The sequence below is a fragment of the Anser anser genome (genome assembly GCF_964211835.1).
Source record: "Anser anser genome assembly, chromosome: 3".
In the NCBI taxonomy this organism is placed as follows: domain Eukaryota; kingdom Metazoa; phylum Chordata; class Aves; order Anseriformes; family Anatidae; genus Anser; species Anser anser.
The window spans coordinates 114,064,839-115,212,771 of record NC_139722.1 but is presented as its reverse complement, the minus strand read 5'-3'; the positions used below and the strand labels follow the sequence as shown (position 1 = coordinate 115,212,771).

At 40.4% G+C, this 1,147,933-nt stretch overlaps 25 protein-coding genes and 6 long non-coding RNA genes across 117 annotated transcripts in view; 16 read left to right on the top strand and 15 right to left on the bottom strand.

The window, feature by feature from the left end:
- The window catches only part of LOC310898032, a 60,840-nt gene extending 53,659 nt beyond the window's left edge, over nucleotides 1–7,181 (bottom strand). For 2 of the 3 annotated variants that reach the window (XR_014582899.1, XR_014582900.1), the window contains exon 1: nucleotides 5,919–7,181. This is a non-coding gene — a long non-coding RNA (uncharacterized lncRNA). The remainder of the gene's footprint in view (nucleotides 1–5,918) is intronic. The other variant, XR_014582901.1, reaches the window with a different exon arrangement.
- A 398-nt stretch (nucleotides 7,182–7,579) lies between these two features.
- On the bottom strand, nucleotides 7,580–224,992 carry CCDC85A (coiled-coil domain containing 85A). Of its 15 annotated transcripts, none has more exons than XM_083832380.1 (12): nucleotides 218,194–224,992; nucleotides 213,160–213,258; nucleotides 208,941–209,045; nucleotides 191,331–191,396; nucleotides 178,496–178,597; nucleotides 147,282–147,369; nucleotides 131,534–131,672; nucleotides 86,015–86,222; nucleotides 81,722–82,637; nucleotides 24,870–24,946; nucleotides 16,052–16,171; nucleotides 7,580–9,611 (listed from the first exon to the last, which is right to left on the bottom strand). In XM_083832380.1, exons 6-12 carry the CDS (start codon nucleotides 147,355–147,357, stop codon nucleotides 9,522–9,524), a joined length of 1,626 nt encoding a protein of 541 aa, XP_083688506.1. In that variant the 5' UTR covers nucleotides 147,358–147,369; nucleotides 178,496–178,597; nucleotides 191,331–191,396; nucleotides 208,941–209,045; nucleotides 213,160–213,258; nucleotides 218,194–224,992; the 3' UTR covers nucleotides 7,580–9,521. The 15 variants fall into 15 exon arrangements, with proteins under 15 accessions (XP_083688506.1, XP_083688504.1, XP_083688507.1 ...); XM_083832378.1 differs by lacking the exon at nucleotides 218,194–224,992 and adding an exon at nucleotides 213,425–213,442; XM_083832381.1 differs by lacking the exon at nucleotides 208,941–209,045 and having other exon boundaries at nucleotides 213,160–224,992.
- Nucleotides 124,075–128,110, top strand: LOC310898034. The gene is made up of 2 exons (XR_014582903.1): nucleotides 124,075–125,550; nucleotides 125,665–128,110. It is a non-coding gene; the product is annotated as an uncharacterized lncRNA (long non-coding RNA).
- On the top strand, nucleotides 189,033–237,929 carry EFEMP1 (EGF containing fibulin extracellular matrix protein 1). Of its 2 annotated transcripts, none has more exons than XM_083832387.1 (11): nucleotides 189,033–189,184; nucleotides 189,618–189,705; nucleotides 192,531–192,579; nucleotides 192,753–193,013; nucleotides 225,031–225,153; nucleotides 228,438–228,557; nucleotides 231,286–231,405; nucleotides 232,811–232,930; nucleotides 234,394–234,517; nucleotides 234,628–234,823; nucleotides 236,739–237,929. In XM_083832387.1, exons 2-11 carry the CDS (start codon nucleotides 189,622–189,624, stop codon nucleotides 236,895–236,897), a joined length of 1,356 nt encoding a protein of 451 aa, XP_083688513.1. In that variant the 5' UTR covers nucleotides 189,033–189,184; nucleotides 189,618–189,621; the 3' UTR covers nucleotides 236,898–237,929. The 2 variants fall into 2 exon arrangements, with proteins under 2 accessions (XP_083688513.1, XP_083688514.1); XM_083832388.1 differs by having other exon boundaries at nucleotides 189,181–189,536.
- Nucleotides 234,816–255,705, bottom strand: LOC310898033. Its single transcript, XR_014582902.1, has 4 exons — nucleotides 255,214–255,705; nucleotides 254,079–254,143; nucleotides 244,587–244,658; nucleotides 234,816–234,916 (listed from the first exon to the last, which is right to left on the bottom strand). It is a non-coding gene; the product is annotated as an uncharacterized lncRNA (long non-coding RNA).
- Nucleotides 255,706–255,722: 17 nt separating this feature from the next.
- PNPT1 (polyribonucleotide nucleotidyltransferase 1) lies at nucleotides 255,723–272,452 on the top strand. The gene is made up of 29 exons (XM_083832362.1): nucleotides 255,723–256,028; nucleotides 256,469–256,529; nucleotides 256,847–256,921; nucleotides 257,504–257,609; nucleotides 258,602–258,651; nucleotides 259,117–259,180; nucleotides 259,261–259,308; nucleotides 259,902–260,015; nucleotides 260,285–260,471; nucleotides 260,913–260,964; nucleotides 261,258–261,315; nucleotides 261,467–261,563; nucleotides 261,661–261,763; nucleotides 262,217–262,287; nucleotides 262,781–262,817; nucleotides 263,582–263,648; nucleotides 263,739–263,828; nucleotides 264,621–264,674; nucleotides 264,787–264,893; nucleotides 265,571–265,642; nucleotides 265,754–265,817; nucleotides 267,111–267,194; nucleotides 267,631–267,714; nucleotides 269,590–269,696; nucleotides 269,783–269,838; nucleotides 270,384–270,462; nucleotides 270,905–270,952; nucleotides 271,340–271,498; nucleotides 272,269–272,452. Exons 1-28 carry the CDS (start codon nucleotides 255,805–255,807, stop codon nucleotides 271,493–271,495), a joined length of 2,415 nt encoding a protein of 804 aa, XP_083688488.1. The 5' UTR covers nucleotides 255,723–255,804; the 3' UTR covers nucleotides 271,496–271,498; nucleotides 272,269–272,452.
- A 5,900-nt stretch (nucleotides 272,453–278,352) lies between these two features.
- Nucleotides 278,353–301,719, top strand: PPP4R3B (protein phosphatase 4 regulatory subunit 3B). 3 transcript variants are annotated; one of them, XM_083832361.1, is made up of 16 exons: nucleotides 278,353–278,744; nucleotides 279,643–279,698; nucleotides 285,292–285,390; nucleotides 286,879–287,499; nucleotides 290,482–290,559; nucleotides 291,390–291,506; nucleotides 292,523–292,639; nucleotides 293,036–293,185; nucleotides 293,896–293,998; nucleotides 295,019–295,060; nucleotides 295,695–295,853; nucleotides 296,525–296,694; nucleotides 297,841–297,980; nucleotides 298,447–298,610; nucleotides 299,053–299,255; nucleotides 299,991–301,719. In XM_083832361.1, exons 1-16 carry the CDS (start codon nucleotides 278,603–278,605, stop codon nucleotides 300,084–300,086), a joined length of 2,457 nt encoding a protein of 818 aa, XP_083688487.1. In that variant the 5' UTR covers nucleotides 278,353–278,602; the 3' UTR covers nucleotides 300,087–301,719. The 3 variants fall into 3 exon arrangements, with proteins under 3 accessions (XP_083688487.1, XP_083688485.1, XP_083688486.1); XM_083832359.1 differs by having other exon boundaries at nucleotides 278,354–278,744; nucleotides 298,426–298,610; XM_083832360.1 differs by having other exon boundaries at nucleotides 278,355–278,744; nucleotides 293,036–293,167; nucleotides 298,426–298,610.
- A 1,348-nt stretch (nucleotides 301,720–303,067) lies between these two features.
- On the bottom strand, nucleotides 303,068–320,943 carry CFAP36 (cilia and flagella associated protein 36). Of its 2 annotated transcripts, none has more exons than XM_083832389.1 (10): nucleotides 320,454–320,943; nucleotides 316,471–316,535; nucleotides 315,418–315,519; nucleotides 314,357–314,471; nucleotides 313,272–313,359; nucleotides 312,232–312,283; nucleotides 309,858–309,978; nucleotides 305,847–306,010; nucleotides 305,316–305,465; nucleotides 303,068–303,631 (listed from the first exon to the last, which is right to left on the bottom strand). In XM_083832389.1, the coding sequence occupies exons 1-10, from the start codon at nucleotides 320,623–320,625 to the stop codon at nucleotides 303,545–303,547; spliced, it is 1,116 nt and encodes a 371-aa protein (XP_083688515.1). In that variant the 5' UTR covers nucleotides 320,626–320,943; the 3' UTR covers nucleotides 303,068–303,544. The 2 variants fall into 2 exon arrangements, with proteins under 2 accessions (XP_083688515.1, XP_083688516.1); XM_083832390.1 differs by having other exon boundaries at nucleotides 320,508–320,939.
- A 9,040-nt stretch (nucleotides 320,944–329,983) lies between these two features.
- Nucleotides 329,984–430,614, top strand: CCDC88A (coiled-coil domain containing 88A). 17 transcript variants are annotated; one of them, XM_083832317.1, is made up of 35 exons: nucleotides 346,163–346,283; nucleotides 346,600–346,978; nucleotides 347,077–347,177; nucleotides 366,381–366,489; nucleotides 372,923–372,992; nucleotides 376,330–376,388; nucleotides 377,999–378,082; nucleotides 378,582–378,722; nucleotides 379,920–380,089; nucleotides 383,474–383,555; nucleotides 385,931–386,089; nucleotides 390,945–391,091; nucleotides 392,173–392,317; nucleotides 393,091–393,275; nucleotides 396,187–396,324; nucleotides 398,738–399,808; nucleotides 400,323–400,450; nucleotides 404,099–404,240; nucleotides 404,947–405,123; nucleotides 405,703–405,864; nucleotides 408,145–408,422; nucleotides 408,633–408,776; nucleotides 409,787–409,973; nucleotides 410,346–410,491; nucleotides 411,117–411,209; nucleotides 411,405–411,619; nucleotides 415,553–415,636; nucleotides 416,655–416,858; nucleotides 417,178–417,249; nucleotides 417,792–417,878; nucleotides 418,230–418,310; nucleotides 419,762–420,024; nucleotides 421,694–422,183; nucleotides 426,397–426,496; nucleotides 427,052–430,614. In XM_083832317.1, the coding sequence occupies exons 2-34, from the start codon at nucleotides 346,916–346,918 to the stop codon at nucleotides 426,459–426,461; spliced, it is 5,742 nt and encodes a 1,913-aa protein (XP_083688443.1). In that variant the 5' UTR covers nucleotides 346,163–346,283; nucleotides 346,600–346,915; the 3' UTR covers nucleotides 426,462–426,496; nucleotides 427,052–430,614. The 17 variants fall into 17 exon arrangements, with proteins under 17 accessions (XP_083688451.1, XP_083688450.1, XP_083688443.1 ...); XM_083832316.1 differs by having other exon boundaries at nucleotides 419,759–420,024; nucleotides 429,588–430,614; XM_083832315.1 differs by having other exon boundaries at nucleotides 419,759–420,024.
- Nucleotides 330,146–346,078, bottom strand: LOC310898031. The gene is made up of 4 exons (XR_014582898.1): nucleotides 345,949–346,078; nucleotides 343,543–343,620; nucleotides 342,023–342,171; nucleotides 330,146–334,690 (listed from the first exon to the last, which is right to left on the bottom strand). It is a non-coding gene; the product is annotated as an uncharacterized lncRNA (long non-coding RNA).
- A 2,798-nt stretch (nucleotides 430,615–433,412) lies between the features above and the next one.
- LOC310898028 (prolyl-tRNA synthetase associated domain-containing protein 1-like) lies at nucleotides 433,413–434,515 on the bottom strand. Of its 2 annotated transcripts, none has more exons than XM_083832404.1 (2): nucleotides 434,360–434,515; nucleotides 433,413–434,114 (listed from the first exon to the last, which is right to left on the bottom strand). In XM_083832404.1, exons 1-2 carry the CDS (start codon nucleotides 434,441–434,443, stop codon nucleotides 433,677–433,679), a joined length of 522 nt encoding a protein of 173 aa, XP_083688530.1. In that variant the 5' UTR covers nucleotides 434,444–434,515; the 3' UTR covers nucleotides 433,413–433,676. The 2 variants fall into 2 exon arrangements, with proteins under 2 accessions (XP_083688530.1, XP_083688531.1); XM_083832405.1 differs by having other exon boundaries at nucleotides 434,281–434,456.
- MTIF2 (mitochondrial translational initiation factor 2) lies at nucleotides 434,447–446,534 on the top strand. 4 transcript variants are annotated; one of them, XM_083832366.1, is made up of 15 exons: nucleotides 434,447–434,584; nucleotides 434,822–435,033; nucleotides 435,743–435,884; nucleotides 436,332–436,437; nucleotides 437,394–437,565; nucleotides 438,005–438,165; nucleotides 438,893–439,069; nucleotides 439,574–439,713; nucleotides 440,643–440,767; nucleotides 441,530–441,734; nucleotides 442,616–442,868; nucleotides 443,539–443,679; nucleotides 444,575–444,739; nucleotides 444,970–445,110; nucleotides 445,512–446,534. In XM_083832366.1, exons 4-15 carry the CDS (start codon nucleotides 436,395–436,397, stop codon nucleotides 445,679–445,681), a joined length of 1,893 nt encoding a protein of 630 aa, XP_083688492.1. In that variant the 5' UTR covers nucleotides 434,447–434,584; nucleotides 434,822–435,033; nucleotides 435,743–435,884; nucleotides 436,332–436,394; the 3' UTR covers nucleotides 445,682–446,534. The 4 variants fall into 4 exon arrangements, with proteins under 4 accessions (XP_083688492.1, XP_083688489.1, XP_083688491.1 ...); XM_083832363.1 differs by having other exon boundaries at nucleotides 435,653–435,884; XM_083832365.1 differs by lacking the exon at nucleotides 444,575–444,739 and having other exon boundaries at nucleotides 435,653–435,884; nucleotides 445,512–445,772.
- Nucleotides 446,521–448,567, bottom strand: RPS27A (ribosomal protein S27a). Its single transcript, XM_083832406.1, has 5 exons — nucleotides 448,409–448,567; nucleotides 448,012–448,066; nucleotides 447,835–447,920; nucleotides 447,008–447,139; nucleotides 446,521–446,703 (listed from the first exon to the last, which is right to left on the bottom strand). Exons 1-5 carry the CDS (start codon nucleotides 448,454–448,456, stop codon nucleotides 446,554–446,556), a joined length of 471 nt encoding a protein of 156 aa, XP_083688532.1. The 5' UTR covers nucleotides 448,457–448,567; the 3' UTR covers nucleotides 446,521–446,553.
- A 145-nt stretch (nucleotides 448,568–448,712) lies between these two features.
- On the top strand, nucleotides 448,713–504,762 carry CLHC1 (clathrin heavy chain linker domain containing 1). The gene is made up of 23 exons (XM_083827644.1): nucleotides 448,713–449,039; nucleotides 449,125–449,371; nucleotides 450,173–450,360; nucleotides 450,970–451,169; nucleotides 452,453–452,654; nucleotides 452,758–452,948; nucleotides 453,360–453,411; nucleotides 454,352–454,458; nucleotides 455,809–455,983; nucleotides 456,762–456,964; nucleotides 457,728–457,901; nucleotides 458,883–459,044; nucleotides 460,501–460,585; nucleotides 461,014–461,139; nucleotides 461,711–461,771; nucleotides 462,683–462,730; nucleotides 476,083–476,175; nucleotides 476,849–477,003; nucleotides 478,933–481,296; nucleotides 490,244–490,309; nucleotides 496,912–496,964; nucleotides 501,363–501,422; nucleotides 504,730–504,762. The coding sequence occupies exons 2-13, from the start codon at nucleotides 449,210–449,212 to the stop codon at nucleotides 460,554–460,556; spliced, it is 1,872 nt and encodes a 623-aa protein (XP_083683770.1). The 5' UTR covers nucleotides 448,713–449,039; nucleotides 449,125–449,209; the 3' UTR covers nucleotides 460,557–460,585; nucleotides 461,014–461,139; nucleotides 461,711–461,771; nucleotides 462,683–462,730; nucleotides 476,083–476,175; nucleotides 476,849–477,003; nucleotides 478,933–481,296; nucleotides 490,244–490,309; nucleotides 496,912–496,964; nucleotides 501,363–501,422; nucleotides 504,730–504,762.
- Nucleotides 504,763–506,978: 2,216 nt separating this feature from the next.
- RTN4 (reticulon 4) lies at nucleotides 506,979–551,597 on the top strand. 10 transcript variants are annotated; one of them, XM_083832349.1, is made up of 10 exons: nucleotides 506,979–507,409; nucleotides 513,842–513,877; nucleotides 521,616–521,672; nucleotides 522,500–524,947; nucleotides 539,326–539,533; nucleotides 542,162–542,300; nucleotides 548,174–548,243; nucleotides 548,879–548,925; nucleotides 550,069–550,127; nucleotides 550,535–551,597. In XM_083832349.1, exons 1-10 carry the CDS (start codon nucleotides 506,983–506,985, stop codon nucleotides 550,575–550,577), a joined length of 3,534 nt encoding a protein of 1,177 aa, XP_083688475.1. In that variant the 5' UTR covers nucleotides 506,979–506,982; the 3' UTR covers nucleotides 550,578–551,597. The 10 variants fall into 10 exon arrangements, with proteins under 10 accessions (XP_083688475.1, XP_083688477.1, XP_083688478.1 ...); XM_083832351.1 differs by lacking the exon at nucleotides 513,842–513,877; XM_083832352.1 differs by lacking the exon at nucleotides 522,500–524,947.
- Nucleotides 535,714–538,701, top strand: LOC310898036. Its single transcript, XR_014582905.1, has 2 exons — nucleotides 535,714–536,413; nucleotides 537,423–538,701. It is a non-coding gene; the product is annotated as an uncharacterized lncRNA (long non-coding RNA).
- An 894-nt stretch (nucleotides 551,598–552,491) lies between the features above and the next one.
- EML6 (EMAP like 6) lies at nucleotides 552,492–687,582 on the bottom strand. Of its 12 annotated transcripts, none has more exons than XR_014582893.1 (43): nucleotides 687,367–687,582; nucleotides 640,713–640,872; nucleotides 635,337–635,435; nucleotides 632,981–633,049; nucleotides 630,161–630,346; nucleotides 629,119–629,254; nucleotides 624,155–624,356; nucleotides 621,378–621,488; nucleotides 618,379–618,516; nucleotides 614,557–614,813; nucleotides 612,135–612,347; nucleotides 611,133–611,300; nucleotides 610,162–610,268; nucleotides 606,498–606,616; nucleotides 605,636–605,822; nucleotides 603,527–603,632; nucleotides 599,120–599,213; nucleotides 594,256–594,356; nucleotides 592,294–592,496; nucleotides 591,196–591,307; nucleotides 590,372–590,499; nucleotides 588,554–588,695; nucleotides 587,214–587,366; nucleotides 586,811–586,942; nucleotides 581,735–581,823; nucleotides 580,894–581,070; nucleotides 580,582–580,783; nucleotides 580,237–580,363; nucleotides 568,320–568,398; nucleotides 567,094–567,223; nucleotides 565,781–565,879; nucleotides 564,553–564,573; nucleotides 564,035–564,208; nucleotides 562,712–562,920; nucleotides 561,703–561,860; nucleotides 560,879–560,993; nucleotides 560,118–560,306; nucleotides 558,880–559,052; nucleotides 558,138–558,300; nucleotides 557,366–557,469; nucleotides 556,040–556,193; nucleotides 555,158–555,656; nucleotides 552,492–554,496 (listed from the first exon to the last, which is right to left on the bottom strand). XR_014582893.1 is itself a non-coding variant. In XM_083832334.1 (43 exons), the coding sequence occupies exons 1-43, from the start codon at nucleotides 687,561–687,563 to the stop codon at nucleotides 554,472–554,474; spliced, it is 6,009 nt and encodes a 2,002-aa protein (XP_083688460.1). In that variant the 5' UTR covers nucleotides 687,564–687,582; the 3' UTR covers nucleotides 552,492–554,471. The 12 variants fall into 12 exon arrangements, 11 of the variants coding, with proteins under 11 accessions (XP_083688460.1, XP_083688469.1, XP_083688468.1 ...); XM_083832334.1 differs by having other exon boundaries at nucleotides 555,556–555,656; XM_083832343.1 differs by lacking the exon at nucleotides 687,367–687,582 and adding an exon at nucleotides 653,176–653,800 and having other exon boundaries at nucleotides 555,556–555,656.
- Nucleotides 652,991–654,327, top strand: LOC310898035. The gene is made up of 3 exons (XR_014582904.1): nucleotides 652,991–653,123; nucleotides 653,368–653,478; nucleotides 653,794–654,327. It is a non-coding gene; the product is annotated as an uncharacterized lncRNA (long non-coding RNA).
- A 1,832-nt stretch (nucleotides 687,583–689,414) lies between the features above and the next one.
- Nucleotides 689,415–706,465, top strand: LOC310898027 (uncharacterized protein; the record flags this gene model as incomplete). 3 transcript variants are annotated; one of them, XM_083832403.1, is made up of 4 exons in its annotated part: nucleotides 689,415–689,722; nucleotides 694,794–694,945; nucleotides 699,356–699,505; nucleotides 704,057–706,465. In XM_083832403.1, the coding sequence occupies 3 exons, from the start codon at nucleotides 689,415–689,417 to the stop codon at nucleotides 699,442–699,444; spliced, it is 549 nt and encodes a 182-aa protein (XP_083688529.1). In that variant the 3' UTR covers nucleotides 699,445–699,505; nucleotides 704,057–706,465. The 3 variants fall into 3 exon arrangements, 1 of the variants encoding a protein (XP_083688529.1); XR_014582894.1 differs by lacking the exon at nucleotides 689,415–689,722 and adding an exon at nucleotides 689,798–689,917; XR_014582895.1 differs by lacking the exon at nucleotides 689,415–689,722 and adding an exon at nucleotides 690,216–690,308.
- Nucleotides 705,785–841,647, bottom strand: SPTBN1 (spectrin beta, non-erythrocytic 1). 4 transcript variants are annotated; one of them, XM_083832310.1, is made up of 36 exons: nucleotides 841,446–841,647; nucleotides 801,178–801,374; nucleotides 762,423–762,574; nucleotides 757,607–757,780; nucleotides 756,212–756,303; nucleotides 754,125–754,205; nucleotides 753,233–753,348; nucleotides 752,111–752,223; nucleotides 751,299–751,486; nucleotides 750,135–750,252; nucleotides 748,421–748,579; nucleotides 746,669–746,971; nucleotides 745,701–745,854; nucleotides 744,142–745,012; nucleotides 743,877–744,014; nucleotides 742,441–743,197; nucleotides 741,992–742,194; nucleotides 735,223–735,313; nucleotides 730,652–730,798; nucleotides 728,833–729,096; nucleotides 727,902–728,126; nucleotides 727,606–727,695; nucleotides 727,033–727,311; nucleotides 725,700–725,830; nucleotides 724,101–724,305; nucleotides 723,576–723,950; nucleotides 721,212–721,456; nucleotides 720,662–720,800; nucleotides 719,456–719,540; nucleotides 718,145–718,341; nucleotides 716,883–716,995; nucleotides 716,132–716,195; nucleotides 710,732–710,970; nucleotides 709,249–709,422; nucleotides 707,442–707,484; nucleotides 705,785–707,103 (listed from the first exon to the last, which is right to left on the bottom strand). In XM_083832310.1, the coding sequence occupies exons 2-36, from the start codon at nucleotides 801,323–801,325 to the stop codon at nucleotides 706,888–706,890; spliced, it is 7,089 nt and encodes a 2,362-aa protein (XP_083688436.1). In that variant the 5' UTR covers nucleotides 801,326–801,374; nucleotides 841,446–841,647; the 3' UTR covers nucleotides 705,785–706,887. The 4 variants fall into 4 exon arrangements, with proteins under 4 accessions (XP_083688436.1, XP_083688437.1, XP_083688438.1 ...); XM_083832311.1 differs by lacking the exon at nucleotides 841,446–841,647 and adding an exon at nucleotides 841,151–841,305; XM_083832312.1 differs by lacking the exons at nucleotides 801,178–801,374; nucleotides 841,446–841,647 and adding an exon at nucleotides 784,670–786,031.
- Nucleotides 841,648–904,901: 63,254 nt separating this feature from the next.
- Nucleotides 904,902–944,133, bottom strand: ACYP2 (acylphosphatase 2). 6 transcript variants are annotated; one of them, XR_014582896.1, is made up of 6 exons: nucleotides 942,715–942,830; nucleotides 942,209–942,225; nucleotides 940,244–940,353; nucleotides 936,888–936,995; nucleotides 908,468–911,554; nucleotides 904,902–905,488 (listed from the first exon to the last, which is right to left on the bottom strand). XR_014582896.1 is itself a non-coding variant. In XM_083832410.1 (5 exons), the coding sequence occupies exons 3-5, from the start codon at nucleotides 940,702–940,704 to the stop codon at nucleotides 905,374–905,376; spliced, it is 234 nt and encodes a 77-aa protein (XP_083688536.1). In that variant the 5' UTR covers nucleotides 940,705–940,805; nucleotides 942,209–942,225; nucleotides 943,879–944,133; the 3' UTR covers nucleotides 904,902–905,373. The 6 variants fall into 6 exon arrangements, 4 of the variants coding, with proteins under 4 accessions (XP_083688536.1, XP_083688534.1, XP_083688535.1 ...); XR_014582897.1 differs by lacking the exon at nucleotides 936,888–936,995; XM_083832410.1 differs by lacking the exons at nucleotides 908,468–911,554; nucleotides 936,888–936,995; nucleotides 942,715–942,830 and adding exons at nucleotides 940,696–940,805; nucleotides 943,879–944,133.
- On the top strand, nucleotides 942,911–1,020,272 carry PSME4 (proteasome activator subunit 4). 4 transcript variants are annotated; one of them, XM_083832347.1, is made up of 48 exons: nucleotides 942,917–943,051; nucleotides 949,491–949,599; nucleotides 965,963–966,103; nucleotides 966,652–966,768; nucleotides 971,055–971,099; nucleotides 971,801–971,950; nucleotides 973,431–973,494; nucleotides 975,820–975,894; nucleotides 976,762–976,884; nucleotides 977,355–977,447; nucleotides 978,341–978,606; nucleotides 980,203–980,389; nucleotides 980,910–980,999; nucleotides 982,511–982,575; nucleotides 982,672–982,822; nucleotides 983,741–983,839; nucleotides 984,155–984,224; nucleotides 984,693–984,760; nucleotides 985,311–985,526; nucleotides 986,446–986,603; nucleotides 987,979–988,074; nucleotides 996,702–996,757; nucleotides 997,881–997,937; nucleotides 998,205–998,260; nucleotides 998,343–998,441; nucleotides 998,963–999,025; nucleotides 999,185–999,280; nucleotides 1,000,149–1,000,280; nucleotides 1,001,286–1,001,495; nucleotides 1,002,175–1,002,311; nucleotides 1,002,656–1,002,709; nucleotides 1,003,305–1,003,434; nucleotides 1,004,047–1,004,128; nucleotides 1,004,704–1,004,857; nucleotides 1,005,357–1,005,426; nucleotides 1,006,123–1,006,248; nucleotides 1,006,583–1,006,735; nucleotides 1,007,473–1,007,577; nucleotides 1,008,415–1,008,506; nucleotides 1,008,892–1,009,023; nucleotides 1,009,593–1,009,801; nucleotides 1,010,106–1,010,191; nucleotides 1,011,137–1,011,265; nucleotides 1,011,559–1,011,714; nucleotides 1,015,541–1,015,703; nucleotides 1,016,774–1,016,907; nucleotides 1,017,879–1,018,017; nucleotides 1,018,667–1,020,272. In XM_083832347.1, exons 3-47 carry the CDS (start codon nucleotides 966,063–966,065, stop codon nucleotides 1,018,011–1,018,013), a joined length of 5,190 nt encoding a protein of 1,729 aa, XP_083688473.1. In that variant the 5' UTR covers nucleotides 942,917–943,051; nucleotides 949,491–949,599; nucleotides 965,963–966,062; the 3' UTR covers nucleotides 1,018,014–1,018,017; nucleotides 1,018,667–1,020,272. The 4 variants fall into 4 exon arrangements, with proteins under 4 accessions (XP_083688474.1, XP_083688473.1, XP_083688471.1 ...); XM_083832346.1 differs by lacking the exons at nucleotides 942,917–943,051; nucleotides 949,491–949,599 and adding exons at nucleotides 958,383–958,485; nucleotides 958,527–958,707; XM_083832348.1 differs by lacking the exon at nucleotides 949,491–949,599 and having other exon boundaries at nucleotides 942,911–943,051.
- Nucleotides 1,020,273–1,026,794: 6,522 nt separating this feature from the next.
- On the top strand, nucleotides 1,026,795–1,028,710 carry GPR75 (G protein-coupled receptor 75). Its single transcript, XM_083832303.1, has one exon. The coding sequence runs from the start codon at nucleotides 1,026,923–1,026,925 to the stop codon at nucleotides 1,028,546–1,028,548; it is 1,626 nt and encodes a 541-aa protein (XP_083688429.1). The 5' UTR covers nucleotides 1,026,795–1,026,922; the 3' UTR covers nucleotides 1,028,549–1,028,710.
- A 3,931-nt stretch (nucleotides 1,028,711–1,032,641) lies between these two features.
- LOC310898008 (toll-like receptor 2) lies at nucleotides 1,032,642–1,036,499 on the bottom strand. Its single transcript, XM_083832302.1, has 2 exons — nucleotides 1,036,291–1,036,499; nucleotides 1,032,642–1,035,303 (listed from the first exon to the last, which is right to left on the bottom strand). Exon 2 carries the CDS (start codon nucleotides 1,035,300–1,035,302, stop codon nucleotides 1,032,705–1,032,707), a length of 2,598 nt encoding a protein of 865 aa, XP_083688428.1. The 5' UTR covers nucleotide 1,035,303; nucleotides 1,036,291–1,036,499; the 3' UTR covers nucleotides 1,032,642–1,032,704.
- A 6,439-nt stretch (nucleotides 1,036,500–1,042,938) lies between these two features.
- On the bottom strand, nucleotides 1,042,939–1,056,286 carry ERLEC1 (endoplasmic reticulum lectin 1; the record flags this gene model as incomplete). Its single annotated transcript, XM_083832308.1, has 14 exons — nucleotides 1,042,939–1,043,238; nucleotides 1,043,947–1,044,022; nucleotides 1,044,228–1,044,305; nucleotides 1,044,673–1,044,797; nucleotides 1,045,102–1,045,161; nucleotides 1,046,251–1,046,412; nucleotides 1,046,843–1,046,972; nucleotides 1,049,388–1,049,611; nucleotides 1,052,043–1,052,083; nucleotides 1,054,008–1,054,071; nucleotides 1,054,216–1,054,293; nucleotides 1,055,148–1,055,228; nucleotides 1,055,781–1,055,885; nucleotides 1,056,146–1,056,286. 14 exons carry the CDS (start codon nucleotides 1,056,284–1,056,286, stop codon nucleotides 1,043,167–1,043,169), a joined length of 1,437 nt encoding a protein of 478 aa, XP_083688434.1. The 3' UTR covers nucleotides 1,042,939–1,043,166.
- On the top strand, nucleotides 1,056,274–1,088,311 carry ASB3 (ankyrin repeat and SOCS box containing 3). Of its 4 annotated transcripts, none has more exons than XM_083832305.1 (11): nucleotides 1,056,274–1,056,402; nucleotides 1,072,212–1,072,397; nucleotides 1,074,893–1,075,106; nucleotides 1,075,473–1,075,631; nucleotides 1,077,443–1,077,555; nucleotides 1,078,112–1,078,247; nucleotides 1,078,686–1,078,863; nucleotides 1,080,319–1,080,516; nucleotides 1,082,891–1,083,142; nucleotides 1,085,278–1,085,411; nucleotides 1,086,906–1,088,311. In XM_083832305.1, exons 3-11 carry the CDS (start codon nucleotides 1,074,911–1,074,913, stop codon nucleotides 1,087,157–1,087,159), a joined length of 1,620 nt encoding a protein of 539 aa, XP_083688431.1. In that variant the 5' UTR covers nucleotides 1,056,274–1,056,402; nucleotides 1,072,212–1,072,397; nucleotides 1,074,893–1,074,910; the 3' UTR covers nucleotides 1,087,160–1,088,311. The 4 variants fall into 4 exon arrangements, with proteins under 4 accessions (XP_083688431.1, XP_083688430.1, XP_083688433.1 ...); XM_083832304.1 differs by lacking the exon at nucleotides 1,056,274–1,056,402 and adding an exon at nucleotides 1,064,944–1,065,082; XM_083832307.1 differs by lacking the exons at nucleotides 1,056,274–1,056,402; nucleotides 1,072,212–1,072,397 and adding an exon at nucleotides 1,074,011–1,074,306.
- Nucleotides 1,059,584–1,073,857, bottom strand: CHAC2 (ChaC glutathione specific gamma-glutamylcyclotransferase 2). The gene is made up of 3 exons (XM_083832309.1): nucleotides 1,073,625–1,073,857; nucleotides 1,065,857–1,065,892; nucleotides 1,059,584–1,062,525 (listed from the first exon to the last, which is right to left on the bottom strand). Exons 1-3 carry the CDS (start codon nucleotides 1,073,757–1,073,759, stop codon nucleotides 1,062,142–1,062,144), a joined length of 555 nt encoding a protein of 184 aa, XP_083688435.1. The 5' UTR covers nucleotides 1,073,760–1,073,857; the 3' UTR covers nucleotides 1,059,584–1,062,141.
- Nucleotides 1,088,312–1,089,817: 1,506 nt separating the features above from the next.
- Nucleotides 1,089,818–1,094,318, bottom strand: LOC310896850 (MAL-like protein). The gene is made up of 4 exons (XM_083829694.1): nucleotides 1,092,332–1,094,318; nucleotides 1,091,062–1,091,229; nucleotides 1,090,416–1,090,547; nucleotides 1,089,818–1,090,035 (listed from the first exon to the last, which is right to left on the bottom strand). Exons 1-4 carry the CDS (start codon nucleotides 1,092,431–1,092,433, stop codon nucleotides 1,089,973–1,089,975), a joined length of 465 nt encoding a protein of 154 aa, XP_083685820.1. The 5' UTR covers nucleotides 1,092,434–1,094,318; the 3' UTR covers nucleotides 1,089,818–1,089,972.
- A 23-nt stretch (nucleotides 1,094,319–1,094,341) lies between these two features.
- On the bottom strand, nucleotides 1,094,342–1,112,648 carry NPHP1 (nephrocystin 1). 6 transcript variants are annotated; one of them, XM_083829692.1, is made up of 20 exons: nucleotides 1,112,509–1,112,643; nucleotides 1,111,686–1,111,750; nucleotides 1,110,742–1,110,802; nucleotides 1,110,214–1,110,350; nucleotides 1,109,562–1,109,766; nucleotides 1,109,142–1,109,243; nucleotides 1,108,308–1,108,399; nucleotides 1,107,793–1,107,835; nucleotides 1,107,184–1,107,268; nucleotides 1,106,419–1,106,513; nucleotides 1,105,507–1,105,635; nucleotides 1,104,267–1,104,341; nucleotides 1,103,637–1,103,747; nucleotides 1,102,193–1,102,275; nucleotides 1,101,269–1,101,345; nucleotides 1,100,408–1,100,507; nucleotides 1,099,888–1,100,000; nucleotides 1,097,873–1,097,946; nucleotides 1,097,055–1,097,099; nucleotides 1,094,342–1,094,627 (listed from the first exon to the last, which is right to left on the bottom strand). In XM_083829692.1, the coding sequence occupies exons 3-20, from the start codon at nucleotides 1,110,796–1,110,798 to the stop codon at nucleotides 1,094,349–1,094,351; spliced, it is 1,902 nt and encodes a 633-aa protein (XP_083685818.1). In that variant the 5' UTR covers nucleotides 1,110,799–1,110,802; nucleotides 1,111,686–1,111,750; nucleotides 1,112,509–1,112,643; the 3' UTR covers nucleotides 1,094,342–1,094,348. The 6 variants fall into 6 exon arrangements, with proteins under 6 accessions (XP_083685818.1, XP_083685814.1, XP_083685815.1 ...); XM_083829688.1 differs by lacking the exon at nucleotides 1,112,509–1,112,643 and adding an exon at nucleotides 1,111,827–1,112,336; XM_083829689.1 differs by lacking the exon at nucleotides 1,112,509–1,112,643 and adding an exon at nucleotides 1,111,827–1,112,219 and having other exon boundaries at nucleotides 1,100,408–1,100,504.
- LOC310896848 (two pore channel protein 2-like) lies at nucleotides 1,112,510–1,127,125 on the top strand. 5 transcript variants are annotated; one of them, XR_014581869.1, is made up of 19 exons: nucleotides 1,112,511–1,113,261; nucleotides 1,113,371–1,113,453; nucleotides 1,115,558–1,115,686; nucleotides 1,115,933–1,116,049; nucleotides 1,117,131–1,117,249; nucleotides 1,117,427–1,117,528; nucleotides 1,118,776–1,118,902; nucleotides 1,119,915–1,120,116; nucleotides 1,120,651–1,120,795; nucleotides 1,122,418–1,122,603; nucleotides 1,123,053–1,123,117; nucleotides 1,123,371–1,123,458; nucleotides 1,123,721–1,123,790; nucleotides 1,124,352–1,124,571; nucleotides 1,124,829–1,124,919; nucleotides 1,125,234–1,125,347; nucleotides 1,125,724–1,125,842; nucleotides 1,126,268–1,126,400; nucleotides 1,126,614–1,126,750. XR_014581869.1 is itself a non-coding variant. In XM_083829686.1 (19 exons), the coding sequence occupies exons 1-19, from the start codon at nucleotides 1,113,241–1,113,243 to the stop codon at nucleotides 1,126,757–1,126,759; spliced, it is 2,259 nt and encodes a 752-aa protein (XP_083685812.1). In that variant the 5' UTR covers nucleotides 1,113,126–1,113,240; the 3' UTR covers nucleotides 1,126,760–1,127,125. The 5 variants fall into 5 exon arrangements, 3 of the variants coding, with proteins under 3 accessions (XP_083685813.1, XP_083685811.1, XP_083685812.1); XM_083829686.1 differs by lacking the exon at nucleotides 1,126,268–1,126,400 and adding an exon at nucleotides 1,114,797–1,114,911 and having other exon boundaries at nucleotides 1,113,126–1,113,261; nucleotides 1,126,614–1,127,125; XM_083829685.1 differs by lacking the exon at nucleotides 1,126,268–1,126,400 and having other exon boundaries at nucleotides 1,126,614–1,127,125.
- A 148-nt stretch (nucleotides 1,127,126–1,127,273) lies between these two features.
- BUB1 (BUB1 mitotic checkpoint serine/threonine kinase) lies at nucleotides 1,127,274–1,145,871 on the top strand. Of its 2 annotated transcripts, XM_083829680.1 has the most exons (25): nucleotides 1,127,274–1,127,367; nucleotides 1,127,489–1,127,548; nucleotides 1,127,626–1,127,770; nucleotides 1,128,273–1,128,469; nucleotides 1,129,064–1,129,104; nucleotides 1,129,837–1,129,943; nucleotides 1,131,369–1,131,418; nucleotides 1,131,536–1,131,726; nucleotides 1,132,626–1,132,786; nucleotides 1,133,136–1,133,470; nucleotides 1,134,365–1,134,417; nucleotides 1,136,053–1,136,190; nucleotides 1,137,218–1,137,310; nucleotides 1,138,255–1,138,345; nucleotides 1,138,722–1,138,794; nucleotides 1,139,417–1,139,597; nucleotides 1,140,182–1,140,260; nucleotides 1,141,298–1,141,497; nucleotides 1,141,736–1,141,876; nucleotides 1,142,540–1,142,655; nucleotides 1,143,990–1,144,151; nucleotides 1,144,348–1,144,505; nucleotides 1,144,599–1,144,776; nucleotides 1,145,046–1,145,152; nucleotides 1,145,573–1,145,871. In XM_083829680.1, the coding sequence occupies exons 1-25, from the start codon at nucleotides 1,127,351–1,127,353 to the stop codon at nucleotides 1,145,766–1,145,768; spliced, it is 3,270 nt and encodes a 1,089-aa protein (XP_083685806.1). In that variant the 5' UTR covers nucleotides 1,127,274–1,127,350; the 3' UTR covers nucleotides 1,145,769–1,145,871. The 2 variants fall into 2 exon arrangements, with proteins under 2 accessions (XP_083685806.1, XP_083685807.1); XM_083829681.1 differs by lacking the exons at nucleotides 1,127,274–1,127,367; nucleotides 1,127,489–1,127,548; nucleotides 1,127,626–1,127,770; nucleotides 1,128,273–1,128,469 and adding an exon at nucleotides 1,128,845–1,128,935.
- Nucleotides 1,145,872–1,147,933: the final 2,062 nt, after the last annotated feature.

The window sequence follows — 1,147,933 nt, the reverse complement described above, 5'->3', positions numbered from 1 at the left end:
AGAAACAAACCTCAGTCCCTTACTTAAAAGCACTGGAACAAAATAGGCAATGAAATTTTCAACTGGCACATAAGCATCACTAAAGGATGCTGAGCATCAATTATCTCATCAAGATCAAAGATAAAACCTTATCTGCACTAGTCTCAGCATCACTCAGTAGCAGACCAGATCTCTGTGAATGTTATCAAAAGTCATCTGCTCTCCATTGTTCCTTTTTCCTGTTAAGGAAGGAATATTAGCAGGGGAAAAAAAAAAAAAAAAAAAAGGTCTATGTGACCATACACTCTATCTGAGAAAAGGAAGAGCTTCAAAGGGCCAAGGGAAGCTAGTCGGATAATCTGAAGTAGTTCAGACCTACGCCATCTTTGTTTTAACCTGAACATTTCTCCAAAATGGCTTCAGAGCAGAATGTTTATTGCACACTGCTGGCACTTACCTACTTTTACAACAATCTCAATTTTCCATTAGCACTTGCAGAAACATTTTGCTGGACACAGCAAAGTTATTACTTAACTTAAGCACATACGGATTATGGAAGTTATATATGAATATTCCTGCAGTTTCCATTCTATCAAGGTACCGACACAGTTTTTGTCACCACGGTACTTAAACACTTCTAGTACTCTTATAAAGTAGGGTTGAGAGAGGTGATCCTTCCCCTCAGCACCAGTGAGCTGTTGGGAGCACAGGTCCCAGTTTTGGCCTCCCTAGCAGAAGATGAACTTGGACATACTGGAGCAAGTCCATTGGAGGCCACCAGGATGAACAGGGGCTGGAGTACATGGTGCGTGCCTCTCCACAGTGCTGCGCAGTAAAATGGTAAGAGGCAGACTTAAGGGAAACTTTTTCATGGTGAGGAAGATCAAACTGGATCGAACACACTGTGTCCCTGCTGTCAGTAATGAGTGAGCAACGTGTGGGGATGAACCCTAAACAACTGGTAGGGCCTACTCTAAGAGTCTGGTCCCCAGTGCTCCCCGCTGGCACTCAGCTGCTAGCACGTGCCACAGCCAAAAGCAACAGCTTCCCCTGCAGATTATTACAAGCCACTCCTATCCTGTTTACTTGTTATGAATCGTTTCAGCATGTTTTCCACAGCCTGATTAAACTGTGGTAACAGCTCATCTGTTCACAAGCGACCTGTCTAGGTCCTCAGGTGCCTGACCCCCTTCCTCCGCCGTCACGCTCAGCCAGGCTCTGATGTGTAATCACTGGGCAGACCTGCTCCACAGACAGCTTAATTACAGCCACATGCTATTGGGGTCAACACAGAATTTAGAGATTGAACTGCAGGTAACATATGGCATAATTTATGATTACAGAAATATAATGGTGCCTTTCTGTCTTTGTCCCTGTCTGCCCAGTAATTTGCATGACTGGAAACCACGTGTAGTGCATCAAGAACAGCGCTTTCCAAGTGGGTGAAGGATGGCAGCAGCTCTGCTTAGCCACATCAAGCTGTTGGCCTGGGGATAAGCTGGCAATGCTCTCCCCATGGGATGCAGCAAGGGTATGCCCCAGCTATGGTGTGGACTGGCCCTCCTAGACGGTCTATAGCACTCTGAAATACCAAGTGGATATTATCCTGTATGTAAACTAATAGTAATGTGCTAATTATGCAGCTTTGCTCTTCTAATGAAGCTGTCTCTGACTATACAGACTTAAACACCTATTTCATTTTTTCTCCCAATGTTATTGATGGGATCTGTGGAGACAAAGACTAATTATTCATCATTTTATGCTTTTCTCCCTCTTGTACAATTATTAGCATGACAAGGTGAACATTTAAAAAATTTCTAGCTATAAGTCATCTCTGGGAAATAAAATCTCTTCTTCTTTTAACATGTTAACATAATTTATTTACTGTGATCAAATGAAAAAGCTTTAGAGTCCTTTTAGCTACAGGTTACTCATCTGGACATGAGGTGCTCTACGTGTCTGTGGGGAGGAGACCATTTAAAAGTAGCATGCTTTACTTTGAAATCACTCATTCAGATGCTACCAAATGCCAAGATGCAAATAAGTAATCTGACCACAGACTATTTGATTTTGATTACTTTTGATTATGCTTTGGGTTCTCTTTTTACAGTTCTGGTATTAAAATCCTGATCAGGAAAGCCAAGAAACTGCGCTGAGAGAGCCTTACCAAGAGAAATGCAATGCCTTTGGGGCTCTATAGCAGAGAACAGACTTTGCTCAGAAGAGAGCAAGGTCCCATCTGCAACACCACCTAACTGCACTACACACCAGACCACAAGCTCACCTAAGTCCCATTTGTTTCACTGACCTTCAATAAAGCCTGGCACATGCACACCTGCATGCAGACACAGCAAAAGAAATGGCTACATACGTACACTACAAACTGATTCTGAAAAGTAGGAAACTAATAATTTGTACAGTTCTTTTACTATACTGTTCAAAACTTCAGTAGCAGAATTTAATTCATGCATCATAATTTAGAAGTTCATCATCACACCCCCTTTTCTATGGTGGCACCCAACCTGAGCATCAGCAACTCCAGAACTGCTGCCCAAGTGTGGAAATCGGTAAACCAAATCTGAGAACAACTCACTTCTTTTAGTCAGTATCTCAACTTCTTCCCTGCCACCAGTTTTATTAGGCCATGGCTACGTACGCTAATCCTCTGCTAAGCTGTTCTGAGAACACATTACTTGCATGCTGCAGGAGAAAAGCACAAGAGGAAAATAAAACCTCAAGTCAACTTTGGTAGGCTACCAGCAGCACAAAGTACAAGTGTCCAAGTGACATATCTAACTAAGCCCTGAAATAGCCAGTGCAAAACTCCAGAATCTTTAGTGAGAATCCAAAAGGATGATGCAAAATGGCTATAGCAGGCTTAAAAATTAGAAAACAGAAAAACCAACATGAGGGAGTATAAAAGTAACATCAGAAAGAAAAGAATACATTGCTTTAACATCAGTGTAAGGTGAGAACATACAAGAATAAAATTTGGCTTTAAAATGAGTTTCATAATCTGCTGTGATTGAAGTAAAGACCTTATTCAAGACAGCATTCATCTTGCACATCTTGGGGGGTTCCAGCCTGAAGCAAGGGGTTAATTCTCCAATTATTTCACAGGATTAGAACTACTATTTTTTTTCCCCAGGAAAAGTAGTGTTATTGTGAAGCCCATCCAGACATGCTATTTCATAATTAATCTTAAATAAAAAGTGAATTCTCTCCTTTGTCTAAATAGTTTGCTTTGGCTCAGCTAGGAGCAGCAATTAGCAAGACAGCCTCTCTGAACGTATTTGATCTGCTACAGAGCTTCCTGCTGCGTACCAGAAGAACAAAACTGATTTCACACAATCCATGGGGTTTATGTTGGCTGCATGTGCTATAATTAAAATGATCTTTTTTTTTTTTTCCTTTTCCTGAGGGCTTTGTTTATATGCTTGTGGTTTTTTGTGGGGAGGCATGCACGTACCCAATTTAGCAGTTTTGTTGATTTACACTTCTGCTCTTTACTGGTTCCCTTTGTAGTGCTCACTGTTTGTAGTTTGGTGCAGAAATTGGGACCCGTTATCATTTGTGTTATAGGTCCATTTTATTAGCAGGAATAGAGGAACAGTTCCCATGGAAACGTTTCCATGCTTCATGGTGTGCTTTTCCTGGGATTTTCAAGGTTGTGGAGGGTGGGCTCTGGGGGTGCTCTGGTGCCTTTTAAATGGGCACATGCAGGAGTCTGTGAACATTTCCCCTTCAGTAGGGGGAGAAAAATAGCATATTTTTAGATTATTTCCTGTCTTATGAAGTCTAATGCCTGTGAAAACAGAGCAGCTTGACAGCCCCGTGACACAGAGAGATGTTCAAGCCAATTGCCACCACCCTGCCAACAAACCCGATGCCTATTCTGAAAGGCCACCTCAAAACCCCAGAGAGTGTTTTCCTCCCACTCTCTGACTTGTACACTGAAGCCATGGGCGATGTTAGGGTTTGATAGCACTCAGCGTACTCACCCAAGCCAAGACGTACTTGCGTCATGAAGGATTTTCAAAGCTTCTTGAGAAAAAGGATGCCATCACCCCCCTCTAGCTGAGGCATTTGAACACAGAGAACCCAACACTACTGCTCATGGCAAACTCTACCCTGAGCATTTATCAAGAGCAATGCTAAAAAAACAAACAAACAAACAAAAAATACCACCACACAAGTGAAAACACCTTCTTTCTCACACAGCCTCTCTCTTGGGCCTCTACTGTCGGCATACGCATGGGGTGAGTTGCCCAGCAGATGGGTTACACCGCTGGGGGAATAAGCACAGCAAGAGATGCACCTACAGCCCACATCCTGGCAGGGCAGCTCCCTGTACACCTTCTCTTTTTCCTCTTTCTTTCCAGAGTCTGGGGATGGGTTCCCAATATTATTTTTTCCTTTATTTTTTCATCTGAAGACTTATAAGCAAATTATTAAAAAAATAAAAAATTACTTCACACTATTCATAGTAGTTGGGAAAAACACCAAGCAAACTTCAGAAAACAAACCTCACAGTCAAGGCCACTGCATTGAAGAGAGAATTATGACAAATTCTTTTTCAAGTGAAGAGTAATTATCACGTCCTAACAAACATATTCAATAATTCATTATTATTATTTTGACACTTCTCTGTGAACCTGCTGTTTAGGAAGCAGTTTGAGATGATAGCAAGCCTTGGGGCCCTTCCCCATCAGCTGGTGGAACAAGAATTACTAATGTTTGCACAAGGCGAGAGCTACGCGGAGCCTGGCCCTGGTTTGTCCAGAGAAGACCTCACCAAACCTCAGGGTATGTTCACACCCCCACCTCATAACCTCCTGTTTTCAAACAGAAAAAAAACAACAAACCAACCAACCAAAAACACCAAAAAAATCCACATCCACAGAATAAAACACGAAAGTATTGCAGAAAGTGTGCACAGTGTGGAAAGGAAGAGCAAAGGTCATGTTAAATAGGGTCTATAATTCTTTGGTCAACACATTTATATGAGAGGTGGGAAATACAACCTCAGCTCCTGTGCCTGGGGAGAAATGCCTGAAGTAATGTTGTAAGTATGATCACGGTAAGTGGTGAAATATCTGAAAAGTACAAGCTTCTCATCATGTCCTGGAAATACAAGAAGGGAAACAGAAAAGGCAGAAAGGCAGACCCTCCAGTCTGATTTCAGAGGAGACAGCCACAGGAACTAATTAAGTATCTGAAGACACTACAATTTTATTTTTCATCATCCCCCATGAATATTTCCCAGTTTTCTAATGACTCCCATGGAAGTGTTTGAGCTTTCTCAACTAAAAGATTCAAGTAAGGTTTGTGTGCCTGGTCCATGTTCTTGAGAGAACATTTTTAGAACATGATAAAAATATTTTTTTGTTTCTGTAAGACTATTTAAAACTTGATTTTCATTCACATTGCCACTTGTGCATTGTCTGACCCTACACCAAAGCTAACAGGAGTGCTCAGGATTGTTCCACGTAGTCTCATGCTCCTTCATCAATTACTAAGCCTTCTCTCTGATCATTTTGTGAAGTGGCCCCACTATTTGCCTTTTCACAACAACTGAAGTTTCTCTTCCACGTTTTGAAAATCGCAGCCACACCATGCTATTCCTGGGTTAAAAAAAAATCACGATGAGTCTGGAATCACCAAGGAAGAGGGGACAAAGGAATTAAAATAAAAGTCGTTAATAGCAAAAAGATCATTTGTTCTTTCCTCCTTTTACAGCCTATTGTATTGTTCAGATAGCATTTCCCAGAGCTGGCAACCCACACCTTGCAATTCACTTCTGGGCCATACTGCATGTGCTAGGAAGTACCATAATCATGAGGCAGCCCAGTAAACACCTGTTTGCTGGTTGATTAAACAATGAAGTGCCTCTATTTATTAAATCCGGGCAGGGCTGCTATCAAGTCAGCTGTTCTTACCTTCAGGTGTCTGGATGACCAGAAGTCACAGCCTGGGGATGTTCATGGCTAGGATCCCAGGGCACATGGTTCACCTGAGCCTGGAAAACATGAATTTGGAAACAGTAAGAGGTCTTGGCATTATATATCTGGCAGCTCTGTTTGCTAGTCTGTTCTGCAGGATTTCAAAATAAAGGACAGTCTTGAAAAGATGTTTTTCCCCATTATCTCTATCTTTTTCTACATCAAACTGGTGAGATTAGTATAAAGAATTCACAGTCTCCTGGGACTTATTTCAGAGATGGATAAAGAATTAAATGAACTAGTGCCCTGGCAAGAGCACTGTTTGGTGAGGAGGTACCCAATAGCGACACACGAAGTAGGACGTTACAGGATACACGAAAAGCCCAGGGGCATTTGGTGTTTGAGATGTTCGCAGCGTGCGGCCGGGTGCCGTCTCCATGCTGCAAAGCCTGTTTGGGCTGGCTCCCAGCCTATGCTCAAAATATTAAAAAGGGCACGTTGGCTTGGAGCTGTGTTCATAAACACGTCCATCAGCTGCAACCTTTGGGGAACAGGCTCTACTGAAACCATTCACTTGCTGAAAAACAAACTGCCATTCTTTACTTTCTAAGCCTTATGCAAAACAGCTTTCCTCCACCACAGCAAGTAAAATCCACTCACTATATCTGCTGTGCGAGTGCTATTTAAAAGCCACTCACATAGTGAATTTTATAGCTCATTCATGCTCAGCTCAAGAACTGAGAACAGCCCTGTAACAACATGTGCAAATTTTCTACTGATACAGAGTTATGCTAAAAACAACTGAACTAGGAATCCATGAGGTTGGGCGTGCTTACATTTTACTTTAAAACACCTAACTGTGTGGGCAGCAAGCAAGACAAACAAGACAAAGGTCTGTAACTACTACAGCAATCTTTACTCTTTAGTGCAGAAAAATATCAGCAGGCTACAGGACCCCCAACAGCACTGACCCTCTTCTCTATGCACTGCCCACAATTTCCTCTTAGTAAGCTGTATTTTTAGCAGACCTCACAGGATTTAGTAGCTGCAAGATATTGATTGCACTAGATGCTTTTTTCCAGGAGAGCTGGTGTGAGTTCTCTGCTCTCTGCACACACAGTAACAGGAAGGCCACCTGCTGCACTCTCCCCGACACCTGCAGCCCATGGGGGACAAGGGGGCCTGGTCCCCAGGTCAGAGTTGCAGCGGGCACACAGTGGGACACAACCAGCCTCCCACAGCACCACCAACATGCCTACACCACTTACCTGAGGAAAATGGCTCCAGGAGCTCCACGTTCCCCTGTCCTTGCCCGAAGCAGCACTGCACAAGAAGGGGGTTGGAATGGCCCCACACAGGTGCCCTGGGGCTGCCCTTGCAGCACAGCTGGGGACTCAACAAGTCCCACCTGGGAGCTGCCCCGGCAGCCCCACTGTCTGTACATCAACGCATTCAGCAGCTACTTCATTTAGCATAAAAGATACGAGCGTGTCCACTTATCTCAGATTTTTGAAGAGACCTGGAGAGAAGGTGAACAAAAATCCACCACATGCAGGTAGTTTCTCAACTTAGCAAGAAATATTTCAAACAGCTCTTTCAAAGCTACACACGAGACAAGCACCTCCCGGCTTCGGTCATTAAAAGAGAGCAAACGATGGTGAGATTCTATAATTTATTACCATTGCTAAGATGAACACAGATACTTGATACCCAGTCGTATGCGGAACTGTAAAAAAATAGTTTTAATACAGTATCAAAATTTACACAAGAGTAGTGTCAAAAGACCAGTGTCCCTCAAATTAGCCCCTGCACATACGTACTGCAGGCACAAGTACATGTTTTATATTTTTTCATACATATATATATAGATATATAGGAATACAACAATTTAAGTTTAACTATGCAAACAATATGTATGGGAGAAAACAACGTATAAAGGTAACAGACAACTGCTTGGGCTGGGTTATACATATAAGAAATTATGCAAGAGTGCAATGTCTCAAAAACGGAAGGCTGGATTCTGCATTTCCAACTCAAGGAGACGAAGCAACCAGGAGTTTTGCCCGAGAAAGCAATGCTGGATCAGAGGCCTCACATCAAATGGTACCAAGTAAAAATAACAATAGAAACCAATATAACTACTGCTGCAAATTAACACACTTCTTCTGAAGACAGCAGATTTTACATCATACTCCTACACAACAAAAGATTGTACAGCAACCAAGCTACATTCCACTGCAAATAGCTCACGAACACAGCATGTTGCAAGCTCAGAGAAAAAGGATTCTGACTTGGGCTCAAATCTTAGTAACCAAGAACAAACAAGAAAACCAGGAATTGTTGCATTCCTATTTTTCTTTTAAACTTTTATTAATTATTTTGATGCTCAGCTATGGTAAAAAGTTAAGCAACAGCAGTCACAAGCCTGTTGCACATTCATACATCAAACTATCGTTGCTTTTAGATATACACAAAATACCTATCATTGCAGTTCAATACACACAACTAATATCATACACAGAGGTAAAAAATAAACTAAGAACACCTAGGGCGCCTTCTGGTCAAATCTCAGGCAATCCGAACAAGAGCTTTCTGCCTCATAATAATGAAAGACATGCTCCGAGTATAATAAAACCTTTTGCTTTCAAAGAATGCTACAGTAGCAAGAAAAGCTTTATTATAATGCAGTGCAATCTTTTAGATTTTTATAGAGTCTTGTTAAATAAACCAGCGTGTTTGTAAATTAAACAGTAGAAATTAGCATCCTAGCAATTGGAGAACACTTTCTGAAAAAAACTCCGATGGAAATTCTGATCTGAGACCTATAATAGTGATACCTAAGTATTCTGTTTGTTAAAGGGCTGTGAACATCAGACATCACATTTTGTATCAAAGTAAATTGAAAAGAAAGCTATCTTCACTTTCATTTAGAAAGAAATTGTGTTTCACTACAAGTACTGTAGTTATGCTACACTACTGGCTGGTTAGGAGACAGTATGGTCTTTTAGCACCTCCAAAGGCAGGTAGTCTACCAAAGGAAAAAAAAAAAAAGAAAAAAGAACCAGCTGTAAATCGTCTAAGCCTAAGCACCATTAGCTGATACTTTAGATACTTTACAGACTGAAGTGTGAGTTGCTGAGAAGTGACTTTGTCAAAACTGCGGGGACCAAAGGCACAGTTTATCAATGTCTCTCCAGTCTGGTGGAAAACTTCTGTTAAATCTAGTGGAAAATTTGTTCAGACTTACCAGAGTTTCACTGTAACTAACCAAAATAATAACTTATTTAACTCCTGCAGAATCCCAATTATCGTTTAGTTAGGAATGGAAATACCTCAGTGCTTCTAAATGTGGCGCGTTGCAATGACGAGGCAGCAGTTCACTAGCCAGTACACTGAAACAGCAGTACCGGGGGACACTGCAAACCTAGCTCCTCCAAAGACCTCTGTGCAGCATCTCCACTAGCTCCCAGCGAAGTCTCGTGCAGTGCATGGAGCCACCCCGTCGCCAGCTGGGACAGCGCTGGGGACACAGTCAGGTCTTTGTCTCTTGCCAGCAGATCAAACTCTTTCTCTTCAGAGTGAGGATGTGCTTGGGGCCTGTTACATAGGTCCTTTATACTGATTTCCTGACAAATGTTGTCTAATTCCAGGGCACGACCCTGCAGCATCTCCAAGTTTCCTCCACACAACCTAAAGGAAGGGACAGAAAGAGAGCCCGTTACCACCAGGTAAGGCACACAGCGTTGATCCAGACATGCATGCGGAGGTGCCCCACGCTCGTTGCACACACCATGCAGCACAGGTAGGGACAGAGGGGAGGGACACAGACCAGGAAAAGTGTTTCTCGAGAGATACGACATTCTTTCTGAACACGGAAAGCACATGCCTCTAAAAATGGTTAGAAATGGAGACGAATGAAGTAGCACGTGCATCACCAATGTATTTTATGCTTCAGACACAAGACTGAGGGCATTTACAGGCCTCAACTGAAACTTGGTTCCACATTTCCCAAGCCACAACTCTTGCAGAACACAATTCAGAAGCACAAAACTCAGTCCAGAGGAGTCTAAACATTTCTAGTTCAATAAGCACAGAGAAGTTCTGCTCATTACAAAGGATTTACTTGTTCTCTTAAAATCAAGCAAGGCTTTAAAAGTGTCTGTTTTCACTTGTTCTTCCTTGAGCTCAGAGGAATTGTGCATGTGGTCACTGTCCCCTACATGCTTGTGTGTTTTGTTGAATGAGAATGAGATCTCCCACTTGGTAAAAGTTATCCACCTTTTTCTTAGCGGGGACTATCTGTTAGAAAGATTTCCTTCCTCTTACATCTGCTCCCATTCATGACTGCGTAACACCCACTTTACAATTATGGAATTAAAAACGCAGAGAAATCGTATCAAAAAGCAATTCTGGAACGTGTTTTATAATGACTTAAAAAGAGATGTACCAGTTAGAAGCAGGAGGATGAGCAGCTCGTGTTGTATCAGCAGGCACCTCCTCCAGGGCCACCAGGAGCAGAGAGGTGACCACCACCATACTGCGCAGTGCGATTTAACGTTCTCTCTGTTTAATAATCATCATCAACTAGCAACCAGCTAAAGTAGAACTACTACTAAACCACTCAGTCTCTGGAGCAACACTACAACATCTTGAGAAAAGCAAAAACTGATTTCCATTGTCATTATTAATTACGTGTATTTTAACAGTGCCTAAAGCCAAGGAGTGAAACACAATCTGTGTTCCCTGGCACTGAACAAACACAAAGCAGCTGGATCCTGGGAAGCTGACACCCTGAAAAGACACAAGCCCCAGTTCCTAGAGCTGACAAGCGAAGGCAGAACCACCCCAAGGTCCTACTGTTATTCTGTGCAAGAGATGGGAAAGTAACCCCTTTGTGGCTGGATTTGATGAGACAGAAGTTTCTTTCTGACATTTGGTCACCGACATTCCTGGCTTCTAACCAAAAGGTAAGGCCACTTGAATGCCTTTGTGAGAAGGCACGTTGTGCAGATACGCCTTTCAACAATTTTCCTGGTCAGTAAACATTAGCCAATATTTACCAAGCAGCTCATGCTGACACAAAAATAAACTAAAAGGTGACACTTCTCAAAGTTCTTTATTTCCAGCTGAACAAGTGACCCCTGACTGCTAGGAAGGGACAAAGGCATACAAGACAGCCCTGAAAAACTGGTATCTTAAGCAGAACTGACAAGGTGGGGTCAAAGGAAACATTCATGCCATTTTTATGAGTAGGAAACAGAAATCGTTATCAACAACCACTTGTGCTCTGTGCAAGAGACCTGGGTCTCGAAGGCATCACAGTAATTTTATTTGCCTCCTTTTCAGAAACACAGGGTGATATAAGCTAAATTTCTGCAGATTTATCATCAAACTCTCCTTCTGTGCTAGCAAATGTACAGTTCTTTGCATAGGCATGATAGCTGGACATATTGCTGCCACCTGCACACACGTTTGTTTGGCCTCTGCGTTGCACATGCATTTTGGATTTGCACATAAGCTTGCTTTCTTCTCAGCTCACTAGTTCAACACTGACTTGTCACATGCAGCACTAATGAAATTACTTTGTGCTTGCAAGCACTCAAGAGAAAATGTAATGCCTGAGCATTCCTGAATGTGTTTTAAATACTTATGACAGAATATAAAGTTCAGTACCAAAGACTTCACTCAATATTTTAGCAGAAGCCTTTCCTGAATAAAGGACAGCTATGACATTCTCCATAGCGTCATGGTGATTCATTTCTGGCTTCCTTCCAACACACCAAAGTGAAAGGATGGAGAAATCTCCCTGGAAGGCAGGTGGAAACCTGCACCCTAACTGCAGACAGGAGCAGCTACGTTACCTGCGGGCAGTGGCAGCATTTGAGGGCCGCAGTACTTCATGTGCCGCATTAAATACTTGTGCAGATCTCTGGGCTCCCTGACTCCTCTGCCCAGCTACTGCACCAGCCCCACACAGCATATCCCATCTTCCCTTCGGCTCCCAGTCCCAGTGAGCCTTCTGCAGCCCTATGAACAAAACTTACCAGTCGCCTGAGGAAAATCACGAAGAACTCCTCTCCATACTTAATCCTGGCGTTCCTGTGCTGTGAAAGTACCTCCACACTCACTAACACATGATAAACTACCTCTAAGCCTGCTGCTATATACTGCTACGTTCTCCTAAGACACTACAAGTGTATAAATACAAAGCAAAAACATTCTCAAATAAGCCGTGATGAGGTGGTGGAAGTACCATATGCACACCCTGAGGAGAAAATTCCCACAGCCATTATCTTGATAAAACGTTCATAAAGAACCATACAACATGAGTTATGCATCCAAATTGCATTTGGTACCCATCAAGACTATGCACCAAAATTATGGAGCCCCAAATCAAACTTGTCATCATTCCACTGTTTTCACAGGCAAAGCGATGCTGTGGCAAATGTTTCATGCAAACAAAAACCCGCAGCACATGAAGCTGGAGGAAAACAGTGAGCTACAAACTGGAAGAAACTGTAATGAGAATGCAAAAGAGAAAAACATTATAATTAGTTCATCACAAATCCACTGTTCTTTTAACAGAGACTAGATGAATATAAGAAAAAGTAAAACCAGGGAGGAAATAACCAACTATTTTAAAAGTCTAATAATATACCCATAGTCAAATCGGACATAGATTGACAAGTTGGAAGAAAAGGCAGTGTTTCAATGCCAGCGGCAGAGCCTTGGATGGCTGGGGAACAAAGGGACAAGGCAGAAGGACAAGTATATATTTGGGATTTACAAAAATGAATTGATAATGTCAAGTTTAGCTTACTAGCATTTTAGAAGTGGCTTTACTTATATCCTGAGAACTTTTATAGACTATTAAATATGTATTAGTTAGAAAATGCTTTTTACCCATAAATTGCAAAGAAATAGCATAGGCAACAGATATGTGCCTTTAAACGCATGGGGAAACTGAGGCTGCCAGACTTCATATTTGTCAAATTTCATTCTTCTGAAGGATAAATTCACGTCAGCTGACTCATACAGTAATTTATCCCTAATACATTACCACACATAGAATTTTCTAATCAATACAGACCAACGTGTTAAAATCATTGTGTTCCTATTAAAACAGTAATTGCGTTACTAGAACAGTAATTGACTTGATTTCCATATGAAAACTTCAAGGGCTTGCTGTCAGCATTTGAATTAAATTACTTTGTATCTTCAGGTATTTCCGGGCTCAATATAGAATACAAAATTAGACACCTTAAACTTACAACGCACACTTCTCCAGCCACATTTTTCTGTCTCATGGAGGTAGTGAGAAGTGTCTTTACCAGCCTGCTGATTTATGTTTTCCTGAGCTTCCGAGACAAGGGTATGTTTTAAAAAAGAAAAAAGACATTGTACCAATTTGTTTCTCAGCCACAAATAAGAGCAGTAGTATATTTAAGCTTTCACAGGTCCTTCCTGAGTACGGACATGCACATTTAACTGTCCAATTGCATTTAAAGATAATTAGACTGATTACAGTACTCTGCATTTCAGGGCAGGAGAGATCATTAGATCTTCTTGCCTGACCTCCTGGGCATCACAGAACACTCACTTTTCTGCAGCAACTCCTACACTTAGCCTCAGACCTTGCCTCTGATTAAACCACACCTCCCTTTAATTTGTAGATGGCACAGTGGAGCTTGCAGTAGGCTACGCTGAACGCAGGACAGGAAAACCTGATGCGAGGTTTGCAGCTAAGCCTTTGCCCTTGGTTATTCCGGCGGTCAGATAGGACGTCTGGCATCACTCCATAAACACAGACCCTGGTCCGCAAAGAACACAGAATACAATACGCACATCCCCACACACAAGCGTGCACTTTGGTCGTGCACAACTCGTAAAGAGAGAGAAACATACCCTGCCATACCAAACAGCTGCTTATCCATCCCTGGCGGTATCACTGGCACACAGGGAACAATCCCACAGCCACCGGCAGGGTGGGAAGGTCGCCAAGTCGCAGACCTGGTGCAAGACTCAGGGCAATTTCTTCTTTCAAGCACTCTGTGACGGATCAGGTCACAGAAGAGCCTCTACCAGCCTGGCTGTTCAGTTCTTTGCGCTCTTTCACCCTTGCTTCCAGCAATGAGAGATTTACATGCAAGTTTTTTTTCTTTTAAGATTTTACCTTTCTTGCTGCGCGTAAGGAGACTGCACTAACACTGAAGTTTTGTAACAAAGACCATCTTCCTCCTCCCGCCCCCCCCTTTTTTTTTTTCCCAAGAATCTAACCGGCGACATTTGTAAAGAAAACTCAGCTCCTGATTTGGGCTTGTTCTTCCCCATGCATCTCATTCAGTTACTTGAAGCAAGTGGCAGCTCTGCATTCCCCAGAAAGGCAGGATCCAGCCCCCGTGCCTCACTGGGAAACAGCCGGATCTCCTTGCTGGCTGAGGACAGGCAGGTCGGGCAGTCTGTTTAGCTGACAGCTCACTTTCCATTTCAAATATAACAGTAGTATCATTTATATCTATTTCTGCCTGCTGCAATACCTCCTAGCAAACTAAAAGCTGAGATTTCACATCATATTGAACTAAATTCCATGTACTTCTTATCAATCCATTTCAGCAAGCAAGGTATCAGCCATTGTTCAAATATTTCACTTCCACTAACCAGCTATTACAGGCTGTCAAGAGCATGTTGTTAAATGTTCCCTTCAGCAAAGTGCCTTTGCCAATGGGCATTTTAAGAGAACTACAAAAGGCTTTTCCCAACAGATATATGTGCTCTCTTGGCAAAATTACTTGGCATGGCTTTTTTTTTCTAGGCAACAGCAGGTGAAATACATGGGAGGTGCAGGCAGGACGCTGAGCACTGCTCAGCAGCAGGGAGCTGGGTCGCACCTCTCCTGGCTGGGGCAAGGCCAGCGCTGCTCCCCCTGCTCAGATGCCGGATTAACAGAGGTGAGGAGGCAGCAGTGAAGCCCTGCACCCTGGTTTTATGTTAGAGGAAAGGATCTGATTGCTCTAATTTGTGCACAGGGCACCTACATAAACCTATTTCCACAGGCTTCATGGAAAAGGCAATATCACCCACCTACCCGAAGATAATCACCATCCACACCAGTGGATGTCCAGGTGAGTCAGCAGTACTACTGAGCTCTTCTGTGCATCTCCAAGAAGCTCCAAAAAAAGAGCGAATTTCTACAGATGCCCCTTCCAGTTCTTCCCTGATGGAGTGCAAACCTCTGTTCTCCTAGTAAGCAGCATGTCCCTACGATGTCTGTGCAAGTGGGAAATAACACCCACTTAACCAAATGAATATTAAAGTTTAGCAAATGATGATTACACAGGTGAGAAGACTTGCGAGAAGCACCAGAAAACAATGATGTCAGAGCCCTGCTCAGGCTGCCAGGGGTTTGGATCCCTCCCCAGAGGAGCCTGGGCACAGCTGATGCACATGCACTGGGCTGTGAACTCAGCCTGGTAGTGATTGCCATCACCTGCTAAACCACTGCATCTCAGAACAGCTTTTTTAGTGTCATTAATTGCAGCAGTTTCACGTTTCACATAGGTAAGAACTTGTGAATTTGCCCCTCTGAGTGTCTGCATTAATTGCTGTTTAACAAAACAACATAGGTCTGGGCAATCCAGCCCTGACTTCAGAGTAATCCCAGCTGCTCTCACAGAAATTTCAACAGAGACCTCAGGATCACAATGCATGGTCTTCAGCCCAAAGCTCTGCTATTGTTATGAATATACCATGCATGCTGGCTTCATCTCTGCATTAAAGGTTTTCTCTGTATGGGTTACAGCAATCCATAGTACTTCACTGGAGAACAAATACGCATCCTAGACGAAGTAAAAGACTTGCTTATTCAGAAAAACACCACTTTCATCTTCAAACAAAGTCAGTGCACGTAATTCGGAGAGAAGCTACTGCTGGCATCGCCCCCGTGGTGACGGCCTGCCCCCTGCCCCGAGGAACACACAGCCCACAGATGCAATGAGTGACAAACAGAAAAAACAATCCCGCTTATGACAGCAACATCCCAGTGGTGTCCACAGGAATGTTGCCAGGACAGTACGACACAAGTTGAGTAACAGACACGACGTTTTGCATGGACTGTACCGGAGAGGCGTTACCTTCAGAGCATTTACCACTGATTCAGACTGCTGAGAGGCTGAGCCATGTCCACTGATGCTAGCTGGCTCGTTTGCTGAGCAGTAACTCCCCTCCGCCCCTCCTGGCATCTTAATGGGATCCTTCGCAAAAGATTAAAGACTATTTAATAAAGAAAAGGGTTGGTAACTAATTAAAACATGTCTTTTTTTTTTTTTTTATAATGCTGAGAAGCACTGAAGGCATGTTTTACTCCCAAGTCACCCTCTTTCTGTGCCACAGTAACCAACATCCACGAGAGGCAGCTCAAGCACTACTGTTGAGCATCTCTCAAACACTCTGGCCCTCAAGGGCATCTATCTGGAAAATTAGGGCATAGCAATAAAATTTTGGTATGCTTCCTCACAGAAGTACTGTGAGGTTCAGAGAGATGATTTTGACTCCAGAGAAAGGTTTTTGAGAATGTTTAACTTCATCCCAATAATTTTGGAGGTCGTTATTTCAACGAAAGTCACAGAACCTTTTTAAACAGTGCTGCAGAGTTTGCAATACGAGCACAGCTGCAGCTGAGCAGGGAAGGAGCCGGGAGCAGGCAACACTCCTTCCCCAGCTCTGGCTGCCCTGGGCAGTGTTCCCCCCTCACCTGGGCTGGAGTTTTGTACCAAGCTCCGACAACCCGAAAGGCTTTTTCTTCCCAGTGACCACTTGGGAGGGTTCTGCAGGACACTGCCACATAAACACAAGGTGCCTAAACCCTTGCAGCTCAGTCACCTCATGCTTCACAGGATGTAAGGCATTTCCTGGAGTGACTGCAGTGCCAGGGTAACCCGAGCGAGCTGCCTGCTCCGGTGGATGCTAAAAACAGCCTGACTGAGCTCCGACAGCACTGTGAGACCTGAACCCACACAGATGCTTCCAAGGTGCTTGCAGCCTGACCTGCTCTTCTGAGGGCATCCTTCACTGTCACTCTCCATGCAGAATTGTGTTTATAAAATGAGAAAGGTAAAGGATAAGAAAACAAACATTTCAAAGCGAGAGAGGAAACTTTCCTTTCTTATGGAATCAAACACCGCAGGAAACATTAAAAAATAATGTAGCAGTAATTCCTGCAGGAACATGTGAGAAATGCATTTCTGAAAGAAACTAATGACAGTGGAAAGAGCCTCTAATCAGAATCAGTGACCCCATGCGCACTCACTTGCCCTGCTGAGCAGCGCACAGCACGTCACACTCTTTTTGGGGGTGTCTAGAATCTAAACAATAGGAAGGATGAAGGCGGATGGGGGAGAAAAAGGGAACAGAGATGGCATGAGGCTGAATTTCACAGATCCCGTCTCCCCTGTCCAAAACAACTATGTGAGCCGTGCAGGACTTCATCAGGACCCATACTTTGTAAGCAGCTCTGTGCTGCTGGCAGCATGACACCGGGCACATCGCAGCTGCTGAGTGCGGTAGGCTCGACCCCAGCATTGGTCTGCACCCAGACTGCAGGGCTGAACCTCACCTGTTCAAAAATCCTAAAAGCAATCCAAAACATAGAATGCTACATATGCTAAGCCCAAGGAAAAGATATCTTGAGTACGAAACCCCCCTTGGTACACGAACTTGTCTTGCGGTGCCTCCCTCCTGGCAAGCAGTGGCTGCAGCATGACCCTGCGGTCTCAGCCCGGGCTGAGCAGCCCGGCACACTGGGCAGCGTGCAGTGCATCGTCCCGCAGTTCTCCACGTCAGCGGCTGTTACCAATTTGCTGTGATCTCCGGAGGGAGAATTAGGACTCTTCTTTGGGAAGGATTTATAGATCTGTTGGTGACTTGGCAGGCTTAATGCTATACTTTGGGAAAGGAAATGAAAGAGGAAAGAAAAGGGGTAATAAAGCAGATTGGAGCAATTCTGGTTTAGGAGAATTTCCCTCAGTCAGCTTTGGGGTTTTCTTAATGAGTCAAAGCATTCTGATTTTTTTTTTTTTTTTACTGACTCCAGGGCCAGCAAAGATTTCGTGCAATTTTGAATTGTAAAATACAAATATTGCTATCAAGACGCTGGGAAAATTAGTGCAGATTGTGTATCTAAAGCAACTTGAACTTGAGAAAATCTAAAAATCCTGTGACTTGTGCTGCTGTCAAGAGCTCAGGACCTCCTCCAGGCACGTCTCCTCCACAGCCACTTCTGTGCCACAGGCAGCAAACTTCTGTCTCCCTTCATGAGGATGGGGAACTTGTTGTGCACACACTGCTTTAAGCAGACAGCTTTCTCAACACATTGGTAGGAGACTGAAAGTTAGCACTTGCCCTCTGGATTACATGCTTCTGTCCTTGATAAGAGACGTAAGCTTTTCTTAAGAAGTAAGGCCAGTTTTGCAGCACTGAAGCCCCGTCCTGCAGCTCAGGGACTTCTCATCCCAGGTGAGGCCACCCCACAAGGGCAGCAGAGCTTCTGCCTTCTTTGGAGGAAGCTTGTTCCATCGGGATGTGGCACCAGTGTGAGCATGGGTCTGCTGTTCCTCCCGAGGTCCCTTGAGTCCACAGACATTTCAGCACTGCTGGCTGCATTATGAGTTTCTGAGGCAGTGAAGCAAAACAAGAGGAAGAGGCACTTTGCCAATGTGGTGATGTCTGAAAACAAGATGCCTTAGGAGACTAAAGAGTGTGCTTTTCAGACCTATCCATCACAGGTGCTGCTTGCCAGCGGGGAGTATGGCAGCGCTTATCCTTCCAGCAAAACTTGACCTGAGTTTCCCTTCTCCACCACTGCCTGACCCAGATCACATCTGGACCCTGAGCAGGACCTTGAGGACAGGAGCATAAACCTGTTCCCTTCCTCCTTTTCTCTGACTCCACACAGCACTTGCACTCAGCCACTCAAAGTAGGCATCCCATGTGCCCACACGTTTTGGACAGATCTCTTCATTCATTATCAAGAAGTGAAGCTGTGGAAGTGGGACCGAATCAGCCAGAAAGGATCAAGTCATGGCTCCATTGACTTTAAACAACTTGAATCATTCTGAATAAACAAGGCTACACAAGGTCAACATCAACGAATTGACTTTTTTGCTCACCCTACACTGCCAGCCTTCCCTACTCCCCCTGCCTGGTCCTTCTGCCCAGGCTACAGGAGGGTTTGTACACTCCTTCCTCTAAGTCTAACGTGTCCTGTGTGCAGATTATAGGGCTGCAGAAAGCATTGCCCAAAGCAGGTAAAAACCACATAATATCCTCTGTACATTTTGCCACAGAGAAGTGCAATCACTGAACATGCACATCCATTTTCTGTTGTAAGTAGATCTACGAAACATCAAATGCCACTATGCAACTCTTTAGTGAATAGAAAGCACAGGAAATCTGACTCAACCCCATAACACCACATTACAAAAAAATCAGATGAATGGAAATTTAGCATCTCCTCGCACTGACTGCTAAGGACGCTCAGGCCATGCTCCCATAGCGCCAGAGGCAAACCCTGCACTGTGCCCTGGTCATGGGCAGAATAAAGACCCCTGTGTAGAACAGGATACTCTTTGATGGAGGGAACTAACCATGAGCCTTTCTTCTCGAGCCAGTTGAGAACACCATATTTTCAGTCCATGCTGTTGATACAGACAGTCACGAACCAACACTGCTGTAAGCACGAAGAGTGGCTCGAGGGAGGGGCAGCTCATCTGCCAGCCCTGACAGAGGGGAAGAAGGAAGCGCGCCGCTTGCTGCCTGACTTGCCACCTCTCCACGGCACGCAGGGATAGACAAAGAGAGAAAAAACAGTCCACATCTGCCCCAAGGACACATGCAGTCACCTCATGAAGCCTGGAGAAGACACAGCTCCCCTATCCACTGAGCACTGCTCCATTCCTGCACCAAAGGAGACCTCAGCAAACACACGCCACCTCGTCCTCCACCAGCCTTTTATCCCAGACGCAAGTGGTTTCCTGGGGAAGTATATCCTTCCTGCTGCGTAACTGCCAGGCCGCTTCAATCACTACCTGATTTTCGAAGCTTTTTTCCAATTTCCCCAGCCCTCAATTTCCCTATTAGCTTGCAAAAAAAAGAAAAAAGAAAAAGGAAAAACAAAACCCACAAGCTGCATTTGTTAGCTTGTTTCAAACAGGTAGGAGAAAGGGAAAACAAAAGTGATAAACTGCAGCATGGTGCTTTGCTGAAGGACTAACACACCAAACAAATCAGCAACGGTTTTTCTAGGGAACAATCCTGTCAATTACAATACCCAGCTTTAAAATGCTGTCGCTATTCGTGGTAAGTCCTGTTCTCAGACCACTGCAGGAACCTCTACTTGTGCATATTGCCACCAAAATCCACGTGTCCTCATGGCATACTCCAAGCATGCTCCGACTGCCAAGGGGCCGAAGGCAGGCCGAAAGGGACCTATTAATTTAAACTGAGGATGACATCATATGAAAGCACAGGGTGGAGGGATGCCGTTGATTTACTTTCAGCAAATATTTGATGACATGATTAGTTCAGTGGGTTTTAATTACACTTTGTTTAGAGGATTCTCTACTCTACACGCTATGAAAGGGAGGAGATAACCAGCATCGGACTCTGCATGACACAGATCTGACACATGCACAAAAATACTAACCAAGCGGTTCCCAACTTCTAATTAGATTTGTAGCTAAAACCAGGCCATGCAGAGGGAAAATCAAAAATACAGATCTCAGCAAAAAGGTTTTTGAAAGATTTGGAAATGTAGGTTGAAATAAAACGTAATACTATAACAGAAGGGGGAAGAAAAAGGGAAATGGAAAGCACTGGAAGTGCTTAAAAATAAACTAGTGTGTGCCTAAGGGTCATGCCTGCTATTTCACACTTAAATACACAAGGACTGGAAAAGGCTAGCAAGGACGGAGGAAGGAAAACAAGAAAAAAGAAAAAGTGCCTGAAGCAACACTGGAAAAGGAGATGCAACAGAAGGAGATGGAAAAGAACCAAGACTCATATCAGGAAGAAAGAGGAAGCAGAGGCAGAAATGTGCCGGTGAAAGGGAGCAGAGCAGCTCAGCTCCAGCCTGCACCACACCTGCCCCGTGGCTGCAGATGTTCCCCTGTGCGCTCAGCATCCTGTGGGCAGCCTCCAGCCCCACTGACCCACACGGTTTCTTTGCTCAAGAGGCCATGTCCTGGCAGTACTTCCTCTCCCCTTCATTAAAAGGTACTGCTTAATTTCAAGGACGAGGAATTCACAGAGGGAAAACATCTCAACTTTCCATCTCTACCTCTTGCTCCCTCCTCCCATGAAACAAATAAAAACTGAAGCAATTTAAGCTGGGTGGCTTGCCAAGAATACCTTCTGCAAATGCATTCACTGTCATTATATGATAGATGTCCACATTTCCATAACGTTTCAGCTGAGCTTATCAGCCCTGAAATACTACCCCTCAGAAAACTCAGGACTATCTTCAGTTAATTGACATGTGGATGCCAGATCCTGATCTCACTTCCACCAGCGTAAGGCACGGATAGCAGCTACGCACCACGAGCAGTCTGGAAGGACTCTCCTGCTTTCAGTTATCTGGAATTATTTGCCCACGTAACTGAGCTCTAGCACAGCCCAGGGAGCTGTAACTGGGATCTGAATCCATTGTTTGGTCCTTACATATTTTCTTAATTATCGCTGGGTATCTTCATTACAATGTGCACCGCATTCTACTCTGGCTGCAGCACTGGCCATACTATCGTGCAGCTTTTTGGATGTCAGCAGCAAAACAGCAACGCTGTGGCTTCGTGTCCATTTCGAGGCAGCCGCAGAGCCCTGGGCTGCAAGAAGCCGTTCCTGCCCTACTGCCAGGGGGCACTACTCTGGCCTGAAATTCGTCTAGCAGAACTGAAACGTCACTCAAATCCTTCTGCCTCTACGCGCTGCTACCCACACCAGTGCTTGAGAAGCACCAACGCGAGCTGCGTGCCATGCCCCTTGTCTCCCGGCTTGGCATTCTCACCAGAAGACCCAGCTGCATACCATAAATCTTGGAAAGGATCTGTTTTCCTGCACAAAAACCCTATTTGTGGCCAGAAACTGAAAGGGTCTGGATCACATCTTGTTATATGCTATCTGGGAGGGAGGAAAAGAAAGGAAGAGAAGAAAAGAACAGCTAATCGCTGCCCTCACCAACAGAGCATACCTACATCCACCTGTTGCTTCTCACAACTGCTAACCCATGTTTCTATGCTATAAACCATCACCAGAACAACTCTGTAGCATGGGAAGACAAATTGACAGGCTTAAGTGGGTATGTGCATTTTATACCCTTCCTATTACCTGACCAAACTAAAATATTGGCTGAGTGGTGGTGCTGCACTTCCCCTGACAAGGAAGTCCTTCAGTAGGCCAGAGCCAGCTGAGTTCCCATTTGAACAGTGATGGCACCACTTAAAACCATTTCCTCTGGAAATGTTCTTGCCACTAAATATTAATAAAACCTTTACACTAGAGCTCTGTGGGGTTTTGAAAAGAGAAGTGATGTGTATGGGTCGAGAGAAGCAAAGCAAAATAAAGTAAAAAAGAACCACGGCGACGTGCAGATGAAAGGAGAGGTTTACCTGAAGTAAGTGTGCCGGTGCATTTTCATGGGTGACATGAGCAGAAAGGGGGGAAAAGAAAGGACACAAAGCAGAGAGGAGAGAAGAAAAGCATAGCACAGGCTAGGAGCTGCCCCCCAGCAGCCCTGCACCTCCCGCGGCCCCTCGATGCCACCACTGGTGCTGCGCCAACAGCCGATGGCACTCTTACCCGGTGACATTTAGAGGCACCATGCTGTAACTGAGTAAGAGCTGTGCCAAAAACCTTCACCAGTTGTGCAACTCGTCACCTATTTTCAGCTGATTTGTCAAAGCACTTGGTTTGGCTTGAAGCCTAATGAGCTCCCATTCGTCCCATTCAGGGGAGCAGAACCAGCGCCAGGAGCTTTTGCATTTCCACCCCGTGTCCCTGCCTCCGTGGCAGGGCCCAACAAGCTGATAGCTGGTCAGGGTGGTGGTCACAGGGATGACAAAGCCCCAGAAGGAACTCATGCAAAGGTAATGCTGGCATAATGGAGTGCCAAGTCAGAATAAGCCTGATGTCTGCGTTCCTTCCTCTCCCCAAAGCAATGACTTTCTTCAGGAGGAACAGGGAGTAAGGTGTGCTAGGCAATGTGAGCCGATGTCACTTGTTATTCCTCAAAACAAGTGTCTGGAGACGTCAGGAAACTTCAGCACTCTACCTCAGATCCTGGTGCCAACAAAACCAAACAAGACAAACTCCAACCTGTGTATCTAAACCAAAAAGCAGTCTGCAAGCCTTGGCCACCCAGTTCTTCCCCTGCAAAGCCCCACAACAATCATTTTGTGTTTCAGTTTTCACGGGCTATTTCACTATTTTCACAAGCACTGCTTTCTGGTTTTGGCACCCCATCTAAGGTTTCCAATGAACTCAACATCCACAGCGTGGGTGTCCCAGTCTCTGGCAAGATCAGGTAACACATTTCATGGGGCTCCACCTGAGCACCTCAAGCCCTAGGCAAATAAAACATGAGGTCACTTGTACAAAATTTTGCCCACAGAGAAACGTTCTGCACAATTTATCCCCCATTGCTGTCCCAGACCTAAACGAAGGCTCAGTGGTATTTTTCACGCAAGTTTGTTGACATTTGCCCTGAACACCTTTCTTGACAAGAAAATAATATTCTTTATCACTGAGGATTAGCCTTTGTCTTTCAACTGAAGACCGTATAGGTGTTAATAGCAGACACTTAGCTATTCTTTCTGTCCTTCTTTTCCAGATCAACAAATGAGGGCACAGAGAAGTTACATAAATGGCTTGTGGTTGCACAGCAAGTCAAGAGCAAAACAGGAGTAACAGAGGCCCTTCCAATTGTCATACTACAGGCAAGAAGAAAACTTGACTTAAAATCTGCCCAAGGGGAGGAACTGGTTAACCCGGCTGAAATCTACCTAATGGATTGGCATTTGGGCTGATACACATCAATAAATCTGAATCAGTGGATTTTACTTCTTGCTGCATTTCACTTTTGTCTTGAGTTTTACATTCATATGACAGTACTTTAAGTTCAATAAAAAGCACTTGTGTTCTTCAGACCAGTATCTTCATTTAAATTAGTGTTTGATTTAAACAACATGCAACTTTTTTCTTCCAGTGGGCAACTTCATTTGGAGACTTTATGGATTTTCCTAGGGATTACTTAATGAAATATGATAGAAATACGCACTGTTATATATGCATAAAGATATATATAAAATTCTAAGTGTCTTTGATTCACTCTTACAGAACTTCTACATTTTTATTTTTAAAAACATACCTGGAAAACCTTTAACTTCAGATTTGCTTATTTATCTGATTTAATTTCAGACTTGTTTTTATGTATCTAATATATTCTTCAAAATATTGCTAATATAACTCAATTATTATTAAAACGTTTGTTTTTTACAGCAAAATATTTTGGTTAACTATAAAAAACACTGGATATTTCAAATAACAAGAAGATCTTGCAATAAAACCAGAATGTAAGGGCCCTGATCACTGTAATTTTCAACGCTTAAATTAATTTTCAACTATAAGTAGTGGCTTCTAGTGAACTTTTCTTAGCAAGGTATCAACACCTGCAAAGGAGAAAAATGAGTGAAAGTATTGTCACAGTCTTCAATAAATACACCCCTCAGTCACAAGCAAGATGAACAAAAGATGTGAGTGCCTTTGATTCCCCACACACTCAGCCTGAGTGTTCAAATGCAGTAACGTTAAATGACCCGTAATACTGATTTCATCTCAAGCACGCAGACTCAGGCATTGCTGTCTAGCTGCCAGCTACTGTTCCCACCAGCAGAAGTCACCCACCTGGGGCAGCATGCGATTTTCCTCCTCCAGCTGTCTTACTCTTGCCTCCAGCTGCCTAACATAGGACAAGGTTGATTCTAAAATCAAAAAGAAAAAAACTCGTATTATCCACATAGATCTGCTTGTGTATCCTGGTGTCAGAGCCTGCACCGCATTGCCTCGTACGTACAGCAGATTCCCTCTCAGATACCTGATAATTTTCACCTCTGCTCCTCTTGAGAGCAGTGTAAATAATCCTGCCCTCTGTTCACTGTAAACCTCACTGACCTGCATCAGGAAATTTGGTCATCACAGAGAGTGACTTCCCTTGGATACAAGTATTGAAAGATCATCTCAGTGTTTCCTTCAGTGGCCTTATTTCCCTCTTGAAAATGAGTCACACTTAGTCTGCTTCTTCCCAAGAGTAGGTCCATGATCCATCCCTAGAAGCAGCTGAGAGCTTTCTTATCATGCATTTCTTGCATTACGCAGAGTTTCTACTATTAAAATGCTGTACCTAAAAGAAATACATGCCTGAGAAAGTAACACATGCTGCCTGTAAGAGAGAAGATCTCTCCTCTGTCCAGAAGCACTGCTGTGACTCTCCTACCTCCTTGCACATGGCTGGCAGCCCACCATGCACTCACGCCTGATCCGAGGAGCCCCTCAGCCTCTCCGAGATGTCTGTTCTGTTGATGTATTTGTGCTCATACCACTGTGTAAACAGTAAAATTGTACTGTTGATGACCAATGCTGTGGAATCCACAGCTATCGGGGCACTACTGTCCCTTGCTACAAAGCTGCACAGAGCAGAGCTGTCATCTGGTTCAAACAGGCAGAGGAATTTGGGCACCGCTTTCCTCCGATGCCTAAATCACCATGCCAGCCTGCCCATAAAGTTAAAGCAGCAGGAAATGAGGTGTCGTTTACTGCTCTTATGAGACTGCAGTAAGCTAAAATATGCACGTCCAGATAGTGCATGGGAATTTACGCAACAGGAAAACAACACAGGAATTTGTCAAAAATGATTAATACACGGCAAGGCACTGGATTAAAAAAAAGCACTGTATAACAAAAGGCAGGGGTAATCTGAGGCTCTGTGTGCTCTGCTGCAGAAGGATTTCCATAGCTGGTGATGGGTGCATCTCCGGAGAGCCACTAAGCCCCGTTTGGATGAGCACTTAGAAGATGAACAGCTTATTCAATTAACTCCATACGACAGGGTCCCTCCCATCAAATCCGCCTCCTTCCCAGCAGCAGCACTTCTGGGAGGAGCTGCAGAAGTTCCCTCGCTATTAGGGCCATTAGCAAAGGCAACAGCTCCCAGCACATCTCATCTCTTCTCGCTGCTCTTTTCCACAGAAGATGGCTCCTGTGGAGCCACCTTTTTGGAGGGGCTGAAGTACGCGCTCTCTGTGGCACAAGCCATCTCTAAACCCACCGGTTACATGGCTGCTGCCAAGGTAGCTCGGGCCTGGGCTTCATGCTCAAGTCCAGCTTCCCAGCTGTGCCCACCAGCCCTCTTCACACAAGTCCCCATCTGCACCTCTTAGTTGTTTTTGTCATTTTCTGTTACCATTTATTAGCCCTCATACAGCACATAGCTCTCAGCAAAGTCTGCCTCAGTTTTGTTTCTTCACTTGTGTGGTGACAGTCTAGAGCTGAGGTCTCTCTCTGCTCCTCAAGTGACACTGCTGTCAGGTCACAACGTCCCAGTGCCAGTTCTTACCAGCTGGGGATGGGGTACAAAATCTCCTCGCTTGTTAACCCTTCTAAAACATGAAATATTTATTGAAATCTTTTGTAATCTGATTAAAACTGAAAATTAGGTCAGCTACTAGAGGCTTGATCTAGCAAATCCTTATTTATGTGAGTATTCTTGACACAAACTAAATGCATATATATTTCAGTATCTGTTAATATATTTATGCTGTGATGCTATGAGCTTAGAGGAAGAACTGAACAGAAAAGGCAGCCAAGGACATAAGAGATGGAGGAATTGAAAATACAGTGAAACACTGTCACCAGTGAAGGCAAGAACAAAGTTTCAAAAAAAAAATGTTGCATCTTAGCAGTATTTATAAGAAGGACTATATGATCCAAATTCTTAATCAGCCTGGACACCAATAAGGAGCAATAAAGAGCAGATCTTAAAGTTGCCATTCAGGAAACGGTTACCTGGTGCCACTCCCATTGTCATTCCAGGCAAATTTCCATGGGACAATTAAGCCAATCAAAACTGAAGCAGAATAAACTGATGATAGCAACACTTCAGCTCCAGCAGGAATACGTATCTGAGCTGAAAACAAAGGTCTCCCAAGGGGAAAAGAGTACAGAAACTTAGCATCACATCCATAACAGTAATGTTATTTTACAATAAAGCATTTAATAAAGTGCTACGAAGTGCCAGGCATTCGCTGCTCTGAAACATAACCTGCACAAACAAGATGATTTTTAGCTGATGTCATTAGTCATAAAGCTTTTGTTGTATCATTCCCCAAACAGATTTATCCAACATCGCTTGTTTTCACAGAATTGCAAGTACACAAAAGCCCTGCCTTATTTGCAGATCGCACACCAAGCCATAGGTATGCTTGCAGATACTTACAGATACACCTCCACACATACACCTCCACACACAAGTGTGCTGAGCTTCTTCTGCCCACAACACAAGCAGCGAGGAACGTCATATGTATTAACAGCACCAAAGCTCAACTATTATGTTTTTGAGTGATGGCACAGAAGCTGTCAACTACGTGGAGATCGAACACATCTTCATCAAAACAGACAAACAACTAACTTGGGCCAACATCTAGACCAGACCTGACCACAGAAACATGATGCTGCAGTAGCCAAAGGACCAGTTTCACCACCTGTGGGCTTCCTGGCTATTATTTCTGCTCTTTCCCATCTCCCTTTGCTAGGCACTTCTGCTGAAGCAGCAATTTTGAACAATTCCCACACTTATGAATGGATCCCTACCAAGCAAACTTCCCTACTTTAGCTTCCCATGCTCTGAGTATAACTGAAAATGTGATCGTTGGCCAGTGCTTCATTCCAGGGCTGAAACTAAAATTCCTTCCAAAGTATTGCACAGACAGTAATATCTTGCTTTTAGGAAAATTCAGCGACAATCTGCCCTTTCTCCATATCCATCATTCTAACAGCTTATTAGAGAACATCAATATTTACGTAGCTGATTTCTTTTTCTGTTGACAGCCACACTCTGGAAGCCAGTAGATATTTTTAGGTTATGTCAAATCTTATCAAACCCTTATGACGCTGCCAAGGGCATGTTTGTGCCTTGGCTTTGCCCATTTTTGTGCGACTGCGCCTGCTCTCAATCTATCAAGTAATTCGTAACATTCTTTAAGCTAGATTATCCTCTGCTATTTTAGAATGGTCGAGGATGTCACACGAAACTCTAGGTTTCTAAGGATGCTTTTTTTCCCCCTGGGTTTAGGTATTCTGTTGGCTTTTGTTTTTTCCCCTATTAAGGCAGTGTTTAGAAAGTGCTGATCCCTTGAGCAGTGCTCATGCGTTCAGATGGTGGAGTATGCCGAGTTACAGAAGCAGAACGCTATCAGCTAAAACAGACTGCCTTACCAGGGCGTCTACTACTAACCACCAGTGCTGCCAAATAAGCCGTCAGTTCTGGGACAGCAGGCTTACACAATGTTATAAAAAATGAGCTTCCTTTAGGATGGCACACGTATTACTTGAAGAAGCAAGGTCCTGTTTTCCTCTAGATACGTGGTGCTCCCTAACGAGCCCAGAGTTTTCACTGGGAAAGTAGAAACCACCACTGTCATCACTGGGGCAGGCACCATCATAGAATCTGTGCAGAGGAGAAGAAGGATGCTGTGAGCACGTTTTTATCACGTAGGCCTGATAGCCCAGTTGGGGAAAGTGATGCTGGGCTGCGAGGCAGCATGCTCGGTAGCTGACAGGATAACCAAGCCGTTCATTTTTCTGCTGTTTATGTGGAACTGCGTACAACAGATAACAAAAGAGCATAATGGTTATTATGCCACCTTCTGCTTCTGTCTATTACAAACCAAACAGTACATGACAAAACCAAATTATTAGCAACACTAAAACATACTGATGTAACTGGTAAGCCAGCAGGCTTCGGCTCTCCCATATTCCCCGTGCCAATGACTGACCCAGAAGAGCAGCAGCACATTCCCTCCACAGCTGGGACCGCAGCAGGGCCCAAGCCCCCAGCTTCTGCTGGCTCCGTCCTTGTCACCCCGTGGCTCCTGCGCCGGGTACTTGCATGCCCTGGGGCCAAGCTGCGAGCTCTGCGCTCGGGGCAGGTCTAAGGGAGAGGGCAAGGAGCTGCTGGGCCCACAATCAATCAATCTCACTTTTCCAGCTTAGGGCATCTTCATGTTAGCACAGTTTTGGTGTTGTTTTTTTTTTTTTTTTTTCCAAAAACATTGCTGCCTCTAGCCTCTGTTTTCAGATCCACAACAACTGACCATGGGGTATCCGCAGACCTTTTGATCAACTCTAAAGGATAAACCTGTCAGTTTGCATGAAGCGACTTGCTCCATGGATGTTAAAAATGGGTAGAACCTTTTAACTTTGGAGACAAGTGGTAATACAGTGGATAAGCAAACCACACAACCCATAGGAAACAGAGAAAATCCTCCAAATACCTGGAGGCTGGAGGTACTGGGAGAGAAGAGCACTGCTGTTTGTCTATGGCCAGTGCAGATGGAAGATGCTTGGCTGGACAGACGGCGGCTCTGGAGAAGCAGCAGCCGGTCCTTACATCCTCATGGCCAGAAAATGAAAAAATATGATTTCACGAGAACGCAAACACCGTCTCGCTTCTGCTAACGTCAACATCTTCTGCTTCAACTGGCTCAGCTAATTTGGTATTCATGTTCCTAAAGGAGGTCACCAGAATCTGGAGAGCTGTCACATCCCGATACGCATATTTTAAACACACACGGTATAAACGAGTGAAACTGCCAACAATTTGCCTCAGCAAAGAATTTAGCATGTTATGTATAGGGATACTTTGATGTATGACAATGAAGGTTCGGTTCAGGTAGACTCAGCTTCGACACAGTAAGTCATTTGCTGTTGCTGCCCCTGCACTGTGTTGGCAGTTGCATATCAAATCAGGTTTTGGTCGTTCAGATCCACACCCAGCATCCTGCGATGAAAACAAAACAATCTTTCAACAAATGGAAGATGAAAAACAAGGCTGTGCAAGGACTGTTCTAAACCCTCCTGTGATTAACTGACAGCTCCGTACATTTATGAAAGGGTTTCCATGCTAACTGGGGAGTAGATTCAATGACACGTGAAGTATCTCCCTGTCCTATAATTCCTAGTCATCTGATTTAATTACTTCAATATTAATATTCATGACTGAAACTTGTTATTACTGCAATCCATCCCCTTTCAGCTACTTTGAATGTGAGAAAAACCCCACTAATGGCTTTACCCTAACTCACCTTTCCTCCACCTGCGTTTCTCAATGGGTGAAGCTGCTCCACATCCACACTAACAGCGTCCAGCCTCCAGCACTGGCACACGGCAACTTCTGAAGGTCATTTTTAGCCCTGTCTGCTCTGATTTTCTGTTGTGGTTGCACACTCAATAGGGATGTTACGTAAGATAAGTGCTGGAGAACTTCTTATTAAAGAGCAGCAGAATTCCCCTGCAGCCCAGCAGTATTGGGACTAGTGCTGTCACATTGACAGAAAGAAGGCAGCCTGGGCAAACTTTTCTGAAGCTCCAGGAAAGTTTCATGCCAGCGAACATAGCAGTGTGAGCACTAGGACAAGGTTTGCATTTCTCACAACTGCTGCTGTCTGAAATTCTCCCACGCCAAGCTGAGACTTCCTGCGATTATGGATCCAGCCCTTCCCCACTTCTCCCTGTAATTCAAACTACAGCTCACTGAGCTTAGCTCATTCACTGAGTATTTCAGAACTGAATCCTTGCAAACAGAAAAACGCATACATGCTAATTCAACATCCAGAGCGCAGTACTACCCCACCACCTCATTTTGTTTCTCAGACAATGTGTGCCATGTTTCCCCGTTTCAGGGCACACTATACATAGGTGTGCTAATTATGATATCTCTGTACCAGCTATTTTTACCCAGATTTCACATGGAAGTAGTGTTTCCTGATTTGCAGCAGCTTTTAATCACAGATGACCTATTTACTGCAAAAAACAAATACTCCCTGTTGCCTTGAGGCAGCCCTAGCCATGCCTTTAACGATTCCTTGACGCTGCCTGACTCAGACCATCGGGGTGTTCGCGTTCGGCTGGATTTAGGTGCTGCTTTGGCACAGCAGAGCCTGTGGCTGTAGCCAGCAGGTCGGGGCCGAGCAGGCTGTGGTGCAGGCATATCTCACATCAGGCACAGGCATTGCTCTGCTGCAGTAGCACCGGGGGCTTTGCTCCTGCCAAAGTCACCTGAGGAACACCCCTAAGGTCACCCAAATGCTGTCTGTGACAGAGCTACTGAAAATAAGGGATTGGCTTCCACTTAAGAACTTTGTTGATTTATTTTTGCATTTGTTGGAGGTTTTGTTGCATGTTTAGTGTAACAAAGCTTGCAGCTGAATCTATTTCCAAGAAAGCTCCAGTTTGAAAAACTCTCCCAGAGGATTCAGCTGCAGGAACAACTAAAAATGACATCAAACATCAGACATCAAACGTCTCTAAAGCTACCCATAGCACTCTAGCTAACAGCTGGATAATGCCGTCACGCTAATGGTCTGCTGTAACACTAGCCTTGGTTTGTTGGTTTTTTTTGGAAACTAGAGGTGACAACGACAAAGCTTTTCTCCCTAGCCAGCCTGATATCCTGTTAGCCTCACTTCAGCCTGTGCTAAATGCATTTGCCATGTTATTGATGAAAACTGAGAAAAATCAAATCCATTATGCTATTACTGAAACTTTTCCCACCGGCTGGTAGCTTGCTCTCGCATCGATCTCGTGTGTTTGCGGCCGGTAAAACCCTCGTGGGCTCCTCTGAACTGCTTGGGTTTGTACCTATGCCCCCGTGCTCCCCGTGGCTCTGCAAGCGCAGCACCAGGAGAGGAGCAGGGTTTGGTGGGCACACAGACAATGAGAGAAAATCCAAAGCTTCCCAGCAACAGCCATGTCTGGGCAAAAGACAGAGGACCAGGCGCTGAATACGTGTGCTGAAGGACCCTCAGCATCCCTGCAGCTCTCCACAGACGTTCACGGGCACCCTCCTGAGGGCAGAGAACTCGATTTTTCAGGCCCCAAGTCACCAGATGTCAAAGAAATATAGAATGTAGAAAAGTTAGCTTGGCGAAGAATTTTAGCATTGACACAGTAAGCTCTAGTTAATAAATTATATTGGCTTCCGCTTACAGATCTGTGATGTAGGCCAAAACTGAAAACTATGTCGGCAGAAATTCCAAATCAGGTCAAACCTAGGAATCCTTTTTATGCTCATCTACTTAAGTCAGGAGGTAGTTGTCCAACCTCTACACTCCCTCTTCACAGGTTACTATCTGCGTGACTCAAAACCAAATTCAAATGATGTCCATGAGAGAGTAAAACCAGGAACATTCACCGAACCTAAGCCATTGCACAAACAGCACACACACTTTTCTCTAACTCTTACTGTGCGCTGAGGCACCTCTGTGTGCGAGTGAAACCAATGGTATGGGTTTAAATGGGGCAAGTTGGGACGGGGAGGCAAGGCTGGCAAGGGTAAGGCTGCCTTGTGTAAGCCCAGCACAGCAACGGCATCTCCCCCGTGCAGGGCGCTGCCAGCAGGCCTGGCCTTCAGGGGAGAGGTACCACGGACTGGAGATCCAAGCAGGCAGGACCCAATACAGCCCCTACCTGGGAGGCTGCTGACTCGGGTACAGGACAAGCTGCCGAAAGGGTCAGGAGCCTTTTATGCTCACTCACAAACTCAGACCTGCAAATTGACACCTGATCAGGAAACATGCAAGCACTTACAATACTGTTTGGGAAGCTCCTTCTTAACAGCTCTATACAGCCCTAATATAACCATTTACCAAACTTTTTGTGGCTTCTCCTACTTTTAAGCATTCTAAACCACTCCTGTGCTACTATAATCTGGACGGCACAAAGGCTTTGATAATGCAGCATGCTGGACAGAGTAGCATTTACATTTAGCAAGCGCAGGAGGGATAATAACTGTCCCAACCAAATGAAGAAATCAATTCTGTAACCAATGTCAGAGAGGAGAAGGAAGAGGAAGGAAGCAGCACGCACAATGCCAAGACACTAAATTTAGACCAGCTCTTACTGCTGCTCTGCCAGTACCCAAGGACAAAGAGCCTTCATATCCCACATCGCAGCTCACCCAACCTAAACTGCAGAATCAAAGTACATGACCCAAATGACAAGTAAACTTACACTAGCAAAGTTCTGCAGAAACACCCCAAAAATACGTCAAGCTGCATGAATTAACCAGGTAAACTAAGGGACTAATATCCCCAATATTCTCACTATTTACTTTGTCTCCAAACTACATGAAAAAGTAAAAATATAAAAACTAAAATGCTTCTGCCATTTGATCTCAATCAGTGCTGAAGCAGCAGAACAGAAGCTCTCTCTCCCATATGCAGCCATCTCACCCACAGCTTGCAGATACCCACAACAAGCATTACGGTCCTTCATTGAGAAAACCAAGTCCGTATGTGGTCTGTATGCCATAAAGGAGAGAAGGAATTCAACATGCTTACAGAAAGCCTTTACTTTATTTGTAACAGGAGACCTCAGATTTTTGTCACCATATTGTGGTTGTGAAATAAACATATCCCAGTACTTCACAAATGAGGAGGGACATCATCATGATTATGATAAGGTGCACCACTATTCAAATACACATACAAGATAAACGTATTTGGTAAATAGTGATTAACTGCAGAGATGTTCCTCTGTGATGCTGGAAGCCCTGACTTCGATTCTCAATTGCAGAATGGAAAAGGAAAAAAGAAAACATACTATTTGTGCTTATTGCCAGAGCTGTAAACATTTCCAAGAATGCCTTACTAGCTGTGTTAAAAGCTCTGCCAATATACAATTTCAGATCGGAATAGTGAGTCAGACTTTCTAATGAGCGCTACAGCCAGCCCTGAATCTCAGAGCCATGCAGCAGCCTCCCTGCAGCCTCAGCCTCAGCCTCCCACCCGCGGCCAGGTAGCGCCCGAGGGACGGCACCACGGAGCCTGAGGGTACACACAGCACCCACTGCTGGCAGGGTCAGACCTCTTGCATAAAGGGCACCTGGGAACAACCAAAGTGACCAGAGGCTCCAGCTGTGCAAAAGCCAAGCCTGCAAGGGTGCACAGGCATGCTTTGCTAGAGAGACTGGTGTTCTAAAAAAAAAAAAAAGGGGGTGAGGGGGGTGGGAAGAGAGCAGGGTGCTCCATTTGACTGAAAGATAGACCAGGGAAGAAAGAGAAGGCTCTGCAGAACAGCCAGCAGAGGCAGGGAGGAAGCCCAAGAAGGTACCCTGAAGCCGGAGCACAAGGACCGGCCAGGGCCTTGTTGACAGAGCTCCTGCAGCCCAACATCCACCCGTGCGAGTGCAGTCACCTTGAACCACAGCAGGACCAGGATCTGATCCTCAGCAATCTGATGTTGTTCATCAGCCAATTCCGGCAGCGCTACCACTTTATTAAGCAACCTGAAATGTCAGCGTGAGCTTCCCTTCAGCAGCCCTAATTCTGTAAACCTTGAACGTGGGACACCAGAACACCACGTTTTCTCTGGAGTACTACAGCTTAACCAGGAATATCATGAAGAGGCTAATGGAGTGTTTTCACTTTACTACATTTCCAAAACATTTAGAGAACTCAAAGACACCTCCAAGCAGCCCCAGACAGAAGTAAGCCGTGCACAGAACAGCCTCTGCCCTTGCTGCCAGCGCCCGGCAAGGCCGTTAGGAAGCGCACTGCTCCCTCCGAGCCGCACCTGTGAAACATATGAGGGGATGCTACGTCGCGCCTCGCCCGCTCCTTTTGTTAGCTTTCAAGTGCCATTTAATTCGGTTTGGATGAAATCAGCCAAATAGAGGAGGTACTCTAGAACATGAAAATGGTAAATAAATAACTGCGGTAATTCTGCAGGCTCTCAAATCACCTGCACCTCTCATCGGGGACAGAGCACTCTGTTCAGTCGTACAGCGGCTCCGACATCCACGCGGAGCTTTGAATGGTTTACATAGCAGTCAAACCTGAGAGCTCTCACAGCTGCTTATCTACATCATCTGAACAAAACACAAATATTTCAGACAAGGTCTCCTCTGGTTTACTTCCCAATTATTTCACTAACGGGAAAGCAGTTTACGTACTTCCTCTCCTCAAACACAAATAATTGAGCACAGCTTTTGGTTACGCAGGCTGTTGGAAACTGCCAGGTGAGAAGGAAACCCCGCTGAGATGTAGGCAGAGCAGCTCATTACCAGCCCTGGGACCCCAAACACGCTGCTGTGCCCTGCTCAGCACCGCGTCCCCCTTCTGTTGCCCACTATAGCAGAACGATGAGACAGACCCCAAAGGTCAGCGCTGCATGTTTGCGTGCGCACCTGTGCGTGATGGCATGTCTTTATGTTTCCTTTCTGCCTGAGAGTTATCGGGATTTCATCCAGGCCACATTCCAAAGGCTGGGATGTTAGGGTTTTTGTCTTTTTTGTTGCTCTGTGGTCGTTTTTTTAATAGGATTACAAAAGCTAAAAGTGTGCTCCTTCAACAGGCCAAAGAAAGAGAAGAAAATACTGACATCTCTCCCAGCAGCTGCAAAATAGGAGTGTATCTCCTGAGACTTTCCAGAATTAAGACAAAAAGATACAATTATTTTCAGAGTCCTGTGCAATAAAAGACCTATGTGTCTGTAAGTATAGACTGAAAGAAAGCTACAGGTAAAACAGCTGGGGGGATTACAAATCAGATTATATTACATATCTGTGGCCACTGCAATTCTTATTAAAAAGACAACTAAACCAGACTACCTACTATTACATTACCCTGGGTGAGCTCAGATACCGTGGTGCTGAGGGCAAGGAAGGTAGAGTAAGTCCCTAAATGAGCTGTCAGGGTAGCTGCTGTAACAAGATGCAGACAGCATCCTGAAATTTCTGAAGAGAACTGAGAAATACAGACAGACTTCTAAGGTTAGAAAAATGCCATTGAAACAATGCAGTCCGGCTTCCTGCCTTGCGGAGGCAGAGGAATTTCGATAATAATCCCAGGAACGCCCAGTTTCCTTTTCTCTGCTGGAAGTGGATATGGTCAAAAGAAGGTTTTGAGCCTTTTCTCCTACCTAAAATTTTGGCAAAAATGGAAAAACAATCTGACCAGAATTAAGAACAACATTCTTCATGGGACTGGGATGTAAATGTAAGACCAGACCAGAGTTGATAAATTATTGCAGAAGGTTTATATTCTCCATTTCCGTGGCATTATGAAGCATGACAAGCAGTTGCAATCCATCTGCATTACTTCCTGCCATTCATCGGGACAGCCCTGCTTTCACGTCCACGGAAACAGCAGAAGACAACGTATTTTGCCCAACCTCTATCGCTTCGTTTACATCACGCCGTGCGCAAGAACTCAACAGTAACTTCCAGTCTTAACGAAGACTTAAAAAAATCTCAAAGCATGGGGCAGGAGAGCAAAAGGAATCTCCTTCCCTCCTATTCTCTTAATAGCAGCGACAACGACATACTGGCTCCAGGAACAGCTGACACACAAAACAATTTCTTCCTGGAAATGTGCCAGAAGCTCAGGAAAATTATAAATGTGCCTTTCCTGCAGCATAAACACATTTCAATGAGGCTCCGCAGTAAGGGCAGCGGCAGCAGAGTCATCGGGCAGAGCAGACATTAAAGGTTCCCTGCCCCTCTGCTGCACGCTGCCTGTACAGCCCAGCTGGCCCGTGCTCCCCAAGACAGCAAAGTGCCTTTCCTTGGGTAGCTGCAAGCCCCTTCCCTTGCACCCTCAGGGCCCAGCACCGGCAGAAAGTCCCAGTGCTCCTCATCAGACACAGACAGAGTTTGGTATCCTACAGCACTCGGGCAGCAAGTAGAGCAAGAAGAGTAGGAAGGGGAACTGCATCTGCTTTCTTCACTATCTTTCTATGTGTTTTGTTTTGTTGTCATTCTGGTTTTTTTTGGTTGGTTGGTTGGTTAAGTCCCATTGTTACTAACAGGCAGAAGTCCAAAGGCAGCTGACACGTCCCTAAGCCACCATGGGCTGGAAAGTCACAGTAAGTCAACATTTTTCCCACCTCGATATCCCCTGCTTGCACACCTGCTTGCTACAGACACATCTGGGGACAGAGTCCTTCCAGCTCAATGACTCGCAACACTCCCGGCTTTCTCCTCCACTCCTTGTCAAGGGAATGCTTGCAGCGGCAGCGACGCGGCTGGCTGAGTTTTGCTGAGCGCATTCGCTGCATGGTGACCAGCAGCCCGGCTCCACAGGCAGCACGGGAAGGATTTACGTTGTTTGGGACAGCAAGAAAAGTGCTAGGGCAGCAGACCACACGTGGCGACCCAAGGGAGGTCATTAAAAGGCCACAGACTCTGGACTTCTCCCTAATACCCATTCCAAGGGCAGCTTCCCATGATCAGAGGAAGAGGAAATGCCCATGCTCCTACACCAGCATTACACCAGATTTAGCCAGGTGTAGGACTTTGGCAGCCATGGTAGAGCCTGTACATAACCAGAATTAGGGCTTCTGGGCAACACGAAACATTTACCCCCGTCACCTAAACATCAAAACTTTGTCCAGACACCATCTAACCATGATGGAGTCATGGTTGAGGACACTACTTTCAGCTGAATGGAGAAGAAACACAACATACAGCAACAGCTCATGCGTCCCTGAGCTTCACACAAAAACTTCACAAGTGGACACCAAACAGGGCAATGGTCCTGTTCCCAGGGCACTGCTGCAGGGCAAGAAAGGATCAAAGACCACCTGTTTATTCAAGACTGGTCACTGAACAGACACCAGCTTCTTTACAAACAAGGCTAGTAATGAACAGAGCCTTTTGTCAGCTTCCAGATCTGCCTGTTGATGGTATTCCATTTGTTGCCACAGACACAGATATTTTGATCAAAATGCTTATACTTGTGTTAAACATGAACATGAAGTCATTGCTTTGTCTTAGAAGAATATGAGATTAAAGGGTCAGGTCTCAAAGAGATTGAATCCTTTGGTTAAAAAAAAGATTAAGGGAAAAAGCTCGCGCTTGGTTTTGAAGGTTTAAGAAGGGAAAAGAGAAAAGGAAGGAGGCAGAGAGACGGGAAGGAAACGTGACCTTGATTTGAACTAACGAGTGAGACAGATCTCTTATTGTGGAAGTCAGAGGAATGCAGACCTGCTGGGAAAAAAGTATAATCAGAGGAAATAAGTAATAATCAGTAAACTTATTTTCAGAAAATCCCCTTATCTTTATGCCTTATTCTTAACACGAACACAATGTTTCTTATGATACAGTAAAGAATTCCCAGTAAATGTAAAGAGAAGTGATTTTTTTTTTCTAGATGGTATTCTTCAAGTCATCCATTACCTTCAAAGAAAGTCTACAATCCCTTCAGCATCCAAGCATCTGCTACTAAACATGTTAAATGTTGGCAATAGCCAATTTTGTTTCAGAAATGCTGACTATGCAATGCCACATCCTGCTTTTCGTTACCTCACATCAAAGCCCAAATAAGACCCACTGCTGGTGCCACATAACCAGCTTCTTTCTTCAGCTGCCAACTAGGTACATTTCAGAACTGTAAAATAAATACATTAAAAAAAATTGAAAGTGTTTTTCATTGAAAGCTCTTATGACCTCACATTCATTAAGAACCATAATTACTGCAACAATAGTCACAGTACTGCCAAAAGTGACATTTCACGATGTTTTCTTAAAAATACTACTATTAGCATACAGGGTATTTAACAGACCTAGTCAACAGTGTCAGAGACGTAAGTTGGTGATTCCTCTATTACAACTGAGTTCTCACAGTAACACAGAAAGACGAAAAAGAAAACTATATATATATCTACACACACAGTCAGCAACCGCACAATGTGTTGATGACAAGCATTAGCCAGACCTAACCTCTGGTATTTTGATGAGTACAGCTGAAAGATTCACATCACGTTTCCAAAATCTTTAGTCAACGACACATCACTGTTTGATAGAGTTTAACACACTGACCTATGACTAATGCAGGACAGTTTCAATTTGTCTTTCAATATTAAAAATATTCATGAAGGGGCAAGATGTTTTTCCAAAGAGTAAAGACTGAAGTTCACCTCCTGCTGATTTTACATTTATTTATTTCTATTACCAATTTACAAAATCTTTCATCTTCATGTCATAAGAACATTTGCTGATTCAGATCAATGTCTTTACAGGAAAAAGGGTATCTGTTTTTTTGATTCAGGTTTGATAAATATAAAGGAAAAATCACATTTTCACAAATTATACAGGAAGTATTGATATACTGGGGAAATGTCTTTGCAACTCCTTATGGAGATCTTGGGGATCACGTATGAAGAGATTTCACATGTCATAGAAAAGCTTCCCTATACTCTGGAAAAAAGAAATCCATACTGCATATTCCAACACTTCTCAAATTAAGTTATTTTCCCTGTTGAAATAATGCATTATGCCCACAGAACCTACAGTTCAGCCAAAGTCATTCTGTTCCTAAATCAAAAAGACTTGAATCAGCAGTGTCACACACTAGATTGAATCTGCCGCTAATCCAATCAGATACACCACTTACTTTGCCCTACATGTTAAGTATGCACACACCCAAGCAATTAAAGACCACATATTTCATTAAATAATGCTGCTTCATAATTCACAGTTAATGTCTCAGCACAAATTAAAAGGGAGTTTAAATTCTACTTCCCCTCGCTGATGCGTATCTCTGACCGGCTGCTTTGCCACCCTGGCAGGGTGTATTGCCACTAATCGCTTCCGTTTTTACAGTGCACTAAAATGGGTCGTATAACTTTCGAGATGACTGATATCAGAGCAGACCCAAGCTCCAACACAGCGTAACAAGGCACAAAACACGAGTCTCACCCAGCCTGCTGCTGCTCAGCTGGGCGCAGAGGAAGGGAAGGAGCTACCTGGTGCCACAACACACAGCCAGGGAACGCAGCCCAGCCAGCAAAGGGGAGGTGATCTGCACTCCTGGCAGAAATGCATGGGTAAACAGTGTATTTGTGGACTACCTATGTTTTTATTAAGGGTGTATATTCATATATATATTTCAGGAAGGCTGTTGCAACCACCCTCTGCAACTTGGCACGAGTTCAAATGCAACCCATAGCTCAATAGGACGTGTAAGCCCCAGCAGAAGCAGGACTCCTCTCTTGCAGAATTTACGTATTAACCTATTTACATACCTAAAGTGAAGCCCAACACGAAGGACAGTTATTTGGACTCCCTGGCACCTCCTTCCCAGCTGTAAAAAGAAACAACTTAGCAGTTGTGAGCTGCAGCCTCAGGGCAGAGCTGGGAGCAGCTCTCCCAGGACCATCTCCTTCCCTCTGCCAGCAAGCTACAATCTATACTATTGGATCGGTAGGTATTTTCATCGTGCTCAGTCATTTCCCAAATGCTAGCCTTTACCTACTAATTGTAACTTTACATTTTTACCAGCAATTGGTTTCACCTACGGCTCTCGATGCTACAGACTTTAAGAGACTTTAAACACTTTTTACCTAGAGCATAGTTTAACAGAGCATGGTGAACTGTTTCATACTATAATCAAGTCTTCTTGGCCCTGTGAACTACAATAGAAAAGTCAATCAAGCGTAAAAGAAATTAGGAATGTTGCTACTCAAAACAACCAAATTTTACAAGTCATATTTCTTAACTGCAAGATTATTTCACAATTGTCATTCATTTGTGCTAGCTTCTCTGTGAGATTGCAGAAAAATTATGTTTATTTGAAATGTCACCTTTAGCAATCTTCATACCAAGTTCAATAAGCTCATACCACATTAAATTGAAAATCTGTTGAATGAAAGATGAGTTTGACTGAACTGAGGTTTTCATAATGTAATAGCACATAATCAAAGGCAAGATTGCTATCCCCAGCAGAAGAGTCTCTAGTAAAAAAATCTGTTTCATGCTAACAAGATAGGTTAATTATTGTTTCCCCCTATAACTAAATAATAATAAAATATGTAAGATTTATACAGTTTTTACTCATTACACTGAAACAAATGATATATGCATTTTTAAAATGATTTCTCTCTTCATAAAGGCAATGGTAAATAGCAAATCTTTCTTTCTCAGTTTTTTCTGTTTACTTGAAGAAACTCTCGCTAAGGACCACAATGAAGTCTTCTGACTTTACCCTGTTTTCTCTAATGCAGGTGTCTCACAGTATCTAGACTGAGAATTTAATATTTTCCTTACACCGTGATTTCCTTACATCTTCAGATCATCCATCAACACAAATGTTTGCTTGAACACTTAGAGATATGCCAACAAAAACAACTGAAAGCCCAGGAAAAACAGTAAAAGTGGACATATGCCTCCATGTCCTCAAAATTTTACTTCCTACCATCTTGTCAAACATTTCTCTTGTTTGACATGTTTATCAGCTGGATAAATATGCATGTTGTCAAATTTCACACACAGAAGCATCATTTTGACCCTGCAGCAGACATTCACATTGTGTATTTTTGCAGCTGGGGAACCCGTAAAAGACAAATATGTTTTGAAAAGAGGCAGGAAGATTGAGGCTGCATGAATGATGAGTTTGGTCTGAAGATTTATTTAAGTAAAGCACGCTTTTAAAAAATAATAATAAACCAAACATTACATTCAAATGAAGTTAGATCCTGTCGCAAAGAAGAGTCAAAGGAGAAGTTTCAAAAGAGTTTAAAAAAAAAAAAGTCCCGTTTCCGTATGTGCCATTCATGGCCCTTTTCAAAGTTCTAACATACACACACAGAAACTTCTGAATGTTCATATAGCTATATTTAACCTCGTAAAAATATGTACCATTCAATATTAGTATGCTGCAGATCTTGTATTTGCTGTGAGAATAGCTCTACTGCCAATTCCCATGAATGAATTCAGCATTTTACAGAAGTATTGGATAATCAAATATTTGACACTGAATACAAACGGATTTTTCATAAGAGTATTTTGAAGATCTGCACAAGATGTTCTTTTAATTATGCCAGCCTCAGTCACACGATATGCCACTTACCAAGAGGAGTGGCGCGTAAGAGAGCGCTTATGGATAATGCTGCTCTCTCTGCACGCCAGCATTTTCATCCCAGCATTTCCACGGTGCTTTCATTTCCATCCAACGGTTCTCTCTCACATGTAAAACCTGCCACATGGCTGTAAATTTAGGACATTCAAGGGTGGATCAATGATTTTAGCAAAGCTAACACAATCGGAGCCAAGATTATTTTCCAGATCTAGTTAGAATGCTTTTTCACTCTGAAGGCTTAATTTTGCTGCTATTTTTCAGGTTAATACTAGTGTAAGAAGGGGCTGTACTGCGCCATAACGTGGTCTGTTAATTCTTTTATCTGGCCTCTCATTGCCACTTTTGCTGTTTTGATCGTTTCTCTGTGTTCCTTGCAGCCAGCCACTGACCCAAGAGCCATTTCTCAGGGAGCAAAATTCTGCCCAACATGGAAGTTTTAGCTTGAAAATTGTGCCACTGAGCATTGGACATGCGCACAGATCGAACACCAGCAGCTGATGAGCTGTGAAGGGGTATGTTGGGCGAATACCCTCTTACCTATCTGCTCCAACCACGTCTGTCTGCTCTGCTAAGGAGCAAGAAGTAACACTTCCAGACGGGAGTTACAAGAAGCCGTCATGCTTCTTGGCGTTACACTGTGCAGAAGGAATAAAAGGAGAAGGAAGCCATGAAGGACCTCCTTCAGTGCAGCTCAGGGAAAAACAATGACTGCCCAGCCCCGCCGCATGTCCCTCTGTCCCACGCATGTCAGGCAGGCTGAGCCGAGAGCACTGGGACTGAGAATGGATCCCCACCATTCAATGCTTCTTTTCAACGCAGAATTGCCCACATCCCTCCCTGGGGCCTCTCCCCACCTCCAGAGAGAGCACTTCTAACTCCTCAGCTCATTTCACTCACTGATTTACCACCCTAGGAAGAAAGCATTTATTGAATTTTCCTTTAAAGGCTTCTACTTCTTACAAAACACAGAAAAAAAAAATAGCAGTTCCTTCAAATGACAGCAGAAGTGAAGTCAGAGACTTAAATGATGGGAGGCTGTCCACTCAGCTGCCCCAGAGGATGTGCTGCCAGGTCAGGATCTGGCTGCAGCTGCACCAAAGCTGCCTTGCCCACGGCCACTGCACCTTGGACAACAGGAACCCAGCGGAGACGCAGCTCTTCCCGAGGGAGGAACCTGACATGCTCAGCCTTGAAGCACCAAGTGATGCTTTTTAAGAGAGACATAGACGTACGTGCACCTGCCACAGTGTGCCTCTCCTGCCTACATGTGCCTATGGTTTCAAGTTAGATTCAGAACAGATTTAGACATCTAGAGCGGGACTGAGGTGGAACTCAAGATGACTACATCCCAGGCTGTAACCTTTCCTTTAACTGCACTGACTTGGGCTCCCAGAGCAGATAGAAGAACATTAAGAAGCGAATTCCACCAACACAGAACAAAACTATTTTACCCGGCAGTACGATTCGCGTGGTCCTGCCACATCACGTACGCTGCACTTCTTCAGGCACCTTTCCACCGCCGGACCACCTGCACTTGGCGCAGTGAGAGCTCAGCAACTTGGTTTTCACTTCCAGTTATGCAAATATCGTATACAATATACACAGAGTTGCATTTTCCTATACAGCTACTACATTAGTGATTGCTGCAGGCACTGTAAGAGGAACTCCAGCCTGTAACGAGAAGCACAGCCCCACCAAAGTGACAGGGCCAAGGACAGGGATCACAAACTGCCGCCAGCATCAGGAAGCGTGGGTGCTAACCCCCAGCTGATGCATCTTTCTGTGCAAGTTGCAGGACCTCTTCATTTCCCTGTCAGAGGCAACCGCTGCCCCGTGCTCCCTGTCATGCAGAGCCTGGTCCAGCTGAGCTGCAACGCTGGCTGGGGCAACATGCAGGCAGCGAGCAGCCATGACCAGCTCCCTAAGGAAGGGCCTGCTGCAGCCAGCCAAAATTCAACAGCCATGCCTCAGCCAGCAGCCAAAGCCCAGCTGAGGCTAACAGTAACTCTTCCACTTCTGCAACGATTCATCTAATGGGCACTTTTAGATCATAAATGCTGTACGTACCCACTGTAAATGCTGCCATCCATTGCAAATCCAGTGCAAATGCTGACAGGAATTTGTTGTTTAATAAGTTATGGGTCAGATTTTCAAAGGCAGCCAAGTGACAGCTCTGTTCCCATTAAGACCAGCAGGGAAGACCCCTCCTGAACTGAGTGGAGTCAGATGAAAACTTGGAATTTTTTACATCTTTAGTTACATGGAGATGTAAAGGCTCACTGAAACAAAATGAGCATATAAGAATGTGAAGTGCTTAAACAATTCTGTAAATTTAAACCTGCGCAAACTTTGCAGTTTCCAGGTATTTCACAAAGTCATGAAAGATGTGAAAGCCAAGAGGATGAACAGAGAGAACTGAAATTTGTGACTGTTTCTTAAATCCAGATATAATGCATAATGACTGAGTCTTAACCTTGCCCTGAAGTATAATACATGACAGTACAAGGTTTCTTATGGAAAAGGTAGCTATATCTTGTGGCAGTAACATGTAAAATTTAAATTACATGAATAATTAAGAGGAGATTAATAGACACTGTAAATAAATAATAAGTTGCATGAAAACAGCATCACATACTTTTTTAAAAACCCTTAACAGTGCAGTAAGCACTAAAGCTCTTACAGGAGACAACTTTCACCTTCACAACACAGTCTACCAGTTTCTAGTAGTGCCTTTAATGCACTAGCTACCACACATTGGAACTGCAACACTGGGTTTTCTTAAAGATGACTTAAAGTAGCAGTTCTGCTAAACATAAGCAAGGATCAGATCTGCTACCTTTACCTCTGCTGAGCTCATTTTACTCAGGACCTGATCCTGCACATGCACTCACAGGTGCGATTCAGAGCACGAAGGTTTAGCTGTTTATCACAGCTCCCTGAACAAAGCCCTTTTCCTCAAGAAATCCCAATTTCTTTCAAAAGCATCTTCTAGCCATGGGAGGATGCAATCAGAATGCAATCCTGAGTACCCAGACATTCAAGTACATCCAAGATGCCACTCCTCACAACATTTGGGTCAAGGAGTAAGGGATTTCCAGAAGTGTCTGGGAAGCTCAGCCTCTGCCAGGCTCCTGAACCCTTTCAGCCCTTTGATGGAAGAAAGCCGAAATCGCTATCTACCACTCTCACAGAACTAACTGGACTCCCATGTGGCAAAGGTAACAGTTGTAAGAATCGTATAATAATTATTAAGTAATAATTATTAACTTCTTGCATGAGGATTTACACTGCTGTTAGGTAAATGAGGGGCACTTAGAAAGCAGTGAGACCTGCAGACTCATAGCTGTTTGCATGCAGTAGCTCTCAGCAAACACTGTCTGCTGTACATTGTGATGGCAGAATACATTACAAAGCATCTCGTGGAACAGACAACATCTGGAACCAGCCATAGCTCCAAAGAGCCCTAGGTGGACAGAAATCTCTCTGTTTCAGTGACTACCTTGTGAAAGTCTTTTTCAGACCATCAGGGCATCTCCCACCCGTAGCTGCGTTCCCAGCTGTAACCTTAATGATGAAGGCTTCAGAAGCAGCACACCAGTATTTCCAGTAAGCAAGCCATCGCCCTCCCCTGCTGCTGTCCTACACAAAACTGAAGCAGGAAAAGCCCCTTCTGAGGTGCTCACACAACCCGACAAGCAGTTAATGGAACAGATAACCTTGCTGCCAGGCCCTGCCAGGTACCTCATGCAGCAGATCTCACCTGAGAGTAAACGTTTCCGTGTTTGAGTTAGAAACCTCCAGAAATAGGACTTCAAGATTATAATTGTCTCATTCCCTTGGCTAAGGTGTTAGTCTAAAAAGTAACTGCAAAAGAGAGCTCTATTGCCTGAGGTGAAATTAAAAATAAGGATTCAAGGCAGGTAAGGTAAATGCAAGAATGTGTATGTATAATTATTTAAGAGACCCATTTATTCCATGCAGTTGTATTTTTCCCATAACATTCCATTTCTCATCATGCATTATTTTTAGAATTTTTAGAATTAATAGGATTTGATCATATTTACAGTGAGATAATCCAAACTGTAGAGCAGTGTCCATATCTTTAAGATACTCACTAACCCAATATTCCCAAAGATTTCTCAGGTATCTGAACGGTATATGGATTTCCATACAGGCCACAGGCCAGTATGTGAATACATATAGGCCTACAGGCCAGTCACTCTCACCTCTGTCCCTGGAAAGGTCTTGGAACAGCTTCTTCTGGCTGCCATCTACAAGCAATTGGAAGAGAAGAAGGTTATGAGGAGTAGTCAGCATGGATTCACCAAGGGGAAATCATGCTCGACCAACCTCGTAGCCTTCTACAATGGCATCACCACCTGGGTAGATGGGGGCAGAGCAGTGGGTGTCATCTACCTTGACATTAGCAAGGCTTTTGATACTGTCTCCCACGACATACTGCTAGAAAAACTAAGGAAGTGTGAGATGGACGACTGGACAGTAACGAGGGTTGAGAACTGGCTGACAGGCCAAGCTCTGAGGGTGATGTTTCCACAGTCTTCTGTAAGTTGGATTACCCTTAAAAATTGAAAATAGGAAGATGCAGCCTTTCTAGGTCTGGTTTGCATCAATAAGAACCCCTGGTTTTGAAGATGACATCTAACGGCGAGTTGCATAGTGGGGCCTTGGTCCTTCCAAAGTCCACAGACTTAAAAGTTTGCGGAGCGGAAGCTTTGCAGAACTGTACGAACACTGAAGATCCAGTTCTGCAAGAAGCTGATGCAAAAGCTACCTGTCACTGGGGCGTTTTGGTGAGGAAGAGATTTGTATTCTCACGGTGGATGGTTTTAACCGAGTTTAGTCCTGTGGGCTGTGTCAACAGAACTGGCTTTGGTTTGTACCCTTTCAGGACACTGAGGACCCAATTTCATGTCTGTGGGCAGCACGGCAAAGCGGGCAGTGTACTCAGTGTCACCAGGGACAGAGGAGGGATTTATGGATGGGCAATGTCAGTGTGCCCTGCACAATGCCGCTGCCACCTTGCTGGAGCAGTTTGCGTGCTCCTCCGGTCAAAATGTGCCTCTCGGAGGGCCGGGGGGCAAGGCCAGGCAGAGCTGCAGGTGGTGTCAGGGAGGCCTCATCGCTCCTGCGAGGCACTGCGCCAGGCCTCAGCCCTGGGAGGCCGGCACCGCCCTGCGGCCTCCTGGCGCCCATTGGGTGCCACAGCTCCATGCTGCCTAGCAACAAGCGCCAGCGGCCTCGCTATTGGCTGTGCCCAGAGGCGCCAAGGCAGGCGGCCAATGGGGCGGCGCCTGGCTGTGAGGGAGCACACGTGTCACAGGCCAGGGTGGGTGACATGCTGCTGGGTGTGCTGGGGCTGCGGCACTCCAACGACGGCGGCGCGCAGGCGAGGCGCGGCCGGTGGGCTGCTTGTGGCCCCTGAGGAGCGCTTCTGTGTGCAGCTTTTGCTGTGTTTTCTTCATTGCGGCCCATGAGGAGTTCTTCATCGTGCAGCTTTTCTGGATCTCTTCACCACATTTCCCCTGAGGAGAGCATCATCATCCAGCTTTTGGTGTTTCTCCACTGCAGCCTCTGAGGAGTGCCTTCTGGAGCAGCTTTTGGTGTTTTCTTCACTGCGACTTGAGGAGTGCTTCTGCGTCCAGCTTTTTGTGTTTCCTTCACTGAGTTTCCCCGAGGACGTCTTCATCGTGCAGTTTTTGGGGTTCTGCACGCCACATTTCCCCTGAGGAGTGCTTCAACGTTCAGCTTTTTGCATTTTCTTCACTGTGGCACTTGAGGAGTAATTCTCCGTGGAGCTTTTTGTGTTTTCTTCATCTTGTGGACCCTGAGGAGTTCTGCACTGTGCAGCTTTTGGGGTTCTCCTCACCATGATTTCCCTGAGGAGAGCTTCATCATGCAGTTTTTGGTGTTGTTTTCACCGTGTTGCCCCTGAGAAGTGCTTCATCTGTTAACATTTGGTGGTTTTTTTTTTCTCATTCCAGGCCCTGAGGAGTGCTACTGCGTGCAGCTTCTGGTGTTTTGTTCATTGCGGCCTATGAGGAGTTGTTCATCATGCAGCTTTTTGGGATCTCTTCACCACGTTTCCCCTGAGGTGGGCTTCACCATTCAGCTCTGCGCGTTTTCTTCCCTGTGGCGCTTCAGGAGTAATTCTTCGTGGAGCTTTTCGTGTTTTCTTCTCCCTGTGGCCCCTGAGGAGCGCTTCTGTGTGCAGCTTTTGCTGTGCTCTTTCTTCACTGCGACTTGAGGAGTGCTTCTGCGTCCAGCTTTTTGTGTTTCCTTCACTGCGTTTCCCCTGAGGAGGTCTTCGTCATTCAGTTTTTGGGGTTCTCCACACCACGTTTCTCCTGAGGAGTGCTTCATCGTCCAGCTTTTGGTGTTTCTCCACTGCAGCCTCTGAGGAGTGCCTTCTTAACAGCTTTTGGAGTTTTCTTCACTACGTCCCTGAGGAGCTCTTCATCAGGCAGCTTTTGGGGGTTTTCCCCACACCACGTTTCCCCTGAGGAGGGCTTCACCATTCAGCTCTGCGTGTTTTCTTCTCCCTGTGGCCCCTGAGGAGCGCTTCTGTGTGCAGCTTTTGCTGTGTTCTTTCTTCACTGCGACTTGAGGAGTGCTTCTGCGTCCAGCTTTTTGTGTTTCCTTCACTGCGTTTCCCCTGAGGAGGTCTTCGTCATGCAGTTTTTGGGGTTCTCCACACCACATTTCCCCTGAGGAGTGCTTCATCATTCAGCTTTTTGCATTTTCTTCACTGTGGCACTTGAGGAGTAATTCTCCGTGGAGCTTTTTGTGGTTTCTTCACCTTGTGGTCCCTGAGGAGTTCTTCATTGTGCAGCTTTTGGGGTTCTCTTCGCTTTGGGACTTTGGAGGAATGCATCATCATGCAGCTGTTGGTTTTTTCTTCTCTACAGCCCTGAGGAGTTCAACATCGTCTTGCTTTTGGGGTTCTCCACGCCACGTTTTCCCTGAGGAGAGCTTCATCATGGAGCTTTTGGTATTGTTTTCACCTTGTTGCCCCTGAGAAGTGCTTCATCTGCTAACATTTGGTGGTTTTTTTTCTCATTCCAGGCCCTGAGGAGTGCTACTGCGTGCAGCTTCTGGTGTTTTGTTCATTGCGGCCTATGAGGAGTTCTTCATCAGGCAGCTCTTGGGGGTTTTCCCCACACCACGTTTCCCCTGAGGTGGGCTTCACCATTCAGCTCCATTCCCTGTGGCGCTTGAGGAGTAATTTTTCGTGGAGCTTTTTGTGTTTTCTTCTCCCTGTGGCCCCTGAGGAGTGCTTCTGTGTGCAGCTTTTGGTGTGTTCTTCACTACGGTCCTGAGGTGTTCTTCATTATGCAGCTCTTCTGGTTCTCTTCACTTCGGCCCCTGAGGATTGGTTTGTCGAGCAGCTTTTGGATTTTTCTTCACTGCAGCCTTTGAGGAGTCCTGCACCGTCCAGCTTCTGGGGTTCTCTTCACCATGTTTACCCAGAGGAGTTCTTCAGCGTGCAGCTTGTGGTGTTTACTTCACTGCAGCCCTGAGGAGTTCTGCACTGTCCAGCTTTTGGGGTTCTCCTCACCATGTTTTCCCTGAGGAGAGCTTCATCATGGAGCTTTTGGTTGTTTTCACCTTGTTGCCCCTGAGAAGTGCTTCAGCTTCTAACATTTGGTGTTTTTCTCTCATTCCAGGCCCGGAGGAGTGCTTCATCGTGCAGCTGTTTGTTTTCTTCACTGCGGCCCTTGAGGACTTCTTCAACGTGCATCTTTGGGTGCTTTCTTCACTGCGGCACTTTTTGGCATCTACCATGTCTGCAGCCAGACCGACAGCTCAGCTGCGTGAAGTGTGAAGAAGCACATTCTTCTGTTTGTTTTCAATCTGCCAACCGATCATTTCATGGAGAGCTCTGTCTTTTTTGTACTAGGAGGTGCCATGTATAATTCTTTCTTCTCCTCCTTTTCAGTCATGCTGCAATAAATCTCTTTCAAACCATTTATAAGTTCTCTTGCCTTATGTAGTGGGTTTACGTGACAAGGATTTGGTAGCGGGGGGGCCATCAGGGTGGGTTCTACGAGAAGAATCCGGAAACTGCGCCACGTTAGAGAAGGGTCTGCCGCTGGCCAGAGCCAGGCCAATAAGCGATGTTGCTTGTGCCTCTGTGAGAGCGCAAAACAGAGCACAGGAAGTTCCGCACCAACCTGCGAAATAACTCCTTCACGGTGAGGGTGACAGAGCACTGGAACAGGCTGCCCAGGGAGGTTGTGGAGTCTCTGGAGATATTCAGGACCCGTCTGGACGTTTACCTGTGCAATGTGCTCTAGGGATCCTGCTTTGGCAGGGGAGTTGGACCCAATAATCTCCAGAGGTCCGTTCATACCCCTGCAATTCTGTGATTTTTTTTTTTCTCCATTTTGCAATTTTTCAGATATTCTGATTTGAAAACAAATGCTTAAGCAAAATTAAGCTTTTAGAAAAAAACTGCTAATAACAAATGTTTGCTTAATGGTAGCTGTACTGACCCTGCAAGAAGAGACTGCTTACATCTGCAAACAGAAACCATTTATAAAAATTAGTCTTAAAAACCACCACACATAAATCTATGGGAAATCAATGCCCATAGTTTCTATTATAAAGTAGTAATAAGTTATTACTTGTCTGGGAGATAAAACAAGCTTTTTTCTTCCCATAACATTTTGAATGCCAGAGACAAACCCCTGAGTAGCCAGTGAAGGCTCCTCACTAACTTCTGTTGGCATTGGATGACACCCTGAGTATGTCCTTAATCTTGTCAACAATTCTATCATGTCCTTCAGAGAACATCCCATAGTTGCTCTAAGTATGCCTAATCCATAAGGACAAAACTTTAATGGGTTTCTAAATTTATAACCTAAGAAGTAAAATATAATAAGGAATAAAACTGTGACCCAGAATCTAATGCAAAGCGCTGCTCATCTTTCCTCTGGCTCTAGGTGAAGGTGAAGCCTCCAGCTCAGACTTCTCCCCCAGATGTGAGCTAACAGGCAGAACACAGAAGTTACCCCTTTTGCCACGCAGAAATAGGGTTTAGCACCGTGTCCCTCAGACAACAAGGAACTGGCCATGCTCTGCATGCCACTGAGCACCTTAGAAGAGGCCACCACCACACCTGGCTGCAGAAGTGCACTGGTGAAATGCTGCATGCTTTAACCGTGATTAGGGGATTTGACACCCAACTTGCTAAGGGTGTGGGTGTAAACGTGCTAACAGACACACAAAATATAAGTGTACTTAAAGAAGAGGGAATGTAAAATTGGTATATAAAAAGTCTTCACCACAATCACTTTCCAGCACAGGGGAAAGGAAGATTTCGCCTTTCAACAAACAAGCACCTTCTGAACCATTTCGGCAAGCTCACGAAGAGCTCACCATTCCCTGCAGCTCTGTAAGGAGAGCAGCAAAGCCCTGGTATGGATCGCCCAGGCAAACTGCAACCCTCACCGCCAGAGGCCTGCAGGAAGAGTCCAAGAAGTGTGTGCCTGGGGGGCTGAACAGGAGCCGGCTCTGCCTTGTGCAGGCAGACAAGCTACCGACTCCTTACAGGGCTTTCTGCATGGAGTTTGTGTGCACACGTGTCAGACAGCACGACATCACATCCAGAGGAGAGAGTTTAGTTTTCATAAAAATGAGAAGTTAAATAAGTGAGGGACAGAGTAGGCCTTGGGGAACAGTAACAGGCTTCTCCTTGCATCTCACTGTCCCTCCCTTAGGTGGTTTAATAAAGGGCAGGATATTGCACATCGTAAAGTGGAAGAGATAAAATTCATAAGAACTTCTTGTGTTCCACTGAGTTTGTTTATAATTTGGCAGTTCTGTAATGTAAAAGAATTGAACAGTACTTTCCATGCAGCTGTTATCAACCCAAGAACAATAATATCCTAGTCCCTTACCTCGGGTTTATTACATTTCTAGCAAAATGACAAATGAAGCAAACACTAGCCTTTCACCTCTTTCTAGTCAAGAATTTAAATTCCTTCAAATGACCTAATTCCATACCCCACAGGAAACTGCAAGCCACAAATCATTTCATAAGTCCTTTTTGATTTTTAATTTTTTTTTTCACTTTAAGAAAATGAAATACACCAAAGCTGGTAAGCAGCTAGGGGACTAGGAGATGAATGGGGGAATTCATGGGAAAAGGAATTTTAGCTAGACACGTAGAATGCAAAATATATATTTATATATAAATAAACAATAAACAATGTATTTATAACCACACTGATCATTACAGCTGCCTGGTGTAGCTCTCGCTGCACGCCTCTTATTGTTCTTGTAGTGCATACATATTCTTTGTGGAAAGGACAATATTCATTTGTGTTTTCACAGTGCTGGAGACACTGGGGATGCTGCTGCAGTCCTGCAACTGCAGGCCTACAAGGCTGATGCGAGTCAGATACAGCAGGGAAAGCCCAGAGAGAAAGCAGCAGAAGGGCAGCAGCCAACATCTGCTGCAGCAGATGAAGAACAAATCCAACCTAGTCAGTCTTCTCTGCTCACCAACAGATTTGGATATTCCAGGTCAAGCCATAAGGGATAATAAATTATGATTACATAATAGCAGAGGGCACAGGTCAAGAAGATGCAATTTGAAGTTACGACACCTTTGGACTCGTAGTTGTGATACAACAGTCACTGGTGTCTTGACCTTCTCCCACCTGGTGTCAGGCAGAGTCCTGAAAGAAACATTGCCTTTTGTGAAAAACATAGGGGGTTGCAGAGAGCTATAGGGGGGAGCTGCCATGCACACAGCACTGCAGAGCACTCCCCGTCACACTGCTGGGGAACTAGGGGAAGGGGTGGGGGGGCAGAGCCCCAAATGAAGCACTCTGGGATTTGGTCCTGAGCTCCTGCCCTGTTTGAATCTGCTGAATACATAAGTAATGCCTTTTCTCTGACTTCCTGATACTGCTGGAGGGCTTCTTCCTCATCCTTGTTTCGTGTTTATGTCTGTTCAATCTCTTTCCTAACTGTTCAGTCACATTTTCATATCAAAATGTGTGTATGTCTTCAGGATTCAATCCATATGGTGTTATTTCTCTACAGATAGCCTAAACAAAGTTTTCTACTTGCAAATTCCCTTAATTATAACCATCCACTTGCACTAAAAGAGGCTACAGTATTTAATGCTCACAGACTTCAAAAATCAAAGCATCCTCAGGATGAGCTCACTGCACGCAAGCCAAATGATGCAGACTAGCTGCACCTACACTGCACATACAGGCAGCCTCTCGACTCAAGGTTCCCCACCAAATGAGCAAGTCTCTGAAAACTGAAGTGATCAACAAAAAAAAAAAACATAACTAATGCAAGCATTTGATGGATGTATGAAATGAAGCTTCAGCGTAAAAGGGTAAATACAGCCATTAAGTGGACAAATCAATTTGCTGTTTCAGCAACCCAGGAATTACTGCACTGAGGCAGACTAGTCTCCACCATGCAATAGTTCAAGATGCTGCAGACCAGCCAGAAAACCCCTGGTTAAGATGTCCCCTGTAGTAGGGAGCACACCTGGTTGTTTAGTAGACAGGAGTAAAGAGAATCCTGAAATAGATTTATTGTGGAACAACGTGTTCCAGCTGATTATGTTGACCCCAAACATTCCCAACACTCATATTTGATTTTTTTATTATAACCACGTTTTTAAGAATCAACCACCTCTACTGGTTGTAAATTTTACTTATGTATTTAAACAACATTTACATTTCTTCCATGGACTTTGAATTACTTGCTTTTATATTTTAGAGAGTATCTCCTACACTCTCTAGGAGAGAAGTAAAGCTTCAATCTGTCTTCTGCCATTACTCATCCTTTATATATCTCCATTTTTTCCCTCCTCTCTTCAAAAATTAAGTCTTTTTATCGTCCTTCGCCAACTTACTCCTTTTTGTCCCTGAGACAGAGATGACCAGAACTTCACTTACTACTATAAAGCTTATACAAAATATACACCTATTTCCATGCTCCCTAGCATTCACAATCCCACACAACCTAGCAGCACCCAGTGCCACACGTGTCCCTACTAAAGTCATCCTAGCTGAACAGTGCAGCGTTCGCATGGGGGTGACCTGTGTGCTCTTTAGCTTCACGAATTTAAGCAACAGCACACGATTCACATCACCAAGGAAAGTTTTATGAAAGTGGGAGAGGACTGCTAGCAGTAGCACAATAGAATATCTTTTTTAATATTTCTGTTGATACAATATAATGACTTTACATCAAGTTCTACCGGAACTGGACAAATTTACTATATTTAAGTAAGCTGAATAAGTTCGTTTTGCTACAGAATTTTTCCGAGCACAACTCACATGTTAAGCAAACACTATCCATAATGTGTTTTTACTCCCAAAGACATTTGAATCTTTTTAAGAAAAAGCGTCAGAAGGACAAGTATTTGAGACTTCCTCTGGGGAAAATCTTTGTTCAATTACTACTTTATTGGGGTTTTCTACCTGTACTCACTCACATCTCAGTTGTGAATTCTGCAGATGTTCTCTTTGTTCTCTTTCAAATGCCACTGTCTTTTCATGTCCCCACCATGTATTTAAAGACAGATTTTTTTATTTGGTGAAAGGGCATTTGAAGGCATAGCAGTAGCCTAACATTTTCAGTTCAATCCTATACTGTGCCAATTTTATCTCATTGCTTGCCTGAAAGTCTTTTATTCTTGTTTAGAAACCTCCAGACATATGGCAGTAGTTTTCTAGCGGCAGAAAGGAGTGACATGTGGCATAAGCTTAGAGCAAGCTAAGAAAAAATTAACAAAACAAAAGCCACAGTTTTTCTCTAGAGGTAACAGCGTTAAATATAGTAACTGAAGTGTCCCAGATAGAACAGCGGCACTTTCAGCATTGGCGTATATGCTACAAATACCTGATTGTCAGGTGGCAGACTGGTGGAGTCCAGGCAAGGAACACTATTTCTTCTCACCTGAAACCCACTGGTGTAGTGAGAGCCGTGTGCCAGCAGAGAGACCCGCGTTGCAGGTCACAGGCCAGCCTTATGTTCATCAATAGCAAAATACAGAAAATACAGCATAATATGGGTGCTGTTTCAAGTAAGAGATGGGTCCTACTGTTCAACCCCACTGTGATGGCATCCGCGTTGTGCCCTCACCTGCTCTGAAGTGAACAGAAATTCTCATCCAGACCCCTGGGAAGCCCAAACTGCTGCTGAGAGACAGAGACTAATGCGAGCAACCCATCAGCTGTAACAAGTTGGATATTCCATTTTAGCCCAACAATAATGCTTCTTCTCTGAAGGTTTCCTTTACCATTCCAAAGAAATAATGGGAATTCTACTTTTAGGAAGCTTTGAAATTTAAACCTTTAAGGTTTAAAAAAAAAAAACCTACAAAAGTGAAATACAGCTTATTCTTCTTGCAGCTTTACATGCAGCTTGCATTTTTCCCTAAAGCCTCAGAAAAGGCCAGGAGACAGATTATTTATCAGAAAATCACCATGCTGTAATTTCAAGTCAGGCTAAAAAGGTCCCAACTCAGCTGCTCACTCACAAATAAAATAACCCATGAAGTAGGCTATGAAGCTCGATTTCCCTAGCTTTGAACCGCAAAGCAGAATATTCAAAGCCAGACAACTCTATCCACAGTACAATTCATCTTATTTTTCAAGTTCTGCTGCTGCATCAATCACCTTTGGATTTGCCACTAGCTATCTTTGTGCATCAAACTATAAAATACACGTGGCCCTGCTTAAGCTGTCAGCTCATTAAGAAAAGATCATTCAAAGCTACAGCACTATTGAGACAGCCCCAAAACTGTACCTTTTCCATAGACTTCTAGAAATGAGGTAGACAGGCAAGAGTTTGGAGCCAACTGTGCATACCAGGTGCCATGATAATGAAATGAGTGCTTAAAAAAATGCTGAAATTTAGCGAGATCTATGTTATGCACATGGGGTTCCTCAAAAAAAAAGGCAAAAAGAAAAGAGAAAAAAAAAAACACAAAACATTCAGCACTGTTCTGTGATCAGGTGAAGGTTAAGGCAGTTACGCTGACTGCAGTGACAGTGCTGCCTCTGGCCCCGGGTGCCTGCTGCCTCACCTTGCAGCCAGATCTACTGCGCAGTACACAGCTTTGCTCAAGTCTGTACCATGAATTACATAACATACACTGATTGTGCTTACTGGCTAAACTTTGCTCTTATTTTAATTAACAAGTCAGGATACAGAAAAAAAATACAAAAGAAAAACTTAAGCATCACTGGGATAGTATCTTTGCTATCTTTCAGAATCTCTACAGCTTTTACAAGAGCTGTCATTATTTGATGTAACGAATGAAATGGCTTGAAGACTTGAAAATCTAAGCCAAAAATCTTAATCAGAAGTCTGTTGCAATATGCCACCTTACGTTAGCTAAGAATTTGGCGTCCAGCCCTTAAAATTTTAAAACATTTATTCAGTTATTTGGACCACCAACACGAAGCAGTACCCAGTCTCTGTGGCTGCAGGGGCTGGATGGCCCTGCATTCACAAGATTGTCCCTGCATTCACATTCACAAGGTCCTTCTCTCACCACTGCTGAAGAAAATGAAATATTTAATTTTCACAGCTTTAGTCAGGAATCATTTTCTTCCCTCCTCACTACAGACTACAGTGTTGTTGCACTTCTTAAAACTCTTTTGGGAAGAAAATAAAAGAAAAAGTGAAAGCAGCAAGAAAAATGTGTTAATAAGTTAAAAAACACTATTTTCCAGCTGTTACTGAATTAAACTAGGTCCTATAATCAGACCCACCTCTTACTGGAGAAAGGAGAAGTTTAGAAATGTCTGTGAGATGAGAACTGGCCTCAAGAAAAACATCATCATGATTCCCTTTTCACTGCAAAACCCTATACACAATCAGTCTTTCCTGATGAAATCAAGATACTGCCTAGGCAAGTGTAAAGATTCCAAAAATAGTGTCAGCACCTAGACTACTGCAACATATTCCTGGACACTTTCCTTCTGATCTCTCTCTTCTGACACGACATCCAAACCATCACTAGAACTTAGAACCAGACAGTGGCATTCAGCATTTGATACCACAGCAATTACTGACTTAGTACAATTGCCTGTCTCTCCCCGAGTAATCCCCTCACACTTTTACTCAGCACGAGAATTTGACTTTTGAAGAGAACACTGATCTTCTGCACTCTGACACGGGATGCGTTTCCAGATCCCGCACGTTTGACATAACTCTAAACAGCCCTGGTATAAATTTCATGAGCAGATTAAAGTTCTGACATTCTGCAATCTCTATTTACCTTCAAAATACCTGCTAATTGTGTCTTATATCTAGACAAAAGTCACCATCAGCATGCACCAGTGCTTCCCAGCTTTCTACCTTTTTCTTGGCTCCAGTACAGCATCTTCAAACCTCAACAGCACATCTGTTTGTTGTTTTAACTACTCATTGCATTGTGTGTAAGGAATACTGCCTATAAACTATGCCTGGCACTTCTCCGCTGTCCTTCTGCCCTTCACAAGGCTTTACGATTCCTGCTGACACTCCCCACCTGGGAAATCTCCGATCTGGGAAAGGATTTTCTTTTGGTTTCCCTAACGAAATGTAAAGAATATAGAAGGAAAAAGAAGAAAAAACACACACACACGCCACAAAATCAATTGCTTTACTTAATTCTCAGTAGTCAAGTGTTTTGGGGTGCTTCATGCATAAGAGCTTTTTTGGCTTCCAGATTGAGAACCAAAGCTCCCACTCAACCACGTCAGCCACTTCAGGTGCAGAGACGGAGTGATTTCATGCACAACAGAGTTGTTCCAGACTTCTTTGGGATTTCCAAGACAGACATTCATCACTTCTTTACAAAATTGTTGCCATCCCTTTGTCATTCAGTTGGCAAAAGCTAAAGCGAAACATATAGAGTTAAGTGCAAACCTTGTTGTCTTATATAAAAATTAAGCCTAGTCTGCCACACCAAACACTTCTGCAAGAGAGCTAGTTTGATCATCCTCCATCCAAACTTTCCTAGAGCGGTCATAGGATCCTGTCTAAAGCAGAGTAACAACTCTTAGTGTCTCCTCTAGTACCAACAATAAGCTTCTGTTTTAAATCTATGATGAGATTCAGCATTATTCAAAAAAATCCCTACTATTCACAGTAATAAAAAGATAAACTTTTAGTTATTTATGTTGTCAAGAAAGTGAAAACTGAAGAGAAACTATGGCTGCATTTGCAAAAGCAGACAGCAAAACATGTTGCACTATTGAGAGCAAAGCCAATGCTGGGTGGTTCTGAAAGAATTGTGCTTTAAGCTCCTGAGCAGTAGGGCAGAACATCGGCAGGAAGCATGGGCAGCCCCCGTGCTGGGGAGAACGGCGAACAGGTCTCCCATTTGGCCCAGGTGGTTCCACTAGGTCCATGCAGTGCTGTGTACGTACCAGTAGAGCCAAAGGAGGAACATTTCTGAGAGCCAGTGAGGAATCCGCGTAGGTCTAGCTGCTGAGGAAGATGAAGACAGCTGTTTTGACCTGAGACATTTGTCTAGTATGAAACAATTTTTCCGTAACAGAAGTTTGATGACTTGACACTCCCAAAGTCAGTATTGAGAACATTGCTTTATGACTTACACTGAGCATAAAGCTTAGTCCTTGAAAACAAACCCATGTTTACTGCAACATCAACATTCATTCACATTTTACACTGTTTTTTTCCAAGGGTGAAGGCTGAGATGCCAACAGCCCTTTAAGGAAACTGTCTGTTCCATGACCACAGTTGTTCATCAGCCAGTCCAGCCAGATATAAGTATGCAAGTCCAAACACTGATCATCCTGATAAATCCAAGATGACAGATATCAAAACAGGGAGACTTACAAAGAATAACCACAATGGATTTTTATCAAGCAGAACATTTGCTGCTTTGCTGCTCTGCAGGGCTAGTTATCTAAAATTTATAGCAATCAGCGGTGAGCAGCTCTGAGGGCACTGCCGCTGTTCTCAGGTAATCAGAGTACGGGGAGTTGCAGTCACCTGATAGTTACTCACTTTCCCAGCCACAAGAGGCAGAGATCTGCTATAAGATGTGTTTTGAAATTGCTTAGCTCTGTATTTTCTAAAGATGTGTTGTGACATCTTCAACACAGAAGACAGCATTTCCAAGAGAAAAAGCAGCTCAGAGAAGGGACTTTTTCCCAGAAAGGAAATCATCTCAGATCTCTTCCATCCTCAGCAGGCAGGTTTGCTTGTAACTAAGCCTATTTTCTCCTCCAAAAATGTAATGCTGAAGGGTGGCAGGGTACTGGGAACAAACAGGGGCAAGAAGATGAGATAAGAGATATTTGTGATCAAGAGAATAAATAGGTGTTGTGATGACAGAAGAGCAGAGTTTCTCTTCACTTTGCGAAGAACCTTGGAAAAACTGATTTTCTTGGTCTTCAGGACTTCAAAAACAAGTAGAAAGAATCTCAGCTTAATATTTCAGCCTTGTCCCTGACAGTATTTATGACTGACTCAAAAGATGTTTTTTCCAATCACTTCCTTTATAAAAAGAAAAAACACTGTGCTCTTTCCGAAGGCTAAAAATCCAGGTAATAACCCAGACTGACCCTGCTCATCCCACAAACAATGAGAAGAGCCTTGCTTGCAAAGTCTAGCTTTTTATCTAAAAATAAAGAAAGAAATACACTGAGCCTCTGCTTTTGTTAGCTAAGACAGCGCTGAGCCCTTCTGCCACCCTGGAACTGCATGAGAGCCTGTGTGAAGCAGGATTATGTAACAACCTCTGGCCACAGCAAAGCCATTGGCTCACCAGATGTATGTAGGGTAAGGACCAAAGCCACTAAGCACCTGAAAATTGTCACTTAAGTCCAACACATAGGTGCTAGCGAGACTGTCAAAGCCTTTACTCTGTGCTGCCTAACTCCATGGATTTCCAAACCCTGTTGACACCGATGCTTCCATCAGTAGACAACTGCAAGTGCAATGCCTGATGCTGCTGAGCTGTTCAACTGCTGAGCTGTTTCTTGCCCTGCCAAGGTCAACGTGCATTGGTCACCTACAGGATCCAATGCACATCGTCAGCTCATTTTGTATATTCAGGATTACCAGAATGAGATTTCCAGTACAGACTGGCTGTATACATTTACATAGATTAAGGAACCCACTAAGGAAACAGTACAGTTATTTTCAAATCCCCACAGTGCCAGAGTCAACCCCACGTCTCTTGTACAGCAGCAGAAACCCCCAAGACCCATGCCACTGGGCATTTGCCCTCCAGAGAGCCAACATCCACCGCATGGCTGTCTGTCTGTGAGAGAGGATGGCTCTGACATACTCCTCCCCTCTGCATCCTGCACTGGATTCTCCCCAGAGCTTTCCAGTCTTTGATAATGCCAGCCCTGGTTATTCCCCTAGCAGCTGAAAGGTAAGTGCAGGTACATAACTCAGGGCTGCAAACCCCATAGCTGAGCGAGCCCAGGTGTGGGCACAGCACGATGAGTGGGCTCCCTGGCAAGGCTGAGGCTGGAAACTGCAGAGGGTAGGAGAGGACCACGTGGGAGTGACCTAGGCACAGCTCAAGTCATCCCCTGAGAGCATGAAAGGGTAAGACCAGTGACTTGGCTGAACCAACATGAAGGCAGCTATAAACATCTTTTGCAGTGTAGTGTGCCACTAGACATGGGGAAAACATCTCTGGGGGAAAAAGGGGAGCATTCTGGTTGTGAAAGGCACAACTTTAAAATCTCTATTTTTGAGGGATTTTTTAAAAAAACATTTATCGATTGTATAAGAGATTCCAAGGGGTACAAACAGGTGATAACATGAATAATCCATCAAAAACGAATTCCGCGTGTTTTTTCTGCAGTTTTAAAGGTAATAAATCATCAAATCAACAGCACAAGACCACAGCTTCTAGTCCATGCATGAAGCAGCATTTAATCATGGTAAATTTAGCTGTGCCTTTTATTGAACTGACTGCAGTCTCTGGCCAGCTAGTAGAACCTGCATAGGTTTTCACATTATATTCCTCAGAGCTCAAAATAAATCAGAAAGTCGAGAAAGTCGCAGCTTCATGGATCTACTGGATTTTTAGAAAATGACCAAACCTTTCCAACTACCGAACTTCTCAGCAAAGTTGAGGTAGGTCTGAGGACTAAAGTTCAAGGCAAATCTCCCCTGATCCCCCATGGCTTTGGCAGAGCAATCATATTAAGGAAGGAAGAGTTAATTTCATCTCCATGCAATCCAGAAGATTTTGTTTGCTTATTTCGTAGAATCATAGAATCATTAGGGTTGGAAAAGACCTTCATGATCATCTGATCCATCTATCACCCTACTACCAGCGTCACCCACTAAACCATGTCCCTAAGCACCAGGTCCAAATTTGCTGTGGGGTCTTTTTGGTTGTTTTCTGTGGTGGTCTTAAAAAAAAAAAAAAAAATCTGAGAGTCTATATCAATAGAAAAGAACTGAATCATAGGCATACAGTGCAGCTACATCCTCTTCCTCTAGAAATCAATGGCAGTATTTCTACAAGAGGATCAAACTGTGTACAATCAATTTCTCATTCAAATCCCTTTCTCCTTCCTACCAAAAATGAAATAAAAGCAATTTCAGCATTTTCTAAATCCCCCTGTCCCTCCTCCCCATGGTTTCCTGGCCATTCTTTTCTTGAGGAATCCCCTGTTTGTGTTCTAAAGGATGCATTACGTGTGCCTAACTGTGCTCAGCTTTTATTCCAGCCCCAGCTGTTTCCTTCATTACACACACATGGATTTGTCCTACTTCAATTACTGTGGGAAGCAAAGTTTTAGGCAAAAAGTTGAATATTCAAGTATGACACGTGGCTGTGGAAAACAGGCAAATCAGTTGGCTTTTTCAGTCTGATATATTAAGAAAAAACAAGCTTTAAACAGAAAAGCCTCTGATAAATTTAGAAATGCTTGATTTCATCTACATGGAGTTACAAGGCTTTTCATCTACTGCAAGATTTTGATCACTTTTCCTCTTACCCTGTGCTGCCTCGTAGAAGTTCATTTGGCTTTCTTCATGCCTATTCACAGGCCAGCTGTGCAGAAACAGGAGTCAATGGGAGTCTGCGCTGACTTTAACCTCATCTGAAGGGACAAAAATAGCTGCAGCACAGCAGAACCCCATCTGAAGGCTGCACAATCCTGTACATCCCACTCTCCACACCTTCAACAGCAACCATCACCACCACATTTCTCTACCTAGTTCTAGTTTCCTGAAAAGCAGTGAAACAATTCATACAATTCCTTGGTGTAAGAGGAAAAAGCTCCAAACCACATGGCCAAAATCCCATCCACAGTAATTGTGACTTTTAATATTTTAATATACCACTGAGTAAAATCTGCATTTCCTCGAGAAGTCATCTTATCCGTGTGCCATCATCTCCCAGGCAAGCAAACACTGCTGGCCTTTTGCTGTAACCAAAGCAATGGCAAAAGGAAATAGGCAAAACATCTTTCCAGTTTCCAGAAACATAATCAGTTCACAACATAACAGCTTGAGTGCTACACACATACAGTTATTCTTTTGAAGCATTAGACATAGCCTGGCGTACAGCAAGAATGTCTCACAGAGGTTCGTAATACTAATTTTTTGCACAGAGCAGGCCTTATTTCCGGCCCTCAGTATAGTAATAGACTGGCAACATTCTTGTATTAATCCTACTTTCTCTTCTACTTGTTGACTCTCAGCCTGTATATTTGAACAGCTACAATATAATCTATGCGTTAACACGCTTGTGCTTGACCTGTCCCTTTGAAACATAGACTTAAAATTTCCTAAAGAAGTAGCTCACATCCTACCTGGAGGTTTGTACGACAGCATATACACTGCATGGAAGGAAGAGGGTGCGAGGTGAATATTGCCCACACCTGTTTATTTTCCTGTGAAAGCAGGTCCACGTGGTGTCTTGGAGATTTGATCAGCAGCAAGCACATCAAGATCCTACCGCAGAAGTTTAAAATAGTGTGCCTATGGCATTTTTACATGTTAGTTAAATGGGGCCTCGCATCTATGCAACATCTAATTCAACAACTATCGAGCAATGCACAACAATCTCTATAACTGAAATTAATCCATTGCTTTTACTTTAATCTGATACAACTATCCATCTGTATATCTATTATCGTATTTACACAGTTGAGTGAACATTTTCAACTTGATTTAAACTGAAGCAAGTGGTCCCCTAAGTTAATAAATATTGCCATGTAAGGGTACACACAAAATGAATCGTCGGTTTCTTCCCTCAGTCAGTTAACAGGGTTTTTTGTTTGTTTCCAAGGGCTAAGGCACAGGCATACACAGGGACTTCATGCTGCCACAAATGAAGACTGTACATTAATCAGACAGCACTCTGTCATTTAAGTGGCTGCTAGACAAGGACTAAACAAGAGGAACCAGGAGGAATTCCTACATCCCCATCTTGCTACAAAAAATACTCCACCCACTATCAAAGGTGGATCAAGGGTAAGCAAGCATTTTAGAGTCTCATCCCTTTAGCCACTTGCAGATTTACAGCAATATTGCAGATTTACAGCAATATTGGTGTGGGTGAAAGGCAGCCTTCAGGAGAACAGGCGCAGTGCTGCCTGAACGACAAAGTCACACCGCGTCTGGATAGGATCCCAAGTTTCTCTGACAAACTGCATTGGAGAGACAGAAGACACACACACTAATCTTTTTCCAGCATGCAAAAGAAGTTCATCCTATTTCTTCCTAGGCTTCACCCAACATACTACAGGCACCAAAAAACGTGGCACAGAAAGCATGAAGCGGTGCCTCCACAGGCACTGCCACCCTCCCTCGCTGCGTTGTGCTGCAGGAAGAAAACACGAGGCCAGACCTTTCCTCTTTTTGAGGATTCTGGTCAACATTATCTATGGTTTGACCTACATAAGCTTTTGAAATGCCCAAAGCATAGTTTCTAAGCCCAGATTTAATTAAAGTTTACTTATCAACATGGTCTGAACTTTAGGTGTTCTTTAGCTCCCTGAAGCACATGATTTCTTGCAGTGCCAGGTCTAATGAAGAATACTTCGCCCTTTAAAAGACCAAGTCCTCAAGTCAGCAAAAGCTGCTTTTGTACTGGCAAGGAGGAAGACACAGGAAAGTTTACGCAGGTCAATAGCACCACTTCAGCACAGCAGGTTACAGCCGGACAGAAAGGACCACAATGCAGGGCCAAAGATAGAAGGCTCTGCACATGGAAGCAGCAGATGCAGTATGTTAAAAAGGCTGCAGCCAAACACATCTACTAAGCTACATTTTACTTCAGACTAACATGCATTGTTCCTGGCCTGATGGATCATTCTGATTACACTGACACGCACATCACTAAGCCTTTAAGCAGCTCTACCATGGTGAAAGAACAACACAGTGAAAGCCATCTGGATCTTCCACTGGAAATCTTGATTAGACCCTTACGTACTGCTGGACTCAATCTCTCTGCCATATTGCTGAATCTGTCCAATTTCGCGGCTGAATCTTAAGTAAAATGCAGCCAGATTAAAGCAGGCAGAGAAAATTTTGCACTTCAAAGGGAAAGAGCTGACAAACTTTTAAGAGTACATATTGTTGTAGCAACAAATTATAAGAGAACTTAAGCAGCAAACCTGAGAATCCAAATAATTGGATTACCCCCATTCTTACCTGCAGATAGTCTAAATTGTGTTTGTAGAAGGAGACAAGAGACCGTCTGCCCTGTATAAGAGATAAAATACTTTACAGTGCTAGTTTCTCTATCAATGTTAGTCAATTACTTGCTCTACTGTAATTGCTTTTTTGGCAGCAATAATCAAAGGACTCCTAGTAGTGGCTTTCAGAAATTAAGATTAATTTAGTTAAAAGTGGGTAGGAAACATATTTTGCTGTCTCCTTTTTTAAGTAAGAAAGCTCAGATCCAGTAGCAGAGTCCTTCAGCTAACACAGACTTTTCACAGATGTCATGACAGCCATTGTTTACAAAATTAATAACGACTTCTGCCTTCCAATATGCAGGGGAATTACAGAGAGCTTTGCTAGAGGAATAGATGGTGTATAAAAAGAAACTCACATTTCTACAGTACCAGCTGCTAGGACTGCTAAAATACGTGCAGTCACACTTCTTCAGTCTCAGTCATTACAGCAGACCTGTGGTAGGCACCATCAAGTTCTCAAGACACCAAAAGCCCCAGACAGCTCTGAGATGCCATCGAAGTAAAAGTCCTGAGCGCCCACTGAGAGCCAGCCAGGGTCAGTGCTACCACAATGGCAGCTACATCATGGCTGTTAGATGCTATAATACATCTATTTTTCATCTGACAGCAGAAGAAGGGAGGTGGGATATCACTTTGATATCTGCAACTGACATAAAAGACCTGCATAGTCTGTAAGAAAACCCTTTGTTTCATTTATCACCCACAAACAGTGACAGATAAGTAGCCATTACCTACAACACTTCTTACAATTTCAAGTTTGGAAATATTGGAGTGCTGGTTGCCCCTATAATCTAATCCTGCTTCCCTGAATCTCCATTTTCTGAAAGCAGGGACGCTGTTAAAAACAGCACAAATTCATCAAAATCCACAGCAGCATGAGCCAACTTTGGGTAACTGGATTATGACATTTTCCTTCCTTAAATCCTTCACTTTGCAATCTCTGCGCTCTTTAGCAGAACTCTGAATCTGCCTAGTTTCTTTTTCACAACACAAAATAAAACAGAAATACAAACTACAAATCCTCTTCTGAGCAACTACAAGACTACCTTAACACGAGTGGCATTTCCCTAGAGACGGCAATCAGCTTCTGAACCCAGTGCCTGCTTTCAGGAGCGAGGGGAAGGAGATCCCGCTCGGTTCGTCCTTCTCTTTCCTTTCCGCTTCCAGCAATTGTGCACTTGCTGCTCCATGAGTAACCCCTCTGGGGAACAGAGTTCTCTGCCCCCATGCTCCCCAGACACAGCCAAGAGAGCTGCTTGCTCTCTCCTTTCCTGGAGACTGAAGATGCTTCACCCTCCATTGTGTTTTCTGAGGTTTACAGATCAGAGTTTGGTTCAGCGTTTACAATGCAGCACAGAGGAAACCTGACGTGCTTCCCTGGCTCCTAAAACAAGCAAGGAGTCATTTATTCCAGGCGCCAACCGGAGCTTCACGTGTTGGCTTCATACAGCCTGCCCATACTGCTAGGAGGCATGCTAGGAGATTTTCTGGCAGTTTGTCTTCCAAAGTCTGCTCAGCCCCATCTCTGTGTGCTCAAGCTGTCGGCTCCTGGATAACCTCGCTGCTGGAAAGCAGCGGGGCAGCACAAGGCCCCCCACGGTCAGCCTGGCACCAGTCCAACCCTGGAGCATTCCCAGGAGTCACAGGTAACACGGGTGATGCTCACCATGTAGCCACATCCTGAACTTACTTTCCTTCACGGGGACCACACAAATCAGCATCCCTCCTCTCCCACCACTATGTAAGAAGTAGCTTTAGAACTGTGTAACTCCATGCAAGAAATATCTCCGCCCAATTTTTAGGAAGAAGTTTAACAGGCTCTAGCCTCCTACTCCTTTTCTCTCATGCTAGATAGCAGCCTAGCAATGTACAAAGTTCCCTGGTTCTTATGTTCCTCTAACTTTTTCAACTATGTCATGGTCTTAAACCTTAGAGACATTTTCAGTTTTCTTCTTGGTATATAGACTAAGGTGTTGCTAGTTTGTATTTTTTAAATGCACGCTCATGACTCAAGCTTCATCTGGCTCAGGCACAAGAAACGCCATCACTTGGCAAGCGTATTCACGGAACTGAAGGCAAAACACAAGATGCACCAGTTACCGCGTGTATAGTCTGGACACAGTGTTAGAGGATTCTGTGTTTACTGACTGTCAGTGATATCCCACGAGTTCAGACTAAAAGTAATATGACGGGGACATCCCACGAGTTCAGACTAAAAGTAATATGATGGGGACTGCACCTTGATGTGCTGACCCTTTCAAAATACCTGGGAGTTGTTTTGAGAAACTATTTTAATTTTTCATACAATTATCACTGTTTGTTTTTTTTTAGTACACCCCTTACATTTTTAACTAGTTGTGTTTTTTTATTTTTTTATTCAGGGGTTCACAGTTTAATTTCCTGACCATCATCCAGTAAAAGTTTAAAATGACAAAAATATGATAATCCCATGCCTTTTTTTTAAAAATAATTGGTTGTTTTTTTATAAATACATTAGGAATGTTTTTACAGGAGAAAATTATATGGCTCTGCAAAAAAAAATTTTTTTTTAAAGCAAAGATATTTAGACAAGTGCTACATCAGAAAAAGCACCATATGTTCCCATATTTCAGCATTAAAGACAAAACACCTGTTAAATGAAAAGCAATAAAGTTTTTCCCCACAAGCTACTGCCCCAAGAACTTAAGAACATGCACTTATTTCAAATACCATATAATCAGACCAATCTAATTAAGAAGGAGATAATTAAAAGACTAGCAGGTTGCTAAATCACGCGTAGAACACACAACCTGACGTTTGCTCTAGTTTACAAGTAAGATTAAAATAGTAACGGTGCCAGTGTTCCTTTAATCTCTGGACAAGTTTCAACCATCAAATTGCACTCAGTCCACAGTTCAGCATAAGAAGTGCCATTAAAAACTCAATACTGGGATGGCAGGAAGCTGCTGTAATTGCAGGAACTTCCCACTCTCATGGCAAGAGCTGTTACCGTAGCGCTGTTGTCGCTTATCGCAGGATGGAAACGTTCAGGCTGTCAGTTTGCAATGTCAGAGCCTGGTTCCCCACCGAGTGGGCATCACAACAAAGCTTTAAAATCCTGGACTGAATTCCAGTCGGTGCCATTTACAGTTTCCAGAAGTGACCACGCTACAGTTACTTTGTGCTGGAAGCCTCCATCTTTTGGCAGACAGTGAGAACATCACCCAGCCTGCCTCAAACCCAGCCACTCCTGCATGTGACTTCGGGAAACGTTTCAAGCTGCAGGACTTGAAGGATAGCAGCAGCAACCATCTACCTGCTAGAAGTGAGTCCACTGGAAGAAGAAGGCACTCAGCCAGAAGTCTCAAAAATGCACTAGTTCACCAAGATCCTATCTCCCACTTCTGCCAAGTCACGCAGATGTTCATACTCTGAGGCCTGTCAGGGAGATCTGTATCTCACTAGCACTTCCCCTGTTCCCTGGCACGTTTCCTGACACACTATGGATTGACACTAAGGGTAAAAAGGAACATCTTGCCACAATACTCCCCCCTCTCACCCCCCCCCCCTTTTTTTTTTTTTTAAAGTGAAAGAGCTTTCTTTTTCAATTTTATTTTGACGAAAGATGAATATTCCTTTTGATTGCACCTGACTAGTTGACTAAAATCCCCAGCTGGTAACACCTCAGATTCATATCAGCATCTTTATTTCCTAAATGAAGATGACTACAGCTACACACCCATCTTGCAACATTAAAAACGTGCCAAAAGAAAAAAGGCAGAAAAATTTCCTTAGTACAGCTATCACAGCACTCCATTTTTTCCTCAGTTTGGATTTACTGCAAGTCACTATGTTGAACGAGAGATTTCAGACACCCTGTAAATGCAAGAGATGCATTAACATCATACAGGTTGCCTGCTGCACACACACAAAAAATTAAAAATAGCTTTGATCCCCACTGGCCTGGTTAGCATAATTCATGAAATTCAGGAAGGAAGGAAACAGGTTGCCTTGAGACTTGATTTTGAAAGGAAACACATTGGAAGTGTTTGTATCAAGCTAATTGTTCGCTAAGGTGTTTTCTAGGCACATGAGTAACCTCAGCCCCAGGTCTTATGCCGCACTCAAAACAGGCTGAGAAAGAAGCTGTTAGAAAACTGGTATGATGCAATGGAATAACCAGTAGCTAAAATGCAGGAAATCTGGATTTAAGGTTTAGCTGGTGGCTGATTGATCCTGTCTTGTCATTTGTTCAGCCCATTGTTTGTTCATGCACAAGGTGAAGATCACAATATTTGCTTCCTTGGTAAATTGTTTTGAGAACTACTGGTAAGTTGTAAATAACATCCAGGCACTTCCAACAGGTGTAAGAGCTTACTCAGGTTGACAGCACATCCACAGCTCTTTGCAGGTATCGAGGTCTCAGCTCCACAAGACCATCATGCCTGTATCAGTTCTCTTTGTGAGGATCAGAAACCGCGTCTGACTGCCACCGCTGCAGGAGGGTTGTCATCAGGCAAGGCCCCTCCAGCCAGCTGAACCCACGCGACTCCATCCTCAAACGCCACCTCCAGCCCTTCCTCTCATTTCAAGCAAGACTTCAGTTCAACATCATGATTCCTCCAGTGAGAGATGTCAGCTGTCTTCTGCCACTTCCCAACATCTTGTTTCCATCACCTTACTCTAGCCCCAAATTAAACTCCTCCCTACCAAGAAGTATTTGCTTTTAAAACTCTGATCATGCCCAGCCTCTAAACTGCAGAACTGAGGTAGTAAAAAAAAAAAAAAAAAAGGAAAACCCAAAAGAATGAGCTGCTTAAATGAAGAACCACAAATAGTATGCATTCTTCTAACTTCACACACGGAAAAAAGCCAACATTTAAAAAAATAATCACTTTTGCACATGATCACATGATCTAATAATTATTCTCATGTTAAGAATAAAGATAATCAATATTAAGAGAACCATTAGAAAGTTTAAATATGAGAATTCCACAATTTCACACCAAGGCCTGCTGCTCCTTGACCGTCAGTAGCTGACTTTGATGTGTCCTGTGCCTTACAAGCAGTCTTCTGGGTCCCCCTTCCGCTGATTTCCAGGAGGAGCTGGCACGTGGCTCTCACAAAGCCTGCACTTTGCTCATTTGATCCAATTGCTCTCCACCAGGTTGTCCCAGACTGACATCTGTCTGTCCAGCAGCTGTAGATCAGAAAAACTCCTCGTGCAGAACGGAAGCCCAGTCAGCAGAGAGTCACTTGGGAGCAGGGGGAAGCGCAGGACGACACAGACCAGAATCCGTTCAGCTTTGGGCACAACCCAGAAGCAGCTGCCAGGAGCTCATCAGGGAGCAGAGGACAGGCACACAGAAGGACAAATGCTTGTCTGCTCCTGCGGGACCAGGGCAACAAACACCTCCTCTCTGCAAGCCCATTACCCCAGGCACTCCCCGCCTGGCAGCGCGATGCCGCACAGACCACTGGGCAGCACAGCCCCACGCCAGCTGAATCCTCGGGCCCCTCAGCAGACCTGCACCTGGACTGAGCCCTGAGCTACAAACACATCTGGGTTGCTAGAAGGGACAGTGCCTACATCAGGAGAGAATGGTCATGCAACCTGTAAGTCAAAGAACTACTTCTAATTTACACCATTAAAATAGAGAAACTTATGTTTGCTTATATGCAACAAGCATCTCTGGGTGTGGAAAAAATTGAGTGTTCTCAGATTTGTACTCCCCAAATTCCCAATCAGATTCCTGGAGCAGTAAAGGAAGTGTCTCTCCAGAACCCTTCCCAGTGCATTTCACTGAACAGAACAGGACACAGATTTAGTACTTAGAAACCTCTGTATCAACAGCCATGCTAGCAAGACCAGTCAAGCCACTGGCTGGTTTACACTTCATCTGGCTCACACAACCGCTCACCCCCCGAGGCACCTGGATACTGCACTGCTGGTAAGGACACAGGCACTATAAGACTCAAGTGTTTGGAATGAAGATGCTTCTGGTTCCCTGGGAAACAGCATTTCCTAACAGACTGAACACGAACATTATCCGAATTCTTCTCGCTCCAGACAGCGACAATCTACTAATCACTTTCCTCTCCCATTCCAGGCTTTTTCCTCTGAGTTTCAATAGACTACTGCTTCCTCTGCATCATGATGCAATTCTGGGCTGCGCTACAAGAACAAATTAATTAAATTTTAACAAAACTAAAAGCACTCGATTAAAAATGATAAAACTGAGAGGGAGTGTCATCTGACTGCACCTGGTCAACACCTTGTTTCTCTAGTAACAGACAAAAAATACCCCAAACCTCACGTTAGATTATTATATGTAGGATTGACACCTAACATCAGTTTACTGAAAAAAATACATCTGCTAAGTGCACCTCAGTCAAATGCAGGACAGAACCAAGATTTGCTACACTACGAGTACAGAACTTTTCACATTGATAAATTTAACAGATATTTTGCCCTCAAAGAAAAAAAAGCTGTTTCTCTTTCAAACATCCTTCATTAATCCTTCAAATATTGATTTTTCAAATGGATATCAGAATCATCTCTTGATTTTGTTAGAGGTAAAAAAAAAAGAAGTATTAAAATAAAAAGCACCACCAGGCAACAGAGCTTGAATAGAATATGTTGCCCAGGAAACTGACTCCTAGCTTCAGTGCCTACGGTACACATTCCCAGGTGGCAGTTGATAAGCATTGACTTGTCTTTTAAGTACAATGAACTGTTCAATTTGGGTGGCTGTAGAGTAATAAGGAAAGAGGGTAAGGCAAGTTCTTTTGAGCTACATCTCTGTTTAGACTTCCCTAAGTATCTTTTCGGTACTCCATGAGTCTACAACTGGATATAACTGCAGTAGTGTGATCAATACAAAGAGTTAGAAATATCCAACTCATTCTTATCAAAACCAGGATGATGGAGTTGCTTGAGAGGATAAAACTCTGAGCCATGCTTCCGAAATAGCCTGATCAGTCAGTTCCATGCTGGCAGGCAATCCAGCAATTCATTTTTATCAGCTTGAGTTCAACTTTTCAGTACACTCTAAGAGACAAGCAATCTTTCAATTTTATTATTTCTATAAAGGAGGTAAAATATGCAAATAGCAATGCCTGACTGCTGAAATTAGGATTAATATTAAATATGCTCAGGATGCTTTTTGTCCTCCCCAAAATATTCATGTGCTATGGTAGCAAGCAGTCAACATGTAGGATTTAGCATTATTGATTGGAACATAGATCATGTGCCAAGTTCCAACAACAAGGAATAAATCAAAGAGTTCTTTAGCACCTGTACCTGGAGGAGACATTGATTCTGGTATCTTCTGCTGTTTAGTTAAGACTGCAGAGCCTTTGGTCTTGGTGGTTGGAGATCTGGTTAGGAAAAAAAACCGTTGTTGGAATGCTTTGCTTTTATTTGCATTAAATCCGTTTTCTTTATGGATTTAATGATACTGCAAAAGCCTGAAATTCAAAGTTAAGTTAAAGTTACAAAAACCTTTAAAACAGCCACAAGGAAGCAAGATGAACTACAGTAAGAGGCAAGGAACTTCATTCAGGGCAGTGCAGGGACACGGGTATTTAGGCATCTTGCTTTGTTCTAGGGATCCAATCTCAGTACAAGTCATGTGCCCAACAAGGAGTGAAGTGCAAAATACTCGGATCTGAGCCAATTTTCAGGTTCTGCTTCACATCTTTCATATGCTCACGCTTGATGCATTCATCTGCCTTCAGTGAAGCATTTTTTTCTTCCTCACAATCAAACAGTACTTTTAGAGACCCACCTCAATGTCATCAGTAATGTTTTCTAACCACAAAAATCATAAGATGGATTTTTAACATCATTAGGATTCATCCACTGTAAAACAAGATTGGACTCAGCAGCCAAGAGGGGATGTGGGTCACCAATCAATGCTTTTCTCCAGGCTTATCTAACTTCATATAGAAGTACGCTACACAGTGATGAATCAGACCTGTACCCTTTGTCAAAAGCATGTGTGTTTTTTTCCCTTCAAATCCCAGTTACAAATACATGTTCCAAAAGCCTACAGGAAGCATTGATCAATGCAAATTTTTACCACTCACACGAAGATAGGAGAGATGCAGTGAAATAAATACAGTGACCTTTGAGGCCAAACATTTGAAAGAAATGTCTCACTACTGATCAAATAAGGTATTTTTGGATATCTGTTTGATGTAACAGGCATAAAAGCCCTGGAATAATTTGGCTAACCTTGAGAAGGTACCAAAAAAAAAAGGTTCAGTACTGTTGCTTACCACATGGCTCACTGTGATCTCCTGGATGTAACACATCTGTTATTCATGACAGGGCTTGAACACTGTTGTATTTGATTAGCCTAAATAACCACTTAAATAATGATACGGACTTCTTCAAAACAATACTATAAATCTTGTAACCATTTTTCCCTTATGTAACCTGACCTATCTGTACTAATTCACAGCAAAGTAAAAAATAAAAGGTCAAAGAAACATTTAACTTGCTAAAGTATACAAGTGGAAAACTGCTAGCCCCCTCCTCTCACCAAGGATGCAGAGATAATGCAAATAAGCCCAAAGTTTTACAGCAGAACTGACAAGCTGAACTAAGACTACTTGTTATTCACAGGCTTTATGTAACTGTTCATCTCTTAGGACAACCTACCTCAAGATATCAGCTTTCCCATTCACAATCAATAAATCTGCAAACATTTTCGTGCTGTGTATCACCAAATGCTTGTGGACAGATCTCAAATCACGATCCTGACTCTTCTCTGTGTAATCTGCAGAATTTGAAGCACTAAGAAAGACTTCCAAAAATATTTAATGTGCATAGACTGCTATCACTATGGTATGGGCGGGGAGGGTTGTTTGCTTGATTGCTTTTAGTATATATCCTCCCCCCACATTAAACTTGTATAATTACTTTCCTCAGAACCAACTTGCTGTTACTACTAGTGTATCTGTGTCTTTTAGTCCAAGGCCTCCTCCAGGCTATCCCTTCCCTTTTCTCATTTTCTTTGGTATCTTTCTGTTGTGATACTGTTGGAAAATCCCAGAACAAGCGATCTGATTTCGAGAGAACTTGAAAAAAAACTCAAAAGCAGGGAAAGAGAGAAGGGTGGATTTTTCTTTTTTATTTAAATACGCTTTTAGATTTCTTGATTATGAATTCCCCACATTAATGAAAATCCTTAATTCACGTACACGAAGGAATCAAAGAACGTTACTAAAACCCTTCACATTACTTGAGTTTTGCAATAAAGGTGAAGACCAAACTGTTATGTCCTTGACGAATATCACAAGTCACAGCTAGAAAATAAGAGTATGGGGAAAAAAAATGCATCCTCATATGAAAGAGCAACAACCAGAAGAACCATCTTACAAAAATTAGAAATTGCTACACTGGATCAGACCACTGATGCAATCAACATTTTAGCCTCCTTTTTTCCCCAGCAGGAATCAGGACTAGCTGTTTTAGATGAAGGCAAACCAAAAAGCTTGCCATTAACAGCAATGGAACAAAATGCCAGAGTAAAGCTCATTCTCAGTTCCTATTACTTAGAAGCTGACGTTTGCCTTAAATCGGATGAATTAGATCTCTTCTCCCAAATGCCAGCAATTTCTGTGTTTTCACATGTTATCTTTCATTTTGTGTTACCCAAAGGAATGCCTGATACTGCTCAGGACCCTGACTGCCGTTGTGCTCTGTATCATTTCATAGCAGCGATAGCCTGGCTAGTCTGCCAGTGTGGCTTAAGAGTTTAGTTACAATTGAGTATCCTCTTAAAGCACTCTTCCAAATTCCACAGCACAGTGCTCTATCAGTTTTTCTTTACTAAGACTTAATAGCGCAGTTATCTTCAGACCGACAAGAACATCAACACTTACAAAGTGTCTCTTCTACAGCTTCAAGTGTGAGGTTGTGGGAAAGCCAATCATACCACATGCATCACATAATTCAGTTGTAGACCTTTCACCAGTGTGGCTGTTAAGTATAAGGCATACTTCTTTCTGCGTTAAGAAGCAAAGCTCAGTGTTTCAGTCCTAGCTCATTCTCTGAATAGAGCCCACTCATTAACTATTCAAAAAGAACATGCCGACAAGATTTATATCAAGATCATTACTTGAAGATAATTCTCAATGTTCTCTCAGTAACTATATAGCAGTGTATATGACAGTAAGACCTAAGACAAGCTATGCTTCAGTTTATTAATTAAGACATGACTTACTAGCTCAGAAACCAATGAATTTTTCGTTGCTAGCGACATTTCTTATGTACACAAAGCTTTATTATACCTCATTAAATACCCTGTAATTGGGAATGCCTCACTGTCCTGCAACACCTGTCACTGTCTATGCACTCTGTGTGTGAATGATGGTATAAAATTTTAACCCCATGCTACACTGACTGCTGTGCTCTTCCTTAGTTATTAAACGAACCAGTTCCAGTCCCTACACAACCTGCAGCAATATTCTATTATTAACTTCCTAATAATTTTTTTTTTAAATCTCAAAAAAACATTCCATTAATAGATAAAATAGAAAAAAATAACAGGACATCTTTTAGTAAAAGCACATCGTATATTCTACTAGGCTCAAGTACTTAAATAAGCAACACTTACCAAGAATTATTATTATAATATTCTAACTCTGCATTAGAATTGTCAAATTCTCTGTCTCTGGCAATTTAATCACTGTAATATTTTAATATATACTTTACTACAATAAAATCAAATCACAGTAACTCAGGAAGCTGTGCACAAGACAAGGTCACATAAGGTCCTGTCCTCAAATTAAAGGTACTCTCTCCCAGCAAGGACTCAGACAAGGCTTTGATGTGAGGACTCTCCATTCCAGCACAAAAAATAAAAAAATTCTGCCCACCTATTGCAAGAAGACAACACTAACGGCCCTCCAAGCTCTTGATGATTCTCCTGGTGATGTGAAGGCAAACGTCTTGCATCTTGACCAAACAGGAAGAAAATAAGCTTTTCTATTTTTTCAGTACATGCTGAAACAAGCTCCTACTCACCACTCAGGAAATAAGTTAATTTTAAAAACATACGTTGAATAAACTGAAAAACCAATACATCCCAGGTGTAACACTAATGGAGTCAGGGGATGAGCCCAAGGGCTGGCCTGCAGAGTGCTTGTCAAGACACTGTCAGTAGTGGCCATGATCTACTGTTAGCCTTTCACCTCTGGAGGTCCTTGTTCAGGCCTCAGAGAGGTTCCAGCAGACTCAGAGCCAGCCAGCAGAGCCACTGACCTCCCCTTTTCACTGCCTAATGCCTGCAGCAAGGGCACAGCTCGAAGGTCGGAAGGGAGAGCTGCTGGCAGGGCTGCCCCCAGGCCTCTGTCACTACAGCATGACACAACAAGCAGGGAACAAGTACCTGGCTCCCTGGCAGCAGCTGTACACTTGTCAGTTCACGCCTACCTTATCACACACGCAGCCATCGCAGGCTAGCTCAGACCCTGTTCTAAAAGGCACTTGGTGTGCTGGTGGTGGTTTAAGGACAGCATACCCCATGTAGGAACCTCCTGCCTGCTCTAGTACTTGTAGTGAAAGGGCTACTGCCTCTAAAGACAGGCTGAATTAGCATGAAGTCCTTACTGCAAAACCAGCATCGTGTAGCACGACATGCCATCTATGAGAAAAAGGATGGAAGTATAAAACCTCTAAGTGGTGACTTTGCAGACAGTGCTACGTATCACACGTAGCTGTGGTTTACTTTTAGCCCCGTAATGGGTGGTGTTCAGCTGTTCTGCTGAATCCTCACTACGCTTCCACCATAACATGGACTGCCCAGGGAGGTGGTTGAGTCACCATCCCTGGAGGTCTTTAAAAGACATTTAGATGTTGAGCTTAGTGATATGGTTTAGTGGAGGACTTGTTAGTGTTAGGGCAGAGGTTGGACTAGATGATCTTGGAGGTCTCTTCCAACCTAGACGATTCTGTGATTCTGTGATAACGTGTGATACCACTGCATCACGGCATCAAACAGACAGCAGCAGAAGCAAACCTCTGCAGTCAGCCTAGTCTGAATGCCCCAAACCTTTCAGCAACTGGAGTGCTGGAACATCCATACAACTGTTTGAAACAAGACAAGTTTCTTTACAAAGGGGCTTCAGTCTTTTTATTAACATACCAATACTTTTGCTGGAAGGATGATTCACCACACACTAAAATATTTACACCCAAACTGGTTTTGTCAGTGAAGTTAAGGATACGTAAGTGTAAACTGTTCCCACAAGCCCTACATGAGTTTCTAGGAGGTTCATCATTTTGGTATTATAAGCCACGTTTTCAACCTGACCAATTACTCCACAAAAAAGTGAGTTTGGTAATAAACACAGCATGTTCTAATCACATACACATTCACATATCATGCCCCAGTTCTCTTACAGCATGTGATAACTAAAACTGACTTACAAGTCTGATGCAAAACCTATGGAATTCAACTGAAAGACTCCCATTGACACAAAAGTTTCAGAGCTCTACAATTAAAATAATAAATATCTGAAATAAACAGTAGATAAATTCATACTGACAAGCAAAAAATTCAATCCATCCTGTAGCCTTGGCTTACACAACCGATTGCTCTCAGGAATAAGCAACACTGTATCAGGTCTCACGTGGCAGATGTACAGTAGTGGGTGCCATTGGGAAAGCTCGAGTTACATGCAGTGTTGTGCACTGTATTCATGACAGGCAAATTACTTCCATTTCAACTGTAAGAAAAATAATGCGAGTAAAGCTACGCAGAATGACATCATTTCACTGTCTGGCCAGCAGGATGTCAGCTATTTCCACTGAAAGGGTATCAGTTAATTCACTAACATTAGTACAAGTTTTCTCTCGCTGCAGCCATACTGCAGTTCCCTCTTTGTACTCAGCGCAGCAAAATAAAAGTGTTTTCTTATCTTATTTTCCTCCTAAGAAGCACATTTATAGCAGGAATTGTTCAAGATTGAAGCCACGTTTAACTTACAAATACTCTTGCTCAAGAGGTGCTGCTGCATCTGTTCTCCCAGCCCTCACACCTCCCGTGGTACGTACGGTGTTAGTCAGCAGTTTTACTGCTCTTCATTAATAACCTCAGCAGGAAGCAAAAAGCACGTATGAAAGCCTTCTGATATTTTCCTTTCACATAAAAGTCAAAGCCCAGGGTAAAACAAAGGACTGCTTAAAATAGAAAGTTTACAATAAATTGCTTGGAATAAAAAACACCACTTAGATTGCAAATGCTGAAAGCACATTAATTTATACAGAGGCACTTACACCCCACATATTTGTGTCAAAGTTAAAGACTGTCATCTATTATTCTAGAGCATAAATGCTCTCTATAAAACATTGTTACCACTGGTATTTTCTCTTCTAATTTCAGCAGTCTTTCTATCCCAAATACCTCTGTGCTCATTAGCCAGAACACTCGAGTGATCACAGCAAAAGACAGTTATCATGTTTTATGTGGGTGGGGCCTTTAAAAAAAAAAGGAAATACATATGTTTTCTATTAGCAACCATCAAGCCAAACTTAGCTTTCAGACACCATTTTCTGTCACTCTAAAAGTTGAAGATACATGTTTCACAAGAATGTGTCAAATACTGCACTGTTACTTTTTTTTTTCCCTTTTTTAAAGCTTTATAAATCTTATCAATGAAAAGTGAACTGTCATACAAGGAAAAATGACAAGAGCAAACCTTTGAGAATAGAAAATGAAGAAAATTATGAAAGAAAATGTTATCACCTCATCCTTTATTCCTTCAGCTGTTCCTAAGGACAAAAGAGAGCTTCCAACCTGCTATAACTTCTTGTTGTACCTCATGAGGCCAAAATGACTAATGCATATACCATATCCTGTAAAGCAGACTTTAGCTACGCATCCTATTTCTGATGCCACTGTAATATTACATGAAAATGAATCTAGCTTGAGAGTTTGACCACAACCTGCAATGATTCTAACTCCATTCCGTGTGTGTTTACACATGAGGTTCTGGTACAGAAAACCGTACGTTACTGAATACATTGGTTCCCCGTGGTCACACAGGTGCTAACAAGACCAGAATTTAGGGCAAACAGGAGCTGTTAGCAATGTATGGGAGCCCTCATTCCAACAGAAGTAGCTAGGCTGTTAGCATACATGCTTTCTAACTAGGAATAGCAATTGCAGGTAGACAGCATAGTACTTTTAAGAATGAGGTTTGATGTGCAGAGGAATACCTTCCCCTCTCAAATGTGATTTGGAGTTAAGACCAACGGAGACCGACCAGCCCTCTACTGAGTTTGTTAAGTTCTGGTTACACCATTTTATATATTTATAAGTCAGAAGATTTTAGTCTTTGCTAGTCATCATTAGGATCACAAACACTTCACCCTTGTGGCTCAGACAAGTGTCAGAGCACAAGTACAATCTGCCCTGCAAGACAACCACATAGGCGTGCAAATGCCTCCTAGATAGCTACATTCCAAGTTTTACAATAAACTAGGTTTCACCAACATGACATAGTTTACTTACTACACAATTTTGGGATAAGAATCAAGAATAGCATCCTTTTACATTTCTCATCAGAATTTTCCACACTATTTCCTCACAGCAGATGCAAAAAAAAAAAAAAAAAACCAAAAAAAAAAAAAAACCTCAATGCACAGCTCCCCACCTATAATCAAGTGGCAGGTTCATGCACACAGGTACACAAGAAGTGTGTAAATAAAGATATACACATTGCTTTCCCAACAATAACAAGTGATGACAGCCAGTACTTTTACTATGTTCACATTAACTGTTCTTCTCTGCATTTACAGTGTCTGACAGCAACAAAACCCCCAAACCCACCAATCAGCCTAGCTGTGAGGACCAAGTATTTTCCTGAAGTTTAAGGCTGGTTCCTCACAGCAAAGCTGTCAGTTTCCACCACCAACCAAGGTCAGACCAATGCCAGAAGTAAACCTCACAGCTAACATCTGTCCCATGCCTGCATCAAGTTATACAAATATGAAAGAAGAGACATTTGACAACTCACTGGTGAGCCAAGTCCTCTGCAAAAATGATTATATTAAGAGAAGGACACGCAAAACTCTGATTAAAGTCAATAAACAGACTCCCAAATCAGCAGCTGCCATCTCCAGCTCCTTGTGGCTTGAGTCCAAGTTGTACATCAGTGAAATACTCTGCACAAAGGACGCCAGTCAACTCACGTTTAAAGTAACAACTGCTTTCACTGGTAATAATGTGGCTGTGTTCTCAGCAAGACTATTTGGACCAAGAAAACCAACCCATCAGAAAACCCACCATGCTGGGAACAGAAAAAACATCTTTGTCTGCGACTGAATTTTAAAAATAAATACCTAAAACCTTACATCACCTTTCTACATTATCAGCAAGTGTGATTAAGAAGCCACCTTTCTGGTTCCATACTTCACTCTACTTACAGTCAGGTCAATTTACTCATTTTAAACAGAAAGAACTGAATGAAGTACAGTATTTAAAGCAAGTTTTACAAGACCAACTTTTAAAAGGTATGTGTTATACATCTTCGCAAAGTTGTCAAGCACTCTTATTAATCATTTTAAAACGTTTTAGAAGTGCATGAGAAGTCTCTAACACTTACCACTTTGGGGTGTGTCAGCCCTGTCAAATATATCCATTTCACTACTAGGAATCTGGACTTGTCCCTACAGAGCAGGTTAACTGAAGGCATTCTGTAAGCCAGGATAATCATCATAGATAAAACGGACAGATGTGAGAGAGCAACATGATAAATGGTGAGGACAGCACCCGGCACAGGGCTCACTCCATCTCCCAGGCAGATCCAACAAGTGCTCGGTTCCACCGATGTCAACACAACTTCTTGCAGCTGCTTATAAAATGTAAACACGTGAACTCCATCCAAGACAATTTACTAAGGCAAAATCCTCACTTCAGAGCATGCCTTCAAATCTTCTGTAAAGGTCTGAGAAATAGATTTTCATGTATACAAGATGGTAATTTCCTTTATGAAAACATCTCAAAGCACAAAGAAAAAACTGGAGCAGACTATAGAACTTCTGCTAAATCTACAAAAAGTTATTCCAGCAGCACAGTAGGATGTTTGAACTTTGTAATCATTTCATTTGCTGTATTTCACTCCTTTCAATAGTGTCATAACTGTCAGGCTTTCAAAACACTGAAATATTTGAATTGTGACTATCTTTAAAAAGTAGTTAATTGCAATCACTGAGGATACACAGCTCTTAGAAGCTGGCCTGTTGGTTGGGCATTTTTCTGAAGTGCAGCAATAACACCATCACACATATAAAGCACCCTAAGATCCTCCTTCATTTTTTTGATTTATTATAATCAAACACTGCAAAGCCCCAGCTTTGCATAAGCTGCAGAAGGTATCAGATTCATTTATACCGAGCCTCACTCTTCATCTGGGTTCTTCCCAAAGTTTATGAGAAAAAGATGTAGAGAAGCCTTCCCCCAATAAATGGGAATTTTTACAATCGTGAAAGCCTCAGACAAACTAGGTTGGGGTGGAAGCGAAACAGGAGATATTCACCTCCACTCCGCTGACTCAAACATAGGCAAGACAAGAAACATAAGCATCTCCCCTCTAACCAACGTAAACATAAACCTACCTAGGGACAGGCAGTTTACACCTACCAGCCACAGAGCAGGCTCAAGGCCACGAGCTGCTTCTCTATACCTTACAGACAAACACTCAAGATCCACTTCTCCATTTTTAAAATCCACCCAACAGCTACTGGACAGGCAAACAGGTACACTCTGATTAATTCACTTGCTACAGGAATAATGCTGACACTAGACTTGTTGCCTTTCATTTCATATTAAAAAACCATATATTCCTTTTCCATTAACATCTGAAATACCACGGAAACTGCCTTAATAGTTTTCAGAGCACATTTTCCTTAAGTTTATCGACCCACCATTCATTCCGTTGTATATACTTCTGTGGTGAGGGGAGAGGTCATCCGTTACTTGTCTCCTGAGGGTACCTTCTCTGCTGCCTCCGCTGAGATGTTTGAGATGCTCCGGGCTCCCTCCATAGTGTTGTTTGAGATGCTCAGGGCTCGTACCCCTCACTTTGTGGAGATGTTCTGTACTTCCACTCAGCATGTGCTTTTGAAGATGATCTGGGCTGCTACTGCTGTGCTTTTGATGCTCAGGACTGCTACCAGGCCTCTGCTTTTGAAAGTGTTCAGGGCTACTACTCAAAACGTGCTTTGGGAGAGTTTCTGGACTGCTACTGCTGTGCTTTTGTTGTTCAGGTGCTTTGACAATGGTTTTGTGATGCTCTGGACTTGGTCCTTTCAGGTGATGATCAGGACTGCCAGAACCCCTCGGCTTCTGGAGGTGCTCGGGGCTGATACTCCTGTGCTTCTGATGCTCAGGGCTTCCTTCACCCCGAGTTTTTTGGAGATGTTCTGGACTAGTACTTGGATGATGTTTATGATGATCCGGACTGTCTGTACTTCCCGTGCTAGAAGTGCTACTCCCGTCGCCAACATCTCTTATGTAAGCACTCGTTGCAGTTAATTGGCATAGGCTGATTTGGCTGTCAATAGAGCTCCGGCTGCCCGCTCCACCGCTCTTCTCCTCATCCAGCAACACACACAGTTCTTTCAGCTCCAGGTTCTCCTTAACCACTTCTTCTTGTCTCACCTCCAATTCCTTCAGCTTCTGTAAGTATAAGGCAACCTCTTTGTGCATAACGCTCGCACTGTATCTGCCCAGTCTCTGCCACTCACGGGACACCTTCTTGCCTTTCTGCCTGTCATCATCCAGAAAGCAGCAAAGGTCTCTCAGTTCTTGGTTATCTTCCTGCAGCTTCTGATTGATATCCTTTAAAAGAAAGAGAATCATGACAGGGAAGTGTTTAAAAGAATCAACGTTATACCATCACATTATACAAGCCAGTGCCATAAACCCAACATCTAAGCACTCAAGCAAGGCATAAATAATTGTGTAGATCTGGCATACAATATCATGCTTCCAACAAAGCTGCTGCCCAGTAAAAAAAATGAATATAGCATGGAGCTAACCCTGAAGGATTCAAAGACTAACTTCTGATACAGCATAAAAATGTTGTGTGTTTAATTCGTGTTCATCCTAAATATCAGAATAATTTAGGTCCCAAATTGGGCAAAGATCATAAGCTCTCTCATGAGGATCTCATTCCCTTGAGAAATATTCACATGCAAGTTACTGCTGAATAAAAACGTAAGGTACATCAGAAACCGTAATCCCAATTATTAACATTTATAGTCCCTATTCCCTAAAGCGTATTCACATTAAAAAGTGAGCGTTTTAGAGATTTAAGATATTTGGGTTTTGTTTGATTTCACTTCAGATTTCCATAAGAGAATCTTGTCAATCACCACTTTACCAGCCTTGCTTCAACCACTCTGAAATAACTAATCCGCTTTAACAGGTTTTTCACTCCTAATAAAACAAAGAATGTGATTCCACACCCCTCTCTAAGCAAGGAACCATCTGAAGCAAAAACGTTCAAGCTATTACTATAAGCAGAATAACATGCCAAAGAAAATATTTTCACTATTTCATGTTCCTAGTTCTACTAAACTGGCTTGTGACCATATTTATCTTTCTCTCATCTAACCGTTCATCCCTCCTTATGTACAATATTACAAGTAGAGATTAGCCACAATTGTCAAAAATTTAGCCTTACGAAAAGCCCATTTTAGCACAGTTTCTTCAGAAAATGAAGCTTCTGCAACACCACCAGATGTGTGTGCATGCACACGTGCATTTGATCCTCTCAGAACAACTTGGAACTTGAGTGATTTAAACCCAGATTCAGCAAAGGAGAAATCTCAATGAGGCTACACAGTAGCCTCAAAAAATCTATGCTGGAGAGAAGTATTTAAAATGATCCCATAGTAGAACAGAAGAGTTTGTGTGGAAGCCCTCAATTCATCGGGCAGAAGCAGGAGGCACTGAGACCAGGCATCGCTGGTCACAGTTCCTCACAGCCCCATTCTTTCACTTGGGACAAAGGAGGGCTTAAAGCCTTGTTTTCCCAAATTCCTTTCAGAAGTTCCAGCTGAGGCAGCTGAACAAATGGAGGAAGTTAAACATCACTTAGGGAGTAGAGCACGGAGAGAAGAATTTGTCACTCCTTCCTACACATCTTGGTGTGTCCTGTTACTTATCCAGCAGATAAATAAATCCATACAATGGCACAACACCTTCATACAGAGCTGGGAGAAAGACACTGTTGTTGTAATTTAACTCGCTTTTAAAACATGAGATCTGTTTCTACCGACGTGCTGTCACTGACAGGTCTCACCCGCAGACACCATGTATTCTCAGTAGGCAGAGGGGACTCATACAGACACCCTCGCACTTTGCGGAACGGGAAAACCTGGGAGACAGGAACAGTCTTCCCCCACATGCTATTTATCTTACGTCATGCTACTATCGAGGACGCTTTCTCAATAATTTACTTGTCTACAGCCACTCTGCAGATCAAGACTGCTGTTCTAACATACTCTCACATAAAAATGCTAAAGCCCCCACTGCCTCTGGGTCTTCTCCCCTTCCCTCCGACTTCACCTCACCAAAAGAATTTCTGAAAACAATCTCACTTCTCAAAGCAACGAGACAGAAGGTTTTTGCAGTCACGCCTGCCTTGAGCTAACTCTCTGGGTCTGTAATGCACCTGTACATGCTACAGCAGGGTAATTTACCTGTAAGCAGTCACGCTCTCTCCCCAGCCATGGGAAGCACAGAAGGAAACATTAGGGACTATGATTCTCATTCAAGCAGAGAGTTAAATCAAGAAGGGGTAAATCGTTACAGACTTGGTCTGCCTCTCAGCATAGCCCACAGAAGATGCCACTCAGGGTGACATGATCAGATATGCGTTACCATCAGATGTCCTCCTCATCCAGCAAACTGTGGACTGCTTCTGGTCACCCCCAGCCAAGCCGCAGGGTTTCCCACCACCTGCATACCCCACATCCTGGACATGGCCGGCTCTCTGAGCAGCCTGCCAGGTACCCGACAGTTCAGGAAGCCATCCTAAAACAGCGGCAGCAAGCTGCGTAACACAAGCAAAGGGTTTTGGATGCCTGCGGCTCCGCACACTGGGATCTTTCGCACGCACCCGATGGCGCCGCTTAACCCGGCTGCGACCCAGCGGGGCCAGCTCCGCTAAGGGCGGCACGGCACGGCACGGCCCGGGCGCTACCTTGAGGCCGCGGATCTCGCCCAGGTGGAGCTGGAGGCGGCGGTTCACCTCGCGGATGAGGTTGCTGTGGTCCAGCATCGCGCTCATCTTCTCGGCCTCGGCGCGGCGCAGGCTGCGGATCAGCTCCTCCTTGCTCCACTTGAGCAGCTCCTCGTCCGACACCTTGGACAGGTCCTCGGCCGCCGCCGCCCCGCAACTTTCCGCCGCCACTTTGGCCATGGCGGCGGCCGGGGGGCACCCCGCCGCTGGGGGCGGCCGGGGCTCGCGGGGGGGGCCCGTCGGGGCTCGGGCAGCGGCCGAAAGAAGGAGGAGAAAGCGGGGGAGAAGCCGGGCAGCAAACTTCCCCGGTCGGGAAAGGAAAAGGTGAAAAAAGAGGAAAAAGAAAAAAAGAAGAAAAAAAAAAAGCAGGAACCCCGCAAGCTCGGCTCTCTCCCCAAGCGCACGGTGCTGGCACGGCTCGGTTCCGGCCGGCACGGCTCGGCACGGCACGACACGGCTCGGCACGGCACGGCTCGGGCGGGCGCGCCACGGCCGCCGGCTTTTCAGCGGGGCGCGCCGCCACGTGCGGGCCCGCGCGGGCGGAGCGGGGGCGTGGCCACGGCCGTGGGAGGGGCCGCGGGCGGGGCGCGGGCGGGGCCTGTCCCAGCGCTGTCCCGGCGGCCCGCGGGCGCCCCCTGCCGGCCCCGGGCCGCACGTGCAGGAGGTGGGGGCTGCGGGGACCTGACCGCTCCGGGGCTCTCCTGTGCCCATCCGTCTCTTCAGCCCTCTGAGATTCTCCCCAGTGTGACGAACAAAGCTTCGGATGAAAGCGTCTGAGCAGCCACAGCAACGACACAGTGAAAGGCCGCGAAGAGGGGCTGCCCTCCCTTACGGCCACGCACCCCCCGCTGCAGCGCTGCCAAGTCCGGGCTGCCCGGGGACGAGGCGGCAGCAAGCACCGGCCTTGCCTACCCCTCGCAGCCAGCAGTGTGCCAGCTGTACGCTCACACGGCGCCACGTTTCTTACCAATAGGTGGCTGAGGAATGGCCGAGCAATGGTAGTCCGAAAGCTCCAAGGGAGAACACCCACCTGCCTCGGCCCGGCGGCGCTCCCGGGGCACAGCACCTCACAGCCCTTGTCGCGGGCGCCACGGGAAGCAGCCTCGGGACCGCTGCCTTCCAGCAACAGGGAGTGCCTCCACAAGTGCCTCGTGTCCGCGGGAGGTACGGCTTTCCTGCAGACACAAACATGAAAGGAGAATTCACAGAGCCATTAGGGAGAGTTTAATAAAGCCCAACTTCAAAAGCGTGGGGCAGATGTAACCCTAACGGTGGAACTAAGCACGTATGGAGTGAAACTAGCCCGGAATATTTCGATGCAAAGAGGATCTAATTTCTCATGCACTCACGCCTGTGTAACAAGATCAAAACGAGAGCGCAAGGGGGACATAATTATTCCCATCTCTTGGCAGGTTTAAAACTTGACTTTTATACTCCACCTTGCTGCTCAGGTGCCAAGTACTTCCCTGCGCCTGCGCTATTCATCATCAGTGGTGATGCCCTGAAACAAACTCACTTTTTGCATTAACGCTGATTTTTTGTCTTAGTCCCCTGAATGTTCCCATTCACAGGCTGAAGGGCAGAGACTAAGCAGATGGGCAAGGGGACTGCGACGCTGGGATGGCAGCAGCCTCTGTCCAGTGGCAAGGGGACCTGCAGTCTCCTTCCCTTTCAGCTCTTGCGATGCGTGCCAAACGCTAGCAGCAAGGGGACCCGCGTCCAGTTCCACCTCCAGAGCTGACCGTGGTTCGCCAACCACTGACATTTTCCCTGCTGTGCCCTGCTCGGCCCTGGACGCAGCTATTGTGCTGCTAATCCTCGCCGGCAGGTCCTCGAGGGCTGGCACCAGCTTTTCACTGCTGCCTGTAGGTTATCTACCACTTCACGTCTCCAATTGCTGGGTGGAGCCTGAGCACTGCCCTAACCAATAATAAATACGTGGTGATTTTACAAACACTTCTCACTGGGTATCTCCAGTGAGGCCTTAAAGCTGTTCAACAGTTGTCTGCCAAAAATGTGTCACACAAACGAATGCTTTCGTAGCCGTCATTTTACACAAAGATGGCTAAATTGCTTTTGTTCAGACTTTCCAAAAATATTTTTGAGCAGAGTTCAGACTTGAAAAATGTCATCTCCAAATTGGAAGGAAGTGGCAAGAGCTTTAAAAATGAAAAGTTCAAGTAATTTTAATTATAGTTGCTTCTAGACGTTCCACTCATCATTCAAGCGTCTGCAGCAGCCACCCAACGTGGCTTCGCCCACACTGGGCTGCTGCCTGGCCCCAGCTGGAGTTCTCCACGGGCTCATCACCCATCCATCCCGTCCCTTGGCAGAGCTCCAGCCCTCCCCGCTGCTGCCAGCGTGTGACGGCCCCTCCTCGTCTCCTCACCCTGTCCTTCCTAACAAGCCTGCACCCAGCCACAGCAGCACCCGGTCCCCCGAGCTATCCCACCACGCCTCCATCACCTCCAGGAGATCGCAGCCCCACAAGCACACGCAGATCTACGGGCACTTCAGAGAGGCAGCCAGCTGTGCCCGTTCCCCAGATAAAGCAGGAGGGCTCCAGGAGGGCTCCTCCCTGCAGTGCTGTCCTCTTGGCACCTCCTCGCTTGCATGTGCATGCCTTAGGTGGGCACCCTTCAGCCCTGTCATTTCTGATGTCTCTCGTGCCCATCACCCCACATCCTGATTCCTAATCTGGCCTACCACTTCCTCTCTTGCCTGCTGGTCACCAGCTCTCTCCTGTCCCTCCACAGGCTGAAGTTCTCCTCACCAAGTCGGCCAGCCTGTTGGCAAAGATGCTTTCGCCTGATTTGGTCAGGTGGGTCCATCCCTTCCCAGCAGTCCTCAACACCCAAATGGTCCCACAGCCAGAAGAGCCAAATCCCTGCTGTCAGCACCAGCTGCACACCCACTCACTGACCACCAGCTCCATCCACTCCTCCTCACACCCATTTCCCTCACCGCCAGGATGGAGGGGGAATCATCGGGGTCCCCATGCCTCGGCCCTTGCCCTAAGAGCCACGTAGTCTCCCTTAGCACACTGCAGGACCCCCCGGCAGTGTCACTGGTACCCATGGGGAAAAGCAGCAGGGGACAACAGTCCAAGGGCTGCAGTAGCTGCACAGGTAGCTCTTTCCTGCAGGCACAGGAAGAGCTGCCGTCCGGGTGCCAAATGCCACAAGCACCAGCCTCTGCTGTCACGGGAGTCTCTGCTTTCTGACAAGCATGGACTCCGGCTGTCCCTCCTTGATTTCACTGTGCACGTATCATTAGGTGAACGTGTTCACATGAGAATATTTTACAATACAGAGTAGAACAACTTTTCCTACCCAAGTCTCATACAGTGCTCAGTGTTAGTACATACAAAAATTCACAGACTGACACTAAGCAGTCCATATAACATTTTCTACTTCATTGCCTGCCCACTTCCATCACACAAGTACAGATAACGCCATAGCTAGAGCTGACCTTCTCTGCAGACACCTTGGTGTTCATAACTGCTACAGGCAGAATCCTTGTCCTTTGCTCCTGACTTCACAAGAGGTAAGAGCAAACGGCCAACCTTCATCTAACTCAAACTTCTGTGTGGTCACCATCCAGTGTCTGAGCTACACTCACCTTCTCTGGCTTAAACCCACTGCTTAGGCATGGTTTATTTATACTGCAGCTTTTAATAAATCCGTAGCAGTATAGATGGCCAGTGTCCTTTCCAGCTTTAAATGAGATTAAAGACAGCATGCTACGTGAAAGGGGAAGCGGCTCAAATATTCATTGGATTTCCAAAGCTCTTGTGCCCACGTGCCCATGGCTTTTCAGAAGCCTCCCACCATTCTCGGCTCTGCCAGGCTTTCCTCTGCAAACGCGCTCCCAAACAACGCCGGCCAACAACCACAGCAGCACAGCACAGCCGACGCTCCGGTACAGCCACAGAAAGTAAAAATGAGTGGAAACAGCAGAGAGTACAAACCTCTCAGACAAGGCTGGCTATGTGAGGGCATACTGCATGATTCTTAAATGTTCCTGCCAGTGTTTCAGCTTTATTGCAACGCTTAGGTGCCAAACAACTCCACAAACATAGTTTTCAGTGCCACTATCAGCATTTTTGTAAAGTAGGCAACATGCAGCTTTCTTATCCCAAGAATATTTTTGAGAGAGAAAAACATTCATGGATTACAACTAAGAAAATGTAGAAGAAATCTAGAAAAAATAATTTCCAAACTAGCAATCTGGAGAGGGAAAAGAAAGTCTCTGCTTTAAACCCTGTAATTAGATATCTATCTAAATAGCTTCTATTTATTCTCTAAGAAAAAAAAAATTGTTTCATAAGAAATTATCTTTTTTCAAAATTTAGAAACTTTTCAAAATTTCAAGAAGAAAAAAAGTTTGCTCTGAACTTCCTCCTACTACCACCTCCACACTTCTCATGATCTAGTGATCACACAACTGTGTGGTGAGCCTCATCAGCTTCATGAGTCAAATTAAAAACGAAACCAACTGCTAAAATATAATGACTGGTTTCCCAGTGGATGGCTGCGCTGATGTGGCTCGCAGTGCCTTTATCAGATGCAAGGGAGGTGAAGGGAATGCAGAACCCTAGGAGTGGAGGTGGAACAAGACCAGCCGCATAGATAGCAGCCAGCATTCAGGGCAGATTAAACACACCGTGACAGTGAGCCTGCAGCACAGCCACTAAAATACCCTGGGATGAGAGGAGTAGACAGTAATTAGCACTTCCTGCCTGACTTCATGTGGTGACTGCGGTTCAGCCAGACCTGCAGAGTTCACTTGGAATCTATAACAGAATGAAAAATCCTGAAATATCTCACAGGGGCACTTTGCTTTTTATTTCAATTGGAAAACTGATGGGAGTCTTTTGCAGCCCTCTTCCAGGACAAATCTGAGGTCCCCAGATCAGGGATTACTCACAGGGGTGCCAGGAAAAGATTCTGCTGCTCAAATTGACTCGGAAATTGCTTTTGAAAGTATTGGCCAATACTCCTAAACATGTTTGTTTACTACAGTGAGGAGCATGTAAATGGACATGCATCACAATTTGCTCAAGGTTAAACAAATGGTTGGATGACTGATCCTTAGAAACAAAATGAAATATAGAAACAGGCACCTTTCCAACCCAGCAGAATACGTACCTGACACAATAAGACATCCAAAGATGTTAGAATGAAATAATTATAACCGTTTATGGGGTTGATTTTATCATGAAGAGCTTGGCAACTTTTCCACACAGCTAACAGTTTGTTCTGGCTGGGATCCAAAATAGATACATTACCAGAGCATCTGTGGGTTTCTTTTAATTGTACTTCTGTTCATCGTTTGGGTAACACTGGACTTCGTTTTGTGTTCATATTTGATTAGTGAGTTAATCAGGGGCCAGATGCTTCTTTCCACTAATGCTGATGTAAGTAAACTAAACAACTGTGTGGTGGGAAGCAAGAAAAGGCACATGGCCTACAGAATAATCCTCTGCTTCAGAGCCCTGTAGAAGTGGCAAATGCTGGCACAGTCCCTACAGGAATGAAGATGGTTATCTTCTGGCCTCCTCATTTAAGAGGCCAACATAACAGGACTTATGCTTAACGCCAAGCATTTACAACATACATTTTTTTTTAGCGCTTTTTAAATTAAAACAACAACAAAACTACCAACCTTCAATGTTCGGATTCCTATGAAGTGAAGCATTCAGAGCTTATCTAACAGAAAGCGATACTTCCTACTGAATACATTCCCTCTGTTACTACATCAGTTTATAAATTACTATAACTTTTTTTTTTAAATATGTGTCATGCATCTGATCAAGCCCTCAGTCTCTAGTTCACTGGCAATTCTTCACAGTGATCTGGTCCAACATCATAATATGGATGAAGGAGCCAGCATGCAGAGCTCTTTGAGCATATTCAGAAAATGAAATGGATTGGTTCTCATTCCATCCAGTGGAAGCAATAGAGGAAAGCCAACAACATTTTTCCAAAAATGTTTTTTGGAAAAAAAAAAGATTTCACAGATGATTTTTGATGAGAAAAACAAGAAAAATTATTGGAGAAGGAAGAAGTTAATGATATCTCAGGGAAGCTACCACAATGCCAGGTGAAGTTGCAAGCCTAAACCAGAACTAAAGCTGCTAACCATGCCTTCACTCCACGGTCTGTTCTGATTCTGTAAGTGGGCTCAGAGGCTGTATTGGCTTCCAACTGTATTGTCAGTTCCACATACAGTAAGTATAGAGTTTGGTATTTACCATCATCTCATGCAATAATACTTGCAAATTCTTTACTGAAGAGAAGTAGCTGCTGAAGCACACACACACAAACCTATATCTTTTTATATATTTTTATATGTCTAAAAATGCACATGGTGCCACACTTGGAAGAAAGTTATTCAGGAACTGGAAATGCTGCTCATGAGGTTATTGAACGGTGATCCCCACAGACCACCTTCCTCTGCAGCTTTCCTCTCCATGAACAAACTTCTTAGTTATTCTGCTGATTCCTCTCAGTGAGATAAATCCATTAAATATTTATTTAAGCTGCGCTCAATATATTAGCTAAGTGAACTACTCTATCTAGTGCTAGCTTAACATTACATGCCCCATCATAATGTTTTACACAACACAATGTTGCAATGATATAAGCATTATTGGAGATGTTGTTCTTTTAGCTTGTTAACGGTAAAAGCAAAAAGAAAGGACCCAAATCAGGATTTCTAATCTACTTTTAGTTATTATTTAATCAACTCAGGATAGGCAGGAATTCCGCAAACTGCTGGTGAGATAACTGGAGTGTACTGCAATGAGGTTTGCTTGTTTATTTGTTGTGGCGTGTTTTTTGGTTTTTGTTGGGTTTTTTTTGTTTGTTTGTTTTGTCCTTACCGGAGCAGAAACTCATTGGTAGAGAAAATCGTTGTGTATGGCTTGATCAGCCACAGGCACAACAACCCAGGTAGAAGTGTTAAACTGAATGGAGCAGAGGTAAAACAGGGAGAGGGACAATTTGGAAGAGATTCTGAGAAACAACATTTAGCTTAAGTAGAATGCAAGCCTTTGCTTCAGAACTGCCAGCAAAATGTTGCCAACCTCAGCCAATTGCTAGCAATTAGGGATGACATACACTGCAACGCTTGGAACATACAGGGAGCAGAATGGAAGGAGAATCCAACTGCTGTACATTTTGTCACAACTGATGTATGACAATCGCCAAGGGCAAGTGCTTCTGAAGATAAACTGATAGGCTGCAGTACAAACCATTGCTTCTGACAAGGAAATATTACAGGCCAAAGAAAAAAAAGGTTCTTGAGGGGACAAGTATTTTCTCTGTTTGTAACATTAAATAAATAATGTGCAAAAACCAAGATCACTGCATAGGGAATTCTTGCAACTGCAGCACCATGTGAAATAAAAGAGGAGCTAATCCAGAAACTTCATTTCCTAGGCTGACATAGCAAACATTCATCAAAGGTTTAAAAAAAAAAAAAAACTCCTAATATCTGAATATTGGGACAACTGGCTTTGATCCTACAAAGTTTGAAGAACTGGGATAAGATGCCATTAGAGAAGACCCCAGAACTGAGTAACAGAAAGTTGTGATTAAAATAGAAAACAGACCTCAGGTTTTTGGTATGTTTGTTTTTTTTTGTTTTCGATTTTTTTTCTTTAATTATTATTTTAAATCAGGAACTCAGTGCTATGGAAACAGACAGATGTTAGATGTCTCAGTTTGTCCTAAAACTTACTGGCTTCAGTAGGTGACTTTTCCATTACTGGCAAGGAGTACTGGATCAGCACTCAGTACTCTACTCAATTACTGAACTATCCCTCAACAACCCTCACATCACCTACTTTTTTCTTGTGTCACCTGGAATCCCCTTCCAGTTTCAGTAGTCCAAGTGGTAAGAACTTCCTTCCAATACCAAAAATGTAAAGATGTTAGAGAGTTTTTCAAGTCAGCCATGCATCAAAAAACCCCAGCTGATTTAGCTTCAATAAATGCATTTTTTAAGAGCAAACTTATTCCTTTTTTCACTGTCACTATAATGCTTTTTTTTTTTTTTTTTTGGAGGGGGAGTAAGCAGGGGGTCTTATAAGCACTGAAGCCAAAATATTCTGAAAAAATGCAGAACACAGAGCCTAGCTGCAAACAGATGGGAAGATTTGCCAGCTGCCCCATTACTGTTTTGGAAGCAAAACAAATTCTAGAACCAGACCATCTACAAATTTACACAAACCCAGAAAGTCCCCGATCTTGGTTGGGGAGCAGTGCTTGGACCAAATTGAAAGGAAAACATCCCTGAGGTTTTCTCCCAGTAGGATCTTTATGCTTCCCTCAAAAGTAGTTATTTCTAAATAAATAAATACAGCAGAATAGAATCAGTTATTTTCCCTAGATCCTTCTGAACCACAGGCAAGACCGAAGGACAAGATTGGCTGGTTTTGTCATTGTTACAAACATGGAAAGAAAAAAGATAAACTACAACCCGATACTGTTAAAGATGCTACTGGTTTAAAACCAAGTCCCCTTCTTCAAAGGGTGACAGAAATGTTCTGGTCCCCCCCAGGAAACTGAGAATCTCCTCACCTCTGTGCTACATTCTTCTTGTTTCTAGTCCTCCAGGACCATAAATCACTCCTGAGCAGTGACACATCCTTCTGCAAACACACCACCACTGGGCCAGGCTGGCTGTATCCCATTCTGGTCTTCAACAAGGATAATCTTAAGGCAGAGTGAAGCCATCAGATGCACCCATCCACACAGGACAAACACCGACATGTACCAATCCAACCAGGCTGACAAGCTACTCTTCTTATTTGTGTGTATGGGCACTGTGGCTGTTCATTTCACCACGATTCTGAGGATGGCATTTGGTCCCAAATCATATTCTCTACTTTACATCTCAATAATCCAATTAAAATGTACACGAACTAATTAAACCTAGTAGATAATGATAGTAACAATAGTGCATAGCAATTTAAAGTGTTTTCTATCTTAAAAGCACTCTACAGGCATTAACTAATTAGTGGATAACATGAATTTAAAAATCAATGCATGAGAATAGCATATGTTTTGAATTAACATTTCAATTATTCTCCTCTGACCACTGCATTTACAAAATGCTTCTTATTTATTCTTACTGATGTGTAACAATTACAAAGGATTCCATACAACTTATTACCAAGTAATTATGGCATTTCTGAACTATCCTATACACTCAGTGGGAAATCATGTCTGCTCTCTTATTCTCCTCCAAATTCTGCCGATTTCCACAGCCCCCTCCTGAATTAATCTGTTTTTCTTAAACTTGGCACAGTATAGGGGATTCTGCACTGCACCTTCAATCCTATAGCAACTACACCACAGCAGAACCAAGGTAAAGCTCCTCAGGAAAAGCCAGGGCAGCTGCTGCTACTTTGGGACTGAGGTGCTCACAAGCCGACACAACAGCCAGATTTGGGAAGTCCCACAAACCAAACCCCCATCGCTTTTTCCTGTGGGGCAACTATTCTCACCTGAGTGAGTGACTGCAGCCTTCACTGACCTACCTCAAAAGCCCCACTTCTGGTACCATTCGTGCTCAAAGCAGTGCAGAGCCTGCCACGGGCTGACTGCTCCGGAGGTGCTTCTCGGCCCTTTTTCAGCTGGAGCCTTCTGATTGCGCCACAGCAGCTCCGATGTAACACAAGCATATCTGTACAGGGGCCAAACATGGAAGTCTTCCATTAGAAGGAACCGAGGCTTTCAGAAACAGCAAAACAAAGACACATTTTGGCAACTCATCTTCCCCTGCTGCCAATTTTAATCTTACAGTTAAAATTACTTCCTTTCAACATCTGTTGTTTTTGTGGCTAATGGACTGACCTTTTTGAGAAGGGAAAAGGTCCTTCTGTTGTCTTTGTTGTTGTTGTTGCTTTTGTTGTTGTTGGATTTTCCAGTATTTATCAAGGGTTTTCAGGTGCTAAAAACAAAAACAAATCCCTGAGGCCATAAACATTCATGTAGACTAGCTGTCACACACAGCCTACAATAAAATGCAACCCCCTCTCCCCCCCCAGCTGACAGGTAAACGTATTTGCTTTTTCTTTATGAAGAGAATTTTCAGCACAGGGTTGCCCTGCTGATGCTTTCCCATCACTGCCCTCTCCATCTGCAGAGAGCTTAGGCTTGTCCTCCTGCTGTTTCACACACCTTTTTAATGAAAATTAATTCAGATTGCAGCATTTTCCCCTCTAGATGTGCAGGCGGGGACTCTTTATGCTCCGCTGTTCTCCATCTTTCTTTATGGACCCATGCAAATTGCCCAGCCAGAGCTTCCTCTAAGACCCTCTTTTTTCTCATGCCCCTGTGTAATTGTCAAGCATTACACTTGAACTTGTAAGCGTAGAGGGACAAAAGCATTTATCCAGCTGATACAGTTACCTCTTTCAAATGACTTCTCATGTCTTAACTCTTTATCTGGCTGTAAAAGCCTCTGAGCAGCTGGTCTGGTATCTATTCTAACTTGTCGCGCTTTTTTTGTTATTTTTTTGTGCTGGTTACGTGTTTCCAGTCAATGAAATCAATAGAACACTTCTCATGTTATCCCTATTACATAAATAAATATAGATTTAATGCCTCCAGCATATAGGTTGAGGTGACAAGGAAAGGGGAGCCCACGAGTGAGAACCTACAGGAATCACTCAAACCCTGCTGAATACAGCTCTAATAGTTTAATTATCAGATTTTTTTTCCATTTAAGTTACAGAAATACCCACAAACTTCTAACTGGAAGGGCCACCGAGGATTTTAATTGTGCTTATTAAACCATTTGGTTCTGAACAGTAGGGATGCAAACATTCTTTCTTGAGCCAATTATTTTTTTATCATTATTCTTTAAAATAGCTTATTTCTTTAAATTAGAAAGAAACTAGCCGGTGAGATCCACATAGCAATGTTTCAATGCTCACTGAATTTTATTTTCAGACACGAAAAGAAATGTATATAACTACAAATACAAGTTTCAATCAAAATGCAACTGAACACCTCAGGAAAGTGTTTCTGTACACACTGTAGAAAGCAGAACTGTGTTGATTCAGTGTTAATAAAGTTTTCTGGACCCTGATTGGAAATTCTCCCTGGTAAATCTCAGTAGTGGGATGGTATTAAACTTTTACCACTATCTGTAAGATGGTTCATAATAGCAGTAGTGAAGTAAAGGCATTGAAATAATAAGAAAAAAAGAAAAAAAAGTCATTACTTATAATTCATAATGGAAGGACTAGTAATATTTTTTAAAGAAATTACTGAAAAGTGTTAAAACACTCAGAACACTGAGAGTTGAAATATTTGGTTGCTACAATGTAGGAATCAGATATGATGGGATTTTCCAAGCAAACCTAAGACGGAAGGATTGCTGGTACTCTGACCTGGAGCCCACCCCAGGAGCTCAGGTGAGTCCATCCAGGTATGCAGTGACCACTGCTGCTATTATTGCTCTGTGCCCTGCAAAGAAGGTAAAGAGGGAAAACCATCCAATTTCTAAAGCATGGGAACACACACCAGAAGAACAAGCAAGTTTGTTCCATCTCAGTAGGCTTGGGAGAGATGCTGGAGAATAAATGAGCACTGGAGAGGAATAGTGTTCTGAGCCTAAGATGCAGGCACTGGCCCAGAGCACGAGGAAATTTCCATTGCTGTTAGTACTATATATCATCTGGATAAACGAAGGCTTTCCTAAACCATCATCTTCCCATTGCCTTTCAGTAGCACTACACTTAAATAAATAAATAAACGATGAAGTAAAAACCTGAGGACTGCAGGAAATGCAAAGCATTTCTCTTTTATAAAAATGTTCTGAAGGAAAGAAGTATCATATGGAGAAATATTTCATAAAAAATTACAGCTTCATAGCTATCCCATTTTGCTTTTCCATCTATAATTTCTACCCACCTGCTCTCCCACCCACATACCCCTGCCATTATTAATGCTTATGAAAGAGCATAAAGTTTTCATAATAAAGAATATTTTTGTCCATTGTCTAGAGAATAATATAGCTCATTCAATATGTTCCCTTGGAGGAAAAAAACATTTTGGTCTGCTGCAAATAAATGCTCTTTCTCAGGACAATGCCTTGCACTGAACTACCTGATTTTCTTTTGGATTTATAAGGGTACAAAACAGCTCTGACTGGAGATAGTGATTTTCCTTGTGGTAATGCTCTAAGACAAATGGTGTCAGATGTGCTGTTCTTCATGACATTACATACTATCGTCTCATACCAAGTGTTACATGTAGAACACGGAGATATATTTTTGATCCTAAAAGCTGATTCTGTTCTTTTCATCTCCTCACTGAACAAAGACACAGACATGCTCAGGCTCAGGCTTTTGTACCCAAAACTCACTTCAGGGATATGCTTTGTTACTATTTATTTTTTGCTTCTGGGAAGTTATTAGCTAGAAATCTGATGATGGCATTACATTGTAAAGCAGCCTAAATAAGATTTTGCTTATGAAGATTAAGGCCAGACTTCAAACTTGCAAGTCAGTTGTGTGGCAAGGGATTTCAGCTGTTGGTGTTCTACCCTCACAGCTACAAGCTTAATGTTATGGTAAAAACAGAAAGAGCATCTCCAGCAAGCAAAAACTTTTTGGCAGAAGAGGGGGAAAGAGACGGTCCTTGAAGCAGCTAGCCTCCAGGCCATTCAGTGCCTTAGAAACAGAAACCAACGTTTGGACATGCCCATGGCAGCAAAGTAGCAGCCAGTGCTGAACGCAGAAGCGCTAGTACAGAGTGCTGGTGTCAGGCTGTAAAAGTGGTGGCCACCTGCAGCACGACCTAGAGGTTCCCCAACTAAAGGTAGGGTAAGCAGTCCCATGTTATTCCACTTTACAGTAAGCCAGTCTGGAAGGAGACGAGCAAGGGAAACTACACAAGGGCTGCAACAAAAGGAAAGGCTTGCAAAACACTGCCCTGTCGAGGACATACACTGAGGTTAATGCTGCCATCCAGGAATTCAGGGCAGATAACATAACACAAGCTGCTCGAATAATGAAACTACTTCAACAGGAGTAGACACGATTCCCTGTAGTATGCTGAGTGCTTTTCGTTCATGTAATCAAGCTTTCCTAGCGATGCCCTCTCCCAGTAGCCTCTAAAAACAGAGGGAAGTGAAGGCACTTTGGGTTGCATGCTGCAAGGATACGGTACTGCTCTTCCCCAGACCCTCACACACACCTCATACACAGGGAAGGCAGCCTAAAGAATCACTGGAACAGAGACAGAGCTTGTGAGAGTCCCCAGGAAATATTTAGCAAGGAGGTCACAGTCCCCTTATTATCACTTCCCCAAAATAAAAGAAACAATTGCAGAGCAGCCTCATCTGTCCTTGAGAGGTACTGCATGAGGAGTGACTTCAGTCAGTTTAGTAAATTTCGAGTTGTTATTTAGTGAACATTTGTTAAAGAATAAAACTTATTTATTCCTTTAAATTTTTAGAAGTTACTCAGAGTTTGCCCTGACACTGCAGTAATCAAGAATAAAAAAGCAAATAAAATGTGATGATACTGACAACCCAAGAGCGATACTCTTGTCTCGTTTTTATCTACCTATGTCAAACACAGTCTAAATAAATGTTCTCAGCGCCTGGTTTTGATTCGAAATGCTGGCCCAGATTTATCTGCCTGTTTTTGCACCAACCTGAGCATGCGAGTACGGAGCCCATCACGCTGAGTGCTCCATGAGGAGAGAGCGGCTCTGAGAAGATTGCACGGCTCCGGGAGAGCCCATCGGTGTGCCCAGCACCCAGAGAGCCTCGGGGACGGGGCTGAGGGGACACCTAGCCCAGGCCAGCCCAACCAACAGCTCAGGGTTGCCCACGGGCTGCATCCCCTCTCCCTGCTCGGAAAAAAAGCCAGCAGCTCGCCTCTCCCTGTAGGAACCTTGAAACCTGGGCAGGGACCATGCAGCCACATCTCCCAAGCTCCCCCACACCGTGGCCCAGCCGGCGCCCCCGCCTGAGCAGCGCTGTTTGCTCCTCTCCTGCGGGATTCTCCTCACGGCCCTGCCCCACGGCCGCAGCCCCGGGCCCCGTCCCGCCCGCCGCCGGCGCTGCCCTCAGGCGGGGCGGCTCGGCCGGCAGGTGGCGCCCGCGGCCCGGCGGAGCGCGGCCCTCACCGCCCGGCCCGAGCCCGGGGCTTCCCTGAGGCCCTGCGGCTTCGCCGGCCCGCGGGGCCCGGCTGGGCAAATGGCGCCGCCGCCTCCCTGCCACAGCGCCCCTCGGCCCACGCCGAGCCCTTGGCCCGCAGCTCTGCCGGAGCTGGTGACCCTGGCACCGAAAACGGGCTGCTGCTGGCAGCGGTCACGCAAAAATAATTGCCATTTCACAGGGCCTCCTTCCCCTGTTGCCCTCTATCTGCGTGCAGCTATTGCTAGCAGCATTTTATACATCCAACAGCCTGCAATTTGAGGATCGCTGACGTGATTCTTAAACGTACGAGGCTTTCAGTAGTGTTTGACAGAGGGAGACACCTCAGGCATCACTTACAGGTGGAAAACTCAGGCAAACATTTGTAAATCTGAACAGGATGGAAGCCCTGCTCCGATTCCTTATTGTTCCCTCCCAGCATCGCTATGAGCCATTGCTACTAGGCTTATTTTTCAGATGGGAATCCCTGTAAAGATGGGCTCAGTAAGGATAACTGAAATGCCTCAGGCTGCAGTGAGTCACGACTGAGGCAGAAAAGACAGAAATACCGAATCTGCAATAGCTGCTCTAACCATCAGGGCTAGCACCCAGGAAACTTCCACTGGGCTTTCCTCTTTCTCTCACACACACGCACACAGCACACAAGCACACACAAATGCAATCAAAATGAAATAAAATTAAACTGGGCCTCACAATTACTGCTCTCACTCTGTGCTGAACAAAGAACTTGGGCATGTTTTCAGAAAAGTCCACAGTCCCTCTGGTTACAGTCCATAAGCCTGAAAGCAGCTGATAAAGTAAGCACCAAGAAAGCCAGAACTGGTGTATTACGTCCATCGCATCTTCTCCAAAAGCATTTGTGCCTGGAAACGTGACTGGGAGCCATCCTTGTACCCCAATCATCACCTTCCTTAAAGGAAGATATGAAGAAAAAATGCCCCTCTAATTATTGTACTTTACTAATATTGTACTTTACAATAGCTCAATTTCTCTAGAACTGGACAATTTTATTGTCTATAAATCCAGGGATCCCTGCCAACGACCGCTGGGAAAAGTACCATAGGCTTGTTCAGGCTTGTGGGGCTGAGTAAGTCCATTAGGCTTGCAAGGAAGAACAAGCTCAAATAAAACTGCACACATTGATGTGCCCTGCCTTAATTAAACTGTACAATTGTCACACAGCTGACACCCACAACACTGCTGACACAAAGGAACCACATATGTCCCTCAGTTAATAGTGCTTTATTTTCTGTCCAAACTTTTCAGAGAGGGTTTTGTGAGGGGAGTCTCTGTTCAATGGGCATAAGAAGCTGAACCATGTGGTACCAGGTCTCATGAGCTTCTGGATGAGTTTCACAAAGCACTTGAAAAGTCAGTATTTTTGAGATAATAATTGGAAAAGATGTATACCTTTTTGTGAATCTGTGATTTTTGATATCAAGATTTTGTGAAATAGCTAACAAGTATTGACTGTTTTTCCCCAAGCTGATTACTGCACTCATACAAAAGTATAAGATTTTGTGGAGTTTGGGGAAAAACAGAAAAGCACAGATGATGCTACTCGAGTTTTCCATTTGGACTTTCCCCTGCTTATAGAGCCTCTCCATCTACGTCAGGATACCTAAGGAACAACCATTCCCACAGGGCAGAAACCCATGCCTTAAAATCATCCCCAGCGTCAGGGTTCCCTGCCCTCTGCCCAGTGGCTGTAGCTGGCAGCGATCTCCTTACCCACCTCCTCCAGGCTGTTTCGAGACCCAGGGGACTCCGGTCAGTCTCCAAATGATGGCCATAAATCAAGGCAGTGCTGGTTTGTGGTTGGGAGCAGATGCATGTATATATACACATGTACGTATCAATGTGACCCAGACAGAAGAGCGAAGGTAGAACATACTGGACAGACCCCAGCAAGACCACAGCCACTGCCATGCTCATCCTCTACCCATTCCCTGAAAGGTCTTCTCGCAGCACTCAGCACAGGCGTTCTCCAGGGAAGTCCCCTCTCCAAGGGGTTCTGCATTGAAGCAAGGAAATTTAGAGCGCGGGCAGGCCACAAGATCAGCCCTCTGGGACAAGCACTCTGCATTGTCAGACACACCCATGGCACTCAACACTTCAGGGAGCAGGAACTGAAAAGCTAGTCCAATGTTTGCCGGGCATAAGGATTCCAGGACATATTTTTCAATTGCTGTATTACATTTGCACTTCAGAATAAAATATAAGCATCTGACTGATTACATAGGTTTCTCTCCAGAAGGGGAAAAATCTATCAGCCCTGTGCTATGCTTTTAATATTGCCAGACCTCAAGTAATGAATGTTTGCCACAGGTGTTTCAACACTGCTCTGTCCACTGTTTGTGAATGTATGATCTGCACTTTCCTCTGACAGCTAATTAATTGATTCTTGGAGAGAATCTGCTTTCTAAAGGTGAGCAAAAATGATTTATGCAAAGATGCATTTTTGTCACAGCAAACGTGGCTTTAAAGGAAATAAAAATTTTCCTTGGAATATGATAGAAAAAGCATTTCAGCAAACAAAATTGTGTTGGCTCAAGTTGTTTCTGAGAAGAAAAAAATATTTGTAATTTTTCCTTTGTTCTATTACTTGTGAGTTTAGATTTAAAGTTATTTTCTTTATGCCTGCTTTTATCAACATGGTATCTTTCCAACAATCTTGCTCATTCTGGCTGCAGAAACTGTGGCACATAATGTTACGGCATTTGCAACCCATTACAGCCTGTTGTTCCAATGATTTGCAATAGAGTGCAATATAAAGCTGTTTATAAGGCAGTTACTTGTGTATATAGCTTAGCGTAACTGAAAGATATTGAAAAGAAAGGCTTCCAGAGCCATCATCTGTTTTATTTGCTTATAAAACTATTTTGGAACTTCAATATTCAAGTGTAAATTTAAGCCAAATTAAAGTGCTGAAATGTTTACTGAGTCATATTTTAGGAACAACTAACTTCAAAAGTATTAAGAAAACAAAAAATAGGATCTGAAGACATACCTCTGCGCAGAATAGGAAAATTCAAACAGTACAGTTTAGCTAGAAAACAGTGCATTCAGTGAAAGTGAGAAAGCAATAAATAACCCTCTCATAAGGGCACCACACACTGACAAACCTCACCAAACACAAGAGGCTGAGAGCCATGCTGAAGCCCCTTTGAACATCAGGTGAAAAATGTAAATCCAGTGCATGCTGACTTTTCCTTATAAGAAGCAGGTTTTTGGCAGTTAAAAGGACTGGAACTTTGCTAATTTCAGTACAGGAGTTGAAAGGCTTTTGCAAACGATCTGGATTTAGCAGCTCTCCTGGGAAGCAAATGTGTTGTTATGCCCATTTAATAGAAACAGCGCATTAAGCAGATATTTACAACAGGTTTTGCCCTCATATTTTAAAACGTCAGCAATGAGGTAGAAGCAATTTTGAAGCACTGCTGTCCTTCATGGGGTTTCAGGAATGCTTCTGGAAGGCTGAACTGTTGGTTTGATTTGGTACCGTAATTTCTGTGTTCCCAAAACTGAGGCAAGAGAAGCTAAAGGCCACCACCAAGAGTAAGGAGGCTGGCAAAGCCAGGGAGCAAGTTCTCCTACATCACACTAGTAGCAAACAGTGTCTGCTGACCAATAAACCCCATCCAAGTCTGGGGCAGCAGCAGGGACCAGACTTTCTGGGAGGGGAGGCAATTCCCTCCTAGGTGCTCTGTGACGGCACTTGGCAATTTTTGTTGCTTCCACTGTTTTGCACTATGGAAAAAAAGCAGTGTAAAGTGGAAAAAGCACACGTTTTCAGGGAGCACAGGGCCAGTTCCTGTCAGTCTGTACAGTGTGCCATGCACAATGGCCCAACTATTTTTCTTCTCTGCAAAAAACATTCCCCTGAGCAAGCCCCGATCTGCAGTTCCAAACCGACTGGCAACCAGCAGCAGACGAGCGCTCCAGATCATGCTGCATCACAATACAGTTACAACTATTTAAAACCCAATTAATTCTCTTTCATACTTTCCCATCAAGCTGTAAAGTTCCAGTTGGCAAGGCTTTTTACTTTGATTTCGAATTCCTGCTTGGAAGATTAACTGAAAATGGATTTGGCTTGAACAGCTGCACCGAACATATTTTGTTTTATTTTGTTGCCATCTCAAATAACAATACTTAGCACTCTTCATCTTCAAAGCATTATACAAACACTGAGTCACATCCCCTCACAACACTCTCGTGACATCACCTCCTGTAAATAAAATCACGCTCCTCGCAAAGAGGTGGAGGCTGAGCAAGAGCTTGGAATTTGTGCAGGGTCAAAGGAAGAGCCCTTGGCAGAGGCAGATGTAGAGGCTGGAGGCTCACAGGCCCCCTCGGTCCTCACTTTAATCATCTCCACTCTCTCCACGTCTTCCTTCAGGTACCACCCATGGTAGCTAGTGAATGCATGTACTTGCAGGCACTTTCTGCTGCTGCATGCCCTGCCACCTGAAGTCAAGCAAGCTCGGCGGGCTTGGCGGCAGGGAGCTCCTTCTCAGTCACTGAGGAAAGAGGGATCTCAGGCATGGTTATATACAATGCCCCTGCCCTGAAGTCACTGAGGCACGTCCATCTGGCTACATCCAGCCCGGGAGGATCACCCTTTCTGTCAGACACACTTGACTCGAACAAAGCAGCGGTCTCCTGAGGAGCTCGCTGCCTGTGAGCAGAAAGCAGTTCCTGAGTGGAAGGCCAAGTGGCCTTGGCCGCTCCCGGGCTTCTCGTGGGCTGAGGAACCCAACCAGCAGGGCTCGGCACCTGGGCTGGCAGAGACAGCCAGCCTGCCACAGGCACCGGGCAGCCCGGCCTCTGAGCGGCAGCAAGGCCTCCCCGTGCCCATCCGCTGCCTTCCCACCATCAAGGGGGTGAGGAGACGAGGTGTGGCTCCACCACGCTGTCCCCCAGGAACAGGGCACGTCCAGCTGGGACACACCATGGACTAACAGCCCTCTCTAAAACAGCTACTCTGCTTTGTCCCAGTTCTCCCAGCAACTTACTCTGAGCGAGGAGGTTCCACTCCCGCAACGCTGTATGAGTTTCCTGACTTCGAGGTTGGGCATGAGACTTCCATGCCTAAATTAGGAGCCTCAGGTGACTCTGAACTCAATGAAGAAAGGTACATCCTTTCAGGGCTAATTCTGAGACATTAATGTAGGCTACAGTGACTACAGAGAGAGCCTGTGCTCCTAAATTAGACATCTAAATCAGTAGTCTGTGTGAAGCAGATTTTGTGTTAATATGTCCCTATAAATACATATTCTCTGCTGTGCCAATTCCCATAAAGTGAACCAATGTCAAACATGCGGAGCATGTAGTTCTCATGTTTTTTTTTCCGGAAGAAAACTGACAAAGCAAATATACATTTTGCATTCCTTTCAACCTCTTGTTTTTCCCCTTATTTGGCTTCTTCCTAAATATATGAAGAGATCTTTCAGACCAAAACAAATAGATCACTCACTATAAAGCTGTAATGCTACCCTGAAAACCCCTTCCCGAAGTATTCCAAGGCACAAGCAAGAGACCTGCTTCTCCTATAGAGCACGACAGGTATGTGGAAACCAAATTTAGCAGGTTTTGTTGCACTTATGCCTCTTTCTGTGGTCTAGACCCCTCTGTTTCTAGACCAGAAGGCACAATGAAGAAGCGGCATCACAAAGAGGCTGAATCAGTCAGCAATTAAGGCACTGGCCTAGGGTAATTCCCAGGCCCATTACTCCTGGTGCACAGCTTTAAACAAGTTATTGCACCTCCATTCCTGTTACGAGGTAGCCTTGATCTCAGGAGATGGTCTCAGGTGCTTCCCATAACCAGCCCTAGTGCCAGTTCTTGAGTTCATGTGAAAATTGTCAGTCGAATTCCCAACAGTGATGCCCACATGGCAGAGTAGAGGCACGCTGCTGGGGCAGCGTGAGCAGGCTTGCAATGGTACCTCTGTGCTCTCCCTTCTCCAGAAAAAAAAATCAAGCCATAAGCATAAGCAGCAACAGCTCTGTCAGCCTGACAGACACTTCTGGCCCATTTCAAAATGGAAAAAATTGCAAGAACTCTAGTTTACAGAAAATGGTTTGGGGGCATTAAAAAAAAATTAATCTTTTAATCTGTATTTTATGTTCAGGTTCTTTAAACTGTACAATTGGAACCTGTCCAATTTAGTCCTCCACCTCTGCAGAGACAGCTCTTCTGTCAGGACTGCAATAATCTGAGGCATGCAGATCCTCACTGTTCACAAAAATTCTTGTCCCTCTGACATAATCTGAATTCTTCTTGCCTTGTCTATGGGAAATTCCAGCCAGGAAGAAGGATCCTGAAACTGTGAAAGCTGTAGCCAGTGACCCTGACCACCGAAGGACTACTCAAACTGTCCAAAACCACGCCTAGAGGTCAGATTACCCTTGCTGTTCCTCTCAACACAATGTATTTCTGATCTCTAATTAAAAGGAAAAAAAAATGAAAATGCCACTGCAGCTTTTCAAGTAGCATGTCCTACTCCCAAAGGCTGACATCGTTAGGAACACTGATCCAGCCCACGACTTCAGCAGCACTTTCTTGCATCCCAAGTCTCCCCCAAAGAGTCATTTATGTCCTTTCTATCATTGGGGTAGTAAGAACACATAAAGATACCAACAGCATATGAAAAACAGCAAGACTAGGGAGAAGATGTAGTTGAAAGAGCTTTTGAGAACCTCTTTCTCTTAGTATGCTCTCCCAGTTGCTGGCTTTTGCTTTATTCTCGATCTCCCCAGTTCCTTCTGAGTTTATTCTATCAATTTTCACATCCAGAGACTGAAATAAACCCATCATCTGGACTGGACTGCATCAAGTGTGTGAAAGAATTCATAGCAGCACATTTCTGAGTTGCAGAACAGTGAAATACTGCAGGATAAACTGTGTGATAGAAGAAGCAGGAACAAAATTTTGGACTGTTCCTCTTGGACACTTCTGGGCAGTGAATTAAAGATGTGCAGAAGGATGAGTTTAAAATTGATACTGCTCATCATGTAATGACTCTACCAAAGTTAACAGAGTACAAACACTGAAAGCTGAATCAGACTCAGATTCCCGTTGGTAATTCAATGTCCGACATTTTAGATCTTCCATTAACCATTACTGAAGTTTCAGGTACTATCTCTAACCAGTACAGAATGATATCCCTGTGTTTTATATATATATAACCTTCACTTCACAGGAGCATCGCTATTTTTCAGGTATAATGAAGTGATGAGCTGTGGAATAGAAAGGAAGGAAATGGTCAAGGTAACTATCTAGACACCAAAGGACTATATGTATTCATTACTTCAAAGTGAAAACAGAGCGCAGACAGGAAGGGGAAAAGGTTCGGTAAAAGCACTTTCAGCAGAGCAATTTAAAATTATTCACATATTCCTTGGAAAGAATCCATAGCACTTTCATCTGGTAATAGTAGTACTGTGTTAGGAAACAGCACTTAGAAATGTTGGATTAAATAGCTATCTTGTAAAAATCAGGTGGAGGCCATTAGCGCTATTCATCTGTAACCAGGCTTAAAACCCTCCTAAAAAAGCAGCGATATGCAGCAAAGGGCACGTTAGGAGGAATGAAAAGCATTACTGATACAAAACAAAAGCATGGCTGTCATTATTTGTCTTCTCCAAGGGTAAACTTGGATTGCCTGATGGTAACACCTGGTATCACACAAAAGAACAGCTTCATCATGCTGACTGCTTCACATGCAGCGGGCGTTCACAGACAGCGGCTGATACAAGGAAATGGGCAAGACTGGAAGAGCCCTTTCTTAGATCCACACTTACCCTTTGTAAGTTCCCCAGTTTCGCCATGCTCCTTCACACTTTCAGAATCTCTCAAAGCAAAGTAAGGGTAATAATTAATTTACACACGGAGGTGCTGCATGCATTTTATACACAGGCAGCCTGCAGCACAAAGGCCAAGATCCTCACTTGAGGTAAAGAGTAAAGCTGGGAGACTGAGGAACAAAACCAAGTGTGGGGCAGATCCTCAGTTTGCCCATACTTCAGTGAAATTAGTAGAATTGTACAGTCTAAGACAGCTGCCTTCCTCCAGTGCTAAGTGATACTGTTAGGAAAAAAAAAAAGGCAGCATAAGCATGACTGTATCTGGGTGCAGTTTTCAACAGGAACATTTCATTTCAGAAGGCACTGTTAGGTGCCAGCTCCAACACAAGCTTTTAACGGGTAAAATAGTAATAAAATAACACAGAAAATCTAGCGAACACTTGATTGTGAATCAGCTGATCTGTCCCAGAGAGCACAAATTGCAAACAAAGCAGCATGGGAAGAACAGCAGAGAAAACAGACCCCAATGAGTCCTGGGCTGAGAGGAAGCGCTGTGGACTGGAACAGCACGGATTCCCCCGTCAGTAATGGCTGTTACTCCAAATAGCTCCTGAAAAGCACTTTCATGAAAATTCCACTGCTAAAAAAATAAACAAGCAAGTAAAACGACCGCCATAAATACACAAATAAAGAGTAAAAATATGTGTGTGTGTCTATATGTATGTGTGTGTATGTATAAAAATATACACAGAGAAGGAAATGTTCTCAGTTAAACCTGAGACACCACACAAAGAGAATTCGGTATTCCTGCCAAGCCTACAGACAGAAAAAGCCATCAAAGATATATGGAAGATTTCTTTAAAAAGCAAGAGGAGAAAACCCAGGAGTCACCCAAGCCCATTTCATTAGACAGGCCAACTTAATTAATTTGTTCAATTTGCTACTCTTCTATGCATGGGTGTAAATGCAGACTCAAAAGCAGGAGGCTAGAGGTGATGGGAATGAAGCTCATTAGGAAGCAATAAAGAAGGAAGAGACGCCAGAAAATGAATGCTAGTTCACTGGGAGAATTTTAAAAAATGCCATTTGTCTTCATGACACAGAGGGAGAAGAGCTCAGCGAGCCCTTGCATATGGTTAGCTTGCAGAGACCTTTGGCTTCTGCTGGCCTTTGACCTCGGTGTTTCAATCAAGGCAACACTAAGCTGTGAGCAGTGCCACCTCTTAGCACCTAGTAACTACACTTCTTAAAGACTGCAAGCCGAACCCGGAATAAAAAATAAAATAAAAAAAGACCCTGAATACAGGATTTCAGCAGAATGTATATAATACACAATACCAATGTGGAAAATCTGAAAACCCAAGATCATTTGCACCCTAGTCTTTGACACACCTAACCTCCTACACGCTGACATTTCACACGTCTTGGTCCCCTTTGACCCCAAAGTCCCTTTTCTGCATGTTGGATCTCACTCCAATGCACATTTCCAAAGGAACAGGCACGAAGTGACCTGGGCACAGAATAATAGTCCTGACCGTCCTTTTCCTGCAGACCATGGCCAGAGGTAGTGCTGACGTACACAGAGCCTGCTGGTTAAGGATTTGCAGAACGTATCAGACCTTGCTACAAGCATTTATCTTTCCTGCCATCTTTCAAACTGACACCTGCCCGGAACCGGAGCTACGCCACTGGCTAGGCAAACGAACTCAAATGCAGGAGAAAAATCCTAATACCAGGGAGCTCCAGCTTTCCCTGGGGACTGAAGGGTTTGGTCCTTCCTTCTCAGGACCATTTAAACATTCCCTGCGACCAGCAGGAACCTCACCTACCCAAGGCAAAAGCTCTGCTCTCTCCCTAGCCCAATGGCAGAGCTCTCGCAGCAGGGGTAGACTGTGTGTTTGAACAAAGAGTCAAGTCTTACTTCCTTGATTGCTGAACTGCTGCCTGAAAAAACAAAACCCAACAACAACAAAACACACACACACACAACCACCAAAAAAAACAGAAATAAGGGTGGGCATAGAAGGAAGTTCATTTGTCAAAAACCTTTAAAAGGAGAGCAAGGTAATTGACTGGGCTAGTGGGATTGCTGCAGTCACTGCAAAGTTATTGAACTCCCAATGCAAGCTGCAGATCATAGCACAAACAGAACCAAGAGGTTTGGGAAATTTTAGCAGACCAAATATTTGAGTTCTTTGGAGTGGATTTTTCTTTTGCTGTTGCCAAGAAAATTCACTTGGGTAAGGTCCCCCCTGCTCCTGGAGCCCCATAGCAGCCCTACCATTGAGTGAAGGAGGAAAGAAGTATCTGAAAACCATTGGAGAGCCCTAAAAATTCAGCATAGCACCATTGTTGCCAGTGGGAACGCCCTTGAGAAGCGCTGCTTCCTCTCTCACGCAGGCTTTTACATGGATTTGTGGGGGGGGGAAACGTCACAAACTGACGGGAACTTCAGGAGCACTGTGCATTTTGCCAAAGTGTGTCACCAGCATCAACTGCAGGGAAAAGAAAAACACCCCAAAGCCGCCTTCCTGCCCTGCACAAGGGTTGGAGGAGAGAGGGAGAACGAAGAAGCTGCACAACCGCTGTACTGCCACACGCTCACAGAGCTCCTTCCTACTGCATGGCCACACAATATATATAGGAATATTACCCTCCCACTCTTCAGTTTAAACACTCTTGAACTGGGACCCTTTCTCCAGCCAAAGTTTTACTTTCTTTTGCATCCAAATTCATTTAGCCTGTTCAGGAATAAAAGGCTGGCTGCCCCTTATCAAGGGCAGGCTGGGGAGCAGAGCTGGGTGCATAGCCGTACCCCGGACTCTGGCTGAAAGAGGCACCCAGAATGCACAACCTGACCTCTTTTGTACCCAGCCTCCGCAGACAGCCTGGTCCAGAGAGGCCAGGAGCCACGACGAGTCATACCATGATCTCCAAGCTGCAACCACTGCACTCAAACATAACTGCACTTACCAAATTATGTAATAAATGCAAGCTGCTCTCCTAGGCGGTTTGCCATTGCCTTTTCCTTGACTGCTCACAACCTTCCTGAAGAAGAAGGTGTTTGCCCTTTTAGGCTCTCCGAGAAGAGCAGCAACGGTCAGTTCTGCCACAGGAGAAGGCAGGTGCACACCTCGCCTGTCCGGGCTGATGGGCATCACTCGCCTCTTCTTCCTCCCCTGGGCACTGAGCCAGCAGTCTTCCAGGGAATCTCTACAAACCGAGACAGCCATACCCCATAAATAAGTCAGACTCAATTATTTTATATCAAAACAGTATCTTAGCTTTTAATGAGTGCAACTGCCAATACAAAGAGTCACGCATTATGAATCACTATTTTCTCCTTCCCAGCACTTTCTAATTTCCTGCTAAGGAGACAAGCTGAATGGGGTCATTAATCTGAATTAGAAATACTGTGACCTGCTCTGCACTTTATCCGCTAACATTTTCTGGCATAGCAATATAGGACAGGATTTTGTATTTCAGACAACAGTAGGATGTGAGAAACGTAGGCTCTCATTTTAAATAACCCCAGGAAGAAAGGCGTTGTTACTAACAAACTCCTACATTTAAATGCAGCGCAGGATTCTTTCGTCTTGAAGCACCACAGAAAACACGTTGGCCAGACAGCAGATAACATGCTCTTTAAACAAGCTACCATGGGGACTTGTCTCCTTTACCTTCCAATTAAATATTGAAGTGTTTTTGAAAATACATAGATGAGTGAGATCACAAAATAAGTATAAATAGAAATGTAAGGCTTAAAGATACAAAAGCATATAAATTATAGTGACGCTCAGAAAAGGAATGACAAACATTGTCCCTAATTTCACTTTCTATTTACAATGCGACTTTCCTCGCTTGGGAGTCCCAAGGCCCTGACAAAAGATAGGTCACGCTGGGTCTGCACTGTTCAGGCAGAATTGCGCTCTGATCTCTGCAGACAGCTGCTGAAAGACACAAACCTCACAGAGCTCAAGGGGTCCGATATCTGAAAACACTTAGGCGCTCAAGTTGTGCTTTCTTTTTTCAATATTACCTTCATTAGACTAAAATGGAAAGTGCAAGCTCTAGTTATGGAGCACAGTCCCCTTGCGCGAGGCACAGAACGAATCCAGCCCAACAAAAATAATACGCCAGGACTGAGCCGAAGTGTTGCCCAGACTTCTTGCCAGCCGTTTTACAAAGGAATGCACTTCCCTCCGAATAACTTTCCACAAATGGATAATCCCAGCAAAGTCAGTGGGAGTTTTCCACCGGACTTAAACTGCTCATGGAAACAAGAATTTCCAGCGTGCAGCCCAAGGCCCCGACAGGCCCACGTGTGAGGTTGCCCGAGTTTCCAGAGCTCCTCCAGCAGGGCTGGGCCCATCTCAGTGCAGGGCATCTGCAACCGGCCGCCCCGAGCAGCATCCTGAGCAGCAGCAGCACGAAGGGAGCTCTGGCTGCGGGTGCTGACCCAAAGGCAGCACATACATCTAGCGCAACAGAGCGCAGCCAACTCTCACTACAAATTACTCAGTAATTATTCTCCGCTCCCTATATACATTTGAGAAGCCAATAAGGTTAGGAGCCAGTAGTAAAACTCTTTTTTTTCCCCCTTATTTCTTCAGTAAAGACCTAATTTTCCCCTGCCTGCAGCGGTTTTACTATGCCAAAGTCCCTTCAGCATTTAGTTTTACTTAGAACTAAGTCATCTTTCCTCCGACCCAGACCTCTGCCTCCCAGGGTGTTACATTTATTATCGGGTTTTGATATCATGTTAGAAAGCTATTTTATAGCGCAAAAGCTTTTTCAGCTTTGCAAATCTTGTTGCTAAACGTGTATTAAGGCAGACTACAAATTAGAGCCACGTAAATTAATTAAGGCCAAAGAGGCAGTTTTTGGGTTGTTCAGATTTCTCTGTTTCAGCTACTGGCTGCCCGTGCCCCATCCTTCTCCAGGAAGTGACAAGCAGCATGTCAGCATCTTCTCAGTCTGCTGCCATGGCAGAGGAGGAGGAATGTTAATGGGCTCCTGAAGTTTACGGATATTAAGAATTAGATTTAGAATTGCAGGCTGAGATCACTCCCATCTTAGTAGAACAGATTTTTCTACAAATGAGCAGTACTATGGTGTCCTCCTTCCTCACCTTTGTAAACCACATGGTAGGGGAACATGAAATAAATGTTAGTTTTGAAACTCAGTGAGCATTGACAGGTGACATTTCCTCCTTATTTGACATGAAGATGTTTACATGATGTCAGAGTTTTCTCTTCAATGCATGTAGATGGCAAACAATGCAATGTACAGGCTGCAGAACCACTTCCCCTCCCCCCCCCCCCCCATTTCTATTAATGCATGCCAGTGACAGCAGGCAGGATGGAACTGGAGAAAATGAAAAATGTCTATGTGATTTCCCACTTCCTAAATTTACCATCCCCGTACCTCCCTTTCTTGTTACCGGGACATTCCCATGTATGACACAACTGCTACCTTTAATTCAGAAAGACATTTTGTGCTGAAAAACACATTAAAAAGAGATATAAGCTCCCATCGTGATTATTTATTTTTTTAAATTATAATTAAACATATATACACTGACCTACCTGCTAAAAAGAGCAAGGTAACCTTTAAAAGTCTGGGCCTACACAGAGGTAACCTATCTGGTGTGCAATCAGTTCTGACTTCCTTTTATTCAAAAGAAAGAATTGCAAACTGCAATGCTTACAGCAGTTTGACAACTGTTTTAATACCAGGAAACGACTTGCTCTGCACTGGGCCAGCACTGTTTTCTTGTATTTTTTCCTTTTTCAGCCACTGGCTATAAAAAAAAAAAAATAAATTTTGGCAAACAGTAAAGAGCACAGGAATTGCTGGTCAGCAGTCTTGCTATTTCAGCATCGTGGCTGTGCCAGCTGCTTTCAGGAAAGCCACCTTTTCTGATCAAGCTTTGCAGGTTGCTACTGTCACCAGGGCTCGTACAAACACTCACTTGTGGCTGTGCCCCCTTGGCCAAGCACTTCAAATAGTCCTCCCTCAGCTTTGAAGGCGATCCAACAGTCATCTCATCAACCTTCTTTACTGCACACTACTAACCTTCAAGAAATGTCATTGTTTTGCAAAGAAAACCTCATGATTTTCCACTGACACGTTTCCACTGCTGAGCAGTACCCCTGTCCTCGCAGTGGGTCACAACATGTTCAGAATAATGAGCTCTACCCCCGAGCAAATTCCTTGTCCAGTTTGAATTGTGACACCAATAGGTACATCCTAAACTCGCTATTATCTTTCCAAATCCCAGTAAAGCTGTAACACATTCTAACACTTTTTTTTTTCTTACGCTGCCATCCAGTTTTTCCAAAGGAAACACAGCAGTTCTTTTCATGAGCTTTTTGAGAATTTTGGAGGCTGACACTCTGCCATGCAGTAATTCCTAGAAAAAGTACAGCAGAACAACTGAACATTTGAACTCCCACAAATAACCTCCACAATGATTTTCCACATGACCCAGAAGAATTATTTTTAGAAGCAGAAAAGTAGTTTTATTCTCTATTTCCACTTAATCCCTGTGATGTTGGATAGGACATTCAAGAAGGATGAGTGTTATTATTTCTCCGTGATGCGTATTTGTTTGGAAAAACTATAATTCTTAGAAGTACCAGCCATGATGAAGACATGCTGTTCTAAGTACTGAGTAACTCATGGTAAGAGACAGCTTCTGCCTCCTGAGAATTTACAACCAAAACAGATGAATTAGAGAAAATAAGACGACGAGAAGCTCATTTTGCAGGCAGGGGTTCTTCAGTTTCCAGTTTCGCCACGCCGTTTTGTGGGAGTGAGGACAAGTCACCAGTTGTTCTGGACTTTAGACTCTCTGCCCTGCTCAGCCACAGGGAGCCTTGACCATCTTGCTGTGAACTGACAGGTTTTGGCACAGGCTCTCAAATGCAGCCTCACCTGGGATCCAAGCAGGCAAACTCCCCTACCTTGCTTTTCGTGCTCCTTTTTTCACTTTCCAGCACTGGGGGCTCTGGGTGCCATTGGGAGGTCAGGGAAGATGCTCAGCAGTGCCGACCACACCACAGCTTTTCCAGTTTTGACATTTCACTGGCTTTGGAGCCAAACAACATTCATGGTAATTCCACAGCATCTCTATTCTATTCACTCCTCAGATGCTCAAAACCACAGCAAGTAACAAACCCCTGACAAATAACAAATGCTCTGAGAGCCTTATGGGAGCCCAGCGTTTCTTACAGCAGCTCCTCAAGCCTACCAAACCTTCGATTATTGCAATACTAAGGGGAGATGCATAATGTGGTATCTTGTACAAGACAGTATCACTTCCAACACGATTTTAATTATTTGCTAATCTCTTGCTTATTTTTACAGCCTGAGGACAATCAACAGCTAATGACAAATGCTGCATGAACAGCTTTTTCTGTACAATACTAGACAGAACTTTGATTTGCATGCTGCAGCAAATGAAGCCATAAATTCTATTTACTGTAAAAGCCTGTTACTATATATCATATTCCAGAATAACACAAATTCTGGTGCAAGCAACATTGCAGCACGTGGTTGTGGAGGAGCCAAGGAAACGTGGACAGTGTGATCTATCAAGTCCCAAGAAAACACTGCTGCTCTCCACGGATGGGTGATTTTCTTACCAATTAGTTTTTTGGTGAGACAGAATAGGGTTTGTGCATGGAAAAATTCTGAGATCAAATATATACGTATAATATATAAAATGCTGAGATCAAATATTAAAGCTCTGGCAAATAAAAACCCCAGCACCTATTTTAATAGATATTTTAGGAGCTAATAGGAAGCATAATCCAAACCTACTTATAAGACTCTCATCTGTTTCTGAAATATTTTCTAGAATTGACACACAAGCGCTTTGTGCTCACATCCAAAATAGTGCAGAATGCTTCAGAAAACCATGAAATTTCATGTCATTTGTCCCTTGCATTTTGACACGTGAGGCACCACACTGCTTGTTTCAAGCAAAGAGCAATAATGCACACGTTACAAAAGGTTAACTTACTTTTATCCTCGTTTTACAGGTAAAAACAGTTAAATGATAGACTGTAGGAGTGTCAGGATCACAGGGGACCTACATCTCCTCGATAATGTGCTGGGCACAGCTCAAGATCCAGGCCTATACAGAAATTCATTTACTGTGAAAACATGCAGGAATATTCCCAGAACATATCTGACAGATGAAACAAAAACATCTAATCAGCCCTTCTTCATTTGCCCCTTTCCATGAGCCCTTCTCTGCCCTCTTCAGGAGAAAATTAGATTATTTTTAATACAATGTGTTGTGACGTTGCTGTTGTGTTATCTCAGCAGGGCGCAGGCTGCTGCTGAAAGCCAGCACTCGGCAGGGACCAAGCAGAGCTGCAGCTGCACTCATGCATTATCCCCCCAGGTGCTGCCCATCGCAGAGAGAAAACTCATTTGTTTTTTCCTCCGACCCCTTCTGCTGCTCACCGTTAGGAAGAAAACATGAGGCCTGGAGAGCAGCACAGAGCCCAGGGGCAGTGGGATGGCAGAAGCAATGTCCCGGCTGAATTTGTGCACCTGGCCTGGAGCAGAGGACAAGCGTGTCCTGGCAGGCGCAGGACAGAGCTCCAGGGTTCAGCCCGGCCCCAGAGAGCAGCAGCAAATGGCCGGGGATCAGCGCCTGCTTCTCCTGATCCCCGCGGACTCCCCCCTGCTGCACCTGCAGAAGTTAGCTCTCTGCGCAGGGAGCACCTTGCTGGGGGGACAGTCTGTGAATCTGTTCTTTCCAATGAGATCCCACATAAGCACAAATTTGTAACTTGTTGCTCATTTAGTTTGCAAATCTATCAAAACACCTCAATTTGCCTTTATATATATATATATAAAAGGTTATCATCATCAAAAAGTCAAAAAAAAAAAAGTTTCTTGATTTATTTATTTAAGGTTTTTGTTTGCTTGTTTGTTTCTCTGTTTTTTCCTTTTTATACCTCACTGAATGAAAACCGATTCTAGAGAGCCCAGGAGAAATCCAGCCACACTTCAGGCAGTCACAGCCGCAGCTCCATGCATGTGCAGGGCCAGCACAGAGGAACCCGTTTGCTTCCATGGCTCATCTTTATCTGATTTCTTCCTCTCCGGGTTCAATGGCTGTACTGAGAAGCACGTTCTCATTTATACAAATAACATTCTAGTTCTTTAATTAAAATGCAGCTTAATCAGAAACAATTGAACAGGCATCACCGAGGCACAATACAGAACAGCTTGTAACACAAGCCGCAGTATTAGGGCTGTTGACGATTTTCATTTGTTTCCTTATTAAGGAACATAAATGAGGCCTTAAATTATTTGGAGATGCTGAAAGAATATAGGTATGAGCACTTGGTGAGTTAATCACATCCAGACAGAAGACTATTGGTAATTTCTTTAATTACAGTACAACTAATCAAACACAGAAAACTCAAAAGAATTGGCTGGTTCCTATGGATTAGGCTGCAGGGGTCCCATCTAATTTCAGCGACTTAACCCACAATTTCAAGTAATGTATTTCAACTCGAACTCCAGAACAAAAACCAAAGCTGTATAGCAGATGGTGAGGTTACCATACCATTTTCTGTATTTTTATTTAATACAGCTACAGCTGAGGTTTGGTGGAAAGAGAGTATTAACAAAGTTATCAAATGAAGTCTTTCTATGGCGTTAATACAGCCAGTTTAACGTGGCTGCACAAAATAAATTCATAAATTCTTAAAAGCCAACTAGTTTCAACCTTTGTCCAAAAGAGTAAGTGTAGCTGTCAAGGAAAATGCAGATGTATAAACTGCTTCTTTTGTCTGTTTTACAGCATTATTGTTTAAGACTGGAATTTATTTTCTTTATATTACTACTTAGTTATGTTTATTTAGGTTTCTTCATGTTTAAAATAAATTACTGTAATTAGCTTACTATTTTTTGTGAATTGTAATCTAACTCAATTTAAAATCATTTTTAATATGAATTTTTCACATTTCTAAAAAATCTTTTTTATAAAATATTTATACTTGGCTAATTTTGACATCTAGAAAAGAATGAGAGCAGTTAATCGAGAATGGAAATCAGCTCCTGCTAGAGAAGACCTAAAGAATCTTAAATGTATTCACAGTGACACATGGAATAATAATTACTTTTACATGGCGCTATAATGGAAGAGGTAATAGGGTGTATTACAATGCATGAAAATAATACCCTGTCTTTAATCCAACATATGGTTTTCATGAAAGATGAACTTAAATTACAGAGCAACCATGAAAAAAATAAAAGCTAGCAAGTGAACAGAGGGACAGACAATTTACTACCTTAATATGAATACAGAAGGAAAAATATCTATCTGGCAAAGCCTATTCACACAAGGATGAAAAGTTAACTTTCAGGGAAGTTCCCTTGATTAAACAAAACAGTTGGAAAGAATGTGAGTGCAGCCCTTTGCTCTCTCATCTTAAAACAGAGGAATTGCCCAGACTTTTCAGAAGCCTCCAGGTTTTCACGGGTACTTTGTCATATGCATTTCTATCCCTTGGTTCTCCAGCAAACTTGGTATCCTCCTGCTAAATCTCATTTATTGTCCAGCCAGTTCTCACCTTGAATTTCCTAGGAGCTTGCTGACCTCAGGTGCACACATTTAATTCTTCTTAGCTAATTTATCTTATCCTTCTTTTCAGCTAATTCAATTACTTCGTGATTAGTGAAAGAAGACGAAGAAAATAAAACTAGCATAACATTAATGAGCAGAGTCAGGAAATTCACCTAAAGGTTTTCCTGGGAGATGTCTTCAGCGGACCCCAATGACCTGAGAAACAAAGGGGGATGTTGGTGCCGTCCTTCCGAGCTGTCCTGGCACAGCAGGACTGGTTGTGCTCCGCTGACATCCACTTGAGCTCTGGCTCAGCTTGCAGCCAGCACATGGGACATTGCCATGGCACAATGGCCATTGGTCCTCTGCCCTTTTGCTAGTTGTTGGTGCCACCTTGTCGTTCCCTCTCCCTGTTGCTGTGGAGCGCTGCCGCTGCCCAGACACCAACTAAGGTACATTGGTGTACAAACAGTACTGCCGTCTGCATCTGCTGATATCTTCCACCGCTACGTATTCATTAAATATGGATTAGAGAAGCAATCAGAGCATTTAAGAAATAATTACTGCACACTGGTTTCTGCAAAGGAATGTGGCTTTAGTTAGGAGGTCATTATAGGAGATCGCTTTTCATGACTTCTGTAGAAGGAACAATTACAGTAGTAATAATTAATGTGTAATGAGAGGTCCCAGTCCAGCCTTCTTAGTTATCTGACTCTGGCTAAGATTTTCAAGAACACAAAAAGAACTTCTTCAGATAAATACCAATTCAGAATCAAATAGTTTAGCCTCTAAGTACAAGAAATGTTATTTTCTCTTATAAAAAGAGTTTTAAAACCTTCTTGGAGCAAACTAAATGAGGAAGAAGCCTCGCCTGTGACTGACAACACAGACCTCTTCCAACATGGATGTGAACACCTCTTCTTTTTGGGGAAATTGTGTAATTTCCCTGAATACAAATTGACCAATTAAAAATATAGGAAGAATGACACTTCATCTCACACAGAAAACACATGAAAACAAAGACACAAGTGCTCAGTGAAGGCTAGCAGCCGTGTATGCCACAGAGAGCTGAAGACAGAACTGACAGTTAACTCAGGAATTTGCTTGCTCCAGACATGTTGGTTTTGGATTAACCAACTTAAGATGTAGTAGTGCATACGAATCCAGTGAGGGAGGCTGTTCTCTGAGATTGTAAAGCCCAGGAGCAAGGAGTGACTTGCTGCACATGCATTCAGGAGGAGCTTTGCTGACAAGTGAAAGGTTTAATCAAATACACAGACGGCACCCAAAATGTTTGGGCAGAGCATTCCTTCTACTATCTGTGCACTTAGCTACGTATGTTCCTTGTACTCTTAGAAGAGTCCCCTTTGTTTTAGTTCCAGCCAAAGAGGATTTTCTCTCTTCAGCAAAGAACGCAGAGGCAAATTCTGCTGATCCTGGAGCGTTAGGGAGGCATCCAACAAGTTTGTTTAATTGCACTGCTAAAAGACCTGCACTCCTGCAACTTCAGAGCTGTCTGTATGCGGGGAAGTAGTGCTCTCCTGCAACCTCCTCCAGTTCAAAGAGGATTGCACTTCTAGGAAACACCACCAAACGGTAAGCTGTACACTTCTGCAGTACCGCAAGGTGAGACACAACATTTAATCCTGAAATGAAAACTCCAAAAAAAACCATGTGCTCATGAAGATTTAAAAGTTGATATGCAGCTGTAGCAAGCTAAATGCAATTTTGCAGCACAAAGTAGACACTGTAAAAAATATTAAAAGGCACCATTTTGGACCATTTAAAGTTGCTAAGGACACATGCACAACACAGATTACCTGGGGTGGTTCACATTTCTCTAGCTGTCCTTTAATATCACATAATATTGTTATCTCCACTTCAACTAAATGATTCCACAAAATGTGATTTCAGATAAAGTGTAATGGGGAAAGCTGATGAACCCTGCAAAAATAAGCATTCTGTAAAGATGAAAATGTTTCCGCTATCGCAGACAGAATACAGTAAATCCTACTTACAGCTGGAACAGTGTATCATGAGATGTTGTTACAGAGTTTGCCACATGGTACTGCAGCAGCTTTAAATATTTCAGCAATCAGAGAAGGTGCTGCCTGGTGCCACGCTCAGATTCATGCAGGCACTCATTTAGGGATTAGCTGAAGAACCAAGTACCTAAAACAGCTTGAGAAGACTCGAGCTCCAGAGCACGTTCCGAATGAAAAGTTTTCTACCCTGCCTCAAGAAACTGGATTTTCCTCAAGCAGCAAATCAGGATACCCCACCTTCTCCAGCACTGTTGCAGCTCCGCTCTCTTTATGTTCTCTAGTGCTACCATAAGCTTGGCTTAAGCCTTGACTGAAGCGGTCTCTGTTTTTATTTAACAGCTGGGCTTTTGGAATTAAGTGATCACCAAAAGGCTCAGCAGTGAATAGGAATGACTTTGGCTTAACAGGGAAGTACAAATTGTGATTAATGAAGACACATCCACCCTGTGCCAACAGGATAAGTGGTACTTGCACAGGCATTGAATACATAAACAATTCTCAAATCCAATCTTTTAATTAAAAAATCATAAAAAAAGATACTCAGGTAGAGATGACTGCTTCATGCAATGTCACAGATCATTTTATTGCTTAAGTCATTGAAACATAATTTTAAGCAGCGCCTTCTTGTTTGGGCACCACACTAGAGGGGATCCTATAGCATTCACATGGTGTTGGGTAGTTACTACTGGGTGAAGCACCAAGTGTAACCAGCGCTGAGCTGTCACTGCCCCTCTGTTGCGCATGGCGGTACAGGGCTCTGTGCTGCTCTTCTGAGGCTAAAGCACAACCAAGCTGCTCCACGTAAGGCAAGGAAAAAGGCCTTGCCTCCCTTCATCCACAGGTATAGGAAGCTCTTCCAGGGACTATTTGCTCCCTGTGCCTGCTTGCTGCTGGCTGGCACGAGGGCTCAGAGAGGAAGCACAGGTGTTCTCCTGGCACTGAGCAGGACCTGGGACAGCCCTGTGTCCCTGCTCCTGCAGCACCACATCTGCTGGGCAGCATGTCCCACCAGCAGTAAGCGAGGTCCTGTTAGGCTGTACGGCACGAGGCAGCTATTTCGGGTGCACTGCAGTCACTCTGCACGGCGCTGCCTATCTTGTAGGCATCAGCTTCACGACCACTGTTAGGAAATTTTTTGAAGGAACAGCATTTCCTAGCAAACTCTCCCAGAAACAAGGGTTCCAGTATAACTGTGGTCAAAACCTGGTCCAAAGGAAGGTATGCTTATTTATATTCTGAAGACAGCTTTGAGCCCTTAGTATCTTGTTTTCCATATTAGCGCTAACAAAGCGTGCCTTTTCCGAGGCTTGCTAATGAACCTAGCACACTTAGGAAAAAATTTAAAATATACAAACAAACTCACTGTCAGATGGGTTTTTCCAAGGCCTGGACTGAAACTCACAGAAATAAGAAATAAATGTTATAACCCTCCAAATCTATTACAAACTCTGATGAAGAAAAAAAAGAAAAAAAAAAACTTGATTCTTGGGCCAAATCTCCCAGCTGCTTTTGCAATTCATAACGGGTCTGGCTGAAGAGTTAGTTCATTTTTATAAATCCAGTTCCTTTTTGCAAAAAATGTTACTTTAATAACATTCAAATCCTGATTATTCCAAGCTTAAAAACAAACTTTGTTGAAAGACGGTGCCTTTTCCTGCAATGCACTTTCACTTGACACACACAGAAACAACTCCCTGGTGTTTCTTTAGGAAATTGTGTGCCCCTTCCAGAAGCGGCATGGTTGCTCAGAGATTAGGATGAGCATATATGAGAAGAAAATTAATCAATCAAGATAGAAAGATAAGGAGACTAAAATTATGGTGATCAGTAAAACTGTCAAAGAACGCAAAATAGTAAAGCTCCAGAAACTACACACATCAAAATCCAACTAATGGGTGATCAATCAATGCAAGATCCAAACCGACAACATTGCTCCAAATGCCAAAACATATGAGTGTCAATTTTTGAAAGATATATTTCACTGTATTTCCTGTATTTCATCAACGCTAATCAGCACTGGATTCTCAAGGAATCTTCTGCCTTCTGGCAGGTATAACATTTTCAATGATTCAGTAGCTAACAAACATTTCTGTTCTCCTTATAAACTCATAAATAGCACAGATTTTATACCTAAGCTGTTGTAAGCAGAAATCAGAAAACATTTCTGCACTCAGTTACTCATGCAATTGTGTAACTTTTGGGTGCAAATACACGTGCGAGCTGTAATCTGACTCACCTGAACATGTTCTCCTCGATGTTCGAATTTTCCTGTCAAATTACACAAAAATAACCATATAGGAACCGAATGTGTTTCTCAGAAATGCATATGCTAGGTTTGCCACAAAGCCTTTTTCCACTTCCAAGCTCCATTACTCAAAATAGCTATAGCTCTGAAGTATTGCCAAGAGGCTGGCAAGACACAAAGCAGCTTTCACATGCGAGCTGCAGCCACTTGTTTCTCACCTCCTAAGCGACAGTGAAGGGGTCTGGAGAGGTCTTGACCAGATTAAACCTTTTCTCCACCATATACACCAGAAGTCTGTAGGCAGCTACTTCTCATAATACGCTCATCTTTTCAGCACAGATGGTGTACTTACAGAAGTAAATGTTATAGCTTCTGACATTTTATAAATTTCATCCCAAGGACAGCACAACAGATCTCGGCCGGGGTATATCTAATGCCATGACATACAGTGAAACAACACCTTTCAGTTCTCAAACAAGTATGCACAGTTTCGACTGATGAAAAGTCAGGAAATAAGCTAAAATGCATCACATTAAATCACACCAGCATTTGCTTGTTCTTGAAAGGAGAAGCCTCCTTCAAATTATGTCACCTGAAATGGGAATTATCACCAGAGAGATTTAGATGGAGGTTTAGCTTCATCAGAACAAGCTCTCCAGCTAGTCCTTGTTGGGAGGAAAGCTTCCCATGCTCCCTGAGCACATTTTTGCTTTCTAATGTATAGCACAAGCCACAACCCCCTTCCTGTTCTCTCATGCTAACATTAGATGAGAGGCCACCTCAGTAAACCAAATCTTTGCGAACTTAAGGGAGGACAAAGCCAGCACAGACTCCATCATACAGTAAACCCTCCTCGGTCTCACGAAGTCCTGTACCATGCTATGATGGGAACCGAGTGCCATTGAGCACACACAGGAACACGTCATCCTGAGAGTGAAACAGCAGCAACCTGGAGCTCAGAAGCTCACGTCTCCTCTCCTCAGAAGCCAGATCTGTGGTATTTCGTGGAACAGGGCTCCAGGCCAAGCACCAGCAGACCTATGGGACGACGAGGACTTTGAGAATTCCAGAGTTTGCTGCTCCAAAAATATACTGTTTGACCAGCCTGCTGTCAGAGCGATTCCTACTAAAACAAACATTTAACATGTGCAAATACTAAAAGATGAATTTCCTGTTTGAACAGTCAGCACAACAGAATAGTGCCAAAAGAATCATTGCAACATCTGTCAATGTAACCAACCAGCTACCAGCCAGAAAACAGGACAACCATGCTCTGTCATCAAGAGACAGAAAGAACGTCCCAGCAATGCCTTCCTGTATCCCAATTCTCCCACAGAGACGAATGAGTAGCAGGACAGGGTGCGAGTAAGACTGTCACTGCCATCTCCTGCCCTTCCCTTCATACCCAAACAAGGCAGTAAGCAGCTTAGGAGCGAAAGCACCTTTGGTACTGAGCTCAAGGACCACACAAATGCAACAGAAGAACCATTCTCTGGTCAGTGACAAGTTTGGGATTCATTCCCCTGCCATTGCTCTGCCCTCCCCAAGGGTGCGCCGGGGCGCACACACTCACAGTTTCCCTTACACATCTGAGTTAACAGAGTTTACGAGCCCAGCCAAATGTCCACAGCAGATATGGAAAGGCCTGGGGATAAATATGAGGACCACAGCCGCCAACTACAAGCCATCCTTAGTGTCACATGGCCTCTTACCACACGGTCACAATGCATGCATGGGAGAAAGATTTCCCCTGGCTTATCCCATCTTCTGCGTATTTGATGTAGCGGACCTAACACTCTTTGAGTGTCTTTTTTAAATGTAAACAGGGAAAAATAACATTGCACAATGAACTCAAAAACTGGCCTCAGAGATAACCAACCCAATCTCACGAGCCGTCAGCTCTCCCCATTACACAACGTTAACAAGAAGGCAATGCAGTAACGTACTTAACGATACTCCAGCACCAAAGAGAACAACAATTTTGGCAATGTGGTCCTTACACAATCTGTAAGACAAGGTGATTACGACGTGCAGCAGGACACCCTCATGCCCGCAAGATGTTACTGCACCAGGAGAAACGGTGCTGATGTGGCAATGGGGTTGGTGGGGCACTTTTGTTGGGTTGTTTTTTTAAACCTATTTGAGGAACCAAAAATTCCTCATCAGCCTGAGTACCTGAAAATAAGTACAGCTGTGTGCAGTGAAAAGGTAAAGGTTATCAGCTTTCCAGCCATGATTTAAAAATGATGTATAAAACCAAACAAATGCAGATCTAAACAAATTAAATCTAGTCCGCTTTGACCAGCCACTTGAAGAACCCCCTCCAGGTTCTAGAAGGACAAGGCTTCTACCATAAGTGGCCAGGGGAAAGTTCCCTTTTTGAACTTGGTGCTGGTGGAAATCAGGTGGAAGATCTCCTGAGCTGGCTCTTGCTGTTGCAGCACATGGAACATGCCAGAGTACACCATAATATCTCAGCTAGAATATGCTGGAGCAAGGCCAGCAGCAGCAAGATGACTGATTTCCAAATGCTCTGCCCCTCGATACCTGTACCAAGCCTGCAGAAAGAGAAAGAAAAAGCTCCCTGCTCTTCCAGCTTGTGTGCCTGGGATCTGTACACGTGAATGGGGCCTTAGCTTCCCAACCCCTTTTTCCTGTTTCTATTTTAAACTAAAAGGAACCCGAGAACTTGTAGCACAAGGCACGTCCATAAATCTCTCCCAGCTCAGGGCATCTAAAGTGCCAGCACAAAATGGTGTATTTGCAATTTGTTGCAGGTTTGCTGACCGCTACTTGTAACATTGTAAAATCACAGAAAGTAAAAATGGAAGGAAAAAAAAGCCATTTCCACACCGACTGACACCTGCATTAGTCTATCCAACATTTCCAGTGTTTTACACTGTCCTCAGCCTACTTGTACGAGCTGGAGGTTGCAGTTCCCCTTGTTTCCTTTGGGAAACCACCCCCAAACATAATCCACCTCATTTACAAGAAGCTCTTCTCAATATTCAAGCTCGGTATTCTTTTTCTTTTAATTCTGCCTTACCAGTCTTAATTACGCTTTTTCCCTCCTAAATTGCTCCTTTATTACTTTGATACATAATGTTCTCCCTTTCACTGATAATTAGTGGAACAGTTACATTCCGTAAACCCCAACGTCAACACAATAAATTAATGGAAAAAATCTGTAAACCGTTAGCTACATAAATAAAATAATAAGAAAAAAAAAACACCACCAACAAAAAACCCTTCATAATTACATTCCTACACAACAGCAAAACCTGTCTTGATAGTGTGGATTCAATTATCGGAGATAAAGTTCAGAGGAATAAACCCCCAGCACATCTTTAAACGCAGGGCATAGCTGCAGAGCAGTTTCCTGAAGCCACGCCACGCGATTCAAAGCAGTTAAATCCAGCTGGCTGAATGAACCATACAGCTGTGGCTTCCCTCAGCTCTTAAATAAAATATTAGGGTGTGTTTCTATTGTTTGTTAGCTGTCATCAGCCCATCTCTCAGCTGACGGAGGTTAAAGGCTATGTAGATTCCTGGGACAGCTGTTTGGTAATTGTCACAGCCAGTTACTTGGTAACCCACGAACAGGGATCTCAGGAGGTAGGTTCTTGGTTGCTAAGCGATAAATTCAGGTAAAATAACCTTTTTCTGGATTTTATTGCAACTACAGCCTCCAACTGTATAGTCCCAAGCTATTTTATTTTTTCTTCCCAGGGATGGGATTTAAAATTATTGCTGAATAACTTTTCTGGGATCTCATGCAGCATTGAGGATGGGTTAAATGAAGTGGCACTATATCCCACTCCTATTTAAATGGATAAATCCACAACAGACTTCCTACAGCATGTTGCGGTGTGTGTAGTTAATTTGCTGGATATAACAGAGTGATTTACACAACAACAGGCTGAGGAAAGCAGAAAGAGAGGCAGGCCCTCCTGCAGAAAGGACTTTGTGTTGTTATTTCCTTCTCTTTCATCTTTTATTTATTTATTTATTTATTGAGAAAATGCAACCTACAGGTTTGAGCTGAGCCAGATGCTTTTGTGACTAATGCTTGCTAAGCAAACCACCGAAGACCTCTCTGTCCTTGGCAGCATTATAGGGGTCAAACTTCCCCACGTACATGGTCCTCTAGCAATTTTCCCACATGTGTGTCGCAAGCAGGAGCTCTCAAACATCATCCCAGCTTCAGTGCCAGATCTTCGTGTAATTTCTTCACCTACAAAACAGAGATACTATCAAGCATTATTTTTCTGCATCACAACCTTATTTATGAAGGCCTTTGAGGATGAAAGTCTGCTCTTGCCCAACAGACACATAATTTGCTGATGTGTCATTAGCAGAGATACAGCTGTGCACAGTATGGCAAGGCACTGGCGACGGGTGAAAGGAGACAGGGGTCGCTTGGCCCAGGCTGTCGGCAGCTCATCCTAACTCCGGATGCGGCATCCACGTGTGACCCCGAGGGGAGCACTGTGGGCTGATGGCTTCCCAAGGTCGTGGGGAAAAGGGCAGCTGCTCTGCCGCTCTGCTCGGGGAAGGGTTAATGGCCCTGACTGCTTCAGCTCCATCTCACACAACCGCAGCTTGCAGTTCACATGACTGTCTGTTCTTCTCATTTGTATTTTCTACAAAGATATCATTATTAGTTGCTACAGGACAAATCCTTTGACCTCTTGTCATTGTTATGTATTAATTCTCATGTCCATCTGCAAGGACCAATGCTTGTCTTCCTTCAAGAGAGAGATGCAAAAAGAAGCTGGCTGAATTGGCTTCACTAAATTCACCTTGCCATTACGAAGCAGGCCAGAAAACAGCTATGGTTAGGGGTTGGTGCCCAACAAAGCTTCAGCATGGGCCTCGGGGTAGGTTCTGACCACCATCTACGTGCATCTATCGGTAAGCGTGAGTGACTGCCAGGAGCGCCAGCCTGGGGAGCAGGTGGCTCCCCTTTCCAGCAGGGTCTCAGCAGTGTGGCGAAAATCCCATCACACTTCTTGGAACTGGCCGCATCCCCAGAGAGCGGCGGGCACAGCCTCTCCTATAGGATCTGCCGGAGGACAGTGTGTTGGTCCATGCTCTCCAATGACACTGTTTTCTACTTTCTTTCTGGAAACAACTGGCAATGTCAAGATGATTTTCCACACACACTGGAAGGATGGCTGCTGGACTATCGTGTGACTTATGTTCCTTTTGAGGGGAAGAAATCTACGCTGTTCCCTTGTTCATAACTCGTAAGTGTATATAAAGCATTTCTGTGGTGTGTGCATACAGCATCTGCAGGCTTTTGACCAAAACGCCCCAGAGCTGTGACAGAAACACACCTTGGTTAAGGAGAGTATCATAGGCTATAGGAAAAATATTTTAACAAAGATAGGCCAACTACTTTATGAATGCCCCAACCTCCAGGCTGGGTGACTCCATGGAAACATAAATAAGGGGATAATGCCCTACTGAAGGTGAGTCCTAAAAGCTTGTGAAACTGGCAATTTCTGAAAGCATTTTCTGTCCTCATACTCTGTAAGAAACTGGTGAAACACACTTGGTAATATTCAGATTTAGACAAGTACTTCTTTAGTGTCTTTTCTCTATGTAATAACCACTGAACTACAGGTGTTCTGCTACCCTCGCGAGCCAAATAACCCTTCTTTTTTATTAATAAAGGTTAAAGGAGTGAACTTAAACCTTGGCTTGAATGACTAATGTACAGACACGTACCAAACCCCTTTTGTCGGAGCCACTGTCACAAAGATAACACAACAGTTCTCATTTGAATTACTACAAAAACTACCACTGAATACAGAGGTCTGGCCCACATGTATACAGAACACAGCAGAAAAGGTTACGGTTTCCAGAGGGACAAAAGGCTCATTTTGCACTGGTACTACACTTCTGGTGAAGCAAGAAGCTCATTTGCCGAAGGCAAATTTTCCTAAGCAAAAAGAATACGAATCCAAAATTCATGTTTCCCACAGTCTTGCTATTTTTCTTTTATTTCAGGTTACATCTTCTTACATATCAATTTGATTAAAACCATTGCAACATACATTTGTACCAAAACACGTTTCAGTAAGAAGGCAATTGCCCCAGCCTAGCTCGCCTGGGGGAGATGGCTCGCTCCAGCATGACCCACGGCTCAGGTCAGGCAGGCAGGAGCGCAGCCAGCTCGGGGAAAGGCTGGTCAAACAGCCCAGCCCCTGTTTCCAATTAGAGGACCAGCAGCACACCACGTTTTCAGCTCCTGCATGTCCCATACAGCAAGAGAAGGTGTCAGTCTGGGGATTCCCTACTGATAACTTCAGCTTTATCCTCAATTCCTCCAGCCCCAGAAACACAAAAGCTCTAAAGGTGTATTTTGTTTAAGGCACTTGATTTGCATGCAAACAATAGACAGAAAATATCAGCTGCTTTCAATGTGCAATTGGCAGAAATTGCGTACAGTGACTTAAATGGAGACCACACAACATTTGGTGGAACACCAGAGTCTAAAGGCAGTGTAGATGAAAACAAGAACTGACAGTGGCTTTCAAATGCAAAAAAAAAAAAAAAACCAACAACGTAAAAGCAAGATAGAGTAATTGGGGATGGTAGGAGATAGGCACGGGTCACATTTTTCATTACAGGCATTAAAGAAAATTCACAGTCGTTCGCATACATCACATTTAAAAGTGTTAAAAGTTGCAATCAGATGAAATACAATAATAATGTACTCCCATCTCTAAACCACCCATCCCAATCCATTTTGCTTCTTCAAAACAAGGGAAAATGGTGCTTTCTGAAAAAAAGAAAATACTGTCTTCTGTGCAAGCTGAAGCTGAGCCAGCACCTATAGAGTCAATGAAAGCATTCCTGTTGACTCCAATATGTTTTGGATCAGGCTCTCAGTAAGACAGACTCTTAGACCAGGGAATTGTCAGTTACTGAAGTAGAACATCTCATAATCTGCCTCATAACCCAGGCTTCCTGTTCCTCAAAAACACTTTTTTGAGGAAACGAGGTGCCATCTTTGTGAGACATTCGCAGGCAGCTTTGAATGCTGAGGAAAACTAACTCATTGCAGCAGTCATACTGATAAGGGGTTAGCAAATCGGTTTCAAAATGCTACAAAGACCTATCACAAGAATTAAGCATGCTGCTATATTTTTGTTATGCAGAAAGAAATTGAATGCCCCTTTTTCTACAGCATGTTATCATCCTATGCCTAGGACTCATTTCTTCCCTTGAAATGCCATCATTTTCATATTGTTCTTTATCTTTCTGTTCATGTTTCAGAAGACAATTAAACTTCTAATAATTAAGCAATGCCTTCCTCCGACTGGCCAGGCCCTGCTTCTGTTTACTTATTCTCCTGCTGCTTAGCCACTAAGCCTACCTAAAGCAGTAGTGATTAAACAAGCCACGACTTTTCGGGACACAGGCAAACATAGAGTAGAACAGGGAAGGCGCAGATTTTTAAGTCACAGAAACCTTAAAATAGCACCCTCCTCGCTTGTCATTTTTGTACCTTGACAAGATCTCAGGCAAAAAATTTTGCATTTTCAGTCTCACAAAAACCATGGGTTCTCCAGCAATGAGGCAACGGAAAAAATCAATACTTGCCATGTACCATGTAACCAATAGAATAAGGGCAATGATTTATGTATGGATGGATGCAGACTGAATCAGCTGGGGCCTCAAACAGAGGGAGAGAGAGAGAAGGAAAGAGAGAGAGAGAAAGAGAGGTGTGGGGGTGAGCCGGACTGCAGTGATTATTCCTGCACTATGGCCAGATTTTTTTTTTCTGCAGCAATAATCCCCCTCTCTAGCACTGCAGGACATAGAGGAAAGACTAGCAATGTGTGGAATATATGATGGACCAGCTTTTCGCTTTTGCCTCAGAATAATGATGCTATGTTGAATATTAAGGTACAGTAAAAAAGGAAGAATGATATATGCTCTGCAGTCCTTCAATCTTCCAGCTACCTCCACCCTAATAAAGACCAATCCAGTGGGTCAACAAGCAATAGTTTAAAGAGAGTCAAATTATCAACAGGATAAAATGTACCATCACTGCTTCATGACAAGAAAAAGCAGGAAGGGCTTACTGAAGAGAACTACTGTATACCCCAGGAGTTTCTGCTGAGAATATAGTTTTGTAAATTGGATTACCAGGGATACAGCACTATAAGGTATTTAATGACTATGGTAACTTTTAGGATATCTAATACTGCTGTTGATTTAAAAACAAAACTATCAAGATAAAGATTTACTTATCTGTTTGTGTGATGCAGGATACCAATAAACACTTATCGAAACTATATTCTATGCTTTGTTGCTGCATTATTACTAAATAGCTAGGAGATGACTTTAAAGTGACAGAAATTTGCTACAGAAATGTCATACTATTTTATAAAAAATATCTCCTCTGTAGTGTTTGCAAATTGCTAAAATAAACTGTAAACATTTCTGCAATGCCTTGGATATTCAGCCTGTATTTACGTTTCTGAGAATCAGATGTTCATTCAGTACTTTCAGTATTATAGTTTGCCACGAAGTAATCTTGTTATAACTAATATTTCTGCCGCAATTACCATTAATGACTGAATCAATTCTCTTTTCTCTCTATAACATGTATGTAACATTTAAACCTCGGTATTGGCAGTCTTTCTCTTAAGAAGCATAATATTCTCATATAATGCTATAGAACAATAGGAGGCCACTAGTTAAATGCACTGGTTATGCAATGTTAGATTAATTAAAGCTTTAAGAATTGTAGCTTATTTGAAAGCCCTGCATTTTATGTATGTCTGTGAATTTATCAGGTCAGAATAACGTAGAAATTATTTCACTTCTGACTTTCCACAACATATATATGATTCCATGCTAGCGAGATTAATCATTAGCTACCAAACTACATTTTTATGTTTTATGGTTAAAATAGCAATGAACAGATTTAATTTAAGTAAAAATAGGCTTTAGGTTTTAAAGAATGTGACTGCATGTGACCAGACTTTGGACTTGAATGAAAAATATTTCTGACTATTTTGCTTTGCTATTACCTACCTACCTTTTTTATGTAAGTTATACTATGCTTAGCATAACATAACATACGCCTGTATGGTCATATCAAAATAACAGTGATGCAATAAAATAATATCCTACAAATAGACTTTGTATTTAATTTCCCATTCATTTGACAATGGCAGACAATATATTTCAGAGAATGAAAGTATGAAACACATTACAAAGCAGAGTATATACAGCTCATTAGTAAGTCAGGCAGAAAATCCTTTTTGTGGCAAACAGGAACAACTAATGGTTCTAAGATCCTCGAGTCCTCTATCTTTATTAATCCCCAAATTGGAATGCAAACATTTCATGAATGCAAATATTTCTCAGGCCTTGGAATTATGTTAGGCTAAAATGGAAAAAAGCTTCAGCATATGTACCAAAATTAAAGCAGGACAGAAGACAATCCACAAGTGAAGGTGAAGACACCTTAACAACAGCTTCTAGTACACACATAGTATGATGTGCATAATTTAAAGGGATTTCTCAAACTTCTCAAAGTATTGAAAACAGAGCAGGTTATCAATATGCTTACCTTTGAGTAACACATGGTAATTCTTCTTCTGCTTTCTTTCTCTTACAATAAACACAGCAGCAGAAACTCCACAAGTACAATGCTGGACTTCCATGAATTTTGTTCTGAGCTTCAGCCAGAATACCATGGACCTGGAGCACTTGGAAATGAAGATGGATTAACATGAGAACCTGGGCACTACCCCAAGGGAGAAAGCACAACAGTCAACGAAACAGGTAATAGCTCCCCACAGCACCACAACCAGGTGAGTTATCTGAGCAAACAATGCTTTGGAGCCAGTGACGTGGAAATTATTGCTGAAAATTAATGAAAGCACATTGCCTTGATCCTGGACCTGCACTGGTTTCATAAGTTGAAATACAAGCTTGCATACTGAAAGAAATCTGACCAAAGTCATTTTAAGTGTTCACCCGGTTATAAATGAATATAGCAACACGGAGTTCATTTTAAAGCAACAGACAAGTTTCCATGCTATAAATAAAAGGCAGAGTGCATTGTCTCTACTGTACTTCTGCATCTAGACACACTGCACTCTGTGCTCAAAAATTTGCAATGGCAACAAACTTAAAAAATGAGCAATATTGTTATAACTAGGAAAAGGTTGAGATAATTATTGTATTTGCAATACAGAAAATTATTTCAATGTTGCATGTGAAAGCCTTTTTCATGCAGAAGTAAGTTTGGTTCTTTCCAGCATACTATCTGCCCTTTGCAAATTAACATTTGAAAACCTTCTTAAGTTGAAGAACTCTCGTGGTAAAAATCCACAGCTGTATTACTGGAAGCTGACACAAAAATACTGGAGAAAAAAAAATCTTATTCACCATTTTAAAAGAAGGAAAAGATTTTAATATGATGCTTACCACAACTCATTTCCTTATCATGCTTTCAGCTTTCATTATAAGAAATAAGGATGCAGTCAGGGCACAGTCCTGTGCCCATTTAAACTAACAGCAAGATTATCCGTAACACTAATTAAAGTATTTTAGTTGACATCTTCTTAGCATTTAAAATATTTGTACATGGGGAACAAGACCAAAAAAGAAAGTTGGTGTATAACTTTGTGCAACATTCTTAAAACATGTTTTGTAAGTAATGTGTTATTTTGATTTAACTTTCAATACCAGAAAGCATATGCATACAATTGTGTATTAATGTCTTAAAACAAACCTGCTAAAATTCTCTTAATTTCTCTTAAAAGCCATACAATAATTTATTTTTTTTTAGGTACACACAGATAGAAACACACATTTAAAACTTTTTATTAAAAAATAAATTAAATTGAGTATTGTAAATTGTCACATAAATAAGGAAACATCACGGAATTTACTTAAGTGCTTTATCATGCACTAAAACTGGAATATCGTAGATCATCAACATGTAGATTATGTCTTCAAAAATTTTTGTCTTTGTATGCTCAAAGGACCATCAACATTTGCTAGAAACTGCTAAGCTACTTCTGAACAAGTGCAGCACTGCCAGCTCCAGCTGAAACTAGCCACAGCTGGGGTAACGAACAGCAGAAGGTTCAGCCTAAAACACAACAAAGCAGACCAGTGAATTTATCAGAGATTTAACATTAGGTATTGTAAGGCATCAAATTTAATAAATAGCAAAAGGAGCAAAAAAAAAAATCAAAATAAAAGCATGATAGGAGATGATTTGAAAATATCAGAGACACAAAGGCAGGATACCCTCTGCAAATAACCTGATGTTCTCTCGGCAAGGCCTCAGCATTGTGAACAAAAATACAAAAAGCTAAATGGCTCTTGCTATTCGCCATATAACAAAACTAAAGTATTTGTGTATCAATACTCTCCCTGACCATTGGATAGCTAGTGGTTATCATTTGCAATTACAGTAATTGCATCTATTCTTTGCTATTACTTCCCATACTTACAGTGTGCAACACAAACCTCATTCTTTTATCTCATGCAAACCATCCCAGCTCTGCCAACAGCTCTTGAATTTTTAAAGAGGTACGCTCTCCCTCCTGCTTCTGTTCCTCCTGAAATTTCCTGACCCCAGATCTCACGATAGAGCAACTTCCATGGATTAAACAGTTCTATAGGAGTCACCTAATAAAACACTATTAATTGTAATAGATTTTTGTTTCTTCTTCCAATGATATTTCCATGGCAACATTTTCACATCCTATTGTTGAGGGTGTTCTTCATTCCCCACGCGGGTTAACCACAGGGCAGGAAGGGCAGGCTGTTGGTCAGCCTTTATTTTCTCTGGTCCTTCAGCAAAGGTTAGTTGAGGTCACCAAAAGCCAAAGGGTAATTACTTTTCCTCAACAGGGTTAAAGTCACACAGATTGCTATTGAGACAACTGTATGGACGACCTTCAGCTTTTTATGTTCAATCTTCTTTTCTTTTAGCAAAGCCAACATTAATAAGGATAGGGGATAGGGAAAAGCCCCGCGAGCCGCACGTTGCGTGCATCTCCCGCAACACGCTTTGCGGGTGTGCTCCTGCCTGCTACTGCAATTGTCATCACGAAATCAATTAGGCGAGTCCCAATCACACAAGGTTGCGCGGTGATTAAACACGAAAGCTATCAACAGCCAAAAAAGGACCTATTCTGTGATTTCTCTACTCAAATAACTTCTATAATTATTCCAACTCAAGAACTTTTTAGCAGGGCCAGCACCCCCTGTTTGTCTGCTTTACCAGACTCAAATTCATCACCACCCTCACTCGCTTCACTCACAATGAATCAGGATTGCAGTTTTAAATGGGGAATATTTCAGAGCTCTGGGTGTCAACCTGGCTCCTCCACAGAGCTTCCCGTGGAAGGACCACCACCTCGGGAGCGTGGAGGGACAGAAGAGGGAAAGGCTGCCCTGAACTGCAGGGGAAGCCAGGAAAACGATTAGGGTAACTGAGGATTCTGTGTGGATTCAGGGGAGGGAAAGCAGGCATGCTTTCCAGCTGTACTCTACACAGAGTTTAAATGTGCTCAAATTGTAAAGCAGCTTACCACAAAGATCTAGCCCATAAAAAAATCACAATGCCTAAAGCCCACTGTAGGGAAAATGCAACTAGCTTGTGATGAAGACCCCAGGAGCCGAGTTAAGTGAAACCTCAGCTGTGCCCAGCTGTTACCAGCCAGTGCAGGTAGGAGGCAAATGAAAAGATAGCGGGTGTATCCTCCTTGGGCTCTGGCCTGGGTGACACTGGCTGCCTGGCCACCTATTCTTGTCCTTCTTGTGATACACTTATTTTTAAAATAACTATTAAAAGTCAAAAACACAAAACAAGAAAAAAAAAGAAAAAGAAAAAAAAAAAGAAAACAAAAAAAAGGGGGGGAGGTCTTCTTTCTGAGCCTTAGCTTTGGCCCCGTATCTTCTGGATATCCTTTCCAAGCTCAGTGCTGATGAAATCAAATAAATAAACAACATAAGGATCAGGTTTTGATCATTACAATATCCATTACAAATCAGGGAAGAGCAACTCAGCTTCTTGACTGATGCATTACTTTGTAAACTCAGCAAAAGTTATAAATAATCGCAATGCTGATAAATGATAAATGTAAGATTTGGTAATCAATCAATTCAAATGGGGCTAAATGGAAAAATAATGCATCATTTATATTTGGCTAAATTGTACAGTATGTAAATTATTGAGTACTTGCTATACCACTTTCACATCAAAGAGGTGGTAGACAAATAGAGAATCATAAAACAGAATTATCAGACTATAGCCTTGTAGCACTGTTTAACCATCTGCGCTACACACAGCACGTTGGTGGCACGCCAAAGGTCCTCAGAAACTTTCTTCTCTCCAGTTTTAACAAGGGCAGATATTTCTTTGTTTTGAAGTTACACTTTCCCAGACACAGCAACCACTAGCTTCGAAGGACAAATAGTAATTCCTAAACAGAAATCATGTTAAGCAGGGTTACAGACAATATTCTTAAATTAAGCATAAATGCATTATAGGGACTATCCACCAAGAAAAAGCTTCAAACGCAGGAATTTAAGAGCTAAAATTTCAAAACTAACTTAGACATATATGTTACATCGAACATTCATACATATAAGAAATCCAAATACCCTATGTAACGAAAAACTGTTTGGTAAAGGCACTCAAGCTTCATTCCATTATGGAATGACTCGGTATAGCAGCCACATGGTGACGATTTGTTCTTCACTCTATTTGGAATCTTGCATTTCTCTACATTAATGAAGACGCTAAATTTTTGGAAAGGGAATTTCATTTCCCTTCTTCTGGTCATGATGCTGGGAAGCAAGTCAGCCTGGGACAGCAAACAAGCACAGGCTGAGGTGGCCAGGTTTCACTGGAGCAGACCACCACTACGAAAGGGTTTCCCCTTGCTCCGACACTTCCCAGCAGAGTCTGGGGAAGAGCAGTGGGTCTGTGCTCTGTGAGGAAATTAGGAATTTCCAGCTACTAATGATCCATACCTTCTGAATTTCCCACATTTTCACTCTCACTCAAGTAAAGACAACTGGTAAGAGCTGGTACAGAACAAGGCAGACACAAGAGTTATGGGCACTTCTCCACAAACTCCTGTAGTATTGGAAGTCCCTTCTGTCCCATCTGTTCTGAAAAATTTGGGGTTTCAGGAGAATACATAAACATCCAGGGATAGATTAAAACACCCAGGGAAGTCCCAAGCAATTTCAGACAGCTACCCTGGCTTAACCTGCTTCCTTGGGGCTCAGAATCAACGACAAGGGCTGCAAAGTGCTGACACTGGCAGGCCAGAGAGCCCAGGGACATTTATTCACTCTTTTTTCATCATTAATTTAGGATATATTGTATCCAACTTTATTCAGACAACATTCACATGGCCAAATGCAGGCTTTCATAATAGGTATTGAATCATTAAAAACCACAGCAATACGATATACCAAGCCTTTTATAGATTTAAAAGTCAGAAATCGCGAAAAACACTACTAAAATATAAATTTCATCTGCCTTTTCCTCTGGTAAACCTGTGGTAGGGTACCACAATCATAAATGATTTGTAAATGGTTCTTTGGATACATTTTGCATCCACAAGCAATGGTCAATAGCAGCATGAGCTTGGAGAAGACTGACTGCGTCGGCATTTTTTTGCTTGGGAATCTTCTCTTGGGTTTCTATTTTGTCTTAATGAGCAGAAACTGAAAAACAGCATTTCTGAAAACCACCCAGGCTTCCAAAACATGCACTCCTCTCCAAAGTACAGCCTTTGTTTATTGCTACACTTGTGCTCACTTAGCTCTGAAATTACATAGGTTTTAGGTGAAACAAAGGGTTGGAAAAAGTAAATGTTGAAGCTGTTTTCTGACATTTTACCCACTGCAACAGCTTTTCCTACAATACCTGTTCTCAGCCTCAGAGTGCAAATACTTCCCAGGATGGGACACCTTCAGCTTAAAGCTCTTCAAATCTTCAGAGAACAGAGACCTCTCAAACTAAAAGGGCTTTGCAAAAGTGTGACAAATATTTTCCACAACACTGACACAATTTCTTTTTTTTTCTGTAACATAGGGAGGAAAGAAAGATGTCCCAGTGGGACACTAAGGTGCGTGTTTGTGTGTGTGAGCTAGCTCCCACAGAGAATCCCCTTCCTATGCTGCAAGTGCAGATTGCTGAAGCCAACCCATGCTGGCCACTAGCTACACCTACAGCAGAGTGGGGATGACTGTAAATCTCCCTGTAATACTGTGAGCCACGAGTGTCACTGCCCATTAGCTTTCTGATCTTCAGGTGCTTCCCTGGCCGCTGTAATTTCCATGACTACTTTAAGCCCTCTCCTTCCCATCAGTTCTCTCAGTAGTGATTTCTGTTCTCTGAAGGATCCTTCAGTTTGAATCCCTTTTGGCAACTAACTATACAAGGTACTTCTTTTGGTCGCATCTGTACTGAAAGGTAAAGAGCAAGCTCAGTAGCAAGACTTGGTATTTCAAGCTAGGCCAGGTTGCTGATCGGATTTGAGTCTTGAAGGTCTTTTCCAACCTAAACGATTCCCTGACTGTAAGCCACATTCCTGGCCGCTCTCCCTCCACACCACAAGGTGTTAGTCCAGCATCAGCCCACTCCAGGCCATGCCTAGCATGACCAGGAAGAGCCAGCCACAGGACGCCCTTGGGCAGGCCGAGCTGCCTCTCCCCACTAATCCGACCTTGGGCAGACGCTCGGCCAGCAGGAGGAGACGTGCCGATGGAGACTCCAGCTCTCCAGCACTCCAGGACTGGAGAGCCTCCAAATGCAGGACTGAGACTTCACACTGTGGAGACGGGGTGATGCTGGTCCTAGAGTTTGCAGTGTACAGACAGAGCAGTGGTGTGGGAAGAGCTCTCTTCAGTGACTCAGAACTGCCTCTCAAGTTGACTAAGGATTTTAATTTCCCATCTTTCTCACAACCATTCTGTCTTAAAAAACAATACACCCCCCTTCTACAAGCAGCATCTCGGGGCTACCATGTGGCACGAATCTCTCCCAGTGTAAGTAAACCCAATTCGATTCCAGCACTGCTCTGTCACAAATTCTACATCAACTAATGCCATTAGGAACAGTGCCTTCATTGAATAGTGTACCCCACTTGGTTTGTTCAAGCTCCATCCCACAAACAACAGGAGACCTATGTATCACAGACCACGTAACTCTGTCTTACCGCAGGTAACAGAGAAAGACACCAATGTCAGTCTCATAAGCTACCTGTTCTGCTTAACCCTGTATGCCATAAAGACAGACCTCCAGTGGACTGTGCTACCTGTGTGTTGATTCGGACATCACTAGAAAAAGCAGATAAGGAAAACCACAGACCCTGACCTGGCATTTACCTGCTCACCCATGACAAGTGCTTTCTTCCACACTGTGCCCCTCAGCATCTTGATTTTCTGCCAGCTTTTAAATCCCAGCTAATTAGAAGATTCACTACTCCTTATGATTTCCGACTTTCACAGTTTCTAATTAGTCTCTGCAGTGGTCTATTACCTAAATGAATTGTGATATTCCACTTGGTATGTTAAATGAAAATACTCAACATCACCATTTCTCCCTCAGATTATTTACCTCCTAGTGAAGTAATTTTGTTCTGAGGATAACACGTCTTAACTTTGCCATTAAACTGGAAGTCACTGAATGAAGAAAGGTGAAAGGAAACAAAACTGGGTTGAATATTAACCCCAGTTTTCCTCAGATTAGCAGTCTTAGTTGGGAAGATCTGTTCCTAACATTGTACTTAGCGATATCGCTGAAGGTCTCTGCACCAGATAGGCATGTACCAGCTGGCCTCAGTTCTCACTGCCGCGGCAGCGTCTATGGGGACACTGCTCCTCTCCCCTCTGCTGCAGCCCATTGCTCCCTATTCTGCACTGCAGCAGCTACGGAGTGACTCAGGCAGAACACACCAAGAGGTAAGAGATGGACATGTCTCTAAATTCAGAGGAAGCTACATCCAGAGGCAAATTAAACTACGTAGTGTAAGCCACTAAGTGTAAGGGTGGGTTTCCAGTGCAGGAAGAGACAAATGAACATGTTATTTCTTCGGCGTAGCATAACTTTCTGAAAGTCATGGACCCACGAGGTCTGCAGTGGTTCAGCATCGCAATAGGTGTTCAGCATAAACCCCGGTATCTAGCAGTTATCTCTGGAGCTCGTCAGTGAGCAGTGTTGCAAAACTGACATCTTCTTATGATTAAGATCAGACGGCTTGTATGGGAGCTTGCATGGGAATGGCAACTGCTTCAAAACTTGAGCATGGTTTCACCTCCCTATTTGAGTTCAGCCTGAAGACCAACGGTTGATGCACCACAGTTCCTTCTGGAAAAAGGAGCACTAATAGTTTGTACAGGCTGATTTTCTTTAGCAACAATAACTTGAGCAACTAGTCATAAATATTATTTACCTCCACTTCCATCCAGTGCAGCAGAAATGCTGTGCTTAATTTTATGTTTCCTGTTTTAAGATCCGCAAACAAAATTTTGATCTCTTTGTACATTTTGTTACACTGTAAAATAAATTTGTAAAACTTCTGGAAATTATGAACTCGAGACACTCAGACATGAAGCTATTTGTTAGGGAGAGGAGTTAGTCTCTGGACTTTTTGTCCTGTTTTCTTTCTGGACATTCTCTAACATACTGCTGCTTTCCCACTGCATGATTTCAGATGCCTTACGACTGCTGAGCCTCTAAGCTAAGAACTGCACCCCTTGTATTTTTTCCAATATTGCCAATTGCAACAATATTACAGGTTGTCTACAAGCAAAATATTTGGGTTTTGCTGACAGTATTGTATTTGAGCTCTGAAACTGTGGGAACTTAAATTCAGTTTTGCAAGTGCGAGAATAGAGACTTACCAAGAAAAGAGACTTTCCCACATTTCTTTCTTCTAGGCTTTGGAAATTTATTCCATCTGTTGTGTTGTGTTTTGGCTGAAGACCTTGTGTCTTCTGATTCAGGGTCTTCTTTTCAACACTTCTATTTTTGGTGTTCAAACCATCATTCAACCTCATGCAAGTTGCATCATCAGATGCAACCCAGGCACAGTCCAAACACTATTATGGGTAGTCATCAGCGCTCTTGCAGCTCCTGCACCTAATTTCAGGTCACAACAGCAGGAAGTCTTCACTGGCCACTGCCCAGAGCCTGCAGCACACCAGCAGAGCTGCACCAGTGTGACTCAGCACAGCGGCCTGCCCCTGACAGTGGGACGCAGCAGCCGTCTACAGGAATGGATGATGACATGGCAAATGCATAGTGAGGTCTTCGGTATTTTGTGGTTCAAGGTCTTTCTGCGCCAGAATCTCTTTCTATAAGGCTATATAAATATATACATAAACTGTAGTCCTTATATATATATACATAAATCAGATCAAACAGTCCTTATGATCCCTTTTTGAACCCAGCACTTGGGGACCTTTCCCATGAACACTTCCCTTTTATAGCAGACATGAGATTAAGGATCCTGTTGCTGACTCTGCATTGTCTCACACCAGTGAACTGAGTAACAGCAATGAAGTCAAAGCCTGTCCTAATGCACCAGAGAAAAAAGAATGGCAGACATTTGGATGAGCAACAGTAGCACTAGACTCTTGGGCTAATTTTGTTTGTCTACCCAACATCACAGCAGCAAACTCTTAGGTATCCACTGCACAAAGCCTGTGATTAACCTGGACAGCTCAGCAAAGTGAAAATGGGTATTTATGCAGCATCTGAGTATCTGTGCTGCATACTGAGCCACTGCTGTGTCTGTCAATGCTCTCTTTTCCCAAGTCGTTTTGTCTCTGTGTTAATTATGCCTTTCAGCACTTCCTAAAGATTTAGTGTATTTTTCTTGTCTTCTTGCTCCATCTTCTCCTGCCCCCTTTATCTCCCCTCCTACCACCAGTGCGTCACTACTCGCTGCTCATCTCTCAGCCATTTCTGTAACACCTCACACCACCACACAGCTGAGCTGGGCCAGGCAGCTTGGCTCTGAGGATATACCTGTGTGGAAAACATGTCTTTCAAAATGAAAAACTTTTCGTAACTAGAAAGTCGTCAGTCCATACTGACAATCCAAAAGGCAGTAAAGTAAGTAGTATGTTACATATTCTTCTTGCTGCTAGTGTCATAAGAATATTTTGCTAAAATCAGTGAGTTTAGACAAGACTTAATGACTAGCTAAGTTCCTAACAGAGCATCTGAAGCATCTCCCTGAATTTGAGCATTTTAAGGCTGTTCACACTCCCAACATTCATAGTACTAAATCAATCTCATCTCTGTGTGCAATATTTTATGCCTGTAGGCACCTGTATTTCTGAACACAAATACATTTCTGCATGCAAACGAAGCAGGTTTATCTGAACAGCTTGCTATTCCATGCCTATCCAAAAAGTTCTTTTTAGGTGCAATTATGCATTCAGAAGCTTGCTTAAGCAGCACAAAAATTTTAACAGCCTTTTGTGAAAATCTATTGTAGTATGCGTTTGTAATGGAGCAGATTTGTCCCCACATCCACTACCCATCATTTGTCAAATACTTGTTTTAGGAAAGCCAACTAGCAAGATGCAAAATCACTACTTTTTCACAACCAAAATGAATTTCTCAAAAGGATAAAGACTTCTAAACTTTTTGTCTTTCACTATTTACTCACTAGTAACTATGCATTACCTTCCTGTGGTTGCTGTCTTTGCCCACAAAAATGGGCGATTCAAAGAATTAGTTAGAATCTTCATCCTGTAGATCCTAAACTGTTCATATCCCCCCAGAACAAGTAATGTGTAGAAACACTACTTACTTAGCTGAAAACAATCCTCCCTCTTTCAGCGTCCTCTTTAGTTGGACTTCTAACAGCATTCAGCATTTTACAGAATTTTCAAAACAGTATTTTCTAAGCAAAGGACTAAATGATTATGTGTAATGATTAACAACTACTGTAACAAAAATTTCTGTTCCATTCGTTTGGCTGTCAGCTAGTACTCTGGCAGAAGGCAAGGGGTTAATGTCAAAATACATCTTCTGATACCCAGATTGCCTTTCCTTGTCCATTGTTTCCAACTTCTTTAGAATGGTCAGAAATTTTCTGCCTGAATAAACTCTCAACAGAAAACAGAACTGGATGAAATGGAAAAATGAATAAAATAAAAATAAACTGTGCTGGCAATATAGAAAGGAGACCTGGTTAGAAAATTACAAATTTCTAGAGCTAGCATTTATTGTGGAAGTAATGTAATTAAAAAATGAAAAATCTTCCCTCTCTGGGCAAAAATTATTTAAAGATATCAGCAATGCCACACAATGCCACAAGTATGGCAAATTTAGCTTTGGATGACTCGATGCTCAGAATGGAAAAGAAATTAGCTCAACTCTTTGGAAATCTTTTATAAAAAAGCTTTTTAAAATATAAAATCACTATGTTTTCCTAACACTATTCATGTCTCAGCTTTCCCACAGACCGAAATTTGATTCTAGAAGTAGTATTTCTCACTAACACATAAGAGCTTCTAATTTTGACCTTCCGTTTTGATCACCCTTAGTATTCTCATATTACTATTGGTAGCAAAAATATATTCTCATAAAAAACAAGAGTAGTGCATTTCAGTTATGGTTTTCTATTGATTCAGTTACACTTGAATTGATCTCAAATTGTTTCAAGCAACTGTTCTGCACCCAAAACACCACATGAACCACAGAAACCAGATCAATAGATTTCAAGTGAAATAATTGTTTTCCTTTGTAAGACCCCATTACTTCTTGAATGAAGAACTGTTTGATTGACCTCCAGGAAAGCAGCAGATGTGAAAAAGCCAAACACCTCAGGCCTTATCATTTAAAGGGAGGCCTTGAAAATTACAGGAAAGTACACGAACATGTGCTCGGTTAGCTGTGGGAAATACACAGCTGGAGAAGCCACAAAACTGCTTTTTACTCTGATAACATGAGAGCAGTAGTACATGCATGGCAGACATAGACTTTTAGAGTTAGTCACTCACAAACACACAAAAATATTTTACTAGGTAAAAAAATAGTTCAAGGATTTTTGAGTGACTGGTTTTATTTTCACAGTCTGGGCAGTAGTGAGTTTATTGTCTGGTGTTGAGAAATTTCACATAGCTTGCCACTGGACTCACTTTCTTCACAGTGTGTGACTACACAATTTTAATGCTTTCTGAGTGCAGCCATTTCCAGACTGCCATATTCAGACACACATGGTAGGAGGCATAAACCAGTGCAGCAGCCAAGGACATCAGGGAGACCCCATTAATTCTGCTGGCAGGATGCAGATTTATACCATTTTTTATTTTATTTTAGCTATTTATTGGGGTGCTCAAAGTGAGATAATAAGCAGTGCTGCCAAAGAGAGTAAGACGGGCTCTTCTAGGGGCTGGGTACAGCCCGATGCAGGAGCTGTGCTGACCTGCACGCAGCACAGATAGCCCTAGGGGATGACATGCTAACAATAACCGCGGGCTGAAAATCTGCAGCACTGCATGGGGAGCCCTCCGGCTGCAGCCCTGCCACTGCTCCTTCTACCACAATGCGTTTGCTCCCTGGGACAAAGCCTCACCTACCTGCAACAGGCCCCTGTGCACAGAAGAGAGGCCAGGGAGCATCATCTCTGTCCACAGCCATGGGCAGGAGCATGGTGGCTGCACGAACCTGAGCAGCAGTGTTACTGAAAGGGGTTGGAGGATGGAGCAGCGGGACAGGCGGTAGAACACCCTGTGAGGATGTTTGCAGAAAGGTGATGCCAGAAGAAGGAACAAACCTGACAGGGTGGACCTGTCCATCTCAGCCCCAAATACTGAGCTCTCACCATTATACAAAGGCTAAAATGGCATGTGCAACAGCAAAATTACTGCTTAGGCAATGCAAATATGAGTGTTCCCCCAGTAGGCATCAATACCAAACTAAGGTAAATATGTGCACCTACTTATAAATTGCAGTTTTCCTCAAAAATTCTATTTTTAGATAATTTCTTCCCTCAGCTGATGCTTCCCCCCACAAAAAAAAAGTAGGAAAGTAGAATACAGTAGTGATATTTTGTGGCGTTTCTCTCCCAAGTACAGGTCCTCTAGGTATTGGAAATCTTTATTTCTTCTAATTGTATTGCAAATAAATGAAATGCTCACATTATACCTTAGAATGTTTTTCTAAGGAAGTCTTGGTTAGCTCCTAGCACACATTAGACTTGATCTGGGCTTTAGTCTTTTATGAGCGCAATTAACTGCAAACACCTTGTCATAAACATTTTAAAAGGTCAAAGAGATTGCAACAATTTTGCTAAAGAGATAAATGGTCAAATAAAACATTGAATTGTTAATTCCCAGGTGACAAAAAGCTGCATGAGTCAGATCAATAAGAAGACACACAGAACGAATTCTGGGATAAAGGGCGGGTCAACCTTGAAGTGTTAATAACTTGCTCCTATTATTTTGCTCTGGCACATCATGTGTTCTAGCAGGTAACAGAGCTGCTAATAGCAAATTAGTATCTAGAGAATCACAGAAGTATAACTGGGCATCAGAGATTCTTGAAACAATAACAACAAAAAAAATATTTGAAAGGATTTAGCTCTATTAATACCAAGAAAAACAGTGAGTTTATAGAAGACAGGTAAGAGCACCTTCTTACTATTTCTAATCTAATGTGTTAGTCAACTGCTGGATAGGGCATACGCTTTGTCTTTCTCTCTCTCTCCACATTTTCTCCTATCAACCTTGTTCTTAATGACTGGGCTTTTATTAAACAGTGCCTGCTGAAAGCATACTGCTTTATTTAAGTTAAGAGAATTGTAAGAAATCAGTACATTACACAAAAACTGGGTATGCTGATGCGGATGTTCAGGTGGTCTGTACTGTCACAGCTGTTGTTACAGAACTAGGACAATTTATATTAGCCAGTCTGCCCCATAGAATGCATTAGTGTTTGTGGAAGGTCAGCTACAGAAATTAGCATCCTTGCCAGATATGTGCTCATCTGAGAGGAGACAGATTCTCTTTGATCTTTCTGAAGCAGATGTGCTGTCATACTCTTATGCTTGGCGTTTCTGTCTGCTGAAAACAGCGGTTTATAACAATAGCTACTTTATAAGCTAGTCCTTCTGTTACTGGGAAAATCATCCCTTTCTGTCAAATACTGACCATTCAACTCAAAATGCAAATTTGGAATTGAAAACATACAACTGGCATTTGGACTGACATTTGGACAAATTGAAATTTGGAAACTTAGGTACCGATATCAGGTCAAAATTCTGGGTATGAAAGGGGGCTTTACAGAATCAGTTAGAAGATATGGTCTGTTTTCTCTAATTCACCCCATTCAACATGACATTAGTTGGACTACAGGGAAAGTCATACAAAACAGATTTATGAAACCTCCACTCATCTCATTTTGTGACTGCCTTTAGATGACATGACTGATATTTTTTTCAAATTGTTGAATTTTTCTTTCCATCTTATTCATAAAATTCCAACAGGGAGTGGATAAATGCCAAATATGTCACTTGGAACTGTTTGTTAAATGACTGTGGTCCAGAAACTGGCTCTTATTTACCAGTGAGGTAGAATGGGCTCCTATTTGCAGTTTATTCTTGGAAAAATATTGAGGAGAGTTTGAGGCTGTTGGAAGGAGACCACCTGAAGAACTCTCTTCTCAAAAACAATTCTATTTTTTAGACCCTCCTAGAGAGATTACAAAATTAAAAGTCACATGCAAAGAAAATTATCTCACCATTATTTAACTACGGATATTTTGGAGTAAAAGACAGACTTTTTCCAAAGAGGACTATGCAATTCATGGAACAAAAAATGAAGAATCGTAAAAGTGTATGAGGAATCAGTAGCTCCTGATGCACTGTGAAAAATATCTGCCAGCATCTGTGGGAAGGCAGAGGTATGAGGAATTCAAACTAAACCAAATCATTATTTAGTGCTATAAAATATAGACAGCGATGTCTATATTGATCCCACTGGACACTTGGGGCCAAATGAACATTTGAAAGGTCAGTAATTTTACTTGTGCCAAATTGGAATGCTAGTCATTTGCATAAGACTGCAAGCCAAATATCAGAGTAAATTCATATGTAAATTTAATTACGCCATACCTCTAACAGCAATCTTATGTCATCTGGCATGAATAATGTAGAGAAAGCACATAATCCCATAAAGCATGCTGAACTATATACATGCTGTGATACATATAACACAGAAAGACTACATGGCAAATACCTATTTTGTGAGCTTTATGAATGCCATGAAAACAGATTTTCCTCTGACAGCAAATTTTAAGGTTCTGTTGGCTACTCACTAAATGATTTCACAAATGAAGATAAACTCTTCTTTTCTAGTGCACTTCAGAAATATTTGTTACGATTTACGTAGACTGCAATCTAAAAGGGTTTATTTTTAATTGGTTTTAATATTTAAAAAAAAAAAAAGACTCCGTCTGTTTCCAAGTCAACTTTGAGGTGTGCTTTTAGCTCTAACAAGAGAAAGACATGATAGTGTACTTTCCCCAAAAATATATATTTTCACTTTGTGTCTTCTAAAAGCATGACTTGATATATATAGCTCAAAGCCTCAAGGCTCACTCAATCAATGGTAGTTATGACAGTAAAAATAATGGCTATGGGACATGACTTAGGTGAGTTTTTCTTTTCCTAGAGTATTTAAAATTTAAAGAGAAGCCTAAGAGACTTCCACAACACAAAACTAATAGTACTAAATAATAATTACTAAATGGGTCTGTCTAACATGTGGAAGGAGACAGCAGAAGAATAATTCAAACTGATGTTAAAGCAGTATCATATGAAGTCAGCTGACATCCTCAGAAGACACATGAAGAACACAAAGGGACATGAACTGACATCCTACCCTTTAGCAGCTCCTCAGGGATTATAAGCATTTCTGCAAAAATCCTTGTGCATTCCAGCCCCGTTCTTCTACAGCTCATGTACCTGGAAGCTGCCCTGGTCCACTTTTTTTCCATAGACATCACCTCCTACACCACCCTTCTTTCTGAAGGTGGAATAAAAGATTGATGCAAAACTATACACTGGCACCTTTGGGAGTCTGTGCGACAAACCGCACTGTCCTTCAAGGACACAATGCAGACAGTGACTACTGTGTGGACCTTCCTTAGCCCATGACCCCTGAGAAATGATGGGATTCTGCACTGACAGCCTAGGGGCTGGCAGGGCATGAGAGCTCCCCAGTAACGCTCCCCTCCACAGCAAGATTACAGGCATGCTTCGCTGCCTTCTGCACCCCAGGGTAGAAGAGAATGTAAAAAACAAAATTACCTTTGCTCTTTTGCTGCTGTGATTGTGAAAACACCCATGTGGTGAACCATGGGTTTCTGGCTAGCATGAAGATCATACATTGTCAGGCCTAGAAAGAAAGAAAGAGAGATTTTTTTTAGGTTACCTCAAATGGCAAGGCAATTTAAGAACCATCCACTGTCGAAGAAAGAGTCCATTAGTGTGAGGGTCTATAAGGCTATTCCTGCACCCTAGATACAATTCAGCTCTGGTTAGCTATTATTAATGGCTCAATTTCATATAACTCACTTTTAATTGTGATCATTTGATTACATTTTATGACATCAACAGCATACAGATGGGGTGCTTCAACATAATCATCCTAATATCTCTAAGTAGTACTACTTTAATGCTGCTGTTTGCTTTATTTTGCTACAATCACATAATCTTCAAATAGTCTAGATTTTCATTAGAAAGCATGTGCTCAAACCTTATGTTTGTAGGCTGACTCACTCTATTAAACCAAAATTCAAGCCAGTAAGTTTGTGAGATGTCAGAGCAGTAGCAGTATGGAAAGTTTTCTCACATAACAAAAGATAGAACAAGCTCTTCTTAAAATCACATCTTCTCATCAATTTTTAATTAGTTCAGACATAATGTCAGATGCAATATGATTTGTATCACCTGAGATACAACACAAAATAAAGATATTCTCTGTTTTGCATGACATCCTTTTTACCAACACAAGCCACAGTTTTACATAACAATTTTAAACCAAAGTTTCCTTGGGCTGCCAAGATAGGAAAACAAACAGCACATCATATATGCCTTCTAGTAATCCTGATGGAACTTGAATGTTAGTTTATAAAAGCAAATGCCACCTACTACAAATATCCACAAAATATTAGATAGCCCTGACTGACTGCTGTACTGCTTTAAATGCCTCAGAATACTAACACAAATGTTTACAAGTTGAATAATGTGATACTCACATAGCATAGTAGCTTAACTAGAAAAGCTCCTTTCTCACAAATGCAGCCTGGTACGCTGAAGTGCAACTAATTCTCATGCGGTTTTATTAATTACATCAAACGAATGTGATTTGACCCCGTAACTGTGGTCATTTTGAGATGAGAGTGCGAACTGCTGTGAAAGCGCACGTCTTATGCACTCCCAGCCTTTCTTGTTCCATTACCAAGCTCCCGGATCTCCCCCGGGACCCCGCTGGCAGCAGCTACAAACAGCATAAACCAGCAGGAGCATGCAAGGAACAGGTGCTCCAGCTTATTGCAGCTGCGGTGCGTGCGGCGGGGGGAAAAGCAATCGCTTTTGCTCCCCATCTCTGAAATAGCTACCTGCCTGGAGATGTTTCTTTCCCCTCACACAATACATCTCTAAGGGTGGATCTTGTAAGGTGTTATACTCTTACACAGTTAAACAACCTGTAAGGCTCTTTCTGGAAGAGATATGGCCTAAAGCACTCCTGTGATCAGGTATTAAATCCAGCCTATAGTACATTTAATGGAAGACGTTCAGGGCAAAACGAAATATATAAATGTAAATGTTGCTCGGCAAGAGACTGAGGAGAAAAAGTAGCCATATAATCATGCTATAATCCCAGTATTGCTGTGCTAACACAGCAGCATAACACAATGGGAAAACACATGCTTTACACTGTATCACCTGTGAAAAATCCCCATTACAGTGATATAACAACAGCACATATAGCTGAACACATCAGCTTTGGCCGGACATTTTGGTAACATGTTGTTCTCTGTCTGTACCCTGTTCTCTCTCATTCCTTTCCTCTCCTGCTTTCTGTGTGCCCTGTGAGCTTAGAGTGAAGCCCCACAGGAGAGGGCTCTCTTCTGTTCAGTGCCACCCAGTGCCAAGGACAGAGGCATTCAACCCTGGTTTGCCCTCGGTACCACCACAACCAATACACGCAATGTAGATCATAACTGTGGGAGGGAACCTGTAAAATATGTACCTGGCATACAACCGAGACAGCCTCCTAGGCAAGTCATGACATCCCCACGTGCTGGTCAAATCACAGGGAATGGCTGGCACCCAAAGACGACAGCACCCATGGGTGCTATTGCCCACGCACATGCCCTTACAGTCGCTCCTTTAGGCAAGCTCCTGACCTGCATCGCAGCGCTGTTTTGTAGGCTACCCGCTTCGGCCTGAACGCTGTCTTTTCAGGGCTTTTATCACAAGACGAGACAAACTGAACTCCTGAGTGCTGAACCCTTCTGATCCACCGGCCAGCACGCTTGCCAATGTAATAAGCAAAATTGCATGAATAGAAAACTGCAATGAGGCCACAATCAAATGCACATTAAAATCGCACTGCTGACCTTTTAAAACAACAATACAGAATTGTTGTGACTAATGAAACAGTAAGGGGACAATAAAATTCTATTAGAGCTTTTTCAGTCTGTGCTAAGGTGAGCTGCGTATCTCTTCCGCTAATAATAAACAGATAAATAACACAGATTGAAACAATGCAATGCTAGTCAGGAGAGGTAGAACAACATAATGTTGTAAGAGGAAATCTAGGCACATTGTCTAAGACATTTAAGAGTTTCTGTCCCATATAGAGCGGCCTTAGTCCCACGGCTGCTCTAAAAGTCACGGGCTAATAGGCAGCCAGCCCAAACACTGACGGCATGAAACAGCCTTGCACTCCTTTCTCCCAGGTATAAGTGGCCACTGTGGTTCTTGGGAATTGACTCTAACATAGCGATTTGTGCAGCTAAGAGGTGTAAATACCTGGCCACACCATGCAGACGTGGCAATCACACTTGCAGAAGCAGCTTCTTACCTGGCCCTCGGCACTGCCAAGCCAGGACATTTCTTTTGCTACATTCCTATTTCCACGTGTGCATATGTGACTGTAATACCCTGCAAAACCCCTGTTTCGATGAATTGTTAGCAACATGTTAAAGAAACGTTCATTTGTGTCTTCAAACTTTGACCAAATTCAGAACAGGTGCCAATTTAGGGCTGAATATAAACTAATGAGACATAAAAATGTCCCTTTGGTAATTCTTTTACAATGCAGCAGGGGGCCATTTCTTCTCAGCCAGCTCCTCTTATTAAATGTCCATCAGCGGGAAATTTGGAATATCCTTTAAGAGTGTTTCTTCAGGGAAACAGCTGAAACCCCTGAACTGTGCATCACTTCAGGACTTGTGCTAACACCACCATTCACGTAACTTCATTTTTCAGCATCATCTTTTCAGCTTTGGGTTTCAGATTCTTTCCCACTTCCTGAGGCATGTTATATACCTGTTTTTAAAATCTTAGAGAGCACAGAATAATTTGTTCTCCTGCCCAGCGTCTACAGAGTTATTTGGGAACAGCAGGATTTCTTTAATGCTCCTTATTGAATTTCTCTACTTTCTCATTTAAGTGTAGAAAAGCAACTTCTATTCCACACCCCTCTCAGCAGATTGTAGTAAAAGAGGAGAGCAGAAAAAAAACCACCAAAGCTCTGACAGATGGTACCCAGCGTTTGACTCATGCTGGGCTCAGCAGGACCTATAGTTTAGAAGGTTAGGACTGTCAAAAAGACTCTGCTTATCAAGTGAATAACAAAGTGTGGACTGCCAGGCTGTTTCCTATAGAAAACTTGTGTTTTGCATGTAATTCTCTGCTATCTTTCTGATGCTTCCGAAACTCTTGAGGAGCAGATGCATGCTTTTCTATTTAAGAAGCAACTGGGAAGCTGCCATCCTAGGAGCAGCCGGCAGCACGGCAGGCCTGACTCGTGCTAGGGTCAGTGCTGCGCTTTGGGGACCTCAGAGGGGACCAGAGAGCAAAGGGAAAACTCTCCTTCTTCTCCTCCTTCTTCTCCTTCTTCTTCTCCTTCCTTTTCATTGTCCTTCTTTTGCAGTCAGTGAAAAGTTCTTCTCTTAGATCGCTGTCCCGGTCTGAGGATCGCTCTAGCGAAGTCACTGTGGTATAATGTAAGCAAAGGCAGAAAGCTCTGAGCACAAAGCAGCATTTACCAGGCTTCTTTTTAAGTCATTTCCAAGCTCATGTCAGTCAGTATTTATCCCAGCACAGAAGTATCTGAAGTGACTACAAATGTTAGCGAGCAGACCTGAAAGCAATCCCGAAGTCTGGAGAAATACAAACACAAGGTTAACAGCTCGTACCCATGTTTGCTGGTAAGTCTGGACTTTTAATGTTGGGGCCGGGGGGGCTTGCTGGTAAATGTAGTGTTACAGTGAATACATGACAGGCACTGCTATTAATCACCGCTACAGCACTGCAATTATTCTTTTTCCTTCCCAAAATAATGCCAATTAATTTGTTAAACAAGAACATTGTTTTAGTCATAAACTGGTACCAACAGTTAGCAGCTGCTCTTCAACAGTTAGAATTAATGAGAAAGTAACTGTACAGCAAAAGGCAACCTTTTCTTTGCCAACACTCGCGCCTGTGTCATTGCCTCGTTCGTTTCTTGTTCAAGACTGTGAAAAATGAAATGAGTGCATTGAGTTTTCAGGTTTAGAGAATATAGTTAATTCAATGCAGATTCACTGCTATGTCTGGATTCTAAACTGTTTTATGAAAGACTTAGAGCTACTTTGGTACCACATGGGCAAGGAGGAGGAACTGCTCCTGGTTTACAGTGAAACAGTGGCGGGCACGCTGAGAAATGCGACTACACAGACATCAGTAATTTTGGTTACTCTGCTGACTGCAAACCTGCAGCATGAAAAAACAACTGCGTGGTCAAAAATTCTCTCACTGTAATTACTTACTAATTAATATCACATTGATCTTAAGGTTAAGCTAAAACCAGTGTTATGTTCCTGAAGCATATAGCTCCAGGCATGTTGTGGGAGGCAGTCTGTGTGTCAGAGTGTTTTTACCCGGTATCGACATTAAAAACTTGCTTTGAGTAAGGCAATGAGCAGAGAGGATACCTCTTTCATTCTCCACTCCCAGGGAAAAATTCTGGCCTGAAATGTAGTTAATTTATTCAAGTGCTAATTTATTTAAGCAACCCCCTCCTAAAAAAGGGAGAGGGGAATAGGCTGAGCCTACGACCTGTTGCTTGTTGCCCTACCAGATCTCACTTGGATCAGATTCCCTTCCCCAATTCAAACGTCTAACAGATCATGTAGAAATCACAAGCGGAAGTGTTACATATCCAAAAATTCATTTTGCCAGTTTTCATGTAATTCAGCCATGAGCCCAGATGAAATAAGTCCTTACACAATATATTTGTGAAACAGACAAAAAAAAAGAGCTGTTTTCTCACTCATCACTACAGGGCATATATGCTGTATCCTAGCAGAAGCTGTGATTCTCATTCCCTTATTCAGCGCAAACCCAAGGACCGACACAGCTGGCTCAGGGAACAGGCAATTTTCCTTCTGGCCCTGGGCTCAGCACCGCTGGGCACAGAGCCCCCAGCAGCAGCCCTCCAGGAGCTGGTGGGGGATCTCCCTCGGGCTGTGCCCAGCTGCTCTCTGATCTAGTGGCATAAGGAGCCCTGGCCCAGGAGCCCTTTTCCCTGTCCCAAGGCAGGTCCCAAGGGGGACTTTGCCATAGCACTAGGGGGCAGGGCAGGGAGACGCCTGCCAAAAGAGGGGAATTCCCCTCCTCGGTCTGCCAGGAGGTTTGTTGTTTTTTTTTTCCCATTTTGCAGGAGAATGTGGAACAAATTGTGACACTGTCCGAGATTCTGTGGTTACTCACCAGATTCACCTCTGAGTTTAGTCCCATGGACATATACACAAGCTAGTGACAAGTGATTCTCACTGTCATGAGGTGTCCACCAAAAGACTGAGCAACCTAAATGCAAGCTCCTATCTGTAGCCAAGAGGTGATGTGGAACAGGGAGAGGACAAGGAAAGACTTTTCATGGACAGACACAGGAGGGAAGCTGGATTAAGTCCACAAATAAACCAAAAGCTAGCAGCCAAGTAGCACCGACTACTTTATACATGAATGCCCATATTTTTCAGAACACATCTGTCACAAAATGAAAAATCAGCATTTTAATAAAGAGCCACAGACACCATCAGTATTCGAAAACAGAGTCCCATCCACACTTGCACTTCAGTAAAGGATGTGCTGTTTTCAGCTAGATAGCAACAATTTATTCACTTTCTTCTGATTACGTGACCAGTAGCCTCTAATTCTTAACTGCTAAGTATCAGTTGGAAAAAAAAAAAAAAAAAGAAGTGCTCAGCTGCAAGCAGCAGAAACTCTGTCCTCCCTACCTCCACATCTGTCCAGGGCACAGCTACGTATCCAGGCTCCCAGGGAGGTATGTGCTTCCCAACAAAGGCAGCAGATGGGCCAGCCCAGGAACACCTTCCACTTCGGCACCTTTGACAAAACTCTATCTGCAAACTGTGCAATTAAATAAATTCCATGAATGAAGGCCCTGAATGCTTTCCTTGTTCTCCAGATACCAAAAAATAAAGTAAAAAAATAGTTATTAACCATGATCCTGAGGGCAGGAGCCTGCCCACTGGGTTGAGAGCTAATTTCATTAAAATCGGGGCCGTCTCTGTAGGAGCTTGGGAAGCACGGTTCCGTGCCTCAGTAGAGCACCCTGTACACAACAGGCCTGCTGCTGTCACACGGTGCCTTCTTCAGAGCAGCCTTCAAGCTGCCAACACCACCGAAACAGTCCAGGGTGGCTCAGAAAGGACAGAGCGGGGTTTAACCACTGCTCCCTCAGATGACTCAGAGGTGATGACACGCCTTTTATTAGGAGCATCACAGAATGTCATTTAAATGTTATATTTATTTACACCTTAATCAAAGTAAACATGCAAATAGCTTCTATAAATTTTATGAAACAGACAGGAGAGGGAGCTCTCTCTTCATCCCACTAGATTATGAATGGATTTTGCTGAATAGATTAGAATCTAACCACATTTTTATTCTATGTCACATGTTACTTCTTGTCATTCTTTTGTCCTGTGACTGTCTCCTCTTAACAAACAACTTTGTAACACAAAACATTCCTGTGTACCACAGAACATTTTTGGGGGTGAATGCAGTAAGTATATCATAAAGGCACTTTTAATTTTGGTATAGGAAAAAATGAGTATGTAGTTCCTATTTACAAAATACCGCTTTCCTACTGACTGGTACATATACAAACACATACCGCATGTACGTGTGCATCTTAAGTGTACTTTTTCACTTTCCGAATTAAAGTACCAGGCAAGTGATTTTTTTCATCATTGTCATCATTAGCATGCTCTCAGATAATTTGTATTCATCCTGAGATCTATCAAACCAACCTGAGATTTCTGGTCCATTCAAAGTGCATTTTTAGGATAAATCACTGAAATATCAAATTCAAAAGAAATACCTACAAGCATATAAACTAGCAAAAATAAACCCAAAATGAAAGAAGTCACGGTAATCTTACTGCCCGCATGTTCTCACTGCATTTATTTGAAAACTTCTTATCATAATATGATCTTAACTCACATTTTGGGAAAAAAAAAAATGGCAGCAGAAATGCTTGTATCAGCATCTGGATATAATGCTAAAAATCAAACTGTGAGTTACATCTGTCTCGTAAAGCCTATATAATAAGATTTACTTAATCCATTTGAAAGAAAAAAAATGTTTTTGTCCCCCAATTTGTTGCGACATCTGAAAGTTCATGAGGTTATGACCCCTCTTTAAGAAAGCATCTTCTACCACCTGCAAATACCCTAGGAAAGCAGCCTGAAACAATAAAACACGTGCTAGTTAACCGTTACCAGGGCAACGGTTATGCTTCAGCAATGGGAGGTTTCAGCCCCACAGTGGCTTTGTCTGAGGAAGACACGGCCCAGCTGTTACCGAATAACCATTGTTGTAGATCATCAGGAAATAACAGTCAGTGCGCGAGCTAAGCCCTGTGGAAGTTTCTGTCCTCCTCACCACCAGAGGTACATCTGAGAAAAAGGACAGAAAAGCCGGCTTTTTACAACATAAACCAAAACCAGATAAGAGTAAAGACGCTAAAACCACCCCATCAATAGCGACTCGTCATTCGGTGCATACAGCTCTATCGCCTTGTCACTTTGAGGAGGATGATTTTTCTGATGCAATGAGCTCAATTCGGTCGATGGCAAATACTGCAATTATTAATTACATAGAACACCAGAAAGTTTCAGAGAAGTTATCTCTGTGCGTACAAGTGGCTCAGCATGCAGAGCCCGTGTTCCCTTGCATCAAAGCACTTGCTAAGGCAGCCACAGCTTGGTCTCCCTGTTCATTGCCATTTTCTTGGAGATGCGCAATAGTTAATGTCACTGTCCTGAAACACGGTATCACAGTTTTCAGTCAAAATTTTCATTTCCCTTAGAAATGGAATTCAGCTGACTATAGTGGTTAATTTTTAAGAAGAGACCAAGCAATTTAAGAGGGATGTTTTGCAGGTTTTGTCAGCTGGGTTTTGCCTTTTTGTTTGCCTTAACAGGGTGTCAAACCCTAGCACAGAGCTCTCAGTAACAGCCACACGACCAAGACTTCCTTCTGGTATTTACAAGAGTTGTTCTCTCATTGATTAATTCACTCGCTCACTCTACAGAACTGATTACCGCTGAGTTGCAGGGGGGTGATGCGGTGCAGAAGGGGACCCGAGCGCAGGCACGCAGCAGCCAGGAAAGGCAGCGCATGTCCTACCAGCGAAGCACCAACATGCAAAAGCTGCAGCAAAACCAGGATCTTCTCTACTTTAGTCCTTGTAAACAAAACACACGCTGCTTTCTCCGATACTGAAGGGTGTGGCAAGGGGAAAATGTGGCTGTGTGTGTTCATTTCCACCATCCCAGGGCTCCGCTGGTATTACAACAAATTACGAGAATGAGCTGTTCCCTAGAAAGAACCTCTTCAACCTCTCCTGATAATCTGCTTAGAAAGGACACAAGCTGGTTTTCATTTGTTTGTACTGTAAAGGCAGTACAAAAGGAAGGCTTTTATTCATGGATTTTTCAAGAATTTGGGACAAAACATCCTTTCACTTCCAAAAGACAAAAGAAATAAACAGTGGTCTTTGGTCTCCATATAAAGCACATTAAGGATTTTTCACAGCAAAAGACACCAAAGATCTTCCCTCATCCTTTCAAGTCTTTGGATCACTTAGCATTGGCAGAAACAAATCTCGTAAAATGAACGCTTTGCACCAGAACTGAGGAAATTATTCAAAGCACAATAACCTGAGGCTTTCACAGCCTCCTTTGCTGCTCACAAAGAGTCTTAAAACAGCTTACATTTTTCCATCTTTCAAATTTTTCTGCATATTTTTTCTCCCTATAATCCAGAGGTATCGTAATGCATAGATGTAAATTGTCTGTTCTTAAGTACTCCACTGTATCTAAGTCCAATCTTAAGGACTGAATTTGTAGCTTGAGCTGCCTCAAATCATTTAAATTGCACACAGAGGATGCAGATTGCTTCCTCCCCTCTGCAACTGCCCAGGTTTAACTCTCAGAACCAACTACCCGAGGAAGTGCAAATTCCGTAAAGTCACTGTAATCTCTGAAATTTCTGCCATATGTGACTGACGTGCACTTCGCCTCTTCCCCAGAGGCTGGGCAGCAATCTCCAAGTGCCAAGTGTGCTCACAAAATGCTGCACACACACAAGGAAAAGGCAGGACCCCCGCTTTCAGCCTGTGAGGTGCCACAGGGGAGCCTGGCTGGAAGGCTCCTGGCAGGTCAGGGTGTCTCCGAATGCTCTGCCATTCGCCATTACAGGCTTATCTTGTAGAAGGTAACTGCTCACCCAATATTACACCAAAACACATCTAAAATATACCCCAATATTTTTTGTCCTGCATAACTTACGTGCCTAAATATGTCGCTGCCACTCAACTAAACTTGCTTTCCTTCAAATCCAAATTCTTGTCTGTTTTTTTAACATTATTCTGTTTTTTTTGTGTGTGTGTGCTTAGTGTTTGGAATTAGCACAAACGTGAGAAGCTATAAAGTCCACAATTAATCTCCTCTCACTGATTTGTATTTTTGCATTTTTTGTTTTTTTAAGCACCCACACAATACAAGTCTATTCATAATCTGTGCCTCAGAGAATGCCCAATTAACATTTAAAAACGCACAACAAGACATAACAAGTGGGAGAATCATAAAACAGACAAGAATTACATTGACTGAAGGGGAAAGAGGGTTAGTACCAAAGAACCTCCAGGTGACTGCAGCAGTCAAGGGGGTGGTGTGGTGATGACTGGAGACTAAAACGTTTTCTGTCCTTTCTTTCCCAACACCAACAACTAGGAAAAAAAAAAAAAAAAGGTAAGAAGATAAACATTTGCAGAAAAGAAACCACTGCCATTTGGTTACAACCAGAGTGTATGTCAAGGAGGAGAGGGGAAAGTTAAAGTTTGCTGTAGAAGAGACCAAGAAGTGGCAGAGCGAGGGGCAAGGAGAAGTACTTGTTCCCAGGAATGCAGAGGAAAGGCAGTGTTCTCAGCTGCAGCCACGTTAAGTCCAAGGAGATTGTGAGGCATCCACAAGGCAGCCTGTGGAAGACAGGGATCCACACAAACTGTGAGTGTAAAGTATGTCAGAACCAAGCAATACTTTAATCATTACCAATATAGTCATCTAGTCCTCCTGAAAACTTCTTTTTCAACAACTTATTCAAAATTCATTTTAAACTCTGACATCGGCCAGTAGGAAGAAAATATTTCTCTCTCTTCTTCACCCTGGATATAAGTCGCAGACTGGGAAATCTCTGCAGGCAAATGTGATGTCTTTATAGCAATCTCACAATTACCTGTAGAGATTCTACAATCTGGCATCTTCAGACACAGTAATTATAAAGTGTTCAGTTCTTCATCTTCCACACCTCTGCTGAGTTGAGCTGAATTCAGTCCAAATCGCCTAAACAGCACGTAGCTGACTGTGAGCTTTTATCTTAATAATTTTCACGAGCCAAGGGTTGAAAACAGAAGCATAGAAACTACATATATGAACCCACTGGACATTAGAAAAGCACTGTTAACGGTTAACTGAAGCTGAAACACAATGGGGTTTTCATGGGGGGATTGGTTCACACAGCACTGGAGGAGCTCAGCCTTTTTTAAATGATGATGTTTTGAAGAGCAGTTTGTTTGATGAGCGGTCTACAGATCAAGCTTCGGACACAGTGGCAGCAAGAAGTCACTTTGAAGCATTTCTTTTTCAGACACAAGAATATCTATGAATGCAGGTCTTGATGAATGGCAAAAGGAACTTTTTTTTCCCTCTTAAAAAGTTCCTAGAATTATCTGATTCGTGAAGTTTTCATCTTATGCCATACCTACACACACTTTCATCCACATACGTACACACACTTTCATCCCATTCTCAGAAAGGTGCTGGTGGTGAACTCCACAGACAGCAACTGCGAGGGTGTGCAATTTTAGCCATCCTTGCCTTCCTCTGACCTCGGTGCTCCGCTACTAGCTCCAGGGGAAGGCAGCAGGGGAGAACACGCTGGCGTTTTCAGGTGCCAGGGTGCAGTTCCAGAAGGAGGGCAGAGAGAGCAAATACTGCTTAGGCAGAAGAGCAGGCAAAGGCATGACATCAAGGCAGGGAAAAGCAGAGGTTCCAGCTCTAATCACAAAACTCCACAAAACCTAGCAGCTGTGCTCCACCTCTTGCTGAAAAAGATCAGCTGGATGGCATTTTTGTTCAAAAATGATTCTCACGCATTTTTTTCTTCTTTCTTTTACATCTCTTCTGTTCTCCCTGCTCACAACAGGTAACTGTTGAGTCTGCACAACAGCCTTGCTGTGCGACTTCCCAGCTCCCTGCACTTCTCAGCCAGCCACTATTCCTCCACCAGAGTTACCACCTTTAGTCTAGATTGGAGTTTACCTCAAAACCGAAATAAAGGTGCGCGTTTAATCTGTTCTTCTCAACCAAGTGTTAACTGACAAATGATGAGGGCATGCATGTGCAGTTACCATAATTACAGCTGATAATTGCGCATGCAGGTACAAATGGTATGTCAGCATTTGCAAATAAAACTTGTGGTGATATCCTAGAGTAACTCAAATAATGGCAAAGCCCAATTCATTTCAATACCATGATTGTTTCAACACAAGCCTTAAATACTAGTTCTGGGACTGGAGGCAGAATTGCAATTGGAACCAACACATTTTCCCCATCAGACCCCTATAAATTATTCTTACTTTTATTAAATCCAACTAGTTCTTGTCTACTGTGTCCTGACAGAGACTGTTTTAATAAGCTATAAAATGTGCTTTGCAACAAAAACATCAGTTACCTTGTAAGATTTTTTTAAATTTATCTGGCTATTCCACTCTAATATTTTAAATCGATCTTCAATTATTCAGCCAGCACAAGCCCTGCAGAGATATGTATGGTGCCATACATTGCTCAAAATGCTGTTAATGAATAATACGCAGCCTGCCTATCCATTTAGATACATAAAGAAATGCATCAAAGAGAAGCTATGCTGGCAAATCCAACCCTGAGAAAGAAATCAAAATTTCATTCCAAGAACTGGCTCGAATCAATGCTAGAATCACTCTAGGCTGATCTAGAATTTTACTCCCTTGATTATTTTTATATGAATTTTTGTTACTCTTCTGATTAAGAGGCTCTTTTGGTTCATCTTGTATATTTTGAGTTGCTGCCATCATTCTAAATATTTCTTATCTCGTTATACTGCCAGAATTACCTATGCTTTCACACCTCTATTTTTAGAATGATGCCATTGTATTAACTAAAATATTGCACATGAAAGAGAAAAGCAATTTATTCTGCAAGTTTCAAGATCTTATCATAAAACTGGAGTTGTTATGCCAACGCCAATAGACTACGTATTTTCTGGATAAAACCTGTGCCCTAGTGAAATCAACACAAGTTCTTGCATTATCCTCTGTGGCATCAGGATTCCTCCAGAAGCTTTTCATCCTTATTCTAATCACCTATTTGCATCCACCCATCTGTTAGCAAATATTTTTAAACATGACATAAATATTTGTCATTCAGCACTATGGATATAGAACTAGTTTGAACCCATCATCACGCTGGACTAGTGGAAAATTAGATACCACACACTAAAAAAAAAGTCCCTTTGTAAAAAAACACATAAAAGTCTTGAACACGTGCCACAGTGTGAACTGGTAACACAACTCCTCCCCTGCAGCTGCCAACGTTATGATGACTGCCGGCCACTAGTACAGGTCACTTTTCCTGTAGAGCTGCCCAGGTTTCATACAGTGACATGTGACTATCAATTATTATTTATTGGCTTTTTTTTCAGAAGTGTCTGATTCCTTCCTTTTAGCACCATGCAGAATTTGAGCACCACCCTATTTATCCAACCCTAAATGTAGAGAAACCTTCGTTATGCCTGAACTTTTCATTAGGCATTTTCACTGCAAATTACAATATCAAAAATATTGAGGCTTGATTGTTTGATCTTTCACCTGGAAGCTCTAAACTCTTGTAATCAGTCTTACGCTTGTTTCATAATCTTATGACATCCACGTTAACAATAATAAAAAAATCTATGTCAGAATAATATAAAGGTTGAAGAGTCGAGCAGTGAAAAAATCAGGAAGTGCCAGAAGTAAGGTTGCCTGCGTGGGATTAATGTGCTCCCTTTTTTGCATTTGCAGTGTGAGGTATTCTTTAAATTACTGGATTACATGCTTTAGAGCAAGATTATCATTCTTTTACCATAAGCTTTTCATGCACCATTATTAAGTAAAAGGTAGCCCCAATCTCTCAGGAATTCAGAACACCTTCTCGCTCATCCACCAGCTGGAAAGGAAAAAAGGGAACGTGTGTTTACCCTTGGAAAGACATCTAACCTGCTCAGGGACCTGCTGTATGTAATGTTCATCTGTATCCATTTATACCACATAGTAACACTCGCCTGAATTCCTATCTAGAAATGGTCTCTTCCTGTTCCTACGGGGCCTTTCTTTCCACGGAAGTTCTACAAACACACATTTGGATGCCCAAACAGTCCAAACCGAAGCAATCGTTATCTAGCATCCATCCCTGCTGTGCCACCTCCAGACCATGATTTCAGTGCCTCCTCCAGGTTGCAATTCCACGTACGCTGAGTGGCAGCAAGAAAAATGTGCATGCCAAAAATGACCGAGCAAGAAGAGGGGTAAAAAGAATTTAGTCCCCGTGGTTTTAACTCTTATGTCACCAGTGGAAAAGAGTTTATGTAACGCAGAAGAAACACAAAGAAACCGAATTCTCACTTGTGTTGTGTTTAGTAGCCACCCATACAAAAATCAACAGAAGAGATATGCCCTCTGGCTCTTGTGCCTACTCCTTCAGCCACAAGTTTTCCTCCACTTCCACAGATATGCAACAGATGAGAAAGTTTGGTCATGTCTGCATTTGTCTGGAGCTTTGTTTGGGACCTTCTGTATCACCTGATGCCTTCTTTTGTCCAGCAAATACTGTTGAACTGGCAGAGCAAATATAATCAGACCACCTGCCAAGCCTGCCTCTAGTTTGTTCCAGTAGCAGGCAGTTTTTTCAGAGGATTTTCTGAACTGCTCCCCTGCCAGTATGCTGCAAGGCTGCACTATGCGCGGGATTTCTCCCAGAGCAAAACCAACATCTCTGCACCAGCAATGGTACAGGCTGTATTCTGCGGGCCTCACGGTTTTAGTGTGCAAGGTAAGGAAAGCAACACAACCCCGCAAGAACGTCTGCTCCAAAGACACATCCTCGGAGGGCTCGTGCAAGACAAGGACTTCACTGGGAACTACCAGCAGCCCCCCGCAGCCCGAGGCCCCTGCCTCTCCATCGTGCTGCAGAAGAGCGCTGCCGGAGAGCCCCAGGGAGAGGACACAAAGCACAAGTGGCTGCTGTACCCGCTCCGCAGCCACCTAATGCAGAGTGCAACGTGGGCCGGGGAGACGTGTCTGGGGTAGGGCGATGGTGGCCTTCACTAAGACACTGAGAGCAGGGCATTGCCATACAACCTGCAGGGAAAAGAAGCAGTTGGCTCTCCTTGCTTCAGTATTTTGCTGTTGCAGCAAATTGTGATGAAACAAAGTGAATGATCTTGCTTATCATCTTCTGTAGGTAATCAGCTCTAGGAAACATGCTTATATTTTACTTCACCCTTCAGAAAACCTTCTTACAGCTTTTCTCTCAACATTACTTTTCTTCTTATAACTTCACCAGATGTCTCCAGTACATCCAACTTGTTCTTCTACTCTTGCCTGTTCTTCTGTGCAGTTCCTGCATTTTATTTGTAAACATTTGTGATTCCAGTTACTAACGGTGTCCTTCAGATTTGCTGGCAGAGCTCCATACTGACCAAACACAAGAGCAGGATTTGGTTGTAGTTCTCTGCACAGTGGTGCTACCCTGGCTTGAAAGCACTGATCAGTAGAGTTACAGGAGCATGAGAGGAGGTAAGTGCAAGGAGCTGAAGAAACACACACATCATTTTTAGAAGTTTGACATAAATAGTTTTTTGCTCAGCAGTTAGAGAGTTTCCTTGATTTTGCATTTTATTGTATTCCCCGTTACACAAAAGAAGCCAAATAAGCAGTGGCTGAACCAGAACGAACAAGCTTGAATTATGCTTTATCAGTTTACATGCAAATTGGGGCATGCCAAATATCACCAAATAAACCAGGTCTTAACTCAACAAGTGCAGTTGCTTAATAGGACTTCTCTCAAAGGAGATGCAAAGAGACCCTAACTGTTTTAATGACAGATCTTCACAGCATCAGTTGCTGTCTGTGGAACTTTGCCATTTTTTCTTCTGTAAGGCATTCAGGGAAGAAACTTAGCTGACATGAATCCACTTGCAGGCCTAACCTGGATGGCTGTGAATTGGCTTAATCTCAGCTGGCAACTGTGAGCAGTTAATAATTCTCTCACAGTGGTATCTGGGATTATGCTAAACACAGCAATTTCTTTGCTCTAATGGATTAATAAACCGGCACGGCACCTAAATTACAGAGCCAAGATGTACTGCTGCAGCGCACGACACCCCAACAAACCACGCGCGCAGGACTAACCCTGTGGCTCACGCAAGTCAAGCACGCTGAACTCCAGACCTTGCCACGATACCTCCTGTCCTCCCGGCTCTGCAGCAGCAACACAATTGTGGTGCCAATGGGGTTAGCATGTTCTGCCGGCATCACATCACATTTCAACACCGCTGAAAAGTTGACTTGCAAAAATACCTTGTGAAAACACTGCTCTAGCACCAAACTGCAGGGCAGATGATAGCTTTTCTGCATTTAATCCTTCACATCTGAGGTTTTTAAGATAAACAAGGTTCTGTGCCCAGACCTTTCACTTCCTCCCTATCCTGTCACAAGTTCAGTGATTAGTGTTACACGACAACCACCATCTACCTTTAATTTTCCATTACCCAAAACAATTGCAAACATTTTTTCCTGGGTTTATGACCTTGGTAATGTGCCAACTCAAACCAGTCGGGATTCTTGTAACTTTTTAAATTTAAGTTAACGTGCTGAAGAGGAACAAATGATGAAGAGTTCCCAGGAGTTGGACTCGATGATCGTTGTGGGTCCCTTCCAACTCAGATATTGTATGATTCTCTGATTCTGTGATAACCTGCCACTTCAAGAAACACAGCTATCATATCTGTGTCCATATTCATGGCAACATGGATTAACGCAATGTTTGGAAAATGAGATGTACAATTACTTCTGTGTAACTCTTCTTTAGCTCTTTACTTTAAAACCAGAAGTTTAACTAGAGATACCATTAGAAATAAGCAAATCAAAACAGTATCTTCTGTCTCTCCTTCAACCACATCAATTTATGAAGTCACCACAGTTTCATGATAAGGTGATCACTGACTCTGGGTGGATACCAAGATCATTAGTTAGCTAGCTACCAAGTAATCAAGTGTAAATCTGGTTATGCTGAAGCACATATTTAGCATTGTGGAAAGCAAAGACCCTCCTTGCTACCAAATGCCACTCATATATTTTTCTTAAACTGTCAAACAAATATGTGACCTCCTTAGCCATAATTATAATATTGTTATTCATGTTTGCAGCGCTTGCAACTTGAGCACTTACAGCCTTATTCAAAGATGAAGAAATCAATGCAAGACTCCCATTAATGCTAGATGGCTTTAGATCAGCCTATGGATACCCAGCAGGAAGGAATTTTATACAGAGCCAGTGCACATAAAATAGTTATATTCATTTCACTACATCTTAATGGCTGAAAGCTCCAGATGGCTGACCTTTGGAGACTTTTTTCCTAGGTTTTATTTACATGTGTGATTCTAAGGAGCACCTGTAGTCTGCCAAAATCTGTTCATGTTACGCTAAGGATCAAAGGATCCTGATAAGGATGTTTCACTCTGATGTACAGAAGTTGGTGCTGAGCAAAACAGGTATGAGACAACTTCTTTTTTGCCTTGCAAAACTTTAGAAGAAAATCATTCTGAGACAAAAGTGGGCTGTCTAAAACAGCCCTGGTGAAGTGATGATTTTTCTATCTCAGTAACTGCTAACAGAAGTACCTCTGATGTAGAAGTGTAGAGTTTGTTCATTGTGTTTATGCAGAGTTAGTTATCACTCTCATTAGTCAACAGATGTCACTGACGTGGTTTGTTTTTCCCTGGAAAATGTTCTTTAAATTCCCCTATTCACTGTAAGCAATTTTCAACCACCTTTCACTGCTCTGTAGAGTGAAAATTAATTTTCTTCCACACCCCAAGTCCAATTTAACAAAAACATCCAGATCACTGTGGGACACAGATTGCAGAATATTTTCACAGACAGATCTAATAGATTTCATGACATTTGTGTCACAGAAGCAATAATTAGATTATTCCCAGATTACTAATGATTAGATTACTTTCATACAGTTTAGGCCTGTACAGAACTACAAAACACAACTGCCTCCAGAATCTTTGAGTGCACTCTTTCAAACACAGTGGATGGAAGCAGAAATCTTGATGTCTGAGGGCTGTGATGACCATATTCTGCTTATGTTGTGTGTTATTTCTTCTCAGTACAGTAAGTTCAACAGCAGATGGACAGACATATCTGGCTCATACACATCCAATGCAAATATACAGGCCAGCTATCAAGACTCAGAGCTGAAACCAAATTCTTCCTTTCGAACGTGGTGTTGGTTCAAGATCCAGAAAACGTATGAGAAGTAGGACAGTAGCACCAGTCTCTAGTTCTCGTTGCCGAAATACTGCATGCAAAAAGCCCATACACACTGGCACAAGGTTAGAGTTTCTCATGAATTTCACAACTTACTGAATTTGCAGACTCACCTTGCTGAGAGCCTACATCATTTCCTGGGTTTTGGAGAGGCAGAACACTTGCTGACTTGCTTTCTCAAGCTATTCAAGCAACGCACAATGGTTCTGAATAAAGAAAAACTTGTATATGGCTTGCTATCAGTGTTATTTAAAGTCATTCTTGGCAATATTTGTTTTCAGTAATTCTTAGGTAAACCACTATTGTGCTCATGGAAAGTTAGTTGTATCTTCCCTAGAAAACTGAGTACTGCAATTAAGCAGTTTTTTTTTTCTTCCTAGTACACTGGCCTTGTTGAGCCTCAGCATTTGAAGATTAAAATTAACAAAAAAGGCATTAAGTGGAGACACTGCAATTGAAAAATTTCGGATGTAACCAAAGCCACTGCAGAGTTTTTGATGTCGCAGATACTGCATCAGGAACTGATTGGATAATAATCAGTCACCATCAGTTCCTAATGCATTGCCTTCAGCATCTAAACAAGCATCTGTGAGTTTCTAACATGAATAGCTGTAATATTGTAATGATTAGATATTTTGCAAAATGTCCACCCACCAAAAACTTGACAGCTCTGTCACAAAATCATAGTGTTATATAAGAGGGAAAGCTAAACTGTTCAATGGGACACCTCGCTCCCTTTCAGGTCATGGCAGTGCATTAGAACTGGATTGGGAGAAAAAAAAAAAAAAAAAGAAGGAAAAGAAGATTGCTCTTGCCTGAGGTGGTTAACTCAACAATGGATTTCTCTTCATAAAGGATTTGCAAGACATACCTAAAATATAGGCATTGTTAATGACAATAGCCACTTACACTGAAAGCAATAGCCACTTATTTCAACACACTGCAAAATAGTTTACAATCTGTTACGTGTTTTGATAATATATACACATAAAATATGCATACTAATTTATACACAAGAATGGAAAAGTATAGAGAGAGGAATCTTTTCTTCACTGATGAAGCAGAGGCCACACTGAACTGGAACACAGCGAAGGACAGCACAAAATGGCAATGCCCAGCAATTCACTCAGGAACTGAATGAGGCATATCCAATTTCAGTAGCACATGATATCTGGGTAAGTAGAAGACAACTTACAGAATATATGGATTTGACAGATCTTCCAAGTTATTTGAGTTTTTACATCTCCAAAAATGATTTGAGACTTGATTTAGATCTCACCTGAAGTATACATCCATCATCAACACAATTTCTATCTGGAGCACAATTTCGTAGCTAGGTACTGGCTCAGAGGAAAGCATCTGGACCCTCCAAGTACATCTGTGGATATGCTGAACGCCTCATATCTCTGTCCTGAGCATATCTTATCCCACGTGAATTTGTGATCACCAATCTACAGCAGAAGTCTGGATAAACTGAATCAGGAAGATGTACAGTGGGATATCACAACTACCAGTGAATTTATTTGCAATGATTTCTCAGAAAAATAACCAGCAAATCATATCTGCACTCTGACAGAAAACATCACCTCCACAGTTCTCTGAGTAGAAAATGGATGCCTAAGAACTTAATTACGATACAACCGGAGTCATCTGGCATTGTTTATTCATTATTGTTATTCAGACCGGAAGTTCAAAAATGGTAACTACAATCTCCTGGCTGTTTCCTCATCAGTTTTACCCATTTCTTCCACACAGAGCTTAGCCTGGCCACAAACTTTGGAAGAGAACGGGGATCTGGAACTGATCTCTATCCCACAAATTGTAGGCTTTCTTAACCAAAGGTTTCTTTTATTGTATTACATTGGTAGGAAGCAAAATCCATACTCAAATCCTCAATCCAGAATCCATGTCTTCGGAGATCGGAAGTGCTGGCACAGGTCCACAGGTTAAATCCTCGGAGTGAACCATCCCAGTGAGAAAGCAATTTGCATAGCACAAAAGCCATCTAAAGGCACCGCTGTGCATGCAGAGGCACAGAGCGCTCTCTGAAAGGCAGGAAACATGGCTTGTGGCAAGAGTAATTTTAGGAGTAAGACACAAAGCCTGAGTAAGCAGATGTTGTCTGCAAGGTCAGAAAGGTAAGTGCCAGCTTCACAACACCGCTGTTTATGCAGTGACACTGAATTTATTCCAGCCCCTCTGGGGAATCATCAACAGCACCTGTGTTGGTTTGCATCTGTGATGAGATTAAACTGTGACCTACAATTCCCTCCCTCCAAGCAAATCCCAGGTTCCTGCATGTGGGGATCCACGCTGTCTCCAGCTGGCACTGAGATTCTGATGGAACAGTTTGAAAGAAACCAAAGAGTTTCTTAGCCTTTTCTTTCCCTTCCTGGGAAAATATTTCATGCCTGTCAAGACTTAGAAACACTGGCCTTCCACTTTTTTTTTCTCTACTTTTGCCTGGCTATCTTTTTAAAAACACTTTCATTCAAGGGGAAATTTGTTATTTTATTTATTCTGACCTTTTCTAATGCCAAAAATGTATCACATCATGCATGACTGAGTGGCATAGTCCCACAGGCCACATATACACAAAATGTGATGAATAACTGTGGAAGAAAGGAGCTAGCAATAAAAGGATTAAATAATTAATAGTAATAGCAAATAGTTATTTATGTACTAAAGTATTTTATGAGAGAAGAGAAGAGAAGAGAAGAGAAGAGAAGAGAAGAGAAGAGAAGAGAAGAGAAGAGAAGAGAAGAGAAGAGAAGAGAAGAGAAGAGAAGAGAAGAGAAGAGAAGAGTCCCACTAATCATGTTCTTTGATTCCACATTCTTATTTCTGCAGGGGCCTGGATGCAAGAGATGTTACGACCTGGCCAGCTGGCAATGTGTGGACAGATTTACTCCGTAAGTTAAATAGGGTTGAGTGCTCTGCAGTTAGCACTGGCTGGTGCCACTTGCCCTCTGGTCTCACGGCATACAGTTGCAGTCCTCCCCTCTCAAAGCACAGGACTCCCATTTAGACAGAGGCCAGGTCAATCCTAGCCAACAAAAGTACATCCTTCTCAGAAATGATTATAGCCATAAAGCACAGAGCTAGTTTTCGTCATTCTACAGGAGCCGTTTTACTTTTACTTTTCTTTGGTCTGTCTTTAACAAAAAAAAAAAAAATAATGAGCGCTGACCTTCAGTTACACTAAAGGTGAATGTATTCTGTGAACCTAACAGCTTTGTGGCTATCTAGGCACAAAGGAGGGAAGTGGGGCAAGAGAGACAGAGATCTCTTACAACGAAAGCTGCAAACCTTATTACTACTTTTAGGTTTGATTTTAATTTACTAGATTTCAAGATGATTCTGTCCCTTGACAATAGTTGAAGTTCTCTGCAGTCCAGTGCTTTTGGGCCTGTTAGATCCAGTTGCCTGTGCAGTGCAACATGCACTTAATTAAACTATGGGCTCCACAGTACAGGGAGTGGGGCTGGCAGCTCTGGGCCTTTGCTTTGGACCCAATTAACCACCAAGGAATTAGCACAACATTATAGGTGTCATCAGATCCTGCTCAGCCTAAATAGAAATGCTGTGAGAGCAAATGGGTGGGAAGACTGAAGGGAGCTGATGTCATTGAGTTCATAGTGTAATCTAATTCTAGATTGTTTCAGGCCTCCCATCTCATCCTCTTCTTTTCTTCCTGTTTCTAGGAAAGAAAATAGCCTCCACCCTGCTAATGATCCCTCAGGGGAGGCAGCGTCAAGAGGCAACACTTGTTGCAGCAGAGAAAAGCCACGGCTGCTGCTGTCGCGGCACGCAACATCAGCCTAGGGAGTATCTGCAGCCTACAGACATCAACTCATCTCAGTGGGTGATGAAAGAAGCCTCCCCCCAACGGGAGCTCAGCTGATCCAGGGAGGGAGGGGAGCAGCTTTTCAGTGAAAGCAAACCGCTGAGCTTCCCAGAACCCCAATAATGTCCATGCATTCTCCAGGGGGGATTTGCAGAAAGACAGGAACAAACATACCCAGACGGAAAGACGCATAGCTGGGAACATCCTTTTTCTCACAAAGAAAACACAGGGCAGAGGGTTTAAGAAGCCCTCGTTCAGCCTCCCTACCAGCAGGCAGTGATGGGTTCCTCTCTGCTTTTTCTTTGCCTCCCTGCTGAATGCTTAGGGCCAGCCTCTGAGCTCCCTCACTGAAGCCACTGGGAACAGGTAAGAAGGCAAAAGGGGGACACTTATTCCTATTCCATGATTGGTTTATTCTCCCCTTTCACACTTCTGATGCAGTTCAGCTACTGCGAAATCAGTCTGCAGGGACAGCCACAAAAAATGGCACTAACTGTACTTCTCCCCATGTCCCTTTTTCCCACTGCCAAGAGGGCAGCCAGCCAGTCTTGCCCTGGGAAAGCTTTGCTCTCTCATGGGAAGCAGCACTTCCATTGCTCTCACCCACTCCTCGGTTCAGCCTCTGCAGTGAGCAAAGGCAATGCTCCACCGGGTCTGTTACCCACAGAGCACCGCGTTCATTTGTGACACAAAATATGGGAGAAAAATGACGAGATAAGACGGAAGAAGTTTTTGATAAGTTATTAATTAAATACTAACATGCTGAATCTCCCACTCTGCTCTCACTGCTTCTGAGAGGCAATAAATTCCATGATGGTATTTCCAAGGAATCTCTACACACACAGAAAGGACATGGACGTGCTCGAGCGAGTCCAGAGAAGGGCGACCAAGCTGGTGAGGGGTCTGGAGAACAAGTCTTACGAGGAGCGGCTGAGGGAGCTGGGCTTGTTCAGCCTGGAGAAGAGGAGGCTCAGGGGCGACCTTATCGCTCTCTACAGTTACCTTAAAGGAGGCTGTAAAGAGGTGGGGGTTGGTCTGTTCTCCTACGTGCCTGGTGACAGGACGAGGGGGAATGGGCGAAAGTTGCGACAGGGGAGTTTTAGGTTGGATGTTAGGAAGTACTTCTTTACCGAAAGGGTTATTAAGCATTGGAATGGGCTGCCCAGGGAGGTGGTGGAGTCACCATCCCTGGAGGTCTTTAAAAGACGTTTAGATGTAGAGCTTAGTGATATGGTTTAGTGGAGTACTTAGTGTTAGGTCGGAGGTTGGACTCGATGATCTTGAGGTCTCTTCCAACCTAGAAATCTGTGATACTGTGATACTGTGAAAATCTCATCCGGGCCAGGCCTCCCGTCCAATATAAATGGCCATAATGTCATCAGACCAAAGATCCATCCAATTCCCATGGCAATAACTAAAAGAAGGTGCCAGAACAAGGTAAGCACAGGGATACTTTCCCAAAAGCTCCTCCAGGCTCCAACAGTTTGTGGCTCATGAACTCCCTGAAACATATGTTCCCATGCATTTAGCATCCCTAACAAATTTATTTGTCACAAACCTGTCCTGCACCCCCTTGAGCTCCAGCATCCCTAATAACTGAGGCAAGGAGCTCCAGCTTAACTACACACTGTCTGAAGAATGACTTCTTTTTGTACCTCTGCTCAGTAGAGCTTCTTCCTTCAAGCTTTCCTTTGTATGAAAAGCTGGCAGCTGAGTATGCATGAATAACACTGGTTGTTCCAAAAAAAAAAAAATTGTTTAAATTTTACTATACTATTCCACAATTCTTCCTAGAAGTGGGAGAAAGAACAAAGAAGAAAAAAAAAATAGGGAAAAAAAAAACCTGAGCAACAAGGAAAGAAAAGAAGGTGAATACCCGTGGTGGAACAGGTCATTGCATCAAAAAGAGAATCTGTAATTCCCGCTTTAAGGACACAAAGAAGTCTCCCAGACAAGTTTAGACATCTTTTGAGTTTCTGCCCAAGTATATAAGCAAGTAGAGAGATGTTTTAAATGACCAGTCCCCCTCTCTCCTGACTGCATACTTGGAGATGTTTAGATGCCATATTTATTCCATCAGGCTCATGCAATGAGTTACACCCAAGAAATGTGCTCCAGAGATGCCCATTTCGGACAGCGGGGTATGACTAACTAGCACGGAGGTCTATGGTCTCCCCAGTTTTGGTCAATCCACCTCCCTCTTGGACCATATCTCAGCACAGACAGGGAAGACGCACAAAGCTGTCCACCCTCCTGGACGACTCTACAGTCCTGATGGAGCAACAGCTCGGGGCACACGCTGTGGATAGCCACCCACACACATAGGTTAATGCACTTTTTGATGATTCATAAACCCAGATCCAACAGCAGAATCAAGCCTTTTGTTCATTATTTTGGAATGAAACATCAGCTAACATTTTTTACAGATGACTGTCAAGGCAAAATTCTGGACTGAAGAGTCCTGCTTATCTAAAGTGAATTTCAGCTACACCCTTTAAGGCAAAGCCATGTCTATTAAAAGAAATAAAGAAAATCCCCAAATCATAATCCTGGAACATTCCGCCAGATTCTGTACTCCGCACAGTCCATTGTCTAGATTTTGCAGGGATCCTCTTTACAGCAAATGCTATTACTGTGCCACATAATCCCTACTCACTGTGGACTAGTTAAGGATGGATTTGTATAGTCTTAACTGCAAATTCTTTTGCTTTGGGGTGTTCTTGCTGAGCCTTTAATAATACAGCTTTGAAGTTTAATTACTGTCTTAACAGTTACAGCTATTATACTTGAGATATATGTAAGATGAGGAATAAGCTTGTACAGGAAGAGTTAACTTTAATCAAAAAAGGAAAAACATCAGTAAAGTTTTATTCATCAATAGCTTTGACAAAATTGATTTTAGTGTCATACACATCAAGTCCAATTTTCAAACCACTGGAGATCTGCTCTCTCACTCCTTCCAGCAAACCCTATTCAATCACTAATTATGAAGGAGAGGAAGATTTGCCAATCAAAACTGGGGAAGCGAGGGGGGGGACACGAAGATTCACAACTGACAGTTGGCTTTACTACTAATATAATGGGAACAACACACATAGAGCAGCCACCCAGAAGATGACTGCCCACAACATTTTGAAGAAGGAGTCACATCAGAAGAGAAGATGGCCACAGAAGATTACGTTGGCACACACCCGAACTAGTCTAATGCACAGAGCTAGAATGACAGAGACTATGGACACACAAAAAAACCTGCTCTGACACAAAGATACATTACCATGCTCCCTTATTTACAGAAGAGGAAAGATTAACAACCTATGTTTCAGCTAAGAGAGAACGGAACTTTATGAAGAAGGCATTCCTCTAAGATCAATCATTTTCTTTGACCTCCCCACAATACTGCAACACCCCCACAGCCATGCTGCTCTTACTTGCAAGAAGAACAGCAAGAAGACACTGAAAACACAGATCCAATGAGCAATCTTCTTTTCTATCTTTACTGCTGTTTGCCTGATGACATAGGCAAAGTTTTAGGTAATAACGTGCATATGTTAACGTGTGGATGTGGATGTACATAGCTGCAACAGCCCCTTTGCACAGTTGGCAATGTGAAGCATAAACATACTGTGGCACACACCTTATGTAGTCAACAATAAATACAAAACAGTATGTTTAGACTCCAGTTCTGCAGCTGTGTTTTGTCAGGCACCCACCTATATTCAGAAAGCATCATTTGCCCAGTAAGCACATACTATCAAACAGGACTACAGAATTCATTTTTTCTACTACATTTACTAAAATAGAAGAAAGCAATTTTGATAACATAGGACATTACTTTTTTCTTGGGCACAGCAGGTGCTGCAAGATGGAGAGACACATCACAGCATTTTGTGTATTAAGTAATAGGAATGTTATTCCAGTGAAAAAAAAGGGATGGTTACTGGGTCAAAAGCCTTGGACTCTGGAAGGTGTTTTTCAGATATAAATAATATCCCATTTTGAAAAACTTTTCCTGCTCCTTCAATAATCTTCTCTTTTTTTCCCAACCAATTCTGACAGCCATATAATTTCTATATATAATATTTTCTACTGGTTCATATCAATTTATGCTACTTATGAACACTTATGTTTATCACTACACAAATAAAAAATAATGTTGAAAGAATTTTTAAGTTGTGAAGTCCAGCCTCCAAACATCATGAAGGTGTAGGATTCAACTTGCAAATTATTACACACTTTACAGGAAAAAAAACAAAAAAAAAACCACAGTTGTTTCTACCTCTTCATGGTTTCTACAGAATATGAAGGGAAAAGATGTCAAGAATATACGTGATCCCTTGATCCAAACGGTCACTGTAATACAATGCATGCTGGTCATAAGAAAAATTTGGAATATTTTTATTTCTTTTGCTAGATGTTCTTCAAATGTCAGATATAATAAATTTAGAGTGTTACTTCTTTCTAAATGCAGTACTAAAGCCTGTAGGGAACTTCTAAGTTCTGTGAGACAAAATTCTAGTGTTAGACTGTAAAAAAAAAATCACTGTAAAATTCAGTTTTTACCCAATTTACCCTAATTTTCTAAATCTAAACATCCCCCTCCTTACCATCTGAATACAGATTGTCTGGTCTTGCACCAAAGGAAAACTTTCTGACAAAAAGTAGAAACCTCTTCTCAGCTAAAAATTCCCATAGAAGGGTCAAAGAATTTGTATTCTCATTCAGTGAAAACTGGACTTTCCTAATTCCAATCTTCCTTCAAATCAAGACAGAGAGAGGCTTCCAAACTTGCCAGCTGAGAGGCAGAATATGTTATCTCCACGAATCACTAATTTTAGGCTCCACACAAAGTACAAGGTCATTTAATGATGTGACTGATTATATCCCATCCCTGAATTCTGAGGACCATGAGAGTAGCATCTCCTCTGCTAAACCAACTGGAGGACAGCCTCAGAAACATTCTTTCCAGAGACCACTAGGTTTAGAAGCTGTACTGAGAAACAATCAGCTCTGCAACTTCTCCAAGTCCCGTGGATGCACTGTACTGGCTGAAATTGCTACCACCAAGAACTCCAGCTTTTTGTTGCCAAAGTCTTTTACGTAGATGCACAAATGCAACTTGTGAACTACATGTAGAAACAGCTAAGGATCACGAAACACAAAAACATTTTTAGCTTGACCACTGTGGCCAGCAGGGTTGTAATTTCTTTGAATCCAGTATCTAGGGTTCTTGGAATTTACCAGCTCTGCTGGCAAAGCTGTCACATCTTGTAACTGCCATGAGGACAGGAGTAAGTTTCAAGGAACTTACAAGCTCCCCAGGGCAGCTGGAGGAACTTGCAAATTTATTTAGACAGATACCTAGTGTTCATGGAAATTTGCCAAGCCTTTTCAGAAAACATATTGCAGTTCATGATGGTTACAGTTTTTTCACTGTTGGAACTACAGGGAGGACCACTGCAGAGGTTATACTCCCTGCTGAATGCCGGAACAAAAATGTGTCTTTGCTGGGAATCTTATATTCTTGGCCGTGTACCTACTGAAGAATATAAACTTCCCTAGAGATCTCAATGGCTGCAGCTTCTACCATATGCCTGAAGGATATTGTAAATGTTCTCATGCAAACTGACCTCCACAGGTAGTCTGGTGAAAACATAATCTGTATCAAGTATCTCACACAAAAGAAAACAGGCACCAGAGGAGCAAGGAAGCACTTTGGGGCCCACCCTCAGCATAGTTCTGGAAGGCTTGATGAAAGGTGAGGACGTTCCCGAGCACAAAGCAGTTGTTTGCTCCTCTGGCACCTGTTTTCTTTTGTTTGAGATACCGCAAACTAAATCCTTACCGATCATCAATGAGGAGCACTGAACCACGGTAGCAGGGGAGAACAGTGATCCCTGGGGAGAGAAGTGGGCATAAGTGATGGGACAGATGGGAAAAGCAAGGAAAACAGGACCTACCTCTGGATATGTTGCACTGCAAATGGGAAACAAAATACCCCAAACAAAGGGCCAGAGGTAACAGAACACTATCAAATCATCATCACACTGTTTACATTGGTGTTGTTTCTAAGGAAGCATACATACTAGCATCAGCTGTCAGGTGGTTGGGCCTATCTCCTAAGCACAGGGGTCTGATAAATTTTGAAGACTCACGATGTTATTTTAAGAATATGACATGTATATGAATATTACTGCCAATGACTTAACAGATATTCTACTCCCTGACCACACCACAGAGTCTAACTGGACTTAGCTATCCCTAGGAGTTTCTATCCCATGCCTACCTTAAAGTCTCTATGAAATCACTAAGCCGCTTCAGTGGAGCATCTGCATGTCTCCACATCAAAAATCAGTGTTAGATACAGCCAGCCTCTTCGTTTAGATTCAGGACAGATCAAAGAACACTCTGACCTCTGGAGCTGACTAATTCTGAGCCAAGATGTCCACTCTTACAATAAAAACAAGGTAACATTCTTCTGGGGGGAAGAGTCACACAGATTTGCCCACATCAGTCCCCACAGGAAGAGAAGACTTTGCCTCATTTACAGCAATTTAGACAAGACCAGGATTGTCTGGAGAGAGATCTTTATGGCCCTCCAGCACCAACCGCTGACTCCCCAGTTATGCAGGTACACCACACTCACGTTACAAGGGACTCCCTCTAGCTGCTAATCCCACAGACAACCTGAATCACCATCACCTTTACTAATTCTGGATCATATCATGTCAGAAGGAGTGGCCCCACCGAGCTACCTGTTCCTTCGGTTTCTCCAAACCTGCTTTTACATAGTGTGGCACAGAGAAGCCTCTACAGAACCCATGCAGAGAAATATAGCAGATGCTACCAGAAAGGCCCTAAACAGCAGCATGTGTTCTATGTGTATATGCATGTGTGCACGTTTTTCAGCATGTACGTGTGTTCAGAGGTCTGTCCATAATTCCAGGACTTCTGCACCCAGAGAAATTGATTTTTGCCTTCTAAGAAGCATTGGATTCATTAAGAGGAAAACAAAAGAGGTTGTAAGAAACATGAATAGGAGGGAGATGTACCCGATAAGCGTGGATAAAGGAAAAACTGATTCATCAACACTCTTTAGACTCTGCTTATTACATTGGCTTCCCTGGGCATAAGTCTCCCCTCTCGTTTTAATCTTTCAAAGACTCTGCACAGGCAGTAAACATTGATTGAAACTGTTTGCGATCAATATTCTCTTTACTTCTTCTTTTATCCACACTGATATTAATACATACAAAGAAACTTCTGCACAAGAGCCTTTCCTGACCTTCTCCTCCGTGTCTTATACATACACACACACAAACAGTCATCTCAGAAAATACACTGGAGCAATGGAGCCACTGCCAAATTCTCTTGCGCCGTAGTCTCTGTGAACCTGAAACAGTCTGTTATTCAGGACCTGAACCTTAAGACAAATAATTGGATTTAGGATTCCTGATCTTGACAGGTTGAGATGTTTTTCCTGAATTCATCCTGCTCAATTTTCTGTTTAACCAAATTGCAACAGAAATCACATTTAGCAGAGAAGATGATCACACAGCAGCAGCTTCAGAAAATACAACATCAGGACAGAAAAGTTTAATCTTTGTTAACCAGTCTAGTTTCTAACATCACATGGAAAGCTATCTTTGCAGTGATTACAGAAATTCAAACACTTTCCCAAATAACTGTATCCACAGAGGGCAAGTTAATTTCTTTGACAAAGCACCAAATGAAGCCTCACAAAGGACATAACAGTTGTACATAACAGCTTGCCACAACACTTACATAACTTTCTCTAATTCTTTTCTCTTTCATGTAATTTTAAATAAGTAAATTGACTTAAATGGGGGAGTGCTAGTTATTAGCCCATTTTAAACAAGAGGAAAATGAGTTTAATTGCATATATTATGTTAGAATATGCTGGCACTCCCCAAAAAGGCATTGCCTTTGTTTGTAAGGTAAGTCTGTTCAGAGGATTCAGAATTTTGGCTCATTTTTCTTCACTTCATGAACCAGAGCAGAATTCTGTGCAAACTAGAGGTGAAGAGGATCAGCACAGCATTCAGGAAAGAGTTGTTTCATCTAGCAGAGAATAACTAGGACAAAGCCATCAATTTCAACAATTCCAAACAAGGGAAAGTTCAAGTATGAAGCTATATCCCAGTTTCAGAGAAGATCTCTCGTCCTAAAATGAGCTGAAGCAAATATACAAATCCAAACTTCTTTAACACATTGGGAATTTTTGGAACAAGCTCCGGATATAAAGTTTGTGGAGCTCTTCTGTACATCCTATAGAGTGAGAATTGTGAAAGACCTCCGCCCCAGAGAACACAATGCCTGTGCTCTATTGTCTAATGTTCCATCTTCTCCACTGCTGGTCTGACATTTGAACTGTGACTACAGAATTCCTCTAAAAATATTTGCACATTTTTGTTCACCTTCCAGTAAACATTCGGCTTCTCCACCACTGTGAAGAGACAAACACACCTCATGCTGCTATTTTACCACTAGAGGGCAGCTGTACATTTCTTGATCTTTTCATTAGCTCAAAGAATTAATTTTGTTGCATTCCTAAGCAATGGATGCACAACATATAACTTTGGCTCAAGAATCTTATAAAAATCTTCTTTGTTTTAAAGCAAAACACAGTGGTTGCCATTTGAATCGCCGGTTTATCACACAGCGCGACTTAGGAAGTACGTAGTACCCTTATACACAGATTTCTGAAGGAACTATGCTGAGTTGACTTTTTAATGGAGAGCACCATTCAGGAAACATCTCTTTACTTTGCCAGGGTTCAGTTTGTTTCCATGGTGCATTCCCTATCTCATAGGCTTATGGTATTTTTCTGCTGCTTGTAAGTCCATATGCTTTAAAAGCAACAATAACAATTTATTGAAAACCATGTTTTTAAAGGTCAGCATTCTTTTAATGTGCACGTTTACTTAAAACCACAAATCTATGTTAAGCAATTTTCACCAGCAAAGAACTGGCTGGTTCAAGTTTCCTCTTTTTTTTTTTTCTTTTTCTTTTTACTGCTATCAAGTGCCCTGTCATCTGTATAAATCTCCACCAGTGTCAGACCATGCCCTCAAACCAACATTTAGGACATTTAAGATTTGCTTGTATATTTGCCTGCTTGTATGTTCTCCTCTTTAAGGCTCATCTAGCCTGAGCCAACAAGTGACTGCTGTCAGTCAGACCACAGGAGCTCTCCCACAAGAGGAGCGCAGTCCCACTTACCTCATCCTCAGCTGCATTCCTTATACAGGCTTCAGGGGACGGCAGCAGCTCCACACGCAGCTTGAGGTGACGTCTGATTTCCACGGGGCTCTAACCACAGATCTGCATGGACATAAACCAAAAGCGTCCTTTCAATAAGCCCCACAGAGGTTTTGCCATCCCATCCTTTTCAAATGACTCAACAAACAACGTATCATGTTACCGCATCTCTTGTTCCCGTTAACTGAGAAGTTCCCCTAATTTTGGTCCTTTATTCCTCAGAAAACTCAGCCATGAGCTGCGAGGATTACTGGGGCTTCAAAGCCAGCTGTTAAGAGTTATGCCACCACACTCAAGGGAAGCATGGATTGAATTTCCAGCCTCATTCAGGGACCAAATCCTTCCTCTGATCCCTTCCACAACACACCTCACACTGCTGCGCAGCACTTGGTGCGACAGAAAAGGGGAATTTTTCTGGAAGTACCATATTAAAATATGATGAGAACACCCTGCTAACAATAATACATTGTACAAGTTCCTTTTCCTATTACAAGCCCTACAAGTCAAGCCCTACAACTGAGTACTTGAACTGGCTATCTTCCAACCATGAATGGAAAAACACACTGACATGAAAGTTCATTTTAAAAGACACCAGAGGGGCGACTTGCAGATTAGGCCACATTGAATTTTCCTCACTTTTTGTGTAACTCTTCAAGAGATTTGTTGTGGCATTCCACAGCTCTCCAGGCAAAAAAGCAAAACATACTGTATAGAGCTTGCAGATGCAAGAGCTGAACACTTCTTTTAGAAAATACCAACCTACAATAACAAATCTTTTTGCTATTCACAAGAGAATCATTGAGTATTGCAAAACTTGATAATTACTGATTCATGACAGATTTAGGAAAAACATCAGCTTAAGTAATCAGGTCAGGGCACTGCTGTTGACCACAGTGTTGGCAAAAGAAACATGTTTCTTTCCTCATATCTTTCATCAAAGTTTAACATTTCACAGTATTTAGCTTTTAGCACTTCATTGGTCCAAACCAGTAAACAACTGATAGTTTAAGAGCTACAAGTTAACTTGTGAGCAAACATCTCTATTTAGTATTGTCTTATAATTCATTTACACTGTTCAGATACTTCTAAATTCAAGTTAGTGAAATTACTGAGAATCCCTAAGAGTTGTAAAATAATTTATTACTGCTGTTAATAAACTCACAATATTATTAATCCCTTACACATTCCATTACAAAAGGTATGCTGTGTAACATATTGCCAACTGGGAATAAAGATTTCATTCAGGTCCCAAGATGGCAAAAATCAACCAACCAAACAAACAAAAGCAAGCAAGCAAACAAACAAGCAACTTTTTTTATGAAGGAAGTGTGTGTCTGATTTTCTTTTCCTCCTGGAAAATGAAGGAGCTTTTCCCTAATAGACATTACTGCAAATAAATCTATCCTACTTTCTTCCATGTCTGCCTGATATTCCTTGCCTGACACTAGGGAATCAGTCTGAAAAGGCAGCAGTGCAGCGAAGGAAGGTCTTCTGACTCCAATGAACTATTTTAATAGCTCCTTCATAAAATGCACACTACAAAGTATCTCCTAAAAACGAGAAACTGTTAATCTGCCCCAAGTAATTATTTGTTCTGGTTCTGGAAATAAAAAAATTATCCTTACCACTTTGCCTACCTATGCTCAGTCTGCCTGACACAACAAATGAAGTGTGTTTTAGCAATTAAAACCCTTCTCACAGGGGCCAACTTTCAAACATCAGAAGCCAGCTGGACTTCAGGCCTACATCACAGCTACATTTCCTGCATAATAGAAGGCTTTTAATAAATAATAACAGCCGTGTTGGAGATGCGAACTGAAGTTAATTGGATGAAGCTTGTCAAGAATCTGGAGTAATCCCACCCAAAGTAATACACATTTTTTATACACACTTGTTCTAAAATGAATGTTATGTCACTGTTAACTTTCAATCATTACTAGCTTTAAGGGAATGCTGCAAAGCCATCTACCTTCAGAGAAATATATGTGTGTATATATATCCTCTTTTAAACTTTCCTGCTAATTAAAGCAGAAGAAAGAAAAATGTTTGGTGGAAGGCAAGAAAGAAAGGACAAACTGCAGTTATAGGAAGAAGAGCTGTTAAGTAGCAGCTATATTCAACTTCAGAGTTACATGACCTATACATACACGTTCCATTTTTTAGTCTTCTCCTTACAGGTACCATTAGAAAGTTTTCTCTCATTCACAGGATTTTTTTTCTTGTTGTTACAAAACTTTTCAGTTTCATATAGTTCTACTCACGAAATTTAGATGTCCTCACAAAGCCACTATTGAAAAAGACAGAACTGTTATCTCTGCAGACCTTCTAAATGAGGAGATGATATTAAAGACAAAGAACTGCCTTCTTTATAATAAGATATGTCGCTGTAGAAGAGATTAGGACATAGCAGCAGAGTAGGCTCAAGTACTTGGACAGTGACTGTTGGTACACTGCCAGTTACTCTGAAACCCCTCAGTTTTCATTAATTTTGTGCTATAAATGCACACGCACCAGTTACATTCTAATGCCACAAAGGGTGAGATCTGATTCTGAATTAGTGCTAAGTTCAATAACTACTACAGTTTCCTGCAAACAGTCTTAAGTTTTAGTGAAGAATAGGCAGATGTCCTCCTTAATAAACTGCAGTGCCACAATCTGAAGGCTAAAGTCCCCTCCACTGGTTTTGCACCCTCCCCTTTAAAGCAGCAAGGAATTTACCAGGTAGCAGCAACTATTCAACCTGTGCCCAAAAGCCATTCTGCACACCTACCAACAGAACTGTAACAGGCTCCATAAACCCACTGCAGTCAGACCACACAAGTTTCAATGAGTCTCAAGCACAAGGAAAGAATCTGACCCTTGTTCCTCAGGCAACAAGTGCCAAAGAAGCTATTTTACAATCAAGCTATCTACTCTAACAGGCTTAATTCCCTCATCATCAGGATGACATGCTTCTTAGCATCCACAGCTTACTTAAAGACACCAGTCAGGAGTTCCAGCAACATTCAAAGATTTGTATATTAAATGCCTTCCTGAAAGATTTATAAATTCCAGGTACTTAATAACTGAGACAGATAATTAATAACTCAGCCACAATTTGCTGACAAAATGATGAACCAAAAGCTCTCCTTAGATTTGAGAAAAGCACAGGCAGGCTCAATCAATTACGCTTTTCTTGCTTCAGTGTTTTGTTTGTTTGGTTGGTTTTTTTGCAGAGAATGAATTTACGTGGTAAAAGCCTGTTCTCTCTTAAAGATACACATTTGAAAAATGATTGATGAACATGAGCATAAAGGACCAAGGCCTAAAATTCTGACACACTCTAATCACTGATTCTAGAAGTGAAAATTTCTGCAACCACAGTTCACTGTTTAAAGTGCTGTCAAACATTACAGTGAGAGGCACATTTTTTCCAAGCGTAAGGGAGCTGGAAAGCAAAACTTCTCTACGTAAAATGGGACAAAAGGTAATAAATAAGGAGTCTGGAAGTACTAGCAAGGCATTGAGTAGGACCCACGTAAGTATATTCCTCCCCCCTCTCCTTTCCACTGATGCAAGTAATTTTTTCCAAATGCCCCTTTTTCTTTGTTACTATTTTACAAATACATGGAAAGACAGGAGGACAGGTTGGCGCTCCAGCTGTAACTTGTCCTGCACAAAGCAACTAGTGCTTCCCTTAAAGCATGTACCTATACTTCATCTTAGGCACGCTGATTTCACATTCAGTGAACCACTTTAACCACCTTTAAGGAGCCTTCTGCAGGAAATGGAACTTGGGCGTACAAAACACTCGCTGGCTAACACAGGAAATGGCAGGAATGTCATTTCTGAGAAGAGCTAATCCACATGTGGGAACCTCTTTGAGTGTGCTCCATGCAGTCACCTGACAGCCCTGCAGCGGCTGGGCTGCCTCGGAGGCAGGGGGCAATACCCCAGGCGTTGTTCTGCAGCCTCCAAAGAGGGGCACTTTAATATTTTAATCTGCAGAACTGTATTTATGACCTGCAGCTGTGGTGCCAAGGAGGCCCACAGCCCCGTACACACTGAGCCTATTGTTGGCAAAACAGAGTGCTGAGGTTTCTTGAGTGACATAAGCACATTAACTGAACAACCCTAGGCTGCTCTGGATGGGGGCGGAGAAGGGTATTTGTTTTTCTTTGTATCGAGCAGTTTATTTGGGGCCTTTATCACTTTTGGTGTTAGCAGTCTTCCAAATTTTAATAGCCCCTAAAGCACAGTAAATCGTGAATGAGCAGGAACTAATTTCTCGGGGCTTTGGGCTTGCAGGGAAAGAGAACTTGAACCGATTAATAAAAAGAATCCCCAAGTTACATATAATTTAAAATGAGTATATATTGCAAGTTATGTGTTGGTTTATTACCCAGAGGAAATGCTTTGTATTGTTCTGCAGCCACTTAAAAGAGATACCTCAAGGACTCAGAGCAGCAGTGCTCCCTCCATCTCCCTCCCAGAGCTGAGCTCTTCCCTGATGTGGTGAAACTCCCATCGAGAACAGTTTGGGAGCATGCAGGGATATAGACTTTTCTGTGTCAGCTTTCGGTTGTATCATCTTCCAGCCTCTTCCAGAATTTTGATGCCTTCCAACCGCATGTATTTGCTAAAAGGGGTGAGAGGATAACCCTTTATAATCTCACAGAAAGGAAAATCTCTACTGTTATTTTTCTTCTGCTTTCCATGTGGCAGCACACAGACTAGCACTAAGTAAATTTAACATTCAAAGGAAATAAAATGCTCTGACATATATTCCTTAGCATTATCGTGCAGATATTCACCAGAAAAGTTGAGTCTCTGCAGAATGATTAACAGGTCAACTGGGTGGGTTGCCTGCCAAGTTCACCTCCCACAGAATTAATAAGAAATGTTGCTCCTGTTCTAGTATTAATAACTTTTTCTCAAAAGAGAAAAAGAAAGAAAAGCAAACTCAGAGTTCAGAAGATACTTATGAAACCAAATTACTTTTTTAAATGTCTGCTGATCCTGATACTTATGGATTCTAAAAAGCAGAACAGTCACTAGCAAGAGCTCTGCCAACAAATCTGTTCCTCTGAGGTCCCCCTCCACTGCAGCATTTCTGAGATGCCTCATTTTTGTTGGGCTGAAAACCCACGACACTGTCACACTCCATTCTTAAACCAAGAGGTTTTGCTGGAAGCACTAGGTTAAGGTTTTCAAAAAGGGCTCCCTATACGGATGTCTGCCTTGAAGGTGTAAGTGCATTCTGAAATCAGGAGTACACTCTGTCCTCTTAACTGAGGGCATAAGCCTCAGAAGCACTCAAAATACCTTCTGAAACCCTGCTGCTAAATGCTATAAAGAAATACTGACTGCAAAATTAAAACTAGGGCATAGTAACAGCTTACACATCCAGTCTGCTGAAGCTGACCTGCCTGTTAGAAAGCTGTGCTAGTCACACATGTATATTTGATTCCAGGCAATTCACACTTACCTTTCACAAATGTACACAACAGCACAGGACAAAAAGAGCCACCTACCCTCAGGGGAAGGCAAACTGCACTTCGTACACAGAGGGAACTGAGATGCCAGAGAGTTTTTACTCATCCACACTCATCTTTCTCTCTGAAACGTGCGCGTTTCGAGGCAGTGGCAAGGTGCCACAGCAGGCCTTGTCACAGCTGCCTGAGATCAGCCTCACAGACAAGCATCCAGATCCCACTGACTTTGAAAGGGATCCGGGTATCTAAATTGGTTAAATGTCTTTGGAAATCCTCGATACATAAGTGAATGTATTCCCCCCATTTCCCTGCACAAGCATCACATATTTTCTCCATTTTACAGACCAAGAGTATACCAAGAAATAGATTAAATGACTTGCACAAAGCTTCACGAGAAGCCAAAGCTAGATATGAAACCGACTCCAACATATTCTGGGTAATACTGGATCTGAATTCTGGCATTTCTGTTTTGCCTCTTAGCCAGAGCAAGGAACTGCACTGACATAGTTTAATCAGAAGAGTAGTATATATTCCAGCTAATATTTTGAATATCAAGAAGGCTGTTTGTTCCTCAGATGGATTATAGTTCTGTGAAAAGCTTCTAGGCAGCCCTCACTTTATCCAAACTGGTTGAAACCTAGTCCAGCGTCAGACTTGAACTCCTGTATGCAGCAAAGCTGGTTTTCCAGAAAAAGGAAAGGAGTGATGGCTCCAGTGTTACAAAAGCCACATACCTACATCAATACTTGCTTCCCAGTGCTGCTGCTCTTATCTGATATGAAAAAAAAGAGAAGAGAAGAGAAGAGAAGAGAAGAGAAGAGAAGAGAAGAGAAGAGAAGAGAAGAGAAGAGAAGAGAAGAGAAGAGAAGAGAAGAGAAGAGAAGAGAAGAGAAGAGAAGAGAAGAGAAGAGAAGAGAAATCTCTGTTAGGTACAGCAATGGAAAAGAGTTGCTACACAGAGGAATGCGACTGAATGAGTTAGAAATACCCATACATGCAAAAGGTGGGAAGACTGTTCAAATTCCAGATAAAATTGCTTAGCAAAATAAAATCTTCTCAGCATTAATGGTGCACTGGTGCCTGGATTTGTGACACCTGAAATTCTTACCACATTAAGTAAATCAGTCCGTAAAAATAGACACTGTACAATTCTGAGTTAACTTTTGTTAAGGTGAGCTGCAAAGTTGTGCCCTGAAAATGCTGAGATAGCACCTGTAAGCCACAGTACCTCGGTTTGCAAAGAGAAGCCTGAAATTAGCTCCACACCTAAGAAGCAACAGGATTGGCTGACAGGCATGAAAAACACTAATTTTGTAAGACACGGGAGGTGGTGAACCAGACACGGAAAGTAAAATGCACTCGTCCTTCTCCCACACTATCACACCTCATTTCACGTGTTACTTTCAGCTGTATCGCACTTCTCAAGCCCTTAATTTTCTAGTTTGGTGTGGCTGCACAGCTGGACCAATGAAAAAGATGAACAGCTTCCTGCAGGGGCTCTGTTCTCAGTCACCCGCTCTCCCACACTCACGTCTTTTACTATCAAATGACTTTGATGAGAACACAACATCACCCTCTCCCATCCACACTTCTGCTGGAGTTTGCAGAAGCATATGAAATATACGATCACATCCCTTCAAAGTGCAGAAGAAAAGCAAATTGCATGCCTTATAAACCGCATACAAACTGCACACTTGATTTTCAGTAAAAGTTAAAAAAAATATGGCAACAATATTAAATTTTAATATCCTCAGAGAATTTGTAGACCTCTATAAATGAAATCACACATTAGTCTAAACTAGCCAAAGGCCTTGACACAAGAAAGACCATGCAATATCTGCCACAGATGAGATAACCTCAGCAAAATAAAGGCCTAAATTCCAGACTACTAGATTATCTAATCCAGCTTCAGTGTATTTTTCCTCTCCAAACTGCAAGATTTATGGGGAAGGAGTTTTCTCTAATTATATGTTTTTACTATCTTTCACCTAAGTGATACTGTAATACAAATCAGTGAAGAAATAATAGCAAAAACATATTTAGTTTTAATGAGAGGCTGAGGAAGAGATTCTGTTCTCTGTCCTCTGCTACTGACATTTTGCTCCTTATTTTTGTAATTTCAACATCTATGATCAGAAAGTAATATGAGAAATGTTTTTCTGTTAGAGAAAGGTTCTGTTAGCTTTCTTTTAAAGAGTAATTTGCTAACACAGTTCTTTCAAATTAAGTTTATGTTAAAGTAACACCTTATGCCATACGCAATGTGTTCATGATAGTTCCCTTGAAGATAAATCAACTCATAAAATCTTACCTCAAATAAAAGTTCAACATTTGTCATATTTAATCAGCAATGAAGTCAGACATATGAATTCTTCACAATTTATCCTTCACCAACACTATGTCATTTCCAAGTCGAAACGTGGAAAAAATTTTGACTTTTGCAGGAAGTGTGGCAGAATGGCAGCCTGCCATGTTATCAAAATAATTTATGTTCTAAAATTCCTACGAGTCCGACATGAAAATAACATCTCCACCATTCCAGCTCTTAGTTTAGACAACTCCAGCATTACTTGATATGACATACTCAGGAAAAGAAATCATCTTAAATTGACACTGATAGTCCCCTGAGTTGACAAATACAAGTTGCTTAAATTCGCTGTGCTTGATTTTCTTTCTAGTGAGCTATGCTTGAAACAGGAAAAGGGGGTCAGATCTGGGAGTAGAAGAGATTAAACTGCAATTTTGTTTTCCTTATTTTCAGGCTAGCCTCTAGTATCAATCTAAGCCTGCTCTAAATTATGTCCAGCTGTCTATTGCCCCTAGGGACAGTTCCAGCAGCCAGAATTAGCTGGACTGCAGTGACATTTTGACCACACACAGTCTTCCTTCAGCCTACCTGTCTTTGGGTTTCTGAGGACAAAAGGGGGTGGCAACAAGTCCTGCCAGGAAGAAAAAAAATGTGAGCATTTAGTCATAAACACAAGAATGTACGAAAAGTACAGTTTTTAAAGGAAGCAAAAACTGAGATGTGTCAAAGAGTTCGCTAAAGCCGTAGGGAATAGAGTGCACCATTTACAGAAGGAGCCAAGAGGCAGCAATTAGAGGCCAGCCTCACAGGGCTGCTTCGATCAGAAGCACCACCAATGACTGCTGCAAGGTGCTGACCTCAGCAATGCCATGCTGCATGGTCTGCAAGACAAAACCGGTGGGTTGACCACTTCTTAAAAGACATCTTCGGACATGTAGATATGTAAGGAAGCTATTCTCACCCAGATACCTCACACATTCCTCAACATTTCCAAGGGTCTAAATCATGTTATCCTTCATCAGGCAAATTTCCACTTGCCTCAGTAAGAAATATCTGAACTACAAAATCACAAGCTGAGTCTACCACCTCCATTTAAAGGACAATGAACAATCCTTGGCAGAGTATGATATTTCAGCAAATGTGTAACACCGTCTGAAGCCAGGTGCGGGATCTATGCTCAGCCAGTGCTCATACATGCTCCAAAACGATGTTCCTGTTGTTCTCTGTTTCATTTGTCCTAGAGTGCAACACAGGCAATGTCTCCCTAGGTGACAGATTAAGACAAAACATTTTTAAAGGTCGACTTAATCCAGAAGCCAACAAGTTAAATTCAGGTCTCTCGGCATGGCAGATATTTTGACAGTACATTCAAAAATAGCCATTGTTGCCAGCAAAGACAAGCAATTGATATCACTATTTTGAGTATTAGGAATATCTGTACTGCTTTCTATTAACATGAAACAGCAAATTTTCACAATATAATTGGTGGCGTGTCATAAATATGAGTGTAGTTTACACTAATAGGAGTCATTAACTTGGAGCCAATCTAACACTTTGAACCTGTATTGCTAAAAAATGTTACATAGACTTAGGGCAGAATAAAGGGAGCATTTCTTTGAGCAGGAAAGTAGGTGTCAAAAGATAGCTTGTTAAATACACCAGCATACAAAAGTACATGCAAAATGTCCTAAAAACGTAGTCAACCTAAAGCCAACCAATGTCATTAATGTTTGAGGGTTATTCATCTGCACAACGTGACTACCACCAGCCCCATGGGTGTTAGCTCATCCTCTCCCCGGACAAGAAGATTCATGGAAACGTTTTGATTTTATATGCAGTTGTAACAATACAGATGTATGCTACACATACAAGTGATCATACTCAGAAATAGCTGAAGAACCAGTATGCTCTTTAGGCAGACCTTCTCAGCCTTTGACAGATTTTTGCATTTACCTTCTACCCTTTGACTTCTTTGGGTTATAAGCCCACACTGAAAACTCGTCCAAAGCTTCCTCTGTGTAAACTGGTTTCCAGAGCAACCTTCCCACCTCCATTAAAATCTCCAACTGCTCTCACTGGAGCTGCCACTCTGGCAGTCCTTCAGTAAGGGGACTCCTTGTGTATTTTATTTACCAAATTCAGAGTGAGTGCTGGCGGCTTCTGTTGCTGGAGCAGCTCTTATCAGCACCCAGTGGGGCCCGCTCCGGCCCAAGCTCCTCACAACCTCCCAGGAAAGCTCCTTCCGTGCGTGGCCTCTGCTCCATGCTGGGCTTAACTCTAAGAAAATGCACATCTTGCTCCCCATTTGCTCGGGAATTGTGAGGTACCTCCTTCACCTGCACCCTGCTTCTCCTCAGCGCGGGGCCGGCCATTTGTCGCCTCACGCCCTCCGCACACACCAGGCGTCGAAGCCCGAGGCACGCACATGGCAGCGACCTCCCACACGAGGGCTGCTACGGCGGCGTTGTAGAAAGTCAGTGGCCGGGCTGCTTGAGGGAACGGGCCGGGACCGTGCCCGGCGTGAAGGGCCTCGGTCCCCCAGAGCAGCGCCCTGCCCCGCTGCCGTCTCTCCCGCACCCAAGATGGCAGCAGGGCCCCGCACCTGCCCCGCCTCGGGACGCCCCGGCCGGCGGGCCGCGGGGAGCGGCGGAGGGCCGTGCGCCTGGTCCGCCCCGCCCCGCAGCAGGGCTCCGGCCGCCGCGGGGCCGGTAGGGGGCGCCGGGGGCTCCGGCAGGAGCCGGGCCCGTTTCTATTTAGCCGAAGGCCCACGGGGGGGAGCGGGCGCCGGCAGCGCAGCGGAGCCAGCGGACGGACGGGGCCGAGCCACCGCGGTAACGCCGCCGGGAGCAGCCGCCGGCCCCGCTGCAGGTAGGAGCGGGCTCCCGGGCCGGCTCCGCGCCCGGCCCGGGGTCTGCTGCCGGTGCTGTTCCCCGGCAGCGGGGCGGCTCGGCTCGGCAGGGCAGGGCAGCCCCGAGCCCGGCAGGTGCCCGGCGCGGAGCCCGGCGCCGCCGCTGCCTCCTCGGGGCCCCGCGGGCGTTCTCCCGGAACCTCACCGCGGCACCCCGGCGCGGGATGGCGAGGGCGTTGCGGGGCTTTAAAGCCGGCTGCTTTGCCGTGCTCGGCTCCTTTTCAGCCGGGCGAAGCGCAGCGGGCTGCCCGCGCCGCCGAGCCGCCCCCTGCCCCCTGGCAGGACCGGGTTGCTGCCTGCCGCGGCGCCCAGGTAGCGAGGGACCTGTCCCGGGTCTGCTGGCAGAGCGGCGCTGAAAGGACTCGTGGCTGACTTGTTTTTCTTTCTTTCAAGGTTCATGATGTTGACAGCTATGTTCTTGGCTGCTCTCATCCTTATTACGGTGCATTCACAGGAAACTGAGGAAACCATAACATACACGGTAAGGTTTAATGGAGTTGGGGATAATTATTGCTTTGCAGGAGTTCTTTTCTAAATGACCCTTAAAAAAAAAATCTTGTCAATGTATAGTATGCAATACAAAGTTCTTTGAGTCTGAATGTTAACTGTAAAATAAGCTGCTCCTACGCTGAAACAGTGAAAGTTGAAGTTTACAAGATTGAGCAGAATGGGCTGCGGCTCTCTGTTCTGAAAAGCTAGCTATGGACTGAGCTTGATGAACTGAATAAAATTATGAAGCTTCATTTTTTTTTAATCCCCTTTCCTAAAGAAAAGGTCCCTAGGACCTTCATTTGAAATACATGGAACTTGACAGATAATTAGGTCAAACATTCTTCAGTGTTTTCCTTTGGATATTTCAAGCTGTTTTTAACAACATGCAAGTACATCAAAATTCAGTGCTCTTAATGAAGCATCTAGGTCCTGGAGTGCTCACACAAATGTTAGTTTGAGCTGGTTTTGAGCAGTGGTTTTGCACAGCTTAATGAAATTCTACAAGAAAACTGGAAATAGGTTCTGCTTGCAACCAGGTGGTAGGGTAAGAGATTTGTAGGCCTTCTTTTAAGTTTTTGGTTTTAATCTGCTTGTTCTCGCTTCTTGGCTTGCATAATGCTTGTCATAGAAGGAGTGGCAATTACATCGGCTTGGGCTGGTGAAAAACCCACGTTTTCACATCTGATTACAGCTGTAATCCCTGCAACTTGCTTCATATGGGTGGACCTCTGAATATGTGTACAGACATCAGCGCAATGCCACACAAGCAGAAAATTCTGCACACATGCAAAAAGTTAGAGAACCACAGCCAAAGGCTGAGATTGTGTCTTATACAAGTAATCCCACTGAAGTCAGTGGGATGGCTCAGGCAAGTAAATATTGCAGAGTTGGACCTTATCATAGAAGACGGGGCTCAAAGAAGCCTCAAGTGAACATCAGGAAGTCAGTCATAAAATACTTTTAATACTAGGCTTTGGAGGCAATAGACCTTCTGAAGGTTGGGAGTACTTCTATTTAGAGGCTTCTGAAATATTTTTAAGTCCCTATACAGGAGCAGAAACCGAAGGACTAAATACATTTTGAAAATCTAGACTAAATAGGGATCCCAACCCCCTCCTTTTCAGCACTTATTACAATTTTTTTTTTAATAGGGCTTTTCTGATATGTCTGCACACTTCTTTTTATAACAATAGAAGATTTCTAGCATGCCTGTGTGATTTGGGTTCCTATAATATGTTTTCAAAGAGCATTCAGGTGCTTCAGTGATCAGTCTTCTAATCATGTAAACTTAACAATGAAACTTAGCTTTTGGACATGTTACCCGTAGGATGCTACCGTTTCTCATACGTACATTGTATTCATTTAGGGCCAAATCCTTTTCTATTGTAAAACTTCCTTCAGCTGCAGTAATAGTTGGACTTGGCTCCTTACTATTAAATAGACAGAACTTCTGTTGTGCATTAATAGGAATTGGGTGATTCAGTAGATGCATGAATTAGCTGTTTTCCTTTGGGTTTGCGTTTTCATAGCTACAGTAACTTTGGTGTTGTCAACTCAGCATGTAGTCATTCCTTTAGAGATTGAGAATTGTAATACAATTTGCTGTCCACTTACCCCTTTGTAACATTGGAGGCTTTTTCTTCCAACTCGCTGCTACATCTGGCAGATCACTGGTGTCACCTGCGAATGAAGAACATATTTTCAATCCTATTGCTGAGTCAGTGTCTGTTTGTAACAAGTTTCTCAAAATAACTTGAGCATTGTAAATGGAACAAGTGGATCTCAGCACCAGAAGGTCAAACTTGTTACTTAAACAGTACTCCACAGCAGAGGAGTTGCAACAAGATTTAGCTTGCTTAACTGTGGCTAATTACGTTAATTGACTCAATTCTTTTCTTTCTGTGGGGCCATTAAAATAATATCCTAAGCAGTGCAGGATGCATATGCACCCGCATAGTACAGCTCAGTTGATTCACTGATATTTTAAATGTCTGCTGTAGCTGGCAGCATTGTGGTACTTAACTAATCAGTTTCTCTAATTATAACCTGTGATTAAAACTGTAGACATTTTAATGCTTTTGGGCAGAGGGATAATGAAGATATTTGCCTCAATTGCCGGGCAGAATATTTAAAATTCTTCCTGAAGTTACCAGTCTACGATGATATGAATAGTTGCTGAGCATAGTCTTGTTTGAATTCTGTCCAGTTTTATTTATATAAGTAGTCCTGCTGTTATAAACTCTAACCATTTATTGTATGTCTTGCAATATAAATTGTTCTTCCTAGACTGCAGTTCCTGGAGTCACATGGTTAGAAAGCATGTGAATGAATTTCCAGCTGTCATGGGATCTTTCCCCATTGCTAGTGTGCTGATGGGAGAGAGGAAGAAGTACGGTGGGACAGAGGTCCACTAGTCCCTCTGGCAAACCCCTGGAATGAAAGAATGAAATTTCACCTCTTGGAAAGCAGTGAACAAGAACAAAGTTCAAGAAAAATACATTATAGTCAGCCAGTAACCAATGGCAGATGCTTTTTTTGCTTTGTTCCCCATCCCCACTAAAGTATACCTATTCAGCAAACAATACCTTAGGAACTTGCTGAGAATAGAAGCTCTATCTGTATATGTTTTTCATTCTTCCTACACAGCAATGCTGTACTAATAGCCATTTTTCTAGCTTCCCAAAGTATAGAAACATTGCATTTCTCCTAATGTAAAACTTTGAGATCATTGATATATGCTTATTTTTCCAAAATAAAGAATCCTGACTAGCATAGTATTTTACTGTTTTCTTTTTCTCCTGTTTTTATCTATAGCAATGCACAGATGGCTATGAATGGGATCCTGTTAGGCAACGGTGCAAAGGTACAGTAAATCATTTTCAAACAAAAACTTGCTGTTGGAATTATTTCAGTATTCTCACATCCCTGGTTTAGACAAGGGAGTGTGCTTGCATGTCTCATTGTGTTACTTGTATTAATGGCTGTTGCAGAGGATTCAACTGTTAAAAGCATGACTTGTGTTGTTGCTAACCACAGATATTGATGAATGTGAAATAGTCCCAGATGCATGTAAAGGTGGGATGAAATGTGTTAACCACTATGGAGGATACCTCTGTCTACCCAGAACAGCCCAAATTATTGTAAATGAGCGAGAAGAAGCAGCAGCTGAATCCACTAGTGGTCGAAACAATGTCATTCGACGGACTCCAGCTGATCCTCACCGTGCCCCTCCAAATCCGACTCATCAAATTCAGTGTGCAGCTGGGTATGAGCAAAGTGAGCACAATGTGTGCCAAGGTAAGCAAACTGCCCTATGTTTTCCTTTCAGTATAACCAGAGTGTATGTGATAACAAACCTAATGCCTAGAAAATAACAGCCTATAACTTGAACTTACTAGAAATGTATTGGTGCGCCATAAAATTGGACACATACACACCTCCTAAAGGTCTCTAAATAAAATACATGCATCATGTTATTGTTCAAGGTAACAGAACCTGAAGTTTGTTGCAACCTATTCCATCCATTTCAGGCTAATGAGTACAATTAATTCTGTTGTCTGTAGATGGTAAAGAAAAACAAAACCTTAACGCAAGTAAGCAACTTTGGTCAAACATTTTATATGGTATCAAACACGTCCAGGAGAGGCAGTGCTTTGAAAAAAGTAGGCAACATAGTCGGACATAGTGTAGATAACCTGTAAAGATTGGCAAAACTATGTATTTTCCACTAAGTTAATACTGAATGGAACAGGAAAAAAAAAACAAACTATCGTATGAGCTGTTGTTTACATCAGATTATAGCCCAGAACAAGACACTGTTTTATGTCAATCAGATTTGTATGAGGGATACTTCTCAAGCAGTAGGAACCAAACATCTGAACATCTTGTGCTCTTCTGATCTCTGTGGAAGCAGTCCTACACAGACCCTGCTAGCTTACTTCCAGTCATAGTCTAGCCAGGCTCTGAAACTATAGCAATGAAGACTTTTCATCTGAGTGCACATACACTGCACGCTGTGCCAAAATTCTCAGGGTATTAGCAATGTTAATTGTATGCATTCAGGAACCAGACCCACAAGCACTACTGTAAACTAAGACTGTTTCATTTATTATTTTATATAAATAGTTTACTCTGTTACTTGCTGAAGTAACAAATGTTTTGTCCACTGTTTTGTTTTCTTCCATAAAAATATATTCTACTCCTTGTTCATAATTTGGCTTTCAAGCATGGCAGCGGGATACCCATGCAAACAGAGGGCAAAATGTGACCCCATGGTTCATCTTTTTCATTTTTGTGGCCCTTAACAGTATAATCATATAAAATAGTACTTCAGTGACTATAATCAGGGCAAGCTGTATTATACAGTGGTAGTTCCTTTCTCCCTGGTATTCATGTATACAGAACATTATTTATCACTAGTAAGTAAATGCCCTGTGCTTCTGAAGCATAGTAATCATCATGGAGACTGGATATGTTATTTTCATAGGCAAAGCCTCAGAGTTGCATTTCTGGCTCATCTGATAACATTCAGTATTTCTGTTGCTCTAATTCAAGAATGTCAAGTAAAGAGCCTGCCAAAGGAAGTCAGTCCAATGATATCCCCTTAATCCCAAGTGTTCATCTGAAGTTATCTTTGGCACTAATTTTTTCCTTGATGACAAATTATTTTTTCTCAGTTTACCTTAACAAACTAGCAGCAGAACCAAAAACAGAGTACGAGACTCCTGTGTTTGATCCAGCATTCCCCCCTTCAGGTGATACTGCAGTACTGTGATGCTTATCTTCCCTGGTGAATTGTAATAAACTGCTTCCGCTAGAGCACATAATATTGCTGTTTTACAAAATTTGAAAATAATGCTAGAAAAGTTCCAAGCATGAACATAATTTTTGCTGTGGTGGCTTCAGGTGCACAAGTAAGTGATAGTATAGGAAAGTTTAATGGCAAATAGTAGCAATGCCTTACTTATTCTGAATTGGGAAACAGGGTTAACTTAGAGACTGACAAGTGGTTAGGGTTTTTGTTTTGTTGAGAAGATTGTTTATGATACATTATAATAATCTTTTTTTCCATGCTTTAGCTTCTCGAAACTTGCAACTAAATATTTATATTCAATTTACAAATCTTTGGTTAATTTATAACAACAACTGTTTTTGTTATAGTACCAGAACTTTTAACTAACAGACACACAAACTATGGTGAAATCTCAGGCTTTACTGAGTCAGAGTTTTGCTACTAATCTCCTTGTGCCAAAACTTCATTCTAAATGCAGAAAGTATGGAAATATTGGTGTTTAAAAGCTGAAATATATTGTACTGAATGAATTCCAGCTGGAAAAAGCGTAGTGGATAGTGTGCTTGAAAGAAAGGATGAAGGACTTTCAGAGCACTTAAAGCATGCATTCAACTTCGTGATCTTCACTGCTGAAAATATCTTATAAAAGATAATTTTGATCAGCAATGGTCCCACTGTGGGTTTATTTAATTATGGTAAAAAGACTTTGCTATGATAACTGCTTGAGGCTCCTAGGGAGTGTAACTTACACATATAGTCACACTTAAGCTTGTTTTATTGTTTAGTAAATCAAATATGAAGTCCAGCTCCTTCTAATTATTTGCAGATGTATGACATTTTCCTTCCAGTCCAGCAGCACTAAGTATTTTACAACCAATGTGAAAGTGTAGAGACCTCTGTTTAAAACAATAACGTGCTCTGAGGAGCTATATTACTGACATCATACTAGTGTATTAGGGGCCTTCTGTTATAATATATTGTCCACTCCCTTTTTAAACATTGAATAGTGGGAATATGATAGGCCAAATGCACAAGTTGGTTTCTGTGCTTGAAATAAACAGTCAAACATGACTAATGCCACTTATGCATAAGTAGTTTCAGTGATGTGCTGAGCTTCATCATAAGGTGAGGCAAGATACTGTATGGCCAGATTGTATTTCTATTGATAGGAATGAGAAATGTTCAGGGAGGTTTATGTTCTCTGTGCTTCTTAGTCTAACAAAACATGGCTATGTGCCTGAGAGATTTAATACCGCCTTAACCTCTGACCAGAAGAAAACAAGTGAAAGGTAAAATATTTGTCAATGCTTAGAGCTTTTTATCTCTGATGCATACCTGTATTTACTAGAGACCACGTAACAGACTAATAGCATCCATGGCAAACTGGTAACAAAGCACACTGTCTTGCAGAAGGCACCTCACAGAAATGATTGTAGCTTCCTCTGATATATGTAAAAGTCATTTTTATAACTGCTATCGATAAGAAACATGTTCTTGTTTAACTGTAGTTGTCAGAAGTGTGGGTAGCAAAGCTTCTCTGGGAAATTCTCAGCATACTGTATCTGAATAGTAGGTAGTAGGAACCTCCAAAAATGATGAGAAAGCCAGGGGGATGTTATTTTGGAGGAAGATTTTTTTACATAGAAAATGTACCAACTAACTCTGATTCAACCAAAAACATTTAAATGAAGAATTTAAGGTAATTTTGACCTTAATCAATCTCCCTTCCCACCCCAGCTCTTTATAGTTAGTTTCTTCCTCACTGTCACTTCTATATTTGCTTTTACCTTGAAGTGCTGCTGAATTGGTCAGCAGGTAGATTCCCTTGTGGCACCTGCCAGCATTTTCAGAAAACAACTCATTCTCACCTGTCAACGTCAGAGTATCACTCAATTTGGGAAAGGCCAAAAACAGTAAGAAATACATATAAATTACTGAGTTAGCTAATACCTTCAGACACTTTTTGTTTGTTATGAGGAAAAAAAATACCTGAACTCTGCCTGCATACAGGACTGAATCATTATTTGGCCCCGTGATTTGAGTCTGCTCTTACTGAAATCAAAAGAAAGTCACCCAATTAATTCAATTTTGTCAAATCTAGTCTGGAAGAAACTGCAAGCTTTTCCTAGAATGTCATGACACTTAAATGGAGGTGGGGAAAAAAAGTAACATGTAAACTAACATGTAAACTTGAGAAGGAAAAGATTATTCCCACCCCCCATCATGCTGGCAATAAAGTAATCAAGCTCTTCGGTTCCTCAGGTCAGCCTCAGCTGGTTTAGCTTCCTATATACAGTCTCCCTGTAAATCTTTGTGCTGCTGCAAGTGTAGAGTACAAGGGAGAGAGCCTGTAATAAAATGATCGATGCTTTTTATATGAAAAAGTTGACACATTCCAGATAATTCTGCCTAGACTTGGTGAATGTTTGCTTTGTAGGGGAAAGAAAGGAGTTAACTTTTTTTTTTTCCTGTGCTGTGGTTATTTTTTTCCTGCAAATTTGTTTTAGGGACCTCCTCATCAGTAGGGTTCAGGGGATTTATTATTCAGTTTTCTGGTAATTTTCAAAGTAACTTAGCATACTCAATCTAGGCTTTTACCTCAAGAAGTTATGTAAGTCTAAATTTTGCAACTCTAGATTCCTTCCTTTTAGGGAGGAGAGGGACAAGGGGAAACAGTTCACGATGTTTTGTTTTCCATACAGAAATTACTTTACATGAGACTTACATGCATCAGGGATGTGTAACTAGTGCATAAACTACAAATAGGATGAATGCAGGTTCACTGAGTCCAGCTCTTTGCAGAACCAGGCCAGGCTGGAGAGGCTGGGTGTGCCTGCAGCAGGGCACTCTGCCTTGACATTTTGGCTCATGGGCAGAGTGCACTTCTGAAACACACCTTCTAATGAGCTCCCCTTGCTGTTCCTTGAGTCGCCCCGCAGAGCAGTCTTGGAATACACACATCCAATCCTGTTCAGATGAAACTAAACCTGAAATGCACTGCAGGAGTGCTGGTAATACTTCACAGCCACTAATGAGCATGCAGACTCTAGAAGCAAACTAGAGAGAGCCTGGATTCCCTCAAAAAGGAAGACTGGGACATTGGAACCTCTGCATCAACTTCTCGTTTGTTCCTGTTTGCCAGGACTGTTTGCTAATCTAGACATAACTAAAATACATAACAAGAATACAGCTATAACCGTGCTTTAAGCTAGCCCCAGAAATGTTTTGGGGAGCGTTTTGTAAAATGATGCCCATAGTTGGAATCCTGAGTGCAGCATCCCAAGTTTTCTCACTTCTTGTATTTAAGGAATACTTTTATAATTACTTTCAGGATGACTATAGAGCTTGAGTTGAGTTTAGTTCCAGAGTTGTTACTCTAAACAGTTTTCTTAGTTGGAGGGTGGAGTGAGGAGAAAGGTTGTGGTAGAAAAAAAATAAGGTGCAGTCATCTATTTTAGGAAGACAATCCAAAGTAAGAGTACTCTTATAATTGCCATTAGTTCATCAAAGTACTTATTCAGGGAGAGTTCATCTGTACATGCTTGCTGCAGTACTTCAGCAAGTAGAGGATACCCTTTGCTAGCAGTAGCCACCCTAAGAGACTGACCTGGTTATGCATGCCATTTGAATACTAATTCCTTAGAAAAGCCATCGGAATTTTGCAGATCTAAGAGAATCCACAGAAGGATACAAGCTGACATTTTTCACAGCTCTTTGTACTGAGTGTTCATAGAAGCCAATTAATTTCTTGTACATTTGGGTACATCACGCAGAGATCATCTTTCATCAACCCATCCTGAACCAATTGTTCAAGCTGTTAATCTGTGAAATGGCTGCAAAGAGGCCTTTCTGGAGCACCTCTTTAATAGTCTTGAGGGGCCAGAGGGGAGGTCACAAAAAAACATCTTGTTTTGAAGGCCCAAGGGCCTGTTTTTGGGCATTTTCAAGATTTGGCCACTCTAAATCATCTTCCCATCTGTGCTATTTGCACAGCTGTGAGTGTCATGTCAAGACCTTGGATAGATATCCTCTGTTCTGTCTGACCGTTTTACTGTGAACATCCATCACAAGCATAAATACTAGCAGCTGCTTCACTTCCTTTAGTTACTTACTGCTTTTCCATTATTCTGACCCCTGCAGGAAAATGCTCAGTACGTTGCCACTAAAGATTCACACCATATGCTAATCACACCAAATGTCCTAGATTCAGGCAAGCTTCCGAAAGTTGTATTTACCTTAGCTTCTTGAATTGTGATTATGTAAGCAATTACTAGACTTCAGGTTCAAGTTAAGTAAACTCACTAGCACTTCTTATGACTTTTTAGTATCCATCTGTCCTTCCTCAAAATTTCAGGATCCAAGCTGGAGGTCTTTTTCATAACAATCAGGAATAACATCAGATAGCAAAGGGGAGGAACATGCTTATGTCTGATCCTAACTGGGCATCACAGTATATTTGGCACCCTGTTAAAAAGTACACAGTATTTATACCTCTCTGCAAGGAATTCACTGCATCTGTTGCAAATACTCAGTTAAAAGCATCGTAAAAGTCAGTAAACTTTACAAGGAACGATACCTGTCATCTGTTACATCTGACAGCATTGGGGAGCATAAAAATGATCAGTGAGAACATAGGCTAGCTTTGAGCTTGTCACTTTTTAGACAGATTCTTTCTCCCATACTTTCATGGAAGAATTATAGCGTTGTTTTCTATTTGTTTGCTTTGAGCAGCCCTGCAGTTATTTCATCCCAAACTACTACGTTATAGGTCTTTAGCCTGCTGAGAAAGGTTTTGTTTTCGTTCCTTATTGTTAGCTCAACGTAATTTTTTCTCAACCAACATTTTCTCCTACTTTCAAACCTGATTCTTGCTTTAGATTACTTAGAGCATTTTCCTAGTGTTATGTTGTATTTTCATTTTTGAATTTTGGGTTATACCCAGTCACCTTTTCTAACCCTAGAACATTTTTGAAAGATCATAGCATTACTGATGGATACTTTTTAAAGGTCCAAGACATTTTCTGCACATCTCCAATGATGGGATGCTAATGTAGCAAGCTGGAGAACTAGCTTCAAGAGCTGAAGTTCAGAACTGCTATTTTCCTTATTTTATTCTCTTTCCAAGGGATTTTCGTCATTTCTTTTTCATGCTGGCAAAGGAGGATAACAGCTACTATTTGTTTTTGCCTTTCTATATGTGCTAAAATATTCCTAAAGGAAGAACAAAGCTACCCACAGATACAGAAGTGGTCTGATTCTTCACTATATGATCTAGTGATGCCTATGTTGCTCTGCATATCCTTTACTAAAGAAAATATCTGCCGTAGTATAGCCAAGTGAACCAGTCTCGATCGCTACTTGAACTAATTCACTGTGTTGTTTAGGCTTGCTATTTTGCCTCCTCCTCCCACCCCCCCATCATCCAGGACAATGAGAACATGGTGTTGTAGGGCTGTACCAGTTAGCTATTTTTGGTCTTCTAGAAACCACAATGAAAGAGTAATTTGGAGTTCACCTTACTAGGTTGCTTCCTAAACATTCTGCATATTTTGTGGTATAGTTGACTATTTTTGTACAGCACTTTGTCATGGCAACTCCTCTGTCCTGCATGTGCTAACTGAGCAGGAACTTTTACATTTTATTCATGGATTTTATATAAGTTGAGTTTGGCCATCTCCTTTCATTACACTTAAAGAATATTTATCCTTTTCACTCTGTGAGGCTTTCTAAGCTATTTTTTTCTGAATTATTATCATTTACGCATCTTCTAGAATACTTTAGATAAACTTTAAGCATCCTTTTGACAGAAAGGTGCTTATATCAAAGGGAAGTTTGCTACATCCCTGTCAAAGTTCAATTGCATCTATTCACAGGACCCAAAGATCTGAACTTGACCAGCAAGATGTCTTCTCCCTGTATGTGACAAGAATATATGGAATAGGTGATCAGTTGTGTAAGGTTCATGAATAACAAGCTTGAAATTTCAGAGAGATGTTTCATCTTTAATTTGCTAAGCTTTTTCTTAGTAGCCAGAAAGCTATAGTTTTAGAGAATAAGCTATGTGCCATAATTCAATATAAAGCAAAATTTAACCAGAAAAAAAAGCTAAATGCACAAGAATCTTGTTTATACCTTCTTTCATTTACATTTTAACTTTACTAAAAATACAGGAGGAATTTGCAAATTACAGAGTTATGAAACAATTTAGTATGCATGTAGTTATTATAAAATACCTTTTATACTCCTTCACATTTTTGTATTTTATTTGTTGATCTGAAAATCATGTTAAAACATGTTAAAAGTTGGTTGTGTTGTAAGTATAGTGGAGAAATGTCTAATTTCTGTTTTGTATAACTATATAGTAAAATCTGTAGCTTTGAAGCTGATACTAAGAAAGCAACATTCGTTTGACACGCTTTTTTAAGTTACATTACAAAGAAAAGGTTCTTGAGGCCCAGAAATGAATTAGACCTTTTCTGGCATAATACATCCTAATCTCTTAATTAAGCATTCTTAGAATTAGATATTCAGTAGATCCTTACTTGTTCCTGAGTATCTTAACAAGTAACAACGTAGCTGAAAAATGCCCCATAACTATTCTGCTTAATAATTCATTCTGCAATTCAAAGCATTTTTTGTGTTGTGTATGTTGTTTTTTGTTTGTTTGTTTTTCTAAGGCAGCTTTATCTTCATTTCTTATTGTCAAAACAATAGGTTTCTGAAGATGGGAAAGATGCTACTTGCTTGGTCAAGGACAGTGGTGATGACTGTAGAGGGCTAAGCACAGAAATAATTAAAGTTCTCAAATAAGATGATAGAGGATTCAGTGTATGAAGGTGCATCACTCAGGAATGGATGTTTACTTTGGAAAGCTCTGAATCTGTCTTTATTAACCCCTGATAAAAAAAAAAAAATAATCAGCCCTTTGAGGGTAAGTATTTAGGCATTGTATAAACCCATCTGAAAAAGTTTTGAAAAGGAGAAGACATGGCTTTCTGTTACAAGCTGGATTTAATCTGGGGTAAATTTCTACTCTAATGGGTGACCCGGTACAATATGATATAAGCAAATGTGACATTGCACTTGAGGGTGTTTAGTCCATGTCTGAACAGATGTTCTATGTAGTTTCTTGAGTACAAGCAGAACTTGTTCCAGAATTTTCACATGCATGCATGGGATTTCTGTTAACAGGTAACTGGTCATAATGTGTGCAGTGAAACCTCAGTAGATAGTGAAATCGCTGTGCTCTCCACAGTTTTCAGAGTTTTGAGCCTGAATGGCTTAAGGAATGTTTGTTGTCCAACACAATAGTAAATTCTTCAGCCTGAGTTTTAGAAGTGGTTGGTGACTGTCCCCCCCTGAATCTTAATTCAGAAAGATGTTTTTTAAAAGGGAGAGCTGGACTTTTGCTGGCCTCCTCTGAGTAAGTAATAATCTCATCTACTTTGATAGTATGGACACCTAACTTCTACTACCACCGGTCACCTGCACCAATAGAAAAGAAAAACTTTGGTAAGTTGGTAGCAACATTGCTGTATAAAAGAGGTGTCTATAACAAGGAGGTTTTAGAAGTTTGCTTTTCAAATTCACAATACTTAAAAGACATTAGCAGAAAAACACATTTAAAAAAAAAAGAACATACTAGAAAAAAAAGTAGTATGGAGAGTCAATTACTGAGTATTTTTTAGTATTAACAATTTAAAAAGAAGTCTTTATCAATGCTGTAACAGTTGCCTGTTCTAACAGAAGTAGTTAGAATTGGAAAATGCAAGGACAGGTGACAATTTTCTTTAAGGTTTTAAAGAGATTGCCTGTAAGTTAACATTTAATAGACTTGTACAGAGGAAAATGAATGAAACAGCAAAATGAGCAGAAGGGTAAATGTGATTTTAGCTAACTTGACCTAGGTTATAAAACTATCTCAATCAAAACAACGGGAAAAGCAATCTTCTTCTCATCTAAACTTAGTGGAGAAGTTTGTGTATCTGGGATGCGTTAGGAAAGAGTTGGAATTAAATACATATTTAAAAGCAACAAATACAGTTCAGTATTTGAAAAAAGCTCATCTACGTTGATAAAGACAGCACCATTTTAACAAATAGATAATCTCTGTCAAGTACCTTAAAGCAGTTCTACATCAGTTTTGTTACAGTTTTGTTTTGCCACCTATATTACCAGATCTCCCTTATCCTTTTGTTATCGTCTTGTACTCAAAGCGCTTTCTCAGTAGATGAATGTGTTCTCAAATGACTTTCTTATCAGGAACAAGTTTTCTACATAGTTTTCAGATGATAGAGGTGAACCAGATAAAATAATGTCACACTTGGGACTAGTTAAACGCAATATTTCAATAGACAGCATTGCAGTCAATGCATAGTCACATCTGAAATAAGCAAAATTTCAGAGTACCCACTGATCTGCCTTATAGGCTGTGAAAGATACTTTATTTTTTAATCCTTCCAGAAGTTGTTGGAAAATAAATCAGGAAGGTGTGCAGAATCCGAAAGTCATTCCCAAGGGTAAAGAAGAAAAAAAATTCCCTTCCAAAGTCATCCTGCTTACATTTACTCTGTGTCTAGATCTACCACAATCTTGGCTTAATTTGTAACAGATTTTCTTTCTGGTTCACTCCTTGTACATTCTTTGAGTAGAGAAGAAGTTAAGGATAGTAGCAAGACGTTAAGTAAAGATATTGCCAATGTTTGTAGGCCCAGTGCAGAGAGCATTGTACAAGCAGATAAAAATGGCAGGTCCCAGTCAGCAATCCAGTAGTGGTGGATGCTGCACTGACTGCTGGGGCTTACAGAGCATTACAGCTCTAAGGATCCTGAGCTGGAAGAGCAGGCTGGTGTGCCACAAGTTGGATACAGGAGAAAACCACCTCTTTTTCTGCCATAAACACTATTGACCATTATTTAAACAATCTAAAAATACATATGAAAATTTTAATGTTACCCAGTGCATGGATGATTCTGAGGAGAGGGCTGCTTTCTATTTTTTAATTCCAAGATAAATTAGTCCTGTCAGAAATGGTGGCTCCATATACCTATAAAAGAGAAAGTTCTCCATTTCTAGACTGTATCATTATGAGGAGGTTGCTTCGTTGTTTTTAAATCAAAATGTTCTCTCCATTATGATTAGACTCAAATTTCTGTATTTACCGTTAAGAGAATCTCTTCCTTACTATGTATGCAGATTTATAAGGCTCCAGGCACCTTTGAAATAAATTGAAAGCACAGCCATGTAATAAAGCCAAAATCAGAAACTAGCCAAGGAGATCCACCCAGCAACACCCTCGAACACCCTCAGACTCTTCCCCTAAGCACAGCTTTAGAGCACTGGTCTTGATCTTGTCTCCGCTTTCTCCACCCTTGTGAAAACTTCCTGGGGGATTCCCCAGCCAGCAGAGAAGCTGGAGCTATGCAAGTGGCTGCTCGTGATGCAGAAACAGTTCACTTGCTTGATTTTCCTACCTAGCAAATGGCTCGTGAGGAACGTGGCTGTTTGCAATACTGCTCATCCGATTTCAAGGAGAATACCGAGAAACAGGAGCAGTTCACAGCAAGAGAGTAGTAGTTAGGGAATAAGGAGTGGTTTTAATGACCATGAAAAGAGATGAGAAGCATGGCAAAAAAGAAATAAAGGTGTTAGAGAAAGCAACCTTGCAACTGCTCTGTTCCCCACTTTGCAACACAACAATTCAGAACTTAATTTATGAAACTGGAAGGTTGTATAGAAGGATGACCCCAGAAAAGGAAACACTTCCTGAGCTCACTGCTGTAGGATACAAGTGAGGCCAAGAACTCAAGAACTTGATTAAACAAAGCTCTGGACATTTTGTACAGGGAGACGAGTTAGGAGTTAAAAAACAAACAAACAAAAAAAACTTCTTGAAACAGGTAGCAAACCTAATTTATATGTTCAAGGGAATCTTTAAATATTAAAGTGTGTCAGGATAAGGTTAGTTGTTGGCAGCTAGAGTGGCAATATCTGTACCCTTCTTTTGAGATATCTCCTGCTTCCCAATTTGAGAACTGCAGTATGTTCTAATAGCAAATTTTCCATCTTTGCAGTAACTCCTACCTGTGTGTTAAGCATAAAGCTCATTCCTCAAAGCTTTAATCTTTCTGGTGGACAGCAGATCTTGCGTATCCATTCCCTGCCCTATGACCTGCAGAAAGGATAGATTTTGTGTTTTATTTTTAAAGAGGGCAAGCCTGTTTAATTCTGTTGAAAATTAAAACCATTGGAAAATCCACATACATTTCTCTAATTCTGAGTGATGTACGAATAATCTGATCTGATTATTAGCTATCAAATGGAACTGAAAACATTTCTATATCAAAAAGATATCAGGAGTTGATATCAGAACACTTTCATCATAGGAATCAGTTTGTTATTGCAAGAAAAGCATACAATACTGAAATTCAGTGACATTTTGTACTGCTGTGGCTTTCAGAGGCCCTACATAGGCTTCATTTTTCTGGACAACATAAATATGTACGAACCTGCCCTGCTGTAAACAGCTTAGTAGTTCATGCAGTTGCATACATTAACGAGTGCATACTTTACACAACACTATTGCTGTGTTTAATGTTATATTTGGGACAAAAGCAGCAGCTTCTTATATCATTCTTTGCATTTGATTCTTTGTGTTAGTGTCTGTCTTGTCCAACGTAGCCAAAAACTGGCCTCAGCAACTTCTGGCTCCTACGATGCTGTGGGAGCCCTGGGGGCTCCATCCACATGCCTCATCTGTGACCAAACAGGGGCTGAGGAGCCATTTCACAGCGCCCTGTCCTCAGGGTGGAGTCTCACTCCTACGACAGTTATGATCAGTAGGCTGAAAGCACAATATTAAAGAGACCAATGGGACCAATTGGGATTTTCACAGACTGAACGGCCACTCAGGGGGTTCAGCCAGAAAGAATGATCCTAAACATCTAAAAATATGAAAAATGGCAGAAAGACGACACAAATGTTGGCCGTATTGTATTTTTATTTGGCCGTAACGTCCCAAGCGAGACAGCCGCAGGATTTGCCTGGATCAGCCCAAGACTGTCCTTGCAGAACACCGCAGAAGCTCTTGCACGCACCAAGTAAAACACACTCCAGCTTTATGGCATAAAGTTACAGAACGGTCTCTGTCACATAGTCAGATTCAAGACAGCATTACTGTCCCGTTGGGATGCAAATGGGATGGGTTGGATAGACAACAGCCCTTAAAAAAATGGAATGATAATATGCAGGTTTTTCCATGCCTATAATTTGTCCTTAATTTGAAAAATTAAATTCTTATGTCCCATTGTTAACTATTCTTAGCACAAATTTCACAATTTAGCCCAGTGATGACCAAATGGTTTCCTTACAGCTTCCTTGCTCTCAGTTCACAGCTGTCCTGAATTTCAGTTTGGTGCTTAGTTTGCATTAAAAAAAAATCTGACTCAGCCTCCTTTTTTTTTTTTTCCTAATCAGAAACCTCACTAGACTCAACTACTGCCTGAACAACACTATCTGTAAGAAATCAGAGGAAAGTCAGAGAAAGAAGTAGTGCAGTTATTTGTTCTGGTTAATAACTTAGAGTATTTACAGAATTGTAGGCTCAGGTGGGAAGGGACTTAAACTAGGGTCAGTTCTGCAGTCAGATCAGGTTCATCAGACCCTCAGACAGGGAGGTTATCCAGTCAGATCTTGAAAACCTCTGTGGATGGAGGGTGCACAACAGTTCTGTGCAACCCATTCCACTCCTTGACTGCCCTAATGATGAGGGGTTTTTCCTAACCAGTCAGAACCCCTCTTGTTTCAACTCACCTTAGGCTGGTAGATACCAACAGCAGAAATATGCTAAAGATGCAAAGACTTCCTCCTCTTTTCCATTTTTCATTATACTTCCAGCCCATTTGCACTGGTATCTCAGCATTAGTTACCCATCTATTCAGAATTACTTCATTTGGCTGTAGCACACCAAGGGTGCCAGTCACCAGTGAAAGTTTTCTCCTGAAAGTCACCGTATGTATAGATGCAGCAACAAACTGCAGCAGCAGGTTACCCAGGAAAACCTTCAGCTTTCATATTTTTTAATGCTTGGCTTGCTTTCCTCCTTTACTCTGTATTTTCTTCCATAAAATTCAATTATACACCTTTCTTGGTTTTTACCTACCATGATTTCTGACTGTGCTTTTCAGAACTGAAATTTTTATAAAACTGCACTGCATTTATGGGAAAGACTGTTTCCCTGCAAAGGTGAAGGCGAGGATATGCTTTCTATAAGGGAAGGTAACAATTCTGAGGCTGCCTTGAGTAGCAAAAACATTTTCATGGAAAGCAGACTGGCTAGCCAGAAGCTGAATGTCATTCCCAGCCTCCCATGGCCTGACTCTTGCTACAAATGAACTTCTGCAGCTTTTTCAGTTTGTCTGTTAAAAAAAAAAAAAAAGAAATCTATCCACAAGCCAAGAAAAAATGTAGAATTTCACTAGTCAGCATCTACGCTACTCAATGTGCAAAAACTGAATAAATGCAGATTTATTCATAGCTAGTAACCACTCCAAGCATTTTATAAAGTACTGAAAGTATATTCAAGACTGATTTTAATAAACAGAATCACTGCTTGTACTTCGAGGTGTCATATTAAGACATTTAGTTGTGGTGCCAGCATTTAAAGCACATGCTTGGATCCCAGTAATTTCACTGGCATCTTTGCACATGCCTAAATTTACACAATTACTTAATGCTATCCTGGATAGGAATGCTGTCCTGAATTAGTCCTTCACCTTGTTGCTAGGAACTTTTATTTTAAAGAACCCTTACTAAAAAACTTGCCAGAACAAGTCTGCAATACCAAGCGCAGACTGATCCTATTCACAGGTGGGTAGGAAATGCTTGCAAGTATCAGAGGGAGTAGCCTTAATCTGAAGGAACAGTGCTGTTTATTCAGTTTGCAATTACATTTCTGGGAGAGAGTTTTCAGATAATTCAGAATATCCCAGCTTGTCACATATCTAGCAGTACAATCCCTTTTAGATGCTCTTCATGTAATTTTTCTCTCTTCTGAATTCTTTAATCTCTTCCTCTTTTCTTAAGGTGGCAACAAGTGCCAAAAACTGACTGAAAACAGCAATTCACGCTGTGATCCTGGATAAATTACTATACAATTAACAACATTGCAACGTGAGTTTCAAGATGTTAATGAAATAAAGCTGCCCCTTTAGGAAACTAGTTACTTTACAACGTACGATTTATGGTGACTAAATAGGATTGTGAACATAGTTTACAGTGCCAGATGTAAAAATATTGTCAGTTGCTAACTAGATACTTCATGCCACTTCTGTAGGAAGAGTGACGCCTAGCTTGACTACAATAATCATCTCCTCAGTATCCTCTCTGTAAAATATTCTCTCTTCTAGAATTTGAGTTGCAAAATTTTTATGATCTGAAAATCAGATACTTTTTGTTCATTACGAGGAGTAGAATGATGCAGTAGACATCATCCCTGTATCAGTGGTGGTTTGTGACAGAATATGTAGCTGTATCTCACAGAATTTTTTCCATGAACTTCTCACTTACATTTTTTGGCTCAAGAGGGTTTGTTCTCCACAACAGGGCATGAGCAAGCACACGTATATACAACAGGTATGAAGCCTTATAGGGTAGCTAACAAGGACAATTGCACAAATAAAAATAGTAAGAAGTCAAGCCCAAGAGTTTTAGCTAGATATTCAGAATTAACCTATTTACTGAACATTTTGTAGTTGAGATTGTTGTTCTTTGCTTTGAAATAATTTATGTTCTTAATATGTATTCAGCCATCACTTATCTGTTATGCTTTGCTTCCTTTTTATTTTCCTTTCATTGAAAATGAGACTTAACTCCTTAAAAATCATTTGGACTTGATCCTAAAACATTGAATAGTTTCCAGTGCTTTTGAAAACAATAGAATACAAGAGCTTTCATGACTTAGTTTTCATTTCTCTGAGGCGTTTTTGAAACTTTGAAATCAGTTCAGAATATCCTATCTTATTATCTGGGACATGGTGTTTCTTTCTTTAATATTAATGGTTTTGTGTGTCTAAAATTCTCAAATACAGTAATAGTTTGCTAAAGCCTAAGTTTAAATATAGATCTAGCTACAGAGGAATTTAGAAATCTTGTCATTGGTCTTCTATCAGTGTTTTGCATATTTATTGGTACAGTAGCATCTGATTAATTAAAAGCAGCCCCTAAATCAATGGAATTAGTTGGGTGCTATACTCAAAAGTTTTCAAACTAGTTAAGCCTACATTATTTACAGTCCTTTAAAACACTTCACATCTTCTTCAGTAGTCACTTTCTGGAAACATTGTCTTTTGCAAAAGCTTTTTAAATACTTTACAGGCCAAAAATATTGTTACCTCCAAGACTGGTTTTGCTATCCTGTGAAATCCTCCACTCACCTCTCTGTTAGACTGTGAGCTGATTGAATGTGGTACTTCTGTGGTTCAGAGTTTGTCCAACGGCAGTACAGTGGAATCCTGATCTGTGACTAGAGCTTCTGTAAGCTAACAGCACAAAGAAATAAAATACAAAGTTAGACCTCTTAAGCTTATACAATATGTTTGGCTTTGATTAGCCTTGGAAAGGGAAGCAAGTATTGTGGACAGTGATTTGGATTGTTCAGGTTAAAAAAAGTCATAGTACAGGATTAGTGAAAAAAATCACTTTTAAATGCTTTTGCTTTAGCATTGTAAGCAATTCTCCCCACTGTCCTACTTGTAAGAAATTAACATGTTTGTAAATGTGTGCTTTTCTTTTCCTTCACTATAAATTAACCGCCTCACTAATACATAGGTACCTATCTCCTTGCTTTACCTTTCAAATTCTATTCTTTGCTCTTGGCATTACTTGGATATAAGAAGTATCCTCTAGATTCATCTTCCGTTAGTTCATCTCTAGCCTCATCGGTTATTGGAAAATAGCACTTTCATGACAAAAGAGCCAGAAGTCATTTTTTGCCATCCAGCATGTGAATGAGCATGGTGTGGACTTTTCCCCTGAAGTGCACAGCTGCAAAGCCAAGTGGACAATCAGTCACTGGAATTAAATCCATCTGGAAGGTATTTGAAGCAGCAAGACATCTATGAAAAACTTGAGCGTGATGGACAGCTTTTTCCAATAGCTTTGATGGAAGTTTGAATTGAGAAATCTCTTCTCTCACCCTGCAAGAAGTTATAAGCAAGATGTATTTTGACCAACCAATATTGGCCTGTATTCAACAGCATATGAGGCCCTTATGTTCCCCTGTAGGCTTGTGCTCATTAGTTAACCTCTCCAACAGTCATGGAAAGGCTAGATTAGATGTTAACCAAACGTTTATGACTGTCTATATAGTGCTAGAGACAACTGGGCGCTGAAACAGTTATGCAGAGTGATGTACTGATAATGTTCTGGGCATCCCTCAGAACGCTGAGATGCAGACAGGCTACATATCCCTGCCAGTTAGCTCATACACTCAATTTGCAAGAAAATCAGAATCTTTGACCACATGTCTTTCAGAGAGGGGAAGGAATGAACTGAAAACCAAGCCAAATACCTTCTGAAAAAAATGGGGGGAGGGCCTCACAGCTACCTTGTCAAGGAGGGTGTCTAAAGCTTCCTGCACATCTTTCTTTCTGGGGCCACAAGTAAGAGAAATATCTTACAACACAAAGTTGTGGGTTTTGTTTGTTTGTTTGTTTGTTTTGTTTTTAAAGCATATTGAATCTGTCAGGGCCTGTTTCTTCCCTTCCCCATATTTGCTACAAAAACAATTCCTATTTATTCCTGCAGGTCTCTGGAGGCAAAAAGCCTGGTTTGAATGGGCATCTGTATGAGCAGCTGTCTCACAGGAGACCTCCTCCTACATGCATCCTAGGCTCGGTGCTGCTGGTGCTTTCAGTGCCCACCAGTGACCCAGAGCCAGAAAGACTTGCCTCATATTGAGCATCTGCTAATACTAGTGTGCTTCTTGAGGACCGAAATGGTTAATTCTTCGCTATCCTGAGCTATACTGCCTATTTAATGTCAACATCTTCTGGGGAGCGCCTACACTTTGTCACAACCACAAATAGTTTCAAAAACAACAATTTTCTGTAACTGTGTTGTGAACTACTCTTTCTGGAATTTCACCAGTGCGCAGAGTAGAATGGATGTTCAGAGGAACTTCTTGTCCTTTCACAACCATCTTGCAAAAGCTGGTGTTCTCACCAAACTCTTTTGACAGCATGTTTCTCAATGCTCACTTACCTGCATTCTGTACTTTTTAAGATCATCCTGAGACTTGCATAGTGCTGTATCTATTTTAGATTGTTTTTATTGGCAACTAATGTGTACTACCATGCACCCACGTGAACAAAATTACAGAGCCCAGACAACTTTTGTACAGAGTTCCTTTGGCCGCAGCTTCTCTGTGGGTTTCATTTGGCAGAAGTGATATCAAGCAGAAGTCTTTCCTTCAGCTTCTGATGTAAACTAAAATACACCTTATAAATAGAAAATACAGGCACTGAGAGCAGTGCCTGTGGGCAAACAGCCACCTTTGGGCTATGGGAAAAATTCAGTTAGATATGATTCATAAATATAATGAATAGGGTGCCATAAACTTGCTTTGCTCTTCACAAACAAAGACGCATTCTCTGCCTTGAAAAATTAGAAGGGCAGAACCCAGAGGAATAGAGAAAGAAAAACAGGAGGAAAGTAAAAGTGGGAGATTTAAGGCGGAGAAAAAAAGAGGGCTTGGGTCATCAGAGTGGGAAGTACAGCTTTGAAGACCGTCAAAGAATACATGAAGTAAAACAAGGGGCTTTGTTAGGCAACAAATCCTTGTGCACCTCCCTTCTGATGAGCTCCAGGTTTAATTTTGCAAAACTCAGAGTGTAATACATTTCAAAAAGTAGTTAGTTTGTTCTTTAAGCTCTAGTTAAGTTGAAGGCTCCTATTGATTACAGCTGGAGCTGGATCAAGCTTGTGCTGTGTTCTCCTGGCAGACTCTCATTTGTAAATACCTTTCATCTCATCCAGCAGTGATAATGATGTGCTTAGATGATGTGGCAGCAATTATTTAGCTGCTGCATAAGGTTTTCTGCTTTACACTAGCCAAGTACCCTAGAATCAGTCCATAGAAAGGATTATTTGCATTTTCATTAAATTTTATCATTTCATTGGAAGAAATTGTAACAGCTCCACTGTTGCTTAAGAAATCATTTCATTTCTTTCTTCACTCCTACTGATAAATTTGGAAGCAAAGGGCTCTATTCTGTCTTATTTAGCAAGTTTAAACATGTCACAAAATAGCTTTGTTTTCTGATAGCACACCTCAAGGCAAAACCCCTCAAAACTTCCATTTTCCCCAGTTTTTGAGCATCCTGTCTACCAACCAGCAGAAAAAAAAAGGGGGGGGGGGGGGGGGGCTGTGTAGGCCCTGGTTACTCTCTGAATGGATTTACACACTTGCTTAATACCATGTAAATACTGGAAAATAAAGCATGGATCTTGTCAAACTGAAGAAGTTAGCAAATATAGAGCATTAGAAACAGCACTAATAGCAAATAGAGCTGAAGTATCTACTGCCAAGTCAGTGAGAGATCCCACGTCCTGCCTGGCAATCACTCTAAATACATCCTTTCTCCCACTTCATCTGACCTTTCCAGGCCAGCAATGTTGTGTGTTAGTTTAATATTTGAAAACTGGAACTTTACTGGTATTTGGCCTACTTTTTTCTATTTATTTTCTAAACAAATGGTAGCCACTCCCTCTTCCAACTAACCTTTTAAGCTTCGCCAGAAATCTGTGAAGATCACAAGGTATAAAAAAGAAATCACATGCTCAGGCAAACAAAAGAAGGTTGCTGCATTTCACCATCCCGACAGCCCTGTGAACAGACTTCAGGAATACTCTGCTTATGCTAGGAAACACTGCCGAAATCTCATTGTCAGTGAAAGTGCCAGGATTATGGTAGCACAGCATCTATTCCGAGGCAACTTCCCAGCCAAGGACCAGAAAAAAAAGAAAAGGGAAAAGCTGTCCCAGTTGCTACTTCTATTTGATTGTGCAAAGACGGCTGGGCAGTCAGATCCCTAGCCTGTGAGCAGAGTTGATCGCAATTTTAATGCAAAGTAATTTGGAAGAAAAAATAGCTCTCTAAAAAACAGAAGTTTCCTTGGGAAATGTTAGTTTTTATTTATTACTGGCTCATTGAAAGAACAAAGTATTTTTCAGCGTCTTTTTTCTTTTTTGTTCCCAAACACAGAAAAAATGTGGCTAAACCCCAGAAAAATCTTAGCTCAGATCCAAAAATAATAATAATTCTCAGTTTCAAAAACCTGACAAAAAATCCTAAAAGAACAACAAATACTTCCCAAGCACCACTCCAACTTCCAGCCTTCAGTAGACTACATGCCCTCCAGCATCATTTCAGGCACCCTTCTTGTCTGGCCCCGCTCTGCCCACAGCAGTTGCCCTTGAGCTCCCATCCTGCTCTCACTACATCCCAGCCACGTACAAGCCCAGCAGAACACATTCTGCTGCACTACACGTACTATCTCAGCGCTTCCTATCTCGTCATTCTTCTGACAGCTCAAGTTATACTTTGAATTGGAAAAATGGCAGCAAAACAGACAGACATTGACAGGTACTTACCAGCTCTCCGGTCAGAAAGTGAGCATGGAAGCACCTTGGTCATCAAACCAGATCACACTGCTGGTCTTGAATTATAATAGTGTTTAATAAACACTACTTCTGTAAGTGAAAAACAGCTGCATTAGTGGGGCTCTTATCTATGTGCCTTGCTCCTTCCCCATTCTTTTCTTTAGCTTCCACTTAGTCCCCCATATCATGATGCATCTTTAACTTTTATGTTCATTTTTCTTCATAAATATTCATTCTGCCTTTTATTTTCTTTTACCTTCAAAGAGTAAGTTTCTCTTTCCCTGCTGCCTTTCCCTCTTTTGATCCTGCTTGGCTTCATCTCATGTATGTTCTCTTTCAAACTGAGGATTTTTAAACTTCATTTTAAGCCTTCTTCATGTTAAGAATTAGATGAAAAATTGGATTTTCCACTTAAATTTAAATGGAGAGCCACCTAATGCAAATGTGAGGTTCTTAAGGCAAGGCAGACAGAAATGTACAAGAGACGGTTCCTGGTGTTTTTGTTAGATCAATACTATATAATACTGCTTGTTTGTAGCATAGTCAAATTCACATTGTCACAGCAATCTTAACTTCTGCACATCCATTTCACTTCACTTGAACTGTGCAACCTGAACATTGTGTTTTTCTATCCAAGCTCTTCCAATCCCCTCCCTTCCCTAGAGTATATTTTGGACCAAATCAAGGGATGTGTCTTTTTTAAGTACTATTTCCATAATTTGCTTTTATTATTCTATCACTCAAAAGTTAGAGAAGGCATGGAAGTGAATTTCTTTTAACCATTTCATTTTGATTTCATGAGAAGGTAAAATACAGGCCAGTGGCCTTTGCTTATACTTTAAAAATAGCTAAGTTTTGGATACGTTTCTCCAAAACAGAGCATCTGTGAGTGCATACAGCAACACTAAAAGAAACACATGTAGGAAAAATTCATAACTAAATAGTGCTTTCAAAGGCATTTCTGAAGTTGGAACAGCATCAGGAATCTGCTTATTTACGTAGGGAGCTGTGGAGATTGCAGAGTGTTGGTACTGCCAACAGATAGGATGATTAGTGCTAAAAACAATATCATTTAGATAAGCCTTCTCCTTCTGATAGTTGCTATTGAACTCGACTTGAACTTAAATGTTCTCAACTTGAGGACTACAGTTCCTAAAACAGCTCATTCACCCTGCAAAGGCAGAAGGAGAGTAAGATGTTATTGATAAAATTCATCCCTTCTATCAAATATCTTCAGTTCCTTATCTTTTATCTTAAATCCCTTATATTTTAAGGCCACTTTTTCTTACATGAGCAAAGGGCAGGTGTGGGTTCATGAGCTATGTCCATACAACCAAAAAAATCAGGCTATTGTATTTCAGAATAGGGTTGGATATTACAACTCCTGCTCAGTGCATCAGTTTGCTTGCTGCATTAATTAGATGTTGTTCTGTTGATAACTAGCTGCTTTTCTGTTGGAAGGCCATGCATACCATGGAAGCATCACACAGACAGATGAGGCTTTCACCAGACTGCATCCCCTGTTGCGGTGCCTTTGCCAGCAACTCCCACAAGGAGATGCCTCCCTCACAGTAAGGAGACGCTTGATTCCTCACAAGAGCAAGTCTGGTTAGGACTAAAACAATTTAAGACATGCCAGCATGAAAAGAAAGGAGGATTTTTGCAGGAACTGATATTCTGAGGCCACACAGAAAACAGCTGGGGTTCAAAGTGTGCTCTGAAGTACACTTTTTGGGTAGGATCTTAGTGTTTTCCTTTGCAGGGACCCAGCAGCTACCACTGTAAGTGCTGTGAAAGGGCTTGCACAGATTTAATAAGCAATTCTTCAACTTCCTAATTAAAAACCACAATAAGCTTTCAGGCCTTTATTTCCCTAATATTACAGGTTGTAGCAGTAATATTTTGTTCAGTCAAGCCTAGCTAAAGGAAAATGCTTATGAGGTTTCCAAGGAGAGAAATAAACAAAATGGAAATGAATAGGGAACTTGGAACTTTTAAGTGTATGTAATTAAGAAAAAAAATACGTCCTTCAGATAATTCTGGAAACTATTAGGAGATATTCATAATTCATAACCAGTTGTTTGGTTTTCTTTCAAGCAAGGGGGCAGCTTTACATCAAACACTGACTAGCTTTTCCATTAACTTGAATAAACAAAACAGTATGCTTCAAGTTAAGTGAACATCTTTTTCTTTCTTTTTTTTTTCTTTTTTAATAACTGGATGAATTAAAGAATAAGAACAAGACATTTACTTTTCAAATAGGAAATTAGTTTGCATGCTATTTCTTCATGTTAAAAATACTTTGGAACACTCACAAAAACAATGTTAAGCTGAATTTATGGAAATGTTCCATATCAGTTTTGAAGATGATATGCCAGATGTCGGGGAGAACTCTTTCATCTGCAATAATGGAATAGTTTAATCCACCCTTGTTGTTTTTGAGTATAGTCCAAGTGTATTGGTCATCATGGGTGGGTGATCCTCACTTAGGCAGGCATGAACCAAAAAGCACAAGTTGTTAGACCTCTAGCACAAAATCACAAGAAAGCAACAGCAGGAAATACTCTACTGAAAGTAAAAATAAGCTATTGCAATGTAAATCAAAAAAGGTTTACCATTATGACAACTCACATTTTGAAGCACTCTGAGACTTGCAGATGCATTGCACTGAATTATTGGATTGTAACTTGAAAGCAAGCATGCCCCCATTTATGGCCCCATTAGAAATAAGCAAAAAATACAAGTTGTAAATACATATAGATCAAAAACATTGAATATCTGCCTTTTTAATGAGCAGGGAGAGTAATAATTAACATTTTGTTCTATTGAAGAAAAAAGTGCTCTTCCCTTTGAGAAGTTTTAAACACAGACGTATGTTACACCTGTGGTTCTTATTTTTATGAATATAGGTTGAAGTACCATGGATAGAAAAACCTGTTGTCTCTTGGCAATAGTTTTTTTTTTATGGCCTTGTATGAGACTAATGTTGTCACATTAACCATACTACTTTTAATTATAACAATCACTTTAATTACTATTACTTGAATGATGTTTTACATGTAGCATTCATTTAATTTAGTATGTTTGTGGTTGGATAACAAAGTATATCTTTTTAGCAGAACACATTCCTACAGGTTTTGTTGAGACATGGCTTGTACTGGCAGGGGCCTGGAGAAGTATCCAGCCCAGGGCAGGAGTTGTTTAAGTCACAGTACAGTCCTAGGCTTTTCAACTTCCCATACCATTTCCAGCATGGACAGCTACCGTGCAGAAGACATATGAGCAGAATATGTTTGGGCACTGATTCAGGTTGAACACCCTTATCTTGTTACCACTGAAGTGTTGTCCTGAATGTGATAATTTAAATACTTTCTTAAGGATAGAAAAAAACGTGTTCAGTTGCATATAGCATCTCAGTCTTGACCGTAGTCAAAAGTAATCTCAGAATCAAAAGCAGTTTACCTTTTGCACTGCAATTTACAGACTGCCTGGCATACTCTTCTAGAGAAGGAAGCTAGCACCACAGATGGAGGCAAAGTGGAGAAGAAAGGAAGTAATGCATCAATTCAAAGCTTCATTCATTTATTTTTTTTTCAGCTGCCTGCCACTCCCAAACAAACATGTGGGAGATGTTCTAGCGCTGAAAGCTATGGCTCACTCCTTTATTTAGCTATTCTATGTGATAAGTCAATTCAGTTTGGACATACCAAAGACAATACATAATTGTGACAAAGTACTGCAGTCCAGACTTGATTATTACAGCTTGATCCTTTGTTAACTCTGTTGAGTAAATAGAGGAAGGATGCTTTTCCTGTACCTTCATATTCATGAAGTCACTGTGGTTGGGTAACTTTCCCAAATTCATAGTAGTTGCTAGCACTTTTTCAGCCCAAATGTAGAAATCATGCAAGGAACTATGAAGTTGCACTGCATTAGATTTCCTCCACACACACACACACACACCACATTTTCTACATTAATATTTTGCATTAGCTCTAGTCTGTTATGCCATGGTGTCCAGGAGTACTAAAAGACAAATCTACAAGGAGCACACTTTGCTATACGCACAAATTTATGAGAGGGAATGTTTCGGCTTACCAAAAGAAGTTACACCATTTTTCATGAAAATCATTTTAATTTAAACATTCTACCTCACATATTTGCTTAAATGTAGGTCTTGGCTCCTGCATATGTTTTTCTTGTGCAAACAAACATTTGTGCAGGTTACCTTCGCTCAACTGTGAAAGCTCGTTACCAGGGCAATCGGTCCAATATACTTAACATGAAAGGGCCAAAGGAAAATTTAAAAGGGAAGAGAAAAAACAGCAATAAGAAGGGAGTTTATGGGCTGCTACGGTGTTATACAGAATTATAGACGCTACCTCATGACACCGGTGGATAGTGAGTGCACTGTTACAGCGCAGGTCTCTGCTATTAACAGGTTCTGCCACTCCAGAAGTGAGAAATTCCTCCAAATATTTGGTCTCTTGGTACCTACTCACCTGATGTTATGTAACAAATTTTCTGCTGGTATTTACCACCACAGAACACAGCCTCCCAACACCAATGAGTTAAAAGTTGTCTGGGCATCCAGCCCAGATGAATAACATCCCAAATGTTGAAGGAAGTAGCAAGGGAAATAGAAAAGCCTTTGACAGAAATTGTTGATAGCTTGCTAAGGCTGGGGAGGGAACCAGGGAATTTGGAGGTTGCTAATGTTGTTCCTATGTGTAAGAAAGGATCAGGGAGGATCCAGGAAACGACATAGCAGTGAGCTTGGCTTCAGTTGCAAGAACAATATAAGAAACATAAATAAGGGACCGAATACTTAATTTGGTAAAATAAAGTAAGCCTATGCTAATGGAAGAACTGTAGTACTCTAATTTCTTCAAATATTTTACTCTCACCTGGTTATTTCTGAGAAATACTCATAAAACATCTAACAGGCAGAGAAAGAAAGCTAATGAAAGGGACAAAGTGAAAGGAATTACAGAAGCCTGAAGCTAAGTAAGTTGTCCAAGATACCTGCAATGCTGTGGAGATCGTTTTATGTCTGATATCAGACTCACTGGTGCCATTGCTTCCGTGGGAGGCGATGTTTTCAGTTCAGATGTAGCTATTAGAAAAATAGACTGAGTCATTTTCTGCTCTCACTCACACTGAGAGCTCAGAAAATTTAAACTGATTAACCAAAATATTTAGCATTTACATTCAAAACATTGACAATGACAAGTGCAACACTGACATTGGTGGAGTTATTCTGGGTTTTGATTTGCACAAACCATTCAGGAGCTGGTTCGCTGGCACTGCTCAGCAAGGACAGAAGAATTTGGATCCCATCAGGTCATTAGAGAGGTGTCTTTTTGATCTGGTGGAATATTCTGCTTACAAGATTGCTACAGACCAGAACAGAGAAAGCGACCCACAAACATTATCTGACTGGCTTGAGGAGATGACTATACAAACAAGGAGAGCATGAAGATGATGTAGTCAGTTGCGGTACATTGAGAGCCAGTGAGCAGCAAGAAGCCAAGCACCCCAGTCCCAAGAGTAAAACATATTTGAGCTAGTTAAGAATACAGGTCTCCAGCTCTGAGCACAACATGCAGGTACAAGATAGAAGAGAAAATATTTAAGTGGCTTAAATCGAAGGATAGATGTGGACTGGATTTTTTCTACAAAAGTTTGAAGCACTGATGAAATGCATCCCATGGATTTATGTATTTCTCATAATGATATGAAAAAAATCACGGAGATTAAGCTGTTGCATAAGTGAGCAAGCAGCATGAGTCAGGGGGTTTGGGAAAAATGAGTCACAGCATGAAGGGAATCAAGCCAGGTTTGTAGCTCAGAAAGAGACTAGGAAAGAATTTTATGGATGTAGATAAGAGCCTGACAGAATGGATTGCAGGGAAGAAGTAGAAAAACTAACTAACTCTAAAGCAGGGAACCATACACTAGATTTAGAGAAAGCTATAGCTAAAAGCAGGTCAAGCAAAATTTTTGTACACAACTAGTGGTTGAAATATAGAGCAAGCTGCCAAAGTCAGCAATGGAAGGACATAATTGTGTAAATCACTTCAAGAGGGAGTGTGGGTACATTTTTGGAAAATGAGGGAATCACTGGGTATAGCTATTAGTGAGGCTTGTGGAATTAAAACTATGAAATGCAAGTTGGTTTATATTTTGAAGGAATATAAGAGCAAGATCTGTACCCCTCCGTGGTTCTCACATTTTTTTCTGTGGAAACTTCAAACAGTAACTTCTGGAAATCAGTGTCATCTTAATGAGCAGATGGTTATCAATATGAAAGTCTTCTAAAATGCACCTTCTCAAAGAGCCTGGAGATTATTGCAAAAGGCACTATTTATATTAGGATGAGTCATGGGGGTCTGATGGCGATATTTACCAAAGTACAGTCAATGACTTCCATAAACATTTCTGAAAGAGCAGTGTGCCTTACTGAGAGACCAGTCTCCTTAACTGTAATGTCCCTTTCCCCTTTCTCTACTGACTCCAACTCTTTAGATTAACTTAAGTTTTTTATGCAACATCAATCATTGCAATTCCTGCACTCTCGCAGTGTTCCTCAAGGATAGAGTACTGTACCAACTAACTTATTTGGGGAACAGTAAGGTTTGACTGAGAACAAGCCTGCAAGATGCATACAAAGACTGTCATAATGCTTATATATAAGGGATTCTAAATTACAACTGTTCAGAGAATCCAAATTCTGAACTTTCTAATCTCCCAAATACTTGATTTTGAAACTGTAACCTTCTATCAGGGTAGTATTCTGGATGTAACACCCATAAGCAACATAGGGAGATTCAAGCACTCAATCCCAATACCAATGTAATAAATATTTTTAAAATTTATAACTATTTAAAGTAAAAAGACATCCCCATAACACCAGTTCACTCTCAGGTGGCCTACAGAAAGGCTATGTAATTATCTGAGTTCAATTATTACAATGATCAAGATGCTGAAGATAACCCAGCTCAATTTTCAAATACGTAAGATCTGCAAAAGGATTGATAGAGACACCCAAGTTATTTCAAAGGAAATTGTTCAACTACAGAGGCTATGACTGTCCGGAGAACAACTGTCCAGGAATAAAATAGCTTTAGTCACTACTGAATGCATCTTGACTCCACCGAGGTCAGGCCAGGTAGCCTGGCTAACCAGAGATGTAAAGATTCGCTTTACAGTGTTTTGACATGCAAGAGAATGAATTAAACCTCTATCACAAAATACACATTTACATTAAAGCTCATATTAGAACTCATAGGCTCAAAGCAACATCTGTCTCATGATAGCTTCCCTTAAAGGCCCCTGGATTTTCATACTTGAGAAGCAACCAGTGAAGTTGAGAGGAGAAGCCCTAGTTGTGGTGTTTGTTCAGGCACGGTTGGTCAGAGAGAACGGAGAGCTCAGCTGCCGAGCAGCGCTCTTTGCTGTCATGAGCTCAGCTACTCAACCTTTTACATCTCTTTTTTATTTGTCTTTTATGTAAGCAAATGTCAACTGGTCACAGCATCAATAGCAGGGTAGTTATCTATTATTTGAGCAACATCTTAGATACACTGAGTTTAAGAGTTCATCTATATTTCATATGTTGCCTGCATCGATGATCAAATACCAACCAAGTTCTTCAACAATTTAATACAAACCTACAGCTCTTGTTCATCCATACTGAACAGCACAAACTTTTAAAAGATTAGTTGAGATTAGAAAATACAAAGAAATAAAGAAAGAAGGATGCTAAGAGAAGATCATTTTCATTACAGGTTACCAATGTAATTTAAATTGCCTACCTGGGTGAGCAGATGTGTAATATGTAGAAATGATATTTATATAGAGGTGTCAAGGAAAGAGTTGAAAGTGTTTTCAAGGTAGAGATTACAAGGTACTTGCTTGAGATAGAAGCTTCAGCTATAGCATCAGTTGCCGGAACACAGAAACAAACTTTGTCATGATGACACTAAATTTGGAAAAGAGGATGCAAATGAAAGATGCTCAAGAATGAGCTTGTAAAAGCCCGTTATTTTCTTTCTAGATCTGTTTCTTATACTGCACTCATCACTGTGGTATCTTGAGTGCTTTCCAGTAGTGCATTAAGCAACATGACAAACATCTGTCACGTCTGTTCTCTCACCCTCTCCCCAGAGAGACAAGTGTGTGCAGTGGAGTGTCTTGTTTTAATTTTTTTAATTATTATAAACACACATGCACGTACACACATTATTAAATATTCATGCTAGAGAGGAAAGGTCAAACAAATTTATCTTGCTCTTAGGATTAAAGCTGGTGAGCTCTGTGATGTTCCTATAGGAGTTTCTATCACAGCCTTGCCCCAGCTTGCTATGCCTTCGCACACGTCAAATCAATCTGGTCATGGGTGTTTGCAATAGGTGGAAACCAAAAGGATGGCTTCCCAATATGCTCATTTACTTTTCACATTTAAATCCAGGGATTTTGTCAAGGAAGATCAAATGGAATGAGATGGTAAGATTTAAGGAAAAACACATGCTTTGTGTAATCACTGTTTCATCCCAGTATTTATTGCATTTGATACAGATTAAAGTAGGAATTGACGCAGCTTCCAGATCCCTGTCAGGATCAGAGGGCACTGTGCAACTTGTGATAAATAAGCTAGGAATCTAACAGATTGGAAAACTGATATAAACTGGAAAAACAAGCTCTTACAATTATGAAAAGGCGACCTTGGAGTTACCAATTTTCATACAGTGGGGACATAAGTGAGAAAACAATCTGAAAGCTTCAGATTAGAGCTCAGTGAGGCTCTAAACAACTGCATGTAGGCAGTCTACCTACTCAAGAACCGTGAACAAACACATAAGTGCAAGTCCCAGGTCAATATTGGCAATGCCAGTGCAACATTATGCTACTTTATATGGGGGGAAAAAGCATGTGTTTGTGTCTATTAGTAAATAACACCCCTGAGAAAAATGGTGCTGATCTATCTCATCCCAAGCATTGATGTTGCCTCCTTCGATGACTTCCACTACTCCATTGCTTGAATAACTTTCAGGACAATTAGAAAAAAAAATGTTTCTCTAGTGGAGGATGATTAAGGTCACATTGATGTGTGCCAAGAAGCTTAATATTTCTTTGGGCCTCACTAAGAGCATAGATGCAGAGATCTGTGCAGCAACATCACATTGCAAAATCCACCAATGCTTCTTTCCTTACACAAGGGCTGGGCTGCTTCTGGTATCACACCAATACAATTCACATTTGGCATCACTTTCAGCACTGAAATCTTCCACTCGCTTCCTCACCCTTGTATCAATCACAATAGTAGACATGGCTGTAATTATTGCAATACTAGAGATTTCAGAACTGAATGTTCCAGCACTGAAGCCCTCCTAGCATAGCTGCCTGTTGTTCTCCTCCCACAGTATTTTCCTTGACACACAATCCTCAGGCCATCAGCCTTCCCTTCATATTAGCAAGTCCTTAGCACAGATGTGAACAGAAGTGCTCCAAGCAGGCCAGGCTGCTGCCCTTCCCCAGCGAAGGCCAGAGGCTCCTCTCCTGTCCGCCTTTACTTCCCACCTTAGGCAGTTCAGGGAAGATGCAGGTAATGCCACAAAACAAGAGGACTGGCATTCTCAAAGGGCTCCCATCAATACTTTTTCCCCCACGTACCTCTTTCCCTAACAAGCCTAGGAACTATCTCAAAAAAAGCCATCCAAGAAAAACAGCCAAAATAGCAAAAAGTACCATGACAGCGCACAGTAAAAGCACGGATAAAATCCACCAAGCATATTCCACATACTGATCTGCATTTTCATGACATGTAGAAGGCAGACAGGACATACATAGACAGCCACAGCTGAGTTGCAGTCCAGTTCAGGACCCTAACTGGAGTAAGAAGCTTGGGAGAGCCCTAAAGGGCTCCTTGACACAAGCCTCATGAAAAGGCTGTTCCTATAAACACGGACCTTCGTGGCCATAGCATCAAGTCCACCGAGAGTTTCCGAGTAAGGAGGCGGCTAGCAGGCAAACAGGAGTTTAGAACAATTGTTTTTCTTTCAAACTGAACTTACCATTCGGAAAGAAATCAAAGATCCTGAGTGCATAAGTCAATCTAGCTTGTTTTGTTTTAGCTGAGTAGCTTATTATTCCATAGAAAAATAAACTAAATGGAAATCAAGCCGCGGATGCAAGTGACTACACAACAACTTAATGTATTGTAACTAACCCACCTTAAAAGCTAGCTTATGTTAAGTTCACTCATATATGAAGTTGCTATGGATCCAATTTTCTGCTCTGTACAATCCGCAACAGCGTGCATACTTAAAAAAGAATTTCAACTGTATGAGCATTATAGCCCTTTTATTTTCAGCTTCTGCAGAAAGTAGTACATGCAAAGCCCAGCGAAGTCCCTGCAAAGACTTGCATTGACTCCACTGTGCTTTGGCTCAAGCTTTTAATGATGTGTCAGGCTGGTATGAGGCAGCCAGATCTAGTCCCTGAAAATCTCTACACCTGAGAATGTGCTTTTCAGCTGTCACTGCAGAACAATGCGGTCAGCAAGTCCTGCAGCAGCACAGCAGCTTTAGGACTGTTACTATGCAGAAATGCAAAGAGCAGGCTAACATAAAAGGACTTTATTTTTCCTGTCAGATAAAGAAAATGTATGTAAAATATTTGGGCATTTGAGGAAGGACAAACATTGAGAATCAATTCAAACTGTTGATGGTTTATTTTTTATTGAATCTTGTGGTCAAAATTGTTTTCATTTGCTATGTGAAAGAATCCATCATTTTTTCCAAAGCACCACCCAGAATCTGCCACTGGTGATGTTCTAACGTCCCAAGTGCCTATACAAATAGAGAGGTCAGCTGAGATTTGTAAACTAGAGATCATAAGTTTTAAGGAATTTGTTTATTCAGCCTAGAGTCTCCAAATTGTGTAGAATGCCAAAATTAAAAAGTCCTTTCACTGTACTGTGTCAGGTTACAATAAAAAGCTCTCTAACATTTTGGATGTTCGGATGAGAAAACAAATTGCAATTCCATTTTAAGCAAGTTATTTGTCAGCACATGCACTTTAATTATATTTAAGTACTTCCAGCATTTTCTAATGAATAGGCAAAATCAAGATGTTTTTATACTTGTATAAGCCTGCATTTAGTGTGAATGAAAAGCTACCTGAATTACACAGAAAAGTATCGGTCCAGTCTTTGCATTTTTAGCTGTACTGCTAAAATACAAGCAGATGTACACTATTTCCAAATACTTTAACAGATTGACTGAATTAGGAGAATTTTCATGGGAATGACAACAGGCAGATCTCTTCCTGATGAGAAGGCCACCACACACCAAGTTCCAAGTCCCTCTCCAAAGTATGGGGTACGGGAACCATGCAAAAGGATCAGTCTTAGAAATATTTTGTTGTGCTAATATTAAAAAGTCATCTCATTCCTGAGAAACAGATGAACTACTTTTGCTGAAGTTTTCCAGAGTAATTCAGCATGGAACGAACAATCAGCACGGGAAAAAAAAAAGTTAAATGATTTAAGTAGCATAAAGCTGCAAGACATCTATGAAAAGTTTTATAATGATAAGTACAAATAATAATGGTATTTGACAAATAAATGTGATTATTTAGAATAACCGTATCTGATACGTTTTCAAATGCAGTTAAAAGCTAATAGAAATCTGATAACATTTTATATCCTGCAAATGGAATAAGCTTTGAGATTACTTCTTGAGTGTATTTCAAATTTGCTGCCTTCATTTGTAAGTAGCCTGAAAATAGGGAAAACATTTCAACAGGTAACTCTAAGTAAGTTCTATGACTAATAGTGCATTTGCTCTTTTTATAAAGATATAGATGAATGTGCAACGGGAACCCATAATTGTAGAGCTGACCAAGTATGTGTCAATCTAAGAGGGTCCTTCAGCTGCCAGTGTCCTCCAGGGTATCAGAAACGAGGGGAGCAATGCGTTGGTAAGTCTTGCTTTAGACTAAATTATTTTCTTTCATTACCTGAAGTTGCAAACTTTTATAACAAAATGCATGGGTATGTATACTGTACAATAGCTGTTTATTTTTAAAATGGAATGGAATAATTGCTTTATCACAATAATTAATCACTAAAGCATGTAACTAGAAACTATTTTAAGTATAATCAACACAGAGTTGAACTTCACAAGATTAATTTTCTTACTAGTTACCACTGTGTTTATTATTTGTATTGGGGTATTGCCTAATGTCCCAGATACAGTCAGAAGTCTTCTATAGCAGCGAAGTAAAATGTGTCTTTCCACTGACCTCAGTGAGATTTGAATCCAGATCTGCAGGACAAAGCCCTACCTTCACACAGACCTAATCCCTGCTCTGCAGAGCCCCCTTGCACAGTCTGTTTCAGTCTCGGTTTTATGAGTAGAAATGAAAGAGATGGAAACTCTGAATGCAGGTATATGATATTTGCAACTTATAAACCACTATGCTTTATTCCTTGGGCCAAAATCAACTGTCGGCACCTTTGGGACCTATACAAGTATAGCAATAAATTAAATCCAAGTGCAGCATAAACACTGCATCTTTCCTATTCCATCCTCATTTGGGGACATAATGTGAAAGTGCCATTACTCTGTTCCTGCAGTCTTTCTTCAGCCTTTAGCACCTCTTTAATCACAATTTCAATGGATAAAATGGTTTTATAGGCACTCCAGTCTTAAGCCTTAGGTTTGTCAGGGATATTGAAAACAATTATGTAGTAGGAGAATCAAATGTATACATCATCAGGTGACATTCAAGACAACCTCTTCTAAGCACAAGACTGATTTTATGCAGCCTAGTAGAAAAGCTTTTTCGTTGTTGTTCTCAGAAAAACATGTTCTCTGTGCAAGAGTAGGATGACTCATTTGGGAATGCAGGCATAGGAATAGCTTTGACAGGTCACTGATATATTTATTTTTAAACATGTTTTATCTAATTTTGTAGAACACTGTATTACTGCTGTGCAGTAGCACTTTTAATGTCAAGACCCAGGCTACTACCTGAAAGCCCTACTAGACATCTTACAGCTCTCAAAAGAAGCAGTATGATACACCCTTCTATCTCCATGTGAATACAGTTATGCATCTAAATCCACACATGAAGAGGTCAGGAAAGCAAGATTTCCCTTCTCTTATTTAGGTCAAAACCAAGAATAACACCTGTGTTACATATTACACACTGACCTAAATTACCAGTACATCGCTACACTTCATACTGTCAGCATTTCAGAATAAACACTGTCTTTGGGGATTTTTTTTTTTTATTTATTTTTAACAACTTTGCCAGAAAACATTCTTGGGACCAGATCTTGATAGAGGTTCTCCATATGGGAGGAAATGTTTCTCTCAAATTTGAATAAAATTTTTCCAGACCTTTTTGGCTTCAAGTTGGAGGAAGAAAAGGACTCATTTTTAACAATTCATTTTTTTTTTATCAAAATATACTAACCATTTCTTTGATTTTTTTAAAAAAAAAAATTGTAAAGAAATTGCTTGTTCACCTATCAAAAAATTAGTCTTTTCTGAAACATAGGATTGAAGACAGAATGAGTTGTCTTCCAGCATTAGTTCAAACAGAAGATTTGGCAGAATTGATTAGATTACACTCAGCCCTTGGATATGCTTGGAGCTGATGTGCACAAAAGCCTAATACTGCAAGGAGAACTCCCACTGAATTAGAGTCTGATCCTGTAAGCATTTACATGCATAAATACAAAGCTTAAAAAGTAAAGCATTGCTTATATGCCTATATTGTATAACCAGGTTTTTAAACAGCAACTTTTAAGAGCTTGGTTCTGTAAAGTCAAGGATGCAAGAGGTCTGCTGTGCCTCCTAATATATTCAATTTCTGCTTCAGAATTTCCCTGCAACGGAAGAGTTACAGCAATAATCACTACTGTACGGATAGCCAGGAGTTTTTCCAGCGTAAGCCTTTTCATTCAAACCCATCCAAAACACTTCACTAAGTTTAGCTCCAAAAAGTGACTTCGAAATTGACAGAAAAAGAGTTAACTTGTAACAATTATTTTTTCACTTGATATTAAAACAAACTTTCCTCGTCATAAAAAATAAAAAATCTTGGCCTCTTTTTAAACACATCTATGGTGGAAACAGCTGGAGGTAGGAAACTCAAGATCTGGCATGGATATGGGAAGTGCCTTTCTTTGTTCCAGTGAAAACTGGTATTATTTGTCTGAGCGTTGAGCCTTTGAAATCTCACATTGTGTACATGTACAGAACACAGCACGGATTTCTCTACCACGACCAAGCAGGCCACAACTAAAGACAACTGCTGCACATACATGCACAATCAGCATTGCAGCATAGCTTAAAAAAATTGCAGACAAACAGGCAGTATCTCCTCCAGAATGTAAGGATGCCTTTTAAAATGCAGAGGTAAAAAAAAAGTGTGTGTGTGGGGGGAGGGCTGTTGCACATTTTGTGTGGATTGCAGGTGAAAACCCTGCTCCAGTGCACATTAGGAATGCTGAAACTTGGAAAGGCAGTCTGCTCCACCTCACAACCAGGGCTAATCTGCAGGGAGAGTCTGGGGAAAGTTAATACCGCCTGAGATAGCACAGCTCCAGCCAGGCTGCTCGCCTTCCTCAGCACCAGAGCGCAGCCAGAAGGTGCTGGTGCTGCTGTATCCAAAGGCACGCAGGAGGGACAGCAGCCCCCAGGAAACCCAGCCAGTTTCTGGGGGATCCCTGTGGAAGCACAGCCATCTGTTTCCTTTTCAGGGCCACTAATCTTCTGTCCTCACAGGGAAAATTTGGACTTGTCCTAACAGAGCTGAAAAGATTTAGTATAAGCTAAGCGTGCTGCATGTGATGTTTTGGTTAAATGAAGTGCAAGTTACAGTCACCCTGTTGGTCAGCCTTAAGTCTGACCATGAGACAGATCATCTTCTGGCTGAAAAGCAGAACCAAACATCTTGGGTTTTGCCTATGCAAAGTAAAACTAAGGACTACAGTGGAACGGACTAAAAAGTAAAATTAGCATATGTATTGATCTCAGTGGCCGGAAAACAATCTGCATAAAAGATTTTTTACACAAGTTAAAGAAAACGGTATAGCACTCCTAACAATATCCATGGAAGCAACATCTACCCCACATAAGCTTTTTTCTGCTTTTAGTTAAGTTCAGTTAACTTTACAGTTTCTTTGGACAAGACAGCAGCACTGAACTTCCAAGATGCCATTTGAGCTAATTTCTCTTTTCATTACTCAGATATAGACGAATGCACCCTGCCTCCATACTGTCACCACCGATGTGTGAACACTCCTGGCTCCTATTATTGCCAGTGCAACGCTGGTTTCCAGCTAGCGTCCAACAACCACACCTGCGTGGGTAAGAACGTCTCTGTGTGCACTTACCTGAGCTCACTTGGTGTAGAGAAATACTGACACATGACTTGCCACGGTTGTGATTTAAGTGTCTTCATCCCAACTTACTAACGGAAATAAATTCCAACCAATATGTTACACTAGTTGCTGTATAGAGAAGCTGTCTTGCAAGTGATCTGAGAAGTACTGGTGAATTAGAAAATCAGAGCCTCATGGAAAGCCCATTCTTTTCTACGTTTCTGAGGAGCACCTAGTTTGGCAACTGACCTCTGGAAATTTACATTCATTATTTAATCTTTGATTTAATTATTCTTTCAGTTCTGGTGGATTGGTTTTTCAGTGTTACTTGCTTTCATGATATAATTCCCAGTTTTACAACACCGAGGCTGGAAACGGAAACCAGGGGGAGCAAAACAGTTAAGTGTAGTTATCCTCAGCACACGATAAATGTAGTGATGAAAAAGCATTTACATGTCAAACACGAATCTCTGGAAAATACTACTACAAATGAAAACGAGGGGTCACTACAAAAGCCCCGTTCATCCCCTTAAAAGTAAAGCACTAAGGGAAACCTTAAGTCTGCTGCGAAGTTTGAAATGAGATCTGATCTAGAGCAATTAGAGATAGTAAAAATAAAAAGGAAACTATGTCTACTGAAGTGCAAGGTACTGAAAAAGTTCATATTAAATGTACATACTTGGGAGAAGGATGCTATTTCTTAAAGCTGATAATTCTCCAGAACACAAACTTCTCAGTGATACTACTAAAAAAGCAAGAGCATTGTTAAGAATATCTATAAAGAACAAAACTTGTATTGCCATTTCATTTTTTTTTCCATGTTTTTGGAATAAAACTAGGTAGGAAGTCAGAAGATTGCTTTCCTGATTTTGGCTAAGGCACAAGAATAGCCATATTGAACACCAGCAAAGTTTTCTTAGCCCTGTGTTTTTTCCAAGCTTCCAAGCAGAGGGCTTTAGGAAGAGTAGGAGATATGTAGCCTAGCAACTTGCACATCAAGGTAGGTTAAATCCTTTCATGTTCTGAGTACTGAATCAGAGGAGCATAAACTTTCATTTTCTGAGCAATTTCCCTTCTCGTGCAACACTCTCTTGGATCTGAAATTCCAGCTCCTGGGAAATCAATAATTTGGCTGTTGACTTTAACAGAATTGGGATCTCAGCTAGGAATGGGAGAATAGCCACGTTAAACCAAGGGACTGGTGATGGAGATGGCTGCGAGTTCTCTATGGCTATGTATACACAGGCAGGCATGCTACATAGCACTGTGGTGACAGGCATTTGTTTTTTCACCAAATAGGTGAAATATTGCATGTATCAATGTAACCATGTGATGAGTTATGTCATTTGCCCCTTCCCATGGCTCAAATGTAAGGTGCTTTCTTTCAATTACACTTCCATATGAAGCTCCAAGTTTGCTAGGTGCTTCAGCAAGAAATCCCTTCTGACTCCTGCTGGCCTCCCAGCCCAGCAAGTCATACTCCCACCATAAAAGGTAAAGTAAATCCTTACACAAAAATCTGTAAAAGAGTGACTGCTGCATCAAGACAGACTTTCACATCTGCAACAGTCATCTGGCAGAAGTCATACTTCACAGCTGTACCGATTACATTTGTTACAACTTTTGCACATATTGAAAGTGGGTCAATATTTCTTGGAAGGGTAACAAACGGAATTGTGGCTTTGGCTAGCTTATTATTCCTTCTGGTAGCGTTGTCATGATGTACATTCTTCACACCATTGCCAGAAATCAACTAAAAGAACAAAAAATGCTTGGTAATCATTTCTCCCCTATTACCATTCATCATAAAGAGAAGGATCATAGAGATAATTAATATCCTCCTCATTGGTTTAGTTTTTGTGAATGCCAGATCTTAGTCATCTTTGTCAGTTTTAAAAGTTGTATCTGTAGATGAAAGTGTCGCTGACATTTATATCTACTTGCAAAAGCTATGAATTCAAAAATCATTTAAAATGCAGCTCTCTACTAATGAGTATAGCTGATGAACACAAATGAATGGAAAATATGCAGGGAAGGCACACAAGGGAAAATTCACTGTAGATTTTAGCATATGACAAAGGAGCAATAATTAGCAGCCTATAAAAATAAGCACTGTAAATTGCAGAGGTGATTACACTTACATAAACTTTGCATTAAAATTGCTTCTCTTATATTGCCGTGTTCTCACATATGTTCTTCAGATTGCACACGATGAAAAATCTAGCATAGAAACCTGCCCCCCCCCCCCCCCCCCCCCCCATATGGTCTAGGCCTTGGAGCATTGCAAAACTATACTGGCTTAAAAGGCTCGTGTTATAATTGTAATGGAATTTAAAAGAACAAATTTTAGGAGTAATAAATAGCTCAGATCTTAACCACTGCATGCTGAGAGGTCTTATCTGTATGTGTTCCTTATATCAATTATTTATAGACTTGGCATTTCATACCTGAAAAAAGACACTGGAATGTGAGGTTTAATAGCCACACTAAACATTATTGGAAGAATTCATTACACATTAGAATAACTCTCATTCCTGGAAAAATACTTTTTCTACATGGAATGTAAAGCATAGATCTGACATCGTTCCAGTGACTGCAGACCTGTATTGATATAGTCAACCAAGCTTCTGCTAAGCACTAGGCCCAGACTTAATCTACTTAATCAGCCTAATTACTAGGTGCAAAAGATAAAGATCTGTAATTTTTCTTTTCAGACATAAATGAATGTGATGCCAATAACCCGTGTGCACAACAGTGTTACAATATACTGGGTTCTTTCATCTGTCAGTGTAACCCAGGGTTTGAGTTAAGCAGTGACAGAATCAACTGTGAAGGTAAGCAATTATTTTTCTTAGAGGAGCAACCATTTTTGATTTATTTTCCCAGAAGCCTCTGTGAACTAAGGGATACAATTCAAGTGGAAACACAATGTGGGAGCGAGTTGTAGCCAAAAAAAATTAAGACAATTTTATTTTTTTATTTTAATGTTGCAAATACCATTGCTGATACACACCTTAGTAGCTGCAGCTGCATTCAGGTGTCTCATTAACAGTAAGTACAAAACAGGACAGACATTACTAGAGAACGGAAAGAGAATGAGAGAGAATAATGCTTCTGAATATTTACTTCACAAACACTTGAACTGTGTGTGGTCTAATGCTGATGACCATTAAATGAATTGGAAAGGAATGCAAACCAAAAAACAAGTGAAATTCTGTGTGCTGTTAGGTTCATCTGAAAATAAAGACCTTAAATTTGACTGTAAGGAAACAACAATTGTGCTTTTGAGGTGCTTTCAAGCTTGTGTATACAAACAGCATGTCTCCTGATGATTATACAATCAACACTTTATTTCCTCTGCCAGTGCCTCCACAGGATTCCTCTAATCTCCCTTTGGACACGATGATCTCACCCGTAAAGCCCATATCCCTTCTACCAGTCTTTGAGCCAAAGAGGTCTTTTTGGTTTACCACTGCCCTCCCGAACAAGCCAGCAGAGCTATTACAGATGCTCCCTCTCCAAGCTTCTTAAGCTAATCCTACTTGCAAGCAAACAGAACAGGGAGCAGCAACTATGCAGCCTTCAGTACAATCCCTGACAAAAATCAAGAGCTGGGCTCAAAGCTCAGAGGTACTAGGAGGGCGGTACTCTATTTTCCAAGCCATTCTCTAGTTTTCATTGGTTTAATTTCACTTCTGCATAATAACAGTGTTAAAATCAGGTTTGTGCTACAATTCTCTGGCAAGGGGCTGATGGTTACACAAGGATTAAGAAAAAGAAAAGCATATATCAAATAATATTTGAAGACTAAAAAGAGACTTTATCCTCTTTCCCAAAGAGCTGGTCCATTAGCGCACAACGACAATAGTTTTGCTACACTAGCTAATCTCACATCTACTTTTCTGTGGAAGTAATCACTTCTAGAATACAAAAACTATGGATTCTCTCTACAGAGGTTTTCCCAAACATGTTCAGAAGTCTTAATTTACCTTCTACTTCCTCAAATAAATGCATTTCTCATTTTTTAAAATTTAAATTTTCTCATTAAAAAAATTAAAAAGTACAACCAGATCTTCAGTTTGCAACCTCGAGGTGTTAAGCAGTAAGTTAAGAGTTTTGAGAGCTTCCTCTTTTTAAAGAATTTTTCTTCTGTTAGAACCAGCATCTAGCTGTTATATTTAGTTTTGTAGGAAGGTAGATGTTAAAGAAAAAATTAAGCTTAAGTTCTTCTCTCTGCAGATACTGATGAATGCAGAACTTCCAGTTACATATGTCAATACCAGTGTGTCAACGAACCAGGAAAATTCTCATGTGTCTGCCCTGAAGGTTACCAGGTAGTAGGAGGCAGAACATGTCAGGGTAAGTGCCCCATCTTGACAGTCCCAATATTGCATTACTGGTAACACCATTTCACACAAGCCTAAGAATGCTTATCTAAGTGTTTATATTTCATGACAGTATCGTTAGGCTAGCAAAAGATGTTGATGCATTTGATGATTGATGGTATATTTTATATTAATTCCTTTTATTTGAATCTTTCAGCTCAAACTCTAAGTTTTTCAGATGCTTAGGATAAAATTTTCAACTTTCGTAATTCTTAAGTAAAGCTGGTCGTGGATGTCTAGGTGGTGAGTCTAAGTTCCAGAGATAAATATCTCAGAAAAAAATCAGGTCATTTATTACAGACATTGGGCATTGCTTTATATCTGTTTCTTTTTATAGAGGTTTCTAAGCGCAGCCAGAGCAAAAAGGAAAGATATGTTATTTCTGATAACAGGAGGAAAGAAAGCAAGAATTTTGAGCAGATTATTTATATTGTGTTTGGAAAATAAACATTCTGGTCAGTTGTTCAGTTACAGCTAGGTGCCACCAAATACCAGGATCACAGTTGCAAAGTTTATTTTCCTCACTGGTTTTAAATGTCTCTTTACAGTTACAGAAAAAGTGCAAGAATCATTGTTTCAGTAATCCAGAACCTGATTTCACAATCTTTATTTTTAGAAATAGGTGTGCTAGTTATTGTCAGAAAGGGATGAGGAAATAAATTGTTTATGGAAGTGTTGTGTAATGGTGGCTCTTTTTGAGAAATCAATTTAGATTCTTATCATTCTTAAGAACAGCAACTGATACTGAGTATCTTGGGTTGGGTAGTTTGACCACCTAAAAAAATAAATAAATAAATGGATAGACAGGGGGTTGGGTCTGACACTGCCAGGATAACAGAACATCAATACTACACAAAGCTGACAGTCCCCATTTCCATTCAAGGTCATTTTCCCAGGGTAAAAAAAAAATAAAAATAAAAGGAAGCTCTACTTCACACAAAAATAAACACAGCATGATTTCTTCCAAAGCTACTTTAGTTTAACTACAGCTATAAATATTAACTAAGCATTTAGTTATACCATGAAACCTAAGCAATTAAGTGAGATCTTGCAAAAAGCATGAAATCACACTTCTTTCTCAAAGCCTCTTTCCTCTGCCTGTAAGATACCTTGTGCTAGAAAATGATTCATTGCCAACTAGGAACTCAGGGTTTCTACAGTTGCATTACATGTACTATGACTAATGTGTTTCTTTAGTCAACTAAAGATCTTCAGACCTGATTAAGATGTGGTAAACAAATTTGTTCCATTTCTACTGTTCCAAATCCTTTATAGCAAGGCCTTGGAAAAGCAGGTAAAAAATAACATAGAAATCTGTTGAGTTTCAATAGACAAGCAGGTGGCTTGGTGGGGGTGGGTTTTTTTGTTTGTTTGTTTCTTTTCATAGCAAACTCGATTTAAATCTGCTTTAACACAGTTCCTTTTTCTTCCTCCTAGACATAAATGAGTGTGAGACTACTAATGAATGCAGAGAGGATGAAATTTGCTGGAATTACCATGGAGGATTTCGTTGTTACCCAAGAAATCCTTGTCAAGAGCCTTATGTCCTAACATCTGAGAAGTAAGAGAAAGCCAGAGAGTTTTTTTAGGGTTATTCTCAACAGGCAACACAATCAAATACAACAGAAATCATGTTTTCAAGTATCAAGTTTATCCATTTTTGTTTTTCAGCCGCTGTGTCTGCCCTGTATCAAATGCCATTTGCCGAGAGCTGCCTTACTCTGTTGTGTACAAATACATGAGCATCCGTTCAGACAGAACAGTGCCCTCTGATATCTTCCAGATTCAGGCAACCACTATTTATCCTAATACTATTAACACATTCCGGATCAAGTCTGGAAATGAAAATGGAGAATTTTACCTGAGAGTGAGTATTGGTTGAAGTCAGACCATGAGCAGGATATAAAACCACTGGTGCTACCAAGGTGTCGTGCCATTTTGAGAACTCCATCAAGTGTCCCTATAAGAGAAATACAGCATAGAAAGTTTATCAGCTTTTTAATATTCCCTTATTGAATGTACTTGGTTTACAGACTTCAAAAAGCTTTTACCTGCTCTGTCCAATAACTCCACAGACTGAGAATCAACCCACTGTAGTCACTTGAAAGGAACACCAGTAACATTCATGAATATTTAGCAATCACATCAGATTCACAAAACAGCTCTGCTTTTCACCCTGCACCAATGTCCCATGTGTATGTATTTAGAAGAGGGTCATAGAAAGATTCTTTGTACATTTTTAATTCCCCACACACAAAAAAGAAATTAAGTCAGGAATAGCTTGGGATGGAGTGCTGATTTCAAATGATAAATTCAGACAAACTTGCAACCAAGATTGTGTTGAACGAGAACTTTTTCTTCAGTGCTGCAGCAGTTTCAGAAAACCAGAAGTTCAAGTGACTTATGGCAGCAGTATTTCCTGCTGGTACAACGAATGCGAGTAGATACGCATGAATGAAACTGTCTGTAACATCTACCTTAAGATTTTTGAAATCAGATTTTTTTTGTAAGCTTAATATGGACAAATTCCTGGAAAATCCTTTGTTTCATGTGGCTTTACACTCAGTAAAACAGAAACAGCCCAGAAAATTTAAAACAGAGTTATTAGTTAGAAAGTTTTCATTTATCTATTTTTCTACAAATCCAAAGATTTCAGTGTTTTAATAGTACAATAGAAAAGTAAACCAAGATATGGCATTGCCTATTTACACCAAGTCTCCCCAAAATGGGAACAAGGAACTCCTCACTTGTCTGACTTGTTCTGGTACTGCCTGTAAGCCAGTGCTCTTCCCTGGATTTCTCTTCCCTGGATTTATTGCACATCAAAACCCCATGCCTACTCCCAAAATACCAACTGTTATTTAAGGTCGACAACTCTTAAGAACAAGTTCGCTCCAGCTCTAGGTAGGATAGGACTCCAACCCAGCCTCCAGACCGACTTTTAGACTGACAATTCCAATCTTCTGTTGCCACCCAACAAGAAATCACAGGTCTTAAATAAGGAAGTATGTGTTTATTCCTGCCAAAGCACCGCAGTAAACAAAGGCTTACCTAGAAATTATTCCCATTGTTTGAGTCAAGTCTGAGCGAGGTCTCTGGACATGGATTCCTTTGTTTAACCTACTCAGTCCACATAGGGAAAAAATTATCATAGGTAAAGGGAGAGATGTGTACCCTTTTTATCATCTGTACATTTTGAAGCCTTTTTACAAGCCAGTGGCATGCCATCTTTCAGTCATGTCACAGGGCCAGCAGCACAACGCCTGGAAAGAGCCCCAGGGGGCTATGAGAAGGGCAGCAACAGGCATAGAAGTTGCAAGAATTCCCAGTTTTTCAGGGAAAACAGCTTCTGGAGTATGAGCCATGGCACGGACTTAGAGTTTCCTCCACTGAACAAGCTACATCACTGTTAAATACATTAGGTTTCTCTTGGTGTACTTATTTTTCATGTATTTTAAAAGCTGATAGATGGGGATAAAACAAAAAAACATCCTGGGATAGATTACCACTTTTCAGATCCTTTAGGAGAGTCAGTATAAAGAGGAACAGATTTTGCAGCGCAGTTTATTCCTCTGAGCCCTAGTCAGGTAAAGCTTCCCCTCCAGCAAAGCCAGGTGTGAGATTAGTCATAACCATTTAAAAATGTTAAAATAATACTTACATTGTGCATCTCTGCGCTGAGACAGAGCATTTTTGTGGCGCAGTAACACACAAGCAGTCCCTTGATACAGCTAGGGAATCTTTTTAAATTTGAATTAAACTTTTTCCCTCCTTTCTTTCAGCAAACAAGTGCCGTAAGTGCAATGCTGGTGCTGGTGAAATCCCTATCGGGACCAAGAGAACACATCGTGGATCTGGAGATGCTAACAGTCAACAGCTTGAATTACCGTACAAGCTCGGTGTTGAGGCTAACGATAATAGTGGGACCTTATGCATTTTAGGGGTTTCCAGTAACCCTCCGCTGGCACTTAAAGCAGCCAAAGAATATTATCTTAAAGAAAGCACTTACTATTTTATTTATAGATTTTGCTCTTTTTTTATTTGTTTAGTAAAGTGATATCTTTAATCCACACATTACACGTGTAATTCAAAATTAGTAGATGTGTTCCATAGTATAACATGGGCATTGTCACTTTCTGTATAAAGATTTCAATCTTTTTTATTACCTTACTTGGCCTAGATACATACTACACTTTCGTATGAGAACTGTATGTTCATACTCTCCTGTAAAACTTCACACCCTTTCTAGCCAAATAGGTCATGCAATTAAAGGTGATCTTTTGTTGTTTTTATTTTTAAATTCTAATGCAGCTACTGACAATCTCAAAAGGAAAAAAATATAGTATGAATGATACACAAAGTACCGGTTATCTGATAAGCTAAAATATATTTCTTTTTAACTAACTTTGTAACAAAAATAAGTCAATAAAAATCTATTTCTGTAGACATTTATGTGCTATCAGTTGGTTTTTCTAATCTGGGTTGGGGGTAAAGTTATGTTGTAAGAAGTGTTTTGCATTGGGTTTTTATATGCAGATTGTGTTAACTGTGCCATTCTGCTGTCTCCAAGACAAACAGACCATAGTAAGAAAGTTTCTCCAACAATGAAAAACTCCAAATGGAAAAACACCATGCTGGGCACTTGCGTCAGTGCTTGCTCCCAAGAACACTGTTGGTGGTTACTGGTTAGAGGGATACAGCATTTTCAGACAGAAGTTAACATGCCGTTTTTCCAGAAATATGTTGCATTCTACAAATTAAGTGCATTTGCTTAAGTTATATCATATATTTTCAGGCACTGTCCTATTCCTGCTCTTATAATTTGGATGCATCATGTACAGTGTTCATAAAATTTATTTCTAATTCAAGAACTAATAGCATCTTTTGTAATATGTAAAATCTTATTTCTTGTTTAAAATGTAGCAGTTAATCCTTCGATGTACAAAATTTTTAATAAAGATCTCTTACCATAATGTATTTACTCCTTTTTGTTTGTCTGACCAAATCTTAACCACATTAGAGGGGTGAATATTCACCTACTGTGGAAGTCAGCAAAGGCCCCCCGAGTTCTGCAATGCCTTTGTGGAAGGACAAACTTTACCTACTGAGTTTTAATGCCATTAAGAAAAATGCCAAAAGAAAAACATACCAACACATACATGTCACTAGTTAGCTGGTGGTCTAAAGGAAGGAACCTCTATTCTACTTGAAGTTCATTTTCTGTAGAAGATACTTGAATAATGGATACATTACACACACAAAACCCGCTTGCGGTAGAGACCCATGGATTCAGATTTACTGAGTGACTGAGTCACCCACAGTGAGGGCTTCCAGGGGCTGTGCCCAAAGAGAAGCACCGAGTGTGGCTGAAGGATCTGGCATCCAGAGGTCCCAGGACGCACAGCAAACCACGCTCCAGGATACAACTTGGAATCGGCCACAACCGCTCCAGTTTGGGGCAACATGTCCCCCACGCTCAGACAAATTGCAGAACAGGACCCTATTACCCAGCAGTCGTTCCTTCAGGCACTCATTTGTGGCTTTAAGCAAATACTCTGGCTGCCAACAGGGTCAGAGCACACGGTTGTGGCACAGGCCAGAAAAATAAATAGCGCTGGCACAAGGTCACGCTGTCATTGCCTGGGGCCCCAGGGCTGTGGGGTAAGACCACAGGTAGCCTTCAACCTCCTCCACAAAAAGGAACTCACCAACACCGAGCCAGATGGAGGCATTTAATCAGTTTTCCACAGCAAACACACTCACCACGCCCTCTGACATGCAAAGTTTGGCTCACGGGAAGCTCCTTCCTCTCCCCATTCATCTCTACAAGCCTGCTGGGTCTGACAGGTAGCTCCCTACCCCACCCTAGTGGGAAGGTAGACACCTCAGGTATTTAAATTCCTAAATAGCATAATACAGCATCACCCACTCTAGTAAAGAATTAATTTCGTTGTTTCTAGGTTTAAAAAAGGGCTATTTTCCCACATCCAGCAGAGCCAAAATAGCTTCACCTCCTTAAGCCCCAGCACCCACAGAGCACGGGGCCAGCCCCTGCTGCGAGCTCAAGAGCCACAAACCATCCCTGGTGTGCCCCTCACTGCCAGGCCCTGCCCCAAGGACTCACTCTGCCTTCAAGCTCCGCCAACACAAACAGGCTGCTTATTTACACCAATTTTATCACCAGCACACACTTGCAATCACTGGGAAAGCAGAGGAGCATTTGTGACAGCTGCACAACCACCCTGTCCCGTAGCAGCAAGAGGCCTGGCCAGGACCACAGCTGCTGTATCCACTCCAGTTTGCAGCCCCACCAGCCCCGAGCACGCTCCTTTCACTCGGCTGCAAATCCACAGTGCCTTTAGAATGCCATCAGTGCACCAGGCGCTTGAGTAACTTCCCTTTTGAATCTCTGCTTATCTGACAATGACCCCAAATTATCATTTATGTATGTGTACGTAAATACAACATACTTTGGTGGATAATACCCAAATCCAGGCAATTTACCTGGATTTCCTGGTAAACCCAGGAAGCTTGTACATACTGCAGGAACCACATACGTTCTTAGCTTCGGCACATGCATCCAATGGCATAAAAACAAAGGCAGTTGCAAGTCCAGCCTGCCCATTCCTCCACATCTCATCATGCTCATGGCCTTGACATAAACCATTTATTTCTGCGCAAACTGCCCTGCCAACTACCCCGCTCCCCATATATTTGCAATATTCAGGTCAATGCAAGACAGCTTGCAACCCAAACCAGCCAAGCCAGGAGCTACCACGCTGCTCAGGAGCACAGATCCAGCTGCTTACCATCACTTGGATGTGGGCCTGCTGAGCCCAGGACACAGCCGATGGGTGTGCACCCCGCTGACCCATGCAACAGGAACCACAGCGCTCCCGCAGGAGCAGGAACAGCAGCAGCCCCTCCAAAACAAAACTGGGGCAGGACTGAGGAGCTGGAAGAGGGCAACTGGTGTTGTTTCAGATAGGCATGTGGTATGTGATGGAGCCTATGCTTATCCAAAAAGCCCATAAGCAAAAGCAGAAGGTGCCTTAGCAAGGAGAGGATTTGTACGCAGCGCTGTGCCAGAAAACCTGCGCGTTAACAGGTTCATCCTATCCTAAGGATGGGGAGTCCCAGCAAAACTGCTACAAGAGCTTAAATAACTGCTTGGGTTGAAAGGAACAGAGAAATCCCAAGGAAGGACCTGAAGGGAAGGCACTCACTCAGCTTTTGCTACAGCAATACCGTTATCAGTAACACGCTTCAGGAAAGTTTCTCATATAAATCTGCTGTCACTTGGAGAAGAACCTAAATCGGGATCACATGCAAAGTTTAATATCTCCTCAGAAATAGAAAAGAGGGAGGAAAAAGTTTTAAAGAAACAGGACTGAGTAAACAGAACTTCAGGGAAACAGAAAACAGTTCATTCACTTCCCTGAGACCACCTGAACGCAGAGCAGTGGGATTATTTTGCTTGGAAGGCTCACAAATGCAAGTTTATTGTTGAATCTCGTTTCCATGACTGCGAAGAGTTGCTTATGTTTTGAATGATCATCCATGTTTCTAACTTTATAACTCTCCTATTAAAATATAGAACAGCTGCTGCCCCAGTCAGCTGTTCGGCATATGGAGCCCACCAGGGACAAAGCCCACTGTTAACACGGAGAATTATTTTTAACGCCCTCACATTTCTAAACCTCACCATCATCTCAGCAAAATGGCACGCTTCCACCCTCCCCAGCTGGGGGAACACCTGCGTAATACAGCACTGAGCTCCACCACATCTGGTACAAAACCCAATTTTATTTCATCTGGCCAGCAGAAAGTTATCAGCCCCGGTGAACAGAAACAGGGCAAAAAGTTAACTGCATCTTGTATCTGGGGAGAGGCAGCTGTCTAGTTAAGTTGTTTATACAGCAAACATTTCTGTATATATTAGGAGGAAAGAGAGCTGTTTAATAAAATGGAGATGGCTTAGAGTTGCCAAAGCAAATTTGAAGGACAGAGTGCAACAGCTCTTGTTATTTTTGCATGGGGAAAAAATACAGTCCTATTTTGTATTGATATAGGCTACATACATTGAACAAGTGATCTTTTTTAAAAGAAATAAGCTCTCCGTTAACTCTTACTAAATCATCTGATTCATTGCATATATTCGCTCAGTAGAAAAAGCTGCAAGAATTACAGCAAGCACTGTACAGCACCAGTGTGACAAAGAGGCAGGAAAGTTGTCCCCTGCTATCTCAGAAAACACCTAGGTAGCAGGATTAGGGGCCGTGTGGATGGGACACAGCACTGCATCCTACAGACCTAAACACTGGATTTAGATACATTTCAGGGTTTGTTGTAACACACACACAGTTACTGCTCTCGCTTGAGCTGGAAATTATTCTTCCTGATCCCAAACCCCAACAGTCCCAGAAAAGACACCAGTACACACCAGTGCCCTGCATCTCCTCCAGCATGCTTCAGCCCAGAAATGACAGGAGTGGCTCTCAACAAGCCCCAGGTTCCATCCCATCCTTGCAGGCACAGCTGCAGCACGGGAGCAGCACCAGCCAAACAGGGCACCTCAAGCACACTCCGTTGCATTTTGTCACCCAGCTTAATGAACCACTCATTATACCCCCCTACCTCCTCCCAGCCAAGAGGTATCACCTAAAGCCTCCGCAATTCTGGTCCAGAAGAACTGTACCAAGGATCCACCATCCCCATCCATACACCTGAACAAGGACACAAAGACACAAAGGCTTTCAAATTTAACAGGCTGCCAGCTGGGTTGACAACAGTAACATATTTATGCTTTTAAACTCTGAAACTACAACCATGGAAGTTGCACAGATACCTCAAAGCCTAAATCCTGCTGGTGCAACTCAAGAAACATCTGAATTTGCAACCACCTCCTCTTGAGGGTCACATTTTCTAGCGCTTTGAATGTTTCTGTTGTATCCACGTGCAACATATAGGAATGTTTCCTATACAGAACATATATAACAAACACCCAAGTGGGAAGTCAAGAGAGCAAAATCTTCGTAGGCGGCATGGAAACTAGGAAAACAAACAGATTTTGGAAGCTCAGAGCAAGGGCTGCAGAGGGGAAGCCAACATACCAAAGCAGCAGGGTAAAAGGCATTATTAAAATCAATGTCATCCTCTGCGAAGCTGAGGCTGTGTATGAATGAGAAAAAACAGGAGGCCAACGGAACGACTCACCAGTGCCTGGACTGGCAAACCCAGCCTCGTCCAGGCACAGCAGAGGTAAGGAGCCTCCCGGGAGGCCAAGGAGGCCAAGAGGTGGCTGATCAGGAAAAAAGACAACACCAGAGCAGAAAAACAAATTGAAGCTGCATCATGTTCCTGAAGGAGGAACTGGGCAATGCCGCTGTGCCAGAGCTGTTCCCACAGGCAGCACACCAGTGGACCTGCTGCCAGCCTAAAAGCTGATACAAGAAGGGGAGCAGCAAGTCCTGCCAATGACATCCAGCTGGTTGGGTCAGGACGAGGGCCTTCAGTGCCAGGGAAAGCTCCCACATATCAAGAAATAAGCCTCAGACAAAGCCAAAGGGGATAAATGTAAAGTGATGCACATGAGGAAAGCCACCCCAGCTTTAAGTGAGCAGCAGAGGAGCCTGACCTGGCCACAGCATCTTGGGAGGACAGCACCAAGGTCTAACAGCTCAGTGGAAACCACAGCTTCAAAAAGCAGCACCAGAAATAACAGGGGGTGCCACATCCATCATCCACATCAGCACCAGGTTTGGGGACCAGCGATCGCTCCCAGCTCAGCCAAAGCCACAAAAGCATTCAGCCAACTCAGATTGTACTCTGCAGGGGCTGTCGCTTCCCCCCAGAACCACCATTTTAAAGAAGGGACATAACAGTGCTCCTCCGAGTCAGGAAAGCAGAAAGGCATTTTGCACAGAAGGAACAGTGAATCGACTCCTACACAACAGCAGCTTCAAGAGGAAAATTCAACTTCAGCCCAGCTGAGAGGCAGTGCCTGCGGGAAGGCAGCAGGAGCCAGAGCCCTGCAAATTATGGTGTTTCTAGGAAAGCCACCTCTGGACACACTCGTTAGACACAAATTGACCCTCAAAGTGATTCAGAGCCTGACACTGAAAGCTTACATTCACTGCTCTCTCCCCCTGCAATAAACCAGGCTCCAGACAACGTGAAACTGAGAAAATTTTAATCTGCTCCAAATTTAAATGAGGAAATACAGTGTACTGAGATCTTGATTCAACACAATTGGACTTAAAGGCAGTAATTAAAGAACAGGCTTAGCTCCTGCAGAGGTACCAATGGGGGGATAAAGAACACTTCCCACAATTACTAAAGACTTTCACATTAATATCTGCTTATTTTTCAGACATTTCAAGTTAATGGAAAAGAGCCAACTGCAATATTCTACAGCTCCTGGGGAACAAATATCCACATTCACCCCAGCACCCATCTCCTCCTCACTGCATTACTGCCTTTCCCCACAGAAAAAAGCCTGCCCCCAGTGTTTCCTGGGGCTGCTGTGTTTCACGAGAGCTTTAGAAGCTGGCAGAGGTGGGTGGGCAGGGGGGAGCGTGAAGCACTGTGTCTAGCGCTTGCTGCGAGGTCAGCACGTTTGTATTGCAAACCAAACCCGAAGGATCAACATGGTAATGTGAGACCTCAGTGGGGTCAGAAGATTTCTGCCTCTGCTCTGGTATGCTGGGGAAGGAAGACCCAAATTATACAGTGAACATCTCCAGTAGAGCACTAAGATTTCATTAGGAACAACTACTATTGGATAGTCCTTCTATTGCACAAAGGCCGCAGTTTCTTCTGTTGTCTGCAAACATGGAGTAGATCAAGTTGACAGATGCCTATGTCCTATTGCAAACCAGACTCGTGCATCATTTTCCCCACTCTCACTGGGAAACAGACAAACCACATTGAAACTTCTGCAGCAGCAGTGTTTTGTGAGCCTGCTCCATCTGCAGTTCAGCTCCCACTGGCATTAGAAAGCTGTCCCCTCCAACAGCCCTTTCTTCCCCTCTATGAAGCACTGGCATTGCTGGCTGCTACGATTTACTTCATAGAAGCTTGAAACTTGCTAAATTCCATCTCAAACATTTTTCAGGAATGTTTCATTGCTCAGTTTAGGATTCCCCCTCCATTTCTGGAGTTAGCAGAAATTAAAATGAAGCTGCAGTGACGACATGGCACTAACACAACTTCAAATTGTGGTTTGCACAAAGCCTGTTTGCATGCAAACAAAGCAAAGTTACAAACAGAGGTACAACGTTCACATCATGGCAGAAGTGATAAAGCCTCCCTGAAAGATGTTATATACATGTTATATACATGACATCCATGCAGCACTGACAAGTGAAGAGAATTTTGTTGGTACCAACATCCCAGTCAAATCCATCCCCTGCAAGGTATCAAGGTAACTAAAACATGTTTCTAAGCTTGCTGGCCTGGCCTTCTCCTATCAAGAATTAGCAGTGAAGTTGCTACTGATATCTTCAAATAATTTGAGGCACATTTTTGGGGGGGACAGAGCACCCCAGCCCAGCATCACCCATCTCTGACCTGCCTCCCCCATGGGCTGCAGACATCCCACCACATCCTCTGCTGCAGCCTTCTCTTACCTGAACTCAGTCCTTCCACTGCTGTCACACAGCTACAGGGATAATCTCCATCTTGGGACAGCCGGGATGTTTCTATGGAGCAGAACAAAAGAAATGTTAGCCTTTAGCATTACCCAAATTTGCACACACTTGGGATCAAGGGTTTTGTTTTTTGCTCTCAACCACCATCACCCAAGACAAAAACAGTGCTTCAGGGTGAAAATATACTGTCTAGATGTTTAGAAGGATCAGCCTTGCTCTGAAAATTAGATGATGCTTTCAGGCAATGTGGGATAGTTGGTGACGGGGACTTTCTCATGCCACAGGCCCCAAAATCACCCTGGATCAGCCACACAAACTGGGGCATTTTGACAGCCGCTTCCTGAGGTTGCCTGGAGTCCCAGAAAGGATGTAAAATATTTGTAGTAATTCCCTGAACAAACCCAAGAGGCTTCCTCGAAGCAGAGCCCTCCGCTCTGTTGACTCGCACTTTTAAAAGGTAATATAAATTCCACTTAGACTGGTTTGTTTTGATGTTGAAAATTGGTCTCCATAGACATGGTTGAAACCATGCCCTGGAGTGCTGAGGCCAGAGCCAACAACCACACGGCCATTCGTCAGCACACAACCCGCGAAGTTTGGGAGGTGTAAATGCCACCACGGGGGGACCAGGGAAAGGCCAGGGGACCGAGGGGGGGACAGAGCACTGGGGCCGCCCCTCATGTCCTTTGTCACTCCCCCACCACAGCCCCATCCCACTGCTCACATTTTCCTTCACCAGGCACAGGCAAGTGGGCAAAAAGCCCCAGAGAGCTCACAGGAAGCCTAAAAACATTTTCTTAAGAAAAGCTCACTCTGCATTGCCCCACAGCAGCTGCCTCAAAGGCTGACACAGTGAGGATCATGGCTGCCAAGCAGAAACAGCAATAAAAAAAATGTAAGAGTGAGACAAACAGGGGGAATGCATAGAGAAAAGACAAGTAGAGGTTTTTATATGGAAATTTATATTGAGGGTAACATTCCTGCCTAACACAAGTTTTTTAATACTTCCGGATGCAAGCCTGGAGCCAAAAATCCAGTGAGGTCTGATGCTACAGCAGTGTTTAATGCAGGGATGAGGAACATTTTCCAAGAGCTCCAGGTTTCTTCAGTACCAAGACCCATCCAGAACAACAACAATTCCAGCTCTGCCCCCAAAACCCCACCACAGCACCCCAGCAGGAAAACATCACAAGCCCCAAGAGGCCAAAACATTCAGGTCCACCTGAGCATCAGGATGCACAGGTTGGTTTCCCAAGGCCAGCTCAGCACTGAGCACAGCTCAGGATGGCCATGAGGGTGACACCAGGAGGAGATGGCACTGAGACATGTCCCCCAGGTCAGCAGTGAAACAGGCTGGAGCTCCCTGAGCACTGCACAGAACAGTCTGTCTGTCCCATGGGCACTGCAGCTGCCAAGGCCAGCTGCTGCTTGGTTTCTGAGTTACACCAGTTCCTCCCATATAAGATTAAGCCATCTTGAGGCTACTTCAGCTTATACATGGGAGGTTTTGAGCATTTCTGACATTTTGCAGCTCATGCCCTGCCTGTTTTCCTGCTCACCTTATTTTACCTCCTTCAAGCGCACCTGTTCACATTTACAAGCTCACACGCTTCTCTCCAGGGCTCCAAAATATCAAAAGGACCACTCAGCAAAATAGCACCTCACCCACATGCAAAATGGAGCCCTCAGTGCCATGCAGCTCAGCTCAAACCACATGAGTTCAGCTCAAAGTACATAGGACCTTGTTTGCTCAGATGCATCCATCACTCCACAACATGCTTCTTACCTTTTGAGACACTTCTGGGTTCATTAAATCCCACTTGCTTATTAAAAGTGCCAATAACATATCCTAGAAATAAATAAGTGAGCTGTTAATCTTAAAAGCTTAAATTTGAAGTCCATCTTGGTCAGCTCCACATGAAAGACAGATACCAAATGAAAAAGCCCAATAATTTTGAAAGTCTCAAAATTCCTGATTTGTTTACTTATTTGACTGCACATAATTTCAGTCTAGCACAGGCCTGCTCAGGTGCCAGACCTCATTCCCAAGTCTGCTCTGTCAACAGTAAGTATACAGTTGAACTTGAATGCTACACAGGTATGAGCCAGCTTTTTAAGTTTTGCCAAAAATTAGATCAAATATAAAGATCAATGCCCCTCCTGGTTGTCACTAGTTACCACTGTGGGGAAATCAGTTACCAATGTGACTGGTCATGTTCAAACTGCAAACAATTAAATCCCCATATTTGCCTAGCCAGAGAAGTAAATATATTTTAAGGAGATCTCTTTTTCTCTGTACATTTCCGAATGCACCAAGAAGATGAACAGGCATAAATGGACAGTACTGGTGTGCACAGTAACTGCCTTCATTGTAAAGGCAGCTCACAATGTACCACAAAATGGCATAGCTAGAGCTCCAAAGCCATAAACTGAAACACCAGCTGAAGCAACACCATACAAGAAGCTCCAAGCAGGGCTTTGAAACTCAAACACTGTTTGCTGGGATCCAGACAAAGATTGGAGACAAAAAATTAGGAAGACAGCAGCAATTATATACAGATCTTGCCCATACAACCAGTTCATACCAAGCTGGGCCTTGGATCCGCTAGAGGCTATTGTCTACCTGTAATACAGAAAAAAACTCCCTCTAAATGCATAAGCATTTATAAATGAATCTGCATTTGATGGGTGTTAAGAATGTATTTTAAAAATTACAAGAAAGCATTGGAACTGCAATCAATTCCCCCACAAAAAAAGAGCTGACTGGCTGGTTCTGTGAGACCAGAGGCACTGGCTCTACAGCAGCTGCTTCAGAAGGCTTTGTAAAATATCTGCATGTCAACCTGTACAATAATTATACACATCACTGGTTCACACACACCTCTAGCACCTTGATCATTAAATACAATGAAATTCCACTCCTGGACTTCTGAAGATCTCAGAAACCAACAAGCACCTGCTGAAGGAGGTTTTTAAGCAGCTTCATGAAGACAGGAGCATTAAAACTCCGTATTGTGTGGCAGAGTTCATCACCACAAAACACAACTCAAACTCCCACAGAACTGTTGTAGGCAGGCTTCACCTCACCCACCTCTAACAGGGACAAAATATGAACAAAAAGCACATTTTCATGTCATCTAGGGGATTTGGGGGGAGCAGGACAGCTGATGAGGTGAGCATGTTGGTAACTAGCCCGGCCAGGGGACACACAGCCCCCAGCCACCTCAAGACTTCACCAGGGCCCGGCCCAGCTACTAAGGCCTGGCCAAGGGCTGCCACCAGCAGCCACAGGAGAGAAATCTCCTCCAGGAGGAAGATGCAGAAGCTGAACAGACACCCCAAATGTACCTGCAGCAGTTTTTTTGCTTGTTTGTTTTCTGTTTTTTAAACTGCAATCCAAAAGCATATCCCACATAGCAGCAAGGCACTGAGACACAGGCCTAGCTGTGGAGGCCAACAATATCCAGACCTGGCAGCATTAGCCAAGAAATTGTTCTATCCTTCTCTGCCTCACCCAGGCTTTAAATCCTTCCAAAGGTCAAAAAAATTACACCTGATGATTTTCCTAAAGGAAAAAACAATGTGGGAAGCTGAATTAAATGAGAGCACATTACTGACAACATCCTGAATATGGCTGCTGTGAGCTTGCATGCATGTGGTTATACATGCCTGTACATGGCCATTTAAATATCCTGAAATAGCAATAACAATTAAAAATCACTTAATGATAGGCATTTCTTCAAAGCTGGGCTGTAGACTCTGAAACCAAGGGCAGAGGGATAGAGTATAACCTATCCTGGGAATATCACCTCAGAGCTGTTTTAGAAATCAGTCTAGCACCACAGATCTAAGAATCATCACACCATGAACAAACTTCTGCTTTTCCTTCATATGCTCCTTATACCCACTATACGAAGAGTTGCAAACAACGTACAAGGGTTACATGTGGGCTTTCAGGGTGCTCTTAGAACAGGGCATTCTTTTTTTTTTTTTTCCCTCCATCCAAAGTCTTTCCTGTATTTTGACTGCTGCAGTTGCTACTGCTGTGTTTAAAAACTTCATATATTCTTCCACACATTCAGATCCCAAAATGTAGTTGACTATTCTTAGCTTTAAAGAGCAGAAAACCTTATGACTATCAACAGTTATCACTCTACTACTTTTACTAACAATTCTGGCATTTTGAGCTAGTTGCAGCTTGTGTAAGTAACCACAAGAACTGAATACCACATACCTAACTCCTTTACAAACCTTGCTTTCAGCAATGCAGTAACATGCAAGTATAACTATAGTAAGTGATGATGGGATTTATAACTGAGCCCTGACAATTTTTTTCCCCAAAAAATTAACCTTAAACTGCCTTTTTTCATTCTTTTTATAGATTACATGTTATCTCCTAATCAGGAGACCTAGATGAAATTGTAGTATTTTTTTTTATACCCCAAAAGCTAACACTGATATTTTTCACCTAAGAAAAATACATTAAAAGTGAACATAAACATGTAGGGACTCCCAGGAGTCATTTTGAAGAAATAAGGTTATTCCAATTCTATTATATTTGTTTGTAGTAAAATGAGAAAGCTCCTTACAGTGGCTTGACCCAGTCCTGCCAAAATCAATGACATGTCACAGTGAGAGGATAGAGCCAACATGCTGGAAATGGATCAAGGATACAGAACAGGATGACAAACTGCTGGATCATTAGCTCTTAATTTAAGCTTAGACCTTCTTTTTAAGGCAAGTGGATGAGAACAGTAAACAAAACCCATATCAATCACCACATCCACACGGTTTCCAACTCCTATTTATAGTTTTACTTTGAAATTAAGGAGAAAAATGCAAACCATCATGCCAAACTGGAAAGAGAGGGAATGGATAAGGCTGCTGCTTTATTTCAAGCGTGCCTTCCATCATGCCCATAGAGTTGATGCAAGCTCCAAGTTTGTCACTGTCCAAAGTTTCGATCTAGCCAGTTAGAAAAAATAAAGACTTGCCTTGCATTTCACAGACAGCAAATATAAAAATGATTTAACTGTTAAAGTGTGTTTAAAAAAATAAGACACCAAGTTCAAGCACTCCTCTTATACGAAAGCTTAAATGATCATTAAATAGCTTTTTCAAAACGCCTTATCCAAGCTACATAGTCATAACTAGCTTTTCAATAGATTAGAAGAGCTCCAAGTTTATCTTTTCAATTGTTTTCTTATCAAGATCTGATGTACAGATGAATCACATTTCACCTTCACCCCACACTCCACTGCCCACTTGAGCCACACCATCAGTCCTCATTGCTGCCCTCCTCCATCCCCCTCAGCTTGTTTAATTACCACATCTTTCACTCATCCATTTGGAGTGAAGACAGAAGTCTTCCATGGTATCAGAAGCATTGTTAATTCAGTTTTGGGAAGAGAACTAAAATCATCCCATACAGCCAGAGGGCTTTTATATTTCTCTGTTAAACTGCTTTTTCCTTGGTTTTCTTTTATTTTTCTTTTTATGTGTGTGTGTTTGTTTTTTTTTTTAAGAAAGCATTGAATGCTCAGAGTTAATTTAAATGCCTGAAAAGGCTTAAAATTACACCTCAGGGTCCTCCTTTTTAAGCTATGGGTTTAACAGCGCCTTAGTATTCCCATTGTGCACACACAAATGTCAACTAATAATCTCTTGAAAAGAAATTGTAAGTTTTCCTCATTTGTGTAAATGTTCCCTTTCTCTCCAAGTAAATAAAACTTTTATTTTTCTCCTGTGCCACTCATTCATTCCCACAAGTTAAAAATTACCCATGAGTATTTTGCTTGATGACACCAAATAGGCACGCTGTGGATTCATCTCTAGGATTAGAGCCCTATGAAGTAGTATGTAATGAAAAGCAAACTGTTGGTTTCTAGTATTCCACAAATATTCGGTGCACACACACATCAAATTTCCAAGCAAGCTGCAGTGGGGGCGTGTGGGCAGAAGCCACGCTGTGCAAGACTGCCTTGGCCTGGCCTGCACCACCATCTCCCCTGGTCAGCTAACCAGTGCCATCGCATGGCAGAAGATTAAATAGGCAAAGGTGCACGAAATAACTCATTTTAGGATGTTCCTCCATCCAGGGAGCTTTCTGCAAGTCTTCACAGGGTATTCTCAATTTCTTCACCATGGATAAAAGACATCTTAAGGAAAGAGAAACATTCTCACCACAAAAAGTGGTTTTCAAAGCCTTTCTCTGAGCTCTGAGTAGCATCCCCTCAGCCAGAATTTGGGATAGCAACGGAAGGGGACTTGCAAAACACGCAATGGCATAAACCGAGACCTATGAGGCCACAGCCACTGTGAGTTGATAGATGATCCTCACCCCTGCTTGCAAGAATTTCTTCAAGAAAGCCCTCTTTCCTCTCAGTATTTTATTTCCAACTCCATCAGCTGCTGCCTCTCAGCTCAAGGCAACTGTGCTCCCACATTCACATCTAATGTTAGTTGCCCAGATTTCACAATTTACAACATTTACACATTTATCCCCATACCTCCTTTTTCCAACCAAAATGCCCTCATTTATGACAACGCAACAAATGAAGAACAAGTATTCTAGGTCCACCTACTCAGTGCTGTGCTCTGCCCAATCCCATGAACATCCCTCACTCTCCAGCTCAGGACCCATCTCCAAAGCACATTTAGCAAATTCAAGAATCTATAAATATTTAATAGAAATCTTTACAGAAGCTCAAATGCTAAATGAAGGATTTACTGGGCCTACACACTTTAAGTAAATATACATGTAGCAATTGCATTTTATCCATCAACTCAAAATGAAACACAACTACTTCTTAACACTACATCTTTTAAAGCATCAGAAAGCCCTCTGCTGAAGAGACACCTTACCTCTTACATCACCAGGATGCACTGTTTGAAAACAGGCTGCTGAAAAAGTACAGTAAACTGCACACATTTATTACAGTGGGTGTATGATAGACTACATATAAACACATATGTATGTATAGATACACGCATAGCTCAATTACTAAAAGTTACCCCAAGAGCTTTTTGGAAGAAAGAAAAGAGATTTCCTCTGGCAACCATTCTATCCTCTGTGTTACTCATGCTTCATAGGGTCCTCAGGGCTCAAACAAACAGGAACAAAAGAAACACGTATACCTCACTTCAGAAATCACAGCATTAATTCAGGAAAGAGAGATCCACATTTGCAACTGTTTCTTCTGCGCTCACGCATTTACCTAAGAGAATTACTTAGTGATAGAGATGCCCAAGTTATTCAGGAGACCATCACAGCTTGCAAGGACTGCAGAGCTGAAGCAGTTAGCCACATCTCCTGTTTGCAACCATCTGCTGCTCCTGGAATGAAGACACCCAAGTAGCAAGGCAACACACTGCTTTCCCAAGAAGAGCAGCACCCATCTGCTATGGAACGATTGATTATTAAGTCCATCCAAGTGAGTTTTCTGAAAAAAGTAGGGAGATTTACTCAAGCAATTATTGCAGTTAATGCAAACTAAGGAAAACATGAAAGCTATCAGAAAAGACACAGTAGGGTATTAAAGAAGAGATAACCACGACAAAAAAAAAGGGGGGGGGGGCAAGTAAAAGAGAAAATAAGTTGTTGTAAAATCTTATTTCAATATATTCTTCTAAGGCTGTTTTTGAAAGCTAGGATGAGAGCTACAAATCCTACTAAAATAAGTTTACCAGTTCATAAAAGATGCTTTTCAGGTGTGGCATATGAACAGGCTCCTAGGTATGTTTAATGCTGGTCCCAATCACAACCCATAGGTGCCTTTTACACTGCAATGAAATCAGCAGCTTGAGATGTCCCATCTGGGTACAAGCTGGGGATGTTGGTATAGCTAGGCCACTGTTGGGAAGCTTTATCAAGACAGTAGCAGGCATGATTATTTATTTATTTATTTATTTGAATATAGATTTGCCTTTATCTGCAACAGCGGTAAAAAGAGGAGGAAAACAATCGCTGCAATGGTAGATTTTTAATTCAAAGTAAGTGCTGCTTTTTTTTCTTCTCATTCCCCATAAACTGTTTTTACATAGCTAAGCTTGTGCAATGGGTTTTGCTTTCAAAAAGATGAAAAAAAGTAGTAGGTACATGGAACTTCATACTAGAGCTATTTCAGGAGTTTGATTTCATTTTATACCGTAAGGTAGTGTACAAACTTAAGCCTGGGTGAAAGCAGCACTGTAAGAAGTCATTTAATGAAAGTGTACGTAAAAAAGAATAAGTGCAGCAGCCAGCATGAGGGCTTATGTTTTATCTTCTATGGTGGTAAAGCCCTACTTGTGCAAAAACTCATAAATGTTAAGGACCATTTAGGATGTAATGTCAGATTATTCATGAGGAATTTCTAAAGGAGCAACATAATCTTTAAGAGACTTGTGTTTGTATATATTATGGTGGCAAAATTTTCAAAGCAATCTTTGCTCTGAAATACTGTAAAATAAATAAATAAATAAATAAAAGTTGTACCAAGAATGGACACTGAAAGTTCTGTCCTGTGGGGATGTGCCATGTATCATTGGACGATTAGAACACCACCCCAAGAAAGACTTTCCCTGAGTCCTTCCTCTCAAACCTCCCTCTCTGTTGGGCTTCTTGTAAGAGCAGCCTGGCCAACCCAATTTAAAGGCTACCAAGAGATAAAAGCCTGCTTGAAGCTTTTTTTTTTTTTTTGGGGGTGGGGTGGGGAGGTGGTGGTGTTGAGTATGTTATAACATACTCCTTGGAGTATGTGTATAAATTTCAATTAGCATTTTGAGCATGCCCTTAGGATTCTGGATGGATATATTTCAATAAAACAGTGAAGAGAAACCTATCTCCACATTGCATCTGCTATTCATAAGCATAACTTTGGAACAAAAACACATCTCTTATCCTGGTCCCAAACTAGATGGGGAAATGTGCATGAAGAAGCTAGAAGTGAATAGTTCTTGGGCAGTATACATTGTTATTAATTAATTAATCTGATTAAGCATCTAGGTTGAGAAAAATACCAGAGGAAAATATTTAAATAAAATGTAGGCAAAGTGTTGAATAAGTGAATTGTATTCTAGCTTTTTCATGTGATCAAGCATGAATTTTCTTTGCTTTCTAGTATCTTGAAGTAAATCTGAATTCTTGTCCTTTTTCTGTTTCAGTGGTATGGCCTTAACATGTTAGCCCATGACAGTTATGAAGTTAAGCCCGTAAACCTAAGGCTTCTCATTTTGGTGAGTGTGGAAAAAGCTATCTAATAATTTTGGTTTAAGTCAAAAGATCTGTTTTCAATGCTTACTGTTGTTTGTGAACTGTTTAAGTCTTCTAATGCATTTTCAAATGGAAAAAATGACAAGGTTGATCATTACTTCTCAAAAGCATCATCTGAAAAATAGTTTTTCTAATGTTTATTCTGGATTCTTTTTACAACCATACATAATCTCAGCTATACAATTCATTCTTTGGTACAAGTAATGCGGATGAATTACCTTTTTTTTCTTCCTGAAGCATACATTTTGCATGGCCGCTTCTTAGTTTGAAAGTGACGGCATTTCTGTAAGAAAGATTTCAGAACAATGTCAGAACACAAGTTTTGACTATGTAACATGATTGATCACCGAAGTTAGGAGAACAGGATGTCACGGTTTCTTTTACATATAAATTATTGAGATGAAGCGTCAGGCATCTGGAGCTAATGGAAAAGTTTGTTGTATGCTGGTTACTCTTGACAAGTAAAATGTTCATGAGAAACACTTCACGCTAATTTTGTGTGGGTTTGTCCCTTGTGTGGGATGGATGGTGCCTTCTAGAAGAGGTTCATTTCTAGATTGCTTTTAAATCATCCTTACACATTTCTCCTCCAGGCCTTCATGATGCTTCTTCCTAAATTCTCCAACATTGTTCTGTTCAACCTCGACAGACTCTTGCTTTATGTTCACCTTCCACGAAATGCTACCCTGCTGTCTTTTCTTTGCCTGTCACTTGTAACATGCATTTCTCTGCTTTAAGTGTGTTGGCTTCCCACTAATTTAAGCTTTAAAAGCCCTAACTAACTGTCTCCTATGCTTAACAACTGAAGATAAGATTGTGTTACTTGTGACCTTTGCATTATATGAGTGTTTCCAAGTACTGCTTTTTCCCCTCTCACAAAATCAAATGCATTATTATAACACAGAGCTTCCTAGCTCACAGCAAGTAGGCATTCAGAATTTTAATTGAGTAATAGTGACACAAAAATCTTTCCAGGATGTCAGCAGCAGAGCAAACAGGAATGCTAAAAACCTGGTGAACATTCTTGATCTGCTACCTAATGTATTTCTGTACCAAAATAAAACTGCAGCAGTGAATTCTGGGTCTGACTGAAGCTTTTAGCCCTACCCAGGCCAAACCCCAAGTTTCTAGATCATTTTATTTCTGCTCTGTCTTGCCAAAAAGGTAAGAAACTTGTTGGCACAGAAGAAAAACTATTACTTGGGCTGTTCACAAAGCCCATGAATGTGGTTTTTACAAATGCTGACAAAATGGCAGGAAAATCCTGTGAAGGAACCGATGAGCGAGCAATATTGAAACAGCACTGGAACCAATCTGGTAATAAACTGCCTTAAATTTTTAATGAAATCTTACCCAGGTTTAAGCCGTGGTCTCCTGATGGCCCAAATTTTGGAGGGAACATGGCAGTTTGCGTTGTGGCAGGCCTGGTGGATGCTGCTCTGAGGAGCGGGGCAGTGGCAGGGCCTTGCTGGCCACCAGCATGGCTCTTCCTGCTCGCAGGCCCTGCAGCCCTAGATTTGTGAGGTGTTATTGTGGTTTTTGAGCTTTGCACCTAAGAAGTTCACATGGGACACGGTTTTCAGGGGAAAACAATTCAAAATGTGGTGGGTTTTGTGTATGTGTGTGTTTTTATTTTCCTTTTAGGCCTTTAAGGTGACAGTGACGCCTTGAGTGCCGGGGCTGTGACGTCTGGCCCCGTGACGGGACCAGCGCTCCCCTCACTGCCCCCCCGGCCATGGCGGCTCGGTGCCGTTGGCCCACCCGGCGCCGCCTGTCCCTGCGCGGGCTCCGTAGCCGGCGGAGCTCCGCCAGGGGGCGCCGGGCCGCGCTGACGCCACGGAACGGGGACGGCGGGCGGGGCGGCAGCCAACCCGCACCCAGCTTGTTCGGCGGCGGCCCGCTCCCCACCGCCCCCGCCAGCCAACGGCGGCGCGGCTGCTGCCGATGTGGCCGCCCCGTCCCGGCGCGATGGCCGCCGCCACGAGCTGCCGCCGAGCCGCGCTGGGCGCCCTGCCCCTGGGGGCCGTTGCGGCCGTTAGCGGCCGGGCCGCGGCGCGATGGCGGCGCCTGGCGCTGCCGGGAGGCTGCGGGCCGCGGCTGGCTCCTGCCCGCGGCGTGGCGACGCAGCCCGGGCCCGGCCGGGCCGTGGCGGTGGAGGTGGGGGGCAGGTGAGCGGCCACAGCGGCACCGAGGGACCGGGAGGCGGGGAGCGGGAATCGGCACCGCGGCGTTGTGCCGAGCGCCTGCACGGCGCCCAAACGCGGTTGGAGCAGGCGGTACCCCGCGTGTGGGACTGACAGACACCGTGTGTGACAGACAGACACCGCGTGTGACAGACACCCCGCGTGTGGGACTGACTGACAGACAGACAGGCATCTTGTGCGGCTGGAGGCTTCGCCCCGAGCTGAAGGAATTGGGAGCTCTGGGGCAAAACCCCATCGGAGTTGCTTGTGGTTGGAGTTCCCCCCTTCCACATGTAATGAGGGTTTTCATATCCACCGTGAGGTGCAGCTGCTGTCCTTTAGGATAGGTGCTGGAGGTGAATGTAGGAGGCAATGGGGAGTTGCTTTACATTCACTGTCAGTAACAGATTGTTTCTTTCCCACAGGAAGATGGAACTGTCTTCTGGAAAGCTCGCTAGGTTTGCTGATGGGTCTGCTGTTGTTCAGGTAAAAAAAAAAAAAAAGAGCCTAGAGTTTGTGGAACTTCAAAACTTTTGTGTGTGAGCAGCCATTACTGGTGCATTCCAGCCTGTAAAAAAGTTGTGCCAAGTCTCAAGTAGCAATTTAATCCCTAATGAAAGTGCAGCTATCTGTTGGGGGCAACGGCAGGCTTTTTTTTCCAACAACTTGCAAAAAGCATAGAATTATGCGGTTGTTTTTCTGCAGAGAGTATTGGGAACTGGAATATTAATATATGAATAAGTGTAGGACTTCAATTAATACTTTGGTTGCAGATAATCTTTTTTTTTTTTCTCTTGATCCAGCTAGGTGACACAGCAGTAATGGTCACAGCAGTCAGTAAAACCAAGCCTTCTGTATCTCAGTTCATGCCACTAGTGGTAAGTACTAATGACAAAACTTGTTCTGTGATAATTAGTGACAGCCTTTGCTGTGCTAATCATTAAATAGCAGAGCTCAAGATGCTGAGAGGAGAGAGGAAGGCGAGCAGCAGAGTACAGAGCTTGGACCTCAGAACAGCAGTCTGTGATAACATCACTGTATCTGTGGATGAAGGATGGTCAGTGGGTGTTCTCTCTACTGAGAGCTTTGTGAACTTGGATGTCTGCCACAGCATCCAGGTTTCAGACATCATATTTTAGTTGTGTGGAAAAAATGGCCGGAGTGTTATGCTCAAAGGGTTTACAAGTGTTAAGGATTAATGATTCCTGTTCTACCTTAAGACTGAATAATAATGAATTTCTCAGAGGGTCTATCCTGGGACATTGCCCATTCGATATTTGTGACAGTGACCTGAAATTTTTGCTCATCACACAGGATGCAGTTGATTCAGCATAGACCTTGCTCTGAGCCAGAGATTAGAGTATAGACCTTCTGAGGTGTCCTCTCTAACTTGAACAATTACGTGGCTTTGTAATTAGTGATCTGTTGTCCTTAGGAATCCTGGTTTTGTTTTTTAAAAGGTTGACTATCGTCAGAAAGCTGCAGCAGCAGGAAGAATTCCTACGAACTATTTAAGAAGAGAACTTGGTACTACTGACAAAGAAATTCTTACAAGCAGAGTAATAGGTAGGCTGAATCATTTTATTTATGATATTTTAAAAATATTACATAATATCCTCATGAGCCTCTGAGAAGAGGTAGTAACTTGCAACTGTTGCTTGCAAGGTTGATTGTTTCTGCAGTAATGTCAGGGAAAACCTACCTTGCACTTTCTTTTTGAAGTTTATTGGGGCTAATTGTAAAAACTTAAGTCATCTGGGGCTGTGTACATATTCCTTTATATATGTGTCTGGATCTCAAGAACTTTCATGTCACCTTAGTATATCTAAGATCTCACCTTCATGAGATGTCACCTCTGCAGTTCCATATCTATCTGGAGAAGTGGAATAAAGAACAAAGTTAAACTCAAAAATACATGACAGACGGACTGAATCATATACATTCATTCCCTGTCACTTGATTCCTCTTGAAGTCCTCTCTATCATGGCTTAAGACTTTCACGATTAAGATAACAGCTTTTGAAGTTCAATGTGTACATGAAGCTGATGTCAAATAAGTCAGCATTTTAAGACTGCATGAAACGAGAGAGAACATCCTTTAAGGCCTGGGTTGTCAGAGTTCTACACACTTCAGACAAATAAAGTTAGGAGTAAATCTAGACATCTTGGAAGTAGCATACAGTCCTCAAAGAAAATCAATAAAAGCATTCCTGTCTTTTACGTCTCTTCATTGGAGGCATTTCTGGTAAAATGCTATTTAATAGACCATTTGTATCTTAAACCATAGAAGACTTTTTAATGTTTGTTACTGTGTGTTACGAGATGATTGATATACTTGCCCATATATACCTCTTATTTTTCTCTGAGCACTGGTGAAATTTTAGAGTTGATTACATCTCATGCTAAAATTTCTTGTGGGTTCTCTACCCTTTCTCTTCTCATTTGTTTGGGTTGTTCATTTAAACTATCTCGTCAGTTTCTTGTGGAGTTTATTAGAAGGTAAACTGGATAATGACTACTGAAAGTTGAGTGCTTACACTCTCAATGTTTCTTTTGCAGATAGGTCAATCAGACCACTCTTTCCAGTAGGCTACTTTTATGATACACAGGTATGTCGTGCTGACTGTCCTTAACTGTAGCTACCTTTAGAATGGAAGACTTGGCATGTCCAGTGAAAATTATAAGTGATAGAAAAGCAATTTTTATTGGCATCCAGGATGGCTTTACAGTTTGAAAAAGTCTAATTCTGTAATTCTACTTTTTAGTTTCTCATTTGCATGTCTTAAAATGTTTTTATTATATGCTAGTTCTCAAATTGTGTTGCAGAGATACAGAGAGAAAATTCAAAAGTGCTCTGTTACAACAGGGGAGAGAAAAAGTTAATAAGTGTTACATGTTATATTTTTCACGTTTTTTCATAAGCCTCCTGGCTAAAGCACCTGAACCAGCTTTCCTTTTTAGTTTAAGCGTGTATAAAGATGTGGAATGTTTTGTTTTATTGTCCTTAGCTTTCTATTGACAGTTAATAAAAACTTATAGGTCAAAAATATTCACTGTCTTTTATCTTATGCCAGATCCTTTGTAATCTTTTAGCAGTAGATGGTGTCAATGATCCTGACATTCTGGCAATTAATGGAGGTAAGAAAACTCAAAATTATTGCTTGTGTGATTTTAATATAATTCATTTTTGCTAATAGATTTATATCTCTTTATTCTAGCTTCTGCAGCTCTTGCCTTATCTGATATTCCATGGAATGGTCCTATAGGTAAGTACATATTTTGAAATCCTGAGTATCTTGAATATAATGGGCAAATTAGACAACAGTTTGCTGCTTCTAACAAGAATTGGAGTCTAAAGGCCGATATCTTTTGCTTAATGCGCTGAAATTCACTTTATGATGCATAGAATTGTTGTGCTTCAGAGCAGCATATTTTCTGGACTAAATACGCTTGTATAAGGATTTATAATCCAGAAATATTGTAATACAGTGGTCAGCAGCTTCCTTGAATTTTGTCTTTAAAGAAACTTAAAGCATTGTGGAGAAAGTAGTTGTATAAGAATACTTTTTCTCCAGGAACTCAGGAAGAGCTTTGCCATTGCAAATGTGTTATAGGAACTGTGTCACTGCAAATGTTTTATAAAGACCATAGGCGCTGCGCAGTGATACTGCCAAAGAGAAACTGAAGAATAGATAATCTTGCTTTATAGATTTGTTTTTAATGTATAGCTGACATGCTAATATTTTAAAACAAATCCTTAGCTTAATTATTGCTTTTAGATGTATAATTGTCAGAGTCAAGTGATGCCTTAGAAGAACTTTTCTTATTATAACAATAATTTTACGGAGTTTGTTTCTAGGTGCAGTAAGGGTAGGACTAATCGATGGAGAAACTGTTATCAATCCAACCCGAAAACAAATGTCTTCTAGCATTTTAAATTTAGTTGTTGCTGGAGCCCCACAAAATCAAGTTGGTAAGTGGGTTAACTATCAATATCTGTTGGGTACTCAGTTTGAAAATTGTAGGCAACTCTTTACAGATATCTTTCAAATCTTTGAAACTTCTGTTTCTAGGCAATAGTAGGAATGAACAGTATTGCTAGATAACTTTGGGGTAGAGTAAATTCCATTATTATGCAGTTTAAAGGTAACCTATATTGTCTTGGTTGAGTTGTAGATTGCTATTGAAATAAAAATAAAAATAAAATAGTAATTAATCTAGTGTTTGACTTTCCATTGGTAGTTATGTTGGAAGCAACTGCTGAGAATATATTGCAACAAGATTTCTGTCATGCCATCAAAGTAGGGGTGAAGCATACCCAGCACATAATTCAAGGAATTCAACAGCTAGTGAAAGAACAAGGTGTTGTCAAGAGAACTGTTCAGAAGTTATTTGTTGCTCCTGAGGAGATTGTGGAATGTGCAAAGAAGTAAGTTCAGAACAAACAATTTTGATCTAATTTCTGTTAAGTGACTCAGAAATACTTACTAATGATTATTTAGTCATTTGTGATTAAAATGTTTGGGATCTTGTTCAAGAAAATGTTTTCAATGTTTAGAATTTCTTGCTACATTTTCCGTAGAAACTTAGGGACACTGCCTTTAGCTCTTCTTTTATGCTTAGTGAGAAGGACATGGCAAAATAAGTGGTGTAAAAGCATTGCAAGCTCGTGCATTCTTGTGGAATGGTTACACGGGGAGCCAGGGTTATGTTGGCTTTCGTGAACTTTGTCATGGAGGTGGTGGGGAGTAGGAGAGCAGAAGGCAGGATGGACAGCTGAGACCATTAGTGTTTGTAAATGGCAGTCTGATGCTTTCTTGCAAAAACCAAACATTTAGTCTTCAAAAATTTCTTTCTTTTCTTCCAAAAGACTTGCTTTTAACAAGATCTATGCAGTGTTCACGGATTCTAGTCATGATAAAGTAAGTAATCAATTCAAATGTGATTTGATTTAATATAATGAAATTGTAGTAAGACTTAATTCCTTTATGCTAACCTCTTCTCATCTGAATGTATGTGTAATAGTAATGAATTGTCTTGTAAATTCTTATCTGCCAGAACTAATTTCTTGTGATACATAATTGATCTGTTTGAAGTTGTGTGGAGGTCCTATTTTTCTTTGGGTCTTACAGAACTTTACAACAAACCCAACAACCCAAACTTCTTCTGTTATTCCACTCTGTAGAGTTAACTGGTTGCAAATCCTGTGTTCTAGATTTCTAGAGATGAAGCAATTAACAAAATAAGGCTTGAAACAGAAGAGCAGCTGAAAGGTATTTTATGCTTTCTTAGTATTTAGAAAATGTTTATATCAAACTAGCGGTACTTAAAATTACAGTGTGCTGTTTGTTGGCCATGCTATTTTAGAAGTTCTCTGAGATTCATTTCCTAATTTCAGTTACGGTTACTTTTTTTTATACCCAGAAAAATTTCCAGAGGCTGAGCCTTATGAAATCATGGAATCTTTCAATGTGGTCTCTAAGGATATTTTTAGAAATCTTATTCTGAACGAATATAGAAGGTAAGTATGTCAAATCCTTACTGTATAATTATTTCTGTCAATTTTTTCTCTGAGACTATAGTTTCATTGATTTCATAATTTCTGCTCCTAACTTTAGGTGTGATGGAAGAGATCTGACTTCCCTCAGAGATATTAAATGCGAAGTGAATATGTTTAAAATGCTTCATGGATCAGCCTTATTTCAGAGAGGTCAAACACAGGTAGTATTGTTAAATGATTTAAGTTCTAAATATAATGTATCAGAAGCCAAAAGGCTTGTACTTTTCGTTTAAACATGAAATTTCCTTATTCTATCCTGCTAAGAATAATGTGTGCTGGAAGTCTGTGTGATAAGCAGGCTAGCTATTTCATGCAGTATTGTCTGCACAATTAAGATCCATGGTTTTTAAATGAGCTTATTCAGTTTTAGTGAACAAACTGCTACAGGCTCCTGACAGGGTAGGAGGCATTAAATCAACATTTTTAAATGTGATCGCTTATAAGATTGTATAATCTTTATAAATCATGAGTGTTTGAGAGAAGAAGGTTTTCAGAAGTGGTAGATGATGGTACCATATTTGTTGCTGAAATCATTTTTTCATTCTTCATTATCAGTATGAAAAGTTGTAAAACATAGAAGTATCTAAGAGCTGTTTATTTATCCCTTATTCTAGGTTCTCTGTACAGTTACATTTGACTCCATAGAATCAAGTGTAAAATCAGATCTTATTTCAACAGCTGTGAGGTATGTGTATCTTTATGGTTTTCTGTCAGTGATACTAACAGAGGGTGAGCACTTAAACACATTTTATAAAAATTGCTGTTAATAAGAAGACATTAATTCCATTGACATGTGTGAAGTTGAAGTGTACTGCAGTGTGTGCAGTAAGATGCTGATATTCTTGAGGTTTGTCTGCTGTCTGATGCATCAAAGTCTGCATAAAGCATTGATAAGGGCCTGTTCTATTCCAGACAGCTAGGAAAGCTGTTTAAATGTCTATAAAGATACAACCCTCATATGTTAACTCATATGAGTTAATCCTCGTATGTTAACTGTAGACCGTGTTTTTTAATTAATTTACTTAAAAAAAAAAAAAGGGAGGGGGCTGTTAATGAATCGACAGATCTGCAGGATTTACTTGGTCAATTTCTAGGTAGAGTTGAATATAATCTTACTACATATAATATTTAGGACACATTTGGTGGTTCTTTTTGACATGGTCTTGTTTTTTTAACAGTGGAGTTAAAGATAAAAACTTCATGCTGCATTATGAGGTGAGTTTCATTGTCACAGCTTTCTGCATGGTTTATATAAGGGCTTTAGGTCTTGCTCTCAGAATTGAAATTGTTTAATTCCAAGAATATGAATTATCTCTAGATTTGCTAGGTTTTGCTAATTACAATTTATATATGAATTTGTCCTATAGTTTATCAACAGAAATGCTGGTTTCCTAAAAAGCACTACATAATTTATAAGCTGCTATTTTATGCAGCCTTTCTAATAGTTTAACATCAGGTTAGTTTCTTAAAGACAGGTTACTACTGCAGGCAGGATTAACCTGCTCAATTACTTCTAGTAAATTAATGTGTGCAGCTGACATGCTACACTAGTAGTCAATAAGTGCTTTTACATCTCCAGTCTTAGTCAGCCTTTGGAACTTGCCCAAAGTATTTTGTACAGGCAAGGGACATATTTGTGTCATCTGTATGACAGAAACAAGATTTCTGATATGTTGTTTGACAAGTTTAGTTAGAGTAAGCCTGTTGTCCTATTCCTTGGCTACCTTGCAGCTGCTTTATTCTCTTTTGTTATGGGGAATTAAAGCATGAACTAAGTGAACACTGTCAACTAATCCTGACTTGCAAACTAAGTGACTGATAGAAGTTGTGTGGTTGTTTAATATTTAGTTGTTGTTTTTTTTGCTTTTGCCTTGAGACGCACCAAAACTTCAAAGAGACTTTTTCAAAGTGTTTGTTTTGAAGAGAAAAAGAAACAAGTTAATCTCCTGTATGTGCGCTTCTATTTTTTTGCTCTATAGTTTCCTCCTTATGCAACAAACGAGATTGGCAAAGTTACTGGTGTAAACAGAAGAGAACTTGGACATGGTAGGTTAAAACTACAGAAGTTGTTTTATGCTGTAAGCTCTAATATTTTGATCGTCTTTTATTTATGGCTTTTATTTGTATTTTTAACAGGTGCACTGGCAGAGCGAGCACTGAAACCAATTATTCCTCAGGATTTCCCTTTCACAATACGAGTTACTTCTGAAGTCTTAGAGTCAAATGGTATTATGGCTTTCTTGTTCTTCAAGAAACAAGAGATAGTCTTGTTCTTAAACAAAAAACCTCAAGTTTGACAAACTACATATAGATGTTTTTGTAGACAACAGATTTCAGTTTTAAGCCTTTTAATCTTGGTGGCTCTACTATCTGAAGTATTTTAAAATATGGACCTTTCCTTTCCATTTGTAAAGTAGCACAGTATCAATACAAGGTGTAAGTATAAATGCAGACTTTATTGAAGTGGCCTTTTTGGGGCATTTTTATGCTCCAGAGTGAGGAATATGTTAGTATGTACTGAAACCCATTCTTCAGTATTTAACCACAGCTGGTAACCTTCCTGATGTACAGATAATACCTGTTTTCTTTATCTCCCCATTTTGGGAGGAAGCTATTGATTTCACCTTTCTGCAGATTCTGCTTTGTGGCCAGGAGTTCCATGAGAGCCATCTGCAACTTCCTAGCAGTTGTAGTGAGATTTGATGTCTGGGAGGAGGAGTTACTGAGGAATGGGAATGAGTCCCATTTGCAGCTGACAAACTCCCCAGCTTGATGATCAGTTCTTGCTCAGTATCACAAAAGATTCAAACTGTTAAGTTTCTTGCTAAAGTGCTTTTGCTACAGAAACTGTCTGGTAAACTAATTATTTATTGTAGTACATGTATTGCCCAATGGTATCTTCTGGCTACCAGAACATAATTTTCCAACTGTCATTGAACAATATCACCAGTAAGTCTTGTTTCGAATGCTTCTTACCAGGGTTTAATACTATTTTTCTCGTATATTCTAACTCTGTAGGGTCATCTTCAATGGCTTCTGCATGTGGTGGAAGTTTGGCATTAATGGATGCAGGTACAAAACATGGCACTTAAGGATAAACTGCATATGATAATGTGTTAAAGGATTTGGAGATGACCAAAGCTTATTAAAAAAAAAAAAATGTACATTTAATTACCACTGTTAGGAGTTCCAGTATCGAGTGCAGTGGCAGGTGTAGCAGTGGGTCTCGTTACCAAATACAGTCCAGAAAAAGGAGATCTTGAGGACTATCGTTTGCTGACAGACATCCTGGTGAGTTTTGGTAGCACAGTGGTTACTACTGATGTTTAATTCTGTAAAATACCTCTACATCCTTTCTGTAACATTATTTTTACCCACTTAATTCTAGAACATATGCTACTGGATATATTAGTAGTTTTGTCTTCTGTTTTGTCTTGCAGCTGCCTCTATTATGTAAAAAAAATCTATAAAATGTCTAGTCATGTTAATTTTGTGTAACTACTCAGTTGTTACTTTTAAGCTCTGATAAGTGTACTATTTTAAATAAATTTTATCTCTTGTGGAAGAAAGGGTCATAATTATTGGAATCAGTAGTTTACTGAAAAACACAGTATATTGGAAGGAGAGCAATTGGCAAGGTTGCTGGGGAGGAAAAAATGCACGTGATCATGCTGCTGTTTCCTGTGGCAGCTGTTGATCGTACCAAGTAAACTGGGGATTTATTCAAAAACTAGGCCACAAACACAAAAGCTCTCAGCTTATAAGAACAGAAAGGAACTGTGTTAATCAGGAGTGGTGAAGTAAGGGTGGGGAAAAAAAAAGATACAAATAGGAAAAGTGACACCAAGTCTGCAAGTGGCTCCTAGTCTACTTTGTGGTTTACTGAAGCCTAGAATGCACTTTTGGTGTAATGAGAATTGGTACTGGGACATAGTTACTCCAATTTTTCTTTCTGCCTGTACTGACAGGGAATTGAAGATTACTATGGTGATATGGATTTCAAGATGGCGGGTACTAATAAAGGGATAACTGCCTTGCAGGTATTGTAACGTGAAAGATTAATTTTATCAATCTTCAGGAATGTCTGTCTAAAAAAGCTTTCCGTGTATATTGATGCTACTTAACTCACTACTTAACTCTTTTCACATTAGGTTGATCTAAAACTACCAGGAATACCAATAAAAATTGTCATGGAAGCTATTCAGCAAGGCACTGGTATGTCCATATTAAGATTTGCACCCATTATATTAAGTTATAAAATGTATTAAATTAAATATTTAAATATTTTATTTTGGGGGGGGTGGGGGGCTAAGGCAGGCATGGGGATTAAAAAAAAAGTTCAGTGTTATATTCTATGCTTGAATATTAGTACTTGATACAGAACAAACTTTTGTTTGTTTGTTGAGAGCATTTAGTCTTCAAAAAAGCTTGCCCTTCCCAGCATGGTTATCTTCCATATCGTTTTACATAGTGTATGTGAAAGTGTGTGCTGCTCCTAGAGGTATACTTTCTTGTTAAGAGAACAAAAAATACTTAATGCAAATGGTGTGATTCTAATGATGACCAATTTAAATCAATGTATAACTTCTGGAAAAAAATGCGGTAAAACTTGTGGTTGAGCAAACCGGGGGGGGGGGGGGGGAAGGTAGGGTAAAAGTCCTTGACATCTCAGGGAGTTCATCATTAACATGCAGTAGCTCAATACTCCTTAAATAATACAGGTAACGAAGGCTGAAGTGCAGCTTTGGGCACTGAAATTGGATTGCTTTTGATAGGTGAAAGTTGGGAGAGGCAAGAGTCACCTAGTTGCTATTTAAATACTTAAGTGTTTGTTGTTCTGAATACAGTTAACAAACATCCTATTCCATGTTTGTTTTAAATCCAACAGAATAATGCTATCAAAAACAGCAGCAAACTTTTTCTTGCTTATCATAAATTCAAATATATCTACTATTGAAACTTACTCTTCTTTGTATTCTCGTGTGTACAGCTGAAATATTATTGAGCCATATGAAAACTGAAGGTACAAGCATTAATAAGGATTTCTCTAGTTGTAAGAAATTTCCACTCAACTGCGACAACACTTTAACAAGAAAACATTTATTAAAATAGAAGAACTAGTAATTCCTGTTCAAAGGTGTATCACTTCAAGAAGATCAGTTAAAGTTTCAGGCCAGTATATCATAACTTAGCTAATCAAAGCTACACCCTGTTGCTCTCATCATCTCTAATTTATTTAAATAATAGCATACAGTTCTGTGCTTCATTGTTAACGTTTTGGTCTGCATAAAGTGCTGAAGGTGTAGGACTAGTACACAGAGCAGAAAGTCGTACTCCAACAAAGGTACACTACCTAAAATGTGTCATATTACCATGATATATTGTTAAGTTAGGCAAGAGGTAGATTTCATGAATGGATGTTATCTACTTTATAACAGAAGCAACATAAATTTATATTAGTCTTATGCAAAACTTTTCCCTCTTCTTCCTTTTCCCAAACCACTGCAGCTGCAAAGAGGGAGATTTTGCAAATTATGAACCAAACACTGGCAAAACCCAGACCTAACAGAAAAGAAAATGGACCAGTTGTAGGTAATTATTAATTGTATGTTGATATGAATTGATGTCTTTTATAGTTTTTAACAATAAATTACTGTTTAAAACTGCTTTTTTTAATGAATGTATCATATTTTTCTGTCTTTCGTGATTTCTGAGGGGAGTTGTTGTTTTTTATTGCCCTGAGGGGCAGTACTGTACTACTTCATTGCACATTAGAAAGCGGAATAAGCTGAAGTTGTGTGGAACTCACAAAATGAGAATAGATATAGATGCCAGCATTGGATTGGCTTAAGGTAATTTACACTCAAATTACTTACGTTCTAAGTCTTCATTAATTCTAATACTTAAACATAATTTCATCAGTGTTCAGCATATAATATGACTAGCCATAAAAAAAAGAAGGACTTTTGTGATGGTATTCAGGATCATCATACTTAGCATTTCAAAGTATATTTATGTGTTCTTTCAGAAACAATCCATGTGCCATTATCAAAAAGGTTAAGGTTCATGGGTCCTGGGGCCTATAATTTGAAAAAACTTCAAGCACAGACGGGTAAGACATCTTTGTTTTCCTGTGATCACTTATCCTTAAGTGTTAATAGCTTCTTTTCACTGTACAAAAATCTCTTGTATGGGGTTTTAATTAGTGGAACTTGGTAGCACATAAATTACTAGCACAGCTACTGTTAAGTGTTAATGCTACCTTTCATGTCCTTTCAGAACCTAGACAAAGGTAGGCTTAAACTTTACAAATTGTTCTGTAGAACACCTCTGTTTAATACCTGAGGGCATTTATGCTTCAGTAGAAACATCCTAGCAAGTTATATAGGAAGAAATATTAAGTGAAGAAGGTGCTTTATACTGCAGCCTGTCTAACAGTGTTTGTTTAGACTAGTATGTTTAGCCATTCCAATACTCAGTACAGATCAACGTACAGTAAAGGCTCAATAAATAAGAGATTCCAGTGTTTCAAATAGATAAAGCTCATTTTGGCTATTCTGTTGTGTAGATTCTCTGTAGAAGTGCTTATAGGTTTTCTTGCAGCAGGAATTTCCAGAAGTATGGCGCACACATGAATGAGTGGTGAAGCCAAGCGAGTGATACGTTATGAACATGTTGCAGTATAGATCAAATGTATGTAGTCTTTCTGCCTGTAGACTGAAGCTTTTTGATTAGGAAGAGGTACTGAGCTCTTTTCTATGGTGCTCTTGCCCTGTTTTCTTAGGACTCTGTGAGGAGTTTGTATATGCTGTTAACATGCTGGGAAATGTTAGAAATAGAGCTCACTATCATGTTGCAGGAGTGACGTGTACTGGGGCTTAAACTGGTAACAAGTAGTGTGGGAGAAGTTTACTGACCTCATTACATTTCTTGGAAAAAACTTGTTCTGCTTGACGTTAAGTGCCAAATTCAAAGTTAACATCTTCTGTACTACCATTTCCCAAATAGGGCAGCTGATGCATTGGTAGAGGTTGGACTAATGGAGGTTGAAATTAGACCAATAGCTGCAGTTGGCTTCAGAAGTTAGTGGGCAGAATTTTTAAAGTGTTAAGAACTTTAGGTATTTGAGAGGCTGTACTTTGTTACTTTCAAACCAGTGAAACTAGACTTAATCCAAACTTTACACCTCGCCAACATGATGAAGCTAATAATCAGCCAATGTTCAGCCATGATAGAGGTGTTTCTGCTGTAATACCATTAAATATATCAGATTCTTCTGAACACTTATCTGTAAGTACAGGTTCTTTCTTTCATTGGTTAATATAGTAAAATTTCACACATTGCCTACTTTTAGAGAACTACATTTTAAAAATGTTTGATGTTCATAGCATATCAAGTAGATGTTCTGCTTCAGCTGCTTTGGACTTGGAACTCTTTTAATAATCTAGCTGGCTTGGGTAGTGCTTGTCAGGGGGCTGGGTTGGAGAAAAGAGATTATGCTACTTTGACTGCAAGCATATGTGGCCTGTTGGATGGAAAACTAGTCGAGAGGTGTGAAGAATTTCTGTGCAACCTTACTATGTTCTAGCTCTGAAAAACTTTAATTTCCATCAGCTATTAATGAAAGCTACAGTTTAATAATGAAATTCATAAACATTAATGAAGAAGCTAAGATTAAATTAAGCTCTCAAGATTTTTTCCACTTACAGCAGGGTTATAGCAAGCAACAATTGTGCAAATGTGTATGGTTCCATGTGGAACACAAGCTCGTGCAGGTATACCTGTGACATGGTTTATACAGTTGTATGTAGAGCTGTCCAGTGCCTAGTCTGAAGAATATTTGAAATGATGAGGACTTGAGATCTTTGTCAGACTATGCAAAACCATTTTGCTCTATGCAAGTCTTTACTAAATGTGAATTTTCTGCTTGCTGAAAAAATAGGAATGTTCACCAAGGATTCTTTGATTAATAAATTCTATTTCTAAGGTGTAACTTTAAGTCAGCTGGATGAAGAGACGTATTCTGTGTTTGCTCCCACACCTAGTGCTATGCATGAAGCAAGAGAGTTTATCCGTGAAATCTGCAAAGATGATGTAAGGACAGACTTTTTGTTGTTAGATTTTTCAGTTTGCAGTTTGTGAGTACGTGTCTTACTGTTTTTTTTCTCTTTTCCCTACAGCAGGAAGTTAATTTGGAATTTGGTGCAGTTTATACAGCCACAATTACTGAAATTAGGTATGAAAAGTTCTCTGAAATTGAATTTAATTTATTTACATAGATATATTCCTGAGACATAGATAGGATTATAAAATTGGTTTTTAAAGCATGCCAAACTTCTGCGGGTGATGTTGGCACCTGCGTTATTCCTAGTATTTTGCTCTATTGAAAACATTCTCTTAATAAGGCTGTTTCTTTTTGCTATTTAGTTATTAGTATGTCTCCTTAAATTACAGGCTTGAAGGTCTTTTTTCATCTTTGTATCTGAGAGAGATGATTGGAATTTGCTTTCACTTTTTTGAAAGGACACATCTTGGATTGAAGTGGCAAGCACTTTTTGGATGTACTTTGTATTTAAAATAGTTAGGACAGTGTAGTTTCCATCCAGTTTAGATTAAGGAGAAATGCATAGCCATGGTTGAGAGGAGAATTTAAAAAAAGGATGAGTAATATCTTGTCTATGAAAAGTTTTCTAATGTTTGTTTTTGGAGTAAATTTGCGAAATAAGTTATATGTATGACTTCTATCAGTGTATTTTTGAAATGACTTGTTCTGTTTTCCAGAGATTCTGGAGTGATGATAAAATTGTATCCAAACATGACACCAGTGTTACTTCATAATTCACAGCTCGATCAAAGAAAGGTAATGCATCCTTAAACAAATGTAAACTAGAGATTCTAAAACACTTTTTTTTTGTTTTAAATGAATTCTTACCTAACCTAGTTTCCATCAGCTGTAACACACATACTGGAGTCTAGAGTCTATTTTTGTAACACAAAAAGCTGTCTTAGACTAGCAGCATTTTCTTGTTTAACCTTTGCTTGCCCTGTGTTTAGAGCTGCAAGGAGTCTTGCTGTATGCTTGCTATCATCCTGTTGTTGATACTTTTATAGACATCACATCTTTAGTTCTAATACCCTTTCTATGTAACGTAGAAGTCTGTAGTTCATTAGTTGACTAGTTCATTGAGCCACTTTGGTCCATGCGTGGTTGCTTGAGATGTAGCATGAAGACAACTGTGTATTTTTTTGTTTGTTTTTTCCCTCCTGAAAACTGAGTTTTTCTGAAAAATCCTGTGTTCTAGATTAAACATCCTAGTGCCCTGGGATTAGAAGTTGGACAAGAAATTCAGGTAGATTTTTTTGAACTTTAAAATGATAACAAACTCTTTGTATTTTAGTATTTGAATTTTTTTGTTTTGTGTTTCTGAAGGAAATACTTTGCTATATCAGATTGCTTTTCTGTGCTCCTTAAATGCCTGATCACCTCCAATCAGAGTTTTTAGTGTCATGCCCTTGCTGTCTTAGGTACCATGTTGACCTGACTAAGCCGTATAGATGAAACAGTGTCTGTTGTATGTGGTTTTGCATGTTTGGGGTTTTTTTAAGCATTTTCCTCTCTTTTTTTTTTTAAAGCTAATTCTATCTTTAAGTTGATTAGTCTCGTATGGTGATTTAAGATAACGTTATCAGATCTGAAAGCGGTGTGGTGGTCTTAAAGTGGTAAGTTTTCTTAACAGGTTAAATACTTCGGGCGTGATCCAACTGATGGTAGAATGAGGCTTTCACGTAAAATTCTGCAGTCACCAGCCACAACTGTGCTTAAAACCCTCACAGACAAAAACAGCATTATGATGGGAGGTACTGTTCCACAGTCATCTACTTCATCTCAATGACTGGTAAGGCCACAGGAAACATTTGACAGCTCAGTACTGTGCCTTCTTTACAACTGTTGTATAGGACTATCAGTCTGTTTCTTGTACTGTATAGCTGATATTCAGTGTTGTGTGAATACTGCTTGCCAATTGTTACAATTTATCATAAGGTAGCACCTTGCCTTCCATACCACTTTGTTCTAAAGAGCTTGATGCTGTAAAAAGAGTACAAATTCTTTGATGGTTTCAGTCATCCTAGACAGTGTATTTTCTCCAAAACCAACATACTTATTAATCTAGAATACCTGTAAGTATTCTATCTTCTCTACCCTGCCACCATTTTTTATATTGGGGTAGGGGGAAGGGCAGGGTAGGGGAAGGTGAGGTTGTTGTTTGTTTTGTTTTGTTTTTCAGTTTTCTTGAAACTGAAACTCACTTACTGGAGTGCCAAAAGCTCTTCTCTAGAACTAGTTTCCAAGCATGCATTTGATGGTTGATAGATTTGTCTCAACTTTTCCCAAATCTATTCTGTGTATTCTGTTTTCCTTAGGAAGCTGCTAGAGCTGGAAGGTATCTGATCATAAGATTAAGAGTAATTGTGCAACAAGGTTGGCAAATAGAGTTGCAAATGCACCCCTGATAACTTAAGGCGATCTGTGGCAATCTTCTACAAATGATTCACAATGCTAGAAGAAATTAAAATTCAGTGAAGAAAATTACAGTCTTTCAAAAAGTGTTTCTGAATTTGATGTCTTGATATTAGTTGGTTACAGAGTATTTTCTTTCTCTTTCAGGGGAAAAAAAGGCCTGGTAGTTCATGGAAACATGAGACACCTTTGCTTGAATCTGCAGATGTCTTCACAAGAATCTGCATGTGGATGGTAGTGAATCATATTTTTAAAATAGATGGTATTCATGCTTAAAGGTGATGTAGAACTTAAAAGTACTCAAACTGATTAAAAAATTGTTCAAAAGAAACAGGAAAAACCAATATTCTTACATTGTGTAGCATGGGTGAGAATCTAAGAATGTGGAATTGCATAGACTGAAGAGCAGACTACTTTAAGTCATTTCAGTGCTTAAGATTCTTCCTGCTACCATCTCAGGATAAAAATGCAAAGATGGAAGGCAAGTACTTAAAAGTACTTCCTGGGAGAAGGAATTCTCCTATTTGGTTGATGAGGTATGACAGTGGTTGAGAGGCATACTTGGCCAGTCCAGGTTTTACTGGCTTTTCAGTGTCTAAGATTTAAATGCTGAGCAAAATGTGAAAACTTTACAAATTATCACCTGTATCATGATGGGTACTCTTTCAGATAAATACATAATAACTGCCATAGGGTTCAGACTTGCTAAGGTATCTGAGCAGAAGGGGGACAAAAATGAAGAACCTACCTGAAACAACATCACTTATCTGGGTTCATTAATACTGGGTTTTAAGATACATAATAAAAATACTAAAATAATTGTTTTACAATAAACAAATGATGTGATGGTTCTTTCCCCCAAAACCTCCTCATTAAGAGTCTCAGAATTCCTCTATATGATTATGTTCTATTATCAGACTCACTGATCTCTTTTAAATTTCAAAACATACAACTCCTTGTTTTTTTCTACTGTGATGTACAGACCTTAAAAATCAATGAGGTGTCCCTTCTGGTGTACCCAAATCTGTAGATATTCCTAACAGGAAAATCAAGTTTCTAATGGCAAGTCAGCTCTGGACCTCCTGAAAGAAAAAAAGAAAAAAAGAAAAAAAAAACAGTGGAGAGAAGAGAAATGTGAATGTATAGTAAAAAAAATATTTTGCCTTTTTTATTCTGACCTAAAATATTAAAAAAAAAAAAAAAATGGCCCCCTTCTTTGTTGTTGTCTGTCTTTTATTATGTAAAATGGAAAAATTTTTCCTTAACAATCTTTGCTCTTCTGTGAGAACTGTATCCTTGTATTTCTTAGCAAGAATTCTAATGTCCTTGCTTCCTGTGAATTAACTTAAATGGCTGGTATCCTGGCTGCTCCCTATCATCCTGGATAGTGTTAATGAAATAGTGACAAATGTTAAAATTCCTGAACGGAAGCTCAGAAACATTTTCATTTCTCATAACTGTTTTCAGAAATTGACTTTTGCAATCTTAATTGGTTTTCCAAGGTTTAGCTTATTTTTATTATAGACAATTTTCTGTAAAGCTTCTTTTTGTAGTAAACAGAAGGGTGTTCTAGTTACTATAATACTAATGCTAGGAGCTTTTTAGCTAGCACATTACCAATAAGATGCTTGCATTTGAATCTGAAGATTAAGAGACCAAAGAATCTAAATGTTTGATACAAGTTGTAATTTCTCACTCATAGTAACAGCAATATTGATGATTTGTTAGTCTGTGTGATAGGTGGTGATCTTGGTAACTAAGCTGTTAGGGGTGCTGGAGGAGTTTTGCTTAGTGGGGGACAATACTTGAGTGTTCCTGTGGTAGAACCTGACTGTCTGCACTTGTAACAAGTTTTAGGCCCTATGGGAAGGGGTGGAAGAAAATAAGTTTGGGAACTGTATGGGAGGAGCACAAACCAGCTGCTCACCTCTGAGGAGAGAAGTTCAGCTGGAACCAAGAATTGAGTAAGTGCGAGCAAGTGAGAACCTTTCTGGAGGGACAGCAGGTTGGGGTCAGGCACCCAGGGTCCGTCTGGGAGCCGTCACTAACAGCAGGTTGGGCCATGGTGTGAGAGATGCTTGACACTTCCCTCAGCTTATCAGCATTAATTGGAGAACAGGTGGGTTCCTAGTGCTTGAGAGAGAACTCAGCCCTGTTGCTGTAGCAATTTCTTCATGTTTGAAATAGTGATTTTTGTCTCTACTGCCGTAGATGATTAGCTTCTGTAATGACCCATCATTTTAAATGGAGCCATTGAGAATTGCTATGGAAAGTGAAGTTGGGCAGTTGCAGCATTACACCGCCTGCTGTGAACTTACTTCAGTGAAGCAGCATTGCATAACAAGGATTCCAGGCAGCAGCCTGGCATTTTACAGCTTCATTTCTTGGTGCTATTTAACGAAGGTTATCCAGTTAGAGTTTGAACTTCCTAACTGAAGTTTGAGAGGGAGACTTGTATTTGAGATACCTCTTTGTGCTAAATGAAAGCTACCACTGTAGTCTCTTTTTAAGGCAGGCACTAGGCTGGTGCAGTCTTCTTGCTTTGGTTTTTTGTTTGTTTGTTTTTAACGAGCTTTTTGCATGGATTATGATGGTAAATCAGAATCTCAATGTTTTACTCAAAGGCTGACGTTGTCATCCTTAAGGTTCAAAATAATTGTTACCCATTATTACCTGTTAGTAATAAAATAAACTACATTCTTCCAAACAAATTGTAGGCTTCAGAAGCCTATCTTGGTAACAGAATATAAATGAAACTTTATTAATAAATGTTAGTGAATTTCTCTAGTTCACTATTATAACTTAATAGTATCGTAAAGGAAGTTATATATATACTTCTAAGCACTTCTAATATGAAAAGATAGAGTTCAAGTTGTGGATGTTTATTTTTCTGGCATTAAATCTCAGAATCCAAAATACTTAGGAAAAAAAAAGTGAGGAAATACTTGCATCTAGCAAGTGATCAGTCCAACCTCTGTGTGAGAACTCTGAAAAATTGGTTCCACATCCGTTGTTCCACCTGAAGGCAAGAATAACCTTACCTAGCCTATTTTTATATTGCCAGCTAGTGTCCAAATCAATAATGTTTTAGCAAGCAAAAATGTGTTACTGCTAAGAGGGAAAAAAAAAAAAAGCTTAAATCCATGTGAATACTTACTTTTTTATAGCACGGAGAGAACAACTTAAAATGCAACTTAAGTGAAAGTATGCTGTTTAAATTGGTTTGTCTGCAGAGTCTAGGCTGCTTTTCCTCAGAGCTGTATTGTGCAACTGGTGAAAACTTTCAGAGAAGTGAGATGTCTTAGCATTGTTGTGTTAAGATATTGAAATCTAGAGAATCGTTGCACTACCATCAGACAAGCAAAACTGGTCTGCTCCAAAGAGCTTGCAGTTAGAACAGTGTTTGAACCTTGTAGAGAACTGGAGGTGATGTTTACAGAAACTAAGGTAATAGTGTCTCTTTAAAATCACTTTTTTGTTATTGTTGCATGTAAACAAAATTTCTTGTTTTCCATCCTGTTTAGAGAATAATAATTTTTGGAAACTTGTTATCACACCAAAGCTGGTGCTATATCTTTGTAACAGTTGAGGGCTATAACTGTGTTTGGCAAAGCTGAAACTTTCACATAGGCACAGAGCTTTAGGAGCTGAGGTTTTTTTAAATGCTTTCAATAAATACTACACGTACAATGACAGTGTAAGCACTGGCCTAATCATACTTCTGGGCTTATGTGCCAGAGGGAACGATGCAGTCTAACTTCAAGAACTTTTATGTGATGTAGAAATGAGTAAATGAAGTTAGAGCCACTCCATGTTGTCAAAACTGATGACTTGCTCTGTATGCAGCCTATCCTAACACAATTTATTGTTTTGATAACGAATGGAGAACTTCAACAGCTACAACATATTGCTCTATGATAACGAGTAGGTGAGCTACTGACAGGTGCAACAACTCAATTAAAAAGTGCTGTATTGCTGTTTCTGAGCCCCATGATGTAGAACTTTCCATGTATTACTTTCCTGATTTTGTATTTACTCTGGTTTTAAATCAGATTCATAAGAGCAGCTGGAACAATGCTTGCATGATTTTTAAAAGCAAAGCTTCCCAGAATGGACTTGACTTTTAGTGGAATAGATAAGGTCATGTTGCAGTTTGTACACCCCAGCCAAACCATGCCCAGGCAGCAGAGTCCTGTTCTCTGCAAAAAGGAGCCAGGTGACCAAGGGAATATAATGTCTGCATCTGTTCAGGAGGTTTTCCAGAGAGGTTGTTTTCATGCCTGAGGTGGTCACAGACTTATTTTGCAGCTTAAGCAGAGAAATATTTTTTGTGTGTGCTGATTCTGGCTCACATATTTCCTATTCCTTTTGTAGTTGTTCACCGTGATAATGAGAACTCACTCCAGTATCTTCTAGTGTGGTTTCTCGCTATTGTGTGTATCTGGATAAGTGTCATATTTAAACTTTAAAAGGAGAGGTCACACGTTTACACGCTTGTTTGAAGAACTGAAGAGTATGCATAGAGTTCTTGCAGAAGAAGGCTGGAGTTTAAGAGAGGCAGATGTCCTGAAGCAGCAGTATGCAGTGGCCATTGTGTTTTTTCTTTTCACGTGCTTCTTTTCTTCTTATTGGACTTTCACTGGTGCAGAAATGGTCCTTGTGTAATATCTTGAGAGGATCAAGCCATATAATATAGAAAAGACCACTAAAAATGTAGCTGGGACCTTATCTGCTTGTTGTGATCCTCAAACCATGGCTGGTGAAACTACAAAGGTAACATGGCCTTTTTTTTGTACAGTTACTGACTTAGTTATTCATAATTATATGATGCACACGGAAAGTATGTTCGAGATAAGCGTATGTGATTGTTCTCAGAGGTGTATCTTGTTATCTTTTGCAAAAGATAATCATTGTGTCTTCAGTGGCCCCTGTTAAAGACAAAAATACAGGTTTGACTGGGGTTGAACCCTAGTTCCCCAGCACCTTGGTAAGGGTTCTTCTCACAGAGAGTAAATAAGCAGGCAAGCCAGTGCTCAGATGCATTACTCCACCTGCGAGGGAGTGCTGAACTTTTTGGTTGTTCTGCTGATTGAAAGCTGCACTGAGAAAGGATCAGTGACTCAAATATTGGGTGCTGAATGGTGGTAAATCTTAGAGGCCTGTTACAAACAACATCAGGGCAAAACCCAAGACTTAATCATTGCATAGATGTAAATATTCTCAATATTGTCTTGTCTGCCCAGTGAAGGTTCTTCTGACATATGGAACCGTAGTACATGGCTACATATGGTGGCTTATTCTTCAGTAAACTGCTTTTTCTCTTTATTTGGAACAAGGTTGAACTTAAACCAGAGAAATGTCAGTCTTTTCAGTAAGTGCTATACTGGTGTGACTGCTTTTGCAATTAGGCAAGAGCAAAAAGAGCCTTGCTTTGTCTGGGAATGAGACACACCCTGGCCTGGGGAGCACTCGCTCTGCCCTCTCCCTTCCCTTCAGAGCATGGAAGATGTTGTGGGACGCTTCTGAACTTCTCCCTGAGGTCCCCGTCGCTTCACACAGCCGGCTTTGCTGCATGCTCCATTTTCCCCGTGTAAGTGCTGGAGCTCCCCGGGCCTCACGTACAGCCTTCTGTCCCCTAGCAGAGCAGCAGGTGCTCTGTGCTCTTCCTTTCTATCCACAATAGCCAGAAGTAAGCTTTAAATTTCACCATTACCTTTTTATTTTATTTTATTTTATTTTTGGATAGAGGAAGGGGGTAGCTGGCTTTAATATGAAAAGGAAGCTGTACAGGTTTTACAAGGGTGAGTGGTTTGTCTTAACTGGTACGCTGTGGTACGCTGGTACAGGACTGTGCCCCACGAGGGCTGAGGGCAGGCACCAAGAAGCTCTAATTTTTAACCTGTGGGTGCGGAGCTCTGGTGGGCTGGGGGTGGCAGCCCTAGCTAGGTATGTACGTTGTGTTTGAAGAGGGGTGCTTAGCGCTGGTAGCAGCTTCTAGGGCAGGCTCTAAGAGAGAAATACCCTTAGCACGCATAACTAGAGGCTGCAATATGTGCCCCTTGGATGGGGGGAAGCCCCGCCGAGCCGAGCCCTCAGAGCGGCCGCGGCCCCGCTCCCCTCACAGCACCGGCCCCGCCCCACCGCCCGCCCGCCCCCTGCCGCCGTCCCGCGGCGGCCCCGCGGCTCCTGCCGGCCGCCGTAGCCCCTGCGAGGGGAGCCCGTGGCCGGGCGGGGAGGAAGAGAAAGGCGGCGGGAGGCGCCCGACAAGATGGCGGCGGCGCGGCGGTAGCTGCCGGAGCGGCGCCAGCGGGGCCCGAGCCGGGGCGCGGCGTCGCCCTCTCGCCGGCGGGCGGCCATGGGCAGCGGCGCGGGGGAGGCCCCGCGGAGCCCCTGAGCGGCCGCGCCCCGAGCCCCGCTCCCCGCCGCCCTCGACCCGTCGCCCCCCGCGGGCCGAGCCCGGGCCCGGGGCTGGGCCCGCACCATGTCGGACACCCGGCGGCGGGTGAAGGTGTACACCCTCAACGAGGATCGGCAATGGGACGACAGGGGCACCGGGCACGTCTCCTCCACCTACGTGGAGCGCCTCAAGGGGATGTCGCTGCTGGTGCGCGCCGAGGCGGACGGTGAGAGCTCCGGGCCGGCCCCGCTCCCTCAGCCCTGCCCCCGGGCCCCGCAGCCTGCGCCCCTCGGGGTGCCCTGGCCGGAGGTGAAGTTACGTGGGGCGACATCTTGCTCGGCCTCGGAATATTTACACCTCCCCCTCCCCCCACCATGTTCTGAAGTGCCCTTTTCCTCTTCTTACTACTACAGAAATATTATGGTCGTGGTGTTTTTTTGTGTGTGTGTGTTTTTTTTTTCCTCCCTAGAAATTTACCGATCATATTCCAAGGCAATCAAATTATGTGCCATTATATTCTATTGCTCTTTGAAGTCACCTCAAGGCTCTCTTTTGCTTGGTACGCGCTTGCCGTTCGGTCAGCCGACAGGTGCTAATGTGCTAAATAAACCACCTCAGACTGGTATAAATGACTCGGGAGCTGTTGCCAGGATACATACACTGCTCACATACACAAAGTCAAGTCTTTGGGTTCATGCTATCTGGGTGATTCACTTCTGAAGGACAGTTGAAGGAAATAAAAGCAAATGGCCCACGTGGCTCGTGTGGGCAAATACATTTTTATGCTGTGCAGCATGCTACCTGGTGCAAATTTGTACGGATTTGTTAAATGGCCTTTAAAGCAGTTAATTGTCACACCAGGTTTCAGAAGGAGAAAATAGTGCTGCAGAGAATTTTGGTCTCAAGTAGAAGAGGAAAGCGCTTTTATGTGGGTGTTTCTGTTGGATTTTGTTTTACCTGGCTTGTTTGTCAGGAGTTAGATTTAAAGAAGATTGTTCTCCAGGACTTTCTGGAAGATACGGATTAGATTGAGCATATGTTGTCTGGCATGCAGGCGGCTGCTGTAAGACCCATGGAAATGTTTGTTTGGTTAAACTCAGTAAATATCTTCATAACTTTTCCAGGTTCGCTACTGCTAGAATCGAAGATAAATCCAAATACTGCGTATCAAAAGCAGCAGGCAAGTATCTTTACTAGGTCTTATTTTTTTCTGATTACTGATGCTGAGGAGTTGTTTTATGTTCAAAGTGACTTGGTATCCGTAGGTTTCTCCAGCTTAAGACTACACAGTTTTCGAGAAAAAGGGCTAAGTGGTGAGACATGCAGTTGTTAATGTTGTTTTTTCATAGAGATGAAAAACTTGCTTAGAAGCCTGTGGTGCTGCACTACTTTGTATTCCAGAAGCTTACATGTTCGTCTTATTAATATATACACATATATATGAAAATTAGTTAGAAACATACATGGCCTTGAGTGGGAGACAAAAGCTGCTCATATGAAATAATCGACACGTCAGGAGGGCAAAATTTCAGCCAGCTCTGTTATTTCTGTAGTGTTTACTTCCTGAGTTTTTTTTTCTCTGGAAGTAATATGAAGGAATTTGTTTTTGTGGGACTTCCCTTATTGTTGTTTAGTTTTTGTTTTAAGCCCTGGAACCTTCTGCTCTCCTAAGCAAAGTGACTAGCCATGGTGGGGCTTAATTGCACAGTTGCCTCTCCTGGGGGTAAGGCTTCTTCAGAACAAAGAAGTAAAACAGTTGGGAGCTACGTTAATAGGTCATCTTTGTTTAATCCACTACAAAACTTAGTTTACTAAATCTCTTGCTTTTATTGCTTTTTCCTTCTGCATTCATTTCTGGTGTCTCTGCCTTCATTGTTCTCGTGGTTTATTACGTGTTTTTTTTTCCTGCCTCTTTGTTCTGCAGTAGATTCTCTATTTCTTTTGTTCAGTGTTTCATACTGCTCTTCATCATTATGGTATCCAGAAGTGTTTCAGCACTAGAGAACTATTTTTTTTTCTTCCTAAATGATGAAGATGCAAATCATTAAGGGTTTTGTTTAGGATTTTTTTTTTTTTTTGAAAGAAAGGTGACAAGCTATGTCATGAGAATTTGGGGAAAGAGACTTTTGTAGCTCTTGAGCACAGGTTGGCTGGAGTGAGTCAGTTGTGGGCCTAGCTTTACAGAAGGCTGTGTTCTGTGGTTTCCATTTTTCACTCAGTAGATACTGGTGTATTTAGTCAGATGATGGTTGTAGGCTTTTCTTGGGTGGGCTGCTGAGGAAAGAGAGGATGGTCTTTGTGGGAGCTCTACAGGGTTCTGAAAGGCAAGAGCCTTGAACTGCTTCCTGTTTAGTAGAGGAAGCTACTGCATAACGAAATACGAGCACAGATTGTGTTTGATGCAAAGTTAGAATTGCTTCCTTTTGCAACTTATACTCTGAAACTCCATACAACTGCTTACTTGAAAACCTTCTTTGCTTAACTGCGCAGTTTCAAGTGACTTGATTAAGTTGGGTTTTTGTTGTTGTTGTTGTTGTTGTAGAAAAGGTTTTCTAGGTTGTAGTTCCAAAAACCTGATCTTAGGCTGAAGTTTGTTTAGGTTGGCTTTTATTACCAATCCTAATGCTTTGTGTCCTTGTGGCCGAATCTTTGCTTCACTTCTCACTCTTCTGGAGATGTTTTGCATTGTTTTTAAGAGGAATAATGATGGATGATTTCCAGAGGCAGGTTCTAGAACTGTCTAGTTTCTGAGCTCATACTGCTTTTAGTTGACAGTGCTTTGTCTTTGAATTTGATGTGCTGCAGAGTAGCAAAGATCAAAACTTCGTGTAGCAGTCCTGTGCTGCAGTTTGTGAAACTTCAGCCTCAGCTCAGATTGTGGTACTCACACCTCGGTGTCTCAGAACCGATGTTATTTAAAATGGCGTAAAGAATTAGGCAATATATTCTGGTTAACCAGTGAAGAACAGAGGTGGTCTTGGTGTCTCTAGTCGAGTGTTGAAGTCTGCTGTGCTGTAGGTAGCCTGCAGACTTGGAGGCTGTGCTCATCTGTCCAGGACAGGTGCTTTTGTAGCTGACTGACTTGTCAGAGTGTAGGTGCAGATTTTTATTAAGGTGCTGATCTTGGGTTTGGGGAAAGCCACAACATGGTGCAGCTTGACAAAAAGGAAACACGCCCTGCCTACACATCTGTCTCTTTAAAAATAACTTGAATTGACTCACGGAATAGCTGCCACTTAAGTTTGGATTTGCATACCATAGTTCTGTGGAAAAATACCCAATATTTAGTTGCTGTGCATCAGTTTATAATTCCCAATATATACTATTTGCACTAAGTAGTACTATAATGATTGATTAACTATAAATACTGCCTTCTTGAATCGTGTTGGTGGTCTCTCTGGCTTTTGTGCAGAATTCAGTTTTGTCACAGTGTTAGGCATGCAATAGGAAGGGGACTTGGATGTGGGTGCCCTGCTGCTCAGCCTAAAAGAACTCCTGATGCTTTGTACGCAAAAAGTGTGAGACACCTAAAGAGCTTTAGCAGCTCCCTGGATTTTGGGCATAGGCTTTGAGAAATGCATGCCTCCGCTGAGCACGCCGTGGCTGCCAAGGTATCTTCTGGAGGCTCCAGCAGGAGCGCTTTCAGGGTGTTACCACACCCACGTCTTGTTCCGCCCTCTCCTTGAGGTTGCTGTTCCCTGGCATGTGGGCAGAGGAGCATGTACGGGTGCCTCAGTGAAAGTCAGATGGATCCGTTTGTGTGCTTTGTTCCTCCAGCTTTGTTACAAGGGTGGTAATTTTCAGTTGCATGGGTTTAAGACTAGTAAAAAGCTACAGAAATTCTCATCGTAAACACCACCTTCTGATATTAACTCTCCTTTAGGTACACTCTATCTGTTTTCAGATCTGAGATGAAGAATGTGTACAAATGCTCTTGAAACACAGTTGCCATCATTCAAGTGACAACAGAGCAATTTACTTCAGGCAAAATCAGTGGAGTTACTTGAGGCTGGGATTTTACAGGCTTCCGGGGGTGCTGCTGTCACCAGCCAGAGCAGTTACCAGGGGGCTTCTTCACTCCTTTGTGCCAGCATGAGTCTTCACGTAGCCATACAGCAGGTTAGATGTAGGAACTGATCCCCCTGGAACACGTCTTGTTGCTGGCTTAATTTCTATTTGTCTCTTGTCCTCTCTCTGGTTCCCTGCACAGCATACCTGTGCTGGCATAGGAGGGGGATGAGGGGCTGGTGCTGGAACCAGGAGAGGGAGTAGCAGGCATTGTACAAACCAGTACTGACAATGGGGGGTTAGAACTGCCCTCGTAAAGCTCAAATAAATTGTTTTGAATTAATCTTTGTTTTGTTTTGTCTTGTGTTGTGTGAGGGAATGAAGGCATGTTGCTGTTGCTGATCTAAGCGGGCCGAAGCAGTAGTCTTGTGAAGGAGCTAGGTCTGGAGGATATCTGTCTGATCTTGAGTCATCTTGGGACATGCAGGAAGCGCATGGCTGAGTAAATATTATATTGGTGTCGGATAATTATTTTCTAATGAAACTACCTTTTAATAAAGATGATTAAATAGGCAGCATCTTGCTTGGTAAGAGTGAGCGGAAGTGCTTGAAAGGGAGCAGGAAGGATCCTGGTTGTTCCGTGCAGTTCCTCTGTGTGCCTGTTCACTGGAAACACTTCAGACAGTTTATATTTCAGAAGTCCTTCCGAAATATTTTTGGAGAAACTTACATAACTTCTACTCGTGTGAGCAGTATAGATTGTAACAACTACTACTCAGTAACCCGAGAATTGTCACAAAAAAATTTAAGTACAGTCTCTATGGATGCACACAGTCATTTGAGTTACTGCAGTAGGCCTGTTAGTGGAATGATTCTGGGCTATGAACAGGACTTCTTCATGCATGTCTCTCTTTGTTTGTTGAGGTGCCTCTGGTTTTTAGCTTACCTGGAAGTGTATCCATTTTCTGAGTGTTAGGGCATCCATAATTTCACAGAAAGTTTTCAGATACAAAAATAAAAATTTGAAATGAGTAACTGCCATAAAATTGTACTTAAGAATTCTGATTTTTGGATTAACCTGTAAATGAGCATTTTTTAGAGAGGGTACTTTGTGAAAGGCAAGTTGATGCTGCTAATTTGTAGCATATTTAAGTCATTTGGGCACTCTGTTTTAAGCTGTTGACTGAGTTCCTGTTATGTTGTAAAGTGTCTTCCAGTGGTAACAAACTGGCATTGCTCAGCGTACCTGGACTTGAATGGAAATGATACAAAGCTTTGTTCAAAAACCCTACATCAAAATACTTTATAACATTATATAAAATACAATAGCAAAAACTTGTGTGTTTTGTTTTTCAGTCTTTGCAAGATAAAAAGTGCCTTTGGCAATACAGAGTGAGCACTTGAGGGCCCGCTCTCCGCGTATCTGCTTTCTGTGACAGTTCATTCTGAACGAGGCCAGGGAGCCCATCAGGCTTTTCAGTCCCTGCAGTTTACAGTTGTTTTTTCACTGAAGGCCAGCTCAACTGCTCACTCCAACCTCACACGCTGTAACCACAGGTTCAGCTGTCCGTGAGCCAGAGATGAGGCTGGACAGCTGTAAGCACAACCATGTCAGCTGTATGAAGCTGTGCCACTTGCACGCGTGAATCAGAGCCCAAGAGCAGGCAGACTACCTATTAATGTTTGTGGCAGGAGCACAAAAGTGTAAGTGTGGTGTAGGACACTTGCAAAAAGAAACAAATCTCTGAGCAGCGTTAAGGTCACAGGGCAGTGAGCTCAGTGCTTTCCATTAAGGGCAGACTCTGTTTCTTTTAAATGAAGGAGTAAAAATGAAAGAACAAATAGATATACTGCAGTTCACTGCCAGCCAGTTAAGTTACATTCACACAGTTCTTCTGTGCAAGTGCCGTTATTCAGTGTGTGTTTGAATCCCCCTGTCTAGGACCTGTTCTAACCTGAATGAGGTAGTTATGTTTATTTCAGAGTAAGAGATTCTGTAGTAGTAGTGTCTTAGTGAAATAAGTCATAAAATATTTTGTTAGATATATACTGAACGAAAATGCATAACTTGGAGCAGCAAGTGACCTAATAATACTCCATTTAAAAAAAAAAGTCTGTTCAGAAATTCCAACAAATTCCTAGACGTATTGTGCAAGTGTACAAATTGAATAGAGGCAATAAGAATGGAGGGAAAGAAAATTTGCTCAAGTGAAAATACCTGATGGCAGGATGTTTGGAGCTTTAGTAGTATCTTACAAGTTTTATATAATCCATGGCGTATGTCTTTGAATTCAGGAAAAAGACACCTGTTTGTAATAGGTGAGGCTTTGTTTCTCACATTGCTACAGCTGTATTAAACCCTTTCTGAGGAGGAAACACTGTAATCTTTTACTTTGGTTTGCAGCTTCTTAAATATGAGAAGACTTAACTTTTTATATTGCAAGTTTTCTTAATTTCCTGTGATGTGTGCATTCACATGCACAACCAAGAGCCTCAGCTTGGAATTAGGTTGCAGAAAAATGCCATTATAAATGTTTTTGGTATGGAAAAAATACATAGATGGATAATATGTACGAGGATGTTCATAAAGCAAAAAAGAAATGTCCCTTACAGCAGAACAGGTAACTTAATATTTCAGTGGCTTATAGTCTTTTTTTAACAAGTGTAATTATTATTTAATCTTTAGGCATGACTTAATGGAATACAGATGAATATGTGGTGTAGGTCTGAACTGTCTCAAACAATTTTTTTTTTGTCTTGTACAGGACACCTTGATTGTTTGGTCAGAAGCAGAAAATTATGATTTAGCACTGAGTTTTCAAGAAAAAGCTGGCTGTGATGAAATTTGGGAGAAAATCTGCCAGGTACAGTTATATTTTAATATTCTGTTTCTTCCAAATGATTTAGTGTCTTCTGTGGCTTCACGTATTTGGTTTGTAATTTTTAAATCTATTTGGAAAATAAGCATATGCTCATCACTATTTTCTGTGGCTTTTCTTTTTCTTTCTTTTCCTTGTTTTCTTTTTTTTGGGGGGGGTGCCAGATTTTAATTGTCCTTCTCCCAGTCTGCAAGGAGCTAACTAGTTGGAGTGTGGAACTAACAATCTGTTTTAACACACAAGGAGACAGATCCTGCTTTGTGAGAGGCAGAGGTGACATTGCTGTCAGAGCTTAAAATCTCGGTCATTTTTTCATCATGACCTAAGTCTTATTATCCATGTCTTATGGATATTTCAATCTTCATTATTATGAAACAGAGTATAGATCTTAACACTTTCATCTCTGGAATTAACAATTCAGTGGAATTGCACCGACGTGTACTTAAAAGAAGAAACCCAGGCTTTCATGTCAGAACTTATTGTAACTGTATCAGATTTTAAAAGTGTAAAGCTGTAACTAAAGATACTTGGAACTGGGGTTTTCTAGCAGTTTGCTTTGAACAAAGTAGGCAATTTAGATGCATTCTTAAACTTAGCATTCATTAGGCTACAAGTCTTCTCAGCCAGTACTCAAATACCATTGTTGAAAGGAACCAATGCTAGTAATTGCAAGTATATGTGTTTAATAAATAGTCCAGGTTTCACACTGGTCCCGTTTGGGGTTGAGCTGATCACCTGTCTGAGAGGGAGGTCTCTGTGTGATCAGACAGCGCAAAACATTAGCCTTAGTCTCTTGCACTGTATTTCAGAACTCCTAGCACTTCAAGACTGCTGTCTGAGAGGTGATCCTTTGTGAGGGAGGTCCACAGGGAATTTATGAATCTTAGGGTTGGATCAGTGAAGGGAATAAAAAGCATAGGGTGCATGAGAAGGCTGAGGAGATGAGAGGGGCATACAGAGGAGAAGGAAAGCGTTGTAGAGCAGGAGATGAGATGATTGCATCCCCTTTCCCCTGTTCAGTTGGGACATGACCCTTTCATGTCTTTTGTTCTTGGTCCTTTTGTTATGGTTCGTGTAACATTAACACACCTGTGGGCTCTTATTGTGACTTGAAGTCTTCATACACTTCTGTTTGAGACACTGGAAGAAGGTTTTGTTATGCCCATCTTTTCTTTTCCTAGTATGTTTTGTGTTTATCTTCAAGGTGCTTCAGACTACTTTATTTCACAGATGTCATTAGGTTTTGGTGGTTTGTGTTTTGTTTTGTTTTTTTTTTTCACTTTTTGAGAAATACCTATTAAGATAATGGTAGTGACTTCTGTAGGATTCACAAGCAGCAAACTTCTCCTCTTCATGGTTAGGTATTTTCCAGGCAACTGAAGGTATGAAAGGATTTATGTATGTGTTATTGACTTGATTTACTCTTGCATATGTATTGGGATGAGACAGTAATTGTGCACGCTCTGTTCGTAGGTTCAGGGTAAGGATCCTTCAGTGGAAGTCACACAGGACCTTATCGAGTCCGAAGAGGAACACATAGAAGAAATGCCTGAAACTAGTCCTTTGATCGACCTTCCTTCTTGTGAACTCAACAAACTTGAAGAGATTGCTGACCTAGTTACCTCTGTTCTCTCCTCACCCATCCGTAGAGAAAAGCTAGCGCTGGCCTTGGAGAATGAAGGCTACATTAAAAAACTATTGCAGCTTTTCCAAGTCTGCGAGAATTTAGAGAACACAGAAGGCTTGCATCATTTGTATGAAATTATTAGAGGAATTTTGTTCCTCAATAAAGCAACTCTGTTTGAGGTGATGTTTTCTGATGAGTGTATTATGGATGTTGTTGGATGCCTTGAGTATGATCCTTCTTTGGCTCAGCCAAAACGGCACAGGGAGTTCTTGACCAAAACAGCAAAATTTAAGGAGGTTATTCCTATAACAGACTCTGAACTCAGGCAAAAAATCCACCAGACTTACAGGGTACAGTATATTCAGGACATCATCTTGCCGACACCATCTGTTTTTGAAGAGAATTTTCTTTCTACCCTTACTTCCTTTATTTTCTTCAACAAAGTTGAGATTGTCAGTATGTTGCAGGTAAGTGGTTTTTAATATGGTATAGATGGATTATGTATAGATGCATCTAGGTGTAGTTTTTAAATTGATTATGGGTCTATAACACTGTCTAAAGTAATCACGCACAGTGATTTGCATTGTTTTTCCCTTTATTTCTGAAACTTTAATTTTATTTTTGATTTTTAGAGATAGTAGATTTCAGGTGAGTTTATTTACAGATTTTTTAATGGATTATAAGCAATTATCTTATTGTACTAATTTCAAATGTTCATGTTGTAGTATAAAGTAGTTAATGAATTAATTTGAATTCGTTTTCTCTTCATACTGATATCCCAAAGTAATACTAGGTAACCAAAATGTTACTGTATCAGAGCTTTGAAAAACTCACTGAAAGGTTCCTAGTCAGAAGCAGGTTTAAGAGTAGCTGATTGTCACAAAGAAGCTAGGCTGCGGGAAGAGCCTTGGAGCGAAGCGCTGTGCTGCATTTGCTGACAGTTGGGGTGTTGTCAGTTCATATTTTTTTGTGCAAACTAATGGCTACCAAAATGTTTTCATTCTATTTCTGGTCCATGTACTTGGGGAAATGGCACGTTTGTGTGGAATAGAACTTCACAAACGTGTCTGTTTTCTTGTGAAGAAGAGAGTATTAAAATTGTGGAAAGATATAGGCAGTGGAGAAATAATATTGCCATAAGACTGCAGCAGAGGACTGGAGGGGGGGAAAAAAGACAGAAAACTACATGGGTAAACTTTTGGGCTTCTTTTTACTTCGGTTGAATAGCAGGAAGAAACTAGGAAGTAAATCCTACTAGCAAAATGAATGACTTCCATTTAGATATTTTCTTTAAAACCCTGTAAAGTTCTTTATTTTCCACCAAAGTTTTACTGTACTGCATGCCTACTTGCACCTTAGTTGAAAGCAGTGGATCTGTGACTGTCACCTGTAGTACTCACTGAAGGAAGCTCTGAAGTTCTGTCAGTTCTTCGCTGCTCGGTCACTGCCGGCCTTGCCATAGTCGAGACGAGTGTATGGCACACGGGTGCGTCTGCTTTGAGACTGTGACTGAGATGAGCGTGCTGATTTACAAGTAGTATTGACACCTAAATCAGTTGACCTGCCTTGGATTTGTAAGTGACAAAGAAAGCACACATGGAAGAGAAGTTGCTGGCTATTGTGCTTAGGGAAAATTACATTGTAGTGTGGGCATCAGGTTCAGGACCACTTTCCCAGTCTGCTGGTGTAAATCAGCTTTTTGTTGCGGCACAAGAATCTTAAAGCCCCTTCGGGTTTGGTGAACGAATTAGAAGTCTTATTACCCTAAATACACTGGTAAAGCTCCCTAGGAAGTGCAGTTTGTAGGAGTACCAGGCTGTTTGCTACTGCAGTGAAGCCCTTTCGATGTGACATGGAGCAGCAGACCCAGCACTGCTGAGGAGGAAGGGCAGGCATGTGGAAAACGCAGCAAGCCCAGAAAACAAACCTAGATCCACCCTGTGCTTTAGGGCATCAGGACTGCGCCGGGCCGCAGCTCTAGACAAGCCAGAGATCTGTCTGTTGCCGAGTAGTCTGTGGTGGGGATTTTCTGGCCTCTTGTTGTGATATGATTGGTTTTTTAACAGACTTAATTTAGCTGTTAAAGTCAGTAAGGCTTAAAATAAACTATTAAGTCTGTGTAAGTTGCATTGTCGGATGCTGATTCAGGTACCTTGTGCTTGTAAAGTACTTTTTTTTTCTTGAGAATTTTAAGATGTGAGGAAAAATGTGACCTTTTGGCCAACATTCAGGTGATTGTAAAAAATTCTGTACTTCAGCTTAATAAAACGCATTGAATTTAGTAATAGCAGACAGCTAAGTATGAAGTAACTGCTGTCTAAAACATGCAACGTAACATGGGTGGTTATCGCAGTACTGCTGCGTCCCTTCGTGCTTGTTCAGTGAATCAGTGCGGTGCTGCCCAGCTCTGTGGTGCGGTAGCACAATGCTGCTGTTGGCTCTGAGATTTGCACCGTATTCAAAAGGTGATGGGCATTTTGATGTGAAGGAATGCCAGCACTTCTCCATGGGTGTGCAGGGAAATCGGTGTGCAGAGCAGGATGTGCCTGAGCTGTTTGGAGGCAATGCTGTTCACCCTGGTTTTTGTGCACCTCTCGAGTGTTAAGCCATGGTGTAACTGGAACGCTTGGCAAGAAGAGAAACGGTGTCCTATATACACCTAAAAATAAGTACCTATTGGCAGGAGATCTCAAAGTGATGATCTCAATAAATGATCAGAGAAGTTTCCCGGATGGGGAAGGCTGAGCTTTGTGCTCAAGTGGGGGAGCTTGTTTATTGAGAGCAAGTTTGACAGGGGGTGCATGGCTGTGGCAAACTATTGAAACACTGCAGATGGGAAGTAGGAATTGATGTGTGACCCAGTGCTCGGTGTGGCGCCAGCAGCAAAGGCGCTCCATGGTTAGAGCCCCCTTGGCAGCACCCAAGGGGGAATCCTGCAGGTGCCCTTCCTGAAAGGCTGTGTGCATGGCCTGGGGAGGAAGCCCGGATCAGACAGACGGGTTGCGGTGTTGTGATGCCTGGATGTGAGTGAAAAACCATGCAGCGAGCCTGCAGGTTGTAGGTCAGAGCCGTAGGCATCCAAGCCGCCTGGCGGAGGACAAGTACCAGAGGTTCTTTGGGACTGGACCCAGTAATGCTGCCTGCCGCAGCTTAGTGGGCAGCCCTGCCATATGGAGCGGGTGCTGAGACTGTGTGTTGGAAATGGAGCTCTTGGACGGGTGCTGCAACTTCCTTTTCAGTGATAAAATGTAGGTGACTGTGTTTATTTAAAAAAAAAAAAAAAAAAAAAAAGCTTTTCTACCCAATCTACTAGTGCACATTTTTTGTTTCTACGAAGTGAGCAGATAGTTAACTTCAGTCTGACTTTATACAGTGTCAGAGCCTATAAAGATAAGAGTTTTAATGTGTAAGGTGTGCTGTCTAAGTCACTTTCCTTTTATGTTACACAGGAAGATGAAAAATTTCTGTCTGAAGTTTTTGCACAACTAACAGATGAAGCTACAGATGATGACAAACGATGTGAATTGGTGAGCTGGTGTACTCAGTAGGTGGCTGAGCACTTTAAACTTCAGACATGCAGTAGAAATGTTGAAGGTGTTCTGTTGGTTTTGCAGTCACTGAGGTATTTCCCTAACCCTAGAGTCATTTCTAATGCACTGTAGTCTTTGTGCTCCCTAGGACAATGTTTCTTGTGAGGTAAAACTCTGATTTATTTGTTCTAAGTAACTTATTTTACTATAGAGAAAGTGCTAGTGCTAAGCTTGAGTCCTAGGCTTGAAAACGTACTTTCTTTAAAAAGTACTTTAAAAGTACTGTTTAATGTACTGTATCCAATTGCTGTTTTTTTTTCTCCACTGTATCGTGCTCACTCAATAAAGCCTTTCAGTCCTATGACTGAGAGTCATCCCTCTCAGTCCCTTGGCATATATTTTACAAACGTTATTTATCTCTGAATATGTTTATCAGCTTAAGTTGCCTTTATAAAAATCTAGAGTGTATGTTATCAGAAAACATCTTTGTTCTTTCAAACAAAAGGCAAGCCAGACAGAAGTATAAATCTGTCCTATGCTAGGTGGGATAAAATAGCTACAAAATGACTGTATTTCTCTGAGGTCCATCGTAGCCTCTTAATGGATTTTTTCATCTGTTTTTAACTGCCTTTGTTATCCTTTTATTTCTACCCTTAACGTTGCCTAACTGCTATTGAACATTGGGGGGAGAGGACTAGATGAGTCTTTTTTTTACAGGAAGGCATATACCCACCGGCACACAGACTCTGATACAAATCATAAGTATTTCTGACTTTCAGTGTGTTCTGAATCAAATACCTGTGTTGTTTTTTTTCCCTTTGTTATAGGTTAACTTCTTCAAGGAGTTCTGCGCATTTTCTCAGACATTACAGCCTCAGAACAGAGATGCGTTTTTTAAAACTTTGGCAAAGTTGGGAATCCTTCCAGCTCTTGAAATTGTAATGGTAAGCGAAAATGACATTTTAATAAGAGGCAAAAAGAGGAAAAAAAAACAGCCATTTTGCCAGATTTTCAGATGTGCTAAACATCTTTCTGTAAGTTTAATTGGACAACTTTGTTCCTCTGAAAGCTTCAGCTTATAGTGATGTCCTGAATCCGGAAGATCTACGATTTTCTGAAGTGGCCCAACTTTATCACTATTACTGTTTTTACTTTGCATTTACTTTGAAGCCCTCTTGATAACAGGGGTAAAATTTGGAAGGATTCTTCTTCATGTTGGAGTTTGATTTTTGTTGTTGCTATTGGAGCAGTGCTGAAATAGTATTTTTAGATTTAGATAATCTTGGACTGTTACTTGTTCCTGTCCAATCCTAATCTCATTTTCAGTGGTATAAAGCAGTTTAATCTATCATAATTGGCAGTGTGAAAACCTGGCTTTTTCTCTCCTATTGTTGAAGCAGCTATTGCTGCTTGACCATTGCAAATTGTCATTGCTGTTGCTGTTCAGAAACTGTATATTCTGTTGTTGTGGTTTTTTAATATTCTAGAGTAACAACATGTGAGGTTACCAAAGGACATTGACTGTTATGTAAATATAAAAGTAATATAAATGTTAAGTGATTAGACAAACTCTAGTCTCATGGTTCTTTTCCAGGCCTAGACAAGTCCTAATGTTTCCTGTTACATTAGTTTTCTAGGCTTAGAAATTGTGCACTTAACCAGAAGGAAAAAATTACATACCCTAAGGAAAATTAATAAATCTTGCTGTACAAAAATTTCTCTCACTCAGACAAATTAACTGGTGTAGTTGGTTCATCAAATTGACAGAAATCCTTGCAGTCTTTTTCCCCATTATTTTTCTCCTTTAAAGCATTTTACTGTTTTGTCTTTCTCCTGTCACTGTTCACTGCATCTCTTGTAGAAATTTTTGTAATAACATGTTCTCAAAACTTGAAACTCCCTGACTCTCTGCAGCTCTATTTGAAATGGTTCTGCAATAAATTGATCTCATTTTTACTAGGGGATGGATGACTTGCAAGTTAGATCTGCTGCTACAGATATATTTTCTTATCTGGTAGAATTTAGTCCGTCTATGGTCCGAGAATTTGTAATGCAAGAGGCACAACAGAGTGACGACGTAAGTAAAAGTGTGTTAGAGTTTGTTGAATGCACTGAATATGTTAGTTTTAAGACAAAACAATGACCAAAAAAAAAAAACCTCTTCAGCATTTTGTATGCAGTTAATCCAAAAGTGTAGATGGTAGAAACATAAGGAGAATTAGACTTGAGATATAAAAATTTCTAAGCATGTTGCTGTCCCATGTGTGTACAGTAATAAAATCGTAGCTCTGCCTAGCAGAGACATTTAAGTGTGGTGGGTTGTGCCTGACAGAGCTCCAGTATTTAAATGCAGCTCTTCCAGTTTTCCCATTTCACTTTTTTTTTTGCTTTTAAATAATAAACAAAACATCCTAATATAGAAACTAGGGAAGTCATTCCACTATTGAAACTCTGTGTATATTTCTTTTTCCAGGATATCCTCCTCATCAATGTGGTCATTGAGCAGATGATCTGCGATACTGATCCTGAGCTTGGGGGAGCTGTGCAGTTAATGGGGCTCTTGCGTACTTTGATAGATCCAGAGAATATGTTGGCCACAGCTAATGTAAGAAAATACAAAGGGGTAAAGACACTTTACTGTCTCAGCAAAATTGAAAGCGTGATTTTCTTACTGTTGTTTTGGTCAGAGGATTAAAAAAAAGTCTTTTAACACTGTCACGTGTGGTCTGATACTGAAATTTAACAAGCTAAAAATAAACTTCCATTAACTTTTGATAATAAAAGGTACGTGTATGTGGCATTGTGCAAGTATTTATTAACACAAGCAGTCCAGTTCTTCGGTGAAATAATACTAGTTCAGTCATAACTCCTGGTAGCTGAATGATAAATACTGGGAGAAGAGAGCCCGGGGGGGTCAGTGTTGAGCCAAATCACAAGAAAGCACATTGTAATCCTACTTGTATATTGATAGGTTTGTATTATATGTAGGGAAAAGGACAGGATGACAGGTGTTTTGGTGTAAAGTGTTGAAGGTGACTATGGGAAAATTACTGCCTTTAAGAACATGTAGCACTTTGAGTCACTTCTGTCTTTTCAGGATGTTTTTGCATCCATGGTGGGCTTTTGTTGCTATTTAAGTTGGTTTGGTGTCTCAGATCTCTTCCCAAAATGAAGAAATATGTTTTGAGTGAGGATAATGTTGCAGTCCAATCAAAAAGATGCAGGCAGCCCAGAGGGAGTCAGAATTATCTGTAGGATGTCTTCTGTGTTACTACCCTTTCTTAAGAGGCTGTATACAAATGCCAGTATTTAATAAAGTTATGTTTGTTTTAGAAAACAGAAAAAAGTGAATTTCTCAATTTCTTCTACAACCATTGTATGCATGTTCTTACCGCACCACTTCTGGCTAATACATCAGAAGATAAATGTGAAAAAGGTAGTATTTTTTGTTTGTTTGTTTGTTTGTTTAAAAATCTTGTAATATTTTGAACTTACAGCACTGGTAACAGACGTGAGCTTGTGATGCAAGCTGGGAATACGTGTCCTGAAATCCATTGTTCCTTCTGTTGTAGGGGTTCTGTGAGCAGTCTTGCCCTGTATTGTGGTTTTGAATGAGAACGCCTCTGCGCTGTGCTTTCTAAAACATTATCTGATGATGATAATATGTCTGATAACGATATATATATATGTATGTATATGTATATCATTAATCGTAAAACACTTTTACCAGTAAGGTTTAAGAAAATGGTTCTTGTAAAGCAAAGAGTGTCTGTAGTTCCCAGGTGCTTTTTAGAAAAGAAGTTTGCAAAAATGCTATGATGTTACTCTGTAGTCATTAGCAGCTCAGGTGATCCATCCCAAAGACTAGTTTTCACTTGGCAATAGCGTAGAAATACAATGTGGAACTCCTTTACCTTTTTTCTTTTCTTTAGCTTGGCAATTGTAAAGGAAGCGGCACATAATTAACACTCACTAGTTTAATGCTTTACAAACAAATGTAATATAATGACAGCCTCTGAGTCAGGCTGCTTTTTTTTTTTTTTAAGTACTCTTTCAAGGGATGAAAGGGAACGGTTTTGCGAATGTGTATTGAAGTGTTTGATTTGATCTTACCCATGTTCTCACAGTGTTAAGTGGAAAAAAATGTGTATTAAATGAAAATAAAACTTGTGGGATATCTGTAGTACTGGGTAGCATTCACTGAAGAAATTAGGACAGGCATTTTCTTTTAGCTACGTAGGAATAATTCTGAAGTACTAGGTTATATATTTTCACATAGTTGCATTTAAAAGTTTGTAACATAAGTTGAATGAAACGTCAGCTGGCTATAATTTTTGCTGTATTTATATTTCCCTATAACTTACAGAAAGTTTTGAGTTGATTAAAAGTTTGATAAAATCATTTATCTATCCCTATCTGTTAAATATTTACAGTGCTTTTATTTTCTGTTTATCAGATGCAGTAGTTGGGTCCACTAAGAGTAATACAATTTGTCCTGGTAAGTTTTAATTGAACTTGAGTTCTGGGATTTTTTTTTTTAAATAAAAAGATAGCATCATAGAAAACAAGGCATGTCCATATTGTTTTTTTAAAAGTTTTTATTGCAATAGATGGTTTTTGGTTTCATTTGAGACAGCAGGAAGCTGAAAGAACATTTTCATCTCCTTCTAATTAACTTGTTTGTTATTATTGTGTTTGGTTTGTGGCTGGTTGTTGTTGTTGTTTTTTCCCAGTCTACCTTGCTTCTGAAAAATCACTCTTAGTGGAGTATATGCTAAGGAGTCATAGCTGAACTTTTATGGTTTGGATTTTTGTCTGTTCAGGGTTCTTTAAGAGCATTATGAAAAGACTAGCGCTACCGGGCATTGTTACTCTGGGCACCTGTAACGAGGAACTGGCTGATGGAAGAAGCCCCACTGCCATTTCAGGGTGATTTTTGTGGCTGAAGAAAACAAAGCTGAATTAGTATTTGTTTTGTTCTGATGCAGTGTCCTGCTTGCTAAAGCACTTCAGTGTGATGCTGAAATGTCAGGAACCATAACAGCAACTGAAGGTGGTGGTGATTTGTTCTGTGACAGCACTTTTTTCTCCCCCTTCTTTAGTGTATCTTAATGCCTGACTTTTTCTCATAGATAATTATCAAACGGCACAACTACTTGCCTTAATTTTGGAGCTGCTTACTTTCTGTGTGGAACACCATACGTATCACATCAAGAATTACATTATGAACAAAGATTTGCTAAGAAGAGTACTGGTCTTGATGAATTCAAAACATACATTTCTGGCCTTGTGTGAGTATGGAATTGTCATTACCTCCTTCCTCAAGGTGTTTTATGTACTGCATGGAATGTGTAACAAATACAAGTGTATACCTAAGTTCATAATTAGTGTTAATATTGCAGACTGCCTGCTTAGTAAGTTTGGGAAAAAAAAAAAAAAAGGTGGCAGGTGTCTGTTAATGTAGACCAATGCAGCTTCTGGTGGAAGGAAAGTGGTTGCATCTCTTGATATGGTTGTGGGGGGATTATTTGTGATCATCTCTAAAAGCTTCATAAATCTAGTGCTTCTTGTAGAAGGTGAATGGACTTTGTGATCCACAGTACTTAAGGAAGAGTGGCTGGTTCTGGAAAGCAGATACAGAAGCACAGGAATGTACTAATAATTTAACTTCATGTGTGCTGAAGCTTATTGCTGCTGTACTTCTAAAACTTAATGGACCCTGATCAGATTCACATGCACAGAAACGTCAAAGAATTCAGGAAAAAACAACAAATTAACTATCTGCAAATGTTTATTTAGAACTTTCCAAAGCACTTTGCAGTGCTCTTTGTTTTGTGGGCCCTTCTTTCTCTTAGTAGCATCAGTTCTGTGTTTTTTTCAGCTCTTTCCAAGAGCAGCAGACTGGAGTCCTGATATGTAATTATTAAATTATTTGATTTTTTTCTTTTCTTTCTTCATGTAGGTGCTCTTCGCTTTATGAGGAGGATAATAGGCCTAAAAGATGAATTTTATAACCGTTATATCACCAAGGGAAATCTGTTCGAACCAGTTATAAATGCTCTGTTGGATAACGGAACTAGGTACAATCTGCTCAATTCTGCTGTGATCGAACTGTTTGAATTCATCAGAGTGGTACGTTAGCAGCTGCTTCTGCTTTTACGTATATGTGTGTGTATATGTATGTCATCACAGGTAGAAAAACGAAACAAGTCTTTCATGTGAAATAGTGTGTTAATACTTAAAATTACAAACTAACAATCCCAGGGATAGATATTCAAGTAGAAGAGAGCCAGTAAGCTGCTGCTTGTTCGTTTTACTTGATCATCCCCTCCAAGAGTATGTAGAGGCCCTCTTTGTATGTATGTCTGTGTAAAAGATAATATCCTGTGGGTGAAATTCTTCAAAGTGGCTGACTGAGTTGTCTCAGACCAAACTTTGAAGTGAAGAATTAAGTGAAGCATGTTATATGTCAGTAAATCTAGTCTCAGATCTGGTAATACACAATTTGACTATAAATTAGTGATCGTTGTCCTTGAAAATCTTACATGTGCTTTCTTAGTGTCAGCTCTGAATCAGTAGCTCTTCACTGTCAGCATTGTTGGGAACAGTGTATACATGGACAGGACGAACAGGGGCACCCAGTTTGTTGTATCGCTGGGGTAGAAAATGGAGACTTGCAACAGCTCCTAAGCTACTTGGGGCAAATGCATTGGTGTGTGGGAGTCTTCTCAGGGAATCTTTGTGGTCTCTGAATACGAAGAGCACTTTTTAGTCCTAGGGTATTGTAGCTACTATCATTTCCAGCAAAAAGGAAAATGCATTGTGTTTTCAGATGACTTTTGCCCTTGTGATATGAACAAATGTTTATCAGATTTGCCTGATATGGTGAGACTTTTAGGGGACCAAAAGGTGCCTTGTTTCCATGTGTGCTGATGCAACTACTGATGACTAGAAAGAGAACTAAAAACTTGTGGGGAGAGCAGGGCATAGTTAAACTTATTTTTTCTCAAGGCCTAGACCGCAAAGATAACAAACATCATGGTTTAATGAAACAAGCAGGATTGGTACAGTACTGAAAATATTGGTTGTTTATGAGAAATTCTAACCGTATATTTCTAGACTTCAGCTTTTATTTATGAAAAATCTGATTTCACATTTGTTCTTTACAATAATGTCTTCATTCTGGATAATTAGTTACTCTTTGATCAACTCTAAAGCTTTCTGAACTTCTGCATGTATATATATATGAGACTTAAATACTATTTTGTTCTTACACAGGAAGATATTAAGTCACTTATTGCACATATAGTTGAAAACTTTTATAATGCACTTGAATCTATTGAATACGTTCAGACATTCAAGGGATTGAAGACAAAATATGAGCAAGAAAAAGACCGGCAAAATCAGAAACTAAACAGGTACTAACCATTTTATGTATTCTGAGCCTTCTCCAACGTTATGTAGTATCACCTTACTGCTTTTTTAATCTTTCCTAGAGGGCAGAAAAAGCAGAAGGCTGTGGGGTTTTTTTTGTATTTTTTTTATTAACAATGAAAATGTCAGAATAAACCTGTATCTGGCTTTCATCATTGGCTTACTCTAGCACAGTTTGTGAATACATTAAATGTTAGTTGGAAAACTTTCAGCTTATGAAGAGCAGAATCTTTTTCATTCAGAGTTAGGATTCAGTCCCCCTTTTTGTCAGTTGGCGATTTGGTGAAGCTCACATTGACAGAACAAGGGGCAGCTAGACTGCCTTCCCAAACTGTTGAATTTACTTTAAAGCGTCGAAGCCATTTCTGATCCTGTCCAATTCTGAAACAGCACACAAAACTTGCATCACTTGTCGTGTGTCTCTTACAGTGTTCCATCTATATTGCGTAGCAATAGATTTCGCAGAGATGCAAGAGCCTTAGAGGAGGATGAAGAAATGTGGTTCAATGAAGATGAAGAGGAAGAAGGTGAAGCTGTCGTACCTCCAGTTGAAAAGTCAAAACCAGAGGATGATTTTCCAGATAGCTATGAAAAGTTTATGGAAACTAAAAAAGGTATTTACGTAATTTCAGCTTGTCATCTCTGGGTGTGCTGTGTGCCAGATAGGTGAAGTGTCATGTAAACAACCCAGTTGCTTGTGTTCTGAACTATAAGCAGGAGTAAGGGTGTTCAAGTAGTAAGTAGCAAATTCCCAACCTGTCTTTGCAAGCCAGGCTAGGATTAAAATGAGTTAACTAGGTACATGTCTAGGGCAATTTTAAATGGTATTCAAAACCAAATCTCTACGAAATTTTGTGTACTGGATGGTGCTGTCCCCATGTCCAACGCAGCTGTGCCATTCTCATTTGGAATGCTGTTGTGCTTTGAATGAGGTCAGTGAGTGAGCTTTCATTTAAACTGAAATTTAAGAGGTTGCTTTTGCCCTGTGTGATGCTTTGTGGATTGTGCTTTGTGGCATACAGCTGATACTTAAGCATGAAAATGTTTGTCCCTCAGCTAAAGAGAGTGAAGACAAAGAGAATCTTCCCAAAAGGACTTCAGCTGGGGGTTTCAAGTTCACTTTTTCCCACTCAGCCAGCGCAGCCAATGGTGCAAACAGTGCAAACAGCAAATCCGTGGCAGCTCAGACATCACCAGCAAGCTCCAATGGCTCCTCTTCAAAGAACGCAACCCTGACCACAGCAGTGACAGCCACGAAGGTGGGAGAACTTATACAAAGCAGCTGTCCCCGCTTCAGGGAGCAGTGCAGTAATAATGAAATCTGACGGTCCGTAATGCAGTACGGTTAGCGTTAGTCTCTAGGTGGGGTCTCATTTACATGTGTTCAGTCAAAGCCCTGTGTAGTTAAACCCTTACTAGTGTGGGGGAAGGCTGAAAGGACTATTAGGAACGGAAACCTGCTGGTAACGTGATGGGCACCATTCGATCTTGCATCTTCTGCATAACTCAACTGCTCTCCTTCCTCAACTTACTTTTAACTGTCCAGGTGCTTGTGTGAGATATGCTTGGGCTTTTTTCCTGAACTGTGTTAGTGGAGCACCTTGTCAGGGACTTGGTAAGAAAGACTGACCAGGAAAATGCATGTGTATGCTTTAGACTTTGTGGCAGTCCAGCTGGGAGCTTAAATTGATTTGAAATAATTCTGAGGCCAGGATGCAGAGGAACAAGGAAGCTCCACACTTTTTTTTAACCCTTGAGATTAAAATACGTAGTCCCTGACTTACAAATAACACTTGTAGTAGAGAGGGAAATTACTTGTTGTTTATGAAAAGTTCTGAAAACAAGTAACTGTAGATTTGAGTGCTATCCTAAGAGAGACTTGACCTTCTGCAGGCTTGTGTGTCCTGGACAAGCTCATTGGGGGTTATATACTAAAAATTATGCCTTCCTGGGTATTTTTTTCAATATAAGATTTTCTTTTTTTAAATTGGCAGGGAAGTCTAGTTGGTCTAGTGGATTATCCTGATGATGAAGATGATGATGAAGAGGAAGAGACATCTCCAAGGAAAAGACCTCGTCTGGGTTCATAAAAGAAACCAAAACTTTGGAATAAAAACTTTTATTACGGGGTTTCAAATGCTGCAACTGTTTTAAGAGCTAAAAAGAATCTGATTCAGAAAGCTTTCTCCCATGAGTATGTAAGATAATACACGGAGTAGCAAAAGAAACTCGGTATATGAGCTAGAAAGGGTTAGTTCTGTAAACACAAGGCTTCTGAGGAACTTAATATCTTTCTAGTAAATAAGGAGGCTGCCATTCAGGCTGTCAATAAAAAAAAAAAACTTAAAAAAAAAAAAGTGGGTTAGCATTCACAGAACCTGGATGATGGCTTCTCAGCAAGGAAAGTCTCAGGTGTTGGGAGGGCATGGGGAGGGAAAGGTAAGGTAAACTTCTTTTTAAATATTGCAGGGTTTCCCCAGTGTTAAGCAGAACTAGGAAAAAGAATTCAAGCTTAAATTTTGAACCCAGTAATCTTAATTTTGTAATGGTGCTGTCAGTTGTGTTCTTTTAGCAATGCCTCTTTTAAAAAAATAAAAAAAATAAAAAAAATATTAAGGTAAAACTAACTGTATTTGCATAAGAACAATCCAGATTTTGGGACCATTTATTACAAATTGAATTTCTCATGGTTGGAGGGAGGGACACTGCAGTTATAGTGCATGTTGAGTTGTTTAAAAGTTAAAAAATAAGTTTTAATTTGTATTTTTAAAGAGGAGAAAACGGAAGCTGGATTCAAAATGGATGGTTTTGCTCGTTTTTTCAATTAGATATCCAGTAATATCTATGCCAAGGAATGACTGCTTCCAAAGTATCTCCAGGAACTGCTTGTGTCACACTGGTGCTTTACACGGCACACTCGAATAGCTGTCGGCTTCTTGTTGTGCCGAATTTGAATCACTTTCCGCTTTGTTAAAATGAGCTCTCTCTTCTCAAAGCAGCAAGGGATTTTCCTGTTTGCAAGTTTAAATCGCATAATTGAGGTGGTAATAAGAAACACTAACAGGTTTTTAATAGTGATGAATTTAGTGGTGTTTAACATCAAACTCATTTTGGACCAAGATGAAATTATTACTAGCAGGACACCAGTTGTTGAGGCAGAATCAACAAGCAGCACCTAAATCTGGGTGCAAGATGAAAGCTGCTTTTTTAAGAATAAAAGCACATTCCATGTAGGTAAACAAACTGCAAGAAAAATAGGTAAGTTGATAGAGGCAAACAGTCCAGGTTTTATTTTCAAGAGCAGGAAGTGAATTGTAAATATTTTAATGTTAGTTTGCCCATATGTGATCTAAGATCATGAAGAAATAAGAGGAAATTTCCCAACAATTGATGTCAAATGTTTTTTAAAAAAATATGAAAACAGCTGCAATCCACCACATAGATCACTCTTGTAATGTGTTATGGGTCCATTTCTCCTGGAATAGTTTAAACTGAAGCAGTTTCTCTGTTTTGGAGATTTTGTAGTTAATTTTAATTTTAGCTATTGTTTGGAAAAAGATGGGCTGTCTGTGTAGATATGAAGTATAGTTTTTCCATAAAACAGAAGTTTATTTTGTATTAAAAATACCACTGTACTTGTTTTACACCATTTGTATACATGTGGTGATATTAATGCTGAACTGTAAAATTCAGGAATTAAAATGTGACCCTGTAATTCCATAATTATTGCTTTTGTTTGGTTTGTTGTAGATGGTAAGTTAACTCAGAATTTTAAATGTGGCCATTTTAGAATATTCTTTAAAATTAGTTATTGTGCAGTTTGAAAAGTAACTCTACACCACCAGATGAAATCCCAGAGGGAGTGTGCGTTTCTACCGACCCGTAAGCTAGACCCAAGCATTCTGACGGACGGCGGTTTGTGCGTGTGGACCTGGGGACAGCGGTGTTGCCTCTTGTGGGCTCCAGGCAACCAAGCATGGGACTCCTCACTGCTCACCCATGATGAAGCACCCAGTCAGCTCCAACTGCAGAAGATCTGAGGAATTAATTGAAGTATAGCTGCAGTGTCACCAGTATGTGCTTGCTGTCCTGCTAATGATCATCATTTTTTTCTTGACGATTTTTTCTTTCCATCAGTAAAGATGATTAACTTCCTTCAGTACTATATGTGCTACTCAGGCAGCAAAGTTGCACAGTATGTGCCTTGACTAACCCGAGGCTGAAAAATTGTGTCATCTTGTCTGTGGACCCAAGTTGTCCTGATTTTTTTCATTTAACAGCTACCCAAGGCAACTTCTCTGAGGGTCTGATGGAAGCATGTTAGTTCTCACTCAATGTTCCCCACCACTCCAGCTCTTCCCTAGAGTACTGTCAGGTGCTTAAAAAAATAAATTCAGACCAACAGGAGTCTCTTTCCTCAAAAATGAAAAAACTAGTATGCTGAATTTTTATTGTTACTAGAAAAACTGTATGAAGCTGCATCAGCTGTGCTGTTCAATTTCTTTTAAATCCCTGTAGAACGCAACAGGCAGCACACTAACTGGCTCTTACCTGTGGCTGTAGCCCCTCCCCCCAGTCCCACACCCACAGCTGCTTCCCCACCTGACCTGGTCCATGCTGTGTGGTCCTGCTGGTGGGCAGCTGTGTTCTTCTGCCTGGGGCCCTCCTCCTACCAGGCTTTTTGAAACAGCAAAGAACATCTGCCAACATGTATCAGTTATAAATGCTATTTTAATAAAAAGCTACATGGAACTTGAAGTAGTTGGGTTGTTCTTCTAATGCGAATTACTGTTACGGTCAACAATGTAATGAAATGAAGCACAGCAGAGGCTGTAATGTGCACAACTTTAAGTCTCTCAAAGACAAACGTAAATGATTTTTGTTTTGTTTAAAGACTTCTGATTTTAGAACTAAATTGGTCTCTTATTGGTTCTAGTTCTTATTTTGCAACTAAAGCTACTGGTAAACTGCTCCAAAAGTATGTAACATAATATAATCTGGATGTCTTGGCTCCTGACTTCAAGCTGCGTTATCTGTTTCTCAAAAAATAAGGTGATCATAGCAACACTTCTTTGTGAACTTAAATTTTATTATACTTTGCAGCCAAAAAATCGTAATTGAATTTATTTTTAATATTCTAATGAAAAGAACCAAGTTCCCTAATCCTAAAAAAAAAAAAAAAATTATAACTCATTCAAAACTGTTTACATTCTTAAGTATTATTTTAACAGATGTAAATATTTGCTTTTGCTCTATTAAGTGACTGAGGCCAGTAGTCCACACAATCTGCGTGCTGAGCTGATGTTAAACTGCCTCGCTGTTGAGTACATGCCAGTGAAAAATCAATGAGTTTCCAGCATTCTGGAAAATCTGTTTTCACTGTTTTGAGTGTAATTTCAAATATTTTATATAAAGTACAGAGTTGCTTGGCTGAAAGGTCTATAAAACTAAATGTAACATATTTGAAAACAAATCCATTTAATTATTGGTTATAATTTTTTTTTAAAGTTGCTTATTGTTATTGAGATCTGCAATGAGCTTCTTAACATTACCGCTTATTAATAACTTCTTCTTTTAGTTTTTCTGCAAGCACTTTCCTCTTCTGCAGTAACTTTTGCTTCTCTTCTGAAATTTCCTACAAACAAAATGGAAAAAAAAAAAAGTAATAAACTGCCTGACTTTCTGGTACATATTGTAACGTTTGATGCTAACTGCTAACCAGGTCCCTAAGCCACAGCAGGTAGCTGGTGCACAACTTGTTCTAACAACGAGCAGCCAAGTAACTTCACTTCCAAACCTGATGCTGCAGACCAGTCCTTCAAATTGCTTGCAACCCAGAATGATTTACAAAGTTACTCCATTTCTTGGAGAGTGGATCCCAGGATGTGGAGGACTGGCTCTTTACATAAATCTGCCTTTTTCCCCTGCACTGTTGTACCAATCTTTTTGAAAGAGGACTAACCTCATCTTCAACTGGTGCTGCTTAGTTGTTTTAGAAATTCCCCAATCGATAGGACTTTGGGCACATTCTGAATGTAATAAAATGGACGGCAAGTCTGAGACATTCCTGAGGTAACAGAAAACCTCTGATTTTTTTTAGCAGATGCAATGACTTTTATATTTTTTTTTTTTTAAGGTCTTCTACCAGCTTCCTTATTTATGTTGTGAGTTTTTTAAGCATTTCTTTCCACCTATCATTTGTGGCAAACGCACTGTCATATTAACCCCTAACAATGATTAACAAAAGGTAGAAGTTTCTTTTTTTTATGATGTCTTCTAATTGGCTTTAGCCTGTTGCATGATTCCAGTTTTATGGTTTATTTTTCTCTTGGTATAATTAACTTCTTGTTCCCATACTAGACTTCTCTATCACCCCCCATCATGCAAGGATTTTTGTGATTTTAGCACTTCTCATAAGCTAAGGAATGTATCAGCTAAGGAAGTTATTTGTCAGTGAACTGAGTTTAAGCTTCCTGCATGATCTAGAATACCTATGTATTTTTAAATGTGGCCATACTTTATTTTGCATTTGCCCGAAAGACTAAAAAGTAGAACAGGCCTTTATGATGTTAGAGAAGTCAAACTCAGAAACACTCCCTGGTTCTGACATTCTCCCCTAATTAGATAGAGCACTTATCAGGTTGTTCTGCTGACTTGCGTAAAACTCTTTAATTTTTTTCTTTTCAAATATGCCCTATGGAAACTCAGTATAAACAGAATTTGATACACAAGAGCTTCTGCTATTTTCACAGGTGTTTCTCCTTGCACTGCGAATTTGCTGTTATTATCATAGGTTTTACCTCCTTGCACTGTACTTATAAATACAAAGGCAATGACAAGCAGTCTTACGATCAACAAATTTGTCCAGAAAAGTTTTAAGATTAGTCGCTGTGAGAAACACTTGTCATTTTTCAGAAATTCAATGCTGCAGAATGGAAGAAAGATGGTTTGGCAGTGAGAGGACAATCCACTGAAACACTTAACAAGTGCGTTGTGACTGAAGCAAGTCAAATGCTGCTGCCTTTCAGTTCTTCAGTTCAAACACTTGGTCACAGGTTAGAAGAAAGCCAGCAATGTAGTGGCTCGTAAATTTAAATTAATCAAGAGGATTTGGCAATACAGAAGGAAAAAATGCTAACAATCATTAAACTTTTAGCCTGTATGCTTCTGCAAAAGCAGTAATTAGAAAATACTTTGTCTCTACCCCCACCACTTGTTCCTTTTATGTTGCTACTGTATTCAGCAGCATTTACATCTTCACTGAAATGGTCTATTTGTTATGAAGTGGTTGGAATAATTAAAATACTTGAATCCTTCACCTCTTTAGGAGATGATTCCTCTTCTTTCTGGTCAGTGATTGTTGGCGGTATCACATTATTTCTTGACTCCTTCTTTGTAGCCATCAGCATATCTCTCTTTTTCTTGAGGTAGTCCTCCCGTTGCCTCAGCTGCTGCTCTTCTGATAAATTCTGGATTTTTTGAAATACGTTTTGAAATTAATTTTTGGTATATATATTATGTATTTGTGAAATAAAAGAATTTACACCATCTTGCCTCTAAAATTACTAGTTTCTTTTCAAAAGCCAAGCTGAAATTTCAAGCCACAGCGGTGTTCTAAGAAATCATCACAAGGGTAAAGGCTGAATGCTAAATTCTTAGAATTCTAGTCTAACACAGGAACGGTGATCTGAACTTTATGAAAACTAAATTGCTGAATACCATACAACAGTGCTTGCATGCTGGTTAAAAATAAACTACAATAATAGAGAATATAAATGTAATACTGTGTTCTCTCATTCTAGTTTACATTTGTGGGGGGTGGAAGGTGGTGTTGCTTGTCTTAAACTTACAAGTCCTTCTATCCTGGCTTTTTGTGCTGCATTTTCTGAACGCTTTTCAGCTGTTCTCTTCTTAATATCTTCTTTGCCTTTGGTTGGCTGAGGTAAGCTTTCTGTTCCTTTCTGTAATGGGCGTACTGGTTTTAGGTCTTCCCTTGCAGATTTCCAGGATTCCTCTAAACAGCAATTTTACATGGGAAAAAAAATGTATAAAATAAAAAAGTGTTTCTTCCAATATCTAGATATCTCATCTGATGAAATGGGAAACTTAAGAAGATGAGAAACACGATTTTTAATCATAAACTTACCTTCAAAAAGTATATTAAGTATTGAATTGCACCATAAAAAAAATAATGCTTTACATTAAAGTGAGTACCTCTAGTACTTCTATCGCAAATAATTATGAATTAGTGTTAAGTACTTGGAATGTAATTTCATATTCAATGGACAGTTTATATCAAGACTGTACTTCCACTTTGTGTTAGTACTGTGCAGAGCCAGTAATCAGCAGCCTATGAGGTGCACGTTAGCCAACTCCAAATACAAGCGTATTCTTCTAGCTTTCAGCTTCAGCAGAAGGAATCGGAAAATACCATACTAAAGTGAACTTGTAAGGGAGAGGGGAGTAAGTGAATCTCAAGAGGAGCAAAGCATTACACTGGCACCAGAACTGGAAGATTACCTATTCAGAGTATACAGCTCAGTATCTCATTTTCAAATCCAATCTTGTCTCTGCATGAGAATATAATGGGAACGTGCTTGATTTCTGACCCTGGCAGCACCCAGAGCCCCAGATGGGCTGGTCGGTGGGTGCCAGGGGAGAAGATGAATGCTATTAAATCCTGCACTGATTCCAGCTGTGTTTTTCGTATCTACAGGTACCAAGGACAGTTTTGCCTTGCAATTCCACAGAACTCCACTGTGTGTCTAAGATGGACAGCATGATGATTTCTAAGGTTGGAGTCAAAGTCCTTCCAGTCACTGGACTGTAAAGCAGGGTGTTTTCAGTACTTTACAAATACTTCTCCTGACTTGACCTACAACTATTCCTGAGTAAGGTAAGCTGCTGCTTCTACTGTATTTTTATTAAAAGTGAGGAGGCTATGGAGTGTTTGAAGCAGCCTGAAAGTATAGATGCAAAAACACAAATAGTGCAATATGATTTCTAGTATGTTCAGTCAGTTTGAGTCTCTCCATGATATCTGAATAGAGATGTGTAACTGAATGTAGGTAATTATAATTCTAAGCGCTGCACTATGGATTTTTTCAGTAATATTGAGAAATAACTTGTATTACGAGTACAAGCAGTTTCCATGGCCTCTACCAGACCACAGTAACAGACAGCAAAGGCTAGCTCCACTGAAGGTACTGCATAGTGAACACTGAATTGTTGTTGGAGGTTTGTTGTTTTTTGTTGGTTTTTTTTGTGTGTGTGTTTTTTTTTTAAAGTTAGCACACATAATGTATGTTTAGCTCTTCAATGTTGCTACTTTCTTTAGTATAGAAAATTACAAGTTATGTTTAACTGTGAAAAGGTAGGGGGGAAAGAAGAGGAAATGTTCTTTCAAGTATGGAAAACAGACTAGGACAGAAATGTAAAATAAAGGTCAAGTTGAAGAATTTCCATTTCACTGAAATATGACTACTAGAAGTCTAGATGCTCCAAATAACGTCTTGTTGTGATGAATAAAAGTCCTCAGAGGCACGTACTATGAGAGTTAACTATAAGAGCTAAGAAAAATCCTCATGCCAGGACTGTTCTCCTTAAAAAGCAGGGGTAAAAAAATCCAAAAAACACACACTGTATGCCGAACATCTACCCCAGAACCAACATTACGAGTAAGGAAAGCTACTTACCAGAAAGTAGTTCTTTGAAATGTGTTGTGTGTATGTACATTTACACTGTTGCTGTCCATATTGCAAACACTCAAGCTGGAGATGCTTATGTCCTAGCAGTGCCTGTAGGATGTGATCATAAGACCCTCAGTTTCACTTAACCCACAAAGCTGGAAAGATACTGAGAAGACAAGGGAAGGAGGATGGATAGCAAACGTACAAATAGACAACACATTTCAAAGAATGACAGTTACTGGTACGTAACCTCTTTTCTCCTTTGAGAACTTGTCTATATGTACGTTCATATTGTGGGTGACTAAGCAGCATTTGTTTGATGTGGTCAATTACTTCAGAGTCTTCTGAAAATACAAGCACAGAAGACCACTGTAGCCAATGCTGCATTCTTCCGTATCTGCATGACACATGCTGCTTGGTGCAAACACAACTGTAGGCATCCAGAAAGGGAAATGCTCTTCAGGAATGTTGGAAAGGCCACTGCACTCTGAGGTGTTGCGTGTGACCTTTACTATGAAACTCACCTTTCTTAGCACCTCGTAGTGCAAAGTGTTGGATGGTCAGTATATGGGAGGAATGGTTTTGCAATACGTAAACTACTCATAAGGGGCTCAACAAAGTGAAATTAGGAAAATTAAGGCAGCTGCCATTAGCTTCAAATTTATTATGCAGTGGAAAACTGTAAGGGGTTCACGAACTGAAATCGTGGGTCTCAAGGTGATAGGGAAATAGCAAAAGCTAATGAAAAAGCTGTGTAGCTGAAGTAAAAGAAACATATGCCTGACAAAAAGGGGTTGGGGGAGTCCTTCCTGACTATGAAGACTGGTTCACGCAAGAGGCCATATTACCAAGGCAGCCAGTACTCCCTAGGTATGGGATTCTTCCTCATACTCAGGTCAAGAATGGCAAGCTGCTCTGTTCTGCAGTAACAAGACCCTGCAAGTGAGAACACAGAGCCAGGAGCTGAGAAGATCTGGAGGGCAGTGAGGGTCAGGGACTAACCACAGTGAGAAGGGCGGAGAGGCACAAACTGTTAAAGTTGCTGCTGTGTCCTCTCCTGGAGTTGTATCTGGTACCAAGGGGAAGAGATTCAAGCAGAGGATATGATCCCGTTATCCACGATGGTGCTTTAGTTGGAAACCCATGTTTTGGAGGTAGGTATTAACAGACTGGTCTGGTGGCCAGTCCTCAGTTCTGGTTGCGAAAAGGGTCTGTGAGAAGATTCACAGTGAGTGTTCTTGATTTTTGCCTTCACTACCTAAAACCACTTTTTCACAGTTGCAGTGGAGGATAAATTGTGGCAAACTTTCTTACTAGCTTATTTGGACAGGCGTGTTGTCCCACAGTTCCAGTTCTACGAGGCTGAAGAAGATTTTCAAAGAGCTGTTTGTAGACCTCCCTCTTCTTTGGCTTTTAAGGAGCATGGGAATGCTCAGCATCAGCTGAACAGGCACGTGGACAGCAATGAAGAGCTGCGCTTACTGCAGAGAAGTCTTGACTCCCAGGCTCTAAGATACCCTGTCTCTCAAGCACAGGATTATGTCCTGCAGACAGACATAATTTAATGGTGCCATTGCAAGGTGGCACAGCTATGCAAAAGTAAGAGGATTAAAAGCAAGCTGTGAGAAGAATGCAAGTATACCGGCAGGCCTTCTGCATATTTCCAAGGGTGGAAAGCAGAGAAGAAGAGTTTGAATAAATGTAATGAAACCTCACAAGAAGCACAGAAAAGATAAAAAGGAAAAAAGGTTATTTTGAAGGTAACGCTTTTTTCTTTTAAATTTCCTAATGTGAAAGACACTAATTCAGTTTTAAAGAATCGAGGGTCCTACAACCACTTCATGTGTTAACAGCCATAACATGGAGAGAGCAAGTATGGCCCACAGGTACTACCAAGGCTAAAAGTATCCAGCTCAAGTGTCTGTGATATGAAAACTTAGTGTGAATGTATACAAAGACAAGTACTAGATGCAGGAAGAAAACAAAAATGTGCAAAATATATCGCAAAGTCGGAACTATATTCTTTGAAGTGACCTTAGACTATAAAGCTACACGTTTTTCACTAACCCTTAAGAGAGTAGATTCCACTGGGAGTACACCACCTGTTTTTGAAGATTGCCTGTGTATACGTAAATATTGCATACTCAGTATTGAGCTTTCCCAAAAAATTACCTAATGAAATTTTTGGAGTTTCTTCAGAAACATCAGCTCCCTCAGTAGACTCCTTAACTCTTACAGTTTCTCTTGAATCTCCTGGAAAACTGGTCACATCTGGTGATTTAAAGGTATGTGCCTTAAATTTAAAAAAACAAACAAACAAACAAAACCAAGCATTACACTTCCTAGCACTTCATTTCAGGCATTAAACTATCAACTCAAAGAAAACCTCCTCAAACAACTTCTAGTTAAAATTGTGTTGTTTATACCATGTATTGCATTGTCAAAGTGAACAAAGCATACTTATTTTGCTTTATTGATAGTAGGATTCATACTGGCTTATAGTCATAAATCAGTATTTTTAATTTCAGTTCACAACATTCTCTTATCAACAATCAAAATTAAGAATATTAGATTTTTTTGACTTTTATTTTTAGAAAAATAGTTTATTTCCCATCTACAAAGAGATAATGTAGGGTGTTTTTTTTTTCCACACTTTCATGTGACTTTCAAACAAACCTCCACCAACCATAAAAATACAGCAGCTAGAAAGAGAAGTAGGAGCATACACTGAGGTTACCACAGAAACGGAAATAATCAGCTGAATGGAAACAACGGGCTTGGATAATTTCTGACACTACTGTTTTACTTCCACACTTGAGTGAGAAATCTTGACAACACAATCCACCTCTGAAAGCAGTAAAGCCAGCTGGGATTTACTCAGAAAATGTCTATGCTGTTCATCAACCCTCTAATTCCTGCTGGAACCCTCCATCTCTTCTGTCCAGGTGAACTGATGTACCGAGTGAATTCATATTACTTCTGCAGCCAGATTTCCTGCCAACACCTACCAAGTAAGTTTTGCATTATTAAACTCTTAAGGTCTGGTCCTGTAACTGAACAGGAGTGGCAGAAGGCATCCTGAAGGGATCAATCGCGCTACGGTAAATTTAAATAGCATTCTCCATGTGCTCTTTGCTAGTTTTCTTTGTACAAAAAGAAAGATTAAAAATTCCACCTCTGGGCAAATAATGCTGAAGTAGTTTTATCTTTATGAAATACGCAGTCGCATCTTCGAATAATTATCTATTATTCTGCCTGCCAAACTAATTGGGAGTATGTCTTAAAGTCTGTATCTACACAGAACATAAATTCTTAAAATGAGCCAAGGCTTGAGTTTCCAGGTTGTTTAGTAAGAAATGGGTGACTCATTTTCTGGAATGTATCATGGAAACATGTAAATGGGAAAAAGAGTTTTGTCACCACTTTTCTGAAGTGCCAGACAGTGGGAGAGGTTAATTTGGTGGAATTACAGTGGCATAACTATCATCTGCACCTATTATGGGTTTGAATTCAGGAGTGGATTTGAAATAAAATGCAGACGTCTGTAGTATCACAGAATCATCTAGGTTGGAAGAGACCTCCAAGATCACCGAGTCCAACCTCTGACCTAACACTAACAAGCCCTCCACTAAACCATATCACTAAGCTCTACATCTAAACGTCTTTTAAAGACCTCCAGGGATGGTGACTCAACCAACATTTGATCTCCAGCTAGCTTCCTGTGTAAGTTCAGGCTGAAGAAACAGACAGTTCTCTCCCTTTTCAAACTTACTAGACTCAATTTCCTAATGACAGAAACAGAAAAGCAGTTCTGCTCCCTTTTGAAACAGACTACAATCCTATTTTTGTTTGTTTTCCTGGTGAAGGGAAGCTTTATTGCCACATTTCCACTGTAAAAACTATGGCTACTGTAGTTATTGCTGCTTCCTCACAGCAACCTTGCTCAGATTTCAACTTGCTTCTCAGTTGCTTAACAACGGGCACTTTAACCAGTCCCCACTTACATGCAGTACCTTTCTGCGTGGTTTACTCTGGTAGAGACTGGGTGATGGCCTAACTTGAAGGGGATTTCTAGTTCCTGGCAATTATGTTCTGGCAGCACTGTACTGACTTAATGAATAACTATACTGTCTATGAGGTGATCCTTAAAAATCCTGAAGGATTATGAATGCTGTAGTCACTAAGAAGCTTACACTTTGAAATGTCTTTGATCTTGACAATATTGGTAATTCAGATGTTCTCTAAATCTGAAAGGCTGATATCCGTTGCCAGAATCTTGGAGTTCAGATGCTGAGGAGCAAATATGCTTATGAGCTGCACCAAATGACTGATGGTTAGTTGTATTATATATAGCACTAACATCAATGATACCATCAAGAAAAATGTAAACAACAGAACAGACCTTTCATAAAGACCTTCCTGATAGCTTTTATTTGCTGAGGGTGGTACATACTGCCTTACAGTTACACAGTTAATGCCTGGGACAAGAATATAACAGTATTTCTTAATCATCAGCATAAACCACCTAGAAAGATAGGATACTCACTTCCTCAGTCCTTTTCCTTTCTTGCTCCATGTCATATTCTTCCTTAGATTTTCTGTAACATAAAACGCAAGTAAATACACAAGAATTCTTAAGTATTAATGACTTCTGTGTAAATTTAGCACTGCTTAAATACTTGAGGAATATCAGAACAATTGCAGGACAATGTGAATTTATTAAAGCGTCCAAAATACTTTCATGACTTAAATGAAAATGTGCTCTTGAAAGAATTATGATAAACACACAGATCTCAGTCCTCAGTCTGTCCTTCCCTGTGCAAAAATAATTGTGTATAAATTTCCAAGGCTTATCTATCCATCCCTTGTTTCATTTGCTAAAGGAAGGGAAGTATTTCCAGAACACGGAGGAAAAATATCATCATTTAATATATGGGGAATGGGTTAATCTGCTATTATTTGTTTATAATTGTGTGTGTGTGAGAACTGGGAGTGGAAGAGAATCTGTAGAAGTTGTATTGGTCCTCATCTTAGATCACAGCAAGAGACATTGAAGACAACTAAGGAGGAAGCTTTAGAAAGGAGTAAGAACTACTGCAAAGGCAGAATTTGCCCTTCCAAGGCTTTAATGGATATGGAACAGAGCATGTAATTCTTGCAGTGCTAAGGAGTAATAAAGCCGCTTTAAGAAGACCTACAGTGTTGATCCTGTCTCTCTAGACCTGTGTTTAGGATGTTCCCAGAACGGTTTATAGTTAGTGTTGCTCCCACTGTCCGGAGTCATTGGATACAGTTCTAACTCAGGATTTGCAGACTTTTAGAGTTGCATATCATTCCATGCATCACCAAGACAGTTCATTATGGCAGGGTGGTAATCCTTATGTTTTTAAATATCCCTGATCACACTCACTGTCAGGTACCATTTGTTTTTCCTCTCAGATAGGATTTTGACAAAAACATTCATGTAATCTGGAAGCTGAAGGTAGGTTCCTGGAAAAGGTTGGAAGAATTAGGTCCCATATACTTTTATTCTAAAATATGGTGGAAAGTAGGATTGATTCTTTTGTTTTTTTTTTTTTTTTTTACCTTAGAACCTCCCTGAGTATTTTCATTTCTTCTTGTTCAATTTCACTGAATACATCAGAACCCTCAGTCAAACAGTCAGGCAATACACCTACCAAAATAAAATAAGATGTATGCATTACTCCAAGGAAAGTTGTTTTGTGCTCTATTTGGCATCAGTCTTAACCAAAGACGTGAAAGAAACCTTTTTTTTTTTTGGCAGAGGAAAGAAAAGATACATCTAATTCTTCCTTGCTATAAGCTGTTTACAAAAAGATTCTAGATCCTCAGCATCAAGTTGCTAGTAGCAAAAAGGCAAAGCTTTCTGAAACACAAAAAAGTTTTGATATCTAACCATAAGTAAAGCATAAACCATACTCTGCATTGGCTGTTACATGGTATTTCCTATAGACTGCAAATCAACCATTGCTTACTAAACCATTTTCAAATGTAGGTGTTGTATCAAACTTGACATTTAAAAAAATAATCTCTGGAAAAACAAAACATATGCAGTAGGAAGACAAAACTAAATAGTAAAATTGAAGACAGAAGAAAAGAGTGAGTAGATGAAAATCCTTTCAGAAACATCAACAGAGCAGTAGAGTGAGGGATAAGTGCCTTTAAAGAAGCGAAAATAATTTAACTGTGAGAATGATGAAGGCCCTAACTTCTGCTTTGTATATAGATTTTTCAAGTAAAAATGTACAGTGTGAACTGCAAGGTAGGCATGGCAGAGAATATGCCACTGCTGCTCTGCAAATAGCTTAATTCAATTATAAGTATTATCATTGTTAATGAAAAGATACAATTAATGCGCAATTATCAACAAGAATCGCTAACAGAAAAAATCAAATTTCACAGGAAACTCTATAGAGCTGACACTGTTATTTTAGAAAGGAAAATAGATAGCTGTGTCTGAGATTACAAGTCAAGAAGTAAATTTTGAAATCCTCGTCCCAGCAAAATCAACAGAGTGTTCTCCCTTAACTTGGGCTGGACCAGTATTCTATACTCATTTATGAATGGGAGTACATAGTCTTTAAAAAAAGAAAACAAGCACAAACTACAAAGATGAAGAGAAGTGAAACCCCGTATTTACCACTTCTTACCATTTCTTTCTTTCATTATTCTAATGGCTTGCAATTGCATTTCAATATTTTTTTGTACCATCATTTTTTTAAATAGTCTGAAATCTTCTGCTGCCAGCACTGTTTGCAAAATTGCCTGTGGGAGGGAAGATTTGCACAAACTAATTAAACTACAGAAATCATAACCATCCCAGTTTGCTTGAAATGATGTTAAGATTTAAATTCTGTGGAGCATGTTTTTAATAACTATATTTCCTTCTCCTATCTGACTACTTTTACCAGCTATACAAGTTGAGCTAATAGGCTAGAAAAGAATTTGAGGGTTTATGTCCTTAGATCATCATGGCTACAAGAATATTATCACAAGACCTGGAGGGTTTCCCAGCGTAAGTTTACAACTACAATTTGTTTGACTTCCTGAACAAATCTGTAAGCTTGTGTGAGGAATGTGTGCTCTGAAGAATCTTGTTGCACATCAAGGAGGAGATATGTCAACAAAGCACAATTTACACAGGCAGCAGAAGCTCCTACTTCTCTGCCTCATATACCTGAGACAATTCTGAAAGATATCTTTGAGCAAGTACTGCAGAATCATGCCTTTTCTCCTCAAGGCCAATTTTTGCCTTTACAAAATCAGAGGAAAACATCTTTACCTTTACAGAATATATCTTTTTTTAATCTTCAAATTTGTCTACTACTGCAAACGAACTGAAGACTAATGTGAAGCTGATAAACATGCAAATAAAGGTGTCAGACATACCTTTAAGTTTTAGTGTTTGATTTAAAAAATACAAAGCATGGAAGAAATCTCAAAAGGTTTCCAACCCCACACAAGTATCTGTTTTTATTTTAAAGATGCACATTTTGCTGATCAAAGTTCATAACATAAATAGATATGTTGATGGTTGGACCAGATGATCTTGGAGGTCTTTTCCAACCTTAATGATTCTATGATTAGATTTTAGAAAATTCAAGCTTTAACACACAAAGAGAAACTTTTTAAACATCTCTGCCCTGCTACATTAGTTAAAATACAAAACTAAAAATTACATCTATACATTCTGTAACAAAGGAAAATATACCTGTGAAGTATGTGTCTTTGCAAGAGGAGATGAAAAAGCTTCTTGAAATTTCTCTTCAGTAATGCCAACTTCTTTAAGATAACCTTCTAATAATTTTTCAACCTATAAGAAAATACAAGTCTTACTTTCTAAGAGACTTTTCCCTAATAAACTTTTTTTTTGTAATTGTACTTTCTTTTCTGCTGCCATTGTACTTTTTAAATTCACAGGAAAATCGATGCAATACTTAGGGATTGATTTGCTTTGATAACCTGTTTTAAATTAACTGGTATTTTTGTTGCTGAATTCAGTTACTACTTATTTTAGCCTCTGCAATTTCCAGGAATCTCACCTCTCTACGTTTTTTCCCCAGACTCTTGGCTAGTATTCCTCATCACTTTTTCCTTTGTAAATAATTTTTTTTATTGTTTCCAGTCTGCATGCACAATAGTTTTCAGGGTCACAGCAAAAATGAATGTTGGCCTGTATTCATTCAAGTGCTACTTTCAACACCAAATATGACCAAGCTTTGTTACGAGGAAATATTTTAGAAAACTGTGTGCATTGATCTATAGGTTTTCCAAGCACACTTCAAAAATATTCTGCAGTTTTTTGGAAACAATATTTGAAACAACTCAAAAGATTTACCAGACTCATTAGCGAACAAAATGCAAGTTACACGTTTTCTGACATTGTGCTATTTCTCATTTTAACTTGCCAGAAAATATAAAGACTATCTAGCTTATGAATACAGTATTTTATCTAGATATGATATACTGATATATTTTATCTGATAATACTGATATATTTTATCTAGATATGATATGATATACTGATGTTAATGAAAAATAAGTAACTGCGTAAGACGGATGAATTTTCTTTTCTGCGTATCCGGTGTTTAAGCATAAAAACACGTATGACAGCTATGGCTCAAGAATATCTAAACATTTATGGCAAGCAACAGTAGAAAATTCTAAATAACAAAGATAATAAAGTAGTATTTAGATAAATTTCCAACTGCAACATTGTAAATTATTTCTTAGAAATCTACCACAAATAGTGAATAATGCTTACCAAAGCTTGGTACTCCTGATAAATTTCTGTATAAGTCAACTTGCTTTCTTCTTCATCATCAAAAACTTAAAAACAAACATTTTTGAGTTAGTGTTTTAAGTATTAGCACATTAATTTGTGGCATATATTTCATTTTTCACTTTCTTTCTCTAAGAGACCTTTACAAGTTAATACATTCAATCATGGGACAATCTGGGACATGATCAATAATATTTTTTTCCACACATTCAGGCTAACCATGTACTTTTGTTAACTTATTGTAATTAACTTTTGCAATTTAATATCAGAAAAACACATCTTCATAATAGAAGCAAATTTCTAAGCAAGCTGAGGATTCAGCAGACAGGTACATTAAAAAGTAAGATTTAATATAAGAACTACCCTGTGAACTTGGATAATGTTGTTCTAATATGGCAAATAACACATGAATCAGGATGTCTTTCTCTACATACGTTTAAATGAAGGCTGCGTGGAAACCTAGGGTTTTTTGGAAACATTTACATTTTTATCACGTCAGCAATGAGCAGAGGTAATGTAAAACCTAGCAATTAAAGCAGAGGCTTAGAAGTAAGACATCCTCAATACCCGTCAAGATTAGCCACCGTATGTTGGACAAGTCCCTTCTCATTTGCATGCTTTGAAGTCATTTGAAGAATGGGAGTTCTGCCTAACAAATTGGTCAGTGGGTGTGATTTTTTTTCATATATGACATCTCCGATGGAGATGGTGTTCATGTGCATGGAATTAGTCCAACGGTCACATGGCTTCAGAGTGGCCTTTTAGAAAGCATTTTCCTGCTGTGACAATGCTGAGGCAACGTCTCTGAACCTTGATGTGATGCAAGATGGCTGTTCCTATAACAAAAAACACCTGCATCAATTTGTAACAACCAACAGCAATGCAAGTATAGAAATCCCATCAAACAATTCAGGCCCTCTAAGTAACCAAGGGAAACTTTCTTTTTAAGTGACATAATTTGAAAACGCAACATTTGCTTTTCTGTCTTTTCTGCATAAGGGAAAGCTTTTTCTAATGAAAGGATTTTTTTTAAAGACTTTAAAAGTATATAGTAATACATTCAAATGGTAGAAAATGCTTGTTCCACAAAAAAGTACTATAAATCTTAAATGAAAAAAAAAATAATCAGCTTCTGTGGTGGCCATGATATTACTAAATCCAAGAGGGTGAAGCTACTTAACTGCCCCTATTGTTTTCTACATCTCCTTCCCTCTGGGGGACCTCTGGTATAGCTCTTGCAGGCCCCAACCTTCGTCTTGGTGACTGTTCCCTTCTACTTCCTCCTGCTCTGACCCTCCCGGAGCCCCCAAAGAGGGCTGACAAAGGGATCTCACTGTTCCTGCCCATGTCAATGGGATTGCCTCCAAGTCCTTCCTCCTCCTCCTCGCACAGCTTCAGGATGACACGGAAAGCAGAGTGGAAAGCTTGCACAAACTGCTCTCTGTTCTCAGGGTCTGAACAAAAAGAGTGAAGCTAAATGCCAAACAAAGCAAGCTGCAGTCAGCATCGCCTCTGATTTAAGTGGCATTAAGGAGTTCTGTATTTGAATGGGGATACTGGATTTTCTCACATTAGGACTCCTAAATCACATAGTGATTGTTTTTCCTTCAGGTTTTGGCTCAGTCTTTGGTCACCCAACAGAACAAAGACCTGAAGAACCCACTGCTTCACAATAAGCCAGGGGACCCCGATATCCTTAGAGTCGAACTCATCATTTTCCTGTTAAAGTTGAAAACCGTTGCTAGGACCCCTCAAACAGGATGAAAATTAAGTCAAGTTTGAGCCAGTGACTACTCTGAACCTACAAACAAGAGACAGTAAGCAACCCCAGGAGGGCTGTTCTGCTTCTACCCCCAGTCCCACCACCAAGCGACTGGCGAGGAGGCTGTCCCATGGGGTACGGCAGTCACAGGCAACGATATCTGCTCGTTCCTTTTGTACTCTGTCTTTACCCTTCAGTGGTCAAAACTGTTGTCAAGCTCATCTGTCTACAAAGCAATATTTCAATTTATATCTTAGAATACTTGAATAAAACCAGAGACCCCTCCCTTTAAGGCATACCCACAGTTTTCATTTCGCAGCCACATATAAGGAATATATGAAGCTACACGAAATTAGTCAAGTCCACAGAAAGAGGGAGAGACACAAAGAGAGAAAATATCAACAGATACAAAAACAGTAGGATCATTTATAAGCTGAAGTATGAGGACTCTTGTAGCTTAACTCCTGCCTACAGCTCCAAAATCAGTGCCTTACATACCTATTACCGAAACTCAAACTCTAGTTTTAAGGAATCAGAAATTACTGTCAGTTAATCAAAATTATCTTAATTTGCTTGTTCTGTCCAAAGGCTTTAAATGTTTTGAGAATTAATTCTGTCGTGACAAAACACCTCAGGAACAGCAATGGAAATAGCACAGCACATTTATTGAAAGGAAAAGCAAACAGCACAGATAACTGCAACAAAAATTTCAGATTTCTTTAAATGTGCTGCTTAGCAACCCTAACATTGCAGCAACACTTCTTTAGCCTTTTCTTTTTTTTCAATAGCTGCTGAGAGTTGTCCAACAAAACTCTGTAGCACAAATACCTTGGAAGACCACATGCAATAAGTGAAGTCTCTACTTTGCTGCTCTAATTTCTCACACAGAAACAAACTGGCAGGAGGCCATTATATAAGCCTGCCTCACACTACGTGGAAATTTACAGAGGTTCCATAAATCTTCTTACTGCCAGTAAATTCCACTCAACCTTCTAAGGAGAGATCATTGCTTCAGAGAGGGATAATGAGCTCCCCTGATTCCTAAAACGAGAGAGAGGCAGCCCTACGCAGCCTATTTCCATGGCGATCAAAGTGCTCGAAGGACAAAAAGTTTGGGCAGACTTCCTCTGACAGAACTCCTAGCCTAGGTTTCCCTCTCGCTTCCTAGCTGCAGAGTAGTAACTTTACCTGTCTTGTCTGTCTTGTTTAACAGTGTAACAGGAAAGGTGTGAGTAGTCACAGCGATCTTGCCTCAAACAAAGATTGGAAAGGGTGGGAACAATTCAGGGTCAGTGAGAAGAACCTTGCTTGAAAGCTGTGATCTGAATGAGAGGCGCATTTGTTTCACTCTGAACATGAAGTACAAATTCGTAACAGACCTCAGCAGCAAGAGCACAGCAATGGACCTGGGCTGCCCCACAGAGGCCGACCATTGCAGATGGATGGGAGAAAAGAGAAATGCGAGCAGGTAGAGCACAAGAATGGTAAGAACTGTCTGTACTGTGAGCTTAGTGTTAGGAACTCCCTTGAAAGAAAATGTATTTGAAAGCCTCTGTGTCATACTTCAGTATTTTAAAGTTAAAACTACTGACAAGGTCAGAAATCAATCTCCTCAAATAAAATTTCACTTTTATTTCACTTCAAATAATTCAGGAGAGATGACTGGTGCAAGTTTTTTGTTCTACAGCATATCTTCATCATCACTAAGGATTTTCCACGCACACACTGAAATTTCTTATTCAACTGAAATTTCCATTGGAAAAAAAAAAAAGCGATGATTTCAGGACATGTCCAGCCCTCTTAATTTCACTCAAAATGTTTAGGTTTTGGACACAGCATTACAGTATAACTTGGAGGGGAAAAATCACATAATAGTGATTAAACAACATGTACTGTTAACCGAGCTGTCTTCATCGAGGCTATTAACAACTTGCTCAATTTCTGGTCACTTAAAGCAACTAGAAAGATTTTTTTTTTTCTTCCTATCGCCTTTTCGCTTAAAAATGCCTCCCTCTTAAGGTAAAATACGCCTTGTTTAAGAACGGTTAGGCCAGTAAGACAGCAGTTTAAGAACGGGCCTTCCCGGGGCTCAGCCTTACATGCCGTACATTTAAGGGATGCCCCCCCCTCTCTCCCCTCCCCCTTCTCTCCTCAGAGCCAGGCCCCGTGGTCCTCCCCGTGCTCCCGGGCAGCTGCCGCCTACCTCGGCCCCTTGCCGGGGCCGGCATCCCCTCCGAGCCGCCGCCCCGCCGCTCACCCTCGCATTTCTGCTCCATGAACTCCAGGACGGGCACGGCCCAGGCGGGCCCCCGCAGGAAGCCGGCGATGGTGTCCACCACCCAGTCCACCTCGCCCTCCTCCTCCTCCGCCGCCATGGCCAGCCCAGCCCAGCCCCGTGCACCCCCCCGCCGCTGCGGCCGCCGAGGGAGGAGCCGAGGCTGCGGGCGGCGGCCTGGGGGGGCGGCGGGGCCCTGCGAGGGCCGGGGCCGTGCCCGTGCCCGTGCCCGCAGAGGGGCTGCTGCCCAGCCGGGGCCCCGGGACAGGCCGGGGGCTGCCAGCGGGAACGGGCCGGCCTCGGCGCACCTCCGAGCCTCGGTAGACGCCCCACGGCGCAGGAATTAGGAAATCGTGTACGAAGCGCTGTGTAAGAAGGTTTACATTAAAACTCAGCGGCTTGGGTATTCTTTCTTAGCGCTGGTGTTCTAGGGCACGTTCCTTTTCTACGCCAAAATTAATGTAAGTTCTGTCATTGTCCTCACCTGTGCCACGGCTGAAAGGCTGACAAGTTTTCTTAATGCTGAAATTTATTCCCCTCCTAATGTTGGGTAGCTGCTTCCTTTACCTCTTGCGTGTCACTGGTAAGCATATTAAAAAAAATAAATAAATCTTAAATGTATTTATGTTATTTTTTGTTTGATAGCTGTTTTTTATCAAAGTGAGGAACAAGTATTGTCGTTATTCCAGTTACCTTGGGCTCTATTTTTGCTTAACGATATCTCTTGTAGGCATTAATGAGATTTTACCTATGTAAAGCATGTACCTACATGCTGCATGTACACTACCTTATTTTCATCTCAAAGACAGATACCAATTCCATGCTGTCGTCACTATGGAGACATACCTGATAAGGTGTGCTTTATTTCATTATTTTAATAGGACACTACACTGGAAAGCTTTAATTTTTCCTTTTGCATATCACTTTAATTCCCCTTACTCCACCAGTGCTTCCATTTCTTTCTAAACCTTTTGTGGCCTGAGACCACCTGTAGTATAAAGATGTTACTTGCCTACTGTGGAACAGCTACTTCAGATTTGATTGTTGACATAATTTAATTACTAATGCAGGCTTACACGACTGTCAAGTTTATTCATCTCTTGCATATGCATTCCACTATGAATGACTGTAGAGGATGTTACCTCAGATTATGTGAGCTCTACTTACACAGGCAGAAAACAATGTTTCTATCTTGGTTATTTTTTTTACAATCTCTTGTGTTTTTTCTAAAGCCCTTTCCAGGTCTTGCAATGCTGAACAATTAACGGCTTTAGAAATTAAGTTGCTTTGTGAGCAGCATTTTGCACCTGAAGTCTCCCCACCACCATAATCCCTTTCCTTAGCATTCCCCTCAAGGCAATGGCTAAGGCATCCCTTCCAGCTGGCTGCACAGATGTCAGAAGTGTCAGGTAACCGGGAGGACGTCACAGCATCCCCTCACTGCTCGTGGCACCCCTGCAGTCCTCATCCGCCCTTCTCACCACCCACCTGGGCACCAGCAAATCCCTACTTATGGCAACTTTGCAAGACAGAGGCAATGAAGACCTGAGATGAAATGACTGGAAAACTTTAGAAGGCAATAGGGTAGGGCTCAGACCATAAAAAGCCTGTAGTTTTATGTATTTCTCGTCCTTTGAATGATGTAGGTAAAAAAAATGTAACAGAAACACATGCTTGGAAACTAAACAGCATCCAACATTCAGATGTAGCTTCACAAAAAACACAGTATGCATTTCAAGACATGGGGTGATTTGTCCATTGTACCAGAGAGCTCACAAAGTGTATCTCATTTAGCACAATTAACTTGAAATCTTACAAGTCTCATAATTTCTCCAAAACCTACCGCTACTGAGATGAATTGTAATAAAGATGTCTCATCATGCAAAACAAACACTGTGTGCATCACACAACACTGCACATATCCGTGCACAGAGCTGTATTATATGACATGCCAAAAATGTCTTCTCTTGCTTCTGCTAACAGGACACTTGTCTCTGTTGAGGTCTCTCATATTTCTAACGCACAGCACTGATACTGAGAAAAATCTGTTAATTCTTTCAACATGGGTAACCTTATTTTTCACTTTTCTGTTGCATAAAATTTAAAGTATTTCTGAATATTGTTAGAGTAATGAATACGGGGGAATTCTGTCCACTATAATCAAAATCATTTTCTCACTTCATATGAAACTGCCAAATATTATTATATTCTGCTCTCAGATGTTGGGGGAACACTTTAGTTAGCACTTTGTCTTCTTTGTTGTTAATAACACAAAAGGTAGAGCAGGAAATGCTCTCCTGTCTGCCTCACAAAAGAGCAATTATTGCTTAATTTTCTGTCCTCTCTGTACGTGTTCCTTTGTAAGACGTTTTGACATAGTCTCGGGTCATTGCTTTATATATATACTGACAAGCAAATTTGTCTCTGCGTACCATTGAATTCTTTATGTCAGTACCCAATTCTTTTCACCTCCAGTAGGCTCCACTCATATGCATAATGCAGCAAATCACAAAAAGCCTAACGTATCTTTTTTTCAGTTTCTTTTACGAAAGAATTTTTGCACTAATAGCTACATTTGCCCCCCCACAATTATTGGGAAAAATATGCTACGATATCATTTATATTACTTTATTAATAGCTTCTTAAAGTTATTTCTTATCCTAATGTGTTAAATATACTATTAAGCTTGTCAACAATTGTTTTGTGTGCCCTTAGAACAGAAATATTAAGCAGTTACAGTCAAAATATAGTCCTACATATAGTCTGTCAGTCCACAATCATTTTACTGGATTGCATCTGATGAGCATAACTGAATCCTGCAATAAGTGGCTAGGCTAAACTTTCTCTTACTTAAAAAAAAAAAAAAAAAAGACAGTAGCAGCACTACTTGTAACAGAGATATTTTTCACTGGAAAAAGATGGTCTTAAAAAAAGCACAGCAGATCAAGAGGAAATTGGTTCAGTTAACAGTTCTGACTTAATCTTGATGTACTTCTTGCTGTCTCTTTGTCTGCATTTAAACATAAAGCACAACAACAAGGAAGTTCAAAATTCCAAAATCATGAGAATATCTGGCTTCTTACTGGTGAATGCCATTGCTCATCAGTTACTGCACTTATAAATTGGTTTATCTTTCTTTGGGGAAAAAAAAAAAAAAGAAGAAATCAATCCCCCTTCTTTTATCAGTCATAATTTCACAGTATTTGTTCTGTGCTATTGGATATATTGAGATCCTAAGGATATTTACAGGATAGGCAGCCCAGATATTATCTGTGCTAGTTTTGGTAATTAAGAAAGTTATACGTATACCCATACACATAACACATTAAGTTTATTGCTGATGGTCAAAATTAATGAATTTGAAAAATAAAAGAGACAAAAAGTGAGGCAGATGAGCTTTCAACTATTCCAAAACAAAGATATTTTTTATTCACTGTGCCTAACTTTGTTAATGTCTGAGCAATTCTGAAGATGTTGACAAAGATGCAATACCCAGATTTAGTTATAGTAAACAGTCTTACTGTAACTCTTTTGCTCTGGCTTTATTTCTTCTGCTCACCTAATTTGAATTATCTAAAAAATAATCTTACAAGTGCAACAGCTATAAATATTTCCATCTTAACAAATCTGATGCGAGTTTTCCAATTTGTTTTTATAAATTTCTGTTTTGGAGGTGTTTTTTTTTAGAAAATAATTGCATCTCTGAAAGGAAATTTCAGTGTTGTTTTATAAATCTGACCACAAAGAGAACTCCGACCTGAAGCTATCTTCTGGAAAGGTGTGTTGCAAATCCCTTATTCTTCATGGAAACTATGGGCATGTAGGGCTGCAGCAGACCATGAGAAGCTGTAGTGCACTCCTCTTTTTCTGTTTAGTTAAGGTAGACTTAGACTGTCCTTGACATGTTTTTATCTAACTTATTCTTCAAAACTTCTAATAAAGAGATTCAATCTTTTCCACATTTTCTTACTAGATGCACAAATACAGGATTACTAGATTTGATGGAAAGGCTATAATAAGGTGGGGGGAAAGCTACATTGCTTATACACTTCATACTTTTTATTACTTTATATATATTTAAAATATATAAAATACTGTGACATTCTCCTGTGTTACATTTTTAATTTCTATACAGAACCTCAAGTTCAAATTGTGACTTCTTCGGTCCTCTGTATTTGTGAAGTTCAAAAATGTTTAAGCTGTCATTTTTACTGCAGTGGAACACGAGCAGGTCTGCAAGTTGAAGGCCTGCACCTTTATTCACAGGGCTACACCATGGGAAGATGGGCAGAGCTTATGGCAGCAGTGAGGTAGCTCTCCTCAGCATTAGCTTGTAAGGCTTGCGCCGTGTGGCTGCAAGCTTGCTTGCTCAGATTCCATGCTTACGTGTGTGTACTTTTTCTGCATCTTCTATCTGACCTCTCCAGAGAAAAGCAGCCTGCAGTCAGTAGCCAGAGGATTAAAGACTAGCACATATCTTTTGTCTGGGACCTCAGTCAGGGTTCATTTCTTCACTACCCAGCTGCAGAATATTTACTATGTGAAGAAAGCAAGCATGGGAGTCTGCTTTATGGCAGCAAGACTGCTCTTCCCAAAGAATCCATGTTTATATAAAGCAGTGAAAAAACATCTATCAAGCACTATATTCTCACATGTATTTTGATTCACTGGGCAAAAATTATGGTCAGAGCTAAAGCTCTGCATCCTGTTTATCATCTATAGGTCTCACATGAATGTCAACATATATACTCCCTGGCCATTCCTTGCATATATTTTTAATTCTCAGGTTGTTGCATTGTTGTTTTGTGTACACAAGAACACATGAAAAGAAGATACTAAAAATGTAAGTTTATATTTTTATTCTTCTAAATTTTTCACAAGGAAGAAATGCAGTATGTTCTAGCAGATGTGAGGGGGTTTATGTACACCATGTAACATGCATTTAGGAAAGTGCTTCGTACTCAGCAGTCCTTACATAAAATGTTTAATTAAGCTGTTTACCAATATCAGTAAGTTTGTACAACAGAGTCTGCCTCTGGCACCTAATGTAACGTGAACATTCTCATTTTTTCCCTAGTTATATTCTTCGGTCTAACAGGCAGACTTAAATGTGACTTTTGAATAAAAGGCAAAAACTTTAAATTCTAATCATTTTTTTTTAATTTATTGATGAGTTTTTTTTCAAATATTGTACAGCTTAGTGACTTCACTGTACTTTAGTAAAAGATGAAATAGAAATGAAATTGGTTCTAAGGAAAGCAAATGCACTGAAGAAGTACATGAAGTCAAACAAGGAATCATTTGAGTTATCTTCATTTCTTCCCCCCTTAGGGATATTGAACCCCTACAGGAACTTACAAAGATCTTCCTATTTAGGCTATTTCCTTTTGTTTTATAAAGCTTGTCTTTTCTCTTGTGATTTGAATGTTATGTGCAAATGTAAGGCTGACTCACTAGAGTTCATCTTGTATAAGACGCCATTCCTCTTCCAAAAGCCAGGCAGGAACAGATTTGGGAATGTCACCATCCAACCACTCTTTCCTTTTTGCCCCAAGGCAAAGCAAGCCATTATGAGAGTCCTGCTGCATGTACATTTCTCCTGGGATGCTGGCTTACCCACAGCTTCCCTTTGTTGGGATGCTGAAGGGAAAACCCAAACTGTTTTCCACCATTAGCATGGGGTCTGGATGGCAACTTAGCTCCTTCTCTTGAATTTGTGTATGAGTCCAAAAGAAGGGTTTAACAGAGACACATAAACATTTCTAACATTGCCCATGTTCTCTTTTATCCTGTCTTATTTTTCAACTGTCTTCTCCAATAAAAATGTCAGAAATGACAAATATTTTTACAAAAAATGAATGGACTAGTTTATTAAATAAGAAACTACCTGGCTCTGCTGACTCAACCTCTATTTGCAAGAGCCATTAGAATTCATATTTTAAGCTTTTTATGTAATGATAATGCTTCTTAACATATCTAATGTTAAAAGCAGGAAGTCTAACACCTAGTGCTTTTACCTTATAATCTGTGGAAATAAAAGATTCTAGAATGTACAAGACTACACATTTATTTCCTTTTAATATTTTTCATTTATATGCTTGCCACAGTGTAGACTGTGCACACTTTATGCATATATTTATCCAAAAATCTATCCATACACTTGATTTCATATATTTTCCTTAAGCAAATTTTAATTTTCATTTAGCAAAAATAAGATTTATTCACACATATACACGTATACTTTTCACAAGAATTTTCTCCACATATTAAATATTTTAATAGTATTTTCATAATTGGTCTAGTGCTTTTGCCATTAATTTTTCTGTGATAGCTGTATATCTTGAATTATAAAAGTCCTCTTAATGGTTTAGATTTTTCTGCCCAGTCTCAGGTGACTCATAGAGGGAAGACAAACTAGGGCAAGGCAAAGTCTATGGTTTGATGTGAAGCCTGTGAGGTTTGACACTCCAATCGCTTCTGGCACTGAGCTTTGCAGCCATGAGCAAGCTAATAAATTAAAAATAAAAAAAAAAAAGAGAGAGAAGGCCTTGTCTGCTTCATTTTGAAGTAGATGCTTTCACTGAGCCATGAAAGGTAGCAAGGGAAGCCCTACCTATGGAGCATGAAACGGGCAGTACGGGTGTGAGGTGCTTAGGGACCTGGAGCAAAATGCTGAAATTAATTGACCACCCTAGAACATACGCATGTTCTTTATTCTTTCTCTTGTCCCCTGTGTGTGACAGAAATGGAAATTCTCGGAAATTAACAAATTCAGTTATGATAGTTACTGCAATTGTTACTATCTGAGTACATAAAATGATTTGATAGGAGACTATACAACTAAAGATCAACTCTGAGAATGACAGATCACAATAAGCCTTTTCTCTCACAACCTCTCCCTTCTCCATTTTCCCATCCTCCCTACAGACGACCGATATTGTTAAGACAATAGGGCAAAACTGATGGCTTGGGAAATTGTGCCAGGGACAAAACCTGACATACACATACATGTACAAACCTCTGACATGCACCAGAGCTGGAAAATGAAGATTTAAGAATGATAACAATTAAAAAGATTGCTATAGACTAACATTTTAAAACAATTTATGTCATATGTTCAGAAGAATTCAAGGACCTGTAAAACAGCAATCATTATACTAGGGTTCCGGCCTCACTTCAGCTGTTACTTGTTTCTGCAATGTACGATAGGTCCAGCAGGAAACACCCAGCCAAATACAGTCAATAGCTTTGCAGTTGGGTTACACAAAAGATCTGAGCCACGGCTGTTCAAACTCCCTGCACTAAATCAGGAAAGGTTTTTTTTTTTCTACAGCTCTGGAATGCGTTTTTACCAAAAAGATAGGATCTCTCACCTGTCTTGATAAGAAACTCCATCCTAAACCAGAGAGAACTTTGCTGAAGCTTTATCTCAATTGAAGATAAGAGGTTCAGACAAAGTGGTACCTTCTAGTTGTTTCAATGGAAAATTAAGAAATGGTTCTTTAAATTGTCCAAGAATTCTTCTGACTGAAGCTGGCAGTCATGAGAGTGGAAGGAGAAAGGTGCGGAAGCTGGCACGCATGCAATTACAACCAGAGGCCAAGATTGGAACAAATGAGTAAGTAGTTCACCCTGCGGTTGTGACACTAGGCTGTTTTATAAATCAGACACATTTCCAACATCAGTGCTTTCACTGCTTTATGCTGTTGCCATATTCCAGTCTATAAGTTTAAAAATGTGTATAATCATGGACAAGTTTAAATGTAAATTCCAGAAATACATTGAGTTGAAGCTAACTGCTGTTATAATAGTTCTGAGTGTTTTGAAGTGTTTTATTTTCCTCATGAGGAGTTCTTTTTTTGCAAAGGTTACTCTTGGTCTAATTTTTCAGCCAGTAACTGATCTCAGTCAAGCATTCACAAAGCTGGGAAATGTTCCCTCGTGACTCATCACTTTTAATTACAAAGTAAGACATGACCCATAATTGGACTACATGTGGAAGAGCTTCCCTGGCATTTTGGAGGTCAGAAGTGTCTTCCACCTTCCAGCCATAGCACGTTGCTGCTGACTGCACAAAGGGTTGTAGCTCTTGTCAACAAAAAAAGCCACTTGGCCTGGTCCAAGCATTTGTATCACACAAGCAGAAGAAGCGTCTTCTGTATGCACTCTGCTACAGCTGGTAAAAGTCTGCAGCATGCGGCAAGGTATCTAGTGGGCTTCAAGGCATTCCTGGCATTTACTAGTAGTATTTCTCTCCATACGGCTGCTGTAAAATAGCAGTGTAAATAGTACAGAACTTCTCTACAAGGTAACACTGTATTTCAGTCTCACCAGCAACTTCACATAATCAGTATTATTAGATTAGGATTGATTACTGTGTAATGAGTTACACAGTCAAGGGCTCTGAATATCGCACTGGCTGGAGTTTTGTCATTTTCCTTGCAAGCTGAAAAGAAATCTTAAGCACACATAGTGTCTGTGATTTTTCCTTAACACTTTAAATTTAAAACAGGGTGTTTTTTCTCATAGAGTGCTGCTTCTTTCAGAAAGAACTTGACTTACTAAGACAGAGAATCTACTTTTCTCTGCCACAGAAAAAGTAGTCAGAGAATTCCAGGAGAAAGAGACATGTGATACGAGTTGCAGCTGCTGGGAATTCAGGACCTGAAAAGTCACAGGTCCATCCCAAATCTAGTAGAAGCAGGATAATGTTGTTATAGGGAATTCAAACTGTTTTGCTGTTTTTAATAAAAAATAAAACAAGAATCCTGAGGTTATGTAGAAACTGTGTATTTTCTTGATAAAAGTTGTTCATGGCATCATTGTTGCACTGGAGTTGACTATTCGAGTCAGTTTTGGGAGGAGATCTTAACTGAAAATCAGCACAGAGATCAACAATCTCTGGATATAGCACAGTATTATGGTCTAACTCAGCAGTTTACCAAATTCTAATGATTAACTAATCTTAACATTAGCAAACTATCTAGTTTAGCATATTGCAAACATATATATAACTTAACATCTATTTATGTATGTCCTGTAACTTAAATAGTCTGAACACAACATTAGATCACTTTAATATTTTTCAGACCAAAGTCTTTGTTTGAAGTCCCAAACCAAATTATTAATTTGACTAATGCAGTATTATGATTATCATATCTAAGATTTTCCTGGATGATTTTATTTTCTGAGGCTGTGTAAATATCCTTTATTTGCCCAGGATCAGGGAAACATAGCACACATTCTAATTTTGTATTCACCAGCTGTTAAATATCCTCTAGAGTTAGATATATTTCACTGTGGATAAAATTGATTTCAGCTGATTTGTCCTGATTGCCAGGGCCCTTAACCACCCTTTCCAGCCTCACTTGGTCCCTGCTGACTGGTCTGGGCCACCCCATTTTAGTTAGCTCAGGGAGGGGCCTCTGCTCTTTGCTTGAGCTGTGCTGTAGCACATATGTATGCTGGCTGTGATTTGCTCTGAAGTGCTCTGTAGACTTTTTGGTTCTGTCTCTCTCCTTATGCCTGAGGGTTTTTTTTGAGACAACACCTGGAACCATCACCAGCTTTGCCCTGCTTGACTGCTGTAGGACTGTGGGTTGGTTGGTAAGATCCCTGCCTGCTGTTTGTTTGCAATTGGTTGCTGGCTCCTCTGGAGCAGCCCTGCTTCTGAGGTTCCCTAACACCTGTATCTTCAGTTATTGTGCTGGGTTGCCCAATTTCAAGGAAATAATTTTATATCTTGCTGACCTGAGATCAACTTCAGGCTGTATCTCACTGATTTTATTTTAGGTATAAGATCTAAATAAGTCTATAGCAAGCATTATTAATAGATATCAAGAAATCAAAGTACAATCTCTTTTGTAGTAGTAGTCACAAATATGGTATCTCACTAGCATGTTATTCCTTATAAAATATTCAGAATGGCTTTACAAGCTAACCATACTGTACAAGGATAACTGTATTTGGTGTTTGAAAAATGGTCATCATTCATGTATTTCATGAGGTGAGCTGCTCCTTGCTGCTCTGTAGCTCGAAGCAGCTTAGAGCAGAAAGTGAGTATGCAGGAGAGGCTCCAGCCTCAGTGACAGAATTCTTTTGAGGACGCAGATGTTTCTTTTTCTTTTTTTTTTTCCTCTGATGGGAAAAACACAAACAACAGAGTAGAACTACAGACAAGTGAGAGTGATGCATTTGAATGTGTCTTTTATATAGCCTAATCCTTCTGCATAGGGGTTTGGTGTATTATTGTAGATTTGACGTGAATCTCCATACTGCTCACCTGCTGCATGTCACTTTGGTTTGGATAGCCAGCAAGTCTGTCACAGCTGAGCACCAAATACCCTTCGCTTCTTAAAAAATTCCAAACAATGGCTGGTCCTTGGGGTGGCTTTGAACCATGTGTGAGTTGGTTTAGGGGATCAGCCTAAAACTACTCTCAGCTACAACTCCTGAACTGTATATAAGGTATTCTCAACACTGCATACTGATTTTATTCTATTGTTGTGAATTGGTAACTAATGTAGCCTTAGTTTGGTCATAGCCTGAACTGTTTGCCTTACTAGCAACACAGTAATATTCAAACTCCTTCAAAGCAGACAGAGGCATGACCCTATTTTTGATTTTTTTTTTTTCCTAATTAGAAATCTTGTGCTTTTAATTGTCTCAAGAGAAGATAAATCTATCCAAGTTGATCTAACTCTCACTCTATCCCAAATTCAATTATAAAGAATGCATGAATACATTGCCAGCTGCTAGGGCATTCTTCTTATTGTAGAATAATAGCAGGGAAAGTTCAGGGAACATGATTGCCACAAGCCCTTAACAATAATAATTAAAAAACCAAAACAATCTGTAGCCTTAGAAGCCATATATGAATTCTTGGGAAAGATCTTGTTTGGTTTTGAGATTGTGAAACATTCTATACAAGTCCCAGCTCTCTAACATCTTTAACCAAGTGTCATGTAAGCTAAGCAGAATGACTTCTATTACATATGAGTTTCATTTTCTCTTCCTTTCCTAACATTTCAGGAAAGATGCACTTGAATTTCTTTTCAGATCTTTCCTAAAGAAAAGGCCACCCAATATTAGGATTGCTATAGTGTTGCCTGACAGTATATGGAGAATGAAACTTCATAATAAATGTGAAGACTGCCCAACCTTGGAGTTTCATAGTCTGCATAGGGCAAAAAAGAGTATCAGAGGCAACGATTAGGGACATCGGTTTGCTTTGAGTCATTTCAGCCTCTGAGTCATTTCATCTTCTCAAGAAGGCATTTAGTACTGCACAGACAAAAGTGCTGGTTGTGGGGGCTGCTTGGAACAATTGAAGCAGCTTGCATTTCTGATCTTTATTATTAACATGTTTCAGTTGCCCCCAAGAACTTTGGCTAATCATGTTGTATTGTTGATCATAAAAGCCAGGAAAAACAACAACAGCAAAAAAAAGACTATGTTAGAGACCTTTAAAGAAACTCTGTGCTTCATACTTCTGAAACAGAAAAACAGACTGGATATATACGAAAGAAATACTTCAGTGGAGATACAGATGGAATTGTTTTGAACAGAACATAGTCTGTCCTTTTTCATAGTTTTCAGATATATAGAATTTGTAACAAGTCAGACATTGGAAGAATTACGCAAAGTAGATTAGTAAATTACATATGCCAGAAAGCATAACTTTATCACATTTGCTAGTGCCTGTTACCTATCTTCCAGGTGTAGAGGAGATTTCATACCGATGATTAATGCTTTAGCTATGGCAGCCCACAGTTGTGATTAGCCACATGGAAGTACAGGGTGACTCTTCTGGAGATCTGATAAAAGCTCAAACTACAAACTCGTTGCATCGCCACATTAGCTCTCATCACAGTTCAGATGCAATTGGCCTCCTGAAAGCTTGCAGGTTTGATGAGCACTGGCCAGTAAGGTGTTTTATGGGGCTCTTCAGTTGCTTAAGACAATAGATGAAATCACTGTTCCTAATTCTACTTCTCCCACTATTTATGTTAGGCCTTTGGGTCTATAAGCGGGAAATTGACACTGCTACACTGCTAATTGACTCTGGCGAGGTTTACTTATGAACCAATGTAACCTAATACAAATACTGACAGGTGAGGAAAAACTACTTGATTCTAGCATCTTTGGAAAGATTTACCACCACAGATAGCACTGTGAAGAATAATGGTGGTGTTGTGATGTTGCTACCTTGCTCTTGCCCAATTTCATTTTTATTTTCTGCTAAGGTATCACCTAACAAGGTGTTAGTTAGGTATACCTAACTCTGGTATAAACCAGAGGAATAGAGGGAGATATCCCTGAATACACCAACACAACTGCCTTGCCAATATGTGTGGGAGCAGGAAGACATAACAAAGCAAAACTAGGAGATGAAGTGGAGCCTTTCACCACTGTATAAGCAGACAAAATGGTAGTAGCATAAGCAGGGCTGCTTGTGTTCTTTTCTGGAGGACAGATTGAATGTTGAATTTCAGTGCATGCATGGTTTTCATTAAACTTTGTGTAACTTTTCATAGTTGATTTTTGTGAAAGCCCCCTGAGTTATTTATTAAGTAGTTTAAAGTTGTGGACTATGTATTCAGGATATAGGAGTTCTTACTTGTGCTTTAATGGTATGACTTGGAAAAAAAACAGTTTGGAAACTACAGTTTTATGGAATGTTCACTGTCAAGTGATCCTGTATGTAACTGGGTTATTTTGTGACTGTATCATGGATTGCTTCATGGTAGAACTCAAAGCTGGGAGCTATGCTACAATTATGTAGGACTTATTTTACCCAATGTAGGTCTTATTCATGCTTATTTAGCTTATAAAACTTCTGAAGTATGACAAGTATATAAAACTACTGTACATTAATAAACTAAACACTATTCTCACAAAGGTGTGAACAAGCAGGATATTTAGATTTTGTGGAAAACAAAGACGAAATTAAGTGGAATGTGTGGTAAAAAAAGAGTGATTTCTTGCAAGTGTAACAGTGCAAAGCAGGCAGTGTGAAGTTCCTGGTATGTCAGACTTTCTGCTCTGTCCTTTTCTTTCTTTCTAGTCGTAGTTACCCTTTCTCAAGGGTACAAGACAAAGCCACCCTGCTTTTGAGCTGAAGAGATCAGAGGTCAGCTACTAACTTGTTTTCAATAGCATGTAGGCAGAAAGGTTGATTGGACAGTCTTCAAGACAAACTGCTATTCCCAACATGAAGAGGCTTTGAGGACCTCGTTAGGACCAGGCTTGCAACTCCTTCCCTCTTGGCAGGGAGGCTCATGATGTTTTCTTAGCCATGTCCCAATACTGGGGTACTCTTGCACGCAAGGTTACTCAGAGCTCAATATTCATTCTTAAGATGTTAGCAGTGATTTGGCTGTGGTAGATGGCTCTCTGCAAGGTTTTATGGTCTGCTGCTGTTTTGCATATTACTGTTGTGGGTTGGCAAGCAGGGCTTTGAGGCTCATGGGGTGAAGCTAATCCCTGCTTTTGCACTCTTGCAGAAATCCTGGCAAGACTTTAGGCCATGAAGGGAGTTGGATATAAGAGAAGCATTGGGGGGAGGTTAGAAACTGCATTTGAGACTCTGCTGGGAGTCTTAATACTGACAATTTGTGTTCAGTGCGATAAAGTGGAAAAAATGCTTGTTTAGGAAAGTTGACAAGAGACCAGGAAGATAAACTGTGCTGCTACAGATCAAGAACTCCTTCATGATACTTTACTTGACTGGATGGGCTTAGCTTACTATTTTAGAGCAAACAAAGCAACATTGCATTGTAATGCCAGAGAAAGTAATAGAGCACTTCCTGTACTTAAAATTCAATTCTACATTCCCTGCAGAAATACACATGGTTTTCAGTGAAATAAATACAGTTTAACATGTTTGGTATTAATATTATTGGCTCCTTGCTGTTTGTATGCTTTTTCGTGCCAGAATAATTTTATATGAGAAAAATATGTCTTGAAAGCTTTTGTACAGATGAAATGAAATACTTTTCACTGGGAAAATGCCTCCAGAAGGCCTCATGGGGTCTTCTGTGCTGTATACTAATTTATAATGTGACAGAGTGACTCAAACTGACCTTCACAAAATGTTTAGCTCCTTGCCATGTACCCAGTGAATGCCTTCTGTGGTAGGATTTCCATTTGTAAATCCAGCAAATCTAGGATGCCAAAGAATATACATGGGTGGGAAAGAGAAGTATTTCAAGTAGCAGGCTATGAAGGTGAATCTATATGACAGAATCTATATGAAAGGATGGGATGGTGGCTAAGTCACTGAGCAAAAGGTGCTAATTAATCCTGAGGACTGTAGTGATTTTTGCGTTTGTGCGTGCCAGGCCTCCCATGCATTCACCACGGAATACAACATGAGTGAACAGGTTTAGCACTAAGAAGTCAGGACAGGGAGCTCAAAAAGATAAGGTAATAGATTGTGACAAGTTGAATGATGGTTTGGTTGGTTAGGAGCAGATTACTTGAGATATGCAGAGTAAGACTGATTCTTTGCAGTTACCACTTTTGTGTCCCTGATTAGAGGGGGCAAAAAAACTTGTTAGCTCACATCTAACCAAAACACTAGTATCTGATATGACTATTTAAGACATGTATTAAGTCTGTATCATGAAGTCTAACACTAATGACATACAGCAATGGCAGGCATAATGAGTTAAAAGGTAAATGCCAAAAAGCCAAGGTCTCAATTGCAGGGCAGGATGTTTGGGTGTGCATAGGAATTGGAAACTGGTTGATAAAAGGGCTGAAAGATTAGTTATCAGGGTCTACTTTAGCGCATTGCTTCTCCTGCAGGTTTCAGCTGGTCTCTTGCATAGCAGGCTCTTTGATATTTGAATCTAATGAGTCCCATAAGCACAAAAGACAGTGGGGCTCTAATCATAGCACTAGGTCCCAAAAGCAAACTGGATGGTTTTGTGAGGAGGCAAGTTGTGTGGGAAGGCACCTGGAGGACTGCAGAATAACATACTATCTCTGAGGCATCAACATGAAAGTTAGTACCAACTTGCTATGCGATCAAATAACTACTTTCTAACACAAGCATATGTGCAATATGTTGTCAGTTACTGCAAACTAAGATTTGCCTCATGTGGATGCAGACCATTTCTGTAAGTAAAAACTGAGCTTAGTACAATTAATTTGTTCCATTCCCCCATGTAGCCAGGCTCTGTAACTGCAACTCCTCTTGATTCTAAAGCTATCAGTCTTTTACTAAATTTTATACATACGACATTTTCAGAATTTCTCATGTGCTTTTACCAAAAGCATATTCCCTTTGTATCTTTTCCAGTATCGGGAAACTTTGGTTGTGGCATGCTGTTTCCTTCTCTTATAACAATCTGGTATATCATAATACTTCTTGTCTATTTCTGACCTCCTTCTTACCTGCCCAAATCTCTGATTTACACGCTCATCTTTTGAAGCAAATAATTTTTAATATTGGTCTTTACTGCAAACCAGCACCATTATTTTTGTTCAAGATCCATCGGACTTCTTTCTAATTGTTTTAAAGAGAACATTGCTTTTGCAGAAGCTGGCATTTTAGAGTGCTTTTCAGTTCTGAAAATGTTTTAAAACTATTTTTTTCTGTCATCTTAGGTCTTATATTTCACAACATGGCAAACACTGCAAGTGGGGGGAAAAAGACTGCTCTAAATGATTGTTTCCTGAATTCTTCTACTGGTATCTATACATAGTTATTTGGTGACATAATTATAGCTTGTGTATGTGTACTGAGATAAATTTATATGAATCTGCTGTGATACTAGCAGAAACTTAGCTACAGTAGTGTAGGCTGTGCAAACACATTAGGGGATCAGATGAATCCAGAGTCACTGTAGCTAAGATGCTAATGTTTTAACTGGTCTATTGGTTTCCAGTTTGGACAACTTCTTGAGCTGCAGCCACTCTTGGAGTCTGCAGCCAGACGTATCCCTGGACTGCCATGAGTCTCTCAGCGCTAGCAGGCCAAAGTACAAGGCATATAGGATCTGTAAAGGCATTTTCTCAAAATTTGAGATCGCAGAGGGTTGAGTCTGAGAGCCTCACCTACATTAATGGTCCTACAAGTATCATTCTCAATATAAAATGGCAGAGTCTGTCCTATAGTTGTTATATTCAACAGTTCTGCTACACATATTTAGACACAGGCAAAATTACAGGCAGGTTTGGGAGCCACAAGTCTTGCTTGCACAGTAGCTTAACAAAGTCTGTAGAAATATTGTGAACATGTGCGACTTACAGGGGCCTTATTTTTAGAGAAAAGTAATACATTTAGTTTACCTTGCAGTTGAACAGTCATACGCTATTTGTTAACTCCCACACACACAATCTCCTCAAGGGGGCACTATTGGTTTAAGCAGAATATAGAGTAGGTGCAGTTTCATCTTGTTTTTACTTTGTAGTACGCTGACAAAAAAGGCTTAGGAGTCTCCTAGAATGATTTTCAAACCCAAGTAAAATGTTACAGAAGGCAAAGGATCTCAGAAGAATTTATTTGGTAATGTAGAGAGAGTTTCCTGCTTGGTGTCTTCTTCAGCTTCCCAAACCCATGATAATTAAATGAACTGCAATTTATTTCTAGAACTGTACGCTACTAACTTTCTCATACTACCTCTTGAGGAACAGCTGGATTTTTCCTTTACTGCATTGGTATTAAGCACTGGGTTCACTATTAGTACATCAAAGAGCAGATGTATAAATAAATTATGTATTATGGCACTGGCATCAGAAAGCAAGACAAGAAAAAATGGCATCAAAGAAAGAAGGTTACATTAAACCCCGATTTTTACTTTTGTTATTACTGTCTTGCTGCAAGAAGATTTAGTAGATAAAACTGAACTACATCCAGGGCCCTGGAGTGAGAAATTCCTCTGAAGAAACAAGCCTTGTATTCATCACAAAAAGGATTAGCAGTTCCTAAATGCCTCACTAATTTCTTAAACACTGTTCATGCTGCTATAAAGGAAACTATAGCACTGGTAATACCTCACTGTTTCTTGCTTCTGCTTGGCTTTATTAAGAAAGACAGAACCAGTGAAAGAAATAATGAGACAGAGCAAAAGATCAGAGCCTAGAGCAGAGCAGTTACGAAGTTGAGTCAATCTGAATCATTTGCAAGAGGATATATCCACTCAGTGGAAGGATCCGCTCTGAAATGTGTACTAAGAAAAAAAAGCCTCACAAGCTGGAGGCATGTCAATCACCATTTTTAATGGAAGCTATGGATGAATTGAATAAAGTATCAAGGGTTCAGATGCTGATAACTTCTGAGTCAGAGGTTACTTTTGTGCTATTTCCACTATGAGTACTCATGCCTTTTGCAACAGCTTCTGCTATTCTGCCAGCTGCTATCTATTCTGTGCTCCATATGCACCACCCTAGGATGAAAGCTTCAGCTCCAGCAGAGATCTCATCAGAGTCAGAAGACCTCTTGATACTTCGAGATAATTATTATTATTAGTACCACCACCCCTTTTGGGGGACTGTCAGCCTAAACTATAGTACAAAAATGGCTATCCCCATTTGTTAATTTTGTTTGTAAAATACTCCTCTGAGGGAGAGGGAATAAATGTTACCATTAAGGACTTAAATAGGCTTTCAGATGAAATACCATAACCAGCTGCAGGTCAGCAACAAACCATTCTTTGTTAAGGTGTTTTCCTTTTACAGAGATACAGATTTAACAAGCTGAATAATCTCATATTTTTAAGGCAGACTGTTAAGGTGGACTACTTCTATAATCAAAAATACTCTATAGTTCATAGGAGCAGAAAGGAACAATAAGGAACAGTTCTTTCCAGCTGTGCATTATTTTTCATACAAAATGTTCTGAAATGACCTGTGAAAAGGGCTACAATATCCTCCTGGTTATGGTTAACATTTTACACGTTTTTCTCCTGTTACTAATATTTAAAAGTAATAATCTTAAGCAAAAATAAACCCTTTCTGGCCCCCACAAAAACTATCAAACTGGAATCAAGGCCAATATACATAGAAATTGGAAGTGTAATCTTACCCAGGTTATTAAAAAATAAAATAAAATCAATTTTATTCCTAATATTATAAGCACTGAAAAATCAGTAGTTTGGTATATTCAAAGGCAATTTCACAAAAACAAACAAACCCACAAACCTGACATCTCAACATAAGCCTGAAATTACAGGGAGAAATTACTCTCTTGCCAAACCATCCTTTGACCTTTAAGCCACCAGCACACTATGCTATACCCTTAACTCAGATAACATCACACATTTTGTTAGAGCAGGATGTAAATATCATTAAGAACTTTAGTATTGTATAATCAATTTAGTTTGAAAAAAAAGGCAATTTATGGGTATATCAAGCATGCAAGAAGAATCTACACAAGGAAGATGAAAAAATATTTATATACTGGAAAGGAATATACAGGAAACAGCTGTTGATAATGACAGTGGTTCAGAAAAGCCTAAATAAAATGAGTAAAAGGATCGCTAGATTTTAGCTCATGAAAATTGTCATTGAAATTATCTGAGTACAAACTTAAAAAATAGGGTAAATTTGGATTTAAAAAAATGGTAAAAAAAATAGAATAAAATCAAGAGGATATGAGAGGGAAATAGCTATAAAGTTTAGATTTTTTTTTAAACATGTGATACGGTCACGTTATTTTTAATCACTTCTGCATAACATCACATTAATATTTAGCATAACAGTACCTACCACGCTGATTGAATAAATAATATGAACCTTGGATTTCCTTCTCAAGACTAGTAATAGTTTATAGAAAATAACTTAGGTATTGTTACTATAAGCCATTGGGTCACTCAGTAGACTTAATATAAGAGAAGATAATATGAATGTGCCAATAATTGTGTGCTACTAAAACCAGCCCTAGCATGTACTGTGATTCACCAAACCTACTCTGAATCAATGGTCTAGAATTATGAGGAGCCTTTACAAACCTTTGTGGCATAATATTTTCCAGACGTGAACAGGAATAGGAATTCCAATTTTGTGCTCACCTTCAATTAAACTAAACTCACAATTAAACTGGTATCATGGTGAATTAAACCATCTGGATGTTCAGTGTTCAAACAAAGGGCTCTTGCAGTTAACAGTGGCTTCTGAAAGAGGTGTGAATGAGTAGGCTGTTCCCAGTTGTATGTGGCTTGTGATCCATCCTTGCAAGAAGCTTGATGAGGAATGCTATCTAGTAATTGCAATTACCAATATTTTTTTATTCACCAGTAGTTATCTTTTCTTGACCTTTTATTTTTTCTATTAATTAGCCCAAATGTTTTAGTGTCTTTTTAGTGTAGTAAAAGAATAATTTGTGTATTCTTCTTCCACAAGCACGTTGAAAGAATTTCCCAAAGGCAAAATACGACTTTCTTAAAAGCTTTCTCTGTATGAAATTCTAGTGAAACAATTAAAAAGCTGTTTTCAGAGGTAAATAATTTGACATATACCCAGGGGTAAAATCAGACATGAAAATGAATAGATATTTGTAAGAAAGAGCTCAGAAGAACAGATTTGATTAGAGTATTATTCTAGTACAGTTACATTCTTTGTGTTGTGTATTTTTCATTCTTATGGGCATAACAAAGTCTGAAAGAAACTGAAATCTCAAGCACAAAGTACTCCATCCAATTCATTATTTACTGACCTTGGGAAGATCCTAAACAGCAGCTTCAGATGGTGAGGAATGCCTCTCTAATGAGACAGGCTAACATTAAAGGTGACGCAAAGCTCTGTGTGAAATGGAAGCTAATAACCTCTGCTGAGCTGATAAATACGGGTTTCATGGCAGCAATGCCCAAGCTAGTGGGGTCAAGTGACATTGAGGCTGTGAAAATGTTGAAAGTAAGGAGGTACCAGTGAGAGTCCAAGGCAAAGGATAGGGAGGCAATTAACCAGTAACATGGTGCTGGGTGAAGAGAAGTAAACGATGTCATAATAAAATGGAATTGGATTTTGACAAGGTAAATAAGTTTTCCACAGGTGGGTACAAAACCTCTTCTGCTTTGTGAAGTTGAATGGTGAGTGTGCTCTAAACTGAAGGAAAACACTAGAGATGAAAATCAGCTCAACATTTCTGTGCATTAGGGATGTAAGATGGCATAGTGCTGTAGATATAATTATATTGTCTTGCTTTCCCAGGCACCTATCTGCATATACACAGCTAGCTGTAATTGCTAATGATTATCAGACTGGGCTGCACTTTGCTGCTTCTCAGAGGAGATGCAGAGCGTGCCCTACAATTCATCTTTCTGACCCAGTTCATAAGAAACACTACTCGTACTGGCAGGAACTTGTTTGACAGAAGGCATGTCAGCAAGAGCTTTTGCTCTGTCTCACTCCACTGGCCACACCAGAAGTTAGTACCAAAGCTATTGTCCCAGAAAACTGCTGTTCTTCCTGTAATGTTTAAGGCTTGCTTTAAAAAAAATAATTAAAAATCCTATTTTCTGCGTAGCAAAAGGAAGTTGAGAGATGATATTAGTAGACAGTAGCTAAGTAGATTAAAGTCTGAATGTTCACAGATGAATGTTTTATTGGCTAAGTAGGAAAAAGACCTGAATGAATATAATACTAAGGTCAAATGCATTTTTAAGATATTTGTTGGACATTCTTAGGTGTCTAAGCCTATGGAAATATCTAAGAATAATAATTAAATTTTAAAACCGGGAGGTATTTTGCTGTCTATTTTTGATCAAATCAGATAACTTGCCACAATAACATCCTTCCTGCCAGTCTGACCAATTGAAAAGGAACAAAAAGTCCTAAGTACCTCTCTTCAGATGAACAGCAATACTAAATATAGTAGTTTCACCAAATGCTTTGCAGTTTAAGTATCAACATAGTTTTTAGATTAAATTAATACTTAAGAGATAAAAAAAAGTTGTCTAGGGTACAATTCAGTGAGTTAAAACAGGAGTCAGAATCTGGCTCTCAAATGACATTGCAGTTCTACCCCTGTCAACATATAGCATTGAATTCTCTTCATTTTCAAAAAATTTAATATGTTTAAAAAACATAGTTAAGTACTTAAATATGGAATTTATTATAATCATAGTCATTGTTTTTAATAAACAATTATTGGCAGTCACTGCTAGTTTTGTGTGAATCTGCTGGATGGTACTTTTAACTGTAATTCATCTGAAATATCCAAATGGCTCAGTAATCAGATGTGGATGGGTTACCTAGAGACGCCTGGAAATGGTAAACATCAGCTTTTGCAATTAGCGTTCTGCCTGCTAAGATGTTCTGATGAATTTGCATTGAGGCTGATGCAGAGAACTGTTTGGTATCGCGGATATCCATACAAAATATTCCCTTTCTGCCATTTCTATACCTATTGCTTGTTATTTGGTACAATTGGACATAAGCTGTAAAATGTCTGCTTAAAAAAAGGGAAAACCCCACTCTTCCCAAGTCCCTACTGTTTTTTGTTTGTTTCACTCAAAATACTCTTATTAAAATACTCTGAGGTTACTTACAGTTCTTAGTCGGAAAGTTCCCTCAAAGTTGATGGAAATTTCAGCTACATTGAAGCTGACACACTCATGGGGAAGAAATCTTCAAGAATTGTTTTGAAATTTCCACTTCATTCTTCATGCCACAGAAGGATTTCCCCTTCTTTCCAGTTCTGTGAAACAAAAAGTAACTTTTAGTCTAGTGTACTTTCTGGGATCTTTGGAAATTCCTAGCCATACTTAGACTTGGACTCTTGGTGCCCTTGCTCTTTCTGGTATTGTCCCATCTATTCCTGTAGCCATGGTTTGATGGGGAAACAGATTTCTCTGGGAGCAAACGTAAGAACAGGTGAGGTGACTGTCCTTCTCATTAGCTTGTAATTTCCAATGACCACAGTCCTGTTAAATCAGCCCAGATATAGAAAATTCTAATTTTGACTGCACATTTATAACCCTGCAGTGGGTCCCAATCATCCACATTTGATTCCTGTTTTGTATTCTTCATGAGGCCCTGCAAAGGTGTAGCAACCTGGCAGTGCAGATCAGTAGGTTGAAAAAAGCAGCAAGTGCTTTCTCCGCCACCTCTTTCCTTTGCTTCTCTACAAGAGGAAGAGAAAACCACTGTCTCATGCAGCAGCTGAAGACGGGTAATTACGTTTACATTCTTGTCACTAATCAGTCCCTTCCCTTAGCTCAGTGTGGGCAGGGCTAACCAGAAATCATTTGACAAACTCTGACAAGGTAAATGGCGCTGTAAACACAGTTATGCTTTCATGCTGTCTGCAGACTTGAGGCTTTACTCTGTGTTCCTGTTCCTTTCATTTTGCAAAAACTGGCATAGAAAATTATGCTTACAAAAAAAGTGAGATCATGAAATAATTCTGTAACTTGCAGAGCTGGGGTCTAGGCACAGAGACATTGTTCGTAACAATTTCAGTGTCCTCGGTGTAGAACTTTTGATGTGGTACCAGAGGAGATGCGATGGAAATGAGACAGAAATACTTTACCTGTAAAAGAACAAACACAACAATTCAAGTATAAAGGTAAATCTCTAAATCTGTTCTTTCAAAAGTAGTAGGCCACATGCTATTACATAAAGACAGGTCTGTTTTAGATCATGAAGATGTGAAAAAACAAGGTTGTTCTCCCTGTGCATGTAGACATTACAGAAAGTGTAAACTTTTACAGTTCCAAAAAATTACTGAATACATGTTCCTGGAATACTTGAAACAATTACAGCTATTTAATGTTTCTACATTTTATTATTTCAAAGTCAAAGAATCATTCCAACTATCTTGCCAGTTCTGTTATAACCAAAATATAGTATTTTACTTTTAAAAGAGAAAATAAAGATGAAATTTCAAAGTGAATCACACTGTATGGAGAACTAAATGTGTCCCAGTTACACTTGAGAGCTTGAGGTGTGATCTTTATGAGGGGTACAGTGCTGGGAGTATGGCAGGATAGGCAAAGATGGGCTCTTATAACTTGAGGTGGCCTGCTGGCTTGCTAATTGAGGAAGCAGTACCAGTCTGAGCATATACCTTGGCAAACTCCTGAGTGAGATCCATCCTGGGGACAGGGGGAGTGGTGGGAAGAAGATTCCAGTCAGATTTCAGCTCCTATTTTGAGACATAAGCAACCACTTACTCCCAGTCTTCTCTATTTCTGGGTAAGTTAACCCAAGCTGCCAACTTACTCAGCTGGTACTGAACTGTAGTAACAAGGTTCCTGGATTTACTACTTTAAGTGTAGTCATTAAACTTGCTTTTAGGAGTCTCACCAGGTAAACAGTGCTAAAACAAGGCAGCCAAAAATATAACAAGCTGCACATTATAGTGATGTTGCCTAGCCTCCTGAAGTGGAACCATGATTTCTAAATATTGCCTACATTAATACTGATCAAGACTCCTGACAGTTAGGGTAAAGATGGAAGCTGTTCATATTCAACTTAGGCTCAGAAAACTCAAAAGGAAAAAAAAATCTCAATTCAAGTGTGGTCTGAAAAAAAAAAAGGCAAACAAACACAGGTTCAGCACCAGCTTCCTGTCCTATGACAAATAGTCTCACCTCTCTTAGATGGTTGCGTTTTAAATAACCAGCTTGCATCATGGCAGCTGAGCTCCAGCAAATAAGTGAGCTGGTCCAGGAGAGCTGCAACTGGTCAGGCCTGGCTAGGCCAGTATGCATGATCCATGTCCCTGCTGGTACTCACAGCTAGGTGCAGAGGTGATGAACAGTAAATAAAGGCAACCAAAGAACTGCTAGCTTGTCTGGTTTCTTGTAGTTATTACCATATAGTAATAGTATAATACAGTAAAATATAGATATTCGTTTTGGCAATTCACTCTGATTACAGTATACACCTGAAAATGAGGTAAATAATCTTACATTTAGCTTGACAAAACATAAGCTGCAGAAACTATGAAGCTCCTCCACACGCTTTTAGTGCTGTTAGTCTAAAAGGAGGAAAAAATGCTAAGGATCAGGACTGTTTCTGGGAACCTTTTATGAGTTTTTTTCTTGTGTTAATTTCAGGTTCTTATGAGGAAGTGGCAATCACCTGAGACAAACTAGCTTACAAAATATTTCATAAAAACATTACACAATATTTATCCAAATAGAATAGTCTGATTGAAGGAACAGTGACCAATAGAAATGCTGGGAATGCACACAAACTGGATTGTGTGGATGCAAGTAAAAACTAAAACTGTTGAATCAAATCTTTATCTCAATATGATGCTAACTCAGTATAAAATATTTCTCAGGAATTCATTAACGAGCTGGTGTTATTTGCATGTGACTATTATATTGGCTATCAACTTATTCTAGCCAGTCTTTAATTCCTAGCAACTACTTTACACCAAAATCATTATTGCCTATTTAGAGCCCACAAGAAACAAACTGATGGGCCAGGGAAGTTCCATAGTATTGCACGCACAGTGGCATATTAGGGACTGTTGCCAGATACAGGGAACCTAGCAGTTTGTTATTCAAGCTTTTATAAAAATGCTTTTGTAGTTGTCTTTAAGGGCTAGTAGTTTATTGACAGTTATTTCACCCATGGATCACCAGGTTATTATTCTGGTCCAAGACCACGGATTTTTCCTTGCACTCTTACTTTTGTTTTACTGGAGGACTACAATATTCACTCCAAAGATCTTGTTTGGGGGGGGGGGGGGACACCTGATTATTGTTCAGAATATGTAAATCATTCAACTCCATTATTTTAAAAAATCACCCCTGGAATAGAAATTACATACTAATATTTCAAGGTCCATATTTTTTCTAATTTTACTTAAACTCTCTCCTCAGTTTCATCTATGGGGAAAAGGTCACGAAGGGGATTTTCTCTAATCTTGGACAATTAGGACAAATACTACCTCCAGTATTTGGGTCAGAAAACCTAATCTGCGGCTATTGCTCTGATGTTTTTCAAAGACTTAATTTCAGCACCTGCATTGCTTTGTGCACTTTAGTGTGTGTGTGTAAAACTAAAGGTATTTCGAAAAATATTACATGGAAGAGAAACTGGATTTAGTTTAAGAATTTGAGATGCTTTGTCAATAATCTGCATAATCTATGATGCAGATACGGCCCCGTGCGTTAATGCAGCACTTGAGGTTTGAAACGCGCAAGTGGCAGGAGCTCGCTTGAGGACAATAGCCTAGCTAAGCAAATTGCCTGTCATCCTTCGCTTTCCTGTTACCAGTTCGCCCCCCTCCCTGCGCTAAGGCCCTCCAGAAAGCGGGATTTTGTGCTAGCCTGGGTGTCTCTGGGTTTCACCTCTGAGAGAGAAAGCCTCGCCTCCCCTCCCCGTGTGCCGGGGCTGCGGAGGGAGCGCCTCAGCCACCGTTTTCCCCCTCAAAGCCCTCAACGACTCCCCTTTTACTTCCCCTCCTATCCCCCTTCCCCATCCTCCCCCCGACCCATTATTTCCTCACGGACACCTTTTTCCCAGAGGAGCCCCGGGTCTGCTCCCGCTGCTCTCCTCCTGCTGCCGGGGTCTCCCCCCTCAGCCGCCCCCCCCCCCGAGCCGAGGCGGCGCAGCCGTTGGGCCCGCTCGCGCCCCTCCGCAGCGGCCGGGAGCGCGCGCCGGGCACGAGCCCCGCTGCAGCGGCTCCCCCGCGGCCCCGCCCCGCGCCGAGTGGGGGGGGGGGGAGAGGAAGAGAGCGCGCTGGCGGAGGGATCGGCGGCTGCCTGGTGCGGAGGGATCCGTGGGCTGCAGCCGATCGGCGGGCAGCGGGAGGGGGCGGTGCTGCGGCTCGGGGCCGGCTGAGGCGAGGTGGACGTTAGCGGGGGGCGCGGACGGGGGGACGGGGGAAGGGCGAGGTGGCGGGTGCCCATCCCGCCGCCGGTCCCGCGGCGCAATTTGGTGGGAGAGGAAAGGGGTCAGAGAAGGGAAGGGGTCGGAAAAGGGATGGGGTTAGGGAGGGGAGGGGGTCGGGGAAGGGAAGGGGGGCAGGGGGCGGCTCGGCGGGGCGGGGGGCTCAGGGGTTTGGGGGGCGCGCACAGCCCCGCTGCAGCCTCGCTCTGAGGAGCTGTTGCCGCTCAAGCTGATTTTTTCCTTCCTTCCCCCTCTTTTTTTTTGTCTGATGCAGAATCCCGGTAGCCAGGCAGCCTCCCTCCTTTCTTCCCTGCCTGCCTCCCGCCTCCCCGGCACGCAGAGGGGAGAGGCACCGATAGCAGGGCTGAGATCCGCGTAGATGGGCGGCCAAACCCGTTGTTTTTTCGAAAGAGGAAGATAAACCCCAGCTGCCAGAGCATCGACTTTTTTGTTGGTGTTGCGTTGCTTTGTGAAAATGGGGCTCGCTTACTCCAGCTAAATCCTCCCAGCGCCTTAGAGTTGCTACAGCGGAGGACTTCTCGTTTTTTGCGGCAGAGGAGCTACGTTGATGTTAGCCTCTCTTCTGTAAAATGGAGAACGAAATATTCACACCCCTTTTGGAGCAGTTCATGTCTAGCCCTCTTGTCACCTGGGTGAGCATTAATCTTTCTCTCGCACGTTATTCATTTATTTGCTAATCGTTTGAGAATAAGGTGGAGTTGGTGTCATGGTGATGGTGGTTATATTTTAGGTTAAGACATTTGGACCGTTAGCTGGAAGAAACGGGACCAACCTGGAGGAATATGTGGCGCTAGTGGATGGCGTGTTCCTGAGCGAAGTCATGCTGCAAATGTAAGTGTGTGCAGCTTGGGCGTTGGGCTTAGTTTTTGCTGTTGTCTTGTTTCTCATGTATGTTTTGCTTTCTTATGAAAGCTGCTTCTTCCTTCAATAATGATGTTAGAAAATAACTTCTTTCTTTTATACTTTACGTAGTCATGTGGTCAGTTACAAGGAGACTTCAGAGCACAGCAAACACTCATCTGCTCACAGTACAGCCTAATGTCAAAGTGATGTATTTCCAGGATGTAAAGTGCAATACAGGCTGAATCATGATATCTAGAACTTACTGGAAAATTGGATCCTTTTAAATAGTTTCTCAGATTTCCTCTGAGAAGCATAAAGGTTCATTCTACTGCAAGTCATGATCATAAGATTTTAATAAATCTGCTTGGCTAATAAAATTCTAATGTATATCTTAGTTTGTGACATACAACTTTTATGCAATAAATAATGTTGTTTACTAAGCAAATGGATTGTCCTTTAACTCTTCCTGCTTTACTCTTCACAGTTCAAAATTTGAGTAGGTAGCAGTTGCGCAGTAAAGCTGAAACTTTGATTGAGAGTGTAGAATGTTTTCTTACTGTGAACCACAGAAGAAACATCTTACATAGTTTTTTAAATTGTCTGTTGAACACTGCTGAAGAAAATCCGTGTAAGTATGATGGTGTAAAATCACCCAGATCAGGAAGTGCATAGTTTGCTGTTCAGAAGACACAGAGATCAAAAAGTTCCAGTCAGAGAAACACTGGAATACACAACCATGTGTTGTGATTATAGGTTTTTGGGTTTTTTTTCGGTTACTCATAGTAGTGGGCGATATTCCAGTCAAAACTATAATGCTAGACTGTAACGCTTTTGTGAAGTGTATGGTGATATCATCATAAAAATGCTAATAGTGGATTTTTTTTTTGATGTTTTAAGTCTTTACAGAGAAATACATCTTTTGCTTGCATAGGTATGAAAAAATGCAGGCTTATGGGTGACTAGATAGATACAACTGTGCATGAGCAGCTTGTGGTGACAGCTGTTCATCAAAACACTGCTCATTGATGGGCATCCTTTTACTCCAGTTACAGTTTTTACTCATATTAAGTACTTTAAAAGCTTTTGCTGGTGGTATTCAGATTGTATAATTAATCTGTAAAAAATATCAACTCAACCACATATAATTTTGAGTCATTCTTTTGAAAGCAGTGTTTTCTTTGTCACCTACTTCTGTGCAGCTAAAATTCCAAGTACTGACTTCTATGATATCTGAAAACATGGTGGTGGAATCAAACTTTCAGGAAAAAAAAATCTTGGAACTGGATTGTATTTCCAGCACATTATAATTAAGAATTGTAAGTGATGCATTCACTGAAGCATTCTGTTTTTATACTACAAGTTATTTTTTTCTTGGATTATATATAAATTAAGTAGCTTGTAAATTATGACCATGCATTGAGCTTGCAGAGCTTCTGTTCAGTAAAGATGTACGAGAGCTGAAAGCTGAAGGCAAATTTAGTACTGGGACAAGGTGATTTTGAAGAACATAATCTTGAAATTAAGCTTTCTCAGCAATTTTTTACCATGTTAAGAATGTATAATCTGGTTCATATATATGTGGTATTATATGCATGTAAAATGGAAAGCTGTAGAGAGGAAGCATTCCCACACTTGAGACACTCTGCATTGAATTTGGTTTTGTGCATCTTTGATAACACACTCTGATGACTGTAGTTTACTTGGGAGGAGTTGTGTGTCTATGTGTTTTTGGTTGTTGTTGTTTACACAGGGGAAATGTAAATCTAAAATAGTTCTGTAATCAGAACCGTTACAAACTGCCTTAAATTAGGGATGCATGTAAAAGGACTGTTGAACAAACAAAATTCATTTTATAAACATGTAACTACGCTGGAAGGTGCATTTTAAAATGTATTGTTGGAGGATGTTGGAATGTGTTATGATTGATTTCTATGTAGAACTGAAGCTTCTAGAACTGTGTTTGTATTTTAGGGGGGTTGTTTGTTTTGGTTTGGTTTGCCAGGATTGAAAGAGGAAAAAGTGTGTCATGTTTTGCAGACACATTCTGTCTCTGGTGAAGTCACAATGGAAACCTGTGTTAACTTCCAGTCCCATTCACTTTGAAGATCCACATATTAAAAATGTATCTTCACTTGCAAAAACACTTGAAAGATGCAGCTTCAACTAATCATTAATATTGCAAATTTTCAGTATTTTCCATTTTATTAGTATTTCCCTTTTTTTCTTCCAGTCTTAACCAACATATGTTGAGGAAATGTGGCAGAAAATGTATCATGTGACTTCAAAAGCAAAATATTTTTCTTCAGTTTTTTTTTTTAAGGTTTCAATGGCTTACTTCACATTAGAACAAGAGATCTGTAGTTAGGAGCTATAGCACACAGACATTCTAGAGGAATGAAGTGTTGTTCTTGCAGAAGTCACCAGGAGTGCCATGTGTAGAAATAAATATGTGGAAGTTGCTTTTTATGAATGTTGTGTTGTATGGTACTTATTATTTCCGTTAGTTTTGAGATACATGAGGATGCTAATGTTTTGATGTGAGGATAACAGCTAGTGAGCATCTGTCAGGAAGAACTTGTGTCGTGTTGCTGTTGTAAGTTGGTTCCTATGCTTGGAAAGCCATTGCAGCATTAGATGCTTTAAAGGGAGTTAAAAGCATGAACAAGTGGAGGCTGTTAGGAGTGGTGTGGTCCTGCTGTCCTTATACTTGAATACGTATTTTATTTCTGCCAAATATTGGAAAAAGCAAAAGTTGTGTCATAGAACTTTGAGTGTTAATATTGTATTAGGTATGTTTTTTAAAATTATACAATCAAAACAGTGATTTCATTACTTAGAGAAGATTTTTTGTTCTGTTTAAAAAGAGTTAATCATGCCTTCCGTCAGCTACAAGTGACAGTTTGTTAGTATGACATTTATTTTCCTTGTGCTTGTCTAGACCAAATTTATTTTCAACAATTGTAATAGTTCAGACCAAGGAAATAGATGCCAGTGCTGGAGTGGTTGCAGGGTAGTGGTACTGAGATAGTTGATTCTTTAAATCAGGATTAACTTTATTAGTACATAATACATCAGAAAGGGGAAAACTAACTTGGTACGTTCCCTGTTTTTTGTTGTTGACTTTTTGGATTTTTTAGTATACATGAAAATTGCAGATTCCTTTTGGTGTCTGATTAGGTCTGAAGAGATCTTCCTTTACTGGAGGTGCTACAAGGCATGTGCTTTTCTTTGTTTGTTTTCTGGTTTTTGTTCTTTTTTTTTTTTTAATTAAGGGTAGTTCCAATCTTTGAATATTAGCTCCTAACTTGAGAGAATGTCTCTCATTTCCTGTTCAAATTTAAGCCCAGTCCTTCAGAAGTGTTCAGTTACCTACCTTCTGCTAGGATCACTCAGTATCCGATACATGGATAGAAATCCATCTGTCTTTCTAAATCTGAGCCTTCATTCTTGTATTCTTTGATACAGAAAGGAGTTATGCTTTTTGGGAAGAAATCAGGAGCCAGATCACTGTAATGGGGTCTGACATAGCAGAGAAATGGAGGAGCACATTGAGAGTGCTTTATGCCTTTACTATACTTCTATATCAAAATGCTTCTAATATTACAAAATACCCAGGTACTTGAATAATGTTTGTTGTGTATGCTACTAAAACCAGTATAGTTCCACAAATTAGTCACCTGTTGCATGTCTGGGTGCAATCGCAGTAAAATAATACTTAGTTGTCCTGGAGATGCTTTTCCAGAACCTGACTAACAAGATCTTATTTTTCTGGTCTTAATACTATTCTCTCTATATATATGCTCCTCTGATCCAAGAAGATGAAGCCGTTCTTAAAAAAAATCTCATTTTCTGAGTATTCTTTGTTTTCATTTTTGATAGGTCTTGTTCTCTGATAGTTGTTAACTGAGTTCCAATAGGATTGTGTGAGAAATGCATGAGTTTTATGAAAGTCTTGTACAAACTGTGGTTCCCAAACTGACAAGGGTCTTACTAGTTCCTTTGAATAAAAGTATGCAGCTGCAAGTAATTAGAGGATTGGGACTTTTATTACATGTAGCACCACAATTAATATTTGGTTATGTAATGAAGACTTGGAAGTGTGCTTTAGTTTCAATGGTTTTATTTTACTGTACTTTGTATTGGTGGAAATGGATGTTACAAAGCAACTATTGGACAAATACCATATGCAGAATGGGTAATGTGTAGAACCAAACTCTGGATCTGAGTTGATTTGATTCACTGCCTGGAGAACCTGTCTGGTTTCTTCTCCATGTTCCATTCATAGCTGTCTCGATTGAATATATATATTCATTGATACTACCTATATTAGTCATTGCATCAAAAAATGCTGAAAACTACATCAAAGGATGAAGTGTTTTATTTTTCTCCTGTTTTCCTCCATTTTACTGTTCAGCCCTGTTTTTCAGTGACTGGATCCCCATGCAGGCTTTCCACACCCATCGAATTTTCCAGGTGGACCGACTGACAGTTTTCTTCCACTGCTCTGCTGGTGTGTGCCTTGAATGTGTAGACTGCTTCATTGACTCCTTTTCTGAGCTCTCAGTCTTTAGTTGTGTATTTTTTTTTCCAAACAGTTGAGCTTGCCAGCCCATAGCTCTGGCTTGCCTATATCTTTTGCTGAGAACTGGCCTCCATCTCTAGTGCTTCAGCCAGCTGCCTGGCTCTGTGAAAGAGTGCAGGAACGTGCACTTCAAGCCAATTAACTCTTTGTTGTGAAGACCAAAGAGGAAGAGGCAGCTTCAGCAGGCTCTGGCTAGGCAGGGAGGTGGAAAAACATTTTAGGGAAAATTAAATTGGTGAGTTTGGCAGCAAAAATACAAGCATACGATATTTTAGAAAAATGTTAAATACTAGCAAGTCTGTACTGTTCTTACTTTCTTGAAGTGAATGCGTTTGATTCACGTTTTAGACTTGCTCTGTCAGGCTTCCACAGATGCAGATAGATGTCACTGGCAGTTGAGAGAGCTTTTGCTCTTAAAAGTGGCTCTTGGTAGGCTTAGAAGTAGGGCTTAAAATATGTCGTAAGGAAATCAGAATTTATAACACTCGGGGCTTTTGTAAAGAAGCAAATTGTTTAGTAAATGCTATGACAGAATGTGCACCGTGGTTAAGATTGTTGGAATTGAAGCCTTTAGATTACTGAAAAATGGAAGGTTTTTATAGTGTAATGATGGTTAATTTTAGACTTGAATACCTGCCAGCAGTGAGCTTTGAATTGTGCGAATGAAGTGAACGTGGGCTGATGCCTGGGCTTTTGATAGGTAAAGGGGAGAAAAAGTATGGGTCAGATGTGGAATGCTTTAAGTGTTTGACCTTTGATAATGTCTCTGTTTTAGAGGTTCTTAATTTGTTTGTATCCTTTTCCACAGTTCATGTCCACTTTCCTTCATCCTGTCTCCTCCAATTTATTTTTGTGCAGTGGTTTGCTCTTGTTACTTGCAGTATTTTGAAGATTAGGAAGCAATTGGTCTAATCTTCGTCTGCACGTGTGTATCTGCTTCTCTGCTCTCTTCCTCATAGGTTGTCTTCAGTGCTGTTCTTTGATTATGGTTCCTTACTTCTTTTTGTGTTGGACTTCTTACTCCATCCTTAGCCTCGCCAGTAGCTGAGGCCGGGGGATAAAAGCTGAGTCTGTCCATGTATTTTGTAAATAGCATTCTCACTTGAAACATCTAGGATCAGAATAACTTGTTTCAGCATTGAAAATGTTCTGGCAGTGAAACAGCTTGTATTCACTATGGCTTTCCAGTTGTACTTTCAGAGTACTTTTCATTTCACTCACATTCTGCATGCTGTTTCAAAGCACTGTACAAAAATAATGTTACTAAGTTAGTAAGAGCTTTCTGGGCGTATCTTTTATCTCGTTTATTGTGGGAAAGGTAAGTAAGAGTATACTGACACACTGTCTCCTTATGTAACATAGTTCAGTTAAAGCTGTTTTGTGAAGGCTTCAGGGCAGAGATGCCGAGCGAGCTAACGGAGGAGGTGCAGGCATGGAGGGCAGTGTGGCACTGCTGGATAGAACTGTCCTTGCATGAGGCAAAGTTGGCTTTAGCTCAAAGTCACAGGATCATGCAGAGCATTGCATTTGTGCCAGAGGAAGGCATCTTCATGTTCTCACTGGCAGCAGTGCTGCATGTATTTCAGTGGTTCTGGGTTGTTGGCCAGGTGGCTCATGAAGGCATTGTTCACCTGTAGCAGCAGCCAGCACCGGGCTGTGTGAACTTTCTGGTTCCAGCTGTAGCTGCCTGAAGTATTTCTGTTTGCCGGGCTGACTTTTTACCTCTTTTTTTTACCTCTTCTTTTTTTACCTTTTTACCTCTTCTTTGCTGCCACTGTTGTTGCTCCCTGTGTTGTAAGGAAAGGCAATACACAGCTTGTTTTGCTCTAGTTTTTTGTACCAGAAAGTTCAGTTTGCCCAGGTTGCCACGACACATTGAGTTTCCCTACGGTGTTGCTGCATTTGATGGTAGTATAGCAGCAATAAATCCCAAAGTATTAGGTTAGCTAGAAATGTCTTACCTGGGCTGATCAGCTGCTGTCTTTCCCTGGCAAGGCTATGTTGCTTCTGGTTCCGTGGCTTGTTTGGGATCTGTGCACCGCAAGCCCTTGAGGAGTATCTCTGTGCTCTGATCTTTCTTCTGAAAACTAATCTAGGTAACTGACAAATTGGTTGCTAAATCAAGCACATCCTAATCCTATGCTAAATTTGAGAAGCTTACTTCTAGACTTTCCTCATTTGTTTCTTCTCTTAGGAAGAGTTTTTTTTAGCTTTGTGTTCTTTCATATGTTCCTCTTACTTTTTGTTTCCTGCTCTTTTTTTCCTAAACTAAGTACAAGTTTTTTGCCTGCTGTGTCTTTCATACTGTACCATTTTTCCCTATGTAGTAATTATTTAGGGATCAAGACATTTTTTGAAATGCTGCTTTGTTAGAGCACGTGACTTCAGTGGTCAGAGATTATTCAGTAATAGCTATGTGGAAGCCTCTGTTTGTTTTAAAGAGTCCTATATTTATACCTTAAGATGCTGCAAAGAGGCATGGCCTGAATTTGCATGCCGCTTAGGCAGTTGTTACTAAGCAGTGTTTACAAAGTGCTCCCCCTTTGTTTCATTGGAGTAATTGGTGTTAAGGCATTGAATTGAAAGCAAGGCTACTGCTTGACCTAAACTCCGTTAGTCTGCTTTCCCATTGGCTCTGAAGATAAAGCAGAAATTTTCTGATGTGTTTCTGGATTGGGAAATAGCAAGGGATGAACCCATAAGCAGCTTGTATTGTTTCTTGCTCTTCACTGAATCTCTGAATCTGTGTTGTGCATTTGGATATGCTCAAAAATGTGCTTCCTTTTCTATAGTACTGGGGGACAGAGTCCACTTAGGTTTCTTACAGAATCTTACCGTATTTTAAGCTGCAGGGAGAAATTTGCTCTAGTTTTTGTTTGTGCGGTATCTTTGTTTTTCTTAAGTGAACCCTTAAGCAAAAAATGTCTGGTGTAATTTCCTGGTAGCTTGGGAAGATACTTGCTGTATATTTAGGGTATTGTGTGTGCCAGATAAAAATAAAATACGTGTGCTAGCTGATGTGTGATAAAAATGTAGACAAATGTTATACTTAGTGCTGATTTGCTTCTTAGCAAGGATATTAATATTCATATGTTAAGATGAAATGAATGCACCTCTTTTACAGGCCCTTATATGTATGCTGAACTTGTAGATTTGGGTGGTTAACAGGGGTAAGGTCCTCGGTGTACCGCTCTATTTGTATCTAAATTGGTAGGGGGGTTGTACATTTATTGATGTGCACAGAAAATTTGCAGCATGTGTCAGTTAGTCAGCTGAAGCAATGAGATTGCTGACATGGACAAAATCTTTACAGCAAATGTAACTTATTTCTTTGGAAATCCCCTTATATCCAAAAGCCTTGTGTACAAATTCATCTCAGAATATTCTGTACAAAGGGCTCAGGTGTATCGGTTGTAAGCCTGAAAGTCAGTGTGGGAAGAGGTGAAGATCTTGTATTGCTTGGAAATAGTCATTCCATATTTTTTTGAGAGGAGAATAGGAGAAAACAAATTTCCTATGTTCCAATTTCTTTGGCAGAATGTGGAACCGCACTTTGTTCTTTTTTACTTAAATCTGGATAATCTAGATGCATACATTGGTTGGTTTTAGTAGGGTAAACATTTAATCCAAAGTTTTGCAGAAGATCTGGGCCAAGATTCTTCTTCAGGATAGGTATGTTTGGATGTTAATCCAAAATAGAGTTGTTTATGCCAAGTAAAGGTCTACATTCTTCACAGATATATATTTAATTGTTAATACTTTACTTATGAAAGGTTTATTATACTTTGTCATAATAAAGGGAATTCTAGAGCCAAATCATGTTGTTATAAGTGAAAGTATTTAACTGAATTTTGTGTGGCACTATTTTTACAATTAACAAACTTTTTAGTCACTAAGACTGCAGTATTCAGGTAGCTTTGGTGTCAGCTCACTAGACTGATCTCCCATAAGCATTTCTTGCATTTGTTAAATACTCAGGGTGCTGAGATATTTGCCTATGGTCAGACTATTTTGAATTTGAAGTACTGAATAATTGTTTTTGAGAATTTATAGCTTCAGCAAAATTCAAAGTAAAATGAGCATTTTTCTAAGTCTTCCAAAGGAGAAATTACTGTTGATAATGATGTTGTTATCAAATAAAGCAAGTTATATACTACTGTGGTGTTGGAAGTTGGTGAGGGTAGAAGAGAAAAGCTACTATATACAAATTTAATACACATAAATGTCCTAAGAGTTTTTTTTAGCTTCAGATAAAGAAGACTAGGATAAGTGTGTATTGCTTATGAATCCTACCTAAGTTGTTTTCTCTTACAGTAATATTTTAAATCCTAGAAAGTCTGTTAGGTCCACAAAGATCCTTTGCTACAAACACTAAATGTTTTTTGCTTTCCTTTCCAAGGTAGGTTGTAAAAATATTTTATCACTTTAATGTCTTCTGACGATTGGTATCAAGTCATGCTGCATCTTGTGATCCAGATCTGTGAGCGCATGCTTATGCACAGCTAAACTTGATGCTGTCATTGGGTTATTGTGGGTGTGAACATTGGCAGTGTTTTAATGGTCAGGTATGTTGAGATTTTAATCACAAAGTCAAATAGTTTGGTTATTCTGTGCATTTGTGTCAGATCAAACAGATCTTAAAGTTTGAACTCATTTGAGAGGAAGTAAAAATTGTTGACCTGTAGAGGGCAAAAAATACACAGTGCTCAAAAGCAGAAAGCAAGACTTTACTCTTCATTATTCTCAGATATTTGTTTCACAGGTGTGTCCATCTTCATCCTTGCTGCTTCTTAGAGGTCTGTCAGCTCTTGCTGTCTGTGCTGCCTTTTTGGTTTAGTTTAGTTTGGAAAGTAGTTCGGTGCAAGTACTAGAGCAGTCTAGTAAAACTATAGTCACATTGGTTTTTGTACGATGAAGCTAGGGAAAAGTTGTATGGTTTACTACTTTTTCAAACAATATTTGCTTATGTTCCTGTTCTGAATCCCAGGCGTTTGATAAAGGATTTAGCTCAGTATTTGTCAGTGGCTCGTAAGCAGTAGTTTTCAGCTGTGGCTTGCATGTGTGTGAAGGCCAGTGAACTAACTTCTAAAGATCACGGAAAAGAAAAACTTTTGTCGTTATGATATAAGCTGCTCTAGAGGATTTGACAGCTCTTGTATTTCAGAAAAAGTGTCTGCAAATGTAGGTGGAAACGTGAGTGTTACTCTGTTTGCATAGGAACATATTTTTAGTTTTAGGTAGCGTTTTGCATTTTTTTTAACATTTCTCCCAGATTTATTTGTTTCTTGTAGACTGGTGGGCAGTCAGCAATGGGAAGGTAAATGGTGAGTTGTTGGCAAACTGCTTCGGCAGGAATTTAGAGGTAGAGACAGACCTGTGGATTTTCTGTTTCTTTCTTAAGGTAACCTCTGACCATGAGGCCTGTGGTTGTTGGCTGTCTTGTTCTCACCTGATCGCTCAAAGAATGTTTTGTCTGTCAAGTTTTTTCTATTTAATACCCAGGAGCGCTTCTTTTATGTGACAATATTAAGTCTTCTGGGATGCTCTGAACTGTGGAGATTTTCCTTTCCATCAGTGCAACGTTTTAACGTGGAAGAAGCCAGCTTACCTTTTGCTGGCTGAGGAGCACAGGCAGGCGGGTAGGTCCCAATCTGCTCTGTGGTCCCATAGATTACTGTGGGGTGCTCACCATGCTAATTGGGTGCAGTGAGTAGTGATGCACTGTTCTGTATTGTTGGCTGAAAGCTGCCTTTTTTTTTTTTTTAAACATAGTACCTTTCAGTGTGGTAAGAAAAGAGTATATCTAATGGTCAAGTTGAAACAACAGTACTAAAGTTGTTTCGTACCCTGTGATAAAGACAGCTGTTGCTCTGTAAGCTAAGAAATGATTTGGGGGAGATGTTAATTCAGCTATGCGAGTGTGTGCTTAGTTAAGTGAAAGGTGAACTGTTTTATTTCCTCTCTTTTTCACCTCCACCTTGATCACCCACATGCCTTTCTTATTAATGAAAAGGGCAAGGATACAAAAACCAATGTTTTACATAAGACTTGCATAAATCCACTTGCTTTTTTTTTTTTTCCATGAGTGACTTTTTCAAGCACTCCAAATAGCAGAACAGACATTGATTGAGTGGGAGTCTACTTAATAAATATTTTTTTCCGCAAAAGCTTGACTTTTGTCACTGAGTTGAAGAATGTTAACTAATATAAGTATCTTTTATGCTCATCCCCACGTACACAGTGATACTGCTTTGGCTTAAGGTTTGTTTTTCTTACCTGTTCCTTCAGTAAACAACCAAAATATTACAGAGGGCTGGCCATCCTTTCTTCCTCTGAGTTTAACTTGCTGTGTAACTGAGTAGATGCCCTCTTTCCCCATCTTATCTTAGTGTCTTTAGCTGTTCTTCTGGTCTTTCTTAACTGTTTCTCAATGAAGACTGAAGGCAGTTCAGAATGATATCACATTGTCTTGATTTGACATTGTCTTAATGAAGACAGTATGGAGTGACTGTTGCCACAGAAGTGTAGTGCATCTTCCATTGACTTGTAAACCTGGCAATATCCAGGTGTGAGGGGATGCCTCTTCATGCAAATAAAACCGCTACTCACGGCTCCTCTGCTGTGAGCACCAGCCAGAGCATAGGCACCGTGCAGCTACCTGCAAGTATTCAGAGCCTGGTTGGGTGCTGCAGAGCGAAGGCTGCAGGCAGGGAAGCTGGCCACCTAGGCTCAATACTCCCTGTGTATGTTCTTGGCAGAATTGTTCCCCGTGATCCCCCCCACCAGCCAACTGATTTGTTGTAGACCGCTTGTTTGTGTTTTTTGAAGTAAGCAAGCATAGGGGCTTCAGCCTCCTAATAGTTTATGGTGTTGGACATGTGCCTAGGAAATGGGGTTTGTGCAAGGGCCAAAAGACTTTTGATGTTAGACCTACGTCATAAAACTCAAGTTAGCATGAGGCAAAAAAGTTTCGACACAGCCGTTGAATTTTTTGGCGTGTATGGTCAGACTTTGCTAAGTGCAGAGTTAGCAAAGCATCCTTAAACTGAGATACGCGCCTTATTTTGTGGTAAAGGGTATCTTGGCATTTGTAATGATCTTTAGATGTTGGAGCAGGTGTTCTGGGAGCTGTATGAAAATGTAACTGTGCAGTGATTGCTGCTTGAGAAGTGTTGTCTCAAGGTAGAAATGCAGGTGCTTTACAAGAGGTGGGTTGTCATAAACGCCCGCTAGAAAGGCAAAGGAGAGTGGTTAGTATAAATCACAACATGTGCTCGCTTATTGCAAATTAGGACATAAGTGCACAAAGATCCAGTGCCTAAGCAGGATTCAAAAGTGGACACCTGAGCAACTCCAGAGTGTATGTACCCTGGCTCTTCAGCCAGTTGCACTGTGGCTTTCTGGTTGTCGTAGTCACGTCTGCACTGTCACTATTATCAATACATTGCAGCCTCAGCACATGCATGGCTTCCGTAATGCTCTCCAACAGGTGGGAAGATATTATTTATTTTTATCTATTTTTCAAGTAAGAGGGTGTCTGAGTTATGGCACAGGCTGAGGCATGAATTACTATTCGGTGAAGTACTCTGTATCAACCATGTTTGTTTGTTTGTTATTTCCATGAATATAGAAATCCTGCTGAACATGTGCCAGAGCTATAGAAAAGGAATTCGTTTTTTTTTTTCTTAATCTTTTAGTTAGGCTTAGCCTGGAAATTCTCTTTAGCAGCAAAAATTGATCATACTGATGGATGCAGGAGAAGTTTGAAGTATGCCATATTGTACCAATGTTTCTAGAAAGTGCCTGGTCAAACGTTTCAGATACTGACTGAATAATGTGCTTCTGAATCTGCCCCATTCTTTGGTACTGTGGCTGTTGTGGACCAACCGTTTGACTATAACCATTTTAAAGACTGGTCAGACTGTACATTGAAGGCCAGTGCTCCTTTTGTTCTATGCAGAGGTGTTTCTGATAACTTCATCACCTTGTTGTACTGATTTGTCTGGTGCTGCCTAAAACAAATTTGAGATTATCAATTATTCTCCAGTGAAGGCCTAGGTTTTACTTTAACTTTCACCATAAAAGGTCACTGCTGGACTAAATTCCTTTGTAAAACACTGTTTGTACATGTTTATTATTTTCTTGCTGATAGCAGTCCTGCTTTATTATTTGAAAGCTATCCAAAACAATATATCAATAATTACTGAAATATTCGGCACAGAGCAAAAGCAACCCTCATTATCCTAACTAAAGAGACTTTGCCAACAATATAACTTTATTAGGCAAGCAACATTTATGTGTAAAAGTGAATACTGGGCTACTTTCTGTACCCTGGAACTTGGATAGAGTAGCAGTCAATATTTACTACCCTTCAATCTGTACACTTGTGTAGAATATTTTTCAAAGTGCTTGTTTCAGCGTTTCACTGTATGTAACAAATATATTCAATGATATATTTAAAGTTAGGGTCCATTATAATACTAGACATAATGATTAAGTACTGTCAAGGAACAGATGGCAAGAGAGGACACAACTGGTTTGCAGTCTGCATAGATTTAAGCATGAAGCCATTAAGCTATCACATTCCCATTTCTGATAGATTTTGGTCAATGAAAAATTAAAGACACATAATCCCTGATTATACGAGGCCTCAATCTGTAATTCATGGCACTGGTAATGCTTCAAAATCACCGAAGTTTTCTCTGTATTCAGTGGTTTCCAACTGATGTGGTACTGGGATAGATGCTCTTGTCTGTTTTTACTGCTATTGAAATTAATGTATCTTGTCATAAGTAGGTTGCTCTTAAATGTAAAATTGCTTAAGGGTATCTTTTACTGCTCTGCTTCCTATTGACTTCTAGACAGATTTGCCCTATTTTGCTAGGCTATTTGCCACTGAAGCAGTTCAGTATCTCCACCTAATAAAAGGAGCAATTCAGAGTTTCAGGCATGTCTTGCTTTAAAAATATGTACAGTGTAACTAGCGCAGTAGTCACAAGAATCTTACGTTCTTAAAACAAACAAACACGTTTTTTAAAACTATCTTTTACAAAGGTCAATTTTAGAACTGATTTATTTTCAAAATTACGTCCTTGCATATTGTTGTATTCCCCACAGCGTGTCTTATCATATTTCAGTGGTATTGGACCAAATGTATTCTAATAAGCACAATTATTCAGTATTAATAAAAATTTAGTTGTTATAATTTTTTCTTTAGTAATAGCAATTATTTAATTTAACACTGATATAATTAACTTACTGAAATTGTAATAAATTAGTTGCAACAAGCTGTAAACAAATTTGAAAATGGATGCTTTTGAAAGCAATACAAATTCAGAGATTTATGTTTAGAATTTTATCTCTCTGAAAAAATATTTGTACGTTCTATTACTATTTCTCATTAGTTATTTCAAAATGCTAGTGGGAACATTACGTATCTATTTCTGGCTTGTATCAATCTGACAAAGAACCGTTATACCAGCAATATATAATGGAAAACATAACAGCTAATATCATGCTGTTACTTCTGCTTTGAGAGGAACAAGTTAAGGAGTTAGTACTTTAAGTGCCTTTCTGAGAAGATGGACCGTATTGACTAAATTAAGATTATCTAAAATGCTGTTGTGTGGATCAGGGAGACTACTGAGTTTTAAAGTTGGAGGCTTTGAGAGAATGAGTCCTGGTTATCAGTGTTGGGAAGGGAGTTGGGTTTGATTTTTAAATAATGGAGTTCCTGCTGAAGGACCTCATCACAGTTCTCTTAGTAATGGTGTTCAGTGCAAAAAGTGAACTGTCAAGCCTATTCTTGGCTCTTTAATGTATTTTTGAAGTCCAAAATTGACAGTTCAAGCAGAATCTGAAAGATGAAAGTCAGTGATTGAAAGTGAGTGAATATTGGTAAATTTAAATGCTGAAGTATTATCCTCTTACTAAGCAGACTCTGACTTAAATGTCTAAGTTTCAACGTGTAGGTCATTTTAGTAGCCTATTAATATTTCTGTGTTAATGAAGTATAATAATTTAATTACATAGTATAGTTAGAAAGACAAGTAACTGCAATACGGAGGCGAAGTCCCATTTTGACTGTAAGGTGATGAGGACAGGATTTTATTCCAAGTAGAGTTCGAAACAACCTTTTCCAAGTAGCAGTCATACATATTAGTCATTGCCAGCATTTACTGAGTGAGAGTGTCAAAGAACACTTATCTCTGTTGTTTGAAGAATAATGGCCTAATGTGACAATCTTTACAAAACGGTAAAGCAACCAAAGAAATACACTTTGAAACTTCTGCTAGTTAAGTGAGTTATTGAGGCTATGCATTTAATTTGAAATGATTGGCAGAGATTAATAGTGGTAGTATTTCAGTGTATTTAAGTAACATAATTTTATCCATCCTCAAAAGCAAGGGATTGATCTTTAGAGCTACTGAAAATGTTCTTTTTACCATAACGTGTTTGAGAGTTTTGCTTAAAAATGTTAAAGAAACCTTGGGTTTGAGGGATTCTGTTGGGACTGGGGCCACAATATTTTGAAAAAACGGAAGATTATTTAAGTAAATTTGTTCGTTGCACCAGGTTGTCCTGAGGTTGACATTTGGACTTTAATTGTTGATTGTATCCACCAGCGGAGGATCACATACTTGAGCTGTGAATTTTCTCCAGCAGTGAAGATACAAGTCCAGAGCACGTGTGGCCCAAGTTTCCCCAGAAAAAATAAAAACAACCTCTCAGTAAACTGTTTCTTGCGATTCATGTCCTACCCCAGAAAGACCACTCCACACACACCCTGAGTTACATGCTCTCCATTTTAAGAAACAGGAATGAAACATTTTGACCCCAAATGGTACACCTTTTATAAAAAAACCCAGTAATTTCTGTAAAATGTAAGGCATGTGTCAGCCATTGAGTTGGTCTTGACAGCTGAGGATGTGAATCACATCAGAGAGAGGGAGAGAGGTATATGAGGTAATTTGGTGGAAATAAAGGAATGTCACATTGCTTTCAGCGGTAGTGTGTGTGAGTTAACAACTCAAAAAATGTTTGACATATACCAACGTTAACGCTGACACAAGACTAATGCCACAGAATTTCTGATTATCTTTGTTCATGTTTAATTTGTCAGAGTTGATCCATACGCTTTTGGATTTTCAAGTATCGAGATGGAAAAGATGAAAGATAGGAATGATTTCTTGTAGTACTGCTGTCGAGGTGCCAGCTACGGTATTCTAATAATGCTCCAGTTCCATTAGTGTCTGATAGGGCATCACGTGAGAGATGTGAGTTCCTTGTTTCTGTACTGTGAGGAGAAATGCTTGTATTCAGGAGCAAGGTACAGGTATAACAACGCTCTGTAATTCCTGATCTTGCCTATGTTATGACTTCTGGTTTCAAAAACGTATTTTCTTATCATCCAATAAAGCACAAAGCACGTGTGCCATATCTTTGGTGTATTCAAGTCCTGGTAGTGAAATGTTTTACAATAACACATGAAGATAGCAGTATTGACACAGGCATGGAACTAAGAGCTTGTATCCTAAGAAATCTTGGGCTCTAATTGCTCATGTTTTTCCTACTCCACACAGATAACTTTGCTGATTGTTTTAAGACAAATGACTTATTTGTCTTAAAAGTGTGTAAAGATTAATGTTTGAATAACATCATACTGGCAGTACTATGCAAATACTAAATTTTTAGCTCTTACAAGATCTGCCTAGAGTTTCTAGTACACCTTTTGAAATGACAAAATCTATAGCCTGAGGTTTTATGTCATGTATGATTTGAATTCGTGCAGTTGCACGCTATTTTTATGTTGGTACTAAAATAAAAACTATTATGATATTCAGGAAACTTTAGCGCCCTTTGTTTTGGATGCTGTAAATAGGAGATTCAGATAAAATGTACAGCTGTAGAAATGCAGATGAAGATGATGGGAAAGCCTGTAGATAATCCGATAGTCATTAAGATTAAAGGTGAAGATTAAAGCCCCAAATCGGCCTTTTGGAGGTATCAATGCAGAAGTAGGAGACTTCAGTTGATTTCTGTATGCTATGAGGTCAGAAGGATTTATCCTGGATTTTCTTTTCTGATTTTAACAAATCTGAATGAATTCAGTTTAGAAGGGATTTCAGCTCTGCACATCCACAAAGCATAATCATTTTTAGCTCGTTTAGTTTTTTTACAGCTACAGGTTGACTCAATTAATAAATCCAATGTGACATCTTAGCATAGTTTTGGATAATATATTCTGTAGCATACTTTAATTGTTTATAGCCTTTTATGGAATGTGATGATGAACATTTACAAATGAAGCAATTACCCCTGTAAAAATCTGTGGCCTAATTTTTGTAGATTCCTATTTGTATATACAAGAAAGTAAATGCTATGCAGACTGCTGTCGTTTTTCAGAATGATTGTGTTGGAGGTGCATTTTAAATGTGATCCAGCTCCTCTTTGCAGTAGTGTTTTAATGTTATTTCCATTCATGCTCACAAATCAGGAAGTTTTGATAGCAATAAACTGAAGAAACAGCAAATATATATACTTTAAATATTATAAACGGCAAAAAGAAAAAGCAAAACATTAAAAGGCAAATAAGGTAACTTAAATTTATATGAAAAATATGTAAATTTTGCCTGTAGACGTATTAGTACAAAGAACACACGAAACTACCAATTGAAGTGGTCAGCTGCATTAAAATCATGATACTATCATCTTCAGGGCAGTAGGGGGAATAGCCCTTTTTGAGGGGTTGTTTACACTTACATACTACAGTTGAATTGAGTATCTGTATGGATCCCGTGTGTATCGATGATCTTACAGGTTTAGTCTTGTAGACGTGTAGTTCCTTTAAATAAACTACATGTCTATTCTGTATGATGCATAGTCTTTTTTTCTGGTGTACTCTGCACGGCCTTCGGTTTGCATCAGTAGAACCTGGCTTTCAGGCTACAGGTCCTACGTGTCCTGCCAGGACGATTCACGCAGACCTGTAACCTGCTGCGTTCCATCTCCGAAAGAGCTCTTCAGGACTGCTCTGTGTGAAGGATACACATGTCAGCAGGCACTTCCCGTTTCCCAAATACAGGCATACCTGTCTCTGGCAATACAGGACACCCAAGGAATGGAGGGCAGGCCTGTGATGAGCACCTGTTGCTGCTCAGAACCCAGGTGATCACCTGTGAAAACATACAGAGACCTTCCCTGAAGTGTAACTGTAGAAATTGAAGCATGAGCTCTACTATGCATAAGATAACTACCTCACTTGTATTTAAAATATCTATAACTTTTTCATTAGTATTCGGTTTTGTTCACAACATTATTCAGCTAATTTGTTTTATTGCAAGTTACTCCTCTTTCTGCATTTCATTCCTGAATATAACCCTTCGCCTGTATACGTTATTGAATTTTGTTAAATTGCTGTCAGACCACTTTTGCACTTCATCAGGATCATGCTCAATTGTCATAGTGTTCTTTGAAGGTTTTTGGTTTTTTGTTTCTCCCGGTTTTTGCCGATAGCAGTTCTGGTATTCCATTGTCTAAGTCATTAATGACAATGTTGAATAAAACCAGACCCAGCAGACACACGCCCTTGCGGGCGCCTCCAGTTTGACAGTGAGAAGTTAGTAGTTTTGTGTTCGAGTGCAGTGTTCCAGCTAACTGCACGTTCATCTTGCAATAATATCATTAAACAATGCAATGATATCATTAAATACCGTAAGTTGAGTTGTGCAACTGTATTGAGTGAGTATCTTTGTGAAAGTTAAGAAACTTCACGTTGGCCATCTCCTAGCAATTCTCTAAGCCTTTTACAGGGTGTTGTGGGGGAGTTTCACTGGTTCTGCATTGTTTTCTTTGACAAATCACAATGACTGTTTGTTACTCTCTCTGGTATGTGCTTAACAACATGGTATGTTGTGAGGTGTTGAAAAAGGGTGACTTATTTGCATTTCCAAAGATCCTCACAACTTTTTGAAAGAAAAAGGGATCGATTTCCTATCTGAAACAGAGATAAACCAGTGTATTTCATATATATTTCATATTCCTCGTTTTTGAAAAAGTTAAAACTTAATTCTGATTTTGTGCCTTGTGATAGTAAAATAGCATCATAAAGTTTGTTAGTGTGTAGACATTCATTAATGTAGCCAGTCTAAATTCTGCTATTCATAATAGTCTGCATCATCAATAATTATTACTGATGTCTGTAATGTGTGCTGGAATATTTACATTACAGCTGTGTTCTGCTTTCTGTATTCGTCAGGGATGGGGCTGCTTGTAGAGAAGTGCAAAGCTGTGTCTGTCCGGACAAAAAAAAAAAATAATCTTATATACATTCTCTTGTAACTGTGATGGTTGCTCCCAATTGCACATTACATTATTAGCCTGAACACATTAGGGTGCTAACCTGACTCGTTTCAGAACATACATTTCAGAACAAACATTGACTCTGCAGTCACTTCCACTATTCCTTACTTACTTGTATGGACAAAATGTCACGATAACTAAAACAAGAAGTTGTTATGCTCGCACATTAACTATCTCATTTGTTAAATAGAGAGGTTTAAAGATTAATTTTCAGTGTGTTTAATTTTTTATTATTTTTTTTTTTGCAGTAATCCAAAATCTGCTAATCAGAGGATAAATAAAAAAGTCAACAACGATACATCACTAAGGATTCAGAATTTGTCTATTTTGGTGAAGCAAATAAAAACTTACTATCAGGTCAGTAATTGTTTCTTCTAATACCTTTTGCTTATAGTTGTTTCTAAGTATACTTTTTGCAGTTACACCTTTTAAGGTAATAAAAGTAATGTTTTGAAACACCCCCAATGATTTGTTGGTTTGATCTCCTTTGATCTGCTTCTAACAGTGCATCATGGCAGAGCCTGTACTTCCTCATGTGTACACACATACTGTGTGTTCTTAAAAACTCCACTGTACAGTGAGAATTCCCAGCTGACGTTTCCAGCAGTGGCCAGCCACTGGGCATTTTCTACTTCGCATCATTCTTTTCTTGGCAGCTACTGCATGTGGGTATAAATGCTGCTGGCTTGTACTCATAGGCTTGTCCATTTCCTAATGGTGGTCATTTTCAAACACATCTTAGTGTTTTGCCTAACAGGTGCAACAAATACAATGGTGACAAGAATGATCTTTATTTGAAAACAAAGCATTCCTTGTGCTTCTTTGGCCTTACATTATCAGTCAGTCCTAGTGCAGCAGTATAATGCACAACTGCTTCCGTTTTGGTAATTTATCTTTGCATGATTCAGGATTTTTAATGTTGCTTCAAACCTTTGTGTTAGAAATAATTTACATTATTTTTTTTTTATGAAAAGGCGTTCTTATTCAATAATGTCAAATTCAGTCATGATGCCTTTAATGGTTCAAGTTCTCCTGTGTAAGTGCAAGCTATACAGAACTGCATGCACTTTTTCCTCCCTTTCTCTCCCTGTTTTCTCAGGTTCCTAGTCCTGGGAGATGCCCCTTCACACAGTGCAAATGAGGGAACTTACAAATATCACAGGTCTGGCATTTTAGAAGGAGTAAAGGCATTTAGTAGCCAAACTGGAACATTTCTTCAAATTTATATTTGCTTTTCAGGTGAATTGATGCTCACTCATATATGGCTGTGTGACGCAGGTAGCTTTATGCATTGTTGTTGGTTGGTTTGGAGAGAAAAAAGATGGCCTGTAGTTATATAGCCATTGATCATTTGTATTCATCTGTTTCTTGGTATGATGCTGTAGCATTAAGAGATTGTAGAGGCCTGTTAGCCACTTCTTGCGGCAGGATCCTGGGGCACTAGTCAGTCTGTTCTGTGATCAAACATCACACATGGGAACATGGCTGTGTGGAGCAGTCTGCCTGTCCTGCTGCCTTCTTTCTGGCCATTCTTCATTTTGATATCTTTGCTGGGTTCCATGGAAGCATGGCATTTGTGTTTCTCAGTCCCTGCAAGTCTGGTTCTCAGGAAGGATACTTACTGCCCAAGTCTTAGCCTCTCACCGTAGGACAGGATTGTCCTGTGATTAGGGTTGTACTAGCAGATTAGTTTTGAGAAGTCTTTGCCAGTTGATTAAAGAAGGGGAAACTGGGCAAGGTGGGGCAACAAGAAAGATAGCAAGAAGTATGCCACTCCAGCTGTGACGCTAAAAAAAAAAAAAAAGAAAACAAAACCTTGCTAGTCCAGCTGTGAGCAGTCTAGTCAGGATTTCATTCCTGCAGAGGTTGCCTGTCATGATCTCATACAGCAGCTTCCTTGATTAGAGTCTTGAGTAGGCAAGGGAGAGGGAGTTATCCATGCAGAGATCAATAGCTCGCAAGACAAATCATGTCTGATCGTCTCGTAGGTCTTCTCAGAATTGGTACACTGGGCTGGGTGTTGTTGCAGGAGCTAAAAACATGGGGAAGGTGTTCCCGTATAACTTCCTGCATTTCAAGTAGCTGAATTTGGTGTTAGATGTGTTCTCACCATCATTGTTCTGTTATTTAGTCGGGAAAACAGACAAGTATCTCTTTATAGTCAGTGACTGCTCTGTTTTGGGGTGTGCTAGATCTTCCCTGCCTGGACTGCTGTGCTGTGTGCCCCTCAGTGGCTCCAGCCCTTGTAATGAGCAAATGGCTCCTGCATGGAGGGAGTGGCGAAGTCTGCAAAAATATCTGACAGTGACACTCTGTTGAGAACCTGCATGGGCATTGGCTTGGGCATTAAGCTTATGGGTAAATGCTGCTTCCCCTGCCCCTTAAGGACTGGCATATGCTCGTACACAGCTCCTGGGAAGGTGGTGAGGAAGCTTGGTAGCCCTGTAACTTCAGTGTGGGCGACAGCTGTGCAGGGCTCCTAGTCTGAGAGTAGCAGGCAGCTCTGCAGGTGTCAGGGGAAGTGCGGAAAGGATCTGTGGAGGAAACTGAGCTGAAAGGACTGCTGGGCATTGTCAAGCACAGGATTATCTGTGCCCTGTGAGTGCTGGTCCAGCAGTCCTCAGATGTGGTACAGTGTGGATATAAACAAACAACTGAAATTGGTTATTACACAAATTGAAATGTACATTGAAATTTACAACACAGTTACAGTTGTAATAGAGAATATTACAATCTACAGGTGTATGTTATAAATGTATCTCTCTGCTTTAAAAAAATAAATCAGACAAAAAACATCAACATCAAAACTGCAGGAAAAGAAAAAATTATTACAGTAGTGTTATGTACTTCTGTATATTTAGACTATTTTTTTGTCAGCTGTAGTTTGATTTCACTAATTTTGCAAAAGCAAAATTGACTTTAAGTTTCTGTGCTCTTGATAAAATATATGCGTGCACACACACGTGCATGTGAGAAGGAATATATTTTATATTATATGAGAAGGAATATGTATTTCAGTACCCTGTATATTTCTACACTATCCCTTCCAGATGAAGCTGTTGCAGAGTTCTTTGTTTCTGTCCCAAATTCATGTTTGTTATTACTATATTTTTAATTCAATTACATAGTCTGATGACAACATTCACTGAGTAGAGTGTTTCTTGAATACACTCTGTAAATCCATTTGGCACAAAAGGTTGTTATTATGGTTGATGTTTTCTTCTGAGATAGAAACTTTTTTTCTCAGGTGTTACTTTTTATCTCATTCTCTTCCCTTTCTGATTTATTTTTGAATATATTTTATTTAAGTGCTTGAAGTTACTGTTCATTGTAGCTAGTATTTGGACTTAAAGTGCTACTTTTAATATTAAACTCTAAAATTTCAGTTGATTCTGTAACTAATGCATGGAAGATAAGTTACCATTGAAATCTGGGCACAGAAGGGAGGCAGTGGTGACCAGGAGAACCTGTCAAATTATCCCCTTTTCTTTGTTAGCCTCATCTTCTATTATTACTCAAAACAGCAGGCAGTTCCCGTTAAGTGTGTGTAAATCAAATCATTTGTTCACATTCAATTTGTGTGAAACTGAAGCAAAGATTAAATTAAAAAGAACATGTGATAAAGCAGTACCTCTCATCCTGTACTGAGGATAGTTGTCATATCCAATTTCTCCTGTGGTTCATCATTTCCAAATAAGGCTGTAATCAATACGTGTACACAATACTGAAATGATAAAGGAGATTTTACTCTAAGTTCTGTTTTTAGGGATCGTATCTGTCAACCTAGAATATTATTCCTCAGCTAAAATTTCTTTGTTTTTGAGGGTCAATTCTTCATTAGTTTTAAATGTAAAACATATAATTAATAATGATGATAATAAATTACACGGTCCCTTAAGATATCTAGTTTATGGCTTTCCAGACTATCTGTCCAGGTATTGTTGGGGTGGCAGTAGGCATTGGTGTGGGCTTCAGCAGGAGTCTCAGTACCTCAAACTCCCATCTGCATATATCCACATAGATCAGTTGTAAAGCTTCCTGGCTCCAAGGTCATGGGGATAATTCCAGAAAGAAGGTTGTTTAATGCTGGGATTTGTTTGGGATTTGAAGGGTGTGTTGATTCATTTCCTCACAAATTCAGTGCAGCCTGGCAGCTGGTGTTTTCCTGCAGCCTACGCATGGGTTAGCAAGGCAGAGTAGCAGACAGCTTCAGAGAGGGGTCACTATAGGTCCTGTCACCTGCGAAATTATCCAAGGCAGAGAAGCTTGTGCTTAATGGATGCCTTGGAATCAAGTCTGAGAGGCTTCTTGGTGCCTGGAGTATGCCTTGGCAGAGGCGTGAGCCCTCCCTCGTACCTGAACGCCCCTCGTACCTGAACGCTTCAGGCAGCTGTCTGAACAGGCATCTTGTTTGGTGGATGTTCTGAACGGGATGCCTGAGATCTGACAGTAATGGGAAATAATCACTGTATTGGCATATAAGGTTAGTTAATGTCTGGAATATTAGAGTAAGACATCAATGAATATAAGAATTTTAACTTCTAGCATTAAAGCTTTTAAAACTCTTAAAAATTTTTACTGTGAAATTATCTGTGCTGGTTTATTCCATTTGTTTTTATAACATCTGTGGAAAATGTCTTGACATAGCAAATACTTCATTGACTTACTGTTAATGTACTTGTCCAAAAACCTACATTGTTAGAACATAACATTCAAAATTAAAATTTCACATAAGGTTATAAAAGATTTTTAGTTCCTGTGTTGTTTTTGTTCTACTCTGTAATTACAATTGCATCTGCTCTTTACAGCTGCTCTGCCTTTTATAGCATCACAGAGCTAGGTAGGTAATAGCTTTGACTTACTGGAAGTCTGTGGGCTTGTTCTCAGCAACTGATTCAGGAGAACTAAATACCCTTTAAGTTTTGGTGGGGTTGAGGGGTTTAATGCAGTGTTCTTCCATGACTGCCATGGGCTCTCTATAAGCCTCATTTGACAGATGATGTACCAGTCTTTAATAAAATAAATTTTTAATTTAATAAAATAAATTTTATGAATTCTAAAAGTTTGTAGAAGTAAGCCAGAATTTGTAAATAGTTTATTTAGTTTATTTTAGTTTTATTTTTGCAGATTAACCAACAGTTAAAAGAGATGCATGGATTTTGAGATGCACAATATCCAACATTTTTCAGGTTTTTAATAGAAGCAGTTATTTCAAAAATAAACACAAACTGAGAGCAACTGCACTGATGAAGTTAACACCGTGTGACAGAAAAGGTGGTAGATGTCTTTGAAACAAGGTAGAGGTATCATTAGTAAGAAGAGAAGTGATAATCTCATTAGTCCACAGAGGACGCATTTTTTGGTTACCCCTTCTTGTACTCTGTTTCACAGTAAAAATAGCTTTATAATAGCATCATGGAATTATTTGAGCTACTAGGAAAAAACAAGAAACAGAAAAGCCACAAAACCTGCACTTTTTAAAGTATGTAATTTTCTTTTGTAGTAGCTATAAATATCACAAAATTCCTTATTTTATATGCTTTTTATTGATTTAAACTTCCTGTGGTACACTTCACTTTTTTGATATTTAAAAATGATCTTTATCAAGGTCTCAGAAATACAAGAGCCATGGTTGGTTGCAATTTGTGATATTTGAGTAAGTCAAAGCTATTACCTAACTCTTTATAATTTGCCCTAGGCATGTGTAATGAGAGTACATATCTTCAGTCTAGTATTAACCAATTTAGATGACAGTTGTATGTCCTATGTTAACTGGTCAGAACTTTGAAGTACAGCTATAGCTAATACTTTCCACAGATTTGAGGTAAAACAAACAGATTTTTCTAATGTTGATTGTTACACTGTTACACTTAAAATTCATTGTAGAACACATGTTGTGTGTCTTTGGGATGTAAAGCAGTGTTGGTTCCAGAATATTCATAGAATCATAGAGTATCCTGGGTTGGAAGGGACCCAGAAGCATCATCAAGTCCAACTTCAGTATTGCTTTTGGAGATGAGCATTTTAGATATTAATAAGTCTGTCACTGTGAAAAAACAAAAAGCATGACTCCAGAGCTGCTGATACGATGGTATCTGCTGTGAGTAAACATCTGGGAACAGGAGGAAGACTATTCTGCTTCAGAAGAATTAGGTTCTGTCTAGACTGGGGATTTGACCTGATTACAGCCATTACTGGCTGACAGTAACTATCCATTGATATAATCTGTAGAATAGATAGGCGAAGCTGCTGCTTGAGTGTGGGACTTAACAAACTAAAACTCTGCCTGATCAGGCAAATAGGTTTTTGTACCTTCAGGATTGTCACAGCATAAATGTATCAAAAAAGCTGTAATTTTCACATCCAGGTATTGAGACAATGGGCATGAAATAGAGGAAGTTAATCATTCATTGTATAAATGAAACTTAAAGGAAACAAAATAAACATCTGTCAGTAAGCTATTTGGAGAAACATAAACGCTGGTAATTTAAAGGAATTTTGCTGCATTCTAAGACACAGGATCTAGTTGGCATAAGATCTGTAAGCCACCTCCTTACCACAAGAGGATTTCACTATGTTGAGATGATCTTGCAAACCAGCAAAACAAGTAGAAGTAATTCATACTTGCAAGCTTTTTATTTGGAGTCCAAATAAGTAAGTATTGAATATGTGTGTGTTAAGAACTGTGTAATTTAAAACCGCTCGTGTAATACTAATTTCAGTTTAGTGTTTGATGTTTATTTTTGTTCAATACATATGACTTAAATAATATTTTAATTAACTTTTATAGGAGACTTTGCAGCAGTTGATCATGATGTCTTTGCCAAACGTGTTAATAATTGGCAGAAATCCTTTTTCTGGTAAGTTTATTTTTAAATAAGGTGAAAATTGATATCAGTATAATAATTTGTATTATTTCACTGGAAATATATTTCATACAGGGTTGAGTCTTTCAACAGATCGTATATGTGCTTTTAGCAAATGGTTTAATAATGAGTAACATTTTCTTCATTCTCACCAAAGGTCCTTTCTTGACAAAAATCTGTTGTTTCCAAACCTCAGCACTGGCTGTCGTTAGGATTCATACTGAAATGAAGTGCATTTCCTGGCAACCAGTTAGTCACTGATAGGACAAAGTGTATGTTTCATGTATTCCCAGCTAGTATATTTTCAACTATCTTTACCTAAGCTATCCTTGAAAAAATTGACAGTTCAGTGCATCCCACTTGGTCCAAAAGCTAATCTTTGTTTCTTTTCCCAAAACTCTCTTGCATCATTACCTGAAAAATACTACAGTTACCTTCTTACTTTCTCCCCCGAACTGATGCTGTCTTCTCCATGCCCCCACCTTCTTTGCTTCCAGCTCTGAGAGTTGAAATTTTCAGACCGAGAAAATTAGCCTGTATGGACCCAGCTGACTATCCACAGCCACTTGGGAATCTCTGCACCATGCTCTCAATTCCAGAAGCACGGAGCAGACACACCTGGCCTGCATGGAGCCACTATGGATTGGGCAGAATTTATTTACTTGGGTCTAATATGTCCCAGGTGTTCTACTTCTGATGTTCTAACACCTCAGCAAAGAGGTTAGGAACTACTCTAACAGGCTATGTAGCTTCCCCTGGCTTTTATTTTTTATTTTTTTATTTTTAAATATGTCTTATATGCCATGCATCAGTGTACGTGAGACAGTATTTTCCTCATCGACAAGAAGAACCATCTGTGCTACTTCAGTTTTCAGTTCCAGGGTTCATAGCATTGATACTTTCCATATCCCATCTGCATATATCCCGTTTATGTAGGTATCTTGATTTAATTTACTTGACGTTTAGTTTCTGCTTTTGATTATTGCTGCTTTTGCTTCCAAAGTCACAGCCTTTTCAGTTTGTGTGTGTGTAGATAATGTAATTTGTCATATATACCAAGGAGTGTGAGTGTGGTCTCATGTGTTCCAACAGCTTTTATATTTTGATTCCAGACTTTCCTAAGGTTTTCAAAATAATCCATGGATTTGCTTAGAAATCAGATGTAGTGGAAAAGCAGACTTAAAAAAAAAAAAAAAACAGGCTATAATGCTCTTTTTTAATGAAATTTCTTATTTTCTTTGAGATGCTGAGACAAAATACATCTTAACATTGTGTATCATAGTAGGAAATTTTAGTAAAAAAAAAAGCACTACAAAAACACAAAGAATTTAGTATTCGGACGTATGCATAAAAATCTGTGCTTTAGTTCTTAATAAGAAAGCTTCGTCCTGTTTTAGGACCTCAGATAAATCTATTGTAGCTTTTGGGGTTTGGTAGCTAGAATCTCTGTTGGTGCATGTATTGTTTCCTTTGGCAAAGTTACTGTATTTGAGTGAAAATACGGACTTTACTGTAGTATAGCCCACATATTGTAAGGAATTCTGGTATAGGGACAAGATTCTAGAAGATGTTTCAGATTCCTGCTAGAGTTCATCATGGAGTTTTAACTGAAACTGAAGGTAGAATCATTCTTTCGGGTTTCATCCAAAATGTTTTCCCTTTTTAAGTTGACTGCCCTTCAGGTTGACTTGAAGAAGACCTCATCCCTATCGGGATTTTTTTTTTTTTTGGCAGAACAGTGTAGCAAAATCAAATGTCAGTGACCTTTGGAGAGACTTGTTTTCTAAATCTGCATCAAGGCAAGTTGCCACAGTAAAAGTAGATTCTCTGGCAGTGATTAAGATTTTGTCTACTAAATGATCTACTTAATGATCTCCCACTTGACTTTGTGTTCTTAGTCATATATCTACTTGACAAACTTCTGATTTTGAAAAATGTAAGCATTACCTCTTCATTGGGATTAAACATATCTTCCTCTAAAAGAAACAGATTGAATCAGTGTTGGAGAAAGCTCTTAATATTACAGTGCACAGAGAACTGCTGAAGGTGGAGAAGCTTAGCATCTGTCTCTCAAGGGTTTTGCATCTTTTTAGCTTTTTATTGATTTCTTTTTAATTTCCTCTTTTGATGAAGATTACCTCATATCTGTAACTTTTTAAGAAGGATTTAAAATTTGTACCACTTACAAAATGCTCTAGTGGATCAAATCAAAGGACAACATTTCAAAAAGAAGATTCTGATCAAGTTTTTTTAAAGTTTTTTTTTTTTAAAGATTATCACCACCTTATGATCATATGAGATCATCTGTGATCACTGAGCCCTTTAAAAATGGGATTTCAGTAACTTAGGTCCGGTTCAAGGATGTGTATGCATACCTTACTACATCCTAGACATTGACTGTAGCGTTTATTTGGAGCCAATCTGTTGTTGTCTGTGGTAGTTAAACCAGCTGTGTTGCAGAAGTTTCGTGTGGAATAAGGGTTAGATTTCTAGCCCAACCCAGCATTATGATGTGTGGCAGCGTAGCTTTTGTCTTGTTAGCTAACAACAAAATAAAGAAATTCAGAGTATATCATAGAAAGGATGTGAGATACTTTTATTCATAGATAATTCAGTGGACAGTGTTTAATGTTTCAGTAATGCAAAATGATGTATGACCCTATAGAGTTTAATCCAACTAGTCTGAGCTATTTTGTCATCCTGAAGTGTTTGCTTTATGGCATGCTATAATATATTTTGAGTGTAAAATGTATCTTTACTAACCTGTAAATAGAGTTCTTTGGTTTAAGCTTTTTTAAGAGATTAGGATGCTTTAAGGCCAGATTCGGCAATACATTTTCATTTTTAGATGTGCAGATGAGTATCCAATGTAGTATCTCAGAAAGCTTTATGAAATAATTTAAATCAACCTGTCACTTAACTATTACAGCTTGAGGGCGGCAAATAATTTAAGCGCTCTTGCACATATCTTGAAATACCTGAGATTACAGTTGAAAACTTGATTGCAGGTATTCATAATACTTCTGAAAATATCACTCCATAACACTTCTGAAAATATCACTCAAGTTTTGCTGTGTGATGGGCTGAAATGTTGCTTTTTCTGTTCTGGATGTTAAGCTATTTGTAAGCACTGAAAGTTGGCAATTAAATGGCAAAAAGGACTAAGTCAAAAGATGGAAAGATGGGGTTTTATTTGTCTTTATTTTCTAAATTGGGTTAACATAAATTATGTGAAAATGATGAAAGAAATGATGTTTTCTGAGCGGTAGAGGAAGAAACTCTCAAATTGCTGTATTACACCTACTGTTTTTTATTCTTGTTCTTTACTTAGAGCCAGGTACTGAAGAAATAAAAAAACTGCTGCTGCTGCTACTTGGGTGTGCGGTTCAGGTAAGTTTAAATAATTACGTTTACATTTGTTTGGAATAGTTTAAGTGTTAATGACTTCCAATCTTACTATTTTAGTATCAGAGGTTGTATGTAACTGTGACCTTCCTTTCTCTAGTGGTAATATTGTATTCCTTGAAAATCTGGATGTTCTGTCAGTTAAAATGGCTTACAACCATCTACCCCTTGTGTCTTACTGTATGAATATGGCAAACTTTGTAGGATTTCTGATCGTTTATTAATTGTAATGTTGTTAATTCACCTCAGATACTGTAAAGAAAGGAAGAAAATAGTAAAATAACGAAGAATTGTCTTACTGTTATCTTACTGAAACAGTTTGAATTCATTCTGCCTACTCTGTTTCTTTAAAGTTTGTGAATGACTTCAATTTATAAAGTAAACATGATGAATGAGTGAGAGAATGGTTGTGTGTTTTAAGACCTTTGAGGTCTAGCGCTAGAGTATTGTGGTGAGGTTACTGTTGCTTTGTATTTGTTTTGAAATTGATGATTAAGGACCTAAGGTAGGAGTGGTCCCACTTAAGTCTTTGTAAACAAATTCCAAGTCCATAATGCTAACCTGCACAATAATTGTGTGCTTGCTTAGGATTTCAAAAATAAGAGGCGTGGACTGTGAACCCAAACCAACCTTCTTAAGTTCATTGCTCATATTGCTAGTTCCCATAGGTGTGGAGGAGATGTATGTATGTGATCTTTACTGTATGAGGATGCATCTTAACTGTATGAATGTCTCTAGTCAGACTACTCAGGTGTGTCATGTCAAGCAAGGAAGTAAATCTTTCCAATATTGGCTCTCTGTGTTGTTTTGCTAAAGAAAATTAAAGTTTAAAATTAGGTCATGACCGTGCAACCTTTACCTTCTAGACAACTCTAACCTAGGCTTTGAAGATTTGCTTATGTGTGAGGATCTGTGTTATACATTTTTTTGTAGGCTTGGTGAGTGAGTAGGCTACAAGGCAGATAAGGTGTAAATTTGTAAGTGAGCTATCCCATAGTAGCTGAGTAATACACTTCGTTCATGGAAGTAGGTTATATCTCTCAGTGAGAGAGAGAACCTGCTTTGTGCATTGAACAGGTGACAGTAAGAGCAGCGCAGGATAGATGACAAGGTGGAAATTTGTCTGAGATACTCTGTTCCTATGATCACATATTTAATAAACTTTTCTGATGGACTGCTGTTCTTGTTAGGAAGGTTGGTACCATTCAGCTAATTAAAATGAAAAATAGATCAGTCATACATTCTTAACAACTTAGATAAGTGACGTGAGTATTAAAGGAGGTCACTGGAAAAAATATTTGCGGAACACCTTGTTATAAAATTTGAACAAGTAGCTATTTTAAGAAACTTCTTCCTGGCCACCATTTCAGTAGCTGTTTTTTCTTTATCATGTTGAAAGTTATCATAACTACTACAACATGGCATAAACCAAGTTTTTATTGTTCAAGAAAATTATTGGATAATAATTCAGTAATGTCATTATTGAAATTTCAGTTTATTATATTTAGCTCTTAGAAATGCAAATGAAGAATGAAACCACTTGTCATTTTATATGTGTGTGTGTGTATGTGTAATAGATGTATATTAATTTTTAGTGTCAGAAAAAAGAGGAATTCATTGAAAGTATCCAATGTCTGGATTTTGACACGAGAGCAGCTGTTGCAGCCCATATTCAAGAGGTATATTGTTATTTTTGTGCTTTTCTATTTTTTTTAGAGGTAGATTACTGTGTTGTAAGCAGGTTAATTGCACTTGTTCAAAAACGGGTAAATTAAACACGTGATTTATATATCTGTTGTTTTTAGTAAGCAAAAAATGCCCTTATTTTAACTTGATTCAGAAAAAGATTTCATGACCAATTTCTTTCAGGTTACATTGTTAAAGCAGTAGTAAGGAGCAAGTATAGTGCTCCAAGAAATTCTTAAAACTACAGCAAACTTAGGTTAGTGAAAATTTCATGTGCAAGTTATATATAAAATACAATTCTAATCTCATGTATGCAGTATGTTATGGTCACCTTTTGCTTTTTATTTTGCCAGAAGTACAATTACTGCTTTCATGTAGATAAACTAAATGTAATAGAATAGCTTCTTAATTTTTTTTCCATACCTTGTCTGGGAATTTAACCCGTAGAGTTTTAAAGAGGATGCTTTTTCTCTTCCACTTTGTTTTGTGCAGGTAACTCATAATCAAGAAAATGTGTTTGATCTGCAGTGGATGGAGGTCATTGTATTGACACAAGAATATGTTGAACCTCTCTTGAAAAACATGGCATTACATTTGAAAAGACTTATAGATGAAAGAGATAAGCACTCAGAGGTACAGATGTGCTTTATTGCTTAAGTGAAATACAAGAAATGACTTACGAAAATGATAAAGCTACTATTTTTAGAACTAATAAATCAATGTATACTCCATTATTGTATTTAAACGAGGACTCCTTACTGCCAAAAAGATTTTTCAGGTGGTTACAGTGTGCATACTGACTGTTGAATGCTGTGACAGACTAGAAGAGATAGTAGCAGATGATCTTTGTCATATAAACAGAGTTTGAAACACCTTCAAATAACATTCAGGTGTGGTTATAAACAGAAAATCCAGAGTTGTAGCAGCTGAAAACTCCATGAATCAGTAACCTATCTGTTTGCATGCCGGTCACTGAGAGATGCCTGTTGTGTTACTGTATCATACAACTTGGAGTGAACTGGAGCAGAATCCATTCTAGGAGGGGAGGTTTTACAAGCTTATCATGAAGCGGTCATTGTACAGTTTGAGAATCAAGAAACGGAAGTGTATTTTTTTAAAAAGTACAAGTTATGAATCATCTTCAGGGTCCCAGATTTGTCTCACAGTAGGTAGCGTGGGTATATGTTAGTGTTGCAATTATTCCAAATACTTCTGTGTCAGTTACCAACTCTGTCCAGTTCACAGTAAAACAGAAACTTAAAAATGAGGGGAGAGGATGTGTGGTAATCATTTTTAGCAAAGCAAAGGAGAAACAGAATCATAGAATCACATAATGGTTTGGATTGGAACTGACCTTAAAGACCATCTAATTCCAACCCCCCTGCCATGGGCAGGGACACCTCCCACTAAACCAGGTTGCTCAAAACCCCACCCGTACCTTTACTGTAGAAGAGATCTTCATTTTAGGATAACACCTTTATTTATATGATCAAATAGGAATGCTCGTATATGTCTGATGCTTTATTCAGCTGGCAAGGATGCTGCTGCTCACTGAATAACACCAGCTTCTTTAGACATTTATGTTTATTCTTTATTTAGAGATTGGTATTTTTTCAAGGAATACCTGCCATTTCATTGCCCAGTCCATTCTGGGCACTGATAATTTTTGTGGACTTAAATCCAAATTTGATTAGTTTAAGAATACCCCAATTGTACTGTTAAATAGCTGTGAATGTATAAGACTTACTTTAGGTACAGAGGTGTATGTAGGACTTCTAACTTCTTCTATTGCAGAACTCTTATTTTTCTTTTAATATTTTACTTTATTAGACTATCATAGAACTCTCAGAAGAACGGGACTCTCTCCGTTTTCTACCTCATGCATCAGCAGCACAGTCACCTTGTGGATCTCCTGGCATGAAACGCACCGAAAGCAGGCAGCACCTGTCAGTAGAGCTAGCAGATGCCAAAGCAAAGATAAGAAGGCTTAGACAAGAGCTGTGAGTACATGTAGGCTGCAGATGTGTGTTGAGAGTTGTAGAGTTTTAAAATGCTTCTGATGTCATGCAACAGTAATGATCTACAAACAAATACTTCATTTTTTTAAATGTTAAATTACAGTTTAGAATGCCTTTTTAAGTTCTTGCACCCCACAATGTGTATTTCTAGCGTGTAAGCTCTTTTGTGGACCACCGTGACAAATGCAGCTTTTCATCTGAGTGCATCTTAACAATGCACAACTAATCTAATGCAGTGTTGCCTTTTTCTTTTACACATTGTATCCATACTGTTCCAGAGACAAGTTCTGTGTGCCTCCTCTGTTCTTCTGGATCAGTAATGTGTGTCTGACTGTGGCTTTAATGTACCTGTACTCATATATGTTTTTTAAGAGAGTATTTTTGCAAGGATATTTTAGGGGGCAGGCTGGTAAGAACTGAAAGTAAGAGCTGTGTCCTTGATCGCTCAAGGAATAGTAGCAAAAACATCATACTTAAAAGGAGATAGTGTTGTAGTGATTCCTTGTTTGTAGCATAAATAAGTTACCTGTTTGTTTTTGGAAACATAGTAAGAAATACTCACCTGATTCATTCATCTTTTATGAAACATTTTAATTTGTTGCAGATTGGAAAAAATCACTCATTAGAATAATTTTCAGTCTCTACTCTCTTCATTTCTTTGTGGAACTTTTTCTGTGGTTGTCTGCACAACCCTTTTTTTCATGCCTCTCAATAACTGTTCCTTACTTGGGTCTGGCATGCCACTCTACGAAGAAGATGAAGCAAACCTAATTCTACTAAATCTCTTTACCCACTGCAAACCTGAACAGTGGAACAAGCTTTGAGTTCAATGTCAGGAGGTGGTTATTTATGGCAATGGAGGATGTAAATTGCCATGTGAGTAAATGTTATAGATGGGGTTAGATAGTTTCTTAGTTTCCAGCATGCTAGGTTCATCCAGTTAGGGAGTGCTGCCTTCTCCCTCTGGTGGTGACCCTTTAGCTAAGGGGTTATGTTTCGCCTTCCTTCACCTAGTCCAAGTACTGAGAAAAATCAGTCCCACTGTAACAAAGATCTGTTTCCTTGTTTTCATATTCTAATTAAAACCTCCTTATTCCTTCTGTTTTATGAAGAAAACAGATTCAGGGTCCTTAGAATCTAGGAACAAACCTGAGCTATTGGGAAGAGTTAATTAAAGAGAAAAATAATAGTAGGAGAGTGGGTGAATTTGATTTTCCGTATAGCAATATGTAAAATTTTTTTTTACTAGAATGAAAGGTGCAGTTTGAACTTAAAATTACAGAAGCTAAATTTGAAGAGTCTTAATATGTATGTAAGTAACTTATATAGAATGGAAACAGCCTAATTAGATATTTTTAATCCAGTATATCTAGTGGGGAGACAAGACAGGTAAAATTAAATTAAGAGTTGAAAGTAACATAAGTTAAAATTACCAGCTCATCAGTCTGCCCTTATCAGAGTTTGTTGATCAGATAATCTCTAGCTGGCTGGATGAAGTATCTGGCTGATTTAATCAGAGAATCCCCTTCCCCCACTACATCTTGGTTTTTATGAAGAATAGAGGACAAAAAGATATAGCTTTTTTTCTTTCCCCCTGATGTCTGTATTATTATGTGTCTACTGAAATGAGCCCGCCCAGGATATTCTATAAACAGCTGCACCAAGAAAATTAGTGAAAAAATTGCTGTTATTAGTTTGATTGACAGTTAATAGATAGCCTAAACAGTGAACACTGTTATGTTCTGTATAATTTAGTACAATCCTCTCTAGTCTGTAGCTGAAGCATGCAATTAGGGCAACAGTGATGGCTCGGAACATTTCACATTTTGCACTCTATTTGAATTCAATTCGTAAATAAATTTCTTTTATGCGTAGCAGTACATTTAAAATACTAGACTTTGGTAAATTAAATTCTGTCTGTAGCATTTGCTATTAAGTGTTGTTGATACATTTAAAAATAGGTTCATTCCAGAGTTGAAAAATAGTCAGCTTAAAATTTATTTGTAACATCATTTTGGCAGTGAACCTTCCTATCTGGTTTAATATGCACTGTAGCTAATACAATTTCATACAAAAGATCTGTAAAAATTATTTTTCTTTGTGATGCCATATACCAATGTTTGGATGCAAAGAGTGATTTGAGGCTTGTGATCTAGAAATTCCAGGATTAGAAGTTAACACAGCTAATTTTCTATATTAAGTCCTGTGGTTTTTGATATAAAACAATAATACTGAACCATGAATGTTAATAGTAAAGCTATAGTAACCTAAGGTAATACAGAATGCATTTATATTTCCGTATGGTTTCTGAACACCCATGTAGAGGAAGAGCTTTGATAACTGCTGTGGACACTGATGTTGCAGTCAGTGAGCTATATATATAGATGAACCTCTGCATACCTATAGGCTGTCAAAGACCTTTTTGAAATAATGCGTCATTGCAAAAAGGTCATTCACTGTGAGACTGACTTGTTTTTCTAAGCCAGATTGTTTCAGTTTTGTTTAAAATGAGTGTGGTTTTTTTTTGACAGGAATACTTCTAGATTGTATTATACATTTCAGCCTACTAAATTCTTACTTCCCCCTTTTCTACTTCTTTATTTTGTATTTCTGTATTTTCTACATCTGTAATATTGAATATTACGTATTCTGTCTTTGAGATAATTAAATATTTCTCTTGCATTTACTCATTTAAATAACTCATTTTCTGAGCATTGAGAAATTAGCATTAGCTGGAAGTTAAGAATATGAGTCCAAACACTGCGTTGTTTCCATAAAACTAAAGTTCATTATATAAGAGGCTGCTTTTCATAAAATCAGGTTATTGAGCAATATCTCTTTTCAGTGAGTAAAGGCACCTGAAAAGCTTAGTTCTTTTCTTTACAAACAAACAAACAAAAAACACCTGGAAGTATAAAAGTGCTTTTTAAAACTGGATTGATTTACCTCATCTGTGGCGTGGTGGTCATTGTGGTGCTGCTAGAAAATATTTGGACTGTTTGAATATGTATTTTGAAGTTATTCTGAGTTTACTTCTGGAATCTCCTGGTGCACGCTCATGTGTATTGTCCTGCTTTTTATTTTAAACAAAAATATTCCTTATCACAAAAATAATTGCATTAGTAAGAAATAGTGAACAATTTAAACAACTACAGAAAATCTGTCTGAATTAAAAAGATTAGATATAGGCTATAACCTGGAGAATACCTGAAGCATAATGCATGCCTAAGCGTGTTACACTCTGATGTCCATGAGATACTAATATTCATTGAGACTTCCTTTATTTAATCCAGTATCTTGTTCTCAAACAAGGTGATAATTAGGAAGTTTTGCAGTCATGTTTAACTGGGTTTTATATTTTTTCAGTGAGGAAAAGACTGAGCAGTTGCTTGACTGTAAACAAGAACTTGAACAGATGGAAGCTGAACTAAAGAGACTTCAGCAGGAGGTATGGGCTTTGTAAATCTATTGTTTGTTTTTTTAAAAAAAAAGACGGGCTAAAAAAATTGCCACTACCGGAACAATATTATTTGTTTGTTTCTTTTATCATGGTATTAGGAAGTAATTTTCATGCTTTTTAAAAATATATTTTGTTTCTTATACTCTGAATATGAACTTGTATAATTTACAAATTTATTTAGACTAGTATGCTGGTAGAAAATTCTGAATTAGGTTACTGTTTCTTCTCTAACTTTTTTTTATTTCCATGTTCAAGATGCTTGTCACCACCATATCCTGTAAGTGTACATGTGCAGACTTTTTCTTAAAAACAATCCACTCAAATTTTGGCTGTTTTCCTTTATACTTTGAATCTGTGTAGATAATGAGGGAGAGCATGATTCACTTTTTCTTAGGCTGTTGTGTTTATATAATTATTGGGGATCAGTTGATAATTTAAACTGTTAAAGAAATGTTCTGAAATTTACGAAAGTATATATACCTCTCCTTGAAAAAGACCAGTACAATATTCTTGGAAATGTATTATCTTGGTGCAGCCTCTAAATTGTTTTTTTTTTTTTTAACATACCTTTCTCAGAATTAAGTTATGATACCCCTCTGCATTACTCCCTATTGAAATAATGAAGCAGCCACATTATCCTTCGGCGTGTACTGTCCAGTATTCTTTTTTTTTCAGCTGATGACTTCACAGCAATTGTTTTTTCCTTCACGGAGCTCCCTCAAAATGAGTTGCAGTTGTTTGATAATGAAGACTTTCAGGACTAATGTTAAATAATTTGTTCAGATAGGAAAAGAGTACACTTTTCTAGAAGCTTGAAATGCTCTTTCCCGCATTAAAATGTAAAAGCTTGCATTTTGCAGCTAGTGTTTATACTGTCAACATTTATGTTGTGTTAGATAGTGAGGAACAGGTGCTTGAAAAACAATCAGATGGCTAAAGCAGCTCATTTATTAGGAGGTCTGATGTCTTCAGCAGTGACCTCATACTGTGAGTCTGAAAAACTCTGAAAGACATTTCTCAAAAAAGAGGGACAAGAGAAATAGGAAAGGACTTCATATTGATTGTAGACTCTTGTCTGAGCTTGTTCTTTATTTCCTAAAAATGCCTCTGAATTTGAAATGGAGGGGGGAAGATGCTTTGCAGAAGAGCATTTCAATAAGACATGAAGCTTAGTTTTATCAATATTTTTGGTGGGTTATTTTTTTGTTTGTTTTGTTTTGCCATTTCCTCAGTGCTTCTAAATGGAAGCAAAGACCAGTCACAGCTGCTTATGCAGCTGTGATAAATGCATGAAGTAGCAAAACTTAACATTTTATTTCTCTTTTTGTGGTGTGTGTTCTGAAGCAGACATCATAGTATTTGGAGAGCTTATGTGAAAAGTGAATGTTTTGCATTTGTTTTCACCATTGCCTGTATTGTGAATTGCCTATATGAAGTACTAGCTAGAACGTTTTTAACAAGTTGGATAAACACACTGCAGTTGTAGTTAGCCAGTGATGTTTATTTTGACAAATAAATATTCATCCAGGTTGCTGGTCAATACTAGTCTTTAATTATTGAGCAACTAGAGATTAGAATTTCTCTGTGCAGGAACCTGAGGTTTGAACAGGAAGTCAGAAATGGTCATCTTCCTTTCAATGAGAAAAACATTTGTAGGAACATTCTGTGGCTGAATTCCTAAATTATGTACAAATTAAAAATAGCAAATGACCTCACTGGGATGTCAGTGAACCTCAGCTTGGTAACATATCTTATTGTTTATGTGTGTAGACAATGGTCACAGAAAATAACACTTCTGGACTCAAGTATTTTTCTCTGTTTTCATAGAGAAATATTCCAGAGATTTAGACTTACAAAGATTAAATCTTAATAACAGTTGATTGTTATAACATTATTTACCAAAGGTGATTTTTTTTTTTACCTAATTTTTTATGGACTTTTGAAATCCTGCTTTGCTTTAGTAGCCTGTAGTCAGTACTCAAGAGATACTGATACTTTTGTATTATGAAGTCACTGTGGTAAAAGTCAATTGCTATGATGAAAGTCTTTTTCATGCAAGATACATTAAGAATATTAGTTCTTAATGTAATACATTTAAAGTAAAAACATACTCTGTGCTTATATACTTCTAGTACACGTGCAGAGTGGTAGTTAGAAAATAATAGCAGTCAAGTCTGTGATCTTTATCAAAATCTTCAAAGGATTTTCAGGATTGTATGCTTGTATATTTCTGTGACCACAGCAGTGCTATTTTAAACATTTTTAGGTATTGAGAAGAGGTAGAGGATCTAACTGTGTATCAGTGAGGATGGAGAAAATGTTCATGGGATTTAATACTCTTCTTTAATTTCTATGTTTTCTAGAACATGAATTTACTCTCCGAGGCCCGTTCTGCCAGAGTGTATAGAGATGAATTAGATGCTCTTCGTGAGAAGGCAATTCGAGTCGACAAGCTTGAAAGTGAAGTCAGCCGGTATAAAGAGAGGCTGCATGATATTGAATTCTACAAAGCTAGAGTGGAGGTATATTATGGAAAATACTGAATAGCCATAATTTTTGTTTACTGTGGCTTTTTTAAAGTTATTTTGATGACTTAAACATTGGGACATGGAAACAGTATCATAGCTTCTTACTCTGGGATATGTAAATAATCAGTCTTTATCATAAATTACAGTTTTTACATAAGACCCCTGTGTCTAATCCCAGGCAGTTTCATTTGAAGTCAGCCGTATTCACCATAACTCTAAGCTGGCAAGACCAATCGGAGAACCTTGGTTTAGGATATATACTATGTGATGAGGAAGCCAGAGAGGGAGTTGATTAACAATATACTGTAACTGTAATAGTTCTTTTCTCTTCTGTAAGTCTTCTCACAAAAGGCAGATTTCTAAATAAAGTGTTCAAGAAATAGTGGCTCAGCAAATGCTAAATGAGTATAGAATGACAACATTCTATGGATAAGCGCATTGACACCAGACAGGAGATTGTTAAATTTGTCATGAATTAGTTAAGAAATCATCAACATGCAGGGTTTATTAGGCATTCATTCTGTCTGTAAATAGCAAATTTGTTGGGCAAATGTGAAGGTGGCAGGATTTGGGAATGAAACAATTACTTGTGGTAGTCAAAGCTAATGAAAGTTTTAAGGAAATTTCAAGATGTGCATTAAAGAAGACAACCCCTAGAAAAGTGGGGAGAACTTGAAATGAATGTTTATTGGAAAAAAATAATTTGTATGAATAATAACTAGTTTGAAGATGTTTCTTTAGGGAAAAAATGATCCAAAAGCAGACAAGATACTAGGCTAAACTATGATGCACAGTTGCAGAATATTATTTTATGTAATTTTTACATTTAATGTGGATTCTTAGAGTCACAAGGTTGGATGGGTGTCTCGGAAATTCATTCAGTCCAGCTTTAAAAACACAGGATATTTTTTATATACCTCTACCACTCCAAACAAAAGCTTGGCATTAATCTGTTTTTTAAGACCTGAGTGGTGAAGTATCCACAACCTTTCATAGCAGCTTTTTTTCTTCTCTGAAGACTGAGACATGTCATATGTCCTCTCCTAGTTCTTTATGCTCTACGGCCCTACAGAATTCTGCCTTATAAGGTGTGTTTTTCTGTTTTCTGGGTTCGGTCGTAATTCATACCTTGCTTAAAATCGGGTTCCTAAAACTGGATCTTATACTCCAATTATGGCCTTACCAGTTTGGAATACTGTGGAAAGATTACTTTTCTATACACTTTCTCATATAGTAACTCAAAAGCAACATCAAATCATTGTGATCTGTGGTAACATCCAGATCTTCATCATACAGATCTGCTGTCTAGCCATGATATGATATGATATCCCCAATATTCTAGTTATCATATCTGAAAAATTTTGTAATACTAAATGAAAAGATGGTTACAGACTGATGATACAGCATCCTCTGGAAAGAGACTTCTTTCTCAACAGTGTTTAAGTTAAAACCTTTCTTAAAAGAGCTCAGGGGCAGAGTTCCAATGACGTGTTTTACATTCTCAAAGTTTTCCTGTTATCTTTATATACTGTGAGAGGTTAGTATGCATTGGTCTTCTGGAAAGTCAGGTACTGAGAGTGGTGAGCATTATCATTAGCCTGCGTGCATATGGGAAGATCTCTGTGAGCTATTTGAAACCATCTTACATGAATGACTTCATAAGCTGTGTATATTTACTACTGTTATAAGAAGGACCGAGAGCATATGGCTTTAAAAAAAAAGAGAGACCAGTGTGCAAGACTTGAAAACAATGTTTAAACTACTAAAAAACTAAAATTTGTTTACGTGTTTTGTAGCTTGTAAGCTATCTGTTTTTCAAACATGCATAAATAGAGACAGATACTAATTTGTTGGGTTTGCTCCATAATAATAAGTTAATATTTGTAGGGAAGAGTATAATGGGTCAATATTTGTTATATTCAGTGATCTCTTTGTTAGATTTTGCAGCCAATTGCATGCTGAAGTCTGAAAAAAAAACCTTTGTCATGAGTAAAAATGCCAAGTATATGTTTTACGTGTTATTTTCATCCAACACCATTAGAAAAAGTGTGGAAAAAATAAAGCTGTTTAGGACTTCTGAATATGGTTGGTTGAATTCTGAGAATGCATGTGTTTTCATTTTCAGCATCATTTCCTGATTTTGGGCTTAAGTACATTTGCTCAGTTGCCTCTAAACTTGATTATGGTCTACAGAAAATTTCTCTAAGTCTTGTTCTCCATATTCTACAACACAAAGATTGTGGAGTTCAATCTGATAATAAAATAAGTCAGGACTGAAAGGAGCACCTGCATCAGTCTCCAGTCTTTGATGGTGGCCAATAGATGAAAAGTAAAAACAAAACAAACAAACAAACAAAAAAAAACAAAAAAACAGGGCAAGCACTTGGTGATACTTAATCTCCCCAGCCTCCAGTAGTCTCTGAACAAGAAAATCTTACTCAGAGGTGGTAACTTTGAGGTTTTTGGCCTTCTCTTCCATGAATTAGAGTTTAGAGAAATAAAAAAAGGGTTTATGATCTTTGGAAAAGAGGGCAGGCCACTCAGGAGGACTATAAGGATGTTGTAAGGATGTGTAGGGACAAAATTAGAAAGGCCAAAGCTCATCTGGAGCTCAATCTGGCTAATGCTGTTAAAGACAATAGAAAATGTTTTTATAAATTAACACAAAAAGGAGGACTAAGGAGAATCTCCGTCCTTTACTGGATGCGGGGGGAAACTTAGTGACGAGAGATGAGGAAAAGGCTGAGGTGCTTAATGCCTTCTTTGCCTCAGTCTTTAGCAACAAGACTGGTTGTTCTCTGGGTACTCAGTACCCTGAGCTGGTGGAAGGGGATGGGGAGCAGGATGTGGCCCTCATAATCCACGAGGAAATGGTTGGCGACCTGCTACAGCACTTAGATGTATGCAAGTCAATGGGGCAGGATGGGATCCACCCGAGGGTGCTGAGAGAACTGGCGGAAGAACTGGCCAAGCCACTTTCCATCATTTATCAGCAGTCCTGGCTATCAGAGGAGGTCCCAGTTGACTGGCGGCTAGCAAATGTGACGCCCATCTACAAGAAGGGCCGGAGGGTAGACCTGGGAAACTATAGGCCTGTTAGCTTGACCTCAGTGCCAGGGAAGCTCATGGAGCAGATTATCTTGAGTGTCATCACGCGGCACTTGCAGGGGAAGCAGGCGATCAGGCCCAGTCAGCATGGGTTTGTGAAAGGCAGGTCCTGCTTGACGAACCTGATCTCCTTCTATGACAAAGTGATGCGCTTGGTGGATGAGGGAAAGGCTGTGGATGTGGTCTACCTTGATTTCAGTAAGGCTTTTGACACCATTTCCCACAGCATTCTCCTCGAGAAACTGGCTGCTCTTGGCTTGGACTGGCGTACACTTCATTGGTTTAGAAACTGGCTGGATATCTGGGCCCAAAGAGTTGTGGTGAATGGAGTGAAATTCAGTTGGAGGCCAGTCACTAGTGCAGTCCCCCAGGGCTCAGTACTGGGGCCAGTTCTCTTTAATATCTTTATTGATGAACTGTGTGAGGTTGAACAAGGCCAAGTGCCGGGTCCTGCACCTGGGGCACAACAACCCCAAGCAGAGCTACAGGCTGGGAGATGAGTGGTTAGAAAGCTGCCTGGCAGAGAAGGACCTGGGAGTATTGGTTGATAGTCAGCTGAATATGAGCCAGCAGTGTGCTCAGGTGGCCAAGAAGGCCAACAGCATCCTGGCTTGCATAAGAAACAGTGTGGCCAGCAGGTCTAGGGAAGTGATTGGCCCCCTGTACTCGGCTCTGGTGAGGCCGCACCTCGAGTGCTGTGTTCAGTTTTGGGCCCCTCGCTACAAGAAGGACATGGAGGTGCTCAAGCGAGTCCAGAGAAGGGCAACGAAACTGGTGAGGGGTCTGGAGAACAAGTCTTACGAGGAGCCGCTGAGGGAGCTGGGGTTGTTCAGCCTGGAGAAGAGGAGGCTCAGGGGCGACCTTATCGCTCTCTACAGGTACCTTAAAGGAGGCTGTAGCGAGGTGGGGGTTGGTCTGTTCTCCCACGTGCCTGGTGACAGGACGAGGGGGAATGGGCTAAAGTTGCACCAGGGGAGGTTTAGGTTGGATATTAGGAAGAACTTCTTTACCGAAAGGGTTGTTAGGCATTGGAACGGGCTGCCCAGGGAAGTGGTTGAGTCACCATTCCTGGAGGTCTTTAAAAGACATTTAGATTTTGACCTTAGTGAAATGGTTTAGTGGAGGACTTGTTAGTGTTAGGTCAGAGGTTGGACTCGGTGATCTTGGAGGTCTCTTCCAACCTAGATGATTCTGTGGTTCTGTGAATTAAATAACTTCTCAACACATGTAAGCTTTTTCATCTTAGCAATCATAGGGCAATAAATTCCACAATTCAAATATGTGGTATGCAAAATACTTCCTTCTGCTTTTTTTTTTTTTTGAACCTCAGGCCTTTAATTTTTATTTCAGGTCAGCCTTTTAGTTGTAGTCCATGCACTTGCAGCGCATCTTTCCAGGTTACATCTCAAATCACAGAGATATTTATGGTTTCATAGAATAATAGAATGGCTTGGGTTAGAGGGACCTTAATTATCATCTAGTTGCAACCCCCCTGCCATATGCAGGGATGCCACCCAGTAGATTGTTCAATTCTGATTATCGACAGCTTATTTATTCTTAATGCTTCTCTCTCTCTTTTTTGTTTCTCTCAGGTTATGTAAATTTTTCTGTATGCTACACTTATATGAAATTGCTGTAAATCTGTTTTTAAAGCGTCTGTTACAGCTTTGAAAAGAACGTTTCAGCATTTCTAAAACTAGGTAGCATCAAATTGTATTAATTGTTGTTGTTGCTCTTATAGGAGTTAAAGGAAGACAATCAAGTGTTGCTAGAAACAAAGACAATGTTGGAAGATCAGCTGGAGGGGACACGAGCCCGTTCGGATAAATTACATGAGTTAGAAAAAGAGAATCTACAATTAAAAGCTAAATTACATGATATGGAGATGGTAAGTGTAAATGGAGGATGAAAAAGACTACTGATATTCTATGAAGTTTATTTGCACTTTTAATAAAATAAGGCATTCTGATTGAAATGGCGTGGGAGAAGAGAAAGCTCTGTCCTAATTTAAACGTTTTTCACATAGGTTTTCCTACAGCAGTCTTGGTTCTGCCTAGAGAGGTAAAAATCGCAAAGGCAATACTCTTCCTAAAGGCAATACAGTGTTTAATCAGATAGCTAAAATAAGATGATAAGGCATATGGAGACTCAGTAGTAAGAAGGATAGGATCAAATCTTTTGGAGCTAAAGATAGTTTGTTGTCACTTAAATACTTGGATAAAAGAGATAATTCGTGTTCCAAATTCTAACAATATAGTGACATATTTTTCAGAATGTTTGTCCCAAAATAATTTGTGTTTTTAACACTTTCTTTCACCAGAAGTAAATATTGTAAAAGATAGGATTGTGATTTGCCAGTTTTGTGGGTGGGTGTTTATTTTTGTATGTTGTTGTAGTTGTTTTTAATAAGTTTTCCTTAAGGGTCAAGAGATTGCCACCCCCTATTTGCTTTCATTTTCTGGAAATTTTGAGATTTTTATAGCTGCAGTTAGTTCATGTAAAAGTAGCATGTATTGGGAGAGGGACTGGGAAAGAGTTGGATGAGACTCTTTCATTGTGGACCCAGTCCTGTTATAGCTTTTTGTATGATAGTAGTATTATGGTAGTCTAGAGAAGATTAAATTTTGTTTCTCTATATGTGCTTGTTTTTTGTGTGTGCTACCAAGCTGTGCTTATCATGTGTACTTTCTTTCCTAATATTCTGAGAGAAGTGAACTTTGAAAAAGACCAAACGGAGTCATATCCATAGGTTATGCTGAGAATAAGTTCTTCTCTGCATATTTTTCTTTACTGTTTGTCATGCTCCTGTTCTAGGTCCTCCATAATTTTGTCTTTTTTCCCTGTCTCACTGTGCATTAACAAATCAGAAGATGCACTTTGCATTTGTCTGTGGCATACTTGATAGTATAAAAAATTGTGCACGTTGAGACATAGCTTTTTCTAAAGTTACACATGAAATAATTTTTAAGGAGCGTGATATGGACAGAAAGAAGATTGAGGAACTCATGGAGGAAAATATGACTCTAGAAATGGCTCAGAAACAAAGTATGGATGAATCGTTGCATCTCGGCTGGGAACTTGAACAGATAAATAGGACTACTGAACTTTCTGAAGGTAAGCATAGTAATACTTGCAAACTGCTAAAAAGTGAAAAAAAATAAAGTTGGAAGTGGAGCAGTATTAGGAATTCACAGCTCCTGATCTCTATAGTACAGGATCTTTTGTCCTCTGGAGAAAGTTGGCAGTTTTGGGGTTGTTTCATTTCGGTTGTCATCTTTTTTTGTTGTGGTTAGTTGGTTTTTGTTTGTTTGCTCAGTCGTGTATGTCCATGGAGGTGGACCCTAAATTAAAAGTTTCTGTTCCTGTAACTCTTGTTCACTTCAGCAGAGATGTAAAACCCATAAATACCGTGGAGTTAAAATGGGTTGCCATTCAAGCATCTATACTCTGTAGTACAGATTGGGAATCTTCTTGCTTTACTATTCTCAAAGTTATGAAAGATTTGTTAAGGTTTCTCAGAGTAATTGTTTGCAGAAACATCTGTGGAAAAAATTTTGATCCTTCCAGTATAGAATGCTTGGTCACAACTGGATTGCATACAAAGGATTTGAGGCAATTGGGGAAGATATCTTCAGCTGCAGGAAATCTCTGTCATGATTAGGAACTGTAGGATGTGTAGGACATTTATTTCTATGCATATGTAGTGTTATCTGTTGGGTAAGGAAAATGGGTCACTGATCCTAACTAGCCTTATTCAGCAGAAAAGCATTGGAGAATCATCATAGGCTTCTAAATCCCCTAACTCTAAAAACGCAAAGTCTGTCTGTGAAGAACTCCAGGTAATAATAAACTTAAATTACTTTTTTTTTTTAATGGTGTTTTAATAGTGCCACAGAAATCACTTGGTCATGAAGTAAATGAACTGACATCAAGCAGATTACTGAAGTTGGAAATGGAAAACCAAAGTTTGCTGAAGACAGTGGAAGAATTACAAAATGCAGTGGGTTCTGTAGAAGACAGTAGTTCAAAGATTCTGAAAATGGAAAAGGAAAACCAAAGACTTAACAAAAAGGTACTCACCAGTGTATGTTTGAATTATCGTGTATTAGTTGCCTAATGTTGCTTGCTGTTTTATTTCTAACAGGTAACTTTATAAATTGCCATTATTTTGAATAAAGCAAATATTGCTAGTGTCTAAATAGTGTTATGGTGCTTATAAACTTAGAGTAAAAAAGAATACAACTTCTGCAGGAATGTTTTTCTATTTTTAATTGTTTTTCATTAATACATGATCACTTTATTCAGAAAGCGCTTTTATCAGTAAGGAAGAAAATCAATGTGTTAATGTAGGGACAGTGAATAATGAAAGTATTTTATGATGCTTGATAAAATTATTTTTAACTTTGTAATTATTAAGCAGGGGAAAGTATGTTTACATAGAGATATCAGCCAGTATTCACCTATGCAGAAAATTTGGTCATGTTGTTGTTCGTTACTGAGAAAAGAGAGAAGATGGGCCAAGCAATTGAGCAAGTGAATGAAGAAAATTACTTAGATATATCTGTGCTAGTCTACACTATTTTACTCTACAAATCATATATCAGGTCGTATAATTCAGTCAATGATTATTATAGGGAATAAAAATTGGGAAAAAAAAAAAAAAGAGACTACAGTGGGGTGAAATGTCTAAAGTTTCTGAAATACCGATGTGTGGTGGTTTTACCGGACTGGGCAGCTGAACACCACAACTGCTCTCTCACTCTCCCTCCTTAGATGAGGAGGGGAAGAAGTAAAGGAAAGAACAACTCACGGGTTGAGATAAGGATGATTTAATTAAAGGAAAAAAGAAATAATTATTAAGGAAAGATTGTTATTAATTAAACAATTTAATTAAACAATTTAACTAAATTAACAATTTAACTAAAGGGGAAAAAAAGGGAAAGGGGAAAAGGGAGGGGGAAAGGGAAAACTAAACAAAACAAGTAAAGGCTATGTGGAAGTGCAGAAGAAAGAAACTACTCTCTACTTCCCACAAATGAGCGATGCTTGGCCACATCCTTGAAGCAGGGCCTCAACGCACGTAGCCGGTGTTCGGGAGGAGGACAGACGTTTTCACAATGAGAGCCCACCCCTCCCCTCTTCCTCCTTTTTCCACTTTTTATTGCTGAGTGTGACATCATATGGTATGGAATATCCCTTTGGTTGGTTTAGGTCAGCTGCCCTGGTGATGTTTCTTTTCTCACATCTTTGCCCACCCCTAGGGGGGTTAGAGAGAGTCCTGATGCTGTGCCAGCACTGCTCAGCAGCAGACACAACACTGGTGTGATACCAGTGCTGTTTTAGCTACAAGTGCAGAGCACAGCACTGTATGGGCTGCTGCAGGGAAAGTTAACATCCCAGCCCAACCCAGTACACGATGTCAGACATTAGATTATTGTTGAAGATAGAAGAGGTAATAATTTAAAAAAAATCCCTTCTCTATTTTATACTTCCATGCTATTTCTAATTTCTTAAAAATACATTTTTTTGCAGCAGCAGCCTATGTGCTGCTTTGAGATTTTGTACAATACAAGGAAGACAGTTAGGAGAGTACAAAAGAAGGGAACAGGTTTAAGAAACAAGCAGTAGTAAGTCTTCATAATTGTCTGATACTGTTCTTACAACTTGGGATGTCTGGCAACATGTCCTTTTTCTCAGCTGACCCTACAAAACATTGTTCTGCATTGTGACTACTTCAGCAAAATGTGTGAAGTTGAACAAAATGTTTATTATGGATCTTCTGTGCATAGTCTGTTTCTATCTGGACATGCTTTCTCTTCAAGCAAACTGCTAATATAGAGTCTACACTACACTAAAATGAGCTAGACACAGTGACCGCAGGAACTCTACTCTGTGTCCAGTTGGCAGACAGACCAGCTGAGACAGTTGAGCAAGCTGTGGATAAATTTGGTTCCCACAGGGTGTCTGACTGCATCTCTGCCTAGGTGATTGAGCCAGTTCCTTCTCCGTTGCAAAAAATCAACGAAAGTGCCAATATCCCTGTAAAAGATGCATTGCTCTGTTAAGCAAGGGATCAGGACAATCTTAATTTTGGAGAGAGAGGGAAGTGGAAAACTGGTCAATCATCAGTGTTCTCAGCCGAAGTGAAACTATTCAGGTTCTGACTTAACTGATGTCATGCTTTTTGCCTACTTGCAACCAATAAATTCTTCTGTGGAATAACACATTCTATTCTGCCATCTTTCTGTCATTTTTATTTCTCACTATTTTTTACCAGCAAGTTAAGGTGTAACTCAGATAATTTCTTTCTGGAAATATTGTGCCCTGCTTGTAGTCTGATTTACGTCTGGACTCCTCTAGCATTGGGAAATGTGGAGCGTGGGTTGACATAGAATATAATCTTTCCAGCAGATGATTGTTTAATGTATATGTTGCTTCTAAGTTACTAATTTTGACTTAGATGTGACAGAAAAATCACACTTGGTGACTGTCACCTGCAAACAATTTTGCTGTCCGGTGACATTATGGGAGTTGTAACCATGTTACAAAATAAACCTGTGTATTGAAGTCATAAGTAATCATCATAAGTATCTCTTGAAGTGTTTAAGATGAAATAACATTCAGCTCAGCCCTTTTAAGTTGAAAGGGAGGTGGAGTAGCAGTATAAGCCTCACTGAAATATATTTTTTTTCTTTTTTAAAAGGGTGCTTGGGGAAATATCCAAAACCTAATAAAATCTGACCATTTTTTTTAAATGAAAAAGTCGCTTATAGATATATTTTTTCTAAACCAGGAGAGAAGATGCTGTTAGAAGTAATTTTTTCCTAAAAGAGATGAATTGTTTCAGAGAATAGAAGGTTTCATGTTATTCATTCCTTTAACTTGCTTTACTCATTGTTATAAGACTCCCTTCAACCCAGCTAAGAGTAACGCTATGATCATTTTCAAGTAGATTTTTAAAAAAATTATTTCTTTTCCTCTAGCTTGAAGGGCTAGAGAATGAAATTAGCCAAGAGAAACAAAGTCTGCAGAACAGTCAAAATTTGAGTAAAGATTTGATGAAGGAAAAAACACAGCTTGAAAAGACACTTGAGGCACTTCGAGAAAACTCAGAGCGACAAGTGAGTAACAGAATTAAGTGTTAATGCAGCATTGTATTGTTCTCCTTTTGTACTTCTCTATAGGCATAAAGGGATTGCAAATGTAGCAGATTTGCCAAAAGGACATACCTGCACCAAAACAGTTTGTATAAGACCTGCAGCCAGGGAGAGTCATGACTCATTTTAAGCAGAGGCTTTACTGTTAGTTTTAGAACTTTTTAGTGTTTAGTAATGCTTCTGTGGTTTTCATGGGCTATGCATTTGCTGTAGTTGCTTAGAGGTTGTAGCACAGCCAAAACAGAAAATTGGGAACTTTGGAGTTAGGCCAAACACCTCTCAGTGGAGGAAAACAAGTTCCAGGCAGCTGTTCAGTGTTTGAAGTAATGCTGGAGTACTACTGAGAACTACAGCAGCCTGTCCATTGAGGGGACGTGACAAAGACCAGTGTATCCAAGCTGGTTTGTTTGTTCTTCTGCTGTGCCACTTACCTTCAAAATTATCTGAGGCAGCTTCCTGACAGTCCTTTACGTTAGAATGTTTGCTAGGTGAGGCTTGCAGGTAGATGACAGAATTTGTTATTTTGATCGTCCAAAATAGGAATTTGTGTCTTTGTAAAAGATTTGGGCCGTATTTGGGAGGTACTAAATGTCACTGATGTCTGCACTCACTATATAACAAATATACTTTTAGAGCTTTTTCAGATTAGAAGTATATTTATCTTTTTATGAATTCTACTGATATTTCTTGATCAGATCAACAGTTTTTGGCTTAACTGAAAATATAAAAGTACACTATTTTGGAATACAGAATATTGTAAAAATTCTGAAAATTTGTGCAGGACCAATTTAATCAGAAAATCAAATTCCAGCCCTAACAACAACAAAAATGCTCATTATTGAAGCTTTACTTTCATTTAAAGACAAGTGGGGATAACTTGAAAGCAAAACTACCTTGTCTTGTTTAGATGTTCATTATTAAAATAATTGATTTAGACATTGTATTTGAAGTGTATTCCAGGGAAAAGGGACTAAAACTTTCTAGAATACTGTAATAGGTTGTAAATCCCAGTTCAACTATTAAAGATAAATGTGGTGTTTTCAATGTGTTGAAGTAGGACTGACACTTCAGTGGGGCTAATTCTATTTTAAAACTACGTACTTAGGAGCTGTGCTGAGTTAGCAGCATCTTTTGTGTCTTTTACAAATCCTATGCTGAAACTTTTTGGGAGGGACTCCCTAAAGTACATTTGATTTTTGTCAAAAACATGGAGGCATTGATCATGATATTTTTGTTAAGTTTGGATTATGGAAGCTGAATTCATAGAAAGTAATTATATATGTTCAGTAAGATAGCAATTTATGTAAAGAACCGTTAAAAAAAAAAGGGGGGGGTTTAGACACCTTTTTAATAATTTTAGAACAGATAGCCATTTCCAGGATCCAAGTTGCAAATCCTGTTATTAATAGCTATATTCAGACTTAAATATGAAAGAACAGTCTATAATTTTCTCAGTCACTGTTTTTCATTGCAGCTAGCATTTTCACTTTTCTCCAAAGCAGTGTGTTGTTGAAATGCCCCTTATGATACATGATTTGTGTTTTCCTAAATATTGATCTAAACAGTTTTCTGCAATTTGTAGTCTGCCATTCAATACTCAAATCTAAGTAATTCAAATTGATATGAAGTAACTCAATAAAAATAAAATAAAAAATCAAGATACAAAAGCTACATTTGACCTTAAAGTAGATCTGGAAATATGTTTCCTAAGAAAATAATTCAGTCCTGTCAATGATTTACTTTCTTTGGAGGCTGTTTTGAAGCAGTATGTCCCTTTTTAACTGAAAAATGAATGAAGCTTTGTGTTTGTTCCCAAAATGTGATTTACTATGATCAGGATGCCTTCATATCCAACAGATCAGCGCTGTTTTTTCAAGTGAAATAAAAATAATACTTTTGGAGTTCTCTCACCTGCTTTCATCTCAAGTTTGGTTTAGAACTTGACTGCAGTTTTGTTTTTTGTTTACATGTTTCTAGGAGAGAGCTATCTGGAAATTACATAGTTTAAGGAAAATAAACTAGATCTGAATAAACACAAATGAAAAGGAAATGAAGCTAAGAAATAGATACAGCTTTATTCTGTTTTGTATTTTGTTAGTTTTATTTCTGTGTCATCTTCTGTCCAAGAGGAAGGTCTTTGAGGAGTCAAATTGACTTAGGATTTTACTGTCAAACTCTCACCTGGGTTCATATGCAGTGTTTGTAAGGCTGCAAATAAATATCAGTAGTGTAAGAAGAGAAAATCCTATTAAAAACCCTACAGTAAAAGGGAAATATGTTGTAATCTTAGTATCTTAGTAGCTTTCAGTTTATATATGGAACTGGTTATTTGTCGGCATGTTGCTTACTAGAGTTTACATTTTTTCCCCAAAATTAGATTAAGCTATTAGAACAAGAAAATGAACATTTGAATCAAACTGTAGCTTCTCTAAGACAACGCTCACAAATCAGTGCTGAAGCGAGAATGAAGGAAATTGAAAAAGAAAATAAAATTCTTCATGAGTCTATTAAAGAAACCAGTAGTAAGTTAAATAAGATTGAATTTGAGAAAAAACAAGTGAGAAAAGAACTGGAACATTATAAAGAGAAAGGGGAGAGAGCAGAAGAACTCGAGAATGAGCTGCATCATCTGGAGAAGGAAAATGAATTATTACAGAAAAAAATTACTAACTTAAAAATTACTTGTGAGAAGATAGAGGCCTTAGAACAAGAAAACTCAGACCTGGAGACTGAAAACAGAAAGCTGAAAAAGACTTTGGATAGCCTAAAAAATCTCTCTTTTCAATTAGAATCCTTGGAAAAGGAAAATTCACAACTTGATGAAGAAAACTTAGAATTAAGAAGAACAATTGAATCTTTGAAGTGTACAAGCATTAAGGTGGCACAACTACAATTGGAAAATAAGGAACTGGAGAGTGAAAAGGAACAACTTAAAAAAAGCCTTGAACTCATGAAAGCCTCATTTAAGAAAAGTGAACGCTTAGAAGTCAGCTACCAAGGTCTAGACACAGAAAACCAAAGGTTACAGAAAGCCCTTGAAAACAGCAATAAGAAAATTCAGCAACTAGAAAGTGAATTACAAGATTTAGAGTCTGAAAATCAGACTCTGCAGAAAAACTTAGAAGAGTTGAAAATCTCTAGTAAGCGCCTAGAGCAATTGGAAAAGGAGAATAAGTTGTTAGAACAAGAGACTTCTCAACTGGAAAAAGATAAGAAACAGTTAGAAAAAGAAAATAAAAGACTTCGACAACAAGCAGAAATTAAAGATAGTACTTTAGAAGAAAACAATGTAAAAATTAGCAATCTGGAAAAGGAAAATAAATCTCTATTTAAAGAAATAGTTGTATATAAGGAGTCATGCGTTCGCCTGAAAGAACTAGAAAAGGAAAATAAAGAACTTGTGAAAAGAGCTACTATTGATAAGAAAACCCTTGTCACTTTACGAGAGGTAAATAGAAAGTAGTTACCATTCTTAATGTAATCTGTATTTTGGGGGGGGAAAAAGGTATTATGCATTCATCTGTGTATGCTGTTAGTGTCTTCAGTGGTTACAGTAGGGATGGAGTTACATAATAATAAATACATAATAATAAATGCAGTCACATTACATTTAAATCTGTAAGGTTGCATACAGGCAGTCATGAAGCCTTTGTTAAATTAATGTTTTTCATATTCTTCATCTTAGTATTTGCTTTGGCTACAATGTTGCCCCTTGATCCCAATGATTGAGACCAAATTAGGGAAATTCTTCAGAAAGGAAAGGAGTAAAGAGCTACAGTGAAATCATACTTATGGTGACAATATAATGCCTGATGCTAGCTAAAAGCTAACACTTGGAAGGAAAGGAGAGTTAATGACAGTTAAATTTTAGATAGTAATAGAAGACTTGTACATAGGCAAAGAGAATTAAGACTGCATTATTATATTTGTATAATAACACTGCTTTTTTTTTTCTGTGTAAGGACTTGGTGAGTGAAAAATTGAAGACCCAACAAATGAACAATGATCTAGAAAAGCTTGCCCATGAACTTGAAAAAATAGGCTTAAACAAGGAGCGTCTCTTGCATGATGAACAGAGTAGTGATGACAGGTGAGAATGTCAAGGCCTATCTACTCAACGAATAGTATAGAATTGAGGGTCTTTTATATTCATAAAGATAAAACAGTTTTACAGACTCTTATTGTGTATATGCTTTGGTTTTAATGCACTGTAATAAGCCAAAAATGGAACTTGAAATTCTTTTAAATTAATAAGGTAGCTGATGTGCTTTTGTGTTTTGTCTCTGGAAATGAATTACTACTTCTTACTACTAGGAATTTTCTTGAAGTGTGTCAGTAGATACAGTTAATATATAATCAAAACTTATGTTCTAGTTAGCAATGGAACAGTAGCAGTAAAAGAAAACAGGCCCGTAGTGAGGCTTATTTCTTTTTGACTGATAGAAACATTATTTACACTTTTGTCACATAATGGTTAGCTTAAACTCTCACTCTTTCCTTGATGCTATTTTCTTCTATTTTTTTCTACCAAAAAAGAAACTGCTTGTATTCCCTCTTATACACGCTGGGATGTATCCAATTCTTGAGTGTCTCCAAAACTTCATACTGGCTCTATCACTCTGCCACACCTGCCGGTATAAAGCAGCTGCTATCCTGACATCTGTTTGCTTTGCTGTATGTTGTGTTCTGTCTTATCCTGCAGGGATTTAGGGAAAAATTGTGACTGGAGAAAAGCAGATTAGTATGGGCTTCTAGCCAATCTTTCTTTCATGATGCTATTCAGTTGTGCCCTTTTTAAATAGGAGAAGGGGAAAAAAAAACTGGCGTCATGATCTGTTATTACTACTGATTGTCATGAACATGTAGATTTATTTGGGGCCTACTATATCAAAAGAAAACCAGATTACATTTTTATTTTCCTTCAGTTTCCCTTTCTTGTTGCCAGAGCTGTGTTAGTGAGGTAGTGCCAAAATCCCGTATGGAGAATCTGTTGACACCTCTTGTTTTCTGCTGGGGTCTTCAATCTACCTTTCTCAGCTCACAGATGAGGAGTTCAAAAAAAGCCATCAGAGCTTTGACTAGTATGACTACTTCTGGGGAAAAAATATTATTCTGTAGAGGTGCTTTTAGAAATTACACTCTGTGAAAAGATTTATGAATCTGCGTCTACATTTCAGGCAATGCTGTTAGTCTCTTACAAGTGCTTATACTTCTAAAGATTCAGATGTTGTGGGTTCACTTCTCATTGGTTAGTTGCTTTGGGATGTTATATTAATTACGACTTTGGGTCATGTAATGCTAGTGTTTCCATCACATTTTACAGAATGGTATTATTGGATCTATTAATTGTAATTCAGAAGAAAATTTGGAGTTGACATATCTCCATGGAATTGGGAGTTTTATTCAGGTTTAATTAAAATATAATCTGGAAATGAACTTCTGACATAGTTCTGGCACCTGTTGTGACCTCTTCCATTTCTGTGTGTGATTCCATGTTAGTCAAGAGTGGGAATTACACAAGTGAACAGTTTTCAATTGCCTCACTGCCTTTGGTGCTTTTTTCTCTCCAAGGAGTGCATTTTTTTTTCTGTGTATATATTGACTATTACCTGTTCTTGGCCTGTTTTCTGCTGGTCTTAGTTCACTTGTAACTTGGTACTGCTCAGCTGCACTGTTGTTAAGAACAGCTCGTGCTCAATTATTTGCAGATTGCCTTACAGTAGGAGATAATGCCTCTCTTGAAAAGAATTCATATCAGACTTGATTGTCAAGCACTGACCATGTGAAAGCACCACAGAAGCTGATGGAATATTTGATGATACAGGATATTTGGATGTCAGACTGAGTATGATGTCGTTGGTCAGGCTGATTGGTGGGAAGGTGTGCAGTAAGATTTATGTCTTGAATCTTACGTATCCAAAACATTACCTAAAGCCCGCTTCTGAGCTCAGGCTTGTGACAAATAGTTTTAGATGTGAAGGAATTTGGGCTAAGCTACTGTTTTGAGACTCTTCTACAATCAAAATGTAGACTGACCTGTAACAACTGCATGTAGAGCTGGAGGATTGTGAGTGGGAAATACTTGTTTGAAAAGTGGAAAGGTTGATTGGTTTGAAATTGTGCTCTGTGACTATCTTGCCTTTCCAGTATTCTCAACTTTTCATAAATCCAAAAGGTGAGACATTAGCAATTATTTGATCAGGTCTGTAGAAAGCTAAGTTCGTTATGGCCAAAATCACTTCTTGGTGTATTTTTGGTCTGTCTCTCTCATTTTGGTGACAAATTTAAAAAGCACCATTTCTCTCTCTCTGAGAGAAATAAAATTGAGAAGAATCTCCTCTTTGGTGGGGATTAAGCCAACCACTTTTGGTGAATTACCTTCAAGGTGTTTTCCATTTTGTCTTATCTTTCAAATGGCTGTTGTCCTTAGACAAACAGATTTGTGGATTCTGACCCCGAATTTAAAATGCCCAAGTCTTAATGGAATTAGAAAGTTTAACCATTTTTTGTAATCAGGTGTTTAAAAGGAAGATGGGGAATGGCTCTCTGCTATTAGTCTTTCCTTTTCTGCATAAGTGTATAACTTTGCAGTAACGAAACTTCTCATTTGCAGCTGAATATATGCTTCAGCTCAATAAGATAAAATGGTGTGTGTTCTACTGGTTGTAGAATGCCTGTATTTCTTAAGTCCCTGAAAATTGTTTTTCATACCCTAAAATCTAGAATTCTCATACTACTACATAATGTTTTTGGACATCTTTCTACTTACCATTGGTCTTCTGCTCCAGTTCCTGCATAGATTTAATGCTATTGTCAGTTCAGGAGTCTCTTGCAATCTATTTTTTTCACTTAGCTGATAGATTCTTTGGCAATTGAGATTAGGAAGGGGAATATTTATGGCTTGTTTTATTTTATCCTACCGCAGGCAAAAGTGGGATGTTTTCCAAATTTTGAACACATGTACAGTGATGGTAGTGTTGAAAAGTGATTAATGATTGTAGCATTCTGAAGTAATTTTTTTTAAAGGACTAATAACGCATTAGAATATTGTACACTGACAGTTTCAGGAGATACTGTTTCGAAATAATATATTCTAAATCCTTATCACTTCTCTCCCAAATATGTGGTTTTGGTTTTCTATGTACCCTACAATATTGTAAATATGGTAAAAACTGGAATCATACACATCAGGAGTGGTAACAGTCTTAAAATCCCAGCAGCTGGGCTGAGTGAGCAATTCGCACACTTACGCATCAAATGAGTATGCACCTGCAAAGAACTGTGTTCTTCTCCTTCCCTAGTGCCTCCTCTATTTAAGCAGGCAGGAAATGGAAATTGATGAAAATCTTGCTCTCTGAATACTTCATATTCGAATTTAGTTCAGGTCCCTGCAGGATTCACTGGAGTGGAGCCAGAAGGAAGAGTGCTGTCATCACACACACGCTAATGATCCAAATAAAGCCAGCAGACTAGTGCTGTAGTTGAATGTTGCTTTTTATATATCTAATGTTTTCAAGAATGAAGGATTAAAAAATGTTTTGGATTGCTGCCTTCTGTTTGCTTTAGAAAAAGAACTTGGTATTAATACCAAGGTGTCTTCATGCTTTTGAATAGTCAGCATTCACGTGTTTTTCAATGTAGCTACAGGGCTGCTGTTTCAGAACTCTTTAAAATTTAAATACCTGAAATAATTTTCCAAAATACAATTTTTCTTTCTTTCTGGGATGTCGTTGATCAGTAGGTACAAGCTTCTGGAGTCAAAATTAGAATCCACACTTAAGAAGTCTCTTGAAATAAAAGAAGAAAAAATTGCTGCTTTGGAGGCTCGTTTAGAAGAATCAACAAATTTAAACCAGCAACTCCGTCAAGAGCTTAAAACAGTAAGGAGAATGACATATTTTTTTGTAAGATTAAATGATCCATTTATCAGCTATTGTTGTTTCTATACTTTGCTTGACCTTTTAGTTTAAGAAAGGAAAGGGAAGAGAAAAAAAAAGGGTGGGGGTGTTTTTAGAGTAATATAAGGCAGGACAAAAGTATGACTGCTTTTTAAAACTTCAGTAATATAGGCCTGGTGTTGAAATCACATGAAAAGGTGTGTTGGAGTTGATTCAGTGGTCATTGAATATGTCAGGTAGACTAATAATCTGGAGTTTATTTGATTGGGGAATGCCAAAAATAGTCATTTTTTAGTAAGTTACGTTTTCTGGTCTGCCTTGAGCAGCCTGAGTGGAGTGGTTAAAAAACCAAAAACAAACAAACAAAAAAAACAATCTCCTTGATTTGTTGAACTTTATAAAAGTTGGGGAGTTACAGTTGAAAGCACTAAAGTAAAATACAGAGTAGAGGTCTCTTTGTTGGTCTCGTAGTCATACCTGTCTTAAGTGTTTATTATAGTTAAGCTACAAGTATCCATATGTTATTTGTACATCAACTCATCAAACATATACAGAAAGCAAATTTACAAATACAGTAAGATATGTACGTATTGCACTTTCTGTTCTCTGAGAAGTGGTATGGTCATGTAATAGGATGTTGAAAATGGAAAATTTTAAACCTAATATAAGTTGTTCTAAATAATTTTAGGTGAAAAAGAACTACGAAGCCCTCAAGCAAAGACAAGAAGAGGAAAGGATGGTTCAGAATTCTCCTCCAAGAAGTGGAGAAGAAAATCAGTCTGTCAATAAGTGGGAGAAAGAAAATCAGGAAACTACTAGAGAATTACTGAAAGTTAAAGATAGATTAATAGAAGTGGAAAGGAATGTAAGATGTGCTTTTTCTATTATTCTGATTTTAAGTATTTGTTGTGAGCTGCTCCAGTAATACAAATGAGAATATTCTTAAGGAGGTGTGCAATTTATGACCTAGTTTATAGACTAAACATAATCTGTATAAAATAGTGTATGATACAGCTGGATTCTGCACTGACAGATGCCATAAAGCACTTGACTGGTATTTAAAAGGAAAAAATATAAACCTGGATTTGACTTTTTGAATCCACAGATACCTCACAAATCTCTCTTATATAATATTTGTTTACATTAGTCATTGAGATTTCTTTACTTTTCTTACATAGGTCTAATGTTATTTATGCATTTTTTAAATCTTAATCTATAGCAGTATCATTATATGTTACTTTGTTATATAAGGTGACACAGTTTGTTCTCTGGAAATACCTGTGAATATTTTAAATCCTTTCTCTCTACTGAGGCTAAAGCATAACGAATCATAGTATTATAAGTCATGCTGCTTTATTTGTTCTGGAAAAACAGTTCTATTTGAAGTTCAGTAAACAGCCATGAACTCAAATTTTCTTTTCTCTTTTTTTTTTGTTGTTCAAAGAATGCTACACTGCAGGCAGAGAAACAAGCACTGAAAACACAATTAAAGCAGCTTGAAACACAGAATAGTAATCTGCAGGCTCAGATTCTTGCACTTCAGAGACAGACTGTTTCTCTACAAGAACAAAATACAACTTTACAAACTCAAAATGCCAAGCTTCAGGTAATATTACAATATTTTATTTTTAAATACAAAATTAATTTAAAAGTTTTTCAAGTGAAAGTTTTAAAGCTAACAGAAATGCTATAAATCATGTTTCGATTCTGGTACAGACATGAAAATGGAAGTAACATACAAATAATCTGCACTAGGAGCAGTCAAATAATATTTTGTGATGGCTGATAAAGAATAAAATTTCCAGAAGTTGCTTTTAATCATTTGTGTTTATCCTATTTAAACCCTTGACTTCATACTCAGGAGTAAAGAAGACTGTTACCCAGTTTTGTAAGATTTTTTTTTTTTTTTTTTTACTTCTAAGTTAGGTCAGGAAAGCAGTTAGCATCTCCAAAGAGGCTAATAAATCTATTTTGTCTATTTTTATAGATATAATAATAAATATATAAGTAAAAGTCATACCTAAAAGGAAAATCAAGATGTTAGTAAATACAGAGAATTTGCAAAAAGGTTTGAAAATTGCATAAAAATAAATATGCAAAGATGTAATTTAGATAATGCAGAGGTAGAAAAAAAGGTAATGAGCGGCCGTGGAAATTATAAAAATGTTTTCCTGCAGAGTCCTCCAGCCGTCGTGGCCAAAATTCATATATCATCCTTCATGCTTCCAACAGTGTTGTCAAATGCATATGTTTTTTTTTTCTTCTGATAAATGAAATATTCTTGTTAATGAATCAAATCCTTTTTGGAGCTGTAAGAATACTTAAAGGGGAGATACGAAATCCACAGTTCAGCACAAATAGTAAACAAAATGCCAAAAATGATGAAAAACAGACAGAAATCCATGAGTGAGGGAATCTTTAAAAGGGTGAACAAATAATGCATTTCATGAATGCCTCAAGTCATCTTTCTGTCTCTTGCTGGAAAGCAGAACCCAGTTGTACCACAGATGCACTTTCTATCTACCATGTTGAAATCTAATTAGTGCACAGTACTCCCCTTTGTGTCTGGCAAGCCTGTGAACAAAACAGAACATTTGTGCACATAGTGTGTCTCATCTAGTTGTTAAAAAATTAGTGGACATGGGCATCCTTGACTGTTCTAGACAGATGAGGGTATATATCTGGGGTTCAGAACTCTTTGAGTATTTTGTAATTATATTTGTCAAAATAGCAGGAATATCTTAGGCAGTTTGGTTTTTGCCTCATGGATTGTATAACAGCACAGGCCTTTCCTGTCTGATAAAGCTGGAGAATAAAACAACCATAGATAAGTCAAAGTACTGGGACAATGAGTTAGAAGGGGAAGCATTTTCTGCCTTTTTTTTTTTTTTGTGGTGAATCTCACCAAGCAATGTAATTTTAATTGCTGGGGATGACAGGAGGATGTTGCACCCAGCAGTCCAAGAAAGGGAGTTCCACTTGCAAGACAACTCTCTATTAACTCTAAATCAAAATGAAAGGTGAAGTATGCTCATGAAAATGAGAGTGACTGTTAACTAAATCTGAAATGTGAACTAAGACTAAAGTCTATATAGACTATGTCAAGGCTGTTCTTAGGCAACTGTAATTCTAGCATTCTTCCTGATACCCATAAAGAACAAACGAGAGAGAATTTCTTAAAGGGTGACTGGGATTTCTGTACTAAAGCGAACTTGGAATTCAGTCTGAAGTTTTACAGTATACACTTGCCATCAGACATTACTTCATTTCCAGTGAAACGTTCAGCTTTGTCATTGTAGCAGTGCTGCAGTTCCAACAGAAAGGGATTTGTTCCTTAGTAACAGCATGCGTTGCAGTGGTAGTTTTTTTTTTTTTTCCTTAGCAGATACCCTGAGGGTATTAGAAGCCTTAGTAGTTGATTTTTTTTCTTTTTTTCCTTTTTTTGAATAGGAAAGAGGAGGAAACTAGACTATTGCAGGTCAGATGACAAACATGTCAGGTATCCTTAATTTCTTAAGATATCCAAGGATTAGATGAGGTTAATCTTTTTTAGAAGCACACAAGTAAAGTTTTTTATATGTCCTATTTTGAAAGCTTGAATGTGTTAATGGACATAAATACTGTTCTGACATAACTCTTAGAGAAATGGTACTCTTCCACAGGAATACTTTCCATCAGATCTAACAACATGTACAAATTGGAGTTGTCTGTTAGGATATAAGAAATAAAAGTGTTTCCATTCAAGGCTTTCAGGTAATGGAGTAACTAGAAGGTTGCTGAGATAATGAATTGAACATTCAAGAAATCCTTCGATAGAATGATACAGACAAGATGATCCAGTCTATGAAATTAATGTGCGACTCTTGTCAAATGTTTATGACTGCAGGTTGAAAATTCCACCCTTAATTCTCAAAGTACATCTCTTATGAATCAGAACGCTCAACTGTTGATCCAACAGTCTGCACTAGAAAATGAAAATGAATGTGTGCTCAAGGATCATGAGGATCTGAAATCCTTGTACGATTCACTTCTCAAAGATCATGAAAAACTGGAACACCTACATGAACGTCAAGCTTCTGAGTATGAATCGCTGATTGCTAAACATGGAAGTCTTAAATCTGCACACAAAAATCTGGAGGTGGAGCATAAGGACTTAGAAGATAGGTAAATACTAATATGCATGACTATAATTAGAAGACTGATCCTGACTAAACAGCAAGAAATGCTGTATACCCATGATGAATAAAATCTGTATTCCTGAAATATAACACTAAGATCTTAAAACTTTGAATGATCACATTTTCAAAAAAAAAAAAAAACTCCATGTTTTATTGTTCCAAAAAAAAAAAGCTTAAATACAATTCTTGTTTGCAGGTACAATCAGTTGCTGAAACAGAAAGTGCAGTTGGAAGAGTTGGAGAAAGTGCTCAAGATAGAACAGGAGAAAATGCTTCAGCAAAATGAAAAACACGAAACTGTAGCAGTAGAATATAAGAAACTTCGTGATGAAAATGATAGGTAAAGCAAAACACTGGTGCAGTCTAAACAAGCATTGCATCCTCTCATTTATCTTGATACCCGATGCTGTGCCCCAGAATACTAATGATACATACCTTACAGAAACACACTCTGTTGTTCTATGGTATAATTACTTTAGGAAAACTGAAGAAGGAACAGTTAAAAACAAAACAAAACAAAACAAAAACCCATAAAGCGTAATTATTGCATGCTGACTATACTGAATTCCACATAGCATCTTAAGAATGCCAGGCCATGCACTGTGCTGTGTGGATGTGGGCTGTAGAGGGAGCAAACCATTCTCTGTGAGTTGCTTAAGAGGCAGAATGACTGGTTAATGCTGGTAGGAGTAGAAATTCAGTGTTGTGGGTGGTGAAGGCCAGTTTGATCCCTACTACTGAGGTACAGGTTGCCCTAAATAGTCTGGTTGAAATTAATATTGTTATTTACATAGTACAATACTTACCCACCTCAAGAAGAGGCATTAAGAGTTGTTCATCTGGCGGAGAAGTTTGCAATGACATGCCTTCTGCCTGTGGTGTTGTATGAGAAGAATTAGTGGGAACTGGAAATTGTTTTTAGAAAGGGACGTGGCAGAGCTGGGTAGGAGCAAAGGGAGTCTAAGAGTCCATACACAGCTTATGCAGTTACCAAGGTTTGGACCATTCCTATTTAGTTACTCTTTTGTGTTGGCAAGAAATCTTAGCTGTTTTGTGAGAATTTCATATTTTGAAAAGTGATGTCTTAAAACTAGTTTTTATGTCCACATTTAGAAATCCTAATTATTTTTAAAAATCTGGAGAACCCAGACTGTGTAAAGACTTGATACATACCTAGGAATTTTAGATTTACAGATAACTGACCTACAGCATGTGATACCAAGAAATTCTTACGTGTATTTTGTGAAGTAGCATCAAAGCCTGGAAGTTTCATGTTTCAGGGGGAGTGTGGGTGATGAATACATTTCCTTTTACATGCATGTATTCTTTTATGTTCTCTTTTAATTCCAGGCTTGCTCATACATACAGTCAACTCTTAAGAGAGAATGAAGTTCTGCAAACTGATCATAAGAATCTGAAAACATTATTGAACAATTCTAAACTAGAACAAACGCGATTAGAAGCCGAGTTTTCTAAACTTAGAGAACAATACCAACAACTGGATATTACATCTACCAAATTAAATAATCAATGTGAGGTATGTGACAATTATCCTGTTTGTAGGACTGGTATTGTTGTGATGTTTGTATAAGCTTATTTACAGATTCATAAAATCTTATGAAGTGCTTGAGAATTTGACATTTGGATTATAGATAACGTCGTGAGTCTGAAGACAAATGAATTTGTCTGTTGTACGTGCAGTAGAAAAACTGCAGTTTGTATTAGGTAAACTGTAAGTTATTTAAAGCATCAAAGAAGATTTTACCCATTGAGTCATGATTTTGTTAAGTTTTCTGTTTGATTTGACTGTCTAAATACATTGTAGGCCTAAGTTTTTTTGATAATATCATCTGTGTATGAAATATGCTCACATATAGTTATGTACATACCATTTCATTTATTTTAACAGCTGCTTAGCCAGCTTAAAGGAAATCTGGAGGAGGAAAACAGACATCTACTAGATCAAATTCAGACATTAATGCTACAAAATAGAACATTACTTGAGCAGAATATGGAAAGCAAGGATCTCTTCCATGTAGAGCAAAGGCAGTACATGTGAGTTTTAAAACCAGTTAAATTACTGTGATTAGGGCAGTTACATAATATTAAAAAAAAAAAAAAAAACAACTTTCATTGTATATAGAAATTAATGTTTCAGGAGTAGCATGTGTTTCTGTTCTTAAAATAACAAATTATGTGTGAAAAGCAGATAATTAAAACTAAGAGCATTTTATTTTTAGATCTGAAAGATGAGTGCAACTGCATTCATTATTGGTGAAATGTCTAATAAAAATGTTACTTATTCCCCATTCGGAGATGATAGATTTGTTTGAAAACTGTAATCCTTTTAGTGAATTTGAGAGAAAATATGCTATATTTGTAAATGATTCTGGTATAGCCCATGTGCACGTTGTTACTAAAAATAAAAAAAAGGCAAACTTCTGTTGTATAATAAACAAAGCTAGTGGAAATATTTATAATGATATATTGTGGTGTTAAACAGAAGAATGCTTGTTTTCTTTATCTCACTTTCTTGATTTTTTCCAATAAGAAACAGCTGTTACGTAAGAATTTCTCATGAAAACCTACAGCTTTCAGATAACATATCCAGAGGATCGTGTTACTCACATGTTATATATACATTTTCCAAGCATACATTATCATTAATTTCTGTTTACAGTGACAAGCTAAATGAATTAAGGCGACAGAAGGAGAAATTGGAAGAGAAGATAATGGATCAGTATAAATTTTATGAGCCATCTCCACCAAGAAGGTAGTGATGAATATTGTATAAAAATAAACACAAATCTAAAACACAATTACCCATTCTGTTCTGTCTGAAAGACAAGATTTTGTTCAACTTCAGAGGAGCAGAATCATGTCTGTTCTTGCATACAAATTAGGAAAAATATGAAGACCTAAGTAATGTACTATAAATGCAACAAATGTACTGTCTTATTGATAACAGAAGGGGTAACTGGATTGCTCTGAAGATGAAGAAGCTGATAAAATCCAAGAAGGATGCTAATCGAGAACGTTTGAAATCTGTGACCCTTACGCCTACCCGTTCAGAATCCAGTGAAGGATTTCTTCAGCTGCCCCACCAGGACAGTCAAGATAGTTCTTCAGTGGGCTCAAATTCTCTTGAAGATGGCCAGACCCTGGGAACCAAAAAGAGTAGTAGTGAGTATAGCAGAACATTTCTCTTTCAATACTTCTCAGATAAATGTTTTTTTTTGATATATTTAAAAATGGTGCTGAGAAAACCTATGAGTTCTCGAGGTTTTTTACAGATAATTCTGAAAGTCTTTAGGAAATGAGCCTGGATTTTCTCATTAGTGACAAATTTATACTGACTTCATGCAGGCTTGAGTGTATGGGCAGATGCTATTTTTTTTAGCATTTCTGCAGCTATAAATAAAGATGTCAAAATATGTTTAGTTAGGTAAGATGAAGTAGGTAGTGTTACTGTGTCAGGTGAACAGAATTTTGTATAGATTGTCAGATACCACCACAAGCACTGTATTTTGTTTCTCCCTCTTCTCCCAGCATGAATCCTTCCCCTTGTCTTTGAAAGTGCTTTCCAAGCCGTGGCTGTGCTACCATCCTTCAGATCCTAAACAGATCTTCTGTCTGAAGATGTTTCTCCAGCATCACAAAAAATCAGTGATGAAGTTTTTTGATGCTGAGTATGCAATAGGAAGTTTTATGTCTTGGGTTTCACAAGACATCAGATCAATATTTTTGAGCCAGCTATGAATTTACTGTATTAAAAATGATTAAAGCTATTATGCTGTATTTTTTCTTTTAAGGTTACTACATAAACTTTAAGGCATCTAAAAGCACTATTTCAGGAAAACTTTAAATCAGAGTTGTGATTTATTTTAAATATTAAAATTTAAGTTTGAGGGTAAACTATTGCTTTCATTGCTAACTTGTCAGTTTTGGGGAGCTTAGCATTTTTCAGCCTAAGGGTGGTATGTAAAGATTCAAAACAGGTACTTCTGAATAAAGAAGCACAACTGTGGCTTTTGGAATGTAAATTGGAAGTCTTGCGGAGTTCAGAACTGACTGAAGCTATAGCGAATGTTTACAAGTGTGTTTGAATCAACAGTGTGCACGCTTTGGATCAGGTCAGGTGCATCAACGATTTTATGGTCTGGAAGGGCCCTTTTATGTGACAATATTCTTTGCATTGATACTTGGGACCTTGCAGCTGAGTATGCTGCTGCTACACTCAAAGCACTTTTCCTCTTGATAGAGCCAAGGTTGAAGTTAACGGTGGCTAACCCTCAAAAGAAGTTTGAAGTTTTTCAGACCTCAATAATTTTGTACTGTATGGGCCTTGTTCGTGTTCCTTTTAATCCCGGTGTATTTATGCGCAAACTGGAAGGGCTGATCTAATTCGGAATCCCAGCTTTCCTCCATTACACGTCACCATGGAAACCATATTTTTGGACAGAATTTGGATAAATTAGGTGCCAGTTCAGTGCTGACTATCTTACTGAGACAGTCTGTGTCTCACAGAGTTAGGACTAGAATATGTCAGTGTGAAAAGAACCAGTAGTGGTACACATTTTGCAGTCTATTTCTTCTTCTTTTAGAATGATTGTAAATCCTAAATACCATGATACTGTGGCTACTTTCTATTCTCTAAGTAGTGGCCTCCATGAAAAAAAAACAAAAAACTATAAGAAAGGAAATCAGGAAGTTGCCCCCTGTCTAAGCAACTACTCAGGTGTTGTAGCTTTTCACACTGACTGAAGGCAGTCTGCACCAAGGGAAGGGACAGGTTCTGGTCCACACTGATCGCCTGTGTCTGCAAATGGAGGTGGTCCCAGCAGGAACTGTTGAGATGGAAAATCCTCCTGTATCCTTCAGGAAGCAAGAGAAGGTAATTTTCATTCCCCAGACTGCAGCCAGTGACACAAATCAGTGGTGCTCTCAAAAGCTATGTTATTCTTTGTCCTCTAATGATCTTTGTGACATAAAGATTTCCTATCCCTTAACCTCTGTCAGAGGAGGTGAGGAGATATGGATGTCCAAATGTATTACTCTGCTACCACGACTGATAAATAATTAGCTATGTGAAATCTGTAGATTTTTTTCTTTTGAAGATAGTGGAGACAGAGTGTTTTCCTAATACAGGACACTCTCATGCAGATGTTTTCAAGAGACCTGTTCTCTTAGAAAGACAGGTGATCTTGGTGCAAAGATCAAGGTTATGCTGTTGAAAAAGGAAGACAGCACCTGAGATTGTTTTCATCTGCTCACAGAGTGCTTGAAGCTCTTTGTTTCCAGAGGTACTCTCAAATGAGGGGCTGCCTGTATGGCTGGGAACATTTGCAGCACTGGTAAAACCCTGCAAGCAGTGTGAATGCTGGATGCTCCTGACTGCAGGGTTTCACCTTTGCTTTTCACATCTGTATTCAGTGATTGAATCAGGTGAGCGCTGTGGACCTGACATCTGGTTTCTGCAGAGCCTTTCCTCTTGGAGGGGATGGATACCATTCTGAGCTTTTGCATAGAAAACTCAAGGCAAGCAAGTGGAATTTATTTTTTTTTGTGGAGAAAAACGGATTACTTTTCTGAGCTTCCACTTCAGGTGTTTCAGATTGGCAACAGCATTCCAAGGAATTAAGGCTGTTACTCAGCCTGTCGTCTTTTAATAGTACCAGTAGCAGACACATCTCATCCTTGTGGAAGTAATAGAAATATATTGGGCTGCCCAGCGTGGTATTGCTCTGGTTTGACTTGGACTACTGCCTGCTGCTTGAAGACTACATAGCATTGTAGACTGCTTGTTCTAAGTGCTAACACAGAATAATGTGATGGAGAGGGGTATTTGTTTCAAGGTAGTTCATGTGCACTCGTAAATGTATATGTATATATGTACTCCTGTATAAAACAGAAATGGCTGTATAACAAGCCATTGGCTGAGTAGAAAACAAAAGTAAATGACAAAGCATGTGTCCTGAAAAGTCACTTCAGGGAGGTAAAATAAGCAGCTCCTGGGCTGATAGATTGTTCTACACTGCTTTCACATTTGCATAAATAAGAATTTCTCAATAATTCCATTTTTTGTTTCTTCCTGGATCTTTATATCCTAATTTTTTGCATGTGGCTCCTGTATACTTGACAGTCAGCTGACACATTTACCTGATGCTTCCAGATGCAGGTGTCTGCCAGTAATCAGTTACTAATGGAGAATAACTGAACCTAAGGACAAGATTAATGTGTGATTTCCCCCTCCCACTCCCCATCTTTTATTACTACTTGAAATTTTAACTCCTGTAATTATATGTTGTTTTAACTTTCCTTTATCCTTCCTAAAATATAGCAGTAACACTCACATTTGGATTTTCTTTTGCTATTTTTTTTGAATCTTTGGTATTCTTTCAGTCAAAGAATTGGTGTATATCATTCCAGCCAATACATTTTTATTTTATTTTTCTAATTACAGGTTTGATTTGATTTACAGGTATTTCAGTAAAATACTAAAATCAGTGTGCAAGTAAACATTGTTATTTGAGCATAAGGTCCATGTAATTTTTCAAGAAGACAGTAAGTGATCAAAATTAGTAATAAGCAAAAAATACAACAAATGAAGATTGTTTCCTGCTGTAGACAATGGGCAAAAAATTACAAAAGTTATTCTCAAAAAATAGTGATATGTTCATATTTTAAAGTATAGTTTATACTTGATTACTTTCATTTTGAACTTTTTCTGCTTCACATTTTTCTTTATGTTCAAGAAATACATTTTTCACAGTAAAAAAAATTACAGTCAATTTTTATAATCTGCAAAGCACTTGCGTTTAGTTTTTCATGATGGTAGTTAGGACTTTCAAACTGTGTTACACTCTTCACCATTATTTTCGGTGCATTTCTGAGTATATTAAAGTTTTCATAGTGTAGTTTTCATATTTTGGTGTAGTTTTCATATTTCATTGTCACACAGAAGCATGAGAGTGATAGTTTTTAGCATAGCATACATAGCTTAAACTCAGACATTCATTTCTGTCCTTAGTTTCAACATTTAACTTCCATCTGTTCTTCTCCCTTTTTTTCTTTCATTTCCCTGTTTCCGTTTTTCCTCATGCTATGACATAAAAGTGGTTGCACTGAAAAGACTGCCCTTTTTGAGGAACAGACCGAAGGAAAAAGACAAAATGAAGGCCTTCTACCGTCGCTCCATGTGTAAGACTTTATGACAGTTCAGCTTCTTTTAAATGGCTACACTGGCTTCCATTACTAATTTTTCACTAACCTCTCCCTGGACTGCGCTTTATTTTTCCTCCTATTTTGCAATGTGCAAGTCCTGCTACTATACAAGGAGCTGGAGCTTTTTCTTTTTTTAAACCTTGGCACTGAATACCTTATATATGTGCATATGTGCACACACATGTACCCACACATTTACATGCACAAGCACACACATACATATATATATTCAGTGCATTGTGATTACATGTATTTGTATACATATTTGTCTATATACACATTTGTGTATATAAATTTACAGTGCACTGTGTTAACATCAGTAGTTCTAAATTACACATTTCATAAGCCTTCAGAAATTGCTGCAATTTTTTTGTTTAAAGAAAGTGTAGAAAAAGTAGTGCAAGGCTGTATGGTGGTCTGTCACTCTTCAAGTATTCATCAGTTGTTGTTGCCAAAATGTTGTATTGATTTGTTTTACTTTATTTTACTTTTTCAAGAGTAGTGGATAATTTTCTGTCTTTGCAAAGTAAAGGTGAATATCATCAGAAGTCATCTTTTTCAGATCTTTTTATTTGTTATGTAAAATACAATATCCCTGCAGTAACCTGCACTGTTCAAGGATCCCGTGTCATTGTTGACATAGTTGTGTTAGCACCTTGCCCGTTTTATCCTTATTCATTCCATCTTATCATTGCAAACAGTATATCAAGGCTTCTAACATATATATTGCATATCATTGCAGCACAAGCATGACGACTATGCCTAATAAAATCAGTTTAAAGAACCATACTGAATTCAGAGAAGTCTCTGACTTACAACACTTCTCATTCATTGAGCTGATTGCATGTTATAACGTGGATGATCTTGTGTTTGTACCTTGCAGTACTCTATACGCTATAATGCTTAGAAAACTGTCAAACATTTTGCAATACAAGATAAGAACAAAAGCAAATACATTGACCATGCTGATCATTTGCTTTCATTTGCATCCCAGCCATGAATGACCTGGTGCAGTCCATGGTCCTAGCAGGAGGACAATGGACAGGTAGTTCTGAGCATCTGGAGGGTCCTGATGATATATCTGCGGGTAAAAGGAGAAAAGAATTGGGAGCTATGGCCTTCTCTACTACAGCTATCAACTTTGCAGCTGTCAACTCTTCTACAGGCTTCAGATCCAAGCAGTTGCTAAATAATAAAGGTATAGGTAGAAGCTTTTTGCACCATGATGTGTCTATGTGTAACAGCAATTTCCTATAAATCTTCATTTTACTTACTTATATTTTCATTTTGTAGAAAAAAATAATTAAAAAAAAAGGCAACCTGAATAATTGAATTCCAGTGATAAGATACTAAACAGGTTTATTAACTGCAGTTACAAAACGTTTCAGGATTATTCCTACAAAATGTTACATAAATAAAACTCTTTGACGATTATTTTAATATATTTTTTAGATGATGAAATAAATACGCCTATAATCTATTTTATTTTACATCTGTTTTTATGTCTCTGTGTATAGATACTACATCCTTTGAAGATGTAAGTCCACAAGGTATTAGTGATGATTCTAGTACAGGATCAAGAGTTCATGGTAAGATGTGAATTTTAATTAAATGACTTAAGGATATATTATGTGAATGTGAATAAGGTCTAAAAAAACGTGAATGGTATAATTATGAGTGAGCATGTTTTATGTGATTTGCATACCTCTTGAATGTATAACATCATTTCTTCAGATTATTGCTTGTACTATCTTTTCTTCTTAAATACTATCAGATATTCTATATCTCCAGTAGAAAGTATCTATGAAGTGCATCTGAACAGGATCAAATTTTTTTGCCTTTTAAAAATGTATTTGGATTTGATAGTAAAATAAAATCATTATTACAATTCCAATCTTTAAAAAAAATAAAAAATTGAAATCTGGCCAGCTTTTCCAATGTTTATTGTTCAGTGAAATGTAAATTTATCATGTACCATATTTTATAAAATCATGACATGTTCCTTCAAGCAAAGCTATGAAGTGAAAGCTGTAATAAGTGAAGTTTTAACTCTTCTAAAAATACTTGAAATTAGTATGAGCAATAAACATTTTTGAAGATAATAACAGTGCATTTCCCTTGTATTGGATAGGAGTACAGGACATTAACTGTGCAGATGCTCTTGCTCCTCCTGTTCGTGGCATTTCAACAATGTGCAAGGTTCCTTGTCAAATCTGTTGTAAGTGACCTAATCACAAGCAGCTTTCTGCATGCCAGTCCTTTCACCTGTAAAATCCTGGTTTCCCACTAACCAATCTGTTTCAATTCTAAATGTACACTCTATTTCTCTCTTCCTCTCCCTTGTACCTTACTATTCCTGTAGTGCCCTTTTCTAAAGTGTCCTCTTGGACTGCCTGGAAATCCCTTCGCTTTCTGATCTGTAAGAAACCACTTTGTTGACAATGGGCATGCTCAGCCTGTGAAATAGTGCATGATTCCTGCCTCAGAGCATTCTGTGATCAGAATGTAAAGGTACCGTGTCATCTGCTAAAATTTTGTTCATCATGGTATCTCCTAATTTTCCATTTAGCTTCCAGACCAGCCAGCCTTGATAGTGGCAGAACATCCACTAGCAATAGCAATAACAATGCTTCACTCCATGAAGTCAAAGGTATGCTGTAGGTGAATTTACATACATGCTTCATTTCCATTACTCTTTGTAGGATTGTCTATATGGGTTAAAAACAAAACAACAAAAATGAAAAAAACAACATAGCATGTTTTTTTGTTTAGGCACTTTTATACCACAGCCTTTGTTCCCCAAATTAGGAAAGGATACAAGTATTAGAACTTAGATTTTTAATAGATTTTCAAATGATGATACTGCCATGTGAGTTTCAAACTATTTCAAGCCAAAGCTTACAAAGTAACAATCTTGCACAATAAGAACCCCCCCCCCAAATTATGTTAAAATCTTGTATTTCTAAACAGAGAAGTTACTCTGCTTTTTCTCCTAGCATCCAAACATCTGTGCACTGCTGCTGTAAAGTTGTATGGTATACAACACAAAACACACAAATGGTCTATGTAATACTGTCCTGCAAATGGTTGTGTTTTGATTTTAAAAGATTAATAACATTCCTTGATTTGGCAATATTTTCTAAATTCCATATATTATTAGCCTTGACATACTTTTTTGTAATAGACATTCAACAAGTTTTTTAAAAATTATTATTAGTTGGAGACCATTGTATGTAAACCACTGCCAATTCGAGATCCATTTAATGTTTGTGACTTACATTTTTAAAACAATATCTGTTTGGAAATTGAGAGCTGAATGTTAGCTTAAGATTTTTAGTCATTTTTTTTCTGTTTGATTAATCCCTTTTACAAAGAATTCTTTAAGGTAGTCCATGCCCTAGTTCATATAAAGTATTAGAAATTTCTTCTGTAAACAATTTATTGTTCTTCAAACTTTACTTCATTTCCCAGGAGTAACATGAAATAGGAAATACTTGATTTTTTCATCAGCATTTTCTAAGCAATTTGCAATTATTGAAAAACAAGCAGAAATGGTGTTGTAGAATTTATTGTGCGTTTAATGCCACGTGCCTCCTTCAGGTAACAGCTGTAATAAACTAGAAGTAATGGGAGAAACTGTTGGAGAATGAACATTCTAAAATTGTTCTTGTTGAAAAACCATGTTGAAGACAATACTTGTTTTGCATTCCATCTTTTGTATTTCATTTAATGTAAAACTCATTTACAGTACATTAAAATGTGTACTTCACAGTCATGCTGAACAAGAATGGAGGCATACGTTTGGCCTCACAGAATACAATGTTATGTAGATAGTGGTTCACATTGTAAAGGTAGTTTTTATTCAAAAGCTATTATGTCATGTTGAAAAAGCTGTAAGAGGTAAATCAGGGGAGTGAAATTGTACTCATATTTGGTTTGAGCAATATAAGACAACTAGATTTCTTTTTTTTTTTTTTTAAGTATTCTAAATGGAATTACCTTTAACTGAATGTGAAAGTGTTCAAATCTGGGTAAGGTTATACTAACAGCTTTCATATATTTTTGTTACGGGATATTTAATACTGTTTACTCCAAAAGCAGGTGTGGTTAACAATCAAAGCAGGCCGCAAAGTCACAGCAGTGGAGAATTTAGTCTGTTGCATGAACACGAGGCTTGGTCTAGCAGCAGCAGCAGTCCTATTCAGTATTTGAAAGGTCATACAAGGTCTAGTCCTGTGCTCCAGCAAAGAACACCCGAAACACTGGATAGTCGTGGAAAACAGATCAAAAACGGTTCTCCTGGAAGTGAAGTTGTTACCCTGCAGCAGTTTTTAGAAGAAAGCAACAAAAGTACCTCAAGCGAGGTTAGTTTAAAAACTACTTCCTACGCCATGTATGGCTACAGAATTAATAGAGTACTTAAAGCGTGTAGAATTGCTTTAAAACTTTGTAGAGGTTCTGGTTATGCGTACATTTAGTACTAGTGTGGACTGTATCCTGATGAACTCTACTTGTTGTATTACATAAATATCAGTTTGGAATTTTGCAGCTTCACTCTTTCTAGGGTGCTGAATTAGGTGAGAAAGTCAATCTCCACTGCACAAAATTATCCAGTGTACTGATGCATGGTACACTCACTCACCAGAGTTTAGATGGAAGACCATAAACTCAAAGGAAATTTACTTTTCACCTTCCAGTTCAGCCACTGACTTCAGTAGTAGCTATTGTCAGATTTGTCTTATATTAACAGAAAGGAAGATATATACAGATATATGTACAGATATAGATAAAGGGTTTTTTTTTTTTAACTCTGTTGGGCAAAACACCTAAACACCTGACCATCGAGCTGATTGAAATCTGGAAGGAATAAGACAATGTTTCTCTAAATCACTGAAGGTTTGTTAGAAGCTCAGAATCAATCACGTCTCTGCCAGTATTCTAATTTCTTCATCACTAGTTCTCAAGCAGATCTGTCCTAAGCCTAGATGTCCACTAGGGTAAAGCAAATTAGTTACTGAGGCTAGGGCCTATCAAGAATAAGGATCAGACTCCATCTATTTTTAACTACACAATTATAATGGAAACATACATATTCGTAGCTGAATTGATTAGCATAGTCCATGACTTGAATCTGGAACAGGTCACTGGATTTTTTGTTAGCTACTTAAAATTATGTATCGCTTGTGATTTCTCTGGCAAGAGAATTACCATTATTACTTTTATTATCCTTTAGCATTAGACAGTTCTGGAAATAGAACTTAAAGAAACAACCTGAGTCATCAAGTCAGTCTACTGCTGTTCAGGAATCACAAAATCCCTTTCATAGCATCGCAGAATAATTCGGGCTGGAAGGCGGCTCTTCAAGAGATCTCTCTTCACCCTTCTGCTAGAGCCTTTCCTTAATAATCTTAGCTTAAAACTTTTTTCCAAATTGTCCCCTTTACCATTTTGAAAGACTGAAGTCTTTCTCTGAGTCTGTGAATAGTATTCACTGAAAACTTATTTTTATATTTCTGAAGTCTTTTCTCCAAAAAGAGAAGTTTGAAAACCAGCTGATCCAAATTAAGGCACCAAGGTTATGTGCTTTGTATTACTTCCTAAGATTCTTGTCTTTATTACTTGAATATGTAGAGAATGTAAGCTTTTAGCTTCATATTATCAGTATAAGTTAAAATAATAGCACATATGAATTTGCTTAGCAAATTATCGATGGGTGATGGCAGAGGGAAAGTGAGTGAGAAGATGAACTTGAAGTTTTCAACTTCTGATTTACTGGATTATTCAGTATTACGGGAGCTAATTCCAGGTACTTGTGATATCTCTGACACCTAGTTTTCAAAGTACTTGCTTGTAGGTAACCTGTACAGAAAACTCATCAATGTGTACTCTAAATATTTACGTTATAATACCACTTACAGTTCTGAGAATTTTTTAAAATATTTTAGAATATTTTTTTTATGTCCATGAAGATTGCTTAAGGAAAAGTCAAAATTAGAAATTATGAATTTATAAGACATTTCATATTTTTGACAGATGAAATCTGCAAGTGAAGAGAATCTTTTAGATGAAGTAATGAAAAGTTTATCTGAGTCTGCTGAGCTGACAGGAAAGGAAAAGCTAAGAAAACAGGCATCTGCTGGTTGTGGTATTGTGAGGTCGTTAAGCGTAAAAAATACAGTTGATTTCTCAGATGGACGATCCATTAAACCAGAACAACTTGTAAGGCCCAGCTTCCGTAAAACTGAAGATGCCTACTTTACTAGCTCTCCAATAAAATTTACATCAGGCACTCAAGGGAAGACCAAATCAGTTAAAAAAAAAATGCAAGCAACTGTATCACAGCGACAATCAAGAGATTGCAATCCTTATGCTACCTTACCTCGTGCAAGCAGCGTAATTTCTACAGCAGAAGGAACTACTCGAAGGACAAGCATTCATGATTTTTTGTCTAAGGATATTAGGCAACCTGTTTCAGTTGATCCAGCGCCATCCACCGCTGACAGAAGCGTTCCAGCAACATCTAGTGAGTACTCAGCACATCAGTTATCCCCTAACGTTTTGCACTGTGTGGCTTACAGAATAGATTGTGTTCCACAAAGTGATGCAGCTAATACAGTTAAACCACGTAATTTAGGATGTAACTTTGATGTGCCTAAGACTCCAAGGATGGAAAGGTCAAATTTTCATGAGAAAACTTTAAGCACAAATGTGTTTAATGATAAAGTCAGTGTATCTGGCAATGATAGCACAAGATCATTTACTGTGGCTCATCCATTTTTATCCCTTAACACTGAATTAGTTAGTAATATAAGTGGATTGCCTCCAAGGTCTGCATCAAAAACTGATCAGGCGAACCTGTCAACATTTAGATCTGTACTGAAAAGTCAAGAACAGCCTTCAGCTAATCAGAAATCTGATCATAGTGACCTACGGTCAGCTCTAACTAGTGAATTTGCTCCTACCACCTGTGTAACCACTAGTGAGGCTGAACCCCCGCTGCTCGTTTCTGAAGATAATAAAACTGTGTGGTATGAGTATGGTTGTGTCTGAAAAGAAAATTGTATTTTTAAATATATAATCATATATGACATAGGATTTTTTTTCAATGTCCACTGGATTTATAAAAAATTTCACTACAATGAAAAAGTGATTTGCTTTTAGATCTATGGGTTGTTGTTTTTTCTGAGAACAGTGACACAAAGTTCAGCTGTGTACTCTAGCATGTATTCGAATGTAAAATTGTAATTTCACCAAAGTTTGCATGAAACGTTAATTGCACTGTGTATATTTTGCATGCCTTTAAAATTCGTTATAATACAAGCTATATTTAATTTGTCATCCATTACAAATATTTTGTTTTTTTTCCTCCTGTACGTAACTGAATGCATGTTAAACCAGTTGCATGCTGCATCGCCAAAAGCGGCACAGTGAATTACGTAATTTTTGGTCCAAGACAGTACTTTTCAGTTGTGTTCGTGCTTTCAGATGCATCAGTAATATGTTGATTATGTATTCGGAGTAGAAATGCATTTTTTTTCCTCCTTTCAAAAATGCTTCTTTTCATTAGCATTTCATTTAGAGAGATTTCAGTATCTCACTCTTAACATTTCTGCCACGTCCAGTGTGTCACTCTGCACGTGGAACAAGTTATAGCCCAATAATTCAATGACTTACCTTGCACAACAGATATGCATCCTTGTTCAGATTAACATTCAAATATTTTAATAAGTAACTACAATTAACATTCATAATCCTAAACATAAATGATAATTCTTAAGAGGTAAACAGTGTGCAGCACTTGCAATGATAAAATGACCCTTTCCACCGTTTCCCTTTCATATGCATTGTTTTTTCCACGTCTGGTGTACAAATGTGGTGAGGTACGCTGTTCAGTAGGAGTCAAGTAACACAGTTATCTGAGACTCCGGGTGATGTATGGTAATAAAAACTTGTACTGATTATGGTGGAAATTCATTTTTTCTTCTTACTATAAGTAACGCTCATGTAATAGAAAACAAGGTGCAACAATAACAAAAACTGTGTTAAATATTAGTGCTGCAGAAGCCAAATAATTTAAAATTTGCTTACCAAATTATAGGACTATAAGAATGCTTAAGTGAATAACTCATTACTGTTTAGCTGGTCACCTGGAATTTAATGTTGAAAAGTAATTACTTAATAAGCCACTATTTCAAGCAATTGCTTGAAACTTTGCAATGATAAACAACGGATTAAAATTGTGCCATACTCAAGCTATAATTCCATAAGGTTTTAGACGTCGGTGCTTTTTTTGAGAGGAAATAGTTACTGACAGTTGCAGCTCAAAATTACATGGGCTATGAAATATATATATATATATATAAAGGAAAAATACTTAATTGGAAATAACAAATACCCTATTCTGATTTTTTCCAATTGAATTTATTTTGCCAGCAGTTTTGTGGCAGTCATGGTACTGCTGCATGAGTTGCACTTCAATTCCTTCACATTTAACTAAGGAGGGGTAGAAGTACTGCAGAAATACAGTTCCTTGAGGGAAAGCAGCAGACATTGTATGTGTTGTTAAGTCTCTAGAATCTCCATTTCATACAGCAGAATTGTTAACAAAGTGCAGAGGTAACCCTTTCCTGAGCTTCAACTAGTTTTCAAGATGGGGAAAAAAAATGGATGTTTTAAACACATTCTGTGGAGGGCAAACTCATTGTTTCAAAATACAACAGCTATCCTTTACCATGTTTGCAGGCATCCATTATTATTGGGCTGAGAAAATTTTCAGTTCATCATTGTCCACCATGTGCTGCTAATCATTGCTGTATCATTGCCTCTAAAATTATTTCACCTTTTCAAAAAAAAAAAAAAACAAACAAACACAAGATCCAAAATCTGAAGCAGAATCTTAATTTCATATGCGTTTTACTCTGATTTGGGTCAGATCATTCATCTTCATTTCTGTAATCCACAGATGTGTTTGAATTAGTTTTGAGATGAATAGTGCTGTTATCTGAAGTGACACATTCATACTATGTTTTGTAAGTTGAGAAATTAGAGAAAATCTTTTTAGCTCTGACAGTACGCGCTGTAAACTCATGCTTTCAGTATCTTTTTTTTTTTTTTGGCTTAACTGATTGCAAGGTTGTGCCTTGCAGCAAAACTTCTAATGATGATCAGAAGGTTTGTAGCTAGAGACAGTATCTTCTATTTAAATTGGTTGCTGCTGTTTGAGAAATGGGATAAGATTTCAAGCATGCTGTTCTCTCGTGTGTGCAAGCCTTACCTTGCTTAGGCCCTTAGACTATCACAGCTACAAAAAATAGCAATATTGTGTCCAGATACATGTTTATTAACTTCCCAGCACAAGCCCCGGTCCCCGGTTGTAATGAGCAAGGCCAATCTAAAGAGAAATTTAACTTCACGGGGAGAATGCTTAAAAGCTTGTTTTGAGGGCATCAAAAAAAAGTTGTTTTTTTTTTTTTTCCTGGCACTGCTCACAGAGCACTTGTTTGCATTGTTTCATTTCTTTTCACAGCACTAAACTTCCACACACAAAAGAAGTCTGATAGTGTATATTTATACCTGATAGTGAATGCCTTTAAAGCCTGTGTCTTGCATTATGCCAGGGAAGGAGGGAGCAGCATTAGAACAGCTGCTTTTGCTAATACAAAGGGCTTCAGTATAACTGAATGCTAGTGTCATCGAACACTAGTGCCTCATGTCCTCTTACAGGAGTTCTTGATAATCTTGTCCAACTCAAGCTACTATTTGGAATTGTATTATAAAGTTGTAATGAATTACATTTCAGTTCTGAGGATAATAATTTTTGTGCTCCTATACTTGCACCACTGCAGCACCAAAAGCATGGGATTTTTTTAATGTCTCTGAAAAAAAAATTGTCAGCTTTTGTTTATTATATATGAAATATTCTCATGTATAAAAAGGATTATTTTTTGTCCTTTTTTGGTCTTTACACATTAACAATGCATACATACATCATGGATGTCTGTTGGTTTGTGCACAGGTAGTGGAAGAGTCTGTGAAATTCCTTTTAGATCTGGTCACTGCTGCTCCTTGGCCATTCAGGTGGCTAACTGTAAAACCCAAATGCGCTTGCTCATTTCTTGGTCCCTGTTGCCTTTAAAAATGATGTTAGGAATTTGCATGGTAATTATAAACACTAAATAGTGGCTGCCAGCCAAAGAAGGTTTTGTTGTTCAGGTTCAATAATTTGCTTGCAGTTAAATGTTTGCTTGATGCTTTGCTTTAAGTGAATAGTAAACCGAGATACTGCATTTTGCATGTTCAGCTGTTGCATGCAAAGATAATTTACGGCTTTTCTGAATTGAATGTGAGCATTTCCGTAAACATTTAGCAGATAAAAAAGACAAAGAAGAGTTCAGTTCTCAGCTAAGTTCAGTCAATCTTGATTAAATATGATGTTTTTCCTTTTCATACAGGCAGAAATATAGGGTTAATGTATATCACAGTTAAGTATATGTGATTGTGGCTTTGAAAATAATATCTGATTATTCTAAATGCTAAGATGAATTTTAATGAGTATAATTGAGTAGGTGCTTCGAATTATTCTTCTGTCCCTCTTGTCTGTCCTTTCCTCTTACCAAAAAAAAAAAAGTTTGTATATCCTTTTGCTCTACTAATAAGTAGAATGTATTTTAATGCATGAGGGTTTTTTTCATGTCCTGATAAACACAATGAATAATATGAAATGCTTTTCTCTGCAGATGTGGAAGCTATCCCAGAAAGCAGAAATTCAAAATGCAGGTCTAGGGAGCAACAAAGCTCCTAATTCTATTACCCACTACATGAGATGTGGGCCAAGTGGTGAGTTTCCTGCCCAATATGTAAATGAGATTAATTTCATTTACAACAAACTAACAGCATTACATATGAGAAAAAGTGCACATGGCATTAACCAGATGTAAATACTGCTTGCTTAACTGGCATCTATCTTGCTTATTAGTTAAGCCAGAACAGGTTGTTTTAGAGCAGTTATTTTGCCTATCAAGATAGGGAGCTTCAGTCTGTTAATCCTTTTGCTTGTAAAAATGCCATTTATTTTTATTTTTCAAATTTCTCTTGAAGAAAGTTCAACAAAATCAGATTAAGAAGTAATACTGAAATCAGTTCTTAGATAAATCTAAAAGAATAGTTGAACAAAACATTTTTGTTTCATAAAGCATTCAATAGTATGAGGAAACTGCCTTTTTATAAAGCTTATCTTTGGCGTTCTGTCCTTCTCCTGACTTCATTAAAACATCTTTGATGCATGCTGTTAGTGCTGTTAGTTCTGTTAGTGACTTAACTCTGTATTTTATACTTCTACACTTTAAGCTTTTCTTATGTTCTTTTCTCTTTCTACCTTTTAACTGAACACAGAGAGAAAAGTGTCCTTCAGTATCTCAGTATGAAGCCTTTATTTCTGAAGTAAACAAGACAGCGACTGTAGGAATCATTAATAAAAATTAAGGGATTTTTTTACGTTCTTCGTGACTAGAGCAGGCAAGAAATAAAAACCTACCTACCTACCTTCCTTCCTTGAATCAAGGAGCTCTACTGGAGTCTACTGCCGAAAATTTGTAGATGGTCTTAGGAATTATTGCACATTGCACTGTTAAGATCTACTGAAAAAAGGACAGTTCTCATCTCCCTAAGGACCAAGAATTTTAAGGTCTCAAGAATTACTCCAGGAAAAAAAAAAGAAAAAAAAAAAACTTTTAATCTTCTGTTTATGAAATTAGCCACTGATTTGCTTAAGCTTCTGCTAATACTTAGCCAAAAAACATAACTTGCAGTTTATATTTACTTCTGTAAATTTAAAATAAATGCTGTAGTATTTTGTTGAAAGTGACTGTATATACAGATACAAAAACCTCACAGCTTACTGGCACTTCACTGCCTTATTTGGTTAGCATAATCTGCATGAAATTGCTCTTTAAAAAGTTTATGCTGATTTTTTTTTGTTGCATACTGCAAGAGAAAAATTTGTTTACATACATGAAAACATTTGATAACTAACAAAAGTGGGAGTCATAGGATAATCGTATTATATTGAAATTGTCATTTGTGTTTTTCACATTCCCAAGTTATTCTGCCTATGTATGTTCAGATTTCTTGACAGGAAATTGTCAGGTGCGACTTTTCTGTAACTTTTATTTTAATATAAGGCTGTTCTCAACAAATGGCATTTCCAGGATAAGACTGTCTTACAATGTTTATGTATTGACTAATTTTTTCTTTTATTGTTCGTCTTTTGACATGAGCTGTTTGTGGCTTAGGAGGCTTCTTGATGGCAAAAAAAATAATAATAATATCATGCATTTTACAGTCACCTTCCCTTAAGGTTATCTTTTATTAGTAAGATACTTTTTGTTCATTATTGATTCATATTAAAGTCAGCAAATGTAATTGGTACATTCAATGGTTGTATACATTTGTTGTCTTGAAAGCATTTGCAGGGAGCTCAAAGGAAGCATACATGAACTTAGAAACAGACACAAAGTCAGTGTAATTCTGTTATATTACAAATCAGTAGGTACATTCATATTTATGTTCTAAAGGGTTAAGTTAACTGTGTAACCTCCTAGTGCCAGGTCTTCCAAACAGGCGTGTAGAAAACGTTCACCTCTAACTTCCTCTGTTTGCTTACGGTAAGCATGACTTGAATATTCACAGAACTTGAGTTGCAGACTGCTTGGAGATTGATCACACTGCTGCTTAGAAGGTGTGACACAGCCACTGCAACTTCTTTAACTTAACTTTTTTTCTTGAGGCTTACAGGTTTTATCATTTACCAAGTCTCAAGCTTTCAGGGACAATTGAAAACGAATCATTTTCCACTGGAGAGAGAATGCAGTTCAACAGGTTTAAAAGCATATTGGAAAGTCATTTTTTGATTTTACTGAAATTATGTCAAAAGCAGAGGGGGGAGGAGGAGGAGGAGTTCAATAAGCTTTAGAATGGGAAATTGTCTTTTTTCCTTTAAATGACTTCCTTCTGAAATACTTTCTTTATGACAGTGTTAAAAGATCTAGATCAAAACATTAGTTTTGCAGTATAAACACTTTGTTCAGCCTGAGATTGTTTCCACAGAGAATTTTATTCCCTCCCCTGCCTTAAGTGAAAATAGGACGGATTTAGCAGCTTTCCACCATATAGAATTTCCATTCTTCCTCTAAAGATGTTTTTGGTGTTTTATTAAATTAATTAGTTTATTTTGGTTACCAACTCATACTAGCATCTGTTTCTGGTCCCCTTATTCTCCATGTCCAGGTGTTCACTGACATCAGTGAAAGCATCATGAATTGTAGAGTATGAACAGTGTTCAGCAGCTCCAGGAGTGATCTGAAGCTCAGAGTATTCCTGAAATCCAGTTCCACAATGTTTTTATAGGCAGGCTGAGCTCAGTTGCATATGGAATAATTTCCCATGCTGTAATTGGTAATATGACCTTTTGGGGAAGGTTTCAGAGCACTCCAAACTGTGCAATGACAGCTACCAGATGTCACCAGAGGGGCAGGTGGGATGTATGGCAGTGGCCAGAACAGGCACGATGTGTCATGGCACGCCTGTACTGCAGGTAAATTGGGTGTTCCTGTATGCCCTCATAGCTCAGGGCATGGCTGAGTTTCTCCCATAGTACCAAGTGAGCCAGGCAGAGCCCTGGTGTGCTCTAGGAGAAAATTACTTTAAGCAATAAGAACTTGGTCTCAAGCCTAATCTCTGCGCCATTCCTGTACTGCAGTAGTGGCATAGCCATAGATTCTGGAGGGACACTTGCCTTTGCATCATTTCGTAGACATGAAATTGGTAATGTCAGTAGCCCTTACTAAGAGCACAGCTCTTTCTGAAAGAGAATTGAAATATGGTAAATGTTAGGAAAGCGTCTCCAATTCTGAATTTTGATACTTTTCAGGCTCACTTCAGGGTCTGACTGTTGGTGGATTCTTCCAGAAGCTCTCCTCAACAACAGAGGACTGATGCATTTCAAACTATTAAACCCTGACTGAAGTAGCATCACTATTTTTAGAAGAACGTGTATCTTGAATTAACAGATTTAACCTCTAGTGCCAAATGTTGTTTGTATTCACAGAATCTGTGCAGTTGTATGTGCTTAGGTATACCATGTACTCAAAGACCCTGGGAATGTGTGAGAGAATGGTGTGTTGCCATGACTGATGCATGGCACGCTTCTCTGCAGGGAACATTGTTGGGCACACGTAACATTGTGCTCTCACATGTGGCTGTGCCATTTCCTTCACAGGGGCATCTCCTGACTCTTCATTTATTAGCTCTTTTTTATATTCCTGAAGTTGTCCAAGATACCCCATCACAGCTTCCTACGCTTGCTTTTTGTATATTATCACATCTTAAAGAATGGCTGTGCAGTCACAACCAGGATGTTGAGTCACAAACATTACAATTACTATTCAACTGATGACATGTACTGAAAGTGAAATCCCCTTATCCAAAAACCTCGGCAAATCTTCCTTGCCTGAGAGAATCAGCAGGAATTTGAGGGCGAGGCAACAGAATGCATCCCGCTAGGTCAGCCTAGCGTAGGTGCATCTGCATGCCAGAGGCCTGGCTAGTGTCCATCTGCGCCATCACGAGCAGGTTTCAAGGCGCTCAGGCTGCATCAGTGCAGAGGCCAGAGTGGGATTTTGGTTTGTATTGACTGAATTATCCAAAAGCAGCACCGGGTTTACATTCCCAGCACCTTCTTCTGCGGAGAGGTTTCAGAGCAGAAGAGCTGACCGGATGTTCTCTGTGCTCTGATGATGATGATGATTTTTTTCCTTTCTGAATTGGTACAAAACTTACATAACACACTTAATCTTCCCAGTCTGTGCCCATAAAATTAAAAAAAAAAAAAAACACAAACCAAAACCAAGGATATAATTCGGGAGCCACAACCCTTTTTTTTGAAGCACGGACTCCCAGAGGAGTAACACAGCAGCTGTTGGGCAGCCTACAGCAAGAGTACATAGCTGTTTTCAGCAAGAGTTAAGAGTTGCCAAATGTGTCACTGTTAGTTCAAGGTTACAAAAGATGTTTTAATACCGTACAATGTATAATTTTCATTTGCTTTGCTGGTAGTCTGTTGAGGATTTAGTAACATTCCCAACATGTATTATTTTTAAACTTTTTCCAAGACATGATGCAGCCTCAACAAAGGAGCTCATGTATGATTCTTAGAGGTAGATGATAATGTATATGTAAATAATGCTTTGATATTAATAAAACTGCCTTAAAGGAATGTACCTAGGTGTGAAACAAAACTTAAAAAGCTCTTATTTAAAACTGTAATTTCCTTTACATACTGATTTTTTTAATGTTTGCCATTGTATACATTTATTAATGATGTTATTAAAATGCCGAACCAAATAATTTTTATTCTTATTTTGTGTGTACATTTATACACACTTTTTCTGGAAACTGATGTTACTGGAAGAATATTGGTGTTAAGTAATGGCATTGTTGACGGTAATGTGTTTAGTGACTATTTCTTCTGGAAGGAAACCTATAAAACTGTAACAGAAATTTTCTGGACGGTGTGTAGTTTGTTTTCGTGTTGCTTATTTGTAAAAATCTGTGTAGCTTTTAACTATACATTATTTTAATATTATTTAAAAAAACACTAATTTCATAGTAAATACAATAAGAACTCATTGTATATTTGCCAAGTTAGTATTTGATGCTTTAGTTTTGCTTGGTCATTATTTTTGCTGAAACAAGTCTCAGAATCTCTTCTAAAGATGAAGGTAGTTAAAGTTTAAATTGTACAGATTTTAAGATTCGTGAAGCATAGTAAACTGCTATTGTGCATGTCTTTTAAACTCATCTTTGACATTTAAATTCTGGTTTTTTTTAAACTTGACAAGTTGCATTTACTCTATTTTTTTTGTTCTTTTTGGAAGTGATAAAGGATTTTGGGGGTAGCACAAAGAAGAAACCCTAAAAGGAAGGGAGAGTGAGTGGCAGGCAGAGGGTAAGATAAATTTCACTTTTAAAGATGCCTAAGACTGTATCTTAATATCTAGGTATTTCAGTAACACATCTATCAACCCAAAGTTCCCTGGGCAGTCCATTAATCAATCTAGTATTCCCAAACAACAGATGTTCCTTTCAGTCTTTCATTTAACAAAAAGTATACAGTCACATGTATCTGGACATCTTTTTGTGACTTTTATACAGGTTTCTATATGTTCAGCGTTTTTAGGTCTCTTCTTTCTCATTTGAGCCAACTGCCATTATAGATGGGATCAGTTTCTGTCTTTCCAAAGTAGACAAGGAGAACTTAAACTGCTATATCATGAAGTATGCTGTAGTTCTGTTCACATCTGTGAGAATAGGTGCCAAATCTTGCTGAAATAAAGGAAAACATGTTAACAATGTTTGAAATACCTTGTCTTATCCTAGAAGAAGCTTTTTTTTTTTTTTTAATTAACTCAGTTAATGGAAGTTATTCATTTTCAAGATTTCAGTGGGGCGTGGGAGAACGATGTTGATGTTCTCAGCTCCTAGAATTGCCTTGGCCATATATAATGAAGTGAGTGGCCATATATAATGAATGAGTCAAATTGGGTGATTTTTGCCTTTTGTTTATTTAAAATGTTTCCCTTGATCACTGTTAGTATTGCATCCTTCAGCATGATGCAGTAGCAAATAGTCCTTTTATATGGTTGATTGTTTTTATTTTTTTCCTTTTTCTCTGTGCTTACCCTGTTGCTTGCCTTTTAGGCATTTTTCTTGCACAACAGACACTTTCATTAGGCTGTGTTTAAAAGCCCTTTTTCCCTGTCATCTTCAAATTTCACACTTTCACAGCTCCCGTGTCTTTGGTTTTTAGTGGGTACTTGTTACCACAGTATTTCTGCTGGACTCCATGGAGTTTCTGCTTCTTCTGTCTTAATACAAAGAAAGTCTTTTGAAGGGATTTTTATTTGTTCAGGCAGGAGAGAGGAGAAAGATTAGAAATTCAATGTTGAGAATGTGCTGGTCTTGTTCTTGTGATAGTACTCTTCTATACAAAATATATCATATATTTAAAGCAAAATCAGCCTCCCCACAACCTTTTAAACATGGGGATGTTTGTATGTTCAGTCCCCTTCTCCTGAAGGGAGAAACTCAAGTATGTCTGCTGTCATACTGTTCTTTCCACTTGTATAGGCACCTGGTTAAAAGGCTACAGTGGAGCAGAGAATATGCACGTCTTCCACATGAACCAGTAGAAATTGCACACAAAAGTGAACACAGTGCCAGGCTGTATTTACTTTCCTCCCAGGAATCACCAGGTAACACTGCAATTACAGGAACCTGCAATAACATTATTCCTTAGAGCTCTTTTCCTGGGAATTTGCACCCCTCTCTGCTTTCAGACATCTCCTTCGCGTTCTGCCGTTTTGGAGAGGCATGCTGCCCTAATGCAGCCATTAGTAGTCACGTCATCTGGGAATTACCAGAAGACTTAGTAGTTAGTTCTGAAGGGAGGGTACCATGAGAGTGAAAATGCAGCTAAAAATGTAGACAATCAAGTACATTTTCTGTAGTGCAACTAAGTTACTTTTTTCTAGATTAAAAATAAGGAAAAAAAAAGGTAACATACTAGGGGACAAATGGATATAGTTTAAAAAAAAAAAAAGACACTTCTGTCCTAGGTGCTGACAAATAGTTTAGACCTGTTAACTCATTATTTCTTAATTTAGATCTTCAAGTCCAGTACCACACACAAAAAGTTCCAGTTCATCCATTTTATTAATAAACACTAAAACATATAATGCCATTTCTACTTGTTGTTTACTTACAGGTATATCGCAAACATCTTTTCTTTGTAAGAATATTCTGTTAAAACTTTTAACAGCTGAAATACAGTATTTTTTCCTCATCAGATTATACAACATAAGAAGGAAGATGCTTATTTTTTCGAAGTGTATTTGTAATAAAAATTTCACCAGTTTTGCTCTATAAAATCTTTGCCGAGTAATAAAAATGTCAACTTCTTCTATTTAATGTCCTTATCAAAATGTATGATTATTGGATCGTGGCCTGTCGATTTCACAAACTTCATGAAGTCTTCAGGGCTTAGGCCCATGGTTGCAGAGTTTGTCATGGGATGGAAATACACCTTCTCGTGGCCCCCCTCCAGAAAGCCGGCATCCAGCACGAACTTCACGTCTCCTTGGTCGCAGAAGAGGGCCAGAGGTGTCGCACAGCCTTGGCCTACTTTTAATTTTTCCAGCATGGCGTTCTCATCAGCAAACCTTAGGTTTCCGCTTCCAACACCCAGTTTTTTGGCAAGCTCGTTCAAGTTGATCTGCCTGTCGTGCAGGACGGTCACCAGCCAGAAGCCTTTCTTCTTTTTGTCTCTAAGGAAAAGGTTTTTGCTGTGCCCTCCTTTCAGGTGTTGGACGTGGGACATCATTTCCTCAACCGTGAACACCTGCAGAGTACAACAAGCATAGCGTGAGGCTGTACCCGTCAGCCTTACCGGCAGCTTTTGTTAAAAATTTAGGAAACGCTGAATGTCATGCTCAGCCTAAAAACTGTACCCTTCTATGAAGAAATTTAAAAGAACCCGAATAAAACGCGACACGCTGGTCCCGCACCCTTTCTCGTTCGTTTCTCACACGCATCCGCGCTCGATCGAAAACGCAAGAAAAAAACCGTGGGGTCCGAGTCCCGCACCTGGGGGTGTTCGGCGGTGAGCGCGGCGATGCCCAGCTCCCGCAGCCGCTGCTCCAGCGCCTCCCGCAGCCCCGCCGCCGCCATGGCCGCCACGGGGCCGCCCCGCTCCGGCAGCGGCACCGCGCAGGCGCCGGGCCCCCACACGTCGCGCCTGCGCACGGCGGCGAGGACTGCTGGGGCGGTTGGGTGCCGTTGGGGGTCCCCGGAGCGGGCCCGGCCGTGAGGGTGAGGGGCCCCGGGGCCGCCGCGGGGCGTGAGGGGAGCCCAGCGCCCTCCGGGCCGCGGGGGGGAGGTTCCCGAAATTACCGCCAGGGCGTTTGTCCTCTGTGAGCGTGTCCGGCATTGCCTCGGACGGTTCCTAGCTGCTCCTCGGGTCTGCTGTTTCTGCCCTTTAAAGTTCTCTTTAAGGGGGAAAAAATGAGCTGTTGGTTGGTTACTTTGTCCTCTGCTCGTTCCCTGTAGGTACTTTGGTACAGGAGAGGTTTTACAACGACCGTGGGCGTGCTGAGAGGGATTGAGGATAGCGCCTTGCTCTCAGAGCTTCTTGGAAGATGGTACAGCACTGCCTGTGAGAGCAAACAAGGTGTTGAGAATGGGCCGGGGAACGCAGATAGGAGCTACGAAATAGCGAACTGAACAAGAAGAGTAGCTTGAATAGGAGACTGTTTTACAGGGTAGGTAGCAAAATGACTCAAAACACAGTTAACATGGTTAAAAGAAGATGCGGGAGGAACTGACGGAGGTATCTTGAAAAGCTTAATTGCTAAGCCAAGCCTTAGCCTAGAAAGATGTCTCCATGCATGCAATAACACTATTATCATAGAATCATATCGTTATAACAGTATCATTAGAATGCTGCAGTCTTTTAGTGGAGTTACATGCTCGTGTAAGTGTCATTTTGCAAATTTGTTTTACTGGCGGGAGAGGGAGGTTGCACTGGGTATCTGGCAGTATGGTACAAATGTCACTTTTTTGAGTTAATATCAGAGAACCTCGAGTTAGGATTTTAGTAATTTACGTTAAAGGTCAGCGAAGACAGATGAAGGACTTGTAAGTTATGGTAACATTAGTAGATCTGTGTGTCTGAACTGGAATAGTGACAGTGGCAGAAGGTGAAGTGCATCAGGAAAATGAAAAATGAGCAGATCTACTAAGTAGTTCAACATCTTCAGTATCAAAAAGCCTGCTTTGAAGCATTGTAGCATTTATGCCTTGTTTTCCTGTGCATATTGTCATAGCAAAGAACAACTTCCAGCCTTGAGACTGATTTCAATGTGTCCTTTGTATTTTCAGTGAAGAAATGAATCGAGGGTTGATAGTGAAATTTGAAAATCTGGTCCAGTTACGTGGTGCTTGCCGACAGCTGCGTACTGTTTCCTACAGGAAAGTCAACAGAGCACAATGGAAGCCTGTGCAGTCATCTGCGTATCCTGTACAGTCCGTTCATCTGTATCCACAGTTCTGGCAAAAAGACAAATCAATCAGTGTCGCCTTATCTCAATACAGACATCTAGCTACAACGGAGGTAATTAACAAAATCCAGTCATCTCTGATTCCGTGTGAAATTTCAAAGTACAAAAAGTCAATTTGAGCACTTTATGACAAAAAAGGAGAACTTCACAGAAGCTATTCTAAGCTTATGAGCCAAAATGTACTTGTTTAAGACTACATTGTTACTCCTCTCAAATATTGACTTGAAGTACTTACACCAGGAGCATCATGAATCTTGAAGAGGCAGGATAACATTTTTTTCCCTTGTTTTGAACAATTGAATATGGAAAAAAAATTAAGGGCAGAATGCTATACATTTTAAATATTCAGTGTGATGTTTTAAGTCACTAATTTATTGTAATACATTCATATTATAGACAAAAAGATGTGGCTTGAGACCATTGTCTCTTTAATATTGTTTTTATTATTTCTTAGTTTATACCAGCTATATGTTCCTATATACATGTCTAATTCCATATAGGAAAAGAAAAAGAGCAAAAAGAAATTGCCGCTGACCAAAGGTGAAGTGGAGATAAGGCAGCAGATGACTGTTGAGGAACTTGCACAAGCAATGGGCAAAGACGTAGGTGAGAGCCTGCTTTGTTACTCAAGATGTATTTTAACTGTTGTGTTTTAGTCAGTTGCGACACACACTCCGTGTGTGGTCAAGGCAAAGATGTTCTGAGATGGTACTAGCTGTTCCTAATCCTTCCCTTGGCAAGGTAGATTGTACGCATTACCAAAGTAACTCCTTTCATCAAAGACATTTAACCAGAGAAAAAGAACATATGGGTAGGCAAGATGCCAGTCTAAGGAGAAAAAATGTTAGGCCGTCCAAATTATTGGGCAGGACACTATGACTGCTCGCAAAATGCTAAATTATATTGCGGAAGGAGAAACATTGCACCGTGGTTTGTTGAAGCTGGGTGAGAGCTGCTACGTAAAGAATTTGGGGCTAAAGAAAAGGCACAAAAGAGCTTCGGCCTGAGATATTTGTCTGAGAGCAGGATGTTGGGTTTGGGAGCAATTTGCGTTCCATTAAAACAGTCTTATTGCTAATTTCTTCTTCTCAACTATGTACTTTTTCTGGCAAACTTCTTTCTCAGTAGCAAGGAGAGAAACAAGAGTCTGTCACGTCTCTGTATGTTTCAGAGGGAGATTGGTAATGGTGCTGAGGTCGGTGTGGAACAATCTTTGACTATTGCAGTATATCCTGTATTTCTTCTGCCAGAGAAAGTCACAAATGAACAGATTTATCACGTTTTCTTCCTCCTTGAATCACTTCTTAGCTATTTAGTTTAGATGAGTTTCAAGTAGGAAAGTAAGCTGTGAAAATTTGAGTGAAAAATAAGATTGTAGCAACTTCTAGATAAATCTACCTAAAGCAAAAATGCTTTGTGAATGAAACTTACCATTACAATATAAACTACTAACCCAAAATCTTAAATTGTATTTAACAATTAACAAACAATGTGTTTCTGTCCCTTGTTTGTTATTATTTTTTTTTTTGGTGAGTTGTTAAATAGCTTTCTCTCTTCCTTAGATCATGTTTATGAAGCCCTGCTGTACACAGATATTGATCTTGGTTCCATAGAAGCAGATTCCATTTTAAATGAGGACTATATCAAGCTAATTGTTAAAAAATCAGGAATGAAGTATAAGTCAGCAAAACTGAAAGAAGAGAAAGAAAGAGAAAATACAGATGCTGTAAAACGGTAAATTGTGAACTATTCGTTTTTGCTGTTTTTTATCCTATTTGCTTCTGCAAGAGTTATTGATATACTGTTTTCTTTCTTCTAATGGTGTGTTGATGATACCTGATAAGGTCATAAATTGTAATATTTAAAAGGAGTTTACAGTTTTGATTTCTTTGTGCATTAAACTGATGTTCAGGTGTGATTTGTTTTAGGTGAGTTTTTTCTATGTGTTTTTCTGAAGGAAAGCCAACTTTGTTTTTTGATGCAGCAGGAAGTTTGAATACTAAAAGGGCAAACTGTGATGTATCTAGGATTTGCAGTTACTGTGGGGAGAAGCTAGGCTTACCTCTTCATCACTGAGTTCTGGTAAATGGCTTTTCGTTAGCCATGCTGGGCATGATGGTGGCTTGGTAAACTTTTTTGGTACTTATGAAAGGTGTTATTGTTTTGATTGCAGACCCCCTGCAGACCCAGCATTATTAACCCCACGGCCCCCAGTTGTTACTATAATGGGCCATGTTGATCATGGGAAAACAACTTTACTTGACAGCCTACGAAAAACTCAAGTGGCATCAATGGAAGCAGGAGGCATTACACAACACATTGGTGCTTTCCTTGGTATGATCCAAGTGTACGCGCGTGTGTGTAAAGCAATTTTCTGTATCTTACATGGTGGGCTGACTTGCTGACAGTTTATTGGGGAAAATGTTGCAGCATACACAGTTTATATGTAAGCAGTGAAAAAGGAAAGCATAACTTGTGATAACTAGAATGGAATAGTTCACTTGGAAGGGACCTACCAAGATCATCATGTCCAACTGCCTGACTATTTCAGGGCTAACCAAAAAGTAGAGCATGTTATTAAGGAATATCAAGCACCTCACAAGGAAGGCTGTTGAGTGTTTGGACTGCTCTCCAGAATCTTTTCCTAATGTCCAGTCTGAACCTTCCCTAGTGCAGCTTTGCGCTGTTCCCATGTGTTCTGTTACAGGTTACCAGGGGGAGGAGACCAGTGCCTTCGCCTCCATTTCCCCTCCTCTGGAAGTTGTAGAGCAATGAGGTTCCCAATTAGCCTCCTTTTCTCCAAACTAGACGAACTTTTAAAACTGTGTGGATGGAACTTTTAAGCAGATAGTCTAAAATTATTTCAGTTGTACAATTTTGGATTATGAAAGATTCTAGTGTGCTTTTTTCTTCCCTGAGAAGAAGAAGTACCTTTAACCTCCATGCCAGTTATCTGTCTTCCTTAAAAAATCTGTGTTTTATATATAAAAAAATCATTAAATGACTGATTGCTCTATTTACAGTAAGTCAAATAAAGCTGTGTGAAATGTATTGTTCACAGTGCATCTGCCTTCTGGGGAAAAGATAACTTTTCTTGATACTCCTGGACATGCAGCTTTTTCAGCCATGCGAGCAAGAGGTACCTCTGTAACTGACATCGTCATACTGGTTGTAGCAGCAGAAGATGGAGTAATGCAACAAACTGTAGAATCCATTCAACATGCTAAAAATGCAGGAGGTACAGTGTTTGACTTCTTAACATCACATTTGGAAGAGAGTGGCAAGCCCAGTGCATAAAGTTAATCCATGAGATGTGTGTTACTGTGCAGCTCAGATACAGAGCACCTTGCAATTGTTTATCCGCCTCTCAAAGGAAACTCCTTGAATTAAAATCCATGGACTTTGTGAAGTTACTGTCCTATCCTGCCTCCTTCTCCCCTGGGAAGATGTCTGAAAATATATACCAAATATTATATTAGTACATAAAAATACTAAGAAATTTTTGCAGGATTTGTAGTTTTGCCAGAAAAGCATGAGTAGTGTGTAGGTACCTTTGTTTTACTTTTTTTCTTCTATATTAAAATAACTCCTCCAAGTCTCTACTTAAGGTTGCCCAGCAAATAGGTGCCAAGAGAGCTGATTTGTTCTAAGTGGTCATAAGCTGTTCTAACATCTTATTGCAGCTATGCTAGCAGCAGCAAGTTTTTGTTAGGTCAGTAATGTGTTTGTTCTCTTCTTTTAGTTCCTCTTATCCTTGCCATTAACAAATGTGACAAACCTGAAGCTGATCCTGAAAGAGTGAAGAAGGAATTGATGGGTCACGATGTGATCTGTGAAGAGTTTGGAGGGGATGTTCAAGCTGTAAATATTTCAGCACTCAAGGTAAAGTTTTGAAACAAATGATTGTGCTCGTGGATGTCTAAGATGTGCATACACCCACATTTTTGTTTGGTGGTTGGAATATGAATGCTTATCTTTCTGGTATTTGACACCTTACCATGAGCTACGTGCTGCTGCCTCTCACCAGCATCATTTGAAACATAATCCTGTCATATTTTGAGACTCAGCCCTTCAGTGAGCACTAAAAACTATTTTTCTTCTTTGGGAAATCTAGTGGATGGTTTTCAGGTTAATCCTAGTTTTTGTTTCCTCATATATTCCCTGATTGTTTATTTGTGCAAAATCAAGGTCAGTGATAGTGGCATGTATGAAGAGAGAAATTCAAACAAAGGGAAATAAATATTTTTATAACGCATGCCTTATCACAGGAATGTAGTTTTGTAGTGAACTTGCAAGGATAAGATGGTAAATCATGTGAACAACTGATAGCTTAAAAAATAAACTATGTTTGCTTATAGTTTTATGGTGGCCAAACTAATTTAGCAGTATCTTAGGCTTATTACTGTCCTTCTAAATGCATTCCAAGTCATCTTCTAAAATTTCAGCCAAGTTCAAGACCTTTTGAAGTTGTTCCCTTCCACTTTTTCAAAATAGTCATGCATAAAAATGGTTTCTCCATTCACCTCCGTAGCAGAATATTGCAATTTGCATCCTTAACTCTGATGTTGTGAAGAGGAAAGTAAGGAAACTATCCTTACTAGTATATCTTGTGTTCTGGACCACCAATCGTAGTATTTCATTACTTTAGTACCATCTTGCCTTAAAAGGTGAAGGAATCCATGGCATTGGATGGTATTGCATTGTTAGAAGTTCTGAATTAAATGGGAGACCTCGGTACTAAGATTTCAACTTCTGATCTTTTTTTAATTGGGCACTTCCTTTATTCTTTTTTTTGGTATGGTTTTATACAGGGTGAAAACCTGATGGTTTTGGCAGAAGCAACTGTTGCTTTAGCAGAGATGTTAGAACTGAAGGCAGACTACACAGGTCTGGTAGAGGGGACTGTAATTGAGTCTCGCAAAGACAAAGGGAAAGGGTAAGTTATATGTTGTCTTTACAACTTCAAGGAAGCAATTTGTAATAATGCAGCAATACTGTTCAGGTGGTTTGTACTTTAGTACTTAGGTTTAATATTGTACTTTTTTTCTGTGAAATTAGATAAAAACCAGCAGTTTCTTTGCAGCACTTGTAAATAAAGCGTTAAAACATCATTTTACAGCATGATGTACAGAAAGAGGTTATAAACTGATACAACATAAGTTACCATATCACTGAAATGAAATCCTGTAAGCTCAGGAAATACTCTAAAATGTTAGAACAGGTGTATTTTTTTTAAACGTCATTTAAAAGTAAAAATGATGAAGTTCATAGTCATAATATAATAAATAGATACATCACAATTTGTCAAAAACTGTATGACATTTTACACTTCAAAGTATTTTAGCCCTTTTGCATGTCCTCTGTGAAGAAAGTATGTTCTGTCCTCTTTAAAAATGAACTGAAGGCTGGAAATTTTGGGGGGAGGATGGAATGGGGGTTCACTTAACATGTGAAATCAGTCTATTGCTGAGAGATTCAAGATGCCAAATTTTGTATTAATCTGCAGAAACGAAGAGTACGGTACAGGCTTGGGGCTTTTTGCACTTTAAAATTTTCTTTGCATGCTGATAAGAATGAGTCACAGGAGTATTGTGCCTGAGATTGATTGCAAGTACATTATGTTTCGTGTTTCCTTACTTACGCTAAGCCTGAAAATGGTCACTTTAATTTTGTAATTTTCCTCTCTGCTCTTTGCTAGTCCAGTTACCACAGCCATTGTCCAAAGAGGAACCCTGAGGAAAGGCTGTGTTCTGGTTGCAGGGAAGACCTGGGCAAAAGTGCGTTTCATGTTTGATGAGAATGGAAAAGCTGTAGATGCAGCCTCTCCCGGCATCCCTGTGGAAATCATGGGCTGGAAGGAAGTCCCTTCAGCGGGAGATGAAATCCTTGAAGTAGAATCTGAGGTACAGAAAGAACTGTTTAATGGAAAATTCATACTGCAGTAAGATAGGAAGGAAGGAGCTAAGTTTAAAAATAATAAGTAAATCAATAAAATAAAATTGCATTTCATTCTAAGTAACCAGGGTAAACTGGTGAAAGATGAAGGCTGAGCATGGGTATTAAGATGTCTGAGCTAGGTGTTCTGTAAGAGGAATGAGAATTTGCATATTGCCTCTTTCTTTCTCTTCCACTGCCCCCACTTCTCTCCTGCTGGACTGTTACATCCTCTCCTCTCCTTTCCAGGCATCCAAATTAATCTTACTTTACAATCACATGAAGAAAGCAGGCTGCCGCGGGAGATAAAGAGTCACCATTGGTTCATGCCTTTTACTTCTCGTGGTCATCATGCCTTCCTCTATGCTATGTTTGCAATGAACGTAGTCTGAAATGGCTGCTTCAGGGATAACCTGGGATACATTCTAATGTATTTCCTTTCTAAAGGCACAGAAAGCTGTTTTCACTTTCATATAACCACACTGTTACCCTACCTGGAGAACAATCCAGTACTTAATAGTATCAGTATTGTAATTTTATGAGAGAATTAGTTGCTGACAGAAGATTGTGCTTAAGATTTAGCTTGAAATAGGTGTTGTGGGGGCTGGAGAAATACCACATGAAAAAAAAATATTATTTTCTCTGATGCAGAGATGCCTTGAGTTGTGCTGTTGTAGCATGGGGAGGAAGCCATTGTGCTGATTCTTTGTCATCATAGCAGCAAAATCTATTGATAAACGCTAAAGAAAATGAGTAGGACGGTAGAGAAGAAACAAAAGGATAAAAGAGAGTTAATGTGGACTTTTCCATTGCAGTGCTTTGAAAGATCGTTTCTTTTTTTCCTGACCAGCAAAGGGCACATGAAGTTGTGGCTTGGAGAACCTATGTTGAACAGCAAGAGAAGATGAGAAGAGATGGGGAAGTTATTGAAGCAAAGCAAAAGGAACACAGGGTGGAATATGAGAAGAAGCAACAGAAGCTAGCCCATCTGACCTGGAGACAGAGAAAGGCGTTGCTCTACAAGACCAACAAGCATCTAATGTTCTCAAAGCCTAAAGAGAGAACAGAAGTGGACAAAAACGTGCTGTCAGTAATTGTTAAAGGTATTGTTCTGTTCTGTTTACTGCTGCAATGTTTCCATGTTTCTCAAATGCTCAGTCTGCAACGTAGTTCTAAATAATTAACAAAAATTTTGTTAGCAGAAGTTTGATCAATTTAAAACTGAACAAGTTATTGAATGCCTCTCAGGAAGGGGAGGGTCATCAGAGATCATCCCATGGTCAGAAGAATGTGCTTCCAGAAGGGTCAGAGCAAGATGAAATCTTAGGGGCCCAAACCCTTACCCAGGAACTCCTGAATAAAAGCCATACAAGTGCATGTGTGTAAGTTATATGAGCAGCAGTACTGCATTAGCAGAATGGAGGAAAAGAACAACTGTGTATTACTTAAAGTGGGGCAGGAGGAACTCGGTTTGACCTTACGTTCAGTGGTATGTGTGTAGTGGAAGTAGTAAGTGAAAAACTATGTAGACTTGACCTAGAAATGGCAGCAGATGTGGAGCTTCTGGTCCTGTTGTCTTTATTCACTTCACTTTTGTAATAGGAAGACTTTTCAGGTGTGTTCTAATATACTGCTGGAAATACAAAAAGAATGCTAAATATCCAACGCTTTTGATTATATTGCATAATGTGGAATTTTCATTCCCCTAATTCTTCTTCTTCGGTATCACTTTGATTCACACAAAGTCAACAGCACTACCATTTATATACCCAGGTGATGTGGATGGATCTGTCGAAGCTATTCTGAACATTCTAGACAGCTATGATGCTGATCATGAATGTAGATTGGATATCATCCATTTTGGAATGGGAGATATCAGCGAAACTGACATAAGTCTTGCTGAAGCATTTAATGGTGAGTGTATGTTTAAAAATTAATTTACAGTTAGTAGAAACTTCTCTCCATTGAAATTAGTAGATCTCATACTGTTATTTTTTTTGTAATAATAGCATCAATAATGTAAACTTATATGTATATTAATAATATCAAGTAACACCTTTAACATCAAATACTAATGCAGGTAGGGAAGGCTAGAAATCTCACAAAAATAGGACTGTGACAGGCCATTGCCAGTAACTGAATTATTAATGGCAGATAATGGTTAGATCTCAACTTCTCACGTAAGTTGCTTTATGATGTTGAGCAGGGCAATGCCAGAAAAGTAGCGCACAACAGAATTTCCTTTTGCTCGGGGAGGTCACTGAACAGAAAGACCTCTATCAATAGTTGTTCCCCTTTTTGCTCCATGATTCTCACCTGCTCTAGAGTGTGTGTGGGGGGGGGTCACTGGACCTAACACACTCCATGGGTGGATGAGAATGTAGAAAGTTCATTTCCAGCTTATACTGGGCAACCAAATTGTTTTCCCAGCCCAAAAATGGGGGAATCTTTTTGGTGTGTGTGTGTGTGTGTGTGTGATGCCATCTGCTCTGGTGGGCTCTGTGTATGCAGTAATTTCTGCTTTGATAACTTCATCTCTGTCATGAGGGAACTTTCTGTGAGGAGTGTTTTGAGCCCATTTGTTTTGATACGAGGCTAGTAGTAGCGTGTGTGCTGACTGCAGTGATAGTGGGGGAGGTAAATGGTCCCCCATTAAAAGGGAAGTAGTGAAATGGTGTTTCTTGTATTGCTGACTGCTAATGCTAATTTTAACCTCTGCTGCAAGTTCAACATTTCAGAAGAGATGGCAAATGCTTTCACTTATTAAGAATTTCTCTTGTTATCAGTTGCTGATTATTATATTTGCCAGGTGTTGTTTATGGATTCAGCGTGAAAGCCAATGAAACTATTAAAAAGCTGGCTGCTAAAAAGGGAATAAAAATTAAACTTCACAACGTCATCTACAAACTTATTGAAGACTTGCAAGATGAGCTAAATAGCAGACTGCCTCCATCTGTGGTGGAAAATACAATAGGTGACTTTTCAGGGAGTATTAAATTACATTTTTGCTGTGCTGCATGGCTTTAACTTCGCGCTCCAATGATGCGTTCTTGCTGTATCAAGTAATTAATGCTCCTCTGTAGCTGCCTTTCTATTTTGTTATAAAGCTTAGTAAGTGGAAGAGCGTGGCTTGGTTTTTCTTATTATGTGTTTATTATTCTCCTGTACTTCTTAAAACTGTACTACTTTTTTTTTTTCTTTTAGGGACAGCTTCTGTTCTTGACGTCTTCTCTGTAACAGTAGGAAAAAACAAAATTCCAGTAGCTGGGTGCAGAGTACAGAAGGGGCAATTAGACAAAAAGATGAAATTTAAGTTAATCCGTAAAGGGGATGTTATTTGGCAAGGTAAGTAACTGGCTACAAAACTAGTGTTTGTACTCAGTGTTATGACATGACTAGTTAGTTCCATGTGAAATTAATGCAAAAGGTGTGCATCTAATCATAAGGCAATTACGTGTGCTGTTTAGGATAGAATTGTTCAAAGCAGAGAAAGCTGTAAAATGTCACCATACTCTTTATCCAGACCTCTAACCACCACTTTTCTGATAGAAAAGTAGTATCACAGGCTTTGCCTATGGAAAAGGACTGATGCCTGACTTTCATCAGCTGCAAGCGCTTGCAACCCCCAGCTTGTCTTGCTTTTGTTTTGTAGCTGTGTGGTGAAACCTGAATTGTGTGAGAAGGGGAAACCAAACCACATCTGTACTCTGATGTCAGGGGGCTTTCTTTCTTTTTCCTCTCTGTAGGATCTTTATCATCACTGAAGCATCATAAAGATGATGTCCAAGTAATAAAGACAGGTATGGATTGTGGATTAAGTTTAGACAAGCATATAGAATTCAATATTGGAGATGAAATTATCTGTTATGAAGAAAAAGAAGTTCAACAGACAACGTCGTGGGACCCAGGGTTTTAAAATACATCTGAATCCCCAGCAAGGACATGCACTATTCCTGGCCTTGAACTCTTAACATTAAATGAACTTATGAAGAAACTTACGTGCATCTCTCTATCTGATGCTTCTGTATTCTATGTTTAAACCTCATCAAGCAACCAGCATACCTCATTGGAGCACCAGATGTATGACCCTAACTGCAAGCACTTTGTGTGTGTAAAGCCATCAAGGTGTAAATACTTCTGACTTTATTGATTTCGAAATAGCTGAGCCCTCTTTTTCTTCCCTCACAAGGGTGCTGGTACCATTTTTTCAGTATACGATCTTCATGGTGAGGACCCCCCTTTGCTCTAGTACTGATTTTGCATATGATTTCAGACTTTGTGGTCTCCCAGGTTTCCTGATAAGAACTGCAGTGCTATCTACTCATGTTTAAATAGACCACTTACAGTTAAGAGTTAGCTATGGCAGAACAAAAAGAGAATACAAATACACCCTGCTTCCTTCAAATACATTTCTAGGAATATTTGTTCATGACTGGCTAATGCTGTGAAAAACAGGTCAAAAGCAGTTTCATGCCTGACCATAACTGGGGGAACGGAATATTTTTGAAAAAAAACTTAGGAAGGGTGCTTGCACGGTGTGTATTTGAAGTACTAAATCACTAAATATTTATGTTAGATGAGCCTCAGAACTAAGAGATCTGGAAAAGATTCTCCTGCGGTCTTTGCATAGCTGTTTTTTCCCTTCTTCTTGGTAAAAGAACCTCATCTCCCAAAAACAGGCACAGAACAAGACTTTACAAAACTTCGTCTTACCAGTGAAGAGGAAATACAGTGCAGAAATAAATCTCTAAACAGTACAGAACTTCAGATTTTTATTGTCTAATACATTTACTTGTCCTCTGGTTTATTGAAGCAGTATGTCAGACAGCACTTGCCACAATAGTGTCTGTCAAAGTGGCTAGCCATGAAGACTCCTGCTCCACACTCCTCAGAGGGGCACTCTCGGCGCAGACGACTGATCTTGCCGTTCTCATCCACCTGTCAAGGGCAAGAGGCAACATCTCATACATACTCACCACCTTTTAGCACAAATTATTTTCAAGTACTTTTCTTTGACAAAGCAGCTTTTGGGATTGCTTTCAGGAATCTGACACAGAAAGTTCTGAAGTGCCTGACTGCAACAAACTTCTGTTTTATTTAAGAGATGGGGTATTTGCAAACAGAAGGACTTTAAATACACTGGGTGACACACAGACTAGTTACAGGCTTTGTATGCTGTAACTAGTCCCTTCCTGGTGAGAGCAAAGCATTCATCGAGCTTCATCTAGTTAGTTTTACATACCTTGTAGTACTTAAGCACTGCAAGTTTAACCTTCTTTCTCTTATGCTTGTTCTTCTTGGGAGTAGTGTAAGACTTCTTCTTCCTTTTCTTAGCACCACCACGAAGTCTCAACACAAGGTGAAGGGTTGATTCCTATTTGTAAAATAAGAAAATTTGATACCATTTGAAAGAGTCAAAATGCTTTCACAAGCCAAGAGTAGTATTTAAGCAGGCCTTTTCTTTTATCTACAGCTAATACTTAAATAGCAGAATTTCAACCTCCAGCCAACTAGGAAAACTCTTAAAGGATTTTTCACTCGTTAGTATGCAAATGAGCAGGCACCAGAGAACTGTGTGCTGTCACATCCCAAAGCCTTAAAGGTTCAAATACTATTAAAAGTATTGTGATTGTATTCCTCAGTTTTAACTAAAATTGCAGAATACAGTTTCATGATGTGACTAAGCCAATCTATCACCAATTTGTTACTGTAAAAATAATCTGGTCTTCCATTTTCTAGTTGCATTGCTGCTCATCTGACAGAGGTCAGCAGCAGTTTCCACATTAGCCCCCTAAAATCACTCACCAGAAAGTGCCAACTTACAGAGCTGACAAAAGAGAAGCAATGAAGTAGCTCTCAGAAATGTTTCCTTCTGACCTGAAGATACGACCTCCACTGCAGCAACTGCCAGATCTAGTCTTAGCATCAGTACTTCCCAAGCTAGAGTGCCACCTCCCCTCATCAATTTGTTTCAATCTATTTGAAGCACTTTTTAGGCTCACAACCTACAGCCAGTCTGCTCCTACAGCACCAGGTGGTACCGCGCTCCTCTCAGCATTTCCTACTCACTTTTTGAATGTTGTAGTCAGACAGCGTGCGTCCATCCTCTAACTGCTTACCAGCAAAAATCAGTCGCTGCTGATCAGGAGGAATCCCTGATAGGGGCAGAAAGGAGGAACACGTGAGGAATACAAACCGTGACCCACCCTAACTGAGGAGAAAGCAAAACGTGCATCTCGACCTTACCTTCCTTATCCTGGATCTTGGCTTTTACATTTTCTATGGTATCGGAAGGCTCAACCTGTTACGAAACAAGGCAGCGGGGATGTAAGACACGTTTATATTCACGCTTTGCCATGTAATTAGCGCGGGGCTGCAGGGGAAGCAGCAGCCATTTCGGGCACGCCGCCGGCCCTGCCGCGGCCATTTAGCCCTCCGCAGCTCCAGCGCGGCCTCTGCCGTGCAGCCGCGCCTTTCGTTCCGCCCCTTCCGTGTCCAGCGCCGGGCTCCGCCGGGCACCGGCTCCCGAGGCACGGCCCGGCCCGGCCCGGCCCGGCGGCGAGCGGCAGCGCGGAGGCCTGGACGCGGCGAGCCACGGTCGACCCGGTGCCGGGGCGGGGCGGGGCGGTGGGCGCAGCCTCACCTCGAGGGTGATGGTTTTCCCCGTGAGGGTCTTCACGAAGATCTGCATGGCGAGCCCGGCCGCGCCGCGCGGCTCCCCGACCTGCTCCCGGAATGGCGGCGCCCCGAAAGAGCGCCGCGCCGCACCGCACGGGGTTTCCACCCCCGCCGCAGGAAGGGCGGGCAGTGCGGCGGGACTACGGCTCCCGGCGTGCCTCACCGCAGCCAGCCGCGCTGCGGCCTGCTGGGAGCTGTAGTCTCACCCCCACAGCCGAAGTGCGCCATGGGAGTCGTAGGCGGAAGGCGGGACCGCGAGGGAAGGGGAACTGCAGCCCCCATGATGCATCGCGGCTCCTCTCGCGCTGTGGGCGCCAGGCGGTGGAAGTCCGGAGTTCTCTGCACGGAGGGGCCGTGCACATGCAGACTGCCGGCGCATTAGGGACCGCCTTTTTTTTGTTTTGTTTTGTTTTGTTTTTCCTTTCCCCCCCCCGGTAGCCGTGTAGCTGTGTTTCCACAAGTCGGCGCTGCAGCGCGAAGTCCCAGAAATCTGGTCCCTCATCTCCTTCTAGTTCCGTGAAGGCAATTTAAACGCCTACAAATCCTGCCTGCATTTGTTGGGCAAATATCCTTAGAATTTTCTAGAAAAGTCTTAGGTAAGTTAGGTACGGAACAGTACTGAGAGTCACATTAATTTGGAAACCCCTGGTGCACTTTTAACAATTTCAACTTTTCTTCCAGGTTTTGATCTGAAGCACGCGTTAAATAAAGCAGGAGGGAGGTTTAGATTCTCTGTCAGAAAGGTGCCAGGTTGCTATGCTAAGCCATGGAGGGGGAGCAGAGAAACCCTCCCTTCCTTTTGGAGAAGGACAGGAGGTTTCTGGAGAGCATACGAGGAAACATACTGACAGAAACTGAAAAACTGGGCTGTGCTGAGCAAGGGCCCTCTGAGGAGTGCTACATTATATACAGTAATGTATTTGACAAGGTAATATATTTCTCAGGTAAATGAGCAAGACCAATATAGCTCGCACTGACAGTGGTTTGCAGCTTTGTTTTCTGAGGAAGAATACACAAACAGACCAATGGTGAAGTGTAGGTATTTTTACACGGATCAAAGGTTGGTGCATTTTTATCCATTTCTTTTATGCCCACTATGTACGCTACAGTCAAATAGAAGCCATTATGATGAATTCATAGTACCAGAAGTTATATTACAGTAGTGTTCATGCTTGATAACCCCTTTTCTTAACTTTTTTTTTTTTTTTTTCAAATTTGAAATGGTAAAACATAAAGCTGCCTGGAAACAGGAGAAAAACCGCATAACTACAAAGACTCATGACATTTACCCCATATGCCCTGTGTGAGCATCAACTGCTCTTCAGTTAGGCTGAAAAGTTGTTTCTGAAGCTTCTGAAGGACTCCTGCCTGCCTGATTCCATCTGCCTTTTTCAGATTCTGACTGAAATGGAAGATGCTGTGAATAAATAAATAAGACACTCTTGCACACCTAGCTTTCTGGATAAGTAGGAATGAAGGTTACTCTGTCTACTTTTACATCTTCACTTATTTTAACATACTAACGTGTGGCCCCTGTACCTTTGGTTTTCCAAGCCTGTTTTTGAAGCTCTTTTTTATTATGTTAGAGTGGTGGTGTAGAGCTTGATCTAAGAAGTATTGTTTTGTCTAGCCATTTTCTTTTAAAGCTATCATGTATTAGAAAGTTCCAGAAAGATTTTTGTTGTTGATTCTCTTCCCACAAATACTGCATCCAAAAATACATTCACAGATAATAGAGTATGTTAGTGCGTACAAGAACATCCTGACTTCAATCAAACAGGAATATAAGGCATTTATTACCAGAATTAAGAATGGCCAAAGGAATGCGTTTTTTCTTTGTGGGAGATTAAAAGCTCTGGAATCTGAGTGCACAGCTCTGTTATACTATAGGAAAAGAGCAATGGAGCTTGAAGACAAGTAAGCTCTCTCTCATGATGCTTAGAACAAAATATGTTGTTTTAATTAGGATGTAAATAATTTAAGTGTAGTTGACTTCTGACACTTTTTTATGTTTTAATTGTTGGTTGTTTTGTTTGTTTTGTATGGAAGTTCCCAGTGATTGTATAAAACCTTGCTAAAAGTTGCCGTTAAGATTTCCGTTCTTCAGATCCTGGTGCTGATTCTTGCGCAGTTAAAGCTGAGGTGAAATCAGCAAAGGCTTTGCTTGCACGGTAATATAGGATCAGGCTTGGGAGTTACACATCTGTCTCACAATTTATAAGAATGATATAACCTAACAGTGAACAGTCATTGCTAAAATGCATTGTCTGATGCTGAGAAATACAGAAAAGAAAGTGAATTGCTAACTTTTCCCCAGTTTAGTCTTATATTAAGAAGGTACTATATAGCTGCATTTATCTAGTAGAATTCTGCAAGGAGCCAATTATCTTGCTATGTGCAGTCTGAAATAGAATATGGCAAACTGGGGAGCAGAAAACAGCAAAACAGTGTGAGACCAAGCAAGTTCAGAAACTTTTGGTACTGATATTCTTGCAGCCTGATGTATTAAAAATGACCAGGTAACAGTTCCTGTGTTGTTTGTTTGGGGTTTTTGTTCATTTGTTTTCCCAGAATAAAAGCTATTGAGAAGAATTCTGCAAAAATTAAAAATGAAATATTAAAAATTCAAAATATAGGAAAGGTGCCCTCTGAAACCTTTGTCACACAAGAGAAAACAGTACATCCTGCTAAGCCCATCCCAGGTAAATCCAAGGTTCTGCTATTGTGAGCATTTCTTCTACATTAGGTATGTTTTTAAGTAATAATGATTACCAAATAAAAAGGCAAGCCACCCAGAATACTGCAGTTTATCAGTGAGATGCAAATCAGCCCGTGTTCCTGTCATCAGACGGCTTTACTATTTTTTGCCCAGAACAGAGAGAGTGAAAAAGCCTGTCTTTACCACTGGCTCAGCCTCTCACTTATTTGGGATGACAAGCAGGAGTTGAGGACTTATGAGGGCTAACCCCAGGGTAGGCATAGAGAGAGTTGGTTGTGCTTGCTGGATCTGCAGCAGCTGATTGTTCTGGTCTTTTATGCAAGCCAGGGCATTCCTTAAAGCTCCAACTTAAACCCGTCTGCAGCGGATCTTGTTGGCATCTGCAAGAATGAGGACTCAACAAGGCACAAGGATGTAACTGGCCCCATCTCACACCAACTGAAATGTGCCCCTGGGTTGCTTTATGGTGTTTTATAGGCACCTTTTCATAGGTGGTTATGGGAGCAGCAATTTGGCTACTGAATAGGTCCTCTGAGGACCAGAAGGTGGCAAATCTGATGCCTGTTGGAAGTAAGGATGTGAGAGATTTAGAGAATTACAGATCTGCAAGATTGAAGTCCAAACAGGAAAAATAATAAGAGATGCAGCGTAAGTGGATGTGCGTCTAAATAGAGCTTGTTTGGGAAGAGTGAACATTACCTTTGCTTGGGGAGGTCCTTCCATTTTTTGCAGGGAGGTTGCATGTGGGTGGGGTGACATGACACAACCATGATTTTTCAAAAGGCTTCAGGCAAATCTTTGAAATAAGTCATGCAGCGTAAGAAGCAAAGTCTTCCCTTGTATAAATATTTGTTTAAAAGATAGAAAATGGAGAGTAGAAACAAAAAGTATCATCTTTCCTGATAGTGCTGAGGTATTCAGGATGGCAAGGATGTGAGCCAAGTGTGAATTGCAACAGGAGAACCTTATGAGACTGAGCATCACATCTGAACTCCATGACAGACAAAAACAAAACAAAACAAAACAAAAAAAGAGTGTAAGGAATTAACTTAGAGGAGAAGCAGAGAGCAAAACAGAGTATATAATCAGACCTCTGTATCTCCTGTGTCTTGTGACTTGAGAGAGTCCAGCAGAGTTGGACTTGATGATCCTTATGGGTCCCTTCCAACTCGGGATATTCTATGATTCTATGATTCAGAGTTATTGCTGGATTTCCTCAAAAGAAAGACCTGGAAGAGATTTGCAAGAGGGATGCTGAGAGCTTATGAAAGGCATTTTGTTCTCCCACAGGTCTGAGTGTAGAGGAATCTCTCAGCTTGGAATCTCTTTCTAAACATCTCGCTCAGTTAGACAGATGGTTGCTGGAATTGAAAAAAGATGGGAACGGGAAGTACATCCCTCATCAGAAAAAGACAAAATTAGAACAAGAACTCTTGCACTTACTGACCATAAGAGATACAGCTGAAGCAAAGAGGGAAAAGCTGAAGCTCAGGTTCACAAGCATCTGCAACACTTCCTTTTGATATGTTCTTTCTGTCACATTGACATTTTTTAAAGTCTTACAGATTAAGCCTCAGGACATGAATCAATTATTAATACAGATACTGCAGATCCTATGATGAATATTTCTGCATTCATGAAACTCTTCTGATAACATACCTTTTTCCCTCTTCAACTATCTGTAGAATTTCATTAGTTGCAAATGCTATTTCTGCCTGTGCAAAATCAGACAGGACTATCACCCTGCAAAATGTCCCCTCTCAGATCACGAAAAATGATGAAAGAGGTAAAATCATTAAAATAAAATGTCAGAACAGTCAAGAATGAGAGTGTGAGAGTAGACAGTCAGCTGTAGTGAACTAAGAGTTCGGTCTTTAAGATAGTATTTTCTCCGTCTCTCTTTTCCAGAGAGATATTTCATTTTTGAGGGCACTGGCGGGAAAACTGTCTTTAGAGTTTAACTGATGTGGCAAAAGGTGTGTCTTAAACAATCATCCACTTAAGGAGATTGTTTCAATTCTTTAAAAATACATGAAAATATTTTCAGCTTAAATTATATGCCTTCATATAAATGTATCAGTTGATAAAGTTTTTTGTTGTTGTTGTTTTGTTTTTAAATGCTTTAGCACTTTTAATGCTGATTTGCTTGTTGAGGTAGTACTGTGATTACCCTACACTGCCATATCTTATATTTCAGCTCTTGATGTCCCTAGTGAAGTGGCTGAGGATTCACTTGAATATTTTGAAAGGTAAAAAGAATATTGTTATTGTGCTCTGCATTAGCAGTTTACAACATTGGAGCTAATATATCATACTGGATGCCTGAATGCAGTCCTTCCTTTTTTTTTTTTTGTGACCCTTTTGGAGCTTGTAAAAAGTGCTGGCATTTAGACACAGACATTATATCAAAGGTTTGTCCGCTTTCAGAGGCTCTTCTTTGGTCCTTTTTCTAACGGGACTGACATTGAAGAGACCACCTGTTGAGGTGTATGATTAGCTTACTTCCTTGTGTTGTGAAAACTGACAAGCTAATTTTAAATATATATGGTTTTGTACCTATGGGTGAAAATGTAGTTTTTTTTTCAAAACTGAGGGTTTGATGAAATTGAGGGTTTTTCAAAAGTGTCCAGATACGTGAAGGAAATTGGACATTACTGGTCTTTTCTAAAGCATCCAATGCAGAGGCTTACTTCTAGATGCCTAGATCTCATCACTAAATAATCACTTGATTTTAAAAATAGGAATTAGTTTATCAACTCATCTCGTATAGCCTGCTGTGTAACTGTTAAACAGAAGTAACTCACTTCTGTTTCTGGCAATTGATTAATTTTCTTAGTTCCTCCTAAATCACAATCTTTTACAAGCCTTATATTAAAATACAGTTGATTTCTCTTTACAATTGCCCAGATAACTCCCTCTTAGATTTCTCAGTTTTCATTATGGACACTCTCAGAAGCGCTAGGTAGTGAGGCAGAAGAAACGTAACTAGATGTGTGGGGAACGAAAATTGCTGCTTCATACTGGAAAACGCGATAAAGATGTACTAGGTTAAAATATATTTTTTTAAGCTATTTTTTTAATTTAGGATTCTTGACTGGATTGCTATTCACTAGCCAGCCATTTTGTGTATGTGTATTTATTTAGTGTTTGCAAAGCATATACTCTGTATTTTTTCTTCCTCTTTACTAGTTTCAGTGAATTATTTTCAAGTGGTCAGTATGATGCTGCAGCAATGTGTGCAATAAACTCTCCTGGAGGAATTCTCTGTAATGAAGAGGCTCTAAAGAATCTTAAATGTAAGAACTTGATAATTGGATCCATTCTTACTGGACCTTAGTTGATGTCAAGCTAGTTGTTTTAGTGCTTAGGATCTTGGGATTTATCAAACAAGATTTTTTTTTTTTTGGTGGGGGTTTGAGGCTTACATTTAAAATTCCAAATTGAATACAAAAAAATTGTAAGGCTTTTTCTTTCTCCTTTGTTCTATGTTAAGCACATGCCCTGAAAGGCAGGAAAGGAGATAGCTAGCTTACAACAGTTGTTGTTTTGTTTCTGTTTTTACTGTTGGAGCAGCACTGGGGTAAGCAGTGGGTTAGGGAAAAGAATGGAACATAAACAGTTATGTAAGCTTTTCAAAAAATGTGTGGCTGGTGAAATTACAACTAGCTAATAGACTTCATTATGTTACAGGCAAGGCCTTTTCCATCACTCTGGGGCTCAGGGTCTGCAGAAGTATAATTCCTGTTACCATGGTCTTAAGGTCTAGTGTAAAGCTGTTCCTAAAGCTGTGCTGAAATTGTTTTTGTTTCTACTGAGGGGTGACATGTAGTAGACAAGAACCACCTGCTAGTCCACCTGCTAGTTTGACTGTTATATGTGTTAACTGTGTAAGCCTAGCCTTTTGAGCTGTAAAGCCATATTCCAGTTAGCTGCATTAAAAATAGTTTCTGAAATCTAAGATATGTAAAAACTATTGCTGATTTTAAATATCCCAGGTAAATGAAAAATAGTCTATATAATTTTGTCTTTGTCTCAATGTTTTGGCTTGTATTTGGAAATGCAAAATTCAGTGGTAGTGGTGGTATCAGAGATCGGAGCAGCTGAATATTTTGTTCTTCATCTGGAAGGAATCATAGGGGCGTGGCTGAACTTTAAAAGATCAACATTTTTTGTGTGTGTGTACATATTTTTATTGGCTTTCATTCAATTTTAAAGGTAATAACCAAGAGAAGAACTGTGATAAGCTAATATGTGGGATCTGAATTACAAATTTACTAAATCAGTCTTAACAGAAGATCTTATATTCCAAAAGCAGTAAGAAGGCATTTACAATGTTATTTCTTGCATTTTCACCTTAAAAACTATATGGCTTAAATACCCAACCATCTCTCCCCCTGAGATTTACCATTACCTGTCAATGGTAAAATACTGTCATGATTCCTGTGCCTTCAGTTCTGAGCAACCTTCATTTTGAGCGATTAATGTAGCATTGCATATGACACAACCTCAGAGAAGATTTGCTAAGAATTGTGTCAGAGGCCTTTGGTGTGTGTCAGCAAACAAAGACTAAAACTTAGGAAGTCTTAAATAGTGAAAGTTATTTTTCTCTTTGTACTTTTCTGGGTGACTTTTGTTTTCAACACTAGCTCTTAGCTGTCTTGAAGGGAGAAATCTGCCCTTGCTGAAGTATTTTGACACTCTCATAAATGCAAGTACTGCAGCTGGACACCTTCCAAATTTACCTGTAATTCTGGAAGCAATTAAATGTGCGTTGTCTGAAAAACAATTAAACCTGGTAAACCATTGGGTTACACAGCAAAGGTATGTGGGTCTTCTGCACTGAGGTCCATGAGGCTTTTCCTTTTCTTCAAACTAAACCCTTTGAAACAAAACAACCAAAAATACATTAATGTACATACATTAATCCTTTTTGATTCTCCTATTTTTTTTCTTCTTTTGATTCTCCTATTAAACCCACTGTTAAATCTTAACTTCAATATGAGCATAGATCAAATAAGCGTTGTCAACGGCAAGTTCTGAAGAACACATTTTGGTTTCGTTGCTGTCAACCTTTCTTGCAGCACTGCCGAGTCCAGTTTTGTTTGAGACTCTTTTCTCTTATGCTGTAGTTAAAAACTATACAGATGCAAGTTTTTCACACCATACTGTGGATTAAGAAAACTGTAATTACTGAAAGACGGGTTTCTTTCATTCTTCTCTTGATGCCAGAAACCCGAGCATTTCCTTTTCTCTGAAAGCAGCTTTGAATCTCCCATGTCCAGGAGGAATGTAAGAATGTTCCTCCCAGCTGCCACAGACTGGAATTGCAGTAATCTCTAAAAGACATGTCCCATTGGTTGCTATTACTTTCTGTGGCAGTTCAGACATTAAGAAAGAGAAGGAAGAGGCTACTTTTTAAAATGTAGAGAATTAAGGCTGCAAGGGAGGCAGAAAGAAAAAGGGGTATAGTTTAATAGTTATACATGTAGAAATATGCCCATCTATACAATCCACTTATGTTGGAGCTCATTTTGAAATATTCTGAAGTTACAAAGCATATTAGGAATGCTGGCCTGTTTTGTTGCCTTGTCTTCTTCAGACTAACCTTTTCTGAGGCAGTGGGAGACGTTATTTATGATTATGGGAAAGAGGAGCCAAACAACATGTCGGAATGCCTGGCTTTGGCTCAGGCTGCATATGGTCATTCTGGTGCATACAAAAAAGTTGTGTTGTGCCTGTGTAAACAGGGCCAAATTGCTGGAGCAGCGGATTATATTCAGCAAGTGGAGCATTTTTCTTTAGGTAAATAATAAGGCGCTTGTATTGTCTTTCATGATTGTTCTACCGTTTATTTATTTTAGGTATAATGACGATGCTTTGGACCACATTTGTACAGAAGGAATTTGAAGTGAATCGAAATCTGAACTTCTCATCATGTTTAAGTAGACCTCAAGAACTCTGATTAAAAGACCCTGTATGCTTTATCATAATATCAATGCGTGATCTTCTGAAATAAGGAATTTCTTTTTGTACCCTTGTTTGAAAAACACTGGAGGGATTTCCCAAAACCCCAGTAGGAGGCTTGCAGGAAGTCTCAGAGATTTAGCCCTCTGGAGGATCATGAGTTTATTAATCAAACAATGAAAGGAAAGAAGGGTGTCCTATGTTCTTTATTAGGTTCCTTTCCACTTAGCTGACTTCTGGCTGTGTCATTTTTTTCTTCTATATGTATTCTTGCTTAGAATGTTGTTGCTCAGTTAAGTTACAGTTTTTCATGCTTATTTTATTATTTTTTCTTATTTTATTCCCTGACCATATTCCAAATCATTTTAAAGGCGGATTTTCAATATTAAGTTCTTTTCTGCTGTGTGCTCATTTTCTCATTCTGTGAGATTTCTAAAATAATTACAGAAAAGATTTTTTTTTCCAAGTAAATGAAGGTTAGATTTTAATCACATAGTAGCTTTTCCACAGTGTTTAGGAAAATTGTTGTGTTCTTTTATAGTGAGGAAGGGGAGAAGTGACCATGTGCAAATATATAATAATCTTGGTGTTTGATTTTCAGATGATTACTTCTTCTTATTGGAAAACTGTCCTAGCACTGCATTAATTCGCTGTCTCAGTCAACAGTGGATTAGAAAACCACCATTTTCATCTGTGGGGGCTACAATCCTGTCTTTTATCTCAGCCAAACACAAAAAGCATGGCTTTCAGCTGTTGGAGGAAATGAACAATAAAAGTAAGCACAGCAAAATTTGAATAACAAACTTTCAGACTTGACATTTTAATTCAACTCCAGTTTCAGCCTGTAAATTACTGTGGATTCAGTGCTCCTTGTTTATAATGGAAACTAAATAAAAGCTTTTCCTTCACAGCAAGCTGAACTGTGCATTCTTGCGTCTTCTGAAGCTCCCACAGGGATGAGGGTCACTCACGTCAGATTTCACAGCCCATCCTGCTTGCTCTCACACACACAGGTTCAGTCTTCGCTGTTGCACAGAGCACCCCTTGGGGCAAACAAACCACTGAAATAATTGTGCAGGCACTTTGCTTGCTTCTAGCAGAGACTTTGTAGGCTGCCTCTTGGACAACCAGTAACTTATTTACTGCTTAGGACATAAAAAAGAAATAACCAAAGTCCTACTTTGATGTAAGATTTGTAAGTTCCCAGAGCGTTTACACTGCCAGGTACAGAAGTCTTCAGGCAACGTGAGCTCAAGCCAAGGACAGACAGCTGCAACAAACCACATGGGCAGCATGTGCTGCAGAGTCTGCAGGAAAAGTAATGCTTATTTGCCTAGACTTAGCCAAGAAACTCAGGAATGGTTATTTCCATCTATTGTATATATTGTATCTTGCCCTTAACTGCTCTTAACTTTGGTGTCTGCCACTTCTCTGTCGTTCTATTGCTCTTCTGGGTTTCAGAAATGATTTTGAGTTTAATCAAAGATTTTAGCCTTTAATCCTTTTCAATTAAAGACTGCTTTTCTTATAAGTCTTTAATGTGATCAGCTGTTCTTTCCTCAATCATAGGATTTATAATCCATCTGAAAAAAACTGATCCATCTGATTTGTGCAGTATCCCTAATATGATTAATACAGAGCTTATTGAGGCAAATACAGGGTCTTTATATATATAATGTTTTTTTCTTTTTTTTTCTTTTTTATTTTTATTTTTTCTTTTTATTTTTTTCTTTTTTTTTTTTTTTATTTCCCTTAGATGCTTTGGAACAGATTGTTCTAAGTGACACTGTCAGCACTTGGGAAGACTACAGTAAGATAGCAGTTACCTGTGCAGAAAATAAGCATGAAAAGTTATCTCAGAAAATTGTGTCAGTCCTCACCTCACAGGATGGAGTGTTTGACAATTCACGACTTGAAGGTGAAAAAGACACAAGGATAATGGAACAGGTTTTCTAGTAGTTTTCCTGTGTAACAACAGAGGGAGCTGTTACAGCAGTCAAGTGAAGAGTCCATTTAGCTCTTTATATGAATTACAGTAAACAGTAAGCATGCAGAAAACAGTACTGAGAATTATTTTACCAGCAAGTATCAGTTATTCATCGCTCTTAATGTGTCTGTGTGAGAATGTGTTCATGGCAGTGTTTTGTTTAACTGGAAATGTATCCTTAATGTAGAAGAAAGTTGGCATATGACGCACTGGAGTGGTGTACTGTGGTAATGATACACATTTCTTTTATCCACCCTGTTCTCAGCTTCAGTACATCACGTCTGTCTTTTAGGGTAGTGCTGGAGGGAGATACTGCACAGGGTTTGGAATCAGTGTGGGTAAGGGAAACTGGTGTTCATGGATCATCGTTCTGAGGGCACTGTACAATAGGGCATTGTGCAAGGTAGACTCACCCTAATGCCTTTTTCTTTTTTTTTTTTTTTCTGGTAGGCCAGAAAGGTCACCATCACTAGAGTCATAGTACAAGTTAGATTATCCTGATAATCTAACAAATCCTGTCAAAATGCAACAAGTGCTTGCTTAGAACAAAGTTAGGTTTCAGTTCTGCACATCCAACTGCTTCTTGGATTCCTGTGGGAATTAAGTGACCATATTGCAATGTAAGAGCCAGTACTGGAAGTCTTACTTAGCTTGGATCAGTTATTAAGAGATGGGTGATTCAGCCTTAGAAAAAGGAAGATGTCCAACTATAGTCTTATGCTGGGTGCGTGTTGGCAGAGCCTGTTTTTAGCTCTCAGCCCACAACCAGTATAAACAGGAAGAATGCTGAATGTCATCTATTGCTGTCACTGTGCTACATGTTCCCAAATAACAGATATCTCTATAATTAAGCTAGATATGACTATTGCTGTGTTGTTATTTTTTTTTTTAATTTTTAATGCATTTTTGCATTTTAAAAAGTTAATAGGAAATATTTGTTATATGGGTGAATCTGAAGAGTTAAGATTCACAAGAGAACTTTCTTTAAAAGAAGAAAAATATAAGTCTGCAGATATTTTAAGTATTGGGTGTGAATCAAGAACAGAGAGGGGTATCCAATTTCCATTTTTAACGTTTAGAATAATGACTTCTAAATATAACCCTTAAATTAAATACATAAATATATTGACATTTTCTGAAATAAATTACTGTTAAACATATAAATACACACATACACACATATATATTATATATATATATATATAGTAATTCCTGTCACTTAATAACGTGTTTCCAAATACTTGTGAATTATTACTGCTCTGAAGAGCTTGTAGTTTATGAAGGTTTCATTAGGGATACAGTCTTTATAATGAACATTACAACTTTAACCTTGAGTGGTTCAAATCTATCAAAGACTGGCTGTTTTAGTAGCTCTTCGGTGTTGTAGAAAAATGTAACTTCTGTGATGCGAAGGAGCAAGGCCTTGCCAGGACGCCTTTGTAGTTGTCTCAGCTGATCACATCTTTTCCCAGGTAGAATTTCTTTTTTAAGCTAATATATATTATTTTGTATTACATCTGCTATGTTGACAAAGAATTTAAAACATTTTTAAAAGTCAAAAGGCATTTGATAAAATTCTGTTTGAAGGAAAGGGGGGAGAAGGAGGTGAAATTGTCAGAAGAAAGTAAGGAACAATGAGATTGAAAATATTTATTATGGCACCTATTTCTGCGTGTATTCAGGAAAAAAAAAAACTTAGGTGATGTTTAATTTACATACAATTGCAGCTGAATTTTGACTAACATTTGAGTACATTTCTCCAGAATTACTAACATGCTTTGGGGACCACTTGGTTTTATAAGAAATGCAGTGTTCACAAAATGCTTATTTTCCAGATTGAGATAGTTATTTCTGTAACAGAACTGAAGCATTCTTTACTGAGACCTGATCTCTTCCTTAGCTCAGCTTGACACCCCCAGAGCGACCACAGACTTCTACACTTTCTGACTGTGAAATGTGGAGCAGTGGAATTCCATTGGAAAGCTTTTTCCAGAGTCCGGTATCATCACACATGATGAACTCAGAGGTCAGTAGACGTTTCTCTTCCCACTTACGCAATCTAATTTAGTTATGAAATTCTTGAATTTTACTAGTGACCAACTTGCTTTGGACAGTCTGTGCCAGATGAAAATGGATTCATTATTATACGTGACTGTGCCTATTGAAACCTCAGGTTCAATTTTCTCATTCTGTTTTTTGCTGGTGTGCATCTATTAGTTTCAATGGTGCTATTTCTCATATATGTAATGAGTAACAAAGGATCGTTATCCTAATAGTTGTCACAATTATTATATGATAAGGTGGGGTGAGCATTTGATCTTAGATACATTGTATGTATTGTAACCTGATTTACAGTATAGCATAGATTGGAATGTGACCCAAAAGATGAAAGTAATGAATGAAAAGATCACTGACATTCTTTCTGCATGAAAGCTGACATCATACAAGAAAGCAGTGCAGATATAACTGACATGCTCCCCCAGGTGACTTCATGGTTCTTGTTTAATATTTGCAGCAACTGAGAAATGAAAATGCTTGTTTAATAAACAAGACAGTGATGGGCTAAACCCACAAAGTTTTATTCTTTTTCTTTATAGCCATTTTTACTGTGCAGAGGTGGTTTCTAGCAAGGATAGGTGATCAAATGGCAGGCCTGAGGTATGTGCCAGTTTAGTTGCCCTGTTTACTTGCTATTTTGTATTAAGCATTCTGTAGAAGTTTTAGAAATCATGCTACATAAGAAAAACAATGTAAGGGTGGAGTCAAATGTATACACTTAGAGCAGACAAAATTGTTACTGGGGAGGAGTGTATGGGGAGGTATTGCATTATATGCCTTATTTTCCTTCAAAGGAACTTTGAGCTTTGTGTGTCTCCTAGTCCAATAATCATTTGATAATCATCTGCTCAGGCTTAAAGTGATTTAGACCTGTGTGTTTTATTCAGCAAGATAAAGAATTTACAATTACTTCCTCTTGCAAAAAAAAAAAAAAAAAAAAGCACACAAACAAAGCAAACGAAAAACTGTCTTAAATCTCATGGACATTCTATTTAGCAGTCAATATACTTTTACCCAAAGTCTCCATAAAAGCTAAGTAATATTTTAATAGTACTTAAACATCTAAAGTTACATTAAAAAAAAAAAAAAGACTTTCAAAAAGTTAGAAACATCTGTAAATGCCTAAGCAACTTTAAAGCCTACCCCTAAATTGCTTACAAACCTTTACATCCCCAGTCCCCGATGGAATTTTCAATGTGATTTACCCAGTGTCACAGAGAAGGGAACTGTTTGATCACCTGGCCGTTAGGAGATTCTGGAACACTTTGGATACTGGCAATATATTTCTTTCTTGTTTATTTATTAATCAAACGCAGTATTAATAGTTTACCTAGTGTTGAAACGATTTTGAGTTAGGTAAAGCAATCTGGCTGAAATGTAATTATAAGAAAGTAGGTGTGAATTTTAAAAGTGGTTGAAGAATGAACAATATTTACAGGTAGACATCATCACAGTCCTATGCAATTGTTTATTGCCAAGCTCTGACTAGCTGACTTTATTTCTGTCTCTAGTTGGTTGGTGTGCTGCATTCACCTCCCTCAAATGCAGATCTGACAAAGGTAAGCCACAGATTTATACCTTTATTTGATGAAGAAATTAAGCCCTTTCAAGATAGGTGTCACATTTTTTGACCCCTTGTGTAGAAAAGAATTTGAAATTAAAGATGTCAGAATGAGAGGAAATGCAAGGTTAGTTACATAGCCTAGTGTCCAAGATGCTTACTGGAAGGAGGAAATTACAAGCTGTGCTTTCTGCTTTATTGAATTATTTAGACTTCAAATACATTATTCACTGGAAAAATACAAAGCTCTTCCAAGAACCACTTCCAAGGTGAGTGCCCTTACTGCATATAAGATGTTTTTTCTCCAAATTCCACTAAGAAATTTCACAAGGGTTTAAAGAAGTGTTAATACCATTGTTACTGCATTCTCATCTTAGTGAGATGATTTTTTTCTGATATTACTCCAGCAAGTTTTATGGAAAGAAGGAGATGGCTACAAATGTAGATAGCTTTTTGCATGCTTTAATGACAAAATCAGATGCGATGCAAGAGTTATGTTTTCTGAAGTTATGAGAAGCAAAATAAAATGTTGTGGTACAGCTTTCACCAAATGCAAATCACAGGTGGTGTGTTATCTGTATAAAAAGGTTTGTTTTGATGAACAGATAAATGATGAAGATATTAATAAGGTTTTATGTTGATAAGAATCCTTCAGTGGTATTTGTAGTACCTTTTAAGGAAAACGAAATATTTTATTTAAATGTGTTATATAAATATTTAAATATTTTAAAACTTATTCCTTCAGGATCTTCCCATTATTTCATTTTTTTTCTTCTAGCTTTCTTGTATTCCCATAGTGCAATTATGCTCATACTTCAAATCATAGAATGGCAGGGAACAATCTTTCACTGGCAGGCGATTAATGATATTAGTATGGTGACCTAATACGGTAAATATGGTCTATTTCCATCCTGCTGTAATCCCATTGAAACCTATGAGTCACACTGAGGATGTTTGGCCTTATGCCTTTTCCTTTGCTGAATTTTAAGACTCTGTGAGTCTCCCTTCTGTCTTTCAAAGCTGTGTGTGCAGTCACCTGATTTGCATCATTACTGAAGCCTTTAGTCAGAAAGAACTATAGAAGAGGCAGCAGTGGATTTACCTAACCAATCAACTGAGCTCTCCCAAGCACAATTATGTGAATCCTAGACGCGGTAGCATTGTTTTGACAGATGGCTTCAAAACTTCCAGAGACATTGAGAAATCCTGATCACTTTATTCTAAATTATTTGGAACCTGCTATCTAATCATAGTGTTCCAGACTTCATTAATTCAAGCTTCTCACTGAATTTACTAAGCCATAAATTCTGGATTGTGTTTTGCTCCAGTGATATTCACTCTGACCATTCCACTGGGTAGCTGAAAGTGCAAGTAGATATCTCTGAAGATTGCAAAACGCAGCAAAAAAATGAAGTATTAGTTTCTGAGTTTTTGTGGCAGGGTTCTGTCAAGCTTAAACTCCAGTTGTTCACTATCTTATGTTCAACAAAAATAAACATAGTACCAAAAAAAATTTTGAATGCTATAAATATGCTGTAAGGGAGAGAATTAGCACGCATACAGCTGCTGAATGCAGATTTGATAAGCTGTAGTAAATTCATTTTGCATGAATCTTGCATTGATGAAATTTAAAAGGTTAAATCATTTGCAGTAACTCACTGTTAACCCCTGATGTAAGTGGAACATCTAACTATATTTCTACTTCAGAAGTAAAAATAATAAAAGATTGTGAAGTGGCATTGTAGCTACAGTCATTCAGGCCTGCAGTTCCTGATGATTTTTTTTCACCAAGACTAATGTCTTTTAAGAAGCATGAATGCAGATGAATCCGTGCTTTATGTTTCAAAGTGATACTTGGCACAAATGCAGGAAAAACTGCACAGCTTTCCCTCCTGCAATCAGCAGAGCTACAAGTAGTCAGTTACAACCATTTTGATCATAAATCATCTTGGAAGGGGGGAGCAACCCCTAGTGTTTCATATAAGCTTCAGTGTTCCTGCAGTATAAGAATGCTGAGTTGAGTTGCTTTTTTTTTTTTTTCTAAGTAAAAGGATTTTTTTCAATAAAACAATATTAGAAAAGAAATCTCTGCTGGGTATCTTGCAAAGATTATTTCTTTTATTGCAGTAGCACTGAGACTGCATTCTCATTTTACCAGATATTGTTCAAATACCAAGAGACAGACAGCAAAGATAAAAAGAAAGCAAACTATAAATACTCAAGGGATCTGGAAAGGTCATTGATAGATGCTTTTGTTCTGGTTACTTTTCTGAATTCTAAAATAGACAATGAAAAGAGTGAGGAGAGAGAGATATGTATCATAATCAGCTGAAACTTCTAGAGGGGAGTATTCTGTTTCTAGAGATTGATTACCAGTTTATTTGTACTCCTGAGTTCCGTTAGGACTGGAATTAGAGTGTAGCAAACATGGCTGCTTGGTGAATACAATCCAGGTCTGTGGATATGCTAAAATACTTGAAAGTCTTGAGTTTTAGGCTATTTTACTCATGCTTGAACAAAAATGTAAGGTGTCTGCCAGATACCCAGCACCTTGTAAGGATGTTGCACCCAACTCAAGGTACGTAATTCAGCTGTGAATTTCCTGAGGCTGCTTCTGTAGGTGTCATGCATACCAGGGTTAGAATGCAGTGCTATTGCACATAGATCACAACTGGGGGAGAGCTCATCTCACTCCCTTCCTCAGCTGCAGTTGCTCAGGCAACAAGCTCCATCAGCAACAGAAAGGCATAGAAGGAAACTGTAAGGAGTGGGAGGAGAGAGGTGTCCCAGGGGCTAGAGAGGATGGAGGGCAGGGGAGGGAGAATAGTGGTACCTGTCTCGGAGAAGATATTTGCCATTACTGTTGCATAGACAATGGAGAGAAAGGGTGCCAGAGTTGCATCAAAGCACCTCAATTAAAGCTGCTTTCTAAATCTTCCGTTTGGAGTATATTTTATTGTTGTTCTCTGTTAGCTGTTTTGCCCCGCCCACACTCCCCCCCCCCCAAAAAAAAAAAAGCTTTACAAAAGCTTTACATTGTCTGACAGTACATACCAAAAAGAACCTTTTTTTTTTTTCTTCCGAAGCCTAGATTTTTCTTCTTAATTTCATTGAATGCTATTGTTTGGGTACACCTGTTTGTTTTCATAGTTTTGGGAAGCTCTGAAGTGAGAGTGCTATGGAAAGAACAGGAGATGAGAGCTGGTGAGAGGTGGTGATTGTGCCACAAATCTAAGGCAGTTACTTGGTGTTTCATGTCTTATGGCAGAGCATCCAGGTTTTGACGGAAAGCTGCAAACTTGTACCAGGAATGTGAGAGATTATTCCATAAAAATGCAGGTTTCACATAATCGGGTACATAAATAGTTGCTTTTGATTTGTTACCCTTTGGACAGTGAAAGAATGAGTGGCTCAAGAAAAGGAAGAGTGAAGAGGGAGTTTATATTGCACATAGAGAAGAAAAAGCTGCACAGGAAGGGAAGATGAAAGAGGAGACTCAGACCAAAGTGAGGAAGGAGGAGAGATAAGGGCAAATTTTAATATAATTTCCAAGCTTTCATATGGGAGAAAAACAAAAAGGGAGAGATCCTTAGGGAGGATAAAAGATACAAAAATTTAAGGAAGCACAGAAAATCTTTGAGCTGGAAGGAAAAAAAAATAAGAAAAGTACACGTTTCTGTGTAAATGGTGGGAAATGTTTGAGAAAGCAACCCCAAATTCTGAAAAATATTGAAAATATTGAAGGAATGTCAGAAGACAGGCACATCTTTGTTTTTCAGGTAGAAAAAGACTGTCACCCACTGGCCCTTCAACAGATGGTTGTATAGCTTTTGTGTTTTATTTTGAATTCCTGTAGGTGCTTTCAAAGAATGATGTAACAAATACTTGGAAAAGGGGAGCCCTGATTTTTATTGTTTGTTTGTTTGTTTTTGTTGTTTGTTTTTTCTTGTTGTTATTTTTGTTTTTGAGTATTCCTTACTTAGGAACACACTTCTTCCTGAGCTTTTTAGTAAAAGGAGATATAGAAACACAAAGAATGAACGGAACTTTTTACAGTCATATCAATATTGAAAAGGATTGAAAAGTCAGGAAAAAAATAATTATGCTGATTATGAGGAGGTAGTTCTTAGCAGAGTGACTATTATGGCAGTGTTGTCCATTGGAGATGATAGTTCTGTCCTTTGGGATATTTGAAACTGGATTGGACAGAAGACTGCTGGTTTAGTAAATGTCTTATGTGTGTAAACGTGGGTGACGCAGAATCACAGGGCAGTGTCATGCATAGCCGAACCATTGTACTGCTATGAAAGTATTGCTTGCCCTGCATTTGCAGTAGGTCCGTTTCTTAAATTAGACTCGCAGACAAGTAACATTGCATGAATTTGAGTCCCAACAGTTGTATTCTAGGCTGGGATCAAGTGCAATCAGGAACTGGCAGCTGCTCATGGAATATCTGAATAGGGAGGTTATATTCAGAATTTTCCTTCAGCACCAAGTATGGGCATAAATATTCTTGTGCATCAGGATTTATACATCCCTCATTAGTTGCATGTCTAAATCCTCTTTACATTGAGAAACTTACAGTGGTGGTTTTAGTTATTCTTAGAGCTAATCCCTGGGCAAAAACATATTTGGGAGGGTATAATCCTTCAGTAGTTTTAGACTTGCTTCTGCTGTGCCCAGCTATTAAAAATACTTCTAATTTCCATTCAGTGAGTATACTTAATTTGTCTTCATAGCTGTGGGTGTGGGAACGTGTTTGTATTTTTCATTAGCTAATGTTTCCAAATTGAGTTTCATGTCATTGGCAGAGAATGTCAGAACTGAATTTCTTCCTCATTCCGGAGCCTACGTGTGGCAGAAATTTTGTTTGAGGAGGGCCAGCTAAATGGTCTTCTCATTCTAAAATACTTCTGGAAATCCCCTTCTTGATTCATACATTCATAAATTTAGATTCTGTTTGTCACACATGAATAATGCCTTAATTTTCTAGAGCTTACTGGGAATACCACACTCTTAGAGGTGTTTATTTTGCTGGGTTTTGCCTGACAGAGACCTGTACAAGCAACAGTTTGTTCTTTCTAGAAGTGTCAGGTGCTGCTGTCTGTATGTGTAAACTAGGAATAGGCATAAAATGAAATCTCACGTCCATGTGCTTCTTGACTGCAGGGAAATGGGGATTCATGGTTTTGAGTCCAGATCTTGGCAAATAGACGCTTTTAGCTTTTACTAAGAAGGTGAATCATAGTCTTCACTGCTCGTCAGAATGACCTCAGGCTTAGAGCCATTTTCATAGTCAAGACCAAGTCATTTTGTGGCTTAGGATCAACTGTTGTCTAAATGTGTCAGACATACAGTAGCTTAACAACAGCAGTATAAATAGAATATGTTACAATTTTGGTAGCATGGACAAAAAGTCCCATTCAGCTGCTGTGATGATTTGCTGTTGGTGTTAGGAAACTCTCCAAACATGGAGACTGGCATTGCTGAATGTTTCCTCTAGAGCAAGGGAGTAAGAGGCGGGGCGGTTGGCTGCAGGCTCCAGGCTTGTAATGAGAGGCCAAGGTGCTGCCTGGAGTTTCTCCAGCGTAGAAAGAGCTTTGTCCTCTGCTTTCGTGGCACCTTAGCTGCCACCGGTGGGGGTAAGGGAAGGCTAGAGAGGTCTGCGTCCCAGATCTTTGCTGGAAGTTGTGGGGGAACACACATCTTCTTCTGGAAGAAGATAAAACATGTACAAGAAAGCATTCAGCTTTGACCTGGCATTTATGTAATTATAGATGTTGATAATTAATACTTGCCAGCAGATGGCGCCCACGAATGTTGAGAGCAGAGAGCAGGGTCAGTGGGACCCGCAATCTTTGCCTTTTGTGTATCGCCTGAACAGGTTTTTTTTTTTTTTTTTCCAAGCAGCTGTTAAGAAGCTCGGCATAGTATGCCGTCCTAAATTAATTTGTAAAACAGCAAGTAATGCATCAAATTGACAACACCCGTTGCTTTGTGTGAGAACTGAAACTGTCTGGGGGTTGGTTGTGGGAAGAAGTGTCTGCAGTACTGGTGACGGAGGAAAAGCAGCACTGCAGGATTCCAGAGAGGAATGGCCATGGCAGGAGGAAAAAATCCCTTGTTCCAGATGCAGCTTCACTTTAAACGTAGTGACTTGTCTGAAACAAATGTATACAGTAAATAAAACCCTTATAAAGCCTTGCAGAAGGCTAGTTAATTACAAATAATTGTTTGGGTGGGTGTAATTGGGATGGTATGTCAGGAATGAGATTTCTTGCTTAGTCATGCTTTGCAACATATGTTCAAACATTTTTTTTCCTCTTATAAATATTGGAGAGAATAAGATGGGATGCTTTAGAAGTGAGAGCTTGCTTCTCTTGCTCTCAGCACTCAGGTGAAACAGAGAGAGGGATTAAAAATGGATTAAATAAGCATTCCTGAGGGAGTGGAGAACTCTGGGAATAGTGCTCTGGCCTACTAATTGTGAAGAATGCAAAAAAAATTTGCCAGATGCTTTTTCAGATTTGGAAAAGCACGGTATTTGCATTGGTTTTTGCCTGATTTACAGCTGCTTTCTTTTTTCTTTTGTTTGTTTGTTTGTTTGTTTCCTCTGACTTTTTAACTGGTTCAAGTATCCAATGTGTCTTCACAATTCTATTCAGATGTCCTTTCCTGATGTATCCCAGGTGCCTTAAAATGTCAATAGGACTGGAAATAAAACTGTGACCCATAAAACGATACTCAAACTCTTGTGTAATTCCAACTTGTTGAGATACACCATTTGAATTTTAGGCAATTTATTCTCTAGGGCAATGTTCTCTGCCTGATTGCTTGAGAACATTATAGTTGAATTCAAGGGGAATACCATAAAGAGGTGAGGCCATGACATGTATATACTTTATGTCTATGTTTAGTTATTATTGTGTGCTTTCTAAATGCTGGGCAAGGAGATTAGTCAGCACATCTAATTATTACATGTTAATTAGTACCCTAAGAACAGCAACAGATCACAAATATTCCTGAGAAATCAATTTCTCTCTGGGAATTAGGGCTGTTGTAGTACTGCCTCCCGAGAAACTGATAGACTGGCAGTAGGCACTGTTCAGCACTTAAGTTTCTGTGGGGAAAGATAAGACTACTGGTAACAAAGGGCAAAATGGCAGTGTCTCAGTGTTAGCAGCTGAATCTATTCTGTCTGTCTCCTGCCAAAAAGCCTATTAAGCCTTTCAGCATTATGCTGTCTGTGACACTAGGAGTTGGTCCCATTTATACTAATAGCTTTACTGTAACGGAGTAGCATGCATACCCTTTGTTAGTCCTACAGATAAATTTCCAGACAGTATATGGAACATAAATCGCTTAAAAGATGTCCTTAATGTATCATATATAATATGTAATATATTAACTATCTATATATGCTTAATATCTAGCATAAATCTGTATCACTGTTCATAGAATCATAGAATCATAGAATGGCCTGGGTTGAAAAGGACCTTAAAGATCATCTAGTTTCAACCCCGCTGCTCTGGGCAGGGTTGCCAAACACTAGAGCAGGCTGCCCAGAGCCACATCCAGCCTGGCCTTAAATGCCTCCAGGGATGGGGCATCCACAACCCCATCCCTGGAGGCTATTCTATTAAGTTCTACGTTGGATTGGAAGAATAACATTGGTGTATAACATTGCCATTTATTTCATAGCTGCTGTCACACTAACTGACTCTTTACTAGCCTTTTTGTCTATTTTATCCTGTTTGTATTCTTTTGATCTGTGCTACATTTTAATGCAATGATGTGTTATCCTTTCATAAGGTTTGCTTCCCTACTGAGCATTCAGGAGCGCAACATGCTACGTGCTTATGCACCATGAATTGTTTCACATAAAATGCGTTTGTTTGTTTGTTTTCCACAGATGCTAGTCAAGAAGCCAAATTTAGGGACCCAAAGTACAAGTATTGTTAGAGGCATAAGAGTTGTTGTATTGCTTAGAAATGGATCGCAAAGACCTACCCTACTCAGTTGGGACTCTGAGTTCCTACAAAACTGCAGAATGCAAAATAGGTAGTAATCTGCATGAAAAGCTTAAGCAAACAGTGAACTCTCATTCATGTTAAAACACCACACTGTACTCATTTAAAAAAACAACCAAGCAAAAAAAAAAAAAGAGGTAGATATGTAGCCTGTGAACATGTAGTAGGAATTAAAGAAAAACTTGAAACAGCAAAACATCTCAGCTACTATGCAGTGTTGCAACTCACTGTGCATGCATACAAGAAACTCTTGCAAAACAGTTGCTTTGAGTAGCAGATGCTTTTATTGTATCTAGAAGAGGCATTCTGCTGAATAGTATTTTGTAATATTATTCCATAAACAGTGACAACAACCCTGACCTCTGGTAAAACAGACCTATGTTCTAGATTAACAGAACAATGAAATTAATAAAAATAAAAATTAAAAATTAAAAAAAATTCAGAAACAAAGTATGCATGAGTGAGCAGAGAGAGAAATTTCCCCCAATTTGCCTATGTAATTTTAGTCTACCCTCCCATGTACATGGTTATTATACAGCTTTTCATCATGTAATCACGTACTGTGGGAAATAGCTGAGCAAAAACACATCATGATTTCTACAGTGCTTTGTCCATGCTTGTGATGCCATGCTGTACAAACGTTTACATTCCCACCCATTTATTTCATGCATTTCCCTTCTCTTTAGCTTTCTTTCAAAATAATTAATTAATTAAACAGCTTATTTCCTGCAAAGATCTATGGGCTACTGTTTACTTCCAACTTTATTATTGTTTGGGGCAGTAATTGCTGCAGATCTGTGTTTGAAGTATTATGAAAGAGTCAAAGCTTTTTTTCTTTTCCATAGTCTGGTTTCTCATACACAGTTGGTGTTCTTATGCAGTATTTGCAGAGACACTGCTGCTCGTATGTCTTTGATATCTTTCTGATTAAATGATGTTGTCCTTTGTCAGGCTTTCCAGTCACCAGACACTAAAGAGGCAGCCAGAGCAGACTTTGTCACCAAAGCTACAGTTAGGGTAAGCATACAGTAAATTTCTGGTCCCCATGTGCTATCACGCAGAACAACATGGTGTTTTCCCATTCTCACTGGGGAGCAGTGTTTGTGCATGTGAGCCTGTTGCTAAGATGGATGCATTTTTGCTGGGCTTTGTACACAGCTACTTAGTTTAATATTACTTTCAGGCTTTGATTTTGTGTAGAATGAACAGATCTTGAGAATTCTAGGAAAAAGAATACAACAGAAGAGAGAAAATCAGTGTTAGTTAAACTAGCATACTTTTTAAGAAAAGAAGATTTGCAAATTCCTCTGGATTTCTTTCTGTCAGACTGCAGATACAGCTAACAGCACATTTACAGCATGCTGCTGCTGGCTGCTTCTTCACTCAGCCTTTTGCTCCATGATGGGCACTGCAATGCAATCTTAAAATACGTGTATTATTGTTGTAGTCTGTGTATCATGTGTGTTGATTTGGGTTTTCATTTTCAAAGTTCATTATGAATTTTCTTGTCACAATTAAGGCTTCTTTCTTAGTTTTGGTGATAAGAAATTTCACAGCTCCTACTTAAAGGCTTGCAGAAAGCATTCTTGCTGAAGCTCTAACATTTCCTGTTAGGTAACTGAGGTTAACCTAACACATTACTTGAGGGGCATACAAGAGATCAGACTTCATCTGATATTCCAAAATAAATGCTGACACAGTTTTTCAGTTAAAAAAAGTTTGCCAGAATATTTTAGAAACCAACAATTATATGCTAATATTTCTAGACTAACAGGAATCAGAATTAGAATTAATGAGTTCTCTGAAGGTATATCTGTCACATATTTAATGATAGTAGGCACATTAATGCTCCCAGCACTCTGCTAACATTATGCAACCCTTGCAATAGCTGTCTGCAGTAAATACCGGTCTTGATTTGATGCTAGAGAAAATGAAATCTCGTTTACAGATGTGGCACCCTGAAGTGCTAAGTGTGTTTCCCCTCTGAAGTCAGTGGATGTGAACATTACTTGGACTATCTGTATAAAGCTGTGACCCAGGGGAGTTGGCGATATTACTTGTGACTGAAAATGTCCTTGTTTAAAATATATTTACAATTTAGAACCTCTGGCTGCCATAGCTTTGTACTGCCCAGTTGGGTGCACCAGTTTGCAGTCAGTGAAGCCTTGAATTTAGAGAAGCAGCAATTTGTAAACATACCTCTTGAGCTGCTCATGTCTCCTGGCATAAGCACAAAGATAAATGATGAGTAAATATATTTGCTTAGAGAATGAAGTTTTAACCTGTCACATTTTCTGTGGATGCTAATTAAATGACCTGATTTTTCTCTGTCGTCATTCTCCCCTGTGTAAAATTAGAATAATAATTGCACCTATCTTAGAAGAAGGTGAAAGAATAAATTTTCCCTAGTACTGAGACGGTGTTGCTCTAACAGAAGGATTTCTTAATCCTTCTTATGATAGAATAAGAACACCTAGCTAAGGTGCCAAACACCACTGTGCTTGACATTGTACGTATGCTGACAAAGGCATTGTCTTCTTTTGGCAAACTGTTTGGTCAAAATAAACAGGTAGATATTAGACTCTTCACTTTCAGTCTCCCCATAATTCACTATATCGCCACAAACTAATTGTGCCTGTGATTCATTTAACTTGCAATTTATAAAAGAAAGTACCTATAAATGGGAATTGGTTTGAAATTCTGCTGCTTTTTACTCATTTGGTTTACGCTCCTTTCCATTCACAAGTAATACAACCAACTACTAGTAGTCTTTAATGTAAAAATTGGATATGAGGAAAAGAGACATGGCAGTTTAATTAATTGCTGCTGCAGTTATACCTTTGTGCAAGGTTGGTGTTGACGGGTGTAGAATTCACTCACCAAGACTACAAGACCCACTCTCAATTGGTTTGACTGTGGTCTTTGGAGTTGTTCATACTTCTTTTTGAATTACCTCATTTCAGGCTAGGATAGTACTAGGCATGTGCAGAGCAGATATCTTCAGGCAGACCGGTGGACATAAAAGGACCTAAAGGGTTCCAATTTGGCTCTTAACTTTCCTCATCTAGGAGTTGTTTTAAGCTTGAAGGTATATGTGAATCCCATTGTAGGCTTAATTTATAAATTCAGCTCTAGTTCTATAGGCTAGAAATAAGGAGGATTTTCCTTCAGTCTTGATGTCCAGCATATATCCTGGATAGTTGTGTCTGTGTATTTGACATCACTGGTGGCAGACTTGACAGAATAGAAAACCTTTCATTTTGCTCATTAATAGAAATTCCACTTAACCCCAATGTGATAAAAAAAGAAAAAGAAAAAGAAAAAGAAAAAGAAAAAGAAAAAGAAAAAGAAAAAGAAAAAGAAAAAGAAAAAGAAAAAGAAAAAGAAAGTCATGAATATAGAAAGACTATGGCTCATGCCTTTGTTCCTGAATTTTGCGTAATAAGAATAATTTCCCTCATCCAGGGAAATAGGGGACTGGAGTACATAGAGATATTTCGGTTTCCAGAAATATCTCATGCTGCACCTGAGTTATTAGGCCTTCTTGTTGCCGTGTTGGATAACTAGCACATACAGCAAGCTCTTAGTCACATGAAGGAATACTCTCTCTTTCCCTTCCTTTTCAGTGCATCAGTATGCCTGTCATCTCATGTCCTTGCTTTAAAATAGGTATCTTCTTGCAGACTAACGTCCAGCCTGAAGGACATCTTGCTTGCAGATAGATCATCTTGGCCACTGTCTAGGAGCTCTTCAAACATGTATTAGTGACAAAAATTATCCATCAGAACTCATTCGTTCCTTCACAAGGGCTTTTGAAGAATAACTAAGTTTCTTTTCATTTTAAGGATGCAGAAATAAGTACTGTTGATGTCTGGCCACAGTGAGTCTCCCTGCACTACAGAAACTGGTGTACTTCTGCTGCTGTTCTTTCACTTAATTTTTGAGCCACAGTATCTGAAAAGACTGTTTTAAAAGCAAAAGTAAATCAAGGGGCAGTGTAAGCCAGATGGTATGGTCCTGATGACTCTAGACTTATGACTGGGCTTTAGCAAGTTGCTGTTTTTCTCCCCCAGGACATGCCTCCACTGGAGATTGCAGTGTAGCTTAGAGGTATCCAACCTGTCCTTAAACTAGATTGTCAAGAAACAGGGAAAATTAGTCCATGGCAGACTCCCTTCAGAACTGCTGTAGCTGGAGTGCTGCCCAGTCTCAGCCAAACAAGCTGGGCTCATTTAAAACTGGTTTTGGTCTCTATACTTTTGGTCTTTTGGTCTCTATATTTTAGGCTTTGGTAAGGATCTAGCTCTGGTTTTCCCTGTTTAATCTAGTGAAAATTTTACAAGTGCTGTAGGAAAAGCTTTATCAGTTGTGAATAACAAATGCTAGGAGGAGCCAGTAGTTTTTTGTAGAATGTCTTTAAATTTCTAAGGTGGGCACCAGAATCAGCAGCAAGGCAAGAAAGCATATTAAAGTCAGAGGATTGTGTCTTGTACCAATTCTCCTTCTAAAATGATGTTGAAATTGTACTGAAAGATGTTGAAATTGCTCCGAAGATGTTGAAATTGCACCAAACTAGCAGTAACTCTGCTTTGGTACTAATGAACTACTGAACTAAGCTCCTGGGAATGATGAATGAGGGAAATAAAGTATTTTTAATTCTCCTGATCTAATCTGTGGGGTTTAATTAAGTATCCAGTTTTAAATCCGGTTGTGTTTGTATATGGCTTTAGCATTTCCTCTTAATTCAAAGAGTAAACACGGCCATGTTCTTCTCTCACAGATTTCTCTGTAAATGTTCTTTAAGGTTGAAATGCCTGTCAGAAACACTGATTACTTTTTCTTGTGACCTTTTTTATTTTCCTCTTGAAAACTTGCTTCTAAATAATCTACAAAATGTGGGTAAGCTTACCTTAAAAAATAATTAAATGTGAAATAAATCTCATAACTTTTGAAGTTGAGAATAGTTTACATCTAGAAAGAAATACGGGATTATTGAGATGTGGTTTTGGTGGCCTTAGATCACTGTGTACCTGCCACACTCTGCAAGGAGGTGAGCAGATCCTCCAGACAAAATATACAAGGCCCTATTTCTTTTGCTTAGGGCTTGTGTTTTTTAAGATTAAAACTTTGATTCCTGTTGTTTTGTATCCCCAGCACTTGACTGAAATGAGTTAATTACTTCTAAACTGAAAAGATATTTTGGAAGAACAATTTGTGAATTTTTGGACCTGGTCATATTTATATAGCTACTCCGGTTTTATGTCTCAGATGACCTTCAGATATAACCATTTTTTTTATTTTTTTATTTTTTATCTTCCAGATATCTACCTTTTTTATTTTGCTGATACTTGATTCTGGATCCTAGGGGAACCATATGCATATCCGTGTTGCCAGCTATGTTCTACCTATCCAGGTACACAATGCATACGTTAATAGTGTATCATATGTTCAAATTCAGCTTTCGTCTGCAAATTCATGCATCTCCTACATGAATTTGGGTATTTGGACGTATATTTTATAAGAGGGCAATACATAAAGATCCTTATTGATCAGCCATGATGTGCAGAAGTGCTATTCAGACTTAGACTAGAGTTAAGCATAAGTCAAATCAAGGACTAGGCTGGCAAGTATTCAGGCTCAGGCACCACAATGCTGAAATCTGCATTTATTCTAATCTATTCAGCTACGATTTCTGCAGTGCAGCCAGTATCTAAGTTGACCTTAAATCCAAAGAATCATTGATTGCTGGTCTGTTTCCAAAGGCTTAATCACTTCTTATCTTGTGTTTCTTCTGTTCTTCCTTATGCCTCTACAGACTTAAATGATATTTCTGTTGCTGTTTGGTTTTTTTTTTTGTTTTTTTTTTTTTCCGAAACAGTCCTTCACATCACGTATGGATTATCAGTATTTTTGCACTTCCTTTTTGGACTATTAATTTCACTTGATCCCACTTCTGCATGCAGTCAGAAGGGTCTTTAGGAGAATCAGCTATCAGTTACTGTGCAGGCAAGACATTTTTTCCCACTCTGTTTATTTTCTTCATGATGTCCTTGTGTCAATCCTTGTGTTCTCTGTGCATTCTGAAGGAAACTGCTACCTTCTCCAGGCCGACTGTGTGCTGAGGAAAAGGTTGCTGTGAGCAGGACAGGGGAGTTCCTGCCCTCAGTTTGTGTCCAGCCTTCTAGCATCTGGGTTCGGCAGATGGAAGTCCTTGTGAGTCCCTGGAGCTTACTTTCTGCAGGTGGGCAGTGCCTGCAGTCTGATTCCATACAGAGTTGTAAAAGGCATTGGGGTCTCCAAAAGTTTAGTAGCTTCGAGTTCTAGAAAATCTAACAAGTGGAATTTTTCTGAGGATTGTAAGAACATTTTCTTTCAGGAATAGTAAGGTGCACACCTCACCAGTTACAAGGTCTTCAGAATTAAAACAACAACAAAACCAACAACAACAATCACAAACAAAAAAAGCCCACCAACCTGCCCCCTCAAAAACAAACAAACAAACGAACAAACAAACAAAAAACTCGGAAGATTTCTTTTTGTAATATAGTCATGACAATGTATTTTCTCTCCAACTTATTTATTGGAAACAGCTGAATCATTTCTTGCTGAAATGCTCTCCAAAATGTTCAGCCAATGACATGGAAAATTTTGACTGAAACATTTATTTAGCAGCTGCAGTCAAGTTTTTTTAATGGGGAGTGACAGGCTGGTGTGGCAATGTTGGATTCTGTGAGCCCAGACTATAATGCACATATATATAAACACAACCTTACTGTTCAGTCATCCAATCATCCAAGTGAATAGAACATGAAAGACTTTTATTCTGTTAAAGGAACATGAAGTATTTTAAAACAATTTTATCATTTTTTCACTGATAGTAATTGCGTGTAGTTGTGTATGAGTAAACAAGGCCAGCATATTTGTAGTGCATGTGTTATGGAAATCTGACCTTTCCTGTAAATCTGAGCAAGATAACAGGTCTTCGATTGTATCTGGAGTGCAGAGCTTGTATCTGCTTAGCACCAGTGCTGGAAGCATTTCTGTTTGTAGCAGGCAACTGTTTTGCCATAAGTTGAGATTCCATATCAATACTCAGTAAGTTTCCATCTGATGGAGTTTGTGCAAATTGAATTACACTAACACCATCTATGGTTCAGGGCTATCTTATTTGCATTAACAAACGGTCTTACAAACAGTGTGCATACTGCACACTCACCAGTTAGGCTTTCTTTTCAATCCTCTTGGTCGTTCATAAAAAAAGGAAAGTTGTTTTTTTTTTTTGGGTGGGGGTGTTGCAAAGAAAAGCCGCTAATGAAGGAATGATGAATGGTCTGATTGTGTTACTGTTTGTATAGTTTCACCTTCATTTGCATCAGTACCAGGCACAGATCCCAAGACTCATTTTTCACTTCTCAGTACTCTTCTTCTTTGGACCCTCTCTGCACCAGAACCAACCAAACAAGCACATTTATCTTTGCCTCCTAGAACACAGAATAGAAATATTTCCCTTCTTACATTACTGGGGCCTGCGTGCGCCAGATTGTGTGCCTCTTCCCCAGCACGTCTCCTGTCTTCAGTTGCAGGTTGATTTGGAGATCTGACACCTGTAGGAGGTTACACACAGTGTACAGGGAGCCATTGCTACTCTTTGTCAGGAATGCTTAATGCATCATCTCCAAGTGTGTGTCCATTTCCTGCTCCAAGTAATGGATCTCTTATTTAGTATGTTTTTCCAGCAGTTTCCACAGTGTTTCGCACCATAAAAATAACTTCTTCCCCCCTCCCCCAAAAGAGAGAAAGCACACAAGCAGAGTGTCAAATTACTTATATAGCCAACCCATAAATGATTCAAATCAAAAGTCTGTGAGCCTGTTCTGCAGAGCAAACAGTGGAGCAATCCCTTTCTCCCTGCAGCAGCAAATGAGTTATACGCAACCCACAGTTGACAAGTGACCCTTCAGTTATGGAGTTCTCTTTGGGTGTTCCTATTTTTCCTGTCATTTTGAAAATATATCAACTGCTGAAAAATAATGATTTTCTTTTTAAAAAGAAAATAAAAGAATGTGGCCCTTTGTTTTCTATATCTGGTCAGGGAACAAGCTTCATTTGATTGAATGCCAGAAAGAGGATAATACAATCTCCCATTAGGCTTGTTTGCATCTTTTTCCAGGATGACAGTTTAAGTCTGCTGGCTACAGATGGCCTTTGACAACTGACAACACTTGCTGTTATGCCAGTGTATGACTTCATCTGTGTGACACTGCATGTGACTGCAGCTTTCTTCCCCTTTTGCCTGCAGAGACTGGTCTCCATTTCAGTAGCACCAGAATAAGAGGTTCCCCCTGCAGAAGCCTAAAACTGCAATGCTGGTTATGTTAGAAGATACAGGGAGCTGGACAAACTTTAATGTTGGAATCTGGCTGTTTTGTATTTTATTTTTATATTTAACCAGCCACTCTGAAATTAAGTTGGCCAAATTTGCTGAAGCACATTTACAGCTTCCATACTTTTTTGAAGTTTCCAATTCTGTTAAGGTCTGTGTCCTTTTAAGAGTTTCTGTAATAACTAGCCCTCATGCATGAGAGTGCTTCCCAAGTAAAGAAACACCAGGCTTTGGAGAGCTGTCTTGTTCTGGGGCAGAGCCTCTGGGTCTGTGCTGGAATTTGCAGCAGTTTTTGTCTCCTGAGTCTTGGCAACCCCTGGGAATGCTATAAGGTGGATGGATGAATGCAGTCATGCATTATCTAGCAGTGTCTGGAATAAGTGGAACTCATTCCCATTCTGCCTCTTGCTTCAGAAGGTGGAACAAAGTAAGATTTATCTTTTAGACTTTTCTTTTTAGCACCTTTGGAAAGGGCTCACAATTTTCTCTATGGTTAGTAGCTGTTTTTCCTAATTTTGGTTATAACTTGTGGTCTAAACATGGCCCAAAGGCTTATTCCAAGACAACTACCTTAATATCGGTAAAAGAAAGAAAGGAAAAGAAAAAGAAAGAAAGGAAGGAAGGAAAAGAAAGAAAGAAAGAAAGAAAGAGAAAGAGAAAGAAAGAAAGAAAGAGAAAGAAAACAAGAACAACAAAAGAAACAATAAACCCCAAACTTGTATCTTTTCGTCAGTATTTTTTCTGATTTTTGTTCCAGGCAAAGAGAGAGCTGAGATACACATATAGCAGTGTAGCTTATAGGCAGTACATACGCGTGCTGTCAAAGTAGTCCATCATAGGCCTGGACTGGGCATGAAGTTTAGCAAATATTGTGCCTCACTACAGATGGTGATAGACAAAAAGTTAAACACCATACAGTAATGAAACTCCTGTACTAACAGAACACAGCAGTGATGTTATCTGGCAGTACCTGCACTGCAGCTTGCTGTAGCAGACATGGAAATATTTTGAATGCCGGACACACGGCCTCTGAGTCCTGGGACATGTAATGCAGAAGCGACTGTGAGACTTTAGTCTTCTAGGAAGTTCTCTGTCACCTCTGGGAAGAGGAGGTCGCACTAGTGTGGCAGAAGTAAATGCTGGCCTGCAGGGGTAAATCTGCGTGACCAGCTGGAGCAAGTCTTGATCAGTACAAAGATTCTAGGAGTGGTATTTTTCAGTCATTTTTATTTTTAATGGAACTACAGATTCTTCTGAACTATATTGTGCAAGCATTTCAAAGTCTTCAGGTTAGTCATTCTGTTTTATTGAAATGATGCCTTTTTGGATATCCAGGGAACAAGAAGAATATATATAATAATCTCAATTTTTTAAAGATCACATTTGGAACATGATGCTGTTTTCACCTTGGAGCCGAACTCCTATGAAAATGCCACTGTCGTTAAGTCTGTGGACCATGTTAAAGACCAGGAAAATGAATACTCACTTATCTGTTTTCTTTGATAATGTCCTTGAATCTATCTCACTGTAAAAACCACCAACAACAACAAAACCATGGACAGCCTGGAAGGTGTTAAAAATTAACATCCAACGAGTTGTATTTGGTATTACTAAGGAGAATCCTGCTTCGGCAAATCATGACGAAATTCTGTAAAAATTTCATAAGTTTGTGAAAATAAAATTGAACCATCCTGGTTAAGTGATTTACTTCAATTAAATGGAAGTTTTGGAAACAAACTGTTCTGAGAACTTAATTTTTGCTCCATGCTGTAAGCAGCCTGAATTAGCCAAGAGAATAGGTCTGTGACTCTCTTTACAAGATAACTCCTTCAAGTTTTACTATTAAATTTTTATATACCCCACATCCTGCTAAGAAAGGGTGAGACAGAGACTTCAGATTTAAAACTTTGGCACTTATTCCATCTGGCTACAGGGTAATTTAAGAGATGACAAAATAGAGGAATGATGCTTACAAAAAGAATTTCCCTTCCGGTTTCCTTAGTCATGTGGTGAATATGTTAGATCTACAGTCAGGGTGACATCCATTGTGCTGGAAGTGCTGAGTTATAGTTCCTGTACTGCCCTGAAATCCATCACCTCCTCTGTTACGCAGAGTGTTTGGTCTCTTGAAGCTGACAGGCTTGCAGCCAGGTAGATATCACCTCTGTTTCTGCTGTGATGCTCAAACCACCCTCTTCACAGACTTAGTTACCAATATGTTAGTGTTATTTCTATGGAGTCTTCTAATACGACTCCTCTTCCAAAATACCTTGAATCTGAAAAATTGCTTGATTCTTGTGCCCTTGGTCCTTGTAACTGTGTATGAATGTGTCTGTTTGTTTTGGATCTTAAGAAGAACTGGTAAATTTTCCTCTTGTTTAACCTGATCTTTTCTATCTAGTGACTGTGAGGCTGAGCCCTTGGAAAGGACAGAGAAGAATAGCAGCTGCTTGGCTGTGAGGAATCACTTGGGCTGGCGGTTTGTGAAAGAACACAGTCTGTTGACTGGTAGCGATATAAATATTCAGGAGTGAATTGACAGTATGCAGGACATAAGCCTGCTGGGGACAGTGAAACAGACATGGCTTCTTTCCTTCTTTTGCACTGTTTCTGTGAAAGCATGTCCAACAACAAGTTTCGTTCCTTCCCTAAGATAAACCGTTAGGGGGCAAATCTGAGCAGGGAGAAGTTGTTGGTGCTGTTTTGCACTTCATTTCAACTCCAGCAAACAAAGCTAGAGCTAGTAAGTGAATGCAGTTTAGATAGCTTGCTGGACCCTGCCAAAAATGATGAGTCTCAAGGCTGCTTTTTTTCCTGCTTCTCCCAGGATAAAGAGGGACTGCATAAATGACAGAGCACTTTGGTGTTGGCTATATTGGGCAATTTATTTGTAATTCACCTCATTGCCCATCAGTTTGGTGCTTGATGCAAAAGATAATTAATTTCAGTGACAGTGAAAAAGCAGTTCTCAGTAACAGTTAGGGGGCTTCATTTAAAGGCTAATTAATGTGGTGACATCAGTACTGAGGAACGTTATTTGCAGACAAATGTGGCCAAAGAGACAAATGGTTCTACTCCATGACATAAACATTTAAAAAAATATATAAAAATACTTTTTTTTAAAAAAAGAAGTTTAAATGTCTTTCTAGCGTATGAATTCCCAGAAACTCAAAGTTGATAATTAAAGCCATTTTTTAATCTACTCTTGGCCCAGATGAAATCAGTATGATTATTCTGAAACACCCATAATACTCGTGGGATGAATATTAACTTTAGGCTAAGAAGATTCTACTTATCAATAGACCTAAAAACACATGAGGTCTGAGATTTTCCCAATAATACAGAATAGGACCTACGTCTGTTGTATGTATTATGTAGGTGCATGTGCAGCAGAAACATTTCATCTATGTACTTATATTTATGACCTTTCTTTCTCCTTTTCTTTTGGGGCATATTTTATGTACGCAGCAGAAGTGCACCTGAGACAAGCTCTGAAAATTGTTGGGTAATCTGTAGGCAAAAAGCATAGCAGGGGAAATACATGAAAGGAAAAATACCAGATTGTGAAAGGAAACCAAGACTGACTTTTTGCTTTGTTCTTAGTGACACATGCTGTTTCTGCTTCACATTCTTATGTTGCTGAGAAACCCTGTCATCTGTAAACAAAACCAGCTCATGCAGTATAGAGCTGAGTGTGCACAGAATGTAAAGAGGGAGATAGCTGTACTCAGCATGCAAGAAGTTGCCACATTATTTCCATGCACACAAAAAGGTACTTTTTGGCATCTGATTTACTACCTTAAGTGGCAACTTTTCTGCAGTTAATGTATTTTATCAGGAAGTTTTGTTGTTGTTGTTTTTAAGACTTGACTCCCATATTTCATAACTAGTAAATAAAAAGCCAGAGTCAAGATATGGAGTATGATCCAAAAGATCAGTCAGTATTTTATTAAAATTACAGCATGTGGGATTACTGTTATGTAGACTTTTAAGCAGGAACACCTGACTCAGGGTTAATAAATAGCTCTCCATACCCTTGAAAAAACAAGTAGTTTTAGTACTAGATTTAGTAAATTCTTACAGAATTTCTCTATTTAATGAGAATGGTTTTACCGAGAATAGAATTTGGTCCTATAGTATCCTTAACATTTTGCTTTCTGTCCATATTTTTGTGCCCTCTCATCTCTTTATTAACTCTCTGGACAAAAAAAAAAAAAAAAAAAAAAAAGCTCAGTTGTGGATTCCTTTTTGAGCTGTTTGCCCATTAAGGGCCAAATCTACCCTTGGATTTTTAGAAGTGTAGCCCTAGCTAGGAAATTCTATGACTGCAAGATTATATCTGAAATAAAAATTTCGTCCCAGTAGTGAAATAACAGTGTTTTCTCAGCCAAAAACTGCTTAGTCAGACAATCTGAGAGTAACGGACTGGCTATATTTGTATTGCTGCAGTGACACATTGCAAGACAAACCAGGAGGGCACAGCTGGCTCAAGATCTTTGATCAAAGATACTCACGGTGATGAAGCATTGTCAACAGTAAGGTGCTGGTAGGCAGGTGGCAGTGCACAGGGTACTGCAAGGGGTCTCCTCACATTCAGATTCCCCATTATATCTCTAGGGCTCTTCTGTCCTTGTTAGGGGACTGGGTTTAATGGGCTCTGACTAATGACTAAACAGGAAAAAAAATGGAGAATTAGCTCCTTTGTAATTTTTCTTTCTTTCTTTCATCCATCTTTGACAGGCTGTAAATGGATTTTCTGTAGCTGTTACATTTCATGGGGAAAATTAGCATGGTATCTTTTTAGATTGTTAGTCTTGATCTATAGGGTTTGTGCTCTGTTCTTGCACTGTTACCATGTGAGACCAATAGGTAACAAGAAGATCCCTCAGTTAACAAGTGAGAATTCCTGCTGGGGTGTCTATGGAAGAAAATTGCCCCAGTGCTGTTCATCCCCAAGGCTGTAACAAGACATGGAGGTCTTCACTTCTTGTCACTACCAGGCTCTGGACACAGTTTCTGCAGACGTCATGACTGCTTGGCTCCGCTCTAAGCAGCTGCATCTGTGCACACTCAAACATGCTGTGTAGACTTCACAGACAGAGAAGAGACTGCAAAACCTCATATTTTCTACATGGTTTTAGGCCAGCCTCTGCATTTTTAGAAGGCTTCAGATTTCCAGATATTCATAATCTAGAATATGAAAAATGTGCAGCTTTTTTGTTGATAGGGTTGAAATGCAAATTTTTAGTTCATCCTTCATGCTTGTCATGTAATTCCAACTTCAAGGAAAAACCTATGGAGTAAGTTCCCTGATGCCCCATGTTTGCAGAAAGCTTGGCACAGTGATGTCACTGTGTTTGCAGGAAGCATGTTGGGTCAATATTTCACTTCTGGAGTGTTGAAGAAGAATGAGAAAGATTCATGAACTGAGAATACTGCTCACTGTCTACATAGGAAAAGAAAAAACAAACAATACCTTATATTTGAGAAAAACTGACCATATTAACAGCATACCTTATTTCAGTAAGGCAATAATACTTGATTTAAGGCAGGAAAGGAAATTCCTTTCATTGCAAGCAAGCTTTTTTCAAAGCTGAAGAACCTGAGAAGATTTGGGCTTTTTTTTTTTCAAAATAAGTGGAATCCCCAGACACATGCAGCTATCAACTTCTCCCACGAGCCCAGCATGGTTAGGCTGCTACACTGTGGTAAAAGAGATTATTTAATTGAGTATTCTTACTGGGGTGTTTATGGGGAAAAAAATGCCCCAGTGTTGGTTTTATAAAAGTGCTTTGGCAGATGAAAACATGTGGAGTGGGAAAGAGAAACCTACCTTTACTGGGGTGTAAATGTACAGGCCATTTAATCTACATTTTTTTGGCTTAGTACATCTGAAATATTTGAGAGAACTTTGCACGGCATGTTTCTTGGAGCTGAGTGGTATCCTGATGTGTGGGAAAGCTTTTTAACAGAAAACATTACATTTGTTAATAGGCTGTAATAAGCTTATTGCCAGTTTGAATCTCAGTCCAAAGAAATGTGATCTGTTCTTCAAACAGGCAATTAACTGCGCACACTGCAAGTGAGAGAGAATGTCCCCTGACCACGTCTCGAAGTGGCACAATGCTTGGGCTGTCACAGATATGTGAAGCTTTAAAAAGGAGCTCTTACAGAAAGCCTATCTGTGGTTTGCCAGTGTTGCAGAGGCATTACATAGGCTAGTTGGGAAAGGAAAGTCATTTCAGCAGTCTGCAGAGCATGACTTAGTGTTTTCAAAGCTGAAAAAAGCTTCTTATAACTGCTTCTTCCTTGGCTTCTATTCCCCCTTATGTGGGATTCTGGTGCCTATATATCCTTATTTTAAATGACTCAGATGCTAATGCTTATGGTTTGAAGACTTAATTGGTCAGAGAGCATAAATGTTGGCGGACTATGTAGAATGAGTGTCACGTGAAAGTTTATGTAATATGGAGTTGTTTTACCTAATCATGAAGGTACAAGAATTTATAGATTTCACAATGTCTTAAGTTGCTAGTAAAATGAAAACGAAATCTGTAAATACCTGTTGTCTGGAAATGGCCTCTCAGAGCGCTTGGTTTCAGTAGGTATGCCACACCTGATGGAAAGCATCAGACATCCGTGAGCTGTCATTCTTCCCTACCTTCCTTCCTTCCTCCATAAAGGTGTGCCTGTATGGGCACACAGGGCAGTTTGAGTCTTCATTATCATCTCTCTTGGCACTAAATAAGAAGTCTTAAAACAAACAGTACATTGATTTGGTTTAACTTGGTAATGTATGGAGATTAACTTTGTGGTTGCAAAGGAAAACAAGTAGTAGATAGAATATGAATACTGCTGTTGACTACTCTAAAAGTAAGCCAGAAAGAACAGTAAAGTGTGTTGTAGTTTAGAATCATGCCTTGTGCTTGTCTGTAAGTTGTCCAAGTCAAGCTATGGAGATGTAATGTCTCCTGAACTCATTGGAAAGATTCCTCAAGGAGTTGGATTGTCTGGAATTTAAAACTAGGGGAATAGATTTGCTGTCATGCCAAAGCTCTGTGTTCTTTTTACTATCCAGCAATGAATTTTATCACTGTTTCATTCCCAAATATTTTAAATAGGACTTTTTTGTTTAATAAACATGAAAAGATGAGAAGGTGTTTGAAGGAAACAAGCATAGAAAGAGGGAAGTAGCTCTGGAGGAAATGAGGAAAACGGTGAGGCCCTAAGGGAAAGAAAGCAGAGGGTGTTGAAATTATGTTAGAAGTTTCTTTTAAAAATGTTTCCTTTTGAAGATTTGGATGCATGATTCTAAATAAATAAATAAATAAAAATAATTTGATTCCTGCCTAAAGAGAAGAAACGAAAAGAAGGCAGAAGTATTTTTAAAGTCACGGCTAGGGATTAGCTATTGTTCATTCCCCAAAGGAACTCATTTGGATAGTTTGTTTTAATCTGGGAAGTTGACAAGCATACTTTGAAGGCAGAGGTGGTACAGCAAATAAAGCTTGAGCTAGCAAAGAAGGCAGCTTCCTCAGAAGATGTAATGGCTGAGAAGTGACAGCAGCAGAAATTATTCCCAGTGAGGATCAGAGTTACTCAGCATTATTGTGTGACTGTGCTAAATCCGCTCCCTGACACCATTTTCAGAGATTTACTGGTGAAGGCTCAAGCTGGAGAAGGCGCTGCTTTGACTGTCGCACGGAAGAATGGTTTGGGAGGTAATTTATACTGTAGCTGACTGCAAGATGACAGCACGTTCCAGTTTGGGGGTATTTCTTCATAAAGCTGATGTGTGATGGCCAGCCAATAATAACAAAGAAATTAAGAGGTTCTAAGCTCACTCTTTTGAACTCTGTTCTGTTTGCATGTATAATTAATAGTTCTATCTCATCACAATTAACCAGCATATTACATGCTCCAGTATATAAATGTAGAAAAATTGTGAAGAGTTATTTTCAGTTGGCCTAAATTACATAGGTTAATTAATATAACTGAGGTTTGCTGGTTTATTCTCACCTGTAGCACAACTGTAATTTACCTTCAATTAACAGAAAATTAGAAACATTTTCCTCTATTATTTCATAATGTAATTGGTAGTATATCTGGTAAACAGCTGAAATAGACTCAATCATTCATGTCTATTTGAACTCCATCTGTAATAAGCAATAACAGGTTTTCTGAATCAGATATGGAAAGTGGCTGTGATAGCTTTTGTTCAGCCATGAAATGAGACATTCATACAACATAGATCACCCAGCAGCTTGGTAACATGAAATAATGAAGGGGTAAAATGCTCTTAACACCCTACGAATTGGTTGTAATGGAAGTAAATCTCCCTGGTTGAAATTTGCATAGTGGAATTCTTTAGATAGGTTTCATTTGCTTCTACTGATAGTTATTCTGATATTTATCAGATTGTATGGACAGAAGAGTGTTGGTCAAAAACTTTGAAAGAAATTTATGCTCATCAGAATCCTTATTAACATAGCCTTGATGCTGTTTAATAAGGTGGTCCAGTTTGAACTTGAAAAACACTTTTCCAGCACAGATGCAATTCAGCAAAATTAAAACAGCAACTTGGATAAGTGAAAGTAACCAAGCATTTGTCCCCTCTGACCTGTCATATCTCAGCATGGGTGTTCAGCCTAATGCCACAAGGCTTGTAAAAAGTAACGCAAAGCGAAGCAAGCAAGCAAGCAACCAAAAAACCCTGGCAGTTTACATTAACTGAAGGACTGGCTCACTGCTTTTTGCCTTCCTGTGTGAAATTTGTGTGTACACCCAATGCTAATGCTCATTAATAAGAGCTCTGTGAATTCCACCACCGGGAGAGTTCCAAAGAAAGGAGACTGCTCAATGAGTGCCTTTGGAGAAGGAGGCTGTCCAGCGACTTACCGCCTAGGGAGACAGGTTTGTCTATTGTCCAGTAGCTAGCAACAGGTTTTCCTCTTTTTCAATGAATATAAACAATTTGTGGTTCTGACAGGTAGATGAGGTACAAATTGCTTTCTATATTTAGCTTCAGGCGTAATTTTTGTTTGGGACAGGTTCAGGTACCTAGGCTACACACAGCCTACACAAAGGAGAAAACATACAGTGCCCAAGCAGCAACATGAAAGCTCCTGAAAGAAAAAGAAAAAAAAAAAAACAGAGTCTTTTTCAAAGAGGCTTTCATTTTATCTTGTAATGAGGAAAGGAAAAAACTATATATGTCTGCTATTGTTAGGTGGGAAGAGAGAAAAGAATGACTGATAAAGTGCAGAAACAAACATGAATAACTTAGTCATCAGTGATTTTTTTTTTTTCTAACTGAAAGAATTTGGTTTTATTTGATGTCTTAGCTTACCTTCTGGCTGTTTGTTCAGTATTGTCCCTGTCTGTGGCAGTACTTTCACTGATCATTTCTACAGAAAGACATCCACATTTCTTCTTTCTGTCTAAAGATAAATATTGATTATCTTACAGTTTAGATGGTTGCTGTCCAGGTATAAAGTGGGAAAGTGAGAATTACTGAATTGTTAGTTTTACTTGGTCAGAATTTCGTGTAATAATTCTCCGGTTTACTTGCTGCTTGGTATGCATTATGCTTGAAAAATAGTTCAGAATGAAAGATTTAATCAAGTAGTGTGCATAACTGTTGTGAATCTAGTCCCTGTTGAATATTTTTCCTATCCATCTTCTTCTATTTCTCTTTAATATAACAGATGTTAAACAGGATAACATTTGGAACAGTTTGAAATTGTGGTATCTTTCAATTATACTGAATTTTTCTTGGATTTATGATATCATACTAGGGCTAATGTTACAGTCCCTTGGGGATGCAAAACAATAATGGGAGCTGGAGTTTAAGCATGTTTTCAGGGTTAATTCACGTTATCTCTTTGGAACATATTCTTTATGCAGATTAGTGTTGCTGTTAAGCAACGTAGGCTTATTTCATTGAGTAAAAATTTTTCACGTGTTCAGGTGAGGCTCATTGGATATTTTTGGCTTCCGTGTAAACACGAGGCACTGTAAATCAAACTAGGCTGTAAATCTTTCTCATCACTGTTGCAGTCTTGTTCCTTCAATACACAAACAGTAAAACGCAATTTAAAGGAAGCTAAAAACTTTATAATGGGATTTGTTGAAATACTTACCATTACAAGGGCCCAATCTTGATATCTTTGTAATGATGTAAATTACTAAAGCCTAACATAAGTATCCGCTAGGTGTGTGAGGCCTGGAAATAACTTGTTTTGCATTTATGAAGTCGGAGGAAATTTATTTGGCATAAACCATTTCATAAAAATTTAAGACAGATCACTGCCTGACAGCCTGGTTTATCTTCAGTGTATTATGGACAATAACAATGGTTTTTTTACTCAGTGCTATCATCTTTTTGGCTGAAGTCTGGAAGATTTGTACACATGAATAATTTTGTTTACGTGAATACTTTTACTGAAGTCATGCATGTAAATATTTTCAGGGCAGAGACTTGGCCAGTATAAATTCTTCAGAAAAGTGATTACAGTGCCTAACTTCTGGGTTATTGTAACAGAACTGATAACTTAATAATTGTATTTCTGATATGTGTTTAAAACTTCAGTGACAAATATTTTTTGTGAAATGTGTTTTGAGAAAGGACATATCAGTTACCAACAGATAAGAAGTTTTGAGGTGAGTAGAAATAATGGATTTACATATGTTAGTGAGACAAAATTTAAAGTTTTCAGATAAACCTATCTATGTAAACATGTTATTTGTATTTAGAAAAAGGATGATTTTTTTTTAACTGACTACATAGGAAAATAAATTTGTTGTAAAGACCATGGGCCAAATGAAATAATTTCTACTGAGGTTATGGTCATACTGACTAATATCAGACTATGTCAGCCAATGACCTCTTTTTTTTTTTTTTTTACAATAGGGGCTACTTCAGAGAGTGGATTTTGGTCTTTTTATGGATGCATAGTAACATTCAAACATCTGCAAAAATCTTGGGGCAAATCTTGCATGTTAATTAAGTGTATCAGGATAAAATTATAAAGTCAGATTAGTACTTTACCGAATAATTTTCACCAATATAGTAATTGAAATGTGTTTTGTTGCCTAGGATTTCCTGCTACAACATCTGTCTTACTGAAATCTTTCCTAATAGGGAGAAAAATTACTAATTCAGGTATGAACATTGATTTTTGTCCTTTTAACACAAAGTACAGGCATTCAGAGACATATGCATAAGGTCTTGTAATTCATATTTTCCAACTCTGCTATAAAGTGTATATGGCTTCAGAAGCATCTGTCTGTGTCAGGATGGAGTTTATTTTCCATGCCTTGCTTTATTAAATGTGAGAAGCTCACCAGCACTAGAAATGCCTGGCTGATAAGATGATGCACTTTTTATCTACTTGGAGCCTGACTGACATCATTGAACACTGTTATATCTAAACAGCTTGAATAAATGACCTCATTCCTTAAATACCATCACTTGAACAGCTCTTGTTGCTAAAATAAAAGCACTGTTGATCCTCTGTTGTGCAAACTCCTACAGACCCTCTGACAAGCACAAACTAAACCACACCTTTTTTTTGTACTATGATAAAAATGATTGCTTATTTGTAGCAATTGCAGTGTACCTGCAATGGCAATTACAGCGAAGGTATCGCTCGTGGTTTTTATGACATTCACTTTGTGTTAACCTCTGACTGTCACGGAAATCTCTGTCACATGGAGCAGGATTGGGGAACAGACCTCAAGGAAAATGATCCTGGGAAGGTAAAGTGGCTGAATAATTTTGTTTTCTTATATGGACAAGTAGTTTGTTAACTTATGGCTTAGACCTAAACTGAGGGAAGATTGTAATTGAGCCAGACTTCCCAGTAAGATAAAAAAGAGGCCAGGATCAGCCTTCTCATTTTACACTGTGTTTTAATGCTGTGAAATAAGCCCTCTGCAATGTGGGCCTATGTCAGTACTTTGTAAAGTATAATCAGGATTTTAAAAACACAAGCTATGCCCTCCATTCAAACACAACTGTGTGTTTCTCTGGAAACAATGTTTGTGATTTTTTTCCCAAGAGGTGCTACTTGGAAAACTGAACTTTTAGTGGGAAGCTGAAGTATGGTCTGGTTAAAAAGAAGCGTTTTTGTTTTTTTTTTTTAATCTATGAAAACCATCTCTGTGGGAGGTCTATGTACAAGTTCTCTGTGACATAAATAAGAGAGAAAAAAATCTTATTGGCTGTTGTTTAAACAGTCTTTTCAGTTAGTTTGAGCTTGTTGGTTGAAATAGTATTCTGAAACAGAATTGTGACTACATATTTGCATACAGTTGTGTTGCAGATGCATGTGTGACGATAGATACAAGCTCTGTAACTTGCTGTGCTTTGTTACTATTGGCAGTATTGAGGCAAGTGCCACAAAGGCCAAAGGGGTCAGCTGCTAGAAAGGATATTCAGATAACTACCACATCTTTAATATAATCTAGACCTCTTCCTCCAAAAGCTGACAGTAAATTGTTTTAAAATTGTGTTTCATTTTCAGAATATAACCTAATTTTCTTAAGGTAAAACCTTTAAAAATATAAGTCCTGTTCTTAGGTCTAGTCCACCAAATGCTTTGCTACTAAGCAGTTTTGGATACGGGGTAGAGCAGGTTGTGACTATGAAGGAGGAACACATGTACAAGTACTTGCAGAATCAAAACCTGCCAGTTGGTGTACAAGCAAATAAGAGAGCTCCTGTTTTTCATTTGCAGGTGTGAGTCAAAAGAATAAGGAATTGGTGTTGTCCTTCCATTACATATTGCATACAAACGTATTACTTACTGAAAGTTTCACTGGTTTGAAATAAAGCCAGACTATGTGGATCGATTTATACTAATTATACCACACTATTTTTAATCTTTTCATCCAATGTTATGAATTGTCATCAGGATCAGCATGTGCTTGTTGTGTATTTCCTAAAGCTCTGTATTATTTTGGTAAGAGGAGAGTGTAATCAAGAGCAACAACTTCAATTTTTATTTTATTTTATAACAACCAAATATGGCATTTACTAAAAATAAAGGACTTCAGCACAACTTTGGATGCCAAACCTGCATTTATGGGGAAAGAGTTAAAAAAAAATGCCTTGAGTGCAATCTCTGTGTAACTTTGGTGATCACAATTAGGTGGACATTCCTGCAGGAGAAAGGCACTAGGGGCAGTTAAGTTGCAAGTTGGCTGGGCACATTTGTATACCTGCGGGTGGGACAGGGAGGACTCAGCCAAGCCTGTTTGGCACTCAGGAAGGTGAGGGAGGGAATTGCTGTATTGGAGAACACGCTCGGACTGAGATTCCACGAGGCTTTAAAGGTCAAGAGGAAGTACCTTGAGGCCAATATTGAATGTGTTTGGCAACCAGGGTAACTAAGCCATGGAGAGAGTTATGTGCTTACCCTGTCTGCTGCCAACAAAACTCCTGCCAGCATCTTTTTGTAGTAGATGAAGTCTATTAGTTCTGCATGCATACACATCAGCAGAAAGGGTCTAGCATTACGCCGATCTAAATGAAACAAAACATAGGCATGAAGGACAGTCATATCCGAATGAGGCAAGGAAGTGTATTGGCAATGCTCCCAAAAAGAAGGGGAAACATTTCACTCACGTGAAGGCGCACTGGCTGCCTGATGGACCAGAGTGCAGCTAGATTCCTAGGGTTGAGAAAGAGCAGTGTGAGACATTCTGGAATAAATGCCAAGTTTAAATTGTATCTAGATAACATACACACTTTCTGTGCTCAGATTACAGAAATTTGCAGGAGACTTCTTAACACTCTGCATACAGAGGACTCAGGTGCACTGACAGTGCACAGAAGTGGCAGATGGAATAGTGGTGATGATTTTTAATTACATCTTTTTCATACTGGCAGATGACAGAAAATTAAGCTTCCTGATGATTTTATTAGATCTGTAAGTGAAAAGTTTATGGATTGAAGGAAAGAATAAAAAATAGAGCAGTGAGAAAACCCATAATGAATGATTTAATGAAGTAGTTAAATCCACTGTAGAACACAAGCTGTTTTTAATTGGAAACATTGGATGGTTTCATCTTTCAATCAAATGTTCAGAGGAAATCAAATACCCCGTTGTATAAAAAGCAGCTGGGACAAGGGGAGAATGGCACTTATATCAGTACTCTGTGAGAGGTCAATGACAATTTTAATTGATGCTATTTCAGTTCTAGTGGTATGGTTGATAACTAGAATAGAAATATCTGAACTGCTTGTTCTTAGAAATATGTAGACTTTATTCAGGAGAATCTTCAGCTGGTAATCAAGTGCAAAAATTAGATGAAACTTGCAGATACAAGAAAATGAGTGCAGTTAAAGTTGCAGTTAAAGTTTGTTTTATGGGCACATCCCATTCCATTAGTTTCTGAAAAATATAGGGACTGGCAACACTCATTTTCAAAACAAGTTAATAGTAAAGCCACATATTATAAAAAATTGTATGCTACTCAAAACCTCATAGACCTAAAAAAAAATAATTATAAGTAATAATTGCTTTAAAGATTTTTTTTTCTTGCCTTCTTAGACTTTACAGAGCCCTTTTATGGCTTGTTCTTTGTCAGCCTGAGATCACAGCATGGTCCTACTAAATCCATCTCTTGATTTCTTTGGTGTCAGTGTTGCATACCATCCCAAATAGAAACAGGATTACTAAAGTAGTGGGAATATGGGCTCAAGTTTGAACAATAGTAGTATTCCCAGTTTGGTTTTGCTTTTTCAAATACACACAGTAAGATTGCTATAGGGCAACAGAGACAATAACAGGAAAAAATGTCTCTAATTTTGGCGGTAGAGTATTTCTATAGTTTATCTGTGAAGAGACCTACTTGTTGTAGGGTACTGGGAAGTCTTTTTTGGCTTGTGGTGTAGGGATATGTGAAGAGCGGATGGTCTTTTGGCTCTCTGAATGAAGCACTGGGAAGGTGGACATTGGGAGTCAGATGGTCCAATCTACATCAATGTTTCTGTGATGCATGGTGGATTTGGTGTCAGACTTCAGCTTGGACTGTTACTTTTCTGCAGAGAGATATCTTCTGATACGTTGCTTTTCAGAGAGCCCATGTTTCATTTAGTTTTGAATTACTTAAGCCTAACTGTAGCAAGCCAGATTCTCAGCTGCCACTAATTCCCAGCAGTGTATTGATCTGAGTGAAACAGCCTGGATCTGTACAAGCTGAGGAGCTAATTCTCCCAATTCCCATTCTCTCCATGACTCTGCATTCTTCCATTCTCTCCCATTCTCTCAATGATTCTGCACAAGAAGGTTGTGTCTGATTTTAGTGACAATTCTCTTAAATAAATAATGCAAACTCTCTAGACCTATTTTTTACCCAGGTTGGTAAAAATTAAGGGTCACTTTACTTTTTCCTGAAGCAAATATTTCCATGATTTCACACATTTCCAGGGTTATCTTTTGAAAACAATGTAGTCTACAAATGCCACGAGCACATAAATCTGCCACAAAGTGCTGTGGTAGTCTTAGAATGAGTTTGTGCTCCTTACACTGCAGAGCAGCATAGAAGAAAAGCTCCCTCTGGAGAAGTATGGGGGAGATGATTTCTGCAGGGCTGCTTCAGCTAGCGATCTGCAGCTCTCAGACAGATGCAGCAGGGTTTCAGGTCTATCCTTGTGACACTTCAAAGCCTTGTGGGCATTGAGGATTACATTAGTGCTGGTAACTTTGGTAACTTTATGCTGGGATAATACCCACTTCTTTTTCTTCAAGTATTCTCCCCCCCCACACACACTCCCCTCTCTGTGGTTCATGCTGCTCACATTCCCAGACCCCTGCCAGTTTAGCTCACTTGTGTTTCTTACTTCATCATACCAGTCTATTGACATCAGACTTGCATCATCTGAAGAAGCAATGTTATTGCATGAGTTAAATAGCTGCATCTCTTGAGCTGCTCATTTGCTAGTTTGAATACCTCTTGATACTTTTTCCCAGCTCTGTTGTGCTTTCTAGGTTTTAGGTGGAGTCCTTCTCAAATGCTTTCATCACATTAACTTTGTAATAATGGTTTTGTTTATTATTATACATTCAAATGTCTTTTCAGCTTATATTTGTGGGTGGGGTTTTTTTGCTTAATAGTCATTTGAGGATGAATTCTTAGTCTAAGAAGCTTAACCTGAGTGGTGTGCATAAATGCAGAGATTCAAATTTGCTATTATTCATTAAATGAATACATGTTTTTTTCAGAATATTGTTTAACTTAGTGTAATGTCTTCCTATTTTAATATCTGTATATAATTAGAATGAGCAGAATGGAAGGTGAAGCTGTAAAGACAGTCCTCATCTTATTAAAAATACTTTAACTGGATTTGTCTTGCACCAGATTTAATATTTTAGTCTTCTTGCCTTCAGATACTTATAAATAACTGCATTGTAGTGTGGTGACACTTACATGCACATACCTGAGAGAAAACTCAATCAAGCCACTAATATGTTCAGTACAACAAGGTAACCTGAAGTTAGATTTTTCACTGTTTTTCTGCCTCATTTATTTTTGTGACAGAAAAGGGGATTTCTTGCCCTTTCCTTTTGGTCTTCATATTTTTACAGTCACTGTATATTGCAGTCATGATTCATTTCACTCTTCTTCTCCTAATCCTCTCATGTCTGGCCACAGGCCATTCTTTCAGAAAATGTAGGGACGCAGGTTCCATTTTGTTCTGCCTGTTTTCTTTCTCCTCCAGCTGCTGCTGAATGACACTGCTTGGCTTTTCCTCCCTGCCAGGCTGGAAAGCACAGGGAACTTGCTCAGCTGTCATTCACAGTTTCTGTACATAGATTCCCACGTTCCCTTTTTTGCCATTTCAAACTCTTCCCCACGTAACCATCGCTGACAAGCCCTTAAACTCCTAGCTTCAGTATTGCATTGCTTCTCCTGAGAAAATGACTTAATTCGGGCTCACCAACAGGAACAGCCAGCCGTTCTTCATGCTCGCTATATTAGATGGCCATTACTTTTGGAAGAGTACTACACAGCTTATACTGGCATCAGAGTTTCGGTGTAGCAGCACTGAGAATACAAATACCCAACAATATCTCTTGCAGTAATCTTGTGTGTTCCTTATCCGAGTATTGCCAACCCCAAACCCGCCTATCTTGTCAAATCCCATGTGATGTTGCCCCAGGTGATATGGCTACATACATTGCATACGCATGTTCCACACAGCTATTTGTTGCCTGTACTCAGGATTTTAAAACAAATCAGGCATGTGCTGACATGAAGCCTGAATTAAAGCTGAATAAATAGAAATTAAATTGTTCTACATGTTGTGCTGTTAACTTCATGGGCACAGTGATTCTTCTGAACTTTACTGGGGGTTACTGGCACCTCATTCAGCTGTGCTTTCAGCTGATATGTTTGGCTTATCTGTGGAGCTGTGAGAAACCTGATTAAAAAAGAAAAATATAAGGCCAGCCTGGCAGGAGGTATTTGTAATATCTGTGTATCATACAGGGGCTGTGATCAGGATTGTGGATTTGTTGTGGTATGCTCTGTAAATAAGAGTTTATGCAGTCTTTGTCTTAGAAGCTTACAAATGAAGAGAGCGCACAGAAGTGTGTGCAATTAGCTATAATATAATATATAGTGCAGAACATATATGCTATATGTTCTAAACTGCCTATGTATTCAAATTTAACATTATGAGATGCTGTTCTTAGCTCACTGAGGATCAATTTTTTTTTTCTCGATGCATGTATATATTTTCTTGCTTCCTTCTAGATCTGGTTTGCAAATCCAAAACATCTGCAAGAGAAATCAACTAACCAATAAAGGTAGGTGGCAAACTGCTGCTTTTCCACTGACCTCTTTGGTTTGTTGTTGCCTCATTTTTCCAAAACACCATGGCGCAAGGTCTTTCATCCACCTGTTGTATTGTGCCTTGTGAACTGTGTGTAGGAGGAACCAACTTTTTAACATACCAGGACATTGCATAATCCAGTGAGCCTTGATACTCGGCTGGCATGCCTGGGCATTCTGGAAGGGTAAACATGAACCTGATAAAACAAAAACAAACAGCCCATCAGGCTAGAGACAGCGTATTTAACTTTTTTGGTTCATATTTTGCATATACATATATGTGCCACACACAATTATAGATGCATAAATACTGCAGGAATGAAGGAATACCATGAAGTGAAGGAATACCATGATCTGAAATGAAATTTCCAGGTGGAGGTAGACAAAATCGCTAACATACTATGTTTAAAAACTGCATATTTTTAGAAATGTGACAAAAATTTAAATGCCATTCAGTTGCCATAAAATGATCTAAAATTGCATCAATGCATGATATATTACATATTTATATAGGGGCACATGGTTTTATTAAAAAACAGTTCAAATAGCACTTGCCATTTCTGAAAACTCTGGGAGATTATATCATGTACTACTTTTAGGAATAAAATGATTACCTTTATTTGGTTGGAGCTGTATGGATGATATAAGAAGGAGTAAGAATTATCCAGTCATGGACTGTTTTAGTCTGGGGGAACGAAAGTTGATAGTTTTAGATTGTGCCAGTTGCCAGTGCCGATCTTTCTATTCTGTGCATCACCAGCTGGAGGTCTCATCCATTTTAGCATCCCTTTTTGACTGCTCCCAGCTGTTTTTCCTCTTATCCCGCAGTGGGATGCATGAATTACTTGTAAAAGTTCAACATCCCGAGGCAGCCATAGCAGTAGATTTTCAAATAAGTGCCTTAGATCATGGCAGAGAGACTGAGTCTGCAGAGATAGTAACCATCACCCAATTTGCAGAAAAAAACAGGATGGAAATTTTAATGAAGTATTACATGTAGTTAAGATGAAATGCATATGCATCTGAATGTCTTACAACCTTTCTTTCTGCTACATTCTGGAAGAAAAATAAAGGATACTTTGCCTCAGAGAAAGAGTTCAGTACAAATGTTGAACATCTGTATGAACTTCAAGCTGTAAGGGCTAAACCAAGTCAGATGAGAAGCGACATGATACCAGTGATGATCTTTGAGGGAAATTGGCTAGAAGTAGGCTGAATTTGAGGATTCTTCTGAGACAAGAGTAGAAGGTAAGGATGACACTTGCATCAGTGTTGAAAAGAGACCACGAGTGATCAGAGGTACATCTTGCCATCATATCAGTTACATGAACATGCCATAGTATGGGGAAACTGTCTATATATCATCCATGATCACACAGTATTGAGCAAAATAGAGGAATTCTTAGGTTTAACGAATAGGCACAAGGAGGATATCTTCCTATCATGGAAAAGATTTATTTGAAATGGCAATCAGCAGGCCTGTTGTTTTTGTTTAATTATTTTTTAACTGGGATACTTACAAAACAGTTTTACACTGTAAGAAATACCATGTGTATGTCTTATTTCTGCCCCTAGGTAAAAGAAAGTACTATGGTGTAATGTCAGAAAGCTGTTAGTCATCACACAGTGAGGTTGGCTTTACAGTAGTTTCTGAGGGTAGACAACATCTGCCATCTTAGATCATCTATATTAGCTTCAGAAAGATTGTAACGTGCTCCATCAGACAAATCTGTTCAATATTCCAATGGCCCAATGCAAAATTTACGAGAACTCTATTGAACTGATTTAGTTGGATAAATCTTAAAGACTGCTGGTTCTAAATTCTGATTTAATTTACTAAAGCTTTAAGAGGGTAAGATTTGGATGAGAAACAAATAACAAATAGCTACCTCTAAAGTCAGAATAATTTTTTTTTTCAGTTAACCTAGGTACTTCTGCCCAGGGTATGGTCAAGTTATAATTATTTTCAGGCTCATATATTAAAACTTGCACTGTTTAGCAACCTGTTTCTAACTGATGGAATGAAAGCAGTTAATTTGCTAATTAACTGTACTGAAGGAGTAATTTGAACAGATGATATATGGTATTCAAGTAGTTGTTTTTTACTGAAATATGTTACATTTTTCACAAGTTACAATGAGAAAAGTAAAAATTGTCTTTGTACTAAAAAAATGTATTTTTAAATAGCTTAGAATAAGCAATACCTGCCTAGAATTGTGCCTTAGAAAACCCGAAGAACCTTGATTTTTCTTAGGCAATAAGATAGCCCTATGTAACTTCTTTAACGTGCTATTTTTTTCCCAGATCTTTTCCTTTTGCTTCTATTCCTTTTCATGGGATATATTGGACAGAATTTGGTCTACAAAATTTATGTTCCTTTTTTTTCTGCTCTTGCCAAAACTGCGGCTGCACCTAGGTAGTCTTCACCACAGTTCCACTGGCGTGACTCATGTAAAATTCATCCCTGTCTACAACAGTCGGAAACCAGTTCTAAAACCAGTAAAACTAGGAAATTCAGGTTTCCCATAGCTTCAGGTCTTACAGTGTATACTGGAATATGTTCAGTTGTTCTACATGTCTCTTATCCTCCTTCATGGTTTTGCCATCTGGGTGAGAGACAGACATGCTTATAAAAACTGCATACTGGCTGATGGCTGCAAAATACAATGGGCAACAGCTGAGTTCTCCCTAGCTCACTCTCCACAGGAGAGCTTGTCACCTCTTTGTATTTTAGGCAGCTGCTGATTTTTACAAAGCTATCAGGAATTTGATATTCTTGAATTTTCTACTACTGCCATAGTTAGCCGAAATTGTCCGAAGTGTTCAAAAGCTCGAGGTGGTGGTGGTGGGCTTTTTGTTTTATGTGGGGAAAGGTGAGGGAGATAAAGGGCTTCCGTGTTTGATCAGCTTGGTGTGGTACTCAGAAAGCAGGGTAGTCATGTTGAAATTTTTTTTAGTCATCCTATCTTTGTCTGACCCAGATAAAAGGAAGAGCTCCCTAAACGCTCATAAGAAAAGATGTAGCAGTCACAGACTCGGTGTTGGCTTCCAAAGGTGCTATACCATCTGTCCTTGGAAGTCAAAAATGCACTGAAACGCCCATACACCACTGTGACCTGTGTGAAGACTCCAGCTGCTATGGTTTGATAAAAACAGTTATAAGGCATAAGCTATTAAGCACTGAGCAAAGTGGTAGAAGACGCTGTGCTGATTCCTTTCAAATATGAGGCATTTAAAATCAGTACTGTTTCCAAAGCAAACTTTCCCCGTCTTCTTAAGGTTTATAGTTCCAGTAGCAGTGCCATCAGTTTTGTCTACAATAATGGCGACAATGTTGCTACTCTCAGTCTCTTTACTCCCTGGGCATATTCGGCAGCCAAAGGAATAACCTGAATGTTGGTTACCAGACTGTTTCTTTCCTAAGCAGGTAAATATTAATGCTTAAAAAGAGCAAATATTGATTTCTAAGTTAAAGTATACATGCTTTCCCTTAAAAAAAAAAAATCCAAATTACTATAGCTTTTATGAATTCCCAAGATTTTTTTTTATTATTTTTTTAAAAGCTATTAAAATAATGTGAATAAATTGCTATATTTTCAGATAGTTCATGCTTGCTGTTGGAATTGTAAATTCAAGTCACTGAGCTAGCAGAATCACAAGCTCAGCATCTGGAATCAGAATGGTGGGGCTGCCAGGTCAGCCCCTGCCACCTGTGTCTTCCCCTGAACATGCAGGGAACACATTTTCCTCAATTAGTTTGTTCAGCTAATTCAGCTCAGTCGCTTGTACACTCCAAGTTAAGAAATCAGTGGTTGAGCATGTATGTTAGATACTCTGAGCCTGCAACATGCCATCCAAATTCTGTTCCTGCTCTAAAACTACACTTGTAGCTTGTAAAACTGTTCTTTCTGTGCTCTTATTTGTGTGGTAATGAGTACATCCTCCTTTCCTCACTCCATGGGAATTGGACATCACAAATACGTCTGTCCAAAGAACCTGAAAGGTACTGGGCATCAGTGGACTCTCCTCCATTGAATCCCCAGGCACACAGGGAACAAACACTGCTGGTTCACGACATTAATTACAGTATGTGGGATGTTTGCATAAAACAGAGCCATAATAAAGCCCTAAAAAAAGGCTAAGTATCAAGGCTGTAACGTTTCAGTGTAGACACATGCATGGGTACAGATTTAGTGAGGGATGCTGAGACCTAAACTTGATAGTGATTTTAAGCATTTATGCTTAAACGTGTATCATGCATTATGATACTGATATCATAATAAACGGATATCATGCATTATAAAAAGTAATTATTATACTACCTTGATCTGCTTGCAAGAGGTATTAATAGTGAATGGATTTTTTGTGTTTAGGTCCAGTGAAGCTGGTGGTTCTTATGTTCCTCGGGAGTCTGAATGATTGCGGCCAAACTGGTAAGTGAATAATTTAATTTTATTTCTTAGAGGTGTGAGGGACTGAATAGTAGCAATATTGAAACTAAACTGGGGAATTATCTGCATTCTGGATAATTTGAAAAATTTGCACCATTCATTCTGATTCCTTAGAGAATTTTGTGAATGTTCACAGACAGTCTCAGAGGACTTCACATTCTTGTATGTTTAAATTTTCTAAAGTGACCTGGTGAATTTTGATAGTGATATTAAAAATTGTTCAGTGCACGTCATTCTGCCACACTTCCATGGTTTTATGTCCCTAATACACTATTATTAAGGTGTGAATGGATACATTTATTTAATTAACTTTCTTATTAATATATTGAATTGCTGTAATAATGAAATGTAAGAATGTAATAATTGTTTTCACTTAAGGACTTTTCTGATTCACAGCAGCGTATTCCCTTGAGCGTCCAACCGTCACCTCCCTGACTGGGCAGAGAGGAGAGGACTTCAAGGAAAATACTTATTTTAAATCCCCACTATCTGCTTGTTGAGAACTTGTTAGTCATGCAAGTGAACTAGCCTTAGCTGGGGTCAGTACTTAGATAGAAGGTTATCCAGGAACATGGAAGTGCTACAGTGTTTGAATGGTTTTGAACAGAAGTCTTATCTTTCTTCAGTGTAAACAGTGTCTTATTTGGGTGTGGAAGGACATCACTGCTTAGGGTCCCACAACATCAGCTTGTGAGGGGTCTGGAGAACAAGTCTTATGAGGAGCGGCTGAGGGAGCTGGGCTTGTTCAGCCTGGAGAAGAGGAGGCTCAGGGGCGACCTCATCGCTCTCTACAGTTACCTGAAAGGAGGCTGTAGAGAGGTGGGGGTTGGTCTATTCTCCCACGTGCCTGGTGACAGGACGAGGGGGAATGGGCTAAAGTTGCGACAGGGGAGTTTTAGGTTGGATGTTAGGAAGTACTTCTTTACCGAAAGGGTTATTAAGCATTGGAACGGGCTGCCCAGGGAGGTGGTGGAGTCACCATCCCTGGAGGTCTTTAAAAGAAGTTTAGATGTAGAGCTTAGGGATATGGTTTAGTGGAGTACTTAGTGTTAGGTCGGAGGTTGGACTCGATGATCTTGAGGTCTCTTCCAACCTAGAGAAATCTGTGAATCTGTGAATCTGTGAATCAGTAAGGCATAAAATCGGTATTTTAGGCGTAATGGTTCGTTTGCAAGGGAAAGAGTAGTCAGACCAAAATCCAATTTAAGTTGAATTCCTGTGCAGGTTTAATGAGGTGAATACTTTAGATCATAGCCTTGTTTGCTGGAGAGCATTGTGCATTATCATTGGTATGCTTCATATGCTGGTATAGTTTAATGGTCGAGCAAATAGATTCTTGTCCTCTGTTGCAATGTCATTTTTAATGTTATCAGCTGGTTCCTTTGAATGGAAGCTTAAATAAACCAAGTTGTGGCCTGGGCAGAAATTACCTGGATGCAGGAATTTAAAGCTACAGCTGGTGGTAACTTTGCACTTGTGCCAGCTGACATAATTTGGAGCTGTCCTTAAACCAGTCTCATCTATGCAGATGGAGTGGTGCAGCACCCCACTGGCTGGCTGGCTGAAGGAAGTTTTAAAGATTTTTTTGTGACAGATCTAAATCAGAATACGGTATATTGACGGGGCTATACGGACCCTTTCTGTAGAAATGGGTTGCTTTGATTTTTCAAGATGATATTGGAGGGGAAAAAGTAGAAAAATTGGCTCAACTTAAGTCAGCTCACAGTAAAGTAACAAGCCCAGAATAGGAAGTGCCTGGAACACAAAAGAACATAAAAGGTTTAAAAAGTGACTGTCAAGAAAATGTTAATTATTGCAGAGGACCAGGCTGAAAGGCAGGCCCTAGAGAAAATTCTGATAGAGCAAACCTGCCTGTTACCATCAGGAGCTGGCAATCCTTCTGTGCTGTTGTTTTAACACTTTTTTCCCTCAGTATGCTGCGTTATTAGTAAACTAAGGAGTGATTTTGTAAAATATCCCACTGCTGATCTTGAAAAGAAGTACAGCGAGCATTCAAACCAAGACAAAAGTGCTAGGTAAACGTGCTTGATGCCCAAGGCACGGCAGCACAGGCATAATCTGTAAGCAAAGGCACTGCCGCTTTTTATCCTTCCAGAGATAAAGAGATGATGTCTGAAATCTGGAGGATCATATTTTGAGCTTAAAATGAGGGACAGAAATCCAGCTGTCCCTGTAACGTTAACTCCAGGTTTTTAAATTGCTACCTGAGACTAAATGTTTTTCCTGTTTGAACCTGCTGTGACACAGCATAACACGGCATTTGTCCCCTCACAATTATTTACCTAGTCGATGATATACTGTGATATCATATTGCTTCTGTGTAAGATCAGGCAGAAGGTCATGGTGGACAGATGAAAATACAACTAGTCCATAGCCATTGTCAGCTGTGCTGTGGAAATTCAGAAACACACCAAACTGAATGGTTTTATTCCTAAGTTTGCTATGTGAAAACATCTCATGAAAATCTGTAAATTAGCTTGATGAATATCTGCAAAGTATTCCTACTTGCTGACAATTTTCATGTTATAATAGTAAAATATTTTTCTGAGAGCTAAAAGAAAGGGTATTTTGCGGTATATGTTCGGTACTGGAGATCTGTGTTTCCCTCTCACTTGTTAATTTGACTTGCCTAGGCAATCTGGAACTCCCTTCCTGTTTCCCTCCAAGACCTTTAGTCACTTCCTTTCCCTAAATAAAAATCCCTTTCATTTCTCTTTAACTGATGATGTATTTGCTTTTAAGCATTCTGATAAAATCAACTGAATTATATATAGATTTTTCCTACTTGTAGAAGACCAAAAATCACTGTGGCTAGATATGTTAAAATTACTTTCAGCACTGTGTCTGTATTCAGAATTTTATGAAGTATTAAAAGTACTTTGTTGCCTAAAAGTATATTTTAATGGAATGTTAAAATTTCTATTTTCTTGTTTAACTAAGAGATGTGAAAATGAGATTTTCTGGTGAAATTATAAGGAGCTTACTCAATATATTTTTATTTGCTATACAAAAAGTGCAGATTTACAATAAAAAAGTGTACTTTCATATTATGTAATAAATGAGTACACAGAAAAGCTGAAGTTTCCTTTTATGAAATATTTCAGGCTCAGTCATCTACTGGTGAATGGGGTAAAATTCCACTGAAGATCACAGACTTACATTCATCTGTAAAGTCATTAAATCTGGCCTGGTATTTGCATAGATAAAAACCATCACCAGATTGTTACTAATTTCTTAATGCACTTTATTACTTTAATCTTTTTCAAAGTGTTAAAATGTTCTGAGACTCGACTCTGCCATGAAGCGAGCGCTTTCCCCTGCTCATGTGCTCCGCATTGGCCAGCTGGGAGGAGGAGCACACTATTGCTGACATCTTCTTTGCTTGCACCAGCACCGTGGCAGCTGCTGTAGGACACTGGGTAGATACAGAAATAGGTAAGTAAAAAGAAGACAAGTTTATGTCTTAACTTGCAAGACAAGTTTATGTCTTAATTTTCCTGGGCCTTTTCTGGCTTTAGTTCTGTCGATGAAGTCCACTGGCTGTAACAATACAACTAGGAATAGCATTTAGCCACTACTGAAACTTCCAAGTTTTATGTTTAACAACACATTTATTTTAATTTCGTCCATCCATCCTGCTGCCACTGCAGCATCCCTTACAGCACTGTAAAAAGGTCTGGTTTGAAAATGTACACGGACAATTTGTCAATAGAAAATACAAAATCTTAAGGGGAAAGAAAGGCAGAATGAAGTCTGAAGACCTTACAGGTCTTTAGTTAAGTGCTTATTCACCAGCTGTGAAATTTTGTATCCCCATGGTGTTTGTCTCCCCGTGGTGTTGTCTTCACTTTTGCTATAAAAATACTTTCCATGATCCTTCTAGATGTGCCTGGTGGAGGTAGGGAATAGCCATGTCTTTGTACATCCTTCTGAAAAACTCACCTGGCCCAAACTGAGTCTGGAACAGGTGCAGGCAAAGGCTGCTGGAAGCAGCAAGGGAAAGGGTGACAGCAGAGCTGCTCTAGCCTGGCTTAAGGAGGCAATGAATGGACAAGGTGTATCCCTTTAAACAGGTTAGGAATTAAAATTCAGAGAAAAGAACAGTTTAAAGTAAAGGGAATAGTGGGAAAAGGATGTGCCTTGAACAAATTAAGACTGGAAATTAGGAGGTTTCTAGTTGTTTGGAAAATGGTATTTTAGAATAGCCTTCCCAGTACCAGTAGTGCAACACACCCTATCCCCAAATATTTGGGTTTGAACAGTGGTTACAAAACAAGGCAATACGTCTTTCTGAGACAAAAGAGGGCTGAGTGCTGGGACCCTATAATGTCCCTCCATCCACCTGTAGCCCTCCTGTTTTTTTCTGGACAGTGACTTGGTGCCTGAGACCTAAATGCAGCCCAGAAGGCAGATACAGTGAGTGGAGCCCGTTCCGTGCTCCAGGTGATGTGGTTGTGCGTGACGGGCCTGCAGGCCAAGCGTGCCTCTCCACGCCCTTTGCCGTGCAGCAGCGGGGAGGCGTGCAGAGATTTGTTGCGCCCTTGCCTTGCGTGGTTTGTCTCAGCCAGCCAGCAGCGTTTCCGTGAGTGAGTGCAGACAGGAGAAGTCATCTGCGGGTTAAAATCCCTAACAAACAACTCTGGGGAGGTATTGCATACGCAACTGCAAGCCTCGTGGTCATATCGTGGCAGCTGTGAGGGTAAAAACGGCGTCCCCGAGAGGCTGCGCTACCAAACCCCAGCGCTGCATCGAGGCCTCTGGGCTGGCCCACGAAGCCACGTGCGGCTGCGTGCCCGCCCGGCAGAGCAGCGGGGGCAGAGCGGCGGCAGCGCCCACCGGGCCGCCTCGCCTCAAAATGTCTGCTCTCCGGCCAGCCGGCGCGGCGCCAGCACGCCTCACGATTTTTCCAGCCGCACCAAGTTCTGGTGCTCGAGTGCTGCTTTTGCACCGCGCTGCGGTGAGGCCGCGTTCCCCAGCGCCTTCCCGGCTGCGGCGGAGCCGCCAGCCCGCCCGGCCCCGGGCTGCTCCGGCCCAGCGAGCGGCTCCCCCGCACTGCGGAGCCCGGGGGCCGGGGACCGCGGGCCGGGCTCAGGGTGGGGCGGGGCGGGCGGCGCTGACTCACAGCGGCGGCGAGGCCGAGCGGGGCGCTCGCTCCGGGCCGGCCCCGAGCCCGGCGAGGCGGTGCGGGGCGAACCCGGCCCCGCCGCATCCTTGGTGGCAGCGCGGGGGTGGGGCTGGGGCTGGGGCTGGAACCGGAGCCGGCACCGCGCCCAGCTGCACCGGCCCCGCCCCTCATGCATATGCATGAGGCTGATGCGCCCCATTGGCCGAGCCGCGCCCCCGCCGCTTCCCACTGGCTCCCGCCGCCGTCGCTCAGCGGCCGGGCGGGACGGGGGGCGGGCGGCCGCGCCCCGCCGCCCCCCCAGCGGTGAGTCACCAGGGCGGGGAGGCCGGGCCCGCAGCCGGCAGCGGCACAGCCCCAGCCCCAGCCCCGCTCATTGTTCCGCCCGCTCCCGGCGCCATGGACGAGCTGGACCAGTCGCCCCTGGTCTCCTCCTCCTCCTCCGGGCCCCCGCGGCCGCAGCAGCCCCAGTTCAAGTACCAGTTCGTGGTGGACGACGAGAAGGAGGAGGAGGAGGAAGAGGAGGAGGAGGACGAGGACTTCGACGAGCAGCTGGAGGTGATGGAGAGGAAGCCGGCCCCGCCGCCCGCCGCAGCCCTGCCCGAGCGGCCGCCGCAGCAGCTGGAGCTGAGCGGCCCCACCGAGCCGCCCCGCCCCGCCGCCCCGGAGCCGCCGCAGCCCGGCTGGAGCCCCGCGGCCGCCGTCTCCTCCTCCTCGTCCTCTGCCGCCACCACGCCGTCCCCCGCCCAGGAGCAGCCCCTGGCCCCCGGCTCGCCCCCGGCGGAGCCCCCCGCGGCCCGCAAGAGAGGAGCCTCGGGCTCGGCCGGTGAGTGCCGCGGGGCGGGCGGGCGGGCGGGGGGCGCTGCCTTTGTCTGCCCGCCGTCGGGCGCGGCCCCGCTCCGCCGCCGCACCCTGCGCAGGAAACCAGCTTTTTGTTTTATCCCCTTTTTTAAAAAAAATCCTCTTTTTGTGTGCGCGTCCCTCCCCTCTTTCTTGTGCTAAGGGAGGGAGGGCGGGGCGCCGCCTGGCCGCCGCCTCGCACATGGGCCGTTGGGTGAGGCCGCCGCCGCATGGCAACGGCCGCGAGGCGGGGGGCGGGAACGGCCGCGGGACCCCCGCGGGACCCCCGCTCAAGGGGGCAGCACGGCCTTTGGCCTCGCTCCGGGGCCGAGGTTGCTCCCGTCGGGACGCTGGGGCCGGGGGCGCCGCGCCCCTCCCTCACACAAAGGCGGCGGCACGGCACGGGAGCGGTGCCGGGCTCCCGCCCCACCCCCGGGCCCCGGCAGCGCTTCAGGGCGGGCGGCCCCCAGCCCCGAAGCGTTGCCGTGGGGCCGAGCCCCCCGGAACAGTCGCGGCGCTGCGGGTGCCAGAGCCTTCCCGCAGGGCCTCCGGCCCCGTGAGGCGCTGATGGCGGTGGATCCCTAACCCCGGTGGTGGCTGCTGGTTGCGGCTGCACCTCGGCCTCTCTTGTGCTTAGCTGCAAGTGCACGAGCTGTTGGGAGGCCATTAAAACAATGGAAGTTGGCGAAGCAAGATGCCTTATCATGACGGTGCCTTATATCTTAATTCCTGCTGTCTTGTATCGGTACATTATATACATCTGGGAGATGCAGGGTTTCAATAATAACGTCAGGAGTGAATGTGATATTCAAGATTTAATTGAAAAAAGGTACTGGAGAAACAACAAAAAGCCCTGCTAAACATGAATTATGTTTTTGGGGGGATAGATTTAGAATGCATATTATTTGCACGTGTGCCAGGACTTTGTGGTTGGTTCTGCTGTTGTCTTTTATGAAGCCTTCTTATTTTGTTCTTTCAGTAGTTCTCTGTAGCAGTATACTGAGGAGATTTTTATTTCCACCATTTGGATGATGGATAATGACAAAAAACTTGGAACAGATTTAATTGGAGGGATCCTATATGATGGGCGAGTGGCATTTTTTCTTTCTAGGCAAGTAGTTTGAGTGGAGCCATGGAGGCTTAAGCAGAACAAAATGGAAGAAATAGGATCAACCAAATCTTGCTGTTGCTTTGAAAAGTGGGGATAAAAGTGTGATTTGTAGAGCTGCATTTGCTTTCTGCTCCTTAACCCTAGAGGGATAAGGCAAGGAACATGGTAATTCCTGAAATATTTCTTCTTTCTTGGAGTAGAGGAGACACAACTCAGCTGGGTTGAGTTACGAGGATTGGGTAGTGTAGCTGCAGAGTGGTGTCAGAGTTATTTTGTAAGACCTAACTGGAGGGGACGGAATTTATCAGTGGTGACTAATTCAGAGCTCTGAAGTGAGGAGGCCATCTTTGGGAGGCCTGGCTCCCAGAGACAAGGTGTGGCAGATAAAATGCTCATCTAATGATGGGTTGGAACATTACAGGTTATGTTTTAAGCACTTGAAACCACTAGATGAGAACAAATAGTTTTGATAGAAGCACTGTCTGGATATGCTATGAATGCTTTGGTCCTCTCAGGTGCAGGAGTACTTTGTTTCAACAGCAACCTGGTGTAAAACTGAAAAACAGTTGATGTTTAAAGGGATACTGAACATTTCTCAGTCAAAATGTTTACCTTGCTTCAAGTGAGTTCACTTCCAGTCTTGCTCTGAAATTGGCAAAATCAAATTGGTGCCTGCAGCTTGTGGTGGGGTGTCGGGGTGTCTATGGGATGGATCACCCCATGTCTGTGGTGGCTCCCCCTCTTCTGGAGGGTTATGGTTTCATTTACTTTCAGCTCTGCTATGAGTTTAAGATACAGGTGAAAAACTGCAATCTATAATCTAGAAATTTAGAAGATGCTCTCTTCGTATTAAAAATCTAAGGCTTTGATTTAATGATGTTTTGAGACAAATATCTTTGAAATTTTATTTCTGAGAAAGTAGTATTGCCTATAGCAAGCGTGTGAAGAATAGTAGAGTTTTCTTTTTATATCCAACAATAGGGCCTAGTGCTGCTTTTTGTCAGCATAACAATAGAGAAAATGTATGGACAACTTCTTGGCCCATTAAAATGTACTATTTATATCTGGAGGTGCTTTAAAAAGTAAATCTTTGTAATTAATATCAGCTACATACTTATAAGTATTCAGTGTTGTTGTAAGAGACTGACATAATTATATGTAATGTGAGTCTCTGGCTGTGCGTCTGCAGCCTACCTTCTTAAGAGCTAATATAAATATTTGCTGCAGAAGAAAACAAGAGGGCTACAGTAAAACTTAAGCTGTCTTGGGCACTTCTTTTCCTTGCTACACAATGTTACGTAGGTAGCAAAATTTACTGTTCTTGAGAGCTTTCTACGTAAATCTTCTCAATTACCTAAATTAACATACAAAGAAAAACAGGTTTGAGGTGGTCACGCATGGTAAAAATAAATCCTTTTTTTTTCCCTCCCCAAGCTGTCTAAAGTAAGATCAGCAAGTAAACTAATATGAGAAGATGCCACTTTCCATCTTCAAAGCCCCAGATCCTAGCCGCGCATACTGCTAAAGGCAGGTTATATATCGCTTTGCTGGAAGGGGAGGTTGTGGTTGGACATTTAACCACGTACTTAACAAGAAACCCATATGCACAGCAAGCCAGCCTGGCCTCATGGGACGGCAGACCAGCATCCAAAGCGAACAAAGGTGATGACTTGCATGCCAGCAGCCTACGACTCAGCAGTGGTTCGATGCATATGCAAATGTTCTGATTTGCTAGTTGATGAATTAGTTTTGCTTTTAATCTAGTTTTTTTAGGACTTAGTTTAATTCATCAATGTTCAGGAGAGATTTCATAAACAGTCTGCCTGCGTGCCGGACTGCGTCAAACAGGTCAGCAGGGAAGCCATTAGTAGCCTCAAGCTACCAGCAGCACAAACTATTCTGTATTAGAGTTCATCCTCATCAAATTTCCCCCAGCAGTGATAGGAGGGCAATTACATACAATATACCTGCTTCTGTCCACTTTATTACAGAGTGTCCCTTTTATCCTGCAGTGGAAATATCCTGAAATCCTGTGACTTGCATTTTACACAAATTCTAAAGCAGCATATGTACTCTTTGGCTTTTTTCCACGTTGATGAGTTTTTCTGGTGCGCTGCTATGAATGCACAGAGGAGTTGTGTGGGGTCTGGGGACGGAATGCAGCGTGACTTGGAAAAAATACAGCTATCCCTGAATGCTGCTGCTGGTGACTTTCATTTGCATCCCTTGGTTATTAAAATATGTTCCTGCTGATCTTCAGCATTTCTTTGAGGCGTATCCCCTCCTGCCTTCCCAAAAGTAGTCAGTAAAGCTGTAAGGGAGGTGGTCATAACCTGTGTATATCAAAGCTGGAATGTGACTTTTTCTGGCTGTTATCAATGTCCATTTCAGTGATGTACAGAGGGGGAGAGTAAACAGCGATTTGACTGGTACAGTAAAGCCAGTATTTTCATTTTTGTATTCCACGTTCAGTGAAGGATCTTTCTATTTCATTTAGTTGTGTGCACGTGCAATGTCAAGTGCTGCGGGACCAGCTGCTTTAAGAGATTCTGAAGCCAAAACCCCATATTTCTCCTGTTAACCAGATGTATGTGCAAGGATGGCCCTGACAGGTTTGGTAGTGTATTTGCTTAGTGTGTATGTGTCCTTTGACTTGCTTTGCAAGATAAAACAGCACAGCTTCCACCTACCAGATAATGAGGTAGCCCACAGGGAGGCTTTGAATTGCATTGGGTGCTTTCCCTTGGAGATGAAATCCTGCAAACCACAGAAGTGCTGGTTGGTTGCCCTTTATTCCCCTCCTCCTTACCTTTACTTAAGGGAGTTTGCAGCGTGCCTACGAAGTGACAACTGATGTCCACGCTGTTGCATCACTGCTGGTGAGCACTGAACCTCTATCTCCTGGATAAGCACTGATGGCAGCCCTGCTAAAGAAGAGTCAAGGGCAATGTTCAAGCCTCCAGGTCAGTGGTGTTCCCTTGCTCTGGTTGAGAAAACCTAGAAAATTGCTAGGAAAGTGTCGAGTCCCTTTGCAATGACTGATCTACCGATGAGTTAGGAATGAGTGGTAGTTGGAACATAAAGGTCAAAAGATTGCAACTTTGCAGCTCGCAGGGAGAGAAATACACAATTGGCATGGCAAGGAGGCAGTCTTAGAGTAGAACTGTCACTGGAACATTGAAGCATTTTGTGTTATTTCAGTAATTTGCCATGCATTTTTCTAGCCTAAATTCTGGTTGGTGTGCTGTGAGGAGGTCACTTTCCCTGTTCCTTCCTCCTCTTCCTCCAGATGGGAAGGATGCGGATCTTGCAGAGCATTCCATCCAGGAGCCTGGCTACTTAGCAGAAGCCATGCAGTCTTCATTCTCTTAGCCCTGGAAACCAGTGTTACCATTCTGGTGGCGTTCTGCGCAGATTCTGCTGCTTGCCACGAGGTTTCAATAGGGCCAGTAAGTCTGTGTCTTTCAACATCTGTTTTGCAGCACCAGTGACTTGCTTGTTCTCACTGGGTTGCTCTAGCTGTTAACCTACAGGGCTGTTAACCTACAACTTGAGACATATCTTAGTGTGCTTGTTATCTTTGTTTTCTGTTAAAACAATATTTTGAATGAAAATGGCTTTTTTTGAGCTTACATGTTACTATGGTAACTATGAAACTGATACAAAAATTAGGAACCCTTAGTTAGTCTGAAAATGTCCTTCAGGTTCTAGATAGTTTGTAAGCAAGGAAATACTTCTTGGTGTTTTGCTGTCCAGAAAACATAAAGCAGCGCATGTAGCTTACAAATAAATTGTCCTGACATATTCAGGAATGTTTACGTACAAAGTAGGAGAAAATCATGTAGCTAACGATTGAGCTGCATTAGAAATGAAAGAAAAGAAGCTATTATATATATAAAGTGAACTGTGAGTCTAAGTAGAACAGTGAAATATTTTTTTTTTTGCATATCTTGTTTTATGGATTGAAATAGAATTGACTCCTATCATGCTTTGAAGACACTACGTGATGTTTTCTACATTTTAAGATTGCTTTTGGGGCAGTAAAGTACAGGTAGCAGTGAGATCACTGGACTTACAGCTGTTTCACATGGATGGAGCTATGACAGTAGCAATAAAATAATGGGCTTATTAATATTCATAAAGTCAGAAAATCAAATTACATTAGAATGTTTTTAATCTTTCAAGTGGAAATAATCTGCTGCTAACTGTATCTGTCAAAATAAGACAATTTCTACATAGAGGTTTTCTTAAGACTGCTCTTCCCCATGGTTTTTAATGGCTTTGTCTGTTTAGTGTTTTGCTATGTATAAAGGGGGCATACCACTTTCAGTACAAAAATTATTAGTTTGTTGTTGTGTGGAAGTGTTAGGAATACCGCTTTGACCTTCTGTTTTTGCTGGAAGGCTTGCTTTCTGTCTTAGGAATGCATTGTGAACATTTACTTGCAGCTTTTCAATGAGTGGAGCAATCATGTCATCAACTTCATCAGCTAAGAAGAATATGTTAATTGAGAAGTCTTTAAATAGGACAGCAGACTGAGATAAATATAAACTTTTCTGTTTTCCATTAAAAATGCTCTTGGCCTATTAGATGCTGTTGGTCTGATGTCAAAATTCTTCTGCTTATCCAGTCATTAGTGTTTTGTGACCAGTTTTCTTGAGCTGTGCTATAGTCCCGCTTCTGAGAGAAGACAAAAGCCTGTAATGCCTGTCCATCTCTGTCCTTTGTGATAAGGAAATGAATGCCAAGCAAAATGGATAGAGCATGTGTGAGGCCTTTAGAAAGCAGGTTGGAGCTGGAGAACCGTAAGGAAAAGAAACAAGAGCTGGAGAAAGTAGAAAAAAGTATGTGGTAGTGTTGGAAGAAAGGTCGTTTCTTGGTCTTCAGCCTAGTCTTTGAGTATTCATGCCTTCAGCTTGAGAAATGCTGTTCAAAGGGCAAAGGGAGGAATTTCCAGTGTTTTGAACCCAAGCTTTGTTTAAAAGATCTCATTGTTAGATAAGAAAATCAGTTCTCCCGTGTATGTGAGTTGTTTGAGTGATTCTAAAACCCAAGTGGGCAGTTAAAACCTGTATTGACCAAAATCTACTGCAACCCAGGATTATAGCCCTACTTAATATCTCAACATATTGCTTTAAAAGGAGATTATTGGGATAGTGTATTTAATATTTTCACACCGTTCATCCATTTCATGAAAAGATATTCTTACATGATGGTAATGGCTTTGTTGAACCCTTAGAATATCCATGTTTTTTCTGTCTCGTGGCATGGACTTACCTTATGCATCCATTTGTTTTTATTTTACAGACTATAAATTCTTAAGACAGAGGCTTGTCACACAAGGTAATGTGTTGGGAATAGATGCTGGAAGAAATTGGTAGCATCTCTTCTCCATTTCTGAAAGATTAATTTAGCTAATAAATGTATTCTGCAATGATAAAGTAGCTAATCTAAATATTGCTTAATTTCTTTAATCATGGAGCAAGCAGAGAAAAATTCCATCTGTACAGATCAGTGAAGGGGACTCTTACGATTGGTATAATTTCTGAAATTAAATTGGATAATGCTTGCGTAATTATAGGGTTTGCATGGCTCTTTAGACCTCTTGCTTCTGAATAAGTTTGGGTGTAATTATGTTTTTCTGTTTTGTGGCACTGCCAGAACCCAAATTTGTTTGTTATGCCAATGTGTGGTTAAAGAATCTGGATCTTAAGGAAGGCTTATTTAGTTTTTAGATGAATTACATAAGTTTTTGGTTACAAATACTGCCAGTGTGAGTCCTCATCTATAAGGTTGTGTGGAGCTGGACTTGTGTTTGTAGCTGGCTAGATAGCTTGTTATCTTAAATTAAGTACATTAAAATAATTTAAATCCTTAAATATAAATCCCTGATCTGTGAATATCCATTCATATCTGAGATCTCTAGATTCATTCTAAGCCTTGCTATTAAATATTTGCCTTTGTGATGAAGTGGGTATTTTCAGGCCTTCACAGGTGAGCTGTGAACAGATGAAGCTGATGATTGTGGCCACCTGACATTAATAAAAGGAGGTATTTACCCACCACCTGATGCTAATTCTGTAAGAAGACACTTTGTAGTTAGATCAGTTGATATAGCTGGGCGAGGAGACAGACTTGGTTAATCTAGGTGAAAGTTATTTGTTATGTGCTGCTTATTCTTAAGTGAACTTATTTTTTCCCTAAAAGCCGGATAAAATTGTGTCCCTGCTCCAAAGAGATACAGTGATACTTGTACTGGTGAGAGCCTGGAGATAGGAAGTGGCGAAACAACCGTCTTCTGTAACGCCCCTTGGATCCTGTCCATAGAATTATTCATCAGTGTTTGATGCAAGACTAAGGAGGGGTTGGCAGTTGTGTCAGAAGTATTTAAAGGTCTTTAAAGGAAAGAAAAAACAACAAAACAAAATACCAACACTCTTACAATGGACATTCATTTTGGCAGTCTGGCAATTGTAATGGAGGGAATCGTCATACAGCTGGAATTAACACATCTTCCCTGTACCCCCGTTCCTGCTTTGGTTGGTAGCTGAGTATTGCAGGGCTGGTATAGTCTCCCTTTTTACTGTATAGCTGACCAAAAGAAGATGAAATGGCATCTTTTACCTGTGTTGTTGTACCCTGAACAGCATTTGCATTGCTGAGCAACTCCTCTCAAATGTCATTTTTCGAAAAGAAGGAAGGATGCTGTGAGTAGGACAATGCAAATACCATATTTGAAGAAGGAGGAAAAAAAGCTGCTTAAACCACTCTGGTTATAGATTTCTTAAACAGTAAGATGACACTGCTTCTGGCTAGAGACTAGTTTCCATAAAACAGAGTATCTAAAGTAGCAAACGTTCAAAATGCTTGTTTGGAACTCATTTTCTTGATCTGTTTCAACTAATGTAAAATTAGAAGTCTCCCATGCGGTATAGTGGAACTTACTCTGCAAATGATGCATGATTGATGCCTCTTGGCAGTAACTGGAGTCCCAAGAGGACTTCCAGTTGCCCTTGCTAATGATAAAGTTCTTGGATCCTTTTGTGATCCTACCTCTGATACCATCAAGATGTTAAAAATAGGGCTTCTGTTTTCATTTGAATCTTCAGCAGTCTCTGTCTTCTGTAGCAGCTTGTATGTAAATACTTTTCTCTTAAGATTTCCAAGTAGTTTACAGTCTGAATTTACTAAACTGGAAATGTCTGTTTATAGACTACATGTATGACTAAACAGTATCGAATGAGAGAACCTAGTTGTTTGCTGTGGCTCTGCAGCCAGATCTAATGATATGAAAAGATGCTATTAGCAGTTGAATCCTCATCTTGAATTGCTTAAATATTTGGTGAAATACTGTATTTAGAACAAGTGCATCAGAACAGGAGGTGATTTAAATGGAGTCTGTGTAGGCAGCTGCTCTTCTCAAAGTTCTTGCGAAGTTGTGTGCTTTTGTGCACTGCAGTACAGAATTAGGCATCTGAGATCTTGACTCTGCTTAAATATATTTAACTTTCTCAAATGGTCAGATACATTACTTTGATGCTTTATGCCAAGATGGAACAGTTTCCTCATAATAATTTGATACAGGCACATGGCAGGGGAAAAACATAGCACTTTGTCCTTGTGCTTATAAAATGTGAGGGTACTGCATTGCTCTGCAAAGACCTGGGGGTTTTTGTAGATCCTGAATCCTAAAAAAAAAAAAAAAAAAATCACAATCATAAAACAGTAAGAACCACAGAATCATAAAGAGTAAAACTTCATAGCAGTAATACATATACATGTTTTCTCTAAATAATGATTTGAGATCAATAATGCAGCTTGGGGCAGTCTTTGCTGTGGTCAAATTAACAACTTGATGCGTTGAAGAAGCAGGCAGTTTCTTTTCCTGTCAGCCCCACAGGAATTGCTGTGGATATAACTTTTATGCCACATGAGATGCCACTGATTTTGTCTGTTCTTTTATTGTTACATATTTATATTAACAAGAGAGGCTCTTCAGAATTGGTGTCCCATTGTGGTGGGTCTGTCTTATTAGTACTTTGTCTTGCTAGCAGGCATTTTGATCTTTTTCTTAAAAATGCAGAGGTGAAATGGATTCTTAAAAATTTTATTCTTAAAAAACAAATAAAGAATAGTTGGCAAGAATAATGTACAGTCTCCAGTAAACTAATCCAGGAAATGTTTTTTTATTTTCTGAAGACTGAAACTGCCGTTTAGCATTAGCAAATTCCCTGATGCAGTCCCCTAATAAAGCTAAGCTGTGCATCAGGATGAAGTTTACTATCAATGTTTATAAATAAGGAAAAAATATTTTTGTCTCTTTTTTCAATACCGAGCTCATACATAAAAATGAGGAGTGTATCAGAACAACAGACCTGTCTTACCATAAACCTGATGCTTGAAAAGTTATGTGTGAGAGCAGGTGGATGGGTGCATTTGTTACCAAAAATCCATCAATGGGGGCGAAGCATGTTCTTCTCAGTTCTTTTTTTTCTGTGACTAGACTTAAGTCCTCTGCTTGCTGCTTTCTTGTGGCAAGTATATTTTGAAGAAAATTCATTTTTTTGATAAATTGTTTTCACAGGAACTGTCAGTTTACTACTTTTTCATTTTTAAACGTTCTTCTCTTTCTCTGGAAGTGTTTTGCAGCTAACTTTACTTTCTCTCCGTTGTCTCAGAAATCTTTCTCTTCATTTAATTCTATGCTCTTTTTCCAAACTTTGGTATTAACTAGTCTATGCACTATTTTTATGTTTAAACTGATGATAACGGTTTCCTATAACAACCCTGGTTAGTGGGGGAATTGGTACAAAATCAGAATGTGAGTCTTAAATGATGCTTCATTGGTATGTTGCCATCTCATTTTTTTATTTTTAAACAAAACATAAAAACATAAATCAGTTTCATGTTAGTGGAACTTACATTTTAGTTGAAACAATTATACAGAGCTTTTGATTATGAGGGTTCATGCTAATGAAAGGAAGAGCTGCATTTTTTGGGGGGGGGAATATTTTGTATAAAGTTGAGGTAAAATTTGCTGAGTCATTTTAAAAATTGATCAAAATGAATCACTTTTTACATGAATATGTTATTTTCTTTTTTTCCTCTCCTCTTAGGGCGATATGTTCATATACATGGGTGGTTGTTTTTAAAAAGCTACACTGAAGCTTAAATGAGACCATAAATAAATTTGCACAGCTCCTTGGCTGGATATGTATGTGCATAGTGAAATATTATATTTTAATCTTTAGTTTGACCTGCACAATCCTATTCTTAATCTACAGCTACCGTATATACTCTTGATTTATTGCATAGCTGCTAGCCTGTGAGGATGGGGGGTGTGATGGGAAAACTTTTGAAGTTTTGTTCCTGTCTGGCTGTTCCTCCTCCCTCAGTATTTAAAAATATTCCTTATGGGCTTGTGAAACTAAAAATCTAGGTAAGAATGTTGTTCTTAATGAAGCATGCTCTGCATAGTACCTGGTAAAGTCACCTCTGATTCCTCAGTCAGCTCAGACATGAGCTCGAGTATGGTGTTTGAGCAGAGCAAAAATACCAGGGCAAATATGCAATAAAGGCTATTCAGCGTGTGATACCACGGGTCTGTATTACATGACCAATACTGATGGGCTGTCATAAACTTACATTTGTGCTTCCATTTGTTCCAAAGTACAGGGTGTGCTGGAACTTCTGTGAGACCGGCCCTTGGTTCCAACACCCAAAGCAAAGCACCCACAGAGTTGTTTCTGGAAGGTTTCTACCTCCAATTTTTATATCACAGGTAAAGGTTCTTCAGTGCAAATGTCATTGCTCGAAAAGAGTCGTTCCCTTCAGTCATTTGAACTACAGTTTGAAGAGAATGGGTGGTTCCCTCAGCAGTCATGCAGATGTGGGAGTTGTAGAGGTCCTACTCTGTTCCCCCCACATGCCTGGAGGTGTTACACAGGGCCAACGGCAGGAAATGGTTCTCGTGTTATCTTCCTTTTGGCAGCAAAAATGCTGCTCTGACGTGGATGGAGGGCAAGTGGGTGGTTCTCCTTGGCTGGTTAGGAAATACTGCTTTTATATAATCCCTTTTCACGCTCCAGCTATGTGTGAAAAGTAAAGTATGGGTGTGGGCATAATATCCTTCCATTAAGAGAAGCTGGGAATTCAGTGACTGGCGTGGCTATTGTGTGTTTGTGTTGAGTAAATGGAGGCCAAACCTGAGAGTTCTTGTGTTGTGCTGTCTCAATGAAGCACTCAAAAATCAGGGATCACATTCCTAAAATCAGTGTTCCTCAGCAGAAACCTCTCTCGCTGGGGTTGTGAAGTATTAAAAAGATTTCCTCTTCACCTCCTTACCTCAGCAGACTGTCTTCCTTCTTTGCCCTTCTATTTCTAGATTTTCTGCATCCCCATTGCTTTGGCTTGTGCTTGGTTTCCCTGTGGTGAGATCCTTTTCTTCCAGAGTGTCTGTCTCCTGATGCTGTGCTGTACAGTCTCTTCAAGTCCATCCTGCTTCCCTTCCCATCTCCTCTGCTCCCAAGTGTAAATCCTTTCCAGCAAACATAGGATTTGCTGTTCCGGCATGGCCTGGAGGAGATGAATGTGTGTTTTTGGGGAAGGTGCACACTGAGCAGCGTTCCTTGTTGCCAGCTTCCTGGTGAACTGGCACGTGGCAGGTCCCTTGCGGCTTTGGACCTGGTGTTTGTGTGTGCAGTGCTCCAAGGGGAGTGTGTCATGGGCAGGGAAGAGGTGAGGTGATAAGAGATGTTGGCCTTGGCTCAGGAATATGCAGGCACTGCTGATCCTTTTAACCAAGTGGTATTAAATGTTTCAGTAGGACCAGCATCTGGCATGCAAAAAGAGGGACATAGCTCCGTATTTATGGCTGGGAGGTGCTACTTGCTCAGTCCTTCCAGGCATAAAGCTGGGGGATAAGAGAGTGTGCTGCTTCTTGGTGCAAATGGTGAGGCCAAAAATATAAAGCTCAACTGTGGCCCTTGACACAGTGGGCACACTAGAGGCTGAAGAAAAATACCTGATGTTACTGCTTTTGGCATCATTTTGAGGAAAGCAGAGCAGTGCTCTGGACTGGTGGGTCCCAGGCTGCATTTTCGGTGAAGCCCCTTGTTTCACTCCAAGCCTGGTGAAGTGGTTGGGCAGCGGGCTCTGCAGGAGCTTGCAGGAGGGGCAGCACTTGGCTGAAGAGATCGCTGGGAGCCCAGGCCCGCGGGATTGAGCATCTCCTGAAATAAAGGACACGTGGTGATACTCGACAGTGTGTGGGTGGGCGTCGCAGTTCTGTGACCTGTGGTATCACAGATTGGTCAGTTGTCCTCTGGTGCGATTTTTATTCTTAAAAGCTTTTGCTGCCGCTGAACTGTAGTGCTGTTTTAACAAGTTTTAAATTGGGAATTGAGGTTTCACTCTGTGGTTCTTAATAGGAAAATGTAATTTCCAGAAGACTGAACAGAGGTCACCTTTAGCCTGGCAGGAGTTAAGGAAGCTTCTAAATACTGAGTCCTATGCTCCAACTTTATTACTCTTGCCATGTTTTGTGAATTCTAAACATCACTTGAAGATAAGTGTTCTGCAAAACAAAAATAACTGACTGTATTGCGACAGGAAATGTAGGTTGTGCGAAGACTTCTGATTTTTGGAAAACTGCAGTTGGGAATAATTTGAGTAAGCCAAACAGGTCATGAGGCTCTTGAAGTGGCATTGCTTTTGCAGAAAGTCTTGGTTCAATGCTGAATGACCATAATGTCTTTATTGGATTATTCCCTATATGCTGCTGGACTCTACCATGTTTCTCATTTCTTGCCTTTCATCATTTGAAAGCAATTGATTCTATTTCGCTTTGATTTTAATTACGATATATGTCCTTAACTTCTTTAGTACTTGATTTTTGTCCAGGCAAATAAAACTAAAGATTGTTGATGTTGTCTAGACTGGAAATTGAAAATCTAATTGAAATGGTTTGAAATAATTTTCCATTCTGCTAATGCAATCAATGTAAACTGCAAATATTCTTTAACGCTCTCATTCTGAAGAGTGTATAAAGTTTTTGAATTAAAAGATAGTTACTTAAATGTTACTATTTTTACATCGATGTAATGCCAACAGGCCATGACAGATCTGGGAAAAATACTGCTGCTGACATGAATATAGAGGAAGACTTGGTTTGTTTGGTTCCTAATGACATCGTTGTCAGGCATCGCTGCTTTTAAACTGGGATTTCATTAAATGTTTCATGCAGCTTTGTAAACTATAGTTGTGCCTTTATTTCAGGTAGTGTAAAATCTGAAACTCTGGGATCCTCTGGCTTCTTGACATGCATTTGTGAAGTAGAGTGACTATCTTACCTTAGGAGAACGGTGTCCTTCCTTATATTTACTTAGCTCTTTGGGTGGTAATTGGAGGTCTGGAGCTTTCTCTGGTGAAATATTAAGGTTAATACATATTTAGAAAAACAAATAGTCTTCTTGACTCATGACAAAGCAAGATTTAAGAATGTCTTCCTTTGGAAGTTTGTCTACATTATAACATAATGAAATAGTAAGTAGGAGTACAGTCACTTACTGTTACCAGATCAGCACTCTGTGGAGAGCTTCAGATCTTTACTCATTTTAACTTTTCAGAATTTTTGGTTGAGTCTTGTTATCCCTGCTGTTCTCATACATGTTAGGAGCTAGGAAAACCCTCTGACAAAGGGAGTAGGTTAAGGACAGTGTGTCAATGGTAGGTGATTTTTCTAATGATGGAGATACTAAAACTGCTTGGTAGTATGCAAGTTTGAATAATGAAAATAAAAAATAGTTACTGGTGTGTATCTTATCCTAAACTGGACCTTGGCTTGAAGGGTGGAGATCTCTGTTACCTCAGTAAAGATCCTGTTGTAAAGGGAGAACTCTGAACATTGACTCTCCCAAATTACCTGGCTTGTATCTAGTTCGGAGGTTCTGTGTGGGTGTTGGCTATGGGCCTGTCTAGTTACTGGGAACTACTTGCTCGCTCCTCCCTCCATTTCCCCTTCCTCTCCCCCTTCAAACTATTTAGCCTTTATTTCTGCTGAGGTTATTTGTTTGTTTTTCAGATGAGACCCTTTTTGCTCTTCCTGCTACATCTGCGCCTCTGATGCACTCCTCTGCAGGCAAGTTCTTTCTGCTCACCTTTGTCTGATTACATCCTGCATTTCTGATCTGATCTCATTAACTCTTTCCAATTAGTCTGCCTTTACTAAAAGTCAGCATGGGTCCAAGAATAGCGCCTCTCATTCTTTTTCAGTTTTGAATTTTCAGTTGATCTGTTCAAGATTTTAATACGCATTCATTTATTTACATGGTAAACTGTTCTATAAACAAACTACAGCCATCTGTGAGTTCTTGGACCCTTGATGTAAGAGAGCAGTTGATACTATTAACAGGTTAGCACATTAAAGCATAGTTGCTTTACTGATTTAGCAGAAAGAATTAATCCATAGTAACTTTCTGCAGTACTTCACATAAGTAAAATTTGTACCTATATATTTTTAGTGGATTTTGTTAGCTACATTGTCCACCAAATTCCCATTATTTAAACAAAAAATGGAAAAAAAAATTCTTACTGGCATGCAAGTCTGTGCATATGTTTATGCACAAGCGTATGGACATACCCTCTTTCTGTTTCTTTTCCCCCTGCACTTTGACAATATTACCTGTTATACTTGGATGCTCTGTACTTGTCTGGCATCTTCAGCTTTACTGTGATATTTGCACTGCAAAAAGTTGCTGCTTCTCTAGCCTCCTGCATACTTGTCTGCTAGAAGAGATGAAATAGAATAGCATACTTTAAACGATACTTTGTTTTATTGGCTAGTAATATTTGTGATAGAACTCAGAACCTCTTCATAACTAACATCACGTGAACTTGTCATGAAAATTTGCATTGACTTTAAGAGCACTTGAATTCTCTAACTTTCCTTTCTGTCCACGGTCACAGAAAAAGTTATGGACTTGCAGGAGCAGCCAGGTAGCACTAAGTCACTTGGTCAAGAGGATTTTACTGCAGTCCCGCTTGATACTGCTGCTTCTCTTCCCTCCCTCTCTCCTCTCTCAGCTGATCCCTTTAAAGAGCACACAGCCTTTGATAAACTCTCAGATGGATTACCTGCAAGAGGCATTTACAGAGAAAATGCAAGTGAGGTTTGTAAAGAAACAATGGAAAACATAAGAAATCCATTTCTTGCCGAGGGAAACAAAGACATTTCCAAGATGAAATACTCAGAAATGGAACCCCCATTTGCTAAAGCAGAAGCAGCCATTTTATCTCAAGCTGAAGAAGAAACGCAGCTAGAGGGCCCTAAAGAATTATGTAACCTGGAGAAAATGCCTGTACAGCAGCAGAAAATGTCTCCAGAAACTTGTGAAGATTTGTCTGAGAAAATTGAGGAAGATATATTTTATAACAAAGACAAGTACAGAGGTGGTGATTATGGTGAAAAGGGAGCATTGAAAAAAGACGCTATTCAGAGGGAAGAATATGTAGACTTCAAACCATATGAGTCAATATGGGAATTAAAAGGTGCTAGTCACGGACTGAGCAGCTTGAGAGAGGATGTTGGAAGTAAGATAGATGGCACAGTGGAAAGCAGTTTAGATGACAAATACGGTGTAGATAAGCTGGTGGTGCAGAAGGATTATGAAAGAGAGAGTGAAGGCAGTGCTGAAGATCTCTCCTTCCCAAGTACCCCAGAAGCTGTAAAAGAACCTTCTCAGACTTACATCACTTGCACTAAATTTGAATCCTCTGTAACTCCTGATGGTGACAAAGTCAAATCTCCTTCTCCACTAGAGGAAGACACTTCAGAAAATAGAACTGATGATGAGAAAAAAATTGCAGAGATGAAAGCTCAGAACACAGAACAAGGTGATTTTAGTACTCGAGCAGTTGGCAAGCAGGAAGGCCAGGAAGCTGACTATGCTAAAACAGGTAGCACTGTTGATACGCTATCTGACATCGCAGCGAGTATGCCTGAAGGTCTTACTCCTGATCTAGTACAAGAAGCATATGAAAGTGAAATGCATGATGTGGCATGTACCAAACTTGCTTATGAAACAAAGATTGATTTAGTTCAAACCTCCGAGTCAGTACAAGAGACTCTGAAACCTGTGACGCAGCTCTGTCCCTCATTTGAAGGGTCGGAAGCTGCTCCGTCACCAGTATTGCCTGATATTGTCATGGAAGCCCCGCTAAGCAGTGGGACTGCTGGTACAGAAACATCTACTGTGCAGCTTGAAGCTTCCCCATTAGAAACATTTATTCCTACTGCTAATTATGAGAATGTAAAGCAAGAGGCAGAAAAACCTCCCTTATACCAAGAAGCAGTGAATGTACCATTGACACAGGCCCAAGAAGCAAAAGAGGAATTGACACTTAAACCTGATCGTGAGAGTAGTGCCAGTCCTGATGACACAGAGACTCCATATATATCTATCGCATGTGACTTAATTAAGGAAACAAAGGTCTCTGGTGAATCTGCTTCTTCATCTTTAACAGACTATTCAAAGATGCCAGTAACAGAATGCATTTCTCAGGATGTTTCTGAACACAAGGAATTTGTTGAAAAACTGTCTTCACAGTTTGGAAAATCTGACTTGTTTAATAGTGAGGTGATATCTGACTTTCCTGAGAAAGAAAGTGAAGAGCAGTCTCTCATCTTTAAAAGTAAATCAACTGAGAGCATTGTAACTGATGATGAACATGAAGAACAACCTGTAGATTCAGTAGCTGCCCCAGGCAAGCCTTATCTGGAGTCTTTCCAAGCTGAACTGGACTCTTCCAAAACTGTGGCCACGCAGCCATCTGAGCCAACACCTACAAAAATAGCTAAGGCAGAGAAGATTCCCCTTCAAATGGAAGAGCTGAATGCAATGACTTACTCAGCTGATGTATCTGTTGCTACAGAACCAAAAACAGGAGACAGCAAAGGTCTCTCATCTGTGGAGTCTTCCCCAGTCTCAGTAGCAGAAGACTTTGTGATGTTAGTTGATCCTAAAACTGCTCCTGAATTTGTGGCAGAAGTTGCTGACAGAGAAATAATGCACAAAGATGAAAGTGAAGGTATCAGTAATGAGATCAAAGATGAGAAGAGGCAGTTGCCTTGCCCAGAGCTACCCTGTGATCTGTCTATAAAGAATGTAGAAGTTAAAGCTGAAGAAGATGCTCGTGTCTTGAAAAAGTCCTTGGAGGCAGTGGACAGAGAAGTGCCTGAAGTATCCATGTTGTCCTTACCAGCCACAGATACCTTACCTGTATCCACTGAAAAAGAGATAGTCAGTGTAGTAAAACCAGAAGCTTTTGAGAAGGAAGCTGAGAGAGAAGCTGCTTCAATTAAAGAAAAGGAAAAAACTACTGCTGTGTTTTCAGCAAAGCTGAATAAATCTTCAGGTAATCTGTGTACACTGTCTTGCAGTTCACTAATCTTCGTAATTCTTTAGCTACACTTAAGCATGTCATGATTTAATCTTTAAGTCATATTCTGCAAACTTCCCTGTATAGGTTGAGGGTAACAAAAACGTTAGTGCCTGCACTCTTAGCTTTTTCATATTCTGACTGCTTTAGTACTTTTTTTTCCTGTTTATCAGGGCTGGACTCACTGTCTTCAGGTTTCTCCTTCAGTTCTCCTGCTGGTGATCTGTTGATGCAGAAATAAGTCACTACTCACTGCAAGCTCTTCTGTGATTGTCTGCAGGCTGGGCATTAGATGGCCTTCCAAATCTGCTCTTACTACATGATAGTAAGCCAAATATGGTGTCTTGGTCTGCTCCATGTGCACAATTTGAAGGGCATTTTTCTTTTTATACAGAATTCAGTTAATCATCAGACTTTGAAATGTAGGAGAATATCATTTCTGCTGTGATATGTACAACTTGTGTCTGGAATATGGAAAAGAAACTGTGCAGCTCCACTCAACATGACTTGCAGCTTTTGTTAGATCAAGGCCAGAGGTTTAAAATAAGTAGCACACATGAGGGAGTTACTTGTTCAGGTTAGTGGGAAAGTGGCCAGTAAGAAGTTCAGTATCCTGCAAACATTAAAATTGGTTTACATACAGCACAGATGATAGCTTTCATGTGGGACTTGCATTTCAATGTAGTTAATATTTCAGCTGGTGATGTGGTAATTAAAGTAGCAGAGAATTAAGAAAAGATAAGACTGCTGTCAATTTTCCCTTGCGTTCTACACTGAATGGATTGTGAAGCTCCAGCTTCTTGTAGACCAGAGGAGTACTTTGCTTTCTGATGTCACAGTACTCTGCTGCTGCTTTACAGTCTAGCACCAGAAGCTTTCCCACTAAAACCTATTACTGCAGAAAGCACAATTAATTTTTTTCTAATAAAATCAAATGTTTGGGCAAAAAGTCTTCATGCAAAAATGTTAGTTAAGAGATTAAAACCAACAAACAAAAAGAAACCCTGAATGTTACATGTATATATTTTAGCTGTTTTCCTAGTTCTTTTAACAGGAAGTCTTTGGGTCTGACAAGGACACAGCTGTTGCTGTTCTGTCTGTATGAAACTGCCGGGGAAGCTGCGCATAAAAGGAGAGAAAGGAGTTGAAGACTGTCTGCGTTCTCCTGTCTAGTGGCACGGTGCTGTGACAGGGCACCCATCTGTCCTGCATTTATGTTAGCTGAGGGGCAGGAGCTGGGCCAGGCGTGGGGCTGGGAACTGTCTGCAGTCTCTGTCAGTGGTTGTATTCACCCTATAAAGCAGTTGTATTTTTTGACATGCTGTATTATTTGGGAAGAAAAAATATTTTTCTGCCTTATTATAGAGGAACATTTTCTTAAACAGATGAGAACATGAAATGAAAATCATTTTTTTTCTAGATTTTTGTTTGCTTTTTAAAGTATGTGCTGTTTTTTGCTCATGTTTGCTGTATTATAGAACATGGAACTGGGCTTCTGGGACCTGCCTCGAGATTCTGACCACAAGCCTTGAATAAAATTTGATTTTAATACCAAATTACTTAAACACAAAGTAGGAGGCAGAGTAACAAACCAAAGAACACTTAGTTGCTTTCCACTCTTTCAGAAAGGAAGGCAGTAATTCACAGGGCCAAGAGGGGATCTGTGTGTGTGTTTGTGCTTCTGAGTCTAGCTTTATTGTGATGCTCTCAAATACTTACCAGTCCTGTTTGTTGAAAGCTGACCTAAATGCAAGCATACCTCTGTGCACCTGCAGTTGTAACTTCTGACTGTCCCAGTGGACTGCAGGGAGCCGACAGCAACCCAAAAATGATTGCAGATTTTTTTTTTAATAAAAACCATCACTCCAGTAAAGCATGCAAAGCTTTTAACAGTCTCACTGGTAGCACTGGATTTGTTTAATGCTGCCTGCCAGAGCTGTGGGTTGCCTGTTGTGTTCTGTAATGGTGTCAGACCACAGGGGCCTTGTACTTCATGGCGGCGTGGATTTAAAAAAAAATTGCCAAAAGTAATTCAGAACTAAACTATAAAGAAGCCTATCTCCATTTAAGACATTACAACTTATAGTAGTTTCAATGGCAAAGACCACTCTTTTTCCTATGCAACACCAGTGCCTATGACTGTTGAACACTGGAGTGTTGCCTTAAGAGATCATGACAAGCGTGGGCTTTTCTTGCCTTTTCAGTTTGGGCTGTATTAGCTTTGTAGCAGATAACCCTCCTGCTTCACTCTCATGCTTCTGACTGGACTTTAAAACTTGTATGTTCCATCTCCATAAAACTGCTGTGCCTTCAGAGGGGCCCTTCCCTCCCTGTTCGGATGCTGCCGCCCAGTGCACCAGCAGGCGCAGTTGCAGCTTCCATCAGGCCTTGTTCCTGTGGGGTGTGTGCGTATGGCTGTGGTGCAGTGGGGGCTCTGGGCAGTCATTTTACAGCATGTTCATTAGGGAGGGCTTTGATGCCATCTAGTGTTTGTAAAGGAACAGGAGCTCAATACGACTTCCAGAGGATTGCATTCAAGGTTTTGAGAAATTCTGACATGTTGAAGTTCACTTAATATTCGCAGAGTTAGAACCTGTTACAAATCTTAGCCCTTTTGTTGTGCAGACTTTCTTCACTCTAACACATATTTACTTCTGGATAGAGGCAGTTAGTTCGCATGAATATGCTAGAAAAACACCATTCCATAACCTTTTTTTGATGCATGGCACACGGAGTTTTTTGTTTTACCAAATTGCAAACTCAAAGTATGCCGTAGTGTCCCCAAAACCTAAACTCGTGTTTGTGACGTCTAGTTGTGTACCTCAGTGTAACTACATAGGCAGTTTAAATTACCCAGACTGTTTGTGCTAAGCGTTGCAGGAAGTTTAAGAAATGGCTTTGAGAAGTTGACTATCAGGCAGTCAGTTTCACAGGAAACCCATGTTTCATGGTGCTTTTGAAAAATCATTCTCTGCAGATGTGTTTGGATATGCTGAGGTTAACACTAGATTGTACAGGCTTACAGAGCTCTCACTTGTACGTGCTAACGGTGCTCAGTACTTGAATTACAGAAATGCAGCAAAGTACTGATACCTTATATGTTTCCTATCCTTTTGAGGGGGCACATTCATTGTGCTTTGAGAGGGTAGCTGAGCGGTAATCGTGGCAAAGCTTTTCTTTTTACTCCCAGATTATAAGGGCAGAAATAAAATACATCCTGTGGTTCTGCAACAGCAAACCAGGTTGTTGCTGTTACATGAAATGTAAAAGAAATTAGAAATGCTGTCTTACATCAGCACTGCATCCACTTGGTTCATTTCTGTTTCATATTTATAGCTCACTTAAGTAGAGCCATTCAGCAGGTGGGAAGCATTGGTTTTGTTTTTTGTTTGACTGAGGGAAAAATACCCTAGAATGCCTCTGATCAGTTTCCTTCAGGAGCAGGTTATTTGTAAAATACCATTTAATTCAACATAAAATCGTGATTTACTTTCGCCTGGTTATATTTTTAGATTATTTGGCTCTTGAGGGCATCATAAATAGAGACTTCTCTTCCAGTGCAGAGACTCCAGGGAGGAGCAGGAAGAATTAAAAGCAAAAACCTTGAGTGAAGTCCTCCTGAAGGAAAGCCCTAGACCTGCTGTGTTTCACTGGAGCTCAGGTCACCCCTGTTGAGAGGTAAAGGCTTTTGTAGAGTTCAGAGTGAGGCATTTTGTGTGTGGAAGAATTATGGAGAAAATGGAGTGCTTGTGGTAAATTATCAGCTTTCCCAGAAGCACAGATGGGTGGCCAGCGCTGAGTGCGATGTCAGGCGCAAGCAGAATCAGGTAGCTATCCAAGCGCTCCCCTGCTCCAAGTCAGGAACGGAACAGGCAGCTGCTGGGGGAGATTTAATGACGGTTTGGTGAGTAAGGCACCCGCCCTGCAGCCGTGCAGTCCCTTTGAACATAGATGCATCAGCAGAGGGACGCGCTTTGAACGTGATTGTGTCTGTTTGAGTTGTCTGGGTCACTTGGTAATATTGTTCTGTACCTAGCCTGTTGGTTGGGGAGCTCTAGCTTGGATGTTGGGGCAGAAACATGCAGACGCAATGAAGCTTAGGCAGGACTCCTGGCACGGTGCCGGCACTCAGTTGGCGCAGATGTAGGGTAGCGTTACAGGGGTGTGTGTATCTTGCCTGGCGTGGGAGATGTGAGTGCAGGGGCATTCTGACTTCATTTTAGGTATCATTTGCATGGAGTGGTAGCAATGAAGGTTGAGAATGCAAATAGCCAAGAGCCGGCTCAGGAGGCCAGGGAGAAATTCCTGCCGAGGGAGTTGGTGCCCCTTTGGGCTGGGAGGCAGGGCTGGTGACGTGGCTCAGCGCCCGCTGCTGGGGCAGTGCTGTGCTGCAGGAACCTTCCTGAAGAAGGATGTGGCGGAAGGAAGGCGAAGGAGAAGCGAGGAGGTTTTGGTCATGTGTCTATAGAAATTTGCTAACCAGTGGAAGGAACTTTCTGAAAGCATAAAGATCGAATTAATTTAGTGACAGTGCAGCTATCTGAAGGGCGAGGGGAGAAACACAGGTTTTGGTGGCTTCCAGTCAGTATTAGGAATTTCAGCTCAGAGACAGAAGCAGGTTTTTAGACATGTTTTGTACTTTTTCACTATAGGGTAACTCTCTGAGTTTTCTTGCACTACGATGTTTGAGTGTACATTTCGCATGCCCCTCTTAGGGTATAGGTTTTGATTTGCCTGTTGGAATTGAGAATGAAATGCATATCTTCTATAAATTAAAAATATATGTAACCAATCCTGCCATAAAAAGGAGTCTTTAAATCTGTGTAGTAATTGAAGCAATATATAGGGTTTTCAGTTAATTTTATGGTAATCTTTCTCCACATGAGATTGTCTCTTCTACTGGAAAACTAAAAGTGGCTCTTTTTGGAGTGATCAGCATCCCCATCCCAGCCATTCTGCAGGATTTCCATGGAAATGTCTGAATGCCCTTTTCTCATTCTTTTGAAAATAGCTTATCAATTTTTAAGAGGTTTTAGAGCAGCAGTGGGGAGTTTTTAGTGCATCTTTTTTTTCTTGTCAGCCACAAGTATTAAAGAGAGACTCCATGCTAGAGAGTAGCCATACATTTTTCCACATGAATGGAAAACAGAAGGACAACATGGTTCTCACAGCTCTTTCAGATTTTGAGTTTCTAGTTTTTGTTCATCTCATGTCTGTACAATACTTTGTGTTACTTCTTACATGTTAGTAGTATAAACCTATGGGTTGCTCTCATTTTCATTTAAGCGATGGGAAAATTTAATTGTCAGATCTGTAGCTGACAACATAGGATGCTGATTTAAAATAAGAAGAGGAGGTGTTAGTCTGCAGGCATTAGGTAGAGGGCGAGATAGCTGTTCTCAGTCTGTGCTTCACTGAAATTAAATATGTCTGAACAGTTCATAAGGACTAAAGATACCAGCAAAAAAGACTTGTATTCTTCATGAGCCCCTTGCTTTTATTACAGGCAATGGTAAGGTCCTACTGTGTTTTCCTTTAGGCTTTTTTTTTTATTTAAAGGGAGAGGTGCGTTACAGAGATGTTTGTTAGTCACATACGCAGTCAGACGTTTGTTTTTAAAACAAGGGAAAAGCCTACACGGAGCAGATGTGTGAGTGTGCATTTACCGTTGCTTGAAAAGCAATCTGTTCCACGTTTCTCTGGTGGATTGCCACTTCGAGCTCCACGTCGTTGTGAAAAGCTGCTTGGGGCGGTCCAGCTCCTTTAGCCTGCGCTGAGCCTCTCTGCACCAGTGTTCCCAATGCTGCAGTGCTGCTCCGCAGGGTCGAGCCAGTTGCTGCCTCCCTTTGTGCGGGTGCCGGCAGTCTCTTTCTCCACCCTGCATCTTTTCAGTTCTGTTGAGCAGTGAGAAGCAAATGGCTGCAGCAGCCGGGGATTGCCTTTCCGCCTTGGTGCCGGAGCAGCGTTAGCAGCCTGGTTACAGCTCGCACTGCGTCAGCCGCGCTCCACACCCCGCGCCGTCAGCTGACTGGCCTCCTGCAGCACCAGTGCAGCAGCAGACTGCAGACGCTGCTGGGAAAGCCCATGTTTGCCATCCCGGGCTGTAGATTTCTCCTCTTGCAGCTGTCCTGTTGGTATGCATAATTGATAATCACAGCTGGAGGGTAGATCGCTGGGAGAGATGGACAGTCAGCCGAGCAGTTGGAAGGATAAGGGTATTTGTTCTTTTACCTTTTTTCCTTTTTTTTTTTTTTTAAGCTAAAGATGCTGCAGGTTGCTTTTAACAAATGGTATTTGTAGCATGTATTTGATGGTGAAATGTATCTGAAGATGTAAGTTCTGTTTGTAGTATATGTAAAATTGTAAAAGCTGTAGGTTAGAATGGATAAACACAAGCAATGCAGACAGAATAAATTATTTATGTAGGTGAAATAGCTTGTGTGGCACTGCAGATCTTTTCCAGTCCTACAGAACGTATTAAAGAACAGCTTCTTTTGGTATGCATTGCACAAATACCAGCATAGTCTGATTTTAGTTGTTGAAATTCCTAGGTTATTAATAATTTAATAATATTAACCATTAGCTCAAAAGAATCTCGTGTTTGCAGGTCATGCAGTTCAGTAATTTTAGGAGGAGAAATTGCATGCAGGCTATAGCAGACTTTTTTTTTTTCCCTTTGGTATATACCATGTTTGGGGTCTACTGTTAATTGTGTTTGCTTAGGATTTTTTGTAATTCTGTTGGATTCTAGGTAAAAGTGTGCCAGATTTTCGGAACTTAAAGGTCTAATATCAAATTGTTTCAGGTAAATAAGTAGCTAGCCTTAAATTAGCGTGGTGCTGACCTTTGTTCCTGTAACCACCAATGGGAGATCGCCATTGTAAATCTCTGTGGATCATGATTAGTGCTCAGTGTGTAAGAGTTTAAGCCTTATTCAAATACATAATCTTCAAACTTTATCAACAAGACAAGCTTTAAAAAAATTTAATTATCTCTGGATACTAAACTTCTTAAAGGTCCCTGTCGTGCTTGGTACTTGTATTTGGGAAGTTTTCCTCTTTTTTATAATTATTGTTTCAAATTTATGGTGTTTTTTTTTTTTTCCCCTCAGGCAAAATTGCCAGCTGTCTAGAATCTGTAAAATGCTCTATCAGAATTTAAATATGTAGAAAAAAAATGCTGCAGGTGAAAAATCTTCACCCTGAAGACAACCATTCTCAGTTGTAAGCTTTCATTAAAGGGCTGTAAAATATTAGGAAAAAATACCCTGCAGTGTTTTGTAATATGTATTAATGTGTAATTATTTTAAATGTTCAGCACTCCCTATGTCAGGCCTGAAATTCTTGGGTTTAAAAAACTGAAAAGAGGGTGGGGTTGGAAGAATTCTGTGAAAATTGAACGCGTTACCTTTGGGCACTTTGGCCCCATTTTCAGGCTTTCTTTTGCAACCCAACAAGCAGGATTGGCTGTAGTCCGTCCCTTGCTGCAACTGAAAGCAGGCGTTTCCTAACCCAGAATTCAAGGCCTTGAGAATAATAGAGTCTTTCTTGGATTAAAATTAATGAGTTGCCAATCATGAGCGTGCCTTTATTGCACAGGAGGGTACTCAGGGGGTTACGCCAAGCCCTGTAAGCTGTGTGCTGCTGCTGCATGGAGGGGAGACGAGCTGTGGGGAGGCCAGTGGCCTGGGGTCTGCAGGCTTCTATGCAAAGCGTGGACCTGATCAGCATGTTCTGGGAGTGGTAACAAATGGACAAAGCAAAACTGAACCTGTCCTTCACGTATGTTTTGTGCTGGTATAACTGTTTGAAGCAGTGTTTTAAATTCCTCTTCCCCACCTCTTTGTTTTTACAGAATGGCATCCCGTTAGGTGGAGGAAGCTGTTTTTGTGCCTGTTTCTCCCTCCAAGGAAGTCCCTACTGATTTGAGGTTTAATTATAATACAACTGGTACAGTCAGGGTCTGTAAGAAAATGGAAGCAGAGCAAGAAGAAGGTTTTCTGGGGAAGCAGAACAGTCTGGTTCCTCTCCTTTTGTGACTGTGCTAGTGTGGTTTCTGTTAGCATTTGTTTATGAAGAGATGCAGAAGTCCTCTTTCATGTTTTCTTATTTTGTTAGGTCAGGCTCCAGCAGCGTGGAAACTGATGGGTAAAGTTCAGGGACTGATGACACTATTCACCTTGCCACAAAATAAATATAGAAGCAAATATTGCAACATGCTTTTTTTCCATGCTTAAAAATAAACTTAAAAAAATGAAGTAACAATCAAATCTAACATCAGAGAAGAGCCAAAAGTATGGTTCATAGTTAGATTTTCTACCTAGAGCACTACTTTCTACTTAAAATAATCTTAAACTTGTTTTTGATATGCATGTTTCTTCTGGTACAGCTGTAGTAGTTGAGAAAGCAGCACAGTGAAAGTGGTAAACTCCCCTACCTGTGGTATTGATCATCGAGATAAGCAGGGTGAAATAAGTTTACCCTGGGGATGGCAACACTTTTATTTTTAGCACGTTTAAAGACAGCCCCCATGGAGTAATCAATACTGAAGTGTCTAGAATGGACTATTTTTTTTAATAATTTCAATGGGTTGTCAGGTTTTAATGGCTGAATAATAGTAATGATAGGATGAACACCACAGCTGTACACCCAGGCTATCCCAGGAGTATCAGGAGTATTATTATTTATTTATTTTTTGGATTCATATACTGAAAATATCTCTGAGTTCTGGTTTAGATTTCATAAAAGGTGGAAGGGGTTGCATAGGCTCATGCAGCCTTTGATTTGCAAAATTTCATGAGGTGTAAACAGGACTTGAGAATGGTTTCCTCAGTTCATATGTTGTGTGTGAGTGCACGCATCCATGGGTATACGATTAAGTAGAAATGAAAGAAAACATACTGCAGTGGCTCAATTAAAATTGTTAGATAGTATTTGCATTTGGGGGGTGGGTAACCTGGTAGTGTTGGACTTCATTTTCATTCTAGCATGTACTTTGTGGAATCTGTATCATTTTTTCATTGCTGGGGATTGTGGTGCAGACGTGCCAGGTCAGAAAGGTGTATGATCCAGGCTCACTGTCCGACCTTTGGGTTGCAGGTTGGCCTGTCGGTCCCGCTGGACTTGGTGCTACTTTGTAGTGCCTCTCCCCAGGACAGGGAAGGCTCTGTGGGTTGGAGCCGGCCCCACAAGCTTGGCACCACATGCAGTCATGCCATGACCACACTGTGTTTCCAGCTTGGGGTTGGTTTGGTGTTTGCTGACTTGCAGCAAGACCCATCTGGCTCCCAGCATCTGATCAGGGTAAAGTAGCCTACTCTATAACTGCTCCTGCTTACAATGGCAACCACAATTTGGAAAAAAACAAAACAAACAAACAACAACAACAACAACAAAAAAGACACGTAACCTTGTCATTCTGATGTGGGAAGTCTTTAAAATGTGAAACCTGAGTGTGCTAATGGTGTCTGTGCTTGGAAGGCTTTGACCACCTGATGAGACACATTTAAGACCTTCTCTGTAGTATTATCGAAATTGCTTTCAGGTGGGGTATTTCAATACATAGGCAATATCTGGCAGAACTGTAATGTCAGGGATCTGCTCTGGTTTGGTTACCTGAGTGTAACATCACTCTCTGACTGCGTGCTGCTTGCAGCGTGTCTCCAGGTTAGCATTCCTGCCACTCCATCACCAGCAGTAAATAGTGTCATGCTAGCTGCCTTCCTGTAGCAAAGAGAAGCACAGGCTTCCCTTTCATGCAGATGTCTTTTCCAGCAGGCCCTCCAAATTAATGACCAGTTTGTTGGGGAGCCTCTAGGTTTGAACCTGAGCTGCTCCCCAGAGGCGAGTGCTTTGGGGCTCCGCAGGGCTCCGGGCTGGCTCCTCGCCGCTCCGCTCCTGACTTCTCCCTGGGGCTGGATTTTTCCAGCCCAGCCTGCCCCACAGCCGCTTGATCAAGCTTGGAAAGCGAAATGTGGCTTCAGACCTCGCCTGCCAGGTACTCTTCACGAAGGATCTGTGGAAACATGAAGATCACTGTCATAAGTGAATACGAAGTTTAATTAAAGGAGCTGGAAAGTGCCCCTCTGAAAAGAAATTGGCAGCAATTTACCTACTGTGGTCCTAACGGTCATGATGACAGTTGTCCTTTAGCACCATAGATGCATTTGGGAGCTGCCCGTTCTCAATGCTTGTATTCAACTTCTGTGTTAGTACAACGCTGTTCTTAACTTGATCCAGAAAAGGCTTCTATTTGTGTGTCTAAGCTATTTTTACTATTATTTGAAGAATATAAGGATTTTCTGCTTACATTTCAGATTACAGAAAGATTCTAGTGTAATGGCTGTTGTTCACACAATGTTTGTAAATCACACGCTGCTTGCGTTTTTTTTAAATCTTCATTCTCCCTTTAGACAAATAGTCTTTATATGGTGCTGAAGCCCTTTGTTTGTTTGTTCTTAAAGGCTGCGTGCAGAGTAGTTGTTCATTGTAGGCACGCATCTCTGCCCGGCAGCTGCGTTCCAAGGACTTAGCAGAGAGGCGGCTATTGGCTGTGGGCTGCGAGCCTCCTGCTTGCCTGCGAGATTTCGCGCTCGCAGCGAGACGCAGCGAGCAGGCAGGCAGTTGCGTATATCTGCTGACCTTTGAATGACCCAGCAGGAAGTGAAAAGGCGTTGGGTAGTCAGCTGTACAAGATCTGGGTGCATGCAAGCAAACTCAAGATGGATGCCAAAATTGGTTAGTCCCCCCCTTTTTTTTTTGGTTCGTTTCATGTGTGTGAATTAAGCTCTGTTGTAGATCTTTCTCTTTCTAAATTTCTCTTTCTAAAAAAAGAGTGGATTACTTGGTTTGTTTTTTTTTAGAGAGGATTGTCAGGTTAAATATATTAAACCACTATTTTTTGTCATCAAGAAACTATGCAATTATTCAGTTTTAAGATAAATGACTGTGAAAGAAAGAAGAGACTTCAAAAAATACAGTGATAAACCTGCTATCACGGCACTTGCTTTATAAGCAAAATGTAATTGGATGAGTTCTGCATGTAAGGCACGGATGCTAGCAGTACTATTTTTAGATATGCCAAGTGACAGTTCGTGCTTACCAAATGTAGGCAGCTGTTCTTGCTTTAGAATAGGCCTGGAATACTTGAATTAAATGCATGAGATTATAGTTCATGTTGTATAAAATACAGCTTAAAACAGTTTCAGTGAGGAGAGGCTGCTTGGCAGTGCTGTTCTTGGGAGTCCGTTTTTTTGGGTTTTATTTTTTAATCTGCTGTGAATATCTTATGTTTAAGTTAACACCAGAAAACTGCTTATAGTAATGCTTTTAACCTTTTCTTTTACTTTAGGAAGAAATGCAAATACCTGTTTCAGATCAATTGGGAAAAAAATCAATTTCACCATTTACTCTCTGGACTAAAAATTACAATTCCATTTTTCAGGTGATATATAACACCAAATTTCCCTTTGAAGAATTCACTATGAAACAAGATACACATGTCGTGACGTGGAGGTTGATTTGATTGTTCTCCAAATGGAGTGGAGACAGAGTGAGGGGGAAAAGTCTTCTTGTGCAGCTTAACTGAGGGGGAAAAGTCTTCTTGTGCAGCTTAACTGTGGTCTGGGAGGTCCTAGCTTGGGGATTTTTCTTATTACTGAGAACAAAAGACCTGAAGATAGGTTGCTGGAAGCCATTTGGTGTTTGTGGTGTGCTTTAATTCCAGCAATTTGCCTTTGTTTCTCCTATTTTGGAAACTGTCATACAGATGAATTACTGTCTTTACATTTTTATAACTGGGTTCAGGTATAACACGCTACCAGTTGTAATATGTGGTTTCCTATGAAGCAGTAAGAACCCTCTACCAGCATAGATGCTTTAAAATTGTGTTACAGAGAAGGGAGTATTGCTTTTATAGAGCTAATGCCATCTGCAGAAGGAGAGTACGGCCATGCTTAGTGTGTCACGTGAGCATCACCCTAATATTAATGTATGGATGCTCAAATTGCACCATTTAAAAATAAATGTAGTGTCAGTATCTGAAGCAAATACTCAGGGAAAAAAATCAAAGATTTTTGCATGATTTAGGAGCAAAATGCCCACCAATGTTTTTTGTCAAGATGGTTTTTGAAAATCTCACCCAAGTGTTACGGATACTTGCGGCTCAGTTTTGGAAGGGCTCTTCAGTTTCCAGTGGTTTGTAGGTCATGCTCACAGCTTCATCCCTAGCCGCCTTCTGCATGCTGAACTTGCTAATGTAAGGTGTACAGAGACACTGATAGACACTTCTGTGATTAGAGCCAAAGAAACCAAATAAAACGTTGTTAAATGTAGGGTTTGTAGTTCATACCAAAGGAATTTTTCTGAGACTTACTTTTTGTTTGTTTGATTTTTACAAATAGTAAAGAAAAGTACTTGTCTTGCCTTGGCTTAGAGCTTTGTTTGTTTGACAGGGAAGATAGCAGTGCAGCTTTGTAGCACGAAGAGACCCAGAGGACTAACGGGTCAGCAGAGTGCTTGGGGATACGTTGGGCTGCAATTCGACAAGGACTTTAAACTGATGCTGTTCTGAGAGCAGGAGTGTCACCTCCTTCGGTTGGCTGCTCTATCTCTCACCCCATATGTCTGCAGGGTCACATGGTGAACCACATCCAGAATCTGATCTGGCCGACTGCTTCGTTGGTGTGTTGTTGTATTTGTTCCACTGGTTGTTGGCTGCATGCAGAGAACCAGGCTGGTTCTGTGTATGGCCGTGCAGAAGAAAGTAATGGGACTGCGTGGTGGAGGGCTGAGACCATTTCTTTCAACAGCAGTTTTGGCTTATGACAAATTTAAAGCGTTCATGTAACTGTAACCTGATTGTAGAGCTTGAGGAAATTTCTACCAATACATTAATCTAAATATTTAGGTAAAATATTTAGCGTTACGAAAATGGCTTCCCTAAGTTTCTGACCAGAGTTTTCGTTTTTGCAGTGCCTGCTGCTCAGTGTGGTTTCCCTACAGAAATAATTAAGAAAGGATGTCAGCTTCTGAAACACGTGAAATTGCTCCAGTGGCATTGTTGTGTTGTACCTACAAAAGGATTATGCAGATGTTGCCCTAAAGAGGCTACTAAGTTATTTAATGTTGGTGCATTAGCACACTTTCATCCTGCAAAAAATAATAATCATACTGTTTTTGATTTGCTTTGTTTACAGTAATTTAGAGTAAGAATCCTGTTCTGAATTGTAATACACTATTTTACAGTTAACTTCTGCAATGTCTAGGACAGGATTACTAAGATTGTGTTGTAACAGTAGTAATAGTTTGTAATTCGTCTTGAGTTCTGCATTTAATAACTCTTACGTTACCACTATTAACAAGCAGTTTTGATGCACAAGAGGAATTTATTCTCATGAAACCTAATCAGCTGTGGAAGTAGAAACCATGAAGAGTGAATTTTGTTGTGTTACCTCACCATGAAGTATAAAACTAGACCAGACTAGGTGATTCTGCACAGTTGTGTACTCAGCAATGGAGAATGATGTTTGGCGGATTTCATGAACAAATTGTTTAACAAACCTCCCCCCCCCAAAAAACCCCCCCACACCAAAACCAACCAACCAAAAAAAACCCTGCAATTGATGCACTAAGCCATTACTTATGACTTATGCAAGGGTGTAGTTTGCTTTAAACGGTGATGCTGAAAATGGCATAATACAGCATTCTCAGCTGACTGTCACTTAGAGAAAACATAAACTTGGTTTATAAATGAAGGATTTTGCATTTGTAGCACAGCAGATTTGTCCTGAATTGAAATTAGAGTGAGGTTAGTCCATCTTAATGGCTCATTCTGTCACAATACCATATACTCCCGAGGGAACTTCTTCAGTCAAAAGGAAACAAAACAAACTGTTGATGCCTTTGCCTCTGTTGGACTTGCAATGATACCATGGTGCAGAGATCTGTTAATGTATGTGTCATTTGTCCTAACAGGGAATCAGAATTAACCTCTTCAGTAAGTGGCCTCCACAAAAATAAAATTAAATGAAGCACAAGCTGCTGTGGTTCTTATGCATAACACAGCACTGCAGTTGAAGAGATTAATTCTGACATCACTTAGGGGCAGAATCGTTCTTAAATTTTAGCAATTACATTTCAGGTAATCCTAACATCAATAATCCCAATAATCTGAACTCCAATGCAAAAGCAGTGCTACAATAACCTATTTCTAGCTGCAATTTCAGCTCTCGTTTGATAGTGAGATTGCGAGTTCCATTCTTGATGACTCTCAGCAGTCAAGTGAATGACATTCTCTGTTTTCATATGGATGCAAAAGGTATCTTGTGCTAATTTCTTACCTTTTTTAATTTTTAGTTGTTGACCTCCTTTACTGGCGAGACATTAAGAAGACAGGAGTGGTGTTTGGTGCCAGCTTGTTCCTGCTGCTCTCGTTAACAGTGTTCAGCATCGTGAGCGTGACTGCTTACATTGCCTTGGCCCTGCTTTCTGTGACCATCAGCTTTAGGATATACAAGGGAGTCATCCAGGCAATCCAAAAGTCCGATGAAGGCCACCCGTTTAGGTGAGGCTTTTCTTATTATAATTAAGAAAAAACGTGTGTTGTTTTGGGGCGCAGCACTGTTGGTGCTGTTATGAGCAGTAAATGACATATGCTATACTATGTTGCATAATAATGTAAATAGCCTCTGTACTGAAAAGTCAGTCACCCAGCCTACGACTACACTGCTTTCAGTTTTTCTCAGGAGGCAAACACAGTGGAAAAGCAAATGAATTGAGCACTTGGTACAGGGGATTTTCCTGGCAGTGCTAGAGTGTCCTAATTTGCATTTAAAAACAGAACAACAAAAAACCATATTCCAACCTAATGGAATAATTTGTGCATTTTGGAGTGGCGTAGTCTTCAGAATGCGAACCAGTGGCAGATGATGTACAAAATGTAAATATTACTTCAGCACTTCCAATGCAATTTATTTAGCAAAAAAATATAATAAATGTAGTAGGGGGTACTTGTATCTTTTTGAAACTTCAGAATACTCCTTAAATTATATATTAGCACGTAACAGCAGAGCTGCGTTCTCCATATGCAAGGCTGCCTTGTGATCAGCGGAATCCAGGTTCATTGCAGCCTGCCCAGATAAGAAATCCAGAAACCTGGACTCTGAAGGAATTCCTAAGGATTGAGGAGTTGAATCGTAGGATTAAGTGGTTTTAAGTGGTTCTGAGTGCTGAGCTAAGTCCTTGGGGTACACCATGTGTGCACTTCCCTGCGGGGGGGAATGCAGCTTGCTTGGTAATCATACTCTGTGTAGAGTACAATGGTGCCCATTATTGCAGATGCATTATTGCATCTTAAGAGAAATAAATATATTGGTGGGTTAGACTAATTGCTAAGAGTGCATGCCCTGTCCCACACTGCTCTTGCTTCTCTCCCTTTTTAACAAATTAAGTGGTTCAGTCTGAATTTCCCTTGCATCTTTCAGAAAATACTGCTTGCCCTCCTATTTACAGCCCTCTTACTCATTTTATGGTGTTTCCAGTCATTCTTTTTCTTCCTCTCATCTTTAGTAAGACAAAGTAAAATATTTTCTTGAGTTTTGTTTTTGTTTTTTCTCCCTGTCTACATGTAGTGGCTCATTTAGCCAGTACAAGCCAATCTCTACCTAAAACAACAGTGGGACAGAACTCTGAGGGGAAAAGTATTTGTTTTCAAGCTTAGAAAAAATACATCTGGCCAATTGACAATAATATTCATAGTAGCAGCATGAAATATGTATCTTTTGCAAAACAAAACCATTAAAACCATTGTTTCTTACTAGGGTGAATAAGTCCCAGTGGAAATCCGGTTTGCTCTGTGCTTTTTAAGCAGTTTATTTTTAAAAATACTGATATTCATAAGAAGCTTCCAGACATTCTTTTCCGACATCCCTGGTTGCTTTTCAACTGCAGGAAGGATGCTTTTACTTGAATTTAGTTTGACAGTGAAGAGACATCCATGAGATCGATGTACCTTTTGATTCAAGTACCAAATCTCCTGCTGATGAGCTGAGGTGGCTGTGCAGATTCAAACCAAATGTGGACAGCAGAAATGTAGCCTTGAAATGGCTGCCCTGTGTAGTTACCATTGAGAGTATTTTAATTTGCTTTGGACTTAACACAAGGCAATGTTTAGCTTTGCCTTACTAATATATGTAGGAGACTCCATTATATGTCTCCTATGCATAATAGGGGATAATCAAAAACGCAAAAATGACCTCCCACCCCAAAGCAGAATCCCCAACTGAAAGTAATAGTTAAGGTGCAGTAACTATAAAATGAGCACCCTGTGACAGGAGTGCTGCATTACTCCGTCTCCCTCTAATGCACAAATCAGATCAATTACTCTTCATTTAAAGAGTCTAAATTGTCATAGCCACAACAACTACAGATAAATGTCATGGTGTAGTGGAAAGAACACTTAACTGGACACAATTTTACATCTTTCTGTTAAAAGAATTGCTGTCACTAATTGTGAGAAGTATTTTTGAGCAAACAATAAAAAATTCTCATTTTGCCATGCCTTATTAGTGTATTTGTCACAGTGTGATGCTGATTTCAGAAGTGTCTTCTAGCAGTATGAATGGATATGTTGATTTTGTAGGACATAGTTTCTGTTTGAGAAACGTAGAAATACCAAGTCCAGCGGAGTCTCAGGTTGCCTTAAGAACTTTCTTTTTCCTAATGCAGTAGCAAAATCAGTAAATGATCTCCTCCTCCCCTGCCAGCCTGTCCATCTGTGTCTCTTATTTTAAATGTACGTTGGCCTCATTAGCGTGATAGACAGCAGTAGACGTGTCAGAGGTGCTGGAAACTGTTTTGGCCACTTGCTAGCCTTGTCTGTTCATTCGTGTGTGCTAGCCAGCGTGCCTTTTTGCCTGGTCTCCGGGTAAGACTGCATGTGACTTTGTAAATACACTAGCACAGCAGAGCTGTGAGAGAGAAGCTCTTTATTCTTTTCTCTTTAAGAGGATATGGGTGTTTTTTTCCTCTTTTGAGGTTTGCTTTTACCTTCCAAGAATAACTTAGGTTAGCTCTGTTCTATACTTGTAGCATGCCACATATAGTGAGGTTTTTCTCTTTTTAACATGCTGTATGTTGATATTGTTTGGCAGAACTCTTACAGTACAGTTTAATAAGCTATTCTTTCTTGCAGGGCTTACTTGGAGTCTGACGTAGCCGTGTCTGAAGAGCTTATTCAGAAATACAGTAATGTTGTGCTTGGTCATGTTAATGGCACAGTCAGAGAGCTGAGACGTCTCTTCCTAGTTGATGACTTAGTTGATTCTCTGAAGGTAAGTTTACTTCAGCTGTAGATGTGACAGCCTTGTGTAAATAGATTCCTTGCTGACCTAGGTTAGCAAAGCCCACTTGTCCTTACAAATGTGAATGAACAATAGCATCTTTGGCTCTGTATCGAGTTTTAGTTTGCTTGCTGGAAGTACCAATTTTTGTGGTTTTTCAGCAAGTGCAGCATTCTCTTAGATACATTAAGTACTGAATGCAGTCATGGAGTGGTTAGCTTTATTTGTACTTCATTTTGACAGTACAGTAAAAATGAATGGAAAACTGAAATAAGCTTTGGCTGCATACAGTCGAGCTGTTACACCTCCTTGCTGGTGCTTAAAAGCAGAAATCTTAAGAAAACAAGACACTGCTCCAGTATGGGCATTCAGAATGCATCACTACCACCTCTCTCTCACTCACTGTCTTAAAAAAATATCTCCGTTTACGGCTAGACTGGCACAGTCTGGTTTATGTTTTTCGGTTTGTTTCTGTACAGAGACTAGCAAGTGGTCAATTAATGTACACTTACTTGCCTTGAACAGCAGGAGTTTTCTATCCATTTTTTTACTGGAAGAATTGGGACTGAATAACGCCTGTGCTTTACTAGGAAGGTGGACGCTTCTTTCGGTCACTTGGTTTGGGTGTAAATAGTTGTTTTTCTTAGCAATACCAATTACTGAAATGTTTTTTTGGAAACAACTCTGCATAAAGCATGCAAAACAGCCTAACAGATACCTAGTATATGTTTAATTAGTATTGAATAGAGTTTACTGAACGTTGCAGAGCAAAACTGAGGTGCTCTTTACTGAGGTGGCAGAGCAAGAAATGGCGTAAAAATGGCTGAAAATCCTTCATTTTTATTCTGTGAGACTTATGTTCTCTCCTGCCAAGCTTATCACATTTCTTTGTCTTTCAAACAATTGTTTCCTTTACTGAGTACAACTTGTTGTCCATTTGCTTTTCAGTTTGCATAATCTTGAAATAAAGTTGCATTTATCCTCCAGTAAATCTTTTGCTTATAAAGTGCTTTGCCAAGGCCTTTGAGTTGTTGTGAGGATGAGAGAAGGGGTTTGTAGAGAAACTTGGAATAAAATAGGAAGGCTCTAAAAGTCCGTTTTATTTGTGGAATAGAAATTGGAGATAGTTCTCAGGATCTTAGAGTTTCTAGATGCAGTTTCTCATATAGATGCACTTCTCATGCAGTTGCTCCTACATAAGCAAAGTGAGGAGTTGGTACTGTGGGTATTGCAAATAATGTTGTCCAAGTCTTCCCCAGGAAGAGCCCTTTCCCTCTGGAAAGAGGAAAAGATGTGTAAGGATGTTGGGTGTTATCACCCGTGATCTGGTGCTCGTAGAAAAGATTCAGGTTCTCAGAATGAGAAGAGGAGATGAAGGATTAGCCCAGGGTTTTGTGCAGTATTCTTCCAGCTCCTACAGGGCTGTGCAATAAAAGTACTTTTATGAGGTGCTTGTGCGTTCGTATTTTCTGGTCACCTTTCTGTACACGATTGATATTACTGTAGTCATTTTATGACAGTACGGCATAAATGAGCCTGTTTCTGTCTGTGCCTTGCTGGTGTTCCCACTCGGGGCTTGGTTTGGATGGCTAAATCGTGTCAGCCCTGCCTGCTGCCTGTGAGAGGCTGGCTTGCCTTCGCACTTCAGTGGCTGTGTGCTTGCGGTGCATCTCTGCAGCGCTGTGGCCTTGGTCAAAGGAATTGTTGTTATGTGACTAGAACTGCATTTGGATAACATAAACTTGGAGTGTGAGGGAGGAAAGGAACATATTCTGTTTATTGCGCTTTTTAATGGCATTGAGTTTCAGTGTTCAAAAAAGGTTATTTTGCTGAAGTCATATTTGGATCGTATTAAACAACTGGATACATCACAGAAAACCTTGTAGTCACAAGGTCACTTGTATTTCTTCAATAATTAAGCCCTTTGTGGTATGATCCTTCATCTGAGTTATGCGAATTTCCACACTATTTGTTTAGAGTTCACAGTCCCTTGCAGTAAGGAAGGGGAAGCAGCGAATAGCCAACTGCTGTTTTACTTAGCACTGTTTTAAGAATTAAGTCTTCCAGTAGTAGAATTAATTCCAGTCAAGATGTCTTCAAGGCACTCTAATCACTTCTAAAATAGTATGGTATGTAGGAAATACATTTTCATTCAGATGAAATAATTCACTTCCCCTCTATTCTGGCATTTAAAACATTTTATGTGGGTTAATTAGTCTAATTTATGGTAGTTGGGAGCAACCCTCTATAAAACTAGTGAATGTCAGGACCATTTACAGTTGCTGATTTTGAAGAGTTTGTGCTTGAGGAGAACATTAGGATGCTGAGGTTTTATGTAATACAGCAGCTCTGTTTTTATTAAAAAAAAATATGCCTGGCTCGTGTAGTTTAAACATCTTCACCATAGGAAACAGCATGTTTGTATATAATGAAAGTTAAAGAGCTTTGATGTAGAAAATGTCTGCAGGTTAGTTTATTGTGCATAATAGTTCTGGCTGTAAAATCTGTCTCGTTAAGATCTTTTTCTTCTTTTTTTTTTTTTATTAAACAGTGCTTCAGTCATGGAAGTCTTAAAATGTACTAAATATTTATGCAGCACAAGGAGAAGTTCCTCATAGCTTTTCAGGGGAAATTTCAGCAGAGCCCTTGTCAGGGTCCCAGGAGGAGCTGCACTTTGTCCTGACTCACAGTAATTGAGCAGTGCACCCAGGGCTGCGCAATCAGTAGCAGTTCTCTTCTGACGTCAGGGCACAGTTGCTTTCAATTTGTCATTGCTCAACTGATATTTTGAGAAATAGAGCTCTGTGCTATATTTGAACTGGTTTATAGTAAAGAAACTGATATATGGGCCTTTCTGGATTTGCCATTAAATTGCCTTATGCTTTGGGTACTAGGGAGTCTCACTGAATAAGGTAGGCAAAAACTGGATCCAGTCCTTCAGATACACAGTTTTGTTGCTGGTTCACATATCATTGTAACGTGCAAGTGGTGAGCTTGGGCCCTGTGCCTTCCTTCTATCCTGTTCTGAGTGTGTGGGAAGAACAATATTATCTTTGTAGGTCAGTCCTGGGTTGCTTTCAGCTTTTTTTTTTTTTTTTTTTTTCATCTTAGAGCTTTAAGTGTTCAGGCATGCTTGAGGTAAACCTTTACACATTTGTAAGTTTGTCTCATTTCTAGGAAAAAATAGAGACCATAAGTAAATGAGGGATTGAGATTGAGTCCATTTATTCCTGGGAGCCTGGTTTTAACTGTCAGAAAGGTGTGAGGATGGAGAGGTGGTGGTTTGGGAGGGGGCTTTGGAGGGTTTTGCTGAACATCATTTGCTTTGGTGGCCACAGCTTAGAAAACAGCTGTCATTTACTGACAGCAGTCAGCAGGACATGGCAAAGAGAGGTGGTCTCACTGGGGTCGGGGGTTCCCTCTCCTGCCTGGAACAAATGGGCAAAGTGGACAGAAACTTCACACACTATAGACTTTGTCATTAAACCCTGGCACTGCTTTGGGCAGACTTTAGGAGGTGCAATGCCAGTGTCAGTCAAATGTTAACTTAAGGATTTTTATATTTCTGGGACCATAAATTCAGTGCTTACTAAATGATATTCCAGTGATTGTTCTGATAGTTGTTGGACTTTTGGATTGATTTCGTTTCTGTTACCCCACTGCTTACGTGAACTGTGTTTTCTGACATGGGCATAGTCTTGAGCTCTGTTATCAATGTTTACCTGGGCAGGGTGGTGCCTTGCTTCTGGAACTGTGCTCATGCAGGGGAGAGCTCAGGGAGCAGTCAAAATGGTTCACTGTGTGTGCTTGAAGCCAGCTGATTTACGATACCAAATGCACGCTTTGTGAGAGAGTCATTCTGAGTGTTCACAAACTTGGGGGCTTTTTGCTGTATAACAGTTGTTGGCTTTCCTCCTATCTCTGGGGTAGGGGACACGCTGCAGGGACAGACTTGCTCAGAAAGTAGAGATTTGCTTTGGTAAAGTTGTTGTGCAAAGAGGCTGGCAGCTAGCTCTCACCCTGGCACTGCAGAGAGCAGAACTGGGCCAAGGTTTGAATGAATCATGAGGGAGGTTAGAGAAATCTGCTTTATTTTTCTTGATAAACTTGCCAAATTCCTTCAGTGGAAATGCAGCTGATGGTAACATTGCAGCCTTGTTAACTTTGGGTTAACTTTTCAGGGTTAACTTTGTGCCTCTAGTGCTACTTGCGTCACCTCTGGAAAGAACTGACAGATAAAGAACTGCATCATTTGCAATTAATCCTGCTCAATTTTGAATGGGATCAGCTTTGAAGGAAGCTCTTGAAGTAAACTTACTGTCATTACAGGGGTTGTGCAGCTAGACCTGTCTTTACTGCCCTGCCCTTACTGCTGGCTGTTGATTTTGTTTGGTTTGGACATTTTGCGTCTTATGATAAGCTAAAAATGGACGTCTGACTGCATAACTTCTGAGTAACTCAGCTGTAGTCTGCATCTTTTGCCCACAGTCCTTCAGCTTAGAGTCTTTATTTTGCAGTGCTTTGTGCCCGTCTTTTGCCTTTGCATCTCCTGCTTATTGTGGTGCTTCACCTTCGGTTGCTGTCTGTGCCCACATCTTTGGATTTGGATGGATCTGCAGCCTCTGCACCACCTTCCACTGTTTTGCAGCGTCTTGCCCAGAAAATAACCAGACATGCTTAGCTGATTAGAGTGCTGGGGTTCTTGTCTGCTTAGCAAGAAATAAGTGCTGCTAAATCCACTAGATCTGACATCCGAATCCTGGCTTCTGCTCTGTTCCTTATGGGCTGTGCAACACTAGAAGAAATGGGCTGGTTTTCCTCAGGGAGGAATCCTACACAGAAATAGAGCTGGCAGTCTGCAGCCTGCTCCTGCCCTGGTATAGGTCAGAGGTGTGCTTGGGTCACTCTGCACCTGATGGAAAGCTGGTGGGGTTTAACTCCCTCAGAGCTGTGCAAAACCGTTGAAGCAGGGTCGAGACCCCCCCCCCCCCCCCCCCCCCGACAGGGCCTGCGCAAGAGTGGAGTCAGCAGGGCAGGGGGAGCAATAGCGAGGCCGGTGCTGGGGCAGGCACCACGAACAGCAGCGGGAAGGGCTGGGTGCGCGTTAACGGAAAGTCTTCTCATTGGAGTTTGTCTCTGACCTGCAGCCGTCTTCCATTTTATGGCACTGATGACTTCTTTCTTCCGTGAATATTGTAGTATTCTAAGTCCTTGTGTTGTTTAAGGGAAGAAAGTCACGCAAGCCAGCCTTGCCGCATTCCCTTCCTTCCAGACAGGTTTTTCACCCAGTGTGGCAGAAGCCCCTGCCTGCCTAGCATAGTCAGTGCTTCATGGAGAATCGCAGCGTGGCTCTGGTGGGGCAGTGCCACCGGTGGCTTTGCAGCCCCAGGGTTGATGTGCTCATGTGTTGGCTGCTGGGCTGCCATGCAACCAAATGACCTGCTTTCCTTCTCGCTCTGTCCCCAAGGGCTGTGGCATGTGCCAGCCCTTTAACCTCCCTGCCTGTCCTGTTCCTGTCTTCGAAGGGTGGGAGGTAGGAACTGTTTGCCCGTCGTTCTTAAATGCTGTATTGGAAGTGCTGTGTACACGCAGAGGGCCTTGAGCAGCCACCACGTACTGACAGCTTGTGGTCACTGCTGACTTGGGCCGAATTCAGCCCAATGACCTAGACGCAAGAGGCCACATATCCCATTACTAAACCCTTCAGCCATCTCGTCACTCATCTATAATTACATTAGATGCACATGGGTGGAGTTTGGGGTATTCCAGCTTCATATGTACATTTAGAGAAGTTATCTCACTGGTATAACTAGTATGTTCTTGTAAGACCAGTCACAGGCTGACATGTGCTTTTTATTTTTCAGTTCGCAGTGTTGATGTGGGTATTCACTTATGTTGGTGCCTTGTTTAATGGTCTGACATTACTGATATTGGGTAAGCGTTTTAAATTGTGTTAAATACCTGGCATTACAAAATAACCCTGGAAAAGCAATGAAGTCTGCCCGATACTCCCAGGCTATTCCTGTGTTCTTGAGAGTGTATCAAGATGGTATAGTTGTGTGTCCTTTCTCTAGGACATTGATAACCCTGCAGAATGGATAATTTTGAATTGTGTTGAATTCTGTGAAGTTGCACATTTTCCAGACATCATATCTCCCTGTCAGGGTTAGCTTTTCTTTAATATCATTGCTATATTGTAACTTTGGTGGGGGTACAAAATCAGCTCTGGTCACCTCCCACTGAAGATAGTTTGTTTCTTGTAGCCCAGAGCAGTGCAGACAGGGGTGCCACTGACCTAAGCATTCTTGCTGAAGAATGTGCCCTAACCCACAGTGAAAAAGTGAACTGTGACCAGACTTACTGTATCATTAACAAGACCTGGAGAGCAGCCCAGCTTCTCCTGAACAGGGATTATTTAAATTACTGGCCAACACTTTTTGTATGTGGCCTAGTTATTTCTTTTTGTTGTACCTTTTTGAAAGAAATGTCAAGGTGTGAAAGCTAGTCTTTGTTTAACTGAGCACCATTCCTTCTGTCAATATTTATACCTTTGATCTGTTCTTTTCCAGCTTTGATTTCACTCTTCAGTGTTCCTGTTATTTATGAGAGACATCAGGTGAGTGTTCAATAAGGTTCATTAAATATTCCATAAAGTTAGCTCTGTTGAAGCAAAACCAGGAGAAAATACAAATTCATTTTATTCTTCTAAACTCTTTGAAGTCTTTAAAATGGAGGCCTTTAATCAGGAGTCACTGCCAGAGCCAAGAGAACCAAGTTCACTTGGAAGTCCAGGCCATGCATGCTTTCCCCTCCTCCTTTTTGGTGGAAGTGTAAGGCGGATTCCCCAGCAAACGATTATGAAAAAAAACATGATTAACCTGGAGGCCTTCTCTTCCTCTCATCCAGATTTGTTCAGGCCTGCTGCAGCAGTAGGCAGGGTGTGTGAATCTTGATGTAAGTACTTTAAAACCAATTCCTGAGAGAGGAAAAAAAAAAACAAAAAAACAAAAACACTTTGGAGCTGCTATTCAGGATTTGTGTCCTGAAGCCCCACAGAATTTGTAATTTGGCTAAAGCAGGCAGCAGGAAAGGCTTGGCACAGTCTAATACTTCTATCAACAGACTAATGTAAAGGAAAAGGCGGTGAGAAGAAGCCAAAGTAAAATGACTATGATTAAATAATAGTAGAGCTTGCTCAGGGACTGTCTTCAGCAGGTGATAGCACAGGAGGGGGGGAAGCCAGCCCTGGCTTAGCAGTTCCTTCTCCTCTTTCCAAAACAACTCTGCTCCTGGAGGTCAGTCTGGGATGTAGGAAAGGTGGAAGAAATGCTCTAAAAAGATGGGAGAGCTTCTCAGGCTCCTCTCCAACCTCTGTATGACCCTAGAAACGAGCTAAATACTGTGCAGTGAAAAGAAAGACGAAGGACAGTTTGTGTGGCTTAGCCTGGGCTCCTCGATCCTCCTGACAAGCTGAAGGCTGCTCTCGGAGGGTGTAAGCTGTTCAACAGCAAAGCGGCTTTCCTTCTCTGTGGTGCCCAGAGGAGAAAGAGGAGCTGACTGCTCACTCCTCACCACGGGCCTTGGTTGTGCATACTTGTGTTGGAGCAGCATCAAACTGGGAAATAAACACTGTTGAGCTGCTTCCTTCCATCAGTGGTCATTCCTGCAAGGCATGTCTTGGTGTGTGTAACTGCCTGCCAGGCAGCAAAGGAACTGTTGGTAAGCCTTGGTCTCTAACATCTCTTACCTTAAATTTCAGGCCCAAATTGACCATTATTTGGGACTAGTGAACAAGAATGTCAAAGATGCGATGGCTAAGTGAGTTTTTTGTTTGTTTTTCATTTAAACATAAATAATGTTTAGGTTCTTGGCACACATGCTGCTTCTGTATATAACAAATGCATTATATATACTAGTTGTGGGAGGAGAAAGTTCTTTGCTTAAAATGGAATGGTTATGAAATCAGCTCTTTTCTTGGAGATGCATTTAAGTTCATCCAATGTTATTTTTAATAGAAATCTATATATTAGTGAAACTGTAGTCCCTCAGCAGTTGCAGCTGTGGGGTGAGCGAAGGAGGCCTTTAGCAGTTCTATCAATTTCTCAGTGTAATAGTTGGTTTGCCATGATAATTACCTTCACACATTGCTGTCTTGAAGGCTTTTCTACCTACTCTTTTTTCCTTACTCAAATGCTGTTCTTTTTCCTCTCCTGTTCCTTTTGCAGGATCCAAGCAAAAATTCCTGGGTTGAAGCGCAAAACTGAATAAAAAGCCCGAAGCAACTTACTGATAGGAAGTTCATCTTTTAAGGGGGAAAATACTTATTTGGATTTACATGGGGAGGGTCAGGGAATAAGCAAAACCCTTGACATTGCAGTGCAATTTCACAGATCTTTATTTTTTAGCAACGCAGTGTTTGAGGAAAAATAACTGTTTTGACTGCCATGTGTTTCATCATCTTAAGTATTGTAAGCTGCTATGTATGGATTTAAAACTAATCATCTTTCTTTATCCTGTGTGCAGCACTGGCTAATACAAAAAGATTTGAGAAAGCTGTACATTTTGCTTCATCAGAGGTAGGCGCTGCTGCGTTCCAGAAGAGGTAGTGCAGGTGGAGCGGAGGATAACACTTCCCAGTTTGTGCACTGTGTATGGTCTGTGTAGATTGATGCAGATTTTCTAAAATGAGATGTTTTAGAAGAATATACCATTTTAGCAAGTTTTGAAAAATCTTGCCTTTTTGGTATGAGTATAGCTGTATTGTGATTTTATTGTTTTATCAATTGCCAATATATATATATATGTGTTTCACAAAGCTTAGATCTTTCAGCTGCTCCACAGTGCTTCATACTTCAGAGAATTGACTGATTTCTGGACTAGCTCCATAGCACACAAGCTTGAAAAACTAAAATGTCTTTGTAAACACTAGCATCTGTGTAAAAGAAACAACAAAAAAAAGTAACGAACAAAGGAACCGCCACATATATTAAAAGATTACAGCATACACTTCGTTGCGCAAACATGCAGTAGTTGATTTTGAGCAAATAACTCTACAGTCTCTCAAACTCTGATAATCTGTGGACTGAATATCTAATGCTGCAAATGTTGTTTGGAAACTTAAAACCTTGTTATGCAAGAAATTATAAATGAAAATTTATACACTTGCAGTTTAAGCTGTATTGAACTAAGTCTGTGGAATGCATTGTGAAATGTAAAAAAAAAAAAAAAAAAAAAAAAACAAGAAAAAAAACAAAACCCCAAGTATCAATAAAGCTTATAGACTTAAAATAATATCGGTATTTTGCTTTCTTGTGGTAAGTTTAATATATTTGTGTTTAAGTTCATCGTGATTAAATATCCATTGTACATGGTGGTAGAAATAGCTTGTCAGATTTATAGCAATGTGAGTAGATGGATTTTTCATGATACCTTTTGTGCAGCGTGAAGCAGTTTGTTCAGTTCTAGTTACAGATCTGATGTCCTGAATAGCTGTGTTGGTGGGTGATGCTCAGTTTGGCGCGTAGTTCTCGTAGAGCAGATGCTTTCCTGCAGTGAGGAGGCCTCGATGCTGAATACTGAAGGCCACTGTTGTTACCATGGCCAGCTGTGCTGACAGCTCAGTGACATGGGTGACTGTCAGTCTTGTGAGTTAGTTGGTTGTTGAAAATTGTTATTGAAAAAGATGAAATTTTAGATTCTGCTAAAAGAAGCAAAGATCCTTGGCTTCTTTTATTTTGAAGACAGTAATGTATGCCATGTGCTAGTTTGAAGGAAATTGTTTAGCAAGTCCAATAATTTTTCAGATGTTTTTGAGCCTGATTTAGAAAGCTGGACATTGAAAACTTGTATCCAAGTTTATTTGAGACACAGATTTTAAATTAATGGCATCTTGACCATTGAAAAATAAATTCATGCACCAATATTTTAATTTACAGTATAGTACATCATCACCTCTGAACATTTTATACATAAAGCCAAACCATATAAACATACAAATTTTTAAGTGTTATCCTGACAGACGCTATTGCTCTAAGATATTTTTAACATAGTCATTTAATAATTCCTTCTGCTGCGCAACTGGTTTTATTCAGGATACAATCAATGTGCAAGGCAAACATGACAACAAAAGCAAAGAAGGTGCTCACTGACATCACCACCTAACATGATTACAATATTTGATCAATAAGGTTTCTTTAAAAAAAAAAACTGCATAGGGACTCTTATTGTGTATCTGACAAACTGATCTGTATAGTAATATAAGGCATTAATAAATTCACTTTTAAAAAAAGGTGATTCTTGGAGGTTGCTGAAGCACTTTTGTGTGTTAAATATACATGGATCAACTCCTTTAATTGGATAGTAGTTTCATTTGTCATTTTTATGATACTCTGTGTCCAACAGCTATTGTCTCACTTACGTAGTGGGAATCAGAAGTGGTTTGGCAGGAAGGTTCCACAATTAAAAATTCTGTTAATCTGAACTGGGACTAAACCACAACTCAGTATTTCTTTTCAAAGACTACATGTAAGTCAAAATGTTCTATTTTGGCCTTAATTTCTTTTGATTAAAACCAGTCTTTTTAAAAGAAAGGTCATTCCAAAATATGGAGGCATTCCATGTCAGAACTCTCCAAAATCATTTGAAACTGCCCATGTTTTCTGTTCCTTTCTAAGGCTTCATTTGAAAATTTGAACTTTCTTTTCTTTCTCCAATTCCACTGTCCCTATCATTTTTGGTTTTGCCAAGAAGTTCAGTAACAACTGCTGAAGAGCTCTTCTTGCTTTTTGTGAACATCTGCTCATAGTCTCCCCTTTCAAGTGGAGAGAGCTCATATTTCATTTCAGCTGCCTGCTGCCCTCATGCCCCATGATCCCACAGCCTAGTCACAGAGCAGGGGGCTGCACACGGTGCAAGAGAAGCAAGGATGGGGAGAGGAGTTTAAATTTAGCAAAGATTTTGCTTTGCTCAGGAGTAGGTAAACTGTCAGGTACCAGAGTGATTTATTTTTCTATGTCTAAATAGCATGGGCCTAGCTGCCCACTGAAGGGTTCACAGCCCTCATTGGTGAGGTACCAGGTGGTCTCAAAGATCACTCTGTCTCTCTCTCCAGAGGGCATAATGGGAAACAAGGATTGCTGGTGGCTTTCGAAATACTTTAATGCACTAGATGGTCACCGCTTGGGATGGCAGTTAAATATGAAGCATGTTTGCCTGCCAACAGGGAGATTGCAGGAATGCTTGGGGAACAATTTCCTCATTATTTGTGTTAAAAAAATCTTTCTACTTCCCCCACTCCTGTCCCCACTTTGAGTTAAGCTTCAAATGTTGGCTGCAGCCCATCTACCATCTGAACCAATTGAGTATAGCTTACCAAGAGAAGTCATGCCACCATTTTTGTCCTCATAATGATGCATAGGTTCCTGCTCTTGGAAACATTTTGGAATTCATTTCTGAAGGTATTAAAAACCAAAGCGCTAAACAGGGATTTAGCGGATAACGTAAGTACATGTCTGGAAAAGTGTTAGTGTTAGCCCTCCTCTGTGTGAAAGTTATAGCACCGTATGTTGAAAGCAGACATTGGTGGGAGGCAAGATTGTAGCCCAGACTACTGGAAATATTATTCAAAGGCACTTCATGGATAGAAAATGTTGCCAAATAAATATATTGAAACAAAAATTATACTTTGCTCCTCCAATTCCTGAAAGCTGAAGCATGAACCCAGTGTGCTCATTAAAAGCTTGTGACTTTACTTAGTGCACTAAATTTGAGTTTTAAGCAGGTGTGGTAAAAACACTTTTTTGAGTGAATGTTTAAGCCACGTATTTTGAAATTATGCAAATTAAAGGGCCCTCTGTGTCCTCCCTTTTCAGATGTGATTTGAATAATACAGTATTAGGCAAAAGCAGCTTAGGGTGTTAACTGTTCACTTTAGCTTACCCCTCTTACAAAACATGTCGCTTTCAAACTTCAGCTTCCTGCTCAAGGATGTTGGTCTTCAAATCGCAAGATTGCATTCACGGTCAGTAAAGTCACGAGTAATCCGAAAAGGCATAATCCACACAGCATCGTGTGGAAATTCCAGCGGCTGAAGGGAGGCATTCATGGCTGTCCAGTCCAAAGCTGTCACTTGGTGGTGGCAGTAACAGCAGCAAAAGTCGCCTTTCAAAGACATCGCCATACAAATACACTACAAAGAAATTAAGTGATAGTGTAACATTTATTTTTAAGTAAATTAATGGTAACCTTTAGCATATCATAGAGAGACTACTCAAAATACGTCTCTGTCTATAAATACCTCTAACTGCAAGCCTCCAGGTAAAGCAAAGATAAGCCCTGGCACTGCCTTCTGTTGTGCACGTGTTAAAGCAGCGTAATAATGCACAGCCACTCCCCCCAAACACAGCCAGTCACAGCCACACACGTACAACTGCAAACATACAAGCATACAGCCACACACAGAGGCGCATGCAGCTGCACATGCAAACCATCATGCACATGCAGCCACACAGACACACACAGAGCCAGAGAGCCAACACCTGGCGACACGGCCATGTACATGCACACACCACACAGAGGCATACAGTCCATGCCCCCCCCCCCTTTTTTTTCCCGTTTCCTTTTTTTTTCTCCAGGCACCTTTTGAGGAGCCTCCTGTTACTTGAAATGTTCTTCTAAATCCGTCTATCCTTCTGTTCAGCTGGAATTTCTGTCCTACCCCCTTGCTGGGTGGGAGATACTCAGTTATTTTTGTGTGACTTGACACCCTCACCAGCTGTCTTTATCTCATCTAAATGTTCTTCAGACACATGAGTAGGTCCTGTGCCAGCAGCCAGAGCTCCTTCACCTACCTCTTGTCACTCAAAGGCTCCGTGTTCCTTACAGGCCGTGCAGCAGTAGGCAAGATCAGCCTGGTCTGGCCTCTCTCCAGGAGGAAGGCAAGACAAGGGAGCTAGAAACAGATGCTGGGTGCTCTGGTGACATAAACTGAAGGCACAGCTACCTGACTGCATGATGACCCGATGTCCTTATGAATGTGGCCAAGGTAGCAGGAGCAAATCAGGTGCAAGTAAGCATAAACTACAGCAATGCAAGAGTAAGAAAAGCAAAGTTCACGCTTCAGCAGGTACCAATGAATGCACAGTGAGCCAAGAAATGTGGTACGTGCATTGCTGTGAGTTTGGCACGGTAAGTTACACAACAAATTTTTTGATCAATCCCATCACCATAAAAATAAATAAGCAGCTACCTGCAGTCATCTCCTCCTGTACTTATCACATACTTGTCATCATGAGAAAAGCGGATGTTGGTAACATGTGCAGAATGCCCAAAATACCGCTTGTGTTTGGCCTGTTGGAAAAGGAAGAGAAGTTCTGGACTTCAGTATGCCAGCCTAGCATTAAAAAGTGACAGCTGACTTGTGAGTGTATGCATAACCACACCCCCTGCAGCACTCGTGTGGGAGCTCCCGGTAATCCAAACTCAGCACCCAGCTCTGGGAGATGTGGCCTTCCCAGCAGCTGGAAGGTGGCTACCCTGCCACCTGCGAGCGGCTTTCCTAGGGACAGCCAGTCTGCCACATGGCTCCCACGCTCCTGCAACCAGCGCTGGCTGGGAGCAGCCTGGAGCTGACCTGTTGGGCCGTGCACTTTGGACTCCTTAAAAACATACACTAAGGAATTTGGACATGGGGAAAAGCAAGCTGCTTAGATTAAAATAAAATATCTACTTACAAATTTTTCTGTGCATGGGAAATCAAACAGTTTCACCAGACCAAAATCATCGCCTGTGACTATATTTAGGCCAGCGTGGGTCACACATGCACAATTAACATCTGCTTTATCTGCATTTCGCGGCCAAATTCCAATGACTTCGTCTCCAAGAATGCTGTTCAGAAAGGAAGTTAAAAAAAGAACATTAGACCATAAGACTTGTGGTTGCTCTTGTCCAGAGCATGGTGAGGCAACAGCCTGTTAACTGCCTTCTTTAAAAATATTTTCCCTCTAAAAAACCATTGCCTGTGTTCTCATAATGGAGAGCATCACAAGAATACATCTTTGGTGCGTGGCACCTAAACCATCTCTAATCATAAATCATGAGGTTTTCTCCTGTGAAACCACTCCCATTGTTTTATACAAGGAGCTTGAGCAACTATGGGCTTTTCCCTTCCTCATGGGCAAGTACTGTACCCTCCCCTTAGTGATTTTTTTTTTTTTTTTAACAGTAACATTCTCTTCCCTTAGCCTGAGTTTCTGAATGAGTGAATACTTGTTTGGATCTGAGTATTTCTCAAAATAGCTTTTTTTTTCCCCCTTAGCTGAGGTTTCCTTATAATTGTTTACCCAAATGTTAACTGTCTCATTCACAAAAGCTGTGAAGAGCCCTTAGAAATTAGTAATTTGGGGCAGAATTTTTATGCCTAATTACGGAGCAGTAAGAGTGGGAGGATTCTAACTTATCTTCTCCTAAACATCTGCCTGTACTATCATCCCACTGTTCACTGTCAGATCTGCTTCTGGCCTGTTCCACATTCTACAGCAAGTGCACAACCGTGGTTTTGTAATCACGTGTGAAGGGTCCTATGTAAGTCTATGTCAATAAATATATTTTAATGGTACCCACAACTCCTTTCTATACAATCAGCTCATGTTTCCATGCCTCCTATGCTGCTTGTGCTTGCTGATGTGGGATAAGGTAGCACCTACGCCAGCATGCCAATGAAAGTGAACCTGCAACAGCACAGAGCAACGCGAGGGGCAAAGCACTTCACTGTTGGAAGGCTGGGACAAATGGCAACAAGCCTGAGTGGATATAAGACAGTGATACATGACAGCATTAATAATGTTACACAGAGACAGCATGACACCAACCAGCTTCAGCAACTGAAAAAGATGTGTAAGAGCTTTAGGGAAGGGGAGTGTGTGATTCCTCTTTCAGAGTTGTCAACCCCCAGGGACATTTCATGTATTTGGTTTACACAGTCTGATCCTGTGCACTGTATTGTATGCAGTACTGCGCTCATCCTCAGTCAGGTAGAACTTTGTTCCTCAATTTCTCACCTTGTCCATGTGGCCCATGTAATCTTCTCTATCATGGCAGGATCAGTTATTTGCTTTCCTAGTGGTACCTCATGAACTTGACGCTTATAGGCACCAGTTGATACCTGAAAGCAGGAAAGGAAAAAGCTAGAAATTTTGCCAGAAGTGCATCAATTTATCTTTTAAAAAAATTTCCAGCAATAATAGTCTTAGCAAGCAGTATCAGCAAATAAACATCACAGATAACCATTGTTTTTCTCCTCATTAGCTATAATTATATGTAATATAAAGTAATAACAATGTTACAGGATGATAATTGAATGAGGTGTTTATATGCATACTACATAGTTGATGAATTTCCTTTTACTCTCTTGCTTATCTCAACCCAATTTTACTAAATTTAGAAGGAAATCTCCCATGTGAATTCAGCTATGATATGCATCCCAACCTAGAGAAAGGGTTCTATATTGAGCTTATAGTCCACAATTTTATTTTAAGGCAATGCATATGACACTGGGGATAAGAGAATACCTTGCCCTCAGCACACTGCTAATCTTTTACGGGAACTGAGCTATATTGCAACTGCAGGATATGCAGAACCCAGGGGAAGACCCAACTATTTAGAAAGAAAAAGGCGACTTTATAGCTCTGTGAACATCGTAAGGGCAATCTAAGTTATCTGATCTGCATCAGAAAGTCTCCCCTACCCTTTCTTACCTCCATCTTGTTATTATGTTTGATAGCAAGTAAGTCACAATAAATAGAAATAAGCATGGTCCTTTGTGAGACATACCTGTATGTACTTGCTGTCTGCAGAAAAATCCATCTGGATGACAAAACTTGCAATGTCTTTGCAGTAGCCTATTCGGTTTAGGGTTGTACCTTGAGTGAGATCATAAAAATCTACAGTATGTTCTTGTGAACCCACAGCCAAAAACCTGTTATCTGGGCTGATCCTAGACAATAAAATATGGAATGAAGATATAATTTACCGTTTCTGTGCAACATTTTCTTCTGCTTCCTATGATAACACAAAGGGACAAACTTACCTTACTGTGAAACAAGAAAAACCTTTTATCAATAGTGAGATTAAATCCAAACCAAACACCGATGCTTAGATGCTTAATAAGAAAGACTGAGGTTGTCATACATAGTGAACTGGTGTTAATGTTGCGCTTGTAGAAAGTGCACGGCACAATATGCAGAGTAACACCAATCCTCCATGAGAAAACAGGATTTGCAATTTTATAATGTGTTATATTAACTTTCAGAATCATAACTCCACAGTATACAAATTACTGAAGTGGATATAACTGAATTATATCAGTTTGAAAAAAGAGTGTGCTATATAAGGTGTATGTATATATAAGCTTAAGGTATCTGTTAGTCAGCCAGTAAATACATTTCATGATTTCATGCAAGTTTCAACAAATAAGGAATTGCAAGAAAAATGGAAATCAACTCTGAACTGGGTGGACTATTTCCTGAGCAAGGGCTGTGTATTTAGAGAACTTCAAGTGAAGTTTTTGACATACCTAATATCCTGAATTGCAGACTTCCTGTCTCGCTTTTTGCCCCAAACCTTAAGGCTGTTAACAAGTAAAATAACAAATTCTCCATTCTTCATTCCGATTGCAACCATCTCACCATCAGGACTATAGGCAGCACATCTTGCTGGATGGCCTAGATTGACTTTGTTCAGCAGTTTCTGTATTAACGAAAGCAATAGTATCATACCTGTACTGTAGAAAGCTATCAAGTAAATGGAAAGTTTCCAAGCAAAACTTATAAAAGCCACTTATTAAAAACAAATTCTGTTTCGTTTCCTCTAAATATAAATCTGAAATTGCACATAAAAGTCACATCCCACGAGGCATATGTTGCTAAACAGAATTCAAAATATAAATCTATCTTGTTGCAGGATGACTTCAATTTTGACATCAGAAAGAATACTGTTTAGCAAAAAATGGTGAAAACTCAGTTTCCTATTCTATTTAAAAGGCTGTTTTGATAGTGTCTATACTGGTGAGCAGGATGGAGGGGGGAGTGTAATTTTATTTTATTTGCTACACGTAAACAATAAAATGTTCTTGCAGTTTCATTTACCTGATTGTACTAACAGTATATTCATTTTTCACGTTAAAAATTATCCCTACTAGCTTAGGTAACTAGCTTTTGAAAAGGTTTATGTAGTCTAGCATAACAAGAAACCCCTTTGTCATTTTTAAAATTCATTGCTGATAAATGCAATTTGACATTGGAAAAAAAAATCCTGATTTACATACATGCAACATGATCAATTCTAAAAAAAGTCTCTAGAAATGAGGGAGTCATGCTTGCCAGTGAGGCAGGCTTATTGTCAGGGTCTGTGTGTTAGCCAATTATCTGAGTTACCCAATGTCAGCACAGAATTAAAATGCTCCCTTAATGCATGCCAGTCTGTACTTTTAGATCAAAATCTCATTTTTTAAATAATGTTTGTTAAGCAATAAAAGGCACTCCATCAGCATAAATGCTTTTATGTAACTGCATTTCTCTGCAAATAGCTTGCTTCTGGAAAGTGTGGCATGCTACTTCACCAAGAACTTACCTTTTCACATGGCCACATAGAAGGAAAAGAACAGTACTAAAATAGAAAAAACATGTTGGTCTTTTTATGTGGCCTCTCAAAGGTGCACGTGGCTGGAGGTGTGCACATTGTACAGTTGGAAAAATGCAGGGGTATATAAAATTCTCACTTTTAATCACGTTCTTTTCTATTAGTGATACTCACTTTGTCACACAGGTCCCAGATTCTTGCTGTTCCATCATTACTTGCAGAGATAAATATGTCTTTTGAGGGGTGAGTTGCTAAGCCCCAAATTTCCCCTTCCATGTGACAGTCAATTAACAAGTTTGAAGCAGCATTTTTTTCTCCTACTTCGAGGATTTCCCCATCTTTTGTTCCCACTAAAATTTTCCCCTGTCCATAGGGAAAAGAGAGAAAGAGAGAGAGATGGTTTGTCAATATAGCAGATACAGTATCACTGGCAGTAAAATACCAACATATTATAGATATATCTGTGATAACTCATCTTGATTTATGCTGCTTGTCCATGCAGCATCTTAAAAACAGGAGAGTACAACACTTCCACATCTCAAGACCTGCTATCATGTTCGGGTATTACAGTTGAGTAATGGCAGTGGACTTACATTGTGCCATTAAGGATTTTTATTCAGAACAAAGTGTTTCCATACCAGTTGGTAAAGTATGATTTTCATACCTCTAAGGTGACTTAATATCATTTTGGGGCAGTAACATAAAAATCTAAACAAAGTGTTAGATTCAGTTAGACTGTCACAGAGAGCATCTACTCTAGCTATACTGTCACTGTCTAAACTGCAAGAGTTTTCTCAGCAAAAACTTGGAAAAAGCATATATATTCATACAGCTTAGAAGAGTCTCTTCCTAAATGTTCCCCATCTGATCTTCACCAACAACAATATCCAGTGATGTGTGCCAATTTGTGGAATCTGCCACGTTGGCTCACTTACTTTTCCTCTGCAGACGGAGCGCACACACTCGATGAGCTGGCCTGTCTCAAGCTGAAATGCTCGACACCGTTTCATCTCTTGATCCCATAGCTTTACAGCTCCCCCTTCTTTAGTGCTGAAAAGGAGTTTATTGTGTTATACAGATGTCTCCTGCACGGGCTACAACAAATCTCATCTGTAAATCCTATCAATATTATTCTGATTACTTAAATAATAGAACATAAATACAGTAGAAGGTGATTCAATGTAAGGACACCTTGCTACCCTGTAATATAAAGTAAATAATAAAAATATGGTAGATAACACTCACACTTCATGTTTTAAACAGTAGCATACCTAATATGTAAAAAGTAAATTGTTCTCTTGTCACTTAATCTCAAATCTCTGTTGTGGAGATAAGGTCTGCAAAGTTGATATTACTTTTAATAAATAGAAGAACTTACTACTCACAAAGTCTCCACTGGGAGAGGCAGTCTGTAGGTTGACAGAATTTAAAAAATTAACCAAAAAATTGCCAGTCTGGCAGAAGGTCAGGCCACAATGAGACCACACAGGTGTTTATATCATTTCTAATTTGAAGTTCAGGACATCCTTTGTGGATGTATGCATTACTATGACCCTCAAGTGTCTTAGCTAATAGTCTTTTACTTACTAAGACTCCTGGGCATGCTGTGTGTCATTTAGATTGAAATTTAGATTGAAATTTCTACAGGACAGACGTGGTTTATCCCTGGGAACCATTCGGTATGTCTAGTGCATTACTTATATTAAAATAATGTAAGAGAGAAAAGAGTTGTGCACTTTAGGAAGAGTATATGTCTTACGGTCTCTCCTTGCCTCCTGTAACAATGAGTCCATCCCGAAGAGTTGTGTACATTGTAAACACTGGCCCTGTGTGAGCCTTTGCCACAAGTCTAATCAGAAAATGATCCTTCCAGACGTAGACATCTCCATTTATGGCACCAGTAAATGTAAGGTTATTCTGCAACAAATAGCAATGATCTTTGATATAATAAATATCTCAGCATTTTTGATCAGCTTGAATTAAAATTATTTTAGCTACTGGACTTCCTGAGAAAATTCAACTGTAATCAATGTAGGAACCATATGCACTGAGAAGAATGAGTTTAATGACTGCACTCTAATGGTGTTTCTTTGAGATGATTAATATGGAACACAATATTAAGCACTTTTTGACAACAAAGTCACTTGTTTGGGCACCAGCATGAGGATTTGCGCCACAGAATGCCTGATCATGGAAGCCTAAATGTATACACTTACATTTCACACATTAGTACCATAGTCCAGGGGGTGGATGGTTAGGAGAAAGGATTATTTTTTTTTTGAATTGGTGATTTCTGTAATTTATGCTTAATTTTTGTGAAGGTAATTTCTATGGAATTTCTGGATGAAGCAGAAGCTATTTCAGAGCATGGTAGCATAGTAACACTGCTTTTTCACTGTTAATATGCATTGTTTTCCGTAACTACGAAATCAAGACCATAGAATTGCGGTTCCTTACTGAACATTTGCGATCACTAGTATATGTCATACCAAACACTGTCAACAGGGAAAAAAAAGGTTGCAGAGCCTATACACAAAATTACAATACAATGCACTGTCATTAATAAAAAATGTTCTCTGACAGAGAAACCCAACCTGGTTTAGAAAACTTACATGAAGATCTAAAGGTGTACAAGTATCACGTTAGAAGTTTAAGTATTAAGCAAGAACTCCCATGGTTTTGCACTGGATTTCAACAAAAGGAAATTGACACTTGCAGTTTTAATAAAAAGGTATTATAAAATTTTGTAGCAAGTAATTTGAACTCACTGCTCCGAAGGCAACAGAAAGCATGGTTTGCATTTTCGCATCTTCCATGGAACCAATGACTCCTTTCTTATAAAGCAAAGCACTGCCAGCTAATGTCCAGAACTTCATGTGTTTTACCCCAACAGACACAAACTGAGTGTCTGAATCTGGGCGGAACTCTACAACGAATATCCTCTCCAGGTGTCCTCCCCTGCTAGCAACTTTAGCCCCTGTTTTAATTAGGAAAGGATAAAAATAGTTAATTTTATCTGCAAAATTAAGATCTGATATGATTTTATAAAACAAATTGACCTGGTATTGGATTAGAAAACTGTTTCAGATGCTGCAAGCTAAGCAAATCCCAACATTATTGTGTATCAAACATCTTAATTCATGCAATGTGCTTGATCCCTGGTTATTCCATTACATTTGACAGTTTTAGGATCATAATAGCATGACTCGTCTCCTTGGTCACTGAAATAACAACACAGAAATTCTGAGTATCATCAGTAAGTTGCCATCTGGTGAAACACACAGGGAAGCTGACACTCAAGAATTAGTGTCTCTGACTCTTTGAAAACACCAAGGCACCTGCACGTTGGCTACATCAGGCCAACAGCCACTAGTAGCGCACTTTCAGAGATCTGGGCGCAAAGTCCATATGCACGAATTAAATCCAGATTTTCTGCTCCCAGAAAAAGCAGGCCAAAAAGATGAGCATTGCTACCGCTACTCTTAAAGAACCTTTAAGGCACAGTAGGACTACTGCATTTCCTGAGAAACCTGCTCTGTTCAGGGACATTGGACATTCTTTAAGAACATCTTTTTGATATAACCACTCATAGCAATTAGGAAAATGTAACGCCTGCTCCTGAAGTGGAGGAGACAGGCAGTAAGCACAGGTATGTGCAGGGATAACTAAAAATCTGTGGAATTTTTGAAGTAAAGCAGGGAAACATCTGGTGAGTTGAAACCCTCCTCTTCTGCCCTCCAGAATTTTCAAAGGTGATAATTCTTTTCTGGAAATGACTTTCCAAAGGCCTAACTACTGCATACAATTTCAAGTTCAAGCAGTTTCAGAAGAAAAAGAAAATACTTCCCTTAATTTTACAGAATTTTATATTAAACGTTCTTTCCTTAACTTACTTCTATTCATAATAGAAATTTAAAACTTATTTTCGTGTTAATATTTTCTAGCACATTGTTATCTCATTTCATTGAGTTTTTAACTTTTAGGGAGCCATGACACTTGGAGTAAGAACACCAGTGCCAAGGGCTTGAAAGGAAAACCAAATAATTGTACTCAGATCTGCTAGACTGAAGGAATGTGTTTTCAAGAGTTACCTTCTTGCCACCTCCATACTGTGATAGTATGTTCTGGATCAACTCCCACTGAAACCAGAAGTTTGCCAGTTGCACTGAAGTTGACATAGTTGACCCCTTTGGTATGGAAGCAACGTAGCATTGAAATTGTTTGTTTACTCATAGCATCCCATATATGAATTGTGGGAGTTGTACCTAAATGTAAAAAGATGTATTAAAAGAGAATTAATTCAGTATGTCAGAAGCTTCAATGCAAAATACACATTTTTTCAAGAACATTTAACCTAAACAGACACTTATTATTATTTAAGATTAACACTACTCAAAAAAATCATAAGAGCTTGCAAAAAACACAGGGGGAAATTATTGTATTTCATGAAGACAAACTCTAAAAGAACAACATAACATTTATGAAGAATATCATGCAAAAGAAATTGTAGATGTTTCACTTGTATCCGCGATTCACACAGATACAATGAGGTAACATGAGACTTTTACATAACTCTGCTGACCAAGATTCACAAACAAATCAGCCTTACCTGTAAATTCTGTCATATCACCTGCATTGTGAGAGCAATGGCAAATGAGGAAGCACCAAGGGAAAACAATAGGTGAAATAAGTCATGTTTCTAATGCTGAAGTGCCAGCATCAGCACCAGAAGGAAAAAAAAAATTAAAAAATTGAAAATGGATATGGATTAAATCAACAAAACAAATAAGCAGGAATACTGTTGAACTTTTTTGGGCATATTGTCTTTTATACACAAATATAGCAACAATATTTAGTACTTTTCATTTTAAAATTGGCATTTAAAAGAAATGTTAAAGGCATGCAGGTTTTTTTTAAAAAATTTACTAACTTTAAAACTAAAACGAATCTACAGTTATACAGGATATCAACCAAAATCAGAAACACTGATTTCATGGGCTCTTACTGACAGAAAAAGGGGCTTTAACAGACATCTGTTCTACATCACAGAAATCAGTATTTTGAACCACAGCTCTGACTGTATGTCTTGATTTTTGTGTTTACTCGACAATCAAATTAAAAGTAACAGCACTCAGTACAGGTGGCCAAAGATGGTTTGTCAAGGTGTTCATCTACTACCATTTTTCTGTCTCACTGTTAAATTACTTACTACAGAAGTTATGGACTTGAGCATCCTTCCAGAGTAAAATGATTTAAAATGACTCCATTATTTTTCATTAAATTAATTATCCTATTTGGGATAAATGATCCTGCATTTTTCTGTAGAGTGTTTTCTCCTGGAAAAGGACTAATGGTTTTAGGATCAGCCCTTACTTGTGTCATAAATTCTGCAGAGATTTCACTCTAATTCTTTCATTTTCTGTATAGCTTTTGTACTTCTGCACAGGAAATGTTCATTATTGTATTTTCACAGCTAAGCATTTTACTGCTAAACAGTGCCATGGATACAAGAAGGAAAGAGGGAATTCTGGAAATCTTATGATTATAGATTAATGAGTTGATTTAGCACAGTTTATAAAAACTTGCTTTCTGAAATAGCATTATATTACAGTTAACTCTAAAATCCACTGACTCACAATCAGAGATGAAACTACTACAGGTAGACTCAAATCATAAGAAAATCCTGAGGCTTTATTATCTCTTTAAAATCAAATTTAAAAAAATGATGACAGTAACAGTGGCAAGTCCTAGTAAAATTCCTACACAGAAAAGCCCAAAATAAATCAGTGCCCCTGATAATTCTTGAGTAAAACTTTGTTATATGGAGAGTCACCTACCGATCTGGCTGGTTGCCACAATATTTTTATACTTTGGGTGCTGATTCACAGTTAGGCAGAGAATGTCATCAGTATGCTCCAGGTAGAAACTCTGACTACCTAATAAAATTCAAACATGGTTTTATTCATGACAGTATCAAAGAAAGAACCACAACTGAAGCCAAGAACATTTAAGCAGCTTGATGCTACACGCATGCTGTGCTCTCTAAGGGATATTTGGATGGAGAGCAATAAGTATGTTGAGAGCTGCTTTGCTTTCATTCCCAGGCACCATTACCAAACGCACTATGAATGTAATCACTAACACATACATATAAAAGCAGTATTTAGTAAACTAGCTACATCCGGGAAACCAGGACTCAGTCCAAGAATCATCCCGTAGCCACGTAACTGCAAGAAAAAAACAAAACTGGCAAACACACAGACCAGGTTTCCTGCTTAATTGAAGTAGTCAATGGGAAGCAAAGAGGAGAGCACAGCCCTGGGAAGTTTATGCTCTGCACTGTTCTCCCAAGGGGAATGGCCCAGAAAGAAAAGCAGGGACCATGCTTCCCAGCTCTATTGGTCAGAGACTGCGTTAGGGCAAGAGTCCCCCAGGGTCAGCAGATGTGACAGCTTTTCTGCCTCTGCCTCTCCTCGGCAGCAGAGCCGCTGAGTGTGCTGCTGTCACCATTTGGTTCACTGTTGCACCAAGAGGGAAGAGAATAAAGTCAGAACTACTGGCTTTGTTTCTTAAGATATATGGAGAATATGCAGTTGTTGGTGCTACAACTCAGAGCTAGCTGTGTAGCTGTGGTTTTTTTGTTTGTTTGTTTTCCCATTACCCAAAAAGTCAGGGAATATTTCTACTCCTTCCAAAGAGCAGTTTACTCACATTGCATTGCATCAAAATGTATTCTTCCCTGGAGTATGCCTTTGCTAACATAACTTAGAATGAAACAGTGGATTTTATTGCTCCTAAAATTTTAAGGATGCTCAACATTTCATATCTCAGGCGCTCCCCTCTGAGAAAGCAATTCCTATGTCTTCAGTGTGGATCTTAGCAAGGCCTAACTGCAGAAGTAAGACAGTTTTTCCTCACGCTTCCGAACAGAATCTCATACCTCCTGAAAGGAATAGGACAGCTCTACAGGATGACCTCAATAGCAGAACTTGTCAGATGAAGAAATAGCCATTGAAATTACTTTGCATTATTTATCCAGATGCAGAATGTGAAAAACTTGCGGGAATGTTAAAAAACTATGACTTTCATACAGAAATCTTTCATTTTTACAGTATTTTTTGTCTCAAAGTACTGTTTCAAGTTGAATTACCAGTAGAAAGATTTTGAACTATGCCTGCTGCAGCTGTGTGGAAAATAATATCAGCACCATCATTTAGGTAATGAAGGTTGTTGCGACAATCAAATCCTCTGTATCCAAAAACATGGTCTAAAGCCAGCTCCTAGTCAAATAAAACAGAAAGAAAGAATAAGAATGAAATAGAAGAATAAACAAAGAGGTTAGAGAGTTTGAATCATGTAAGTGAAGTCCGGAAGTCATTGCACAAGACACAAGTATCTTGTAAAAGCAACAACAACAACAAAAAAACACAATTATCTATCCCTGATAAATATATGTGACTTTAAAACGGGTCCAATTTTATTAACCTTTGCATCATAGTTTCACATCTATATAGAACATCTGCTATTTACAAACATCTTTACTTCTAATTGAAGTCTTCAAAATAGACCAAATTCTGACATTAAAGTCCTTATGAGAAGCAAAGGCAGGCTATAAGCAACTCCATAACTAAAACATCAATCAGAGGTGTCTCAGACATTACATCTTACAATGAGCATTGTCAAGGAAATTTCGTACAGAAAAACACTGCTGGTCAATGGATTGTTGTTAGATTTGCTGTTATAGCAAATGGATCTTAATGGATCTGTCCCAGACACAATTACAGCTTACTTTGAACAATGTGAATGACAGTGACAGACCGAGCAATCGTAAATTGTTCACATAGTCCAGAGAATATTCCTTGTTCAGCATATTTCATGGACATTCCAAATAGCTGGGGGGAGTGGAGGAGAGGGCCTACAGTTTGAGGAAAACGGTATGTCCCCAGATAAATAAGCAAAGTTCAAAATTCAAAATCACGCAATTTTTGTAATTCAAAATAATGCACATGATTTTGTATGTGCAAAAGTGCCATTTCTGACTGGATTTCCATTGGGGTTATTTAGTGAGTGTGGGTTCTGCTGTGGATGAACATACACCTTAGCTGTACCTGTCCTTCAATATAATACACAAATTTTGGGTGTGGAAAGATCTGTTGTTACAGGTAAACTTCAATACCCTGAATCCAAGCTTTTTTTCTGCCAGAGGTTGCTGGCTATCATGTCTTCTGGTGTTTGCTGTCAGTGCTGAGAACACTACTTAGAAGTTTCTTTCCCTTTTCTTCTGCCTATAAACAACTTCAGCTGTGCTCAAAATAGGGATGAATTTCACCCAGCGCATATTACTTCTAAAGCAAATTAATAAATACTAAGTCTGACCTCAACCAGTTTCTTTTTTTTGTTGATATTGTTCTTTTGCAGTTTTTCAGGTTGAGGAGCAGCTCTGCTAACTGGCGGCCTGAAACAAACACATGTAAAAAAGAAGACAATCAGTATGTTTGAAAGCAAAACTAATCCTGTAAAACCATAGTATATGTTTTACAAGTGAACAAGAAATGGCCAATTGCAACTACATGTTTAATGCCTAGATTTTAGAGTTTCATAATAAACAAACAAAAATCATATGCATTTTGATAGACGGAGCAGAAATAACATTCATGTAGATTTTGTGGATGAGTGGCAGAACAGACCACCTTACACCAATTTTTATTTTTAAATTCTGGTTTAAATAAATAAAATAAATGGTTTAAAATAAATTCTGGTTTAAATAAATGGTTTAAATCCATAGGAAAGTCCCGGAATACCAACAGATAGTAAATTGTTGCTTTCAGAAACACTCTAAAAGACTTTCCACATCTGAAGTTAACCTTCCTCCAACCTTGCTTCTTCTGAGAAATCCCATCACAAAACCTTGACTTGACATTATTAAAATCTTCCCAAAATCACATTAAAGATACAAGTATTACATTTTAGTCTGTGTAAGTCACTTATCAGTGTGAATTTTAAAAAGTCTAAGGCCAGCGAAGCATCTTTATATAATTACAGTTGCTGAAAGTAACTAAAAATACAACACAGACTGAAAAAAAATTGTGCAAACAACATCTGTTACAACATCAGATAACACCTACTGCCATGAAATGTACTAACTGGAAGGCAACAGGCTACAGTTAACAGAGAAATGATTATATGGGAGGCAGCAAAGGGTGTATTTGACTTGATCCTTCCAAGAAAAAAAGAAGAGGCACAAACCTAACAGGAGTAGAGGGTGCTCAGCCTCTAGAAGTTCATGACCTAACAAAACCAAATCCTGCTGCACTGACTCCAGTCTGGATGACTATTACGCTAATTTGAGCATAATCATTACCCTTTTCTGGTAATAGAAATTCAGGAGGCTAAATTCTAACCCTGTCAACAACAGAACAGACCCATAAAAATTGTATTGGATTATCAGAGAATTTAGCCCATATAATTTTAGCCTAGATTTTTCATCATGTTTGATCAACTGTTAGTCAGAAGATGGATCTTGCTAGAAGGTTGGAATAGAAGTGGTGATAGCAAAAGAATAAAAACAGGTATTATGATTAAATGCTTGCTTCAAAACATCACTTGATGGCTGCTGTTATTAATATGAAAAGCAACACTGCATGCCTTTAAACTCCAATTGCAGATTCTGGAGACAGGATTAAACAGGGTTCTGTAAGTAAAAACAAAACAAAACAAAACACCTGGCCTCAATTTATTTAATTGAGGCTTGAATCTGGAAAGTATTTTTGCAGTTTAAGATTTCAAAAATGAATGAACTTGATACACATCATAGATGCTGTGAAATTTTGATTTTTCTTGTCCTTACACTGTAACTACCACTAATTCTTTTTTTTTATTTTGCAAAAGTCATTTCAGAAGAGTGAAATACCTTTTGCTTAGCGGGAACTGATTTTTCTAGAATTGTGTTTTTATGAAAGCTATTAAAGACAACATTTGACAAAATGCATAGCTAGAACACATTGCTACACAATTAGAATACTTATTGCAGAAATAGGTAGCATGAAAATCTGAGCTCCAAAAAAGACACAACAGAACTGAAAGTAAACAGACCAACCCACTTCTCAAGCAAACAAACTCACTAAGTACTAGCAAAGTACATTATTAGATCTTTTGACAGTAAAAGAGTAAAAGAGTTAGTTACCTTGATCCCCTTGTAAGCAGCAAACAAAGTCAAGTAAGAAACTTAATACAGTTTAGGTGTACTTCTGACCACTTTACTCATGCACAAGCATTTTTAGAGTTGATCAGTCATTCCCATGTGGCACAAAACATGCTATTCAAGCATGCCAGCAAAAACTAAAACAGAAATTAAAGAGTGCACCAGTCTACAAATTCAGAAACATCATCCCCTGGCATTACGGGGTGCATTCTTAACTCAAGATCCTACAGGACAGGGAGGGGAAAAAAAGGAAGCTACATAAATGCTTCCTGCACACTTTATGCTGAAGGAGAATGTGATTCCGTGTGTTTCTTTATTTTCAGGTGCCTAACAGGAATGGCAACTGGTAGAACATAACATTCTTATAAGCACTGTTAAAAGAGTTTCACACAATGGATGCTTGTTTTCTATCCTAGTTCAGCTTGCAATTTAGCCTGATAATTGTTCTCTGTTAGGCCAACTTATGTACAGGGACAGCTTGTACTTTTTGTTCACAGGGAAACAAGTACCTTTATTTTCTCTGGAAGTGGTCAATCAAGTCGTGTTACATAACCATCAACGGTAATTGGACCAAATAGCAGTGCAATCACCAGTAGAGAAGGGGTAGAAGAAGTTATTATAAAACTCAATTCTCTTGCAAAATAAAAACACTATGTGATGCTAGAACAGAAAAAGCACTTTCAACCCAGATTTACTAAGGCCTTTGAATCATCACTTATAAAAATAATAAATTCTTTTCCTGTACGCCTCCTGCTCTTTTTTCTGTTTTAGTGTAATCTTAAAATGGATCATTTTCACATTTCTTTACCTTGACATATCTGTTGAAGTTTATGACAAGAGCAAGCCAAAAATTTTTTATGAAAGCAAGAGAACACTACCACTATGACATGACTAATAATCAGTAGATAGTAAACATGAGATTTAATTTGGAAACATACACATACACACACATACTTTTATATACGTATCTATTCACAGTACACAAACACAAATGTTGTGTGCATTCATATATACATACACATGTATACATACACACATATGCATTCATTGACTTATCATCATCTTAATTAAAGAAACATAAAGCAGCATCAATTTGACTTTTGTTTTTAACAAGTCTATAACTAGACCTAATTTATTTTGATAAATAGGATGGCAGTGTCAAGACAAGAAATTTTCACTATAGGACATTGCATATATTTACCCTTTGTGGCCTACACAATCTGCATTGTACATTCACAGCAATCTGTGCTTTTTCTGTGCTGTGTGTTGTTAGTACTTACTTGACAATTCCCTGCCTCCAAAGGAAAGCAAGTTAAAACATAATACAAGTATTAACGGTTTCTTTCCAGTAATGTAAAATAAACATGCTTATGTTATGTTATGGGATGAATGAGTTCCAGGAAAGATAAGACAGTCAGACATTAGAGGGGTTTCAGTCCCTAAGATACTGTGAATACAGCAAATAAAATTTCTGTTACTGATGATTACCTTGATTATATGCTTACACAATTATGCATGGTTATAAATCGGTGAGCTGCCTCCAGATTTAAACTGACCAAATCTCACCCACTCTCTTTACAGGTCTTAATGCAGAAAGGTAAAAAGGTGCAAGTGACAACTCACTTGCTCTCACCTGACAAGTAAGGCTATCTGAAGTGATCAAGACCAGTGAGTAGAAAGAGGAGCCTAAATCCTGAGTGGGATGTATAGGCAGCACTAGGACAGAGAACAACAGTTGGATGTACCAAAAGCTGGGCAGGGGACAGGGAACAGGCTTTTAGAAGAGTGGGGCACCTTGAGGAAGGTGCAGTCTTCGAGAATAGGATGTCAAAGCACACAAAAAAAGTTAGATGCATTTAGATAGAAAATATAGGAGAAAAAAAGCTGAACAAAGAAATTGTTACGATAAATTCCATGGGATAGGGATAACCAACACATGTTTTTACAGCACATGGGGTAACTGCTCTCTGAAGAGAGATGTCTCCTGCATCTGTAGCAAGTTGGAAAGAAAACAAATATTCCCTTCTGAGGCCAATGGGAACAGAATTGAACCTTCAGAAACAATGCTGCATGAAAGCAACAAAAACTGAGGTTTGGAGAAGCGACAGATGAACAAAAATGCCCTGACACTGAGAAGGTGACAGGCAGGGCCCAGCAGGACTGGGCAGAGGAAAAGCGTAAGAAAGTCCAACTAGGAGGCTAAGGCATGCATTTAGCTGGCTGCTAACTGGAGAGGGAACACATCTGGATGCTAGACAAAAATAAAAATGAACAAGGACTACTCCCAGGAAGAGAAAGCAAAGGTTAAAGTGAGGTAAGATGATCTACTAGTACATTTGCTTGGATGAGAGAATTAACAACCTGAGATTCAAAAAAACAAACTTCATTTCAGAAAAAAAAAAACCTGCAAAAGAGCTTTGGAAAGCACATTTCCACCAGCTGACAGGAAGGGGCCTCCCAAGAGCTCTACAACTGCTGCAAAACTCCTAGCTTTAAGGAGAGATTCTGTGAATTCTAAACCTTTGGATTTTCCCATCTCAACATACACAGTAGTTTTATATACAACTTTTCCTGCTTCTGCTTTCCTTTACATTTTGTAGATATCATGAGAAAACAAAAAAGAACAGTATTCAACATGAAGGTACCCTACTTTTTAATACAGTAAATCAAAACAAAACTGAAAAACAAAATCAAAACAAAACTAGAGGGAAATATCAATTGCAATCTGAAGTATTTTTAAAAGCATAGCACTGAAAAAGCCTTAGCATGGTTGTATTTATCATTTCACATGTATGCTGATGCACTCTTTAAAAAAAAAAAAAAGGGTATTGCAGAACGCATGGTGGTGATAGCCATTTTTAAGTTTTTGTAAGGGAAGCTAGTCACTGCATTCACGTGTTATTCTAGTCTCCAAATGTGAAACAAGCAGAAAAGCAGATTAATAAGTACAATCAGTTCTGAATGAAATCTGAATGCCTTTATTTTTGAACAAGTTCATTGTTCTAAACATCTTGTAAAGTTGTTATTTTAATAACTATTGCAGATAGTCTGGCTCTAGTGCTCAGAGATGTGTCATACACAATACACCGCATAGACAGGACTATCTGGAAGATCCTTCAGCGACCTGTTCACCTGTTTGCCAAATTGAGCTTCAAGGAACACTCTGTAACATACTTTAGGCAAAATCTAATCTTCTGTCTTTGAGCTAAAAAGTTTAGAGTACCTCATATCATGAGACTTCAGGAGATCTCTCTCCATATACTACCAAGGCCCCAGCACCAACCCAACTTTAGCATGTTCTGTGAAGTCTTTCTCTTTTCTCCAGCTTCCCTCAGGGTTTATGATCAAGTCTGAGCAGAAGTCTGTCCTATTTGTTTCATTTTTCTTTACATAAATTCTGACACATTTTGCAGCTGTGCTCACTGCGTAAGTATAAACATTCAACCAATAGCTTATGGAGAACTCTGGGGCTTGAGGCAGAATGTAACAGGTAGACACGTTAGCATCCTTCCCCTGTGTAACATAACATAAGCTGTATCAGAAACAACGCTTTTTCAATCCTTCCTGGAATACAACCCCCACAGCAAAAAGCCCTCAAAACGCCTGAATATTTCACATCCACCTCAGTGTGGAGAGCATTTCTCACATTCAGACAGAGAAATGTTGGGAACATGTGCACTGCAACAGTATTGGCATCCTGCAGTTCCACACTCACCAAGTGTCACACAAATGCAAAAGACATTTTGCCAGCTTTGTGCTGACCTGTGGGAGAAGCAAAATTGACTTCAAGTTCAATAGGTTAGCAGGAACTGTGAAAATATCAGTCACAATGTGCTCAAGCCTTGGGGACAACTGTGACAAAATCAGCATGCTGCCAAAAACATTTAGGATGCATTAACTTGACATAATGCTGTGAGAAAGTAAAAGTGAATACTCCAAAGGATGCTACTCAAACAGTGGACTTGTGCTGAAATAAGCCAAAAGTTATTTTCTCCACCCCGAAGATGTGTTTTTCCAGACACATTTTGCATCATTCCCACCTACACATAAATACTACACAGATTCACATTCAAAGCTTTTACACTGCACCCGCAAAAGTGTGCATGTAAAAGTGCATGAGCAAATTTTGTAACCATATGCCTAATATTTCACTTTATGGTACAAAGGTTTGTACCGCTTGGAGGCAACTTTGGAAGCTTACATAATTTGGCTCATGTTGTTGTAAAGAAATAAAACAATCAAAAGAATAATGTTTGAAGAGAAAAAATCCGAATTCTTATTTATTATCAGAACATATGGTTACAAATGATGCACAATAACACACTTCAGAACAAGCTCTGAGACAGGTAACTCACGGAAAGTGAGACAAGCCGTATGTTAAGAAAACAGAAAACTAGACAAACATGCTAATGTTGCTTTTTGTTTTCTACACATTCAACCTGCTTAAAAGGGTTTTCCGTCACCAGGTATGTTACAAGTTTTCAGTTTATGCACAGTCATGCAAATCAAACTAAACGAAAGCTGCAAACACAGGACATATGTTAGCTGTTAGTAGAATGCAAAATGCAAATATATCTTTGCCTTTTGTATTAGTAACATAAATACAATCTTTATGCCAGCTTGTTTTACTTCTTATTGTATAAATTCTTTGCCAGTTAATATGGTCCCAGTTAAAAAGTTAGTCCTTATCTGAAATAAAGCACAATTCCTACGTAACACACAGTATAGCTTACAATTGTCCTGGATTGTCTGAGACAGTCCCACCATTGACCAAGTGGTCCCGCGGTGTGGGAGCACTGCTCTTGGAGCTCCCACACCGTGAGACTGCTCCTGCAGCACCTCTCATTGGCACCCTGCTTCTGTATCATACAGGCAGAGCAAGGAAGAGGATGCCAATCAGAGGAGCAAAAAAGGAAGAGAAAAATAAGGGTGGGGGGATGATAGGAAGACAGACATGGAAAGGGAGAAGAAGAAAAACAAGAAGGTTGGGGAGAGGAGAGAGAAACAACAATCAATTAATTATCTTAACCAAACGCACAAACTAATACAACTGCAAGACATTTAAATACTGTTCCTCAGCCTCACCTCTCCTGTAACTGCTGACAGGGACAATAAACCTTGGGTCCCTCATGAAAATACCAGAGCACGGTTAATTTAAGATCCTGTAGATAAAATTTTTCACGCAACTTCTATGTTCCTCCAAGACATCTGCAGACTGATTATTATTTTCTTATATAAATAAATAAGACAGGACAAGTACATTTGATAAAGGACTCTCATTTTCTTTTCTAAGGCGGCACCTTAATATTATCCCCAAGTTTGTCATTTTTTGCCCTTTATAATAATGACATTTCTCCTCCCAGTTTGCTTTGGGGCCCAGCACTCTGGAGATCTAGAGAAGGCCAGTGTCATACTGATTTCATTTTTATTTTGCAGGATTGTGTTAAGCACAGAGTACATGCTAAGTAGTGAAAGGGGGAGCACAGCAGCTGCTCAAAGTCACAGTTATCTTGTATCAAGTATTACGTCAAATTTGTCCTCCTACCCTCCTCCCCATGACAGGGGAGAGCAGAGACAAGAACTGCTGGCTCCTCTCTTTTGACAAAAAGACAGTAGAGTAAGTCTTTGTATTAATTTACAGAGAGTCATTTGTAAATCATTGATTCCTTTCCAGAAGGCTGGTGGTGCGTTGTTGCAAACTTTTTCCTACACAACCCAGCACTGCCTGTGTCAGCTGTCAACCATATGCTTGCAGCTCGGCAGGTGACACAATACAGTTCTTTTGATCAAACTCGAGTTGTACAATGACTGTTATTTCTAGAGAGGCTAAGCACTTTGCGTTTTTCTGATATGCCATTCTTATTATGAAGTTACAGTCCTGCAAGCTTATCCTAGCAAATCCCAAAGTTAAAATTCCGTATTATAAAGATGAAAATGTAGCTACAATAAAGAGGAAAATAAAACAGCAATCTTGCACAAAAACGGTCTACTAGGTATCACATCACATTTGAAGCTTACTTGTGTCTATAAGCAGGGAATTAACTTGTAACAATTCACCTTCTAAATATTACTATTTAAAGAAAGAAACAGAGTGAACTTAAAGTCCTTGACCCCAAGAAGCAGCTCAAAGCTATAGTTCCAGCTACTCTCCTCTGGTTTTGGAGTTGGAGCTGGAAACTCTCTCGTTTTGCCTTTATTTTTTTTAATTTTCTTAAATTAAACTTACTTGTTTAATTTTGTGTTTCTATCCACCATACCTATGAACAACTCACAATTTTCCCTTCTTTCTCAGACACATAATGAAAACACAGCAAGGAGGACACTTCTTTCTGCATTATGCAATGAAGTAAACTGGCAGTTTTTGAGGTCTCGTGATTAACTCACTCCTAACTTAAATGGCCTTTCAGCTTGTAACATAATTTTCAAAATTTGCATAATGTTATCAATCTCAGAGCATGCAGTTACATTTATTTGCAGAGTATGCAAATCCCAACAGATGCACAACCCTTGGTTCATTTTGGGGTCTTCATACAGACATACGACACTATTACTAAGAAAGATTTAAGATTTGAGACTTGGAATATTTTCTCCAGACAACCTTCCCCCTCAAGACTACGAGGTTTTCCCACGTACCTGCCTGAAAGAGAATAGAAAACATCCTCTTGGTTCCCTTCTTCATATCTGAAGGGACTGGGAGAGGCTACTTCAGCAGTGCCTTTGCAGAATAAGTAAAGCTTTGCAAACTGGCTTCAGTATTACTTGTTGTCATCTCACTCAACCCAGTGCACAGAGATTTCAAGACTCCACATCCTGAAGACCTGCTGATTTAGAACTTTTCCTGGACTCTGACAACTGAGTACTTGTAGGCTTTTAATTTTGTCTGGCTCAATCAGCTGTCACTTTAGACCCTTGTAGGTACAAAGAAAAGACAGCCAACTCTTTTCGGGAAGCTTTTAGAACACGGTCAGACAAATCCTTCATTAGCTGCTGCATTCTTTTGTATTGTCAGAAAAGATGAAATCTGGCACAGCTATGAAACTTGCTTCATAATTCAACTGTCTTTGAGAGAATTCAGCTTCACCCTGAAGCACTCATAATTGGGACTGTCAAGATTCTGTATAAATTGCACACATATTAGTACAACAGTGGCCAAAAGCTGAAGTCTGACAATTGCAGTAGCCAACACATTAACCTCCTCCTTCTGCATCCAAAACCCAGCACCTTTCACAACTTGAAGTCTTATATCAGCACAACACCCTCAGCAACTGCAGTTTGCCTATGTTTCACAACAAAATTTCTGCTTCTAATTATTTGGTCATAAATTCTAGAAATGTATATGAATCAGATGAAGAAAGGTAAGCAAATGTATTTTTGCCTAACCAGCTACATATGAAAAGTATGGTATCTTTTGACAAACTTATCAGAACAGCAAATTCCAAATACTGATGATGACATTATGTTAAAGTAACTGAAACTGAAAGAGTACATAAAAAAAAACAGATGAAAAGAATAATTGTGACCCTTTAGGAGAATACATGGTAAGGACAGTAATGAGGGCTTTTTTCCAGCTATTTAAAAATGAAATACAAAACTGTTGATTATATAGCAACAGTACAAAGAAAAAAGATACAGAGAACATTTAAAGCTACCTTCTTGCTCTCTTCAGTTCAGAGCTTATGGGATTGATTATTTCTTCAAATAGGCTACAGTATTTTTGTGTACAATCATTACAAAAATCATTACAGAAATCAGAGGCAATCTCATTGCAGATGAGGTGTCTACCCATTTAATTAGGCCCACCAGCTATAAACAGAGTGGGCAGTGTGGAAACACTTGGTCATACTAGGGCAGCTTCCGGCCTCGGTGTTGCTTTGTCATTTTGGATACCATGAAGCACATTTTCTTTGCGTTATGGATTATCAGTGTGACAAACACAAGCCTGTTTCATTTGTCTCATCATGTGCTGCTTTACTATATGTTTTGTTAAGAAGACTGAAAAAGGCAAACTGCCTGTTCGTTTCAGGGTGTGCCTTCCTCCACAGCAATGAAGCATGTTCAGCTGAATCAGCTTAGGCAGTGTAGGACTGCGAAAGCGGACAGACTCAAAAGTTAGGAAGCCTGAAGTGTTTGTAACAGACTGAGCTACTCCTCTGAGAAGCAGGGTACTTGCCTGCATCAGATAGCAGGCCCACAGCCAGGTTTCAGAGCAGGAAAACTTTCTAAGGGCTGTGGTGATTTTTTGTCCTAATATGAAAAAAAAATGATGCTTATATTCATATTTTAGATAACTCACAAGTACAAAACAATTGTAAGCCTGGCTTAATCGGTTAATTTAACTCATTCTACATTTGCTTTTGCATCATCAAAGCAGAATAAAGCAGCTGGAAGGAACAAAGGTTTCTGGTGTAAAACATCTGGCCATCCTATCATTGGCACTTGTTATTTCATGTGTAATAACAATTTAGCAGTATTCTCCCCCCCCACCCCCCCAAAAAAAATTCCTTTTTAAACTCAATCTCAGAATATGAATAGATGTAGATAATTCAGTAGATAATATTCTTTTTTACAGAAAAAAAGAGAAGGAACAAAGACTATATGAGTAAATGAGAAAATGGAAAGAAATATTTTTAAAAGAAGGGAAAGAAATGGTTATGGACCAACATTTATTGAAAAAAAGCATTAAACGTCCTACTATATGTCTTCGTTAAAATGTAACAATGAAAAAAATAAAAGAGGGGGCAACATTTCTCATCTCATCTTCCAGACCCAACATTTGTTCTCATATTACTCAAACACTGAGTGCAAAATTATTAACTATTTTCTGTCCCAACATTAGACAAAAGCAAGGAAACTCATAACAGAAGAGAACATTAACCACTTATAAAAAGAAATTCAATTGAAAGGAACTGCGTGGATTCACGGTTTGAGTCATCAACTGGATACACACTGGTAGCCTCAGCATACAGGTTTTTATTCATATTGTAACTGTCATCATTCAGAGGCCCTAAACTTTCATAAAACTCCATCCCAAAAGGGAAGTAAGACAACCCACGTTACCAATCAATGTCATAGCTCAATATGGAGCAAACTTTGTACAGACCTACTGTGCCTAGATCCAGTTCCAAATTACAAAGGAGAATGTACTTTACTGATTATAGATCCTCCTGTTCTGTCCCAGCAGTGCTGTACCAGTTGGAGTTTTGACTCACTCACTCCCCTAGACCTCTCTTTCACTGGACCTCACCCTCTATGCTCAGCTCTTCTCTCTGTACTGTCTCCTCTCTTCTCTTCACTACTGTTCTCCTTGCAGCTTTTTTTTTTTTTTAAACACTATAACTCAGCCTAAGGCCAACACGTGCCATGGGAAATTTCACTTTTAACCTGACAAAACCTGGCAACCTGACAAAATTATATGCAACTGAAAATATTTTAATGAAAATGTCACCAAAATCTTTAACTATATAGAATTATAGAATCATAGAATGGTTTGGGTTGGAAGGGACCTTAAAGATCACCTATTTCCAACCCTCCTGCCATGGGCAGGGATGCCACCCACTAGATGAGGTTGCCCAGGGCCTCGTCCAACCCAGCCTTGAACACCTCCAGGGATGGGGCATCCGCAGCTTCTCTGCGTAGCCTGTTCCAGTGCCTCGCCACCCTTTGAGTGAAGTATTTCCTCCTAACCCCTCATCTAAATCTTCTTTTAATTTCAAATCATTCCCCCCTGTCTTGTCATTAACTGACTGAGCAAAAAGAACAGTAATAAAATGGTATTTAAGAGCTCACACTTTCACAAATGCCCTGTTGAAGACATGCATAGCTACACATACCTAATTAGTATGTGTAGGAAAGAATGTAACTGCTTATGTGAATAACAGAAGAAAACACAACACTCATAGGTGTTTTACTTACATATGTATTCCCTTTGCCATCACACTAACACATATTGTAGCTTACGAACAGCATTTCAAAAGTTATCTTGTGAACTTTAAAATTCCTGTCATATTTCTAAAGACTAGTTTTAGTTGAAGGAAAAGAGATTCAAAAAAAATGCAATCCACATTTGGAAATTAATGCCTTTGTGTGACATACCTCTCTTCGACTGAAACTTCCTTCAGCTGTTGATGTGGTTTTGTCCCTTCCATTTCTCGGATGCTTACTGCATATATCTTAGTGGTATAGTCAATTGCTTTTTCTCTTGCAACATCACTATCATACCCTTAGAAAAATAAAACATAAAACAAATTACCAATGTTTCATAGTGGAAGACTACAAAAGAAGATCTACACCACCAAAAGAAAACAATCCTACCAAACTCTCCCTATACTGAACTTTAGCACGTGATTTTATTTTTTTTTGCCCACTTCAAGCTAAACATTCGTGTGAGTTCTGTGGAATGAAGACCATTAAAAATGTGTGTTACATAATCCTTTTTACCTCCATCTTCTTCTGCATCTGTGTCTGATTCTTCACTATCAACCAGCTTACTCTCCTGAATGCCCAAAAATTCTCTGGTCCAGATCATTAAAGCTGTATCAGCACCACCTACAGTCAGCAGCACAGAATCATTGTGTAACCACCGAACATTGGTTACCTGTGCACTGTGACCCACATACTTCTTGAATTTTGCATGTTGGCCCTGTAGTACAAAGAATTTGTGTATTAGCAGTCTGATGTATTATGTGCATCACCTTCCCTAGATCCTTTTTTACTACAGTTTCTAATCTGAGAAATAAATACACTTATTACCTTTACTGGATATGAAAAAAGCTTCACAAAACCAAAGTCATCTCCCGTAGCTAGTAGCGTTCCATCTTTTGTAAGAGTAGCTGCATTTACAACGGTGACATCACTGTGCATGGGCCAAATTCCTTCACATGTAGGACCCAGAACACATGTCCAGGTGTCCCACTCAATCTTCTCTATCTGCAATCAAAATTTCACCCAAAGAAGTGATCTTAATACACCCCGAAAACACAGTTTTAATGCTTATATTGTTTGTATGTCTGATATTAACTATTTTAAAAATGTTTTTTAGAAAGCGTTCACTGTTTTCAGCTAGTTAGCACAAATTACACTTCTTTATCAAAAGGCTTAAAAGCAACTTTAAACATTCTCACTTTCCCTAGATAAACATGATCTGGATACAAATCTTAAAGATTTTCTGAGGCACTAAATATTGGCAATTTTGTAGAACATTTACGCATCACAAATAATCAAGAGGACTGAAAGCTAGGTCGTACCATTTAAAGGTGGTTTATGAACTGCATGCACACTGATTACATAGAAAACAGGTGAGTGTTCAGGAAAGAGGATTTGGGGAAACAACTGCTATTAAGCAAGCAAAAATAAATTTAGAGATACAAATAAAAACTTTAAAAGTTCTACTGTTTACAAATGCTACGAAAGACACTCTACAGAATGAGTAAGTAATTCTAATTCTAAACACTGTAAATACAGTACCGTGAAAGGAAAAAAAATCCCATTTTAAAGACAAAATATGTTAACTTTCAACTGTCTAGAAAAGTAACTTTTGCAGTAAGAAAAAATAAAAAAATAAATAAAAATATCCAGTAAGCATAATTCATACCTCAGCAATTCTTATAATATGCCTTTTCCCTCTTGGTGCTTCAAAAAACAGTTGTTCCTTGGCACCAGAATTGACTTGCAACAACTTTCCTGGATATGAAATAAGAATTTATTGTGAATCTTATTCATTATTATGAGTATTATGAACTTTCTTTTTATTGAATGAAGAAGTTTCTGGAAGTAAGCACACAAATTATCCTCCAGAGAGTTATTCATAGCAAAAGTAAAGACAGATGCTTAGACTCACTCTTGTAAGAATTCTACACTCTTGATTTCACTGCAGAGCTAGTGTTTTAAATACCATCCAACAATCTTGAGAAATTAGTCTTGCAGCAAATGTCTACCTTTTGAGAAGAAATATTTCATTTGTGTTTTTATCATCAGAACAGTGGCAATTAAAAAAAGCCTGAGTATTAATTTTCCTAAAAATTTTTCAAGCCAGTTCTGTCAAAAGTGTAAAACATTTTAGGCTCTTATATATTTTGCTCTGCCTAACTAGTATGTAGTCCAGCTACACAAGAAAATGACCTTCAGTATGAAGTTTACCAGACCCATACAGATACTGTCATAACATGAAGATAATCTTGCATGTGATTGATAGTATGCTAGCAGCATTTGTGCATGAAGAAGCACAAAATGCTTTCAAATTTACTCTCTATATTTCTGATACGTTTATTCTCACCAAAAAAAGATCTGAATAGATTCTGAAGGGAGTTTAGCTCCTGTCATTGTCAGTGAACTTCCACAACACTACTGTTAACAAGGTAAGTAGGGCTCAGACTCACAGGTGGTTTTGAACAGAATCATATTATGGTCAGGAAGGCTTATTTGCATGAGCTCGTTATCAATCCTGTTAGACTTAATTAGTTGTGACAGTAATGCTCTCTAATTTCATTGCACTGATTGCCTGCCATGTAATGCTCAGCGAAAAAAAGAAATTGGACATAAAAGGTGGAAAAAAAATTGGGCCACACAGTACAAAATTACAGGACAAAGAAAAGCAGTATTATGTTCGTTAAGTGACGGTTTACTCATATGTTGTTATTAGTGAATTACCTCGTACTCTGGTACAAGTGCTACAAGTGAGGATGAATTCCCTCAGCAAATGTAATTGCACTGAACCCATACAGTGTTCGATGTTGAGAAAGTATTTGTCTTAGTAGTTACAGTTTGTCTTAGTAACTGGTACAAGAATGGTTATCACAGAATCATCTAGGTTGGAAGAGACCTCCAAGAACACCGAGTCCAACCTCTGACCTAACACTAACAAGTCCTACACTAAACCATATCACTAAATGCTACATCTAAATGTCTTTTAAAGACCTCCAGGGATGGTGACTCAACCACTTCCCTGGGCAGCCTATTCCAATGCCTAACAACCCTTTCGGTAAAGAAGTTCTTCCTAATATCCAACCTAAACCTCCCCTGGTGCAACTTTAGCCCATTCCCCCTCATCCTGTCACTGGGCACGTGGGAGAATAGACCAACCCCCACCTCTCTACAGCCTCCTTTAAGGTACCTGTAGAGAGCGATAAGGTCGCCCCTGAGCCTCCTCTTCTCCAGGCTGAACAATCCCAGCTCCCTCAGCCGCTCCTCGTAAGACTTGTTCTCCAGACCCCTCACCAGCTTCGTTGCCCTTCTCTGGACTCTCTCAAGCACTTCCATGTCTTTCTTGTAGCGAGGGGCCCAAAACTGAACAGAGTACTCGAGGTGCAGCCTCACCAGAGCCGAGTACAGGGGCACAATCACTTCCCTAGACCTGCTGGCCACGCTGTTTCTGATACAGGCCAGGATGCCGTTGGCCTTCTTGGCCACCTGAGCACACTGCTGGCTCATATTCAGCTGACTATCAACCAATACTCCCAGGTCCTTCTCTGCCAGGCAGTTTTCCAACCACTCATCTCCCAGCCTGTAGCTCTGCTTGGGGTTGTTGTGCCCCAGGTGCAGGACCTGGCACTTGGCCTTGTTGAACTTCATACAGTTGGCCTCAGCCCAGCCTATCCAGATCCTCCTGCAGAACCTTCCCACCCTCAAGCATATTGACACACGCACCTAATGTGGTGTCATCTGCAAACTTACTGAGGGTGCGCTCGATCCCCTCATCCAGATCATCAATAAAGATATTAAAGAGAACTGGCCTAGTACCGAGCCCTGGGGGACTGCACTAGTGACCGGCCTCCAACTGAATTTCACTCCATTCACCACAACTCTTTGGGCCTGGCTATCCAGCCAGCTTTTAACCCAACGAAGCATACACCAGTCCAAGCCACGAGCAGCCAGTTTCTTCAGGAGAATGCTGTGGGAAACGGTGTCAAAAGCCTTACTGAAATCAAGGTAGACTACTTCCACAGCCTTTCCCTCATCCACTAAGCGCGTCACTTTGTCACAGAAGATCAGGTTCATCAAGCAGGACCCAACTTTCATAAATCCATGCTGACTGGGCCTGATTGCCTGCTTCCCCTGCAAGTGCCGCGTGATGACACTCAAGATAATCTGCTCCATGAGCTTCCCCGGCACCAAAGTCAGACTGACAGGCCTATAGTTTCCCAGGTCTACCCTCCGGCCCTTCTTGTAGATGGGCGTCACATTTGCTAGCCGCCAGTCAACTGGGACCTCATCTGATAGCCAGGACTGCTGATAAATGATGGAAAGCAGCTTGGCCAGCTCTTTTGTCAGTTCTCTCAGTACCTTTGGGTGGATCCCATCCAGCCCCACTGACTTGCGTACATCTAAGTGCTGTAGCAGGTTGCCAACCATTTCCTCGCGGATTATGAGGGCCACATTCTGCTCCCCATCCCCTTCCACCAGCTCAGGGTGCTGGGTATCTAGAGGACAACCGGCCTCGTTGCTAAAGACTGAGGCAAAGAAGGCATTAAGCACCTCAGCCTTTTCCTCATCTCTTGTCACTAAGTTCCCCCCCGCACCCAGTAAAGGATGGAGATTCTCCTTAGTCCTCCTTTTCATGTTTATGTATTTATAAAACCATTTTCTGTTATCTTTAACAGCAGTAGCCAGATTGAGCTCCAGATGAGCTTTGGCCTTTCTAATTTTGTCCCTGCAGAGCCTTATAACATCCTTATAGTCCTCCTGAGTGGCCTGCCCTCTTTTTCAAAGGTCATAAACCCTCTTTTTCTTCCTAAGCTGTCACCACAACTCTCTGTTCAGCCAGGCCAGTCTTCTTCCGTGCTGGCTTCTCTTTGGGCACATGGGGACAGACCGCTCCTGAGCCTTTAAGATTTCCTTCTTGAAGAGTGCCCAGCCTTCCTGGACTCCTCTGCCCTTCAGGACTGCCTCCCAAGAGACTGCCAACCAGTGTCCTGAACAGCTCAAAGTCTGCCCTACGGAAGTCCAAGACAGCAGTTTTACTGATCCCCCTCCTGACTTTGCCAAGTAGAGAACTCTACCATTTCGTGGTCACTGCCCAAGACAGCTCCTGACCACCACATCTCCCACCAGTCCTTCTCTGTTCGTGAACAGAAAGTCCAGCGGGGCACCTCCCCTGGTAGGCTCACTAACCAGCTGTGTCAGGAAACTATCTTCCACGCTCTCCAGGAACCTTCTAGACTGCTTCCTCTGAGCTGTATTGTAGTTCCAGGATATGTCTGGGAAGTTGAAGTCCGCCACGAGAACACGTGCTGGCGATTTCACCACTTCTGCCAGCTGACTGTAGAACTCCTCATCTGTCTCCTCATCCTGGTTTGGCGGTCTATAACAGACCTCCACCAGGATGCTTGCCTTGTTGGCCTTCCCACTGATCCTAACCCATAAGGACTCAACCTTATAATTCCCAGTCTCGAGTTCCACAGCATCAAAACACTCTCTAATACAGAGAGCCACACCAGCACCTCTTCTGTGCTGCCTGTCCCTTCTGAAGAGCTTATAGCCAGTCATTGCAGCACTCCAGTCATGGGAGTGGTCCCACCACATTTCAGTGACGACAACCAAGTCATAGCTTGCCTGCTGCACAATGGTTTCCAGCTCCTCTTATTTGTTGCCCATGCTACGTGCATTAGTGAAGACGCACTTCATTTGGGCCATTGCCTTCTCCCCCAGCCCTGACATTGTTTCCCCCTGGCACACTTCTAATGAGCCTCATTTCATCCCCATCCCCCTTCTTACCTAGTTTAAAGCCCTCTCAATGAGCCCTGCCAGTTCCTGGGCTAGTATTAATTTTCCCCTTAGAGACAGGTGGGACCCATCTGCAGTTATCAGGCTGGGTGCCGAGTAAAGCACCCCGTGGTCAAAAAACCCAAAGTTTCTGTGTTGGCACCAGCCTCTGAGCCACGTGTTTATCAGGTGGGCTTTCCTTGTCCTCTCTGTACCCCTCCATGGCACTGTAGGGATGGAGGAAAACACCACCTGTACTCCCGCTCCATCTACTAATCGTCCCAGTCTCCTAAAGTCCTGTTTGATACCCTTCAGGCTTCTGACAGCGATTTCATTGCTGGACTATCAAAAGAGGATAGTAATCAGAGGGGCGAACCAGGTTAGGAAGGTTTCTGGCAATGTCTCTGACCCTGGCCCTAGGGAGGCAGCAGACTTCCCTACGGGTAGGGTCAGGCTGACATATAGGGCCCTCTGTTCCCCTGAGAAGGGAGTCGCATACAACAATTACCCTTCTTTCTTTCTTAGTGGAGGCAGTCTTGAGGCATGGAGTCAACTTCCTTGCCCTAAGCATCCTCCTGGGTAGACTTCTGACCTCATCCTCACCCACCAGTCTCTCAAGCTCCAAGGCCTCAAACCTGTTGTGTAAGGGCACCAGGGAAGGTGAGGCCGGTAGGGAGGGGGGTTGCCTGCAACGCTGAGCAGGGACCTGCTTCCATTCCTCTTCATCTCCTACGTCCCCTCCCTCTGCTCAACAGCAACAGGGCAGAAGGTCCAACACTGTTTGGGGTGTCTCACCCTGGTGTCTTTCCTTCAGGCCTTGCAGGGAGTTGCTCCACCAGTCTATTTCCCGCTCACACTCCCTGATGGCCCTTAACCTCTCCACACCCTCCTTGAGCTCTGTCACCAGAGCAATTCCGATATTCCCTCTTGCAAGAACTTTTAAAACTGAATCTCTGGTCAAACATTTTACCTCTTGAGTCCCAGTCAATGTGTGTGATATAGCTAGATGCACCTTTACAAATGCCAACTCTTTTGCTGGTAAGCACATTGTAAATATCCACAAAATTATCATGGGAAGCCACAGCCAGGTATTTTCCTGATTCTGTAAAGAAGAGACATTGAGGTTATGAAGGGCATACATGCTATAATTATTATTGCTATGCATTTTTATTACTGCAGTTGACCCAAAGGCCCCAGGCAGGGGTGGACCCCATTATACAAGGCTACATACAACTATACAGAATTGTAAAGTGTTTAAAGACATGAAGCACACAAAAAGTCAACCTACTTTCTGAACATTCAAACTTATGTCTAGAGTAGAAAAACAAACTCTAAGATAAACACTGCCCTTTCACTTTGCTTTCTAATTATACCTCGTGAAAACTTTATATCTGAGATCATTTCCTTTCTGTGGTGAAAAGATACCATATCTTCAACAGTGTCAGCATTTACCACCAGAAAACTCCCATCATTCAATCCTACAGCCAAGGCTTTCCCATCAGGAGAAAAGGCACAGCATCGTCCACCTATCAAGGAAAATGAAAAGGAGTATCTTAAGGTTTCTGAATTTGTGATTGAGAAACCTATCACAAATTGTAAGTGAAAGGTTTTTTGCATCAAGTATATGCTTTTAAAATGTATTTGTTATTTATTAAAACAAGTTTATCATGTGATAGGAGAACTATGAGAACTATGATTAACATTTTACTAAATGGCAATGTACAGTCTTGTACAGGCTGTTCTTGAGTTGACAACAGTGATTTCATCAGTCTGGAAATCGGTTTAGCTGCAAATATCTCATTTCATTCTAAACTCACCAATTATATAAATATATAAGGAAAACATACAGAAAGGAAATTCAGATAAAAAATTCAAAGACTCATTACAGGTAACATAATCATAAGTCTTTCAGAGATACAACACTTGGAAGCTTCTTTGTTTTATGATTGAATAACAGTTATGCGCTCAGGTAGAGCACATTTAAAACAGAGATGTACTACATTTTCTCCACTTACTTTTTCCCCCCAACATTATTTCTGACCATACAGCTATCCTCATCCACCCCTCAGATCACCTCTCCAAAACATTCAACTTTGTTTTCCCTCAGCTAGTTAGAATTCCTCTGCTCTGGATCTGTCACTGAGAAAGACGCACGTTGAATTTACACCATAAAATTTCCTGAAGGTTATGAATTGAGTAAATGAAATGAGAGTAATTTTGAGAAGGCAGCATTTCAAAACACCTCATCTACTTTTATGCAGAAGAGAGGGCAGGACAACTGTTCATTTTCAGAGAAGCTAATAATAACATATAAAGTTCATATTGTCACTGAAGACTGATCGTGCTTAACAAGCAAAAAATTTTACATTGGTCTTTATAAGGAAACTTTTTAATGTCAGCAAACGTGCTGGCCTTAAATATTCTTAGGAAGGAAAATGATTCTGAGGTCAAATCATTCCCCCCAGAATCAGAGTAAAACAGATAAAAATTAATTTTATTATTATTCATTACAATGGATTATAACCCTTTCTCTTTCTACACTTGTCACAGACTGGACACAGGCCAAGGACAATTTACTTCCTATGCTTCCAATTTTTTGATGATTGTATCCTCTTCCTACCTCATTAATGTTTGTGATGTGCACTGAGAACAAAGACGGAGATGTCACAGAAAGTGTCATTATTATCACAATACATGACCAAATGAAGCTTACCTTTTTTGAGTTTCCTCACTGCCAGCATGCGGTGCTGGGAAGAAAGTTCCCAGATTCGAAGTGTTTTATCATCACTCACTGTTGCACAGACAGGCAAGACAGGATGAGCTGCCAAGCCCCAGACTTCTCCTTCCATATGTCCCTAGAGGAAAACATTTAATATGAGGAAGTAATCCATTTGCCTTTATGTAACGTGTTCTAGCACTTGACTTATCTCCCTTTACAAGTCTCAGACAATAAGGCCTTCATCATCTCCTCTCACACATTTTCCACATTCAAAGAGACCTGAATGTCTGGTCTGGTTCCTCTAATAACCACCCGAAAAATTAGTTTCCTTCACTACTGATAGCTGCAATTCCTGTTATATCACTGTACCTCCCTCTTCCAGACTTGAATTGAACAGGAAATAGTTAAGCCCAAGACAGGACTTTAGTACATTTCAGGATTTCACGATGATCTGTCTACAAGGTTTATACAATTTTTTAGAACTTCTCTGCCCAATGTACACAAACTTTGTTCTTTTAATTTTTCCTCAGAACTCACTGAAATGTTTTAATCACTCTTCCTGCATTCTCTAGATTTCCTTCAAGTTACATATAACTTGCTGGCACAGCATTTCAAGATTAAATCATTTCTCACTGTTCTCAGTCTGAATTTCAGCTTGGTAACTGGCTTTTTTATTGAGATAGGAAAATACCATTAAAAAAAAAAAAAAGGAAGGAAGTGTCATGGTCTCTTGATTACATCCTATGTATTTTATATTTCTGCTCAAGTTGATGCATGAGAGCATGTAATTTAGTCTGGATGACATTAATAAAACTTCCCTTTATCATAAAACTCACAGCAAAGACATAATTTTGAGGTAATTTTACTATCACATCTCCCTTACTATACTTTTACTTTTACCTTTACTATCACATATTCCCTTACTATTCACATGAAGGGAACTATATTAGGATGAGATTGCAATTCAAAATTACTGTACTAGTTTAAAATAATTTATAAAATAAAACATCTCACTTTTAGGTTACTAATGCTGTCATGCAAACAGTATAAAACTGGAAAATTACTTTATGTGATCAGAACTAGCTGGAAAGAAAAATATAAAAGATAAGAAACATTTTTTGTAAAAAACAATTTAGTTAGCTACAGAAAACAAAAAGTAAAAACAAATTATGATTTAGTAAATGATACATGCAATTTTCTACATATAGACAGCATACTTATTAAAGAGACTAAAACAAAGCAACGTTAGATACATCAGTGGGCATATGCATGTCCAGAATTTATTAACTTAACTTCCCCGAATCCTTTGTCTTGCAAAAAGAGATCTTTTTATACTTTAAAACACATGCAATGACAAGCGCATGTCACTGTAGAAAGATGTTAGAAGTCTAAAACAATTTTTCACAAATATAAGATCCTTCAGAACACACTATATTATTTCAATAAAAGCAAATAAATGGATCCATACTGTCAAAACAAAAAAATACGTTGTGTTAGCTCTGCTCTTCATTTTCCATTTTTATATTGGGTCCTGAACTGAAAAGCCTAAACATCCATTAAAAGTCTCATAAGCATGTGAACTTAATGGACTCTTAGCTTTTAGCTAAGCTTAGCTTTTAGTTTTAGTTTCAGAATTCTGTAATCCACAATGAATCTCAAAGTCATTTACATAAGAAAGCATCAACTTCTGTCTGGGCAAGGAAAGGAATGATGGCCAACAGAATTAATGAAAACAAAGCAAATGAATGGGGAAATCCAATAACGTCTTGTACTTCTACAGGGAATGTTTTGATAGGAAGATCCATATTGTACCTGAACCAGTAGAGTCATAGGACCACTTTTATCAATTTCAAGTATCTCTCCATTTTTAGTTCCCACTAGTATATGCCCATGTCCTAGACTGATGGCTCGAATAGAGGGATTGTCTTCTAAAAGTAAACCTGAAGAATACAAGGACATTCATTTTAGGTTTTTCTTGTGAAACCAAAAAGAGCCTCACCTCACCTGAAGTTTATACCGCTTATATAACTAAAACTTGTTTAAAATCAACCATGAAACATGAGGTACATTTACCTAATGGATTTAATTAATAGTTTGAAGGAGAAGAGCTTGTGCTAGTCTATATTGTGGCTTTGTAAAGATATTTTACTGATTTAACAATGACTGTGTACAAGGGGTTCAGATGCTGCAGCAACATAGACATTATTTCTGTGATTGTGAAAACCACTTTACACACTGATGCCTGGGGAAGTACAATTTAACAGGTCTTTCCAACTTATCAGGACCCCAGTCCTACTATGCGAAACCTGGCCACTTGAGGAAGCAAGTTGCTAAACACAGAACAGATTTTCGAACAGACAAACTCATGCTTGTGATATTTCTTTTTAAAATAATTTCTTCGGTGAAAACAAAGCCAAATGTCAGGGAATAGAGGAAGAAATAGCAGAATAAAATATAAAACGACAAAGACTAGGTGAAATACAAGTTATTTCAACCAAAATAGAAAAAATCCAGCACACAGTAGTAAGTAGTTTAGTAATATTTCCTTTGTGTTCTGGTAAGATTTGACATCTACTACTGCCATTTTAATAGCCTTCACGCATGTAGTCCTTATTAAACACACTGAAAAATAATACCTTTGGAACTAGCAGATAGTGCTGCTCTTTTAATAGCATACGTCTTCAGACATCTTTCAAACATATCATCCCAAAGTGCCACAATTCCATCTTTTCCACCAGTTACAAACCCCTGTATGATCACAGTACGAAAAACATTTATAAACATCACCACTCTCATATTAACATGTGCCCAAATATAGGAGAAATTCCAAGCACACAGGAGAATTTACACAATTCAAACTTCTGAAGCCTCTTCCTACGAAGAAACCATTTAAGAGGAGAATTATGCTTTTTTTTTTTTTTTTTAAGATGTTTTCTAGGGTTTTATCCTGTAAAGGTTGATAACCACACAGAGTGCATACTACTGTAAATAGCAATGCAATGCTGGACCATAACATTTTTCTGCATGGGAAAGTAAGCTATGGAAAAACATGTGCTTCATCCTTAGAAGAGGCAGTAGTTGATAATACTAGCTTCCCAAGTTATTGCAAACTCAACAGACTTAACTGATGTTTCAAACTGTTCTAATAATGAATAGGAACTGATTCTTTGATCAATTCCCTTGGTAGATTCCCTTCATCTGTACCAAGCGCAAAACACAGCATAAATCACTAACCAACACAAACGTAAGTGAAGAGGATGTTCAGAGGATAAAGTACCATGATCAGAGAGAAAAACTGATGGAAAAACTAGGAGCAATCAAGTAGGGCCAGAAAGGACTGAGCTGGAGGGATCTTAACTGCCTTTAACACATAAAAATGTTTATAGCTAAATATTATTCTTCTCATGCTAGAGTTTTAGAGCTGAAACGGTAATCCGAGAAAGGATATTCCATTATCAACATCTTAAAATTGCCAGCGGATTTCCAGTAGTAAAACTTAGCCTCAGTCTTCAGAGAAAACCTCAGGTATGTAATATCAATGATATAAATTTGCCACAGTTTCTCTTAAAGATTTATTGATGCATCGGAAGAAAAATACTTCTGATATCTGGAATAATCAACTCAGGAAAACAAAACCTTTGGATACTTGAAGCTTTGCTTGCCTAAGACACACTGATAGTACATATAGATACAAAAATAATGAAGATGAATAGATCACAAAAGACAACAAATACCTTATCCAATGCATGCATTGCAAATACAGGCCCATCATGAGCTTTCACTGTCTTAAGCAACAGCGTATCCTTCCAGATGAAAATGTCTCCAGTAGCTGCACCAGAGAAAACTAAATCTTCTATTCGCCCATATGAAACGCTCATCATAGTTTCCAATTTTCCAGTACTTCCAAATGTTCCTCGTTTTGATGTAAAGCCTCCACCTGCAATATAAACAAATGCAAGTCCTTTTATACTTCAGTTTGTAATCATAGTGCTGTACAGGACAAATGTCTTGACCTCATCATCTCTTGTGACTGCCTAAGACATTGTAGATAACAGAAACACTGAAAAGTTAGTGCACAAGGGACAAACACATTAAGGGAAAAATCAATCTAGTAATGACAGTTTTGAAGCAGTACACCCTGTATTCTTGTTACTTCCATGAAAATGATAAATTTTGGTGAGGAATTGTATAGAAGAATTAACACAATGGCAGGCAAAACACTTTTCACACACAACAGCATGCCAAGCTCCCTTCTTCTCTTCAGAGGTGACCACAACAACACAAAAGATAGTAGAGGTTTGCTTTAGTTGACCACTGGCCACCCGACAATTTGACGGCAGCTTTGCAGAATGAATGACAGGATTTATTCCTCTTCTGATTGCCAGAAAGCCTAACTTTGCCACAGCCGTGTACTTTACTTTGGTTCAGAAAGTAGGTAGGAGTCATATGTACCCATGAATTAGGTGCATATAGACAGAAATAAACTTACAAAATAATATATGCAGCGGTGTCCTTGCTTCAGTCAATTCTATTAAGCAAATCTTATTTCAAAATATATCCTTTTTATTGCAAAGAAATGATTCTTGGAGTAAAAAACTGCTTAATGCAAATGAATGTAATACAATTTGGCAAACAGTAATGCAAGTATATTTCATTACTACAAAAACACCCTAGCTATAAAAAAATGCAGAAAAAAGAGTAAATGTTATTCTGAGGGCACCAGTACAACCTGAACCCCGTAAGTTATGGTGTAAGCCTAGGAACTTCTCAAAACTATCTAATTATTCATTGTCTTGAGTTCTATTTTTAGCTGCCCTTGTGCTGCCTACCTGTGCTGAATTTTACACAGTGAAGATGTTCTCTAAGACCTTTTTACCCATTACTCATGTCGTGTGTATAATAGTCATGAAGAACAAAATATCCAGTCCTGAATAAAAAATATCCTCAGTCAGAAACAGAATCTGTTTTTAAAGAATGAAAAACACATTTTTGTTTTTCATTTTTTATGAATAGAAACAAAATTCCTGCATCTTACAAAAATTGTATTATCTTGCCATCATGATTCTTGCAATACCACATTGTGATTTTTAGCCTAATGGATAAAATATAAATTTCTATAACTGAACTTCTGCACAATACCTGTTTTATCTATTTTTTGTTTTACCCAGCCAAGTATTTTAAGGTCTGTCCTCACACGTTACCTTTCCAGCCTGGCACCTTGCAACATGTGTTTCCATATCTGGAAGACATCTCTGAAGGTCTATCTTGAAGTCGAATGATTGCTGGAGTGTTCCATCAGTATCTGAAGTGCAAGCACTACTTTTTTTTTTTTAAGCAGTGCACCAGAGGCATCTGAGATTCTTAGTTACCAGCTGGCATTTTCACAATCAGGGCCATATACTGCCTGAGTAAATGAAGGGACTACACGTTCTCTGGGAGCCAAGGATGTTTATTCAGGAAAAATCCTTAATACTATGACTACAGTTAAAAAATAATTAGCTGGAAATTACTTCCAATGAGAAAGGAATATTGTGACATTTATGTAATCAGAGGTAGGTTTTGACACCTCTAGTATTTTGGTAACTAGAAAAACCCTTTATAAATAAAACATATTATTAAACTGAGAACACGATGTCCCTGTATGAAGGAGATATACATCCTCAAATCAATTACATTGAAAACATTCAATGCGATACCTGTTTGCTGCCAAAATTTGATGTGCTTCATCCCAACCGTGACTAGTTTGTCTGCATGATGTGGATTACACTTCACTACAAATATTTTATCTTTATGACCCCTGGAATAAAAATAAAAATAAAAAACATGGCAATGTATTACTTAACATTTCAAACTGATCTGTTTTAAATAAGCATTTCATAGTATCAGACTAACCAAAAACAGTCTTCAGCAATGAGAATCTAATCAACACAACTGTCATACTCTTGGCACAAAAACAAGAGTATGAATCTGTAACACTATGAGGTCTGGCAGATGAGTCACGGAAGCTGTCTACATTCTCTCTGCCATCATTACCCTATCTAACAAAAAGTACAGAGCCATATTTCTAATCTGCAAGAGTTTAGCCTTGGGAGTCTGACCAACAGAGCTATCAGAATGTACCTGAGTATAAAACACGTATGAATTAGACTACAGAAATACGGTGAATAAAAATTGTCTCCCACTGAATTTCAGTTCCATCAAGTCATGATGAAGAGGCAGGCAACAAAGGCCAATGCAATTAAGAGAGGGTATAAAGGGCATCATAAATAATTAACTGGATAAGAACTCAGTTTATAAATCTTTAAAATAGTCTATCAAAAAAAAAACCAAGGAAGTCTCAAAACTACTGTGCTTCCAAAGGAAAAGTAAATTATAAAATTATAATTTAGAACACAGTTCATTCAGCAGTATATACAGCTTCAAATTTAGTTCTTGGGTAATGTTATCCTTGCTGGAGTATACATTTATGGAAATCTGTAAGATTAAGTTTTACATTTACGAAAATATTCCTAGATACAATGCAGTAATTATTTCTATTTCAGTATTTTATAAAACACCAAGAACAAAAATTACCAGTTTTTCAGCCTGAATTTTCAGGTTTTGGTTATAATATATGTGATTTTTGTCAGACAGGTTTAGCAAAAAAATAAATAAAAAATCACAACTCTGATAATCTTCTTGGTTTGAATATTTTCTTTTGCTGAGTCAGTCTAGACAAAAGCCAATCCTTTACTCCTTTGACATTTGAAGTACATTTTCTTGCAATTCCTTCTTCTCCTGGTTTGCTGTAATGATGCCTTTCAGCTCAGGCAGGTCATACTGCCTCTTATAGAAGCATCTATCACGCAGCCAAAATGTCCAAAATCAAAGTAATTGCATCCCAGTGCAGATGTCCCCTGCAAAATGACCAGAGTTTGTCTGCCCATGTAATAGGATGAATACTGAGACCAGCACATGAGACCTGGGTTGTATGGGCTACATTTGCAGCCCAATTTCCCACAGTCGTCAGACCAAAACAAGTATCCAAGGCTGTGTAGTTTTTGTGCCCTTGTGTTCCAAGGGACTGACACAGGACATTTGCTCTTACAGAATGAAGAAAGTAGGAGAGCATGAGATTCACTGATTTAGACCCTAAATAAATTTGACAATGCCCTCCTCAGCTCCCTTAAGGATTCCGCTAACACAAAACACTATGATCAAATAGGACCAGCACTGCATCAGCATATAAGGCATGATAAGATAGAATCAAAACATATCTGAGCTTCTTTCACTAACAGGGTACGCTTACTCAATAAGGATTTTAATGAAACTAGACAGAAGATTGTAAACCCAAGATATATAGATAGGGAAACAAGCTAGGGAGCAATTAAAACAAATAAATGGGAATATACTCTGAACATTGTCATAAGAAAAGAAAACTAAGTCATGCAGAAGTAAATCACACTAAGAAAATCAAGGAAAAAGAATACAAATAAGTATATAATAAACATAATGAATATTTGTAAACAATGAACATACACTTCATTTTTCAGGTTTAGTCCTCTACATGAATTCTTCTTGTGGGTCTATATGATTGTAAGGAGATGTCCTTCTATTCTTCTTGCCTGCTAAGGGCATGTGAGGCTTAAGTCTAAAACTTAGATGTAAACTTTCCTGTCTTGGTTTTTGTCTCTCTCTTTTATATGTCCTACTGTGCTTTCCAGAATGTGGGAATTGCCTGTAGGGACTGTCAAAATATAAATACTAATTTAAATTGGAATTCTTTAGAAGATAAACAATTATTTTATGATCTCTGTGAGGAAACACCTGAGTATGGTCAAGAGGATACTAGGGCTTCTCCCTCCCAAAAGGTGGCCATCACGGAAACCTGGCGGGATGATTCCCATGACTGGAGTGTGGCTGTTGATGGTTACAAACTGTTCAGAAGGGATAGGTGAGGAAGGAGGGGAGGTGGAGTTGCCCTCTATGTTCGGAAGTGGATAGATTGTGAAGAGCTGTGCCTGAGAAACAGCCATGACCAGGTTGAGAGTTTGTGGGTGAAAATCAGGGATCGGTCCGGTAAAGGACATCTAGTGGTTGGGGTCTGCTACGGGCCACCTGATCAGGAGGAGTCTGTTGACGAGGCCTTCTTGCTTCAGCTGCAAGAACTGTCACGCTCACAAGCTCTTGTCCTGATGGGGGATTTCAACCACCTGGATAGCTGCTGGGGTAGAGGCACGGCGGGTTCCAGGCAATCCAGGAGATTCCTGGAGTCTGTTGAGGATAACTTCCTGGTCCAGGTAATAGATGGACTGACCCAAGATGAAGCCTTACTAGACCTGGTGCTCACCAATGGGGAAGAGAGCATTAGAGAGGTTAAGATTGGAGGCTGCCTGGGCTGTAGCGACCATGGAGTGGAGTTTGTGATCTGGAGGAATATGGGTCTGGCAAAAAGCAGCGTCAGGACCCTGAACTTCAGGAGAGCAAGATTCTGGCTGCTCAAGGAATTACTGGCTGGGATCCCCTGGGAAACTGTCCTTGAGGGCATACGAACAGAACAGAGCTGGCAGCTCCTTAAGGACACCCTTCTGAGAGCGCAAGAGCTCTCCATTCCCCAGCAGAAGAAATCGAGCAGAGGAGGCAGGCAACCGGCATGGCTGAGCAAGGATCTGCAGCTTAAACTGAGGGGAAAGAGGGAAATGTACAGGAAGTGGAAGCAGGGTTGTGTAGCCTGGGAGGAACACAGGGGTGTCGTCCAGATGTGTAGAGACAGGATCAGGAAAGCCAAGGCACAGATGGAGCTGAACTTGGCAAGGGATGTGAAGAATACTAAGAAGGGGTTCTACATATACATAAGCAGGAGGAGACAGGCTAAGGAGAATGTTCCCCCTCTGATAAATGAGAAGGGAGAACTGGCTTCCTCAGAAGTGGAAAAAGCTGAGGTACTCAATAAGTTCTTTGCCTCAGTCTACACTGGTGGTCACGTTTCCTATGTCTGTCAGGACCCTGAACCTTAAGGAGAGGGTGAGAGGAGCAGATTCCATCCCACTGTGGCAGTGGAACAAGTCTGGGACTGCCTAATGAAACTGAATGTGTACAAGTCTATGGGGCCAGATGGTATACAACCCAGGGTGCTGAGAGAGATGGCTGACGTGGTTGCTGAGCCACTCTCCATCATATTTGAAAAATCATGGCTGTCAGGTGAAGTCCCCAGCGACTGGAAAAAGGGAAACATTACTCCCATTTTTAAGAAAGGGAGAAAGGAAGACCCAGGGAACTAGAGGCTGGTGAGCCTTACCTCTGTGCCTGGGAATATCATGGAGCAGATCGTCCTGGAAGACATGTTAAGGAATGCACGAGATAAAGAGATGATTCAAGACAGCCAGCACAGCTTCACCAAAGGCAGATCTTGCCTAACCAATCTGGTGGCTTTCTATGATGGAGTGATGGCATCAGTGGACAAAGGAAGGGCAATGGATATCATCTACCTGGACTTGAGCAAAGCCTTTGATATGGCCCCTCACCACATTTTTCTCTCTACATTGGAGAGGTATGGATTTGAAGGATGGACTGTTAGGTGGATAAAGAATTGGTTGGCTGGTTGAAGCCAAAGGGTTGTGGTCAACGGTTCTATGTCTGGGTGGAGGCTGGTCACAAGTGGTGTCCCTCAGTGGTCAGTCTTGGGTCCAGTGCTCTTCAACATCTTTATCAACAACAAAGATGACGGAATCAAGTGCACCCTCAGCAGCTTTGCAGATGACACCAACCTGAGTGGTGCAGTCGATACAATAGAGGGAAGGGATGCCATCCAGAGGGACATGGAGAGGCTGGAGAAGTGGGCCCATGAGAACCTAATGATGTTCAACAAGGCTAAGCGCAAGGTGTTGCACTTGGGCTGGGGCAATCCCAGGTATTATATAAGCTCTGAGAAGAAGAACTTGAGAGCAGCCCTGTGGAGAAGGACTTGGGGGTCCTGATGGATGAGAAGCTGGACATGAGCTGACAGTGCGTGCTTGCAGCCCGAAAGGCCAACTATGTCTTGGGCTGCATTAAAAAAGGGTGGCCAGCAGGGAGAGGGAGGATAGCTTTCTGCTAGTAACTGCAAACAGCTGATTCAGAAGGAAGACAAAATGAGTAAAGTTGAAAAATCAATGTATATGAGAGGGAACACTTCTTTTTAGAAAAGTGAGCAGCAGATGTACGCTGATGTAACCCAGTGCATCATCCAATGCATAAATGAAAACATGACATCTTTGAGATCTGCCCTGAATCACGAAATAAAGCTGGGAGAAAATATTAACCTAAATGCAAAATCATTAAGTGAGCTTCAATATCAAAGTAGCTGTCCTAACAAAAAGGTTAGGGAAGTCTTGACAGAAATAGTTCACAGGATTTCCAAATACTAAATTGTAGATCCCAAGTGTTTCAATCTAGATGGATATATTGCTCTGAAACACCATTCTGTTTTCAGAGAGGTGTTCTCTCTTTTTTTTTTTTTTTTTCTATAAGGTAATACATGTGGATAATATTATTCAGAAAAATGTAATCACAGTGCACATTTACACTGAGATGCATTCTTACCTGGTTGTTGCTAGCTTTTCTCCTTTTTTCCAGTCCCAAAACACAATGGCATGATTATCATCAAGCCCAACAGATGCCAAACATTTTCCATCAGCTGTACAAAAGCAACATTTATGTTAAAGGTGCTAAGGCTTTAAGTGAAAATACAACAGGCAATGAACGCAACAAATATGCTATAAATTGATATTTTAGAATGTGAAAGAGACATATAGTACCAATACCCCCAAAAGTTATTCTTCACCTACAGTGTCTGATGGAGGGGACTGAGGGTGGTGAATGCCAAAAAGGTGTATTTATACTGTGCAGAAACAGAGGGTATTTGGGACACATGCAGAGACAGATGCTTAGATGGAGACATCTACTTATTCTCTTGACAAGACAAAAAAGCTGAAAATAAAAATAAAAAAAGGAACTAATATGTTGACAGATTAGGATTCAGATTCACTGATGGCCTTGAGTTCCTAAAGTAGGCTACAAATAGAATTAGACAACTGAACTGAGAAAGACGGTCAACCTGCCAAACCTCTTAAGATGACCGAAGTCTATACCTGCTGCAAATTTTATTTGAATGGAGGACTCATATTGTAATACTTTGCCCCCAAAAGTGTACCTATTAGGTGATGACCTATCAGACTGAAATCCAGATTTCACAGAAAATTCTCTTAATCCATGCCCTAACCTTCCTCTTTTTAACTAAAGTGACTTCAAATACAGTATCTCACTTTTCAGACAGAAAAGGTTGTGCTCTAAATCACAACTACATTTTCCTGCTTAATTTTTTAACTGGATGATTAACAGACAGCTGTTATTTTATAGAAAAGGCATCCTTATTGAAAAATCAATCCTTCCCAAAGGCAGGCACAAAACTCTCCTGTATATATTTGATCAAACGAAACAATGAAAATCAATTTCATAAAGTCCAAGTACTCCAAAATCATGTTGTATGTGAAATACTTCTGCTCAGATGATCCTTCTCTTATTTTACTTGAAATGATGCCAAGAATTACTACTGTTGACATGGATGGCTACAAGTTAATACAAAATGTAATGAAACTATAAATATGATGAAAAATTGTAAGGCTAGAATTAACTGCTAGTTAACATCTCTTCTAATGCAGTAAAGAAACAGCCCTAATGAGAGATGAGATTAATGAGATTAATGAGATAATGAGAGAAAAAAAAAGGACGAGCAGAATTTCAAACATAATTCAAAAGTACCTACATATCCTTGCTATATGTATGAAATGATGATAAACAAGACCATTGTTAACAAACTTTTAGAGACAAAATACTTTTGTTAAATTAAAATAAATAAATAAATAAATAAACCTAATTGCTGAATTATGTAATAACAGGATTTTCAGGCTGCCGCAGGAGCTGATTGCATGATTTTTTTTACTGAAGAAAAGATGAAGTTGGAGGAAGTAGAGAGCTGGTGAGATGGCCAAAAGGCCGAAAGAGAGAATGAAAGCAATTATTTGACAATGTTACTTCTTTCAGAAATTAACAGATGCTGAATACTCTGTGATTAAGCATATTTAACTTAAAGAATAGAAAACATGTGACTGGCACAAACGACGCCATTAGGCTGAGCAGATCCTCATAGCTGGACTGAGCTCACAGTATTTAGCATCTTACGTGACTGAGTTCTATGAGAAGCAAGCCAAGAAGGAGAAGGGAAATTACAGAGTTCACAATTGAATGAAATGGACCTAGAAGGATGGAGTCTAAGTAGGCAGGAAGGAATGAAGATAAAAGACAGGACAGGAAAACAAAACTGAGTTTATAAAACAAATAATGAAAATAAAGATACAAACAAGAAGACACAAAAAGTTAATGTGAAAGGAAATGAAAGTAAAGGGAACAGTAAAACCATTCTATAGAAGCTTTAGTGAGATAGAATGCTATGAAGATATCTGATATGTAAGGTAAACTTGCAGTAATACGTACTTTTTCTCTAAGAATGACACATTTGTATATTTCAGTGACAATAATTATTTTTAAGGGTAACAATTACGTGAAGGGAAAATGGTTGACAAAACATTTTTGGTAAGAATACAACTTTACCCACTTGAACCATGAGGCTTTATGTATTAATATGGGCTATACATTCTGATTAATATCCAATATTATAGGTGTTAAATTTGCCACCAGAGGGCACAATCAAACATTGCATGAATACAATTATAATATTAGAATCGTGAGATCATCAGAATAGTCCTAAAAAGTGATCCAGCACTGTACTCTGACCAATAGTATCTGCTTTAGAAAGTGAGTAAAGACAGAGAGAACTAGTAGTAAAGAGTCAGCCACCAGATCAACTGCAGCCAGAAACAAACTACCTTTGGGATCTAGGGCTTCTTTTTTTAAGCTTCAAGTAGTGTGACCTGAAACGAACTTGGAAATATCTATTACTAACACAACAAAAACTGCCTTAACTGAGTCAAACTAGCACTCTGATCCTGTTATGAGGTGCATATTTGTGCAACCATTTGTTCCTCTCAGTGTCAATAAGCTTAACTAAAGCCAGTTAGGAAATGGAGAGGCTATGTGCTTCGATATATGCTTTCTCAGGATCAGGTCCTAAAGCAATACTCTAATGATACCAACAACTGTTACTTTTAAAAAAAGCTTTATTATTTTTGTACAAATTTATGTCCAGCAGAGTCCAGCTTATTCTTTATGCTTTTATAAAGGTACATGGATAAAGGTACTTCTTCCATGTAGTCCTGTCTCATAAATGTGATCTATGTCATAATGAATTCTTACATTTCTAAGAGGAGAATATGAAACAGATTATGCTGAATTGAAGTCCATATAAAAATCAGAGTTAAGAAAAGGATAGAACAGCTAAAGTAATGAGTTGGCGCAATATCTGTGAAAGTTTATTTAAAGTCTCCTTTATAGTTTGATGTAAGATGACTTTAGTCTAAAGGCAAACTGGATACACTGCACTAGGGGCCAGGTCCATGAGAGGAATTGAGCACATGAAGTGAACTGAAGTAAAATTTTAGAATTCTACTTAATTCCAAGATTGCGATCTTAAACTTTCTTACATGGCTGCTTTGCCATAAAGAACCAAAATGCCCTGTTTTTTTTTTTTGTTTGTTTTTTTGTTTTTTTTTTTTAAGTTTGAGTAATACTGAAGTGACTATGGTTGTATCTACATGCAATCCCAGACAAGCCACACTCTTGTCAAACTGAGCAATTTAGAACCTATTCCTGTTCGGCAGCATGCACAAATTAGACACTGTTTCATGAATTATCCATAAAGATTTTATCTGATAATACACAGCATTCGAAGTAATATACAAGCACTGTCCACAAGTTTTGGATGTCCAGGTAGCTAAAAAGAACGATAACAGTCACTGCATAAACACTGTGCGAGATCTGACTCTTTAGAGATAATATAGTGCTTATAGATTAAAAAAAAAAAAAAAAAGCTTCTAAGTAACTTCTGTGCTATTTTCAGAACGGAGTTAGGCTCACCTAAGTGTCCAAGTTACTTTTGAGACTGGAATTGAGACTCTTAGCAAGACTGCAAGCAGGAAAGAGCAGACTGGTACTCCAAGACTAGCATTCCTTTCTCTCCCTGTCTTTCATATATGAAGGATATATTGATGGACAAACAGATAGGTATGAAATCTATTCATCTAACGTTTTTAGCTTTGCCCTACTATGATATAAAGTGTTTTCTCTTACTGTGTAATGTTACAAGTGTTGGACCGTTGCACCTTAAATGGCGTGACACACAGCATGGGAAACTATCCACTCTACTTTTAAAAAATAAAATGTCTTTTTTGTTAAAGAGCAAAAGGGGGAATGGGTTTGTAAGCACTTTTCTAAAGACACGAAAGTATGCATATCACCACCATACAGGCGATGTTTTTCAATGCTAAATACAGGGATTATCCTTTGAGAACTGAGACAACTTAGGTTATCAACCTCAGAAAGACAACTAGCAGAAAGAGCAGACAACTGTGCATATTTACTTCTGTAAACTCACTGAAAAATGTGGACATCGTTAGCAAATTCAAAGAATTGTATCCCTACAATTCCATCTATGTACCCTATCGATCACAATGCCATCTCATTTCAAGTGATCGATCTGTCTGCTTTTAAATTATTATGCCAACATGTAGACAGCCATTTGAGTCCTAGCTGTACACTTGTTGATATGAATTAGACATCAAAAAATCAGTTAGTGATTGACTGAGAAAAAGCCCCATGTCTGAGTTCACTCCACAAACTATTATTTATCAAAACTGTTAGCAGGCTTCTACATAAAATTTGTATTGGTTGCAAAATGGTCCTTTTACACAAAGAAGAAAACTAACTGTCATAGCTATTCGAATTAAAATTTTATCATGAGGATTGCTTTTTAATTAATCATTTCAAGAAATGTACCTGAAAAATCCAGCGCACACACTCCTCTTTGATGCTGGCCTTTGAGCAACGATAAACACTTCAGTGTCTGTGTGTCCCAAACATGAATAGCAGCATCTCTCCCAACCTAAATCAGAGGGTTAATCAGAATATCTACTCATAAAAGTTCAAAGCACACCACTACCAGTAATTAGCATCATCTCATTTTCAAAACACTCCAGAAGTAACTACTTTTCTTCTTGTCCTGTTTCATCTTTTTCAAGGTCTTCTATTTTCTCTTCTGCTTCACAACTCATTTCAGGCACATTGGGGTGTAGAACTTTAACATACTGTGTTCATGGAAAAGTACATGAAGAACCTTGTGAAAAGTTAACTACCCTGTCAGTTGTGGTATGAGAAACATTCCTGCCTCCATGTTGCAAACTGGAGCACAGGAGCAGTCTGACTTAAAGATAGTTTTCCAAAAGAAAACACTCCTTTTGTCTTGTTCCTTTACCAGCCCTTAAATACTCCTTCATCCTTCTCTCTCAGGGATCCCTAGCCTAATTAGAAACAATAGCTGACATAACCTTCTCCCTCATCTCCTTTTTTTTCTTTACCTCTCTCCCTTCCCTTCTTTACACATCCATATATATATCTATACTCTACCCATACTCTATGTATCCATACATATAGTCCCCTTTCTCCCGGTTTGGCCCCACTCACTGACACTGGAAAGTTCTCACTGACTGGGCACCTACAAACCACAAACTCATGAAATTGGACATGAAAAAGTGAGCTTGGAAAGGCACTGGTAAGTATGGGTGTTTTTCAATCCCCCTAGCATCAAAAGAATAAAAAAATATTTGACCTATTTCTATCTGTCTGAGAGAAGCCCTTTTCTTCCCTAGCACATTTCTGTATTTCACATTCTGTAAAATTCTGCAAGAGTCTGAAATCTCTCACCCACTCATACTCTCTGCAATCTTATTTCTACCTTCCCAGAAAAAGTAGAACCTTCTTGCTTACAATGCTATGCCCTTATGCTCCTGGGCTTCCTTCGTCCCAAAGACCCATCTAGGCCACTAGCCTTGAAATCTCACCTTCCTGTAGTTTGTGTAACAAAATTTTCTGAATTTTCTGAACAATATTCTTTCCTTCTAGTATTTCTTATTGGAATTCCAGCTATGAATTTAAATTCAACATCCTCAGTCAAGCTCTTTTAGCTTATCTGTCCTACCTCCAGTTCTCACCACCACAATGTCAGCTACTTTGCCACTCAGATTGTGAGCATCCCCTTTTATTCAGCTGCCCATCATCTTGCTCTATACAGCTATTCTGAGCCTAAATCTAAATCTTGCAACTTCTTTGTAAAGAAAGTGTACAGCACCTGATTTTTCTCTGCAGTGAAATCACCAAATCTAGTCCATTACCTTGATTAATAATAACAGCAGTGCTGGCTTCCACTGCAGATACTTTTCCACTCAAATTGCCATTTCATCATTTTCACTAAAAACTCTCCAGTATCTTCCTTTGAACTTTCACTTCTTCACTGCTAATTCACGATGAAATCCACTGTATTTGTTTCTCCAGTATTCCGTCTTAAACAGCTGCTGGCCAGCTTCTGCTTAAACACTTCTAAACATTTTTTCTGTCACTCCTTATCAGTAGGAAATTTTCATTTTTCATTTCAAAGTCTGCATTTTTCAAAATTGTTTAAGATTCACCTGTCTTCTGATGTCTATAAACAGCCTTATAATATTGCTGCGACTAAGGGATTTGCTGTACTGAGAAACTGCACCCACGACTACTTCTAATTGCTGTCTCTTCTTCCCTTACTCTTTCCATCCCCGTGCATTTTCATTTAAAAATATTGGCTTTTTGGGAAAAATCTATCAGGTATCAGTAGAGTGACCAACATAAAATATCTGAGTAAGGCTTGTGAATGCTACTAAGTACAAAATACTGAGACTGACTAAAGAAGCATCAAAAACACCCAGCATGTGGATAGAATGTAGTTCCTGCACTTTACAGATGAAGGCACAGGTTCAAAGTGAAAATAAAATAATAAAACCACATTTTTTCTAATGATGAATTGGAAAAGGAATTTATTTCCATGTTTTCCTAAAATCATCTCTTCTAAATACCTACCTGTCCAGTAGCGACATAGTCTTTCACTGGGTGAATGCATAGGCTGAGGATGTCATCATCATGACCAAGATATAGCCTTTGAGTGTGTTGTTGTCTATTATATACAACAGCTACGGCAGCAATATGATACACTACTTCTCCAGTCTGTGTGTAGAACAAGTTATTTCGACAGTCATAGCCCCTATAACTGAGGTAAATACAAAACAAGTTACATTTTGTTTAAAAAATATCCTGGTACTTTATGTAACAAATTGTGCAAATAATCCGTGCGTTAACTTGAAAAGGGTACAGCTGGGGTGTATGCCTTGCTGGCTCAAAAAAAACCACAGCACACAGGCAGAGAGAACCCACCAAAAGTAGGCATTCATAAATCTTCATGGTTTACTTTGCACCTAGCTCCTAAATTAACACTGATTTCACAGAAATAATATGTAATGCACATAGAATTATATCCACGTAAGTTTTACAAGGACTTGGGTTCAAGCATAAATCTATCAGGCATTTTTAGAAATCATGGCGATCACAATCAACTTAACAGAGAATCTTTGCTCCAGAAAACAAAAGGTGTAGTCAATAGCTATTCAAAAGGTAATTCTGTAAAATGCAATTCTAAGGTATTATTTATTATATGGGTACAGTATTATAACCTTATCTTGTTCCTTAATAAATGCAACTGAAAGAAGAAAATCTATGGCTGATATTCCAAAAATTACCCAGAGTAATGAAAAATAAATTAATTATGATTAAGCACGGAAAAATACTTTGCTAAATGCTCTGACATGAATTGATTGAAATTGCAAGGCTGTTTTCACAAACAGAAAAAAAGAAAACAACAAAAAAGTATGATTAAATATTACTCTACCCATGTATAAACTGCAATTTTAAACTGTCCTCAGGTGCTCGCTCTCTTTTAAGGAAGGGCACAGAATGGTTTTTCTCTTTACTTTGTTGTTTCAGCTGAGGTAGATCTTCTTTGTAAACCTGAAGAATAATTGTTAAAGTTAATTGCACAGCTCTAGTTTTCTGAATATTTATACATATACAACAAAGTCACTGTTTCAAGCAAGTATTACAACTTAATATACTGTTAACGTGATGTTCATTAGTTACAGGAAAGAGCAAGTCATTATCCATCCCTAGAGAACTTCTGATAATAATAAATGTTTTCCAGACAGGAAAACTTTTCATGTGCCCTGACACATGAGGGGCTCAGAACATTACTCTAGAGTAGCATCATAAGAACGTACTTTTTCTGCAAGATTCCATTGACAGTTAGTGAAAAGGATTTAAAATATTGACTAAAACTTTTTAAGTCTCTAAGTGTCTTTTTAACTTCATATGTATTTCAGTGTACACAGTCAAAGCTGGACATAATGAACTAATTCTAGCTAGGGATTATGGTGAAATACACACAAACCGACAGCATTTAAGTGATTTGCCATTGTGTCCAGAATCGTGAGGCAGAATTACAGTCCTATAGACAAAACTGAAGTCACAAATTACCATGCATCTAAATTTTTCAGAAATGATGACATTTTTGAGGATGCTGAAGATGTTTGAAGCCTCTTGAAAGCTGTGGCACTAAACAAAATCCATTACAATGCTGACATACAGCCTTATTGTTTGTTTTCTGTCCTTACTTTTCTTTTTTTGTTTGCTTTTGTTTTTTTTTTCCCCAAAAGGACAATGAAATTTTCAACTCCACAGAAACGTATGTGACTGCAGAGATAGAGTACTGGATATTTACAAGAACGATGTTCATATAACTTGAGATGAGTTTTTGATATGGTAGCTAAATAGAACCTTAACACGTTTTGTCTGTCACTCATATGAAATGTATTTTGTCCTGAGTGTTCTCATCCATTTACCCTTGCTCCTCAGTGAATGCTACCAATGAAAAAGAATATCAGGATTATCATTTTCTAATGCATCTGAATACGCAGAAGTCTTTACGCTGCTTCAGCCATAAATTAAAAAAAAAAAAGTAAAGCCAATCCACTTCTCAAAATAAGATTCGTGTTTTTAAGTCTCCACGTGCTTTTGTAAATTATTTCCTCTAAAGAGTGATTTTCTTCTAAGTGCAGCTTATATGCTTGATGTTGTCTCACATTTCCTGTATAAATCTTATTTTAAGTTGCTTCTAGCTTTGTCATACATTAGCCTGTGTGAAATATTGCAGTTTAACTGCCTAAAACTATTTTTTCATTTTCAGTTTTTAATTCCAGACGTCCTTTTTGACACATAGACAGTGTGGAGGAGGATGCTGTCTGATTTGAATTCAGAGGGAAAATCAGGAGAAGGAGGAGGAGGAGGCTGGAACAAGCACTCCAGACAGACTTGGAGTAAATGAAAGGGTGGAGAGAAAATTTGACAAAACTCTGCTTCACTTGGCAAGCACAACAGATCTCTATAATAAACAGGTAAAATAAGCTGCTGTCTGAAGGACCTACATCACATAATACAGGATCTAGAAACTGTGGTGAAAAGACAAAAGATAGTCCTTTCCTAAAGTCTAGAATGTTAGAGGGTGACCCTATCAAAGTTGTAGAGAGCAGCTACATGCAGCCATTAAGTCACTCAAACTAACAGGAAGCTCATTGTGTATTTTGCATGCTTTGGGCACTTAGTGTGAGATTCTAGTTCTGGTCTGTGGAAATTCTGACCTTTCACCATTGAAACTGATAAGGTAACATGTCAAGGTGATAATTAATAGTGTACTCACAATGATAATGACTCCTGAAAAATCAGGTCTCAAGTATTTTAAAATGGAAGCCAAAATCAGGAGAGCAAGCAAAACATTTGATATTAACGTTTCCTTGTCTTCAAAACAAAGATAATAGCACCCTCCGACGTCACAGACTGATATAAAGATCAGCATTTGTGAAGCACTCAGTAAATTCAGCCAAGAGTCCTGATCACCAGACAAGCCTATAGTGACAAAGCAGATCCAAGGTCAAGCTGACACATTGAGTCAGCACGTCAGAATCTGGTCTGGAGACAGTGGTTGCCAGACACTGGTAAATGTGGCATAGGAGGCCCAAAGTCAAGCCAAGACCCAAGATCCAAGTCTGGATCAATTGGGGTACATGGTCAGGCCTTCATCAGAGCTGAAGGGTATTGGGAGACGTCATTTATTCAAGATGAATAGAAATTGTTATGATATTTTTAAGGTATAGAAGCCATTATTCGAAACATTGAGCTCATATAAAAACAGGAAGAGCTAAGCTATGTAACAGAACATTTTCATCAAGGACTGAGGTCGAGTGAAAAGAACTGCATTTCTCTGTGGAAAAGATTTGCAATGGCAAGCTCAGAAGTTGACAAATTATCAGGAGAGAGATCAACAGTAGTCCATCGAGAAAGTAAGAGAAGCACTTGGAGAATGATCACAAGAGAGAGAGAACAGTGAGGTTTCTTTTTCTGTTGTTCACTGAGTTGAACTTGATACTTGAAGTGAAGATACAACATTTTTGTTCAACTCCAACTGTGTTAATGAAATAGGTTTTTATATAGAAACAGTATGTTGTTTCAACTTTGCAAATAAATGGATCTGAATCAGACAATTCCAAACTCGTATTTGTTTCTCCTGTTTATGAAAGTAATCAACAGGATTCTAAATAATGCTTAATGACACTGGCCAAAGCAGAATCAGTTTCATGCATAGACAGAACATGAGCCAGGATAAATCATTCTATGAAGTTCAATTAAAATTTAACAGAATTCCAAACACTTTAAAAATCAAAGCTAAAAGAATACTCATTAGTTTTTGTATTTTAATTAAAATAATAGAACATGGGTTATAAATCAACACTGAAAGATCAGGTTAAAGAGTGGAATGTCATACTACAGTTCCTGAAAAAAATCAATGCAGAAAAGACGGCTCATTTGATTTGTTTTCCTCTTGCATGGAAGCAATCTATTTTAATTTATCTAAGAATGTGGTTGTACTGAAAACAGAAAGAAAATTCAGTGTATTAAGTGATCAGTAAAGACCGGTTTTACTTTGTTCTCATAAACTAGAGAGATTTTAATTCTTGGACATTTTGTCATTGGTAATAAAAATAATCTGTCACAAATAAATGTACTGTACAGGCTTCATACTCATTAAGAGGATTATTCTGCTTTGAATACGCAGAAGTCATAGGAAAACTCCATGATCTCTATTTTACAAATTATGTTTCTGAATCTGATTTGAACTGTCTTCATTAGCACATATCATAGGAATGGGAGTAGTAATAAACTCTCACAAAATGTTGTTTAACTTTGTGCTCTATAAGATATTTTTCTTATTTCAATATATAATTATATATACACCAATGCTTTTTTTCTTCCAACCCTTTCAAATTCTCATCCGCAGCTAAATAAACTGGTTTTATTTATATTGATTGCATAATTAGCAGAATACTGTCAAAATAATCTTCTTAGAGTAGGCTGATGAATTAGCTGCAAGCTTCTTTTACTTATCTTTACTGAATACTCATGACAACTTGTCAGGCAATTGGCACAATGTATTAATTTCTACTCACCTGGCGATCATAGTTGATTTGAGCTTCCTGTTCAATGTCAGAATCTAACTCTGGCACATCAGATAAATCTGAATCTGATTCTTCACTGTAGGAATCGATGCCACCCTCTGCATAAAAATAATTCATATATAACAGACATCTAATTACAAGGAAATAGTATGTGATGTTTTCATTATAATTTAGACTATATGCAAACTAGTATTCAACAACTTTGGAATCATAAGCAGCTTGTAAAAATCATATCGGCTGACTGAATGCGTCAGGTTTCATTTCTGTTTCTCCTATTTCAATGCCTGGGACGGGATGGTGGCAGAGGGAAAAAGAATAAGTAGATACTAGTACATTTCCATCATCTGAAAGAATAATGTGTTCTTAACAGGCATTGAAGTGAATAAATACAGAAATGGTAAATAAAATCTTTCAGTGTGACCACTTTCCGTGTATAAGAAGATTTGCTATAACATAAGCATTTTACCAATTATGTAGGTACAGAGTGAATTTTCGCCCTTGTGTTGAGGGCAATCAAATTTTCAGCAACTGCCATAGTTTGTATGGCTTTTGTAAAATATTTTAAGTATCATGGGTATAGCAGGAAAATCTATCGCATATAATAAAAATGTGAATTTGCATTGCAAATGTAAGTAACTCTGTGTGCAGTTAGACTTCTGAAGGCAAGTTAGATGGCTAATTCTTAAAACTGAATTTGATCTCATTATCTCCCTCTAAACAGTTTTTTTTTATATATACTTTGGCAAATACTACTTGTGTATTCCTAAACATACAACATAGCAGACTGCAGAAAGAAATGGTTGTCTGTGAAGAGTAAAACTGTCCCAAACATACTGAGTAGGTGTCATTCCATGGAATTGCAATAAAAAAATATTTTCTGCTAATTCAATAAAAGCTTTTGCATCACTGCTGCATTCTCTGTTATTTTATTTAATAAATAATTTAGAAGAGATCATTTTTACCTTGCGGAGCTGTTTCGAGGATGCCATTTGTTATCCCTTCAGGAATAAATCGCCACTGAAAGACAGAGTGATCAGCACCTCCTGTACTTAAAACCCACTGAAAGTCATGGGACCATCGGACATTAGTTACATGTGCTGAATGGCCAACATATTTTCTAAATTTAGCTCCTAAAATGAAAAATAGAACTGTTAATATGTAAGAAGAAAAACAAAATTAACATGGTAACTAATGAAGGCAGGCTTTCCAACTGAAACTGAAAAGAAAGCTACAAAAAATACTTAAATGTCTGTTTTGATATCATGATGCTAATTATAAATTTTAATATAAAAATAAATGTTACAAAATAACAAAATATGGTCACTTCAGTTTTCAGAAAAATACTTAAGTCTTGGAAGGGGTACTAGCTACAGATAGGGTTAAATTTTCATCTTTATGGACATTAATACTCATATGAATTATAAAAATATGTACTACATACATTTATTCAAATGCACTATCAAAAAATAATACTTATATGATATCAACTTAAACACTGAAGATCATGGAAAGCCAAAAGGTTATTATATTTAGTTTTATTGACTTTATGTGTGGTACAGTGCAATTAACAAGGAAACAACCTATGTTAAAAAAATTACAGTCTACTATAAATATGAAGTAAATAGCTCACACAGAGCTACGCTGACACATACTAATAGACAGTGAAACCCTACTGGTTTCTGAAATTATTACTGGCATAAATTTGGATGACAATATAGTATTAGTATACACACAAGCTAAACTAGACATTCTGAACAGTTTTCAAACAAGTACATATGCATTGGCAGGAAATTGCTAGATACAAAGCGGGTTAAAATCTCATAATTATGTCCAATAATACTAATGTGAATTGTACTCACACTAACTTGAATTATACACCTGAATTTAAAGTCACTCTCAGAAAATACACTGATATGGCATTAAACAAACATTGCATTCTTCAGAAATCCAAAATACTGTCTTACCTTTCTTTAGGCATGGAAATCTGAACAACTTAACCAGTCCAAAATCATCTCCAGTCACTAACACTGAGCTATTGTAGTTTCCATCCACAGAGTTGACATCTGTAATGTTTGTATATTTTGGCCAAATACCATTTACTTCAGATCCTATCACACAGGTCCATGAGGCCCAATGAATTCCTTTGATCTCATCTTTGCTAGTTAGATGCTTCCCAGCTGAAAATACGCAAGCAAATATTCTGTTTTATCATTTGTTTTTCAGTAAACCCCATTTCTTTCAGTACATTTATCTGTATATTCTTCTTTGGATTAGTTTTTTTTTAACATCAATAAATTACAAAGATTCACCATATTCTTTAAGTGAGTATAATTGTATTTGTGGTATTTGAGGACATTACACATGAGTTCTAATGCAGCTGCATGCTAAAAAATTACAAGACTGGAAAAACATTGAAATTCCACATCACTTCTACCACAGAAATATCTTCAGTAAAAAGCACGTGTATGTAATATGAGTTCCTAGAACATTTTCAAGTTCTACGAGATTAATAACACAAATTTTAAAGTAAAGTGCATGTACTTACACGTGCAATTATTTGTCCTAATCATATCAAGTCACTAAAATTTGAATATTTGCTCAGTCAATCATTTTGTGGTACTTTGTGGTACTTGTGGTACTTTTCATTTACAGAGACTGCTTTACAGTTGACTAGATATACTCTGACTTTGTGATAAATCTGAATGCTATTTATGTAAGGAAATATTTTTAATGTTTTGTGTGTCCTAGAAGAATGAGCACAACTGGGGAAATAACTAGCTGATGAATATGTTCATTATCTGTTTCGTGACATAAGTAATGCTATTTTTAGTATCAATATTAATATAACAAAGAACAGAAAATGACCGTAGCATCATGCTGAAAAGCAAAGTCCTCTGCAAGAAAAAGCATTATTACAAAAAAAAAAAATAGTTGGAACTATCAATTTAGCAATTCTATAGAACAAGCAAAATTGAACATTTTCTTTAGATATATTAAAACATTTCAAGAGATGTCAACTAAAAAGAAACCAGAATCTCATTTTAAAATTTGACAGAACTGCTGTGAAATTTGAACAGGGTCAGGTTTAGATTCAGCATTTGATCCAAGCTTATTTAGGCAGGCCTTAGGAAACCTACAGGCAATATTGGAAGATAACTAATTTTAGCTTTTTGTTTTGTTTTCATAACTGCTAAATATAGAGAGCACCTGTAACTTTCATTCTTGAATGACACAAAGCTGTTAGAGACACACAGCCCAGTCTAACCAGATTTTCTTGGTTAGACTATTCCAGGCTTTTTAACCAAAATGTTTATCAAACACAACTGCAGACTCATTCTAAATATGCAATGGATTTGCTTAATTTAATATGCCTGGGGGTTTATCTATGTGCTACTCATTAATAGTTATCAAAAACACCATCATTTCTTAAAGTTCACAGAGAAGAAAGTAAAGGGAAGATGCAAGTTTGGAAACTTTAAGTGAATCCAACTTAATCTGAACTGTTCAAGTTTAAATTATCACTGTAATGATAATGAAATAAGACTTAACCAACACTTAGATTACTTTTGATGGCTATATTATTTCATCCCAGGATCAATGGAAATTCAGATTTTGGCTGAAACTGAGTATTTGCTAGGAGCCAGAAACAGCTACCTTTCAAAGAGTCATGGCCACAGTCAGCTAAATTCATAATTAACCTCCAGATAAGTTTGGGTAAGAAAAATACGATTTAGATTCCCTACACAAGAGGGTTGCCAAAGTAGATCAAATGAGAACAAAATCTTACTCCTAAGGCTCTCTTCTGCTGACAGTTTTTTCTAAATATTAGAAAGCATTCTCAATTATGAATTATAATAAATCAATTATTTCTCATACTGTTACAGATGAATTACAAATACTTTTACAGGACAATCACAGAATCATAAAATCATAGAAAGGTTTGGGTTGGAAGGGACCTTAAATGTCATCTAATTCCAACCCAATCAACCTCAGAAGTGACAAGTTGGATTGCGAGGAAATTGTACAGGGTGTATATATATATATATATATATATATAACTACAGCTGAGGTCCCAAAAAAATAAAAAATTATACATTTGGTACTTTTTTTTTTTTTTTTTTTAACCCTGGTGATGTGAATATAAATCTTGCCCTACAATGCAGACAGTTTTTACTTAACCAAAGCTGAAGGTGGGTATATACTGTGAATACTGATTTAAAAAATGAACTACAGTATTTATGTTATTATTATATATTAATTATATATTATTATAAGTTCCAGCCAAGAAGCTCTGCTTGCAGATGTACTGTTTATATCATATTTTTGTTGTTCTCTTCAAACCAACACTGAAGTTTGTTCACACCACGTTCATACTTGTAAACTTACAAGGCATCTTGTAGAACAGTCTCTCTCCTGCACCATCGTTGGTTTGCAAGAATTTACTATCCACAGACCAGTCAATATGAGTAATAAAACTAGACGATTTGTTGCATTCTCCTATTTTTTTGTATCGCTGAGCAACTGCATAGATATCCACTGGACCATCGTTAGAACCCACAGCAAGGTAAGAGCCATCTGGTGAAAATTTCATTTCATGGATTACTTCTTTTCGGTCTTTAATATGAACTACCTCTGTCATGTCTCTGCAAGAACGAATTGTGAAAATATGAACTGTAAACTAGTGGAAGTACAATCCACAAATATTTAAGACAAATATGAAGACAAATGCACTGAATACCTTGTACAACAAAAAACAGTTTTCACAAAGCAATCCTTTTTTTTCAGAAGCTCCTATTGCTTTCATTGGCTATAAGCTTATTTTAAAAACAAAAAATAGAAACAACTTTACCCGTCAATGATACTCTTCATTCTACTCATCTCATGTTAGCTGTAAAAAAGTTAGCTGTCTAGTCTAAACTAGACCAGACTTAATTTTTTTTACACAGTAAATGAAAAAAGAGTTCCACCTTAAGAGTGATTACTGTACCTCACAAGACCATGCTTGAATGGCCTGTGGGAGATACCCATTTCTCTACACTGTCTCTTTTGGGGAGGCAGACAAACAGTTTACAATAGTGGCAAACAACTAGGATGGTAAAGTTAGCTATGATTACTCCCCCGTACTATGACCAGTTAGCTACATCTTTTGGGGATCCAGCATCCCTCTCTGTCTGCCAATGGAAAAAAATAAAAAATTTGTAAGCTCTGCCTTATTCCTAAAAACTGGCAACCTAACTATTTCATAGTGGTAAATACTGCTACTGAGAAGGGCAGTGAATTCTTTATTCCATAGATTTAGATCTTTCATGGCCAAGGACACGGAAGAAGGAGATCAGAAAGATTCATGTCACCGAGCACATACAGTCGGAAAAAAAAAAAAGCCAACAAAACATATGGCCGTAGTCCAGTCTTCCTGCATCAGGGGCTGCTGATTTGTTTCCCTTTCAGAAGATCTGCCACAGAAAAGGAACAGATGGAGAAGCAATTGCATTCAGGGCCTTACACAAGTGTGTTGCCACTCTTTCAGGAATAATGCTGGGTTTATCATTATCAGTCTCCACCAGCTGAATCATGAATAACCTTAGGTACCAGACAAATTAGCAAAGACAAGATTACTGTGAGACAAAGAAGATTAACTGCTTTAGAAAACTACTAGTCTTTGAAAAGGATTTTAAATTAATGTGAACAGATCACTTAAGATTTATGAAAGTCATTAAAGCAGTATTACAGCAGTTTTCACAGATCTTCCATCGATAACATGCTTTTCCCTCCTATCAGCTACAAGTTCAAAGCATTTAAAATATATGCTTACTAAATATGCAACAATGTTAAACAAGTGGTAAACTCTTCCAAGTATCAATTAAAATAGCTTGTTTTAAAGTCATACTATTTTTGTTGGCTATTTCACTCCATGGCCAGTTTATGCTTTACCTGCCTTTGTGTGTCTTTCATAATATAATCCCAGACAGAAAATGCCCACTGGGTAGGATGCACCATGAGAAAAAGTCTTGTCATCTAATAAAAAATGTGGAATTTCTGTATATTTAGCAAATACTTAAAAATATTTTTTAATCACTGATTATTTTGATACTGGCTATTCCTGTTTATGGCAGAAAACTTATCAAGGAGATGCCTCTCAAAACTGTGTTAACTCTATTATGCACATTTTTTCACAAAATATTTGTGTAATTCCAGAATAAATAAAAAAAAAAAAGCCAAACTTGAAAGTCTTAGATTGTATCAACCTCATTACTGTGAGCTAATTTTTTGACTTGAATAAAGCATAGGTTTGTTCCTCACTGTCAAACTAGCACATTTTAAAACAGCATGTAATATTCACAGTATCACAGTATCACAGATTTCTAGGTTGGAAGAGACCTCAAGATCATCGAGTCCAACCTTCGACCTAACACTAAGTACTCCACTAAACCATATCGCTAAGCTCTACATCTAAACGTCTTTTAAAGACCTCCAGGGATGGTGACTCCACCACCTCCCTGGGCAGCCCGTTCCAATGCTTAATAACCCTTTCGGTAAAGAAGTACTTCCTAACATCCAACCTAAAACTCCCCTGTCGCAACTTTCGCCCATTCCCCCTTGTCCTGTCACCAGGCACGTGGGAGAATAGACCAACCCCCACCTCTCTACAGCCTCCTTTAAGGTACCTGTAGAGAGCGATAAGGTCGCCCCTGAGCCTCCTCTTCTCCAGGCTGAACAATCCCAGCTCCCTCAGCCGCTCCTCCTAAGACTTGTTCTCCAGACCCCTCACCAGCTTTGTTGCCCTTCTCTGGACTCGCTCGAGCACGTCCATGTCCTTCCTGTAGCGAGGGGCCCAAAACTGAACACAGTACTCAAGGTGCGGCCTCACCAGAGCCGAGTACAGGGGCACAATCACTTCCCTAGACCTGCTGGCCACACTGCTTCTTATACAGGCCAGGATGCTGTTGGCCTTCTTGGCCACCTGAGCACACTGCTGGCTCATATTCAGCCGACTATCAACCAATACTCCCAGGTCCTTCTCGGCCAGGCAGCTTTCCAGCCACTCATCTCCCAGCCTGTAGCTCTGCTTGGGGTTGTTGCGCCCCAGATGCAGGACCCGGCACTTGGCCTTGTTGAACTTCATACAGTTGACCTCAGCCCATCGCTCCAGCCTATCCAGATCCTCCTGCAGAGCCTTCCTGCCCTCGAGCAGATCGACACACGCACTTAGCTTGGTGTCATCTGCAAACTTACTGAGGGTGCACTGGACGCCCTCATCCAGATCATCGATAAAGATATTAAAGAGGGCCGGCCCCAGTACCGAGCCCTGGGGGACACCACTAGTGACCGGCCTCCAACCAGATTTGACTCCATTCACCACAACTCTCTGGGCCCGGCTATCCAGCCAGTTTCTAACCCAGCGAAGCGTACACCAGTCCAAGCCCCGAGCAGCCAGTTTCTTGAGGAGAACGTTGTGGGGAACTGTGTCAAAAGCCTTACTGAGGTCAAGGTAAACCACATCCACAGCCTTTCCCTCATCCACCAAGCATGTCACTTGGTCATAGAAGGAGATCAGGTTCGTCAAGCAGGACCTGCCTTTCATAAACCCATGCTGACTGGGCCTGATTGCCTGCTTCCCCTGCAAGTGCCGCGTGATGACCCTCAAGATAATCTGCTCCATGAGCTTTCCTGGCACTGAGGTCAAACTGACAGGCCTATAGTTCCCCGGGTCTGCCCTGCGGCCCTTCTTATAGATGGGTGTCACATTGGCTAGCTGCCAGTCAACTGGGACCTCCCCCGATAGCCAGGACTGCCGATAAATGATGGAAAGCGGCTCGGCCAGCTCCTCCGCCAGTTCTTTCAGTACCCTCGGGTGCATCCCATCCGGCCCCATCGACTTGCGCACATCCAAGTTCCATAGCAGGTCGCCAACCACTTCCTCATGGATAGCGAAGGCCACATCCTGCTCCCCATCCCCTTCCACCAGCTCAAGGCACTGGGTATCCAGAGAACAACCGGTATTGCCGCTAAAGACTGAGGCAAAGGCGGCATTAAGCACCTCATATTATGAAAGCATATCCTCAAATTTTACTTTTTTAAATGAAATACACAATGATATTACTTTATTTTTAATATGAAAAATTTATAATAGGGGCTTGAGTTACTTGGAAAAAAAAAGCAAAAAACAAACCTAACATAAGAACCCAGTACCAAATTTTCTCATCTTACCTTACTCTAAGAACAATGAAGGAGCCATCTTTCATTCCAAGTGCTAACTGTGATCCATCAGGACTGAAAGAAACACTCCGCACTGCTTCCTCCATATTACAACGAGCTATCAAGGCATGGTCAGCAAGACTCCATAATCTACATCAAAGGAAATTGGAAACAGTAGCAGATTTTTTCCTGACTGCACAATAGTTCAATATTATCAAGAGTAAAAATGACAAGTCTAACCGAATTGTAAGGGCCCATTTGTATGTACGCCTTATATTAAGATTTTAGAATGCATTAACTTCCTTTCCAACCATGGAATGAAGATATTTGCACTGACTTGAACCAACAGACTTTCATATACGTAGTTTTTAAAAGTTCAAAACTGCTTATCAATCTAGAAGAGAAAAATGGTATACAGTGACTGCCTGATTCAATATATGGAGACAGAATTTTCCGACAGTGGCACTAAACCTCTTTGCAAATAACATCAAATGACAACCCAGGTTTAAATTGCTTCCAAAATAAAGGAGTCTTTACTACTCCCAGTTCTAGCGGGAATGGCAGCTCAGACCGGAACACATATCTGCGACAGCAAAAAAGTAAGCAGGATGAAGAAAGTCCTTCAAGCTAAACTACAAGCATTCTGTACTATTTCCGGACTCATTAGCTAATAGAATTCCCCTAGATGAATAACAAAAGAATGCAATTTTCTGTAAACAGATACGGTCCATGCAGACCAGGGTGAAATTTTCAGCGGAAGTGAAAGTAATACTCACAGAAAGTAAACATTCCAATCACGGGGAAAATTTTCTTGTTACAACATTTAATAAACTAGTATACAATACTGCATGCTGATTTGGTCATTTACAACATTTTAAATAAAATGAATCAATAAATATGTCATAAGATGGGGAAAAACAATCACTGTACCTATATTTTAAGAAGGAACGAAGGGAGTTTCCCAGATCACTACAAGCTGGTTAATCAGATCTCAGTATGCAAGATTTAGAAAAAAAATAGCGAAAAGAATAATTAAACATATGGAAGAAAATGCATAAAAGACCTCTTGGGGTAGAAAAATTAAGTCAGCAATACCCAACTATCTTTATTTTGAGGACAGCATCAAAGATCTAATGTATTTGTTAGAGATTTATAAAATATTAAGTAAAATATTTTAACACTAGTAATGTAGTTATTGGCAAAACTTGAGAAAACATTAATTTATACAGGAACTGTAACATGATATTAGATGAATTTTTATGCAAGCATTACAGAAAGAAACAATTAGGCTGGATGGAAGATACTACCGAGATTTCTACAAGCTTTGGAATAGTATATTTAATATTTTTGCTAAAGACACCAGCACAAAAGATGAGAATGCTAATGAAATTTGCTACGGACAGCAAGCTGGGAGGCTCTGTGAACCCACAGATGGATTTATCAAATTGGAAGAAACAGAGGATTCTTGATGATGAAACAAATAGACATGGAATGAAATTTAACTAAAGCCCATATTCTCAGAGTCTCATATCTAAAATTGTGCTGTAAGCTTGAAACGTAAGTGGAACCAGCAAAAAGAAGTAAGATCCCACACTGTTTTTTCAATTATAGAATGACTATGATCCACGAGTGAGTTGCAGACAGGAAAAAGGAAATCTGATCCTAAAATATATCCTGGGTGCTATTCCAGGAGGTACATAAAAACATTAGCACACAACACAGTGACCTCACCCAGCATATTCTTTACAGTCTCCCAAGAAATTTGAATAAAAACAGGAACAGATGCAGTGAAGGATTATTAGGATGATTAAGAGAATGAAGACTGTATCACATTAAAGAGGACCAAAAGAGTTGAACTTTTATACCTTAGTGAAACAAAGGCTGGGAAGGGATAGTATTGCTTCCAAAAATACAGCAGTAGGGTAAACATCAAAGAAGGAGAAAAAGTTATGTTGAAGGACCATGTTGGCACTAGAACAAATAGGATAAACAGAACATGAATATACCCTGAAAATGAGAAGGAAATTTCTGACCACACCAGCAGTAACATTTAGATGCATCCTTGAAGTAAGAGTAACAGGAGAAAAAAAAATAAAGACGGAGTTTGATAAATTTAGTAAAAGGATTATAGTATTTGACTGCCTGTATCGAAAAAGGACAGCACCCTGTGATCTCAGCATTTCTTTTCAATCAGAAACCCTTTGGGACGTGTCAGGTTAATGTTATTAGGGTCAGCCTGGTTTTCTCTTAGTCTGAGAGAATTCAAGGATGAGAAAGAATTTGAAAAGATGTCTCAGTGAAACAATGGCATGTACAGTTTCCTGGTGAAAAATTTTTGTGGGATGCTAGTACTGTCTTCAAAGACAAAACGGAAGTAAGGATCGGATGCAAGATTCTTAAGAGCTATGTTAGAGGTCCTAGAACCAGAAAGGATTTGGAAAGATTTCAAAAGAAACACCAGGATAGTTTGCCTCCAAAATTGCTGCTTCCAAATGGATCACTTTGCTCAAAATGTTAGGAGCATAACTGCAATACCTGGCAGTGCAAGCAGAATAATTCAATTTTCTAAAAAACAAAAAAAAACAAACATACAAAAACCACACCTTTTTTACTTTATTGAATTAATGAAAACTTATCATTTTTTAACAATAAGTAAAAAATAAATCATTTTGTGCATGTGCAGGCATTTGTATGCACAACTGAAAAATGAAAAGCCTGGCTTTGTTTATAAAAATAAGAAAGGTATTTTTGCTGGCAAAATGCTCCTGTACATTGTTCACGTTGTTTTGGAAAGAGCTAGATAAACAAACTACTTCTGTTTACAAGTGCCTCTGTTTTCAAACAAGGCGAAGATGTGTTTTTAACATTCTTCAGAAAGTTTCCAATGTGTTTGTTTAAATGAGTGAGTTTTAGATGCCAAAACAGGCTCATGAAACATGATTTTATTAGTAAATTTTCCAGTCTTTTCTGTCACATAGCTGACATATGAGTTTATTTTTTGGTGCACATACTGATTACAGCCTCCCAGGAGGTTTACTAGCAACCACTTCATATGCAGAAACAGCCAGAGATGATGGCAGAAGCTTAACTGCTGGTTTGTTTCATTCACCGGCAGAACAACACTGCGTTAAAAACAAACAAACAAAAAAAACAGACATAAATATTCAAATTGATTTGTATAAAAATAGGATTCTATATCAATCTTCTCACAAATGTAGGAGTAGAGAAAGAGATCATTCAAGAAAAACAGACAGCATAGCTGAGATGTTCTGCCAGAACAGCAGCTATTTGCGGTCCTGCAGCTAGATGTTACACTGCTATGCTACAAAAAGACAGGTATGAATTCCACTGAACAAACATAATAAGTAATTCTGTATGCCTCCACTGGTGTTCAGATGACAATGAAGTCTCTTCCCTATTCCTGTTGTAAGAGACAGGAAGCAAGCAGCATTCCTCATTGATACGGCTTTGAAATTTAAAATTGAGGAATCCTATATTCAGTTAGTCTTCTCTCAGCTGTGCTAGGGAAAATCTAGAGAAATTCTCCTTAATGCTTCTGAGGTCCTTTTCATTTAAACATGTCATTTAGACGTGAGAATGTAATCTAGCCTACTAAATAATTTTATTTGCAAAACAATTTACTTTATACTATAGATATTCTTCTCAAAAGAATGTGGTAATCAAATACTAAGAAAAATTATGTAATAAAGTAAATGGCAATATAGAACCATTCCTGTCAATACAAAATCATTACTAAAATTCATCTCATAATGTTAGGGATGCATGAAGTTTCTAGGCAAACAAATTCAAGATGCTTCATTTCCCTACTGCAATTTTTTCTGGTTTGGGACTGATATTCCCTTCCGTTGTGGAAAATCCTTTTACTAACAGAATTATCTTTCAGTTTCAAAACTATTAATCTATTTCCTTGCATTTGTTGCTAAGACCACACAATTGCTCTAAGCCTGCAGCCCAAAAACATTAAAGAAAAAACAATATAGGAAAATCCTTTTGTGTACATTTCATGTTACTGAAAACGAACAAGCATTTATGTATTTCTGTGGAATTCCTCACATGAAGCATTTGCATGTAAAAAAATAGCACTGCCTGAACAAGAATTCAAATCCCACATTCCCTAGTGCCTAACCAGCTAAATGAGTGTATGTTGGAACGCAGCAAAACATTAATGTTAATAAACGCACATTTTATAGAATGGCTATGTTCAAAGGCATCAGTAATACAATAAGAACTAGAACAACAATAATAAACATAAGAGCACAACTAAGTAAGGCTTTATGTGCACAAAGAACATGCTTTTTTAGATGGGCACAAGTTTGTTCCACGCACACTGAGTCAGCATTATCCAGCTCCAAACCAGAATGGTATTACCATGTTATACCAAAGTCTTAGTTGGCATAGTTTATTAGCTTCAGGCCAGTACTATGCTAATCCCAGCATTGCAGCTCTTGTTTCAGAATGGGCTTGAATCCCACTAGAACGAAGGCAGTGTGAATTTGTGCCTGCCTGTAAAACTGTGAAAAAAAAAAAAAAAAAAGCAGAAGAGACCATCCCTGCATTTTTATGAACTGAAAGAAATAATACTAATATGTAGGAAACATGGAGATTACATGACTGTAGAGACTAACTGGAGTTTTGTTAGTTTCATATTTGAGAATTTAATTATGGGTAGAAAGAGATGAGGAATGGCAAGAGTAGAAAACCAGTACAAGTAAAAAGGGAGAAAGGAAAAGAAAAAAGTGAAACTCTAACTGACAGAGGTGTTAGAAATTAGGACAGAAGGGTCAAGAGAAACCTGACAGTAGGAACCCTAGGGCAGTAGGAAAACCAGAGCTTAGGAAACCAAGCTGTCATGAACCCCACTGTATGCACTCTGCATACAGTGGGCAACAGAGAAAACCATTTGAGGAAAAGACTCAGGAAACTGCCATAACAAAGCCAGGATTCCCAGAAGTCTCTCCCATCCCCACGTGTACCTTTCCCAGGGATGAAAAAGAAGGCTGAGAAGAAGTTTTGCTGAATCTCTTTAATCCCAGGTAAGTAATTATTCACAGTGGGCATTGTCCACATCCAGTTGAGACAACATACAACAGCTGTGTGGGTATGGAACTTGTGTTCAGTACAGCAAGCATCTGAGCTTAAATCCAAACATTAATCCAAATGTTACTGTAATATCTTACCAAGCATTAAAAAATTATTAGTTTTTTTCATCAGCTTCTCAATTGGTCAAATTTTAACCAGGAGAGGAAAAGAAACATCTGAAAGACCTTTTTCATTAGGGTAAACCAGTGCATTTTCATTAACCTCATTTTCTGGGATTTAATTTAATTGGGTTTAGATTAAATGTTCTAAAATGGCTGAGTCAGACACCTGCTGTGCAAAAATTCAGTCAGTTATTTAGGCTTTAGGTTTATCGCATCGCATAGTACTACCTAATGAGAAGTATGAGGTGGCTGTTGTATTTAGATACTTAAACCTGCTGTTCAGAACAATAATGAGCACTGAAAGGAAAGTACTCCAGCACGTGTTAAACCCAAGTATTTGAACACAAATTCTGATTACTTTTACATGATGTGTGGAGCCCAAATAGAGAAGAATAGAGAAGAGGCTGAAGAGAAGTTGCTAAGAAAAACATGGAGAAAAATAATATTGTCTTAATAGGGTCTTAACATGAGGCCAAAAAAGAAATAATTTACAAATATGTCAAACTGATATTGCTTAAAAACAACGTGTACATGATTAAACATAAAAAAAAAAGATGTAGCCTTACCTTACAGACCGATCATCGCTTCCTGTGACTGCTAAAGGCTTCTTTGGATGGACTGCCAAGGCCCAGAGCTCTCCCTCACAATGTCCCTGCATAATCAGCATGGGTTTATCTCTCTCTCTTACTAACACCTCAAATATTTCACTGTCCTGTGTCCCTGCTAAAAGTCTGTCTGCTTTCCAACAGACACTTCGGATGGACAAACCTGACGGGGGACAAAAAAATGTTATATTAATGGCAACGACAAGACAAAGCGATAGTACAGTGAAACTCACTAAGACTTTAAGAGTTAATTTATAACAAACATCATGTTTTGAAACTACGTCTTATATCACAGTTGATTAAAAACAGTTCTGTTAAATTGTCTCCGTTTGACAGAAGAAGACAAAGTTCAATTCTGGGAAAATGCTGCCTCTAATATTCCTGCTGCCAGTTTGTCAAGGGATTAAGCTTTTCTGCTTTGCTTACACCTAGGAATTTACTTTAAAAAAAATAATAATTTGATATGATTTAAAGATGTAAATTTTCAACTAGGTAAGATTCCTGTGTCAAATACTGAATCATAGAATCATAGAATATGCCAAGTTGGAAGGGACCCTTAAGGATCACTGAGTCCAACTCCTGGCACCACACAGGTCTACCCAAAATTTTAGACCTTGTGACAGTCCAAACGCTTCTTAAACTCCAACAGGCTTGGTGCAGTGACTACTACCCTGGGGAGCCTGTTCCAGTGTGCGACCACCCTCTCAGTGAAGAACCTCTTCCCGTTGTCTAGCTTAAACCTCCCCTGCCTCAGCTTGACACCATTCCTGTGGGTCCTATCACTGGTGACTAAGGAGAATAGGTCAGCGCCTGCCCCTCCACTCCCTCTTGCGAGGAAGCTGTAGATTCTGATAAGGTCTCCCCACAGCCTCCTCTTTTCCAGGCTGAACAGGCCAAGTGACCTCAGCCGCTCCTCATACATCTTCGCCTCTAGTCCCTTCACCATCTTCATTGCCCTCCTCTGGACACTCTCCAACAGTTTTACACCCTTTTTGTACTGTGGTGCCCCAAACTGCACACAGTACTCGAGGTGAGGCCGCACCAGCGCAGAGTAGAGTGGGACAATCCCTTCCCTCGACCGACTAGCGATGCCATGCTTGATGCACCCCAGGATCCGGTTGGCCCTCCTGGCTGCCAGGGCACACTGCTGGCTCATATTCAACTTGCTGTCAACCACAACCCCCAGATCCCTCTCTGCGGGGCTGTTGTCCAGCGTCTTGTCGCCCAGTCTGTATGTATAGGCAGGGTTGCCTCGTCCCAGGTGCAAGACCCAGCACTTGCTCTTGTTAAACTTCATGTGGTTTTCTCCCTTTTTTCAGCATTTAGATTTTTCCATATTTAAATAAATAAAATGGTGATCAAACTTTTAACGGCGAGTTTAAATAAAATTGTTTATGCTCAAGTTATCAAAGTTCTCTGCTTTTATCCAAACTAATTATTACAGAAAAATAAAAAACAGAACCTTGCTTTGCATACCTTTTAGAGAGCTTTATCTTATTCCATGGATCTGATCATAACTTTGCAGCTGGAATTTTACTAGCTACAAGCTTAAAAATACAATCTTAACAGGTTGAGCAATGAATTACAGCACTGAGTACCCCAACATATGTGACTGTGTTTGAAAACTAGTGTTTTGTATTCTAAAACATCTTTTAAAGTAGGGAAGTCTGCTAGCAAATATTTATGAAGAACACTCAAAAAGTAGAACAGCTCTAAGACTGAATTTGGTTTAGTTACCCTTAGCTGAGAAAGAATGCTTCAAGCCAGAACGTTAATGGATTGATAGCATTCTTTGGCTGATTGCCTCCAGGCTTTGTATCTTCTATTTCAGTAGATGAAAATTTCTAAGTTTGGATAATGGGTCTAGATGCTGTGAGGTGTGAATGAATAAAAAAACAAAAACATTTGTCATGTAATCAAGGTCAAACATGTCACATTTTTAACGTATTTGGAATCGAATATTCAATGCAATTAACTTCTAGTCACATAAATAAAATTTACTCTAAGCATTTTGTATTATCTCTTGAGAAGGGCAAAATAATCTTCATTTATTGTCTTGTCCAGTTCCAGTACCTTTTAATTTTAACAGTTTCATTCTATGATCCAGCTAAATTTCTATAGAATTTTTGACTCGAGTTTTCTTTATAAACACTAAAGGCCATAGAAGCAATGAAGCTCAGATGATAAGTAGAAAATTGGTATTGTTAAGATTTAGACTATTAATGACAACTTTTGATGTGGGAAAGGTATTTTTTTCCTGTGATGTGCTGCACATAAGGAAAGATTCCACACTATAAGAATTTTTACTAATATTCATGTGTATTTAAATATAAATGGCAAGTCTATGATCTGATTTTTACTGGTGATGCATCTTATTTTAAAAACTTTTAGTACTCCTCTGTACCAATGAATGAGTATATGCTGAAAAAAAATATTCCTGCTACCCTAGAAAGGAGTTTTAAGTTTGAATGTTGATGTCTTTGTAAAATGCTTTGGAAAAAATGTAATTGGAATGAAGGTCATGGGTAAGCAACTACGGCAACCACCATTGCTTCCAGTTACCTATATGCTTAAACTAGTGGATGACATACTGGACAGACACAGCAGAATAGTACTAAGGCACAACTGAAACAGCAGGCATAAGCTGTATCACACTGAAAGAACACAAGAGAGAAGAAAGCCCAGAACAAGAACAAGGTGACAAGGATATAAGTGCATGCTTGGATTTTAGGATTTTATGACCAGCAGTCATCCCCAACGTCCTTTCTTTTTTTTTTTTTTTTTAATATAGTTCTAGTGATACAGCAGTCATACAACACTTCACAGATAGTCTAAATGATAATGCTTATGACCACACCATCTTTGATTAAGCTCTGGTAAAATTTTGCAGACTTGCTTAAGTCAGTTTCTTGCCATTAATGCAGACAATGCTTTGACAGACAAACATAAAACCTGAAGGATTTAAGTGCTTTCAAGACAAGATTTGGACAATGTTTAGTTTTTAGAAAATAGTTAATTTATTTTTTAATTTATAATTTACAAAAAATATACATTAAATAGCAACACAATTCACTTTCCAGAAATGATTATTTTTACTACTTTTGCCATGCAATAAGATAGTAAAATTCTTTATTGACTGTCGCTCAGACATACAACTGCTGTTATGATGTCTGGTTCTGCTTAGCTACTCCCATCTAAGAATTCTGTTTCTTTTAACATTTAGCAGGCAGCAAAAATAAAGGCATCAAGTTAGAATCACTGAACAGCACGTCTAATAGGAATTTTCCCTCACTAAGCCCTTTCTTGATTGAACTTTATCAAGTCCCAAATCCCTTTTTAGGCAAGCTGTAGAAGGATAGCTAGGTGCTCTCTGCAGATAGACGATGACCTTTATGAATAATTACAGTTCTGTAATATAAGTTATTATTTTGTAGTTAAATTTTTCCATATAAGTTTTGTTAACTACAGTCAACTAAAAGTAACTGAAGTCAGCTAAAGTCTGTCATGCCCTAAGTATGGACACATCCCAGGTAGCAGGAAGAGCAAAAGCTTGCTTCTACTCTGGTTTCATGAATGTGTGCAATAACATTCATGCCCAGCATCACTTCATAAGGAGCAAAGGAGGATGACCATGCATGTTTTGTGTGTCAGCACTGCTTTCTTTGTGTAGCCCTTCATATAAGTTATTCTGACTTTTATTAGGAACAGACAGCCTGCAAGAGTGCTATTAGCCTGAATGATCTTCCTAACTCACAATGCAGGCTGGCTTATTTCTCCACAATTTTTATAAGGTATTTCTAAGTTGATTAAAACTGATGTAAACTATAATAAGGTACTGCAAATGTTTTCTAGGAAGTAATATTAAACATTATGGTTCTGCCTGCAAAAACCTACATTAAGCCAGAATTATACAGCAAATGGACTACTGGCTGGGTGTTCTTGACACATGTTTTAAAAGACAAATTTTGCAAGTTTACACTACACGTAGGCAAATTGGCAGAGCAGTGTTCATCCAAGGCTGCTGGCGGTTTGCTTGTTGGATGAGCCTAGATATCACAAACTTATGGATTTTACAAGATTTAGAATCATCAGCCAATCTGGTTTAAGTAAATTGAAAAAATAAATGTAACAAGCTTGTTACTAGATCATAGGCCAAAACATACATAATTGAGAAAGAAAATGTCATCCTCCGTAGCTGCCTCCTGACTATTCTGATGGTAATTATAACATGAAGATTGTTGGAAAATTTAAGTTAAGAAGCAGGGAAAATAAACCATTACAAAGCTGGCTGCCAAAACTATGTAAAGCCTACTTAAGGCAAGCAAACAGACTGCTGTATTCTCAATCCAAATGGATGTGTAGAATTCCCAAAAGAACGAGTTCTTGATAAAGCATACATTGTAACTCATGAAGATTTTAAGTACTCTTAAAATCTGAATCACAAAACAAAGAGATGACTTGTAGGAACCATGATTAGTTTCAACAAACATGATGGTCAAGAATTTAATAGTAACCTCTCCACTAAATATACCAAGTGCTACCATTCCAAATGAACCTAAATGGTGTGCTTAGATGCTCAGCATCTATCAATAGCAGGTTCCAAAAATCTCAGTTAAATGAATTACAATTAATAAATTAAAATTTGGCTAACTTAATTCAGCTGTCTGTGATTAATCAGTTTTTGTTTTCTCATATTTCCATCGTTGGGAGCAGCAACGATAAGCATCCTTCTATTTATATGATGAAATACAGAAAACTTCAGGCTACATCACTGACAGAATAAAAAAGGAACACAGATCTTAAAAGTAAATACAGTCATTAAGCAAAAAATCAGCAGTATGCAGAGACATTTATGCTTGAAATTAAATTGTGTTATAACCCATTAACTAGATGTGTGAAAAAAAAAAAAAGTAATAGCTCCTTACCTTTGTATCCTTGTTCAGTTTCTCTGAGATCAATTTTAGTAATTGGTTTGAAATCAGTGTCCCATAACCGAATGCAACCATCTCTCCCTCCAGTCGCAAAACCTTCCTCACAAGCATACATACTAAAAATTCCAGCCTGTTAACCAATAGTATAACAAGTTTCAAAGTTCTTTACGGTCAATTTAAACACATGAAGCAAATGTTTTTGAATAGATTCTTGTTAAAGGCTAGGAACTGCTAGGCAGTAAAATGTTGTCCCATCCACATAAGGCAAACCAGCAAACACAAGGGGACACTTTTATTTCAAGTGCTCTCATTCATAGTGATTTATGTAGAAATTTGCATACAGTGATATAGACCGTTTGCAGAACTTTAAATTTGGCTTAGTTAATATTATGATGGGAATTATTAAATGAATAACATGGAACACTTAAAATAACTTGTTACCCTGAATAAACAAAACAGGCAAACAAGCGATAAAAATATTCTTACAGGTGCAGAGATGACTGAGACATTCTTTCATGAATTCAGTTCAGATGTCATTTGGAATCTGACAGGAACTGAAAGATTGTCAATTCATTCTCAGGTTTACTCCCAGTTGAAGCTTTTATGAAGAATCAGTCTTGAATGTTTGGAATTTCAGTGGTAAGATTATATTTAAAATACGACCATTTACTTACCAAGTATTTTTAGGTAAACTGATCATACCTGAAGCTACTCAATCTGTGAAACTTTATGTTTAGAAACTTTAGGATTAATAATAATAATACTTTAGAAACTTTAGACTTAGAAACTTTGCTTTAGTCTGCTTGGTTAAATCAGTGCTAAAAATATAAGTTCCGTCATTATCAGTTCAGCAGCTAGCACCTGCTGATAATATGTAAACAAAGTAAAAAAAAATTACAGATAAGTTCTTAACTGATGAACTGTCTTAAACGTTCTTCTGACCTGAAACAGAAGATCTTTGAAGATAAGCCTTCATGAAGTTTTCAAGTCAATGAACAGGTAATTTCAGAAATTGATGTTATAACAAACAACTTACGCTATGCGCTCCTTGAATCGTGCGAACTAAGTTTAGCCCTTTCCAAACATAGATGTCTCCATTTAAAGCACCAGAGTACGTGACGTCTTCTTTTGCGCATGCTAAACAAAGGATAGTTTGCAGATCCCCTGTTTTACCAAATATTCCTCTTTTTGCTGTCAGTGCGTTTCCACACAACGTCCAAAACTGAAATGTAAATGACATATTAGGAAAAGTTTGTGCAGATTTTTTTCATATTAACGTGCAGATCTCACAGCTGTACATCCTTACAGACAGACACTTAAATGACTCCTGTAGTCCTATGAGACTACCCATTACTTCCCAAATTGCCTGCTTACCAAGAACAGGAAACCCTGAGGCAAATGCAGTATAAGTCTAAGAAGAAAACAAACTGATCAAGCTGCTTGTGAAAGTGAGGGAGCATTCCGCTTCATTATTACTACACTACCTCTTCTCATTATGTCACTAATTTTTTAATTATCATGTTCTGCTGGGTGAAATCTATGAATGTGAAAGCACACTTTCAAAGGCCAGAAACATCCCATTTTTCTTGTCTGCAAAACTTAAAATAAAGCTACAGCTCTGGAGCAATAAAATACTTAAGCTTCTGGATGAGCTGAAAACACATTTCTGCCCTTTAGTAACGTCCTGAAAGATATGCCCCTCAAAACTAAATTTGTTGAGAAACCACCTATGGGGTGGAGGGCTGTAAATGCTTGTACATGAAACTGAACTTGCTCTGACTGCAAAGTAATAGGATTTTCTAGCTGTGGAATAGTGACTTTCTTCACTCTTGCACAGACACAGCAACGTTCCGCCACGAAGATTATAAGACTGCTGATGAAGCAAAAGAATCTAGACTTTGTCTTAGAATGGTGTTGTTAGGGCTGGGCTAGAGAAATCATACTCATACTTTTGGAATCAGTTCTGAGTGTAATTTTTTTAATAGACGTAATTTTATCAAGGAGAGACAGTGTGTTCTCAGCTCCTCCTCAAGGATCAGGCTTCCCAGTGAAGGAAGAGTAAAGAGGATCTCACTTAGATGTGTAAGAGAAGTACTGAAATTCCCTAGGCATCCTAGATAAGGCAGCACTATGAGGTTCTGAACACATGCAGAAACAGAACAGTAAGTGTGTGTGGGGTATAACACAGTCCTGAATGGTCTTGTCAGCTCAGGTCTTTACTAGTTTAGGCATTTATGCTCTGTGGTCCATTTCGCAATAAAGAGATACTCTGAGAGACTGAACAGGAATATTGAAATGTCTCACATAGGTGCATAATGTCTATCTCACTTCATATGCCTACATCTTTTTTGTGACTATAAACCCAATTTTTAGGTCTTTGTACTTGCTCCTATACATTTCCTAGAAAGCTGAATTCCAGAAGATCCTTGTATCAAGGTTTTTTATTGCAGATCCTTCTCTATTGATAATTATTTTTTCCACAAGGCAATTTACGAGCAGGCAGTGGGAATATTTCCCCTAGGGCTTTCATACTGTGAGAAAAACATATGCTCTCCTCACTTCTGGTTAGCTCTGGAAAGGCAACAGAGAAGGTAGCAGCATTAGGAAGTGGGTGGAGGGTGGATCCTGAGCTCAATCTGACATGCCTTAGCTCCTAGGCTTTACTACCACTTTGAATTTTTGCTCAGCCAAATGACCCAATAGAACTGAAATGCTAAAGGAATAAATGAGTCTATTCCCATGTACTAGTCCCTATTCTCAAACCGATACAATAACTTTAGAGCTGTTCTTTTCCTTCTTAGTAAGTTAATTATCATATTTCCATAGGCCTATAATGAATGACAACTACATAGACTGTTGCCTGAGCATCACTGAAGGTGCACATATAATCATAAAGCATTCCGACTCCCCCCCGCTCCCCTCCTTTTTTTTTTTTGGCATGACTCTATATGTATTGACTTTGCTGGTATTATGCCTGTTCAGGGCAATTATGGCCATTTTAAACACAACACAGGTGTCAAACAAAGACAGGTTTTGGAAGACAGCTTGCAGAATACAACAGATGGTATCACTTCTGCCAAAACCACCCACAGTTTGAAAGCAGTAGTGGTTTAATGGGCACAAACTTCTCAGTAACCAGAACTAGAGATATTAACTGGTTTCTAAACTTCTAGTTAAAGCTCTTCCCACCTCAGCCATGTGAAATAATTGCCATCTGTTAGGAATGCTTTTGATGAGGCAGGAAGAAAATGGAAACCTTCAGGGAATATGAGCAAACAAGGACTTCTCTCTAAGTTTTTTATAGGTGCAAGAAGTTTTATCCTAAACTTAGGCTATATATCTAGGTTCATATTTAAGTCAATTCCAGACAAGGAGAATTAGAGGGAGCAAATAGTGGGATCCATGTGCTTCCATCTGTTCATCTCTGCAAGTATTGCATACCTTCCCTGCAGTGTTCCCACAATTGCTGGTAGCATGATAGGCCAAACAGAAGTTCATTCAATTCATACTTCTGATTTAATTCATCCTATACCTGTCCAGTGACCCCTTGTGACACTTGTCAAGAGAAATCACTGAAGGGTTTCAGAGACAGAAAGAAGGCAGAGAACCACATAATTAGAAGTAGATAATGAAAATTACACCAAATGATCTTCCCACTTTGCTTGTTAAGTTGCACTTCAAGTCACTGCTGAATGCCTAAACTGGCATCAAAGTTTTGACAAAGTGTTCACAGATTAAAAAAAGAAAAATAGAATACCTCTTATATCTAAGCCCTTCTTTCACAACTGTAATTTACTTTAAAAAACAAAACAAAAAAACCCCCACACAACAACAACCAGAACACAAAAGCTATTACCTTTATGTGTTTTACTCCACAGCTGACAATTCTATTCGGTTGATATTGATCCCAGGAAATATCAAATATCTGTTAAGAAACATAGAAAGTTGGTATTTTGAATTATACGCTAATTGCATCTAGGCTCAGTTTGCTTTTACCAATTTTTAGGCATCATATCTACTGCAATCTATGACTAAAAATGAAAGCACAACATATAGGTAAATCTGGAACTCCTTGTAAACAATGATTAAGTCAAATAAGGCCTTCTCACCCAGTTCTGTCAACACACCTCATTTCTGCCTTCACATCAGTGATCTATACCAGCTCCAAGATATTCTTGAATAAACATATTTACAGTCTCAAATAAGATGGGAGTCGTGTTGTGAGCAAATGTTCCTCCAGTTTAGGGATGAAAGACTGGTACATTTGTCTTTGTTCATTATTTTAATGTGAGGTACGATATGCAGCTTAACCTGAGTACAGAAAGACCCCAGTGACAAAATGAGGTATAATTCATCTAACTAATCTATAGAGATAAAACTGCGTTATTCATTTTGATTAATGTTGCATTTATAAAAGCATACATCAAAAAAATTAGCATTAGATCCTGTATAGCTTATCAGAACAAATTTACAGTGTATTCTATGACTATGGGATTATGTCAAATGAAAAATACCACATAAAGTTTGGAAATAACAAGTTTATATTTCTGCTCAAATTTTCAACAGCATGTCATTTATAGACTTCACATCTGTGGCATTCAGCTTTTCAGTGTCTGAGATGAGAACCAATGAGGTTACCACAATCACTAGTTACTGCAGGAAATAAACGTCTGTAGAGAAAGACAACGGGACTTTTTGCTAATTCCAGCTCTTCAGCTGTTACTTATAAATCATCTGAGAATTTCAAACAGCTTTCTAGTGCTGCCCTCCTACAAAATATTTATCTTGTTTATAAAAATCATGACTTACGGTAGTTCAAGTACTATTTTATGTTTTGTTATACAAGCAAGATATTTTGTTTTCAGAAATGCCGTATGACTCTGGCAGACTAAGTCATTATAATTTGTGGCCTAATTAGACATGCATTCTTTCCCACTCCCACTTCAATGAAAAATCTCCCTTTTCTGGTTGTGAAAATCTACGGAAACTAAGATTTTAGTAGTTCTTGCCTGTCCTGGAGTCTTCTGCTAATTCAGAACCTGATCTTGTGCCTACTGTAGTTAGTAGCACAAGGTGGTAGCAAAACTTCCACTGACCTAACTGGGAAGTGAATCAGTCTGAAAGAATAAAATTAAATAAAGACTAAGAAAAATTCTGTTGTGTTGTGAACATAGTAAAAATAAATTACCTGACTGAGGGTGGTGAGGCACTGGAACAGGCTGCCCAGAGAAGCTGTGGATACCCCATCTCTGAAAGTGCTCAAGGCCCAGCTGGATGGGGCTTCAGGCAGCCTGCTCTAGTGGAAGGTGTCCCTGCCCACGGCAGGGGGGCTGGAACCAAATGGTCTTTAAGGTTCCTTCCAACTCAAACAATTCTGTGATTCTATGATTCATCCAGATAATACATAAGATGCAGATTGATTTATATGCACACGTATACTGTAAGGAAGGGTTTAGTATGCTGCTCTGCTTGCATATATTCTATCATATATAAATACTCCTTCATATGTAGTAAAATATTGTAGTATTTCAATATTGTAACATTCTAACTTGTTATAATATAATTTGCTTAAGAAAAAAGTTGTCAGAATGTGTCCAGAACTTATTTTACCATACAGGTGTTTGTGCTTATATATGGTTGGGAGTTATTTTGCATACACTAACCTTGTTTAAACATTTTGTAATACTGAAAAATAATCTAGACTCAGACCTGCTCAGTTCTCCTATTTACAGAGGTTATTATGACCCCCTACTTGAAGTTAATAGCTAGAAAAGGAATATTTATCCTAATTATAGTTCACCTATAGGTAACTATCTTAAGCAAAAATAAAAGGGAAATAACTAAACTTTCCCTCAGGATAAAATGTATTTTTGATGTATTCAGAAAAAATATTACCCTTGTCCACTGAGCTAGCATTTCACATCTCATATAAAGGGCTATAAATCATCCTGATCAGTGTGTAATTGCAAAGTATTTCCTCCCTAGGCTTGCTAGACAGCCAGCTCAAGAACCCATCATGTGCCTCTTTCACTAACACTGTGCTTTGTTTGGCATAACGAGAAGAAATAAATATCTAATTTGGTATTTTAAAAGCTGGTAGAATGTACAGAATTACCTCTGCATTGACCTGATAGAAACAAATGAATAAATAAATAAATTTAAAACACTTTTGTAACTCCCAGACAAAATTCAATAAACCTTTATACAATTACCCTGTCTGAATGGCCTGTAGCTGTTGCCAGTAGTTTTCCTCTCTTCCAGTCCCAAATACACACTGTATTTTTGGCATCCAGTCCCACTGAAGCTAAACGCTAAGGAAAAACAACAATAATAATCTAGTTAAGAGAGAATCAACTCAAAAATCAGTTTATTGTACTTCAGGTTATTGTGTGTACAAATGTATCTTCCCATTTGCCTTGTGTTTGAACTATATTGCTAAAGGCACCATCAAGATATTCTTGTTAACCACTTGCTCACTGGAGAAAGCACTGAAATGTCTAATCTTGTCTAGAGTCAGGTAATTAATTTCATGTTACCAGTGTCTCAAATAAAATTCTTATCATGAAAGAACTGAAGTACTCATTTGAGGTGAACAACACTCTAGCATTTTGATCTATTAACCTGATAATAAAAGTGAATTATGGAAATACAAGCTCTCACTATTCCCAAATACACTTCTCTTCATTATACTTGTTTTGTTGAGGTTTAGAATCTGAATTGGATATACTTTTAACAACCACCTAACTTAGTTTGTCGGATAACCTTCCAGTGATTGTGCCCAACTTCACATGATTTCCAGCAGAGTTTCCTATTAGGCGGGATATCTTTGACATCTCTGAAAGTGTTCAAGGCCAGGTTGGATGGGGCTTTGAGCAACCTGGTCTAGTGGGAGGTGTCCCTGCACACGGCAGCAGAGTTGGAATCAGATGATTTTTAAGGTCTCTTCCAATCCAAACAATTCTATCTGTCTATGATTCCATGACTGATGGGAACAGAGACTGCTGTGATCTGTGAAGACACATTGTGATGTGAAGACTGAATTAGTGTGAAACATACTGCAACTGTACATACTGGATATGATGCCAACTGCCATATACTGCATAGGGATATATAATGGTTACACATGAGTAACTTGCACTGCGGGAAGTGTGTTTCCCACGAAAAGAGTCTCTCACAATCTCCTAGTTCAGTAACACTTTCTAAAAAGTCACATCTGTTGCATCAATACTGCCTGTCCCTTACTCTTCTCATTGTCCCATCCACAAATGTCTTATCATAAAGATTTAAGAGTCCAACTAAAGCTCCTAAGCATTCTGCTCTGTTATAGGAAAGCCTGCACTTCAAGAACATGCAATGAATGAAACCTTATTTTGGCCTCAAAGATGAGCAGATGAATCATCTGATCCAAATGGGCATATGTTTCAGATATGACATGGACCAGATCTTCTCCTTGAAGATTTGCTTTAAGAAGATAACTTGCAAACTGAATCTCTGTTCTGTAAGTTTCCTTCCATTAAATGTCCACTATTTTTTGCTCAGATTTTCAATAGGCAAATTGGTTAAAGTCTAGAGATTTCTGAGTTAATACAAAACCAGTGCTAAAAGAAAACAAGTGCAATTACCAAAGATTCCTTTAAAACACTATATTAGAAAAAAAAATAATACTAATTGCTCTAAGGCTACCAACCACTATAGAACTGAGATAAATCATTATTTGTAAAGAAACAGAAGGCTCCAGTTATCGTTCAGTAGCAAAATAAATTATAGACAAGATACTCCGTACCTTTTCACGTTATTTTAAAGTGTAAAAACATAGCGTACATCTTCTTTAAGTTGTCCACTTCCAAAAAACTCTAGTTTAAAGGCAGTAGATACACATGCACCCTGCACTGCCTCCTTAATAGTTACAGTTCCTGTATTTTAGAGCAATCAAATAAATCCTTTTTACATTTGGTTGCTTGGAAATTAACATAACATACACTACAACCTAATATAACAGCTGAACTCTGCCTAGTGAGTAATGCATGACCCAAGCAATTCTTACCAGCAAGTGTACTAAGCAATATGGTATTAATGAAAAAAACATGTATATTTTCCTCTGAGTTTCTCCAAGTCCAGACTACTTTTTATATGCCTCTCACTGACAGAAAAATACCTGAGGCCTTGTTAAATTCACCCTTGTGAGAGTCTACTGCAGGCACGTGAAAGGAGGATTATTGTAGCAAACATGTTTTATTCACTCTTGAGTAATCTACACCTACCCGGGAATTGGATGTACTGATCAAAACACAAGATATTTTCTCATGGAACCATCACTGATTCCAACTTTTTCTCACCTTTTTTATACTGTTCTCTTCACCATGGAAACCATGGCAGTACTTACAATATCTTTTAGATTCATGATTTTAACATCTGACCTGAACTGTAGCTCCCAGTCAGGAAATTACCACTAGTGGGGTAGATGGACGGTGAAACAACTAGAGGATAGTAACTAATATTTTATATTTTCTTTTTTCTCTTCAGTTTACCGAGGAAGGTCTCCTGCTGGCAGAAGAATGACAAATGCTGAGTTTCCTTTTTGGTTGAAAGGCTTTTACTTTTAATACTCCTTTTGGGAGGGACTTTGACAGCATCCTGATTAGAGAATTCACAGAATCAATAGAAGAAAATATCTGCCAAGTAGCTTATGCACATAATTAAACAATTATTTTTAAATCTACACAGACTTAGATCTGGCTAAAGAAGCCTACTGCAACGTAATGCTGAATTTTGAAATGTATGTATGCACTATGGCAGTGCTCTCCTTACTCTTTTTTATTATTATTATTAAAGAAAGTACACAAAAGGATCCTTATAAAACAACTCGGAACAGAAATTGAAATATGAAGCATTAGTGAAATACTTCTATATAAAAGACATCAGCTTTGTAGGTAATTCTGTAAAGGGTAGATGTTAGTACTTTCAAACTCTAATTAGTTCCTGGTTCAACAAAATATATTTTTAATTATATACAAACTGACAGCTCTTCATCAAACATCTGAACAACGTGCAGATTCCCTCCCACCAAATGTCATTTCCTGCTTATACAGAAAAAGCCCCAAATATCTATTTTTAAATAGCAGCTGTTCAGCCAGATATTCAGCTCCCTACAGTACTTTTAAAATACAGTATTAACTACAGATAACATTAATAGGAAATTTACTTTAATATATAAATCTCTAAATTTCAAAGCCTTATTGAAAGTACATAAAATAAAGGAAGCATATAAGCTATCTTTGATTTAAGCCACTTATCTATCTCCTCTGTATATTAGAAAAGACAACAAATACTGTTCACTCTTCATTACCCAGTTTGTGGTAATTATGCCAGGGAAGCACTGCAGAGACACCTAAGCTGTCTCCATGCAGTGTCAGTTGAATTCCAGCAGGAAGTAATATTTCAGAACTAATTCATTTGAATATCTGAAAACACCCCAGAGTTTCTCATAAAACAGGAGCTAATTAGCTTGACTAAACTATAAGTGCGGTGTCACTATTTTGGGACCTTTGCTAAATCCTCATACTAGAGCCACGCGGCCCTCAACACAGCAGTCACCCTTGGAACCACAGTTTGTGCATAGCAGAGCCGAAGGAAGACAAGTTGATTTTATGGGAATCGAGCCCAGGCAGAGAAGCAGAATTACCTGAGCTTTTCCTCAGTCAGTACTTATTTAGAAAGATGCAATAGAGAAAAGAATACATAACTTTTTGCATCTATACCTTAATGTTACTGTTGAATTGTTTTGTATTTTGAGGCTAAAATACAAATCTTTCTTGGATACTAAGAGACATTCAATAAAAAAGAATAAAAGGCATGCACTTAAACGAAAGGTGTGAGCCTTGTGCATGATATCTGTTTGGTCCAATCGTAAGATGCCAGCTCCCTGAGGTGACTGTGCTGACTAAATAAACTGGAACTGCTAGCAGCTCTGAATTTCGTATACTTAAAGACTTCACTCAAAGCCCTTTAATTTTGGCTCAGCACAGCACCTTCTTCTGCAAGCCAGAAAGTGCAGCAAAAAGCCAAGATACATCATCCATATTTAGATCAATGCTGGAAAACATTTCTCCAGATATAAAAGCATTCTATGCAAATTTTCATTTCCAGAATAAACTGCAACTTCTCCAACGTTTCCAGAAAAAGAATGTCGCTGTTTTGCAACGTCAACACAGCATTAAGTTCAGTTCTTAACTATAGGTAGGCACCCAGCAGGACTTTCAGAAGAGCCTCCAACTTTAACTCATACTGACTGGGCTCTTGGCCAACTATGTAACTTTTTAGTAGGGGTTTTTAAAAAGTTTACTCACCTGTCTCAGGAAGTAAAACAAGAGAAAATTTTAAGAACACATTTTTGAATAAACAATATCTTTAAAATATTATAGCATTTGAAATTTTCTTCTGTTGATTTGGGGGTTTTCTCACTTCATTTTTTATTCCACACTTCCCAGGAACACCTTTTTCTTTAATTAGAATCGGCACATGAGATTTCAGAGGAAATGGATTTACTTTAAAAAAAATGGAGGAAGATGGTTGAAAACTAGGCTTAAAATAGAAACTTACTTCTAACTTCTAATGAAGAAATATAATCCAAAGAGGAATAAAACCACTGTGTGGTCAATGGAAGAGTAATTAGGCATATGATAGCGAAGTGCTTCTCTGTAGACATCTAACTCTGTCTATGACATGATTTTAAGAAAAACATTTAAAGGCAAATCTGCCCTTTTCAGTTTTAATTCTGATGTACACAAGCAAATAGAAAAACCAAGGAGGATCTGTGCAAGAATCTGGGAATCAGCTAGATCTTCTAAGCATTCCTAAAAATATTTCAGCAACCAATTATAAACTACAACCTCAGTCTTACACCAGAAACCTGGACATCAGTAATGACAAAATTGCACTGTTAATTTTATAGAGAACTATGAATATGAAGTAAATATGAAGCATTTCTCACTTTTATATAAATTGTGACTGAAGAAGGAGGAAAATAGATTTAATGTTTTTTACTAGCTCTCCTCCAGGGAAAAATTCAATACGCTTACCAGAGAATAGCCCACCATTTACTTACTTTAATATTGTCTAAAAATATCATAAAATCATATAATAGTGTACAAAACCATACACTCTGTGTTCTAACCCCCTTTTTCAATTAAATTTACTGTGTATCCCAGCCAATGAGACTCTTAGCAGTGAGATTACTGGAGTCCCTCTGCCAAAAAAGCTGCAGGATTGTAAAGACTCTGCCAGGAAATGGTCTCTTTGAACAGTAGGTGCTAAGTATGTGGTGAAGCTATTACATGTGAGCCAGGGAGGGCCATTTCTTGTACGGGTATTTGTCCAACAACCAATGCATCTACTTGAATTGTAGGTTGAGGTTTTGGTCTTTGAAAGAACAATATTTGCAGTCCTTGCATTAAAACAATTAATCACAATAGGAATTTCAGTACTACAGCAATGCAGCTACCTACACATATAAAATACTTATATATGCATATTGCCTGGAATCACAAATCAAACTAAATTAAAAGCACAGAGAAAGAAGATATACAAACCTGGCCATCTGAATCAAAAGCTAAGCAGGCAACTCCATGTGTGTGTGCATCCTTAAGAACAGAAACAGTCTGTACACGGTAGGAATCCCAGATGCAGATGTAAGGGTCCTTTCCAACCTGCCCTGTAGCTACTAAAGTTTTATCTGGGTGAACTGCAAGACTGAAACAGAATACAATTTAAGTTACAATACACTTTCTCAATCAGTAAAACAGTATAAAATGCAAAAATGAAACTAAAACTTAATTTTTCTTAGTTCTCAAAAACCATCTCCATCTTTATTATATAAAGACCATATAAACCATATAGACCATTTTCTCCAGTCTCCCTTTACATTCCCAGGCACACATCTAGGTCTTTATATAAAAAAAAATCTTTATTATATAAATATATTGAATTACCGTATCAACTGTCTTCAAAACTCAGTCTATCCCATTATCTACTTATATCTTAAAATAATATGTTTGAGATTGACATGGCGACTGCAGAATACAATTTATCATGCAATAATGTTTTAACTACACATTTTAAGGAAAATGTAACCAGAAATTTTTTACATGGGTTTTTATCTTAGTCTTTTATGGCTTTATGAAGTCAGTGGGTGATTTTCAAAAATTTATTCCACTTCTACACATTAGCTTAAATATTCTGAAATATGGATGAGCAGCTGAATAAATAATATTTTTCACAATTTACATTCAAGATATCCTCTCATAATTACAAGTTTAAAAATGGACTTAGAGGATACAAAAACAAACTTTCTCCTGTATTTGAAGAACAATATTTGTTCTATTGAGAGGCAATGGGCACAAACTGAAGCACAGGAAGTTCCAGCTGAATATGAGAGGGCACTTCTTTACTGTGAGGGTGACAGAGCACTGGAACAGGTTGCCCAGAGAGGTTGTGGAGTCTCCTTCCACAAAAGGAGATACGCAAAACCTGCCTGGATGCCAACCTGCGCAACGTGCTCTAGGTGATCCTGCTTGACAGGGGGGGTGGACTAGATGATCTTCAGATATCCCTTCCAACCTCGTCCATTCTGTGAATCTGTGATTCTGTATTTTAAGATATCCTTTTAGTTACTGCCACCCAAGGAGAGGTAAAATTTACTGTACCTTTGTGAGTTCACTTCATTTTTCTCTAACAGCCAATTAGAAATAGCACCGAAACTGCACAAAAGCCTCTGCGTCAAGCATCATTTCTATTACTTAAGCCCAAGAAAGGTGGCAGTGTTTAAAAAACTGTTTCCTGGTTGTCAGTGATCAACTCCACTGGTGTTCAGTACAATTGCTTGACCAGCTCTATATTACATATTTATTAAACACAAGCCTCTCAACTTTTTTGTTTTCTGTAGTATTTGTGCACAGACATGTTACTACAAGCTGCTCTAATGCCGGTTCTATTAGCAGAATCAAAATACATCTCCATGCACATTCCTTCAGATACGGAAATCTCCACCAGTCAGCCCACAGTATCTTTCTCACTCCCATGCCTAATTGTGAACTTCAATATTTACTTCCATCCTGAGCTGGGAGATTTTCTCTTAGATGTCAAATATTCTGGAACCATGTAGTAACATCATGTAAAAAAGAAATATATATATATCTTCCTCGTCACACACAACAGATTTTCATTGTAACACAAAAAGACAGAAGGCCGCCACTTAGCAAACTTCATCCCACGTTAACAAAAGAGTAATGCATGCTATCAGTAGTGACAAAGTACCAGAAACTACTCTTCGCAATTATTCTGAGCTATTGTCAGTCTATCCTTCAACCCTTAAAATATTCTCTTTGACAAAGCCCAAAGGATCTAGTTTGAAAATCTAGCCTGGGGATGTTAATAATAAAAAACTCTCCCTAAGGTAATAGGAATACAAAGACAGTTTTACACTGTTATTCAGGAAACAAATTAGAACAATGTCTGAATATGTGAGCTACAGATGGAATTATGAAAAATATTCTATAAATAAATTGGCATTCAACAGATGGCTTAGGGCAGCTATTTTTTTCTATTCCAGTAGCAGATAATACTAATTACGGAGAAGATTCATTAAAAAAAAAAAAAAAACTTAAGGATATTTCAAAAACATATGTACTCATTTTTTCATGTTAAAGAACAATTCATGCAAAAAGTACGCGTATAGCATAATGTCCAATAAAACAATTTTATCTTCTCCTGCACTTGCTCATTTCTCCTTTTCTTCCTAGGCTTGGATTCTACGTTTCACTGTGTCAACTAGTTCACTAGGGGAATAAAGGATGACTCCACCATATTTAAGTTCTGATACTTATAATTCAGTTAGATTACTTTTCTGCAATGATAAAAATAAAAACCAGATGGAAAAGATTAATTGAACTAATCTATCTCACTGTTAGAACAGAATTGCAACTTAATTACATCTACCACCGTTTTGTACAGTTTGGCTTCCACATACTAAAACTTCCTGTCTTACGTTTGGTATTTCTGTTCCTGGATATGAACAACAACACATTCCCTACAACCTAAATACGTCCATACCAAACATATCTGTTATTTGCTTTATCCTTTTTGATGCATGAAGTCAACTAATGGTGCATCTAAAATTAGGACCCAATATCAGCTTTTGGCACCTAAATACATAGCCTGATTTTTCGGAACTGCTAAGGACATTCCTTTCCCGCTCACAGCCTTGACAATGCACTACAACTGCCTACGTTCAGTCTGGCTGTTAGATAACCAAGCGTTCTTTTTTGGCAGACAGAACAGTGGATTATGGAGTAAGGAAATGGAGTCTAATTTCAAGAACAAATCTTGGTGACTGAGTAACTGTATATATGAATTCCACGGTTGTTGCAAATTAAAATACAAAACCCGTATGTGCAAGTATTTAATTTATTTTCTCTTCCTACCTCCAGATCATAAGATTTTCTGCTGGCACAGGTTCTGTGCCCTTCTACACCTTTTAAAATTGAGTATAGACCTCACTCTTCTGTTTCCAACTGACAGGTGCATTTCTTCCACCTTTCTAAGCAAACATCCTATCTTATATTTAAACCATTTATAGTGAAGCCACATCACTACTTGCACCACTGGAAAGTACTGAAATACTATGAAAATTAGTGCAAGATAAAAATATGATTAGAACAGATTATGTATTTAAACAACTGCCAATTATGGTACAGAAAAACACTGTTAAGGAATTATTTCCTGTTCTTTCCAACAGGCAGAAGAGCTAGAAACAGAATAGGCTTTATTACACAACCAGACAGTTTTCTGCAAGCCACGGGCAATAGGCCTGCAGATACCTGTTTGAGATGCATTAGTATAAGTCAGAGTGACTGCAGCACGGGCAGTGCCGTCACAGACCAGGGCATAGTCCCTCCCACAGGACCTAAGCACGGTGCACAGAACAAGTTTCAGATGAAAAATTCTCCCTACTTTCCAGGTTTGTGTGAAAAGGAAGTTGACTTTGTCTTGCCTTATGGGCAGTTCTTCCACCCCACACAAAGAGCTAAGGCAGAACATAGGCAGGGCAAGAGTACCAGTTACTGCTGCTGGTACGACTGGCCGGTGGCAGCAGTCACTTCCCCACACATCTCAACCTTCTCTCTGTGGGAACAGTAACAGGAACAGATGCACGTGTAGGGTACAAGGCAGAGATGACTGCTTGGGAAGTGCATGTTCCCCTCCTCCCAGAGAAGGCAAAGAAAGCAAGGAGCTTTCTGGCAGTCTGCTCCTCTGAGCAGCTGAACGCTTTTGTGGATACATAAAGCTAACTGAATTCCCAAAGCACTCTGATGTGTTTGCAACAAGAGATTTTTCATAAAAGCACCGTAATAGGCATTTTTTTTAACCAAACAATCCATTTAAGAAGAACCAATGAACTTTACATAGTATCTTAACATTACACCTTATTAATAAAACGATCTATAAGGAAAAAGAGATTTTGGGGACCATTTTCTTTTCCTTCACTTCCAAGATCAATGATTACAAATCTAGCATCCAAGGCTGGAACCCTGTTAAATTACAATAATTAAAGATGCCAGTCATGCGTTCCAACAGAGTCTGATGAAATGCTTTACAAAAGTCATTAGTGGATCCATCTGGTCTGAGGGCCTTGCCAGATGGTAAACTCTTCCTACCTCCGCAATTTCTGTTGCAACAATATCCTGCTCCAAGGTTTTCTTTTTCTTTTATACCCACATTAGAATTTCAAGGGATTGGATGTATTTGCTTCTTGTCTATAATGTATTTTTGTTTGTTTCCTGTAACAGTTTCTATAGATTTATATACATATAATACAGATCTTCAGTTTAAAACTCAGAAATAGAAAAGTTTATGGAAAACGAACCACTTCAACATCTTTACATTGAATATTAAATTGTAATTTTTGCATTTAAATTGTTCCCAAACCACCAATAAAGCCATTTTTTCCTTCATCAAATACATAGTCAAGGAATCAGAGAATTACAGACACTAGAAACAAAGAATGACTGGGAAGAACAAAAAGGGGATGAGAGAATTGATTGACCACAGTTAAGGAAGAGATGCTTCAGAAAGAGGAGGTTCAGAATGCATTTGACGTTCTTTCAGTACCTCAAAGGTAGTTACAGAGAAGCTGGAGGTACAGTTTTCATGAGGATGGATGGTGAGAGGAAATAAAGCAAGCGACACAAGTCGCTTCATGGAAGATTCTGTCCGGATATAAGAAAAACACTCTTCACTGTGGGAAGAATTAAACATTGGGGCAGGGTGCCTAGAGAAGTGATAGAATCTCCCTTGCTGGAAATGATTCCTTAGTTTGACAGGACCCTGGATAACCTAGTCTAAGGCTGTGCTCTCAAAAGAAAGTTGGACTGGATGATCTCTGGAGGCCCCTTCCAAACCAGACTTTTCTATGATTCTACATACCAAAATACATCAAAAGTCTGAAGTAATCAAAGTAAAAATGCATTTTGGCTCACAGCAGTTTACTTGCATTAGCTAACTGATCCTTGATGCTGCAAGAAGAAAGCTACTCCTGTTATCTTTAATACACACATATGAAATTGATAGGCTCATTGAGATCTTGAAACAGGTGTATCAGACAACAGACAGAAGTCTAAAGCTCACTATATCCTGTGTCTTTTAATTAATTATTACAAACCTCATCAGGTAGTCAAAACACTTTCACTGAAGCAGCCAAAGGATTAACATTTGCTTTTACTGTTGTGAACATATAATTTTTACTATTTATGAATGCCGTATTAAATTGAATCTCTTTATAACCATCCTATTAACTGTTCCTTGACTAACATGGATCAAGCAAATACACTTTTTAGACAAATTACAACTACTTTCCAGAATGTCTCACCTAACAAACAAGAATTGATTTTGGAAAGATGGTTAGCTTTGTCACCCATCTCTCGATAACGCAATCCATTCTCATTGCTAGGGCTTTTTTGCACCTTAAAGCAGCCTGCTAACTTGACGCTATTCTAAAATAAATCTAGATAGATAGACCATTATAAATAATTCTCTACTCCAAACTCATCCTATTTTAAAATTGGAATAATTTGCATGTTCAGACAAACCTTTAGAGAATTATGCAGTTTTATATTAACACAATGCTACACAATGTAGAATGTGAGGTAAATTTAAATTCAAATTCCCTAGCAATACAGATATTGTCTGTATATGATTAATTTGCAAATAAATGAAAGAGTTGATACTTTCTTGCTCAAAGTCTGATACAAAATCTACAGCTTTCCAGAACAGAGAACATAGTGTTTTTTCCTCAGAATTTAGGTCAAACTTCTTTGGAAGTACTCAGGGCACTGACTGTGCTATGCTTGAACAATGGACACATAAATAACAGAACCATTTTATTAAGACTATTTCTCCATAGTAAAAACATCTCTGATTTTTTTTTTTTCCAAAATGCTTCAAGAAGCTCCAAGCCTATCCTGAAATAGGCCATTACGTGCCAGTAGGTATTTTCTTCTCGGTTGCCTCCTTCTGCTCCGCACTGTTAGCTCTCAGTGCAGAATGAAGTGACACTTTCAAGATCCTGACAGGCCAGCAGGCATGTCTGAAGACCACGGATCTCTTCAGCTTCATTCTACTGCTCATACAACGCTAAGGACAGAGCTGCTTTCACATGTCAGCAAAGAAAACTAACACTCTTCCTGGAATTCCTCATTTCACAGGAAAAAATTTGTTTCTCTCCACAGCTGTGGGGCCAAAAGGGGGGTCTGTAATTCACTGTACAGACAGACCAGTATTATCGGAAAAATAAGGCAAGATGCAGCCTGACCCCTATTACTGAACACAACACAAAACATAACCAAGCCCAATTAAAAGGAGCAATGGAAGACCAGCAGTTAAGTGAAAGCAAACGTGGTGACCTGCAGGACCATGAGAACAACAGGAAGGAAAGGGAAGCCAGGAAAAAAGAAGTGGAACAAGTGAAGAACAAAGCAACCTGCATACACCACACTAGATCATGCTGGGGGAAAAAAAAATAGTAAGAAAAGTTTGGAGGAATTTGATGGCCTCAGTCTGCATATAATCGTATAGTCTCCTAAGTTAATTCTGAAACACAAACAACATAACTATCACTCAATGATAATCAACCTCTTGATAATGAAGGAGATTGCTACTCATACACAAGCACAGCTTGTGACTTTTTGCCCTTTAAGTGCAAGCTTGAGAACCCTGGGTGCAGAAAAGAGCTGGCTGGCAGATCCCACACCGCACATGCAATTCTGTACGTCAGGTACCACTGCACAAGTGACAGGGGCTATGTGAGTGTATGGCACGTGTATGAAGCAAGGTTCACTGTGAGAAAAGGGACCGCAGAGATCTGGTAGCTCTGATACACCGAGCCTGCGTGTGTATGTGCATTTATAAGTATGTATAATACAATTAATGCACACACATTCAATTTAATTACTTTTTACACATGTGAAAGTATAGCTGTAGTAATACTTTGAAATACACAAAATATTGCCACCTACTTGTTGCAAACAACAGAGGTACAGAACTTACTTGTTCTGAAAAAATATGAATGTTCATGGAAACACCTCTGAGTAAGGACAGTGACAGAACTTTAATTCACTGCCTTGTTTTTTATAAGGTAATAATTTGCCCATTCAGAACCCAGAGGAGCAAATGCATACAGAAACATGCATTTAAGACCATCTGGCAAATAACTTATATTTTAGGTCTAAGTACTTACTAACTATTTTACTGCTTGCTTTCCCCTTTCATATTCCACGTGTAGGAAGAAGAGTGATACAGTTAGCTGTTCTAGCATTTATTCATAACTCTGCACTGGCTTCCTACCTAGAGCAAGTCATTGCAGGCTAACTTTCTCAACAACAGAGAATCTGTTTCTGAATCTGGGGGCCTGCCTCAGACAGTGACCATCTGCTTGTCAGAGGAAGCGAACACATACATTTTTGAATGAAGTCAACACAGACTGTGATTGAAAATCCCTATGTTGGTTCGGCATTCCGAATAGGTCCTGGCCACAAACTGAGCCTAAGTGTAATCACTTACAGGGAAGACAGAAAGAACAACTGGTGTTGCTAAAGGTGTTTGAAGCACACTCATTAATAGCCTTTGGTACGCTAAGGATACTGAAAGTGTCCTGGAAACACAAGGGGCTTTTTGACATAGATGTTATTTCTGACTTTTTCCAGAACTAGCATGGGGTGTAACAGTGTCAGCATCTTGCAAAGTTATAGCCATTCCTGCAACTCTAGAAGTACTCCTCTCTGTCCTCAGGCAATTACTGCTGACCAGTTCTGGGCCATTGTTTGTTACTTGAGCCTACAGAGTTATCCCACCACATTTCAGTAAAGTCTGCTTGGCGGCTCAGAGCTTATTAGAAGCCTTGGCAGATCAGGCCCATGAGGTGGGGTACATAACCTTGCTGAACACATGGATTGTGGTTGCAGCACAGAGCTGCAGCAGGTTCATAGAGTCAGGTCAGACTTAAAGATTAGTTTTGATCAAGTGATTAAAATCTCCCCCCAGTAACAGAAGTGAAAAGAAGCAAGAAAAAAATCTCTTAAAATGTAATTGTTACTTTTTTTAGCAAAAATGTTCTGCACTTTGAGGCCAGCTGTGATTTACAGTCCTATGCATCTGTACAGACAGAAAAAATGGCAGATTTAATAAAAGGGAATGGCACTGCAGCACAGTCCTGCAGCACCATGGCTCCTCACCACACATGGCTACAGTAGCAAAAAGGTAATATGGTTCTCTGATGGCATATTTATTTTGTACATATCTCACAAGTATTTTTCAGCTCCAAGTTTCTGCCAGTGAAAGGAAGTCTTAGGAGATTTTATCCAAAGCACGTTTAATAAAGGTCATTGAAAGGTAAGTATAAATAACTGTTGATGTGCTCATGAATTGTGTTTTTTGAACAAGTGATCTGGGAAAAATATGCAGTATTGCTTATTAGCTGCAGTAGACCAGACACATGCTACTGTATAATTCTCAAATTACACTACCATATACCATTTTCCTCCTTCAGCTTTCACATGCATGCACGGAGTTTCCATTTGAGTGTAATTATATTTGCATTCATGCTTATTATTTCAGCATTCCGAAAATATCTGAAAATAACCCCCCAAATGACAAAAGTATAAGAGTGCTGGAAATTTTCATGTGTAACATGGTATGACTATTTTTTCCAGGGAAGAGCTAAAGATAACGGAAATAGAGGGTCTTGGCCTGGATTAAGAGAAGGGCAGAGATGCTGCTAGACAATCACGAGATGACTAAAACTGCACAGGTGTGTGTGGTTTGGCTAAAACAGCTACTGCACTTTTTCTGGTCTAAAATAAAACCTTTTTTGGGGGGGTTGTTGTTGGGTTGTTTATTTTGTGTGTGTTTTGGTTGTTTGCTTGTTTCTGTAGAAACAGCAAGAGAAGCTATCAAAATTATAAATTAGAAATGAGAAGGAATAGTTTTTTCAGATAATTGAAGGATTTCTGGACAACCCCTTGCTGCAGCGTTTCGTTCTTTGCTCTACTTGAAAGTTATGGATATGTAAGTGTGAAAATCATAGCAACCACAGCAAAATTAGACATAACATTAAGACTGAAAAGACTCTGGCCAAAAGACATGAAAATAAATACCAAAGACACATGGCACTTTTTGATATAAATATTGCAATTTTGCAAAATTGGTAAGATGAAGCTGAAACAATCAGTTGTAAAGGAAAACCTTCGCATTCATCTGTTATTCATAATTTTAAGGTCAGTCTGAATCCTCTGACTGCAAATACAATTTATACTTCAGATAAAATATGTAACTGAAGAAATTATGACCACTGTCGCATGTTGTGGCCTCCTTTATTTCCTGTGTTCACCTTATTTCAGTTTGACTCTGCTCAAATACCAGATTCAAAGTGCAGCCAAAGCAGATGACACCAACTGCACAGTGCTGCTAGCAATCAAACTTCCTATTTTTCTGATTTCATCACACTCTGGAGCTGAAAAGACTAAAAATGGACTGAACGTAGCTGTGCCTTTTCTCCCAAAAGTATGGATGTGAACATAATTCAGGCAAAGATTAAGCCAGTCAGCTCTAAAACTGGTGGTCACAATGAACAGTAAATATCTGTGCACTAATTAATTGCCCAAAGCATGATGATGTCAATCAAGTTGCACTATAGTTGCTACAGATGGGTCCTATGCTTGACAGCACAGCTGAAGGTATTCTTTCCGGAGGCTGATTCAGTAATTAACTGCTTTGGGATTTCCTGGATCTATTCTACTTTCTGTATAGCTAGCAGTCATCAGGGAATATAGCTGTAACTATGCAGATCACTCAAGACACAATCCAAGTCAAAACATTTGCAGATACATCTGAGAAAGAGGAGAGAGGAAATCAGAAGAAAACCTCGGGAACAGGACAGACAATACACATCGCTAACAAAAAGAGGGATCAAGAGGGAGCTACAATATGAATAAAACATTGGAGAAGACAAAAAGAAGACACAATAAGCAAGAAAGCCCAGAGAAGAATGGTCAAGGAGAAATATAGAGAACAAGGAAAAAAAAAAAAGTCACTCTCATAACTTTTCTGGATCACTCCCACTTTAATTTTTAGTTTAACAGATTTCATCTTGTTGAAAATCCCTGGGTATATTCACATCTATGACAAGTTGCGTGAACTGACAGAACTCACAGGATCTTGTTTAAAAATTCACACAGGGATTTTATATATATATATATATTTGCATATGCTTGCCTCCAACTGATTAGCAGAGATCAGGATTTTCCACCCAGGAAAAGTGTTTTTATTTCATGTGCAATAAGTTACATTACTGCTGTTTCCTACTCAGGCATTCTACTCATGATAAATCTGTCACACAACATTTTGAGTTTAAGCACTTTAATAGAAAGAAGTAGGGAAGAATGAGATGTTGACTCAATATTATGTCAAGTGAACAAAGGCCGAGCTGCATTTGATCAGTTGGAAGCAGATGATAACTCTTTTTTATGAGGAAAGAAGTCTACAATACACGTCTACAGAAATGATAAATGTGGTAATACTAAGTGTGGCTGAAGGAAAACATTAATTTTAGCTGCCCTAGACTATGTGGAGCTTTCAGTGCTACTGAAAAGGCTTTCCTTTCCTTTGCATACAGCCAACTGACATTTCTTGTGACCTCACAGATACGCAAAGGCAAGACCACCAATCTCATTACTTTTCAAAAACATGGTATGGTACAACAAATAATAATCAGATCACACTGAGGGAGATAAAATAATTCTCCTGTGGTGGACAAGGGATTAGATTTAGGTTTACTTCTGTACTTTCTGAATGACAACAGTTCACGTTCTGTGGCCAGTTGAACCTCCACATGCTAATGGACTTCTAGGTATAATAAATAGCAGAATCTTGCACAGTACATGGGAATTGGATGTATCTACATTAGCCAACACACGCAAAAAAGCTGTTAATCTTTACTGCTTGTGCTGTATTGGAAGACGTAACAAATGGAGTGATGCATTGGTTATATATATGGAATATACTCTAGTTTTAGGACTTCTGGTAGCAATAGAACTGTCAACCATAACTCAGCATGGTTAGGTGTCTGAGGTTGGCTATGCTCTTCTTTAATTCTGATCTCTCTTTCCACTTGGCCTAAGCAGAGACATGTCACTCCCTAAGAACTGTAAGGAGGACAAAACTGTTTATGCTGTTTCGTAGTAATCAGCTGAAAGCTCATGCTCTCTTGGGTTTTCAAAGAGACTATCTTTCCCTATACTTCAGGGGTTGAAAAATAACAGAAATGAGAATGCAAGTCTAGTATAATTGTACAGAAATTCTGCTCCTGTTTGGTGTGCTGAAGCGCGTATTGACAAAGATTACATTGAAGCTGAGAACATAGCAGAACATATAGAAATTACATTTAACATTAAATTAGGTCTATCACCTAAATTTCTAGTTACAATACATCAGTCACAAGGTCAGAAGTATCGGTTTTATGAGTACTCGTTAGGCTTCTGAAATTCTATTTCACCAGCTAGTTGTGTACAACACAAATACAAACACTATTCTTAAAAGACTTGAAGACTACCTTTAATACATACATATTCTAATTCTATGTTCCTTTTTCCAAGCAAATCAAATTTAAGAAGCTTTTATACAATAAACCATGAAATTTTTTTGGGGAAGTGCATTTACTAAAATGGATGTGACATTTGTTAGCTTATTTTGTCTGAAACAACCTGAAGATTATAAGTATCAAGTGTCTATTGTGTATGAGATTACATAAAGATTCTGTACCTCAGTTACCAATTACCACAAGATTTTCAAGATGTTGCTAGAGCACATCTAACAGTACACTTACATGCTAAACTTCCTACATTACAGAATTTACCTAGTTACACAGAGCCTATTCTAACTGCTACAGATGAAAGGCATATCACTCAGCAATAGACTATTAATATACAAATAGCAGATAAATACCACTTTTCATTTAAAATAATAATAATTAAAGATTAAAAAGAAAGCCTTGGTTTTACCACACTGTTATACTTCCAGTGACGAAGCTTCCAGCATCATAGTAAAAACCAACCAAACAGTTCACCAACAACATATCAATACTTGAGATATAAAATCTAGAAAGGTAAGCACTAGAATACCAAAGAAACAAATTTAGAAATTAATGTCAGCATTTCCCCTGCTTACCTTTAGCCTTCTCTCCTTTCTAGCACAGGTTCTATGAGTCATTGCAACTCAGCTGATTTCAACCACTGCTGATTTGAAACAAGCTAAGTGGAATGTTGTTTGTAACTGCAACGTGGGCAATAAAATGAACTAATAGGTAGGGAAAGATCATACCTTTAAACTAATAAAAATACTAAAAGATTTGAGGAATTAATTTTCAATTTCTTCAACAAACAAAACTGGAAAATAAGGTACTTTTTGTTGTTGTTTGGAAAAGCATAAATAAGTTTAATGAGTGCTTACCAAGTCTCTTGAGCAGCTTCTCTGAGTCCAATCTAACAAAAAAAATTTGCATCTAACCCCCTATTTCTTTCCCATCCCTCTTCCAGCTGATCCAGATTTGTTACAAACTGACAAACCTGGCAAATCCAGGTACAGGTATTTTAATTGCCCATTCCTATTTACAACATCTGATTTCTTTTTTTTTTTTTCAAGTTCTGCAGGTTAACTAGAGGTGAAAGACTCCTCTAAAGAAAAATGTATGCTTAACTGGTGTTAGATCACTGAAAATCCTCACAGAATTGAGCTGTTTTTATCAGAAAAAAGGTAAAGATCACATCCACATTAATTTGATAGCACAGAATTGATTCCACAGACTAGGTCTTTGGAATCTGTGTCTAAGACACATTTTATGAAGTATCTCATGTAGTTCAGGTGTTCACTTGGCTGTTATCAAGTGGGTGTTTTCAAATGTCTAAGGAAAGGTAGCTCATTTTGAAGCTTTATACTGAATTAAAGTCATTACTTAATCAAAGGATGCAATTTTAACAGAAATCTGTCTCATAGTGCTGCCTATAGTTATTTAAAATACTTCTGAAGCTCAGTTGTTCAAACTGAAGTTTTACAAGATTTCTCTCTCAGGGTCAGATGTGTTTTGCTCCACTTGTGAAAATGTGCCTGCATACATCCAGCTCATGTGCCTTAGAAAATGACCACCAAAGCATATCTGTTTGATCCTGGAATACGCTCTGAAGATCCTGTATGTGGGTAACAGGACTTCAGCTACCACTGCTCCTTCCATCTCCAAGTATTACACTGGATGCAGGAGCTGGGAATGGGGAGACTGGAGGTGAAAATATCTAATTTGATTTCTTGATTGTAGCAGCAACAGAAATCTATGCAACTACCCAGACTTCTATCTTCTCAGAACTTTGAAGTGAACACAATTTCTCCAACTGCACATTACTGCTACCAACTGGATGGAAGTTTACTATCAGAGGATGTATCTCACCTTCTAGCTGTTACTCACTTAAAGGCACTGTAAAGGTTAAAGGACTGTAGGTTAAGGGGCCTAAGTAAAAGATAACAAAACATATGTACAGTTAGCTCAGTGCCTCCCTCTTCATCATGATAAATAAATCACCCTTTCTTCCTAAGGGCAGCTTATATAAATATTTCCACTACAAAGAATGGCAGATACCAAACGTATCTGCAAAAGGAAACCTAAAGTTACTTCTTCACAAACAGCAGATAAGTGGTGACTATAGACATTATAACTTCCAGCCTTTGTCAATTTGAGAACTGTAATTCAAAGTATTTCAATAAGCTGTCATTTTTCCAAATTTATTTCAGTCAAATTCTGCCAAGTTTTTGTAATGGTTGTATTTTTTATGATACTGGCTAACAAAAATCATCCTAACACATATTTTACTGAGAGACCCATGTTTCCTATTAAAACTACTAAAAATACTGAAAGAACTACATAAACACACTGAAAGCCCTTAAAAATCTTCCTACACTCAACACATAGAAATATTGCTGAATATCACTATGAAGTATGAAACTATTACCCTCTGCCATAGAGGTGTAAAACCCTAAAGATATGTGAATTAAACAAGTTTTTCTCACTTGTGTCTGGTGAAAGACAGAAATTCATATTGGTCATTTTTAGAATTTAAATAACTGTATATACAGGTTTAAAAAAAAAAAAAAGAAAGCTTTTCCTGATTATCTCTCTTTCTTGGTTCATTGACTCTTTTTATGAGTTAGCATAATTGTACGATGCTTAATATTAAAATTTGTACAGTCACTAAAAAAAAGGTTTTAGTTTCTCCACTTTAAATTTCACTGTTGATATTTTCCTGTTATTATTGAGTATTTTCTCTAAGTCATTTACCATGATGTTATATAAGTACTTTTTATGCTTTCCTTTAAAAAATGAATGAATGAAACCAAGAAAAAAAAAGTAAATGGCTTTATTAGTTAGTCTGTACATCAAATTCACCCTAGCACAGTGGTCCACACAAAAGCAGATTGCCTGAGGAATGAGAAAGTCCATTTCAAAGTCAGTTTTATTACTCCATCAGCCCACCGTCTAACCAAGTAAAAGAAAAAAAATAGCTTCAAATGTAAATGTTAATACTAATTATAAAAGTCAAAGTAAAATCTTTCTTTGCTTTTGTGTCTTGGAGTCTCACAGAAGACCATATAAGCTCCATAAATGTATTTTTCATACTACTGTGGGCAGGAGCAGTGCTTTTGGATGAGAAACTAGTTCATCGGGACTTGAAAATCAAATGACTTCTTAGACATTTATGATATAAAATCTTATTCTTGAGATTACAATTCCAAAAATCAGGAGTTAATACTAACATAGTATTTTAATGATATTTAGGAAGAATACATGTACTCCTGTTAATGTGAGCATTTCTGGAAAGCCTATATATACATGTGCATAATCTGTATATACACCATAAAGAGTAAGCACATTCAAGCTAGAATACATTCTATGTCTAACAAAACCCATGGTGTATATCCTGGGGACAGTACAAAAGACAGATGCAGGTGCACCAGGCATCCCTTCTCTCTGCTCTGCCACCAAGATTCACCAGCTCCTCTGCTGCAGATGGCAGCAGAAGCTACTTCTACCAAATGTATCTATTCTACAAATGGTGGCATCATAAATGAATATTACTTAAAGCAAATGAAATCATAAAGTTCAAAGAGGCTCAGGCTGTCTACCTTAATGGCAGGTAAAATTCTGTAAAGCTTTGATGGCTTCCAAGTACCAAACACTACAGAAAATAGGTCTCTTTTCCCTTCTTTAAGTATAGAAGATGAGCATGAAGCATTAAACAGTATCTCTTAAATGATTCCACTTTTTATTTTAGTCCTGTGAGGTAAGATTAGCACAGTCAGTAACAGAGTTGTATTAATGAAGATAGCACATATTGTGGGTGTTAACAGTGTCAATGAGCAAAGCCCATTTAAAACTGTGAGGAGTAGCAGTAAACAAAAGCCTGAAGACAAATTCAGATGATCTGTGTACACATGAATGCAGCACTTCACAAATCTTATTACAAGCTTATCTTCAAAAAAATCTCCAGAGAATAATTTCTATGATGCTAAAAAGAATCAAAGGAGACCTACATGATGCCTATATCAAACAACCCTCGGGATGAAATTCTCTTTCACCACTGCCTATAGAAAGACCCTGATCAGACTTACAACGGAAGTGTTTCAATAAACTGGCAAAAGGTAAAACATGGTCCTCCCCCTTATGATCAGTACAAAATTTAAGGCTGAACAAATTCTTAACTTGAATATCCCCTAATATGGTGTACCTCCTTACTCACTAGGCCATGAAATTCTCTTTTTCAACAACTAATACCAAAATGTAAATAATTACACTGTCTTTGAAACTGACAGTGCTTAAGTACCAAACTAAAATTACACCGATTTGAAGAACAAGCATTAGCAGTCCACACTTAGTAAGACATCACATCGTTTTTAATATCCTATTGACTTTCTCATTTTAGAGGAGAGAGCTTTTATTAAAAGAAAAGATTACAAAGCCATTCTATGCCATGTACAAGTAAGACACATAAAATGCATCACAGTTCAAGATACATACATACCAGCCTTGCATAAAAGAGGTATTGATTGTAAAAGAACAATCAATGCATTATCAGATCTACAATAGCCGAAGATATTACTCTGAGGAAATCTGAAAGCTTCCATTCCAGTTGCTTAGAAAAGAATAATCAATGTAGTATCAGACCTTCAGTAGCCAAAGAGGTTATTCTGGGAAAATTAGAAAGCTTCCACTTGAATTAAAAATTATTTTGCTTTCACTGTACTTACTATGACTTCAATCAAAAAGTAATATTAAATATTTTTAATTTATATTAATCATCTTTTGTTCCACATGTTTCTGCATCTCGTAGAAACTTTAATCAGTTTGATACTCAAATCACTATTTTTCTATACTAGCAAGTACTCATACCTAACACCTAGTAAAACTGGCATATCTTCCTAAGGATTGATATAACTATGTACTTGTTATTTATTTTATCTCAGATTTCAAAAAGCATGAAAATAGACTGAATGGCCACTTCTCCCTTGTTTCCAAATATAGTCAGAGAATTCCCTTGAAGAAACATGAAAGACCCTCTCTTAAATACCAGGTTTAGTTTATGTTTAATTAAACACTGTCCAAATGAATATTTAATATAGTATTAACTATCAGATTAGGTTGAAATCAACTGTAGCTAACACAAGGTTCTACTGAGTTTAGTCTTGCTGAAATAATTTCAAGAAGTGACAGACTGATTTCAGCAGAAATTATGAGTTAACTTTATTACTAAACTCAGAACACTTATTTTCCCTCAAGACTTCAACCTCTTCTTAAGTTTAACACAACTTGGCAGCATACAGCACAGGAGTGTTCAAAACTTCAGCCATGATTAAAGCCCAAGAATCATCCCTATAAACGTGAGTGGTTGTACAGAGCAGCATAACAGAAGTGAATCTGTGGGAATGGAATTTAGCACTGGGGATGTGATGTCCACACCAGACACATCTTAATTCACTTTAACTGCAGTCTGATCCCATGGACTTAATACCACCTAGCAGCTGCTAAGCAATAGCACGCAGAAAGCATGAAACTATTTTACCCAAAAGGAATCCAGTTTACATGCATTAAGACTGTTTATGATACGAACCAATACGTGGTAGGAGATTGGGAGATTTGTTTCAAAAGCATGCTCTGAGCCAAACTAAATGACCCTAGCTAACATGGATGAACTCAGCAGCAACAGTCAAACACCACTCGACACAAGGCACAGATGATGATTTAAAAAAAAAAAAGTGACACTTTACACAAAATTTGTAAAAAAACTTGATTTTAAAAATCTTGAGTGACCACAGTCATCTTCCAAAGATGTCAGGAAGCCTCTACGGGAACAACATTGTTCAACATGACTTTTACAATGTTTCAGAGCTACAGATATAGAAGCTTACCCTTAAATACCCACTTTAGAAAAATTTATGATGTACCTAATAGGCTATTTAAAAGCTAATCTAAACAATTTTGTAGATGTTCTTAAAAATAAATACTTTAAAACCTCTTAACGCTAATTTACCTGAAGCCTGAAGAGCTTTAAACTTGCCCAATTTGTAAGGTGGATATTGTGAGATTTAAGTTATTAATAACAGGATTATGTCATGTGGACCATCACACTTTCCAAGAACAAGTCAAAGAATACCATGAGTGTCCAGTGCATCTTCTCAAGAAGTAAGGCAAACATATGATTTGTCAGTGCATTCATAATGTGAAATTCCCTAAAGGAAAAGGCTATACAAGAAAGTCTTACTTAATGCATTCCAAGCTTTGGCTGCAGTGCTTAAAGAACTATATACAGATTTCATTCTGCATTAGCTTCAGAACAGAAGCATATCAAAATAAATGCTTTAAACAAATGATAAATAGTTTGGTTTACACAAACAGAATGCTTTCAAGTGCATATTAAAATGTAATGTTTGATTGCATATTGATGCATCTACAGAACATTTACAATACACTGGGTACCACTTTTAAAATTTTGTGTCACAAACATCTTCTGGTCAGATTCAGATATTCTTATCTCCTGTTGTGCTCTCAGTAGAGGGAGATAGATAAAATGGGAAGCAAACACTTTAATGAATGCTGCATCAGAGAATTTCCCAGATTTGCCATGGAAGATGCACAAGAAAAATAGTAAAATTAATTGTAACTTTGCTCCTTTTTGAGTTCCACGCTAATACAGCTAGACTGTTAATGGTATCTCCAGGTATGTTATAATCTGCAGTACTAACCCACTTGCAGTTCAGCCAACAACGCAGAGGTTAATACCTTCTGATTACACTTGTATTTTTGAAAGTAAATGATTAGTAAGTCTAATTGCTGTGTGACACATTCTTCTCTCCCTTACAAAAACATCAGACCTAGTGCATTGAGAATCAACTAAAATTTTAGATGTTAATCTGTGCAATGTATTTTGCACGAATTTTATTTTTGTTTTATGCAGACAGCTGGAATAAAATATAAAAAAACTCAATTGAAAAAAATGGAAAGCCAAAGCATTATTCCACTTTTGTGATTTAAATATCAAAACTGTAAAATAATACACTTCTGCTTTTATTATCCCATAATGAAATCATAAGTACCTTTAGAAGCGTTTGCATTTTTACTTTGGAAGAGAACTTCATAACCTGACTGGAACATACATTAAAAAAAAAATTCTTTTGACGTGTCATTAGACAATCAGGTCTCTTATTTCACTGGAAAAGGGCTGAGATGACTGCATGTAATTTTGCTAATATTCATGCTACCTTACTTTGCTGAAAATATGTCTCACCTGACCTCTTTTACAGCCATCCCCCCACCCCCAACAACAGCAGAGCAACGGCCTATCAACATTAAAATAGGTAGATGTTCTACATATAAAATTTATTTGAAACATATGCTTTTAATTTCATTAAATTTCATTAATCTTCAACAGATAGAATAATTGAAAGCGATACATATTAAATGCTAATACATGGGATTCTTCCAAGCAGATCTCTGAGAAGGCCAAAGTCTACTCTCCTGAAATCCAGGCTTGTGATCTTACTTAACCACCTTGCTGCCATCTCTCAGGAGCTTGAATTCCACCACCTCATGACTGCTGCATCCAAGTTTGCTCCCAACCTTAGCATCCCCAACCAGTTGTTCTTGTTTGTAAGTAGAAGGTAGAGCAAGGTGTCACACCCTGTTCATTTTTTGATCACAAGAGAATAAGTCTATTTATTCAGTTATTTTATGCGCATTTTTATGTGCATATTTTATGCAACAAAGATAAACACCCTTTCAGACGCAGTTCAACAGTGTTAAGCAAAAAAACATGAAGATTGTAATATATTTTTCCAACAGTTCCTCATTTTAAAACCACCTTCAAAATCTACATAGTAAGATTAGAAAGGTGATGTTTTTAAATTTACATAATCTCTCTACAATAATACACACGTTAGTCACAGTTCCTCCCAGCCAGATGTAAATAGCCTGTTACATATACAGATTATCTCTATTACATTTCAGTTGAGTACTTTGGAAACAATCCTCAACAAGAGTTATTAATGATTGTTTCAGGAGAAACAATTGTATTGATGAACACGATAAACATTTCACTTTGTTGTACAACTGAATGTAAGCAACATATATCAATACTGCAGGAAACTATAGACATACACAGAAAATAAGAACATTAGCAAATAGAGAAAATTTTCCATTATTTCTTTGTGGTTTATACTAGTCTAGATAGTTTGGACAGAACAATTTATCCACCAAAATGTGGGAGAGAATAACACCAATAGTCCCTGCTACACTCTTTGGGGAAAGCCATCTTTCCTGGCTACTGTATAATACTACTGCAAACTACTTTCTGATATACTCTTATTTGTATTAAGTTTAAATCTCATATGAGAGCAGAGAAGAAGAGTAAAGAAAATTATTACACTCTGATGGGCTTTATTTCTCTACTTCTATATTTGTGAAAATACAGAGATGCATAGCATGATCCTGACAGCTTCTACAGGTGACTGAGTTTTGGAGTGGCTGACTGCTAGTGTTGCATCCATCTTGGCTTATAGTACCCCTAGGACCTCTAACACTGCTTATTATCACCCTCTTCAACATGACAGGTTCAAGTTCTCAGGTGTATTTGTTAGCACTTTCCTGATTGGCTTTGAATATTTAGAGTTAGATATTTAATTGCCAAGCCTTCAAATTAACAGATTCATCTATAAAAGCAAATAAACTACTTTCAGAACAGATTCAACACTGGCCAACTATCACCTATGCTACTGAAACAGTAGCAGTTTTGGCCCTTGGTATTTAGTGCTTTCCCAGACAAGGCCTGGGCAAGGTCTGGAAAACAAAACATGGAATGGACTCTTCCTGTCATCTGGACGCTGTCACCCTCTTTTGGAGAAGAAAAACATGCAAGTGGGTGGATACAATTTGCACCATGCCATTTGGTCTCAAGGCTGGAGAACCAAATGCCTTTAGTGTTTTATCTAGTAGAAAAAAAGTCAGTTGCCCCTTGCCCCAACAGTACTCGTCGTTTTGAAAGGCTACAATCAACTGAACCTCATTTGAGAGAAATACACACTTTAAGCTGTTTAAATCAGCACCTAATTCTGACAGATACGGTAAACAATGATCCTGTGATCTTATGTTGACAGGGAGCAACTATAACAAACATCTAGATGAACACACAAGAGTGAAAATAGAACAGAGGAAAAAAAAAGACGCAGGCTGGACAGAAATAAAATAAAGACAGCAAGGAAATTTTCTATGTATTAGGCAAAGAATGTCTCTGAGTCAGTGCAGAGATGAGAGACCTTTAGCCAGCCTTTAGGGAGGTGACTATGGGGTCATCAGTCTAAGCAGATTGTTGCAGCTGCGTGGGCGTTTGATTGATAACTATGAAGTCATCTCCCTAAAGGCTAACCAAAAGCACTCATTTTTATTCACTGTCTCAGCTAAGCTCATTTTTTACAGCAATGTAAGAAGCTAAACTGTGAGTATAATAAGCTGGGAAAAAAAAGGAAAAAAATATGAAATCAGGAGTTTACCTTAAAATATAAATTAAGATTCTAATTAAGAAAAATAAAGATTAAATGTCTAACAAAATAATGTTCAAAGCTTATGATCTGCTGCCAACTTTTTCCCCACGAACTGAACACCTCAGGGCTTTCTGAAACAGCTGATCAAAGCCATATGCTAAAATTTTCAAAATAAGTTAGGTTCATAAAATACCCCCATATCTTTTACAACTGAGCCTGGGAAGTTCCACATCAGGGAGCATTCGAAGAACAAAATAGGAGAGAGACATACTTACTTTTAGTTCCATTTAAGTTATGCCATTTGGGCTGCTGGATGCCAAACGTAAATAGAAACTAGTTCTACCTAGCTGACTCAAGGGAGCCAGAAGAACAAGTAAAATATAACATTTTAGAAAGAGTAAGCTAACAGTCACAGAGGAACAGCAGACAGAACTGGAAATGCCATATGAAATGCTGTATCTGTCTTCAGAAAGAAATGAGGAGCTAGATACCCCCATGATCTTCTGAGCTGAATGTAATGTTTTATGCATATGCCTAATGTTTATGCTGAAATAAATCACAAACAGAAGGGCTTTAGTATAGAGAGGGCGTATGATATTACCAATACACTAGATTTGGACATGTCATTATAAAGCCAACAGACCAAACCACAAAGAACAACTCCTGCTTGTGACAGTCACTTTTTTGCCCTCATCTGGAAAAAAAAAAACTGTTATCTAGTGTTTAAGTCCAGTACATTCATAAACTGAATGAAGGGACAGCATCACTCAACACTACTACCACCACGATAAAAGAGAAGGTACCCTGAAATTAAAAGAGTTATCCAGGGGCGGCCACAATCAGTTTGCGCTTTTGAAGCTGGTGTACTCAGAGAAGAGACCATAACAATCAAAGAGAGCACAATGCTTTGCAACGGCAACTACGATCTCATACAGGAAGGGAATTCCCATTCCCATATTAAAAAAAGTTTATGTATTTTATCTACTATTTGCTGCAATGCAGACTGAACTAAAAATAAAGTTTTTACTACTACTTCATTACTAAATCATGGTAAAACTGTAGACAGAAAGATTTCCACAGAGTAATGTTTCTCCTGAAACCTTCTTTAACATTGATAAAAATCCTGATGTCATTTTAGCCATACTATTTTTCCATGTGCAGTATTACTCTAGCTGCCATGTAATTTAACTCGCATTAAAAATTATAACAATAGTGCTTGACTATGGATTTTGAAGTTGTGTGTTTGTTGGGGAAGGGAGAGGTTAAGAACATGAGACATGTATTTCATTCCAGTTATTAGAATATAATCTTTGTAATTAAATCACAACACTGAAAGTGTTCTGCAGTTACTAGATCTATTATCATTGAGTTTCTGGAAAATATTTTACTCACCTTCTTCATCAAGCATCCAGGAAAGAAAACATATGAAACTCTTCTATTTCAAGATTTGACGTGAAGAAATTCATCATCTTGATAAATTTCAGTAGGCTAGGTTTAGGAATACATTAAACAGGCTATATTAAAGTAGTCCTTATTTGTTATGAAGCATAGGAACTGATGATAGAAAGGAACTTTAGTGAAGTATACGTAATATACTCCTGAGGCCAAAACTTCACTTCAGTGAATTTGGCACTAATAATGATTTAGAAGAAATATTTAAAATAATACCAATAAAAATAGACTGAAGTTTCTTAGTGTAGCAGAAGCTGCATTCAATTGCTTTCAGGTCATATTGAATGAAGGCAAAAGACAAACCAGAATCATATTTATTATAGTCACAGGCATGAATGAAAATGTGTCCTATTTCTAAAAGACGACAGTTTAATCTTTACCAGTCCTAAAAGTGTACATTGCAGATGTGAAATTGTATGATGAAGCAAGAATACGCTGAAAACCCCTGTATACACAGTGGAAGTTTTTTGGTAGAATGAACATTATTTGTGCAGGATGTGTGTTTTGATAGTCTGACAGTGAGGAAGTTTTGCCTATTGACAAAAGAATATGACACCATGAAGCTGACTGTTGCATACTTTTTCACTTACTTGACAGATTTGTAGATAGGAATATACATTCAGCATTGGTTGGATTTGTCACGAAGCAGAAAATACTTTGAAGAAAGTTTCAGAATAACCCCCTCAAAACCAACATACACTAGGTTTAAAATTGATTTCTTCTCCATTACTACAATAGCTAAGGAACACAACTGAGACCTAAGGAACATAAGAGATTTTAGTGCAGTTGCTTTTTGCAGAGACCTCATTGGCTTGCATTATCCATCACTCAAGGGCAGAAGCAGATACCCATTCTACCAAGATACACAGCTATCACAAATTGGCACTTCGAGAACATAGTTGGAGCTACAGAATCTAATAAGTGCAAGAGGCCTGACACAGATAACGACTGTTACTGTGTTGAATCTCAGAAGAAAAAAAAGCCATAGCAGTCTTTCAAATCTAGGAATGGTATTTGCTAATAATGCTGTAATGAAGCTGGTCCTAAGGATTTAGTTTTCTGAGATCTAGAACAAAGTGTGTTTCTTATCTGCTAGTGACAGTTAACTACTTTCTACACTAAAAATAAGGAGGGACTGTGTTTAAAGATTAAGATTCTGTCCCCAGAGGGAAACAACACAGTGGAAGAAAAGAAGATAAATGAATCTCATTGTCAAGAGTTCTAATACTACTGGTCTGAAATTATGGTGGAATAAGAATTTTTGGAAATTAGTTTATCAAAAGCAGAAGTGAGACTTATTCCTAGTCAAATTCGTTACTGTATGAACAGACATTTCTGGGAGAGACATTCCTGTTTATCTAGTAACTACACATATTTGCATAGATTGTGGCTGTGAGTAGCTCTATCATCCATAAATCAGGATACTGTAATATGAAATAGAAGCATTTTTGTTGTTGTTTTTTAAACATAGAACATTTATGTGAAACTTTTAGTCAAAACAATTTATTTAGAAGTCAAATACATGCTTTTGTTGTGTGTATATATAGATAGATACATTAAAAACACAAAATAACAAAGCAGAACACAATCCTGACAAAATACTAAGGTGAATAAGTACACAAACTATAACTCAACTGGTAGTAACCTGTGACAGCAGCAGAAAATGTTTAGTTTTGAGGGGGTTAGGCTGATTAAATAGTTACATCTGATACGGAAGAAGGCAGAAAAAATTGTGCAGTGCACTTAACTGTCATCATGTATAAAGTAATTCATACTAAGCTAACTGACAAGGTAAAAGAACATTTACCTCTAGGCAGTAGGGAGTCCCACAGATTCAAAACAAAAAATAAAGGATACCCCAGGGAATATGTGAAATGCAATACACTGGGTACAGAGCACATTCAGAATAATTCCATCAAATAACTATTTAATATGGCAAGAAACAGTACATTCCAAAGAGCTTTTTTTTTTTTTAAACAGCAGTGTATTCATACTTGATTTAATCTGACCTCTGCTGAAAAATAATAAACCATGGTTATGCCCAATTTATCTTATAACTGTTAGACCTGATGATTGGTTAACTGAAATAGAATTGTGAAATTACAGAATCACAGAATTGTAGGGGTTGGAAGGGACCTCGAAAGATCATCGGGTCCAAGCCCCCTGCCAAAGGTTCCTTAGAGCAGGCTGCCCAGGTAGGGTACGTAGACACAAGTGTCAAGGTACTTGCCAGGTACGCTGATGTAGACACAAGTGCCAAAACATTTCTAGCTCAGATAAATGGGCACTTTTCTCAGCTCTTACAGAAAAGTCATATTATATCTCACATTGTGTCAACTCTGAGAAAAATACTACCTAACCAGATTAATATATTCTTAAGGTAGGCATTTACAAAAATAAACAGGTGTCACCAACCTTCTATGAAGCTCTACGATTTCTTCACATAAGCATTAACACTCTAGTAATTAACACAACTATTAACATAACTCATACTTATTAACGTAACTGTTAACACTTGTATGTTGACCACTTTTGAGACAGTTAATCTCTTTCTTTCGCCAAAATTTATTATGTCAGTTTATACAATTTGAAGGGTTTTTTGGTTGTTTTGAAGTCAGTCTAACCACTCTGCTCTAGGAACACTGGATGTCACAAGCAGACAGTCAGTGCTATCACTGCTAACAAACACATCAAGAGCTACGTAACACATATAAAGTTAAAACTGAAGTCTTTACATACACCAGGATTCCCAGCATCTCTCAATTGTACTTTCACCCCTGACAGTCTGATTTGAATGACATCTTATGCTGATGAGACTTCAGGCTGCTCAGGGAACTAGTCCCCTGGGAAACTGCTTTTGAAGGCATCGGCATCCATCAGTGCTGGTCAGTCTTTAAGCGCCGCCTCCTAAAAGCACAGGATCAAGCAATTCCAAAACATTGGAAGTCAAGCAGGCGGGGCAGAAGGCCAGCCTGGCTGACCAGGGATCTTGTACTGGAGCTTAGGAAAAAAGAAAATGTACGGCTGCTGGAAGGAGGGTCAGGCAATGTGGAAGGAATACAGGGATGCTGTTAGCATTTGTAGGGAGAAAATTCGTTTGGCCAAAGCCCAACTAGAGTTGAAGATGGCCAAGTCTGTGGGAGAAAATAAAAAGGTTTTTTTCAGATATATGAACAGAAAAAGGAGGTCCAAAGAAAACATAGGTCCGCTACTTGATGGGGAAGGTCACCTCACAGACAAGGACATAGGCAAAGCAGAGACACTTAATGCCTTCTTTGCCTGTCTTCAATACTGATGATGGGCTTTGGGACCCAGGGTGCCGTAAGCTGGAGGACCATGACGGTGGGAATGATAAACTCCTAACCAACCCTGAAAGTGTGCGGGATTTGCTGCTCCACCTAGGTCCATACAAGTCCATGGGTCCGGATGGGATTCATCCCAGGGTGCTTAAAGAGCTGGCTGATGTCATCACGGGACCTCTCTCAATTATTTTTCAACGGTCTTGGAATCTGGAGAGGTACCATTAGACTGGAAGCTGGCAAATGCTGTACCAATTTTCAAGAAGGGCAAGAAAGAAGACCCTAGCAATTACACGCCTGTCAGTCTCACGTCAGTGCCTGGTAAAATTCTGGAGAAGATAATCCTTGAAGTTATTGAAGTGTGCCTGGGGGACAATGCAGTCATTGGTCCCAGCCAACATGGGTTCACGAGGGGTAGGTCTAATTTGCCTAACAAATTTGATTTCCTTTTACGATAAGATCACCCATCTAGTCAATCAAGGGAAACCAGCTGATATGATCTTTTTGGACTTCAGCAAAGCTTTTGACAGTTTCCCATAGGATCCTACTGGACAAAATGTCCAGCATACAACTTAACAAAAACATCATACGATGGGTGAGCAATTGGCTGACGGGCAGGGCTCAAAGGGTTGTGGTAAATGGGGCCACATCAGGCTGGCGGATGGTCACTAGTGGGGTCCCTCAAGGCTCTATTTTAGGGCCAGTCCTCTTCAATGTTTTTATAAATGATCTGGATGTAGGACTAGAAGGTGTTTTGAGCAAATTTGCCAAGGACACCAAACTTGGAGGAGTTGTAGACTCTGCTGAGGGTGGAAAGGCCTTGCAGAGAGATCTGGACAGACTGGAGAGCTGGGCGGTCACCAACCACATGAAGTTTAACAAGGTCAAGGGCCAGGTCTTGCACCTGGGACGAGGCAACCCTGCCTATACATACAGACTGGGCGACAGATGCTGGACAGCAGCAACACAGAGAAGGATCTGGGGGTTGTGGTCGACAGCAAGTTGAATATGAGCCAGCAGTGTGCCCTGGCAGCCAGGAGGGCCAACCGGATCCTGGGGTGCATCAAGCATGGCATCGCTAGTCGGTCGAGGGAAGGGATTGTCCCACTCTACTCTGCGCTGGCGCGGCCTCACCTCGAGTACTGTGTGCAGTTCGGGGCACCACAGTACAAAAAAGGTGTAAAACTGTTGGAGAGTGTCCAGAGGAGGGCAACGAAGATGGTGAAGGGACTAGAGGCGAAGATGTATGAGGAGCGGCTGAGGTCATTTGGCCTGTTCAGCCTGGAAAAGAGGAGGCTGCGGGGAGACCTCATCAGAATCTACAGCTTCCTCGCAAGAGGGAGTGGAGGGGTGGGCGCTGACCTATTCTCCTTAGTCACCAGTGATAGGACCCACAGGAATGGTGTCAAGCTGAGGCAGGGGAGGTTTAAGCTAGACATCGGGAAGAAGTTCTTCACCGAGAGGGTGGTCGCGCACTAGAACAGGCTCCCCAGGGAAGTAGTCACTGCACCAAGCCTGTTGGAATTTAAGAAGCGTTTGGACTGTGCACTTAGTCTGGTAAGTGCTCTGGTAAGTGTTTCCAGAAATTATACCCACTGAAGATTAATTTACTTGTAAGCTTGTAAAATGATCCATCTGCGTTAACAGAGCAATTCATATGCTAGCACATAAGATAGTACTCAGAGCCATCATGATAGCTGAAAAGCAAATACTGCCTTTGATAACTTTCCAGAAAGATGAGAGAAATAGCAAAAAATGAAGAAGGAGTTTGGAAATTTATCATGCTCTTTGAATCAGATAACTTCTCTTCTGTGCTGGCTATAAAATAGAGTTGGAAAAAAACATATGAAGGGAAATCATTCAGTACCTCTACTTAAGGTTATTTTAGGCAATTAACTTGGACAAGGTTTGAATTACCTGCCTGAAAACAGTTCTTCTTTGACAACTGAATTAAGTTGGGCTCTTGACTTGAGTTTCCTGAGCAGCACCTAAGCTAGGTAACTGAAAGAAACTATCTGAATACTTGACAGATTGTTCAAAACCCACCTGCTGCACATACAATCTGACTTGACAGTAACTTATCTTGAGGTAAGCAATGTTGACAAGACTGCTTTGTAGTTGCTTGAAAGTGAATTGTTATAAGATGTAAATTCAGTAAACTTCAAATTAAAAGTAATGCCATGTAATTCAATTCATGCTTTACATAAGCAACGATAGATAAAATTTTCACTATTAAATTGCTGAGGAACCAGAGTTCTCACTGGAACCCAACAGCATCTATGCTTCTAAGGATGTAATGTTTTCAAAGAAGTATGTTCTGTATCTGAACTTATTTCATTTTAAGTACCTTTATCTTTGCAGAACCAAAAAAAAAAGCTCAAAATATCTATCTAGGTAGGAAAATATCTATCTAGGTAGGTCTGTTTTGCACTGTTGGATCTACTCTGTGCATCTTTCCAATCCGCTTCCAAGTAGCCAAATCTCAGACAACTCTTTTTAGCATTCATTAATCTTTATGTTCTGGTGAATGACTGAGCACAAGTTTTTAAAAGGTATTCACAAACAGCTTCAGGTTACTTCTTCTTCAATAGAACTGGTGGCACTGAGCACCATCATAATATAGGACACCTCCTTGCCCCCAAATTTTTATGCAATATAGTTATTAATTATCCATGTAATTATTAGTTTTACCTGTTTTAATGAATGTGCAGCCAAAGACAGAAATATGAAAGAGCAGGTGTTGTAAACTTATTACACTCCAAAATCCGCTAAGTGCTCTATTTGAGAGAGATTATAGTTATCCAAAGGATTCATTTTAAACAGGACTTAAATAAGCAAACATGGAATTATGACTGTTTTTTATGCAAGCACTATGTCTCATTCCCTTGCCTACTATTATTTCTCTTTTTCTCTTGATTTCTTAGCAAACTATTCAAAGCATGGATTCTGAATCTAGAATACTGTCCCCTGTGAAGCCTCAGAGCAGTTGGCATAACCTCAGCTGAGACCTTTCTGCTGTATTTTAGGTTCTGTAGTGCAGGGGACATTGAAGAGTTTCACACAGTTATGTAACTGCCTAGCAGCAGCATGTTATTTCAGACAGTTATAATCTGTTTTACTGCATGTCATTTTCTGATATTCTATTTTCTCTCTAGCTTAACGGTATCATGGATGCTATATAGGGCAGGTTTTTTGGCCTTTCAAAATGCAACAAGAGAGAAAACAGGCTTCACGCCACAACTGACAGGTTTACATGAAGATCAAAATATGTTCTCCTCTTCATATCATCTTTTCTATTTACTTCTGCCTTGGTAGACACTGTATTACACTCCCCCTTAAACAGAGGAAATAGTTTTTGCTAATAGTTCATATGATACTTGGAGGCTAAAATCTAACGATATTTATAAAGCATAAACCTAATTTAAGATTAGGGGAAAGTATTTTCAACAAAATGAGCTCATCACCTGCATTCAGTTTGGTTTAGCAGACTTCCAGATTTAAGTGATGACAGACAGACAGGAGAATAAAAACAGGAATGGACTTAATTGTGTATACAGCCACAAAGCAACAGGCCTCCCCCCCTTATTAACTTATTACTTTTAGAGTTTTTAAAAAAATGAATGGGCTTTTAAAGAAGATTTCATGCATCCCTGTATCCAGTTCAGATATATACTTGTTTTCCTGTAGTCTGTGCCACTACAACTTATATACATGTCCTGGAGCAAAGTATCATCTCTCCAGGGAAGAATTTTGAGAGTGAAACTGCATCCATACCAAATGCATGTTACAAAAAAGAAAATCATATTTAAGCCTTCAGCATAAGCTTAAGTGAAAAAATACAACAGACAATCCCTGGGAAGGATGTTGAAGGGATCGGGGTGCAGGTAGTGTTCTCATCTGTCCTCCTGATGGGTGACCGGGACCCAGAAAGGAGGAGGTGAACGGGACAGGTAAATGACTGGCTGAGGGGATGGTGTCTGGACCGAGGCTTTGGGTATTTTGATCTTGGGCAGGCCTTTGAGAGGCGAGGTATGTGGGTTGCTGACGGACTCCGACTCAGCAAGTGGGGCACAAGTGTATTGGGGAGCAAGTTCTCTGGACTTATTACCAGGGCTTTAAACTAGGTTTGACGGGGAAAGGGAGGGGAGTTAGAAGTGACAGAGAAGGGCTGGCGGATGTCACTGCTGTCACTGTTGAAGATAGTAGGGAAAAACCTCTGAGCTGTCCCACAGTATTGTCCGAGGGCTCCTCAGAGAAGGTAATATTCCCGATACCCCGTCCGGAATCTTCTTCTTGCATCCCTCTAGGGGTAACTGCGCCTGCTGCTTCCCTAAAATGCCTGTATACCAATGCGCGAAACATGGGAAATACACAGGATGAGCTCGAGATCTGTGTACGGCCACGGGGCCACAACCTCACTGCTATCATGTAGATGTGGTGGGACAGCTCGCATGACTGGAATGCAGTCAGGGAGGGCTACACCCTTTTTAGGAAAGACAGGCTGTGGAAAGGAGGGGGAGGAGTTGCCCTTTATGTGAGGGAGCAATTAGAATGTAGCCAGCTCCACCTGGGGGAGGGTGAAGAACGAGCAGTGAGCTTGTGGATGAGAATTAAGGTGCGGGCTGGTATGGGAGACACTGTTGTGGGGGTGTACTACAGGTCACCAGATCAGGAGGAGGAGATCGACGAGGCCTTCTACAAGCAGCTGGAAGCAGCCTTGTAATCCCAGGCGCTGGTTCTCATAGTGAACTTCAATTATCCAGGTATCTGTTGGGAAAACAACTCAGCCAGGCACGCGCAGTCCAAATGTTTCCTTCAATGCACTGAAGATAATTTTCTGATGCAGGTGGTGGAAGAGCTGACAAGGCAGGGGCTGCTTCTGGACCTTGTTCTTATCAACAGGGATGGGCTTGGTAAGGATGTGAAGGTTGGGGGCAGCTTGGGATGCAGTGACCATGAGATGGTGGAGTTCAAGATGGAATTTGGTGGAAGAAGTAAGGCAAAAAGTAGGATTGCCACCCTGGATTTCCAGAGAGCCAACTTCAACCTCTTCCAGGATCTACTTGGGGTATCTCACTGGCCAGAATGCTAGAAGGCAAGAGTGCTTGTGAGAGCTGGGCAACATTTAGACAGCACTTCTTCCAAGCTCAGGATCGGTGCATCCCAAAGAATAGGAAATCAGGGAAGGGGGGCAGGAGACCTGCATGGATGAGCAAGGAGTTCATCAACAAGATCAAAAGGAAGAGGAAAGTCTATGAAATGTGGAAAAAGGGTCTGCCCTCTTGGGAGGAGTATAGGAGTGTTGTCAGGGCCTGCAGGGATGCGACGAGGAAGACTAATGCCCACCCGGAGGTGAAGTTTGCAAAAGAGATAAAGGATAATAAGTGGTTTTTTGTTGTTGGTTTTTTGTTTTTTTTTTTAAAGTACATAAACAGTAAAAGGAAGACTAGAGATAATGTGGGTCCCCTGCTGAACGAGGGGGGTGTCCTGGTAATGTGGGATGCTGAGAAGGTGGAGATACTGAATGTCTTCTTTGCTTCGGTCTTTGCTTCAAAGACTACCCCCCCGGGACTCCTGGACCCTGGAGGGAGGAGAAAGAGTCTGGGAAGTGGAGATCTCCCCCCTGGTTGACAAGGGAGTGGTATGGGAGCGTCAGTGGGGTCAACGCACACAAATCCATGGGCCCCGATGGGATGCATCCATGTGTCCTGAAGGAGTTAGCGGAGGTGATTGCCAAACCACTCTCTATCATCTTTGAAAGGTCTTGGAGAACAGGAGAGGTGCCTGAAGACTGGAGGATAGCCAATGTCACTCCAGTCTTCAAGAAGGGCAAGAAGGAGGATCTGGGAAACTACAGGCCAGTCAGTCTCACCTCTGTCCCTGGAAAGGTCTTGGAACAGCTTGTTCTGGATGCCATCTCCAAGCAATTGGAAGAGAAGGTTATGAGTAGTCAGCATGGATTCACCAAGGGAAAATCATGTTCGACCAACCTCGTAGCCTTCTATGATGGCATCACCAGCTGGGTAGATGGCTGGGATAGCAGTGGATGTCATCTACCTTGACTTTAGCAAGGCTTTTGATACTGTCTCCCACGACATCCTGCTACCAAAGCTGAGAAAGTGTGGGATAGAAGAGTGGACAGTAAGGTGGGTTGAGAACTGGCTGACTGGCCAAGCTCAGAGGGTGGTGATCGGCGACTCAGAGTCCATCTGGAGACCTGTGACTACCAGTGTTCCCCAGGGGTCAGTGCTGGGTCCGGTCTTGTTCAACATCTTCACTGATGACCTTGATGAGGGAATAGCGTCCACCCTCATTAAGTATGCTGATGATACAAAGCTGGGAGGAAGGGCTGACACGCCAGAAGGCTGTGCTGCCATTCCATGAGACCTGGACAGGCTGGAGAGCTGGACAGGAAGAAACCAGGTGAGGTTTAACAAGAGCAAGTGTAGAGTCCTGCACCTGGGAAGGAACAACTGCATGTATCAGTACAGGATGGGGTATGACCTGCTGGAGAAGAGCTCTGTGGAGAAGGACCTGGGGGTCCTGGTGGACAACAGGTTGGCCATGAGCCAGCAGTGTGCCCTGGTGGCCAAGAAGGCCAATGGGATCCTAGCATGCATTAAAAGGAGTGTGGACAGCAGGTCAAGGGAGGTGATCCTCCCCCTCTACTCTACTCTGGTCAGGCCTCATCTGGAGTACTATGTCCAGTTCTGGGCTCCCCAGTACAAAAAAAAGACAGGGATCTCCTGGAAAGAGTCCAGCGAAGGGCAACACAGAGGATACGGAACCTGGAGCATCTTCCCTATGTGGAAAGGAAGAGAGACCTGGGTCTGTTCAGCCCTCAGAAAAGAAGATGGAGAGGGGATCTTATTAATGTTTACAAATGTCTTAAGTGTGGAAGACAGTGGGATTTGGCCAACCTCTTTTCAGTTGTTTGTGGGGATGGGACAAGGGGCAATGGCCAAAAAATGGAGCACGGGAAGTTCCGCACCAATATGCGGAAGAACTTCACAGTGAGGGTGACGGAGCACTGGAACAGGCTGCCCAGGGAGGTTGTGGAGTCTCCTTCTCTGGAGATATTCAAGGCCCCTCTGGACACCTACCTGGGCAACCTGCTCTAGGGAACCTGCTTTGGCAGGGGCGTTTGGACCCAATGATCTCTTGAGGTCCCTTCCAACCCCTACAATTCTGTGATTCTGCAACAAGCTTTCAAAAAAAAAGTTACCCCATTCTTGGCATTCAGTGTTAATGCAAGTCATGGATTTTCTGGTATTTTTATTTATAATTTCTCTAGCAATACAGTAAACTATATACTGTAATAAAAAGTGTTAAAATATACACTGAAATAACTGGTTTGGCCCAAGAGTTGGAAACTGTAGGCTTTTGCCATATGTGCTTTTTAAGATTTATTATTCTAAGAACTCTTCCCTACATCTACAGAGAAGAAAGGGTCTGCTGAAAAGATAGCAAGAAAATATAGTAGTTGGGAATATGACCTATGTGGAGAGAGGAATTACCTTCCTTAGAATCTATTGTAACAATTCTGCTGGCTGCTTGTAAAAACTCTTTATTGCCTCCTCCATTTTTTGTAATACAACAGTGATGCCATGGAGGTGGGCACTCAAAAATCAGTATTAGACCTGTGTTAGTATAGCTGGTAGTATGCACACTCCATTCCCTCTACAAACAATACTGAAGAGAATATTCTTTCATGCTGTAATTTATTTCCTTCTCCTACCCCAAAATCAAACTCCTTACAAGGAAAAAAATAACAGTTATAAATCTGAAACTCTGATAGAAGCCCTGAAAAAAGTAAATAAGAAAGACAAACAAAAAGACACAACCCCTTCAAATTAAAGTTCTTAGCTAAGTTCTATCTCTAAAGAAGAAACTATTTCATATCTATTTTCTTAATATAGTCACTATTTATGAAATTGCTTTTGCTAAAGGTATTAGTGTTCTGCCAGAAAGGAATTAATTTTAGGAAAGATTATTTTATAAAGGATATGATTTTTTTTTTAAAGGGCGCAAGTCATTTTAGCCTCATGACTGGCACATTAAGTCATAAGAGAAATGTTCTAGTATCAAAAGTGGTTTCATTAACAGTTCATCTTCAGCTAAAATATAATTAATGGAACCAGTAATGAATGAGAACAACTCTGTTGCTTGCTATCTGTAGGCTACAGGAATATCAGAATAGTCCAAAACCTGTTGGCTAGTGATAGAAAGTCAGTGATATTCTAGTGATACAAATTCACTGCTCAAGTTAAAAAAAATACGCTTATGATGATTCAGTGTCTCTGTACTCCTTCCAGTAATTAAAATTTCTTTCAGGTGGCTGGGTAAAATTTTAAACCAATACATTTTCATCACAGCAAAAAGTTATCAAAAATTATGGTTAGATTCCTCTCTGTCTTCAGGGTCCTTCAGGAATATAGGGGATTTAATGAAATGCCAGTTTCATTAAAATGTCAGTATCTGGAGCTCATCAGATAGAAATTCTTTAGCATACGTCAGGTTTTCTTAAAACAATAGTTACTTTTTCCCTCTCTCTGCATGCACGCACATGTCCCATTACTTTTTTTTGTTTGTTTGTTTTAATTTTAGTCTTTACTTTACAGGGATATATGGCAGGAATGCCTGAACATTTTCTTGTCTCAGTTCTACCTCTTATTTAATAATTTTATTCAACCAAAAATAGTAGCATGTATGGTAATAAACTCACTTAAGATTACTATCCTGAGTTTAGAAAGGCATATGCAAGAGACCTACTGAAATCAACCTCAGCAAGGAATAAAGCACCTTTACTGAGCCACTGAATAAATTTAAACTAGAGGCTATGGAGAATATTCATAGGGATTAATCTATATTCAGTGACTGTAATTATACAGGGTGCATGACACTATACTACCTTTTTTCATCAGTTTCTCAAAACACATTTAATAGCAAAAATGTAAAAGCTTTCAGACCTTTTACTGGATTCAAAACAATCATCTGCCACCACCACTAATAAATTTACTAGTAAATTTACTGCTAATAAATACACTAGTTATTCTGACTAGTCTCAGATTTCAAAATAATTTTAAAGGTGGCAATTACAGCTAAATCAGCTTTTCCGGATGTCTATTGCCAGCATAAGGCTACTCTTTAAAGCATTTTGCAGCTACTGCCTTTCTCAAACATCTGCTTTCCCTATCACTATCTTGCCAGCACCAATCTCATACCAAGGCAAAAAAAAAGTTAATGTTTGGAAGACCAAAATTGTATATAGCAAACACATTGACACAGATCTCTAGTATGGCCTACAAGCAGCTTGCTTCAAAATGTCCCATTTGAAGCAAAGTATTCAGCATTCACATAGCTGCTTTTTAGAATACTAGCAGTAACTCTTCTGAATTGTTACCAATGCCCCAGCAAGCATTTTGCAATTGGGCAGATTAAGCAACTTCAGGGCAAAGCAATAGCTGTATAACATTCATCAATTCAGAAGAAGTAAAGGGATCAGTGTATTGGTTAGGAGGTTAAAAAAAGGAGAAATTAATTACATCCAAAACGTTAGCCTTAGCCACAAATCAGTTTGCTGTGATCACAACTTGATCATCAGAAGTTTTGTTTGTTGGTGGTGGTTTTTTTATGAATACAGTAGGCTATCAGTGCTTAGGGTCCTACTTATGGTATAGTAGGACAATTTAGACTACCCAGAGGTAAAATTTTACAAGTTGATGCATATGAAATGAATATTAACTGCTTGACAGTGGCTTTATTACTGGTCTATCCTCTTACTCTTTAGTACTCCTAGCCCATTTTCCATTTATCCAAGGTCACTTATTAACTGTTCATCTTTAAACAGTATTCTACAGATTGCTTTTCTCCCCCCACCCCTTTTGCTCCCAAAGATCTTCAGCCTACACAGGTGACACCATGACTCATTTCTTAAGCTACCACTGGAATTTTTTTTAGTGTATATGCAAAAAGGAAAAAGGAAGCCAAAACCTCTTGCAGCTAGCATCAGGCCAGCTCTGTTCATGAAGGCCAGCTTTGGTGTAGCAAGCTTTGCAGTCGACAAGCTTCTCTTTGGCAGAGTGAAGGAGGCTCTTCTGAAGAGGGTGGAAGAAAAATGAACATAACACAGATGTGAAGAACTCTGAAAAATCTGTTCTTTTCACTTAACAGAAGGGAAATAAAGAGAATTAGCTCTCCTGATCTAATTTTATTCCTAGTTTATTCCTTTCATTGCAATATAAATGTCAAATTTCCACTGAAAATAAACTGTAAATATTAATTTTCATTTGAGATCTGTGATGTAATTTATATCCAAAATTATGTACGCAAAAGAGTCCCATATCCAAAAGAAGCCCCCCAAAAAATTTAAATTCTGAATGTTGTACAGAAACCAATTCAATTATAAAGCACGGGAAATGTAACAGGAGAATAAAGTGCTATGCATAAAATAATAAAAATAAGCATAATGACATTTCTTTAACAACATTACTTAACAATCCTAAAGACTCAAAACTATTTTCAAGTCTCAAAGTGCAAAAATATTCATATCCTGAGCCTATGTCCACTAATCTTAATCTTCTAAAAACATCCAGGAAGGCTCTGTAAGCTTTTGGAAAACCAACCTTTCAACCACTATAAATGTCATGTCTATGCTAAACTTCAGTGCATACTTCATTTCTTCTAGGCTTCTACATTCAAGCAAATGCATCTAGCAGGTTCCCTGAAACAGCATTACCTGAACATTCTGGTAAAACCTGTTGTGAAAATATCACTAAAGGAATATGTGCACCTCTTACTTGTAATAAAGTTCTATGTTCTGCCTTTTTTTTTTTTTAATGTTTAATAAATTATTTACTTTACTTGATGAACAATACTTATACATCAGACCTATGGTGTTATGTTAAACTATCACGAAACTACAGAAAGTAATATTCCTGGCTGTGATTTTAATGGGCTATCTGCTTTGAGCATCTTTTGTTAAAGGCTGTTTCCTGCAACCATGTAGCTCGGATATAATTCTTTAAAACCTGCTTCCTGACTTAAAAGTGATGTAGCCAGTGCAGGCCCAAACTAGAATATGTCTTCAAGATCAGTCTGAAATTAGTAATTCTAGGTTAGCACCTCATCTGTATCACACCATTATGTTCTTATGCCACAAAAAAGAACCGCAGTTGCCTAAAGAGAAGTTATGTGGCCCACTCTGCCACCAGTGAAGGTGCCAGGTGCATAGACATGGGGGAAACAGAGGTACAGTAAGGCCACCTCCTAGATACTTAACTAACCTGCAAAGAGAACCATCCAGTAAAAAGCATTTCCATTATTTAGCTCCTGGAAAGAAGAAACTGCACTTTAAGCACTCTTGTAAGGAACACAACAAAGAACTCACCATCCCAAAAGTAGCTTTGCCTAACTGAGATGGTGATATTTAATTCCCAGATTTAACTTCTTGAGCCTGACCAAAAAAAAAAAAAAGCTTTCAAATAGCTCTTTCAACAAGTGACAGCTTTCCTAACAACTCAATATAATATCCTTTTAGACTTCTGCGGCCCACACAGACAAGGCTTTCATGTTGTCAATACTTCAAAAAAAAAAAAAAAGCAACAACAACAAAAAAAACCTCTACCAGTAGAAGTGGATCCAGATCATATGCAGTAATCACTAATTATACGCACACAACCTTGGACCAGGAGCATGACAATTGCACATTGCAAACTTGTTTTAAAGCTGCTAAAAGAATGAGTAGCTTCATTGAGCAGCATTTCAGTGGGTGTTTAAAAAAAAAAAACACCACACAAAACACTATCTAAAAAGATCAGAAAGTCACCTCAGAATCCTCCAGGAATCTGCTACAGACCTACTATAGACTATTTTGCTAAAGACCAAAATCTTGATTAAATGCAGCCACGCTAGCACATATTCGACAACAGCATAAACACAGGCAAATACTTGGTCCTACTGGCCACGTAATTAGTCACACATACATAATCACCTTTCTGCCTTCTGTCTTGCAGAATATAAGTAAAGAAAGCTCAACTTACCTAATCATAGTTCCAATACATTCCAGCATTTGGAAAACTAAGCAAAATGTTCATTTAGATACTTCAGGAATAACTTTCAAAAACCAGGGATAGGAAAAAAATGAAGGAATCACACTATGACTGGTCAGACAGAAGCTGACTGTGCTTTCATCTTTAGTCCAATGTATCTTAAGGTACACAGAAGAAAGTATGGTCTAACTAGTCGTAGTGAAAGGGTGAAATGCCGTTACTTAAATTGCAAGTTGTAATTAACTGAAGGCATGTTTTATTGCCTTTTATTTTTTTAACTACAGTTAACTTAATCATTCTGAGAAAAAAAAAAAAAGGACATTTAAAAAAAGAGGGAGAGGGAAAAGAAATGGTACATAGTATCCTGAATTCTTCAAGAGTTCAGTTCACCTTTCCTGAAACTGTTATAAATACCCTTATTTTGCTATGAATATTTGCACATGAGTTACTACCAAAGACAATATAAGAGTAAATGACATTTGCATTTTTCCTCTCTGCATAGGGAAGGCAATTTCTGAGGACTGCAAGGCAGACACTTTGTATAAATACACCACCACTTTTGACGTAATACAACAATATTACTAGTCAGCAGTTCTTTTGTAGGGCTGCCACTTCAACATTCAGGTCTGCTGAAAATAACGAAGACAATCAAAATTTCTCATAAAAATTCAGAAAAAAAATTTGTAATTAGGATTGTTAGGCAACTAAAACAAAGGGGTTACTATTTGTCTCTGAGTATAGTTTATTTCATATTCCATTTTTGTCATCATAGTTTCAGAGTATTCCATTCTCAAATAAAGACAACCCATCTGTCTCAAAAGAAAGAAGAAACTTCAACATCAACAGAAATTATATCAATAAGATACAGTGTACCAAAGTACATTATACTATTAGACTGTTAAAAGGAGCTTGATATATTTTATATTAAAATCACATTAGTAAATGCAAAACACCTCAGCAATAATTCTGAAATATGAACATCAAAATTTGACACCACTAAGTCCATCTCTGACTGCTAACTTAATTACATACAGTTAGTCTTCTCAGTTACGTGAAAAATCTCAAAAGACTGCGAAAACAAACATACAGCTCAGAACGTCACCACTACACAAGATCAGACAAATAGCAATACCTCTTTGAGAACCACATCATTAACAAGTTGTTCTTAACAACTTGCACAATCCAGTTCGGAATGTATGGTGGTGAGAAAACTAAACCAGTAACTTCTATTTCCGGTATATTTGCATAATGCATTTAAACCTTTCCTCACATCACCAGTAACTCCAGACAAAAATACTGTAATGTTCTTCCCTGGACCCATGTGATGGCACTGGCACTGAAGATGCAGCAGGGGTGAAGGATGTTTCCTTTAGTGATCTCCTGGGTTGGCTCATCGTGCCATTTTTCAAGAAAAACAAACATACAATCTATACTTGATCTGAAGTTCAGATCAAGTATAGAGTATAAATAAAGAAATAAATAGAGCTCCAAAGATCTCATTCCAGGGCGGTTACAAATATCACCTCTAAAGACAAATTCAAATTCAACATTTGGTAGACAAACTACAGGTAACTAAATGTTCTTGGAGTTAAAATGTATCACAAAAAAAAAAAAAACAAGCTGCTATTCCAAATCAAATACTTCAGGTGGAAAAAAAAGTACAAATTTTACGTGTTTGTTGTTCACTAAGGTTCCTGTGAAAGGCATCCTGCAGAAATGATTTGAGTTGAAGAAAGCCTGTGGATACAACACCTAAGCCTAGTACTAACGCCACTGAGGAGAATTCATTGAAATATTTATGCTACCTAATAACTGTTCCAGCAGTTCATCCTTCTACAGAGGCTAACAGAAGTATTGCTGCTGTTCCTTCTCATCACCCAAGACTTTTATTTAAGAAATAACCTCCCTCAAGCTGAAAACCCTGCTTCTACTCTCAAGGAGACACTATAGCAGAGGAGTTCTCTTCTGCAATTCCATGCACAAACTAAAAATAAAATAAGATAATCCCTCTTCCGTTTTCAAAGGAATTGCAACTCTTGTGTCCTTGAGAAAAAGGCTGAAGCATGGACTGTAGCAACCTACACCTCCTCATCTGGAAAGTCTTGGCTGCCAACTCCTATGGTGAAGATGTAAGAAGGGCATTTGTAGCCCTTATCAAAGATGATTCTTTCTTGTCATATCCAGTTACAAACAAGTTATTCCAGGCATCATTACTCTGCACTAAGTGCTGAAACACACGATTGTTTTTTTCATTGTGTTTTAAAAAATATTAATAAATAGAGTTGTAGTTCCTCCTGGCAAAAAAAATAAAATAAAAAAATCAAGACTTAGAATCAAGAAAGTATCTGGAAACTGCCTATATAAATCTGAAATCTGTTTAGTCAGGTTAAGAAAGACGGAAAGAATAGTTCTTGGAGGTTTACCTCTTCTATGAGACAGTTTGTGTTTATGAACTTCTGTAAAAGTTAAAATTTGTACACTTTTGCAGGAAGTTCTATGGTAGGAAACAGTAATACAAAACTGTCCCATAAGTTCCCCCATCCCCATCCTTTGAATGATCAAGATAAATTCAGAATGGCTCATAACAAGGCATTTTCCTATGATTGATGGTAAAGAGCAATTGCACACCAGTACCTGAAGATTCCTAGTCATCTAGATTAAAATAATAATTTAAATTTAAATTTCAAGATAAACTAATGTAAGCAATGGGAAGAAGGTAAAATGACAGATCTCTAACTCCAAGACTCCAATATAAGATTAATGAATACCCAAACCTTGATTTTCAAAAAGACGCACAGCTCTGTGTGATGAGTTTCTTCTAACAAATCCAATGAAAAAAAACTTAATACACTAGCTGATAAAGGCTTAAATGCTTGTCATTTTTCAACGTTGCAAAGATAGAAATATAATAACAATCCAAGCATTTTCTGCAGAAGAATACGAGTGCTTCCTGTTTTGTTGAACAAGATTTTTCTTTTCCATTTTGATAATGAGTTAAATCTAACTGATGATTTAAATGCTCAAATGTCTACTTGCAATTTTTAACAACAACCATCTTTTCACTTGTCCAAACAAACACACAAACTGTGACTGAGCAAGCAGTAAATCTTTCTTATATTCCTACTACCATATAAGATGTCTCACTGGGATGTATAATGATTAGACTGTTTAAATAATGTGGTTAAATGACAATTCTCACAGACATATTGTATAAATGTCTGCTAAACTTTTTATCTTTTTAACTAATCTATGTATTTTAAAGTTATATTTGATAAGATGCAGTAACTATATATTCCACACGTCTGATGCATTAATATGGATATTTAAGAAAAATATTTATGCCAACTCACACCTCAGTAAAGGCTTAAAATCCTAACACACCATAGCAATCAAACAGAGCAAATATAAGAGCAGCCACCAGAAAGTCCTGAAAGAACAGGCATTTTCCCCTGTTTTTTGAGACTGAATGTAAAAGAAGCCGTAAGCTGATAAAATTAGTTCCTTTGGGGCATTTCTAGGGTGAGGATTTCCATAATACGAAAATCCTTTAACAACCTACAGTCTCAAAACGCTTTCCAAATCACTTTAGAATGCTCAGATCTCAGACTCTGCTTCACCCTAGCTGTTCCACAATCATGCTTTTCAAGTTGTAATGGCTTTGCTTAGGTACCTGCATAGCACTTGCATAGGAAACACGTCTGGAAATTCTGTTGTTAAAAGTCTCATTTGGCTTCATTGCTACTTTCCTATTTTTTTGGTTGCTATGTTTCAGCTGTCCCGCATGGGCACCTTCTGTGACTGAAGTCCAGGTTAAAAACAAGCTACAGACAGTACAATTTTCCATAAAATTACAAGAAATAAAAACATTAACTTGAATATCATTTTACAGGAAACAAATGCTGTAACTTGCCATCAAAAAGGTGTCAATTCTACATAAATTTGAAGTATTTTAGATCCATTCAAATAAGCACCCTCTATAAACATAAATATTTTAATACAAAAATTTAAATAAAACTATTCAAGTACATTTTTGGTATTTTCACTTTGGGGGTTTGATTTGCAAACCTCTGCCATCAATTTACTTATTCCAAAATTATGTTTACTATAGTCAACAACATATGACATTGCCTCAAGCAATCATATTTCTTTCTTCCCCAACTACAGAAAGACAAGAAAACAGTCACTTTCTAATATGAATCCAGCCTCTTGAAAAGAACACTTTAAAGAACAAACCAGGCCCCCAGTCACTCTCGCAGCAAAGTAAATCTCATAACTATTGGCACATCCACATTTTTAATCTCAATCTGTCAGCACAGTAGAACACGTACACCAGCATACTTACAGCAATATTCTGATAAATCCTACATCGCTACTACATCGTAAGCAGCCTTACATAAAGGACATGCTTTGGTATCCACAGATCATAGGCTGACTTTCCAGGTAACATGCCCAGGCAGCAAACACCACAGAGGTGCCTGAGAAAAGGAGCAGTCTCTTGTGCAGCTCCCTGCCTTACAGGTGACTTGTTTTAAGCCAGTTAGAAAGCAAAATGTGATTTAAAAAAAAAAAATCACATAATGTGATATAATGTGCATAATACCACAACATACACCATACATATACCACAACATATACCACATACATACACCATAATGCATAATACCACAACATATCATATACACGAAGGTATCTGTCAAGTTAAATATAGGTGTCTTATCATTATTAAGATGTTCTTAACAACTTACACAATCTCATTCAGAATGTAAGGTAGAAACGATGAGAAACCTACTAAGTGTAGATGAAGTCTTCAATACAATGTAAAAGGTGTTCTCTCAGCGAGTTTTTGCATATCCAGGAAAACCGTTCAATATTGCAGACATTATTGGCAATGAAAACAAGGAATCATCTAATTGCTTGCTGTTAGCAAAGTAACACACAATAAGAGTAAGAAAACCTTCTGTTCTTTTGCAAGAGCTCAATTACAGTCAAAACTTACAATCCAGTCTTGCAAGCAGTAATACTAAACATAAATCCTACACTTGCATGAATTTCATTGAAGGCAGTGACACTGCATGGATGCAACATTCTTGCTGACATGTTAACATACAGTCATTACAATGGCCTTCTGTAAAGCCCACTTTCAAGTTAATCAGGAAGGAAAACAATACCCATATGTTAGTATTACAACTTCCAAAACCTAATCCTGTAGAGCACAAATGACCAAATTCAATGAAAATAAGTTATGTGTGTAATGACAATCTATACTACACTTTCTATGTAAAAACGTTGCAATAGCTAGACTTGGACATAGCTATTACACATCAGCTATGATGCTTCAGCTAGATCACATTTCAAGAACAAACAAGAGCTACCATGCAAGCAACTTCAGGATTGCTTTGTGGTCTGTAATAAAGGCATTAGAGTAAAACGCAGGGCTCTCAGCTTAGAGAAAACAGTAATATTCTGACCTTCACCACCCCTAAGCTGCTAGATTGTGCTTGACCATCACAGCTTTTTTTTTTTTTAATAAATAAAAAAAAAAGACAGAGGGAGAAAAATAGGGTATACTTCATGCTCTTTGACTGCAAACTTCATAACTGGCATGCATTTTTAGGGTCCAAATAAAACTCATCAGTAGTCAGAGACCAGAACCAATTCTATTCATTTCAACCACATGCTCTCATCCTGTTTTATAATGACAGTACTTGATAAACAATAGCATTAACTATTCACAATTAATTAATGTGCAAGAAGAATAACATTATATGATGGGAAGTAACAAAAGAATCATAAAATGCTTTAGGTTTGAAGGGGAGCTCTGGAGGGCATCCAAGCCAGTCCAACCCCTCCACAAAGCAGAACTCACTTCAAAGTTAAATTCAGCAGTCCAGAACCGTATCTCATTAGGAAGTTTAAAGGAGGATGAGCTCGGAAGTACAGCACCTTGTAGTTGCCTCACACAAGAAACTAAATACTTCAGAACTCACTTGTTCATACCCTTGTTCACACCCTGGACATCTACCTTACTAGCTGAGTGCAGTATGTTAAGTTCCTTACACAAACAGAATTTTTCATATATAAATCTTGGAGGAAAAAAAAAAAATCATTTCTCCATTAATCCAACAGCCTGGTCTATTTTAGCCAAAACTAAATGACGTCCAACTGCATTACCTTGATACAAAGCAAGAGACAAGACTATTAAAATTGTGAAAACAGTGAGCATACGCTTTTACATGTGACCTTTTCACCAAGGGAAGGTATCTACTTTCATGATTGTAGTAAACATTTTAAGGTAATGCACATGTTCTCAACCCTCTGAATAACAGGTTCATCATTTGTTTCCACAAAATAGTATTTGCTGAAAGCTTTCAACATGGGACGAGCTAATGGCAACCACTGGAAGGGGTTCTGCCCGCTTCAAGGATTTACAGTGTTAATGATTCTGCAATCTTTTCCAAAGTCTGCAAGTTCTACTTTTTTTTTTTTAATATGTTTCAAACCTCCTTAAAAAGTAGTCTGTTGGACTGCAAATACATGCACTGTTGTTTACAAGGTAGTCTCAGGGAAATACATTCCAACAAAAGCAGAAAAACGTGAGAATTATATTCTTCTCATTCAACTCTATTGGATGCTGTGAAGCCTAAAGTGTGATAATTTAAATTCCTGCATTTATTAGATATATCAGCAATACTCATACAAGGAACCACTGACTTTAAAGTACTGACAGTGATGGAATATTCCTCAATAAGGTCTACAAAGTGCATCAAAGGCAGAAGAGGCAAACATTAACAGATGCAAACAACAGAATATTCTAGCAACATTTTGGAGACACTTAAATAACAACTCTTTCCTTCCTTAAAACCATTATGACAGCAACTTTTCTTGGCCACTAAAAATGGAAATCAACTGACATCTTGGGCCCTGTTCATGCTTTCTGGCACAAAACATTTCATCCTCTGCAGAAACTATGGTCATCCTAGAGAATTCTCATCTTGACCTGGATCAGAAACAAAACTCATCATCCAAAAGCATTAGTTAAACAATAACTGAACAGACAATGAATCCTCAAAACACCTGCTAATTTGAACAGGTGACTGCTAGTTTTCTTTAAGAAAAAAAAAAAAAAGTAGACCAGGCACAGTTAGTGTCAAATTAGTGTTACAGTTCTAGTTAGTGTACAAATACGAGGCACTCACAATCTTTCTATACCCATTTTAAGCTCTAAATGTGACACTGCCAAAAGTGGTGTCCTAATATGAGATGTTTTAAAAGAGAAGGCACAGAAGTTGTCCAACACAGTTGGGTTTGGCAGGGAAGCGTTATCAAGTATAAAAAAATAATGGATATATGCAGCTGTGTCTTGACAAGTTATCTTTCTAGTATTTATTAAGAATTCAAACATTAGCTCATACATACTACTCTCTATACGGATTACACTTCATATCCCCTAGAGTATCAAAAATTATTTCCCTGCAGTAAAGAAAACTTGCATTTCATGATATTGTGGATACATCTAAAATAGTCATTCCTCTCTTAGTTATCTGAACAACTAAGAGTCTATTTGAATAACCCTCTGGAAGCGATAACACCTTTGAAACCACAATAAACTTGTGAACACATGCACCGAATTTTCTTGAAATGGCACTGCTTTAACTCAGATTATAAAAGGGAGGAGAAAAACGCTACTAGGAGTCACAGCAGCCAAGCTCTCACTGGGAAAAGTGGATGGTTTTCTGTAAACAAGACTCCAGAATGATTATATGACAATTATGTGATTTTGTTATCCAGTGTCAAAACTCTAACTTCAGCAGGTATTTCCACAGTACTACTGCATCATGAGTCACCTGGGACTATTTTCATCAAGAAAACGTTTCATTCATGCTGAATTCAGGTGAATAGGGAGGGCAGCAGCTAGCTGTGCTCAGAGGACTGTCATTACCATGCAACTCCCTTTATGAGGATATTCTAGTTTCAGGTTTTTGTCAGGAATAGAGCAGGAGTGGAGACAACATTAATTTTCTATTTACTGACTTCATTTCTATATTCTGAACACATTGTTTAAAAGGCTATCTTGAGCTCTGAAACCACATTTTTGTTCTGTTACTTTGTGTGGTGGAATAAAATTAGTATCCCTGTAGTATGGTAACATCAATCAAATTCACTTTTTAAGCAGAAATTGAAAGAAAGAGACAAGAAATTAGCCAGATCAGGAGCAAGACCTGTGCTTTTGTAGCCATCTTGCACCAGCACACTTGGAATTATTTTGACTGGAGTACCAACAGTTCTACTCGATTTTTCAGGGAAATTTTCAGAATGGTATGTTTATGGCCAGGTTTATGGCACTCTTGTGCTGGGTGTAAGGAGAACTACACCCGCCTTGTCTAAGACATCAGAATTGGTGATACAGGTTCCCAGTGCTGGGGAGATTAGCTGCTGGATCCACAGTTTTGCAGCACTGTTGCACTAAGATCTTCCCATTGCATTTTTATATGGAAATAATCTATTTTGCTTTTGGTGCAGTGCAACAGAAAAACTTACCTTCTGTGTTATAGCAACGTTTTGAAGCTGTGCTACAAAGATAATAATAATCTAATCTAGATACCCAGCTTTTACCCAGACAGCTGATAACAAATCTGAGCTGCTTTAAAACGACAGCTACAAGCAGAGCTGTGAGAAGCGAGGAGGGGGGTATTCTGCCAGCCCTACATTCTCCTCCCTTCCTTTTAAACCCCACCCCGCCCCACCACAAGAGAAGTCAACCCCCTTACCTGATAATATCGTCGTTGTGCCCTAGGAAGAATTTCTGGCTGTGCTCTCTGGTGTTATAAACCACGCCGACTCCAGCCACAAAGTAGACCACCTCTTTGCCCGCCGTGTAGTACAGGTTGTTGCGGCACTGGTGACCCCTGTACCCGTAAACCCACTCCAGACGGAGCTGGCATCTAGGAGCTGTCCGATCCGCCATGATAACCAATCCCCTCTCCCCACAAGCACGCACAAAACCTAGCGCTGCCCCCTCCTCCCCTCAACTCCTTCCCCGTCGGGGTTTTCCCTTTTGAAACGTTAGCGGTCCTTGCCCGGCTGCCGAATCTTCAGGTGGCACTTTCCAGCGACGATCGTAAATGCAAAACGCATTCGCAGATCGGGGCTGCTACTGCTGCCGCTGCCGCTCCTACTGCTGCGCTGCCACCATAATCTGCTGCCGCCCAGGGCGAGCAGTCGCCGCTTCCCCGCTGCTGCGCGGCCCCGGTAACTTCTTGGGGGAGAAGGGAGATAACAAAAATACACCTACATAAACAGCAACCAGGGCTTTTTTCTTTCCGAAGGCAAAGTAACTTCTGTGCGTCACCGCCACCTGCCAAAGGCTCCCTGCTGCATCTCTCGTATTGCACCTTCTTGTCTTCCTGCAAAAAGCTTCCCGGGTGTTCTTCTTGCTAAGATTTCTATCTTTGGATCAAAACTGAAAGGGGGGGGGGGGGGGGAACGGGAAAGAAAAAAACATCGTGTTTTCAAACTGCAGAATGCATGTGTATTTAAAATGCAGGGGGACTACTTTGATTGGGGGGGGAACACTGCTTGGATGTGTGCTGTGGCAGCGCTGAGTGGTTAGGGTCTTCTAAGCCTTTTCAGCAGGATCCAATGCTCTCAGTCTTCATATTAGGTACTATCGAAAGAGGATTCACATACAACAACCAGAATAAATATGATAATATTACCCCATCTATCCTTATTCCCTAGAATCCAAAACTTGCTCTTTTTGGAGTCTACAGTGACTACATAATTCAGACAACCTCATGTTATAATTTCTCAGTCACAAACCACTCCAATTTGCCTTAAAATAGGGGGGAAGAGGGGGTGATGTTGCATTCATTTTTTGATTTACTGCTGTCCGTTGGAGTGGTATTTCCCAGGAACACACTTCCTTACTTTTCTGTTTCATCTAAAGCAGGATTTGTATTGTCATTACCAGGAGAGCATGGTTGCTGCATGTTGTGGTAAGCCATCCATCGCTTTATAGTATCACTCAACAAGAGACCAAATCCAGCCCTCCAGAAACTCGGCCACAATCACAGGAAGGAGAATGCTAAATCTGAGGCGAAAACCCAACAGCTCATTCAGAGAGGCACTACAGCACAGTGCCAAATGGAAGCCAGGTATAAATTACCCACTACAAGGGTGACCCGCGTGCCTTTCCCCACACAACACCGCCTCACATTCACTATCTGCCCAAAGCGAAGAGCAGCGTGTCGACAGCGGCTCACACGCACTCTCACAGCACCGGCAACGCTCCCGGCCCTCAGCGCACTACGCCCCTCCACGCTCGAAGTGGACCTGTGAGGAAAACCTGGCATCCCACCCCCAGCAACAGCCTACGGAGGGAACGTCGTCCCCCGCGACCCCCAGGCTGACGGCGCCTCGAGCAGGCAGCTCCCGGGCGCGGCCCCCGCTGAGGGCTGCCCCCGCTGAGGGCCGGGCACTGCCCTCTCGCCCCCACACGGCGGCGCCGAGGGGACGGCGTCTCGGGCGTGTGAGGGTGGAGGCGCGGCCCTCCCTCTCCAGCGGAGGGAGCAGCGAGGGCTCGTCGAGGAGCAGCGGCTCCACCGTCACCTGGCAGCGGTGGCGGAGGACAGAGGCAGCGGCGCTCCCGCCCAGCACGGCCGCGAGTAGGCAGAGCCGCCCGCCTTTGGTTGCCAGCGCCTCGCTCCCGCCCCCGCCCTAGCCCTCGCGGCGCCTCGTGGGGAAGCGAGTTCCGGCGGGGCCCTCGCTCACCGCGCAGCCGGGGGGCAGCGGGCAGGGGGCGACTACAACTCCCAGGATGCCCCGCGGCGCACCGGCGCCGGGCGGTTGCCGTGGTGACCGTACTGCGGCGGGAGCGGAGGCGGCTGTGCAACGGCCGCGGCGCGAGCCGGGGTGGCGCGCGCGGCCCGGCGCCGCTTCCCGCCCTCTCGGCGGCACGAGCAGGGGTGGCGCGCGGCGTTTCCCGCCCTTTCGGCGGCGCAGCTGCAGCGGCGTGCGGGGCGCGAGCGGGGTCCGGCCTCGGCGGGGCGAGGGGAGCGGGGAGCAACGAGCGGGGAGCAGCGAGCGCCCCGCCGGGCTCGCTGCTGCGGGAGTGAAGGAGAGCAGGTACCCGCAGCAGCCGTGGGGCCGCTGGTGACGGAAGAGCCGTGGTGGTTAGCAGCGTGGTGCTGATCGCCGGGCTGTGACAGGGGAGTGCGGCTGCGGCCCCGAGCTGGGCGCCGAACCTCGATCCCAGTGTCTCGGGCCTTCCCGTGAATGCCACCCGGCTAACAGCGGCGGGGAGCACGGGCCTTCCGCCAGGTGCGCGTTTGGGGGCGTTAGTCCTAACCCCAGGGAGGAGAAAAGGGGAACCCCGGCTTGCAGCCTGCTTACAGGTGCTCCGGCAATGCCTCCTCTCCCAGGGATGGGGCTGGATAGCGGTGCTAGCGGGGAGCTTGACGGTCAGCAGCCGCGGGGGTCCGCCACCTCGGGCCCTGTCCGCCATCTTAGGTGGCGTGCGCCATCTCGGGCGGTGTCCGCCATCTTAGGCCATTTCCGCCGTCGTGGGTGGCGTCCGCCGTCTCAGGGTCTTGTACATGGACCGCAGTGAACAGAGGAGAGGGAAAGAGCGGGCACACGTCTAGATACCGTTTCCGAATTATGAGAAGAGAAAAAAACAACCACCCCAAACCACCAATGATATTCACAATAAGTATGTTTAATGTCACATTTAATAAAATGTAGAATATTCCCAATTTTCTCCTCTTAACATACTGTGTATTGTGGATGGTGCAGTGTTTTATTCCTTTCATAATCCTACAGCAGGGTAGCTCTTAAGTATTTCCATCAGCAATCTCAAAAAGAGCATGTGATGCTTAATACATGTTCAACCAAGTCTTTGGAATATTTCTATCCTTCCATCCAATCACAGAATTGTAGGGGTTGGAAGCGACCTCCACCAAAGCAGGTTCCCTAGAGCAGGTTGCCCAGGTAGGCGTCCAGACGGGCCTTGAATATCTCCAGAGAATCCACAACCTCCCTGGGCAGCCTGTTCCCGTGCTCCGTCACCCTCACCGTGAAGAAGTTCTTCCGCATATTGGTGTGGAACTTCCTGTGCTCCATTTTTTGGACATTGCCCCTTGTCCCATCCCCACAAACCACTGAAAAAAGGTTGGCCAAATCCCTCTCTCTCCCACAATTAAGGTATTTGTAAACATTAATAAGTTCCCCTCTCAGTCTTCTCAAGGCTGAACAGACGCAGGTCTCTTCCTTTCCTCATAGGGAAGATGTTGCAGGTCCCGTATCCTCTGTGTTGCCCTTCACTGGACTCTTTCCAGGAGATCCCTGTCTTTTTTTTGTACTGGGGAGCCCAGAACTGGACATAGTACTCCAGGTGAGGCCTGACCAGGGCTGAGTAGAGGCTTGCTGTGGCTTGCTGCACAAGTCATGGTGCAGATTTACGTAATAAAAACCAAGTTTCTGTTCTGACAGTTTACAATCATTTCTATTTTCACAATAGTTTTGAAAATAGTTTTAAAATAGTTTTGAAAAATGATACAATGAAACTAGCTGTCCATTCTTTTGGTTTTCTTTCCAGCAACTAACCTGTTAAATCATCCTAGTAGTCACAAAGTAAAATATGTGTCTTGCTTTGTCCAAACATATACAGACATTAAAAAGTTTGTTTGTTGTTGCCAAGCTCTCAATCTGTTACTACAAAGCCCTTTTCAAAAGGAATGGCTGTAAATACGAAACAAAAAAGATATTTTTGCTGGTTGGATAAAATTTGTGAAAATACCCTCTCCCCCCAAAGAAACGTACACATACACAAAAACAACTACATTTACCATATTCAAAGAAAAATGCTATAAAACTACCTAATTTAGGATTTCTGAAGCATACTTTTTAAGCATCTTCGTGGATAAACTGATATGTAGCTAAAGCACTGACTAGCTAAAAAGTCAGTTACCTCTGCATGCTGATCTCTGCAGTTTAAAACCTGTTGGGAGTCTTTTGCTGCTGGTTGCTACAACTGAGCTTTTCAGAAAAGGCAACAGAGCTTTCATAGCACAAGTCCTTTGTCGTGAATTAATTTCCTTTTGGTAACATGCCAGATCTTCAGGACAGAATATATGCTGCACCTCAATAAATTACCTCTTTCAGTGGTCCTTGAGGAATGTAGTTGCAAAGATTTTCAAAGGTGTTACTTTCACTGTATTTTAACCCTTGTTGAAATAAGTTCTGCATATAATTTGAATGTTTTTTAAAGCTATTTAAAGTATTTCAAATTCATATAGGGTCTAGCATTTTAATGACTGTCTTTCTGACTACCTCCCACTCATTTAAATCAACTTAGATGCTTTGAAATTTTCAGTAATAAGCAATTGCTAAATCAGCCCTCTCTCCTTCCTTCTTTTTAGGTAACCGTTCAGAAAATGTGTTTAAAATAATGGCAATGCATTTAACTTTTAATGTAAATAAGCTCTTAAGGGCTTAAGATTTTTCATTTTCTTATATTTTATTGTTACAACATTTAATTCTCTAAGAATCTTGCAGTGTCTTTGAATAAACAAGTTATATTTCTTGTCTTAAGAGCAAATACTGTAATATTGAGGACAAGGTTCTGTCCAGTGAAGATTGTCCTGAGAGATTTATAGGATCAATAGTATTAATAACAAGGTTAGATATTATCTCTGAATGTCAAGCAGCTAAGCTACGTTGTAAATAGGAAATAATATTTGCACTTTAAGTAGTTCAAGAAAATGGAGTCTTAACATACAGTATTTTATCACCTGTGATGTTGTCCGTTATTCTTCTGTTATTAACCATTGTATTTTAACATCTAATTTGAGTGCTTTGATTATTAGTATACATTTTGTTAATGTGAATCTGCAAAAAGTTAATTAAAATAAATCAAGAATAAATATTATGTAGGCAGGACCTTTGCCTTCTAGAAGAGACACCTGATATAACCTCTCACATTCTTGTATATTCATACTCTTTAAGTAGCCTCATAAGGACAGAAGCAAGAATAGCTTTCAAGAAGCTGTGGGTTACATTACCCACAGGCATGCAAATCCACTCATACTGGAAGCTTGGCTGGAATATCTTCATGCAGCAATGCAGAAACATTTGTAATCTCATTATTTTATTTCTGTCTGCTCAGAAACATTAGAAAGTGATTTTCTTTTGTCAACCACTGGATGTGGGTGTCTGATAAGATGTCTAATGAATTATGAATTCCTAATTCCTTGTTTTACTTTAGCTGCAAGAACGTTTTTTAAGCCTGACCTGTTGCTTCTCTGTATAGTTCCTGAATATTAACTGCAGGGAGAGCCACAGTTACGAGCCACACTCATAATTTAGAGGGCTTATATCTAGTTTTTATATAAAAAAAACATATTTTACTCTCTTTAAAACATATTTTACTCTCTTTACAATTTATCATATACAACGCTGTAAATGTCAAAAAGTATCTCAGGGATCAGCAACATTTTGGCTACTGGACGCAGCACGTGAAGATGTATGATAGGTAGAACATTCCTGTCCTATGTATACTACCGCCTAGGTTGTCACATAAATTTGTATTTTTTAATAATTATATTGGATATCTAGTCTTGAAGTGTTCACTAACAAAATGTTTTCTAGATTTGTTTTGTTTTGGTGGGATATGAGTTACAGTTAAATAATCACCTGACTTGATTTTCTGTGTCACTTTAACCTATATCACACTCAAACTTCAACCTGTTCTGTCAGTTACAAAATGTGTTTCTATGAGCTGTGTCATTTCACTTCGGTATGCCATCAGTCCTGCTTTATTTACCTGTCCTTTAACGTGCTTTCAATTCTGTCTTCCCTTAGTACAGTCATGATAAACGAATGAAATTATTGTTGAGTTCACATTCTACCTACAGACATACTCTAATCATTAACCAGAAATACTTGGTTTCTTCATCCTTTTTCATCTCAGTATTATCCAATGGAATAAATTCCATGTTATCCTAGCTTTCTTCCTATGATTTTTTTGTTGTTGTTGCATTATATAATTCTCATGGAAAATAAGTCACATGACAAATAGGCTCTTTACCTACTCAGCAGCGACAGACAAAAAGCTTATTTGAAGGCTCTGATTGCAAGGCTGCAGCCTTTCTGTGAGCAATGGTGCTCATATTGAACTTCATATTTCATCCTTCAATAAAACCTTGGCGTGTTCTTTTTTTTATTTGTGATATTTAGTATGGTCAAATTGTGGAAGCATTAAACAATATGCATTGTTATGCTGAAAATATATCTTCATTTTTAGAAAAGATGATTTGTTATAAATCATTATTGTAGCAGTGAAGTACACTAGTCATGAACTAATAGCCAAAAAAAAAAACAAGAAGAAAACCTTAAAATTAAATATGTGGATCTACAGGTTCAGTCTCACATATTTTCATATAATCTTAACTTACATGGTGAGTTTTTTGTGATTTTTTTTTCCAATTAAAAAGCATTAATTTCCTATCAGGAGCTGTCATGTTGCTAAAAGTGTTCCTCAATACTGCAACCTACTGTTCATTGTCAGTACAACATAAACGTCATTGATGCTTTTCTTGTTTTCTTTAGTGTTAATACAGTGTATAAAACTAACTAAATATAATTCTTGAGATAGAAACTCAGTGACATAAGCTTTACTTTAGATGAGCAACAGTAATAAGCGTGCCATGAGTTCTGGAATCCTCCTCACTATCGCAAATATGAGGAAGGCTGAAAAGTATAAATCAAGATGGAGTGTGAACGAACCTGTTCAAAAAGGGCATCTGGGTTCAAAAAGAATAGTCTAAATATATTTCCAATTTAACTCTCATAAAAATAAATACTTTAAAATGTATTTGAAAACATAATGAAAAAAAGACAAAAATTTGCAAATAACAACACCATTTTCCCTCATTGTGGAAGGAGCTTGTTTGCCTAGCCTGAAACGTATATCATTGCATACTCATTTTCTTTCATTTTAAATGTACAAATAAGCTATTTGGTTGGCAACAGAATTATGTAGTACTTTACAAATTAACTTTGCTTTGCCAAAGTGTTATAAGCTTAATAAGTGCTTACGAAAGCAGTATTTTTTTTAAGAAGGCAGTATTTTTTTAAGCTCTTTGGCTAGCCAGTAAAATAATCTTATTTGATCCAACACTTAATTTTCCTCTTGCAGGGTTTCCAAGAAGGCAATGCAAAAGATACTCGGCTTCAGCAACTGCTTTTGTTGCCAATGCCTACTGCGGAGGAGAGCGAGGAGGCCACCAAGATCTGTTTCAGAATGGGTGAAGGCATTTCGCCTGAGGCACCCCAAGAGGCTGGAGCCAGGTACTGCTGGAAGCAGATTCTGTTTGGCTGCTGAGCCACCGATTTACCTACAGAAAAATGGTGTTGGTTGGAAAAAATGAATGTTGCCAGGCTTTGCTGAGAACTTAGGCAAAAAGGAGGGCCTCAGATAAGTTGTCTGCTAGCTTTGTATGAATGGCAGGTATGAGGATGGGCTTCTGCTTACTGAGTGACTACTTATGTTTAGTATAAATAGCTCTTGCACATACCAAAGAGTTGTTTGTGCTGGAAATGGAAAAAACTTTAGACCCTTTTACCACCTGTGGCTTAGGCATCAATTTAACAGAAAAGCTTTTTCTTAGATCTATTCCAATGGCACCTAGGCAGTAACAATTAAAAGTTTCAATCTAACATAAACATGTTTGCAGTATTGCATTTAGCCATGTTTATGGCTAATACCTCCTGGTACTATTTAAATGCCACTTGATGGCTAGAAAACACTAACTGTCTGAGAGAAGCTGCTGTCACATGCATGTGAAGGCTCTACATACTCATGTGGCAGACTGAGTAAACAGGAACATAAGAACAGTTTTGCTGTTTGTCTTTTTAATGTTTTCTAAGGTCTGAAAACCGTTGTCATGAGCAAGCATGCACAGACACCCAACCATCCACTGTTTTTGCTTCCAAATATTTTCTGTTTAAACTCTTAGTAGAGTGTGCTTGTCTTGCTCAGGTAGGTGACTTTTTAAGTTGTTTCAGTCCCTGTTTCATTGTCATTATTATTAGATGAAATATGACTAATAATGGCATTCTGTATGAATATTGTTTGAATGACATTTATTACTCACCCTCTGCTGAAGTGACCGTTTGCTGCTGTTGTTCATGAGGGGTTTGGGATTTTTGTATTTGATTGTTTGTTTGTTTCTTCTAAAGCACTCCTGGTATAGATGCCAAAAAGCATCACATCTCAGTTTAACGCTATTCCTCTGTGATATATCCTGCCCACTCTATACATATCTGAGAGCTGTGATTAATAACGAACACTGAGATTTTCCCTCCCAGAAACATCTGTGTTATGTCCTAGATCTTTCATACACAAAATACCACTTAAAACTCATTTTTATGGATGAATGTACTGCAGATGCAGTGAGACGGTCACATTAATTGGTTTTTCAAAATAGGCACCTTCTATTTGAGCTGCAAATAATTTTTAAAATTATATCAAATCCATAAGAACTTGGCTGGGGAGGGATCAGAGGCAGGAACTGTGATCTAGTTCTGTTTGTTTTTTTTGCCTGGCATTACATTAATCCAGTCCTGATTGATGCCTCTCAGTGATTTTACAATTTAACTACAAAATAATAACAGGGGAATTGGCTCTAAGCTCTTATTTCTTGTGGGTGGAAATCCTGATTTGCATTGATGAAATGCTAGGATCTGTCCAGAAATAGTCTTAGCAGAAAAAAAGTGAAAAAAGTGAGTCTTTTCCGTCCTCGGACTCAATGTAAGCTCATTTCTGAAAGATCAGACATACTGTATTCTTTCAAATATATTTTTTACTTTATACTTTACTTTTTTTTTACTTCTTTACTTTTATATAAATATATTCAAATTCAAATATATTCTTTCAAATTCTTTCTCCTAGCCTAGAGAGAAAGCCCGACCAACCAACCATAATATATTTGTTTTGCTGTATGTCTAGAGTGCAGTCCAGGACTGCCTCATAGAGCAGATCAATAAAACCATTTGTCTTAGTCTGCTGTGCTCATCCCTGCTCAGAGCCCAGAGGTACAGAGCACACAGAGTGGTATGCAGAGCCCCAGCCTGGCTGAGTGCACCATACAGCTGCAGAATCTCTGCACGCCTAACACAGCACAGCTCACAGCCATACCTCCTGCCTGAATGGTCTTCCAGATAATCTCTGATGGGTTATTGCCAGCCTTTATCCAGGCATGCGTTTGGAGTTGTCTTTCTGTAATCTTTTCATGGAAATTCAACTATCTATTCAAAACTGCTGTCACCATTACAGAGATCTTGATCTTCCCACAGAAACTGTGGAAAGATCACTGTGGATTTTTTCTGTCACAGGAAGGATGGAGGTGTCCCCTTCCTTTCAGCTAAGTATCCTGGCTGCCATTGACTTGACTCAGCTTCCTTCCTATGATGATTCATCTGAGACATGCCTAAATCTTGCCACAAGTTTACATAACCTTTAAAATTTGACATTTCTTTTCCAAGTTAAGAGAATCCAGCTCTTCATTCTCTTGAGAATTACGTAGTGCTATCTTTCCATTTTATTCAGAAGACAATTGCTGGGATAGTTTTCACTGCCTTTCTTTTACCATGAGGGGATAAAGAAAGTAGCTGGATTTCAAAGATAACGGTCTCTGTGGAAAAGATAATACAGACTGTTTCCAGGTTATATTTAATCTACAGAATCAGAGGGAATAAAATATACATACTCATCCTTTGATCATCTAGACCACAATGGGCTCTGTAAAATGTTGGCCCTTCCTGCAATCACTTCTCTGCTTTATAATTAAGAAATGAAGAAGAAGAAATGAACAGCAGGATTTTTGGTGGCAACTTTTGTTCTTTAAATTTCTACATGCTATATCCTGCTGAAAGAGCAAGGCACATGAGCTTTGCACATCATGTGCTTTACTGGGGGTGTCTTGGTGTTCTGGTACTGGCATCACTGGCCACAGTGTGACTGGTATTGACTTCTGACTGACCATTATAGATATATATGTGTATATATATAAAATTCTATTGTGTACACCTCCTATTTCTTCAACTAGGTGATTGCCAGTGTTGGACTGTCTTTGAAGTTTTATACATGGCAGTGGTTATAGGTACAGATGATATTTTCTGAGAACAATTTCATCTGCTATAAACATTTATTTAATCAAAACCATCAAGTATTAAAAATGAAGTAACAGCCTCCTATAATCCAGATCTTCGCAACAAAGCTAGATTTACTACCCTAACATTCCTTAACTTTCATATTTCACACATGTGGTCTGATTCAAACTCTGTTTCTCAGAATCACAGGATCATCTAGGTTGGAAGAGACCTCCAAGATCATCTAGTCCAACCTCTGACCTAACACTAACAAGACCTCCACTAAACCATATCACTAAGCTCTACATCTAAACGTCTTTCAAATACCTCCAGGGATGGTGACTCAACCACTTCCCTGGGCAGCCTATTCCAATGCCTAACAACCCTTTCGGTAAAGAAGTTCTTCCTAACATCCAACCTAAACCTCCCCTGGTGCAACTTTAGCCCATTCCCCCATGTCCTGTCACCAGGCACGTGGGAGAATAGACCAACCCCCACCTCTCTACAGCCTCCTTTAAGGTACCTGTAGAGAGCGATAAGGTCGCCCCTGAGCCTCCTCTTCTCCAGGCTGAACAACCCCAGCTCCCTCAGCCGCTCCTTGTAAGACTTGTTCTCCAGACTCCTCACCAGCTTCATTGCCCTTCTCTGGACTCGCTCGAGCACCTCGATGTCCTTCTTGTAGCGAGGGGAGCATCTTTTTATTTCACTGTGATTTCAGCATGCTGATGATATCCAAGATAGGGACCCACAGTTTGTGGAGTTCAATTCTATTTTTTTTATTAATAAAACCAAGGAAGTTTTAAACATTATTTGCCTGGTTTTCCAAGATATGCTCTCTGCCCTGTTACAATCTAGTGCAAACTTCCAATTTATTGTAGTGAGAAAATACAGAGAAAGTAAAAATATGAAAAAAGTTTATTTTGTAACACATTTTCTTCCTGTTCACGGTATTGTAGTGAACAGCCATTTAAAAAATATGGATTGATGTGAGTAATCATTGTCAATCTTTTTTCTTCCATTTCCTTAGGAGTACAGAATCTAGCCTCATTAGATATGAATAGCTAATTTACGGTCAAGACCAGTAGGGTGAGTGCCAAAAACTTCTTGATTATTCAGGTGTATTGTGCAGGTGAGAGATCTCTTACAGCTAAGCATCTCTCTGGCTAGAGTGACCTCTCATGGATAATGATGGTACTCTGAGAACAAGGGACAGTTTTTCTCAGCTAGGTGTAGTAGTAAAATAAAAGCAATATTAGTAAGAAAGTAGTAAGAAAATTCATATTAGGCCCAAACATTTTCTACAGTTCTAACGTCGTGAACCACCACAACATTTCATGTAATTTAAAGATTGTGAGATTGATTATTTTAATAAGCAAATTAGTAATATTTCAAACATAGAAAGACAGGTGTAATTAAACTGTCATAGTTTTTGATGCTCACAGTCACTTGGTTAATCAGCATGCTGAGCTCAAAAAGCAAGAGAAAACTCTTTATGAAATAGATACTTATGCACAAAATCTGTCATTTCATACTTTGTAGAATAAATTGATATTATCTCACACAGTAGGCCATTTACAGTTTTCTGATCTGTTCTGGACTATCCTGCAGGTGTGATGACTGAGAAGCAGAGGCTCTCCCCCTTGGGCTGCTCCAGGTGCACTCTGCGTATGCTGCATTATGACACACTGCAGATGTGATCACGTGGGCTGCGTGAAGCTACTCTGCTGCCTTGGCTGCGCTGAGAGACTCAGATGACAGGTGATGGCGCACACAACCAATCTAGATCTGCTTTGATAGCATTAGCACATGTTACAAGGCATCTCAGCCCTGCTGGGCAGTTTTTAGAATGCAGAGCAACAGGGTACAAGCTGAACGAGGAGCAAAATACCTAACTGTTTTGCTTTTTGCATTTAGTTGATCTATGTTGCAATATTTCTCTTTATTCTCACTGTTTGTCCCCTACACTACAGCATTTACAATATTGAATTGTGTTTTTGTTCTATACCTCACCTTATTTTTACTTTAATCTTGTTTAAGAGCCTTTGAAGCAAAGAACAATAATCCACTAGAATTCATTGAATTGCTGTCACAAGGCTAGAGAAAAATGCTTGCCAATGGGATAAATTACATTCAGCAGTAGGGGAGAAAATGGATTATAGCCTCATGCGCTGAATGCCGACTTCTCAGCTAAGTCCTGACCACGCAGAGAGTGCTCCTGTGTACAGACAGAGCTTTGTGAAGTAACTGCAGCTGAGAAGCTAGTCCTGTTTGCTTAGCCTGTTATCTGTAGTTGAACCAGATGCAGTGTTCTTCATGAAAAATTAAGAGTTCAGTTCATGACTTAGAAGAGGGTGAACCAAGCCTTAACTATCTTCATCCATATTGTACAGAAAGAATCAGATAGACCAGTTGAAATTATGATAACGCTATGGGAAAAGCAAAAACAAAAACCTTGAAGTTTTCCCTTGGGTTTTTCATCGAGAGCTTTAACTCAAGAAATCACACATTAAAATGAATAATTCCACAACATATTTTGTTCTACTATTTAGAAGTCATAAAAGAAATTAAGTACAAAAGTGGATTAAAGCACTAGCCCTTCTGCAGGTTTGTTGCTTAGTGAGTTAAATCAATTCGTGACTAATATTTTACTTTTCAACATATGGAGACAACATTTTCTATCCCATATTTAAAGAAAAAACATACTCTTACAGCTTGACAAGGCAGAGAAAGATGTTTCGAAAGTACCTTAATGTGATATGCATGTGTTAAATTATAAAATACTGAATTAAGTTGTGTGAGGTAGATATGCACAGCCACAAGCATTAGTTTGTGCAAGAAGAAATAGAAGAACCAAGACTATGTTACTAAATTAAAAAAAAATAAAATAAAATCACTGTTGATAAAAAGCAACATAGATCTGTAGCATGTTAAATCAGGGCCTGCATGTCATTAACTTTCAATCTTCTCAATTTAAAGAACCATCACCCATGTCATTACGGTTCTTGTTTGTGTTCTGAGTAGTGAAATACTATCTAAAATGGTTAATTTCATTTGACGTCTAGGATTGGACAAATGTTCCAAAGCAGCACATGTATTATTTACAGAACACAAAGGGCTTGCAGATATTTTCTATGCATTCTGAGAGTTATTCATTATAAATCAATTTGCTAACCTGAATGATGTGCTGGCGTTAAGTGTCCATTTGCGTTAGACAGACTGTGGAACAAGGGGCAAATCAGAACAGTATTGCTACCGTTAAACAAGTTTTAGCAGAGACAGCATGGTCAAGGTGCACTGATGAACTTATTTGATTCTTTTAAGGACGCTGAAGAATACTTAGCTTTTTTTTTTTTTTTTAGACATGTTAGTTTCATATGCCTTGCAAAATCAGAATGAATTAAAACTGGCAAGCTTTGCTATCTGTGTGCTGAAAAATGATTACTGCCTAACGTGCAAATATAGTTGTTTTTATGGTACATTTTAAATTGAGGAAAAACAAAAACAAGTAAAGCCCTGCAAAAGTGGGATCTTGCCCAGTCATATCATTTATATCCAAGTTTAGAAATATTTGGATACATAGACTGGGGGCAATATCTTGCTAGGTAAGTGATGGCCCAGCATTAATAGATAAGTTATGTATCTCATACAGTGTGAAATTTTGTCTCACTAGTACAATAACTAGCACTAGACATGAACGAAATATGAAGTGTTCTTTAAAAGGAGCCTAAGAAGTCAAAAATAAAACTGCCCACCTATCTATCTGAAAGTGTCGAACTATTATGATTATTATACTAGGAAGAAAGTAATGTTTCCTTTTTTTTTTTTTAACTTTTGTACAATAGAAAGCAGGAGATGAGAAAACAGTTGATTTATTGCATATGTCTACATATCAAAACTTATTTTTAAGGTGAATATTTGTCAGAAAAGGGATTTTTTTAAATTGGACATGAAGGCCTGTTTGCATTTTTTTTTGGCAGATGTTTAGATTTTTTTATGTCTTAAAGGAAAAAAGAATAAATACTAAATTAACTAGCAAGCACATACTAAGTACTAAACTATGGTGTATTTTCAAAATTCTGGGGAGAAAGCTTCTGCTAGGGATCATAAGCAGCCTGTACTTTTGTTTTTAAATTACCTTTCTGGCAACTTCTCAGGCAGCTCCAACTTGTGATAGCTATGTGGCACGTTAGCAGTTATCCATGCTAGAAATCTCTTGCCCTGGACAGGCCCCGGCTCCTGTGTCTGATTTACCTTTGCAGAAGGGCGTTGCCTGGGCTGGGAAGAACACAAGAGGAGACTACTCCGCTGTATTTTCCCTTCCATTTCAGTAGTTACTGGGGTGCTCACAGCCATGCTGCAGCTTCTGCCTTGTTAATAGCTCAGCTCTCAGATAACCAAATGGGAGGCGTGGAGGAGATGGCAATTTATATTGCAATCAAGCTACTCAAAAAAGAACAACCAAACGAGCAAAAAAAACCCAACCAATGTATGCGAAGTCTACTGCTTTAAATGTTAAAGTGCTAACAAGCAGGTTTCAATGCTGTCAGGGCTCCTCAGGGCAACTGAGATGCAAAGATTAAAGAAATCAAAGGAGGAATTTGCTGGCCAGGTAACTAATGAGTTTGTAAACCCAAGCTGCTTAGGAAGAAGTGAAATGAACAGTAAAGTGACGTGCACCACAGGCAGCATGTTGTTGTAGTTTGAGAATTAGGATAGCCTCAATACAACTGTCGAGTGCTAAACATCTTCAGCTCAGCTTTCTGTCTGGCTCCCACCAACAGGAGCCAGACATTATTACAGTCGGAAAGATTGTATTGCTATTCCTAACTTATCTATGTTCTCCTTGTGCCCAACTACTAAATCAGCTTAGTTTGCAAATAAACTAGACTGGTTGTATGTGGAACAGAGAGCTCTGTTGGATCATGGAGATCTGGGCATCTACTCACAGGGAGTTTATTATGAAACAAAGAATGCGATTAGAAGAGGTAAATCCCAGTCTTGCTGAAGAACAAGCAGCCTGCATGTACATAGTCACAAGCACAAGTCAAATTCTGATGTTGTCCTTTCCTGCATTAGGAACACAGTGCCTTCTTACCTTAGCATTATATTCTGATTGACCTCAAAATACATATTCTTGATACCAGACCATAGAAAACAAGTTGAACCCTTCTTCATCTTCAGCTGGCTGAGAACTTCAATTCCTCTTGTCAGGATGTACTCTGTTGTTCAGTCTACAGATAGTGCTGTAGCATCAGCAGAGCTGAGTTCTGCTTTTTTCCAGTAATTTTTCAACATTAGGGATATCATTTAGCACAGTACCCCTCTTTTTATTTTGAATGAAAGGGACAAATATTTGTTCCAATTCGTTAAGTTTCTGTTTTTACTCAGCCACCTATGCTTAGTAAAGGTAGAAAAATGAAAACATCCACAAATAAAAGGCATCATGGTATTAGACCTGCAAGCTATTTATTACAAAAGTGTATTCGTAAAAACCCTACACATTTAAAGTCCATTCTCTGCAAACTCAATCATAATCAAGAGAAACACAGTGAAGTGAAAAACAGTCTAAAACAGAATTTCACAGGAACAGAATTTAATCATACATTTCTGTTACTTTACCGTTAATTTTCACTATACAGAGTGGATCTCTACAACAGAACATATTCTCTGTGCAGAACAGATGGATTAATAGATTATTTGCATCAATCTAAAAGAAAACCCTCCTACTCGACATATGCTTAATTCCCATGGCTCACAAGTTTTGGTGTTTTTATCCTCACTGTACATGATTCGTGCGGATATAGGGAGGAACATTCAGGTGCAGCTCTGTGAACACGTACCCAGCTTGGACTTCAATATAAAGCACTCACCAAGACAAGGAAGACAGACACTCCTGACCAGGGGATGATGTCTCCCTAACAATGGTGGCAATGTACCTGAAAAGTGGTTGGCTTCTATTAATTTTCTTTGGAAAGTTTAAGAGTCAACTTGTATATTACTTTTGCAATGCATCTCCAGAGAAAACATAAGCAACTTAAAAATGGATTACCTGGGAAAATGTACCAACAAAAAGAAACTGCAGTACAGTCTGAAGCTGTACTAGAAATCCTCATTTTTCTTCAGTGTGGTAATCGGAAGGAGTATGACCCCCATCCATCAAGGGGGTCTAACCATGTTTAGAGATGGCTATATAACTCTTTGGATTGCACCACTCCAATAGTTAACAACAGTAGCAGCAACAACCTGCCCCAATTTCAGTCCCATTTCTGTCATCCATACTACTTTTCTTCCTCTAACATTTTTCAGCAGATCCTTCATAAAAGCACCCCCTTCTGAAACTAACATACCTACGACAAAAGAGGGCTGCCCTGGACTTCTGCAGTGGCTCCAGCACCTGTTAAGCACCCTGTCCCTTTCATGAAAGTGCAGCTTTGCTGAAGGTATTCAGCATTTAAACAGGATGGGACCATATTAACGCAAGACTTGTCTTTTCGACCTGGCTTTGTCAGAGGATGCTCTTCCTGTCCCAACAATACCCTCTGCGTGGAAATTGCGACCCTCATTGCATCCTTATAAATTACACTCAAAAGGGAAACTAGGTGAGACTTTTCAGAATTCAATATCATTCCTCAGCAACTTGAAATTAGTTATTAAGCAGAAAGGACTTTACTCAAGTAGTTTTCAGGAACAACTTGAGGTAAGAGGCAAGAAAAACAGAATTCTGAAGGCATAATCAACCAAATCCCTGCTCACACAACTGGCAGTAAAGATTGATCTTCTAAATGACTTAGCTATTGTAATAGCTTCGTTGCAGTGACAAATATAGTAAGGCATCAACAGACATCAACATTTTGATGCGTTTTTATCAACTAGGAGTTTCATATTCTGACATTAAACCTCAGTTTTTTTTATTGTATTACATTTTTGCAGGACTGGTGGTATTATCCTACATTTTACTAATATTTGGACTGGAACAATGTTTTATTACAGGAGTAAAAACTCGAGCATGAATATTCAGTTGTTTAATAACCCAAAACTTCAGAAAACAAAGACAATCCATAAAACAGTACAATCCATGAAAAGAATTAAGACACTGTATTGGTCATATGTTCAAGAAACTGGTTTAGAAACGTGCTTGTTTGCACTGTATGTACTTGCCATCTAAAATTGTATTTGAGTGTATTTCAGTATTCACAAAAAAACCAGGTTCTGTATATTTCAGTGATTTTTAAATTTTCGATTCCTATTTGGTCTTCTGGGAGCTTTTCCTTTCACATGGTTCCCCAGATGTCATCCAACCTACAGAAAATTCTGAAAAGATGCTAAGTCTTCAAAATGTTGAAAAGGTCAAGGAAATGCTGAGCTTTGGAACTCACCTTAGCTGCATTAAATATATGTCCTCACAGGAAAGCAAGAGTGGCTGCATCTCAAGAGAGCAATGTTTAAAAAATTGACACAGTATCAGTGAAATTAAATTGGGCTGGACAACACCACCTCAATAAATTATAAAATTCATTTAATGCCTGATTTACTGAGAGCTTAAGCACTTGAGCAAACTACTATAGGGTAAGTAGAAAGTTGGAGAACTAGGCTTAGTTAAAATAATTTGCTGCAAACTAATACATGGATATTTCTGTCAATCAGGTAGACATTCAGGTAACTCATTCAGTTGCTCAAGCCCTTGCTTCCATTTTTTCTGCTGGATTTTTTTCCAACAAAAAATGTCTACCTTGAAACATTTTACAAAACACTGATTTAATTCCATCCCCTCTCCCTTTATTCTCTTTCTTTGGCACAATCTGGGGGGCAGGATGAAAGAGATGGCAGGTGAGAAGTGAAGGAAAAGGAAAGGTAAGAAAAGTGGCAAGAAAGAAATTATTTCAGTATGAATTTTCACACAAAAAATGGAATTACACTTTAAGACATTAGTTTCAGTGCACAGGAGAGATGACATTTTAAAATAACTTTATTTTTGATCCTCTTTCAAAATTATGATTTAACATTATCAGAAATGAAATAAGAAACTTAACCAGCATATTTAGTTTTAAAAGCATTTAATGACATAGCATATATTTAACAGATAGGGTAAAAGTCTAGAGGTACAGTTCAATACAACTGAAAGCCAGTTCCAGTACTACTCTTGACTACAGGCCCAGTCATTGAAAGTTCATTCCTATTAAATGTAATTTTTGATTGTGCAGTAAGATGAAAATTTTTCATTACAATAGTTACAGTGACAGAAATGCACACTATGTATCAAATAGCAAGGTAATGTAGCAAAATTATAACACAGTGCTGTAGCTGACAAGCAAGTAACCATTTGAGTAACATTACTTTTCCAGTAAATGCTTCAGTTCCACTTTTACACTTATCAATGATTTTAAAGGGTTTATTATACATCTAGTCTTATTATACTTTGTACTAGAATTATCTGAAACATACAATATAATGTATTTCGGCAAAAAAAAAAATTTGAAATTACAGATTATTTAAAACTGTATCAGCCTGCTAATCCATCTCATACACCAACATTCTTATCTGTCGTACTTGATGCAGAAAAGCTTCAGGTTGTGTTAATAACCAATGCCAGGATATAAATGGTTTGTCTGTAAGTTAATGCATACCTGCACTCTGTTACAGCAAAGATAATACACTATCATTTTAATAAATGTTAGAATTGTAATGGGAGGCTCTACTAGTCAAGACTCAGCATAACAACCTTAAATGGAAGTGAACATTTTTGAAAATTTGTACATTGTTTTTTGATGTGCACAGTAGATTCGAAAGCACCGCTGCCTTGCATACCAATAGCACTAGGAGTGGGTTATTTTCCAAGACAGCCTCACAAAATTGAGGAACAGTTTAAATATTAAGATCTAATCTACATTAACTTCATTTAAAAAAAACAAACCCCCAAACCTGGTCCTCCCTCTCCTACAGAAGCTGCCCAATGCACCTCATACACATTTGTAACTTTAGATTCTTTTTTGTTGGCTTTTTATTTTAAAACGCTCTATAAATAAAAAAAATGTCAATCACATTGAGGAACATGAGGCACAGAGAGTAACGTATTGGTTCTGAGCTCGCATGCTGGAATTCCACTGGAACGGTCAGAGAAGTGCAGTGTGTGGAGATGGAGTTCACTTCTTTTTACCAAAAAGGCTGAATCTTTTCTCTTTGTCTTTCTCTTTGTCTTTCTCCCTCTTGCCAGGACTGGACTCGCTGGTTATCGTGACACTGGCAGGCAGGGTCTGGGCACGGCTGGAAGCTGGAGTGCTCTGAGTGGTGGGGGACACTTCGATTTTATCAGATGAGATAGCTGATGTGATGGCCTGAATCCATGTGTTCATCTCCTCCTTCAAGAAGACCCAAAGGTAGAAAGCTGTTAAAATCGGTGCACCACAGTCTCTCTCTCTCATTCATTCAACATTGGAGATGGGGAATGGATAGAAGTGGGAAATTAAACACAGTCCTAACTCATCATCTGGCAGGGGCTGTCTACTACAAGCTGTATCTTGTATCTGAGAAGCCCTGGTTTGTCTGTGGGAGCTTCTGAATCTAAACGTAACGCACACATACATGATTCAAGACCAGGAAATCAAAGTGTATCCCGAGCTCTTTGCATTTTTTTTCCCCAGTTGCACAACAGCACAGATTCCACATCAGTAATGCATAGTGAGAAAAACAAACTTACATCGTCTTTGGCTTGGAAGAGGTATTCATTGCCATCAGTCAATCTGCAAAGAAAACCACCATCACAAATTTAGTTTAGTAATAGTCACACTGGTACAACTCATGCTTTTTTAATTACAGTATGTAATCAGACCGAGACATATAGGACAGTCATAACATCTATATACACACAAATACACCCCAACAACTAATGTTTTAGTATCTCATACTATCATGCAGATGCAGCCACACACACTGTATTCTGGTGTCTATACATGCTTATGATAGTGGATGTGTTCCAGTATGTCAGGATGCACTGCAGAGGGAGGTTGCCATCTTCAGCAGCTGATGACTGCTGTTTCAGTACTTGCTCTTTCAGGCAGATCTCTTCTCTTTTGGAAACGATAGTATAAACGTTTATTCAATACTTTAAAAAGACAGAAGTCACAAACAACACGCAGAGTTTTCACTGCTTTTGTAGAAACCTGTCAAAATTCTGCAGCTGCCCTGCTGTCGTAAGTACTGTGGTGATGACTCAAGATACTGTACTGTATATTATTCATGAGTAGCTGCTGCTGCTTTCTCTGCTGATTTTACTCAGAGGGTTTAACTGGAATATATGAAATGATTTATGTGAGGACATATATTAATAAAAAAGGACCGAATAACTTCAGGCATTGAAACAAGTCAGAAGCAGAGTCAGTCGGAATGGCATTGCAGGCTTCCTGAGCTTTCCCCAGAAAATGAAAGCATTTTACAATCTATTTATGAAATGAAATTAAGTATTAGTCAGTAAAACAACGTTAATGTAAAGTAAGACACTTGGAAGAATGTAACTATGCCTTTCTTCTTTAAACAATAAAGGAAAATATTTTCAGTGTATTTTCCACTAGCCCTTTTAGTGAGAGATTTGCCTGCACGTGAGATCTACAGAGACCTCACCCTTTGCAGAACTGAGCCTCTCAGGTGTTCTCCTTCTCAGCTTGGAGAAAGAGTTTTGCCATGATGAGCTGGCATAACTCTCTGGGGAATTCTTCTAATGAGAATGAGTGAAGAAAATAAGCTACATGCAGTTACCCAAGAGACCGGATACAGGTGACAGGGAAGGAAGGGCAATTGCTTTTTCTGCCTAAGTTCATATTTGGAACACCTTATTCTTACATTATCAATTCAGAGTTGTTTGAAATAACATGGAGGATGAATCATATAGCTGTAGGCTATGTTCAAGAAGGTTAACAGCAAGTTTCCCTAAATATGGATTAAATCGAATTTAGAGGATTCTTGCATCAATGTCAACTTAGAAAAATATTCCATCTTGGATTCCACAATGGGATCAGTTCATAAAGTGAGTCTCCTCCGAAAGAATCACCTAACAGCTGCGTACTAGTAAAATACTTTTTAACTGTGGGCACTAAAAGATTGATCAGTAAAACAAACACAAGACTTTGGAAATAAAAGCTTTTTTTTAAATCCTTTGAACATTAAGTACTTTGTACACTTCCGTATGAATGGTCTGTAACTACATGTTCAAAACCTGAAAATGTCATTGATACCTGGAAAGTTCAGCATTTTTAAATGCAGGCTCTTAACTTTAGGAATACACACCTAGTCTTGTCCCAGACATAAATAAAGTGCACTGAGTATTTTGATAGTGCTTGCTACCTTTGATATGGACCATGTATCCAGTGTTGGGAAGACCCTGTTCAGAAAAGCAGACTCTGCAGTAAATATTCACGATCAGTTCGTGGGCTGGATCCTGCCAAAGAATTTGTCAAGTGAACATACCCACCACAACTTAGGCTAACATAAAGATACTTGTACAGATTTACCTTAGCTTGAACACATGCTTTTTCTTTTTATAATCGACTGCTATTTCACAGACTGCTTCTTTCAAGCTGACAGGAATCTCATTGTGGTAGGGAATGCCAGAAGCAGCAGCTTTTGAATCCTTGTAGAAGCCCATTTCTTGGTTGTTTATGACACAGTACACGTTATGCCATGATCTTCAGGACATGGAAAATAACAAAAATACTTGTCAGTCTAATGCTCTTACTTGCACAACTGGAGAAACTGAACACAATGATTACTGTATGATAACAGAGACCACTTCAGTCTGAGGATAGAAATACAGTATACTATGTCCTGTAAAACACAGATTAAAAAAAAAAATCTCTCATAAAAGCACTACTTCAAGACTTCAAGACAGAAGTCCTGACTTTGAACCAAATGAAATATAGATTTCCAGAGCTCTCTGTGATAGCATGTTAGCATATCCTAACAGTGGGTGGATTATTTGGCAGACTATGCAGTTTACATCCTTGGGAGAGAAACCAATTGACCTTTTAATGACTATACTTTATTACAGAAGGAATTCTCATTGTGCTGCAAGCTAATGAACAGACTGCATATGACATCCTTGACTGTTAAAAATGCTCTTAGAGACACTGTCTACTTCATTCTCTAATACAGCTCTAAAGATCAATTACTAGAAATAAGAGTCTCTAGATATTAGTACTGGTGGCTGTCACTGCCCCAGAGTAGGTCTTCTCTGTTGTGAAATAACTAGCTGAAGAAAAATCATGGCTGGATTGTAATGCAGCTTACTGACTAGTGAGCTGCACTGAGCTCCATGGAGCACCTCAGCTCTGACCAAATCCCTCAGGTGTTGGTGTAGCTCAGTACTTGCTAGTTGACACTTTTCTTTTTAGTTAAGTCATAAATCTGGTTTCAAGAGCCTTCTCAGGTCATGAAGGACCAGTGTCTGCTTTTCTACTGCAGACAGGAATCTCAAAAAATTTGCCTGTTTGAGAACGGCAGGATTGAGTCCTCAGGAATGGACTCAACTAAGGCACACAAAATCATCTTCACCCGCTTTTCTCTTCTAAACAGATTACAGTGTAGGTGGAAAGTGCTAATGTGCAAACAGATGTCAGAAGAATATGGACATTTCTGTTCTCACACCTACATGTTTTTCTTTTCTTGTAGTAACGTACAACTCAAGAGATCTGGAATCAAATCCCACTACTGCCATGAATTCATCATGTGAAGTGGGAAAATCATGGTATCTTTATGCCTCTGTTTTCCACCTTCTAAGTGTGGCTAATACTGCATTCTCTACTATGTATCATTAGATAGCAACTTCATTGAATATACTGTTCGATCATGTATACACAGTTCCTAGAACAACAGGAGCATAATCTTGGAAAGTACTTTGGAGCTGTGAGAAGACAATAACAGCAGTGGTAACATTTACCATCTCACATCACAGTGAGTTTGGATGCAATTATATGCATTAAGCATCAAGTACTCTACCTGCTGGAGGCTTTCTTGCTGTGTGTCTCCCACTCATGTTTACGATGTAAGAAGCCTTCCATCTGAGCTGAAGGAATCTCCTGTGTTTTGGCTGGTAGGGTAGCAGCAGTCTGGGCCTGAATGGCAGCCTTGGCTTTGCGGTCTGCCGTTGGAGAAGGAACAGGACTAGACTCTTTTGAACTTGTCCTCTGTTCTGCAGCTCCATTGACCATTTCATTTGTTTCTGCAGTTTCTGCCACCTAGGAACAGTGGAAGAAATGTTCAGCTAGATGCCTCATGACACTAAGGTTTCTTGCAGTTAATTTGTTTCCCTGCACAACGTGGCTGTGTATAAACTTTGCCTGGAGAATGACACAGGCCAAAAAATCTTTCTCACATTCCATGGAGACACAGAAGGCCAAGGAAATTAGAAGGTATGAATGGATTAGTACTCATTTTATAGGTGGAGAGACAGGAATATAAGAGCTGCTAAACTTCAGTGTGAGTTTTACTGTGCTTTGCTCTGCTAGTCAATTCATATTCTTTTATATATTGTTATTCCTAAAATGAGAGCATTCAGTTCTGTTGCTAAGTGCTCAAATGTTTGGAACAGTAACAATCACACTTTCTGTGAACCTGAGAGGAACAGTAGAAGTTATACACATCAGCCACCTTAAATACATTTATAACATTACTGGGGCATAAAAAGTCTATGAAAGGTATTAGCTGTATGTCAACAGAAAAATATGTCAAAATTGCCCAGGAGCATTTACAAAAATTTGCAGAATTTGTTTCTGTAAAAGCTCCTTTCCCACTTTCCCCATTCCCCTAGTGACACAACAAAATCAAAACATGCAGAAATTAGAAAGATTACACCATGCATTTCATCTCCACCATCTCAGTTAGGATATTGGATCTTAAAGACAAGGGAAATGAGGTCATACGTCATTTTATCATGGTCTTTTTCAGACTTTCATTATTAGGTGGATTGGATTTTTGTTAAAGGAACTGAAAACCACCACAGTCACACAACATCACACAGCTATTTACCCCCAAACAAAGACAGAACCAAGGCCTTGCCCATCACTTGCTTTGTTGATCGCGTTGCCTGTCGCACTGTGATCGAGATAGCCTAGAGAGCAGCCATGTTTCCAGCAGCTCTGACTGGTCAAGCTGTCGACGTCTTCAGGAGCCATTCATCCAAAAATCATTTAAATTGGAATCCTAATGGCTATACACTTTGGAAATGCAGCTTGGTCCCAGTTTTTTTTTTTTTTTCTTGTACCATTACTTTGACATGTAGAGCCATTTGGTAGCAGCTCAGGAGTTACACAACCAGTGTGTATTATTATTATTAGCAAGTTACTAAAGCTTAGTGCTGCTAATGCTCTAGTAGATTACAAACATTCTGGACTGTTTTTATGCAGACAAGCAGGTATTTGTGAATGGCACAGTAATTAGACATTCCCACTTCTGCAAAAAGCCCGGACAATTCAAAAGCAGCCGAATTATTATGCAACAAACTAAATTTCGCCACCATTGTCTAAAACTTCTTGTACCTGCCAAGTATACATTATTGTACCTCACACCTTTGTACCTCAGATATTGACCTAGAAAGATCTAAGTGTCAGCTTGCTATGAATATGGGAAGGGTTGGTTAACTGCCTTTAAGCAATCTAAATCTCCAGAGTACAGACACTACATCACTGAAACAGGGAAAGAATCACAGCTCACATTCCACTTCAAGTCATATCTATTTTACTCTGTCCCTAAAGACACGTAGCCTTACAGCCTAGTTATCAGAAGGAACATCTACCCTGCACTGAAGATCTATCTAGTGTTATCCAGCTGGAGTAAAAATCAATGATGCTGCTTCTTCAAACTTAGGTTAAGTCAAAGCCATCAAACCGTGCTATTTGTATTCAAATCTCAAAATAAAACAAAAATGTTGATTAAAGGAGGGCAGGAGGTAGGGGGAATAAATAGATGAGACTGAAGATTATCCAAACACTGCCAGCACTGCTGCTGCAACACAGGTAGTGAAATACACAACCAGTGATTCACCAAAGAATGCTTAATTAATTAATCACCACCAGCACTGATCAATGGCCAACATACCACATTAAAGAAAAAGGAGAGCCCTTTGAAAATTTTACTGACCACTGACTGTTACTGAACTTCAAACATACTCTTCTTTTAAACTGACAGGATCCCTGTCTGAGATACACGAGGCACTTGTGAACAGCAATAAAGAATTACTGGAGACTTGTAGTCTGCATGCTACATAGACCACAGTTGACTCAGCACAACTACCCAGAACTACCTATTAGCTAAGCCAATGCTGAAAGTAGTATGTTTTCTGTAGTGATACAGACAAGATGTGAAAATATTACAGATTTTGGGGTACCTGTAATGGTTAATCTGAAGTAAAACAGACAAGTTCCAGAACAGCAGCCACTGCACAGCTACTTAAAATGTTTTTATGGTAAGTAACATGTAATTCAGTGCTGCAATCTACAAGCCTGTGGTTTTAAATGGTAACTGCCAACTTTAATTACACAATCAGACCTGTAAAATCTACTTAAAATGCTGCTGATTGTAAAAGGGCTATGAAAAGCTTTATTGATGCTCTTTCAGGTTTTATTTCCTTTCCATGTGTTATCTACAATTAACAGAAAACAAGCAAAATAAATCTGAATCATAAACAGGTATGCAAAGAATGTGTCATGAAAATAGAGAAAAACAGGAGCTAAACAAATTTTAATGAAAACATGCATTTGGCATGCAAAGACAACGCAACAGAGGACAAACATTAATAGCAAACTGTACTGTTACAACAAAACAGTTATCACGTACATGAATACAGTTTTCTTAATCGTGACTGAGAGATTAGTTGCGAATTCTTTAGTGGCTAAAGACTACTCTTGAGGTATATTTAAGTCAGGACTGTATAACATGCAACAAGACAGCCGGTGACAATGACTGGAGAAATCCCTTTGATTTTCATAGTGCTTGAAGCAACATTAAGTACAGGTCATCAACTTAAGTCTCTGCACCACAGCTTAAATAATAGAGACATATTTGCCTTTTCAGATGCAAATAGATGACAGCTTGTGTGTATTGTTCTGGCATAAGTAACCATTTTAATGTTTTAAGCCAGAACCATACGCCATACTGAATTGGTGAAATCTTACACTTCTTGTGCCTAAAATGATGACCTTAATTGATGACGTAATTTATTTTTCTTAATCATGTAAGTATCATTTCTATATAGAAGTGGACTAATGCAAGTAAAAACATGTATCTATATAAATTACCTTTACAAACTAATTTTTAGCCAGAATACATCTGAAGGCTTCCCAAATTGCGGTATCTGAAGCTACAGCTAAAGTGCTCTGAGAACTGCCATACTCTTAAAGGCACACAGACCCAACACTGGTGTAAGTAGACACCAGATCATTTGCATAATTTTATATGAAAATTTAAAAAGCATTAAGAATATATATCTTGTTATCCTGACAAAAGAAAAAAAACATGCATCATGAAGTGGAAAGACAAGTTACAGTAAAAGTACAATTACTGAAGCACATCCTTTCAACCACCTCTCTTTATGAGCTTAGCCAATACAGAATATTATAGCTGCACTGTTCAGCTGGTTGTCAGAGAAAATCTGACCAACTACAGCATATTTCATGCCTCAAGTCAGAAATAATACAGCTGTGTACATCTGATGTATTGCAACACAAGATTCAGTGAACTGACCTAAAAAGCTCTCACGGAAGACTGTGAAGTGTGGATGGCAAAGATTAACATGGAAATGCATTATGTTTCATGGTAATAAAATAAAAAATGAAGCAAACAGGTGATGTATAAGACTGTGATAACCAGCAAGGTGATGATGATCTGGGATTCATATTCCTTGCCACAACTACATATAATTTCATAAACATTAGAATGTAAAACACTCATCTCACTTCCTCATTAATATTGAAGATGAACTGAAAGGCTTTATTTAAAAGAAAGAAAAAGACAGAACTGCTTATTATCCAACAGCGTTAACAGAGTCTGTGTGAAGACCCAGAAGTAACTGGGATGGATGATCTGAAAGGTAAGCTTATGCTGAAAGACAGCCAATGTCTAGACTGGGACCTTTATTTCTTTTGTGGTAGAAGTTCTAATATCTGCTGATGTGAGCCTGCCAGGAGCCCTTCTTGTGTTTACTATGACCTGAAAGAGTGAGGTTCAAAAACATGACAGAGAAGTGCCAGTTTTTACCACAATTCAGAGCATCAATTGGAACAAGCAGGCTTTGCAGGAAGGTAATGAAGGGATAGGACAGTTTTCAACTACTGTGTTGCTTTAAATAAACATACATATTTACTGTTATTTCTATGGCTGCACATTTAAGAGTATTGGCATGCATCCTGACTCCACTAGAACCTTCTCTGTCAAGAAGGATAATTTTGAATTGACAATTCAGCCTAGATCTATAGAAAATAGAGAGCTGGGATCTTAGACCAATGTACTTTATTTCACTTTCAAAGAAAAGTGTCACAACTTCTCCATAAGGGTCTGCATCCTAATCTCATTTGTACCACTGTATCTTCAATGTCCATCAATGGAACTGCTGTTGCGTAAATTCTCCAAGGGAAAATGGGGCCCCAAAACAGAGAGTCAGCAAGATCACAACTCTTCCAAAGGACTAAATTCCAAGATAAATCTAAAAACTATTTTTTATTGGTTTATTTCATGTTTATTTTTATCTGCAGTCAATGAATCCATTCTGCATGGAATGTTATAAAGCTAACCTTAAGGCTTTTAATTTGTTGGTAGTTACAACACTCCCCTCCCTCCCAGCCTTTTCTACTGAGCTCATTTGCATGTATTGTCTTTGGCCTTGTGAATAACTCACTTTCTAATGCAGCTGATTTAATAATGTTGCCGTGCTGAAACCTGTTAGTATAACTCGATGCGTCATACCTGTCAGATTCTAGTTCTCTTCTTCATTATGATGTAATCTCATTAAATCTCAATTACTCATATAAAAGACGGTTTAGCTGGAAAATCTTAATACTATTAACGACAGGAAAAACTCACAGTAAATAACATGAAATAAATGTGTCACCTTAAAGCAACTGAGTGTCAGTGGGGATATTGAAATAAACAAGGATTAAAGTGAAACAAAATATATCTCCAAGGGGCTGCTAATTAAATAAAATCAACTGATGGGAAGGAAGAGAAAAGCAGCAGGGAAATCTGAAGCCAAAAGATTAAACCAGAACCAGTAAATCATACTGAAAAAATGGTGTCTTTTGCTGCAAATGTTTCTTTATGTCACAGTCCAGACCATGATCGGTCATTGGCTGTCCGTCTGCTAATAAAGTTTTTGTAGTTTTGGTAGGTTTGGGAGCGGTAACTAACCCGTGGAGATTCCTGGTCTGATGGCAAACCATTTTGGGAAACCTGTTCTCCTTTTGTTCCGTCCCTGTTGAGAAAGGAAGAAGAAAAGATATTAAGTTATTGAAAGTCACAAATCTTTTTCACCAAAACAAGATTTTCCTACTGAATTTTACATATCTCAAATTCAAACAAGCTCTTAAAAACTGCCAAGTCATCTGTTGACAACACTGTAAAAGCATTGCCTTTAAAACGTTTCCACTTGCAAGGGCAGAAGCCTACTGCAATAAAGAAATGAACCGCTGAATAAATCCAATGCTTAAGTGTGATCAAAATAGGCTTTCATGACGGTTATTACCTCACAAAGTCTACTCCTGTCATACAAGTAATTTCATAAATGTTAATGTTACATGGACGCGGCTTAAAATCCATCCGTAACAGATGCTCATTAAAGGAGAAAGCAACGATTGTTCAGAAATTTTAATTAATAACACACAGGGTGTATAAGGTGTATAAACAGCATTTTTACTTGAAGGCCAGGTACGTCTTAACAATAGGAACTGCTTCATGGTGAAAAATTGGAACATTCAACCTAGCAGTGAATTGAGATCTCTGGGCAAGGTCTTGCCCCCATCAGCTACATCCATGAAGTCTTCTAAAAAGGGTCACATCACAAAATCACGCAACCTCCAGACTCCCCCTTTACAACACATCTTCACCGTGAGAATCCTGACACGTGAAGCATGCAGTTCAGCTTCCTGCATCGTGGGCTTACCATTGCTGCTGGGAGTCTGCATCCTCTGCAGCCTTTGGGCTTGGCTCTGGAGTAGGCGGCTGTCTCTTCCTCTCCTCTTCCTCCTGTTGTCGACGTACTTCCAGCAGTTCCAACTGATAAATGAAACATTTTTGTGCGTGTTAAAGCACTGCATCTCAGTCATTTTTCAGGGGCATTACTAGAAATGAAGAACAATACCCTACATTTTTCTGAAACTTACTGAAATTAAAGTTTATTGGCATAAAATTTGAAGGCACAGGTCTTTATTAATTATACAAAGCTTGTTGCACTGGATTTGGCACTAAGTCACAGGGCATCAGACTCTAATATGAAATGGAGTGCCTGCGCAGCAGCTTGCTATGTCCAGATATCTTACCTAATTCATTAAAACAAAAAAAAAAAGAAAAAGAAAAAGAAAAAGAAAAAGAAAAACAAAACAAAACCAAAAAAACAAAGTATCCCAAGCTACCAAAATATTTAAAAGTGACATCCTCTTGTCTGCTTGACATACACGAAAGTAAAATGTTTCACATCGGAATCCCTGAAATTAACCGTCAAAACAAAAACAGCTTGTTTTTTGAAGATGCTATGAAACTCCAATTCACTGTGTGCAGCTGTGATGTTCAGCGAGTGTTAAAAATTAAGCCATTTCAATTTTAGTGTCTAAAGATTGTTCTCTAGAGATACTTTCCAAGCATTAATTACTGACGTTTCAGCTCTGATGAAAATGTTTTTTGGAGTTGTTTTTTTTTTTTTGTGTTTTTTGCTTATGTATTTATAGGGGAAAATATAGCCTTGTACTGGAGCAGTCAAAACACAACAAACATTTTTATTGAACTCTCCCCATGCTGTCCTCTTGAACTGAAAATATTTTCAAGAGTTTGGATCTGGGTTTTCTTTCCTCAGCATCTCCTTTCCCTTTTAGCAGTATGGCCTGTACATCAGAGAGCTGGGGCAAACCACTCAACTCTAGAATTTGCTTCTGGGACATCACTCCTGGGCCTCTGACAGCTCTTGCAGACTACTAAGATCATTTACCACTTAAGCTCCCTTTGCAGGCTGTTGAGCTCAAATGAACCTAAGAGGGTTTTAGCATTGTTGGGAACATGAAACTTCAGGCCCTGGGTGATTGGCCTTGGTTGGCCCTCCACAGCATCAACAAATGGAGGTAAGGTTGGTGGTGCTGGGAAGTTACTAGGAACAATCAGCTGGCACCACAATGGGAATGGCCAAGAGGAGTTCTTCTTGTCTAAAGCACTCACCGTGGTCAGTCTTTCCAGTGCTGCAAATCTCTCATCCCAAGTAGCTGCGGATTTCTCAAATGCTTCATGCCGCTTGATTAATTTTTCCACTTCATCAACACTTTGACCTATTTCACGACTGGATAGGTAGGGCTCCTGCCCCAGCAGCCAGGCCTCAGCCACACTTGCATCTCTTGAAAACTGATGCACCTCCAAAACTGAGTAAAGAATGTACAGACATCAGTGCTATTAATGTCAAAAAGGGCATCATGAAGGTATTGGGCATCTTCTGAATTTACTTTAAAATAGCTGGGGGAAAAAAGCAAATGTATTTGGCTAGGTGTTTTCCTTAACTAAGTTCACTGAAATTTACAGTAAAAAGACAGAAATTTCTCATGTTGGCTTTGCTTTGAGGAAAAACAAAAGTTAAGACCCATCTTTATTTCTTGTACAAACTATTTAATTTTCTAATTTCAGTGTCTCCTTTCGTTCTAATCAGCTGTTACCTAGTAACTTCACGGATGAAATTCTGTTACTTGCTGGTTTTCTTCCTCACTCTGCCCTGTCAACCAAACAGCTAGACTGAAGGCTGCAAGCCTGTACTTCATGCTTGCCTACAATGCTACAGTTCCAGGTTTCATTTCAGCTGAAAAAAGCTTCCACAGCTTTTGTGAATGACATTGCAACAATTTTGATAAAGAATATGGTTCAACCGCCCAAACTTAGGGACAGGCAATCATGCGATTCTTAAAGCCTGCTGAGACTCAGAAAGAATGAAGAAAGTACGCACAGCAGCCCAGAGCTCCACAAAATGATTACACTGTGCTGTACATTTTGAGATGCTCGAAGTGCACGTATTGGTAACTGTCTGCTGCAAAGCCTTCAGTCCATATGAGTTACAGAAAACCTTGTTAGAGTATCTGAACTGTGTTGTTGTTCCTGGTGTAAAAACTGGAAAATGCTCTAACATTTAAAAGTATATCTTTTGTCAATAAACTCATTAACCTAGCCTCTCAGACAATGCTGGTATGTTACATGTGTAAGGTAACAAAGCTTTACTTCCCCGTTTTTTTTGTTAGTACATCCTTTGTAGAAAAACAGTTGGAATGTGACACCTGCAAAACCTAGTGCATCTGTTTCACCTAGCTCCAGTTTTGGTCATACAGAGTAAGGCCTTTAGTGCAGGTTTCTTTGTTTCAAGTTCTCAGTTATTTTACAGACGTGGATGAAAAAAATAAAAAAGGAGTTGTACGTTTTTAAAGTGCTCAGAAAGACACAGTGAAGAGAGAACTAGATATGGCCATGCCAAGAAAAATGCGAGGACATCCTTACTCAGTCTCAGCCACTCCCATCTGTCTTCCCATTTGTCAATCATTTCTTTTCTTTTCTCTGTCAGCTGCAGTAGCTTTTCCTTGATCTGGATTTAAGAGGAGAATGCAGGACTGTTACATAAGCATCAGGCAGCACAGTCACCTCACCACACTGTGTAAGCTGGTATCACAAGCAAAAGGCACTGGCATTTACTGACAGGATACATTGTGCTGGATTGTCAGGAATGACTTAAATATGAATACTATGGCTTTTTTTTTTTTCCTTTGAAATACAAATAAATATGACATTTACATTAAAACACTACGTTTACATAAGCATACAGTATCTGTTAAGAAGTACAGTACCAAGATTATTTGATCAAAGGAGTATAATGGACAAACAAATCTAATGGTACAACCATGCAGTGTATCTTCCACTTTTTTTTATTTATAGATAATGCAAAATGTGCTACCTGTGCTACCTGAAGCTACTTGTGCTAACAATGACATGCCAGCATAAGCCCTATATCATTCACAGGGTGAATACTGGCTAGCAAAACCTTCCAGTTCCTGAGGAAATATTACTCTGAAGCTGCTCCGCAGCACTTACATGTAACACAAATACAGAAAACATCACTCCCCAAGTGGGCAGTCTTACGACATTCGGCTATCCTCCCTCTGCAAAAGGGAGGCAGGAAGAAACAAGGGTTGAGCCTCTATCCTTTGGCTTAGTCAAATCAGAAAATAAATCAAGGCCTTAGAAAGTCAATACATTTCTCTTGTAATATTCCCTGGATTTACTCCCTGTGAACTTCTTCCTGCTCCTTCCCCTAGCAGGCCTCTTCATAAGCATTCCAGCTGCCCTCAGCAAAATTCAGGCTGCCTCTCAGTTGTCTCTGCTCTTGCTCTAAGAAATCACCTTTCCAAGCACAGCCATCCCAGAGACAGCTCTCTGCAGACTGAATGCAACAGCTTCTTTGCATTTCCTGGACTGACAGGGATACTTTAAACTTTGGTGCCATCTCTGCTCCCCCATATGAATCCACAGCATTAAATCTTACGCTAATTTCACAATAGCAAGTAACTGCAATAGTCCCTGAAGTAATGCATGCCATTATAAATATGCACCTTATTAATCCATAAATTACACAATGCAAATTTCTCTAGCTGAAAAGGAATCTATAGGCCAGCTGCACTGCAGTTGTTACCCGTTCAGTAAGCACAATACCTCCTCTGATGCGTAGTGTTTTCTTGCCAGAAGAGATTTCCCAAGCTCAATACAGGTAGTAAAGCTGTCATTTCGGGCATCAATTTCTGCTTTGATACCCTGGTGATTGTTCATTAGCAGTTCAACAGACGACACATCCCTAAAATAGTCAATCCATGGTTCAGAAACATGTATTTCAAATTTAACAGCTACTACATTAAAAAAAAAATCTAACCCAGAATGGTATGATACAAAATTTAATTCCTAGGTTGTCTTTGTAGTTCAGGAAAACAGGGACTGTCAACAGCCCTTCCATAGGGACAGCACCATTCTATTGTCAGTCGGGGGTCAGATAAAGAAATTTGTGGGACAATCTTTGAACATAATTTTCTATTGCAGCCCCCAGCCTCTACTGGGCAGCAATACGTAAGAGCAAGCTGCCACAACACCATCCCATTATGTCAGCCACTGTTTCAATTTCTGGCTCAGCAACACTGAGTGTTACAGATGTTCCTCAGTTGACCTGCAGCCTTATCTTCTGCATGATACTACAAAAGATACTTCACATTACCTTGGTTTTTCCTGGGCTTCAATCTGCCTGATAACATCTTCCATCCAAAGCATGAGATCCCGAACCATGCTGAAGAAACGGAATTTGTCTCCTGTGTCCACCAGTCTAACCCTGCGGCCCTCACAGGCATCCAACAGTGCCTTCCAGGCTTCTAGGACCTCATTTTCCCTCTTCTGGATGTCATCAGCTTTGTCCCCAGCATAGGCAGCCTGAAGGCGTGCAGCATCCTCCTGCAGCTGTCTTACCTGGCATGTGTTTGTAAGAGATAAATGAATCAACATTTGGGTATTTTTGAGTATCAAATATGGGGGCATCTTAGCTGCTAATTCAAAATTGGAATGGCTTTCTGAAGTCATTGTCAATATTAATTGTCAATATATGTGGTCTGTCAATACTAGAAAGGTTTATTCTGTTACTCAGTCAGTATATCTCTACAAGAATGTTTCTTAGAGAAGTCTGTGGGACAAGGGACCCCAAAGATAAAGATTTGCCACTGCCTAAGCCTCGTGTAAAACTGGATGCCAATATAAAGTGACTGTTAAATTCCAGGGCAAAAGGGGACCATTTTCATCATCAAATTTTCTTCCTCCCACACAAATGAGAGAATACCACTCAGGAACTCCCATATCAAAACCATTATTCTAGCTGACACAGAGATGATTTTTCAGAAATGCAGATAATGACTTCAAACAGTAGAAATTCAGAAATTCAAAGATCCTTCTATTATTAGAAATCTCTTTTGCTTACAAACGCTCTCTTGGGACATCAAATGCTATTTCTTGTCTGTTTCACATATTTTCCGAGCCAAGAAACACTGTATTGGGTCTTTTCTAATCATTTTCTCATTTTAGAAAGGTTTGATTATGAAATTAATCAGTGTTCTAGCTACAGGTACACAGATCTTGCCACTGCCACGATGATCTATGGTGGTACTCTAGCAGTTTCACCCCAGAACTATCTCTGAAGTACTTTGGACATAGCTTAGTGCTATCATTACCTATTCCCTCATTTAGGTCTTGATTCTAATTACCTTTTTGAGAGACTGGGATTGGTGTTTTGTGAATGTCTCCCATTTAATGTATAAAATCTACAGCTTCTTCAAGCAAAGCTCTTGAAAAAATCAAATGGTTGCTACACCCTCTTTATTCTAGTGTAAACAACTATGTAAATTGCAACATAATCAAGATCTGGCAGACAGTTCAGTCATAAAAGCTTTCTTTTCTGACCTACTGAGATAAATGCAGCCAGTCTTAATTCCTCCATTCCTTAAGCAACTTGTTTCTCTCCAGAATTCTCATTTTGGCAGTTGAACATTGTTTTTTTTTGTTTTTGTTTGGTTTTGTTTTTTTTAAATTTAGAATCCCATGTGTGCTGTATGAACAGCTGCCTTCTTCTATTTAACATACCTTGGCTTCAGAAGATAAAGAATTAGATCAGGTTTGGCTGCTTTTAAAAACCTTAGCCTGGACAAATCCCCTCTGACTGCTATTAGGATGCATTATAAAAAGCGATATTCAAGTCAGAAAGCCTAAACTCATAACCGAGTCAGAAAGCCTCTCGGTAGATCTACAGACCTGCTTTGCCTCTCAGAAAGCAAAAAGTGCCTAACAGAGGAGATTTCTAAAGATTTTTTTTAACAAGCTTACACATCCCTTTATATTTCCTTCTGCTGGCATAAAGAGCAAGCAAACCTAAGGTGGCTTTCAGCACAATTAATATAAATGCTACTCAAGAAAAACATTAAGAACAGAAAAACCTGAAACCTGCATTTCATCTTACCTGTGGTATATTAAAAATTCTTGACAGACTTAGTATCTGTTCATTGTCTTTCAGAAGTTGCCTAAAGAGACACTATCTTAAGTCAAATGATTATTTTTCTTTGAATGTAAACTATTTTCCTACCATATCTGCCATGCAGTGTCCTACTAACGGTGCTGCTGCTTGGGGCAATCAGAAAAAGCTTCTCTGTGGAGCTAGTGTGTTACCCTCATGCCTCCCTATCCATACTCTATTCCTAAGACTAGTAGGAGACATTGCAACTTTTTGCTTTACTTCAAATCAATACAGAATTTCTCTGCATTTATGAATTCTTCTCCAGCCAAGGGCAGGAGATGGAATAAAGTTCAACAGGCAATTATCCGTGTATTAAGAAATCTATTGATTTCTGTTTTAGGGAAACTAATTAACCTAATGCAAGAACAGAGAAGCAGAAAAACAGATAAGAAAATGATCCATAGGAACTTATTCCCATAGGAATACACTTGGCAAGCAGCTGCCAGCACTCTGTCTCCCAGCCACAGCGGGGGCAAGAGCAGTGGAAGCACTCTTCAGCCACAGATCGTGTTGTGTTCACTTGCTACACACCTGGGTACCAAGCGCCTGGATATCATGTTCAAATGTAGTGTGCATTCTCTGTAGTGTTTCCACTGTGTTTTGGTCTCTACCAAGCTCTTCTGGCAGTTTCTTGTGTTTGTCTTGAATGCGTCCTAAGATTTCCTTGGCATCATGGTAAAATTTGTGCAGTTCATAAGAGGCTGCTAGAATTTGTGTTCTCGTGTCAATGAGCTCCAGGAGATCAGCCCAGGCCTCATTGAGACCATCCTTCCACTCTGCAATTGTTGCAGCATCCGAATGTCCAGAGTTGATGAGTTCGTCTGCCATGTGGTTAACGGTATCAACACGCTCCTGTCCAATGTTTCCAGTGTCTCGGGCAAATTCCCGGAATCGCTCCTGCAGCATCTGAAACACAGAGAAACGGATTCATGCAAGGCTGTATTTGCAAAGCGATCTGAGCAAACCAGTCAAACCAACCACCCATTTATATGAACCATCTACTTGTGTGCAGCCTCCAGAGAAAGATCAACCTGCAGCCACATCCAAAGAACTTACCGTTACATGCTCATAATCCTGTCCCAGCTCATGGGATCCTGCCACCACCTCCCTTTCAGCAATCCACTGCTCCAGGTCATCCACCTCTCGGTTAAGCTGGAAGAGCCTGTGTCTCTCATCCAGTTTGCCTCTTCTCTCTTCAGCTAGATCCTTCAGGCCTGCATACAGCTTATCCACTTTGGACTGGCGCATGCTGATACGCTCACTGAAAAAAACCAAAGAGCATCAAGTCCTCCCTATCTTTTACAAATAAGAGTAGACTGAAAAAAAATACAAAGAATAAAAATCACGCTTGGGATATTTAATCGCCAGGATGTGTGCCTGCTGTATGCAGGAATTTGGCTCAGACTCCCTTAACCAGCCTTCTGCTGGGATAGCTGGCTGCACTAGCTGGAAATCTCTTCTGCCATGTACGTATACCTCCGCTGACTTTAGAGAGTGAAGCTGGGAACCATGACTTCCTTTTGTTTGACCACAGATCATACCAGAGCCTTCTCCCATAATGACAGGAAGGATTTGAGCTGCTGAGGCAAGGAGCATTTCATTTTTATTTAAATTCTGCTTCAAAGTTCAGAAGCACTGATGGGTTTCTTTCACTCTAAAGCTCAGCATTTCCAAAAGCGATTAATGTTTCTGCTTGCCGTTATCTTTCCATATATTTTGTCTGAGCCATACAGCCCTGTCAAATTGCCTTCCCTCTGCCATATGAAGTCAATTATGTTATTGCAGTGAGCTCAGCCAGGAAATCCACTCTCATCAGAAATTATGATGACCACAAGAGAGTGCTTTTGAGTTAAATAACAATCTTCCAACAGGGGCAAAGAGTATCTTGCCTAAGATTGTTCTATCTTCCTCTCTGCAAAGGTAGAGCAGTTACACAAATCAGCCTCATCATCAAGTCAGCCCCACAGTCAAATCCAATGGAGAATTCTGTTTGCTTAGTTGCAGCTCTTATAATGAAACAGCTCTTACACTTCTTGAATTCTCTCACAGGGAAGCCTGTTTGAGAAAGTTGAGATAAATTAACCAAAATCAAGATGCTACTATGCCTATGTTTAAAGTATGAGATTCAAGTCTGAATCTCATACTCTGAATCTGAGATTCAATTCTGAATTTCTACAGAAATCTCACAGAAGTAGATCTCAGGGAGCCCTGCCCTAAGACAGAAGGATAAATAACTGTCACCCTATGGTCTGGACATAAAGTTGTCTGAAAGAACAAATAAGGATCTTTGTCTCTCAGGATTGCTATACCTCTGTACAGTTCAGCAGTGCTAGCAGATCTGACACTGCTAGCCTGTATAAAGGGTACAAGGGGCATTTATTGAAGGTGCGCAGTGCTATCCAGAAGTCAGGAGCTGCACATACTGACCCTTGTTCAGGGCAGAAAACTGCACCCAGAATCCCGGTTCTCCTAAAATCCTGTCTCTGGCCAAATCAATGTGGTCCAACATGCATCTCTAATGAAACTGAACTCAGCTTCCCCTGTACAAACTGAGTTATTTTCTCTTTACTGTAGTCTTTGTGTGTCAGAATGAGCTAGTGAAGTGACTGAACTACTAAAAGAACTCGCGATACAATTAAAAACAGCAGTTAATACCTTTCAGGGTGATTATCTGCTACCAAAGTTCTGCTGGTCTTTGAAAGCTGGTGCACAGTCTCAGCATAGTCTTCTACAGCCTGTTCCAAAATCTGGTGCTTCTTCAGCATGGATACTGCACTCTGTTCATCCTGTAATGGTGACAGAAAATGAAAATCCACTCTTCCCACTCCAGGGCAAGACCCCACATAGCAAGTTCATTTTGGTGCATTAGCAAAGAGCAGTAACCAGGAAGATTTATAAAGAGCTGCTCCCAGCTCCTGATGACTGTAAATTAACAGTTGAGTTCACAGTAAATGGTACCCACAGAAAGCAAAATGGTGAGTAAAAAAGCGTGAATACAACAACCCCTCTGAGATACAGAACAAGATTACATCAGCTGCGCACTAAGCATGTTGAATTTCCTCTTCTAGGAAGCTCTTTGTATGTTTACACACTGCTGACTGCACAGGGCTCAGAAAAATGAACAGTTTTAGGCACACTGCTTGTTAGGCTTTTCGGCTACTGACTGGATAAAGACAAGAAATCTTAACTAGCTCATGCCAAAGGATTCTCCACCAAAGTGCCTGGAGAAATTCCAATCAAAACTTTTTATGTGTTGTTATGATTAAGAAAGAAAACAACTCTCAGTGTTACATGGTACTGTCAATAAGCCTTTTCATTAACATTTTTCATGATGAGCTGCTGATGTTAATAGTCCTTTTCATTTGCATTGCTTAGATATAAAAAAGAAAACAAATCCTTGCTAACTGACGACTGAACACCCATGAAAGTGTTATGCTGATACAAAGCTGAGTTTGATTTTATCAGGTTAATGAAGATGCTGTGTTTTTGTAAGTAACACATAAGATACAGCATCCTTACACCTACTTGCCAAGCTATTGAAAAATAAATGTTCAGCTAGTTTGGTATGGTCTGATGCTGTTCAGGTTTCACTGTGCTGGGAGTAAAGACAGGCCTGCAGCTGACAACTAGTGGCTTCCACTGAGTGACCATCAGGCCTACTTCACAGACAGGCGCACCATGCTGTTCCCAGCAATTCCGCACTGCTGGAATTTTTGCCCTTACAGGACTGCATTAGCACATCTGGCCTTGCAGCAAAGGAGAACACACAGTTGCCATCCACAGTCTGAGGCAGCTTCAGTACACCAAGATCTATCCTCCACACTACCCAAGATGTCATAACAGATAGAAGAGATGATCACTTGAGCTTTTAGAAGGGAATTAGATTTGTTTATGTTACCATTACATTAGCAACGTATTAGATTATGTCACCTACCCCCCTCTAGCTAAACAACTAAAATCAAGCTAGTGTTGCTGTGGAGCTGCTCACCTTGGCTTTCTCTTCTGACATCATGTAGAGCTCCTGCTCACTCATCCAGGCTTCGGCCTCGGCAGCATCAAAGTAATATTGCTGCGCTCTGTGAGACTCCTCTAGGCGCTTGTGGCGTTTCTCTGTCTCCTCAATTAGGAGGTTCCACAGCTGCTTCAAGTCTGCAAGTCTCTGCTGAATGGCTTCAGCATTAGGGCTACTGTCTGTGATAATATTTTGACTCCTCTCAAAAATATCATCAATACGAGGCTGATGTCCTTGGATTTCTTTCTGAAGGGTCTAACAGGAGAAAAGCAAACTTATGAGACGCTGCACCCAACAAAGAAAAATGCTGCTTAGGGATCTCACCTCTAGAGGGGCAGCAAAACACAAGCCACCAGCTCATGTGGATAAACTGGGGCTCTGCCCTCCATGAGCATCCTGGAACACGCTGCCCCCCAGCTACGGTCACCCCACCTCCCCATAGCATATCCTGACTGATGCACCCATAATTTTGCCCCAGGCCTTTCTTTCCTGAATTAGTCAGTGCTAAAGAGAAATAACAGGGAGGGAGCTCTGACAGCACCCGCTTACCTGATTTTTCTTTATCAGTAGCTGCACAGTCTGGAGGTTGTGTCCATGATCAGTAGATGTTGCTATAGGCATTCTCTCTCCAACCCACAACTGAAAGCAAGAGAAAAAGAGCACATCTGATTTGGAGCAACCCCAGATACAGCTAGGACTGCAGACAGAGACTGGTGTGCATGACATGCAAAAAGCAGCTTTACTCTACGATGCTACTGAGACATGATTGAAAGGCCTCTTCCAAGCTCTGTGATAGGTGTGAGATTTTCCTAGTATCTAGGGAATGGGATTTCTTTTGTACTCACAATTTCATCTTCCACATCCCGGTTAAACTGGTGGATTTCTTTGGAGGCCAGCAGGTTTGCCTTTCTTTCATTCAAAGGTTCCAGCAACTCCAAAAATTTCTTTTCTACAGTAAGGCGTTTTCCATCTACTTCATCTGTGCTCTTTCCTTCCTGACTTAAAGCCCGTGCCTGGCTTTGCAGTTCCTCTATCTCCTTCTTACGAACATCCATTTGATTCTCTAGCATCTAAACACAAACATGGCAAAAGAACTTGAGAAGTAGCGTAAAAGCAGTTTATGTGACTTGGGTATGTCAATAGCTATGTAAGAAGGAAGAACAGATGCTGATCAGTAAGGATTTACCACGTTAATAATTATTGTAACACTCATGTTGCAAAGAACAAGGTTTAAACACAGATCCATTCCTTCACAGCTGCAGCCACCCACTGATAACCCCGTTACGCCTGCTTGCGCAAATGGTGAATTTGGCTGATAGAGCAGAGTTAAGTTGCTTCTATCGGGCGTTCACAAGTTACTCTGAAAAATTTCGGAGCACAGCTAATTGCATGAGAGCTTCACTGCTCCCTCCTGTCCTTACTGCTCCCTTACTGTCTTTACAGCAGCAAACCAGGGACCGACCAGTAATGGACAAGTTTGAATCAAGGGCAGGCAGCCAGCTTCAGAGAGGAGGGACTGGTGACTGGGGGACTACCCCAGGAGACAGAACAGAGACGTTAACATGGGAGAGAAGAAAGTACAGGGGAGCAACTGCATCAAGAAATTTATGGCCAATTTGTTTCTGGATGAGTTTTTGCTGTTTCTTAAAGATAGATGGAACAACAAGAAGAAAGAAAAGCAAATAAAAACTTTTCTAAACTGAAAGGATCTCCCATCTGTTCCTTTGAGTGCAGATATCTGCTCTCTGCCCACTCTGCAACCTGTGCTCCATTTACCTGCTGCTTCTTCAACAGGATGTTGACACTGGTGAGATCCTTTCCATAGTCGTCCGACTGAATTTGACTCTCCAAACCATTCAGCCACTTATCCAAATCAGCACAGCTCTGGGTAAAAAGCTCCGCCTTGTTTGCATCAAAGAGACGCTGAGCCTTGGTCTGGGTAGTGGATTCGAGCTCTTCCCACATTTGATGGAGACCTGTCAGCTTTTCTTTCACTACAGCTTCAGTCTCTGGTTTCTCTGCAATGAGCTGCATTCCCTCCTGCAAAGCAAAGAACAACCAAAATGGCACCTCCTCAGGAACACTCACAGACCGCTAGTGAAATTATTCCAATTAGCAAGCACTCAGGATTCCTCATCTGCTGGCAACATCAACCACCATCTCCAATTATCCAATGACTCTTTCCAGAACAACAGCTCCCACATCCCTCTGTTGCCAGGACGAGAGTTTCTTGGCAATTGGGAAAGTCAGTCAACGCCTCCTTCCTCCTCCCCCCTACTCATGTTCCTTTGCGGGGGCTCTTGGGGACGCTGCTGGGACTGGAGCAGAACGGGCTGCCCCACATCGTGTGACATCTCACCAGGGCAGTGGTGAAGACCCAGCATAATGCTGGAGCTTATGGCACCAAAACTTATCTGTGTGACTTGAGAAAGGTGTGTTGATGGGTTACAGCAATTACCACGGGTTCGTGCTAGTATCAGAGAACTTCCTTGGGAAGCAGGACACCTGTACCTAGCAGCAGCAGAGCACCTGGACTTGAAATATCTTTTTGTCTCTACAAAGACTGTATTAGCTTTGGAAATATTTTCTTCACCTCTAATTATACTTCTACCTCTACACTTACGTGGTGCCGACAATAGATAAATCTTGGATGTGAACACTACTCACAACCCAGAACATTCAATAGCACTGACCCCCATAACATTAATAGTGATTGCCAGCTCTGACTCATGACACAACTTTGGTACTTCTTTGCTGCAATCTGATTTTTCAGAGGCAAAGAATGAGGATGTACTAGCATCACTAAAAAAGCACATCCAGTACTAAGAGCAGACTTCTAATTACACCATTAAAGGGTATTGCTATTTGCAGATCACAGAAAAGCCTCTAATGGGATACAGAATGCCAAAGTAGGGAAGGAAACGAGCAATTAAGCTAACTTACATTGAACAGAAACCCCACTGTCAGAGCTAAAGACAGTTTAATTTTCCTCCTTAGTTTTCCAAAGTTGCACACAAGAAATGGGGGGAAAAGTACAGATCACAGCTTATAAAGGCCTTCACAGTAACTTGGTGACAAGAGCTGTGAATCTATTAATTAATCACAAAACTGGCTGTACTTTACTTCATGCATTAAGTTGGTATGTGAAAAAGCTGCCTGATTATAGTCCTGAAAGAATGAAAACCAGCACGGAAGCACAGGTGTCTGAACTCACCTACATTCAGTTATTTCCCGGGAAGTACTTTTCCTTTATTACCTCAAATCACAACATTTGCCCTTTTCAGCCTTTTGGTATGAAAAATAGGTTAAGCCTTCTTCCTAACACGTAAGAATGATTAGACAAAGAAAATGAAACTGGCAACTTAGCCATTAAGTGTTCTGTGAATGTGTCTTGTGTAAAAATACTTAAGATTGATGTGAAATGAAGGGTTAGATGGAGACACAATGAGATAGTTACTCTACAGTAACGAAATCTCCTTTTGACTTAGCTGAATGCACAATTCAAGGACCAGTTCCTGCAGAGGAACAGATCTTCTCTTTGTGCATAACCATCTTTGACAAAGACAAGGGTGGTTTTGGGACATTCTTTAGTTACCTTTTCAATCTTCTCCAGCCATTCTTTGTTGGATGCAAGTTCTGCCATAAATGCCTGATGCTTCAGCCATTTGCTGTGCAGGTTCCTTGCCTCATCATAGGACATATCCTGGGCTGTAAGCATCTTTTCATTGATCCAGAGTGAGAGCTGGAAAGGAAGATACACAGGTGTTCAGGACATTTGCAGTAGGGAATAATGCAAAGTATCCAAGTGCCTCTGGACCGAGCATACAGAGATGCCCACTACAGAAGAGCTGCATGAGATTCAGAGACTGCTTTTATTCGGGATTCAGTCAAGGATCCACCCCTTTAACAGTTAAATAACATCTCCATCATATAAATAACCTCCAACCCAAACAGAAAGGAATCAACTCCATCATGAGCAAAATCAAACGGGTCTCATGCAGCTCAACAGGAAGAGAAACGGACATGTGTCCTGCTTTTTGGTCACGATGTACTTTCGCGCTGTTTTTCCCTTGCAACATTACGCAATGCACTTGCTACTCAGGACGGGACTTGAATGTCATCACCACACCCCTGTGGAGCCTTGCGGGTTTCCTCAGGACACAAGTACACACTAATGGAGTGGCATGCACAAGTCACTCTCCAGAATTAAGCAGAGCCCTAAGGTAAATCTTTCAGGGAAACACTGAGTGTAGTTCTGTATTAAAAGCCTTAAGAATAAAGATGGTTTGGGACCATTAATTCTCACCATATCTGTACCTTTTCCCTACAGTCTTTTCTCTATAGAGATTACATAAACACTTGAATTCATTTATTTGTCCAGTCTCCAGCAAGGTTTTTGGTACTCAAGATACCCCTTTTCTCATTACCTAAAATCCAAGACTGATTGTGTTCTGATTTTATTCAAATACAAAGACACTGAGAACAATTCCCAGATCAACACTGGAGAAAAATCAATACTTTAAAAATAGTTTATTTGCCAAGGGCAAATGGAATGTGAAAACGATCATAGCAGCCAGTACCAGATTTCCTCCTAGGCTTAGTCTGACTGCTTTATCTGTTCCCTAGGTGTGGATGAAAAAAACCCACTATCAGTAATGTTTACAGAACTTGCAAAAAGATTGGTTTACTGCATATTTAAAGTTGCCTGCCAAAGAGGAAAATGTCAAAACAAATCTAAGCTTTTTTCCTAGAATGCCACTTGGGTGATACACACTGTCTTGCCGAGGAAGCACTCTGACAAAAGGAGTAACAGAGCACAGGCCAGACTTGCCAATTCACCACTGCATATTCGGGATGCAGGACAACAAATTCATTCAGAATTCACAAGCCATTTTTAAATTGTACCTTAAAGATATTGTGAAGTTCCACAAAAAGGGAAAATCAAAGCAATTTAAAAACAAGTCAAAGAAATTCATCTGATTTTGCTATCAAGTCTGAACAGAAAAATGCTCCCATTAATGGAGACCTCTGTAGGCATCTAAGGCGACAGTTCTACAGGCTGCTGCGCTACTTAACGATCAAAGGCTATATCAAGGATTACTATACAACGTGAAATAAGTGTGTTTATTCCTGCCTTTCTAGGGAAAAGTATAGCTGCTTCACTCTGAAAACTGCAGTGCTTGTCCTTTATTGTTAGCTTTTACCCAGCCACAGCATTAAGTCTTCCAAGGATTTAAAAGTGGTTCCCAAAGAAAGGTAGCATCATCTGTACCAACAGATGGGGTCACTGAGACACAGTCGGTAGTACACAGCCAGTGGCTGGCTCATTCCTGAGCTTCAGAATGTTGTTATATTCCTTCTGATAAGACAGAAGTGCAAATGAAGCATTTTAGGGGTGACTATTAAAATCTGGTTTTTGAAATCACTATAGTCACTGGAAGTTGGTATCTTCAGGGCAGAAATAGATTAAAAAAGATAATACAATAATTTGCTAAAACAGTGCCTCACACTGGCATTTTTGGTATTTGTTTGTCCAGGAAACCATGAGTCAGTTGTTAATGCCAGCAGAGCTAGACTTCTAGGTTTCATCCCATTTCCTGCACCCATACCACAAAATTTTGTTTCTGTCATCAGCTCCCAGAAAACCTGCAATGAAAAGCAGGCCTAGCTAAGAGAAATGTAGAGACACAACTCTCGTAAGTGTGCCAGAGGAATAAGAGAAGGCAGAAGAGCACCGACTGCTGGTGTGCTTCCCAGACACTGCAAATGCCTGGGCTGACGCAGCCTCTCTCTCTTCCGGAGGTTCACAGACGTCTGTGGTCCATGACAAGACCTGCTGGCACACTCGCTGAGCAGACAGAAAGCTTCTGACATGCAGCCTACCCAAATGTGTTTCCTCTGGTGTCCCCAGGGAAATTAGCCCAGACAGTGCTGAGGCTTCGAAGCTCTTACAGGAAGATCAGCTTTAATCACCTCCAAGGTGAGCTGTAGAAGAGCAGGATGTCCCAGAAGACTAAACGGCAAAATTTATCTAATTCCCCCTCTTCTCTGAATTTCCTTTTGTCACTCTGTTTCATTCACTCTGCCAATTTAACACATTCATATTTATGAATGTAAGAGAGAGACAAAAAAAGCAACACCTCGGGATTAACTTGTGCCAGTGTATCCGACTGACTAACACAACAATCTGCCATAGCTCCCTTCGCCTGTGACCCAGAGGAAAGATTTATCAGTGCTGAGCTGTTGTTATGAGCATTATCCTGCCACCTCCTCGAGTGCCACTGACCCTGCTCACTGCCTTGCTTGTGAGTCAGAGGAGGAAGGAGAGAGGGGCAGGAGGCCACATTTACAGCAAGGCTTTGGCTCAGAGGGACTGGAGGTGGCTGCCCTGGGGAAGGAACACACTGCAGAAAACACTTTCCTCTCCCCACATTACAGAACCTCCCTAATGCAGCGGGCAGGAATGCTGAAGATCACTGCCTGCTGAAACAGAGACTGGTTCAGATCTGCCTGCTAACAACTCCCGGCCGCCTGGCCAAAGGACGTGGAAGAACAAAGGGCGAGGTATTCCCTTGGCTCCCTTCCACCTCCTCAGGGCAGTGGTGCTCCTGTAAATGCTGGGAGGGAGCAGCTCCACCGAGCTGGCAGCCCCATTTGAAGCGACACACTCTCTCTGGCCCAACGTAGGTTATCAGTGGGCACTTTGTAACCCCTCCAGCACCAATTCTAAGTCTCATTATGGCTTTTCTCTCAGAAAACAACCATTCAATTATCATCAAGGCTAATGTCCGCTCAAAAAGGATTGGAAAAATTTGTAACATTTTGAAATTGTTAGTTCTGTCTTTGAACTGCTCAGAGGAGACATCCGTGCTTTAGTGGCTGGAGAGAAACAATTGAGAGAAAAGGCATTCAGGCGGCCAGACACTAGAGCTTTTATGTTTTCCTTTTTCTTTCAGTGACATTGGGGAAAAAAACAGATCCTAGGGAAGAACACAACCACACTGACACACAAGCTAGAAGAGCTCCAAGAGCCGGAGGGATTTTTGTATTAGAAATGTTACAGAGGAAGGAAGAAGCTGCTGCTAATGCCAGCAGAATTTTTGCTCATCTGTCATGTTTTTACTACCAAGGAAGGAGCATTTAAGCCAAGTTCATGGCTAGCTTACACAATGCAGGAAGACAGACTGCATCTAGGCAACCAAGCAGTAAACAACAATTGCCCAGTTTATGAGCATCGTTTTGCTTCTTTCTTGTATGAAATCCCAACTGTGGTGCAGGTCCATTTAGACGCACTGCAGCAACTTCCAGTTTCCTGTAGCTGGCTAAAATGTACAGCTAATGCAGCAACAACTCTTGAAATTAAAAGCACTTTTCTCACAGTCACCTTTCTTTGCAGCCTTTAGGCATGGATAGCTAGCATTTAATGCACATCACAGGCAAGGCCTGTGCCATCTTTAGTATCTGTTAGTACTTCATGAAATAACCTGAAAATTACTCACTTAATTCCTCATGCTAGGAACAAGAATTTTCTTAACTTTATTTAAAATATTGCCTTCAGTGTCAAGAGTCCAAATAAGCCATTAGAAAATCTGGGAAGGATTTCTTTCTTTTTAAATGTCAGAGTACTTTACAATTTTAAGCACATGCAAACTATCAGGAAAATAATATGTTAAAATTTATCACATTTAATCCTGCTCCCCTCTTGTTCCTAAGCTGCTATTCTTCTGACTAATACTTTGGAGAAACCACTTAAACAACTCTCCTGTACCAGGCCACAAACACGTATGCAGCCTCAGACAAAATTCTTACTGTAAGAGTTCAGTGCTAATTCCACCAGATTCAGCATGATCAATTTATACCACAGCAGAAAGTCTTCACTGCTTTTGGCAATCTTTCCTGTCTTTTGTTTAGAGGATGAAAAGAAAAATTCAGTTCAACCAACAAACGGATTAATTTTTGCAGGGTTCTGGGTGTTTGCTTATTGTTTTGTTGGTTTTTGTTTGGTTGTTTTGGTGGTTTTTTTGAATTGTTTACTCAACACTAAATACCACTGGATGACTTGACTGCAAAATATCAAGTATCCCAGCCCTTATAATACACGGGGGGGAAGGATGCTTGTCTATAGGATGCAGCTTTTAGTGATAAAAGTGAAAGGATGTAATTTACCTCTTGACAATCCTGTAGAAACTTTTGAAGATCCCTGTTATCTTTCAGTCTCATCAGAAGTTCACTGGCTGCTTCACGGTTCTTCCTGTGTCTAGTCAAAAAAATAACAGCAGAGAAAAAAAATGAAATAGGCATTTCATGCAAAACCATTTTTTTCATTTCTGTTGCCCCTCTGGGATACATGTTTTGAGTAAGTATGTGGTGTGTCTTTTACTGCTTTTCAAATGAAGAGCATGTTTGAAGCTCAGATGTGCATGTGTTATTTAGTGCGCTTACTTAGGTTCAGCACGCATTTATTTTTGTGACCAGTCAAATACACAGGGAAAATTTTGAAGTCAGCATGGTTTCACAAGTATTACGTACAGAATTTGGAGCACTAATTGGAAGACTGCAGGGAATTTCAGTCTGTTTGCCAAAAAACATAAGAAAATCATCTTCAAAACTGCAACAATTAGATCTCAGGTTACGTAGCCCTTGCAAACTGTGCACTTGCTGTAATGGTCTCCATAATATACCTTCCCTATGGCTCAGCACCTCCTGCTAGCCAACAAAGTTGTAGTCGTTTATATAACCTTCCAAACGCTGTATTTATGTGTCATGTGACACACTTGTGTACTTCAGCAAACAGAAGCTCTATTTGCCTTGGAATGTATTTCTCAGAGCATTTAACAGTAACCTTAGCACAGAGGAAAACCAAAGGTTAGTCAAAAAGCCCTATTTTTAATTCCTAATTGTTTGCCCCTTGAAGCATGAGTTGTGCTGGCAGCCCCACAGGTCTTGGTGGGTTCTTCAGATGGACATGGTGCCTGATGAGCCTATTCCTGAGGTATCGCCGAACATGTTTTTGACTGACATTTAATTTGGAATAGTAATCCTTGTCATTCTGTACTTCCGTTATTTATGAGGCGATTTAGACAGAGAAGGCAGAGTAAAGAAGATGATTTCTGTTTATTGCTCACTGTGTAAGATTTGTTCATATTTTGTTGTGCATGGTCTTATTGCTGGACTATGTAATAGACTAAGATAAATAAGGATAGAGAGTTGGAGATTATTTTATAGGGTGGCAATTTATAAGATGATCTCAGCACATAATTCCAATAGCTGAATAAATCCCTGTTAGTGGAAGTCTCCAGACACTCACGATATTCTCGAAAGCTATAAATTACATGTTGACGACAACTGGCTTAACATACCACTTTTCCTGATCTAAAAATTACCAGAGCAAGCTCTCTGGAAGAGTTTAGTGACTTCAGAAACACAAAGAATACCTGTGTTTCCTGGGTGTTAAATAAAAGCAAAAGGTCTGTAAGGCAGAGGAATGGGAGAGGACCTTTTAAACGGCTACACATTACTCCTTCGTTGTCTCAACAGCTTTCTCTGAATAACCATGCAGGCAGCAACTATAAAGCTGTAGGTAAAAAACAACTGAGTTACAGATCAGATGGCAGGGAAGACACACATAACCGTCAAAGGAAGAGGCTGGAGTCCAAGCCCAGGTAATTTTGATGTTTTGGCAGGTGTTACCTGAGAGAGTGCAAAGCAGAGGACACACAAATTGTGCCTTAGGAAAAGCCTCTGTAATGTAGCTAACAGTGGTGGGTTTGATTCCACTCTTTTGTGGCTCACATATATATGTCTTGGCAAATACAGTGCATTACTCAGGTTGCTAAATTGAAGCAAGGAATTGTTTGGGTGATTCTATCATGATGATTTAGTGTCACAATGATTTAATAGATTTAAGAGTAGATTACATTCTAGACTCATGTATTCTGGAGAGGACACAAGTTGTGCAATTAAAAGGAAAATTTTCATGACATTGATTTGAATACAGTTAAGAATGAACAGACAAGTTCTTATGTTGAGAAACCTGGAGTTTAAAAATCTAGCAAATTATCTCCACGCAGTGTTGGAAATACCGACTTTAAGAACTCTGAAGGGAAAATACGCAGGAACATCACACAGATGATGATACAGCTGTGTTTTTTTTTCTTCAGCATAACAAATATGATCGTTGGTGCTCAGAGTTATTTAACACTAAAAGGTTGTTTGGTTGTCCAAAATGACCTGGAGTGAGACTGCAAGATGAGAAATCTCTAAAGAACAGGGCTGAACTGTAACAAGGCTTAAACTGGACACTTGAGGACGTGGTTGTAACATACTGAGGATGCAATATATCCCTGCTGGAACAGGCAGGAATTCCTGTACTTTCACCACAGAATTGGTGTTATTTTTGAATGGGAATAAATGGCCTTAAGAAGTCATTTAGTCTGTTCTTCCTACCCAGACTGACTATATCCAAACATTATAAATTCCTTGTCCATGTTTCCCCAAAGTGTTCTTTAAGAGCTCCAATGACAGATTTTAGAATTTTCTTATTCCAGCGCATAACTACCCTTCCCATTACAAAGCTTTTATTACCCCCTACTACTCCTCTACTACCAGTAAGTCTGAAAGGCTCTAAAGAGAATCAACAGGCAGACAGACTGCAGAACAGAACCCTTTCAAGTACCACTTTTTATCCAGATGCTAAAATCACATGGTGTAAAGGGCCTGGCTGCCCCATTTCCCTGGCCCCATGTGCAGAGGCTGAGCTGAGCCAGCTGGTGGGGCAGGGAGGTGGATGGACCAGCGGACAGACTGGCGGACAGACCGGACTGCAGCTGCACTGAGGGCCAAGAGCACTGGGCAGCCCTGGAGGGTGGTGAAAAGCACCAAGCCTGATGCACAGTTTTTGAACAAAGATTGCTCCACTGCTGATTGCAGTTATCCCTATTAAAATCCTACTCTTCTGAGAGGTGCATAGCAAGGAAGGGCCAGAAACTGACTCTGCCACACTTCAGGTTATCAGTGAGTGCTCTTACTGGTTTGCTGAAATAGTTTGTGGAAGAAAATCCCACACTAGCACAGAAGGGTTTGCTCTTCAGACTCCAATTATTTAGAATGACTGCTTGAATTCACCTGCTTGTTCATGCAAGAAATTGCATGTATTACTTACATTATAGCTATGTCTAGGTCTACATTAAATAGGGACTTCCCTCTATATGCTGAAGAGGCAACCTCAAATTCCAGTGTCTAAATTAAGCTAGACCTACATGGTAAAACAATATAGGAAAGGTACCACAGTCAGTTAAAACATGGGGACATCCCCATATCCCATGGGGACATATTCTGTGGCAACGTTATGAAGAATCTAAAATAGTCAAATGAGGTACATTCAGCATGAAGATGTGCCTGATTCAAATTAACCCAAGAGCAGAACACCAAAATTTGCCACAAGGTTCCCAGGCTGTCTCTGCAGAGGTCCTTGAGAATGCTAACACCACTGAAAACTGACAACATCTCTTGTGGTTTAACTGTAAGCCTGTGGGTTTCAAAACCGTGTAGAAGTAATAAATCTTACACATAGCTTGAACGCTACTGCCTGCTAAGAATGCTGAGATATATGCAAGGAAGGTCTAACTCTCTAGTTGTTACAGCAAACAGCAGGCATTCTCCTTTCTGAACAGGCAAGAAGAAAAAAAAATATTTCAGTTCTCTGTTGAGTTAGAAAGTTGCACAAGTGCAAAAGTTGATGAAAAATAGAACCAGGTAATAACTTGAGTCAGACCTGCCACTATCTTGAAGCTAAATCTCAGTTTTAGAATCAGAGAGGCCATGATGTAAGCAACTGGACCAGGGCAGTCCCCTTATGCTCCTCCAGGAGAAAATGGAGAAGAAAACACTTCCCTTCTGGATGGCAGAAACAGAAGCAGAAGTCACCAAATTAAGGACAGCTGCAGAGGGGAGACCAGCCAGGAGCCCTGCTCTCAGCAACCCTCTGAACTCAGAAACGGAAAGGGAAGGTTCTTCTTCACTGAGACCCCACCAGGGCCTCTTGGCAACAGGGAAAGCCGCAGACGTGGGCAGCTATAGAAGAGTGTCCTACCTGAGGGAGCAGCTGCAACAGGTAAAGCTGGGACCCACAGGGGCTCAGAGGTCACGCAGCAGTATAACTACCACAGGTGTGCTGATAGCTTGCTCCATTTCCCCTTCTTTCCTTGTGATAGCTTTATTCAAACCCATCTTCTCCCTCCATCACTCTTTCTCCAGGTCCTTTTCCCCATTTATCTTTCCCTTGAACCGCATTAGAAGATCGTGCTGAAGCTGTGCGTCCTGTCGCACTGCTCCCTCAGCTTCTGCATTCTCCTCTCCTTCCTGAGCCTGATGCCTACAGCGTCTGTTCAGATGTAACCATTTCAGGGCAGGGGCTGTCTGCTGCACCAATGGACAGAGGGTTCTCCTCTGCATTAGCTTGCAAGCATTTCTGTAAAAAGCACCATTAACCATATGAAAAACTACAAAGAGCTCCATATAGGAAGTACGGAGCCACTGCACATGTTTGAACTTGTTTGTTTTGGTCTTTTGTTATACATCCAGGTGGAGTCTGGTTGGGAGAGCATTTTTTTTGTAAAACCAAAGAGGCTTCCTTTGCTACCACTCCCACTAAACCCAGCCCTAAGGCTTTGTTCTTGAGGCTTATCAGCCTTACAGACTCAGAGAGCAATCACACAGATTTCCTGGATAGCAGTGCACCGGATGGTTTTTGCAGTGCTCTGCATAAATACTTCTGGAATTGAGGAAATGTCCTGGGAAAAAAAGTGGGGTTAAAAAAACTACAGCCTCTAGGACTTGCGTGCCATTCTGAGCAGGAACTCCAGCACGTCTTGCAGCCAGGATGGCCCAGGTGGCCAGCTAATGCCACAGGGAAACAGAGAAGGAGCTGTGCTGGGGAAACAGCAACCAGAGCACCTCAGCCACGGGCAGCAGCGGCCCTCCTGCAGGGCACACGCAGGATGGAAGGCTGAAGCTGTCTCCACTCCAACCACCTCAGACAGGGCTGCACAAAGAGGCTGGCTCCTTGCTACTGTTTTTTAAAATTCCAAAGTTACAGAAAGAAGACACCTAATCAGAAGGGCAGGATCAAGTCCAGCTTTCATAAGTGGATGTGAAAACTTGAAGTAGAGAACATATGAAGTCAGAGAGGGTAAATAAAGGAAAATAATTTTCTAGCTTTCACCTTTGGTAAGTAAGGGGAGTCAGCACAATTTGTGCTGACTAGAAATACATTTAGAACTGACCCTGTAAGCAGCATCAAAAAGCTACCAGACTGCATTTATGCACTGGATTAAACCTGATGTCCTTTAGGCCACAAAATGCTCCTACAGGTGGGCCACATGAGGGCAGAACTCGTCACACTAGAGATGGCAGCATTTCCAAACACTCTCCTTTTTTCATCCTTCTCACTGGATGCTCCTTGAGTGAGAGGCACCTCTTTGTGATGGGTACTCCCCAGTGAAGGGCACTGACAGCCGGGACAACCAAAATGTCCACAGTGCATAGGATTTTTGGCACTGATGCACAATGTGCTATGCCACTACAGCACCCATTTGACATCCCGGCCCTCCCTGCCCCAAATTCAGTGCTTTATAGAAATGGAGGAAGAATGAAGATGCTGACTGGATGTGCTCATTATGTTCCAGTATCGGACAAAAGGCAAACGTAAATCCTTTATCTATGAGTAACATCTTCCATAAAAAGAAACAGTTATCTTCACACAATGGGACCTGTGTGTGCCTGTACTCAGGTTCTAGTTTGCTGGGTCTGGAAACCCAATTAAGTGAAGAAATTCAGATCCTAGATCGCTTTCATATAATCTCCTCTTTCTAGTCTTTGCAGATTCTCTTTGTGATCTAAAGAGAGTCAAGCTGGTTAGAGAGAGAATGAAAATATGAGGTACTCTTGGCAGTAGACTGTCAGAGGGCTCAGAGGTCCTCTGCAAGCTCTGGGCATAGGAATATCTGCCCTTTTTTAAATCCATGAGCCACAGCTAAAGCAGGTGCATAGACAGTGCAAAATGTTTACCAAAACAGGAAAGGCACAACATTTTTTGCACTGCTTCAGACCTCAGAGATAAAGGCATCTAGCCAACTTAAAGCTTACTGGCTGCGGGAGGATGAAAGTCTGTCAGAAGGGTGGTCAGTAACATCTGACATGAAGTTCTGTATGAGCTTACTTCTGCGTTCTGACACTCATGAATCACAAGAGCCTTGACAGTCTCCACTATTATTCAAACCATAAGCAGAAAGAACTATAAATCATAGCCATCAAAAACGAACATTTGGTTTTCAAAGAAAAAAAAACTCTTAAAAGTCTATAGCAGTCATGCCACAGCTAAAGAGACAAAGCAAAAGACTTGTTCTGAGATGAAAGACACATTTGTACCAATGCTTTCTAATCTCATTTCAGATGGGCCAGACAACTTGCAAAATGTGATCAAAGCTGAGTGGGTGGGGTAGATACAATGCCAATTACACTCTTGAAGAGCCACATTCCTTCCTCAGGGGAAGGACAGGAATATATTATTATCATTGAATAGCAAAAAAACTTAAGGCTTGTGGAACCAGGTATAGCTACTGCTACAGCTCCCAACACAATATGAACTCTATTAATACTCTGAGAATTATAAGCAACACTCATATAGCCAAATTCTGGGTAGTGAGCTCATTACCTAGTGAGTCTCAAGAAAATGGAAGAGGTAATGTTTAATTAAGATTAGCCCAGCATATTTTTGAAACATTACAGTTCCTATTTTTCCCCAGGACAAAGAAAACATTCTGCAACAGATGTTTTCTAACATGTTGCTTTGCCTTTGGATTCTGATAAAAGGTCATCTCTCAAATAACAGAATTAAAACGTGAACAGCTACATTCTGTCATCATTCTGACCTTACCTGTCATCAATAGAGTCCACTTTCTCCTGGATTTTGTCAGAGTTAATGTTCCCATCACTAACTAGCCTTCTGCCAGTCTCTACGACTGCATTGATCTTTTCTTCATTGGCATCCATTGTAGTCATGAAATCCTCCTGTTTTTTAATAGCAGCTTCTGCTCCTTCCAAGGTAGTGGGCATTTCTGTGTGTGCCAAAACATACTCCTGTGATTAAAACACAAATCAGAGAGAGAAAAGTATTACACTCAGGCTATGTTGCATGCTGTAAACAGATTCACCTGAATTCATACGAAAATAAATGTCTCAAGAAGACTAAGAAGTAAAATTCAAAAAGCAAATTAATTTGAGTTACTTTTAAAAAATAAAAAGGTAGTTTATCCGTTTTCAGCTCTCTCTCTTCCACAAGTGTCAGCTTGTGGAAATGAAGACAAGTAAATCTTGCCCACTTACCTGGTTATTAAGAAATGCTTCTGCTTGTTTGGTATCTCTGAGAAATAGCTGGTAGGCATGAGACTGGGAGAGGAGATTTTGCCTGTTCTCCCACATTTTGTGGAGCTCATTCCATCCAGTGTCCAAAGCTTGTAGGCGCTGGCGTAGGAACATGTACTGAGCGTCAGTTTGCCCTTGTGTCACCATCTCACCCATGTCCCTCATTTTCTGATAGTCTTCCTCATAATTGTTGATTTCATTCTTAATATTCTCATGTTGAGTGAGCAGCTTCTCAGCCTCTGTCAGTGTGTTTGGCATGTCTTCAGAGGCAATTGCAGTCTGAGTTCTGGATAGCCATGACTGGAAGTCATCTAGATCTCTCAGGAACTGTTGCAGTTTGCTTGCCTCTCCAAGAGACTCTTCCCGGTTCTTCAGAGTGGTCTTCATTTCTTCCCATACATCGTTGATTTCTGCAAGCCGTGAAAGGATAGCCTGTGCCTGGTCAGGATGCTCTGATTCCAACTTTTCTGCCTCTTTTTGCAGGTCACTGAGCTTAGCCTCAATGGCTACCAGGTCACGTTCCATGCCCGTCAGCTTCCTCTGCAGGGCCATCACTCCAGCGAGATCATTACCCAGATCTTGCGTGGATTCAATCACTTTTGTCTTTTCCCTGATCCAGGACTTGGTTTCATTACATTCAAGGTGGTAATTCTGGATACTCAGGGCCGAGAGCAAAGCATCCTTCTTTCTGTCTACCAGTTCTCTGAACTGGCTCCATCTGAAATTTGTGATGAGAGAAAAGCAGAGAAATCGAGACTTGTCTACAATAAGGGAAAAGCGTATGGCAACGCTGCTGAGCGAGCAGTTACTCACATTAGCTTGTTAAGCCATGAAATAACTTAACGTATTCATGCTTTTTTCAGCCCTTTCCATATCATCAATAGTTTTAGCAAAACAACCATTAACCAAGCTATGGCATATATAAGAATATGTCAAGTATCAGCAGTACTGAGTCCTTGCAAGTATAATTTTTTCTCAAGTGAAAAATTGCTAGTTACATCTAATTTTCACACTAAATACACTCTCTCAGTGGACTTTGAAACCAAAAAGAGAGTGAGTTTACATGAAGTATTACATTGGTTTCTTTTTGTTTGTTTGTTTATTTTAAATTAATAATAGTCACTATAGCAAGTTTCCAGCTCTCAAGTCATGGTACTGATACACTTAGGACCTGGTTGAAGTCAGTAACAAAACTTTATCTGTTAATTGAACATTTCAAAGACACAGCTCTCTTTCCTTTTGAAGGAAAGTTGAGGGTAGTTGAGGGTCTACTTTGAAGATACTTGAGGTAACAGTATCAGAATATATTTAAAAACACATACAAGAAACACAAGTGACACCACTATACTTTTTTCATCCAGTGTCACATTTTTCATGAGCATGAGGCCTTCACGTACCTTGTGTTGAGTTTATCTTGCTGCGCTTTGATCTCCTTCTCACTTGGATGGCCACTGTGCATTAGCTGCCTAGCAATTTGGTTCACTACTGCAACACGGGAAGCCTGATTGTTCATTTCAGGTTCTAAGCTTTCAAATCTGGGGGAGAAAAAAAAGATCACAAAGGCATTAGAGAATCAGAGTCATAGGCAAGTTAACAAAGGTGGCTGGTGCACAAAAACTTCCAGCCAGAATTCCCAAAACTTCGTGGTAAATCCATTCCCACCTGTGCTGGATCACTTCCAGGTCCTCCAGCTTCTCTGGAATCTGCATATTATTCAGCCACTTCTCCTTTTCATCTATCCAAAGTTCACAAGCATCTGCCTCGCTGAACATCTTATAAAGAGCAAGGGTATCCTGCAAGGCCTGTTTACGCAGCCGAGTCAGCTCAGCAACCTCCTTGTATCTTTCTTCTATTCCGGACAACCTGCCTTGCACATCTGGAGACCCGGCGTGTTCCTGCGGTAGAGCCTTCGCCTGCTCATGAAGCGAGTCAATGGTTGGCCGGTAGCTTGCAATCTCTTCAGCAACATCCTTGTGTTTCTTGACCAAGGACTGTGTAGAATATTCATCATGACCAACATCGTTGCTGGAGACAATTTTGAGGATGTCCAACATCCATGCGTCAATGTCATCAGCATCAGCCTGGAACTGGTGAAGGAGAGAGGCTTCCTCCAGACGTTTCTTCCTAATGGCAGATAACTGTTCCAAGTTAGCCCACTGCTCCCGGATATCCTTAATTCTTTCTCTGATCTTCTCAGACCCAAAATGCTCTTCCGCAATCATGTCTTCACCTTCTTTTATCGCTTGCTGAAAGTGGCCACTACGACCACTCATTTCATCTTCAAATGCCTTATGTTTACTCAAGAGACGGACAACGCTGGTTAGGTCCTTCCCATAGTCATCAGAGGAAAGGATCTGTTCCTTCTCCCTGATCCAACCCTCTTCTTCAGCCATTTCCCAGAAGAATTTCCAGAGGCGCCGGGACTCCTCCAAGCGGGCCCGGCGCTCGGCTGCAAGCTGGCACAGCTCTTGGTAACAGAACTCCATGTGAGCGACACGGTCCCTGATAACCTGCGGGTCACATGGCTTGTAACCTGTTCAGAAAGAGAATGTGCATTACAACACGGACTCATTCATTTTCATCGCAACAGCTGGGGTGTACCTAGAGTTCTTAATTCCTGCTTGTTCTGTCTGCAAAGTTTATGGAAGAGAATCCATAGTTAGTCTCCTGAAACAATGTGAACAATTCAGACTTCACCATCCCGTGACACAAAACAGAAAATGCTGTTCTGTGAATGAAGACAAAAAACTAAATAAATAAAAAGGGTAAGACACCCACAACTGTTTTCAGTGAAAGAAAATTCACTACCCCAGATTTATATCACAACACAAAATGAACATTATTTACCCTAGTTAATTACACTAGTTTAGTGGAATCGCTTTTAATTAGCATAGATTGGGACAATATCAGACTTAATATAATTATTTGCTTATGTTTCATTAGAAACACAAAACCAGGAATTAATGGTGACTGCTACAAAGTTACAGCAGCTGCTGGTTAGGAGTGTGACACAGCAGACAAAACACAAGCCGCACCGAACTTCTGAACAGGCTACCTTGACAAATTAATCATTGACACAGTGAGGGAAGAAGGAAAAAATGAAGCTGGATTCTCTTATTCTGGTGCTGAACTTAACCTAATGTGCCTTGCAGAACTAATGAGGCTTACAGATAACCCCATATATAACTAAAACTAAAGAGGATGTGTTGGCTGCTAGTTACCTTCTCCATCGGTGGCAAACTTCTGTGCAGATGCATTGACCCCTCTCACTCTCTCAGCCTGAATGGCAATGTCAGCTTCCACAAGAGCGTGTTTCTGCAACAGGTCTTCGACTCCTAACAAATGTTTGCCATAGTCTTGAGACAGCAGAAGCACCTGATAAAAATGTAAAAGACGAATAAAATGGGCTCAAGGCCATAAGCTATTTGTTTCTTAATGACTCCTTCATGCCTTACACTGTTCTCCTTTGTTACACCGACTAAAGTCCACAGAAACACTAGGGACATAAGAAGAGTTATTTCAACTTTAGAGAGGTATGACTGATGTGAATTTGAACCAACATTTTTCAAATCCCTGATGAAGAACCATGAAGAAATTGACCATGCTCTTTAATGATGAAAAGCCAAGTCAGCTCAGCAGAACCACTGAAAGGCACTCAGTCCAGGTCCTGTGAGCTGCCAGCGAGCTACACACATCTTTCTTTCCTCCAACAGCTTCCAAGTTCTGCTGGCTCATGGACAAGAACAAAGTTACAATGCTTCCCCTTCCTTGGTCCCAGCAGAACAGACAAATTACATGCTTTCAAAGCACAGTGGTGAAAAGGTGGCTCATGTCAGTGGTGATGGAGAGAGATCATGTAATTCCCTTTCACCGAAATCTGCATCCTCACCCAAGCACTCTAACCAAAGCTTCTTGCCTTTATGAGAGAGGCATGAAGATGAAAAGTGTCTTTTTATAGAAGCGTGTCATTTTATAGAAGCAAGCTTGGTTCTTTTCCTTAATTGTTTTTAATTTTTATTTTAAAATATCATCATAAGGTATAAGAAATTTGTTCACTGCCCATGAATGTGGGTCTTCTGAATTTGCCAACTAAACCAGATAGGCAAAACGAATCTTAAAAAAAAAAAAAAAAGGACATTTACACATCTCTAGAATATTTTTTCTATATTCTTGAATGGGTAACACCTACCTTCATCTCATCCATCCAGTCCATAATGTACAGCATCTCCTGGAAAATCTTTTGCAGGCCAAGATTCATCTCCAGCCGTTGTCTCCGTGCCCTGAGCAGCTCCAGGAGGTATTCCCACAGGCGTATAACATTGTCCTTTCTTGCAGTGATGCGTTTTATATCATGATAATTTTCAGTCTCAAGCTCCTTTGCAACTGCAACCACAGCTTGGACTCGTTCTTCGTATGCTGCAATGTCTGTTTCAATGGCCTCATGCTTCTTCGTTGCAGCCTCCACTGCCGGAAGGTCAAAGCCAAAATTATCCTGTAAAGACAGAAAAACTTCTTCAGCAATGGCTGCCGAGGAGAAAAGCCCTACTGCTCAAACTCTAAAGTGATTTCTGATTGTGCAGAACACTCTCGTTAGCAATTTCAGGAGTTGGACTCGATGATCCTTGTGGGTCCTTTCCAACTTGGTATACTCTGTGATTCTATGATTTCACAATCTCAAAATGCTCTGAAAACTCCTCTGATAAAATCAGAGATAATTCTGATAAAATCAGACATCATTTACTAGATTTGGTGAAACAACCATGGTGGCCATCAGGATTAGCCTAGGGTTTGGGTTTTTTGCTTGTTTGTTTTTCAAAAGCCACGTTAAATAATAATATGTTTATTCCTGGGCTTATTCCGTTGAATTGACCGAAATATTCAGGTAAAGAAAATCTTGACTGTGGGTAGTTATTTCCACATGAATATCTCTTGAATACTGAAGAATAGATTCCAAGAGTGGGTGTGTGTGAATACATTTAGGCCAAGTGCCGGGTCCTGCACCTGGGGCGTAACAACCCCAAGCAGAGCTACAGGCTGGGAGATGAGTGGTTGGAAAGCTGCCTGGCAGAGAAGGACCTGGGAGTACTGGTTGATAGTCAGCTGAATATGAGCCAGCAGTGTGCTCAGGTGGCCAAGAAGGCCAACAGCATCCTGGCTTGCATAAGAAGCAGTGTGGCCGGCAGGTCTAGGGAGGTGATTGTCCCCCTGTACTCGGCTCTGGTGAGGCCACACCTTGAGTACTGTGTTCAGTTTTGGGCCCCTCGCTACAAGAAGGACATTGAGGTGCTCGAGAGAGTCCAGAGAAGGGCAACGAAGCTGGTGAGGGGTCTGGAGAACAAGTCTTACGAGGAGCGGCTGAGGGAGCTGGGGTTGTTCAGCCTGGAGAAGAGAAGGCTCAGGGGAGACCTCATCGCTCTCTACAGGTACCTTAAAGGAGGCTGTAGCGAGGTCGGGGTTGGTCTATTCTCCCACGTGCCTGGTGACAGGACGAGGGGGAATGGGCTAAAGTTGCACCAGGGGAGGTTTACGTTGGATGTTAGGAAGAACTTCTTTACCGAAAGGGTTGTTAGGCATTGGAATGGGCTGCCCAGGGAGGTGGTTGAGTCGCCATCCCTGGAGGTCTTTAAAAGACATTTAGATGTAGCCCTTAGTGATATGGTTTAGTGTAGGACTTGTTAGTGTTAGGGCAGAGGTTGGACTAGATGATCTTGGAGGTCTCTTCCAACCTAGACGATTCTGTGATTCTGTGATTAAAAATAGAACAGTAATATATACACATATACACTAAATATACCTTTATACACATACAATAAATATAAATATGCATAGATTCAGTAACATAAGTGGCACAGGAGAGGAAATGTTCTCTTTACAAGAACTGTATCCTTTAATTACTCAAAGGAATCATTTTAGTCACACAGACAATTTCTGAAAGCAGCACCTGAGAAACTAGACGTTGATTTTCACTTAGCCAAGTTTCTCTCATAGCTGCCTTGCGATCAAATCTGCGTGCAAGTTGTTCCAGTTTCTCTTGTCTGATGAGCTCATTTCGCAGTGCCAGTTCTCTTTCATGTTCAGCTTTTTCCAGTCTTTCCCAGGCCTGAAGATGTGAAGAAAAAGAAAATGCATCTTCTAACTACACATTCATATAGGGTTATGATAAATCATGTGTGCTTCACATGCAATCAGAACTGAAGTCACTTTAGCCAAGTTTCTCAGAACTGGCAAATTTATTTAAATGCCAGTGAATCTGGTCTATATAGGCTGGCCTTACATCTTGTCTGCTAATGTAAGGGCATGACTTAAAAATTGGTTTCAATTTATAAATTCATTTTCTGAGCGAGAGGTTTAAGTCTTGTTTATCTTGTATGCATTTTCTTGTGTTCACTTGTTATTTGCCTCCTACAAAGCTTAAGCAAACCACTTTGGCTTCAATGTGTAAGAAAGCAATTGTTTCAAAATCTTCTGAGTGCTATTCCCAAGGAAGGGATTCTATCTTTCTCCTTTAGGAAATGAGAATTAGAGATTCATGCCATCTCACCCCTAAAATCAATTTACAATTGTTCTTTATTACATCCACTTTGGAAAGGAAAACAAGTACAGAATTCAGTGACTTTCGCTGCATGCAAGTCCTTTTTTTTCCCCAAAGCAAGAAGTTATTCACATGCATGGCATTAATACTACAAAAACAGAGCCTTAGAAGCATGTTGAAAGCCAGCTAATCACCTTTCAGATCTCCTTACAAACAACAAAAATACCCACAATTAAACACAAACTACCCTAGATTCTTCTAAATCCTAACAGATGTGAAATTGCCTGAAACCCAAAGTATTTTAGGCATTTGCAGGCACAGGAGCTTAACGCAAACAGGAGAGCTGCGCAGTTTACTGCTCTCTAGGACGCAGACCGAGGCCACAGACGCCCACAACAGCTGCCCTGGGAATGGCAGGCACGATCAAACACAAATGAGGAGAGCTCACAGTTTTAAATTGTTTGTTATCCTTGAAAGAGCTTGTCAGCTCTGCTGCTGTTCTGCCAGCTGCACCAGCATAAAAAATAGCTGCATAAGCCCCAAGAGGGAACCTAGAGGACTGGTCACAGCGCTTCCTTTATTCTCCCATGCTGTGGGCCAAGGGGCTGCGAGGCAGATGAGGGCCAGCTCTGCTCCCCGCTGGGAGCCAGGGAAGGCAGAGGTGTTGCAAGGGCACCACAGCCCTGAACAACACAGGGTGTCTGCTGCTGCGCATGGCTCTGCTGAGACTCCCTTGACCTCCTGCTTGCAGGGAGCTATGCTGGGACAAATCTCCTCAAAACTAAGTAGGCAGGGCTGCAATATCTCTATATTGTTGCTATTTTCTGCTGATTAACAATAGCTACAACCCTGGATGAGCAAGGGCTATCGGATCCATAACTGACTGCTCAGAACTACTGAGGGTGTTTCCCCGTGCAGAACAGCTTACAGATGCTGAGGCCACCCAGGGACTCGGTTCAGATTAGCGAGTCCAAGAGAAGGGAAAATATCACCCAACCTCTCCCATGCCTTACGGTCCCCCACATCAAGGCTAGAGACAGCAGATGCGTTTCTTCCCAGTATGCTGAGACTGAAAGGAAAAAACAAAATCCTGAGTCGCACAGCAGCTGCTGGCTCAGTTTACCTTGTTAATGTCAGAGATGAGTTTGCCCTCCCTTGGCATGTATACTTTCTGATTGTTGGCTCTCATTTTGCTTTGGATGGTAAAAAGTAGCACTTCTAGGTTTCCTTTTTCTGTAAACCTAAATAAATTTCCAAAAGAATAGTTACAATAAAGCTTTTGTTACTACTAGGTTATTACAAAGCACTTCCTTACAATACTGACATTATGAATGGAACACTCAGATAAACACCTGCATCTTGTGTGAACACTGGAAGCAGTAGAAATAGCCTTTCCAACCAGATGGGTCAGACAGAAAGAAAAAAAAAAGAAAAAAAAACAACTTCACAGAAGTCAGTTGTCTATCTGTTTAGATTTAAGCCCCTTGGGGGGACAGAAGACTGCATTTTTTTTTAATTCTATTGCATTTGTTGTCCTAGTTTATCAACCCAAGAAATGGAAGTTTTATTTAAACTGCTCACTGCAGTCAATAAACTCTTCCCACTGTTTTCCCTGAGTTGTATGCCTGGGAAATAAACAAACTGCAAAGGCACTAGGGAATAGACTGCAATTTTAGAAAACATCTGGATACTTTGTAATGTTTTCAATTGCAATTATTATCCATTAGGACTTATATTAGACAAAAATAATAAATAGATCGGATAACATAACGCTAAAAGAAACTTCCAGAAATAAGTTGCATGGCTTTGGTTGTATCAGTTGTAGCAAGCAGAGCTATGTTTTACAAAGCCAGACACACTTCCTCTTGATTTAGGAAAAGCAGTAAGAGCCTTTTAATAGCTGTGTCTTGGTATTGTACGCCGCTAGCAAACATGGCTGATGATATTACTGCACTAGCATGGTATATACTATTACCACTTGTATTACAAGGCAGGCACCTCAGTGAAATGATAGCTTCCAGTACTATAAGATCCTACAGCCAACACACGTTTTTAATTATTATTGCTATTGTTATTACTATGTGCATATCGAATAGCATAAAGCAAATAGGTTCTAAGTAATAATGGTCAGTGCCAATTAGAAATGTGATACCTGATTCTGTTCAGAAAAATAAATTCTCAAGCCAAGACTAAAATTACTTGGATGTTTGTTTAAAAAATAAATAAAAATCAATGACTGACTAAACAAAACAAGACCACTGTTTTTTTAAGCTAAGATTAAAATTACTTGGGTGGTTTCTCTACTGTCCGGTAAGTGTTGAACGCCTGTAGCTGCTGCTGCACACCAACTAGCGAGTTGGCAAATTTGCGATTGTTGAGGATGATAATGGTTTGTTCAATCCACTCAAGAAGGTCAGAAGCCAGCGATTCGTATTTTTCAATCATTTTCTCTGTTTCAATGGCATTGTCAAGCACCTGCAACAAGCAGCACAAAATAAAGATGAATTCAAGGGCAGTGCTCTTCAGAGTCATCTCAATCCAACAAGCTGCATAAAGGAAGCTCTGCTGGCTTATGAATCAGACCACTCACTCCTGAGCGCCACGGGGGCTGTGCTCCCCGAGGAACAAGGGCTTTGCATTTCTCAGCACTGAATTCCCATGATCCCAAGGCAACAGAGGGGCAGAGCAAAGGCTTACAAAAGGATTCACATCCAGTCTGCTAGCTGTAAGGATGGGGGCAGCTTTGCCAAAGGGCAGAGAATGACTGCACATTTTTTAAATGAGGAACTTTTCTGGGCTTCAGAAGAGACAGAGGACCCAGAGGGTGAGGAGCAGCTAATGGGAAAGGAAAAGCAGCAATGATGCACAATTAACAAACAAAAATAAAACACCAGCCAAATGTTTTCTAATAAGAGACAGCTGGAAATTAACTACTCCTCATGGTCATATGGGAATATTTAACATTCAAAACATGTTTCAAAAGCAAAACTAAAAACTACCATACAGGGGACTTTCGAAGGATTAACACCCAAGAAGGAAAAATAAGAATCAGAAAGATTTAAACTACTTTATAACAACTGATAATTTGAACTTGCAAACCTTTCCAATACGTTTTCCTTCAACAGCTAATGCTTTCATCTTGGAGAAGTAGTGGTAATATGTCACCACATAGGTGATGATTGACTTTTCATCAGGATGATCAACACTGATATCTGCAAACCAAACAAGAGTTGTCTTAGCACACTGCGGGTGCATGAGTTAAAACAACAAAGCCAATAATCCAACATGAATGGGCTCAAGAGTCTGAGAGATGGGTTCAGTGGCAGTTCAGCTCCTACGATTTATGTCCTAATCAGAAATAAATTCAGCAGCTTTGGACTGGTTCTGAATTTCTTGGTGTTGTGCAGTATTGAACTCTATCACTAAGAAGGCTCTCCTTGATCCATCTCAGTGCAGACCATGGTCAAAGCATGCGATATAGGTGAGGGGTCTTTGGGCCAGATTTTGTCACAGACTGCGTGGCTAACTTCCCTTGTGCCTGTGTGACTTGGCAGAAAACTTCAGTGCTGTATCAGTATTTGGAGAGAGAGATTCGAAGGTAACTGCAAGTCTGTCTGAGCAAATCTTCTGAGATACACAGATGGAAAACAATTTATTTCCTCTCCTGCAGCAATTCTGAGGCTATGGAAAATAATCAAGAAGAAACTTGCCCAAACACATGGCCTCTATTTATTTGTCCTGTGACAAGAAATTTTCTTGTCCTAGCATTGTAAGCACTCCTTCCAATACACAAGTGCACAATCTCATAAAAGAACAGGCTAAAACTCACCCAAGAGTCTGTGAAAGAAATTGCTAACTATCGGGTGAAGTCCGCATTTGTCGTCTTCTGGCTCAAACTAAGAAGCAAAGTGTTTCTCAGAGCAGACCAGAAGGGCACCTTTAACTGGAATGATTTTATGTACACATGGCCTGTCCAGTGGTCTTGTCAGATGGGGCATAAATTCAGAATTAAAGCTGTTGTGCTTCCACAGCTCTGTCCTCTGCAGGAGACATCTTGCATTCTCTCCTTCCCTCTCTAGCTGTTATCACTAAGTGAGTCAGCAGCATCCAGCTGCTCTTTAAGACAAAAAGCTATCACAAAAGAGTGTCCTTGGAAAAGGAGGGGTGGAAAAAAAGAGCCCACAAAGAGCTGCAAAGCATTAAAACTGCAGGAATACTTACCCTCAGGGTCCAGGAGCTTAGTAAGACCAAGGTGTTGCTCTGCAAGGTTAAAAGCATTTTGCAGATTGTAGTGTGCATTTGATTTCTTCAGCTTGTCAAAATCAATCAGATCAGGCCTAGACAGGATGAAAAATTCTTTAGATTTCCCAAAGCACAGTGCAGCCACCCTCAAATGAACAAATGAAATAAAATGTGCAATCCTCAGAAACCCTGGCCTCTCGGGATGCCAAGGTTTTGCTTGCCCAGTGCCTCTGTACGTTTCAGTGGAGTATTAAAGGAACAAAGTAATGCCGAGCACAGGGCAGAGCAGCAGAACCTAGCCCATGGCAAAAAACAAGGATGGGTTTACCATAGATAAAGGTGACCTGGAAAATGAACAGTCAAAGCTGTGGTCACACAGTCTCTCCTCATGATGATGGATGTGTGCAAGCTGTCTCACTTCACTCAAGCTTGCCAGTGGGTGGCATCGCCAGCCATGTCGAAGTCCAGCTCCAGACTTTGCCATCCCTGCCCAGGGATTTCTTCCTCCTCCAGGCCATCGCTGTGCCCCAACCGCTGACCCCTCAATTTTGGGTGACTAGAGCTCAGCGTGAGCTACTCAGTAAGGTTTAAAAGCTTCTCTTCCAACCTGGTCACTCACAGAATGAAATGATCGTGTGTATAATTTATTCTCTTGAAACCAAACATGACTTGCGACGTGAGAAGCTGTTGCCCAGATGAGCTCACAGTGACCACAAGAGTGAAAGGCAAGTTGCTGTAAAACTCTCAGCAATTCTTCCACTTCCTCCCCTCCACAGATTTCAAAATCAAGCTGCAGTGTAACTTCAAAACACAGCACACACTGCACCAGTCCAAGCTTTCAAAATCCATAAGGACGTTTCCCCACACATACCTGTGCTTATGTATTAGTGCATTGAAAGCCATCCCGTCCCTCCAGCTTGTTGTAAAGTTGTGAATGTTGACATTGGGGTAACTGCCAGAACAAAAAGCAAAGAAAGCACGATCAATAGGAGGTTGGACTCGATGATCTTGAGGTCTCTTCCAACCTAGAGAAATCTGTGAATCTGTGAATACAGCATCTCTGCTGCAGCTCTGTATGCTCTATCACTAAGGGCTGGTTGCAGGAGTGACGTATTTGTTGTAAACCTGAGGGTGGGACGTTACCATCCCATAACGGACAAGCTATCATCACAGCTGGTTTCTAATCAGACAGACACTAGAGGTAAGTGCATCTTATTCTTGTAAACCCAGCAGAACTGCTATGCATTCCTAAAGGAAGACTCTAAATGCCCTCTGAAGTAATCACTTGATGTGACTTTTTTAATAGCTTGATGCCTAACCTGGAGCCTATGAGGTTTCAGATCCCTAGAAGTTTAAAGCCTGATCCCAATTCAGCTGCTGGCAAATAATCATTTTCAGGTACTCAAAATATCCAGTTCAAGAAATGAGCAGGAACAGTTGGAGAAAAAGAGAGGAGTGAAACCTTTTCTGAGGATGCAGGTGCCACAGGAGCAGTGATGCATTAAGTTTTTGTTGAAACTGTCTGCTGTGCCAGGGCATCTTCAAGGACTGACCCTATTCATCATCTGACTTTTAAACAAAGCACATGTGATAGCCACCTTCATGCCCCATGGGTACACGGATTCCAAATTTGTCTGGTGAGTTTGGTATTTTTTAAGTCTCCACAAATTTCAGGGTGCTTACAAACCGCTTTTCTAAGAGTTCTTGGAAGCAGAAGATAAAATGTATTGCTAGAATAATGCTGAAGTGCCCCAACTCATCAGCGGGACATCCATGTTTCATGGGGTAAACGTGCAACAATGGATATTTAATTATGCAAAAAGGTTACTGTTAGAGAAATGTTTTGGAAATATTTCCATTTATGAAAATCCCTGTCAAAAGGAAGAATTAGAATGATACATGGATATTCAAATTCACACTAGAAATCCATGTGCCTAATCAGGGAGCATGAAACGGTAGCCACCTTACCATCAGTTTTGTTTTCCTTGCAGCTCTCAAAGTATTTCTATGCCACAAATTCCAGTTCCCCTTCTAGTTCACAGTAAAAGATTCAACCAAGACAAGAGACCAACCTTCGCCTTTGCTGCTATCTTATCCAACATGCTGGGTGGATCCCACTACATTACACTAAACATGAACAGAAAACCCATTATGCCTGGAGGGCAAAAATACTGTAGGAAGTCCAGAATACGTTTCAGCACTTTTGACACTTAAAATGCACATCTGTATCTTATGTCATTAAACAAAAAGTAATTTCATGTTTGAGCTCTAAAAGTAAGTTAAAAAAAGTCTGAGGAGATATCAGAATTAAGAGCAGTTTTTATGCTCAGAAAGTCCTAGTCAATCAATACACAAAGATGCAGACAGAATACAACAAATCTTCAGCTCGCCCACGACCTGTTCACATGGCAATCAAAAGGGAAAGTTTGACTGTAATTCCATGTAACAGCTCTGTTCCTTCTATATTTTTCCCAGAATACACATGAAGAGCTGGAGACCCAGGACACGTTAACTTCACTTTCACTCTGACAGTAACAATTCACCATAGAAGCTAGTGGTGTTATCATTCTTTACAAGAAGGGACTCAATGACTGCATCCTCTAAAGGTACTGCAGACCAGGGCAAAGCTGAAATTGTTTTAAACACCTGCATACCTCTATGTCATTTTATATGGAAAGAGGGAAAACTGGTGGCAAACACCCTAGCATAGTTATTTCTTCAAAGTAGGAGTGGACAGGAGGCAGCATATGCTATATATGTTCATGGATGATCTGGTTGGTATGTTTATTGCACAGAATTAATATAATAAACTCAGAATTTTCTGATTTGTAAACAACAGTTCACTTCTCTTGGTTGAATCCACTTAAGGAGATATATGTACTTGCCCATTTAAAATGATTCCAATGAAAATTCAAAATACTGTAGAGCTTTAGAGATAATCACGTAATCCACGCTTACCCAGCTGTCTTCATCTGGCACCACAAAAGCAATGCATCTTTAGCAGACTTCTTCTCCTTGTTGTCCTCAGTTTCAACACTGATATCTTGGATCTGAAATTAACAAAGAAGCTTTATGCATTCCTCTGAGTAAACACCATTTTTTGCCTTTTTTTGAAAAGATGAAAAAATTCTATCAAAAACATAAGTAACAAAGGAAATCTATGATGAAGGGCAAGGTGGAAGTAGGTAAAAGCTTTTCCTCATTTAGGAGCATTCATCCCAGAAGAAAGCTTCATCTGCCCTTATTTTACAAGAGGATTTCTCTTTTCTTTAGTCTGTAGGCAAAACAATTTAAACTTCAGCAGAAAACATTCCCAATTGTGAAGGCAAACCCTGTTCTATACAGGATTATGGTTTCACCCTTTTTCATGGCACCTCTTTCAGGATGCTGAGCACATCCAGCTCACTGGGGTCGAGGGGTACAGCAGGTAGCAGTCTTTTCAGGGGCATCAACAGGCAAAAGCTAACCAGGAGTTTCACAGGAGCAAACACATTTTCCAACCTCAAGCTTGGAGGAAACATTGTTTACCCTTAGCAGCATCGCAAATACATATTCCAGATTCTAGGCTGATACCTTTTTTTTTTAAAGAAAAAAAAAGGAAAAAAAAACGAAAATACTAAAAACAAAGGCAAACATTTTTTCTTTCATATGGACAAATATCTTATTTTGCCCAGAGAAGCTGTAGATGCCCCATCCCTGGAGGTATTCAAGGCCAGGTTGGATGAGGCACCCGGACCTAGTGGGTCCGGCACGAGGGTTGGAACTAGGTGATCTTAAATGTCCTTCCAACCCAAGCCGTTCTATGATTCTGTGATTTTATAGAGACGGTTCACTACTTTTTTTAAAAAAAAATATCATAGTTTCAGTGAAGCAACATTGCTATTGCTGAAAGTTAGGCAGATAATTTCATATTTCGAAAACAGTAAGCATCCCCCAAATTAGAAGGTGTTTTTTATTGTAGTTTTTTTGCAAAAGGACTTTCCAGCCTTTTCTAACTGAGGGCAAAGACCAACGTGCAACCTGCTGGAAAACAAGAAATCACTGCCTTCAAGTGAGACACTAAAAGAATTCCTGTGGGCACCCTTAATCCATTTAAGCACAATGTCAGCCAGAATAATGACAATCAGTGCAGAGGTGATCAACAGATGAGTGTAGCATTTCCTAGGTCTGCAAGACTGTCTATGTCTGTGACTGGAGTTTCGTATTTATTAGGAAATAAATAAAAATAAAAACACGTGACCCTGCCAGATACCAAGTACCTTTGATCAGTCCACTCTTAAAAAGCACAATAAAATAGATTACAAACAAGTATGGAAATCTCAAATGTGTGTATAGGTATGCAAGTATCCTCACCTGGAATCTCAGGATAATAGTCCAAATAAGGCCAAGTGTCAGCCTGTGATTCCCATCCACAATATCATGAGATCCCATGTTTTCCAGGTGCACTCGTTGCTCTTTCAGGAACTGGAGGGCTTTATCAACGTTCTCCAGGCAATGGATGCGCATCCTTCCCTTAGTTGGTTTGGGCTAGAAGGTAAAAGGGGAAGAAAAACAAATATTACTGTAAATGGAAGAAAACAAGTGCTTGATTTCAATCGAGGCAGGTGAGTCACCCACATTGCCAACTGCCAGGCAGCAATCCTGTATGCATTTGTTTTTCAGATTCAGGGGCCTCTTTGCATCTGACAGGGCATTCACCCAAGGTTAGTGTTAGCATGTCAGACCCATGGCGGGATCACTAACACCCCAGACCTATGCTGCACTTGCTGGGCGGCCAATTCCATTGGCCTTTCCGAATGTTTTCCTTGCTTACTTCCTTCATTTTTTCCACCTAGTCTATTCACTCACTATCTGGAAGATAAATCATTTCGTTAAGTTCATGCCACACCTATTACATTTTCCCAAGATGCTCTTTACTCTCTTACAAGTTCTTCCACACTTAAAAAGAAGATCCTAAAGATAAAGAAATGAAACTGACTGATAACTGGCAGATGCACGCAATAGAAGGAATTGGTAACGAATGCTCCAGTATCTGCAAATACTGGCGCACACACTCCGGAAGGACAGCTCAGATTTGAACTGCAGATAGTTAATAAAACACCCTGAGAAAGAAATTTCCTTCATTTTTTGGTCAGTCAGAGTAGGATAAGTAGTATGAAAATAACAGACAAGATTTATTCCAAACAATGCCTCCATAGGGGAGAAGTAGGGGGAACTGCCACACCAACATAACACAGTTTTACAAGGCCTGGCGCAAATGAAAAAAGCCAGGAGCACATCAGCAGCATGTAGAGGTCAGCTGTAAAACTGAAGAGAATTAAAGCAACTTTGTTCTGCGGATAAGGGTTACAGCTGAAGAGCTTGTTCTGTGCCCACTGAGATGTCACCGAAGGTACCTAGCCAAACTACTAATTGACACGATCTCTTTGTTTTCTACAGAAAATGTAATCAACTGGCCATGGAAATAGTGCATGCAAAATCCTTGCCTGAGTCTGCATTTGAGGGGAAGAGTTTCAGCAAGAGCCATATGTTCCCCACAAACAGCAGCCTGACTAGCAGTGTGTCGCCGAGATGAAACGCTCGCTAGGAAGATGCCCTTCAGGACATGTAAATTCCTGAGGTCCTTAGTCTCACTTCAGTTCTCAGCCAGCACAGTTCTACACTGGATGCTGGCAAACAGAGCAGATAAAGTCAGTCCACAGCTCCCAGCAAAGGCGAGCATTTCCAGGAAAAAACCCTGCTTTGGGTGCAAATGTTGCTCAGAGAAGGCTCTCCAGAAGGACAGTGCTGCATCCATCCTCCTGCTGGCTCCACCAAATCACGTTTCAGTGAGTCCTGTACAGCACAGCTGGGAAGAGGGGTCCAAGGGAACAGTGCTGGCTGTGGGGCAGGCGGAGGCCCTTCTCCTTTACCTAAGCTGTAACCAGAATACGCTCCAATGCCTCAAGTTATTTAGCAGAAAAGGGGATTAAAACACTGCTTCTGCTCTCAGAAGCTCCAGCACCAAGGTGACAGAGCTAATGCCATTCACCAGAGATGTTTTAGTCAGATCCTGGGCCCACTGGTTCCTAACCACAACCTGTATGATGGCATATTCCACGGGAACGTGGAAATGTAACCTGCAAGTGATCAGCAAGACCTTCTCTCCCCACAAACAAGGACTTTATGTGAGGCAGCAGAGTACACACAGTAAATCTGAGCAAGCGAATCCAGCCCCAGGACCTGTAATGCCTGGCAAAGGGGCAGGCCTCCCAGCACCTGTGCCACTCTCTGCCCTATGGCAGGAGCAGGCTGCTGTTCCTCTCGTGCTCCAGGACTAGGGGCACCCTCTGCTGCATGGGGACCTCAGCAGCTTACTGCTAGTGCAGTCTGGAGCTTTTCAGACTACGACTTATTAATAGCCTGAAAAGGCACTGCAAATTCCTGCACAGACCAGTGTCACCTGGCCGAGAAAAAATGCAGAGCACCGGCAGGAGACAGAAGGTTAAACCTTTCGGTAGGGCAGCACAGGCAGGTCGTGCAGTCTTTACTGACTGTTCTGCATCATGAGAAGAGCTGTCCGAGTCCTGTTTGTACAAGGTGTGGCTGCGCTTGCCACGCTCTCCTGCACAGCCTCAGCATGAGAAATACGTGAGGCACAACTTTCTTCTTTACTGGGCTAACACAGACCCAGAAAACTGACCAGAGGGAAAGAAGACATGTTGAAGGCCCTGCATATGATATTTACCTGAACTCAGAACCTTCTATTATTTGTTTTAGATCAAAATCCTTCCCTTTTCCAATGGGAAACATGACCAAATTCACTACAGAGAATCTGCTTAAACAGTTTGACCTTTGGGCATTCAGGAATTGAAAGGAATTTACTAATCCTTTATCTAGTGATGGAAGAAACTGAGCTAAATGCTCAATTTAATGCTGAAAACAATTCTCAGCTTTATTTTTCTGTTTGGAAGAAACTGATTAACAGCGTGTGCAAACAAAATTACAACCATCTTTTCATACTGGCTGGATTCTTTTCCACTTGGTCAGTGAGACCATTGATGCTGTTGTTTTATTTCCAAATACTGGTCTGGTCTGTACAGAGGACCTTATGTAGTAAGGACTAAACACTAGGATTAAGGATCAAATTGAGCAAAGAGGGGAAGATGTACATGTCTTTATTGCACACTCTCATTTTGAGGTTCTCCAGTATACCTTCAAGAAGTCTGTGTTTTCATCATCAAAAATCACAACAGCTTTCAAAAGATACAGTTTGATCGAATGTGGCTGGAGGCCTTACAGGGGGCAAAGAGTGGTCCTGCTTCCCTCATTAGTATTCTAAATACCAGACTGCTCCACAGGCTCCAGCTCCAGAGTCTTGGATTCAAATGCAGGAAAAAAAAATCCTGTTCTACTGCATCAGTAAACACACTGTATTAAAATAATTATCTAGGCAAGTTTCAGAGTTTGTTTATTGCTTTCTTACCATTTGATGTTTGTCTCGATTTTAAGTTTTCTGCATAAGACACTGCCTTTACATTTCTGCTTGGGTGGCATGGTGATGTCAGAAGCTACCCAGTAACAGCTACAACAAATTCCAAAAGGCTGGAGAACGTCAGCAAGTGGATGCTACATGCTGATCCTACTGGAATTTTTTTGGTGTGTGTAATTGTCTCAAGGTTTATTCCATTGCATTATCTGTATTCTTGTTTGCAGAGGAAGGTGTGGTGGAATGTACTGTTCAGAGACTGCTGTCCTCCAGCCTGAGATAACAAAGCTACAATAAGAATCTACGGTAGTGCAGACAGCTGCCAACACAATATGCAACCGATGATGCAAGTTCAGATCCAGCAGCCTCCTGCCCCCTCCCCACCCAAACAGCTGCGTAAGCTCTGTTTGCATTTTTTAAACCTGGAATGAAAAATGTAAATGAATCATGCAGCAAGAATCACATGTCTGGTCTGAGCTTTACCACTGCTATTTGACACTGAAAGCCAAATCTTGGCAGGCAGATACGAAGGTTTAAATAAAGGTGCCAGAGTTGCTGCCCGAATCCTCAAATAATGGGGCATGTGGATCTCAGTTACTTCTGTACGAATAAAATCTGACCTCAGTGCTACCTGCAGTGAGCATGTCAAACATAATACCTCACTGAAGTAAATTACTTGGCACAGAGAAACTTATTTCAGGCAAAACGTAGTTGACAAACACTGAGATTGTTTACCTCCATCCACACACCAGGACAGGGTACTTTCCTGCACGTCAGAGTTTCTTTTTACCCTCAGAGATGCATTTGGAAATCTCCCTCTCTTGCCTCACTGTACAGATGTTACACTGCAGGCCATATGTTCAATTCATTACCCAGAGTCTTAGCCCATGAAGCTTCCATTAATAGGACTGCTTGATGACAAGCGATTACACAGTCCCAACCTCATGTAGCCTTAGGTCTTAGCTAAAGACCCGTATTTCTTTGAAAAGATTGCTCTAAATTGGGTAGTTAAGAGCACAGCCATCATTTAAGGAGCAGAATGAAAGGCTGATACCCAGACATCTCCTCACACACAGTTTTCCTGTCATGCAGCAGCATTTTTTTTTTTACTACAAAACTTTTCTTATTCACCAGCTTGTGCTGGTATCACACCTAGAGAAAGAATTTGGTCCATTTATTAAAATTCATTTTAGGTATTCCTCTAACCAAAAAAAATCCAAGCCTTATCTATTTGTATGGAACTCAAATAGTCCCAGGAGCATTCCTGGGCAGTGGGGATGTGACCAACAGCACAACAAAAGCCGCTGCAGAGCTCCCCAGTGTGGGCCTGGCTTTCTCCAACCTGTCCTCCACACCCCGCAGCATGCTCTAGGGAAGGCAGCACATAATGGGGATCATTCAGTGCTCCGCTTCCGTCAGATCCAGGAGCAGGCAGAATGCTGCTGGAAGCACTCAGCATCTCACCAGCAAGAAACATTCAAAGACAACTTCCTCTGATTCCTACTGAAACCAACAGAAATATTTTAATGATGTATGGATCCAGCTGTTCCTGAAGCAACAGACTTTTTTTTTTCCATTTAATTCATAAGACATTTGCAATGTTGAACCCTCAGTTCTCATTTTTGCTGTACATCAGTTGGGCCAAGCATTCACTAAAACAAACAAAAAACACACAGTGAAAACTAATAAGCAAACACTTACAAGTCGCTCTCCTGAAAGAACTTCCAGAAGTTTGATGAGCATCCTTCCATCACGAAGGTCAGTGTACAAATCCGTAATTCTGCATGACACGCGTGCCAAGTGGGAATTAACCCACTTTGTGAAAGTCTTCTTCTGAACTGCCTCACGTTCATCTGTTAAGAAAACACCACAATGTTACCCAAAATAAATGACAGTTCATGCGCCTTAACAAAACGTGATGTTCAAACACATCTAATCTAATAGGTGAAAGAAGCTGGCTTCTTTTCTTAGCAGTCAATGCAGAAAACGGGAGTTTTCACCCGAAATCCACCTTTCTCCCTATCTCACAGCATTTCCTATAATGACTGGGAATTTTACTGAGTAACTATCTGTGGAATAAATCTGGAGTATAGATTTCAGACTTACATGCTGCCCATGTAAGCAGCTTTCTCAAGGTGCAAAGAGGTCAGTTGTAAAGCTGCAATGTAAAAGCCACTTTGGACTGATCAAATTGTCCAGTAAGTTGCTCAAGAGTTATCTTCCACCACTGGAAGAACAGGCCAACTTCTGCTCTCAAATACACAAACAAATCCAGAACAGATCCCCCGAAATAGCAGCAGTCACTTTGGATTAGGGTATGTATAAAAGAGAGCAGAGACCAAAACTTCACATTTATTCCCCCTCACCTCCATTTATTTGCAGATTCAGCATCTGTAACTGTATTTACACAACATCAAGATGAACTTTTCTGTAACTGCATGTTTGAGGTAGACTTGCATTTATTTTAACCATAGAAAAACAGTCTCTTTCCACTTTCCCTTCCCAGAGTCTTTCACAACTGTTTATACACGAAAACGCTGGCTATGAGAGCTCTCTTAATGCACAGGCTCACTGCAGCCCACATTAATTCAGAAACTCCCAAACAGCTATCTGCCAAGCTGAGAACTCTCAGACAGAAATATTATACATCTCTGTGGTTAAATTCTTTTGCCAAGGGTTTTGGATGAAGCCCTTCCTTGTTTGCAGAAAGTCAGTTCACTGAGCTGGGAACTACTACGGACCAAATTTATCACAACACAGGTGCTCAAACTTGGACTCCTAAGTCCGTAATTAGACATACAAATGGAAGCGGTCTGCTTTTCCCAGCAGCTGAGCATCTAAACCTCCCAGAGGTCTCTTTAAAGTTGTTGGCACCTTTGGAAACAGGACATAAAGACTGGTAAATCCTAACCAAAATGTAACATGTCCAGCTCTGAGAACTCTGAGTACCGTGCTCTACACACGCAGAAGGTTATTGGTGGTGCAGAGGAACCCAAAGTTCATATGAAGACTTCCCGGGGCTTCAGTGCCTCCCCTCCATCCCAAGGAGGGCCATGCCCGCTCCCTGGCAGCGGTGGGGGGACGACCCCAGCCCCTTCCTAGCCAGCTGCAGCCTCCCACTCGTGGGACCACAGGGCCAGCAGCAGAAGCCTGATCCTGGTGGCAAGGAGTGACAAAGAAGCTGAGGTTGAAGAGGACAGAAAGTTAGGAAACAAGAAAAAGGAAAAAATGCAACAAGAGAAGAAATACTATAGTAGAACAGCAGTAAGGAGGAGAAACCTGAAAGGGAGCGGGAGAGCAGATCAGCACTTTGCCTGGTTACACAAACCCCACTCCAAGATTTCAGTTCCTCCCAAGTATTTCTGAACTTACTCCTGCCACTCGACCATGCGGTAGGAAATGCCCTGGAGCTAACACACTGAAACCATCCCACATGTAACAGCTTTTGCCCACCTAGAAGGTACGAAATCTATTAAAAAACAATAAGGGTGTTGGAAAGACGTTAAAGGTGGGTTTTGTGATCAGTCAGCAGTGCGCCCTGTGAACCAACACTTTGCTTCTCTCGTTTGTCCTCACCACTGATGCAGCAGCGGACTGCGAGGCTGTAGGAGGAGCACAAGCACTGGGCCAGAGCTGCAGCTCACTGTCCAGCCCAAGCCATTTTGGATCTGACTGAATCCTTGTGATGGCTGGTGCTTTTTGAAAGAAAATTCCAGCGGAAATTACCAGAGCTCCCTTCAGCAGCTTCACTGGTTTGAGCAAGTCCCCGAACAGCTCAGCAAGTTTATTTCATCGCTGCAGTCTCTATACAAAATCATAACATTCATGGATCCCTGGGTTACGTTCATCCTGAAGAGAAAAACGGATGGACAGGATCCTACAGATAAAGTCGGACACAGATAATCTTATATAAACAAGTAAGCTATCAGATATCACCATGAAGCCATCCATTAAAAAAAAAATCTTTGGTCAAAAGCTATGGTTCTCAACAACCCTCCAAATTTGGGATCGGGATAAAAGTAATGGGTGGGAAAAGAACACCCATGTGGCCTTAGTAAAAAGATGAAGGGTCAGAGCCTGATTTTGAACAGAAAAAACAGGACATGGGAAAACCATGACGTGCCGTGTCAGGCTGTGAAAACTTTGGTGCTACAGTACTAATTGATGCCAGCTTAGGATCTTCTGCTGCTGAAAGGAAGCCTCAGAAAGCCCAGAGCTCTGGCAGCCGCAGGCAGCACTTGCAGCAGGGGGGAGCCGATGGCACCAACCCTGGGGTGGTCCCCCAGAGAAGCTTCCCCACCCCAGCATGATCTGTGGCCTAAAGGAGGACGTGGAAGTGTGTTCTTCAGGCGGCAGGGGTTCAGGGACAGAAGCGTGAGAAAGTTCAGGAGAGCGACTCCTTTTCGTCTGTTCAGCATTGTTATGCACACTGAATTATCAGGGAGGGTAGGGTGGGAACAGCCTGTCAGGCTGGAGGCCCCCTGTGCTTCAGTAGCCAATGTTTGGTGCCACCAGGCATGCTTTCTTTAGACTTGTTCATGTACAGTTGCTGCCTCTCCCCTCTTACCTTCCCGTTTCCTCTGCACCGCTTTCTGCGGTCTTCTAGTTCCTGTTTACAGTGAGAGGTTCAAGAGTTCGGTTGTTTTTTCGGGCTCCTCAGCTCCCCACCCTTGCTCTCATCTTCACTCCTCGCACCTGATCCCCACCCATCCTCTGTGGCGCCATCCTCCTCCCCGCTTGCCGCCCGATAAAAGCAGTGTCAAAGTCCCTAGGAGACGGCAGCTGCAACGTCTTCAGTGCCATCTCCACACGCTGAGCCTGCTGGTGGCTCTTCACGTATCCAAGCAACTTCACTGCTGCAGCCCTCAGTGGCTTTGTGTTCTCTCTCACCTGTCCCCCAGTTCCCAGCAGGAAGGGCCAAGAGCTCTCAGCAGGGCTGGAGAACCCCAGGTGCCCCCTGCAGCCTCCGAGAGCTGGGTCCCCATGCTGGCCTGCAGCTGCCCGCTCTCTGCCAGCTTTGGGGGACAGCCAGCAACTTATCTCCAAAAAACACCACCGGAGAGACACAACAGCTGTCAGCCTCCCGACGGGCCGGCCACCCAAGAAGGCCACACTGTAACGCGCCTGGAGCTCAGCTCTCCAGTTCCCCACCGCCGCTGTTGGGGACGCCACCAGCACGGAGGGGGCAGAGCCGTTCCTGCTGCCCCGCTCGAGGCTGCACTGCTCCCGTAACGTGGGAACAACCAGCACATCTTGGAAGCTGTTTGACAGGGGCTGGTCATGTTAAAACCTCGCCTGATAATTTCTACATAGTGTTTCACAACGACTGCAGGTTTTTGCAATGCTTTCACCAACGCTTTCAAACTGAAACTATTTTTCTGCTCCGGGGTTTCAGGTTAAAACACACATAGAACTAAAACCCATGAATCTTGGTTGTGTTTCACAGCCAGAAACAGACCCACAGAAAGCTGATACTTACAGCTCTGCCAGATCAGCTAAGCTCAGAACACAACTACAGCTATTTTAATGTGCGGTGCCACACAAAAACCTACACGGGGCCAGGTGCATCCATGAGGGATGGTACCAGAGCTGTAACACCAGCGCTGGGCTCTGAAGCCCTGTTTACGCATCTCATGTGATCGCTTTGACCAACGTCCTTCATACCTTCAAAAACACATTTTTAGGTTTTTAAGACTAACTAAACCAGAGGATATGGGTGGAGCTCCAAGCGTCCTCCAGCTTGTGAAAACATTTGTTTCCCAAGGGTAAAGAGAAATGCACAACATGCAAAACAGGCACAGCAGGAAAACGGAAGCCGCTCTCACAGCAGTATTGATAATAGAGAATCCAACTTATCTTGAAGCAACACTAGGAAGGAAATTTCCTTTATGCGGAAGCCCCCATGACAATACTAGTAGCACATGGAAGCTTGCAAGCTCCAGCTCTGTGATTGTGATAAATCAAGGACTGACTTTGTTTAGGAGTTAGTAAATAAGCTGCAGCTTATTTCACTGAAACTCACAGAAATAGCTTTTCACTGCAACTAGCAGAAAGGAGGGCTGGAGGGGATCTCAAGCAGCCATCTAGCCCCCTCACCGTCTGAGGAGAGTCATTTCTGCCTCTGCTAATTTGATGACGAAGAAAACTGATCAAAATGTTGTCAGCTTTCTGAAAGACCAGAGCCATGCCTGTCTGAGTCGCTGAATCCCTGGTTCAAGACAGCAGGAGAGGACCATGCACTCCATCTCCTGTTCCACGCGCTGAGGGAATGACGGGGCTGGGCCAGGATAATGAAGCACATCTCTTAATAACCGCCCTGCAAAACGCATGGCTCCGAGAGCTGGCTGTGAGAGACGCGGGCTGCTCCTGCACACCAGAAAGCATTATCAGTCCACGTTCCTTCACACAACACCACCGCCAATTGCTCTTGTGGCAAAGGTTACCTGTGCGGCTGCCTGTTTTCTAAAAACAGCTCCAAGACAATCTGCTGCCTTCCATACCGGTCAAACCACATTTTCAACAAACTGACCTTGAATCTGCTTAGAACTGAATGGCAAGCATGTCTGGCACTCACTGCTGCCAGCCCGGCACAGGTACAATGACTTTCAGTGTGCAAAAGCTACTGCCAGCACCCAGGTTGAAAAGGCCTCCACACCCAGCCAGATTATCAGCAAAGGGAACACTCTGAAAGGAGCTGAAATGCTACTGAAAAAAAAAAAAAGAAAAAAAAAAGAAAACACATAATAATTAAAGCATAAGAGGAAAGCTGAAAGCAACAGCAAGTATCTAGGATGGCTGCTGGGTGCTTGGTGCATGTGCAGCTGCCTGGAGAGAGTGCAGCAAATCCTTCCTGCCAAGCCCAGCCGGCGGGCAGCACGCTCTGTGCAGTATCAACATTTGTGAATCCCTGTCATACGTCAAGCAAGGCAAATTAAGGATGAATTTTAATCCTTAACTTCAAATGCTCTGTCTCCTGCAGGTTTAACTCCTTTTTACTTTCCCCGCTGGAAGTGTTTTTCTGCCTTAAAATTCTTATTTTTTCACTACAGCAACAAACGTAGCCAGCATGCACCCTATGTGAAGCACTGCTAAACACACTGACTCAGAAAGCAGAGGAGAGTTGCTCCAGGCACACTGCTTCTGCTGATGACATCCAATATCCACAGCTTCCCTTAATTCCTCTGATCCTAGCCCAGGCTAACCATGCAAAGGGAGAAACAGAGCTTGCTTTCACAGGACGATGTAGCCATTACTGTAGGTTTTCAGGGAGCAGGATAGCACTGCATGTTTTCTCAAAGTTGCCAGGATATGGAGTTAAGCAGCCAGTAATATTCAGTGTCACAAATTCCAGCCACGCTCAAAGCTTTTTCAACTGAGAAAGGTGCCTGAGAGAATGGCAAGTCAGCTACCGGGACCAAAGTGCTGTGATCAAATAAGAATTCATCGTGAAGCAACATGGATGTGTGCACTGGGATCGCCATTTGCCAAACTGACTGAAGGCTGCTGGTGAATGCAAAGCCGTTTTTGTTTGGGCCTAACCTCCCTTGTTTCAGGTAGGCTTGGGCAAGGCTTGTACAGAACATCTCCACTGTGCAGCACTTTGGGAAAGGAACGATGCTGGTGGCTGCTGGTCCTGGAGCACGGTGTCAGAAGGCAGAGACAGGTGCTCAGAGCAAGGTTGGGCTCTACCAGAGCCCCGCGACCCAGGCAGGGAGCAAGGCCCCGGCTGCCCTTTGTGAGCACCTGACAGCTCAGTGGGGCGGCTTGGGGCAGCAAACTGATGCGATACTAAATATAACCCCAAGGGGAAAAAAGCACCTCTGCGTATCTGTACCGGCACAGCTGAGGGGAGAAACATCTGCTTGGATAAACGATCACCAGGTGATGGCATTTCCACACAGCTGCTGGACGTGCTGTGTCAGTACACGTGGCGATAAGAAGCCCAGGGAGAACAACACAATGAGCACTGCACACAGGCACCTGTTACACGCACAGAGTCTACATTAAAATATGTTGGAATAGATCAACAGGAAAGAAAATGACAGAAGGAGAAGGGATCACCCATTGAGGAGGAATATTAGGTGTCCTTAGAGGGAAGGAAATGAAGCAAGTCTCTCTTGATGTTCAATCATCCCACGACTATTTCACCTTCAGCAGTAAGACAATAAAACCAAAAGTGGATGCTGCTTTTCTCCAGCTGTAGATAGCAGGACAGGACTGAAGACAGGAGTAGATAAAAATGGAAAGAAAGGGGCTGAATTAACAACACACACACACCGAGGCAAGCAACAACCCAGAGCAAAACCCGCAGGAAGCCAAATCCGCATCTTGCGCAAGCAGGTGGCACATGTGGCTCCAGCACCTCGAAACCACTAGGTGAGCTTTAGAAGTATCTCCTTCACTTTTACTTCGGGCAGTTTAACATGGAGAAGTGACTGCAGCTGATGATTTTGAACAAAGCAATCTGAATTTGCTATGGTTATTTATGGTAAAAGCAATCTTTGGTGCGACTTCCCCATTAAAAATGGTGAGATTATGCCAAAGGTTTTACATGCTGGAACATGACTTAGGCAAGAACTTGAATGTAAACGTGAAAGATGACAAAGCAACAAGGTGATTTTGTTCATGTTGTGTTCGGCTGGTGATTTGCATTAGTAGCAAAACCCTTGCTGCTTTCCAGACCCCACTGCACAGACAACATACTGTTCACAAGTCCGGGCTGTGCATAACAACCTGCTCTCTCTTACTAGGAAGCACCAGCCAGCTTCTAAATCCTATTAAATATCTACCCTTCTCTATTAAACATTGCAGCATGTGACTACTTTCACTGCTGAAAACGCTCTGAAAAGAAAAAAGGGAAAGCTGCATAATGCAGCATGTGGAAAAAACAATTCTGCTGCTTTCTCTTTGATGTCACTAAACCTCCCTCGAACAATATAGTGATGCACAGAACAATGTCCGGTAGCCAGCCAAGCATTACAGGGCCTGGAAGGGCAGGTCCCTTCATTGTCTTTATTTTTACACAGGGTCTATGGCATTTTGGTGTCAGCAGTACAAAAATAAACCCTCTGAAAGCCAACTTTGGATCCGTGTAGGAGAATGATTACGTTCATCTGCAAAAAGTTGCTGTAAAGTCTCCCACAGCATATAAGAGAAACATGAAAGTCATCTGGGTTTAACAGTTTAACCTGGTAGAAGAACTCAGATTACTTTTTTTTTTTTTTAAATTCAGAAGACAAAATTGATGTATTTAAGCAGATTCAGAGAGAATCAGTTCAGCTCTCTCTACCTTAGTACAAACCAGTGAACTAGATGTTTAACTTCAGGACAACTGGAACGCAAAATTGAGTAAATATCTCCTGCACCACGACAGCTCCCTGCTCTGGAAAACACTGTGTCATTCACCCCATTTCCTAAACATTAACCTTCGCCTTTTTTTTCCTGGTACTTTGGGATACCAACTGCCTGCTGGTTTTCCTGGATGAAACACAAAGCAGCTATAGAACAGCACCCTTTCTCGTGGATGAGGAGAACGGTTCCATGTTTCTGCGCGCTGCCCTTGGGAACACCCACACCCAGCCCTGAAGCTTCAGCCACCACCGCCCCAGCTGAAACAGCCCCGCTCCCCTTCTCCGTGTGCGTTACGAGAGAAATAGCCCAGAGGCCCAATACCTGATCTCCAAACTGTATTTGGATCAACAGGTTAAAAATGCTTTTACAGCAAAATAGCAGAAGTGGAATAAAGAAATTAACTTTGTGGCCTATGGAGCGCCCAACATGTAGTTCAAATGGAGGTCCTTTAACAAACAGCAAGAAAATACCTCAGTGTTGCTCCTATTTAAAATAAGCAACACCTTAAGGCTGATTCAATGTTAGTGTTTTACAACACCTGCTGCCATTTCTTCCCTTTGCATATCAGACAATTCACTTCCTTGGCAGGACTATGGAAAAAGCATCGGCCTGTCCCCGGACACTGGGATTCCCACCCCACAATGAAGAGCCTGAGGTCACAGCCCTATTTCAAGCACACACAATCTTGTAGAGTCTTTACAATTTCCTTTAAAAAACATGAGGAGCATAATGCAGGGAAACACAAGGCTTTTTATGGAAGTGGGGCAGTGCTATTAGTTTTGTTTGTGCCCAGTCCACTAGCTGATTAGCAGTGGTGCACGGGCAAGGAGAAGGCTTGGCATAGAACATGCTGGGAACTTGACTCCCTAAGGTCCATCCTATTTCTTTCCCTGTTCTGCAAACCCAGTGGAATGACAGATCTTACAGTGGATTCCCACTCATCTAGAGGAAGAAAAACATGGGTAGGAAGGAGGTGTTTGGCTTTTTGTTTTCACATGATTTCCCTTCTGCTGTACTCTTTTTCTTCTAGTCCTCCTCCTCCTCCGCTGCAGCTAACACAACAACTCACACAAGACGAGGAGCAACCTGCTGTTTCTGCAGCCCAACTGCGTGGCCAGACTGGGATCCTCCTTAGGTATTAGGTATTTGGAAATATGAAGTTATAATTGTGGAGCAGAGATGAGTCAGTAAGGGATGGGCATCAGGACTCCATGTTCCCCGTGAAGACAGGGAAATGGACACTGAGAACCCTCCCTTATGGAGCCAACCTGGGCATGGCAGACACCTCAGCCCAAGACCTGCTGCTGGTGCGAGGCTGAATGTGCCCACCAGGAGGGTGTCCAGACACCACAGTGGGCCCACAGAGGCTGTAGGCCATCCTTCGGGACATTCAGATCTCAGCAGGACAAGACCCTCAGCATCCCTGAACCTGCCCCTGCGTTCAGCAGGATTGTCAGACCAAACGCACTCCTAATGTCCTTTCCAACCCAAGGAATCCCGTGATTCTAAGAAGTTTGGCAACCTCAAACAAACAGGCCAGTAAATGAACTGCCAGCATTCCCGTGGAATCCCACTGAGGGGTTCCAGAGAGGTGTAGGGTCTTTTCCTTCATCTGAGGCACAAGTTGAGATGTTACATGGAGTGAAAAGTCAAAGCTGTGGGATGTCTTCACTATGCTTCTTTAAAAACTCATTGCAATCAGAAAGAAGAGTAGATGAAAGAAATGCCAAACCTTTGTTGCTTTCATGTTTAAATCTAATTTCACTTCAATGACAGAAAAGCATGAATAGAAAATAAATCTATGATGAATGCATTTAATCCTTTCAAAATATTAAATCTGGGTACTAAGAGATGTTATCATTATAATTAGTTGCTGTTAAATTATAATTTTCATTATCAAAGAAATATTTTAAATGGAAAAACATGTATTTAAACAACCACTGTGTTGATCAGGTATTAATAACAGTTCCCCTTTAACAGGCCGATTTTATAGCCTTACTGAACAATGTGCTTAGTTCACCCAGTTTCCATGGTCACAGAACAATTTATTATTGGTAATTGCAGGCTGTAGTGTAGAAGCAGACACACGACACTGTGCCAGCAGGCTGCCGAAGGAAAGCAGCAGCACCACAGGTAAGCCAGGCCATGGCTCTGCGTGCTTGGGATCTAAGCTGAAACCCCAAAGACACCCCCCAGGACAAAAACAGAAGGACTATCACCAATAAAAACCCAGCAGATTACAATGACAATTACTTGTATAACTGAAGGAACCCATGTTATTTATCACATGCAGTTATTTCTAAGAAGGGAGTTTTTAAAATGAATGAAATTTAATGAGATTTGAAACAACCTGCTAATAATAAGCATTAGAGGAAAAACCCCTAATCTTCTCTGGCTCTAATCTGCAAATCCATCATGCAGAGCTCCAGCTGAAGTTGTCTGAGAACAGCACAACTTGGGCCTTCCCCTGTAAATTCCTGCAGAAAAGCTCCAGAACATGCAAACACAATGTAAACTTTAACATACACAGACTGCAATGAGTCACTCCATACATTAATGGTCTTCCTTATGAAATTCATGTAGTAACTGCAAAAAAAAAAATGTCTTTTCATGCCATACCGACTTTCTTGTGACTTCTGAGGTGCAAACGATTTGCACACAAATTCTAATTCCTCACCTCAAAATTTTCCTTGATTCCAATCCAAAGGTCATTTACTGATCTGCTTTTGTGGAACAATGGGGCATGTTTAAGCAAAATCATTTCAGCCTTTGGAGTTATGCAAGAGTGGGGAAAAAACAAATACTTTGCTAGTACAGAGGAACTTGCCCATAGAACAACTTCCAAAGCAGTAGCAGAAAAATGCAAAAACTCCCTTTGTTTGAAACTCTAGATGATCTCTCTGAGATTTAAAAGGTGGCACAAATTTGAGGGAATTAGTTGAATAAAATTATACTTTGAACATCTTAAATATGTATCTTTGTTCAGAAACATCACTTGTTTTTCTTGTCTTGAAGTGGACTTGTGAGTCGTACTGGATCAGGAACGCACTGACTGCACAAACTGAAAAGCTCTCCACGCTACAAAGGTGTGGCTTCTCTTGAAGTTATCTATGAGAACTCCCATTAATTTACCTTTGCTTACTTTAATTTTTAACTCAATGAGAGAATGTAACTGCCAAACATCACCAGTTCGGTGTGTGACAGCAGTGGAAGAACCACCCAAAGACATTTCGTTGATGCCACCTTAGTCATGCTGTGGGGAGGTCTGCACTCCAGCTTTCCCCCCCAAAAAGATGGAACTTAAGTGTTTGGGGTTTTTTGGTGCCTTGGTTTACTTATTTGGGGGCAAGCACTGCTTGTTTGTTCTGTGTATTTTTATATTCTATGAAATACAGCGATCAATAAGAGAAACAAAGCTCAAGAACTCCTGAAAGCTGAGTGCCTGATAAATGCTCCAAGTGTCTATTACTGTGACATTAATGCCTTTATATAATTCAGGGGCCAGTTAAGCACAGAACTATGGCATGTTTGCCTTCTGCATGCGAACAGGCTCTTTGAACTCACTGTGTGCTTATACCCCCAAAATAATATTATACGCCTTCTTAGCCAAATTGCACAGACATGTACACGGGCAGTTGTGAAATAATTTAACTAATACAAAGGCTGGAAATGTCTTGAAATCCAGCAGGAGGCAAGAACTCCAGAACATGAAAACGCGTTTACGCCATCTTACGCAGACCGTGTGCACTTTCTTTGCGTGTTCCTGAAACGTGAGATGTGACAGCGCAGTGTCTACAGGTCTCCAAATATACGAGTATATTTGAGCCTAACTCAAATGCACCAGAACAAGCTCCATGAACACATCTGAACCTGAAGCCCAGTGACCTGCAGCTGGTGCCCGGGAAATATATTGCAACTTGGCAACAGGAGCTAAACCAGAAGGGAGAGCTGGCTTGCACCTGATGTCAAAAGGTGTTCTGGCACTAGGCAGCTCACAAGCATACGCTTGAAAACTCTGCTAGGAAATGGCTGGAGTCAGCCATGCTCATGCAGACTGGAGGCGAGGTAGAGGAGAGCCCTGTACCCAGCCTGCTGACCAGGTACTGCCGAGGTTGCACTGTGCTGTGCAGTCGTTTCAGGCCGTCAGGCAAAACACTGGGAGTAAAAATTCCCTCTCAGATGCTGCTTTATTTTGTGTTGCGACAAGTGGCAGGTGCTGGTCTCTCTTCTCTTTCCCTGTGGAGCGCACCCCACCAGCATGCACATGCACGGTCAAAGACTTCACATGTCAGGTGTCGTTAAGCCCTGCCTGTTCTCCAGGACAACTCAAGGCTGCTTTTACTAGAAAGAAATGTGTGCAATGAGGGACCAGTGGTAACACGGCTGGCCCCAGGCACAGAGGGTGAATAAACATTTTTCTCAAGTGGCAAAGAGCATCGTCAGCTTCCATGTGCTGGCAAGGATCAGTGCAACTGCCCATTAGGAGCAACTGTTCTAGTAAAACAGATTTTTATCATGGGGATTTTATGCTATCTCCTATTAGTTATCACTATTTACTTATTAATTTTTTTGGGGGGGAGGAGGCAGAGAGAGAGAAGATTCAGTAGTGTGTGAGTAGCAATGGATTTGTGGAAAAACACGTGCCACAGCTTCCACGTTTCCCATGGTGAACGGCCTCCATAAGGACTGAGGGGACAGCCACAAAAACCACGTCCAGGCACAACCCGCACAGCAGCTGCTCCTGGAGGCTACCTGGGCACCTGCAGAAGGGGCAGTGGCCAGGATGTCACCTAGGGCACAATCGAGGAATTGTCTACAGGCACTGTCACTTGTCTAAAACAACTCCCTTGTGCTGGATGTGAAACCTCTCTGGTCATTAGGTGTGGCCAGGAGCACGAAATGCAACTCACGCCCTACAGGACAAGTGAAGCCTGCAGAGACAACAAAGGAAGGGGTGCAAATCACCTCTGAGAAAGCAAATGTGATCCCCACCATCACGGGTAAAACAGTTCCTGACACTCTTTCCTCCTCTGGGCTCCAAATCAGAGCCTCAATCAACCAGACTTTGGTCACTTAACCAAAGACCCACCACATACCGCAAGGTCTCCTCTGCGGCCCCAGCCCCTCAGTGCAGTGCAAGAGGAGAAATGCTACCCACAGCCCCACTTGGGGTGCTGACACCGCTGCCCCAAGGAATTTCCTTTATTTAAGCTACTTGCAACACTGAGCACTTAAAGGTAGGGTTAGCCCAAATTATCTAATTCCCCAGTGCTCAAGAATATTGTAGAGGTCACAAGTTCAGAACCAAACTGATGTCTGACGTTTCCAGACACCTCCCTATTTATTCAGAGCTGTACTGAATCGTCATTCCGTAACGACTATGACTCATGCAATCAAATTACAGTCACATCCGCAATTTCAGAGCAATCTTTTTCATTATATTGCCAGACAACCTGGAAAAGCTGAAAAGAGGAACACACCCTGAAAAAAAGGCAGTTGCACTACCAGAGTAAGTCTAGTTTCCCTGGAGATAACCAAGGAAAGATATTACACGAGATGCAGAATTAATAATTACCCAAAGCAAACTGTAGTCAGTTGACTGCAGATGAGACAGCCATGTCAACACTCTCCTGTTTTTCCTGGAACCAAATCATATTCAAAAAACTGGAAGCAGTGCCTGGGCAAAACAAACACTTGGCTTTTTTTTTTTTTTGGTAAGGGGAAAGGAAGGACTGAAACCAGCGTATGGGGCCAGCGTGGAGAAGCTGAACCCCAAGAGGAGCAGTTATTTGAGAAGAACAAGGAAGCAGGCCTGAATCTGAGAGAGAAGATCTCCTGAGAGAGGACTGAGCCATTGTGTGGGTTCACTACCCTTGATGGGTCTCCCTTGGCTTAGATCATCAGAGAAGGGGGCTCTGCAGATTGACTGGCTTCCTGGAGAGTTTGCCAAGCCCTTGAGTTAAATGTAGGTATCTTTCCTACACCAGAGAGTTTTTATCAAGAAAAATCTGGGCAGACAGCATTTATTTTGTTCAGAAAGACTCAGTCTCTTTGCAACAAGGCTCTGTTTCGTTCAATCTTCACAGACGTACGGCCACCCCTGGCTTACGATTAGAGTCCTGTGGTAACACAGATAATCTCTGTACCTTGGCACCACACCTTATTCACTCTTTTCCATGTTTCTCTAGCTATTCTACCCGAAAACTCAGTTCTGATAAAACTAAACCAGACAGACAAGAAAATCCGAAACAAACAAAACCCAGCTGCCCAAGCCCACACCGAGCCTTGTGAACATTCGCCTTGCCACTGTGACAACACCCAAGGCAGAGACGCTTGCAGTCTCTGCAAGGAACTACAAACCGATTCCTGCACAATGCCATCTGGGATGATACTTCTGCTTGCTAAGGCAGAGAATACACAAAATTTGTAAATGAGAAATCATATTTGTGACCTTCCCCCCGAGCTCAGCAGAGTTTTACTGAAAGCCGTGCAGAACTGGATATTCTACCAAAGCACAGGTCACACACAACACTGACCCTGTCAAGTGCAAGCTTGTCCTGCCAGCATAGCTGGGCCTGTGCTGCCAGGAGTTCCAGCTCTTGTTTTTTATGAACAAACCCGACTTGACTGAACACGGCATTATCTACATTTCCAGTCGTCTTGGGGAAAAGGCCGCTCGCTAATGCCAGACCTTTCACAAGGCCTCTGAGAAGCCATGAACACGGCCTCTGGACTCTGCCACAATTTCTGCATGCGTGCCAGTCTGACTGCGCCGCTCCCCTTGAAAACTGAAGGGCCTTTTTCTTTAAGCTTCTTTCTAAGGGAAACAGTGGGGCATTCAGCCCAGCTAGGGAGAGCGGTTAATATTAGTTTGGCTACAGTAGTTCTCTTCCAACAAAGGCGGCTCTCAGCCCGGGATACCCTCGTTCCAGCAGCAAGTGTACAAGGCCTTTGTGTTAACGTGGGCTCTCCCGGCCACCGTGACCTCAGGCTCCACATCAAAGTCACAAGCATCAGTGGTCACCGTCCTGCTTGTGTTCCTTCCTCTGAAAGGGATGGAAGGATTCTGCTGTGTGCATTTTTAAGAGCAGCCGGCGATTTTAGACTGTCCTTACATGCCCTCCTTAATTGCCTTCAGGCTGTCGTGGAGGACAGCAGGGCCAGGACTGCCTCAGGTGCGAATGCCAGCTCCAGTCTGGTCCCTGCATGACTGAAACGCGCTGGAAGGCACACCAGGAGCAAAACCCTCCTGCCCAGAGCCAGGCAGGGAGTGCAGGCCTGCTGGGACCACAGACCATGCTCTCTGCCAGTGACCCTCCGAAAGGGCCAGCAGCCAGCAGCAGCCCCAGCAGCCCAGCTAGTGGCTGACCTGTCTCCTCAGGTAGGCAATGGGTTGGTACCTGCCAGCCCTGGTGCTCATTTCCACATCAAATTCCACTCCGGCTTTCTTGTGGGAAGAGCACAAAACCTTATTTACTTGATTTTCTGTCTTTTGCCACAGCTTTTAAAGTTAAGAGACTAATTCCCAATAATAGGCTTAACAGTTTTCCCAGTCCTGTTTACTCAATAGAGATAATTCATTTTCACATAAGGAAAAACGTCATTGTCATACCCTGCTACTGAATAGCTGATACTTAATACTTCCTGATGCAACTGAAACAGGAACAAAAAGGTCTTCAGAGCTGTTAGCAATCAAACACTCTTTGAATGAACTGGCTCACCACTGTGAAGAAGTTAATGCGACTACTGCCATGAAATTCAGGACATGCGCATAAGCGGCAGGTACATGCACCTTCCTGATCCCCACGCCCTGCGCTGTGGCACCACAGCAGAGTAGATTAGTACAGGCAATAGGAAACATGGATTTTGTGAATCATGCTGCAAATCTGCTATTTGATTTTCTTCAGCTTGGCTCCTTGGCTTAGGTAGCATTTCACCCACTTTAATAATCAAAGGATGCACCCAGGAGAAAACAGAAAGACGGAAAGAAAAGGAGAAAGAACAATCTCACAAAACAGATTTCAGAAAAAATCAAGAATGAAATCCTATAATTGTTCTTGCTTTTAATCACCACTTCCATCTCCATCTATAGTCTTATTTACTGCCTCACTTTCCACAGATGTTAGTGGCAAAAACCTACAATCGATTTGAGTGGGGCTCTTGGACAGAAGAAATATTTGGAACAGGACCCTGCACTCCTACGTGGTTACAACATGCCTGCGGTACACTGGGACTGTCTGGGGCATTTAGCTCATTAGACGCATCCAGCGCAGAAACACAAAAGGCCAGCTCCAGCGCTAGCACAAATCGCTGTGTTTCCAGATTCCCAGAGCTACGGGGCTTTACACCAGTTAAGTACATCTCACAAATCATTTCACTGTTCTAACTGGCAACAAATTGCCCTGGGGGTATTCAAAGATCACCTTACCATCACGTGTGAACATATCTGCTTACAAGTACTGTTTACTTCACAATTTCAGAGCCACAGAGGTACACAGCAATTGCCTTTTTTTTTTTTTTTTAAATATTCCAGAGCCAGAGTTTTCTGTTTGTTTTAAAATTAAGTTGTTTATCCACATAGTTAGAAACAAATACTACAAACGATCTAAATAGAAAGTAAAGAGAACAGAATACAAAAAAATAAATAAAAATGGAGGCAACAGTTCAGAGTTGTGAATTTTCACAGTTATTTCAGTGAGGAGTCAAATCCAATTCAAACGTTTACTTTTTCAACTGGATCAACAGTGACCATATTAGCAGGAACACTCTACTCTGTGCTGTTTTAATTTGCCTTCTGCATCTCCCCAAGTTCTAAAGTTCCAAAACTCACAACCAGAAGGACACTTCTCAGAAATCTGAAGACATGAAAAAGGATTCAGAGCTTTTAGGAAGAGAAAGGAGTTTAGGATAAAACTGTTAACTTCAGTACCTAGGAGATTATCAAGATCTATTTTATTTCTTTAACAGTAAGAAACATCTTAGCCCTCACTTAGTTAGTCTTGAGCCACAGTAGCAGTTTATCTAACAGAAAAGATGGAGTTGCCATTCTGTCCTCAACAGCCCTGCAAAACAGGGAAAATACACTAACATGTTAGTATTAACAAACTAGTATGTTTACTGCTTACCATTTGTTCTGAAAGAAAAACTTTGGCAAGAACTTTCTGTTAAGTTTTCCTAAAAGTCTCACTTTTATTTAGTTTTTAATATCACGATTGGCAGAGAATGGGAGCGAAGGGTTTAAATGTTTTAATTTCCTGGGTGTTTTCAAAGTTTATCCTTCATAGACAAACTAAGCCAGAATCTACAACAAAATCTTCTTCTGTGGGCTTGCTATATATCACCTAGACAAAAATTTGTGTGGTGGCACAATTAGATAGCTTATGTGCAACAAAATTAATAGACATCAAGCATGATCACTGAAACATGGCTTTTACTTCCAACCGTGCTGATCTGATCAGTCCCTCCCCAAAGGAAGGGCATGAAACTGATTCCTCATCCCTTGCTGCAACATTTAGGTCCAGGCATAAATAAGAGAGTGTCTCTGTCACTCCACAGTTTCAACAGTGTAATGGTAGGCTCTTATTTCTGGAGAGGGCAGCAATGATGAGGCAGCCCTGACAGCCCTCTCGCTGATTCTGCATCAGTTTTGTGCCACAGCTTCCCCCAGACTGGTAAAGAAAGGTAGGAGGATGTGGAAAGTTTAGATTTGACTGGTTCATTTTTTGAAGAGACAAGAATCAAGTACAAGGCCTAGCAAGTGATTTGGTAAAAACGTTCCTTTTGAAAAAGAACTTGGATATGTTAGCTACAACACTTACCCAATCATTTCCTCCAAGTTAAATCCTGAAATTACACACTCAGTTAGTTGGAAAGATCACTTTTTATAACCTTTTCGTAACAACTGTCCATTTGAAACATTTCTAGACAAAGATGACTTTCACCAATATTCAGCTACCATCTTTGTTGCAGATAGCTAAAATGCCATAAAACTGAGTCTAATGTTCAAATATATTTGCGGAAAGACTTTACATCAGAAAGAATAAGGACCCAACTATCACAGACATGCACGCTGCATTTGCAGTTACTTAAGTCTTTGCAACTCTGATAGGGCTTCCAACCATTTAGCTCGTGCCCATGTGTTCACTGAAAACAGAAGACTGAAGTATGCTGTGACATGAAGATTTTGGAAGGGTTGCCAACAGCAGAAAACCAAGCAAGATTTGCCAGAAGAATATGGACATATTTGTGGGTCTGAGAGGAGGGGGAGGGGAACAAACACAAACCAGACCCATTTCATCTGAAATTAAATTAAACCTTCCCCCGTTTCACCTTTAACGGGAATTGCCATGACAAGAAGTGCCAGTGACCAATTTGGTAGACAAAGTAGGATGTCCTTCAGCAATCGCTGCCTGTAGCTATGCAGGTCATTGCTAGCAAGCAACTGTGAAAACCTTTAGCACGTAAATCTTGCAACAAGGAGCGCAGCTGGTGAAACTTTTCAAAGGGCACCCACATAACTTCAGAGGATCCTGGGTGTAGCAGGAGATCTCACTACCCTAACCTAGGCCAGTCCTTGAGCAACTCAGACACACTTGTCAGTTCCCAGCAGCAGCTCCCTTTGGTCCTTGGGCACAGGCAGGGATCTGGGGACGAGACTTTCTTGCAGGAAACAAATTACATTTCCGCCTAAAATTCAACATTAGACAAACTAAACAAAATCAGAATGTACCACACAGCAGGGTACAGCACCCAGCTCCTCTGGAAGCTGGCTTTCCCCAGGCGATTTATCAGGAGCACAGGAGCACAGGTCTGGCCTGCTCCCTTCCCCTGGGAGTTCAGATTTGTGATTACCTCTGAAGTCTCGCACCTCTGGCCCAGCCTTAGAGCTGAGGCCCAGCTTCCCAACTACATTGCAGGAACTGAACAAGCCACCAAGCTACTAACTGCCAGCAGTGCTAACAAACACCACGCCGTCCTGTTAGCCAGGTGGGAAGGAGCCTGCGAACAGCAATGACAGCTGCTCTCGCCCTGACGGCTTCCCCTGGCACTGCCACTCAGGCGCCTTCACCTTTGCTGTGGAAGGTGATACAGCTGCGGGGATCTACTTGCAAATTCCTGACTTGCGTCTTCCTGCCAACCCTGAAACCCCTCCAGGACCCCCCAGGATCCTGGAATGTTAACGCAGCCACGGTGATGTCTTGGTTTGCAGTTACAACCTATCTGTTTTGCTTGTCACGCAAGTCCTCAGCTGAACAGGATGTATTTCCTCCATGGACATACCCTGCATAAGCTACATGGCAACACGTTTTCCACAAACAAGTTTTGGGGTCCTGTCTTTACTTGCAGAGGGTTACTCCAGCCTTACAACACGATCCCTTTTTGCTGAACAACCAGCCGTGAGAACTGAAGCTCCACACCTAGGTTTAAGATGATAGCAACCACTGATACAATCTCTCGCTTATCATTCCAGGACTGGGCGAACAAACCATAATAAGAACTAACAAAGCTTACAAAAGAAAACAGAACTTGTGAAAGCATTTTTTCTCTCCACACCTGCACTGACATCCTCCTGAGCACCAGGACTGAGTATGCTGAGGAGTCCTGCTGATGATCTGGATTTCCCCTTCTAGTCACGGCAGCTTCAACACACGCCTCCCTGTAGCACCGTTTACACCGTTGCCATCAGCCTCTGCTTCTCTGTTACCACACACGGACTTCAGGATTTCTTTTGACACTGCAACAGCCTTGATGCACTCCTAGCAACATCTTCTGCCACCTCCTGCTTCACTTGGACCCCGTGAGGAGAATGGTGGGGGTCCCAGCAAGGCAACCCTGCCCAGGTGCAGTCCCACAGCTTGCGCGGGCTTCATGCCCCCGTGGCACAGGGCTGCAAAATCTGCCTGAAAGGCTCCGCCAGCCACCACCGCCAAGTTTAACAACAGTTTCCATAAAAATCACCACCTTCAAGGCACTTAACAGAGGTGGAATGTAAGAGTGCCTAAGTGGTCATACAAATCTGCATCCGAATTCGCTTTGTCGCTAGCATTTTAGGGCAGAGTTAGGTTGTCTCCTGGTTCTTTTTTTCTTCTCAAATGAGACTTACAGTGCCAAACCAACCATATCCGCTACCTTAGGAAAGATGAGATCAGAGAGGTATCCTCATCTCATTTCTGATTCACACTTCTGCTCAGTACAGGGCCTGAGCAATCGCTCTCTGTACTTTTTGTCGAAATGTGCTCTTAAAGAGCTTTTCTCGAGGAAAGTTTCCAACCTCCGCTAGGCCTGAACCACACCTTGCTACAGGCTAGTGCAAAGCCATGGATTCACATGAATACTCTCAGGAACTGTGAGAAATGAGGGGCAAATTCAGTGTGGGAAGAACACAGGTGGAGTCTAAGGTACCCTGTATGGTGCCAAGCCATGCTGCCAGGGGCAAGAGGGGTGAAACCCTGTTATAAAGGCGAAAAGCACAACGATAAGAAGGAAGTAAAGCTTTAAAGGTACTTTTTACCAGAGACTGAAAAATGTTTTAAAATGTCTCTGGTCTTATTCACTTGTACACCTTCCAACTGGTGACAGAATTGTAATTTAAAAGTCCTACATGTATTCAGCTCATCCTAGCTGGGTCTAAGCCTGGGATGCATGGAGCAGCCTGCAGTGCCACAGAAGGCCCTGTGATGTTACCAGAGCCCCTAGCAGGAAACAGAAGTCACTTGAAATTTCTGCAACTACCAAATAATGGCTGTTAGATACTCTCCAAACAAAGAGCTATTAATCCAAGGAAAGACACCTCTGTGTCTGCAGTTAAGCCACTCCCTTTACAGCACACAATATTTTGTATAGTTATTTAGCATTTCAGGGAGTATCTAGTGCATAATTTAAAACATTTCCTGTACTGAAGCTCCACCCTGGCTGAGATCATTGTCAGCACTACTTTTCAAGCCTGTCTGTCCTCTCTGCAGCATGAATAAACAGCTATGGATGGTCTACTGCAAAGTCCCTCTTTTCAGAAGAACTCCCTGCATTTTATCTCTTTCGTTACAGGAAATTGCAGTAAATTTAAGGGGAGTATTGCAATCCCCCTTCCTCCCCCCAAGTCAACACCACATTCCACTGAAGCGAAAACTCACTTTCTGTGCTTTCAACACTGCGGTCTCCTTTCCTCTTTCAATGTGATGTAAACACACAGATAATGGATTCCTGAAGCAGTGACCCTGCAAATGATAAAATCTGCCTTCTTTAGACTGCTAACTTAACCAGCAAAGAAAGAGGCATGTGCCAGCACTTCTTCCCCTGTGCCACAGACTTACCGCGCTCTTTTTAAAGCGAGCACTGCAGCCTAAGATCTGACAGATGACCAAGATAAAGCCTCTAACGTATTCCCTCGTGTGCAAGTTCGGAGCCTGGATTTTCCATGCCTTGCCTGAGGAATGCCTAAGTTACCAGTGTTTAAGTTGCTGTCATTTTATCTTATTACATCCAGTACGCAGCCATTACTGCGAGCCAGTTTACGAGATAAACAAAGTAGTATGAATGAAAGATTTTTCTGCCTCCCTCCTTAAGCCAACAAATAGGAACATTCCTTGCACTAACCAAGGCTCTTCCTCCCTCTCGGAAGGGAACCACAGGACCATGCTTGTGGCATAGACCACAGTAAAATAAGAAACTTGCACAGAAGGGATAAACTTCACTGTACTCCGGGCTTATTTACAGAGCCATATGGATGTAGAGAAGGAGAAGGTTTGGCTTTGGCTAAGAATTCTTTCTGATTTTGAAACTGCAGTGCCAGAGTTCATTCATCCCTGAGACCTGCCTTGCACAGGGAAGCAGCAGCACCTGAGGCAGGGAGACGCCGGGCCCAATCCTCCTCCAGGTCACCACTAAGAGCCCGGGCTCTCAGCACAGCTCAGAGGCCTACCCTCTATCCAGCACGCCACCGCTCCCCAGTAGAAACCCCTGGTTTCTCTTCCCACCTGATAGAGAAGGTAATGGGGAGGCACTGCAGGACATTCTCTCTGTCTAGAAGTAGATTAGTATATGATAAAGAAAATTAGGAACGCTGAATTGTGTGAATGCTTTTTGAGTGATCTACTATCAACACGAGTTCAAGCAAAGCAGCTTATTTGGAAACGATGTAAGTGCTCCTGATTTGAAGAAATCAAGCTACCCGTCTTTACAGGGTGCAGGCAGGCAGTTAGAAAGAGGTGCTGTACTGCAAAGTGCACCCAAACAAAGCTACAATTTTACGATTAGTTTCCACAGTTACAACTGTATTTTATTTAAGGCAAAAATAAACAGAAAGACCACTTCCTCACTCTCCCCCTTACTGTTTTAAGTGACTTGGTCAGGTTAGTCCTCACCCGTACGGCTGAGTGGCTCAGCGCTGAACACGCACCATAACACTGTAAGACTGAGGACACCTTCACAGGGATAAAAGTTGCACGGTACCTTCTGAAAGCACGCAAAGCTTGGTGCCATAGCACTGCTTTTGGCCTCTGTTATCGTTAAAGCCTTGATTCAATGAGAACAAGCCCAGGCTAACATGTTTACGGGGATCATATCATAGCAACACTTACAAAAAAACAGCACGGGCTTACCTTGCAACTGCTTGAATCTTCCTTCTAACTGATTATAGTTATACGGCACCTGGGCTGCATATCCTGGGGACAAGGGCCCAGGCATACTGGTTGATTTTTGTAATTCCATTTACAGGTAACACAGGGATACGATGAACTGCAGCATAAAGAAACCACAGGTTTCTCTACCATACATCCAGGTAAATCCCAGCTTCCTCAGAAGTTTGGCTTCAGTCCCTAGAGAAAACGCTCTCGCTGAGCCCTAAGCAAATAACAGCTTCGGTTCAAAATCCAGCCGTGTGGGTTGGCGGTAAGCTGCCTGTAACGGGTTCAAACTTAAAGCACCAGGAGGGTTTTTTGGTGTCTTGTTTTTTCCCCACTCCACTCCGGGCAACGCTCACGTGCCTAAATCAGGTTTCAAACGCTCGCCCAGCACTGGCAAAACTCAATCAAATAAAAGCCAGCTTGCGATTCCGCCTGGTAAAAGCAGCAGGGAGCCACGCGCTGCCGTCCTTGCCGGCACTTGCAGGAGCCGCGCACACCTCAGACCCTTCTGCTGGTTTGTAACATAATCAGCAGCCGCCCGGGTGGAGGCTGATGTCACTTGATTACCATACGGCACTGTGGAGGAAACGAAGGCTGTACCAAGGGCGAAGGGGCGGCGGAGCAGGGGAAGAGACAGACGGCGGGCGAAACACCGAAGCAGCTCCTTCCGCTCAGCAGCACCCGACCCACCGGGAGAGCTGGCTGCAGGGCCCGGCCGCCGACCCCGGGGCACCTCCACGGCCAGGGGGCCAGTGGTATCTCCCTGAACAAAGCTGGTGGAATTACAAGCTTTTGTCGAGAGCCTCATGTAACGGAAAAGTCTCAGATTACTATCGCATGAAAAGGAGGGCGCTTCTCGTCGCTCATTTTCGAGACTCTTCACTTGACAAAGCAACTCGTACACAGGAATGCTCATCCAGTATTTAGCAGCAGGCGAGGGGAGGGCTCAAAAAAGCGTGCCGTGCTCGCCATCACGCCGGGAAGGAGCGAAGCCCTGGCCAAAAGACTCTTTAAGCAGCCCGCTCCTGGTGCTCTGTTTTGAGTAGCTTGCTGGTGCTGAGGATTCTGGCACAGCCCGGGGATGCGGCCACCCAGCCAGCGGGATGCCGGGAGCTGGGTACATGGGGGCCCAGCCAAGTGCAGGACCAGTCCCTGCGGGCTGAGGTGGGCTCCTGAAGATGCCATCAGGTCCACGACATGTCAGCCATCCCCCAGGTGTAGGAGCTCCTACCCTCACTCATTCTAAGCAAAATTAAAAGGTCAATTCTGCATATATATCCCCAATCTGAATTGTCTGCCTGCCTGCTTTTCAAACTGCTGATAACATTCATACAAACGTTTTCTCTTTTTTTTTTTTTTTAATTTCTTGCATTTCCAAATTCCTTTCCACTTGAATCAATGTTCTCTTCTCCTCCCACTCCATCCCCTCATTAAACGTTTCAAAATGTTGCCTTTGTTTTGATGCTGTATTTTCACAAGTTTTGAGTCATATAGTAATTTGAGGACAATTTCTGTGGGAGAAGCTCGTTGCAGCCCCGGCTCCAGCGAGGCTCAAGCTGGAAATCCAACCAGCCATCACCAGCACCCCAGGGAACAAATGGGCAACAAATCCAGCCACGAGCAGTGCTAAATTCAGGAGAAGTGATGGAAGTCAACACTCCCCAACTAGAGCTGGGGTTTCCAAAAACACACGGGCTGTTGGAAATGCCTGGCACACCGCTCCCTAGGTCATAAATACATTTAAAATATTTATAGCTTTTAACTATACTGGTTTGCTTAAAACAACAACCTATCCCTAGCCCAGAATTCCTTATTGTATTGATACAGAAGGGCTTTTGCTAGCATATTGCGGTGAACCCCTTTATATCAATAGAGCTGTGTTTACACAAGACTTGTGGTGCTACAGGAGACTTCAAGCTCAGCCTAAAATGCTTTGGTCTTTTTGAAAGCTGGCCTTCAGTCTTTCTAGCACTACCCACGCCTGTGCCACTGAAGCCTGTTCAGCTGCCCAGAGTAGATTTTTTTTACAGCGTCGGGGAAGAAAAGCGACTGTACGGCTGGAACACCGCTGGACAACGCAGCGAGGTGCTGCAGGCTCGGGCCCTAAAATAAGTGCTTGGAAGGCGAGAAGGGGACTTGAGGAAGCACCTGTACTTGCTGCTGCTGCTGCAGACAGGATGCTGCTCTCAAGACAACAATGCGCTGATGCTGGCGTGGTGAGCCCCACGTTCCTGCTAAACCTTCCCCTGGTAATCTCTGTACAGCCAGCTGTCCCTCTGGCGCTGAGACCCAAGCAGAGCAGCAGCGGCCACCCGATTTCCAGACTGGGGGGAAGGGGAAGACAAAAATACAGAGGGCTCCACAATTCACAAGAGCAGTGCTCAGTAAACTGAGCCGTTAACATCCAAGTGCAAGCTCCTCAAAGCTCCAGGAGCACGCTTTGCCCAGCACACAAGTACAGGCTTATTTCTGCTGCAGGATTTTTTCCTGCAGCTTTCTACCAACAGCAGCTTTTGCCTGCAATGCCGGAGCTATGTTATAATTAAACAAAACCCTTCCCCTCGAGAGCAGGCAGGCAGCCAGGCCCTACCTGCAGGCGTATCGGCTCATTACTGTCCCACCTTGAGCAAACAGGTGTTGCTATGTGAGTTCACAAGGCAGCCCTCAGGTCCAAGTGAGTGACAGGAGAGCTGGAGTATTTTTTATCGTCTTTAAGGGCATAAATCAGGAGCCAGGAACTTTTCCCCAGCTGTAAGTTTTCCCAACACCTTTGGCAGGCGACGCACTAATGCACGTGGCTGTTATTAAAAATATTGAAAAGTAAAATATTACAAAAACAAAACATTAAAAAATAAAAATAATCATTTGGCTTTGACCCATATAAAACACTGGCTGGCATTCCCCACCCTGTCATAAAACATTAATAACACCTACATGAATGTACACTTTGGATCATCCCCTATGGGACAACTGAATCTGGTTAGCATTTCTTGGGAATCGTAAGCTTAACAAAAGATGGGTTTTGAGCAGTTTTTTTGTCCTGTCCCTCCAGTTCTGGCCTGCCCTGTAACACTCCATGTCACCTGAAAAAGAGAAGGAGCTGCAGCGGGTACAGAGCAGTGCAGGCTACACAGCAAGCAGGAGGAAAACCAGAGGACAGGGGAGGAATGTGTTTGAACTGAGCAGATTTTGCGCAAGCTTTAACGCACAGGGACACGCAACACAAAGACATTATGGAGAACTCAGCAGCACTGGCTGTGAAACTCTGACCTCATTTTAGCGGCCATCCAGGTTGGCATTTGGGCTGAACAACAGGTCCCCAGGCAACAGATGTGACAGCTTTGTTAATGATGGTATCAGCTCCTTGGGATGGCCCTGATCACTGGGTGCTTCCGACTCATCTGCCAGAGCATCACTTATGCTTTGCTGCGTCTCCTGCGTACATTTTGAAGGCTCCACTTAACAGGTTGGTGGCAATTCAGTAAAAAGAGCAACACAAAATGGGGATCTGCCTGGATTTGTGAAACTTCACACTGTATGTAGCAACTTCTTAAAAATGGGCATACTGCCAGTTCCCATTTTTATTTGGGTAACATCAGCCCTAATACATTCACTTGCTGTTAACTCTGAACCAGTGACCCTGGGACCTGCTTACCGGCTGTTACACAGCAATGCATCAAATTGATCCCAAGGTTTTCACATGCACAAAGCCCTTTTTATAGCTAGTTTTCACTCATTTTCTCTGTCTCTCTCTAATTGACTGCACTCTCGACAATACTAATTAGATTATATGTTACGGAGGGGAATTAAAGCTTTAGAGGCCATAAATAAGATAACGTTTGAGCACTAATCCAAGTGTAACTTATCAAATCAGCCCAGCTTGAAATTGTCCATGGTGTGATTCATCGCTGACTACAGTGGTGGAGAACACTAAGAAACAAATCATGTGTTAACTTCTGGTAACCAGGGAGGGAGGTGGGATTTTTTTTCTTAAATGTTGTTCCCACTTTCCTCCCATTGCTGTGAGATACTTTTTGCTTGTATTCTTTGAATTGTACCTCTCCCTGCTTGACTGGTAATGACGGCTTGCATTGTTTGTGTACTTGTTAAGAGTTATTAAATAAAAACGCAAGTGATTATCCACTTAACCATAAATACATGCAGTAATGCAAAGCATGACTTAGTTGACATGATTAGAGCTTTGCAAAGCCTCAAGGAGAACAAGAGGTTGATTACAGGAGCAATATGAATACAGAAGCAACATCTGGAGGCAGGTGCTTACCCCAGAACAGAAAGGATCTGTCCCAGGATCTGTCTTGGCACTGCTTCTGAAAAGTGCTGCTGAGGTGAATGGGCTCTGACCACACAATTCAAGGGAAAAAAAGCGATGTTAAAGCTAGCAAAATTGCCATCCAAATCCCTAACTATTAGTGTTCCTAAGACTGAATAAAACCATCGCTTTTCTTAGTCAAAAAAAATGCCAGAACTAAAATCTTAGTGTATCCCCCCAAAAAAAACCTACAGACAAAATTCTAAGAAGTTCCAGGCTAAAGATCCAGTTGATAACTTTTTCAGAAAACAAGCATTAGGTTCGCAGCTTTGCTGTACTCCCACAGCCTCGCTAGAATAGGAATAGCTACAAGTGGCCTGACAGCCTCATCCACCCGTCAGACCACACTGTCTTCCAGTCAAGTCAGCCAAAGCTGGCTGCCTTTACTGGGTCGACAGGGAAGGCAGCATGTGTGGTGGACACAACGTCCCAAACAGGCCCACCCACAAAACCAGTCATCTATTCATATGTGAAAAACCAATGCGGAATTTCACAAAATGTTCCCTGGGTACCATAAAATAAATGCAGGCTTTGCACTGCTGTGCTCTGAAACAAAGATGTGATTTTACAACTCCACGAAAGACAATTATCTTTCTAATGAGAAGCAGCATGCACTCCAGAGCTTACAATAATTACAAATCTGGTTAATCATCACCTCTGTCTTTCCTTTTTACTCTTATTTGCTCTTGTAAATTCTCTACTTGGTGACTAACTAGAAAAAAATGTGAGATAAAAAGGATGATTTATTAATCTAAAATGCCACCAAAAATCACATAAACATTTGTTCTTCTCCTGACAGGGGGTGAAGTTCATACACAGCCCCTCAGCGCCACAGTTAGGAACTGGAAACTCCATCACGTCTGCCCTTCTCCACTTCTCTGCCAATGCCTCGGTCTGCTCAGTAACAGGAGAATCTCTCCTTGCATATGCGATAGTCTCACTAAGGCAAGATGTTCTTGCTGTGGGTTGTTCTAGAAACAGTTATTTTTATCGGATTTGACAATTTGCACAACCTTAGCCCTGCAGAGCTAGCTGCTCTCCTTCCAGTCCGCATACAAGATGCGGGAGCAGAGAGGAGCCTGTCACCACGCCAGCTTCATCACACCTCCCCACTGTGGGTACTGGTGGCAACAGAAGGGTTCCTCTCCCAAACTCACCATCCTGCCACGTGTAGTAACTGCTGCAGCAGGTGAGAAAGCCCCAGACACAACAAGAGCTTCTCGGAAGCAACAGTTCCATTTCAGAACAGAATTAACTTCTGTTTGAAGGGGATTTTAGGTCAGTGGCAACTACGAAGGCATTTGCTGCTCCAAGTGCCTTCCAGATGTATTCTCCTTGACTCACGTGGGCTTGGGAGACCCAATGGAATCGAGAGGGAAGGGAAAGGGACAGATTAAAAAGCAAGGGACAAGGATTTATCACAGAAGGGCCTGCTCACACGCCTTCATCTGGCTGGCCTCCCAGTGTTCTGCGGGGTCCAGGCACTGCCCTGCTCCTGGGCTGCTCGGGAGGAACCCACACGCTGTAACGAAACCTTTGGGGATCCTTGGGCAAATCAGGCCAGAATATCAATTTACTGCTCAAACCGGGTCAGTTCCACCTGGTTTCGGGTTTCAGCGTGAACAGTTTACACAACTCCTGGATTAACAGGAAAGTTGACATGACTTTTGCAAGAGCACGGCTTTGCACACTGCAACAGTGGAACGTCTGCCAGGAAAGCCTGCAGGGAAGGGATACACGAGCACTTCACATGTGGAAAAAAAACACGGTTTCTGTTGGTACATATTGCAGTCCAAACAGGTTCTTCTGAACTGTATGGCTTTCCCATGCTCTGAACTAAAAGCAGGGAAGCCGTCCCTGAAGAACCCAAAAAATTACATTCACAGGTTTTCTCTGTGGCCCGTGAAATGCTCTTGGCTTGCTACTTGACTTAGATTTGAAAACCTTTTAAAAAGTCTATGAAAATCAAATATGGTACACAGGTATGCACTTAAAATACTCGCTTTCTCTGAAATTTTGTCATGAAAACACTTCTTGTTTTTCTTCCAGAATAAATTGTACAGGTTTTAACATGCTTTTTTAGAAGCTGGTATTATTTTGATTGACTCCTCTCACCCCTTTCCTCCTCTGTCTGAATAGCACCTACATTTATATGTAGGATGGAAAAAGAGAGACTCCCCAGTCCTTTTTGTGCTCTTCCACTTGCACTGTTTTGTTTTGTTTTTTTCCAGAGTTTGACTGTGAACACAGGATGAAGAAGCAGTGTTGCTGCATTATGAATTTTCATGCCTGAGTGATTAATCTTCTATTTCCACTGAACCAAATGAAAATAGGGTAAAAACAGTAAGCTGAACATATCTTTAGGGTCTCTATTTCCACTATTTCCCCTGCTTCCCATACATACAGCAGAAAACATATAGGCTGTGTTAATATTTGCAAATATATCCTAATGGTGACCAGCCACACACACACTGTGAGTTCAGGGAAAAAGCACCTGTCTGTTCCACCAGTTCCATACACGGAGGAACTCAAGCCCCTAAACTAGAAACCTCTGAACTTAACTGGGCCTCCTAAAGACCTTTAGCTCTGCTTACACCCAAGCAACAAAGCTCCAGAACAGCCTTGGTACAGGCTTGCATTGACCCTGTAGCTCATTCAAAATAAACCAGACAGAAAGCAGAAGGAAAATGTAAGAAAACAAAAATTGCTGGAAGTTGTGTTTTGTTTTTTAATCCTAGATGTAGAACCATGAACTGAAAGCCTCACTTTTAAAGCCAAGGTAAATGAAACATCTCTTTAGCCTAAAACCTTCTTCCTGCGAACCTCACCCACAAAATTTCACCTTCTGGGGATAGCCTGTCTGCAAAAAAGCATAATGATCATCTGACAAGTACTAATTGTCTGAAACTTGAAGATATTATTCCACAGCAAACCATGTATTTCATTCTTATATATATATATAAAGAGCATATAGTAAATATTACACATGCACACTTAGATGTACAAACACTGTCCATGCCTGACACACATCCACCTTAAAGGCTTAATAACTTTTAAAGAAAGAAAAACAACATAAAAAACCGTCACACAACACAAAGTGATTGAAAAAAAAAATAGCGGTTGCTTTGCTCACTAGAAGAGATCAGAACTGCTAGGAAGAATGTCAGGTACTAAAAAGTGGCACTTGGAAATGAATTTTCATCATCTTCTGTACTTGTCTGGTTCTCACTCCTGTTCCTATTCTTTTTGCCTCTTCCCATCAAGGCAATTCGCCTCCCAGGGCAATCTGGGTTTCTATCTCTCCAGGATATTACCTCAAGATAAGAATCAAAGCTCTGATCCGAGGGGATGATTTCATCACTAATCTTTCCCCATTAGAAAAGCTCCAAGGTTAACAGAAATTAGTAAACATTTTTTAATCCTGTATTGAATTTCGCTTTGCAGTATGCTCTGCTACACATTATTTATACTTCAGGGAGTACTTTCATGCAGTATCCAAGCAACAAATAGAAGGAAAAATTCAAGGCACATTGCAGATTTGGCTGAATAAACAAAATAAATACAGAAACATCACTAGTTAGTTGCTAAAGACATAAGAAAACATTCAAAGACATAAGAAGAGAAATTCTGCATACGCATTTTTTGTGGAAAGACTTCTTTTAAATTATAGGCTCATGACTAGGTTCTTAAGTGCATCCACGGCCAAGCTCATCCTTGATAAAATTGTAAATTGAAAAAAAAAAAAGATATTGCCAGTATTGGCACACAGTTTCTATAAATGAGAAATCCTTTCCATTAAGACGATGCAGCAAAATATCTAGAACAACTGCATTTCAACCAAAAGCCATTACTAGTTATCCCATGGTTTCTCTGCATTAAATATCCCCAAAACATTGGTTCCAATAGCAAAGATGAAGGCTGAAAAAAGCCTAATGCTCAAGTTTCCCATGATGGCCACTATGGCTCAGATCCCCAGCTAGTGTAAGTCAATGTGGTCTCAGAGAAGCCAGCAGGAAGATGCCAATCCCATACCAGCTGACAGCCTGGTTGGTTGTTCTCCTAACCTCCCGACTTCAGCGTGGCTTTATCCCTGCTCTACTACCGTGCCTGGCTCAGCTCTCACCAGCTATGCGGGAGGTATCTCACTGGCAGCATTCTTGCTTTCTTCAAGCAGCTGGGGTAGCCAGAGTGTTTTACTCACCCAGCCCTACCCGCCTCTCATTGCTGGGCTCGCCTGTCGCTGCTGCAGAGCGCTGCACCACTCCTCTCTGTTCTGCAGGCAGCCAAAAGCACATCCCCTGGTGCTTTTAGTCTTTCCTGATGCCATGCTGATAAATGGATGATGAAAACTAGAATAGACAGGAGAGCTGCACTGTGCCAGTCCGGGAGATAAGGCAACACACTCACCTAAAATCCGTGCCTGTACAGACCATGAATGTTAGTGCAGTGACCGCGCGTCTAACAGCCAGGTATGGCAGAGCAGATTTACTGCTGTCAGGCTCACCCTTGTGGGTATTTCATTGGTCAGATCCTAAAAGCAGATAGGCATATGCATACATGCACACGCAGTCAGTGCACATACATTAGTTCTCCATCTTTTGCCTCTAGGTACGGATGGCTTTTTATTATTTAATCACTTCTCAACTACAGCACTTTTTCACATGTCCTACATTTACTACAAGAATGTTCTCGTACCTTATTTTACCGAATTACTGAACTGCTGTCCTTAGCACAGTGTCAGCCCTCTGTGAAGGAAGGCCTGGTGTACATCTGGAGACCTGACGAGAAACTACGAGTAGCAGTTACGGTACGTGTATTCCAGCCCGAGACCCTACTCCACAGGAATTCAAAGATCTGAAGATCCATCAACACAGCCCCATTCACTGCTAAGACGCTGGGCTCTCTGTGTGTTCTCCAACCTGATATTGCTTCATCTTGAAAGAATTTAATCAGAGACGTAAAATGACCGCAGCTGCCAGACTCTGCACGCAGTGTGGCTGTGGCAGCTGTGCCTTGCCGTGTCCCTGCAACGGGCAGCTCAGCATCTGATCCTGCAGCCTGCTGCGTCCCACCCGAGCAACGCGTGCTGGACCAGTTATTCACAAGGCCGCCGTCACTTCCCTGCATCGCTCCCTTGCTATGCAATCCTAAATACTATTCATTGAGCAGACAAGCATGCATGATTGCAGATAACTCAGAAATTACCCTCAGCATTCCTTTTTTCAGAAGCTTGGCTCTATACTCAGGACGCTACATAGGATCACGGATCTGGTACCCGATCAGTTTGCAAAGATCTGACCAACACCTCCATGCTGTTTGCACATTACTCATCTGCTTCCAAAGAGAGGACAAAACTCCAAACTATGCCTAACTGTTACCAAAATCATGCTACCTTGACAATGAGATACAAATGGCCCTTCAAATTACATTTCTGTTGGGACACCACTGAATACAAGGTATTCACATTTACCTGGAAGCCATTTTTATGTAGCAAAGACATACAACGATGTTTTTTGGAGGGGAGTCAATCTACTAATGATCTTTAAAACAAACGTGCTAAGAACAATATATTATTTATTGTTTGGTTTTTGCCGTTTGCTTTGGAAATGCTCCTTCACCAGCAACTTCAAAAGCAAATCCATTAATCACCAGAGACAGATGGGCGAAGCTTTCCTTGCTTTATGATAAAAGTTCAGCATTCGTCGTAGTCACAGCCAGCACTGCAGGTGACGTGCCGTAAGACAGCAGCTTCGCTGCCGCCACACTTTTTCTCTCTTGATGTTGACGTGGCACAGAGCATGCAGAACAATGCTCCTGTTTTCAGCATGAGCCTCCTGCAGATTCTGGTCAAGTACAGCAGCTTGGGAACTACAGCTGAGGAACTGTCCCAGACATAAAATCCAGAAGGAAAGCACTGGGTGAGGTCCACACTTGGAAAAGCTTTAGGTGGAGTAGTTTCATCAGCTTCTATCTGAGCAAAATCAGATACTCACCTTAGTAAGTTTGCACTGGTCCTCTGGCTGCTAACCATGGACTTACAGCCAGCACTGCCAGGCCCATGCTGAGAAAATGCATCTGCAGTTTCACTGCCAGAAAGCTTTTATTTCTGTTTAGTGTCAGGTGAATCCTTCATATGCCCTTCAGACTTGATCTCCATTTGCCTCCACGCTATTTACGAGCATTAATACACTGCAGATTTCTTTGTCCTTAAACACTTGTTACTGAAATTACAAAACTGGTTTTCAAGTCCCAGACACCTCAGGTATTGGATGTTTATAAACATTTAATTAACTTGAGACCTGAAACTTCATTCTGACTGTGCAGAATTCTTCTTTCAGTATACTCTGGTTGGAGCAGTAAAAACTTTGCTAAAAGAATGAAGTTAGACAACAGGGACCCGGAAGTACATTATACCTCAAAAATCCTACAAGCAGGACCTTCCTTTTGGCTTCTGGGGCGGTTCTTCTGCTGACTTTCTGTACTGGTGCTCTCATGGGAACAGCTCAAGTACCAGGGCCAAAAGGGCTAATTAGCCCCACATACGGTACCGAGCACACTTTCTTCTTTTTTATCCTCAAGAAACAGGCACTGCTCTATACTGAAGAGGAAACTTTTCAGTACCCTAACTTCAGTAACAATTTCAATGATTTTCCCTTTCTACTTCTAGAGAAGCCAATTTACTAGCATGAATTACCAGCCTCTTTTCTCTGGCCAAGAGGGACAACTAAGGAAAGCTGCACTACCAGTGCAGTCTCTTTACCTGTTTTCCCGTAGGAGGGCCACAAACACGGTGAAGTACAACACTAGCAAGTGTCCTGACCTATGCTCAGTCACCTAGGTGGAGCTGGAAATGGAATGCAGAGTTTCATCTGCCCTGTGCTAAGAAGATATGCCTCTGTTATTTTATAAACTTTGAAACTATTTTCAATCCGTATGCCAGACAGCTGAGTCACAGACCTTCTGGTCACTCAGGTGAACACAGAGGACAAAAGGGCAAAACGTAAATGAGCAGGGAAGTGAATGACCTTAGGCCAAGCATTTTTTAATACTGAATTAGCTAGCTGAAGAAAGGCGAAGTTTTGGAGGTGACAATTCTCATACTACCTGAAAACAGCAGCTGAGCCGGGGAGCATGGTACATCTGAATGTCACAGTCCCAGATGGAGCATGAAAAATTCTGCTGAACAACTGAACTGCTTCTGTAGGCTTTCATAAGAGCTCTGTTAGCCAAGGCGCTGCACAGCAAATCTTGTTAGCTAATGGTCCTTGATGGATGAAATGCGACACTTGAGGATTTGTGAATGAAGAATTTTGCACAAACACAATATCTTTTTGGCTTCTACTGAACAGGTAGAGTTACCTGGTCTTCCAGCAAGACCTTCCAAAGAACCACGGAGAACAAGGACAGGTGAAAGATGATTTCCTACAGTGGGGTATCTTACTTTACAAAGCAGGGATCAGTTACCCTCTTCTTGTATCAGTTGCAGAGCGAGTGAGTTCAACATGAATGACAACCAATCTGGTTGCATATCCCTTCATCAAATCTGAATTCTGACTGAAAGCTGAGTTCCCAGGCATTTTTTTCAGTTTAAACTGAAACTATCATTAGCATTCTGGTATTCATGATATACAGACCACTTTGATAGTATCAGTTATCAGCCACTGTGCTGACGTTAGTGGTTCTCTATTATTATGTCTCATACCTGCTATAAATGAGCTCTTCTCCATTATGATGTTCTGATCACAGATTATTCTGATCACAGCCTCCTGCACTGCTCTTTAAACATCTCACCGACCTGCTGGAAGATGAGGCCATTCTGATTCTTTCTAGAAACAGAATATCAGACTCTGGCTACAGAATCTACTTCTTGCCTACCTGCTCTGTAGCCTTTTCTTTTCATTTAAGGTAAAGGAAGTAAGCTTCATTTGAATGACAGTAAACTAGAATCAACACAAGATGGAACTTCACAGTAGAGGCACTTCACAAGTTGTTGAAGGATGTGGACAGAAGATGCTTGCACCAACAGCAAGATTCATGTTGAATACCCAGCCATTAGTCAGGCAGCATAAAATGCTGATGGCATTTCTCCTTCTGACCACAACAGCTTGCATCTTACAGATGGGGCAAGTGCTGGGTCTGTTTATTCTGAAACCTTTAGTACTAGGACAAGGAGATAATGCTACATACAAGTGTGTTTCATAAACTGCAAGACATCGATAGTCTTTTGATTTACCTTGTCTGTTCAATGAAAGGAAAACATACTGAAAGTGCTGGACATCCCCAGGCAGTCATGGGATGAGATTAATCTAGAACCTCTGGAAAGAAAAATGCTGTTGTCCGAAGATGGCCAATCCAAAATGGCTGCCCTGTGACTCAGAGGCATGGGAAGATGCTGGTGCCTAAAACAAGCCACTGTCCTTCTAAGTCAGAGCAGACTGGTTGCTCCTTAATGAATTTGGGCCCTGCAGATGGTGCATGACTATTTCTGCCTTGGAGAGTGGTGACATTCACCCAGGAAACAATGGAGCAGTCGGTCAAATTTGGGATTTTAGAGCCCAGAAGTGCCTCCTGAGATCAGCCAGTCCGGCTTTGTGCATAGTACCAGCCACAGGCTTTCAGGCAGTGATTATCATGTTTGATCCTGTGACAGGAAGCTGAATTAGAGGATATCTCAGAAGAAGACTGTCTCGATTGATAGATCATAATAACGGAAATTATCACTATCCCAGCTCTAGGCTGAGAGTCAATTTCCCTAGCTATAAACAACCTGGAAGTCCCTGCCATTCTGGGGAGATGCAAGGAAAGGCTACCCACCAGGAAGCATATCAGAAAATACATGTTGAACGGTGCTGGGAGTATTGTGGCTCAGTCTTTAACTATACCCTCTGATTTGCAATACAAACCTCCCTTTGCTCCTCTCTCCCTGCATCATGATTAGGATTTCAAGCAGTGCTGCAGCAGTGGCTCACGCTCAGCCAAGTTTTGGCAGCACACAGTATTATCAACACTAACAGTAGAAAATTAGAGGTATGAAACATACCAAATTAAAATAATTGTGCGTAAATGCTTTAAAAAAAATAAAGACATAATCCTCTGGGACAATGTTTAAATATGGCTCTGAATCAAATCTTCAGCAAAATGGTTTGCTTTGAAATTGGTATTTGTTTTAGGCTACCTAAATAATTCAAGAACTTTCCTTGCATTACTTCTCCTTGAAGTAAGAGTTTCATGTTTATTATTCATTACTCAGGTGTGGAGCTCCGCTTACCGTAAAATTAAGTGGAACAACTGAGAGCAGTGAAGGCGAGACGTGGGACCTGAATCCTGCTAATGAGATTTGTATTAAAAGCAGTTCCACACCCAAGGAAGGTAATATAGTTTATGTCTGCTAATCTGGCAGGAGTAAAATGCATTTTTTCCCCCTCAAACAAGATCAAACTAAAAAACTCAGGTCAAGATTTTTCTTGTCTAGCACTAGCTTATACCAACCTACCAACATATGTATCTGACCAGCTACTTCTGACCCCACTTCGCACAGCCCTGTTCTAGGTCAGGCATTTCACCTGTAATGCAAATGCACTCTGTGATGAGCTGCTGTATAATTAACAGGTCTTCTAAAGGCATCAAGACCTAACTCACCCCCCCCATTTCTGCGAGCAGTTGCATTAAGCCGATACGGTTACCTGCCTCATAAGGGTGACACGATCTGCTCTCTGCACACCTGCATGAACTATTTCATCCCCCTGCTACTCGGCTCCAAACCTGATCCTGCCCTGAGCCTGGCACATAAAGGTGTTCTGCATCTAATGCATTCCCACAGCGGCATTAAGAGGAGAAAGGGTATGCTGCACCTCAGTCATTCTCATCGGAATCACAGATTAAGCAGATGATACCTTTGTCTCAGTACAGTAAATTTAATAAACCTGCTTCAACTTGTTATAAAATGTTGGGTTTAAAACTGTCCCCGTAACTAAAATTCCAATAGTGGAAAGCTCACATATTTTGAGCCGTTTTCCATGCTTACAGTATGTCCCACGCTACTGAGGCATTTTGTTCAGAGGTCAGGAATGTGGGCATGGTACCATGAGAGTCAGGAAATCATTTACAGAATGCATAAAAATTGCTTTGCAGGGCAATGCCTCAGAGCTGAGAGGACATGACATAATCTCCTTGCTGCATAAACAAATTTGGTTAATGTTCAGCCTTTAATATGCAATAGGAAAATGTTTTAAGCAAAAGCAGACCTACTCAAATTTAATTTCTCTGCTGATGAGAGTGTAACTCAGCAGAAGACAGCATGTACTGCAGAAGCTCTGCTACTTCAGAAAAATCTGTAGTTTCTGCATTATTTACTAAATACTAACTTTCTCTATCTACCAATTCCTCCATTACAGGACTGCTGAGATATTCTGAACACCTCCAAATGAAGATATTTTGAAGCAGAATTTTATCCTTCTGATTTTTTACAAATCTGGAAACTAACATCATCACCAATCAAAACAACGTGAACACAACCAAAATGGTTAATATCTGATGAGACCGATAAATCATGTGTGTTGCTCAAGTAATTTAGAATTCTGAATTTATTTCTACAGTGAAATATTAAAAAAACTCATTTTAAAGGTGCCAGAAATCTCTTGCATGAGAAAGGCATATTTATCATATAACAAAACACACGCACCTTCTGAACACAATCAATATTGTTGGCTAGAAGTAACATTTCAAGTAATCTATTTGGAAAGGTAATAGGAAAATGGAATAGTTACTGCTACCTTCTCCATCAGGAATTTTGACACCCAGAAGGTTATATTAACGTATGCAAGCAGAGCAAGGTTGTCAGCTGTGGCCACAGAAAGTTAGTGTTAACTCTGTCGTATCACTGCAGTCATAAAGGTGTGGCTGAAAGGATACCAATACCTTCTACAAAGAACCCACCCAGGATAAAAAACGAGCAGCTCATTATCCATGTGTATTTTCAGAGAACATTAGGAATTTTATACTTTCAATTACATATACTGCACTTGCCAGCCAGTATAGTCTAGCAGGGTAGTTTTGGCAACAGATTAAACACATTTTCTAGCACCCCCTTTTCCACAGATTCAAGTAAGTTAGTGTGAATTCATTTGAAAAATTTCAAGTTCTTTAACGTATATATTTTAACCTGCAGCAAGTGTCCTTCAACTGACTAAATAGACAATTATAATTTGAAAGAGGTTTTAGTTGTTTTTTTAAAAACATTTTTTCTTGCTCTCCAGTGACTAATATTTATACTGTGCAGCCAATTCTAGGGCTAAGCAGCACTGGAATGCCTAGGAAGCCTATAATTTACCTGCAGCATGTTTCCATGCAACATCACTGAAATCGGTCGGTCTCAATAGCTTAAAACGAGAATCTTGTTTTTGGTCTTACTTGCTTAAGAGTTCGTTATCTTGTTCTTTATATTGAAAGGAAATCAATTTAAAGCAGCTTTGGTTATATACCCCAAAGAACTGGGATACTCTCCAAAGAAATTCCTTTGCTGTGATCAAGTTTCCAGAAGGTTCTGCCTGAGCAGATGCTCTTTCAAGAATCTGCATCTGAAATAATTTTTCAACCACAGTCAAGATCTAAGTCTCTGATTCAAAATGTTAACCTCTGTAGCTTCTCTGTACAACTGTCTTTCCAACATGTCAGTGTAGTATTTTAACCCAAGCAGATGAAAATGTAATTAAAGGATACCTGTATCTGTGTTGTTTTTATACCTAAGGTATCACTGAGGGATAACAGTAAAACACATTTTCACCCTCATACGCACACATGCAAAAAAGGAGGGAGAAAGAGAGTCAGTACAACTTTATAATTAAGAAAAAATAAAATACGGATGAAATGTCTGCCCTCCTGTGCTTACACCAACAAAGTCTTCAAAGTTAAGCTGAGCCATCAGGTTTTGTGAAATGTCATATATAAGCACATCCTGCAAAGCACTGTGAGATCATCATGTCCCACTGATGTCAATGGAGGAACAAATCTCAAAAAGTGTTCAGTCAAACTGCATTTGACCTCAGGAAAATTTCAGCTCCAGTTGACTGACAGGGTGAAGGCACTGAAGACAGACAGTATCCCATGCTACCACCTACATGCAGTCCCAGTGTTTTGCCTGTGTGAAGGTACTTACCAGCTAGGGCCTTGATACGGGATCGCTCAAACAGGCGAGCAGAACTATTTTCATTGTCCCAGTCATCAACATCCCAGCGGTTGTTGACATCGCTGTACTGCTGTTGGATTTCAATATTGTCGTAATCTGTCGCTACTGTTGTCGTCATCCTGATTCTTCTTAATCTATTCTCAGCATCAGACTCTTCTTAAAATCCTCTGAAAAAAATACGTAACATGGTGGGTTTAAACAACATACATATATTGGAAGGAAGTAGTAAAGTTACGGCTCAAGACTTTTAAAAAAATCAGTGACTGAGTAAAAGCCCAGGTGCAAGCTCAAGAACAGATTAGATACCAAACAGCCCTTTGAGAAAGCAAATGAATGCACAATGTCCTCTTAAAATAAGAGGAAAAAAACGGACTTTACAAAAACAAAACTTAAATACCAATGTTTTGCTGCATACACATATGCAGAATTGTCACGCTTAACTCTACAGGATGAAAATGAAACGGTGCAGTAAAACACTTCCATAATGGTTGTTTTCAAAAGCAGTCTGTCTGTTAAGTAGATCTCTGAATGTTGACTAAAGCATATGGACCCATGGTAAGACAGCTAAGAAAAACCTGAAGGGCAAAGAAAGCCTTGACACCTTTAAAAAATGGTGCAAATTCTGATGAAAAAATGTAAACTCTTAAGAAGTCACAGAAGTGTTTGACCAGCATAAACCTTTTAACATAAATCTGAAGAAACGTTTCTTTTTTTTTCACACACACACTGACTGTGTGACTGGTCCTGGGAATATTTTGATGAGCTCATCCAGCTAAATACGCCAACTGGTGCATCGCTCTGAACTCTCCCTAGCAACAAAGTGGTAGCCCACCAACGCAACTTGTTACTTGAGGGTCTCCTCTTCACGCAGCAGGACACCGGTAGCATATGCATACTGGTTTCTAATTAGAATTTGCATGCACTTATCTGCAGGGTAAGTATAAAAGAGCCTAACACCTCCTCTACGGGAAGAGGAGAGAGGTTATAAATGGCTGCTGTTTCTTTCCTTCTGCTCTCTCTCCTGAAGTTGTCCCTGTGATGACAAAAATAGGGAAACAGGTAACAGGTCAGAGCACAGGGCTCCTTGGCAAGCGCCGTGCCTTTCAGCCCAGCACCAGCTGCAGAGCCAGCCCAGCACTTCCCCTGAGAGCCCATAACCCTCGCGTGGGCTGCGCACAACGACGTGTCCCCACTTCCCGAGCTCACCCCGACGAGATGGACGCCCCAGTGGATAAAGGGGCGCCTGGAGCTCACTGGGGTCCCCAGCGAGGGCGCAGCTGCAGGGCACCAGGCCCGCAGGCAGGTCCTGCAGCCGGCCACTTGGTGCCACCTGCTGACCCAGGGGAACAGCGCTTGCCTCAGCTGCCCCGCTGCGGGCTGCGACAACGCCTGCCGTACACCGTGGGGCGGTTACACTGATGGCTTTCCCAGGCCCAGACTCGTTCCAAAAACTGCTGATATTCTGCAGCTGACATAAATCCAGCTCACAGAGAAAAAAACATACTTACTGCCCCTGCTCGGAGGCATGACTTTTCCAGACAGCCCTAGGATAAAAGGCCAGGTTGATTTTCTCCTGTTCCCTAACAAGTATGAGAAGTTTCTTCCTGTATTTACTTGCTAAGTAATCCCTTCACTTTGCACAGAAATGGCAAACAGGCCCCATGCACGGCTGTCAGATAAGCAGCTGCTGCTGAAGCCTGCTTGTGAGCTATTCAACCTTTACAGAAGGTGGGAAGAAATCGCTTTAGCTATAGTAAGCTGCCAGTTAAATGATAGAATATGGAAAAACCTGCTCTGGGAAAGGTCTTTGAAATGATCCTCCTTCACCTCCCGTGCCCGGGCTGACATCCTCCAGGAGGAGCTCTGACAACGGGCGCTTCTGAGGCTGAACAACCCCAAAGGGCTTCTGCCACTACCGATAATCAAAACGATATGCAAGGAAAGGGGCAAGGACTAGAACTCAGCAGCACATAGCAAGGAGCATTTCTGCACAGCAGTCACAGGCTGATCCTGATCTAGTCTCAAGCCTGGACAAAAGCCTCCCATTGATTCCTGTACAGAGGCAAAAATCAGGGTTAATTCCAATCAAATCCACAGAGTAACCCTGCTATAAACAACAAGTAGAATTTGACTGTTACATAGCATCAGGTTCAATCTTCTCATCTGTCTGCATTCATAATCGCCCAATAGAAGAGGAAATGTGCTGCTGGAAAAGCAGTGGCTCATACTACAAAAATAAAAGCAATAACCCTAAAAACTGGATGCAGCCATATGCTTGTTTAGTATAGATGCTGCAAGCCATCAAATTTCATTTATTTCTGTATCACCTGTGTTCAGGTCTACACATAACTGGATCCAGACTAAATTCAACTGTAACTTGTGCTTTATTTCTTCCCTTCCCCTTCTTGAGCATTACACAAGCAATATCTATCCCAGATAAAATTGAACGGGCATGAAATGGGCCTGTTAGCTTAAACCTATAGGGCTAGAAAATGTGCACCTTTGTTTTGGTCCTGTAAAGCTGTTGAAATTAAAAGAGATGCCTGTTTCACTGGCTGACACCAAACCCTCTTTTCTAGGATGCCAACACAACAACACAGCCACAGCCACGAGAGGTAAGAGACACACTGCAGTGATAAAAATAACTACCTTGCAGCAAAGCACTGCTAGGATGAGATGATGATACCACAACTGAATCCTAACTGTAGATAAACTACTGTGCCCTCTTCCATAGTAAGAGCCAACTGCATAACATGCAGTCACAGCCTTAAGCCCATGCTGAAAACCATTCTTCCTAAGGCCCTGCTGCAGCTCCTGTCCAGCCCAAGCCCCAGCGCCTCGGGGAGCAGCGTGGGGAGAGAACCAGCAACTCTGGTAGAAACCTCCCTGCTTCTCACTGCAGAAGTGCTGCTCCTGCAGATGGGCTGTGCTAGAATTGCAAGTCTTGTTTCTAAGTTATGGATATCCCTATTTGACAAATGGAAACAGCACCACTGCCTGCAACTGCCCAGAGAGTAAGGGAGAAATGCTTGACAGTTTTTCCTGGAGCTCTTGATGTAGCTGAGTTCACTATTAGTAACCTCAGGTGTGATCGGCCACCCACAAAATTAGCCCTGCATTTGAAAGACATAGGTGAAAAAGCTGTATGTATATAACAAATGCATACAAGTAACACATACATATTTATTTTAAGCCTGACACATTATTTGCACTGAACTGCTGCTCACTACCGTAATTTTATTTGGTCGGACTTCCACTGCTTGATGATCTCGACAAGTCCTTTGTGAGCACGGACTTGTTTTCCTAACTGCGCAGTCAGCACGGAGCAGGAGGGGGCTGCATTGTTCACCACTCGCTTACTGCAGCACGCTCCACTCATGCGCAAAGCGCCCACTGCCACCCTTGCAAGAAATCACTACAGAGGATGAAGCACAGGCAAAAAGCACTCAGACAGAAGAAAGCCTGTGCTCCAGCAGGAAAACAACCTTTGCAATTTAATCATCCTGGGCTTTAAGCTGAAACAGCAATCTAATAAAGGAACAATGTTTTCTTGTGGAGAGCCAGATGTAACATGAATTTCAGCTGTCAGCATCCTGAGCAGTCTTAATAGAGAGGGCTTCAAACCAACTCGTTCTCAGAACATGAAGACAACAAGCATACTGATAACGAGACATTTTAGAGTGGCTGGTCCCAGCTTCATTACAATTCGCATGTAGACTCTAAGTGCCCTTTAGACAGGGCTTAAAAACAGAAAACGGGCACTGGGGTTTCTCACCCAGTCCACATCCTCCTAAACTTCCATGCCCACACTGAATGCAGTGAGGCCTGGGAGTCACTAGCAGGCAATTACAGGAACAAGCAAGCACCGCGGTGAACAAGAAAGTAGCAGGCTATTGCTCCCATCCCCAAAATACTCAGGACAGACTTGTCAGTATGGGTAAAAAAAGGTTTTGTAACTTTGAAACCTTCTGTCTTCATTGGTAAAACGTAACACATTATTGCCTTCTGCAGAGCGGATACAATAGTAGAAGACCTCATGAGAATACAGAGATGAAACCATTTCAAAGCATTCTTTAAAATATATTGCATAATTTGGGGGTGGAGAGGTTGGCGTTATCTTCAAAAAGAATAAATGGCTTCAAGAAAGAATCAGCTACCCGGAAAAGCATTTTCTCAGTTTTCAAAGGCAATATCCAGGGGTCAGACCTTTTGTATTTACTTTCATAAATAAACCAGATTCTGCTCCATTTGTTTCTCAGATAATAAAAAATAAACAGTTTTACTCAGACCACCTGAAGAATGAATTCATTTTTAAAAAATTCATTGGCTACTTTCAAATGCAATAATGTAATTCACAAATAGGCTAAGACTATAATCACTAAAATCCTGCCATAACCAAACATCTGGAATTACTTCTTAATAGTTGCATTTATATTTAAAGTAAACATTATTTTTTCAAGTTACTATTCTCCTGTTCAATGTTCTAACCCGTTGTTAGCTTCATGTTACTCTTACTACCTAAGGATTGTCAAGAGGTTTTACGATGTTATGATTAAGCAAAATTTGAATAACAATCCCAAATGGTCTCATTACTTCTGTAAATAGCCTATCCCTTAGCTAACGCACAGTTCAACTGATCACAGTTTCCCTGAGAGCTAACGTGAACTGCACCTGACTGAATGGCTGGGAGGGCTGAAAACTGAACACGGACACTTGCAACTCGAGGTTCCTAGACCACATGGGGCCAGAAACAACTATAAGCACAACCACTGCAGTGAAGCCAAGGGCTCTCTCCTCTTGCTGCCTCCATTCTTGTAGTCCTCTCCAAAACTAAGGCTGGGCAAACAGAGGATCAAATCAGTTACCCTTTGTCCAGGACCACTGCCAGATGCTTCCACTCGCGGTCTGTACTGCTCTTCTACTGATGACTCACACTAGGCAATCAGTCCAGCTCCTAAGCAACAAATTCACTTAAAGTACTTATTATTATTAAAAGGAAGAAAATATAGTTGAGATGTAATTGGAGTTTGGGTTTATTCTGAGTAATATTCATCTCCCTCCTAACAGCAGCTCAACAGGGAGCACATGTTTCTAAAATGTCATTTTGAATCCCATATTTATGCTGGAGGATCTGGGAAGTCCTCTGAACTCTTGAGAATCAGATGCATCTCATCTCCCCAGCCAGGTAAGACTCTCACCTTGACTTCTACAGAGAGGAGAACTGGCCAGCCTGATACAGGGACCCCTTAGGAGAAGCTTGTGGCTGGGTGCAAAATGACACATGTTCAACACCCCACCCCACCCCCGGCAAAGCAAATCCTGCAAGTATTTAAAAAATAAAGAGTCAGAAGCTTGGAACTCTACAGAACACATAAGCCAAAAAAGTTATTTGTGTAAACCTTTGGAAGACTGGAAAACATGTCTCAGTGTGCATCCTGCCCTCATGCTCGGCCCAGAGACAACTACTTCGTGTTACATGAGCTGCAGCACACAGGGGAGAGCAACCTCCCATCTGGACAGCATGGTATGAGCAACACAACTGCTTACATTTTGGCTTGGTCGTTCAACTGCTGCTAATCCAATTGTAAAATAATAAAGGTACTAACGTGGCAATGCTTTAATTCCCCTAAAACATCCTCTGTCTCTTGCATGCAGGGTCTGGCTCCAAGTCTCATCTTTCCATCGACAAACAGAACCACAGTGTTGCTGCATTTTCCAACCCAAAAGTGCTTTACAAATTTTGTCTCTGCTTTCCCGCCTGCTCCCTGAGTCAACCCACTGACTGGTGCTGACTCCTCTGGCTGTGCACACTCTGGGATGTGGAGGCTGAGAGCTGAAAGAACCCCAAAAAGGTCACAAGAAAGGGGTGGACAGGCTGTGCTACTGAGGAGTCAAATGCCACAATCAGCGTGTAGGGCACAGACACTTCAGGAATGCGCAAACATAGCAAGACTGAAGACTCTTTATTCCCAATACAGGCTGGAAAAGTGCGCAAAGGTCATTACAATCATGCAGCCTGTCCTTCACATGAGTGAGATCTACTTCCCACATCTCAAATAACCCATCATTTGAAAGCCATCAAACTGGGAGTTCAGAGCGGTTTACAAGCTCTCATTTTTCCTCTGGTCCCTGGGATGTCCCTGGAAGTCCCTGGGATGCAACACTAGCTGGGAGACTGGTACTCATTACTTGAGCATTCAAACAACTTCAAAAAGTGTTCACACTGTTCACCATAAACAAAAATACAGCTCACTGTGTGCTGGCAACCCAAGTGCTTTCAGCAGGGGCCACTGTTACGCACCTGTGACCAACAAGTGTAATGCACAGCACAAGGACTGCAAAGCGCAAAGATTCGGCGAATGCAGCGCTCGCAGCTAAGCGCCCGGCCAGGAGCACTGAGCAAGCAATAACAACTGAAAGGAAGTTATTCGATAGACTCGCACCCAATTTCTATTTCAAAATATTCTATTCCAGCAAGGACCATTAAAATCTTCTAGTCTCCATGATCGTGGATTCTCTCTGTGCTGTAGGCTACAATTTCAGCCTGCAGGGAGGCCCGAGATTGGTGTCGCCTCAGCCCAGACACTTGGTAGGAGTCGCAGGGTGGAGACCCTCAGCGCTCCCTCAATTCCCTGCAGAGCAGGTCACATGAGACTTGGTCTCTGAGCTGCCCTCTAGGGAAGCCCATGACCCTCTGCCAACTGTATGCAAACCACAAAAAGACTAAACCAGAAAAAAATGAGACGTTTTAGGTAGTGACAGTTTTTTGAAAGAAGTTAGTGAAGAGGAATGCACAATCAAGCCAAACAGAGCACTACCACACATTACACTTCAGGGTGGAGTAAGCACCAAATCCCTTCTGGGACTGCCCTTCCTCTTCCCCTCATCACTTGAAGAATGTGGAAGCAGAAGGCATTTTGTCAGGCTGCTCTGGGGAGCGAGGCGGGGAGCACTCTGCTTATCAGCCACTCAGCTCACTTGCAGCAAGCAACATCCTTCCACATCTCTGAAAGGGAAAACGTACAGGGAGCCAGACACACGTGACAGTGGCACAGTTCACATCAAGTTACACACAGACACAAAGCACGGGTAAGGATTGTGCTGATAAAACTCCACATAATGCAAGGGCTCATCCATGGGTTAAAGAATGCCATATCCCTATTTAGTTTTCTAGCAAAACAGAGCACTCAACCTCTTTCCTTGTGGATTTACAGTTTTCCTTGAACACTCTTTCCACAAATTAAGTCAGGGCCAAACGCCATTTAGTCATTTTGTAAGAGTACAGTTCAGCTCAGCTAGGTACATCACAAGCTAGCCCATGGCTACTTGAGTGAGGCCCACAGGTTACATATAGCTTCACTCGTTCTGACAAGCCACCCTAAGGCACCAGGTGGCCAGAAGAGGTGCAACTCAGCATCCAAAACTGTCTCATGAAACATCAACTGGGTGTTTTCTAAAACCCTGTCACCCTGTTTTCTGCTCCTAATTAAGTCAAAAAGAAAATTACCAGAGTTTTCAGCCTGTACAGCCCTAAACCAACATCCACTGCTTTTAAAAAACACTTTCTGAATCTCTTGTGGGGTCTATCTCAAGCCAGGTAAAGGCAGCCTGGTGAGTTATTAGGCATCTGAGAGTGTCCTTCTTCCATGCAAACAACTCACCTGGAAAAAGAACTCTGGGGGACCAGCTCATCTCCTCTGCTCTGAAGTTTTTCACCCCAGCTCCATTCCTGCATCTATCATTTCCCAATATGTACATCCCAGGTAGCAGCTTCTTGCACCCATTTTGGAAAAAGGCTGCATTGCTGTGTAGGGTAACATGGCCCGATAAAGCACACCCAGAAGGTACCTCTTAAAAACCCTAGGCCCAATGAAAATATTCCTGTGAAGTAAAATACAAGTGCCATCTTACAAGTTTTAGACAAATCTAACATCTGTTAGCCTGACTTTGCAGACTTGTTCTGATGTTTGACTATCCAAAAGCAAATGCAGCTGGTCCCTTTGAAACTGGAAGTGAACAACGAGCAGCAGAACTGGGGACCCTATTCTGGACAGTGACCAGAATAGTGATCTCGCTGTCGCCAGGGCTTTACAAGACAAGAAACACGTGTTTGTGCACCTGTGGGCACTGACCGCACATAGGGTTATTTGCAACAACCAGTTGGCATGCCCATAGTTTTCTGAGGTATGGGGTTGTCAGCAGGCCAGCAGCCCCTCAACTTCTACAGCTCACATTCTTAAACCTACTGATGGGGTGAGCTAATACAGTTTAAAAAGGGGGTAGGCTGGAATAACAGTATGCTCACGACATATATCACAAAGGACGCTTGTATTTGTAAGTACAATAAAATCAAGTAGGTGAAATCAACTGGGGTTAGAGTCAAACAAGCTCCAGAGGCCAGCTCAGTCCCTTTGGAACTACAGAAGGCCCTTCTTTACGTACGCTCTCACTGTCAAGATAACATTTATTCTGATACACACTTCAGCTTTAACACAAATCAGTTGCTTCACAGTCATAACGGAAGAGGCAAGGAAGTGAAAATACGCTCAAAAAACCATTATCTCCATATTTATGGATTGACACCTACTCTGGCAGATTTTTAGTGACATACCAGAGATGGGACCTTGTTTCAAAGGAGCCCTCAGACTTTGAACAGCCTTGTAATTTGTTAAAAGCCTCTGCATTTGGCCCTTCATCCTTAAGCAGCAGAGCAAAGGTGCATGTTCCAAATACCTCTGAAGAATCCAGCTGAAAGTATTCATCCATGAGTATGCTGGATCCTTAATCTGAAGAAGTGCACCTGGAACATCTTGCCTCACAGCCTGGCAGAAGCGAAGGCTTACGTCTTTCACCAGTGTCAGGAGGCTTCCAGAGAAACTTCCAGAGAAACTTCCTTCTACCCAGTAAGCCGAACGGTCACTGAGACTTCAAAGGACAATATTTAGTATTATCATGTTCTAGAGCTATCTGGGTGTTGACCTTCACCAAAAGAATGGGAAAATATAGGGCAATTGCCTACAGCGATATTTACCTTTTACTTCACTGGAACAAAATGGAGTCCTTTTTAGTATTTTTCAAGTGTTTGTGCAGAATAGAGTTCCACTGAAAAATCAGTTACCCTCAGAAAGGAGTTTTTCTGGTCCCTACTCTCTCATGACCCAGCTTGCAAGGAACAGAGCAGAGCTTTGGAAGCCAGCTCTGTGTCAGTCAGAAAAAAAACCAACCAGGCACAACACAAGACACTCCCACTTCCTGAAGGCTGTCAGACTCCTGGCTCTTCTTTGGCTGAAGGCCTCGCTGTCTGTGCATGGAGAAGAGCGGACAAACCTTAACATGGTGACCCTAGCCACGACCCTAACTTGGCAGGAAGTCCCAGACAACCCGAATGCCCTCGGCTGCATCCCTGTTTACTTTGACAGCGCTCCAGCCCAGCGCTGCAGCAAACTGGCAATGCCAGGTGGGAGCTGGCCGGCCGGGCCGCTGAGGGGCATCATAGAAACTGCACTGAAACAGCTACTAGCCTGTAAGCTAAAGTGAAATAGTCCTTAGGGGAAAAGATAAATTAAATGACTTGATCTTTCAATAAAAATTGTGATTGCTTGTCCATACCATGTAATCAACAGTTCTAAGCTTACATCTGTTATATTAAACCAAACGAACAGAGCTCCAGACAAGTTTTGGGGAAGGGAGAGGGACCAGAGATGTCATGCGAAGTGCCTTAATGGTAAAGCCACAATTGGAGGTTCTGCCTCACCTCCTGCTCCTACCAAGAGGGTCTTATAGAGAAGCAATGGCTACAAATTACATATATTTCTGATAAGAGAACACCTGCAATGAGAGGACAACTGAACCTGCCTTTGAAATGTGCGTACGCAAAAGCTAACTAAAAGCTGGCTGCAGTGGATCAACACAATGACATCCATGAGCACATTCCTCCTCCTGCAGTCTCTCTCTGGCAACCTGAGATGCAATAGCTCTGACCTCCTTACAGGAGGAGGGCTGCCAAGTAAACAGGCCTAAGGATCCAGCCAGCCGGCTGCTGGCTCTCCTGCACTTCTATTTGCCCTCTCTAGTTCTCCACCCCACCCTTCCTAAGCTTGTTATTAATATAGCTTCCAACTTCTTTGACAGTTAATAAATGTGCATAGTTGACTTTGTGATGGCAGGTCAGGAGCACAGACCAAGGAGAGTCTGTACAGAGAATATAAAGTGCTATTTTCCAGTGCAGCTGCCCAACTCCTAGAACATTGTGTAGCTAAGGTGCACGGAAAAAGAAAGGGGCACAGCAAAAAATTGCTTTTTGACCACCTTAAGCACTGAGACATGTCTGACGAACCAGAATGAAGCAAGAATATAACAAGGTATAACAATTCCATCATGCTGGAGAAAAAACAAGTCTTCAGGACCAGCCTCCTGTGCTCTGGGAGATTTGGATGTACATCAATCCAGGCTTACCTGGCAGAGACAACAGGGCATAACACAGGGCCACAGCCCAACCAATGCACCTTCAACCCACAGAAGAGTAGGAGCATGCCACGGCCTCCGCAGCCGGGTTCCCCTTCGCTAGGTCCCCACGAGCTCCCCGCTGCCGCCCCCAGGGAGCAGGCTGTGAGGTGAGGCTCCCCTGGGCACTGCCTCTGCCCCCAGCCGAGGCACAGCCAGAAGGAGATGCAGCCAAGGGAAAGGATGCAAAAACGGGCAGCCATCTCAGGGCGTGCTGCTGTGTGCCTAGACAAACCTCCCTGGTGTTGGAGCCATTTCTTTCAGGCTCCATTGTGCTCAGCCAAGGAGGAGAAACTCAAGCAAGACGGCCGGCATGCAGGCTGCCTCCTCCTTCCTAGGAGATGCGGGGCGGCAGAAGCCTGTCCGATGATAACTTCCAGCACAGGAAGAATGAGGCTGAGCTGTTTTGGCTCTGCCTCCAAACTGCAGAGCAGCAGTGGGAAACCACACCCAGGGAGACGCCTAGGGAGAGGAGGATGTTTTGTTGTGTAGGCTTTTGTTCATCTGAGGTATTTCACAGCCAGGCAGACAGGGCATGGAAGCAATTTAAAGGGCCAGCCTGGAAGAAATAACCTGCTACACAGCCAGCAGGTTTTAGATTAGCAAAAAACAAACAAACAACAACATTTTATGGAAAGAAACAGGGAAAGATTTGTTAATGCACTTCATAGGACAAGAGCAGGCAACACAGCTGAAGCAACAGCTGGTTTCAGTAGCACACTAAGCTCCAGCAGCAACTCACGAAGGAGCGACCCCAAGCCCAAAAGCACCGAGGCTCTCTTCAAGAAGAGATTTAAGGCAGGACCAGCTACACCACAGCAATGCCACAATGACTTCTACCCGGTCTCCTTCTGGTGCTTGGCCCAGGGACCAGAGGTTCCCAAGACCTCCCTAGCTGTGCTGGCTCTGCTTTAACCAGAGATGCCTCATCACTGCCACAAGACTGGGATGAGGAATGGGCCTAGTAAAGAACTCGGTTTTGGACAGTGTGGTGGTCCCAGGGGAGGCTCAAAGACAGCTCCAGAATGAGCATTTCTGTCAGCTGTTGAAGTCCAAGTCGCAGCCAAGATCACAGAAGGCTTCGCCTCTCATCGGCCAAACCCAGTACAGCACTGGAGTGTGTTATAGGAACCACGTGGACTATACCTGTTAATTTTTTAATGAAAAGAAATCCAGAATTACTAAGAGAATGGGACAACTTTTGCTTTTGTGCAATTATGACAGGACTTAAGTGTTGTTTACGGGATGCCAATACTCCGTAACTCAGAACTGGTCAGACAGCAAATTGAGAAACAGAGCAGATCGGTTTGACACCCAGTGCCCCACTTGAAAAGACAAACTAGGAGTTGTCCTGCAAATCATCACGAAGTGCAACAATTTCAATGCAAGGTGGTCAGTGCACCCCTCACTCAGGACCTGAAAAGAGGTGCTGTACCCACAGCATGGTTGCCCTGGAAGCCTCTGAAGCAGTCCTCTGCTCTCTACAGAAAAAAACTATCAGAGTACTGAGCAGCCTTCAGTGCATTTCTCTCCGAGTCCCCAGTGTTCCCTTCTCTCTTTACAAAACAAACAGTTCTCTGCACCAAGGCACTGGGTTGGCAGGTGCCCTCAGGAAGGCCCTAGACAAGGAGGAAACCTGTGCACAACGCGCGTCTCTGCTTTAGAGGCATCGTGCTCCCACCGGCAGAGACCTCGCAGGCGCAAGCAGAGCTCTGCACGCAGGCAGCCCCAGCAAGCACACACCCGACGCTCGCAGCTGGCGCAGCACTGAGCACAGGACTCCATTTCAAAGCTCTCCTGTCATTCCCCCTCCGAGACGAGGTCCTCCACGCACATGTACATTTTTGACTGTGCAGAAGCAGAAACACGGCTGAAAGCTATTTGAAGAGCCATCCTTTCCCAGTAAACGAGAAAAACGTCAGCAGCCATCCAAGCAAAGCACTGAGCTCGATAGCAGATGGCCTAATTCTACTAGGCCAACAACAATTTCTAATTCAAGTAACTGAACACAGATTGAGCAGTGGTTCACAAGGAGGGAGAAATCCATCTCCTCCTCCCCAGAGGAAAGGAAACACACATCACATCACCCGCTCCTTCACCTCTGGACATAAGTATAAAGGGCTCCGCGTGCAAACTGGTCTCCTTAATTCTCAGCTAATCTTTCAGGGCTTGGTGGGTCCTAACCAGAGGAAGATAACAGGTAAAAGCAAGCACACTGCCTGCGGCTGCCATCACTGAAGTTTTAAATGGACACCAGCTGTTAATTCCTTTCTACATTCTTCACATTTTTTTCAGCCAACTCCCGAAAAGACTAACAGAAATCCTTCCCTTAAACTTTCATCTGACACATAGATAAAATTGTCAGGCGTTTTCAGGCAAGGAAAAGAAATATCTATCATTATCGCCTTAATTTAAACGCATGCCTGTAGGTCTCCAGTGCAGTCCTGTCCTTTGAAATGGGTTAAAGAGCCTTAATGTCATCTAAATTAAGTCAATCTGTTATTTGGGGCACTTGTGACCAAACAATTTGAGATGTATCCTGGGAGGAAAAAGCACATGGGCCAGAATTTAAAGCTCTGGGAAATGAGATGATGGATGGGGAGCAATAGCCCAGAAAAGCTACATCTTAAATAGCTTGGGTCATTATTTTGGGTCTTTGTTGTTTCAACTATGCTAAAGGTTTTTTTTGTGTTTCTTTTGGAGGGGGATACAGGGAGTAGGTATTTTAGCACACACCCTTCTATGTTGTCCCATGCAAGATGGAGATATTTATTGTTTTATATAAGCCATAGCAATGACTCTTTGCAGGTTCCTCATGACAGCTTGCTAGTGTTTAGAGTACTGCCTTGCACACTTGTGCACATCCTGTGAAAGAGGCTGGCTCTCCTGTAACACCGAAGTTGTCTCAGCTGCTGTAAAAAGGCCACAACAGGCTTCACCAAAACCTCAAGGCAATACCAGTACTTATGAACAGTATAAGAAAAGTCTAATAAATAACTCCGTAAAAAGCAACAGTGTCACACCAGACCACGACATTAAAGTTTTACTCAAAACACCTCTTGAGTGGCAGACACCATGAGCTATTGTTGCCCACGCGAGCCTGAAGGACTCTTCAAGGCCCTGGCTCCGTGTTCGCCCCAGTCGTGCTCCCCCAGGATGCTGCTCCCTGTGAGCACAGCTCCGCCGGGCGAGGAAGCTGCTCACAGGGCGGCCAAGCTGCAGCTGCTCTTGCAAGGGCAGCATCCAGCCTGCATGGGCCCTTCCCTGGGCGCCAGCAGCGGGAGGGCTCTCAGTTCCCTCGCCGAGTGCTTAGAGCAAAAGGTCCTGTCCCCTGAGGCTGCCTGGTCACCTCCAGGTGAGTGCTACTCACAGCTCTGATCGCCCGGGGCAGGACAGGCAAAGCAGCCGAACAATGACATTGAACTGTTTCAAAATATCTAACTGCTGTTATTGGCACTTTGTTATAAACAGCTTCTGGCAGCATGTAAACACTGCATCATGTACATGCAGAGCTTTGCCAGCCTTGTATACTGAGGCAATGGAAATCGCTTTGCAACAACAGAAAAAATACGGTAATCATTTGATCCAAGAGCTTCATGGTCCCTTGCTCTGACCTCACAGGGAAACAAGGTTGCTTTACACAGTATTTTCACACTCAAACCCAATCTTCTGAAGTACTCCGGAAAAAATCACAAGCAAATACATTGTATTTCTTCTGCGATTACTCGGTTTCAAGTGGTTACCACACACTAAACACACAATCCCTGTTTACAAATCCCAGAGTCACAACACGCAGAAGCTGAGGAAAAAGCAGCATAAAGCAACGATATGTAAAATATCTCATCATTACTTCATTCTGATTTGAGTTTTTTGTCTGGGAAATAGATCCTTAGCTGGCACGTACTCAACCCAACAGCTGCATTGCTTTTTTACTTCCACAAACACTCCAGAACTTAGCCAAAACCCTGTTTGTGCTGGCAAACACCCAAGATTTTATTATTATGTACTATTAGTTCATAGTAAGAAATGTGCACTACAGGGGAAGAAAAATCCAGAGAAGCTAAATAATTGGGTACAGATGTTAAAGACCTACAAGCTCTATCAACTGGGCAGTACCTTAAATATTGTTTCTATCACTTGTTTGCTTTTTGAGTTTTTAATATGGCAACTATGCATGCTATCCTTGAAGAATATTCTAGAGTTCCTCATTCAAATACCATTAACTTTTGACCACCACTTGTCTCCTCTCAATAACAATCTCCCTTCATTATTCAATGCATGCTACTTTATAGTCATTTCATATTTAAAGAGGATCTCGGCTGTTGTTTCACTATCTAACAGCTTTTGAAAGCCATAAGACTATTTCATTCTTACCTCATTTCACAAAAACCAAGCCTGACATGTCACCCCAAACCTCCAGCGTTTAGAATCAGTGATAAAATACCTCACCATCCCCAAGACACCGTGCTGAATACCCGCTCATCCTCACCATTTGATTCCAGTTCCTGGCAAACAGTGCCTGCTCTACCTCTCTGGGGACCGTTGCTTCTCCAGGACTTGCACGGCCACTCACTGCTCGCTGAGGCCAGTGCTCGGGTTAAGCTGCCTGCAGGAGGAACCCAGCCCCGGCCAGCTTTCTGAACCTTGGTTCATTAAATGTATTCCACAAAGTATTTGGAATGTGTAAAGTACTGCAGCTGACAGTAAAAAATATGAAAGTAAGATCAGGAGAAAATCACTGGCATTTTTTGTCACTGACGTGTAATGGCTTTGCCATTTCAGATTACATCGTGAGCGCTTTCTTTCCACCAGCACAAAATGGCATAACAAGGTACATTCACTTGGCTCTTCTCCACGAATCTACAAAAGAGGATAAATCACAGAAAAAGGTCACCTCTCTGTAAACCAGTGCATGCAAAGGCCGACACTTCTTGCGCCAAGCAAGAAGCACCCAGCTCACCAACCCTCCTTGTCTGAAGAACGCAGGGACTTGGGCGGATAACCTGACGACTTCTCCCTCCACTTTTCCCACAGCTGCTGATAAACTCTTCCTGAAAAATGATTTCATCCTTTCCGCTGATGTGGCTTACACAACACAGATTATCTGAAGGCTGTGACCTCCCTACAGATTTAGATACTCAGTTACCGTCTGAAAAAACACCGATCTGGTAAATTTGGCGGGTTGGAAAAAAGTCTATGGAGATGAAGTCTTTCCTACTTCTCCACAGTTGTGACTGATAGAGTCTATTCCAGAGCTGTGCTTTTGGTTTAAAATAAATAGATAAATATCTCTGTTTACACACAGGTAAGAGGAGTACAGGGTTTGTCCCTGTTCACCAACTGGCTGGCATGACAGAGGTCTGGAGCCACGTACTGCCACCCATCCCCACCCTACGCATGTGAAAAGAGACTCTAAAGGCAGCACATTGGTGCTGTTTGTCCAACTTCCCTTTCTACCCAGGGAATCCAGGTGTCAAAAAGAAAGGTTCAGAAATGAGAACAACTCCAGAAAATCTCCTCCCTTTCACATCATGAAGCGCCTTGCCATGAATGTCAAGCCAACATTTGCTGCTTCAGAAAATGACTGTCCCTTCTGTCCACTTTCTTTGTAAATAAATTGAGGTAACAGTTCCACTACATACTGCCTCCATCCCTTGAATAGTCTTCAATAAGCTGCCTTCTACTCCTTCCAACAGATGGACTGATAGCCTTAGATCCTCAGCCAGTTCAGTTTTGTTTCTTTCAAGTGGGTAAGAACTGTAATGTTTTGTTGTTCTACTACATGGCTCAGAAACCGGGGAGGAATGGTGCTGTTTCCCTTAATATCTGCACAGCCCCTCCAAATCTGCTCCAAACTTCAACCTCAAGAATAAAAACAGAATTACACTGAATTTATCAGTGGTGTTTTTGTTTTGCTTTTAACTTCAGGTGAACATGACCAACTGCCTCCAGGGACAAAAACTCTACAGCACAGTAGAGTAGTAGCTAGTAGCATTCAGCTTCACCATAGCTCTGGTTTCTTGATTCACTCTCCCTGCATTCAGGGCTCGCTCAAGAAATCCTCTACCTTCTCTCTGAATTTCTGAAGTCCATAGTGACTTTGTATTATGTTATGGAAGTGTACGACCCAACTCCCATACAGGAAGAAGGTAACAAAGAGACGCTTCACTGGCCACTGACCACTTCCCTCAGATATTGATCATACTAGCCCTTCGCTTGGTATTAGCACAGTTCACATAACTGCAATAGGAATAAAAAATGATGTAAGAACAATAATGCACCATCAGCTTGTAACCTGTGCAGCTTGCTCAGCCACAACAAACCAGTTCCATTGCCTGACTGCCTTGAGATGGATGTGATGAACTGAAGAAATATCACAGACTGGTTCTTGTTGCTTAGGACCTAGCCAGAACAAGGCAACCATTATACCATTTTCTTGCATTAATGGTGAGAAACAAAATAGTGGACTAAACGTTAACCCTGAGAAAAGGCAGTATCGAAAGGGATATCCCAAAGGGCTATATCGCATGGGCACCAGCAGGGAGATGCAGAATCTGGCTAGCTACAAGGCAGAAAGTAAGAGTCTGATAAAAAGACGGCAAATATTTCTTGACTGCCTTCAAGCTGAGCGATTACATTCAGGTTTACAACAGCTAGTTATAGCTGAGATAACCCAGGTAGTAACTCCGTTTGTTACACAAGACATCTGAGCATAGAATTGGACATTGCAAAGGCACTTTTACGAATTATCCTGTGAAATAGCAGTATATTGCCCCTCACACACACAAACAATAAATAATTTTTTTAAAAAAATCAAGAACCAGGCTCTGTAATTGTTTAGAAAATAACAATGGCAGACATTTTTCATTCTTCTCTGGGTCTTTTGAGTATGACAGGTTGATATGGTCACGAAGGAAAGCCTGCAGATAAATGGTATTCTTTGCAGCCTTATCTGCATTTTAGAAGTAAAAGCTAGGATTCTCAAATACTTAAGATTTACACCTGCAGATTCACAGTAGAAAAAAATAATACAGCCCTGAAGCAATTCAGAAAGTGCTAATCCTGATCATTTTCTACCTAATGACTGTTTACTACACAGTCCTTTTAAATGCCTGGCAGCTCTCCAGATCTTCCTGCCTTTTCTTTCTCCCCCACATCACTCTAGACAGCCATCTTGGGTGAAAAAAAACCTCGGGAAGAGAATGCTCTCTCTGCGGTCCTTTCAGGCTCTAAAAGCTTTGTTTCCCTAGGGAAATCCTGAGCGTTGTTTCACTTTCCAGGCAAAAATGCAATTTTAAGGCTTTAAAAGCATTTCTACATAAGAGGGCTGAGAAGAAAAGAAAAAAGGGGTGGGGGGAACAGAAAAGCTCATTTTTGAAGGATTTCAAAGTGTCGTTGGCTCTACAGTTTTAAAGGTGGGGCTATTACTCCTGCTAGAAATAAATTCTAACATGCTGTACAGAGCCACCCTATCACTTGTTTCAAATGACATTCACTGTCATTTGACATTTTTTAAACAGAACAATTACTTGGGATCAAATGTTCCAGCTCTCCCTGCTCCCCAGCCAGCTGTGTCTTCGTGTTACAATTGGAGCTTGCATGCATCTGGAAAATGCCCAATTCTCCTCACTACAAAAAACAGAGCAGAACAGCTCATTAGTGCAAGTGCCCCACTACTGTAGGCCACCAGAGACCTGACAAGTTGTGCGGGCACCACTGGCTGTGCCGCTCCCGGAGCCCTCGCTCCCACTTCCGCAGGGGCCCCCAGCACGAGGGCAGGCACGCCGCACACGAGTCCCCTGCTCACATAAACAGCAGAAACGGCATGTGGAAGCACAACAAGTGGAAGGACACCCGATCGGTCCCACGTCCCTCGGTGGCAAACGGATGGGGACAGGCACAGGATGGGCAGACAGCCACAGCACCAGATGCTAGTGGGCACCTGCAGCTGCCAGAGAAACACCAGCTGCCCCGAAAAGGTAACCCATGTGAAGCTTCCAGACAGCCTACGCGTTTTGTTACAGATGAAGCGTTTCAGAAGCATTACAAAGCAGCGCAGTTGATCCTTCCCTGGCTCAGCCCGAATGGCTGCATGCAGCAAACGCAGCAGCACACATGAATGCAGCACAGCGAGGTGCTGCAGGCTTGGAGCATTGCAGTCCCAGCTGATGCAGAGAGCCCCCTTGCTAGCAGCACATCACCTACACAGCCCCTGATCGGCCTGAACAGGAGGCGCTCCTGGATCCCCAGGTGGGCAAAATCCCTCCTCCTCCTCCCAGGACGTGTGTTAAAGCTCTTTCTTCAGGCATCATGGAAAAAGTGAGATCCAACCACTCAGATCTGAGTGAGGAGAGTAGCTGTTACTGGCAGAAAACAAAAATGTGGCCAATCCAACGCACTGCAATCAATAATTTAAATGAAATCAGTCAAGCCCATATTCAAATCAGGTCAGCAGTAATCAAAGGACCCTGATTTGGAATAGTAAAACCAGAAAATGTCTGGATGTGCACATCTCTCAAAGCAAATATATTAATGGAGTGTTTTGAATTGCATGATGCACTAGTAAGAAGCTTTAATATAAACCTCAGGATTACACTGTGCCAGCTTTTCAATTATTATATTCTCCTTTAGAAAACCTGTGCTGTGAAGATAGCAAGAGGTTAAAACAGACCTTCAGTCACTACTTCACCCTTTCTTTTCCTAAGGATCCTGCTGTTAGCTTCCATTTGTGCAATGTTTGTTATCACAGGCAGGACCAAATGAAGCACTGAAGGTGAAACTTTCTCTAGAAGGTTTCTATTCGTGATGACATTGATATCAATGCAACGTACAGAAAGGCCTCCACTTCAACAGCAGCAGCAAAATTGCCCCCTCACGTCCTGAGTGATCTGCTTGCTTGACTCCATCTTAACACAGTGCCTCACCATACAATGATTCAGCCATTTTATTTCTGAATGACTACAGTTTGTCTTGCCTTAGCACTGCATTGTACATCAGGCTCAGCTGTCTTGAGAACAGCAATCTCTCTGCATAAAGCAAATGCAAGCAAAGGTAAAAAAAAATCAATTACTGAGACTAGGAGAAGGAGGTGAGAGGTACAGTGCAGTAATGGCACTGAATACATAAAAATGCAGAATTTTTAGATTGTCCCTGGCTTCTTTTTCAAACAAGCATCTCAGGAAAAAACTCTGCGATCTGGTTCCCTTGAGAAGGCTATGCTGAATATAGGCTGTATCTCTGCTGCCTTTAATGACAGCCCCAGTGCCAGAACTCCAGTCCCCAGGCCGTAGGGGTACACTGGCACACACCACACTGGAGGCTGGGCATGCAGACCCTCGGAGGCAACGCGGCCATGGTGCAGGAGCGCAGAGCTGGGGCGCAACACCGGCAACCTGCCAACAGCAGCCGCAAGTCCCGCAGACGCCTGAGTCATGCTCCATCCTGAGCATCCTCCCCCAGGCTGCCCTGCACTACTCAAGGGCAAGGGCTGCAGCCCACTGCAGAGGCTAGAGCCTCCATGAGCCCTGCCTCTAAAGGGAGCTCTGCTTCCCTCCTAGAGAGCCCTCAGCAGGCACGGGATTTCCAAATTGTGAAAATCCCACTATTCCCTGCTTCTAATAAGCCAGTCACACCTACGTGCAGAAGGAGGTAGCTGCAGATCAACACAGTATTTATGCAGCCATGCATCAACACTCGCAGCGCGCAGAGCCGGCCCTGCATGATTTGGAGTTTCCTTCTTTCAATCGGGAGCTGCCAGTAGAGCAGCAGCCACATTAGCATGCTTTGTAACCCACAAGGACGTATGTCACTGCATCATTCTGGTTTTGGAAAGACACCAAAAGAGAAGGTTACCTGCAAAATTCAGGCTTTATTTTTATCACACTGCAATAATGTTACTTGCAGTCCTCCAGCATTTAGAAGGGACAGCTTACAGCTTACCCAAACTGACATAGAAACAAACCAGCAAAGTCTTTCAAATACTCATTTCTGACATTTCACAAAACAAATGCAAATTCCAGGCAAACAGAATGGAGCCTCTCCAGGTTAGCAGTAAATCAACAGAAAACAAGCTCTAGGCAATAGATAAACCTACACTATACATTTTGGGGCTCATTACCCTGCAAGTGCCAGCAAGAGAACTCCTTCATTCGGCTATTTCACATTAATACTGTGCTTAGTAACTGCTGAAAAGGTGCTGTAGCTGTAAAAGCACCCTGGTCAACCATGACAAAAAGACATTTGTTCTGACTACCACATTCTTGTTGACCAAATGTGTTACAACACTAACAAGAAAAACATGTTTATTATGTAAGTTACAAACATCAAGAGAAAAATATTCATTGACCAGAATTTTTGATTTAGTCTATCCAGAACACACTGCAGGAGAACAGACCCAAACAAGCTGTATTTGACACAGATAGATTAGACAGATGGTACAGTAGGGTATAAAGGAGATTTGTGCTTGCTTGACTTTGACTTGCCTGAATTACCTACAAATTTCAGACGCAGAAGAGTTGTGTTGAGTATTTACAAAGATTTCATGCCCATTAAAACCTCAAAAAATTATTGTATGTTCTGCACGAAAAAAAAAAAAGATTATTTTGCAACTTAATTCTGTTGCACACTTTTCGGAGGTTATCATGATGTACCCCAATACAAAACAGATAGGAGCAGCATGAATACTAGTGCTATCCTGTTCAAGAATCTTTTGCAGCCTATGAATTTATGCAAGAACAGGGAAATTAAACGAACAGATGAACAGAAATCCTGACTTTAAATAAAATCTCTGCATTTCTGAAGGCAGCTGAAAGCCTCCACCTTCAGAACAGAAGGCACTCAGCACAAAAGCCCTCTGTATTCATCAGCTCACTTCACTAGTGGCTGCTCTCACATTCTCTCAGGACCCTGGCAAAGCACAAGATGAAAAGATGTTATTGCAGGGAATACAGGAAGGGGTGAAACTCAAAATCACTATCACATTTTTGGGGACTATCCAATCCTGAGTTCACACTGGGAGCGGATACATGTGGCAGCTACAGAAACACTGGACATGGACGCTGATTGAAAACAGGCCATTTTCTCTGAAGCTCATTATACCTTGACACACACATTTCTGGCACATACTGTAAACATCACAGGCCACATTCAACATCAGCACAACTCTCTGGCCTCACGCATACTCATACCTGGATGGATTTACTGTGTTAAGGGAGCTGTAGGGTCAAACGATAGCACTAGATGCAGCACAGTGAGGCAGGTCTCCAAACCAGACCAAACAAGCATACAGGCGTAGTTACAGAGCAGGAGGGGAATCTGGAGAGAAGTAAATCAGGGACAGCCTCAGATGTTCACACTGCCAGTTAAGGCCTTACCTATGAGACGCATCCAACTAGACACCAGGACTGCTATTTCAGGATGCAAACCCAAGTCTTTCCTCACAATCTCCCCCTGACTCCAGAAGAAGAGCCAATGCTACCATCTCCCACTCCAGCTAGCTTGAGGGGAGCCTCTGTTCTCTTACATACATAGGTGTCAGCCAGGTGTAGCCCAGCTGCAGAAGAGTTGTTAGTTAAAACAGAACAACCACCATTAACTGTCCAATGTAAGAATCAATTAGAAAAGCAAGCAAACAAGGCAATGGACTACAGATTTGTGCAACTGGTTACTTGCATTTTTATTTTACCTGTTACTGTAAAACCTTTCTCTACTGATTTTTTGCTACTGAGTGCTGAAAAACTCAGTGCCCAGAGACAGACACACATGCCCACACACTCTCTGAACTGGCAAGAATACACAGAACAGCATCTGGGGATAGACAGTGGTAACTGCACAGCTACTGCAGAGACACAGGAGCAGAAACAATTCAATTAACTATTTTGCCTGATGAGTTAAACATTAGCCTCATCATCATTCATCAACAGAAGTAGCAAAAAAGCAATGCTTTTATCTTCTAGAGCAACCGTTTCTGTAATTCTCCATATGCCTCATTAGAGATGAAACAGTACCAGGATTCAAAACCAGAGTAACTTTCTCACCTGGAGCATAACTCTGAGAGCCTAATTTTTACACGCATAAGATACCAACAACTGCTATCAAAATGAATTGGGTCTCAGATGTTCCAAGCCTAAGGCCAACCTGTCACCTCTCTCCTTACATTACCCTGAACAGTACCAGTTACAGCAGCTGTATTTTTAGCCCAGGGTTTTCAGACCCCTCACCCTTCTGAGGTTTTTTGAAGGCTCACAGGCTCAGAGCAGACCAGCAGGGGGTTACTGTCTCTGCAAGACCAGGTAATAGCCACAAATATTTTAACCAAGAAAAAATTACTCCCATCCATGTTTTTCATGGCTCCCTTTCTGTATCATACTGAGAGGTACGTGGGAAAGCAGACGCACTTGAAGCCAGGCCATTAAACAAACCCCGGAAAAGACGAGCCCAAGGAGTACTAGGCGGTCACGGGGCTTCACAGGAATTCTCCAAACACCATGAACACCTCTAGGGTTTGGGGATTTTTCATTTACAATCAGGTTTTCGTTTACACATCTGTGTTGGCTGGCCAAGGCTGCACAATGCAGGGCAGCGCTGCTCCGCCCAGAGCCGCAAGGCTGACAGCTGCGAGCCGCTGCTCCGTGCCTTCCAGCTCCCCAGCAGACAGAAAGCCATCCTGGCTCCGAATGAGGAGCTGCATTTCCTGTCACAACCCTCCTTTCTGTACTCTGGCTGACAAACATACGTGCAGGCACTTCTGCCTTCAGACAGCCATGAAACAATTAGGAGAAAAGAGGTTCCCAATCAGTGAAAACCAGGGATGCGTTAGAAGTTCCTGTAGGAATTGCAGCTTGGGATTGCCTTATCCCTGGGCAGATTTTCTTTTGTAAAGACAGCACAGCTCTCTGTCCTTCCTCTGACTTCAATCTACTGTTAATTTTATCAAGATGGCTCACGAGCAAGTTGGGGACAAGGTGTCTACAGTTTACCCTACTGAGAACAGCCAGCCATAAGCCTAAAAGCCTCACCCCCTGAAAAAGTATCAGCATTCTTATTCACATATTTTTCACTTTTACTCACCTTTACAAAGCTGGTCTTGATTTTAAGTGATCTGAAACAGTTAACAGTGTTGCAGTCATAAAAATTAAGTTACTTAGTGTAAAGGATGCTGTTTCCACCCCTGAAACACACCTTTCCATATGTCTGGCCACTCTGGGCTCACCTCTGTTTAGGCTGCATTGAGTAAGGCGGTATTTTACTAATATTTGTACTTCTAGAGAGCAAGCGAGGCAAGTTCAGAATGACTAAACACCCTAGCGAAATACCCTTCGCAAGGACGTTTCAAGGCAATCACACAGATTGCAGCAAGAAGTGGGGAGACAGAAAAACGGCTTAGAAGCCAGGCCACGGTCAAGCAGGTCTGCAGTGCATGGTGTGCAGGAGCTCAGGAGGAGGCTTTGTTTTAAACACAGCGGTATTTCAGAGTATAATGGGCCTGCTTCTAAGCCTTTGCAAAGCAAGCCTAAAATTTATGGGTAGGCCTTCGATAACAGAGCACATACACTTGCCCACTCAATTATTTAGACTGTTTTTCTCTCTATAATTGAATCACTGCTCAGGAAACAAGAAACGGGAGCTGATTCTAAAATAAGTCTCCCAAGATCTGATTCAGGTTGCTAAATAGCTAGTGTTTGTCAACGAAAAATGAACACCAAAGCCAAGGCCCCTTAAGCTGTCTCAGACACTTACCATTTTTGTATTCCAAAAGTCATCTAAAATATTCAGGCCAGTGCTGGAGCAGCTTGGGCAAATACTGACCACTACTTGCCTGTAGAGAACTTCCCCACACACACTTTTTCAATAAACATTTAGAAATGAAGTCTACCTGAACAAAACTAGCTTAGACAAATGATGCTGAGGATGCCGAGCAGAGAACAGTGAAGCTCGTACATCATGGGAGGCATTAGGATCTGTGACCAACAGAACTAGGAGATTTCATCAAATATTGATGGAAATGCACAACCTGCAAACAGGAACTATCCAAAGCTGACGCTGTTCAGCCAACTTCTTTCTCATGATAAATAAACTGTAGTACACACAAGAATAAAAATGAACTTCTCTGGAAGGCCAGTCCTGTGGCTACAGCCTACGGGGCTGTGCCCAAATAACAATGCCAGTGTCCAGAATGTAACGTCATCAGTATGTTACTGAGCTAAAAAAAGGCACTTAATTGCTCGCCCAAGTAAGCACTAACATGGCAATAAAAGTTCGTATGTCTTTGTATTTAGAATGGTTAATAGGGCTCAAGTAAAGACATCATGAGGGGATCCAATGGTCTGCAGGTGGGTTCAGACAACATACCTGCTGACGCATTAGCTCTTCCTTCCAAAGACAAGCTACAAAATTCTACCTTGATTACTAAAGGAAGGATAATAAATTCCTTTCTGTATTCATTCATATTCTAGCCAAGAAAGATACCTTTAGCATAAATGCAGGCAGAAGTATCAGATCTGAGAAATTTAATACAAATCTAATGGAAATAGACATGCTTAATTAATACTGGCTCCACTTGCATCAAGAGGTCATCTGGCCAAGAGAAAAATCATTGGCTATTTTAGAAATCCTGAAAAGCAACCAGAGATTCCTGTAAGTCAGGACCACCTCGCGCAGACTGGATGTATGACCTGTCATGACACCCCCTCCACTCTAACTAGCAAAGTTTTGTTCCCCGCTAGTTCATTGTATCTCAGTTTGATCAAGCCCCTTTGGGTTTACAAGCTTTGGTTACATGCTTTAGGTTCTTGTTTTGGAGAGCAAGTTTTGTGAGCATTTACTTGTGACCAGAGAAGTGCTGGCTGTTGCTGCTATGGGTGGGAGAACACAGGACCTACCCTTTCCTCCAGCACCTCCTAAAGAAGGCAAATCCAAAGCCTCTTTGCTGGGGCAACGAGGGAGAGTGTCAGCACCCTGAAGCACTGTGATTCCCCTGGGATGCAGCCAGACAGGCTGACGACACAGAGATTTATCATGCCATTTCACTTACTGCCAGCGCCACTGTGACACCACATCGCCCCCTCCAAAATGGCATTTCTCCTGGGGTAAATCCGGGACAAGCCCATCGGGACACACAAACAGTGTCAGAGACCAAACTCATTCTAATTGAAACAACGAGTGCCAGCAGCCTCCAGCCAGGGAGCAGCCACCTCCGTGCCCCCGCAGCACAAGGTGACGGGGCAGGAATGTTTGGTGCCCACTGGGAGCTAGGCTGTGGCGAGCCCCGACACACTGGGGCATGATGCCCAGCCATGCTGCCACCAGCTGGCCCCTCTCTGCCTCAGTTTCCCAGTTCCAGGTCAGGTCAGCAACACCTGGCATGCTGGCAAAGCCCGCTGGGAAATACAGCTGGGAAACACAGTGAATGCTCTGCCCGGCCATCACGCAGTGGGGCTGCAGGGAGAGGTCCTGCTCCAGTCTTCTCTCACAGAAATGCAGCCTGTAATGCCAAGCAACCGGGCTGACCATCAGAGTGGCTTCCAACGCAGTGCAACTGGTTGAACGGAAGGTAACTAGATAAACAGAGGATGATTGCCAGTCTCTTCCCTACACGTAAAAGCCAAGCTAGAAAACGGAATGAAAAAAGGATTTCTCTTCATTTGGAACTTCAAAAGCAATTAGAACAGTCCTCTCATCACTCACCTACATCAAAAGGATTACATGGGCAAGTTAGATTTTCTTGTACAGCAAATGACAATTCAGCCATTCATTTTGACTAGATAGTGTTTGTTGAAAGCCTTTCTTGACTCCATTTCCATGAGAAATGGGAGAAATGGAAAGCTGCCTGGCGGAGAAGGACCTGGGAGTATTGGTTGATAGTCGGCTGAATATGAGCCAGCAGTGTGCTCGGGTGGCCAAGAAGGCCAACAGCATCCTGGCCTGTATAAGAAGCAGCGTGGCCGGCAGGTCTAAGGAGGTGATTGTCCCCCTGTACTCGGCTCTGGTGAGGCCGCACCTCGAGTACTGTGTTCAGTTTTGGGCCCCTCACTACAAGAAGGACACGGAGGTGCTCGAGAGAGTCCAGAGAAGGGCAACGAAGCTGGTGAGGGGTCTGGAGAACAAGTCTTACGAGGAGCAGCTGAGGGAGCTGGGGTTGTTTAGCCTGGAGAAGAGGAGGCTCAGGGGCGACCTTATCGCTCTCTACAGGTACCTTAGAGGAGGCTGTAGCGAGGTGGGGGTTGGTCTATTCTCCCACGTACCTGGTGACAGGACGAGGGGGAATGGGCTAAAGTTGCCCCCATTAAATACACAATGGTCTTTTCTGGTTGTTCCTTCTCTGCTTTCTCCTAGAGGAAATTCTCTTCTCCAATACATCTCTTGTTGACAGCAAGTTTAAGGAAGTTATTTTGCTGAAATGGTGTTTTTATTACTAAATTTTACATTAGTTAATGCCCAGCAACATGGTGGAAGAAAAACTAAGCACCTTTCATTGGTGCATTCTGAGGATGTCAGCACCTGCTGCACACATTGCTATTTGCCTACCAAGCACAATCATTCAGATTGCGCCCACTCTTGTCAGCGGCCTCCCAAAAGGCAATTAGTGGTTTGCTGCAATATTCAGTCCTCCTGCCATAACCAGACAGAGATGAACCCACAGGCCCTAGTGAGGAAAGGCAGGGCTTACACTCCCTGCCACCTAACCGGCGCTCTGTACAACCTACGTCACTGTTAGGCACCCGCTCGCACCCTAACTGAGCTCAGCTTCTTGTCCTGATGAAGTTCTGTGAATGGATATATATATATTTTTTTAAATTTATCCTTTCCTCTCACATTCCTTCTGGTCCACTGTTTCCCCCTATTTGATTTTAGATGGTCTTCACTTTCTCTTGAGCCATTTTCTGCTTCTTTCTTTCTCCCACTCACTTGTACTCTCTGTTCAACAATAACAACAGATTAGACTTGAAGGAACAGGGGTGAAGAAGCCTTGTTTCAACTCCTACATAGCTCCAGCCTTGGGAGTGAACCTTTGACATGCTGAGTATTTAGCTTTTCTTGCAAGACTAATGAAATGTTTTCTCTATTTACAGCTACTTCAAGTGTTGTAGAGAAGGGCTAATGTTTAAATATTGGAATTGTGATAGCAACTGCAAAAGGAATTCCCTATTTTCAGCAATATGCTGACTTTACAGATAACTTACAGTAATGGTACCACAACAGAGTGAGAGGCAATAACAGAAGAGACTATGACACAGTCAGTTTTGTGCACAGGGCTTACGCTTTCCAGGTCATTTTGGATTCTGCATGGAGCTGGGGAGATTTATCATAGTCTCCAGCAGAAACCACCATGCAGGAAAGCATAAAATTAGTAACTACACCAGCTTCTCAACAGATCCAGCTGCTAGAACTGACCAGGTGTTACCTCAGGCTACAGCTAAAAACAGGGCTTGGAGGCAGGCACACACTGCAGTGTGATTAGGTGGGACAACAGCACCTTTCTTCCTCATGCCTTAGCAGTCCTTGGAATTAAAAAAAAAAAAAAAAACACAACAACAAACAAACAATGACAATCACCCACAGCTAAAATTGACTATAGGCTTGTATAAAAATCCCCTCAGCCACGTTTCTGGTTTGTCTTTTTGTTTGGTTTGGGGTTTTGGGGGGTTTCTTTTAGGTTCCTTGGTTTCTTTCTGCTATGATACTCAAATTACAAAGCTTCCTCCCCCTTTTTGTTGACATTTTACAGAGAGCCTGTAGTCTACTTTCTGAAACCAGTAACTCAGGAAGAAGCAAGGAAAGTTTTTTGCTTGTGTATTTCCCCACCCACCCCCCTGCAGAAGACACAACTTTAACAAAATGCTGTCAAACATGATGCTAAAACTAATTATGCTATTGACCATTCAGATCAATCCCATTATATTCCTGGAGCGCCCAGTAAGGCTAGGCTGCATGGCTATCAGACTGCTAACATCAGAAACTCATGTTCAGGCCACAGAGTGAAATATCTCAGCGCTAACAGGCCAAGGGGAACTCTTCATTTCTGAAGAATTCAAACAGACCCGGGTCCACTAGCAACTATCTCATAACCAGTGCTAGCCACCCTAACATGAAAGCCACACCATTTCCCCAAACAAGTTGCTTCTGGAAATTGGCTCAGAAGTCCTTACAAATGCCCATAGAATGACCAAGTGCGTTGTGCCTGCTGCAGTGTCAGCACCACAGAACCAGGACAGACTGTTAACACAATTATTTCACAGTATTATTATTAAGAGGCCACAAGTTTAGACACTGGGTTTACCTAGCCTCTAAGATCACACCTTTTGAAAGCAGTATTAGAAGCAGAGCATTTTTCAGCTGTAAGAGTTAACAGCAGATATTTTGAACACAGATTCCTGCCAAGGAGGAGTTCAGACACTTTCTTCTGCTGAGACCCCACATTTGTGTGGCTCAAAACATCACAATATGCAACTGTAACTCCAATCAAAGTGCTGGAGCCTCCCAAACCCAGCACGTGCCCTGATTCGGAAACCACCACCCCAGGAGCAGGGCGATATCTCTGGCAGGTCACAGGCAGATCTTCTGAAGGCAACGATTCTGCCCACTCACCTCGCAGAGCAGTGGCCCAGCATTTGCCAAGTGATTCTGGGAACAACTTCCTCTGCTGCAATATTCAAGCACCATGCATCAGCATAAAGAACATTGGCATTTAGAAGCAAAAGACGGTAGGTATCCAGCCTCTGTTTTTTAATACACACTAAAGTCTTGACTGAAGAACTCTACACTGCCCAAAGGATGAACATGAATAGTGCATTTTTTTCGTGGCACTTGCATCTGAAAGCCAGCATATCTGGAAGTGTTAAGAGCACGGTCACTTCGGTTTCAGCATGCACCCCTCAGCACTTCCCAAAGGTGTTCTGTGCTACTGTGCCCTCCAGCCTGAATGCACAAAAAAGTCTAGCGTTTTGAAGAGAAATACCAGTGTTCTCCAGGCAGTAGTTAATGAACATCAAAAACAAGATGAACAGATTTTTAAAAGGAACAAGAATTTCTTGTTCCTAATAATAAAAATGGGAAGCTTTTTTGTAATTTTATCAACATACTCAAGGGAAGAAACAACATGCAAAATGTTTCTGTCTACTACTATACACTAAGGTCAATTTAGAGAAAAAAACCTGCCAAGCTGGGCCCATGTACACAAGCTGCAGAGAGAAACACACAAGAACTACACCTAGTACCAACACGCACATTCCCTCAAGACCTATTAAGTTTATACTGTTAGTGCTTCTGACCAGTATGTGAACCACTGGGAGGCAAAAAGGAAATTCAAAATGTGGTTTGTTATTATAGCAACAAGGTGCATAATAGTTATTTATACAAATTATAAGCATAATTGTAGTTTCAGGACAGTTAACCCAAGGGTGAATCGCCCATCTATATAATCCCTTAATAACATGCTTGGAATGCAATTTGGTAATTTCCCTCTGATAAAGCAGTCATGCTGCCTGCATAGTGACCACTTTTCAGCATTCGTTACCATCAAGAACTTGAGTCTTTTAAAACAGCAATGTTTTTGATCAATCCACAGAATAGAGCATTACAAACACAGTTATGTTTTTCTTGTTTTATGTATTTGTATGTCCTCCTAGCTCTTGTTAGAGCATAAAGTGATAGTCAAGCTACTAAAAATTAGAAAGGAGATGTACTTGTATCAGACATGCCTAAAACTTCTAATAGCATGAATGCTATAGATGCCCATCTATTAGAATGCAAAAGTTAATTTTGGGCCCAATGCTCTTCCATGCCTCTTTGGTGTCCTGCCACAGCTTATGACAAGCTGAAGTTAAAAATGACAACAGCCATGCTGCAGTGAAAGGCCCCCTGAACCAGGGGAACACGCTGCTCTGCAAACTGCCCCTAAGGCGACGTGGAAGTCCGCTGCCCCACGCCAGGAATGCGAGGAACTCTGTGACTCTGAACTCTCACAGCTCCCTGTGCCGGGGCAATTCCAAGTGATTCACATTATTTTCTGCTTGTCGGCAACAGCTGTAGAAACATCTCTAAAATGGCTGGCGTGCCCTCCGCCAACTCAGTGCTCCTCCTATCGCTGGTATGGCCATGTGGCCTTCACCTGTCAGCTCTCCTTCAGCAACCCCATCATTAGGGCTCCGCAGTGTTCCACTTGTTCAGAAGATGATCCTAGTTAAAGCAATCAAACTTCTGGTTTACCTCAGCCTATCATCAATAAAACCTAAACAACATCTCCAGATCCCGCTATACCCCTACAGATTATCTAAATGCTGATCTTTGTTACACACACTCCAGCAGCGTAATCTCACTCAGGATTTACTACCCAACTAGGATTACTTAGACTAGAAACACAGATAAGAGCTGTGTGTTCCTGTCACTCACACCTGCCCATAAAGAGGGTATCATCAGCCCTGACTCCTGGAGTTATTTACTGACACTTTGGTATTTTTTCATGCTTCTGACAATCCTTGTATTTCTAATGTGGTTCAGAAATGGAAAGGAGCAATGTATCATGATCTCAGACATATTACTCTGCATATTTTTATATGAAGATGATTTAAAACCTTGAGCTATAGACTGTGACGATGTAAACCAGCACAGCTTTACATGCTGGGATGGAGCTATGTAACTTGGCACAAGTGAGGATCCAAATCCCTCATTTTTAAGCACAGCAGAGAAAGAAAAATCAGAGTATTACAAAAAGAACATAGGAGGTCTCTCGTCACTATACAAAATGAAGAATGCAGTTGAGGTTTCATTACTGATCTGGCAGAGAGTAACTTAACTGCAGTTACTTTACTACGTGTCTGGGTCATATATATTTATATCATTGTGATATATCTTTAATTTACCTTGAAGTCATCTTATTCTTGTTTGTCTAGCTTACAACAGAAATAGATCTCTAAAAATAGCTTTCTTCCATCATCTTTCTGTTCCCCATGGCAGTTGAATGTATTATTACCCATTTTTCACATCTCCTATTTAAATCATGCAATTTCTGTAAATTTTTATGCCTGCTAATATGTAGAAATAATGAAAAGATACAAATGATTGAAAAGAAATCTCAGTGAAGCTCAAAATGGATTTTTTTTTTTACTTTATTTACCTTTTTCACTTGCGTTTTATGCAAGCATCACTCCTTGGAGCCTGATCCTGACCAGCAATAAAGCTACTTTACGCACTCCAGTGATGCAAAGCTGTAAAGCTGGCTTACTGGGCCAGCTGGGGTCAGGGAATCCCCCCATGGTGCAGAGCAGTGTATCTGGTACTCCACATCCTCCCCCAAAACAACTCTTGGAGCATATCCTGTGCCCCACCTTGCCATGAGCCAGAATGGCAGCCTTCCTTTTCCAACACATTGCAAACCAGCACAACTTAGGCAGCCTTGCAGCTGCTGCTACACAAAGGGAGCCCCCAGCCCTCAGAAGCCCAAGGGCTGCCGCAGAGGGGACACGAACCTGCTCTGCTCTGAGCACAGGCCGTGCCAGCCTAGTACCTGGGGCCAGAGATTTCAGCTGTGGTACAGACATGAAGGCAGTCACATCTTGTGGTCTTCCAAGAGCTAAACTGATCCCAGGCTTCCAGTGCAGATCAAAGGCTGACGGGTGTTTTTCCACAAATGAGGTAATCCCTTTGCCTTTTTAAAAGTACAACACACGCTGCTAGTCCTGAAAACTGCACACACTGGAAAGTCATGGCTTACAGTAGTGCACACTTTCTTTTCTGAATCTCGTTATTCCCAAACATTTCCACTTTTGTTTTTCCTTTTACCAAGCTCCTTGCCAAGGTCCCTGCAGCAATGCGCTCACACATCCAGGGAACAGTTCTTTCAGTCCATACTTTCCTACAACAGATTACCACCGGGATGAACACAACCACCTGCTGACTCAGTACATTACAACCTTGCTCCGAATGACCAGCCCCGGCCCCCGCACTTTCCTCATGTTATCCCATTTAGAAGCTAACTCACTCTCTTCCCGTAAGAAACTAATTTAGGCATCACAGGTTTTAACTTTAAATGGCTTATGCCAATGACTAAAGCCGCACGATCAGATTCTTCCATCGACAAATTTGACAAACGGATGTAAGTCAAATTTTCTTATTTTTGCCCTTAAACAAAACCATATACGGTCTGCGGTGGTAAACCACCACTTTTAATATCCAAATACTGATTTCTTGCACACATCATCATGTACCAAAATCCCGTTACCGACAGCCAGCTGAGGCATGTCTGAGGCCACTGCACTGATCTCTCACTGTCTTCACACTTCCAGACAGTTCAAGACTAACTTGAAGCTGCTGCTGCTAAGCTCAACTAGACACAAAATGGTCTCCTTTCTCATTTGGGTAACAGCTGAGTCCCTAAGCCGGGACTGAGGGGTTTGGGCTTCACTTCTACGGTTTTAATACAGCTTTGTCATTTGTACCTGCATTCCTAGCCTGCTTTTGGTTAAAGACTTGCAAGGGACCACAACGGCCCTAAGATGTAAACAGAATATATATAACAAAAAAAATCCCCCTGAACCCTCAGTCTATAATCCATTTTTAGGAAAGAATTTGTGCTAAAATGAGGTAAGTGATAACTTTCCAGATCTCCTGTTATCCAGCGTACTATTTTAAGGAGAGTGTGACTGCATTCGCGCTTGTCGCATAGTCCTGCTTCCAATCTCCTGGCAGACCCCCAGCACATTCCGGCATTTAATGCACAGCACTTGTTGGGATGCAGGCCCACTTATCTCCCAGACACATTGACTAAGACTTTCCCACATAAAGTGGCCCACCCTTTACTAGCAAGAGGTCACTCAGTACAATCAGCCTTCAAATGAGAAAAACAATCAGGAAAAGCTTCTGTGATGCCAAAAACATAGAAGGGAGTAAAATACAACAGGCTCCATTGTTTTTATCAAAACTTAAGAGGCAGCAAGACAGATTTTCAACTGGTGCAAACCAGTCAACCAAAGTCAACCAGAATTTTTTTTTAAAACAGATTTAGGATCTGGCCTCCTAAAGACATTCAAAATTGCAATAGGAAGTATGTTATTCTATAAGTAACAAAAAAAAAAACAGCAGTTAATCCATTCACTTTTGACTATCATGAAAGTGGTAAATTATTCATAGTCCTATATGCAGAAAAATATCACAATATTTAAAGTTACAAAAATAAAGCGAATGTTAAAATAACTAGGCTAGGAAGAAGTACAAAGTACCACTAATTTACAAAAGTAATTCAAGTTATCCTTATTACATATAGACTCTACAGAATTTTTGAACAAGGAATACATGTTTTCTTAAGGGAAACTGCAGCATAGTAGTTCAAAACCTTTTTTTCCCAAGGAATCATCTCTCAGTCAGGCTGAACAAATGACCATTGAAATCTCAAGAGGTGTGGAACCTCTTTGAAAGTTCAGGCTTCCTCCTGCTGAACAATGGGTACCCCAAACTAGCTTATGCTGCCAAACTCCCTTGCTTTCCCGTTTTGTGTAACTGAAGTGGCAGAGTGGGAAATAAAATCCCTAGCATTCCTGACTTCCTCGCTGGTACCCTGCACACCACAGGGTTAAACAAAGGGTGCTCTACTGGCTGATCCTCCTGGATCAGAACGCCCACCGACTTCCATAGGCAGATTTAGGCCCAAGGCACCTTTCCAAAAGCACAGAAACCAGTAATTTGGAAGTAAGAGGCAAAAACTGCTTTCTCCAAGCACAGACTAGAATTATTAGCTCCATACTGCATTCCAGTGTTGCTATAAATGCATATGCCTTTAGCATCCTGGAGCCACGAGCTACCCACCAGTGCAAAGCTTTCCATCTGCAGAGGCTGTCTTATAGATCACCCTTAAACACTTTAATTAAATATTTGTTTACTAAGAGAAAAGTCAGTGAAGGCCCTTGGGAAGAAAACCTCATAATTAGTTTAGACAGAAGTTAACATTTCCAAACTCAGATGCCCAAACTAAAACCTGTAGGTGTTTAAATAAACTTATCTCCAGTAGGGTAATTTAGATACAGCAGGCAGCACCCCTTCTCTTCTAAGCTAAAAACTAGAGGAGCTACTTGCTGTAATTAGCCGGAGCATTTGTGGTGTCTAGGCACTAAACAAAACTCATTTCATGAGTAGAAAAAATAAGCATTTGGTCATAGCGCACAGAACTGAATTATCTGCTCTGCGTTACTGCAGTAACCACAAATGAGCTCCGTTGTAAAGCAGGCTCCAGACCTTCCAAACCAGCCACCACTTCCAGCACCCTATGCCACAACATACACGGGCAGCTTTCTTGCTCTTTCTTGCAGACACAAGGCTCCCTTTCATCATGACACGGGAAGAACCAAAAGCAAGTCACTCCATGCCATTCTATAATAAATCAACCAACAGAAAGACAAAATTAATTCAGGATCAGATAGCAGTAACTTACAATAACCAAAAATGCAAGCAGATCCAAATCACTGCTTGACAGCAAGAAGTCTCCACAGCACCTTGTAGAAGACCTTGACCACGTACTTGGGACCAGAAGACTACAGGGAGCTGAATCCCACAGTGGAGGTGAAAGCCCTCCCAGAGATGCCAGTCGGTCTGGCCTGGGAGAAATGTCTGCCCAATATCAAATTCAGCAATCAGTGTAACCTTACAGTGCTGGGGCCAGGCTGCCACAGGGAGCCGCCGCGTCCCCTCTGAGCACCTCACAGCAGCTCACTGCCGCCAGCGCCTCCGAGCAAGTGGAAAGCTGAAAATGACACTCTGCAAAGCCCCGGGCTGGGGCGGGGCGGGATGGGACACGAGCTTTCCTGACCTTCGCAGGCACCCACCCCGAGTCCTAGATCACAAGGTGCTAGCGTGGCCATCATCTTAACATGAAGCTGCGTTTTATGAAAGCTGAATGAAAACTTTAAAAGCCAGAAATAAAGCGTCTAATTCATAGGGAGTAAGGCTAGGAAGGATCACAGCCATTCAGCCACTTTCTGTAGTGGAACTGAACACACGAAGCATGAGCACTTCATTAAGTTGGCTACTTCCAATAGATTAACCTGCGCGTTATCCAATCATGTGGGCAATGAAGCAGTAAATAAAAATTCATTTTGTTTGCAGTAGGTCTGCACATCTTCATCTCTGATTACATCTTCCATCATATGATGACAGCCAAATTAAATCTTTTTTAAATACATACGCAACTACGAATCTTCACAATCTATCAATATATCACATATAGCCCCTCCTATAGCCCGTTTGCAGAGCCCACCCCTGACTGAAGCAGTCTCAGGAATGGCTCCACCCTCTCACAACCATGCTGAGTCATGATTCATAAAACCAAACCTGATGGCTACTCTAACAATGTAACGGAGCTGTCGGAGCTATTCCTTCATTTTTTAAATTTTTTTCCCCGTTTCAAACAAGAAGAACAAACAAAGAAATCACGACACTTTGCAAATTCTTCTTTGCACATCTTATTCAATGGCAAGTCCACAGCCTCTGCAATTACTTGCAAAAAGCATTCCTGTTTCATATTGTTACACATATAGTAGCTCCAAGCAGTATGACTTTACCAGAGCAGAAATGTTTTCTTGTTATGTACAGCTGTGGATATGTGAGCAAGAACAAGAGACTCAATCCAAGAACATCTCTGAATACATTTCACAGATGATAGGCCAATTGCTCAGCAGGTGTAGCTTCAGGATCTGGCCACTTCTTCCAAAGAAACGAACAGCATATGTTTTGAACTCCAGTAAAGAGAAAAGCTACTTAATTTGGAACATTTACCTGTGAACAGATTCACAGCAGTATATTTTTAGATCTCTGAGCAGAGTATTAATGACACACCTCTCCTGTTCCAACGGCATGACTGGTATGGCCTGCTCGTCTATTCGTAGTCTCTAACAGGTGTGTGTTAGCATCTGTTGGCACAAGATTTTCATGCTGAGCATCTCTTCTGTTTGGTTCTTGCTGCCCTCTTCATGCGAGAAGGTTGCTGAATAAATCAAACTGACATACCATTTCTTTTTGAAGTTCTAATGCTTAGCACATTCAAAAGATTGTGAAATAAAAATAACTGCACAACAGCATAACACGTTTCTCTAGTGGAAGCAGTGACTCGTCAAAGAGATTCTTGATGCATCTAAAAAATACCATGCTTGAAAGAAATATGTGTGTACAAAAATATAGAGAAAAGCAAGAAGAAAGCAGAAAAGCTTGAAAAACTAAGAACATCCTCAAATTTTCATTGTTCAACATGAAAAAAATATTTCAGAGAAGAGGCAGAGAATGGTGCTGAACAACAATAGTTCAAGATACTCCTCAACCTTAATTTGTCCTTGGCCACACAAAGATGTTTCCATTCCTGAGCACAAAGGTTAGAGATGGGTGTTTTTCTTTTCTTAGTGACATATATTTTTACTGCAAGTAGAAATAATGCTTGCAGATGCAAACCTACCCTCCCTTGCCATCTTTCTGAACTATAAAATCTGTTTTGAACTCAACCATCAAGCAACAATACATAGAAAGTTCTTCCCATGCAAAGCCAAGCTTTTTAATGAGAAATAGACAGTAAGAACTGTATCTGGAATTAAACAATAGATGAAAAAGAAATAAAGCTGGACATACTAGGAAAAAAAGCTGACTGCTTAAATACACAGAATTAATCTGTATCACTCTGTTAAAGCTGTTAAATAAGATGAGATCTACTAAGCATAAATAAAAAGCCTTCCACGCAGTATCTCTGTAACCGTCTTTTCATTAGAGGAAGGCAAAGCCTTGAAAGGTCCAGCTGTAGTTGCTGCAACATTGTACTCACGTTCATTAGAAAAACAAATTCACAACAGATCATTTTAAGAGTAATAATAAAAATCTGACAAATGAAAACCACATGTGGGGAAAAAAAAACAGCACTGGGGAAATCAGTCTTCAATGCAGTCTCCTTGCAGAATGCTGATTATACCTCGGTGCCATTTGACGGTACACACATTTCAGCTCCAACACTTGCTTCACCAGGCAAGTGTTACTTGGTGATAACAATCAGACACGAGATGATTTCTAAGTCATAAACACACAAGAAAGCCAGAGAGGACAACTAGATTTTCACGTTTTATATCTCTGGGCTAGATTCCCTCTGGTTTGACTTGGGCAAGTTGCCATGAGCTCATGCAGAGGTAAGGGACCAATGTACTGGCAAACGCCCCAGCTTCATCAGTTGGGAACGGGAGCAAGCCCACAGCGCTAGCTCGTGTTTCAGAAAAGCCCTATATGGCTCTGCACAGCTTCGGTCATGGAGCACCAGCCTGCTCTCATCCCAAGTTTCCACTGCATGGTGTGCATCACACACCACTGAAATTAACTTTCATTGCTCTATTTCACAGTCTCTTCCTTTAACTGACAGTCAGAAAGATCCAAGGTGTTGCTGCTGGCTCCTCACACTGGTTCAGGCCATGCAGCTCCCGCAGCCAGCACACGGCATTTTACAAAGGTTTTCCTAGAGAAGTGAAAGAGCAAGCAGGAGGCCTCTGATCAGAGATGCCAGCCTGGATTTGGAGCTGACTCATGGGTAATGGGCAATGATAAACTATTGTATTGGTTTTTAATGTATGCCCAGATCAGATGACTAAGGAATTTTGGTACCTATAGAGATTAACTGTCTAGATACCCTTTGCAATGAGCCTTAGACATCTGCATAAATAGGCCTCCTCATCTGCGTTCCACAAAATACGCCCCTGCACTCCTCACAAGTGAAATGCATTGCTTATTTTACAAGTAATCCAACTACAAATATTAAGTCCTGTAACTGATGCACATTAAAAATAAATCCATCCAATAAAGGAGGTTTAACTGATTAAATTTTATATACGTTGAAGGAAAAACAAAACATCTTTTATGAAATGGCTTGGTATGCCTACATAAAAGGGCTGTTCGAAAGATGGAGAGCAGTGTTCAGGTCTCCATACATGCAGCATGAGTGCTTTGCCCCCTCTCTGCTCCACTTGTGTGCAGGCAGAGTTCAGTAACACACAATAATCCCCAGAGCTGCAGGATTCATGCCACGACAGGGATGAAACAGCATTTGTAAAGCTTTTTGCCACAAAAACTGCTGCAAGCTCCTATTTCACACAAAAATGCTGCATTCTGCTTTTTTTTTTTTTAATCATTTACCGCACTTAATCTGCATTACAGAAAAACGCAAAAGGGGCTACTCGTCTAAAACCTGCCCTCTTTTCAGTACCAAGCTTATGCTACTGTGTGAAGCAACAAAACGTTCCCTACCCATTTTATTTGTTCAGCACTGGTTGTGTCACATTAGCCAGCCAGCTAGCCCACCCACTCCCCAGAGCCCTACAGCCACTGCTAAGTCATGCAGGCATCACAACTGCCATTGCTGTTTCACTGAGAAAGGGCTTCGTGGAGAACATCCAATGGCAATGGGAAATAACACTGCTTCAGGAATCACACCTAGCTGCCATCACACCCACCCTGGCTCTTTTTTTCTCCCATGCCATTTTCACCTCCTCTCTCTCTCCAGAGGCTTCTGAGTACATGCGAGATGAGATTTTCTGCAATGGCCTGAGGAGTCACAGCCTCCCCTGACGTCTTCACACGGCTGATATCTCTCTGAATAAATTACCTGACACGACCGGCCTCTATAATCCTGCAGCTTAGGAGCATTGTTCCCCAAGATGTCTTTCAGGACAGTACATTCCCAGGGCTGAATGAGTAACAGTTATTTTTTTCTAAACTGGCTACACAGTTCAGTAAGCAGGTTTCATAATATTTCTACCCCGTCAATAAGGGCCGAAGGCTGTACTGAATGCTCCAGATCTCGGCAGTTTATGTTCATTCCCTCTTACAGCAATCTTGCTTCTGATATCGAGCATTCAAGCATTAGGTTTTATACCTAAGAATGATGGTGTGTAGGTACAGTCTAGAAATACAAGTCCTTACCTTCTTTAAACACAAATGCCATTTTATAGCCAAAAACATCAAAATTACAAATGGAATTGCTTACTCTGTTTTTGGCTCATGCACTTGGACAGTAGAAGAATCGTTCTTAAAAGAGGGCTAGCTAAATAAAAGGTCAGCCCCCAGTGCCATGAGCAAGGATTTTTCAGAGCTGCTGCAGTCCCACACTATCTAGCAGAAGCCTGCCATATTATATTTTTTTTTGTTAAAGCAGGCCTATATCCATCAAATTGCAAGGGCTATCTACAGAATAATGAAATCGGGGCCATGCATCATGCCCATCGACTGTGCTCTCACTGGAGGATAAAAGCGCAGAAGGGTGCTGCATGCAGGGGATGGGGACAGTCACAGCAGCAGCCCCAGTGTTGCTGAAGGTGAACGGCACCGCGGGGGCATCGCCCCCACTCGCGCATACAAAGCCCCGCAGCGGCCCCGGCCCCGGCCCCGGCCCCCGCCCCGCTGCCCCCCCGCCCAGGCCAGCGCAGGAGAGGAGCCCTACCTCAGGGGGGGACAGCCCAGCACCAGCAGCAGCGCTCCCGAGCCGCGGCACTCCCGCGGCGCTCCCGCGGCTCTCCGCACCGCGGCGGGGCGTGCGGCTGCGCGGCACCGGCGGGGAGGGGAGGGGAGGGCAGGGGCGGCGGCCGCGGCCCCCGGGGAGAGGCCGGGGCCTCCGCAGGGCGGAGCGGGGCGGGCGGGCGGCTCCGCGCCGGGCCCGGCGGACGAGGAGGAGGAGGAGGAGGCGGCGGAGGACGGGGGGGGTGAGGCTGCGGCGGAGCTGCGGGAGCCGGCCCTACCTGTGCGCGCTGCCCGGGTGGCGGCGGCTTCTCCCCGCTGGCTGCAGCGGGCGGCGGCTCCCGCAGCCCCCGGCGCTGCTGCGCTGCGCTGCGCCCGGCCGCGGAGAGGGGCGGGCCCGGGGCGGGGCGGCGGCTGCCTGGAGCGGGGGCTGTCGGCGGCGGGTCTGGTGGTGGTGGTGGTGGTGGTGCCGCGGCCTCGCCTCGCCTCGCCTCGCCCCGCGCCCAGCCCAGCCCAGCCCCGGCCGCCTCCCCGCGGCCCCTCGCTGCAGAGCGGCCCGGCCCGGCCCGGCCCGGCCCGCCCGCCGCCCCCTCTCCTGCCTCCGTTCGCTCGCTCCGCGCCCCTCCTCCCGTTACATCCTCGCCTATCGCGCAGACAATGTTGGCTCGCCCCCAGCATCCATTTCCTCCGGTGCTGCTCCCCGCTGCTGTCAGCCCCGGGTACACCCCGTCCCGGGTGTGCCCCCCCCCCCGCCGCCGCAGCCTCAGGCCCCAGCCCAACCTGGCGGCCCCGCTGCGGGCAGGATGCTGCCCGCCTGGCTGGCCAGCTGCCGGCACACCACGCACCTTCTCTCCGTGCCCCACACTGCCCTAACACCCCCAGGCCTGCTCCCTGTTTCCTTGTCTCACTCCACACTGCTCGCTCTCCCCAGCCCCTCCCTGCTCACACAGTTATGCACAAGTGGTTACCATCCTTAAAAGAAAAAGGCGAGAACATCAAGCCACCGTTGGTCCATCCGTCGTTCCTCCAGTACTATCATGAGGTGAACTGGGCCCGCAAAACCCAACACATAACAGGCGGATTCAGAAGCGCTCTCTCTGTGATCTACCCCTCTATTTCTAAGCTCACCCTACCCAAATTCTTTCTCTGTCCTTTTGGCACTTCAAGGATGGCAAGCCAGTAGATCAAATGCAAAGAAGAGAGGGCTCCCAACCCACAACCAAGCAGGCCAGTATCACCAGCTTATTTGTCACTCTGGTCACTGCTCTGGACACCTTCCTTAGCTGTTCTTTGCCCCTTTCTTTTTGTCCAGCCCAGGCCTAAGACCCCGTCCCTCCTTCCCAGCCAGGAGGCCAGTACTCTCACCTGGATTCCTGTCACCTCACTTCCCAGCTGCAGCTACAACGCTCCAGTATCCTTCACAGATACAGCCTTGCCTGCCTGGACTCACTCCAAATGCTGCTACCAGTTCGTTCTCCTCACCTGCCATTTGGAACTAGCCTTGCTTCCCAGATCAGGCATGAACTGACGGGTCACAATTTCATCTGTCCCTGCACCTGCCCATAGCCAGCATCAGCTCCCACCTTTGGCTTTCCCATGGTCTGAGACAAGAAACCTCACACCTTCACTCACTCCCAAGTCCTTCAAACTTGGAAAAAGCTCCCTACTCAGAAAGCTCCTTTCAAATGTTCTACCATTACAAGACCTACAAGAATTTTGACCACAGTTACGAGCTTGACGAGAACTGGTACTTCCATATCTGTCATCTGTGGTGGTTGCTGTCCAACTCTTGGGATGCAATGGAAACAAAACAGCTCAGGGACAGCCCTGTTCCCCTCCTCCTTTTCTTGCTCCTCTCTTGCACTGGTTCTAGCGGCCCACTGATCTCTTCTGGTTGTGGTAAAGCCAAATTCGGCGAGAAGAGAGCAGCTCTGCGCTGGCTCAGTGACCTGGCTGAGGAAATCAGAGGAACTGGAGGGGAAGAAGGGAGCAGGACCTTCCTTTTAAGTGGAAGCGAACAGTTAGATCAGCTCCATCAGCTTGCGTAGCTGCACCCTTAAATTATAAAACATCTAAAACAGGCCACTTTGGTGTTCTTTACAACATCTTGAACCATCAGAGACCATGATTGAGGTTTCTAGGCAAATACTAGAAGATACTTGCTTCTATGTAATGCAAATGGTGGTACTAAAAACGTAACATGAGTGAGCCTTCAATCACTTAACAACAATAATAATTCCAGTTGCAAACCCTTCTTAGCCATTACTGCAACAAAGGACAAGTCAATCACTTCAAATACTTGAAGAAGTTACACACACAAAGAAAATAAAAATAAATGAAAACAATTCTTCCAAGCCTTCCTGAATGCTGCTAGACAGTGGTACTGAAACAGGCTGGAATATCTACAGGATTAATAGACAGCTCCCAGTCAGAAGGTTCACTAAATTTGGCCCAAGTAACATGGAAAATTCTACTGTTTCTGAATTATGTGGACTGTACCTCATAATATTTTACAAAGCAGAATTTCCATTAGCCCACCAAGAGTTTTACTCTTGGAAAAAACTGAATAATTTGACTATGAAAAATTAGCAAGTGCCTAAGTATATGTACTATATCACATTTCAGGCTCAGAAGGATAAAACACAACAGATTTTTGATCCAGCATGAATATAGCTTTTACTTCAGCCATCACTAACAGGAATTCAGAGAACCCAATGATGTATGCATAACATATTTAAATGTAAAATTATTCGCCCTGTAGGATGTTAAGAAACATCAGAAAAAAATCGTCTTTTACTCAACTATTAATATCTCTCACACAAGTAGGGAAGAAAAAAGATCTCAATAGATGGAAGTGAGCAAGAACATTCAGTGTATTTAAAGATTCTGTCTGTCTTAACCCACATAGCTTCAGGAAGGGTGGGCCATTGATTATCATGGAAATAACTGGGTAGAAATGAATGCATGAAGAAGCAGGAACCAGAATAGCAGGGGTATCATGGGCTCCAACCAGTTATCCCAGTTACTGACAGTCATTTTCTTCATTTTAAAAAGCCCACATTTTGTAAAGAATGGGGCAGCTACAAATGTTTACCAGTGGAAGTCAAAATCAGCGTTTCCAGGTTTGACAGAGAGGATGTTATTTCCATTTAAAAATGACAGCAAGTACTTCAGTATTTTCAGCATGAACCTTCAGCTTGCAGGGTTAGAATGCCAAAGCCTACAATTTTGTGACAATTAAGTTGGGGATACTTATCAGTTACAATACCAGCACTTTCTAATACCAGCAAGTAAACCCAGTTAGACAACAAGCTGTTCACACTGATGGCCACATTCTGCTTCCTTTAATCAAACTGAAAGGAGTAGAATGAATGGCCATATTAGAAGCTGTTGTTAAATGAATTGGAAAGGGTCAGCAAAGCAATGTTATGCAAAGTTACTCCTTTTCTGCCCTTTACTTTGTTGTTAGCTTTGGTTTGAAAGCCTGGTGTTTTCTTCCTCTCATACATTTTGTCCATGCAGCCATGGATGTCTTACAGTTGGAGAAATATTTAATCTTTTTCTCTTTTGAAAATCTACTACACCACTGTGCTCAGTAATACTGTCAGACCCCGATCCCATGGAAATTTATCCATATGCATATTTACACCTCCGCCGAGAGGAAAACACTATGTAGGTGTGTAAAGGTAAAGACATTCCAAAATCTCCAAATGATTATTTTAAAGTACGTTATAGTTTAAATAACCTGGTAAAGTGTTCTAAACAAAATGAAAGCACCTGGAGTTTTACTCTTTTCAGGATCTAGGGCATTTCAGTTGTATCTTTGTGTGACCTGCAACTGCAAGAAGGTATTTCCAAATTGAAACAAAACAGCGAGAGTACGTATTTAAAAAAAATGCAATTGTTAATGCAATAGTAAAACTAGAAAAAATCTACTTGAGGATGGTAGCAATTTCCAAAAAGCCAGAAGTACACACAAAGAAGTGAATACTGCAATAAAAAGCTTCGCAGCTATACCATTAAGCTGAAAAGCACGATGTTATTAGCAAAGTGTTAACTGAATTCCAGTTACACAGGTTCACAGTGTGACTGAGATGGGAGACATGTTATTCCCACAAGACACACCTCTCCTCCGCCCATAATGCCCAGTTTTAAACACCCTCTGAAGCTCAAAGGCACAAACCTAGACTAGTGCTTTGTCTCATAGCAGACGTGGCCAAGATCGTGAAAGGAAAATGCAAGGACAATAATCTGCCTAAAGGAAAAAATAAAATCTTAGCTTCGTCACTGTGTGCACAGCTTGTTTAGAAGCATGACAGCTTCTCCATCACACACATTTCTTCACAGTGCTGTTTCTTCTCATCAGCTTAGGAACACTCAGCTCTGTGCTACACCCTTACCTTCAGTAATACCTTGTAGCAATGCATTCCATGTGATCTGTTTACAAGTGCATTTCTGTTTCCTGCCAGTCGCTGTGAAGAAGGATGAGTTAGACCCTCACCCCTCAGTTCCCCTTCCCTCTACAGCCAGACAAGCCTGGAATTCCACATCAGGAAACAAACATACTTACAGGTCATCTCCATGCATGGTATTCTGCAGTCGCCTAACCACAGGGTAAGAAAGGTGTGCATGACAGAGGCAGGGTCTTTACAAGTAGGACAAAGCTTTGATGAATGCTGAACATGAAATCAGCCAAACACCTGATTTTTGCCTATCGCTAGGAAACAGCACACTGACTAATACAGTAGCTGTGTCGTGTCATATCCGGGCCCAAAACTCAATTTTGCAGGAATAAAGAAACCTCAAAACACTAGTACAACTCGCAGCAATAACAGTGTGGCACATTTCATACTGCTTTTGTTCATTCCACTTTTGAGAACAGTTTCTAGGCAATGCTGCCCAAAACTATGCCAGGGCTGATTGGTATGAGCCAAAACTGTGCCAGGAAATGTGCTAGCAATTAAACAGTCTGGATGATCGTGTGCCAATGCACAAACCCACACGCTGGGCCTGAACAGTTTACTAGTATGGACATTGCCAGCTTCTCCACTCCTCTGGAGTAGAGGATCCTTTAGCCATTTTCTCTACCATGATCTCCCACTGAGCTTAGAGCCTACTTTGCTGTGTACCCAACGTACCAACCCCTGGAATATGACTAAATGTATGGCACTTACAGAAGCCTCAGCCAGTTGCTGTCTCCTTCCCACGCCACTAGAGTCATCAGTGGAAATGCTGACAGTGTGAAGAAAAGGTGGCCTTCCTGCTCTCCATGCCAGCATCACAGCAATCTGCAGCATCCGGGAGGAGTCCTGGCAGGAGTCCTTGTGCTGGGCCTGCAGCACTGGGGAGGGACAGGAAGCATTAGTGAGAACTGGGAGAGGCATGGGGCCAGCGTACCACAACATCCCTTGCAGACATTTCCATTGTGTTCTAGTCAGTACATTAAAAAACAAAATAAGTGTCTTGGGACCTACTTGCATGTCCTGCAGGCTCCACATGGCAGAAACCCCATCATGGAGAATGTCTACAACTGCAGTCAAAGGTATGCTTGAAGCCGTGCAGACAGAAACAAAGTAGGTTTACCCTGGTTACTCATCACCAGTAACAGCTCAGCTGCAGCAGTGGGGACCCAAGGGCAGATGCACAAAACTCCTTGGAAAGTAGAGTAACATGTCATGTCACACACTTGAGCTGTGCACTGCCAGGGCTACCCTGCTGCCAATAATTAGCTAGCAAACTTACAGCTGTTACAGGGTTGCACGTACAAATTGGAGGCAAACATTTGACTGCCAACTAAAAATTTCCTGAAAAAGTCAGACATTTAATAAGGAACATGTAGTATAGAACACTTCTGAGCAGGTGTAAGTTTCTTGCCCTTTCAGAACATCCTTTGTGGTGCTGCAGTTTGAGGATTATTCTCATGCACTAGAAGGTGATAATGCAGCAAGGTTTCCACTCACGTATCAAAAGAGAAACGGTGAGTTAGGCTGACCAAAAGCTTCAGCATCATTTAGCAGAGCTCTCTCTCTCACCTGCTTCCATGAACAACTCTAAAAATGTCTTGGCCCACAATATTTGCCTTCTTAATTTTGAAATTTCAGCAATGAAGACCAAGAATGATGAGCTTAAGTGTAACTCAATCAGTCTCTGTTTGGGGGATAAGAATCACTTCTAGTGATGTGATTCTGATTCAGGAAGAAGCTGGCAAAAAAAGTCAAATACACCAAATACAGCAGATTTCAGTGGCTAAAGGTATGCACTGCAGTTTCTTCAACACTTGCCCTAAGCCATCCTTTCATAACAACTGAATTCCAAACTGCAGAAAAAAACATTTAAATATCTTAGAAGCCCAAAGTCTCATTTTCAAAATTGTCGTCAGAATTTTGTTTTTGTGCAGGCAAATGGAATCCCCAATTCCTTCATCACTTTCAAAAGGGGAATTGATATACTGGACATGCAGTATTTGCTAACTGGGAAGCCAATTTATTGCTGAAATCAATTTTATTAACTCCCAGCCAATGCCCAGTCACTCTTCCACAAACTGCCAGCAACGTTCACATCAGAACAAGGGAAGTATGAAACTGCAGTTTGGAAAATTCTGGCATAGAAGGAAAATGTATGCTCATCTATTTATAAATGAAGTCTGAAGCTAGCTTCAGTGATCATCCTATAAATAGTTACTTGCATGAAATCCAAAATAGTGAATCTGGTAATTCACCTAAAGGAGTGAAACTGATAATTCATATGTTCTTGCTCCTTATTCCAGAGCAGCATTTTTCATCAAAACATTGCTTCCATATTATTGTGATATTTTAAAAATCTTTTTGAAACTTACTCCTATACACTTGAATTCAAGGTCCAAACACATTTTTTTTTCACATGAGAAAAAAAAAAAATCTAAAGTTCTATTTAGACCTTTGTAGAAGGGATACGAAGCTAAGTCTTCCTCCTCCATGGCTGTACCTGACAAAATTTACTTAACCATTTTCACCATTTCCTTGAACAGTCACTGCTACAGGAGTATGTGTACCAAACTGCCACAAATCCTACCTGCAGTTTGAGGGAAGACTTCCAACTCATTAACGCACTAGCTAAGGTAAGATGTTTTAAAATCTGCTAATGTTCTGATATCAACAGTTCATCCACACCCCCAGGACCCAAGCCATTCATTAGAAACTTCATCACAAAGTAGAATTAGTGGATGGCTGAGTGGGATGTTGACTTGCAGAATTAAACTTCAATTGCAGGCTATTTCTTTGGCTCTTACTCCCAATTCTTATCTTCATTATAGATAGCCAGAGGTCACAATGCTTTATTCCTGTCTTTCAAGGTGTATGATACTACCAAAACTGATAAAGTCTAGGACAAGTTAGAAGGCTATTGTTTAGTATATTCATCCTCTAGAAACAAAAACAAAAACCAGAAGAAAAAAAACAAAACTTACGCAGTAGGTGATGCTTCTTGCGTACTTCCCCTCCAGGAACTCTGTCTCTTGGAAGACGGCTTTATTTCCAGTTAACTGAGAATTCACCTTATCTTCCAAGGTTATGTGTTGGTTTTTGTTTGTTTGTTTGTTTGTTTTCCAGGCTATTGTTAGAAGCTGTTGATATTAGTGGGAAAATGTTAATAAGATTGGATCATCTGCATGTCAAAAGTTATGCGCCACTTTTTGTCCCTCTGAGCAGTAGCTCTACAAGCACGCTCTCAGCACACCTGTTGTTACTTGTCTGGGAAACACCTTGTTGTTCTCTAGTCCTGGATAAGAATCAGTTCCAAACCCACATGGGATCCTTTAGAGCAAAACTGAGGTTTGGATTTGATGAAAAAATCCAAAGGTCTCCTGATTTTGCAGGCAACCCAGTTTCTTATAAAAGGCTTTTAATCTTGTGAAGAAAACAAAATGTCTATTAGGAAAATTTGAAAAGTGGGACAGGTGATGGGAGGGAGACACCCTACACATCCAAGACTGGCTATAACGTTTTTGCCAACCCCTGAGCATTTTTAAAGCTTTTTGTGTTACCAATAGAAGATATCAGCTTGAAAACAGGTGACAGCGCAATGTTTTTCTCCATACAGAGATGAAATTTTTAAGCAGCTGACAGACCAGAATTTGATTTTATCTGCTTTCACACTCAAGATATCACAAAGCACTTTACAAATCAATGCATTGCAGTGGTTCGATTATCTCTAGCAAATGGAAGCCTAGAATAGAAAAATGGCATTTATATATGACAAGAGTCTGATGCCAGAATTTCAAGATGAAATATATAGGGTGATAAAGCTTAGTGATTGCACTTTACCCCAAAATGCCTGAAACTCACTGGAAAATTTATGTAGTTATTCAAAATACATATTGCTATGACAAGGGCCTGAATTCACAATCCTTGGTTCCATCTCAGGAGATTTTAAGCATGCAAGAATGGTTAGATCCAGGGGCTAACAAAACCCAAAGCTGTGGGTCTTATAACACATGCTTTGGTGGTGCAAGGAACTGTAACTCATGCAATTCAAATAAAAAGAATCTCTAAAAAATATACCAAGACAGATAGACGTCTTTCTAAAAATGTGCATACCCATATAGTGTACAGCCTTCTTAGCAGAGTCCTATAACAAGGTTGAGTAACTACCCAGCCTTGCTCCTAGCACAGAGACTGTTGGCAACCATTTTAAACTCAGTCCCACTGGGGGATATGAGGCAGCTCTATTGATTTAAGGGTGTAACTCAGATGAGAATCTGACCAAATATTTTCAGAGAAAATAAATGGGGGGATACCACACTATATTATGGTTCTTCCTCAACCTTATAAACATTGCTGAACACTACAGAAACAAACAGTAGCTATGTTTAAACTGGAGGAAGTTGTAGCTTGTCAGGATACAATTGTATAAATAATTTAAAAACTAAGCCGGTACATACAGCATGTCTTCTCACAAAGGAAAATAACAGAATGGAAAATTCTTTGTTCCCACCGTATGCAAAAAGTCAGTCTAGTGTCTGTGACACACAGACCCGAGCTAATGACTGTTGACATTTTCTTCCTAGAGGTTTAGATCAGGCCCATGGTGAAAACAGAGAAAGTGATCTATATCTTTCCAATTAAGGTGGAAGAATTCAGTGTGCACTTTTCACTTGGAATATAAATCTCTATACACAGCAGTTATGTTTTTATAATGTACAAAATAAAAGAAAAAATAAAGGTTAAATGTAATGACAAAGGAAAACAACATAAAAACACAGTCATTTTGTGTAGTCTCTGGCTATTTTGTCTTTCATTTTAAAATGAGAGATTCACAGGGACCTAAAAAAAAAAAAATAAAACAATATTGGTGGCAATAATGGTAATTTCACACACACTTGAATATTCTGCTTGTGCTAAAGTAGAAACCTTGGATTTTTTTTTTACTCTCATGAATACAGTGGAAGTCAACAATAAAAATAAACATCAAAGAACTCGTTTTGTACCTGTATTTTGTTTCTAAAGATCTTACGCTAAAAATCACAGCTAGGTCTAAGCAACTAACAGGTCTCGGGAAGGGCAATAGATTTCACAGCTTTTCACCCTTCAGGTTCTAATCTAGCAAAGTCAGGAGAGAGGTATTGCCTCTAGCCTGCACTTTTTATGGCCACAGACCACTTCCCACCAGCCATATGCTCATAATACACTACAATCACTGACAGTAACTAATACACATGTAAGTGGTCCCAGCAGGGAGACCAGGGAATGAACAAGCTGCTTGTTCCAGCAGCAATGCCCTGAGAGCCAGACTAAGGCATATTAATAAAAGCAGGCAGGAAAATAAAAAGTGAAAAAAATATTTGGGTACTCCCTGATGCCCCACAGGCCAGACAGGCCCTGCTAGTTAAGCTCTGTTATCATGGTCCTTCGGCTAATGAAACAATCTGACCCACAACACTACATGTTTGTCCTGTAGGACCACAATATGTTTTCAGGGAAGCTAAAACAGAATTTCTTGTAACTCATATAATGCTGGTCATTAGTCCTTTAAGATGCATTTCTTCCTCAACATCTGGAGGAAAAATAAAAAAAAAAAAAAGAGAGAGAGAGAGATTCTCATGCTCTAATTATAGTTTCAGCTGTGATTTTGCCATGAGACATAAGCCAGCGATGATGCTGTGGTTTGCTGCTGCCTCCCAGGCTCTCCTGTTGTCTCACAAGGGGACATAACCTTCATAAGGTTTGTTTCCTAGGTGGTCTACACCCATCCAGGGCAAAACAAGGCTACTGTAGGAAGCACCTTGGGGTAAGCAGTTCCCTCCCAGACCCCACTTTGCCTTGTTTCTTCTCTACCTTGCACTAGAGTGGCCTCCCAAATCTACATTTCTTTTCTGATATGCTCCATGCAGTCCAGAAATATAATGCAAATGAATAAATGCTTGCTGTAATCTGGCCCTCAGCTCTCAGAAGAAAATCAGTCTTATAATAAGGGACAGCTCAAGCTGACATAATACTGATTTACTGTTTAACAACCAGGGACTCTCTTTTGCCATCTTCTATAGCTTGCAGTTCTCACCTCTGCTAGGCCAAGCAGTCAAGAGGGTCTGACAGTACTGGTAGTGACGGCAATAATTAATTTATTCCTCATTTAGCACTCACAGCTAGCCTGGTCTGTTCATCCTTGGAGTTCTGCTCTCATTTCATCTGTTTTTTTTTTTAATTATTATTACTTTTACATGCTTTAGTGCTCCTACAGTAGCTCATATTTGTTGACTTATAACCCTGAACTGCTTAACACAGGAAAGCAGGCTGGATGGTTCCCTACTTGGAAGAGTTGTTCCCTAAAAGCCTAAGATGGGAACAAGTTCCAGATTCAGAAACATTCTTAAAAGGATGACAAATATTTCTAAATATTCTTGGTCCAGCTGAGTCCCTATGGGTAAATCATCAATGTGTATCCATGCATAGAAGTTGGACAGCTGAGGAAGTGCGGGGCATGACAGATATAACTGGGAATAAGACGATCAAGGCGAAGTATCGCTGCACTCTGCAGAGCGTTCCCACATCGCAGCAAGCACCCAGGGATGGCTGCTCGGAGAGCAACAAGCACGGTGCTGCAGCTGTGCAAGGGAAGGGTCATTTCATCAGCCAACAGCAAGGGCTGGAGGCTCACAAAGCTGCAGACCCTATGGTTGCGCCATAGGTCACCATAAAGCACTGGTTCCCCTTCCAGCAGAATCAGTGCTGCACATATTGCAAGGTCTTTGGCAGAACGTTTCAACATGTTTTCAGAGACTCACTTAAAAAATGGCTGTCTCTTTCTGTGCTGGCTGAGGAGAAAGCCACGTACAACAGGAACATGATGAGGGCATTACATATTGCCTAGAACAGGGCAAACACCTAGGGCCACGTTACTTCAGGCCATTGAATTTTCATCCTTAAAATGCCATCACTTGATTGCAATGGCCACAAAGAGTAGACACATCACAGCAGCATCACTAAAACTTGCGAATTTGCCACCAACTCAAGCCTGCTAAGGGATTTGAGCTGCAATTACACTCGCAATTAATTCCACATATAAATTACACTTCCATCTTTTTTAAGGGTCTCTAACAACAACCCTCCCTGGCCATATAAATCATTACAGTTTCTGTACACAGGCAATGACTCATGCTCTTAGTGAATGCCTCTCAATGGAAGCTTTAAATTGGCTTTAGAAGTTTGTAATACAATGCTGATTTTGACAAAAAGTTTGGATCACTTCCATAGCATAGCTGAAAAAAGAGAATCTCTTTCTTTGTCAGTGTGTCTCTGTTCCTCCCCTGGCACATAACCACAGTAACAAAAAGATTTCATGTATGTACGTGCATCCCACCTGAAAGATCATTTTGCTTCTGGTCTCCGTGCCCTTGAATTTGTTTGGCACAAACTGCTTTTTTTTATTTCACTTTTTTTTTTTTGTTTTTTGATTTACTGATTGGTCTGGGGGCAGAGGTAGATGCCTAAACTTTTAATGTTCCAAGAAGCAGCACACTGAAAAGCGTGGAATTACGCTCTGTTTTTTATTCAGAAGGCTTTTCTATGAATAACATTCATGATTTTTTTATCCTTGATAAAACCTAACCAATTCACTGCTAACATAAAGGTCACTGAAATCAGTAGAGATGTGTTGATCTATTCCATCACTGTTTTCCTTATAACTTCAGGTAGAAATAGTAAAAGATTTAATTTTACAGATTGAGAAATCTTCATAACTGATTTTGACGTTATGACAAGGGAAGAATCTGGGTCAACTACCTCGTGTATTCTCCTTTGTTCCGCAGGAGAAAAGGATGACGTTACTTCTTCTGTTACTCTGACTGCTGCTGTAATGCTCTATCTGCTTTTGAGGGTTAATATTAAGGAAAAAAAGTTGAATATAGGGAAAGGATCAGAAAGAAATATAAAATAAATTTAGATCTAAAAGCATGACATTTATTAAACCAAGCTATTTAATCTAATTCATCAAGCAGAGGTCAAGAAATAACCTAGTCAGTCTTGTATGTACTGAATGCAGGATACACACAGATTTTATTTAATCAGGCAAGTAGGAGATACATCAGCTGATGCTGATAGCAGATTAATTTGCTACAAATAAGGTGCACATTTTCCACCCATGTGAGTAATCATCAAAATCAGTCACTTTGGGATGTCCTGAGATGTCATGAACTCTCCAGCATGTATCGGAATACAATGTAATTCTGAAAGTGATCCTCTGGCTTCAGCAGCAACTTCTGGCTAGATGAAGAAATTATTGACTTTTGACGACCTATGCAATGGAAACCATACCAGATAATCATGGTGGTTCCTTCTAGCCTTAAAGAAAACAAAATCTACCTAAACTTCATTCACTTTCAACACCTGCAATCCCCAAATTCACCTATTGATTAGATAACTGCAAATAAAGCCTTGCTTTCACCTCTGAGTAGAACAGCTGAATTCTTTCAGTTATTCTTCCTAAATTCTTAGCAAAAATCTCAGTGAACCTAAGGAGAAGAATGGATGAAAGGATCAAAACATTTATTATAGGCAAGAGTGCAAATGTTCAAACCCACCCCACCTTTCCCTGACCTCCTATTTTTAGGAAACTGCTACGAGCATAATTATCACTGAAAATCTTTCATTTCAGTCAAATTTGTTGACTTTGGCCAGCAGCTTCAAAAGATATCAGAGAAGAGGAGGACACACATAAAATTCCACATGAAACCAGGCTAAAAATCATTTTAAATGGTCCAGTTTTATTGTTGTTCTAATTCCCTCTGCTTCAGTGGAGTTGAACTAACAACTGAGTTATGGAAGGGAGTTTAAGAAGTTTTCCGTAACTCCATACACCCCTGGATAGCTCTCCAGCTCCTTCAAAGCGCTGTGAAAAGGCCTCCTTACAACCCTTGGTCTAAAGTCTGTAACGTCATAGCCTGCCTCTTTATTTTAATTCACAGCTGAAAGTTTTTGATAAGAAAAAACAGGAAACAATCTTACAAATAAACAAAGACATGTTCAGGGTGGATCCACATCCACCTAGAAATGGAGGCTTTCCATTATGGAATGTGCCTAGTAATAACCCATATCTGCTTTTCACAGTTAAGGCATATTCATGCAGTATATTTTTAAACACCAAAACCCTGCAAAGCCTCCAATCAAATCTTTTCTGCAGTTCAGAAAAGCTGGTGGCAAGAATGATGATGTCATTTTCCGTTCCCCACCTGTTGGTTTGGGAATATCTTACTTTCTATTAACCAAAATAAAATAAAGGTATGACAAATACACATTAGTTGAGCACACAATGACGATGGATAAGGCTACTGTATTTAAGATCCTCTGTGGCCCACCACAAACATCCTTCTTTAAGGTATTCACATTTTACAGAAAAAGGCTGTGTTTACTACTTACCATCAGACCTCAGATTTAGTTAAAAGTTTTAGTTTTAAAAATTAAAAAAGAATTTGAGAAAGCTCAACTCCTTCCTTCCTCTCTGTAGCACCTTGATTTAGCTGGCAGGACTGGAAAGAATGGGGGCAGTCTGCTTTAAAAAGTAGGCAGGTAGTAATTGTTTGAAAATTTACATTTCTAATAAGTATTCCATGCGATTAGCAGCCCACTGCAGGCCAGGTTCCCACTGGCCCCATGAAAGGTTCCCAGTACAGACAGATTGCTGGGGGGGTGTTGAGCTGCTCCCCACATAGGACCCCCTAGCACAGCTGGGAGCCTGTGGAGTCAGAGCAAGCAGTCTGAAGCCCAGCAACTCCCAAGTCCCTAAAAATGCACGGCAGAGCCCGCTTCTACGTTCAGTAATGCTAACCAGCCCCAAACAGGAGCAAGACTGTGAGTCCATCCCTGGGGAGCAGGTACAGATTTGCCAGAGCAGAACACTCAAACAGTATTTAGAAGCTTATTAGCACAGTGGACTGTAACAGCCCCTCTCCTAACAAACCAGAGACTGATCTAGGGGTTGAGGTAACCTGTCACCACCTGAGCAGACAGTTTCACCACTCTTGCGATCCACATAGCAAAACCATGAAGATATGCCAGCTTGGGGGATGACTCCCTTCCGCGCTGCAATGACAGAGGTTTGCAAAGGCTATGAAAGCTAGCACTGCCCCAAATAAGATGTTTTCAGAAATAACAGCATTTCTGCAAAGGACTTGCCTCGTGCCACCCCCAGACTCTAGATACAGCATCTGCAGCTGCGCCTGCACTCCTCTCCCCAGACAGGCCACCAGGTATTTCCACGTGACCAACAGGAACTAACTCCTTTTTGCAAGGCCTCACTGTTACGCATACCAAGAAAATACCATTTCTTGAATACAGTACTATAATTCAATTTTTCAGTTGTCTCATTTTAAAGGCTTTTAACATTACACTTACGGGTAAGAGCTGAGGGACTAGGGGAGAAGTTACATTAATTAAAAAGACGGCGAGCACCAGCAGTGCTCTTCTGGTGAGGACACCGATCCAGGAGGAGGCTGCTGTGCACACAGGGAGCTCCTGCCGGTAGATTGCAAGCATTGTATCACACAGCCATCTTCCCCTGACAGAGCTGATAGAGTTGCTCTGTGGCTAGTGCTTACATTTTTAATAGGAATTATAAGATATTTGACAGTCTTTCTGAAGACTCAGCTACTGGCACCAAGTGACTGCGTAAGAACAGTTCTCTTTACAGGTCATGCTGTTCTACCCACCAAAGAAGAAATGCACTTTTTTTTTTCTTTTTTAGCTGCAGAAAAATGCTTGAGAATGCATCTGATACATCCGAAAGCTCAAAATCTAAAAGACAAATACAAAAAGTTCACCCCCTTCTCTTTTTTCTTCAATCTCATGATATTCAAGTCTACCTCTTTTCTTGGAGGATCCAGCTCAGGGGATTTGGAAGTTCAAGGTTAGCAACACTGGCAGGAAAATGAGTGGGTGGTCCAAGTGAAGAGGAGGACATCCACCTCCAATAAAGCTCCTTTCTGCTTCCTTACACAAATCAATGGGACTTCAGGGAGTCCAGGAAGAAATACACTAGTCTAAGCTGCAAAATGCCTGCTGTGATTTGGCTAATTAGGCCTTTGGGAATGAGCTCTTCAAACAGACATCCAAAGTGGAAAACAAAACAGAATCTGCCACAGATGAAACTCCTGTTAGGAGAGCGGACATGGAAATCCAATTAGCTATTTACTTCACAGATGAACTTGAAGCACAGTAATGTGTAAGGGTGGAGAAGCCTGCAAAGCCAATCCTCGGGCTGCATCTGCACTGTGCATAAGCAGAGAACTTCGGTTCCTGGTTCTGTACTTAGAATTTTCCATAAGGCACCAATTTCATTTTGAAATATGACTTTTACATAGCTAGTACATTTTGTGCAAAACTGGTTAACTCTACGCCCTCAAAGTATCATGCACTTCCCAGCATATAAATCCCAGACCTTGACATCTGAAGAATGCTTGGCAGATCCAACAAGAAACACAGCCAAGCTAGATGTCAAAGGTATTTGTTAGGTTTCCAGTCAGCCAAGAATATTAACACCTTGCCCATACTTAAACGGAATGAGATTTTTGTGGTGCTGGAGAAAGTGCATGAAGAAATGATTAAAACTGTTCTTACACATTCTGCAAAATGTTTGCGTGCTTGGTTGGCTCTGAATCCAAGCATCATGGAGAGAACCCTCCAAAATCTGCAATTCAGAGTGCTGGCTGGATTTGGTAAGCTCATTCGGTTTCTTAGGACAGAATATTTTTCATGTGTGCACATAGATGGAATTATCTGCAATCCAGATGGAAAGGGGAAGAAATTCTCTCAGGTAACAGCCTACCATTTCTCAGCTGCTTTTCACTGTATATCTCTTTGGAAAACTGCCATTAACAAAAAAACAAGAGTGAGAGTCTGACTTGCCAGTGCCTTGAACTCAGAGAAAAAGAGAAGTGGAAGGGATCCCAGAGGAGTGCTTAGCCCACCTCCCAGCCCTTGTGCAGCACCCAGACCTGTTTGAGATCCTTGTTTTGACAGGCCTTCAGTCACAGCCTCCACAATGTTCCCTTCCTTCACTATGCACCTCAACTATTTTAGAAGTTTGCCCTAAAATCCAGCCCAAATGGTGGCGTGCCCTAAAACAGGATGGTGGGATTTTCATACTGCATTGACATCCCTCAGGTTTTTATTGGATTGACTTTATCAGAGGCAAGCGAGCAGTTCTGTACCCGCTGAGGATCTCTCTGATACCCGATAACATCAGTGGGCAAGCTGCGGGCAAGCAGGTCTACAAAGAACATCCACCCAGCTTATGGAGCAATCAGGAAAACTTTTCATAGAAGTTCAGTAGAGGTCTCTTAAAATACACGCTAGATTTTACAGAACAATGCTCCTGATTACTGTAGGCACAGCAAGGGAGCAGCATTCGTTAGCTGCAGAGGCTGGGAGGAGCGGAGCCCTCCATGCCAGAAGGCAGCAGAGGCCACGGGACCTGGCCCCAGCCCACTGGCCTGCTTCCCACTTGTCAGGGCCTACAGGTCTCCACCCTACATGTCTCCACCCCAGATGCAGCCGGAGCTGTGGTCTTCCCTGCTCTCTCCAAGGAAACAACAGGCTCTGTTTTTTGTGCTGAAGCCCCAAACCAGACTGTGGACTGGAAGGCATGCCCCCTCTCCCATTGGGACTCCTCTCTCCATCCGCAGCAGACAGAAGGAGGGCAGAGGCAGGCAGGGAGCTGCTCTGCAGGAACCAGCTCACCTGTGCACGGCCCCAGGGCCGGAACTGGGCAAGCTGGATGACACCTTGGTTAGGTTTGTCTTCCTTGCAGATTTAGAGGTTCCACAGGGATGAGAATTCTTCAGTCATTTGTTAGACACCCTGTTACTTTATTGTAGTAATTAACTGCCCTCCTTGTTAAAACCAAAACAAACCCTCAGAACAAACAAAAAATGCCAAACCACCACCACTCTTAAATTTCACTTATCAGCACGCTATCCACCTCCTTTTAATTCAGTCTTGTTTGCATTAGCCACTATTACACAATATTTTTCCTTAGGCCCCAGCCTTCCTTCTGTTTCCAGGAAAAGAGGCCCCCAAAAGCAACTAGCAGACAGTGTTTTCTCCTCATTTTTCTACATGCTGCTCGATGCCCTCCTTTCTGTTCTTACCACTGATTCCTTGACCTGATCTATCCCTAAAAGTCCTGTCTCCTTCCTCCTCTGTCAGTCAGACTGCCTTGGCTTCCTAGCTGCCTTGTCTGGCTACTCGGTGCCCTCCACGAACAGCAGATAGCTGACAGCAACCTGTAGGGCAGCAGCCAGTTACAAAATGCCCACATGGCCTCAGTGTGGCTCCTAAGATCACCACTGGATCAGCCCATTCCTCGCTCAGTGCTCAGGCAGTCTCGCCACTTCACTCAGCAAGTTCTCCAAGGCCTGTTTTATTACGCTGTCCAGACCTTGAAATGTACAGAGGACAACAGGCATCCAGGTACCTCCCCAGCATCAGTCATCAATGGCAGCTGTGAGAACTCACAGGTACTACCCACGGTGGTGTCCCAGACGAAGTTTTCCGTACAGCAACTGCAGTGGAGGAAGACTACCATGCAGCAGCTGGCTGTTTTGTGGGGAAGGCATTTTAATGGCTTTTAGATGCTCCTCATCCTAATTACTCTCCTGCATTTTCTTCTGTCCCTGATTCTTCTCTTTGCTCATCTTTGGTTCCAGATCTTACCCTTCCCAGAAAACCAGTGCTGGTCCTAAATCTCAGCTCTGCACCTACAGCGCCACACCTTAGTTCCTTACCTACTTCTCTAATTAGCTCCCCTACTCTTCTCGTTTCTATTTCCCACCTCAGATGAGGTTGCTTTCTCTTTCTACTTCCTGCAGCCTGTGTAGGAGCCAGAGAATTGTAAGAGGACAGGAAAACAGTGCTTTCCTGCATTCTTAACTCGCAGCTTTTGCCTGTCACTAGGCGGAGAAATCGCCATGAAGGTCTGCTCACAGGTGGGCCTGTGTCTGAACACACTCAGTGCAGACTGACTCTTCCCCAGGTTTGGCTGACCAACTCTAACAAGTTCCTCCTCAGTAAGTGGCATTACAGATTTTTTGAGGTTCTGTGATGACTAAATTTGGGCTATTTTCATGGAAGTGGCAAAGCATCTGTAGTAACAGCCTTCCTAAACAGCACATCAATAGAGTTTAACTAATCTATAAAGAAATCATATATGATGGGATACACTTGTAAGAAACAGCTGAAGTGCTTTAGCTGAAAGTTAAAAAAAAAAAAAACAACAGCAAAACATGTTTAACTTGAGACTGACACTCGGGGCAAAATACTTCAGTACAAGGAGTTCAAATTTGACATTTACAAGTTACTGAAAAGGGGGAATTGGAAGCATCAGGCAGTGTATCTGTGTTACTTATAGCCCAACTGAACTTGCTATAATGTATTTCTGCATGAACTGAAACTTTGGGGAGATATCAATGTCTTAAGACAGCCTTTGTGTGCCTTTCCCTTTTTTCTTTTTTTTGGTTACAAAATGAAAACCTGTTCCCACCCGTCTGATCTCTGCTCTTCTGCAGCAATTCTCACTCAGCAATCCCCTTAAAAAAATTACAGGCAATTAATTCCACCAGATGCTCTCCTCCCTTGCAGCTCTGTTTAGGAAATGTTCAGCCATGTCAAGTTCTTTTGGTTACTTTTCCACTGCCCAGAGCCAAGCCCCGTGGCTCTCGCATCAAACCGCTCTTTTGCCCACCTCCTAGAAAGGACTTTCCTTAACCAAAACCAAATGTCCCGCCTTTCTTCTTCTAAAAAGAACCAACACAAATTGATCGCTAAGCCTGTAAGTCTGTCACCGATATTTCCTAGGACAAGAATATTTATTTACCTTCTCCTGAGGTACACAGTTCAGCTGTGCAAACAATGAACACTCCTGACCGAGCTAATGAACCTGCAATTAATACCCAGGAATTGTCTAATGGAGAAGACTGAGTTATTCTTACAGTCATAAGAGAAAGAAATGCATGTAAATGATATTTAACCCAGGAGCAGCCAGCTAAGGGAAAAGCCATGTTTTTTAGAATTTGCCGTTCTGAGAAACAGCAAAGCTAGTGGAAAAATGGACTGGCAATTTAGAGCACGGCCAGGTCTTTTGTTCATAACTTAAAGGTGGAACAACACATGGGCTCAAGCAACGTGAATATCCTCTGGATCTGGATCTATCTGCAACTCTTTCTAGCCCCACATGGTGTTGCCCTGGAATGCAAAGCTCTGCCCGAGACCCCATAGCCTCCACTTATGTTTAGGCAGAGTAAATCACATGGTCATGGTCAGGCAGCAAGCACTGGGGAAATGGTTTACAGACCTCCACACCCTATCCTCTCCATCCCTTTCCTAACTCCTTGGAGCCTCACAAATCCCCCTTAGTCCCTCCCGAGTAATTGCAGTAAGATGTTCTGTCAACACACAGAAGTACTGCATTTGCATGCTATGCTTCTGCAGAGCTTCTGCACTGACTTCCAGAGTAGCACAGCAGAGCGCAGATGCTTGCAGGCTCTGCAGCATTTTTCAGTGATGAAGTGAGCCCTTACTCATCACAATTAGTAATACTGGTCCATGGGCTTTGAAGGTTATGGACAGCAGTATGAATATACAGCTCCTTTGAGACCAGTCAAAGGCCAGACTGATCTTGAAAATTAAGTATCAGTAAGCCCTAATAAACAACTCCAATCCAACAACAGCACCAGGAGTTTTATCAGAGACCACTGCACACGCACATTTATTATGCTCACTTTAAAAAGAGAGAAGGGTTTGAATGTACGTGGAGATTGGAGAAAACAGCAAAGCAGCACGGCTGTCAGTGCTTAGCACCTCCGAACCTTCACAGCTCTGAAGATGAGGTTTTCAAGGGTCCCATGTAATTCAAAGTGCTGCGATTTTTAATTGGCACAGAAAGAACTTAACACACAGGCATATGCCTTCAGATCTCTCACTTTGCTCCTAGGGCCCAGATATCATCAGCACTGCTATGAAAGAGCTGTGAAGTGGAAGAGGAATGGGGACATTGAAATGTAAATGAGTATACAATCATCTCACTTGGCTCCAGGGTCCATTACTTACCCCCACTGACTTTTGAACTAGCAGAGGGCTTAACAAAGCTGAGCATAAGCACTCAATTATTATGGACATGTTTACCCTGCAGATGTATCTAGATGGTCTTGCAACTCGTGTTGTAGGAAGGATATGGGGAAAATTTACAAAAACAAAGTCTAGTATGTGTTCTTCCTCTAAACTGTGCTTATTGGCCTCAGATCCTCATCTCCTTGACGCTCAAGGATGGTGCCTTACAGATGCTGAAGTGCCTTGAACTCAGCTGGCATTGTGGGAAATCTTGAGAATTGGAACAAGAGGCTTCTTGCAATGAGAAACACACCTTGGGCAAGTAGAGGTGCTCTCAGCAGTGCCCTGGAAAATAATTCATGCTAAACTGGACCAACCTCTGCACAAGTCTGAACAGTTTCAGCTGCCACTTAAGTCCATTTGAGTCACTCCCACTTATTTCAGGTTTGAGTTTGTCTTAGTGTCTTTGCTGTAACACTCACAAGAATATACTGTCATTTTCTGCACATTTTACTCTACTTGCTTTGATTAGTTTCAATGTTGCTGAAAGTTTCTGATTCATTGCTGCCTGCAGCCCCCCACGTAGCCACAATGTTCACCTCTGCGTCCTTGCTCACTGCTGCACTTTACTCTGGGGATGAGACACATGAGGACATGAGGACACAGTCTCAAGCACCTTGTGGTCTTCCTGTCTAAGCTAAGATGGTGACATGTGTCTTGTGGACACAAACTCACCCCAGCCCAGCATCATCTAATGGTAACGGAAAGACTTTCAGTGACTTCGGCAGTCATTTTCTTTAAGCTGTAAGAAAGTTGCCACCCCATTTCACTGATGTAAGACTAGTCACAGAGTTTTTACTCATTGCTGAATTAAAACCAGAAATACACTCTGACCAATGGTTCATCTTCAGCCATATTCATCTTTGCTTTAATTGCTAAGGCTTCACATCATTCTAACCCATGTGAAGCTGCTCAAGAGACAGATCCATTCCATGCAGACTTTGATCTTGTAAATTTCTGTATTTAATTACATGAGTTCAATGAGCTTCATATCATATCTCCTGCTGCAGTTTGCTCAGGTCTTTCTTTTCTTTTTGGTCTAAGGAAGGAGAGTGGAATTCTTAGAAGCACAGCTCTTTAATTTTAGTATGTTACTAGTGCTACAGTAAGCTCACCTTCAATAGCTTCTCATATTTGATGCATGAATAAACAACTGGCAGAGGAAGGAGAACGTTACAAAAGAATGCTTCTAGACAAATATACTCACCAGACATAAAGGGTCCTAGTGATTACCTGGTGCAGAAAGGCCTTGGTGGTATTGCTCTGCCATTTGCCTTCAACATAAATGTAGTACTTTACACTTCTACTTGACTTGAAAAAAGTTAGAAACAAACAAATAAAACAGACAGAATTACGAGAAACAAAGAAAAGTCTACGCTACACCCCAAACTGTACAGGAAATGGAAGAAGAACTGAGGAACTGTCATGCTGTAGTGAGCCAAACAGGCAAAGCTGGGAAAAATTCCTCTTACTGCCTTTCTGTCTCTTTGGCATCTAGTTGTCTGGCTTGATGGAGAGTTGGATCTCTTATATTTGTACCCCATCACGTTTTGGAATGCACTGACAATAGTGTTGATCATGGTAGACCAAAACAGTTATGCAGGCAGGTGAGGACTCACATCATTAGGATCCGGTAAAACTGAAACACTCCTTGGGACTCCTAGGGCCAGCTTTATCTAAACTTTGTACCACCAGAACATTAAAATCAGCTAACTTGAGATTTTGACCAAATAGTTTGGATTCTGTGCTGGAGATGTACCTTTCAGTACAGCAACTGTAGAGCTGAATTTACCTTTGTGTAGGATCTTTAGATCCCAAATTCTCAGTAGGTAGCGTCCAGCATCCAGCTGAGTTACAAGGAGCTATCTAGATACTAGATCCAGTGTCAATGCAACAGAATGGCTCTGCAGCTGGACCTGAGTACCTTGCTCCTCGTTTTTTTTACTGAGCTAGTCCCACTTTCAGATTATTTATTTTTAATTTCAGCCTGCAGGGAGCTGAGCCTTTAAGAAGCTCTGGAGTGGGCCCACTGGCACAGACATTATGTATGCAGCAGCTCATACTTGACGGTATGTATCAGCTGGGACTCAGGAACCAGGAGGACTACCTTTACCTGTGCCTGGGTCTTTGAACCACCACCAAGTAACTGACTTCTTGTTTCATCCCAACTCGCAGCAGTGAGTAACAGGTTTCCTAATGCACAAAACTAAAATCTGTATCTAAAATTAAGCTTCTACATTAGCTAAGCACGCTATAGCTCATTAAAAATGGATAATAATTTCAAGCTCTGACACATAAGTAGGGAAATATATTGCTCAATATGCACAAAGTACTGAAATAAAATATCCATTATCTGCATGCCCCTGTTTCAGCAGAGTACTGTGGAATGCGGTGGTGATTAAAACAGCAAGATTTCACTGGCCTCCCACAGGCTGTCCCTTTTGTTGAGTTATGCTTAAAAAGCTATTAGGAAGGTGAAGGAAGTGAGGTCAGAAAAGTGGCTGACCATCCTGTGGCATACATAGTCTCACGCCACAGGAACAGGACTTTGTACAATGGAACGATCTAACTTTGAATATTTCTCCTTTGAAGGTTATACCAAACAGGAGTGTAGGAACACTGGAAAGCAGCCAATTTCAGAGTTCCCACAGCAAGCACGAAGCAGTCATAAGTATGAAAGAGACTTTTACCATGCACTCCCTGGAATAATGAACTCACAGCCTTGGTCCTCCACTGGCAGTAAGCAGTACTGTAAGGCCACCATAGAGCCCTACGCCACAATCCTGAAGGCAGAGGACTTCTCAGCCCAAGAATTCTCCCTGTTCTGAACGTCTATTTAAAAAGCCAACTTCACTGGTGAGGCTGCACTATCCAAATCTGACCCTTACAAGTTTCTTTTTAGATGAAGGAAGTGGGTTGCTGTTCCCTCTCTGAATGTATTGTCTCACAGAGACAAAATGATGTGTTGTTGTGCTGGCACATGCTTCTAGTATGGATCTTTGCTATAGGTTAAGTGTATAAGAAAAAACTTTTCAGCAAACTCTATCCCCCATCTGTGTGAAGGTTTGTAATGGTAATAAAACAAGGCACAGATGAAGTGAATTGGAAGTCAGAGTGATAGAAGCTGCAAAAACAATGCTCATTTATCTGCTGTGGATCCACACTTTTTTAGATTAGACAGGCTGCTTATAAATGTGTTTCTTAGCATCTGTGCACTGTATACGAAGCAGCATTACTGAAGGAAAAACAACAAAAAAAGATTCCTTATGTCCTGTAATAGCATTAAACTGTTTTTCAAGCTCAGTTAGCTGACTCACTATTTTAACTCGTTACCAAGAAAGCACCAAAGTGATTCATGGGATACATGGCAAATACCTATTCTGCTCAAAGGACAAATTCTGCAGCTTGTAAAGGTGCAAGCACGTGTACACGAGGTGTGCGTGTAACAAGCAAAACTGGTTCCTCCACAAGATTTTTGGTCTGTACCAAAGACTTTGTCACAGAAAAGACATGATTTACCAGATAATGTTCCAAGAGCAATCCTGCAGCCTGAGTCTCCTCTTCATAGCACCTTGCTAGGCAGTAGGTCTGTGTGAACAAACATAGAAATCATTACTAGAGCTTCATCCAATCCTCTGTATACACACCCAACTGTCTTTTCTCACTGAATTCTTCACAGAATCTCCTGAGCTGTAATTGCTGTACTCTAGCCTCATCCACGTCACACTTGGTGCCATACACTCATTGACCAATTACTGCCATAAGCAACTGTAACCTAGGAGATTGGGAGGCAGGATTTTAGGTGAGTGTTAGAATATTCAGAGACATTTCCTGAGATTTAGATTTTGGTTCTATTTAACATTTTACCATACCAGCAGATTTGCAGTATAGCTAATCAAAGCTGGTACAGTTAATCTAGCAATATTGCCACCATTACATAGTACCTTGGGACCTGAAATTCATGATAAGCTTTCAAGATTTCTGCAAAGTAGGAAAGCATCATCCTTATCGAGAAAGTGCTGATGCTCACAAAAACTAATGGGCTCACAGTCACTATGTGGATGGAGGAGCTCAGAGCTACAAATCAAACCCAGATTTTCTGAATCCTAGCTGAATGCTTAAATCCAGATGCCCATCATTCTGTTCTAGCAAATTCCTTCTGTTATTTCTGCTAGGGAGAACCAAAGCTTCCAAAACCATTTGCTTCTAGTGTTCTAAGAAATCACTGGTCACAGTGATACTGTCATGGTATCTTGCTTTTGTGGTGTTAGTAAGATTAATGTATATCATGTAACAACATGGTGTATTGACGCTCTTCAGTGACAGGAATAGCTATTGCTAGATGAAAATGTGTTATAGCTCTGTAAAGCATCCCAAATATAAAAAACACATTATGAAGTGATTCAACATTCATTATTTAAACAAAATTCTTTTTCTGTAGTTTTGTAGGGCTGCAGCTATTCTGATGCTTAGGCTGAAAAATAAACAAGTCTACAAGTACATAATAAAAACAGTCTGGAAGTGTTGTTTTCTTTAATTTTTTTTTTTATTGAAAGCTTACAGCCCCCTGCTATATTACTGTAAACCACCCTTGCCAGCACACACTGTACCAACATGCAGCTATGTCAGAGGAAAGGGGCCTTCATTTTCGTTGATTTGATTTCATCTCATGTGGTAGAACTCATGTCAGTAATGCAAGAAACCCAGACAATGAGCAAATGAACATCTGAATGTAATTTAGCTGTGTGATAAGACTCCTGAACACAATGCAAAACAACATCAGGTAAAGCCATTCCACTAACAGCAATTGTGTTACATCAGCCAAAAGGTTAGACTGGGCTAAGCCATACCTCTCAAGCCAAATATCTTCAGTTTAACTCAGCATTCACTGTTTATCATGGAGAGCAGATTTGATTCTGAGAGACATTTTCTGGACATTTGTGTGCATTATGAGCACTTGCCAGAGGGAGGAACTCCGTGTAGTTATTGCAGATTCAGAAGTGAAAAGAAGGTAATGAGACTTTTCTTACCCAAGTAGCTATTCAGATACTCAGCAGTGAGAAGCATGCCGCTTGCCCACATTCTACCTTGCTGTTTACTAATGTTTTAATGAGTGAGAAAACATCTATTTTCTCTGTATTATTGTCTGCAAAACAGCACAGAGCAACAGACACCAGTGCTCCCTTATAAGAAAGATGGTGCACACACTACCTCCAGAGACATTGCTCTGTCCAGAGCTGTTTACAGACAGTCTAGTCAACGGATGAAGTACCAGGAAAAGATTAAAGGGAACATGAATGAGGAGATCAGTGCCAAACCTGTGTGCGATACTCACCTTACCTAAGCCCCAGGCAGCTTGTTAACTGCTTCGTGGCTTCTGTAAGCCGCACGTTCTTCTGTCATTAACAATTTAACAAATACAGATGAGTATTATTTAATAATCACATGGCTCTCACAACTCCCCTCCAGTACTGACAAATAGCTTTCCCAGTGAAGAATGTCATTCTTACAAGACAAGTCGAGAAGGATTGGAGGCAGAGGGAAGGCACAACTGCATTGAGCTGTTCTCAGAAGGGATTCTAGTGAGCCCACAGAACTCCCAGTACATCGTACTGTTAAGTTTAAATAAAATCTTGGTCAGGACACTGACCAGGTCACCAGCACTCAACTGGATGATCTCCTAGAATAAACACTACACATTTTGACCCTAATAGGTTCATTAGCCATTACATTTGGTGTTTACTCACTCCTGTCAGACATTCCCCACTTTCACCCATGGTTAGAACCGCAGTGTTTCAGATACTCTGTGGTTGCACAAACCACTTCCCCTCCCATGTGCAGTGACAGCAATTGCATTCATAGAAGAGTTCTAGTAGGAACTTCCATGGGTCACAGCTTAATCCCCAATGATTTGTGCCAAAGAAATGCAATGGCAGGGCTGTGTCCTTTGACAAAGATCGCAGTTTTGTCCTGCTCCCATTACTTACTACGAATGAGAGATGTGTATTAAACCGAGGCTCCATTCCTTTTGTTAGGCTGGAACCACTGACTTTGCAACTTCGTTAACTTTTGACTAGATGAAAGCCACAGTCCTCAGAGACAATTAGAACATAAAGTGCCACTACAGGGCCTGATACAACTCCGATTAAAGCCTATGGTGACATTTCCACTGACTTCAACCTCAGCCTGTAACTAAAGATAGGCTGGAAAAGACTTGACAGTACATTACAAGTGATTTCAATTCTAAACTGCACTGTTCCTACCAGTAGTTGCTGCTTTATTAGACATGCTGACCATCCACTGCCACAATGCACACAGATAATGCCACATGTCACAGAAATATGAGGTTATTACTGCTTAAGCTGGCATGCAAAATGACAGCACAACATAATGCTTGAATACTCATATCTCTGGCTGCTTCACTGCTCTTCACAAGTGAGGATACCATTACAACTACTATTTGCATCTAATCGTAGAGCTTTACCTCGCTTACACATGATTAGATGCAAATAGCAGCCTGCCCACCTTGAAAACAGACTCAGTGCTGTAGAGGTATGAATCACAGTCTAAGGCAGGATATCATTCCAACATATGATCGGACAAAGTCTGGCAAGAAGCCACGAGGTTATGGATTTCACCTGTTTTGGCACTTGTATTACAGAAAGACAATGGATGAACTAGCCAATGGACTGGAAGCAGCCGCATCCTTGTGAAGCACCTGTCAGCAGAGTGTAACACAAAACATCTTAGGCTGATTAGTGACAGATCAGTCTATTGCAATTACAACTGTTAATTAATTGTAAGAGATTTCAGAAGTTCACTAGCCCAACCACATAGGTTCAATGTTACAAGTTCTGTGAAATCAGTGCTATAGAAACAATAATACAGCTAAATCATTCACTGTTCTCCTTCCGTAGTGCAAATTCTAAAAGATTGAGTAATGCCGCCTTCAGCTTAGGGGGTTTCCTGCACAACCGTAGAGTCATCTGCCATTTTTCTTTTCAAGAACTTCCAGCTTAAGAGACCTCTGCTCATCCAGATATGGGGAGAGACCGGCAACTCATGTCACAAAGGTGCACACATCTACCTACATACCTACCTGCTATCCACCACACTGAACCATTTCTATAGAGATAGAAAAAAATCACCTCCCCCAAAGCCCCTTTTACATTTAAATATTTAAAAGTACTGTGGAGAAAAACACTGACACCTCATTGACAAGAGCATCTCATTGCCTGGGAAGGAAGCTGTGTGACTGAGCAAACGAGAGCTAGGAACTGCACGAAGCCTCAGTTACCAAGCTTCGTCATTTTGTGCTGGACTGTACCAACTGTAGGCTGAGCTCACTGCAAGATTATGCAGCTTTCCATCACCTAAACCAGGAGAGAGGTGGGTAGTCTATATTAGTGCAAGAACACTTCTAAGTAGGATTGCAAAGGCTGCTAATGCATCCCTAGCAGCGCAGAATTCTCTTAGGGCCTGAAAGATAAGACAGTACAATACACATTCTGTACAGTTACTCTGCTAATGAGGCCCATGACACCATCACCAGAGAAGACAGCACAGCCTGTCTAGTTCCTGAAAGTCAGGCAATGCAGATTGCAGTTGGCCCAGCTGGATTGTGTGCTCCTCTCCACACTGAATTTCACTTCAGAGGATGTTCAGGGAGAAAGGAAGTAGAAGCAGTAAATGCAGTTACCAATTCTCCTTAAACTTTTTATTATTTTTTTTAACATTGTCCTACACCCATGCCTGACTTAGGTAGCTACACTTCCCCAGGCCTAGGTAGCCACACAAATATTCAGACACAAAAGTAACATTAAAGACACGGCAACAGAAGAGTGCAGCAGAGTTAAAGCTGAATGCCAGGCCAACACTTGCTCACTTCTTCCCTCATTTTGTCTCATGGAAGCTGTGCAAGACAAGCCCAGGCTCCACTCAGACCCCAGGGAGAAGAGCAGTGTGGACACCGTCCAGCCCCTCCCATGAATGAAATCTCTCATGCCGTGGTAGAAGCCTTTTTTGGTGCAGGGAGATAATCTACACCTCCTCACCGTGACAGCATGGTTGACTGTAGGCTGGGCTGCTGACCTGTGAAAACATTAACTGCTTTTATCCTCTCACTGTTGCCTAGAAGGATTCTTTAGCTCTCGGATCAATGAACCAGACACACTGGGCAGCATAGCTTCTTAAAGGAATTTCTCATGACTGAGCTCCTAAGAGCACAACCAAATGTCACAAAAAGTCAGTAAACACTTTGAAGATTCAAGTGCACGTTCTAGATAGCAACACCCAGAACCTCTGTTTTTAGTATCCACTGTAAAACTGCCAGCACATTTCAAAGATTTTTTTTAATCTCTGGCTCACAAGGCCTCTTATTTAAAAAAAAAAAAAAAAAAAAAAAAAAAAAAAAAAAAAGGAAAAGAAAAGACATAGAAATCAAGATCTATCCTTTCTACGTTGTGTTTATTTCCTAGTAACAGCCCACACTCATGCCTACTTCTGAGAGGGAGGGCTTAGGAGCGTTCTGCTTCAGTTCTCTTACAAAATTACTCCCTTGCAGGTTCCTTCTGGACCTGCTGGCAGGGAATGACCTGAGAAGACTGCTTCCAAGGCTGGAGGAACAGAACAGCTTACTGGTGATGCACAAGGAGCAAGTAACTGTTTATGGCCAACTTCAGTGTAGGCTTCTATCAAACCTAGCACAGCAAATACCTCAGAGCAGTAATCAAGGCACAATCAAGGAACCAGTACGGTTACAAAAATCCACCAGAGAAGCTCAGAATAAATGAAGGGCCTACAAAAAGTAGGTCTGATATAGAGAAGTCATCAAAAAGATGAAAGCGCAGGTACACCAGCATAGTATAGGGCTGTGTATTTATAGTCTGATTACTGGGGATGAATTAAACTATGTAACATGCACTTCAGGAAATATGAATCAGAGCCTAGAAACATTTACTCATGCAAGCTGTGAGTAGCAATGTTACTCACGAGTAAAAACCAGTTATACTAGGAAGGATTTAGGCAGTCTGGCCACTTCTACTAGAATACAGACAGCCCTAACTGTTGACCATTTTAAAATTATACTCATCGTTACGAAAGAAACCTAACTCTAAGCTTGTCCATGGCACCTGCTGATTCTATCTCATTTTCAAATTTAAGATCGCAGGGTCCTTCAGACTCTTTTGATGACACAGGTTAATTGTCCAACTTTTTTTTTTTTGAGTGACATTGACCTTGCTTTTACTTTAATGAGAGACATTATACAACCTCAGTACACCTTGCCCAATGGTTTTCCTGGGGCAATACATTTTCTGATTTGATTGTCATGAACATGCCCCCTTATCTCGTAATATACATTCCTTCACTATTTGAAGTAGTAATACCTGTACACCTACACCTGTATTTGCTCTATTTGGAGAATACAGAATTAATTTAGTCAGAAAGGTGAGATGGCATTGACAGAACCTCTAGGAAGCGCCAAATAAGAGAGAAATGTATCAATACAGTTTTATTTTGGAAAACACAGTTGACATTGTGCAGCACTACTATTAAGTAGTGCACGATCAAGGTTCTTGTGTTTCTGAAGCAATAAAGTTGTTTAGTGAAGATGCTCTGGGCATTGGTGAGGCTGAAAAGTCTTTATTTAGATGCAATGGCAAAATTCTATCATGCTAGCTTGTTCTTCCATTGATTTTAATTTTGGCATTTTGATCTTTTAAGACATATTGTCTTGAAAGGACATCTGTCTTTTGTAAAACTTAACAGTAAATTAACATGGTTTTAGGATTTGCGTGCAAGTTATATAAATACACAGTTAAATACAATGCTGGGCTTCTGCTACTTCATGTGAAAAATTCCATCCAGAGAAACTATGCAAAATGGCTAGGGATGTACAGCTGTTCACCCCTTCCTTACCTGATCAACGGTTTAACTAAGTGCCTGAAACAACCTAACTGTGTTTTCTGTCTGCAGGAAGAACGGAACTTCTTACAGATTCTCCTAGGTATACTGACATATTAATATCCTACTATGCTGACCTCTGAGGTCTGGCACTGAAAGTTTATTTAAAATATACGAGATGTCCCAAAAGGCTGTAATTAATTTCAGGATTGGCTCCTCATGCCTAGTATCTGTGTTGGTGCTGTACAGAGTGTTTTAGTTCATACTGGTTTTACCCTCTCTCTTACCACCACTCCTCCCCACCACAGTGTATCAAGTTATTTTAAAACTTACAGTTTATAAGAAATGAAAAGCTTTACAAGCAGGATCAGGAAAATCCCCTCTATACAGTAATAGATACAGAGAGGATCCTCTTGGCAAGATCTGTACCTTCAAATGTCAATTTGTTATTAATATGGCCATGATGGTGGACACTGAAGAGACGCAGCTCGTAAACAAGTGCAGTTTTCATTGATACCAACGGAAGCTGAGTTTGTACAACTGGTGGCTAAGTTAGAGAAGTTTTGTACATTTTTCTGTTTACTGATGAAAAATTATTGCAGCATGTTGTATAGGTTTGTTTTAGTTTTGGCTACAACACAGGGGATCTGAAGTACTAAGCAAACATTATCTCAAACAGTTTTCACCAACATTTTCAAAGCTTATTCTTCCATTTTCCTATTAGTCTTTAAGAGGAAAACCTGTAAAAGATGCAAGATTACATACTGTTAGCACAATAATGTCTGTCTTAACGTAGAAAGCTGATAGTTGATTTTTCATTCCTCTCTCTGCAGCAAAGTGCATACATGAACTCCAGCTTGTAAGAGGAGCCAGTCTGAGCAGTGCAGGTAGTGACTTACTCTTGCTTGTTTTATGAAAGGCTTCAAGTCAAATTTTTGAGTTACGATTTTGAGTCTCCCTGATAAAAGAATGCAGGGAAAAATCTGTTGGGAATACCAATTAAAAGTGCAGGGAAAAATAGTGGAGAAATATTCTTAATAAAACTTCTCTTTCAGTCCCTTGAACAGTTGTTTTCTTCTAGGGTGGAGGAAGAACCTACAGTAAATTAGCCGTTTTCTCATTTAATGTGCTCTAATATGAAAAAAATGTATTATTTAAAAGACTAATCTTACACAAAATCTTCCCCCTCCAAAGGGCTTGCTCCAATGCTTTCTCTTCATTAGTTACAGAGAGCAGTGGCATACTATTTTTGCATTCCTGTGGACGGCAGCAAATTGTCCCTTTTGGCTGTCATTGTTTCCTATAGAAAAAACAATGGGTTCCATTTATCACAAGCTGACACGACATGGCATGCGAAATGACATTCCATGCTGTAGCATCCGAAGAGGTAGTGTACTCCAAAATCATATATGTAAAACACCTAGGAACAAGCCAAAAAATAAAAGGAAAAGTATAACTGGTTTGAAAAATGAATTATCTCTTCAGGAATTGCAGTGACTTCTACTTTGAACCAGCAGCTCTGAAAGTGTTAACTGACCTAAAATTAATCTTGTCAAATGTTTAGAAGGAATCAAGATGCTGATGCTCCAAAGAAGGAGCAAAATTCCACGACTCAAAAAGAAAGTTTTGATGAACATAAAGTTTTCTAGAAACATCAAAGCATGGTGCAGCTGTTAGTATGTCAAAGAAGTATTGTGTTCCCTCCAGCAGTTCAGTGGTGTCAGCTTGTGTTTGGTGTTGTTGATATTAGAATAAGCAAATGCGCTGGCCTGCACAGTGACTCCAGGCTCTTCTTGTTTCAGTTGCTGATGGTGGTATCAGCATCTGCATGTTTTCATCTACAGGAGGTAACTCATCGATTGAAGGACATTTCACTGTAGGATATAAAGGGCTCCTCCCCAACAGGATAGACATCCATTTCAGTTGTCTGAGAAATGCCTGAACTTTTGTGTCCTCTCACAGGAATTCTGGGGTATGCCTTGGCTATTTCTCTGACGTCTGGTTTTGATAAGTGATTTTCAGAGCCTAGTGTCTCCTAGGAATTCTGCAGGAAGAGACTGGGTGAGGTCATTCGGCTTTTCACTGAGTTTCCTTTCTCTGTTTTTGGCCGTTCTACTGAACATGACCCTCCAGCACTCAGGAATATTTCTGTTCCCTTAGGAACTATCGACCACTTGCTGGTTTTATCTCTGCACACACAAAAGCTCCATGTCGCTGGAAAGGGAAACAAGGTTGACATTAACCAGGGGAACATAAGCAGCTTGTAGATGCAGCTGTGAGCTGAGTTCATTTATTAGCTCAAGTGCTGGCAAAGCTTACGCTTGTTTCTCGGCATCTCTATTGGCCATTGGACTAGGTCCGAATAGCTGAAGGCAATGGAATAATAGCTGGTTTGTCAGCCCATTTTATTCATGAAATGGGGCACGGCAGGAATACTTGGAAAGAAGCAACAAGTAAAAGAAAATGCATCTTATTTTCTCTGGTTCTACCACTCTGCCTCAGAGAGTGTGTGACTTGCATACGGCTCTTCTGTACGAGTCTATTCATATCAGATTTCATTTCTTGCTACATGGGTTGCTATGGATACAATTCTGAACTGCTGCTTTTGTAGGCCAGGAGATTTATGACTGCATCCTGAATGATTCTGCTCATCAGAGACACACGAGATTTTTTTTTTTTTCCAAATGAACAGAAGTGAAAACAAACAGAGCCTGCAATTCTCAAAATATTTTTGACAACTGAATTCTGTATTTTGTATCTTCCTGAAGACCACCCGACTCTATGGATTAGTCCCCTATTTATAGCGAGTTGTTGATCTGTAAGAAATGCATAACCATACATACAAACTCCCAAGGCCTGGCAAAAGTTAAAGGTCTGTATCAGAACAGACCCTTGCACATTAGCCCTTGTTCTCATCTTACTCATTCCAGCTTTTCAGCATGCAAGGACAGTCAGGTTCAATGAAGTCAGAGCATAAACACAGTCTTTAGAAATCCAAATCGTGTGATTTATCATTAGGTTATTGTTTATCAAAACTACAGGAAGTCTGGGTGTTACAATATACACGAGCACAAAATGGAGCACGTACAAGTACTACAAAAGAGCATGCCATTAATATTAACTGCTAGCAAATGTAAAGCATCTGACAACAGATCTCAGTATTAAACTGACAGTCGGAAGTTCTGGGATAAATGCACTCCTCCGCCTTCCTGGATGCTATTAATCATACAGGATGCACATTGTCTTACCTTTCCTCAGATGGGTTCATTAGCAGATTCCCTGGCATCATACTGATGGCTAAAGGAGGTCTGTTGCTGTAAAATCTCTGCAAGACTGCTGGGTGCTATAGGAGTTGCAAGTGGAACTGAAAATTTAATATTGTTAGGGAATGCCTGTACTACATGCTCCAATGTAGTCCAAAAAACACACTATGTGCTGCGCCAAAGATAAGTGACAGCTGCTTTTCTTGAAGTGCTGAAGCACCTTGACAGACAAGTGAAACCCTAATGGTTACCAAAAGGGGAAGCAGCCACAGTGAGCTGGATTCTCAGCCAGGCTTGCAATGCCATGGCAACTCCAGGTTTTGCTGAGGGGCAGCACTGCTGCAGTGGCTCCAGAGCAGTGGTTTTGCTGGAGTGAGGATGAAGGCCAGATGTGGAGGTTTTGGAAATGCATGTCAGTGTGACCACTTCTGAAGTGCAGAGCAGAAAAGGACTGTCGGATCATTTGGCAGGTGCATGCATATCTCTAACGGTCGTACTCTTTTTCCCACGAACCTTTTACCTCTTCATGTTACCTGCCCCCTCTGCAGGACAGTTTAGAAACTGCACCATCAATGATTCAGTACCAGTTACCACTATACCTTTATGAGCAATTCAGGCAATTTCAGGCAATTCTTCATCCAGCAACAGAACAGTATCGCCTTCTAAATAAACATGAATAATTTTCGTTGTTAACATTCAATGGAACACAGACTGACCCATAACACTGACCCAGGACACATCCAGGTACGAGAGAATGAAGAAAACAAACAGCACACACAATTTAAATAGCTCTTACTAAATTGTCTAAAATGACCGGAAATTTTGAATTTTCAGCTTAGGACATGGCATAAGGCCAGATCCACTAGGAGACAAGTGCTCAAAGCTTTCTGAAAAGTAGGGCTGCTTAAAGTGTTTCAAGTGAGTCAGGCTGTCTTGATAGTCACTATTGAAATGTAGGCCACTGCACTTCCATTTGCACAGCGGCAGCAGGGCTAAGTTGTCAGAGTCACTGGTACACACAACTCTCAAATAAGCCCTGAATGCTGGAGCACCACTGAAATAGGGTAAGTTTACAGATGACACCCCTATAATACAACAGGCAGCATATGAAGAGATGCTATTCTGCTGTTGGACCAGGATCTGTACCTGCCAAAAGGTCCCATTCTTGACAGAATATATGTATGACAATTCATGAGTACATTGAGGTATCTATTATTAACTATGAAAAAAAAATCAAAAGACCACACATTTTCTCAGAAAACCATAAAATAAACTTAAATGGCCTACAGCAAACTCTCTGCTGCTACAGTTAGACTGCTTCTAGTAATCGAACCAGCTAATTTAAGGGCATTTATTTTGGTAACATGCACCATCATACAGAAATAGTGGTTGATGGGCCTCATATAGCAGCGTAGGCCAGATCAGGTACTTAAGTCTGATAACTTAAAATCCTTTGTTACAGTAATAGTAGAGGAAATAAGATATGCCACTGAGGAGACAAGGAAACAGAGGTCAACAGTGTGAGTTCTCAAGGTCAGCATAACTGGCAGCCCGCGCTTAAGCACTGGATGCCAGGCATAGCAGGCTGCGAGGAGGCGAGCGCGCAGACCAGTGCGTGAAATCTATCTCCCAGTCCTTTTGCAAACTGGCTGTCCCTGTGAGGCTGTAATCAACGTGGTGCAGCTTGCTACGTCAGCATACAGCTAGTATCAAGAAATACACTGCTTTAAGATAGTTATTATGCTGAAGTGGAAAGTACCAGCAGTTTTGGGCCACCCATGCTCTGCTCTGCAAGTCTGGAGAAACCTTGGGCAATTACATATAAAAGCCTACATCTTGGTTTCACTAGCTACAGAGGAGGAATAGTAATACTTAGTTACAGTTTGGAAGTGGAAAACTAAGTTCTGAAGTTCCTACAGTGTGTGCTGGTCAGCAAGCACACCAATTGGTAGCTTTTTAAAGAATACCTGGGGGTAGCTCCACCTTCCTGTGCAGGAATGGTACACACTGAGAATGAACTCTCCTTTACATGCATCTAGAAGGAAGCATTTATTTTAAAAGAACTATAAAATGCCTATTAAATTCCTGATAGCAGTGTTTAATAACTGAATCTAAAAACACCACTGAGAAAGATTTTATAAGTCTGAAAAATCAAATCAGATGGAAATTCTAGCTGCCAGCTTTCATATTAGAAAACAGAGGTAAGCAGATTCATATCAATCGTGGTAGTCACTGTGAGTACAATACTGCTATCAATTCCACAAACTGTGCATTTGCTGCATGGATATGTCATTCTTTAGAGACAAGGTAGAATCTGAATTGCTCAAAAACACATGTGAATAATGCCATTGTTGAAATTTTAAGTGTGCATATGGTTCACAGAAAAGGAGTGAGGACTTTTTCCTCAGTATTGAACACCTGCATGGAAGATCAAAACTATTTGCTAAATAAATTAGTCAAAACAATAAGTTTTGTAAGCTACTGAATACATTATCTATCCTAATACATTTCATTACATTAGTTTTGCAAATTAATCTTCTATAAAAAGATAATAGTTCCTATTTCCCAGTAGAATTTTAGGCATCAGAAGTCTACTCATAATATATAAGTATTCTAGTAGAAAGCCTTACTACAAGGCTTTCAAATAAAAATAAATATGATACTAATATAAGTAATAATAATAATCCAATAAATAACTAAAAAAACTGTGCACTTGACTGAAAAGAGGAAAAACAAATTGGTCTTTCTGCTTTCTTTTCACAACAGTGCAAGTCACCTGAGGAAGAAACATGCATCCTTGTCTTTCTGCATCCTGTCATTTCATTCCATATGTACACGAGCCTTGAATGAGGAGGAAAGCACTGGTTTGAATGATTCTGTCTGCTATCTATTACAGTTCAAAGGGTTTTTGTTGGTAGTGGTTTTTTGTTTTTTGTTTTTTGTTTTCAGAATTAAAAGCTTGACAGTTGTTCATAATTTAGAGTGAAAGATTGGTTGGTTGGTTGTTTTTTAAGAACTTCATACTGAGATCATTCAAAAGGCCTAACCCGGCTACGACACAAAAATCCGTGCTTCTCTCAAAACCTGCCTGTGCTTTTTTCAAATGGGGTCACACACTACCTATGCAGCATTCCCTGCACATTTTGTACTGCTGGTGTGGATGCTTCAGGAAGGGAGCACTGATCTTTGCTTCTCTGGCTGGATCATAATCAGGCAGCTTTGTTCCAGTGAAGATGGTTAAGATGGTTAAGAAAGCTGTAGGCTGCTTGCAAAATACTTTAAACTGGTGGCTTCTTTGTATGTTAAAAACACCCTCTCCAGGAGTTTTTAGCTTACCATCTCCCCAGGGTACACACCTGTGTTTGCTGCAGCAGGAGTCAGCATGGCCTTAGCATGGGGGAATCTCATCTCTACAGTTTGAAATCAGTATTAATCCATTTGTGGAGTGATATGCAACTAGTTTGACACTTCGCACACACAAAAAGATGGATTTGGTAGGTGTAGGGCATCTCTAAAAACCTGTTCAAAGAAACTGCATTCCAGCTGAGCAACTTAACAAAACAATATGTCAGAGAAAGAACCAAATTATTTCTAGAATATAAATTACTGCCAGAGAGTCTGCTGTCAACTAGCTGTTAAAATACCTATTATGAATTGGGTTAAAAAAAAAAAAGAAGAGTGAATTCTTTTAAGTCTCAGCAGGCAATAGCCCACAGTAAGCACACAAAACAGCATCAGCTATTTTTTTATTGGATTCCTTTTTGGGGAGGGGGGGTGAGGAGAAAGGAATTTTTATGCATATACACACACACAAAAGGACTATTTTTTCATCTATGTAAAGTCAAAACATACTGGAACCATAAATTACATCCTGGGTAAGTGTGCAGTGTTTATATCCTTTTAAGGAATACAGCCAGTTAGCACCCTACTTCCAAGGTATAATCTTCCATCACTGTTAGATGCTGCTGCCTGATCGCAGCCAGACAACTGGCTCAACACCAAGATCACAAACGTGCCAACATATGGAAACAATCGCTTTCCTTTTGATTGGAAATGACATAGTCTGGGTGTGTGCACAACAACCCCATCAATCAGCCAAAATGCTTCATTATTTAGATTTAAATTTATTAATGAAGAGAAGATCTCTAGAGCCCTGTGTAAAGGGTAGGAAAGATATTTACACACCCCACCAAGCAAAAGAACCTCTGCACAGTGACAGCTTGTTTTAGCCACACTGCACCCTGACCAAGCTTGGTTCCTTCTCTGTACAAAGCTGTTTCATGCATCATTGATGTTGCTCAGCTTAATGCAAGAGCAGCTGAATCTCAAAACTACTTGCACAGTAAGGCTGTGCCAGCTGCTAATCACCCCTGGGACTCCAGAAAATCTCCACACATTGGCAGTCTCAGCAAGAAAAGTGAGGGGAAAGGTTTAATTGTGAATATTTGACCACAGACGTAAGGCCTGTCTATCTCAATGAAGTTGCAATGGCTGAAGGCCTGCATCACGAGTTAAAATCAAGAGGATTTTTGTTGATCCCATGTGGCTGATCTGGAGCTTGAGAGATCAGGAGAGATTCCTGTGGGGAATGCAAGACAAGTCTGGATCAAACTGTTTGCTGGGCTCATACAGCAAAGAACAGTGAAGGGGAACAAAGGCCATTAACTTCCTAAAGAACTGCAAGTCCAAGTAAAAAGACAGGAGAGGCCTGCTTTGAACATAGTAGATACACTCATGTTTGTGATATACTAATGTGTTTTGAAGTTACTTTGCACAGAGGCCTTATGCATCCCAGGATCAGACCCACAAAGTGAAAATGAACATGCAGCTGTGTGGAGGAAAATGGGCATTTTTCCGTCACTTTCAGTAAAGACAGGTTCATGTGCATGGTGGAAGCCTGCTAGTGACAGAACTACTGTTAGCATTGATAACTTAAATTATACCCTGGGTTCTGCTACGGATGATAGCAAGAGACAGGCTTTTGCATGGAGGACAAGTAAGCAGAAGCACATTCCAGCTGTAATGGATAGCAGACAGAACTCATCAAGGGAACTTTGGAGTGAGAGGAAGACTATTACTATGATTAAGGTTTTATATGGGAGAAATACATTCAATTCCCACCTCTGCATGGACTTACTGCATGACTAAACAAGTCTCCCACAGGCAAATTTTCAAACATATCTAGGCACTTTAAGATGCAGACAAGCACCATGTCTGATTTACAAATGCATCTATGCAGGCTAGATGTTTATCAGCACCTGTTTGTGTCCTTTGAGTCCCCAATCTCCAAGATTACAGATGTCATCTATTCAGATCACAGCCAAATTCTACCTTTTAGCACTCGCCCAACATTTCCATGTAAGTGAAAGAGGAGTGAGCTCATATCTAAGGATGGGACTTAGCCCCAAGTAAAATAGGAAAAGGGATTTGCTGCATGACAAAAATAGGCTGAGTGCCTTGTCACATCTGACAAACGCCTCAGATGGCATAGCACGGATTTGTGCTGGTGCTATTAAAATAGGTTATATTTCCACTGAGTTAACTGATTTCTTGTCAAATGGTAGGTTGGTAGCCCCTTTCCCACTGGCAGTGAAAATTCATCTCAACATCAGTGGCTATAAGGGAACTAACCCTTACACTGCTTTGAGAACTCATTCCTAATGCATCCCCTCACTGCCAGAGCTCTTCCAGGCTGGGCTCTGCAGGCCGTAGTGCTCTTCAGCCACACTGACAAGAGCTCCTCGACTGAAAGGAGAAATAAAATTCTACTCATTTAGAGCACAGGTTGCCAAATCAGGCTTTTTTTTCCCCCCTTAAAGCAGGGTATGATGATCAGCCTGGTTTTCAAAGTTTTCAATCACAGAAAATTAAATGAAGTCAGACCTTCATCTAATATACATTTACAATATCAGTGACACCTGCTGCAGACAAGATCTAGGTAGTAGCTCTGATTCACTGCTGCTGCCTGCTAACTAGTAGTTAATTTGAGGTTGTTTTTTTTAGTCTTCCTGCATTTATCTTTCATAAACAGAAAGGCTGTATTACCAAATAACACTTGAGGAACTGTTTTATTTGTGAATACAAACTGTTGTGAGTCACACAAAATCCACCAGAGAGCTGATGAGAAATCAGGCTGCTTTTCAAATAACAAAAGCTGACTGCCAGATGAAAAGAGAATGACCTTTAACTCATTTTGGTTTGAAAAACCAGAAGTGGGTGATTATGATTTCCAGCAGATACTACTCCAGTGCAGGAGAAATATTTGTTGATCTGACTCTAGCTGACCGACAGGCAGTTGTTGGGTGTGTACCACACAAAGAATACTTTCATTTTTTGGCATGGCATAACATTGCTGAAATGCCAAAGACCATGGCTAATTAAGTAGAGTGATGGAACAGAATGACTTGATGGTAAGACTTAATTGGTATGAATATTCTCACAGACTGGTTATTGTATCTGTCTGGGAGGACCAGACATTCAGCTGCATTAAGCATTGCTCAACTGCAGCTGAGGGGGCAAAGGGCACAAGGGTGCCCTTTACTTGTCCTCAGTCCCGGGTCTCCTCCACAGTCATGTCTCAGGGTACAACTTAGAGAAGATTGTACCACTCCTCTGCAGCCCCTGTCTGCTCTCAGAGTAGCTGAAAATCATCAGGATCTGCCAGAAACCTTTGTCCCTGCCATGCCGATGGGGGGGGTGGAATGAAGTTGCATAGGAGCCACTACAGCAAGTCTGCACTGCCCAGAGCCCATGCCATGAAGAGTGTGGCTGCTCAAGCTGCTTCACACCAATAGATGGAGCATGGACCAGGATCCAGCCATGAAGCGTGTAGTTGCTTTATTTCAGTTGATTTTTTTTTAATCATAATAAAACTGAGTATCTTCATTTTCCTAATGGAAATCTGTCCTTCTATGGAACCTTTCCATAAGACTCCCAGTTGGGGCTCCAGCACTACCACTTTAGTACAGTCTGCAGTCTCCAGTGATAAAAGCAAAGTCTATTTAAGGGCTCCCATAAGGCTAAAATCACTGATCAAAGCCACGGAACAATGGGCAGGGTCATATTAGGACCAATGACCTGGTATTGCCAAGGGGAAGGGCTTGCAATTCAGAGCATTCTTCTTCCTTGGACATGGGTGGATGATCACAGCGTTCTGTGACAGGCTGTTTCCATCTGTCTTGACACATGGCCAACATCGGACAGACAAGAGTGCCAAGATCCCTCCTAGAAGAGCCTGAAAGACTTCTACCACAAGGGCACACGTTACTTGTGATCAGCACACATTTAGGTCACCAAGTAGCACAACATGATGCTTGGCAGAGTGTCACAGGCTTCAGGATGCTTCAGGTAAAGGTAGACATAACCATGGCACTTAAGTCATTCTAATTTCACCTCTCACCTCCCGAATACCTCTATCTTATGCTACAGAAAGAATAAGTCTGAAAGTAGCTCTTTCGTTTTTTTCACTGTCATGGTGGCTTTTTTATCTTCCACCACACGAACTTAGCAACACACAGGACATCTTAAAACATTTTTTCGCATATAACATTTGACTATGGATTTGATGTGAAGTGGCCTACACAAAAAACTTGCAGCAGTTAGGTTATAACAACAGTCACTTGATCTCTTAATGCCACATGATACTGTGCTGTATTAAAAGACATCTTCATATGATTTCAGTATTGTTTCTAGCTTTTTTCTTCACTCCTATACACTAACACTTGGACAGAACTCCCATGAAGAATCAAGAGTACCGATTTGCTGAAAGATTACTGCCTGTGATATGACATCGTATGTTCTCCCCAGCTAGCACAGAAGCCAGCAACTGCCATTCTCATTTCATGCACACCTTGGAAGAAAGAAAGCCTGCAGTTGGCTAGTTCTTGCTGTAATGGAAAAAAAATAATCTTCAAGTGCCATTGTCTTTTCTTTGCTGCCAGAGATGTTGGAGCCCCAAAATCTGCTTAGCCAGTCAGCACTGCCTTTACTTCTGGCTTTCTTGTCTCTTGCAGAATGAATCTACTTCACCAATTACTGAGGAGAAAGAGCCCTGAGCAAGCAGCACATCCTCCATAATGCAGACAGAGTAGACAAGAAATTATCCCTCTGCTAAGGGGGATATCCCCTTCTATCTTATTCTCCTAATTATTATAATTGTCAAGTTTGTGTGAGCTTTTTTTTTCATAAGATTTTTAGCACTGTATAATCACTGCCCTACTCCCTTAATTTCTCAGATTACTCTGCCAACTCAGGAGCCCCTCTCTCTGGGCTCGAAATATCTAAGCTTCCTGTTAGCCTACAGAAGCTGAACATCTCAGAGCATCACAGTTGTATTGTTCTCATTTCAAGTGTATCAGGCTCTGCTACTTGAGAAAATACACCGGGTTATTAAACAACATAACCTGTTGTGTTTCAAAGTGTTTTCTGGTATTAAAATAGAAATTCATGTGACAGGTTTTTTTAGTTCAAGACAATGCAGTTCAGCCATAAGACACTGGTCTTCAAGTGCTTGCCACGGCACTCTTGTGGAATACCATTTAGTGACAGCAGTAGTCTCAATTGATCCTAGCATGTTCAGTGAGGGTGTTGGCTCATCAGCCACTTGCCCCCTCAGAATAAACAGGCATGGAGTCAAGAAACGCAGAATTGCAGCTGCTCTCCAGCAAATTCTTCTTACAAACATAAGTGATGGAAATCGCAGTAGCGGCAGTTTGAGTTGACGTGCTGCTAACAGTGTGCTATCACACGGGTAAAGGGAAATGTTTACCATTTCAGCTCTCCTGGCCAGATGTGTTTTTGGATGCTTCTTTCCTCCTCATGTAAGACTGATTCTAGGGAAGACAGATTCACAAATGCCCTCCTTGCAGAGAATAAAACCCCTATCATCATGTTGACAAAACACCAGCAAGAGAGCGAGCCTGTCTGAGCAGTTCTTAAAAAACTGGTCTAGACCTGCTTTCATTAATTCGCTTCAGGGATGGCTGGGAAAAAGGACGAGAGAATTTATTCTGCTTGCCTTGAGCCCTAGTCAGACAGCCCTGCACTAGCACTGCATTTGTCTTGGGCTGCAAAAAATGCAGTGCAGCACCTACAAGCAAACACCTGGGTAGCAGGACATTCAGTCAGCTAAAAGGGGATGCTGCCAGCAGCTGTTCTCTGACGCCAAAACTCAGCAGAATTCAGTAAAGCTCTCTCAAAAACATGGTGGTTTTTAGAATCTTACAGCTACCAGATGCGTGTTTTTAAAAATAGAAGTATTTCCCCATGTAATAACTAAAAGATTTGTGTTTTATATACCAGAGGAAGCATTGTTTATATCAGAATTATTTAACAGCTGAACTCTGCTAGCAGAGGCATTCAGTTTGTATAGCTATTTTCTCAGGATGGCAGATAGTCAGAAGGAAACACCTCTGGTGATATCAGGGGATAATTCTTAACACACTGTTAAAAGGAGACAAAAATCCTATCTCCAGTCAGGTGCTCCCCATAAATAGTAGTTTGAAAAGAAATACCACTTATAAATCTGTTTATCAGATAGCAATGTTTGGATGGTGTACAAAGTGCAATCCAGTCAGATAACGTTATCTAATACTGGTTAAAACTTTGTGAGGGTTCTCACCTCTTCCATGTGAAGACCGTTGCTGACTTCTGAACTTAGCCGACAGGACTAACTCACAGACTGGTTTCTGAAGATCAGCTTTTTGGGTGCTCTGTCCTTTGGCGGAGTATAATAACACACATGGGACTCCTCAGCTGGCTACCAATAATGCTTTAAAATCAGAAGAAAGACAAAATTCCACATACACAGCTAAACACCAAGCTGTTACTATTACAGCATTTCTACAGAGTCTCCTCAGAACAACGTCAGTTCTCTTGCCACTACTGCTAAGCCCATTCCAATACCTAATACTAGCTTTCTAAGCAAATAAATTCTGTGGCTACATGAGGTCCCAAACTCATTTCCTCTTCTTCCCTCCTGCATTGCATGGTTATCTCTTCATGTATTCCACGTGAGTGAGGCACAGATCTTCCTGGGGCTTCTACATATATGCAAATAACAATTGTGTGATTTGTTCTAAACTGCTTTTCTATATCCTTTTTGCAGCCATGACACTGAAGAACTATACAGTTACCTAGACTAATTTTTACAGAGTAGCAAAAATCGTAGTAATTTCTTTTGGGGCAGAGAGGAAAGAATGCAACATGCCACAGCAAAAGCTCATACTCAGACCTACAAGTGATGTCCTTTTTTCAGAGAAGCTAGGCACACCAAAATTAACTCAAAGTGACAATCCTTCAGCTAAACCAATCCAGAAATATGACTAATGGAGAGACTGGTATTATTTTTATATTTTGCAAAGTTCCAAAATATTTTTTCAAAATGTGTATCCAGAAAAGAGGACCTAAAAAGAATGTTCATTATAAAGTGGTGGTTTTCACTCAGACATTCCTATTGCATTTAATCAAAACCCTTTATAGTTAAGTTCCAAGGAAGAAAGGTAATAGTTGTGCTATATCAACATATGTAAATACAAAGCAGACAGGTTTCAAATAGGAGTAACATACTGGAACTAGCTAGCTAGAAACCAGTAACTGACTCTCTTGCTCTGTCTGCTAACATTTGCTCATTGTAGTCTCATGCACTGAGGATCAGAGCTTAGCTGTCCACCTGTTCATCTTAAGCATCTGAATTGCTTACCCTTTCCTCAGAACCTGGTTGATCTAAATGCTGTATTCTTACATAGTTAATGATGCTGTGAGCATCATCTTCCACTGTTAAGCTTCTGACAGGAGTACAGTATTGGCGGCATCAGTTGGGGAAAAAGAATTTGCCGTGTAAAAATTATTTTTTATTTATTAGATAGATGGAAAAACCAGAAAGCCAGAACTCAGTACTACTGAAACCACATTTTAAAGACATAAGGGTATTTTTCTTGTAAATAAATTCTACCCAGACACCCATTTAAGAACTAGTTTTCTTCTTATGTTTTATAACTAAAACATAGAACAAAATAAAGTTCAAGCAACTTTGATCTAAAATAAGTCAAGAGTCATTGAACCCACCCTGGCAGGCTTTACTAATACTTTGTCTAACATACCTCTTCATGACTGGCCACTAACTGTAGGACAACAAGTAAATCAAAGAGCACAGATATTGTGGTATCTAGAGTCAGCAGATTGACTTGTGCAGATCACTAAAACTTAATTCTCAGTTGCTCTAGAGTTGGTCTCATTCAGATGTTTACCTTTTTTTTTTTTTTTTAATATGGTTATCTCATGTCATATACATATCTATGGAAAGAGGAAACACAAATTGTCTGTATGTGTTTTGTCTCAGTGTCTTTTGTTTCTCTATAGTGTATTTGCTCATTCAGCAACCTTACGCTGAAACTAACAAACGCTGCATACTGTGGTTTGAGATTACTGCAGCACTTATGAACACAAGCAATGTTTATTTGGGAGAGATACAAAGCCCCTGTTGACAATTCTTGTGCATAGCTCTGGCATGTCAATATCCAACATTCTGCAAGTATTTGAGCTGAAAGACAAAAGCAGACAAGGCAGAAATTTTTATACCAGTACATATACACTACTCATTGACAATAGTTTAATGCATTTACACCAAGCAAAAGAAAAAAATACATTGGTTAACAAGTCAGTAGGCTATATACAGTATTATCCACTTCTCTGAATCCAGACTAAGGTTTTGATGCAGTTATTCTGGTACAATCCGGGTTTAAGTCTGAGTAAATGCCAAAGAGTAGATCCTGTTCTCAGCCATACTACTTTTGCTCCACTTGTCCTGAGTCATCAAGGTCAGTTGAAAGTTGCAGTGAAAGGGATAATACCTTGGTTCTTTTAAATTAAGAATATGACTCATTCACTCTACTATTTGATCCTGAAGGTACAAAAGTTACCCAAATTCCTGGGCCAGACTGCCTATTTTAAATATTTTAAGAACAGTGTTTAGTGTTTTATTCCTGATTTAGTTTTTTTTTTTTTTTGTGTTGTTGTTGTTGTTGTTTTGTTATTTGGCCATTTTGTTGCCATCTCCCTCTCAAGTAGCAGTGACTTGTTAACAGCTAATTTCAAAGGTTTCAAAGATTCTTATCAGCTACTTTGGACACTGATAAGTAGAGGTCTCCAGTGCCTCATCAAATACTGGTTTTCTGGTTCTGCCTGCCATAGGTTTCTTTCAACTTATCTTATTAATCTTTCCCAGCATCCCTCCATAGCCTCTCTGTAACTCATCCCAAACTTTCTCTTCTTAGTTTCCTATTCCTTTTCCTTTATACTATCCCTTTAATGGCATGTCTAATCATATTATTTACACACCAATAATATGCAATTAACATCATCTTTTCCATCCTTTTTTTTCTGTAATCTATCATTTTGATCCTATCCTCATCTCCTTTTCAATAGAAGCCAATTAGCAGCAATTAAATACTTAAGTTACAAAAGAAAATAGTTCCCCATTACGAAATACTCACCCAGCTAGTTCAATCATTTCAAGGAAATAGTGAATTGTACTTTTACGACAGTAATAAACAATAAACAGAACTGATACTGGAATATACAGCTCATATTATTAAAACAATGTTCTCCATAAAGACCAAGGGCTTTTTTTTTTCTGGTAAGTTTTACTTGTCAGAAACAAGTTTTTTATTTTTATTTATATATTGGTATGGTACCTAGGAATACTCAATCGGTTGCTTTTAAATCAATGTTGATTTGTGCTACCATGTTTTTCTTGTATAGAAAACCAGACATACTAACAAAATTGTAAATTAGTCTATTTTTAGGAAGTCCAGGTCAACTGTTATTCTGCTTTCCATTTGTTTACTCCTAAATGAAGTAATAATGAAGTCTTGTCACTGGGTGAAACTACCTCATTAAATGAGAAACTTCTGAGAGCATCAAACAGTGACTGGCATTTTTTCCAGGCACAGACTACAAGAAAGTCTTTTTTACTGGAATTCAGATATTTTCATATGAGGAATTCTGTGTTTCCATTTGCAGCATAAACACTCATTTTCCTTGTGCATGTTTTGTCACTGCTGAGTGTAAGTGCTCAGCATTCATCAATGATTTCTACATAATCCATATTTCCCAGGCTGCTAAATCTTGCATACTCCTGCTTCTATACATTTGACAGGTATCTAACTTGATAAACACAAGTGTTCACATTATTCTTGGACTTATTCTTCTCTTCACTTTTTTCTTTCGTTTACCGCTTAATTGTAGATTGGAAGAGGCAAAGCAGGAAGTTTAGAATAGTATTACATTAATTATTATTACATAACAACCTGCATGCAATAAAGGCATTACCTGTACTACCTTTACAGAGAAGGAAAAGGAGCTAGAAGAGACTGACATTTCCTTGAATTTACAGCCCTTCACTCATTGTTCTGCCTTTCCTCCCCATCTCAATGTGCACAGAAGTCCCTACAGAAGACTGTGGCAAGAGAAAACACTAGCATAACTGTGGCCACACATGTTCAGAGATTACTGAATAGAAGTTTTTCCCTGCTTGCAGTTACTAGATGTGTGATTGAGCCGTGAGGTCCAGCTCTCAGGCTAGATAATTTGGTCCTACTTTCTAGACTCTTTTCTGCTCCAGCGTACATCACTGGGATTGCAGTGATGTCTTCCATGAAGGCAGAGATAATGAAGTGGAAAAAGCCTGGCCAATAATCTTCTCCTTAACCTTCCAGCAGATGTTTTTGCTTTATGACACGATACTCTTCTCACTGTCTGCTAAAAGAGGAGCTTACTATGAAACAACCATGTTCTACAATTGTATACAAACAGAGCAGAATGCAAAAGGGATGTCTGGCTTTATGCCAACTTTGAGCCCTCAGACTCAGTGAAAATAAATCACATTCTCCCTCCTCATGTTCCTCCCATGGCCCTGTATCAGAAAGACCTGTTATAGCAAGAACAGCTCCAGAAAATATGCTGCTCATCTGGGGCCACTACTTGCCAGAACTGGGGATTTAACATGCCCAACTTCCCATTAGAAGGCTAAGTCCTCTCTCAGAATACCAGTATTAGAGGTGGCAGGCAAGACCTCAGGGAGACAAAGGAAGGTGATTCTGCAAATCCATACTGACCTGAAGTTGATGAAATTCCTCAACATAAGACCCTGAATATTTTCGACTACACTTAGTATAGCACAGTAATAAAACATGGAAAAGGAGGGATTCCTATACTTTCCCAGCAAAGATTTTCCTAGCCAAATGTAGTTCATCGGTTTGAAATAATTAGTATTGCTAACATTTCAATTTCTGCCAGAAGAGCTGAGACCTGTGACACTTGGAAAAATACATAAAAGGTCTTATGAAAGCCTAATTTGGGGAAGCAATGAAGGAGCAAGGAGCTTAGCTTTTAATCCTGTAATAAGGGACTTGATAATGAAAAAGAAATTCCTTTAGAAGGCTTTCCCAGGAAGTACCTCACTTTATAAGATTCATTTATATAATGTCCTCATCTTTTGGATTTTTGAAAGCTCTTTGAGAGCGTTTATTCAGTGTGTGAGCAGCTAAACAAACAAAAAGAAAAAAGGTACAAAAGAGCTGGTTTGATGGAGAAAGTCCCATTGAGAAAGATATCCATAGGAAAAAAAACAAAAACATCCCAGTTACAGGCCCCAAAATGATGGTTTTGAGTTTGGACCTCAGAACCTAGCTGAGTGATAAGGTTTCTGGAAAAAAATAGTTTCTCTTCTGTTTCTATTTCTCTTTCTGCTCATTTTTTTTGTTTGTTTACAAACTGCCTAATATAATAGATCCCAGACCTATGTCTACAGCCTAAAAATTCTTCCAAAGTTCACCCAAGAAAAGCTATTGTAAGTGACAGATACTTTCCCACATCCTGCCACTTGTCCAAGATAGTTACAACTTCTTAGAGACCTGTCATAACACTCAGCTCAAGCCAAGCAAGCAGGTGAAGTCAGGATATAACACCGGCCCAGCATGCAGTACCACACTGCCAGCCCACCTCAAATTCCAGGAGCACTACAGTCTCAATAGCCTGGATAATATTCCCTGTTCCTCAAGAAGACTAAATAATCTGTCAGGTGAAACATCGCCTTCCAGAACTGCTTTGTGCATGCACACAGGCACCATGAACCCTGAAGACTCAAGCGTAATCCCATACATCCTTACATACCTTTTGTCCCAAACTCCTGACTCTGCCAGCCCTCAGCTACGACCTGAATCGCTCTCTGCATTGCCAGTCACCCCCGCTGAAAAAAGGGACCTCTCAGGTAACAATGAGGAACCCTGAACTGGGAAATGTTCAGACTACAGCAGACCTCCACCCCATATTGGCATCACACTGCTTCAGTGTGGACATGAAGCTAGTGGGTGGGGAGTCCCGCCAGACCACTTTGTTCCTGGGGGCTTAAAGCTAGGCGCTTGCAGAGGAGCAGCGCTTACAGCGGGTGGGGAGGTCCCTTGCCGAGCACACAGATCTCCAGGGTCTGGCACATGGTGCCTGGAGAGATCCAGAGAGGGCTTTTGAGGGGAAGGAGATGGGGATGAACACTCTGAAGACAGCGAGTGCTGCGTCTGTGCCTCCCCAGCCTTGCTGTCAGCACAGTTGCTAGGAGACCCCGGCCGGGAAGCAGCGAGACAAAAGGGGCCGAGCCACAGGAAGCAGCCGAGCGTGGCGGCGCCTGCACTTGTGCTGCCGACAGGCTCCAGTCCAGCCCGCTCCCCGGGGGGGCTGCTCCTCTCCTCTCCCTTGTATATGCATGCAGCTGCTTCACATCCCCATTTCTTACCCCAGTCTGAAACACACAAGCAATTAGTTCAGAACTGAAGATCAGCTCGATACTGAGCATTAAGCAAAGGCTTCCCATTTGGCTGTGAGGAAATGTTTGCTGAATGGGGACTGTGGAGAGTGAAGGAACATATATTGATTGAGATAAATGGCCCTGATAGATTAGGTGTCTCCCCCTTCAGCAATTAGGGATGGACTCTAGGATAATACTGATTTCTTGATCTTGCACATGCTGCAATGCTTGACCTGACCATTTTCAGCTCCTTATGCTGGTCAGCTACACCACTACTTTGTAAGGGAATCAGTGAGGTTACCTTCCTGCACTCTGGTCACAGTATCTCCACCATCTAGTTGCTTCAACGTTCCTCAAGTGTTACATGGGTCTTCAGAGCCTGGCAAAAACATCCTCTACAGACCATTTCTAATTCCAGTTTATCTCAAGATCAGAGTACAAAAAAACACGTTTGAACTATTTCAGCTCCAAGCAGAAATTAATTAAAAAGAAATAATGTCCGATTGCATCCAGTGCAATGTTTCTATAGCTGGTCCCAACTTCCAGTTCCTTACTGGACACTTCACTGTGGCACGAAACATGATCTCCTTGGTTTTACACTGCCTCCCCTAGAATCCACTCCTCTTGTGACTGGACAAGTGTATCAGTACTTCCTTCTCAACCCTCTCTTAATCCTGAGAAATAACAGGAGGTGTGAAATGGGAGGGTCTGGGTTTATTTTTAATTGTCAACTGAAGAAAACCACCCTTAACTTGTCACTGGAGTCACTTACCTGATCATTGGCAAATTTCAGTTCTCCTGATGATAGAGTTGTTCCCCCCCTGCAGAATCAGGTGTATTATTTATGTAAATTTAAGTGCAAGCACTGCAGAAATCAGCACTGTGTAGGAACGCATGGAGAAAACTGTGTACTCTCTCTATGCCAGGAGTTAAAAATAATTTTCCAAGCTTAGTGTCTCATGAAGGAATTTAGTCATTCTGGTTTCCTGAAGAAAAGACAGAATGATAATGAGGTGGGACACTAGGCTTCCACTTTGTTGGTAAGCCAGCCGCCTTGGAAAAGGCTGTAGGATATGCTCAGAGATAGATTTAGCAGGGGCTTCAGAGAAGGAGCTAGAAGTGCTTAGGGAGGGATAACTATGTTTCAGGACCCTAATGACACTGTATCTGTTCACCTTAAAGCAGGACAAAGAAGAAATTAGATTGGTTCATGTAATTTTATTGTCTTGGATTAAACTAACTTGACTCTGACCTTAAACTGATTGGTCAACTTGTAGATTGAATTTCCCTAACCCTGTGCATCCATGACTTTTTCTTTTTTCAAATTAAGTTTTCTTCATAATGAAAGAGAAGAGCAATTTCTGTACATGAAATCCCACTAAATGGCTCAGAAAAAGTCACAAGCTTTACAGAAAAGCATAGATAGACAGAAACTAGTTTTAATTAATAAGTGACAGCTTCACTACTTCCACCTGGCTGTAAAGCCTGCCTCTCATTTATAGCAAAACAAAATACCCTTGAGTCACCCTTGCAGAATAGACCAGTCCAGAGCTACTTTTTTTCTTTTCACAGCTACAGTTAAGACCATGGTGATGCCTGCTAGCATTTTCCTTATTAACTGATTATTCAAAACATTTGTAACTTGGTCATTACAATTTTCCCCCATTTTGTGTTCTCCAAAGCCTCCACCTGCAAAAAACACAGCATGCACCATACCCTGAATGAGGAGGATCAGATACGCTGAGTCAAAGCTCTTCTGCCCTTCTTACTTTACAAATTATGTGAAAACAGCCTATATGAAATACACCTGTGCAGGGAAAAATTTTGAAGTCAAAGAGAGTATTTGTGAGCTCAGCCCTCGCTCTGCCTCTAGCTTGTATTTTTCAACTTGTATGTTTATTTTATTAGGCTATACAGGCACTTTCTCTTTTCTGCATGCGTAGCTAATCCAAACCCCAGTGGTGTTATGCTGTCAGGGAGTATCACCCACAAATATCCAATGGAGTGTGGCTATTGAGGCAGGACTTCTGATAGAGGCTAAGTACAGCACAAGCAGGAGCCTAAGCTATTCGTGATCACTATCAGCTAAAATGGAATAGCTTGAGGACAAGGAGGGTGAAAAAATATATTGCTGTTCCTGGATTAGCATTGTACATGGAGCCGTCTAAGTGGTGAAAGCCTGAAATGAAATGGAAAACCAAATCCCAAAGGGAAATAGGACAGCTACAAAACCTTCTGGGAGTTAGCAGACTATAAACCTCTAGCTGACCTCAGATTCAATGGAATTAAAAAAAAAAAAACACACTGTTGAGAACTGAATGCCTTGGAATTAGCCATTAGGATGTGAGAACTCTAATCTAAAGCAACAAAGGACTGCGAAACTGGGAGCAGCTCACTGTAGAAGAATATATGCAATCCTTATACTGTATACTGAAGTTACTTCAGGTATTAGGAAAAATAGTAATAAACAGTCTGATATTCACAGATCTCTCTAATCTCCTAAATCACTTTTATCAGTGTGATTTGGAAGGATTTTTTTTTTTTAATCTATTACACAGATCCACCCATAATACATTAGACATTCCTATTCTTTCTCTCATTACATCTTTAACTGCATAATCTGTGCCTTTGTATTGGCCTACCAGTGTGTACCAACATGACCTGGTAGTCCTTTGTGTATCTGTTAGACTCGCACATCGCTAAGCTGGGGCTCTTCTGCAGTATTTCAACCCAGCTATGCCTTGCAGGTGGAGAGGAGCTGCACCATGCCAGACAAACCCACAGTGTGGAGTAATGTTTTGGTGGACCTTGCTACAAAACACAGGCAGGCACACGTATACTTCCTTTATGGTGAGGCTTTCTGTAGATGGAGGCTAGATCTACACAACAGAGTAGGAATGGTTTGCTAAGGTTTTCATGGTTTTATAAGGACAAAAGAACAGGGAATCAGAAGGGAGAAGTCTGTACCCAGGAGGTAAGACTGTATGCTTAGAAGAAATACTTTGAGGAAACGCAGTAAACATTCATGCCTTATAAATGCATGAATTACAGTTCAGTTACCAGGGCCAAGAGGTAAGGCAGAGAAAAAGGAACACTGGCTCTTGACTTTCCTTTAAGTGGGATGAAAATCAGAAGGAATTTGGCCTGAAGGTACTGCATGACATATCAACAAACTCTTTGCTGGGTCACAGCAGTAAGATGGGTAAAGGACCAAGCTATGACCAGCTGCAAAGTTTCATTGGAGTAAGTGACTCTAAGGGACATAGATCAAACAAGAACTGCAAAAAAAAACTACTTCTCTATCCAGCTTTGGCACTGAATTAAACAGCCTTAAACAATAATGTAGTAAAGCAAATGAGAGAATCAGTCTCCCATATACTGTATAGTTATAATGAATAAAGTATACTTGGTGTACAGAAGATCCAGAAAATGTATCAGGGATGACCTACCTACAGCAGGAATAGATCCACTGAAATAAATGTCAATAAAGTTGAAACATACTGTTGAGCCATGGTTCAGCAGCATACTTCAAAAGACTCCTGGAGCTGTTTAAGATGTGTTTAAAATGTTCCAATTTTTTGAGTTGCTCTACTTGAAATTGCAGGTTGTCTTAGTATCATATGTTCAAATATATAGATCTGGGATGAAGGAAAATGGTAACTAAGAAACAGAAATTTCAACTCCATCCTGGACTAAGAATACACATTTCTAACAGATGGATCACAGCTCACATGTTCAAAACATGAAAAAAAGAGAGAAAAATAATTTAGTGGAGGGAAGCATGAAGCAAAAACTTGGTAGGATTTCTCTCACTGAGACCAGCATTGTCTGTAACACCACTGGGATGATATACAGAAACAAAAAAATAATCCATGCCCACTGAGGAGGAAGTATTACAGGTACTAAAGAAGAAAAGATGCACTTAAGCTAGGGGTGGTAGCATCAGTAAAGAAGTTTCAAAGATCTCCTTGCCTATTTTTCTAATAGATAGCAGGGAGGATTTAACTTTTTCAATAACATCATTTTAGCAGTTGTTCCAGGTTACCAAAAATAGATTTCAAGCTTTTTTCCTTGTAACTACAGGTCTTTGATCTGTGGTTCTTGTTACTGCCTGAATTAAAGTTGTTGTGTTTTTTGTTTTTTTTTTTTAATTCTGAGGATATTTCCCCTCACTTCTCATCAGAAGCAGAAGTTTTATTTTGATGCTAAATAATGTACAGCTGACATCTTGCTGTTTTGCTATTTCAGTGAATAGGGACATTTAAGGTTAAGTCTGCCTCCTCCTTTCCCGAAGTTAACGCCTTCCATACCACTGTAGCAACAGAGAAACCAATTCATTTTTTCTTCTTCCACTTGGTAGTGACTGCAGCAAAAGACAGTACATTATTGCTAAGGTTCTTCAAGTGCTGCAGTTTGGTAGCATTTTTGTAGCAGCATGGCCTCGGTTCTCCAATCTCCTTTTCACCACTTTCACCACAAACGTTATCCTCCAGGCTCGCTACAAAGCAAAACAATGTATTGAGCATATCAAATCATGTTCATTATCTATGTCGTATCCTCTACAGCTTTTAGTGGCTATCTCCCAACATACAGTTTTTAAACAATGCAAGTCAGTCATGGTTATGGCTTTTAGAAAAAAGCAAAACGGAAAATTCATTGCTTTTCCATGTGATTCCATTCCCTATGCACATGCGAATGCTTGATAAATGCTATCTAAAAAGTCTTTTTTTTTTTTTTAAAGCCAGTGAATGAAGAGCACTACTTGGACATAAGCAGATGCTGGTCAGCATTGTTGCCAGATAGGAAGCTCATTTACTACTGCATTTTATGCATTCCCATTCTTGCTAAGATGGTGAAGAAGATGGTATATGTGTGACTCAGAGGGAACAGGTTGAGGCAGACAAGAGGGAAAGTATATCTATAAACAGAAGGTGATATTTTGCACCACTGAGATTAAAAGGGTTTAACAGGTGTGTGACAGCAGAATTATTCTTGTTCTCTAACTCAGTGCTATTTTTGAGGATGCAATACTAATGCGATTAACTAGCCCGTGCATCAGACAATAAAATTGATACCACTGAACACTGGGAACTGACTGCCTGCAACGTTAAAGCAGTTGCTGCCACCCACCCCGCGTATGTATACAAAACACTTTACTGACTTACTTCAGCATAAGATAATGAAAGAAGCAAAATGAGCACTGTAGGCCTTACCCATTACGATCTGCCCTTTTTGTTTGGCTGGAAACCCATAAGCATTTCTCATAAGCAGATCTGCCTTCTCATTATTTCCAAGACAATTAAGTTCATTCAGAATGTGTTTTAAAGCATCTTGACTAAGCCAAAATAATCAGAAGTTGAGGGTGAATTTCTTACCTTTTCCATCAGGTTAAGGCTGATTTTCCCCCAAATCAGACGGAACTTCCACTAAAGAACACAGCTCGGAAGTGCAACGTTTTCCCTCCAAGAACAACTAATACACAATGATTTCTACATATGATTGTGTGCAGAGCTGTTATGCTCTCCTCACAAGACCCCAGATGAGTATTAACACCATAAATGTGAACTACTGCTTATTCCCCAGATGTTCCACAAGACACCTAAGTAGAAGCTAGAAGTGAACTTATGCATCCCATGGCTATTTAAATAAAGATGACACAGCGCCAACACGTCTTACACATACGCAGCGACTATTCCTATATCCGTTAACTAAAAATACACAGTGGTTTGCTCAAGTTCCTGTGTACTGTGCTCTATTCCTAACCTGTACCATGGTTCTCAGTGAGCTTCACAGTTCGGAAGTCTGAAAGTGGCAAAAGTGTAAAGATCCCTTTTGCAGCTGAAATGACTAAGATTAAATCTTTTAACCTTTCTGTGCCTTAGTTTCCACATGTATCCGGCAAATACTTCCTTTGATAAGCAGTTCCACTGCTGTCGGTTGAAAGGCACCAAGTACTCTCACTCATCTGACTGTACCAGGCAGAAAAGCTTTGGAAGGGCATTTACCACAAAAAGAAAGCATTGCATGTTCATCTGGACCCAGCAAACCAAAGTCTCTTAAAGAGCTAAGAACCTAGAGCAATCAAAATCTCATTTTTGGTTTAAGAAACAATATTAACTTCAGACCAGATTAAATGTCATATTACTTAAAGTAGAAAATGAGTCCACCACTAGTGGTGAATTTCACAGTTCTTCTGAACACTTTAAATAGTACACTGTAAGGATTCAGTAGTCTTAACAGACTTTGCTTCAGACAAAAGTGTTGTTACAAATGTATCATATCTAGGGAATTAGAGAAAGCATAACCTCAATCATTCTGTGCCTACAATTCAGTTTGAAGTTATAGAAACAGTTTCTTCCTTCTCACAGGCACATTACTGACTGCTAGATTATACTGTCTGCACAATGAATTTAAGTAATCAGCATTACAGTATTCAGGCTATGGCTTAACTGTGATAAACAGTCCCTAAATCCTATTCATCTTGGTGTATCACTCATTCTTTGCAGTACACATTACTATTTAGTCATCATTTTGTTTTCAAAGTGTCAGCAAACTTAGATAACTGAACAAGTTTTTTTTTTTTTGAGTTATATAGCAGGTCATTAATTGGTTTTAACGTGATCTGCAAATATTTTGTCTGCCTATTTCCTGACTGCAGACATGGACATCTCTGGCACGAGATACTCCTATTATAGCCCCTCCCTTATCTAGAGATGCACATTGCAGTCCATACAGATTTTCCTATCTGGTACTAAGATTTCTCCCACCAACTGAACTAAGCTGCTCAGCAGTACACAAGTTGTACAGTTCAGCAGTATGTGCCATACAAAGTTTGAGGCTTGTTGTGTCTAAGCCAGAGAAAAATAAACATCACCAATTGTGCAAGAGTTACATTAAGTCTTAAATGTCTCCATCTGCGATCTGTCCAGACCACAAAGAGGCTGCCATCAAACAGGTGAGATGCCATTTTGACCTGTTCTCTAAGCATCTCCTAAATGCCTTTCCAAGCTCAACAACTCCTCCAAGATAGAACCCCATCTGCTAAGACCCTCTTTCCCAGCCAGGCCTTTTCTAAACAGAAAAGCATAAACATGCTCACCCAGAACTCATTTCCAGTGACACCACTGCCTGCAGCTTCAAACATCTTCAGGTATATTTCTGCATGTTAAGCTATTTTAAAGGTCCAGTTCCGGCACCCTTCGTGTCTTATTTACCATCCCTAGGTCTCTCTCAGCTGAATTGTATTGCTTTTTTATTCTTATTAATGCTTCTCCAGATTGTACGTGTCTGCTTATCTCTGCTGCCACTCTTTGGGGAACAACTTTGTAAACAGAAATTAGTAATTGCTTGTTTAGTTGGGATAGGACAGTATCTGACAAGTTTTCAAATGGTCAACTTCATGCAAGAAAGTTCAGGCTTTAAGATGTTTCTGAAGCCACAGTGATAATTTCTTGAAGCAGGAAAAAGAGAGCCTGCATTAAGAAAGCAACTTAGTGTATCTTATCTACCACTTCTCAAACTGTCCCATTAACAATGCATTTCCTTGCTTGATAGCGCTCCTCCAGTCGCATGACCAATTACCGCTCCCACTGAAGTCCATGGCAGCATTCCAACGGAACATAAGCTAGTGCCCCGAGGACAGAATTTGTGTCTCTCCATTGTTTATTTTGTTATCTCCCTGCCAAATACAAGTGAATGCCAGGTTACCTTTCAGCTAATAAAGAAACCCTAGGGATTCTAGGCATGCCTCTAATTCAGTCTGGTTTTAGTGTACTATGCATATCAGATCTGGAAAACAATTGGTCTCAGGAAGACTGGAAGGGCACAGTTGGTTTTTTTCCTCAAATATCAGCCAGCCAAGGACACCAATGCATTGTTGCAACAGACAAAACTTACTTCTTTAAGCTAATTAGATGCATGTGGATCAAAAACACATCTTCCAGCCTTTAAAACTGCCAAACAAATTTGTCATTCCCTACCTACTTGTGCACATCAGTTTCTATTGTGAGCCACAACTTCAAGAAGCATGGTATTGCCCTATTATCCGTGTTTTAGGAAAAACTCTTCTTTTATCAAATGCAGGAGAAGGCGTTACGTGACTTTCCTACTTGCAAAACTGAGGAATCATGGGTTTTAGTAAAAGCCTAGAAACTATTTGCTATGCACAGCCACAAAGGGACCCATGGTGCCTTTTCAAACAGTAGATCTGACACCATCCAAGTTTCTCATACTCTTCCATTAACACTGTCTGGAGTGTAATTCTTAGTGCTGTTACCTTCCAATATAAAGGAGATTACATTTCACAACTGATCTATGAACTGATTCTTCAGACATTATATTTTATACATGTATTTATACAAATTAATTATAGTAAGATTACCTAATTGTGGAAGCTACTATGCTCACAATTTGTTAAACCACCCCTGAATTTTGACTAGAAAACACTCCTAATCCATTTATTCAGCTAAAAGCGAGCTTGTTCCTCCTTTGATCTTTTGTTTCAGTATTTCTTATTGAGTTACATTAACATTAATATCAAATGAACTGGGGCAAACACAGTTATTTCAAGTCTCTGTGGTGTATTTTGTTTTTGATGCGGAAATAATTTGACTTTAATTCTAGTACTTATACACTGAGGAGCCTTGAAGAGTGATCAACGCTACAGAAATTCTGATTTATGTAACTGCCATTGTAAAGACAGACTAAAAAAACACAGTGCACACCATTTCTCCCCCCCCATTATCTTTCACTACACAATGTTTCCTTCAAATTAGAGTACTTTTCAGTGGGTAGTAGTAGGTAGCTATGCATTAATCAGTAAGCTCTCTTGACTAATCCCGTTCATTCTGTCTAGTAAGAGGATTCCAGCAGCAAACATGCATACAGTTTTCTAAGAATAAAGAAAGCCAAGAAAGGCAACCCCAGAGACCATCAGGAAAATTAAAAGTGACAGATTGGTGTCACATAGGAGAAAGTATGGTAGTAAATGCCACCATGCTTTTCTCTGTATTAAGATTCAAGAATGAGTAGTTATAGTGGAATATTCACATTAAAGCACTGTAAGGGTTGAGGGTAAATAGTATGACACAAGATTATGTCATTTCTGATGTGGCAGAATTCTCATTTCCTGTTCACTGCTTAGTGTTAAGGTTTTAATATTTACTCTTTAATCCAATATAAACAGTACCTTCATCTTGTAAGCACAATACTCTTGTACAATGACAGCAACAAACACGACTGTTCAGTATTTTCACTACCTCTCCTGAGATAACATACCATTTCTTTCCTGCACCAAGTTCTTTTTACACCTCAAACATACATTTAGGAGTTAAGCTCCTGTTTTAGTTAACATTGCCAGTCCTACAGTTTAATGATGCAAGCTTTCTTAAATTATGGAAGAATAGAATCTGGCACAAGTTTTCTTTCAAGAAATTAAATGTTGTTCAGAATTCCCAAATAGCTTGAAAATAGTTGGAACAGACTTTCAGAAGTCTCGGTCCTTTTAAGGCAGAAGAATGAAGACCCATTAAATGCTAACTAACTTAACTTTTACCTAATTGTCGAATGTGCATGGAATCTCTTGATCACGTGGACAATGACTGGACTTCTGGTTGCTCATTATTCAGAAGCTTCAGACATTATTTCGATAATAACTAATGCAAGGTGAACCGGTACGTACCTTTGTTCTCTAATTTACTTTAGGAACAATTTCCCATCAGTGCCCACAGGTATTGGATAGAACTGACTTCCGTGGTAAACTGGCAGTTTTAAACTCCTCAAAGTTCAGCTTCCAACCGTCATGAAGTTTTCAACAGATGCAATTCTCAGGAACACTACACACCACCAACTTCTCTGCTCCTGCTAAGGATGAACTTCTATTCAGACATAGGGGATGAGGTTCAAAGAATACTTTCAAGAATTCTGCCCCTAACAGACCTATAGTTGCTTATACAACCCTTAGGGTCATTAAATCTGAGCACTTCATAAGTTCTCTAAATTACATACAGAAGATCGTCTCTCCTGCCTCTGAACCATACTTAGAAGTACGTATTAATTACTGCAAAGTCATGTGTGTGCACATACACCCACTACAGTCTTTGTAATCCAGAATCTGTTTGTACTCTAAAATACCCTCTCCATGAGATTTAGGACAACACAGGAACATATCATGTAAACAAAAGAGCAAATTCAAAGAACTGATGCATAACTTACATTCAGAGACTAATGTGAAATTTGTTCAGTTCTTTTTCAGACATAACCAGGCTTTAGGAAAACTATTTCCATGTACAGCAAGAATGGACCTGGACTATATATCGCTTGTTCTTTCTGCTTTGCATTATAGTAAATAATTCTAAACAAAAAATAAAGGATATCTACAGTTATACCTGACTGATATTAGTATGCAGTAGAAAAGGAAAAAGGTGTCAACTTAGTTTTCGTGTCTAGTTAGTTAACTGTTCTTCCTTTTCCGTCTTACCGTTGGAATTCATTGGCTCCTCAAAATCACTGATGTTTTCATCAAATTTAGATATACTGCTCTGACGTTCTGCATATGTTTTGTTTCCACAAGCTGGATATTTTGGACTCACAATACTTTAACAGAATCTGAGGATTAAATAAATAAGATTAATGCATGCAGCTATACATGCAATACGTGACATTTCATTAGGTGCAGTAACACAGCAACACGTGACTTACAGCATGGAAAAATGCTTCCTAGCAACCAAATCCTACAAATGGCCCAACACTACCTAAACATGAAGGTGCCCAGACTCTTGTAATTCCTCAGGCAAGCTGCTTTTCCAACTTCAGAACCTCTAAATTCACTAGGACATATGCCAGCCTTGCTATCCTCCCCAGTAAGCCAAGAGACCTAAGTTACCACTAAGTGCTGCTGTGCCACAGGTTCACTGTCAAGCCTTCCTGACCTGCTCACACTGCAGGACTGCATCCTGCCTCAATCTGAAAGACTTTTCAGACAGAGAACAGAAGTTACTTTGAACAGTCTTCACATATCTATCTTGGAAAAATTCATCCAAGATATAAAAAACAGACTGGTGTCTGTTCTTTTATAATAGCCTTTTCAGGGTATCAAGAATGACACACTCAGTCCTGTACACTACTTCTTTTCAACGTGTTTGACAACACCATCTTATGTGAACTACTTAGAAGCTTCAATCTATTCTTTCTTGCAGTCAGCACAAGCCTCCATTTTGTGTGCAACGTATTTCCACAGAAGTACAGGATTTGCTTGTTGCCAATGACCACCTGGACAGACGCCCTACATGGTTGTATTTACCCACAAGTAAGGCAGGTGCCACTTTGTGCAAATGGAACATTTCCCTGGGAGTTAAACAAGTTAGTTCAAGCTGACTACACACCTAGACAAATACAGGATCCTAACTGTACTGCAGGGGTTTGAATGAATAAAACATAGCTATGTGACATCAGTTAGGAACAGAGATGATGCCTTCAAGCTTGATTTCAATGCAACTTGAAAAAAAACAACAAACAACTAAAATCTTAGGTAATGGCATTTCTTTGAAGCCATGCATCAGGATGCCAGTGGCATTCCAATTCAAGTATTAGACCCCACCTTGGTAACAGGCTAAGCCCCAAGTTCACGTGGACATGCTCAAGCCCCATGTTATATGTTGCTACTCATCACCATTTTGGTCCTTTGCCTTCAGCTAGAAGGAGGAAGTGCATGGGTGCATGCATTTTAGCTTTAAATAATGGCAAAAATGCTCAAAGCTAAACTCACTAAGACATTGGCATGTATTTTTTGCCTGTTGTCATATCACTAAACAAGAGAAAAACGGATGTTGAAAACAGCAGTATTGCCAACTCACAGAGGAAGGTTACAGATATATTCCAGAATCAACCTTCTTTTCACCTGATAGACTCAAATCCAGCATGTAAGCAGAGGCTGAGTGTTACCACACACAAAACCTGTTGTGCCACTAAGACTCAACAGAAGATCTAGCCTCCAGCATACAGGCCACAGATCATAGAAATCATAGTATCATAGAATATCCCGAGTTGGAAGGGACCCATAAGGATCATCGAGTCCAACTCCTGGCACCACACAGGTCTACCCAAAATTTTAGACCATGTGACTAAGTGCACAGTCCAAACACTTCTTAAACTCCAACAGGCTTGGTGCAGTGACTACTACCCTGGGGAGCCTGTTCCAGTGTGCGTCCACCCTCTCGGTGAAGAACCTCTTCCTGATGTGTAGCCTAAACCTCCCCTGCCTCAGCTTGACACTATTCCCACAGGTCCTATCACCGGTGACTAAGGAGAATAGACCGGCACCTGCCCCTCCGCTCCCCCTCAGGAGGAAGCTGTAGAAGACGATGAGGTCTCCCCTCAGCCTCCTCTTTTCCAGGCTGAACAGGCTAAGTGACCTCGGCCGCTCCTCATACGTCTTCCCTTTTAGTCCCTTCACCATCTTCGCAGCCCTCCTCTGGGCACTCTCCAACAGTTTTACATCCTTTTTGTATTGTGGTGCCCAGAACTGCAGATCACAGGAATTGTATTTACTTAAATACCATATTATTAGTAGTAACTTCTGACTTCCTTTGGTTGAAAAAGGCACTCAAAAGCTTCAGTACAGTGCTTGTTATCACTTTAAATATTGGTTTTGGTTTTCCATGTGAAACATTTACATAGATTTTTCATCTTTTAACTTTCTGAAGGTTTATAACCAGCAGATCGTATTCCCCAGAAAGTTGGCCTTTTTTTTTAAAATGGCTGGATACCTATTCCCAAGCCTCACGTTTCTAGTGGAGTAAGGGTGCAGTTACTGAGCCCTTGTTATCACGCAGCTCTACCCATGCAAACATATCAGAACAATTCCATCTTTGTCTCTTCTTCCTGTCTATCTAGCATCCCATTTATTTTCCGCCTTCCTCTGTCATTGTTTCTCACAACATGAGCAAAACAACTTGGCTGGAAAAGCCTTTGAGGGTGTATTTTATGCCAGGTAGCTTCAAGGAAAATGTGAACTGTGTTTGACAGGATACAGTTCTCAGAGAGGATGCAACCTCTATTGAGCTACTACTACTACTACACTTGAACTTTGCCATTTACCATTTGAGTGGAACAAGGGTTATTCACAATGAATTTAACAAAGGATGCTTCTGTATAATTACAGAAGTCAAATGCAGTTTGAACTAGAACAATTTACAAGTAACTTCTGCAAATTCTAGAAAGAAGTCTTTACTGCTTTATACACAAAGGACCAGTGAAAATAAATCTAGTAGTCATCACAAATATACTTTCTAATGCACATTTTGCTCTGCACATATGCAAGGGTACAATGCTTATGTTACAAAATGTCCTTTTCTGAATTAAAAAATAAAAATTGCACGTTTGAGGATGTTGTCTAAACTGACACTATCCACCCTTTGAAGAGGTGCAGAACAGCCAGCAGAAATCTAGTTTTAGGTGCCCTTTGCAAGGGTACTTTTGAGGACAGAGCCACAGAGAAGAGCAGGGGGGGCTGGGCCCCTGCTCAGCGCCCACCCAAGGCCAGGTAAGCAGTGACTGAGCTTCGGGTCCCATATACTTCTCACAGGGACTTACAGCTTGAGCCGCCATCGCCGCATGTTTGCACCACCTGGTGAACAGTACTGCCAGATCACACAGGAGCCTGCTTGGGTATACTGGAGATTTTATAGAAGTCCTCCTACATTGACTAATCCTGACACAGAAGTACTTTAGAATTGAAGGTGTAAGTCAGTTCCAACCCTAACAGACTCCTTGATACCTGTGAAAAAAATACTACATGAGTTAGACCTCAATATTGCAGAGACTTATCCAGTATTTATTGCAAGCACATGGTTCAATTTGCTCAAGACCATTTGTGTACTTGGTATGATTTCTGGGGGTGCACACTACTGTACCCAGTTCAACTCACTGGATGAGCAAATACTCATCCAGTAAGGACAATAACTGAAATCTTCAGTTAATTTCGATAAAATCATACAGCAAAAAGAATGGAATATCCTTTTTCATCAGTAGAGATTTAGGCTTTAGCCAGACAAGGAAGCGGTTGAGAGGCAATGCGCTTCATCATCTTCTTCCAAAAAGTACCTGCATCACCTTAGAGTATTTTAAACCACAGGCAGTTAACAATTTTTGTTTGAAGCAATGCACATTTATTTTAAATTATCACAAGTAATATGATCTATAATACAGAGATGTTAGAATATCTCTCTAAGAGTTCCAGTTCTGTAAGCTATGCATTTCTGGAGAGGTTATGAACTGTAGAATATAGTGATTATTTATTTATCCTTTACAGTGTAAAGATTAGGTTTCATATGGTTGGAATAACAAGTATCTCTGTACAGAAATAATCAATGATACTTTTAGCGACTTTTATAGATTTCAAGATGCAATAAACTAGATATTGACACTTTAGATATTAAGCATTGACAATCATGTTGTGAAACACCTAATAGAGCAACTAAGAATTCTTACTTCATGTGAACAGCAGTCATCTATTTCAAGTACAGAAAGCATCCAAGTGCTCGTGACATTTTATGGATGCACAGAAAATATCATGCAGCAGAAACATCAGTTTTGTGCTTAGTGATGTTTTCTTCTATTAGTATCTAGTGCTAAATCCTGAGAAGTCAAGCTTGGAAATCTCCTTTTCGTTAGAAAAATTTGTTCTGTCTATACGAGAACTTGGGCTTCCAACTTTAGTCAGCCAGGATTTCCTGCAAGAAAAATAAGAGACGGTTAGCATGCAATCAACTGTACATGTGGTGTTTATTCTCCTATCATGCTTCCCCTTTTAAGAGCTGTAAGTACAGTCTTTTAACAAGAAAACTATGCCAAATGTTTAGTTACCTTGTTTCCCCTCCCAGTCTCCTTTAATTTAAGTTCATTTTGCATTTAAGTGTCAACATTTCGAAACATATTATAGAACATTAAATAAGTCTGTTGTAGCCTTTTTCTGTCTGGTAAACTTTTATGTAACGTCCCCTTTTAAGCACATATTAATAGCTTTAAAATAGGCGTATCAGCTTTGCAAATTGAGTATTACACTTGTAGCAAGGACCTAAAAGCCGTCCACAATTTAAAAAGTACCAAGAAAAAACTCAAGCAGCCAGTTTATCCTGTTCTGACGAAAACAAGAAACAAATTGAAATAAAAATGACGCTTTCAAGCCCAGCAAAAGAATAAAGCAAGCAAACCAAAATTACAGTACAAAAAGCAGTATTAAATTATGAAAGATACCAAACAATTAAGAAACATGGGGGGAAACGAACACCTGTAAAAAATCAGTGAGTTTTGTATGCATTTGCATTATGATCCAATCAAATTAATTTGGCACTTGCTTTTTTCTTCCACAGCACACTAAAAAATCTGTATTGAACACAAATTCCAAGGAGGTAATAGTCCAGGAGCTGACAGTATGATGGCTGCTCCTAACTAAATACTAGCCATCTTCCTATCCTGCAGCAATTTAAACTTCTGTACATTAGTAATAAGCCACTGGTGATAACAGGAGGTGCACTAACAACTGATTTGCAGACATCTGCTTCTTTACAGGCTTCTTTATGAAAACACAGTTTGAGGATTTTCTGTCGTATTGAAAACTGAGAAGAAAGAGTACTCTAGCGTATAACACTTAAGTGTATTTCCACACAATACTTTTTATAACTTCAGTGATACATAAATTGTTGTAGGCATGTAACTGCAATTAAAATATTACTATTATTCATTTAAATTCTCATTTGAAGAGCATTGAAGTTGTTTTAAAGTTAATTCATCCCTTGCAAAATTGCACAGAAGATTATAAAATGCAGTCTTCTTGCACTTAGGCATCTTTATTAGAACTGTGCACTCAAGCTGCTTGTCTTAAGCCAATAAATAAAAATACAGAGATCAAAATGTATCTTGTTCAAGACCCTGCATTTGACAAGAATGTTTTTTTGTTGCATTGTCAGAAATTGTATAAAAGACCTGAGATACCTTAGCTGACTACAAGAAACAAGTGGTTTATTATTCTTAGAACTAGCAGGGATGGCACCAAGCCTATACTGAACACCTACACAACTAATCTCATTCTTTAAACTCTGTGCACAGGTTCTTGATTATGAAGAAATACACACTCTTAACACTTAATGCAGGTATTTCTTAGCATTCACGTACCTTGAAACACAACCCTAGCAGTAAGCACGAAGGATTACAGCCTGGCAGAGACAAAACACTCTTTTAAACCCACTTCCCATTTGACCACTAAAAAGGAGGCTCTATATGTAAAGACTCCCTGGAAGACACAAGCCACAAACTGACTTCTCACATTCAAAATGAATTTCCTGTGACAACCTTTAATTTAGTCTATAAATGATGCCAGTAATTCAAATTAAGAAACATCTGTCAGATGTTTATGCATCTACACACCTTGCATTCTTTGCTTCATGTTGTGAACACTCCCTCTTGTGTATTTGAGACGAAATTTTGCAGTAAGGAGTGTAACATGGGAACAGATATACATGAGTGAACCAGGAGAATAGCACTTGGTGCTTGAGTCCTAAGGTGACCAGAGGTATCTCAACAGAAGGAAACAAGCCTAGTAACTGACCCAAAATTCCCTCATGAGAAATTGGAAAGGGGCCCTATTCAGCATAAGAATCTAATGTAGCTGGATGGCCTAAAATCAGAAAGAAAAACATCTGAAATGCTAAATTACTTGAAGCAAAAATCTGCATACACCATTTTTAGAAGGCTAGCGAAACACCCACAGGAAAACATAATCCCCATGGACACGCCCCTTCTCATTTTAAGGTGAGCTTGTCCTGGACAAAAATTAGAAATATCTTCCTTGCCCAGTGTTCACAACTGTACTTAAGGTCAACTGAGTGCCTGGCTGCTCCCAATTCTCAAGTTCCACTGCATGTAGAAAGTAACACCACAAACTCCATGCAGAGCAAGCTCTATTGTCAGCTCCACAGTCTCACATGGAGAAGACTAAAGTGAGAACAGTAAGAGTCCAGATAAAACAATTCATCTCCACTAAAACTTTTTAGGACATATTTATGCAACTTTAGTTCATGCGGGAAGTAGGGAAGAAAGCCACAGAGCTGCTCCCTACCTCAGATTTACATGGCTGTAGGGGCTCAGTTCTTCATCTTTCCTCATATTTGCACAAGACGGACCATACACTTAACACTATAAAGCACTTTTTTGTACCAGCTGACAAAGCAAGAAACCTGTATCTGCTACAATTAGTACACAGTTATTGTAGTTAATTTCTCATTTATCTACAAATGAGAAAATATTATCTCCAGCAACTCTGATAAATATCTTTGGAATTGTTTTAAATTTCATTGGTATCCGTAGGCCCGAATAAACAGAACGTTCTGTGCCCCCTACTACTTCACTCAGCCTTAGTTCTCTCACACACGCCATGAATTTCAGACCACCCAGCACCTACCAAACATTAACTAGCTTGTGGCATTCGGAGCTGTACCTCACCACGTACAGCAGCCACCTACCTGATGGTGGCTGCACGATGCTCCTCGGGAGCAGGTAGGACAACTCACCTCCCCCAGCTGGGGCGGGCCAACTCAGACGGGGACACCCCTTTCAACCGTTTGGCAGGAGCCGAGCCCGCAGCTCACCCTTCGATAGCTATTTTAAAGGGAACATTTCTGCTGCAGCCGCCTGATGCCGGACGAGGAACCTACCTCCAGACAGCCTGCCCTGCCGGGCCTTCTCCTCACGGCGACTCGAGAGCGCCCAGCGCTGATTGGCTCACTCAGACGCGTGCCGCCGCCGGGGCCCGCTCAGGGCCTTCTGGAAGGTTCTGCGCCCCGCTCTCCCCCCTCCCGCGGCGGGCTAAGGGCTGCGCGGGCAGCCCCGCCCCGCCTCACGGCCCCGCGCCTCGCCTCACGGCCCGGCCCGCCGGTCCCCGCGCACCGTGACGTTATCTACTCAAGCGGGCCCTGCCGCGGGACTCGGGCTTGTTACCGAGGCAACCAGGCGTGTTCCTTCAACGCATGGCTGGAAAAGAGCATCCGAAGGGCCGTTTCTGCAGGGTGCCCGGCCATACACGGTTGTGAAAGCACACACACACCTTTCACCCAGCCCTGGGCACAGTGTGAGGCCAGTGGCTGGGCAGCGGGGCGCTGCCTGCTCAGACACGCTCCATCCATCAGGCGCCCCCTCGCCCAGGGCACTGATCCCACGGGTATTTCTCTGGAAATATTATTTAAGGAGCTTTGCCTACATCATACAAGATCATAGTAGCACAGACATAAAAAACACCACACTTTGAATACTGCAGCCAGCAGACTGACTTGCATTTCCCAAAGACTTCTTAAAAGAACAGAATCTAGACTATAAAACCAAACATTTTCTGAAATAGTTTTGTTTGCACTATGCTCTAAACAAAATCTTTCCTGCTTTGGTACAGAAAAATGAAGTCATGCAGTAGGTGCAGGTGTGGGAAGTGGCAGAGCACACAGCTCATCACTCCCTACGAGACGGGATGCAGCACAAGAAAGAAGCCTTGCCATCCTTTGCTCGTGTACAACGGGGAAGTAAAACAGAAAATTTGCAGTAATGAAAGCGATGAATTATCAGCAGTGTCTTATGAACCCTTACACTTGAGTTCTGACCCAAGAGGAAATGGTTTAAGGGTTTGGCTATGCCGCTTTTTAAGGATATGTGTTTTTTTACCACCTGGCTTCTGGTTCAGGTCCATGTCTGATCATTTAGGGAATAACAGCTGCTCACCACTCACAGAAGTATGACAGCATTATATAAATTCCTAGTCTCCACACCTGAAAAGACCACCACACTTTGTACTAATGATACTCCTGTGGGCCAGCTCTGAGGCTAAGGCACATATAAGGTGAGAAACTTTTGCCAAAACACATTTTGGGGATGATTTGTTTCAACAGCATGGTTTTGATTTGCTTCAAAGAACCATGACTTCTCCAGAACTAATATTACAGCATCTTTCATAAGTACCGTTTCATTTACATGGAAAGAATCTATCAAGTGTTGGAGAAGGTGTGGGCGTACCAAACAAGCACGTAAATAAACAAGACATTTTTCCTTTGCTAGACGCTGTATCAAATCATCAATACACATAGGATGCTTCTATGGGGACTTATTTAGAATAAACTAGTTGAGCTTTTTACATATAACTGAGACCACAGCATTTTACAGCCTACAATGCTAAAAACAGATCTGAAAAGTGATCTACGGCATCAACATTGGTGAGCCAGGCACAGCTTAGGAATATATTTGTTTCTCTTTGTCTTAAACCCAGCGTTACTCACAGTAGAACAAGCGAAACGTGTTCTGTATTTAGAGGGGGAGAGAATAAAGGCACTGACGTGTTTACAATTTATTTCCCTTTGTTTGGGATAAAATATTTGAGAGAATGTTGCTTTTTGAAGACTGTATTTACATCTGAGACAGTGTATAGACTAGGATTACAAATATTTATGAAATACCTCCAAAATGTTGTTGTATTCTGAAACAGTACTGTCACGGTTTCCTAAATCCTGATATTTAAGTGTCTGCAGAACAGAAATATGCAATTTTTTCATTGCTGTCTGGCTTTTCACCATCTACAAAGAACTTTAGGCTTGGAAACCATGGCTTTCTCTGCAATCTTAAGGACTAGGAAGGTTTTACTTAAAGCCTTTTTGTTTTATACACCTGAAATGCACATAAAGCTAAAGCTTCTTGTAGCCTGTATAGTAGCGGCATGTGACAGCTCATAGGTTACTGCAGAGACATTCCACTACCAGTCCACCTCTGTTCCTGTTGCAGGGCCCTAACAGTAAAAGAGAAATGTGGAAACAATTTATAGAGTTAAGTGTTCATGTGAAAGAAAGTAACAGGAAAGTAACAAAAACCTTAACAAGTGTTTGAAAACATTGCTGTCTGACTTTATTTGAATTGTATGGCCTAAGAAAAAAACACCACATTTAGCATTAAGTTTAGCAAAAGCAGTCAAGGTAGACAAAATAGAGAAAACATTCTGAAGCCAGAGAATGTGCAAAGGGTCCCCAAGAGAATCCAGGGAAGACTTGCAAACATTTTCGTGCAGGATAAAGTCAAGAGGATTCAATCAAAACTTAGTCAAATTTCTCCTACCAACCTTCCTCCTCTGCTCCTTGTATTTATTTTATTTTTTCATAACTCTTGAATGTAGGCTGTAGCTTGGAGTAAAACCTGAAGCTGCCTGACCTGAAATGCGGCTGCTTGTGGAGCTGTACTAAAGGGGGCCTCTGCTGCCATGGAAACTGCTGCACTCCCCTCAGGGAAATGGCAGCAAGAGATTTTTAAACTCTTTTGCTTACAGCTTGATAAATCACCAGAAATACTGCGGGCAGCAGTCCACACACTAGGTCAGGATCAAAGGTGTGCACTTAGTTGTACATCCACACCTTTTGCATATACATACCTGCAAGAAGGGGGAATTAGCAAAGGCAGAACCAGGCAGAGCGAAAGGGAGAGAAATTTTAACACCTGTATTAGGACGACCCCACTACAGTCCACCAACAAAACAAAGCCAAGAGGCAGGTTACTTCAGAGCGTTAAAGGAAGCAAGGAAAAACACCAGCAGTCTAAGGATATAGGCCAACAATGCATGGGCCATAAATCAAGCAACCTGCTCAGGCGTAGGTGTGGTGCCCCAGAACAGAACTGAGCCTGTAGGCGTGGGGAAGACTGTGCTGCTTCTGCCTGCTTGCTAGCTGCTCCATGAATCACAACAGCCAGTTCTTAAAATATCCAGTGGGTCAAGTCCACAGCTGTTTTAGAAAGCGGAGAAAAAGATATTTAATCAAAACTAGTGTTTGAACTTGTATTTATAAGCACAGCTGACAAATGAATGTTATTAATTTGTTTATATTTCTTCCTTTTCTGACAAACCCTGCTGTACTCAAGGCTAGCATTTCTCTAGAGAGTACATTGTACAAGTTTCTTCAGGGTACTACTTCAAAATAATATGACCAGCAAGGACAAATTAGCAGAAACTGATAGATCAAACGTATGAATTAAGTGTGACAATGTTGAGTAAGTTTCAAATACATATATTTTGGTGTCTCATTTCTATTCATTAACCTGAGAAAAGTGGTTTGAATGTTGATGTTAGTTGCATACTGTATGTGTTATCAGGGAAGATTTTCTTTTTATGTAAATGATCACTACTAGCTTGCACTAGCACAGAATTCAACCCTTTGTATTTCAAATTTGAGATTTGAAGATCTTGAACATCTTTTCCACTCTAAATGAGTCTGAAATTTACTTTGTTATTCATATCTGATCTACATTAAATGTCTACATCTTAAAGAGGCAGAATGATCCCCCAAATAAATGAAAGCGAATCTGAAGATTTTCTTATGTGCTACACAAGAGATCTGATGAGGATTTTCTTGTTAAATATTTTTGTAAACTTGAAGTATAATTTAGTTATTTACAGGCATGCAATCATAAGTGCATTTTCATAAAAATTATCAGAATATCTCTTCATTGAAAAGAAGTCGAAAAATCACATTTGGCTTCTCAAAAAACTCAGAAAAAGATATGCAATATCACAGACATTTGTTCCAATGAAGAAGAGTAAAGAAATGAAAAATAAAACCAAGTTAGCCATTTCAGTAACTCAAAATAGGTTTCATGTCATGCTGATCTATAGAAAGCACAGGACAAATGAGAACATCCTGTTAAACTCATGTCTTATATTCCCAAAGCAATAAACGTACCAGAGAGCCCTACGAAGCAGAAAGGCCTATTATTTTTCCTTGTAATAGGTCTGCCTCCTACAGGGTAAGGTTTGGCTCACAACACAAACCAAGTACAATTTCGGCTAACACCACTCTATCACACAGAAAGCAACCAAAAATGATTTCTTATACCCCATCTATTAAACGAAAGACCACAAGAAGTTTAAATGAGGAACCTTGGCTGTTAGCATACCAATTCAGGCTTCTTGAGAAAAGCTAGTTCTCTGACACTTGATAACTGGTTAGTATCCACCATCCACATAAGTTGTATTTAAAGCCAATAGCTGTGTTATAGTTGAGCAAGAAATAAAAATACCATTGCCTCTGATCATCAATTTTTTAACTTAAAAAGTTGATTAAATGCTAACCTTAGGCATTTCAAAGCAACCCTGTTAGCAGCCCATAATTAAGCATCACACTGACCAAATCAGCAGTATCACTTAAAAATCCATTTCGTTATCCAGCCCGGTAAAAACAAGAGAGCCCTTAGAGTAAAGAGCTCAGTTAGACATACAGTCCAAGTTCAGATTAAACCCACATGCATCCACAGTCCAGAAAAGCATTCAAATGAGGCTGCAAATTGTGCAGATAACACATGCAGTCCTAAGTTTCAAAGACTACGCTTTTCTGCTCTTTTGTAATGGGGTTCAGCAAGGGAGGCAGACATACAAACCATGAAGATTAACTCCCACATTACCATGCTTACTGATCTTCTGAGAGTTGCAGAGAAGATACAATTTACACAGAAAATACAATTAAGTTATTATGCAAGAACTAAAAATAATGTCAGACCAAAACACAGTGATTTCCTTCAAGCATGACTGGGATTCATGCTATTTCCCTCAAAAGTCAAGATAGCTACAAAAAGATACTCAGAAGATGCAAACTGTCCAACTGCTTTAACTGGAACTATTTTAACTATTTAAAAAATGGAGATCTCAAAATGAAAGTATCACAGTTTTTAAAGCTTCACATTATAGAGCACAAAGCAAGTCCATGTGAGAATATCTAACACTTCCAGTGTTGCAGTTACTGCAACACATTTCCCCTTCCCAAGATACCACTTTTTGAATCCTTCAGGAGATAATGGGTCAGCTCACTTCAGAACATGCACAAGTGACTGTTTCTATCAAAGTACCTTATATAAGCATCCACACGTGAGCACAGATTAGGCAGTCGGATGTCCAGCTGTTCCTCATGCTGAAGTGCATGTACAATTGCTTTCAGATGCACAAAACGTTTGCCTGCCCATTTTTTTTTAGCAGTGAAAACAAAACCCATCCCACACAGTCACAAAAATCTCAGCCAAACCAATTTTAAGCTGAAATATTTACTTTGGCTATTTTGGCATCTCAGATACATTTTATTACTATTAGATCAACTGATGAATGTATGCTGGGACTTAACAAACTACCTTTATTTTAAAGACAACGGCAACATATATTTTAACTCCTATAGAAGTGGATGCCTGTTGTCAGAAAGTATGTAACAACTCAGAATTTTATTTTCCATTTTTCTATAGCTTAGTGTTTTGAAACATTCTTAACAAACATTCAGCTAGCTCAGCTCCTCCCCGCCCCACCTTTACTAAATTAAGTTGTGTAGTGTAGTTTAAGTTGCACACTTTCAAGGAAGTAGTTACCTCCATCTTTTAGCCCACAGCCTCAAAAAACTTTAAAAGCAACTGTGATATAAAATAGTAGGTATTTTAGCATATGAGGTAAACCAACAAAAATTTACTATAATAATCAATACTCCATTTGAGAGCATAGCTGTTCAAAAAAGCACCAAGTAGACCACGGTAGCCAACAATCTGCTTCAATTTTATGCGTGGAAGTTTAAGCTTGGGCTTTGTCAGGACTTAATTGCAAAAAAATCACAGCATCCTGAATTATCAACATAGCTAAAATAAGGAGGATGCAAGAGATTAACATAAGGATACATTATAGGTATTGCATTCTTTATTCCACAGGAGCTATTTGTTGTTTCCAGCACACCAGAACCTGTTCTTGAGGTGAACCCAGCACAGTATGTTTACAAAGAATGTAGTTTTACAAAGAATGTAGTGGTGTAGAGCAGTGTACAAGCTAGGTGTATAAATAATATCCCCTGTAATTAATAATTAAAATCACCTTTGCAATTGATTAGTTACTATAAATTAAAATCCTCCATGTGTTGTTTATTGTTTCTGTAAAAAAAAAAAAAAATGTTCATGTGAGATGCAGCAGTGCTGCAATCATGCCTATGGCTAAGTCCATTCCTGCAATCTATAAACTGTCATTATGAATATATTCAGTGTAAATAAACACATTTAATATCAAAGCTCCAAGCTATTTAAAAAAGCTATCAAAGCATGAACACATTTTGGTTCAATGTTTTTGTTTCAAAAAATTAAGCAAAGTTTTTAATATTTATTCAATTAGAATCTAATTCATATTCTTTGTAATTCAGTGTTTCATGTGCTGTAGTACTTAGTATTTTTTTATTAAATAAATCTGGTTCTTGAACTATTTGCTTTAAAAAACATCCTGATTATTTGCAAAAGAGATAAATCAACTAGGAGAATTATTATTTTATTTTTTTTCCCAGAAATAAAACCTTAAAAGATAAAGCCAGATTTGAAATCCTGAACTATCACCTTCTCAGGCACCACTTAGAAAACCAAACCAGCAGATTTAGTAAATGTTCATCATACAGGTAATGGGCTTGGTCTTTCCCCCAAGCTTCTAAGCTTCCATTTGTTTTGGACATCTTCCTGCTGTCTCATTAGGATCTGCCCTTTAGAAGTACTTTTTTTTTTAAAAAAAAAAGTACTTAAAAAAAAAAGAAAAAAAGATTCAGATTTCAAGAACTATAAGAAAAGCAAAATTCTACTCAATGCAACAGTGACACTTCCAGTGAAGGCAGTGAAATAAGCTTTATCTGTTTCACAATATTTAAAAATCTGACTACAAAAAAATAACATCTAATAAAAAAAAAAGAAATCATTTTTGAAAGTTGATAGGCCCATACTATTTTTGGGGTACTCCTTATAAATAGGTATTGTTAACTACTAAAAAGCATTTTGTCTTGTGCCACCAAGTCTTAATTTCATCCCTTAGGCTTCACGTGTTGTAGGCTGATAAAAGAAATGTGCATCAGGAGGCAATCTGAAAAAAAGGTGTTTTGGAATAACATGCCAAGAAAACACTAAGACAGTTAAGTAAGTGGTAAGAGTTAAATAAAAATCAGCTCGTATTTTATTAAGTATGTAATTAAGCATACTCTGTTGAACAAAGATCTTTGATAGCTCAGGCAATGCCACTTTATTGCTGTGTCGCAAAAGAGGAGTATAATAGCAGGGTAAGAGTAACAACAATTTCTTAACACACATGTTTTGATAATTGTTAAGTACCTGGTAAGAACAGAATTACTGGCAAAGTACAGATATGTTCCAAAACTCAAATCATTCTATTTTTTCATCTTTTCCTTAAGCTTCAGGCGCTGTCAAGAAGTATTAAACATCTCATTTGTTTTCTGTAATCTATGCCATTTCTTTCCCTTCCCCCTTTTTGATTTTATTCTGCCTGACCATTTATTCCGCCTGACCACTGAAACAGACTGATCTGTTTCCTATCACTTTCATACTGTAGACTGCTAACTTAGGACTTGTATCCTGATTTAAGAATTACAAAATCCTGGAAAACCCCAGAGATTTCATTAAGAGCCAACTTTTATTGAAATTTATGTACAAATTTAATTAATATTATGCTTGACTTAACCCATGTTTCAGAACCAATTGCCACTGCTTCATTAATGCAAGAAAGGGTGAGTACTGAAAGTTGATGGGCTAGTCATGACTCACCATTTTGAAACAAGTTTTCTCCATTGCAAAGCTTGGAGCACTCTACAGAGCCTTCCAACAGCATTAATGAAGTGAGATCATTCGCTGGTGTACTCACCGATGCCCAGCTGCATTATGTATTTCCTGACTTAGAGAATTTTCTGTGGTGGTCACTGTATGATGGTGATTGCCTTTGTTCAACTTTCAACTCTTTCCTTGTCACCAATATAATTCCTGACTTGCAACTGTGCTAACATGCATATTAGGATGGGATTCAGGACTGAAGTCTGGAGTTACTAGTTTCTTAAAGTAAAAAAAAAAAAAAAGAAAAAAAAATCAAGTATTTTAACTAATTTTTAAATAACTAATTTTAAGGAACTCATTTCAAAATAACTTAGAGTTACTTGGTGCTTCCAGTGACAAAGATTTCCAAAGGCAGATAGATCAAGTACAGGCATTCAAGACTGGCATGTTTCCTAGAATAAGACCTCTCATGACTCTCATGCGCTTTTTATTAAAAAATTGCTCATAACAATCTGTTTGGCCATTTATAAGTGCACAGATAATAAAATACATTCCTTCTTTTTTTGCAACACCAAGACCTTGGAAGCAAAATAACCAAACAAATAATTTAGGAGCAAGCATCATGAAAAACTTACAAACACTTGCAGTGTTTGATTCTGGAGGAGCTGTTCTAAAATAATAATTTCAGAAAATTAGTGTCAGAACAAGTCAGGTCACCATCCATTTTTACAAAAACAAGAGTGTGCCCCAGCTTCCTCATTTTGCAGAGGAAACAATCCAAACAGTTCATATAAGTTGCATAAGTAAGAAATTCAAATCACAACAGCTTGAACAAAATTTGGGATATAATACACATCAAATGAAAAGGGTGGCTGGACCACAGACATGGCTACAGACAAAGCCACTAAAAGCCTTCAGGAATTGGAGTGCCCGTTGTGATATGAGCAGCCTGATTTATTTTCAAGAAAACTTATGATTACATGACAGAATTCATCACTGCGTGTAAAAGACCAGGAAGGAGCTGAGTGCACACGACTTCTGCAAGTTACTTTCCAGGGTCTCAAACTGAGCACTAGTACAAGAAACAGACATCGCTATGAAAAGCCTGGTCTTGACCAACACCATGGGGGAAATTTTTGGCAGAAGTCGAGAAAGCCACTTTTCAAGGCAGCGTTTAACCACCTTAGTGGTTACCGTGCTTTGCTTCCCATCTTATTCACTGGTAAGATTGGTGAAAACAGAAGGCATAAATAGAAAATACAAGTCCTTTAACCGTACAAAGCCCAAGTTTTCTGCATAAAATGTAGTTTGTGGTAACCCAGACCTGGCTGAACAGTCATAGAAACAGTGAATTACAGTGGAAGAAGCAAGTTTTAAACAAAAAATTCAACTTTACAGCTTCTTCCTGACCCTGCAAGTTGCAGACCCGCCACCAATACATGTAATTTAGGAATATGTCTGTCTCTAGAAGTCCTTTGCTACTGCATCTAGCATAGACAGCATACTTCTGTCTTTTTGCTTGCCCCTGCTTTTGGGAGCAGTGCTGCTTTCAGTGAGGGCAGTCTACCCTAATGGAGCACCCTCCATAGGAGAGCAGTCCAGTTGTGTGAAATTCCCATCCAGAGGAAATCAGTGGAAGGCTTTCCAATGACAGAATCAGAATTTCATCCCTTATACTCCCAACAAGCAGACTTACTCACCATTTTTGTACAATGTATTGCAGAAATACAGGCAGTCCAAAGTAACAGCTATATTTTTGACATCATACCAAATCATTTTCCTGGTTAAGTTAGAAGCTTAGTATTATATGCAAATTTTCATTAGAAAGCGTATATTCAAAGATGTCTAAAGTAACACCTGCTAGTACTGTATAGAGGGATAGACATACCACATTGGACAAAACCCTCATTATAGATGATGTAAAAAGATAAGAGCTAGATCCTCACTGTGAGGCTTCTGGATACAAGAATAGATGTTCTCAAATGCATGTAGATTTCCAGTTCAGAAGACTAGCATTCCTAGAGGATAAGGGTCAGACAAAACATACTTCAAACTCTTGAATACCAATGCTATCTTAACCACCAGCTCACACTTCCTCTTGGGTACACACACCAAACCACATGTTAAATTACGCAGCGACACCAAACAAATCCAGGAGACTGGAAATCCTGGTACTCGGAAGTAAACAGATGTACAAGTCCAGTCACCAAGGACTTCTGCTAGCAGCTCATTAGACAGTAAATACTTGTAACACTGATTCTGATTCTAGGAATTGAACATATAACACGCCTTAAGCAATCCCATACACAGTTGTGGACTCAGTTTTCATTGCAATGCATGGAATTCAGCCACAGAACTTTCATTAAAATTAAAGGAAAACATATGCCTAGGTCTTCTGCACTTCTACGAACTTCTCAGTGTGTATACACACACCAGGAACAACAAAACCACTGTATTAGTTAGTTAAAAGCTCCCACATTGAACTTGGCTAGGCTGCTCCTTTGTTGCATGACAAATATGTCATCTCAAGTCTAAGAGCTACAAGAATTATTACCAACAAGGTGCCTGCAAGCAAAGACTACTTCCACCCTGCTATTAGAGAGCAACTTTGTCTCTTATAATACAAAAGCAACAAAAAGGATTTATATTTAATTAAAACAGTGCATCCGTTTTGGCTTTCAACTTGATACAGGATGTTAGTCTTGCCTACATATTTTTTGGTTTACTTATAAACAACGGAAAGGAAGAGTTTATAATTCAAGAATTGACAGATCCTTTACTACTACAACATGAATCATTCTGTTTTTCCACTCTCCTTTAATGATAGGAGAAACAACACTTTATTATTTTATGTGATTTTGCTTATTCATCCATATATATTCATGCAATAAACACAGAAGTGCTGATATGCTTTCTTAATTTTTCCCCAAAACTAGATAAACACCCAGCACTGCAGCTTTAAAATAAACATATCCACCTCACTTTTTAATTGTTGGACACTTATTCATGACTTCACTTTCCAACACTGGAAGACAAAGATGCCAAATCCACAAATAGAAAATGGTCCATTTCTTATTTCAGCTGCTAACACTGCTTCATTTACAAAGTAAGTTAGTGATCAGTTCAGTGGAGGCCTGTGAAAGTTGACTGGCCACTTAAAGAGTTTTCTTTTCAGGATCACTTAAATTTTTAACCTAAGAGTCCGATCCTTCACAAGTATACCCCAAAAATGGTAAGCACATCTCAGTATAGTCGTTTCAAAGATTAAGCACGTTATGTTATGAAAACCAGATTTAGTATCTTAAGCAAAAATCCAATATGAACTTCAAGAGGCAACACCCTTTTACCCAGATAAAAAGCAATGTGATCACAGCTAAGATTCAAAACGGTTTGATTTAATTAGAGTATTTAACATCTGCTTTGCTTTCTTCTTGCAGCAACAGTAAAACGATACAGACAAAACTAAACACTGCCCAACTAAGAAAATTGTAATTGACAGTTGAGAAACCCTCAGACTCCTCTCCATACACTGAGGGTTGAAAGCTAGATTAGATTGCTGTGCCTACCAGTCCTTCACTGTCTGGGCACAGAGAAAGATCCAAATTGCTAGAGTTGATACTCTCCAAAACCAACAGCACTGATGTATCTGAAATGTTAGATGGCATCTAAGAACTGAATAAAGGAATGAGGTTTCCTACCTTTCACAAAACATTGTGAACAACATTGATTTTATCCGAAAAGTGTTGTGCATTTTTCCCAGATACACAATTGAAACACCACTGGTATGACCTGCAAATACCAACAAGTAAACAGACAAAACCCTGCAGCAACAGAGCACTTGTTGGAAGACCATGAAGTTTATTTCTTTTCTTTTGATATACATGCAGAACCTTTACTTCAGGGATTAAGAAAAATTACAGTGGGGAAAAATGCAACATGGAGAACTCTAAAGGGAACAGATTACCAGAACAGAAAACTATGTATAAACAGTTCAGACCTTGATCCCTATGTATAGTTTTAATACAGTTACGTTTACTACAAGCACACAGAACTGAAATGGTCACGTGGCTATAGCTTCAACATTTAAATAGACCAGCAACACAATTATGATAAACCTGGCTGGACACCATATCCAAGAAGTTGTTTTAAGCAGAGGTAAATTTGGCAAAGATAGAGCAGTAATCGTGCCTAAATATGCAAAATTAAAGACAGAAGAACGTATTACAGCAGCACTCTGCAGCACGTCGGCATTCACAACCTCTGGTTTTGACAGTCGTGCTTAAAATGACTCCAGTCTATATGAACAATGGCACAGAGGTCTACAGAGAATAAGGAAGCCACCTTAAACCTTTTGATGAGGTTACCTTGTTGCTGGGTGGTTTGTAGATTCAAGAAAAAGAGATGCACAGTAAAACCTCACATCTGGGTAAAGCCTGAGAAAGAACATCTCCAGTGTGTGATGGATGATCAAGTGACAGGTGTAGATGAACAAGCCATCACTTGGAGATACCCATACACATAAATGGAGGCTCATGCGTCTGGGTTCCTAGGGTGAGTATGACAGGACATTAGCTTCAACCCTACCTACAGTTTCCCTATGGGAAATGGGCACGACCTGCCATGTCTCTAAACCTATAGGCGAAAAGAACAGATTAACATGAGAAGTGAAAGAAACAAAGAACTACATAGACAGCATGCTCTTCAACCTAGGGATTCTTCTGCAAAACTTATAAAGAACACCTAAATCTCTGTTCTATGTTAGTAGCTAACCTTCAAAACACTTTCTTTATTGATATGCTTGTAAAATAAGTTCTGTTTAAGAAAGTTCCAAGTCCCAAACAATTACTGATTATTTACTGTTCTTTAGGGCAGGGGATACATTCACTAAGGAATGCAAAACACTTCCCTTATGGCAAAATTCTTTCAGATAATAATGAAACTGTTGCATGAGAGATGCTGGCTACAGGATGCAACTCATTCCAGCTGTTAAAAGGAATTTTTAAGAAATATTTTTCATTAATTTCTTGATCTATATTGGCCACTTATTGGATAAATATTTGTTTAAATAGTATATGTTCAATAGTTTCGTTTGTTTTAAGATACCGGTGTTCAGGAAATAGGCCCAAGTGACTTTCCATGGGTTAGAAAGCACAGCAATGGTCGGCACCACAGTTTTTAACAGGGTTTCACACTGGTGAACTACAAAGTAATAGTAATTGCCCTGTTCAGTTCATTCCTCAGGAACAGCAACTCATTCACTCTGTAAAGTTGACTCTTCAATTGACATAAAGCCCTGAAGAACAAAACCCTAAATTAATCCTAACTATGAAGACTACGTTCTATCATACACCTTCCAGGAACCTCTAGTCACAGAAATAAGCTATAAACAAACCACCAGAAGATCTCCAAGCCAAGCCATTTCCACTTTGAAAAGTTTACAAGTATTGAGCTTCTGTGATGAATTAGGCACCAAAACCCATTAAAAACTTTAGACTTAAATCCTAAAATGTTTCTTCTTTAAGAAAATACTTCAGCACAATCATTCTATCACTGAGAGTTTCAGAAGTAACAGAAAATACCAGCTATTGCTAGGAAGAGCTTTTTTTAAGCTTAGAATTGCCACAATCAAGTTCGCACTTCTCTTCCCGGCTAGCCTGCACTCACATCTGGTTTCACTTACATCCCTGTAAGGTTGGTTCAGGGCCCCTGCAATGCTGCGTTGACTGGCACCTCAGGAGTATTTCAAGCATTCAGCCTTGTAATTCTAAGTTGTAAAGCAGTCAAGAAGGCATCAGCTGGACAGCGTCACTGGTCCCTGAAGTCTTCCCACCAATACACTACATAAAGGATACATGCGGCCAGACATATATGTAATGTTACTTAAATGCCTCCATCTTCCCCCTATCTTCCCATGTACTCTGTTCCACTCATGTCATACCTTGCAGTTTGTTCTTTGCAATATGGATCTAGTTTGGCTTTCTAGTTAATAATGTACCTAGAGCAATTCTGATAGCTCTTCAGTATAATGCATGATAATGAAAGCAGCTGCTGCCACTCAACTGAAACTGCATTCTGCTTTGAACTTAATATTTATTGCATCTTTTCATTCACAGAGTGTATCTGCCTTAACCTTACAGCACTTCCACTGTGAGCTAAAGCAATTTTCTGACCTTGTAAAAAAAAAAAAAAAGCATTAATTAATGAGCTAGAGTTAATTTCTTTAAGAATTTCAGGTCCATGTCGCTCCTCATCTGCAATTAATTTCATGAAATAGAAATTCAAGTCCCTGCGTACTTAGAATTCTTAAATAATTTGTGAACAGGCTACCTGAAGCTACGTTACAGATTGCTATTAAGGTTTATTACATGAACAGTATCCTGTCTTTTGGCAGCAGGACGTATCTTGCCGTTCACACACTTTTCCAGTGCTGCCTCTCAAGAGATACTGCCACAAACAGAGGACTGGAAGCCTCTGTGCCAGCACACGGGCAGGCAGAAGTGCCAGGCAGCACCTTCACTACCCATGGAGAGCAGGCAGCTGCCTTCCAGGCTGATAAGGCAGGATCTCTCAGGTTCAAGGCTGACCAGTGAGTCAGTGCAGCAGCCGAAGGATGCTGTCACAATCTCAGACATTAGAAGCAGTTTCCATGCCCAACCCCCTTTTATTTTCTCCAGACAACTCCATGAATGAAAAACAGTGTGAGACTGGACAGGTCTGTCAAAGCTCCATTGGGAGTTTGGATTATGCATTGCTGCATTTCCAAGAATCCCCTGGCTCTACTTTGAGCATCAGCTCATGAAATGCTCTGCCTTGATGATTTTGCCAAGGAGCAAAGAAGTGGAAATAGGAGAAAGCCCCACATGTATTACTACCCCTGCTTACTCAGACAGCAGTGATCACCCAGACACAATTCACTACCGTGACAAAACCACCACAAAGCCAGGTACAGCTACACATTTTGGTTGCTCACACCAGAGGCGACGTAAGATAAATAAAAAAAACAATTTAATTGGACATGATACTAATTTTATGTTTTTACTGTCACGTTGACTATATTCTATCACTTCTTTCAACCGATGTCTAAACAATATACCAGATCTCTAAATGATTTGGAACAGCAGTCAGCTTTGATACTTCAGAGCTTGCATTTTTTTTAAAATGAAAATAGAAAAACCTCAAAAAGTTATTTAAAGCAGGGTACTGATAATTATTAAAAAATATGAAGTCATAGGGTACTTTATTCTGCCCGAATCTTTGAGGAATTCAGCAATTGATGCAATTGCCCAGCATGCAATTAGAAAGCATATTAAACATTGAAGTATGTGCAAGTGAGCCTTCATTCATATATATGGACATACTAACTGTCACCCAAACAGGCAGAGACATGTAGAAAACAATATATCATTTCCTTGAGAAGAATTTTACCTATAGCTGCATAGCACTACTAATATGCCTGAATCAGAACGAGACTCCTGCAAGATACTAAGGACAGAATTACTGCTGTTTGAATGTTTCAGTCTGACAGAATTACAGTGTAACATCAGACATTTTCATGGCAGAAACAATTTGTTTTAATACCTCCAGACAGAGTGAAGTTCATCTGACAGCCACTGATTAAAACATGTTTAAAACACTGCCCATGTAGAAAATTTTTCAAACACTAGGGTCTAAGTTGGGACATGCTGCAACTGGGAAAGGCAGCTCAGGTACAGGGCCACAGTACACAGCGCTTCAGCGATGCCAGGCAGGGCTCCAGCCCACAGGGCAGGCCTCCCTGCCCATGGAAAACTTCCACAGATACGCAGAGAGATAAATCCAGTTTTGGAAGCTAGCCAGGATCAAAATGGCAGAGATGACAAAGGACATTAGCAAGTTTTATAACAAATCACATTTATCTCTGTCCAAACGTTCTCCAAGCTGTTAGACCAGTTAGCTATTTTAGTGCTATCTAAAAATGTACTTTCTTAAATGAAAAAAATCAGAGATCTGACACAAAACTGTAGATACAGCACAATGAAAGATGTTAACACAATGAGGAAGTTAAACTTACAGCCACTGTTACTTGCTCTGTGCCTAAAAACCTCAGTATAACTCCCTGGGTTCTGCCAATAGCATTCACAGCAGTAATTAGCTCCATTTATTTCTAAACCATTACTCAGAGTAAGATACTATACTTAAGAGAGAAACCTCTGCCTCCTGCTGTTTTTTTGCTCCTGTCTGTGCTGCTGCCAGTCTAAAAGATTCTCCGGTTCTCTTACTGTCTCTGCAACACTGAAATGTAAAACACTTTCATAAATGGCGCTTAAGCATCAAAACCAATACTAACTAGAAACAGTGCGCTTACATTGACATTACTAGGAGCAAAGACCAGCTACAAAAGGTTCTCAGAATACATCAGTTTGTGCTGAGGAACAGTGCTGAGGACCTAACTTCCACACAGTACTATATTTTTCACACAGCTCTTTTCACCACTGCATCTCAAAATTAGAACACAAGACAGAGGAGATGGTAGAAGCATGGTATCAGAAATATTAAAGCTGACTTCAAGTGTTTGTTCCTCCAAATGCTCCTACCTCTACAAAAATAGCACTTCATCACTTAAAAATTTCAGGATTGCTCTGGATGCAGGCATCTCAGTCAGCCACAGACACTTCCAAAATATTCATCCTTAAATAAGCACAGATGTGGGCTAAGACCTGTGTCTCCTGGCTTATTGACAAATGTTAAATGGACTTACAATGCCTCCTGTCATGTCTGCTAATGTAAGGCTAAAATCAGATTGTTTTGTTCTGCAGGCACACAACAGAAAAGAAGCACTGAAACAAGTTTTGCTCCATTTTTATGTATTATACATTTTACTTTATAGGATACTGTATATATGTTTAGAATTGATGTTTTCAGACTTTAAAGGTTTCATACTCAAGATTCCCTCTCATGCTCACTGTTATGATGACAATATTCCTAGTAAGTTAAATTTGGCTCCTGTTGTATCCCTAAACACACTGCCTGCTACAGGAATAGAACAAACAGAACAGAGGTGGGGTGACATGAGCTATGATTCCCTCTAGCTTAGCATTCATGTTTTTGTAGCTTCTGTTTATAGGGAACTCAGAATTTCTTTCTGTAAACAGAAGCCTTACCCAAACAACAAAATAATAACCAACAGACAAATGTTCAGCCATTTTATTAAACTCAGTACCTACAAAGTTCAAATACCAAGAAGCAGCAATCAATAAGAATTATTAATGTTTAAGTTTCTTTTCATTAGAAATTAGAAATGTAGATTCCAACTTCTACTTTTAGGTTTTTGACTCTCCTTTAACTCAAGCTGTCAATCAGCTTCATGGAAATCAAATATTTTCCATGCAATCCCCAAACTGCCATGTCTTATTTTAAAGAAATTGTCTTCAATATTGGCTACTACAAGAAATCCAACATTTAAATTCCTCTTTTCTCATGACATGAATTCCCTGCAAAGTAGGTGGAAGACAGGATTCTGCTTGTCCAGCTGGTGAAAGAAATATCTAGAAGGCAAAATACATTGCAACCTCTACATATGCAAGTAGATTGACATCTAGTGTTAGAACTCTGAACTACAAAGCCTATACCACATACAAAAAGGGTGAATTTCAGGCAAACCAAAAAATTGTTTAAACCACAGGAGAATCAAATCCTCCAAATACAAACACTCTAATCCCCACACTTCCCAATAGCTTTACAGCTGAAAATACTGTGGCCAAAGCCAATTGCAATTTAAGCCTCCCATGATAGACTGACATGAAGCCTTACACATGAGTTCAGCTATGGAAACACTCATTTTGTGGCTGAGGAACTATAAATGACCTTTACAGTACAGTAAACCTAGTCAGAGGATCTCCAGCTTGCTTCACGTCTGTAATGATGGCTGAAGAATTTGTCCATGTACACATACATATCCTGTAGTTCATAAAATTCATGATTATTCCTAGAAAGGTATGCAGTACTTCAACTTCTAACCATTTTCTTTCGTATCAAACCTGAATCTAGCATAGTTTCAGTCCCTCAATATGCTAATACATATGAACTCCACATTTATTGCACTACCTTTAAACAACACATATCCAAAGCAAAAAAAAAAAAAGATTAACAATTCTGTCACATCCACCAAGTTACAATGAGAACATCTCAGGCTGTGTCCAGTTGAATCCCTTCATTGACACAGACCACATGAAAAGGTTTTTTCCATCATTTTAATTGCATCAAGAACTCTATCTAACAAAGCTTTAGTAACAGCTCAAGTTCAGTAGCAAATAAGTAACCTTTTAAAATTGATACCAGCGTAGGAGAACCCAATTTTAGACCCCTGAGATTTCTATACCCTCCAGTTGAATTAACTTATTAGTTCCTGCACATTAAATTCACTGTGAGAGTTTGTTACAGTTACACACACCAGCATATCTCAAAAAAAAAGTATTTACATACTTTCCCCAGTATTACTCTATTTAAAATAACAGATATCTTTATTTGATTTTTAATATCTAGTATTGACCATAGCCTACCTATAGTACAAAAAATAGCATGGACATTTAAAGAATCTGTATTCCACTTTGATACACAGCGATATCAGTGCTTCTGCCTAGCAGTCCTAAGGCTTAAGAGCGACACAGGCTAATACCTGTTCATGAACATGAACATGTCAGCGACATTACTTCCACGACTGATTACATCCAGAATGTCCAAAGAGCACTGTATACTGTGTAAAGCCCATTTCCTCCTTTTTTTTTTGCAGTACTAATGACTGAGGAAGTACAGCGTGTAAACAAGAAAAGAAGTGATATTTTAGCAGCAAACTTTAAAAACCAATGTGATACTCAGGAAAGAAACAAAGATAGGAAGATGGAAGAGAGGAACACAGGCTAGCTGGTCAGACAAGGTTCTTTCTCTAGCCTGGGATAAGCTGAAGTACAGAGGCAGAAGACTGCATAATTTGTTGGTGTTTATGACTGAGAGACCCCAAATACCTTCATTTCTGCAGTGCAGGCCAAAGACCAATGCGCAGTGGTGTAAGTTGTCTCTAGATCACTGTTCTTTAGCACAGTGCATATAGCCATGACTTCTACAAGTCTTTGTAGAATAAATTAATAAAAGACTTTTACAGTCATCCTGCTAAAGATTGAAGGCTAATAGCAACATCATTACCTAGAATCCAACTTAATTAAGTAGACAAAGATGCTTTTGTTCCTACAACATAATCTCAAAAAATGTTAGTCACCTTCTTGTTCTTTCCAGTCATGTCTCAGTTCACTGCAGTTCCAAAATTTCTGCAAATGCTAAACGCATTTTCCCGACACTTTGGTCAGGTCTACCTGCAAACTATTCTCGTCTGCAGCAATTTTGTAAGACAACTAAAAAAATACCATCTTAAAAAGTTGACAAGTATACTCACACTACAACTCCCAACCTACTTATGATTTGGTTACAATACCAATATTAGGATCTCTCTTCTGGCCTCCACCAAAGTTTCCTTAAGCATATTCATTTGCTACTCATAGGTGTGGATATTAGATGCTTTCCACAGATAGTATTAGCCTATTGCTAGTATTGACATGATGCCCTTGTCTGTGCAGCCACCCTTTTGCATCAGCATTGGAAACTGCTCTTGACACGTACTTTGTCAAAATCAGTTTACAAGCCTCCTACTGAAGTATGGAATTGCACAGCAGCAGCTGGAGTTGTTTGAGGTGTCATCTGCATGTAAGTTCTCACTCCAGGTATTCTTAGAGAATGCTCACAGTCTGTCCACCCCCATTCCTATGCTCTGTACAAGTATATTAGATGGATCACAACCATTGCTATCTCATTTCCTCAGTCACAGCATTCTAGAATTGTAAAGCCTTTAAAAAAGTGTAGAGGGAGAGCGGCAGACGTATGGAAATTACACCTAGGGACAATGCAACCTAAAGATACTGGTAAGTCATTGCTTTATATATTTGAGTGACTGTCCACATTCAATTCCATTCGAGTCCTTCAGGACAGTGTTTTATTATTCTGCATTTATCACCTAACATTATCACCAAACTAATACCGAGGAGCAGTAACAGTAATACATGGAACATACAAGCACCTAAAGTGAAAGTTCTCCCCCATTTGTTTCAACATTTCAAACTACTACTTCAATTTTTAATTCATATTAATTAATCCAAAAGCACTGGTTATCACATTGTGTTCTGATAACCTGTTGTACTAACTGATATTTAATTACCAAAATTCATTGTTTCAAAAGTAAATCTGACTCCCTAGTTTGACATTGATTCTGAATGCTAATCATTAAAAAAAAATAAAAAATGTCAGTTTCTAATACTGCGGATATCACTGGAAATCAATGCTCCATTTTACTCAGGAAAAGTTAAGGCTCTAAGGAAGCTCGTACAACAAGTCAGAAGTGAGTGCTAAGTTAAAGATTAGGCTCTGCAAACTGTACATGTATTTGGAGAAGTGAAACTGAGTAACTCACAGTGCCATTTTTGCAAGGATACAACAGAAAAGAGTCTACACACTGAAATAAAACTTTCCTGACAGTAGCTATACTGTACACATCAAGTCAACCGGAAAACAGTTTCTTGGCACTGTGTACATCCTATGGAGTTCTGAAGAGAAAGCTAAAAAGAATTTGGCAAGGTCTTCAGTATCGAGCAATCTCAAACATATCCAGGTTTGCTTCCCAAACAAATGATTTTCACTAACTGTACAAGCAAGCAGACCCTGAGGGAAAAATCCATAACTTGACAATTTTTCCTTTGTGCTAGCAACCCAACGATATGAAACTAACTGGAAAAACACCTAATAGAAATCCATGACTGTACCCAACAGGAACTACTTAAGAAACATTAAAACAATGTTTTTTGGAACAAAAAAGTTGCTTGTAGCATCTGTCAGGTCTGGGAAGCAAGTTTCTGCAGATTTACTTGATTCCATTCACCAAAACTTACATGTTAGACATGCACTCTGTCATTCATAATGTTATTTTTAAAATTTATTCCTAGCAAAACCAGTTTCTCTCCTCTTCACTCTAAATCTGATTTTCCAATTCCTTCCCTAGCATCCCTATTCTGTATGCATCTATTTGCATCTATTGTTTCACTAGACACAGGCAGTTTAAAGATCAGTTTCACCATGATAAATGAAGAGATTTTGTATTTGTAAGCATCTACAGGCAGATAGACACCACACAAGCCACAAATTGCATGCTTCCATATATCCCACGATACAAGAACTCCAGCATTCAAAGAAAGACTGCAGGAGGTAAAAAAAAGGAATACTAGAAAGGAATACTGAATGGAAGAAAAAAGTAAAAAGAGCCCCAAGCGACTTGAGATCCTCACTCTGCAGAGAATCTCTGACCATGAAGCAGTTGATACACCCACTGTATGTTACAGGTTCATGAACTGCATTCACCATACGACGTTTTCACTTTGCTGTGAGGCCAAGAAATTCAGGGGGCCCACTGTAGGTTCAGGTATAGCTTGGGCTCAACATACTCCAGAAAACCAATTCAGAATTCAATTAATCCAGCTATTATGAACATGGATTTAGGATCTGCTTTTCCTCATTTGTCATTAGTATTGCTATAATCAGACCCAGTGTAATAAGACAAACATATCTTGGCATTACTTGCACAGTTATTTTCTTCACTACGGCTAGATATCAAGTGTTTGGAACAACAAAATATGCAGTGAAACTACAGCACAGAACAAGAAACAGCTGGAAACTATTCCTAACGCTCTTACTGTCCTCTTTTCACTAAACATTATTGCTAATTCCACACATTCAGGTTTATTAATCAAGTGCCAGAAAAATCAGACAACCAGGAAAAATCATATGAAATCTTTAAAATAAAATTCAGTCTTTGCTTGCCTTTGGGTTTTGGCATCATCTTAACAGAGCTTATTTTTCTATGACATGCAAGGCTGGGAACCTTTTATTTATTTTTATAAACAGAAGTTCGATTCCTACATAAGTTTGTACCAAGGACTGAGACTTTAAGAAAAGAGTTGAAGTATTGTCACAAAAATCTTAGTTGGCAATACAGTCAAGCAAGACACTATCACTGGGTCATTACTGAATTAAGCGGTCAGTGTGCCTGAAGATAAGCTTCACAGAACAGCCTGTTGTTCTTCTCCATAAAGTCAGTTACTTTATTCACCAAATTCAAACCTAAAACATATCAAAGTTTATTTGCTTGAGGAACGGCCTTCTTTATATAACTTAAGTTACAGCTGTTATCCCCAAAGTTTTACTTCTTTTTTCTTTAAGAAAGGTGAAAAAAGAAACTTTCCATCAAGATCTGTATGCTTTGAAAAAACCCTCAATTTATGAGGGTGGCCTCCTTTATTTCTAAATATCTTTGAATTGTTTATATTTCATGGGGAAGAGTTTCTGTCCGCCAGTCAGTTTGTATCACTATAGCGGTACAAGCAGCCAAAACTTTTAGATAGCCACAAGAGAAATCGTGTTTTCTGCCAAGCTGTAGTGGAGCCAGAGCAACTGGGAAGGCAAAAGTGTTCAAGGATTTCCATGTCTGCTGGTATAAAGACAGCTCCTCTTCTGCTGTAAAGTGACAGAATCAAGGACAACATCATTTAGTGCTTGGTTCTCCTGCCTTACTCTTTCTTTGACCTAGCTATAGAACCAGAACTAACAACTTCTTTTGTGTCAGTGTTTATCAGAGTACTTCACCTTTTAAGAATTAAGCAGAATTTTCTTAAATTCTACCTATTAAAACACAAATGCTCGTGTTAAATAAGGTAACAGAGTTACGTTACACCATTAAGGACAACCTTTTTTTCTTTAATTATGTAGGAACTTGTTTTTAAAGGTGCAGTTCACTGTAGAGACTGAGATGACTGCATGAACAATGAAGAGAACACGTTACGCTTGCCTACTAAACAAAGCATGCTGAGGGGAAGCATGCACAGCTCTTCCACTTCAGACTCCTGTATTTAGCTATGGCCTCGAGGTTAGTTCCAGAAGCCGCTGCAGGCTACCCTGCTGAGCTGCTTTAAGAGCAAGGAAGCTGTTTGAGAGAAGCGGGTTACCAAACAACGCGCTCTAAACAAGCCACCAAACATGAGCTCAAAAAGGACTGTGCAACCCACCCTCGGGCAAGTCTGTATCACCCCCTTCATGTTCATTTCACTGCTGCCAGCTTTCACTTGTGGATTTGCCTAATCTTGGGACCAGCTGAACATGACAATTCTGGATTATATTTTAGGAGGTGTTGATCAGAGAACTTATTTCTACCTACTGACAGCTGTTAAAAATTTACACTCGCTATGTATCAGATATACTTCGACAACAATGCATTATTCAAAGTACTATAAATTCCCTGTCCTTTCCCACTTTGTCCTTTGAGGTTTTTCTCTAAGGTCAGCAGTAAGCAACCCCCTACCAGGGAAACCACTGCTGTAAACAAACACTTGGCTACCCTGGGACAGACTCACATTGACCAGAGGCGCTACATTTTTATTGCCTTCGGTACTGTGCCATTTCTCTCCCTTTTCTTCCAAAAGAATACTGGGTTTGACAACACATCACCTGGTAAAACTGAGGAAAAAAAAATGCTGTTTTTGTCAAGTGCCCCATATCTCAACAGCATATGCCAAGCCTTTGAACAGATGATGAAACAGAGCAAGGCAAACACGTTTCCCGTAACAACAGTCATGCTTCAGTCAGGGAAATATGTGCAGACAGGCCCTCACACCAACAGTCCTGCGAGAGACACCTGAGCTCCATATTCATACAGAAGCTATCCATTTCAAGATTAATGCCATAGCTTTTGATAGCCACGTTAGCTGGTAAAACATTTGGAGCATTTTAATACATTCTGTTTCCAAAGCACACAGTAACAGACCTTTTATGCCTTTCTGCGCGGAGTCACGTTCCCAGTGACACGATCCCCTTGGGAGTAGACAAGTTTCCATGCAGGACTCCAACTAAAGCCATGAACTTCATTTTCTCCATTGGGAGGACCCACAAGAGCAGAGCCTGTACCACATAGCCTTTAGCCTTAGGGACACCGCTGCCAGGGGAAAGGTGCCAGACAGGTCCCTGGCAGGTGGGATCCCTGCCCAGGCCACAGCAGCCCCTGCAGTGCCAGCATTCCCTCCGTACCCACCCCACAGGGCTGATTGCTCCCAACATAAAATATTCAGTATTTCTCATGACGCATGGGGCTCAATATTTAGGTTGTCAGCCTCCTACATATTTCTGGTTGGGAATAACAGGAAAGACTCCTTTAATAATAGCTTAGAAATAATAACCCAGGCACTAACTTAAATGGATTTTTATTAGCCTAGATTCAGTGAATAATTGTGACTAAACCCACGCAAAGGAACAGCTTTAAGATGAAAAACTTTTTTTTTTTTTTTCCAAAGAAAAGAGTACAGGTCCAGTTTTTTCTTTGCTTTTAAATATTTATCCCTGGATCTTGAAAGTCCCAAGAAATCTGTTGTATGTACTTAAACAGCCTAGCAGAGAAATCCTGCCTGCTGTTTTGGTCCTACACCAAAATCCTTTAGAAGGATAATGAAGACAGCATCACATTTCATATGAGATTTCCTGAACGCCTGTTGAGCTGACCTTGTTTACAAGTGCTCACTGAAACAATTAATTGCTTGTATTGCTTGTACGTTCCACTCCCAACTGCCAGGGCTGAGTTTCCTGCCTATACTGTCCATATGGACACTAGCCAAAAAGAAAATTTCTGTGTAATTACCCAATTAATTATTATCAATACTAGCACTTAACAAGAAAAATTGACAGCTGGTATACATAACCATTTCTATCATGCAAGAACTACAAAGGCATTGGTTTTCTTATTAATAGCAATGAAATAAGTTGAATGGTTTTGTTTTAAGCTACAGAGGATGAGAAAGACAAGAAGAATAGAGTGGTGAAATCCTGGACCAGGAATCGGGAAACAACTTGAATGGTTTGCAAGATGCTTCCTGTGAGACTGTGCCAGTCAGTTCCCCTCACTGCTATGGTGTTCTATTTGTACATTAATACACTCCCTGGGTTTATTGCTTAATTTTACTGCCTACTCCTGAGCAGTAGCCATCTCTTACCTGTTAATGAGGCAGAATGGGGCCCTGACTGACTACAGCCTATAGGGTTTTTCACTTTGTACCATTTAACGTCAGTGGGATTTTGAGGGCACAGCAGTCATTTTCCAATGTACCATGGGAACCCTGTCTGCCTGAACTTTCATGAAGCTAAGCACAGTCTAGCTATGTGTTTTGTTTGGTTGGTGGTGGTATTTGTGCTTGTTGTTTTTATTTGTTTAATTTTTTTAAGCATAAGTAGACATCAAGTGATGTTTGCGACAAGCAACAGGGATCAACTTTTTATCTCCAAAGCTGAGCAATACAGCTCAAGCAGCTTCCTAGCCAAACAAAGTGTAGCATGGGCAATAGCCAGTTGCAAAAGCACAAATACAAATTTGTGTACACAATTCCAGCCAAGGATAGAGTGCAAGTGTGATCAAACGGAAGACGTGTAGCTAATCTAAGAGTGAACATGTTCATCTTCAAAGTGAATTTTTGAGCAAAAAAACCTCAATTTTCTCTCAAACAGGAACTAGCAGGATTTGCTTTCCAAAGAAATTTACATCAGAATGTGCTGGCAGGTCGTCTGTGAGGCTGCTGGGGAGCCTGAGCTTTCAAAGTTTGGTCCCAGGACAGCTGCAGTACGCAGGCTTGCTAAACACCAGTGCTTCCAACATTCCTGGCTCCACAAAGCCTCCAGAGAGCTCACTCAGGACCAGAGTCCTTTCAGTCCCTTGAGGAAAACACATGTTTTCAGGCTCCAGCTCCACAGTCTGCAAAAGCAGAACAGGTCAGGGAGATCTCAGACTAGCAGACAGAAGCCATCTCATTATCCTAAAACCCTAGCAACTCTGTAACCATGTAAGTTTGCCTACATGGTCTGAAGTTGGAGTATATACTTGTGCAGTCCATAGTAGCTTCTAGTAGTGGCCTTAACATCAAATTTCAAAGAAGTGCATACTACATATGACAAGCAAAACCAGAGGCATAGGATCAGCATTTGTACAGCATAATAGGATTTCACAGGAGTCCCTACGTAGCAGACCAAACCTGCTGCAAAAATATTGTTATTGAAATCTCATTAAATGATTGCTGGGAGACTTGGGAGCTGGAATAGATTGTTTTTGGTGCCCTAGATGGTTTGTTTTCTAGTCACTGCTAAAATGCTATAGACTGAAAACAGGGAAGGAGAACTATTTGTCCAGGACACTCTCCCATCAGAATGGTCATTGCTTGCAAACATGGAACATCAGCTGCTTGTTTTAAAGCCTGCTTTTCTTTCATAAAGTTCTGAATATTTGCCCGACTTTTTTTCCAGACTTACTTTCTTTGTTCCTTTAGCAAAAAGGAAACAAGCAGGAAGAGCCTACAGCATCACAACATAGGAGTGCAAGTCAGAATATCCACAGAAAGAGCTTACGATGCATGAACAGAATATTCATTACAGATTATTCATTATAGATTAAAACAACTGTTTCACCCCAGCCACAAAAAAAAAAACAAAAAAAAAACCACAATACCGGCTTTGAAAAGAAAGCTTCTAATCCAGTAACAGAGTGAATATAATAAGTTAACTCAAGAGCAGAAGGATGAAAGGACATCAGATAAAGTCAAAGGGCAAAAAGACAAAGATGCCCTGTGATGTTTAGCTGCAGGTATCGTTGGCTACTTCTTGGTTCATGCTAATATCAATTAGTACCTAGCTAGAGAAAACTTCACAATTCAGATAAAACCAGATCCAATAATTTTATACTATGATTTACATCATTTTTTGCATGGCTTCCTGGACAACATCGAAAGAGTCAGAACCATCCTACACAACCTTTGTGCCAATCTGTTGAGACGCAATAGCCTTAAGTAACACAGCAGTTTCAAAAACTTTAAAGTGCCCCAATCTATTTTGAGAGAAACCAAAACCACTTCAGAATTTTGAGACCAAATAAAATATACTTCTACCAAAAACAGCAAAATGAAAGTTGCCGTTCTGACATGCTTTAAGAACCAGAGATCTTGTCAGCTGTTATTCCTTTTATAACTTGTTTGAAAGGTCACAAGAAGACTTTGGCCAAGATAACTTAAATCATTAGAGTTCATGCACATCTGTATGTGTCTGTACATTTATGCACATCAGTTCAGCCTCAATGTCCTAGTTTCTTCTATAGGAAAGCAGAACAAGTTCCTCATTTTTCTTCCTATTATGCCCGTGTTTCTCTGTAGGCAACATGAGCAAGCTCTGCCATGTGCTAAAATGACTAGAAGCTACAGGGTACCATTAGTAAAGCACCAGACTCAAGCTAGAAAACCCCTCTGAAATGCGCAGTGCAGCAGCTTCGGCTCCATGCTATGTCAACCATCCCACAGTTTTTGGCTGTTTGAAAAGGAGCAGAGGAAGACCCTGCTCAAGAAGACAAACAGTTAGAATGTTGCATCACTCAAGTACTAAATTTATACTTAAAAAAACAAAACCAGGTATCTTTCTCAAATACATCACCCATAATAATTATTTTCAAAGAAACCTATACTTCTCAAGTATATACTTCTATTTATAATTACCAAATTGTTGCCAGAAGTCTATTTTTAATTGTGTGCACAAAGTTATTCCCCTTAATAACCTGGAGTAAAAAAAAAAAAACTCTTCACAAATATTAGTTTAAACTGAACTTCTACTCATTAGTATTTCTATAAACATTGCATTGGAACAACGAAGACATCTGGAACAGTCTTTCTTTGGCATAAAAAGCCAGATTAAGGGCCTTGAACTATTCTACATCCTCTTGTAAAAGGGGATGTAGACTACAAGAGAATATCTCCACTCTGAAAATCAGTGTTACACATGGTTCCAATGATTTCCACTATGCAGAATATGTGTCTGCATAAAGCCCTCAAATGCACTAAAAAGCTTCCAGCAGCAGCAGCACATCTAACTGGCAGTTGTTTTGAGAAGTCTCCTAGAAAGCTCAGCCAATCCTGCCTACAGAATTATTCTAAAATAGTTATTGAGATTTAGTTAGGATTAAAGTCAAAGTAAGTCTTTTTTCAGGCATATCAAAGGCATATTGCTTCTAATTAAGTAAGAAAATACCTACATTTATTATTCAGATAACTCCATTTGCCTGTGCTTGTACAACGATCCAATACAACCTTGCAATCCTATGTTGCTTTCACCTAAGCAACAGATTTAAGTTTCAGTTATCACTGACAGTCACCACCTAAGGAAAGGAAGTCTGGAAAATCGTAGCAAAAAACCTCAGGTAGTAATACTGCAACAGCTTACGGGGCAGAGCTCTGGAGTCGGTCAGCAGTACTGCCGGCAGGGACCACCGCCCGGGTGGGGGGCGGCGGGGAGCGGGGCGACGCGAGACCGTGCCGGCAATGGGGGGCGGAACCCGCGTGGAAAAAAATAATAATAATAAAAAAAAAAACTCGCCTTGAAGAAGAGGTGGATTCTAGCATTAGAGTCAATTACAACTGAAATTAGAGGGGTTTCAACTGAAGCACACAGCTGGCAGCATCTACAGAACACGAACAGCGACACCTAGAGCCGAAAAAGCAAGGGAAATTAAGTTTTATATGTAGGAAGTTCAAGACCAAATACTTTCTAGTAGCCACCAATCTTTGACAACATGAAGTCTTCTTTAAAAACAAATTGAAAACATCTAAAAATCAAAAAAATATTCTTACCTGAGACTTCCTGAATTACCATCAAATTCACCGTGTGAAACCCTAGCCTCAGGGAACTCTGAGTGAATATAACCACTTTTCAGCACCATCACCATTTCAATACAAAACATACCAAAGTCAGCCTTCCTCCATTAATTCAGAAAAAAAGAAAAAAAAAAGCTGACATTCAACCTTAAGTGGACAATCCACTAAGGAATGAAGCCCATTGCCCATATAACACTTCATGCCCTGACCCTTCAGATTTATCTACCTTTTGCCACTTCTTGCAGAAGTCAAAATGCCCCTGCTAAGCTGTTACGTGTTCCAGAGCAAACCCCAATTTGCATGGCACATTTACAAGTATTTCCACCACATTTTTTGTCTGCCAGGAACCAATTACTTCCATCTTTTAGGACAAAACCCAGGCTTCAGCACACTGCCTGAGAAATTGTATCAGTCTGAGGTGCCAAGGTCAGTCCTCTTCCCTGCAGGATGGGAAGGGACCAAGCCCTCAGCACACCACCCATATTAACACTCTTCCACATGCAGAGGGAACACCGACATGACCACGCACGCGCAGCAGCACGGCCTCTGGCTGCCTTCCCATGCCTAATTCCCCAGCTCCAGTGCTGTGAAGTTGTATTGGGCTATACACAAATCCATAAAAATAAGGTGAAGAGGATCTGTTTCTTCTGTTTAATAGAAAAACTTTTGGAAACATGGCCCAGCTGCCATTTTTCTCTTCATCTGGCAAGAAGGTGAGAACCCTACCTTTCCTACTTAACCAGAGGACAAGACAGGAACTTTACTGCTAAATGCAAGGCAAATGTTTAAACACAGAGCTTTCAGTAGGTTTTCCCAGCAGAGAAACAACATAGTGTCACTGCTTCCGGGAGATCCTTGCCTTCCTTGTGCTCTCTGTAAGCCTTTTACTTTAACACAGTAACTTAAAATTAATGTAATCTATAAAACCACCCGTGCAACCTCTTTTAAAGAACACGTTTTATAGAAAATTGCACACATTTTTACCAAGAAACTTGACCACATATAAAGCAGTATCAAAATAGCAAAGTTGAACTTGGAATATTCAGCACAAGGTTCCCAGTATCCGCAAGTGTCATGCGCTCCCCATCAGTTACCTAGCCAACTGATTTTCAAAACACATTCCTGACACATCCTCACTTCACTAGAGAGCTCAAAGTACAGAGAGAGTCATACCTCCACACAGTCATGCCTCCAACTTACCTGCTTTAGATCTTTTTCCCTCTCAACTCTATACTGGTTCTGATCACTTGATTTTCTATTGCATGTACTAAGAGAAATAAGAGCCTTTCCAAGTGTCTGTTCATATACAATTCCTCCCTTTACACGTGGAAGTCCAGCAATTTATCACCAAAAATACGTTCATTACATTTTATCTTCCATGTATCCAAGCCCACACAGGTAACAAGTGAAATTAACTCGTTTCTCCCAAGCATTTTACTCTAGGAAATTCAGTAGTCCATATCTCAATGTGTAACTTAATTGTACTTCAATTTCAATTCAGCATTGCAACATTTATTCCCATGTCAGAGGTATCTTCCTCATTTCCAGCTTAAAATGAAGAAACAACAATTCAAAACAACTTTTTATTTGCTCTGGATATCACAAACAACGTACATCAAAAGCTTCAACATCACTGTCAATTTACTGTCACAATCCATCTTGCTGACCCTACTTGAAATTGTTTAACAAGAAAATGGAAGCTTTCATCTCCCTTTGTAATAGCTCTTTTGCCATCTCTTCCTTGAGAACAAGCCTAGTCTCATTAGTCTAATTTTGCAGCTCTGCTACAAGATATCATATTACAGATAGCAATTTCCTGGTTTAGTGGGAAGTAAGGTTTCCTTTAATGCCGTCAACACAAATAACAGTAAGGGAAGAACACAGCATGTTGCAGCAATCCTAGTTTCATGCAAATGAACACATATTGGGGGGGTTAAACTGTGCTCTCACTTAAAGCTGCTCAGAGTAAATCAACTGACTCGAGAAATTTTTAAAGAAAACAATACTCCAACACATGTCCATCTTCAGTGTTTACTACAGATTGCACTGAGATACTAAGTTTACAAATACAAAGATATTAAATACTATATATGAAGTTAACAGTAGTATTCCAGATAATAAGCATTGACTTCAGAAACAACTGTTGCTTCCCTGGCTTTAAGTGTTTTGCAGCCCAAGATAACCAATCTGATGTTAAGCTCAAAACCAAAGAAAATGACTACAAATACTTCTGTCACATGCAATATGTTTCTTTACAAGAAGGTCTAACACTTTTCCCTGCAAAAAAAGCCAGCTTCATTTTATTTGAGTTTTGAAACAATTCCTGTACTGTGAAATATGCACTAACAATTGGCCATCCATAATGAAGCTTGCAAAGGAAGGCTTTACGATCACTCATCCCTTTCTCAATACAACAAATCACTGAGATTTTTAAAAACTCCAAACAATCTCCCTACACACACTTGCAAAAGGAGATATTTGGATTGGTCTTTGTTTTTACAGGCAGCACTTCTCCATAGTAACAGCTTTAAGCTCTTGGAAATTAATTAATAAAGAAAACCATATACATTTTAAAGGCACCAAAATATTTCAAAATTTATTTCCAGGTAATAGAGATTGCAAGCCCTTGCTACAATGTGTATTTATGTATTATTTTTCAAAATTGGGAAAAAAAAAATCAAAACTGTTTTCTTAAACTGATTTAAGTAAAAGCTAAGTAAACATTTCAAGACATTCTACAGAGTTTCTTTGCAGAGATGATTCAAAGTTAAATAGCAGATCTGTGCTCATATAGGAATAAAGGCTTTTTCTTTGTTTTAAAAGTATTTTTGGGAAAATACACTTATGCGCTGTGTGACACTAGAAATTAAAACTGACAGAAGCCTCACACTATTTTTAAACTTGAAGACTTACAGCTTAAAGGATGCGTCTCGTCAATTTCACAAACAAAAACCCTCAAATAAAACCAAAGTTATTGAAAGCACTGAAGTTATCGATATAAGAACCTACCTGTCATTTGGGATTTCAGATGCTTCTGTAAGTGACAGTAGTAAGACTAAGAGAAACAAAGATACTTACATTGCATTTACTTTATCTTCTGGGCCTTGAACTTGGCCTGTTACTGTTCCTTGACTGGTATTTTTAACCCAGCCAACCACTCCTAGCTTCCTAGCTTCCTCTTCTGTGTACTGATTTGAAAAATAATGAGACAATAATCAGTGCCAGCACATACACTACATGCATACTATGTAAACCATGTTAAACCCCACTTCCATTCTCATAGCCTTAAGACTGAGACTTAAGAGAAACAAGAATCCATAGATTATGCTCACACTCAGACATTAAAACATTCCTGTCAGGTCTGCAGTTGCAGCAGAAGCAACCAGCTTTTGATCAAGAATTAGATTTCACATATACAAAAATACATGAGTTAATTCCCATGTTGGTTTACATTAACACTTTTCTTCAAAAATAATAATAATAAAAAAAAACACAAAACACCACAAAGTATATATATGATGGCTTCTTACCCTGCTCATAATAAAGCCATCCTGCTGCTTGCTGTATCAGTTGAATATGCACAGAAATCTTCCGATACTGTGAGTTTTTTCATTCAGAGATCAGCCAAAAACTTGCTCTCCTTGTTTAAGGAATTTTTAAACACTTTTAATCAAAGAACTCTACTAATCCATCACCACCACCTTTTACTCAGTTTTCTCTAGCTTCTGTCACTGTGCGTTTGCCTCTTAAACAGTTGGTGTCTAAGCTCTTTAAGCTTGTTGCATGCACAAACAGAAGTGTTTCCCCATGTTTCATTCTAAAACCTTTCCACCTGACTTTTACCCCTTAAATTCTAAGGATCTTCTGCTGCATTACTAGCAAAGCAAATTATAGCAGCAAATGTAAGGAACTTACAAGTCCTGTTTTCTGAACCTTCTTATTTTTTATGTACACACAATATGTATCTGCATAGTTTTCATTTGTGCCTGAACCCTGAAATGGCATGGAACAGAAAGTATTTTACAGGAAACCATTGAAGTTTTATTCTCTGCAGGGAATAAAAATAGCTAATACTAATACTAATAAGCTAATATTTTAATTCACCTCAAATTTATTGAGATTAAAAGGTGCTTCCTCCATTTTCCTTCATGTGTGTTCAGTGATGAGATGTAGCCCATGTTCTCTTTAGACATTTGTTCTAAATACCAACAGCCAAACTTCAGCTCAATAATAATTACACTTCAAAAGAGAAAACAGATCTGGGGGTAATCTAGGCAATGAAAAGGTGTTGCTACCTATGAAGAGTACTTTTCAAGTTGATTATGAGCACTTTTTCCCTAAGCAGTTACCCAAAAGCATCAGAATGCAGCCTATCATATGATCTGCAAACACACACTTTCCACTTGATAAAGGAACATTAAAGACATACTATACTGTAAACCTCCATCCTTCTCTATTTTGAGCTATTTCACAATACATAAATTATGCATAAAACCTTTAGGTCTAAAACACAGCTCACTAGGTTCACACAACACTTTTGAAACATGTTTCTTGATTTCTGTCAAGCAGAAGAATTACCTGCTACAAATTCAGAGTTGGTGGAGAACTCTGGCTGGGTCACGAGCCCCAGCAACTGTATCACAGGAAACATAAGCTCCCTTAAGCACTGGTACTGTAATTACCAGTAGAAATGTAAACTGGAATGCATTGGCTTCAGAAACTAACATCCAGAATTTACCTCTCTAAACATTAGTATGTTCTAATGCTCACCTTTGTATCACAATCCAAACACAATCTTTAGAAATTACACTAATATAAACAACACATTAATAAGCTTTTAAAAATATTTTACTATAAGAGATGAACAAAAAATTTTTCCCCTTAAATCTGCTTGCAATACTAAACAGTCTAACCTAGAACTCCATCCATCGGTTGATTATGTTTATAGTCTACAAATCTGCTGCTGCTGTATTTTTAGCCCTGGAAATACTATACTTTGAAGTAGGCTTTGAAGTAGAACTGGTAAATCAGATGTTGCCTTACCATCCTGAAACAAACACCTAGAGAAGAAAGAAAAATAGTAAGGTCAAAAAAGAGTAAGGTTATCTTATAAAAGACTATTCCAAAAAAAAATTCACTTCACAAATTTATTGTAAACTGTATACATGTCATCTGTGGTCTATCCGCAGGGAAACTGCAGAGCTCTGTGACATTGTAACTCTGGGCCAACTGCAGAAGACGGCTAGGGGATGACCTCGACCAAGCGGCTATTTCCATTAAAGCGGCTAGAGGAACTCCCTAACGAAGACGGGAATAGCCTTTGACCCTTTAATATTCACTTCAGTTTCGCTGCCAACCCGAGGGGGGAGCCACCCCCGTCCCTCTGCGAGCACGGAGCCGCGCTGACAGGAGTTTGACTGCACAGCCGTCGCCCCCGGGCGCTGACAACCGCCTCCCCCCACGGCGCCGCGATCCCCCACACGATGCCATCGCCTCAGCCCCGCCCGGCCCCGCGCATGCGCAAAGCGCCGCGGCCCCGCGCCCCTCACCTTGCACCCGCCCGAACACTTCGTAATCCACCGACTTGAGCGCGCCCGAGGCCTTTCCCAGGGTAGACATGGCGGCCGGCGAGCAGTGCGGGCCGCCCGGACGGCAGCGCGCGAGGCTCAAGCTGCCCCGGAAAGCGCCCGCCCCGCGCCGGGCGGGAAGGACCCACGGGCGCCTGAGGGGAGGTGCGACCCCGTCACCGCCGGGGGTCACCGCTACACCCGAGATGGGTCAGGAACGCCTTGCGGGAACCAGCGAGGCTCCCTCTCCCTGTGCAGGGCCGGCGCAGTTGGCGTTTCCACACAGCTAAGCCTCCCAGTTCGAGCACCCCGCACACAGGTAACCCGCCTTTGCCTTTTTCAGGGGTTTACGTAAATCGTTCAAACAACACAATTTGTCACAGGTGAACTGAGGTAATTTTGACCAAGATGGTAAGTCAAGTAGTTGAGAGCTAAAAGCCACCAAATAGAGCGAAATACCACCAAAATAGAAACTTTGTCTTGGGTGTTGTCCCTCCCTAGTGGGCCTGTGGGACTGACCTGTTTCCCAGCTCTTAAAGCTTTCAGACAAAACATTAAAAGTTTTTCCTTCCCAATTTTACCCCACATGTGGCAAACACCAAGGCCAGGGAGAGACTGGACTCCAGCTGGAGCACCAGGGCTTGGAGACAGAAAATTTACCTCAGGTAATATGCTCAAACCTACACAATGATGTATATTAGTGCTCACATTTTCCTTTACAAACCTTTCCAAAACATTTTTAATGTAGATGTAACATGCAAAGATATAAACCAGGAACTGATCGTTTAGTAGGTACAGTCTCCAATCAGACGCCATGGATTTTTCTGGCATGTCACATAGTTTTCTACTCTGTGTTTGCTTTTTCTTAAAAGAAAAAGTATCTTCAGGCTAAATATTGCATTAGAAACAACATTTAATTATCCTTGGTTAGAAGATGAACTCAGTCTAGAATCTTTAGTCATCTGCTGCCATCTATCAACACTGAAGAGCAAGACAGGTCAAAAATAAAATATTAACCTGTTTACAATATAAAACATTGCAACTTAAGCCTTGAAACTAGAGTTTGTTCAGGTACTGATTACTGGAATCTGCAGAGAGCAAACTGTAATGGCAACTTTGGTTTTTAATCAAAGGAATGACTCTTACCTTTCAAGTAGGTTTTCTTGATGTGACTCAGGTAGGGTTCCTCTCATCAGCGCTGGGTCATCCTCAATATGGAAATCCATTCCCGTCACAGTCCTTGAGAACTTCTGGCCCAGAGGTATATCTGCTGCCCTCTAATTTTCTTTGTCAGTTGATTTTTTTCATCAGTTAAAGCCAGTTTAGGATTTTTCTGATTTGCCATAAGAATATCTTGCCATTCTTTCAATAAATGACACCAACCTTCTCATTATTTCGTAACAGACACCTGAAAAACTCCAGAGATACCATGAAACCCTTTATGTTTTTACAGTCCAAAAAGTCAGTATCAGTAATCAAACAGTATTCAAGTACACTAATTAGTAAGAGAACTTTAGCATGCACTATCTTAAAGTATAGACAGTCTGTATGAAGTCAATGAAGTTTTGTATTTTCGCCATCCCTCTGCCAGCTGTAGTGATGTTGGCTTAAAAATCAGCTGATTGCACTTCCTACAGCTACTTGCAAGAAATGCTAAATATTTACATATGTTATAGCACAAGATACGTTCCTTAGTTACACTGCAGAGAAATGCAAATGATTATGAACACTTCTTCCAACGAACGAACTTTTGTACTGCTAGGATGAACAGAAAATACAGTGCCATAACATCTGTAGATCACTCCAGCAATGAAATAGACTCTTCTAAACTTCTGCCAGCTTAGCTATTACCATGTGTTGTATTTGGCTTGCTACTCAGTAAATAAAGGTGACCTTTTTATTACTAAAACAAAGCTGTAACAATCACAATTAATACATGAAAGAGAAATTCCAGGCTGCAGTGAATTCCATGGATGACCATTATGCTGCCAGTTTACCCAGGCCTTTTGTTTGCTCACAGCAGCTGCTATTATACAGTTTGTCTTTTATTTCTCCCTACTAATTTCACAGTAAGCTTTCTTTTCTGACCATTACACGTTCTTGTTCATTTAAATGCACGTCAGCCAGCTTTTATCTCTTTCAGAAGACATTGTTTTATATTCATCGGTCTTTTTGCTTCATGTATATAGATTGAATTTCACTTACAGCATAGTGTTCTCTAGGAACAATTATTCATGGACCTTAGGCTTTTATAGAAGGGATTTTTCGTGAAAGCCACCTAGGAAGTTGCTTTACTTGGCAGAAGTTTTGCATTAGCTAAAACGCTGTTGTAGGGAAGACTAATTTCATCATTCAGTCACGTATCTGTACTCTGAACAAGAGTTTGAAGAACACCTCTAAATACTAGCTCTAAACGCAGTATAGATTTCCCACTATCCTGTTTTTGGCCATAGGGTACAGGAAAGGATGAGGAATTGTTCCAGAAAGTACTGGAAGGATACAACAAAGAGCCCTAAAGCTAGAACTAGAGACTCACATGCCCATGAGGTAGGAAGGGTTCAGCCCTGAGCTTAAATAGGGCTTCAGGACCAAGGGGCAGAGGGGATATGGTTGGCTCAGGTGAGCCTGGTCAGGACAATCAGAGCTATGGGCCCTCTGGGCCCTGATACTGAGCACCATCAATTGCAATGCTTACAATAAAAGGATCTTTTACTTAAATAAGTTTAATTTTAGTTGATAAAGACATTTCGGTAGTTGTAGCTTTGTTATTTATGCTTATACTGAGTAGAAAACCATTACAAACTTATTTTTCTTTGAGTACCCATTTCTTCTGCTTTCTCTCTGTGTGGCTGTCACTTCACTCCACCATATACATTCGATGTTTTCCACTCCCAAAATTACTGTCGTTCGTGTTTATGCAGATATTCTATCAGGTACATGACCTCCAATGTTGCTGTCTTAATTTATTCCTTAACCTCTAGCTATGCTCTACCTATGCATTTTTTATTTATTATGGTTCCTTCTCAGACCTGTCAGTTCATGATTGAATTTCTGCTCTCAGCTTTCTCAGAACATCTTCACAATCTACAAACAATTAACATTCCTCACTTCAGAGTTCTTCCCTCTCTCTGCCACCCACTTATTTGCTGAAGTATTTATCTATTGTTTTCTCTTTGTGTGTTTTGTTTTTTTTTTGTTTTATTTTAGCATTTATGCTACCCTTTTTCATCAGTGTTTATCTAAAGTCCAAACCTGACTCACTTACAAATGGTCCCCAGCAGATTCCGATGAGTGGTTTCCCAAAGGATAGCAAAGGGTCTGTATAAAAGAAGCTGCTGCGTCTATTTCCTCTTGTGGCTTAGAGAGTAGTGAGTACTCAGAGAGAAAAAGTAGAAACCATATAAGTTCAATTATTTATCTTTTATAATTTTTGCTTGTTCTCTGTTAAGCATAGTATATACAACTCCTATTTTAAAACACTATTATTTGTATTTATTTTTTCAAGTAAAGGCTAATTTTTTCTTCAGTAGTTTTCTCTTTTTTTTTCAGTTATTCTTTTATCATGTTTTCTCCAAAACTATATTCACTCTTACAATTTACTTTAAAATAAACTTTAAATTTATTAAAATTGCAATTTAATTTAAAATAAAACTAATAAGACTTCTGATTTTGCAGACTCTGTTTCAAGTTGTACAAAACTCTTTAGGGTCTCTATTTATGTTTTAGATAGATGTATTAAAGTCTCCCAAGGTGTAATATAGGATATTTAGGAAGTAAGAGAGAGTCTTACTTCTACTTTTCTTTTTCTGTGGATCGCTGACTGTCAGCTGTTGTCTTCTAGGGGAAAAGATAGTCTCTTAAACACTAGGATTAGATTTCAAAGTCTGAAGGACAAGATAGGCCTCTGGGAGTTCTTAAAGAGCTTTTGTCTGTACTGTGTAGGATGTATAAATAACACTATGCTGGGCTACTACAGAAAAATTTAAAAAAATATATAAAAACTAATAATATCTTTTATTTTCTAAGCAGTAGCTCAAGACAGGGAAGTGTTCCTAGCTCATAAAGGTTTTGGTAATACCGTTACTACTAGTTTCTAGTCAGCTTTTTTAGAGGAAACTAAAAATGAAGTATAATGCATGTAAAAATATGAAGTGGCTTAGGCTTTGTGTACCTGTTCTTGTTGTCATCTTCAGCGACGCAGTTCCCAGTATGGTAGCATTTTCACTGAGAAGAAAAACTACACTTGTGCAAGGCTTAAGCTCTCAGCACGAGCTGATGACATTTCCTGAAGTATTTCTGCATTCAAATAAATATTCTCAACTATAACTTCTTCTGTATGCTGTCTTCCTTTCTCCATGGAGAGTGGAAAAGTAGGAAAAGCATAGAAGAAGGACTTTTGTCAAGAGAAAGCATCCAGATGGAAAATTAACATGCCTAAAGAACAAAGGAGTGCTAGGCAAAAATGTGTAGCACTCTTAATTTTGAAATAAAACCATATAATAGAAAACAGCTTACCATAAGCAAACAAAAGGTACCTTGTGCTTTTAAATTGTAAAACTCAAAATTTGGGTGTATAAATCTTAGAAAATTTTTGAGGCTGACTGCAGAATACCCCTAGCACAGTCAGGTGCCCTGGTTACAGCACTTGTCTCCTGGTCTACTGGAAATGCAAAGACCCAAAGCAGCAATCAGATCTGGGTGGGGGTACCCCACACCTGTGCAGAGGCCCACTTAGGCGAGCAGAGTGCTGTGCAGAGGAAGGGTCATGCCTGCGCAGATCAAGTTACAGGACTGCAGCCAAACTTTGTCCTAAATTTGGGACCTAATGGAACATAAATTTGTCCCCCTTGTGCTCTAAAATCATGGACTACTTACATAAGCTATAGGATGATAGATACAGAACGGTGCACCCGTTATTTTAGTGTGGCTAGACTACTTAGAGCAATTTTTTTGTTAGTGTGCTTGTTCCAGTTACTGTGAGATCCTATGTATAGTGCAGTATCACACGACAAGTTGTATGGAAGGTTTTTTGCTTTGTTAGTTTCCTTTTATTCACTACATCCTACTACTAGTACCCTATTATTCACTACATCCTGATTCTATCTAGGGCATGAAGACTTAGCAGCAGTTTTCTTTTAAACTTTTTTTTTTAATTATAACAATAGTTCCCAAAGTAATAGTTTGTGATTCAACTCACAGCTTGTTAACTTGTTGACATTGTATACAGATGTAAATATTTAATAAAACTAAACTTATGTTCAGTTTTCAATATTTTTTCATTGTTATGTCACGATGTCCTTAGTTTAACATTCCTTTACGTAAAGATCTAAGGCAATAAACTACTAAACCTCCACCAACAAAATCACAGGCAGAAAGTTCAGATTTCTCAGTTTCAATTAAGCTTTGAAAAGTATTTTTGCTGCTATAGGAAATGAAAGAATCCTCAGGTAAGTCAGTTCAAGTTAATAGTAATAAAAATCCTGATCTGAAAACCTAGTAGGGAACTTAAATGCTTAGTAGGAGGTTATCAGCTGTCAAGACTTTTTAAATCACAAAGTGTTAGTAAATAAAACATGAGAACATGAACTGGTATTTCCTGTAGCAAAAAATCTTTCTGACAGGTGTGACTGAAGCTATACTATTGAACTCTAAAGCATAAAAATCAGAGAGTGATATTTGGGGTTAGGTCTGTTAGTCTTTTGCTGCAGTAATAGATCAAAGAAGTCTCAACTTGGTGGTCAAGACTGAAAACAAACTAACCTACTGTAATGCCTACAAGCATTTAAATTCATTGGGTATAATTTCAGAAGGTAATTATAACTTGAATTTAGAAGCAGCGTATGAACCAAGGAGTAATGTAACTATAATATTTTAATTTTGTGAATCAAAGATTAGGAGCTTTATGCAAATTAGGTTAGATTGTAAACTAACAAACATACAAAAGCAACATTATTCTGGAAAATTTTATTCTGTGTGCAAACAAAACATTAATATATAACAACCTGGCAAGCCCCTCTTTTGGTATTGTCTTTGGGACCTCTGTTCTACCTGGATTAGTACTTAACTTAAAATATCATGCTTCCCGAGGTTTTACTGAACGTCAGTGGGATCGAAAAAGGAAGTGGGAAGGGACAGGGACTAGTAGTAGATGGTGAGCCCAGGCTGTCCTCTTATATTTGGAAGAGTCACGTTAGGAGTCTTAGTCTCGTGGTTTGGTAGCAGAGCAGAAGGAGGTTTGTCTGACGTTTCATTAATGAAATATCCATGCACAAGAAGCACATTAAAATTTAAAGAAAAGTGACTTGAGATGCTGCCAGTGGTTATATTTTCTCTTCTTATGCAACACAGTGAGGAGGAAGAGATGTGGTCATTTAAAGCAGTTCTTTATTCCTGTTGAATAAAGCGAAGTTTAAACATCACCCTTCCCACAGCCATTAGAACAATGATGTCAGATTTTTGTGGAGGATTTAGGGCTCTATAAAAGATCTAAGAAGGCACGAAAAAGTGTGGGTTGGTAAAGAAACGGTGTATAATGGAGGTGGGTTGACAGCTATTACATTTTGCAGTACTGTGAAACTATTTGATTCATTCTCATTAACTGCATTAGCCCACTATTTGTTCTCAAAAGCAACAAAGAGAAGGCCTAATTAGTATTTCAGAATCTTGAAAAGTATTGGCGCAGCCAGTGTCATCAGATATTTCAGTCAAGTCTTGCTGGATTGATTATAACTTGGATATGGGTAATTGTGTTATTTCAGAATCTGCTTGCCAGTTCCAATCATGTGAAGGGACTGTGTTTTGAAGACATGAACTTGTAACAGATTTGGTGAAGATCAGCATCTGGTTGAAGGAAAATGCTTCTGAAAGGTGGGCTGAAGCTCTACAAACATCTCATAGTATAGATGGTGCAGGTGGGACCTGGCGTTTGCCAAAGGTAACAAAACAGGAACCCTAAATTGGGTTCGTTTGAACTCTTTTCTCTGAGTTAAACAGTTTTTATGCATAGCTAGAAAGGTCACTGTTGTGGGGCCCAGTTTTCCATCGATTCTCATACTGTCCTGATGGCGTCTTCCCCATCCAACCTAGTAGACGTATTTGTAGTTTTGATAAAATGGGAGGAATTATCATGATTTTTGTAGCAAGAATTGATGCTTGAAATCTACTTGAATCCTTTTGAGAAGTCAGTGGTTATGTGGAAAAGGATGGATCAGCTTGATACAGTGTTGCTAGATTTTCAAGAAGCTTCTGACAAAATTCTCTGGTTAATTAAGCTTTTATAAGATTAAAGTATTTTGGTGGACTAATAACTGAAGGAGCAGTCACAAGAGGAAGGAATAAGTGGAAAACATTCACCATAGAGAAACTGTTACTGGAAAAGTTACCAAGGAAATTCAGCAAGGAATAGTGACTGGATAGCTGGCTAATGGTATTAGATTACTTTGGGTAGTAAATGTGCCGCTGCAAAGAATTACAGAAGTATCTCTTTATGTTAAATGAGTGGGCAGTAAGAAGTCATTAAATTGTGTTATTAAATGAAGTATTGTGCAGAGTGGAAGTACATGAACCAATGCAAATAGTGGTGGCTTCTGGAGTTACTGCAAGCAGTTTTATGAGCAGATCAGTGTAATGCTCAGGGGCTGGCAAGAAAGCCCCTTATGGGAAGAACGTTTAAAAAAAAAAAAGCGTTAACAGAGCATAACAAAAAAGAGCCGTATGCTGCTGTGCAAACCCTGGCTGTACCAAATATCCTGTTCTAGCCATTCCTCACCTCAAAGAAACAACAGGAAAGGCAACAGACAAAATCAGTTAGGATGATCCAAAGCCTGGAATGGTATCATATGAAGAGGGACTAAAACTAGTATTCTCCTGGGTCATCCTGAGACAGAAGAGCATTTGTCTGTCCAGCAGGGGATGTCACACAGGTCTATATAATCATAAATGGTGAATTGGTGTAATTTCTCATCTGTGAGAACTCATGGGCATTAGAAAACTACTGGGTGACAAGTTTATGCCAAACAAAAGGAAACGTTCCATACAGTTCATATATTGGAAACTGTCTGCAGAGCATTATGATGCCGAAGCATAATGAGCCTTAAAAAGCAGATGAATAACGGGATGAAAAACCTATTTAGCGCTATTAAACACAATGACACAGCCTGTGACTCAGGATGTCTGTCTTCTGCAAGCTGAAGAAAATAGAGAACATACAGAGGGGAAGTAAAATTGTATGCATGCCCAGTTCTTAGTCTTTAGTTTTTGGTCTCATCACAGGAAGCTGTTCATGTGGATTGCCGCTGCAATGACTGACTGAGGTCAGTCTTAAAGACACTAAAAGCTTTCCTGGAAAAAGAGTTGTTTGTGTGGGCTGGAGAGAGAAAATGTCAGGGAGCCTGGGAATCCAGTGAAAAAAGAAGAGGTGAGCATGTAAGTTTAAAAAAATCAAAATAAAATTAAGGAGCTAGGAGGTAATGCACAAAGCAACCCTGACAGTGCCACCTGCTCCTGGAGACCTGAGGATGCTGCCCTGTGGTTTGTGCAGCAGCATGATAGCATTAGAAACCCAGGGATGAGTTTCAGCTGGCATAGCCTTTCTCATAGCCTACAGCTCAAGGGCTGCAGCTGATGTGATGCAGAGGTGTTATTCTGGGCTCATAAAGCACAAGCTGTTGTCAGCTCTGAAAGTGACCGTGACTTGGTAAGACCTCTGGCACCCCTGACACCACCCCAAATTCCCTTTCCTTCCAGCTTCCCGTTTCAGAATGCCTCCTTTTCAGAGATGTTCACTTGCTGGCGACAAACAGTGACTCTGAGCCAATTTCTCTTAATTTTGGAGCCTGTCAGGCCTCCTGCTGGTACTGTGCCAGCTGCTGATGACCAGTCCCTTACTCCATGCAAAGAGGTCTGGAATCTCTAAGGACAGCCATTTTTCCAATCATGTCTCATCAGACCTTTGGGTCAGCAGATTAATTCATGGCATGGTTATAGGATTTTAGCGTGCATTTGGCAAAGCCAAGAAAGCATGAATCAGATTCTGCATTCATCTGCTGCAGTGTTAAAAGGAAAACACATGGGTGTTGCAGATAGTGTTATCAGTATATGCCTGAGGAAATAACAGTTAACGCCTACTGCATTGTCCTGTCCAGCTCTCTTTTGAGATTACAAGGTATCTTTGCTCTTTTTGTTCAAGACAGATTCTCGTTTTTCTCACTTTTGGTTTTTCAGCCGCCTTAGTTCTTTCACCCAGTTCTTGGTACTTTGCCCAGCAGAAGGACAGCTTCTGGTTTTATGCTAAATATGGCTCAGTTTTCTACCAGGCTTAGCCTTTAAGTTACAACACAGAAATGTGGCAAAAGCAACTTTTCTTTCTCCCTGGAGCTTCTCTGAGTTTACAGTCCTATTGTGTTCCTTAATTAGAACATTCCTTCTATCCTAACTAGCCTTTCTTGATAGTTAAATTTCCAAGGTTGTTATGAAATGTTAACTCATACATTGTTTCAGCTTGATTTCTTCTCAGTGGGACACCTGACACAATAACCCCCCCCACCAATTTATAGTTTCGTGTATCCCAGCTGTAGTCAGGGTGACCTGCGTTGCTGTAGTCCTGCCCTTGACACAATTATACTTATTATCCCCATGTTACCAGGATAGAAGCACAAACAACTTGCCAGGTTAGGCCAAGTGAATGCTAGACAGCTCTCGCTTGTTTCACGTGATCCCCTCTACAGTTTGTTAATATGCTGGATGTCTCCACAATACCATGTGAAAGAAGCTGCTGCTTTAGAAGTGTGCCAAAGTCTACCATGCAGATTCAGTGCATAAAACCATGCAGCCAGAAGCAAACTATAAATAGATCTTTAGAAGGAGAGAAAGCATTGGTTGCTTAAGGGAATATTTAAGTAAGCTTGCCTCTCTCCCAGAATTCATAAATATTTAAGTATTTCTGGTCCACACTTCAAAACAGTGAACAAGCAATCCAGTGAAAGAGTTAAACCTGATCGTGTGAGCTACAGTCATGACAAACAACAATTGTTTTTCCTCAGTGCTGCTTGAAAGAAGGCTGAAAATCTGAACAAAGATTTTTGGCTGTTATTTGATTCTTCCTGGGTCAGGAAAATAGACCTTACTTTTTTTTTTTTTTCTTTTTAATAGACACTGGCAAATTTCTTCCCTTAACCAGAGCAACATCTAAGACCTCATGTTTTCAGCTAATGCTAAAATTCAAAAAGGGAGACACTGTAGATATCTTAGGATGAAAAGTATCTGTTCACAGGTTTGATCCCTCAGAGATATCCAAAGTGGCTTTGAAAGCTTTTCTAACAACATTAGTTTTCTAATGTTAAGAAGCACACTGCCATATGTGATAGCCCTGCTGAAGTCAATGGGACTGTTCCTAAAGTAGGATACTATCCAGCAAGTTAAAATTTCACAATTTGTTCACATTTTGAATGATAAGACCTTCCCAGAAAGGTTCTATCTAGTTACCATTTTAATAACCTAAGAATTGGAGGGAGACTGGAAGGAGAGAAGTGAATGGACAAATCAAAGAATTGGAAAGTGTGGGTGGAGATTAAACAGATGCCTTCACCACTGAAAAAATACCATCAGAGTTAGTCAAACGCTTGGGGCAAGGACTGCTGCAATTCTGTTTGAAACTGCAAGTATGAGCACATGAGCAGACACATAGACACAATGAGCAGTGTCTATGCAAGGGATTGCAGGCTGCTGAGGGAGTATTTCCTTGATTTCCTAGAACGGCAGAATACGTAGAACAGACCTTTGCAAGTTGGCTGTCATCATATATTCTTCATATCATCATATGATATGATATCATATGATCATATGTCATCATATATTCAGCAGCTGATTTCTGTTTGGCAGGATGTTGGGACAGAAAAATCCATGTCTCAGTGTCCCGAGGGGAAAAAAAAAGTAATGCCTCTTTCCCCAAAGTTGCCTACATTTTTTTCATATCAGAGGAATTATTATTCATTTCAAATTGCAACGAGTAATTTGGGAAAATATCAGCAGTAAGCTCCTTATAATGAGGTTCAAGTCTATTATTTTTCCTCCCTGCAGGCACAGCAGTTTCCAGGGATATCTTCAGGAGCTTCAGATATGTAGAGGGAATAGACTGTCAAAGCCAAATTCTCATGTGAGGATTTGAGACAATTTTGCTTTCCAAATCTTAGGCAATAAGATGCCTAAAGAGAACAGGAGGTGGAGGGGGAAAAACAATTCTGCTATAAATTATTCTACCAGAGAGAATTTTGGTCCTGTCTTTGCGCAGACAGTGACTATACTCCTTGAAAGAACAGTAACCCATAACTTTAGCTATGAAAGAGAGGAAGCCTAACAATATCTTGTGAATTGATATTGTTGAGGATGAATTTACTGCCCTAACTCATAACAGAACCACCAAGAATGGAAAGTGAAGGATGGCCGTGTTGCCTGTATCCTGTCAGCCCTGTCTATGTAGTAAAGCTTTACAAGTTATACAGGTGCCCATATTTTAACACTTCAATCCCTTCGCAAGTGCCTTTTATTTCTGTTCAAACCCTTTCCCAAACAATGTAGGATGACCTGAGAAAAGTTCCATGTGTGCATCTAAACAGGCCTTATGGAAACAGAGCTGTATCAGCATACAGCCTGTGTGCTTTAGATCATACTGAACATGCCTCCCATCTAACCTAAAACACATAATGGAGCATTCAGACAGCCTTATTTTAGGGACCTAAAATTAGTTGCTCCGAGTCACGCTTTAGAAGAACCTATTTTTGTCCCATACTATACAGGAAGCTTAAGTTCCTTGGCACTTCATTCAGATGCTGTCATTGCTCTTGCCCCCATCCTCCAAATAGGTTAACTTTTTTAGAGCATTTATGCAGTAGGTGTATTTCTAGTTTGTAGTCTTTAGGCTCATCAAAATGTTTCTTTTATTTAGGCAGAGTAATGTTTCTCAGTTTTTTTAAATAAGGCAAAAGAGGTAACATATGTCTGCAGATGAGATTTTTCTAGCTACAAACAAGCACAGATGTGTTGTTTTTAAAATCTGTGCCCCTGTTTGTTTGATTAAAACTAGTGATTTTAATTGCATTCACACACTTCAGAAGATTGTTCAGAATGACTAATCCTAATGCCATCTTGCTCATTGTTCCTCAAAAAAGTAATAACAGCAGTTGAGTTCCTAGGGGCAGGAGGAGAGACAAGCAGCTGTAATTACTGCTCTTCGCTGTTTATGCAGACAAGGAACTGCTACTACCTAAAAATCATTAGAGCAACTCTGTTTCCCAGGGGCAGGGGAGTAAACACTTTCACAGCAGGCTCTAATTACAGCCTTTTCTCATGTCCTTGTCTTGAAGGGATGGAGTAGCTCCTTGCAGTGAAAATGGCCTTGTTAGTCTAAAGACTTGCAGCTAATAATTACAGATGCTTCTTCTGGGAGAAAGTATGTTGTTGCCATCTTGTCTGAAAGTGGGTGAGCGGGACAGCAGCAGCTTCCTGACTGCCTTTGGTGTCTGCTGGCATCTGCTTTGGGTGACCGACCAATTTAGAAACAGGGATGAGAAAGCCTAAGGATCCTCATTGCTGACAACATCAAAAGCAAGCTATTCCACTTCATTTTTTTAGTGGTATTATGAAGGTCCTGTTGGACTTGGTTTTCTTTTCAAAATTCTAAAGTATATAGAAGTCTGTCACTCAAAAAAAACAGATTTTAACTTAGGTACTTTTAAGTACAGATGGGTCACTAAAAAAACCACTGTTAAGGTTGAGTGACAAGTTTCCTAAATACTGATGACAGCACTTGTGTTATTTGACCTAAAGTAGCAAGCTGGCCAGCATGGGAACATATGATCAATGCGCAACGTGACTTAAGCCACTGTTAACAGTCAAAATTTCTCATGAATGGGACGATTGTATTTTTTTTTCTCAACTATAACACTTGGATTCATCAATTCTCAGGATTTAATGCCAAAAAACAACAGGTGGCAACCATATTTAAGTTGCTCTCAATTCGTATTCCTCCTACTTAATAAGAGAGGAAAAAGCTGTTGATGCAAGTCGCACAGACTGGTTCCATGTTATGAAAGCTAGTCCTTCATCATGTGACTCGAGGACCAAATGTGCTTTTACACACTGCTGCAGCCAAAACATATTGCAAACTTGAAGAACAAATGTATTTTTGACTCACTTGGCAAAATGTATCATATTTTTCCTTTCAAATTGCAGAATGCCAGTGTACCAGGGAAAAAGGTTTAGTTTTTTAATAATTAGCAATTGCAACTAGTAAATTAATCAACACGCAGAAAATACCTTGAAAATGCAAGGACTGTAAGTATGCTTACTCTTATAATTGCAGATAGACTCAATCTCATTTTTTCTCATTTCAGATCCTGAAAATGGGAATAATTTCTGAGAATAAGGGGGGTCAATTAAGTTGGTAGGATGACTGAGGTGCTGATAGCATACTTTGCACTTTTTTGCCTGAAAGGTAGGTGTTTCATTCTGGTGGAAAGCAATTGTGTGTCTGAGGTACAGTAGTCACACACCCTTGAGGTGGTTTGCTGGTTCAGTTAAATAGGCTCCCTGAGGCTGGGGGTGCTTATCCACATTGCAAAATACTTAAAAGTATGTGAAAAATCAAGCTTCAGTTTTAACTTGAACAAGAAAGGGCGGAAACTGCAGTAGTGTTTTGTGTATGTGTGTGATAATGTAGCTATGAAGCAACAGAGTGCAGCTTTGAAGTTCCTTATGTATCTGCCAACTTCAATTTCAGAAAATTGGACTATAATTTTGATTCTTTTTCTCCAAGTCCAAACAAACCCTGCATGCTTCAAATTTAATAAACACTTTCCCAGACTGGCAACTGCTGTTTGAACAAACCACTATCGCAATCAAGTACAAAAGAAGAATTGCTTATAAATGGTAGAAAAGAAGTAATTTTAGATTTTTTTTCAACTTCAAAGCACATCTAGAATATATTAAAAATATTTTTACTTATCCTTAAATGTGCATAAATTTATTACAGCTTCTGGGCCAGTAACCCTATTTATCATTGTCAGAATATGTGAGAAAATTATTCATTTCATAGTGTTCAGCAGCACCTTTTGTTTATTCCTGTTTTCACCAGCAGAATAGTAAACAAGATGTACTGCACACAGAAATTTGATCATAATCATGTTCTATTTTTAACTCAGGCCAGAAGGGAGAGAAATTCTCACACGAATTATTTTGCATAGGGTAGACAGGATGCCTCTGTGAAAGATGGCAATAACCTCCAAAACACACACACATACGAACTATAGTTCCAACTGTTCTGTAATAATGTAAGCACCGATATACATAATCTACAAGAATATGTGATAGAAAATATTGTAGGAATGGAAGCTCACTGTAAAAATACTGAGCACAACACAAAATCGTTGTCCTTCCTCTATTAAAATTGTAGTTCTAGGAAAGCGGGAAAAGGTAGAATTAATTTTGTTTCTTCAAAACCTGCTTGAAAAGGCTTGACCCTTTGTAGTACTTCAGTCAAGGGAAATTAGCTGAGTATTTTATCCTGCTTTCATCCTACAACCCAGAACAGTTATTTTCACTGAAGTATTGAGAAGGAGTTATTTGATGCATCTAAGAAGTGATCATAAACTTTCACTTTCCTGAGATGTTACAATAAAAATATTAGATGGGAGATCTACAAAGTAGCACAGAGCTTCCTTTTGGTGCCTGGGAAAACCTTGTCTATATAAGGCTGCTTTTGTAATACTTTGCTCGTGAAGAAAGTTACAGTGCTGATTATTTTGTGATGGCTGTAAATTGAGGTAGCGTCACTCTGCTTGAGCAGGTACATGCGAATTATTTCCTGTTGCACTGGATTTAAAACAGAAATAACGTCTGATACAAAGGCACATAACAATATGGTGTAAAGGTACTCTTCAGGCAGATGCCATGAGAATGTCTGAGTGCCATAGCCTATGCTACATCAGTTTTCTATTGCATTTCTCCTCTTTGTAGTATGTTCCATCGTTTAATCATTTTTTTTCTATCAAATTTTAAGCAGGGCTAATTTGAGCATAAAGACGAGAAAGCAGGATTTGCCCTTGTCCGTAGCCCTAAATCTAATACATTTGCAGTTGTTCAATGGTCACGATGTGATTCTTGAGGGGAAATTCAGTTAGCAATTATATTTAGTCGACAGCTGGAGATAACAGCTATCAGCACTACTTGTTATCGCGTATCCATCACAGGCTTCATCCTACACCCACGGAGACCAGCAGCAGGCCCGGGCAGCGCGGAGCTGTGCTTTACCAGCATTTTTATTTGGAATAAGCCTCTTAGCCGTTCTGCGGCCAGCCCCGTGACTAATTAGCCCCGGCACCACTAAGGGGTGAGGACCGCCGGCCGTTTCTCTTCCCCGGCAGCAGTTGGGGGAACGTTACATTTGTAGGTTCGGACTGCAGCCGTTTTAATAAACTTTATTTAACCGCAGAGGCACGAAAGGAAGCGAGCTGGAAGCCGCGCCGGGCCCCGCTCTGTGACTGGCGAGGCAGCGTGCAAATGGCGGCGGGGCGCGGCGCGGGGCCGCCTCCCCTCAGGCGCCGCCGGGCCGGGAGCCGCCTCCCTCAGCCGCCACCGCCGCCTTCCGCCGCCGCGCCGGAAGGGAGCGGGGCGGAGCGGGGCCAGCAGCCGGCCGCTCGGGGCCGTTCCGGGCCGCTCGGGGCCGTTCCCGGTGCGCCGTCCCCGGTGTGCCGTCACGGCGTGGCGCCGCCGCCTCAGCGCCGGGGACCGAGCCGGGGCAGCGGCCGCGGCCATGGCGCCGCCTCAGAAGGAGATCGTGTACAACAAGCTGCTGCCCTACGGCGAGCGCCTGGAGGCCGAGGCCGGCCGCTTCCTGGCGCAGATCAAAGGCAACCTGGCGCGGGCCGTGCAGCTGCAGGAGTTGTGGCCCGGGGGCCTCTTCTGGACCAGGAAGCTCTCGACGTGAGTACCCCCTGCCCGCCTCACACCACCGCGGGACGGGCTCCGGGAGAGGGGGGGAACCGAGCTTTCTGGGGGTGTCCCCGGGGTCTCCCGGGGCTGCGGGGCCGGGGAGGGTCGGGGCCCGCCGCCCGCCCCTGTCCCGCACAGCCCGCCACTAGCTCGGCGGAGGAAACCGGGGCAAAGGTGGTTTCGTTTCCTACAGCTCGCCTGGCTCTGAGAGCCTCGACAATTTCATGAATCGGGAGGGTTTTTTATGTCGTTATTTCTAAGCTATTTATTTCTGAACGCCTACTTGACCACCTGTTTGACCTCTTGCCTTTTTAGGCAAGTTGTGCAAGATGTTATCTGCGTGTAACTTCTGCTGTAGGAACGCAAAGTCTTTCTCAAGAAGGGCTATTTATTGGTTCAGTGCTAGCAGGATTAAATTATGCCTTAATGCTCTGTAAACAGAGCCTAGCAGTAAGAAAAGCCCTGCTATCTCGCCTCTGCTGGGGCACCGGGCACTGCGCGGCTCCACAGTGTGCCTGTGAAGTGTTTTTAACACAATTTCAAACAGCTTGGTTCGATACAGTATCACTGAGCGGAGCGTAGGTTTCTCTTAACGAATTTTACAAAGCATACTTACGCTATTTTCATTGCCACTGTTTTTGATACTCTGGCACTAAAAACGGCATCAGATGGCAATGACTCCTGTAACTTCAATCAGTTAACCATATTTCTGTACGTTGTTTTTGCTATGATGGTATTTTCTCTGTGCTAGAAACGATGAACTATGTGCTTTTTGTAGAATTCAGAGATCCTCACTTAGAATTTTCCTTTATATATATATATTTATAAACAACTAATTTAGAATTCAATACATACTAGGCAGTCAAATCTATTTGGTTCATCTGCATTGAAATGTAAGTCTTCATATTTGCCAAGAGGCATTCTTAGATAGAATTACATTGACGGTTGCAAAATGACTCACGTGTTTTCATTATGTGACAGTTTGAACCTTCTTGGAACTAGGTCAGTACGGTTTTTTTAAACTTCCCCCCTCAGCCATCTGGGAGCTTACACTGGTTTCAGGGATACCTGTTGCCTTTGGACTTGTAGAACTTCATATACTAATCAAGCTGAGATAAACTGTACTAGTTCTTACTAAGAGAAAGATCTACATTACATATGTAGGCTAAATGTAGCGCACAATCCTACACACTTCCAAAGGATTTACGTTAGAATTACCCTGGTAGTCATTCTGTAAATTGTAATTACTGTTACCAGTTTAGGCTTTAGGGCAGTGAATTTAGCCTGTTGAGAACTACTGCTATGCTACTTTATGAATCACAGAAATGTCAGGAGGCTCTAATTTGTGGTTTTCCACCTACTACTTTGAAGTTTTAATTTATTGTGTGTTTTGCAACTTGTCCGATGCCTTTCAGTCCTAAGATTTCTTTGTGGCATATTATGTGCAGTAAGACTTGGAATATGTTTGGATGCAGGCAGGGAAGGAAACAGTGGCATCAGTTTAAAAATAAGTTGGTAAACTTAACATGAGAGGTGTTTTGCTCTTCAGCTGAACTTGACAACGTACGTCTGTGGGATTGAATACTTTTATTAAAGTTTAGGCCTAAATGAAATACTTCCAAAGTATATAGTATTCTGATTTCATACCTAAGTCAAATTACAGGATAATGAGAAAAAAATCTAATCTTTGTTGTCTGTTAATAGAGGGTAGTTCATCTCAGTGTCAGCTTAGTACCTTTTCCCTGCTGAGCAGCTCCAATAAATTTTACAGTTGTTTGATGGAGAAACATAAAGGATCCTCATCATGGTGAGATCTCTGCTTAGCCTTGTTGCAAATATCTGAATCATAAAAGGCAGAATTTTCACAGTATTCTGTGGATTAAATTATAATTCAGAATCATGTCCAACATATCTTTAAACTAACATTTTTTATCTGTTCATGAAATAATACAAACGTTTTTAGATATACAAACGCGTGATTAAGTGGGGGAAAAAAAAACACACGTGTGTTATAAACTAGTGTAGTTGTACTTCCTCAGGTACCCTGCAACTTTATACACCTATGGATGATCTCTGTAGAGTATGAGGAACAAAAGTGGAAATCAAATCTTTTTTAATTTAAAAATTTTGAATATCAGTTTCAATTTTGTGATGACAGATGAACCTGAGATCTTTTGTTTCTTATACTCTCAACAAGTGAGCGTGACTTGCCCATAGTTACCTTAAAAGCAGCTGTTTCAGCTATCCAATGTCATGGTCTGAGTAAGAGGGGAAAAAAAGGGCAAAAATGGAGCTTATCAGGTGAAATGTCTGTAATCTAATTTGCATGATTTGCTGTTTATGTGTAATTTTCCGTAACGTAAACAGATCCTTTTGTTGGAATGCATATACAGAGTGTGGTGAGAACTTCCTTGTGAGGACAGGAATAGAGCAGTTACTTAACTAACTTGTGACTTAGGGGGACTTCTTATGCAAGTCAAACTGTATGTACCTCAAAGATTGGCATTCAAACCTAATCATTACCGCGAGACTCCTCAAACTTTGGCTAGTAAAATCTGTATCTTACAAAACACTAATCCTGTTGTGAAAGCAGGAGACTGAACGTCAGTGGTTGTATAACTTGTTACAATGTCCAAAAAAAAAAGGCAAGTTGCATCAAAGTCATTTGCTTAAATGGACTTGCATCATACTTCTGCCTCTCAGGTCAAAAATAGGTTGCTGTTTCAATTTTTTCACTTTTTTACATTTTACTGAAAAATGTTGTGCATAGTTTTTTTTTTCTTTTTAAAGCATAGCCTGTAAATGAGGACATCAGTATAACATGAACATTTAACAGTTACAGTGCATGTGGTTGACTGCAGCCTGGGAAACACACGAGTGTCGTTCTGTACTTTTTGCTTCAGTAGGTAAGAGTAGAATTTTTGGAGCTGAAGGACGCCGCTTCTGTTCCTGACAATGTTATTTCGTGTGTTTGCCAGGTACAGGTTTATTACAAAATTACACTTAAGTGTAAGGTAAGAAAAAATGGAGCTCAACAGTTCTGAATTATGGGAAAGCCTGTCAATCAGACTGATGAAATATTTTAATCACTTTTGTAATATAAGTCTTTTTTTTCATCTAACTATTCCTCTCCCATCTTTATCAGAAAAATGTAAGCCTTCTTTTGGATACATAATGGTTATGTGCATGTATGGTGTAAACATGCACGTGATTTAAGTGGTTTTGGTGAGCATGATTCATTGTTTTCAATACCATTTGTCAAAACAGCTTTAGGCCAATTGTAATCCTCTCCTGTGCATGAGAAATTGAAAGTAGATAGCTAGGAATTTAGGAGAGAGCTCTATGCAGCTTCGTAAGTGAAGGCAATTTTTAACTGTAGCAGAGCAGCCAACTTCTAGGGTAATTTAGGCTGTCTGCTTGGTACAACAGTACACTTCCTAAAAATAGGTCTATTGTAATTGTGGAGTGAGAGGTTGGGTACCTAATACTTTTAAAGGAGGGAATTGGGTTTGGGTTCTAATTTTATTTTGTGTATAGAGGCCTTGCGCTCTGTGCAGAAAGGATGGAGCTGCAAATAGAATTTTTACTTCCTAATCACCTTTTATTTGCTCATAGCTGATCTTCAAATCTGAACCCAGTGACCAGCACAATGTAGCACAATTTATTTATAATTTTTGCAGTTGGCTGATAGAGGTTGAGAGACAGTTTCCTTACAGAAGGAATCAAAAGGGCAATGGAATTAAGATTTCAAGTAACATCTCAATGTAGTATTGCCTGCCTTCTTACAGGAAGTTTTTGATTTGCAACAATTTAGTTCTAGAATTAAATTAGTATTTTTTTCCATTAACTATAACCTAGTAACTTTTTTTTCCTCAAGAGGAGCCACCATTTATATGGTGAACAAGCATATAGTGATTAGTCCCTAGCTGTCCTGCAGGGCTCATGAAGAACTGGATATATTCTTGCCTTTAGTAGTGGGAGGATCCTCTCCTGAGGATATTTCCGTTACATTTTGCTCATTTAATCTTGAGATAAATGTGAGTAGTCTAGAATTAAATATTTAGAATTAATGTTTCTAGAATTAAACATTTTCCGACTGTCATCTTAATCCAACTGTGCAGCAAGACAATAATTGATGGTTTTAAAATCTGCTTTTTCGTGTACATAAAGCTGCATTTATGGGAGCAGTTTGGCATCTAGCTCCATTTCCCAGGCATCTTTGTATTCAGTACATTACTTTGTATTGTACTCTTCCCTCTGTTTCTTAATTAAACAGCATTTGGTATAGTAGAACTGGTGTTAGAAATGTCAAGAATGGTAACCATGCAAACGTTTTCTTTTTTGTTACATCCAGCAATGCTGACAGAGTCCCTGGATCTCTTGCGGAGTGTTTCTTTGTAGTTATAATTTATTTTTTTAGGCTTCTGCAGTTTTGTTTTGTTTTCTTTAATAATACATGAAGAAATTAAATCACTATTATTTGTTACTCTGTACCTAACATTATGAGAGTAGAGATGTACATGTTAAGTGTGTATGACTGAACGACAACAAAATGGAAGTCACAAAAGGTTAAAGTTGATTTCAGAAATGAGCTGTTAGTGTTCCTGTGTAGCTGGTGTGTTCTTTCCCAGATGTGTAGTGTCATGAAAAGTGTCTTTACCTTGTGTAAGTAAGCAGTTTGATCAGTGGATCCAACACGTCTTCCCCTTTTAATAAACAGTAAGGGAAAGCTAAGGGGAAAAAAATCAGTTGTACCTGTTGTTTTCTGAGGACTCTTTCTGCGTTGTCTGTTTTATACGTGTGGAAAGTGTAGCTGTTTGACTGTTTGGTTGTTCTGTAGGTGGGTGGTGTTTGGCTGATCCACATACCTCCTGTGGTAGAGGAGTGGGTTAGTTTATTTCATTCACTTCCTTCTGGGTGTGAAAGGAGTAAAACACATTGAAATGAACGTTAGTGACAATACTGCTCAGTAAATGCAAAATCCTCTGTTGAAATCAATGGGAAAAAGAAAAAGGAAGTGACAAGAAGTGCTGTAGAAGCTCTTTTTTCTTCTCTGAAGACTAGCGATTATTGGTTTCCCCAAGCCCCGCAGCTGTCCCCCCTGTGTATTCAAAGGAAGCTGGAGGAGGAAGATTGGAAAAAAAATGTTAGAAGGAAAAGGCAAGGCAACTTACCAAAAGGAGTCAGTTTCCTGGAATAGATAAAGTTACTAGCTGTGGGTGATCCTGGCAGATGAGTGTTGTTTGTTTTTTGTTTTTTTAAATTGAGAAATGGGGAAGTGGTGGAGTAGAAAAACGTAGTCAAGCTGTTGTCCCTATCCTGTGTGCTCTTATGGCACTGTAAAGTATGCCTCGTGTTTTAGTGAGGGACCTGAACTTTATGTGATCAGTTTTCCCACTGGAAGGGCTGTGAGGAGTAAAAGCTTACAGAGAAGTACGAAGCATTTAAAAGCAAAACAGATAATAACAAACTGAACTTCTCAGTGTTGCAGGAATCAATTTCAGAAAACAAATTCAGCAATCAAGACGGTGAGTTTTGGTTTTGTTGTTAGCTCAGTAGCTGCTTATATTTGCCCCTCTAAGAATTACCTAGGCTGTATTACATCCAGGTAGGTTTCTTTCAGAGATCATCTTTTCATGCGGTGGTTCCTGTGTAGGCATTTTGCAGTGTTTGCTGTCCCACATACCAAATAAGTGGTATGAGATCTGGCTTTCTTTACATTACTAGAACAAGCCTCGATGCTCCGCTGGTGTATATTTAACAACAAATCAACCCAAGCTCTACTGAATCTTTTAAACAAAAACAATCAACAGGCTTCTACAGAAATTGTTTTGTAAGGGGTCGTATCTTGTACGCTTTGTCTAACAGCTACTTGGAGGGCAACGTATTAGTAGTGTTTCTTATGACCCTTTAAGGAGGGTAGTTGGAGCAGTAATACAAAGGAAAAGTGTGCTTCTCAGGTGAGTAATAAATTGTAGTGGCGTGATGTGTAAAATGCTGCACTAGAACCTTATGTAACTTTTGTTGGAGGAGGTTATTTTTAAAAATTTAAATGCATTCCTTTTTTCAATCTACGCTTGAAAATAGCAAGCACCTCTTCTAAACTTAGCCCTAATGGAACTATACCTTTTAAAAATAGTAAATAAAGGGACAGCAGTGAAGCACACCTCCAGCAAAGGTCAGTGTCTGAATAAATTGATTGGTCTTACGGGAAGCTGTCAGATTTGGACTTAACTCGAAACTGGTTTTTTAAATTAGCTTCTACATTGTGTCCTGTCTCCTTCTTAAAGTGCCCCACCTGAAAAGGATAGAGTACAATAAAACTGCTTGTGTGACAGTGTTGCTCTTTTTTTAAAAAGATGAAAATAAGTACAAGGGGATGTAGAGAGTCTAAATTCAGTAGTTAGTACATTTTGAGCTGAGGTGAAAGAATATAGTCGTTGTTTTTGTGGTACCTGGTGTGAACATTATGTTATGCTGTTTGTGGAATCTTGGAAGACAGCAAGCTGTCCTTGTTTTTTTTTTTTTTTCCTGGTTATTTATTGTAAGTAAAGCTTCCTTTACCTCATTGGTTTAAAAACAGATCATCCTTTTGCTACATAACTGCTTTTTAGCATAATTCCATTTTTTATAACTACTTAGGGTTGTTAAGTTGCTTTTAGGCTCACAAAAGAAACTTCAGTTAAATTCCAATTTCCCCTTAGGAGAAACTTCACACAAATTATAATTTCAGAGGACCCTATAGTGATTAGGAATGCTGCCTGCCAGTATTTACGAATTCTTTAAGGTTTGTACTTTATAGGTACAATAAATATCCGTCTTCCTGGCTAGCAAAAAGAAGTACTAAATTTAGTGTTAGGATTGCCCCTGGTTATAAATCAGTTTTTCTTGAAAGAGTTATTCTAATTTCTGAGCATTGGAAAAAAAACACAAAAATGACAAAAAAAAAAAAAAACACCTGTATGTATAAAAGACTAGTCAAACTATGCCAGAGATAAAATCTGGATATTATATTAGGTAGTACTTTGTTGGATCATTCTTCAGGTTTTTTTCCCCAGTGATTGGTTTCAGGAATATTATCAAAATATTCCCTTGCTAGATATCTTTTCAAATCTATCAAACAAGAACTTAAATTAGGTTTTCCCTTGTTTCATTAAACAGCAAGCCAGGCAGGATCTGGCTCAGGTCTTAGCTAAAAGGAACATGCTCAAAAATATTGCTGACTCATCTTGTGTTTTGCTTGCAGATACATCCGGTTATATGGGAGAAAATTCAGCAAAGAAGATCACGTGCTTTTTATCAAACTGTTGTATGAGTTGGTAACAATTCCAAAACTGGAGATCAGCATGATGCAAGGATTTGCACGCCTGTTAATAAACCTGTTAAAGTAAGTACGGATTTCTGATGACTGCTGAAATTTTCTTCTCTAAGTAGTTGATCACTTCACTTGCTTCATGGTGTTAGATACTTCAGTGCAATAGTATGTTCTGTTACAGGTTACTTCACTTAATCCACCCTGCACAGATGATCTTGATTAGAAAGAGTTTGCATTATGTAAACACCTTTCCCCTTTCAAAGCTCTGTGTGTGGTTTTGAAAGTGAAAGAATGACAGTTTTTCAGTATTAGGAAAAGGAAGCACCCCAGAGAGCTAAGTGTTAAGGCTGAATCCCAAACAGGGAGGAGGTGAAGACTGTCTCACAACTTGATACGCTTATTTCACTTAGTCAGACTTTTGTTGAAGACCTTGACAGCTTGAGGTCATAAAGAAATTCTGTACGTGGTTGGGTTGTAAATTCCCTGACCTCCCTGCAGTTTATGCCAAATGCTAAAGAAGAGCATGATTCAAAGCAGTATTCCTGATCTGGGCTATTTTGGTGTGCAGTAGGTCAGCGTAGATGTTTAATCCTGAAGTGCTCCTTGTTTTCTTATATTAGGAAAAAAGAACTGCTTTCCAGGGATGATTTAGAGTTACCATGGAGACCACTTCATGAAATGTTGGAAAGGATATTATACTCCAAAACAGAACATCTTGGATTAAATTGGTTTCCCAAGTAAGTTTGCATTTTAAAACCTAAGTACTTTTTATGCTTGAAAGTACAGTTACAAAGGTACTGTTGATATCTGTAATTAGGTATACCGTAAATATTTTTGTTTATATTTCATGAAATTGATTTCAGTAAGTGCATGTGAGGCTACAATAATTGATGGCAGGATATACACAATTTATGTTTGTTACACTGTTCCTTTCTGAACATAATCAAGTTCCCTTCTAAGTACACTGAAACAGGGTCTCCATCAACTTGTTTTCTGTCTGTGACTATTCAAGTATTATCACTGACTCCTTTTACTGAATAGGGGTTCCCGTTGCTGAAATGTGACACAAACAGAAAATATCTGTAGCTTTGTAACTTGTCACCCAGCACTTGTCTTATGGCTACGTAGCTGGAAAAATAATTTTGCTAATTGTACTATTTTGCAAAGCTGCACTATTTTGATAATTGTAGATGCTGCTTCTAGGTGAGAATCCAAAAGAGCAGAGCCTTTTTCATGCGTATGCCAGCACAAGTGTCTGTGGGGGTGTTGGCTTGTCACTTTTCATTTACTGTGTGAGAAAATTGTGTAGTGGGGAGGGAGGTTAAGCTGGGACGAAGCTACCAGTTGTGATGGTCTGTCTAGCTTCTAGCTTTTATTAACAGCATTACATATCAGACACTCCATCTAAAAATGCAGTGCGATTTGTTCTCATACGGTGCTTTTTGTTTTGGTGTTTTTTCAAGTCAATTTTGAGGGGTATCTTTTTGGTGGATGTTGAGATATTTTTAAAAGCTGGGTTAATTTGATATATAGCTGATAATTTAACTACTCTCTTAATTTTTTTTTACATTCAGTTCATATCGACCAGGCTTGTCTTCACCTAAAACATTTGTGCTTAATGTATTACATAGGTGGTAAGAATGACTTTTTTTGTTCAGCTCTGGCCGATGTGTAATCTTCTGCATGTTCTGTTAGATTGTAACACTTGTCACACAGGCATAATTTTCTGTGTAAATAATTGTATTGGAAAACCAATGTTAACATTCCACCACTGTTTATGAGAATGTCGCACTGTATGTAAGCCTTTCTAATTGGGGAACAAGAGAGCGTGTGTGAAGTGGCTGATAAAGTGGCTATTCGCTAACTAATTTAACCAGCATATGTATTTTGAGGGTCTACGAAAGGCAAACTTTACAGTTGAATAATTAGTGTCTGAATACGGACAAAATCAGTATTTGTATAGGAGTGCATGTCACTGTGTAAGTTTACCTTACTATTAAAAACCATGAAATCACGGAAAGTGCTTTAGCAATGAGGTAATAGGGCCTGGAAAATGACTCGGGGACAACCTTGTAGTTGTCAAGTGTAAAACCAAGCTTCTGTGTTGGCAGAGTCCGTTGTGACAGTGGGAAACCATATCAGAGGGTTTCGTGAATATGTAAGTTCAGAAATAGTTTAAAAGTGATATATGTGGAAGTAGTCAGCAGAGAGAATTTTTTAGGATTGCAGTGGTTTGATTTGGGGTATATTTTGCTTGTATTTTTTTAAAAAAATCTTTAGTTGTACTAGTCAAATAAGATACTGTTTTTTTGGTTCGGCATAGTTAGAAATTCACTAGAATAATACCATTTGTGAACCTATAGCTGGTTCTCTTTTCATTGTCTTAAACTCTAATAATGGAATGTCTGCTGTAGGGTTAGAACATCGCTTCAGGCCTGAATCCTTCCTGAAAATTTGAAAATGATGCTTTTGCTGCTTTTTGATAATATAAGAGTCAACAGTGTAGGTTTGTATTTTATTGCTTTAACTGAAGCATGTTTCTCTTTGAAAGTGCAGAAAAAATAGATTTACAAATTAATATTGTGATGTCCTTCCTAAATGAGGAAAACGGTTGTGTGGTGCCAAAATGATGAGTCGTGTTAGGGTTATGGTGGTGTTGGCTGTTTTTAATTATCCATTTGATGAGGTGTAATAATGTGATAATCCTTCACATAACAAGGAGGAACTAAAAGCAAAGAAAACTGAAAGGGAGGAGGAGTTTTCCTTTATCATTAAATAAACTGCTTCAGTAATTAATAGGATAATATAATTGTATACCTACCAGCATAAGTTACTTTGTTATATTTGTTTTAGAAAGGTTTTAATGCCTTTTCCAAATGGTCAGCGTTAAATAGTTGAGCAGGAACAGGAGGACAAACTGTAGTGGGCTGTGGATCCAATCCAGGGTGGTTTATGTATGGAACTGTTTGCTGTTGGGCTCTATTAACCCTTGGCTAAGTTCAGTGGTACAGCTGTGTGCAGAAATTTGCTAGTGTGATAAATGCAGATATTTTTGAACAATTCTGCAACAATGGGTATGCAGAAAGCCTAACCAGAAGGGGAACAGAAGTCACTTAACCACTGCTACGAGCCTTGAGAGAGTTGGTTCAAAGTGATAATGGAAACAGCAACCAGCAGTGTCTTATCCTTCACAGCTACGTTGTCTTGTCCTTTTCTAGCTGGTAGTCATCAAAGTGGGGTCTTACAAGATGTCTTCTGTAGTTGGCCTGTGGTTTAACTGCATCTTAGTTGGAAGCTTCTTCACATACAAAATTTTTCTTTTTTTTTATAGCTTCCATTCTAAATTTGTGATCAGGAGGGGAAAGCCCTTCCAGTCTTCCTCTTTTGCTCTCTTTCACTCACAGATGCTAAGATTGGACTTCAAATTTGTGTCCTTGAAAGGCTTGTTGATCTCTAGCCATTAGTATTTGTATCTCAAAATTCTTCTGTCCTTCAGATTCTCCGCAGCAATAGTCTGCTTCAGTAGAATGTGATAGTATGGGAATATTTGTTTTGTCACAGAAACAATTTTCATGTTGATCTTCAGTGCTCTTCAGGAATGTTGCTGGTTCATGCTTTATCTACTCTTGGAACCTGTTTCCTAACTCTTTCAAGACTGTATTCTCTTTAACCCAGAATCTTTATGAGCTTCTTCTGGAGTTTATTTTTGTTTAATGAATGGTTGGCCGTTCTTCTTTGCATCTTAGAAGCTGTCAGTAAGCTCAGTTTTCATTCTAGCAGAGATAAAAGATTTACTTTGCCACGGGTGGATAAAACGTCCAGAATCTTGCAACTTCTAGAGTGCTGCTTGAACTGAAGTAGTGTTATGAGGGCTGGGTGGGCTTTTGCTGGCTTGCAGTGAATGTTGAGGTGTTGGAGGGATTCTTTGCGCACAGACACCCACCCATCCCCAAATGCTCTAGAAATGGTGGTTTATTTTATATTTCACCTTGCTTGTTTGGGATGAGTTTTATTTGTGTAGGACTAGAGAAAGAGTGTGTGCATGCTCTGTATTTGTGTGTCTTGAAATTACTGATCTGAACTGATCTTGGGTGAGAGTCTAAAGATGATAAATTTGAATCATCTTTATTCTGATCAGAATAGCATTTCTGTAGCTTAGTTTATGATGGTGACCTTAAGAATGCATTTTTTTCTATTAAGAGCACAGAAAATATGTTGTGTAAGAAATTCTTTTGCTAGAACTCGTGTTCAGGGAATGATCTTTGGTGAAAGCAGAATTTAGTCTTGAGCTTGTCTTGTAGTAAATAGTGGACTTAACAAACCTAAAAATTGGCAGCCTTTACGGTTCCATTGATTTCTTCCCCCTGCCTCCCTTGTTCTTTGCGACTATTCTGAATTCTTTTTTTCAAATGGTTTGGTGGCATCCTGTGGCAATTCATGTTAAAATGATTTCTCAGATTAAGTGACTCTAATTCTATAATAAGCTTTATTACTATGAGTGAAATGCTTAAAATGAGCTGTTAAGTGCAAGGGGAATGTAATGAAATAACTATTGATTTGCAGATACTTCTTTCTTAGAACCTCTAAACAACAACAAAAAAACAAGTTGAAAAGGCCGGATATGGTGTTTAGAATCTAATAATAATTTTCTGAAGTCTATTGCTTTTATCCTATAAATATTTAAGATTTAATATTTATTTAAGAAGATAGCTTGCTTCGCTGGTTGTTCATGGACAAAATGCAGGATATTGCTTCTAAGAAATATTTTTTCACTCTTTAGTTAATATGCAGTGAATATTAGAGTGGTATACGAGAAGTAGAACCAGGAGTTTAGGGGAGCAGTTTCTATCTGTATGATTAGGTCTGCCTCGAAGGTGATTAGCTACTGCATGTTCACTGAAGACATCTAATTGCATCAACATTATCTTAAACTCTTGAGAAAAATCAGCAAATGGTTCTTTATTTTATGCTGTCCTAGAAATTTGGTAATGTAGTATCCTTAATATCTCGTTTCTTGTTTCAGTTCTGTAGAAAGTGTTCTAAAAACGCTTGTGAAGAGCTGCAGACCGTGAGTAACTGTGTTGTTTTTTTTGAGCCAGTATCTTTAATATTACTTTTTAGAGAGGAAAGAACAGTGTTTTAAAAAGCAAACAAGTATGGAACCCTATTAGCCATTCTTTACCTGCTGTTCTTGCTGCAGGTTGAAGATGTCTGGGGTGGAGAGTGGAGGCTTTTCTGTTTTACTGAGGTTGAGGCTGATCAATGCATCAGGTTCATAGGTTGCTTAAAGTGGAAAACAGTGACGGGCATATTCAGTGTTGTAATGTGTAAGTGCCTTAGAATAATCTTTTTCTGTTAATAGCCTTGGTTGAAAACCCATTAATAATAGCTAGTTAAGCTAGGATATCACTTGATAAGGCCACCATTGCTTTCCATCTTTTCTACTGTAATATGTGCTGACAATGTGTGTGCCTGAACCAGTTTAATTCATTTTGTTAGCAGTTTAAGATACTGCAGAGCTGTACAGAAGAAATTCTAAATCTTTCATTGTGTCATCCTTGATCTGAAACTGTATTTTGTGAAGTTTAAGTGGGGTTGAGGAGTACCTACCTATTGTCCCTGGGTACCTGGGCTTAGAGTAAAAGTAAGATTTGTGACAAATGGCTAGATAGGTATAAATGTTTAAAATAAAATAATAATAAAAAAATTCACATGTGCACACTCTAACTTTAAAGCTGTCTATATGTTCAATGGTTGCCTTGCATTCAGATATTTTCCAGAAGATGCTACTGCAGAGATGCTGGATGAATGGCGGCCTTTAATGTGCCCGTTTGATGTTACCATGCAAAAGGCTATTACCTACTTTGAACTCTTTCTACCTACTACCCTTCCTCCTGAACTTCACCATAAAGGTTTCAGGTAAGTGTAACCGAATGTCTCTTGGTATAGTGTTCTGCTACAGATACCAGTGTTCATCTCTTACAAGATAACATTCAAGTCAGGTAAATCAGAATTCAAGTCAAGTAAATCAGATCGTGTGTTGTTTCCTTTAAGTGTATGTATCTTGCATTCATGTTGTAATGGAATTTGGTATTTGAAAACAATAGGAATGGAAATAACCACATGCATCAGAATAGCTATTCATTTTCAAAAGTACAGGTTCTGTAAATAATCTTGAATTCAGTATTAAAAATTTCAGGTTTTAGCTTTTGTGGTGGAGCAGTGCTTATTTGGAATGCTTTCAGAATTGTTCTCCATGTTAGAGATCAAACTTACTGGGATCTTCTCGGTTCTTCCTGTTTCTATTTGAGCATAAAATTAGTGATGACACAAATGTCTGCAGCCTGGTCACCAGTAAAATGAATGGTGGCTTTTAACAGCATTTTTGGAAGGAGTTCAAGACAAATTCTGTCAGCATTCTCCTTTTGTAAAAGTAACCTGGGGACACCCAGTGCTTGTTTTCCGAGTTTGTTCTCTAAGAGTAAAGCAGACAATCTACAACAAAGCAAACTAAATTGAATTCAGTACATTTTGATTTTGAAGGGATAGTGACGTGAGTTAAAATGGTAAACTGTAACATACTTTTTAAGTACCTGCAGGCCTTTGGGGTAGCTTCTCATGCGTCCTTCATGTAGGCTAAAGTTACAGCTGTTACTACGAACGTGGGAATGTGAGGTAGAGATTTTTTATCCACTATCAAGGTGTGGAAATGTGAGATAGTCATAGGAATAACATAGGATGTTATAGGAAATGAGTTGGAGAATGAAGGAGAGAAACATTTGCAGCATAAGACGATGTCTGGATCTTCTTTAAGGTGGCTTTTGAAATATGAACCACGATATTTAGTGCCTGTAGAGATTACTTAAGCTAGTTAGGTTTAAAGTATATTTTTTGATACAGGGTTAGTGAAAACTTGAAAGGAGGAGGTGAATATAGTTTAGGGACATGACTGTAAGCAAGGGACTGGTGTGGAAGATTTGTATCCTTTGCTTCAGCTGCATTCAGAATAGAAACTAATGAAAGTCATAACCATCGGTCAATAGGGACAGATTTTAGATTTTAAGCTAGAAGGGAATGAAGTGCGATTTGTTTTCATCCAGTTTACCTGTGCTGGGATGGCAATATATATTGACATGGTCAGGCTGAAGTAGGTAAGGAAATGCCTGGTGAGATTGTTGTGTGGAAGGGGGAATCAAAAAAGAATAAGAGGAGGAGAGCTAAAAGAATGGGAGGATGCTATGGGAGATGAAGAGATACAGGCATGTCTCATCACTGTTTGTGTTGAATGAGTAGGGGGGCATGTGAGTTCCTGAGACCACCCGACAAAGTGAGAGGGAAATGTCCAGTGGAGGAGTTGCTTTCACAACACTGAAATTATTTTGATTATGTTCTCTTGCAGGCTTTGGTTTGATGAATTTATAGGCCTTTGGGTGTCAGTTCAAAATCTTCCCCAGTGGGAAGGGGTAAGTATTTATTATTTATCCTCAATAGAAGAGATACATTTAAAAATTCCTACAGTGTGCTATCAAGTCAAACGTTGACAGAGTGGATTTTTTTTCCTTCTGCTTTAACTACTACAACAAGGCAGAGTTGGTAATTTCTTGATTGTTGGAAAGAAGTTATTGACTGAATAAATGAGATGACAATAGTGTTTGGTGAGCTTTGTTTAATGGCCATCTCAGGCAGCTTTACTTTGTCTTGGGAATGCTGGCATTTTCGACTGCCCGTTAATGCTTACGATGATGCAAGGTGCTATTGTGATTCTTGTAATATACAGTTCTGTAAAATTGCATCTTAAAACTTAGTACATCCTTTGCAATCCCTAATTTTTAATTAGATATTTCTTTCAACAATAGCTCGTGTGTACAGCCACTCTATGGATGTTTCTTCTGTTATGATGGGATGCTCTCTTTCCTTTTTCCAGCATCTTTGGACAGTACACTTGTATTACTTAGTCTAAGTAGGCATATACATAACACACTAATTCACAGCTTTTATTCACAGCTCTGCCTTGAATTTGTGTTGAAGTATTTTGATCACCAGGTGGTGTTGAGCTTCCTTGCTTGTTCTTGTCTCTGTTACCCACAGTTTTCTATAGCTTCACTGGAGGTAGCATCCCATTTCTGTGCTACACTGGTGACTGAATCCTTTCATATAAACCATACTCTGCTTGTATAGCAAAGACACACTTGAAACAGGTGCCTGACTACTGCTTCAAATCGTACACTCGTGGTGAGGGTGCAAAAATGCTTTAAAAAAAAAAAAAGGAGAAAGTCAAATAGGCTTCATATTCAGGCTGACAGACTCTAAAATTGGTATAATTGCCATACCAATATTAAGCGCTTTTAAAGAGTCTGTTTTAATCTTCAGTTATCAAACTTCAAAGAAATCTTTCACAGGTTAGTTTCTTCCTTAGCTTTGCAGGGACTCCAGTGAGTTGTCATCTTTATTTTAGATCCAGTAAAGAACCTCTACTCCCCTTGGCCAAAACTACCATTGTGCTGTATCTTTCAAGCAAGAACATTTACCCTGTATATGTCTGGCTTTCTGTGTGCATCTCATGACCATATATAAACTTGGGAAACGAGAGAAAGTCTCATTGTTGAGATGATACAACCAGCAGCTTAGGTGCTGTTGGTGTCAGCTAACCTGTGCCTTGACTTTCCTGCGGTGAAACTTGGCAAATTACCAGCTTATTTTTCCATACTCAGTGTGAACATAAGCTCATTGACCATCTGGCTCTTTTGACTAATCTCTGCCTGCATACTCCAGGAGGACTTGTGTGTGTTTGGAGAAAGCTAATTTCCAAAATAGCATTGAATGTGGCCTTTGTAGCCCATTCTGTTTCTGTCAATTTTTGTGTGAAAAGGCTGGTGCGTAAGCTTTCCTAGTTGGAGTTGTGTTTCATCACAAATGGAGAAAGGCAGTCTTTGTTGAAACAATTGGCAATTTTCCAGATTTGGGCAAGGATGATTGCCAAAGTTTTATTTTATGCTGTCTGTATACACTTCTATGTCTTCCTGATAGCTATCCAAAAAAAGTACAATTCTGTCTACTCTTTGACAGTAAGATGACAGCCTGTACTTTTAGTAGCATTATTTGGCTTGTTTCTGCCAATTGGTCTAAGAAAAGAATCATCAACACTCTTTTCGTAAGCAAGCAGTTGTGTGTGATATTTTTCCCCTCTTCCACTGACTTCTGACGATTTGCTCAGAAGGCACAACATTTTATTTTTTCCCCAGAGCTTTTACTTCACTTCCTTTTCTGTCTTGTCCACCTTTTCAGGGCAAGCTTGCTCATTTCAGCAGGCTTGGATGCAGATAATTAGATGTGTTCTGACTCTGCAATCCAATTTAAGCCTCTGTTTGCTGCAAGCTTTTTCTCAGCTTGCTTTTGCGGGAATTGGATTTGCTGTTTGAGGGGAAGCTACAGAATCAGTTGCCTTTGTGCATGGGAAGGGGGTCTTTCAGTGGGTATTTCCTTGTGTCAAACAAAAAGGTAGATTATTTTTAAAAATGTAACATTTAGGAAAGGTAGATTTCAGTTACCTCTTTTTCTCTGCTTTGTAAGGGCTTAAAAAATGAGTTGGACTCCTGAAAGTAGGAATTGCCTGCAGATGCATTATGAAACATCAGTGACTCCTGATAGACTGAAATCTCCCTTTACAAATGTTGTAATGCCATGTGTTGCTTTTACCTTGCATCTGTAAGGCAAGTTGAAGGGGTTTGTGCATCTTTTATAATAAATATATTCTAATGAATGTTTCCTTCTTTTACCTCTGTTTTCAGCATCTAGTAAATCTTTTCGCTCGCTTGGCCACTGACAACATAGGGTACATTGACTGGGATCCATATGTACCAAAGGTAATGTTTTTCATTTTAGTAAATTATTTTGTTTACTTTGAGATAAGTCTTAGTATGCAAAGGATAATACATATTCCCTGGATGGGTCTTGTACTGCAGTGGCCCAGCTTTTCCAATGAGGTATGTTCATTTTAAGACCTAATGTGAACTTCAAGAATTTGAACTGTCCTTTTGTCACAGAAAGTATTGGAAGTTAATACTGTTAGTGCCTCACTTAAAACCAGACTTAAGCAACAAAGTACCTTACTATACAAGTTCTCTCCGAATGTATAATTAATACCATGTTTTTGTGGAAATAAGCCTTAATAATACTCATTTGATAAATGCTATGTATATAACCTTTGAATCTTGCAGCTTATGGATTTTTAAAGATGTTCGTAGCAGTTATATTGTGAGGGGTATGGAAAACACAAAATGAAGGAAGGTGCTAGTGCTTTCTTTATTTTGTCTAACATGTAAGGGAAATGGATGGAAAACAGATGTTCTTTAACCCTTTATTTTGTCCTGCATGTGCCTTTTCTTCAGCAATGTGAGAGAGAGAGGGTATGAATTGTTTGAAATGCTTTCAGGCTGTGAATGTATAATTTTAGTTCACTAATGCTACTAATTTGAATATTAGACTTTTGAATTTTTCTAAAGTCAAAGAATTAAAATATGTCTTTCTGTAAAAATGTCCTGTCCTAGTCTCAGTCCTGAGAGTTGAAATTGTCGCTCCTAATATGTGTAGTTCTCTGCCCAGAAAATATTTTTTCTAAGCAGGTAAATAGGACCAACCTCTGCAGGAGCAATTTGCTATAGTAACATTCTAAGCTGTTACTATTTTATGGCAGGTTTATAGTATAAAATTTTAAAAATTCTTATTTACAGATTTTTACCAGAATTTTGAGGAGTTTAAATCTTCCAGTGGGAAGTAATCAAGTTGTTGTTCCAAGATTCCTAACAAATGCTTATGATGTAGGACATGCAGTAATGTGGATCACAGCCATGATGGTTAGTAACTTTTTTCGTAAATTATAACAAAAACTACTAATGCAAACCTCTAAGCAAGTATGCATGTAAAACGGATGTGTGTTATGTTTAGTTCACTGCAGAAGTGTGTTTTTAGGTTACCTTTTGGCCAAGGTTTGTTTTAGAACTTATTTCACTCTTGGTTTTGGAATGAGGAGGAAAGGTTTATCTCACAGCTGCTGTCTGTGCCATTCTGGAAATGAAGAGCCAGCTACAAATGTCACTGCAGACTCACACCCTTAAGACCCACCTACTAACTGAATCACCCCTTTATAGAATGGATGGATCTTGCTTACCTAGTGCTGAGTTGGGGGTGGGTGTTACACACGTGATTTTGATGCTTTGAAATATGGTTGTGGTGAGTGAGTAGTCACTTGTGCCTTGTACTACTGTGTGTTATATTTTCATTTCATCTTGGTCTGTGTAATAAAATTCTGTTTTATTTTGCACAGGGTGGACCAAGTAAATTAGTGCAGAAGCATTTGTCCGGATTGTTCAATAGCATTGCTTCTTTTTACCATCCTTCAAATAATGGGCGCTGGCTGGTGAGTTTTTTGCATGTCAAGACAGTAACTTTGCCTTTAATATCAGCAAAATTGTCAAATGAGATGTGTTGACAGAGGCATTATGTTTTCTAATAGCCAGCTTGTATGTTGGTTGCATAATAGTTTGAGGCTTAAATTTTCAAGTAGTCGTCATACTGTGTTGCAGTTTACTTCTATTCTGATATCAGGACCACAGCTAATGGGAATCTCTTTTAAACATCTAATCTCTAAGTGGTTTAGAAATCCGAAACTAGGCGTCTAATTCACATATCACTAAGAAAAGTGAACATGATATACAACATCAGTGTTACTTGCGTAACGTAGGTAGAACTGAATACCCTTTCATATTCTTGTTCTGTGATTTCCAAGCTACTAAAATCTGTTTTTGATTAACCAAAACGATTTTTATTGCGTATCTAGTCTGATGAAGCCTGCCCTTTGCTGGTGTAGTCTTCTGCTAGAGAATGTAAGAATATTGCCGTGATAGCTGGTAGAAAATATAGATTAAAATGACTGGACTTGTCTAAGCAGTGTCAAAGGAGCTGTCTTGTCCTAGAGTAGGATATTCACTTACATGTGAATGACCAGAGAATGCTCTCAGATGCCCTAATTACTGGTAAATAATCTTGATTCTTGACTGTGTACTTTGAACATATTTCTCATAACTTTTTTTTAATATAAGGCATAGTGTTCACAGAGTAATTTCTAATACTTTGGGAACTGAAGTTTAATGACTTTATGAACCTTGTATTTTAGAGCTCTTCTGAGTTTTCATGTATTGTAGCTGGGTAGCTTCAAAATACTGATTTGTTATTAATTGTGTGTTGAACAGTTAGCAGCTCGGGTTCTGCTACTGCCAAATGACTGAATAGCATTTCTCATATATTCAACAGAACAAACTGATGAAACTACTTCAAAGGTTACCCAGTGGTGTTGTCAGAAGGCTGCACCGTGAGCGCTACAAGAAAACGACCTGGTTAACTCCTGTGCCTGATAGTCATAAACTTACTGATCAGGATGTTACAGACTTTGTAGAATGCATTATTCAACCTGTTCTTCTAGCTATGTTTAGTAAAACTGGAAGTCTGGAGGCTGCTCAAGCTCTGCAGAACCTTGCACTGATGCGTCCTGAGTTAGTAATTCCACCTGTACTTGAGAAGTAAGTTCCCCCCTCCCTTCCTAACAACAAACACTCAAAGCACTCAGATGACAAGCAATTTTCTTGCTGCAAATGAATGCTTGCAGTGAGAGGAATTGCTAAAGTAAGGCTAATACGTTCTACTGGGCAATCACCTGAGAGGGAGTGTGGGAAGACTATTTTTTCTGTTTTTGTTTATTTTTGAAACACCTGGCTAATGGTATAGTTCTGGGAGCTGTCAATAACTTGTGCAATATAGGGTAGCCCTCAGGTTGTTTGTGTTTTGGTTATCATTTTGTCACTTTGATAAGGGGTGGATTGGTTTAAAAAGCGACTTTGTACTGTTTATTCATGAGCCATGTTGTGCCTTCTCATGCGCTTTCTGTTTGGGCCAAATACAAATGGTGGTATTGCATGTTTGTGTAGTGAGTGTGCTCTGTACTTCTGTTCTGTGTCAGAGTATGCATGTTACAGATTGTTTAAAATTAATGTTGTTGCTTTTGACTTCATAAGCAAATCGCTGCAGTATGTGTCCATATAAAATACTTGGTTTATACTATTGCTAATTCCTTGGTGCCTGAAATTCCAAAAAACTAACTCCTTCCTGCCCCCAGTGCTTTCCCCCAGTGCTGCCCCCAGAAAGCTTTCTTCCTAGTCGCTGTCCATGTTCTGCTTCCTGAGCAGTCCTTTACAACTTGTGTTGTATAACCAGTGGAGAAATTAATTTGTCTTGAGAAAAACCCTTCCTGAGTTCCATACCTTACTGACTCAGCTGTTTATAAAATCTTGATAAATCCGCTCTTGCATGAAAATATTTCAAGCATAACATTTCTAACAAGGACAGCAGTGGACGTCAGCATTAGGTATGACGACTGTTTCTGTTTTGAGAGCAGACTGAACTTCTGCTCAGTAGATAAAGCTATCACTGGTATGTTTGCCTTGGCTACAATTCCAAATTCATTTTGTTGAAGAGATGTAGGTCCTTTGTGCTTGGATGTAGGGCAGGGATAGCACTGACTCTTGTTTGAACTGTAGAAACTCTAGGAAGTGTTACACAGTTTGCTGAAAAGTACCTAGTGTGAAAAACAGAGGTTTAGAAATGCCAGTAACTTAACAGGTTTTAAAATAAAAATGGACTTAGTAACATTAAGCAATGTATCTCTTCGCTGTTCAAAGGCAGTTGAGAAGTTTTCATGCTTGCCACAAGAACTTTACACTTGCAGATACATAGCTTGCATTAGTTCATGCAGGTGCTGCTAATAATATAATGATAAAAGAAATGTCTTTTTGTTGCTAATCCACCATAAGTTCGTCCGTAAAAGCTGAAACGAGCAGAAAGTCACGGCTTTGAATCTAGGAGCCCATGGAATTACTAATTTCCGTGCCACAACTGCCAACAAATTACTTGATCCTGAATTTGTGAAAGCAGCACTTTCTAATAAAGCAATGTTAAGTTCATTGAAGAAAAGATTACCAAAAACAGTTCTGAACCATTGATAAGCTTTTTTTTTTCTTGCAGAAATTTTGTACCCTTTCTGTAGAAAATAAAGATTCATTTTTCTTTGAAAGCTTCATAAACAGTATTGGTCCTAATACGATTGTTCTTGAACCTTGTAGAACATATCCTGCACTTGAGACATTGACAGAACCTCATCAGCTCACCGCTACTTTAAGCTGTGTAATTGGAGTAGCTCGTAGTCTGGTATCTGGGGGGAAGTGGTTTCCTGAAGGGCCAACACACATGCTACCTCTGCTGATGAGAGCATTGCCTGGGGTGGATCCAAATGACTTCAGCAAATGCATGGTGAGTGTACAGGTCTTACCTCCTCTTAGAATATAGTTAGCTAATTGGTTCACTCTGAAGGCTCTCATGAAAGCAAGTAAAACTCGTGTTGTTTTTTTTTTTTAAAGATAAAATAGATGTTCCAGAACTGGTAGAAAATATTCCTTGCCTTTAAAAATAAATAGAATTACTTGTTATTTATCGGTAGGTTTTTGCTAAATTAGGTCCCAGAAACCCACACCTTCAGGAATGAATTTTCATTGAGTGTTCAAGCAATTTAAACATCAGTCTCTTTTAACTTCAAAATTCAGCACAAAATAAGTGTTGTTTTGCACTTATTTTTATTACAGAAAATAGTTTTTTGTATAGCTCCAACTGCATCCAGTTTTCTATCTGAAATCAGAAGTACTTATTGAAGTTTTGGGGTGGATTTTTTTGTAATGTAATGATTTGCTTTAGCTGCCATATTTGAATTGGGAAAGTTTTTTAATGTGTAGAATGCAGTAGCATTTATTAAAGAGCTGTTTGCAACTCTCAACAGATTACATTCCAGTTTATTGCAACATTTTCTACTTTGGTGCCTTTAGTAGATTGTTCATCTGTGTTGCAAGAAAGGGATGACCTCACAGAGGTAAGAGCACTGCGTAATTATAAAAACAAAACCATAACCTATAGATTTTATCTTATTTTCTAGCAGTGTAAATTTGTCTTCAGAACTGTAATGTGTTTGCTACAATCTTTTTGCATGTATTGCAGTTCTGTTTAACATACCTTCACAAAAATACTAAAGCTTGTGGATAACATTTGCTTCTAGTCAGTGATGTGGAGCTGACATCAGCATATGAGTTGGACACACATTCTTAGCACTGCTTATTAGTGACAGATTGTTGTAGAGATGTGTTAAATTCAAACCGTTTCCTATTTTTATGTCAAAACTCAGCTGTGGAAGGCTCTGTGCAGTATAAAATGACTCCGAGCTCGCCCTTTTTTGAGTAGGATGTTGGACAGGATGGTCTCCAGAAGTCACTTGCCAACTAAATTTTTCTGAGACTAATAGAATAGCATCTTTGTTAGCGTTATGTTTTTGAGAATTCTTATCACTATAAAACTTTAGCCATTAAGTGAGGGGGGGGAAGGCAGGTGACTACAGGATTGTTATAAGATGTACGTCATCTCTAATTCAAAACTAGTCCAGCTTAGAGTAGGTTAAAAGGTAACTAATTGGTTGTCTAGGAGACTGGGAGGAATTTGTTGTTGAAAATATAAGTGTAAAAAATAATGGGATGTCCATTCTGTTTGTATTTGTTTTTCAGAAAGCTAACATACTCTTGTACTTCTAAGGGCTGTTTTCCTGGTTTGGGAAACTATTTCAAAATACCTTCATCTCTTTAAAGTGTTCCTGCAGTCATGCTTCTCTTTTCCGAGTATGATGATGTTGCTCTCACTTCAGATGCTTCTTAATCTCTTCTGATTAAGAAATAACAACATCATTAGACAAGTGTTTTTTTTCTGCTTTTGATCCAGCAGTTCAAATGCAGATGGTGAAACTATATCTGATACACTGTAAATGGGGCAGCACCAGTGTTCCATGGTAGTTGGAACTGCCATGTAGAATATCTTGTCCACTGCTAGGAGATGCTTGTAGTTCTCAGAACAGCTAATAGGTGCCTATTTTGATTGCTCACAAAAGCACTGGAATTAGGTTTATTTTCTTGACTTGGGGCTGCAGCACTTAAAAACTAGCAGAGGAGTTTGTATGATGAATGTGTAATGTAAATATGTCAGCAGAGCCAAGTCTGCCACCACAGCTGGCACTCACTGCCATCCTGCTGGAAAGGAAGATCAGTAGTAAGGCCAAAGGTTGTATCTATGGAGACAGACCCTGATTTCAGCCTGAGAGGTTATTTGGCTAAAGATCAAGGCCAGAAAGTTTGATAGGACAGTGTAAAGAAAACATAGTAATTGTTTCATGTGATGTACTTGAGACTGTGCAAATTCTGTTTGGTGGGAAATGTAGTGTGGTCTGTATCACCTAAAATTTGTAAGTGTTCTTGAAGTAATTAGTATATGAAATACACTTGATATTATGCGTCTCGAAGAAGAGCTAACCTTCTGTGCTTCTTTTGTATTGGAAAATTGTAGGTAGAAAGAGAATTGTGCTCTGCAACTGCTGAATTTGAGGATTTTGTACTACAGTTTATGGATAGGTAAGTAAGCTAAGGATAGGTGAAAGCTTGGCATGAAAACTTTAATACAACTTCCTAGTTCCGATTGCTAAAATTGTACTTAATGTATTTTTGTAGATGTTTTGGACTTATAGAGAGCAGCACGCTAGAACAAACCAGAGAGGAGACTGAAACTGAGAAAATGACTCATCTAGAGAGTCTAGTTGAATTAGGTCTCTCTTCTACTTTCAGTACAATCCTTACTCAGTGTTCAAAAGATATATTTAAGGTATGTAAAACATGGGGCTTTTCATCCAACTTTAAGGCTTAAGTTTGTCGTGAATTGCTGGTACGTTCTAGTTCTTCCTTCCTGCGTTGTCCTGTTGTGAACTTCCATGTTTTAGCAAGAAAGGAGCTGGGAGGAAAGTTTAGGGCTTCATGTAAATTTACAGTTTCATATGCATCAATACAGAGCTCTTAAGTACTTGATGGAGAGGAATCCATGTTTTTACATGGATGGATTCTTTCCCTGTAGGTGGGGGTAACACTTTATTCCATTTAGTTCTAAACTACATTTAGCATGTATTTGGATACGTTGCTTTGTACATTTTGACCTTTGCATTGGACACTTAAGTACGATTTTGGTTGGCATCTTCTCATTAACACATCTTAAGTTAATTTTTTGTTATTAAATGCTTGTGTTTTTTCCCCAATTGCCTGTAATTATTATAATAATGAACAAACTTCACTGTGTATAATTCAACTTGCCTTACAAGGTATTGGTAATAAGCAAGATGGTAATGAGCCTCTTTAAAATATACTGGTCACTTAAATAGCTAATTCCTTATTTGTTAACTAGGGAATGTTTCAGCTTTACTTCGCTTTCGCATGTGAAATAGTAGAGTTTTCCTTTAATCAGTTTGTGGCTTTTTCAGGGAAAACCGTTTTTCTCTGTAGTTTCTCAGAAGCATTCCCAAGCTTTCATCGGTCAATGCAATGTATCTGACCTTTTTTCCCCAAAGTGAACATTTTAGAAGTAGTTTTCCTCTCCAGCTGAAGGCTGGATGTCCTGCTATGTTATCTGTTAAAGCACTCAGTGTGTGCACTTCTAAACTTATGGAGGGCCTGGGGGAAAGAATATAAACATGCCCCTTTTTTAAAAACAAAAAAACAAACACCTTATCTCCATCTTTTTTATTCATTTTAGGTTGCCTTGGAGAAGGTTTTCAACTTCGCCATTTCAAATATATTTGAGACAAGAGTTGCTGGTCGTATGGTTGCTGATATGTGTCGAGCTGCAGTGAAAGTGAGAGAATGCTCCGTTTTCACTTTGTTTTTAATTTAAAACAAAAAAAATAAGACAAATCAAAGCCAAAAAGCTCATGCTACTACTCTCTTAAATAAAATCTTTGTCTTAGAAATACAGGTGGTTACTAATATCATAAAATTGGGTGGTTGCATATAGGAAATATTTCAAGAGGTTAATTGACAAAGTAGTTTTCTTGATTACATTTATGTTAAATTTAATATTGAAGATCATTTATTAGAAGATTTTTTGTTTGTACCCTGAATTTCATTCTTGCATTTTTTTTAAACTGGCTATTTATGATGCTGTTTCCAGTGTCGCCCTGAGGAATCCTTGAAGCTGTTTGTACCGCACTGCTGCAGTGTCATAACTCATCTTACAGTCAGTAAGTTTATAAGATTTTTCATATTTGCTTTGTTCTGACTTGACTTTCATTAAGCATGAAAGTAATACTGAAATTTTCCATGTTTTCTGATAAATTCATCTTAAGATGAATTTATGAAAAATATTAATGGAAAATTATTTCTGTTCATTATTTCTTAGGAAAAATTTTAAATGCAACAGCTATTTGTGTAATTTCAAGGCAGAAATTTCTCAAGCTACAAGAACGCGGTTCTTTAAAAAACGTGCCAGTTCCGAGTGTTTCCAGACATTCCTGAATTACTCAAAGTATTGAAGTTTTTAATTTAACTATAATAAATTTCACTTGGTTGCGGGTGAAATGAGTTGGAATTTTGCAATAGAAGGGTTGGGAGTAAACTTCTTGGATGCAAGCATCTGGTTTATGATGTAATTTGTTTGGAAAACTTGACTGCAGTATAGTTACAGCAGTGCTTATCACTTGTTCCTCTAGATGATGATGTATTACATGACGAAGAATTAGATAAGGAGCTACTTTGGAATCTTCAGCTTTTGTCGGAGGTATTGCAAAGAATATTCTCCTCATACATGTATGTCACTAAATCTTATTTAATGACCCTGAAAGAAGAAATTAATAAATTCTGCTGTTAAACTAATTGTTGCATGAATTATGTTGCATAACTTTTTTTCTTCTCTAACTTTAAATGGGACATAAGTGGATGTTGTTTGAAGAAAATAAACGTATGGTCTGTATGTGGAATAAAATTAAAGCATTTAATACAAGGAGTTGTTGAGGTGGAGAGAAAGAAGAGGGATCAATACAGGAAAAAGTATGTTCTGGTAAAGATAAATTTCTTGAAATGTATCTCAGTGTATGCAAGTAATGCTAGAAAATCTTGAATGAGATCGAGGGAATGTATATCAGTTCTTATGTGTTACACTATTCACTAGTGGTAGAAGTGGTAGGTCATGTGTAAACTCTTTGATATGAATTTGGTGTGATTTACAGAATGAAAGCTGGTACAGGATCAGTTGCACAGTGTAATCCTCTCTTTAGTCCTCTAGAATAAAATCCATTCTGTTTACCTTAAATGTTTGTATTTCCAATTAGATCACTCGAGTGGATGGAAAGAAGTTGCTACCATACAGGGAGCAGCTTGGGAAGATTCTGCAGCGAACCCTACATTTAACCTGTAAGCAGGGTTACATTCTGTCTTGTAACCTACTGCATCATCTTCTTCGTTCTGCTACACTTATCTACCCCACAGAGTACTGCAGTGTGCCAGGTGGCTTTGACAAGCCTCTTTCTGAATACTTTCCTATCAAGGCAAGGATTTTCATTTACTTAGGATTAGAGGATTTGACTTTCTTTTTAAAAAACAACCATACACAATATTATTTGTTTTCATTCTGAGATTTCTGAACATAGGTAGCAGCAACGGAAAGTGTAATTGAAAGATGCTTTAAGCTTTTAAATGTATAGCAAATATCCATTTAATTATATTGATAGCAAAAAATGAATACTGACTGTTTTGAGTAGTTACATAGCATGATGTATTAGTTTTATGATGTGCATTTTACAATGATTGCATGATTATGATAATACAAAGCAAGAGTGTTCATGTTTCATAATCTGTAATATATGATGCATTTGGTTGAGACCCTAGTCAATGAAGTGCAGTGGTGTAAACTGTTAAGTTTAAGTGAACAGCAAAATTCTCCTGCTTAACTCCAAACTTAAGTATCCAGTCACAGGAAGCATTATTGCACTGGGACAAACTTAATCTTTCATCTGCTTCTGTGGATGAGAGCTATAGCCTTTCCTTAGTTCTTTTTGTATAAATGTGGTCATCAGATACAACAAATAATGCTGGGTACATGCAAAAATGAGTACATCTTTGCAAAATAGTTGCAAAAAAGCAGATAATGGTACTTTCCAGGAACTTACAAGAATTTTTCTGGATTTGTATCCAGCCAAAGGAATAACAAAGTTGTATTTCAATTAGACCAGTACAGTCCTTTGCCTTTTAGTCCTTTCAGGTATGTGTTATGTTCCAGATATATGCAGACAATGTACTAGGTTTTGAATTTCTATTCAGTTTTATTGTATTTTTTTTTCCAGAATTGTCCTGATAACTGCTTTACAGCAGTAGCTAGTTCTTGTTTTTCATTAATACTAAGCACTTTTTTTTAAAGAAAATTTGCTTAAAAATTTGGTTAATAGGAAATGTCTTTATTTAATATAGGACTGGGGTAAACCAGGTGACCTGTGGAATTTGGACATCCAGTGGCATGTACCTTCAGCTGAGGAAATAAACTTTGCTTTTTATTTGCTGGATACTTTTCTACAGCCTGAGCTCACCAGACTAGAACACTATGCAATTGGAAAACTAGAAATGTCCAGGTTAGTGGTGATATGTCATGTGGAGAAGGTGCATTTATCCACTCGTGTCTGTTTTGCATAGTTATTGCCAATTGTACTGGTGGTACAAAGGTTAAGGAGCATAACAGCATAATGTTACACTGTCTTCTGGGATTATTTCAAGTATCTTTCCAAGATTTTTATCTTTCAAAGAGCATTTAGGTTGGAAGTGCATTTCATAAAATGGATACCGGATTATTTTGATCAGAAATACTCCTATAAAAAATTCTGAGGATACTTTATATTGGTGTAAAGACTCTTCTGTTCAGGAACTTCTTTTAATGCATACCACAGGTTATGGCTCTGTTTAATGTTAGTCATCAGGAAAAGAATCTTCCTCTAGACTCTATCTTGTTACTTCGGTACAACCATTTGTCTTTCCTAAGGTATGAAATGGGCCACAGAACTGATTTGGCTTGGAAATCTACTCCCTTCCTTACTACAAGTTAAAGGATTTGCAGGGACAATGTGTCTCTGCAAAAAAGTGGTAGTGTAGTAACCGAGGAGATAACACAGAGTCAGTGGCATGAACAAAGGGGAATGGAAGCAAGAATACCTTTAATCAATCTTGTTAAACTTCATTAACATGAAACCATGGCTTCATAGGACAATTTTGTAAGCACAAGATAATCACTAGTGTAGTATGTGCTGAAGCTTTTACAATTATCAAATAGTTAAAGCTGTTTATAAGCAGTAAATCTCAAGAATTTTTTTCTTGTTTCAAGGGTAAGAGTTTAATACTATACATCATTGGATGTTTGTGACATGAGACATCCTATGTCATGTTGTGAAGTGCTGCCCTGCATGAAGCAGGGTGTATCGGACTCGTAAATATTTTTGTACTATGAAGGCCCCACACTGCTTCGTATTTGAAAAAGGCTATGCTCGATAAATCAATGTCACCAAACTGCAATCACAATATATGCTTCAACTAAAAGAAGAAAGGCTCTGTTTCCTATTTAGGTCTTTAGTTTATTTGTGTGTTTTTCTTTTGCTTTCTTCCTTTTCTCTGTGACACCTTGTATATAAAACTGTTCATTTGTAGTATTTGGGGTAAATCTGACTGTTTTGGAATTGGTGTATCTCTTTATGCTGAAGTTTCCTTTACTGTTGCAGAATTTAAATCTCCAAAACAAGATTTTCAGAAAACAAAGTTGAGTGTTGGAGTTCAGTGATCAAATTAGATTGCAAAAAAGCACAGTTTGCTTTCTGTAGTTCACCCTCTTGTGTTTGAAACTGGTACAGCTAAAGAAAAAATCAGCTTTTATATTTTTTTTAAAAATATGGCTTATCATTTGTATATTTTCAAGCATTTAAGGTAACAGTTAAAGTAATCACATTTTCTTCTTTGTTTAAGAGATGATGTGCAGCAGTGTCTTGCCATAGTGCATAACTGCTTGATTGGTTCTGGGAATGTTCTGCCTCCTCTAAAAGGAGAAAGGGTAGCTCATCTGTAAGTAAAATTTATTTATATATCACAAATATCTTTATCAATTAAATTACTTCATGCTTTTTTCCTCTGTTTTCTATTGCTATCATCACCCAACAGTTTCTTGTAACTATTTTTTAAGGAACACCTACCTATACTAGTATAAAGATGCAGAAATTTGAAATGTTACTTACAGAAACTGGAGTACTTAAAATGTGAAATAAGTTTTAGGTTTTTTTTGTGCAAGACTATGCAAATGTTTTTAAAAAGTATGTGACAGCATTGTGTTGCTGATACTATTTTATATGAAGTAAATGGAAGTTAAGGATTTGCTTGTGCGTTTCTCTCCTCCAAAGGAAGCCGTCAAATTGTAATATGCTGTCATCTTAATCAGGTTTTTATCACTCTGAACAAATACATAAACATTCTGAACTAAACTTCTTTTCAGCTGTGTTCTTAGCTTAAAATAGGAAATAAATCCTGTTTGAGTGTTCATCCCATGTGAATAGTGTCACAAAAGCACTTGGCTACTGGTGCTAGTATACAGTAGAGCTCTAGCAAAAATGCTCAAGTGAATTTGCATTTTGGAAATAACAAGAACTTTCTGTTGCATTGCAGTAGTTTGGCTGTAAAACAGACTTATTTAATAGATTGCTGCTTAAGTGTTAACTTGTTTGAGAAAGTGTGTTGAAATATCGTTAGAGGCAACTGTGAGTTTGATTAAGTATTCTTGTATTTATATATCATCATTTGAAATACAGACGGTTTGGCTTGTGGTAGAAGTCTATATTTGGTGATTGGTAATTCGTTTCTGAATTTACTTCTTACCCCCCCCCCCCCCCCAAGTTCTGGCTGCTAGAAGTACCAAGGAGCATTGATCCAGTCTCAAATGCATTAGTTCAGGTGCTGTGAGCTCCTTGTGCAGGGTGAGAGGTTTCTTCTGTGTGTACTTTTTAGAGTGCTAGTTAAGCTGGAGAGCTTAACCATTACCACTGGCTATATAAGAATTGTAGGGAAGTCATCTTTTAGTTAAAGAGGCAACGTGGGGCATTCAGGCTGATTTTAGGAATATCATCTAGAATAAGGACTCGAACACCTTTCAGTAGGTGTTGGCTGTTCCTGTACCAGCAGTATGTGGCTGGTCAATATTGGGGAAAATGTGGGACCAGTGTTAGCATCACTTCTTGATTCAGTCTGAATCCTGCTGTAACCTTAGACTATCACTGGTTTTGTTTTTGATGTGGATTGCTTAGGATCATCTCTTGTATTTTGGGGCAGGGTCTGTAAATCCTTAATGTACAGGTTAGGACATAAGCTTATAATAAACTTCTGAATGATTTGCTTGCTTAGGGAAGATTTGCTTCATGCAGTTAGTTATCTGTTTTGCCTTATTAAATATATACAATCTACGTGAGAGCATGCTGAAATCAATTTGTGACTAAAGAAATCAAAATCCTACTTTTCTTGCATGATCTGCATTTTAACACGCAGTAGTTCATTCTAGTAAATGTCACAGAGCTTCGGAATCCACCATTAGTTGTTCTTTGGACAGGCTTTCTGCTTCTGCCCACTCTGGGTAGGTCTTGCATCCAAACTTCTTATCTTTATGTAAAAGCTTTTTAATACTGTAATTAAGGCAATTTATCTTCATAGTCACTTTATACAGGACACTGGAATTAGCCAACTCAAATCAAATGAGTTTTGTTTAATAAGCTTCAGTTGTCATTATTTGTATGATTTGAATTATCACAAATGGAACATATTTCTTTTAATGGAGGAAATCTGGGCAAAGAAAAGTGGACTTGTGCACAGTTGATTATGTTCCTACTAAAAAGCAATATTAAACAGATTCCTGTGAATGCTGTTTTCTATCCCATATGTCCATATGATAATACCTATTTGAACATAGGAGGTGTCTTTTGCTGAACTTGCTATTAGAATAGAAAAGGTTTGATTTTAATTGTAATTGTATTGTGAGTTCCTGTGATGTTTTTTGGTTAAGATAGCAGTTATTTATAATGGGAACTGGCTTGAGAATGTAGTGGAAATGCACATAAAGCAGAGATTTGAAACTGAAGGGCATTTATTGACAGGGACTAAGTCAGTTACCAGGAGTGGCCTTACTTTGCGAGCTCTGCAGGCACAGTTACCACTTAACACCCGTGGTGCTGATACTCGCTGTCGTGTGGCAGTATTGGAATATTTTGAATGCAGGTATTGGTAAATGGCTTGATGTATTGAATTAGATGATCTTTAAAGTCCTTTCCAACCCAAGCCATATGCAAATTATTTTTTTAAAGTAATTCATGTTTGAAACAATCTTGTGTGGGAGATTTTGTGTGAGAATACCTCTGTGCCTCTGAACTCCAGTGACCTGTAGCTGATGACATGCGATGCAATGCAGCATTGTTGTTCATGCTGACCTTAAAGTAGAGCTGAACAGGTGTAACTGGTAGATTTTCTTTCATCTTGATATCTGATGGTTAAGGATACCTGAAAATTCTTGCCAGGCAAGACAGATGATGTATATCCATTCCTTCTAACCCTCCAGCTGACTTACTGAAGGAAGAAAAGTCATATCGATGGGAGAGTTTGAACCTCAGCAGAAGAAGTACAGGGATGGAATACACATTTTGACTTCGTGTGTAGCAAGATGATGAACTAGATGGGATGGGTCAGTTAGTATCTCTATGCAGGCTGTTCCAACTACTAAAATGCTTTTTCCCTTGAATGTATTTTCTGTTTTCCTGTTTGACAAGTAACCGATGCCAAAGTACTTTCAGACCCTGTTTTGGGGGGAGTCTGTTCTCAGCCTTGGGTAGGGGACAGGCAGAGGATGGCAGTGGCAGGAATAAGGGAGAAGGGGGCTGCTCTCTCCTGCCCCACAAGCTGCAGCAGCAGTGATGTCTGCTTACCAGCTCAGCCTTTTTGGGTTAGGCTTGGTTCTCCTCCCTGCTCTTCCTGATCAGGTGTGCATTCTGCTTCCTTAGCAAATACGGAGATTTGATTTTAATAGTTTTTTTTCCTAACGTACACTGATACCTTTGCCTTTTGTAGGTAGGTATGTTTTGTCAAAATGCATCTGGCTGCTATATTTGTTGTCTCAGTCTTGTATTGCTGACGTTTATAAGCAGGATCATGAACTTTAACTGATCTAATTAGATCATTATTAGGATTGTCAGTTAAATTAGTGACTGATACGAAGCAAGATGACTTAACTGGTTGAGGAATTACTTTTTTAGCTTAACTAATACAGAAATCTGATGATGAAAATTATGTATTGTCCATATGTTACAGCTGTCACAAGCTAGCTAAATGCTCACTTCGTTATTGCTTGTTGTAATTAACCTGTGTCGTTGCATAAAATTCTCATACTTCAGATATGAGTTTTTTCTGTTGTTTCAGTGGTGTGGCATTTTGTTTGTTTGATGGATGACTTTTAACTCACAGTATTACATAAACGTGGTAGTCCCTGAGAGGGCTGAGAATAGAAGCTTGATTGCTGTTTTGGTAGAAGGACTGAATCCAGCTTCAAGTCCTTCTGCTTAAGAAAAAGCAAATTGCAGCTGTGAATACACAAAACTGCTTTCCACTAACATTATAAGTATTTGCTACTGGTGATTTTTAGCTGCTTAATTCTTTTGAGGTTGCTTCTACAACAAGAAACAGCTGTTGCAAATATAAGGCCTCTCCAGTAATATGTGGAAAGAATTCCATTCTCCTGAAGTTGTACTGTTAAGATGTGATTCTTTTTGTTTGATTGTAGATGGTGTATCACAATTGATCAGCATTCTTTTATGAAAATGTCTGTCTGTTGCACTGTCCGTTTCTAGAAACTTTTCATCTTGAAAAGTTTTCTGTGGAAAGTCGTTTGTTCTATTTCTGTGGAGGCTTACAGATTCTGTGTTCCCTAATGTCAAACAACTGAGAATATCCAATAATTTCAAAATGTTAACGTTCTTTAATATTTCTCCTTGTCAAGAAGAGCCTTTGTTTTGTATCTCAGCGGTTTGTGTGTGTTTGTTGAAAATAGATTTGTTTCTTGAATGGTTAACATACAGAGCTTTTTGTTTGTTTTTTTTCTTCACATTAGAAATGCTTTGTTTTCTTCATTTACATTGCTCAATGAAATGTTGGTTAGAGTAAAGATTGCAAAACTTCTGTGTATCTACAAGTGTGTACATTGGCTTGAGCCTTCTGGAATCTCCTGTTGGTCTAGCTTAATGTTTTCACGCCAATTCATTAGTTTTTCTTTTTTAATCTTTCAATGGCTGTTAGTCTCTGAACTGAAAAATACTGTTTTTGTTACTGAAAGCACATTGTTAGAATGACCAACACTTGATTTGGATATACTCTGTGTACCCAAAAGTATACACTCCGCAAGTGTACGTACAGTCAGTATGCACGTGACCACAGCTGCTGTGAAGTGCTTAAAGAGTGATAGCAGTGTTTAGTGAACCTGATCATAAATGGTTTAGATTTCACAATGCTCCAGCTTTTTCTGAGACCAAGTATTTCCTGTGTGTATTCTGTGTGTAGTTTTCACCCCTTTTTGCCCAAGTTTGGGAGTAGAGTTCCTGTGTTTTTTTACATAAATTACCTAAATCGTTTACATCCTTCTGAAAATCCCACTGCAGTTTAACTTAAACAATACCTCACGCTATTTTAAATGTGTTACTGTGAATACCACTATTTTAAGTGTTACTTTGAGCATTTTGTATGTGAGCAGGTGTTCAGGAAGATTATAGGTAATTTAGTAGAAAACAAATTTGTGCACAATCCCTGCACAAATAAAGTACATAACCCAAACTTGTCAGGACTGGAAAGGGCAGTTAATTTTCAGTAGGAAATGGAACTGTAATGACTATCTCTTAGTGCTGACTTCTTATTTCTTAGCCTGTAGGGAACAAGGAATATATCTCCCTTTAAACTTCATCTGTTTTGGAGGATGAATGAAGTCCCTTCAGAAGTTCTGCATATGGGAGATTAATAGAAAACAAAGTCATGAATCAGTAATGTGTATGTATATGATTTATTCCATGTAACGCTCCTCATCTTAAGCAGATACGACACTGATTTCAGATGTGTTAATGGAATTACTTATTTTTAATACAAACAAATGCATAGCTAAACGGCAAAAGGAAGAAAAGAGTTAAGGGAGGATGCAAGGAGCAATCCTTTAGGATAGCATGAGGGTTGTTTGGGGCTGAACAAGGCATTCAGAGCTGTGGTGAATTAGCCTGTCACAGCTGGAGAAAAATGAATACTCATTTTTTTTCCATGCCTTCAGAAACACAGTGTTGTTGCCCTGCTGCGTGGGGTGTAGGGGTATACGTAAAACTTGTGTGTGCTATCTGCCCTTTTCTGTAAGGGACCGCTGTAATTGTAAATCATGGCCGTGGCCTTTTGTTGGAATGACTCTAATTGTGTGCAAGCAGAGATTTTCCAAATGCAAAGAATACAGAGTTGTCTGAGGTTGGGAGATCTTTCACTGATGTTCAGCTGAGGTCCCATTCATTTCTCTTCCTTGCAGCCTGGCTATGACCAAAGTAATCTTTAGCAGCTGGTGTAGGGAAGCAAAAACAGAGTCACTCAAAGGACTTCCAGTTTTTCCCCGCCTCTTAAATACAGCTTGGTTAGGTAGGATGCTATATTGTGCTCTTTTCTTGCTGCAGATGTGGATAGGAGCTTGTTAAATGTCCTTTCACTGAAGGTGTTCAGGTCAAGGATAAGACCACTTCTTTTAAATGTGTGAGGATGTGACATCGTATGCTGAGGGGCAGGGCTAGCTAACCTTTCTTGGCATCTCCAGGAAACTTCCCAGCTCTGCTGGGGGAGCTGCACACAGAAAAGGGGACAGTTACTCCTCCACGGTGAGTAACCCTGTTTTCTCCTTGTTCACCTTCCCGCTGTTGTCTTATGATCTCTGTCAAAATAGGTTGATGCAGCTCTTGATCTAATCTTGAACGTGGTGCTGTTTTTTTTGGTTTTGGGGTTTTCTTTTCTATTAAAAATTTTGCTCTGCAATTGGTTCAGCGGAGCAATGCTAAAAGTTTTTTCGTTTCTGAAAAGCTGTATCTTATTACTGAAGTCCTACTTATGTAATGAGGAATATGCCCACAAAGACTTGAATAAAGTGCTCTGTGAAATGTCTGGAAGTTGAAAAAACATGGGGCAGCAATTTTCTGAAATGAAGATGCATTTGGCTTTGCACTGTGGTGAATAAGGGAATGAATTCTTTGGAGTTCTGTTTAATTGGAATTTCTGTTCTAGCAATAATTATGGGTACTCTGCTTCTAAGTTTTCTTGGCAATTTGTGTTGGATGCTGTTGCTGCAGAACAAAGCACAGTATGATTTGTACCTTGCATGAAGTATTGAAAATCTCTCTGTCAGTATTGACTGCAGTTATGAAAAACATCTTACGTTGCTTCCTTTTGTATGTCCTAAGCTAAGTTTTTCTCCGGCTCAGTGGCTGACACTTAAAATGCAGAGTACTGTTAGCATGGATCTTACTTGTGGGCCAGCCAGAAAACTTAGCTGCATCTTGAGCATAGTGTTTTCATCCTATTAGTAGCCCTGCTAAAATACGTGGTTCTGCCTGGGGAGCGATGTCATGGTGAGTGTAAGGACAGCCCCAGGCTAGCTGGTGGTTACAGGAGGCTGTGTTGGCTTGTTCTTGGTCTGTTCAGGAACCTGAAGGGTAGAGAGATCTGGGAGTGTTGTTCTTCCTTTGTTTTAAATATTAGGGATTTGGTTCAGAACTTGGCTAGCTGGCAAAGAACACCTGGGTGCGTTTTGCTGGGACTGGGAAGAAAGCACAACAATTTGTAATCTCTATAGACCACCTGAGGGAGGGAAAACTGGTCAATTACACTTGAATTTTCCTTGCTGCCTAGGGGATAGTAAAGCTGTACATGAACTTAGTTTGTGCATTTATATCAGGAAAAACTGTTTAAGGGTAAAAATACATTTAAGTGCTTAGAGAAAAATGCTGCTATGAGCTCCTTTACCTATCAACATATCCAGCATACTATACAAAAATAGTTGTTTAATGTATAACTGCCTGGGATTGTTGAATTTATCTGTTGTATTTCTTTTTTTTTAAAGTAGTAGTATTTGGGGTGGGAAGGTTCTCTCCCTCCCCACATTAATTTCAGAATTCTCCCTTTTCTTTATCTTTCCTAACTTGAAAGATCTGATCTCAGGGAAATTCCTAACAAACATTTTTCTAAGTCAATCATGTAGGTTTTTCTAAAAAAGCAAGTTTGTGAGACCACAAAAGCTTTATAAATATTTATTTGGGGCCAAAATACTGGTTTCATGTTGGACATTTTGCAAATTCTAAATAGTTCAAATGACGACTTCAGCTCTTTATGCCCAAATCAATGAAGAAAAAGACATTTCATTTGACTTTTGCTGTAGATATGACTGTTATGAGGTCTGAGAAGTCAGTTTGTTTAACTAATTTTTGGTTGCAAGACATTTAGATTGGCATCCCTTTATCTAATCGGCATGGTAATTGTAGCAATCATGCTTTAATGTGTTGATTTTTACAGAAGAAATGACCTTTTTTTTTTTTGAGTTCTGACAGAAGTTTGCAGTTGCCTGAAATCTGAGAGCTTATATTAGTGTCTGGTAGGGTGTGCTCAGATGTAGAGTCAGTTGTTTTTTCATGTGTTACTTAGCATCTGTGATAGGAGTAGATTCACATTACTTCAATTAGCTTTCTGTTTGCTCTGTTGATGCAATTTTACATGGAAATTTATTTTTCTAGAGATTTCTTGCTGATACTATTTGTTTATTACAACTGTACACTACTTCTTGTTCCTGACTTTCTTTCCAAAGCACACTGGGATATTTTTTCATTGAGAGTTTAAATTTGCCTGCAGTAATGTTTTGGGGGGAGAGAAGGCACTTCAAAAAAAAAAAAAAAAAAAAGGAGTGGAGGATATGTCTTTTAAATTCATTAGTATATGATGTCTGAATCTGTATTTTATGAATGGTTATATATAAAGCAAATTGAGAAGACCTCAAAATTGATTTAACTCTTTTAAACTAATAAGTTTGACCCAAATCCTGGAAAAAACATCACTTTATTTTGGCATGGTTATTAATAATGAACTTCATATAACAGTAAGTATCAGTCCTGTAGATAATGGGTGCTTTTTTTTAAAACTTTATAAAGAAGGGACCAAAGTCAGAAAAGCTTCAATTTAACTTGTCAGGAAAGGATTCTGCTTTAACCCTTTACCATTCAGCCACCAAATTCATCTGTATTTCCTAGCCAGAGACAGCTAGCAGCTATGCTTGTTTTGATGAGTGTGTTCATAGGTTTGACAGTGAGGAAAAATCTCTGGCTATTTAACCAAACTGGTGAAATTGTGTTAAGTGAGAAATCAAGGTTCTGGGTTCTAGGTATCCTTACGGTGTGTACTCGTCTCTGACAAGGTTTGACATGTAAGTAGGGTTAGTCAATAAATGTTAGAGAACAAGTGTACTGTTAGGAAACCCAAACCTCTTTAGTGCTACCAGCATGAATTATTAAATTGTTAAATTATTAAATTGTTAAAACGAATTAAACATCAGTAAAGTTCACATAGTCGGTGATTTTTTCCTACTGTGTAGTAATACCTGATTTGTTTTCATGCAGGGTACCAAGTCTGGTGTCTTTGGAAGAGACAAAGCTGTACACTGGTGTTGAATACGGTAAGTAGAACCAGATTTTGTTCAGAGAGGTTATAAGAGTTGTTTTGATTCTTTTTTGTTTTGCAACACACACAACAGTGAAAACTATATGTTCTTACTGAGAGCGTAATTTTGATTATTCTCTTTACACTAAAGGGTTTTTTTTTTGGGCCAACGCAGAAATTTTTGTGCATATGCCATTTCCATCTTCAGCTATGGTAAAGATACAGATATGAAACAAGTACTACAAAATTGGAGTTTTCTTGGGTTGTTCACAAAAGGAATGTTCCTATTAAGATAGTTACTAGTAGTTGGTGTAGCAGAAGAAAGCATCAGACAGTCTTCAAGCGTACTGGAAGGGCAGAAGTGGAAACTGAGTACTTGAAGACCAAAGGGTCAGTCAACTCATCTGGCCTATGTACAACACTTAATAGGCATGTTTTAGTGACAGAGGATTAGTTAAGTCTAATTCTTGAGAGTCCTAAAAATACAAAGTTTTGGAGATGAAGTAGTTTATGTTTTGTAGTCTGTCCTCAGGCTTCATCATGCGTATTCTTCACCAACTACCAAGTGAAGAAGGGAAGTTTAAAAAATGAGCTGAGGCACACAGTAACTGCTTGTCAGATGACTGAGTGTTTTTAGGTGCTTTTACGCTTTTAAAATCAGATCAGTTGATTTGCAATTAGGGAGTTTGTAGCCATATAACACGTAACAGAGAATGTGCTTTAATTGAGTGATCCTTTATAGCAATTTGACACTATTTAAAACTTTCTGAGGAATTTGCTTGCATCATTTAGCCTGGGTTTTATTTTTGTCTTTTTTTTATATTGAGAATGTCTGTTCCTCCATTCATTGAAAGGGAATAAATCCCTATTATTTTACTGGCTGAATCACTTGAAATGTAAAATCTATATTCTGTTGGCTTTCTCTTTTACCCTACTTAGTGTTCACTCAGAAATTTTCATATGGTTAATACTCTGCCTTATTCTGTGTTTAGAAATGAAACCAGCTATCAAGGCAGAGAAAGAAGGTCTTATAGTCTGTACCACAGCTTCTGAATAGTCTGCTCTGGCTTTCTACTGGTTTACTTATTTTTATATTGCTTTTTGCTTTTCTAATAAAGAATATGTTTAACTTTGTACAGATTTATCGAGAGAGAATTATCGAGAAACAATTGCAAGGGTTACAAGGAAATTGCTGCGTAAGTATAACCATTCCTTCTCTATGTACAAAGTACTGCATGTTTGTCCTTTAAGTATAACTGTAGAGATGAGAAACTTGTTTGATTTACTTTAAAAAAATTTAAATTTTTTTTATTTCTGTAAAGTGGTAGGTTAACTGTTGGACTTGGTGATCTTAGAGATCTTTTCCAACCTAAATGAATCTATAATCCTATGAAAACTGTTCATTCAGCATTTTTAAAGCTGGTTTCCAATCTGATAATATATAATTTTTCTTCCCATTGCAGGCTATATACTTGATAATTCAGAAGATGATACCAAGTCTTTATTTCTAATAATAAAGGTATGTTTATAATTAGTAGTACCTAACATATGACATAGCTTATGTTTTTCAAGATAATTCTGTCATCTTTTTATTTCCACAGATTATAAGTGATGTTTTACAGTTCCAAGGATCTCACAAGCATGAGTTTGATTCACGATGGAAAAGCTTTAATTTAGTGAAAAAATCAATGGAGAACAGGGTCAGTAATTTGTCTTTGTAAAGAAATGTGTGTATGTGGGGAAATAGTTCCTAATGCTCAGGATGACTTTTTTCGTATTTTCTTTACAGTACTAATTGGTTTTCATGATTTTGTCATCTAATTTCTTGATAAGAATATTTTTTTGCAGTGCTTCTGTACCTTTATTTGGAAACCTTATGATTAGCAGTTTTAAATTGTAGTAACCCCCCAGTTAGCATCCTTGAACCAAAATCTGAAACTCTTGATATGGTGATCTGTTCTGGTTCTTGTTTACTGAGTCATTTTTGTGACCAGAGCTTTCTTTTGCTCATGAAGGGAACTTATTTCCAGAGTAATAGGCAAATTAAAATAAGTAAATAAAAAAACTTTACTTTGGGAAAAGAATAATCAAGGGTTTGTTCAAATTTCTACATCAAATTTGCCTGTTTCTAGAAGAGAGAGAGTATCTGGGGAGAATGCAATCAGTACAGATTGCTGATATGGATATTGAAATCTAAACCCAGTTATGTATTTGCTTACAGCTTCAAGGAAAGAAGCAGCATATCAGAGCTTTGCTGATAGACAGAGTTATGTTGCAGCATGAGGTAATACTTTCACTTAAGTCTTCACCAACTACTTAGCTAGAAAAGCTTGTTGTATTGTCATTTAGTAAAAAGTGCAGTAATTCTGCACTAGTGTTTCTTTTACGTTTTTAAAGTGCAAAAATAAAAATCTGTCCTTTATTTGTTTTTAATGCAATTTAGTTGAGAACGCTAACAATGGAAGGCTGTGAATATAAAACCTCTCACCAGGAGATGATCAGAGATCTGTTGTGTTTGTCCACAAGTTCATATGGTCAGGTAAGGAACAACCCCTTTTTAAGCTGAAATATTTGGTGCTGGGATTTTTTTTAAGTGTTTCAAGTTCCATTTTCAGGACCTTTATTTTTCAGTTTATTTCCATGGCAACGTGAAACATGAAAATACTTAATTATTTCATTTCCATTAGTTGCCAATTTAGACATACCTTTAACCTTTAACTTCAAATATAGCCCCTTTGTCAAATAAATAATTTAATCGGTGGGCAGACTGCCAGTTGAGGCTACTTTTTTTTTGGACTTTATTTCCAAATTTCTAAAACAGTAATTCAACAAATGATTACGATTAAAAATATATCAGGTTGAGGTTTTTAGGTGTGATATTCCCAATATGATTAATGACACTGTATGGGATGCTAAATCTAATTTTAAGAATTAGGGTGCCACCATATCTACTTCCTAAAAATACACAAAACAAGTGTGCCTGGTGGTTACACTGTGAAATCTTAGCCCCATGGGAATGCCATGGTTATATAAATTCAGCTCCATCCACAATGTTTAAAGGCTCTTTAGAGTTCTGTCAGCTGCATCTGTTATGCTGTTTGTTGTTTGCTTTTAAAACGATCTTAAAAATGCAGTGACAGGTTTTGGCAATACAAAGAACTTTCTTTAACCTTGTGGCTATTCTCAAATAAATGTTAGAAATGAGAAGAAGTATGTTTTTAGAAGAAGCGGTGACTAAGGATGAGGGGAAGCATATTATTTAAAACCTTCTACAAATGTGTTTCTACACACAAATTAATTGCATAAACTCTGTGCATAAGTTAAGCAATACCATTTTTACCCATTTCTTTTGTATTGTATATATTTTTGGTTCAGAAGATTTCCTAGTAATGTCAGTCTTCCCACAGGTCAGAAGTAAAGCTCAGCAAGCATTCTTCACAGCTCTGGGAACATACAATTTCTGTTGCAGAGATATCATTCCCTTGGTTTTGGAGTTCTTGCGTCCAGACCGGCAAGATGTCACTCAACAGCAATTTAAAGTATTGTCACATTAACTTTGGTTCATGTCTTTGAAAGTGTATTTACAGAAGAATTTTTAATGATCGAAGCACGGTTTGCTTGTTTATCAGCATGACTCTTAGATTTTCATGGCATATAGTTTATGCATGACTAATACGAGGAATATTTTGGATGAAATGAGTTGTCAAGAGAAACTTTGTGTTTATGTATGTTCCTCATTTCACTGCCTGTTCAGGTATTACAGAAGTGTATGTTAACACCTCTTTTTCATGGAAGTTGAGAGAAGTTGAGAAGCTATAGTCCAAAGCAGTAAGACTCATTAAGCAGTTCAGTCAGCTGTAACAGTATAAATGAGTAACTTGAACTGGACATAATGCTGATGACCTAAAAATGTTTTAGTAAAATCAGATGGGTTTTATTGTTAAGCAGTAGGTAATTGTTGATGTTGTCAGGCCTGGAAATGATGCTGATCAATCAGGAGGCAATCTATACATCCATGTGTTCCCTTTCTGGCCAAGAAAGCATCATGCTCCCTTCCTTGTCCTCCCTGTCATGTTCAGGAGTTGATTGTATCATGTCTGGTAGTTATCCGCATCTTGTTCCATGGCATAACTTCAGGTCTGGGCCTGGTCATCAGCCTCGTGATTTACCTGCAGCCCTGACATTTTTGACACAACCAAACGCAGGTTTGGTTTTGGAACATAAGTTCACAGCAAAAACAGGTGTGATACTTAATCATTGAGTAGTTCATTCCAAAATGTAATTCAAAAGTCATCCATTTTGTGGATAAATTAATTGGCAGGATTTCTAATTTGTTTAAAACAAAACAGTTCTTTAGCATAAAAAGGATTGTACGAAAAATCTTCAAAACTCTTCGGCAATACTGCTGCATAGCTGTATACAGTATATTTTAATTATTTGGGAACACTGAAGATGAATCTCTTCTGTGTGGGTGCACGCTTATGTATATATCATATGAACAGTGCATGTTACCCTTTTTAAAAACTACATTTTTCATTTTATAGGGTGCCTTATACTGTCTTCTTGGAAATCACAGTGGAGTATGTTTGGCAAATCTTCATGATTGGGACTGCATTGCACAGACGTGGCCAGCGATTGTTTCTTCTGGGCTTAGCCAAGCTATGTCCCTGGAAAAACCATCCATAGTTCGACTCTTTGATGACCTAGCAGAAAAAATCCATAGGCAGTATGAAACAATTGGATTGGATTTTGCGGTAAGTGTCAGATGGCTCGGAGTTAATGGTGGGTGCATCTGATTGCATCAGTGTTCGAAACTCATTTATGTTGTTTGAGTTAGGGTTCCAATGCTGATCCCATTCTGATTTCTGTTACGGAAGAATGCAGGCCTTGCTTTCAACACTGAAATAATAATAGCTTCCTGTAATATTGTTGGAATTTGTAATTTTCTGTTCATCTTCCTTGTGGAAAGGAACTTGTCTTCTAGTGTTAAGTAGCATGCTTCTTGCTAATCAGGTGTGAAGGTGTGTGTTGGTAGAGCTATGTGGTCAAATTAACATTATCAGTATTTGCAGCTGTTGTCCCACAGTACTCTTTGCACAACTGTGTCATGCCTAATTAGCGTGATAAATGTTATATTTAAGAATGAGTGCCAATTAATAAACATCTTTAGAAACAATTTATAAAAATGCTTTAATGAGATATTATAGTTTGTCTTTTGTTTTAAAATAGAATAAAACACATATTTAGAGAAACAATTCTGATGTGCGAGCGTAAAAGCAGTCTTCCCTACTCCAAGGACTTGCATGTGTGGACAGGAAATTATGCACTCTTCAAATGATTCAGAACCCTCCTTATTTCAAAGCAGAAGCAAACAAACATACATAAAATTTCTCAGTTGCTGCTCACTCCAATCTCTGCATTTTTTGTCAATAGGTTCCGGACAAATGCATTGAGATAGCTGTTATGCTGCAAAGATCAGAACATCCAAGTTCAAATTTCACAGCCCTTTGCTCAGAGGAAATTCAGTTAGGAATTCAGCGACAGAAAGAAAAAAATGCTGAGGCCTTGCGGTAAGTTAAACCTCCCTTAGCACCAGTTTCCACTGCCTCAAATGCTTACTGTGCATTAAACATAATAATCCAAAATTGCTAAACTAAATCTTAAACTAGACAAATTGACAATGTCCAAGAATTGTTGTGGTGCATTGGTCCTGTGGTGTTGCGGTCCTGACTTGTCAGCCACTCTCCTCTACACCCATATTTCCTTCCTTCCTTCTCTTCCTTCCCTGTCCTATCAGTTGGTGCTGTTTGCTGCATTGCATTCAGCCACCTTTTGCTGATGAACTGTTGTTCTACTTTTACGTGGTTCTTTCAGCAGCATCTAGTTGATGATTGTATTTTTTTTAAATACCCAGAAACTATGAAAATTTGGTCAACATGCTGTTGGACTGTGTGGAACAAAGAAATCTGTAAGTGTCCCAGTGCATGAAGCATTTTTGTTTTTTAATGGGGGGGGGGGGGGGGTGTGGGTTGGAGGTGGCTACATGAATAAATACCAATTGCATCAAAAAGTGCAGGTTGCATGACCAGAATTGAATAATATTTTCTCACCCTGATGGTAGTTTGTACAAAAGCAATTTGTCGGTAGGAATCTTGCGTAAGGTGTATTGTGGCTAGCTTGGAAAGTTTTTGTGAAAGTTCCTGCAAGAATTGGATTGCTGGAGATCCTTGTGCATTTGCACATGCATAATACTGACATCAAATAGCTTTCAATTCCAAGTATATTTGTGTTTAAAAAAATTAAAAAGAATATCATTATAAGTTAATAATTACGTAAATGGTGCTGGTTAGGTCTTGGCAGTTCAACTGGGTGTAAGTTTGATTCCACTTGCTTGATTCCACAGCATTTTGGAGGCTTCCTAAAATGCCAGTTATGCTCATTGACTATAGTGATGTCAGAACATTGCTTATGACAGTCTGAATATATATTTACATAATTGTAATCTGTATAATCATGTCTGTGCATGTAAAACTCTGTTATGTATCGTCTGTTTTATTTTTTAGTCCCTGGAAGTTCGAGCACATAAGTATTGGTTTTCTGTCTCTGCTCCTGAGGGATGATAGGATACTGCCTGTCCGTGCCGTAAGATTTTTTGTGCAGTGTCTCAACCATGATGCAATTGTAGTTCGTAAGGTAAAAACAACATAACTACATCCTTTTGTTTTGCAACTTAATGGGTTTTAGATGTTTGTTACTCAGCCATGATAAAGTACAAAAATTGGGGTGTACATTCCTCCCTATCTCCCAGCTGTGTATGTGTATAAAAGTTCCTAATCTAAGAATGTGACAGTTTTGGGAGTGCTGTAACTATGATAAATGATGTAAAGTCTGTAAACTGTGAAAACATGAAACATTTCATTCTTATTTATTGTAGGATGTTTTCTGCAAGTATGTATTTTTCTATGTGCAGCTTATTACTTGAAGGGAGTCCGGCTGTGTTTGTACCTTTCTTTCTGCTTGTCTCCTCAGTGAGGCTTGAAAGTAATGGCCACATCGTTTTTCTCCAAAATATAAGGGGGGAGATAGATTTTTGTGGTATACAAAGGTCATGCTTAATTCATGTCCTGTATCCCCTGAAATGACTAAAATTACTGCTTTATGGGAAGTATCAGCCACTGGGATGGTGAAGCTTGATGTAACCTTTATTGGCTTTTTAGGGCACTGAGTAGCTGGCTTAAAATGTGTCTATGATGAGATGATGTAAAGGTATGGAATGGATACATTAATGCCTGGTTCTTTATTTAGGTGGCCATCTCGGCTGTGGCTGGTATTCTTAAGCAGCTTAAGAGGACACACAAAAAAGTGCCCATATGCCCCTATGAAATAAGTAAGTTTTATTCAAAATAAGAAATGCTTTACTAACTTTTTTATTGTTTAAAAGAATCATATTTTTCTGGTGAAATTAAACACAGAATCACAAGCTTTTCATTTCCCTCTGGTTATTAATGTCTTAACCAAACAAAATAGGTAATATTAATTAACTTAGTTTTTTTAAACAGTGTTGTACCTGGAATTTTATATTAAGCTGTTATTTTTGGTGAGATAAAACTTCAGAGGTATGGTTATAGTCATCCTCCTTTCAGAAAGCTTTCAGAAAGCCTTGTAATTTGTGCGAATAACTTATATGCCTTTTTATTCTTTTTCCATTGTTTCTATTATTTCATTTCTATTTATTTATTCATCATTTCTATGGCACCTTTGCATAAATTAATAAAGTCATCTTCTATTTCTGTCAGTGTTACTTTTAATCTCACAGAGCAAATATCTGTACATGTTTGATGGGGAAAAGGCTCTGAGCAGTGACATAAAAGCTCTTAGAATAGTATAATAGAAGTAAGTTGCGGCATTTGCTGGAACTGTCAGTGAACAAGTTTGATGAAATAGTAATTCCTCTTTAACCAGGTGGAAACCCTAAGCCTTCCAGTATTCAGGCTGGTGACAGGCTGGATAACCAGTGGCTGCACTATGACAGTCGGAGTTTACCAAAGACCAAGGAAGCCTGGGAGTCATGTTGTTTTGTGGAGAAGACACACTGGGGTTATTATACCTGGCCTCAGTGAGTACCATTAATAAATGTACATTAAAATAGAATTGTAAAAGCAAGGGGAAAAAAAGTGAGATGTAATGTGTGTTTTGTTTGTTTTTTTTAACTGGGAAAAAAAAAAAAAAATTTTGTTCTTCTTGCTTGCTTTACCACCTTTGATTTTTTTTTTTAAGTTTCTACTTGTTTCTCTTTAGGTTTTGCGGATACTTTAGGCACTTATGCCTATTAACCTTATTCCATTAAAACTATATGCTGATTTTAAATGAAGCATGCGTGTTTGCAAATTGTGTGATCACAAAATATGCGTGGTAGTCTTATCACTAATAATTCTGGATTACTTGCTATAGCAGTACTTTCGTAATGGTAGGCTTGATTTTTTGTTGTAAATTTTCTTGCAAGTTTTGCTTTGTTGTAGCTGATAAATCCAGTTTAATATAGAGAACAAAAAAATATAAGCTTTATTCTACTTTTCTTTTGAAACATTTTAACTTTTTTTTTTTTTTACATTTAGAACTATGACAATTTATGCTCCAGTTGAGCAGCAACCAAAGCTTGGGAGAAAAAGAGATGAGTTGACAGAGGTATGGGTTTTAGTGAGTTTCATTTGTGTGTTGCTTTAATACTTTGTTTTTTAATAATGTCCACAGGTTAGGGTACAGAGATCAAGTTCCCTACTCTATCTTAATCTAAGTATCATCTGTAATTTGGAGAGTGCATACATAAAATGTGTGGAAACACTTTTTCTGCTTGGTTGCAGAGATGGAGATTGAACTCAACTACTGTGTCATGGTTGTCTGGTTATAATCTTGTTTTTAACAAACCATAAGTGATGATAATTCTGAAGCCTAGATCCCCCAAAGAGCCTCTAAATAGTATTTTTCTTCTTAATTTTCATACTTAACTGTGTTAGCATACAAGAAGAAATGATTATTTTTATAAATGTCAGTGATCATGGAATAACTGTTAACGATAGCTTTTTTGTTCACTTTCAAATCTTCACCAGAGTTTGTAACAAAGGTAATTAAGGACTAAGCTACTATTTTGTAGGTTTTTTTTCTAGTGAAAGGAAGGATGATCTGAAGTCATTAAAGGGAATAAAAATCAAGTGGCATGTACAGCGTTACTTAATATCCCCTCTGAAATGAGGGTTAAAAATGGATAATCCCGGGATGATTTTTGTCAGCAGTAAAATGAAACGTGGAAATTGAAAAGATTGGGATATCACTCTGGCAATCAAGCACTGCAAAGTTAATCCTTTTTCTTTTTTTCTTTTACAGGCAGAACAAATTATATATGATCATTTTTCTGATCCCAAGTTTGTCGAGCAGTTAATAAAATTTCTGTCTTTAGAAGACAGGAAAGGAAAAGACAAATTTAATCCTCGCAGATTTTGCCTTTTCAAGGTAAGTGGAGTTCAATAACTAAATTGCTTCCTTTTTGTAGATAATTATCTGAGTGTGGAAAAGCCACAGTTCTGGGCTTGTCTCTCACAGTTGAGAAATACTGATTTAAATGTATGTTGCTATGATTAATCCCATTAATCCTTTCTTCTGATTAACTACTTATGGAAACAGAATAATATAGAAGTCTGTAGGTGCTTGTATGTAATTCTGTTAGAAAAGCAATGTAATTTCACTTTCTGTATATTGAAATCTGAAGTGCTTCACAATCATACATTCTTCTAAAGAAGATTTAGACTGATAATGACTGAAGACCCTTTCACATCTTGTTTTACAGGGCCTTTTCAGAAACTTTGACGATGCCTTCTTGCCAGTTCTTCAGCCCCATTTGGAACGCCTTGTGTCAGACTCCCATGAAAGCACCCAGAGATGTGTTGCTGAAATTATAGCTGGCTTAATAAGAGGTTCTAAACACTGGACATTTGAGAAGGTGCTGAAGTAGTGTCTTTGAGTAGTCCTGAAAGTTAAGGAATAAGTTGGAATTATTAAACATGTTAAACCTATGAAGTTGAGGGCTTCTGATGTCTCACCAAAGTCCAAGAAAGGACTAGAAGACGTTGCAATACTTAATGCTTCATTGCCAAAACTTGAGTGCAGTTCATAGCTCAGTGTAGTGTCTGTATACTGCTAGGTGATAGTAAAATGCTACAGGGTATAATAAAGAAGTTTGCTATTGAGTAAGTAGCAAAGCTGACCTGGTTTGGCATAAGTCTGCTTATGTTCACCTCAGACAATGACATCTTTATTTAGCCCAGACCTAGCTGTCTAGATTACTTTAAAATGCATTTTTGTAATTAAAAGTAATTCTAGGAGAACTGGATTTTTAATTAAGAAAAAAGAAAAAAATAAAGTCCTTTGGATGTGCAAGACTGCTCTCCTACCAAAAGTAAAGTGTGTGCAGTCTCTGTGTTTGTATTGAAATTACTGGGAATATGTTGCATATGGAGTCCACAGTATTTCAAAACACCTCGCAAACAGAATTAAAATGATTCCTGAGATCTTAACTCTTGTACTGGTTCCCTTTTACAAACATTATAGAATAGCTGCTTCTAGAAATGATGTTCTTTCCATGTTTTGAGAAGATAGAAGGAATTGGGTTCACACAGGTTAGGCAGCCATTTTGTCCTTAAATAGACAAATCTTGTCTTTTGCCTTTTTGCTGAGCAGGTGGAAAAACTTTGGAAGCTTCTCTGTCCATTACTTCGAACAGCTTTATCCAACATTACAGTGGAAACATACAATGATTGGGGCACATGCATAGCAACCTCCTGTGTAAGTAGTACGTTTTTAGTCTTGTAAAGATATATCCAGATGATATAGCTTTTTATACAGATAATGTGTAAATAAGAGCTTTAGAAGTGTTTGGATATATTTTATCAGCTAAAGCTGAGAGCTGTAAATACAGTATAAAACTACCACTCATCTAAAATCTTACAGCTTTTGAGGAAACTTTGCTTTCTTCTGCCCTTTGCAGACAGTTAAATGTAACATTTCAGAAAGGAAATAAAGCCTTAATTTTCTTTCTAAGTATTTTAGAGGAGCTGTATAAGGATAATGCTCTTAAAGTGTGTGCTTACTGTGTGTTTATCACTGATCACTTTTTTTTTCAAATTACATTTACTTTCTTGAAAGGTTATGCTGTGAAAAATTAGTCTCTAGGTATCTTCTAATGTAAACTAAAATGTCTACACACTGTGGTGGGCTGGGATTTGTGGGGTCTGAGAAGGAGGGTAAATGATAGGCCACAAATATCTTGGATCAGTACTTCTTTGAAGTCACTCAGCAAAATTTTGCATAACTTGTCAGCCAGAACCCTGACAAATAATTAGCAAAATTCCTGTGTCAAACATGATTATTCAAATATGTCAAAAAAATGAGCTAAATTGTTTTTCTGTTCCAAATCGCTATTTACCAAAGAGTTTAAAGCATGTTTTCATTTGTAGTTTCACTGTACTTTCTGCATACTGAGCTTCACTCTGAAAAAATTTTGCACTTGCTTGGTAGAGTAAGCCCAAAATATGCCAAGAAAATCTGTCAAAACTTTGCTTGTTTATACATTATACAAATCCCTGGTTTGTTTTATATCTCTGAAACCTGTTTATTTTTTAGGAGAGCAGAGATCCTAGGAAACTGCACTGGTTATTTGAATTGCTGTTGGAATCTCCATTGAGTGGTGAAGGAGGATCATTTGTAGATGCATGGTAAAATTTTAACTCTTCTGTTGTGGCTGAAGGAAATAAGAGCATGGATAAAATACACTGAGACTGTATTGTGCCAGATGGTTTGTAGAGGCAGGAAGCAAAAATACTCCTTTTCAGTCAGTTTGCCTATCCAATGGCAGTTCCTTCATTAATTTTTTTTTGTGCCCTTAAATCTAGTTAATAGAATGCTGAAGGTTTGGAACTAACATAGCAGCAGTACTGTTCTTTAATTCTGCAGTGTTTACTGGTCTTTGCATGAAGCTCATTCAAAGATGCTTTTATGCATTGATGCATTCAACATTTAAAACAAGGCTGGGGCGGGGGGACAACGAGAGAAGGGAGGAACAACTTGGTATGATTACAGATGTATTGTTCCTATTTCTAGCCGGCTTTATGTACTGCAAGGTGGCCTTGCACAGCAAGAATGGAGAGTACCAGAGCTGTTGCACAGACTGCTGAAGTACTTGGAACCTAAACTCACACAGGTTTACAAAAATGTCCGAGAGAGAATAGGAAGGTCAGTGTTCTCTTCTGCAGTTCTTGCTTTATTTATTTCTTCTGTTCATAGTATTTGGGTAACTGAGTAACTTAATAGCTACAGTGAAGCGGTGACTTATCTCTGTGTGAATTCTGCTATATAAAAATCACCTAAGTTACTGTTAACAGACTTGCTTCAGAAACTTAAGATGGCTTCTCCATTTTTACTTCATGTATATGGTTTATTATTTTTATGTATGAGATCTCTAAAGCTCTTAGAAACAAATTTACTTTGCTCAGGGCCTAATTAATTAGCTAACTAATTAATTAGCCATAACTATACAGGGAATTCGTTAAAGAGCATTTTAATGACTTAAGAGCTGTTTGCACATCTGTTTGGGGGAGGGACAGTTGTGGTTCAGTGACTATTTAGCCATGCTTGACTCACATATCTACAAAGAGAATGTGTGGAATATATGCTTTTTTTACATAACTTTGAGTGAAGATAAGAGGAATTTGATTTTTGATATCTAGTACTTACAAGATCAACAAATTGATTTCTCTGAACCATAGTTGTGCTAAGCATGTTGTTTCTTTGCTTTATTTTAGTGTGTTGACCTACATTTTCATGATAGATGTTTCCTTGCCAAATACTGCTGCAACTAAGTCTCCTCGTGTCCATGAATTTACCACCCGAATACTTGAAAATCTTAAACCCCTCATGGAAGCAGATGAAGAAATTCAAAATCATGTTATGGAAGAGAATGGAGTTGGAGAACAAGATGAGAGAACTCAGGGCATTAAACTCTTGAAAACGAGTGAGTTACCCCCCATTTATAAACCTCATTAAGTATGTTAGGATACGATGATTAAGGACTGCAAATCATATAGTTTCAATACAGAATTGCGCTTCACAGATCTGTGCTGCAACAAGGAGATACCTGTTTCAGGTTTGAGGTTTATAATGTCAACTTTAGAAGGTCCAATGTAACTGCTAGCGCGGGTCCACTAATGTAGCCACTCCTAGGCTACTCTAGCAATGAATTAGATGTATAATTTGTTGGGGGATTGTTATTATTTTTTACCTTCTTATTCAGTGATCAGCTCTCTTTGTTAAAATAGTTCTGAAATGGTTGATGGCAAGTGCAGGACGGTCCTTCTCTACAGCTGTCACGGAGCAACTCCAGCTTTTACCCTTGTTTTTCAAGGTATCCACTTTAATTGCTGCTATATTAGTCATGTTTGAAAACGTGATGTTACATATGAAGTTATAAGGCACTTGGTCAAAAAGAAAAACAATATCAGCAATGGAAAACATGCATATTGATGAGGCCCCAGCTATTTTTTTATGCTAATGTACACTTACAGCTGGTAATTTAACCTGCTAAATGGTTTCCTGAAAATAACGAGTTGTAGATGAATGGTCCTGTATGTTTGTAATCTGGGGTGGAGGGGTGGGAATGGAACATGTTGAATTAATGAATGAATGAATGTTTCTGTTCTAATACTTCTTTAGTATTTTTTTTCCTTTTGTTCCATGATTGAGCAATTCTTTCTAGATGGTGGCACCTCTAATCCTTTGTATTCTTTCGTGAAGTTGGGTCATTCAGTGTTGTATATCTGAAATAATGCATATTTGCATGTCTTTGCTTTGTATAAACATCAGTCAATTATCCAACAATAACATGTTACCACAAACTGAAGTTTACTTGCACAAAAAGGAACTTGAAATACTAATAAAGATTTCAATTTTGGACCTACGTCTGAAATACTAAATGAATTGGATCTCACACCAGAAGAATTGCTCTGGGGAACAAAATGCGTAATGGCACCCATTTAGTCCTGAAGAGCTTCATGCTAGCCAGACAATTTGGATAATACATGGTGCAGTACAGAAATGCTTAACTCTATCAGGTAGACTCTTTCTGAAGTGAACAGGGATCTCAATTCTGTTCACTTATTTTCAAGAGGTTACTGCTGAGAATATTTTAACATTATATTGATTCATTTTTTTCCTAGATAACCTAGGAAAATTTCCTATCATTGTCCTTCCAAGAGACTAAACTTTTTCCAGGATTCAGTTGTTAGCAATGCTTTATTACTGACGTTAGCTTTTTCTTTTTTTCTTCCACATCTTTGATCTTGTTCTACAGATTGCACCAGTAGAAAATGACAATAGCTATGATGAGCTCAAAAGAGATGCAAAGATGTGTTTATCATTAATGTCTCAGGGTTTGCTGTATCCTCAGCAAGTGCCTTTGGTACTTCAGGTGCTAAAACAAGTAAGTCTGGTCAAAACAGCTCAAAGCTTCAGGCTTTCTGATGCGTTGTGCAGTAGCTTTGTTATTTTGTTTGTTTGATCTAACCATTATTATTATAAATGAATGTTTAAATAAAAAATGTATGCTTTGGAAATTAAGAGTGCACGAAACAAAAAATGTCTGAAAGAGGAAGGTTACCTTAATTTCAACTCTTCCCAAAAGCTTTTTTAAAAATATTGTTAGCTTTGTCTCCTACTTGGTCTTCTTCACATTCTTGTTTCTTTTAATATTTATTATATATTTTTTACTTGTAGACGGCAAGAAGCAATTCTTGGCATGCTAGGTATACCATATTAACCTACCTCCAGACCATGGTGTTCTACAATCTCTTTATCTTTCTCAACAACGAAGAAGCAGTGAATGACATTAGATGGCTGGTTATAAAACTCCTGGAAGATGAACAGCTTGAAGTAAGTAATATCTTTTACGAATACAAGTAATGTCTTTCGCAAATACAAATTCTGTACAAATACACAGAAGCGAAGGCTTGTATTAAGTGACATGAGTTTATGTATGTTTGATCATGTTCAAGCTCAGCGAAGAATCTTCAGCGTTAACCTACCATCTGCTCCATTTCCCCTGCACCGTTTGCAATGCTTTTTGTTTTTTTTTGGTATGGTATTTATTTATTGGTGGTGGTTATTTGTATTTGCACTGTTAGCAAATATCAATGAAATCCTTCTTTGGGATGTTTCAGTGCTTTTTTTCTTTCTAGAAGAAGGCAAAAATTGTGGAGTGTGATACACCTCTGCCAAAATAAAAGTCCTGCTTTAGTTCTTCCTGAAGCTACATTTAAAGCAGCAGTTCTACCTGAGATGTGAAGCTTACTTTTGTGAACAGGGAATTGAAAATAATTTGAATATATGAGTTAAAACTTATGGCTGAAAAGGTTTGACATTACAATCTTTATAAGTACATGTAAATACTTAGAGAACAGCACTTAGACTGCTTACCAACCGTGCCAGTACTAGTCTTCATATGACCTCTCGTGATTCGTGTCACTATTTGTTTTAATGATCTGGAAAGCAAAAGCTGGCAGTCCTAGCTAAGTTGTTGCACATACCGGTCAGAACACTTACCTCATGATCTCATATAATTTAGAAAAATACCTTTTACTCACTTTAATATACTCTATTTAATTATTTTTAATGTAGAAAAGTATTCCTCTGTACTGCAGAGATGCAAATCAAAAACTTACCTGTGTTCATAACCACTTAGGATCATGATGTTACCATGGAAGCTTTCACATTTCTCTGAAAAAAAAATCTGGCCTGTTCTTGAAAATAATTGGCAAGGTGCAGTATGTTGCAGAGTATTATTTATTTATTTATTTATTGTTAAATGCTGGATTTTTAAGATGAGTACCATTTCAGTAGGACTCCCTGCTTTAAGTAGTGTTTGGTATCTTTACCCTGTGGAACTGAGATTTTTTGCTCTCGGTTTTCAAGACTTTTTTTTGCTTATTTTGATAAAAGGTGCCTGACCTAATCATCCTGCCCACCTTGTTTTTTGTTTTAATATACAGTTTACACTTTTAATATTGCTAGTATTTTTCGTTTGTTTTTTCCTTGTTGCTGTTTTGTAAAATGATTGCAAAGACTTTCACAAATGACAATCTCAGATGTCTACGGTGAACGTGAAATAGCAGTGTGACAGCAATGCATAGTGAACATGGGTGATAGGACAGTCTGGCTTCTGTCAAGTACAAATTCCATGCATCCAGCTTTAAGCATATGTGTCGAGGATTAAAGGGTGCTGTACTTAAATGGAATTATAGGAAATTCTACTTTGGAAGGTCAACGGACTTGGCTGGACTGCTATGGCTGTAGGCACTAATGTGACCCTGCTGCTAGTAAAGGGAAAGAGAAGGCAGTCCAGAAAATTGTCTCTGTGTACAGCAGTATAACCAGTGCTGAATGTCATGTCTAATTTTCATGCAGTCAGTGCAGATGGAGGGAGCAGCAGGAATGATTTGCTGTTGGGAAGCATGTTTTGCAGTAAATTGTTCTACGTACTCAGAAGTAGAGAAGTGAAAGTGACTGTGTTCAATCTCAGGTTATAAGTTTCAAGTGATAACTAAGTTAATCTGAAAGCATACATTTTTTTACAATTTTATCAGCCAGAATTCAATTTTTAAAAATATGAAACCATATGAAACACCTACCCAGATAGCTTCCTAGATCAATATACTATATACATAGTACCTACGTGTCTTGAAGAATTTTCCATATTACACTGCAATATTACAGTAACTGGAGTATTTTCTTTTTTGTGTAAATTGTCCCTTGCAAATACTACACGTAAGTTTTGCTTGTGCTGTTGAATGGTGTTTGCCTTGTTACTTTTTGCTTTGATACTGTGATAGTTTTGTAGACCTTGGTCAGTCAGTTCTGAATAGCACCTACCAAAAAAAAAAAACAAAAAACCATGCTTGGATGCTTGGTTGGAAGTGTGTTCTTCTGCTGCTCCTTTTAGGTTTTTGCATTCTATAAATCATGTGAGTATGATGATCTGTAAATTATTTAGTGTCAGATGTGGTGATTGATTAGCTTCTTAATGTCATTTTAAAGGCTTTGCTTCTAGGTATTCCTTGCAGCAAAGCATTCCTTTTATTTAGATTATTAATTTATAAATGAAAACAGTTCTAATACAGCGAATAATGATGTAAACAAGTACAATTCACTGGGGAGCTTGCTCACTTTACAGCCAAGCTTCTTCCTGTTCTGCATTTTGCATTAGCACATCATGTTTCATTTAATAGCTTGGCTCTTCAGAGACTCACAAATTGCTGATAAGCAATTCTGGCACATTTTCTCTTCATATTTCTTTATGCTGTTAACAAAGTAGATTATGTTTGAATAATATGTTGTAGAAATTTAAGTGAAATGAAGTGAAGTCTCAAGAGCTTATTGTTAACTTACTATGTTTAATTATTGTAGCACTAGCAGCTAAACTCACTGCTTTGTGGAAGTCCAGAACACTATGTTCAAGGATATAATTTATTATAATCTGCTACATTGGATTCAGAGTGTTGGTGGGTGTTTGTACTCCACATAGACAAATGTTCTGTTTACAGTTGGTGGTAACAGTATGTACTCACCAGTAAATCTGTCAACTGCTGTCAGTGTTTCAAGCTGATTTGGATTTCGAGTTAGTAAATGTTCTTGTCAGCCTGCAATTTATTTTAATTTGGAAGAGAGTTCCTAAGGAAATCCAAACTAAATATGGTCTTACACTTCTATAACTTTATGCTCTGTGGGGGTTTTGAATAGATGAGGTGAATTAGTAAGACTGATGGGGTTATACTTGCTAGCAAGTGATTGGGTTTTAGTTGTCTGTACTTGTAATCCACTAGCAGTGCATAGTAGCTATTTTATAAGGAATGGGAAAGCAAATCTATTTTGAATGAATTGGCAATTAGATGAAAATTGAGTTTAGTCTCGTTTGTTTGGGTTTCCATGTTAAAAAGGAATATTTTTTCCTGTGATTCCATTTTTATTCCAGTAGTTTAAAAAACAAACAAAAATTCACACACAAAAATACTGTTACTCAGGTCAACCAAGTAAATAATGCTGGAATATTAAGGAACTGAATTGTTGATCGTGAAGCACTGAAGTTAATCGTCATTTATTAACCTCATGTTACTTCTCAAAAAATTCTTGTGTTACGGGTAGAACAGAATCAGCTTGGATGACATTTTGTGAACATAGGCTTTTGGAAAGGCTCTTCTGCTTTTGTCAATTCTAATGTCTTCACATACATGTAGGTCATGGGAGGGAAGAATGCTTTTGAATAAAGTATAATTTTTTTTTCTTGAAAAAGAGCTAGCATTAATACAGAGACTTAAAAATTTTGTAAAGCAGATAGAGAATTTGGGATGGGTATCGTGTTTTAAAGGTATTTTCTAACTATGTAAAGTTAATCTAGTCTATGATAGGTATTTCTTGACAATTGAGTTAAATTACAGCATTTGCTTAAGTAGTACGTCACTTTCTAACAAATTATGTAAAGGTAGTTCTGTATTGCAGTAGAACACTTTTTTATTAATTTTGTTACGAGCCATATGGTAAGCTAGTAGTTTATTATCTGAGATAACAGGATAGTATTTTTAAAACGTTTCTTGGTCAGAGTTTGGTAACTTGGCCAAATCAGATGTGCCTAAAAACATAATAAAAACTTGTTTCTTGCTGTTCATGTTTGCTTAGTAACCGTGGTATGTGCTGTCTCTGGTTATAGGTGAGAGAAATGGCTGCTACCACTCTAAGTGGTCTTCTACAGTGCAACTTCCTCACTATGGATGGTCCCATGCAGACCCACTTTGAACAGCTGTGCAAGATGAGGTTGCCAAAAAAACGAAAGCGAGACCTGGGTTCAGCTGTGGATACAATTCCTTCTGGTGGTAAGAAGATTGTTTCAGACTAAAACCATATATTTTGAGAGCAGGTTTGGAAGAAATAAAAAGTTTTTGCTACTCTTAAATGGTTATTCTGCAAGCACTCCAGATAGAATTGGGTTTATCCTGTGATTAAGCAATATTTAAAAATAAACACAAACTCGGAGAAACACAAGGCTGGTTGCCCATGCAAATTTTTTTCTTTCTAAGCATTCGTAACCTGTAATGGGTAACCACATGTTCTTATGTACCTTATTCTCTGTTTCTGTGAATACAGTGCAGTCCTAATCTTTGAGAAGTGCTTTGAGAGTTTGCTATACAGCATAAATGATGAATAAGAATACTACAAAAAAAAATACACAATGTATTCTTAGGTTAAATTAATTTACTACTTCTCCCAGAATTAAAACTTAAGAGATTATTTGATTTCCCCTGTACACACTTGACATAGTTAAGATGACGGGGGATATTTATTTCCTCAGTAAATATAATTTCTTAGCTGCCACAACATGTTTTCACTGCTCACCTACCTTATCTTCTGTTTGTTAGCAGTGTGTTTTTAACAAAACTTAGTTAACCTTTGTTAGAGGCCTTGGCTTCCTGACCTTATAATTAGTGTGTCTGGGTCACGTTCCTTTGACCCAGAAAGACTGAGTTTCCATGTCATCAAGTAGCTCTGATATTTGAGAGAACGTTCTTAACTTGGGAACAATGGAGATATAGCTCATGAGTAACTTACTGTATAGATACTTAGGTTCTTTTATCAAAGAAGCTCTCTTGAAATGTTTATAAAGTATACAGAAGTTACAGATAATTTTTTTACACATTCTTCCACTAAAAATTAAAGATGTAAGAAAGCAGAAGCAAGGTGGAGATCCACAGACTTCTGTGAATTAGACTATACAGTCTGTAAAACCATCTGGTTTCCTGCAGAGATCTTTGTAATGTTCCAGGGTTGTTGTTGCTTTTTGTTTCTCTTTTTTAAAGAAAAAAAACTTTAAGTTTGACTGTCTCATGAAGTGATGGCTTAGATAAAATAGTTGCACCTTACCAAATGTAATATTCTGTAATTGTAGACTTGGTTAAACGCCATGCCGGTGTGCTAGGACTTAGTGCGTGTATTTTGTCAAGTCCGTATGATGTACCCACCTGGATGCCACAGCTCTTAATGGATCTCAGCGCCCATCTTAACGATCCTCAACCTATTGAGGTAAAAACACTTCATTTTACTCTTTAGTATACCATGTCTAAAATATGCTTATTCATCTGCTTTCCTATATATAAATTTAAAAATGCCATTAAGAAACTTACTTTCTGCTGCTTTGTATTAAGTATATAGTTTAATTCACAGACAGACTTTCAAGTATTTCTGTGGGATTCCTGTTCTTGCTTTCAAACTTAAAGCTTAAAAAGCTGCAAGAGCTATACCTACAGTGAGGAAATAGTTTTGCTTGTCTTTTTTTATCTTAAAATTGTTACTTCTATATATACCTACAAAGATAGAATTGGGGGGGGGGGGGGGTGCCTAGAAAATATCAAACTGAACAACAACAACAAAACACTAAAATTTTTAAAACAAGGTTTCATAAGCAACTCTAGAAATGAGTTTTTAGTGAAGCAGTTACTTTAACTATATTTTTGCTTTGTGTATTTTGTTTTCTTGACCTTTTCTGTGTTAAACATGAATTTACTTGCTGAAGGATTCCTTAGATTTAACAGACTTTGCTATGGTGTGTTTTCCTGAATCAAGAAACTGAACTGAGTGGACTTAATTATTTTAGTAACAGAAGATTGTTGTTCTCTGATTTGATTTTTCTGCGTGCCTTCTGTTTTAGACTCATCCACTGTTTCTCATGTTTTGAGACCTGAACCATTCCTTTGAAAAACTTGAGGAAAAGGGGAAAACAATTTCACATATACTTCACAAGAAGCTATTAATTTTTTTTCAAATTTGAAATTGTTGGTCAAAGAATTCATTTTGTAAGAATGTTGGAATTGTGATGCTAGTCAAAAGACTATAACCAGAACTGAAAAAATTAAAATACTAAATTCTTCAGAGCCAGTCTAGCTTCTGTAGCTGCTCAAACACTTCTCTCAGTATTATTTTTGTTTAACATTTGTTTTGCCATGGAGCTTAAATCTACAATTGATACAGATCAATACTGATTGTCTCCTGTGCAGATGACTGTGAAAAAAACACTGTCAAATTTCCGGAGGACCCATCATGACAACTGGCAGGAGCATAAACAGCAGTTCACAGATGACCAGCTACTAGTGCTTACCGACCTCTTGGTTTCACCGTGCTATTATGCATAGATAGGTAAGATTTTTTTTTTTGGCATAAATTAACAGAAACAGCGGTCTTATGAAATCTACTCTAGCTCTCCAATCTAACATAGTGCAGGAAGGAATCTTTCAACCACAGGGAGAATGCCGTCACCAAATACAAGCTCCTTGCATCCCCAGTGTTCTGGTCAGGATCAGATTTATTTGGGGTAACTATTGTTGCCCATTTTTTTCCATGTGTCCCTATATTACATTAGAAATTTGATAGGACACTCTTCTTGAATATGGGTGTTCCCTCTCACCATTTTGTGCCAGTTGGCTGCCTTTCAAATGCATGTCAGTTTCACTAGAGGCCAAGTGCCTGATGCTTTGTACTTGTGATATCTCTGAGGACTTCAGCCTGCTACCTGGTACAGTATATCTTCTAGGTGTTATGATGGGAAATAACCATGGACAAACTGTTCCCTCTTCTGCAGTATGGCTTTCCTAATAGGTCTCTTCACACAGACATGTCCAGAAAGAGCAAATTCAATCCCAGAGTTTCTCTTAGTTAAGCTGCAAGATTCTGATGTCTTCCGTTATGTTTTGTGACGGTATTTGAAGATAAATTTTAATTTGTTTTCATTTTGTTCTGTGGTAATAGCATGAAGCAGTAATTGTGTTTTGAATTATTTTTATTTCAGGCTTCTCCTGGAAAAATGAGGATGTGGGAGCCTTTCTGCAAAATAAAGGAAACTCAGAAAGAAATTTATCATGTAGAAAACTTTGTGTGGGAAATCCTGATGCCTAATCAAAACCACTTTTAAATACATACATAAAGGCCTGGTACTATTCAAAAAGAATTTCACCTCCCTGGGGAGCAGCTGTGGGAGTCCTGTAGTCTCCCTGTAACTGTGTTCATGGAGCCTGATCATGAGTTTATTGAAAGACCCTTTTCATTGGCCCACATTACACATCAGTCTTGTTCCTGCTTTATTGCACACAGTGACTTACACTGCACATTTCTTACCCTCTTTTTCTGACCCTTCTTCCCAGCTGTTTCTGACATCCAAGCTATGCAGAAGCAGAGAGTGCTGCAAATCAGAATATACTCAGTGAAGATCTCCAGTTCTGTTGATGCATCTTGTTATCTAGTCAACATAAAAGACCAGGAACTTAATCTTTCTCAGAGTTTATTTTTCACTACTTGGATTTCAGTGCCCGTCAAATGAAGGGCTCTATATCATTCAGTCCACCTCAGGGCAGGATTGCCTTTTTGTATCTTGTTGAAATGTAAATAGCTGATCTTGTCTGTGCAGTATAGATGATGGCAGGACAAAATGTGGGGAGTGAAAGCTCTTACTGCATGGCCAGGTCTAGATAGCTTGACCACGTGTGGAATAAAAATCTATGATTATCTGCATATTTTTAAGGGTGAAAGACTATGGGTATTTCTACATAATTAGAGCCCACAGGTAAGAAATCATGGACTATGAAGTGAAGGTTGAATTTACAGAATGAAATGTATGTGTAGTGTGAAAAGGCGCTGAATGGCTGACTATTTTTAACTGCGTGTGCTCATAAAGATTGTCATTATTTGAGCAAGCATACCTCGCTCAAAGATTGTGGAAGCTCTGTATGTTTTTTTTTTGCCTGCAGCTTTATTCAGAGACTGGTATCTATTGGCTATTTAACAACATGTTTAATATGTGTTACATAGTTGTAAAAGACTGTATAAATTGTAGAGGCATTGCATTGGCAAAACATTGTACAGTTTGCAACCTTTTACATAATACCATTGTGAGATTAATTTGTAAAGATTCATACTTAGATGTTAATACAGCAGTAGTTCTGGCTTTTGTATCAAATCAAATGCCATTATTAGTTTTTTAAATTATTTTCTTTAACAGAGTATCTCTTCATGTCTAAAAGGCAGAGGTTTTGGTTTGGTTTTCTTGTATCTCATTTATTACTATGTCTCATTCAGATTTTAACAAACATTTGTGGCCATCTCTAAATGCTGACATCACATATTCTGATGTGATAAATTCATAGAATGTGAGGTACATGGAAATAATGCGTAAGCTGGTGTGTTTCAATTTTCATGCAGACTTACAGGAGCACTGACACATTTTGAGTGATCTACCTGCTGAGTGTGTGACTCATTCCAAACTTCAAAGCACAGCAGTGTTCCTGGTGCAGTATTTAATGAGTGTCAGCACACAGATGTAACCACTGTATAGCGTAGTGCCAAAATTATTATTTCAATTGTGTATGTAGTTTAAGACCCAATAAATGGATTGTTTGTAAGACCTGCTTTTTTTTTTGCATTTCTGAAGTGGAAATTTCTTATCTTGAGACTGAACTTAAGGTTGTTTACTGTGCTTTTTAGCTTTTTGTATGAGGTGTGTGTTTATCATGGAACTTGGCACTGAGTTAAGGCAGCATTAAGGATAATTAAAGATGTAGTCCTAATGAGTGGGGACACTAGCTTTTATATTTTTACATGAAAATATCTTGCACCTGGTGAGACTTGCAAAAAAAATTTTTAAGAAGTATGCTTAAAATTGGAAAAAATGTTATGCCTAAAAAGCTAGCTTGAAGTAGAAGATTTTTTTGCTTAAATGAAAGTATTGGAAAGTATTTGCAGCAAATTATGATCTTCAAAGTACCTGTTGGCTGATTAACTGCTATCATAGCAGACATTATCTGTGTTGTTTTGTCATCACCAGGAATGGCCAATAATAGGATCCAGCTCTGCTGCTTTTTGCCATAGTTGGGATTTTATTTTCTTGTGTGTCTGTAGTCACTGCAGCTGGAATTAGTTGTGATGGTGAGGATCCAGCCTTGAGTAGGGAATCATTCTCTAGTCAGAGCTATGGTTGCAAATAAGTAGGTGGTATTATTTCACAGTAACTGTCTATAAATTGGTAATAAATTACTGATGGGATCTGATCCAAACAGATCCCCCAGAAAATAGAGTGCCTGTTCAAAGTACAGTTCTGTAGGGTAAAATGTGGTAGTATGAACAAACTTGGACTGACTCTTTGTGGGCAAAAGATTAAATTAAAGCCTCTGTTCTGAGGATGTAGGAATAACTTTGAGTTATTTGTCACATACCGTAACTTCTCTGCTGCTTTGGTTCCCTACCTTTCCCCAAGCAATCTGTGCACACAATCAGTTCTGGGCTTACCATTACTTTGCTCGATCACATGATGAAAGAGGAGAGTGGGGTAGAAGAACACTCAGGACTTCATCTTGCTTCCCATTACTGACTTTCCATTATAAATCACTGCTCTCAAAGGCAACCTTATGGCCTTTCCTCAAGAAACAAGATTGTTCACAAAGCTTGCTTAGCCTTTTTTTTTTTTTTATTGTTAGATTGAATGGTTGTTGAGCACTTAATGACTGGTTCTGATGAACTGTTAAGTAACATTCAGTCCCCAGTCTCTATTCTGGCATGGACATTTCTGGGACTTTTCTCCTAAGATGGACTGTCTTCTGATGCTTTCCTCTGTCTCCTTGCAGCTCTCAAAGTAGGGAAGAAACAGCTTGGCCTTGCCTAAAGCCTTAGAGATGAAAATGCAATGACTCAGTTTGCAGAGGGAGACATTTCAAGAGTGAGAAGATAGCTTTATTCCCCTTGAACAGTAAGGGAGATGAAAAAAGGTGTTGGAGACTGTCCGGTATGTCCTTGATAGCCTTAGTTGACCGTTTGTCAGTCTGCAAAAGCAATCTCAGTGACCACCGTGCCTTTTTTTTTTGTTTGAGTTACAGTGACTTAGTTAGCTACCTTGCTAAATTATTAAGAATGGAATAATAGCCTATGTTTACATAATCAAGTGGGTACATCTGCATTTGAAAACCTGCTGAAATCACGGCAGAGGCATAATGCTTTTGATAAGACTTGAACTGGTTTTGGGTGGCACTACAGACTCAGCATTGGTGGGTTATGTTACTAACAAGATAATCTGTGTATGGATTTTAAGAAAATGAAGGAGGAAAAGGGATGAACATCCATGTATCTGATATGGAACGTTATGACTCATGTTCTTTTCATGTCCACGTTTATGCCCTCTCATCTTTTTTACTTCTTAAACCAGCCTACTACTGGGAGTTCTGTCCTTGGTACACATGTATGATGTCTCTCCTATCGATTTTTCAGTTAGGCGTCCCCAGCATCCCATATTCTCCACTCAGTCTCACAGTTTCTTCCATAGCTTCAGAATTCCTGGAATCCTGCAGCAGAGACTCTGCTTTCCTTTTCTACTGTGCTGTAGAAGAGACAACCTGGTAAGGTGAAGGGGGGAGAGGGGGAAGTATTGATCCATAGAATGTTTTGTTAACCATTGTCCTTGCAGGATTTTAACTTTAGCCCTGCTGTGAATTATCAACTAATTTGTTTTACATTCTCACTGGCATTGTGCAGTAGTGGGAATGCAGCATTTGTGGATTCCCCATCACAAAATACTTGCTGTACAGTCACATTGCTACACAGGTTTGGGGTGGGGGACATGTTTTTCCAGTGAGGGGGGGATAAGTTAACCTAAACCTAACTTAGACTTTGAGGTTCTCTGCAGGCTAGAGGTAACCATGCTCTGGGGAAGAGGTTTCATGGTCTTTAATCCAGCAAGGTACTTTTGAGGTGCTAGGGCAGAGGTAATTTCAGCCTACTGCAAGGAACTGGCAGTTCTATTACAGAAGAAAACTCAAAACTGTGTGGGAGATGCAGAATATTGCTAAGATGTTTAAGGCAATGCACACAAATTATGAGCAAATTACACCTGGTTTGCTCTGAGGGTTTTTTCTTCTCTCTTGGTCAACAAGTGCCTCCCAGAGCTATTAAAAGATATTTAGAATTCCGTGAGCTGAGGTTAAAAAAAAGGTTACTGTTCTCTCCCTGGGAAGGACAATAACTCTTAGTCAAAGCATTCTTGAATCAGGGGTTCTCCCAGCACAGATGAAAGCTCAGACAGTTGCCTACAAAAGTTGCTAGCAAAATTATCAGTGATTTCTGATGGATTAGAGCACAGTGATTAGAGGAATTCTTTGTATCCTGAAGGGGCAGACTGTTCAAAGAGTGAAAGAGAGAGCCTTGCGGGTTATGATATTTTTCTAATTCTAGGTTGGATGTGTTCTTCAGCCTTTGTTTGTGGAAGTTAGGCCTACTTTTCCTGCTTGGGCTCTTAGCACCATCACTGCAGATATTTTCTATAAATTAGCGGGGCAGACTTTGCTGCTAGAGAGGGAGGAGGGCACCCGCTGTCCTTGGGGAATAGTGAGAGGTGTACAGGGAAATAGGAGCAATCATTTTTGATTGGTATACACCTTAAAAAAATAATAAAAATAAATAAAATAAAAGGCAGTAAACTCAATAAATCTGTTCTGACAATAAGTCTAGTGAGATTAGCAATAAATTTACGGAGTAGCCTCAATGAGTTCATGCAGAAAGGTTTCTATCGAGAGAAAAACTTAAAACCAGTATATTCTCCTTACCTGGCTTTTACTTCTATTCTTCTGGGTTAATTCGCCCTTTTGTTACTCCAGCATCTTTCCCCTAAAGCTGTTTTGTTAAAATGATGAGGCACTGACCCACTTTCGTTGGGGTAGGGGGCGGGCAGGCTTCCACAATTAAAGTAACTACAATTTCTTGTGGTAAATATGTACAAGATTTGACACTTCGAATAAAATGTCTTGGGAACAGAATTTCGCCTCGTGCTGAGAACTCTGACAAATATTTAAGATGCCTCATAGTTCTAGAGAGCTGGTTTTTTACAAATTGGTTTAAGGAAGGCCTTGAGAGTGCTATAAAGTAGGAGTTAATATCCTAGTACCTTGTGTGAGGTGCTGCAAAAGTTGTTGCTCCTGTGATTGCTGCCTTGCAAAACCTACACTCATTTTTTCCCCTGCTCTTGTCCCCCGCCCCAAACTTTGGCAGTTCTTTTAAAAAGGGGCTGAACAAGAGGGACCGTGCAGTGTCTCACTTTCCCATGGAGATGTGTGCTGCCTCAGTTCGTCCCCTCGCTCCCAGACTGCAGGACCTGTGTTCCAATGAGTTCCCTTCTGCTCACTGCCTCCCGTAGTCTTCGTGGGCGCTCAGCTGAGTGCATGCTGCTATCTGCAGCATTTTTGAACACACATCACTGAAGTTCTATCCAGGCTCGTGCTTTTCTACTGAAATGTTGGAGACTTGCAGGCTATAGTAACTGCTAACACCTATTCCTTCATTTCAAACTACAGTTCATAACTATAGAGGTATAAAATACCTAATAAAACAAAAACCCTTGCTTTTCATGTGCCTAAATCCTGTGTTAATGAGATGAGTGACAAGCTAAACTATTTACTATTAGAAAATGGCAGATATCTGGCATTTTGCACATAGCTAGTTCTAAATACCTTTTTTGTAAGGTCCAAGTCTTACAGATCTGAAAAGTGGATTTAGTACTCAGGCTCTCATAGAGTGGTTTCAAAAGCACACATGAGATCAGTCTCTTGCTAACTCCTTTAAAACACATGGGCTTGCAAAAAAAAAAAAAAAAGTCCCATTAGGCATATGCAGTTTTCCTTCTATGTGCGCTTCTACCTGCTAATCTAGTAACTGAGGGAAATCAGGAAGTCTAACTGTGGTCAGCCAAGCTTGAGCATTTGGCCAAATAATGTAATATTTGGAATTACATTAGCCTTTCCCATCTTCTTAAAGGACTCACATTTTTGCAAGAGGTTGTGTTATTACTATTTTTTGATAAGTGACACCACAGAAGTAGTCAAGTCTAATGTAGACTCAGGCATTAGGCGTAATGTGAAACTAAGGTCCAAGTTCTTAGTGTCTTGCTTACAACTAAGTGCAGTACATTGCCTGCTCTGAAAGGATGCGGGTATTGTGTTCACATTAGTTTTGCTTACAGAGAACAATCATCTCTGTTTCCTCAGCATTAATCACTTTGAAGTAATTGACTCTTGCATTACACTGCTGTTTTGTCAGTCTCATTTAATCACAAAGTTAAGCATGTTCTGATGTTCATAAATAAGAAAACTCAGGGAGATCGCAGCTCATCACTGAAAAAAAATCATACTCAGAAGGGCCAGGATTCACCCACAGAACTCAAATTAGCCATGACTGGAGAACAAAAATACAAGCAAGAGTGAAAATAAAAGTGATAGGCAAGCTGAGAGGCTTGAAGTCCCAGGAAAACATGGATGTGATGTTCTGGGTTTTGTCCATCTTCATTGCAAGTAGTTTAAGAACAAAAACAATGTGAAATGCCCCTGACCGAGGTGCCCAGGTTGCAGCCTGCTCTGATGGCTGCTAGCTTTTCCCAGCAGCAGACCACATAATAAGGCTGGACGGATTGCCAGCTGGAGGTTGTGCTTAGCATGCAAGGCTTGTTGGCCTGCCTGCTCTTGTGAGTCATAGGTTTACTGAAAGAAATTGCTCTTAGTTTTAGAAAGAAATGTGTTGAAAAATAAACTACCAAGTAGCATTGACAAGCTGTCAGATGGCAATCTAACACTCTTGTCGCTGCCTTGATGCTTCTGCAAAGCACCACCATCCTTCTGCAGGATCAGTGAGGGTAGAGGAAGGTTATTAAGATGATATCCAGATTGATATATATGAGTCTATGTGGGAATGTACACTATAGGACAAGTGCCCATGCAGAAGTCAGAAGTACTGCATCTGCTGTATTTTCACAGCACTTTTGTGCCTTTACCTGGCTGGACTTTCAGTGAGAAAACAGCAGAGATGACTGACATTGAAGTCCTTCTGTTGTGTCTGCCTACCACGGCCCTTTGCGGGTTTGGAGAACGTGTGCTGAGTCTTTCATGATCACCTAGCCCATGTAAGTGATTCCAAATGATCCACTTAATGTTGAGACATCCAATACACCATCACTTCACAAATACAGCACTCCCATTTAAAGTATTTAATATTTATACTGTATTTGTTCTTTATCCATTTACTGCTACTATTTTTTTTAAATATTCTTATTTGCTACAGGAAGATGGATGTTTCCTTACTCTAGACTCTGCACCAGCAAGGAAGGGTATTCCAACCCTGCTCAGTTTGCACAGGAAAGCAGGGCAGAAGTGCAAGCAAGAGAAGATGCAGCATGCAAAACTGCCTTAACTTTTTATGGTAAACAGTTTTGTTTTGGGGCAGGTATGATGTTGGTGTTAAGTCAACACGGAAGAATGCTGAAGCCTTGAGTGGCCAGCTGTTGACTTGGTGTCCTGTTAAGGGCAGGGCTGGGACCTGACTTGTCGTAAAACCTCCAGCTGCATTCTCTGCGCTGGCTTCTCGGCTTTGCAGTGCCTGTCCCTGGGCTGGGGCTGCCGGTGCCCAGTGCAGGATGGTGCTGCCGCTGGAGGACGGACGGACAATCTGACATGTTAAGGTGGAGACAGGTGGAAATCGCAGGAAGGACTAGATCAAAACCGAAGTCCAAGGGCACTAACTTGAAGCAGCCGGGTTTGGGGCAGCTGCTGCTCGAGCATCACCCCCGGCCCCTTTCCCCCCGGGGCTCTCCCCGCACCCAGCGGCGAGCTCGGGCGCTGACAGGCCCCTGTTCTCTCCTCGTGTCTCAGCGGCTGCCGAGGGGCGGCCGTGCCCGCTGTCGCCTCCTTTTGCTCTCCTCCTCCCTCTCGCCCGGGGTCTCACCCCCCGGCCCCTCAGCCTTTCCCCGGGGCGGCGGGGCCGCGGCGCTGCCGTGGGGCCGCCGGGGCGTGTGCGAGCTCCGCGGCCTCGCCTCAGCCGCCGGCGCCGCGCCGGGGGGAGCGGGGCGGGGGCCGGGAGGCGCCGCCGGGGCCCCGGCGCCGAGCGGGGAAGGGGCCGGGCCGGGCCGCGGTGGCGGGCGCCATGGCGGGGCGGGCGGCGCCTGGCCGCGGGCAGCCCTGAGGGAGCGGCGGCGGCGAGCGGCCCCCGCCATGGGCCCGCCTCGGCCGCGGTGAGGCGGCGGGCGGAGATGAACGCGTCGGGGCGGCTGCCGGCGGGGGGTGAGGAGGAGCCCCCCGGCGCCACGCTGCTGCCGCTGGGCGGGAACGGCAGCGCCGCCGGGGGGCTGCGGGAGGGCACCCACACGGCCACCCTGGCGGCCTGCGCCTCGCTGCTGGCCCTCGTCTTCTGCCTGGGCTCCTACGGCAACCTCATCGTCTTCTTGTCCTTCTTCGACCCGGCTCTCAGGAAATTCAGGACCAACTTCGACTTCATGATCCTCAACCTCTCCTTCTGCGACCTCTTCATCTGCGGGGTGGCCGCCCCCATGTTTGCCTTCATCCTCTTCTTCGACTCGGCCCGAGGCGCCCCGGGTACCTTCTGCTTCGCCTTCCACCTCACCAGCTCCGGCTTCATCATAATGTCGCTCAAGACGGTGGCAGTCATTGCCCTGCACCGGCTGCGCATGGTGCTGGGGAAGCAGCCGCACCGCGCCACCTCCTTCCCCTGCACCCTGCTCCTCACCCTGCTCCTGTGGGCCACCAGCTTCACCCTGGCCACCCTGGCCACCTTGAAAACCCGTGGCTCCCGCCTCTGCCTGCCCATGTCCAGCTTTGCCAGCGGGGAGGGGAAGATCATCCTCTACCTCTATGTCACTGACTTCATCTGCTGCGTGGCCGTGGTGTCCGTCTCCTACGTCATGATCGCCCAGGCCCTGCGGAGGAACGCCCAGGTGAGGAAGTGCCCGCCCGTGGTGGCCATGGACACCTCCAGACCCCAGCCCTTCGTGGGGCCCCCTTCCGCTGGGGCTGAGGAGGGCATGCAGAGCGCCTTGCCTGCCTTGTACAGGAACCAGAGCTCCAGCAAGCCACAACACATCCAGACGCACAGCTACACCAAGCACCTTGGCCTGCCGCCAGCCCCTGCCACCAGCCGACTCCAGCTTGTGTCAGCGGTCAACCTGTCCACAGCCAAAGACTCTAAGGCAGTGGTGACGTGCGTCGTAATTGTGCTTTCTGTCTTGGTGTGCTGCCTGCCCCTGGGCATCTCTTTGGTGCAGGACATGCTGTCCAGCAGTGGTGGCTTTGTGCTTTACCAGTTTGAGCTCTGTGGATTTACCCTCATTTTTTTCAAATCTGGATTAAATCCTTTTATATATTCCCGCAACAGCGCTGGACTTCGGAGACGAGTCCTCTGGTGCCTGCAGTACCTAGCCCTTGTCTTTTTCTGCTGCAAGCAGAAGACAAGGCTTCAAGCCATGGGCAAAGGCAGCCTGGAAGTCAATAGGAATAAGTCATCCCACCATGAGACCAATTCAGCATACATGTTGTCTCCAAAACCTCAGAAAAAGCTTGTGGATCAAGCCTGTGGTCCTAGTCATTCCAAGGAAAGCGTGCTGAGTCCCAAGGCATCTTTTGGGCATCAGCACTATGCACAGAGCAGCTCAACCCCCATGAACACCCGAATTGAGCCCTATTACAGTATCTATAACAGCAGCCCTTCCCAGGAAGTGAGCACCCCAAATAGCTTACAGCCAGTGAACTCAACTTTTGGATTTACCAAATCCTACATTGCCATGCATTATCACACCACCAATGATTTGGTGCGAGACTATGACAGTGCTTCGACCAAGCAGATACCGGTACCCTCAGTGTAACCTTGAGAAAGCAGTTCTGATTCTGATCTAGCTGGTTTAGTGGGTCCTCATCTTTGCTTTTGTTAATGATTATTCTAAACACAGTTATACTGTGTTGCTCTACTGCTGCTAATTTAAAAAAAAAAGGCAACAACAACACTAGTATTAATATCTAGCTATTTGCATTCAAAGTGAATGCTAGGGTATTACTTCTGTGTTGTTTTCTTGAATTTCTGTGGCAAGTCAGAGAGGGCAGTATTTTAGACTTGTATTTGGAATCATTACACGAGGATGTTTTTGTTACAAAATTTTACCAATGGACGTGTTAAAAAGATGTTAATGCTATAACTACGTGATTTGCTACGTTACGAGACAAAATATCTCAGAGTACAATCTGAGGCTGTGCCAGAAGTATTATCTGTTAAATTGCATACTTGCCATATTTTCAGACAGGAAGAATTGGGAGGATGCTGGTATTTTAATACTTAGGTTTAAACTTGCATTTGCAGAAGGTTGGAAGAATTGGTAGTATTTAGTTGTAGCAAGTGTCAGTAATAATGAAATTTCCATGAATTTCAGCAGAAGTTTAGGATTTCAGCCTTTCAGCTTTCCAAAGCAGGATGAGGCATTTTACAAACAGCAGTATGCTGCCACTGGGGAGGGAATTTTGAGAAGAGTTGTGGTACCATAATGAACCTCTGAAGTGTGTGTATATATATGTTAATTTCTGCTGTACATTTATTTTAAGGATTGGTGCCATTATATATCCCAAAATAATATATTTGGAGAAGTATTTTTCACTTTCTAGAAATAACCGTCTGATACCAATTACATGCTTCATTGAGGATAAATACAAGCATTGCAATATTATAATACTGACACCTATTAATAATGCACTTACCTTTGGAGTATTCTAATTCATAAACTTACACGAAGAGTAGTGTTGCTGGTTGTGTTTTCGTCTGACTACTTAAAAGCAGGAAACGGAGAAATGCAGCCGTGATACTCATGACAGGTAAAACTGACAGCTGTTAACAACACTTTTTGAAACATTATGACCGAGTAACAAGACGACTACAAGTTTTTGAGATTTTCTTGGAAAGTCTACCATCAGTTTGATTTAAAGACTAATAATGTGTCTACTCATACACTTTATCTAGTGGTTGACACAGTGAACAAATAACAGAAGTTAAATATTTTTTATAAATTCAACCACTTGTGTTGTGTAATGTGCTGTGGAAATTCCATATGAAACGGAATGATCTGGAGGCATTTAAATTCTTGACAATTACTGCTTTAAGTGGCCAGATCTTTTCAAAGCAAGCAATCACCTGTCAGCTTCTATTGACTTCAGCAAAGCCTTAGTATCTCCAGAATAATTGTGCCACAGACTTTTGGTGCCTCGTGATAGGAAAATGCCACATCTTTAACAAAATGATAGTGATGGAAAGATGACTTGTTACTTTAGAAAAAACATTTGCATCATTGCCGTGTGTAAGTTGTTGGTTTAGGCTATTTGTTGACTAAACAATTTTCAAGATTTTCCTGGAAGACTATTACATTATGAACACTGTTCTTTAACACTCTGAATTTTAATTAATTTTAAATAATTCAAGACAGCTTTATTGCAATAAAATGTTCTGAACAACTTTCTAATACAAATGTAAAATTGAAATTATTTCAATAAGTCTTTTCTCTCTTCCCAGATATTTTTCTCTATAAACTAATAACATGGTTCTTCCTAAAGTAATTACAAAAGATAACTAAAAGATCTGTCTTTTTTTTGTTGTTTTGTTTTTGTTTTCCTTTTTGTCTTTGCATTTGTCTTCAGTACAGAACATCCTAATCTGGGGGAAAAAAATATGTGGGATTTGTTTCCTTAACAGAAATTACAATTTCAGATTGGAAAGAGTATAGGGCAAGGCCCCAGAAGCAGTTGCGAGGTGGGGTCCTGTACGTACCTTGTGGAAGTTAAAGATGTGCGTTAGGACTGGTTTTGACACATTAAGCAGTTTTTGAGTTTGCAGCATGTGTGCCCAATTCCATACTGTGCATTTGTTTTGGATCACATGAACTTCATCACATGATAGAAAATTAAATCCTCCTTACCTTATTCACAAAAGTAATTTGTGTTGAGTACTCGTGGGAATGAAGGGAAGAAGGTACAGCTTTAAGACAGAAGGAGGTTTTACTGCTTTTATGTGATGTGTGATTAAGACAAACTAAATGAAGCTCCTCAAAAACACTGTGCAATATTGTTCTTCTGTTTAGCCCCTGGTGCCAGTTGTGCCCTTTAAACAACCAACGTGTTAATAAGTTTATAGTGTCAGATAGGAAAGTGTAACAACTTCAATCTGTGGTAGGAACAATATCCGATTAATTTTTCAATTCTCTTTATTAACTTCTGGGGGAGATTTATGAATGTAGTAAAAAGGAGTGATTTGATTTTGAAAACGGGTAGCCATGACTTCTTTGAAGTATGATCTAAATCCAAGTAATCATTTATATGATAAAAATTACTTGCTTTAGACTCTTCTGTGGTCTATCTTTTCTTTTTTTCCCTTTATTCCCTTTGTAGTATTAGTACCATCTTCTGCAGAGCACAGAACCAGTACAGCATAAAACACGACTGCGAAGTGTGAAGTTAAAATATAAAAAGGCAATTAATTGGAAGCAACAGAGTGCTGGAAAAAGATGGAAAGTGTATGGGAAGAGAGACTGAGAAGAGAGTAAGTAACGTAAGTATCTGAATACTGAACAGTTTAGAAAAAGTAGGTCTGTAGTTAGGGCGATCCATACACGAGCAAGAAAGTATCTCGGGAATATGGAAGTAGAAAATTCTAAGACTGATAATGCGCTGCACTTTTCTTGCTGCCCGTGTATATGCTATGGACCTCCTTGCTGCAGAACTATTAAGAAAAAAGGAGGAAGGTTTAACAGGAACTTCATGTGGGTAGTATGACTATCCAGGAACCTGATAGTTAATGCCAACACAGTTTAGAATGGATATGAAATGTTTACTCCAGGAATTAAAGCATTCTTGATTTGTGGGGTTAGGGTGAAGCCATCGTGGTGGAATAGGTTTTCCAATATACATTTTCAGTGCATTTTTCAGCATCTTCTGAAGTCACTGGTGTTGGCCACTGTCACACATGTGGTACTAGACCAGGTAAAGATAAGTTATTTGGATTTGCTCATCTTATGAATGAATCCAGGTTGTGGTACACTAAATGGTTTGTTCTCATCTGATACTTATTTACTGTCATGGTTTGTTGATTTCACTTCAATGTAGGAGTTAGATCAGCTGATTATTTTTTTCCCCAAATAAAAATTAAGTAGCAGTTGGTGATGGTAGCGACTATGCAGAGACGGCACTGATTCCATTTGAAATGGATTAGGCTGGTTGTGTCAAGTGAAACTTTCTTAAATTTAAATATACAGATTTTTTTTGCTTATTGTTCAGAGGTTTGCGTTAACACTTTAAATAAAGCACACACCAGTTATTTAACAGGAGAGACTGACACACTCGGCTAGCTCTTTCTTGATCATCTGGTTGTATATGTTAATCTGCAATTATAAAGGATTTAGGTCTGTCCTCTTCCACCATGTAACCAAATGATACAGCACTGTCGATTTGCATCTCTTGGATGGCTACATTAAGTAAGTCTTTAATCTTTTCTTGCTAAACCACAGAAGGAAAGTTTTACCTGTCTACTACTGCAGTTTGTGTCTTTCTTGTACGTAGACATAGTGTAATCTATATCTGAAGCTGTACTAGAACAGAATCTGAACTACGTCCTTGTCTTTGAATGTCACCACTTTTCATTATTTCTGCAATAATCTCCAAAAGATATTTAGGATACGTAGTGTGACTCAAGCTGTTCTTCCTTTCAGGTGACATCCACAACATTTTAAGAAATGCTAGAAATAGCTGAAGAAAATCAAACAAGCAGAAATGAAAGACTCTTCATCAGTGCTGGGATCTCAGCCCTTTGGATAATGGATTATTTTTTCAGGCTGAATAATGTGCACCCTACAGAACTGTTAGTAACTTCCCATGGGATTGATCGGAGACATGCCCCAGTTGCAACACAGCAGGCTTTGCAGAAGGTAATCACAGAAACACTTTTATTTGACTGCAGGCTTTCCAGGCACAATCTTTACGAGTTCTTGTATCTCATTCCATCTCATACATATCTTGAGTGGATCCATTTTCTGCTCTCACAACAAAACGTTCATTTGTTGTTTTTAGGACAGCTGCTAGCTGATGCCAGAAAATTTTCTGTTTGTGTTCTTCAGGGCTCCATTTTAAGTAGGTTTTTCTTTTCAGTAGTTTTCTGAGTTTGCTGAACTTCTGTGGCACGCTGTTGAGTGGGAGGTCTTCCAGCACGATCATAATGAGGGAATCCTGATTTTCATTCAGGACCCGGTGTTCAGCAAAATACAGTTCATACTGACACCAGCAGCTGTTTACAAAACTGGGAGAGAGAACAAAAAGGACTTTATGACTGTTCTCTATGCAGTAAAAAATGTTGCCAAGGACAGGATGTCCTGGTTTGAAATCTCTCTCGTGATAACATATTTTGAATCCGTCAGTTTCCAGTCTTTCCAGGAGATTCTCTTTCGTCCAATGTGCATCATGTTCACTGTATGAAATGAAGGCATCAAAGGGCTTGTTTTCTGGCTTCTTCTTGTACTGCTTCCTCTTTGCCGTACACCAGTACCAACCCATTCTCACGTACCACAGCCCATCAAAATGCCAACATAAGCCTGTCAACACCAAAACAACCAGAACGGCAACACAAGCTGTGATGGCCATCTGAATGCCCAGGGAGCAGTGCAGAAGTGTGAGATTACTGCCCTCCACCAACGAGCCCCGTCTGTCAGGTGGAAAGCTGCACCTGAGATTTTCTTTGCCATTTATCTGCAAGTATGGGGTATGGATGTAGACATTTACAAACCAGTACAAGTCACAGTTACAAAAAAAATGTTTACCTTGAACAGTCAAAATGCTCAAACTTGTTAACTGTCCGAAAGTGTCCTCCACTATGGTTGTAATGGCATTGTTGCTAATGTCCAACTCCATCAGAGAAACTGGGAGAGAGCCACGCTGTAGGAAAGAGATCTTATTCCCTGATAAATTAAAATATTTCAGCATTGGAAAAGATTTCCCAAAGCGATCAGGGAGTTCTGAAATTAGATTGTGACTACCATCCAGATTAGTGAGCAAATGAAATTGGCTGGTGGGTTCCAGTCTGGTTATTAGGTTTCTAGAGACATTAAGGAATTCAAGTTTCCCTATGGTTTTGGTTAATGACAATACATTCAACTTATTTTTACTAATATCACATTTTGTTAAAGTCAATGGGAAGTATTCAGGATGCATATCTGTAACCTTGTTATTTTGAATATTAAATACTGTTAAGTTGGAGAGAGATTTAAAACTAGGGGGTATTATTTTAATATCGCTGTTACTTATGTCAAGGTGCTGCAGGGAGACAGGTAAGTCAGGAAGCATGGAAATCCGATTGCTGCTGAGATCCAAAAAGAGTAATTCTTGCATTCTGTTTGCAAACCATTCTGGAAGCTCTACAATGGAGCAGTTGGAGATTTTCAGGTGTTTTACTTTTTCTGGAAGGCTTTCAATGGGTGTACCAGCCTGGTTTCTGACAAATGAAATTGCACTAATATGTACAGTTCCAGGGGCAAACTTTGGGGCTGTATTGGTGGGTTTTGGATGTGCAGTGTATATGAAGTGGTTTCCTTGAACATACATATTTTCTAAGTTAAATAGCTTTTTAGCAAAATTTTGAGGTATTACACTTACATTTGCGAAGGACAAATCAATTACTGTGATGGTTGGAGGGAGGCATATCGTTTCCAAGTTGTTTAGGGGATTGTTGCTAATATTTACAAAAGAAAGGTTGCTGAACGGGAAGCGACAGATTGCTTCCACATCTATATTGTCAATTGTTATGTTGTTGTAACTGGCATCAATAGACTGTACATTTTTCATTGGCAAAAACAGGATGAATAGCGATAGAAGATCCATTTCCAGGTCATTGTGACTAATGTCAAGCTCCAAAACACTGTCCAGCTGAGCTTGGCAGAGGTCTGGATCTAGTTTTTCCATCAGCTCTTCCTCGGACAGTTTGCTCTTTGACAGATCAAGTGTCCCATTTATTGGTAGTCCACAGCGGTTAGGCCTCAATGTGGCTGTTGGAGAGACCGTTGTATTTTCCTCTGCTCTTGGAAGATGCCTTGTACTTCGTCTGAGCCTCATATTAACCTTTTGCAGGTCAGGTGGACTTCCTGAATGTGGCAGCTCTTCAGCTGATGCAGGAGGCTCCAGAGCTGCCTCTGTTGATTTTTCAGAGGCTCTGCTAGTTGCTAAGAGTTTCAGGTGAGGTGCAAGACCAGATACAAGAAGTTTCTTATCATTAAAAGTTAAATTCACAGAAACAAGGCTGAGCATAGTCTCAAATGTGCCGGGTTCAATGTCCTTAATCCGATTGTAGGAAAGGTCTAAAACTTCCAGTGCATCAAAACCTTCAAAGTCTCTCTTGGTTATTTTTTCAATTATGTTGTGTGAGAAGTTGAGAGCTCTTGCCATTTTGGGAGCTTGTGCTTGTGATACAGAAGAGAGATTTAAGTATGAGTAGTTATAAAATGGGAAGGCAGACTCGGTAGGTGTTCTCCAAGTTAGGAAGCCATTTGCTCTGCTGAATAAGAAAGAAGTGAAGTAGAAATGAAGACTTCTGATAAGGATCCCCATCCTAGAAAAAAGAAATTTAAAATCCATCATTATAATATGTTCTACCTTGCATAACTGAGTATGCTTTAAATAAGTAATAAATAACTTACTAAAAAGTACAGAAATTATTTCATTAGTTATATCTATGAATGCCTTGTTATCTACACACACACAAAAAAAAGTATCTTGCTTCATTGTTACTTTCAAGAGGCAATACTGAAAGACAGTGACAGAGGATGATTTGAAGGAGCATACTATTCATTTCAGTTCACTGTAATGACTCTGAGCATTTTCTATTTTTTTAAATCCCTTTCCCCCTCCCTAGATAGGTAGTAAGCAGCCTTTGTAAAACATCTTCCCATTGCATTATCTGAACTGCACTTTCATAAATACTGCTTGAGGGTTTTATGCTTCTTGTCATGGCACACAACAACTGAGCAAAGCTGAAACCCATTCAGTCATTTAAGTTGCATGTTCAAGAGCAAGTGACAGGGAGCTCTGTGTAGCTGTGTGATCACCTGTCTTCTTGTGGTCACATCCCCTGTAGCACTTGGTGCTTTGCTCTCCACCAGGAATTGACCACTGAACATCTATTTAGCCTTACCTGTTGGAGTAAGGAAAAGAGTAAGTTTGCTCTGAAGATGAATTCCAGAGATTTGTATATAGCGCCCTGCTCCAGGAGAGGTCACTGCCTGCATACCCGCTCATCCTTGAAGACTTCCCCTTGTGTGGCAGTATCACTCCTCACCTCCTCTCCTGCCCCGAGTCTCTCCTGGTAGCTTCCTGACACTGCTTCATGCACTTCCATATCTTGTATTTGTTACATGAAAATGCAGATGCACACTGTTAGGTGAGCCATTTAGCTTTATCCTAATCCCTTTTGCTGTCCACCAGACTCAGATTCTCACGATTGACTGAGAAGAAGGAAGGAGAGGGAAGCCACAGACCTTGCAGCCTGTCCTCAGCCCTCAGCCAGCACCAGCCCCACCAGAGCACCCTGCAGCCCTACCTTGTGCCACTGTGCCGGTAAGCGAGCCTGGGGTGTTCAACACCTTCCAGCTTCTAAGGATGAGAGACAGTTGATGGCTACCTCACACTTCCAGTGCCTTTCCCTGCTACCAGTCTCTGGAGCCATGCTTTTGTAGTGCCGGCAGCAGGGCGGGTCAGGCTGTGGGGGAGGCTGTCTGTTCTCCCTGTGCCCTGATGGAGGTGTTTTCCCCTCCCAGGAAAAAGTAAGAAATCTTCCTGCTGGTGAGAGCCGGTTGCTGAGGGGAAAACAACGTGTGGAAGTAGCTTGTTTTAAGGCTTAGAGTCTGCTGTGAGCAGTGGTGTCACAAGATAACTACTGGGCTTTTGGCTGCTTGCTGCAAAGTTACAGAAAAGGTAGGGATGAGAACCATCACTGACGGTGAGGACGTTCTGTAATAGATGTCCTACTGCACTGTTTTCAGCTTTCCTGGGTGGGGGGGAGAAAAAGTGTCATTAGACTTACAATTGAAAATACAAGAGCTGGTCCCACTGCTGATGGGCAACTGGAAGCTTCACTCCTGCTTGAGCAGCACAGGAAGGGACTGAAAGCACCTGAGCACAGTGACAAAACTGATCTGCTCCTGTAACATGAGTTGTTGTTTCCTTGGTGGTGAGATCTTCTGGGCTCTTTTAAGTGCAGGACCACTTTCAGCATGTGAGACCTTATGTTCACAAACAGAGCAATTGTACCTCTTGTGCACTTTAGCTAGGGAAAAATAGTAGGAGGTTTTCTTAGAGTTTGTAGTGCTACCCTGAAAAGTGTGCACTTCGCTTCAGGATGTCAGCAGATGGGGAGTCAACAGAGATTGCACAAGATGTTGAGCACTGTCATCTGCTCTGCTTTTTCTGCTATTTATTTTTTTAATTGTTTTTCCACTGTTTTGTAACTGCCAGTGACAGGAAATTCTTACAGTAGCCCAGAGGCTCTCATGTCCAGCCCTGAGGGGCTGGAAAGCCCCATGGTTGTTTGTCTTCCCTTTCTAGTCAGACTTGGCACTTTCCTGCCCCATCAGGTTCTGGGAACTGCCCTTAAGTCATGCCTTCTTCAGACAGATCCTAGCTTGCTTTAGCAGAAAAGACAGGAAATTAAGAGCATTTCGGACATGTCAGGATATATTCTTGAGGCAACTCCCTGAAACTATTTCTCCTTAACGAGTCTTTCTTCCTTTATCTAAATACAGCCATGCTCTTTTTGAAACTCAGTCCATAGTTCCATCTTTGAGAAAACAGACGAGCGTGTTGTGTTGGCATTATTCTAACATTTGTTTCACCCAGCATTCCTTTTTTTTTTTTAATCTTTAAGACAGTCTTATTTTAAGGATTGTGGAGGAACAGCAGCACACAAGAAAGCCTTTTGTGAGTGAATAGGAAAAATACAAACAACATGGTTGAGAGCAGAACCAAGACAGATTTAGGGAATCCAGTTGTTGATGTTAATGTCGTAAGGTTAACATTAAAATATTTGTGAGCATAGGCACGTGGATGGCAGACTAGATGAGCCTGTGCAAGACCCGCTCACATCCAGAGAGAATGAGCACCAGCCTTCAGGAGACCAGCCCTTAAAAGAGCTTCTTTTATTAAAGTGGGCTTAGAATTGAATGCTGGATAAAAACTGGTAAGTCATATCTGTATAGCTGTACAAATAGGATATTTATCACCTGGAAATGTACTCTTCTGCCTCTCTGCAGGGAGAAGGAATAATACCATTCATTTTTTACCATTTGAGAAAATTGTTTCCAAGCCTGATTGGCTTATTTTTTCCCTTCAGCTAGATGAAACTTTTCAGGGACTGTCTCGCCTTGCACACTGTGCCACTGACTCCTTTCAGCTAAATCTACCAGCTGTGCAGATGTCTTACATAAGTATTCTCTGCTTCTTCATTCAGTCTTGCAGGTAGTTAATAATTTGTGAGTTTAAATGACAATTAAAAATTAGCTCTAAAATGAATCCCTATTGTCTGAAGTCTAATGGCTGCTATATTTAATTAGTATCTTTGAGTGGAGATGTAATTAAAGACGTAGCAATAATGACATGACTCTTTTTTTCCTACAGAAAATTCAAATTTCATTTCCTAATTGTCAATTGTCAGGCCTTAGCAAGAAGTGAGCAGTGCTATTCTACACTGGTTTGGGTTGTGTACGAGGAATCCACCAGTTACTGACTCACACGTGAGTTTTGAGCATTTCTGTACTGATAAGGTGGGGACAGGGGATGTTGGTAGGTGCTTGTTGCTGATGCTCATTCTTTTTGTGTGGATGAATCCTGTATTCTGGGGCTTAAAATAGTTCATTCTTTGAACTGTTCTCATTTAAATAAATATCTTAGATAAGCGGCATGTTTCACTTTCACAAATCTACTTTCCTTTCATGTAATTTCCTTTGACTAATTGCAGATTATATCGGTACCATTACTGCAAATTTGCTGTCTGCCTTTCACATTATTTTCCACATTGCTGATTCTTAAATGAGTGTGGAAACAAATGCCTCTCAGGCTGAGATGCAAACCTGCATCATATCTCGGGTATAAATCTAAGCAGATTGGCACAGAAACCTGCAGAGCTCCAATTCTGCTTTGTGCTTTCTGCACACCCAAGCAAGCCTATTTTTCCCCATTTTTGGTACTGAGAGGTTCCCACGTTCCAGGGTCTGCCTGGGAGAGGGTCATAGAAGGAAGGTATTCTCAATTGCACGTTTCTTCCAGGTTCAAATGTATTAAAACACAAACTAATGCTGGAATAAATTATTTCTAGCAGTATCAAATCATAGTCTCTTCTGCCTTTTGTGTTTTTGTGCACATCTTTCCTCCTCCCCCTCCCATCTTGGTTCTTCTTGCCCGTATCGGCTGTTGGTAGGGGAGATATGGGAGGGGGTCAAAAAGAAAAATGTGTTCTTTATATTTGTGGATTTAAGTCCCCCTGTTCTCCCTGAAAAAGTCTTATGCTGTCTGCTGGACTGTCCATAACTTGTGTTATGTATTGCACCGTGTAGTAGTTCCTTTCAGTAAAGACAGGGGAAAAAAGTTCTCCTGACTTGGAAAGTTCTCATGGCTCATGATGTTTTTCTTTGGTTTCTGTGAGCATAGAAGAAGTGTGGAGTGGAGCAGTGCTACAGCTGGGCCTGGAGCAGACTGGCGAGACCCTCTGCTGACCTTTATTGGCAAGGGTAAGTGACTTACTTACAGTCCAGAATGAAAGCAGTTAAACTTAGTAACGAGCATAACATATGCCATCCAGTCCCTCTTTATGGGACAGGATTGCATTGTTCCATTGAAATTGGGTGCCTCGAACTGAAACACGTGTTCTGAAAGGCACCATGTCTAGTTCTCAGAGCCAAAACTAATCAGGGGACAAAGTTCACCAATGACCAAAAAGTCTCGCAGCCTCAATACACAATAAATACATGGTTGGAGAGCCCGTCAGCGGTAGTCCTTTGGTGCCTGGACCTGATGGGCTGCCTGGCAAAGGAGATGTCTTGACAGAGGAATGGGAGGCTGGGGCGTGGTGTGGATTTGGCTGTTTTTTTTTGGGTAAAATATCTAACCAACCTGAGCTTTTACAATTGCTTAATGCTTTACTTTTCATCTTTGTTATCCAATCATGCACTTTGCTGACAAAGCTAGTCTTTTATTTCTACAGTAAATCATCGTAAATTTGGTATTGCCTCATGTATCATTTTGTTGTTCGGTATCCAAAGAAGCCTTTGTCATGTAACATAGACCACTAAGGACAGAGACAGAGGCTTGGATTTCATCATTTTAGTGCCTGTGGATATGTTGGACACAGGCTAGGCACACTTTTGAGCGCATTGCTTCCTGTGCATGGGAAAGCAGAAGCTGAGGAATATGGAGAACTGGGTACATGCTTTTGGTGATAGTGTGATTTGCTCCTAGAACAGCAGAATTTTTGTTGGCTTTAGTGACACGCTGAGGTGCTGTGGCTACTTAGTCAAAGAGGTTGCACTTCCCTATTGCACTGGGGACTTCTTTGCCATGTGGGGAATTAGAATTCTTTAAATTCTGCAGAGTACCTATCCTTACCTTTTTTTCCGATCTAATTTATCCCAGAACAAATGGATGTGCAGGAAGGTTTAGTATGTTGTGGTTTCTCTTCCCTTTAATGTCACCTAGCCTGATATATGCTGATAAAGTTTGACACCATCCCCACAGATGCTGCCTGTATATATTCTGCAATGAGACACAGCCACTACGTACAGCCTGGGGATTGAGCACTCAGAGCTTAAGAGCACGGCACAGCGCTAAGATGTGTCTGTACTGGCTTTCCTAAGACAAGGTAAGTAGATATGGGCAATTTCAACCTCAAAACAGACCTGTGCAATCCTTTATGACAAACACTTCTGTCTACTGTTGGAGCCTTATTAAGATTCAACCATCCCATTGTAAAGACAGATTAGGGAATTTAAGGCTAAATTTATTTATTTATTTATTTATTTAACTCTGTGTTGACTTGGGGATGCATCTTTGCTGCTGCGTACCTGAGGTAGTGTTACCCATGGCAGTCCAGAAATGGGGCTAAGGCTGCCAAGGGGTAACACCTGCAGAAGGAAGAGCTGCAAATCTGAAGCTGGGTTGGTAGGGAAGTGGGGAGCCTTTCCTAAAGTCGGTATCGCTGTAGCTGCACCTACTACCCCAGCAGTTTAAAGATAGTTTGGTTGTAGCTACTCAATCTGCAGTTACACCCTCAGCATCCATGCAGATAGAGTGAGGGAAGGTTCTGCAGGAGCCTGCAGCTCTTTCCTAGCTGAGGAACCATGTCCTTGACTGTTTACTGCTCACTGGCAGATACAAGCAACTTGTTGCACAGTGTGGTAAAAGCTTTTGGTGCAGCTTTGTAACATCCATTGCTACCTGCTTAATGAGATGGGCCCAGATGATTATTAAGGCAAGTAAAAATACTTAAAGGAAACTAAGTTAAATATCTAAAGTTAGAACACTTCTGTTTATCTTCTCTTTTCTAAAAGCTACTAGCTTGATACAAGATTAAAATTTAAGGAAGCTTTTCCTCATTTATTTAATGGTTCCCAAGACTAGGGAAAAATAATGATAAAAAAATATCTGGGTGGAAGACTCTCTTCCATCACAGTGACAAGCCATGAGAAATAAGAATATGATCAGGAAGAAAGACTTTGAATTTAAATGCCATATCATCCTGCTGATGCTTTGTTCTGTTCTACTAAGTAAGAGAGAGTAAAATTAGTTTTTACATTGCAACAGTCTAGCAGCTTTACTTGATATTCTGGGTAGTTCTGAACTAGTCATATGCCAAATGGTTGGTGGATTTCCGTTTGACATCAGTCAAAACTCCTGCACCTTGCACAACAACTCTAGAAAAGAGGAAACCCATAGCTGGCTTACAAATGAGTAATACTGATCAAGATGCTGAAAATGCACAATTGCTACACACTGAAATCTTGCCAAGCTTTTGCCCATTCCAGCACATACATCATTACACACCTTTCAAAATGCTCCCGAGCTCATTATGGTGGAACTTAACTCAAGAGAAAGTATCTGAAAGCATTGAGTTAGATCTTACCCAGTTGCAAACTGATCTTGCTTGTCAGCACAGAGCCTACACTAGCAGTTTTAATGCAGGACTGTGGGTAAAGGACACACAAGTCATTTTGTGTGTTTAGTATGAAGAGGGTTGGTCTGTGATCACACAGAAAAAATGACTGAGGTAGCACCTAGTAAAAACACTGAAGGAACTTTCTGCCAGCCCTACAGTGTTCTCCCTAGGAAGGAACTCCTTGAAAGTATGGTGGGTGTTGGCTCCAAACTTGTGATTCTCATTTTTTTTCTTACCTATTTAAAAACAACTGTTTTAGAAGTATAATGGAAATCTTCAGATACTGCTGAGTAATATTTCAATTATCTAGTCCCCTGACTTCTAGGAAGATGTATTGCCTGCAGACTAAAACTTCATGCAACTGTATCAAAAAATCTTACTTGCAAGGTAGGCATGTTACCAGGAAATGGACCTCCACGCCAATGTTTTCCATTATGAGGGCAGGTGGATGTACTGAGTTGTCACCAAAAAGAAAAAAACAACTCAGACACACATGAAACACAGCTGAATACAGACAAGTGGGAGTCAGGGGGCCTAGCTAGTATTGACAACTCTGCCCCACAAGAAAGATGTTGATTTTTAATTGCTAGCATTAAACTCTGGCTTCCTCAACCAAAACAGCAACTCTGACTCATGTCAGGAGGAATGTTCAGCAAAATATATTGCAATGAACCTTATGGAGTTAGCACCTATTTAAAAACAAAACAAAAAACACCGAACGGGTCTTGGAGAGCAGCCCAGGCTGAGAGAAGTAACAGCTGAATGGGTACAAGGTAAGTTAAGAAAAGATTGTGATATTAATACAGTTCCAGGCAGTCAAACTGAGGCAATATTTGTGTTTGGACAAACTAAGTAATTGCATTAGAACAATTACTTTTGTTCTAGTGGCTGCTGAAGGCTCCTGAGCAAGAAGTTTCCCTTTTCCCTTCTGTTGGCAGTTGAACTCCTCACATGAAGCTGGACCTTGTCTATTTTGCCTTTTTAAAGTTGATAATTTCTACCTCGATGATTGTTGCAGAATACCTCATACACAAGTCAGACAGGAAGTGCAAGACAAGATTTTAATCGTTAAAAGTTTATCGATAACCTCTTATATACACATAGTTATACACAAAGTGGTTCATGAGTCCCTCATCTTAAGAGAATTCTGCTGGTGAGGTTGGTTGGCTGAAAACTTCTCTCTGTCTTGGTCATCTCACAGATATGATGTTAATGTGGAAAAAACCAGCTGGGTTGTTGATGAGTATGGCTTTCTTCATGGACTTATATTGTTCTTTAGCTGGGCACTGAAAGGAGCCCATGTTCATCAGCTGTATCCAAAATTTTACAGATGACTGGAGACTCCACCTTGAACACAGAGATCAAAATATTAACAACTACAAAATCATTAATAAACTCTTACAGGAGACTGCAACAGAGATCACAAGATTAATTACAACAGCGTGCAACAGGCTTGAGCATCACTTTGTAAAACTTGGTAAATGCTTTTTACTTTTGTGTATGATATCTATAGTATATTAACAATGTAATTACTAATAATAAATCCTCATTTCCCTAGGCAAATGCAACTGAACAGAAAGCAATACTTGGTCAGCAGTTATGTATTTGGGTACGTTACAAGAATCTTTCTTTTGTGAAGAGTCAGTGGAAGGAAGGGACTGTTTTAAACTTGAGGAAACGGATGGGAGATGTCATAGGTCTAAGGTGCACAGAGCTGACTAGACGGAGCAGCAGCTCGCTAAGGTTAGTAAGAACACTTAAATGATGTTAGCATTCCTCAGTGCATTTAAAAATCCTGCTGTGGCTTTCTCTATGTTCTCTGTGTTCCCCTGTCTGGGGCAGACTTGCATTGCTAGCCCTGCCTGAGATGGTAAGTGTAAAACCTTTCACTTCAGTAGAAAAATCTCTTTATCAAATTAAAAACATTCCTTTTACTCTATGACCAATGCAAGCGACCACACTACACACACTTTGCATAAAGTGGAACATGGACTTTGAGACATCCTCTACAAAGTGACACCTGATCTTAGGAAATTCAAGTATGTGTTTACATACCCCAAGGATGTATTGGCAAGAATGAGGCTCTAACATATATATGGTTACAGCATGAGGTGAATCAGACTCTTTACATCTGAAAACAGAAATTTTGCAGTGTTTAGCATGTAGTAAGCACAAAAATGAAATCTATATTTCCTTACTATCTATCTAATTTTTACTAAGCCCAGCTAATGGACATAGCTTTCTGAGCTTTATGAAAGACAGAGAGAGGCTTTCCCCTCTGGCTTAGGAAGCAGAAACACGATACATCAGTTTACTAAAAAAAAACGTTAACTTACTTCAATTTCACAGTCACCTGCCTTGGCTTCTCGGTTAAGTCACAAACATCTCCATTTCCATAGAAATGAGACACCATCCTGCGCAGAAGTTTGGAATGAAGAAGTTTGGAAATAGTGAACAGAATTCTTAAGCACAGAGCTAACTTGTGTAATAGCGTATCTTGTCATTCTTCAAATATTTAACTCCAATATACAAAACAAACAAGGAAAATGCAGTATATCAGTTATTACGTAAACAAATAATTGTTTACTAATGAAAGTCTTTTCCTCTGCATCACACCCAAAATCTTGCATGTCGACTGGGGGAAAAATCTATACAACCTTCTCATAACAGTTTATTATGTAACTGAATATTCATGCATGGCAGAACTGGGCCCTGGCACTTGTTTTTCTCTATCACGAGTATGAGACTAACTCAGGAACTCATAACCAGAGTTAACCATACCTAACTGTCTGTGTACCATCTTCTCTAAGATAGTAGGTTCTTGCAGCATTCTTTTTGGACCATTCAATGTGTTCCTCCTTGTTCCAGGTACCCACAACCACAGAAGTCTTGCCACTTTCCTTGTCCTAAAAAAAGAAAGGCTGAGCTGATAATTTTGTTTTAATGACAGAAGAACATTTCCTCAAAAACCCACACATGTTCAGCTTTGATTATCCCTGTGCTCTATCTGACGTGGTACCTACATTCCCCTGCGTAAACTCTTGAGCAGCACACTGAGGATTTATTTTCTGAAATGCATCTTCTTAAGCCCAAGATGTAGATTAGCCAAGAAAAGGATGCTGCTTTTTTCAAACCAAAAACAGATTCTTTAACCTCCCCACCACCAGCCACAGTCAGCATTTGGCAGAACATAAAACTATTTAAACGTACCTCATGATACTGATGAACATATTTGCCATAGCAGAATTCATACTTCCACCAACCGACACCCTAGGGAGAGGTAGAATCTCAGCATTAAAATGAAACAAAACCCCAAAAACAACCACTCCCACTTCCCTCCTGACCCTAAATCACTCATTATTTTAGCTGTAAAACTCCAACTTTTATTCAGATATGCTGATTTGTGATTTGCTTTGAGAGAGAATCTCTTATTAGACTAATTGGCATAGGCAAGGGATGGAATAGATGAGTTTAAGCAAAGAGGACCTTGTTCTTAACTCATAGAAGAGCCATGTAAGGACTGTAAGGACTAAGTTCTTTAAACTACTTGTATCTCCTCTATTCATCTTTTTAAGAAATATTTTACTTTTTAAAGACAGTGAAAACTTCAGATGCCTCTTTGCTGCTGGCTCGTCTTTCAGTAAGGTATATCTTTTTTTTTCCTTTCTCACTAACAAAATTAACACTGAACAATTCTCATGATCTACTTTCATTTTTCACTGTCCAACTAAGTTTATTTTCAACAGAAAAATTAAAGATACCTTTCTAGCATAGACCTAGGTATATAAGCCTTCCCTCTATCAACGAAAGGCAATTATTATGTGCATAAGAATGCTGTTAAAACATTAACTTGACATGGCTTGTGTAATAAATGCACCAGTGTTTTATTCATATAATAGAAGCGTACTATTGCTTCAACTTTGCATTTTGCCCAGCACGGCCAATGAAAAGTTGTTTAATGAGGATCTATTTAAATACTTCAAAGTCAGGGGAAATATCATTCATGAACATTAAGCTCCAACTCACTACCCTCCAGACCCAAATTAAAATTATACGTTTATGCCCAAACTAATATGCCTATGGAAGCATATAAAGAGTATCCAAGGCAAAGACTGGGCAAAAGTAGGTCTTGAATACAGATCAAAAGAATATTTTCAGTTAAGGTTGAACTAGTTACTAGTAATTCATTTTTTTGAAGGAAAATACCTCTTTTGTTATCAGGAAATAAAGTAGTCCCCCTTCTGGCTGAAATACTAACTTCAACTATCAGCATTCATGGAGAAAATGAAAAACCCACCACCATATTGCACCTGCAATTAAGGAATTGCTATTTGATTGTATGCAGCCTTAATTTCTTACCCCATGGAAACAGTAAGAACCACTAAGAAACTCCTTTATAAGTTGGTCATCAGTCAATTTGGAGATGTGGGTTGTTCCCACAGTTAATAGTTGATGGCTGCCGACAGCAACAGGCTTACGAATGGAAGAAAATTTATCTTCTTTTGTTGAATGCATTTCTTCCTGAAATTAAAGTATACAAAAATATATTAATTAGACTTCATATGCCCCTTTCAAAATCTTATAAACTATAGGAAGTTACTTAATACTAAGTGAGGCAGGCTGTGCAAAGAAGTATGAAAGCATGCTGTCACCACTTTCACTGTGCCTTAGACACAGCTAAACAAAAGACTGAGTCAGAAACATAGCAACCTTCCAAACTGTAGGCTAAGAAGGCTACAAAAGTTTTCTACTGGTAGCCCAAATACAATTGATATGTTTTCTTTCCAAACAAAGTAAGTTACATGAAATTTCAAAAAACTTAAAGACCATTTGAAAGACTGACGTGGTCTTATAAAGTTGAGTAAACGAACTTACTCCACTGAACTGCAAGTTATGTGTACTGTAACAATGAAAACAAGTACTTTTCTATTTCAAATTAAAGAAATTCTACCTCCTTAACCCTTCTGAAAGGCATCTTCATCATTTCTTGCTGTTTTTCCAGCTGTTCCAGATTATGAGGTTTAAGTGGGGATCCTGGCAGGGACTGGCAAAAAATGTCATTCACAGGAGAAGCCCTGAACCTGTGCAAACAAGTTATGGATATATAACTTACCGTGCTTTAAAGACAAGACATACTTTTTGATTGCTAAAAATTTCTGACTGAGTTTAGCTTGAGCTATTTTTTTCTTGCAATAGCACCATCTCATTCAAAGCTACAATGTCTGTGCAGCTGATGTAAATGAGCGTAGCCCAGTGCAGACTCACTACCACCACTGCCAGACAACTGGCAGCACAATCTAATCACTTTTCTTCAAAAGGAAAAAAACAGTTATTAAAAAGCAAACTGCATTGTACATGTACCATGAATGTAATGTCAAGACTCCAAAAAGCCCTCTCAGAAGTTAAAAAACTTGAATGATTAAAATTGATAGATGCAGTGCCTGTATAATTAAAATAACACATTCCTGTACTGTGACGTGTATGGCTTTTCCCACTGCACATATATCATTATTCCTCTATCATTCTCTTCATTAGCTATGTCTGCAAAAAGCAGCTCATCTCAGGAAAGAAAAATCAGCTAGAGAAGAGTAACACGCCTTTCTCCTTGTTTTACACAAATGAAGGCCTCATTAAAACACCAAATAAACCTTAACAGATTATTAAGGCAAACATCAAAATGAAAATCATACTGACAAATGATGTATTTGAACAGTTTTTGTTTCTCATCTAATTGAAAAGGTGCTCTTTAGAGGAAACTTATTTACAAAACAAACATGCAGGCACTGCTTCAGAAGCAAGGTGGCATTCTGTGATGTCCTCCTTTGAAAAGTCTGTAAGACACAACAGTAGCTCTATGACAATTGCCCCTGTAGTTGAAAGAATCTAAACGTGTTTCCTAAATAGTTACTACACTCCAGATTAAACCAAAGAAGCCTGTTTTCATCTGAATTTTATTTAAAAAGCATAACGCTGACAGTTACAGTAGTCTTACTACTACTCAATCTTCCTTCCTGATCCAAATGTCCACCAATTTAAAAGAAAAAAAAAAAATCAAACTGTAACCAAATAAGAATGCCAACTAGAACTAATGGATGTGCTTTTGCTAAGTTAACGCAACTGCGTTATTGGGTAAGCGTAGTAAAGGGATGGTGTCTGAAGTACTGCTAAGTGCTGTTGCGGGGAATACAACAGGAAAAGTGCACTTAAAATGAAGTTGGTTTGTCTGTTCTTACCTCTGCTGACGCTGAGCAGCGTTTCAAGCTGACCATCTCTACCCATCTTTATTTACTAAGATGTAAGTCTGAGAATAAAAATCTCGTATGTTTAAGTATTTCTTGCCAGTGGCCAGAAAGTCTTCCATGCTTTCAGTTTGGGAAGGAATAGTGGCTCAAGATTTCATTCTTATCACATGAAAAAAAACAATTTGCCTTGCACTTTCTATTCTTCTGCTGATACAGAGGCTTATAAGACACGTAATACATAGCATACAAACAACAGATGAGCACAATAGATAATACTGTGTTATCTGTTGCACTTAACAGATCCATCCACATGATAAAATTGCTAGTTGGGACGAAATATATAAGAGCATCACTTATTTACCCTAAATGGGAAGCATGTATAAAATGCACAGTCAAGGATTTTGTCCTTTAGACTTTGTTGCCTATTTCAGAACAGCAACTAAATACTTGCTTGTTCTGATGTCTGTGTGTATGGGAAATAGAACTCCTGTCAATTATTTTCCCCTTTCATTTTTATGTCATGTACTTAGCAATTCTGCTTACAACCTTTGAAAGGTCAAAGCTATTAAAACTACAGATATCCTCTAGATGCATGTTACAATTCAGAGAGGGGAGAAAAAAAGAATCCTAAACTTGATTTTTGGACAAATAAACCTGTAACTGTGAACTCTTCAGATGAAAATGACATACAGCTAGTGGTAAGGCAATAAACCAAGGCAAGGACATATAGGAGCTTCTTAAGTTTTGAGTACAGCTAAGATAAATGTTAGTAAGGTTATGGCTGAAGACCATACTTCTGTTTTTTGAAATTAAATAGAGTAGTTGAAGTCTATGCACACATACATGGTGCGTGCAATTTGCAGTATCTAAATACTATAAAGATGATCCCCAAAGACTTTGAAATCGTAAACTAAGAGATGAGACTGAGTGTTCTTAGTCTGCCCGCAGCCTTCAGGCCCTGGTTTGCATTCCTCCTGAATGACAGAGCCAGAAGCTTACCTGTTGAAAATAAAATACTTCCCATCTGCTTCTCATACAGGATCAACCAGGAGAGACTTACAAAATGCAAATACTGTGCAACTGAAGATGAAAACTCTTAAGACTATGCAAAACTGCACTTGCCAAAATAAGTACATATGAGTATCACAGTTCTGTACCAGAAACCACAGCTGAATATAAGACTTGCATAAGCACATGCACAGAAGCTGATGAAAATTTGGAGTGATAATGTTAGCCAAAATTTGGGTATCATACCTATATTTAGGATGGTTGCATAACAGAGGTGTCAATATAACCACTTCATATTCACAAGTCGTAACTTCTGCTACTGAAAGAATCTCATGTTTAGCTTCTGGATGACAGATGTACATCACTGTACTTGATCTGGGTAGGTTTTGTCTCAAGCTACAAGGTGTGCCGTTTCCCATTTCTACAGGATAGTATGGGGTCATCTGCCCTTCTATATTTTTTGTAGGTATCTAGGTGAAAGAAAGTAAAAGTTAAGGATCACAGTAAAACTCCTTTGACTTTTCTGAAACAGAAAACACTATAACATTGTGCAGAGCCAGCACTACTGGATTGAAACCAGCCCCCGTGTACTGATTCGGTGTTGCTGCAACATCCAAACACATTCTGGTTTATTACCTCCAGCTCAGCACTGCACAGATGCACCAAGCCACATGAGGTCTGACTAGAAACACGACTGCAGAAGCAGCTGGTTTCTCTGCACAGGTTGCTTGATGGTGCAGTTCTAAGAAAGCTCACCAGCTGGGTGCAATGTTTCGAAAGAGCACCAAGCCAGCTGTGTTCACCCTGTAATCTAGGAGCCAAGGAGCTCTGAGTAGCTCTGCCAAGCTCAGCTCAGGTCTGGCCAGGCATGTTACCTTCTGTTCAGTGTCAGGCCATGAAGAATCCCCAATGGCCCCTTGCAAAGTCATCCATGTATCTGCCCTTATCATACCCAGCCCGGGTGTCTCCTTGTACAGAGTATCTCACACCATCTGGTATCATAGCTAACAGAAAGTTAACAATATATACTAAGTAAATCATGCTTTATAAAATTTGAAATGGCGGTGTAAAATACATTACTTCAAAATGCATTTTGAAGTAAAGGTAGTTTACAAAGCCCAAATAAAAACTTTAAATCTACTTTCCTTCATTTTCTACACCCTAGGTAAATTCTCTTCAGACTTGTTCCTTCATGTTTTGTCCAACTTCCCCTTCAGGAAACTAATTCCCCAAACTGCTAGGAAGTCCCTCTTTGGCTCCTATCTTCAAAGCAGCTAACATTCCTGGGTACCAAAAGGTCTGTTTGTGCAAAAGCCATGTTGGAACCCACAATCGAGACCACTTTCGATCTGTTGTTGCTTGAGCTAGTAAAGGTTTTCAGTGCACAACAAATCAGGCTCGGTGCTAAAAGGTAGTGGTGCCTTCTGTGCTTGGGCCAAAACCCAGGGGAACTGGGACCCTCCTACATCTCACCTACTGCGGAGTTCTCAAACCAAGCTACCCTGTCACAGGCCATGGACTTTTTTTCTTCCTGACAACTGTTCCATCATGAATGAAGTGATGAGACATTTGAGAGTTACAGGAATGAACGTGGCAGTAGCTTAATTGCTCAGGCACTCCTTAGCTTCCAGTCACATATCCACTCTATACCCAAATATTCGGTGGTCAAAGGTGGTAAGCAAAGATATATTCCATTGACTCACAGAAGCGGTACCGATATCTTTCCTTCCTATCTTCCTGAATAAAAGAACTGACTTTTCCTTAAATATTGAAAAATTATACCTAGGCATTTCATTGCTTACTCAAGAAACCTAAATGGAGAGAGCTGCTGTTTGTACACAAATCCTATTGAGAGGTCTGTCAGTTAAGATAAATCTCTAGCCTCAGCAGGTTTTTGGTTACTTTAAGCAGCACCCACCCAGCTGTGTTATGTATCCTTTCCCTTTCCTGACTACAGATTCCAATCAAGTTGCAAACTTAAATTATTTGTGGACTGAAATCAAGTCAGTGTACATACATGATAAATACTGGTAAAAAACAAAAAGTCCGCAAAAATGTTTCGCAACTTCTGAAGTAATGAATAAAAATTCTTCAATTTCCAAGAACCACAGCCATCAGAACAGGCACATTCTGACTTGAGTCTGCTTCCCCAGCTACCCGCAAAATGCTGATCAGGCATGCATATTTTCTGAGATCCACTGCAAGACAGATATCACTCTCTGCTATTTAAATCGGTATTACAAAGAACATGCAGATGAAAGTTTGACTTCAGAATTAAAATAAAGGTAACTGGAAATAAGATAGGTGCATGTTTATCTGCAGGCCAGATTTGCTGTTGCTAATCCCAAACACCAGCGTGCTTCAGGTATTTACACTGTTTTGCTACCAAGTCAGTAACTCACAATTGCGTTTTGGGACCTTAATAATAGAAAAGTTCTCTAACGGAAAACAGAAGCACAGAGTTTTACAGGATGGGTCATCAAGTCAGGTGAGAAATCTACAGATTTGGTGCTGTACAGTTCTGTTAAGCATTTCTAACCCAAAATTTATGAAAGGGAATAGGGATTTCTGATGCAGCTAGAAAAATAACTGTTACTAGACCTTAATGTGACTTTGTGGATATGTGTATTGTGTTCATAGAGAAAGAATACATAGCTCAGATCTCATATAAGTTTAAGATTGGCATAACTTTAATTTAAATAAACAGGAGGGTAAGAAATTTACTAAGTAGACTAAGCAAGCTTTAAGCAGTGTAACTAATAATCTAAAGTGAAAAGAGTGCAGCTCGGGAACAGAGTTTCATTTTTTGATACTCATTTTGTTAGGGAACTTATAATCTCATCATATATAAATTGCCTCCACTATCGATGGCAAAAGTTAAAATAGATGTTTTTCACTTGCCTCTTTTGCACTCTCTTTTGGATTTTCCTTCTCTTCTTGATCTAGGGAATAATTAAGAATGAGGTAAGCATAAAGTCTGTGAGCTCGAAATAAAGTGAAATTATACACAGAGAAGTTTGTTTTGTGTATTTGCTTGTACTTTGTGTATAAGCTGTCAAGAGTCAATTTTAACAACTTGCAGGTGCAAAAGAGGAAAGAAAGGAAATAAACAGTGATCTAGGGTCCAGAGCAAACAGAATAAAATACGAGTAAGCATCATCTTAACACAATTGAGTTTATGTGACAGGCCAAATCCAGCTCTAGCACCACAGGAATACCATGGAGGCCAGAATAACATGCCACTGTTGCTGTTCTTCGAGGGATAGCTGACTATTCTCTTCGAAGTGAGTGAATTACAGACTGAGACAGTACACAGCAAGTACTTCAGCCCACCCACCAGCCAGCCTCAGAGGGTGCCCTAGGTATAGGATGAAGCTAGGCTAGACTGCACACTATGCTCAGGATCATGAGGATAAGCGTAGTAACAGAGTAAGGTTACAAGTTGTCACAGGTTAAAGCTGTCTTTAGTTCTGAACTGTTTCAGGAGATGGTCTGGACTCCATTCAGAATTAGATGAGCAAAAGGCAACTCTGCTTTGCTGTCACCCATTCAGCTATTCCAAGTTTACTGTATCACACTTGTGGATTTAGCTCACAATGGTTTGAAACACCTTCTATTTCCATCTATTTTATTTTTTTAAGAGAAGTAGTGTGAATTGCTGTACAGGAAGCATAGAATAAAATCTGCCACTTAAGCGAAGAGGACAGAGAGTGAACATACTAAAAGACTGATAACTTCACAAATTATCAAGACAACTTAAAGTATCATCACATGTAACTTCTCAGAATAATAGCCCACAACAGAATTCATAAACATCACATACAGCAGCTTTTAGGGAGAATTAGGCACCTCTGCACAGGATTAATGACAACACAAGCAAACACCCTAACTTACTAATAAGAGGAACCAAATAATGCAGTTTCTGAGTCAAGTTTCTTTTTAGGACTAAGATACCTAACTGAAGGTTGCAAACAGGAATTCAAAGAAATAGGGTTAATAGCTCTAAATCCCCTTCGAGATCAAGCCACTCAAGTGAATCACATTTAGGAGGAAAAATGGTGGTGCCTTTTATGTACTAGCCTAGAATTAAAAAAAAAAAAAGGTAAATTATTGTTTTCTACTGTTTCCATCAGCTCTGATGAATGAACACTTAGTCTGTGGATTTTGAGAGTTCTCTGAACCAATATACTGCCTACATAAGGGAACCAGATATCAGCAGGTGTGAACACAGAACTTCCAGTATCTACAAAAATTTATCTGCAAAAATGCAAGTATTCAGAAAATTATTCTAAACTAGTTTGAGTTTGGGGCTCAGCTACCTAATTTCCACTGAAGTCACACTTTTTGCACTTCAGTATTTCTGAAGGTCTGTGCCAGAAACCCTAAAAAACATTCTGCAACAATTCCAAGGATCAAATCTACCTGCAAAGGCTATAAATGTGTGTATTTGCATACCACATTCTACTACAAAATAGCAGAGCCCAAGATGTGCTACACACTTTGGCTGCTGTTTCCATCTTGAAAGACACTTCTCCCCACCCAAAGAGAAAGAGTGGCAGTAGATTACATTATCAAACAGACTCATCTGACATATATTGCTTCAATATTGCTACTATGCATTTTTTTCCCCGATCCTAATTAATTATTGCAAATTAATCTAATTAACTAAACATCACAGCGAAACTCACAGAATGAATAAATGTAAAGTGCTGAAAGAAATTACTTAAGAACTACAATTTGTATAACAGTAACGTACAGAGCTGTATTGTTCTATCAGGAATTGGTTTTCTACAGCATATTTCTTCAAAGAGTAATGGTTAAAACCAAAAGAACTCATTAGCATTAGCAAAATAATCTAAGACAAACCTGGTTCTGATAATGGGTTCTTCATCATCATATTCCCAAGATAGTATTCTTGGATGTTTATTTTCTACAATCAAGAGAGGTTAAAAAAAAATCTGTTACTGTTTTCCATACTTTTTCAAGCATACAGGTTTTCAACTCTTCTGGAGGAGTTATGCACACAGGTGCCACTGAAAATGCAGCTGAGACTTCCAAATTGCAAGAAACCTACCTGTCCTGTCTCTTTCTCCTCGTGATATTGACGGATGTGTTTTCCGTGGCAGACCTCGTAAGTCCAGTAAGATTCAATCTTAAAAATAATAACAATTTTCTGTTTAGATAAATTACCCCCAAAAACATTTCCCCCCTAATTTCTGGCTTTTACAGCAATAAAACACAGCCAAAGCAGATGGATAAAAGCACCTTCAAAAACAATAGCACAGTGAATGGTCTCAGTGTTCCCTAAGCATTTTGATGAGGTTCCAAATAAACACAACAGGTGAACTTTCTTAACTTTTACACAGATAAATTAAAAAAATAGATATATAGACTGAATTTGGTCTAAAACCACTGGGACTAAGCTGAACTGACTCAGCACTGACTGTTTTTGACAACTGCTGTAGATACGGGCTGTTTATCAATGGGGCTTGACCCACTCTCTCTTCCTCAAGGACTTGCATAAGACCTTGTGTAGGTATAGCATTTGGTCATTTTTGCTCTCTCAGTTTCTCAGTACCAGCCTGTTTGCTATTTGGTTTGTTCTTGTAAGGCACGAGCCTGTGAATTGTGATGACAGCTGATGAAAAATGGAAAAACTTTCAGAGTATCTAGAAGTATGTTTGTTTTGGTGTTCTAACAATTTATGAGAAATGCTGCTCATTAGACTGCCACATATTACAGCTTGACTCTTGGAAGTAAGCATTTAAATCCACATTTTTAAATTGGTATTATAACAACCCAATTTATTTGTATACTGAGATCTTCTACTACATGGAATTTTATCAGTAATATAGGTTAAATCAAAGTTACAGAAAATTTATTTTGGTCTGAATTAGTACATAAAATTTGAGATATATTTATCCAGGTTATTACGCTAAATCTTAAAATGGACTGAATGAAAATCTTTTGATTAGCATGCAAATTACCAACACAGAAGTGACATACTCTATATGAACAGCTACTTTGCTTAAAAAGAGGTTCCAACAATTCTCCTGGAGTAGGACCTTTGTAGTCCTTTTCTTCTTCCTACAAAGGAAGGATATTACATTAAAATTGGAAGAAGTTCGGTTAGTTAATATTCATCTATTAGTTTTTCAAAAAAAGTTTAATTTTGCAGTAAGAAAAATTAAAAGATACAAGAGCTCATTAGTTCTTGCCCTGAAGGAGCTGTGTTGTGATCAGGGCAGGTAATTTAGTTAAACAAGAAGGGACAAGTAGAAGTCACAAAACAGTCAAAGCAGAAGAGTTCTGTGGTTTTAAAAAATATGTACGTTGCAAAAGAGTAGCAGCTCCCAGCTTGCTCTGTCAAGAATGGCAGCTTGGATTACGAATAGGAAAACAGTATCAACAATCCATTTGTGGAAGTTTACTTCTTCCTATTTCTTACTCTATAAATGTGCATGCTATTGAAGAGGTAAAGTTCTTCACCCCTAAAGGTCTGTCACCTGAGGTGAAGTACTTGCTATTCTCCATCACATAAGGATGAGGGCTATTTCAAAATGTAAACAGTTAACTTGGAAGACGCTGCCAAGACTTGCCTGCAGTTTATGATTACAAACAAGACATGGCTGAACGTACCTCATTGCCACTCGCTATCAGTGGAAGTATGCATTTGTATTTCTCTTTATCCACAGTGGTCATGATGATGTAGTTATCCTCTTTGTACAGGACACCAGTTGTAGGCTTAAAAAAAAACCAAAAACACACACACGCAAATAACCCATGAACCAATCAGGGTTTTAAAGTGCTACCACTCAGAAACATTCCTAAATTCGTGAGCAGTACAGCTGACCAGGGGAGGGCGGCCCGGGACACCCCCGGGAGGCTGCGGCAGCAGAGGAGGGGCTAGGGGCGCTCAGGGGGCCGCAGCTCGCCGGCCTCTGCTCGCCCCTCGCCCTCCCCGGGCCCGTCCTGCCCCTCTCAGCCCCCCGGCGCGCACCCACCAGGCTGAACTCGGTGCCGGGCCAGTTCACCCTGAAGGGCACGTCGTCGCTGAGGTGCGGGAGGGCACGGCCGCCCGCCGCCACCGCTGCCACCGCCGCCAGGAGGCCGCAGAGCAGCGCCCGGGGCCGGCAGCCCCTCATGGCCGCCCGGCGGCTCGGGGGGACCGCGGGCAGCCACAGGCCCCCGCCGCCACGTCTGCTTCCGCCGGCTGCGGGGCGGGGCGGCCCCGCCGCATCAACATCCGGGGCGGCCGGCGGTAAGTGCGCGGCGGGCCGCGGCCAGAGGGGCCAGGGGCTAGCCGGTCCCCTGCCGGTCCCTGCCGGTCCCCGCTGCTACCCCGCGGGGCGCCGGGCCGGGGCCTCAAGGGGCGGCTCGCAGCTCCTCCGCGTGTGCGCGGGTCTGGGTGTGTTTCATGTTTATATATGTGAGTGTGAGTGTGTGTGAGTGTGTGTGAGTGTGTGTGAGTGTGTGTGAGTGTGTGTGAGTGTGTGTGAGTGTGTGTGAGTGTGTGTGTGAGTGTGAGTGTGTGTGAGTGTGTAAAGTCGCCCTTTCCGTGCCTCTCCCAACAGAGAGGTGCAGGAAGCAAGGTGTGGCAGCAGGCTCTGTGCCTGGCTCGCCCCACTGCGGTGTGGGGCTGTTCGGTGCTGTGGTGAAACCCTGACTTCTGAGACCTCGTGCTGTTGTGCGTTGGTACTTAGTCGGCTGCAAAAACCTGGTATTTCAGAGGGTGCTGTGATTAATTTGGGAATATCTTACTGTGGGCTGTTAAGAAAGCGTGTCTTGTTGTAGCCGTCCTTCCTGAGCACCAGGCGCTTTGCTGGCATGAGCTCCTCCCTCCAGCTAGGCCTAAAAAGGGCCCTGTCCTGTCTGTCGTGACAGCAAAACCAGCACCTGCTGTATAAGCTTGCTGTCACAGGCAGAGCAAGCACAGAAGTTTAATATTTGAGAGGATTTTGTACGGGATTATAATTGGGTCAGGAATGGCTGCAACTTCTCGTTTAAGATTTTCATCTCCATTGCATGGATGTGGACATGATACACTTTATTTTCCACCTCACTGTTAATAGTACTAGACAAATATCTGATAGTTTCACCCAAATACCCGATTTTACTATGGTAGAAATTTACTCAGTGTTGATCCATATACCAGAAGGTGTAAAAGCCTCTGGCACAGCAGCATGCTCGACAGGACCCTCCTGGGTATCCAGCACAGCGTGACGAAGCTTTTACATGGAGCAATGCATGTGCCTTTCCAGAGTGGCATCACTGATGTTCAACCTGCGTTACAAAGTGTACGGTGGTGATGCTGATGTACCCTTTTCTACTGGCTCGACTGGGTTAGGTTTTCCTGTTTTTTCCCCAGATTTTTAGAGTAATACCAGCACGACTTCTATGGTGTAGAGTAGACCTGGAAGGTACAAAGAAATAAGGAACACAATTTTGTGTTCAAGTAAATACAATGAAGCACTTCCTTTTATCTTCAATTAAGAACAAACTGTAAGTTGAGAAATGGCTGGACTGAAATGGAGACTTGTGGAAGGAGAAAGGTGGGGCAATTAGTACTGTCTGCTTTGCAATCGATAATGGGATGTAGTATGAGGATAAAGGGAATGTTTTGGCAGCATATAGCAATTCTTAATAAACTCAGACTAGCAGAATGGGGGCTGAAATCTTTAATGAGAGAAGTAAACTAGTATGTGGCTGGTGCTAGGAGTATGAAGGCAAAAGGAAGGAAATGATGCCAGCAAAAATCTCAGTGGTGGTGGAGAAAGCTAACTGGATGATGTGTGGTCAGTTCAGGTGGATTGGTTTCAGACGGTTTGTTCCAGGAATTTCTTCTTTATGTTTGCCAGCAGCTTGATGTATGTATGTACATCCGTGTTTACCCAGCAAAACAAGCTGAGTTTGTTTAAACAGTTTAAATAAATGGTTTGTATGCCCTTGGTTGATTTTTGTCCTGATTAGAAGAACAACTTCTAGATGGAAATAATATAGGTGAAGTAGCTCAAATCTTTACTAAACAGCTGTCACAGGCCTAGTCAATACTTCTGAGCTTTGCTAACATATTTTTGTTTGATTGATTAAGGCTGTAATTTTTTTTTTCCTGTTAAACATGTGCCAGAGCTGTGCTGGGAAAAGAACTCTTCTTCCAGTTTAAGTACGTGTACAATGAGAGCACAATGCCAGGAGAGAAGACCTAAGCTGTAAAAGACCAGATGGATGCAGGCAAGGCTCTGAGATAATAAAGGAGGGCACAACTGAAGGGAAGTTAGTTGAATAAAGCCACAGAGGAGCAAGGAAATTACCTTAGTATATGAATACTGAGGGAATGCAAAGTTAGAATAATTAGAGCTGTACTGTGGTTGGTAGTTAAAATGAGGATCAAGCCATTTGCAGAAGCCTTCTAGAGAAGCCTAATTACTTGAAAATCAGTTTCTAATCTTACAAAAAATATATTCTCGGATAGCGGGAAGTCAAGATACAGGGCCCTGCTGGTGGTTTGCTGTCCCAGTGTCTGCCAGTGTAGACAGCCAACATCCCCTCTTCCTGTCAGCAGCTTGGCTGAACAGTGGGAAATCGCCTATTTTTTTTTTTTTTTTAACTTTGCTAAGCAGAACAGACATGGAGAAATGGGTCTGATGGGGGAGCTGTAGTATTTTTTTTTTCAACATTCTCAGCTCTGTAGTTTGAATAGAATCTGTATCCAGATACATACTAGAAGTAAGAGATGGGAAGGGATGCAAATCTGAGTTAATCTAATAACCCGGTGAACTTCAGGAAACAATGATAGAAAATGAAATAGTAATACAATACTGAGGGGAGATGTTGCAGCCAGTTTTGTAAACGTGTTGTTTCAGCTTTGGGGGTAAGTGGTGTTCAAAAGATGGGGTATTTTGCATGTAAGGGATCAATTATCCTTGGTATTTTGAACAGAAAAGTATGCTTTTTCCTGTGCTTTCAGCAGAATTGCCTGAAATGTTCAGACTTGTAGAAACAAGTTTAGAGGTCACTTATTGTGTGTTTGTATTATTAAGCCCTATCTAAAATCCCTTATCAATTTTGTCACAAATTCAGATTTAGTTGTAACAAGTAGGGGAAAAAAAAAGGCATGTGGCATACAGAAAGTGTGTATCTTTTTTTTTTTTTTTGGCGAGTAACATCTGAAAGTATACTGGGCTTTTGTTGGTGACTGAAGCTGTGTGAAGAGTCATGGCTTAGATCCCGTAAAGGAAGATTAAGTGTGTATTTCTGGTGCTTTAATTAATTACTTCCGTTGGGACAGTTTAAGACTTCATAATAGTAGCTAGCTCATGTATATCATTTTTCATCATTAGATCTAATATCATTTTGTAACAAGATAGAATTAAGATACACAGGGATGTCCATCCTATTACTGGATACTCTTTAAATTGAGGAAAAAAATGGAAATTTCTTTCTCCAACACAGTTAATAAATGTGATGCATTTTTATTGTATTGAAGTTGTATGTACAAACTGGAATGTATCATTACAGATATTATTGCAAGTTTTATGAATCTGGAAAGCAAATGAACCAACAATGTCCTGAATATAAGTAAAGATACAAACTGTAGAGCCATACATAATTACAATGCCCCAACACAGTGCTTAAATTTAGTTTTAAAGAGAGAATCATTGCTGATGTCTTTGGATCATTAGTGAGTGTATGCAACCCCTGCTCTGTTTTAAGGAACACAGATAAGCCTTTGGGGAAATAATTAAAAAATGCGTAGAGTTGACAGGCCATCTTACGTGTTTTAACTTCACTAAAGCTTGCTTCTATCTGAGGCAAGCACAAGAAAAGAAGTGCTGTTTGGTTCTTCTTTTTGTCTGGTTTTGTTGCGGGAGGAACACATAAATATTCTTGAAATAATTCATACATAACATTTTCAGTTACAGTTCAGTATCCCATAACACTTAAGAGTGACTCTACGTCAGGGGAAATAATGCATGCATAACTGCATGTTCCTCAGTGCTGATGTGGCTATCACTGTCAGTCTTTGGTGTGTGAAGTCACTCTCGCTCAAATGTTTAATTCCATCTTCAGGCATCTTAATGGCTGTTGTGATGGACGGACACCTGGACATCCCCATCAGGCTTCTGTCCCGCTGTACAGCTGAATTAGCTGAGGTTGCTCTTCCACTCAGTTATATCGATCTTAAACCAGCACAGTGCAGTGGAGAATCAAGACCTCTGAAGGATATTTATTCCAACAGTTTGCAAGTAACTCGTGTACTAATGGAACAATGGGGCCTCAGTACATGGGATTATTTTGCTAATATCATCAGAGGATTTGCTTCTGCAAGTTATAGTAGTCCATCAAGTGAGACCCTATTACACACTCTTTTATTAAGAGTGGCATTCAACCACAAAACAGTAGCTTCTAAAAACTAGTAAACTGTTTTTTTCTTTCCTCAGTGAATGTATGCTTGAGTGATGCCAGAAGCATACTAAAGTTGTAATCTGGTATTTAAAAAAACAGCTTTCTTGGCTAAATATTTTAAGTAATCTTATTATCTGGAATTTAGGTTTGAATTTAATATCCTACAATCTACTCATCTGGGTGCCTTTTTCAAATGTTTCCCACTAACATTTATTAATGTTCTTTTTGGCTTTTGTAGGTGGCCAAGAAAAATAACAGCAGCTTGTTATGCTGATAACCCTAGTATTTTCAAGGAATTACAAATATAAAACAGGAAAATGCAAAGAAGGAAAATGGACAACCTGTATAATAGAAACACACTGGTTTTGCAAGTACTGATGCAAAATATAGGCTTCCAAACGCCTACTGAACATATATACATTCCCTGCATGAGAAAATAAGATGCTACATGGTACTTGAAACAGGACCTTTTTTTAACATTAAAAAAAATACACTTCATTGAAAGTTAACAAAAATAACTTAAAATTTTGAGAAGCGAGACAAGTCCTTGTTCGGACGGAAACTCCATTTGCCTACGTTTTGCGTAAAGTAAGGCTATTAGCCTAAACTGGTGGCTTTTCCAACTTTTTTTGGCTAGAAGTCCGTAAAACGTGTCAGTTGACTGAAAAGAGTGTTCCTTTCTTAATGACCTTTTGTCTGCGAATCCCTGAAACGCTGGTTGAACATCACTGGCGCAAAATCTATCCTCACAGACTGGCGAGTTTCTACAAAATTGGGTTACAACAGCATCTAAAGGCAAATAACAAAGCTGAGAGTTTCTGAACGTTCTTGCTGCATCGTGGCTTCAAGTCATACTCTTAGTTATTTTTAACACTTTAGTTTTATTCTTTAATCTTGAAAAATAAAATGAGGCACTAATATGGTACTGCTTGTTTGTGTCGGAGTACCCCGGCACTTTGGTTTTCTGGGGCTTGACACAATGAGCCAAGGGAAAGGACTATTTTTGTGACACTGACAGTTTATCCTCTGTGTCTTACGGACAAACATGCAGGGTAAGATCACTAATGCAATGGAACAACTTAATTTCGATGAACTTGAATGCTGATACAAGTTTCCTACTATGCATTTACTATGCAGTTTACAGTACCTACTTAACATTCATCTGTTTAGCTGCACTGAGCTCCATGCCAGTCTTGAATCTGAAAAAAACATCACTTGAATCAATGGGAGTTGTATCTGAATGCAGATTTTCATCTAAAAATACTTAAAAGATTTTTTTTTAACCTGAAATAATAGAGAGGCTTAAGTGGGTCTCTTGAGATTTCTGTAAAGAAAGATGTAATCCTTGGATAAAAAAGAAAACAATATACCAAATTCAAACCTAAAGCACTTCCCCTGCTCCCCCTTCTGCAGACTCCCAAAAGTATGATTTTTAAAACCGTATGTTTTAATGACTAACTACTCTTTTGAACGCAATATTAAAATAAATAAGATAGCATAGTACAGAGAAACATGCCTCCAAGTCATATAGCCATTGTGCAACGAAACCATTCCTCTGAAGATGAAGCAAGATCATTAAAAGAAATAAGTTATTCTATAGGCAATTTACGCTTTGATGTTTTTCCAATAGTTCCTTTACTAGTTTCTCCAAGGAGAAGAGATGTTCATCCACGTCTTCTGGTACAAGGTTTCTCATAGAGTTAGCGAGTTCAAACAGGTATTCTGTGTTTCTTCCGCTGGGACCAACCGCATTAATAATCTGTTCAGCAATTTCTTCTAGAGGCGCGGGACCAAGGTAGTTAGGGTTATCGCAAGTTCCAATGTACAGTAATACATCAAATGGTTTTATTGATGAGTCTTTTGGATAGAAAATGACAGTTGTAGTCCTGTAGCCTCCTTTCTCTCTGAAATCTAGGTATGCCTTGACTTCACATTCTTTTCCAGCTGGCAATCTGTAAGCAACACCCCATACACACCCCTGTTGAAGGACATAAGAAAAGAAAAACCCAAGCAGAGTTTAAAAGCATACTCAGAAATTAATGTATTTGTTTAATTTCGGTAAAACTTTCTTTGCATTTTATCTTCCATTTTCAGTCTTGTAACTATTTCTAAACTGTTCTTATAAAGAGTCCCATATTAAAAGGGCTGATCTATTTAGGAAATTTTAGATCAAAATAGCAATTATGCAGATTGATCCTCCACCCTCTTCCTGATGCCAAGGCCTTTCTTATGAAACAATTTCTTGTTGCAGTTAAATTTGAAATAGTGAATAGCCTTTGTGGGCTTCTGAAGACTGACTGTTAAAGAGCTGGTAGGAAGGACACACAGTGTCTTCCTGACCTCACAAAGATAACAGAGTGGAAATGAAAATTGTAAAGAGTACCAAATTCGAAGTAATTTTGACCAAGTCTTGTCTCTGTTTAGTTACATGTTCAGTTTTAAGGATACGGGTGTCACTTCTGTCACACACATTTGGCAGGAGGAGGGTGGTAATGCTACTGTGCTGATACTGAACCTGAGAAGAAAATGCTGGGATAAACCTTCAGTTTGCACAACTGGGACATAGCCAGCTCCTCAGCAAACACTGCTGGGATTAATTTCATCACTGTCTTAGTAAATCTGATTATTTCTTCATCATCCTCATGGATAAAATCTCTGAGAAAGCATTTAACTGTGGTGTGAATTAGTTATACTCCCTTACAGAGTTTTGTATGGGCAGATGAGTGAGATCTGAGTAGGGACAGATTAACAGGATGTTGTTGGCTTTTGTTTGTTTTGTTGTAAGTAGCACAGGCAAATGGTTACGGTCTGTTATCCCTTACAGGCTACACACTGTTTCTTATGAATGCTGCTTTAAACTAAACGATAATCAGTTTTGTCTACTGCCAACATCGAATGTGGGTTCTTCCTGCAGTGAAGCTGGTACACACATCAATGCTACAGTAATGATGACAAAACAATTAACTTTTTTTTTTCCTTAAAATGAGACCTTGGTATTTAGTCATAATAATGGTGGGGTGGTGACGTTTGTTATTGAGAGTTAGTTTGGCAGTCAGACCTTAACAAGCAGGTCAAAGGCATTTCATTAAGAAAAAATGCACAGGAGGCATTTCCTATGGCACCCTCTGTAGATGGCCACACCATTACATGTGCTGCTGCCAAGAGCAGCCCTGGGGAGTACAAAAAGGGGTCCTTGCTTCCCCTCGGCTGCTTGTGGTGTGGGTTTGCTACAGCTGTCTGCATGGGATGCAGCAGCGCTACGCCCGGTCCCTTCTGCACGTGCTGTGCGCTTGACTTAAATCGGCCACATTGATGTACCTTGTGGGTAGGAAAATCTCTGCAGGTGTGGTGGGAACAGGGGCTGCGTAACACTTGGTTGAAGCAGGCAAGTGCTGCTAGTTCATTCATTTTGTTTTCAGTGTAGGGGATCCCTATTTCAGATGATGAAAAATTAAAACCCGGAAATCTGACAAGCGCACAGTGTTCCTTTTCAGTGTGGTTTCCTCTTAACTGGTGCAGAAATGCAGACGGAGCAAATTAAACTAACTCTCCAAGCTAGACGCTTCCAAACTGTGCTGTGCCTATCGCCAGTGAAAAAGGATGCATGGCTGCCACTGAGCTGAGGGCTGGCAATGCCAATGACAGAAAGCACCGCTGCTGCTGCTGCTGCTGCCACCACCGTGCTCGGGGCAGGGGACATAACAGCTGCAGGCTGCTGAAGTGGGGTCAACATAAGGTTACCTTCTGAAGCTGCAGAATGAGTTACTGGAATTAAAGGACATTACTTGTCACAGTATTCGGTGTCTATGTGTGAGGTGTGATTATCTGGCCGTACCAGATTCTGGAGAAAAGGGAAAAAAATAAAAAACACCAAACAAACAAAACTGGTTTGCTAAGGGGAAAAAAGTTTCTATGGCAACAAGTAAGTTTGCTTAACAATAGAAACCGAGTGACAACAAACATAACCATTCTTTGTTTATATGGAAGTCTGTGTAACATAATGGTACCCAGCAGTACAGCAACGTGAAAAAAACTCTTACTAGAAAGGTACAGAAAATCACAATGAGAGACAGTGCATTGCATTTTGCTGGTTTTGCTAACTGCACAAACAGATGAACTTTACGATTACAGTTAAACTTACCTCTATCTGTGGCTGCTATTTCAGGGCATAGGTTGATAAGACAACATTATCATAACCGTACAGATAAGCTACTGTAAATAAAAACTAATGACTGCCAAAATACCCATCCTCCCTGTCTTCCAGCCTTGTGTTGTGTGGCCTTGCTCCAGCCCTGCTCCTCACCTGCTCTGGAGGCAGCAGTACCTGCAGGGACACACTCCCTTCAAGCGTCAAGCAGCTGGATGGACACGACCATCACAGCAAGGCACCGAACACAGCAGCTCTGCTGCACTGAGGGTCTGCAGGGACTGGGGGAGCACCTGTACCCAAGGTCTACCATCAAATAATCTCCCAGGGCTTCCCAGCCTCATGAGTCCTGTCCTGGCTGGTGAGCAGTCCAACCAAGAGCTCTCTGGTGCGTAAGATCCCTAAAAGTAATGTAGTAGTTGTAGTAGCATGCAGTTGTAAAGATAGGTTCATTATTATCAAACAGAATTAGGACTGGGTAAAGGCAGAAAAATCTTAGTTTTCCTACAACTTACATGACTGAAAGCGTAGGCCTGGTTTCACCTCTCCTCCCTCTCACAACCCAGACATTTCCCTTGTGCTTTTCTAAGTGAGACCCAAGTAACAAGTTGAAAGATGAGCAAGAACAGTAGACTCAGGCCAAAGATATTTTTTTCCTACACAGGAGCTTATTTCACGTTACGTAGAAACTAAATGTAGAGTTGTGGCATTTAATTCCTTAAGCATTTTATCTCTGTAGCAAAAAATAAGGCAAAGACATCTCATTTTTAACACTAATATTATCTTGGTGTGTTTCAGTTTTTATTTTGGGAGGCTAAGATTGTGGTTCTAACGCAACATCTAATGTCTAATATCAGTGTGTCTTCAACGCTGTAAATATGCCGCTGGATAGCTGAAGTGACTCTTCAGGACAATACTTAAAAATTTACCTTTCATAATAACAGACCGAAACTACTTCCAGTTGCTTAGTTTAGACTGATGGATTTATTTGAAATAATGAATAGTCATTGGTGTAGCTCCAAGGAATTTTGAGAGAACGTTTCACTGCAGTAAAGATAACTCAATTATTGGGTTGTAGAGAAGCAAAATTAACAGAGACTTACTACACAGGCTGGGAACACAATAGGACAGTCTGTACACTACAGAGACAGGAGTACTGTACCTCAGGGTCTTCAACCAGAGTCACAACTCTTCCAGGCTAAAATTAAAAGAAAACCATCATTAGTTCAGTAAGAAGCTTTCATTGTAAATCACTGATGACAATTAATTAAATCAAAACTATGTTGAATGCACCTTCCTCAGTCACGTTGCTTCTTCTCAGGACTACGCTGTATTTTTTTCTCTATAATGACAGTGAGGTGAACCTTCTCACTTGTAGACAAAAAGTTTATACACAGTCATGGAAAAGAATGTAACATCGAAATCTAGCTTGCATACCCTAAGCAAGGTACTACCATTTCTGGTTTGGCTTGCACTAACTGGATTTTAGAAAATGTTAATTATACGCTGTGACACATGGCAACTCCTAGGTTTAAAAGCACTGTGCAAATTAGATGGTTTTGAAAACATACAGCAAAGAAATCTGCTAGTAATTTTTAGTAAGACGAAACTCTTTATGTTAGTACTGTGTTACTCAAAGTTGAAAAAAAAAGGGGGGGGTTGTGCAGAAGACTGTTTTCCTCCTCTTTTCCCCCTCCCAGCTCCTTCTGTCTTACTGGGCAGAGGGAGGATACCTTTAGAATGGCTTCTTTTTCCTATGAGTAGCTTGCAGGAAGAGTAGGAAGCCAGTTTGTAAATACAGAAAAGATAATTAATGATTATTTTTTTGTATGACCTGGAGAATCATAGAATATCCCGAGTTGGGAGGGACCCACAAGGATCAATGAGACCAACCACTAAATAACAGCATTTTAAAATATAAACATAAAACACTGTGAGGAAATTACTACATCCGTAGTGTAAAATTGCTGATTTTAGCATCAGATCAGTGTGCAAGTGTCTTTGGTTTGATGTAAGGGAAAGCAGAGACGCTGCCATTCATTCAATTGTAGTCTAGGACAGAAATTAATTTTCTTAGGAGCTACAAAGATAATCTGAACTCGGTGTACATACATGTCTTTCACTTAGTTTTTGCTAGCTTTCATTCTTCTACTACTACATCATTTCAGTCTTTTTCTGACTCATCTGTAGTAGTTTCATTGACATATCAGTGCTTTTCTGTTTGCTTAGTCTATACCTGTATTTCTCTCTCTCACACAGTAATAACATAGGTCTTTGCCTTCGCTAAGCCTTTGGAAAGCCCTACTTTCTTTTCATAACAAACAAAATATGAAATTTAGTTTTTACAGAACACTTAACAGATACCATCAACTATAGATACTATTTATTAAATGTTGGATCTTTTATAATCTTAAAGGCTGTTTATTTATAAGCTCTGAGGTGCTGTATTTTTTCATTCTCATGCCACTCTTCACCCAGCTTCCGCCATTTGTTTCTGATCTGATTGATAAAATAAGGCAACAAGACTAAGAAAATACTAAAATGATTGCTATTTGAGTACATTGAGGAAACAGCTCTATACAATTAAGCAAGATAACTGAGGTGTTTCTTTATAAAAAGCATGACATAGGAAATGCACATGTTCATCTTAGTCTATTTGAAAACAGTCTCAATCAATAAATTACCTGGAGCTGTTTTGCTGTCATTCAGTTTTTAATCTCAAAGGAAGCTAGTTAACACACTGCACTAATAATAGTACTGAAGGGCTCACCTTGAGTTATGCTAAATATATCATTGACTGTTTATTTAGAGAGTGCGTCTTAACGAATCTCGTCCGGACAAGAATACTGAACTCAGTCTAGGTGTTCTCTCTTTTAATAGACGGGAAATTCTGATGATCAAATGTTTTGCTAAATGTTTTAGGTTTAACAAACTGGGAACAAACACTACCAAAACTGCCATAGTTAGATAAAGACCCATGGTCTGTCATCCTGTCTGTTTTAGGCTCTTTTCCGAAGTACCTGATGCTGTTAAAGAAACACATGCACACAAACATTTATGTAAGAAGCTGTTGGTGGGTATATATGCATGCATGGGTATTAGCACAAACAGGAGCAGTTCATCCACAATACTTTCTCCTGACTGTCAGTCACAGCATTAAAACCTATACCTAGGCCTTACTGTCTTAGCTACCACAATATCACTTTTCTACTTATTTGCCCAGTTTGTTTTAAGCCCTTTTATATAGTCTCTGCCAAATCTCATGGCAGTGAGTTCTGCAATTTAAATACGTATTTTATTAGTTTTGTTTGTTCTCTTTTCCTTGAGCCTTCTTTCCTGATAATTTTAAGTATTTCTCATTCTGATACTAGGAAAAATAGTTGATTCTTGCTGTCCATTCACTTTCTCCATACATTCATTCTTTTACGATGCAACTCTCACTCCTGCCTTTTTTATTTACCAAACAGAAGAGTTCATTTGTCTTCATACAGAAGCAACCTCTCTCTGGCCGGGATGACTGACCCTCTCTACACACTCACACATATTTCTGTCATCCAGCCGTGCCGTAATCATTCCAAGACAGAGTATCTGGTACTTCACAAAATTGTCAAGATACAGCTGTGCTTATTGGCTCATGTGCTAGTCACCCTCCCCCCCAATTATTCATTTTCTAATGATTCAACATATAAGAAAAGCTGTCTTTACAAGAATAAAAATAATAAAACTATCCATAATGACACTGAGTTAGCTTCTCAGCTCTGACAGATAATTCAGAATACGTATGTGTGTACGTATATACATATGGCTGTTTTCTATATGGCCATCAGCTTCTTCCATAGTCGTTAACACTTCTCTAACTTGTCTTCTCCATAGTGGTCACTAAGAATTTGTAAATTGTAGATTAAGGAGACATTTTGTGATGTGGAACCACTTTCTCTGTATTACCAGCAATGCCTGTATCTGAAGCCTAACTAATAAATGTAAAACACTGAAACAGTAAAGTTAAAAAGTTCTGAAAGCAGCGAAGTACTGAGGAGTAGTTCATCTTCAAATTGGCTGTGTGATGAAAAGAACAATCTGTTTGTCTAGGTAAGGCCAGGATATGTGTTTTATTGGTTTGTAGAGTCTGTCTTGCATGGAACTGCCTAAACCAAACACCATTACAGAACCACAGGTATTACCCTTGCCAGCTAAGTAAAGAAAGTAATGCATCTGTAAATGACTGGCTATATAATATAAACCAAAATGATTTCTGTTGTGCCCAAGGAGTACTGCCAAGGGCAAACCTCCTAAATCAGGTGTCTTTGAGAAATTCCTATCAGTTCTGTGCAGCCTGCAGTTCCTTAGGTCTAGCTGATGTGTCCTATGAAACTGAAGTAAGATCTTCCATGGCCATGCTAGATTGTTTTCAGTGGTACCATAAAGTGCTCAGGTACTAAAATTACTGAATATTTACTGATTGAAGAATCAATTAGTTTTGGCATCTGGGTGTGAAAATAAGGTGGAATAAAAGGGAGTGTTACCTTAGAAATGATTTTAGTTTGATTACCTCTTGAAAATTTTCAGAAAGGGGAACAAAAGTTTGCTAGTAAGTAGGAATATAATAATTTGAAATGGTTTCCTTAAAGAACAAGATCATTTAAACAAAGAGGAGCTTTTTGCACTTCATTTTCCTGCGCCTAGTGATAGCATAACAGGAGCTGTCTGTCCATCCTCCCCTAAGCCCCTTGCTGGGGACATCCAGTGGAGCTGGGGTTGATTTCCAAAGGCTGGCAATCCTGGATTTTCACTGCCCCAGAACAGACAGTAGAGAAATGCAGAGGCTAGCAGGATCCTGTAACACCTTCACAGTGAATCTTATTTGGACAGTTTCCTGATGGGACTTCTTTTCTCCATTTCACATTTAACAAACTAAAAGCCCTTCATCATCTTAAAACAATTTAACTGTAAGCTGAATTACTCTGTATAAACTTGGTAACCCCATGTCAGACTGCACATGTGGGAGTCCCATGGGGGTTAACAGCGGGCAGCAGGAGCTAAATTAATCATGTCATCAAGTTTCCTTAGTGTTTTTTTTTTTTTTCCCAAAGCAAATCCAAAGGTTAGCTACAGAGTCTCTAGCAGATCCAGATACACACCGACAGCCTGCATGTCAGAGCTGCCACTGCACCAGGCAGCAAAGCTGGGGAGCAGCTACAGCAAATGGGAAGGGGATTACAAGGAGAACCCGCCAAACTGTGCTGTTTGCCTGCAGAAAGCTCTCAGTGTGGTTTGAACCATATTGTACTAACAGTGGTTTCACACTTCAGCCCTTGCTTGTATTTGCACTTCAGTGCTGTTCCTATGGTTTACAGCAGGACGAAGAACTTGTCTCACACGAGGAAAAGGGCAGAACCGAAGCACGCAGTCCTACCTCAGCACTGCTCTGAGACGTGGCTCTTGTTACCTTGTACAGAACAGCCGTGAAAAAAAACAGGGTCTATGGGCACACACGTCTCCGGGCTCTTCAGAGAGCTGCTGAACGTTGTAATAGTTCAGATTAATGCATCTGGGTGAGATTATGCCCCCACATTTTATATTAGTTGAGCAAGTCTGAATAATTTTAGCAAATCTTGAAACCTGGGAATGTTTTAGGGAACTGGAGCAGTAACAAGAATTCAGTATTTTTAAAGTATAAAATTAGTAGCCTAAGGAACTGTAGATTATTCTGATACTGTTGGAAGAAAAACAGAACTGTTATGTTGAGAATCTCTCAAACAATGAACGCTAAAAATACAGTTTGTGAATATGAAAAGCTGGTTATTTCAGAAAAGGAGCTGGGATTATTATCATAGTGTGAGCTCTCTGCTTTGTTATTGGAAAAAGAGAAAAGTTTAACATGTTGGTGATGTTTTTAACACCACTCTCTTCTCTCCCGCCCCCCCCCCCCCAAAAAAAAAAAACAAAAAAAACCCAGTTGAATATAGAAAGTGATTACGCAGGAATCACACTTCAGGAGATTTGGAAACACTGGAAAGTCCAAGAGGTGACCAAAACCAGCAATGCACAGGTTAGAAAGCCAGCCTTACTGGATGAGGTTTAGGAAGCTTTGAACCTTATTTTTTAGGAGTGAAAATACTAAGATACGCTTTGATTATATTGTATTAAAAAATACACAACTTCCCCCTCATTCCAGTCTGAGAGGTTTTATGTGAATCAGGCAGGACTGTATTCCTGTTGCCATTTTTTCTAAAGCTTGGAGTAAGAAATCTGAATTTGCCATTTATGCAAACAACCCTTCTTACTTACTCAGGTCTCTCTAAGCCAATGGCTCTTTTTTTCAGGGAACACTTATTGCCTGGTAAGATTCAAGCGGCTTTAAAGTAATGTTTGCACTAATCCAACAAAAATCTTAAGTAGAGCTAATGCATAAATTCAGGAATATTTTGAAAAACAAAATTCTTTTTTTTCTGCACTCTGTTCTTAAAAAACTTTTTTCTAATTTATCATCCTGTAAACTACAAGATATGGCACCACAATGAAACATCACTTTATAACTAGTTAACCTTCTTACTACAACATAAGTTGAGCAGTTCAAAGTACAAGTACAGGGTCAACTGAGTTTTGCACTAAAAGCTTGCAGCCATTGTATGTAAAAGTGCTCTGTATGTTTTTGTTGCGCTGACCGTGGAATGTTGTAGCAACTCGTGTTTTCAGGAGGGCCTTTTTTAACTTGCTGGCTAGAATTTCAGTGCTGTTCTTTAAAATGCATTAGTATCGAAGGACCAGTTTCACTTGTAGTTCACCCACAAGAGACGTCATCTCCGATGTCACAGAGGTTTTAATGATTTTATAGCAGCGATTATTTGGCCTGGTTAAATGGGAAGTCTCCACGGTGTGCTTCTCAGCATTCACTGAGGGAGCTTCTTTGCCTTGGAAGTAACAGCAACAATTCACGGACTGCAGCAATGCAAGAGGGCATTAACTTGTTTGATTCTGAGAAAAAAAGTGTATTTGTTAATGCTAAGTGTTTCTGTAAACAAAAATAAAATGTATTACCCAGTTTGCATAAACAATAATGCGTTGTTTCTAAACAGAAATAGACCAGTGCATGGGCACTGTTGGTTTTTTTGTTTGTTTGTTTTAAGGCTCTGTATGCTTGCAGATGATGGTTCTGGGCATGACCTGGGCTGGGGCAGAAATACAAAGAATTAAGCTTCGTGGAACAAAGGTTGTGCTAGTTGCTAGCAACCTGGCATGGCCATTTTGCAAGATTTTCCAAATTTGCAGAAACACACTCTGGGTATCCCCTGAATTTCAGCTAGCCCAAAATAAGGTAATACAGTGGGGTCTCCAGGGATACCTGCAGAAAGGAAGAACTTGCCTGTGAGGGTTTTATTACTTTCTGAAGCGCAAAGAGAGGACTTTCTCTACCGATGTAAAAATACTGCTTTAAAGCCTGGCTTCCCAAGTTCAGGAGGCTTATGGATCAGCCACTCTTATGCCCCACCTGAACAACATTTGCATGTTTTTTTCAGGACTCCCAAATTCAGGAAAGGAATAGAAATGTCACAGCGCTCACACAAACACAGTTTGAAGAGGGATGACTGGTGAGTGAGGAATCAGGGTTCCTACTGAGAAAGCACTGGGCTGTCCAGCCAGCATCCCCTCTTATTCAGCCACGTGCAGCTGGAGGAACGCTTACTCAGAGTGACTTTGTGCTGGTAAGTACTGTGCAAGCTATTCTGTGGTCTCTGAGGTGGTAATTAGTGCTAGTTGGGACTAAATGAAAATTTCTTCCACGCTACATGTAGCATGCTGTTTTATTTATGAAAAGAATCCTTATGCTTTTGCTAGGGGTGCTCTTCCAAAATTACATTCCAGCTTTAGAGTGGAGTCACCAGGGCCGACAGCTGCTTTAGCAAGCATCAGGAAAACAAGTTTACACTATACAAAACCAACATTCAAAGTAGGTAAATTGTTAGAGAGCTGAACCCAAGTATCAGTTTCTGTACATATATGATCAGTTTGCATTTCTGATGACTCAGCCGTGAGCAGCATCTGCAGCTGTAAATAACATAGTCCTGCCACATCAAAGGCATTCATCTAACCCACTGGGTGGTTCTGTAACCTATTGTTTCTTTAGCATTTGTCGAGCCATTCAGAATTACGTGAGGGCGATAGCCCCTGTATGGGGAGGGTGATGCAGGCTCCCACAGCAGAGAAAAACTATTATTCTCATGCCAGTGGCTAAAAACTACATATGTTCCAATGAAATGGGAAGTGTTTGCTTCTGGATTTTTAGGTTTTTGGTAGTTTTTCTGACCAGTAAATAAGCTTCTTCCTTCAAGTAAAAAAGTAAGAAAGATGAAAAACAACAGCAAGGTAGCTACTCAGGTGCACAGGTCTGGCCTTCACTTACCAACCAGCCTTTCTCCCCAAAGCCAGACACCCACACCATGCAGTATTTTAAATATTTAGAATATTTTGATTAATGTCTGTATAAATGAGTGAGCAGCACAGTTATTTTTCCACTATTAAAATGGAGTGATGGTTATTTTTGTTATCATTTTCCTGTCAGAAGTTCATTAGAAGTTTTTTTCATTGACAGCAGAGAATCCAGGAGAAAATGAATCCTCAAACTTTCAAAAGTATGTAAAAAAAAAGGGGGGGGGGGGGTGTCAAACTGGGGATATTTATCCCGGGTAGCTGACAAGGGACGACCCGAGTGCCTGCCCTCGGCAGGCATCAGGTGCTGCCCAGGTGCACTCGTCAGGTAAGAAGGAAAAGGTCCACGGACAGGCGGCACAGCCGCGCTCCGACGGGCGCTGCCGGCCCCCGGAGGCGCAGCAGGGAGCCGGGCTGAGCCGTGCCGAGCCCGGTGGGGCCGTTCCCCAGCCCGTGCCCGCGCTGCGGGCGGACGGACGCAGCCCGGCCCGCCGCCGCCTCACCTTGCCCGGCACGCCGCGGTGGTCGGTGCTGCCCTGCCAGAAGCGGCGGCTGTAGCCGCGGATGCGCCCCACCATCTTCTCCTCGAAGGGGAAGTCCACCTTCCAGATGAGGGAGCCGTAGCCGAACACCCACATGGCCGCCGCCCGCCGCGCTGCCCCGACTGCGGGCGGGGCCGGGCCGGGCCGGCCGCGGGGCCTGCGCGCTGCGAGCGGGGCGGGCACGGGGGGACGGCACTGGGGGGTCCCGGCCCCCAGCCGCGGCCCTGAGGCCCGAGCCACCGCCTCCACAGCGCCGCCTCCCCGGGGCAGGTGGCGAACGGGGCCCCGGAGCGGCGCCCCCACGGAAACAGCGCGCAGAAAGCCCCGCGCAGCCGGGCGGCGCGGGCGCGGTTGGGCCGGCAAGCGGACCAAGAGCCCCGGCAGCTTCCTGACCGGCTCCCTGTGCCCGCGGGGCGTTGGGCTTGCAAACGCGCCTCACCCAGCGGCACCGCCTCCGGCCCGTCTGGGAAGATAGCGAAGCAGCCTTAGGTGCCTCAAACTGAGGGTTGGAGGCCAGCACCACACGCTTAGGACGCGCCCGAGAATTCAAGAAACAGCAAATGGTAACGCATAGCAGCACTATCACCCGCTTTACAGCTGTATCTGCACCGAGGCGGTCATTGTGCAGAAGTGATGCCACGATGTGGGTTCCTTATGGTTCTTATGGGTTCCTAGGTTCACCTCTTCCTAGGTGATGCATGCTTTTGTGAAATCTCAGACTGACTGATGTGTGGGGAAAAGTTGCGGTGTATTGCAGAGTTTATTCTCTATCATGTTTCATGTTTTGTAGCCTAAATACTATGCTTTGTGCTCAGAGGTGGAGTAGGTCTAGAAATTATTTTTTATTTAAAGATAATTCAGCTTCTGATTGTGTCTTAAAAACAAAATTGTAAAATTATGTAGTCTTTTTGTGTATTTTTTTGTTTCTTTTTAGGACAGAAGAGGAGGTAGAGGATTAAATCTGCATGGAAGTGTTTCAAGTCTTTTTTTTTTTTTTGTGGGTTTGCATGGTTCCTGTGATGGGTTCTGTCTGTATTGAGGTTCCTAACTCGAGCGGTTTGAAATGCCAAGATTTCTTCCTCAGGGGTTGCTGCTCTAAGGCTCTGCTTTGTAGTTTATTCAGGGTGTTCCTGGCCCTGTGTTGAAAGCTACCTCTGCTGCAATCTGTGTACGTCTTGTACTGACAACCACTTTCTTTTCTCCTTGTCGTCTTCCCCTTCCTACCACAGACCTAATCTAACAAAAGGATGGATTTCACGGAGGCTTATTCTGATCGGTGTTCCACTGTGGGACTCGCAGCAAGAGAAGGAAACGTTAAAATGCTGAGAAAACTGATTAAACAGGGGTACAGTCTTGATGTCCCAGATAACAGGGGGTGGATGCCAATCCACGAAGCAGCAGCTCACAATTCCAGTGAATGTCTGAGGCTGCTAATTGATGCAGGTAAGGAAAAAAATACATGAAATAGTTCAAATTGCTACTAAACTCCCCTGTGAAATAAAATAAAAAGTAGGTTTCTATTATTGTGTTCTTTTGTAAATTTGTTTCGTAGATATTGACTAGATATGGTAAAGTGGCCATGTTGTAGCCTGTGAATGACAACTGGTTTTACTTTATCTTTTCAGTCCAAGGTAGGTATATGCTTTGGGCCAGCAATAACTAATGCTGCTGTTTGAAGGAGTCCAACAGCATGTTCATGGACATGCTGCAGGCCTCACATCTCCAATAACTCAGTTATTTTAAGTTATTTTAAATTATTTTAAGAACCGTGTTTTGCAATTTATTGCAATTTATTGTTATAATCTGTAGCTCCATCTGACAACTACATAAATTCAAAGACGTTTGAAGGAATGGGTGCACTGCACCTTTCTGCACGCTGTGGGTCTTTGGAAAGCGTTGGTGTTCTTCTAGAAGCTGGAGTCGATGCTGATGAAGTTACCACTGAGGCAACCACCGCACTCTTCCTAGGTGATGCATGCTTTTGTGAAATCTTAGACTGACGGATATGTGGGGAGAAGTTGTGGTATATTCCAGAGTTTATTCTCTATCATGTTTCCTATTTTTGTAACCTAAATACTATGCTTTGCGCTCAGAGGTGGGGTAGGTCTAGGAATTGCTTTCAGCTTCAAAGCTGAATGCGCTGCCCCTTCTTTCCCTCCTTCACTCTCCATTTATTTGACTTACCTGATCTGAGGAGATAATGTTAACGATGAAGATCTTACTGTTCAGAAAGAGGCAGTAGTTCTTCAAATCTTCCTGAAGGCTTTATGCTTTTGATCTCCAATTCATGGATGCTTCATGCGTATTACCACTAAGATACTAATTAGACAAATAAGTTATTATTCTTATGTCTGTCTTTCTAATGTACATAAACCAGAACTGGAAGGGATATTTACACCTTTTGTATTGATTGGCAAGTTATTTTTTTTTACCGAGCTAAGGAAAATAGTAAGTTCTACACCATGTTTAACTAAATATAAATTCAGTTTCATGTTCATACACCTCAAACAGTATGTGAATGATGTTAAAATACAGTAGGGTTTGCTGTGGTGGCTATGGGGCATTATGGTGGTAAACAAGGCTTGTGCAGAATGAGAGTAATTTTTTCTAAGCACATCACTTGTCTAATAAATAAAGTTCCAGGCATATTAACTTCTTGTAATAGGACATGTAAAATTGCTAAAACAATTTCTCTGATTTTCATTTGGTAGTTCAACAACTAACGTTCCTTAGTTTAATATCTTCTATAGTTTTTGTTTACATCTTTAAATGCTTAAGACTTCTGTAGTGAATCCTCAGAGTACAAATTATCGAAATAAATATGCTTCTTGTTTTACACACACTATGACTGCCACATTAACTTTTATCTACAAGTCTATTGGCACTTTATTTTTAAACAACTAAATAGGTTATTTATTTAAAAGAATCTGTAGCAGGCAGCACTTGTGGGGAAATCTTCGTTAAAGGCACACTGGATAGAGGTGATTAACAGTATGTCTAAGTGCTTACATAGATGAGACTGTACCAAGGAACAGTCCTGGGGTTGTGTAGCCAAGGGATTTTCAAAACAGAAAAAGTTCATGGCCAGGTATCCAGAGTGTGGAATAAGGCTATGGCACAGTTCAGTGTTGGACACTGAGTACTGCAAGCCAGAGGCACCCATTTTGCAAGCATGTGCATGAATATTTGAAAAATAGTGATGATTCACACGTGATTTATCACCATATCAAGCACTCACTGGTACACAAGAATTGTGTTTTGGCAGAATTGGTGGTGGGAGAAATACAAGGATGAGTCAGGATACTGAAGGGAGGCTTTGTCTACGAATATACTTGTGTAAACTAAACGTACAATTTATAAATGAATTTTATATAGACGTTAAACCACAGTTTTAAACTTTTCTATAACAAGTTTGAGTTTGGAGGAAGTTGTTGGAACATAGCAGTGGGCTTCCTAAGTTCAGGAGGCCACTGCAGCTGTCTCAGTTAGCTTCCAGCTGCGGAATTGTCTCAGATTCACAGGAGAGAAACTTGCTTTTGTTGTCCATATTGGTGCAATGGGGGTGGGATTTTAACACATCTAACTAGACATTTTGCGACTGAATTTCCATTCTGCATCTGTGTTTTGCAGTTTAAATGTAAAAGGCAAGTAAGCAAATACAAGTATAAAAGAATTAGGATTACTGTGTCAGGAACTTAGTGTTGAGAGCATCTGAGATTTTCAATGAGTTCTTTAACTTAATAAGTTTTTTTTTGTTTGTTTTACTCTTTTATTTGAAGCTGTTGAAAACGGACATGTAGAGGTTGTAAAGCTTCTGCTCCAACATGGAGCAAATGTTGAAGGACCTCATTCCTGGTCTGGGTGGAATTCTTTGCACCAAGCTGCTTTTCAGGTAACCTGTAAGTGTATCATACCATTGCCATGTAACTGGTGTATTCTGAGTGGTAGTTCGTGTATTTTTTTGCCGTTTTATCAGATGATTTTTTTCCTAACCTACCCTAACAGTCATGTACATGCAATGTACAGAAGAGTGTATCTGATATGATATGATGAAACTACGTGACATGTTGATGTTGGGAAGCAATAATTATTTAACTATTACAAATATTGCATGCACTTACAAGCTCACTGACTGTATCTGTTACAAGATTTTTTTGAGAAAGAATTCTGTTTAGTATTTCCCGATCACTGAGATATAAGACATGTTTCTAGCATGGAAATATATTAGCTCAATTGTTCTATAAACTAATTTAATTTCCATTTGTATTTATTAAGTAAATGAACAAATGTGAAAAAATAAATCATTTAATTTTTTCCAACATTAATTTTCCAGTATATCTCTAGAATATATTGCATTTTTTCTGATTTCTGTTTAGAATGGGGGGGGGAGCAGATTATGTCAATTCCACGTCTGTTGTTGTTGTTAAGAATAAAAATATTTATTTCAGGGATACACTGAGATAATTAAAATACTCCTGGAGAAAGGGGCAAGCATCGAGTGTAAGGACGATTTTGGAATTACACCTTTGTTTGTTGCTGCTCAGTATGGAAAGCTGGAGAGCTTAAGAGTGCTTGTATACCATGGTAATTGCAGTCTTTTGTTTGGCTTTATTGTTTTTAAGCTTGCATCAGCCTGTCATCAGATACAATTTTAGTTCCACTTTTACACTTCATAACTTCACATTTAAATAATGTAATATAGTTGTAGTTACAGTTAGGTATGCAAAACTACCTTAATTACTTAAAAGCTTATTTAGGAATTTGATGTTGTTTTCATCAAGTGATAGTAGGAAATAATAAAACTATGGAAAAAAAAAAAGTAAGGATCATCAGGGTTTTCAAAAAACCTTCAATAGCACTACATTAGCACTGTTTTGATGACATCTGGTCATAAAAGTGTCAGCAGTAGTTTCATCCAGATAGCAAACAACTTTCATGTGTCTAAGTGCATGTGTAACCCAAATTAAGTGAATAACTTGTTTGTTTTGTGTTGAGTAATCTCAAGTGTTGAATTTATGTCAGGCGCAGACATCAACTGTCAGGCCAAAGACAGAGCCACTCCGCTACTGATTGCTGCGCAGGAGGGCCATGCCAAGTGTGTGGAGCTTTTACTGTCAAAAGGGGCAGATCCAAACCTCTACTGCAACGAGGATAACTGGCAGTTACCTATTCACGCAGCAGCTGAAATGGGCCATAAAAAGTAGGTGATCAAAAATACGTTCAGACAAAGCATTCTGGTATTAAAAGCTTAATCAACAAAGAGGATATTCAGCTCTAAAAGGAAGATAAATGAGTTCTCAAGCTGATTTGTAGTTTAGAATTTCTCAACCTTTTCATATTTTAAATGTCTGTTAGTCCCAGTGCAGTGATCAACTGTTTTGAAGTCACCTTCTAATCGGGGTCTGATCCATAACTGAGTAACTCTTTAGAAGGGTTTCCACAGTCCTCAATCAGATACTAATTCAGTTAGTGGCCATGCTATTTGTGCATTTTAAAACGTAAAGAACAGTAGCATATGATTCATTTATGACTTTAACAGCTCTTAATTAGAATTACAGTTGTGTCTGTGAAGTAGCAGAAGTAATTTTATGCAAATAATGAATTAGCTGAACCAGGAAGAAACTGAAAGCCACAAAACAGTTCCTTTAGTCCTTCTTATTCTAGCTTTGCTCAATTCCGATGAAATAAGTCACTTTTGCAGCTGAAAATCAAGAGTGGAAAGAAGTTCCTGGAGTAACGGGCCATTGTGGAAAAGCATTTGTCAGGAACCCCGTGGCTGCACATGCGTGACAGCACTTGTACTAACGATGATGCTAACTGCAGGTCTCGCAGTAGGTACTTGATCGTAACTGTTGACAGCAGAGGTTCATGAACTGAGCTGTCATTGAACTTTGGGTGTCAATTTGATGCCTCTTCTCAAACTGATGAGGAGGGCAGACTGTGCTCAGATACTGAGCTGCTTTTTCTTCATTTTATCAGAAGCAGAAGATGGGTTGGCAAAAATGTCAACGCTAGGAATGTCTTCAAATCAAATGCTGCATTCATAGCTGTCGCAGCACTACGTAACTGGCAGTCTGAGCAGCATCAATAAATTCTCGTAGCAAAGGAACTGGTGTTTACCCTGTAATTCTCATTAGCTGGGAAGGATGTGGAGGGTGAAATAGACTGATTTTTCTGCTTCAGTATCTCAGTGAGTGTTGTCGAACAGAAGGAAATACTCATTTTATTTGCAACTTGCATATTGAGTTCACTTCCAGACTTTGTAGGAGTCTAGTTTTAAATGTGCACCAGAGGTACTCTATTGTTGTAAAAACGATTGTTGGAAAATAGGAAATAAGTCTCTCATTTGAATTAAAATGTATGTATTGGTAGCCTCTTTCGAATAACGGAATACAAGATTTTAGAGGCACTTGAGTCTGTACGTGGCAGTGCAGTTTTTTCAGCCCATCATCAGTGTAAATCCATGCGGAAGCATACTGTTACGAGTCTCTGTATGAAATGACAATGGTTCTTCTTCAAAGCAAACTAAGCAGTGAAAAAACAGGTAGGGTTTTTTTCTTGAGTTGTAATGACCATATGAAAAATAACCATACATTTGAAATGTAATCGTTGCATAAGGTCACGCAGTTAAATAGTGTTTTTTAAATATTTGCAGTATACTAGAGATGCTAATACCAATTACTGACCGGATTTGTGACAAAGAAAAAGGCAAAGTGAGCCCTGTGTACTCAGCAGTATATGGAGGTAATAAAGAATGTTTGGAAATGTTACTTAAAGAAGGCTACAGTCCAGATGCTCAGGAGTGCCTTAGCTTCGACTGCAGATCACCCTTGTGTATGGTTTTCCAAAAAAAGTAAGTATAACTCTTCTATTTTGAAATTATTCATAACTCTGCTGGTCTTTTATTTAACTATTTTTTTAAATGTGTGGGGTTTCCCTGCCCTTTTTCTTCAACTCGTGAGCTGGCAGAATCAAACCGTAAGTACAACGATGGTATGTGGGGTTGTTGTTGAAGGCTCCTAGGGGAAGCTTTGCTCTTTGAAGAGAACTCCTGTAGAACATAATTGCACTTTTGTGCTTTATTTATTTAAATTTATTTTATGTGCTTTATTTTTTTAAAAAGCCTCCTTTTTTAAAGAGGCTTTATTGACACACCTCTGTCTTCTGGGAACATGACTTGATGCTGTAATTCAATACAGAGGACTCTTAATTAGCTAAATGCTTTTTGGTAAAGATGAATTACTGGAAATTTTTATTTTCTGTATGCCAGTCTTGTGCGTAAGACTAGCAGAATTAATAAGCTCAACATTATAGCTGTAAGGAGGACTTGAAAATGGAATGATAAATAATTCGAGATCATGACCCATTTCTTTCTATATCTGGTAGATAGTGCACACCCCTGGTATTCAACAGGAAATAAAATAATGCTTACTTCATAATGCAAAGGCTGTCAGAGTAGAGGAAAAATAGTAAGGTATAAGAGCCTTACCGCTCTGTATGCGTACGGTATGTCTGTGAGCTGTTCTTAATGAACTTCTTGTTGATTTTTTCCTTTAGTAATGAATCTGCTTCTTCATTTTTCTGTGGGAAATTAATTTGTGGAAGAGTGGGCTATTATTCTAAGATATCCAGATGTTGATGTCCCCAAGTTCGCCTTCTCCTTCTCCCAGAGTGATTCAGTGTATAAAATACATGAGGGACTAAATGCTGACACAGCTCAAAGCAAGATCGAGAATCAAATCTGGGTCACTTCCTGGCAGTGCTGAGCTTTGCACAGAGCTCTAATGTTTTAGATTCTAATTGAGGACAACTACCTGATACTGCTTTATGCCTTAGGGCAATGGAGAAATTTTAATGTGGTAGAGAATCCATTTGAAAACAACTTTTTAAAAATTCAGTTCATTGCTGTCTACCGTCTAATATTTTGCCGGAATTCAAGTTAGTTGGCCCTTTGTAGATAGTCCTCCTCAGGAACATTAACCTGAAGTAATGTTACGTGCCCAGTGTGCTTCGTTAAAGAAAGTATCTTCACAGAGACTTTGAAATTTTCTTAAAACTCAGATTCTAACAGAGCGTTTCACGTTCATGGATCAAAATTAGTTGCTTGTGCTGTTATTCAAATTCGTGAACTTCTGGTAGTTTTGAATTTTGTTCACTGGGGGGGGGTGGGGGGCATTAAAATGTATTAAACTGCACATTATGCAGTAGATGCAAAAATATAGGGAGATTTTGTGGCTACCTTACATTTGTGACCCATGATTTCAGTTTCTTATTCTTGATTCTTGTTTTCCACGTATGACCTGTTCTGATTTCCTTTATTTAAGGAAGAAAAATCAAAGCATGCAATACTTCAACAGTTCCAAAAACCCATCACCTGCAAACCTTCTTGGCCAAAATACAAAGATAAGAGGAGATGTATCTTGGTGCCCCGACCGCTATAACTAACTGAAGTTTGAACACAGGCGTACAGCCTATTTGAGAAATTACTTTTTGTGAGAAAGCCTGCCCTCATTTAAAATGATGGTCTTGAGGTGATATACCTATTTTCCCTGGATAAAGCTAAAGAACTAGCTTGGCTGAGATTTTGATTGCTGAACACATTTGAATATTTGTGCCTATTATAATTGGTAATAAATTGATTTTACTAACATATTTTTTTATTTTCCCAATACGCTATTTCAGTGGGTTGCAGAGCTTCCTGCAAATAGAGCTGCATGTAAACCCTTAAAATGTGCAGCCATTAGGGTGGTCCCTGAGCTGTGGGGTGCAATCATTTGGTATTTGCATGTAATTGTCTACGTAACGCACATGGCTTTTTGAAGGTGGATGAGCACAGTGCCTTCTGTTTGTAAAGGGCACTTGGCAGATGGGCAGATCGGTGGCGTGGCAATGCCTCTGGCTACAGATACCGATAAATGATGACTTTGGGTGCTTGCTGTTTAACAAAAAGTCCTGCTCTGAAGAGTTGGAAGCTGGAAGAAACCATGGGTTTCTCAGGACAGAACCAACAAATGTGTTAAATATAAGGACCAGGGTCTCCTAAACCAGTTTTGGTTTAAACTGATGCTTTCTATAAACAATTGCAGTCAGCCTGGTGTGATTTTCTTTGGGTTTGTGGGGATTTCTGATAGAGGAAGTATGCTCTCTCACTGGCAACAAGTTAAAAAGTCAGATGCTTTTCTGTGAAAAACTAATGGGATGTCCTGTTCCATGTGTGCTGCTTGTAGGTTTTTTAATTTAATTGGTATTTTTCTGAAATACGGGATCACGCTGCTTGGGATCAATTTGGGATATTGCCTGTGCCATGAAAAGTTCACATTGTTTCGACACTTCTTGAAGTTGGGCTGTTCACTGCCTTCTGGCGATCAGTTATCAGAGTTCATAAGTTACGCAGTTAAAGCACATGAGGAGTACAAGGAATGGCTGCCCCACCTGCTCTTGGCTGGTTTTAATCCAGTGAATTTGCTGTTCAGGTTCTGGTAAGCAGACAATGTTATCTTGTTTTTTCTTAAATGTTGTATGTTAATCTGTAAAGCTGTTGCCAATGCTGTTTAACACGTGCTTCCAGCTGAGAGCTAGTGATTATCAGTTGTCATGATCAGGAATGGCAAGGGTTAGGGAAGGTCTGAAATAAGATTCATGGATAATGGCTGGATTGAGTAAAACAAATGGCTGTTAGGAAGATGGCAGAATGAAGACTGTTCTATTCCTACCCTAGAGAAAGGCATCTTTTCTTGCTTTTTAAATTCAGTATTTCTTAAAAGCATCCATGTTTTGTTGCAAGTCGAGTTTCTATGTATAATACAGGAATCATAGGAAGAATTTCAAATACTGAGAAAGGTTAGGAGGGATAGGAAACAAGTGGAAGGTGAAGGTGGCCTGAGGTTAGGCGCAAAGGAAAGGGATAGAGCTAGAGCTTGTGTTAAACAAAATATTGTGGCAAAAGTATTCTTCTGTGTATAAGTAACTGCTTCGTGCTGGTTTATATTTAATTAGGCACCGCAAAGTTAAACATGTACATAAAATTATGAAGTATTTGTTACTTCCTTCTGTTTTTTTTTCCTGTCCATGGAAAAGATGCTTAGATTTGATCAACTTCATACTTCTGACTGGTTAACAAGATGATTTAAGCTCTGTAACGTCATTGCATGCATTACTTAACTGTATGAAAGGAGTACGATTTTAAGATTTACTTAGTTTTTAAATACCAATTTATATTTCAGCTAATGTTACATTGTTATGCTCTCAGTATTTTAAAAAACATTCATTTATGACTTAGTGAGATTCTCTTGTTCATTAGCATCCATGATGTGCTGAGCAGTAGAAGAGCATATGTAAAGCTGGGCATGTCTGCAGTTTTGTATATCATATTTATACACAGGAGACTAAGAGACTGCATAAGTAGAAACACTACAAGATGACAATTCAGGGAGTAAACGTGCATTTATATGATAGGAGATGCTTTTTCTTATTTTGTTATCTACAACTGCTTTTACAAAGTTTACTTTTTTGTTTAAATACCCACTTTTTAAAAATAGTGCATTTTACATCATAATCTACAGAACTGATGTTTTTGTGAGCTTAACTTCAATATTAACTATTCTGTCTTGGAAAGTAACAGGAGGATAATAGAACAATGATAGGCATAAGGTTGATTAACTGTCCCTGGCTCATTGTGCAAAACATCTGTATAATTATAAACAGGTCAGTCTAGAGCATTGGCATTTTTAATTACCAGCAGGAAAGTGAAGTCACCCTTCTCTTAAAGAAGGCCAAGCAGTCCGACCTCGCTCCTGGGTGCTTTTCAGTAAGTGTATAAAAGTTCAGCCAAATGTGAAATCTCAATGTTGGAAACTGAAATAATAAAAACTAGAAAGGACGTAAAATATTTTTGACGTGACTCTCTCAAAAAAGGAAGTGTATTAAAAATGTTTAGTATTTGTGTGTGTTTACAGCATTTTATATCTCCATTTAGATGAAAATTCAGGATTGTATATATCTAGATAAGAAGCTTTTCTATGAAATTGCGTGACTGTTCATTATGTGTAGTACTAAAAAAGCTGTTTTACCTGCTGTTACTTTAAGCCTCCTTATAAGCTCCATCCAGTTAAACTATTGCTAAAAGTTCTTCCTACATTCTAAAGAAATGAAATGTAGGAGAGTTTGGAACACTTGCAAATTTTGTTGGTTTGTTTAATTTTAAATAAGTAGCTAAATATTTGCTATGTTGGTTTTTTTCCTCAAACATGATGGTAATGCTCCTAATGCCCTGGTGTCTCACCATCTTAACTAGAATTTAGGTGTAAATTGAATAAGAAATAAGTGCAGAGAAGAGTGCTCTCTTTTACCAAGGCATTTGTATTTCAGAACAGGTATTTTTCTCCTGCAGTCTAGCTTACTTCTGAAAAAAAAGTAATGGAGGAAGATAAAATTGTTAGTAAGGAGTCATGCCGTCAGAATTACTTTGAATTTCTATTTAATGGTTTTCTATTTCTGTACTTGGAATATATATTGTTACAGATTTGTTAGAAACAAGAAGCTTTCTGGGTGTTACTTCTATTACTATATTTATGCTATTGTGTAAAGTGATATCTTACGGATTTGCGTTGTGCAGGATTTACTCTGTGAGTGAGGATGTCCTTAATTTCATTCTGGAGTTCACAAACTGGAAGAGACTTCCCCCAGCTGTCGAACGAGACCTTTCAGACTACAAAGAGAAATTCAGCTGGACTCCCAAGAGCCATTTTGGTAAGCAAAACAATTAGGGAAAAATAAGTCTCTGTATATACTGATCTCCAGGATGTAAGCGGGAAACAGCTTTTTGTCCTAACGCATGAATGCAAAGAAGGTCAAATAGTCAGTAGATACTGCTTGTCCAGAAACTGGGCAGCAGAAACAATAGTTACCTAAAACAAGCAAACAAAACATATCTGAATGAATTTTACTCATTTCATTGTTCAATTCATAGATCATGTGTTTGAATTTGGGTTATCTTCTCCACTTCAAATTAACAAGCATGCTATAAAATATGGGCAGCGACTGTAAGTTAGTACTGCATCTTCCTAAAGATCTTCTTCTGGGAAGATTTAAGGGAAGATTATCAGTATTACTTGGTTGCATTTTCTAGACAATATCCCACTGACTTTGCTTTTAAATTTCATTTGTATTTCTAACAAAGTGTCTATCTTGTCTTGGAAGCATTGACAGTAATTAAAATAAAAGCCATCTATATCATCACACTAAATACCTGTAAATCTGGAAGTTCATTATCACTCCTATAATTGAAACAAGGTCAGCCAAAAAGATTCAATAACAGATTGTCCAGTGCTTGATGTGTTCACCTTCCAGAAAAGCAGCTTTAACACGGAACTTGCACTGTGACCTATACATTATGTTACTGAAAAACTGCTCAGATATGTTAGTGACTCGGTTTAAAGCATATTCTTCTTTAAATTGGCTACAATAATTTTGAAAATGTCTAAATTAATATTATTAAATAAGACTTTCTTTGGAATATTTAACGCTAATGAGGATATATTTTTGGAGTTTTAAAAAAAAAGGCTTTATTTGGGGAAATTTATTTGGAGTTCTTGTGGTTCCTTTGCTGTTAATAAATGTATTTGTGTTGTAATAGTATTTAATACCCTGTAACCAAATAGTAATATTTGTAACTTAAGTATTACATGTATTATATTTAATGATATAATAATATATTGTTACTATTATTATTATCTATTACAAATAGCAATACTAACCAAACCTGCAGAGAGGAAGAAGGTGGGAAGACAGTTTGTTTTCACTTTTTCATTCTTTCAGCCAAGAGCAGTCAGGGCAAGCAGGCCAGCTGCTGTGCTGAGGCTTTCCCCCTTGAGGAGTATTAAGTATTCTAACTGGGATAAGCTGGTCGTGTGAGTGAGCACAGGAAATTAAAAATGAAGGGTTCACGCTGAAAAATTCAAGAACTGACATTCATACCTCCACCTGAAGGCTTACAAAACGTATAGTCCCCTAAAGTTCTGTATTTCAATAGAGAAGGATGAGTATGGCAGGTGCATAAATGATTGCAGTTAATATTATAGCAAAAAAGCTGATTGTAGCAGAGACATGTCCTTCACAGTCAATAATTCTGCCTTGTTACCTGGCTGAGACTGGGGGATTTCAGAGGGATCTATGTAAACTAAGTAGACAAGCAGTGTAATCCCATGGTTCTGTTCACCGTTTGACTTGTTTTGTATTTCTCAGCCTTCATTCCTTCCCTGTCTCACCTGTGTCGTCTTGAGATCCGGTCCATTTTAACGAGCGAACGCCTCCGATCGGACCGGTTCATCCGGGACTTGCCGCTGCCGGCCTGTCTCCAGGACTACCTCCTGTATCTAGATGTACTGCGGGTCAGCGCTGTCCCAGACCAGGAGGATTGCCTGGGGCAGAGAGAGGAGGCAGTTTACTCTGCCACCACCTCCAGCTCTGAAGATGCAGAGAGGAGGGACAGTCTGTAATGCCAGCGCTAGCTGATGGCACTGCCAGCGACGCAAGGCCGTGGCCGCAAGTTTTGTAAAGGCAGTTAGCAGGCACCAGGGAAATACTTCTGTAAGTAAGGTTGCAGAAGTAAGTCTTCCCATGCTGCAGTTTTATACTATATTGGGATGTTTGTTACAAGCTCTATGATGTGCTCATTTAAAAAGTCTTCTTGTAGCCTTCTAGGTCTGCAAATATTTTCTGATTTTGAAAGGAAGTGTTTAACTCTTGCAGAGTAAAATTAGCTTGTTCAATGAACAGAGCTTATATAGTAGCTGAAATCTATTTGGTCAGACACTGTTAATAGATACCACATTCTAAGTACAGCATATACAGTACAGTACAAGGAAAACAATGGTGTATTATTGTTGTTAAGTTGTATGTTGGGGAGTAATCTAGCTGAACCAGAGGTAGAAAATTAATGAGAAAGGGTAGGGTTTCCTAAATAAACTTTTCCCCCCCCCTCCTTCCTTGTTCATCTGTATTCAGCACTTGGAGAGCTGTTGTTCTTTTATCATCATTTTCAGTCATCTTTGAGCACCTCTTCCTATGTCACTTCCCTTGGAACTGTTCATGCCTGTCTCCCCACACTGTTGCTTTTAGTCAATATTGTTGTAGTTACTGAAGAGCAAATCATTGCATATGAACATTAATAAGTTAACATGATCCAAAGTCAAGGGATTTGTTTGTATCTCTTACTCAGTAACTAATACACCAATTTCTTTAAAACTGTTTACAACCTTGATTTAGAGTAATAATTTCTTAAGAATATCCCTTACACCTCAAATATGTTTACAGCTAGCACTGAAGCCTACAAGAGCTGCAGCTATAATTTGGAGAAATAGTTGCAGTTTTCTGCTCAAATTTACTGCAGGATGTAACTTTAACTTTTGTGTTCTTTAGTAACAAACTGAATTATAAATGAGATCCTTTCCTCTAAATAGAATTTCTTGCATAAAATCTGATTAACTTGTAGTGTTTGTTTTTTTTTTTACAAAGCTGTATCAAACTGCACACTTTCATTATTAGAGTACAACACATTTTGCAGCCATTATAAACTAATTTTCTTTGTGTTAGCAACTACTTCGCTTAACAAAGGATATATGAGAAAATAAAAAATACATTGAAGAGTTCTTACCGTTCTTGTGTTATTCTCAGTCTATGCGCCATCCATTCCTGACTCGGAAAGGCGCAGCTATGTCACATCTCCAGCCTTCCAGTTTGGTGAAAATGTCCATGGGAAAGGCCAAGATAGCCTCTCCCTTCTCTTTGAAGGAACTTTCCACTTGAAATACCAGGAAATTCCCACTTGGAATGTGGGGAAAAGGCCCCCCTCCCTTTGGAGGAAATTCCACCCTTTTGAGAAAATTCCTATTTGGATTGCTGGGAATTTCTTCTCTTTGGAGGGAAGTCTCATTAGGAAATGCCAGGAAATTCCTTGGTCATGGCCAAGGAAATTTCCACTGAACACCAGGAAAATCCACCTCCTTTTGAAGGAAATTTCCCTAGGAACTATTAGCTATTTCTCCCTTCTTGTGAAGCCAATTCCCCCTTGGGACACCAGGGAACTACGACCCCCCCCCACCCCCCCTCCCCCCCCACCCTTTGGCAGACTTTCCCATGCAAAAATCCCAGATGTCCCCACACATGCACAGTGGATGAAGTTCCCACTTCAGGTAATAGCTGTTTCCCCCAGACTTGGAGGACGTTTCCCCTGCGGAATACTAGGAAACACCCTTTGGCTTTGGAGAAAATCACCATCACAAATGTGAAAAAATTTCCTACACACTTCAGGGGAGAATTTCCCCTTGTAATGCCAGGAACTCCCTCCACTTGCCATGCCCGAAGTGTCCGGTGCTCACCCGCCCCTCCCAGCCCAGCTCCATGGTGTGATGTCTGTGCAAGGGCCGCTGGAGTATGCCCTGGGCAGCAGCTCCCTGGCTGTGCGCCGCTGTCCCAGCTTGTGTCAAGGTACAACAGCAATTACCTTCACCTGGGGCACTGGGTGCCCTCTACACTCAGCAGCTTGTAAAGAACGCTCATTTCCCATATATTGTGGCACCCTGCCTCTGACCTTTGAGCCTGCAGGAGGACAGAAAATGAGATTTTCTTTGTTTCCAAAGGCTGACTATGTACCTAGAGCTGCATCTGCTCTGGCCCTGCTCCACTGGGAGTGGCGGGGCTGGGTGACAGCTCCTGGTGGGGAGGTGGCGCAGGGTAAACAGGAGCAGTTTTATTGCAAGGGCAGTGCCGCTGGTCCAGCATCTCGGAAGGAGAGCAGGATTGCAGAAATGGCCTAAAATGAAGAGATTTCCCAAGCCCTTTGCTTTCCTTTTACTTAATTTGCTAGCCTGGAGATCTGGCTCTGGGCACTCTGGGTGGCTGTTGCAGAGGGCTCCACAAGAAGGGGACGACTGGCTGGGGCAGGAGAGCAGGGCAGGGGTAGGGGGAGGCCCCAGGGGGCAGCACGAGGCACTGATAGGGGCTGCTCACCCTGCGCCCTGCCCGGCTTCTTCCCTGCGCTCACCGGGGTCGGGGGGGGGGGGGGTTGGCTTGGAGCCCACGCGTGGTCTCCCCTCATGTAACCCACAGACCCTGATATGAAACGTCCCCACAACCACAACGACATGACACCAGTGTACAAAAATCCTGCCTTCAATAAAGTGGAAAAGCAACCACATCTCGCTGGGGTTGGTGGAGGTGCTGGCATGCCTGCGCGGAAGCCAGCTGCTGCACACATGCTCTGCGAAAGCCTCATCCTGCAGCAGGGAAGCTGACACCGCCTCCGCCGTGCTCACTGGTAGTAGATGCTGAAAGCGTGGAGGATGTACAGGAAGGTCGTGATGAAGGCAAAGAACTGCAGGACAGAAAGGGCAAAAGCTGGGGTCAGCAGGGCTCCCTGCAGGGTGTAACTCCATCATCTCACAGTGCTCTCGACCTTGGGAAACCTCCAAGCCTAGAGCTCTTTCCAAACTCAAAAAAGAGGCAAAGCCCCCAACTTTCCCAGAGGAGGCAGCTGTGCAAAGCTGTCCTGAGCTGCTGAACCCCCAAGAAGCCTGTGCCAGCTGCACAACGTGATGGAGAAAAGAAGCCGAAGCTCTAACCACCGTCTGACACTGCTGGGCTGGATGGGTGTGGGTTGGAGCACCTCTGCCACAGCTGTAGTGTTTGCTCCTGCTTCTCCCTGTGGGAGCTGCAGGTGCTAAGGCCCGCCCGGGTTGTTCTCGACTGACTCACCGATGCCGCGCAGTTGAGCTGGTAGTAGTAGAGCGGTGATTTATTGTCGAACTCAGACTCGATTGTTGCATTGGCTTGCAAGACAGCAGCACTCATGTATAGAATGGCTGTGGCACCGTGGTACAAACTATCCTGCAAAACAAGGGAGTGATGGGGATCAAAAACTTCTCGGCCTTGTCTGTCTCTCTCCTGCCCTGAGGATAGGAGATGCCACCGTCCATCCTCTGCACACAGGAGTGCACAAAGGGGACAGGCACACCTGGGCAGAGACTGGAACCAGGCATTGCCTGGGCACTCTGCAGCACACCGAACCTCCTGATGGCAACTAAGGGACCCCATTTCCCAGTGGGAAGCACAGGGCCCAACCCCAGGCCCGTGTTCACGGGGACGAAGGTGGGACTATCACATCCCGATCTCTTCCCTTTCACCCTGCCATTGAAAAGGGGTTGTGTTCAACCACAAGCCACACGTAGCAGTGGCACAGCAAAACCTCCTCCAGGCGTTTCCAGTAAAGGCCTGGCCATGTCCCCAGGGAGGAAAGGAGGAAAGGGATGTTTGTTTGCAATGGGCTGGCCAACTCATTGCCAGCTGCTGTTACCAGCTGCTGCTGCCCACACCATCGGCCCCTTTCTGAGCCCATCCTTACCAGCACTTTCCAGTTGTTGCTGTTTCTGTGAAAGCCAAAGATGTAACTTAGGAGGAGCAGCAGGGAGATGAGGCAGGAGGTGAGGGATACATACATCACCCATCCCTGCTGCAGCGGGAGAGAGACGGAGGTAGCAGCAACAAGGATCCAGACCCAGGTCCCGCAGAGCTGCCAGGGAGAAGCAAAGGCACCTTCCATGAGCACGCGATGGGGAAAGTCCCTTCTCCTCCCTGGATCCCGCCTCGTCTCCCTCCTTCCCTCCCAGGCTGGCCCCAGGAAGCCCTTCATCTTTGGGCGGTGCAGCTGCTATGCAGGGCATCCTTGGGCTGGCAGCAGCACCGCCAGCTGGCACAAGTTTTCCCTGAATGCTCTTGGGAAATGCCTCAAAACTTTTCTTGTAAAACGGAAAGAACTGCTGCTGTGTTCGACACGAGGAAAAACCGCACCCTGAGGGCTTTGGCAAAGAAGCCAGAAAGCATGCGTTTATCTCGGAAACGTGAACCACCAATGTCAGCCCAGCCCCACCCGCACATTAATAACCTGCCTGAAATCACAGCACGAGGAAGTCATCTCCGAGCTTCACGTACCAGCCCAGACTGAGTCGCTTGCTCTGGATCCACCTCAAGTATTTACTATGCAGAAACAGCTCACAGGGCTATCTGGCTCTGCTCCCCCTGCCCTATGCCACACCAGCTCTGGTGGATAAAACTCCTGCTTTGCACTGACTGCGCCCACGAGGTGTGAGTGGTGTGTGCTGCCAGCACCGGGGCTGCGGCTACCAGCTACTGTGCCGTATGTCAAAGTACAGGAGCAGCTATTGCAGCCACTCGCACCGCCTGCCCTCTGGACTCAGACGCAGTGCAAAAATGTATGGAATTTTACAGTTTCCAGGCAGGTCGGCTTCTTGTAAAGTCTAAATATGAAAAGCAAAACTCCCTTCATTTTAAGCAATTTCCAATTTCTCTTTGCTAAGTAGAGCTGCTTCCGTTCCCAAGGCAGGCAGCGCTCTTCAGCCCTTCCTAGCCCTACGGCAGCTGGCAGCCCCCTGCACAGGCTCCATGTGGTGCTGGAGCTTATCTGGTCCTCAAGCTGTCCCAAGAACAATTTAACCACAAAGACCAGCTCTGCGTGGCCAGTATAAGCTAACGGAAATGAAATTATTTCTCATGAAGGCTCTTTTCACGATCCTCCTGAGGGCTACCCCCAGATTTCTAAGCCCAGGACTCCCCAGAGCCGGGCATTACAGCGCGGCAAGGCTCGGCATACTCACTATCTCCGGTAGGATGAAGGCATAGGGAACGGTTTTGAAGATGGCTGGTCCGGAGGGCACGGTGGGCTGCGTGGTGGCTGCAGGGGGACACGCCGATGCCATCGCTCCTTAGCTGAGGCCACTCCGCTCGGCTCGCATGTGTCTGCGCCGCGCCGCTCCCCAGCGGGGTTTTAACCGGCACACCCGCAGGGACGTAATCGCAGAGACCAGCCCAGGCTGGCACCACGCTGCTTCCTCCAGCTGAAGGAGTCCTCAGCAACCCCCTGGTTCTCTCATAACACACTCTGCTGCCAGCAAAGTGACGGGATGGGCTCACAGCCTGGCTAGCACTGCCACTGGCAGTAGCATACAGTTAGTTCAGCGTCTTTAATGGGAGAAGAAAAAAATCCCACACCACACCAGCGCAGAAGTTTCCTGCAATCCGATTTTGTCCTTGGCACTTGTTCAAGTGTGAAATATTTTTGTTTCCGCTCTTGCCTCCTCCCCTTTTTGCTCAGGTTTCTGCTACTTGTTCACGTAAGAATCCCCCACACCCATGGGATGCGTCCAGCCCTCGAACACTTACAGCCCGCCACAGCCTTGGCAAACATTTCTTACAGACAGCTCAATGCACCAGTAAAAGACGGAAGAGTTTGTCCATCTGCTCTTAAGTGTCCAGAAAGGTCAGAAGGACAGCAACCAGGCCAGCCTTAATTTCCACCTCCTGGCAGATGCGCTTTGGATTCAATGAATGCACTATTCTTTCTGCCTCACCCACTCAAGAAGTCTAGGAAATAACTGGAGGAATAAAAAGCCGAAAGTGGTCTCTCTGCCTCCTGTGCTAGAGTGGACAGAAAGACCCCGCTAACTCAGGCAACTCTGCAGCAAGAGGAGGGAGATCCTAGTAAGATACCACATGTCTGTTAGAAGAGCCAAGTTATGCCCTAGGAATTTGGCCTCTCTGCTAGGCTCCTGAACAAGGCAGAAGAAAACCAAATCCATGATGTTTCTGATCATCTGAGCCCATCGTAGGCCAGGGGGTTGCACTTTGCAGGATTTCTGAAGGCTCCAGTTTACAAAAGCTGCCAGCGACGACGGCTGGCCTCATGTTCCACACAGCATGCTTCAAACTTTGAAAGGCCTTGTTTTAAAGCATTTCACACCACACAAAACTAGCGACTGCTTTGGATTTAAATCCAAGTGTACTTGGTGCTGCCCACCTCACTCAGGCACCGTGGCAATGTACCCATCACCACAAACAAAGCATCCAGACATTGAGGCACTGCAGCACAAAGAGAAACCAGATTAATGACTCTGTGCCAGGAGTGAGCAGCACTCAGTAAGGACCGTGGTTACAAACCGCTCAGGAAAAAGAAACTTGAACATCCTGATGGGTGTGAGACATACCCTGCAGCTCACCAGACTGCACACAGTGAGCTAACCTATGCTATAGTCATGCATATGGGAAACGCAGCATTCCCTGAATTCTCACCACCTTTTATTTGTACTAGGTGGGGTCAAGCACATTCCTGTGAATAACCCAACCTTTTCCTGAGTGAGAACGGAAAACAGTAAAAAGTGCTAAATAAAGAGCAACCTGCAGCCTGCTGATTGGACAAGAGGTGACTTTTTTCCTGACCTTGTTCAGCAGCATTCTTAAAGATCATTGCTGTTTTTCTTGCCTGTGCCAGTCCACTTGGGTGCTCTAACAGGGTCTTTTGCTCATCTTGATCAAAACAAAATTGGAAATTATTGGCAGCTGCAGGAGAGGAGTAACATACTGCCTCAGCATTTGCTAGGCTTCAGCACAAAACAACCATGGCTACCACAGGTACACGTACCAACAGACAACCATAGCCTCGTCTGACATTGCAAAGGGGAAAATATAAAATACAATTCTCATTAGTTGAAACAATAAAATTATACTAGACTGTCTCAAAACATTACTGTTAAATGTGCTAAAATATTTCGTAAAACCCAGATAGTACACAATTTTCCTTTGGTATGAATTCATCTATATTGTTACCCCATAATCCATTCATGCTACAGGATTGTTTTCCCTCGTTTCTCCTAAGAAATCATAGGCCAGCTCTGAGATATCAAAGGCTTTGTGGGTATTTTCTGATGACAGCAGGGACTGGAGTGCACCATCATTCTCTCGGCTCTTTCTCAAGAAGTCAGCGATCACCCTCCAGCGAGAGGCTTCAGATTCCTCCTCAGCCCACTTGTAGCTGGGGAGGAAAGTGGACTGGAGGAGAGGGAAGACAGAGTCGTGGTACACCAGGACAAACAGAGACTTCAGAAATTCTCGATCTCTCTGTGAAGAAGAAAATATTTGAAAGCATTTCCATGAAAATGTGCAGCACTGTCAAGCACTTCTTAAGGAGTATTCTACAAAGGAAAAACAAACCCAAACCACTCAACTAGCCCTCAGTTCGCAGGTTAACAACAGGAGGAGACCTGACCTTAAACATGGACCTCAAACTCAGCACCAGAACTACACTGCATAAACCATAGATCAGCAGATCTGCTCTCCTACCCACCTACTCTTCCCAGCGACAAAAAGCAGTGATATGCAGCCAAACCTGCAGATGCTGCCACATCTGAGCAGAGGACACTTGTGATGCTTATCTTGCCAGTCACAACAGCTTTCACACACCCCCCTGGGGTTTCTCTGCTTTTCTGCAGAGAAAGTCTGAACAAGTCACCCAAAAGCATCATGAGCTTCACAGGACACAAAGATTCCCCTCACCATCCTCCTACCTGATTTTCAGATAAAATCTCTCACTGCAGTCTGCCTGCGGCAGCATTACTCTGTAGTCTGATACATTAAAAAACATATCTTGAAGATAAATTTCTTTTCAACTTACTACAACCCTTCTCCCCCTCCACCCTGGTGACCTATGCTGAAGCAGCCTGAACTACCAGATTTGCTCTTGGCCCTACCTGTGATCTTGTAAAAGATGGTTAATTTAGGTTGGGTGAATAGAGGAAACAGCACACCAGAAAGTCTAAATAAAAAGAGCTAATGCCACTCTTTTATTAATATCTAAGCATTTAATATTTTAATATTAATTCAACTAGTCCTAATGACAGCTCCCTCATACTCCCTGGTTACATTTGTAGTCACACCCGTTTGAAATAAAAGTCATTTTGTTAGAGACAGTGGAAACCCTTAGACCTCTGATACACCAAACACCTCAAAACCTCCCCGATTTTGAAATCATTTTGGTTCAAGCCTTCACAAAACTAGAAGATATCTTTGCACTTTCTCACTGCTTTGCATGAAGTGGCTTGTACTGCCAATATTACCACAAAACAGTCACCTCATGGGGGTATTCGTATTTCTTCCCCAAAACACCAGTGTATGAAGGCTTTCCCCTAGAGTACACGATGGGACAGTTTGCTAGGGCCCCTGGGGGAGCAAACGCATTCTCCCCGCCTTGGAGGCCCAAGCCCCACTCATTTCTCTAGTGCCTTAGGCAGAGAGCTGCAACAATCCCATGCTTCTCGCAGCACGCAGGAGGCAGGGCCATTCTGCAGGTGCTGTTATTTCACATTTTGAGAGGACATTCTCTGTGTGGAGAGAATTATATTTTGACATGTAAAGGCCTGTTTGCAAAACCTAGGGTCTAAGAATCAGCCTGGTCAATTAGCAAGTACTGAAAGATCCTGACCACTTCAAACAAGCAAGATTTGTATGCCTCATTTTCCAAACACACCAGAAGACACCCTTCCATGCAAGGAAGACAAACACAGAGCACAGCCTCCTGGAAAACTCACTGACCACTGAAGCTCTGCCAGGAACGCCAGCAATATGACTGGCATCGGCACCTCTTTGCTACCCCTGGGAAGATGAACAATTCACATCTCAGCAAAGGATTTAGCAGCTGAATGTCATAAAAGCATGCAAGAAGAAGTAAGAATTAGCTGTCGTGCCAGGCAGCAATCCTGCCATGGGAGTGGCACATGACAAATCAGGTAAAACTGGATGGTTCTGGGATACTGAGGAGTTATTAATTCTCTGAGCAGATCAGCTTACATTTTGGATGAATGGTCTTGAAAAAGCTGCTCTGATTCAATGGCGGTTTGTTTTGTTTGCATAAATGGAGAGATCTCTTTGCGTATCTATTTATTCAGTAGCACCCGCGACGAATGAAATAACCTTATGTTGCTCCCAAGAAGCAAAGTGCCTGGGATCGACACCCAGCACCTTGCTCATTCAGTTATCTATAGCTTCTCTCTGTAGGGAGGACAGGAGACAGCACAAGACACAGCTAAGCCTGGTGACATGGTCTGTTCAGTTTGTCTGCAGAGCTGTCTACATGCCAAAATGGGAGACTACTGACATCAGGAGACTGCAGAATTTGGAAGAGGACTGGATGGAGCTCAGAGGTTGGAGGAGGAAAGACTGTTTTGCAGACAAACGCAGCCCCTTTTATACCAATGGCAAGTTTTCACCAGCCCAGTGTTGCAAGCACATCATGAGAGAGAGCCACATTGGGGTACAAACCTACCACATCATCCCCATTAACAACTGTATAAAAACACTGAGAATAAAAGTTTTAAGTTAATTTCATAGTCCTCCTAGTTTGCTGTTGCAAATATAGTAAGAAATGTTTATTTAGCATATCTACATTTTCTAAATTTATGGTGAGAGGAACAGTTAACTAGCAATAACACTGAAATAAAACTAGCTTGAATTAGATCTAATATATGCCAAGAAAAAGCAGTAATTTGTTACCTTCTCTGATCTCTTCAGATTTCTTTCTCTATCTGCCCAAGCACTCTGAAACAAAATAAAAAATATACAATATATAAAATCTGACTGAGATTGCAGAGATCTAGAGAAGTTCCATTGTTACCTGCAGAAATCTCTTACTGCATCTCCACAGGAGTTTAAGCCCCTCTTGCAGTCCTGCTTTCCTTATATTCCCCATTCCTCCCTGGTGCTAGTTTAGTTAATTTAAGCAAACAGCCATTCCACTAAATTTTACAAATGCAAGGACTTTCAATTATTTTTTGAATGAAAATATGAGATTTTCAATTATCAGAGCCATTTAAACAAAATCAAGAGATCCACTTCACAGAAAAATCAATCACAGCTGAGGTTGATTCCTTCCACCCTACAAGCATGGGAAAACACAGCACAACCCCAAAGACTGACAAGTTTCAACAGCAGTATCCTTTGGGCAGAAATAAATCAGCTGTTGTTGTCTGCCTGAAAGGGACTGCCCTGTACGTAAGTGAGCACTGTTCTGCAGCTGCCGGTCGGATCCAAGTCAGCTCCTACCTGTCAGGAAAGCAGCACTGCCATAGGAACGGACAAACATTCAGGCACCTAGTCCATGGGCTCCCTTTTGAATGTGCTCAAGCAGTCTCTTGTAATTTGGAGGGGCTAAGGCACAAGAGATCTTCATGTACTTGAAATTAGTACAGCTTTTCTGCTGTTTGGCTTTTCCATTTATCTTTTCACGGGCTAAATAAAAAAGCTCAAATTTTGCAAACTACCTGGAAATGTAGACACATGGGCTGTAACTGAACACTACGTAGATAACATACCCGCAGTGCGTCCATCAGGTCTGGCTGATCCATGAGTTGAGGGAACGTTGCTAAAATAGGATTACAGATTAAATCTGGAACAGAAAACAAACACATTTAAGGCTAAGGAAGAAACAGGATGGTTCCAAAACAGAAGACCATCTCTGCCTAGGAGCAATCCCCTCCCTGAATATTTCAAAGAGAAAATTAGCTGTCACAGTGCCCTAGAGCAGCAGAGGAGGTAGATGAGCTCTCTAGCAACCTCATTCTCCAACAAGAGCTTTCTACAGCAAACTCCGAAGAGCTGAGACACGGTTAACCAGAGAGAGGAGATGCACCAAAAAAACAAGTGCTGGTTTATTAGGAGAAGCCAGCAAGGAAGAGCCCTTACTGATTTAACCCAAGGAGAGATTAAGGTGTGCTTTCCTCATTGCTGCACCTGTCTTTTTTATAAACATCTGAAATTGTGATGCCTGGTTTGGATGTTATGAATAAACACATGTTCATTCTACCTTAATCTGGCTTGTGTTGTGTGTGATCCTGAGATAACTGGATAACAATCGCTTTTTCAGAACAGGGCAGGCATTTTAATTTGCCTATTTTTAAAGAGTTTTAAAAGTTTTTAAATAGGAGCAGCAATTTTCATTTGTTACATCACAGAAAATTGCTACCAGAACAATCTTTGAAATGTAAAGCCTTTAAAACATTTCATACCGAGACAACCCAAACGGAAGCAATTTACTTCCAAGGGAGGTCACCAGCCTGATTTAGTGTCCTACGTTATAAAGATCAAATAATTATAGAGGATCTCAACTGGCCTTGAAACACCATCATTTTCTGTTTCTCAGTGATGAGTTTAATAAATACAGCATAAATTCATTAAAGGGTCTGACTTTCAGATACCGAATATTCAGGGCGTATATTAAAGTTCAGGAAAATCAGGAAGAGAGTTAAGTTCTGAGCATCTTTGAAAGATGAACCTTTAATTCCGATGCCTCAGTATGGTATTGTATTGATTGTAGGTTAAAAAGCTTAGCAAGCACACATGCATAATTCAGTCTGGAGAAGAGACAGAGAAAGCACAAGAAAATTATTTTGCAGTATCAATATAAATTCATCTGTAGTACAGTTAAGAAATATATTTTTTTTTCTGTATTTCAAGTGTGATTTTAAAATAAAGACTACAAACTATTACAATTCTGCTGAAGGAAAAATATGGAAGGAATGAGACTTCCAAAATAAGAGCAAGACAGAGTTCTAAAAGCAGAGCTCTTACACTTCTCTCTTCCCACTGCATCAGCCAATAAGTAAATTAACAAATAAAAAGAATAAAAGAGAGTGACTTCACCTCAGTGACAGAAACATCTGCCTAATCCTTCCTATAACACACAAGAACAAACATCCACTAGAAACGAGTGAGTAAACCTGTGAGCATGTCTAATCTCTCATTGCACAGGTGATGAGAAGGAAACATTTCTCTTCCAAACAATTTTACCTTTTCTTTATTTATTAAGACAAAAATAAAATGTCTTTGCCTGTCCACTTGGGCTTTTTGGGGTGAAAGGGCGTTTCACTGAAGACACTTCATTCATACTTGACAGAAAACAAAACTATTCTTGTGGTTTCTGCAGCCTGCTGTGTGAACTGATGCCAAATAAGGCAACGCATTAGGTGTGAGTTGAAATATTACTAGTTTGAAAGGCAAACATACCGAGAGGGGTATTAACAGCAAGAAACTATTTTCTTTTACTAACAGGGACAACAGCTTTCAACTTGCTCCCACAGCACCTGCAGACTGAAAGCTTAAAACACTGAAATCCTCTACGGAGGAAGCGTGACTTCCCAACCATGCAGGACAGGTGGTCAACCCCAGCACTAGCAGGTAACAACATCTGAAGAGTACCCCATATCAACGAGAGTTGCTCCTGCAGACCCCTGCTTAATCCTACAAAAGGAAGATTCTGGATAGAGCAATTCTCTTTGAGAGACCGATCTTACTACTGAGCTCATCCCTACAACACCAGTGCAATTCTTACCTGCACTTTGCATGTTTATTCTGTCTTTCAGGAGTGCATCACTAAGTATTTGTCGATAAAATATCAAGAGATGGATGTAGCACATACTGCCAATTAATGTTTCTGGTAGCAAACTATTGGGAAAAATAAAAAAACACACAGTTGAGATTTTTATTCAAAACTGCTCCAGCAAAGCACTGTTCTCCAAAACTTGAGAATGATGACAGGTTTGTGGGGACACCTGTATTAGCTCATATTGGTGTCTCCACAAATCTATTAACTTCTGAGGGCATACATTGATGCAGCTGTAACAGCCAGACTCCTGCTGTTGCTATTTTTAATTTTATCTAGTTTAAAGCTTTTTGCTTGTTTTCAACAGAATATTCTAAGCCTCAAACAGAGATCAAATGTAATATGCAGCTGACACAACCCTCATATTTTCTATAGCCAGTATTCCAGGGAAGGGGAACACTTCAGACCTCTGAGATCATTCTAGGCTGAACTGTGTTTTGATTTTACAGCAGCACATAAATATACTTACTTCAGGATGTCTTTTGACTGCGTGCTTAATGACCTCAGTTTTACTAGAAGCACAGGCTGCTTTTTGAGTGTTATAAGCTGTTGAAGAACACTACTGCCTGCTTAAGAAACAAACACCCAGGATGAAATTAGTCATTTTGAAAGAACATTAATAACTGTATTACAAGAATGAACATTTAAATATGGTAAAAGATGTTTTTTTTTTTTTTCTGAAACTGTAATGGTTTAAGGATTGTCTAAAACTCAGGAGGAATTGAATGCCTGATTTTTTTTCTTTATTTTCCACCTGTATCAACATTTGGTCTAACTAAAACTACCTGGGACTAAGGAGTCCCACTTGCTCTCCACTTGCTTGCTCAAACTCCTCTCTGCAACTGTCACCTCTTCAGGCAAGCTGGTTATCTGTTTTTGCTGAGCTCTTTCCACCTGGCTCAATTCCCTGCTGTAGTTCACAGCATCACCTGTAATCCCTGCCCCCCTGCTGTGCCAGGTGCTGTGGGACAGTGACAGACACACCTTGCCCTTGCTACGGAACTCTTTAGACCAATATTACTGCTGAATCTTGTAGCATCACTCCACAGCCAAGAAGTGTTCAGTGCAATTAAAGAAATACCCAAATACATTTATCAGAAATAATCCTCAACTTGCAAACACCGTAAATTACAGAAACATTAGCACCAACAGACAGTTCTAAATCTGAGCAGCCCTAACAATCAACTCTCTCTCATGCAAATCAAGAACACCAAACAACACCAGGCTGTGTTGACTGCATGCTAATAAGAGCCCTGTCTGAGCTCTGCATTTTGGGAATTAGGTATAATACGCATCATTTTATTTATGAAATGTTTAGGAGAAACCAAACCTCTTCTTGATATTGATGGGTCTACCTCAACGCCTCTTTCATAGGGAGTACCACCATTTAATGGCAGCTCATACATCCTGTGAGGGAAGAGCAGCGTGGTTAGAATAAAACAACACATGGATACATGAGACCAACACGACTGCTCTCTGAGAAAGCGAGAAACCTGCTATCTCAAAGAAAAACCTGACACAATGCTTGAGGTTTTGGCTAGTACTTTATGTGAAATGAGTACACCTAAATACTAAGTACCCAAACCTCTAATGATAAATTGGAAGCTTGTATTACATTGGGGAAACTAGCCAATTATTTGAAAAGAAATTAGCAACAACGATTCCTTTCCACATGATTCCAACATTTTTCTTGTATGAAATTTAGCAGCTGCTTCACTGAAATGTTTTTGAGGAATCATGGCTAAAGTATCATGAAAATTTTCAATGCTGAAGAATAATGTAAGCCCAGTTCTGTCAAAATTAAGTCACTGTTGAAGTAAGCATGCAGTTTCACTCTCTAGAGTAGAATTAAAAAGGATGTTATCACCTTCAACTTTTTAAATGTTTTTATTTCATATAATAAGGGTGTTTTCATATAAAAGGGGAGTTATTTAGACTTTTATTTAATTCAGACATTTCTATAGTTTTTAGAGTCCATTGAAGAACATTTTTAAACGCAGGCTAACTTGCAACATTTCAAACTCAAATGTTGAGTCCAGGGAGCACACTTTAGAGGAATGCACATTGGGTGTGGAAGTGGGATCAACATTCGCACTGGAAGACCCAGTACAACCTGCATATTAGACTGGATTACACCTGTCCATATCAATACCTGCCCATACTAAACGCAAACTTTACTCATAGCTTAAAATGTATCTATATACATACATAAATACAGAGAGAGAAAAAAAAAACAAACACATAATAAACTTACTTGGAAGGAACAGGCATTCCATCAGAAGTAAAAAGCTTCTGAAATGCCCAGCCACAGCTTAGCTCTCCTCGTTCACCTGTTGACTAGAAAATAAAAGAGGAAGGTAAACTTGAGCAGCTAAACCAGGATGAGTAACCGATCACAAACAAATATTTAGAATAATCCCATAAAAATTATAAAATGGTAAAAGCCCCAAATTCATGGTAAGCAAACACTGACTATACTACATTTAAGATAAACATATGTATATCAAACATTAGAAAGCTTTATTCCCAGGCACTGGGAAATGGAGCTGACCCTGTGTGCCAACCCATCCATTTCCAGGTATGTCCCAGGTCTGCTGCATGATCCTGAGGGTACCACTGCACCTTCCAGGATCTCAGCTTGAACAAATACAAAGTGAGGGCAGAGACAGTTACTTTCTTTTTAAGTGGTCTGATGGATGAAGCAGAAATAAAACCCAAACCCACAAATAACAGGTAGGAACTTGCACGTACTCCAGCCTTCATGCAACCTTAATCTCTAAACAGAAGCTGACAACCTGACGTCCTGACTACTCGAATTAGCATGCGGAGGGCCATTACGTCTGATTAGGTCTCTGTGAACCGTCACTCACGAGCATGTAGTTCATTGCCAGGACTTGCATGGTCCAGTTTCCTACAGATTCAAAATCTACTTATCCCCTTTTGCAACAATTCTGCATTCCTACTATGCTATCAGCACGTCTTTCTCCCCTCCACATTGCCACAGGGACACTTCTACCCCAGGTTCCTACAGGTGTTAATGAAAGAGAAAATACAGCAAGACCCCTATGGTAAGTTCTCTAAGTTTTCAGATTTCTGTTTTTCAGAATTTTCCCAAGTTCTGCCCACCATTTAATACCCTGCTTGCTAACAATTGTCATTACCACATTTTCCATCTTTCCCTTGATTTACTTGACTGCCAAAGCTTATCTGAGCAAGACGGTGACAGTAATGAAAAAGGCAGCAAGACTTGAGTCAATCCTGTAGACAAAGCAGCTAAAATCTTTCAGAACAGGAGCTCTTCCAAAAAGCCACCGTTTCCTCCAAATACTAGTGTTTCTTATCCCTCTTTTTATTACCATAGTTCTTACAGGGAAAAGTGCTTTACCATCTATTGTATCACCGACCATTGTACTTTAAGAAGCATATCCTGGTTGGATGGAAGGATGCATCTCTATCAACAGTGTTCAAAATATTTAAACAGTTAACTTTTTCATTTCCAAACTACATAGCACAAACTTCACTCCCAGATGCCAAAATGAAGACAATCATGGAATAAGCTAGAAAAAAATTCACCTAAATTTCCACTTGGATCTCAAAATTCACAGCTGAGATACTACAGCTTACAACTGAACACCGGACAGCTGATTCACTTTAGAAATGTGCTGGGAATGATTTATTCTGTAACTGTATACACTTACATTGCGAATATAAGTGATGCCAAGTTCAAATAAGAAACCAGTGTCTGAAGACGGAGAATTAGACCTGACAAAACAGTCACCATCCAGCAAGCTAGGTAAAATGCCTGTTACCTAATACAGAGGGGGGAAAAAACAGTGAATGTACATATTAAAACAAAAACCCTCTGATTTCTAAAGGCAATTGAACACATCACTCATTTACGTAAGAACTCAGACACGATCCCACTGCATATAAGAGAAAATGAGAAGTAGAGAACCAGTTCCATTTGAAACCATTGTTCTGTTTATTCTTTATCTTGTCACAAACCACAGCTATGTTGCCAAGGTACATTTTCTGTGATGACAAGATATTAGAGAACCTTAGAAGTCAAAAAGGAATTAATTCTCTGTGAAAACACAGCAACAACTGGGGTAAAACATGGTAACAGTACTGCTGTGAACGTGGTTCTGCACAACACCTGAAACATGGGACAAGGCATGTGCTCTTTTTTATTTTCTGCCCGTTTATTTTGGTTGCAATATATATTATTTCAACAAGAATATCAGAAGTAACAGACTGTTAAATAAGAAGCTGTAAATAGACACCGTAAATAGTTAGTGGCTATATGACTTCCTGAGTGAGATACCTACCCTTGGAGAAAAGGTCCACATTTGGGGATTTTTAGGTTGCCATGTGGCTCTCACTGTATGAATGTTACTCAGTACCTAAAACATGACAGTGGGGAAAAATGCTAAGACAAGTTTTTCTGCATATCTACACAGCTTTAAGAAACTGCAGTATTATCTAAGATTAATCCAACACTCCACACGCAGCACAGGTAAAAGCACACTTGCTTTTCAAATTTATCAGACAGTTTCAGTTTAAAAGGCTACAGCGGAAGGCAGAATCATCAGCAGCACTTTCCAACCATTCCTGCTTCCTATGTACCGGTATCAGTCCCTTTGCCTCCAAGAGCATTCGGCAGAAGGAAAACTACCAGACGGTCGGCACCAGATTATTTATAAAAAACTGCTCTACACTCACACAAAGGCACAGAGGAACAATGGCAGGTGGGAAAATCCGCGTGTGACCCTGACCCAGCTACTCCCAGGCCCATCACAGGGGAGAAATGAGCCCAGACAAGGCTCACCTCCACAAACGTGAAGGGCAAAGAGACACAATGGCAGGTGGGGGAACCGAAATTATGGATGCAGAGAAATGGAGCCCCAGACAGCCCTGGGAGGGGCTGGGGCGGGGAGCTGGGTGTGATGCTCCTGAAGATGAGTCACCAGGAGCGGTGCTGGATCGCCTGACAGACTGAGAAGGGTTGCTGCTTAAGGCTATGAGACTGCAGCACACAGGCAAGAACGTTTGGGGACTGCACATGACTTACTAGGGGATGTTCAGGGGAGGAACCAAAGGCAGAAAGAGGGGGGGACCAGGGTGGTTTGTGGAGCAAGAAGGGTGGGAAAATAGAGGGATAAGGGGATAAAAGGGTGTGTTTGTGAGCTAGCTGGTATGCATGTCTGGCCATGCCCTGCACCTGATCGGTGCAGTTTGTCCTGTCTTCTCATCAAACTCTATTTCTAACTCTTTATTTTCTTTGTGAATGGGCTTTCTATTCTGCATGCATGTGTATGGAGGTCTAAGTGCCAGCAAACAGAGGCAGGCCACGTGCTGCAGGGAGCTTATGTCTGTGGTGACTGCTGCTGGTGAGGGGGACGGTATGTACTTCAGTGTGCAACTGCACATATCAAGCCAGACTAACTGGCGAGTCGGTTAAGCACCTTGGTATGTCTCCGAGACAACTGGAGGAGTTGGCTGCTGGAGGGACTAGAGCATCATGTACACCTTATCGAGACCTTTTTTGGTCATCAAACAGCCACTCACCCGATTCCCATCAAATAGACAGAGTCGGACATGTCTACTGAGAACCTGTATACTGCCTGCTGGGAGAGGAATCATTTTGCAGCTACATAAAGTCACAACCAGGGATACTCGAGTTGGTCTAGGCTGGATCTGTAACACAGAAAACAGAAGAAGGATTAAATCTAGAGGTTCCTCCTGCATGTGGTTATCATTTTGCGTTTATTTACTGAGAAGATTGACTGTAGTACTCGCTGGACTGGATTCTTTGACCCACAAAGCTCATGCAGTATTAGCAGCAGCAGGAACATTCCTTCATAAGCCTTTACACCTCTCCTAAGGAGAGTGCTACAAATAACTCAGTGACAGGTGGAAGGTCCTATCAGAAAGGAATGCTGTCATGGAGTTCTTCCCCGAGTATTTCAAGTCTTGGTGGCAATTACATTTTTGAGCTGCTTTTCCGACAATAATTTATAAATAGGTGTTCTAAAAATGGTGTAAATCAAGGCATAATCATTAGCCAAAATGAAAGAAGAAAAATGAAACTGGAGGTTTCACTGTGACTAGTAGAAGTTCATGGTTTAAGAATTCAGACTAATCACTCATGCAGATTTGTTTTACCCCAAACAAGGAAGGAACCACAAGCTTAAGATGAAACATGACTCAAGAAATACCCAACATAGCACCTTGTATTGATTGTTTTTTTATTATTTGTTTTTGTTTGCTTTTTTTTTGCTTATCAGAGAGCAGGTTGTAGTAACATCTAACTTCCTAAGGAGTCTAGATTGACACTGAAGAAATCTATCATCTATTTCACAGCAATATTTACCCACCAATATGAAGCATTTTTTAAAGGTTGCTAGTGATTCATATCTACAGATGCTGTCATTTCTCTTGAACCAAAAGCTTCATAGCTTTCTCCCCAGTAATACCTACAGTATTTTTTTCGGAGTCCCACACCAAGTCTTTGAAAGCCAGCTGGGATGGAGTAAGTTCAGGCTGTAAGAAGTAACTTGCTCTAAAGTGATTACCTACAATAAATGAAATTTAAAAACAAAGAAAAATCTTAAAAAGTTTTTTTTTTATGATCTTTATTGCCACAAAATGAAAGATACACAAAAATCAGAGGTGTCTAAGGTTCACTGGAATATTTGACTGGTCCTAACAAAACTATGGAAGTATCTACTACAAGTACCCTCCAAAAGGGGCAAAACTATTTGTAAAAGTGTTCTGTAGTATTTCAGCACTGCAATTTAATTAACAAAAAGAGCTACTGACTGGAGACAGTTTGAAATGAAAAGATGAAGAAAATATGAGATGTGTAGTATCATTGGAATTATCTTCACAGAATATCTCTGAGAAAAAGGGAGGAAGTCTATGAAAAAAAATCTGTAACTGTCACCAGGAATAGTCTTCCAAACAGGAAAAACTTTGAGATCATCAGGAAATTTGTCATTGCCTTCATGGGGCCATGATTCCACTCAGATAAATTAAAACTTATTTGATAAAAGAAAAAAAAAAAAAAAACTTTTTCTACATTATTTGACTGGTCAAATATATACTCTGTGCAGATTATGTATACCTTGTACCAATTATCATAAAGCAATACTGATTTTAGTCCAACAGGCTAGTTACTGGGATAAGAAACTCTCCAAGGACACTTGCAAATTCTGCACTGCAATCGCTATGAGAAAACCTTACCTTCTTCTAAGAGCTGGAAAAGTGTGGAGAGACGGAATCCTGCAGGAACTGCTCCCATAGTTGCCAATACCTCTACTGTATCATTCTATTAAAAAAAAAAAAAAAAAGATATTAACATTCCTACTATTTAACAGCTAATTCAGTCCTAATTTACAGCTCTCACACAAACAATATCAGGAGCTGAGGCATCCATCACCTCTTCTAATCTGAAATTAGCTTGGCACAACACCAGGAATGACTTTCACTTTGTTTTGTGTATGACCCCAGACAGACCAATTTTGTTAAATCCCCCCTTCCATTTCAATGCAGCAGCAGAGTAGCCAGTTAACAAAGAAAATCACAACCTTGAAAAAGAAATGTAGCATGACTATGGCAAAACAACAAAAGCCACTTCAGCTGCATCTTCATTCAGACACACAGACTGTGCTGCAGCCTATTTCTAAAGCAGTAGGGAACCTTACCATTTCTTGCTACCAAAAACAAACTAGAGATGTTAATTAAAAACTTTGGTCTCTACTATGATACATTGTGCTTAGTAAAAGACAAATCTTGTCTACAAATTAATTAACATTATGGTAGATGAAATTGCTATCTAAGAGATACGCCTACCTCTGTGATAGCTTTTCTCACAGCGCTCCAGTGAGAATCTGTTCTGGAAGAAAAATAATGTTCTTCTTTTATAATATTCTTGTGTGGACAAAAGTTTAAACACTGAATACAGATTTGCCTTTAAATACTAGCAGCTTAATCAGCATATCTGAAATAAGAATAACAATATGCTTCCAGCTACTAGTGTGTCTCATAAGCTGAAATATGACTCATTACATGAGCTAGTCATACTTTGATTTTGAGGAAAATAAATAAATAAATACATACATAAACAATCCCAAAGCAAAAGTCACAAACAAACCTACTAAAGTAGAAGTGTGTTGGCAAATTAAAATTTGTCGAATCTACAGAAAAAATAAATAAATCAAGTGGCTGCTGTACTGAAAAGAAAGAAGCAGTTAAAAAGAACCAAATACATCTGTCAGGTATTTTCTCTGCAGGAGATGTATTGCCATATCTAAGGAAGAGCAGGATGAACAATTTTACACTTACTTGCTGTTGCATGTTCTACTTACCTTTTTTTAATTTCAGTTCCATCTGCTGTTTCATCCACCACTTCTATGTGTTCATCACTTTCCTCTTGGCTTTCCCCATCTTTGTTATGGACCTGTAAATCAGATTCAGAAAGGGCAAGGGCTTGCTTTCTTCACAGTTCTGTTCTTAAAAATGTTTTCTCCAACTACAGCATGTGTACATAGTTTAGAAGAGAAGATTTTCTGTCTGTCGTGACCTATTACTCCAGAGCACTGTAACTACAAAACACTGCTCTCAGTTCTGCAGCCACAGCAAGAGATTGGAGTATTCCTACAGGAGAACACTAAGCAAGAGAATGGTTTTGCAAAGCAGATTCTTTAAGAGGAGCAATACATTGGTATCGTGAAGTAAAAAGTTCTCTACCCAACATACTCTCTGTTCTGAAAAGCCTTGTTCCACAGTGGGAAGCTCAGACTCAATTGAGCCAAACTATGTACCCACATTTAAAGGTTAATTAATGTCAAATTACAAAATACTCCAACTGACATTTCATATGAATCGTGAAAAGCATGCATGGCTCTGTAGCAGCTGGGAACCTTCAGAGCTGACTGTTAGCAGCAAAAGTCTCTAACTTTCACATTCAGCAAACCTCTCTGCAAAAATCATGTCACATCTCCATATGGCATCAAAATACTGCTTTTGATAGCTATCTGCGTACACATGCATACAAACATGGCGTTATTCACAAACAACTGACTAAAAGCTGCTGTGTGTGCCCATTGTGTTATGATAAATTTCATGCAGCTATATTATCATTAACATACATAAAATAACAGAGGTGAGACTAGAATGGAAGAAGTTTGCAGCACACTAACCGCAAGATAGGTTTTAGGCACGAGGCCTCTCTCCCCTTTTGAGTTTTCAGCTAGCCACCAGCCATCCGCCTTCTTATCATGTATAAGCAGGACTTCACCCTTCTTTGCCGTGAGGAGAGATGGAGACAAAAGACAACGAAATATTTCAAAATGACGCCAGGAGCAATTTGAATAACAATTCCAATTTCCCCTGTAACACAGGTCACAGAGACCACAGCTACAGACTCGGCTGCTACAGAAGGTGGCAAGAGGACACTGGACTCCAGTACGCCAAATGTACATTAGGAAAAGCCATTTTCCCCAGAATCCTGCTAAGAACTGACTGAATCCCAGAAGCATAGAATTTAATTATTGTTATTGCTTAATACAGAATGATCTGCAGTAGCAACGTGGCAAAAACTTTTGCAGAGACATATTTACCTTAAACGTGAGATCACCCTCCTGCTGCGCATTAAAGTTTCCAACTGCAATACATTCTTTAACACTGGGATCATCCAACAGTTTATCCTCATCATCTGTTTCTTCACTGTCTTCTTCCTCACTACTTTCTCCATCGTCATCATCACTCTCATCCTCTTCTTTGTCTTCATCTGCTCTTTGAGGATCTTTTTGATGTCCCTCACTCCTACCCAAAATACATCAAACTTTTTTTGTTTTGTTTTCATTTTACCAAACCTTCTTGACATTGCTGTAGAAGCCTTGCAACGTGGGCTTCTTTGCAAGGATGTTACCCAGATACAGAATTTTAATTCCTGTGTTTTACTTTCTGGCCTGATCTGAAAAAGCTCTCAGCGGTATTTCATCCCCAAGCATACAGACCACAGCACACCCTCTCCTCTCAACAGCTACGTTATCATTAACCACCACTTTCAGAAAATTCCAGTGACTCCTTTTTTCAGTTAAAACAAGCCCCAGAAGAGCTGGCCCTTCAGCAGGTTTTTTTTGTTTGTTTTTTAAACTAAATTTTAAGATAATAGAGGGGATAAGGCTACAATTTTTCAGGGTCCCTTCCAGTCCCACATGTACAAGTCTATTAAAGTGCAGATTGTATTTGTTCATTTGGGCTACTTACACTGTGTCATTTGTAGCTGCGTTCTCCTGATCCAAGACACGACCAAGTTTCTGCAGCTGTTGAGACAGCTTTAGCAATAGCTTCTCCTCTTCTTCTTTCCTCTGAGTATAATTCCCCACAGGCGCAGGCTCATCAACCTGAGAAAGAATACAACAAATTGCTCAAGGTAATCCAAGTTCAAGTTCTCCTACAAAGAAGATTTTCCAGACATGTATTGTAAGTTTTCACTTTCCAGGGCTGCCATCACTCCCAGTTTAGTGACATCTTTCTTGCCTTTGACAAGGCATTGCTTTGAGAAACATTTTAGAATGTATTGGGTTGATAAAGATTTTTCTGTACATAATAAAGCACAGAAAATATGTTTTTAAATAATATAAATGGATCTCACAAATCCTGATCAGAGGTTACGCAGTGCTAGGCACTGCTTTTGTCCTGAGGCATCTAAAGCTGAAGGAGGTTGGTGTTCTCTAAATATTCACTGCAATGCACTTTGGAGAAAATTATTAACAAACTTCTCTCTATACCTACTTTTTTCAAATTATGAAGAGCATCCGTATTTTCATCCACCAATTTCTGCAGCTGCATGCATCTGCATTGAAAGCAAGACAGACAGATGGTGTTTTCTTAAAACTCTGGTAGACAGGACACCTAACTCATGCTAAATCACCGAAACTTGTAAATTTAGATACCCATGCCTTCACACTGCTGTACGCACACACAGCTTTACAAATATTAATACAAGCGCAAATGGCACTTCACAAACCAGGAATTTAGTGATTCCTTAGAGGAGGTGTTTTAACAAATCTTAAAAGGAATAAGCATCAATAAAAGATCTGGAACAGAGGGAGAAAACAAGATCAGCACCTGGCTCTGACAAGTTCTCGATGACAATCAAACATTCACACAAGAATTCTGGAAGAGCTAAGGGATGAGACAGCTTAACTGCTTATTACCCATGATGTACGAGCTTCCACTTAAACTACCTCAAACTCTGAAGACTGGAAAGCATCCTGGGGGCAGCTGAGTGAAAAGGGACAGAGATCTGTACAGTCATGAGAAAAACGAAAAGGCAGAGAGGGAGCCAGCTGCTCCTTCTGATGCAAAGATGAGGGGGAATGGAGTGACTCCGCCAGGGGCTTTGCTCTGGGCAACCAGGAGAGGGCTTTTTCCATAACGCAGTTAAGGTACGCAACTCCTTGCCACTGAGCACTGCTAAAAACGTTACTTCACAAAAGTATGTTGCAAATCCATAGGAAAAATAAATAAATAATCTAAACACAGCCACGACTGCTGAATGCAAGGGCACGACCGAGGCCACACTTGAGCTGACCGGGACTGTGTTTGATGTCGCACGCCAAGCCCCGCAGCGGGCAGACCGCTAGCCGAGGGCGGATGGCGGCAACCGCCGGGGGGCCGCGGCTGAGGGCAGGGCTGGGGCAGGGCTCACGCGGCACGGCGCGGCACGGCCTCACCTCCGCCTCAGGGCCTGCCGCTGCCCGCCGCTCGCGGCCGCGTTCTCGGCCCGCAGCGCCTCCACCTGCAACACATGAGAGGCGCCGTGAGCGGGGCCCCGGTCCCGGCGCCGCTCCCGGTGCCGGTGCCGCCCCCGGTACCTGGTCCCGCAGGTGCCGGCTCCGCCGCTGCACCCGCTGCAGAGGGCCCCGCGCCCGCCGCCCCGACATGGTTGCTAGGCAACGGGTGCGGCGGCGCGGGCGGATGAAGCCACTTCCGGGAGCGCGGCACGCCGGGAGATGTAGGCGCGGGGCTGCGTGCCGCCCCAGGCAGTGCCGGGGCCCCAGGGCCTTTCACGGTCACGGAACGGCTCCGGCTGGCGGGGGCCTCAAAGCCCGGCCGGCTCCGGGCCCGGCCGTGGCAGGGGCACCTCCCGCCAGGCCAGGCTGCCCCCAGCCCCGTGCAACCTCGCCTCGGGCACTGCCGGGGATGGGGCAGCCACAGCGCCCCTGGGCAGCCCGCGCCGGGCGTCGCCACCCTGAGGCGAGGATTTCCTCCTCCCGTCTAGGCTGAACCTCCCTCCTTTACTTCAAGACCTTTCCGCCTTGTCCCGTCGTTCTCTACCCGAACGAAGAGCCCCTCTCCATCTTTACGAGCCCCCCCCAGGCCCTGGCAGGCCGCGCCGAGGTACCCCCGAGCCTTGTCTTCTCCAAGCTGGGCAGCCCCAGCTCCCTCGGCCCCCCCAGGAGAGGTGCTCTCACGCGTGTTGTTTCACAGCGAGACCCGGCGTTTGGCGCGCGCAGCCTCACAGCGCGTTCTGGCACACGAGAGCAATAAACGCACCTAGGGAACGCCACGCCGAGGTTATTTTCTCATCGCTTTATCAGCAGCACTTGCGCAGGGCAGGGCAGCGTGCACCAGCCGCAGGCCTGGGCACCGCGAAGCAAGACAAGCGCCGGCAGCGCTGAAACACGGCGGTGCGCGCAGAGCCATCGCCCCTCACGGACCCCCGCTCGGTGTTACTCCCTCCCACCAGTCCGTCGCAGCGAAGGCCCCTTCCCGGCTGCCAGTGCCGGCGCCCCACAGCGCTCTCCGTCTCCACCAGCTCCAACGCGGCCTCCGCGACTCCTCCGAGTCCTTTTGTCGCCGCTTGTCCCCCGCAGAGCCCCGCAGCAAGGCGACGCCGTCGCACGATGCAGAGCCGCGTTCACCGCCGCCATCACGCCGGGACGACGGGGCCGGCCCCCGGCCTCCAGCCCCGGCTCAGGCCGCCTCCAGCTGCTCCCGGGCGGCGTCGAGGCGGCGCTGGAGGCGCTGCTGGCGCCAGCGGAGGAAGCGGCGCCGGGCCCGGCCGGCCTGCCAGCCCACCAGCACGCCGGCGGCGAAGGCGGCCAGCAGCGCCCAGCGCACAGCCCGCGGCCGCAGCGCCTCCAGGCCCATGGGCGCTGAGGGGACGGGGAGAGGCTGGGGGCGGCCCCAGCTCCTCCTCCTCTTCCTCCTCCTCCTCCCGCTTCCGCCGGCGGGGCGGTGCCGTTAAAAGCGGCGGGGCCGTCAGGGGTCAGCGTCTCCCTCGCCATGGCAGAGGCTGCCTCAGAGGTAGTGGCTGGGGCCTCCCCGCTGGGGCCGGGGGTGGTGAGGGGGCTCTCTCTGCGGGTCCCTTTAGGCCTCCAGCACCCACCGGCCTGTGCTTTTCCCCCTCCCACAGGAGCTCCTGCTGGCGGCAGCGTTTGTCTCCGATGCGCAGTACAACAGAAATATTCCCTTCAAGACCTCCCCGGAGGCGGTCAGGTAAGGGCAGCCCGAGCTGGGATGGGGGAGCCGGCCCCAGCAGGTCTGAGGGGTGGTGTCTGGGCTGCCCCACAGCCCTGGGGCTGGGCACTGAGAAGTCAGGCTGGGTGGGATACAACGAACTGGAGTCAGGCTGAAACGTGTGTGTTAAATGCAGCTCAATGCGCCTTATCCTAAGGATGAGGAAGAAAATAAAATCTTTCCTTTGCTTGAGGTTAAAACCAAAACACTCTACAAAGCACTGCAGCTTCAGTCTTCAGAGATAACGAGAATGAGAAGCCCGGCCCTCATTTGCATGTGGGGGATGGCACAGGGTGGCTGTATGGGGTGTAAGTGGTGGAGTTTTGGTAGCAGGGTGACCTGGGTGGGAGAAGAGCCCTGTGTGAACTGGTTTGGCCATGTGCAACAGCAACACCAACCTGCTGCATGCCTGTGGTGTCTCTGCTAGGTTGCTTCTCAGTAAGGGCAGTGGCTGCTTGGGGCAGAAGTAATTAGAAGCTTGTTAATTGTCAATTAGGTGAATTAAGTTCTCTGAGTCAAGACTATTTTGCCTGCAGCAGTGACTCTCTTCTCTTTGTGCTGCTGGTTCAACTTCAGTCAGAGGTGACTTTTCCTTCAGGCTTGCACTACTGTAGGCAGATTTTGCGTGTAAAACTAAGGGAAGGTTGCCAGTACAGAAGGGAAAGGTGCTACAACAGGTTGCCCACAAAGCTAAGTGTGAGCACTAATGACTCCTGTAGTCCTCCCCACAAAACCTTTCCCTTTTACTTTGTTCTCCTGTTTTAGTTAATGAAGCTTCTGGAGTTCTCGTACTGTCCAAGTATGTTAATTGTTTTACAAGGTGATGTTTTGATGTTATCTTTAATGGATGTATGTCATCCATATCATCACTTGCCCTGTAGCTTTTATCTGTGGTGGTTAGTAGGCAGATGAGGTGATTATTTGGCAATGTTGGCAGCATTTATGTTAGCAGAGAAACTGTATGCTCTCTCTGTAGATCTGCTCTGCATCTACTTGAAGGAGCCACTATTGCGTAGTGTTGTGTGGAGCCTCCTGTGGGAAACTTAGAGCTGGAGGTGTTCATGGTTAATGCTAGCATTCACCAGAGGCTTTACTGCTGAAGGGGACAATACTTCTTGACTTATGTATAAAAAAAAAAAACAAAAACAAGAGGCTTACTCTGTCAAAAACTTCTAAATGATTCCCCGTTCTACACATGCTACTGCTACCCTTCTTCATGACTGTTTGGGAAATTTCTGCTGCTCTTCCAAGATACATTTGCTAAGCCCATGGGTATGTGCACTGGAGCTTTTACTTATGGTGCCACTGCCTTCTTTCTACAGGCTTTATTATCTCTATAACCACTGGATTATGCGAACAGCCACCTATTTCTTCATCTTTCTCAACCTGTCCCTTGCAGTGTTTGAAGAACCTGCTGTGTATCCTCTCCCTTTCCTGGTGAGTTTCCAGACAGCATAGAAGCAGTAATGCAGCTACTGTTGTGTTGCTCGGCAGAGCAAGCAAGGGTTTCTTGCTTGAAACAAGTTGTCAAGGCGTCAGGAGTTGATGGCTGCTCATCATTCTGTTAATACTGGATGTGCTGGATTGGGAACCCAAAAAAAAGGCCTGGAAACTAGATAGGGACTATGGCAGTTATCATAGACATTAGCAATTGCTGGTGTGACTGCAGGCAAAGTCATGTTGCTTTTCTGCATCTTGGAGAGTAGTACCAGCCTTCTAAGTGACCCAGGTGGAGTTCTTGCATCTTGCAGCAGAAGTGGAGTGTTGCAGGAGAAAAAAGGCAGTCCTAAGAGCAGCCTTTATTTGTTCCACACTGGTATTTGTGGCTGTGCTCCTTGAGTCCTAACCCAATACAAATCCACTGACTTTAACTTGCATGTAGCAGGAAACTTTAGAAAAAGGAAGCCTAAAACTATTGCTTAGTGTTGCATATGTGAGCCTGTAAAACAGCCAGCAGCAAAACCCACTGAAAAAAACTCTTGTATTGACTGCTTTTTTTTCTTTGCCTGAGCATCCTTATCTGTGTGAAGAGGGCTAGCACTGCTCTTGGTTGTCCTGACCTGGGTCCCTTCTCTCTCTGCAGGCCACTTCTTTGGTTGAGGTGTTGTGCCTTCTGGTGTTCTTTGGCCGACTGACACACTTTGCAAAAATCACCCCTCGTAACGTATTTTGGAAGGATACCAAGAATATCTGCATCATGGTTGCAATCCTGGTAAGTTAGGTCTAGGGAGCCATGAGGGTTGGGGTGGGTGATGTAGAGTTGGTTTTTTTCCTTCTGTTGCTTTCTTGGGGTCTGATGCACCAAGGCTTTACAAAAGCCATGGCCAAATCAACCAGCAGCTCAGCCTGTTCCCACAAACCTGTTGTGTGCATGTATCCCGTACCAGCTAACCCAATTGTCTTTCTTCTAGATGCACTTCCAGCATTGTTTCTGTGAATTTTCCTCTTTCTTCTGCAGCTGTCTCTGACTGACTTGGCCATATATGGGGCCCTCAGGATATACAACATAAAGAGCATTCGATGGTCAAGAATTGCAAGGCCCATTTTCCTGATCAACTTTGCAGAGAGTCGCCAGGTAAGGAGTGGGTCTGGTGGGAAGAACTCCTACTCTTAGGCAGCCTGTTGCTTTCTGAGATCCAGGGGATTCAGTAGAATGTTTTGGGGGCAGAGGTGGCAGAATTTAGACTCTTCTGAGTGAGTTCCTCTCAAAGGTGGCCTGGAACAAGAATGTGAGATGGGGAAAAAAGGGTCTGTTCAGTGATGCAGCTTGAGTGTAGTGCAAAGTACCACAAGGCTTCTTGTACCTGTGGACTGGGTCACTTATACTGGGGACTCTGTACAGACTTGAGGCTGAAACTAGAGCTTCTTGCCATATGTGGTGATGTCATGATTTAGGGAAAATTGTGCTTAATAAAGAGCAACACTGCACTGAGAAGGAATAGGCTTTCTTTTAAGATCAGTCTACAGGCTAGGATTCCTCCAGCCTGTATGGAGGAGAAGTCTCTGCTTGCAAGCAGTTAGATGCTGTTCTGTGGAGGAATGAACATGAGCAGCACTGTGGACAAGAAAACTTTCTCCCTGAGTCTGGGGCTAGCTTGCTTTTATTTCTGGAAGTCACGTAGGCAAACAAGCACAAGTGTTGTGCTGTTCTCAAAACTGAACTTGTAGTTCGGATGGATGGTTTGGACTCTGATCCCTCCTGTCACGGGGAGATCTTTGCCCTGCTGCCTGAGACGTTCTGGTCCTGACTTGCAAATAAATAAACTACTGTGGTGTGAGGCCTGCTGGAGGAAGCAGTTGAACACTCGGTCTTAGAGCATGTTTGGTAGCCTGGAGGAGCAGACTTTTTTGTCCCTGACCAGTACCTTGGAGCAAGAGCACTGCAGCAGTGCCACAGGGTTCACTGTCCCCTGCCTAGCTGAGTTCAAATGGTTTGTGAAGTGGGGAAATGAGGAGGAAAGCCCCTGGTAATCCTGCACAGGTTTTAGCAGAACAGAGCTGGCACATCTGGGACAATCTGTCCTGCCAGGCAACAAAGAAAACCTGTGACCTACTGTGCTTGCCTGTCCCTGCATAGGTGTTATGTTCTGATGTGATGATGAGGGGGGAAAAATGGGTACTGCTTTGCCTCTAAACACTTCCCTTCTCCCTGACAGATTCGGAGAGCCTTCCGAAGCATCCGCAATACGTTACCAGAGATCACCTATGTCTTTTTGCTCTTCATGTTTAGCCTTCTCATGTTCTCCCTCATGGCCTTGAAGCTGTTTGGTGAGAGGTGTGAATGCTTTTTTTGTTGTTGTTCAGAGTTGGGTGGAAAGATTGGGCGTGATCCTCTTGAGCAGGGAGGGTTCTGGCAACTCCATTTGATTACTGGTAAATAGAAATACTTGTAGGTCCTGTGGTGGCATTTGTGATCTCTGTGCTTAACTTCAGGTTGTTGTTTTCCTCCTAGGAACCTCCAGACAGCAGAAGGCTTGCCATATTTCAGAAACTACCTAGAAATTGTGTTTGACCTCTATGTGCTGGTGACAACAGCAAACAGCCCAGATGTCATGTATGTATGCTTTGCTTGCAATCTTTGTTGTGAGCGCTGGTGTCCTGCTCCTAGTGGTGGAAAAACTGAAACTGTGTAAAGCACCACGTAGAGCTGTGATCAGTGTCCACAACAGCTGTCATCACTTACTGTGCTCATCTGTGGGGAGAAAGGAGAAGTCTTCTGTGCCTTTCTTTCACCTGTGAAAAACTCTTCTGGTTCTGCTGTGATACTCTTCTCAGCTTCCTATACCCCTGGCACCTGGTAGCCAAGAAGTCTCTTGATACAACAGCTAAGCCTTAAACTGCTTGCTTATTATTCTGAACATTGTCTTTTGTGCATCCTGTCAGTGTCTCAGGTTAGAACAGTACTGTTCTGCACATCAAGGGCTTTCAGCATGGCAACAGGGCTTTGATTTTTCCAGTCTGCAGCGATCTCATGAATTGTTAGCCCTCTGTTTTATAAATATGCTCTGAACCAGAATCTGAGTCTGGAGGACCTTTTAGAAAAGGTGAAGTGAAAGTAATGCTTTCCAGAAGACCCAGTAGCTGATCAAAGCTTAAACCTGAGGGACAAGTGCCCCAGCTCTTTGATTAAAATCTTTTTCTAAAAAGAAGTATGCTGTAGTGATCGGATGACTCTTCTCTCAATATTTGTAGGGATGTGTGTGCAGACTTTAACTTGCACAGCTGTGTTAAACTTGCAGGAGGCTTGGGTTTTTGATCCTCATTTGTTCTAATTGGGTTCCCGTTGCAGTCTGTACTGTGAAGGAGCCATCAGGAAAGATGGGGTTGGGGGTGGAGTGGGACACATTTCAGTGCTGGAGATGTACTGAACAGAACAGGGATGTTAAGGGGAACCACAGGTATTCGAATACCAAAACATGTGGCCCTCCTGGGGTAAGCAGAAGGGGAGGTCTGAATGCAATGAAGGCACCTGAGGCCAGTAACTCACCAGCTTATGACTGAGATTTCACCTCAAGACTCTTACTTTTAAACTTACCCATACTGACAGAAGCTTAAACTCTGCTTTCTTTTCTGCATCCCTTCAAACAGGGAGTGATTCCACACAGGATGCAGACCTAGTGGAAGAAGCGTTTTCTTTAACTCAGTGCATAGTGTTAGGGTTCCCCCCCCCCCGCCCCCGGTTGGGTGTTATCTGGCCAAGTTTGATCTTGCTATCTAAAACAGTATTTCAAAAAATCATCTGGAAGATGTCTCTTTTATTGTCCTGTTTGCTCAGCAAGTAATAATCTCCCTCTCCTTTAGGATGCCAGCGTTTGACTTCAGCTCATGGTATGCCCTGTTCTTCATTGCCTTTGTCATTGTCAACACTTACATCTTCATGTCGCTCTTCCTGGCTGTTGTGTATAACAACTACAAAAAACACCTGAAGGTAATGTGTGAAGGGGTGAATTGTGATTGGCAATTGCCTGCTGTTTTATATAATCTTGCATAGAGGCATCTGGCCTTCCCTTGGAATTCTTCTGCAAAATGTGGAGGAGGTGAACAGCTTCTAGCCTGTATTGGTGCTCTGTAAATGAAAAGCACAAGTTCACCTTTCCATACCATGGGTATTACTGCAAGTTCTAATATTATTTAACAATGAAATAAGCAATGCTGGTGTATCTCCAGTAAGTTGCAACAGGTAGGAAGCATGTGTGTTATTGTTCTTATAGGGTTAGTTCTAGAAATAATGCTGTTTCTATGCAGTAGACTGTTTTCAGTTGGCTTTAAGTGCACAGCATGCTTTTTGTGCCACTACATTTGCTCTTAAAGCAAGGGAGGCTGAAGTAAATGGGGACTTTCTTCTTCTACAGTAACTGAGTAGGTGCAGCTTGGTACTTGCAATGGAAGGGTGAGAGGTACAAATTCCTGGGTGCTCTTTTGAGAGGATTGGATCTCCTTCACAGGAAGCAGTCTTCTAGGTCTTCCTAGAGGCTACAGTGTCCCAAGGGTATGAGGTTCTTTAGCCTGCTTATGATCATATGCAGAAGAGGATCTCAATCCCTAATGTCACAGCATTGACTTATGGATGGCAAGTATGTGTGGACACATCCTCTCCGCTTCTGTGACCTGCGGGCTTGCAGATCCTGTGGTCTTTGATAGACACCCTCCCCCCATCTCCTTCCTGTTAGATACTGTCCTTTGTCTTCCCTTCCGTTTTTCAATGCATCTCCCAGTAACAAGCAATCTAGTGATCCCTCCAGAGTGCTGTGTGGAAGGCTCGTGGTTGCCTGTTAAAGAGCATTTCTCATCACCCCATTGACTGTGCTGTGCCTAGCGTCTAGCATCACCCTGAATTTGTTCCTCTGAGTCTCTTACATCCTTGTACCAGGGAAATAAGATTATTAATAAAGAAGGGGGCAGGGTGACTGCAGCTGCCTGAATGCTGACATTCTCTCTAGAATGAGATCCGTAAGCTTGCTTACATGAAGCACCGCAAGATGATAGAGGCCTTCAACCTCCTGAAGGAAGAGGAGGGAGCACAGCCTGTGGTTAGAGAAGCCCGGTGGAAGCAGCTTGTCAAGCTGGTGGCTCCTGATATCAGCAACTCCCACCGAGAGTTGCTCCTACGCATCTCAGATGATGAGCAGAAGGGTTTCATAGGTGAGCAGTGGGGCCTGCTGTGCTCAGGGACTGGGAAGGAGCCTGGGGTCAGGAGCCTGCTGATTTAAGGGTTCTGGCACTAGACTTACGGTGTGTAATGGTCCAAGAGGGACTCTAGTCCCCTCGTCCTGCTTCCCTCTCCGGATTCTCAAGCCCTGAGAGGCTGGTCTTTCTGCCTGTGCTGTGTCCTGTGGGCAGCTCTTCATGGCCACTTGAAATCAGGCCAAGCTCACTATGGAGAAGGGTGCCTCCTGTTCTCAGCACAGGACGAATATATCCTCCCTTTTTATTGGATTCATCCAAGCAATGTGGCTTCCCGCACATTCCTCTGGAGTCTGTTTCTGCTAGAGACAGAATATTGGGAGAGATGGGTCAGTCTCATGCTAGATCATGTCCACAGTGATTATTAAAGGTTTGTGCTGGCTGCTGGCCTTGCTTTGACCAATTGCTGCAACTTAAGTGGATGTAGGTTTGCCAGACGCTGCCTTTCACTAATGACAGTGGACTGATGTGTAGTGCTGTCCTTTACTGCAGATAAGAAGTCCTTTGTGCAGCTAGCAGATCTCCTCAACATCCAGGTGATTACGCTGAAAATACGCAGCCATCCGCTGGGACAATGGATGCCTCGTGTATATAAGTCAGCAGTGAGTCAATTCCTGCGCAGTATGGTTAGGCACAGGTAAGCCTGGGTTGGTGGAGCAAGCAGCTCTTCACACGTGAAACAGAGTAGTGGTGTTGCAAGTAAATGTTCGTCTGGGTGTCCTGCTGAGAAGTGTAAACAGTATTCAAACAGTGGGGGTTCTGTGTTCAGAAAATGTTCTGTGGACCAACTGCTCTTAGTCTACCCTCACCAGTTTGGCGAAAGTAGACTTGCTATTGGTGAGTTTAGACCTCTTGCAGTCCTACTTGTTCAGGCCTTTTATAGGTGCTGAGTGTAAACAGTGTTTACTGAAAGCAAGAAGTGTTTTATGGCCTGCCTCAAAGGACCAGACTAAATGCTTCCCTTAAAGGTGATGATCTTATGTTGGTAGTCCCTGCAAAGCTGCATTGTATTGTTTCATCAGCTCTTACTAAGCTGGTACTACAAAGTGCTAGTGCTTTGCTTCATGTTTGAGTCTTCCCAGAATTGCAGAATTACTGAAGTTGGAAGGGACTTCTAGATATGATCAGGTGTAACCTCCCTGCTCAAAGTAGGATCTGCTAGAGTAGGTTACTCAGGGCTCTGAGCTGGGTTTTGAGTATCTGCAAGGATAGAAACTTCACAACCTCTCTGCAGCCTGTTCCAGTGTTTCTGGACATCCTCAGTTTAAAAAAAAAAAAAGGAAGGAAAAGCTTTAAATTGAATTTCCTGTATTTCAACTTGTGCCCGTTGCTTCTTGTGCTTTCACTGGATACCACTGAGGAGAGTCTGGCTCCATCTTCTCTACACCCTCCCATCAGGTATTTATATGCACTGAGATTCCCCCAGTCTCTCTCCCCTTCAGGTTGAACGTTCCCAGCTCTGTCAGTATCCTGTCAGATCACCTTATCCTTTAATCTTTTTAGCGGCCTTTTACTGCACTAGCTCCAGTATGTTCATGTCTTTCATACTGGAAAGCCCAAATCTGTCCACAGTGCTCTAAATGTGGCCTCCTCAGCACTAAGGGGGGGAGGAAATCACTTCCCTTGACCTGTCCGCAGCATTTCTGTAAGATAACCTAGGGTGCTGTTGGCCACTGCTCCCACCAGAGTGCATTGCTGGCTCGCGTTCAGTTCATCAACGAAGACACCCCCCTGCATCACCACCACCCAGGTTCTCTGCAGAGCTGCTTTTCAGATGATGGATCCCCAGCCTGCACTGGTGCCTGAAGTTGTTCCTCCCCAGGAGCAGAACTTTGCACTGACACTTGAACACGATGAGACTGCCCTCTGCCCACTTCCCCAGCCTATCCAGGTCCCTCTGATTGCAGCACCCCTATCGTATCCCAGTCTTTTATAGGCTTCTGTTTTATTTGTCCAGTCTTTCTGCTTGATACATGTTGCTTGACTTGGTGGAAATCCAGTTGCAGTCAGTTTGAGAGCTTAACACTGGGAGTATTGACAGTGGTGTACCTTGAAGGCCTATGTTCTGTGTTGGATTTAAAGAACAAAGCTAGGCTCTGCAGTAACTTCCCTAAACTCTCAGGCTCTGTGAGAGCTGATAAGTAAAGATTGCCTCCTCCCTCAAACATTATCATTTAGGAAACTAAGAACTCCTGAATTAACTAACTCTTACCTTCTTGAGAGTGGTGAGGTGAATCATCTTTCTTTTCCTTTTTGCAGGGGATTTGTTTGGACTTACGATGCAATCATTTTAATAAATGCTATCTTCATTGCTCTGGATGAGGAAACCCCTTACATTTCTTATGCAGAATGGGTCTTCCTTGCTTTGTACATAATTGAGATACTCCTAAAAGTGTACACGTACGAACCGAGGGTGTTCTTTGGCAAAAATCAATTCTGGAACTGGTGAGTGAGATGAATGGTGGTGGTAAAAGTACTGTGAAGTATGGTGAGATCTCTGTCTCCAGCTTCTCAAGAAATGGAAGTCTGAGATGGGCTTCCTGAGACTAACTCATGTACCAGGGTATAGTTAAAACACTTGTGTGTGTGAGAGGACAGTGTGCCCTTTCCTGTCTCTGTCAGAAGAGGCGCTTTTCTCTGCTCCCCAGGTAGCTCAGTCAAAGGTGACTGCAGTGTGTGATGATAGTAGTTAGGCAGGGGAAGGTTGTTTTTTTTTTTTAGTAAACAATGAAGAAAAACAAATCTTCCCATGCTGTAAATAATTTCAGATGAAGCAGGGCTGTCTGGCACAGATGAGAGGAAGAAAGGTTACTACTTTTATATGTAATGTGGCAGTTTAAGTGCCCGTTCTTTGTTGCCCACAAATCTAACAGTGCTGCCTTCCCTCATGCTAGGTTTGATACCCTCATCATCTTTGCTGCCTTGACTGCAACGATACTCAATACCACCCTGAGATCGAGTAAGTGCGGCTTAAACAGCCTGCATGCATCTGGGAAACTCGGTGGTCTTGAGTTGTCTTTTGCTGTCATTTTGGGCTTGGGTGGCTTTTTTGATAGGATGATGATTTTTTCTATAGGGTTTCTAAGAACTAACCCAGTGTCTTTTTTTATGGATACCTGTTATGCCCTTATTAAACACAGTAACTGTAACAAATGTAAGAACGTGTCTTTACACTTACCTGCTCATTTTGCAGAAGACTTCTCTTTTTTCAGCTACGAAGTACAACAGCCAACAGATCCTGGACATTGTCTTCATATTAAGGGTCCTCAGGCTAATAAGGATTGTTGACAGCATTCAAAGGTAATGAACAGAATGGGGTAGGGATATGTTTGTGGGGCAAGCCGTATCAGAGGCTGGCTGAAATGTAGTGCTTTGGATTGACTGTGGCATTCAAAGGCCTTGTCCCAACTTGCCTGGGATGAGCCCAGCTGCTGCAACCTCTCTGCAGCAATAAATAAGGACAAGTGGGGAGTTCATGCTGGATGGGAGGCAGTGATAAGCAAGCATGGACTTTAAAAAAAGCCTCCCCACAGCAGGTGTTATCATAAATCATTTGCTGTAGGTTCCGGGTCATCATGAACACGCTGATAAACATCGTACCAACCATGTTGACATTTGGTGGTCTGACTCTGGTAAGAAATCCTGGTATCTTAGCTCAAAGCATTCCAGTTTTGCAGGAATGTGTTTTAAGTCTCTCACTCATGTGGTTTGCAAGAGGATAAATGCAGATATCTGGATGGCAGGCCTTTAAGAAACTGTCCATTTGATGCTTGGTTTTGAAGTATGTAAACGTGTGCAAAAGGGTTGGGTTCCTGCTAGTTGCCAGGTCAGAGGCCAGGGCATTTTTGTCCTCTATGTGGCAGCAAAGATGTCCTGTGCAGGCTGGGCTACAGATACTGTAAGAAATTGAACTATGGTTTGGGCAAAAAGCTGAATGAGAATCTTGTTTCTCAAATCTCTTAAATTTTCCTATTATGATTCGAGAATGTTTCATTTCTGTACATTTGGGCTGTAGTTCTTGGCTTATTTCTGCCTAGTAATTGGTCTTGGGGGGGTAGGGTCTCTTAGACTCTATGCTGTTTCTCAGCAGCTTGCTGTGTCTGTAGAAACTGAAGAGCCTGCTGGAACTTCTAAACTTGCCATGGGGCTTACTGCTCACTGGAGAAAGCAGGTGATGGCATTTCTCTTCCCAGGTTGTGTACTGTATATTTGCTATCATTGGCATGGAATTATTCCATGGGAAGATCCAGTTCTTCCCTGTGAATTCTAATGCCCCTTATGCTCTGGAATGTGGAAACCCAGCTCTCAAGGATTCTCTGTTTGCCCGTGGAAAGTACTGCAAGAACAACTTCAACAACTTTGCATCTTCCTTCATTGTTCTGATGGAGCTCACTGTAGTCAACCAGTGGCATGATATCCTTTGTGGTGGAAGGGCCAAACCGGAGCTCAGTGAACCGTGCTCCCCCTCAACCCCAAGCCCCATTCTTCCCCTTATTTTGAATGCACTCATGCACTTAGTGCCAGACAACAGAGCAATACCCCCCACAGTGTTTTTTTTCTCTCTCCAGAATATCATTGCTGGAAGTGTTATCAGGTTTTCTTCCATTAGCACTACTGTACAGTAAGACATCTTCTTCCTTTGGTGCTCTTACCCTTAACTCCCATTATACTCTTTGCCAATGGATTTGCCAATGTGACTGCTCAGCCTGCAAAACTTTATTTCATTGCCTTCCACATTGTGATGGTTATAATTATTGTCAAGTAAGTTTTTTTTGGTTTTCTCTCCTCTGTACTGGAATGAAGAGGGGCTCTGACCTCTGCCAGGGCAATGTTGATGGTCCAAGGGTCATGCATTGTGTGTTTCTTTGTGGTTTCTTTGTGTCCAGTCTGTCTCTTGGAGAAGCCTCTTGCATCTATTCTTGTCTCTACTGGGTGCTGCTCTGGTGCTCTGGCTTACAGCAATGTCTGCTGGAGACGGGGTACCTGGAGCCTGCCTAATCAGATGGTAGTTGATTGCCAAAGAAGGGGATGCCAGTAGGGAAATGCTGCTGTGTAATTCTGCTTATTTCTTTCAGCATCTTTGTGTCGTTCATCTTGGAAGCTTTCTTTGTGGAGTATTCTCTAGAGAAGAGTGAAGTAGAAACAGCCATTGAGCAGAAAATCCAGGAGCTGGGAATGGGAGTTCAAGAGTAAGCCCCCCTGAAGGGTAGTGCTGGATGTGGCTGACTTGGCGCATCTGATGAGGGCATTGGGACTGCAGGAAAACGCTTCCTTCTGACCCTAGGTGTGAGATGAGACTGCTCCCCTCTTTCTCACAAAGTTCTTGCTAACCTGTCATAACCATATGGACTTGGTCTAGATGGTAGCAACAAATTACTCACCTTGAAGGTGAGAACATGGTAAAGCAGCTGCCTTGCTGAGCTCTTCCAGCCCAGGGCTGTTGCCCGGGGAAGGAGGGGTGCTGGAGGCTAACAGCATGACCAGGGAGCTAGCCCTGCCCAAGAGAATCCATTGCTGCTGTGCATGTGTGGGTCCCTGGGGTAACTTCTGGTCCTTCTTGTGTAGGGAGGTGCTCCAGGATGAACAACTCCTTGATAACATGGAGAGTGCTGAGCACGACCTTGAGGGGGAAGTTGGAACAAAGACACAGCCTAGAGGGCTAGTGTTCAAAATCGCCTCCAAACGTAAGTGTGGCCCTACAGGCTCTTTCAGAGGTGGTGACTGCTGCCAGAGTGCCTGATCTCTTGCTTAAGAGGCCGAGGCTCTGAACTGTCCCTGTTAGTAGCCCTGTCTGGGAAAGTTTTGAAGCACTTCTGCTTTCTTTGGGCCATAAAAGCAGCTAAAACACAGCTGGAGGCTTTTAGAGAACTGTGGAGTCTCTAATGCTGTGGACTCTATCTAATGTTTGGTGTTGCTTACTCTGGTAGCAGCTTTTCTTCCTTGGTCCTTCATTGCACACTTGTCTTTAGTAGCCAGTTTGTGGAGACACTGCCTTGGTGGCTGAGGTCCTGCTGTCGCCAAGAAGCCTGTCTTCTACTTCTCTCCTTCCTGTGTGCACTCTGCACTCCTGGCTTGGATCACAGGGTGACTATATGCTCCTTTGCTCTAGCTTAATGCCTGCTGCTGCTTCCCCTGGCTTTCTTGCTCTGCGGTTCTCCAAGCTTGTACTTCTCAGTGAGGCAGTTCATCAGGATCAGAAGTCTGTCGAAGGACAGATGGAGTACACGTCCTTGCACTTTAAAGTAAGGGTCTTATCCTTTACAAGTGCTTACAGTGTATAAAAGTAGATGGTACAAAATACCAGTAGACATTAATTGAGGCATTTATTTTCTTGCTGCTTTAGCATAAAACAAGGGGAGTAGGCTTTGAGTAAGATCTGTATTAAGGTGGATACTCTACAATTCTGCTGGAAAAATGGGAATGGATGCTTACAGTGACTCTTCTGCTACCTTCAGGGTACAGGACAGTTGATGCTCTGCTTCAGCGTATGTTTGAGGCAGAGATACCGCCAGAAGACGAAGGCCCTTCATTTGAGGAGATCTTAAACTTGTCGCCTACCGCTGCCGGCCCCAGTCATCTCACTTCTGAGCGAGCTGTGTAACTCAGGGTGTCCACAGCCGTTGACAAGGAAGAGCTGATCCTCAGCTGCTCGGCTCTCCAGCACCTTCTGCCCGGCTGCCTTCCGTCGCTGTGCTCACCTGCACGTGGGCCAGATTTAGCAGCAGAAGGAGCAGCCACTGCTGGACATGGCGTTGTCACGTAAAGGAGCTTTATCTCATGTAAAGTGCCCAACGGATGCTGGGCACACGCTATGGGGCTGCCTCTGCCTGCGTGCGTCCAGTAGCAGCTCGGTATCGGTGTTACGGAATAGCTGTCTCTTTGTAACTGGAACCGTGTACTGCCGCACTCGTGTATGTGTGTCCGGACCAGTGTGTAAGCTCATTAAACAGCGCCCGGTAGCACGCTCGGCCCTGGCTCACTGATGACAGTCGAGGGGGGGGGGCGCTGGGTTCGGCTGGGGGCGCTTCCCGCCGGCGCCACGGGGAGGGGGGCGTGGCCTGTGGTGGGCGGAGCGAAAGGGCCGCTCAGCGATTGGCGGCGGGGGACGGCCAATGGAGAGGCGGCGCGGGGTCTTGGTGCGCGTGCGCGCCCGGTTTGAATCGGCGGCGGTTGGTGTGGCGGCGGCGGCGACATGGAAGCGGGCGGGCGGTGAGGGGACGGCCGGGGGGCTGAGGGGGCCGGGGGCCGCCGGAGGGGGGCCGGGGGGCGCCTCACGGGGCCGGGGGGGGGGCTCCCGGTACCCCCCAGCCCCTAACGTCCCGCCCCGCAGGAGCCTGGAGGCTCAGCTCCGGAGCTACGTCGGCAGCGACCCGCTGGAGCCGTGGGACAGGTGGGTGCGCGGGGCCGGGCCGGGCCGGGCCGAGGCGTTTGGCGGTGCCTGACCCGGCCCCGCCCGTCCCCCCGCAGGTACGCGCGGTGGCTGGAGGGCTGCCTGCCCGCCCCGGAGCGGCGAGCACGGCTGCCCAGCCTCCTGGAGCGGCTGGTGGCGGCGTTCCTGCCGGACGGGAGGTACCGCCGGGACCCCAGGTTCGTCGGCTACTGCCTGAAGCTGGTAGGTGCGGGCTGCGGCGGTGCTCACCCCCCGAAGGTGCGGCTGCACCACCGCCGGGCAGCTTTGCGGCTCCAGCCTGTCCCCTTCCAGCCGTGCGGAGGAGAGGAGCCGCCCAGGCTGCCTGCTGCCTGTAACCTGGCGCTGTGCGTTCTGAAACGGCCTGGAACAGCCATTTGTCCCGTTCCGCGCCTCCGGTGCAGATTAGCCAAGCCTGGACAGGGCCGTGAGAGGAAAAGGAGCCCTCAGGGAGACGGCGTGGGGTACAAATGTGTTGATCTAAGAACTCAGAACTTTTTAGTCTTGCTGAAGGGCAGCACGTTCCTTTTTAAAAGCTTTCTTGTTAAGCTGCTTAGCTCATGAAAAATGTTTACTAGCTGTTTCTATCTTTAAAAAATGAAGCTTTCTTAACGTGGAAAGTAAGAAATTGTTAGTTTTTTACTCCTGTAATTTCCTTGGATGCTCTTGAAAGTGCTTATGGGTTATGTGTCTTTGTCTTGTGCAGGCAGAGTTCATCACCTCTCCTTCTGAGTACTTTGACTACCTGTATGGACAGGGAGTTGGTGCAAATGCCTCTGCTTTCTATATCGCTTGGGCTCAGCAGCTGGTAAATGAGGGCAACGCGCAGTGTGCGATAGCTGTCCTTCAAAAAGGATTTCACAACCAGGCACAACCACGAGAGGACTTGGAACAGCTGTACTGGTAATTCTGATACATCTTTTACTTACAGAGCTATTAGGTAGTGCTTGGTTGTTGTTTTTTTTTCTTGTCTACCTCTGCTATAGCACAGAGCATATATACACTAATGATTATTTTTGTGGAAGGTGGGTATAAGCTTAAGGACCTTAACAGCCTTTTTGCTGTTCAGTACGTGTTGTCTATTTTGAAGGGTGTACTGAGAAAGCCTGTACCACAGTGCCTTGAGTGAAGTAGGGCTCAGAAAGAAAATCCTGAAACTGGTTGATTCTTTTGTCTATTTTTTGTTGAATAGGTCCAAATTAAAGCACATCTTGGATTTATTGAGTGTGAACTTTGTTAGTTGCTTATCGTGAGATATATTCCCTCAGCTGATGATAAACAAGATGATTTTCATCTCTTGCTGCCTATTGTGGAGTTGTTTTGCGTTTTAGAATGTAAAACTGCTAGGATATGCTCAATAATATGTCCTGTAAGTAACGTGGGTATCCTAGTGTTTGATTTCTAGGCATGAGGACTGTGCAAGGTTTCTGGGGGTGGATGGGGAGGAATGGGGGACAGGTGACTTAATGATAATGACTGATGTTTCTTGCAATTTAGCTGGCTGCAGAATTACAATCCTCAGAATCCTCCTCTGCAAGGTGAGGCTACAGATAATCTGCCTGTGAACTGTACCTCAATTGGATGAATCTCTTCCCTTGATCAGTGGGTTTTGTCATTGTGAAGGAAGCTGTTTCATGCTTCCTTTCTCTTAACCCTTCCTATGTCTAAGTGGGATTAACACAGCTCTATGTGGGGAACCTGCTGTATTGATTCTATTCTAGCTACAGTGTTAAAACATTCAGCAGAGGTTTGTTTCAGTAAAGCAGCTGAAGGCTGAGATGTTAGAATTTCAATATGAGAATATTCCTATAATTAGGAATGTGAACAATCAAAATAAAGAATGTGAATAACAGCTCTAAAATTAGGGAATTAATTATTTAGAGCAACAATATTTTAATAACAAAACTTAAAAGTTAAGTTTGGTGACGAGCTCGTGCTCCTTACCAGACATAGATGGTAGCTGGGTCTTCTATCATTGATACTGCAAATGATAGCAGCATTTTCTTTGAGTGTAAAGAAGTAATAATATGCACTGTAGAAGATGCAACTGAGAGCTTCTGTTAAGTTCCAGAGCTGGTTGAATGATTACAAAGTGTAATATGTTTCCTGTAGAAACTGTTTTTTTACTGTTTTCCTGGTTGTATTAAAAATTCTTAAGTGTATTCAAAACATAAAGTAGAAGTTTTCCAATGCTTAAAGTTGTAAGTAAAAATTCATACATGAGAAAAAGATTTCTACTCGTTAATGCAAGCCTGTGTAATCTGTCCCAGGTGCTGCTGTTATAAAACCACTTCAAACTTCACATGCTGCAAATCAAATGTCTCCTCAAAAAGGTGTTACGAATCTTAACGATCCAGCATATACTTGCAATAATCAGGTAACAAACTTGAGAAATGAATTAGCATGGGGAAGACTGTGGGACCCTTGCATAAGTTTTAGGTTAAAGAGCTTGATTGAATAAAAATGTTAAAATATTCTAACAATATCTTCCACATCTTAGAAATGTTGCTGATGGATTTTAGGCTCTAAGCATCACATCTTCGTAGAAATAGTTTGTTTCACAAGTATGGGGAAAGAGCTGTTAGTCACTCAACACGTTTCCAGTATCCCAGGCAAGGAGTGATTCGTCCAGCTAGTTAGTGTTCTTTGCAGGGATAGTACTATAAATAGTATTTTGTCGTCACGATTGAGTATCATCTACACTGAATTTCCATGCCACTACTTTTATATGCTATTGAAGAATAAATAAAAGATAATGTCAGAGGAAGAAGAGAAACTTCCAAAACGGTCCTCAGTGAGATGGTGGCTTTGTGTAGAAGTTAGTCTGCTGATGATGGGAAATTATTAGGAGATGACACACTCGTGGCTCCTGAGCCCCTCTGTGGGGGAATGTCAGTAGAGCACTCTGTAGCTTGCCATGTCTGTCTGTAGCAAGTTCCAGCTGAGGTTCTCTTCGTACCTTGTGGAAGTTTTAGTTAACTTCACAGCCCAAATTGTGTCACTCCATAGTCCTCTTCCTCCACCCCCTTCCCCACAATAAAACCAAAAATGAAGCCATATTAGTTCTAACCCGTCTTAGATAAGTACCAGAATGCAGCACTGTAGTTCTGAGGTTTGACAAAGCTAGTTAAATTTCTTTGCAGCTTTTCTGACACTACAAGATGAAAGGTGAACGGGGGGTGTGTGAAATTTAAGACTGAAAGACTGTGGGTAGGAAATATGTCAGCTTTCTCAACTTTGTCCCATTTTCTAAAGTGCTTGTGACTCTTTCAGTTTGGTATTGCCTGCAAATACTAAAAGGTGTCATGGATGATGGAATAGAGCTTAAAGCTTCTTAGACCTCTTGCCTGCCTCCATACCCCTGAAATTGGATAGCTTGTCAAAGAAAGAAATCGGAGGGGGCCATCCAATCTGTTCTTTACAAACCCACGTGATCTAGAAATTACATTCCTGTTTTTTGGGGAATAGAAAATGCCTGTTCAACTAGTCCCAGAATCCTTCTGAGGACTGCAGTTTCCACAAGTATATCCTTTTGTCTGGATCCTCTGGGATCTTGCTCATCTTCCAAAAATTCTCAGTGATAACAGCAGACTCTTATACAGCTAATTCTTCAGGACGAGCTTCCTCAGGCTGTGATCACTTGTATACTTCTCCTGATCTGTTCGTTCTTGCTATGCTCATGGCCTGAATTGTCATCTCTTCAATCAGAATTTAATATTAGGGACTTCCTGATTGCTAGTCCCATCAAAATGGATGGTTAAATATAATGCTGGATTTCTTTCTCCCTACCCCACAACTTTAGGGTCCTGATTGTGCTGGTACTCAGTCCTGCTCTTCTGGTGAAAGAGAAGTGTAAGTTTAAAAAAAGGGGAGAAAGAAAGAGGGGAGGGGGCCTTGCTTTTGGGAAAAAATAACATACTCCCCAGAACAAATCCAACAAACTTGAACTTTTTTTATTTTTCCTCACAGAAAGTACGTGACATACCTCTCCAAATCTGAAGTTCTTCCTAAGTCATCGTCAGCTGCTGTTGAATGTGAGCAGGTTGCGATGTATAATAAAAACCTGCTCATATGTGAAGGCTCTGAACTTTCATTTGAGGAGCTCAGAGCCAAGCGATACTTCAAGAAATACGAGCGCCTCAGAAGACAGAAAGAACGCGGTATTCTTCTCCTTCCACCTAGCTATTTCAAAAACATTCTCATGTTCTTGGAAAAGTAGCACCTGTCTGTATTCATGTCTTTTCAAGCTCTGTAGCCTGAAAACTTTCTCAAAGCCCAGGTTATCATCTCTGTACAAAAACAGGCTGTGGTAAGCTGGGAAACGTTAGTAAACAGACCAAATGACTGACGTGTAATGGTGTTAAGTTGTCTTCAAACACTTCAAGGACTTAATTCCAGAACTGTCATGATGCTGGTATTTAGATTTTAAGCTCATCTTTTGGTTTTGTCTTTTGAAGCCTAAATTTTCTTAAAAAGTGTTGTTCCTTCTGAGGAAATTGCAGGCAAGTGCAGACAGCTCTTAGCAGTACTAGTTACCCTGATGTGAGTTGTAGCTGTGGCTATCTGCTTACCAGCTGATACCTATAATTCAAGATGAAGAATATCTTTGTTTCTTTGTTTGTAGGCTGTAATCAGAGCCCAGAGTATGCTTACAATTGTATTTCTAAATGCATATTTTAAAACAAGTGTTTGGGTGGATTTTTTGTTATTTGCGGTAGTTATGTACGATAATTCCCAGCAGGGACAGCTCTCCCTTCAGGGACAGCAGGCTCCATCTCCACTCAAATGTTACCAAAGGGTTGCTTTGGTAGAATTTTTCAGAGTTTAGTGTTCTTTTGTGCTGAAGATGAGAGCCGTGAGCATGCTTGCAGTAGGAGCACTGAGGCTGGCACTCTAAGTGCAACTTAGGTGAGAGGTATCCTGGCCTGTGAGAACTCCTTTAAAAGCATTAGGGCTGCTGCTGGTGTCCAGGCTAGTGTTGAGATAGTGTTGTGTAGCTGTCCCTTTTCATCGTTTTATTTAATATCTGGTTTACTTAATGTTGACGTTCCCTCATTAGGAGAAGAAGAGAGGGATTCCATAAGAAGAAAAGAGTCAGCTGTCCTTGAACTGCAAGCCCTGCAGCAGAAGCTGGAACAGCTCACTCAGCTCACCAAGAGTTTGGAGGAAACTAGACTGGAACCAGCATCTACAACATTAGCTGAACAAAATAAGCCGTTGGTGAGTATGGGCTATGATAAATAGGAGCAGTCCTCTTGAACTCTCCACGTAAAATTTAGCTGCGCTTTAGATGATAACACAAGCAGTGTGTTAACCAAATCTGGAAGTTGAGGTTGCAATATCTGACTAGTATAGATACCCGGCATAACCTTAAATACATGATGAAACATTTTTAATTGTGAAACCTCAAAGATTGGTTTTGCTTCTCTGTGATCTAGTTTTAGTTACATGTGAAAGTTCTCTTAAGCACGATAAGCTATTCTAGTTATGCAAAATAAAAGGGTAAATGGTAATGTTTATATATGTGTGTGGGTTTTTGAGGGTAAAATAATGTTTTTCGTCTCTAAAGATATATCCACATGTAGCACCCAGCGCAGCTCTGCAGCAGGAATGGATGGCATCTTGTCAAAGCTCAGGTCTGCAAACCCTCCAAGGGCTGGTGCCAGACCAGCTTCAGTCAAGCACTTTGTCATCAAATGCTCTTACACTGAAGTCCGTGAACCCAGTTGGCCACCAGATGAAATCTTCCTTGTTGTTGGAAGCAACGTATGAAAAGGACATACTCAAAACTCAGCAAGAACTTGGAGAAGTCCAGAAGAGTTTGTTACACCCTCCATTCAACAGTGCTCCAGCTCAGGAGCAGGTGCGCCCTGACTCGACTTTTAATTGGAGCACTGGAGAACAGTACGTATAAACAGTTCGATTCTTGCTTTACAAATTGTGCAGTCTTCTGTAGTTACACTTTACTTAAAAATTAACTTGAAGAAAGGGTTTTTACTCTTCTGAAAAAAATCTGAACTAGCCTGTGGAAACCAGTGTTTAGACAGATCAAACTCTTATAACGTATGATCCTTATTTCAATCTTTAATTCTTTTCACCCCATGTTTTAGTTGTAATAACTAAGAACAAATTCATTGCATAACCAAAGTGATTATTCAGCATTTGTGTCCCTGGCATGCCCGAAATAAATAACAATGTGCTTAGTTCATGCAGATACCAGATGTTACAACTTGGCTGCAAATGTCTCTGGAGAAGAAAAAAGTGCTTTTATTTATCTTCCGCACTTTGGCTTGTGTGGCAGAGCTAATGCATGAAACAATTGGGAGGTGGGAGGGAGAAAGCTAGGTTGGCAAAATGGGTGTGTCTGAGTAGGTTTGACTGACAAGGTGAAACAGAAGCAGTTGTCATTCACTTACATAAGGGAATTACTTGGAGGCAAACTGTATCCAAGAATATTTAATGCCTGCATTTTATCTTTTTTAAAGGACTCTGCTGCCTTTCGGGTTTTGTGTCTATTGGCAACTGTGTGAGAAACCTGGGGGCCCAGGGGAGATATAATAATTTTCTAAAAGTTCTTTGACTTCATTTATGTGTCCTTTGTGTGGAAAAAGCAGGATCCCTGGTTGTCATTTCTGAGATGTTTCCTTTGTTCTAAGCTGAGAAAGGACCTTTTACTGCTTAAAGTGCGTTGTTATTAAGTCCTGAACTGAAGCTGAACTTTAAAAAAAAAAAAAAAAATTAATTTAGAAGAAAGGCATTTATTTCAAGCTCTAATGGTTTTTAATCTTTCATTTGAAGGCACTCTAAAAAGAGATCCACTGGACTAACTACTTGTGTGGACGTGAAGGAAGGTAATAAACTAACTCTTGACAAGACCAATGCAGCTGATATGACTTCACTGGCGGGAGTTGAATAGCACATAGCTTTTCAGTTTTGGTAGACCAAGACCATCTTACTTGAAAGTTCTTGAATATTCAACATAAATGCGTACAGGACTTTATCACGTAGCTCTACCTGATGCCTCATTGTCTCACACCAAATGTGTGGGATGGCGCTATTTCAGTATTTGCATTTCCATTCCCTTTTGAATAAGACATAATTTTCTCTGATAACTACAAAGAACACTTAACTATTGAAATTCCTTCCCAAATTAATTGTAAAAACAACCTAGAAATTTTGCTTTTAAAGCAAGATCGCCTATTTCATCTGTAGTAGGATTCTGGATCTTCATTATATTTTTTCCAGAAGTGTGGTGGATGTATACGTGAGATTATGTGGGATACATATGACGTAGGAGCAGCAAGTGAATTGTATGATTTCTTGAGCTTCCATTACTACTTACAGTTCTGCATTTAGATGACCAAGATGAAATATTATGTTTTTAACTTCAAAGGAATTTGTCTGAGTTTTAATACTCTGCTAGTTGACTCTTACTGACTATGCGTTTTCAGACATCAGTGACTGGGCACAGTTGCCACCAGTAGATATTGGTTTTAGTGGACCACTGCTTTCCAGGGAAGATGACCCTTTTGCTGTTTGTTTTGGGAGGCTATCTTCCTAGTGGCTAAATGATGATTTGCCCTTGGGAGGGGATTTTCCTCAGGTTACTGGGAGCGTGTTTTGTCTTCCTAAAGAGGTGATGTGGCAGAGATATGAGACTAAAATGCTGAAACTTAATACAGCAGTAACCTGGCTGAAACAGTGACCTGTAATACAGAGGGAAACAGACTATAAGATCCACTAATCCCTTCCAGTTTTAAACTGTTAGCGCTTACAGGCTGTTTCTACTTCACTACCACTGTGTGAATTAACCTTGGCTGGCTGGGAACTCTTGAGGTCTCTGACATAATGCTTCCTTCCCCTAGTTTCTGCCAGAACCTTTAGGGACTTAGGGGCAGACCTTAGAGTAAGAATGTGGGCAAAACATCCTTTTCCATGTCATCTTTTGCTAGGTCCCTTACCCTTCTGAGCAGTGGATTCTGTTTCCTTATTTTTCCTGGTTCTTTTTTTTTGTACAAGAAACCATTGTTGCCACATCTCTCACTAGTTCCAACCCTAGTTAAGCTTTTTGACTTTCCTGACTCCATCCCTGCATGTTTGGGCAGTGTCTCAGTATCCCTTTCATGTAGCTGGTCCCTGTTTCCACTTTCTGTGCAATTCCTTTTTGGTTTGAGCTCGGTCAGGAGTTCTTTGTCTTCACTGGCTTCTTTCCTGCTTGACTGTGTCAGAATGGATTGCTCCTATGAATTGAGAGTGATGTCCTCAAAGGCCACCCAGCTGTACAAGGTCCATTCTGCCCTTCAGGGCAGTCTCCCTTGGGAACAAGCAGATCACTGAACAAGCCAAAATCTGCTCTCCCAAAATTCTGGGTTGTCATTCTGCTACTCCTCTTGTTTACTTCTCTTGCTAACATTTTGCTGGCTACTGAAATGTTGATAAACAATCCCAGGCTAGTTTAGAAATGATCTCTCTGTTTTCTTTTCTAGCATCTCGAGTTGGAAATTCTTCCTTTGCTTCTGGAAATGCTTCTCAAGCTACACCAAATACCTCCCTCGGAGGAGCAACACAGGCAACGCCATTCAAAGTGCAGCCTTCACCTACAGTTCATACCAAAGAAGCATTGGGTAGGCATCTGGAATAATATGCTAGTTTCACTGGAATTAATGGGATCTTGCCTGGTAACTTTCGTGGAGCTGAATATACAATGAGGCTATCTAGCAATAAGCATTTACACCATTCAAAGAGGAAAATAAAATTAATGGTATTGGTACTCTTCTTTTGCAGTCGACTTGGTGACCCAACACTTTGACCATATTCTTCCAAGACAGGGGCGGTAAAACTCAGCTCAAGAAATAACAGCCTTACGAACATCCCAGCAGCCACATGTTGTCAAATTCTGAATAAGTCACTGGTGACACACCTGCTAGGCTGCTTTGGGCAGCATGTTCAGCTGAGCTTGTCTGTACTGTCAGTGACTCTTGTTTCTGAAATGATGACTTTCAACAGACTAAAGTCGAAGAATGATAGGAAGTTAATAACTTGACTCTCGTTGACATTAACCTTCCCCCAGAGTTCAAACCAGAGTGCCGTATGCAAAAGCTTTTTGTTTTATAGGATGAGCATTATCAATTCTAAACGCTGATTTTTCAAAATCCCATAATGGAAATTGCAACTTTTTTCCGATATCAGATGTAGAGTGTTAGCACCCAGAAGTTATTCTGTTCCTTTTGTGTGCTTCTTCCATGTTCTTCTTTTTTGGTAGTAAGCCTGCTATCTACTACTACGTAGCAAACAGCCGCTGCTGAATATAAATCTGTAAAAAGAAAAACCAAAAAGCTTGTGGTATGCAATAGTTATCCAAATCCCTAAAAAATAAAGGAGAACTTTCTCCTTTAGAAGAACCCAAAATCTCATCTTTGAGAGTGTGACTTTTTTTTTAAAGAGAAAAATTCATGGCACCAGTACATATGCATTGGTTAAGTCTAATCTTCCTGCTTAGTTATCTGGAGTGTTTAAATGCAAGAATAAGGAATAATAGATCACTGGCATTTGATAAATCATAAGAATCATTCAATTCAACTATTACAGAGCGGAGAAACTGTTTTTTTTTTTATTGGGTGGCATTCATGTATTTTTCTTTTCTATTTCTAGGATTTCTAATGGATGTGTTTCAAACACCCTTCTCACCTGAACAATCTCTTGAAGAAAGTGAGGAGCAATTTGAGGTCTTCTGTAGAAAAAGGGGTATGTACTTTTTTGGCTTTTTTTTAGTCCTCAATATTTCACTTCTATGTTTCCTGCTTACTCCTACCACTGTTCCCTATAATTTTGAAGCAAGTAGTTGTGTGAGTCAGTGTAAAGTGAAGAAGTAATTTCGTAACCCAGTAGTGTATTTAATTTATTGACAAGTTCTAAATGTTGATGCGCAGTCAGAACAGCACAGGCAGAAGTACTTTACTGCTAGCAGCCTATTAATGTCCTCATTAAATGTTGCTTCTCTGTAGACACTTCTGCAGTATTTAAAACCTGACTTTGAAAAGTGCACAGCTGATACTTGATATGAGTAAAGCTTTGTTTCTAAGTCGTTTTGCAAGCTAGGCATTAGTCTGAATTGTCAGCTTATCAGTAACAGTTAAGTCTGAAAGCTGGGCAGTGGCTTACAACAGTGAGCTCAGGGACATTTCACAACAGGTCAGATGCAGCCAAGGAAGCTTCTGTATTCCTGGCCACTCTTGGTTTTCTGAGATGGAAAAATCTTCCCCATTTCCAAGCATTTATAGGAAAGACCAGTTGAGCAGTAGTTCTGAGGATGCTCCTGGATATAGCCATGACTGTATCTCTTACTCCGGCTTTAAGCACTTGCATGTTTACCTTGTTTATCTGCTTCACTTTCTTTTCTTTTTTAAAGTTTCTATCCAGGCTTTACAAGAAAATAAGTTAGTATATCTATTTCAAGTCCATATGTGCCAAAACTAACCAATTTATCAAGCCACTGACCTTCTTCAAAACAAGTATCTTACTTCTAAGGGGTTCCTCACTATAGCGTGTCTGTGCCTGACCAAAAATGATTGTGCAGTATCCTAAAAGAAAAGGTACAACTTCAAGCCCCTCAGCTGCTTGGTTAGGGGAAAAATGTGGCAGTTTATATAATCTTCACTGTGTGACAATCAGTGATCTCTTATTTTAAGAGCCTGATGGAACCTTGAAAGTTAAGGTTGCTGCCCCTGTCGTGCCTATGTTTTCTATCTTTGAAGATGAGAATGAAAAAGAGAACAGCAGGTAAGGAGAAAAAAGCAACAGAGCTGTTTATTAAGAATTACATATAGGATTGATTCTATTCCATATAATTTTGCTATGACTGTATTTGCAATATGAGGATTGGCTTGAATAAAATCAGTAGCAGCTGTGGGGAAGTGGCATGAGAAAGCTGTAGTTGCTTCTCTGTAGAATTGTGCAACTTTCCTGTTTGGACAGTGTGCTTAAGATGCTTAATTTTCTGGACAACTGAGGATAGCTTGTTTCTTGAGCTACTGCAACTTCTCTTAGTATCCACAAATGGTTTTCTTTAAATAAATAAAACCATCAAGTCTTTGTTATGATCAGTCTGCCTTGGAAGGTTTCTAGGGAAGTTATTCTAAACTACCTGTTTTGTCAGAATCCCACAGCGTAAAAAGAAGTCAGAAGAGCCCAGAACTATTGGACAACGTCCCTTGACTGACTGTACAGAAGTGAGTGTTTGATCTTATTGCAAGAATTAGCCTTGACGACGGGTTAGGTAGTTATGTTTCTTCTGTCCCAGTCCTTCAACAGTCCTACAAATGATATCTTATTAAAGCCTAGGTACCCCTTTCTGTTCACTGACAGTGGGATGAGCTTTTTCACTTGTTAATTTTCATAAAAATTCTAGGAGCTTAATAGTGGAGACTTCTATTCCTAGAACAGATCTGACCGCAGTTGGTGTTGATTTGGCATCTCTGTAGGGGAGGAAGGACAGGGAGAGGGAGCGAGAAAGACTTGAAGTTGTGCTAACCACCTGACAATTTTCATAGCCAAGGAGATGCATGAAACTTCAGGCTGCTTGGATGCAAGTGAGAAGCTTCTTCAGATTCTCCTATGACAATTTTTTGATGTCTAACATTTTGCTGTGGAACTGATTATTGCCAACATGCAAGTCTGACACAAAACTATATAAGCCTGTGATTTAGGCTATGTTGGCTTTCCTTTATTTTTCTAATAATTGACACATTCAGACTCTGCATTACTGAGACTGGAGGCTGCTAGTATGTTACAGTGCAGGTCTGACAGGACAGTTTTGATGGCTTAAATCTGTGTGTTTATTTTTCTGTCTAGGAAGAAACAGGGACACCAGAGTTCTTGAGGGATGATTATACGGTGTGGAATGTACCATGTAGTAATAAAACATTAGCTGCCAGTCCAAACAACACAAGAGACTTTGCACGAGCTGCCCAGCTTGTATCAACACCATTTAATTACCTGTCAGCACATTCACGACGAGCTTTGGAGGACAAAGGTAAAATAATGAATACTTCAGGTTCAGAGCATCTAATTCAATGCTGTGTAACTATTTCTATGCCCTACTTACCTTGCGGGCCTTGCCAAATACAGTGTAGGTATGGCTGTGCTGCTGCAACTTCTGAATGCAAACTTGGTGCAGAACAGCTTCTGGGAGCATGGGCAGGCCCAGCACTTAAGCTTTCCAAGAATTTCTTTAACTGGGGATGAAAAAGAGAAGGTGGCAAGGGACAAGGGAGCCTTTGACTGTGCTGTCAAATGACTGTTCTGAGCTGTTGCAGAGTTCTCAGAGTTGCAGAGAGTTCAACTGACTGAAGTCCAGGCATCATCCCCTTCAGTGAAGACCCTTATGCTTGTCTGCCCCTCTTTCTGTCTTGGAATACTCTTCCCAGAAGAAATCAAGCTGTTGTCTTTTTTTGTATGTTTTAAAATAAGTTTGTTCGATGCTTGCTCTTGTGATACATTAGCAACTTCCACATCTGCAGTGTGACTCTACCCTTCTTGTGTTGGTAATAATACTCTAAATGTGCTTGTCTTTTGGGAAAATAAGCATGTGCTATTGTTGCTACTCCCTTTGTTCAGCTCCCGGGGATGACGTGCTGCAAATGGATTTGGAGTTTTCTGAAGAACTGCACAGACAGGCAAAAACTAAGAAGCTAAGGTATAGCATTGACTTGCTGAGATTTTTCAAGACTTCAGGTTGCGATGCAAATTTATGCCAGCATAGGCAGCTCTGCTGTGCTGCTCTTGGTGCAAGTTTTCCAAGCAATCTAGAGCTAACATATTTGAATAAGCTTGCGAAGATGTATGCTAAACAGTTACCCTGTGAAGTTGCATGAACCTGGGCGTGGTGATTATGTCCCTGAAAATGCTCCTATGATTTAATTTTTTGTCACACTGTATGGGTATCAAGTGCTTGAACAATTGTACCGATTCTTTTAAATCTCTTTTTGCCCCTGGGGGGTGGCAATAACCGCTAGTTGGTAGCACTACTGCTACATTTGGAGAAGCAGTGTTTGCAAGGCATGTGGGTGAAATAGACATTTGGAAAATGCCTGACTTGCAATAACTGAACTGCTGCAGTTAATGAATTGGTGTTAACGTGACCTCCCCATAGAGCCTTGTGTAACAGTTTCCTTGGGAGGCTCAGCAGTACCTTTTCTGTAACATACATCTCACACTCGAGTGTGAGAATAGACGTGTTGAATGATTCCATAGAGATGATCGAGAACATATGATGTGCATTTGAAGGCAAAGGTCACCTTGTTGATTCTGCCAGCATTCTTCCTGTCACAGGATGCATTACTCAGTATATATGGATATAGAGGTTAAAGCAGTTCTGCTGAGCTGCTAGGTGTGAGGTAGCTTTAATCTAGAGAGCCAAGATGTTCTACAGAAGGTTTTGTCAGAAAAGTCTGCAGGCATTATTGAAGAGTAAATGCATAAAGTAATCATGAGCAAATATGAAATGCTGGTAAGTCTGCTAAGCTCTGTTGTTTTTGAACAGATTTAATCGCTGCTTGAAGTAAAAGATGTAGATAGCATATGGAGGCCATTCTTGTTGTATGGATAACCACGCCCAGAGTTCTTATGGTTATGGCAAAGGTTGCAAGCATGGATGTGTGATGTACTTGTGGCTTATTGAAGATGTCAAAATGTCATGGCAGTACTGTCAGTTAATATTATTTTGTTTTAAAGATGTAGCCCTGCTCTTGAACACATTGCAGAACAAGGAGAGCATCAAGGAAATGTTATTGCTACAGCTGCTTCTCACAAATTACGTGAGCAGACTGCCACTAGTAGAGCTGAATATTCATCTGTTGGGGTGGACAAGAATTCCCTTGACAAGCTGTCTGGAACTGAGCAGGACAGGACAGCCAGGACTGGTAGAGCTTCAGGTACTACGGTTTTCTTCTGTGAAGTTTGAGACTGGAGCAGTACTTTGTTCCAGTATGCGGGTGGTCACCGTAGTAAGCAAAGTGTCTTGTGGCTCCTGCCAGGAGATCACTGCTACGTACAAGATAGGAGGGAGGACAAGTGTGAATCAATTATACTCATTTAAATGTAAGTGTGTGTGCTGCTTCTTTGAAATGACACTTTTCTTATAGCTTAAATATTGTTCTTCTTTCTGTGAAGTCCTTGTTGAGAACCCATGGGATAAGGAATTGATTTGCAAATTCTTATCAGAGCTTCCTAAACCACTCAATACCTATGACAACTGTTTTGAATGGAAATCTGCTCTTCCAACCATCAAACTGAAGGCTGAACTCCCCTTGGGTAAGAGCTACTTGATACATTTCATTTTGAAGCACTTGTTGCAGGTTTTTCTGGGAACTCCTGAAGTATTTTTTCAAATCCAGTTTACTTATGCATATATCCAAATAGCTTCGAGATTATCTAAACCTCAAATTTGAAATTAGACCTTTTTGTTTGCTGTTTGAAATCAGAACCTAGCTATTTTTGTTTAGGTATTCTGAGGTAGGAACAAAGATACTTTTCCTAGTTTTTCTTTCCTGGTAATTTGTGACACAATTCTTACACTTTGTATAGAACAGCAACAGTCCTCTGTCAGCAAAATCTGTATGACAGTAATTGCAACATACTTCTATGGCTTAAACATTAGTGTTTACATTTTAAGGAATGCACTTTAGAATTTGATTACTTCCAGGGAGTTGGACTAAAATAGAAACACTGATTTTAGTGTATGGCACTTCATAGTACTCTTGTTCTCTTCAGTGATTGCAGGCTCGCTTTTATGGAAAGCATGGCTAGCAAGAAGAGCAAGTAGAGAAAGACTAGCACTAGGGTTAAAGCAACAATTTGTTTATGGCTGGTGCTTCTAACCCCCCCAATCCCTCCCCCAAGTATTGAAGTCTCATCTGCGAAGCTTGCAAGCAGGACTTTGTGGTGTTAATCTCCTTTTTTTTCCATCTCATAAAGGTTCTAGCTCATTCCATGTGGACTGCTTGGTTGGAGAAGGAGCTTTTGCTCAAGTCTATCAGGCTTCCCTTCTGGATGCCAGTAACCCTAGGAACAATCAGAAAGTAACATTCAAGGTAAGTAGTGTTGATTCAGAATAGTTCTGCTGGAAAATTCTGGAATCTGACACCTCCCCGGATGGATTTTGCTGAGGTTTATTTATAAATATGTAATAAAGCATACTGGACTATCCTCAAAGCCTTGTTCAGTTTGTGTGCTGTAATGTCCGACGCATTCTACATGGGAAGTCTTTTATCCACCTGCCAGAACTTCCTCTTGATCTTCTTTTTATAACATAGTCATAGGTAGCCTGGCTATAATTCTTAGTCTTTAGGGCATCTTTCTCAGCTGAGCAAATGGAGCTATTTGTGTGAAATGCGCTTAGTCCACAGCAAACTAAACTGTGTGTGAATTAATGATAAAACTGCTCTTACTGTTGGGTCACAGTGAAAGGGACACTTGCTTCCAGATGCATGCCTGCTAGCTTTCCGCAAGCATTTTTGTGCTTTGTGCAGCCAGCCTGTTTGGTGGCTGCTGGCTGTCGTATACTCTGCTGGGTGATGCCTCTAGGGTGCAGTTTTCTTAACAAGCGAGCTTGTCTAGATGGAGGTTGTAGATTGAGCAGCTCCCTCCCTGCTTTCCCCTTCTGCAGCCTGCTTCAGTGCAGGAATGAGCAACAGATGATAGGATGTGCTTTCATCAGAACTACTGCCAAAAAGAAAGTCTGTACAACTGCAAGGTCAGTTTAGCCCAAGAGGATTACACTCGATCATGCAGCCCTGCATCTGCTGTTGGCTGAAATCCCATGTGCACTTATTACAGCCTGGCTGAAAGGTGGCTGTGTGATTGAGTTGACACCCTAACCCTCTTCAAATCTGTTTTTCCTACCTTTGGAATCTTTTTGTGGATCTCCTCTGCATCGTTTCAATCTTCCAACAAATACATATTTTATTTATAATACCTTAACTGGAAGTTTTCTGGTAGCTAAAAGTAATGTTTCAGAAGCTTCTTTTTGAACATCAGGCATTTAGTGTTAGGGAGAAGAATCAGAAAGGCTCTTCTCTTTGGAACTCATCATAAAACTTCCCTTAAAGCATATGTTGCCAGCAGGAGGCTGAAACATCGATGTTGCAAAAGTCTAACACTTTAAATAGCATTAAAGAGCATATAAGCCACAATGGAACTGTGGCATGTAGTTGAATTAGTGATTCAAGAGAATTATTTGTTGGGTAGATTGACCTGAGGTTAACTACTTGAGATGTAAGTATTTTATTTGATCAAAGAGAAAAGTGTTCAGGAACTTGAGTCTGAAGTTTAAGAAAAAAGCTGAGAACTTCTGCTTTTTTTTATTTACTAGGTATATAAAAAAAAAATAACAGATATACCTAGTACATTACCTTTTTGGTTACAGGTCCAGAAGCCTGCCAATCCTTGGGAGTTCTACATAGCAACCCAACTGGTAGAAAGACTCGATCCAAGTATACGCCATCTTTACATCCACTTTTATTCTGCTCATTTTTTTCAAAATGGAAGCATTTTAGTTGGTGAGCTCTACAACTATGGAACATTGCTGGTAAGTGTGCTCAACTTGTGCCCTGAACGTCTGTGTCCCTTTCTGAGTGCTGTTGCCTTGCAGTATACAGAAGTCTCTTCGCTTTATGGAACTTCATTGTGAACACAGTCTGTACTTATCAACATGGGTACGTGATCCATATTGAGTTGTTTTTTGTGTAGCTGATGGTTCTTCCCTATCTTTGTTTCGTACACAGAATGCCATAAACATTTACAAAAAAATTCCTGAAAAGGTGATGCCTCAAGCACTTGTAATCTATTTCGCTGTAAAAATTCTTTATATGGTAGAAGAGCTCCACAGCTGCAAAATCATCCATGGTGACATTAAACCTGATAACCTCCTACTTGGAGAAAGGCGAGTATTTCATTTTGCTACATGTGGTGTCAGCATATCATGTTATTATAGTCTTGATGCTTATCGAATCGCTGCTTCTCGTCTTGGTTGAAGGTTTCTGGATAATGATACGTGTGACATAGATGGCCTCTCTCATGGCTTGACGCTCATTGACTTGGGACAGAGTATAGATATGAAACTCTTTCCTGAAGGAACCGCGTTTACTGCAAGGTGTGAAACATCTGGGTTCCAGTGTATTGAAATGCTGACACAGAAACCGTGGAACTACCAGGTATGAGGTTGTAGAGACAGCCTGAATATTTGGAGCTTAATGCATACATTAAGCATATGAGTAGATGAATTACAGAAATATTAGACTTTTGCACTGGTTCTGTAGATTCAGCTCAGTGCTCCAGGAGCATGATCCTGAACCCTCTTATGGAGCTTGCTCTGTTGGCTCCAAGGAGTGTGGTTTTTGCTTCTTTTTTGTTCTGAGTTTTTTTGCTAATTTTTAGTGGTTCGGGTATGCATTGTTAATATGGAACTTGCGTATACTTTTAGACAGATTACTTCGGCATAGCAGCAACGGTCTACTGCATGCTCTTTGGTACCTACATGCAAGTGAAGAATGAAAATGGTGTCTGGAAGCCTGAAGGTTCCTTCAGAAGGTTGGTGTCAAATCTTTTCCAAAACTCCCATCTATAGGAAGATATCGTTAACCTCAAACCTGGTAGTAGTTTCTGTCACAGCTTTTGGCATTGTTTGCCTTTACCTCTCAGTGCTCTAAAACACACGGGTTTAATGCACAGGAGCTGCCTCACAGAACTTACTGACTAAAGTACAGGAAGCCTTTTGGCAGTGGATGTGGTGAATTGCATAGCATCCTTGGCTTCTTGCTGCCTAGAAGGAGGAAAAATCCCTCTGGTTCACTAAGCAGCATGCCACAACAGAAACTGTTCTGTTACATGATGGTCTGCAGTTGCTCCAACCTGTAGATGGGGCGGGAACGGGTAAATACAGGAAACAGTATTTTAACAGTTTAGACTTAAACCTTTTTTGATGCTTTTTTTGGTTGTTGTTCCTTTCAGGCTTGCCAATGCTGAAGTGTGGAAAGAGTTCTTTGACAGCATGCTAAACATACCGAATTGCCATAGCCTGCCTTCTTTAGGAGTTTTACGCAAAAGGCTGAAGGACTTATTTTGCAAGTCATATGCAAAGGAAATAAAGTTCCTTCGGAACAGACTTGTTGTGTTGCTCATAGAGCACAAACGGTCACGAAAATAAGCATTTATCTTGCAAAGTGATTGAGAATTGGAATGTCCTGAATGTGAAATCTTTTTGTAATACCTTGTTTTAAAAATAAACATTCTTGGGTTGGCTTCAGGAATGGTAACTTTCATCTTTCTGTGGTTTCATGAAAGAAGTTGCACAGAAATTTTACTGCATGGAAACTAAGTGTTAATTGAACTTGCGTAGTTTCAGTGTGGGAGGCACAGGCATGCTAGAGACTGTCTATAGTTGTAATAATGTGTAGTGCATTTTGAGCGGCGGGGAAAAAAGCTGGTGAAAAAGGTTGCGCAGATGATGCTTGCAGCCTCACTGTGTAGAGGGTATAGTCCAGTCAGGTGAAGGGCAGGCTGATGTTTTTAAATGAAGAGTGTATGTGAGGTGTTCAGGATGCGTTTTTCCCAATAAGAAGAATGGTGAACAGAGCCTTTTGGGAGGAGCAGGTTGTTGGAAACTTGAATGTAATTCCAAACTGAGATCCTACCATCATGGAAGATTCCAGAATCTCTTCTAGGAGAAGTGAAGACAGCAATTGGAAGTGAAATAGCCTACTCTAAAGGCTGCAGGAGGGTGAATTTGTGTAACTTGATAGACTCCATGGAAAAACCCCTGGATGGCAGGTGTAAGGAGGACAAGTCCTTGTTCTCCTAGAAAAGCCACTGAAGCTATCTGCTAATAACTAATGAATATGAGGGAACACTCTTTCAAGTCGGTGACAAGATGAGTGTGCGGATGAGCAGCAGCGCTCAAGAGTGCTGTTACTGCAATTCTTTGAGGTTTGTGGCTCATACATTCACAACTCTTTATGCTCTACTCTTTCTCTCAGGAACTTCTAGGTTGAAAGAAACTGAGGTTAGCAGATGAGATTTAGATTAGATAGAACTTAAGTCACACTTGTCACTTTTGTTGCATTTGCTTCTGACCAGTCACAAAGAATTATTAGAGACATGGGCAAAACCAAGAGACAAATGTCTCCCTGCTGGAACTGAAATGGTTGTTTTCTGGTCATTGCGAGGTTTTGTTTTCCCTTACTGTGGCAAAATGTTGTGTTGTGGTATCTGGCAGCTTGCTCTGGAAAACTCTGGAAAAGCATTCCTTTTACATGTACCCTTTTTTCTCTAATATATTTCTACACATTTCTTAATTACAGCAGCCAATATACCAGTGCACTGCATGGTTACTGCCGAAGCAATGCGCTCACTTGAGTTTGTGTGAGCTTAGCTTGGCTTCATAGATACCTTGTCAAATACAAAGCATCAAACTAGCTTTGCCCCAAATCACACGAACTTCAAAAAAAATTGCTTATTTGGAGCAATGTATCCACATTCACTCATACCAAGCGAACCTCTCAGGGAGGCTTTCTCTGCCTTTGCATTTCTTCAAAGTAAAAATTGTTCAAGCTATTCATTCTTGTGGCTGAACATTTAAAAGGACTCTGGGAACAGCTGGGGCAGGACATGGTCTACAGGCACCAGGAAGGCAGGAATGAGCTATGGCTGGTGCTCGTGTGGAGGGATGTTTCCTCTCGAGCTCCCCTTGCTTCTTTTCATTTCTGTATCCTGTATGCTGCTCAGCTGAGCCTTGCTGCTGAAACATCTGTGACCTTTTCACAGAGCCACAGCTCTGATCACTCTTGAGGGCTTTCCAGCTGCACTCACATGCTGAAGTGCCCTGACCTGCCTTTGCTCCCCTCTCCCAGGGTTCTTACATGGTGGTGAAATCTCCCTGGCTGCCCTGTCTTGGGGCTTGCAAGGGCGCACGCTGGGAGCTACGGCTGCATGCAGCAGGTGCGCCTTTGGCCGCTTGCCCAAAAAGCACACCACAGCTTATTACTGCCTGCCTCCGAGCCTCTGTGGCTGCTGATTGATCTCGAGGAGTAAATACTGACTTTGTTCCTCGCGTGCTGGCGGCACTTCGCGTTAATGCCATACCAGCTCTGAGTAATGGATCGCTCACAGTGCGCCTTTGACTGTCGAGAAGCAGGGATTGCTTGAAGGTTCCCAGCAGCGAGGTGCTTATCTTCCTAAGGGCATTGCTCCTGTGTCGAAGATGAAATGGGGAGTTGTAACTGGGAGCTGCAGGATCTGGAGTGATTCATAAAGATAACTTATGGGAAAGATGAGAGCCAGCAGTCCTACTTGCCTGCCCCTGGGAAATTAGCA

Bases quoted from the DNA above. Each gene is read 5' to 3' on its own strand.
- CCDC85A (XM_083832381.1), bottom strand. From the start codon at position 147,357: ATGATCTTCATGCTAGCCAGAAACCCATGGTTCACCACATGGGTGTTT. The intron at 131,673-147,281 runs GTAATTTTGTTT...TTCATTTCCAAG, and splicing joins ACAGCAGCAAAAGAGCAAAG to TGCTCCAGGTCCATGGTATT. The intron at 24,947-81,721 runs GTGGGTCGATAA...TTTTGATTTTAG, and splicing joins TATATACAACGGAATGAATG to AATCAACCTTGTCCTATGTT.
- EFEMP1 (XM_083832387.1), top strand. From the start codon at position 189,622: ATGATGTTGACAGCTATGTTCTTGGCTGCTCTCATCCTTATTACGGTG. The intron at 192,580-192,752 runs GTACAGTAAATC...TGCTAACCACAG, and splicing joins TGTTAGGCAACGGTGCAAAG to ATATTGATGAATGTGAAATA. The intron at 228,558-231,285 runs GTAAGAACGTCT...TTTTCTTTTCAG, and splicing joins CAACAACCACACCTGCGTGG to ACATAAATGAATGTGATGCC.
- PNPT1 (XM_083832362.1), top strand. From the start codon at position 255,805: ATGTGGCCGCCCCGTCCCGGCGCGATGGCCGCCGCCACGAGCTGCCGC. The intron at 261,316-261,466 runs GTATTTTATGCT...TTTTATACCCAG, and splicing joins AACAGAAGAGCAGCTGAAAG to AAAAATTTCCAGAGGCTGAG. The intron at 264,894-265,570 runs GTGAGTTTTGGT...CTGTACTGACAG, and splicing joins GTTTGCTGACAGACATCCTG to GGAATTGAAGATTACTATGG.
- PPP4R3B (XM_083832359.1), top strand. From the start codon at position 278,603: ATGTCGGACACCCGGCGGCGGGTGAAGGTGTACACCCTCAACGAGGAT. The intron at 287,500-290,481 runs GTAAGTGGTTTT...TATGTTACACAG, and splicing joins AGATTGTCAGTATGTTGCAG to GAAGATGAAAAATTTCTGTC. The intron at 291,507-292,522 runs GTAAGCGAAAAT...CATTTTTACTAG, and splicing joins CAGCTCTTGAAATTGTAATG to GGGATGGATGACTTGCAAGT.
- CFAP36 (XM_083832389.1), bottom strand. From the start codon at position 320,625: ATGGCGGCGGAGGAGGAGGAGGGCGAGGTGGACTGGGTGGTGGACACC. The intron at 315,520-316,470 runs GTAAGCATTATT...ATTTTCTTATAG, and splicing joins ATCAGGAGTACCAAGCTTTG to GTTGAAAAATTATTAGAAGG. The intron at 314,472-315,417 runs GTATATTTTCCT...TCCCTCCCACAG, and splicing joins CAAAGACACATACTTCACAG to GCAATTTTGCAAACAGTGCT.
- CCDC88A (XM_083832325.1), top strand. From the start codon at position 346,916: ATGGAGAACGAAATATTCACACCCCTTTTGGAGCAGTTCATGTCTAGC. The intron at 391,092-392,172 runs GTAAGTGTAAAT...ATAATTTTTAAG, and splicing joins AATTACATGATATGGAGATG to GAGCGTGATATGGACAGAAA. The intron at 417,879-418,229 runs GTAAGTGACCTA...TTTTCCATTTAG, and splicing joins GGTTCCTTGTCAAATCTGTT to CTTCCAGACCAGCCAGCCTT.
- LOC310898028 (XM_083832404.1), bottom strand. From the start codon at position 434,443: ATGGCGGCGGCGGGGCTGCGGGAGGCGCTGGAGCAGCGGCTGCGGGAG. The intron at 434,115-434,359 runs GTGCGGGACTCG...TGTACTCTGCAG, and splicing joins TCACCGCCGAACACCCCCAG to GTGTTCACGGTTGAGGAAAT.
- MTIF2 (XM_083832363.1), top strand. From the start codon at position 435,660: ATGAATCGAGGGTTGATAGTGAAATTTGAAAATCTGGTCCAGTTACGT. The intron at 440,768-441,529 runs GTAAGTTATATG...GCTCTTTGCTAG, and splicing joins CGCAAAGACAAAGGGAAAGG to TCCAGTTACCACAGCCATTG. The intron at 442,869-443,538 runs GTATTGTTCTGT...TTATATACCCAG, and splicing joins GCTGTCAGTAATTGTTAAAG to GTGATGTGGATGGATCTGTC.
- RPS27A (XM_083832406.1), bottom strand. From the start codon at position 448,456: ATGCAGATCTTCGTGAAGACCCTCACGGGGAAAACCATCACCCTCGAG. The intron at 447,921-448,011 runs GTAAGGTCGAGA...TGCCCCTATCAG, and splicing joins CAAGATCCAGGATAAGGAAG to GGATTCCTCCTGATCAGCAG. The intron at 446,704-447,007 runs GTATGTAAAACT...TGCCCTTGACAG, and splicing joins CAGTGCTTAAGTACTACAAG to GTGGATGAGAACGGCAAGAT.
- CLHC1 (XM_083827644.1), top strand. From the start codon at position 449,210: ATGGAGGGGGAGCAGAGAAACCCTCCCTTCCTTTTGGAGAAGGACAGG. The intron at 453,412-454,351 runs GTAAAAAGAATA...CCTCTTTACTAG, and splicing joins TCACTTGAATATTTTGAAAG to TTTCAGTGAATTATTTTCAA. The intron at 459,045-460,500 runs GTGAAAAAGACA...TCGGTGTTGTAG, and splicing joins TGACAATTCACGACTTGAAG to AAAAATGTAACTTCTGTGAT.
- RTN4 (XM_083832349.1), top strand. From the start codon at position 506,983: ATGGACGAGCTGGACCAGTCGCCCCTGGTCTCCTCCTCCTCCTCCGGG. The intron at 539,534-542,161 runs GTGAGGCTTTTC...TCTTTCTTGCAG, and splicing joins GATGAAGGCCACCCGTTTAG to GGCTTACTTGGAGTCTGACG. The intron at 548,926-550,068 runs GTGAGTGTTCAA...CTTAAATTTCAG, and splicing joins TTATTTATGAGAGACATCAG to GCCCAAATTGACCATTATTT.
- EML6 (XM_083832334.1), bottom strand. From the start codon at position 687,563: ATGGCGGATCGGACAGCTCCTAGATGCCAGCTCCGTCTGGAGTGGGTT. The intron at 580,364-580,581 runs GTAAAAAGGATT...TATTTTTCTAAG, and splicing joins AGATGCAGAAGAAGATGGAG to GGTATGATAGTGATGTTGCA. The intron at 565,880-567,093 runs GTAATTCAACTT...GAATTTTATTAG, and splicing joins AGTTCAAAATCTTTCTACTG to GTAGTCAGAGTTTCTACCTG.
- SPTBN1 (XM_083832310.1), bottom strand. From the start codon at position 801,325: ATGACGACAACAGTAGCGACAGATTACGACAATATTGAAATCCAACAG. The intron at 742,195-742,440 runs GTAAGTGGGCAA...TTTTAATCACAG, and splicing joins AAGCATTTCTTAATAACCAG to GAGTATGTTTTGGCACACAC. The intron at 721,457-723,575 runs GTGTGTAGCAAG...AACACATGCCAG, and splicing joins TCCAGGCGCTTGGTACCCAG to GTAAGACAGCTGCAGGAGGA.
- ACYP2 (XM_083832407.1), bottom strand. From the start codon at position 942,784: ATGTCTACCCTGGGAAAGGCCTCGGGCGCGCTCAAGTCGGTGGATTAC. The intron at 905,489-940,243 runs GTAAGTATCTTT...TTTTTCTTGCAG, and splicing joins GAAGATAAAGTAAATGCAAT to GAAATCCTGGCTGACTAAAG.
- PSME4 (XM_083832345.1), top strand. From the start codon at position 958,538: ATGGCGCCGCCTCAGAAGGAGATCGTGTACAACAAGCTGCTGCCCTAC. The intron at 981,000-982,510 runs GTAAGAGCACTG...GGAAAATTGTAG, and splicing joins AAAGGGATGACCTCACAGAG to GTAGAAAGAGAATTGTGCTC. The intron at 1,009,802-1,010,105 runs GTGAGTTACCCC...TTGTTAAAATAG, and splicing joins CATTAAACTCTTGAAAACGA to TTCTGAAATGGTTGATGGCA.
- GPR75 (XM_083832303.1), top strand. From the start codon at position 1,026,923: ATGAACGCGTCGGGGCGGCTGCCGGCGGGGGGTGAGGAGGAGCCCCCC.
- LOC310898008 (XM_083832302.1), bottom strand. From the start codon at position 1,035,302: ATGGGGATCCTTATCAGAAGTCTTCATTTCTACTTCACTTCTTTCTTA.
- CHAC2 (XM_083832309.1), bottom strand. From the start codon at position 1,073,759: ATGTGGGTGTTCGGCTACGGCTCCCTCATCTGGAAGGTGGACTTCCCC. The intron at 1,065,893-1,073,624 runs GTGAGGCGGCGG...TTTTAATTTTAG, and splicing joins ACCGCGGCGTGCCGGGCAAG to CCTGGAAGAGTTGTGACTCT. The intron at 1,062,526-1,065,856 runs GTACAGTACTCC...GTCCTTCAACAG, and splicing joins CTCTGGTTGAAGACCCTGAG to GGGTGTGTATGGGGTGTTGC.
- ASB3 (XM_083832305.1), top strand. From the start codon at position 1,074,911: ATGGATTTCACGGAGGCTTATTCTGATCGGTGTTCCACTGTGGGACTC. The intron at 1,078,248-1,078,685 runs GTAATTGCAGTC...AATTTATGTCAG, and splicing joins AAGAGTGCTTGTATACCATG to GCGCAGACATCAACTGTCAG. The intron at 1,080,517-1,082,890 runs GTAAGTATAACT...TGCTGCTTGTAG, and splicing joins TGTATGGTTTTCCAAAAAAA to GTTTTTTAATTTAATTGGTA.
- LOC310896850 (XM_083829694.1), bottom strand. From the start codon at position 1,092,433: ATGGCATCGGCGTGTCCCCCTGCAGCCACCACGCAGCCCACCGTGCCC. The intron at 1,091,230-1,092,331 runs GTGAGTATGCCG...TCTCCCTGGCAG, and splicing joins CCTTCATCCTACCGGAGATA to CTCTGCGGGACCTGGGTCTG. The intron at 1,090,548-1,091,061 runs GTAAGGATGGGC...CTTGTTTTGCAG, and splicing joins GCAACAACTGGAAAGTGCTG to GATAGTTTGTACCACGGTGC.
- NPHP1 (XM_083829688.1), bottom strand. From the start codon at position 1,111,895: ATGTCGGGGCGGCGGGCGCGGGGCCCTCTGCAGCGGGTGCAGCGGCGG. The intron at 1,104,342-1,105,506 runs GTGAGTGGCTGT...GTCATGTTTTAG, and splicing joins GTCTATTTGATGGGAATCGG to GTACTGAGTAACATTCATAC. The intron at 1,102,276-1,103,636 runs GTAAGTGTATAC...TTTATTTTCTAG, and splicing joins GCATCACTTATATTCGCAAT to TCAACAGGTGAACGAGGAGA.
- LOC310896848 (XM_083829685.1), top strand. From the start codon at position 1,112,859: ATGCAGAGCCGCGTTCACCGCCGCCATCACGCCGGGACGACGGGGCCG. The intron at 1,115,687-1,115,932 runs GTAAGTTAGGTC...TTTCTTCTGCAG, and splicing joins GCATCATGGTTGCAATCCTG to CTGTCTCTGACTGACTTGGC. The intron at 1,117,529-1,118,775 runs GTATGTATGCTT...CCTCTCCTTTAG, and splicing joins GCAAACAGCCCAGATGTCAT to GATGCCAGCGTTTGACTTCA.
- BUB1 (XM_083829680.1), top strand. The intron at 1,128,470-1,129,063 runs GTAATTCTGATA...CTTGCAATTTAG, and splicing joins GACTTGGAACAGCTGTACTG to CTGGCTGCAGAATTACAATC. The intron at 1,131,727-1,132,625 runs GTATTCTTCTCC...TTCCCTCATTAG, and splicing joins CAGAAGACAGAAAGAACGCG to GAGAAGAAGAGAGGGATTCC.